The 1,153,433-nt window shown below is 45.1% G+C and overlaps 1 protein-coding gene across 12 annotated transcripts; it reads right to left on the reverse strand.

The window, feature by feature from the left end:
* Positions 1–242,931: 242,931 nt before the first annotated feature.
* Positions 242,932–924,090, reverse strand: SHISA6 (shisa family member 6). 12 transcript variants are annotated; one of them, XM_063960971.1, is made up of 9 exons: positions 923,820–924,090; positions 921,739–922,650; positions 833,998–834,161; positions 696,371–696,433; positions 693,352–693,450; positions 565,090–565,173; positions 368,255–368,317; positions 278,968–279,120; positions 242,932–245,974 (listed from the first exon to the last, which is right to left on the reverse strand). In XM_063960971.1, exons 2-9 carry the CDS (start codon positions 922,287–922,289, stop codon positions 245,397–245,399), a joined length of 1,755 nt encoding a protein of 584 aa, XP_063817041.1. In that variant the 5' UTR covers positions 922,290–922,650; positions 923,820–924,090; the 3' UTR covers positions 242,932–245,396. The 12 variants fall into 12 exon arrangements, with proteins under 12 accessions (XP_063817041.1, XP_063817042.1, XP_063817043.1 ...); XM_063960972.1 differs by lacking the exon at positions 923,820–924,090 and adding an exon at positions 923,675–923,810; XM_063960973.1 differs by lacking the exon at positions 923,820–924,090 and adding an exon at positions 923,422–923,810 and having other exon boundaries at positions 693,352–693,447.
* Between the last annotated feature and the right edge of the window lie 229,343 nt (positions 924,091–1,153,433).

Below are 1,153,433 nucleotides of genomic sequence, written 5' to 3' on the forward strand. Positions count from 1 at the left end.
TGATCCTGCATAAAAATTATTTTATTTTTGAAAATTCTTTTTTTCTACAGCTACGAGGGACGGCGATGGGGTCCAATGTGGCCCCATCGTACGCCAACTTATTTATGCATGAGTATGAAAAGAAATATATTTTGGGCAGCACAATGTATTCACAATATATTGCTTTCTATGTACGATTTATCGACGATATCTTCTTCGTATGGACAGGGGATAGTAGCACACTGTCCAAATTTATTGATGAATTGAATATGCAAGCAAGCACCATCAGGTTGACGTATAATAGCAGCCCTCAGAGTATAGATTTCTTAGACGTTACGGTCTCTATTAATAAAGGCAGGTTTGTCACGGCAATCTTTAAGAAACCGACTGATAAGAATACGGTATTGTTATGTGAGAGTTTCCATCCTAGACCACTTAAAAAAGGACTTCCGTTCTCACAATTGATCCATGTGGTGAGGATAACATCAGATAATACTATGTTAAAGGATGCATTGTATAAAATGGGTAATGACTTCATTGAACGCGGTTACCCTAAAGTGGGGATTGAAGAGACTATCCAGAGATGCCTCACACTAGATCGGAACTCTTTGTTGAATAAATCTCAGAACAAAGCAGCCTTGGACCGGATGATTTTCCCTAATACATTTTCCATCTCATCACAGTATTTAAGAAGCTCAATTTATCGGCATTGGCATATATTACAGTCAGACCAGACAATGGGTCCCTTTTGCAGTAATAAGCCGCTATTTGCATATAAAAGAAGCCATAACTTGAAGGAAATTATTACATCCTCTGACATTAGCCCAGGAATCCCTAGAGCAAACTGGCTATCCTTGAAAAAATGGAGCCTATGGGTGTAGTGGCTGTGTCAATTGCCAGCACATGATTACTGGTGATAACTTTATCCATCCGCAATCTGGAAAGACATTTTTCCTCAGGCATCATATGACCTGCGAAAGCAAATATGTGGTGTATTTGGTTCTGTGCCCATGCAAGCTGATCTATATAGGGAAAACGATCCGGAGATTGAAAGAACGTATAGCCATGCATCGCTCTTCGATTAAAAAAGCTATGTCCAAGGTTGAACAAGCTACACCTCCAGTAGCGAAACATTTTGTGACTCATGGTCATACATTACGTGACTTTAAATTTATGCCATTGGATCAGATCAAACCATGGAAGAGAGGGGGTGATCGGCATAAGAGGCTGTTACAGAGAGAGTGTGAAGTGATTTATAACTTCAATACTGTCTCACCACACGGGTTAAACGAGGAATTAACTTTCACTTGTTTCCTATAAACGAATGGAGAACTTTTGATTGTTTTCTATAAGATCCTACTTTTGCTGTGGTTTTTTGCTTGCCATATGATTGATATAGTTAGTTCAGATGATTGGACTCTGAGGGCTGCCTAATGGTTATTATTTATTACTATGTTTTGATCTGTATGTATATAATGTTATGTATGTTTTTTGATTTTGTTTTTTGTTGTTGATCTTGGGTTCTGTATTGATCCGACATAGGCTCCGCAGTATGGCGCCTGTCAGGCAAGCCTCAGTCCCTGTCACACTAAGGTTTACGGGTATGCTGGGATCTCATCATTGCGATAACCAAAGTATGGTTCTAGATGAGCTCATATTATGAGAAGGCTTTGTTTACCCTGGTTGCCTAGGTGAATTTTTACACACGCACTGGATTGGCTCACGCGAGCGCCCGGCCGCGTCATGCGGATGTATGGTGCTCCCGTGACGGAAGCCGGGACAGGAAGTGCGTTCCACCACGGGCTGAATGCGTTCCAAGACGGGGACTTCCGGCCTTGAGCGGTGTGGACGTGACTGGTCTCAGGTGACGGTGGTTCGTGTGGACAGGTGAGTGGGATTATGAGGTTGTTGACAGGCGTCAGGCTGCGGATAAATGGCAGCGTTTGGCTCAGTGTTAGTATGGATGCCCTTGAGGAAGGTGGTGACATCGAAACAGCTGTTGGGCAGAGGGAATCAGGATTCTCCTTTTCACCAGAGGGACATGTGATGTATCATGTTTATCCTAACTGGAAAATAATGTGGTTTCAACTCTGACTGTTGCCATGCTGAAATAGAGCTTTCTTTGAATTGATTATTGCTGGTGTGCTGGTTTCTTTCTTGTGGCTGAGGAGGGATTCTCATGTTATAGGAACGTCTCACTATATATATATATATATATATATATATATATACATATACGCACATCTACATACATATATTTATCTCAATATAGTAAATAGGGGTCATCAATATTTATCTTGCCTCCGGGCAACTGGGACGAACTTACACCACTGGCTCTTCACATAGGTCTTCAAAGCCCTGACACCATCCAAAGCCTTTGAAACAATTGAGGAGTCAGTAGCCACTGGCACCACAATAGGTTGGTTGATATGGAAAGCTGATACAACCTTAGGCAGGAACTGTGGACGAGTCCTAAGTTCCGCCCTGTCTTCATGGAAGATCAGATAATGGCTTTTACAAGATTAAGTCCCCAATTCCGACACGCGTCGGGCAGAAGCCAAGGCCAACAAAGTGACCGCCTTCCACATGAGAAACTTGATGTCAGCCTCCAGTAGAGGCTCAAACCAAGCTGATTGTAGGAACTGCAACACCACATCTAGATCCCAGGGTGCCGTTGGCGCCACAAAGGGAGGCTGGATGTGCAGAACCCCTTTCAAAAAGGTCTGAACCTCATGGAGGACAGCCAATTGTTTTTGGAAGAAGATGGACAAAGCAGAGATCTGAACCTTGATGGAGCCCAATATCAGCCCCATATCCACCCCTGCTTGCACGAAAAGGAGAAAACGTCCAAGTTGAAACCTCCACCGCAGGAAATGTCTTGGACTCACACCAAGAAACATATTTTTTCCAAATGCGATGGAAATGTTTAGACGTTACCTCCTTCCTAGCCTGTATCAGGGTATCATGCCGTCAAACGTAGCTCTAAAAGAATCTTTTCTAAAGAAGCTCTGGAGAGCTCCCCTAGCTGTGACCGGCTCCACATTTTCTAAACTGAGTCTGGCAGGAGAGGCATAGAGGGAGGAGCCAGCCCACACTATTAAACTCTTAAAGTGCCAATGGCTCCTGGTGGACCCGTCTATACCCCATGGTACTAATATGGACCCCAGCATCCTCTAAGATGTAAGAGAAAAGATAGAGCCGCTCTCATCTATAGTGGCTCAATCGGAAACGTGCACTCCCGGCGTGTCTAGGCGATCCGGTGCCTAGCCGCACTACGAGAGAGCACTGAGACGCTCACAATACAGCGAATGGGGCGTGTGCGCGACCCATACGCTGCAGTAGGTGCGCCTAGGCTGGCGCGTCCTGGCACAAACGGAGCCACGATTAGCGTGGCTCCATCTGTACCGATGTCACCAGTGACAAAGTACCAGAGATATCTGGGGAGTACTATCCTGGGCATGCTCTGTGAGCATGTGGACTGCTGCCCTTGTTAAAGTTATGTATTTGACAGGTTTTCTTTCTCTACCTTGACATCCATGTTCATTTTTATCAGCTCGCTGTGGATTTTACTGTATGACCTTTTGCATGCCTTTCATTTTCTTACAGCACTACTGATAACTACAATCTATTACTCTCTAGCTAAATTCTAACAAACTTCCTTTGATACTGTATTCATCTACCAAAATACTACAGCAAGCTTTTACACTATGTAATCACCAAAGTGAGATAAATTATTATGCTGAATAGAATACGGACATAAATATACCTTCAATTCTTGGATAATAAGTGCATGTGCCAACTGATGACAGGTTTCTGCAAAAGACTCATCATTTTCCTTCTATTTTTGTTTCATTCAGTTCACTATGATGATTTTTCTTGTTCTGAAAATAAAAAATATATTTACTAAAGTTCTTTTTTTCAAAACCACTGATTCTAGGTGGCTTTGAGAGCTGGATTTAACAGGGCAATAGTAATACTCACAAAATATGGGCTAGCTTTGTATATTACCATGGCTCTTCTAAATTCTGTCTTCAAAGCTGCCAAGAATCGGTGGCTTTGAAAAAATGATCTGTAGTAAATATTAGAGATGAGCGCCTGAAATTTTTCGGGTTTTGTGTTTTGGTTTTGGGTTCGGTTCCGCGGCCGTGTTTTGGGTTCGAACGCGTTTTGGCAAAACCTCACCGAATTTTTTTTGTCGGATTCGGGTGTGTTTTGGATTCGGGTGTTTTTTTCAAAAAACACTAAAAAACAGCTTAAATCATAGAATTTGGGGGTCATTTTGATCCCAAAGTATTATTAACCTCAAAAACCATAATTTACACTCATTTTCAGTCTATTCTGAATACCTCACACCTCACAATATTATTTTTAGTCCTAAAATTTGCACCGAGGTCGCTGTGTGAGTAAGATAAGCGACCCTAGTGGCCGACACAAACACCGGGCCCATCTAGGAGTGGCACTGCAGTGTCACGCAGGATGTCCCTTCCAAAAAACCCTCCCCAAACAGCACATGACGCAAAGAAAAAAAGAGGCGCAATGAGGTAGCTGTGTGAGTAAGATTAGCGACCCTAGTGGCCGACACAAACACCGGGCCCATCTAGGAGTGGCACTGCAGTGTCACGCAGGATGGCCCTTCCAAAAAACCCTCCCCAAACAGCACATGACGCAAAGAAAAAAAGAGGCGCAATGAGGTAGCTGACTGTGTGAGTAAGATTAGCGACCCTAGTGGCCGACACAAACACCGGGCACATCTAGGAGTGGCACTGCAGTGTCACGCAGGATGTCCCTTCCAAAAAACCCTCCCCAAACAGCACATGACGCAAAGAAAAAAAGAGGCGCAATGAGGTAGCTGTGTGAGTAAGATTAGCGACCCTAGTGGCCGACACAAACACCGGGCCCATCTAGGAGTGGCACTGCAGTGTCACGCAGGGTGTCCCTTCCAAAAAACCCACCCCAATCAGCACATGATGCAAAGAAAAAGAAAAGAAAAAAGAGGTGCAAGATGGAATTATCCTTGGGCCCTCCCACCCACCCTTATGTTGTATAAACAAAACAGGACATGCACACTTTAACCAACCCATCATTTCAGTGACAGGGTCTGCCACACGACTGTGACTGATATGACGGGTTGGTTTGGACCCCCCCCAAAAAAGAAGCAATTAATCTCTCCTTGCACAAACTGGCTCTACAGAGGCAAGATGTCCACCTCATCTTCACCCTCCGATATATCACCGTGTACATCCCCCTCCTCACAGATTATCAATTCGTCCCCACTGGAATCCACCATCTCAGCTCCCTGTGTACTTTGTGGAGGCAATTGCTGCTGGTCAATGTCTCCGCGGAGGAATTGATTATAATTCATTTTAATGAACATCATCTTCTCCACATTTTCTGGATGTAACCTCGTACGCCGATTGCTGACAAGGTGAGCGGCGGCACTAAACACTCTTTCGGAGTACACACTTGTGGGAGGGCAACTTAGGTAGAATAAAGCCAGTTTGTGCAAGGGCCTCCAAATTGCCTCTTTTTCCTGCCAGTATAAGTACGGACTGTGTGACGTGCCTACTTGGATGCGGTCACTCATATAATCCTCCACCATTCTATCAATGTTGAGAGAATCATATGCAGTGACAGTAGACGACATGTCCGTAATCGTTGTCAGGTCCTTCAGTCCGGACCAGATGTCAGCATCAGCAGTCGCTCCAGACTGCCCTGCATCACCGCCAGCGGGTGGGCTCGGAATTCTGAGCCTTTTCCTCGCACCCCCAGTTGCGGGAGAATGTGAAGGAGGAGATGTTGACAGGTCGCGTTCCGCTTGACTTGACAATTTTGTCACCAGCAGGTCTTTCAACCCCAGCAGACCTGTGTCTGCCGGAAAGAGAGATCCAAGGTAGGCTTTAAATCTAGGATCGAGCACGGTGGCCAAAATGTAGTGCTCTGATTTCAACAGATTGACCACCCGTGAATCCTTGTTAAGCGAATTAAGGGCTGCATCCACAAGTCCCACATGCCTAGCGGAATCGCTCCGTGTTAGCTCCTCCTTCAATGCCTCCAGCTTCTTCTGCAAAAGCCTGATGAGGGGAATGACCTGACTCAGGCTGGCAGTGTCTGAACTGACTTCACGTGTGGCAAGTTCAAAGGGCATCAGAACCTTGCACAACGTTGAAATCATTCTCCACTGCACTTGAGACAGGTGCATTCCACCTACTATATCGTGCTCAATTGTATAGGCTTGAATGGCCTTTTGCTGCTCCTCCAACCTCTGAAGCATATAGAGGGTTGAATTCCACCTCGTTACCACTTCTTGCTTCAGATGATGGCAGGGCAGGTTCAGTAGTTTTTGGTGGTGCTCCAGTTTTCTGTACGTGGTGCCTGTACGCCGAAAGTGTCCCGCAATTCTTCTGGCCACCGACAGCATCTCTTGCACGGCCCTGTCGTTTTTTAAAAAATTCTGCACCACCAAATTCAAGGTATGTGCAAAACATGGGACGTGCTGGAATTGGCCCAGATTTAATGCACACACAATATTGCTGGCGTTGTCCGATGCCACAAATCCACAGGAGAGTCCAATTGGGGTAAGCCATTCCGCGATGATCTTCCTCAGTTGCCGTAAGAGGTTTTCAGCTGTGTGCGTATTCTGGAAAGCGGTGATACAAAGCGTAGCCTGCCTAGGAAAGAGTTGGCGTTTGCGAGATGCTGCTACTGGTGCCGCCGCTGCTGTTCTTGCGGCGGGAGTCCATACATCTACCCAGTGGGCTGTCACAGTCATATAGTCCTGACCCTGCCCTGCTCCACTTGTCCACATGTCCGTGGTTAAGTGGACATTGGGTACAGCTGCATTTTTTAGGACACTGGTGACTCTTTTTCTGAGGTCTGTGTACATTTTCGGTATCGCCTGCCTAGAGAAATGGAACCTAGATGGTATTTGGTACCGGGGACACAGTACCTCCAACAAGTCTCTAGTTGGCTCTGCAGTAATGATGGATACCGGAACCACGTTTCTCACCACCCAGGATGCCAAGGCCTCAGTTATCCGCTTTGCAGTAGGATGACTGCTGTGATATTTCATCTTCCTCGCAAAGGACTGTTGAACAGTCAATTGCTTACTGGAAGTAGTACAAGTGGGCTTACGACTTCCCCTCTGGGATGACCATCGACTCCCAGCGGCAACAACAGCAGCGCCAGCAGCAGTAGGCGTTACACGCAAGGATGCATCGGAGGAATCCCAGGCAGGAGAGGACTCGTCAGACTTGCCAGTGACATGGCCTGCAGGACTATTGGCATTCCTGGGGAAGGAGGAAATTGACACTGAGGGAGTTGGTGGGGTGGTTTGCGTGAGCTTGGTTACAAGAGGAAGGGATTTACTGGTCAGTGGACTGCTTCCGCTGTCACCCAAAGTTTTTGAACTTGTCACTGACTTATTATGAATGCGCTGCAGGTGACGTATAAGGGAGGATGTTCCGAGGTGGTTAACGTCCTTACCCCTACTTATTACAGCTTGACAAAGGGAACACACGGCTTGACACCTGTTGTCCGCATTTGTGGTGAAATACCTCCACACCGAAGAGCTGATTTTTTTGGTATTTTCACCTGGCATGTCAACGGCCATATTCCTCCCACGGACAACAGGTGTCTCCCCGGGTGCCTGACTTAAACAAACCACCTCACCATCAGAATCCTCCTGGTCAATTTCCTCCCCAGCGCCAGCAACACCCATATCCTCCTCATCCTGGTGTACTTCAACACTGACATCTTCAATCTGACTATCAGGAACTGGACTGCGGGTGCTCCTTCCAGCACTTGCAGGGGGCATGCAAATAGTGGAAGGCGCATGCTCTTCACGTCCAGTGTTGGGAAGGTCAGGCATCGCAAACGACACAATTGGACTCTCCTTGTGGATTTGGGATTTCAAAGAACGCACAGTTCTTTGCGGTGCTTTTGCCAGCTTGAGTCTTTTCAGTTTTCTAGCGAGAGGCTGAGTGCTTCCATCCTCATGTGAAGCTGAACCACTAGCCATGAACATAGGCCAGGGCCTCAGCCGTTCCTTGCCACTCCGTGTGGTAAATGGCATATTGGCAAGTTTACGCTTCTCCTCCGACAATTTTATTTTAGGTTTTGGAGTCCTTTTTTTTCTGATATTTGGTGTTTTGGATTTGACATGCTCTGTACTATGACATTGGGCATCGGCCTTGGCAGACGACGTTGCTGGCATTTCATCGTCTCGGCCATGACTAGTGGCAGCAGCTTCAGCACGAGGTGGAAGTGGATCTTGATCTTTCCCTAATTTTGGAACCTCAACTTTTTTGTTCTCCATATTTTATAGGCAGAACTAAAAGGCACCTCAGGTAAACAATGGAGATGGATGGATTGGATACTAGTATACAATTATGGACGGACTGCCACGGTTAGGTGGTATAAAAAAACCACGGTTAGGTGGTATATATTATAATAATAATACAATTATGGATGGACGGACTGCCTGCCGACTGCCGACACAGAGGTAGCCACAGCCGTGAACTACCGCACTGTACACTGGTTGATAAAGAGATAGTAGTATACTCGTAACAATTAGGATGACACTATGACGGTATAAAGAATGAAAAAAAAACCACGGTTAGGTGGTAGGTATATAATAATAAATAATACAATTCTGGTCGGACGGACTGCCTGCCGTGTGCCGACACAGAGGTAGCCACAGCCGTGAACTACCGCACTGTACACTGGTTGATAAAGAGATAGTAGTATACTCGTAACAATTAGGATGACACTATGACGGTATAAAGAATGAAAAAAAAAACCACGGTTAGGTGGTAGGTATATAATAATAAATAATACAATTCTGGTCGGACGGACTGCCTGCCGTGTGCCGACACAGAGGTAGCCACAGCCGTGAACTACCGCACTGTACACTGGTTGATAAAGAGATAGTAGTATACTCGTAACAATTAGGATGACACTATGACGGTATAAAGAATGAAAAAAAAACCACGGTTAGGTGGTAGGTATATAATAATAAATAATACAATTCTGGTCGGACGGACTGCCTGCCGTGTGCCGACACAGAGGTAGCCACAGCCGTGAACTACCGCACTGTACACTGGTTGATAAAGAGATAGTAGTATACTCGTAACAATTAGGATGACACTATGACGGTATAAAGAATGAAAAAAAAACCACGGTTAGGTGGTAGGTATATAATAATAAATAATACAATTCTGGTCGGACGGACTGCCTGCCGTGTGCCGACACAGAGGTAGCCACAGCCGTGAACTACCGCACTGTACACTGGTTGATAAAGAGATAGTAGTATACTCGTAACAATTAGGATGACACTATGACGGTATAAAGAATGAAAAAAAAACCACGGTTAGGTGGTAGGTATATAATAATAAATAATACAATTCTGGTCGGACGGACTGCCTGCCGTGTGCCGACACAGAGGTAGCCACAGCCGTGAACTACCGCACTGTACACTGGTTGATAAAGAGATAGTAGTATACTCGTAACAATTAGGATGACACTATGACGGTATAAAGAATGAAAAAAAAAACCACGGTTAGGTGGTAGGTATATAATAATAAATAATACAATTCTGGTCGGACGGACTGCCTGCCGTGTGCCGACACAGAGGTAGCCACAGCCGTGAACTACCGCACTGTACACTGGTTGATAAAGAGATAGTAGTATACTCGTAACAATTAGGATGACACTATGACGGTATAAAGAATGAAAAAAAAAACCACGGTTAGGTGGTAGGTATATAATAATAAATAATACAATTCTGGTCGGACGGACTGCCTGCCGTGTGCCGACACAGAGGTAGCCACAGCCGTGAACTACCGCACTGTACACTGGTTGATAAAGAGATAGTAGTATACTCGTAACAATTAGGATGACACTATGACGGTATAAAGAATGAAAAAAAAACCACGGTTAGGTGGTAGGTATATAATAATAAATAATACAATTCTGGTCGGACGGACTGCCTGCCGTGTGCCGACACAGAGGTAGCCACAGCCGTGAACTACCGCACTGTACACTGGTTGATAAAGAGATAGTAGTATACTCGTAACAATTAGGATGACACTATGACGGTATAAAGAATGAAAAAAAAACCACGGTTAGGTGGTAGGTATATAATAATAAATAATACAATTCTGGTCGGACGGACTGCCTGCCGTGTGCCGACACAGAGGTAGCCACAGCCGTGAACTACCGCACTGTACTGTGTCTGCTGCTAATATAGACTGGTTGATATTTAAAGAGATATTAGTAGTATACAACAATACTATACTGGTGGTCAGGCACTGGTCACCACTCCTGCAGCAAAAGTGTGCACTGTTAATTAATATAATTGTACTCCTGGCTCCTGCTAACAACCTGCAGTGCTCCCCAGTCTCCCCCACAATTAATTATAAGCTTTTAATTTATACATTGATGACTGTGCAGCACACTGGGCTGAGCTGAGTGCACACAGACTGAGTCACACTGTGTGACTGACTGTGCTGTGTATCGTTTTTTTTTTCAGGCAGAGAACGGATATAGCAGAGAGAAGTGAACGGATATATTATATTAAATAAAAGTTAACTAGCAACTGCACTGGTCACTGACTGTGGTAAACTAACTCTGTCTGCGACTCTGCACAATCTCTCTCTCTCTATCTAATCTATCTCTATTCTAATGGAGAGGACGCCAGACACGTCCTCTCCCTATCAATCTCAATGCACGAGTGAAAATGGCGGCGACGCGCGGCTCCTTATATAGAATCCGAGTCTCGCGATAGAATCCGAGCCTCGCGAGAATCCGACAGCGTCATGATGACGTTCGGGCGCGCTCGGGTTAACCGAGCAAGGCGGGAAGATCCGAGTCGCTCGGACCCGTGAAAAAAAACATGAAGTTCGGGCGGGTTCGGATTCCGAGGAACCGAACCCGCTCATCTCTAGTAAATATATTCCCAAGACACCAAGAGGTAATAGGGATTTCTGTCAAGAATGGAAATTTTGGTGAATTCGACTGTAGATTAAAGCTGCAATAATAAAAAGGCAAAAACAAGTTGCGTTTTCTTTTTAAATCTACAAGCGAGATCACAGAATAACTCTGCTTCTCAGAACCCGGACACTATTACATAAACCCCCAGTCTGGTCAGCTCAATAGGCAGCAGGCTTGAAAAGAAGTAGGAGAAAATCCATGCGCCCTCTTCGAACACTCTGGAATACTATAAACTCTCTTTTGGAACTAATATGTGTTCATTCAAATGTCGTTGGAGTATGTTTAATATGTCTCGCTCTAGAACTTTATCACACAAAAACAACTGACAAGGGTGCATTGTCTTCAGAAGATTCTGTTCCATGATATTCAGCATCTGGTTTACACGCTAGTCGAGGCCTGATAAACCTGTGGCTCTCCAGCTGTTGTGAAACTACACATCCCAGAATGCCCTGACACGGTTTTAGCATTTCCAAATAGCAAAACTGTGACATGGCATGCTGGGACTTTTAGTTTCACAAGAACTGGGGAGCCACAGGTTGGCCAGACCTGCAATAGGCCTTCTATATTCCTAGCAGCACTTTACATGGTCTATTTTGGTTTGGATATTCAAGCTCCAGATCTACAACTATCTTATAATTTTCCGGTGGGGAGCTCCTCACAGAATTTTCAACAAGGGTGCCTCCTCTACTGAGCACAGAAAGGAGGTTGGTGCTGGTGTACATTTATAATCCATATTATCAAATATTGATTTTTTTCTAGATTTTTTTTTCTCCATACTACTTCTTCCAGAGTTTTGACAATGAGTAAATATGTTTAGCAACAGATTCTATGTACCCAATGAACAACGGTTCATCAACAACATTTACCTGTTCTCACAAAAGTGCAAAGAGAGTGTTATGGCAGTAGGCTTACTACTTCATTGTCCATGAGTACGTATAACCAAGACTGTGGACCAAACCACACCAGTTTTAAATACCATACTTTTTATTCGGTAAAGTTAAGTTTTTGCAAATCCTTTGACAAGAAGAGAACCAGGAGACTTAAGCTTATTAATTATAGATTCAAACAGAAAAGGCTGAAAATGTTAATTCTGTAGCTGATTTATAAGTGTTGAAAAATGAATTTCTAATTTTGTAGCTTTCAAGTCCACAATATGTTCATTTAAATTCCTAAAGACAATAGCACTGCATTTACATAGCGAGGACAGCATCAACTGGAACTTCTTTCCATGTACGTCATCTGTTTATCTTGTTGGAGTCTCATGGATGTTGTTGCCTTTATGCCATGCTGAAATACTTTGAAGTAATACATGTAGGTGAATTATTACAATTCAGTACTTTTAATAGCTCTTGAAAGTTTCACTCCACTGCAAGCTGAAATGTTTGTATGTCCTGTCAGGAAATTCTGTACTGCCTGTTACTAGTAATTGAGCAACATGATCCATTTAGTCATCCGAATGCCAAAAGAAAAGAAACAAAAACAAAAGAAGGTTAATACAGACGCTGTATGCCATTTAAGCAAATTGTCTTGCACAGGTTTCACAATATCCCACTCCTTGTCGCATGTGATCTCATGCCCATCCACATGCTTCAGAAGTTTACATAGAGTCTCGGTGGTTAGATTCTTTTGAACATGGAGAAGAAAAGCTATTGGGAATATTGGATCATTACATAATTTCTCTCAAATATACATGAGTACAAATCACCAGTACTGAAAGTGGTATCATAGAAGAGTACCTGGGGTAATGTTATATTTTCATTTGATATATAGATAAGTTCCCGTGTCTATTTAATGCTTCAGCAGGCCCAAGTGAATCTACAAAAGCTGGCATTAAGTACATGTGTTATGTACCCTTCAACATGTGCTGATAGGAACACTTCTCCAGCCATTGTTTGGACAGGTGGTAGTGTGTTAGAATATTTTTTCCTTTAAAAGTCATTCAAAAATCAGGAATGCCTCTGTCATCGATAAATCTGTAAGTTTGGCACACAATGTTTTTCGAAAGAGATACTGGAAAAACATTTCCAGTTAATGATATAGAGACAGGAAGCATTCCCTGTGTTCATCCTTTTCTTTGTAACCTATATTTTTTTTCCTGTAAAAGGACAATTAAAACTTTTATTATCAGATTGAACATTTTCAGATTCATTATTTCAAAATTCCAAGTAGTATATTATACAGAGACATTTGTTGGTACCCTTCCACGAAATAAGAACCCATATTTTTCTCTAAAATAACTTGCAAGTGACAAAACTAATTATCATGCATAATTGTTTATTCAGGATGCGGTTACATTTCCCATCCCCAACCAGTATATATATATATATATATGGATCTGTGTGTGTATGTATGTATGTTCCAGCATAACTCTGGAATGCCTGGAGCAATTTACACCAAACTTGGTACACATATGATTTACAATCTGGAAAGAAATACTGTGGGGGTAAGACACCCCTAGCACCCCTAGGGGTAAAAATCCATAGTTGCTGGGGTCGCTGAGATGAATAGCGACACTCCCAATGCCGTTTCAGTCCAAGTTCAGCCCCCATCAGCATGGGGGGTGAGAAGGGGTAGTGAACTTAAACTTGAAGATGGACGTAATGAAAATATAGTCTTCTTGCGTTAAGATTTCCAATCAGGCAAAGCCGCGGCCAAAAAGGTAGTATGCCTGTTGTCCCAGCATTTACAGCACTGAGCAGGGCAGCATCAGAGGTGGGACGTGGCAGAGAAGGAGGTGGATTATTCTCCTCAGCACCAGCATTTTAACAGCATCAAACCGGGGGAAGCCCAGAGGTGCGGCCTGACAAAGACTGACATTATTCTTTAAATTCCATAGCAAAGCATGGGTGTTTGGCTAGTATTTGATAAAAATCAGACTTTGCATTTGACCTTTGATTCAGCAGAATACTGTAAATAATATAACAAATGAAAATGGCATGAACAAAAATCATGGGACCCTTAACCTGATACTTTATCACACAACCTTTAAAGGCAATCACTGTAATCAAGTAATTTCTGATGCTCTCAATTAAACTTCTACAACCGTCAACAAGTACCTTGGCCCATTCTTCCTGAGCAAACTGCTCCAGCTATCACAGGTTTGACTGGTACTTTCTCCAGATTGCATGTTTCAGATCTTCCCATAGATCTTTACTAGGATTCAGATAAGGACTCATTGACTGCCACTTCGGACTAGGCCAAAATTTTGTTCTTAACCATTCTTGTGTACTTTTAGCTGTGTTTTGGGTCATTATCCTATTGGGAGAATCTATAACAAACCAAAAGTATGCAATGACCTCCATGCTGCTAAATCTAAGGGACACTACTATCTACTTATTCTACTTGATCTCTCTGCTGCTTTTGACACTGTGGACCATCCTTTCCTACTGAAAATCCTTCACTCCATTGGTCTGCATGATACTGCCCTCTCTTGGCTGTCTTCCTACCTTTCTGACCGTTCATTCTCTGTCTCCTCTCATGTCTCCACCTCCCCCTCACTTCCACTAACTGTAGGGGTACCCCAAGGTCTGTCCTTGGTCCTCTTCTCTTCTCTCTCTTTACGTCCTCACTAGGTAAGCTCATAGTTCTTTTGGTTTTCAATATCATCTCTATGCTGATGAATCCCAAATCTATCTTTTCTCTCCGGACCTCTCCCCTGCTCTCCTCACTCGTATCTCCAAATGTCTCTCTGCTACCTCTTCCTGGATGTCCCAGCGCTTTCTTAAACTTAACATGTCTAAGACCAAGCTGATCATCTGCCCTCCCTCCGCATGCATAACCTCACCTCCTACAATCTCATTATCTATTGATGGCACTACTACAGGTATCTCCTCTAGCCCCCAAGTGCGCTGTCTTGGAGTAATCCTTGACTCCTCCCTCTCCTTCAAACCACACATTCAGCACCTCTCACAAACATGTCATTTTCATCTAAAAAATATTTCCAGGATCAGACCCTTTCTGACCCAGAATGCTACTAAGACTCTTATCCACTCACTGGTCATCTCCAGACTGGACTACTGTAATCTCCTCCTGACTGGCATTCCTGACAAATACTTCTCTCCACTTCAATCTATCCTAAATGCTGCTGCCCGGCTCATCTTCCTCACCAAACACACAACGTCCACCTCTCCTCTCTTACTAGACCTTTACTGACTCCCCTTCCCTTTAAGAATCCATTTCAAGCTTCTCACACTCACTTACAAAGCCCTCACCCACTCCTCTCCCATCTACATCTCTGACCTTATCTCCCTTTACACTCCCACCCGTACTCTTCGCTCTGCTAATGCACGCCGACTCTCCTGCTTACGGATTACTTCCTCCCACTCCTACCTCCAATATTTTTCACGTGATGCACCACTTCTCTGGTTTTGTCCACCTCTCTACAAAACTTCAAACGGGCTCTCAAGACCTACTTCTTCACCAAACCCAGCCAAATCTCATCCTAACCCTCTGTTCCACGCTCTCTATGTAACCCATCTGTGTCACCCCTGTCTGTCTACCCCTCCTCTTTAGAATGTAAGCTCTCATGAGCAGGGCCCTCTTCCCTCATGTGATTATCCTTTTTCTTACTTTAATAATCTTCAACTGCACCAAATCCAGCAGTCTTCTGCTACCTGATACTTATTCCAGTGTCATCTGCTGATGTAACTATGTTTATTTACCCTGTACTTGTCCTATACTGTTATCAACTGTAAGTTGCTGTTTTCCTGTTTGATTATTTGTTTATGTACTCTGTAATTGGGCGCTGCGGAACCCTTGTGGCGCCATATAAATAAAGGATAATAATAATAAAAACCAATGAGATAGAGATTTGTGACACTGGGCAATATTTCATTCCAAAATGCCTTGATGCTCTTAGTACGTAATTGTGCACTGCATAGATTCTAGGCACCCCATGCAGCAAAGCAGCCCCAAAACATAACCAAGCCTCCTCCATGTTTCACGGTTAGGTGTGGTGTTTTTTTTCTTTGAAAGCTTCATATTTTTATCTGTGAACAAAGAGCTAATGTGACTCTCCAAGGATCTTCAGTTTGACCCCTCTGTCCAAAGTACATTCTCCCTGTAGCATTGTGTCAATATGCATTGTATAGAAAATTCCAGTTTGGATTATTATTATTTTTTTTAAAAAAGTGGAGTCCTTCTTGGTTTTCTTCCATTAAGACAACTTATCACTCAAAAGAATCAGATGACCTTGACCTAAGAGTTCAGCTTGTATCTCTTTGGAAGCTTTCCTTGGCTTTTTTCTACCATTCTCACTATCCTTCGGTTTAATCGGGGGCCGATTTTTCACGTGCAGCCGCATCCAGGTTGGTTGGCTACAATCCCATGGACTTTAAACTTCTTAAATACCTTTAACTGTACAGGAACATCAAGCTGCTTGGAGATGGTCTTAAACCTTTAAAATGCTTTCTCTGGTTCATGTTCACTGTGGTGCATACGATACCAAACAGCAGTGACTAATTTTCTCCATTAAAATGGCTAAATGACTGATTAGAAGACTGAAGATGTGTGATGCTTATTCATGAAATGAATTAGTTTGAAATACCACTATAATACAATTATTTATCTTTTTCTAAGATGTACCAACAAAGCTGTCCAGGCCATTTTCGAATACTGTACACATGTAGAATAAGCAACAATTTCTTTCTTTCACAATTTCTTTGCTTTATTCTTCTATGGCAAAGCAAAGGCATGCTTTTCATGTCATCACTTTCAGAAGGAATGAATCATTGTTCGAATGAGATTTAACTGTGCCAACAAATTTGTCCACGTTTGGATACAGTTGGCATCCTGATGTTCAAGATACCGGTGGTCAGAACACCGGTGCTAGAATCCAGACACGGTCGAGAATCCTGAACATAAGTATGTCGGGGAGGAATATGGTAAAGCATTGGGGGAGGATTAGGCTGCGGGGAAGTTAAGGGTTATTTTACCTTCTAAAAAGTGTCTGGATGCCACTGTCAGTATTCTGACCATTGGTGTCCTGTCAGGATCCCGTACCCATGCCCTGTAAAATATATGTGTGTGTGTATATATATTATATATATATATACACACACACACACACACACACACACACACACACACACACACACACACACACACACACACACACACACACACACACACACACACACCTACACACACCTATCTACCTATATATGTACACACATGCAGAAAAAGGCAAACTCTTTGATATAGTCTTTGGGGTAAGACCTCAATGGATTCTGAAAATATTTACTTTTTTTGAAAACCCACAAAATATTTAAAACACATTACAAGCTTAAATGACTTACCTGGGTAGATACAGTATGCACCATTTAATCGTCCTCTTCTGCACAAAGCAAGTCTGACAGCTTTTCATTCCATGCAAGAATGCCTACATCACAAATGTATCAATGTAAGGTTACAATGTCCATTCCTTGTCTCATAGCAGATACAGAAATATAACCAATAATGCTGCATAAAAGATTATGGCAAATAACACTTTATTATAATTGCTTTGAGTTATACCCTGATAAGAGGCCGCATAAATATCTAATAATCTGCATATAAAAAAGTAAAAAAAGAAATAAATAAAAAATATTTTTTACTGTAGAAAGATGAAATGAGCAGAGAAACTATATCAAGAACATAATTTTTTTATATTTAAGGAGTAACGCCAGCTATGGTCCTTATCCCTACAATTTGGGGGTAGCCACTTGATAATCTTAGTGTAGCCAACTGGTGACCTATGTCCAGTCCCGTAACAGGGCACTATGCCACCCCCTAAGTGCATGACGTCTTACAGTGGGGGCGGGGCAATCAAGCACCACTTGCAGACCCCTAGTTACGGCTGTGCTTTGGTCATCATCAAAAAGTTGGGCTATTGGCTCATTAATCTCACCCTTCCTGGCTTATTTGACCCAAATAAAAAAAAGAATGATGACTTGCCATATTTTTTAAGGAACAGTCATGTTAAGTTGCATGGTTACTTGTGCACATGTGAAGGTTTGTGCCTAAATGATGTAGTCACTGGTGAACGAAAGGCTGTATGGGTTATTAATTTTAGTCATATTATAAAGATGAGAAAGTTACGTACCTGTGATAATACCTATTCGCATTATACATTTGTAGCAAGTGTTCTCGTCATTCCCATTACATCCTTGAGGACTTTTACTAGATGAATCCCACATTTTGGGTCTCATTAACATGTGTTTGAGAATAGGGTCTTTACAGAATAGCAGTAAAAGTGGCTTATGGGTCTTGTTGGCAACAATGGGGCCGAGGTCAACATATATAAAAAAAAATGAATCGCTCTTAGTACAATGGTGATACAGTATGTGTGTCATAAAGATAACCTGGTCTTTAGTTTTTGTATGTCAGATTCCAAATTCACTTGGCTTTCTCAAGATGTAACAGTTTGCAATAAATATCCCTTATGGAGAAATAACTGTTTAACTTGCTCAATCTGGGGCTAAGCAAGATCTAGTTCAGTAATATTTCTTTAAATCACAGAAATTTTAGATGTTCTGGATGGTGGCTCATTGAATGTAATAGTATGTTTCCTTACAGAATAAAGTAGTGACTAATCATGTCTGTGCAAAATCTTGTCAATTGAAGGAAACTGACTTTAATATTGTAAGTAAATCTTACATGACTCGGCAATTAAGATTATGACTCATTAGAATAAAGCGCTCATGACTTAAATATAATAGATATAATCCATATAGAGTTTGAAGTAAAAAAAAAAAAATATATTAAAACTATATTTAGGCAGGGCTGTGGAGTAGGAAGAAACGTACATTATGGGACATATTCAATCAGCCGCGGGGTGTGTGGTACATTTCTGGTTCTTACTTTGCCAATAATCCACCTTCTATGTGTAGGGTTTGTCTAAACAAAATCTGCACTTTAACGGAAAATGTATTTTTCTTTTTTCAATTTTCGCTATCTCTGTTGAAATGCTTCCTATATGTAGGAAGAATTTGGCATCCCAACAAGGCCTACCATTTTTTTAAACTATTGTATGGGCCTTAGATTCCAGTATGCAGGAAAAATTGTGTACTGTTTCAGATATTGACTGGTGATCATCAGGCAGCGTTTGAAAGAGGAGACGCTTTTGTGAGCTAAAACCAACTTTCATCCTCTGCAACTTCAGAAAAGTAAATTATCTAAGAAAAAGAAGATCTCCTTCATCAAGTTGATCATAATTCCTTACAACCAATGTTCCCCTCAGTCAACTTTGTAATTATTTATCATTCTTCTCCTTGTTTTGGAGATTTATGAAATTAAATCTCTGCTTCAGGATATTGAGGATTACCCTACAGAAGTATCAGATAAGTACATAAAGTGCATCTACAGTAAGCTACATAGGCTTTGTAGTTTTAGACATAAGAACCAAATTGATTGGTGCACTATGAGCACCTCCATCTAATGTTTTACAAAGTGCAGTGATTTGAATCCACTGGCTGGTTAGGATTTGGCCAATAGAGGAGCTGCCGCTAAATGAACCGAATTTTCAAGCGCATGGAAGGGCTATTTCAACATACACATATGATTATGTTTCAATATACACATATGATTATGTTTAATTTTCTGTATTTACTGGCGATGGTTTGTTTTCCAATGTTTAATACCATGTCAACCACCAGTGTCCAATGTGACCCACTTTTGGGCAGTCCCGGAAGTGACATCAAATAGAGATTCAGGAGGCCATTGGAATATGAGGTACACTTGGGTGCATATGATGTAAGACTATTTCTATATTTTAATAAATCCTTGAAAAATGAGTAACAGCCAAAACATTAGATTACATTTAAGACTGTAATTTTTGGCTACAAGTCCTGAGATTGCCACCAGGAAGGAAAAGTTTACATACATATATAAGTACTAGTTTACTGGACCCAGCAAATGCCAAGTCAACCCAGCCCTCTCCTACCCTCCACTCTGTCTGCCCTGCCCCCTCTGTTCTGACCCTCTCAGTCTTGGAGGCAGACTCATATTCATGCTTAATGTGTACCCTAGAGGTGCACATAACCTTGTATTTTAGAGCATACACTAAAATTGACACAGAAAACAAAATACAACACACAGAATCTGATGACAGATGCAAATCAAAATGCAAGTAATATATTTAAATAAATTACTATAGCAATTAAAAGGACATTTGTGAGCCCAATCAACATCTGGGAATCAGTTTGGGAGGAGCCATTGGGAAAGTGTTTGCATGCAGGATGGCGATTTAAGCCATTTATAAAAAGCCAGTATATGCATCTGATGTTACCTGGGTGTTGGAACCAATAGAAAATTTTCCATTTAGGACAAATACTTTTGATTTATTGAGTCGTGTGTTACAGAAATATAAAGGCATCATTGTCGTATTTTTTTCTTTCTTTATGGAGGAAATAAAATGGAACCGATTTTGAACATTTATTTATTTTTTATTTATTTCTCTTTATGAATAAAACAGAGGAAGGATAGACAGGTATCTAAATTTGTGAGTATTACAAGATATTAGACCAACTTGTCGTTTAGGAGGAGTGGCACTATAAACATATAGGGGTATATGCAACTGCGGTCGAATTCCCGAAAATGTCGAAAAACTGGCCATTTTCGCCCAAAAAAAAAATTCGACAATGCAATTCAGTACTTTTCTTCAAAAAAACGGACTTTCAAAATTCGACTTTTTGAAATTCGACATTTGTCAAATTCGACATTTCTGCAATGGTACAAATGCGGCAATTCGACAAAAGTATATTCAATTGAAGATTGTAAATTCGACAACCGTGCTTTTAGACAGTAAATTCGTCATTTTCAATCTGCCACACTTTGCTGGCGGAATCTAATAAAAAAATTTAAAAACATGTTTTTTTGTGGTTTTTTTATTGGTAATAGCATATCTATTTATATTAGAAGGGATTAGGTACATGGTTTGTCTATTTAGGAGGCACAAGTATTATTTAGATATTTTTAAAAATATATATATATATTTTTTAAATGGAATGGGGTAAAATCAGTAAAAAAAAAGCGTGGGGTCCGCCCTCTAAAGCATAACCAGCCTCGGGCTCTTCGAGCCGGTCCTGGTTCTAAAAATCCGGGGGAAAAACTGACATGGGATCCCCCGTATTTTTAAAACCAGCACCGGGCTCTGCGCCTGGTGCTGGTGCAAAAAATACGGGGGACAAAAAGAGTAGGGGTCCCCCGTATTTTTTACACCAGCATCGGGCTCCACTAGCTGGGTAGATAATGCCACAGCCGGGGGTCACTTTTATACAGCGCCCTGCGGCCGTGGCATTAAATACGCAACTAGTCACCCCTGGCCGGGGTACCCTGGAGGAGTGGGGACCCCTTCAATCAAGGGGTCCCCCCCAGCCTACCAAGGGCCAGGGGTGAAGCCTGAGGCTGTCCCCCCCCATCCAAGGGCTGCGGATGGGGGGCTGATAGCCTTTTGAAAAAATGAAAGAATATTGTTTTTTTCCAGTAGTACTACAAGTCCCAGCAAGCCTCCCCCGCAAGCTGGTACTTGGAGAACCACAAGTACCAGCATGCGGGAGAAAAACGGGCCCGCTGGTACCTGTAGTTCTACTGGAAAAAAAATACCCAAATAAAAACAGGAGACACACACCGTGAAAGTAAAACTTTATTTCACACCTGCCGATACACACATACTTACCTATGTTGACCTGCCGACTGGCACGTCTCCAATGTTGCCGACGATCCAGTGTCCAGATTATAATCCAAGTACTTGGCAAAAAAAAAAACCGAACACCCGGACCAGGCGGACTGAAAGGGGTCCCATGTTTACACTGTGGCGCCGGCGCATGCGCAGTTCAGACCTGATGAACTGCAGCGAGTGATCAGGTCAGAATAACCCCCATGGTTTTGCGCAACTGCTAACAAATTTGCTGCTGCAATCAACTCTGAATTAGGCCCACTGAATCCAGCACCAAATATTAAATCTCCTCACAGTACAACATTGTTTTGGCAATGCGCAAAAGGACACCTTCAGGCTGTATGTACTCCTACCTTTGGGGCAGAGACTGCTGTTAAAGAGTAAATAGTTTCTGTACAGTGCTGTGTTATATTGGGAAGCTGCCTAAACAATAATCGATTAATGTGGACTAGAGCATATAGTTTGTTCTTATAGACTTCTTTTTGTTGGCAATTTTTTCAATAATTCCAAATAAAATGACCAATCTTTCTAAAGACGCATGCTGGTCAGGTATTGCTTGCTCTTAACAGTTAACCAGCTTTTTAACCCAACCCATAGGGCAAAGTGAATGAACTCACTAAAAGTGGTAGTGAAGGTGTACAAGTGCTCAATCGGACAGAGTCCCAGCCCAAATGTTCAGATATATTCCTACCTTAGAGCACAAGATTTCCTTAGACAAGGTGGCTTTCCTATCATCATGTCTTACCGAGTACTCATTCTTCCACCTACACAAACACCAGGATTTTTTGTTGTCTCCAATTCTTGACTTCTGACTCTTCCTGTCGGCACTCGGAAAAGCTACCCCTATCCTCCAGTTTCCTACTTTACTGGTTTCTACTTCCCAGTAATATCTTCCCGGGGAAAAACTCTTGGTGCTCAAGACTTGATTATAATATAGAAATCTATGAGGATTTTTGGGGCATTTGCGATTTATTCTTGATCAGGATGCAGTTCTCTTGTCACCAGAAACAACTACATCACATTCAGCCGTGTTTGCATCCAGTAAAACATCTACAGCCTCTAGTCCACAGAAAAGAGGTTCTACATTAGTCACAATATTAAATAAGTCTCTCTGCAAAGTCTCTGAAAGGAGGACACCAATAATATCACCTGTAGCCCGAAACTTCTCATCCCATGTCTCAAGTCTGCTGTCCGTTTCTTCCTTCTCAGCATTATCAAAATCTATACTCTCAGATTCAGGTGTTAATGAACCAACCGTGCTGAAAAGTGCCTCAATGTGAATAATCTGCTGGGTCAGCTCACACTTCTTTAACTCTAGCTGTTTGCTCATATTAGAGACTGAAAGTAAAACTTGCTCCTCCTGTCGCATAATCTCATTTAGGATCCGCCACTCTAGGATCTGTAACTGTTTCTTAAAGTCTACAAATATAGCAGCTGTCCGCAATGAATAATCAGCTGCATTTTTCTGCACTTCCGTTCTATGGCTCTGAAGACTATGAATTTTCTCCACAATCCCCTGTCGCTTTGAAGTCAGTTTCTCTAGGACAATATTCAACTTCTTGTTCTTAATTGCGCTGTCTGTTGATCTATTAGGTGCTTTCTGTGTGCTCCAGCTTGGCAGTAAATACAGGCTGCATCCTCAGCGCAGTAATAATCCAAGATCTGTGTGTGGACGGAGCATTTTCTCTTCTTGCAGAATGTTATAGGCTCAATTACAGCGTGTTTAGGTGACTTACTGTGCACGCTTAGATGACGAATGCATAAGGAAGCTTCACACAGTAGACATGATTTAGCAGCTGGCACGCGAGACTCAATACAATAAGTACAGAAGATACCGTCCATCATTTGATCTGATGAGAAAGGATGAAAATGTTTCACTATGTTACACAAAGCGCTGTTCTTCTGAAGAGCTGGTCTTGCACTAAATCTTTTTCTACATTCAGGACAAGTATACACACCACATAGATCTTTGGTATCCAGCATCTGTTTAATGCAGACCCAGCAAAAGTTATGTCCACACCTTAGTGTTACAGGGTCTGTATAAATATTTAGGCAGATGGAGTAGTTCAGCTCCCCTCTCAGGTCAGTAAATGCAATCGCTGATGTGAGGAAACGTAAGGTCCTTGTTCTTGATGCAGTTTTTCAGTACACAAAGAAAACAAATCCAAGGTTCTCTAGAAAACATACAGCTTAATGTAAATTAATGTAAATAATTAATGTAAATCTGTTATTTTGTAGGTCATAACTTTCTACCCTTGACTACAGATCTTTTCTGGCTCTTTGCCACTGACTGGTTGGCCACCCCTGTCCTAGGGGATACTGGGAATCCATTTAATACCATGGGGAAGTACCAAAGCTCCCAAACCGGGTGGGAGAGTGCTGAGCAAACTGAAGGTCCTCAGAGGCCAAAGTTTCGAACTTGTAAAACTTAGCAAACATGTTCGAACCTGCCCAAGTAGCTGATCGGCAGAGCTGTAAAGCTGAGACACCCTGGGCAGCCACCCAAGAGGAACCCACGACCTAGTAGAGTGGGCTTGAACAGATTTTGGAATCGGCAAACCTGCCGTAGAATAAGCATGCTGGATAGTGAGCCTGATCCAGCGTGCAATTGACTGCTTCGAAGCAGGACACCCAATCTTATTGGGATCATAAAGAACAAACAGCGAGTCCGATTTCCTGTGACAAGCTGTTCTCTTCACATAGACTTCAAAGCCCTGACAACATCCAAAGACTTTGAAGTAACAGAGGCGTCCGACACAACCGGAACCACAATAGGTTGGTTGATGTGAAACGCGGACACCACCTTAGGAAGAAATTGCTATTGAGTCCCGAGTTCAGCTCTGTCCTCATGGAAAATTAAGTAGGGGCTCCTTTAAGACAACGCCCCCAGCTCTGACACACGTTTTGCTGAAGCCAAGGCCAACAGTGTGACGGTCTTCCACGTAAGGTACTTGACGTCTATCTCTTGTAATGGTTCAAACCAGTCCAATTGGAGGAAATGCAGTAACAAATTGAGATCCCAACGTGCGTAGGATGCACAAAGGGAGGTTGGATGTGCAGCACACCTTTCAAGAATGTCTGGATCTCAGGGAGAGAAGGCAATTGTTTCTGAAAGAAAATAGACAAGGCCGAAATTTGGACTTTAATGGAGCCTAGGCGTAGGCCCACATCCACTCCCAACTGCAGAAAAGGCAGGAAACGTCCCAGATGAAATTCCACCGTAGAATATTGTCTGCTCTCACACCAAGAGACATATTTCTTCCAGATACGATGTTAATGTTTAAACGTTACCCCCTTTTTGGCTTGGATCATAGTCGGGATGAACTTCTCAGGAATCCCTCTCCTGGCTAGAATCAGCCATTCAACTTTCACTTTCAACTGATATACCTGCCTTTGGAAAAAGACGCCCTGCTGGCGTTGAAACGCGTTAAGGATACAGGTTCTACTTGGAAGGATTCACACTCCCATCAGCCGCTGCACCAAAGCATTGTCCGTGCAGAGTAGCCCACTCTTACAGCATCACCACCGGGAGCACCTGCATCTGCACTGCATTTCCCATCCCCGTTGCTACGGCCAACCACGCCATCTGGGGAAGTGGTCACCATCGGTGCTGTTTCCCTGCAACCCGGCGCAGACCGGCGCACTCCGGAATATCAGCTCAAACAGCCTCCTGTCTGCAAGTGCGGAGGTACCGGAGGCAGTGTAATCTACCTGCACAGCTCGGTGAGGAACACTGCACGGCGCAGCACACTTTACCCGCTGAGGCTCTGGTGCGTTTCCCTGACAGCACAGCGGGACGACACCAGGGAGCAAGGACAGAATAGGCTCCTGCCCAGCGGAGGTAACTCAACAAAGTGTCTTTACAACAAATACCAACTGCAGTGGATTTGTGACTCATTCAGTACCTTTTGGTATACCAAGACGTGAGTGACTTTTGTTATGATAGTATATCAATCAATTAATTATTTACACATATATATTTTATATTTTAATTTGTTTGCATCAAAAATATATTACTGATAGTGCAAATTCTCTGGGCGCAGTTATCTATTTAACATGTGCATTTAAGTTCATCAAATTATAACTGGTTTCCTGAGGAATGAAATAAGCAGCCTTATTATAGGGCACATTTTTTTATTATTGTGAACTCTGTTACATTTTTTTATTCTCCCGGGAGTGTGTTGTAATCTTATTCATTGTGCTTAAATAAATGTTTTTTATTTCAACTGATTGACAAGCGCCACCTGTTAATTTGTTTGGTTATTCAACTTTCACGCCATTAAATGTAGCCGTGGTAAGTCTTGATAGACAAACGGGCCCTGCTGCAGAACATCCTCTCGAAGAGGTAGAGGCCACGGATCTTCAACCAGCATCTCGAGAAGATCCGCATACCAGGCCCTTCGTGTCCAGTCCAGAGCAATGAGGATTGCTTGAACCTTTTCCCTTTTTATTCTTTTTAGAATTCTTGGGATCAGAGGAAAGTGGAGGAAACACGTACACCAGCTGGTAGACCCACGGAGTTGTCATGGAGTCTACCGCCACTGCCTGTGGGTCTCTCGACCTGGAACAATACTGCTTGAGCTTCTTGTTGAGTCGAGAAGCCATCATGTCGATTTGTGGATATCCCCACCGCTGTGTTAACCACCGGAACATCTCCGTTTGGAGACCCCATTCCCCCGGGTGCAGGTCATGTCTGCTGAGGAAGTCTGCTTCCCAGTTGTCTACTCCCGGAATGAAGACCGCAGAGAACGCCATGGCGTGTTTTTCCACCCAGAGCAGAATTCATGACACCTCTGACATTGTGACTCTGCTTTTCGTTCCACCCTGTCGGTTTATGTACGTCACCGCCATCACATTATCCGACTGGACCTGAATGGCCTGATTCTGTAGAAGAAATGAGGCCTGTAGAAGGGCGTTGTAGATAGCCCTGAGTTACAGGATGTTTATTGGAAGGACGATTTCCTGACTTGACCATCTTCCCTGAAACTGCACCCCCTGGGTGACTGCACTCCAACCTCTGAGGCTTGCGTCTGTGGTTAGCTGAATCCAATTCTGAATCTCCGACCCTCGACTAGGTGAAAAGTTTGTAGCCACTACAGGAGGGAGATCCTGGCTTTTGGGGACAGACGAATCCTCTGGTGCATGTGAAGAAGATGCGTTCCGGACCATTTGTCCAACAGATCCAGCTGGAAGGGCCTCACATGAAACTGAATCGCCTCGAAAGAGGCCACCATTTCTCCAGAAGGCGTATGCAGTGTTGCACAGAGATCCGGGTTGGCTTCAGGGCAGCCTGAACCATCGACTGGATTACCGTTGCCTTTTTCAAGGGAAGTAATACTTTCTGAGACTCTGTGTCCAGTATCATTACCAGTCAAAGAAGCCTCTGCGTTGGTTCTCGGTGAGATTTTGGTAGGTTCAGAAACCACCCATGATCCAGGAGTAGTCTGTTTGAGAGACCAATGTTCTTCAACAACCGCTCCCTGGATGGTGCTTTTATCAGAAGATCGTCCAGGTACGGAATTATGTTCACTCCTTGTTTGCGGAGTAGTAACATGATCTCTGCCATCACTTCGGTGAACACCCTCGGTGCCGTGGAGAGACAAAATGGCAGGGCCTGGAACTGGGAGTAACAATCCTGCAGTGCAAACCGTAGAAAAGCCTGATGAGACGGCCAGATCAGAATATGAAGGTACGCATCCTTGATATCCAGAGACACTAGGAATTCCCCCTCCTCCAGACCTGAGATCACCGCTCTAAGAGACTCCATCTTGAATTTGAACACTTGTAAGTACGGGTTCAACGACTTGAGGTTCAGAATCGGTCTTACCGAACCATCCAGCTTCAGTACTACAAACAAGCTGGAATAGTAACCCTTGTTTTGTAGATGACATGGAACTGGAACAATGACCTGGGTCTGTAACAGTTTTTGAATGGCATCCTGTAAGGTTATTCTTTCCTTTTGTGAAACTGTTACGCCTGATCTGAAGAATCTGTGAGGTGGGAGCTCTTGGAACTCCAGTCTGTAGCCCTGGGATATAAGGTCTATGACCCAGGGATCCTGACACGATGTTGTCCAGATGTGACTGAAGAATTTTAGTCAGGCTCCCACTCGATTGTCTTCCAGGCATCGCGGTCCACCGTCATGTGGAAGGTTTTGAGGAAGCAGAGCCTGAGCTCTGTTCATGTGAACCGGCAGTAGCTGGTTTTCGTGGTTTACCTATAACACCTCTGGTGGCGGTAGAGGAACTTCTGGCCTTGCCCATAAACTTGGCAGCCCAAAAGGCTGCACCCAGGACAGAAAATACAATTTTTTGTGAGAGCCTGGAGACTGATGCATCCACTATCGATGGATTTTCCCATTTTTTCCTATCCTCAGGAGGAAAAGGAAAACAACCGTTTAGGGATTTGAGATTTCTTATCTGGATTAACCCACGGTTCTTCAAACAGAGTATTGAGTTCCTTTGACACAGGAGAAGTAGCTGAGGATTTTTTTCTTTACATTAAAAGTAAGAATCCTCACTCTCCTCTGTCACCTTATCAGGAATATTGAGTACCCTCCCCCACCTCTGAGTCCACCTCACCTTCCTCCATTTCTGAACCCCTCATTATCAGAGTCAGAGTGCAGGATATGAGCCAGAGAACGTTTTTGCGGACAAATGGCAGGGGGCGGAGACGCTGGTCTGGGTACTGAGTCTTTTTTTATAAACTCAGCCATAGACTGTCTTAAGTATTTCGTCTTTCTCATTCCGAGATAATTTAGTAGAAAGGGTAGAAATCATTCCCCTAATGGAGTCCAGCCATGCTGGTTCTGCCCCACTAGCCTGGGAAGGAATACTACACTGAGAACACACTAGTGAACCCACTGGAGAAGAGGAACACAGGGGGTAATTCCAAATTGATCGCAGCAGGAATTCTGTTAGCAATTGGGCAAAACCATGTGCACTGCAGGGGAGGCAGATATAACATGTGCAGAGAGAGTTAGATTTGGGTGTGGTGTGTTCAATCTGCAATCTAATTTGCAGTGTAAAAATAAAGCAGCCAGTATTTACCCTGCACAGAAATAAAATAACCCACCCAAATCTAACTCTCTCTGCAAATGTTATATCTGCCCCCCCTGCAGTGCACATGGTTTTGCCCAACTGCTAAAAAATTTCCTGCTGCGATCAACTTGGAATTACCCCCACAGTGCCTTACATGAAAACACACTCTTTGCCTGACGTACTGTATTAGTGACAGCACACACAAGAAAAAGTTAAATGCACAATTAACCCACAAAGAGCCCTTCCAGAGGCTCCAGAGACACAGAGTATGGAACCAGCACACTGATGCCAAGCTTAGCCAGGTCGCAGACTAAGTACCTAGATTAGGGACTTAGTACACTAGTAATCGCTCTCCCCCTGCTATGACCCCCTGGTACCGCTGAGGTAATCTGGAGTCTATTCATAGGAGCTACGCGTCCCTGTCACTCAGAGTCTGTGTCAGCTGCAGTAGGGAAAATGGCGCTTGTGAGCTGCTGGATCCGCTCATAGTGAAGCGCCGCCCCTTCAATAGCACGCGGTCTTCCCGCTCTTCTTTATACTGGCTGTATGTGTCTATGTGCATAAAATGGAGTAAACCCCCTTTTATGGCTGTGGTGCAAGTCTGGGTACTGTGTACGCTGCAGTGTGTACACAGTCAGGAGTCTCAGGCAGCCTTGAGTCTTTATACCGTCATGCAGCCATAATGGCTGGCGACCCGCTAACCGTGATGCCTGCTTAGTATTCACCACTCTTCATTCTTCTGGCTCTGTTAGCGATGTTGGCATGCTGCGGGATTGTACGTTCGCCGTGGTGGGGCTTGCAAATAGTTCCCTTAGGAGCTAGCCTCCTGTCAGCGGGGAGCGGGACCATTAACCCTGAAAGAGGTTGCCCCCTCCCCCATGTCCCATGAAGCAGGCAGGCTGGTGCCATCCAGTCCTGCCTGAAAATAACAAACTTAGAAAATAAATGCAGAAAACTCTTCATGAGCTTCAAGAGATGTGACCGTCTCCTCCGGGCACAATTTCTAAACTGAGTCTGGTAGGAGGGGCATAGAGGGAGTAGCTAGAACACCTAATCAAACTTCTATAGTTCCCATGGCTCCTAGTGGACCTGTCTATACCCCATGGTACTAAATGGATTCCCAGTATCCCCTAGGATGTAAGAGAAATATATATTGTGCTCTATCAACCCCATATTGTACCGCATATACATGAGGGCACCCTGTATTCTGTCTGGAAATAGGGGAGTCTGTTTTTTCAAATGATGCACCACCTAAAGTAGTTATTGGCTGGTGATTAAAAAACTGAAATATTGGAGAAAAAAAAACCCCATAACATTTTTCCACAGATTGGGAGCAGCATCTATAGCTCATACCACCCCCCATCTTGTAACAAATAAAAAAAAACACAAAAAAACAGTTCCTCATTTAAGGCTCTAGGTTAGAAAGTGTTTAAAATGTAAGCCTTGTTGGGATGCCATATCTTTCATACACACAGCAAGTGTTTAAATAAAAATTCTGAAAAAAAATAGGATTTTGGTTACCTACCGGTAAATCCATTTCTCATAGTCCGTAGAGGATGCTGGGGTCCACATTAGTACCATGGGGTATAGATGGGTCCACCAGGAGCCATTGGCACTTAAAGAATTTGAGAGTGTGGGCGGGCTCCTCCCTTTATGCCCCTCCTACCAGACTCAGTCTAGAAACTATGCCCGAGGAGACGGACATCTTTGAAAGAAGGATTTAACACAGATAGTGGCGAGATACATACCAGCTTACACTTACAAGGCACATCAAGCTAACTAGCTTGAAAAGCTCAGCAACTGCTAAAACATTACTTACCAAGTAACAATGCAGTACATAATTAAAAAAAGTTGTACTGAACCAGATAATGGTAGCAGGATAACGAAGCGCTGGGCGGGCGCCCATCATCCTCTACGGACTACGAGAAAAGGATTTACCAGTAGGTAACCAAAATCCTATTTTCTCTTACGTCCTAGAGGATGCTGGGGTCCACATTAGTTCCATGGGGATTTACCAAAGCTCCCAGAATGGGAGGGAGAGCGCGGAGGCTCCTGCAGAACTGATTGACTAAACTTCAGATCATCAGAGGCCAAAGTATCAAACTTGTAGAACTTAGCAAACGTGTTCGACCCAGACCAAGTTGCCGCTCGGCAAAGTTGTAACGCCGAGACACACCGGGCAGCCGCCCAGGAAGACCCCACCTTACGAGTAGAGTGGGCCTTTACAGATTTTGTACACGGCAATCCTGCCGTAGAATAAGCATGCTGGATAGTGAACCTAATCCAGCGAGATATTAGTCTGCTTTGAAGCAGGACACCCAATTTTCTTGGGATCATACAGGACAAACAAAGAGTCCAATTTCCTGTGACGAGCAGTCCTCTTCACATAGATTTTCAAAGCCCTCACAACATCCAAGGACTTTGACGAAATTGAGGAGTCAGTAGCCACTGGCACCACAATAGGTTGGTTGATATGAAATGCCGACAACCTTTGGAAGAAACTGCTGACGTGTACGGAGCTCAGCTCTATCTTCGTGGAATATCAAGTAAGGTTTTTTACAAGACAAAGCCCCCAATTCTGACACACGTCTAGCAGAAGCTAAGGCCAACAATGTGACCGCCTTCCATATAAGAAATTTGACCTCAACCACCGATAGAGGCTCAAACCAGTCCGACTGGAGAAACTGCAAAACCACGTTAAGGTCCCAAGGCGCCGTAGGCGGTACAAAGGGAGGTTGAATGTGCAGAACTCCATTCAAAAAGGTCTGAACCTCAGGAAGGGCAGCCAATTGTTTCTGGAAGAAAATGGACAGGGCCAAAATCTGGACCTTCACAGATCCCAACCTCAGGCCCATATCCACACCTGCTTTCAGCAGGAAGAGGAGAAAACATCCCAGTTGAAACTCCACCGCAGGAAACTTTTTGGACTCACACCAAGAAACATATTTCTTCCAAATACGACGGTAATGTTTAGACATTACCCCTTTCCTAGCCTGTATCAGGGTACAAATGACCTTCTTCGGAATGCCCTTCCGAGCTAGTATCAAGTGTTCAACCTCCATGCCATCAAACGTAGCCGCGGTAAGTCTTGATAGGCGAACGGCCCCAGCTGCAGCAGATCCTCCCGAAGAGGAAGAGGCCTTGGCTGTTCCTGCAAGAGATTCAGAAGGTCCACGTACCAAGCCCGTCTTGGCCAGTCTGGAGCAATGAGGATCGCTTGAACTCTTGTTCTCCTTACGAGCTTTAGAACTCTTGGAATGAGTGGGAGTAGTGGAAACACGTACACTGACTGGAACACCCACGGAGACACCAGGGTGTCCACTGCCACTGCTTGTGGGTCCCTCGACCTGGAACAATAGCGTCGAAGCTTCTTGTTGAGATGAGAGGCCATCATGTCTATTTGGGGTAACCCCCAAAGGTCTATTATTTCCTTGAACACCTCCGGGTGGAGACCCCACTCCCCCGGATGGAGATCGTGTCTGCTGAGGAAGTCTGCTTGTCCACTCCCGGAATGAAGATTGCAGAGAGCACCAACGCGTGTTTTTCTGCCCAGAGGATGATTCTTGTCACCTCTGACATCGCAGCTCTGCTCTTCGTTCCGCCCTGTCGGTTTATGTAAGCCACCATAGTTACATTGTCCGACTATACTTGAATGGCCCGATTTCTTAGAAGATGAGCCGCCTGAAGAAGACCGTTGTAGATGGCTCTTAGTTCCAGGATGTTGATCGGCAGGCCGGCTTCCAGACTTGACCACCTTCCTTGGAAAGTTTACCCTTGAGTGACTGCGCCCCAGCCCCGGAGGCTCGCATCCGTGGTTAGAAGGACCCAGTCCTGAATCCCGAACCTGTGGCCCTCCAGAAGATGAGGCAATTGGAGCCACCAGAGGAGTGAAATCCTGGCCTTTGGCAACAGATTCATTCTCTGGTGCATGTGTAGATGAGATCCTGACCACTTGTCCAGGAGATCCAGTTGGAAGGCCCGAGCATGGAACCTCCCGTACTGGAGAGCCTCGTAAGAGGCCACCATCTTTCCCAAAAGGCGAATGCACTGATGAACCGACACCCGGGCTGGCTTCAGGACATCCCGGACCATTGTTTGTGTCACCAACGCCTTTTCCTGTGGAAGAAACACCCTCTGCACGTCTGTGTCGAGGATCAGCCCCAGAAAATACAACCTCCGGGTTGGTTCCAAATGAGATTTTGGAAGGTTCAGAATCCAACCGTGGACTCTGAGTAGGCGGGTTGTGAGTACAATGGACTGCAACTGCTCCTTCTTGGATGATGCCTTTATCAGTAGATCATCCAGATACGGAATGTTGTTTACCCCCTGTTTTCGGAGTAGAACCATCATCTCCGCCATCACCTTGGTGAACACCCTTGGTGCTGTAGAGAGGCCGAATGGCAGGGCCTGGAATTGGAGATGACAGTCCAGTAATGCAAAATGGAGATAAGCCTGATGCGGTAGCCAAATCGGAATGTGGAGGTAAGCATCCTTGATATCCAGGGATACTAGGAATTCCCCCCTCTTCCAGACCTGATATCACCGCCCTGAGAGACTCCATTTTGAACTTGAACTCCTTCAGAAAAGGGTTCAGTGATTTTAGGTTCAGAATGGGCCTGACCGAACCATCCGGTTTTGGTACCACAAAAAGGTTTGAATAGTAACCCGTGGCTTGCAAATGAGGAGGTACTGGCACAATGACCTGTTCCTCCACCAATTTCTGGACTGCTGCCTGTAGAACAGTCCTGTCCGCCAGCAGAACTGGCAAGCCTGATTTGAAAAATCGGTGAGGAGGGAGATTTTGAAATTCCAACTTGTAGTCCTGGGACACAATATCTATCCCCCAGGGATCCAGGCCGGACGATACCCAGACGTGTCTGAACTGTCTGAGCCTCGCTCCCACTGGCCCCACCTCCAGGCCACGCGGTCCACCATCATGCGGAGGACTTTGGCGTACTGGAAGCAGGCTTAGATTCCTGGGAACCTGCTGCATCAGGTTTCTTGGATTTAGCTCGACTTCCCCTAAAGAAGGTATTGGACGATTTGGCCTTTCTAGGCTTATTAAACCGAAAGGACTGTGATGCTGATGAAGAGAAGGATTTCTTCGGAGCAGGTGCAGCTGAGGGAAGGAACGGAGACTTACCCGCTGTAGCCATGGATATCCACGCATCCAAAGCTTCCCCAAAGAGATCCTGACCTGTGTAGGGTAGGGACTCCACACTTTTCCTGGATTCAGCGTCGGCCGACCACTGGCGCAGCCAGCCCCCGACGAGCTGAAACAGACATGGAAGAGATCCCTGCAGCCATGGAACCCAGGTCTTTCATGGATTCTACCAAAAAACCTGCTGAATCGTGAATGTTACGCAAAAACAATTCATCATCACCCTTATCCATTATATCCAAATCCTCAAGTAAGGTGCCTGACCATTTTACTATAGCTTTTGCAATCCATGCACTAGCAAAAGTGGGACGTAATATAGCCCCCCCGAAGCGGTGTACATTGATTTAAGTGCATTATCAATCTTTCGATCAGCCGGCTCCTTTAAGGCGGTAGATCCCGGAACAGGTAAAACCACCTTTGAGAGTCTGGACACAGATGCGTCAATGATTGGCGGGCTTTACCATTTTTTCCTATCCTCCTCAGGGAAAGGAAACGCCACCTGGACCCTTTTAGGGATCTGGAATTTTTTTCTCAGGGTTTTCCCATGCTTTCTCAGATATAGCATTTAATTCCTTTGATGCAGGAAAGGTTAGCGAGGCTTTCTTATGGTCAGTGAAAAAAGCCTCCTCAACCTGCTCAGGTGTGGTATCATTAATATTCAACACATCGCTGCTGGCCAATTCCACAAATACACCAATTTGTGAACTGCCACACGCGCCGTACTGGGGTCACTTTTGACACACGGGATTACTTAAATAATTTCAGCTGCCACCAGCAGACTTTTCAACGTATTACGGACGTTGCAGGCGTCTTTAGCTTTACCTGTCACACACACTGCAATACTTAGAAAAATAGGTAGGCGTGAGCCACACACAGGCTTTGCGTTCATAAGACCAACAGAAATCAGAACTAAAATTAGGATTTTAATTTCAAGAATACTTCAGAGCTTTGGTTACAAAAGGTTACAAAGATTATTAAGAATATTTTAAAAACACACACAGAATACAGCAATCTCAATAAATGAAAAGGAAATAAAAACTTACAGAAACCCTAATTCACTTACGCAAACGAATATTGGATATTTCTGCCATGGGGGACTTCACAGAATAACTCAGGTTATCTCCAGCATATACTAGCTGTGTCCCCAAGAGATCACAACTTCTATTTTCAGGAGAGGGACAGATATAGTCTCCAGCTTCATCAGGCCCCCTCCCTTGGGATTTTTAACCACTTCCGTGCTGGACTACATCTACACCAGGTTTTACATACTTGGTGCTTGGCAACAGCCAAGGGGGGAGGTAAGGGGTGTACTGTATGAATCTCTTTCAAAGAAAGTGAGGTTTATGACATTAGCCAGGAAACAGGATCCCTGGTCTGTTTACAGCCCCTCTGTTAACACAACTAATTGGCCTTATCAGCCCTCAATGTCCAGAGCTTGCAAATCTCTGCTTTTGATGTAGAAATGTCATCCCCCTTTACAATGGTCCAGTCAGGCACATGTCATCTCAAACTTTATGGTCTGCAGATCTCCCCCAGCCTGGACCCATAGAGGTCAAATTCAGGATATTGCCTGTCAGCCATGTTGTCACATCTAGGCTGAAAAGAATACAAAATTATATATATACAGTCACATGAAAACACTATTGGTGATTATTCCTGCAGGTAATCACCACACCTTAGATCACATATAATTTGTGATCCTCCTTTCTGTATTTAAACGTGACATCTCCCCCGGCAAATGGCACACAAGGGCCGGTGACCCACGTCACCGACTCATTGCTGCGCTACTGATCACTTGTTCACCTGGCCGTGATAAACCATCTGCATTAGGGTGTTGAGAACCCTTTCTGTGCTGGATGGTAAAGGTATACTGCTGCAAGGTGAGACTCCATCTCAGGAGTTTCCTATTGTCTCCAGACAATCTATTAAGTTTACTCTGACCGACATCAGACACATTTTTACATGTTTGGTTCACATGATCCCCTTGTACTTTCAACTCTACATTGGTGAATATATTACCAATGGGAGTACTCTCATGATTAATGCTCACGGTGGGACAGGTGACTATTAGTGATGAGCGGATTCGGTTTTACTCGGTTTTACTCGGTTTTACTCGGTTCTCAAAACGGCATCTTATTGGCTCACGGATGTCATGTGTTTTGGATAGCCAATAAGATGCCGTTTTGAGAACCGAGTAAAACCGAGTAAAACCGAGTAAAACCGAACCTCGCTCATCACTAGTGACTATGTTCTTCTCCCACATAATCTCACCTTGTGTCCTTTCCTGATATGGTGGCCTGCCCCTCACCCACATGGGCCCTTAGGTCGGGGCATCTTTTCCTACAGGATGCTCTTGACAGGTTTCGCTGCACATCATTTGGGGTATACCTAGGACATTGGGATCCTCACCTAAATGTCCCTTTCTGAGATAGTCTCCCTGATTTATCTCCCCAGCCTGTCTGACTGATCTACGTCCTTACAGATGCTAAGCCAGGATCAGCTGGTTGCCCTTCCTTGGTATAGTGGGCAAGTATGTGTTTTGTGATGGGAACACACTCTTTCGTACACGGTGCTCCCTGTGTTGCTATCTCTGCTGTTAGTGTATGTGTTATAGCTGCGTCACAGCTACGGCCTTTGTCACTCTGCCCCATCTCCACAAGACTGGGGTCGCCCACCTCCATACATAACCTCTGTGAATAAACACTGTGTACTTCTACACTCCTGTTACCTACACCTGGAGAGAGAGTAACAGGTTCCTTTCCTGGCTCAGCCTCAGGAGAAGGCTGATAGGCCCTCCCCCTCAGAGGTTCTGCAGCATCTGACTGTGGACCACCCCTCCCTGGCTGCTCTCTGTCAGGGCAGAAGGGGGTTTGCTGGGCAGGACTTGCATCACACTCCTGTCCAAACCTTTTGTTCACCTTATCCCCTGGCACTTGTAAAAGGGGATTCTCATTCTGATTAAACATAATTTCAGGCTTTTTACATACAGCAGTGCCTATGTCAGGCACAGCCATTCCTGACACTGATAAGTTTTCTACTTTCATTGCTAAGTTGAAAGGAGACAGTCTCTTATCAGCAGAAATACTTTCTGATTCCTTTCCAAGGGTTAATGTGCAGCCCTTCTGCATTGCCCTCTCCTGGGTACCTATAACTAGGCCACATCTCACACCAGGCACATCTTTATACAGTGTGCCCACAGCATTCCCAGGGGTTTGTTACTCGGTGGGTCTAGTGGTGCCACAATGGGGAGAAATTTCCTCATGAACACATACCGGGGAAAATACACCTAGACACTTCTCCCAAACAATTTCTTCCTGCCCTTGTGCTGTATTGGGACTAGCTCTCTGTTCAGCCTGGAGAGGTAAGTTTTCCACTGAAGCCTCAGTGTATGGGAATTCCTGCTGGGTGTCTGCATGCGAGGTCAGTTCAGGAAGGGGGGTCTGAGAGGGAGGGACGGCAACACGTGTTTCTCCCTTCTCCTCAGCTGTTGGCACAGCCCCCTTCTCTGACACAACCCTGGTACCTAACATGCTGGCAGCACCCCTGACAGACACATTATTTCCTACATTGATACATGCATCATCAGAAGTACTGGTAACATGGATACATGACAATACATCATCCTCATTGACTCCCTTCCCTAGGCCAGTATCTGAGCTTGCAACTTTCGCAGGGAGGGAGGGGGGCGGAGGGGGATCTCTGGCTTTTGAGTCACCCTCCCCACTGGCAAGGGTTAACTCACAGCTTTTCTATGCTGCTGCACTGCGTGTCATTACTGCTACCCCAGGCATGGTATTACATACAGTATTCAACACAGTATTATCATCAATACAAGGAATCATTGCCACTCCTTTATACATAGATGTTTGCCTGTTTTCGGGGCCCCTCAGTACCTGTAAATCAATTTGAAAATTTTCCTCAACACCTGGATTCACTGTACCCCCCTGACACATAAACATTTGCATTTCATCTTGGTCTTGCTGTACCTGAAAATCAACCTGAGCTGTCTCAACAATACAGGGAGTCATTTACTTGTCCCTACACAGAGACATTGGCACGTTATCCGGATCACCCGGTACCTGGGGAAGACTGGTGATAGCAAGGAAAGCTGGCAATGTTGCAGTATCAGTAATGACATCACCATCATTCATGTAGGTGGATTGTGTTTGGGCCAAACCAGTTTCAAGTACCTCACTCTTAGGCAGGTTGGGTAACACACACATGGGAACAGGGTCCCCTCTCCCTACCTCATGGTAAGATGCCTGTGGACAGACAGGGTTACATCCTATCACATTAATCAGGGTGGCACGGGACACATTGTTGCATACAGACTTCAACCCAACTACTGATACAGGTGGAACATAATCTGCTAAATGCACCCCACACAACTCTATATCAGGGCATGCACTTTCTGACAGAATAGATTCAGCCCTGGGTAACGACAAAGAGTTAGTTTCTAGTACACACTGGTTGGTAACATTCTCAGCATCACATATATTTGCATTAATGTGCGGATCAGCAAGGGTCACCTGAGGGGGAAGCAGGGTTATCTGGCAATACTGTGTCATCAACAACATCACTTCCAGTTACATAGGCAGTGTGCATCTTTCCTAGATCAGACCCCAGAAGCACACTGGCAGGTAAATTGTCCAGCACCCCAACGTCCCAGACAACCCTTCCAACCCCCCAGTCCAGAAATACTCGGGCCATAGGAACCTCTGGGTTGATCCCTCCCACGCCCCGTACAGCAATAGTCTTCCCCGGGATGAGGTTCTCCGGGTCCACCAGAACTGAATGTACGAGAGTCAGATTAGCACCCGAATCTAATAGCCCAAACGCCACCTTGTGTCCTACCTGGACGGCTTGTAGATTGTCACGTGGTCTCTCCTCGGGTCCTTCGACACAGTACGGTGGGCACCGGTTTCATGGCCACACCCCGCGGGAAGTTTCTTCTTTTTGGGGCAACTAAGACTGAGGTGCCCCACTTCACCACAATTAAAACACCTGCGGCTATTTGCCAAAATAGGCTTTTCCCCCACCCTTCCAACAAATGCAGCAGCCGCTGGTTTCATTGAAAATGACCGTGGGGGTGATCCTCCGGGTCTCCGTTCTCTCCACCTTACTTGCCCTGGCACTCCCCAGCTCTACTTTGCCACAGAAGCCCTGGTGCTGGTGTACTGGTCGGCCAGGGTGGCAGCCTCTTCTGATGTCTTAAGTTTCCGATCTAGGGCCCACTCTTTGACCTCAGCTGTGCAGACTGAGATGAACTGCTCCTGGAGTATGAGATCTTTCAGTTTATCATAGTCCTTCACTTGCAAGCCATCAACCCATTGATGCAACAAGGTTGACAATTGCGCTAACAGCCCCGCATAGGTATCAGAGGGACTGCACTTAGAGTCTCTGAACTTTTGTCGGTAAGCCTCAGGGGTGATGTTGAAACGCTTTAACAAGGCTTTCTTGATTGCAGCATAATCACCATCCATCTCCTGGGGAAGGTCTGCAAACGCTTCCAGGGCTTTTCCCCTCAGCCCAGGTGTTAAATAGCTAGCCCACTGACCGGTTTCCAGTGCAAACTGTCGGCAAGTTTTTTCAAAGCTCCTAAAGAAAGTATCCAGGTCACCATCTTTCTCCATCACCGGAAATTGATCATGCCAGGGCTTTTTCCTACCCGGGTCACCAGCAGCGCTCTGGCCTCTGAGCCTCGCCAGCTCCAGCTGGTACTCACGATCGGCCTGATGCTCTGCAACCTCTCGTTCGGCTTTACGCTCTGCAGCTTCAGCTTCTCGGTACTGCTATATCAGCTGTAGAGGTGTCACATCATCCGTATCCCTCCTATATTTGAGGGCAGTTTGCAAATATTGGTCCAAGGCACTATCATCACTGGAACTAGTAGAGTGCATCGACCTCCTCCTAGCAATGGTACCAGTATGTTGTAGAATCTAGGGACAGAGAATTTCCCCCAACAGCATTTGCCTCAGTCTGATCCCTTTCTGCATCCTGCCTCTGGTCGGCTTCTTGTAGTGCTTGGATCAGCTGATCCTTTGTCCTGTTGGTGCTGGCGATCCCTCTGTTCTCGCACAGCTGCACAAGCTCATCCTTCCTCATTTGCTTATACTCAGACATCTTGGACCTCACTTTTTGCCAAATAAACAGAAAAGAAAAACAAGAGACAGGGAGGGGAACAGAGATTGCCACTCACTGTGTGGATTTTAAAATTATAATAAAGCTCTTAGTTCTGATTCTGGTGAAGTGGATGTTCTGCTCAAGGAATTATTACCACATTCACTTAAGTTCTTAGATAAAAATAAACAATTATCATCCCACCGTTTGCCACCACTTTGTAACGACGCTGCCGGCCAATTCCACAAATATGCCAATTTGCGAACTGCCACACGTGCCGTACGGGGTCACTTTTGACACACGGGATTACTTAAATACTTTCAGCTGCCACCAGCAAAGACTTTTCAACGTATTACGGACGTTGCAGGCGTCTTTAGCTTTACCTGTCACACACACACTGCGATACTTAGAAAAATAGGTAGGCGTGAGCCACACACAGGCCTGGAGTTCTTAAGACCAACAGAAATCAGAACTAAAATTAGGATTTTAATTTCAAGAATACTTCAGAGCTTTGGTTACAAAAGGTTACAAAGATTATTAAGAATATTTTAAAAACACACACAGAATACAGCAATCTCAATAAATGAAAAGGAAATAAAAACTTACAGAAACCCTAATTCACTTACGCAAACGAATATTGGATATTTCTGCCATGGGGGACTTCACAGAGTAACTCAGGTCATCTCTAGCATATACTAGCTGTGTCCCAAAGAGATCACAACTTCTATTTTCAGGAGAGGGACAGATATAGTCTCCAGCTTCATCAGGCCCCCTCTCTTGGGATTTTTAACCACTTCCGTGCTGGACAAACATCTACACCAGGTTTTACATACTTGGTGCTTGGCAATAGCCAAGGGGGGAAGTAAGGGGTGTACTGTATGAATCTCTTTCAAAGAAAGTGAGGTTTATGACATTAGCCAGGAAACAGTATCCCTGGTCTGTTTACAGCCCCTCTGTTGACACAACAAACAAATTGGCCTTATCAGCCTTTAATGTCCAGAGCTTGCAAATCTCTGCTTTTGATGTAGAAATGTCATCCCCCTTTACAATGGTCCAGTCAGGCACATGTCATCTCAAACTTTATGGTCTGCAGATCTCCCCCAGCCTGGACCTATAGAGGTCAAATGCAGGATATTGCCTGTCAGCCATGTTGTCACATCTAGGCTGAAAAGAATACAAAATTATATATATACAGTCACTTGAAAACACTATTGGTGATTATTCCTGCAGGTAATCACCACACCTTAGATCACATATAATTTGTGATCCTCCTTTCTGTATTTAAACGTGACAGCTTCTATCATCAATTGCACCCCCTTTGCAAGAGAGGCAGACCCCCACAACATATCCCCAGTAACGTCTGTGATATCAGAATCGGTATTCGTGTCATCTTGCATGACATGAAAAAGCGCACGTTTGTGGGGGTATATAGCGGAGCGTCCTAAGGTACCAGAATCAGGCCATACTGCCATAGAGTTCTGTAATACCTGGGTTGCGGATTCATTACTTGCAACCCTATCTGAAATCTGAGAAATCGAAGATTTGATAGAGGAAAACCACTCAGGTTCCCTTGCTGGAATCTGTGCTAAACCAGTGCCATCCTGATTACATGGAATGGGATCATCCTGGGAGAACATATCATCCGCAGCATATGACACAGTGTCCCTGAACATAACTAAAGGAGACCACAAAACACTCCCCACACACACACAGATAAGGGCAGACAGAGTTTCCCACCCCCCAAGAATGGCAAGAGAGACACAGAGATTGGAGCCAACCCACACACAGCGCTTTTAACCAAAGGGAGACCCCTTGTCAGCGCTGACTGTGCACCTTAATAGGATAAACAGTCGTATTGCAGCCTCACCCCCTTCTACAACCCCCTGGTACAGTGAGAGATAGCTGGAGTTGCTGTGGAGGGACCTTCTTTCTCCTGATCAGCGCTGTGCAGGCAGATAAATGGTGCCGAACGCTGCTGAGTCCACTCTTAGAAGCTCTGCCCCCAAAATGGCGCTGTCTTCCCGCTCTTCATCTGATTATACTGGCCGGAGAATTGATGCTGGCCGAGATCCTGGGACTCCGACAGGCTTTGTGAGCAGTGTAGGGTGTAAGCACTGGCCCAGGGCACCCCTCAATGCGCCGCACTATGTACCTCTGAGCCATCCCGGAGCGCAGTTAATACTGCGCTCCTACCCTGCTGCCGCCATCTTCACACCAGCCCCCCGCTTGCTAAGGGGGACAGTGTCTTACTCGCCACAATCTTCAGCTCTGTAAGGGGGTGGTGGCATGCTGCTGGGGTGAGCGATTCCCTGTGGCGGGGAGCGATATATCCCCTCAGGAGCTCAGTGTCCTGTCAGCGGAGTAAGTGGCCCTACTCCCCCCCTTAGTCCCATGCTGCAGGGAGGCTGTTGCCAGCAGCCTCCCTGTAAAATAAAATAAAAACTCTAAAGTAACATTTTACTAGAAAAGCTCTGGAGAGCTCCCCTAGCTGTGACCGGCTCCTCTGGGCACATTTTCTAAACTGAATCTGGTAGGAGGGGCATAGAGGGAGGAGCCAGCCCACACTCTCAAACTCTTAAAGTGCCAATGGCTCTTGGTGGACCCGTCCATACCCCATGGTACTAATGTGGACCCCAGCATCTTCTAGGACGTAAGAGAAAAAATAGGATTACAATTACCTACCGGTAAATCCTTTTCTCGTAGTCCGTAGAGGATGCTGGGCGCCTGCCCAGTGCTTCGTATTCCTGTATTGTTACTTGGTTCAGTATTGTTTCAGCCGTTGCTGAATTGTTCCAAGTGACAATACAGGAACACGAAGCACTGGGCAGGCACCCAGCATCCTCTACGGACTACGAGAAAAGGATTTACCGGTAGGTAATTAAAATCCTATTTTCTCTTTGGCCTATAATGTCTGATTTGCAACGAACATTTCACACATACATGTACCTACGTCTTTGTACACTGATGTTTGGATTCGATTGAGGTTCTGCTGGGTAGATGAAGAAGACACAAACAAATCGTGAAAGTGACATATACAATTTTCCTATCATTTTCTGAACATTGTTTCCATTTCTGGAACGTATGCTAGGTCTGTTTAATCATTGAACATGGGTTATAAGTAGTGTCCTTCCTAAATAACATAAACCTTCAGAGTTCGGGGAGAGCCACTCATATACCTTTCTTCCACATATATTAATGAGCTCTTTATCTGCAATGTGTGAATAGCCATTGTCTGATTGTTCCTGATTACCTCTGAACTCCATAACTACTAGATCTTTGATTTTTCTCTGATTTTAACAAACTGATCGGCTAATCCTGGGATCCTATAAGGAAATCACTCCTTCCTCCAGAACCAGTTCCAGTCCCACACTCGACTCCTCATAAAAAAATCTCGCAAAAATAGAATATCCTGAAAAAAAATGTTTGTCAGCGGGAAAGAAAGAAAAGAGAAATAGAACAAAACAACTCTTGTTAATAACAAATCAATTACAATGACTGGTCTTTCTGCAATCCTTTAGTATGTTCAGGTAGTGTTCAACAGTGCCGCTTCTCAGTCTTCACGGAACAGAGTCTCTGGTGATACTTTTGCGATCTCACTCCATTTACGAGTTCCTTCCGGACTACCAACTTTCCTGCAATGGAAATCGTGGACCCAAGACTCTCTCTCGGCTACTTTCACTGGGATAGTGCTGTCAACAAAACTTGGTATGGTCCTTTCCACCACGCTATTAGGCAACCTGAGCGTAAGAACCATCACACAGTCTCTTGGTTCACAATCAAGACTGTTAGCATTTGGCATACCAGCAATCAACAGTTTCAAGTTCTTTTGTCAAGTTCTCAAATGCTGGCTCATCTCAATAAGGTACTGTACTGTCACCTCATTGGTGTATTTCTGATCATTGTGCGGATCAATCATGACATGATGTTGTCTTCCAAAAACAACCCAAAAAAAGACACAAATACCAAAACAAAAACAAATTTCAAAGAGGGTGATTCGTTGAGTGAAGATCTGGGAGTGGTTCCGATGCTACATAATACTAGTGGCAGTATCTATGATCACAATAGTACAATTTCAAGCTTTGCTCCTACTTCTAGGGGTACCATTAATTACACACAAATTTCTGCACAATTTTTCTTTGCGGTAAACACAGCAGCATCCGTGGCGGCAGGAAATGCCTCTACCCAGTTTGAGAAAACATCAGTGCACACCAATACATAACAATAATTCCTAAAGGGTGTTAACTGTACGAAGTCGATTTGTATTTCCTGAAAAGATCCGTCTGCAGGAGAGATATGGGATGGCTCTGTTGGTATTGCTTTACCAATATTCTTCCTCAAGCAAGCAAGACAGGTCATTGCTCTCTTACCTGCATGAGAATAGAATCTCATCAGCCTGCACATACCCTCTTTGCCTAGATGAGTCAGACCATGTGCCACCTCAGCTAGACTTGGAAGCTGTGTTCTGGGGGCTACTGGCTTACCGTGTCCACCTATCCACAGCCCTGAGGACTCCTGGCCATACCCTTTTGTCCTCCAGACTGCCTTTTCCTGTAGGGAACACAAATTTTTTCATTTTAATTTACTATTGTGTGTTTGCAATGTAGAGTACCATGAGTATAACTCAAAAAAAAAAAAAGAAACATCTCTAGAGGAGAGAAAGAAGAAGAAAATGAAAAAGAAAATATCAGGTTTGCCATTCACCAACAGGCATATCAGTGTCTATACAAAATTTCCCTTCACCAGTATTCCCATTCTCTACCCTTTGTGCATGACAAGGCACACTGCAGTAATACTGGTGTTATCGTGCTGTTGAGATATACTGGGTTTGGGCAGAACTCTGAAGGACCTAGGCATGTGGAGTTTGAACTGTAATTGGGTCCATGTATTGTACCACCCTGTGTGAACACAAAAGATGAAGAGGAAACTGTAGAGAAACAGAATAGAGGTTGGTGACAGATGAGTTTGTAGAGGTGAAGATTTTATAAAAATTTTACAACTGGATTGGGCACTACGGGGAAGTGCTTCTCTACTTGGTCTACTCCCCTTAAAAAAATTCTGTGTTTATCGTATCGCTATTGGGACTATCCCAGCCATCACTCCAGTGTCCTGTCCATCCTAAGTTCATAGGGAACCCGGTATCTGTGAGATAATTTCCTCTACCTGTGATGGACATGCATCTAGAACAGTGTAGAATGCGACATTAGTCTTCGTGGGTGTCTAACATACTTTGTACTTCCTGAGCTGGAGCACAGTATATGTATATCATATCTAACAAAATTAAGTTAATCAGGGGCCATTTCTGCTAGGAAAAAGAAGCAAACGTTTAGAGGCCCCATCTTAACCCTAGCAAGTTTTGTCAAAGGGTAATGTTGCATTTATTTTGTGCTTCCCATTAGCCGAATCTGTGTTTTCTATATGGCTTATGATTCCTTACTATATGTCCCTTGGTCCCGTCTATGTGTTTAATATTGTGGCTTGTGTTTTCTGTCTAGGGGATCTATATTGACTATGTGTCCTACTACTCCTACAATCTCTGGCAAAATGCCCTTCCTTCCTACAAGTGTAACATATTATTGACCATTAGGGATCTGGGGTTTGGACTGATGGGTCTTTCCTGTATGTGCCAGCATACTTACCGTCCTCAACTTCTCCACCTGTTGTTCTCTGCGCCTAGCACTATTCTTGTGATGTTCAATAGCACACTATCTAGGATTAGCTACTGTGACCCCTTTCCAATTTTGCAAAGAAGTCTGCACCCTGACCCCGTCCATTAGCACAGTGACAGCCACCTCCCATTTGCCGAATTAGTGTTTACCAGTGATCTTATCCAGATGGAGAGTTTTCTATTACTGCAAAAGACAAAAAAAAAAAAGTTTAGTTTAACAAGCTTCCAGGTCATGCAAAGTATTCATTCAATCCTTCTCATCCTGTATTAAGGGTCTATACATGGTCCAACAAACATTTCCGAGCTCATCTTGACTAGGGGCATTACTAGGAATTAATACTTCTTATATGGTAACTGAAAGAAATACCCGGGGGTTACCTTGTCTCTGTCCGCTTTCCTACTGGCAAATACTAATGTGCGGACAGGTTTTTCTCCATTTCTGACGTTACTTTCTTGATGTTTTTGTTTTATTTTTGGGTTTTACTATATATGTACACGAATGATACCATACTTACCTGTTCCACTGGTCTCAGCCACTTCCCCCATAGGCTACTGCTCTTCTTTTACCGGTTGGATACTCCTATGGGTGCATGAGAAATGGCTGAAAACAATCAGGTCACCTTCTCCTCCTCAATAAACTTCAACATTCATTAGTATATATATAGGTTACAGTCATATTTTTCATATTTTTATTATTTTCTATAGTTTGTATGCTGGCCGTAACTGCTTCCACATCTACATATGGCGGTGTACTTGCATTCTTTTTTTTTTCTCCCTACTTGTTTATTGTTGCTACAAGTTCAAATAGTTCTTATATTTCCATTCTTGTCTTATATGACTTTGGTTAAATATACCACCTGCAATACCTTAGGATCAAACTCACCAACCCCTTTTGCTACCACAGGTTTAAACACTTTGTATGTCTGACCCTTTGTTTTCTGGATTTTATCAGACATATCCTTATCCTTAAGTTCTGCAGTACCTCTGGTTCAAAGCTGCCCACCTTAGGGAATGGTACCCTATCGTTGTCAGTCATACGTACCCATTCAGACAAAAAGTCTTCAGCGTGTGGACCATATTTCCCACACAATACTTTTTCCTTTTTTTTTTAAACCTCGCTGACCCCTTGGGCCGCGGCTCTTCAGCCTGAACCCTGGCTAAACGTCCCTCACTTGAGCAACTGGCTCCCATAATTGTGGGCCTTTTCCCACAAACACCAAAATACTCAATATAAGGTGACGGTGAAAGTTCTCCGTGCGCTTTCACCCACTCTCACCTACGTTGGCCAGTACTACCATACACTGTCGATAGCGAAGGCAATGTACCCAACCTAGGGCCCATAATTGACCTATATTTACTGGAAGTTTTTAGGAATAACTTACCCTTTCCAGTAAAGTATCTGTCATTGGAGATTTTCCTGAGAGAGACCAGCGAAAACTCCCTATGCACTTTTTATACACAAATCACGCTTGCGTATGCTGTATACAGCGCTAATGACACCGCGATTTTACGCAAAAGCTCGTAAAAGGGGTATCAAGTTGCGCTATATATCGCACCCACAAACGCGTGATCCAATCACACAGCGTATAGGTACTTGTTACTTATCTGCCGTACGACCACTGGAATCAAATCACAAGCTGCGAAACCTCAGCCGGAGCGTATAAAAAAAACCATATGGGTCACAATTCACAATTCCCTACCATGCTCCTGTGTAAGTCTCCTCACGACTTACGTATTTCAAATCTTATACTAACGTGAGTTAGCCGCCTCACGCCACCAAGCCTCCACTCACTTGGTGTACCGAACGATGGGATCCCGCATTCCTGGGTTCGAATCCACTCACTCCTACATTCGCTCACTCAAATACACTTTGTTTTTCTGTACAGAAAATTTAAATTCATTCAGATTGGCAGCTTTACCCCCAGAGGCAATACAGTTTAAACAAAAGTTTAATACTAATCTGCTTTAGAAACCGCGTCGTTTTGTGCTATTGTAGCCTGGCTACTGTCCCACCTTTGAACTAAACGACACTATTGTGTAATTTGTACTTAGCGCCCGCACTCTTAAGCACTTTGCATAAGCACGCGACCGTGCGTGTCTCTTACGCTGCGTGCGCAGTCCTGTACTTTGTCCGAGACACATGTACAAAACCCTGCGTCCGCAATAAAACAAATCACACAGCTCTATAAATGTGAACAATACTAATTACTATTGCCCACTAGACACAACTTGTTCAGTATAAACTTTTATGCAGACCTGCGTTTGTGTCTTTACACTTCCTTAAAATACTGTTATTTCTAATTTACCTATATAGCAACAAATGTATCCTATTTCACACAGATCTATAATGACTGCAATAATCTATAATTTAAATATGATTCAGATTGGATAACTATCTTGCAGAACATACACTGATATAAATATACACATAATTATAATAATATTATATATATGTATCATTCACTAGCCTTCTATGTGACTCATTTACCTCTTATTTGCATATCAAAGCTATGTGCTTTTGTCTGCCTGTAAAAGTGGTTGAACCAGTTAATTAGCATTTCAATGCCTATTTTATAGCAAACAGAGAGTTAACTAAATCCTAGGAAAGAAGAAGAAAGAAAAAAAAAAGCATTTTTTTTGTGTGCAATTTCTTACACCAAGCCAAGCATTTATCTCACCATTTACTCTCACTAGGCCCAATTGAAACTATTTGTAATTGACTATGGCATGGGTTAAATAAATGCATTGGTAACTCATAAATGGTGCTTTATGTGACCAAGGAAACTGATTGTTCTGAGCAGACTGAAAATCAGCTATTTAGAAAGTGACCTTCCTAAAATGACCACTGCTCCTCCCCCTTCCACATCCATGAGGTTTACAAAAAATGGTGGACAGGCCATTTGGTTAGTCCAAAATGGAGGTCAGACCATGCGGCTTCCTTTGTCACAAAGAAATCACACATTATATAAGCACCAGAAGTTATTTTAGGCCTGAGTTTAAAAAAAAACTATATCAAGGCTATGCAGCAACTTTTAAATGTACTTTTAAACCTACTTAACAGATAAACAATCCAATCTGAATCAAACGCAATATGACTTATTTGAACTTTGTTTTGCAACAATAAAAATACATTTTAGCATTTTAAATATTATGAGAAACGCATTGTCCCTTGAAATTTCATATCATTGGCTTACTGATATCACAACAATACACACGGATATGATTTTCTCAGCTTTACGATGCATCCACCACAAGCTGATCGACCACAGCGTCGCGTTTATAATATACAGTGCATCATTAAGACCATGATATCGCAGACCAGCCCCAATCTGTGAATGCCAAATTGTTTCCTTAAAAATATTTAAAATGCCCGCTCTAATATATATTGTAAACGCCTGCACCTCTTATTACCATGTGCCATGAATGTGCGCTATACTTAGCAAAACACTGCATCCCATAAGAGAAAACAATACACCCACACATTATCTGAGTTCCAAAGCTCATTGATGTATATATTTGTTATTAAAAGGATATGGATTCAATATATTACAATGTACAGCATACACATAATTACATGATTACAATTTATACAGTAAGCAGTTAATACATACAGTTACAGGCCAGCGATACAATTACCATATCTTTCAATGCACCCTCCTCTTAATATCTCTCTCTGCAATTAAATACAGGAACTGATCTGGCAGCAACTCCATCATCGTCTGATACAAAACAGCAACTGAGAACTGTGTGTCTCTGCAATGTGTTATCTAGTTTTTGGGGGAGGGAACTTTCTCATTCATGATGAGTCACTAGTTTATTTGTATGCTAAACAGGTTCAACCTTGAAGACATCAAAAGGGGCTGGCATGAGCTTCCTGTCCACCATCCTAATAAGAGTGATTTTAGCTTTCATACATTTAATCATAACTCTTTGTTGCAATGTCCTACAACTTAATAACAAGTACCAAATGAATCTACACATTAATCTGGTTGCTTTAATAGTAAATATGACAGGTGTATCTTGCTTCGTTCAAATAATACACATACATGACATTACTTCATTATATATCATTTTAAATCATCATGATGTCTGGCGCTTGATATTATTATAATTATGTACTGTAAGAAATAAGTGTCGAATCCATCTCTGTGGCATGTCCGTGTAAATGTGTGTGTTACCATATTTTGCTGTGCTCGCTGCGCGTATTTGCAAGTATAGCGACTCATAATGTGTGTAGTTTGTATGTTCTTTTTATGAAATATTTTTGACTTCGACAAGCCTAAGTAGAGGCCCACATCCACGCCTGCTTGCAGAAAGAGGCGAAACCGTCCCAGTTGAAACTCCACCATTGGAAATGTCTTGGATTCACACCAACACTCATACTTTTTCCAAATCCAATGGTAATGTTTAGAAGTAACTCCCTTCCTAGCTGAATCAGGGTGGGAATAACCTTTTTCGGAATGCCCTTCTGAGCTAAGATCAAGCGTTCAACCTCCATGCCATCAAACATAGCCGTGGTAAGTCTTGATAGGCGAACGGCCCCTGTTGCAGAAGGTCCTTGCGTAGAGGAAGAGGCCTCGGATCCTCCAGCAGTAATTCCAGAAGATCCGCGTACCAAGCCCTCCTTGGCCAGTCCAGAGCAATGAGGATCGCCTGAACTATTGTTCTTTTTATCAGTTTGAGAATCCTTGGGATGAGTGGAACTGGAGGGAACACATACACTGACTGGAACACCCACGGAGTTACCAGTGCGTCCACTGCCACTGCCTGTGGGTCTCTCGACCTGGAACAGTACCTCCAAAGCTTCTTGTTGAGGTGAGAGGCCATTATATGTACCTGAGGTACACCCCATCGGCTTGTCACCTCTGCGAACACCTCCGGGTGGAGGCCCCATTCTCCTGGATGGAGATCGTGTCTACTGAGGAAGTCCGCTTCCCAGTTGTCCACTCCCGGAATAAAGATTGCTGATAGCGCCACCACGTGCTCTTTTTGCCAGAGGAGGATTCTTGTTACCTCTGACATTGCCGCTCTACTCTTCTTTCCGCCCTGTTGGTTTATGTAGGACACTGCCGTTACATTGTCCGACTGAACTTGAATGGCCCAATCTTGCAGAAGATGCGCCGCTTGAAGAAGGCCATTGTAGATGGCCCTTAGCTCCAGAACGTTTATCGGAAGGATGGATTCCAGACTTGACCACCTAACTTGGAAGTTTTCCCCCTGGGTGACCGCTCCCCAACCTCTGAGACTTGCATCCATAGTTAGAAGGATCCAATTCTGAATCCCAAACTTGCAGCCCTTGAGTAGGTGAGACGTTTGCAGCCACCAGAGGAGTGAAATTCTGGCTTTCGGCGACAGGCATATCCGCCGGTGCATGTGAAGGTGTGACCCTGACCTCTTGTGCAGGAGATCCAGCTGGAAGAACCTTGCATGGAATCTTACAAATTGTAGAGCCTCATAGGAGGCAACCATCTTCGCCAGAAGGCAAATGCACTGATGAACTGACATCCGGGATGGCTTCAAGACATCCCGAACCATTCATTGGATCACCAACGCTTTCTCCACTGGCAGAATCACCCACTGCACTTCCGTGTAGAGTATCATCCCCAGAAAGGGCAGTCTACTTGTCGGCTCCAAATGTGACTTTGGAAGGTTCAGGATCCACCCGTGATCCTGGAGTAGTCTAGTTGAAAGAGCAATACTCTGCAACAACCTCTCCCTGGAAGATGCTTTTATTAGCAGATCGTCCAGATATGGAATTATGTTCACTCCTTGCCTGCGAAGGAGTAGTATCATCTCTGCCATGACCTTGGTGAACACCCTCGGTGCTGTGGAGAGGCCAAAAGGCAGTGCCTGGAACTGATAGTGACAATCCAGCAGCGCAAATCGGAGATAAGCCTGGTGAGGCGGCCAGATCGGAATGTGAAGGTACGCATCCTTGATATCCAGGGATACTAGGAATTCCGACTCTTCCAGACCTGAGATCACCGCTCTCAGAGACTCCATATTGAATTTTAATTCCCTCAATTAGGGGTTCAATGACTTTAGGTTTAATATCAGCCTTACCGAACCATCCGGTTTCAGTACCACAAACAGGTTTGAGTAATAACCCTTGTGTTTTAGGTGAGGTGGAACTGGAACAATAACATTTGTTCGGACCAATTTTTGAATGGCTTCCTGCAGGATAGCACTTTCTGTCAGCGAAACTGGTAAGCCTGATTTGAAGAATCTGTGAGGTGGGAGTTCCTGAAACTCCAGTCTGTAGCCCTGGGTAACAATGTCTGTCACCCAGGGGTCTAGGCATGATGACACCCAGATGTGACTGAAATTTTTTAGTCTCACTCCCACCTGCCCGACCTCCAGGCTGGGAGGTCCACTGTCATGCTGAAGATTTTGAGGAAGCAGAACCTGGTTTCTGTTCCAGAGAACCTGTTGGTGCAGGTTTTCTGGATTTTCTCCGACCACCCCTAAAGAAGGTGGAAGGGGATTTGGATTTTTTCAATTTTGTGGTCCGAAAGGACTGCAGTGTAGACGTAAGATAAGATTTCCTAGTCGGTGGTGCTGCTGAGCGGAGAACGGTTGACAGTTGCCGTGGAGATCCATGAATCCAATGCATCCCAGAATAGAGCCTGACCTGTGAAGGGTGGGTTTTCCACACTTTTCTTGGATTCTGCATCCACAGTCCATTGGCTTAGCCAGGATCCTCTGTACGCCGAAACCGCTATGGAAGTAGCCCTTGCATTTAGCATGCCAAGGTCCTTCATGGCCTCCACCATGAACCCAGCAGAATCCTGTATGTGACGCAAAAACAATTCAATGTAACACCTATCCATAGTATCTAGGTCCTCTAGTATTGCGCCTGACCACTTTACTATGGCTTTAGAAATCCGCGCACAAGCAATAGTGGGCCTTAAAGCTACGCCTGTAGCAGTGTATAGGGATTTGAGCGTAGTCTCAATCTTGCGGTCAGCTGGCTTTTTTAGGGCAGCTGAACCAGGGACAGGTAAAACCACCTTTTTAGACAACCTAGAAACAGAAGCATCTACTGTAGGTTGGGTTTCCTACTTCTTTCTATCCTCCTCAGGGAATGGGAAGCAATGAGAAATTCTTTTAGGGATCTGGAATTTTTTCTCTGGGTTTTCCCAGGATTTTTCAAATAAAGAATTTAACTCCTAAGAAGCCGTGAAGGTGAGTGAGGATTTCCTATTTTCCGTAAAATTAGATTCCTCTACTTGTTCAGGAACCTTCTGAGAATTATGTAAAACATCCCTAATGGCTTCAGTCATTAGCTGCACCCCCTTAGCAAGGGATGCATCACCACCCTGCATATCCCCATCACTGTACCCTGTATCAGAGTCGGTATCAGTATCAACTTGCATTATCTGGGCAAGTGTACGCTTTTTGGGGTATGTAGGTGGGTTAGTAGAGGAAGTAGTGGGAGCTGAATGCTGCAAACCCTCTACAGATTTTCTCAAAAACTGCATCTCTTTCTCATTATGGGACATCCTTGATGAAATCTGAGATATTATTCCCCTTAAAGAATCCACCCAGGGGGTTCAGATTCAGAAGGCTGGGAAAGCACATTGCAGTCCTGAGTACATGGAATAGACTCCTCAGGAGAAGATACACACTCTGCAGCACATGATACAGAGCCTTTAGACATGGTAATGTGGATATATACACTCACACACATACAGGAAAATGTCAGACATAGGGGTAAATTTACTAAGATTCGTATTTTCCCGTTTGAGGTCAAAGTTCAATCACGAATGACATCGAAAGTGTAAATATGCAACTTTTTGAATTGATTACGACTAATTTACTAAGCTGCCGTATTCTGCATTTTCGGGTTTTCCGATGTCGATGTCATTCGTTTTTTTTGGCAGTGTTTTACGTGAGTGACTTGTAAAACACTGCCGACTTTAATACAATGAATCTCGGCCGGATCTGAGAGATCCGTGCTGGGCTTCATTGTGCACTTTGTAAAAAAAAAAAAAAAAGTTTAAATGTAAAAAAAAAATTGCGCGGGGTCCCCCCTCCTAAGGCAAACCAGCCTCGGGCTCTTTGAGCCGATCCTGGTTGCAGAAATATGGGGAAAAAATGGACAGGGGTCCCCCCATATTTAAACAACCAGCATCGGGCTCTGCGCCTGGTCCTGGTTCCAAAGATACGGGGGACAAAAAGCGCAGGGGTCACCCGTATTTTTGAAACCAGCACCGGGCTCCACTAGCTGGACAGATAATGCCACAGCCGGGGGTCACTTTTATACAGTGCCTTGCGGCCGTGGCATCAAATATCCAACTAGTCACCCCTGGCCGGGGTACCCTGGGGGAGTGGGGACCCCTTCAATCAAGGGGTCCCCCCCCAGCCACCCAAGGGCCAGGGGTGAAGCCCGAGGCTGTCCCCCCCATCCAATGGGCTGCGGATGGGGGGCTGATAGCCTTTGTTCAAAGTATTTGATATTGTTTTTAGTAGCAGTACTACAAGGCCCAGCAAGCCTCCCCCACAAGCTGGTACTTGGAGAACCACAAGTACCAGCATGCGGCGGAAAAACGGGCCTGCTGGTACCTGTAGTACTACTACTAAAAAAAATACCGCAATAAAGACATCACACACACACACCTTGAAAGTATAACTTTAAAACATACATGCACACCAACATACATACATACATACTTACCTATGTTCCCACGCAGATCGGTCCTCTTCTCCAGTAGAATCCATGGTGTACCTGTAGAAAAAATTATACTCACATAATCCATGGTTGAAGGCTCCTCTGCTTGTAATCCTTTTGTAATCCACGTACTTGAAAAAATAAAAAAACGGATACCCGACCACGAACTGAAAGGGGACCCATGTTTTCACATGGGACCCCTATCCCCGAATGCCAGAAACCCACTCTGACTGATGTCTAAGTGGGTTTCTTCAGCCAATCAGGGAGCGCCACGTTGTGGCACCCTCCTGATCGGCTGTGTGCTCCTGTACTGTATGACAGGCGGCACACGGCAGTGTTACAATGTAGCGCCTATGCGCTCCATTGTAACCAATGGTGGGAACTTTCAGGTCAGCGGTTGACCGAAAGTGACCTCACCGCCAATTTTTTCCCCATATTTTTGCAACCAGGGCCGGCTCAAAGAGCCCGAGGTTGGTTTGGTTTAGGAGGGGGGACCCCACGCATTTTTTTAAAGAAAATTTATAACATTTCCCCCCCCTTCCCACTGAAAAACATGCACGGATCTCATGGATCCGTGCATGCCTATACAAACACGGGATAAAAAAGCAGGTCTGTTTTTTTTTAGCACTTTTTCACGATTTGTATTTTAGCACGGCAGTGTTTGGCAATTGTCGGCAGTGTTTGTGTTTTGCACTTTTTAGTAAATTTCCGATTTCTACCAAATTGCAGGCGTATTTGACCGATGGTGTATTGATTCGTGATTTTTTCCTAGGACTTCCAAAATATTACGAATGCCATCATCACTGCCGTGATTTTTGCTTAGTAAATTACAGAGATGACACTTTGAAGAAAAAACGGCATCTCGGTCAAAATCGGGACCTTAGTAAATATACCCCATAGTGTCCCCCAGAGTACCTTCAGAGAGTCACAGAGTATGAGGAGCCAGCCACACAGCGTCCGTGGGCAGTTATGATAAAAGCCCAGCACTGACTAATCAACCATAATAGGTTGAATAGTACTAACTACACTCTCCCCACCTGTCTGTAACACCCTGGTACCGTAGTAACTGGAGTTATGTGGGGTTCAGCACTTCCTGTCAGTGTCTCTGTTCAGCGTTCTGCAGGGAGAAAATGGTGCTGGTGAGTGCTGGATCCACTCTGAGAAGAAGCACCACCCCCTGTAATGGCGCGTGGCTTCCCGCACCATGATTATACTGGTCTGAGGTCTCATGGTGCTAACAGCAGGATTAGCCCGTTAGCTATATACACCAGTGTTAGGGTGATCTTGCTGACCCAGGACGCCCCTCAGCAGCGTCTACATACACATGTTGCTGACCCTTTATGGAGCACAGCCTGCCAGAGCTGCGCTCCCACCCTTGTGCCGCCATTCCCACCGGCGACTACTAACCGGGCCACCAGCGCTGTATTCACCACTCTTCTTTCTCCTGGCTCTGTTAGGGGGTGGCGGCCGTGCTGCGGGAGTGAGCGGTCGCCTCGTGGGCTTGCGATCAGCACCATCAGGAGCTCAGTGTCCTGTTCCTACTCCCCCCTAAGTCCTATGAAGCAGGGAGGCTGTTGCCACTCTATACCTAACACTCTTAAAAAAAAAATAATACTAGAAAAACTCCTAAGAGCTCCCCTAGCTGTGACTGGCTCCTCTGGGCACATTTTCTAAACTGGGTCTGGTAGGCGGGGCATAGAGGGAGGAGCCAGCCCACACTATTAAACTCTTAAAGTGCCAGTTGCTCCCAAAGGACCCGTCTATACCCCATGGTACTAAATGGACTCCAGCAACCTCTTGGACTTCAGAGAAATATGCATTTTTATTTGAAGCGCCTTTTTCCCCCAATTGCTGTTTGGGTGCCTGCCGGCTTCTATCCGGTTGTTCTGCCATTTGAGAGCTGCTGGCATCAACATTTCTGTTCGCAGCCTCCTGAGAAGGCGAACAGAATTGTGCAAAGTGTCCCGTTTACAAGGCTAAAACCGATGCTGTGGCATGTAAGCATGTGCAAGAAAATAGCAAAGGGTGGAGCACGGCATCAACAATGCTGAGACCTGAGTGGCCGCAGCGGTGAAGAGGCGGTGCATGTGTATGATCATACCAGAGAGGGGAGGAGAGGAAACAAGGAGCGAATAGCAGCGCCAGGAGGGGGAGGAGACAGGTTACCATGGAGATGTAAGGAAAGTGTGGGTAAAGGCAGTTAACGCAGCGGGAGAGCTTAGTACATCCTGCACTAAATGAATTTAAAAAAAACAAAAAAACCATACACCATAACATTTGCTTAAGGTACTCTTTCTTGGAATTTCGACATCATCATTGCCTATTTGTGTTATATTTGTTTTTACATGTTTGAATGAGTGAAAAGACTAATGGTATTTTCTGAAAATATAAACTCTCCTGAGAAAAAAAAAAAAAAAGCATAACTTGTGTGGGTACCACATAAAAAGATTTAAATTACCTACTGGTAAATCCTTTTCTCGTAGTCCATAGAGGATAGTAGGGTTCCATTTAGTACCATGGGGTATAGACGGGTCCACTAGGAGCCACAGGCACTTTAAAAATTTGATAGTGTGCGCTTGCTCCTCCCTCTATGCCTCTCCTCCCAGACTCAGTCTAGGAAACTGTGCCCAAGGAGACGGACAGGGCCGGCTCCAGGCATGTTCGAATAGAGCGGCCGCGCAGGGCGCCACCCTTAATGGGCGCTGGCGCCGCCATATTCGAACCTGGAGCCGACCCTGCTGTGCAGCTCTCCCCGAGTCCCCGGCCTTTAACTGTGGTGCGCGATATGCGCGCTGCGCGGCGCCGGCGTCTGACGTCAGACGCCGGCGCCGGGCAGCGCGCATACAGCACACCGACCACCGCCTGCAGACAGCCACACTCCCCCTCCCTGCAGATCACACCACCGCACCATTGGAAGAGTCCTCCGGTCCCGGCCCGCGCCCTCTGACAGCAGCAGTGCCTCCCTCCCGCGCCGCAGGTATTGTGGGGGGCATTTATTTATCTAGCACTGTGGGGGGCATTTATTTATCTGGCACTGTGGGGGGCATTTATTTATCTGGCACTGTGGGGGCATATCTGGCACTGGGGGCATTTAATGTATCTGGCACTGTGGGGGAATATCTGGCACTGGGGGCATTAATGTATCGCACTGTGGAGGCATATCTGGCACTGGGGGCATTAATGTATCTGGCACTGTGGGGGCATATCTGGCACTGTGGGGTCATCTGCACTGTGGGGGCATTTATGGATCTGTCACTGTGAGGGCATTTACGGATCTGTCACTGTGGGGGCATATCTGGCACTGTCGGGTCAGCTGCACTGTGGGGGGCATTTATGTATCTGGCACTGTGGGGGCATATCTGCGCTGTGGGGGCATTTATGTATCTGCACTGTGGGGGCATTTATGTATCTGGCACTGTGGGGGCATTTCTGTATCTGGCACTGTGGGGGCATATCGGCACTGTGGGGGCATTTATGTATCTGGCACTGTGGGGGTATATCTGCACTGTGGGGGCATTTATTTATCTGGCACTGTGGGGGGCATTTATTTATCTGGCACTGTGGGGGGAATTTATTTATCTGGCACTGTGGGGGGCATTTATTTATCTGGCACTGTGGGGGCATATCTGGCACTGGGGGCATTTAATGTATCTGGCACTGTGGGGGCATATCTGGCACTGGGGGCATTAATGTATCTATTACTGTGGAGGCATATCTGGCACTGGGGGCATTAATGTATCTGGCACTGTGGGGGCTTATCTTGCACTGGGGGCATTAATGTATCTGACACTGTGGGGGGCAATAATGTATCTGGCACTGTGTGGGCACTTATGCATCTGGCACTGGGGGCATTTATGTATCTGGCACTGGGGGCATTTATGTATCTGAACTGTGGGTGCATATTTGGCACTGTGTGGCCATTTATGTAGCTGGCACTGCTGGGGGGCATGTCACGTGTAGCTGGCACTGCTGCGGGGCATGTCACGTGTAGCTGGCACTGCTGCGGGGCATGTCACGTGTAGCTGGCACTGCTGCGGGGCATGTCACGTGTAGCTGGCACTGTGTGGGCACTTATGCATCTGGCACTGGGGGCATTTATGTATCTGGCACTGGGGGCATTTATGTATCTGAACTGTGGGTGCATATCTGGCACTGTGTGGCCATTTATGTAGCTGGCACTGCTGGGGGGCATGTCACGTGTAGCTGGCACTGCTGGGGGGGCATGTCACGTGTAGCTGGCACTGCTGGGGGGGCATGTCACGTGTAGCTGGCACTGCTGCGGGGCATGTCACGTGTAGCTGGCACTGCTGCGGGGCATGTCACGTGTAGCTGGCACTGCTGCGGGGCATGTCACGTGTAGCTGGCACTGTGTGGGCACTTATGCATCTGGCACTGGGGGCATTTATGTATCTGGCACTGGGGGCATTTATGTATCTGAACTGTGGGTGCATATCTGGCACTGTGTGGCCATTTATGTAGCTGGCACTGCTGGGGGGCATGTCACGTGTAGCTGGCACTGCTGGGGGGGCATGTCACGTGTAGCTGACACTGCTGGGGAGGCATGTCACGTGTAGCTGGCACTGCTGGGGGGGCATGTCACGTGTAGCTGGCACTGCTGCGGGGCATGTCACGTGTAGCTGGCACTGCTGCGGGGCATGTCACGTGTAGCTGGCACTGCTGCGCGGCATGTCACGTGTAGCTGGCACTGCTGCGGGGCATGTCACGTGTAGCTGGCACTGCTGCGGGGCATGTCACGTGTAGCTGGCACTGCTGCGGGGCATGTCATGTGTAGCTGGCACTGCTGGGGGGCATGTCATGTCTATCTGGCACTGCACATTGGCCCTCATTCCGAGTCGTTCGCTCGGTAAATTTCTTCGCATCGCAGTGATTTTCCGCTTAGTGCGCATGCGCAATATCCGCACTGCGACTGCGCCAAGTAATTTTGCTATGAAGATAGTATTTTTACTCACGGCTTTTTCTTCGCTCCGGCGATCGTAGTGTGATTGACAGGAAATGGGTGTTACTGGGCGGAAACAGGCCGTTTTAAGGGCGTGTGGGAAAAAACGCTACCGTTTCCGGAAAAAAACGCGGGAGTGGCTGGAGAAACGGGGGAGTGTCTGGGCGAACGCTGGGTGTGTTTGTGACGTCAAACCAGGAACGACAAGCACTGAACTGATCGCAGATGCCGAGTAAGTCAGAAGCTACTCTGAAACTGCTAAGAAGTTTGTAATCGCAATATTGCGAATACATCGTTCGCAATTTTAAGAAGCTAAGATTCACTCCCAGTAGGCGGCTGCTTAGCGTGTGCAATACTGCTAAAATCGCCTTGCGAGCGAACAACTCGGAATGACCTCCATTATGTGTATCTGGCACTGTACTGGAGACATTGTGTGTAAGGAACACTACTGTGGCTATGTGTAAGGCTGCTAATTGTGTGAAAATATATTTATAGTTTGATGATATGAAGTTACGAGACCACGCCCACTTTTCCATAGGCCACACCCACTTTTCCGGGAAGTCGCGCGCATGGGGGGGGGGGGGGGGGGGCGCTTTTACATTTTCTCGCTCAGGGTGCTAGTAGGCCTGGTGCCGGCCCTGGAGACGGACATACTTTGAGAGAAGGATAGATAAAGATAGTGGTGAGATTCGGAACCAGCACACACAAACTTAGGAAAGCTAAGCTAACCTAACATTGAACAGGAACAGCTTACCAACAATACTTTACCAAGTAACAGTGCAGGATGAACGAAGCACCGGACAGGCGTCCAGTATCCTCTACGAACTACGAGAAAAGGATTTACCGGTAGGTAATTAAAATCCTATTTTCTCTTACGTCCTAGAGGATACTAGGGTTCCATTTAGTACCATGGGGATGTACCAAAGCTCCCAAACAGGGTGGGAGAGTGCTGAGGTTCCTGCAGAACTGATTGACCAAACTGAAGGTCCTCAGAGTCCAAAGTATCGAACTTATAGAACTTAGCAAACGTGTTCGAACCTGACAAAGTATAGCTGTAAAGCAGAGACACCCTAGGCAGCCGCCCAGGAAGAACTCACCGACCTAGTCGAGTTAGCCTGAACAGATTTTGGAACCGGCAAGCCTGCCGTGGAATAAGCATGCTGGATAGTGAGCCTGATCCAGAGTGCAATTGTCTGCTTTAAGCCAGGCACCCACTTTTATTGGGATCATATACAGATGGGTCCTCCGTTATCTTGGCTGGCTGAGGCGATAGTCGCGATCGGGCATACGCAGCGTAGCTGGGCGCAAGGTGGCGCGCCTAGTTGTAGGGAGGCACACAGAGTGTTTGACGTTACCTTTAAGTGTAATATCTGCGATCATCCACCAGATGTCGCTTTTTTTAAATCACCAGTGCACATGGTCTCCATTGTCATACAATATATTACAGTGTACAGCCGTAAATACAGTAGTACAGTATATACAGATGTAAACGAACGTTGATAAAGCCACAGTATAGTCCATTGACGTTAGGAATATGTGAGCGTCCAAATCCCACAGACAAATCAACAAATAAAACCAGTAGTGTACACAGACGCAAACGAACGTGTTACAGGTACATTGTGGTCTATTGATGTTAGGGGACTCGGACGCTCATATGCAAAACACGGTATTTACCACCGCCTCGCCCTACCACAATCCCCCTTTCCCCCCTGTGAGCCTGCACAGTTTATGCAGTAGACAGGGTGGGAGGTCAGGTTACAATAAATGTACAACACAATACTACAGTATACTGTATATGAAAATAACAGAACTGCATTCGCTTTGATAGATACATTAGGTGTGTAAATGGTACAGTAGCAGTGATCCCTTCTCATTAAGTACAACACAGATTCTCTATCGCCGATGATCTACAGTACTGTGTTGCTCGAACAGTTGATTATGACAGGATACACTCATTTATATTTATTGGTATGTCTATGGGTGCTCATTACCGCTGTGTATTTTAGATATCAGAATCAGATGCTCCAGCAGGTGTACCCTGATTTATGTGAAACCTGTGTGCACCCTTCCAATGAATGTATTACAATGGATTACAAATAAATAAATATATATATATATATATATATATATATACACACACACACATACACACACATACACACACTGCTCAAAAAAATAAAGGGAACACTAAAATAACACATCCTAGATCTGAATGAATGAAATATTCTTATTAAATACTTTGTTCTTTACATAGTTGAATGTGCTGACAACAAAATCACACAAAAATTATCAATGAAAATCAAATTTATTAACCTATGGAGGTCTGGATTTGGAGTCACACTTAACATTAAAGTGTAAAAACACACTACAGGCTGATCCAACTTTGATGTAATATCCTTAAAACAAGTCAAAACTAGGCTCAGTAGTGTGTGTGGCCTCCACGTGCCTGTATGACCTCCCTACAATGCCTGGGCATGCTCCTGATGAGGTGGCAGATGGTCTCCTGAGGGATCTCCTCCCAAACCTGGACTAAAGCATCCGCCAACTCCTGGACAGTCTGTGGTGCAACGTGGATGGAGCGAGACATGATGTCCCAGATGTGCTCAATTGGATTCAGGTCTGGGGAACGGGTGGGCCAGTCCATAGCATCAATGCCTTCGTCTTGCAGGAACTGCTGACACACTCCAGCCACATTAGGTCTAGCACTGTCTTGCATTAGGAGGAACCCAGGGCCAACCGCACCAGCATATGGTCTCACAAGGAGTCTGAGGATCTCATCTCAGTACCTAATGGCAGTCAGGCTACCTCTGGCGAGCACATGGAGGGCTGTGCGGCCCCCCCAAAGAAATGCCAACCCACACCATTACTGACCCACAGCTAAACTCGTCATGCTGGAGGATGTTGCAGGCAGCAGAACGTTCTCCTTGGCATCTCCAGACTCTGTCAAGTCTGTCACATGTGCTCAGTGAGAACCTGCTTTCATCTGTGAAGAGCACAGGGCGCCAGTGTGGCGAATTTGCCAATCTTGCTGTTCTCTGGCAAATGCCAAACGTCCTGCACGGTGTTGGGCTGTAAGCACAACCCCCACCTGTGGACGTCGGGCCCTCATACCACCCTCATGGAGTCTGTTTCTGATCATTTGAGTAGACACATGCACATTTGTGGCTTGCTGGAGGTCATTTTGCAGGGCTCTGGCAGTGCTCCTCCTGTGCCTCCTTGCACAAAGGCGGAGGTAGCGGTCCTGATGCTGGGTTGTTGCCCTCCTACGGCCTCCTCCACGTCTCCTGATGTACTGGCCTGTCTCCTGGTAGCGCCTCCATGCTCTGGACACTACGCTGACAGACACAGCAAACCTTCTTGCCACAGCTCGCACTGATGTGCCATCCTGGATGAGCTGCACTACCTGAGCCACTTGTGTGGGTTGTAGACTCTGTCCCATGCTACCACTAGAGTGAAAGCGCCGCCAGCTTTCAAAAGTGTCCAAAACATCAGCCAGAAAGCATAGGAGCTGAGAAGTGGTCTGTGGTCACCACCTACAGAACAACTCCTTTATTGGGGGTGTCTTGCTAATTGCCTATAATTCCCACCTGTTGTCTATTCCATTTGCACAACAGCATGTGAAATTGATTGTCAATCAGTGTTGCTTCCTAAGTGGACAGTTTGATTTCACAGAAGTGTGATTGACTTGGAGTTACATTGTGTTGTTTAAGTGTTCCCTTTATTTTTTTGAGCAGTGTATATATATATATATATATATATATATATATATACTCCTCTTTACAGCCCGGCACTCTCTCTCCTCCTGGGAATTTGCTCCGGTGCCCTCCTCATGGAGTGCTTCTCCAAGTATATGTACAGAAAGGAGGCGGCACTCAGAGTCTTCAGTATCAAGTGAAAAACCGACCCAAATAAACACGGGTCGGTTTTTCACTTGATACTGAAGACTCTGAGTGCCGCCTCCTTTCTGTACATATATATATATATATATATATATATATATATATATATATAGAAAAACAATATAGAGGGGCACTCACCAGAAATTTGCATTTAAAAATTTTCCAAATCTAAGCATGCTTGCCAACACGCTCTTTTTAATCTTCAATTATTGGACATTGTTATCCAATATTATATATGTTGTCTGTTGTTTATTGTATACATTCTGTTGCACATTTGGTGGTGTGTCCAGTTTCTTTAGACACACACTGTGTATATTAGGAAGATTTTTTTGTTTTGTTTATGTTTGCATGTAAGTCTATGTATACTTAATTATTTTGTGGTAACTTCTTACTAGCGGGTCTCCTGACACTGTCAGTGCCTTCTGTCCGAGTAACATATGCCTTTAATGATTAATCGTCACCATTATTTATACTTCTACTAGTATCACTATACCCGTGTGGTCCATGGTGTCTGTAGAATAAATTTAAAATATAAAATAATTAGTTGAGTTAAGGCTTTAGAATATATTACATTAAGTATGGAACAAAAAAGTTTTTATTCTCTAGGTATTGCTTCCCAGCAGCGCTGTATATATGCTATGAGTGCTGCACACATAATCCCTATGCCATAGTACGTTTGAAAGTGGCTGTGAAGATTGACACAGGACTCTTTCGTCTCGTATCCAGGGCAATCGTTGCCATGGTGTTCGTTAGTGCCCAGGAATAGAGTACGGCCGCAACCGGAAGTGACGCGGAGAGACGATGCGGAAGCAATGTGCGTTCCATCCACGTCTGGTGGAACGCACGCGAGCGGGCTGTAGCTGGAGCGTGTCGGCGCAACACGTGGGAGACGGTGTGCTATGGGGTGTCCTTGCACACATCGGGTAAAGCAGAGTGCGCTCCGGGTAAACAGATTGTGACGCACATTGATATATCTCCAGCTGCTCTCCATGTTGGATGATTGATCAGTCCGGTCACTGGTAAGTGCTATAGGCATGGGGGTATGTTTGCTGTTTTGTCCCTATGAGTGAAGTAGATCTATTGGGTTTATGGTGCAAAATGCCCCTTCCCAATATTGGAATGTTCCATGGAGTTAATTAATTAATTGGAAATGCTGGCTATTATGAAGTCACTGGGGGTATTTAGGAGACCTGCTAGGCATTGATCACTTGATGTTGGTGCATATGAACAGATGTAACCTGATGTGTATGCTGTATCTGTTGCAATTTCCTGATGATGATCCTGAGGGATCGAAACGTCGAATTACAATTGAATTATTCGCTTGAAATAATATTCTGATGAGTATGCATTAAAATTCAATGCTTGTTTTAAATGCAAATTTCTGGTGAGTGCCCCTCTATATTGTTTTTCTATATTTCGGAGTCTGGACTTTACACTGGACCTCTTGGGAGTCACCCCAGTCGCTGATCTATCGGTTCGGTGAGAGTGCGACCACATTTGGAAGTATTAATTTGAACAAAGTCCCATCTGTATGGACATTGTTTTTGGTCTGTCACCCACGTTACTTATTGACATGGATGCTTTTTTCATATCATCTACAGTCTAGTGGTTTTTATTGGAAGTTTCACCTTGTTTAAATTTGAAGGTGCTCTTCAATCATTTTTAAAAAAAAATTTCTTTTTGGTTTAGACGTGTTTGGCTTGGTTGCTCCTTGTTGCCTCTTCACGCATGATGGTTTGATAATGATTTTCTTAAATCTTGGTCTGATATATGTAAATTTTGTGTTGAAGCTCTGAGAGTTTAAGGATTACACATATAATTGTTGGACAGTTGGTATTTAACCGATTGGTATTTAACAGCAAGCTGAAGTATACTGATCTGGACGCAGATTCCACTGTTGCTGTTATATAATTTTGTCTCTTTGGGTCATTTATCTTTATCTATGTCTCAGACAGCCCCAATTGCCTTTGATGAGAATTTACTACAGGCCGCAGAAAGTGGTTTGGTATCTCTGACTGATGACGATGCAGATAAGATCTACTTTGATCATCTGGAATTTAAGAAATTACCCACTGAAAAAACGGTTGACATCTATCATAAACTTCTTAGATTAAAACGTAGAGAGGTGGAATTGACCCTACATGGTCAATTCCTGTCAGAATATCACAGAACTAAAAAAATTCCATGCGGCTTCAGGGTTGCTAACATACCCACTATTGGCCGCACCAATGCTCTCTTTTGCACCAAATGGTGCGGTGTGCTGAATAAATGCTCCTTAGACCTTATCCTTCTAGTGATAGAGGAGGTAGGGTCTGAGGTAGCTAAGGTACGTGAGGAGATTGCAGTTTTGGACAAGGCCAGTTTGCCTTCATTTAAGGCGGACAAAACTGAGAAGTGGTGTGAAAAATTGCAATCTTCCGTTGATGCCTTTAAAGATGAGCTAGTATCCTTTAAGAGGAAGAAGCTACAGACAGTCACTAGTGATTATGCCAATCACCAGGTCTATCGTTGGCTGACTGGTAACGCACAAACACCACGACGGCGGAGACCACAGAGGTATTTTAAACAAAAGGGTTTTGATAGATTTGAGGCAACAACTTCCCCTTCAACATCTGACACTGACCACTCTGCCCCCCGTCCACCTAGTGGTTTTTTAGATCGCTATACAAGGGATACCACTCGCCGCGGAGGTCTCACCCGAGGCGAGGGGGATATAAAAAGAAGAGGGAGGAGGAGACGGCAGACCTAGGTCTGGTATTCAATTTGTCCACACATGAGTTATCCCCAGGTGAATTGTCGCTGTTATCGTTAGGAATGTCGTTTGTACCGACATCGAGGCATGATCGTTTCAATTTGGCTGTGGATCAATATAAGTTCGGTCGTAAATTGAGGTTAAAAGAATTTTTTCGCAATAACAGCAGCAATCCAGCCGATAATCAGATGGTTGGATCTCTGCGAAAACCGAGCTTATTTGATCCACAATGTTCCAATGCGAGTATACGTACATTTTTGCGCATGGTTGAACAAGATATTGAAAATGATACAGATCCGATGTCCCACAGTAATTTGTCATCTGAACAGTGGAAAGCACTTAGATCACTTAGGGGTAATCAATCTATCACAATACGGCCTGCCGACAAAGGCGGGGCAGTCGTGGTCCAGAATTCCAGTGATTATGATCGAGAGATTAAACGCCAATTGTCTGACACGACCACATATATCCAATGTACCAACAATCCCATTCCCCGTATCAAGCGCATTGTTGATAATTCATTGGACAGAGCAGTCACTTGTGGATGGCTCACTGAGCAGATCGTGGGTTTCCTTAAGGTGGAGTTCCCGGTCTGCCCAGTGATATATACTTTGCCAAAAGTGCATAAGAGTATGTTAGACCCCCCTGGTAGGCCCATTATATCGGCCAGGGGCTCTTTGCTACAACCCCTGGCCATGTTTGTGGACAGCTTCCTGCAGGACCTTGTACAGTTTGTCCCGAGTTACCTGCGTGACACGGGGGACTTTCTGGACAAGATCCTGACGTTGGATGATCTACCGGATGATATGCTGCTATGTACATTAGACGTATCCTCCCTGTATACGATCATTCCACATAAGCAGGGCATCACAGCGGTTCGAAACTTAATGTCTGCCCATAAACCAGCAGGACCACCAGTTGAATTCATTTTAGAGCTGTTGGAACTTATTCTTGTGCATAATCACTTTATGTATGGCAATAGGTATTATATTTGTCAAAGTCAGAAAAATGTCTCTATGCACGTTGCCATATTTGCACCGCACACTGGTCCGTGCTGCGCATGCGTACGCTCTCCCGTGAAGGCGCATACCCGCAATAGCGTGCACTCGCAGGCGCGGTATGCGTATTTACAGTAGAGTTTATGTAGTCGTAGCGTGCGACTCATTCGTTACATATTTTCACAATTAATGTAGTTTATAGATCATGATCCCTTTGATAGTTTCTGAAAGTTTGGTTAATATAGAAGGTCCCTGTTTAAAGTAATCCCTCTTTGTATCGTACGAAGGGTCTAACAAGACTCATACAGCAGTGTTTGGTACCCATCGGAAGAGTATTTAATTAGCAATATTCCGGTGTTGGTTTGGAGCGTATTAATCGCTCGTGCGAATAGTTATGGACATAAGAAGTTTATGTCCATTTCTACTATTTACTCATACTCAGGTATGCGGCGGGAAACCTAGTTCCCCACCCACCTGAGCTGTTTGAAATCGTCACAGCCCACCTGTATGAATCAACCTATGACCTTTTGTTGTGATACAGGGTCGAATTCCTTCATCCAATGGACAATGGGATTGTAGGGACTATGAGATTGCATTGTGTGTGGGGCATAAATAGGCAGGCCGACCACATCCAGCTCTCACTCTTCAACGGTTCTCATTGCTGAAAATCGGGTGCTGGATGTCCAGGCGCATGCGATCGTTTACCCTGTGCGTAAGTTTCTCTCCGTAATCATTGTCTTTCTGTGAGCCAATTTCTCTCATCTCTCTCTCTCTCTCTCTCTTTCCCTTCTCTTTCTCTCGTATCTCCCCTAGACTAGTATTGTATTGTATTAGATAGTATTGTATTTTGGTTAGGAAGTCTTTGTTATATTGTAGTGTATCATTTGTACTGTTATCCCCTTTTTACAAGTATACTAGATATAATACAGTTAATAGGCTTTGGACCCTAAACCAGTATCTGTGTATTTCCTATAGTGTTAAGTGTTCACTTGAGCGTCGGTGACGCTCAAGCAGCTTTGTAGTTAGTCAGGTTACACAAGGTTGCACTTACACCCTGTATTCACATTAAGGTATTCCGTGTATTTCATTGGTATAAGGTTTAGACATAAAGGTATAGCGTTGTGAGCGTCTGCGCCGCTGGTGATCTCCTCGTGGTCTTGAGCGTCCGCTACGCCATAGCGAATCATTACTCTAGTCATAGCCAATAACGTGTCCTGTGATCGCTGGGCCGTGAGCGAACGTGACGCTTGAGCGTCTCGCCTACGGCTGAGCGATCGTTACGCAACTAGCGTACCATTACGGTACTTCTTAAGTAAACAGCGTACAGTGTTCTTAGCTTCATAAAGGGTTGTTTATACGACAAAGGAATTTAGCATTGTCAATTGGGGGACTCGTCCTATCCTTCTCATATCTGCACTAGGTAGATCAGCGGACATTATCCCCCCAGCAAAGGGTGGGAGGTTGTCTCGCAGTGCTGACGGGATAAGCGTCTGCTTCGCTTAGATAAAGAGTGCTGAAGGAATCCGGGAACCGGAAGTAAGAACAAAACGCTTGTGTCTTTTTAAACTGTTTTATTTCTCTTCTGTCTTGCGTATACACGCACGCATACATTTATCTGCATTTCTTTTTCAAATTTCGTATATCACTATTCCTGTTTGCCAAGTTTTATAGTTGATAGAAAGTGCTAAAAGAGATTTGCTGTTATTTCATAGTAGAGGTAATAGTTAAAGTATAGACCAACACACGGCTTGTCTGGGAGATAAGACAGTCAGTGTGGTGTGCGGTAGATGATCAGGGATCACCTACATTGATAAAGGTAGAAATTGTGTTACGGTGGATCTTTGTTTTGCGTACACGTGTCCCTAACAAAAGACTTGCGTACGCAATCCAAACGGCAGACGCACGCAGCGTACATTACGCAACGTAGCGTCTGGTTACGCAACGTAGCTCAAGTCACGAAAAGTTGAATTAGCGCAAAGCGATAATTAGCGCAAAGGCGATAAGTAACGCACAGCGGTAAATAACGCGACGCGGTAAATAACGCAAATCTATTTTTGGAAAAATCTGAAATTTAGTTTAACAGATCCTGCTCCTAATTGGTAACACAGTTGGACTGAAGACAATTTCTGCGCAGAAATAGATATAGAAACAAAGTGTACATGTGTTGAGTGAGTGTGTTTTTATTACATAAGTTTATATAACTTAAGAGGTTGAACCAAAAGGAAAGTCGGGTACTCGTCAAGGGACACACGTGTAAGTGACATATACGGTGGCTAGGGAGGCATCCTTGGTTAAATAATATTTGAGCATTAGAGTATAGCGGACCATAAGGTAACAGACCAGGAGGTCATAAGGTAACAGACCAGGAGGTCATTAACAGACGGTAACAGACCAGGAGGTCAGAAGGTAGACAAAGAGGTCCGCTATAAAAGTCCAGTGGCACAACGCCTGGGGTGTTGGTGCAGAACCCATATAGGCCATAAGCTCTTGCTGAAGGAATCGCGGCCGGAAACATCGATTCCATTGATCTTTCAGTACATGACAAGTAGTGCTTATGTACTGAACGATTGGACCGCACGTAATTGTGTGCAGTAGTTAGTAATCTGACCTAATACCATTAGAGTAAAGTGGTCACAAACGCTATCTGTACATTCTGACGTGATTTGTGTAATTTTTTATTTTTGGAAGGGAAGTTCGCTGGTCACTCAGGAACTATCTAACAACCCCACCTTTACTGGAAAGAGTAAGTGTCCTGCGGGTAACCCTCATATGTTCCAGTAAACTGAAGGTTCCATAGGGGCCCTGTATCGAGTACGCCAGCACCATATCGGTGTGATCAGGTCGTATTGGTCGAGGTGGGCGAGTGAGTGGGGTACTCGGTAAACCGCCACCGCCGGCCTACTGTGGAGTAATTTGGTTGTCTGTAAAGGCTTGCTGAAAACCTTGATACAGAAATCCAAGGAGGACTAAGCAACACCTGCAGACTATGGGGGCCAGTTGCTCAGGTAGGGGGCGATCAACCTCGGTTCGGGTTGATTCAGAGAACCGACCCGTTGGGTCGGCAAGGTACATCATGTGTGAAAAATACGGAAGTCACACAGAATCTTTATGTGATGAATGGGAGAGAATGACTGTACAAGACAGGGACAAATTCCCAAGAATAGGTAGCTTCAGTCCAGACGTGTTACAAAATTTAAGGAGGAGGATATGTCTCGTAAAATCATCAAAGAGACGAATTCAGCATCATGATTACTTACAGTTATGGCACCAGGAAGGTGAGATACAGAGAGGTTTGGCTCTGGCGGCGGGATCTGGGGCAGTCAGGAAGCTGATAGCCACAGCTCCACCTCCACCATACATTGCAGGAGAGAAGCTGATTACGGAGAGAAACGCACTGGGTTGTAAAACACAAACTCTTAGTAACCCTGTAAATGTTAATGATGTTAACCAAATAACTCATGCAAGTATTAACCCGTGCAAGATGTACCCTGTTTTGAACCTTCCTCAGGAGTGTGATCAAGAAGAAGATTCGGCAACAATTTCAGCGCTCTCTCTAGCGGCCACCATATCAGAAACCACAGTGGGAACTGCACCACCCACGAGATTAGTGAAGGCCCCTAGCGGAGGGATAGGTGAGGTCGTGTCAACGGGTAAGTACGGCACCATGCACTACACTGAAACAATTGTACCACAAGTTGTAGAATCTACGCAGAATGAGGCTGTTAGAATTGCTCCTGTAAAGGTGATAGTAGTTCCCAATGGGAAAACAGATGCATCAGGAGCCACACCCGTCAGGAACATTGCCATGTATTGCCCGTTCACTAGAATGGAATTGAGGACCATAGTGTCTGAATTCCCAGACCCCAGAAAAGATTTAGTGGCAAGCCAAAAATACATCAGGGATCTAGGAAACACTTTAGAGCCCAATAATAAGGATTGGCAGATAGTGCTAAGAGCTTGCTTACCTTCCAATGTCGACTCAGTTAAATTCTTGGCTGATTGTGGACTAGATAAAGATGTACCGCTTACAGATGTGTACGACCAGGATAATGTAAAAAGGATAAATTTACAGCTAAAGGAGTATTTCCCAGCCGTTGTTAAATGGAATAAAATATTTTCCATTAAGCAAAAGGAGTCCGAAACGGCAGCAGAATATTTCCACCGGGCACTATCAGAAATGGCAAAATACACTGGTATAGAAGACATTAAGACCAACCCAAACCCATCGAGAAGTAGCAGTATCTGTACTGATGGATGGTTTGAAAGAAACATTAAAAGCTAGGGTACAGACCACACAACCATGTTGGCGAGGTCTGTCAGTGTCCACCTTGAGAGAGGCTGCTGTTGATCACGACAAAAACATCACTAGACACAGGGAGTCGCAAAGTGATAAGTTGATGTCCGTAAGTATACAGGCGCTGACCACAAGGCAGCCTGCGTATGTACCACCGAATCCTGTGGGTAAGGCAAGTGTAATAACATGTTTTTCTTGTAACAGACCGGGACACTTTGCACGAGAATGTAGAACAAAGAATGTACAAAGATCTTTTCAACCCCCTAGACAACAACACAACACACGACATTGGGAGCAGGGTCCACAAAGGCAGAGTTTTGAGCCACATACAGGGGAAACAAAAAGATATCCCCCGAACAGAGACTGGCAGGCCTCTGGTAGTTCCCAGCTAACTCCCCCACAAGTAGTTGCTGCCAATGGGATTCAGGGAGGTCAGCATACCCAATAGGGGTGTGGCCACACCTGTAATCTGCAGCCAGTTAAATTGATTGCCAGTCTTGGAAGCGAACCAGAGATTGCAATCGATGTAGCTGGTAAAACTTTAAACTTTCTTGTAGACACAGGGGCGGCCAAGTCAGTGATAAATTCGACAGTGGGCATGAGAACCACTGGTAGGACAATTCCAGCCATGGGAGTAACAGGAGTAGTCCAGCACTACCCTGTTAGCAAACCAGCCGAGATTACAATAGGGCCTTTGCATACCAAGCATTCCTTTTTGCTGGCTGCATCGGCACCAACTAATCTCCTGGGGAGAGACTTACTATGTAAAATGGGTTGCGTCATTTATTGTACTCCTGAAGGTGTATTCCTGGACATACCTGAGAATCACGCTCAGGAGGTACGAGACATGTTAGACTCCCCATCAAAATTAATGTCACATTCCATTATGACAAATAGGAATCCATCCCAAGTAGAAGAGATGATATCTCAGATACCAGAGTCACTTTGGACAAAAGATGGACAGGACACTGGATTAATGGCAAACGTAGCTCCAGTAGTTGTACAAGTAAAAGATGATAGGATAGCTCCAAAAATCCCACAGTATCCTCTGAAGCCAGAGGTGGAGTTAGGAGTTTTCCCAGTAATAGAGCGCTTGCTGCAACAGGGCATTCTGGTAAGAACGTCCAGCACAGCCAATAGTCCCATCTTCCCTGTTAAAAAGAGTGGGGGGAGGGGTTACAGGCTAGTGCAGGATCTAAGGGGGATTAACAAAATAGTTGAGAGTCAGTTCCCTGTAGTGCCTAATCCAGCTGTCATCCTAATGCAAATTCCTCCCACTGCCAAATTTTTCACTGTTATTGACCTCTGCTCCGCTTTCTTTTCGGTACCTCTGCACCCTGACAGCCAATATTTGTTTACATTCACATACAGAGGAGTCCAATACACGTGGACTCGGCTACCCCAAGGTTTCATAGATAGTCCAAGTATATTTTCTCAGGCTTTGCATGATTGTTTACAGTCTTTCCAACCAGACAGTGGATCAGTATTGATACAGTATGAGGACGATTTATTACTGTGTTCAGATTCACTGGAAGCATCTCTGAAGGATACGAAACAGCTCCTGTTTCATCTTTCAGACACAGGTCACAAGGTTTCCAAAGACAAGTTACAATTATGCCAGACTAAGGTAAAATATTTGGGACACTGTCTAACACAAGGACTGAGACACCTGACCGCTGATAGAATCCAAGCCATTAGAGACATGACACTGCCACAAACCCAGCAACAGATCAGGACGTTTTTAGGAATGTGTGGGTATTGCCGTAATTGGATCCCAGGGTTTTCCATATTGGCGTTACCTTTGCAGGAAATGGTCTCTTCAAACAAACCTGACCGGATTTCGCATACAGACGAATCCGAAACAGCATTTGAGAGACTCAAACAGTGCCTAACGCAGGCACCAGCACTAGGTATGCCAGACTATGGGAAACCCTTTGAACTATACGGAACAGAAAGTGCTGGGTGCGCAGCAGGTGTACTAACCCAAAAACACGGTGACGCCAGCAGGCCAATTGCATACTACAGCGCCCAGCTAGACACGGTAGCGCGATCCCTCCCCACATGCTTGCGTAGCGTTGCGGCGATAGCATTGCTAGTGACGAAAAGCGAAGATGTCGTGCTAGGCCACAACCTCACAATCCATACACCACATGCGGTATCTGCCTTATTGAATTCTGCCCAAACCAGACACGTCTCATCTGCAAGGTTTACAAGATGGGAATTGGCATTAATGGCCCCAGTAAACATCACCATAAGGAGATGCAGCGCATTAAATCCTGCAACTTTTCTCCCAGGTGTGCCTGGTCAGGCACAAAGGGTGGAAGGTGAGAGTGATGGGGAAGGAGGATTTAATGCAAAGGAAGATACACATGATTGTATGGAATATTTGACCCAAAATTTCACCGCAAGGCCTGACATCAGTGACAACCCACTGGAAGATGCAGAACTAACGTTCTACACGGACGGTAGTTGTCATAGACAGTCAGACTCGGGAGACTTGTGTACTGGATACGCAGTCGTAGATGACCAAGGCACCATAGAAGCGGAACCGCTAGGCCCACCTCACTCAGCCCAGGTTGCTGAACTGGTCGCCCTAACCAGAGCATGTGAATTGGCTAAGGGTAAGTCAGCCAATATCTACACCGATTCTAGATACGCCTTCGGGGTAGTACATGATTTCGGAGCGCTATGGCGTCTCAGAAATTTCATGACGGCAGCTGGTACACCAATAGCGCATGCAGCGTATATAAAAAGGCTTCTAACAGCGATACAGGAACCCGACAGAGTGGCTGTTATCAAATGTAAAGCACATACATATAGCCAAGACCCAGTATCCCTTGGTAACAGCCGAGCAGACGAAGCCGCAAAGCTTGCAGCTGCTACCCCCATACAGACAGACACCACACAACTGATGGTATTTAATACCATCAACACACAAAAGTTGTGTGAGATGCAGAATTTGTGTTCCACACAGGAAAGAGCAGTCTGGAAGGCAAAGGGATATGGCCAGGAGTCCTCAGGGCTCTGGACGGATGGACATGGTAAACCAGTGGCCCCCAGGGCATACCTTCCATGTCTGGCTGAAGCAGCTCACGGGCTGACTCATCTAGGCAAGGAGGGGATGTGCAAATTGGTAAGAGCATACTGGTGCGCCCCAGGATTCTCCTCTCATGCGAGTAAAAGAGCAATGTCATGCCTTACCTGTCTGAGAAAGAATATTGGAAAAGCAATACCTACAGAACCATCCCATATCCCACCTGCCGGCGGCCCTTTCCAGGTAATACAAATTGACTTCATTCAATTACCCCCATGTCGAAATTTGAAATATGTACTTGTTTGTATAGATGTTTTCTCGAATTGGGTCGAAGCTTTCCCAGCAGCTACAAATACCGCTATGTTTACAGCTAAGAAAATTGTGCAGGAATTTGTATGTAGATATGGTATCCCTAGAATCATTGAAAGTGATAGGGGTACCCATTTTACAGGTGATGTCTTTCAAGGAATGTGTAAGTTGATGGGAATTGATAGCAAGCTGCACACTCCGTACCGTCCACAGGCGAGCGCGAAGGTCGAAAGAGTGAACAGCACTATTAAAAATAAATTGAGTAAAGTAATGGCAGAGACAGGATTGACGTGGCCAGAAGCTTTACCCATTGTTTTGTATAGCATCAGAACCACTCCCAGGTCCCCTCTTAATCTGTCTCCTTTTGAAATCTTGTTTGGTCGACAACCGCATGTCATGATTAACCCTCAGGATGATTTGAAATGTAACAATGAAGTAACTGTAAAGTACTTGATTAACATGAGTAAGCAGTTGAGGAATCAAAATGATAATCTGAAGTTGGTGATTCCTGATTTACCAGATAGTAATTGTCATGACATTGAACCTGGGGATTATGTAATGATACGAAATTTTCTACGCTCAGGTTGTCTTATTGATAGATGGGAAGGACCATACCAGGTCTTATTGACTAGCACCACAGCATTGAAGGTGGCTGAGAGAGAGACTTGGGTCCATTCATCCCACTGCAAAAAGGTTGCTGATCCAGAGAAGTCCCGTGATAAGGAACAGACGGTAGAGGTTGTATCACTGGAGTGTCTGTTCCAGGAGGACTGAGGCGGCACCTGAGCCTTGAAGACCGAAAGCAGTTGTCGACTCCCTTCTCCCTTTTATTGTTTTTCTCCACTTCCCATCCCCTCTTCCTTGAAATTTCTTTTTTCCCCCTTCTCATTCTTCTCTATTTCCTCCTCAAAGATGGACTTGCCCCAAGAGACTGTGATCCGGATTTTGATGTTAACCATGATGTTGACCAGAGCAGTCTGTTCCGGCGAGAGTACCATAGAGGTCGAGAGAGGTTCTGGAATGGGTTCCGATTATGATGATGGAGGCGTAGTTTTCCAAGATCAACCAAACCAACAAGCAAAGGCGAGTATCAGAAAACGATCCGATAGAAGAAATTGTGATGGATTGTTAGCTGAAGAAAATTGTATCTGTAGGCTCTGTGATAATCTGGTTGAAGATGGATGCATAAAGAAATGCCAATCCAGTTTTAATATCCATATAGACCGGCATCCATTGAGTGACTATCACTCTTTAGTGGGTAATGTGTTAAACCAAACAGATTGTTGGGTATGCTCTCAAGTACCTCAGGGTCATAGCAAATCAGGGCTAGTACCATTTCCTTTAACGTTAGGGAAGGTACTTGAGCTAAGTGGTGGGAGACCGGTGGACCGGAGGTTTAACATCTCCAGCCCTCCTAGTTTGAAGCTCCACCAATACCATGTGGATAGGTCCCTCTTATGTTTCAATATCTCCAATCCCAGAAAACCGGGAAATTGGGAAGTGTCATGGAGCAACCTTACCATGACCTTTTCACACAGAGCAGATAGAATGCCTACAGATACAGAGCTGGTACGCCACATAGCCAGTAGAGGAAAATCTTTTCGGTATCGATATACCTTAGGAAATAGGATTACTAGAGTTGGAGAGGTATCACCAGGATACTGTGCACATATCGTACAAACTGATACGTGCATTAAGCAGATGGAAGAATTAGGGTCAGGAGATTTCACCTGGAAGGTTTGTAACATGGTCATGTCCTTCTCCGTCCCATATGTTCTCCCCGATGACGCATATTTCATATGCGGGAGAAAGGCGTACAAGTGGCTTGCCCCAAACTCTGAAGGATTGTGTTATATTGGAAAAGTATTGCCTGAAGTGATGACTGTAACACATGACAAAATGAAGGACATACACCGTGGTGCCCAAGCTCCTTATACTCACACTCATTACGAGCACCGAGTTAAAAGACAACTGTCAGAAAGGTTAGAGCATCCGGCCTCCGATCTTATCCATGAATCCACCGGGATTCAGGTTCTGGTAGCGTTAGATTTCACTCGCACCGCTCGAGGAGTGATGAATTATAGATACATTTCCGCACTCGCCAATTTGTTAGATAATATCACTGAAATGTATGATGACACGTTTAGATACACTGGAAGAGAACTTCAAGCTTATAAAACAGAACTAGTTCAGCATAGGATGGTTCTTAATTATCTTACAGCAGTAACAGGCGGATATTGTGTTACATTGGCAACACAGTACGGCATAAAGTGTTGCACTTATATCACGAATAGCACCGAGGATCCGGTAGAGGTCATAGACCAAAAGATGGACGATATTCTCCAATTGAAGTGGGAATTTCGTCGAAAACACAATCTCACCCTTGCTGCTGTAGGTAATGAGCTGACTGGTTGGGTGTCATGGTTGAACCCGCGAAATTGGTTCTCCGGTTTGGGGGACTGGGCTCAAGGAGTCATAATGGATGTTGGAAAGGTTCTACTATGTATCTTGGGTGTCGTTATATCGATTGGATTGATATTTAGATGCGGGCAGGCTTTAATGAGGTGCAAACAAAGTACAAAAGTGATGAGCTTGAGGAGTGAGGAAACCGAAATTAACCTGGATTTGATTTATGACCCAATGATAGAAACCAGAATGTGATGAAAATGCGATTATACGGTCCGTTTCTTTCACCTGTTTTTCTGCTTTTCTCCAAGATACAAAGACCCCCTTGGACGAGGAAGTTGACGAGACGCTATACAGACAACAGACAAGCACCAAAGATGAAGTTTTGACAACCTATGATATGGACACTTGATGAACTTTGCCATGGATCCCCAGTTTCCCTAGTACATTTAAACTCACGCTAGCCCAACATTTTTTGTAAATCTGATGGCTCAGACAAAGCTATTTGCTCATGCCCAAGGAGCAATACAGCGCAAAGAAGACGACTCTCAACAGATACCGAACACAACTTCGACGACAGATGTACATTTCCCTGACATAGAATATCATTGCATTTTCCATAAGTGTTCTTTATCTTCATCTCTACAACCCTCAGGTAATGACACACATAGACGATAGGGAATACAGGCACAGATATCAGCAACCACATACCTCCCCCATTCATGTATCATCAACTAAAATGTGCTCCCCATTTTGTTCAAAATCCGAAAAGAGCTCGGTAAAGTTTGACAGCCCATCCACAGACCTGTACCACAGGATAAGAAGGAATTCAAATGTATACTTCGCAATACCTCGAAGCTTGATGTACAACACGTACGGCACGATGATACATGACCCCCCAAACATGGATTCATACACACATGCTTCTGCTATCTCACTAGGTCATACCCTCTTCACACCTTCTCCTCTCTCCTCCCTTACCCAACCATGGAAATCAATTAACCCCTGACTTGCATTTTTCTCCTTAAATGTTTTGTGGCAGTTATTATTGACTGCCAAAGGGTGGACTGTCAAAGTCAGAAAAATGTCTCTATGCACGTTGCCATATTTGCACCGCACACTGGTCCGTGCTGCGCATGCGTACGCTCTCCCGTGAAGGCGCATACCCGCAATAGCGTGCACTCGCAGGCGCGGTATGCGTATTTACGGTAGAGTTTATGTAGTCGTAGCGTGCGACTCATTCGTTACATATTTTCACAATTAATGTAGTTTATAGATCATGATCCCTTTGATAGTTTCTGAAAGTTTGGTTAATATAGAAGGTCCCTGTTTAAAGTAATCCCTCTTTGTATCGTACGAAGGGTCTAACAAGACTCATACAGCAGTGTTTGGTACCCATCGGAAGAGTATTTAATTAGCAATATTCCGGTGTTGGTTTGGAGCGTATTAATCGCTCGTGCGAATAGTTATGGACATAAGAAGTTTATGTCCATTTCTACTATTTACTCATACTCAGGTATGCGGCGGGAAACCTAGTTCCCCACCCACCTGAGCTGTTTGAAATCGTCACAGCCCACCTGTATGAATCAACCTATGACCTTTTGTTGTGATACAGGGTCGAATTCCTTCATCCAATGGACAATGGGATTGTAGGGACTATGAGATTGCATTGTGTGTGGGGCATAAATAGGCAGGCCGACCACATCCAGCTCTCACTCTTCAACGGTTCTCATTGCTGAAAATCGGGTGCTGGATGTCCAGGCGCATGCGATCGTTTACCCTGTGCGTAAGTTTCTCTCCGTAATCATTGTCTTTCTGTGAGCCAATTTCTCTCATCTCTCTCTCTCTCTCTCTCTTTTTCCCTTCTCTTTCTCTCGTATCTCCCCTAGACTAGTATTGTATTGTATTAGATAGTATTGTATTTTGGTTAGGAAGTCTTTGTTATATTGTAGTGTATCATTTGTACTGTTATCCCCTTTTTACAAGTATACTAGATATAATACAGTTAATAGGCTTTGGACCCTAAACCAGTATCTGTGTATTTCCTATAGTGTTAAGTGTTCACTTGAGCGTCGGTGACGCTCAAGCAGCTTTGTAGTTAGTCAGGTTACACAAGGTTGCACTTACACCCTGTATTCACATTAAGGTATTCCGTGTATTTCATTGGTATAAGGTTTAGACATAAAGGTATAGCGTTGTGAGCGTCTGCGCCGCTGGTGATCTCCTCGTGGTCTCGAGCGTCCGCTACGCCATAGCGAATCATTACTCTAGTCATAGCCAATAACGTGTCCTGTGATCGCTGGGCCGTGAGCGAACGTGACGCTTGAGCGTCTCGCCTACGGCTGAGCGATCGTTACGCAACTAGCGTACCATTACGGTACTTCTTAAGTAAACAGCGTACAGTGTTCTTAGCTTCATAAAGGGTTGTTTATACGACAAAGGAATTTAGCATTGTCATATTCAATGTGCAGGGACGGCAATGGGGTCCAATGTGGCCCCGATTTATGCTGGAGTGTTTATGCATGAATATGAGTCCACAAACATCATCCCGCAGTTCGGTGAGAGAATACTTTATTATAAGAGATATATCGATGATGTTTTTTTGTTGTGGAGAGGCACTGAGGAGCACTTTAAAAGTATGCTTAGTACACTAAATTCGCTGGAAGGCAATGTTCGATTCACGGGACAATGTAGTCGCAACAACATCCAATTTTTGGATGTGATGGTTACACGCGATGGGTCTAGATTGAGCACCTCTCTGTACCGTAAAGAAACGGACAGAAATACTATATTACATGCGAAAAGTAATCATCCGCCACATTTAAAGAACAGCCTACCAATATCGCAGTTTATGCGTGTGCTAAGGAACAATTCTGATGCAATTACTGCAGAAGCCCAGTTGTCTGAAATGAGCCAACGTTTTTTGGATAGAGGCTATGATAGCAAAACCATAGAGGGATGCCTCACCAGAGAACGCAGGAATACTCGTAAAAAAACACGTAAACAAGACCGTATGATCTTTGTGACCCAGTTTGATCAGAAGTCCTCAAGAGTATCTAAATCTATTAAGAAACACTGGCCTATCATCTCCACGGATTCATCATTGTCTACGTTTAACACGGACAACCCTATGATGGCTTATCGCAGGGGCAGGAATCTTAAACAACTGTTGATGCACCCCAGTAGATCCCAACCTGAGAGTGAGAATACGTGGCTGATGACCCAGAGACCAGGTTGCATTAGATGCACTGGATGCACTACCTGTCGCTCAATGGTAGTTGGGACCCACTTTCCGCATCCACAAACAGGAAGGCCTATCCGGATTCGCTATAAGCTACATTGTCGTATGGACCATGTGGTCTACCTACTTACATGTCCCTGTGGATTGTCATACGTAGGGATGACGACATGTATGTTCCGGGAGCGAATGGCCAACCACAGGATGACGATTAGAAAGGCCCTCTCTACGGGATCGACTGACAAACCGGTTGCGCAACACTTTCTGACGTCTGGTCATCAATTATCCACATTGCAATGCCGACTCATTGATTGGGTACCGCCCCTGTCACGGGGTGGCGACAGGAGTCTTATACTTAAGAAGTTGGAATCAAGATGGATCTATCGCTTGGGGACAATTTCTCCGAAGGGTCTGAATGAGAATAATTCTTTCAATATTTTTTTACGTTGAATATGGATTTGATCTGACTTTGATCTGGATATTCTAGTTATAAGGTTTTTTCCAAATCTAAGCATGCTTGCCAACACGCTCTTTTTAATCTTCAATTATTGGACATTGTTATCCAATATTATATATGTTGTCTGTTGTTTATTGTATACATTCTGTTGCACATTTGGTGGTGTGTCCAGTTTCTTTAGACACACACTGTGTGTATTAGGAAGATTTTTTTGTTTTGTTTATGTTTGCATGTAAGTCTATGTATACTTAATTATTTTGTGGTAACTTCTTACTAGCGGGTCTCCTGACACTGTCAGTGCCTTCTGTCCGAGTAACATATGCCTTTAATGATTAATCGTCACCATTATTTATACTTCTACTAGTATCACTATACCCGTGTGGTCCATGGTGTCTGTAGAATAAATTTAAAATATAAAATAATTAGTTGAGTTAAGGCTTTAGAATATATTACATTAAGTATGGAACAAAAAAGTTTTTATTCTCTAGGTATTGCTTCCCAGCAGCGCTGTATATATGCTATGAGTGCTGCACACATAATCCCTATGCCATAGTACGTTTGAAAGTGGCTGTGAAGATTGACACAGGACTCTTTCGTCTCGTATCCAGGGCAATCGTTGCCATGGTGTTCGTTAGTGCCCAGGAATAGAGTACGGCCGCAACCGGAAGTGACGCGGAGAGACGATGCGGAAGCAATGTGCGTTCCATCCACGTCTGGTGGAACGCACGCGAGCGGGCTGTAGCTGGAGCGTGTCGGCGCAACACGTGGGAGATGGTGTGCTATGGGGTGTCCTTGCACACATCGGGTAAAGCAGAGTGCGCTCCGGGTAAACAGATTGTGACGCACATTGATATATCTCCAGCTGCTCTCCATGTTGGATGATTGATCAGTCCGGTCACTGGTAAGTGCTATAGGCATGGGGGTATGTTTGCTGTTTTGTCCCTATGAGTGAAGTAGATCTATTGGGTTTATGGTGCAAAATGCCCCTTCCCAATATTGGAATGTTCCATGGAGTTAATTAATTAATTGGAAATGCTGGCTATTATGAAGTCACTGGGGGTATTTAGGAGACCTGCTAGGCATTGATCACTTGATGTTGGTGCATATGAACAGATGTAACCTGATGTGTATGCTGTATCTGTTGCAATTTCCTGATGATGATCCTGAGGGATCGAAACGTCGAATTACAATTGAATTATTCGCTTGAAATAATATTCTGATGAGTATGCATTAAAATTCAATGCTTGTTTTAAATGCAAATTTCTGGTGAGTGCCCCTCTATATTGTTTTTCTATATTTTGGAGTCTGGACTTTACACTGGACCTCTTGGGAGTCACCCCAGTCGCTGATCTATCGGTTCGGTGAGAGTGCGACCACATTTGGAAGTATATATATATATATATATATGTCACGGATACGCTTGACCCTTTGCTTTCCCTGGAGGTCAAAAGAAATGAAAGGTGGTGATTTTAGCCTTCGGAGCAGAAGGATTAGTATTTGGGAGACACGCAGTCTTGGCCATAGCCAAGTCAGTTACAATCTTGTTCAGATCCTCCCCAAATAGGATGTCTCCCTTAAAATGGAGCACCTCCAAGGTCTTTTTGGAGTCCACCTTCCAGGACCTCAACTAGATAATTCGACGATCCAGGATAGACGTAGTAGATGCCTCGTACGCCATTACTTCTGCGTCAGAGGCTGCCTCCTGAATATAGTGGGAGGCTTTGGTAATATAAGACAGATATTGTCTGGCATTGACAGAAAAATCCTGGGGCAGCTCATCTTCAATTGCCTGAACCCAAGCTTCAATTCCTTTTGCAGCCCAAGAGGCTGCCATAATGGGTCTATGCACAGCACCGGTAAGAGTGTAAATAGACTTTAGGCAACCCACCACACGCTTATCCGTCGGTTCCTTCAGCAAGGTGACGGTGGTGACCGGCAGAGTCGAGGATACCACAAGGCGGGCGTCATGAGAGTCCACCAGCGGTGGAGTCTCCCATTTGTTACTCAACTCCGCAGGGATAGGGTAATGAGCTAGCATCTTCTTGGACAGGGAAAACTTATTTCCTGGAGACGCCCAGGATTCCTGACGTATGTCAATTAAATGGTCAGAGTGTGGTAAGACTACCCTAGCAACCTTCTGACATTTGAATTTATCAGGTTTCTTAGACGTAGAAGTGGGTTCAGCGTCATCCTCCATTTGGATAATCAGCTTAATAGCCTCCACTAGGTCAGGAACATCAACCTGTGTTACAGAATCCTCATCAGAAGCAACTGTATCAGTATCTGACGGATCAGTATATTCCCCATCTTCATCAGAAGAATTATCCAAACTATTAGTGGATTCGGAGGAAGAAATGGCCCGCTTAGAGGACCCCTTGGCCCCTTTCGAGGGGCAAGGGGTAGGTGGAGCAATCAAAGATTGATATAATTTTTGCACCTGAGTAGATAGTGAATCCGCCCATGACAGGTTCACTACAGGGACAATATGTGGCTGTAATCGCACAGTAGGGCCCACAGGGGGCGTGAGACGCGATACCAGTGTAGTTAGCATATTTGAAAATGCTTCCCAGGGTGGTTCCTGAGTAGCCACAGGTGATGTGGGCTTGCTGGGAGATGTATGACACATAGTGCCTGAACCAGTAGCTAAAACTTCCCCCCTAAATCCGTGGTACAAGCACTGCATGATGCAGGAGCGTCTGCGGATTCCCGCCCTGTGTAGCAGACATTATAAGGTATGTAGCCTTAGAGCGTGACAGTACAATATAGCTAGACAAATATAATACCTGCAAATAACCCTCTGTGTTATGCGACAATAAACACACAAACAGACGATTTGAGTGGTATGAGGTGACTGAAACACACAGAGAAAATGACAAAATAGTATATCCTGTGTAGTACTATATATATATATATATATATATATATATATATATATGAGACCCTGACGCACCTAGCCTTCCAGGATACAGAATAAAGTGATAGCGAGGGGTGATCTTCAGTTTGCCGGCTGTTGGGATCCTGGTGCACAGTATACTGGCGCTGGAATCCTGACACCCGGCATACCGACACCTTTTCTCCCTCTTGGGGGTCCACAACCCCCTGAAGGGAGAATAGATAGCGTGGCGCACGTAGCGCACCACCATGCCCGCAAGGGGCTCTTTTGCACTCGCCCAGCTGTCTGTATGCCGCCGGTCGGGATTCCGCTGCCGGTATGTTGGCCGCCGGCATACCATACTACACCCATAGCGAGTAGTGTGATACACAAGAATGGAATCCACACAACAGCTCCAGGCACACACAGCCACATGTACAATGCAGAAGTTATTACATATAAACAATAAAACTGCACTGGACTAGTAATTTACATATTACTATGTATGAGTATAGATATAACAATGCACCATAGATACTGCTGGATGTATATCACAGAATACTTGTACTAAATATTCAGATAGCAGTACACTTGTTCTTAACTAACGCTGTCTAAAATGACATGTAGAATACTTAAGTGTCTGTAAAAGCACAGCGATGATGAGACAGGCAGCTTTACAGAGGAGACAGTGCCCAGCAGTCCCGGAGATCAGCCCAGCTAGTAGTGAAGCTTTCACCAAAATCTCTGTCAGGGAGTGAGGGAGAGTGAAATGCAGCTCCAGGGCGGGAACACCAGCAGTAGATGGCACCCGGAGCTGGGGGAGGGGCTACAGGTCAGCGCCTTAATCCCTCTGTTAGACTACACCACCAGATACTGTGGAGCCTTTTGCAAATGGATTTTAACAAATCCGACCTGTACTCCTTGCCCTGGTGGATCTAATGGAGTCCCTGTCCAACACAGTGTCCATGCCAGTGGCGCAGTCCGTCTCCTGGGACCGCGACTGGATTGCAATTTACCTTACCTCCCCCCTTCTAGTGCAGCCACGCGATCCTGGCGAATGACAGCGGTGGTGTGCCTGAAAAACCAGTGTGTCTCCGCTGCAAGTACCCGGGAACCAGGCAGTGGGAGTTTGCAGCGCCGCTGAGGGAGGTGATGGAGCCACAGCACAGCATGTCACAAAGACGTACAAAGTGCTGCGGCTCTTGAAGTCTTCTAAAACGCCCTTTTCAGGGCTGCCTAGCGTAGCCCCCCCTGTTAGCTGCCTGCACTGCAGGCACCAACTTACAAACTGAGCTCCAGTGCCTGGAGGCGGGGCTATAGAGGAGGCGGTGCAGTGCATCCTGGGAACAGTCAAAGCTTTAGCCTGTTGGTGCCTCGGATCAAGATCCAACTCTACACCCTGATGTTATTCCCTGTGGAATACCAGTGTACCCCGCAGCAGAAATAATAATAATGTCAAGGGATAAGCTATATATTGTGGCAGTTACACAGTCATGGTGCAATGAAAATCATGACTGGGATATAGCTGTATCCAGGGGCTTATTGGAATTGAAAAACCAGCCCGGGAAATTTATGGAAGCAGCCCAAATGGGGGTGTAGTCTGATGATGGGGGTGGGGTCTGGTGAGGGGGGTGGGATCCCTCCTTATAGTGCCTTATTGTATGCAATTGCAGTCTTCCTTGCGACTTTTGCTGCATTTGTGTCCGAGACCAGGTGCTGTTTGGGAACTAATAGTGGCCCTGTAAAATTTTGTAGAAATGGCCCGACCACTACTGTGTAACCATGGCAGCATCACTGGATGGCAGAGTTGCTGTACTACATACATACACAGTAACATAGTTAATGAGGTTGAAATTAAGCAAAATGCCCACCGGGTTCAACCTATATTATATACCAAGCTGTGCACATTATAATGTACCTGCTGAAGTAATGGTTTTAGTACCAATTGACAACTATAATTTGTATCACTCCAAGATATTTAATGTCAATATATGAAATGCTATAACCTTGGATACCTTTTTCAGGTAGAAATTTGTCCAGTCCACTTTTAAATGCATTTACAGAGTCCACCATTATTAACTTCTCCACCAGGGAGTTCCAAATCTTTATTACCCTTACCGTGAAGAACCCTTTCCTACGTTGTGTACAGAATTTTCTCTCCTCTAGCCTCAGCGAGTGCTTACGTGTTCAATACAGAGTTCTTTTAATAAACAAATCCCCTGCTAACTCCTTTACATATTTGAAGATATTAATAATGTCTCCTCTTAGACGCCTCTTTTCCAGTGTATACATATTTAACCTGGTAAGCCTTTCCTCGTTCTCCAGTGTCTCTAACCATTTAATCAATTTAGTAGCTCGAATTTAAACTATTTCGAGTTCCCCGATATCTTTTTTATAATGTGGTGCCCAAAACTTAACACAATATTCCAGGTGCGGGCGTTCCAGGATCACATCCTCGTCCCTTGTCTCAATACCCCGGTTTATGCACGCAAGCACCATGCTTTCTTTGCTGCATTTTGATATTGTGTACTGATATTAAGTCTATTATCTGTGAGCACCCCCAAATCTTTTTCCACTACTGTTACCCCTATCTTTTCCCCATTTAATGTGGAGGATGCATGTTTGTTTAGCCTAAAATGCATAACTTTGCATTTTTCTATATTTAAACTCATTCTCCATTTAGACGCCCAGGTTTCAAGTATAAATAAGTCATTCTGTAGAGACTCCACATCGATTTCCGAATTAATTACCTTACACAGTTTAGTATCATCTGCAAAAATTGACACTGTGCTTTCCAGGCCTATTCCTAGATATGGAATAACAGAATGAATGGGACAGTGCAGTGTACTGAGTGCTGTGGGCTGCCTGTCATGTGGGGATGGGGCCACATGACAAAACACAAAACAGGCCCCACTGACACGTTGGCCTAAGAGGAAGCTTCCTGGTGAGCACTAAGGCCAATCTGTCCCTGGCTGTACCAGGCTATACTCTATTATTAAGGTTACATTAAATAGTTACTGTCCAGAAATTAGAGTATAGACTATATACATGGTGATGAAATGAAGAATTGACTGTGGTGGATACAATTTTATTTATTTGAAAGCTGGAGGAAGTAACCATATAAATGAAACAAGAGTAACCATTTAAGGATACTTTAATTCATACAGGTAACACAACAGAAAAAGAGATACATATCTCAATAAAATGAAAATAATTCTCAAAAGTGGTTTAGTATTATCACTTAGAAAATACTTATAATTTTGTTTTCCCTTGCACTTATATTTCGCTGGCTTTTAGAAAGAATGCTTAAAAATGTAATCTTATTTATTATCAGTGGTAGCTTATCTAAATAGTATGTGACTGAAGTAGTAATATTACTACTACCAGAATGGGAAAATTGGAGAAGGCATAGCAAAGTATGTGAAAAACAGCATAAATACTACTTTATTACAAAACATTAAAGAAAAAACTGAAGCCCTTTGGGTGACCATAGAAATGGGGAACAAGAACATAATTTGCTTTGTGGTGATCTATAGACCAACAGGACAGGGAGAGGAACTGGCCTTGTACCTATTGCATGACATCACTAGAGGTCATAATCATGGGAGAGCATCCATCAAGCAGTTGATGAAAGAGCTCACTCACAAAGATGCTATTTTAGACTTGGTACTCACAAATTGTGACAGAATATCAGAAGTAAATGTGGGTGAGAACCTAGGATCCAGTGATCATCAAGCACTATGATTTAGTATAAAGACAGGGTCCAACTCATACCATACAAAACAATGGTGTTAGATTTTAGGAAAGCTGACTTTGCAGACAGGGGGAATGTGTTAATGATTGATTGGCAAAATGGAGGAACTTGGAAGAAGTGCAGGAAAGATGAGAAAAAAATAATACTAAAGGCAGCAAACCTTTGTATCAAACAGGCTAGGAAAAGCAACATGAATAGGAAGCCAATGTAATTTAATAAAGAAGTAGCAGCTAGTGTGAAAGCAAGATAATTTAGCTGCATATCTTGGCAGATAGACGGAGGATAAGAAGGTACTCTTTCTGTTATTCCTGTACTCTATTTCTGTTATTTATTTACTGTAATACTAAGTTTTGTCTCCCTGTACTGTCCTTTGTACGGCGCTGCGAAACACTTGTAGCGCCTTATAAATAAAATGTAATAATAATAATAATAATAATAATAATAATAATAATCAGATGTGCAAAGGCACAAGCTGAAAAGAAAATGACCCAGTCAGTAGGTAGAGACATTTTTTTTAATAATATACAGTAAGTGAAAGGAGAAAATAAAATGGAGGAATAAAAAGGCTTAAGGCAGAGAGTATCTGATTGAGGGAGACAAGGCAATAGCAGATCATCTAAATAATTATTTATACTCAATATTCACTACAGAAGGAGAATGGAAGGGGCGACAGTTAAGTTGCAAGGACATTCATAAAAATGAGGTAGATAAAAGTATATTTAAAGAGGAGATGGTCCTAACAACTCTCATAACTGAAAGTGGAGAAATCAGTGAGGTCAGAGGGGATACAGTCACAGATACTAAAAGAGCTTAAAGGAGTCCTGGTAACTCCATTAACAGAATTATTCAACCAGTCGCTAGCTAATTGAGTAATTACAGAGGACTGGAAAAAAGCAAATGTAATCCCACTGCACAAAAGTGGAAGCAAGGAAGAGGCAAACAACTACCAACCAGTGAGCCTTACATCAGTAGTATGGAAAAGAATGAAAACACTATTAAAATAAATAATTGTGGAATATCTCAGATCCAGCAATTAACAGGATCCTAAACAACATGTATTTATTGGGAGGCGATCATGTTAAACAAATCTTAATGACTTTTATGACTGGTGGACTAAAGTAATACATAAGGAGGGGGCATAGGTGTAGCTTATCTAGACTTTATTAAGCCTTTTGACACAGTCCCTCATCGCAGACTGCTAAATCAACTTGAAAGCTTGGAATTGGATTCTGTGGGGGTAATTCAGACCTGATCGCTGTTCAATGCACACGCAAGCAACGTTCGCAAGACAGAAAAACACGCCTACAACGTATGAGTGCATACAAACGTGCAGCAGTGCACAAAAGAGGTCTTTACAATTTTGCTTTGCATGGGAGCGATGCGTTCACAAGGTTGCTATTAGCATCGCTTGCAACATGGAGCTTGTTGTACATGTGCGTTGCATTTGCTAACTTGCAAATAATCACACAATGTTGTTTTTTTTAGTAAAAAAAAACAAAAACAGTCACCTTAAGGAATTGTAATGTGATTGAACAATTAAGTGATCAAACACTGCAAAATGAAGAGTTTGCAACCTAATTGCTCAAAACATTCAGCAATTATGGCAACAAACATATGAGTTTAATATCTTTGTTTTTCTATTTGCACAATACCCTGACATTTATCAAATGTAGTTTATAAATAAAAATAATGAATTTCTACCATATGTCAATTATTGTGAGATTGAATAACCCCTGAATGGATGACATACATTATATTCACATGATATACTTTTGCATATATGCATCATCATTTGGAAAGTGTTAAAATGAGAGTGATAAAGTAACAAACAATCAACTCCTAACTGCCATGTCACAGGCTGTGTTTATAAAATGGCAGTTAGGAGTTGATTTGCTGGTATTTTATCACTCTCCATTTTAACACTTTCAAAGTGATGCTACATCTCTATATATGTGATATTGGGGGTCATTCCGACCCGTTCGCACGCAGTGGTTTTTCGCTGCGGTGCGAACAGGTGCAGAATGCACATGTGCGGCGGCCGCTGTGCGCGCCATTGCCTGGCGACAGGGGTCGCCAGGTTACGTTGTAGCTACTGACGGAAGCGGTTGCAGCGGCGACCGCTATGAAGATTGACAGGAAGGAGGCGTGGATGGGCGGATCCGGACCGTTGGAGACCGTTTTTGGGGAGTGGTGAGTAAAACGCAGGCGTGTCCAGGACAACGGAGGGCGGAGGTGTGACGTCAAAGCCGGGCCCATCATCGCTGGATCCATCGCACAGGGTAAGTATGTCCAGCCCTAGTCTACTTCTGCTTGATTTTGTTTTTAGCTTAGCAGGGCTGCACACGCGATTGCAGCCCTGCTAAGCTAAAATACACTCCCCCATAGGCGTGGACTATTGATCGCAGCAGCAGCTAAAAGTTACTGGCTGCGGTCAACTCAGAATCTCCACCATTGTCCTTTAACATATCACAACACACAAAATTTTTGACATAAAACTTTACTCATTGTATGAAGAAAAAATATATACAATAAGTGAACTCAAAAATAAATTAATCAAAAATATTCTTTAAAATGATGTCCTCCAGGAGTGCACGGGCAAGGTGCTCCATCCTCGAGCGTACCATCTTGATTCCGGCATTGTGATCTCCACCCTCAGCATCTGTAATGAATGTTTTATAAATACAATTAAATAATTTCAGACATTATGCAATATAGAAGCAATGTACAAAGGGGGTCATTCCGAGTTGATCGCTCGCTAGCAACTTTTTGCAGCGCTGCGATCAGGTTAAAACTCTGCAAAACTGCGCATGTGTATGCACCAGAATGCGCAGGCGCATCATACGTATACAAAGAGGATTGGTGCTGGGCGATGGATTTAAATAAGAATCCATTCACACAGCCGATCGCAAGGTGATTGACAGAAAGAGGGCGTTTGTGGGTGTCAACTGACCGTTTTCTGGGAGTGTTTGGGAAAATGCTGGCGTGTCCAAGCATTTGCAGGGAGTGTGTTTGATGTCAATTTTGGGACCAAAAAGACTAAAGTGATTGCAGCGGCTGACTAAGTCCAGAGCTACTCAGAAACTGCACAAAACTTTTTTGTGCTGCTCGGCTGCAAAAGCGTTCGCACACTTGCAAAGCAAAATAACATTCCCCCAATAGGCGGCGACTATCTATCCGCAGCGCTGCAAAAAGTTGCTAGCGAGCGATCAACTTGGAATGACCCCCAAAACACTTCAACAGCTCACTGTCTAGACCAGGGATGGGAAACCTTTGGCCCCCCCACATACCAGCATGCTCTGCAACAGTTTTGCAATCTGGCCATGCTAAAACTTGCAGGGCATGCTGTGATGTGTAGTTAAACAACAGCTGGAGGACCAAAGGTTCCCAATTCCTGGTCTAGGTCCTGGGTCAGCAGCCTTCAGCTCTCCAGCTGCTGTGGAATTACACATCCAAAGCATGTCCTGGCTCAGTGATAGCATGCCTTAATAGCAAAAATGTGGCAGGGAATGCTGGGATGTGTAGTTTTACAGCAGCTCGAGGGACACAGGTTGAAGACACATGTTGCAGTTTATTTAAAAAAAAACATAATAAAGCTACATTCAATTGAGGTAAACACCAAAAAACTCACTCTCGTCCATAGTCGCACAGTCATTTTCTTCTTCCTCAGATGGTTGGTTCCTTGGTCCTTGACTGGGAGATGGTAGTTGGATGGAGGAAGGGGCTGGACTGGGGGATGGTGGTTGGATGGGGAAAGGGGCTTGACGGGGGATGGAGGTTGGATGGGGGAAGAAGCTTGAATGGGGGTTGGAGGTTGGATGGGGGAAGGGGCTTGAATGGGAGTTTGAGGTTGAGGGGGGAGAGGGAGTTTGAATGGGGGTTGGAGGTTGAGGAGGAGATGGAAGTTGAGTGGGGATGGAGGTTGAGGGGGAGAGGGAGGTTGAGTGAGGATTGGAGGCTGAGGGGGAGAGGGAGGTTGATTGGGTTCTGGAGGTTGAGGGGGCCTCCCACTTCTCCTTTCTGCTCTGCCTAAGGAGAGAGGAACACAGTTTATGTTAAAAATAATATATAAGGTTAGAATACACATTACCTACTCATTCAGCCACATTATTAAAAAAAAATGTTAGTTTTGTTTTTATTAATTTGTCTAACATTATTATTATAGTAAATTACAACACATTTTTAAGAATGGTATGCAAAAAAAAAAACATGTTAGTAAAAATCATAAATGCAAATATTTATACTGTCTGCCTGCTGTTGATTGGTCAATAGCTGTGATACTCATAAATTCAAATAAGCTTTATTGCTATTAATGCACATTAACAGTATGGTCCGTGTTCTCAGTTGCGAATACAATTGCGAGTATATGCTACTGTAAGTTGTGAAATCAGAAAATACTTACCAAACATCTCTGTTCCTCGCTCTACTAAACATTGCAGGATTGTTGTGTTTGTCTGATTATGTGTTTGAAAAAAAAAAGAAAAACAATTTAAAAATCACTTAGGACAGATAAGTACATGACAATCAAATTACACATATGCAGCATCATATTTTGTGAATTCATAGTAATTGTAATTGGTTACAAAACACACAGCTTCATTGTTTTTTGTAAAAACATCTATGTTGGCTACAAAGCACTACTTGTACAATAGTGGTGTTCATTAACTCATGACATGCTTAATAAGAAAAATTTCATTGTTTCAATATGTTTTAGGTACAGCAACTAACATTGCTGTAAATATGCATATATAACACACAAATGCAGTAATAATGTTTTTTTAAAAACTTAAAATCTACCATTAATTATGTTCTTAAAAAAGTTTTTTTAGTTGATAAATATTCAAACGGCAAACATTTTAAATATGGAATTTTGCACACAAATAAACACTTTTCTGATGTGTTCATAACGCAAACATAACTGAAATATTGTGCCACTATTCTGTCCCTTCGGGCATGGCCACATTGAGTCTCACTGCCGCGCTGCAATGTACGGCCAACCCCAGGCTCCTCATCCTCTGGGCCCAAAATTAGGTGTTGGGCCAGTCCCACACAACTTCTTTCAGCAATATTGTACAGTATTTATACAGGACCACTATCTTACTAACCATTTCCGGAGAATACATGAGGTCACCACCAGTGTGGTGGTGCACCCGAAAATAACCTTTTAAAAGGCCAATCGTGCGCTCCACCACATGTCTGGTGGCAGTAAGTGCGGATTTAAATGCAGATTGTGGTCCTGGTTTTGGTCTGCTGTAAGGAGTCATGAGCCAGGGGGGTGCAAGGATATCACCTATCTCCTGCAAAAACACCCCCCAAAAATGGTTAACAATTACACACCAACAAGACTATAACTTTACTACATGATGTGGCTCAAACTCACCTAAGATCCACGTGTCTTTCCCTTCCAACATGGCTAATTTTTGCCATATCCCTGATTGCCGAATCACGTGAGAATCATGGGCACTTCCTGTGTACCGGGCATTCAGGGAAAGGATCTGGAGGGATGGGCCACAAACCACCATCACATTCAAAGAATGGAACATTTTTCTATTCGTAATTACGTGATGGTGCCACAAGTGTAACATGTGTAACATCCACTACCCCAATAACGTGTGGGAAGTGACCATATTCACAGAATTGGTGCTTCACCACAGCTAGGGACACCACATCCAATGGCATTGATATGAACTGCTTAGTTCTTTTGAGGAACGCAGCAAGGACGCGCCTCAGGATCCTGGAGAATGAGGCCTAGGAGACGCCTCCCAGGACTCCAACTATATGCTGGTAGGACCCTAAGGCACAAAAATGTAAGACAGCAATGAATTGTGTCAATGGTAGAATTGCTGTAGGATTGCAAATTTTACTCTCTAGCTCACTCTCTATTATATAGAGAGTTTCTAGGATGACATGAGGGGGCAGCCTATAGAACTGCACCACCTCATCATCTGGTATTCCAAAAAGGGTGACACGGGTTAGAAAAATACTAGGCCTTGCACACCTCCTTTGCCTTCGAGGATGAGGTGTATGTTGGGGTTGGCCGTATAAGGCATACAGGTATGCCGCCGTAACCAACTGAAATAAACATTTTTCAGAGTGATAATTCATAAACCAATGTATTTTCCTAAAAAAAAAAAGAGATTGAAATTTAATGACTACAATCCACTTGCAGGTGTGGTGTTTTCCATCACTAAATTGTGCGCAACAGGAGGAAATGAACATTGTTTACATTTCCATTCAAAAACAAAAGTAAAGAACATAAAGACTCCACACACAGCAAACCAAAACTATGAGCATCCATATACTTACCAGAAGAAAACACCAACAAAATATAAAAGCAAAAGGCTGTATAGAAATAAAAAAGGCTACTTTGCCACAAACAAAACAACAAAAATTATGCTTCCTTGAGAAGAGAAGAAAAAAAACAAAAACACTTATGAAGCACACTAAGAGTAAATATCACCACTCCACACAGAGCACACCAACTCTATGAACATTTGTGTACTTACCAGCAGATATATAGGAAGATACAGCAAAAGGCTGAATCAAACCAACAACACAAAAATGATGCTCCCTTAAGAAGAGAAACACAAAAAAACAAAATAAGCAGACTAAGAGGAAACATCACCACTCCACACAGAGCGCACCAACACTATGACCATGCATATACTTACCAGCAGATATCTATCTATCTATCTATCTATCTATCTATCTATCTATCTATCTATCTATCTATCTATCTATCTATCTATCTATCTATCTATCTATCTTTTTTTTCAAAATATACAGCAAAGGGCCTGTATATAAATAAAAAAGGCTACTTTGCCAAAAACTTCGACACAAAAATGAAGCACTCCCTTGAGGCGGGATCCGGTCAAGATGCCGCCGGACGGAATCCCGGCGGTCGAAATACCGACGCCGGAATCCCGACCGCCACAATCCGGACCGCCACAATCCCGACATATTCTCCCTCCGTGGGTGTCCACGACACCCATAGAGGGAGAATACAATAGTGTGCCGAGCGTAGCGAGGCACCGTGCCCGCAGCGTGGCGAGCGAAGCGAGCCCGCAAGGGGCTGCGTTCCGCTCGCCACCCCTGTCGGCATTGTGTGGTCGGGATTCCGGCGTCGGTATTTCGACCGCCGGGATTCCGACCAGCGGCATTTAGTACTGATCCCTATTCCCCTTGAGACAAGAAGAAAAAAAACACTTAATAAGCACACTAAGAAGAAACATCACCACTCCACACAGAGCAAACCAGACACTGTGAGCATGCGTATACTTACCAACGGATTTGTGTGTGTATATATATATATATATATATATATATATATCCCAAATATACAGCTAAAGGCTGATTCAAACAAACAAACAAAAAAAGCAACTTTGCAAAATGACAAAACAAAAAAAAAACTGGAGTTCCTTTGAGAAGAAATGACAAAAGTAAAAAAAAAAAAGAATTTACTTACCGATAATTCTATTTCTCATAGTCCGTAGTGGATGCTGGGGACTCCGAAAGGACCATGGGGAATAGCGGCTCCGCAGGAGACTGGGCACAAAAGTAAAAATCTTTAGGACTACCTGGTGTGCACTGGCTCCTCCCCCTATGACCCTCCTCCAAGCCTCAGTTAGGATACTGTGCCCGGACGAGCGTACACAATAAGGAAGGATTTTGAATCCCGGGTAGGACTCATACCAGCCACACCAATCACACCTACAACTTGTGATCTGAACCCAGTTAACAGCATGATAACAGAAGGAGCCTCTGAAAAGATGGCTCACAACAACAATAATCCGATTTTGTAACAATAACTATGTACAAGTAATGCAGACAATCCGCACTTGGGATGGGCGCCCAGCATCCACTACGGACTATGAGAAATAGAATTATCGGTAAGTAAATTCTTATTTTCTCTAACGTCCTAGTGGATGCTGGGGACTCCGAAAGGACCATGGGGATTATACCAAAGCTCCCAAACGGGCGGGAGAGTGCGGATGACTCTGCAGCACCGAATGAGAGAACTCCAGGTCCTCCTCAGCCAGGGTATCAAATTTGTAGAATTTAGCAAACGTGTTTGCCCCTGACCAAGTAGCTGCTCGGCAAAGTTGTAAAGCCGAGACCCCTCGGGCAGCCGCCCAAGATGAGCCCACTTTCCGTGTGGAATGGGCTTTAACAGATTTTGGCTGTGGCAGGCCTGCCACAGAATGTGCAAGCTGAATTGTACTACAAATCCAACGAGCAATCGTCTGCTTAGAAGCAGGAGCACCCAGCTTATTGGGTGCATACAGGATAAACAGCGAATCAGATTTTCTGACTCCAGCCGTCCTGGAAACATACATTTTCAGGGCCCTGACTACGTCCAGCAACTTGGAATCCTCCAAGTCCCTAGTAGCCGCAGGCACCACAATAGGCTGGTTCAAGTGAAAAGCTGAAACCACCTTAGGGAGAAATTGAGGACGAGTCCTCAATTCTGCCCTGTCCGTATGAAAAATTAGGTAAGGGCTTTTATAGGATAAAGCCGCCAATTCTGAGACACGCCTGGCTGAAGCCAGGGCTAACAGCATTACCACTTTCCATGTGAGATATTTTAAGTCCACAGTGGTGAGTGGTTCAAACCAATGTGATTTTAGGAATCCCAAAACTACATTGAGATCCCAAGGTGCCACTGGAGGCACAAAAGGAGGCTGTATATGCAGTACTCCCTTGACAAACGTCTGAACTTCAGGAACAGAAGCCAGTTCTTTTTGGAAGAATATTGACAGGGCCGAAATTTGAACCTTAATGGACCCTAATTTGAGGCCCATAGACAGTCCTGTTTGCAGGAAATGCAGGAAACGACCCAGTTGAAATTCCTTTGTAGGGGCCTTCCTGGCCTCGCACCACGCAACATATTTACGCCAAATACGGTGATAATGTTGTACGGTTACATCCTTCCTGGCTCTGATCAGGGTAGGGATGACTTCATCCGGAATGCCTTTTTCCTTCAGGATCCGGCGTTCAACCGCCATGCCGTCAAACGCAGCCGCGGTAAGTCTTGGAACAGACATGGTCCCTGCTGGAGCAGGTCCTTTCTTAGAGGTAGAGGCCACGGGTCTTCCGTGAGCATCTCTTGAATTTCCGGGTACCAAGTCCTTCTTGGCCAATCCGGAGCCACGAGTATAGTCTTTACTCCTCTCCTTCTTATGATTCTCAGTACTTTTGGTATGAGAGGAAGAGGAGGGAACACATACACTGACTGGTACACCCACGGTGTTACCAGAGCGTCCACAGCTATTGCCTGAGGGTCCCTTGACCTGGCGCAATATCTGTCCAGTTTTTTGTTGAGGCGGGACGCCATCATGTCCACCTTTGGTTTTTCCCAACGGTTCACAATCATGTGGAAGACTTCTGGGTGAAGTCCCCACTCCCCCGGGTGAAGATCGTGTCTGCTGAGGAAGTCTGCTTCCCAGTTGTCCACTCCCGGAATGAACACTGCTGACAGTGCTATCACATGATTCTCCGCCCAGCGAAGAATCCTTGCCACTTCCATCATTGCCCTCCTGCTTCTTGTGCCGCCCTGTCTGTTTACGTGGGCGACTGCCGTGATGTTGTCCGACTGGATCAACACCGGCTGACCCTGAAGCAGAGGTCTTGCCTGACTTAGGGCATTGTAAATGGCCCTTAGTTCCAGGATATTTATGTGAAGTGACGTTTCCATGCTTGACCACAAGCCCTGGAAATTTCTTCCCTGTGTGACTGCTCCCCAGCCTCTCAGGCTGGCATCCGTGGTCACCAGGACCCAATCCTGAATGCCGAATCTGCGGCCCTCTAGGAGATGAGCACTCTGTAACCACCACAGGAGAGACACCATTGTCCTTGGAGACAGGGTTATCCGCTGATGCATTTGAAGATGCGATCCGGACCATTTGTCCAGCAGATCCCACTGAAAAGTTCTTGCGTGGAATCTGCCGAATGGAATCGCTTCGTAAGAAGCCACCATCTTTCCCAGGACCCTTGTGCATTGGTGTACTGACACTTGGCCTGGTCTTAGGAGGTTCCTGACTAGGTCGGATAACTCCTTGGCTTTCTCCTCCGGGAGAAACACCTTTTTCTGTACTGTGTCCAAAATCATCCCTAGGAACAGCAGACATGTCGTCGGAATCAGCTGCGATTTTGGAATATTTAGAATCCATCCGTGCTGTCGTAGTACTACTTGAGATAGTGCTACTCCGACCTCTAACTGTTCTCTGGACCTTGCCCTTATCAGGAGATCGTCCAAGTAAGGGATAATTAAGACGCCTTTTCTTCGAAGAAGAATCATCATTTCGGCCATTACCTTGGTAAAGACCCGGGGTGCCGTGGACAATCCAAACGGCAGCGTCTGAAACTGATAGTGACAGTTCTGTACCACAAACCTGAGGTACCCTTGGTGAGAAGGGCAAATTGGGACATGGAGGTAAGCATCCTTGATGTCCAGAGACACCATATAGTCCCCTTCTTCCAGGTTCGCTATCACTGCTCTGAGTGACTCCATCTTGAACTTGAACCTTTTTATGTAAGTGTTCAAGGATTTCAGATTTAAAATGGGTCTCACCGAGCCGTCCGGCTTCGGTACCACAAACAGCGTGGAATAATACCCCTTTCCCTGTTGTAGGAGGGGTACCTTGATTATCACCTGCTGGGAATACAGCTTGTGAATGGCTTCCAATACCGCCTCCCTGTCGGGGGGAGACGTTGGTAAAGCAGACTTCAGGAACCGGCGAGGGGGAGACGTCTCGAATTCCAATTTGTACCCCTGAGATACTACCTGCAGGATCCAGGGGTCCACTTGCGAGTGAGCCCACTGCGCGCTGAAATTCTTGAGACGGGCCCCCACCGTGCCTGAGTCCGCCTGTAAGGCCCCAGCGTCATGCTGAGGACTTGGCAGAAGCGGGGGAGGGCTTCTGTTCGTGGGAAGAGGCTGTCTGCTGCAGTCTTTTTCCCCTTCCTCTGCCCCGGGGCAGATATGAGTGGCCTTTTGCCCGCTTGCCCTTATGGGGACGAAAGGACTGAGCCTGAAAAGACGGTATCTTTTTCTGCTGCGAGGTGACTTGGGGTAAAAAGGTGGATTTTCCAGCCGTTGCCGTGGCCACCAGGTCCGATAGACCGACTCCAAATAACTCCTCCCCTTTATACGGCAATACTTCCATATGCCGTTTGGAATCCGCATCACCTGACCACTGTCGTGTCCATAATCCTCTTCTGGCAGAAATGGACATCGCACTTACTCTTGATGCCAGAGTGCAAATATCCCTCTGTGCATCTCGAATATATAGAAATGCATCCTTTAAATGCTCTATAGTCAATAATATATTGTCCCTGTCTAGGGTATCAATATTTTCAGTCAGGGAATCCGACCAAGCCACCCCAGCACTGCACATCCAGGCTGAGGCGATTGCTGGTCGCAGTATAATACCAGTATGTGTGTATATACTTTTAAGGATATTTTCCAGCTTTCTATCAGCTGGTTCCTTGAGGGCGGCCGTATCTGGGAACGGTAACGCCACTTGTTTTGATAAGAGTGTGAGCGCCTTATCTACGCTAGGGGGTGTTTCCCAACGCGCCCTAACCTCTGGCGGGAAAGGGTATAATGCCAATAACTTTTTAGAAATTAGCAGTTTGTTTTTTTTTCGGAGGAAACCCACGCTTCATCACACACCTCATTTAATTCATCTGATTCGGGAAAAACTACGGGTAGTTTTTTCACACCCCACATAATACCCTTTTTTGTGGTACTTGTAGTATAAGAAATGTTCAATACCTCCTTCATTGCCGTGATCATGTAACGTGTGGCCCTACTGGAAAATACGTTTGTTTCCTCACCGTCGACACTGGAGTCAGTGTCCGTGTCTGGGTCTGTGTCGACCACCTGAGGTAACGGGCGCTTTAGAGCCCCTGACGGTGTTTGAGACGCCTGTACAGGTATTAACTGATTTGCCGGCTGTCTCATGTCGTCAACAGTCTTTTGTAAAGTGCTGACACTATCACGTAATTCTTTCCATAAGACCATCCAGTCAGGTGTCGACTCCCTAGGGGGTGACATCACTAACACAGGCAATTGCTCCGCCTCCACATCATTTTCCTCCTCATACATGTCGACACAACGTACCGACACACAGCACACACACAGGGAATGCTCTGATAGAGGACAGGACCCCACTAGCCCTTTGGGGAGACAGAGGGAGAGTTTGCCAGCACACACCAGAGCGCTATATATATATACAGGGATAACCTTATATAAGTGTTTTTCCCTAATATAGCTGCTGTATATTTATATGCCAAATTAGTGCCCCCCCTCTCTTGTTTTACCCTGTTTCTGTAGTGCAGGACTGCAGGGGAGAGTCAGGGAGCCTTCCTTCAACGGAGCTGTGAGGAAAAAATGGCGCCAGTGTGCTGAGGAGATAGGCTCCGCCCCTTTTTCGGCGGCCTTTCTCCCGCTTTTTTATGTAAAAATTGGCAGGGGTTAAATACATCCATATAGCCCAGGAGCTATATGTGATGTATTTTTTTACCAAAAAAGGTGTTTTTATTGCGTCTCAGGGCGCCCCCCCCCAGCGCCCTGCACCCTCAGTGACCGGAGTGTGAAGTGTGCTGAGAGCAATGGCGCACAGCTGCAGTGCTGTGCGCTACCTTATTGAAGACAGGACGTCTTCTGCCGCCGATTTTCCGGACCTCTTCCGTCTTCTGGCTCTGTAAGGGGGACGGCGGCGCGGCTCTGGGACCCATCCATGGCTGGGCCTGTGATCGTCCCTCTGGAGCTAATGTCCAGTAGCCTAAGAAGCCCAATCCACTCTGCACGCAGGTGAGTTCGCTTCTTCTCCCCTTAGTCCCTCGGTGCAGTGAGCCTGTTGCCAGCAGGTCTCACTGAAAATAAAAAACCTACTTTAAACTTTTACACTAAGCAGCTCAGGAGAGACCCTTAGCCTGCACCCAGGGGTGTATCTAGGGGTCTGAGCACCCCTGGCAAAGTAAGGGACTGGTGCCCCCCCCCCCCTCTTATTTGATATAGGGAAGGTGTGTGTAACTATGTTTGTGATAGATAGATAGATAGATAGATAGATAGATAGATAGATAGATACTCCACAAGCAGCCGGCACTCAGGTACTCAAAGCAAACAGGCTCAGGTGCTCCATCCAAATAATAGTACAATGTCCCAAATAGAAAGACGGCACTCAGAGACTTGAAAATACAATTGCAATAAGCTGTATTGAGATCTCAATACAGCTTATTGCAATTGTATTTTCAAGTCTCTGAGTGCCGTCTTTCTATTTGGGACATTATATATATATATATATATATATACATATATACATACATACATTCATATACATACAGGTTGTAGCTGGCTTTCGGTAATAAGATAGACAATGTTGCCAAGGTGCCCTCCACGGTCACTGAATGCAGCTGAATATGCAGGGAAAAAGTATCGGCGACACTCACAGTACTTCCGCATTACTAAACTATAAGCAGGCGTCAAACATCATTCCTTGTGGTCAACATTTCAGTTTTATTCATTCAAAACCTTTGTCAGGACAATAACGAAGAATCTCTTAGCTTACATATATAGAAAATCACCCTGTGTCACAGTATCCGTCAACCACGCTAAATGCCGGGGAGGAGTGATGTCACACACCTGTGACGCCCGACTCTCTGCACTGTTACCAACTCGAACAAGTCCCTTCACCAACATAATAATGCGAACAGTCTGGTTAGGGGGAGGGTTGGGATTAGGGTGATAAAGCTAAATATTTATTGTATATAAAACACTTTAAGAGGTCTAAGAACACTGTACGCTATCTACGTAAGAAGTACCGTAAGGGTACGCAAGTTGTGTAGCGATCGCTCAACCGTAGTCGAGACGCTCAAGCGTCACGTTCGCTTACGGCCCAGTGATCACAGGCAGGCACGCTATTGGCTGCCGACTAACGTAATGATTCACTATAGCGTAGCGTACGCTCGGGACCACGAGGAGATCACCAGCGGTGCAGACGCTTACAACGTTAAAACCTTTATATCTATACCTTTAACAATGAGATACACAGTATACCTTAGTGTAGAGACAGAGTGTAAGTGCAACCTGGTGTAACCTGATTAACTACAAAGCTGCTTGAGCGTCACCGACGCTCAGAGAATAACTTAACCCTATAAAGAATACACAGATACCTGGGCTTAGGGTCCAAAACCTATTATATGTATTATAACTATTATACTTGCAAAAGGAATCACAGTACAAATGATACACTACAATATAACATAGACTAACTAACCAGATAACTACACGGGAAATACAATACAATTAAAGGAAAATACGAGAGAAAGAGTAGGGAGAGAGAGAGAGAGATGGCTCACAGTAAGACAATATGATTACGGAGAAAACTTACGCACAAGGGGAACGATCGCATGCGCCTCGATATCCAGCTCCCGATTATCAGCAATGAGAACCGTTGATGAGAGTGAATCTGGATATGGTCGGCCTGCCTATTTATGCCCCACACACAATACAATTCAATGGTCCCTACAATCTCATTGTCCATTGGACACAGGAATTCGGCTTCGCATTATAACAAAAGGTCATAGGTTGATTCATACAGGTGGGCTGTGACTGTTTCCAACTGTTCAGGTGGGTGGGATACTGGGTTTCCCGCCGCATGACTAAGTAAGAACAAATAATAGTAAATGGACATAAACTTCTTATGTCCATAACCATTCGCACGAGCGATTAATCCGCTCCAAACCAACACCGGAATATTGCTATTTAAATACTCTTCCGATGGGTACCAAACACTACTGTATGACCCCTGTTAGACCCTTCGTACAATACAAAGAGGGATCTCTCTGTTCAGGAACATGCTATGTTAACCAAACTTTCAGAATCTATCAAAGGGACCATGATCTATAAAATACCTTATTAGTGAAAATATGTAACGATTGAGTCGCACGCTACGACTACACAAACTTTACCGTAAATACGCATACCGAGCACCAGCGGGTGCACGCAACAGCGGGTATGCGCACTCACGGGAGAGCGCACGCATGCGCAGCGCGGACCTGAATGAGGTGCAAATATGGCAGTGTGCATAGAGATATTTTTCTGACTTTGACAGTCCACCCTTTGGCAGTCAATAATAACTGCCACCTTCTAAAACATTTCAAAAGGAGAAAAATATATGTCAGGGGTTAATTCATTTCCATGGTTGGGTAAGGGAGGAGAGAGGAGTAGGTGGGAAGAGGGTATGACCTAGTGAGATAGCAGAAGCATGTGTGTATGAGTCCATGTTTGGGGGGTCATGTATCATCGTGCCGTACGTGTTGTACATCAAGCTTCGAGGTATTGCGAAGTATACATTTGAATTCCTTCTTATCCCGTGGTACGGGTCTGTGGATGGGCTGTCAAACTTTACCGAGCTCTTTTCGGATTTTGAACAAAATGGGGAGCACATTTTAGTTGATGATACATGAATGGGGGAATATGTGATTGCTGATATCTGTGCCTGTATTCCCTATACTATGTGTGTCATTACCTGTGGGTTGTAGAAATGAAGAAAAGACATAATTACGGTAAATGCGGTGGTATTCTATGTCAGGTTAATGTACATCTGTCGGTTGAAGTTTTGTTCGGTATCAGTTGAAAGTCGTCTTCTTTGCGCTGTGTTGCCCATTAGGTGTGGGCAAAAAGCTTTGTCAATGCCATTAGATTTACAAAAAATGTTGGGCTAGCGTAAGTTTAAGAATTCTAGGGAAACTGGGGATCCATGGCAAAGTTCATCAAATGTCCGTATCTCAAGTGGTCAAAACTTCTTCTTTGGTCTATCCGTTGTCTGTATAGCGTCTCGTCAACTTCCTCGTCCAAGTGGGTCTTTTTATCTTGGAGAAAAACCAGAAAAACAGGTGAAATAAACGGACCGTATAATCGCATTTTCATTACATCATTATTTCTATCATTGGGTCATAAATCAAATCCAGGTTAATTACAGTTTCCTCACTCCTCAAACTCATTACCCTGGTACGATGTTTGCACTTCATTAAAGCCTGCCCGCATCTAAATATCAAGCCAATTGATATGACAACACCTAAGATACATAGGAGAAACTTCCCAACATCCATTATGACTCCTTGAGCCCAGTCTCCCAAACCGGAGAACCAATTTCGCGGGTTCAACCATGACACCCAACCAGTCAGCTCATTACCTACAGCAGCAAGAGTGAGATTGTGTTTTCGGTGAAATTCCCACTTCAATTGGAGAATATCGTCCATCTTTTGGTCTATGACCTCGACCGGATCCTCGGTGCTATTCGTGATATACGTGCAACACTTCACGCCGTACTGTGTTGCCAATGTAACACAATATCCGCCTGTCACTGCTGTGAGGTAATTAAGAACCATTCTATGCTGCACCAGTTCTGTTTTATAAGCTTGAAGTTCCCTTCCAGTATATCTAAACGTGTCATCATACATTTCAGTGATATTATCTAACAAATTTACGAGCGCCGATATGTATTTATAATTTAGCACTCCTCTAGCGGTGCGGGTGAAATCTAACGCGATTAAGAATTGAATCCCGGTGGATTCACTTATCAGATCAGAGGCCGGATGCTCTGTCTTCTCTATCAGGTGCCTTTTAACAACGTGCTCGTAATGGGTGTGAGTATAAGGAGCTTGGGCACCACGATGTATGTCTTTCATTTTATCATGTGTTACAGTCATTACTTCAGGCAATACTTTTCCAATATAACACAATCCTCCAGAGTTTGGGGCAAGCCACTTGTACGCCTTTCTCCCGCATATGAAATATGCATCATCGGGGAGAACATATGGGACGGAGAAGGACATAACCATATTACACACCTTCCAGGTGAAATCTCCTAACCCTAATTCTTCCATCTGCTTAATACACGTATCAGGTTGTACGATATGTGCACAGTATCCTGGTGATACTTCTCCAACTCTCGTAATCCTATTTCCTAAGGTGTACCTATACCGGAAAGATTTTCCTCTACTAGCTATGTGGCGTACAAGCTCTGTATCTGTAGGCATTCTATCTGCTCTATGCGAAAAGGTCATGGTGTGGTTACTCCATGACACTTCCCAATTTCCCGGTTTTCGGGGATTGGAGATGTTGAAACATAATAGGGACCTATCCACATGGTATTGGTGGAGCTTCAAACTAGGAGGGCTGGAGATATTAAACCTCCGGTCCACCGGTCTCCCACCATTTAACTCAAGTACCTCCTCTATCGTTAAAGGAAATGGTACTAGCCCTGATTTGCTATGACCCTGAGGTACTTGAGAGCATACCCAACAATCTGTTTTGTTTAACACATTACCCACTAAGGAGTGATAGTCACTCAATGGATGCCGGTCCATATGGATATTAAAACTGGATTGGCATTTCTTAATGCACCCATCTTCAATGACATTGTTACAGAGCCTACAGATACAGTTTTCCTCAGCTAACAATCCGTCACAATTCCTTCTATGGTCAATGCTATCGGATCGTTTTCTGATACTCGCCTTTGCTTGTTGGTTAGGTTGATCTTGGAAAACTACGCCTCCATCTTTATCATCAGAACCCATTCCAGAACCTCTATCGACCTCCATGGTACTCTCGCCAGAACAGACTGCTCTGGTCAACATCATGGTCAACAGGAAAATCCGGATCACAGTCTCTTGGGGCAAGTCCATCTTATAGGAGGAAACGGAGAAGAATGAGAAGGAGGAAAAAGAAATTTGAGGGAGAGGGGATGGGAAGTGGAGGAAAACAATAAAAGGGAGTGGGGAGTCGACAACAGCTCTCGGTCTTCAAGGCTCAGGTGCCGCCTCAGTCCTCCTGGAACAGACACTCCAGTGATACAACCTCTACCATCTGTTCCTTATCACGGGACTTCTCTGGATCAGCAACCTTCTTGCAGTGGGATGAATGGACCCAAGTCTCTCTCTCAGCAACCTTCAATGCTGTAGTGCTAGTCAATAAGACCTGGTATGGTCCTTCCCATCTGTCAATAAGGCAACCCGAGCGTAGAAAATTCCGTATCATTACATAATCCCCAGGTTCAATGTCATGACAATTACTATCAGGTAGATCAGGAATCACCAACTTCAGATTATCATTTTGATTCCTTAACTGTTTACTCATGTTAATCAAGTACTTTATAGTTACTTCATTGTTACATTTCAAATCATCCTGAGGGTTAATCATGACATGCGGTTGTCGACCAAACAAGATTTCAAAGGGAGACAGATTAAGAGGGGACCTGGGAGTGGTTCTGATACTGTACAATACAATGGGTAAAGCTTCTGGCCATGTCAATCCTGTCTCTGCCATCACTTTACTCAATTTATTTTTAATAGTGCTGTTCACTCTTTCGACCTTCGCACTCGCCTGTGGACGGTACGGAGTGTGCAGCTTGCTATCAATTCCCATCAACTTACACATTCCTTGAAAGACATCACCTGTAAAATGGGTACCCCTATCACTTTCGATTATTCTAGGGATACCATATCTACATACAAATTCCTGCACAATTTTCTTAGCAGTAAACATAGCGGTATTTGTGGCCGCAGGAAATGCTTCGACCCAATTTGAGAAAACATCTATACAAACAAGTACATATTTCAAATTCCGACAAGGGGGTAATTGTATAAAGTCAATTTGTATTACCTGGAAAGGGCCGCCGGCAGGTGGGATATGGGATGGTTCTGTAGGTATTGCCTTTCCAATATTCTTTCTCAAACAGGTAAGGCATGACATTGCTCTTTTACTCGCATGAGAGGAGAATCCTGGGGCGCACCAATATGCTCTCACCAATTTGCACATCCCTTCCTTGCCTAGATGAGTCAGCCCGTGAGCTGCTTCAGCCAGACATGGAAGATATGCTCTGGGGGCCACTGGTTTACCATGTCCATCCGTCCAGAGTCCTGAGGACTCCTGGCCATATCCCTTTGCCTTCCAGACTGCCTTTTCCTGTGTGGAACACAAATTTTGCATTTCACACAACTTCTGTGTGTTAATGGTATTAAATACCATCAATTGTGTGGTGTCTGTCTGTATGGGGGTAGCAGCTGCTAACTTAGCAGCTTCGTCTGCTCGGCTGTTACCAAGTGATACCGGGTCTTGGCTATATGTGTGTGCTTTACATTTGATAACAGCCACTCTGTCGGGTTCCTGTATCGCTGTTAGAAGCCTTTTTATGTGAGTTGCATGCGCTACCGGTGTACCAGCTGCCGTCATGAAATTTCTGAGGCGCCATAGGGCTCCGAAATCATGGACTACCCCGAATGCGTATCTAGAGTCGGTGTAGATATTGGCTGACTTACCCTTAGCCAATTCACATGCTCTGGCTAGGGCGACCAGTTCAGCAACCTGGGCTGAGTGAGGTGGGCCTAGCGGTTCCGCTTCTATGGTGTCTTGGTCATCTACGACTGCGTATCCAGTACACAAGTCTCCCGAGTCTGACTGTCTATGACAACTACCGTCCGTGTAGAACGTGAGTTCTGCATCTTCCAGTGGGTTGTCACTGATGTCAGGCCTTGCGGTAAAATTTTGGGTCAAATATTCCATACAATCATGTGTATCTTCCTTTATATTAAATCCTCCTTCCCCATCACTCTCACCTTCCACCCTTTGTGCCTGACCAGGCACACCTGGGAGATACGTTGCAGGATTTAATGCACTGCATCTCCTTATGGTGATGTTTACGGGGGCCATTAGTGCCAATTCCCATCTTGTAAACCTCGCTGATGAGACGTGTCTGGTTTGGGCAGAATTCAATAAGGCTGATACTGCATGTGGCGTATGGATTGTGAGGTTGTGGCCTAGCACGACATCTTCGCTTTTTGTCACTAGCAATGCTATCGCAGCAACGCTTCGCAAGCATGTGGGGAGGGATCGCGCTACCGTGTCTAGCTGAGCGCTGTAGTATGCAACTGGCCTACTGGCATCACCGTGTTTTTTGGGTTAGTACACCTGCCGCGCAACCAGCACTTTCTGTTCCGTATAGTTCAAAGGGTTTTCCATAGTCTGGCATACCTAGTGCTGGTGCCTGCGTTAGGCACTGTTTGAGTCTCTCAAATGCTGTTTCGGACTCGTCTGTATGCGAAATCCTATCAGGTTTGTTTGAGGAGACCATTTCCTGCAAAGGTAACGCCAAAATGGAAAACCCTGGGATCCAATTACGGCAATACCCACACATTCCTAAAAACGTTCTGATCTGTTGCTGGGTTTGTGGCAGAGTCATGTCTCTAATTGCTTGGATTCTATCAGCGGTCAGGTGTCTCAGTCCTTGTGTTAGACAGTGTCCCAAATATTTTACCTTAGTTTGGCATAATTGTAACTTGTCTTTGGACACCTTGTGTCCTGTGTCTGAAAGATGAAACAGGAGCTGTTTCGTATCCTTCAGAGATGCTTCCAGTGAATCTGAACACAGCAGTAAATCGTCCACATACTGTATCAATACTGATCCACTGTCTGGTTGGAAAGACTGTAAACAATCATGCAAAGCCTGAGAAAACATACTTGGACTATCTATGAAACCTTGGGGTAATCGAGTCCACGTGTATTGGACTCCTCTGTATGTAAATGCAAACAAATATTGGCTGTCAGGGTGCAGAGGTACCGAAAAGAAAGCGGAGCAGAGGTCAATAACAGTGAAAAATTTGGCAGTGGGAGGGATTTGCATTAGGATGACAGCTGGATTTGGCACTACGGGGAACTGACTCTCAACTATTTTGTTAATCCCCCTTAGATCCTGCACTAGTCTGTAACCCCTCCCCCCACTCTTTTTAACAGGGAAGATGGGACTATTGGCAGTGCTGGACGTTCTTACCAGAATGCCCTGTTGTAGCAAGCGCTCTATTACTGGGTAAACTCCTAACTCCACCTCTGGCTTCAGAGGGTACTGTGGGATTTTTGGAGCTATCCTACCATCTTTTACTTGTACAACTACTGGAGCTACGTTTGCCATTAATCCAGTGTCTTGTCCGTCTTTTGTCCAAAGTGACTCTGGTATCTGAGATGTCATCTCTTCTATTTGGGATGGATTCCTATTTGTCATAATGGTATGTGACATTAATTTTGATGGGGAGTCTAACATGTCTCGCACTTCCTGAGCGTGTTTCTCAGGTATGTCCAAGAATACACCTTCAGGAGTACAATAAATGACGCACCCCATTTTACACAGTAAGTCTCTTCCCAGGAGATTGGTTGGTGCCGATGCAGCCAGCAAAAAGGAATGCTTGGTATGCAAAGGCCCTATTGTAATCTCGGCTGGTTTGCTAACAGGGTAGTGCTGGACTACTCCTGTTACTCCCATGGCTGGAATTGTCCTACCAGTGGTTCTCATGCCCACTGTCGAATTTATCACTGACTTGGCCGCCCCTGTGTCTACAAGAAAGTTTAAAGTTTTACCAGCTACATTAATTGCGATCTCGGGTTCACTTCCAAGGTTGGCAATTAATTTTACTGGCTGCAGATTACAGGTATGGCCACACCCCTATTGGGTATGGTGACCTTCCTGAATCCCGCTGGCAGCAACTACTTGTGAGGGAGATAGTTGGGAACTACCAGAGGCATGCCAGTCTCTGTTCGGGGGATATCTTTTTGTTTCCCCTGTATGTGGCTCATAACTCCGTTTCTGTGGACCCCGATCCCAATGTCGTGTGTCGTGTCGTTGTCTAGGGGGTTGGTATGAGTTTCGTGGATTCTTTACTCTACAATCTCGTGCCATGTGTCCCTGTTTGTGACAAGAATAACAAGTAACCATACTTGACTTACCCACAGGATTTGGTGATACAAACAAAGGCTGCCTTGTGGTCAGAGCCTGTATACTTACTGACATTAATTTATCACCTTGTTGTTCCCTGTGTCTGGTGATGTTTCTATCGTGATCAATAGCAGCCTCTCTCAAAGTAGCCACAGACAGACCTCGCCAACATGGTTGTGTGGTCTGTACCCTAGTCTTCAATGACTCTTTTAAACCATCCATCAGTACCGATACTGCTACTTCCCGATGGTTTGTGTCTGTTTTAATGTCCTCTATGCCTGTGTATTTTGCCATTTCTAATAATGCTCTGTGAAAATACTCTGCAGCTGTCTCTGACTCCTTCTGTTTAATGGAGAATATCTTATTCCATTTAGCTACTGCTGGGAAATACTCTTTTAACTGCAAGTTTATTCTTTTCACATTATCTTGGTTGTACACATCTGTAAGAGGTACATCATGATCTAGTCCGCAATCAGCTAAAAATTGAGTTGCGTCGACATTTGAGGGTAAACATGCTCTCAGCAATATCTGCCAGTCTTTATTGTTGGGCTCTACAGTGTTACCTAAGTCTCTGATGTATTTTTGACTGGCAACTAAGTCTTTTCTAGGGTCAGGAAATTCAGACACTATGGTCCTTAATTCCATTCGGGAAAATGGAGTGTACATGGCAATGTTCCTAATGGGAGTGGCTCCTGATGTGTCTGTTTTCCCATTTGGCACTGCTATTACTCTAACAGGTGTAATTCTAACAACCTCATTCTGTGTAGATTCTACAGGCTGTGGTGAAATAGTCTCAGCATAATGCATGGTGCCGTACTTACCAGTTGATACGACCTCACCTATCCCTCCGCTAGGGGCCTTTACTAATCTCGTGGGTGGAGCTGTGCCTACTGTGGTCTCTGCTATGGTGGCTGCTAGAGAGAGCGCTGAAATCGTTGCCGATTCATCCTCTTGATCACACTCCTGAGGAAAGTTCAAAACAGGGTACAACTTGCACGGGTTAATACTTGCATGGGTTAATGGGTTAACATTATCATTAACATTTACACAGTTACTAAGTGATTTTGTGTTACACCTTAGTGCGTCTTTCTCCGCAATCAACTTCTCTCCTGATATATATGGTGGCGGTGGGGCCGTGGCAATCAGTTTTCTGTTAGAGCCAGATCCCGCCGCCTGAGCCAAACCTCTCTGTATCTCACCTTCCTGTTGCCACAACTGCAAATAATCATAATGCTGGATTCGTCTCTTTGTTGATTTTATGAGACATATCCTCCTCCTTAAATTTTGTAACACTTCTGAGCTGAAGCTACCTACTCTTGGGAATTTCTCCCCGTCATGTACAGTCATTCTCTCCCATTCATCACATAAAGTTTCTGTGTGACTTCCATATTTCTCACACATTATATACCTGGCCGACCCAATTGGTCGGACCACTGAATCAACCCGAACCGAGGTTGATCGCCCCCTACCTGAACAAGTGGCCCCCATAGTTCGAAAGTGTTGCTTTATTTAGCCAACCCTTACGCAAAACCAAATGTCCAAAATAGGCTGACGGTGGCGGTTTACCGAGTACCCCACTCACTCGCCCACGCCGACCAATACGACCTGATCACACCGATATGGTGCTGGCGTACTCGACCTAGGGCCCCTGCGACCTGAACCTCTATTTACTGGAACCTGCGAGGGTTATCCGAAGAACACTTACTCTTTCCAGTAACTATTGGTTGCTGGATAGTTCCTGAGTGAGCAGCAAACTTCCCTTAAAATAAAAAAATTACACAAATCACGTTAAAGTGTACAAATAGCGTTTGTGACCCCTTTACTCTAATGGTATTAGGTCAGATTACTAACTAATGTACACAATTACGTGCGGTCCAATCGTTCAGTACACAAACAACTAAGCTTATGTACGGAAAGACCAATGGAATCGAAAATTACGGCTGCGAATTCCTTCAGCCAGAGCTTATATGGCCTATATGGGTGTTGCACCAACCCTTTTCGGTGTTGTGCCTGTGAACTGTATAGCGGACTTCCTTGTCGGCTGTACCTGGACCTCCTGGTCTGCTATGACCTCCTGGTCTTGTTACAGTATGACCTCCTGGTCTGCTATACTCTAATGCTCAAAATTGTATATTTAACCAGGGATGCCTCCCTAGCCACCGTGCACGTCACTTACACGCATGTACCTCACGAGTACTCGACTTTTCTTGTGGTTCAGCCTTTAAAAATTGTAAAAACACTCACTCATCACATGTACACTTTTGTTTCTATTTCTATTTCTGCGCAGAAATTTTTTCTTTAGATCAGGTGTGTTACCAATTAGGAGCAGGATCTGTTAATTAAATTTCGGACACCCAAAAATAGACTTGCGTTATTTCTCGCCTCGCGTTATTTATCGCTTTGCGTTAAAAATCAACTTATCGTGACTTGAGCTACGTGGGCGTAACCGGACGCTCCGTTGCGTAACGTACGCTGCGTGCGTCGGCCTTTGGATTGCGTACGCAAGTCTTTGTTAGAGACACGTATACGCAAAGCAAAGATCCACCGTAGCACAATTTATACTTTTATCAATGTAGATGATCCTTGATCATCTACCACACAACACACTGACTTCGCCTTATCTCCCAGGCAAAACTGTGTGTTTGTCTATCCTTTAACTATGTTATCTATTCTTAAACTATGAAATAACGGCAACTCTCTTTTAGCACTTTTATCAACTATAAAACTGGCAGACAGGAGAGTGATATACGAAAATACACAAATGAAAAAGAAATGCAGATATATATATGTGTGCGTGCGTGTGTACGCAAGACAGAAAAATAAACAGTTTTAAAAGACACTAGCGTTTTGTTCTTACCTCCGGTTCCCGGATTCCTTCAGCACTCTTTACCTAAGCGAAGCAGACGCTTATCCTGTCAGCACTACGAGGGATACAACCTCCCGCCCTTTGCTGAGGGATAATGTCTGCTGATCTACCTAGTGCAGATATGTGAAGGACGGACGAGCCGCCAATTGATAAAGCTAAATATTTATCGTATATAAAACACTTTAAGAGGTCTAAGAACACTGTACGCTATCTACGTAAGAAGTACCGTAAGGGTACGCAAGTTGTGTAGCGATCGCTCAACCGTAGTCGAGACGCTCAAGCGTCACGTTCGCTTACGGCCCAGTGATCACAGGCAGGCACGCTATTGGCTGCCGACTAACGTAATGATTCACTATAGCGTAGCGTACGCTCGGGACCACGAGGAGATCACCAGCGGTGCAGACGCTTACAACGTTAAAACCTTTATATCTATACCTTTAACAATGAGATACACAGTATACCTTAGTGTAGAGACAGAGTGTAAGTGCAACCTGGTGTAACCTGATTAACTACAAAGCTGCTTGAGCGTCACCGACGCTCAGAGAATAACTTAACCCTATAAAGAATACACAGATACCTGGGCTTAGGGTATAAAACCTATTATATGTATTATAACTATTATACTTGCAAAAGGAATCACAGTACAAATGATACACTACAATATAACATAGACTAACTAACCAGATAACTACACGGGAAATACAATACAATACAATTAAAGGAAAATACGAGAGAAAGAGTAGGGAGAGAGAGAGAGAGATGGCTCACAGTAAGACAATATGATTACGGAGAAAACTTACGCACAAGGGGAACGATCGCACGCGCCTCGATATCCAGCTCCCGATTATCAGCAATGAGAACCGTTGATGAGAGTGAATCTGGATATGGTCGGCCTGCCTATTTATGCCCCACACACAATACAATTCAATGGTCCCTACAATCTCATTGTCCATTGGACACAGGAATTCGGCTTCGCATTATAACAAAAGGTCATAGGTTGATTCATACAGGTGGGCTGTGACTGTTTCCAACTGTTCAGGTGGGTGGGATACTGGGTTTCCCGCCGCATGACTAAGTAAGAACAAATAATAGTAAATGGACATAAACTTCTTATGTCCATAACCATTCGCACGAGCGATTAATCCGCTCCAAACCAACACCGGAATATTGCTATTTAAATACTCTTCCGATGGGTACCAAACACTACTGTATGACCCCTGTTAGACCCTTCGTACAATACAAAGAGGGATCTCTCTGTTCAGGAACATGCTATGTTAACCAAACTTTCAGAATCTATCAAAGGGACCATGATCTATAAAATACCTTATTAGTGAAAATATGTAACGATTGAGTCGCACGCTACGACTACACAAACTTTACCGTAAATACGCATACCGAGCACCAGCGGGTGCACGCAACAGCGGGTATGCGCACTCACGGGAGAGCGCACGCATGCGCAGCGCGGACCTGAATGAGGTGCAAATATGGCAGTGTGCATAGAGATATTTTTCTGACTTTGACAAGGGTTACTTAAGTGCGGTGCCTCTGTTGGGATTCCGAGCAGTTGGGATGCCTGTGTCAGTATTTTTACTGCCGACATCCTTACTGCTGGTCTCCCATACCCAACCCGTCCCTGACAGAGGGTCACTTGGCACTGCATGGCACATATCACAGCATAACACAAGAGTGGGGTTGTGTCATCCTTACAGCACCCAGGAGTCCCCAGCATCTAGAGGAGCACCCCACCACCACAAACCCATAACCCAGAGTAACACTGTCCCCCACAAACCCAGCACACAGGGAAGCACACCCCCTCCCCAAAGACCCAGTACCCAGAGGAGAATCCCTCACACAGACCGAGCACCCCTACACCTACCCCACACACATCCAGAATAAAGTGTGACCATATTAGCCCTTTTACCTGGGACGCTTATGGATTACACAGGTTCTGTGGCTGATTAAAACCAGCTGAAATGTAGGCTGGAAGTCAGCCAGACACAGAACATGTGTAATCCATGAGCATCCCAGGTAAAAGGGATAATATGGTCAGAATAGTACCCCCCACAGAAGCACCAAATTGAGCACCTCCACACACACAGACCCAGCCAGCACCTACAAGAGCCCCCCCACAACCACCCCTTGACCCAGCAGAGTACTCCCACGGCACCCCCTACCCCCAGGACCTTCCTATGTTTGCACATCTCCATGGAGGTACACAGGCCAGTGGCTCTACTCGGCAGTGTGGCAGCTTACCTCGTCCAGAGCAGGGTGGGAGTGTCGCTGCTGCACTCGCCGTTCTGGCATTGCTTCCTCTGCTCACCATGCTGTCCCTGCAGAGCTGCCGCCACTTTCATCTTCCCGGACAGCACGTTGCCTCTGCGCATCCTCCTCCCTGACACCCAGTACTCAATTGTCCCCTGGAGACCGCTCCGCCCTGGAGTTTATGGCTCCGCCCACACACGTCCTCAACCGAGGACCCATGTCTGCTCCCAGCTGCTGCGCTGCGTGCTGAGCTGCGGCATCAGCCATCCATGTTCCCCAAAACGGTAGCAGCTGGAGCCACTAAAGGCGCCGGGGTCCGGCACCGCGCCGCATTACAATAAAGATACACTGCATAAACTACAGTTCCCAGCAGCCCTTGCTTCTGTGAGCTGCGGCAACAAGGGCTGCTGGGAGCTGTAGTTTATGCTGCCTTTCTTTATTGTAATGTGGTGTGGCGCCGGACTCCAGCGCCTTACAGTAGCTCCAGCTCCTGCCTTCCGTGGTTGATGCCGGGCAGGTGAGGAACTGGCAGGGGAAGGGGGAACAAAGGTATGAAGTGTGTCTACCTCTTGGCCGCGGGTGGCACCATCGGGTGGCGCCCCTCCTTGGCTGGCGCCCCTGGCGAGTGCCATCCTGGCCAATAGGTAGATACACCTCTGCCTGCACCCGTCTCGTTCGGGCACAAAAATCTAACTGAGGCTTGGAGGAGGGTCATAGGGGGAGGAGCCAGTGCACACCAGGTAGTCCTAAAGCTTTTTACTTTTGTGCCCAGTCTCCTGCGGAGCCGCTATTCCCCATGGTCCTTTCGGAGTCCCCAGCATCCACTAGGACGTTAGAGAAAAATGATCAATACACACTTTAGGATAACAGTCAGGTCGTCCACATTACAAACATCCTTACATACAAACAAAAAAACACATTAACAAAAACAAATACAACATACATTGTTTGTCATACACACTGTGCGACCGCAATACACTACATAAATGCACCGCATCAAAAAACACACTATACAAGGACGTGTTGCAAACACACGCTGTGCGGGGGGACACAACATCACCACCACATACTTATGAGAAAAATTACAAAATTAGACCTAAATCAGCACGACTCTGCATAACACATAGGAAAATAAAAATGACTCCAAGGAAATATGAGTAACTACACTACATATTTGAATTTTTTTTTAAAACAACACTTACCTTCAACACCCTCTCTCCACCACTCACTACAGCACACTGCAAGTCCTTAGCCTCCATACACCCACAAACCATAGATGGCTAGAGCATGCTTAAATATTGTAAGCAATCAAAGCAAATGTACCAATTGTCATACGCGCACGCAGTTTCCGAGTACCTAGAAACCCACCCCCTGGTCTCCAATCCATCGGCGATGCCGTCCGATTTTTTTTTTCTAAATGAGGAGAAGCTTATGCAGCAGCTCCCACCTCCTTACACTGTCCGAGTGACAGTGTGAACCTGGCTGCTGCCGCTGCTGGCTGCCGGTAGGGGGAGCTGCAGCGGAAGCGCACAGCTCCTCTCAGGCAGTTGAAGGGGGGTAGCGTCTAGTTTCTCTTCGTTCAAGGGGCCATGAGACAGAGCTACGTGAGGCAGTGTCTGCTGTTTTCGGTTCCCACTGTAGTTTGAGAGTAGTGTAAGGTGAGGAGGGGGTTCTGTTTAATGTTAATGGGTGTGTGTATTGCTATGTAAATGTATAGTGTGTGTGTGTAACGAGGCTGAAGTTAGCTTCTTATTCGGCCAGCTTCTTATTCACTCCTTATTCGGCTCCAGCTTCTTATTCACTTCTTATTCGGCTCCAGCTTCTTATTCAGAAATTATTATATTAAAATAAATTAAATAAGGATAGATCACTAAGTTAACATTGCATAAACTTCAAAGAGTGTCCCTTACACCAATTTACATGACATTTTGCAATAAACAAAAATGATTTAGGCATGAAAATGGTGGTAAAGCGGGCACAGACACCAGATTTCATCATTTTGAATAAGAAGCTGTAGCTGTGCAAGGGTTAAACAGCGTTGGTCAAAAGATTTGACACTTGAACCTCACACAGGGTGGTCACTTACATATCACCCACTTGCAAGTTGCATTGACCAACAAGCATTTGGGCATGAAAATGGTGGTAAAGCGGGCACAGACACCAGATTTCATCATTTTGAATAAGAAGCTGTAGCTGTGCAAGGGTTAAACAGCGTTGGTCAAAAGATTTGACACTTGAAACTCACACAGGGTGGTCACTTACATATTACCCACTTGCAGTTTGTCTTGACCAACAAGCATTTGGGCATGAAAATGGTGGTAAAGCGGGCACAGACACCAGATTTCATCATTTTGAATAAGAAGCTGTAGCTGTGCAAGGGTTAAACAGCGTTGGTCAAAAGATTTGATACTTGAACCTCACACAGGGTGGTCACTTACATATCACCCACTTGCAAGTTGCCTTGACCAACAAGCATTTGGGCATAAAAATGGTGGTAAAGCGGGCACAGACACCAGATTTCATCATTTTGAATAAGAAGCTGTAGCTGTGCAAGGGTTAAACAGCGTTGGTCAAAAGATTTGACACTTGAAACTCACACAGTGTGGTCACTTACATATCACCCACTTGCAATTTGCCTTGACCAACAAGCATTTGGGCATGAAAATGGTGGCAAGGTGGGCACAGACACCAGATTTCATCATTTTGAATAAGAAGCTGTAGCTGTGCAAGGGTTAAACAGCGTTGGTCAACAGATTTGACACTTGAAACTCACACAGGGTGGTCACTTACATATCACCCACTTGCAGTTTGTCTTGACCAATAAGCATTTGGGCATGAAAATGGTGGTAAAGCGGGCACAGACACCAGATATCATCATTTTGAATAAGAAGCTGTAGCTGTGCAAGGGTTAAACAGCGTTGGTCAAAAGATTTGACACTTGAACCTCACACAGGGTGGTCACTTACATATCACCCACTTGCAAGTTGCATTGACCAACAAGCATTTGGGCATGAAAATGGTGGTAAAGCGGGCACAGACACCAGATTTCATCATTTTGAATAAGAAGCTGTAGCTGTGCAAGGGTTAAACAGCGTTGGTCAAAAGATTTGACACTTGAAACTCACACAGTGTGGTCACTTACATATCATCCAACTGCAATTTGCCTTGACCAACAAGCATTTGGGCATGAAAATGGTGGCAAGGCGGGCACAGACACCAGATTTCATCATTTTGAATAAGAAGCTGTAGCTGTGCAAGGGTTAAACAGCGTTGGTCAACAGATTTGACACTTGAAACTCACACAGGGTGGTCACTTACATATCACCCACTTGCAATTTGCCTTGACCAACAAGCATTTGGGCATGAAAATAGTGGTAAAGCGGGCACAGATACCAGATTTCATCATTTTGAATAAGAAGCTGTAGCTGTGCAAGGGTTAAACAGCGTTGGTCAAAAGATTTGACACTTGAACCTCACACAGGGTGGTCACTTACATATCACCCACTTGCAGTTTGTCTTGACCAACAAGCATTTGGGCATGAAAATGGTGGTAAAGCGGGCACAGACACCAGATTTCATCATTTTGAATAAGAAGCTGTAGTTGTGCAAGGGTTAAACAGCGTTGGTCAAAAGATTTGACACTTGAAACTCACACAGGGTGGTCACTTACATATCACCCACTTGCAGTTTGTCTTGACCAACAAGCATTTGGGCATGAAAATGGTGGTAAAGCGGGCACAGACACCAGATTTCATCATTTTGAATAAGAAGCTGTAGCTGTGCAAGGGTTAAACAGCGTTGGTCAAAAGATTTGATACTTGATCCTCACACAGGGTGGTCACTTACATATCACCCACTTGCAAGTTGCCTTGACCAACAAGCATTTGGGCATGAAAATGGTGGCAAGGCGGGCACAGACACCAGATTTCATCATTTTGAATAAGAAGCTGTAGCTGTGCAAGGGTTAAACAGCGTTGGTCAACAGATTTGACACTTGAAACTCACACAGGGTGGTCACTTACATATCACCCACTTGCAGTTTGTCTTGACCAATAAGCATTTGGGCATGAAAATGGTGGTAAAGCGGGCACAGACACCAGATATTATCATTTTGAATAAGAAGCTGTAGCTGTGCAAGGGTTAAACAGCGTTGGTCAAAAGATTTGACACTTGAACCTCACACAGGGTGGTCACTTACATATCACCCACTTGCAAGTTGCCTTGACCAACAAGCATTTGGGCATGAAAATGGTGGTAAAGCGGGCACAGACACCAGATTTCATCATTTTGAATAAGAAGCTGTAGCTGTGCAAGGGTTAAACAGCGTTGGTCAAAAGATTTGATACTTGAACCTCACACAGGGTGGTCACTTACATATCACCCACTTGCAAGTTGCCTTGACCAACAAGCATTTGGGCATGAAAATGGTGGTAAAGCGGGCACAGACACCAGATTTCATCATTTTGAATAAGAAGCTGTAGCTGTGCAAGGGTTAAACAGCGTTGGTCAAAAGATTTGATACTTGAACCTCACACAGGGTGGTCACTTACATATCACCCACTTGCAAGTTGCCTTGACCAACAAGCATTTGGGCATGAAAATGGTGGCAAGGCGGGCACAGACACCAGATTTCATCATTTTGAATAAGAAGCTGTAGCTGTGCAAGGGTTAAACAGCGTTGGTCAACAGATTTGACACTTGAAACTCACACAGGGTGGTCACTTACATATCACCCACTTGCAATTTGCCTTGACCAACAAGCATTTGGGCATGAAAATAGTGGTAAAGCGGGCACAGATACCAGATTTCATCATTTTGAATAAGAAGCTGTAGTTGTGCAAGGGTTAAACAGCGTTGGTCAAAAGATTTGACACTTGAATCTCACACAGGGTGGTCACTTACATATCACCTACTTGCAATTTGCCTTGACCAACAAGCATTTGGGCATGAAAATGGTGGTAAAGCGGGCACAGACACCAGATTTCATCATTTTGAATAAGAAGCTGTAGCTGTGCAAGGGTTAAACAGCGTTGGTCAAAAGATTTGACACTTGAACCTCACACAGGGTGGTCACTTACATATCACCCACTTGCAATTTGCCTTGACCAACAAGCATTTGGGCATGAAAATAGTGGTAAAGCGGGCACAGATACCAGATTTCATCATTTTGAATAAGAAGCTGTAGTTGTGCAAGGGTTAAACAGCGTTGGTCAACAGATTTGACACTTGAAACTCACACAGGGTGGTCACTTACATATCACCCACTTGCAATTTGCCTTGACCAACAAGCATTTGGGCATGAAAATGGTGGCAAGGCGGGCACAGACACCAGATTTCATCATTTTGAATAAGAAGCTGTAGCTGTGCAAGGGTTAAACAGCGTTGGTCAAAAGATTTGACACTTGAACCTCACACAGAGTGGTCACTTACATATCACCCACTTGCAAGTTGCCTTGACCAATAAGCATTTGGGCATGAAAATGATGGTAAAGCGGGCACAGACACCAGATTTCATCATTTTGAATAAGAAGCTGTAGTTGTGCAAGGGTTAAACAGCGTTGGTCAACAGATTTGACACTTGAATCTCACACAGGGTGGTCACTTACATATCACCCAATTGCAATTTGCCTTGACCAACAAGCATTTGGGCATGAAAATGGTGGTAAAGCGGGCACAGACACCAGATTTCATCATTTTGAATAAGAAGCTGTAGTTGTGCAAGGTTTAAACAGCGTTGGACAACAGATTTGACACTTGAAACTTACACAGGGTGGTTACTTACATATCACCCACTTGCAATTTGCCTTGACCAACAAGCATTTGGGCATGAAAATGGTGGTAAAGCGGGCACAGACACCAGATTTCATCATTTTGAATAAGAAGCTGTAGCTGTGCAAGGGTTAAACAGCGTTGGTCAAAAGATTTGACACTTGAAACTCACACAGGGTGGTCACTTACATATCACCCACTTGCAAGTTGCCTTGACCAACAAGCATTTGGGCATGAAAATGGTGGTAAAGCGGGCACAGATACCAGATATAATCATTTTGAATAAGAAGCTGTAGCTGTGCAAGGGTTAAACAGCGTTGGTCAAAACATTTGACACTTGAAACTCACACAGGGTGGTCACTTACATATCACCCACTTGCAAGTTGCCTTGACCAACAAGCATTTGGGCATGAAAATGGTGGTAAAGCGGGCACAGACACCAGATTTCATCATTTTGAATAAGAAGCTGAAGTTGTGCAAGGGTTAAACAGCGTTGGTCAACAGATTTGACACTTGAAACTTACACAGGGTGGTCACTTACATATCACCCACTTGCAATTTGCCTTGACCAACAGGCATTTGGGCATGAAAATAGTGGTAAAGCGGGCACAGACACCAGATTTCATCATTTTGAATAAGAAGCTGTAGCTGTGCAAGGGTTAAACAGCGTTGGTCAACAGATTTGACACTTGAACCTCACACAGGGTGCTCACTTACATATCACCCACTTGCAGTTTGTCTTGACCAACAAGCATTTGGGCATGAAAATGGTGGTAAAGCGGGCACAGATACCAGATTTAATCATTTTGAATAAGAAGCTGTAGCTGTGCAAGGGTTAAACAGCGTTGGTCAAAACATTTGACACTTGAAACTCACACAGGGGGGTCACTTACATATCACCCACTTGCAAGTTGCCTTGACCAACAAGCATTTGGGTATGAAAATGGTGGTAAAGCGGGCACAGACACCAGATTTCATCATTTTGAATAAGAAGCTGTAGCTGTGCAAGGGTTAAACAGCGTTGGTCAACAGATTTGACACTTGAATCTCACACAGCGTGGTCACTTACATATCACGCACTTGCAATTTGTCTTGACCAACAAGCATTTGGGCATGAAAATGGTGGCAAGGCGGGCAAAGACACCAGATTGCATCATTTTGAATAAGAAGCTGTAGCTGTGCAAGGGTTAAACAGCGTTGGTCAACAGATTTGACACTTGAATCTCACACAGCGTGGTCACTTACATATCACCCACTTGCAATTTGCCTTGACCAAAAAGCATTTGGGCATGAAAATGGTGGCAAAGCGGGCACAGACACCCGATTTCATCATTTTGAATAAGAAGCTGTAGCTGTGCAAGGGTTAAACAGCGTTGGTCAAAAGATTTGATACTTGAAACTCACGCAGGGTGGTCACTTACATATCACCCACTTGCAATTTGCCTTGACCAACAAGCATTTGGGCATGAAAATGGTGGCAAGGCGGGCACAGACACCAGATTTCATCATTTTGAATAAGAAGCTGTAGCTGTGCAAGGGTTAAACAGCGTTGGTCAACAGATTTGACACTTGAATCTCACACAGGGTGGTCACTTACATTTCACCCACTTGCAATTTGCCTTGACCAACAAGCATTTGGGCATGAAAATGGTGGCAAGGCGGGCACAGACACCAGATTTCATCATTTTGAATAAGAAGCTGTAGCTGTGCAAGGGTTAAACAGCGTTGGTCAACAGATTTGACACTTGAACCTCACACAGGGTGGTCACTTACATATCACCCACTTGCAATTTGCCTTGACCAACAAGCATTTGGGCATGAAAATAGTGGTAAAGCGGGCACAGATACCAGATTTCATAATTTTGAATAAGAAGCTGTAGTTGTGCAAGGGTTAAACAGCGTGGTCAACAGATTTGACACTTGAATCTCACACAGGGTGGTCACTTACATATCACCCACTTGCAATTTGCCTTGACCAACAAGCATTTGGGCATGAAAATGGTGGTAAAGCGGGCAAAGACACCAGATTTCATCATTTTGAATAAGAAGCTGTAGTTGTGCAAGGGTTAAACAGCGTTGGTCAACAGATTTGACACTTGAAACTCACACAGGGTAGTCACTTACATATCACCCACCTGCAATTTTCCTTGACCAACAAGCATTTGGGCATGAAAATGGTGGTAAAGTGGGCACAGACACCAGATTTCATCATTTTGAATAAGAAGCTGTAGTTCTGCAAGGGTTAAACAGTGTTGGTTAACAGATTTGACACTTGAAACCCACACAGGGTGGTCACTTACATATCACCCACATGCAATTTGCCTTGACCAACAAGCATTTGGGCATGGAAATGGTGGTAAAGTGGACACAGACACCAGATTTCATCATTTTGAATAAGAAGCTGTAGTTGTGCAAGGGTTAAACAGCGTTGGTCAAAAGATTTGACACTTGAAACTCACACAGGGTGGTCACTTACATATCACCCACCTGCAATTTTCCTTGACCAATAAGCATTTGGGCATGAAAATGGTGGTAAAGCGGGCACAGACACCAGATTTCATCATTTTGAATAAGAAGCTGTAGTTGTGCATAGTGATGTTCACCGGACATTTTTCGGGTTTTGTGTTTTGGCTTTGAATTCAGTTCCGCGGCCGTGTTTTGGAATCGGACGCTTTTTGGCAAAACCTCCCTGAAAATTTTTTGTCGGATTCGGGTGTGTTTTGGATTCGTGTTTTTTTTTTTTTACAAAAACCCCCCTGAAAAACAGCTGAAATCATAAAATTTTGGGGTAATTTCGATCCCATAGTATTATTAACCTCAATAACCATAATTTCCACTCATTTCCAGTCTATTCTGAACACCTCACACCTCACAATATTATTTTTAGTCCTAAAATTTGCACCGAGGTCGCTGGATGACTAAGCTAAGCGACCCAAGTGGCAGACACAAACACCTGGCCCATCTAGGAGTGGAACTGCAGTGTCAGACAGGATGGCAGATTAAAAAAATTGTCCCCAAACAGCACATGATGCAAAGAAAAAAAGAGGCGCAATGAGGTAGCTGTGTGACTAAGCTAAACGACCCAAGTGGCTGACACAAACACCTGGCCCATCTAGGAGTGGCACTGCAGTGTCAGACAGGATGGCACTTAAAAAAATAGTCCCCAAACAACACATGATGCAAAGAAAAAAAGAGGTGCACCAAGGTCGCTGGATGGCTAAGCTAAGCGACCCAAGTGGCCGACACAAACACCTGGCCCATCTAGGAGTGGCACTGCAGTGTCAGACAGGATGGCAGATTATAAAAATTGTCCCCAAACAGCACATGATGCAAAGAAAAAAAGAGGCGCAATGAGGCAGCTGTGTGACAAAGCTAAGCGACCCAAGTGGCCGACACAAACACCTGGCCCATCTAGGAGTGGCACTGCAGTGTCAGACAGGATGGCAGATTAAAAAAATAGTCCCCAAACAGCACATGATGCAAAGAAAAAAAGAGGTGCACCAAGGTCGCTGGATGGCTAAGCTAAGCGACCCAAGTGGCCGACACAAACACCTGGCCCATCTAGGAGTGGCACTGCAGTTTTCTAGCGAGAGGATGAGTGCTTCCATCCTCATGTGAAGTTGAACCACTAGCCATGAACATAGGCCAGGCCCTCAGCCGTTCCTTGCCACTCCGTGTCGTAAATGGCACATTGGCAAGTTTACGCTTCTCCTCAGACGATTTTGATTTAGATTTTTGGGTCATTTTACTGAACTTTATTTTTTTGGATGTTACATGCTCTCTACTATGACATTGGTCATCGGCCTTGGCAGACGACGTTGATGGCATTTCATCGTCTCGGCCATGACTAGTGGCAGCAGCTTCAGCACGAGGTAGAAGTGGATCTTGATCTTTCCCTATTTTACCCTCCACTTTTTTGTTCTCCAGTTCGCCAGTAATATATCAATAGCAATGGTCTACTACTATATATACTGCGCACAAAAACTTAAATGCACCACAGGTATGGATGGCTAGTATACTTGACGACACAGAGGTAGGTAGAGCAGTGGCCTACTGTACTGTACTGCTATATATTATATACTGGTGGTCAGCAAAATTATGCACTGTCCTACTACTATATATATACTGCGCACAAAAACTTAAATGCACCACAGGTATGGATGGATAGTATACTTGACGACACAGAGGTAGGTAGAGCAGTGGCCTACTGTACCATACTGCTATATATTATATACTGGTGGTCAGCAAAATTATGCACTGTCCTACTACTATATATATACTGCGCACAAAAACTTAAATGCACCACAGGTATGGATGGATAGTATACTTGACGACACAGAGGTAGGTAGAGCAGTGGCCTACTGTACCGTACTGCTATATATTATATACTGGTGGTCAGCAAAATGATGCACGTTCCTACTACTATATATATACTGCGCACAAAAACTTAAATGCACCACAGGTATGGATGGCTAGTATACTTGACGACACAGAGGTAGGTAGAGCAGTGGCCTACTGTACCGTACTGCTACTATATACTGGTGGTCAGCAAAATTATGCACTATACTCCTATATACTACAATGCAGCACAGATATGGAGCGTTTTTCAGGCAGAGAACGTATAATACTGGTGGTCACTGGTCAGCAAAACTCTGCACTGTCCTCCTCCTATATAATACTGGTGGTCCCCAGTCCCACAATAAAGCACACTGAGCACAGATATTTGCAGCACACTGAGCACAGATATGGAGCGTTTTTCAGGCAGAGAACGTAGATATTTGCAGCACACTGAGCACAGATATTTGCAGCTCACTGAGCACAGATATTTGCAGCACACTGAACAAACTGAGAGAACGCCAGCCACGTCCTTTCCCTATCATCTCCAATGCACGAGTGAAAATGGCGGCGACGCGCGGCTCCTTATATAGAATACAAATCTCGCGAGAATCCGACAGCGGGATGATGACGTTCGGGCGCGCTCGGGTTAACCGAGCAAGGCGTGAGGATCCAAGTTTGCCTCGGAAACGTGTAAAATGAATGAAGTTCGGGGGGCTTCTGATTCCGAGGAACCGAACCCGCTCATCACTATGCAGAACTACAGCTTCTTATTCAAAATGAAGAAATCTGGTGTCTGTGCCCGCTTTACCACCATTTTCATGCCCAAATCCTTGTTGGTCAAGGCAACTTGCAAGTGGGTGACATGTAAGTGACCACCCTGTGTGAGTTTCAAGTGTCAAATCTGTTGACCAACGCTGTTTAACCCTTGCACAGCTACAGCTTCTAATTCAAAATGATGAAATCTGGTATCTGTGCCCGCTTTACCACCATTTTCATGCCCAAATGCCTGTTGGTCAAGGCAAATTGCAAGTGGGTGATATGTAAGTGTCCACCCTGTGTGAGTTTCAAGTGTCAAATCTTTTGACCAACGCTGTTTAACCCTTGCACAGCTACAGCTTCTTATTCAAAATGATGAAATCTGGTATCTGTGCCCGCTTTACCACTATTTTCATACCCAAATGCTTGTTGGTCAAGGCAAATTGCAATTGGGTGATATGTAAGTGACCACCCTGTGTGAGATTCAAGTGTCAAATCTGTTGACCAACGCTGTTTAACCCTTGCACAGCTACAGCTTCTTATTCAAAATGATGAAATCTGGTGTCTGTGCCCGCTTTACCACCATTTTCATGCCCAAATGCCTGTTAATCAAGGCAAATTGCAAGTGGGTGATATGTAAGTGACCACCCTGTGTAAGTTTCAAGTGTCAAATCTGTTGACCAACGCTGTTTAACCCTTGCACAACTACAGCTTCTTATTCAAAATGATGAAATCTGGTGTCTGTGCCCGCTTTACCACCATTTTCATGCCCAAATGCTTGTTGGTCAAAGCAAATTGCAAGTGGGTGATATGTAAGTGACCACCCTGTGTAAGTTTCAAGTGTCAAATCTGTTGACCAACGCTGTTTAACCCTTGCACAGCTACAGCTTCTTATTCATAATGATGAAATCTGGTGTCTGTGCCCGCTTTACCACCATTTTCATGCCCAAATGCCTGTTGGTCAAGGCAAATTGCAAGTGGGTGATATGTAAGTGACCACCCTGTGTAAGTTTCAAGTGTCAAATCTGTTGAACAACGCTGTTTAACCCTTGCACAACTACAGCTTCTTATTCAAAATTATGAAATCTGGTGTCTGTGCCCGCTTTACCACCATTTTCATGCCCAAATGCTTGTTGGTCAAGGCAACTTGCAAGTGGGTGATATGTAAGTGACCACCCTGTGTGGGTTTCAAGTGTCAAATGTTTTGACCAACACTGTTTAACCCTTGCACAGCTACAGCTTCTTATTCAAAATGATGAAATCTGGTATCTGTGCCCGCTTTACCACCATTTTCATGCCCAAATGCCTGTTGGTCAAGGCAAATTGCAAGTGGGTGATATGTAAGTGACCACCCTGTGTGAGTTTCAAGTGTCAAATCTTTTGACCAACGCTGTTTAACCCTTGCACAGCTACAGCTTCTTATTCAAAATGATGAAATCTGGTATCTGTGCCCGCTTTACCACCATTGTCATGCCCAAATGCTTGTTGGTCAAGGCAAATTGCAAGTGGGTGATATGTAAGTGACCACCCTGTGTAAGTTTCAAGTGTCAAATCTGTTGACCAACGCTGTTTAACCCTTGCACAGCTACAGCTTCTTATTCATAATGATGAAATCTGGTGTCTGTGCCCGCTTTACCACCATTTTCATGCCCAAATGCCTGTTGGTCAAGGCAAATTGCAAGTGGGGGATATGTAAGTGACCACCCTGTGTAAGTTTCAAGTGTCAAATCTGTTGACCAACGCTGTTTAACCCTTGCACAACTACAGCTTCTTATTCAAAATGATGAAATCTGGTGTCTGTGCCCGCTTTACCACCATTTTCATGCCCAAATGCTTGTTGGTCAAGGCAACTTGCAAGTGTGTAATATGTAAGTGACCACCCTGTGTGGGTTTCCAGTGTCAAATGTTTTGACCAACGCTGTTTAACCCTTGCACAGCTACAGCTTCTTATTCAAAATGATGAAATCTGGTATCTGTGCCCGCTTTACCACTATTTTCATGCCCAAATGCTTGTTGGTCAAGGCAAATTGCAATTGGGTGATATGTAAGTGACCACCCTGTGTGAGATTCAAGTGTCAAATCTGTTGACCAACGCTGTTTAACCCTTGCACAGCTACAGCTTCTTATTCAAAATGATGAAATCTGGTGTCTGTGCCCGCTTTACCACCATTTTCATGCCCAAATGCCTGTTGGTCAAGGCAAATTGCAAGTGGGTGATATGTAAGTGACCACCCTGTGTAAGTTTCAAGTGTCAAATCTGTTGACCAACGCTGTTTAACCCTTGCACAACTACAGCTTCTTATTCAAAATGATGAAATCTGGTGTCTGTGCCCGCTTTACCACCATTTTCATGCCCAAATGCTTTTTGGTCAAAGCAAATTGCAAGTGGGTGATATGTAAGTGACCACCCTGTGTAAGTTTCAAGTGTCAAATCTGTTGACCAACGCTGTTTAACCCTTGCACAGCTACAGCTTCTTATTCATAATGATGAAATCTGGTGTCTGTGCCCGCTTTACCACCATTTTCATGCCCAAATGCCTGTTGGTCAAGGCAAATTGCAAGTGGGTGATATGTAAGTGAGCACCCTGTGTAAGTTTCAAGTGTCAAATCTGTTGAACAACGCTGTTTAACCCTTGCACAACTACAGCTTCTTATTCAAAATTATGAAATCTGGTGTCTGTGCCCGCTTTACCACCATTTTCATGCCCAAATGCTTGTTGGTCAAGGCAACTTGCAAGTGGGTGATATGTAAGTGACCACCCTGTGTGGGTTTCAAGTGTCAAATGTTTTGACCAACACTGTTTAACCCTTGCACAGCTACAGCTTCTTATTCATAATGATTAAATCTGGTGTCTGTGCCCGCTTTACCACCATTTTCATGCCCAAATGCCTGTTGGTCAAGGCAAATTGCAAGTGGGTGATATGTAAGTGACCACCCTGTGTAAGTTTCAAGTGTCAAATCTGTTGACCAACGCTGTTTAACCCTTGCACAACTACAGCTTCTTATTCAAAATGATGAAATCTGGTGTCTGTGCCCGCTTTACCACCATTTTCATGCCCAAATGCTTGTTGGTCAAGGCAACTTGCAAGTGTGTGATATGTAAGTGACCAACCTGTGTGAGATTCAAGTGTCAAATCTGTTGACCAACGCTGTTTAACCCTTGCACAACTACAGCTTCTTATTCAAAATGATGAAATCTGGTGTCTGTGCCCGCTTTACCACCATTTTCATGCCCAAATGCTTGTTGGTCAAGGCAAATTGCAAGTGGGTGATATGTAAGTGTCCACCTTGTGTGAGTTTCAAGTGTCAAATATTTTGACCAACGCTGTTTAACCCTTGCACAGCTACAGCTTCTTATTCAAAATGATGAAATCTGGTGTCTGTGCCCGCTTTACCACCATTGTCATGCCCAAATGCTTGTTGGTCAAGGCAAATTGCAAGTGGGTGATATGTAAGTGTCCACCTTGTGTGAGTTTCAAGTGTCAAATCTTTTGACCAACGCTGTTTAACCCTTGTACAGCTACAGCTTCTTATTCAAAATGATGAAATCTGGTATCTGTGCCCGCTTTACCACCATTGTCATGCCCAAATGCTTGTTGGTCAAGGCAAATTGCAAGTGGGTGATATGTAAGTGTCCACCTTGTGTGAGTTTCAAGTGTCAAATCTTTTGACCAACACTGTTTAACCCTTGCACAGCTACAGCTTCTTATTCATAATGATTAAATCTGGTGTCTGTGCCCGCTTTACCACCATTTTCATGCCCAAATGCCTGTTGGTCAAGGCAAATTGCAAGTGGGTGATATGTAAGTGACCACCCTGTGTAAGTTTCAAGTGTCAAATCTGTTGACCAACGCTGTTTAACCCTTGCACAGCTACAGCTTCTTATTCAAAATGATGAAATCTGGTGTCTGTGCCCGCTTTAACACCATTTTCATGCCCAAATGCTTGTTGGTCAAGGCAACTTGCAAGTGGGTGATATGTAAGTGACCACCCTGTGTGAGTTTCAGGTGTGAAATGTTTTGACCAACGCTGTTTAACCCTTGCACAGCTACAGCTTCTTATTCAAAATGATGAAATCTGTTATCTGTGCCCGCTTTACCACCATTTTCATACCCAAATGCCTGTTGGTCAAGGCAAATTGCAAGTGGGTGATATGTAAGTGACCACCCTGTGTGAGTTTCAAGTGTCAAATCTGTTGACCAACGCTGTTTAACCCTTGCACAACTACAGCTTCTTATTCAAAATGATGAAATCTGGTGTCTGTGCCCGCTTTACCACCATTTTCATGCCCAAATGCTTGTTGGTCAAGGCAAATTGCAAGTGGGTGACATGTAAGTGTCCACCCTGTGTGAGTTTCAAGTGTCAAATCTTTTGACCAACGCTGTTTAACCCTTGCACAGCTACAGCTTCTTATTCAAAATGATGAAATCTGGTATCTGTGCCCGCTTTACCACCATTTTCATGCCCAAATGCCTGTTGGTCAAGGCAAATTGCAAGTGGGTGATATGTAAGTGACCACCCTGTGTGAGTTTCAAGTGTCAAATCTTTTGACCAACGCTGTTTAACCCTTGCACAGCTACAGCTTCTTATTCAAAATGATGAAATCTGGTGTCTGTGCCACTTTACCTCCATTTTCATGCCCAAATGCTTGTTGGTCAAAGCAAATTGCAAGTGGGTGATATGTAAGTGACCACCCTGTGTAAGTTTCAAGTGTCAAATCTGTTGACCAACGCTGTTTAACCCATGCACAGCTACAGCTTCTTATTCATAATGATGAAATCTGGTGTCTGTGCCCGCTTTACCACCATTTTCATGCCCAAATGCCTGTTGGTCAAGGCAAATTGCATGTGGGTGATATGCAAGTGACCACCCTGTGTGAGTTTCAAGTGTCAAATGTTTTGACCAACGCTGTTTAACCCTTGCACAGCTACAGCTTCTTATTCAAAATGATGAAATCTGGTATCTGTGCCCGCTTTACCATTATTTTCATGCCCAAATGCTTGTTGGTCAAGGCAAATTGCAAGTGGGTGATATGTAAGTGACCACCCTGTGCGAGTTTCAAGTATCAAATCTTTTGACCAACGCTGTTTAACCCTTGTACAGCTACAGCTTCTTATTCAAAATGATGAAATCTGGTGTCTGTGCCCGCTTTACCACCATTTTCATGCCCAAATGCTTGTTGGTCAAGGAAAACTGCAAGTGGGTGATATGTAAGTGACCACCCTGTGTGAGTTTCAAGTATCAAATCTGTTGACCAACGCTGTTTAACCCTTGCACAACTACAGCTTCTTATTCAATATGATGAAATCTGGTGTCTGTGCCCGCTTTACCACCATTGTCATGCCCAAATGCTTGTTGGTCAAGGCAAATTGCAAGTGGGTGATATGTAAGTGTCCACCTTGTGTGAGTTTCAAGTGTCAAATCTTTTGACCAACGCTGTTTAACCCTTGTACAGCTACAGCTTCTTATTCAAAATGATGAAATCTGGTATCTGTGCCCGCTTTACCACCATTGTCATGCCCAAATGCTTGTTGGTCAAGGCAAATTGCAAGTGGGTAATATGTAAGTGACCACCCTGTGTAAGTTTCAAGTGTCAAATCTGTTGACCAACGCTGTTTAACCCTTGCACAGCTTCAGCTTCTTATTCAAAATGATGAAATCTGGTGTCTGTGCCCGCTTTAACACCATTTTCATGCCCAAATGCTTGTTGGTCAAGGCAACTTGCAAGTGGGTGATATGTAAGTGACCACCCTGTGTGAGTTTCAGGTGTGAAATGTTTTGACCAACGCTGTTTAACCCTTGCACAGCTACAGCTTCTTATTCAAAATGATGAAATCTGTTATCTGTGCCCGCTTTACCACCATTTTCATACCCAAATGCCTGTTGGTCAAGGCAAATTGCAAGTGGGTGATATGTAAGTGACCACCCTGTGTGAGTTTCAAGTGTCAAATCTGTTGACCAACGCTGTTTAACCCTTGCACAACTACAGCTTCTTATTCAAAATGATGAAATCTGGTGTCTGTGCCCGCTTTACCACCATTTTCATGCCCAAATGCTTGTTGGTCAAGGCAAATTGCAAGTGGGTGACATGTAAGTGTCCACCCTGTGTGAGTTTCAAGTGTCAAATCTTTTGACCAACGCTGTTTAACCCTTGCACAGCTACAGCTTCTTATTCAAAATGATGAAATCTGGTATCTGTGCCCGCTTTACCACCATTTTCATGCCCAAATGCCTGTTGGTCAAGGCAAATTGCAAGTGGGTGATATGTAAGTGACCACCCTGTGTAAGTTTCAAGTGTCAAATCTGTTGACCAACGCTGTTTAACCCTTGCTCAGCTACAGCTTCTTATTCATAATGATGAAATCTGGTGTCTGTGCCCGCTTTACCACTATTTTCATGCCCAAATGCTTGTTGCTCAAGGCAACTTGCAAGTGTGTGATATGTAAGTGACCACCCTGTGTGAGATTCAAGTGTCAAATCTGTTGACCAACGCTGTTTAACCCTTGCACAACTACAGCTTCTTATTCAAAATGATGAAATCTGGTGTCTGTGCCCGCCTTGCCACCATTTTCATGCCCAAATGCTTGTTGGTCAAGGCAAATTGCAAGTGGGTGATATGTAAGTGACCACCCTGTGTGAGTTTCAAGTGTCAAATCTTTTGACCAACGCTGTTTAACCCTTGCACAGCTACAGCTTCTTATTCAAAATGATGAAATCTGGTGTCTGTGCCACTTTACCTCCATTTTCATGCCCAAATGCTTGTTGGTCAAAGCAAATTGCAAGTGGGTGATATGTAAGTGACCACCCTGTGTAAGTTTCAAGTGTCAAATCTGTTGACCAACGCTGTTTAACCCTTGCACAGCTACAGCTTCTTATTCATAATGATGAAATCTGGTGTCTGTGCCCGCTTTACCACCATTTTCATGCCCAAATGCCTGTTGGTCAAGGCAAATTGCATGTGGGTGATATGCAAGTGACCACCCTGTGTGAGTTTCAAGTGTCAAATGTTTTGACCAACGCTGTTTAACCCTTGCACAGCTACAGCTTCTTATTCAAAATGATGAAATCTGGTATCTGTGCCCGCTTTACCATTATTTTCATGCCCAAATGCTTGTTGGTCAAGGCAAATTGCAAGTGGGTGATATGTAAGTGACCACCCTGTGCGAGTTTCAAGTATCAAATCTTTTGACCAACGCTGTTTAACCCTTGTACAGCTACAGCTTCTTATTCAAAATGATGAAATCTGGTGTCTGTGCCCGCTTTACCACCATTTTCATGCCCAAATGCTTGTTGGTCAAGGAAAACTGCAAGTGGGTGATATGTAAGTGACCACCCTGTGTGAGTTTCAAGTATCAAATCTGTTGACCAACGCTGTTTAACCCTTGCACAACTACAGCTTCTTATTCAATATGATGAAATCTGGTGTCTTTGCCCGCCTTGCCACCATTTTCATGCCCAAATGCTTGTTGGTCAAGACAAACTGCAAGTGGGTGATATGTAAGTGACTACCCTGTGTGAGTTTCAAGTGTCAAATCTTTTGACCAACGCTGTGTAACCCTTGCACAACTACAGCTTCTTATTCAAAATGATGAAATCTGGTGTCTGTGCCCGCTTTACCACCATTTTCATGCCCAAATGCTTGTTGGTCAAGACAAACTGCAAATGGGTGATATGTAAGTGACCACCCTGTGTGAGTTTCAAGTGTCAAATCTTTTGACCAACGCTGTTTAACCCTTGCACAGCTACAGCTTCTTATTCAAAATGATGAAATCTGGTGTCTGTGCCCGCTTTTCCACCATTTTCATGCCCAAATGCTTGTTGGTCAAGACAAACTGTAAGTGGGTGATATGTAAGTGACCACCCTGTGTGAGTTTCAAGTATCAAATCTTTTGACCAACGCTGTTTAACCCTTGCAGAACTACAGCTTCTTATTCAAAATGATGAAATCTGGTGTCTGTGCCCGCTTTACCACCATTTTCATGCCTAAATCATTTTTGTTTATTGCAAAATGTCATGTAAATTAGTGTAAGGGACACTATTTGAAGTTTATGCAATGTTAACTTAGTGATCTATCCTTATTTAATTTATTTTAATATAATAATTTCTGAATAAGAAGCTGGAGCCGAATAAGAAGTGAATAAGAAGCTGGAGCCGAATAAGAAGTGAATAAGAAGCTGGCCGAATAAGAAGCTAACTTCAGCCTCGTGTGTGTGTATTAATGTATGTATGTATGTATGTATGTATGTATGTATGTATGTATGCTAAGTAAATGTATAGTGTGTGTGTAACTATATATGTTTGCTGTGTGCATATATAGTGTGTGTATGTATATATTCTATATGCATGTGTACTGTGTGCGCATGTATACAGTGTGTGTATGTACAGTATGCTGTGTGCATGTACAGTGTGTGTAACTATGTATGCTGTGTGTATGTATATATGCTGTATGCATGTGTACTGGGTGTGCATGTGTACTGTGTATGTGTTGTGTGCATGTATACTGTGCGTGCGTGTGTGTATGTATGTATGTATGTATGTATGTATGCTGTGTGCATGTATACTATGTATGTGTGTATGTACAGTGTGTGTGTGTGTATGCTGTGTGCATTCATACTATGTTTGTATGTTTGCATGTATACTGTGTTAGTTTGTATACTGTGTGCACGTATACTGTGTGTGTGTGTGTGTGTGTGTGTATGATGTGTGCATGTAAACTGTGTGTGTACACATGTATGCTGTGTACAGTATGTGTGTGTATGTCTATGTACAGATGTTGTGTGTGTGTGTGTGTGTGTGCGCGCGTGCGTGTGTATATATATATATATATATATATACACACACACACACACACACACACACACACACACACACACACACACACACACACAGCTTGTGCAGTGTGCTGGCTACTCAATTACGAGCACACACACGCACGCACGCGTACCGAACCCCCCCATGAAAATCCTGCATTTGCCACTGATTGTGTATGCATCACCTGTGCTAATTTATGTTAAACATGCATACACAGGTATAAAACAACACCCCCTGAAGGAACCATACTCACATGCTACCAGCATCATGGAGTCAGACAGTGAAATCACACAAGAGCTTAGAATGCTGAAAGCACAGTATCAAGCAGTAAGACAAAGGAAAGAAAGATAATGCCAAATGGCACAGCAATAAGCACCTGGCTGTGCAGAGGAGAGAGGAGCTGGACCCAGCAGTGAGGTACCCCATCTACCATGCAAATACAACTAGAAGCTGGTCTCAGTTTCCTGGCTGAGGAAGATGTGCGGCAAAGTGAGGAAGATTCTGGGCCCAGTACTGAATCAGGCCTACAAACTGAAGAGGAAGGTGGAGCAAGTTCACAGGCTACTGCATCGCAGCCAGAGAAGAGAAAAAGCCAACCCCCGTTTGGCAGGAGGGAGTTGGACATTCTTGTTCCACAAGCCATTGACAGAATTCATTATGGATCTGAGAACATGGGCGCAACAACCAGGGACCATATCTGGAGAGAACTCACCAACGCAGTGAATGTGGTGGTCCCAATTGTCCGCACACCCCAAGAAGTAAAGAGACAGTAAGTACATACTGATTCACACTCTAAAACACTATTGTGTGCATTTACTAAGATGGTGGTTCCTTTTTAGATGTGATGTTGACTATAGCAACCAAGACTATTACATATATAACCTTCTAGAAGGTGCAAGATAAATTAGCAGTTTAACATTTGGTTGTTACAGTATGTGCCATATGCCATCTTGAAGTACAAATGACATCTTACAATATTTACTGCTGTGTATGTGTACAAGTAGAAGTTGTCCAAAGTAATGTAGGGTATGATATTTGTGATTGTTTGATGTATACAATTGCACCAATAACTCACCCAAAAGAAAAAAAAAAATATGTGAAAGTAGACGGACAGAATCTTAAAAAATGTAAGTTTAAAAAATGTAAATAATGTAATAATGCAATATTAAAATATGGATACAATTTTTTTTAAACATCTGTAGTTGGGGTGACTTCAAGTGTCAGCTGAAGAACAAGATGTCTGCGTGGTGGAGATCTGCGAGGGCAACAGGTGGAGGGTGAATCCCTGACAGTCTTGAATACAGGGCCTTGGAGGAGCAAGCCTTGGGCTGTGTGGCGGATGAGTAGGTGGCCGGTGTGTCCGAAATGTACACAGACATGTAATACTACAACATAGGAAAAAGGGTGCAGGTGCACCATACACCATTAAAATTATTATAACCATAATATAATATTTGAGGTTCTTGGCATATATTGGCCAGTATATGAGCCTGCCCACCTGCTTCACGGTGACCTCATCAGACAGGTCCCTAACACTATAGGGGTTCACCTCCGGGACGCAGAGCACCCCCAGACCACCCCACCCCAGGGCAAACACAGAAAAAGGATAGGAGTGAAAGATCAGTGTTAAGCAAATGAAAGAGGCTGCTGAATATTAAAGAAAAGAAGAGGACAGCAGTAAAGTGTCAGAGTGTTAGAAAGTGAAGTTTAGCTAAGCAGTGTTACAAGTGTAAAAAATATGGGAAAAAAGCTACATAAATATAAAACAAACACAATGTGATATAAGTGTTAAAAGTAAATGTAAGGTGGTGATGCCCCAAGGTGGCCCAGCCAGAGCAATATAGGGAGCTCCACGCCCCAAAAGCTCACCCCCAAACTGACTTTGTATATAATTAAAAGGATCATACCTATGTCTTTTGTGCAGTCAGAATGTGCTGGTTCCCTGTTTAAAAGCCTGAGAGGCAGTGGGTGGGGTGCTAATTCAGAGATGAGGGTGTCCCAATCCCTCAGGTGTGTATACACATACATAATATAGACTATATGGAAACGGGGCCTGGACTGCACACCCTAGCTTATTATAATGGGATGTGCTACCTTGCTGGGACTAAGTACTGTAATACTACAACATAGGAAAAAGGGTGCAGGTGCACCATACACCATTAAAATTATTATAACCATAATATAATATTTGAGGTTCTTGGCATATATTGGCCAGTATATGAGCCTGCCCACCTACTTCACGGTGATCTCATCGGACAGTAAAGTGTCAGAGTTTTAGAATGTGAAGTTTAGCTAAGCAGTGTTAAAAGTGTAAAAAATACTTTACTGCTGTCCTCTTCTTTTCTTTTATATTCAGCAACCTCTTTCATTTGCTTAACACTGATCTTTCACTCCTATCCTTTTTCTGTGTGATGCCCTGGGATGGTTTGGCTGGAGTGGTCTGGGGGTGCTCTGCGTCCCGGAGGTGAACCCCTAGTGTTAGGGACCTGTCCGATTAGGTCACCGTGAAGCAGGTGGGCAGGCTCATATACTGGCCAATATATGCCAAGAACCTCAAATATTATATTATGGTTATAATAATTTTAATGGTGTATGGTGCACCTGCACTCTTTTTCCTATGTTGTAGTATTACAGTACTTAGTCCCAGCAAGGTAGCACATCCCATTATAATAAGCTAGGGTGTGCAGTCCAGGCCCCGTTTCCATATGGACACAGACATGCCTGCCCCTGAATCTCCACATGCCTTGCCAGGTAAATTTTGATAATTATTTAAAAAACAAACAAAAAAAATTGGATTAGTAATGCTTTTTTTAATTCCTTTTACAATCAGCACAGGAGGTGCAGCTCACTGAGGCTGGGGAGGGTGCTAACAATGACAGGTCCAGTGTGGGTTCGGAAAGCCCACTATCCCGGGAACACACTGAGTCACCCCCTCCCCCCCCCCACTCTCCAGGAGCTTCTGGTGCAAAATGAGCGCCAAGGCCAAAACTATGCCAACTTCCAAGAACAGAGGCTCCTTGAGGTCCGTGAGCTCACCTCCACTATGCATCAAGGCATGTGTGAGATCTCCTCCACTATTGCCCAAGGCATGCAGGCCATTGCAGCCCTCCATGGCCATACTGTCAGGTAGGCAATAACACCTACCCCATCCCCTAGCCCTGCCCAGGAATAAGATCTCACTGGGCAGGCCCCTTGCAGATCCACGCACAGATCCCACTCTGAAGAACCACCCTTTCAGCCGGCCCAAAAATCCTGTCTTGGAGTCTACAGACAATTCCTTTGACTTCATGCTTGGTTTGTCTTCAGACATGCACTGTCAACTGTGGGACCTTATATAGACAGGTATGTGCCTTTCCAAATCATGTCCAATCAACTGAATTTACCACAGGTGGACTCCAGTTAAGCTGTAGGAACATAAAAGGATGATCAGCGGAAACAGGATGCACCTGAGCTCAATTTTGAGCTTCATATCAAAGGCTGTGAATACTTACAGTATGTACATGTGATTTCTTAGTTTTTTTATTTTTAATAAAAAAAAAAAAAAAAAAACACATTTTTTTTTTCCCACATTGTCATTATGGGGTATTCTGTGTAGAATTTTGAGGTGGAAATAAGAATTTATTCCATTCTGGAATAAGGCTGTAACATAACAAAAAGTGGAAAAAGTGAATCGCTGTAAATACTTCCCGGATGCACTGTGTATGTGCCAGTGACGTGCGGTGGGGTGAGGCAGGTGAGGCAGAGCCTTTCCTGTCATATGAACGTTTGTGCTAGAGATTTTACTGTATAAAGTATATGTAAAATACAAAGAATATGTTTGAAATATCTTCTTTGCATTATTCTAATCAGTTTTATAGCCAAAACTCTGGAGTAAACAGTCTATGGCAGGTGAGGCAGTGCCTCACCTGGCTATCTTTTCCGCACGTCTCTGATCAAATCTCACCAAATGTCCAGGAGTTTTTACTGCTGCACCTGTGTATAATGCCCAGATGTACCCTTTGGCTCATATTTTGTGTGTAAATCTGGCACTGGTGCTAGCCAGTGCCTCCTCAGCCTTTTAGCTCACCGCACGTCCCTGGTATGTGCCACTCTTACTACAGGATAGAACAGTATTATATGTGCCTGGGTGATGCCAGGAGATGTGGCTGGACAGTAGCAGTGTTGAGTGATAAAGGTGCAGTACATTATTTGTACACAATATAGTACTTTAGTGAAGTTTCATATACATAAGACTTTCTGTGTCTTGACAACATGTATATGATATACTAAGTTATATTTACCATGTAAAATACATATACTGTAAACGCAGCTGTACTGTAAATGAAATATTATAGAAATCATTAAATTAAATTACACACCAAAATACATTGTAAATATCAAATAAATAACAGTGATAAATTTCAGCAGTCACAGTGGGTGGGATCAAGATGCACTCAGCCAATTATAAGTGGCTGCTGATAATCATCATCATTGGTGTATATATGGCTCCAGGCAGGGACGGACTGGATCTCCGAATTAGCCTGGGTATTTGTGAACCTGCCCGCGGAGACCGGTGACGATGCACACGGCCTTCTTGGCTCTCTGTGGGTCCAGACTGGCCCATCGGCCCTTCAGGCATATGCCAGAAGTCCTTATATTAAAACAGTTCAGTGAGTAGAGGTGAATTCCCAATTTCTATAGCGACTGTTCCTTTATTAAAAAATTCCACAATAGCGATAGAGCCACACTTTCATGCTCAATGAGATAAATTCCCTGCTTTACATCTCGAAAAACAAAAGAAAGAGGACATAGTGTAGAACCGTCAGGAAGCAAAAGGGAAACTTTATTTAACACATCACACTCACAAATTAAAACATACATATAACAAAGCATGTAGCCACTATCAAGTGGAATGGGGTTCTCTCTCAGATTACTGTCCCAGATGGAGCAGGATTTTTATGGTTTATGCTCCAAATTATGAGTTATCTTTACATTTTTGTTAAATGTCAGTGTGGAGGAAATGTGAAGCCTCTATTTTACTCAAAAAGCTGCATTTACAGGTTGCGCAATCTTTATCATTGTTTGTTATAAAATATGCCAGAAGTGCCAGATTGGCAGTCAGGCCCTGGCTCCAGGGGATGAAGACCCATAAATGATATGCAATGGTAAATTTTCGAGAGGGGGGGATTTGGCCGATCAGTGCAATCGCCCACCCCCCCTCCTCACATAACACTTCTCACCTGCCCACTATCGTAGGCTCCCTAACCGAACCAGCACATGTTCAATTTCTATATTGAGTGGGTGAGCGCCATTCACGTGACATAAAGCACTATATGAATGTGACATCAATGTACAGATGATATGTAAGGTAAGTAGGTCTCAGACTGTACAAGAGGCAGAGCAGAGGATACAGTGCTGGAACTCTGGGCAGCCCACAGGTAAGGGAATTGATGAGGAATAAGAATTGGGCCCAGCAACAGTAGTATACAATATACTGGCAAAGTTAGACACACAGCGGCGTAACTAGCGCCGGTGCAGCCAATGCATTACACCAAGGCCCAGCGCGATGAAGGGGCCCGCAGCCAGCAATATTACAGTATATCAGACTGACTCGTTATACACGCTGCCTGCTGCTGCACCGCGAGCCCTATCAAAGGAGGAATCCTGGATGCAGTCCCCGGCACCAGCGAGGGATAAGGTTGATCTCATCACCATTCAGCTTGACACTGCGCTGCTTCAGCTGTCAGTTTTCTGGCAGCCAGGTCTCTGTCTTGGCCCATGGACTGCATGCTGGGAGAAGCAGGATGGAGAATCACAAGAGCAGTGTGTGTGGAATGGATTCTGGAGATGTCAGCACTCAACAGCTGTCCTGAAGAGCCTTGCCGGAGCCAGAGAGAGCCATCCAGGAGGTGCAAAGTATCTTGTGGAATAAAAACCCCCATGCAAATATCATAGTCTGTGCATATTTTGCTTTGTGTGTGTGTGTATATTTGATTAGCTATGTGTGTTTAGCTGTGAGTGTGTGTGTTTTGCCATGCGTGTTTAGCTGTGTGTGTGTTTTGCTATGTGTGTGTATGTGTGTTTTGTTATATGTGTGTTTTGCTATGGGTGTGTGTATGTGTTTGCTATGCTATGTGTGTTTAGCTGTGTGTGTGTGTGTTTTGCTATGGGCGTGTGTGTATAAGGAGCTCTACTATGTGAAGTAATGTGTATAAGGGGCTCTTCTATGTGACGTAATGTGTATAAGGGGCTCTACTCTGTGATGTAATGTGTGTAAGGAGCACTACTGTGTGATGTAACGTGTATAAGGAGCACTACTGTGTGGCATAATGTGTATAAGAGGCATTACTGTGTGAGGTAACGTGTATAAGGAGCACTACTGTGTGACATAACATGTATAAGAAGCACTACTGTGTGGCGTAACGTGTATAAGAGGCACTACTGTGTGGCGTAATGTGTATAAGGAGCACTACTGTGTGACGTAATATGTATAAGGAGTACTATTGTGTGACGTAACATGTATAAGGAGCACTTCTGTGTGGCATAATGTGTATAAGGAGAACTACTATGTAGTGTAATGTGTAAAAGGAGCACTACTGTGTGGCGTAATGTCTATAAGAGGCACTACTGTATGGTGCAATGTGTATAAGGAGCACTACTGTGCGGCGTAACGTATATAAGGAGTACAACTGTGTGGCATAACGTGTATAAGGAGCAATACTATGTGGTGTAATGTGTATAAGGTGCACTACTGTGTGGCTTAATGTATATAAGAGGCACTACTCTATGGTGTAAAGTGTATAAGGAGCACTACTGTGTGGCATTATGTGTATAAGAGGCACTTCTGTGCAGTGTAATGTGAATAAGGAGCTCTACTGTGTGGCGTAATTTGAATTAGGAGTACTATTGTGTGGCGACACCCCTTCTCAATGAGACAAAACACCATTTTATAGGTGAAGTGCGCTGTCCTGATTTTTAATATTGGAGGGGGGCCCAATGCATATTGTTGCACATGGGCCCACCATTCTCCAGTTCCGCATCTGTATACATACAGTATATACAGTAGTTAAAGAATACAATATACACTACAGTTCCCTATACACAGCCCATCATCCATCTTGTTAGAAATTTGAATATTTATCCATTTTGCACATCAAAATCAACTATACTTAAAGGTCCAGTCCCCTCCACTCTCCCACCAATATTCACTAAAGACCTGCTGGGCTCATACCCTGTTATCCCATAACAACAGGAGGCTTATATTTTGCTGGGCAACTGAGTGACTGACAATATTTTGTAAGTGTTCCATGAATGTATAATTTCAGCAATGAAATTATAATGGTCTAGGGCCTCAGACTGAACTAATTCCATTGGCCACCAAGTGACACGCAAGACTCAAATACATGTCAAATATATGTCATGTGGCATGCCACACACTGCAGATCCTCCCTATTGTACACTGGTCACATACTCACCACCAACATTTTCCCTTTGTCATGTGTGCCCAAAACCCTAGCCCCCACCATGAATGTATTTGCCTCCTACGGTGCGAGCTTGAGGAGAAGTCTGCTGCTCTTCCTCACAGCAGCTCTCATCACAGCTCCCATAGAAGATGGAACTCTGTGCAGAGCATCGGTTACTGCTACTGATGTCACCAATGATGCTCTGCACAAACCAGCAGCATGAGTTGCTCCTGTGTAATGTAGCACTCTATCTATACTGTATCTTCTGACTCTCCGGGTGGTCAGGACACTCCTTACTGTGTGGGAATGTTAGGCCAGAATCAGGTACAGATGGGTCCATGTTTATCTAGACCTTTAATAGGATTAAGTGAGCCAGGGCAGTCGGACTTAATCCCCTGCTGTAATGACTTAATCCCCTGCTGTATTGTTCTCTGTATTGTATTGCAGCTGAGAACAATAGATGAAGGGTTTGTGTTAATAAACCATGTTGTGCCTAGGTGCAGAAAACTAGTCAAGATAACCGTGGACCCATCTGTATGCCAACCTATTGTTTTCTCTTACCTGCCCTAGCTGCTTTGACTGCATTCTACTGTTTATTCCTGCCTCTTTACCATATTTCTCTCACTCACTATATGTTCCTTCTTATCTGCTTTTATGACATCTTACAGTATCTACTGCAGCATAAACTAGAGCTATTGCTATTCCCTCCCCCCACCCTAATGTGTGTTTCCCTCGCATTTCTCTCTACCGCCCACATTTTCCCATTCTAAGCTTTTAACTTTTCTTTATTTTATGTCTAACAAACACCAGCAGGGACAGGTGGATAGTCAAGATACTGATGAAAAAATCTATAAGACCTGGAATGATTTATATATACCAGCCTTTCATACCAAGGATGGCAAAAAAAATCTATTATTTATTAATCATAAATCACAGTTTGAAAGTAGGAAAAGTGTAGTAGAAGGGAACTGAAGTGGGGAGAAAATCTTCCTCAACATTTTTACTAGTCACTATTGCCCAATATGTATAGGAGCAAACCAATCACATTTACAAGTAATACATGCTAACAACAGAATTATAATTTATTGTACTGCAACTCCGTGATGCTGGAGGTTTCCATCACTTCAACTGTTAGTAATTACCTGGACCTAGTAACACAGATCTGCTATCCTAAGTGAAACAATAATCATACAAGTAGATATTACATTACCGGTTAAACGCTGCGAATGTTTAGGCAAAAAGGAAACAACATAATTGTACTAGTATCACTGTAGTCATACACCCCCCTACCCCCCTCCCCAGATAGAAGAACCAGAAAAATGTACTAGGATATCTGTATACACTGTAGCAACATGATAAACCCCTAAATATATTCCTACCCTGCTTTCTCTATACTTCTTATTGTAAATAAATGTGTCCAGTAGTTTTATAGTGATAAAGTTCAGCTGTGTCTTTAAAGGTGGTGCACGTGCATATTGTAGTTGCTATTTATTTGCAGTCATGCTAACTCTGCAGCCACATGCTGATGATCAATTCTCTGCAGAATTATTTTGCTTGGGATGAATTATGTGTGAAATAGCCTCCTTTTTACTTAATGGCCGTACTTAAGTAAATTAGCTTAGGAGCAATTCAGGTAGAAACATAAAATTTGACAGCAGATAAGAACCACTTGGCCCATCGGGTTTAGTATGAAATACCTACAATCAAAATTCCGACAAGGTAAAAATACCAGCATTTTAAGCAACAGGTCAAAAAGTCGACACACAGTTTTCATATTTTTTGGGTGATCGCGCTTCGGGGACGGTGCCTCGCTGCGCTCGGCACACTATTATATTCCTCCTCCAGGTCCACTGGGATGGTATGCTATGAACAAGTTGGTTCAATGAAAAAACTCATGTTGACTTTTCGACCTCTCGACATTTTAAATGTCGGTATTTTAACCTTGTCTGTATTTTAAATGTCGGTATTTTGACCAAGTCAGCATTTTGACCTTGTTGAGATTTTGACCATCGGTCAATGGTTGTCGGGATTTTTATTGTAGGAAAATTGACCGCATCCCGGCCAATCTAGTCTGCCCCTTTTTTACCATATTTTTACCTCAAACCTTATTTGATCCTTATTTCTTTGTACGGATATCCTTATGTCTATCCCATGCATGTTTAAATTGCTCTAATGTCTCAGCCTCTACCACCTCTGATCGGAGGATATTCCACTTGTCAACTACACCTTCTGTGAAGTAATTTTTCCTTAAATTTCCCCTGAACTTACCTCCCTCCAGTATCAGTGCATGTCCTCGTGTTCTAATACTTCTCTTCATTTGAAGAAAGTTTTTCCCTCCTGGACTTTGTTAAAACCCTTGATATATTTGAAAGTTTCTATCATGTCCCCCCTTTCCCTTCTCTGCTTCAAACTATACATATTGAGATTTTAGTTTGGAGCAGAGAAGGGAAAGGGGGGACATGATAGATCACTACTGATATCCATTAGATGTCACACCTGAGGAAACTCTAAAATGTCAACATGCCTGAGTCCTTATGTGGCTAAAGATTTACTTATAAGTGAGTTTAAAGCTGCTTTGTGTCCCTATAGCTGCTCCTTGTCCCTGTAGCTAATGTTATAAAGGCATGCAACTCTAAGCAGGGTATACAGGGAATCAGTAGTGCGAAAGGCTGGGGATACACTGTGGTATCCTGCAGTCTATGAAGCAAATCACCAGTGGTAGTTTATATGAACATTTAGCAGGACATGTGGTGCAATGATGTGGGGCAGTGATTAGTGAACAGCTATACTCCTATCTGGTCATCTTCACACAGCAGCCCGGGATATTGTGCAATGTAAAAGCACCAAGTTGAAATAAGCCAGATCGAGAGACCTGGCATTTCAACCCGGTAGTGAGCAGAGTTGAACACGGGTTCAACCTGGCATGCGGTGCTCGGAGATCATCTCATCTCCAAGCGCTGCCTCGGGACACATTGGCAGTGATGTCACCAAACCGGCTATAAGCCGGGTCGGGCAGCCAGTCAGAAAGGGGTCTTGGTCATACCTGGGAAGGACTTTCTACAAAATCCTGGGTGCGACCTGGCATAACGGTGTGAAAGGATATTACAAAGCCGTCGTGCAGTCTGAGGTAACTTTCTGAAGGAGCGGTTACCTGGTTCCCTGAGGCAGGCAGGCATTTAGGGGTATATTGGAATTGTTAGCATCAAAGGCTGAGTATGACATTATAGGTATTACGGAAACATGGTGGGATGACTCTCACGACTGGGTTGCTAACTTGGAGGGGTATTCTCTTTTTAGGAGGTACAGGGCTAACAAAAGAGGAGGTGTATGTCTTTATGTTAAACCATCACTTAAACCATACTTAAAGGAGGTTATCTATGAGGAGACTGGTGATAATGTGGAGTGACTATGGGTAGAAATCTCAAGTGGGGGAATTGATGCAAAAAAACTAGTCATAGGCACAGGCTACAAACAGCCGGATATTAGCATACATGAGGAAGAACAACTATTGCAGCAAATCAAAACGGCTGCGGGATTGAGGGACATCCTTGTCATTGGGGATTTTAATTACCCGGATATAAACTGGAGTAACGATTCATGTGCTAAAGCGAGGGGCAGCAGCAATCACTACTTGTCTCAATTAGTCGAGGACCCAACTAGGGGTAAAACTACCCTGGATCTAGTAATTACTAATAATGTGGGCATTATATCAAACACTAAAGTTGGGGAGACTTTGGGTAACAGTGATCACTATATGATCACATTCAACATCAGTTTCAGGAAACATACAGGGGTTCCACCAAAACTGTTACCTTTAGGAAGGCTAATTTCAGTATGCTTAGATGTGCACTTAACGACAGAGTGGGAGGTTCTGTTTAATAACAAGAACACTTCGGAAATGTGGGATGTTTTAAAAGGGTTGCTGGATAGCAATATTCATAACTTTATTCCTATGGGCAGTAAACGCAGGAGTATTAAACTCAAACCGATGTGGCTTAACAAGAAGGTTAAGGCAGAAATGGATAAAAAAAGCGAGCTTTCAAAGCATTTAAATCTAATGGAAAGGAGGAGTCTTTCAAGTATTACAAGGGGTTTAATAAGAAATGCAAAAAAGCAATAAGAGCAGCTAAAATGAAAAATGAAAAGCAAATCGCTATGAGTAAAACCAATCCTAAAAAGTTTTTTAAATACATAAACGGTAAAAGGTTAAAAAAGGAGAATATAGGTCCATTAAAAGGTGAATTAGGAGAATTGATAAATGATGACGAAATAAAAGCGGAAATACTGACAAATTCTTTTCATCAGTATTCACCAGTGAAGAACTGATGGTGGGAGTAGAGCATAACAATTGTGACAGTAATGATTCATGGTTAGATACTTGTTTAAGCGAAGAAGTAGTCCGGGAGAGACTACGAAAAATTAAGATTAATAAATCACCTAGTCCTGATTGACTTCACCCGAGGGTTCTTATGGAGCTTAGTTCACAACTAGCACGACCCCTATACTTGATTTTCAATAGTTCAATTAGATCAGGCATGGTACCGAAGGATTGGCATATAGCTGAGGTAGTGCCATTATTTAAAAAGGGATCCAAAAATTTTCTGGGAAACTACAGATCAGTTAGTTTAACATATATAGTGGGGAAAATATTGGAAGGAATTCTAAGGGACGTCATACAGGAGTATCTAAAGTCCGCCAGGTTTATTAGCAAGAACCAGCATGGGTTTGTGAGGGACTAACTTAATTAGCTTCTACGAGGAAGTGAGCAATAATCTTGATCAAGGAAAAGCAGTGGATGTGGTCTTCCTATATTTTGCAAAAGCCTTTGATACAGTTCCTCACAGGAGACTGATGATCAAATTAAAGGAGATTGGCCTAGGAAAAACTATTTGCACATGGATAAGCAGCTGATTGGATAGCAGGATACAGCGAGTAGTGGTCAACGGGAAGTCCTCAACCTGGTCCCTAGTAGTCAGCGGAATACCACAAGGGTCCGTACTCGGACTACTACTGTTCAACATATTTATCAATGACCTAGAAATAGGCCTGGAAAGCACAGTGTCAATCTTTGCAGATGATACTAAACTGTGTAAGGTATTTAATTCAGAATTGGATGTGGAGTCCTTGCAGAATGATCTATCTAAACTTGAACTCTGGGCGTCTAAATGAAAAATGAGGTTCAATACAGACAAATGCAAGGTTATGCATTTTGGGACTAAAAACAAACTTGCATCCTACATATTAAATGGGGAACGCCTAGGGGAAACAGAGTTGGAAAAAGATTTGGGGTATTCATTGATAATAGGCTTAATAAACGTACACAATGTCAAAACACAGTAAAGTAGGCAAGTAAGGTGCTAGCGAGCATAAAAAGGGGAATTGAGACAAGGGACTCGGATGTAATCATGCCGCTGTATAAGGCATTGGTACGTCCGCACCTGGAATATTGTGTTCAGTTTTGGGCACCATTGTATAAAAAAATCAGTGAACTCGAAAGTGTGCAAAGGCGAGCTACTAAATTGATTAAAAGCCTAGAAGGACTAGGCTATAAGGAAAGACTTACTAAGCTGAATATGTATACACTAGAAAAGAGGATCCTAAGAGGAGATATTATTAATATCTTCAAATATGTAAAGGGACATCACAAAGAGTTATCAGAGGAATTATTTATTAAAAGAACACAGTTTAGGACACGTGGGCACTCGCTGCGACTGGAGGAGAGAAAGTTCCAAATGCAACGGAGGAAAGGGTTCTTCACTGTTAGGGCAATCAGGATGTGGAATTCCCTGCCAGGGAAGGTGGTAATGGCAGACTCTGTAATTGGATTTAAAAAAGGAATGGATACATTTCTGAATGAAAAGCTATCTAAGGTTATAATACTTAAAATATCAACGTGGTTAATCCGGGGGTGACATGAGTTACAGTAGCTAACTAGTCATAAAACATTATTTAGCAAGTATGTAGATTCATCACAACTTAAAACAGGTTGAACACGATGGGCAATTTGCCTCTATTCAACCTCAAATACTATGTATGTTACTATAGCAGCTGCAGCTGGCTGATAGTACCAGACCATAGGAGAGTTCTAGTCAGCACTGATGAGAACCAGAAGATTTTGATACTTGCGGCAGGGGGCTGAGAAGGGAAGGCAGCCTCTCCTCCTAAAAATGTGGGCAGTGGGTAGCATAAAAGGACCCTCTGAAGGGGAAGCAGCAGGAGAGAGTGAGGTGATTTTCCCTCTGATAGTATGATCTAGAGGTTTATGTTTCTCAGCAGACAGATGTGTGAAACCGAATCCAGAATTCATGCTGTGGCATTAGTGTGTACATGTAGAACACATATTTTTATCCGTTACTTATGAAGTATACACAGGTCATACCGATATCACTCATCTGCTACACACTGATGATTATATACATCTCACACCGATATCCCAAATCTGATACACACTTGTAGCCCACCGTTAGGTGCACTGATGTAATCACTTATTATGTAGTAGGTATTAGGTATATAAGTAAGATGGTAATAAATATATATATATATATATATATATATTATATATATAAAAGCATAACTATGAACCATGCCACCATAGTAGACACATAACAAGGGGAACATTCTGGAAGGGCATGCGCTGCTTTCAGGAATTATAGGCAGCCTGAAGTAGTGGCTCAAGACAGAGGTCACATGGTTGGGGGAGCGGAGGCTATAAAGAGGCGTGCGGCTGTGACAGCTGTTCGGCAGTTCTCTTAGCTAGTGTGTGTGTACGCCGGGTTCTCAAGCGTCACTGAAAGAGCTGTGCTGTAAACATATAGCGGCGCTTGGAGACCAGGTAGTGCGATCAAAGCTAGGCAAACCAGGGGGACAGCAAGCGGAGCTGGAGGCGAGGGTCCCTGCAGCGCTCATACCGCTAAAACCTGTAAAACCTGCTGTCATCCAGCTTACTCCGGGATGTGGCAGCAGTAAGGCAGCCTGAGAGTGGAGGACACGGAGGAAGTAGGCGGCCCCATAGCAACGGGGGAAGAAGCTGTCCCATCGCTTCCTGTGTAGCCGGAGCTGCTGCGGATTCCGAGGTGGAGCCCAGCTGACTGCTCCAGCCGGTCAGAGTGAGTGTATCTGTGATTCTAGCAGTGGGAATAAGGCTACAGTATTGACACTGAACTGGATATAATAGTAAGAGGTTGTCAGCATCTAAAGCAAATCAGGCAACACTGAGGCTGTATATAAAGTGAACATAAGGCAGACAGCCACCCTAATTATAGGATTTCATTAGTATCCATACCATTTAAGGTGAGAGAGAGATAGCACCTGCATCATAAAACAGCTATAACCGCTGCAGGCACAGCCTCAGAGGCAGACAGAAATGCAGGGACACTCCACAAGACTTAGACATAAGGGTTAATGATAAGTAGCTAACGGATTGGAGGACCCTTGTTAACCCTTGCTGTATACGGGTGAAGAACCCGGTAGTACTGGCTCAGTGTAGCTCAGACCAAAGAGGACTTTGCAAAGAAAAGGGACCAGCCAACAAGTAGGAGTGTATGTACAGTAGCTGTCTGCATTATTTATAAGTATAAATTTGGATGTCAGTATAACGTGACAATTATATAAGGCATGCACCAAGATCAAAGGATTCCGGGACAACTATTGAGTAAATACATAACATTTGCGGGGCGTGGCCTAGCTGCTGAGGAGTGTAGTCGTACATGAAGAGAGCTCCTGCAGCACATGATTTTAAACTGAATCCATCCTGCACTTCTTTGAACCCAGGGGCTGATGGTAACTCTCTACCCCCCCCTGAGCTGGCCGGGTGTGAGCTGCGGAGTCGGGGAGCAAATTTGGAGCTCCTGCGGATTGCGGCCTGCTCGAGCCTCCCGGCCCGGGGACTCGATTTGTGTCCGGTGCCGGCGCTGACCCCCGGAGACGTGGACCCGCCCGCCGGCTGTTTGTTCCTCCTATCGGACCCTCCACTGCCGCTCTGCACTGCCTGGAGGCTCCCCCGACATCCCGGCCCTACTTACTGTCCCGGAGGGGGACGAGCTGCGGCCGGCGTGTCCGTCGGGAGAGACGCGCGGCGGCCATCTTGCCGGATCCTTCTGCGGTCTCCTATCATCCTCTCTGCCTCCCGCCTGCCGGACCGAGCGCTGGGCGCCCTCCTGCATCACGGGTGAGTCCTTGAGCGGCCCGCTGTCTGCCGCGGGACCCGCGACCTCTGCACCCTGCTCCCACGAGCTGCGGCCTAGTGGAGCCGGCGAACCGTGATCCCCGGGCCTAACGCGACCCAGCACTTTATGCTTTGTGCTTGGGGGAGCCTGCGCTCTGGAGGTACGGGACCGAGAGCCTCCCTCCCCTTGAGTTAAACTCTTGGTCTCCTGCTCCCACTGGGGCCCCGCTACACACAGCTGCGGACTGTCCTGGCACCACCATAAACAGGATCAGTGGAAGGGGGGCCATCTCTGCTGGGCCACATTCACAGCCTACCCCCACTTTGCTTTAGCCTGACCTGGAGTGGAGGTCCCTCCCTGTCAACCGCAGGTAGCCTCCTTTACCTGGGATCCCCTGCTTGGGTCTCCGCTGGCCTCCGAGACGGGATAGGCGCCTGATCCACCTTGCACGCCCCTGGCTGCCCTCCCCACCTACTGTAGCATCCGCTCCTCGGGGGTCTGCGCCCGCTTTACTGTCCCGGGCTCGGTGGCTAGTTGCGGGGATAGCTACGGACCGTGTAGCTGGTGTATGGACTGATCCTGCTTCATGCGCTCCCCACTGGGGTGACCCACACGCTGTTACTAAACCTCTCTAACCACCCAAAAATTGGGTTTTTTTTATCTGCGCACTGAGTCCTCTCTGCTTCGGACAAGCTGCCGTACTAAATAGGTGACCACCTACGTACGTAAATCTATAGACAGGTAATTGTACTGCGCTCAGTCCTATGTTCATCTGTAGAAGATGAAAGTTTATATACTAATAGTGTTCTGTGTAGTTGATAAGGGTAGTAGTAATAAACGATAACTGAAAAGGAGATTTTGTGTCTGTGTGTACCGTTTGCCTTGTGAGTTTAATGAATAACAGAGGTCAGTTTATGATTAGAATAAAGTCCTATTAATTTCTTCATTCAAGTCTGTTATTCATTAAACTCACAAGGCAAACGGTACACACAGACACAAAATCTCCTTTTCAGTTATCGTTTATTACTACTACCCTTATCAACTACACAGAACACTATTAGTATATAAACTTTCATCTTCTACAGATGAACATAGGACTGAGCGCAGTACAATTACCTGTCTCTCTAACCACCCGGTGAGCCACATGGGGCTCATGTCTCCCTAATCATAGTGACTACGTAGTGACAGGGGGCCCTGCCGTATATATCGCATTATTCTACTATATTGATACGAAGCTCTGTGTTTACAATGTCTCAAAAGAATCGCAAGTACTCTCAGACACCTAAACCTAGTATCCTGCGTGCCTGGGAGAAAGCCGGCTCTTCTACCCGGAGCTCGCCATCAATTGAACAATCCTTTGATTCTGCTGACGTCGCCACCTCCAGTGTTCCACTAACCACTCAGGATATCGTGGCCATTGTTACGAAAACGATCCAGTCTGAAATGAGGTCGGTTTTAACTGAGTTCAGGTCCGAGATAGCCGACCTGGGCTCCCGCACGGATACACTGGAACACAAGGTGGATGACGTTTGCCATTTTCAGACGGTGGTTGAACAGGAACTTTTGGACATTCGGGCTGATATGGAAGCGTACAGAGATCACCTAGAAGATATTGACAACCGCAATCGCCGGAACAATATACGAGTTCGCAACATCCCTGAAAGTGTGTCCTCTGACTCTCCCCCCGAATACCTAGAGAACCTTTTTCTACAACTAGTTCCGGATGTCCCCGAGGCCCTTCTCCAGCTGGACCGTGCCCATAGGGCCCTTTGACCTAGACCGCCCCCGACTCAACCACCACGTGATGTAATTATACGTTTCCATTACTATGCTACCAAAGAACGAATCATGCTGGCGGCCAGGGGGTCACCATTGGTCTCTTATGCCGGCTCCCAGTTACAGCTTTTCCAGGATCTTGCCCCTTCCACCCTCAAAAAGCGCAGAGATCTCGTCCATATAACCAAGGTGCTTCGAGCCCATCCATCAAATACAAGTGGGGCTTCCCTTTTCAACTGCAGGTTACACAGAATGGGAAGGCGTTTACAGTCAAGACCCCGACGCAAGGAGCTGATTTGCTTAAGACTCTTGGCATTTTTGAGGATCTCCCTGAGTCGATCCGGGATCAGTTGTCATCCTCTAACTCAGGCCCGAGGGCCCCAGCCCCGGAATGGTCTTTCACTTGAACATTCTCAGACACCACATGACACAACTTTTGTTAAATGTGATTTCTATGGTTTCTGATCACTCTCTCATTTCAGTTTGATATGTATTCACATCTGTTTTTCATACTCTCCGTGTGGCCTGATGGTTGTGACACCATGGGCGGCGCTATCTACTCGGCAACACGCGAGAGTCACCTTGCTTTTTATTTCTAAAGCTCGTTTTCATGTTTGTCTCTGATTAGTTTGGTGTTTAATTGTTCTTATCCATATTATCCCGGTAAGATTTATGTCTATTTAATATCTGATATAATTGCATGTTCTCTCCCACCCCCTCATTATGTTTCTGGCGCTCGCACTGCCCCTATTTGTCTCGATAATGCACATCTGTTAGCTTCCTCTATCCCCCTGTCACTTGGTCGCTTTCACTATACCCTTTTTTCCCCTATGTTTCTCCTCACCTTCCTTGTTATTTTGTCACAAGCCCACACCCCCCACCGAAGGATGCGCCCGGACGGCGCTTATCCTTTATTTGTTAAACCCGGCCCTTCTATAGGAAAGGGTTTCTTCCTTCTGTATTCTTATACGGACTCTTTTCCCTCTTCTCTCTTTCCCTTCTCCTCCTTTCCTTCTCTCCATCCCTGTAGTCGGTTCGGTCCCTTCCCGCCCTCCACTCTGCGTCGCCCGCACCTCTTCCCACCATGACTTTGAACGTTATCTCGGTTAATGCTAACAGCCTTAACTCTCCCACCAAACGAGCCATGGCCATCCAATTATTTAATAGACGAAAGTCTGATATTGTTTTGATCCAGGAGACCCATTTTAAATCCCCGCACCCCTCCTTGTCTTACAAACAATTTCCACACGTCTATTATTCAAATATGCTTGCCAAACGTAGGGGCACCGCCATTATGATCCGTCGAGGCCTCCCTATAACTGTTCACGATACTATCTCAGATCCCCAGGGCCGCTACATTATCCTCTCATGTTCCTATAACCAGGCTCCTCTGGTTTTGGCTTCCATATATGCCCCTAATGCGCAGCAGGGTTCTCTTTTTACAGCCTTCTTTGACAGCCTTTCCCGTCTCCCGACAGGCATGACTATAATTGGTGGAGACTGTAATGTTACTATGGACCCAGTCCAGGACAGGTCTCGTCCCGGTGCTACGGCTTCTACTACCACCAAACTGGCTAAGCGTCTACAAGCACATTTATCACTTTATAATCTGTATGATGGTTGGAGAACTTTGTATCCCTCAGCAAAGGGTTATACTCACTACTCCCCACCTTATGACCTCTATACCCGTATAGACTATGTGTTTGTCGACCGGGACACGACCCGTAAACTCCTCAGTGCTCAGACGCTCCCCATCTCCTGGTCAGATCACTCAGCTGTTCTGCTTGAGATTTCATCTTCCTCACCCCCCCTACCCGATTCTGGCGCCTAAATGAATCTCTCCTACTCAAGAAATGCACTGTTGCTGATATCACCACTGCACTGAATAATTATTATGCAGACAATGCGACCCCAGACATCCCTCCCTCCTTGTTATGGGAGGCGCATAAGGCCACCATTCAAGGCTACCTTATAAGCCTCTCGGCTGCTCAAAGGAAAATTGAAACACAACGGATCCGAGATCTAGAATCGGAACTTGCTGCCCTGACCCTTCTGCATCAACGCCGCCCCACAAAGAAAACGTATTCCAAACTCCTAGCAATTAAGGGTCAGTTGTCTCAAATTCTCACCAAAAAGGCAATCAAGGCACTCTTGTGGGCACGTCAAAGGTTCTACGAGAAGTCTGATAAAGCCGATACTTTGCTAGCCCAGAAACTTCGAGCGAAACGTACTCAAAACCGCATTGTCTCTCTACGCTGTGCTGACGGTTCCACCACGTTTGATCCGACACGCATGGCTTCCCAATTTCGGGACTATTATACATCTCTGTATATCCTTCCATCCACTTCAGACGCTGACTCTCATCATGTCACTGAACTTCGAGACTATCTATCCTCTTGTAAACTTCCTAAGCTCCCCGACTCGGACGTGTCGACGCTTAATGCCCCCATCTCTACAGAAGAAATTTCGGCAGCCATTCAACAGCTACGCCGCACCGCAGCCCCTGGCCCTGATGGCTTTACTGCTCTGTATTATAAAAAATTTACAACCCCTTTACTCCCCATGCTTCAATCTCTGTTTAACTCAGTCCTAGACGGGTGTTCATTCGATGCGGCCACCACTAGGGCCAATCTTATCCTCATTCCAAAGCCTGACAGGGATCCTTTGGAGATGAAGAATTATCGACCTATCTCGCTCCTAAATGTCGACCTGAAGCTTTTTGCTAAAATCTTGGCAAACAGACTTGCCCCATTTTTGCCTTCTCTCATTCACCCCGACCAGGTCGGCTTTATTCCCTGTAGACAGGCTGCAGATAACACCAGGCGTCTCATCGACCTTATCCATTTGGCACCAGATAAGTTTCTCTCGACACTGGTGGTGGCCCTTGACGCAGAGAAGGCCTTTGACAGAGTAGACTGGCCATTCTTACAACAGACGCTTCTCAATATGGGCTTACATGGGGCCTTTTATAAAGGTGTCACATCGCTATATCAGAATCCCTCAGCCTCCATCTTAATCAATGGCCTGTCCTCCGACCCCCTTCCCATACGTAACGGCACCCGACAAGGCTGTCCCCTTTCCCCCCTACTTTTCGCCCTCATTATGGAGCCGTTAGCAGCTAGAATTAGACTGAACCATAATATATCTGGTATCATGTCGGGAACCCAGAATCACAAAATAGCACTGTATGCCGACGACGTTATCCTTACCTTGACCGACCCTCATGCCTCCCTCCCACATTTGACGGAAGAGATAGCTACATACAGTCGGTTCTCAAATTATAATATTAATCCGGACAAAACCGAAATCTTGGCCTTACATGTCGCGGACCCGGATCTTCGGCTCCTACAGGCCTCCTTCCCATGTACTTGGCAAGCTGATAAACTCAAATACCTGGGCATCTATTTAACTAAGTCCTATTCTGGTCTCTATGCTGCTAATTTTCCCAGGTTACTATCCTCTATTAAACATGACATGACCAATTGGAACAAATATATCCTGTCCTGGTTTGGACGAATGACGGCTGTTAAGATGACTTTACTACCCCGTCTGCTATACCTGTGGCAAACTCTTCCCATCCACGTCCCCACTTCAGTTCTTAAAAACCTTCAGGCCGATCTTACCAGATTTATCTGGGCAGGGCGGAAACCCAGAGTGAAGATGCGAATCCTTCAGAAGCACCGCCTAGAGGGGGGTTTGGGAGTTCCTGACCTCCTTAAATATTTTAGAGCTGCTCACCTAACCACGTGTGTCCTTTGGTACGATAATCCTGGACATAGAGTCTGGACACATTTGGAGGCTGCCACACTACATCGGTATTCCCCCTATAGCTTGCTATGGTGTCGGCCGAATCGTCGCCCCCCCGCTTGCTCTCTGTTGCCTACGGTGCGATTTACCCTTTCCATCTGGGACCTTTGTTCTCGGCTTTATCAGCTACGTTCCTTCCATCCTCTTCTCACCCCTCTGTGGAACAACCCTGGCTTCCCGCCGGGTGAGAACCATCTCGCTTTTGATTCATGGACCAGCCATAATATACTCTTCCTTCTGGACATTGCTCCACTTCACACGTTCCCCACATTTGCTGACCTGCAATCCCGTTTCTCCCTCCCGCGCTCAACCTTTTATCAATTCTTACAGATACGTCACTTTTTTACCTCTACCCCTAGATCACCATCCATGGGAGGTAAATCGAGCTTTGAATCTCTGTGTTACTCCTGTCAATCAACCAAAGGCTTACTCTCAGCTATATATCAAATTTTGTTAGCTCACAATTTGCCCCTGAAGGAGACGCATGAGATGGCTTGGGAACGGGAGGTGGGTGAAACTTTGACGCCAAAAGATTGGTCTGATATCAGGCAGGAAATTTCCATGAGCTCCATATCGGTTCGAATTAAAGAAAATGCCTACAAATTATACTACCGTTGGTACCTGGTGCCTTCGCGTCTTCATTCAATCTATCCCTCCTGCTCGGATGGATGTTGGAGTCAATGTGGTCAACGCGGAACCCTGCTGCACATTTGGTGGAATTGCCCGCGGATTAAGGGATATTGGACTAGGGTCCATAAACTTATTTTTAACATCCTTGGCCTAGCGGTCCCGATATCACCTTTCTATTCCCTGCTCTCTCGCCCAATTCCTCACACTCCTCGCCAACAACAGAAGCTAACTAAGCATATTCTAAATACGGCCAAATGCCAAATTGCGGCTAACTGGAAATCTATATCCCCCCCTACAATCCCTGCTACCATAAACGCTATATGGCAAACCTATAGACTAGAACGTATTACTGCGGTACTCTGTGACACCCCAGACAACTTTATTGCCACGTGGTCTCCCTGGACGACATATTTTGGTGCTGAACCTCCGTTAGCTACTATATAATATAATATAATTTAACATAATATCCTATCCAATTTGTATTACCCTGACGCACTGCTCCAGCGGTTGGGACCGACCGTCTATCCCCCCCCCCTCTATTTCTTTCCCCCTCTTTCGCTCTTTTTCCTATCGCTACGTTTACTTATTGCTCCTTTCTTGTAGTTTGTATTGTTTCACCGAGAGATATTCCTCTGCCCTTAGCTACGGTTCATACTTTATGTGCATTGCCACCTCGTTGTGGTTCTTCATGCATAGGCATACCTATTTGTTTGGCCTACCGCACTCCCGCTTACATCTCCATGTAGATATACTGTTACTGTTATTTAGCTATTAAGTGCGATAGGTGCCATTGTTTGATACCTGTAATCCCTGCTTTACGAATATCTTGTTAAAAGTTAAAAATCAACAAAAACTTTTTCTAAAAAAAAAAAAAACATAACATTTGCATAGACAGAGAAACCAGCTTAGAGGAAACTAACTTCATACCAATTAGTCTTCATCAGTGATGCCTAGGACAGACTAATACCGCAGATAGCTGCTCAGCATCCATTAAGTAAACTAAGTAGCGAAATCAGTGTATTCTAAAATATTTAGAAAGTGGAATGTAATTATTCAGTGGAGAGCAGAGTAACCAAAAGTAGCAGCCTGAAGGGTAAATGATACAAATCTGCTAGGACATGCCCTTACTCATAGTTTACACACATTGATTGACTGTCCGAGAGGCTGTAATGAACCCCTAAAGCTGGGAAAGGAGGATAGTGATTATGTCTAGGGCAGTTCGCTAACCAGTTAATCACCAAAGAGTCGAATGGGATAAATGACTACTCATATGGTGCATACCAGTTACCCCCTTTCCACCTTCTGGGAAAAGCAACAGCATTAATAATACTCTTATTCCTCAGCACAAAGGAAAAGTGGGACTTTATAAACACTTCATCTATATAGGATATACATCATAGTGATAAAAGTACCCGGGTCATTCTATAGAGTTATAATGTACACTATATTTTTTCCTCTTGTGAAGGAGAGTTTTTTTTGCATCTGCATGCATATCTTGATTGTATAGGCCTTTTAGGGGCAAGTTTAGTGAATGTGGTGAATGTAATTTGTCAATATATGCTTGTTCATACCTGTAACTGCGTAAACTGTGTCATATGGTTACATTAAGATTGTTATACTTACCATCTGTCCGACAGATTGGACGGTGATTTGAGAGCTGAAACAAAGAATGGGTGTATTAGAAATGCAAATGTGTACTATTTTTTAAGCACATTCAATAGCCTACTGACATTGAATCAGACTTACCCAATCAGGCCTGGATTGTATAATATAGCTTGGATGGAGACACACTTATTAGCTACCCATCCATTAGATTCAAGGGAGGGTTACATTTGCAGGCACTGCTGAGATCTAAGGATCTCCTGTTTACCATACCGGAAAGATGGAAGGTGTAAATAGGGAAGATATCTTCCACTGGTGTAGGGAAAAGCAGATAGATGCCCTGTGTGGTTTCGGGTTAGGGGGAATCTCTCCAGCACCAGTAATGAGGGCATACTTAATGCTGTGAGGACCCTCTATGGAGTAAGTCAGCCATGTATTGTAGATAAATGGAAAGGGCCAGATGGTAATATTGCTGCCGTACTTATCAGTAATAAAAACCCGTTAGATCAAACGCTGCTTCCTATCATGGTCGTGATTGATGAAGTCCCGAGCTTGAAAATCCACCTCTTGTGGCCTGATGGGAGAAATAGTGGGGGGAGAAGAAGCCACCTCTGGAGAGGAGAGGGAACAGGGGAACTCTACCCTGGGGGCTGTTTTCATACCACCAGTGCTGATACTGTACCCCCTACAACTCAAGAGGAAACGATAGGGAAACAGGTGGAAACGGTAGTAGATAAGATGGTCAGCTATTTGGAGAGGTGGCATTTTGAAGAGGAATATCACTGCCTTAGCATATTCTCAGGGATCACCCCGGTGCTGGAGGGGGAAGAGACCTATGAGCTGTCGCGGGAGGCGGCCACTGAACATTTGGAAGATTGGATATGCCCCGAACACATCAAAAGACAACAAGTGGTTGAAAGTCTATAGGGACCGGCTATGGGAGTGATTCAAGCCACAAGGAGGGGCAACCCCGCAGCTACCCTAAAAGACTATGTTGAGGCTTTAGACTTCTCATTTGGCACTTTGGAAGATGTGGGTGATCTACTGGCCAGACTCAACCACACCTATCCGGATCCTGGGGAAACATTGACCCACTATGTATATCGGGCTGATAGGTTGATTTATAAGATTGTGGACAAGGGGGCATCAATAAAGAGATGGTAGACGAAAGATGACTGACACAAGTGCTTAAAGGGGCTATAACCAACAACCCCATAGCCCAAAGGCTCAGATGCACCATGACTATTGTTCAGTCTCCCACATTAAACGTGCTAGTGCGATAAGTAAAGCTGGAAGAGGTTCAAATAAAGAACCAGGAAAAAAACATCAAAAAGGTGAAGGTAGTCTTACCTACTCCGGATCAACCCTCAATAGATGAAAGACTTGTGAAATTAATAGAAGAGCAGAACAAGAAAATTGAACAGCTTATTGCACTCCAGACTAATCCTCCCTATAGTCCATCGCTAACTTCTGGCCTCAGGCAGGGACTAGGCCCAAGGAACGAGAATTGACCACCCATAATTTGCTATAGCTGTAGGCAGTCGGGTCATAAGTCTTTTGAATGCCCTATGTATGGAAATAACTGGAGAGGGGGTAGTAACAGTAATAATTACCCGAGAAGGCCCCTGCAATTGGAAAACTCCAACGGGAGTGCTGTGAACCCCTCACGGGCTCCCCAGTAATCAATGTTTGTGCAATGGGGAGTGCCCAATGATCCCCGGAAATTCACGAGAATCTAATGGGCCACGCACCACTGACCAAGGCTATGATTAATGGGCACACTTCTATGGTTCTCCTGGACAGCGGCTCCCAAATCTCCACTGTATTTAAATCCTGGTATCAGGCGTATCTGGCAGATGTTCCCATTCAACCCCTTAGTGGACTCACTATATGGGGGTTGAGTGAGCAAAAATATCCTTACATGGGGTATATCATCACCCAAATTACCTTTGAACCTGGACTGATATGTCCCAATGAAACCATCCCTTGGTCTGTCTGGACTCACCTGGAGATAACGGGGAATTACCGGTGATTGTAGGGACATGTGTTTAAGAGCCTCGTCAAGTGATATGAGAAACAAGACATGACTAATAAAGCTCCTGTGAACTGCAAATCGGATAAGGGCACATCTCAGTGCCAAAGGGTGAAATGTAAACCAGTGAATGTTGCATCACTTCCCGAGCCGACTGAGTGTATTCTTCCATGGGTGGTTAACTTGGAGTCTTGTTTCCAGGGCAGTGATATAGATCCTGAAAATATAGGTCTGTTGGTGGAATCATTACTGCTAAGGGAGGCTGTGTTCTCAAAAGGTGAATGGGATCTAGGAACCGCCAAGGACATAGAACCCATATTAAATTAATGGATGACACCCCATTCAGAGAGAGGTCATGGAGGTTGGCCCCGTGGATTTCGAAGATGTAAGAACACACTTATGTAATCTTCTAGAGAATCATGTGATTGCGGACTCTGAAAGCCAGTATGCTTCTCCCATTGTGGTGGCCCGGAAGAAAAGTGGAGAAATCCGGCTCTGCATCAATTATAGGACCTTGAATCAATGTACGGTACCTGACCAATATGCCATCCCAAAAATTGAGTTAGCCCTGGACTATCTGCATGGCAGCCAGTGGTTTTCTGTCTTGGACCTGCAGTGAGGGTATTACCAGATCCCTATCAGGGCCTGTTCTAGACCTTGTTGCGCCCAGGGCGAAAGTTTCCTTTGGGGCCTGGTGCCCCCCCCACCAACAGGTAAAATAGGGTTAGTGTGCACTGCAGGCATGCTTCATAAAATAGGGGCGTGGCTTCATGGGAAGGGGTGTGGTCACAGTTATGCCCCCTGTAGATGTGCACCCAGTACTGTGCCCCCTGTAGCTTTGCCCTCAGTAGTTGTGCCCCCAATAATGTGCCCCCTGTAGCTGTGCCCTCAGTAGTTGTGCCCCCAGTACTGTGCCCTCAGTAATTGTGCACCCATTACTGTGCCCCCTATAGCTGTGCCCTCAGTAGTTGTGCCCCCAGTACTGTGCCCTCAGTAGTTGTATGCCCAGTACTGTGCCCCCTGTAGCTGTTTCCTCAGTAGTTGTGCCCCCAGTAGTTGTGCCACCAGTACTGTACACTCAGTAGTGTCCTCTGTTGCTGTGCCTTCAGTAGTTATGCCCCCAATACTGTGCACCCTGTAGCTGTGTCCTCAGTAGTTGTGCCCCCAATACTGTGTCCCCTGTAGCTGTGCTGCTTGTAGCGCTGCTTACCAAAAAAATAAATAAAAAAATACTCCCCATCCCCGCACCTGCTTCCTGACCGCTGCCACCGGCACCGCTCCTCAGATCTATGGGAGAGACGTCATGAGCGGAGGCTATAAAGAGGAGTGCAGCGGTGACAGTCGGTCGTCAGTTCTCTTAGCTAGTGTGTACACCGGGTCCTCAAGCGTCGCTGAAAGAGCTGTGCTGTAAACATATAGCGGCGCTTGGAGACCAGGTAGTGCAATCAAAGCTAGGCAAACCAGGGGGGCAGCAAGCGGAGCTGGAGGCAAGGTTCCCCACAGCACTCATACCGCTAATACCTTCTGTCATCCATCTTGCTCTGGGACGCGGCAGCAGTAAGGCAGCCTGAGAGGGGAGGACACGGAGGAATGTAGGCGGCCCCATAGCAACGGGGGAAGAAGCCATCCCAGCGCTTCCTGTGTAGCCAGAGGCGGAGCTGCTGCAGATTCTGGGGTGTCGCCCACCTGACAGCTCCAGCCGGTCAGATTGAGTGTGTCTGTGATTCTAGCAGTGGGAAGCAGGCTACAGTATTGACACTGATCTGGATATAATAGTAATGATTTAGGATTTCATTAGTCCTGATTATAGGATCTCATTAGGATCCATACCATTTAAGGTGATAACAACCATATCTAACAGAGGTGGGGTAAACCCTGCAGAGTTAGAGACTGAGTTGCATTATCTCTGCCTAGTCACAGTTTGCATAAGTCAAGAAAGAGTCATGGGAGTGAGCGCTGCAGCCAACTGGTCAGGAAGCGTGTAAGTGACAATCATTAGTGCTGGGCACACACAACGGAGCCTGGGGAGCTCACAACAAACCTCACCACATCCCAGACTTGCCTACTCTCCCGGAATGGCCGGGAGGCTCCCGAAAATCGGGTGACCCTCCCGGCCCCCGGAAGAGCAGGCAAGTCTCCCGATTACAGGGGTCCCCCCAAGCCCGGCCGCCCACTTAGCGAGTAAAGTGGGCGGTCCGGGCAGGCGATGACGCGATTCTTGTTGAATCGCGTCATCGTAGCCACTCCCCCTGCTGTATAATGCCATAATAGCGGCATTACACAGCGGAGGGCGGGGCTTACACAGCACGATTCCCATAGTCACGCCCCGGCCCGCCTCTGCCACGCCCCCGGTCCGCCTCCGCCACGTCCCCCTCTGACACACATCGCAGCCCGCCCCCCTGCCGAACCGACCTGGCTGCTCTCTCCCGGAGAGAGCAGCAAAAAAGTCGGTAAGTATGCCACATCCCTGTCAGTGTGTTACAATAGACATTTCAGTCAGTGATGGGCAGAGAGAGAGAGAGAGAGAGAGAGAGATAGCACCTGCATCATAAAACAGCTATAACCACAGCCTCAGAGGCAGACAGAAAAGCAGGGACACTCCATAAGACCAGGGCCGTTTCTAGACAATTTGGCTCCCAGTGCGAGATTTAAAAATGCGCCCCCCCCATTGCTCTAAAAAAAAATTGCATGCCCCCCCATATAGCCATAAAAAGAAAAAGCATGCGCGCGCCGAAGGAGCGCGCGCTCCCGACAAGGGTGTGTGGCCTGATTAAAATGCGCGTGGTCTCATTAAAGTGGGCGTGGCCTCGTCTAATATCATCACACCCACCACAGGGGGGAAAAAATAAAAATAAAAAAGGCCCCTTTTTACACATTACAGCAGGCAAGTGTCCCCATATTACACAGCGCGGCAGGCAGGTGTCCCCATTTTACACAGCGCGGCAGGCAGGTGTCCCCATTTTACACAGCGCGGCAGGCAGGTGTCCCCATTTTACACAGTGCGGCAGGCAGGTATCCCCATTTTACACAGTACGGTAGGCAGATATCCCCATTTTACACAGTACGCAGGCAGGTGTCCCCATTTTACACAGTGCGGCAGGCAGGTATCCCCATTTTACACAGTACGGCAGGCAGATATCCCCATTTTACACAGTACGCAGGCAGGTGCCCCCATTTTACAAAGTGCGGCAGGCAGGTATCCCCATTTTACACAGTGCGGCAGGCAGGTATCCCCATTTTACACAGCGCGGCAGGCACGTGCCCCCATTTTACACAGCGCGGCAGGCACGTGCCCCCATTTTACACAGTGCGGCAGGCAGGTAAGAAAAGTGGGACTTTATAAACACTTCATCTTTATAGGATATACATCATAGTGATAAGAGTATCCAGGTCACTCTATAGAGTTATAGTGTACACTATATTTTTTCCTCTTGTCAAGGAGAGTTTTTTTGTACCTGCATGCATGTCTTGATTGTATAGGCCTTTTAGGGGGAAGTTTAGTGAATGTGGTTAATGTAATATATTTGTCAATATATGCTTGTTCCCTGATCCGAGCTGCCCATTAGGAGGGGGAGGGAGCCACACGCACAGCCGCGAGCGGGACATAACAGCGCGGAAACCTCCCTCCCTAGCAGCCGGTAGTCTTCTCCCCACTGCAGTGTGGGGTCTTTGTGCGGGGGTATGCCGCAATTCGGGGGTTGGAGCAGAGGGGACGGAGGTAATATAAGATAATTGTTATAGAATCATGTCATGTTGGCTCCGCCCCCTCCCCACCGACCCGCGAATCACGGCATTTTTGCCGGGGGGGGGGGCTAATGGTGAACTGTGCCCCTGGCTCCCAGCAATATGTCCTGGCTGCGGCATCCTCACCCCTTTCCTCAGGGCAGGCTTTAGTGTAAGTGTACGCACAGTTTGTGTTCTATGTGTGTATTTGTTTTATCTGTGTATACTGTATATATGTGTATATGTTCTATTCGTGTATATGTGTGTATGTGTTTTGTGTGTATGTATTTGTGTGTATGGGGGTACATGAGTTCTATGTAATGTGTGTGTGTGTGTGTATACACACACACACACACACACACACACACACACACACACACACACATACACACACACACACACACACACACACACACACACACACACACACACACACACACGTGTGTGCTTCAAAGGAAACCCCCGTTCCGAATCCTGCTTTCCCCCTGCGGGGGGTGGTTGCTGATGGGTGGGCCCCCTGTCTTGTGTGCCCTGGGCCCCCGAAGGGCTTAATCCGGCCCTGCATCTGTATGTCCTGCATTGTGCTGTCTGTCTCGCCATCTGTATGTCCTGCATTGTGCTGACTGCCCTGTTGTATGTATATACTGCATTGTGCTGTCTGCACCTTCCCATCTGTATGTACTGCAGTGTGCTGTCTGCACCATTCCATCTGTATGTACTGCATTTTGCTGTCTGCACCTTCCCATCTGTATGCCCTGCATTGTGCTGTTTGTCCCGCCATCTGTATGTCCTGCATTGCGCTGTCTGCCCTGTTGTATGTGTGTACTGCACTGTGCTGTCTGCACCTTCCCATCTGTATGTACTGCACTGTGCTGTCTGCACCTTCCCATCTGTATGTACTGCATTGTGCTGTCTGCACCTTTCCATCTGTATGTACTGTATTGTGCTGTCTGCACCTTCCCATCTGTATGTCCTACATTGTGCTGTCTCTCCCGCCATCGGTATGTCCTGCATTGTGCTGTCTGCCCTGTTGTATGTATGTATTGCATTGTGCTGTCTGCCCCTTCCCATATGTATGTACTGCATTATGCTGTCTGCCCCACCATATGTATGTACTGCACTGTGCTATCTGCCCCTTCCAATATGTATGTCCTGCATTGTGCTGTGCACCCTCGCTCCCATCTGTATGTCCTTCATAGAGATGTCTGTCCCACCATATGTATGTGCTGCATTGTGCTGTTTGACCCCTCCTTATCTGCATAGCCTGTATTGTGCTGTCAGCCACTTTCTCCAACTGTATGCCTTGCATGGTGCTATCTGCTCTCCATATATATATATATATATATATATATATATCCTGAATTATACTGCCCCCATCTGCCTTCTTTGTCTTGTATTGTTTCTTCACCCCTGCTCTCTATATCTTGCATTGTTCCCACCACCACCCGCCCCGTGTCTTGTATTGTCCCTTCCTCCTATATCTTTGTATTGTCCCCGTCTCCCCCATCTGTATGTCCTGCATTGTGCCTTCTGTCCATCACCATATGTATGTCCTGTGCTATCCCCATCAGTATGTCTTGCATTGTGCTGTCCATCCCTCCCCTCATCTGCATGCCCTTCATTGTGCTGTCTTTCCCGCCATCTGTATGTCCTGCATTGTGCTGTTGGCCCTGTTGTATTTATGTTCTGCATAGTGCTGCCTGCACCTTCCCATCTGTATGTACTGCATTGTGCTGTCTGCACCTTCCCATCTGTATGTACTGCATCCCCATCAGTATGTATTGCATTGTGCTATACATCCCTCTCCCCATCTGTATGTCTTTTATTGTGCTATCTGTCTCGCCATCTGTATGTCCTGCATTGTGCTGTCTGCCCTGTTGTATGTGTGTACTGCATTGTGCTGTCTGCAACTTTCCATCAGTATGTACTGCATTGTACTGTCTGCACCTTCCCATCTGTATGTCCTGGATTGTGCTGTCTCTCCTGCCATCTGTATGTCCTGCATTGTGCTGTGTGCCCTATTGTTTGTATGTATTGCATTGTGCTGTCTGCCCCTTCTCATATGTATGCACTGCATTATGCTGTCTGCCCCACCATATGTATGAACTGCACTGTGCTCTCTGCCCCTTCCAATCTGTATGTCCTGCATTGTGCTGTCTCTCCCGCCATCTGTATGTCCTGCATTGTACTGTCTGCCCTGTTTTATGTATGTATGTATTGCATTGTGCTGTCTGCACCTTCCCATCTGTATGTACTGCATTGTGCTGTCTGCACCTTCCCATCTGTATGTCCTGCATTGTGCTGTCTGCCCTGTTGTATGTGTGTACTGCATTGTGCTGTCTGCACCTTCCCATCTGTATGTACTGCATTGTGCTGTCTGCACCTTCCCATTTGTATGTCCTGCATTGTGCTGTCCGTCCATCACCATATGTATGTCCTGTGCTGTCTGCCCCATCAGTATGTCTTGCATTGTGCTGTCCATCCCTCCCCTCATCTACATGCCCTTCATTGTGCTGTCTTTGTCGCCATCTGTATTTCCTGCACTGTGCTGTCTGCCCTGTTGTATGCATGTACTGTATTGTGCTGTCCACTCCTTCCCATCTGTATGTCCTGCACTGTGCTGTCTGCCCTGTTGTGTGTATGTACTGTATTGTGCTGTCCAACCCTTCCCATCTGTATGTCCTGCATAGTGGTGTCTGTCCCTCCATATGTATGTATACATAGAACGCAGCATCAGATCACTCAGTCACAATTGGGTGGCTTATGGCACCAATGTTGCAGCACAAGCTGCCTGTCATGGAGGTGGGAAGATCTCTGCGTCCTACGTCAGAGATCGTCCCACCTCCTAAACAGTGGCAACATGCCTCTGTTTTCACAAAAGGTGGCCACCACTGACCCTCCATGCCCCCCAGATGGCAGCAGACTGTCATCAATGACATTTTGCTGCCACTCTGTGTCCTACTGTATGTTGCAGGACCCATTCGCGCACGAGCAGAATTGGTCCTGCGCATGCGCAAAGTACCAAACATCAGTACTTTGGACAATGGGTGCAGGACCGACCAGACCTGAATCAGGCCCACTGTGAAGTTTAGCTGAGGTCAGAAAGTAAATCTTGTAATTTGAAGTTTTACAGCAAGAAAAACACATTGTGCTGCAAATATATATTTTGACACAGCCGAACAGAACAGTGTGTAAGCAACTGTTTATAGTAGCGGTGCCATATGGAGGCTCTGCAGTTTGCTATGTTTTTTCTTTTTTTGAGAAAAGTATTATGTTTCATATTTGTTGAACTAATTTCTGTTGAACTGCAAGTAATAACCTGTTCAGTTATGAACCATAAGAGAATATGAACAGAATAATGCAGAACAGGGCATTTACAAACTCCACTCCATGCACACAGCGAATTGCCTTAGTTTTGCACCATTCACCGCAGATTATTTGCTTTTCACACTACCAGGTACATACTGCTTACTATCCACTCTCAGAAGGAGTCTCTCAGGAGGTGCACTTTGGAAAAAAGTAAATGCCCCATCAAAGGGCCTAATTCAGACCTGATCATAGATGGGCGAGAAAACGCACAGCTACGATCAATTTCTTTGACATGCGGGGAGACGCCCAGCACAGGGCATGTCCGCCCCACATGCCGAATCCCCCTTCCTCACACCCACAGACATGCGAGAGCATTGCACAGCCGCGATGCTTTCGCATGTTTATGGTAGCTCTCTGCCTACGCAGCCTAGCTGCAAAGGCAGATGGCTACCCTCCATGCTAAGGGTCACAGCAGCTGCGTGTGACATCACGCAGATGCCGCAGCCCTCCCTGCAAACGGTCCGGACACACCTGCGTTGGCTGGACCGCGCCCCTAAAACGGAGCATCGTGATGACAATAATCTCCCTCTGCAAACTATAAACAGGAGTCTGCACTGTGCCAGAAATGTAGGTGCACACCATCAGCCTAGCTTACTCCCCCACTCAGCCTGTATAAAAGTATTCTCCTCTGCAAAAGGCACCATCCTGCTGTATGAAATCCATGTGCTTTACCAAGGCTCATAATCATCGATGGTCTATGATCAATGTCGAATACTTTTACGATGGGGTAGAACCAGATGGTTTCCCGCTATCGATGGTTCAGTGCTACCGAATTGTTTCCCCCCCCTCATACTGTCAGGGCACGGAGCTTAGCACTGCCCCCTGACACCCATGAAGCCACGCCCTTGGGCAGTTCACCGTAATGCAGGAGTGACCATCGATGGGTCCTACAGGGAGGCTACAAACCCTTAACCAAGACAGCCACCTTGCCACTGTGTTAGAGCAATACAGGGTGAGACTTACATCTTGTTAGGATCCCATATTGGGAACACTCATCTCTAATACTGTGTATCAGGTGTTTGATATCAGTGTGACCTGTGTATATATAGTGATCAGTGTGTATCAGGTGTGTGATATTAGTGTGACCTGTGTATAGTGATCAGTGTGTATAAGGTGTGTAATATCAGTGTGACCTGTGTATAGTGATCAGTGTATGCCAGGTGTGTGATATTGGTGTGACCTGTATATAATGATCAGTGTGTATCAGACGTATGATATCAGTGTGACCTGAGTATAATGATCTGGTGTGTGATATTAATGTGACCTGTGTGTAGTGATCAGTTATATCGGTGTGACCTGTGTATAGTAATCCGTGTATGCCAGGTGTGTGACATTGGTGTGACCTGTGTATAATGATCAGTGTGTATCAGGTGTGTAATATCAGTGTGACCTGTGTATAGTGATCAGTGTGTATCAGATGTGTGCTATTCCAACTGTCCAGATTGTCGCGGGACAGTCCCTTTTTTTGGGTCCGTGCCGCTGTCCTTCCTGCGGGCCGCAGTGTCCCGCGGTGGGGAGGGGGGGGGGGCAGTTGGGAGGTTCTCTAGCACTCACTGCTCTGCTCAGTTCAGAGCAGAGCAGTGGTGAATAGACGCTGTGCGCACAACGTCTATTCCTGTGAGACAGAGGGACTGGGGGCATGGTCAGCAGCTCACAGAGCTCTGGCCATGCCCTCACTGTGACGAAAATTGGAGGCGTGGCTCGAGAGTGCATCATCCACGTGAGGCCATGCCCCTTTCCAATAGACCACGCCCCTTTTTGGCGGCACACGGCTGCGACGCGCGGGGAGTCCCTCTATCATGAAGCCAAACGTTGGGAGGTATGGTGTATAGTGATCAGTGTATGACAGGTGTGTGATATCAGTGTGACCTGTGTATAGTGATCAGTGTGTATCAGATGTGTGATATCGGTGTGACCTGTGTATAGTGATCAGTGTATGACAGGTGTGTTATATCAGTGTGACCTGTGTATAGTGATCAGTGTGTATCAGAGTTGTGATATCGGTGTGACCTGTGTATAGTGATCAGTGTATGATAGGTGTGTGATATCAATGTGACTTGTGTATAGTGATCAGTGTGTATCAGATGTGTGATATCGGTGTGACCTGTGTATAGTGATCAGTGTATGGCAGGTGTGTGATATCAATGTAACCTGTGTATAGTGATCAGTGTGTATCAGATGTGTGATATCGGTGTGACCTGTGTATAGTGATCAGTGTATGACAGGTGTGTGATACATACTTGCCTAGTCTCCCGGAAGCTGAGGGAGGCTCCCGTTTTTTGGGGTAGCCCCCCTGCACCCCTGGAAGAGTAGGCAGGTCTCCTGCATCCTGCTCGCACCCTCGTGATGCGGGCAGGATGGAGACATACTCTCTCGTATTCACAGGTCCGTGGGGAGGGGTTCAAATGACGCAAATCGTGTAAGTTTAACCCCGCCCCCTTCCCACGGACCCGCAAATCGCGGCATTTTCCCGATGTGGCGGCAGGGCTTGATGATGTCACAGCCCGGCCCTGCCCCCCGAAGTCTCCTACATCGTTCCCTCCGGCCTTCTCCCGGAGAGGAGAATTAGAAAGTAGGTAAGTATGGTGTGATATCAGTGAGACCTGTTAGACCCACAGCATGTGCAGATCTCTTTGCTTCTGCAGACTAGAAAAAAGATCCTTCTAATGCAGCCAGCAGCGTCCTAGGCACATCCCCTCTGGCCTCAACACCCGAATCCCCCCCCCTCCACTATTGGCGGCCACGACGCTGGTGAATCAGATGCCGCTAACAGCATAGATGCTTTGACTGTGATGGCGGTGCAGTGGAAAGCTTTTCCAGCCCTTTCTGCGCATACACCCTGTGACTCGACACCTCCTCCACGCCAGGTGGCGTCACGGCATAAACGTCACAATGCTCCTGCCAACCACCACTGCTCCTAGCCTCTGCCACAAACACATCTGAGGGCTGGTCTAGCAGTCAATGTAGCAGCTCCATGAAGGTAGCCTGGCCGGCAGCGGTGGCAGGGTGCCTGATGATCCTATGTACAGTGGTATTTTAGTATCCTGCACCAGACTTCAAATATAATTATTGATACCTTCAATTCGTAAAGAAGCAGCCACTAAAAAGTAATCCTCTATAATAGGTTCATAGTTTATGGTGCTGGAGGTGCTCCAAACAATCAAAACCTTAACATGTTAATATCTACTTATTGGCAGTTGCCAAAAAAAAAAAGAAAGATTGCTTTTTGGAGCACTCTTTTATATTTTGTTTATGTGATGATTAAATTGATATGATTGTTAATTTTAAACCTGTAATATTCTTTCTTAAGATATTAGGGGTAAATAACTGTGATTTGTGTGACTTTGTAAATAACTATATGTAAAAGTCACGTTTTAAAATTAAGACTCATATCAATTTAATCATCACATAAACAAAATATAAAAGAGTACTCGATAAAACAAATCTTCATTTTTTTTTGGGCAACTGCCAATAAGTAGATATTAACATGTCTGATGATCCTCCTAACTGAGTTGAGGTGTCAGGCCTGTCACCTGGTAGCTGCTGCTCTAATACAGTAATGTGGCATGCTGGACAGCAGGGCAGGCTGAGGTACTGCTAATTGAAGATATAGATACTAGGTGATTCATCGCGCCCTATAGGCGCTCCACACCGTCGTAAGGGGCTATGCCCCCTTAACCTTTACACGCCCTTGTGGCGTGCAATATTTTTATTATATGGCGTATTACCTCCAATCATAATTGTGTGAGTTGTTAAATATTGCACGGACAAAGGGCGTGCGATGGTTAAGGGGTCATAGCCCCTTGCAACGGCGTGAACAGCGCACGCAGGGCCTGATGAATCACCTAGTAGGTGCTGTGGTTGGGGGAGTGGCGGGTTCGGGGGAGACTCGGGTGGGGTCCGGGGGTACCGCAGGTGGGGGAGGGGCGATTGCAAGGGGTGCCACGGGTGGGGGAGGAGCGGTTGCGGTGGTGCCATGGGTGGGGGAGGGGCGGGTGCAGTGGTACTGCGGGTGGTGGAGGTGGGAGCGTGAGGGTGCCGCGGATGGGGCCCGGAGGTACTGCGAGTGGGGAGGGGTGGGTAATACTTCTCCTGCTTCTCCTCCTGGAAGCAGCTAAGTTGCTGTCCTCCCTTTGGCAGTGTCTCTCCCGGAGACTCGCACAGCTGCCGAGCAGCCAGTCACTATTGTTAGCGCCGGTGTCCCAACGCGCCGCATTACAGGACAGAAGATACACTCAATAAACTACAGCTCCCAACAGCCCTTAGCGCTGGAATGCTTTGGTGCTGAGGGCTGCTAGGAGCTGTAGTTTATTGAATGCATCTTCTTCCCTGTAATGCGGTGCATTGGGACACCGGTGCTAACAATAGTGACTGGCTGGCAAAACTGACTGACTTGCTGAATCAATATAAAAGGTGAGCGTGCTGTGCAGTGTCAGTGACACTGCACACCCACTGCACTGCACAGCACTGTCACCTTTTACATTGATTCAGCATCCAGACATTACCCTCCATGATATCACCCACTATATCCATTACATTAGCCATCTCGGGAGTTCCAGGCTGGAAGCCCAGGTGCTGTGTTGCGGAGTCAGGGCCTCTGGGGATCTGGGCACGGCTGTGGCATGGAGGTACTTCTTTGACATCACGCGCTGAGGAGGCTCCGGGGCTCAGAGAGTATGCGGCGCAGGGAGGGCTATTAAAGCCTTCTGCTGCACCGCTTTCATACACATCTATGCCATTGGCTGCAGCAGCTTTTGTTCCACCTGGGTCGCGGCTAGGGAGTGGGGATTGTTGATGCCGGAGAGGTCAGGCGGACTGGCAGCAGGACATAGGAAGCTGCAGTCAGGAGCGGTTCTTGGCGCAGGCAAGCAGTGCTGTGCCCGGGGTGCTGCGGCCTGCGGGCACGGCCGCAGTCACCCTGCAGGCACCTGCCGCCTACCTGCACCCTGCATCCCGCTCCCCGGATGCAGCAGATGCCGTGGGCTGTGTGGGCGCCCGCTGCAGCCGGCGCCACTGTCAGACGCTAGAGGTCATAATTGAGTATGTCAAGTCAACATGGCCATTGTGGCGACATTGACCATGTTGACATTCATCATGTAGACATTGATGAAATGTCAACATGTTATAATCTCGACATATCGTCCTTGGTGTCCCTGAAGAGACTTACCTGCTCCAGATGACTGCAGCTGTGTCTTCCAGGTTCCAGCAGTCGTGACTGTCATGTGACCTCTGATCTTCTGGCATTCAGGGAAGTATTACTCTGCTATACCTAGCCCTCACCCTCTAGTGCCTAACCCTAGAGCCGTAACTAGACTTTTTGGTGCCCTGTGCCAGAGAGAGCACTGGCGCTACCCCCCCACCCCATTTTTTTTTTAATAGGGACATATGGCGCATGCCTCATAGTGAAGGGGCATGACAAGAGAAAGCCCATGCTATGATGTCCCTTCCCACATTTTTCTAGCTTAGTATTATATACCTTTCTATGCAAGGGCAGATAGCTCAATTAATAGATTGTCTGACTGCAATGCGTTCAATTGGTTCTGTCAATGGGTTCGAATCCCAGGTATATCAGCATCTTAAAATATAATAAAGGACAGTGTGACTGAATCATTGACATTTCTATCATAGGTGCAATGTGTGCGGTGCACACGGGCCCCTGGGTCCAGGGAGGGCTCAAACTGCACACGCTGCACCCATGTTGTTTATACTTACCTCTACGGAGTCCCACGACTAGCATTACAGCCACTGCATTTGTGGCAAAAATCCATCCAAATATGGCCACCGTGCATGCGCAGTTCAAAATTTGTCTCCGGACTATGGCGGGCGCCATGTTTCTGGAGACCTGCGCATGCGCAGTATACTCCGGCTCAATGCCAGAGCCTGCAGCGCTGTGGAGAGTAAAGGGCTCACCCGGAATTTGCACATGGGCCCCCTCCTCTCTTAAAACGCCCCTGTACTAAATAGCAAAGAAATCTCAAGCTGAGTTTATGAATATTGTATAGGTATTAGTGACAGGAGGGGTCAGGGTAGGAGACAACAGCGATCAGGAGATGCTGGGTTTCAAAGAGTGGAAAAGCTGCAAGTGAAAGTAATTACAACAGATAATTGACAGTGCCAGTAACATTGCCCCCTAGCCTGCAGCGCTATGTGTGGTGCCCCCTCCGCACATACCTAATTATGGCCCTGCCTAACCCTAACCGTCCCCCAGCAGCCTAACTCTAACCCTCCCTCAGCAGTCTAACCCTAAGCCTCCCCCCAGCAGTCTAACACTATCCCTGCTACCTGTAACCGATCCCTAATATCGATATTCTGAAAATGTCGACATTTCACCTGTCGACATCATACTGTAAATGTCAACATTGTTATTGCTGACCTTTTGAGTACATCTTGAAATGATGTAGTGTATTTTAATATCTACACCATCACCCATAAGCGGAAGCTCCAAACAATTCTTAAGTGCATGAAGAATATGTACAGTATACCTTTGTTAAACACATGCTGATTTCAGTATACTAGATCATAGTTTATAGAGCTCTTCTGTACAGCTCTATCATGATTTGAAATTAAAAACGCTATATACTGACAAGTTAGAATGAAGATAGACAAAGTCAGGTGTCAGCATAAGTAATTAGTGTTAGAACATATAATTATGAAGATATATGATAATGTCTGAAAATGGGCACCACGCATCAACTTTCTTTCAAAAACTTCTCAGAGAATATTGTAGGTATTTCCGCTCTGGCTAAACTCTTATGGATTAAATAATTTATGCAAGAGAACTTTAAAAAGTGTTGCAGATTCTTTGAAACTTAAAAATACAGAAAATAAACAATAATTTGTTGATGGCAATTTGACAGATTGCGCAAAACATTCCATATACAATGTACAATGTAAAGTTAATTCAAAGCAATTAAACTTTTACTAATTGCAGCTTGGCAGTAGTTGTATATGACTTTTTTAACACTGCTAATTAATATCCAATGTCTTGTCTTTGAATAGTGAAGTAAGCCAGGTGCTTGGGGAAAACATATTCTCTATATTAAGAAATTCAAAAAGTCTTTTCGTTGTAATGTAAAGAAAACAAAACACCAACAACAAAAAAGGCAGCGCTGGAGTCTCTCACATTTTCCCTAAAGAAGTGTGCTGATTAAGGACAGGAAAACATCTGTCTGCCAAGGTATTGCAGATTACATTTTCAGATGTCCTATATTTGGTTAAAAATAAAAAAGGTCTAAATTCAGAACTAAACCTTTGAAGTAATTTTTCAGTTTAGTTGCAATGAGTTTCTAAACAACAAAGTTTTTCAAAAGCTTTCACAGTAGAATTGTTTGGTTTAATGCAAACTACAGTATCTCATTGTCAATGTAAGACGAGAGTTTACTATAAATCGCACATTGATGTTCATGCCTGCTGAGACACTAAGCACCAAGCCAGTTGGCCAAACATGGGAATCTATTTTGTAGCACTTCATGTTGGGTGCCTGTATTGATCTTTGGTTTATATAGGCAAATACATATGTAATCCCAGTTGACGGGATGCCGGCTGTCAGTATGACAACAGCGGCATCCCACCAGCCGGAATCCCACCTGCGCTCCCCATGCTTCGGGCCCGTTGGCAAGCTTAGCTTGCCACAGGATATATTCCCACTCGAGTGGTGGCGTGGACACACCACACAAGTGGGAATACCGGGCTGCCCTTTGGGATTGTGGCCACCAGCATTTGATCGGCTGTCGGTATTCCGGCGTCGGTATCCTGACCGCTGGGATCCCGACAGCCGGTATATTAACTGCATACTTATACAGGTCTTAGCCATGCTTTGATGACATCTTGATTTGCCCAAAGCTGGTAGCTATCACTTTCCTTCCAGCTCTTGGTTGGGATGTACTTTTGTCGTGGTTTGTGGCTTGGCTAGAAAATTTTGCTAAGTCATAGTGAAAAGATTTATTTTTGTTTTGTGATTTAAGTGGAATTTATCTCATCACAACCACATAAAAATGCGGATTTTTAAAAATAGGCCACTACTGTATTTGTAGTAAACATATCTGCTTTCTCATGAGCCACATATACTTAATACTTACAAAGCTGATGTATCTCACGCCTGCCAGAGGTCAGTGCTGGCAGTGTGCAATCCAATAACGGTATGGACTCATTGCTTGGGAGTCCCTCAATAGCTAGGGATTTTCAAAGGTTGGCAACACCTTTGTTTTTTTATTTTAGATGCCAAATAAATAACTAACTATATGTTGTTTAAATATTGTTAAAAAGTATATATATCCTGTATCTATCTGTAATACAGTAGTATTTAACTGGATATATGGGAGTACGTTTTTGCAATACTGTTTTCCTTCAATATTTAAACTTCCGGGGAAGACCTTGAAACAAGACACATAAAAATGTCAAGCCACCATACTGTATAAATCTTTTGCGGTCCAATAAATTCTTTATTTGTCCTTAAAAACCCACATATGCAACACCTGTTCCTATTATCAAAAGTGTCAAAACCCATTTCTTCTCTGATTCAGTAATCTACAAAAGGCTCATGTCACATAGAATATATCTATATTAAATAACTAATTTCCTGCACGGACTCAATAAACCCCATCTGTGTGCATTCAGGCCGTTATACTGGTGCAAGATTTCAACAATAAATGCAAGTGCTCTTTTTTAATCCTGGCTGCCTGAATTCCCCACATCTTCTCTTTATTGTATTTACTCTGAGCGAAGTTTGTAATCTAGTGAACTGACAGTGAATTATGTGCCCAGCCTTCAAGACTAACTTGTACCAAGATGGATTTGTTTATTTACAGACTTCTGATAATACATTGTGCTTTTTTCCCCCCACACTTGCCATCCTCCCATCCACCAAATCAAGGACAAAGAGAACCGATGAATCAAGATGGTCCGTCCTCTTCAGATGTCATTTGTTGCAAGACATAGCTCTGCAACCGATTATACCAACTGGGATAATTGAGGAGAAATCATGGACATAAACCACTACTCTGACATATTAACTAGGGTCTGATCCTCATTTCCTTAATTAATTCCACAAATGATAAATAATATCCTCTGAGTCAGAGACTGATTACTCTGCATCATAATAATTCTTCCTAGTTTCCCCTATTAGTTATTTAAAGGAAATCTACTCACATACTGAGACACAAGGTTTTGGAGTCATTGTAATGAATGGAAAACTCTGCTTTAAAGGGACATTTCAGACTAAGGAACAGATTCTATCAACTGCAGTGATTTATGCTGGCTTGTAGCCACAGACTTTAATGCTCAGAGCTATTCAATTATAAGCCCATTTTACTGCATGGTTAGCCCACGGCTAATGTCTGTTAACCTATAGATTCTGGGTCAGAAAGTCCTACTTTCTGCGGATTCCTGTTTGTACCTCAGGAAGGTGTAAGCGAAAACCTGATAAGAGCAGGCTGCGTTTGAATATCCCCAGGCACTTATACAATCCTGCAGTAAGCACCACAGCTAAGTCAATATGCCCCTAAAAGGTGGAAATGTACCCACGTTGTCATGCAAGGGGTGCATATGCAAAATGTGTTTGCATGCAGGAAAAATACTGTTGACATTTACATGTAGCTCACAAATACTGAGCATCTTTTTTTTTATACTACAATTTAAGGTTGATCTAGAAACTGCCCCTCCTATCTATAGATCTGCACATTTGCCTTCCCTGTAGTGCAACATGGTTTTGCCAAAGTGTAAAATTGGATTTTGAAAACCAGCCAGCAAATGCTAATTGCAATCTTGGGTGCCCAACCAGGTTGATCTTCCCTGTCCCTTAATGTACATACAGATTTGGCAATAGCATGTACTGCATACACAGCCTATGGTGTAGCCATGCAAACCAATAGGAAGCTTGTCTCTCTATCTTGCCCAATATCTGTCCCCATGTATGGGCCAGAGCACTAAACATCCCCACTTAATAACCACTGACAAGCCTGCACAGGAGGCAGAAGTTGAACTGAGAACCTAATAACAACCTTAAATGGCTGTCTAGCTGAGCTTCAGGAGGGGATGAGTGCCAGTTGGCTGCGACTGAATCCAGATAAAACAGAGGTCCTTATGATAGGACCACAACATCAAAGGACAAGACTGCAGCATAGACAACCAACTAGACTTACACTTGGGTATTCAGAATTACAAACCACTGATCAAGTGTGGAATCTTGGCGTTGTCCTGGATGGTGGCTTGACACTTAAACATCAGATATCAGCCACAATCAAATCCTCATTCTTTCATCTGAGGAACAAAGCTAGAATCAAGCACTTAATTCCCTCAGAAGATCTGCCAAAAGTCATACATGCATTTGTAAAATCTCAATTAAACTACTGCAATGGCCTCTACCTTGGTCTCCGAGCAAAAGAATTGCACTGCTTACTTACAGCTGGTAGAAAACACAGCTGCCAGGTTGTTAACCAACCAGCCCCGTTCTAAACACATAACAGCCCCTGCACTGGTTGCCTGTAAGATGGCGAATCATCTTCAAGATTGGCTTACTGAGTTTCAAAGCACTACATGACCAGGGCCCAAGGTACCCGAGGCAGCTTCTGATTTCATACTGCCCCACTCAATTACTCCGATCTGTAGATGAAGGACTTTTAGCAATACCTAGAATCTCCCGTAATTTATCTGGGGGTCGCGCTTTTAGTCATGCAGCTCCGACTCTATGGAACTCACTTCCCTGCAGAGTTTGAGAGGACCCCACTCCAGAATACTTAAAAAAAAGACTCAAGACTTTCCTGTTTACTCAAGCATTTCCATAATGTCCCTTTAGTATCTTCATTCTCTCTGTATTTTCTGAAAAGCTTCCTGTACTTCATTGTTTCTGTACTATAGTATGTTCATTCTATCTGTTAAGCGCCTTGAGTCCTATTTGAGAAAGAGTGCTATATAAATAAAATTATTATTATTATTATTATTATTATAAAGCTTTATTACTTAGAAGCGGGGCACCAGCTTAAAGGATCCTTGTTTATCTGAAACATTCCAGTATATAAATAAGGACAGCATTTTGTTGAAGGTCAGAATGGGTCCAGTCATCGTTACCGGGATCCCGACCGCTGGCATGCCAGCAACGGGGCGAGCGCAAAGGAGCCCCTTGTGGGCTCGCTGCACTCACCACGCTGCAGGCACGGTGGCGCACTACATGCACCACGCTATTTATTCTCCCTCCAGGGGGGCCGTGGACCCCCAACAGGGAGAACAGTTGTTGGTATACTGGGCGCCGGGATCCCAACAGTCATCTTCCATTCTTGACCACTTACAGTATTTTGTGATCTTTGTAATTTAGGAGTGTTTTACTTGGAGATGAATTAATATAACATGAAACTATTAATTTTGTATTATGAGTGCAGGCAAATGTTGGAAGATTTGCAGCAGCAAGCAAACTAACTTTGTTTCAGAAAGAAAGGTGTTTGCAAACAATAAATGATTTGCTTATAATGACCTACTTACCAGAAAACTACAGCAGATGGTCCTCCTGTGCAATCAGCGGAGCCTGCAGATACTTCAAAGGAAGAAAATATTCCTGATAACCACCTACAGTAATAGAATGGAAACAACAAAAATGGGATATTTATTCTAATACACCTCAGGGCATATTTTAACCCATGCAACCATGTAGTATGCAGGTCACTCCTAACAGCAGTCTGGGTTGTTTTGTTGTTGTTTTTTTTTGCAAAATTCTTATTATTAATAAAAAACAAAAACTTTAGGGTACATCCATTGTTAAATAGCAAAGCTATTTTTTGTCCCAGTGTGCTTTCATTAATGTGATCCCAGAAATATGTTTAGCAGGAGTGTCTGTGAATCTCAGAGATAGTTTACAGCATTGAGACTAACCAGAATGGATTTCTTGTGGGGATTGGAAGACTGAAGTGATATTACATGTGTGCACAACTAAACAATATAAATAGCAGCTTTGTTGATAAATTGTCCCATCCACATCAAGAATATTTCGTAGCAGCAAATTTAATTTAATAAAATAAGATTTTACTCACCGGTAAATCTATTTCTCGTAGTCCGTAGTGGATGCTGGGGACTCCGTAAGGACCATGGGGAATAGACGGGCTCCGCAGGAGAGTGGGCACACTAAAAGAAAGATTTGGTACTACCTGGTGTGCACTGGCTCCTCCCTCTATGCCCCTCCTCCAGACCTCAGTTAGGATACTGTGCCCGGAAGAGCTGACACAATAAGGAAGGATTTTGAATCCCGGGTAAGACTCATACCAGCCACACCAATCACACCGTACAACTCGTGATATTAAACCCAGTTAACAGTATGAAATACAACTGAGCCTCTCAACAGATGGCTCAACAATAACCCTTTAGTTAGGCAATAACTATATACAAGTATTGCAGACAATCCGCACTTGGGATGGGCGCCCAGCATCCACTACGGACTGCGAGAAATAGATTTACCGGTGAGTAAAATCTTATTTTCTCTGACGTCCTAGTGGATGCTGGGGACTCCGTAAGGACCATGGGGATTATACCAAAGCTCCCAAACGGGCGGGAGAGTGCGGATGACTCTGCAGCACCGAATGAGAGAATTCAAGGTCCTCCTCAGCCAGGGTATCAAATTTGTAGAATTTAGCAAACGTGTTTGCCCCTGACCAAGTTGCAGCTCGGCAAAGTTGTAAAGCCGAGACCCCTCGGGCAGCCGCCCAAGATGAGCCCACCTTCCTCGTGGAATGGGCTTTCACTGATTTAGGATGCGGCAATCCAGCCGCAGAATGCGCCAGCTGAATTGTGCAACAAATCCAGCGAGCAACAGTCTGCTTAGAAGCAGGAGCACCTATTTTGTTGGGTGCATACAGGATAAAAAGCGAGTCAGTTTTCCTGACTCCAGCCGTCCTGGAAACATAAATTTTCAAGGCCCTGACTACGTCTAGTAACTTGGAATCCTCCAAGTCCCTAGTAGCCGCAGGCACCACAATAGGTTGGTTCAAGTGAAAAGCTGATACCTCCTTAGGGAGAAACTGGGGACGAGTCCTCAATTCTGCCCTATCCATATGAAAAATCAGATAAGGGCTTTTACATGACAAAGCCGCCAATTCTGACACACGCCTGGCCGAAGCCAAGGCCAATAACATGACCACTTTCCACGTGAGATATTTCAGATCCACAGTTTTAAGTGGTTCAAACCAATGTGATTTTAGGAAACTCAAGACCACATTGGGATCCCAAGGTGCCACAGGAGGCACAAAAGGGGGCTGAATATGAAGCACTCCCTTTACAAAAGTCTGAACTTCAGGTAGTGAAGCCAGTTCTTTCTGGAAGAAAATCGACAGAGCCGAAATCTGGACCTTAATGGAACCCAATTTTAGGCCCATAGTCACTCCCGACTGTAGGAAGTGCAGAAAACGACCCAGCTGAAATTCCTCTGTAGGGGCCTTCCTGGCCTCACACCACGCAACATATTTTCGCCATATGCGGTGATAATGGTTTGCGGTTACTTCTTTCCTAGCTTTTATCAGCGTAGGAATGACTTCCTCCGGAATGCCCTTTTCCTTCAGGATCCGGTGTTCAACCGCCATGCCGTCAAACGCAGCCGCGGTAAGTCTTGGAACAGACAGGGCCCCTGCTGCAGCAGGTCCTGTCTGAGCGGTAGAGGCCATGGGTCCTCTGACATCATTTCTTGAAGTTCCGGATACCACGCTCTTCTCGGCCAATCCGGAACAATGAGTATAGTTCTTACTCCTCTTCTCCTTATTATCCTCAGTACCTTTGGTATGAGAGGAAGAGGAGGGAACACATAAACCGATCGGTACACCCACGGTGTTACCAGAGCGTCCACAGCTATCGCCTGCTGGTCTCTCGACCTGGCGCAATATTTTTCTAGCTTTTTGTTTAGGCGGGACGCCAATATGTCCACCTGTGGTTTTTCCCACTGGTTTACAATCATTTGAAAGACTTCTGGATGAAGTCCCCACTCTCCCGGGTGGACGTCGTGCCTACTGAGGAAGTCTGCTTCCCAGTTGTCCACTCCCGGAATGAACACTGCTGACAGTGCTAGTACGTGATTTTCCGCCCATCGGAGAATCCTTGTGGCTTCTGCCATGGCCACCCTGCTTCTTGTGCCGCCCTGTCGGTTTACATGGGCGACTGCCGTGATGTTGTCTGATTGGATCAGAACCGGCTGGTTTTGAAGCAGGGGCCTTGCCTGACTTAGGGCATTGTAAATGGCCCTCAGTTCCAGAATGTTTATGTGGAGAGACGACTCCTGACTTGACCACAGACCCTGGAAATTTCTTCCCAGTGTGACTGCGCCCCAGCCCCGAAGGCTGGCATCCGTGTTCACCAGGACCCAGTCCTGTATGCCGAATCTGCAGCCCACTGGAAGATGAGCACTCTGTAGCCACCACAGTAGAGACACCCTGGTCCTTGGAGACAGGGTTATTAGTTGATGCATCTGAAGATGCGATCCCGACCACTTGTCCAAGAGGTCCCACTGGAAGGTCCTTGCATGGAACCTGCCGAATGGAATTGCTTCGTACGAAGCCACCATTTTTCCCAGGACTCGTGTGCAGTGATGCACCGATACCCGTTTTGGTTTTAGGAGGTCTCTGACTAGAGATGACAACTCCTCGGCTTTCTCCTGCGGGAGAAACACTTTTTTCTGTTCTGTGTCCAGAACCATCCCCAGGAACAGTAGACGTGTCGTAGGGACCAGCTGTGACTTTGGAATGTTTAGAATACAGCCATGCTGTTGTAGCACTTCCCGAGATAGTGCTACTCCGACCAGTAACTGCTCCCTGGACCTCGCCTTTATTAGGAGATCGTCCAAGTACGGGATAATTAAAACACCCTTTTTTCGAAGGAGTATCATCATTTCTGCCATTACCTTGGTAAACACCCTCGGTGCCGTGGACAGTCCAAACGGTAGAGTCTGGAATTGGTAATGGCAATCCTGTACCACAAATCTGAGGTACTCCTGGTGAGGAAGGTAAATTGGGACATGCAGGTAAGCATCCTTGATGTCCAGGGATACCATGTAATCCCCCTCGTCCAGGTTTGCAATAACCGCCCTGAGCGATTCCATCTTGAACTTGAATCTTTTTATGTAAGTGTTCAAGGATTTCAAATTTAAATTGGGTCTCACCGAAACCGTCCGGTTTCGGTACCACAAACAGTGTGGAATAGTAACCCCGTCCTTGTTGAAGTAGGGGTACTTTGACTATCACCTGCTGGGAATACAGCTTGTGAATTGCCTCTAGTACAGCCTCCCTGCCCGAGGGAGTTGTCGGTAAGGCCGATTTGAGGAAACGGCGGGGGGGAGGCGCCTCGAATTCCAGCTTGTACCCCTGAGATACTACTTGAAGGGTCCAGGGATCCACCCGTGAGCGAACCCACTGATCGCTGAAATTTTTGAGGCGGCCCCCCACCGTACCTGGCTCCGCCTGTGGAGCCCCACCGTCATGCGGCGGACTTGGAAGAAGCGGGGGAGGACTTTGGTTCCTGGGAACCTGCTGCGTGGTGCATCTTTTTTCCTCTTCCTCTAGACAGAAAGGACCCGCCTTTTCCCCGCCTGTTTTTCTGGGGTCGAAAGGACTGTACCTGATAGTACGGCGCTTTCTTAGGCTGTGAGGGGACATGGGGTAAAAACGCTGACTTCCCAGCTGTTGCTGTGGAAACAAGGTCTGAGAGACCATCCCCGAATAACTCCTCACCCTTATAAGGCAAAACTTCCATGTGCCTTTTAGAATCTGCATCCCCTGTCCACTGCCGAGTCCATAAGCCTCTCCTAGCAGAAATGGACAATGCACTTATTCTAGATGCCAGCCGGCAGATCTCCCTCTGTGCATCTCTCATGTACAAGACTGAGTCTTTTATATGCTCTACGGTTAGCAATATAGTGTCCCTGTCCAGGGTGTCAATATTTTCTGACAGGGAATCTGACCAAGCAGCAGCAGCACTGCACATCCACGCTGAAGCAATAGCTGGTCTCAGTATAACACCAGTGTGTGTATATATAGACTTTAGGATAGCCTCCTGCTTTCTATCAGCAGGTTCCTTTAGGGCGGCCGTATCCGGAGACGGTAGTGCCACCTTTTTAGACAAACGTGTGAGTGCTTTATCCACCCTAGGGGGAGTTTCCCAACGTGACCTATCCTCTGGCGAGAAAGGGAACGCCATTAGTAATTTTTTTGAAATCACCAATTTCTTATCAGGGAAAGCCCACGCTTCTTCACACACTTCATTCAATTCTTCAGATGGGGGAAAAACTATTGGAAGTTTTTTCTCCCCAAACATAATACCCTTTTTTGAGGTACCTGGGTTTATATCAGAAAGGTGTAAAACCTCTTTCATTGCCTCAATCATGCCACGAATGGCCCTAGTGGACATTAAATTTGACTCATCGTCGTCGACACTGGTATCAGTATCCGTGTCGACATCTGTGTCTGCCATCTGAGGTAGCGGGCGTTTTAGAGCCCCTGATGGTCTTTGAATTGCCTGGGCAGGCACGAGCTGAGAAGCCGGCTGTCCCGCATTTGGCATGTCGTCAAATTTTTTATGTAAGGAGTCGACACTTGCACGTAATTCCTTCCATAAGTCCATCCACTCAGGTGTCTGCCCCGCAGAGGGTGACATCACATTTATAGGCATCTGCTCCGCCTCCACATAAGTCTCCTCATCAAACATGTCGACACAGCCGTACCGACACACCACACACACACACACACACACACACACACACACACACACACACACACACACACAGGGAATGCTCTTAAAGGAGACAGGACCCCACAAAAGCCCTTTGGGGAGACAGAGAGAGAGTATGCCAGCACACACCAGAGCGCTATATAATGCAGGGACTAACTGAATTATGTCCCCTATAGCTGCTATAATATTTACTGCGCCTCAAATCTGTGCCCCCCTCTCTTTTTTACCCTTTGCTGTAGTGTAGACTGCAGGGGAGAGTCAGGGAGCTTCCTTCCAGCGGAACTGTGAGGGAGAAATGGCGCCAGTGTGCTGAGGGAGAAGCCCCGCCCCTTTTTCGGCGGACTTTCTCCCGCTTTTTTCTGTATTCTGGCAGGGGTATTTACCACATATATAGCCTCTGGGGCTATATATTGTGGTTATTTTGCCAGCCAAGGTGATATTATTGCTGCTCAGGGCGCCCCCCCCAGCGCCCTGCACCTTCAGTGACCGGAGTGTGAAGTGTGTATGAGGAGCAATGGCGCACAGCTGCAGTGCTGTGCGCTACCTTGGTGAAGACTGAAGTCTTCTGCCGCCGATTTTCCGGACCATCTTCTTGCTTCTGGCTCTGTAAGGGGGACGGCGGCGCGGCTCCGGGAACGAACACCAAGGACGGGTCCTGCGGTCGATCCCTCTGGAGCTAATGGTGTCCAGTAGCCTAAGAAGCCCAAACTAGCTGCAAGCAGGTAGGTTCGCTTCTTCTCCCCTTAGTCCCTCGTTGCAGTGAGCCTGTTGCCAGCAGGTCTCACTGTAAAATAAAAAACCTAATATATACTTTCTTTCTAGGAGCTCAGGAGAGCCCCTAGTGTGCATCCAGCTCGGCCGGGCACAGAAATCTAACTGAGGTCTGGAGGAGGGGCATAGAGGGAGGAGCCAGTGCACACCAGGTAGTACCAAATCTTTCTTTTAGTGTGCCCAGTCTCCTGCGGAGCCCGTCTATTCCCCATGGTCCTTACGGAGTCCCCAGCATCCACTAGGACGTCAGAGAAAATTGGGCTTTCATATAATCATATAAAACAAACATATAAAAACCTCAAAAATGGGTGTCAGAAACAGAACAGGTCAAAAATCCGTTCCTTTTCTAGCAACTCCCTGTCCGCCAATTTGTAAAGCGTCCCGGTATAGATGTTTATTATTCAAAGGATAATATACCTGAGTCACTGGAGGATTGATTGTCCTGGAGTATTTGTCACCAGAGTCCTCACAAGAGCTGTGACACTATATGGTAAAGTCCAAGGTACCGGTAGAAACATCCGTGTAGTCGACGTTTAATTGCAGGGGGTTGGTCCGGTGAGTGCTGAATGCGGTCCCCAATGAGGTTTGTGGTACCATACAGAGGACAGTCCCTGTAGTGTACTATACAGCAAGCATTAATGGTGTCCTGTGTACCATACAGAGGACAGGGCCAAAACTAGGATTTTTGTCACCCGGGGCAAAGCAGTAATTTGGTGCGCCCCCCCCCCCAAAAACAAAAACAAAAAAAAACTATACACCCTGCCAGACTAAAATAATCAGATTATCAAAAATTTTGAAAAAAAAGGGGATACTATTGGACAATATTCCCCTATGTGCCTCAGATGCCCTATGCTTCACATGCCCCGCCAGCAGCGTGTTCAACTACATGCTCCTCTGTGTGTCCTCATACATTGCACTATATCACTGCACTTTATCATAACACTTCATCACTGCACTACATTCCCCTATCCACTGCAATACATCACTATACTACATCCCCTACATGCTGAACTACATCACTACACTACATGCCCATATACACTGCACTTCATACCCTGTATTCTACACTACATCACTACACTACATCCCCTTATATGCTACACCACATCAGTGCAATACATGCCCCTATATACTGCACTACATCCCCTTATATGCTACACCACATCAGTGCACTCCATGCCCCTATATACTCACTGCAATACATTACTACACTACATACATCACTACACTACATCCCCCCTATAATCTACAACAAATCCCCCCATCTGAGAGGATAAAAAGCAGAATCTGCAATCCTTACTGAATTAGGCCCCTAGCCCCATGCGCACAGTGTCAATTCACCACTGCTCTAAACAGAGCAGTGAGGAACAGGAGCCTTCCAACAGCCCCCCCCCCCCCACCGTGGGACACTGTGGCCCGCGGGTGGGCTAAATGGCTCAGGAGGCACTGGCTAACCCCAGAGCCAGATTTACATGCAATATATGAGCCAAAGGGTACATCTGGGCATTATACACAGGTGCAGCATTATAAACTCCTGGAAATCTGGTGAGTTTTGATTAGAGATGTGTGGAAAGGATACACAGGTGAGGCACTGCCTCACCTGCCATAGACTTTTTACTCCAGAGTTTGGGCTATAAAAATTATTAGAATAATGCAAAGAAGATATTTCAAACAAATTATCAGTATTTTTCATATATTTTATTCAGTCAAAACTCTGGTTTAAACGTAATTGTGACAGGAAAGGCTCTGCCTCACCAGCCTCACCCCACCACACGTAACTGGCGACAGCGGGACAGTGCCCAAAAAACGGGACTGTCCCGCGGACAGCTGGGAGGTATGGTTTAATGCAGAGCCAGTATAGATGCAGAACTGTGTTTTCAACTTGTGCCAGATCTTTAAAGATTGGTAAAGATTTGGAAAGATCTCTGCTGTTTCTAATTGGGTGCTGAGGTAATAATACTTTACTTTTTAAGTAACATATGTAGCAGAATATCCAGATAACCTTCAATAATGTTCTTCTTTTTCATGCTTCACATAACTGTAGACGTGAAGTAGTGCCAGGACACAGGTGCTAATTAGTTCAGGGCCAGGATCACTTCTACAAAACCAATAACACTCAAAATAAAGGCAAGCATGCACTGAAAGTTGTGCCAACATTTTAGTATAGTACAGGTCAGCTTTATCAGGGGATTTAAAGAATCCCCAAGACAAGAAGGAACGTGGACTCCTGACTGTATTGACATAAATTTTAATTGTTGTATCAGAAAATATGAAGGACTGCCTCCAAGGCTAAATCATGTCAGCGACAGTTTGTTACTAATATTACTAGCATGACAGTAGTGTGTTTCTTCGTTGTAGAACATTATTTATCACTATACAGTAGGCCTTGAGGGAAAAGACAAAATAAGCTTTTTCCCATTGTTTTTCATATGTTGTCGGTAAGTTGATTCCCCATTTGACTAATTAGATTTATGATGTACCCTCCTTCACCATTCAGCTGCATGTGATGGAAGCATGTTCAACCGTAGGGAGATGACAGAAGGTAGGGGCTCATCTTATTAACAATTTATGTAGAATCAACATTTGCACTGATCCACAGAAACCAATCAAACTGTTGATTAAATTATATTGCACTAGATAGTTACATTGAAATTGCTGGGTGGTTGCTGTGGCTCAGTACTCTGTGCTTAAAAGTAATGTTACTTTACTCACCTGTTACAACCTTGCTAGGCAGCCAACTTGAGTTCTTAGTTCTTAGTATTTAGCAGTGGCGTGCGGTGAGGTCAGTGGCTGGTGAGGCACTGCAGCCATAATGTCCGCCGAGTCCCGCCGATGATCCCTACCGCCGCCGAGCCAATGCCCACTACTGCCCCTGAGCCGATGTCTACTACTGCCACCGTCCCTGATGGCCGCTACCCCTGCCACTAATGGCCCCCACCCCCACCAATGGCTTACAAAATCATGCACCATCAACTGACCCGGCCCCCTGCCACTAATTCGCATATCAGGCCGATGCCGCCGCCAATGCCTGCAGCCAGCCTGCTCATCAAACTTGTGATAAGCAGGTAGCTAATATATTGTACATTTTTATCAAATAAAAAAAAAAACTAGTCTTTGGGACTGGAAGGAGGACATGAATGCAATTTTGTTGTACAGGGCTTCCATTAACTTAATAGCGCTATGGATGTAGCACTATTAAGTTAATGGGAGTCCTGGATAAGGGTGACAGGGAGAGGGTGACGCCAGGTGAGGGTGACAGCAGTCGGTAGAGGGTGACAGCAGTCGGTGATGCCAGGGAAAGCGTAACAGTAGCAGTGGGTGACACTTATATTGCTATTTACTTACCTGGTCCAGGACCTAGAACTACAGAGTGGCTCCTCCTTTGATGTTAACTCCGGGGATCGCCGGTGGAAATTGCAGCCAGGAATACAGGGTCGGAGGTAGAGTGAGAAAAGAGGGGAGGAGCAGGGAGGAGCGGGGTTCGTGGCCTCTCCTCCCCCCTCTGGCCGTACTGCACTAGGTGACAGCTGCATCTCATGATTTTAGTTACTGGCCGCGGAGTCTGGCAGAGTAGGCCAGAGACGGCAGTGAAAGTGAGGTGGGCGCAAGGTACAGGACTGGGCAGAGCCAGCACCGACTATTTTGATGCCCTTGGCAATATTCTGGCTAGTGCGCCCCCCTTCGGAGATAGTGGGTGACTGGCGACGCAGGGGTGACAGGGAGATAGTGGGAGACTGGCGACGCAGGGGTGACACGGAGATAGTGGGTGACTGGCGACGCAGGGGAGACAGGGAGATAGTGGGTGACTGGCGACACAGAGGTGACAGGGAGATAGTGGGTGACTGGCAACGCAGGGGTGACAGGGAGATAGTGGGTGGCTGGCGAAGCAGGGGTGACAGGGAGATAGTGGGTGACTGGCGACGCAGGGGAGACAGGGAGATAGTGGGTGACTGGCGACGCAGGGGTGACAGGGAGATAGTGGGTGACTGGTGACGCAGGGGTGACACGGAGATAGTGGGTGACTGGCGACGCAGGGGTGACACGGAGATAGTGGGTGACTGGCGACGCAGGGGTGACAGGGAGAAAGTGGGTGACTGGCGACGCAGGGGTGACACGGAGATAGTGGGTGACTGACGACGCAGGGGAGACAGGGAGATAGTGGGTGACTGGCGACACAGGGGTGACAGGGAGATAGTGGGTGACTGGTGATGCAGGGGTGACAGGGAGATAGTGGGTGACTGGCGATGCAGGGGTGACACGGAGATAGTGGGTGACTGGCGATGCAGGGGTGACACGGAGATAGTGGGTGACTGGCGACACAGGGGTGACAGGGAGATAGTGGGTGACTGGCGACGCAGGGGTGACAGGGAGATAGTGGGTGACTGGCGACGCAGGGGTGACAGGGAGATAGTGGGTGACTGGCGACGCAGGGGTGACAGGGAGATAGTGGGTGACTGGCGACGCAGGGGAGACAGGTTGATAGTGGGTGATTGGCGACGCAGGGGTGACAGGGAGATAGTGGGTGACTGGCGACGCAGGGGTGACAGGTTGATAGTGAGTGACTGGCGACGCAGGGGTGACAGGGAGATAGTGGGTCACTGGCGACGCAGGGGTGACACAGAAATAGTGGGTGACTGGCGACGCAGGGGTGACAGGGAGATAGTGGGTGACTGGCGACGCAGGGGAGACAGGGAGATAGTGGGTGACTGGCGACGCAGGGGAGACAGGGAGATAGTGGGTGACTGGCGACGCAGGGGTGACACGGAGATAGTGGGTGACTGGCGACGCAGGGGAGACAGGGAGATAGTGGGTGACTGGCGACGCAGGGGTGACAGGTTGATAGTGGGTGACTGGTGACACAGGGGTGTCAGGGAGATAGTGGGTGACTGGCGATGCAGGGGTGACACGGAAATAGTGGGTGACTGGCGACGCAGGGGTGACAGGGAGAAAGTGGGTGACTGGCGCCGCAGGGGTGACACGGAGATAGTGGGTGACTGGCGACGCAGGGGAGACAGGGAGATAGTGGGTGACTGGCGACACAGGGGTGACAGGGAGATAGTGGGTGACTGGTGATGCAGGGGTGACAGGGAGATAGTGGGTGACTGTTGACGCAGGGGTGACACGGAGACAGTGGGTGACTGGCGATGCAGGGGTGACACGGAGATAGTGGGTGACTGGCGATGCAGGGGTGACACGGAGATAGTGGGTGACTGGCGACGCAGGGGTGACAGGAAGATAGTGGGTGACTGGCAACGCAGGGGTGACAGGGAGATAGTGGGTGACTGGCGACGCAGGGGTGACAGGGAGATAGTGGGGGACTGGCGACGCAGGGGAGACAGGGAGATAGTGGGTGACTGGCGACGCAGGGGTGACAGGTTGATAGTGGGTGATTGGCGACGCAGGGGTGACAGGGAGATAGTGGGTGACTGGCGACGCAGGGGTGACAGGTTGATAGTGAGTGACTGGCGATGCAGGGGTGACAGGGAGATAGAGGGTGACTGGCGACGCAGGGGTGACAGGTTGATAGTGGGTGATTGGCGACGCAGGGGTGACAGGGAGATAGTGGGTGACTGGCGACGCAGGGGAGACAGGGAGATAGTGGGTGACTGGCGACGCAGGGGAGACAGGGAGATAGTGGGTGACTGGCGACGCAGGGGTGACACGGAGATAGTGGGTGACTGGCGACGCAGGGGAGACAGGGAGATAGTAGGAGACTGGCGACGCAGGGGTGACAGGTTGATAGTGGGTGACTGGTGACACAGGGGTGACAGGGAGATAGTGGGTGACTGGCGATGCAGGGGTGACACGGAAATAGTGGGTGACTGGCGATGCAGGGGTGACACGGAAATAGTGGGTGACTGGCGACGCAGGGGTGACACGGAAATAGTGGGCGACTGGTGACACAGGGGTGACACTGAGATAGTGGGTGACTGGCGATGCAAGGGAGACAGGGAGATAGTGGGTGACTGGCGACGCAGGGGTAACAGGGAGATAGTGGGTGACTGTTGATGCAGGGGTGACACGGAGATAGTGGGTGACTGGTGACGCAGGGGTGACACGGAGATAGTGGGTGACTGGCGACGCAGGGGAGACAGGGAGATAGTGGGTGACTGGCGACGCAGGGGAGACAGTGAAATAGTGGGTGACTGGCGACGCAGGGGTGACAGGGAGATAGTGGGTTGACTGGCGACGCAGGGGAGACAGGGAGATAGTGGGTGACTGGCGACGCAGGGGTGACAGGGAGATAGTGGGTGACTGGTGACGCAGGGGTGACAGGGAGATAGTGGGTGACTGGCGACGCAGGGGAGACAGGGAGATAGTGGGAGACTGGCGAAGCGGGGGAGACAGGGAGATAGCGGGTGACATGATTAGGGTGACAGGGAGATAGTGGGTGATGGAGGTATTGGGTGACAGGGTACAGCAAGGCTCCTGAAACAAACCCCCTCCCCCCATCACAGGGGGTGTCCCAGCAGCAGCACAGACAGCCTCCCACCCCCCAAAAAAAGTCACGGAGGATGCCTCAAACTACACAGACAGCCGCCCCCGCCGCCACCCCGTCCCCCACCGCCGTCACAAGAGGATGACTGTCAGCGGCATAGGCACAGCCAGCCCTCTCCCCACTCACCTGTCCAGGCTCAGCAAGTCCGCATCTCCGCACACCATCCACTGCACGTCGCGCGGGGAGAGGGTGCAGTGCAGTCTACCATCAGTCACACAGCCGATGCCGGGAAGCTCGCACCTCCGAGTAGAGCTCAAGGAGGCGGAGCTCTTCAGCCTCCGTGCATGCTGCTGCTGTGTAACTGGCAGCGCAGCGGCAGCAATAACTTTACATTACACTGTGAAAATGATTGTCTGGAATGGGCTGGAGGGCGGGTGGGCAGACAGGGACGGCCACGTGCGATAGAGTATTTTAAATATGAAATAAAAAAAAAGATGACAGGGTGGACACCTGCCTTGATGTAACCCGCCACTGCCCAATCACATCTTTCTCAATGACAGGGGCGTGCTTTCATATGGGCTGAAAGCACGCCCCTGTCAAAGCGGCACTAGTGCCGCTTTCTGTGATTTTTTTGAATGGGCTTTTACTGCCCGATGTTTGGCCCCGCCCGTCGTTTCCGCTCTTTTACAATTGACACCGGGAGGCACCGAGAATGGTGCCTCCAAAACACTATTTAAAAGTTTTTTGAAAAGGTAAAAATAATTAAAATAATATAAAGGCTAAAGCAGATACTTATGACACAGAATCTGTGTCATAAGTATCTTCTTTGTATTATTTTAATCATTAATGACAGGGGAGGCACTGCATTCCCTGACTGCACGTCCCTGGTATTTAGACAGTATGTTCCAACACATAAAGGGGCATACTGTATTTACTAATTATCAGGTTTTAAACCAAACAATTTAAATTTCATATTGCTGTTTATTGAGGCAGGGACAGGGGTTTCAAAAGAAGCCCATCCCTGCTGCGTGTAAGAAGGGATGTGATCGATATTGCATCCCTTCTGCCTGGCGTCCCCTCGGCACGACTGCAAATGTGTAATTTGCTGACTTCGAATCCCTCTCACAGTAATATTGCGATATGTAGCTTATAGGCTACAATGGCTGATGCCATCTAAAGATGGTGTTATCTACCGGGCCCAGCTCCAGAATACAAAACCTATAGCGGCTGCCATTGCGAGCGAAAATGGGACTGTGGTCCCCCCAGATACATTCAGGCGATACTTAATATTTGTGGGTACCCCTGAAGTCAGATCTCTCCAGCCTTATCCTATTTTGTGCACTTTCCCGCAAACCCCAGTTCGTATTTTCATTCAGAGACTTAAGCAATCATTATTGTCTTGCTTAGGCTCCAACTCCTGCTGTGTCTTAGCCTTAGTACAGTAACTATGGCTAAGGAATGCCTTTACAAAGAAAGTGTTTGGAAACTTTTGGCCCTTGCAGAATGTTTTGCCCCAATTTAATTCAGTGGGATGTGCCGTAGATCATTACCATGATGTACGACTGTGCACTTATCTAACATATATCACACTGAGCATCTCTAGTTTTCCAGTGCACCTCTGTGTGATACAAAGAAGGGCTAGAGATGTTGCTGTCTATGAAGTGTAGTGTCGGAATGGCACATTGCAACCATCACTCTGAATTGAATTGCCCTCTCCATGTCTAAAGGTAGTGGCCAAAATGACACCAGCAGTTCTGTTTCCTGTAGATACTGAGAACAATTAAATTATTTGATTCAGAATAGTACTTTCAGAGATTGTTTTGACCACATAAGAAATGTGCTATGGAGAAAATGCTGGTGACACATATAGCAGTGTAATCCACAAATCAGAGCAAAGCGCTGAGAAATGATGTGCTGACTATTTTCTGACATTTTTGTCTGATCTCCGACTAATTTGTGAACAAAAGATAAATGCAGAGATAGGACCATTATTGCTGGTGACCTGAGAATGAAAGCACTCATGTGAATGAGTTCCCATAACATTTTTTATGACATATAATAAATTGCTAAGTTCTTAAAAAACAGCTGGAGCTCAAATATGGTGACATTCAATAGTAAAGAAAATGTGTATACCAGCGCTGGCTGAATAGATGAATCAGTTAGAATTAGTGTTAATACTATAATAAAAATAATAATAATAATAATAATAATAATAATAATAATAAGGATGGTTTACTCTGTGTAAAAAAGTAACAATTTATTTAACATAACATCTGTAACAGATCTAAAAGAAAGGAATTCCTGTTGCCACTACGTGGCGATAAAATTTCAGTATGTCTTGTCTGGATAAAGTTTCATAGATTCTCCTGTATTAGAATTGTCCATTCCTAAAGGCTAGGATGACTTCCCTTTATGCATTCACTGTATGGGTAAATAATTACCAGATCCCCACGTTGGTGTGCATCAGCGTTGGAACAAGTCCTTTGGTCACTGTAGGGGTGGCGTAGACCAATTTGATGATAAGGTCCAGTGATGGGAAAGACGTCCAAATTGTACCAAGGAATGGCACGGCTTTGTGGGCCGGTTCGGAGAACAGGATCCAGGCAGATAAATAGGTTCAAGTCCCAATGAACAAGATAGGCTCAACGCGTTTCACTGGTAAGATCCAGGACTTGTTCCAACGCTGATGCACACCAACGTGGGGATCTGGTAATTATTTACCCATACAGTGAATGCATAAAGGGAAGTCATCCTAGCCTTTAGGAATGGACAATTCTAATACAGGAGAATCTATGAAACTTTATCCAGACAAGACATACTGAAATTTTATCGCCACGTAGTGGCAACAGGAATTCCTTTCTTTTAGATCTGTTACAGATGTTATGTTAAATAAATTGTTACTTTTTTACACAGAGTAAACCATCCTTATTATTATTATTATTATTATTATTATTATTATTTTTATTATTATTATAGTATTAACACTAATTCTAACTGATTCATCTATTCAGCCAGCGCTGGTATACACATTTTCTTTACTATTTAGTTTTGAGGAACTGACCTTCCTCCTACCTGCTGCTGTTGGTCGCGCACCTGCATATTTATTATCTGTATGGTGACATTCAATGACTGAAGTGAAACTCAGAATTGGCGGTATGAAAAATTAAAGTAAATGAAAATTATAATATTACATTTGAAGCAGTAGGAGAAATGGTAGTATGACACACAGCCATATACAGGCCAAAGTGGACCACTGGTGGCATACAGGCCCACGTCGACCACTGGTGGAAGTTGGCAATGTAAAATTGATAGAAGGAATTGAGTTCTTAAGGGGCATATTTATCAAGCCATTCTGCCACATAAATAATGTTAAAAAAACAGATATCTCCTGCACCTGCCACAAATTCTAGCATACCATAGTGCAAAGGATCAAGGCCACCACCAGGTAGGGGACTGTGGTCCTGGGCCCGGGCAGAGAACGGGGCCCGTCCCTGGCTCCTATCTAGTGTAGATGGATTAATCCATCTATTACTGTGTGTGCTGTGGGGTCTGGGGCCAGGCAACCACTGGTGATTGCCGACTGCTGCCTGGTTCAATTAATAAAAATAAAGTGAGGTTTTTTTTTTAATTGAGAAAAGGCGTACATGATGTCATGACATCACATGTGCCACACTGCTGTCAGAGGAGCCGACAGCACCACAAAGGTACAGCTGCAGTCAGAAGACACAGGAGAAGGTGAGTGTATGTGGGCTGCAGGGTCAGGATGCAAAGGCTGGCTGCAAACACAGAAGTGTCTGGAGACACAGCCTAGATACACAGGGGGTCTGGCTGAAGAGAAAGAAGGGGGGCTTTCTGGAGACAGGGCATGGGGGCTGGCTGGAGACACAGAAGGGGAGTTGGCTGTAGACAGAGATGGGGAGCTGGCTGGAGAAACAGAAGAGGAGCTGACTGGAGAGTCAGAAAGAGGTGCTGGCAGGAGCTACAGAGACACTGTGGTGGGGAGTTGGAGAGACAGTAGGAGGCTGGAAAGACAGAAGGGGGCTGGCTGGAATTTGAGAGACACTGTGGGGCTGGAGCTGCAGAAACACAGGGTGGGGGGGGGGGGGTGAGGCAGAAGAGAACTGGGTAGAAGTGACAAGATTTTTCTCAACTGGCAGGATTACTGTCCCATTACCCCCGAGAAGGGGAGATGGGGGACACCACAGTCTATTTCACCTCCAGTTGAGGGGGATGGAGGGGCACCACAGTCTGTTATGTTTTGGGTAGGGGTGCCCTGCCTAATTTGTCAGTCCCGGGCCCCACAATTTCTTATAGCAGCCCTGCCAGGGATGTAGTTAATATCCCAGCGCACAGCATGTCGACGTGCAATCCCAATGGATCCCAACAGTAAATATTGAGGTTAGGGATAGGTTTAGGCACCACCGCCAAGGGTTAGGGTTACGCTGCAGGCGGGAGGGTTAGGTTTAGGCTGTCGGGATTACAATCATCATATGTCGGCATTCTGACCGCCAGCATCCCAAATGTAAGTAAAACAAACCCAATCTGGATAATCACTGTTTGAGTCTCCCACAAATCTCTCTACTCTCTGGTGGATACCACATGTTCAACGGGCAATACCTTTGGCACCATGGGAAGCAGCCATACACCACTCCTGATAAATACCCTCGACTTCTTTTTTCCTCCTACTACTGGCCTAGCTTCTCTCTCATTCTCCATACAATATCTTAGATAAGATGGAGAAAAGCAGAGGAGGGTAGGCAATACAGATAAGTTACATACAGTAGGGGTCTATTCAGTAAGAAAATGAAAACTTAATTGCTACTTATCACTATTCATCGCATCGCTTCGATTCAATGTATAGCTGTAATGTAATAGCTGCAATGCTACTGTAATAAGTAGCAATTCATGTATGCTCTATATCCTTCCGACGATGCACTGCGGAATCCATGTGTTCAGCGGTGAGGTCTTCTCCAGGCAGTCCCCTTTCCAATGCGTGGAGTCCTCCAGCGGCTCCCTCTGTGCATTCAATTCAGGCTGACCTTCCAACAGATCGTGGTGGCTGCTGGGAGGTCAGGGGGCGGAGCCAGCACCGGGTTGTGAGCAGAGAGCAGGGAACCATTGAGCTTCTCTGCCATCTCAGCACCGCAGTTCAGGTTACGTCATCCTGAAATGGTGAACCTGAACTCCATGGAGAAGCATTAAGAAATTGCACTCACTATACAAAAGAATAATGATGCAATTCAGGAACAGAGCCGCTGGGGAAGTCAGTGTCTTCTACACGGTAACCCGCTCTGTGAATTGCACTAGGCAGAGAAAAGCCCAGTTTAACGCAAAATAGGTTGAGATGGGGCATCTGTTTCAGACTATTGTAATTCCAAATATTAATGATTACATCTGCACACGTATTTTCAGTGTACACTGGCAGACTCTTATGTTAGTATAAGGAAGTAAATAGGTTGCCATGGCTGAATGGAACAGCGGCCACAATTGCATCCTACTCAGAATAGGGACCACTGTAAGTGAGCAATTAGCTAGATATGTCTAATCTCCAGCATGCTCCAGTACATTACAACCTCATTATATCGTGCTCGATAATATAATTGACAACTATATTGTCCAATCATAAGCTAATAAGCAAATTCTGTACCTGTAGATGAGCAATTTCAGCACCATAAGAATGCCTGAACTGGACTCAGGCTTAGGGCTAGATTTACTAAAGCTTCCCTACCATTTTCTGCAACAGAGAAATGATAACTAGAATCTAATTGGTTTCTATGGGCAACACACCACTTGTCTGTTTTAGAAGTTTTACTACAGTAAATCTACCCTTGGCCTCATCTCTAACAACAAGGAACCAGTTGCTCGTTTTCCCTCGTCATATGTAAATTAATACGGGACAGAGAGGTAAATATAAGATACCATGTAATGCCTCTTATAAGCAAGTAGACCTCAGGGCTTTTGCATAAGGAAATATTATTAATGAAGAAAATTTAGAATATATGAAGCATATATGAAGTATTTGCCTTATTTCAAGCAATAATTTACATATAGACACTATGGCTATTTCATGAAATTAGTTTTAGTTAAATAAATATTGTTTATTACATTGTTTTAATATTCAGAAGTAGGGATAGCTATCTGTGCACTCACCATCAATGGTCACCATTGATGGTGAAACTAAAAGTGACCATCGATGGTAGCAAACTATGCAATAGAGAATCATACTGCTATCCCATGACTTTTGGCACTTCAGTGTAAGTCATAGAGGGTTTCTAACACAATATGCCAGAAGCTTTTATGGGGGTGTTTTAAATCCCCACTGCCTTCAGGAGAATGAAGCAGTGGGAGATGAAGGAAGAGAAGTTGTTAGATATACTAATGTTTTGTTGACCAAATAGTAGACATTCTTTAATTAGTCAACTTCAAGCAACAGCTGGATTTTAAAGAGTTACTCATCTGGTTCCCCTTTGGCATTTGCATGGTGTGAAATCTAAATACAGACAAGGGACATTTTTCAAAGATGTTGACAGTGTGCTTAGTACATATTTTATATGCAATTGCGGTCGAATTGCCGCAAAAGTCGAAAAACGGGGCATTTTCGACAAAAAAAACATGTCGAATTGGATTCGACAATGCAATACAGTACTTTTCGACAAAATACCTGCCGTTTCAGTTTCGACTTTTTTTCAAATCGAAATTTTCAAAATTCGACATGTCTGCAATAGTCAAAATGCGGCTTTTCGACAAAACTATATTCAATTGAAGAATGTCGATTCGATAACAGTGCTTTTCGACCGTAATTTCATCAATTTCATTCCGCCTCACTTTGCTGGCGAGATCTGATTAAAACATTTTTAAAAATGTATTTTTTTTTGCTTTTGGATTGATAATAGCATATCTATTTATATTTGAAGGGATTATCTACTTGGTTTGTCTTTTTTTGACTCACAAGTATTATTTAATTTATTTTTAAAAATAATATTTTTTTCTTCACTCTGCTGAGGGGAATGTACCCATGATTCCACAGTTTTAACCAGGATACACTTCTACAAAGCCACTCCTCTATCCTCACTCCCGGTTTTGAGACTTCAGGGAGAAGGAGCCATTACAGTCAGCTCTATTGTGGAATCGTTTTTTTAGGACAATCCCTGCGTTTTAACACATTTATATCCTATTTTTATACTGACTACAATAATGGAGCCTTTTTCTGACCAGATTGGGATGTCCATGCTGGCAGCAAGCATGGAGGAAGAAAGGGCTGCTGAACATCAGGATCAAAGTCAGCAAATGTCTGCATTGGGTGAGTCAGTATTGCGTGTTTCATTTCCACGCCAGTATCGCACTAGGCGTGAACTGGAGGATCTCAGCGAGTTCGAGGTGATTCAAAATTATCGCTTATTGACTTGCGACATATATTCGCTGTACGATCTGTTGGAGGCCGACTTGGAACCTCGGGCACGGACCAATCGCGCAGTCAGCGGTTTCCAGAAACTGCTGGCTACGTTACATTTTTTGGCATCAGGCACATTCTAGCCTACTTTGTCTCAAACATGCGGTTTTTCACAGTCGACACTGTCGCACTGTATAACCCAGGTCATTAGGGCTTTCCGCAAATTGACGATCCAGTTCATCAGATTTCCAGATACAGTCAGCGGATGGCGTGAGATCCAATTAGGCTTTTTAACCGAACACAAATTTCCCAGTGTTCTGGGCACGATTGACTGTACCCACGTGCAGATCAGACCGCCACGGAATTCGGAAGAATGTTTTCGGAACCGAAAACAATTCCATTCCATGAATATCCAGGCGGTCTGTGATGTCAACATGAAATTTTTGAATATTTTTTGTGGGATTTCCTGGATCGTCTCACGACTCCTTCATCCTAAGCCAGTCATCGCTGTTTGAGGATTTCGAAACAGGAAAAATGCCAGGTGGCTGGCTGTTAGGTATTTATTTTTATTTTTTTTATTTTATTTTTTATTTTTATTTTTTATATTACCCACCATTTTTCTTATTTCCATAGGCGATGCAGGTTATCCCAACAAATCTTGGCTCTTGACCCCATTGTCTAATCCTGTTGGTGAAGCAGAAAAAAGTTACCAAGAGACACACAAAGCATCGAGGGGAGTAATTGAGCGTGCCTTCGGTGTACTTAAAAGCCGGTTTAGATGTTTAGACACTTCCGGTGGTGCTCTTTGTACTCACCGGCGAAGGTTTGCATGGTAAATGCATGTTGTATTTTACACAACATATGTGTCGCAAACCGTTTGCCGGTGACTCTTCGTCGCAGGGCTTTCTGACGCAGTAACCGTTCTTCTGCTCCACCGGTGGGTATGGACGAAGGAGATGATTCTCGACGGACATTGATCCAAAACTTTTTTTTCACTGCCTGTGAGTATACTTTTAATATTTGTATTATCGTGTAAACTGAGATTGCAATATTCGAAAAAAAAATAAAAAAATTATTTATGTATTTCAGAGTTTTACGTACTGTTGACGCACCTTCCCAGCACTGTTTTCAAAGTTTCATCCTGTTGACGACCTGTTACCCCCTGTTTTTTCCTGTTGTTGGGTTGCCGCAAATATTGGACCCGTTTATCCCACTCTACCATGGGCGACCTACTTGTGATGTGGACCTGAACCTCCGCCATGTAGCAGACAACCCCCCTCAGGTGAGATGTATTGCCCAAAACTCCCTCTTGTCCAAGTAACCCCGGCATGTCCAAAGTGCAGCCCTCCGGCATTTGCAAAACTGCACATCCAATCATGCCCTGATACAGCAATGCTTACGCTGTGTCAGGGCATGCTTGGATGTGTAGTTTCTCAAGTGCCGGAGGGTTGCATTTGGGACAAAGGCCGCTGTAACCTGCTTGTGTCAAAGTGTTGCTTGTACCTTGTCTTTTCCTAGAAGGGTGACACTATTACCAATACCTGGAACCTCATACTATTCTCTTACACAGGTCTTGCGGAGTATCCTTCCCGATTTGCATGAAACAGCATGGATGAAAAGGGACACGACAGTTCCCCTGCTGTACCATGGGCGACCTAACACAATACCACTGCATCTCTGAAATACCATATTTTACATTTTATTTACTAATAATTTAAAGAAAAACACACAAAACTTCTCATTTTAAAAATGTATTGAAGAAATATAATTGTATTTAATTTTGGATTAAAAAATAAAATGTAATAAAACAAAAAAAGTAGTGTTTGTTCTTCTTTACATTCTCTACTTGTGTAGATATCTGTGAAAAAAAATTCCATATTAAGTAAAGACACTAATGATGTCATGTTCATTCCTTTCCCAAGAACATTTGTGGAACCACACAATCCAGCATGACCCATTGCTGGACTGTTGTTCCCAGGGTCAGACGGTCCAAAGTGGCAGAGTCAAGACAGCGGTCAGCACTTTGACACGGCTGCACTTGTGGAACCACACAGTCCAGCATGACCCATTGCTGGACTGTGTTGTTCCCAGGGTCAGACGTTCCAAAGTGGCAGAGTCAAGACAGCGGTCAGCACTTTAACACGGCTGCACTTGTGGAACCACACAGTCCTGCATGACCCATTGCTGGACTGTGTTGTTCCCAGGGTCAGACGGTCCAAAGTGGCAGAGTCAAGACAGCGGTCAGCACTTTGACACGGCTGCACTTGTGGAACCACACAGTCCAGCATAACCCATTGCTGGACTGTGTTGTTCCCAGGGTCAGACGTTCCAAAGTGGCAGAGTCAAGACAGCGGTCAGCACTTTGACACGGCTGCACTTGTGGAACCACACAATCCAGCATGACCCATTGCTGTACTGTGTTGTTCCCCAGGTTCAGACAGTCCAAAGTGGCAGAGTCAAGACAGTGGTCAGCACTTTGACACGGCTGCACTTGTGGAACCACACAGTCCAGCATGACCCATTGCTGGACTGTGTTGTTCCCAGGGTCAGACGTTCCAAAGTGGCAGAGTCAAGACAGCGGTCAGCACTTTGACACGGCTGCACTTGTGGAACCACACAGTCCAGCATGACCCATTGCTGGACTGTGTTGTTCCCAGGGTCAGACGGTCCAAAGTGGCAGAGTCAAGACAGCGGTCAGCACTTTGACACGGCTGCACTTTTGGAACCACACAGTCCAGCATAACCCATTGCTGGACTGTGTTGTTCCCAGGGTCAGACGTTCCAAAGTGGCTGAGTCAAGACAGCGGTCAGCACTTTGACATGGCTGCACTTGTGGAACCACACAGTCCTGCATGACCCATTGCTGTACTGTGTTGTTCCCCAGGTTCAGACAGTCCAAAGTGGCAGAGTCAAGACAGTGGTCAGCACTTTGACACGGCTGCACTTGTGGATCCACACAGTCCAGCATGACCCATTGCTGTACTGTGTTGTTCCAAGGGTCAGACGGTCCAAAGTGGCTGAGTCAAGACAGTGGTCAGCACTTTGACACGGCTGCACTTGTGGATCCACACAGTCCAGCATGACCCATTGCTGGACTGTGTTGTTCCCCAGCTTCAGACAGTCCAAAGTTTCTGGAATATATACTAGAATCATCGCTTTACTCACCTTGGTAGCACAACCCATCTACGCCATCAACTTCAAGTTTTCAACCAATCCTATGAAGAAGCAGAAAACAAACACTAGGGAATAGTAAATTCACACTACAGTGAAAGCCTAATTTACACCAAATCACAAGTGATTTGTTTGGTATAAAAAAAAAAGAGTGGTATCAGAATAGCTCTTTGGCCCATCATATATGTAACCACAAGGAGCTTTCATCAGTTACCACACGCGTCCGCATACATGCCCGCGCATGTATGCCTAGACATAGCTCCTTGGTAGTATCCGGTCGGGGGTGGGGGAGCCCAACACAAAATTTAAAACAATAGTAAGGAAAAAAACAAACTAATGGGAGGAGGAGAAAGGGAAACATGAAAAACATAAATAGTAAATAATAAAACAATACGACCAGGCTTATGGTGGTTGTTGGCCATCCGGATCCTCTTCTTCCTCCTGATGTGGCATCGATGCTCTGGGCGGCTGTGGGGTGTGTTAAATTGGCCTCGGTGGCCGTGCTGGTGTAGACATGGCGGCCGGTGGTGGAGGCATCTGGTAGGTGGGGTACATCCCTGTATATCCTTGGTACAGCTGTGACCATCCATACCAGGATCGTGGTGGAGCAAGGGCAGGAGGCGTCAGTGTGGCTTGTGGTGGCGGATGTGGTGGTTCACCAGCGTGTTGTTGAGCTGGCTCTGGGAGCTTATCATAGATCATCAGTAGCGTTGTTGCGATGATCTGGTGGCTGGATGCGGAATGTCGTTGGCTCTCCGACATGTTGTCAACGCTATGTGCCAGGCATGATGTGTTATCCACCAGCCGGTTGATGGATGTGGCCAGAACGTGAAGGATGTCCGTAGTCTCTCTGTGATCTTCTTGTCTGGTCTTTTGCGTTTCTGCCGTGCTGTCTGCAAGAGCCTTTTGCATGGCAACCAAACAGTTTGCCATCTTATCCATTGTCCTCTCAATGGCGTCCAGTCTGGTTCCAACGACAACCCGAAAACTATCCTGGCTGACATTCATCTCTGCTGCCAGGGTGTTTACCCTCTGAATATTTGAGGGATCCTGCCCTTGCTGTACGTCTGCCACCAATTGCATTTGTGAAGCTGAAAAGAAAATTAGAAATTAGTATACACATTCATACATTTGTTTGAAGGTTCGCAATTTGATAATTACTCACATAGGGATGTAGAAACAGCGGACTGCTGCACTTCCACCTCGTTGTCCGACTCATCCAGTCCAAGATCCGGCCTGTAGTAGGGACCAATCCCTGATGCTAATCCGCTGCTGGTCTATGGCACCTCTGTTTGCAAAAGAAGGAAAAAAAAAATAAAGTTAATAAACTATACAAAAATGGTGACCCCCCCTACCCCACACACACACACACACACACACACACACACACACACACACACACACACACACACACACACACACACACACACACACACACACACACACACACACAAAACATAATAATAAACCTTCTCCATCCTGTGGTGCCGCTGCTCCAGGAGCTTCACTTGTCCTCAATTCTGGAGACTTTTCAAGGGTATGGCTGGATACGTCTTCACGGCTGTCTTCAAACCCAAGAAAAGTCTCATCCGTTAAACCTGTTGACTCAAACAGTTCGGGTGATGGGTCCACAAGGGTAGTGTCTTGTTGAGGCTCTTCGGTCACAGTCCCAGAGCTCCTGGAGAGATGACGAGCTGGTGATGGCCTGCGTGCAGGAGATGTAGTTTGGCGCCCAGCTGGTGGTGTGGTCGCCGACGGTGTCTGGCGCGCAGGTGACGTTCCGCGCGCTGATGTCTGGCGCGCAGGTGATGGTCTGCGCACTGACGATGTCTGGCGCACAGGTGACTTTCTGTGCGCTGATGACGTCTGGCGCGCAGGTGACTTTCAGCGCGCTGACGATGTGTGGCGCGCAGGTGATGATCTGCGCGCTGCTGATGCTTGCTGCGCAGATGATGGTCCACGCGCTGCTGCCGATGCCTGCTGCGCAGGTGATGGTCCGCGCGCTGGCGATGTCATGCGCGCAGGTGATGTCCTCTGGGCAGGCGTGTCTGGGGAAAAAAAACAAACACATTAGCAAATAAAAAAAAAGATTTAGTACAGCTCATCTGAATGTATTCTTACCATCAGGCATCCTTTTGGACTGCTTATCTTCCGTCTTCTGGGCGGTTCTTCCTCCTCGGGAAAGCCAGCAGGACGGCTGGAGTCCACATCTCCGCAAACTCCTTGGACCATGACAGGGTTCATGCGCCTTTTAATAACGTTCTCCCAGGGTAGCCACTTTAGATTGAGAGCCGGACCACCTCCCGTAGCTGTCTCATGTCGGCGCTGAATCCCCATCTTCTTCTTGGTCTGTCTGCGGCAATCACTGTACCGCTTCATGCAGTTTCTGGTGCTCAGGCGGTTTCCAGATACTGCAGTGACTTGTGTCGCGATGGCATCCCAGATGTTTCGCTTGGTCTTAGCTGCTGTGGTCTGTGCCCTTGGTCCATACAGAACGTCGTAGGACCTGTCGACGCCATCCACTAGGGCACAGTTTTCCGCCTCAGTGTATCTGGGTCCACGCGGCTTCTTCTGTCCTGCGTCTTCACCAGAGGCTTCCTCCTCCGACTGATCGTCTGGCTGGCTTCTTGCCTTTAGGGATAAAAAAACATGCAATTAATATGATCGGTATGTACTTGTGAGTGTGTCAGTATCCCTGGCAGTGCGCAAAGATACCTGTAGGTGTGCATGGCAATGCGCAAACTAGGGTGTGTCAAGTTGGATGCTATTGTGTCTGCAGGTGTTGTCAGTATTTACCTTTCTAGGCCTTTTCTTTTTCTTTTGCTTCTCCCTTTGGTCCCTTGACAACCGTGGCTGGTCACTGGATGCCTGTTCGGTCGTATCCTCCTCCTGGGTCGGCTCCCACTCCTCATTGCTGTGCAGGGAAAATTCTTCTGAGGGGTGTGGGGAAGGGGGGAATCGGGGCCGCTTGTCCCTGGACATCTCTGTTGGAAAAAAAATATATTTTTACAAATTTAACACACATTACATAATTACATGCAACCACACGTCATGCTGTTGGGACCCCAGTTCTCAAGCAGGACCAAACACACATTAAAAAAAAATTTGAAAATTTTTAAAAAACTCAGCCAAACAAGCCAAAACCCCCGTACAAGCATCCCTGCACATGCTGGAGGTCAACCAGTGCTAAAAAAGGAGACAAAAAACATGTTTGGCAAACAAACGACATCACATGTCGACCACATGGCAGATACCGACACGGTAAAAGTCAGCCCAAACAAGCCAAAAAGTACCTCCAGCATGTGCAGGGATGCACCAGTGCTAAAATAGGAGCAAAAAAACATGTTTTCGAAGCAAACGACATCACATGTCGACCACATGGCTGATACCGACACGCTCTAAAATCACCCCAAACAAGCCAAAAAGCATTCCTGCACATGCTGGAGGTACACCAATGCAAAAGCATGACCCAAAAAACATTTTATGAAAACAAAAAAAAAACCGTGAAAAACTACCCCCAAACACAAAACTCCAAAAAAACATGCAGCAATACAAGTAGGAGCTCTATACACATACCTGCACACATATACATACCCCAAACACCCCAAAGCAACTCCACATGTACACCTCATGGCACCCCCCCCCCCCACTACACAAACACATACATGCAACCTGACGTTTGGGGAATGACCTGACGTACAGACGGATTTAGATCAATACACCATCTGACTTTCCCTTCCCTATGTGAACTGAATCAAGTACTGCAGCCATCTGCTTATATTTATTAAACAGCCACTTTCTCAAACAGAGGGAATAAGCCGCAAATCCGCGCATCCACAATCTATACAAGCACCTTACTATTTGTGCAATATTTTTTCATTTTTTATTTTTTACCAGGAACGTTTTTTTAAGTTCCAACACTGGTTTGGGACACTGTATTTTTATGTCTGTATGTTTTATGTAGTTTGTCTCCTCTGTTTACCGGTAATAGGCCAGAAATTATTTTTACATATCTCTAATTGAGAATATATTTGGACTATATTAAGGTACCAATTTTAGAGATATATAGCTTTTAGAATATCAAATTTGCACTATACTCCTTTCTTTTAAATAAACAATTTATTAACCATATACATAGTGTTATCAATCATTTATTCGACCTAACTTGCGCTGGGGACATCCATCTGTATATTCTTGTCTATTAGAGTGGAATAGGTAGTGGTTCCACATTCCCTATAGCAGCATCTTGGGTACAGTGATTGTTTAACTTCTTCTCTAGCGCAGTGCCCCATCTTTCTTTTGACCACATACATGCAACGCCAGACCACATGTGGTACTTACCTACAAATGCAGAAATCGCTCCAAAAATGACTCTCCTCCGGGGTAACAGGTATCCTGTCCGTCCCGGATTAAAGCCTGCTGGGTGTCCAAACGATACCACAGCAAACAACAACCAATTTGCTATCTCTGCACCTCCACACACCTCTCTGCAGGTTCACAAAATGGCTGCTGAGCACGCAGCAAACAAGCCCTATAAAGGGCTCCAAACGGCGGGAAGTCGAATCCAGGACGCCCATGACTCGACGATTGGTCCGTTATTCAACAAGGGGAGTGTCGAATGAGTTTTGTATTGAATATGTCAAATTCATGGTCCCGGGTGGAGGGTTTCGGCTGTCGAGTACAGTCGAATCCTAAAACGGTCGAAAAAAAGGCGCAATTCGTCCGGAATTGCATATACCCAATTTTTCTTCTGTGTCTTTTATTGTATGCATACAATACATTTGTGTCTGTTCCCTCAACGGGTGGTCTTCAGTATGCCGACTGACGGGATCCCGGCGCACAGTATACCGGCGCCGGGATCCCGACAGCCGGCATACCGACACTTATTCTCCCTCGTGGGGGTCCACGACCCCCCTGGAAGGAGAATAAAATAGTGTGGCGCGTGTAGCGCGCCACCGTGCCCGTAGCGTGGCGAGCGCAGCGAGCACGCAAGGGGCACATTTGCGCTCGCCACACTGTCGGTAAGCCGGCGGTCGGGCTCCCGGTGCCGGTATGCTGGTCGCCGGGAGCCCGACCGCCGGCATATCGTAGTGAACCCCCCTCAACATATCTATTTAGATCTTTGACAGAATGCAAATTTGACCTACAAGCTGTCTCCACCCTCAGGTGGAAAATATAAAACAAGCACCACCAGTTCTCTAGAGAAAAAGGAGGTGATTCCGAGTTGTTCGCTCGCTAGCTGCTTTTAGCAGCATTGCACACGCTAAGCCGCCGCCCTCTGGGAGTGTATCTTAGCTTAGCAGAAGTGCGAACGAAAGATTAGCAGAATTGCGAATAGAAATTTCTTAGCAGTTTCTGAGTAGCTCCAGACTTACTCAGCCATTGCGACCAGCTCAGTCCTTTTCGTTCCTGGTTTGACGTCACAAACACACCCAGCGTTTGCCCAACCACTCCCCCGTTTCTCCAGCCACTCCTGCGTTTTGCAACTCGAACGCCTGCGTTTTTCCGCACACTCCCATAAAACGGCCAGTTTCCGCCCAGAAACACCCACTTCCTGTCAATCACACTATGATCAGCACAGCGATGAAAAAGCTTTGTTATGCCGTGAGTAAAATACCTAACTTTTGTGTAAAATAACTAAGCGCATGCGCTCTGCGAACCTTGCACATGCGCAGTAAGCGACTAATCACAGTATAGCAAAAATCGGCAACGAGCGAACAATTCGGAATGACCCCCAAAATACAAAGCTAAACTCTTGACAATTTCTAGAATTATGGAGAATGAAGGTTTTAAAAACGAGCATATCTATTCCTCAGTGTTGGACATTGGTATGGATCCTATAACGTCAAGATGCAGATGTGACTGGAAATCACAAGAAAAATATGGAGGTTATGGCTACAATGAAAAAGAGGCTTTGGAATATACTGCACAATAAGGAGAGAATGATATCCTCTGTACCTATTGTAATAATTTCCCTCAGCCAGCTGTAAAATACTGTCTGAGGTGCGATGCTTCCCTGTGTCTGCTACAAATGCAGGTACACAGTAAATCAAAAGAGCATGTCTTGACTGCACCCATGATATCACTGTGGAAATCAAGGAATGGAAAATGCACCAACCGCAAGGAACTTCTGGAGTCACTTTTCTTGGAGGACGATGCTTGTCTCTGTGTGCCATGTTACCACGGTGGAAATCACAAGGGACACAGTAATGAGCTGCTGGATGAGGCCTCCCAGAGAAAAAAAAGAAAGATCTGCAAAATATCAAGGAGAAACTCATCTCAAAGCAACAGAAGATAGAGAAATCCCAGCATCTGCAGAAGCAGACAACATCCGTGGAGGAAAGAGGTGCTGAAATATCAGAGAAAGTCACGGCTTTGTTCAGAAACATCAGGGCACAGCTGGACAACTTACAGCTGAGAGTCCTGAGTGACATTAACTGGCTGCATAAAAATATTTCACGTCCTCTTTCTCTTCTCATCAAACAGCTGGAGCAAAAAACCGATGAACTTTCTAAAAGCATAAAACAGATTGAGGAACTGTGTAACTTATCAAATCCATTCCCTGCTTTAGAGAAATTTGACTATTGGGAGACTAAAGACGGACATGATACAGACTATGATTTTGATGATTTTGATGAGGGTCTGATTTCGGTGACTTACAGAGATATTTAGAAAAGATCATAGCTAGTGCAAAATGGGAACATGGGGCTTCAGATATATTGCTGGATGTGAACACTGCAGCTAATAATGTCTAGCCCTCTCGGATCCCAGTTCCTCCGTACCCCGGCCCGATCGCTGTGCCGCCGCCCGCCGCCGCCTCACATTTCCCCCCGTTTGTCCTTTGTAGTCCCTACAAAGGAAGCCTGAAACCAGATTAAATCCGGGTCGGCATACCGAGGACCAGGCACACCGCGGCTGGAACGCTGGGACCGCCGAGGTAAAGGAGATACCACAGGCCTGGGGGCCACAGCATCCTGGAGGCTACTGTCGTGAGGTGGGACCACTGGAGCCCACCAATCTTCATCCAGGCCAGCCCCCCTGGGCAACGATGCCAACGCGGTGTCCTCCCCAGCCATTGGAGCCGTATCCAGACCGGGGGCACCATCGTTCTCCCCGTCCTCTGGGAACCAACAAGGGCACAGCATATCCCGATGAAGGGTCCTCAACCGACCAGACCCATCTGTCGCTTCCACCTGGTAAACCGGACCCTCTTCGGTTAGGCGCTTTCGGACAATATAGGGCCATACCTCCCACTTCTCCGCCAGTTTGCCGCCCGGCCGTGTCATGCGGACCAGCACCCGCTGTCCCACATCAAAAGGCTCCGCCCCTCGAGTTCTATGGGGTACATGAGTGTGGTCGGCTATCCTCCTCTGAGTTACTTCGTGAGCCACCCTTAAACGCTGCTGATGTTCTGCGACCCAGTCTGAGGGCAATGAACCCCCTTCCTCCCAAAGCTCAGCCAAGTGCAGGTCTTGCGCTTCACGCCCTGGGTGGCCAAACATCAAAAAGAAGGGGGAGTAGCTGGTGGTGCTGTGAACCCAGTTGTTATAGGCCCACACCAGCTCGGCCACATGCTCGGGCCACCTCCGTCTCTTGGTGTTCTCCAAGGTCCGCATCATCTGGAGCAAAGTCCGATTGAAACGCTCACAGGCACCATTTCCCTGAGGATGATACGGAGTGGTACGGGACTTCCGCATCCCATAAAGTCGACAAAGCTGTTCCATTAGTCTCCCCTGGAAACAAGCCCCTTGGTCTGAATGGACCCTCTCGGGGCACCCAAACTGCCGGATGAAATGCTCGACCATGGCTCTGGTAGCAGACTCCGCCGTCTGATCTCTGGTGGGGACCACGACCGTGAACTTGGTGAAGTGATCCGTCATGACCAGGGCATATTGATGGCCACTAACGGACTCCCCAATCAGAACGTAATCAATCATCAACAACTCCAGGGGACGACTCGTCTGAACAGTATGTACAGGTGCATGCTGTGCGTTCGGTTTGACAACCCCACATCTCCGACACTCCCGGCACACTCTCTCCACCAACGTCCATAACTGAGGGGCAAAAAACTGGCGCTGCATCCACTGAAAGGTTTTTGCTGACCCCAAATGGGCTCCGCCCTCATGCGCTTCCGTCACCAAAGCCCATAGAGCCGCTTCAGGCACCACAATCTGTTCCACCATCCTGAGTTCATGGTGGAGGTACACCTGTCGACGCAGCGTTCCGGCACAGACGAGTAATCGGTCCCAACTCCGCAGGACCCTTTGACAATATGGAGTCAGCCGACTCCTCTCCCACCGGCTAGGTCAATGTCTCTTATGTTTCCATTGCCGAATGACGCTCAGTCCCGGATCATTCTGCTGTAATGAAGCCCACTCTTGTTCCATGCTCCGGAGCAGAGCAGCGCATTCAACTACTGGTGGCCCTCCTATGGTAACAGGACCTTTGATCCTGGTCAAGTCCGGGACTTCAGTGCTCTCGTCCTCGAGGTACCTCGAAGTCGGGGGCAGGGGCATAGGAAACCGCGACAGCGCATCCGCGTTCCCGTTACTCTTCCCTGGCCGATGTATTTTATAGCTGAATTTTGCCAACCGGGCTACCCAACGCTGCTCCAGGGCGCCCAGCTTTGCAGTTTCTAGATAGGCCAGGGGATTGTTATCCGTGTAGATTTCCACATGGGTAGCGGTCAAGTACTTGGCGAACTTCTCAGTCACGGCCCAGACGACAGCCAACAGTTCTAACTTAAAAGAGCTGTAGTTGTCCGGGTTCCGCTCTGTTTCCCTCAAACTTCGACTACCATATGCGATCACTCGTTCTTGGCCATCTTGTTCTTGCGAAAGGACTGCTCCCAATCCCTGTAGGCTACCATCGGTGCAGAGCCGAAATGGTTTCTCAAAATCAGCATATCCCAGAACCGGAGCCTCCGTGAGCATTTCCTTCAGTCGCCGTAATGCCTTCTCCTGTGCCTCACCACAGGCTATCACCTGCGATTTTTTTGTAGTGGGCACCCCTCGAAGCAGGGCATGCAACGGTTCCGCGATTTTCGCAAAGTCCTTGATAAACCGCCGATAGTATCCAACCAACCCCAGGATCGCGCGCAGTTCAGTGGTAGTGGTGGGCGTCTTCCAGTCCTGGACTGCTGAAATCTTGCCGGGCGTAGGGCAGACTCCTTCTCTGGACACCACATGCCCCAAGTACTCCAAGCTCGACTTTAGAAGATGACACTTGCGGGGCTTGAGCTTGACCCCATACTTCTCCAAGCGCTGCAACACCACATCCAGATGCGTCAAATGTTCCTCTAGAGTGGGAGCAAACACAATGATATCGTCCAGATATATCAGCAGAGCTTCGAAATTCAAGTCTCCCAAACATCTGTCCATCATCCGCTGGAATGTAGCCGGGGCATTGGTGAGCCCAAAAGGCATGCGCAAGAACTCAAACAGCCCCATCGGAGTTGTGAAGGCGGTCTTTTCTTGATCCGGTGGGTTAACCGCCACTTGCCAGTACCCACTGGCCAAGTCCAGCGTGGAGAAATACCGAGCATTCCCCAGGGCCGCCAAAGACTCCTCTATCCTGGGCAACGGGTAGGCGTCTCTCGCGGTACTGCTATTCAACCGCCGAACCATCCTTCTTCCGTACCAACACGTTGGGCACAGCCCATGGACTTTTGCTCTCACGAATGACCTGGTTGTCCAACATCTGCCGCAACATCTTCTTGACCTCCTGATAGAGTTTAGGTGGGATGGGACGATATCTCTCATGGATTGGAGGACTCTCTCCAGTACGTATCTCATGTTTCAAATCTTCCGTATATCCGAAATCCTCCTCATGCCGGGAGAACGCCTTCCGTCGTTCCCACAGCATATGCTCCAACTTCTGTACCATAACGGGGCTACATTCGTCCAGACAGACATCCATCTGTTCTCGGATAACCTGGCCGCACCAATCCGTACTGGGTTCCTCATCCTTATCCAGGCTCAGCGCCATGGACCAGGGTCCTTGTTCGTCCGTATGCAGCAAGACCTGTCGCCCCCCTGAAACTCCGTCTCGGGCGACAGCCGTTACGTTGGCAATGATGGCTCCTGCCGGAATTTTCCTGGTCTCATCCAGAAGATTACACAGCCGAACCAACACCTTGCCGTCCCTTACTACCGCCAGGGTTCGGGCTAGGATGATTCCAGAGTCCATTCCGAGGTAACCATTGGGTTCCACCATCACTTCCAATCCCTCCAAGCGTTGGTGAGTCCGCACCTCGAGGGGAAGGATTATTTCCTGGCGGGGAGGTAACTCTATCTGTTGCCGATGACCGGTCTGAATTGCTCCCAGGGATTCCTGCCGATGTCCAGCCTCACATATTCCCCCCACCTGCTGAAATGCTTGTTGCACCGGCCGTTGGACACCCATTTCTTTCCAGTACTGCGGACCCCTTTCCTCGAACAAAAGCTGATTGAGATCTTGGAGGACGTTCATGCCCACAATCACTGGCCCGTGACTCAAACCGAAGCTTCCCACGACCAGTATTCCTTTCTTCCCCACTGCCTGTCCACAGATCGAGATCTCCATCCACACCACTCCGACAACCGGAATAGGAAGGTTGTTGGCAGCCGTAAGGGTAACCCAGCTTTCCAACACCGAATCCTTCAAATGAGAATAATGTTCCAGGAAACAAGCCTCAGACATGGTGGTGACCTGCGAGCCAGTATCCAACAGGCATTTCTGCTCCTTTCCCCCAAGACACCCAACCACAACGGGACACTCACCGACTATATCGGCCGAGTCCACTATAGTGGTTCCCCCTCCGCTCATCTCCCTCGCGGGTGGTCCCGCTACCGCGAGGGACTCTAGTTTAACGAAGGGTCTTGCCTAGGCTCACTACATTCCCGGGCAATGTGTCCAAACCTATTGCAGCGGTAGCAACGGGGACCCCTACCTTCCCTGGGACGAGCGCCCCCAACATTGGCTCGTGATTCCCTGGGCAGCCGGTGCGGCGCCCGATCTTCGGACCCACCCTGACCTCTCTGCCTATGAACCTCATCTCGCAACTGGGAGATCTCTGCTTTCATTTCCAGAGTGACTTTAGCGAATGCCGCCTTAAGGTCTTGGACACAGGCTTCCATGGGGCTGGGTTCTCTGCTAGCCACAGCAGACACCGGTGCCAACCATTGTGGGGCCATGGCATAAGGTCCAAAATTGGCATTGCGATCCCTAGCGACCGCCTCCACTTGGACCTGACGGAAGGTCATCTTCTTGTCGTTGACAATCTTATCCAACAGGATCTGTCGAATGGGGATACTCCGTAGGCCCAGCGCAAACTGATCCCTCAGCATCACGCTGGGGTTAACCAGGGACCCCAAACCTTCTGGGTCACGCCGCGTGATTTCACTCAACATTTCCTGCAGTGCATTGGCAAACTGGGGTATAGACTCGTCCTCCCTCTGGAATCGGTTGAACAATTGCTGACGCAGGGTTCCAGCAGAAGCCGTGTTACCATAAGCACCCTCGAGGATCGCGAGTACCTCTTCCAACGTCTTCCGCTCTTCCTCTGGAACAAGGATCACAGACCGCCAGGCTTCTCCATCCAGCGTATTCAAGGCCAAGTGCAACTGCATTTCAGGGGGCACCCCATACAGCTGGATGATTCCATCCAGTCTCTTCTTCTAGTCTGCCAACGGCATATTCTGCCCATCGTACCGAGGGATATGCGTCAATGCCGGTCCAAAATTGAATTTCCTCTCCGTTCCCGGAGGAGCGTTGTTTTCCGTGTCCGACATCCTGCCGACTACGCCAAAATGTAAGAGGGTGACGGCGGTGCATGTAGTGCCTGCTGCCGTGCAGGTGTAGGTTCACCACTTACCAGGCGCCGCACTCTCTCACCTTCAGGTACCGGAACCTTCAACGGACCTGGAATTCCTCCGTCGGACCCGGACACGATGACCTAGGAGGAAGGAGATTGCTGAGTGTTGTCCCCCTGACTGTGGACCGAAACGACCTCCGGAGCCGAGGAAAATAGTGCTTTCGGGCTAGGTGAGGGTCATCCCAGGCGTCCGCCTCAGAGCCCGAATTTCACCTATTGGCACTCTCGCACCAGGTGGAAATTCTACCTTGCACCGGCGTGCAAGGCTCACCGTTCGCCCTGAAGGAAGGGAGACAGATAGGGACACACAGACAGATGTTACTCACCGTCCTACTTCTTGTACTCCGATCTTCTCCACTTACAGGTCCCTGTAAGGAGGCAAAGAGAGAAACAGCCGTGCAGGGCCTAACTCTAACCTAGTGTGCGTCCGCTACACTTGCTGCATAACAAAGCCCTCAAACTGGCTCAAGTGTAAGTGGTGCAATGCAAACTATGCACAAACTCTAAAACAACATTGTGCCCTGCACGGTAACAACACACACATCAGAGTACAACATCAAACGGTGCTATTCCTTTAAGTCTCTACCTACCGCTGGAAGGGGGTGGGCGCCACACAGCCTGCCCACCTCCTGTACACTTACTTCTGTGGGCTCAGGTCAAGCGGACCTGCCTACCTAAACACCTCAGGGTGGCCAGGGCAGAGCCGGCCTTAGCTATAGGCAGGCTAGGCATTTGCCTAGGGCATCCAAGCATGTCTAGGGGCATCCAAGCATGTCCCTGCAGTATCTCATGCTGGGAGGGACAGACTGCAAACAAACTGTTACTTTCCAAATGTATTCAATCAGTACTGGTATACACTGCTGTTTACATTTGTCAAAAATGCACACTCTCCCTTAAAGTTCTTTAAACTCCCTCTGACATGCTTGAATGCCCCTGACTTGTGAGACCTCAGACAGACAGCAGAAGCCCAGAAACTGCAATTCCTGTACCTGTGACATTTTCACTGACTATATAACGTTCTTACTATATAGCTTCTTATGATACCACATGTGTATTTGGAAGACTGCTTCACATAAATCTGACATCACCTATACTGTTTGTGCACATGGGGGAGGTGGACCCTGCCATCCTGTGTGTGTGTGTGTGTGTGTGTGTGTGTGTGTGTGTGTGTGTGTGTGTACCTTATCCCTGTGCAAATCCCAGGTGTCTGCAGGGACATAACATGGGCATGTGTTCTCCCCACACTTTATTTTCTAGTCAGTCCATGCCGTAAAATTCCCCTGCCAGGATGGTATACCCTATGAGGTCACATCCCTTGTATGGGTGCCCCTTTAACAGGTGCGAGCCCAAACAAGCACCCACCCACCCATCCTGCCACCCCCTATCTCACAAAACGCAGTCACGGATCCAGGGAGCTGCATGGGCGCACACACTGACTGCAAGCACGCCAGCAAGCAAAAGTAAGTTTTATAAAAAAAGCTACAAGTATTACTAATGTGGGGCATATGTGTCAGGTGCATCACTGTGTGAAATTATGTGTATTATGGGCATTACTAATGTGGGTCATATGTGTAAGGTGCATTACTGTGTGGAATTATGTGTATTATGGGCAATACTAATGTATGGCATATGTGTAAGGTGCATTACTGTGTGGAATTATGTGTATTATGGGCATTACTGTGTGCCATTATGCAGGGTTGAACAGGCCCACAGGGTAACCCCCCGGTGGGCTACACGGCCTAAGTGTTGCTGGGTCAGATGCAGAACTAGCGGCGGTGCTAGGGGGCATCAGACAAAATTTTGCCTAGGGCATCAAATTGGCTAGGGCCGGCTCTGGGCCAGGGCCTAGTGCCCGGTGCCACCTTTATTCACCTCGGGGGAACCGCAAATCACCTGGGCCTATTGCCCCCTATTTGCACACAGGCCGTAGGCCTGACTTCACCCACGGGCCTAGCGCCCGCCTAACTTGTCGCTCGTTGGGTGACCTGGGCCTAGTACCCAGCGTCACCTTATATCCACCTAATTTCCAAAATACACTAGGGCCTAATGCCCTCTAATGCCCACAGGCCTATTGCCTGATATGCCCCCGGGCCTAGTGCCCGCCTATCGTGGTGCGGAGGTGGCTTGGGCCCAAACCCCCTAATCGATATGTTGCCCCTTTCCTCCCGAACCGGGCCACGGGCCGGGGGGAACCCCGACTACACGCGACCTCGGACCCAGAGGGCCCGATTAAATGTACCCACGGGCCGGGAGGGCCCGACTGACTGCCCACAGGCCGGAAGGGCCTGACTTTACCCACGGGCCTAATGCCCGAACACCCGGTGGTCTAGGGAGGAATCACCCTACAAGAGGGTGGTGCAGGCCCAAGGCCTCTTACCTGGCTCGTCGGGAGAGGCTGCAGAGGGGAGCTTCATCAGCTCTTTTGCTTCCCTCTCTCTGCAGCACTCTCTGCCGGACCTCCGCTGCTGGGCTCCTGGCTCCGCCTCTTCTGCCTTCTCCGTCCCGTCTGCTGTCTTCTTTCTTCTCCGCTGGTCCTTCGGCCTCCTCCGGCGCCGCTGCTCCTGGTCTTCTGCAGCTGTCTTCTGGAGCTCTTCCCTGCTCCGGCGCGAAACTGAGCTCCGCCGCCGCCCAGCGCCTGATATAAGCCGCTGGGAGGAGGCGGAGCCATGACGCGGCAGACTCCGATTGGTCCGCCGCGACGAGCACTCATTGGTCCGCCGCGGCGACTCCTCATTGGGCGCCAAGCCGCGAGCCGCGATTGGCTCGCGTCCGGCGCCCAGCTCAAATCCTGAGGCGCTGATTGGAGGAACTTGGATCCTCTCGGATCCCAGTTCCTCCGTACCCCGGCCCGATCGCTGTGCCGCCGCCCGCCGCCGCCTCACACAATGGTGCATAGAAAAAAACAAAAAACCTTAAACGAACAGAGAACGAAGAAATCAGTTAGGTGCTTTAAGGGCGGAAGTTCTCTCCTGCCCTCTCGTTATGTCACTTCCAGGTCCTGATCACGAAGGTAACATAGCCACAACCAAAGCGAAGGATTTAATGTTGTTATATAAATATTCATATAATCTTTGTGTTCACTATAATTTCACTATCATTTTCTATATTGATAAATCTTATCTATTGACTTCAATGCTTAAAATATAAAATATATACAGCGAATCTGTCTTAACCTGCTGTTTTTTGTTATTAAATGAGATGTCATAACAAATTACATCTGTTTCTACATTTTCTGAGGCTGTCTTTAGATGGAAGCAAAACATGAGGCTAATTGTTTAATATTAAAATTCTGGTCATTTACACGAAAAAGCAAGTTTTTGAGACACTGTTTATTTTTCTAATGTCTGTTCCACTTCTCTTGTTGGCAGTCAACCCCCCCCCCCCCCCCCCCTCTACCCCCATCTACTATACATATGGAAAAGGAAGAGATTAGATAAAATACACAATTTACTGGTTTAAAGAACTCCTGATTGGCTGCCGGTTCGCAAGCTCTGATTGGCTAGCAGACTGGCAGCCAATCAGGAGCACTGGTTCCTGATTAGCTGCTGGCCCGTGACCTTCAATTGGTTCGCGGACCCAATCCAAATTTAAAATACCTCTGTGCTGTCTCTAACATGGCTGCGTGATTGCAGCTGCGGTGCCAATATACAACACTGACTGCTGTCAAACGCCCCCCCCTCCCACTTCCCATCTGGGTCCAGGATGCTAGGCCCGCTAATCCCTTCTTGATGGCGGAACCTGCCGTCTCCTACGAGGTGACAGGAGCTGGGTGCTGCATGTATTGTTACAGTGCAGCACACGGCTCCTATCACTGAGTAGGAGCTGGCATTTTTGTGTCACCCCTCACATGGGGACACCTGCACCCCCCTTGTGATGCCACTGCCCACACCTCCTGCTGGGAACACATTTGTCAAGCCTACGCTATGCAAACAAATGCTTCATTGGGCTCACTTTTTCTGCTTCACAGGCCATGCAGGTATCCAGAAGTTCATTTCCAGGTCCTACTGGTGGCCCACTCTTAAACAGGATGTCCAAAATGTTATCACTCTTGTTCTAAGTGTGCTCGTCATAAGGTTGCTGGGCAGTTACTTCCTTTGTCTGTGGCTCATGGGCTGATTTGTCAATGGATTTTATTACAAATCTACCGGTATCAAATACGTTTAACACCATCTGGGTGGTAGTTGACTGGGTCACCAAGATTGCTCACTACATACCCCTCACTGGTCTTCCTTCAGCTGCAAAACTGTCCCAACTCTTCATTCTGTGAAAATTATCTCTGACCGTGGGGTTCAATTTGTTGCCCAGTTTTGGTGATCCTTATGTTCCACTCTTCAGGCTAAACGCAAGTTACTACTCCTTATCACCCCCAGACTAACAGTAAGAGGGAAAGAGTCAACCAAGAGCTGGAGTCATTTCTTGGTTTATATGTGTCCTTACATAGTTACATAGTTGTTGAGGTTCTCAATCCAGTTCAACCTATTTAATCTACTGCTATGCTCTGGATTTACTTTTAAAGACCCATATACTACCATATTTTATTATTAAATGTTATATCCCTGGATACCTTTAGCTGTTAAAAAATATGTCTAACTCTTTTTTTAAACATATTAATTGAGTCAGCCATTACAACCTTTTCTTGCAGAGAATACCATATCTTTACTGACCTTACTGTGAAACCTTTTTCGCTGGGTATGAAACTTCTCCTTTAAGCTTAGGGGGTGACCTCTTGTGTACAGATCTCTCGATAAGCAAATCGCCTGATAGTTCCATGCATTGACGCTTAATGTATTTGTAAATATTAATCATGTCTCTTCTAAGACGCCTCTTTTCTAATGTAAACATAGCTAACCTAGATAGCCTTTCATCCTAATCCCATGACTCTAAACCCTTAATCAATTTTTTGTTCTTCTCTGAACTTTTTCAAGTTCCAAGATGTCTTTTTTATAGTGTGGTGCCCAGAACTGTACACTGTATTGTAGATGCGGACGTACCAATGATTTTATACAGGGCAGGATTATGCTGTCATCCCTTGTCTCTATTCCCCAATTTATGCATGCTAATACCTTACTGCCTTTTCCTGCTGCACCCTACTCTCAAGAGAACTGGGCTGAGTTACTTCCCCGGGCATAGTTTTGTCATAACAACCAGTATCACTCAACTCCATTCTTCGCAAACTATAGCCTCCATCCCTGGTCTCCAGAGTTTCTGCCTCTTATTGCCTCTCAGGTCCCTGCCACAGATCACACCTAGCAATAAATCATTAAAAACTGGAAAAGAGTTTGCTCTTCTCACCTGAAAGCTTCTGTGAGGTACAAAAGAATCACTGATAGAAAGCGGCAAGCAATTCCCAGTCTCAAGCAAGGTGATCGAGTATAGCTATCTACCAGGGATGTGCGGTGAGCTAAATAGCTCAGGAGGCACTGGCTGGCACCAGAGCCAGATTTACATGCAATATATGAGCTAAAGCGTACATCTCGGCATTATACACAGGTGCAGAATTATAAACTCTTGGACATTTGGTGAGTTTTGATCAGAGATGTGCGGAAAAGTTAGACAGGTGAGGCACTGCCTCACCTGCCATAGACTTTTTACTCCAGAGTTTTGGCTGTAAAAATTATTAGAATAATGCAAAGAAGATATTTAAAACATATTCTTTGTATTTTTCATAAACTTTATACAGTCAAAACTCTGGTACAAACGTTAGTATGACAGGAAAGGCTCTGCCTCACCCCACCGCACGTCACTGCTATCTACATGGAACTTGAGGTTGAAGGTTCCATCCATGAGGTTACTGTCGCACTGTGTTGGCCATTCCCTAGTGAGCGTGATCAACCCAGTCACATACAAGCTTAAATAAAGTCCAATCCTGAGTATCTCCAACTCCATCCACATCTCATTGTTGAGGCCTTTTTGCTCAATCAGTTCCATTCAGACTTGCCAAAGGGTCCTAAAGTCCAAACCCATCATGGAATTGAAAATGAGGTAGCAAAGATTCTCGACTCTCAAGTTCATTATGGGTGTCTCCAATATTGAGTTGATTTCTGGGTTTTGGCCCAGAAGAACGTTTGTGGATGAATGCTCCTGATGTCCATGCTCAAAAATTGATTTGTGCCTTTCATGCCAAATTTACACTTGAGACCAAAAGGTGTCCTGGGGCCACCCATGAAGGGGGCTGCTGTCATGCTCCGGAATTTAAAATCAAGTTTCTTACCATGGTGGTGTCTGTCATGGCTAGCGCTGAGGTCTGCTCGCCCTGCATACACACATCACTCCCGGCTGGTGCTGAGGTCCACTCACGCTGTCTCTCTGCACAGTGCTCTCAGTGGCTTGTTGCTGACACTGGATGTGGCTCCCCACAGTGCTCTGCTCTCTCTGACTCCGTCAGCGTGCTGATGCACTGACTCCATACTGAATTTCCCTCCAACACCAGAGTATGGGTGCAGCCATGTTTGATTCCATCACCTGATCATTTACAGCCACTCTGAGCACTGATTCCAGTCAGCTGACTGCAATATCCAATAAGGGAACACTGGTACTTATAAAGGGAGCTTCCTGGACACTCTCAAGCTGCCAATACAACATCACTTCTCCTGAAGTTACAGCTCTGTGCTGAGCTCCCTGATACTCTGTGTCAGTACAGTTCCAGTTCATCCAAATTCAGTTCTAGACTGGTTGCTATTAGTCTCTGCTCTACCACAGTTCTCCAGTTCCAGTCTGGTTCTAAAGAGACTCTTTTCTAATAACACCTGCCCGGTTCCAATCCGGTCACCTATCCAATTAAAGTCTGGTCACCTATCCGATTCCAGTCCAGCTACCCATCCGTTTCAAGTCTGGCCATCTATTCGGGTCCTGTCCGGTCACCTCTTCAGTTCCAGTTCAGTCACAAATCCGGCATAAGTCCAGTCATCATTCCGATTCCATACGGGCTATCAATCCAGTACTAGCACGACTCACGTCCAGCTCCAGTATGACCATCTTCCCAGTCTTTTCTGTCTCCAACTTGAGTGGTTAAGCCAGATTCAATTACAGTCTAAAGTTCTAAGTTCTACAGTTCTAAAGTCTAAGTTGTCAAATTTTATTCCTTGTTGATGTCTTCAGGCCAGCCACTGCTAGAACACCTATGATTCTCCTCAAGTCCACTAGCCAGCAGTTCCTATTGCCTCTACTAGCTTTCCAACTCTATGAGTAGGAGCTGGATCAAGTCTCCCCGCTTCCTCCACGTTCCATCAGCACCAGCTTCACCCACACATGCCTACCCAAGCCAGACCTAATCCTCAGGCATGAAAGATTGTACTCGGCTAATGGATCCAGCAAAGCCCAGCCTGCAGGATCTGTACAAGATCTTGTGACACATCTAGAACATCAAGAGTTTGATAAAGTTTCTGCAAGAACTGTCCAAACAGCTGGATAATATTCAAACTATACTCAGGGGTCCTGGAGTGCATCTTCTAATCCTCCTGCATCAGCTGCAATGGTTGCACCAAGTCTTTATTTTCCCACTCCTATTAAGTTTGATAGGGGTTTCCGAAACCAGTGTGAGATCCATTTTGAGCTCTTACCAAGTAACTTCCCTACAGAACGTACCCGAGTGGCATATATCATCTCCCTTCTCTCAGGATCCGCCCTAGACTGGACGTCACCTCTTTGGTGGGAATTGAACCCATGCCCTCAGTGCTGTGAGGCAATAATGCTAACCATTACTCCATCTGTACTGCCCAAGTTTGACACTTTATAAGTATAAATATGACATTGCAATGCAATGCAAGCATTATTTTTCAAGTTATTTTATCCACTAGATAACGCTGTTATATTGACATCCATGGATCATTGCAGCTCGTCACAATAATCACTGCAAAGAATAATTGTGATCATAATACCTTATTTTACTTTACACAAACAGACAGCAGCAACAAACCATGGGCTACATTTTTCCTGTTCTACTGTTGTCAAATCTACTCATTATAGAACAGTATATTATATTGTTGTTTTCTTTATTTGCTTTCTAAGTCCATGAATCTTTTAGAACTTGTTACAGAAAGAAAACATTTGTGAGTGCAATGTTTGTTCACTTGTCTGTTATTGTATTATAAACATAAACTCTTAGTACAAGTCTGAGAAATGGATTTCTATTGTTGAAGGTATACTGTATTTGGAGAGTGTATCATATCAGTCATTCACTGTGCAGTAGATTTCCCTGGATGCCTGAATATCAGAAATAAGCTTAGATTCGTAGAAAACATGTCCTACAAATGCTGATGCACATTGCATTTTTCTACGGTATCATATGAGGACAACTTGAAAAATGTTCCCTTCTAAGAGTTGAACTGCAGGAGGCTGGCATATTAAACTACTGTAGTCTGTTTAAGCCAGTAGCTCTGAAACTGTGTGACACTGTGTAACAATGACATATAAACACAATTTACTTAATTTAATATCTCTTTTCTAAATTTCTCAATAGGAAACTTTTGGCTTAGGGGTGCTATGAAAAAAATTCTGATACTCTATGGTGCCGTGATTCAAAAAAGTTTGAGAACCACCGGTTTAAGCAGAAACCACAAAGAAGAGATTACCACAACTTTACAAAAGATGATTATTTACATTTTATCACAGTGAAAATTAAATAACCCTATAATCTATACATACACGGTAAAGCTAGAAACCATGACTAGTTAGGTTCAGTTTGCATCAAATTTGTTCAATTGGGTGAATTAACCATACTGTAATTATAGTCTGAAATGCTAATAGTACTAATGTGTTTCATTTTCATATTGAGATTTCAAGCAGATTTTTATGGTGGCATACACACTTAAGGGATGGTGAAGGTAAGTATTTGAAGTGCTGCTGGATTCTTCTATATTTCAGAAATCACAACTCATTTTTAACACTGTAGCATGCACTCCCACACATACTCATAAAACCCAGAGCAGAATTTAATGTACAATTTCTAAAGGGGATGTCATAGGTAGATTAGTGTTTTGTACCGGTTGCCTGTTCAGCTCACCTTCCCTCTTGCAGCCCATCACTCTAGGTAATTTCCACAACCCAGAATGTTTATCATTTCCTACAATTACATTTCTGTTTTCTGCATTTGCAACAAGTAAAGGAAAGAGCTGTCATGCATGGCAAAATGCGCCATCAAATTAGGATGCGTCTGTTCAATGAATGTAATTGCTTAATCTAACTGCAGCACACTGAACATGCCTATCAAAAGTAGGAGCTGGAATTTGTACCCAACCTATACTACAAGTTAAATCTTCTCATCCAGTTATTAGCATGAGCCAACATACTATAAAATGTATTACATATTTATCGAGATAGAGGTTGCTTCCTTTTTTAAGGTTATGCCATTACTGATTGGATTCTGTTCAGGATTAGCTAAAGCTGAGCTACCTTTTCAGTACTCTGCTCCGTTTGTGATTCCCCTTATATTGTAACTCAAAGTGCTTAGAATAATATACAACTTTGGGGGTCATTCCGAGTTAATCACATGCTGCCGATTTTTACAGCGCAGCAATCAGGTTACTACTGCGCATGCGTATGCACCGCAATGCGCACGCACGTCTACGGGTACAAACAGCATCGTTGCTGGGCAGTGTTTCTAGCGACTAATCCATTCGCACAACCGATCGCAAGGAGATTGACAGAAAGAGGGCGTTTATGGGTGTCAACTGACCGTTTTCTGGGAGTGGTAGGGAAAACGCAGGCATGTCCAGGCGTTTGCAGGGCGGGTGCCTGACGTCAATTCCGGGACCGGACAGGCTGAAGTGATCGCAAGGGCTGAGTAAGTTCAGACCTACTCTGAAACTGCAAAAAACTTTTTCGGTTGCACATGCGATTGCACACTTGCAAAGCGAAAATACACTCCCCCGTGGGCGGCGACTATGCGTTTGCACGGCTGCAAAAAGTAGCTAGCGAGCGATCAACTTGGAATGAGGGCCTTTGTAAATATAACTGCAATATTACACTCTCAGTGTATTTCACAGGAATGGATGGAAAGTAGACTAAAGGCCATCAAATCACGACCCAAGAATCTGGAAGGTGATATTTGTCACATACAAGGCTGATGGAAATTATCTTGAAGAGGATGCCTCTATCCTCCTTTGTTGCTTCTTAATGTAGCCCTGAGTCTAGGAGAGTGGCGTTGGGCACGGACATCATAGACTAGTATTAATCTTTTTCATCTATTGTATTTACTAAAGTCAAAACTGCTGACAAACTGACAGATAATCACCAGTTTAAAAGATGCCACTAAGAACATCAACATTCCATTTGTAAATATAAGGAGAATAGAAACCACAAATGTATTAAGTGGCGGTTGTGCAAACCACAGCCAAAAGTGCCAAAAAAATTACGTGGTTGTGATATGTGCGATAGCTTGAAAATTGTACTGTTTGAGCTATTTGGCCATCGGCAGATGAGGAAGCTCAATACACTTGTATCACGGCAATCAATATGCCCTGATTAAAAAAATAACATTAATAAAACAATAATGGGCGCAGTATTATTATATTACTATATTGGAACATGCAACGTTTAATATTTTAAAAGTGCAAAGTGATTATATTTAAAGAGACAATATTAATGAATTGCTTTTTAGGGTCAATAAGTATGTATTTATCATGGAGGCAACAATGATCATTTTATGATGTGGACACCATTTGTAGAACCATAAAATAAGAGTTGCTCATGGCATAAATACATTTTTATTATTAATTAGTAATTAATAATTCACCATTTAAAATACTTAAGAAAAAATAGTGTACTCTTAAAAGAATGAAATATTAATTTAGCAGCTTAATACAGTTATAAAATAATATTGTCCCCATTTATTAATGTTATTTGCATTTCTAATCAATATATAATAATTGTCCTAATTATTAGTGTATTGAGCTTCCTTATCTGTTGATTGGTGGTTTGCCAGCTGTTTGGTATCTAAAACCACTGGTTATGTACAATGGTTTCAAACTATCATAAAACCTGTATTGTAGTGTAGTGTAGGGTTGTGTCTCAGCTGAATTGCCCACATTCCTGTGGGATCAGTTCCCTCCAATGGAGAGGAAAATAAACCCTGTGCACTCAGCAGTAGCATTGGTGGTTTGGAACTCTAAGTTTTCCAGGTTGCTAGAGTCAGGTGGGAATCATCACCAGAAAACAGGAAGAGTTAAAAAAAACCTCTCATCTGCCTGGTGCTCTGTGCACTGATGCTGGATAGTGACCAGTGAGTAGGCTAGACTGTGATTAGTGCCAGGGACTGACTGAGTTGTGCTAGGAAGCATGGCAGGAGATATCTGCACTCCAGGGCAGCAGAATGAACTATAGAGGCTTTGGTGCTAGAGACTTTGGTGCTGGGTCGCTTGAGTACACCTGTTTATTTAATTACCAGGCAACTGTTTGTATTTACTGAAGTACAATGTCTGCTTCCAGTAAAAGATCCTGTTACACCAGGAATGTGCCTGCCATGTGTTCTTATTTTCCCAACTCAGTACAGTATATTTTCCCCTATACAGTAGGACCATCTACTAATAGTAGTGCAAACTCAACCTGTGTAGTGCAGAGACAGGACACCTATTATGCTGCTTTTTACTCAATGCTGTGAATTGAGCTGTGCGATTTTAACATTATTTAAAAAAAGTTTTATTCTAATCACGTTGCTTATCTGTTTTCATTTTACTCCACTTGTCTTTGCCCGGGGACAGCAGATATACAGGGATGCAACAACAACTGATTTCATCACAGGAAGTCAGGGCTGTTGAATGTCTGACTGTCATTCTCAGTTAGCCTAGAAAGTAAACTGTAAATTAATCCAGTCTCTCAAAGCATTACTGCCTTGGAGGTGACTCCTAAAGATAAATGTCAAGGTAGGAGAGATGTGTGAGAAGGAAAATTAGAGCTGTGTTGACTGCTATAGTGGTTGAAGCGGAGTTTATTTACTAGTAAAGGGCTAAAAGCACAGTGCTGCTGCTGCTGGTGATCCCATCTTCCTGCCCCTCCCACTTTCCCAGAATGCTGTTGGAGCCATGCTGAGGGCATTCTGGGAGCGGCCACGGATGGAAGAAAGGACAGACAGAGGAGCAGCAGCACACAGGGATGTCTTTTCATATGGGCTCAATGGGAAGTTGCCCAAGGGCCCCAGAAGTATAATGGTCTTAGGCTGAAAGCCGAGGGTCCCCTTTTTTCAGAGTTACCAGATTTTGGAAAATCGGACCTGGGGAACCAGAGATATCTGACTTCAAAGCAGTGGTACCCATCCGAGCCTGTTTATTGCTTTTCCCAGCCAGATATCTCGTGTTTTGTCTGACTTAGAGTTTTTCTGAGGGTATACTCCATAAGCTCTCCTCTTTCAGTGGACACTGGCCACTTGTCTTTATTATGCCCAGAACCAGAGATATCAGCCTTCCAACAGCTGCTCCAGCTCCACACGCCTTGTATGCAGTTTTATATTTTCGTTGGTGGATTGCTCTGGCTACTGAAATCCAATTCTCAAGTCCCCAGTACCTACTGAAAGGTGGGACTCTCTAGTTTTTTTATCCCATTGAAATCTATTTTCGGGAACTGGAGATATCTGCAGTCAAGCAAGATGCCCTCCCACTGGAAAATTATAAATATTAAACCCACTCCACTATCCATCCCTCCCCTGCATATTAAATACCCCCTATCACCCCGGAAGTCATGTACCAGCGCGTCCTCAATCCGCCAAATGACCCCTTCTACAGTGTCTCTCCTGCCCCATCTCCCACCAACTCTGCAGTAAAGGAGTAATTAGCAGAAATTACTGCTCTAGGTCCTACATGCTGAGTGGAAGATAGATCACCCCCTACCGCCTGCGGGACATCAAAAATGCCGCTAACAGCAACCCCTGGAGGATGGTTAGGGACCCCAGAGCATTGCTTTGCCCAGGGCCCTACACTGCTGTTAAGATGCTCTGGCAGCACATCCACATGCACCTGCCCGTTAGCCAGCCTGCAAGCCCGGCCAAACCCTGCAGCTGCAGAGCTTCCGAGATGGAGTGTGTGGAGTCCACGGCAGAGCATGAAACAGAGTTAAGCTTACAAAGGGGGGAAGCAGAAGGTACTACATTTCCAGTAGGGGAGTGGGTTTGGGGAGGTAGGTATGAGGTGGTTGGGCTGTACCTGGCATGGGATGCAGTTAGCAGACTGGTGCTCAGGATCCCGGTTGTCAGCATGCCGATGCCAGGATCCCGAACGCTAAAAATGCTTGCACACGGAATACCAGCCAACAGGCTATATTCCCACTGTGGATACCCACGACAACCATAGAGTGGGAATCGAACCTGTGGCATAGTGAGCCACCGAGCCCCCCTTTCCCCCCCGCCGGCATTCTGCTGCCAGGATCTTGCAGTCGGTATGCCGACGGCCTGGATCCCTGCAGCCAGTAACACAGCCCCAACCCCCTGGCATAATGTGTATAAGTGGCTCTACCTGGCATAATGTGTATAAGCGGCTCTATCAGGCATAATGTGTATAAGCGGCTCTATGTGGCATAATGTGTATACTGTAAGTTGCTTTATCTGGCATAACATGTACAAGTGGGTCTTCTGTGGCGTAATATGTATAAGCAGGTCTACTGTGGTGTAACGTGCATATGCGGGACTTATGTGGCGTAAAGTGTATAAGCAGGTGTACTGTGACTTAACAGGTATAAGCATCTCTCCTTTGTTGCGTAATGTGTTTAAGGGGGATGCGGTCAAGATCCCGCCGGACGGGATCCCGCCGGTCAGAATACCGACACCAGAATCCCGACTGGCACAATCCCGACATATTCTCCCTCTGTGGGTGTCCAAGACACCCATATAGGGAAAATAAATTAGTGTGCGAGCGTAGCAAGGCACCGTGCCCGCAAGGGGCTGCATTGCGCTCGCCCCCCTGTCGGGATTGTGCCGGTCGGGATCCCGGTGTCGTTATTCCGACCGCTGGGATCCCGTCCGGCGGGATCTTGTACTGATCCCTTTAAGGGTACTATTGTGCAGTGTAATGTGACTAATGGACACTGCTGTCCGGTGTAATGTGATTTGGTACTATTCCTTGGCCATGTCTCTTCTCCATGAAGCAACTGAGCACTCTGTCCCTGTTTTAAGCATGGTGGGGGCCAAAGGAGACTTTCACCCTGAGCTCCACAAGGTCTAGCACCAACCCTGTCAAAAATTAAGGATTTTTAAATATTTTTTTCTTTTCAAATTAACATGCCCCCAATTCAGTACAGGGGAGTGGGCACTAAAACATACCCTTGCTACAGGCACCATGGCACTTAGCTACACCTCTAACTGTATGTGAATTTGATGTTTCAGGATAAGAGTACCCATGTAGCTCCTGTTAGATCATTGACTCCAATACCCAATAAGACTAGGAGCAGCACAGCAAAACAAATCAAAGATAAATAAACATTCAATGGACTATTAATTAATTTATGTACTGTATATAAACATATATGACCTGGGAGGAGGTAGAGGACTTTATTCTGGCACAGATTTTATTGGGGACCTTCCAAGTGACTGTATTTTTAGCTTATACAGGTTGAGTATCCCTTATTCAAAATGCTTGGGACCAGAAGTATTTTGGATATCATATTTTTCCGTATTTTGGAAAAATTGCATACCATAATGAGATATCATGGTGATGGGACCCAAGTCTAAGCACAGGATGCATTTATGTTTCATTATACACCTTATACACCCAACCTTAATGTCATTTTAGCCAATATTTTTTTTATAACTTTGTGCATTAAAGAAAGGGTGTGTACATTCACACAATTCATTTATGTTTCATATACACCTTATACGCAGCCTGAAGGTCATTTAATACAATATTTCTAATAACTTTGTGTATTAAACAAAGTTTGTGTACATTGAGCCATCAGAAAACAAAGGTTTCACTAGCTCATTCTCACTATTTCAGAATAGTCGGTATTTCGGAATATTTGGATATGGGATACTCAACCTGTAGCTCATATGCATTTTAAGGTTATTCTTTTGTAATGCATAGACAAGTTTGTATATATATATATATATATATATATACCGATACAACCCGGCACTCAAAGGGACAGCGTCACCCTACTATAACTTACTGGGATGCCCTCCAAGAGATGATGAATCCCCAATACATACAAGAAAGAAGAGGCGGCACTCCCAGCGTTTTTAAAGTGAAAAAAATCTTTTAGTCAAGAACAAGTTCTTGACGAAAAGATTTTTTTCACTTTAAAAACGCTGGGAGTGCCGCCTCCTCTTTCTTGTATACAGAGCCGGCGCTACCCGCTCAGCAAGGGTATGCATTGCAGGGAGGCGCTGAGGTGAAGAGGTAGGACCAAAACGTCGATGTATCTTTTTTATCCCATGCTTTGAAATAAAGAAGTCTGGTGAGTGCTTCCCCTTTCTATAAGTGATGTGCACCAGACATTTTTCGGGTTTTTTGTTTTGGTTTTGGATTCGGTTCCGCGGCCGTGTTTTGGATTCGGACGCATTTTGGCAAAACCTCACCAAAAATTTTTTGTCGGATTCGGGTGTGTTTTGGATTCGGGTGTTTTTTTTTACAAAAAACCCTAAAAAACTGCTTAAATCATAGAGTTTGGGGGTCATTTTGATCCCATAGTTTTATTAACCTCAATAACCATAATTTCCACTCATTTCCAGTCTATTCTGAACACCTCACAATATTATTTTTAGTCCTAAAATTTGCACCAAGGTCGCTGGATGGCTAAGCTAAGCGACACAAGTGGCCGACACAAACACCTGGCCCATCTAGGAGTGGCACTGCAGTGTCAGGCAGGATGGCACTTCAAAAAAATTGTCCCCAAACAGCACATGATGCAAAGAAAAAAAGAGGCACACCAAGGTCGCTGTGTGACTAAGCTAAGCGACACAAGTGGCCGACACAAACACCTGGCCCATCTAGGAGTGGCACTGCAGTGTCAGGCAGGATGGCACTTCAAAAAAATTGTCCCCAACAGCACATGATGCAAAGAAAAATAAAAGAAAAAAGAAGTGCAAGATGGAATTGTCCTTGGGCCCTCCCACCCACCCTTATGTTGTATAAACAGGACATGCACACTTTAACGAACCCATCATTTCAGCCACAGGGTCTGCCACACGACTGTGGCTGAAATGACTGGTTGGTTTGGGCCCCCACCAAAAAAAGAAGCAATCAATCTCTCCTTGCACAAACTGGCTCTACAGAGGCAAGATGTCCACCTCATCATCATCCTCCGATTCCTCACCCCTTTCACTGTGTACATCCCCCTCCTCACAGATTTATTAATTCGTCCTCACTGGAATCCACCATCTCAGGTCCCTGTGTACTTTGTGGAGGCAATTGCTGCTGGTGAATGTCTCCACGGAGGAATTGATTATAATTCATTTTGATGAACATCATCTTCTCCACATTTTCTGGAAGTAACCTCGTACGCCGCTTGCTGACAAGGTGAGCGGCTGCACTAAACACTCTTTCGGAGTACACACTGGAGGGAGGGCAACTTAGGTAGAATAAAGCCAGTTTGTGCAAGGGCCTCCAAATTGCCTCTTTTTCCTGCCAGTATACGTACGGACTGTCTGACGTGCCTACTTGGATGCGGTCACTCATATAATCCTCCACCATTCTTTCAATGGTGAGAGAATCATATGAAGTGACAGTAGACGACATGTCAGTAATCGTTGGCAGGTCCTTCAGTCTGGACCAGATGTCAGCACTCGCTCCAGACTGCCCTGCATCACCGCCAGCGGGTGGGCTCGGAATTCTTAGCCTTTTCCTCGCACCCCCAGTTGCGGGAGAATGTGAAGGAGGAGATGTTGACGGGTCATGTTCCGCTTGACTTGACAATTTTCTCACCAGCAGGTCTTTGAACCTCTGCAGACTTGTGTCTGCTGGAAAGAGAGATCCAACGTAGGTTATAAATCTAGGATCGAGCACGGTGGCCAAAATGTAGTGCTCTGATTTCAACAGATTGACCACCCGTGAATCCTGGTTAAGCGAATGAAGGGCTCCATCCACAAGTCCCACATGCCTAGCGGAATCACTCTGTTTTAGCTCCTCCTTCAATGTCTCCAGCTTCTTCTGCAAAAGCCTGATGAGGGGAATGACCTGACTCAGGCTGGCAGTGTCTGAACTGACTTCACGTGTGGCAAGTTCAAAGGGTTGCAGAACCTTGCACAACGTTGAAATCATTCTCCACTGCGCTTGAGTCAGGTGCATTCCCCCTCCTTTGCCTATATCGTGGGCAGATGTATAGGCTTGAATGGCCTTTTGCTGCTCCTCCATCCTCTGAAGCATATAGAGGGTTGAATTCCACCTCGTTACCACCTCTTGCTTCAGATGATGGCAGGGCAGGTTCAGGAATGTTTGGTGGTGCTCCAGTCTTCTGTACGCGGTGGCTGAATGCCAAAAGTGGCCCGCAATTCTTCGGGCCACCGACAGCATCTCTTGCACGCCCCTGTCGTTTTTTAAATAATTCTGCACCACCAAATTCAATGTATGTGCAAAACATGGGACGTGCTGGAATTTGCTTAGATGTAATGCACGCACAATATTGCTGGCGTTGTCCGATGTCACAAATCCCCAGGAGAGTCCATTTGGGGTAAGCCATTCTGCGATGATCTTCCTCAGTTTCCGTAAGAGGTTGTCAGCTGTGTGCCTCTTCTGGAAAGCGGTGATACAAAGCGTAGCCTGCCTAGGAACGAGTTGGCGTTTGCGAGATGCTGCTACTGGTGCCGCCGCTGCTGTTCTTGCTGAGGGAGGCAATACATCTACCCAGTGGGCTGTCACAGTCATATAGTCCTGAGTCTGCCCTGCTCCACTTGTCCACATGTCCGTGGTTAAGTGGACATTGGGTACAACTGCATTTTTTAGGACACTGGTGAGTCTTTTTCTGAGGTCTGTGTACATTTTCGGTATCGCCTGCCTAGAGAAATGGAACCTAGATGGTATTTGGTACCGGGGACACAGTACCTTAATCAATTCTCTAGTTGCCTCTGAATTAACGGTGGATACCGGAACCACGTTTCTCACCGCCCAGGCTGCCAAGGCCTGAGTTATCTGCTTTGCAGCAGGATGACTGCTGTGATATTTCATCTTCCTCGCAAAGGATTGTTGGACAGTCAATTGCTTACTGGAAGTAGTACAAGTGGTCTTACGACTTCCCCTCTGGGATGACGATCGACTCCCAGCAGCTACAACAGCAGCGCCAGCAGCAGTAGGCGTTACACTCAAGGATGCATCGGAGGAATCCCAGGCAGGAGAGGACTCATCAGACTTGCCAGTGACATGGCCTGCAGGACTATTGGCTTTCCTGGGTAAGGAGGAAATTGACACTGAGGGAGTTGGTGGTGTGGTTTGTAGGAGCTTGGTTACAAGAGGAAGGGATTTAGTGGTCAGTGGACTGCTTCCGCTGTCACCCAAAGTTTTTGAATTTGTCACTGACTTATGATGAATGCGCTGCAGGTGACGTATAAGGGAGGATGTTCCGAGGTGGTTAACGTCCTTACCCCTACTTATTACAGCTTGACAAAGGCAACACACGGCTTGACACCTGTTGTCCGCATTTGTGTTGAAATAATTCCACACCGAAGAGCTGATTTTTTTTGTATTTTGACCAGGCATGTTAATGGCCATATTCGTCCCACGGACAACAGGTGTCTCCCCGGGTGCCTGATTTAAATAAACCACCTCACCATCAGAATCCTCCTTGTCAATTTCCTCCGCAGCGCCAGCAACACCCATATCCTCATCCTGGTGTACTTCAACAGTGACATCTTCAATTTGACTATCAGGAACTGGACTGCGGGTGCTCCTTCCAGCACTTGCAGGGATCGTGCAAATGGTGGAAGGCGCAAGCTCTTCCCGTCCAGTGTTGGGAAGGTCAGGCATCGCAACCGACACAATTGGACTCTCCTTGGGTATTTGTTATTTAGAAGAACGCACAGTTCTTTGCTGTGCTTTTGCCAGCTTAAGTCTTTTAATTTTTCTAGCGAGAGGATGAGTGCTTCCATCCTCATGTGAAGCTAAACCACTAGCCATGAACATAGGCCAGGGCCTCAGCCGTTCCTTGCCACTCCGTGTCGTAAATGGCATATTGGCAAGTTTACGCTTCTCCTCAGATGCTTTTAATTTTGATTTTTGGGTCATTTTACTGAACTTTTGTTTTTTGGGATTTTACATGCTCTCTACTATGACATTGGGCATCGGCCTTGGCAGACGACGTTGATGGCATTTCATCGTCTCGGCCATGACTAGTGGCAGCAGCTTCAGCACGAGGTGGAAGTGGATCTTGATCTTTCCCTATTTTGACCTCCACATTTTTGTTCTCCATTTTTTAATGTGTGGAATTATATGCCAGTAACTATCAATAGCAATGGCCTACTACTATATATACTGCGCACAACTGAAATGCACCACAGGTATGGATGGATAGTATACTTGACGACACAGAGGTAGGTAGAGCAGTGGCCTTCCGTACCGTACTGCTATATATATTGGCGGTCACTGTCAGCAATCTGCAAAACTAAAATGCACCACAGGTATAGAATGTAGATGGATAGTATACTTAATGATGACACAGAGGTAGGTACAGCAGTGGCCTTCTGTACCGTACTGCTATATATAGTATACTGGTGGTCACTGTGTCAGCAAACGGCAAAACTAAAATGCACCACAGGAATAGAATGTAGATGGATAGTATACTTAATGACGACACAGAGGTAGGTACAGCAGTGGCCTTCCGTACCGTACTGCTATATATAGTATACTGGTGGTCACTGTGTCAGCAAACTGCAAAACTAAAATGCACCACAGGTATAGAATGTAGATGGATAGTATACTTAATGACGACACAGAGGTAGGTACAGCAGTGGCCTTCCGTACCGTACTGTTATATATAGTATACTGGTGGTCACTGTGTCAGCAAACTGCAAAACTAAAATGCACCACAGGTATAGAATGTAGATGGATAGTATACTTAATGATGACACAGAGGTAGGTACAGCAGTGGCCTTCCGTACCGTACTGCTATATATAGTATACTGGTGGTCACTGTGTCAGCAAACTGCAAAACTAAAATGTACCACAGGTATAGAATGTAGATGGATAGTATACCTTATGACGACACAGAGGTAGGTACAGCAGTGGCCTTCCGTACCGTACTGCTATATATACTGGTGGTCACTGTGTCAGCAAACTGCACAACTGAAATGCACCACAGGTATAGAATCTAGATGGATAGTATACTTAATGACGACACAGAGGTAGGTTCAGCAGTGGCCTACTGTACCGTAATGCTATATATTATATACTGGTGGTCACTGGTCAGCAAAACTCTGCACTGTACTCCTCCTATATAATATTATACTGGTGGTCCCCAGTCCCCACAATAAAGCAGCACACTGAGCACAGATATGGAGTGTTTTTCAGGCAGACAACGTATACTGGTGGTCACTGTCCGCAAAACTCTGCACTGTACTCCTGCTATATAATACAGCTGCTCCCCAGTCCCCACAATTAAGCAGTGTGAGCAAAGATATATGCAGCACACTAAGCACAGATATGGAGCGTTTTTTTCAGGCAGAGATCGTATAACTGGTGGTCACTGATCAGCAAAACTCTGCACTGTACTCCTCCTATATTATACAGCTGCTCCCCAGCCCTCCCCACAATTAAGCAATAGTGCACAATCAAGTTCAACAATAACGGAGAGGACGCCAGCCACGTCCTCTCCCTAACATTTCGAATGCACGAGTGAAAATGGCGGCGACGCGCGGCTGCTTATATAGAATCCGAATCTCGCGAGAATCCGACAGCGGGATGATGACGTTCGGGCGCGCTCGGGTTAACCGAGCCATACGGGAGAATCCGAGTATGCCTCGGACCCGTGTAAAAAGGGTGAAGTTCGGGGGGGTTCGGTTTCCGAGAAACCGAACCCGCTCATCACTACTTTCTATGGATATATCTCCTATATAATAGCCCTGTGATTCTGTGCCTGGGTTTCTAACGCTGGGCGTGGCTAGGAGCTCCCATTGGGTTAGTGGCAGGTCTATCACACCCAGCCTACAGCTGATTGGCCGAGAAACGCCCTCCCACACAGGTTACATCCAATGGGAGGCTCTGCCCTTTGCCTGCTGTGTTTTCACAGAGCAGGATTAGCAATGGGACTGATGGAGCTGCAGCTCCAGCCCCACAACCCAAAATAGTCCCACTGCATCTGCAGCAACACACCCTCCAACAATTTACACATAAAAATTGATGCAAATTCGGAAGGGGGCGTGGCCACGACTACAGCTGCGTGGCCACGCCCCTTTTCCTATACTTTCAATGGAAGCTTAAAGAGTCAAAAAAACGGTACAGACCATAAAAAAAAAGGTCCTGTACCTGCCAAAAAGGTGCAGCTGGAGGGTATGCCATTGCATCTGCAGCAACATACCCTCCAACAATTTACACATAAACTTTGATGCCAATTCAAAAGGGGGCGTGGCCACGAGTACAGCTGCGTGGCCATGCCCCTTTTCCTATACTTTCAATGGAAGCTTGGAGAGTCAAAAAACGGTACAGACCATAAAAAAAAAACGTCCTGTACCTGCCAAAAAGGTGCAGCTGGAGGGTATGCCACTGCATCTGCAGCAAGTCTCTGCACTGTAGATAGGGGAAAAAACAATCCTTTTACTGCAGCGTCCTATGGGGGTCATTCTAAGTTGATCGTTAGCTGCATTCGTTCGCTGTGCAGCGATCAGACAAAAACTCGGCACTTCTGCGCATGCATATGCAGCGCAATGCGCACGTGCAGCTTACTATTACAACAAACAATGTAGTTTTACACAGGGTCTAGCGATGATGCTTTTCAGTCGCATAGGCAGCCGCAGAGTGATTGACAGGAAGAGGGCGTTTCTGGGTGTCAACTGACCGTTTTCAGGGAGTGTTCGGAAAAACGCAGGCGTGGCTGGCCGAACGCAGGGCGTGTTCATGACGTCAAATCAGGAACTGAATGGTCTGAAGTGATCGCAAGCGCCGAGTAGGCCTGAAGCTGCTCTGAAACTGCACAAAAAATGTTTGTAGCCGCTCTCCGATCCCTTCGTTCCCACTTCTGCTAAGCTAAAATACACTCCCACTGGGCGGCGGCATAGCGTTTGCACGGCTGCTAAAAACTGCTAGCGAGCGATCAACTCGGAATGACCACCAATGTCTTGCTGCCAGTCCACCTGCCCCCTCCGGCATCAACAATCCCCACTCCCTAGCCGCACCGCAGGTGGAACAAAAGCTGCTGCGGCCACTGGCATAGATGTGTATGAAAGCGGCGCAGTGGAAGACTTTCATAGGCCTCCCTGTGCCGCATACTCTCTGAGCCCCAGATCCTGCTCTGCGTGTGATGTCACAGAAGTGCCTCCCCACCACAGCCGCACCCAGATGCCCAGAGGCCCTGACTCCGCAACACAGCACCTGGCCTGCCGGCCTGGAAGCCCCGAGATGGTTAATGTAGCGGATAGAGAGGGTGATATGCCGCGGAGGGTAATGTCTGGACGCTGAATCAATGTAAAAGGTGACAGCGCTGTGCACTGCAGTGGGTGTGCAGTCAGGGCCGTTGCTAGAGTGTTCGGCGCCCCCCTGCAAACTATAAATTTGCACCTTTGCATACTTTACAAACGCACAGCGCACATAATGACCCCTGTAGTAGAGACACTTACACATGTAATGCCCCCTGAACCAGGGACGCTTACACATGTCACGCCCCCCCCCCCCCCCGTACCATGGACGCTTACACAAGTAACACCCCCTGTACCAGTGACGCTTACACACGTAACGACCCCTGTACCAGTGACGCTTACACACGTAATGCCCCCTCCCCCAGCACCGTTTACACACATAACGCCCCCTGTACCAGAGACGCTTACACATGTAATGCCCCCTGAACCAGGGACGCTTACACATGTCACGCCCCCCCCCCCCCCCGTACCATGGACGCTTACACAAGTAACACCCCCTGTACCAGTGACGCTTACACACGTAACGACCCCTGTACCAGTGACGCTTACACACGTAATGCCCCCTCCCCCAGCACCGTTTACACACATAACGCCCTCTGTACCAGTGCCGCTTACACACGTAACGCCCCCTGTAGCAGTAACACTTACACACATTATGCAGCAGTTACACATACACACACACATATATACAAACACACACACACACATACATACATACTGTACATACATTACACACATACACAGTCACACATATATACAGTATACACAGACACTGTATATAAACACACACACTCACTCTCTTTCCAGACACTTATCTAATGAAGTCTGGCTGGCCGAAGCTGTAGCAGATCATCCTCCTGCTGCAGCATGGTCCCGTGTAGCTCCGCCCCTTACTCCCATCTAGCTCCGCCCACTTTGGCTCCCTCCCGGCCACTGAATGTCACACAGGGGAGGAGAGGGGGGAGAGGAGGTTTTGTGCTGCCGGTGCCGAGGGGGAGAGGAGGCTTTGTGCTGCCGGCACCGAGGGGGAGAAAAGGTTTTGTGCTTCCGACGCCGCTGCATGTGTGTAGTGTCACTGACACTGCACAGCACTCTCACCTTTTACATTGATTCAGCCAGTCACACAGTTCTGCCAGCCAGTCACTATTGTTAGCACCAGTGTCCCAACGCGCCGCATTACAGGGAAGTAGACGCACTACATAAACAACAGCTCCCAGCAGCCCTTAGCGCCGAAGCATTCCGCCCCTTAGGGCTGCTGGGAGCTGTAGTTTATAGCGTACATCTTCTTCCCTGTAATGCGGCACATTGGGACACCGGCGCGAACAATAGTGACTGGCTGCTGTGCGAGTCTCTGGGAGAGCCGCTGCCAAAGGGAGGACAGCAGCTTAGCTGCTGACAGGAGGAGAAGCAGGATAAGCATTACCCGCCTCTCCCCCCCTCGCAGTACCTGAGCCACTTGTGTGGGTTGTAAGGAGGTCATACAGGCACGTGGAGGCCTCACACACTACTGGGCCTCATTTTGACTTGTTTTAAGGACATTACATCAACGTTGGATCAGCCTGTAGTGTGTTTTTCCACTTTCATTTTGAGTGACTCCAAATCCAGACCTTCATGGGTTAATAAATTTGATTTCCATTGATAATTTTTGTGTGATTTTGTTGCCAGCACATTCAACTATGTAAAGAACAAAATATTTAATAAGAATATCTCATTCATTCAGATCTAGGATGGGTTTATTTTAGTGTTCCCTTTATTTTTTTGAGCAGTGTATGTATATATATATATATATATATATATATATATTCTTTGGTAGTAAACCAGCTGCGCCTTCAGTGTTCAGCAAAAATCATGACTGTTGCTATTATCCAAAGTGATAATCATATATGCGTACCAAACATAAGAAGATCAACTTGTAGCTGTTTCTCTTGCAATAAATCGTACTCCTAGCCTCATTATCCTGCAATTGTTCAACCATTGTATGGTATTTCACATAAGTAGAGGATTGAGTGGGTGTATCAATAAAGTGCACTTAGTAATATAAAGGTACTCTGTGCTTGCATGCAGAAAAAGGTGCTGAGGTGCTCAATGTGCAAAAAACTCAAAACTGTAAATGCCACCTTGTGATAATTCTGTGCAGTATTATCCAAACAAGGACAGTAAAAAAACGAATTCACAATCTGGGTGTCACAATCCTGACTGTAGGTTTTATATTTGGTGACTTACCCCTGCCATCTGTCCTGGATCCTGTGTCTTTTCACTCACGGAGTTAAACAGCTTGTCAGCACTGAGTTTTCCTGAGTTCTCTGCCTGAGAGGTAATAGTTAATTAGCTCCACCTGTGGTGATCTCCTGTGTGAGGCTGAATTCAGTAATCTGAACTTTAGGTCTAAAAGCCAGCATCCTGTGTTTTGCAGAAGTCCAGGCTTCAGTGTTCTCTCGGCCTGCTAGGCCTCATTCTACATCACAGCCTTGGCTAGAGTAGTCACATGACAGTGACTGTTCACCTGACCCAGAGTTGTTCAATCCTCTGCCAGCCTGAGACTCTCTGCATCACCTAATCCTGCTCACCAATCACCAAGGACCAGGAAGTATAAATCAGGAGGCTGAGTTAGAAACGGGGCCAGTTCCTTGTGTCACATACAGCCTTGTGTGAGTCTTTATGCTGAGCTCCCTTAAGGTAACCTTTGTACCTTAGTTCCTGTGGAAACTCTGTTCCCTTGTTACCGTTTGGTTTACTTGTGTGTTGCCATTTGATTTCACCATTTCCCTGAGTCTCAATGTAAAGGCACAACTGCAATGTTTCGTCTTAAAGGCACAGTACTGAATTCCGTGTTCTCCACTGAAAACCACAGCTGTCGTGTTTCAGTTTTACTACTGTTGTAGTTGGGATCTCCAGAGCTCAGTACCTCCGTGCCTCAGTACCTCCGTGCCTCAGCACCTCCGTGCCTCAGTACCTCCATGCTTTCAGCACCTCAGTGCTTCCAGCACCTCCGTGCCTCAGTACCTCCGTGACTCAGCATCTCCGTGCCTCAGCACCTCCGTGCTTCCAGTACCTCCGTGACTCAGCATCTCCGTGACTCAGCACCTCCGTGCCTCAGTACCTCCGTGCCTCAGTACCTCCATGCTTTCAGCACCTCCGTGCCTCAGTACCTCCGTGCTTTCAGCACCTCCGTGCCTCAGTACCTCCGTGCCTCAGTACCTCCGTGCCACAGCACCTCCGTGCCTCAGTACCTCCGTGCCTCAGCATCTCCGTGCTTCCAGCACCTCCGTGCCTCAGCACCCCAGTGTCTCTACGCACCCCAGTGTCTCTATGCACCCCAGTGCCTCTACGCACCCCAGTGCCTCTACGCACCCCAGTGCCTCTACGCACCCCAGTGCCTCCAAGTACCTCAGTGCCTCCAAGTACCTCAGTGTCTCCAAGCACCTCAGTGTCCCCAAGCACCTCAGTGTCCCCAAGCACCTCAGTGTCCCCAAGCACCCCGTGCTCTTTAGCACAATTATACCTGGTATTCTTCACTGATTCATCAGTGCCTTTCCAGTTCTGTCTTTCAGGAGACCTTCAGCGTCCACACATGCCTCCTGTCTGCCGACCTAATCCTGCATGAGGAGAACCTAGATTCGGCCATCTCTGCTGCGGTTCCTCTTCCCAGTCACCGGAAGAAACCCCGAGTCCACAACACTCCCAAACCAGGTCAGTGGTAGTATTCATATAATCCTCCAGTCGCCCGCACAGACTTCACTAACACCGGGTTCACAAAACCTCAGTCATGACACTGGGTAACAAGACCCTAAAGTGACACTCACTTTTGAGATATCATGTGTCTAGATGGATTCTTCAGAGCTGTCCATAAAACAGTGACCCTTAAAACCAAAAAAACTCCCAGCAGGTAAGAAAACTTCTGATAGTGTAATATCGTTTTTTAACACATTTATTACACTCTACACAACAAAACATTAAAATGGACTCGTAAAATTTAAAAAGAAAATATGAGCTTATCTGTTTATCACGTGGCAGAGCGAAGAACCAGCAGTAAATGTCCATTGCGTTTTCGCCCCTTTGTGTATACCAGGACTTCCTCAGGAGTCAGTAATGATAAGCCATGCACTCCCAAATTATTTATAGGTACTAGGAGGACTCAGTAGAAAACAGTTTAGCGGCTGGTGTTTGGAAGTACGGATTTCGCATGTGTGGGAGATTCAAAGTATTGCGAGACCGCGATCAGTAATGTGAAACTACAAGACACCTTTGCGCAAGCGTGAGAGCTTCCTGGTCTCATGTTGCTTAGTGCTCATAGACCTGGAGGCTTTCAGGCATGCGCATTATCACAAGTTGACATTCACTGTTTCTTTTTGCACATTGAGCACCTTAGCACCTTTTTCTGCATGCAAGCAGAGTCACTTTATATTACGTAGTGCACTTTATTGATATACTGTCTACATCCTCTACTTATGTGAAATACCATACAAAGTTTGAGCAATTGCGGGATGATGAGGCTATGAGTAAGATTTATTGTAAAGATACAGCTACAAGTTGATCGTCTTATGTTTGGTATGTACGCATATATGATTATCACTTTGGATAATAGCAACAGTCACGATTTTTGTTGAACACTGAAGGCGCAGTTGATTTACTATCAAAGAACATTTCTCATTCTAACTTATTGGAAATCAGAGTAAATTCAAATCTGGTTGCTGCCGCTGTATATATTTGAAGTGTTTTATGTTGATAAGCCACAAGTAGGGGCCACTGTTTTGCATACTGATTTATGTGCTTATTCATTGAATTGCTAAAAGGTAGCAGCGCTAATTGCACCCCACACATACTATATATATATATATATATATATAGAACAAGGATGCGGCACTCTAGGCTTAAGAAATCCACAGCAAACTTCCAATTTGCAACGTTTCAGTAGACCAACCTACTGTCGTCAGGCTTTAATATCAGATTAAAAACAAGTACATACCTTTATAGTATCACCGCGTGTATTCCCGCCAGCTCGTCCCGGGACCACTCACCCGCCGAGCCGCACAGGCTATGACGTCGTCATCACTCGACGGCGCCGTGTGACGTGCCCATCACCATGACAACAAACTAAACAGTGCAGTAAACAGCTGTGCATGCTGAAACAATATAAATATATATATATGTGGACAAAGATTCAGCGAACGGGGTTATGATAAGAGGGAATTGGCCAGGCATAAACAAAAGGTGATGGGCTTGTCACGAGATGCCTTGTTAACACCGAAAGTTAAAAAACAATTGTCCAATACCACCATACCATGGGTGAATAGGTATACTACCCATAGTAGTGAGCTTACAAAAAAGGCTAAAGAGTGGTGGCCTATGATCAGCTCAGATAAGGACCTCCCTCGATTTAAAGACACACGCCTAATGCCTAGCTATATGCGTAATAAAAATGTAAAAGATAAAATAGTTAAGCTAGACATTACTGGGCTGGAGAACAAACGCCCGACACATTTTCTGAGCCGGAAGCCTGGATGTTTTAAGTGCCTGGGCTGCACGACATGTAGCTCACTGACAGCCAACAGCACATTTAATCATCCATATACCGGCAAAAAATTCCAGATTAAGTTCCCTGTCACGTGTACCACAACACATGTGGTTTACATGCTGACATGTCCCTGTGGACTATCCTATGTGGGGAAAACCCAGCGTCAATTTCGAGAACGGATGGCCATGCATAGGATGTCCATTAGGCAAGCCTTGGAAACAGGTCGGAGCGACCAACCGGTCACACGACATTTTCTGAAGTTTATACACAGCATAGCATCATTGAGAGCCATTATAATAGATCATATACCGGCCCCAAGACGAGGGGGTGATAGGGCTAAAATGCTGTTGAAACGTGAGAGTCAGTGGATTTTCACACTGGACACCATAGCACCTAGGGGACTAAATAAAACAATTGGGCTATAGTGTTATCTTTAGTTCTGTGTATAGTTCCTATTTACTTATTATGTATCCTCCTGTTACAGGTTTATTATGTCTTAATTTTGTGCAAAACAATTTCCATTTTGTGATTATGCAGTACATTGCAGGAGATAGGCATTTAGAGGATCTATATTAAAATACTCAGGGAATAGTCAGAGTGCAGCTGATGGACGCTATTACGTCTAAAACTGTGTTCCGTGTTTTTAACATTAGCATTTGTTGTAGCAACCGGGTATCCAGGGGCTGGCCTGCCCGGCGGAGCGAGGTGACGTCAGAGCTCTGCGACGTCCTTTACAGAAGCGTGGACCTGGGGGCGCCGGGCACCACAGAGCAGGGGAGCACACTAATGTTTTAATTCTGTGTTGTCCGATGTGTATATACAGGTTGAGTATCCCTTATCCAAAATGCTTGGGACCCAGAAGTATTTTGGATATCGGATTTTTCCGTATTTTGGAATAATTGCATACCATAATTAGATATCATGGTGATAGGACCCAAATCTAAGCACAGAATACATTTATGTTTCATATACACCTTATACACACAGCCTGAAGGTTATTTTAGCCAATATTTTTAATAATTTTGTGCATTAAACAAAGTGTGTGTACAGTCACACAATTCATTTATGTTTCATATACACCTTATACACACAGCCTGAAGGTCATTTAATACAATATTTTTAATAACTTTGTGTATTAAACAGAGTTTGCATACAGTGAGCCATCAGAAAACAAAGGTTTCACTATCACTCTCACTCAAAAAAGTCTGTATTTCGGAATATTCCGTATTTCGGAATATTTGGATATGGGATACTCAACCTGTATTTGTATTTCACTTGTTCAGTGTTTGTGAGTCCTGCCCTGACGACGGGTGTATGCCCGAAACGTAGGTGTGAATAAAGGCATCTTTTAAACTGCATAACAAGACTGCTGAGTGACGCCGATACCTATACCACATATTTTGAGCGTGCAAGCTCATGGTTGGCACCGCAGCAAGCTACGTCAGACCCCACTAAGAGTGCCAGACGTTTGGGAGATATATATATATATATAGGACATCTACTGGGAATAGTAACCAGTGGCAAGCGAAGCAGGCCCAAAAGGTACACGTTTTAATGGTCTGAACAAGTTTATTGGGGTGGTCTTCAGTATGTCGACTGACGGGATCCCGGCGCACAGTATACCGGCGCTGGGATCCCGACAGCCGGCATACCGACACTTATTCTCCCTCGTGGGGGTCCACGACCCCCCTGGAGGGAGAATAAAATAGCGCGGTGCGCATAGCGCGCCACCGTGCCCGTAGCGTGGCGAGCGCAGCAAGCCCGCAAGGGGCTCATTTGCGCTCGCCACACTGTCGGTAAGCCGGAGGTCGGGCTCACGGCGCCGGTATGCTGGTCGCCGGGAGCCCGACCGCCGGCATACCGTAGTGAACCCGTTTATTGATGCTCTGAAGCAGTTTAGTTATGCTAACCCAGAGGGTTCCATGTCTGAACTTGAACCTTTATATATGGACAGCTGTGGCATACTCTTCTTGATCCTGCTGGAATTGTGTTGACATCCCGTCTTTGCTAGGTGGTGGCCATACAGGTCTTAGTAAACATTTCTTATTGGTGGATAAGGTTACTCCTATAGCAGCCCACAAACCCCAACCTATCCCACAAAGTGACTCTTCTTCAATAAGCCAATCACATGATCACACAGGGGTATTTAGAAGATTATAAATACAGTACATTTAATTCAGTTATAACAGCAACTCATGATTAATAGCCTTGAGAAAATACAATCTATATAAATGCATACTGATGATTCAAAAAAAGCCATCATGAATCCAAAGGATAGAGTTCCTTTATTTCTATGTACGATGTCAACAGTATATCATCGTCATTAATCTCTCAGCTGTTATAAGCATAGGAAATTACCCAGAGCTAAAAACAGTTTACCTTTATTCCATACATTATTTATTACACACCTTACAAAAACATGTTGCTTTCTCAAATGTACATTTTATTTCTGAAGTTTAGTATACCATGAAATTAAAATGCCAGTGTAATATATGCAGAACAACAGACGACGCATATTTAACGCCCAAATCTATAGGCATTTTTTTTCTAAAACTACCCTAAATTAAGACAGCATAAAAGATTGTTTTCTATTTAGATTATTTCACAGGTTTTTTCCATGTATTTACTACAGGTGAAAATATTATTTTATCTTAATACCGTAGGTGGAACCGAAGTGATGGTTCTATATTACAGAGAGTAATTTGTATGTCAGCAAAATAGTTTTGTTTATTGGTGGCACTTTATGGGGTAATTAAAAGTAAAGGTGGGTGCAGTCAAGAAAAGGTTTAAGTAAAAGATCCAGAAGGTATCCATTGGTTTACATTGAGTTAAATTCCGTAAAATACTTCTTCATTGCTAATTAAGATGTTGTAAAATTTTGATAGCCATCCGCAAAAGCATCATTGAGAAAGAAAAAATATAGTATAGATGCTTTTTTTTTTCTTAACTAATTAACACTAGGGTACTATAATTTGCAAAAATTAAAATGACATTCATAAAATGTCTTTTACTACACTACATATTACCTCTTGAAGCTTGCAGGTGTTGAGTTACCGCTGGCTGTGTGCTTGATTGCAGAACACAGAGTGGGGAATTCTGTTTATGTACTGTTTTGTGTATAAAATGTATTATAATTTATGCCTATAAAACAATGTACACCACAAATCACTTTTAAATGTTGATGTTATGTGAAATTGTGAAGACTGATGAAAAAAATGATGACATTGTATATATTTAATATATTTGTAAAAATTTAATAAGCTCGGGGTGTGTGCGTGTGGTATTACTGTAATACCTAAGAGAATATTTAATATTAAAAAACATAAAAAAATGTAAATTAGACTTATTTTTAGAAATATATGGCACAAATATGAGTTTAGAGTGAGTTTAGACACTCAACACCTTTATTAAAATCTACAGTGATGCAAAATGGCCTCTTTTCCAAAAGTTATATAGTTCACTTTGATAATTAATATGATGGATATGTCAATGACAGGATAAATACACTTTTAAAGGGTATGTGATCCCATTGTTTTTATGAGTGCAGTTGCCCTTTAAACCTATGTGTTATAGTATAGCTTCCTTACAACAAGATAAATGCACGTATGTCCACATCACACGCTGTTAAACTCTATGTTTAAAATTGTCTAGTTTCTTTTTAACATGATGGCTGGAAATCTATTTCCAATTTACAAAACAATGGTTAGTATTGAGTAATATGGCACCAGATTAAACAAGAATATAAATTTCACAAAGTCTTTCTAATTTTGAAGAGAGAGAAAAAAATCTCTTCACCAGCAGACTATGGTAGACATGTCCCGTATACCTTAAAATGCTTTGCAGTTCTTGTAAAAAACAAGCTTATCATGGAAGGCATGTAAGGTCAAAAGTATTTGTTATAAAATATCCATGTAGGGTAACTTATGGAACTGTGACATCATTTGATTGATTATTGTCTAGGAGATGACCAGTAATAAAATGAAGTCTTATTTCCATTTTCCTAATACATCTACTGTATTTACAAAGCGGTCTAAGATAAAAATAGGATGGATTGACAGTGGGCTTTATTAGTAGAATTGTGCTTGTAGAGACACACACCCACTAATTCCTACATTAAGAGAGCGGACGATTTATAGGCACTAATAAATACTCCTTTAAAGATGACCCTTCTTCCAGATTACAATGTCTCCACCACAGTAGTAAGCTTTCATGACCTCTCTACCGAGGGAAATGTTGATAATATACTATGTGTATCGATGAAAGATGCAGCATTGAGGAGCCAAAATAATTGGGTTGATACATGCTACATACATGAAAGGATTGGCCATTTCTGAGATACAGCCATAAGACTCTGTCCAGCATTCAGTAAACATATCTACACCATTGTCAACGTTCACCAAAACTACAATATGCTTTCCCATGAAGCCTGTTTCTCCTTGCCCAAAAATGGTTATCTTTTCAATGAACCAATTGATATACCCAAGAGTATTAGTGTAGATAAGCCCTTAGAACATTCCTTTAAGACAGATAATTTCCAATGACCTGTTCTGTCAGATCCAGTGTCTTCTGTTTCCAGTGACCAGTGATAACATAGACTAGAATGAGTAATGGACATGATATTGACCAATGGAACATAAAGAAAGAGGTCTTCTTGGCCCACAAGGCCACTGTAGTGTGGTGTCCTGGGACTGCTTCAGTTTGTAACGATTATCTACAATTCACATTATTTTATCAAACAGTCACTTCTGTTTTGCTAGCTGTGCGATACTGTTGGTGGTGTCCAGGAATATAATGCAGTTGTTCAACTGTGTTGTGCCTCCGTGAAGCAAAGGCTTGGCGTTTGGCAGCAGTTTGGTTCATACCCAACGTATTATATAAGTTATTTGAGGCACTGGGATGAGAGTGCATCTTTGTCATCCTATAACGATCCAAAACGGGTGTAGAAACAAAGACATCCGTTTGGGAAATGGCTCTTGACATGGACTTCTCTTGAAAGTCAGACCTCTTGAGGGTCATGGCCTTGTCTGGAGAAAGAAGAGGATCTTGAGAATGTAGACGTTCAGCAGATAGAAGCTGCTCATCTGACAGAATTCGATCATAGGGCAAACCGTACCCTTCTTCGGGCATGTTTTTCTCTGGAGACAAGACTCTATCCTGCGACATTGCACGAACGGGTCTTCTTGGCCTCTCTCTGTAATTTAACTGATCCTGAGTCATTTTTATGACATTAAGGGGAAGTGTCCCCCTAGCGGCCAGATCTGGAAGATGCCGTCTTCTCATATAGTAATCGTCTGCATCTTTATCAGCTGCTGCAACAACAAGGGATAGAGATATTTAGTCATCAAGTGAAGTCATTTGATTTTCTTAAAACATTACTTTTGAACCTAATGACATTGTGAGATATAGCATCCTTCAAAACGATAGACAAAGTTGAAAGCATTAATACAGATATAAAAACCCATCAGAACAGCATGGAAATCTGAAAATATGTTTGCAATCAAACTTTCATGTGTTAAGGAACAGTGGCTTAGGTTCGTCCCAGTTGCCCGGAGGCAAGATAAATATTGGTGCCCCCCTATTTCCTATATTAAGATAAATGTGTGTGTGTGTGTGTGTGTGTGTTGAAAAAAATGTATATCCTGTATTTATACATTTAATTGTCTTTTATTTTAAATCACACATTTCTTAGCAGTCGTAACCAGGATTAGAACCCATGACCTGTTAAACTGACAGCAGACACTTTACTGATGGAGCTATTTGCTCCTGTACAGGAAGCATGAGAATGCTAACTATATGAAGTTATGTGTAATTGTCAGAGAAGTATCTTCATATAGTTTACATTCTTATATTTCCTATACAGGAGCAAATAGCTTCATCAGTAAGGTGCCTGCTTCCAGTGTAATAGGCTGTGGTTTCTAATCCTGGGTGTGACACTTGCAAAATGTATATATTCAGTATAATAAAGAGGGTGTGATGTGTAAGGTGCAGGGACCAGTGAGGAAGTGGGCCACTGAAAAGACAGTGGCAGCTATCAATTAACTTAATTCAATGTTGTCACAGAATGGGAGGAGAGGTGCCCCCCTTCATGACTCCGTTGCCTCCCAGAGTTCTGCCTCTGTTAAGGAATGCTAATCTGTGAATGCTTGGTGTGTCCAGGCTGAATGTTTTGTGTGTGTACTCGTGGTGACTGCTCTGTGTGTGTATTCAGGGTGGCTGATCTGTTTGTGTAGCTGCACTGTGTATACAGAGTAGTTGTGCTGTATTTAGGGTAGCCATTCTGAGTATTAATCCATGGTAACACAGTTGTGTGTGTATACAAAGTGTAAGTGCTGTGACTCCATAATAGCTATGCTTACAGTAAATATCATATAAGTGATTGTTTTTTTATAAGTGACCCATTGGGGACTAATCTCTCTATACAAGCACATTTAGCTACTTGCTAAGCCTATCTTTTACTTGCACTCAGTAGTGACATTTCTTGGACCAGGAAAGTGGCATGGTTTAACAGAAATGGGTGTGACTTAATAGAAATGTAGGAGTGGTCAGAATGATCCGCACTGGGTGAAACATACAGTATTAGGGTATGATAGTTAAAAATATTAATTACCCCACACTCTACAAAGAAATGTCATATAATCAATAGAAACCAAACTGTTTTATAGACCGACTATTTTATTGATATACTGTCCTTGACATATTTTAATTGTATTTTAAAGATAAGCTTTCTATTATTCTACACTATTTCACCAGAACACTAAAAAAGTAAAACATATAAATAAAAAAAGAGCATCATGATGGGTTTAGAATGATGACGCAAACCATGTAATAGTAAGCAGGCCTTGCCACTCTGTGGCTCTCCAGCTGTTGTGAAACTACACATACCAGCATGCCCTGCCACAGTTATTGCAATTCCTAGTAGCATTCCTCCCAACATTTTGTAGAATGGAAGAGGGACACTTGCACGACAAATCCACGGCCGATTTTGAAAAGGGGGCGTGTTCTATGTGAAAGGGGGCATGGCTTCATGGGAGTGCCGTGAACACGAGCCACGCCCCCATTTTCATCACTGAGGGGGCATGCTCAGTGCTCTGTGAGCTGCTGGCATGCCCCCTCTCCCTCTGACTCCACTGAATAGACGCTGAGCGTATGTGCACAGTGTCTATTTTCCACTGCGGCCTACCAACTGCTCCCCCTCACCGTGGGACACTGCGGCCCATGGGTGGGACAGCGGGACAGTCCCAAAAAAAGGGACTGTCCCGCAAAAATCGGGACAGTTGGGAGGAATGCTAATAGCAAAACAGTAACAGGGCATGCTGGGACTTGTAGTTTTACAACAGCTGGGTAGCCACAGGGTGCCTAGACCTGTAATAATGCTTCAGTTTGTTGCTATGTTGGGTACCACCTGCTGCATACAATATATGTCTAGCCTGGTTTCAGGAAGATTAGCAAAGTCTCTCAGGAACATGGGAAATTAACCCCTAGTTTAGGAGTCTTCCTTGCATTTCGGGGGGAGCCAGCAACTATGGCTATTTTACACCTACTTACAATGTAAGAAAGCAACTGAATGTTTGGTTACTATGAATCACTGCATATGTACACCTTTCAGCAGTTTTATTAAATAGCCTTCATTAGGTTGCTTAATGTAAAAAATATATGGTAAGATGAAACACAGTATTTTGGAGAAGGGAAAGCAATGAGTCAGATGGAGACAGGTAGAGTCAGATGTATTTAGCTGTAATGCACGTACACAAAATTACAGCTTTAAACCGGTTAAGTAGACATAATTGCACGCTTGTTAAAATAGTAAGTATCTGCTTTTTACATAGTTTGCCTGCAGAATGACTAAAGTCTGTGTTTACTGCTGTGTAAATCTAAACATGTTTTTTATTATATGTTTTTTGTGTTATGCTCCCGTATGTTTTTACTGTGTTACTATATTGTAAGTTGCTTTGTATAGACAAGGATAAATGTCTAATGTTGTAACTACAGTATGTGTGGGGGCATCCCGTGTATGTGGGGGCACTGGTGTATCTATAATGGGTGTAAGGTGTGCGGTCCAGGGGGGCCCACACAACGCACACCCTGCACCCATTTAACTATACTCACCTCTCCGTTGGCCGACGCTGGTTGCAGAGCGGCAAATATCACTCTGAAAATGGGCGCAGTGGCGATTTTCTGGTGATTCACGCATGCACAATAGAGATTTCCCTGGGAATGCGGCATGGGCGCCATGTTCCCAGAGACCTGCGCTTGCTCCGGAGAGTTACTACCTGAGGGTAGAAAACTTATCATTTAATAGGTCTTTATATTTTGAGGCTCAACATAGTTTATGTATATTCATAATTGGTTCTCCAGTGATATAACAATCTTGTTTTTCCTTCCATTCCTGAGAAATCTAAAATAATTGCTAGTTTTCTTTTTGCTGTCTGATATGATACAGCTTTCAGGCAGCAATTGGGATGAAGCATTAAACAAGCCTAGCAATAGGTGGGAAGATCTAAATGCTTTAACCCAGTGCTAGAACAATCTTTTAACATGCAGAAAGAATCCGCGTCCCAGACATCTGTCCATTGCTTGGAAGCAGAAAATTCTTCACACCCTATATTACATGTCCTGCTGTAGACAGGAATCCACTGGCTAGAACAGATGCAATCTAATATAACTGCTGATAAAACAGCCATTCTTTTTAACAAACTAAATGAGCTTTTTCTTATCAAATTCTCCTGGCTTAAGAAAAGTGGTGCAGAATGCTAAAAGAGGGTAATGCTGAAATCTCTTTCAATTCAAAACTTTTGCTGAAGACTAAATGTAATGTAAAGAAAAGTCATAGAGACTAAAAGGGGAAATTTTATTAAAGTATACAAAGTGTTATTTTGTTTGCTCTGTTTTGTTCATGGTGAATTACATCTTTCTTTTTTTTATTTTTTTATTTTATTGGAAGGATCACATATAAAATAGCATATAAGATAAGACACGGAAAGAAACCTTGTCAATTGCAGTTACAAATAAAAAATTGCATTGAGTAACAACAATAATGGCCCTCATTACGAGTTGATCGCTCGCTAGCTGCTTTTAGCAGCAGTGCAAACTAGAGATGAGCGGGTTCGGTTCCTCTGAATCCGAACCCGCCCGAACTTCAGGTTTTTTACACGGGTCCGAGCAGGCTCGGATCTTCCCGCCTTGCTCGGCTAACCCGAGCGCGCCCGAACGTCATCATCACGCTGTCGGATTCTCGCGAGGCTCGGATTCTATCGCGAGACTCGGATTCTATATAAGGAGCCGCGCGTCGCCGCCATTTTCACACGTGCATTGAGAGTCATAGGGAGAGGACGTGGCTGGCGTCCTCTCCGTTTAGAGAAGAGAGAGACACAGTATTTTCAGGGAGCATTATTAGGAGGAGTACTACTGTATACTACTATACTACTTGCTGAAGTGATATTTATAGATTAGATAGTGTGACTGTAAGTGTATTATCTGACTTGTGGGGGAGACACTGACAGTGGGGAGCAGTTAGAGTCTGAGAGCAGGACTCAGGAGTACATATAACGTACAGTGCACACTTTTGCTGCCAGAGTCAGTGCCACACTGCCATTGTTGTGACCACACTGACCACCAGTATAATAATATATTTTGTGATTGTCTGCTTAGGCCTCGGAGTACTAGTTGCAAGTTGCAACGTGACCTGTCCTGAAGTGACCACCAGTTTAATAATCAATCACCACCAGTTTAATATATATATATATATATATATAATTGTATATAATATATATATATATATATATATATATATAATATTGTATACCACCTACCCGTGTTTTTTTTTTTTCATTCTTCTTTATACATACTACTATAGTAGCTTACTGTAGCAGTCTGCGGTGCTGTGCTGACCTGACAGTGTCCAGCAGGTCCGTCATCAGTCATTACATAATAAATATATATAGTACCTGTCCGGCTGCAGTACTAGTGATATTATATTGATTTAATCTCATTATCAATAATTTATCATCCAGTCTAGACTCTATATTAGCAGCAGACACAGTACGTTAGTCCACGGCTGTAGCTACCTCTGTGTCGGCACTCGGCAGTCCATCCATAATTGTATACCACCTACCCGTGGTTTTTTTCTTTCTTTCTTCTTTGTACATACTACTATAGTATAGTAGCTTACTGTAGCAGTCTGCGGTGCTGCTGAGCTGACAGTGTCCAGCAGGTCCGTCATCAGTCATCATTACCTAATAAATATATTATCTACCTGTCCGGCTGCAGTACTAGTGATATTATATATACATACATATATATATTGATTTCATCTCATTATCAATCATCCAGTCTATATTAGCAGCAGACACAGTACGTTAGTCCACGGCTGTAGCTACCTCTGTGTCGGCACTCGGCAGTCCATCCATAATTGTATACCACCTACCCGTGTTTTTTTTTTTTTCTTTCTTCTTTGTACATACTACTATAGAGTATAGTAGCTTACTGTAGCAGTCTGCGGTGCTGCTGAGCTGACAGTGTCCAGCAGGTCCGTCATCAGTCATCATTACCTAATAAATATATTATCTACCTGTCCGGCTGCAGTACTAGTGATATTATATATACATACATATATATATTGATTTCATCTCATTATCAATCATCCAGTCTATATTAGCAGCAGACACAGTACGTTAGTCCACGGCTGTAGCTACCTCTGTGTCGGCACTCAGCAGTCCATCCATAATTGTATACCACCTACCCGTGGTTTTTTTTTTTTCTTTCTTCTTTGTACATACTACTATAGTATAGTAGCTTACTGTAGCAGTCTGCGGTGCTGCTGAGCTGACAGTGTCCAGCAGGTCCGTCATCAGTCATCATTACCTAATAAATATATTATCTACCTGTCCGGCTGCAGTACTAGTGATATTATATATACATACATATATATATTGATTTCATCTCATTATCAATCATCCAGTCTATATTAGCAGCAGACACAGTACGTTAGTCCACGGCTGTAGCTACCTCTGTGTCGGCACTCGGCAGTCCATCCATAATTGTATACCACCTACCCGTGGTTTTTTTTTCTCTTTCTTCTTTGTACATACTACTATAGTATAGTAGCTTACTGTAGCAGTCTGCGGTGCTGCTGAGCTGACAGTGTCCAGCAGGTCCGTCATCAGTCATCATTACCTAATAAATATATTATCTACCTGTCCGGCTGCAGTACTAGTGATATTATATATACATACATATATATATTGATTTCATCTCATTATCAATCATCCAGTCTATATTAGCAGCAGACACAGTACGTTAGTCCACGGCTGTAGCTACCTCTGTGTCGGCACTCGGCAGTCCATCCATAATTGTATACCACCTACCCGTGTTTTTTTTTTTTCTTTCTTCTTTGTACATACTACTATAGTATAGTAGCTTACTGTAGCAGTCTGCGGTGCTGCTGAGCTGACAGTGTCCAGCAGGTCCGTCATCAGTCATCATTACCTAATAAATATATTATCTACCTGTCCGGCTGCAGTACTAGTGATATTATATATACATACATATATATATTGATTTCATCTCATTATCAATCATCCAGTCTATATTAGCAGCAGACACAGTACGTTAGTCCACGGCTGTAGCTACCTCTGTGTCGGCACTCGGCAGTCCATCCATAATTGTATACCACCTACCCGTGGTTTTTTTTTTTTCTTTCTTCTTTGTACATACTACTATAGTATAGTAGCTTACTGTAGCAGTCTGCGGTGCTGCTGAGCTGACAGTGTCCAGCAGGTCCGTCATCAGTCATCATTACCTAATAAATATATTATCTACCTGTCCGGCTGCAGTACTAGTGATATTATATATACATACATATATATATTGATTTCATCTCATTATCAATCATCCAGTCTATATTAGCAGCAGACACAGTACGTTAGTCCACGGCTGTAGCTACCTCTGTGTCGGCACTCGGCAGTCCATCCATAAGTATACTAGTATCCATCCATCTCCATTGTTTACCTGAGGTGCCTTTTAGTTGTGCCTATTAAAATATGGAGAACAAAAATGTTGAGGTTCCAAAATTAGGGAAAGATCAAGATCCACTTCCACCTCGTGCTGAAGCTGCTGCCACTAGTCATGGCCGAGACGATGAAATGCCAGCAACGTCGTCTGCCAAGGCCGATGCCCAATGTCATAGTACAGAGCATGTCAAATCCAAAACACCAAATATCAGTAAAAAAAGGACTCCAAAACCTAAAATAAAATTGTCGGAGGAGAAGCGTAAACTTGCCAATATGCCATTTACCACACGGAGTGGCAAGGAACGGCTGAGGCCCTGGCCTATGTTCATGGCTAGTGGTTCAGCTTCACATGAGGATGGAAGCACTCAGCCTCTCGCTAGAAAACTGAAAAGACTCAAGCTGGCAAAAGCACCGCAAAGAACTGTGCGTTCTTCGAAATCCCAAATCCACAAGGAGAGTCCAATTGTGTCGGTTGCGATGCCTGACCTTCCCAACACTGGACGTGAAGAGCATGCGCCTTCCACCATTTGCACGCCCCCTGCAAGTGCTGGAAGGAGCACCCGCAGTCCAGTTCCTGATAGTCAGATTGAAGATGTCAGTGTTGAAGTACACCAGGATGAGGAGGATATGGGTGTTGCTGGCGCTGGGGAGGAAATTGACCAGGAGGATTCTGATGGTGAGGTGGTTTGTTTAAGTCAGGCACCCGGGGAGACACCTGTTGTCCGTGGGAGGAATATGGCCGTTGACATGCCTGGTGAAAATACCAAAAAAATCAGCTCTTCAGTGTGGAGGTATTTCAACAGAAAAGCGGACAACAGGTGTCAAGCCGTGTGTTGCCTTTGTCAAGCTGTAATAAGTAGGGGTAAGGACGTTAACCACCTCGGAACATCCTCCCTTATACGTCACCTGCAGCGCATTCATAATAAGTCAGTGACAAGTTCAAAAACTTTGGGCGACAGCGGAAGCAGTCCACTGACCAGTAAATCCCTTCCTCTTGTAACCAAGCTCACGCAAACCACCCCACCAACTCCCTCAGTGTCAATTTCCTCCTTCCCCAGGAATGCCAATAGTCCTGCAGGCCATGTCACTGGCAATTCTGACGAGTCCTCTCCTGCCTGGGATTCCTCCGATGCATCCTTGCGTGTAACGCCTACTGCTGCTGGCGCTGCTGTTGTTGCTGCTGGGAGTCGATGGTCATCCCAGAGGGGAAGTCGTAAGCCCACTTGTACTACTTCCAGTAAGCAATTGACTGTCCAACAGTCCTTTGCGAGGAAGATGAAATATCACAGCAGTCATCCTGCTGCAAAGCGGATAACTGAGGCCTTGACAACTATGTTGGTGTTAGACGTGCGTCCGGTATCCGCCGTTAGTTCACAGGGAACTAGGCAATTTATTGAGGCAGTGTGCCCCCGTTACCAAATACCATCTAGGTTCCACTTCTCTAGGCAGGCGATACCGAGAATGTACACGGACGTCAGAAAAAGACTCACCAGTGTCCTAAAAAATGCAGTTGTACCCAATGTCCACTTAACCACGGACATGTGGACAAGTGGAGCAGGGCAGGGTCAGGACTATATGACTGTGACAGCCCACTGGGTAGATGTATGGACTCCCGCCGCAAGAACAGCAGCGGCGGCACCAGTAGCAGCATCTCGCAAACGCCAACTCTTTCCTAGGCAGGCTACGCTTTGTATCACCGCTTTCCAGAATACGCACACAGCTGAAAACCTCTTACGGCAACTGAGGAAGATCATCGCGGAATGGCTTACCCCAATTGGACTCTCCTGTGGATTTGTGGCATCGGACAACGCCAGCAATATTGTGTGTGCATTAAATATGGGCAAATTCCAGCACGTCCCATGTTTTGCACATACCTTGAATTTGGTGGTGCAGAATTTTTAAAAAAACGACAGGGGCGTGCAAGAGATGCTGTCGGTGGCCAGAAGAATTGCGGGACACTTTCGGCGTACAGGCACCACGTACAGAAGACTGGAGCACCACCAAAAACTACTGAACCTGCCCTGCCATCATCTGAAGCAAGAAGTGGTAACGAGGTGGAATTCAACCCTCTATATGCTTCAGAGGTTGGAGGAGCAGCAAAAGGCCATTCAAGCCTATACAATTGAGCACGATATAGGAGGTGGAATGCACCTGTCTCAAGCGCAGTGGAGAATGATTTCAACGTTGTGCAAGGTTCTGATGCCCTTTGAACTTGCCACACGTGAAGTCAGTTCAGACACTGCCAGCCTGAGTCAGGTCATTCCCCTCATCAGGCTTTTGCAGAAGAAGCTGGAGACATTGAAGGAGGAGCTAACACGGAGCGATTCCGCTAGGCATGTGGGACTTGTGGATGGAGCCCTTAATTCGCTTAACAAGGATTCACGGGTGGTCAATCTGTTGAAATCAGAGCACTACATTTTGGCCACCGTGCTCGATCCTAGATTTAAAGCCTACCTTGGATCTCTCTTTCCGGCAGACACAAGTCTGCTGGGGTTGAAAGACCTGCTGGTGAGAAAATTGTCAAGTCAAGCGGAACGCGACCTGTCAACATCTCCTCCTTCACATTCTCCCGCAACTGGGGGTGCGAGGAAAAGGCTCAGAATTCCGAGCCCACCCGCTGGCGGTGATGCAGGGCAGTCTGGAGCGACTGCTGATGCTGACATCTGGTTCCGGACTGAAGGACCTGACAACGATTACGGACATGTCGTCTACTGTCACTGCATATGATTCTCTCACCATTGAAAGAATGGTGGAGGATTATATGAGTGACCGCATCCAAGTAGGCACGTCACACAGTCCGTACTTATACTGGCAGGAAAAAGAGGCAATTTGGAGGCTCTTGCACAAACTGGCTTTATTCTACCTAAGTTGCCCTCCCACAAGTGTGTACTCCGAAAGAGTGTTTAGTGCCGCCGCTCACCTTGTCAGCAATCGGCGTACGAGGTTACATCCAGAAAATGTGGAGAAGATGATGTTCATTAAAATGAATTATAATCAATTCCTCCGTGGAGACATTGACCAGCAGCAATTGCCTCCACAAAGTACACAGGGAGCTGAGATGGTGGATTCCAGTGGGGACGAATTGATAATCTGTGAGGAGGGGGATGTACACGGTGATATATTGGAGGATGATGATGAGGTGGACATCTTGCCTCTGTAGAGCCAGTTTGTGCAAGGAGAGATTAATTGCTTCTTTTTTGGTGGGGGTCCAAACCAACCCGTCATTTCAGTCACAGTCGTGTGGCAGACCCTGTCACTGAAATGATGGGTTGGTTAAAGTGTGCATGTCCTGTTTATACAACATAAGGGTGGGTGGGAGGGCCCAAGGACAATTCCATATTGCACCTCTTTTTTCTTTAATTTTTCTTTGCGTCATGTGCTGTTTGGGGAGGGTTTTTTGGAAGGGACATCCTGCGTGACACTGCAGTGCCACTCCTAGATGGGCCCGGTGTTTGTGTCGGCCACTAGGGTCGCTTATCTTACTCACACAGCTACCTCATTGTGCCTCTTTTTTTCTTTGCGTCATGTGCTGTTTGGGGAGGGTTTTTTGGAAGGGACATCCTGCGTGACACTGCAGTGACACTCCTAGATGGGCCCGGTGTTTGTGTCGGCCACTAGGGTCGCTTATCTTACTCACACAGCTACCTCATTGCGCCTCTTTTTTTCTTTGCGTCATGTGCTGTTTGGGGAGGGTTTTTTGGAAGGGACATCCTGCGTGACACTGCAGTGCCACTCCTAGATGGGCCCGGTGTTTGTGTCGGCCACTAGGGTTGCTTATCTTACTCACACAGCTACCTCATTGCGCCTCTTTTTTTCTTTGCGTCATGTGCTGTTTGGGGAGGGTTTTTTGGAAGGGACATCCTGCGTGACACTGCAGTGACACTCCTAGATGGGCCCGGTGTTTGTGTCGGCCACTAGGGTCGCTTATCTTACTCACACAGCTACCTCATTGCGCCTCTTTTTTTCTTTGCGTCATGTGCTGTTTGGGGAGGGTTTTTTGGAAGGGACATCCTGCGTGACACTGCAGTGACACTCCTAGATGGGCCCGGTGTTTGTGTCGGCCACTAGGGTCGCTTATCTTACTCACACAGCTACCTCATTGCGCCTCTTTTTTTCTTTGCGTCATGTGCTGTTTGGGGAGGGTTTTTTGGAAGGGACATCCTGCGTGACACTGCAGTGACACTCCTAGATGGGCCCGGTGTTTGTGTCGGCCACTAGGGTCGCTTAGCTTAGTCATCCAGCGACCTAGGTGCAAATTTTAGGACTAAAAATAATATTGTGAGGTGTGAGGTATTCAGAATAGACTGAAAATGAGTGTAAATTATGGTTTTTGAGGTTAATAATACTTTGGGATCAAAATGACCCCCAAATTCTATGATTTAAGCTATTTTTTAGTGTTTTTTGAAAAAAACACCCGAATCCAAAACACACCCGAATCCGACAAAAAAAATTCGGTGAGGTTTTGCCAAAACGCGGTCGAACCCAAAACACGGCCGCGGAACTGAACCCAAAACCAAAACACAAAACCCGAAAAATTTCCGGCGCTCACCTCTAGTGCAAACGCTAGGCCGCCGCCCTCTGGTAGTGTTAGCTTAGCAGAAGTGCAACCGAAAGATTAGCAGAACAGCGCTGAAATTTTTTCAAGCAGTTTCAGAGTAGCTGCAGACCTACTCCTTGCTTGTGATCACTTCAGTCCGTTTAGTTCCTGCTTTGACGTCACAAACACGCCCTGCGTTCGGCCAGCCACTCCCCCGTTTCCCCATGCACGCCTGCGTTTTAACCTGACACACCTGCGTTTTTTAGCACACTCCCCGGAAACGGTCAGTTACCACCCAGAAACACCCACTTCCTGTCAATCACCCACCGATCAGGAGAGCGACTGAAAAGCGTCGCTCAACCTTGTGTGAAACTGCATAGTTTTTTGTGAAAGTACGTCGCGCGTGCGCACTGCGGCCCGTACGCATGCGTAGAAATGCCGATTTTTAGCCTGATCGCTACGCTGCGAACAACGGCAGCTAGCGATCAACTCGGAATGACCCCCAATAAGCGATCCAGGGTTTTATATATTAGAACCATTATTATTATTATTATTATTATTATTATCCTTTATTTATATGGCACCACAAGGGATCCGCAGGGCCCGTTACATAGTACATAATAAAATGAGCAAACAAGAAAACAGCACTTACAGTACAGGACAAAATAGGACAGGTATAGAAAACCTGGGGTTAGGTGCCATCAAGGGGAGTAAGGAGTATAAGATAGTGTAAGTAAGAAAAGGCACATGAGGAACCATAGATAATTCTCGCAACGACGGTGTAGCTATCCGTCAGAGAGAATTGATAAGAGAGAAAAACAGAAAGAAGAGAAAATAGAATAGGGAGGAGAAAAAAAAAGTTACTAGAGAAAAAGAAGAGGAGTGGGGGGTGGGGGCCCTCCAGGCTCAAAGCTAGTAAACTACATGTGTAAATGATCAGGTGTCAAAAGGAGAGACAGCGCGTTGTGACGCCAGCCAGGGGAACCAGATTTTATCAAATGATGTAGAGGAGTTGCGAATTATAGCGGTCATGTATTCCATTTTGTATACGTACTATATTCTTGATATTATTACCTGCATGGGAGAAGGCGTTAGGCTTTTCCAGTCTGCAGCTATTTGGCAGGTCATAGCAGAGACTATATGACAAAATAATTTATTTTGGTGTCTGGTGAGGTTAGGGAGGGTCAAGGGAAGCAGAAAATATTGGGGCTCAAAGGGGATATTAGTTTCAAATAGGGGTGAATTACATCTTCCAATGTTTCTGCAATCAGGAAAGGACAGAATAAAAGAAGCAGTGTACGAGAATAGCTATTCATTCTTCCTTAATACTAATTCTGATATACAAATAAATTATATACCGTAGATGAACTTTATGGAAACCCCACTCAATAGACATCATTACTGAACTCCATAGTAAGTGGCTATGGTATTACAGGGTTGGGTATGTGTGACCGGCGGTCACCATACCGACGCCGGGATCCCGGCTTCGAGATGGCCGGCGGGTAGGTGGGGGAGTTGCAAGCAACAGTCCCTGTTAGTCGGCATGCCAACTATCATGGATTGTTAGGGGGCGGGATCCTGGCGCCGGTATTATGACCGCCGGTCACATAACTACATCCCGTATTACAATATGACTCCTGGCTTGTAGAGAAAAACAGGAAAACGCAGGGGTGTTTTAAGGTGCCTGGAACCCCCCCAAGCATGACCACAATAGCGGTAGTATATAATACAATATCACTAGAGATGTGGCCACATCATGCAGTATAAGAGACAGAAGGGAGATGCTGTGCATGCCAAGTGTGTGTGGATCTAAACCTGGGTATACACTAGACAATTTTTTGAATGATGTGGGCAATAACAACACATCGTTATGATAAATGTCCAGTGTGTACGCACAAGATTGTTAATGATGCGTGCTCCCGCTGGTCGTTAACGATATCGCCTATCGTCTGAACCTGCAGGTCAAACTGACGATGTCATCAGAAACTGCATGTTCGGGTTGTAGCAGGATGACGTCACTGAACAATATGATATACCTAATTCAGACCCGACCACTAATGCGCATCAAAGTTTGCCATACATCAATCAGCACACTAGACCAGAAAAACCAGAGAGCAGTTGCCAACAAGGAGAGACAGGTGCTTTACGATTAGGTGGGAGAATGTGTGGTTAGAAAGCTCAGTTCTGTATCCTACTGGTTATACTATTTATTTATTTATTTATTTATGAATGTACTGTATGTATGTATGTATGTATGTATGTATGTATGTATGTATGTATGTATATTTAATATGATATGTTTAACCTTTTCTTGACCACTTTTTTATAGGAGATAAAGCTTTACTGTACCTGTGTTTTAGTCAAACTTGATCCTCAGGCAACCCTAACAATGCAAGTTTTAAAGATATCCTCAGTATTATAAATTAAATAATTAGCACCATCTGTGGATCTTTTAAAATATGTCAACCAGTAATGAATACACCTGTACACCAACTACATCTTGTTATATGCAGCACGTATTAAGACCCTTGATATATCTAAAGACATCACTACAGTCTACAGACCTGCAGACGCTGCATAACGATCATTGCAGATCATTTGCACATATTTCTGTCATGCATTCACTCAATGGGAGCAGGCACTTTTAGCATGGAGATGCGCCAATGCACAGGTCTGTAGCCACCAGATTATGGCTGGGGGAGCATTCCTCTGAGATTGGCAGGATTTGAACCCAATCAAGACATATGGGATGCAGTTCAATGTGTCATCAATGGCAGGGTTCCACTAACAGCTAATATTAGGGAATTGCGGACCATTATTAAGGAGGCATGGTGGACACTATCTACATAGAACTTCATAGAGCTCGTTGTGATCCACTTCAAAGGAGGACAGGTGTGTCAGTTTTTCCGGCACATGAGTGTATAATAATAGTTGTATTTCATCTACAAATGTTCTGATTCATCTTGATCGGATTATTATTTGTGATTTTGCTGCTACTCTTCAATGGCCAGCTGCCCAACATCAGCTATTAGAAATGTTGGGTGGAGGAAATGATTTATCCTTCGTACAGACCACTTGGCATATCCAGTTAGCTGCAAATTACCTTGTGCGAGCTGCGAGTTGTCCTCGAGTACACAAAACCTATTGCTATCCACAGATCATATTACACCAACCAACCTTGGCTTTGTTAATTATCATTGGAGTTCATAAGTCTGTACTGAGCACACAAATCAGAGCAAACTTACAGCAGATGACTATGGCTGCGGGTTTGTTTGAGGAACTGCTTGAGGATATGTTAAGTGTGCCGAGTTCATAAAACCATCAATTTGCCACAACCAGCCATGTAACACGGGCATACTGACCAGACATATGTCTGAGGGGGGGGGGGGGGGGGGGGTAGAGAATCCCAGAGAAAGGGAGAAGCATAGGAGTGGGGGGGAAGTAATCAGTAGGCAGGAAAGGCAACGTGCATTAGTGGAGCGAAGAGGATGGGTGGGAGTGTAGAGGGAGACAAGACCAGAGATGTTAATGGAAGAGGAGTAGGTGAGGGCTTTGTAAGTGAGTGTGAGAAGTTTGAATTGGAAGTCAGTGAAGGGCTTGTAGAAGGGGAGGTGGACGTTTTTCATTGGGTGAAGAAGATGAGCTGGTCTGCAGCATTGAGGATAGATTGGAGTGGAGAGAGGCATTTGTCAGGGATGCCAGTTGGGAGGAGTTTATTGTAGCCCAGTCTGGAGATGACCAGTGAGTGGATAATGGTCTTAGTAGCATCCTGGGTGAGCAAGGGTCTGATCCTGGAAATATTATTGAGAAGAAAATGGCAGGTTTGTGAGAGGTTCTGAATGCGTGGGTTAAAGGAGAGGGAGGAGTCAAGGATTACTCAAAGACAGCGCACTTGGGGGCTAGGAGATAGTAATGCCTGTGAATGACAATATTTAGTTAATGACACAGATACTCAAATGGATTGTGATCTAAATGTTGGCTGCTCATTGTAGAACATTCACCTCATCAATGATGCTTTGGTCTCATGCTTGGGATCATTGGGCCTGATTCAGAGATGGATGTTGGGTGATTATTTTGCCACTGTGCAGGCATATACATCGCACTGCCCATGTGCCACAGTGAAAATTATAGTCAGGGAGCATTTGTGGGAGGTGACTCAAATGCAAGTGTGTCACAACCATTTTAGAGGCCTGAGTCTGAGATCCCATACGCAGCTATAATGTTTCTGGTGTCTTACTTCCTGTGGCCATGCTGCAAGACCATAAGGTTACTCAGAAGGTTGAATAGCATCCAATGTGCATCTGATGTTTGCGTCTCTATACACAATCAGCAGATCAGAGACGTTGCCAGTGGGCATCTCTATACATTAGCAGAAGACCAGAGACACCTCCAGGGGGCATCTCTATACACATGCGGCAGATTAGAGACACCGCCAGTGGGCCCTTCAGTACAAATACCAGAGGATGTGGCATTAGCATATTATTGCACAGCTGCTGTGTACAGAATTGCAGCTTTGATGGCATGTGTGTATATCTCTGACTCAGGCCCATCATCTGATCTTTCTCCCATAGTTCTCTAGCAGACTGATGCAGGTTGTCTTGCAGCATCTCCTTGTATTATGCACCATCCATTGGTCCTTCAATTGTAGCAAGAATCTCAATCACCGCTGAAGAAAGCATTCCAACATGATGCTGGTAGACCTCTTACTTAACTGTTAAAATGATGTTTGCTGAGGAATGGCCAGTGTTACGAGGGGTACACACTTTGACAACATAAACGGACTGAATGAATGACCGACTGATTTTAGTAAGCATACACACACCAAATGGCCGCACAATGTGTCTGGCCAGAAAAACATTAATGGTATATGCAGTATCTGTTTGATTTGCTAACAAAACAACTGATACTCTAGCTGCACCCTAAGGAACAACATATTGCTTGTTTATATCACATGTGGGAACAAATTGACTGAATCAACTTCTGTTGCTATTTTGGTTCATTGATTTCAAGCAGACAGAGATGTATTTAAGGGTTGGTATAGAAATACCGGCAGTCAGGATCCTGACAGCGGAATCTCAATAATCAGAATGCTGATGGATCCTGGTAAGTATTTTAACCTGAACCCTACGCCCTCCTTACCCTTCCAGCAGCCTAACCCTAATTGTGCCCTCTTACAGCCTAAGCCTAACAATTCCTACAACCCTTGCAGCCTAACACTAACTCTCCCCCTAGTGCCTAACCCTAACCCTTCCTCACCCCTCCAGCAGCCTAACCCTAATTATCCCCTCTTACAGCCTAAGCCTAACCACTTCCTACAACCCCTGCAGCCTAACCCTAACTCTCCCCCTAGTGCCTAACCCTACGCCCTCCTCACCCCTCCAGCAGCCTAACCCTAATTGTCCCCTCCTACAGCCAAAGCCCAGTGTCGGACTGGGGCATGAAGGGCCCACCGGGGGAATGCAGTTATAGGAACCCATACTTAGGGGTGTGACCAGCCTAAAAAGGGTGTGTGGCCAGCCTCCACAGAGGCTTGAAATACACAATAGTCTAGTGCAGTGTAATGCAACATATCTACCATGTATAATACAAGTGCACAGTCTGGAACCAATTCCCTAGAGGAAGGAGTGGGCCTTCAGGCAGTGGGGCCTACCGGTGGTTTTCCTGGTACCCCTGTGGGCCAGTCCGACCCTGCCTAAGCCTAACCACTTCCTACAACCCCTGCAGCCTAACCCTAACTCTCCCCCTAGTGCCTAACCCTAACCCTACAACTAACTCACCTCTGGCATCTTTCGGCATTGTGAGCATCAAGATTCCAGTCTCGGGATTCTCACCATCTGTATCCTGGCTACCGGGATCCTGACCTCATCCTGTGTTTAATAGTCACTTGAGTAAGATATCTGGATGACAGATTGACAGTGTATAGGTCTACAGTCATTAGGTCGACCCCATGTGGTCAACATGCATTAGGTACAAAAGGGCGACAGGTAGAAAAGGTTGTCAGATGAAAGCATGGCGAGCTTCGAAGGTGTAGCAATTAAGCAATCATTGACAGACTGCGCATGCATCACTGCTGCAGTGCGCATGTGCCAAAGTACCTTTGTGATGCTACTGACAGTGAAGAGTCAGTCACAGACTGACATGAAGCGGCCGTTTAGGGGAGGTAATGTGGAGTGTCTGTACAAACGCAGGTGTGTCATGACCGTGTCCAGGGTGCATCTTGGCGTGCAACTGCGGACTTGTAAAACATGGCACCAGTGTCAATGTTCTTCACATCTGCATCGTGGTTGTGTCAGAGTATACAGTTCCTGAGTATGTTGCGATGGCTTTGGTGGGCATTTCTGTTCACTTGTGGACGGCTGCTACACGTGCATTGCCTCACAAGGCCGTCACTAAAAAGATCGCTGCTGCGTCGGCATTATGACCGCATCTGAATCAGGCTCACTCTTTGTGTCGTTTGTAATACAAATCTGTTGATTTTTTTAGCGGTGGAATACTTTTGTAAGTCACTGTACTGCATATGTATCAAAATTCTGAACATTTAAAACAGCTTAAAACATGGGTCAGAGCGGTAAATTATACTGTGCTTTAAGGATAATAATACATGAAAGCATGAAACTACACGCTCTGGTGCTACAATTTGTGTCTCATGTCAATTTTGTTTCTGAATTTGTTAGACATAAAAGGCTTAGTCATTGTATAAATATTTCTTATACTTTTTACATTTGATAAATCCTCTAGTGAATTTTATGATCTTTGTTGCATCCTTCGGGATTATTAGATGCCTATAATGGCCATGTAATCTAGGACAATCAGCCGCGGAAAAATAAAGCCAATTGTACAACTGCACATTACAGTTTGCTTCCATTCATACCTAAGCTGAGTAAGAGAACGTGTGAACTCCTGGGCAAATAAGATCCTCATTAGGAAGGCTATTAGCGTACTTGCTGTGAAACATTTACTAAATAAAAGTGTCTGCTAAGCAGCCAGAATGTAGAGGTGAAAGATTATTTTCCCCACAATTGTTAAACGGCTTTTCCAGAAACTCCCAGGCTCTTCTTCCTGGAAGATGAGACTTCAGAATTCATTAATGATACAGAGCAGAGCAGACAAACAATATGTGGTTTGCAGACAGATGTATAAGAAACCCAGAATGTCCTGCCAGCAAAAGTCTGCAATGGCGAGCTGAGTCTTGTAGCTCTATAAAAATGAAGAACTACTATTTCCCTATGGAAGCCAAAACCTGATAGTGCATGCTGGAACTTGTAGTTCCACAAGGCTTGCCTCACTATCCATATGTATCCCTATATTACTCATACAGCTTGGATCGTTATTGAGACAGAAATTACAATGATCTCATTCCTGCTTCTGCTAAAAATCGCATGTGAAGAGCCGCCCAGAATTGCGATGCATACGCAGAAATCGAGTACCATAGACAGTTACGGTTGATCCAGGGCTGCTCAGAATAATGAGAATGCATTCACACTGGTGCCATGTTTTTAGTCACAATCCATTGCAACTGATGTCAGATACACAGACTGAAAACGTCCATGAGCCGCCTGCATTTTTCCAACCAGTCCCCACAAACGCCATGTTATACTCACGAATGGTCACTTCCTGTCAATCAAATTGCGATTGCAATTTAGCCACCGCACACGCAATCTGTTTGCAGCGCATGCACGGTCTGCCAATAATCGCCTACAGGCATACTAACTTTGGAGCTCTATTCCTTCAGTATACTATTCTTCCATCTCTTTACTATCAGGAGCAGTGACAGACTCTGAAGCAGTAACAGACTCTTAACACTTCGGCTAATCAGTTGTCATGACAATCTAATTGCCACTCTATACTATGGCCTTCAACCATCCTTGGTTATAAACCATCAAGGGTTTTCCCCCAATGGTTTGCTATCAATGTCGGAGAACCAACAGACCTTTGCTATTGATGGAATAGTGCACAGTGATGTCTGTTTTCCCTGGAGCATGTGGCATTGTCCATAGCTCCACCCTGATGCACTCCACTCTCCTTCTCTTCTCTGGTCCATGTCCCTCCTCTCGTTCAGTCAGGGCAGCTGGAGTGATGACCATTGATGGAGTGAAATAGTGGTGGTTTCCCATTGATGGTTTGCTGCCATTGATGTAAGCCACCATCGAAGGAGACTATCATGTGAACCGTTTACTGTCCATCCATACTCCATACTCTAAATGCGGCCATGTTTGATTCATTATCAGTTATTGAGGGCATGTTCATTTCACTGAGCACTGACATGACCATGGAGGTCACAATTTTGCAATAAGGAATGCTGGTAGTAAACAAAAGACCAAGAGGCGCTTGACAATCAGATAATAAAAAACATTTATTAAATATAAATAATATACAATACAGCAACCTCCCGGGGGTGTGATACAATGTTAAAACATCACAATGTTGTTAATAAACTATATCATATGGCTAAACACCTGATATATGATTATGGCACCAATTAAAAACGAATCATGAAGATTCAATTGCCAATATTACCAAGAGGGTCCCGGATAGTGCAGAGTTCAATGTGTACACTAAAATGTCCAACTGCAAGGTGATTTCCAAATAGATAACTCACAATTGTGTGCTTGTGGAATTTTGCATAGGGCACAAAATGAGTACGTAATTCAGCCTGTATGAACAAATGAAATGATGAATGAAAATACATACATCTGTTGACGCTGGGCAGGAGCTTTGGATGCCTGCTCCGTGGTGCTATCCCGCTGGCCAGGGAAATGTTGAACACCAGAGCCTCAGCGATGAATGAAGAATGGTGCTGCGGTGCACAGGGAGCTTGTTTTATCCGTCCTCACCCAGGCAATGTTGCATCTGAAAGCTCCGTGTCTCCCACACGGAGACCGATGACTGGTGAAGCCGGAGTATTAACAGGGGTCAGGCCGAGCGCACTGACCGACAGCCAGCCTGTCGTTCGTGCCGCCAGGCAGTGTATGAGCGGCTGAGGCTGGAGCTGTACAAGTGAAAAGCCGCGGGCTGGGATCTCCGAGCCGCAGCAGTCAAACTGGGCTCCTATGCGCAGCTCTGGAGGGAGATAGAAGTACACAGCGGTACTGATCCTCACGGAGTAACCTGTGTTCCTTAACGCGTTTCAACGCCAGCAGGGCGTCTTTCTCAAAAGGCAGGTATACCTGCCTTTTGAGTGCTGTGGCTCGGAGATCCCAGCCCGCGGCTTTTCACTTGTACAGCTCCAGCCTCAGCCGCTCATACACTGCCTGGCGGCACGAACGACAGGCTGGCTGTCGGTCAGTGCACTCGGCCTGACCCCTGTTAATACTCCGGCTTCACCAGTCATCGGTCTCCGTGTGGGAGACACGGAGCTTTCAGATGCAACATTGCCTGGGTGAGGACGGATAAAACAAGCTCCCTGTGCACCGCAGCACCGTTCTTCATTCATCGCTGAGGCTCTGGTGTTCAACATTTCCCTGGCCAGCGGGATAGCACCAGGGAGCAGGCATCCAAAGCTCCTGCCCAGCGTCAACAGATGTATGTATTTTCATTCATCATTTCATTTGTTCATACAGGCTGAATAACGTACTCATTTTGTGCCCTATGCAAAATTCCACAAGCACACAATTGTGAGTTATCTATTTGGAAATTACCTTGCAGTTGGACATTTCAGTGTACACATTGAACTCTGCACTATCCGGGACCCTCTTGGTAATATTGGTAATTGAATCTTCATGATGCGTTTTTAATTGGTGCCATAATCATATATCAGGTGTTTAGCCATATGATATATTTTATTAACAACATTGTGATGTTTTAACATTGTATCACACCCCCGGGAGGTTGCTGTATTGTATATTATTTATATTTAATAAATGTTTTTTATTATCTGATTGTCAAGTGCCACTTGGTCTTTTGTTTGCTACTTTTGTGTGTTAAGGGATTGGCAATTCCCTTTTACAAGAGGCTGCTGACAATCACATTGCAGTTATACTCACCAGAGCGCATAGTGCTTTTTTTCACAAGGAATGCTGGTAGGTATGATAGAAATCCATCTTTGTGTTACCACCTATACTGTTACACTTACAGTGTGTACGCACTATGGAGGCAATTCAGACAGCATCGCTGCAGCGGCAGCGTTCGTAGTCTGAATTACTTTGTGGAGTGCGCACGCTCAGCGGCCGCACTGCACGTGCGCACCCTGGGAGCCCAGTGAGATGCTATCAGCATCTCACTGGCTGTGATTGCCTGTGCTTGATTGACAGACAGAGGCGGTTGCAGGGCGGGAGGGGGTGTGCCAACAGCGTTAGAACGCCATTGGTGGGCGCGGTCCGGACAACAGAGGCGTGTCCGGACCATTGGGGGGGCTGGCCGCGGCGGCAGTGTGGCGTCACGTGCAGCTGCTGCAACCCGGAACGTGGCGGGTAGGTCCCTGCCAGCGCGCAGATAGGGAGCTACACCGCCGTGTGATGCTTTTGTACCTGTGCGGGGGGGAAGGGGGGGCAGGGCCTGAGATGCGAGGCGGACTAGCCCTGTGCTGGGCATCCTCACGCATGTCAGAGTAAATGATAGTAGATGTGCTAAATTTAGCACATCTGCAATCAGCTCTGAATTACCCCCAATATCGTTTGTCTGGGAGTTCAAGGGAAATCGTTGATGACACTGGGTCCTTTGCACATCGTCTAATCCGTACCCGGCTTCAGTTCACTATACTTTTCATAACAAAAGTGCTTAGCTGTCATTATACAGCTTATACATTTCTGCTATATAAACAAACTGCAACAACAGTAATAAATAATAACAAACTGAAAGCTTCCCAGAAACAGGAATAAACAACCACCAGTTACTTGTATTCTATGCCACAAACATGTTTATATTAAGAGACAGCTGCATATCTCTTTTGTTCTTGCCCAATGATCTGAACTGCCGAGAAATCACAACGATTTCTATACGGTCGAGAAAGAAAAAACGTTATTTTTAGAGTGTTCTTCCAGCAACACCTGAAAATGTAATCTAGCGTCCTTCTGCCAGATACCGCCCACGCCACCTCTAAGGTTGAAAATGGTCTTCAGTGTGCTTGGGAATCGAAGATATTACTACATTTAGTAATATTTTCCAGTTCAATTAATCTGCATCTCACTCTGACACAAGAAAATTAAAAAATCTAACAACAATGTAAGGTAAAGAAAAGATGAATGAGTTCTAGATGCATATTTATGACATTTCCTAGCAACATGACACTGTGTGTGGGCAGGGACATCATCTAATTGTGTCAAAGTATTTGTTAACGATTTTGCCATCTTGTGCACGTGGAAGTATGCTAAAGATAATTTTCAGTGGGGGTGTAAATTTTGACAGTTATTAAGCAGTTTTGTGTTTTTGCCTTGATGAAAAATAGTTTCAGCTTTTCCAAAATAATAATCAGTTTTCCCAAGATCGGCATCACAAATCAAGTCACTGACTTGTGCGGAGTTTGCCATGATTGACTCAACAGCTATTGGCATGGGTCGAAAAGCTCAAATAGTAAGGGAAATTCACTAGTATGTAAAAATAATATTGCTTATTCATTTTTTTGTTCATTGGTTTGCACACACAGTAATACAAAGTTATATACAAAAATGTACATTTAAATATAACTTGATCAGTGGAAGATGGATTTCCCTTTAATGACTATTGTAGACTTTTGTCTAGAAATGAAATATATTATTAACTGTATCATATATAGTACATAGAGTATAGAGTGTGCTCAAGCCCACCCTAATGCCGGACACAGGCCCAAATGTATTAAGCCTAAAAAGTGATAAAGTGGAGACTCATAAAGAGTGATAAAGTACCAACCAACCAGCTCCTAACTGTCATTTTTCAAACACAGCCAGTAACATCGCAGTTAGGCAGCTGATTGGCTGTGACTTTATCATTCTTTATCAGTCTCCACTTTATCATTTTTTAAGGCTTAATACATTTGGGCCCCTGGGATCTATTCATGAAGCAGTGAAAAGTGTGGAAAAGTGAGCCGGTGGAGAAGTTGCCTATGGCGACCAATCATCATTGTAGTAAATATTTATAATTTGCATACTTAAAAAAAAAAATTATACAGAGCAGCTGATTGGTTGCCATGGGCAACTTCTTCACTGGCTCACTTCTCCATACTTATCACTGCTTCATGAATAGACCCCACAGTCTCTAAAATAACTGGTGCTGCTAGTAATCTGGGATAGTGTTGCACACTGATTTATCTCCACCCCCAGAAGAGTAGAGGGCAGAAGAGTGCAGTGAGTTGCACATGTACTACATAAAATACACCATCCAGGTCTACTCTGCATAATAGGAACTGGGGTCACTACTGTTTGGCATAACATGGTTATAAGTGAGTGAGCTGCTGAAATTGAGTGCATTGATGGAGATATGATGATATTGGAGGAGATTAGGTAGGATGTGATAAGGGATAAGATTGGGGGGAAATAATGATGAGAGTGTGGATTGATGACATGAATATAATGACAGATAGATCTCTAGGTTTTGCTAGGGCATGCCCCTCAGCACAGAGTATCCCTCCCTAGTTTTCCCTGGGTGCACACCCTAATGAAATGTGCTGCACACACCATTGCATATGTTATTGAATATTTAAGGGGGTACACACGGAGAGATGTTTGCTGACTAGATTGCTTAGAAATTAAGCACGGATCACTCCGTGTGTATGCCCCATAGCGATAGTGATGCACGGCCCTCTAGATTGGCATGCATGCAGGCACAATCTAGTCAGATCGCTCGCCTCACCGCTGGGTGAAGTGAGCAGTCTCCCCCACCTCGCACAACACACATTGCGCTGTGTGCTGAGCGTCCTGAGATGAGTGCTGAGTGATCTGTGCTAGATCGCTCAGCACACATCTCTGGGTCATATCTCTCCGTGTGTACCCCGCTTTACACAAAATAATTATACTGAGAGAAAAAGAGCAGTAGTTCATTATAATGAACCAAATGAAAAATAGTATACAGGAGGTTTGCAGTCAGTGTTTCAAAGAGACTCTGAAAAGTATGGGTCATGAACCATTGGTATAATGTGTTGACTGAATTATATTATTTTCCATAGGAAGTGCCTCTCAAAATGTCTACATTAATAGAAATAGAGATTATAGACTTAGGGTGTGTACACACGGTGATATATTTTTTCTTTCGATTTTGACTATATTGTCAAAATCGCAAGAAAAGTTAGTGCAGATCGCAAGGTGAAAGTCACCTTGCGATCCCGATTCGATGCCGATGCGCGGTCCCACCAGGTCAGCATCGCAAGAAAAGATAGAGTGTGCAGGCAAGTCAATCCTTCCTAGATCAGTGTACTATCTAGTTCATCTCACATGTCAATGACATCTCACATAAGCCAAAATCTCACATAAGCCAAAATCGTAAGCACACATAGTCCATATCTCAAGAAAAGTTAGTCAAAATCGGTGGTGCTGGGCTCCGGGGAGTTCAAGGGAATTTGCAAGTGAAAATCAGGCATAGCAATGATCTTACTGTGGGGGTAATTCTAAGTTGATCGCAGCAGGAAATTTTTTAGCAGTTGGGCAAAACCATGTGCACTGCAGGTGAGGCAGATTTAACATGTGCAGAGAGAGTTAGATTAGAGTGTGGTGTGTTCAATCTGCAATCTAATTTGCAGTGTAAAAATAAAGCAGCCAGTATTTACCCTACACAGAAATAAAATAACCCACCCAAATCTAACTCTTTCTGCACATGTTATATCTGCCCCCCCTGCACTGCACATGGTTTTGCCCAACTGCTAAAAAATTTCCTGCTGCGATCAACTTGGAATTACCCCCTGTGTGTACACCAATGCCACCCATCCAGTTAAACTGTAATCCAATCTGCTACTACATATATAATTTGTAACGCCAGATCACACTGTCCACAAACCCTGTATAATATGCCATTGTATCATTTTGGCCACAAGAATTAGGGACTATCTTTCCGAAACAGGACTGTTGCAGAGTTTTTTTTTTGTTTTGTTATCCTGCAAACTACACATTTCTACAACCATACAATGCAACAATGATAGCTGTAAGGGACTTGGTACAGGATACATATTTATAAGTATGCTTAGAGATAAAGGTTCATATAAGGTGATGGAAGCCATTTTGTCATCTGAGCTAAAATTTCTGAGCACTCAGACTATGGAAACACACCTTAGTGATCTTATTATTTTCCAGTGAATATTGGCTAAGCCAGTGTTTCTCAAACTCGCTTGTCAAAGCAACAGAACAGTCCAGGTTTTAAGGCATCCCATACCTAAGCATATGTAACCAAGGTGTAAGTTCACCCCAGCCAGCCGGAGGCGAGTTACAGTTTGGTGCCCCCCCCCCCCCCTTATAAAAATGGGAAATATGATGTGTGCATGTATGCAAAATTATATAGCTAGCACTCCCAGCTGGTCTGCAGGGATTGGGGCTGCCAGTGAACTGTCAGGGCTCCAGCTACGCTGAGTGGCAATGGCTGGTGGGTCAGGGTCAAACTCACAAGATTTAGCTGTCTGCAGCATGCAGAATCAGTGTTCATGGTGGGTCCCATATCACAGTCCAGCAGCAGCGGTTGGTGCACCATTTCTTCTGCAGCGCAGGCTTAGTGGTACCAGGCAGGAGACATCCTGTCCCCTATTGCTGGTATTAGCAGGGCTCCAGGGACAGAGACGATTAACTCTGCTGCAGCAGTAGGTGCGTCGCAGAACTCTGTTGGAAGAGCAGCGGTCACTCTTGTATTCCACTGTGAACCACACAGATGCTGCTATACACGCAGGTACCCCTTCAGGCTTGGAGCCCGGAGGCAGGCGTCTACATTGCCTCTGGGAGTTACACCCCTGTGTGTCACTTAATTACTATCTCAGTCTGTTCAATATAATCATCTGTACTCAGGCATAGATAACTGCGAAGCCTGGACTGTTAAGGGCCTTGAGGATCGAGTTTGGGAATGCCTGGTTAAACCCAGAAAATGGCTGTCTTCTTGTCTCTTAGTGCTTAAGCCCCTTGGAGATGTAAATACTTGACAGGCTACACTATTGGTACATACCACAAAATGTCTACTTTACTATATGTGGTGACAGGTACACTTTCATTAAAGTCATTACCTCTGAAATTTCCCATCTCAATCTCTTAACATCTAGCTGAAAAATATGAGTTACTTCTGTTGTTGAGTACATAAGGAGAAAATATTCATTGCCTCTTTCCAAATAGGGCTCAGTCAAAGCTGCATAATTTCCTTTTGCCTGTCTATGGGAAATATTGCTTTATATGCAAAAGGAATTAGCCGGTGTATTAAAGATACCCTTCTAAAGTGAGTCAAATCATTACTCAGTTCTGTTTCCTAATGCCAGACTTAATAGTCGTCATGGAAATTGAGTGGTCTCGTGTATTCATTCATACATATGCAATGCCAGTATAAGCACCACGCGCTGACAGTGATAAATTCTTCTGTTCTAGAAGAGTCCTGTGTTCTCTGCAGATAGGGCGTGTCACAGAAAAATGAGAAATTTGTTTCTTGTGTAACCGGTTGCATAGCAAATTAGAAAAACTAGAATGCATGTGCAGAAGATGGGGGTGTGAGAAACCTCTTTAGCGAGAGTGATATGAAAAGTAATGTTTCTTACAATCAGTTTACCCAAGAGTACAATTAGAAAGTCACATATATTATTTCAGACCTGTGGTTCTGAATTCTGTCGTAGAGTTAGCCACCTCACTGGCCTCAAACAATGTATGCTTTCCAAATTCCCTCGCAGACGGGATAAATCAAACATCGCATTTTGCATGCGATACATAATGCCACTCTTCGCAAGCATAACAGTTTTTACTAATGCTGTATGCTTGAATAAAATCACGAAGGACAGCTTGCAGTAAGAACGATGATAGGACTTACTAATGCTGTATGCTTGAATAAAATCACGATAGACACCTTCCGTTAAGAGCGATGGTAGTCCTATCTGCGCATGCATCATTAGCAGTTGGGGGTGCTGGAAGGAATCCGATTGGATCCCTCTCAACGGGGAAATGAATGCAAAAGAAGCCCATGGGTAGATGGCGTTGCCCACCGCATCCAAGATTGTCTGGCTTGGTGCATATGCGGTAAGTGGCCAAATCTCTGAAAACTGCATTTTTGGAAGTTTGCCACATTTTACAGCTTGAAACATCCCATCTGCAGATGTGCAGTGAATCAGGAAAGACTCATCATCTCTGGAGTGCAGAGGAACACATTTATTTGGTGTCATATCAGGAACTGAACTAACTCACAAATAGGAAACTTCTTCCCAGCATGCATATCCCCAGAAAAAATCCCATCCTGCAGGGTCCTAGCAGGATATACATCTACATTCCTCCCTTCAGGAAGATAGTAAAAAGGGGTAACAGTGTAAGCAGAAGAACAAAGAGGGAGAGAATGGGTGGGGGGAGTTCATGTAACATAGTCCTGAAATAAGGTATCAGGCTTGCATGAACGTCCCAACTTGGTGGTATACAGGGGTGTCATAGGTGTCTGGTCACTAAGAGTAATAGCTGGAGGTGCTATTGAGTCAGATGGTGATTCACTATCGACTGAGGAAGACATAGGTTCTGACAACCCAGAGTGTGATGTGAGGAGGGTCTGTGTCATCCACTGTTACACTGGGTACAGTAATAGTCTCCTCAGGTAGACTCAACAGGTGGTGACAATTATGCTCATACAGAGTTCCATCTGCCTGAACATCTTAACTTTTGGGCAAGCCGGCTTACTTTAAAACAGTGGCAGGCTTGTCATATCCTTGAATGGTCTGTATTCAAACAGCTTGTCCTGGAATCAACTGAGGGAGAGTGTGCGCTGTACAGTCATAATTTCTTTTATTAGACATGCGCTTAGAGGCAAGAGCTGTCTGCACTTGTGCCTGTAATTGAAGTTGTAATTGATGTTTAGTAATTTGTATGTGGGTTCTGGTGCAACGTGATAATAGCCATTGGGCAGGGGATGGTATTCCGTCCTGTGGTGTGTTGCGTAGGTTTAAGATCGCTAAAAAAATGTCAGTCTAGTCTAATAGATGCTTGACTGAGCGAACAGCTCTTTCTGCGAACCCACTGGATTGTGGATACAGTGGACAGCTGGTGTATGTGAAATCCCAAGTACGTGCAAACATCTTGAACTCACTGCTCGAGAACTGAGTGGCTTTGTCTGTGATGAGTTTCTGTGGTATTCTATGTGTAGCAAAGTGTCCTTTGAGCTTGGTAATGGTGGTGCTGGTAAGAGTAGGTAATTGATCATTCTCAAACCAGCCTGAGTTAGAGTCTCTGAGAACCATGTACTCCTTACCTCTGGAGAGGGCATCAGCCATGAACCTTTCTTTGCCACACTTGTAAACGATGTCTAGGTGGTACCTCTGTAATCTGAGCCTCATCCTTTGAATAGGGCAAATGCATTGTACAGGGGCTTTCTCATGATGGTTATGAGCAGTTGGTGGTCAAATTTGATGGTGACTAGCAGTCCGTAGATGAAATCATGGAATTTGTGGCATGCAAGCACCAACACCAGCTGCTCTTTTTCGATCTGCACATAACAAGATTCTGTTTCCGTCAGTGCCCTGGAATGAAAAGCACCCAGCCCATGCTGTGAGCTATCAGCAAAGATCTCCACTGGTAAGTGTATATTGAAGTACTGCAGTACAGGAGGGCTGGTGAGAATGTGTTTCAAACTCGACATCACAGCATGGTGTGGTTCCAACCACTCTGTATCTTGGTGAAGAAGTTGTTGCAGGGGTGCAGTGATCTCACTATAATTGGGGATTACATTTAACAGGTAATTAGTCATCCCTAAGAACCATTGAAGACAAAGTTTGTCCACAGGCGGGGACATGGGCTGGATGGCCACAGTTTTGTCATGGTCAGGATTAAGACCTTTCTCCATGAGGAAGTGACGCATGTACGGAACTTCAGCCGCTCTGAATTTGCACTTATTTGGGTTGAGCTTTAAGTTTATAGCCTGTATTCTTTCCAATACCTGATGGAGAGGCTCAGTGAACTGTGGACCGAATTCGGCAGGGCAAACGCGTGGAACCCGGAAAGGGGGCACGCACGCACTAGTGATGGGGTCGTGCCATGAGTCAAGGGGCGTGGACTCGTGGCATGCCCCCATTCCCATGGGAACATGCAGGGGGGTGGGGGAGCATCTATAACAGAGAGCTAGAGGCTGCACTGTACGCGGCCTTCCTGGCTCCCTGAATGACAGTATCGGCCCACCAGCCCAGCGGCCCTTCTGGCATTTGCCAGAAGTGCCAGATGGGCAGTCCAGCCCTGGAGACGCTCATCATGCTCTTGCATATTATGGCCCCAGATGAGGATGCCGTCGGCTATAATCTCACAGGGGTACACTGCAAACAATTGTTCCATACATCGTTGAAACACCTCACTTCCAGTAGTCAGGCTATGGCATGCATAAGAAGGCATATCTCTCTGCTGGTGTCATAAAAACAGTGAGGATTGACGATTCTTTATTTAACGTGATTTGCCAAACCCACATTTGGCATCTAATGTACTGAAGACCTTGGCTTCTGGCATGTCAGCAGTGACTCGTTCTACAGTTCTCTAGGGGTGATGGGGTCTTAGCAGAGTTTTATTGAGGTGCACAAGTTTTTGCCATTGTAGATTCCCAGGGGTCGCCTCTTCAATATGGGTTATGACACCAAGCTCAGTCATGTGCTTCATCTCTGCTAGGACTTCTTCATAGCAAATGGAACCCGACGGGGTGCGCACACTGTAGGCGTAACAGATTCATCCAAGCACATGTGGTAGACAACAGGTAGTTTGCAGATGTATCAATGTGTACTTCAGGTCCCAGATGTACAGGATCAACCCAAGGTGCACGCTGTCAGGCAGTCCGAGCAATGGTCTATCGTCACTCTCTACTTTGTGAAATAGTAATGGTGCATACATGTACTCGATGGTGGCAGTGCCCATGGTCTTAATAATTTGACCCCCATATTCTACTAAGTTTACAGTGTTTGTGTGGTCTATTGTTGCCTGCGGGCTGTTTTGGTGCAGCAGGGTCCTGGGCATTACGTTGCATTTGGCATCAGTGTCTATTTTAATCTTCAAGGTATTGCCACTATTTTTATCACACAGGTCAGTGAAAATGTCTCCTTGTTTTGTAACAAGATCTACTTTCGCAATATATGGTCTCAGCTGTGTGTGCTGTGGACTTTGTGCCCACGTGATTGCCTTATAGCATTTGTTTTTCTCCCTGATTCACATGTGGCTCACTGTGTGTCAGGGTATGTCTGGATCTGCAACACTTTGCAAGGTGGTTGAGCTTGTTGCAGTGGTTGCAGCATTTGTTAACAGCCGGGCACGTCTAACGTGCAAATGCGTGGCGTCCCCCCAGAGTTTTAATATGGCCTGTATTCACAGGCGTACCTAGAGAGGAGGGGACCTGTGTGCAGTCTCCGTGTGTGGGCTCCCTACCCTCCAGTCGGTGATTTTTTTGGAGACCTACGCATGCGCTGTAAACTCTAGCACTGTGCCATAGTCTCTAGTGCTCTTTCAGAGCGCAAACAGCGCTGCCGACAACGGGACTCGGGAGAAGAGGGGGCCCACACACGGACACCGATGGATGCCAGAAATGTAAGTAAAGAAAAAATGGGTGCAGTGTGTGCCGTGCCGGCCCCCCTGGACCCAGGGGCCCTTGTGCACCGTACACACTGCACCCATTATATATACGCCACTGCCTGTATTGTGTTTGTGTGCTCTGTGTACACTTCATATTTTAGCCACCCTCTGTAACTCCTTTGTTATGCGAATGTCAGAGTATAAGGTCAGATCCTTTTCTCGTAGAAAGTGTACACGTACTGCATCTCTCCAGGTGCCACATACAATGAGTTCTCTGATCAGCTCATTGGTTATAGCTCAAAAATTGCATTTTTTGCATATTGTATATTTTCCTCAGTTTCCTGTTTTGTGGAATTGAATGTGTGTCTGTCCATTATGACATTTTTAACAGACATACAAATCTCTTCGAACTTTGCAAACAATGGGCCTAATTCAGACCTGATTGCTGCTGTGCATTTTCACACAGCAGCGGATCAGGTCTGAACTGCGCATGTGCTGGGGCCGCAGTGCACCTGCGCATACCAGACAGCCGACGGCCGTCTCAGCCCTGCAATCGCCTCTGCCTGACTGACAGGCAGAGGCGGTCACTGGGCGGGCCGGCGGTGTTTGGCTGCGGTTTTAGGGGTGCGGTCTGGGCAACGCAGGCATGCCTGGACCGTGCGAGTAGCTCCCTGCCAGCGCGCAGGAACTGTGCTTGTAGGGAGCTACTCTTTAAGTACAAAAGCATCACCGCTGTGCAATGCTTTTGTACTTGTGCGGGGGGTCAGGCCTGACATGCCGAGCGGACCCCGCCTCTTTGCACACCTTGATCGTTTTACCTATTAGGTAGCAAGCTGCCTATTGAGCCACAGACATCCCGGTTTCATACCGGACGCTCGGTACGGACCAGCCCTAGGAGAGGTAATCATATCTATACTCATTCAGTCACCCACCTGCCTGTGAAATTCTCTACGACATTCATTATCAGTCATACACTGATCAGCTGTATATTTGGAACTGTGGACACTCCCAATGAATTAACCCCGGACTCTGTGGTTCCTTTTCCCAATAAGTAGATTGAGATCTGCAGCTCATATATCTCATGATCAAGGTGTTGATACATTTAAACTCTATTTGTATGTTCTTATTGAATTTTATATCCAGACTTTAAGTGTTTTAATCAATGTTATTAATATAATAAATTTTTCTTTATTATACGTCAGCTCTTATCATTATTAATTATTCCCCACTAAGTATTGCTAATTGTTCTACCACTTTTTGCGCAGCCGTTTTTTCTTTTCATTATTTATTCACAATAAACACACACACAGTGTTTTACGGCAGCGCAGGTGACAGAACAATATATAATTTTATTATATTTATTATTTGAGGCGCTATCCAGCAGTTTTGTTTTCTTTTCGGACTAGCCCTGTGCTGGGCGTCCCCCCCGCATGTCAAGGAAGCTGATACTAGATGTGCTAAATTTACTCACTAGAGACATGTTTAAGCCAACCCCCCCACCCGCCTGTCTGCCACCCTGCAGCACTAGACGATGGGAACTTAGGGCTCCAGGTGCAGACTGCATGTAAGTGATCAACACCTATTTTGTGCTAAAGAAGGGGGGTGCACAGGCTCAGGAGGAGAACATAATCAGTGTGAGTGCCCCTCTTACAATACTTCATGTAATAATAAGTGTGTACATGGAAATTATTACTTGTCACTTGCCATATATGTGTCTAGGCTTGTGGTAGGAGAGTTTTTTTTCCTATCTGGGTCAGTGTGTTTTATTTTCTCTGGGTGTGCAGGGTGCAAAGCTGGGGTGTAGAGTAGTCTTGTCCAGCGAGACCACGCCCCTTGCAGTAAGGATACGCTCCCTTAGTTGGTACTAACAGTACCAACAACAGGGAGAGTTTTCCCAGGGATCTGGGGCACTATTGCAATTTTTAAGCATTTAAAAAAAAAATATTAACACTGACTTCCCACTGGTATAATAATATACAGCTAATCACCTTAAATGTGAATTTCACATGTGTTCTGTTCTGAGTCTTCTAACTAATAACAGAGTCACAGAAACACAATATGGCGATGAAGCTGCAAAATTGTATGAAATGCATTAGCACCTTATTGCTCAGCAATTCACATAAAATATGGGCCAAAGCAATGAGAATGAAATGAAGTACACCTACTTAATTTTTTGAGAGAAGAATATTTACTTGGATTGGTCTTCACGGCTGACTCGTAGGATGGTGGGAGATGGGAGAGGTTCTGAAATGATCGGGAGAAAGACAAATCATACGGCTCAGTCGCAGAGGTAAGGATGTTGTTCATGCGTGGTTTTTCTGTAAGAAGGAGGACATGTTGTTACATCAGCACCATCTAAGATTGAATCATTGTAAATAGACCAATATTAACCATTAATATTACTCTAACAAAGTTGTCAACATTTGTTTAGCATTAACTCCTCCATTCTTGCTACAGTCACATTCATTCAGATATCTTCTATCCCAAATCACCAACACTGCAACATACCGAAGGCATCTGTAACACTGGGCCTAATTCAGGTTGGATCGCAAATCGCGATCCAACTGCAAAAAATCCGAAAAAGATGCGGGCCCATGCGCAGCACCCATACTGCACATGCGCCCGCATTTTCTGCGGGGGGCCGCAGAAAATGCAATTGCCTCTATCTGTCAATCAGGCAGATGCGGTCGCTGGGTGGGGGGGGGGGGGCGGCGGCAACGCTCCATTTACTAGGTGGAGACGGAGCGTTGCAGGGGCGGAGGCCGGTAAACCGGGGGCAGTGTGCGAACGGCGGTGTGGTGGAGGCGTGACTGGGGCGGCTGCGTTACGTCACATGCAGCCGCGATCGGAAACATGGTGGCGGGCCTCCTGCGTGCGCAGCTAAGCTGCGCCGGCAGGTGGTGACCTTAATTTCTGCTAACAAGCAGAAATTGCGATGCGATTGCAATTTCTGTTTGTTGCAGGGGGGAGGCGGCGGTCAGCATGCTGGGCGGCCTTGCCCTGCGATGGGTGGCCCCCAGCATGCTAACACAGGGATTGCAAAATCTGCTACCTTACTGAATTAGGCTCACAGTCCGTAGCAGAACTATATACAGTATGCATACATTTGATCATCAATTAAATAATGTACAGTTTGACTGCTAGTTGGTGAATACAATTGCCTCCATGTATAACTCAAAATACAAATGGACTTAGGAGCCCTCAGAGATAAGTGATACTCTTTAGAACCTCAGCCCTCTCTGGTAATGAGCTATACATCTGCTGACACGTCCATGGAAGGACGTGTGGTGAGCTAAATGTCTCAGGAGGCACTGACCAGATTTACACGCAATATATGAGCCAAAGGGTACATCTGGGCATTATACACAAGTGCAGCAGTATAAACTCCTGGAAATTTGCTGATTTTGATCAGAGAAGTGTGGAAAAGATAGGCGGGGAGGCACTGCCTCACCTGCCATAGACTTTATACTGGCTATAAAAATGATTATAATAAGACAAAGAAGATATTTCAAACATATTCTTTGTACTTTTCATATACTTTATACAGTAAAAACTCTGGCCCAAACATTAGCACCGCACATCACTGGTCCGTGGGATAAGAGGACAAACTCAAAAATGTGCCCCTGAGACAGCAGTCAGTCAGGGGTTATTCCAACTTTTGCTAATCCAGCTGTCTAGCCGTAGCATCTCTCAGATACTTTACTATACAATTACTGATCACATGTAAAATAAGTTTCAAACCTGGTGTGTGACAAGTCAGTATCTTGTTTACAGAAGCCACTGACCACCACAAATTTGCTTCTTAGCAGGTAGTACCAAATGACCTCTTAAGCCCTCTTTATTGCTAGATGGTCTTTTTCTACTTTAGCACACATTTGCAACTTCTATCATTGGCCCTCATTCCGAGTTGATCGCTAGCTGCTTTCGGTCGCAGCGCGGTGATTAGTTGAAAAAGCGGCATTTCTGCGCAAGCGTATGGTGCGCAGTGCGCACGCACCACCTACTTTCACACAAAACTATGCAGTTTCACACAAGGTCGAGCGACACTTTTCAGTCGCACTGCTGATCGGTGAGTGATTGACAGGAAGTGGGTGTTTCTGGGCGGAAACTGACCATTTTCGAGGAGTGTGTGTAAAAACGCAGGCGTGCCCGATAAAAATGCAGGAGTGGCTGGGGAAACGTAGGCATGGCTGGACGAACGCAGGGTGTATTTGCGACGTCAAAACAGGAACTAAACAGTCTGAAGTGATCGCTAGCTAGGAGTAAGTTTCGAGCTGCTCAGAAACTGCACAATCTTTTTTTGTAGCAGTACTGCGATTCTTTCGTTCGCACTTCTGCTAAGCTAAGATACACTCACAGAGAGCGTCGGATTAGCGTTTACACTGCTGCTAAAAGCAGCTAGCGAGTGATCAACTCGGAATGAGGGCCATTGTGCACATGGTGTGAGATACCTGGATAGGTAATACAACGCCCCTCCATCATTTATATCTGCCCAGGCTAGCTCATGGATGCAGACACAAAGGGGTAAATTAACTAAAACTTTAAAAAAAGAGAATTGGTGACGTTGCCCATAGCAACCGATCAGATGCTATAATTTTCTAAAAGGCAATAGTGAAATGATAGACAGCATCTGATTGGTTGTTAGAGATGTGCACCGGAAATTTTTCGGGTTTTGTGTTTTGGTTTTGGATTCGGTTCCGCGGCCGTGTTTTGGATTCGGACGCGTTTTGGCAAAACCTCCCCGAAATTTTTTTGTCAGATTCGGGTGTTTTGGATTCGGGTGTTTTTTCCCAAAATCCCCTCAAAAACAGCTTAAATCATAGAATTTGGGGGTAATTTTGATCCTATAGTATAATTAACCTCAATAACCATAATTTCCACTCATTTCCAGTCTATTCTGAACACCTCACACCTCACAATATTATTTTTAGTCCTAAAATTTGCACCGCAGTGACAGACAGGATGGCACTTAAAAAAATTGGCCCCAAACATCACATGGTGCAAAGATAAAAAAATTAAAAAAAGAGGCGCAAGATGGAATTGTCCTTGGGCCCTCCCACCCACCCTTATGTTGTATAAACAGGACATGTACACTTTAACAAACCCATAATTTCAGCCACAGGGTCTGCCACACGAATGTGGCTGAAATTACGAGTTGGTTTGGGCCCCCACCAAAAAAAGAAGCAATCAATCTCTCCTTGCTCAAACTGGTTCTACAGAGGCAAGATGTCAACCTCATCATCATCCTCCGATTCCTCACCGCTTTCACTGTGTACATCCCCCTCCTCACAGAGTATTAATTCGTCCCCACTGGAATCCACCATCTCAGGTCCCTGTGTACTTTCTGGAGGCAATTGATGGTGAATGTCTCCACGGAGGAATTGATTATAATTCATTTTGATGAACATCATCTCCACATTTTCTGGAAGTAACCTCGTACGCCGATTGCTGACAAGGTGAGCGGCTGCACTAAACACTCTTTCGGAGTACACACTGGAGGGTGGGCAACTTAGGTAAAATAAAGCCAGTTTGTGCAAGGGCCTCCAAATTGCCTCTTTTTCCTGCCAGTATACGTACGGACTGTCTGACATGCCTACTTGGATGCGGTCACTCATATAATCCTCCACCATTCTTTCCATTGTGACAGAATCATATGCAATGACAGTAGACGACATGTCAGTAATCGTTGGCAGGTCCTTCTGTCCGGACCAGATGTCAGCACTCGCTCCAGACTGCCCTGCATCACCGCCAGCGGGTGGGCTCGGAATTCTTAGCCTTTTCCTCGCAGCCCCAGTTGCGGGAGAATGTGAAGGAGGAGCTGTTGACGGGTCACGTTCCGCTTGAGTTGACAAGTGTCTCACCAGCAGGTCTTTGAACATGTGCAGACTTGTGTCTGCCCAAAAAAGAGAGATACAACGTAGACTTTAAACCTAGGGTTTAGCACGGTGGCCAAAATGTAGTGCTCTGATTTTAACAGATTGAACACCCGTGAATCCTGGTTAAGCAAATTAAGGGCTCCATCCACAAGTCCCACATGCCTAGCGGAATCGCTCCGTTTTAGCTCCTCCGTCAATCTCTCCAGCTGCTTCTGCAAAAGCCTGATGAGGGGAATGACCTGACTCAGGCTGGCAGTGTCTGAACTAACTTCACGTGTGGCAAGTTCAAAGGGTTGCAGAACCTTGCACAACGTTGAAATCATTTTCCACTGCGCTTGAGTCAGGTGCATTCCCACTCCTTTGCCTATATTGTAGGCAGATGTATAGGCTTGAATGGCCTTTTGCTGCTCCTCCATCCTCTGAAGCATATAGAGGGTTGAATTCAACATCGTTACCACCTCTTGCTTCAGATGATGGCGGGGCAGGTTCAGGGGTGTTTGCTGGTGCTCCAGTCTTCGGCATGCGGTGGCTGAATGCCGAAAGTGGCCCACAATTCTTTGGGACACTGACAGCATCTCTTGCACGCCCCTGTCGTTTTTAAGAAAATTCTGCACCACCAAATTCAATGTATGTGCAAAACATGGGACGTGCTGGAATTTGCCCACATGTAATGCACGCACAATATTGGTGGCGTTGTCCGATGTCACAAATCCCCAGGAGAGTCTCCAATTGGGGTAAGCCATTCTGCGATGATGTTCCTCAGTTTCCATAAGAGGTTGTCAGCTGTGTGCCTCTTATGGAAAGCGGTGATACAAAGTGTAGCCTGGGAACGAGTTGGCGTTTGCGAGATGCTGCTACTGGTGCCGCCGCTGCTGTTCTTGCTGCGGGAGGCAATACATCTACCCAGTGGGCTGTCAGTCATATAGTCCTGAGTCTGCCTTGCTCCACTTGTCCACATGTCCGTGGTTAAGTGGACATTGGATACAACTGCATTTTTTAGGACACTGGTGAGTCTTTTTCTGATGTCTGTGTACATTCTCGGTATCGCCTGCCTAGAGAAGTGGAACCTAGATGGTATTTGGTACCGGGGACACAATACCTCAAGCAATTTTCTAAGTCCCTGTGAACTAACAGAGGATACCGGACACACGTTTAACACCAACACAGTTGCCAAGGCCTGAGTTATCCGCTTTGCAGCAGGATGACTGCTGTGATATTTCATCTTCCTCGCAAAGGACTGTTGGACAGTCAATTGCTTACTGGAAGTAGTACAAGTGGTCTTCCGACTTCCCCTCTGGGATGACGATCGACTCCCAGCAGCAACAACAGCAGCGCCAGCAGCAGTAGGCGTTACACTCAAGGATGCATCGGAGGAATCCCAGTCAGGAGAGGACTCGTCAGACTTGCCAGTGACATGGCCTGCGGGACTATTGGCGTTCCTGTCTAAGGAGTAAATTGACACTGAGGGAGTTGGTGGTGTGGTTTGCAGGAGCTTGGGTACAAGAGGAAGGGATTTAGTTGTTAGTGGACTGCTTCCGCTGTCACCCAAAGTTTTTGAACTTGTCAATGACTTCTGATGAATGCGCTCCAGGTGACATATAAGGGAGGATGTTCCTAGATGGTTAACGTCCTTACCCCTACTTATTACAGCTTGACAAATGCAACACATGGCTTGACAGTTGACACCTGTTGTCCGCATTTCTGTTAAAATAATTCCACACCGACGAGGTGATTTTTTTGTAATTTAACCAGGCATGTCAATGGCCATATTCATCCCACGGACAACAGGTGTCTCCCCGGGTGCCTGACTTAAACAAACCACCTCACCATCAGAATCCTCCTTGTCAATTTCCTGCTCAGCACCAGCAACACCCATATCCTCATCCTGGTGTACTTCAACAGTGACATCTTCAATTTGACTATCAGGAACTGGACTGTGGGTGCTCCTTCCAGCACTTGCAGGGGGCGTGCAAATGGTGGAAAGTGCCACCTCTTCCCGTCCAGTGTTGGGAAGGTCAGGCATCGCAACCGACACAATTGGACTCTCCTTGGGGATTTGTGATTTAGAAGAACGCACAGTTCTTTGCTGTGCTTTTGCCAGCTTAAGTCTTTTCATTTTTCTAGCGGGAGGATGAGTGCTTCCATCCTCATGTGAAGCTGAACCACTAGCCATGAACATAGGCCAGGGCCTCAGCCGTTCCTTGCCACTCCGTGTCATAAATGGCATATTGGCAAGTTTACGCTTCTCCTCAGACGCTTTTAATTTAGATTTTTGGGTCATTTTACTGAACTTTTGTTTTTTGGATTTTACATGCTCTCTACTATGACATTGGGCATCGGCCTTGGCAGACGACGTTGATGGCATTTCATCGTCTCGGCCATGACTAGTGGCAGTAGCTTCAGCATGAGGTGGAAGTGGATCTTGATCTTTCCCTATTTTACCCTCCACATTTTTGTTCTCCATTTTTTAATGTGTGGAATTATATGCCAGCAATATATCAATAGCAATGACCTACTGTACTGTACTATATGTTTACTGCTGGTCACCAATATGCTGCACTGTCCTACTATATACTGCTCACAATAATGCAGCACAGATATGGATAGTATACTTGACACAGAGCTGCAAGATACAGCAATGGCCTACTGTACTGTACTATATGTATACTGCTGGTCAAAAAAAAGGCTGCACTGTCCTTCTATATACTGCTCACAATAATGCAGCACAGATATGGATAGTATACTTGACAGAGAGCTGCAAGATACAGCAATGGCCTACTGTACTGTACTACTCCGTTCAATCTCCAATGCACGAGTGAAAATGGCGGCGACGCGTGGCTCTTTATATAGAATACGAATCTCGCGAGAATCCGACAGCGGGATGATGACGTTTGGGCGCGTTCGGGTTAACCGAGCAAGGTAGGAAGATCCGAGGCTGCCTCGGAACCGTGTAAAATAGGTGAAGTTCGGGGGGGTTCGGATTTCGACGAACCGAACCCGCTCATCTCTACTAAGTGTACAAGGGATCCCCATGCATAAATCATTAAGATGTACAGCACTCACAGGTGCAGTGCTGCAAGTGTGCAGGTATGGGTGGGTACGGTGTACCCTTAAGAATTTAGCGGTGGGTACGTCATACCCACACCACCGCTCCCTCCCCCCTCCCCTGCTGCTGCTGCTCACCGCACCCCTGCTACCTTCAATTCGGCGCCGGCCATGATCACGGATCAGCGCCTAATTGAAGGTAGACACTGAGGGGCAGGGGAGGCACACGCTGCGCTCTCCTCCCCTCACACACAGGAAGCAGCAGCAGGGGAAGGAGGCATGTGTACCTGGCACTGGGGGCATATCTGGCACTGCGGGACACATGTATCTGGCACTGGGAGCATATCTGTATCTGGCACTGGGGGCATATCTGGTACTGGGGGCATCTCTGTATCTGGCACTAGGGGCATATCTGGCACTGGGGGCATCTCTGTATCTGGCACTGGGGGCATATCTAGCATTGGGGCATTTCTGTTTCTGGCACTGGGGGCATCTCTGTATCTGGCACTGGGGGGCATTTCTATATCTGGTACTGGGGGGCATCTCTGTATCTGGCACTTGGGGCATATCTGGCACTGGGGGCATCTCTGTATCTGGCACTGGGGACATATCTGGCACTGGGGGACATTTCTGTATCTGGCACTGAGGGCATCTCTATATCTGGCACTGGGGGCATAACTGGCACTGGGGGCATCTCTGTATCTGGCACTCATTTCTGTATCTGGCATTGGGGGCATCTCTGTATCTGGCACTGGGGACATATCTGGCACAGGGGGCATTTCTGTATCTGGCACTGGGGGCATATCTGGCACTGGGGGGGACATGTGTATCTGGCACTGGGGGCATATCTGGCACTGTGGGGGCATTTCTGTATCTGGCACTGGGGGGCAATGTATATCTGACACAGTGGGGGCATTTGTGTATCTGGCAATGGGGGGGCAATGTATATCTGACACAGTGGGGGCATTTGTGTATCTGCCACTGTAAGGCAATGTATATCTGGCACTCTGGGGGCATTTGTGTATCTGGCACTGTGGGGCAATGTCTATCTGGCACTGTGAGGCAATGTATATCTGGCACTCTGGGGGCATTTGTGCATCTGGCACTGTGAGGCAATGTATATCTGGCACTCTGGGGGCATTTGTGTATCTGGCACTGTGGGGCAATGTGTATCTGGCACTCTGAGGCAATGTATATCTGGCACTCTGGGGCCATTTGTGCATCTGGCGCTGTGGGGCAATGTATATCTGGCACTGTGGGGCAATGTATATCTGGCACTGTGGGGCAACGTGTATTTGGCACTATTGGGGTCATATGTGTACCTGCTTCCCCCCCATATGTGTATCACGCCCCCATTTTCATTGGCCACGCCCCATGTGGCATTTGGCCACACCCATTTTTTTTTACAGTACCTGTAAGACATTTTTTCTACTTGCACCACTGCACAGGTGTCTGTACTGGTGTGTTATAATGCCCAGCAGCACAGTAGATCACTCAGTAAAGGTGGGTACACACTAATAGATATATCTGCAGATCAATTGATCTGCAGATATATCTATGGACGGATCGGGCAGTGTGTTGAGCATACACACTGCCCGATCCGTCGGGGACTGACGTCATGAACTGGGCGGGCGTGTATGCACGCCCGCCCAGTTCAGCTGTCACTCACCGCTGGCCGGCGCAGCATGTGTACGGGCGGTCGGCCGACCGCCCCGTACACACACAGCGACGCGCCAATATATCGGTAGATATATTGGCCGCCGCGATACGTCTGTGAACGACGGAGTTCACAGACGTATCGGCCGTACACACTGGCCGATGGTCCCGCGATATATTGGCCGTTCTCCTGACCAGTGTGTACGGGCCTTAAGCTGTATGTCAGACAAATCTCTTATCTTAAAATATAGTTTATTTATTTACTCTTGGGCTACCAAAGAACATTAACCACTTAACTGGCACAGTCATCATGTCAATATGGTCTTAATGTCGTCATGAAGCCGACATGCAGCCTGTCAACATGTTTAACATGTCTGATAAGATCATATTGATAATATTTAGCATATCGACATTCACATATTGACCTTTAGCATATTGACACTAGTGAAATGTCAACATGCTTAGAATACCGACAAAACAGTGGGTTCCGGCATATGGTGGTGCAATGGTTTCCTCTGGGATTGTCGTGGCAGGTGAAGCAGAGTTACGGCAATGTAATCTGATTAAGCGGTTCCAGAAGTAAGTAGGCTAACCCCTAACCTCTCACCCCACCCTGACTCAATCCCTAACCTTACCCCCACAGCTTAGCCTTGATGTCAGCATTTCCGCAAAATGTTATCTTTCGCATTTCAACATTTCAGATGTGGACGCCGTGAACATGTCAATCATTCTACAGATAGCTACAATGTCAACATCATAGCAGTCAACATTCTGGTGTTGACATTATGGGCGAGATGTACTAAGCCTTGGAGAGTGGTAAAGTGGAGGGAGATAAACTACCAACCAATCAGCTCCTGTTATTTTTCAACCACAGCCTGTAACATGGCAGTTTGGAGCTAATTGACTGGTACTTTATCTCTCTTCGCGTCATCACTCTCCAAGGCTTAGTACATTTCCCCATCTGACTGTTGACATTTTGAATGTCGATGTGGTGACTGCATCCCAGCAGACAATAGACAGATCTAACTTTTGACAACACAGCTCTCTTAATGAGGCTAACTGAAGGAAAAACTTGGCCTTGTAGGACTATGGGGGTAATTCCAAGTTGATCGCAGCAGGAATTTTGTTAGCAGTTGGGCAAAACCATGTGCACTGCAGGGGAGGCAGATATAACATGTGCAGAAAGAGTTAGATTTGGGTGGGTTATTTTGTTTCTGTGCAGGGTAAATACTGGCTGCTTTATTTTTACACTGCAAATTAGATTGCAGATTGAACACACCACACCCAAATCTAACTCTCTCTGCCCATGTTAAATCTGCCTCCCCTGCAGTGCACATGGTTTTGCCCAACTGCTAACAAAATTCCTGCTGCGATCAACTTGGAATTACCCCCTATATACAAGCAGAAAGCAAACTGAAAGTATGAAAATGCAGCATCAGACCAGCCTAACGTTGTCCGTAATGAGTTGTTGTGGGTTGCCATGTGTAGCCAAGTGTCACTTGAGTTTGGCAATGACAGTAGCACTAGAGAGATTCCTTTCCTCTCCATTCAAAGATGTCTGTAGCAATGACAGACCAGGGCAAGTCAGGAACCTTATGTAGGTGCAGAGGTTCCTTCGATTGACGTGCTTTGAAAGCATTGCAGGGATGACATTCGGAGGCTTCTCTCTCTATGTCACTGAATATGGTGGACCAATATAGCAATTCTCTGGCCCTGTGCTTGGTGGTTTCAAGGTCCGGGTGGCCCTGCTGGAGCTGATTGTATAGTACAGTACTGTTAAAATGTGCCAGTGAGTAATGAATACACCTGTGCACCTCTAGGTGACCTGGAAAATGTGAATTGTTGGGGGTCCTTGATAACAGAGTTTGGGAACCACTGCATCAGAGGAAAGTATTTGTACAGACATTACATTATATTCATCTTCCAATGGTTCGCCTTAACAGTGACGGGACGCCCATATGTAAAGTCATGGAACTTACGAGAGGTAAAACCAATGCATATCATGACTCAGTACCTGTCAGTGCTCTGGAGTGGAAGGCAAAGGACCTGTTCTTTTGGAGGCATACTGCACCCAGACTGTGTTGTGAGGCATCTGCAGAGATCACCACCGGTAACTGCACATTACAGTACTAAAGGGCTTGTGAGCATGTGTTTTCATTTTGTCACTGTAGCCTGGTGTTGCTCCTACTAGCACCATTCTGTATCTTGATGTAGAAGTTGTCTTCGTGGCGTGGTTGTCCTACTGTAATTGTGATAAAAATAAGATTTTAAACCTACCGGTAAATCTTTTTCTCCTAGTCCGTAGAGGATGCTGGGGACTCCGTAAGGACCATGGGGATAGACGGGCTCCGCAGGAGACATGGGCACTAAAAAAGAACTTTAGGTATGGGTGTGCACTGGCTCCTCTCTCTATGCCCCTCCTCCAGACCTCAGTTAGAGAAACTGTGCCCAGAGGAGACGGACAGTACGAGGAAAGGATTTTTGTTAATCCAAGGGCAAGATTCATACCAGCCACACCATTCACACCGTATAACTTGGGATATACGAACCAGTTAACAGCATGAAACAACACAGCATCAGTCAGAGACTGAACAAAACTGTAACATAACCCTTATGTAAGCAATAACTATATACAAGTCTTGCAGAAGCAGTCCGCACTGGGACGGGCGCCCAGCATCCTCTACGGACTAGGAGAAAAAGATTTACCGGTAGGTTTAAAATCTTATTTTCTCTTACGTCCTAGAGGATGCTGGGGACTCCGTAAGGACCATGGGGATTATACCAAAGCTCCCAAACGGGCGGGAGAGTGCGGATGACTCTGCAGCACCGCTTGAGCAAACATGAGGTCCTCCTCAGCCAGGGTATCAAACTTGTAAAACCTTGCAAAGGTGTTTGAACCCGACCAAGTAGCAGCTCGGCACAGCTGTAATGCCGAGACCCCCCGGGCAGCCGCCCAAGAAGAGCCCACCTTCCTAGTGGAATGGGCCTTAACCGATTTTGGTAACGGCAATCCAGCCGTAGAATGAGCCTGCTGAATCGTGTTACAGATCCAGCGAGCAATAGTCTGCTTAGAAGCAGGAGCGCCAACCTTGTTGGCTGCATACAGGACAAACAGTGCCTCTGTTTTTCTGACCCGAGCCGTTCTGGCCACGGAAATTTTCAAAGCCCTGACTACATCAAGGGACTCGGAATCCTCCAAGTCTCGCGTAGCCACAGGCACCACAATAGGTTGGTTCATATGAAAAGATGAAACCACCTTGGGCAAGAATTGAGGACGAGTCCGCAATTCTGCTCTATCCACATGGAAAACCAGATAGGGGCTTTTGTGAGACAAAGCCGCTAACTCCGACACTCGCCTAGCCAAAGCCAAGGCTAACAACATAACCACTTTCCAAGTGAGATATTTTAATTCCACCTTTTTAAGCGGTTCAAACCAGTGGGACTTAAGGAAACTCAACACCACGTTAAGGTCCCAAGGCGCCACCGGAGGTACAAAAGGAGGCTGAATATGCAGCGCTCCCTTCACAAAAGTCTGTACTTCTGGGAGAGAAGCTAATTCTTTCTGAAAGAAAATGGATAGGGCCGAAATCTGAACCTTAATGGAGCCTAATTTTAGGCCCAAATTCACTCCAGTTTGTAGGAAGTGAAGGAAACGGCCCAGATGGAATTCTTCCGTAGGAGCATTCCTGGCCTCACACCAAGAAACAAACGTCCGCCATATACAGTGATAATGTTTAGCTGTCACGTCCTTCCTAGCCTTTATCAGAGTAGGAATGACCTCATCCGGAATGCCCTTTTCCGCTAGGATCCGGCGTTCAACCGCCCTGCCGTCAAACGCAACCGCGCTAAGTCTTGGAACAAACAGGGCCACCTGTTGCAACAGGTCCTGTCTTAGAGGAAGAGGCCACGGATCTTCTGTGAGCATTTCCTGCAGATCCGGATACCAGGCCCTTCGCGGCCAATCTGGAACAATGAGAATTGTCTGTACTCCTCTTTTTCTTATGATTCTCAACACCTTGGGGATGAGAGGAAGAGGAGGAAACACATAGACCGACTGGAACACCCACGGTGTCACCAGGGCATCCACTGCCACCGCCTGAGGGCGCAATACCTCTGTAGTTTCTTGTTGAGGCGGGATGCCATCATGTCTATATGGGGCAGTCCCCACTGACTTGCAATCTGTGCGAAGACTTCCTGATGAAGTCCCCACTCTCCTGAATGTAGATCGTGTCTGCTGAGGAAGTCTGCTTCCCAGTTGTCCACCCCAGAATGAACACTGCTGACAATGCGCTTACATAATTTTCCGCCCAGCGAAGAATCCTGGTGGCTGCCGTCATTGCCATTCTGCTCCTTGTGCCGCCTTGGCGGTTTACATGAGCCACTGCGGTGATGTTGTCTGACTGAATCAGAACCGGTAGATCGCGAAGCAAAGTCTCCGCTTGACGAAGGGTGTTGTATATGGCCCTCAGCTCCAGGATGTTCATGTGAAGACAAGTCTCCTGGCTTGACCAAAGACCTTGGAAGTTTCTTCCCTGAGTGACTGCTCCCCAACCTCGGAGGCTCGCGTCCGTGGTGACCAGAATCCAATCCTGAATTCCGAACCTGCGACCCTCTAGAAGGTGAGCACTCTGCAGCCACCACAGGAGAGATACCCTGGCCCTGGGGGACAGGGTGATCATCTGATGAATCTGTAGATGGGACCTACTGGACCACTTGTCCAGTAGGTCCCATTGGAAAGTCCTCGCATGGAACCTGCCGAAGGGAATGGCCTCATAAGACGCCACCATCTTTCCCAGGACTCGAGTGCAGTGATGCACTGACACCTGTGTTGGCTTCAATAAGTTCCTGACCAAAGTCATGAGTTCCTGGGCCTTTTCTATCGGAAGATAAACCCTTTTCTGGTCCGTATCCAGAATCATGCCTAAGAAGGTCAAACGAGTCGTAGGAACCAACTGTGACTTTGGGATATTGAGAATCCAGCCGTGTTGCTGCAATACCTTCAGCGAAAGTGACACGCTGTTCAACAACTGCTCTCGTGATCTCGCTTTTATTAGGAGATCGTCCAAGTACGGGATAATTGTGACACCCTGCTTGCGCAGGAGCACCATCATCTCTACCATTACCTTGGTGAAAATCCTCGGGGCCGTGGAAAGCCCAAACGGCAACGTCTGAAATTGGTAATGACACTCCTGTACCTCAAATCTCAGGTACGCCTGATGAGTTGGATAAATGGGAACATGAAGGTATGCATCCTTTATGTCCAGGGATACCATAAGATCCCCCCTTCTAGACTGGCGATGATCGCTCTGAGCGATTCCATCGTGAACTTGAACCTTTTCAAGTATAGGTTCAAGGATTTTAAATTTAAAATGGGTCTGACCGAACCGTCCGGTTTCGGGACTACAAACAGGGTTGAGTAATACCCCTTCCCTTGTTGAAGCAGGGGAACTTTGACCACCACCTGTTGAAGACACAATTTGTGAATCGCAATTAGAACTATCTCCCTTTCTGGGGAGAAGCTGGCAGGGCCGATTTGAAAAACCGGCGAGGAGGCACCTCTTCGAATTCCAGCTTGTACCCCTGGGAAACAATTTCTATTGCCCAGGGATCCACCTGTGAGTGAACCCAGATGTGGCTGAAAAGTCGAAGACGTGCCCCCACTGGGGCGGACTCCCTCAGCGGAGCCCCAGCGTCATGCAGTGGATTTTGTAGAGGCCGTGGAGGACTTCTGCTCCTGGGAACTAGCTGTGGTAGGCAGCTTTTTCCCTCTGCCCTTACCTCTGGCAAGAAAGGACGATCATCGTACTCTCTTGTTTCTATTTGACCGAAAGGACTGCATCTGATAATGTGGCGCTTTCTTAGGCTGTGAGGGAATATAAGGCAAAACATTTGATTTACCTGCCGTAGCTGTGGAAACCAGGTCCGAGAGACCTTCCCCAAACAATTCCTCACCCCTGTAAGGTAAAACCTCCATATGCCTCTTTGAGTCGGCATCACCTGTCCATTGCCGGGTCCATAGAACTCGTCTAGCAGAAACCGCCATAGCGTTGACTCTAGAACCCAGTAGGCCAATGTCTCTTTGAGCATTTCTCATATATAAGACAGCATCTTTAATATGATCCAGGGTCAATAAAATGGTATCCTTATCCAGGGTATCAATGTCTGCCGATAAGAAATCTGCCCACGCTATTACCGCGCTACAAACCCAAGCCGACGCTATCGCCGGTCTGAGTAAGGTACCAGAATGTGTGTATATGGACTTCAAGGTAGTCTCCTGCTTGCGATCAGCAGGATTCCTGAGGGTAGCCGTATCTTGGGATGGCAGTGCTACCTTTTTGGATAAGCGTGTCAACGCTTTGTCCACCCTTGGGGAGGATTCCCACCGTATCCTGTCCTTAGCCGGGAAAGGATGCGCCATAAGAATCCTTTTGGGAATCTGCAGTTTTTTGTCTGGAGATTCCCAAGCCTTTTCAAATAACTCGTTCAGCTCATGAGACGGGGGAAAGGTTACCTCATGTGTACCCTCGTGTCAGGGACACGGGGTTCCTCTGTAATACGCAAAACATCTTTTATTGTAATAATCATATATTGGAGACTTCCGGTTCCGGCGCCCATGTGAGGAGAAGCTGATTGCTGCATCTCTCCTGCACCCTCGGTAACCGGAGCACACAGCGCCTCCCGTTCGCGGCTTTTCTCCGCACCTGGCGCACACTACCTGTGGGAAAGTGCTGGGGACTGGATGGAAAGGTTTCTGTCCTCCCCCATGCCCCCTAAAGCCCAGAGATCGAGGTCTGAAAAACGGCCGGGGGAATCCAAGATGGCCGCCGCACCTAGCTCACAAACGAGTCTGCAGGCTGCTGGCAGCATTAAACAGGCTTCTGCAAAACACATTTCTCCCTCAGGTGAGCCTGACTGTTCCCCTGCCTCTCCAGTGACTTATGCTGATGTAGTGAGAGCTGTTAGGGATGCCATGGAGCCTATCATGGATGCACATGCTGCTAAAATGCAGCAGGCAGTAAAAGACCTAAAATCCCAAATAAAGCAGTTATCTAAGACTGTTCTTACAAATGAACAAAGGCTGGGGGAGACTTTTCAGGATGTTTTGGATCTTAAGCACAGATATGATGAGCTCCAGAAATCTCACTTCCAGCTGCTGAACAAGGTTGACGATCTTGAAAATAGATCGAGGAGATCGAATCTTCGGGTGCTGGGGCTCCCTGAGTCACTGAAAGGTCCTGATTTGACTCTTTTTTTTTTACAAACGTCCCTCCTTGATTTGTTGCATATCCAAGATGAATGCACTGGCTTAGTTATCGAGAGAGCCCACAGACTGGGTCCCCCACGTTCTTCACCTAATAGCAGACCACGTGTGGTTATATTTAAATGTCTGAACTTTCTCCATAAGGAGGCAATATGGACGGCATCCAGGAGGCATAGGAATTTACAATGGGAGGGAGCTCGTTTGGCCATTTTCCAGGACTACTCCGCGGAGGTATCCCGGGCACGTCGGGAATTTACCCCCCTTTGCTCCCGTTTGGTAAAGGCAAATAAAAAATTTGCTCTGCTCTTCCCTGCAAGACTACGCCTGTTTGATGGAAATTCTTTCCGGGACTTTACAAATCTTGCAGATGCAGAGGTTTATGTTTCTGAGGCATCCAAGGCAGATGACGACTCCTCTCAGGCGGATGACACCCTGGATCGAGATGGCTGAGTATTGCTCCTGGACTTCTCTGTTTTCGGTTATGTCTGCCAATTTAATTATTGCTGTAGAATCTGCTGCAGGTGTTTTTTCCCCCAAAAGAGACTTTGGTCTTATACAGAGGGCTGAACCTTTTTGCCTTGTTTTCTGTTTTAGATTTTTCTTATTCATCTGTTGTCTTTTTGTGGCTATGTAATCTATCTAGAATGGTTATATATGCTTAGCGGAGATATCTCCCCCTACTTCTTATGTGACAGGCTGCATTTTTCATTTTCTGTAACATGCTCTGTGTGCTCTGATATTTTCTTGTTATTTTTCCTATGTATATTTTCATATATTATGTTGCCGAGGGTGGGTAAGGGCGCCCCCTCCCTCATTTTTTCCTCAGGTTTTCATAATTCTGGCTGGCTCATTGGCGGTCTATGACGGCCTCTGTGCTTGCATGAACCGGTTGTTCTCGTTTTCTGAAGTTATGATTGTACTTAGCAGGACTTTCTTACACAATGTTAATGTTATATTTTGTGTGTTTTCTATGTTTCTGTCCCTCTTTTCTTCTCCCCCTCCCCTTCTCCTCCTAATGTGTCCACCCCGGTATGATTTGTATCTGTTTTTCAGCGGCTGTAGATATCATGATTACTGCGCAGGTTTTCAGGTTTTCCCAGTTCATTTGATGCATGGCTAGTTTGAGTGTCGGCACGTGGAATGTGGGAGGGATCAACTCCCCAGCTAAACGCAGAAAGATTTTGCTCTATCTTCGGAAGGTGGGGATGGATGTTGTTTTCATTCAGGAATCTCACCTTATGCCAAATGAGGTGGTAAAACTGAACACTATGGGTTGGTCTGTGGTAGCCTCTTCCTCCTTCTCTTCTAAGGCTAGAGGAGTGATTATTTTAGCACGGCACACGGTCCCTATCTCTGTCCATGCGATTTTAGATGACACTCAGGGTCGGTATGTACTGGCAGATGTCACATTGTATGCATCCAGGTTCCTACTTTGTAATATCTATGCTCCCAATCAGTACTCTAAGCAATTTTATACGAACATGGTCACTAAGCTACTAAGCTACTCTGAAATTCCTATAATCTTGGGTGGAGATTTTAATTTATATTCTTCTCCAACCTTGGATAAATCCCCCCCCCCCCTCGCGCTCCCCCCTCGTTACCACGTATTGGTATCCCCTATATTTGCTCGCAGTTGTCCTTAGTGGATGTGTGGCGCGAATGCTACCCATTAGAAAGGGAATTTACATGCCTCTCAGCTGCGCACCACACGTTCTCATGGATTGATTATCTGCTGTTACCTGACTCCTTTTTCTCAAAAGTGGCTGACTCTAAAATTGAGGATATCTGTATTTCGGACCATGCTTTATGCTGGATGAAATTGATGCTCCTCTCAGAAAAATCCCCTTTTCGCTCCTGGCACTTCCCCTCTCATTTAAGTGGCTCTCTGAAATTCCGCTCCTCATTAGATGCAGCGTGGCTGGATTATCATACGCACAATGGAGAAACCCTGAGCGATGATCCTGCTCTTTTCTGGCAGGCGTCAAAATCAGTTATTCGGGGGCACATTATGTCCTTTAGTAAAAAAAGGGATTTAGATTTAAACTCACAATATTTGGAAGCCCAGGCGGCTCTTACTCACTCTTTTCAGGAATTTAAATCCTCCCCCTCCTCTTCTACTAGGGAACGGTACCTTACACAAAAAACACTGTTTGATACCCTCCTTTCTCAAATGGAAGCTAAATATTCATTTTCAAGAGACTGTGGCATTTACAGATATGGCAATAAGTCTGGCAAACTGTTATCCCGTATGTTAAAAGGCAGACACCCTAAAGTGGTCATTCACTCTCTGCTCACCCAAGGTGGGGATAGAGTACGGACCTCGGCCGAGATTGCTGAGGTGCTACAGTCTTTTTATACCACTCTTTATGCACGTCCTGTTATTAACCAGACCGACAAGTCTAGCTTTTGGTCTTCTACTGATCTGCCTCAAATGTCAGAGTCGCACTGTACCTTTCTTCTTGCACCTATCACCACTGAGGAAGTTTCTTTAGCAATAGCTGGACTGAAGACTGGGAAGACTCCGGGCCCTGACGGTTTTGCCAATGACTACTATAAAATTCTATCTACTAGACTGTGCGAACCTCTTTCTGTCTTATTTAATTCTTTTATGCAGGGTGCTTCCTTGCCCCAATATTTTAATTCCGCGGTCATAAAGGTTATCCCGAAGCCTGGCCGGGATCCTGAGTCTCCCAGTTCTTATCGTCCGATCTCCCTTCTAAACACGGATTATAAATTGTTCACTAAAATCCTCACGAATAGACTCAAATTCATACAGATATAGTTCATACAGACCAGACTGGATTTGTCTGGGGTCGGCAATCAGTGAGCAATATCCGAAAGGTCTTGACTGTTATGCAGGCCTTTCAGCTTTCCAAACCCACTGACACTAATGTATTATTGTCACTTGATGCCGAAAAGGCGTTCGACCTGGTCACCTGGGACCATCTGTATGAAACGCTTCACCGCTTTGGTGCACCTGAGGACTTTGTCTCTCTTATTTCCCGATTATATGAATCTCCCTCCACTCAAGTTTTGGGGAATGGTATCCACTCATCCCCTTTTCTTATCCAGAGTGGCACACGTCAGGGCTGCCCCTTGTCACCTTTATTATTTGCCTTAGCTTTAGAACCCCTAGCTGTTTCCCTGAGAAATTCTCCCAGATTTACAGGCATAAAAATAATGGACACCATGGTAAAATTATCACTGTATGCTGACGACATGCTTCTATTTATTTCTCAGCCTGATACGTCCATCCCTGCGATTGTCTCCCTGATTGAACAATTTGGTTCCTTTGCGGGATACAAAATTAATATATCTAAATCCGAGCTTCTCCTCCTTTCAGGAGACTCTTCCCCCTTTCCATTACACCCGGTCCTGTCCCGATTCCCAGTGGCTCGAGATAGTCTTAGATATTTAGTAGAGATGAGCGGGTTCGGTTTCTCTGAATCCGAACCCGCCAGAACTTCATGGTTTTTTTCACGGATCCGAGCAGACTCGGATCCTCCCGCCTTGCTCGGTTAACCCGAGCGCGCCCGAACGTCATCATGACGCTGTCGGATTCTCGCGAGACTCGGATTCTATATAAGGAGCCGCGCGTCGCCGCCATTTTCACACGTGCATTGAGATTGATAGGGAGAGGACGTGGCTGGCGTCCTCTCCATTTAGATTAGGGTTGAGAGAGAGAGAGAGAGAGATTGACCTGAGGCTGTGATACTGTAGAAGAGAGTGCAGAGTTTAGTGACTGACGACCACAGTGACCACCAGACAGTGCAGTTGTTTGTTTTATTTAATATATCCGTTCTCTGCCTGAAAAAAACGATACACACAGTGACTCAGTCACATACCATATCTGTGTGCACTGCTCAGCCCAGTGTGCTGCATCAATGTATATATATATCTGACTGTGCTCAGCTCACACAGCTTATAATTGTGGGGGAAACTGGGGAGCACTGCAGTGCCAGTTATAGGTTATAGCAGGAGCCAGGAGTACATAATATTATATTAAAATTAAACAGTGCACACTTTTGCTGCAGGAGTGCCACTGCCAGTGTGACTAGTAACCAGTGACCTGACCACCAGTATATATAATATTAGTAGTATACTATCTCTTTATCAACCAGTCTATATTAGCAGCAGACACAGTACAGTGCGGTAGTTCACGGCTGTGGCTACCTCTGTGTCGGCACTCGGCAGCCCGTCCATAATTGTATATACCACCTAACCGTGGTTTTTTTTTCTTTCTTTATAGTCATACTAGTTACGAGTATACTATCTCTTTATCAACCAGTCTATATTAGCAGCAGACACAGTACAGTGCGGTAGTTCACGGCTGTGGCTACCTCTGTGTCGGCACTCGGCAGCCCGTCCATAATTGTATATACCACCTAACCGTGGTTTTTTTTCTTTCTTTATACATACATACTAGTTACGAGTATACTATCTCTTTATCAACCAGTCTATATTAGCAGCAGACACAGTACAGTGCGGTAGTTCACGGCTGTGGCTACCTCTGTGTCGGCACTCGGCAGCCCGTCCATAATTGTATATACCACCTAACCGTGGTTTTTTTTTCTTTCTTTATACATACATACTAGTTACGAGTATACTATCTCTTTATCAACCAGTCTATATTAGCAGCAGACACAGTACAGTGCGGTAGTTCACGGCTGTGGCTACCTCTGTGTCGGCACTCGGCAGCCCGTCCATAATTGTATATACCACCTAACCGTGGTTTTTTTTTCTTTCTTTATACATACATACTAGTTACGAGTATACTATCTCTTTATCAACCAGTCTATATTAGCAGCAGACACAGTACAGTGCGGTAGTTCACGGCTGTGGCTACCTCTGTGTCGGCACTCGGCAGCCCGTCCATAATTGTATATACCACCTAACCGTGGTTTTTTTTTCTTTCTTTATACATACATACTAGTTACGAGTATACTATCTCTTTATCAACCAGTCTATATATTAGCAGCAGACACAGTACAGTGCGGTAGTTCACGGCTGTGGCTACCTCTGTGTCGGCACTCGGCAGCCCGTCCATAATTGTATATACCACCTAACCGTGGTTTTTTTTTCTTTCTTTATACATACATACTAGTTACGAGTATACTATCTCTTTATCAACCAGTCTATATATTAGCAGCAGACAGAGTACAGTGCGGTAGTTCACGGCTGTGGCTACCTCTGTGTCGGCACTCGGCAGCCCGTCCATAATTGTATATACCACCTAACCGTGTTTTTTTTTTCTTTCTTTATACATACATACTAGTTACGAGTATACTATCTCTTTATCAACCAGTCTATATATTAGCAGCAGACACAGTACAGTGCGGTAGTTCACGGCTGTGGCTACCTCTGTGTCGGCACTCGGCAGCCCGTCCATAATTGTATATACCACCTAACCGTGGTTTTTTTTTCTTTCTTTATACATACATACTAGTTACGAGTATACTATCTCTTTATCAACCAGTCTATATATTAGCAGCAGACACAGTACAGTGCGGTAGTTCACGGCTGTGGCTACCTCTGTGTCGGCACTCGGCAGCCCGTCCATAATTGTATACTAGTATCCAATCCATCCATCTCCATTGTTTACCTGAGGTGCCTTTTAGTTGTGCCTATTAAAATATGGAGAACAAAAATGTTGAGGTTCCAAAATTAGGGAAAGATCAAGATCCACTTCCACCTCGTGCTGAAGCTGCTGCCACTAGTCATGGCCGAGACGATGAAATGCCAGCAACGTCGTCTGCCAAGGCCGATGCCCAATGTCATAGTACAGAGCATGTCAAATCCAAAACACCAAATATCAGTAAAAAAAGGACTCCAAAACCTAAAATAAAATTGTCGGAGGAGTAGCGTAAACTTGCCAATATGCCATTTACCACACGGAGTGGCAAGGAACGGCTGAGGCCCTGGCCTATGTTCATGGCTAGTGGTTCAGCTTCACATGAGGATGGAAGCACTCAGCCTCTCGCTAGAAAAATGAAAAGACTAAAGCTGGCAAAAGCAGTAGCACCGCAAAGAACTGTGCGTTCTTCGAAATCCCAAATCCACAAGGAGAGTCCGACTCCAATTGTGTCGGTTGCGATGCCTGACCTTCCCAACACTGGACGTGAAGAGCATGCGCCTTCCACCATTTGCACGCCCCCTGCAAGTGATGGAAGGAGCACCCGCAGTGCAGTTCCTGATAGTCAGATTGAAGATGTCAGTGTTGAAGTACACCAGGATGAGGAGGATATGGGTGTTGCTGGCGCTGGGGAGGAAATTGACCAGGAGGATTCTGATGGTGAGGTGGTTTGTTTAAGTCAGGCACCCGGGGAGACACCTGTTGTCCGTGGTAGGAATATGGCCGTTGACATGCCTGGTGAAAATACCAAAAAAATCAGCTCTTCGGTGTGGAAGTATTTCACCAGAAATGCGGACAACAGGTGTCAAGCCGTGTGTTCCCTTTGTCAAGCTGTAATAAGTAGGGGTAAGGACGTTAACCACCTCGGAACATCCTCCCTTATACGTCACCTGCAGCGCATTCATAATAAGTCAGTGACAAGTTCAAAAACTTTGGGTGACAGCGGAAGCAGTCCACTGACCAGTAAATCCCTTCCTCTTGTAACCAAGCTCACGCAAACCACCCCACCAACTCCCTCAGTGTCAATTTCCTCCTTCCCCAGGAATGCCAATAGTCCTGCAGGCAATGTCACTGGCAATTCTGACGAGTCCTCTCCTGCCTGGGATTCCTCCGATGCATCCTTGCGTGTAACGCCTACTGCTGCTGGCGCTGCTGTTGTTGCTGCTGGGAGTCGATGGTCATCCCAGAGGGGAAGTCGTAAGCCCACTTGTACTACTTCCAGTAAGCAATTGACTGTTCAACAGTCCTTTGCGAGGAAGATGAAATATCACAGCAGTCATCCTGCTGCAAAGCGGATAACTGAGGCCTTGACAACTATGTTGGTGTTAGACGTGCATCCGGTATCCGCCGTTAGTTCACAGGGAACTAGACAATTTATTGAGGCAGTGTGCCCCCGTTACCAAATACCATCTAGGTTCCACTTCTCTAGGCAGGCGATACCGAGAATGTACACGGACGTCAGAAAAAGACTCACCAGTGTCCTAAAAAATGCAGTTGTACCCAATGTCCACTTAACCACGGACATGTGGACAAGTTGAGCAGGGCAGGGTCAGGACTATATGACTGTGACAGCCCACTGGGTAGATGTATGGACTCCCGCCGCAAGAACAGCAGCGGCGGCACCAGTAGCAGCATCTCGCAAACGCCAACTCTTTCCTAGGCAGGCTACGCTTTGTATCACCGCTTTCCAGAATACGCACACAGCTGAAAACCTCTTACGGCAACTGAGGAAGATCATCGCGGAATGGCTTACCCCAATTGGACTCTCCTGTGGATTTGTGGCATCGGACAACGCCAGCAATATTGTGTGTGCATTAAATATGGGCAAATTCCAGCACGTCCCATGTTTTGCACATACCTTGAATTTGGTGGTGCAGAATTTTTAAAAAAACGACAGGGGCGTGCAAGAGATGCTGTCGGTGGCCAGAAGAATTGCGGGACACTTTCGGCGTACAGGCACCACGTACAGAAGACTGGAGCACCACCAAAAACTACTGAACCTGCCCTGCCATCATCTGAAGCAAGAAGTGGTAACGAGGTGGAATTCAACCCTCTATATGCTTCAGAGGTTGGAGGAGCAGCAAAAGGCCATTCAAGCCTATACAATTGAGCACGATATAGTAGGTGGAATGCACCTGTCTCAAGCGCAGTGGAGAATGATTTCAACGTTGTGCAAGGTTCTGATGCCCTTTGAACTTGCCACACGTGAAGTCAGTTCAGACACTGCCAGCCTGAGTCAGGTCATTCCCCTCATCAGGCTTTTGCAGAAGAAGCTGGAGACATTGAAGGAGGAGCTAACACGGAGCGATTCCGCTAGGCATGTGGGACTTGTGGATGGAGCCCTTAATTCGCTTAACAAGGATTCACGGGTGGTCAATCTGTTGAAATCAGAGCACTACATTTTGGCCACCGTGCTCGATCCTAGATTTAAAGCCTACCTTGGATCTCTCTTTCCGGCAGACACAAGTCTGCTGGGGTTGAAAGACCTGCTGGTGACAAAATTGTCAAGTCAAGCGGAACGCGACCTGTCAACATCTCCTCCTTCACATTCTCCCGCAACTGGGGGTGCGAGGAAAAGGCTCAGAATTCCGAGCCCACCCGCTGGCGGTGATGCAGGGCAGTCTGGAGCGACTGCTGATGCTGACATCTGGTCCGGACTGAAGGACCTGACAACGATTACGGACATGTCGTCTACTGTCACTGCATATGATTCTCTCAACATTGATAGAATGGTGGAGGATTATATGAGTGACCGCATCCAAGTAGGCACGTCACACAGTCCGTACTTATACTGGCAGGAAAAAGAGGCAATTTGGAGGCCCTTGCACAAACTGGCTTTATTCTACCTAAGTTGCCCTCCCACAAGTGTGTACTCCGAAAGAGTGTTTAGTGCCGCCGCTCACCTTGTCAGCAATCGGCGTACGAGGTTACATCCAGAAAATGTGGAGAAGATGATGTTCATTAAAATGAATTATAATCAATTCCTCCGCGGAGACATTGACCAGCAGCAATTGCCTCCACAAAGTACACAGGGAGCTGAGATGGTGGATTCCAGTGGGGACGAATTGATAATCTGTGAGGAGGAGGATGTACACGGTGATATATCGGAGGGTGATGATGAGGTGGACATCTTGCCTCTGTAGAGCCAGTTTGTGCAAGGAGAGATTAATTGATTCTTTTTTGGGGGGGTCCAAACCAACCCGTCATATCAGTCACAGTCGTGTGGCAGACCCTGTCACTGAAATGATGGGTTGGTTAAAGTGTGCATGTCCTGTTTTGTTTATACAACATAAGGGTGGGAGGGCCCAAGGACAATTCCATCTTGCACCTCTTTTTTCTTTTCTTTTTCTTTGCGTCATGTGCTGTTTGGGGAGGGTTTTTTGGAAGGGCCATCCTGCGTGACACTGCAGTGCCACTCCTAGATGGGCCCGGTGTTTGTGTCGGCCACTAGGGTCGCTAGTCTTACTCACACAGTCAGCTACCTCATTGCGCCTCTTTTTTTCTTTGCGTCATGTGCTGTTTGGGGAGGGTTTTTTGGAAGGGACATCCTGCGTGACACTGCAGTGCCACTCCTAGATGGGCCCGGTGTTTGTGTCGGCCACTAGGGTCGCTAGTCTTACTCACACAGTCAGCTACCTCATTGCGCCTCTTTTTTTCTTTGCGTCATGTGCTGTTTGGGGAGTATTTTTTTGAAGGGCCATCCTGCGTGACACTGCAGTGCCACTCCTAGATGGGCCAGGTGTTTGTGTCGGCCACTTGGGTCGCTTATCTTAGTCACACAGCGACCTCGGTGCAAATTTTAGGACTAAAAATAATATTGTGAGGTGTGAGGTGTTCAGAATAGACTGAAAATGAGTATAAATTATGGTTATTGAGGTTAATAATACTATGGGATCAAAATGACCGCAAATTCAATGATTTAAGCTGTTTTTTAGTGTTTTTTGAAAAAAACACCCGAATCCAAAACACACCCGAATCCGACAAAAAAAATTCGGTGAGGTTTTGCCAAAACGCGGTCGAACCCAAAACACGGCCGCGTAACCGAACCCAAAACCAAAACACAAAACCCGAAAAATTTCAGGCGCTCATCTCTAATATTTAGGAGTTCAGATCCCTACTTCCCTCCCGGATCTATATGCGGTTAATTTTGGTCCTATTTTTTCCAAGGTGTCTAAAATCCTTACAGACTGGGCGTCTCTGCCCTTGTCTCTTATGGGTCGCGCAGAAGTTATTAAATCTGTTGTTTTTCCCAAGATTGCTTATTTTCTTCTTATGCTCCCTATTGCCCTTGTTGAGAAAGATGTCCTTTTTCTTAAACAGTGTTTCACTAGATTTCTATGGGCAGGTAAACGACCAAGAGTCCCCTACGCTAGGTTACAGCTATTACGTGAAGAGGGAGGTATGGGAAACCCGGATCCTGTTCTATTTAGTAGAGCAGCGATGTACCGCTATATCACAGACTGGCTTTGGGGCAGATCAGTATTTACGAACTTGCCACTTGAACTGGCCGTATTCCATCCTTTCTCCCTTGCTGCACTCTTACACACCCCAAACTCCCGTCTCCCATCTGAGATAAAACATAATATTCAATTTTGGCATACATATCGAGCATGGCAGGCCACTCACACTAAAGCCCAGAGAAAACCTGACACCTCTCTTCACACTACGTTTTGGGGTAACCCATGTTTCCTTCCTGGCCTTGATAACGCACATTTTTTGAGTTGGAGAGAAAGGGGGATCGCAGCTATTAGAGACATATATGACCCAGGAGGCAACGCAGTGCTTTCTTTCTCTGATATCCAGATAAAATTTGGTATTTCCCACCGGGAATTTTTTATGTACCTGCAGGCTAGACACTTTGCTCAATCCCAGTCTCACCCAATGATTTCTGAGGCTACCACAGACCCGCTGCGCACCTTAATGGTGCTTACTAAAGATTGTCCTTACCATCTTAGTTACTTCAGAAACACCTTTAGGGTCTCATATAGAGACCGGCTCTGGGATTCCGCGTTGTCTTCATGGGCCAGAGATATCCCCAATATGGGATCGTGCGCTGAATTGTTAGATAACATTTTACCCACTTTTAGGTTCTTATACTCTGCCTCTTTGCAAGAGGTTCACTTGAAGACGCTCCAAAGGGCATATATAGCGCCTAATCAGAGGGCACACATGGTCCCAGACGACACTGGCTGTTGCAACAAATGTACTGCGCAGAGTGCCACCTTGTACCACAATATGTGGTCTTGCCGGAAAATATCTAAGTTTTGGTACAAGGTGGTCGCTTATCTCAACACAGTATTTAACTTACGGTTAATAAAACGCCCGAGGGCATGTTTGCTTCTTGATTTTAGGGAGTGGTCTCTTGGGCCTGAAGATAGAGACATTGTTCCGGTACTCTCTGTTATCCTGACAATTGCCAAGAAACAAATTCTTAATAATTGGATCAAACCGTCTACCCCTTCTTTGATGGCTGTGAAACACATGACCCTCCGGATTATTTATTTTGAGAGGCGTGCTACTCTTCCTGATATTGAATTGGGGGTCAGGCGGTTTGCCAAGAAGGGGGAGAGGTATATTGATACTCTAGACCCGGATGTACAGTCGTTCATCTATAAACTTTTTGAGACCACAACGTGGTATCTATATAGACAAATCGATAGGGCCTCTTGACAACCTAGGCCCATGTACTGTTCCTTTGGGACCCCCTGCTGTTTTCTTAGGAAATGCAATTATATTAATTTTAATACCCCCATGCTGTATGTTTAGTCTGATGCCATATGGGTACTGAACCTTCTCTTTGGTTAGAATGGCTAACCATGCCTGAATTACTTCTTTAATATTTTTACTTAGGACTTCTTTGGCCGCTACTCATTCATGATATGATTATACTTGTATTGTTTTCCCCATTTGTTTCTCCCCCCCCCCCCCCCCCCCCCCCTCCTGTCTGTCTTCTTTACTGACCTCTCGGGTATACTGATGTCCTGTGAATCCTCAGGTAGAATTGTATGCTTAGCCTTAGGTATATGGTGATTTCTTATGCTAAGATGCACGTCGGTAATGTTTTCATCATTTCCTAGACCTCATGTAGGTTAAGATTGTTTATCCTTTACCTCTTACTCAAGCCTACAAGTACCGACTATGTATCTGTGGTTTCACTGATGTGGCTTAAAAGCACCTTACGATGGATTATTGTAACTATACCGGTTTCTCTCCGGTTTTTGGTATGTCTGTATCATGAAGGTCTTCCCTGTTCTTGTATTTCTATAAAAAATCTAATAAAAATTGTTGAATTCAAAAAAATAATCATATATTGAATACTTTTAGCCAATTTTGGCTGTAACTTTGCATCATCATAGTCGACACTGGAGTCAGAATCCGTGTCAGTATCAGTGTCTACTATTTGGGATAGTGCGCGCTTTTGAGACCCCGAAGGTCCCTGTGACATAGGGGCAGGCAGGGCTTGACACCCTGTACATTCCCTGGACTCAGCTTTGTCCAACCTTTTGTGCAATAAATTCACATTAGCACTTAAAACATTCCACATATCCAACCAGTCAGAGACACCACAGTCATTTGCTCCACCTCCTCCCTAGGAGAGCCTTCTACCTCAGACATGCCGACACACACGTACCGACACACCACACACACAGGGAATCCTCTTATCTGAAGACAGTTCCCCCGTAAGGCCCTTTGGAGAGACAGAGAGAGAGTATGCCAGCACACACCCAGCGCCAATGATCCAGGAAAAAACCCACAATGTTTACCCAGATAGCGCTGTTTATCCTTATCTGCGCCAAATTATGTGCCCTCCCCTTCTTTAAAACCCTCTTTCACCGTGCAAGCAGGGGAGAGTCCGGGGAGCTTCCTCTCAGCGGTGTGCTGTGGAGAAAATGGCGCCGGTGAGTGCTGAGGAACAAGCTCCGCCCCCTCAGCGGCAGGCTTCGGTCCCGCTGAAAATTGTAAAAAACTGGCGGGGGATCTCTTCTATACAGTGCCCAGCCTGTATATATCATTTTAAGCCAGATATGGAGGTTCTTATTGCTGCCCAGGGTGCCCCCCTGCGCCCTGCACCCTTACAGTGCCTGCCTTGTGTGTGTTGTGTGGGAGCAATGGCGCTGCGCGTTACCGCTGCGCGTTACCTCAATGAAGATCTGAAGTCTTCTGCCGCCTCTGAAGTCTTCTTTCTTCGCCCGGCTTCTATCTTCCGGCTCTGCGAGGAGGACGGCGGCGTGGCTCCGGGACGAATGGCAATGGTGAGACCTGCGTTCCATTCCCTCTGGAGCTAATGGTGTCCAGTAGCCTAAGAAACAGAGCCTAATGTTAAAATAGGTCTGTTTCTCTCTCCTCAGTCCCTCGTTGCAGGGAGTCTGTTGCCAGCAAGCTCCCTGAAAATAAAAAAAACCTAACAAAATACTTTCTTTTCAGGAAACTCAGGAGAGCTCCCTGTAATGCACCCAGTCTCCTCTAGGCACAGTATTAAACTGAGGTCTGGAGGAGGGGCATAGAGGGAGGAGCCAGTGCACACCCATACCTAAAGTTCTTTTTTAGTGCCCATGTCTCCTGCGGAGCCCGTCAATCCCCATGGTCCTTACAGAGTCCCCAGCATCCTCTAGGACGTAAGAGAAAATTTGATAGGTAGTTTGTCATTACAGGAAGTGTTTAAGACCAGGTTTGTCCTCAGGTAATGACATATGCTGAATTCCCGCTGTTTGTTTACCCTAATCAGTGAGGAGGTGACCCACATATGGAACTTCCCGACACCTGGAACCTTTCTTGGTTGAGCTTTAAATTAATGGCACAAAGCTTTTTCCAGCACATGATGGAGATGCTCATCGTGTTCTTGCATGTTGCAACCTTCATATGAAGATGTCATTGACAAGGATTTCACATGGTTATCCTGCAAACAGTTGATCATCGTTGGAATACTTCACTGTTGGTGATCAGGCAATAAGGTATGTGTAAGAAAGCATATAGTACAGCGGGTGTCATGAATGCAAAGAGCCTGGATGACTCTTTACAGATCCAAATCCACATTTAGTATCCAAGGTGCAGAAGATTTTTGCCTTAAGAGTGCTCTGTTGTGGTGCATGGCATATATGCATATTGTAACAGACCAATCTTTTTTTTTTCCTGCAGCTGCATTAGCAGAGACCCACTGTGTTGCTTCCTCTACCTGGATAATTACACTGAGCCTCATCATGCAGTCTTCTTCAGCAAGCATTTTGTCCTTCATGGCAATCGGGATGTGTCAGGGTGCACAGACACATGTGGTAAACAACAGGGAGCTTACCAGTGGTATCACAGTTAAACAGATCTTTGAATTCCTTGAGCTCTGAAGTTTCTTGCTGTACCATATGGACCATGGCTCCCAGGTGTATCAAGCCCAGTTGAGCGCTATCAGCCAGTTCAAGCAGTGGTCTGACATCACATTCAGTGACGCGAAACAGTGATAGTGCACACGTGAATTCTAAAGTGCCAGTGCCCATGGTTTTGATGATATGTCCTCCATAAGTCACCAGGTTTACACAGCATCTGTCTGGTCAATTAGTTCTTGTGGATTTATTCTGTGCAGCACAGTCTTTGACATGATATTACATTTGGCACCACTGTCAATTTTTCTTTTCAGGATGTTTCTGTTGTGTTTGACACAGAGGTTGGTAAAGATTTCTCCCTTTTCAGCAGCCAGATCTACACTAGCAGTATAGAGCATTGACAGTTTCTGATACTTAATCCATGTTATTGACTCTATGTAGCAGCTTTTCCCTCAGTGTTACATGTAGCATGCTGGCAGTCATACTGTATTATGTATTTGGATCTGCTGCATTTGCAAAGTGGTTCCATTTATAGGAGTTACAGCATTTAATAACCACTTAACTGAAATTTTTTTATTTAAAAAAACTGATCAGATATTGCAATTTTGTTTAATGAGTCAATTAAGTGAAGAACATGTATTTTTACATATCTAAAATTATTTTATTAAAAAAAAAAGTTTTGGGGATTAAATACTGTAAAAAATAAATTTTCCAAACATTGGTACATTGGATTGGTAACATTGGATCATCGGAACATCAGGAACATTGCAACATTCATTTTCCAAGTGCTATACAGAAAAATGGGGGGCTAATTTACATTTCCCCAGGGCTGCAAATGTCTGCAGCTGCAGGGTGAGGGGTCCCACCGTGTTGCCCGATCAGCGGTGATCAGCAGCACGGCAGACACTGGGGTAGGTTGCTGGAAACAGAGGGACCGGAGGGTTCTTCTGAGAGAAAATTTTCTCTTCCTGCAGCCGCACACACTGTGTATCTGACTGGTCACATTGTTTGCGACTAGATCAGATAATGCACTTGCTGGTGTGGTCACATATGATGTGACCATGCCAGGCAAGTGGTTAAAGGCTGGACAATTTTACAGCTCAGATGGGTGGTGTCCACCATTACCTGTATTGGGGTGTTGTGTGCTGTATGCTACATACTTCTTCCTCCATCCATAACTTCCATGTACTTTTCACAGATTGTTCACTAAGCATGCAGATATGAATGGCAGTCAAATTCTTTTTTCTAAATAACTGTGTGTGAACAGCATCTTTACCTACAGAAGACCAGATGATGTGAGTAGTACATAACAAAAATAAAGGAAATGACCCATGACTTAGTACTTGTTTAAGTGAGGAAGTAGTCTGGGAGAGACTAAGCAAAATTAAGATTAATAAATCTCCTGGTCCAGATGGACTTCACCCAAGGGTTCTTATGGAGCGAAACTTAGAACTAGCATGATCTTTATATTTGATTTTCTATGATTCAATTAAATCACGCATGGTACCAAAGGACTGGCATATAGTGGAGGTAGTGTCACTATTTAAAAAGGGAATTAAAACTCATCCTGGTAACTATAAACCGGTAAGTTTGACATCTATAATGGGGAAAATATTGGAAGGTATATTAAGGGTTAGCATACAGGAGTACTTGCAGACCTCCAACGTTATTGATAGGTACCAGCATGGTTTTGTGAGGAATAGGTCATGTCAAACTAACTTGACTAGCTTCTATGAGAAAGTGAGTGACAATCTTGGCCAGAGAAATGCAGCAGATGTGGTCTATTTAGATTTTGCAAAAGCCTTCAATACAGTGCCTCACAGGAGGCTGATTTTAAAATTTCAAGAACTTGGCCTAGGAGAAACTGTTTGTACTTGGGTGAGTAATTGGCTGGATAACAGGGAACAGCTAGTGGTGGTTAATGGAATGTTCTCCAACTGGGCATCAGTATTCAGTGGAATACAGCAAGGGTCCATATTCGGGCCACTATTTTTCAATATATTTATTAATGACAGAGGAATAGGCCTGGAAAGCACAGTCCCAATTTTTGCAGATTATACTAAACTATGTAGGGTAATTCAGAAATGGATGTTGAGTCTCTACAGAATGCTTGCTGTAGGAGGTTCCCGCGACGCTGTCTGGGAGTGGGGAACGGAGGTCTGAGGAGGTTACTGCAATGTGTCTCAGTGCTCTACCTGGTGCAATGTGTCTCAGTGCACTACCTGGTGCAATGTGTCTCAGTGCTCTGCCTGGCACAAAGAGTATAACGTGTTCTGCCTGATGCAAAGTGTATAAGGTGCTCTGCCTGGCGCAAAGTGTATAAGGTGCTCTACCTGGCGCAATTTGTATAATGTGCTCTACCTGGCGCAGTGTGTATAGGAGGTTTTACCTGGTGCAATGTGTATAAGCTGCACTACTGTAAGGTGTAATGTAAATTGCCTCTATTATGTGGCCACGCCCCTTCCCCACAAAGCAAAGGCCCTAAATTTTTTATGCGTGCCTTTGGCACGCACTGTCCATGCTTTAGCATGTACGAAGGGGAGCACCAATTCGCTTACTGCCTTAGGGCGCCAAAATGTCTCGGTACAGCTCTGGTGCAGTGCCCTGTATGCTACACATCCCAGCAGCATTGTCACCCCATCCTCCCCCTTTCAACACTTTGTAGTGTCCAAATCAAGTCTGTGTTTTTATATTTTTATAATAAGATTAATAAAAACCTTAATTCCGATGGGACCCAGAAAAGGACAGGTAGGACCCCAATTTTTAAAAGTGAGGGGTCCCTGGGACCCACTTTTATTTGGACTCGGCGCGATCACTGAGTACCCAATATCAAAGTGCAGCAAAGAAGGCAAATAGGGAATTGAGACAAGGGATGAGGATGTAATCCTACCACTGCATAAATCATTGGTACGACCACACCTGGAATATTGTGTACAGTTCTGGGCATCACATTATAAAAAAGATATCTTGCAACTTGAAAGAGTTCAGAGGCGAGTTACACAATTGGTTAAGGGGTTATAGGCACTGGATTATGAGGAAAGGCTTACTAGGTTGAATATGTTCACACTAGAAAAGAGGTGTCTTAGAGGAGACATTATAAATATTTTCAAATCTATAAAGGGACAATACATGGAGCTATCAGGCGATTTGTTTATTGAGAGAACTCTTCATAGGACATGCGGTCACCCTTTGAGGCTAGAGGAGAGAACATTTTGCACCCAGCGAAGGAAAGGGTGCTTCACCATAAGGGCCATAAGGATTTGGAACTCTCTGCCAGAGAAGGTAGTAATGGTGGACTCTGTAAATATGTTTAAAATGGATTAGATAAATGTCTAACTGAAAAAAGATATCCAAGGATATAGCATTTCAAATAAATATGTTTAGGAATAGCTCAAATTTATTTGTTAAGTAGACTTAAAACATTACTTCAACAGGGTAATTATAGTAAACTTTATCTAAATACAGAATAGTGTAAGAATTATAATCCAGGTTGAACTCGATGGGCAATTTGTCTTTATTCAACCTCATTAACTATGTTACTATCTTACTATATAAATACCACAAACAATTCTGTCTCTGATTAGGTCATCATGATGGCGCCAAAATCTCATATTCTAGCTAATAGCTTTAGTGTGGACATGCATGATTTCACGTTTTCATCACACTTTTGGTTTGTGGTATTAAACATATGTCTGTCCATTATTACATTCTTCACTGGTAAACATTTCTCTGATAACGTTTTTCAACAGCACTTCAGGGTCTTCATTATCTTCTTCCTCACAAACAATTGTGTCTGCTTTATCTACTGCCTCTGCTCCAGCCAGACTTAGTAAGATATATGCATGTACCGTCTTTGATTTCTCAGACAGTACAATAATGCAATATACTTTTCATTCCTTTATGAACTGGATCCAGTTGTCAGAAATGTTTTAATCAAAAATGAGAGGGTCAATGTGGAGGAGACCTTGAGCCATGTCTGCCAACTGCTGAAACCATGTAGATGTGGGTGTAGAAGGACTGGAGTGACAACTTTAGGAGTGAAACAGAATGTGTTACTCAGCATCACGTACATATCTAGACTGAGTTTAGGAAAACGGGATCCTCTCGGCATGCATGGCAAAAGACATAAGTTCCTGCAAGGTAATGGCAGGTCATACATTTATAGTTAGGGACCCATTTGATAGGGTTCACCTTAATGTGGTGGATGGGTAAGCATTTTTGGCCACAATTTGATAAAAAAAATCACTTATACTTCATGATAATTGTAGAGTTTATCAAAATTCTTTTATAAGTAGAGCAGAGGTTCCCAAACTGTGTGCCGTGGCTCCCTGGGGTGCCTCGGGACACTTGCAGGGGTGCCCTGGGTTGGTGGTCCAGGACCAATTCAAATTATTCATGGTCATTATAATAGACAAAACCAGTGCTGGTGGCTGTCAGTCATAAAAAATGTGGCCAATCAGAAGCAAATCTTGTCCCTCACCACACAACTGACCCTAAGGATGACATATAAACGCGATCTACTTAATGTAATATTTCTTTCTAAATTTCTCAATAAGACATTTTTGGCCTAGGGGTGCCGTGAAAAAAATTCTGATATTCTAGGGCGCCATGATTCAAAAATGTTTGGAAACCACTGAAGTAGAGCGTAGAGTGTGCACCTGCATTGTCTTTCCTGCACGGTACAACAAGTCTTAGCATGGTAGCTCTTTTAATATATTTAACATTAGCAGTCCAAACCCCCCTCTCCCTTTCCATAAATACATTAATGTCAAGGATTTTCACACTGAAGATGCAAGAGGGAGCCCCAAGTGGGAGAGGCTGAGAGAGAACCAAAAATGAGGGAAGAAGGCATTCCTACCGTACTCCCACAGAAACTAATCTTCAAGGAACTCTTTGTAATCAAATCCCTCGGCTCTCTCAGGCAAACCAACAAATTTTTAATTATTCCTGGCTATGAATATATAATTTCATTTTGCAAATATCCATCTGTGAGGCCAAATTGGCAAGTTGATTCTTCATGGAGGTGATGAGCATATGCAGTGTTATGCCTCAATTACACTCTCCCTCATTTTCTGGAGGTCGTGCTGAACTGAAGAAAGGTCAACCTGCACTTAGCCAATCTTATACCCTGAAGAATTTGCTGCAGAGTTGGCACACCATCAGAGTTGGAGTTATTGCAGGAAGAAGTGGAAAGTGGTACCCAAGTCTCCGACTACTTCACAGGTGAGCCATTAGCAGGCGATGGACAGGAATTTTTTTCCAGTTTGAACATTGCAGTTCAGGCTTGACCCAACTTGCCCATGATAGCTGTAGAAAATACTGAACTAGAATGCTAGGAGTGGGTACACAGGTCTAGGCCCTAACTGAAGGAAGCTCATCTGTCACCTGTGTTGATGCCCAGGATACTCAAGGAATCTGGTACAGGTAATTAACCATCAAGAACAGACAGACACCAGAGTTATGCAGGAGAATACTGTAGCTACAGGTGAAGCTTGCAAAAGTGAAGAGCTGACAATAGGTGGGACATTAGACTAGCAAATGACCCAGACTTCTACATTCTGGCCAAGTTGCTTCTGTTGCAGGCACATTACCCATCGTGACACTCCCATATGTGGGGAGACTGGGTTAATAACTCACTTTTTTAGAGATGGCATGGACTTAAAAAATATTTGCTGCATAACCATGAAACTTCTCCAAAGTTATGCAGAGTTACAAAAAATTTTTGTGAACCACCTCTGAAGCCATTGGATCAGGCCTTGAGTGAAATAATCTATCACTTGAATCTCTATGATTCACGCTGTGCTTCTGGTTTAAGGCATTTATTAAACATACAAATTAGACAGCTGTGACCAATAATTAAATTGTTGGGCTGTCCCAACGGCCTTGAAACCAATGAAACCCAAAACCACTTGTGTTGATAGTCCAGTGCCTTTATTTAATCTACACCTGTATAGGTTTTATGAGCTGTCCACTTCACAAAAGAGGCCTGATGCTCCAGGGACCAATTTGAGGTCCTTTCAAATGCTATCAGATACGTATCAGTATCATCTTCTGGTGTAGTTTTCTGCAATGTGATCTACATACCCTTATCCTGCTGTGTTTGTTCAATTGTTCAGTTGTGTATGCAACATAATAGTGTTCAGGTTCAGTTGTGTATGCAACAGAATAATGGTCTTCTTCTGAGTCTTAGGGGAGATGTGCTAAGCACTGAAAACAGTGGAGAAGGGAGCCAGTAGAGAAGTTGCCCATGGCAACCAATCAGCATTGACTTAGCATTTATAATTTGCATACTATAAAAGTATACAGAGCAGATGATTGGTTGCTATGGGTAACTTTTCAACTGGTTCACTTCCCCACTTTTATCACTGCTTAGTACATCTCTCCCTAAGTTACAATAACTGTGCTTGCTGTGAAACAGTGACTTCCAAAACAGAATGCATATGTAATGCCGGTGGATGGGATGCTAGCAGTCATATGACCATCACCGACCTCCCAATGCACAGAATCCCGGAGACCCTAACCTTCCCTTCCTGCAGCCTATACTAATTCCCCCCCCCCCCCCCCCCGCCCAGAATAAACCTAACCATCCCTTCCTCCTAGCCTAACCTTAACCCTCCCCAGGGTTGCCTAACCTTAACCGTCCCTTCCCACAGTCTAACCGTAACCCTCCCTTCCCCTCAGCCTATCCCTAACCCTCCTCCCCGCAGCCTAAACCAATCCCCCCTTCTTCACGGCTAAAATCTAGGAGACCCTGGCATACTTACATTCGGGATGCCGATTATGGTATTTGAAGTGCTGTCGGAGTTCCAGTGCTGGAATTTTGGCCATTTGCGCTGGCATGCTGACCGCCGGCACTCTGACCGCATTCCCTTCCGAAACACCCTTTAAAATCTCCATTTTATTTGTGGCAGTATGGGAAGCATAATCTGATGTCCCTAAACATCCTACATTGACACGTGCCACTAATGTCTCACATTGACAATATATTGCAGGTGATTGTCAGTAGAGTATGTAAAATGATACTGAAACACACATCCATGTGATGTGCAACATTTGTACATCTGCGTGCAGCTTTCTTCATACCAGGTTCCATTGTACTTAAACAGTGACTTTGCACTTATGGGAATCAAATTCCTGTGCAGTTAAAGTCGCAGCCTAGCATATATAGGGGGTCATTCAGAGTTGTTCGCTCATTGCCGATTTTCGCTATGCTGCGATTTGCTGCTAAATGCGGATGCGCATGGTACGCAGCGCGCATGCGCTTAGTTATTTTACTAAAACTTAGCAGTTTTGCTGTTGTTCGAACGACGCTTTTCAGTCGCTCTGCTGATCGGTGAGTGATTGACAGGAAGTGGGTGTTTCTGGGCGGCAACTCAGCGTTTTCACGGCGTTCGCTAAAAAACGCAGGCATGCCAGGGAAAAACGCAGGAGTGGCTGGAGAAACGGGGGAGTGGCTGGCCGAACGCAGGGCGTGTTTGTGACGTCAAACCAGGAACTAAACGGACTGAGGTGATCGCAACCTAGGAGTAGGTCTGGAGCTACTCAGAAACTGCAAGGAATTATTTAATAGCAAATCTGCTAACCTTTCGTTCGCTATTCTGCTAAGCTAAGATACACTCCCAGAGGGCGGCGGCCTAGCGTTTGCAATGCTGCTAAAAGCAGCTAGCGAGCGAACAACTCGGAATGACCCCCCATAGTACACTATGATTTCTCTTTGTTTCTGGAATTAGTTGTAAAAATTAGGGATTAAATTAAAAAAAGGTGACTGAAAACACTGCCTTTTACTACATTTACAGAGTCTACCTCCCTATTACATTGATCTGGAAACGGGAAGCAGTTGATAGAGAGACAGTTAAAATATAGACAGTCATTAGGGTTGACCCCATATGGTCGAAAGTCATACAGGGTCAAAATTCCAACAGTCAGTAGGTCGACAGTATCAAAATGTTGACACATGCTATTTAGGGATTTTTCATGCTTTCGCAACTTTTTTTTCCATTTACTATCTATGTCACAAACTATTATCTTTAGTAACCTTGTGGCGAGCGAAGCGGAGCGAGCCACCGAGCCTAAAACGTGGCAGGTGAAGTGGGCCCACGAAAGGAGGAATTTCAACAAATTTTGGGGAAAAAATGTTAAAAGCAGCAAATAACCCATTTTTTGTTGTCGACATTTTGACTGTCGAACTTTTGACCCTGTTGGACTTTCGACTGTCTGACTTTTGATCCTGTCAGACTTTTTACTGTCAGACTTTTGACCCTGTCAGACTTTTGACTTATGACTGTCGACCATATGGTGTCGACCTAATGACTGTATATCTTTTAACTGTCTAATTTGTATACTACACCCAGAAAGAGCACATTTGATAACCCTAAACTCCACCCCAGTTCTATGCTAACTGGCGGGATTTAAACACGTGTCCATTTGCCATGATTTGGACAATTTCTTCCTTTTCTATATAAATCTGTATAGCACAGATGTTCTGTTTCACCTATCTGAATAACTATAGACTCCCAGCAGGAGTGACAGTAGAATATATTCCAAACACAAATGGTAAATCCCTTATTTTGTGACAATACACTTTTAATATATCCTCACTGACTTGTGATAGCACTGTAATGTTTCAAACGCCATCACATTGTTTAAACTACTACTGTCGTGTAAAAACTAGTGATGTGCACCGGAAATTTTTCGGGTTTTGTGTTTTGGTTTTGGGTTCGGTTCCGCGGCCGTGTTTTGGATTCGGACGGGTTTTGGCAAAACCTTACCGAAATTTTTTTTGTCGGATTCGGGTGTGTTTTGGATTCGGGTGTTTTTTTCAAAAACCCTCAAAAAGAGCTCAAATCATAGAATTTGGGGGTCATTTTGATCCCATAGTATTATTAACCTCAATAACCATAATTTCCACTCATTTTCAGTCTATTCTGAACACCTCACACCTCACAATATTATTTTTAGTCCTAAAATTTGCCCCGAGGTCGCGGGATGGCTAAGCTAAGCGACCCAAGTGGCCGACACAAACACCTGGCCCATCTAGGAGTGGCACTGCAGTGTCAATCAAGACAGGATGGCCCTTCCAAAAAATACTGCCCAAACAGCACATGATGCAAAGAAAAAAAAAGAGGCGCACCAAGGTCGCTGTGTGACTAAGCTAAGCGACCCAAGTGGCCGACACAAACACCTGGCCCATCTAGGAGTGGCACTGCAGTGTCAGACAGGATGGCACTTCAAAAAAATAGTCCCCAAACAGCACATGATGCAAAGAAAAAAAGAGGCGCAATGAGGTAGCTGTGTGACTAAGCTAAGCGACCCAAGTGGCCGACACAAACACCTGGCCCATCTAGGAGTGGCACTGCAGTGTCAGGCAGGATGGCCCTTCAAAAAAATACTCCCCAAATAGCACATGATGCAAAGAAAAAAAGAGGCGCAGCAAGGTGGCTGTGTGACTAAGCTAAGCGACACAAGTGGCAGACACAAACACCTGGCCCATCTAGGAGTGGCACTGCAGTGTCAATCAAGACAGGATGGCCCTTCCAAAAAATTGTCCCTAAACAGCACATGAGGCAAAGAAAAAAAGAGGCACACCAAGGTCGCTGTGTGACTAAGCTAAGCGACACAAGTGGCCGACACAAACACCTGGCCCATCTAGGAGTGGCACTGCAGTGTCAATCAAGACAGGATGGCCCTTCCAAAAAAAACTCCCCAAACAGCACATGATGCAAAGAAAAAAAGAGGCGCACCAAGGTCGCTGTGTGACTAAGCTAAGCGACACAAGTGGCCGACACAAACACCTGGCCCATCTAGGAGTGGCACTGCAGTGTCAATCAAGACAGGATGGCCCTTCCAAAAAATACTTCCCAAACAGCACATGATGCTAAGAAAAAAAAAGAGGCGCACCAAGGTCGCTGTGTGACTAAGCTAAGCGACCCAAGTGGCCGACACAAACACCTCGCCCATCTAGGAGTGGCACTGCAGTGTCAATCAAGACAGGATGGCCCTTCCAAAAAATACTCCCCAAACAGCACATGATGCAAAGAAAAAAAGAGGCGCACCAAGGTCGCTGTGTGACTAAGCTAAGCGACACAAGTGGCCGACACAAACACCTGGCCCATCTAGGAGTGGCACTGCAGTGTCAATCAAGACAGGATGGCCCTTCCAAAAAATTGTCCCCAAACAGCACATGATGCTAAGAAAAATGAAAGAAAAAAGAGGTGCAAGATGGAATTGTCCTTGGGCCCTCCCACCCACCCTTATGTTGTATAAACAGGACATGCACACTTTAATGAACCCATCATTTCAGCGACAGGGTCTGCCACACGACTGTGACTGAAATGACTGGTTGGTTTGGGCCCCCACCAAAAAAGAAGCAATCAATCTCTCCTTGCACAAACTGGCTCTACAGAGGCCAGTTTGTGCAGTTTCTCATCATCATCCTCCGATTCCTCACCCCTTTCACTGTGTACATCCCCCTCCTCACAGATTATTAATTCGTCCCCACTGGAATCCACCATCTCAGGTCCCCGTGTACTTTCTGGAGGCAATTGCTGCTGGTGAATGTCTCCACGAAGGAATTGATTATAATTCATTTTAATGAACATCATCTTCTCCACATTTTCTGGAAGTAACCTCGTACGCCGATTGCTGACAAGGTGAGCGGCGGCACTAAACACTCTTTCGGAGTACACACTGGAGGGAGGGCAACTTAGGTAGAATAAAGCCAGTTTGTGCAAGGGCCTCCAAATTTCCTCTTTTTCCTGCCAGTATACGTACGGACTGTCTGACGTGCCTACTTGGATGCGGTCACTCATATAATCCTCCACCATTCTTTCAATGGTGAGAGAATCATATGCAGTGACAGTAGACGACATGTCAGTAATCGTTGGCAGGTCCTTCAGTCCGGACCAGATGTCAGCACTCTCTCCAGACTGCCCTGCATCACCGCCAGCGGGTGGGCTCGGAATTCTTAGCCTTTTCCTCGCACCCCCAGTTGCGGGAGAATGTGAAGGAGGAGATGGTGACGGGTCACGTTCCGCTTGACTTGACAATTTTCTCACCAGCAGGTCTTTGAACCTCTGCCGACTTGTGTCTGCCGGAAAGAGAGATACAACGTAGGTTTTAAATCTAGGATCGAGCACGGTGGCCAAAATGTAGTGCTCTGATTTCAACAGATTGACCACCCGTGAATCCTGGTTAAGCGAATTAAGGGCTCCATCCACAAGTCCCACATGCCTAGCGGAATTGCTCTGTTTTAGCTCCTCCTTCAATGTCTCCAGCTTCTTCTGCAAAAGCCTGATGAGGGGAATGACCTGACTCAGGCTGGCAGTGTCTGAACTGACTTCACGTGTGGCAAGTTCAAAGGGTTGCAGAACCTTGCACAACGTTGAAATCATTCTCCACTGCGCTTGAGTCAGGTGCATTCCACCTCCTTTGCCTATATCGTGGCCAGATGTATAGGCTTGAATGGCCTTTTGCTGCTCCTCCATCCTCTGAAGCATATAGAGGGTTGAATTCCACCTCGTTACCACCTCTTGCTTCAGATGATGGCAGGGCAGGTTCAGGAATGTTTGGTGGTGCTCCAGTCTTCGGTACGCGGTGCCTGAACGCCGAAAGTGGCCCGCAATTCTTCGGGCCACCGACAGCATCTCTTGCACGCCCCTGTCGTTTTTTAAATAATTCTGCACCACCAAATTTAAGGTATGTGCAAAACATGGGACGTGATGGAATTTGCCCAGATGTAATGCTCGCACAATATTGCTGGCGTTGTCCGATGTCACAAATCCGCAGGAGAGTCCAATTGGGGTAAGCCATTCTGCGATGATCTTCCTCAGTTGCCGTAAGAGGTTTTCAGCTGTGTGGCTATTCTGGAAAGCGGTGATACAAAGCGTAGCCTGCCTAGGAACGAGTTGGCGTTTGCGACATGCTGCTACTGGTGCCGCCGCTGCTGTTCTTGCTGCGGGAGGCAATACATCTACCCAGTGGGCTGTCACAGTCATATAGTCCTGAGTCTGCCCTGCTCCACTTGTCCACATGTCCGTGGTTAAGTGGACATTGGGTACAACTGCATTTTTTAGGACACTGGTGAGTCTTTTTCTGAGGTCTGTGTACGTTTTCGGTATCGCCTGCCTAGAGAAATGGAACCTAGATGGTATTTGGTACCGGGGACACAGTACCTCAATCAAGTCTCTAGTTGGCTCTGAATTAACGATGGATACCGGAACCACGTTTCTCACCGCCCAGGCTGCCAAGGCCTCAGTTATCCGCTTTGCAGCAGGATGACTGCTGTGATATTTCATCTTCCTCGCAAAGGACTGTTGGACAGTCAATTGCTTACTGGAAGTAGTACAAGTGGTCTGCCGACTTCCCCTCTGGGATGACGATCGACTCCCAGCAGCAACAACAGCAGCGCCAGCAGCAGTAGGCGTTACACTCAAGGATGCATCGGAGGAATCCCAGGCAGGAGAGGACTCGTCAGACTTGCCAGTGACATGGCCTGCAGGACTATTGGCTTTCCTGGGTAAGGAGGAAATTGACACTGAGGGAGTTGGTGGTGTGGTTTGCAGGAGCTTGGTTACAAGAGGAAGGGATTTAGTGGTCAGTGGACTGCTTCCGCTGTCACCCAAAGTTTTTGAACTTGTCACTGACTTATGATGAATGCGCTGCAGGTGACGTATAAGGGAGGATGTTCCGAGGTGGTTAACGTCCTTACCCCTACTTATTACAGCTTGACAAAGGCAACACACGGCTTGACACCTGTTGTCCGCATTTGTGTTTAAATAATTCCACACCGAAGAGCTGTTCTTTTTAGTATTTTGACCAGGCATGTCAATGGCCATATTCCTCCCATGGACAACAGGTGTCTCCCCGGGTGCCTGACTTAAACAAACCACCTCACCATCAGAATCCTCCTTGTCAATTTCCTCCCCAGCGCCAGCAACACCCATATCCTCATCCTGGTGTACTTCAACAGTGAAATCTTCAATTTGACTATCAGGAACTGGACTGCGGGTGCTCCTTCCAGCACTTGCAGGGGGCGTGCAAATGGTGGAAGGCGCAAGCTCTTCCCGTCCAGTGTTGGGAAGGTCAGGCATCGCAACCGACAGAATTGGACTCTCCTTGGGGATTTGTGATTTTGAAGAACGCACAGTTCTTTGCTGTGCTTTTGCCAGCTTAAGTCTTTTCTTTTTTCTAGCGAGAGGATGAGTGCTTCCATCCTCATTTGAAGCTGAACCACTAGCCATGAACATAGGCCAGGGCCTCAGCCGTTCCTTGCCACTCCGTGTCGTAAATGGCATATTGGAAAGTTTACGCTTCTCCTCAGACGCATTTAATTTTGATTTTTGGGTCATTTTACTGAACTTTTGTGTTTTGGATTTTACATGCTCTCTACTATGACATTGGGCATCGGCCTTGGCAGACGACGTTGATGGCATTTCATCGTCTCGGCCATGACTAGTGGCAGCAGCTTCAGCACGAGGTGGAAGTGGATCTTGATCTTTCCCTTTAACCTCCACATTTTTGTTCTCCATTTTTTATGTGTGGAATTATATGCCAGTATCAATAGCAATGGCCTACTACTATATTTACTGCGCACAACTAAAAGGCACCACAGGTATACAATGTAGATGGATGGATACTAGTATACTTAATGGATGACGAGTGATGACACAGAGGTAGGTACACAGCAGTGGCCTACCGTACTGCTATATACAGTATACTGGACCTGGTGGACACTGTCAGCAAACTGCTAAACTAGTCTAAAAAAAAGGCACCACAGGTATACAATGTAGATGGATGGATAGTATACTTTATGGATGACGAGTGACGACACAGAGGTAGGTACACAGCAGTGGCCTACCGTACTGCTATATACAGTATACTGGACCTGGTGGACACTGTCAGCAAACTACTAAACTAGTCTAAAAAAAAGGCACCACAGGTATACAATGTAGATGGATGGATAGTATACTTTATGGATGACGAGTGACGACACAGAGGTAGGTACACAGCAGTGGCCTACCGTACTGCTATATACAGTATACTGGACTTGGTGGACACTGTCAGCAAACTGCTAAACTAGTCTAAAAAAAAGGCACCACAGGTATACAATGTAGATGGATGGATATGATGGTGTAGGACAGGGGTGGGCAATTATTTCAGCTGAGGGGCCACTTGACATTTCCTGTCAGTATCCGAGGGCCACACACAAAATAGCAGCTCCCCCCACTTGCCAAAAATATAGGGACGTGGCTTCATGTGGAAGGAGTGTGGACAAAAAATAATACAGATTTGTATTAGGCTGCACAATAGTCTCAATTATTCAAATTGCGCCACTTACACACATTACAGCAGGTAGAGCTCCCTTTTACACAGTACGGAAGGTAGAGTCCCCTTTTACACATAAACATTTTATTTAGGATAATTATTGTGCAGCAAGCAAATTATCCAGTGTCTTCCCCTGGGGAAAGGTGTGACACAGTGATAGGACACGGGGAGTGTGACACAGTGACAGAACACGAGGGGTCACAGATAAGAGTCGGCACACACACACAGTCCAGTCTCCGGGGGCAGCCAGCATCTTCGGGGAAGCTGGACATGCCCCCGGAGCGAAAGAGAAAAGACCCACCAGGCCACGCCCCTTTCAAATTAAGCCGCACCCCCTTTTGGGCACCACACTGCTTGAGCAGGGGGGGGGTGTAATAGTACTGAGTGCGCTCCGGGTGTCACCACACCCGGTGACGCCTCTGGGCGACACGGTGACAGAACACGGTGGGGTTGACAGTGACAGAACACCATGGGGGTGACACGGTGACAGTACACGGGGGGGGTGACACAGTGACAGAACATGGGGGGGTTGACACAGTGACAGCACAAGGTGGGGGTGACACGGTGACCGCACACGAGGGGGTGACACGGTGACAGCACACGGGGGTGTGACAGTGACAGAACACGGGGGGAAGGGTGACACAGTGACAACACGGTGGGGGTGACACGGTGACAACACGGGGGGTGACACGGTGACAGAACACCGGGGGGGTGACACGGTGACAGAACACGGGGGGGTGACACAGTGACAGAACACGGGGGGTGACACAGTGACAGAACATGGGGGGGTGACACAGTAACAGAACACGGGGGGTGACACGGTGACAGAACACGGTGGGGGTGACACGGTGACAGAACACGGGGGGGTGACACGGTGACAGAACACGGGGGGTGACACGGTGACAGAACACGGGGGGTGTGACACGGTGACAGAACACGGGGGGGTGACACGGTGACAGAACACAGGGGGGTGACACGGTGACAGAACACGGGGGGGTGACACGGTGACAGAACACGGGGGGGTGACACGGTGACAGAACACGGGGGGTGTGACACGGTGACAGAACACGGGGGGTGTGACACAGTGACAGAACACGGGGGGGGGTGACATGGTGACAGAACACAGGAAGATTTGGTACAGCGAGAGCTAAAGATCTCTCCCCCCAACCTAAAAACAGTCTGACGCCACTGTCCGCACACACAAATACACACACACTCTCAAATATATATATATATACACACACACACACACTTTCTCTCACTCACTTTTCCCATTGACTTACTGATCTGGCTGGCAGTGGCAGGAAGGATGGATCTGCAGCAGTCTGGCTCTTGTCCGTGTAGCTCCGCCCCCTGAGGTCCAGTGTAGCCCCGCCCCTTCATTGGCACGTAGCCCCGCCCCCTTTTCAGCAGAACACAGCCGTTGTCACTGGGGAGTCTGGAGGCGGGAGGAGGAGGCTGCTACAACGCAGCAGGGGAGAGAGGCGCAGCTGGCAGCTTGGAGGTACTGCAGTGCAGAGCAATGACAAGCAGCTCAGCTGGTCGGGCCGCTTGTCATTGCTTGCTGGTGGGAGGCAGTGGGCCGGGCAGGATCGGTTTGCGGGCCGCATCCGGCCCGCGGGCCGTATTTTGCCCACCCCTAGTGTAGGAGCTTCCGCAGTATAGCAAATATATATTGATTCACGCTTTTTCGCATTTATTAAGATATTTACTGTTAATCACAAAATGTGTTCATGTATCCTTAAATATATTGCACAGATATTCAGAAAACTATATTTGCTGAATATCTTGTTTAAAGCATGACTTGTACAAGGACAAGGCAACATCAGATGTATCCAAGGCGGACAAAGCAACACCAGATATATCCAAGGCTAATTGGGAAGAATGTTGAAGAATGTTTTGAGTTTATGTCCGAAAGACTGATAATCACAAAACAATAACCATTTTCAAGGATGTTCTAGTTGTCAATTGGAACATTGTATGACAATTGACGTATTTCAGGTATTGGTGTATTCTGATTGGCTAAAATGTATTGGCAAGCATTATTTTGCTTAAGCTATAAATAATAAACCTATGACGGCCCCTAGCAGGTCATTTATGATTTGCTTAGGTTACACATGATCCTGTGTCATCTTTTCATTCACAGACCTCCAACCGGTTGCAAATGGAACAGAATTCTGACTGATTACTGAAGAGAGTTAATAGACCAGATCAGAAGAGGTTAAATTACCCTATCATTTTGGGAGCATCATCCGGGGATATTCCAGCATCTCCTCCACTGGCAACAAATCCTCTGATCTTTCAGGAACCGCTGATAAAAAAAACGGTAAGTGAGATTTAATGTGTAGATTTCTACCTTCTCACTTGAACTCAGCGCTTCTTGTATGAATCTGGGGAAGTCCAGTTGGGAAGATCAGAGAATATCTTAAAGAGCCCAGTGTCAGTCAGAAGAAATTTTTTAAGGTACCATACATGTATGTTATATTGTTAAATTGTGGGTAAAAATCTTCAGCTAATTTGTCACAAGTGTAAAGGGGGGAATTAATCAAATATCCAGGAAACTTTTAAATTTTTAAAAAAAAGGTGGCGTATGGCCAAGGGGTATTCTAATGCTGATAAACAGTTTGAATTGATAAATAACCAAAGAGGTGTATGCAAATCTTGTACCCATGTTGTTGTGTTAAGAAAATACAAAGGGTCAGTAACAAAGAACAGCTACTGTCTGAAACGAAACAAGGGATAAACTTAAATGGTAAACCCAATAGAAAGGAGACTCAGGTATGATTGCCTGAGGTGCACAGGACACATAATTTTCCAGACACAAGGGGAACGAATTCCAAGAATAGTGGGGAGTTTACCAAGAACACAAGGAACAACAGGGGTACTGGTACAAGCAGGAGTCTATATAGGCAGGGGGATAGACCCTTGGAGTGACTTAACAATAATATTAGGGACGCATCTCAGTGATCCAGAAGAAATAATCTATTATGCAGGTCTCACTTGGGGAGCAGTACTAATAGATTTTCCACCAATACAGGGAGGAAGGGGCAACACTACAACCCCAGTCATTTGTCCACAGACGGATTTAAGGAGCTCTTTAGGTACAAGGATAGAAGAGATTCTTCAGAGTCAGCGTCTCACAAGGAGATTTTAAGTCCCTCATAAGGAGTTACTAAAATACCACATCAGGAGGGGTTCCGCGTACGTTCACCCAGGCATGGGAGTGCGGTCTGTAAAGATGTCAGGGCCCGACAAACCCGTGGATATTGTTAGTAACAGGGAGGGGAGGAAAGCTCTGAAAGGAATAAGTAAAATTTTCAAAAGAGCAGGTTTTCCGTCAGAAGGGACACTAGACTTAGAGAAATGGGAAAAATTTGCCTCCTGTAACAAGAGTTGGATAATTAAGCATAATTGTAGAGATCAAGTATCCATCTGGATCACTGTAGCAAAAGAATTAGAAGCAGAAAATAGAAGAAGAGATGAGGAAAATGATTTCCCCATTGTACCAGAGTACCCAATAGCACCACAACCAGCGTTAAACTCACTGCCTGTGATTCCAGCAACAGCACCTCCACACTATACCCCACCCCTATACTCAGACATGCATGCACACCCCGGTACCCCTAGTATGAACAGAATTGAATCATCTGCAAGCTCACTAACAGTGAAATTGAAAAGAGATGAACCAGGAAAAGAGTGGCGAATAATCAGCCCTATCTTGGAAGGATCTGTGGTTGAAAACCCGAATGATTTACCTGAGCTATGTGTACAGAGTATGCCCCAGTGTCCTGATACTTTATCACAAGAAACCCCAACAAGATCAAACCAAAGAAACTGGCCACCTAAAGTTCCCCTCATGCTTAAACGAGTGGTGGACACCTGGAATCAAGCTATGAGTCCAGTAAACAATAGTCCACAATCAGGAACTATAGGCGAAAGGGTGCAAATCAGGCGGAGAGGAGAAGCAAGGGATCAAGACACAGCCTCTACAGCTTTTCATGCCCAGGTACATAATGTACAGAATAAAGTGACATATTTTCCAGAAAGATTGTGTCCGGTATGTCAGTTTTGCGTTCCAGAAGGATATGAACATTGCCCAAATTGTGGAAACTGGATTTCATCACATGAAGCGCCATGCCAAGATAACTATGCAACTAGAAATGCTGAAAGACGGTCATCATTGCCTATTTCTCTGTATCCAGTACAAGTGCAGAGAATACGCAACACAAATGATGCAACCAGGGTGGATGAACCATACATCGTACAGAGCCAACACCACAAGCCATGGTATGGCAACGACCTCGCAAATATAGTTGCAGAGTCCCCAGATCCTAGAAAAAACCCAACAGCATTTTATGCCTATATGGAAAGAATTCAAGCCATATGGACACCAGCATGGGTCGACTATCACCAGTTGTGTGAGGCTATACTAGGACCAGGAACAGCTCAAGCAGTGAGCACCACGGCAGTAGCAATTGCAGCAAACGATTGCCCAGCCATAGAGGCCGCCCCGGCAGGGGAAAATAGAACAACGTTCGAAAGTGGAAAGATGTACATGACAAGACTTAAGAGATGGTGTCATGCACAGACACTCAGGGCACCAGCAGCCCCAGACTTGAAACAGGAGAAGACTGAGTCCATCAGAACTTACTATGATAAAGTCACTATACGACACACTGATGAAGGATATGCAACAGATAACCCTAAACACAAAAGACTGTTAAAAACAAAATTCCTAAATGGGTTGTCAGAAGCCTATAGAACTCATTTGCTCCAGGTTAGGCCAGAAACATCTTATATGGAACTTGAAGCAATAGTTCAGGTGCTAGAAGGAATGGAGGAAAGGGAAAATGAAAAAATAAGAAAAGCCAAAGAAAAGAATGCCATACCGAAGGTAACAGTTCACGTTGTCCAGGAACAAAGCAAGTGGAAAATCAGAAGCCCAACACAAGGGGCCACAGGAAGGAACTCAAAAGAAGGAACCAAGCAAGATGACAGAAAGTGTTATTTCTGCAAGCAAGAAGGACATTTCAAGAAGAATTGCAGAAAATACAAAGAATGGTGTGAAAACCAGCAAGAAAAACCTAAAGCATGAAGAAGTGGCTTCCCGAGGTACCTCCCTGCCAAAACACCATCTGAACAAGAAAATGATCAAGTGACCCTTGTACTGCCAACAGGTCACCAATATCAATGCATTATAGACTCGGGAGCAAGCCGAACAATTTTACAGCAGCAGGAGGTACCAAGTGAATTAATGACCACTGAGACACTTCTAGCAACTGGTTTAGAAGGAACTACAGTGAAATTAAAGGAAAGTAAACCTATGGTATTAACCATTGAAGACGTTGAAACTCCCATTCCAGTCCAATTCCTCACCTCTAGTACTTGCCCAGTAAACTTATTAGAAGCAGATGTACTGAAGTTGATTCAAGCCTGCATACAGTACACACCAAAAGGAATTAAATTTTCCAGTAAATTACCAGAGAAGGTTCATCAACAGATGGAAGCAGCCATACAGATATATCATTAGTGTTCACTCTAGGCTGTTTTAGCAGGGCGCCGCGCCCTGCCCGTTTTTTAACAGGCAAAACCCGCCCTGCCCCTTTTGCGGCGCCCTGCTAGAACAGCCGCCCGCTCCCTGCCCTCCCGGCATGTATAGATGCCGTGCGCATGCACGCGGCATTTATTCACGCATTGGGAGAGGGCTGGGGGAAGCCCAGCACCGACGGAGGTGCTGGGCACGCCCCCAACAGTGACGTCGCCGGCCACAGACGCTCTCTATAGTAGCGTCTGTGGGCCGCACCGCCCCCTAAAATGACGGAGGCGTGGCCACGCCCCCTAAGTTGCTTGGCCGCACCCCCATTTCGGGAGCGCGCGCGGCTTCACCACGCGCGCGCACATGTGCCCCCGGAGTCCGGCGCCCTGCCCCTTTTCACTCCTAGAGTGAACACTATATCATATAAGACAAGATTACAACCCAGCACCAAAACAAGATTTGGCTGATGTACCTGACTGGTTAAAGGCAGTACCAGAAAAACTCTGGTCCAAAGGAAAGAATGATGTTGGACACATGCGGGTTCAGCCAGTACAGCTAGAGCTGAAACCAGGAACGCAACCAGTATCAATCAAACAATATCCTCTTACAGAAGCACAATCAAAAGCCATAACCCAGCAAGTGGAACAATACAAGAAGGTGGGGGTTATTAAAGAATGCAGATCCCCTTTTAATTTTCCTTTGTTTCCCGTGAAAAAACGAACTAATACAAATGAAGTTCAATATAGACTTGTTCATGATTTAAGAGAAATCAATAAAAGACTGATTGTCAATACTCCAATAGTACCCAATCCTCACACTTTACTCAATCAGATTCCGACTGAAGCTGCATGGTTTTCGACAATCGATCTCGCGAACGCATTTTTTTCAGTCCCCATTACAGAAGAAAGCCAGAAGTTTCTAACATTCACTCACGAAGGTAAACAATACTGTTGGACACGATTACCCCAGGGGGGAGCAACCAGTCCATCAGATTTCTCAGAGGCAATGGCATTAATCCTGCAGAAATGGAGACCGCACTTTACAGACACCCAGTTAGTTCAATATGTCGATGATCTGCTTATTGCTGCACAGACTGAAGAGAAGTGCAAAAAGGAAACAGCATCATTACTCATCTTTTTGGCAGAAGAAGATTGCAGAGTGTCAAAAAACAAACTACAGCTAGTACAAAAAAAGGTTATCTTTTTAGGACACTGCATATCCCAAGGAACAAGGCATCTTACTGATGAAAGAACAAAAGTAATAACTCAAGCAAAAAACCCCAAGAACATTAAAAGAAATCAGAGCTTTCCTGGGCCTTATTGGTTATTGCAGAGAATGGATACCCTCAGCTTCATTACTGATGCAACCTCTATATGAATTAATAAAAAAGGAGGCATCAGCAGAAAACAGGGACACCATTGAAGAAGCAGTAAGAAAACTAAAGCAAGCCATAATAACAGCCCCAGCATTGGGATTGCCTGACTATAAAAAACCTTTTAACCTATTCTGCCATGAAAACAGAGGGCATTCTTTAGGGGTGCTCACCCAGAAATACGGACCAAAACAAAGACCAGTGGCATACTATTCAGCCCAGCTGGATCCAATTATCAGAGGAGCACCATCCTGTGTCCGAGCAGTGGCAGCAGCAGCGATATTCAAGGAAAAGGTGGCAGACATTGTGCTTGATCATCCACTATGTATACAAGTACCTCACGCTGTAACAGAAATACTAAGTCAAGCAAAAACCAAGCATCTTTCTGCAGCCAGACTTACCAAATATGAAGTAGCGCTATTAAGCGCCTCCCATGTCACCATCACAGGATGCACTGTACTAAACCCAGCTACACTCCTTCCCGTCAACGATTCAAAAGAGGGGAGGAGAGGGGGAAATGGTAATGATGGTGAATCGTCAGATGAGGAGGAAAATGCTGCTACAGACGCAGAAAATACAACACAATCATCTCTACATGATTGCCTAGCCCTCATGGAATTAGAGACTTTACCTCTTCCTAATGTCCAAGATACACCACTGGACAATCCAGACATGAACCTGTTCGTCGATGGATCAAGATATTATGATAATGGATCCCCAAGGACAGGATATGCAGTAACAACTGAAACTGAAGTCATAGACTCTGGACCATTGACACCAAGCATGTCAGCACAAGAAGCAGAACTCATAGCAATGACCAAAGCCTGCATACATGCTGAAAACATGACAGCTAACATCTACACGGATTCACGCTATGCTTGGGGGGTGTCCCAGGATTACGCTGTTATTTGGAAAAGTAGGGACTTCAAAGGTGCAAACGGAAAACCCATCAAACATGCCAGTTTGATTATGGAACTCTTCAGAACATTGGAACTACCTAAAAGGATTGGCATAATCAAGGTACAAGCACATACTAAGAGCCAAACCATGGAAGCTAAAGGAAATGCATTTGCAGATGCAGAAGCCAAGAGAATTGCCTTACAATCAAAAGAACCTGAGCAAGTCTAGTAGCTCAAGATGTGAAGCAAATGCCCAGTGAAGAGGAGTTGATCAAAATTCAACAACAAGCATCACAAGGAGAAAAGGAAAAATGGACACGATTGGGGGCAGAAGAAGATGAACATGGACTTTGGAAGTCAAGAGAATTAAAGTACTGTCTACCAGCAGCTCTATTTCCACCTATGTTACAAGTAGCTCATGGACAAGTACATCATTCAAAGGAAGCCATGGTGAATAGAGTACAAGAACATTGGATAGCTCCAGGCTTCAATAAAGCTGCAACAAACTTTGCAGCAGGATGCTGGATCTGTGGAATCAGCAATCCAGGACAAAGAACCAAGACACCTCTAGGAACTATACCCAAAGCCTCTTACCCATTTCAAAGACTACAAATCGACTATATACAGTTGCCACGAAGCGGTCCATATGAATATGTACTAGTAGCAACGGACATGTTTAGTCACTGGGCCGAAGCCTGGCCAGTAAGCAAAGCCACAGCAAAAACCACTGCAAAGAAACTGATAGTAGAAGTAGTATGTAGATTTGGGATACCTGAGGTTATAGAATCAGATAGAGGTACACATTTCACAGGAGAAGTCATGCAGCATATAATGAAAGATTTGGGGGTACAGCAGGCCTTTCACGTGCCTTACCGTCCCGAGGCAAGTGGGAGGGTGGAACGTCTGAACTTTTACCTTAAGCTAAAACTACAGAAAATGATGACAGAAACCAAAAGAACTTGGCCAGAATGCCTACCTATAGTCTTGTTCAATATTAGGACCACACCCATGACACCAAGTAAACTGACTCCATATGAAATATTGTTTGGGTCAGCTCCAAGAACAGGTTGTTATTATCCACAACAATTACAACATAATCATGGTGATTTAACAGGTTATGTACAGGAGGTCTGTAAAACATTGACTAACCTCCATTGCCGAGTGTTTTCTTCCATTCCAGACCCAGAAGGATCAGCTACGCATAAGCTAAATCCAGGAGATTGGGTCTATTTAAAGAGACATGTGAGAAAGACCTTTGAACCAAGATATGATGGTCCATATCAAGTGCTGCTAACCACGCCTACCTCAATCAAGGTGTCCGGTCGCAATACTTGGGTACACGCCTCCCACTCGAGAAGTTGACAGTGACTCTCCAACCAGAAGAATGAAGTTGCTTATCCTTTGGTTGTTGTTAGGGGTAATCCCCAAGGTTTGGGCTATAAATCCAGGGGACTGGTTTACTGAAAGGGAGTGCCATAATGATGAGACAGTTAATAAGGGTAAACCAGATTCCTGCTGGTGGAGCTTTAATGACCAACGGTGGAATAACTATAATCTCACTACACAACCCTCTGTCTATTTTTACTTTTATAAAAAAGGTGGAGTTCTCACTTATGACACACCAAAAAACATGTCAGAGCAAGCTATAAAGAGGAGGAGAGCATGTAAAGCTCTTAAGATTATTATAAATGAAGGAAAAATGTATAAGAAAAGAATTGGTGCAGAGATACATCTTTTTCTATTGCCAAGTAACCGCACCACATTTACATTGTCCCGTGGTACCAGGATAAAAATGAAATGCTGTGTAGAACCATTCACAAACCCAATAAGAAATAAGGTGGTAGTTCAGGCCATACCAAGATGTATAAATGGCTCCAGGGAACTACCTTTTAATACTGAATTGTCCGCACAGGAGTATTCGAGCACAGTAATTGTGTGTACTAACACATCCAGTTTTCCTGGTAACGCTACAGGACACAGATCAAAATTTTATATTTTGCAAAATAAGCCAGATATAAGAAATGATACTTTGATTAAAATACCAGCAACCTGTCAGAAGGTGGGAATAAAACAATTTAGAACACTACATCGATTTAACATTTCATTCCCCAAAGGCCCTAAGTGTAACCGAATAAAAAGAATGGTATGATATCCTGTTGGGAGGAGCAGGAGCAACAATGGGAGCACTAAACTCCATAGACATAGAAACACTGACTAACAAAATGAGTGATGCAGGAAGTGACATGGAAAGAGTGGTTCACATGCAGGCAAAATGGATGCCCACTGTCTTCAATCCGATTTTCAAGGTCATTAATTGGGATCATTCTTTTCTAACCTTGGTCAATAGTTCTTTTATGAACACGTTAAAATTAACAAAAAACATCTCTAGTTTATTTGAGTGGACAGAATGTTCCATAAGAACTGTGTATCAGGAACAACAGAAAAACCTGGCCCAGACCCAGTTAATGACTGGGAACATACAGGTTTACAGAAAAATGTTTAATATAGCATCTGAGTTATGGGTCAGGCTATATGAACATGAGGTTTATTGCACAGACAGGTGGTGTTGGGGGCAAATAGAAACCTACAACATAACAGAACCTAAGCTCATGTGTAAATACTTCATTTTAGCAGTACCCCTCATCACAAAAGCAGGTAACTCAGACCTATGGACACCACAGTTCAGAGGGCAGTACATTGATCCAGACAACAAAACTCATGACCTATCCTTATGCACTAGCACTGATAATGGGCTGGCATGTCCTCATACTACATACATACCAGAATCATGTCAGCTTAAAAATCCTACTAGTGTTTGTAATTGGGAGTTGCATGACCCAAAATATGACATCTTCATAGAAGTGGCACCACAAATAGTCTGTATGATTACATATGACAAACAGATTAGTTAGCTATATCAGTTACCAAACCCTTTTTCAGGATGCCTGTTCAATGTAACTCATTTAATATGGAAAAATCAGACTATTATTTTCTATAAGGATCAAACTGACTACCTAGATCAGGCTTTTAAGCCATTAACTCTTCCCCCCCATAACATAACTGTAAGCATACAGGACATCATTAATATAATCAACAATACAGAAAAATTGGAAGAGCATCTAAGGGAAGTTAATTACTCTACAAGACATGCGCAGATGCAAACAGTAGTAGAAGCTGGAGAACTGAAACACAAGGCCACACAGCTAAAAAAATAACTTACAGCATCACTGGTGGGATATTTTCACAGGAAAATCCCCATCAGCTACAGGATTAATGAAAACTGTCCTACACCCACTACTGGCAATAGTCATGGTATTGATAGGGCTGGTTGCTCGGAATTGTTATTTTTCCTGCAGGTTCAGTAAACATGTGAACAAGATGAACGCAATCAGAAATGCCCAAGAGGTTCTTCTGTAGAATAGGGAGAAAAAGTGGAATCAAAAAGAGGGGAAATGATGGTGTAGGAGCTTCCGCAGTATAGCAAATATATATTGATTCACGCTTTTTTGCATTTATTAAGATATTTACTGTTAATCACAAAATGTGTTCATGTATCCTTAAATATATTGCACAGATATTCAGAAAACTATATTTGCTGAATATCTTGTTTAAAGCATGACTTGTACAAGGACAAGGCAACATCAGATGTATCCAAGGCGGACAAAGCAACACCATATATATCCAAGGCTAATTGGGAAGAATGTTGAAGAATGTTTTGAGTTTATGTCCGAAAGACTGATAATCACAAAACAAACAATAACCATTTTCAAGGATGTTCTAGTTGTCAATTGGAACATTGTATGACAATTGACGTATTTCAGGTTCTGAGACATACATGGTGTATTCTGATTGGCTAAAATGTATTGGCAAGCATGATTTTGTTTAAGCTATAAATAATAAACCTATGACGGCCCCTAGCAGGTCATTTATGATTTGCTTAGGTTACACATGATCCTGTGTCATCTTTTCATTCACAGACCTCCAACCGGTTGCAAAAGGAACAGAATTCTGACTGATTACTGAAGAGAGTTAATAGACCTCAGAAGAGGTTAAATTACCCTATCAGATACTAGTATACTTTATGGATGACGAGTGACGACACAGAGGTAGGTACACAGCAGTGGCCTACCGTACTGCTATATACAGTATACTGGACCTGGGGGACACTGTCAGCAAACTGCTAAACTAGTCTAAAAAAAAGGCACCACAGGTATACAATGTAGATGGATGGATAGTATACTTTATGGATGACGAGTGACGACACAGAGGTAGGTACACAGCAGTGGCCTACCGTACTGCTATATACAGTATACTGGACCTGGTGGACACTGTGAGCAAACTGCTAAACTAGTCTAAAAAAAAGGCACCACAGGTATACAATGTAGATGGATGGATACTAGTATACTTTATGGATGACGAGTGACGACACAGAGGTAGGTACACAGCAGTGGCCTACCGTACTGCTATATATCAGGGACGTGCGGTGAGCTAAATAGCTCAGGTGGCACTGGCTAGCACCAGAGGCAGATTTACATGCAACATATGAGCCAAAAGGTACATCTGGGCATTACACACAGGTGTAGCAGTATATACTTTTTGAAATTTGGTGAGTTTTGATCAGAGATGTGCGGAAAAGATACACAGGAGAGGCACTGCCTCCCCTGCCATAGACTTTTTACTCCACGGTTTTGGCTATAAAAATGATTAGAATAATGCAAAGAAGATATTTCAAACATATTCTTTGTATTTTTCATATACTTTATACAGTCAAAACTCTGGCACAAATGTTGGTATGCCAGGAAAGGCTCTGCCTCACCTGCCTCACCCAACCGCATGTCACTGCTATATACAGTATACTGGACCTGGTGGACACCGTCAGCAAACTGCTAAACTAGTCTAAAAAAAAGGCACCACAGGTATACAATGTAGATGGATGGATAGTATACTTTATGGATGACGAGTGACGACACAGAGGTAGGTACACAGCAGTGGCCTACCGTACTGCTATATACAGTATACTGGACCTGGTGGACACTGTCAGCAAACTGCTAAACTAGTCTAAAAAAAAGGCACCACAGGTATACAATGTAGATGGATGGATACTAGTATACTTAATGGATGACGAGTGATGACACAGAGGTAGGTACACAGCAGTGGCCTACCGTACTGCTATATACAGTATACTGGACCTGGTGGACACTGTCAGCAAACTGCTAAACTAGTCTAAAAAAAAGGCACCACAGGTATACAATGTAGATGGATGGATACTAGTATACTTAATGGATGACGAGTGACGACACAGAGGTAGGTACACAGCAGTGGCCTACTGTACTGCTATATACAGTATACTGGACCTGGTGGACACTGTCAGCAAAATGCTAAACTAGTCTAAAAAAAAGGCACCACAGGTATACAATGTAGATGGATGGATACTAGTATACTTAATGGATGACGAGTGACGACACAGAGGTAGGTACACAGCAGTGGCCTACCGTACTGCTATATACAGTATACTGGACCTGGTGGACACTGTCAGCAAACTGCTAAACTAGTCTAAAAAAAGGCACCACAGGTATACAATGTAGATGGATGGATACTAGTATACTTAATGGATGACGAGTGACGACACAGAGGTAGGTACACAGCAGTGGCCTACCGTACTGCTATATACAGTATACTGGACCTGGTGGACACTGTCAGCAAACTGCTAAACTAGTCTAAAAAAAAGGCACCATAGGTATACACTGTAGATGGATGGATAGTATACTTAATGGATGACGAGTGACGACACAGAGGTAGGTACAGCAGTGGCCTACCGTACTGCTATATATAGTATACTGGACCTGGTGGACACTGTCACCAAACTGCTAAACTAAAATGCACCACAGGTATAGGAATGTAGATGGATAGTATACTTAATGGATGACGACACAGAGGTAGGTACAGCAGTGCACTCTGCACTGTACTCCTCCTATATATAATATTAATTATACTGGTGGTCCCCAGTCCCCACAATAAAGCAGCACACTGTGAGCACAGATATGGAGTGTTTTTCAGGCAGACAAACGTATACTGGTGGTCACTGTCAGCAAAACTCTGCACTGTACTCCTGCTATAGCTGCTCCCCAGTCCCCACAATTAACATTAAGCAGTGTGAGCACTCAGCACAGATATATCATGCAGCACACTGAGCACAGATATGGTATGGAGCGTTTTTTTCAGGCAGAGAACGGATAAAAACTAAACTCTGCACTGTACTCCTCCTAACAGCTGCTCCCCAATCCTCCCCACAATTATAGTAATAAACAAGCACAAGCAATCAAATCAACTGTCTTCTACTAAACGGAGAGGACGCCAGCCACGTCCTCTCCCTATCATCTCCAATGCACTTGTGAAAATGGCGGCGACACGCGGCTGCTTATAGAATCCGAATCTCGCGAGAATCCGACAGCGGGATGATGACGTTCGGGCGCGCTCGGGTTAACCGAGCCATATGGGAGAATCCGAGTATGGCTCGGACCCGTGTAAAAAAGGTAAAGCTCGGGGGGGTTCGGTTTCTCGTAAACCGAACCCGCTCATCACTAGTAAAAACCAACCATCATCCTCAAAAAGAAAAGCATCGGGTATGTCACAGGGAGCATCTTGTACATAAATATGATTTTAGGAAAGCAGCGGCTGTTTGTATTTGCCAGCAGTCATACATCTGATCACTCAAGCTTCATTTTCATATTTTATTTATATTTAGTTTCAAAAGCAAATTCCGCAGCGGGAGGTTTATGTTCTGCCGACGACTCCAGTATCTGAAGAGCAGGGGTCACTGTCAATCACCAATGTTAGTTTTAATTGCCTGAAATACTAATCGAAGTCAACCCAGTCCCAGCTACTGAGCCAGCTTTATACTCCCTGGTAGCGATAAGAATCATTTTCAAATCTGTTCCGCAAAATATTTGTCTCGTTCTGCACTGCTCTAAACATTTTGCATGTTCCAACAGTGGTATTTGTCCATCATTGTTCCAAGTCCCACTCTAACTTGTCCGCACAGTGGAATGAAATGAATATTGTCCCAGCTCTGTACAGTACATAGGGCCTAATTCAGGTTGGATCGCAAATCGCAATCCAATCGGGATTTCTGATTGACAGTCAGAAGCATTCGCGGGGCGTCAGAGATCCATTTCCAAGGCAGAGACAGGGCGTTGCAGGGGCAGTGGCTTCTGAATGGGGGCGTGGTAGCGGCGTTATCGGGGCAGATGCGAGATGTCACACACAGCTGCTCTGATCAAAAATATGGTGGAGGCCCTTCTGCCATCACAGCCAGGCTGCACTGGCAGGAGGCATCTCTAATTTCTGCGACCACGCATTAATTGCGACGCAATCGCAATTATTGCGTGGCCTTTAGATGGGGGTGGCGGTTAGCATGCTGCCCTGCAATGCATTTCTCATCTCTACGTTGGAGCTGTTATTAGAGGAAGTAACTGACCCCTGCTTACGTGGCACAGTTCTGTGCTAAGCTGGGTGCTGTACTGTGAGAGGCTGTGAGAGGTGCTATGCTGTGAGTTGCTGTGCTATGCTGAGATGGGTGCTGTACTGTGAAGGGCTGAGAGGGGTACTGTGCTGTGAGGATCTGTCGAGGTGTGCAGTGTTGTAAATAGAGGGGTTGCGAGGGGTGTTGTGCTGAGAGGGGTGCTATGCTGAGAAGGGTGATATGCTGAGACGGGTGCTGTACTGTGAGCGGTGCTGTTAGAGGTATTTACAATGATTGGTGCTGTACTGAGAGGGGTGCTGTGCTGTGAAGGATGATGTACTGTGAGCAGAGGGGTGTGCTATGCTGTGAGGGGTGCTGTGATGTGAAGGGAGAGGGGTGCTCTAGTGTACTATGAGGGTACTGTACTCTTGGACGGATTAAGGATGTTGGGGGCCCCCAGTAGTAAAATTGCTCAAAAACCACCTCCGCCCCCCACCATGTAAAATGTGCACAGTCACCAGTATATGTATAACTATGGGGCTAATTCAGACCTGATTGCTGCTGTGCGTGTTCGCACAGCAGTGATCAGGTTTGAACAGTGCATGCGCCGATGCCGTAGTGCACCGGAGCATGGCAGACAGCCAACGGCTGTCGCAGCCCAGCGATCGCCTTTGCCTGATTGACAGGCATAGGCGGTCGATGGGCGGGAGGGGGTCGGCTGGCGGCGTTTGGCCGCCATTTAGGGGGCGCGGTCCGGGCAATGCAGCCGCTGCGACCCGGGCAATGACGAGTAGCTCCCGGCCAGCGCACAGGAGCTGCACTGGCTGGGAGCTACTCCTGAAGTACAAAAGCATCACCGCTGTACGATGCTTTTGTATTTATGCGATGGGGCAGGGACTGACATGCGGGGCGGGCTAGCCCTGTGCTGGGCGTCCCTCCATGTGTCAGTGTGCCTGATCGTAGCTGTGCTAAATTTAGCACAGCTACGATCAATTCTGAATCACCCCCTATATACTCACTACTGCCTAATGAGGTTTGCCATCCCCACTGCGCGGTGCTGGGCTTCCGGGCTACTGCCATATTACCGGGGATCGACACGCAGCTCCTCCTGGCAGTGATGATGAGCGGGCAGGTGGATCAATGACACTGGGTGACCGACCGGAGAGGGTACAAGGAGCACAGTGCCGGCTGCTGCTCCCAACACGGTGCTGGCTGCTGCATGGTGATAGCCATCTACACACATCCATCAGACGTCAGAACCCAAAGGGCAAACGCTTGGGAACGCCTGCGTTTATCCAACCTCTCCCAGAAAACGGTAATTTGACACCCACAAATGCATTCTTCCTCTCAATCACCTTGCAATCACCCGTGCGAATGGATTCTTCGCACAAACCCATCGCAGACCAACAAAACGCTTTGTACCTGTGCGACGCACCTGCGCATTGCAGTGCATACTCATGCGCAGTTCTGACCTGATCGCAGCGCTGCAAAAAACGCTAGTGAGCGATCAGGTCTGAATTACCCCCTATGTGTAGCACAGTAAGCACTGGTCTATTTATTAAGCCTTGGATGATCAGCTCCTAACTGCCATGCCACAGGCTGGGTTTAAAAAATGACAGGAGATGACTGGCTGCTACTTTGGGATCCGGTCTGAAGATCGACACTGTCTAGGTCGACAATGTTTAGGTCGGCCACTATAGGTCGACAGTCACTCGGTCGACAGGGTTGGAAGGCCGACAGGGTTTCTAGGTCAACATCCGCTAGGTCGACAGGTCAAAAGGTCGACATGAGTTTTTTATTTAAACTTTTTCATACTTAACCATCGACGTGGACTACGACTGGAACGGTAATCTGTGCCGAGCGAAGTGAGGCACTTTGCCCACGCGAGCCATGCGAGGGGACACGGAGCACCCTTCCCATAATTCCCCCTCAGTATCCCTGCCCACACCCTCCCCGTAACTCCCTCTCAGTGTCCCTACCAGCACCCTAACGGTAATTCCCCCTCAGTGTCCCTGCCTGCACACACCTCGTAATCCCCCCTCAGTCTCCCTGCCTGCACCCTCTTCATAATTCCATCTCAGTGTCTCTGCCTGCACCCTCTTCGTTATTCCTCCTCAGCAGGGCCTTAACTAGGTGTGTGCCAGTGGTGCCTGGCACACAGCGCACATGCACCATGGGCGCAGTACCACTGGTAACACCCGTAGTTCCGCAATGCAATGTGAGACTGCGGTAATTAAAGCCCTGCCCCCACCCTCGGAAACATGAGCTTACAGTACAGCCAGACCACTCGCCCCCCCTCCACCAGAGGTTATAATGAGCCGTGGCAATACTGCCCGATCCCCTCCGCCGCCGCCACCACCACCACCGTAGCTTAAAGTGAGCTGCGGGTTGCTGTAGTGCCCGATCCTTCCCTCACCTCGCACCCGACCCTGCCAGAATTACAATGCAGTGCATACAACGGCAACCTGGCAGTCATGTCCTCCCCCTCCTGCCTGTAGGTTACAGTGATGATCTTCTGCACTCCTGTAGACCTGTACTCCCAGCAGACATGCCGGCTGAAAATCTCTAGATCTACAACCACACACAGCGGCAGTGAGCGGCCAGCGAGCTCCTGGACTGCACCTAAGCAGCCCCAATGCCCCAGCCTGTGCTTGTCAGTGAGCGGCCTGGTCTCTGGGCAACGGATTGACAGTGTCCCATGAGATCAGGATCATGCAGCAGCCACACAACTACAACTGGGTGAGCAGAACAGCAGCAAGTGGTAGGGACTCTTCATGGTGAGAGGAGAGAAGTGCCTAGATCCTGATGCTGTGGAATCACAAGTCCCATCATGCCCTGACAGACATTACATGATAGAGCATGCTTGGACTTGTGGTTCCATCATAGCTGGAGAGCAGACATTGCCTACCTCCGAATTCTCATGATTTTTGTACAGGGCCGTAGCTAGGTGTGTGCCGAGTGTTCTCGGCCCACAGTACATAGGCACTGAGGATAGAGAACTGCATGTAATGTGTAAAAGGGAGCTCTGCCTGCCGTAACGTGTAAAAGGGAGCTCTGCCTGCCGTAACGTGTAAAAGGGAGCTCTGCCTGCTGTAATGTGTAATAGGGGCTCTACCTGGAGTAATGTGTAAAATGGGTCTCTACCTAGCGTAATGTGTACAAGTGGCGTCATTTGATTAATGGAGGACACTGTGCAGCGTAATATGAATTGGTATTATTTTGTTGCCACGCCCCTAACACATAAAGCCACACCCCTACAGTTTTGGCGCACACGTATAGTGCACACTGGCCCTATTTTAAATATGGTGGGGGGCGCTGAGGCTGTTTCTTGCACACAGCGCTAAAATTTCTAGTTATGGCTCGATTAGCGGGTTGCCGGCCATTATGGCGGCATGAGAGTACGGAGATGCACAGCTTTTAAACGGGGCGGACTGTGTCTCCCGCTGTGTAAGGACACAGACGCTGAACAGCGGACACAGTACACAGACTGGCAACAAAGCCATAAAAGGAGTCTGTCTCCATTTTATGCACTTAGACACAAACAGCCAGTATAAAAAAAAGTGGGAAGACCGCGCGCCATTGAAGGGGCGGGGCTTCACTATGAGTGGATCCAGCAGCTCATCAGCACCATTTTCCCTCTGCAGCTGACACAGACGCTGACTGACAGGGACGCGCAGCTCCTCCGGAGAGAGTCCAGATTACTAGAAAAAAATAATTCCTCCTATGGCGCTGCACTATGGAGCAGCAAAAAGACAGTACTGAATAGTAGTGATGTGCACCGGACATTTTTCGGGTTTTGTGTTTTGGTTTTGGATTCGGTTCCGCGGCCGTGTTTTGGATTCGGACGCGTTTTGGCAAAACCTCACCGAAATTTTTTTGTCGGATTCGGGTGTGTTTTGGATTCGGGTGTTTTTTTTCAAATAACCCTAAAAAACAGCTTAAATCATAGAATTTGGGGGTCATTTTGATCCCATAGTATTATTAACTTCAATAACCATAATTTCCACTCATTTCCAGTCTATTCTGAACACCTCACACCTCACAATATTATTTTTAGTCCTAAAATTTGCACCGAGGTCGCTGGATGGCTAAGCTAAGCGACACAAGTGGCCGACACAAACACCTGGCCCATCTAGGAGTGGCACTGCAGTGTCAGGCAGGATGGCACTTCAAAAAAATTGTCCCCAAACAGCACATGATGCAAAGAAAAAAAGAGGCGCACCAAGGTCGCTGTCTGACTAAGCTAAGCGACACAAGTGGCCGACACAAACACCTGGCCCATCTAGGAGTGGCACTGCAGTGTCATGCAGGATGGCACTTCAAAAAAATTGTCCCCAAACAGCACATGATGCAAAGAAAAAAAGAGGCGCACCAAGGTCGCTGTGTGACTAAGCTAAGCGACACAAGTGGCCGACACAAACACCTGGCCCATCTAGGAGTGGCACTGCAGTCTCAGGCAGGATGGCACTTCAAAAAAATAGTCCCCAAATAGCACATGATGCAAAGAAAAAAAGAGGCGCACCAAGGTCGCTGTGTGACTCAGCTAAGCGACACAAGTGGCCGACACAAACACCTGGCCCATCTAGGAGTGGCACTGCAGTGTCAGGCAGGATGGCACATCAAAAAAATTGTCCCCAAACAGCACATGATGCAAAGAAAAATGAAAGAAAAAAGAGGTGCAAGATGGAATTGTCCTTGGGCCCTCCCACTCACCCTTATGTTGTATAAACAGGACATGCACACTTTAACGAACCCATCATTTCAGCGACAGGGTCTGCCACACGACTGTGACTGAAATGACTGGTTGGTTTGGGCCCCCACCAAAAAAGAAGCAATCAATCTCTCCTTGCACAAACTGGCTCTACAGAGGCAAGATGTCAACCTCATCATCCTCCGATTCCTCACCCCTTTCACTGTGTACATCCCCCTCCTCACAGATTATTAATTCGTCCCCACTGGAATCCACCAAATTGCCTCTTTTTCCTGCCAGTATACGTACGGACTGTCTGACGTGCCTACTTGGATGCGGTCACTCATATAATCCTCCACCATTCTTTCAATGGTGAGAGAATCATATGAAGTGACAGTAGACGACATGTCAGTAATCGTTGGCAGGTCCTTCAGTCCGGACCAGATGTCAGCACTCGCTCGAGACTGCCCTGCATCACCGTCAGCGGGTGGGCTCGGAATTCTTAGCCTTTTCCTCGCACCCCCAGTTGTGGGAGAATGTGAAGGAGGAGCTGTTGACGGGTCACGTTCCGCTTGACTTGACAATTTTCTCACCAGCAGGTCTTTGAACCTCTGCAGACTTGTGTCTGCCAGAAAGAGAGATACAACGTAGGTTTTAAATCTAGGATCGAGCACGGTGGCCAAAATGTAGTGCTCTGATTTCAACAGATTGACCACCCGTGAATCCTGGTTAAGCGAATTAAGGGCTCCATCCACAAGTCCCACATGCCTAGCGGAATCGCTCTGTTTTAGCTCCTCCTTCAATGTCTCCAGCTTCTTCTGCAAAAGCCTGATGAGGGGAATGACCTGACTCAGGCTGGCAGTGTCTGAACTGACTTCACGTGTGGCAAGTTCAAAGGGTTGCAGAACCTTGCACAACGTTGAAATCATTCTCCACTGCGCTTGAGTCAGGTGCATTCCCCCTTCTTTGCCTATATCGTGGGCAGATGTATAGGCTTGAATGGCCTTTTGCTGCTCCTCCATCCTCTGAAGCATATAGAGGGTTGAATTCCACCTCGTTACCACCTCTTGCTTCAGATGATGGCAGGGCAGGGACAGGATTGTTTGGTGGTGCTCCAGTCTTCTGTACGTGGTGGCTGAATGCCGAAAGTGGCCCGCAATTCTTCGGGCCACCGACAGCATCTCTTGCACGCCCCTGTCGTTTTTTAAATAATTCTGCACCACCAAATTCAATGTATGTTCAAAACATGGGACGTGCTGGAATTTGCCCAGATGTAATGCACGCACAATATTGCTGGCGTTGTCCGATGTCACAAATCCCCAGGAGAGTCCAATTGGGGTAAGCCATTCTGCGATGATCTTCCTCAGTTTCCGTAAGAGGTTGTCAGCTGTGTGCCTGTTAGGATCTCCTTATCTGTGCTGCCACGTCGCCATGGCAACCGGGAGGCAAGTGTTAGCGAAGTAACCTGAGCGCAGCTGATACTCCGGTCCGGGTTTTTACTGTGTAGTGGTTACAGGCTCTGTGCACGGCAGGGAATCCGGCGCTGGTTTTGTGCTCACAGTCTGTGAGGTCTGAGTGGGGCGTGGACAGCACCTGCTATATAAACCATCCTCTCAGGCTAGGCAAATGCTGCTGAATCTTTGTTTGTTAGTCAGTTCCAGAGAGTTAGCTAGTACTGTGTGACTTTGTATTTACTTGTTGCTTACTGCGAATAGGCCTTGGGATTCGGTACTTCATTCTGCCAATCCGGACCTAGCAGTAAGACTGGAGTCAGTTGTTTGATCTGCTGGGGTTCTTTTGCTATTCTGTGAACCCAGCAGGTTTGCGGCTGTACTCTCAGACCTGCTTGCTTAATCCTCCCTCACTGTGCAGGGCGTCCAGGTGTCAGTTTAGTGGCAGTAAGCTGAACCTGTGCCCTGCAAGTGGGGGTTAGGATTGTGGATACTCTCCTTGTGTCTATATTTCTATCTCTGACCAAGGAGTTTATTCCCACACCCGTTGGTAACCCTTTGGGGTTTTTTCTGTTGCTCTTAGCAACATCATTTCAGGTGCTCCACATGTTAAATCACTACACATCGCTTCATTGTCCGCTCTATTCTATCTGAGCATTCCTGACACTAGGGAGACACCCAATTCCTGAGCCTTTGGGCTTCTCCGTTCACTTTGTGTTTATTAGTTATTCCATCACCTCCTGTGTATGTTATGTTATACTGTCTGTGAGTTTGTTTGCTTCGCTTCCCTCTCTGTTCATACACCGGTATACGCCTGTTAGCACTGGTGTGCATAACATATTCAGCAGCCCTACTCCTGTTGAAATTTTGTGGGAATATGGAGCATACCCCTCAAAATACTTTGCAACAGGTGGTCGATCAGGTGCAGGTCCTGACTCGACAATTTAATGAGATGTCCATTAAAATGAACACCCCGCAGGCCGCTAGCGGAGCTCCCGCAGCAGCAGCGGCAAGTTCAGGGGTTAAGGAGCCGAAAGTAAATATCCCGGATCGTTTTTCTGGAGATCGCTCGCAGTTCTTTTGTTTCAAGGAGAGCTGTAAGCTATATTTCAGGCTTAGGCCCCAGTCTTCTGGGTCGGAGATTCAGCGGGTGGGCATGGTGATTTCCTTCCTACAAGGAGACCCACAGGTCTGGGCATATGGGTTACAGCCTGACTGTCCGTCGCTTAAAAGTGTTGATGCTTTTTTTACGGCACTGGGCATTTTGTATGATGACCCTGACAAGATGGCTTCAGCCGAGGCTCAGATTACGGTTCTTAAGCAAGGGCGACGGCCAGCTGAGGTTTATAGTACGGAGTTTCGGAGGTTGGCTCATGATACCCAGTGGAATGACCCAGCCCTGAGAAACCAGTACCGAAGGGGCCTTTCTGACCAGATAAAGGACCAACTGGTACAATATCCCTCGGCTGATAGCTTAGATCAGCTCATGCAGTTATCCATCCGGGTGGATAGACGGCTGAGAGAGCGTAGGCTTGAAAGGGAGACCGCAGTTTCCTTTTTTCCCAAGGGAACCTCAGACTCTGAGGAATATTCCGAGGAGCCTATGCAGATTGTGGCTACCCGCCTCTCCTCGCGTGAGAAGACGCGGAGGAGACAGCAGGGTTTGTGTTTGTACTGTGGGAATAAAGGTCATGTTGTAGTATCATGCCCAGAAAAACCGGAAAACTTCAGGGCCTGAGGGTGATGGGAAATATCCTGTCAGGCCAGAAGTCAAAATTTCCTAAAATACTTTTCTCAATTTGGTGACTTTGGAGATCCTCGGTCAAACTGTCAAGACTGAGGCCTTTGTTGACAGTGGGGTTTTCATGGACTGTCAATTCGCCCTGGAACACTCTGTTCCCTCAGTACCTTTGGCATCAGAGATTGAGATCTGTGGGTTAAACGGGGAACCATTGTCCCAGGGTAAAATTACCTCCTGCACCAGCCAAATTCCTTTGTTTATTGGAGCCACACACTTTGAAAAATTGTCTTTTTATGTGACTGTCTGTTCTTTTGCCCCATTGGTTTTGGGGTTACCCTGGTTAAGGGCCCATAACCCTCAATTTGACTGGGTCTCTGGGGAGATTCTTAGTTGGGGTAGTGATTGTTTCAGGAGTTGCTTGTACCTTCCAGTCAGGCTCTCGCAGCTAAGTTTGCCAGGATTGCCAGGATGTTATGCAGATTTTGCGGATGTGTTCTCCAAAAAAGTTGCGGAGGTACTACCTCCCCATCGCCCCTATGACTGTGCCATTGATTTGTTGCCGGATGCTAAGCTTCCCAAGAGCAGGTTGTACTCCCTGTCACGTCCTGAGACTCAGGCTATGGCAGAGTACATTCAGGAGAACTTGGCTAAGGTATTTATCAGACCCTCACAGTCCCCAGTTGGGTCGGGGTTCTTTTTCGTGGGTAAAAAGGACGGTTCGTTGCGACCCTGCATCGACTTTAGGGAATTGAACCGTATCACGATTAAAAACTCTTACCCACTGCCTCTCATTTCGGTTTTGTTTGACCAGCTTCGTACTGCCACCATTTTTTTCTAAGATTGACCTACGCGGTGCTTACAATCTAATCCGAATAAGAGAGGGGGATGAATGGAAGACTGCCTTTAATACCCACTCAGGGCATTATGAATATTTGGTGATGCCTTTTGGGCTCTCTAATGCCCCGGCAGTCTTCCAGAAATTCATGAACGATGTGCTCAGGGAATATTTGGATAGATTCTTAGTTGTTTATCTAGATGACATCCTAATCTTCTCTCATTCTCTGGAGGAACATCGGAAGCATGTACGCTTAGTCCTCCAGAAACTCAGAGACCACCAGCTTGGGGCGAAGCTGGAGAAGTGCGAGTTTGAAGTCCAGCAAATCGCATTTCTAGGGTATATTATCTCCTCAGAAGGTTTCCAAATGGAGGGTTCTAAGGTACAGGCAGTCCTGGATTGGGTGCAGCCCACTAGTTTGAAGGCGCTTCAGCGTTTTCTGGGCTTTGCAAATTTTTATAGACGGTTTATCGCTGGATTTTCGTCTATAGTGGCCCCCTTGGTGGCACTCACTAAGAAAGGGGCGGATGTTGCTCACTGGTCTTGTGAGGCCAAAGCGGCCTTTGCCCGTCTCAAAAGGGCATTTGTCTCGGCCAAGGTGCTGCGACACCCAGATCCAGAGCGTCCTTTTGTGGTAGAAGTGGATGCCTCTTAGATAGGTATTGGGGCAGTGCTCTCTCAGATGGGGGTGTCTGATAATCGCCTTCATCCCTGTGCTTACTTTTCCGGTAAATTTTCGTCTGCCGAGATGAATTATGATGTGGGTAACCGGGAATTGTTGGCTATAAAGGATGCACTCGGGGAGTGGAGACACTGGCTTGAGGGGGCTAAGTTTGTGGTCTCAATTCTCACCGACCATAAGAATCTGGCATATTTAGAGTCAGCGAAGCGGCTCAATGCCAGGCAGGCACGATGGGCTTTGTTTTTTGCTCGCTTTAATTTTTTGATAACATATCGCCCTGGGTCAAAAAACATCAAGGCTGATGCGCTCTCGCGGAGTTTTGCTCCAGTTCAAGAGACCACCGAGGAGCCATTGCCCATTGTGTCCCATCATGTATTAAAGTGGGCATTACCCAGGACCTCTTGTCATTAGTCCTTAGAGCACAGGAGCAGGCTCCTCCAGACCTTCCGGTAGGTCTCTTGTTTGTGCCTCCTAGGTTAAGACAGCGAGTGTTCCTGGAATTCCATGCCAAGAGGTCGGCAGGGCATCCAGGTATTGCCAGAACTCGGGAGTTACTGTCTAGGGCGGTGTGGTGGCCCTCGGTGGCTAGGGATGTGGATCAGTGGGTTCGGGCATGTGACGTTTGTGCCCGAAATAAAACTCCTAGAGGGGTTCCTGTCGGCCTATTACATCCACTCTCTATTCCGTCTAAGCCATGGACCCACATTTCCATGGATTTTGTGGTGGACTTGCCCAAATCCTCGGGGATGACAGCCATTTGGGTTGTCGTTGACAGGTTTTCAAAGATGGCGCATTTCGTTCCACTGGTTGGGTTGCCATCGGCCAGACGCCTGTCTGAGTTATTTATGCAGCATGTTGTGCGCCTCCACGGGTTGCCACTTGATGTGGTCTCTGACCGTGGATCCCAGTTTGTGGCCAAATTCTGGAGGGCATTTTGTTCTGATCTCCAGATTTCTGTGAGCTTGTCGTCAGGCTACCATCCACAGTCTAATGGGCACACTGAGAGGGTGAACCAGTCCTTGGAGCAGTTCCTCAGGTGTTATGTCTCCAAGTGTCATACTGACTGGGTTGCTCATCTGTCCATGGCGGAGTTTGCCTATAACAACGCGGCTCACTCTGCTACAGGGATCTCTCCCTTCCTTTGTGTGTATGGGCATCATCCTAAGGCCAATTCTTTTGACCCCCTGGATTCCACGTCTGGTGGTTCCTCTGTTGTTTCGGTCCTTAGGGGTATTTGGAGGAAAGTGAAGAAAGCCCTTGTGTCTGTGTCATTAGTGACCAAAAGGGTTTTTGATAAGCGGAGAAGACCCTGCAGCTTCAAATTAGGAGACTTCGTCTGGTTGTCCACCAAGAATTTGAAGTTGAGACAGCCATCTCATAAGTTTGGCCCCCGGTTCATCGGCCCTTATAAGATCACCAGGGTTATCAATCCGGTGGCATTTCAATTAGATCTGCCCCGTTCATTGGGTATCAATAAAACATTTCATTGTTCCCTTTTAAAACTGGCGGTTAGTAATCCTTCTTCCAGTGGAAGACCTTCTCCTCTTCTGATACGGGGTCAGAGGGAGTTTGTGGTTGAAAGGGTTCTTGACTCCAAGATGGTTCGGGGTCGGCTGTCATTTTTGGTGCACTGGAAGGGGTATGGCCCGGAGGAGCAGTCGTGGGTGCGCAGTTGTGATCTTCATGCCCCCAGACTGATACGCTCTTTCTTCTCGCAGTTCCCCGATAAACCCGGTGGTAGGGGTTCTTTGACCCCTCGTCAGAGGGATGGTACTGTTAGGATCTCCTGCTCTGTGCTGCCACGTCGCCATGGCAACCGGGAGGCAAGTGTTAGCGAAGTAACCTGAGCGCAGCTGATACTCCGGTCCGGGTTTTTACTGTGTAGTGGTTACAGGCTCTGTGCACGGCAGGGAATCCGGCGCTGGTTTTGTGCTCACAGTCTGTGAGGTCTGAGTGGGGCGTGGACAGCACCTGCTATATAAACCATCCTCTCAGGCTAGGCAAATGCTGCTGAATCTTTGTTTGTTAGTCAGTTCCAGAGAGTTAGCTAGTACTGTGTGACTTTGTATTTACTTGTTGCTTACTGCGAATAGGCCTTGGGATTCGGAACTTCATTCTGCCAATCCGGACCTAGCAGTAAGACTGGAGTCAGTTGTTTGATCTGCTGGGGTTCTTTTGCTATTCTGTGAACTCAGCAGGTTTGCGGCTGTACTCTAAGACCTGCTTGCTTAATCCTCCCTCACTGTGCAGGGCGTCCAGGTGTCAGTTTAGTGGCAGTAAGCTGAACCTGTGCCCTGCAAGTGGGGGTTAGGATTGTGGATACTCTCCTTGTGTCTATATTTCTATCTCTGACCAAGGAGTTTATTCCCACACCCGTTGGTAACCCTTTGGGGTTTTTTCTGTTGCTCTTAGCAACATCATTTCAGGTGCTCCACATGTTAAATCACTACACATCGCTTCATTGTCCGCTCTATTCTATCTGAGCATTCCTGACACTAGGGAGACACCCAATTCCTGAGCCTTTGGGCTTCTCCGTTCACTTTGTGTTTATTAGTTATTCCATCACCTCCTGTGTATGTTATGTTATACTGTCTGTGAGTTCGTTTGCTTCGCTTCCCTCTCTGTTCATACACCGGTATACTCCTGTTAGCACTGGTGTGCATAACAGTGCCTCTTCTGGAAAGCGGTGATACAAAGCGTAGCCTGCCTAGGAACGAGTTGGCGTTTGCGACATGCTGCTACTGGTGCCGCCGCTGCTGTTCTTGCTGCGGGAGACAATACATCTACCCAGTGGGCTGTCACAGGCATATAGTCCTGAGTCTGCCCTGCTCCACTTGTCCACATGTCCGTGGTTAAGTGGACATTGGGTACAACTGCATTTTTTAGGACACTGGTGACTCTTTTTCTGAGGTCTGTGTACATTTTCGGTATCGCCTTCCTAGAGAAATGGAACCTAGATGGTATTTGGTACCGGGGACACAGTACCTCAATCAAGTCTCTAGTTGCCTCTGAATTAACGGTGGATACCGGAACCACGTTTCTCACCGCCCAGGCTGCCAAGGCCTGAGTTATCTGCTTTGCAGCAGGATGACTGCTGTGATATTTCATCTTCCTCGCAAAGGACTGTTGGACAGTCAATTGCTTACTGGAAGTAGTACAAGTGGTCTTCCAACTTCCCCTCTGGGATGACGATCGACTCCCAGCAGCAACAACAGCAGCGCCAGCAGCAATAGGTGTTACACTCAAGGATGCATCGGAGGAATCCCAGGCAGGAGAGGACTCGTCAGACTTGACAGTGACACGGCCTGCAGGACTATTGGCTTTCTTGGGTAAGGAGGAAATTGACACTGAGGGAGTTGGTGGTGTTGTTTGCAGGAGCTTGGTTACAACAAGAGGAAGGGATTTAGTGGTCAGTGGACTGCTTCCCCTGTCACCCAAAGTTTTTGAACTTGTCACTGACTTATGATGAATGCGCTGCAGGTGACGTATAAGGGAGGATGTTCCGAGGTGGTTAACGTCCTTACCCCTACTTATTACAGCTTGACAAAGGCAACACACGGCTTGACACCTGTTGTCCGCATTTGTGTTGAAATAATTCCACACCGAAGAGCTGATTTTTTTTGTATTTTGACCAGGCATGTCAATGGCCATATTCGTCCCACGGACAACAGGTGTCTCCCCGGGTGCCTGACTTAAACAAACCACCTCACCATCAGAATCTTCCTTGTCAATTTCCTCCCCAGCGCCAGCAACACCCATATCCTCATCCTGGTGTACTTCAACACTGACATCTTCAATTTGACTATCAGGAACTGGACTGCGGGTGCTCCTTCCAGCACTTGCAGGGGGCGTGCAAATGGTGGAAGGCGCAAGCTCTTCCCGTCCAGTGTTGGGAAGGTCAGGCATCGCAACCGACACAATTGGACTCTCCTTGGGGATTTGTGATTTAGAAAAACGCACAGTTCTTTGCTGTGCTTTTGCCAGCTTAAGTCTTTTCATTTTTCTAGCGAGAGGATGAGTGCTTCCATCCTCATGTGAATCTGAACCACTAGCCATGAACAAAAGCCAGGGCCTCAGCCGTTCCTTGCCACTCCGTGTCGTAAATGGCATATTGGCAAGTTTACGCTTCTCATCAGACGCTTTCAATTTTGATTTTTGGGTCATTTTACTGAACTTTTGATTTTTGGATTTTACATGCTCTCTACTATGACATTGGGCATCGGCCTTGGCAGACGACGTTGATGGCATTTCATCGTCTCGGCCATGACTAGTGGCAGCAGCTTCAGCACGAGGTGAAAGTGGATCTTGATCTTTCCCTATTTTAACCTCCACATTTTTGTTCTCCATTTTTTAATGTGTGGAATTATATGCCAGTATCAATAGCAATGGCCTACTACTATATATACTGCGCACAACTAAAATGCACCACAGGTATAGAATGTAGATGGATAGTACACTTAATGACGACACAGAGGTAGGTACAGCAGTGGCCTTCCGTACCGTACTGCTATATATAGTATACTGGTGGTCACTGTGTTAGCAAACTGCAAAACTAAAATGCACCACAGGTATAGAATGTAGATGGATAGTATACTTAATGACGACACAGAGGTAGGTACAGCAGTGGCCTTCCGTACCGTACTGCTATATATAGTATACTGGTGGTCACTGTGTCAGCAAACTGCACAACTGAAATGCACCACAGGTATAGAATGTAGATGGATAGTATACTTAATGACGACACAGAGGTAGGTACAGCAGTGGCCTTCCGTACCGTACTGCTATATATAGTATACTGGTGGTCACTGTGTCAGCAAACTGCAAAACTAAAATGCACCACAGGTATAGAATGTAGATGGATAGTATACTTAATGACAACACAGAGGTAGGTACAGCAGTGGCCTTCCGTACCGTACTGCTATATATACTGGTGGTCACTGTGTCAGCAAACTGCACAACTGAAATGCACCACAGGTATAGAATCTAGATGGATAGTATACTTAATGACGACACAGAGGTAGGTACAGCAGTGGCCTTCCGTACCGTTCTGCTATATATAGTATACTGGTGGTCACTGTGTCAGCAAACTGCAAAACTAAAATGCACCACAGGTATAGAATGTAGATGGATAGTATACCTAATGACGACACAGAGGTAGGTACAGCAGTGGCCTTCCATACCGTACTGCTATATATAGTATACTGGTGGTCACTGTGTCAGCAAACTGCAAAACTAAAATGCACCACAGGTATAGAATGTAGATGGATAGTATACTTAATGACGACACAGAGGTAGGTACAGCAGTGGCCTTCCGTACCGTACTGCTATATATATAGTATACTGGTGGTAACTGTGTCAGCAAACTGCAAAACTAAAATGCACCACAGGTATAGAATGTAGATGGATAGTATACTTAATGACGACACAGAGGTAGGTACAGCAGTGGCCTTCCGTACCGTACTGCTATATATACTGGTGGTCACTGTGTCAGCAAACTGCACAACTGAAATGCACCAAAGGTATATAATCTAGATGGATAGTATACTTAATGACGTGACGACATAGAGGTAGGTACAGCAGTGGCCTACTGTACCGTAATGCTATATATTATATACTGGTGGTCACTGGTCAGCAAAACTCTGCACTGTACTCCTCCTATATAATATTATACTGGTGGTCCCCAGTCCCCACAATAAAGCAGCACACTGAGCACAGATATGGAGTGTTTTTCAGGCAGACAACGTATACTGGTGGTCACTGTCAGCAAAACTCTGCACTGTACTCCTGCTATATAATACAGCTGCTCCCCAGTCCCCACAATTAAGCAGTGTGAGCACAGATATATGCAGCACACTGAGCACAGATATGGAGTGTTTTTCAGGCAGACAACGTATTACTGGTGGTCACTGTCAGCAAAACTCTGCACTGTACTCCTCCTATATACAGCTGCTCCCCAGTCCCTACAATTAAGTAATAAGCAAGCACAAAATATTTGCAATGCATCAACATAAACGGAGAGGACGCCAGCCACGTCCTCTCCCTAACATTTCCAATGCATGAGTGAAAATGGCGGCGACGCGCGGCTGCTTATATAGAATCCGAATCTCGCGAGAATCCGACAGCGGGATGATGACGTTCGGGCGTGCTCGGGTTACCCGAGCCATACGGGAGAATCCGAGTATGGCTCGGACCCGTGTAAAAAGGGTGAAGTTCGGGGGGGTTCGGTTTCCGAGAAACCGAACCCGCTCATCACTACTGAATAGGTCACCCAACCTATAAAAAACAGAGACGTGCAAAAGAAAAGTACAATCTCACTTTGTGCTCCAAATGTCCAAGTGTCCACAATTTCCAACAGTCCTCACAATGAAGTCAGATGATATGAGCCAATTATATGAATGCCATAAAAAGGAAATAACACAAAAAACATAGCATAGCGTAGGGCCTAAGTCCCTAATCTAGGTACTTAGGCCCTCATTCCGAGTTGTTCGCACGCTAGCAGCTTTTAGCAGCCGTGCAAACGCTAAGCCGCCGCCCTCTGAGAGTGTATCTTAGCAGAAGTGCGAACGAAAGGATTGCAGCGCTGCTACTAAAAAAGATTGTGCAGTTTCTGAGTAGCTCGAGACCTACTCCTAGCTTGCGATCACTGCAGACTATTTAGTTCCTGTTTTGACGTCACGAACACGCCCTGCATTCGGCCAGCCACGCCTGCGTTTTTCCAGGCACGCCCACGTTTGTATCTGACACGCCTGCGTTTTTACACACACTCCCCGAAAACGGTCAGTTACCACCCAGAAACACCCACTTCCTGTCATTCACTCTGCGGCTAGCTGTGCAACTGAAAAGCGTCGCTAGAGCTTGTGTAAAACTGCATCGGCTTTTGTGAAAGTACGCCGCACATGCGCATTGAGCCGCATACGCATGCGCAGAAGTGCCGATTTTTAGCCTGATCACTGCGCTGCGAACAACGGCAGCTAGCGATCAACTCGGAATGACCCCCTTAGTCTGCGACCCGGCTAAGCTTTGCATTAGTGTTAAGGGTGCCGTGTGCTGGTTTCATACTCCCTCTGTGTCTCCCTGTAAGGGCTCTTTGTGGGGTAATTGTGCATTTAGGGGGTCATTCCGAGTTGATCGTAGCTGTGCAAAATTTTGCACAGCTACGATCAACTTTCCTGACATGCGGGGGGACGCCCAGTCTAGTCCGCCCTGTATGTCAGTCCGGCCCCCCTCGCAGAAGTGCAAAGGCATCGCACAGCGGCGATGCCTTTGCACTTCAGGAGTAACTCCTGGCCAGCGCAGCTTTAGCGAGCTGGCCAGGAGCTACTCCTCGCTCCCTGGCTCGCAGCGGCTGCGTATGACGTCACGCAACCGCTGCGGCCCGCCCCCTGTTCGGTCTGGCCAAGCCTGCGTTGGCTGGGCTGCGCCTACGAAATGGCGGCCAAACGCCGCTGTTTCGCCCCCTCCCGCCCATCGATCGCCTCTGCCTGTCAAAGGCGCCGGGGCATGCGCAGCAGGGACCCGTTCGCTCTGCTGTGTTAAAACGCAGCGAGCGAACGAGTAGGAATGACCCCCTTAACCTTTTCCTCTGTGTGTGCTGTCACAATACAGTATGTCAGGCAAAGAGTGTATTTCATGTAAGGCAGTGTTCCTCTTCTCCAGGGGGTTCACTTGTGTGTACTCAATGTAGTGTCCCTTCCCACGCTAGTGGGGCAGAACCAGCATGGCTGGACTCCATTAGGGGAATGATTTCCACAATCTCTACTAACTTATCTTGGACTGAGAAAGAGATGCAATACTTAAGAGAATCTATGACTGAGTTTATGAAAAGAGACTCAGTACCCAAACCAGCATCTCAGTCCCCTGCCATTTGTCCGCAAAAACGCACTTTGGCCCATATCCTGCAGTCTCACTCGGATGATGAGGGGTCAGAAATGGAGAAGGGTGAGGTGGACTCAGAGGTGGGGGAGGATACTCTGTCGCAGGGAATAGAGGCTCTCAAAGAAGCTATCAGAGAATTTCTAAATATCCCTGATAAGGTGACAGAGGAGAGTGAGGAATCTTATTTTAATATAAAAAATAAGTCCTAAGCCACTTTTCCTGTGTCAAAGGAACACAATACCCTGTTTGAAGAACAGTGGGTTAGTCCTGATAGGAAATTTCAATTCCCTAAACGGTTGTTATCATCCTTTCCTTTTCCTCCTGAGGATAGGAAAAAATGGGAAAATCCACCGATAGTGGATGCATCAGTATCCAGGCTTTCACAAAAAAATGTATTGCCTGTCCCGGGTGCAGCATCTCTAAAAGACGCGACTGATTGTAAAATTGAGACTACACTGAAATCCTTGTATACAGCTGCTGGGGTGGCCCAGAGACCCACTATAGAATGTGGGTGGATCACTAGAGCCATTGCCAAATGGTCAGGTAACCTGATTGAAGGGTTAGACATATTGCCTCAGGAGAAGATTATCTACCTACAGCATATACAGGACTGCGAATTTTATGGTGGAAGCCATAAAAGAAATAGGCTTGCTTAATGCACGCACTACGGCTATGGCAATGTCTGCAAGCAGGGGTCTATGGCTACGCCAGCGGACTGCAGATGCGGACTACAGGAAAGGCATGGAAGGACTACCTTTCACAGGCGAGGCCTTATTTGGAGATGAACTAGACCATAGGTTCTCAAACTCGGTCCTCAGGACCCCACACATTGCATGTTTTGCAGGTAACCCAGCAGGTGCACAGGTGAATTAATTACTTACTGACACATTTTAAAAGGTCCACAGGTGGAACTAATTATTTCACTTGCGATTCTGTGAGGAGACCTGCAAAACATGCACCTTGTGGGGTCCTGAGGACCGAGTTTGAGAACCTGTGTACTAGACAAATAGATCTCCAAAGCTACTGCGGGTAAGTCCACATACCTTCCTTCTGCAGCTCCCCAGCTAGGAAGGCCTACTCAGGTCCCTTTACAGTCCTTTCGGACTGCCAAGTTTAGGGGAATCCCTCTTCTGGCTAGAATCAGCCGTTCAACTTCCATGCCGTTAAACGTAGCCGCGGTAAGTCTTGATAGATGAACGGGCACTGTTGCAGAAGATCCTCGCAAAGAGATAGAGGCCACGGATCTTCGAGCAGCATCTCGAGAAGATCCGCATACCAGGTCCTTCGTGGCCAGTCCAGGGCAATGAGGATTACTTGAACCTTTTCCCTTTTTAGAATTCTTGGGATCAGCGGAAGTGGAGGAAATATGTACACCAGCTGGTAGACCCACGGAGTTGTCAGAGCGTCTACCGCCAGGGGTGTATCTAGGGGTCTGCGTGCCCCTGGCAAAGTAAGGAACTGGCGACCCCACCTCCCCCACCCAGGGACACAGAGGGGGGAGGTACAGATTGGCTGAGGTCAGGGACACTGAGGGGCAATTACAGTAGTGTGCGGGCAGGGATACTGAGGGGGAATTACAGGGAGGGTACGGGCAGGGATACTGAGGTGGAATTACAGGAGGGTGTTGGCAGGGACACTGAAGGGGGAGTCACATGGAGGCTGAGGTCAGGGACACTAAGGGGGAATTACAGGGAGGGTTCGGGTAGGGAAAATTAGAGGGAGGGGCTACAGAGAGGCTGAGGAAATTAGAGGGAGGGGCTACAGAGAGGCTGAGGTCAAGGACACTGAGGGGCAATTACAGGGAGGGTGCGGGAAGGGACACTGAGAGGGAATTACTGGAGTGTGCGGGCAGGGACACTGAGGGGGGAGTCACAGGGAGGCTGTGGTCAGGAACACTGAGGGAGAATTACAGGGAGGGTGCAGGCAGGGACACTGAGGAGGAATTACGGGGAGGGTGCGGGCAGGGAGACTGAGGGAATTACGAGGAGGGTGTGGGTAGGGACACAGAGAGGGAAGTACGGGGAGGATGTGGGCAGGCATACTGAGGGGGAATTACGGGCTGGGGTGCGGGCAGGCATACTGAGGGGGAATTACGTTTAGGGTGCGGGTAGGGACACCGAGAGGGAATTACCGGGAGGGTGCGGGCAGGGACACTGAGGGGGAATTACAGGAGTGTATGGGCAGGGTCACTGAGGGGGAATTGCAGGAGTGTATGGGCAGGGTCACTGAGGGGGAATTACAGGAGTGTATGGGCAGGATCACTGAGGGTGCAGTTACAGGGATGGTGTGGGCAGGGTCACTGAGGGGGAATTATAAGGAGGGTGTGGACAGGGACACCGAGGGGATATATGCATACATACATACATACATACATACATACATACAGTTAAATACCCCTCCCTAGGTGTGATGTCACTACATGTCGCAGCAAATCTAGTTAACAAGGTGTGCTGGGACTTGTAGTCTCAACACAGCTGGACAGGCATTCACTGGTCTAGATACCTCTCCATACAGAGCTCTTTGTAAGCTGTGATCCAGACTGCCAGGATAGACCATGCAGTGCAGCTACGGTACCGAAGAAAACGTACAGGTATGCTCATGCTGCACTGCTGACTGGTGCTGATTGTAGGGGCTGGTGTCTGGTGACAGACCACATGGGACCAATGAGAAGGGGAGCGGATGAGGAAGAGGAGGTGCCTCGCCCCTCCCCATACCTGGAAGTGCCCCGTTCCCCAGCTATATTCACCATCATTGTGACTGTTGTCACAGAGAGTGTCAGAGTGCAATATGCTTCTGAGAGTCCGGCAGTGGATGAGCACTGCTAAGGGATGTACTCAGTGAGAACTACTATGTCATTCTACCCCTGGAGCGGGAGGCACTGCCGGGCGGCGCTCCCTTCCTTGGCCGGCGCCCCTGGCAAGTGCCATCCTGGCCAATAGGAAGATACACTCCTGTCTACCGCCACTGCTTGTGGGTCCCTCGACCTGGAACAATACCACTGCAGCTTCTTGTTGAGTCGAGAGGCCATCATGTCGATTTGTGGATATCCCCACCGACGTGTCAACCACCAGAACACCTCCAGTTTCTCCCATCACTGCATCATGCTGCAAATTGCAAGTCCATGAACGGGGGTGGGGTGTTTAATATAAAGTGATTCTCATAGAATTCCATCATATTGGCCCCTGACTCCTCCCAGTGGACTTGCGATTCCTAGTAGTCATGGGCAAAGAGATACAGCTCAGTGGAGTGTCTTGAGATAGTGTCTCGGTACATGGCTCTTCTGTAATGCACTGCAGGCTGTGCACATGCAGTGAGTGCAGAGACTGCTGGCAGTGCTGGGACTTGTGCAGGGAGTGACTTCTGGGAGTGGGTCAGCTATTCAACTGCACTGAATGAATCAATTAATCTGATACGTCTCCACTGAGTGTGCACTGTCTCACAGGCAGTCAGTGACTCATACCTCTGGTAGTGCGTCAGCTTTTCAGCTGCACTGAATGAAGCATTAATGAATCTGATCAATCTGCATCAGTCTCCCAGGCAGTCAGTGACTCAGACTTCTGGTAGTGCGTCAGCTACTCAACTGCACTGAATGAGTCATGAATGAATCTGAGCCATCTCCACTTATACCCCTTTTACACCGCCAGCTTTAGTTTATACACGGGTTATTGTTATGAATGCGCATAATCCGTGTTGCTGTGTGGTGTAAAAGGGCCCAGTGGGAATAACCTGGGTCAAGCGACCTGGTATTCCAACTCGGGTAGCAAGCAGGGTTGAACATGTGTTCAACGCTGCTCGATGTGCTGTGTACACGGGAAGCTGGGTCAATGCGACCAATTTCCCGTTCACTCTGTGTGGACGGGTGGTGCTTGGAGATCATGTGATCTCTTAACCCCGCCCCCGCTGCGTCACCAACCTGGCATTGTGCCGGGTTGGAAACAGCGGAAGAGAGGGGCCTGAGGTGGGTCGCAGCCGGGAAGCACCCGTGTCAGGCTCCCGGGTGCGATCCGCCTCAGGCAGTATGAAAGGGGTATTAGTGTGCACTGCTCCCTCCCAAGGGGTGTCACCCAGGAGTGTTGCCCAATCACTGTGACTAACTGAGAGAGGCTACTGGGGGCTGTGTCAACACACCAAACTGTGAGTGATTTCCGAGCATTAGAGTCCCAATCCGGCCCACTAGTAAGTGTGTGGGATGCAGGGGAAACCACCAACTCTTCTGGGAGTCCCAGGGACTACCTGAAAATTCAGAAAGGCTTGCAAACATTCCAGGAGAGTAGGTAAATATGAGTAAAAGTTAGGGATGTGCACTTGAAATTTTTCGGGTTTTGTGTTTTGGTTTTGGGTTCGGTTCCACGGCCGTGTTTTGGGTTCGAACGCGTATTGGCAAAACCTCACCGAATTTTTTTTGTCGGATTCGGGTGTGTTTTGGATTCGGGTGTTTTTTTCAAAAAACCCTAAAAAACAGCTTAAATCATAGAATTTGGGGGTCATTTTGATCCCAAAGTATTATTAACCTCAAAAACCATAATTTCCACTCATTTTCAGTCTATTCTGAACACCTCACACCTCACAATATTATTTTTAGTCCTAAAATTTGCACCGAGGTCGCTGGATGACTAAGCTAAGCGACCCAAGTGGCCGACACAAACACCTGGCCCATCTAGGAGTGGCACTGCAGTGTCACGCAGGCTGGCCCTTCAAAAAACTACTCCCCAAACAGCACATGACGCAAAGAAAAAAAGAGGCGCAATGAGGTAGCTGTGTGAGTAAGCTAAGCGACCCTAGTGGCCGACACAAACACCTGGCCCATCTAGGAGTGGCACTGCAGTGTCACGCAGGATGGCCCTTCAAAAAACACTCCCCAAACAGCACATGACGCAAAGAAGAAAAAAAAGAGGCGCAATGAGGTAGCTGTGTGAGTAAGCTAAGCGACCCTAGTGGCCGACACAAACACCTGGCCCATCTAGGAGTGGCACTGCAGTGTCACGCAGGATGGCCCTTCAAAAAAATACTCCCCAAACAGCACATGACGCAAAGAAAAATTAAAGAAAAAAGAGGTGCAAGATGGAATTGTCCTTGGGCCCTCCCACCCACCCTTATGTTGTATAAACAGGACATGCACACTTTAACCAACCCATCATTTCAGTGACAGGGTCTGCCACACGACTGTGACTGAAATGACGGGTTGGTTTGGACCCCCACCAAAAAAGAAGCAATTAATCTCTCCTTGCACAAACTGGCTCTACAGAGGCAAGATGTCCACCTCATCATCATCCTCCGATATATCACCGTGTACATCCCCCTCCTCACAGATTATCAATTCGTCCCCACTGGAATCCACCATCTCAGCTCCCTGTGTACTTTGTGTAGGCAATTGCTGCTGGTCAATGTCTCCACGGAGGAATTGATTATAATTCATTTTAATGAACATCATCTTCTCCACATTTTCTGGAAGTAACCTCGTACGCCGATTGCTGACAAGGTGAGCGGCGGCACTAAACACTCTTTCGGAGTACACACTTGTGGGAGGGCAACTTAGGTAGAATAAAGCCAGTTTGTGCAAGGGCCTCCAAATTGCCTCTTTTTCCTGCCAGTATAAGTACGGACTGTCTGACGTGCCTACTTGGATGCGGTCACTCATATAATCCTCCACCATTCTTTCAATGGGGAGAGAATCATATGCAGTGCCAGTAGACGACATGTCCGTAATCGTTGTCAGGTCCTTCAGTCCGGACCAGATGTCAGCATCAGCAGTCGCTCCAGACTGCCCTGCATCACCGCCAGCGGGTGGGCTCGGAATTCTGAGCCTTTTCCTCGCACCCCCAGTTGCGGGAGAATGTGAAGGAGGAGATGTTGACAGGTCGCGTTCCGCTTGACTTGACAATTTTCTCACCAGCAGGTCTTTGAACCCCAGCAGACTTGTGTCTGCCGGAAAGAGAGATCCAAGGTAGGTTTTAAATCTAGGATCGAGCACGGTGGCCAAAATGTAGTGCTCTGATTTCAACAGATTGACCACCCGTATATCCTTGTTAAGCGAATTAAGGGCTCCATCCACAAGTCCCACATGCCTAGCGGAATCGCTCTGTGTTAGCTCCTCCTTCAATGTCTCCAGCTTCTTCTGCAAAAGCCTGATGAGGGGAATGACCTGACTCAGGCTGGCAGTGTCTGAACTGACTTCACGTGTGGCAAGTTCAAAAGGTTGCAGAACCTTGCACAACGTTGAAATCATTCTCCACTGCGCTTGAGACAGGTGCATTCCACCTCCTATATCGTGCTCAGTTGTATAGGCTTGAATGGCCTTTTGCTGCTCCTCCAACCTCTGAAGCATATAGAGGGTTGAATTCCACCTCGTTACCACTTCTTGCTTCAGATGATGGCAGGGCAGGTTCAGGCGTTTTTGGTGTTGCTCCAGTCTTCTGTACGTGGTGCCTGTACGCCGAAAGTGTCCCGCAATTCTTCTGGCCACCGACAGCATCTCTTGCACGCCCCTCTCGTTTTTTAAATAATTCTGCACCACCAAATTCAAGGTATGTGCAAAACATGGGACGTGCTGGAATTTGCCCAGATTTAATGCACACACAATATTGCTGGCGTTGTCCGATGCCACAAATCCACAGGAGAGTCCAATTGGGGTAAGCCATTCCGCGATGATCTTCCTCAGTTGCCGTAAGAGGTCTTCAGCTGTGTGCGTATTCTGGAAACCGGTGATACAAAGCGTAGCCTGCCTAGGAAAGAGTTGGCGTTTGCGAGATGCTGCTACTGGTGCCGCCGCTGCTGTTCTTGCGGCGGGAGTCCATACATCTACCCAGTGGGCTGTCACAGTCATATAGTCCTGACCCTGCCCTGCTCCACTTGTCCACATGTCCGTGGTTAAGTGGACATTGGGTACAACTGCATTTTTTAGGACACTGGTGACTCTTTTTCTGAGGTCTGTGTACATTTTCGGTATCGCCTGCCTAGAGAAATGGAACCTAGATGGTATTTGGTACCGGGGACACAGTACCTCCAACAAGTCTCTAGTTGGCTCTGCAGTAATGATGGATACCGGAACCACGTTTCTCACCACCCAGGATGCCAAGGCCTCAGTTATCCGCTTTGCAGCAGGATGACTGCTGTGATATTTCATCTTCCTCGCAAAGGACTGTTGGACAGTCAATTGCTTGGTGGAAGTAGTAAAAGTGGTCTTACGACTTCCCCTCTGGGATGACCATCGACTCCCAGCAGCAACAACAGCAGCGCCAGCAGCAGTAGGCGTTACACGCAAGGATGCATCGGAGGAATCCCAGGCAGGAGAGGACTCGTCAAAATTGCCAGTGACATGGCGTGCAGGACTATTGGCATTCCTGGGGAAGGAGGAAATTGACACTGAGGGAGTTGGTGGGGTGGTTTGCGTGAGCTTGGTTACAAGAGGAAGGGATTTAGTGGTCAGTGGACTGCTTCCGCTGTCGCCCAAAGTTTTTGAACTTGTCACTGACTTATTATGAATGCACTGCAGGTGACGTATAAGGGAGGATGTTCCGAGGTGGTTAACGTCCTTACCCCTACTTATTACAGCTTGACAAAGGCAACACACGGCTTGACAAATGTTGTCCGCATTTCTGTTGAAATACTTCCACACCGAAGAGCTGATTTTTTTGGTATTTTCACCAGGCATGTCAATGGCCATATTCCTCCCACGGACAACAGGTGTCTCCCCGGGTGCCTGACTTAAACAAACCACCTCACCATCAGAATCCTCCTTGTCAATTTCCTCCCCAGCGCCAGCAACACCCATATCCTCCTCATCCTGGTGTACTTCAACACTGACATCTTCAATCTGACTATCAGGAACTGGACTGCGGGTGCTCCTTCCAGCACTTGCAGGGGGCGTGCAAATGGTGGAAGGCGCATGCTCTTCACGTCCAGTGTTGGGAAGGTCAGGCATCGCAACCGCCACAATTGGACTCTCCTTGTGGATTTGGGATTTCGAAGAACGCACAGTTCTTTGCTGTGCTTTTGCCAGCTTGAGTCTTTTCATTTTTCTAGCGAGAGGCTGAGTACTTCCATCCTCATGTGAAGCTGAACCACTAGCCATGAACATAGGCCAGGGCCTCAGCCGTTCCTTGCCACTCCGTGTGGTAAATGGCATATTGGCAAGTTTACGCTTCTCCTCCGACAATTTTATTTTAGATTTTTGAGTCCTTTTTTTACTGATATTTGGTGTTTTGGATTTTACATGCTCTGTACTATGACATTGGGCATCGGCCTTGGCAGACGACGTTGATGGAATTTCATCGTCTCGGCCATGACTAGTGGCAGCAGCTTCAGCACGAGGTGGAAGTGGATCTTGATCTTTCCCTATTTTTGGAACCTCAACATTTTTGTTCTCCATATTTTAATAGGCACAACTAAAAGGCACCTCAGGTAAACAATGGAGATGGATGGATACTAGTATACTTATGGATGACGAGCGACTGCCGACACAGAGGTAGCTACAGCCGTGGACTACCGTACTGTGTCTGCTGCTAATATAGACTGGATGATAATGAGATAAAATTAAAATATATATATATATATCACACTAGTACTGCAGCCGGACAGGTATATATTATGTAATGACGGACCTGCTGGACACTGTCTGTCAGCACTGCAGACTCCTAAAGTAAGCTACTATTATCAAGAAGATAGAAAAAAAAAAAACCACGGGTAGGTGGTATACAATTATGGATGGACGAGCGACTGCCGACACAGAGGTAGCTACAGCCGTGGACTACCGTACTGTGTCTGCTGCTAATATAGACTGGATGATAATGAGATAAAATTAAAATATATATATATATCACACTAGTACTGCAGCCGGACAGGTATATATTATGTAATGACGGACCTGCTGGACACTGTCTGTCAGCACTGCAGACTCCTAAAGTAAGCTACTAGTATCAAGAAGATAGAAAAAAAAAAAAACACGGGTAGGTGGTATACAATTATGGATGGACGAGCGACTGCCGACACAGAGGTAGCTACAGCCGTGGACTACCGTACTGTGTCTGCTGCTAATATAGACTGGATGATAATGAGATAAAATTAAAATATATATATATATCACACTAGTACTGCAGCCGGACAGGTATATATTATGTAATGACGGACCTGCTGGACACTGTCTGTCAGCACTGCAGACTCCTAAAGTAAGCTACTAGTATCAAGAAGATAGAAAAAAAAAAAACCACGGGTAGGTGGTATACAATTATGGATGGACGAGCGACTGCCGACACAGAGGTAGCTACAGCCGTGGACTACCGTACTGTGTCTGCTGCTAATATAGACTGGATGATAATGAGATAAAATTAAAATATATATATATATCACACTAGTACTGCAGCCGGACAGGTATATATTATGTAATGACGGACCTGCTGGACACTGTCTGTCAGCACTGCAGACTCCTAAAGTAAGCTACTAGTATCAAGAAGATAGAAAAAAAAAAAAACCACGGGTAGGTGGTATACAATTATGGATGGACGAGCGACTGCCGACACAGAGGTAGCTACAGCCGTGGACTACCGTACTGTGTCTGCTGCTAATATAGACTGGATGATAATGAGATAAAATTAAAAAATATATATATATCACACTAGTACTGCAGCCGGACAGGTATATATTATGTAATGACGGACCTGCTGGACACTGTCTGTCAGCACTGCAGACTCCTAAAGTAAGCTACTAGTATCAAGAAGATAGAAAAAAAAAAAAACACGGGTAGGTGGTATACAATTATGGATGGACGAGCGACTGCCGACACAGAGGTAGCTACAGCCGTGGACTACCGTACTGTGTCTGCTGCTAATATAGACTGGATGATAATGAGATAAAATTAAAATATATATATATCACACTAGTACTGCAGCCGGACAGGTATATATTATGTAATGACGGACCTGCTGGACACTGTCTGTCAGCACTGCAGACTCCTAAAGTAAGCTACTAGTATCAAGAAGATAGAAAAAAAAAAAAAAACACGGGTAGGTGGTATACAATTATGGATGGACGAGCGACTGCCGACACAGAGGTAGCTACAGCCGTGGACTACCGTACTGTGTCTGCTGCTAATATAGACTGGATGATAATGAGATAAAATTAAAATATATATATATATATCACACTAGTACTGCAGCCGGATAGGTATATATTATGTAATGACGGACCTGCTGGACACTGTCTGTCAGCACTGCAGACTCCTAAAGTAAGCTACTAGTATCAAGAAGATAGAAAAAAAAAAAAAACACGGGTAGGTGGTATACAATTATGGATGGACGAGCGACTGCCGACACAGAGGTAGCTACAGCCGTGGACTACCGTACTGTGTCTTCTGCTAATATAGACTGGATGATAATGAGATAAAATTAAAATATATATCACACTAGTACTGCAGCCGGACAGGTATATATTATGTAATGACGGACCTGCTGGACACTGTCTGTCAGCACTGCAGACTCCTAAAGTAAGCTACTAGTATCAAGAAGATAGAAAAAAAAAAAAACCACGGGTAGGTGGTATACAATTATGGATGGACGAGCGACTGCCGACACAGAGGTAGCTACAGCCGTGGACTACCGTACTGTGTCTGCTGCTAATATAGACTGGATGATAATGAGATAAAATTAAAATATATATATATCACACTAGTACTGCAGCCGGACAGGTATATATTATGTAATGACGGACCTGCTGGACACTGTCTGCAGAATGCATTTATAAAAACACCACACGACGAGTGTTTAACTTTTTCAGGCAGACAATCACAATATACTGGTGGTCAGCAGACAATCACAATATACTGGTGGTCAGTGGTCACTGGTCAGTCACACTGGTAGTGGCACTCTGGCAGCAAAAGTGTGCACTGTACTTAAAATATGTACACCTGCTATAACTGCTCCCCAGTCTCCCCCACAATTAAGCTGTGTGAGCAGTGAGCACTCAGCACAGTCAGATAATGATATACAGTATTACATATGATGCAGCACACTGGGCTGAGCACAGATATGGTATGTGACTGTGTCACACTGTGTATCTTTTTTTTCAGGCAGAGAACGGATTAATTAAACTGGTGGTGGTCACTGGTCACTGGTCACACTATCAGCAAGTAGTACTCCGTCCTAAGCAGACAATCACAATATACTGGTGGTCAGTGTGGTCACTGGTCAGTCACACTGGCAGTGTGGCATTCTGGCAGCAAAAGTGTGCACTGTACTTAAAATATATTATTTATGTACTCCTGCTCTAACTGCTCCCCAGTCTCCCCCACAATTAAGCTGTGTGAGCAGTGAGCACTCAGCACAGTCAGATATACAGTATTACATATGATGATGCAGCACACTGAGGCTGAGCACAGATATGGTATGTGACTGTGTCACACTGTGTATCGTTTTTTTTCAGGCAGAGAACGGATTAATTAAACTGGTGGTCAATGGTCACTGGTCACACTATCAGCAAGTAGTAGTACTCCAGTCCTAATATGCTCCCCAAAATTAGTAAATAGTGTCTCTAACTCTCTACTCTCTTCTCTATAAACGGAGAGGACGCCAGCCACGTCCTCTCCCTATCAATCTCAATGCACGTGTGAAAATGGCGGCGACGCGCGGCTCCTTATATAGAATCCGAGTCTCGCGATAGAATCCGAGCCTCGCGAGAATCCGACAGCGGGATGATGACGTTCGGGCGCGCTCGGGTTAACCGAGCAAGGCGGGAGGATCCGAGCTTGCTCGTCCCCGTGTAAAAAAAGCTGAAGTTCGGCGGGTTCGGATTCCGAGAAACCGAACCCGCTCATCACTAGTAAAAGTAGGCAGGGGGTGATAAGGGAAGACACAGTGGCCACATGTCTGCACTCTATCTCATTTTTGCGGCAGTGCCATGTTGTCAAAATAGCTCTCAGAGTATTGGAATAAAAGACTTCAACATTACAGGTGATGCCTGAGGAAGGAGTTATCACTGCTTGATAAATATACCCCTTAGTTCCCAGTCTATTGCATATCTGACAATCAGGCTGCCTAAAACAAGAATTGAAGAAATAACTTAAGTACTCAAATCAGTTTGTCTTCATCATTTCAGTAAATTAGCTTCTGCCAATATATACAATTTTAGGTGTATATTATATATATTTATATATTTAGACAAGCTCACAATGTTTGTAATATCTCTTCCACTTCAAGACACATCAATTCCACCATACAGTATGTTTCTTCAGACAATACAGTATATCAATCTCCACTGGACCAAGTTCATCAGAAAATACACTGATCCCAGTATGATATATGCTCCATCACAACACATATCAATCCTCAATAGACCACTTTAAGTAGAAAACATTTTGATCCCCACAGTGACAAGTGTACCTCAATCCCACGATCCCCATTCCCAGAACATACATCAATTCATAACATCCTAGATTAGTCGGAGAACAGTTTTAGCCCTAGAATCCAGGAGTTACACAACAATCCTTGGAATCTCAAGGTCATAATATGTAGTTGTCACTATAATCTCCAGATAATCATTCTGACCCAATGTATGATTATCAGAACATACAGAATTCTCTCCAGACTATGGTATTACTGTGTTTATCAGAAAATACAATAATACCAACCAGACCAAGTTCATTGGAACATGTAGCATCCCCTACTACTCCAAGTTCCGTGGAACAGCAATCCCTCCACTACCCTAAACTTCAGGCAGAGAACATACAGCAAGTAACATCCATCCTCAGTAATTATTAACAACTATCCCTGAGACTACGTTTTTAAGAGATTATTCTGAATCTTGGAAACACACTTACCATTTGTGGGCGTCTGAGAGGCATTGTTGAGCACAAGGTGGTTATAATTTTGCTGATGTTCACCTAAAAAAAATCATAAACAAAATGTGTGTCAATAATGAAAGCAGATTGTATTATGTTCAGACAAAATGTACAAAATATAAAACCATGAAAGTATATTAATGCAGTGCCGTAACGAGACATTTTGGTGCTGTGTGCAAGAAATAGCATTGGCACCCCCCCATAGCTACAATAGGTACAGTGCGCACCTAAGGTGCTCGTAAAAAAATAGGGGCGTGGCTTCATGGAGAAGGGGCGTAGTCACATAATAGTACCAATTCACATTACACCATACAGTAGTGCCACTTAAACATATTGCACCAGGTAGAGCCCCTCATACATATCACGCCAGGTAGAGCCCCCTACACATATTATGCTAGGTAGAGCACAATATGCACATTATGACAGGTAGAGCTTATTATACACATTATGCCAGGCAGGGCCCATATACAGACACATACACACATATATTTATATATATATATATATATATATAGATACACAAAGATGTGCGGCACTCCAGGCGACTGCCAAATAATGCAACTTGAGACAGTGAAATGTCAGCAACGTTTCAATGCTTTATGCATTTTCCTCAGGCTTACAAGAAATAGAAAAGACACTCACCTAAATAGTAGGGACACCACCGTGCTTGACGCCATTGATCCGGGAAGCGGGATTACCGCCCGCCCAGTGACACTGACGTGGAGATTACCTATCGTCATCAGAGTGCACCCATCACCATAACAACACTACAACAATCATAGGTTCCTGCGCATGATAAATATGTCACTAAAAAACATGTAAATAGTACACATATACGTTAATAAAAGGACATGCAAGGTAGTTATGCACAACGGACCATCAGTACAGACAAAGGTTATACAGCTGGTTAAAAGCAGTTAATTACATAAAGCAGTTTAATCCTAGCTGTTCATTGAGGCCACGGGGAGACATTGTATCCAAACGCTGGATCCATTGTGTCTCCATTCTCAACAACCTAAGGCCTCTATTACCACCTCTAAGGGATGGCTGGGCCTGATCTATCATCCTGTATTTCAAAGATGCCAGTGAGTGTCGTGCAGTGGCAAAATGCCGTGCCACTGGCTGATCACTCTTCCCAGAAGTGATGGCTGCTTTGATAGCTGACCTATGGACTGTCATACGTTCCTTAAATGTTCTCTCCGTTTTCCCTATGTACGACAGTCCACAGGGGCAGATCAACTGTTAGATCACATATTTAGAACTACACAGAAGCCGATGACGAATGTGATAGGTCCTACCAGTATGCGGGTGTTGAAAAGTGCTACCCGGGATTAAGTATTGGCACGTAGTACAAGTGCACTTATAACAACCTTTCCTACCACCAAAAAATAAGGGTTGTTGCGCTGGAATGGAAACATCAGTTTTTACCAAGAAATCACGTAGATTTTTATTACGCTTATAACTAGGCATCAGCCTACAGTGCTGTAACTGAAGATCAGGGTCTGATTGGATCACATGCCAATGTTTTTTAGCCGATCCCTGAATCAGATTACTGGCCGAGTTAAAGTTATTAACCCAAGGTATGACACTTGATGGATTATGAACTTTGTGCTCATCGAGCAACGTGTGGCGATCTAATGTCATAGCCTTACATTGGGCCTGGTCTAATAATTTGGGGCAATATCCTCGGCTAAGGAACTTCTGGTACATATCTTCCATCTGTTTGGCAACTAATGCTGGATCAGACGTGATCCTTTTAACTCGCAAAAACTGTGAGTATGGCAGACCACGTTTAAGAGGTAATGGATGGCAGCTGGAAAAGTGCAATAGGTTATTTCTATCTGTAGGTTTGGAGTAAATGGAGGTGGAAATACTACTATCAACTATAGAAATCTGAACATCCAGAAATTGGATGCTTTTGGGTTCGATAGAGTAAGTGAACTTGATGGGATGTACTTTAGAGTTATGTCCATCAATCGTGGCCGCCAAAAGTTCTTTAGGTCCCTGCCAGATAACCAGCAGGTCATCAATATACCTACAAAAAAATAAGATATGGGTGGCTACCTCAGCATTAGCAAAAAACACTTCCTCCTCAACCCCAAACATAAATATATTCGAGTACGATGGGGCCACACTGGACCCCATCGCACACCCTCGGCACTGGAGATAGTATTTACTATCATAAAGAAAATAATTTTTCAATAGGGTCATTTCTAACAATTTGAGAAGCAGCGGGATATCAGGACCCTCATAATCCGGCTGGGTGTTTAAAAAAGACTCAACTGCTGCTAAACCCTCTTTATGAGGGATAACCGTGTATAAACTCTGCACATCAATTGTGCAGAGAAATACATCGGGCACCCCTGGCTTGGGGGCCGTTGAGTTTTCCACAGCTGCCGTACATGGAGTGGCTGTGGTAATTTTAAATCTGCACTTGCACTTTTCGGGACAATTAGCAACAGTCACGTTCATTGTAGCGTTGCACATTACTTTTTTGTCATTATGACTACTACTAACCCCAATGGTGAAGGCATGAGTGGGTGTATACCTCATATCAGCCCCCTGGGAGTAACGCATATGTACTCGGAATCAGAAGCGGAGGAAATTCTATATACAGCAGCCCTGGAAGATCAAGCAGAGGCGTGCTCTCTAGAAAATATCTACCGTAATTTGCTCAAATATAAACGCAAAGAGACTGATTTCTTTTACCATTGTTTTTCATTAAGCGAGTACTATAGAGCTAAAAAGATTCCGCGGGGACTGAGAATTACGAATTCACCCACAATAGGTAGACATGACCCTACCTTTTGTAGAAAATGGGTTGGTATCATGAACCGCTGCTCCATGGATCTCATGCTACTAATTATAGAGCAGAGTACCAAAGAAATGAATATACTTAAAGAGAAAATATCTACTCTGGAAACTGCTCACAAAGTAGCTTTGAAAGCTGACACAGTCAACAAGTGGTATGAAAAGCTCAATAACCAGTTGCAGACCTATAACAGAGATCTAATCAAGTTTAAAGCTGACAAGAAAATGAAAGTAGACCAAGATTACGAGAATAACAACGTTTACCGATGGAATGATAATCCACGTCCGAATTACAACAGAAAACCTTTTTTCCGTCGTCGTCAGGACAAACGATACCCGGGGGATTCATCTAATGAGTATACCTCGACGGCTAGCGAGTCGGATGCACATGCTCAATCATCTCAAGCCAGAGGCCCTTTAGGTGCACAGACCAGAGCCAAGGAACCAGACGACCAAGATGGAGACTGTATACCAGACGGGGCCAACAGTGGAGGAGGCAAAGGCAGAGGCAGGGGCAGAGGTGCCAGAGCACCGAAAGCACCGAAGGCCAAGTTAGCCCGATAATTAATCTTTCAGACTATGAGCTCAATGACATTGAGAAGCAGGTTCTGAGCAAGGGCCTGTCCTTTGTGCCTTTATCCAAACCGCAGCAACTACAATGAAAAATTGAGAAACACAAGCTACATAGAACCCTCAAACTTAAGGAGTACTTTGCCAAATCAGCCTCCACCACTAGAGTAGAGAAGGAGGAAGCCCAGGTCAGGATCCCGGAGAAATTAAAAAAGCTGCTACCAAAATCTACATTTGATCCTCAGTCGCACAATGCGTCGATCCGTACGTTCATGCGCTTAGTTGAACAGGACTGTGATCCACTGATTAAACATCCCCCCCTGGTCCGTGACAATTTGTCCAAGGGTCAAAGAGAGGCACTCAGCAAATTGGCTGCCAATAAAGATCTTATATTCAGACCAGCAGATAAAGGGGGTGCCCTAGTGATACAGAACTTGACAGACTATAAGGAAGAAATCTCTGTGCAATTGAGTGATGGGGATACTTATTGTCGGTTGTCTAATGACCCTACGGGACTATATACAAAAGAACTGACGGAATGTTTAGATGGTGCAGTCTCTGCTGGTTTGCTTCCGTTAGATGTGAAAAATGCCCTTATTCCTTCGCATCCTGTAGTACCATTGCTCTATACTACGCCAAAGATACATAAAAGGTTGCATAAACCCCCTGGCCGACCAATTATCTCGGCCAGGGGGTCTTTGTTTCAACCTGTATCTATTTTTCTTGATGATATCTTACAGCCATATATCCAACGTATGCCTAGGTATTTGTTGGATACTAGTACCCTGCTAAGGCGATTGGAAGCATTACCTGCATAGCCAACCGATGTATTTCTCTGCACAATTGATGTGCAGAGTTTATACACGGTTATCCCTCATAAAGAGGGTTTAGCAGCAGTTGAGTCTTTTTTAAACACCCAGCCGGATTATGAGGGTCCTGATATCCCGCTGCTTCTCAAATTGTTAGAAATGACCCTATTGAAAAATTATTTTCTTTATGATAGTAAATACTATCTCCAGTGCCGGGGGTGTGCGATGGGGTCCAGTGTGGCCCCATCGTACTCGAATATATTTATGTTTGGGGTTGAGGAGGAAGTGTTTTTTGCTAATGCTGAGGTAGCCACCCATATCTTATTTTTTTGTAGGTATATTGATGACCTGCTGGTTATCTGGCAGGGACCTAAAGAACTTTTGGCGGCCACGATTGATGGACATAACTCTAAAGTACATCCCATCAAGTTCACTTACTCTATCGAACCCAAAAGCATCCAATTTCTGGATGTTCAGATTTCTATAGTTGATAGTAGTATTTCCACCTCCATTTACTCCAAACCTACAGATAGAAATAACCTATTGCACTTTTCCAGCTGCCATCCATTACCTCTTAAACGTGGTCTGCCATACTCGCAGTTTTTGCGAGTTAAAAGGATCACGTCTGATCCAGCATTAGTTGCCAAACAGATGGAAGATATGTACCAGAAGTTCCTTAGCCGAGGATATTGCCCCAAATTATTAGACCAGGCCCAATGTAAGGCTATGACATTAGATCGCCACACGTTGCTCGATGAGCACAAAGTTCATAATCCATCAAGTGTCATACCTTGGGTTAATAACTTTAACTCGGCCAGTAATCTGATTCAGGGATCGGCTAAAAAACATTGGCATGTGATCCAATCAGACCCTGATCTTCAGTTACAGCACTGTAGGCTGATGCCTAGTTATAAGCGTAATAAAAATCTACGTGATTTCTTGGTAAAAACTGATGTTTCCATTCCAGCGCAACAACCCTTATTTTTTGGTGGTAGGAAAGGTTGTTATAAGTGCACTTGTACTACGTGCCAATACTTAATCCCGGGTAGCACTTTTCAACACCCGCATACTGGTAGGACCTATCACATTCGTCATCGGCTTCTGTGTAGTTCTAAATATGTGATCTACCAGTTGATCTGCCCCTGTGGACTGTCGTACATAGGGAAAACGGAGAGAACATTTAAGGAACGTATGACAGTCCATAGGTCAGCTATCAAAGCAGCCATCACTTCTGGGAAGAGTGATCAGCCAGTGGCACGGCATTTTGCCACTGCACGACACTCACTGGCATCTTTGAAATACAGGATGATAGATCAGGCCCAGCCATCCCTTAGAGGTGGTAATAGAGGCCTTAGGTTGTTGAGAATGGAGACACAATGGATCCAGCGTTTGGATACAATGTCTCCCCGTGGCCTCAATGAACAGCTAGGATTAAACTGCTTTATGTAATTAACTGCTTTTAACCAGCTGTATAACCTTTGTCTGTACTGATGGTCCGTTGTGCATAACTACCTTGCATGTCCTTTTATTAACATATATGTGTACTATTTACATGTTTTTTAGTGACATATTTATCATGTGCAGGAACCTATGATTGTTGTAGTGTTGTTATGGTGATGGGTGCACTCTGATGACGATAGGTAATCTCCACGTCAGCGTCACTGGGCGGGCGGTAATCCCGCTTCCCGGATCAATGGCGTCAAGCACGGTGGTGTCCCTACTATTTAGGTGAGTGTCTTTTCTATTTCTTGTAAGCCTGAGGAAAATGCATAAAGCATTGAAACGTTGCTGACATTTCACTGTCTCAAGCTGCATTATTTGACAGTCGCCTGGAGTGCCGCACATCTTTGTGTATCTATTGCTATTTACATGCGGACAACCGGTGCATGAATGGAAGCGGATGGGAGAGCCGGCACCTGCTGTATTTATATATATATATATATATATATATATAAAAAAAAATATATATATATATATATACCAAGCGTTGGGTCCACACTCACGTCTTAAGATTTTCTGCTGGGGTGCCGTCCAAAACTGGAGACTTATTGGGAGTCACCAGTACAATATACAGCAAAAAAGTGGGAGCACTCACCAGTCTTCATTAAAGCAGAGTAGTGATACTACTCTGTCTGGTATGAAATTATAAATTAAAACTCTGCTTTAATGAAGACTGGTGAGTGCTCCCACTTTTTTGCTGTATATATATATATATATACACACAGATGGGTCCACGGTTATCTTGACTAGTTTTCTGCGCCTAGGCACAACATGACTTATTAGCATAAACCCTTCATCTATTGTTCTGAGATGCAATACAATACAGAGAACAATACAGCAGGGGATTGAGTCATTACAGCAGGGGATTAAGTCCGACTGGCCAGTCTCAGTTAATCCTATTAAAGGTCAAGATAAACGTGGACCCATCTATATATATATATATATATATATATAGAGAGAGAGAGACAGACACACACACTGTATATATAATGCACCATATCCCCAGCACTCCTTTTCCTTCAAGCGAGACTTGCTCTGGTGCCCTCCTGGGGTTAGTCCAGAACAAACTACAGGTGGCACTCGGAGACTGTATCAGGCGTGGAATGAACCCCAACATGGGTGTTTTTACTGTGCACATCAACGTTCCCTTCCTCAGGACAGTGTAAAAGCAATGTGTCACATCAAAAAACAACAACATACATGTCACTTACCCCACCAATAACTTCCCCCAGCACGCTCCCAGGCCGGTAGGAGCATTGAGTGTGCTGGGGGTAAAGTAACTGGTGCCCAGTTGTCTATAAGTTGTATATCTTATTTTAAAGACTACAGATTGCATTTAGAAGGATAAACAGACCAAAAGATATTCAAAATCAGTTAAATAAAAAAATATAAGACTTAAAAATAATAATAAAAAAGAAGAATCATATATATATATATATATATATATATATATATATATATATATATGTATGTATATGTATATATATATATATATATATATATATAGATAGATAGATAGATAGAAGCTATGTTATTGCTGCAATGTGACCCCAGAGCAGGCTGTACTCCCCAATCAGTCACCACCTTAACCCCTGGGCCCTGTAATAAAGGGGTGGTCTTCAGTATGCCGACCGACGGGATCCCGGCGCACAGTATACCGGTGCCGGGATCCCGACAGCTGGCATACCGACACTTATTCTCCCTCGTGGGGGTCCACGACCCCCCTGGAGGGAGAATAAAATAGCGTGGCACGCGCAGCGCGCCACCGTGCCTGTAGGGTGGCGAGCGTAGCGAGCCAGCAAGGTGCTCATTTGCGCTCGCCACACTGTCGGTAAGCCGGCGGTTGGGCTCCCGGCGCCGGTATGCTGGTCGCCGGGAGCCTGACCGCCGGCATACCATAGTGAACCCGTAATAAAGGAGCCATTTACAAAGAGACCTCTGATCATTGGGCATCCCATTACTTCTACTCACCCTCCTCCAGTGCTGCAGTGTCGCGGCCCCTTCAGTGACAGACAGTCTCACTCTGGCTGGCAGCGGCTCACTCACTGAGCAAGCGCACTTATACTCCAGTTTAACCTGATTGGTGGATAGCACAAGCCATCCACCAATCAGCGTTTAGATACTCCTGCGCACTGTGATTGGTGGATGGTCAGCGCCATCCACCAATCAACACTTGTATCACCCAGCAGTGGAGCCGCAGAGTGACCACGGACACTGACAGCTCCTGGGCTGGCAGTTAAATTGTGTATAGCATGGGGATAGCTAGTGGCTGGGAGGAAGCAAGAGAAAGCTGGCTGCTCTAGTTGTGGCAGGGAAGCATTCTTTTTCTGCCACTTGGCTGCGGCTGCTGGATGCAGAGCACACAGGGGTGCGGGAGCCAGAGAGGCAATCAGCGGAGCATACGGGGGCAAGAGGTGGACGATCAGGGTGTCTGTGGAAGGTGTGCCCACAGGGCAAATGCACTGTGGGCAATGCACCTTCTGCACACACCTAGTTACGGCCCTGTATTAATGACATCATATACCAGTTTGGGGCTCTATGTTTGTCTCTCTATATAAATGTATGCATTTTTATGTGTCTATGACTGAAAGTTAATTTGTGCCTTACTCGTGTCTCATACAGTCCTCTAGTAACATTTAATGCAGACATACGGGCTGATTCAGAGAAGTACGCAAAGCCGATGTTCCATGGAACTGAGCGATTATCAGCAGACTGTGCATGTGCTGCATTCACAATGCATGTGCGTTAAGGTGCTGTTGCGAACCCACGAGCAATGAGGATTCCTTTAAAAAAAGTGAATGACAGGAAGTGACCGTTTGGGGGTGTTAACATGGTGTTAGTGGGCAGTGGTTGTTAAAATGCATGCAAGTCATTATAATTTCTGGGTCATGTATCTGACGTCAGCTGTGAGCCTTAATGTACAAAAACATGGCACCTGCGTGACTGTCTGTTCCAGTCTGCGTACCCATAGGTCTACCCCTCAGCCCCATGTTTCTTGTTCTTGCGTATAAGCTGCATATGTGTACGCAATTGTGAATGAGTTGCGGTAGCTCCGGTGGACGTCTCTTGTCATTTCTGGGTGGAAGCTTTACTTGCTGATATCTGCAGTTGCATTACGTAGAAAATCGCACTTGCAGCTGCATTAGTGTACTTCTCTAAATCAGACCCATAGACCTGATTTGAACTGGCTAGGGACTTCCATAAGTAAGTAGTGGGTTTTGTAAAATGGAACCCACACTATGTGGCCCCAAGGCTAACATGCTAGACAGCCCCCTCTCTAATACCCCTTTTCCACTGACAACAAAATCTTGGGTATCGCACGTGAACCCGTGACACGGATTTCTGTCAATGGAAACTGCTCAACCCAGATTAAGGGATTCATGGGGCTGGGGTTGAAAATGTTCAAGGACCTATTATGAGAAGCAGAGGGATTGTGACCAGTACTGTATGGGCATGGCCGGTGTCTAGGGTTACCACCTCATCCCTTTAATTCTGGACACATATTAATTACACAGGTTCTGTGGCAGATTAAAACCAGGTGAAGTGGAATCTTGAAGTCAGCCAGCCACAGAACCTGTGTAACTAATATGTGTCCAGAATTAAAGGGATGAGGTGGTAACCCTACCGGTGTCATGTAGACATGTAGACCCCATACACACTATCACCCCCAATATCTCCCTTTGTGTGGAAAATAGACATTCAATTTAACACTTATGATTTATGGCCGACTGTGTGGCCAGCTGGTGGGTGGTGACCATCATGCTGCCATGAGGATGGGCCTATTTTTATGTGGAGGCCTGGAGCTGCAGTTACATCTGCCCCAGAAGGGTTTTTCCTGGGAAATACCCAGGCAAGGCTCAGTGTAAACGGGTAAGCTGGGTCGATCCAACCCAGGACCCGTCTACAGCATAGGAAGATCTCATCTCCAAGTGCAGGCGCTGCTCTCGTGAGCAGTGATGTCGCCGACACGGCAATAAGCCGGATCCTGCTGCTGGGTCGCATTTGTGTACAAAATCACAGGGACGACCCTGCTTTTTAATCTAAAAGGGGTAACACTGAGCATTTAACCCAGGAAATTGTCAGGTAAATCTGGGTCATGTTTTACTTGCCTACTTTTGAAAAAGCATTTCAGGGAGATTGTGAGAGTAACACCTATCAGCGCGGACGTATACTGCTACATCTGAGAGGCGTGTCATAAACATGACTTACATCCAAGTGTAAATGAGCCCCAAAGTTATTAAGAGCTACCTGTTGAAGAAAAGACACTGATATTTGTCCGTGTATTGTGTTTTACAGAAGGTTCCATATACTGTAAGTGGCCATGAGAAACCTTATTTAAAATGCATGTAGCTATAGGGATCATTGTGCCTATAACCAAAGCAGGGAGATGGCACTGATGATCCCACTTGAATGTATGTATCTGATTAATTTTTTACCCCTAAGAATGTAACAACTGCATAATAGGGGTAAGGTGCAATCAGGGAGATTGATGGACTATTCAGGGAGTGAGGGAGATTGCTATTTCAGGGGGATCCGGTCTCTAGGTCGACAGTAACTAGGGTCGACACTATCTAGGTCGACCATTATTGGTTAACAGTAACTAGGTTGTCAGGGTCTCTAGGTCAACATGTTCTAGGTCGACAGATCAAAAGGTCGACATGAGTTTTTCAAATTTTTTTTCTTTTGTTAAACCTTTTAATACTTAACGATCCACGTGGACTACGATTGGAATGGTAATCTTGCCCAAAGCTGCGAGGGGACACTGTGCACTAATTGGCATTCCCGTTTACTCTACGAAGAAAACAACACCAAAAAAACCTTAAAAACTCATGTCGACCTTTTGACCTGTCGACCTAGACCATGTCGACCTAGCTACTGTCGACCAACAGTGGTCGACCTAGACACTGTTGACCTAGTTACTATTTACCTTCCATACCACACCCATTTCAGGGAGTCTTCTACAGAATGTGGGAGGGTAGGCAACTATGGATCATGTGTTGGTGTGAATGGGTCAACCCAAATGAAGTGTCTACGGTCTGTGACCCTGATAATTACCAGGGTTATTCCCGAGTCTGTGCCAGATTATGCTGCAATGTGAAAGAGGGGACCTAGGTTACTCGACTTGGGTTATGTGTAAGGTGCTCATTGTTGCTCACTTTGCATGAGTCACCCGTAACGTCTACTTTTAATGACTCACACAGTTGTCCAGGACAGAACGGGTGCAGTGTGAAAGATGACGACCCAGGAATAACCCGGATCCAATGTACGTGTGAAGGGGATTCAAGCAGCTGTAACATGGGTGGTGGCAGTGTTCATTAACAGACACAGGACTTTTGTGTGAAATTGGTATATTAAGAGGGTGGTCAGAAAAATGTTGAGTTCATGGATGACAAAACTGAGTTAAAGTCAGTATAAGCCAAGATGTAATTAAATAAAAATTCACATTTTATTTCCTAGAACACTGCTTAGTTTAGCATCACTTATGGCTTAAATTAATCATGAGAGTGAAGGGATGTCTGGAATGTCTTTATTACACTTGGCACTCTTGCATATTTAAAGCATTTTATTTACATTGTTTAAAGTATGTCTAAAAATGAGTTTTAGCAAATGAAACAAGTCCCAATAAAATAAAAGACTAGACCGGATCCTCTCCAGTGTACAGCTGATGCGTAAAGTCCTTGTGCCCACAAGAAGGTCACAAAAAAAAATTCCTTCTCTATACCTCATTATCTCATGTTAGTATTCCTGCTCTGCAAAATGACATTTCATTGGCACAAACGTCCACAATTGCTGCCATCCACTTCCACAAAATTGTGGTTTGGTGAAAACCTAGTTACAGTACAATACTAACGTAGAGGATCCTGTGCTGTGCCTCTCCTGTTTTTCCATTTATAAACGAGACCCAGACAGCGTATCGGTTTTATGGAAGCTGCACTCAGGGTTCCCCATTTTTAAATATACATTAGTCATTCATAAGCTGTTTATTTATGTTGTGTAGAGCAGGGGTGGTTTGGGATGGAAAACCAGCCCGGGAAATTTATGGAAGCAGCCCGAATGGGGGTGCGGTCTGATGAGGAGGTGGGGTCTGTTGAGGGAGGTGGAATCCCTCCCTATACAGCCTGATTGTAAGCAAATGCGGCCTTCCTTGCGTCTTTTGCTGCAGACTAGGGGCGGATTGGGAACTAAAAGTGGCCCTGTAAAATTTTGTAGAAGTGGCCCGACATGGGCAGCACAAGAGTTATAACATACCGTGTAGCCATGGCAGCATCACTGGATGGCAGAGTTGCTGTACTGCAGAGATGGAATAACAGAATGAATGGGGACAATGCAGTGTACTGAGGGCCTACTGTAATTCAGATCTGATCGCTGGGCTGCGTTTTTTTCTGCCCTGCAATCAGATAGTCGCCGCCTGCAGGGGGAGGGGAAAATGTTGTGCAAGCAGAGGCAGAACTCTGGGAGGCAACCAAGTCATATGCCGCCGGGCTCCTGCTCTGAAGGGGGGCACCTCTCCTCCCATTCTGTGACACCATTGAATTAGGTTAATTGATAGCTGTCGCTATCTTTTCAGTGGCCGACTTCCTCACTGGTCCTTGCACCTTACAAATCACACCCTCTTTATTATACTGAATATACACATTTTACAAGTCTCATACCCAGGATTAGAAACCACAACTTATTACCCTGGAAGCAGACACCTTACTGATGAAGCTATTTGCTCCTGTATAGGAAATATGAGAATTTTAACTATATGAAGTTACTTCTCTGACAATTACACGTACTTCACATAGAATTCTCATGCTTCCTCTACAGGAGCAAATAACTCCATCAGTAAAGTGACTGCTGTTAGTGTAACAGATCATGGGCTCTAATCCTGGGTATGACTGCTAAGATATGTGTGATTTAAAATAAAAGACAATTAAATGTATAAATAAATACAGTATAAATACAGTATATAATAGTATATATTTTTTTTCAGAACACTCCATATACACACACACACACACACACACACACACACACACACACACACACACACACACACACATACACACGCACACATACATACATATATTTATCTTAATATAGGAATTAGGGGGGCACCAATATTTATCTTGCCTCTGGGCAACTGTGACGAACTTACGCCACTGTGTGCAAGTGTGCGCTTCACTAGCAGAGCTGCACAAACATCAGTTTATGCAGTCTCTGCGCAGCCCAGGACTTACTCAGCCGCTGCGATGTGATACTGCTGATCGGGGCCGGAGCTAATATCAGACACCCTCCCTTAAAACGCCTGATCCTACACCGTTTTTCCGGACACTCCTGGAAAACGGTCAGTCGCCACCCACAAATGGCCTCTTCCTGTCAATCTTCTTGCGAACGCCTGTGCGTTCGGATTTTTGGCACCATTCCGTCGCTAGGCACCGATGCCCGGTGCTGTTGTGCGCTGTGCTGGCACATTGCAGTTCACACGCACGCGCAGTTCACATCTGATCGCACGCTGTGTGAAAACGCACAGCAGCGATCAGAATTGAATTACTCCGTTAGTGTGGTGGGCTACATGTCATGTGGGGGGTGGGACCACATGACAACACACAAAACAGGCCCCACAGACATGTCGGCCTACCAGGAATCTTCCTGGTGAGCCCTATGGCCAATCCGCCCTTGGTGTAGAGAATGTAATAAGCACTACTGAGAAACAAATATTTCTTTCAATTACATAACTCAACACAGGATATAAAATTCAGCTTAAATGAGACTTAAATGAGGCAGGATGAACTTGTCACAAATAAATATATATTTACACTTCAGTTAATGCGAAAACTGTTATCTTCCACATTGGCTGGCAATTTAATCCCCTTGCTCCAGGCTCTCTCTCCTGTGCCAAACAGCTAACAGCATTGCCTGAAAGTCATTCTCATTCTAGTCCTACACAGATCTCTCACAGTATGTAGGGTTCAGTGCAGGGCAGGAATAGCACTATCCGCTAATGCTGGAAGCTGCTGTGTGTGGGAATAGCACATCCATCTCACAGGAGAAAGCAGAAGCGGACAGTGCAGAGATAAGTATAACTGCTAACATCTGGGCAACATTTGTGTATCTGAGTCTGAATCTGTGTAAAAAAGGCCATGGCATTTCCTCACATTGAGGGCCTTATTCAGCATGGCAATCGCATTTTGCAGATTTTCAGCCTAGTGCGCACGCGCAGGGCCCATTCTGCACGTGCATGGGCCTGGCAATGCGATCGACTCTGCTTGTTTAACAGGCAAAAGGTGTTCGCATGGCGGTCAGGGGCAGCGATGCGGCATTGCAGGGGTATGGCGATGAAAACAGGTGGCGTGATGCCACATGCGGGTGCAGCAATGGGTAAAATGGCAGTGGTCCGACTGCCTTTGCAGGGGGCTACCCTTATTTTGCCAGGTCTGAGACCCTTTCACTATCTAACAGAGATCTACTACCCCCCCCCCCCCGTAAACTATAAATCATGCCCAAACTTTATAAAGAGACAATGATCTCACAAAGAAGCAGTGTTGTCACAAAATAGAACCCCTAATTCAAATGACACCACACAGTATCACAATCTTATTCACATTACACCTCATGTAGTGCCCCTGATTCACATTAATGCCCCTTACTATGTTATGTCACTCAGTGGTGCGCTTTATTCGCATTGCGATACACAATGGTACAGTTTATACAAGTTATGCCACACAGTAGTGCCCCTTTTATGCAATGCCTACAGTAGTGCCCCTTATACACAACTCATACAGTAGTAGTGCCCCTTACACATAATGCCTACAGTTGTAGTGCCCTTTACACATAATGACCACAGTAGTGCTGCTTATACACATAATGCCCACAGAAGTGCCGCTTATACACAATATGCCCACAGTACTAGTGCCGCTTATATACAGAATTCCCACAGTAGTAGTGCCCCTTACACATAATGCCCACAATGGGACGGGGGGAGGGGATCAATGCTGTCAAACAGACACACCAAGTGTGAGTACAAGGAGGGGTGGGCTGCAGATGGAGAAGGACAATGGAGCCATCAGGACCTGGGGAAGGGGGAGATGACTGCATCTCATCAGTAACACTAGCATCGCCTGCATCATCGATTAATGTAAGTGATGGGGTGGGCTTTTCTGTTGGAATTACTGTTCAGGAAAATGGAGGTGGTTCCCCCCCACTTTAACCTCTGCTCCTCCCCCTCCCAGACTGACAGGTAAGCGACACACCCACCCTGTGTTCTTAAGGGAGTTCCTCACAGTTACTCTGGTAGATCAATTACATGCTTTCAGCTCCACCAGAGTGCAAGGGAGAAATGCACTGCAGGTAAGACACACATTTTCTATCCTCCAAATACATTACTTCCCTGAGTTTATCAGCTAAATACCACTGGTTCATCTGTAGCACACTGCTCCTATTGCCACAATTTGTAAAACCAATTCCTATGCGGATAATATCACAGCCTAGCACCTATAGTCCACTGTGAGTGGTTTTCGTTCATTTACTAGACCATTGTGGCACATGTGCAGTGTGAGTTTATCACATACGTACACTGCCAATAATCGCCCAACTGCGGAAAATAACGAGTGTGTGTACATCTCTGAATAAGGCCCAGAGTCCCAGCAATATAAGCAACCCCAGTCTCCTGCTAGGCTGTATGTTACTTGGTAGCGAAGTACAGCTAGGGCTGCTATGAGGCCTGGTGGTGAGGGAAACCCAGTGATATTCGTCCATCCAGTACAAGGACCACCTCTCTGTTTTACTAACATGGACTTTATGTGAAAACTAGATTGGGTTATGAGGTCCAGAACTGAAAGCCCCTATGAAGATTGTGCACCTTTTCACCTTACTCAAATCCCAATACAGGTTGAGTATCCCATATCCAAATATTCCGAAATACGGAATATTCCGAAATACGGAATTTTTTGAGTGAGAGTGAGATAGTGAAACCTTTGTTTTCTGATGGCTCAATGTACACAAACTTTGTTTAATACACAAAGTTATTCAAAGTATTGTATTAAATGACCTTCAGGCTGTGTGTAAGGTGTATATGAAACATAAATGAATTATGTGAATGTACACACACTTTGTTTAATGCACAAAGTTTAAAAATATTGGCTAAAATGACCTTCAGGCTGTGTGTATAAGGTGTATATGAAACATAAATGCATTCTGTGCTTAGACTTGGGTCCCATCATCATGATATCTCATTATAGTATGCAATTATTCCAAAATACGGAAAAATCCGATATCCAAAATACTTCTGGTCCCAAGCATTTTGGATAAGGGATACTCAACCTGTATCACCATGCTGCCATATTTGCTTTATGGGAAATCCCTATGAGGAGATGCAGATGAACAGTTCAATTGAACATGGCTACATAAGCCGCATCTTCATACACCCAGCCTCTTGCTACACAGTGCTGTGAATTGCGTCATTATGCAGAGTGGGAGGGGCCTAAATTTACTGTAGATTTATCAAGAATGATGTCACATGCTGCAGCCAATTACACTGGGAATTGGGTGGGATGTAAAAGGGTGAAGTGCTCTTCATGGAGTCTGTGAATCTACTGGACATTCCAGAAGCGTAGGTAATGAATTACACCATAAACCCTTGGCTTAGCAGAAATGGAATTCGAGTCTCTATCACTAGAACTTCATACTTCTGCAAATCGGCATGTTCCACTGTAAAACGCGATTCAATTAAAGATTGCCATGCCAAAAACGTTCCTCATTTCTGCTGCAGACCTATAACTTTATTGGAGATTAGCTGTTGGCAAAAGATCTTACATAGAGAAAGATAACGTCAGAAGCGGGAATGTATTGGGGGCCTTAAGAAGAGATAATCAAATCATTAATTACGCCAGGAGACATGTAGCAGCTCACATTATCTGTCACTGTGCTAGAAAAAAAGATTATTACAGTTTTTATGTCTAGGTAATGAATCATGATCTGTGTACTGTACAATGCACAGTTGGAGCTCGGAATGCAAATATGACCTTTTACAACTGAGTGAGAGGGCTGAATACAAGGCGCAAGCCATGCTGCCTCCATTAGCTGTGGCTCACAGGGATTTCTCACAATGGGGACATGAAAATAACTGTAACCTTTTACTTTAAACATCTTAGTGATAATTGGTGGACCCCTTTCTTTGAAAGTAAAGCATTCATAACCATAACCAGAAATAACGACACTGAGACTTGAATTTGGCAGAAAATTGCTAGCTATTTATTTGTCCCTAACCATTGGGAAACCTGTAATAAAAGAGATTAATTTAATATGCCGCTCCAGCTGGCATATGGTGGCGGCCCAAAAGAACGGCTCCTTAATCTAAATTAACTTAAATAACTGAATCCTATAAATTAACTAAAAGCTTACCATAAACCGGTAATAGGTGACAACTCAACCCCCACAGTGACTACCCACCGCTCCTGGGTGCCCTGCCGCTGCCTTCCCGGATGGGTGGTCAAGCGGCCATAAGTCGATGGAGGTGAGTGCACCTAAACCACAACAAACTGTAAAACACTACAGTTTTCTCTACCATACGAAACTGCCGTTCTTTTCCGCCAATAAATAGCCAACGATAAAACAGCCAACAACTTAGAGCCAAAGCACCACGTGCCACTATTTCCAACTACCAGGGCGGGTGGGTGGGAAACCGAGTCACCAAGAGACTTAAAATGGCTTCACCTTCCTTATATATATCAAGCCCTCCCCCTTAAAGGCTGAACTTTCCTTACAGCTAGGTCCACCCCTCCCCAGATGTTTAACCCTTTCCTCTCCTATGCAGTCAATACTCTCTTCTAAACATCTTAGTGATAATTGGTGGACCCCTTTCTTTGAAAGTAAAGCATTCATAACCATAACCAGAAATAACGACACTGAGACTTGAATTTGGCAGAAAATTGCTAGCTATTTATTTGTCCCTAACCATTGGGAAACCTGTAATAAAAGAGATTAATTTAATATGCCGCTCCAGCTGGCATATGGTGGCGGCCCAAAAGAACGGCTCCTTAATCTAAATTAACTTAAATAACTGAATCCTATAAATTAACTAAAAGCTTACCATAAACCGGTAATAGGTGACAACTCAACCCCCACAGTGACTACCCACCGCTCCTGGGTGCCCTGCCGCTGCCTTCCCGGATGGGTGGTCAAGCGGCCATAAGTCGATGGAGGTGAGTGCACCTAAACCACAACAAACTGTAAAACACTACAGTTTTCTCTACCATACGAAACTGCCGTTCTTTTCCGCCAACAGCGAAAGACTCATCCCCAAAATCTTTCGCACCGCCACCATAAACCTACCCTAACTCCTGCAAAGCGAAACCTAGATCCTCCAGAAACAACATCATCCCCTCATTGGATAGATGTACTCCATCGCGCCGGAAAAGGTGGCTGTCTCTGAACCGTATCCTCGGGTGGCGAACCACCCTCCCACCGTGGGACAGCACCCACTTTGCCACAGCTCCGTTCACCTTTTTCCGGGCCTCATCAATCCGGCGACCATCCGCCACACCCCTCCAACACAATCTCGGCACCATCATGGAAAAAACCAACAAACAATTGGTCCATTGCGCGGTCACACTTGCCAGATCCTGTATCATGGCCCACCGCAGCTCCAAGGATGTCCTCTTCCCCAAGTCGTTGCCACCTAGATGGACAACCAAAACCCTAGGGACTCCATGCTCTCTGGCCTGACTCACTAACCTACTCCTCAGCTCACCCCACATCATTCCTCGCCAGCCAAGCCATCTGACACCCTGAGTTCCAAACAATGCCTGAGACCCTTCCGAGGCCACAAACCTGGCCGCCCAGTAAATGTAAGAGTGGCCAACCACCCAAATGGGCAAACAGTCTTCGAACCATCCTGAAGGGAAAAAGAGGGGTAGAATTGATTACTAAGAGGCTTAATTAATGTTTATACTGAAGGATCTGCCAAAAAAGAAAAACTTTAGATCTCGCCATTGCAGCAGTCACGGCCTAGCCGACTGCACCATGTTCCGTTGCCAATTTAAAGCGCAATTAAAGACACAAAGGGGAAAGATCAAATAAAACAAACGAAATAAAAAAGGGGGGGGGGGGGGAGGGGAGGGGGGGTATAAAATGGGAAACACATGTAATAACTCAGCTGGAGGTGAACGTAAAGACCTGCTGAGGGACTCTGATTAGACCAAATTAGCCGAATTATAGATTAGAATTCAGTCCGTCAAGTCAGGCAAAAAATCGCAAATAACTCCAGACCCCCGCTGCCGACTCATGCCAGCAACGGCGAGTAGCTAATCCCTGAGTAGGATAACAAAACGGGGGAACAAACATAACAAACGCACAACTTCATGAAAACACAGAACTGAAACAGCATAACGAATTGCAATTAACAATGCCCCCAGCGCCGGGCGCCCTCTCAAGTGACAGGGCGAATATATCGCTTATAACTGGACGACTTCCATCGCCCCACCGCCTGGATCTCAGTTCTGGAGAAACCCGCCGCAGCTGCCGACGTCGCCGCGCCTATCCGAAAGGAATGGGTACCGAAAGCAGCAGGCGAGAGGCCCAAGCCCGTCAGACAGCGACCCAGCATCCACCGGAACTGGTATTTTGTGACTGGCAGCCCGTCATAGTGCAATAGCCATGACCCCTCCTTAGCGGGTCGTACTCCCAGATATTGCCTTGCCAAACCCACTGGGCAAACACTTACTTCTAGCGCTGGAACCATCGTAACCCAGCGCCCTCTCCCCACTTGATCCGTCTTGGATCGCCGTAATCTGCACAGCAAGGACCTCTCACCCACTACCACGTCCCCGACCAGCATGCGCGATTCCGACCTCTTGGATGGCGCTACCAACTCAGAAACTCGAAAAGCCCCGTGGTAAGCCATAGAGAAGGCTAAACGGAACAAAAGCGCCTCAAACCTGGACGACGCTACTCGCCCCACCGCCTCGATGACGGCCGGCAACAAAGCCGCATCGATGGGCCGCCTCCTATCCGGCGGCGTCGGCGCAACTCGCGCCCACCCTTTCATAGCCTTCCGCAAAACCTCGCTTTTCGTTACATCCGAGATGCCTCGCAGCTTGCAAAAGAATGAGACGCCAGCCAAGTACCGGGCCACCACCGCTCGCGACCTACCAGAAACGTAGAGCTGCCACATAAAAGAGAGCATCAGCCGATGCTTGCTCTTACCTTGATGTTGACGACTCTGAACAAACGCCTCCCACTCGCTCCACGCTTGTCCGTACGCCTTGAGCGTGGCCGGCGCTACCGACCGCAACGCTAGACCTTCCAATCCGGCCCGATCACCTGCCAAACATAATCAGGACAGTGAAAACCCTGCTTTTCGGCCTCGGGTGCCAAAACCCAAAACCTCTCCCACTGTCCCCGCGACAATGCATCTGCGATTTCGTTCTCCAAGCCGGGAACATGCTGCGCCCGGAACCATAGATTCCTACGCAAGCACGTCAAAAGCAAGTGCCCAAGCACCCTCAGAACCACTAGCGATTTCGCCCTCTGGTTATTAATCGCATGCACTACGCCCAGATTGTCGCATCTAAACACTATGCTGCGATTAGCCAAACGGTCACCCCAAACTTCCAGGGCTACCATAATGGGAAAAAGTTCCAGTAGTAACAGATCCCTTGTAAGACCCTCACTATGCCAGCTTTCCGGCCAAGATGCCACACACCACGATCCCTCCAAAAAACAACCAAATCCATAGGCCCCTGCGGCGTCGGTAAACAGCTGCAACCGGTCGCTGTCCACGGCTGGCGCTTGCCATATGCTCACACCGTTAAAATCCTCCAGGAACGAAGCCCATACGGCCAGATCCCTTTTTAATTCAGAGGACAATCGAACGAAATGATGAGGCCTGGCACACCCCGCCATTGCCCTTTCAAGCTTCCGGCAGAAAACCCTGCCCATCGGAATTACCCGACAAGCAAAGTTAAGCATGCCCAGCAAGGACTGCGCCTGTCGCAGCGTGACTTTACGCGAGCCTTTGAACCGGCAAATGGTTTCGCGGAGCTTCGACACTTTGTCCTGAGGCAAGCGACACTCCCCCGCCACTGTGTCGATTTCAATCCCCAAGAACGATAAACAGGAGTCAGGACCTTCCGTTTTGTCCTCGGCTACCGGAACACCGAAGTGGTAAAAGAGAGCCTGGGTGCTAAACAACAAATCGGCGCACCTCGTGTCGTTCGCCGGACCTGCGCATAGGAAGTCATCGAGGTAATGTGCAACCCCGTGGCCGCCTGACGTCGACTCCACACACCAATGAAGAAAAGTGCTAAAGCGCTCGAAAAATGAGCATGAAACGGAACATCCCATCGGCAGACATTTGTCGATGAAATACTCCGTCCCAATCCGGAAACCCATGAAACGGAATGAGTCAGGATGCAATGGCAATAATCTAAAGGCTGACTCAACATCGATCTTAGCCATGAGGGCCCCGCTCCCGTAGCTGCGGACCATCTCTAGCGCCTCGTCAAATGACTGATATACCACCGAGCAAAAGGCCGGCGGTATTGCGTCGTTGACCGAAGCCCCCGGCGGGTAAGACAGATGCTGTATGAGCCGAAAAGCGCCCGGGGTCTTTTTCGGAACCACCCCGACCGGGGAGATGACCAAGTCATCCACCGGGGGTGATATAAAAGGCCCCCCCATCCTGCCCAACCTGACCTCCTTATCTACTTTCTCCCGCAGGACGGTTGGCAATGCCCGTGCTGACTGGAGGTTTCTCTGCGCCCGCACTGATACCTCGCTTGCAACAGGCAAGCGAAAACCAAACTTAAAACCGTCTAACAAAAACTTAGCATCCTCTCTATTTGGATACATATGCAGCCATTTGCCCATTGTTAACAACTTAACTGGCGTTGGGGCTCTGCTGAGCGGTCCCGCTCGCGGCCTGCTTAGAGTAAGGCTGCTTCCCCTTGCTTCCCTGTCGCCCCCCTTTGAAACAGGAGGAGGCTGGGTGGGCTCCCCCACAATGGTGGCAGGAGTGACAAAACCGACACTGCTTGCCATAGGAACATGTTCCGCTGTTAAAAGCGAAGCATTTCCCCCGAGTAGCAGACCGCCCGCCCCCGCGAGCGGCCAACCCGCCTGTCCTGGCCATTCCTCCGTCCGCGGCCGCCCCCTGGGCCGATGACCCCGCGCGACGCACCCCTGTCCCCTGTTTCTGGGGCTCTGCCTCTTGTTGTGATGCCCGGGTCACCTTGAGCCATACCTCCACGTCTTTGAAGCCAAAATCCATGACCCGCAGCCCATCCTGTTTCTCCCGAAACTCTTGGTCGTACTGGCGCCATTCCGAGCCAGCGGACGTGCGCTGCATGTCATGCACTAGGTGTAGGTACCGGATGATATTCATGTGCTCTTCCGGCCTATCCTCCAAATAGCATGCCGCAAACACCCAAAAACCGGCCAGCCAATTATCAAAAGACCGGAAAGCTTCAGTACCCATGCCTGTCCTAGTGGCCGCCGCTTTGTAATCCCTCTTCATGGCCCTCGTCAAGACGAATAAGTCCACGAAGTCACCCCTACATATTTTCTTGCGGCAGCTATCTCGCAGCCCCCTCATAACTGCGGTGTATTCGCAGCGCACTACCCCCGGCAGATCGCGCCGCTTCTTTGCCCTACGCTCCTCTACACTCATTCGCCTGCGTCGCTTGCGCCTCTTCTGCTGCCTTGCCGCTCTTTTGGCAAGTTTCTCGGCCTCCCTCCTTGCCCTAGCAGTGCTATCTGCGTCGGACGCCTGCGACGCTAAAGAAGATGAGGACGCGGAGGAAGAAGAGCTTCGCGAACTCGAGCTCGTGGTGGAAACCGATATAGAGTGCACCAACTCACCGGATGCTATCGACCTCTCCGACCCGGATCCTTCGTAATCCTCCAGCCAATCCTCATCCGCCACGGAGTCCGCCCCATCTCTTTCACTTCGGCCCTCTGTGGAAGACAAAAAAGAAGAAGAGGGCCCGGCCCACGCTTGTGGCGCACGCCGGGCACCCCGTGCGGAATGCGCGGTGACTGTGCGCCCCCGCTCCCTTCCTGGTCCTAGTTCCAGCTCCGCCGCGGCGGCCCCCAGCTCTCGGCAGGCCCGTGCTATTCGCCGTGCCGCTGATGCTCTACGGTCGCCAGACCCCTTGCGTCCCGCAGACTGATCCCCATCCCGCGCGGGGCGACGCGCGGAACCGCCGCCCGATGGGTGGCCGGTCCTTGGTTGGGCGCGAGCCCGCGCCCGCTGACTGCTTGATGCGCCCCGGGGATCCTGCTCGTCGTGCTCTAAACCGAAATCAAGGGCACCCCTGACGGCTCCGCCACTCTCCATTTCAGAGCCTGCTTCCTCCCTGTCTGGGGAAACAGAAAAATCCCCTGACCCCGCGGAGGACCCACTGTCGGGCTCAGCGGTCCGTGCCGCGGCCCTGCGGCCGCTGACCCACTCCCTGTCTTCCTTCCTGCCGCGGGGCCTGCTGTGATCCGCGGTATCCACGGGGAACTGCTGCCCCCCCGTGCGTGCTCTCCCGCGTGCCACCGGGCCCGCGGCGGGCGCACCCGCCCGCTGGCCCCGGCCATCCCTTGCCGCTGGTGTTGCGCCCCTACTGCCCCTTGTCGCCACCATGCGCCCAGCGTTGCCTACTTGAGGCATACGCTGCACCCCCCTCATGTGCTCCCTCCCCCTGCCGTTTGCCGGCATACGGGGAGAAGGAGAGGTTGATATGTCTGCAGGGAGCCCTGCTGCGCGCGCACGTGCGCGGCCTGCAGCTTGCGGAACGAGCGTGGGCGCGCGCGCGCCTCGGGCGCGCGTCCCACGTCCTCCCGCACACGGCCTCCCGCCATGTTCTTCCTCCTCGGCCGCCGCGCGGGCCTCCTGCAGAGGCCCCGCGCGGCGACCGCCTGCTCTCGCACCCGCCCTCTCCCCTCGCCCGGCACTAACCCTCGGCCGCGGCGAGGAAGGAGAGGTGTTTCCTGCCGCTGCCGGGCGCTCACCGTAGCACGCATGCGCGCGCCCGCGGGCGCCCGATCTGCTCCCGGGTACGGCGGCTCCCGGAGGGGACGGCCGCCGCCCGCTGGTCCTTGGGTGGTTTGAAGGGACGACCGGTCCCCCACGCCGCCCTCGTCCTGCCGAAATGCTCCTGGCCCCCGGCGGCGATCCCGCCCGGCCCCCGCTGCCTACGGCCGTAGGTGTAGAGGCCCTAGAGGACGGAGCCCCGTCCCTCAGGCCACCCACAGCCTCCTCAGGGCCCGCTCGGACATCCGAGCTGAAACGAGCCGGGGCCCTCAACACTCGCCGGGGCCTAGCAGCCATGTCAGCAGGCAGACCAGGTTATAGGTATAGATAGGGGGGGGGGGAGAGCAGCCACAGATGAATAAACAAGCAAGAGACAAGGGAAACAAAGTTTTTTTGCTGACACTGCAGCACTCACCAAACCGAAACCGAGTCACCAAGAGACTTAAAATGGCTTCACCTTCCTTATATATATCAAGCCCTCCCCCTTAAAGGCTGAACTTTCCTTACAGCTAGGTCCACCCCTCCCCAGATGTTTAACCCTTTCCTCTCCTATGCAGTCAATACTCTCTTCATATAGTCGCTGGTCCTGGGAATGGATCGTTTGCTGCTGAAAAGGAAAGGCCCTTCTCTTCATTACACATGTGTTCATCTAAAAGCTTCACAGCTAAATGCTGAAGGATAAGATTATAAAGCAAATCAATTGCTGCAAGAATGGGACAATGAAATGTAAAGTGGGTTTTCGCCAAAATGTAACATATTTTATATTCATGTAGTGCAGTTGTAAACTATAGAGCTGCAATTACAGTATTATGGCTATTGCTTTTTTACTGTTACTGTGAAATGCCACTTTTTTAACAGCGTTGATAGATACAGCTGTATCAGATACCACTTTGTAAAAAATATATATAATAATTTTAATGCAGCCTTTCAGTTCTCTGGGAATTAGGGGGACATTTACTAAGCAGTGATAAGAGCGGAGAAGTAAACAAGTGGAGAAGTTGCCCATGGCAACCAATCAGCACTGAAGTAACATCTAACAATATAAAATTATACAGAGCTGCTGATTGGTTGATGGGGCAACTTCTCCACTGGCTCACTTCTCCGCTCTTATCACTGCTTAGTAAATGTCCCCCTTAGTGACATTGAGGCCACTTTTCTGCATTTAACAAGTATTTATCATAATAGGGAACATTTATAAAAACTTAATGCACAGAAAAACTTTTGTTACCCATAGCATTCAATCAGTGTTTGCTTTAATTTGCTATGCTAAGGATTTCCTGGACAAGTGGACAAGGAATATCCCTTATCCAAGTACTGTAGCTACGCCAATCAAAAGGTGCAAGATTTTATGCACAAATTCTTTTGTATATACAAGAATAGCATGTGACATGACATAAACTGTTCATTGCTGTAAACCTGCACTTGATAAAACCATTCCAGAAATATTTTTATCTGCAGGTACACTATAGGGGCATACACACGGAGTAATATGTTCTTAAAATCTAAGCAATCTCACTAGATTGCTTAGATTTTAAGCACGGATCTCTCCGAGTGTATGCCCTACTGCGATAGCGATGCGCGGCCCAGCATCGCTATCGCCGGTGCTAGATTAGCCCGCATGCTGGCACAATCTAGCACATCACTCATTTCACCCGCTGGGTGAAATGACCCCCCCCCCCTCCCTGCTTAGCACACATCGCGCTGTGCTGAGTGGGGGGAGAGATGTGTGCTGAGCGGTCTCTGACAGATTGGTCAGCACACATCTCTCCCCGTGTGTACTACCCTTATGGGGCCTATTTACCAAACCTAAATCACTGTTAATCATGCGAAAACAGTAGTTTCTACTAGAGATGAGCGCCTGAAATTTTTCGGGTTTTGTGTTTTGGTTTTGGGTTCGGTTCCGCGGCCGTGTTTTGGGTTCGAACGCGTTTTGGCAAAACCTCACCGAATTATTTTTGTCGGATTCGGGTGTGTTTTGGATTCGGGTGTTTTTTTCCAAAAACACTAAAAAACAGCTTAAATCATAGAATTTGGGGGTCATTTTGATCCCAAAGTATTATTAACCTCAAAAACCATAATTTACACTCATTTTCAGTCTATTCTGAATACCTCACACCTCACAATATTATTTTTAGTCCTAAAATTTGCACCGAGGTCGCTGTGTGAGTAAGATAAGCGACCCTAGTGGCCGACACAAACACCGGGCCCATCTAGGAGTGGCACTGCAGTGTCACGCAGGATGTCCCTTCCAAAAAACCCTCCCCAAACAGCACATGACGCAAAGAAAAAAAGAGGCGCAATGAGGTAGCTGTGTGAGTAAGATTAGCGACCCTAGTGGCCGACACAAACACCGGGCCCATCTAGGAGTGGCACTGCAGTGTCACGCAGGATGGCCCTTCCAAAAAACCCTCCCCAAACAGCACATGACGCAAAGAAAAAAAGAGGCGCAATGAGGTAGCTGACTGTGTGAGTAAGATTAGCGACCCTAGTGGCCGACACAAACACCGGGCACATCTAGGAGTGGCACTGCAGTGTCACGCAGGATGTCCCTTCCAAAAAACCCTCCCCAAACAGCACATGACGCAAAGAAAAAAAGAGGCGCAATGAGGTAGCTGTGTGAGTAAGATTAGCGACCCTAGTGGCCGACACAAACACCGGGCCCATCTAGGAGTGGCACTGCAGTGTCACGCAGGATGTCCCTTCCAAAAAACCCTCCCCAATCAGCACATGATGCAAAGAAAAAGAAAAGAAAAAAGAGGTGCAAGATGGAATTATCCTTGGGCCCTCCCACCCACCCTTATGTTGTATAAACAAAACAGGACATGCACACTTTAACCAACCCATCATTTCAGTGACAGGGTCTGCCACACGACTGTGACTGATATGACGGGTTGGTTTGGACCCCCCCCAAAAAAGAAGCAATTAATCTCTCCTTGCACAAACTGGCTCTACAGAGGCAAGATGTCCACCTCATCTTCACCCTCCGATATATCACCGTGTACATCCCCCTCCTCACAGATTATCATTTCGTCCCCACTGGAATCCACCATCTCAGCTCCCTGTGTACTTTGTGGAGGCAATTGCTGCTGGTCAATGTCTCCGCGGAGGAATTGATTATAATTCATTTTAATGAACATCATCTTCTCCACATTTTCTGGATGTAACCTCGTACGCCGATTGCTGACAAGGTGAGCGGCGGCACTAAACACTCTTTCGGAGTACACACTTGTGGGAGGGCAACTTAGGTAGAATAAAGCCAGTTTGTGCAAGGGCCTCCAAATTGCCTCTTTTTCCTGCCAGTATAAGTACGGACTGTGTGACGTGCCTACTTGGATGCGGTCACTCATATAATCCTCCACCATTCTATCAATGTTGAGAGAATCATATGCAGTGACAGTAGACGACATGTCCGTAATCGTTGTCAGGTCCTTCAGTCCGGACCAGATGTCAGCATCAGCAGTCGCTCCAGACTGCCCTGCATCACCGCCAGCGGGTGGGCTCGGAATTCTGAGCCTTTTCCTCGCACCCCCAGTTGCGGGAGAATGTGAAGGAGGAGATGTTGACAGGTCGCGTTCCGCTTGACTTGACAATTTTGTCACCAGCAGGTCTTTCAACCCCAGCAGACCTGTGTCTGCCGGAAAGAGAGATCCAAGGTAGGCTTTAAATCTAGGATCGAGCACGGTGGCCAAAATGTAGTGCTCTGATTTCAACAGATTGACCACCCGTGAATCCTTGTTAAGCGAATTAAGGGCTGCATCCACAAGTCCCACATGCCTAGCGGAATCGCTCCGTGTTAGCTCCTTCTTCAATGCCTCCAGCTTCTTCTGCAAAAGCCTGATGAGGGGAATGACCTGACTCAGGCTGGCAGTGTCTGAACTGACTTCACGTGTGGCAAGTTCAAAGGGCATCAGAACCTTGCACAACGTTGAAATCATTCTCCACTGCACTTGAGACAGGTGCATTCCATCTCCTATATCGTGCTCAATTGTATAGGCTTGAATGGCCTTTTGCTGCTCCTCCAACCTCTGAAGCATATAGAGGGTTGAATTCCACCTCGTTACCACTTCTTGCTTCAGATGATGGCAGGGCAGGTTCAGTAGTTTTTGGTGGTGCTCCAGTCTTCTGTACGTGGTGCCTGTACGCCGAAAGTGTCCCGCAATTTTTCTGGCCACCGACAGCATCTCTTGCACGCCCCTGTCGTTTTTTAAAAAATTCTGCACCACCAAATTCAAGGTATGTGCAAAACATGGGACGTGCTGGAATTTGCCCATATTTAATGCACACACAATATTGCTGGCGTTGTCCGATGCCACAAATCCACAGGAGAGTCCAATTGGGGTAAGCCATTCCGCGATGATCTTCCTCAGTTGCCGTAAGAGGTTTTCAGCTGTGTGCGTATTCTGGAAAGCGGTGATACAAAGCGTAGCCTGCCTAGGAAAGAGTTGGCGTTTGCGAGATGCTGCTACTGGTGCCGCCGCTGCTGTTCTTGCGGCGGGAGTCCATACATCTACCCAGTGGGCTGTCACAGTCATATAGTCCTGACCCTGCCCTGCTCCACTTGTCCACATGTCCGTGGTTAAGTGGACATTGGGTACAACTGCATTTTTTAGGACACTGGTGAGTCTTTTTCTGACGTCCGTGTACATTCTCGGTATCGCCTGCCTAGAGAAGTGGAACCTAGATGGTATTTGGTAACGGGGGCACACTGCCTCAATAAATTGTCTAGTTCCCTGTGAACTAACGGCGGATACCGGACGCACGTCTAACACCAACATAGTTGTCAAGGACTCAGTTATCCGCTTTGCAGCAGGATGACTGCTGTGATATTTCATCTTCCTCGCAAAGGACTGTTGAACAGTCAATTGCTTACTGGAAGTAGTACAAGTGGGCTTACGACTTCCCCTCTGGGATGACCATCGACTCCCAGCGGCAACAACAGCAGCGCCAGCAGCAGTAGGCGTTACACGCAAGGATGCATCGGAGGAATCCCAGGCAGGAGAGGACTCGTCAGACTTGCCAGTGACATGGCCTGCAGGACTATTGGCATTCCTGGGGAAGGAGGAAATTGACACTGAGGGAGTTGGTGGGGTGGTTTGCGTGAGCTTGGTTACAAGAGGAAGGGATTTACTGGTCAGTGGACTGCTTCCGCTGTCACCCAAAGTTTTTGAACTTGTCACTGACTTATTATGAATGCGCTGCAGGTGACGTATAAGGGAGGATGTTCCGAGGTGGTTAACGTCCTTACCCCTACTTATTACAGCTTGACAAAGGGAACACACGGCTTGACACCTGTTGTCCGCATTTCTGGTGAAATACCTCCACACCGAAGAGCTGATTTTTTTGGTATTTTCACCTGGCATGTCAACGGCCATATTCCTCCCACGGACAACAGGTGTCTCCCCGGGTGCCTGACTTAAACAAACCACCTCACCATCAGAATCCTTCTGGTCAATTTCCTCCCCAGCGCCAGCAACACCCATATCCTCCTCATCCTGGTGTACTTCAACACTGACATCTTCAATCTGACTATCAGGAACTGGACTGCGGGTGCTCCTTCCAGCACTTGCAGGGGGCATGCAAATAGTGGAAGGCGCATGCTCTTCACGTCCAGTGTTGGGAAGGTCAGGCATCGCAACCGACACAATTGGACTCTCCTTGTGGATTTGGGATTTCAAAGAACGCACAGTTCTTTGCGGTGCTTTTGCCAGCTTGAGTCTTTTCAGTTTTCTAGCGAGAGGCTGAGTGCTTCCATCCTCATGTGAAGCTGAACCACTAGCCATGAACATAGGCCAGGGCCTCAGCTGTTCCTTGCCACTCCGTGTGGTAAATGGCATATTGGCAAGTTTACGCTTCTCCTCCGACAATTTTATTTTAGGTTTTGGAGTCCTTTTTTTTCTGATATTTGGTGTTTTGGATTTGACATGCTCTGTACTATGACATTGGGCATCGGCCTTGGCAGACGACGTTGCTGGCATTTCATCGTCTCGGCCATGACTAGTGGCAGCAGCTTCAGCACGAGGTGGAAGTGGATCTTGATCTTTCCCTAATTTTGGAACCTCAACTTTTTTGTTCTCCATATTTTATAGGCAGAACTAAAAGGCACCTCAGGTAAACAATGGAGATGGATGGATTGGATACTAGTATACAATTATGGACGGACTGCCACGGTTAGGTGGTATAAAAAAACCACGGTTAGGTGGTATATATTGTAATACAATTATGGATGGACGGACTGCCTGCCGAGTGCCGACACAGAGGTAGCCACAGCCGTGAACTACCGCACTGTACACTGGTTGATAAAGAGATAGTAGTATACTCGTAACAACTAGTATGACTGACTATGACGGTATAAAGAATGAAAAAAAAACCACGGTTAGGTGGTATATATTGTAATACAATTATGGATGGACGGACTGCCTGCCGAGTTCCGACACAGAGGTAGCCACAGCCGTGAACTACCGCACTGTACACTGGTTGATAAAGAGATAGTAGTATACTCGTAACAACTAGTATGACTGACTATGACGGTATAAAGAATGAAAAAAAAACCACGGTTAGGTGGTATATATTATAATACAATTATGGATGGACGGACTGCCTGCCGACTGCCGACACAGAGGTAGCCACAGCCGTGAACTACCGCACTGTACACTGGTTGATAAAGAGATAGTAGTATACTCGTAACAACTAGTATGACACTATGACGGTATAAAGAATGAAAAAAAAACCACGGTTAGGTGGTATATATTATAATACAATTATGGATGGACGGACTGCCTGCCGACTGCCGACACAGAGGTAGCCACAGCCGTGAACTACCGCACTGTACACTGGTTGATAAAGAGATAGTAGTATACTCGTAACAACTAGTATGACACTATGACGGTATAAAGAATGAAAAAAAAACCACGGTTAGGTGGTATATATTATAATACAATTATGGATGGACGGACTGCCTGCCGAGTGCCGACACAGAGGTAGCCACAGCCGTGAACTACCGCACTGTACACTGGTTGATAAAGAGATAGTAGTATACTCGTAACAACTAGTATGACTGACTATGACGGTATAAAGAATGAAAAAAAAACCACGGTTAGGTGGTATATATTATAATACAATTATGGATGGACGGACTGCCTGCCGACTGCCGACACAGAGGTAGCCACAGCCGTGAACTACCGCACTGTACACTGGTTGATAAAGAGATAGTAGTATACTCGTAACAACTAGTATGACACTATGACGGTATAAAGAATGAAAAAAAAACCACGGTTAGGTGGTATATATTATAATACAATTATGGATGGACGGACTGCCTGCCGACTGCCGACACAGAGGTAGCCACAGCCGTGAACTACCGCACTGTACACTGGTTGATAAAGAGATAGTAGTATACTCGTAACAACTAGTATGACACTATGACGGTATAAAGAATGAAAAAAAAACCACGGTTAGGTGGTATATATTATAATACAATTATGGATGGACGGACTGCCTGCCGAGTGCCGACACAGAGGTAGCCACAGCCGTGAACTACCGCACTGTACACTGGTTGATAAAGAGATAGTAGTATACTCGTAACAACTAGTATGACTGACTATGACGGTATAAAGAATGAAAAAAAAACCACGGTTAGGTGGTATATATTATAATACAATTATGGATGGACGGACTGCCTGCCGACTGCCGACACAGAGGTAGCCACAGCCGTGAACTACCGCACTGTACACTGGTTGATAAAGAGATAGTAGTATACTCGTAACAACTAGTATGACTATGACGACGGTATAAAGAAAGAAAAAAAAATACCACGGTTAGGTGGTATATAATTATACAATTATGGATGGACGGACTGCCTGCCGAGTGCCGACTGCCGACACAGAGGTAGCCACAGCCGTGAACTACCGCACTGTACTGTGTCTGCTGCTAATATAGACTGGTTGATAAAGAGATAGTATACAACAATATACTACTATACTGGTGGTCAGGCACTGGTCACCACTAGTCACACTGGCAGTGGCACTCCTGCAGCAAAAGTGTGCACTGTTTAATTTTAAATTAATATAATATTATGTACTCCTGGCTCCTGCTATAACAACCTGCAGTGCTCCCCAGTCTACCCCACAATTATATATTATAAGCTTTTATACATTGATGTGCAGCACACTGGGCTGAGCTGAGTGCACACAGACTGAGTCACACTGTGTGACTGCTGTGTATCGTTTTTTTCAGGCAGAGAACGGATATAGCAGAGAACGGATATATTAAATAAAAGTTAACTTAACAACAACTGCACTGGTCACTGTGGTAAACTCTGTCTGCACAATCTCTCTCTCTCTCTCTCTCTTCTAATCTATTCTAATGGAGAGGACGCCAGCCACGTCCTCTCCCTATCAATCTCAATGCACGTGTGAAAATGGCGGCGACGCGCGGCTCCTTATATAGAATCCGAGTCTCGCGAGAATCCGACAGCGTCATGATGACGTTCGGGCGCGCTCGGGTTAACCGAGCAAGGCGGGAAGATCCGAGTCGCTCGGACCCGTGAAAAAAAAAGTGAAGTTCGTGCGGGTTCGGATTCAAAGAAACCGAACCCGCTCATCTCTAGTTTCTACATGAATACATCTTATTTAAGTAACAAGGCTATTTATTAAGGCTCTATCACAGGAGATATCTCCTGAGTATCTGCGCACTCAATAGTTCCCATTCTAGGGGAAATGTACCGGCGTGGAGAAGTTGTGGAGAAGTTGTGGAGAAGTTGCCCATAGAAACCAATCAGCTTTTATATGGTTTGAAACATGTCCCCAAATGTAAGAAGGAGTTTCTGTTGTTTATCAAGCCCCATAAACGAAGCTTGACTGTGGTAATTAACGCAATCTTCAGATGGGCTTAGCCTGCTTCTATCTGTGGGAAGAGAGCCTGGAGTGCAAAGAAGATTGCATGTTGCAATACAATAAAATGTCAGTTAGAGTATTGATGTACTCTGCTAGTACCTACAATATATGAATAGACTTGCTATAGTATCCCTTTAAACCGGGACACCTATGATTTACAAATATGTTAGATTTATTTTTGTGAATAATATACTGTACATGTGCTGTAGTTTAGATTATGCATTGCCTCCAACATTTACAGTACTTTTGTCCTGTAGGGGAAAGGTTGGTGTGCCACCAAAAAGTGGAGCAGCTATACCATGCTAGAGGCATGTCACACCATGTTAAGGGTGTGCTGTGCCCAGAGCCAGGGGTGTATCTTCCTATTGGCCAGGATGGCACTTGCCATGGGCGCCAGCCAAGAGGGGGGCGCCGCCCGGCAGTGCCACCCACGCCAGGGGGTAGAATGACATAGTAGTTCTCACCAAGTACATCCCTTAGCAGTGCTCATCCACTGCCGGACTCTCAGAAGCGTATTGCACTCTGACACTCTCTGTGACTACGGTCAAAATGATAGTGAATATAGCCGGGGAGCGGGGCACTTCCAGGTATGGGGAGGGGCGAGGCACCTCCTCTTCCTCATCTACTCCCCTTCTCATTGGTCCCATGCGGTCTGTCACCAAACAGCAGCCACTACAATCAGCACCAGTCAGCAGTGCAGCCTGAGCATACCTGTACATTTTATGCGGTACCTTAGCTGCACTGCATGGTCTATCCTGGCAGTCTGGATAACAGGTTACAAAGAGCTCTGTATGGAGAGGTATCTAGACCAGTGACTGCCTGTCCAGCTGTGTTGAGACTACAAGTACCAGCACACCTCGTCAACTGGATTTGCTGGGACAAGTAGTGCCATCACACCTAGAGAGGGGTTTTTAACTGTATGTGTGCATATATCCCCTCGGTGTACCTGCCTGCACCCTCCTTGTAATTCCCCCTCAGTGTCCCTGCCCTCACCATCCTTGTAACTGCCCCCTCAGTGACCCTGCCCATACACTCCTGTAATTCCCCCTCAGTGTCCCTGCCCGCACCATCCTTGTAACTGCCCCCTAGGTGACCCTGCCCATACACTCCTGTAATTACCCCTCAGTGTCCCTGCCCGCGCCCTTCCCATAATTACCCCTCAGTATCCCTGCCCGTACCCTCCCCGTAATTCCCTCTCAGTGCGCCGTACCCGCACCCAAACCGTAATCCCCCCTCAGTGTCCCTGTCTGCACCCTCCCCGTAATTCCATCTCAGTGTCCCTGCCCGCACCCTCCTCGTAATTCCTCCTCAATGTCCCCGCCTGCACCCTCCCTGTAATTCTCCCTCAGTGTCCTTGACCTCAGCCTTCCTGTAGCCCCTCCCTCTCATTTTCCATACCCGAACCCTCCCTGTAATTCCCCCTTAGTGTCCCTGACCTCAGCCTCCCTGTGACTCCCCCCTCAGTGTCCCTGCCCACACCCTCCTGTAATTCCACCTCAGTGTCCCTGCCAGTACCCTCCCCGTAATTCCCCCTCAGTGTCCCTGCCCGCACACTCCTGTAATTTCCCCCAGTGCCGTAACTAGACATTTTAGCGCTGTGTGCAAGAAACGACAGTGGCGCCCCCCCCCCCATGTAAGATAGGGGCAGTGCGCGCCGTAGGCCTGTTTATTGCGGCTGTTATGGCAACGGTGGTTAGGATGATGTCGTCATCGGTGGGTGCCGTCTTCCAGCTTCCGGAGCCAGCCGTGGTCACGTGGTGAGGTGCAGGTCTTTAAATGTAAGTTTGTATTTGACTTTTGTATCCTGATGACGAGATAATAAATTCCTCGAAACGTTGATAAGCACATACCTGTGTTTGTATTATATTCACTGAGTGCCGCCGCCGGTATACTACAAATTGGAATACCCCACGCTGGGGACTCTTACGGAAGGCACCTACGGCTTGTTGAATTTACATTGGGAGTGCTGCCTATCTGGACTCTCTCTCTCTCTCTCTCTCTCTCTCTATATATATATATATATATATGATAGATATATATATATATATATATATATATACAGTATATATATCACACATGTATCTGACACACACACAAATCATGCTGGAAGTTGCAGCTGGGGCGGGACAGGGTGCTATGTCATTAGGCCCCTCGCCCTCATATTTTCTTTCCACTATGGAACACAAACCATAAGCTGATGTATGCTCCGGCTAGCAGGTACTTCCTGGTAATATTAGCTGGAGCAGCGGGGTAGACTGGTCCAGTGGGGCGTGGTAGGATAACCAGCCCTACCATAATGGAGGGGTGAACAGTAAGGCAGGCTCTAAGTTTCCCTATCCTTTCCCTAACTTAACCTCTGTCGATCTCACCCAGTTTTGCACATTGCTCCCCTTGCTGGTTAAGAAACTTAGGGGTACATTTACTAAGCAGTGATAAGAGTGGAGAAGTGAGCCAGTGGAGATATTTCCCCATCAACCAATCAGCAGCTCTGCATCATTTTATTGTATGCAAATTATAGATGTTACTTCAGTGCTGATTGGTTGATGGGGAAATATCTCCACTGGTTCACTTCTCTGCTATTATCACTGCTTAGTAAATGTACCCCTTAGAGCTGGTCTTCCTGTTGACCCTTCATTATGGCACTGGACAACTGTCACTGTGACATGGTCCCGGCTACACCCCTTATACAAAACGGAGCTTAAAGATTTGTCCACTCTAGCTGAATTCAATGACAACCAACAGTCTGTGTTTCATTACTGGATTAATATCCAGACTCCCGATCTTCACACGTACTGTATGTTTGCTCAGGGTATGTAACATGTGGGACACCTGGCCTGTATATCGAGCAGTTGCTGGAGGACTACCAAGTATTTATACATGTCATCTGTGGTGAATGCTACCGTCATCATATCTGTACATTCTAATACTTCTTCCTACCTGATTTGTCATATAGGGCCTGGTCCTGCGTGCATGCTGTACATGATTTACATTAGACATTTTATGTAGTCCCCAAAATATACAGTTCACCCCCTGGCCAGGGAATATACCCTGACCACACTACCCCCCCCCCCCCCCCCCCCAACCTCTGGAACATATACTATCCCCCCCACTCCAGGGGACATACACTACCCACCCTATCGTTCCACAGCAGTGACATAAATTCCCCAGCCCCTGAGTAATACAGTACACAAAGTGGCTGCTGCCCTTTCAGTATTCATGCTACATCTCAGCCCTTCATATTGGCTACACCCAGTCTCTAGACACATTTCTGTGTGTACTAGAGGATGGACCGCCACAGCATGTGCCTGCTTGGGGCACTGCAGCTTGTCACTACACATCTGGCCAGGAGATCGGCCACTCAGGAGCCCTGAAGTTGCTTCTATGACAGTGTCTTGTGGGTTGGATGTAGACTGCATGACAATTAGGTCCGGCCCAATTCATCCTGCAGCCCCTGTAATATGCTATTGCCAGCCTGGGCACCACAGTGATCACAAACAACAGCTCCCAACAGCTCTTGTGCCGGAAGCTTAACAGCTGAATACACATGCTTTCAGGGGGGCGGAGCCAAGAATGTCAGCCAATACTACAGACAGGTCAGTCTTCTGTGGTAGACTGGTGCTATTATGCATGTTTTATTTTTTTCCCTGTGGGGGCCAATGTATTTTATTCTTATCTTGTGGGGGCCAATGTCTTTTATTTTCTCCTTTATGCCGTAATGTGTAAAAAGGGGGATGCTGTCTGCTGTAATGTGTAATAAGGGGGACGCTGTCTGCCGTAATGTGTAATAAGAGGACGCTGTCTACCGTAATGTGTAAAAAGGGGACGCTGTCTGCCGTAATGTGTAAAAAGGGGCTCTACCTGGTGTAGTGGCGCTACTGTGCGGAGTCATTTGAATAATGGAGACTACTGTGCACCATACTATGAATTGGTATTATTTTGTGGCCACGCCCCTTCCCCATGAACCCACGCCCCTATATATTTTTCACGCGCCTGCGGCGCGCACTGCCCCTATCTTGCATGGGGGGCACCAATGCCGTTTCTTGCACACAGCGCTAAAATGCCTAGTTACGGCACTGGCCCATACGGTTCCTGCACACGGGCCTCCACCTCTCTAGAAATGCCCCTGGGTTCTAGTACAAGTTGATCACCCCAAATCCAAAAATCAGAAATGCTCCAAAATTACAAAATTTTTGGAGCGCCGACACAGATAGTGAAACTTTGCTTTCTGATGGTTCAGTATACACAAGCTTTGTTCACATTATGTATGACACTAAAGAGGAGACTATGATGTATCAACTAATGAATGTTCTCTGTTGTCTCCTGATCTCTAAGGATTATTCTGTCACCATGATTAAAATCGCTTTCAGATTCCAGCCTTGTTTACTGAAGTTATGATCTTTAAAATGTGTCGCAATGTACTTGCTCTTACGGATGCTATTACTCAGGAAATATCAGAGAAGCTCGGGATTGATAAAGGAAACACACACACACACACACACACACACACACACACACACACACACACACACACACACACACACACACACACACACACACACACACACACACACACACACAAATCAGTGACAATGGGATTGAAACTGAGATCTCAAGCATATGTTTTGTATTGTCAGACTGCAGGTAGAGCTGACTGCTTGCCCATTTCAGTTTGGCAGATGATGACACACCGATTCTGAAACAGAAGGAAAGTGGCTGTATAGTGGAAAGCAGCAGAAGCCAGATTCAGGGAAACTGCAATGCCCACTGTGTTTCCGTCCATCATCAATAGTATCAGAACTTTCTCCTGACCAATTCTGGGTGCATGAGATCTAACAAAAACAGGATTCCCATTGCTGTATGCGCATATCAGAATAGCACGGAATGCTAACTATATGCCCATGACAATTATGCAAGATGGACCTCTTGCATGCAACCACAATGTTTTCGGACAGAAATGCAAGTAGAGATCCAGCCAACACCTGTATGACTCTTAATCATCTGGAGAAATGCAAAAATGTAAGTTTTCTTGTGCGCATGTGTGGTTTGCAGAAATCATTATTTGCAGCTATATACCGAGTGTCTGACTCAGGCCCTACAGATGTGTTTTCATTCACCTAACATTTCTGTGGCATATGACGTGAGACTTAGACGCTACTCCATGTGATGTGTACTTTTACCTAAATCTTGTGCCTTATTCACATTGTAGCCGCATACAGAGTATCTCACAGTGTACCAGACACACTAGATTAGTACTTTTGTCACAAAAGACTTGGCATAAAGTGTGTAGAAAGTCACACATTAAACGTAACGATACGTGGTAGCAGGGGCGTATCTACCCCTTGGCCAGGATGTCACTCACCAGGGGCGCCGTCCCCCACCCAGATGCCCTGTCCAGATGCCCCGCCCAGTAGTGCTCCCCGTTTATGAACTACTTTAGCGGTCCGTGGCGTGGCAGCAGGCAGGTCATGGTATCGATCCTCTCTTAACTGCTAACGAGCAAGCCAGCCAGGTAAAGGCCCGGCTCCCAGCTCCATTCCATCCTATGGCTGCGCAGAGCTCTGCTCTTTCTCCTCCCCCCATCTGCTGTAGGCATCAGGGAAGGAGGATGGCTGCTCTTGTCTCTCCTGCAGCACTTGGAACGTAGAGTGCCTGGGCTGTGAGGGGGGGGGGGGAGCTGGTGACATGCTGCCTGACCTCCGCTCCCGGGGCATGTAACTGGCCACCCATTGACTTGAAAGGGCCTGGTAAAGGTGTTAGAAGTAGTGATGTCCAGTGCTAGATGTGTGTGGGGGAGATGGAACCACTTTCTGGCCAAAGCGGCGGAGCTCACACAGCAGCTTCATGTCTCAGTGTGGTGTCATCGGTGCTCCCAGAGGCAGCACACCTCTCTGGTAAAGGGGACTCCCGGCCACACCTATCAGTGGCAGTGCTGATGTTCTTGTAATAGTTCTGCAGCTCTTCTGCTGGCAGTTATTTGTAATACCTGATAGTCAGTATTGCCTTAATTTCTGTTTGATAACTTTCGTGTGATGACTTTTGCAATTCATAAAAAAAAAAATTGGCTGTATGATCACCAACTCCACACCTGGTACCTGCCTTCCATATGTTCTGTATATTTCTGCTTACTGCTTGTTTCATGTGCTGCAAGCCACCCTATTTGATAAGTACATTAAATATTTTTGCTATGTAGTTACAGCTTATAACTGTCACTTAAAATCTGATGTAAAGAGGTTCTAGTGTGTGTAACGTTTTATAAGGAATACAACTTTGTGGCATAACGTGTATAAGGGGACTACTGTGTGGTGTAATGAGCGACGTAATTAGAATTGGGGGTTGTATTGTGTGACCACGCTCCTTCCCCTCAAGAACACGCCCATTTTTTCAGTATGTGCTGTCATAATTTACAATATGAGGGAGGGAAGGGGGAGGGTGTGTGTGTGCCAGTCCCATACTTTGCCTGGTGCGCTTGGAACCCCAGATACACCCCTGGCGTGTTTGCTTGTATCGGAACACTATCTATTGTCTTTTTATTTCCAGAGTTGCAACTTAGCCTGGATACACGCCTCAACAGCAGGCCAATGATTTGGTAAGTCTTCTACACAAGCAAAGTACATACACACTTACCAATCCACCACCTGGCAGATGCAGTGTCTCCTTCTCAACTCCAGCTAAACTTGGCCTCTGTGGCTGCGGTAATACAGTGGGTCTAGGAATATAGGTGCTTGCTCTGACATGCCCGCAATACTTTCATAATACGCATATGAGATGGGTTTTTTTGCATTCTCTTCAGGCCACCTACCAGTCACCTCCCAGAACTCCCATAGTTTTGCCTCGCACTTCCGAATGCCAGCAATCCAATACACAACAGAGTACAGAGGGCTTAATTCAATGTGGATCGCTATTCAGAGAAATCACAAATTGAGCAATTATCAAATGACTGCGCATGTGTTGTGTGTCAAAGTCGAAAAATATTATGATGCATATGCCTTGTACTAACCCCTCATGCACATGGCCGCTGCGCGTGCACACACTCCGCCGTGCGTGCACATATCCGCAATTTGCGTAAAGATCGCTCCGGCGATCACGCTCGTGGTATGCGCATTTACGGTAGAGTTTGTAAGCGTCTAGCGTGCGACTCGATAGTAACATATTTAACCCATATAGTGTGTTTTGTAGTTAATATTCCCTTAGACCATGTCAGCGAGTATGTTTAGTTTAAACTGTTCCTGGACAGAGAGATTCCTCTTTACATGATAGGAAGGGTCAGACAAAGGTTGAAAGGTGGTGTCTAGTATCCAGCTGTAGGGTATTTTAAGGGTAACATTCCGGTGCTAGTTAGGAAAGGATCGCTCGCTCCTGCATATAGTTATGTACAAATGTAGTTTATGAACATTAACTGTATTTGCTGTAAATTACACATGCGGCGGGAATCCTGAGGATACCTCCCACCAGAGCAGTTGGGGAAAGACACAGCCCACCTGTTCAAATCCACCTATGACCTTTGCTATAATGTGGAGACACATTCCTGTGTCCAATGAACAATGAGATTACAAGGTACCATTGTATTGTGAATGTATGTTGTGCTATATAAAGACCACCATTGCCTGGCCAGCCTCACTCTCTCTGAAGGCTTTCTCCCTGAAGGCTGAGGACTGGATCCAGGTCGCGCATGCGAATCATCCCCACGTATGTATTATTCTCTGTAGCCATTTTGTTCGCCATTTATGTTCTCATTTGTTCGCTCTTGTTTGCAATTGTTCGCCATTGTTCATGTTATTTTCTGTTATTCTGTTTAGATTTCTATGTTAGTTTGTAGTGTATAACTTGTATTGTGTTTCCCTTTTTCTCTAAACCATCCACGGCGGTGTTAGAGCTGCTGTGGTTTTTAAATCCAAACCAGGTCTTGTGTTTTCACTGTTTACTGCAAAGGGCTTTTCTTAGCGTCTCAATCGCTCAAACAGCATACACATTGTTAAGGTTTTTAAGCGTTACATCATTGTAGTATCTGACTACTAAGGTTTAGAGTATAAGCATATTCTTACTGTGTTTTATTAATAAGGTTTACTGCGTATCATTCTGTGAGCGTCTACGCCGCTCGTGTCTCACTCTCATGGAGCAGCGTCCGCTACGCCAATAGCGTAGCAGTACGGTACTCGGTACGCCTATAACGTGCTCGATACCAAGCGTGAATCCGTGAGCGTACGTGTCGCTCGTGCGTCGCGCCCACGGCCTAGCATCTGTTACGCTAAGTGCGTACCCCTACAGTACTCAGTACGCAAATAGCGTACTCAGTCTGTAATAGTGTATAGCTTTATGTTTAATGGTAATAATTGACATTATCAATTGAGGGCTCGTCCGGTCCTCCTCATATCCGCAGCCTAGCAGGACAAGGCAGACTTCTATTTATCAGCAAAGGGCGGGAAGGTAGTATCCCTTGTTAGCCGTTTGGTGGTCGGGGATACAGTAGTGCTGATTAGATAAGCGTCTGCTCCGCTTGGTTTGTAGGGATGCTGGTGGGATCCGGAAGGTAAGAACGTAAAGCTATTGTTTTTTTTTAAATCTGTGAAATTTCTGTTTGGTGCAAATTGCGCACGCAACACACGCAACACACGCAACACACGCACACACCTGTACTTTATTTGTGTACTCTGCATATCTATTCGCTTGTTGCCCTTAGCATTGATTATTAGATACATTTTGACCCGTGCTGAGAAATTTGTTGCTATTTAGTTAAAAATATAAAGTAATATTTAAGGGAGTACATGTAAAACACACACGCAGCCTGGCCCAGTTATAAAGGCTTATACAGGAGATACTGTGTGGTGTGGGTAAGCGATTATAGTTGAATATCGTTTACATTTATAGAAGTGTGTTATTTGTATTACTGCGGACGTATCCGGCCTTTATACACGTGTCCCGGACAGCGTGCGGGACTGCGTATGCAACGCAAAGGCCTACACACGTGGCGTATATTACGCAACGTGCGTACAGATACGCCCACTAAATACAAATCACACGATAGCATTGTTTTAGTTTAGGCGAGACGGTAGCCACGCGATAATAGCACAAATTGATCAGTATCCAATATTTAGTTTAAAAACACCTTTTTTTCTGTATTACCTCTGGGGAAAGCTATTAGTTAACAGGAAATTATTTTTCTGATCAGAAAACTATAGAATGATAGTGTGGGCTGAAAAAGGTATGAGTGTATTGAACCCCGCTTGGTGGGCTTGATGGTCTTGGCGATCTTGGTGAAGCACGGTCTAGGTGAAAACGTGCGAGCACGGTCCAGGTGTACACGTGCAATTGAGTGTGATAAAAGTTTTCGTGGTATTACGCTCCGGCTGTTGTGGAGCACAGTAGGGAGACTCCAATGATCCTACCATTTATAGATAACAAGTGTCTATAAGTGGTACGATTGGACCGCACGGTTGTATGTGTAAACAATTGATGCAACATGATATGAGGTTGCATATTCGTGCGTAAATCTTATCCTCATACGCGTTGTAGTGAGCACATGCAAGCGTGATTTGTGTAAAATAGAGGTAGGGCCTGCAACGGTTACACGAGTCTGCTAGAAGGTGGACCGGGGATACCCGGAGCAGAAGAAGTTCAGTGGAAGAGCTTTAAGGATTTCCACCACAGACTACTGTGTTTGGTGCATTTTAGGAAGTTTTTCTGTGTTAAAAAGGTCCACAATGGAAGCCAAGTGCACAGCACAGGGACGTTTCGCAGTCAGGGTTCAGACTGCAGAGCCCAGACCCCGGTTAGTAATGTGGGGGAAGTATGGTCCCCACACTGAGACCTTTTGTGATGAATGGACACGAATGACTGTGGGGGATAAAGCACGATTTCCTGGGATAGGTAGTTTTGACTCAGAGGTATTACATAATCTAAGGCTTAGGATCTGTCTGTTAAAGTCCCAAAAACAAAGGATCAGACACACAAACTGTTTACATTTATGGCAACGAGAGAGTGATATGCAGAGGGAATTAGCTTACACAGCTGGTTCTAACCTTAGCAGGAAACTGATGGTAACTGGAGAGACAATGGCTACAGAGAATGGCATACTGGGATTTGATGATAATAGTGCACTTAATAAATGTATTAATGACAATAAGAGTAAACGTAATAAATGTGTTAATGACGATAGGAGTAAAACTGATAAATGTATAAATTCTAACCCGTGCAAGTTGCACCCCATGTTAAACTTCCCTCAGGATTACAAGCAAGAAAGTGAGCCCAGCACGATGTCGGCATTTTTTTCAGCAGCAACCATAGAAGACACCCAGGTGGGCACGGCCCAATCGGTAAAGGCAGTAGTAAAGCCCCCTAACGGAGGGTCAGCTGAGGTCGTGTCCACAGGTAAGTACGGTATTGTACATTATGCACAGACAATTGCACCTCACATTGTAGAGTCAACACAAGATGGTGTAATTGAACTAAATCCTGTCAGGGTGATCACAGTCCCCAATGGGAGGACTGACGCTCAGGGAGTCACTCCCGTCAGAGACATTGCTATGCATTGTCCCTGGTCCCGGACAGAATTAAGGACAATTATGTCTGAATTTCCCGATCCCAGGAGAGATCTAGTCGCATGTCAAAGGTTTATTAAAGAACTAGGTAACGCCGCCGAACCCACTAACAAAGATTGGCGGACAGTACTGCGGGCATGTTTGCCCTCTACTATTGACCCTTTAAAATTCATTTCTGATTGTAAGTTAGATGAAGAGAAACCTCTCACTGAAGAGTACAATCAGGAAAATGTTAAACAGATCAACCTGCAATTAGGAGTATATTTCCCAACTGTTGTCAAGTGGAACAAAATTTTCTCCATTAGACAAAAAAGAAGGTGAAACTGCTTCTGATTATTTCCATCGAGCATTAGAGGAAATGGATAGATACACTGGGATCGCGGACATTGAGGAAAGTGTACATCATAGAGAGGTAGCGGTGTCCGTATTAATGGAAGGTTTAAAAGAAGTGTTGAGAACAAGGGTACAGACCACTCAACCTAACTGGAGAGGTATCTCGGTGGCTGCATTAAGAGAGTCCGCTATCGAACATGAACATAATATCCAAAGAACCAGGGAAGCACAGGTAGAGCGGTTGATGGTGATGAGCATCCAAGCACTAGAAGAGGCATCAAATCGACCAAAACCCCCAGCCCCTTGCACATGGAGGAAGCCAAGGGTTTGTTATCTGTGTAAAAGGGAAGGGCATTATGCCAACAACTGTAACAGCACACATAAAGTCAGACCTCCTAGACAAGAACACGAGCAAAGTTATGACACACTGTATGACACACGTAATTGTAATCAGGGATCATATAGGAAAAATTTTGGGCCGCACCTATAGTCTGCAGCCAGTGAAGTTGATTGTTAGCCTTGATAGTAAGCCTGAGGTTACAGTCGGTGTAATTGGTAGGTCATTCCTTGTAGACACAAGGGCGACCAGGTAAACTCTGTGATTTATCTTTAAATGTTTCCTCTTCATCTCTGACGTTCACCAGCAGAACTACAGCTCAAACGTCACATGTCTACTTGGTCTTTTCAGAGGTCTACCCAACCCCAGTATATCTTACCAGCATCATTGTGCCTGGCCACGCACAGAGGGTGGAGAATGGAAATACTGGTGGGGGAGACTGTGCAGAGATACCGATAGACATGTTGGTGTGACAGCCTGATGGTGAACGTAAATCTGACAATTTTTCTCTTTTTCTATTATTCTCTCTCTTTTTGTTCTTTCATGTTCTACGGATGGTATGTCACACAACAGTTAAACAAATGGTAATGCAAGATTTATGCTCCTTACAGAAAGATCGCTGATTCAGAAAGAATATCGTATCACTGAAGTGTTCGTTTTGGGAAGACTGAGAGACAGCACTGTTGAGACGGCATCTGAGCAAGAAGAACAACAAGACTAGAGGACAATTATCGTAACAATTTTCTTTCGCTCCTAAGTATTTTCTCTACCCCCATTACCACTCTTTATTTCTCCTCCTGCAAGATGGACTTGCCCCAAGAGACTGCATTCCGTGTTTTCCTGTTGACCCTGTTGTTGACCAGAGCAGTCTGTTTCGGTGAGAGTACCAGAGAGGTCGAGAAGGGATCTGGAATGGGTTCTGATGACAAGGATGGATTCGTAGAATTCCAAGAGCAACACAATCACCGAGCAAAGGCGAGTATCAGAAAACGATCTGGTAGTCATGACACTAAGAGACATTGCGAAGGATTGTTAGCTGAAGAGAATTGTACCTGTAGGAATTGTGAAAACATAGTTGAGGATGGGTGCATCCAGAGATGTCAGTCCAGCCTTAATATCAACATGGACCGACATCCATTGAGTGACTATCACTCATTAGTGGGTAAGGTTTTAAACCAAACGCAATGCTGGGTGTGCTCACAAGTACCTCAAGGTCATAGAAAGTCAGGACTAGTGCCATACGCTTTAACAATAGATGAGGTACTTGAATTAAGGGGTGGGAGACCGATGGACAAGAAATTTAATATTTCTAAGCCTCCTAGTTTGAAGCTCCACAAATATCATGTGGATAGGTCCTTAATATGTTTTAACATTTCCAATCCCCGAAAGCCGGGAAATTGGGAAGTGACATGGAACAATTAAACCATGACATTCTCACACAGAGCCGATAGAATGCCCATAGACTCAGAGCTTATACGCCAAATAGCCAACGGTGGGAGACATTCTCAGTATAGGTACACTCTAGGAAGTAGGACCATGCGAGTTGGAGAAGTATCACCGGGATACTGTGCGCATATCATACAGCCTGATACGTGTACTAGACAAATGAGAGATTTAGGGATAGGATTTTTCACCTGGAAGGTTTGTAATATGGTGATGTCATATTCTGTCCCATATGTCCTCCCCGATGATGCATATTTCATATGTGGGAGGAAGGCGTATAAGTGGCTTGCCCCACACTCAGAGGGATTGTGTTACATTGGAAGAGTGTTGCCAGAAGTAATGACCATTACCCATGATAAAATGAAAGACGTTCACCGCAATGCTCAAGCTCCTTACACTCACACTCACTACGAACACATTGTTAAGAGACACCTCATAGATAGGACAGAGCATGCAGCCTCTGATTTGATCCACGAATCCACCGGGATTCAATTCCTACTCGCGCTAGATATCACCCGTACCGCCAGAGGAGTTATAAATTTTAGGTATATAACTGCGCTAGCGAACCTGATAGACAATATCACCGAGATGTATGATGACACCTTCAGGTATACTGGGAGAGAATTGCAAGCTTACAAAACGGAACTAATCCAGCACAGGATGGTTCTCAATTACCTCACAGCGGTGACAGGCGGGTATTGTGTCACCCTAGCAACTCAGTATGGTGTGAAGTGCTGTACATATATCACAAACAGCACCGATGACCCAACCGAGGTCATAGATCAAAAGATCTACGATATCTTGCAATTGAAGTGGGAGTTCCGAAGGAGACACAACCTTACCCTTACTGCTGTGAGTAATGAACTGACCGGCTGGGTTTCATGGTTGAACCCACGCAATTGGTTCTCAGGTTTAGGAGAATGGGCTCAAAATGTTATCATTAATGTAGGGAAATTTCTCTTATGTATCCTAGGAGTTGTCATAATGATTGGTTTGATATTTAGATGTGTTCGGATTTTAATGAATTGCAAGCGCAGTACCAAATTGATGAGTTCAAGGAGCGAGGGCATTGTTACAACAACTGGTTTAATTTATGACCCATCAATCGAGACAATGCTGTGATAAAATGTGATTCCACGGTCCGTTTCTTTCACCCGTTTCTCTTTTGTTTTTCTCCAAGGTAAAAAGACATCCACTCGGAAGAAGATTTTGATGACCCTTTATACAGACCATTGATGAACTTTTTCACAGACATTTGATGAACTTTTAGAGACTTTAACTTTCTATGGACACTTGAAAAACTTTGCTTGCCACTTACAGCAAAGATACAGCAACCCAGACAAGACATCAACAAGACATCCATGGACAATTACACACATTACCATATGAATGCATTTATAACGCATGTTTCTTATCTTCATCTCTACAATCTTCAGGTAGTGACACACATAGTCGACAGGTAATATAGGTACATATATTAGCACTCACATATTTTCCCCCTTCATGTATCATCAACTAATGTGCACCCCATTTGTTGGAACTAAAAGCCGAAAGGAGCTCGGTAGAGTTTGTTAGCCCACTTACAGACCCTTAATACGGGATAAGAAGGATTCAACGTATACTTCGCAATACCTCGAAACTTGTACGGCACGATGATACATGACCCCTCAGACATGAATTTCATACATACATGCTTTTACTATCCCACTAGGTCATACATTTCCCACCTTCTCCTCTCCTCCCTACACCCAATCATATATAGGTATTTCACGGTATTATATATTTTTCTGCTTAAATTGTTTAGATAGTGGCAGTTATTGTTGACTGCCAAAGGGTGGACTGTCAAAGTCGAAAAATATCATGATGCATATGCCTTGTACTAATCCCTCATGCACATGCCCGCTGCGCGTGCACAGACTCTGCCGTGCGTGCACATATCCGCAATTTGCGTAAAGATTGCTCCGGCGATCACGCGCGTGGTATGCGCATTTACGGTAGAGTTTGTAAGCGTCTAGCATGCGACTCGATTGTAACATATTTAACCCATATAGTGTGTTTTGTAGTTAATATTCCCTTAGACCATGTCAGCGAGTATGTTTAGTTTAAACTGTTCCTGGACAGAGAGATTCCTCTTTACATGATAGGAAGGGTCAGACAAAGGTTGAAAGGTGGTGTCTAGTATCCAGCTGTAGGGTATTTTAAGGGTAACATTCCGATGCTAGTTAGGAAAGGATCGCTCGCTCCTGCGTATAGTTATGTACAAATGTAGTTTATGAACATTAACTGTATTTGCTGTAAATTACACATGCGGCGGGAATCCTGAGGATACCTCCCACCAGAGCAGTTGGGGAAAGACACAGCCCACCTGTTCAAATCCACCTATGACCTTTGCTATAATGTGGAGACACATTCCTGTGTCCAATGAACAATGAGATTACAAGGTACCATTGTATTGTGAATGTATGTTGTGCTATATAAAGACCACCATTGCCTGGCCAGCCTCACTCTCTCTGAAGGCTTTCTCCCTGAAGGCTGAGGACTGGATCCAGGTCGCGCATGCAAATCATCCCCACATATGTATTATTCTCTGTAGCCATTTTGTTCGCCATTTTGTTCGCCATTTATGTTCTCATTTGTTCGCTCTTGTTTGCAATTGTTCGCCATTGTTCATGTTATTTTCTGCTATTCTGTTTAGATTTCTATGTTAGTTTGTAGTGTATAACTTGTATTGTGTTTCCCTTTTTCTCTAAACCATCCACGGCGGTGTTAGAGCTGCTGTGGTTTTTAAATCCAAACCAGGTCTTGTGTTTTCACTATTTACTGCAAAGGGCTTTTCTTAGCGTCTCAATCGCTCAAACAGCATACACATTGTTAAGGTTTTTAAGCGTTACATCATTGTAGTATCTGACTACTAAGGTTTAGAGTATAAGCATATTCTTATTGTGTTTTATTAATAAGGTTTACTGCGTATCATTCTGTGAGCGTCTACGCCGCTCGTATCTCACTCTCACGGAGCAGCGTCCGCTACGCCAATAGCGTAGCAGTACGGTACTCGGTACGCCTATAACGTGCTCGATACCAAGCGTGATTCCGTGAGCGTACGTGTCGCTCATGCGTCGCGCCCACGGCCTAGCGTCTGTTACGCTAAGATGGGACCCCTACGGTACTCAGTACGAAAATTGTGTATGCATCTGCGAGTGGATAGCGATCAGCGATGCAGTCGCAGACTTGCATGGGGCGTTTTTTCCTTCCTGATGGGGCGGCGCCTTTCTACTAAAAGACAACTGCAATTTCTCAGAACAACGATCTATGCTGAATTAGGCCCGGAGTCATACAGTCAGGGAAATGTGGCGCCGTAGGGGTTTTCTGGACCTTGAGCGAATAATTGCTCAGCTGCGCAATAATCAGCGCTGCGCCCACCTCCAAATCCGTCCCTTTGTGCTTAGGCTTCATCTCATGCTTGTCCATATGAGATAGACCATCCGTTGATTGGAAATAAGATATTTCAGAAGATAACTGTGCTGATCTTGTGAGAGAAGCAATATGGAGTTGCTGGGGGTAAGGTGGTACGAGACGCAGCTGAAGCAAACAACTGGCTCCGGTTATCAGGCTAATATACAGGAAATGGTTGTTGAGCACTGATAAAAGTATTTTACCTACCCCAAGCGTTACTCTGAATTATTGACCTGTGAGCTTATACTGTCTATAACCTCCCAGAGGTCCACTTTTGTAAAGTGTACTGTACATACTGTGCATGTAATATATGATAGATCTATCTAATATCTTATTGCAATAGCCTCCTTACTGGTCTTTCCAAACAGAGACTCTCACAACTACAATCCATTCTGAATGCAGCTGCACGGCTAATCTTCCTAGCAAGACATTCATCGTCTACGGATCCTCTCTGTTAGTCCCTCCATTGGTTGCCCATATTCTATCATATTCAATATAAAATACTTCTACTTACATATAAAGCTATTAACCAAACACCACCAGCATATATCTCCTTGCATATCTCCCAATTCGAACTATCTGCTCTGCACATGGGTGGTCATTCCGAGTTGTTCGCTCGCTGCTATTTTTAGCAGAATTGCTAATAGGCTAAAATCCGGCAGTTCTGCGCATGCGTATGCATCGCAGGGCGCGCGCGCTAAGCAATTTTACACAAAACTATGATATTTTACTCACGGGCGAACTAAGCTTTTCAGTCGCTCTGTTGATCGGAGAATGATTGACAGGAAGTGGGTGTTTCTGGGTGGTAACTGAACGTTTTCCGGGAGTGTGCTAAAAAACGCAGGCGTGCCAGCAGAAAACACAGGAGTGGCTGGAGAAATGGGGGAGTGGCTGGCCGGATGCTGGGCGTGTTTGTGACGTCAAACCAGGAACTGAACGGATTGAGGTGATCACAATCTAGGAGTAGGTCTGGAGCTACTCAGAAACTGCAAGGAAATACTTAATAGCAGAATTTCTAATCTTTCGTTAGCAATTCTGCTATGCTAAGATACACTCCCAGAGGGCGGCGGCTTTGTGTTTGCATTTCTGCTAAAAGTAGCTAGCAAGCGAACAACTCGGAATGACCACCATGATCTGCATCTCTCATCTGCACGCATTACTCACTGTCATTCACAACTGCAGGACTTTCTTCAGGCAGCACCCACCCTATGAAATGCCCTCTCCAACGCACACAATAATACTCTACTCTAGCCAGGGCTGCCATTAGAAAATGTGGGGCCCAGGACTAACTAAATAGTCCCCCCCCTCCCCCCCCCCCCGAAAAAAATAAAAATTATATATTTATACACCCAAAATCCTGTGCACATACTCTCAGCAACACTATATTATGCCTCACAAAGTAATGCCCCTTGCACCATAATAAGCCCCCATATTATGCCCCTGTCACCATATTATACCCTACACATTAATGCCCCTGTCACCATATTATGCCCCCATAGTGACGCTCCTGTCACCATACTATGCCCCCACAGTTAAGCCCCTGTCACCATATTATGCCCACACAGTAAAAATGTCCAATGCCACATTACCTGCTCTCAGGGGTTCTGCTCATTGTCAGGGGTTTTGATCGTTGTCAGGGGATTTGACCATTGTCAGGGGAAACCCTTCCCCCCCGGCCGCAGGCACGGGTCTGCGATCCCAGCGGGGGCTGGTGTTTAGGCCTGCCCTTGTCAATCTTTTGAAAATGGCCCTCCCAAATGGCCCTCTCAGTAGTTGACAGTTGTGCCCCCAGCACCCCCCTGATGGTGGCTCTGCCTCTAGCTTCTAAACTTTCAAGCGTTCCCTGAAAGCTCACCTCTTCAGGCAAGCCTATCAAATTCCTGAACAGCCCCCATAACCTTCAGAAGCACTCATATCTAATTACATCCCATCAGGCTTGTCTGGTGGACCACTATGCTATAGATAGTGCCTATCCTTGACTATCCTTCCAATTTCACTATAGATTGTAAGCTTGCGAGCAGGGCCTTCCTGCCTCTATGTCTGTCTATTATTACCCAGTGTGTCTTATCACTGTTGTTTCCAATTGTAAAGCGCAATGGAATATGCTGTGCTATATAAGAAACTGTAAATAATACATTTATAACAAATCTAACAGTCTTCCAACAGCTGCAGAGGGGTTTCAAACAGTAAACACAGACCAGACAGACCTGTAGATTCTTTTCTGTTTTTACATTTTACAGAGATATCTGAAAATGCCTGAAATCACATATTCTGAATGTCTTCAGGTTCCTGAATATAATTTGTTACAGCTACTGACCACTTTTCTATCCTGCTTTAATTACAATAACTACCAACTATTTGCTCTTTTGTGTTATATCATAGACTGGTTAACACCACCTCCAAGAGTGTAAAAGTGATAAATAACTCCATACACTGGGACCTCTTTATGTATAATAAAGACTTTACAAGCGGCTGGGTAGGGAAAATGCCACAATTTAATGTCCTGAATCCGCCCATTTCAATAAATTTTACTTTTAAAGAGCAGTTATTAGTGAGGGGAGGGCAAGAATGTCTCTGTGATTTATCACAGTCTGGGAGTTCAGGGAAGACTTTCCCAGCAAAAACATATCAAGCTTTTATTGCTTTATGCACTTTAATGCAGACGAATGCAACTTATTGGATAAACTCTATTATTCTTCTTTAAAGGCTTGACATTTTAAATGACAGACATTAAATCTGTTTACAGGTAAAATGAGAATTTACAGTTGAAAGAACAGAATGATCAAAATAAAAATCACGGTGATATCAAGTTTTATCTTATTACATGGAATTGTAAGCTGTGTAAGGAGGTTAGAGACTGAGGCCTGATTTATGTGTGTACGCAATGGCCATTGTTCACGCAACAGAGCGATTATCGTCAGACTGCATATGCGCTGCCATCTTAATGCACTTGCGCCAAGCTGCCGCTGCGATCCTGTTGGCTATGGGGATTTCATGGGAAAATGATTGACAGGAAGTGACCGTTTGGAGGTGTTAATGGGGAGTTTATGGGGAGTTGTTAGAAGAATGTAGGTGTGTCATGGCCGTTATGGGGGCGTGTATCTGCAAAACATGGTACTTGCACTGCTACTGTTATATCCAGTCTGCGTAGCCGTGGGCCTAACCTTAACCTCGATGTTCCTCTTTTCTGTATAAGATGTGAATGTGTATGCAATCGTGAATGAGTTTGCGATAGCTCCATTGGGTGTCTCTTTCTGTGTGAAAGCTTCACTTACTAACATCAGCCGCGCCATAGCCTAGAAAATCACAATTGCATTTGCGTACAAACATAAATAAGGCCCTAATTTCACTTAGCAACCATCATTTTATACAAGTAATCCGCTCCCCCCACCTAAATTGAGAAGGACCTATACTTTTGATTTTCTTTTCTGTTATCTTCATAGATGAACATAGATGTACTGTATCTATAATGGATACCGATTGTGTGGTACACTGTACCACATTACATTACATTACATGTCTGGTTTATGACATAGCATAGATCAGGTTTCCCGCATAATCATCTTTTCACAAATGTAAACCAGTTAAAAATTATTAGTGATGTGCACCGGACATTTTTCGGGTTTTGTGTTTTGGTTTTGGATTCGGTTCCGCGGCCGTGTTTTGGATTCGGACGCGTTTTGGCAATACCTCACCGAAATTTTTTTGTCGGATTCGGGTGTGTTTTGGATTCGGGTTTTTTTTTACAAAAAACCCTAAAAAGCAGCTTAAATCATAGAATTTGGGGGTCATTTTGATCCCATAGTTTCATTAACCTCAATAACCATAATTTCCACTCATTTCCAGTCTATTCTGAACACCTCACAACTCACAATATTATTTTTAGTCCTAAAATTTGCACCGAGGTCGCTGGATGGCTAAGCTAAGCGACACAAGTGGCCGACACAAACACCTGGCCCATCTAGGAGTGGCACTGCAGTGTCAGGCAGGATGGCACTTCAAAAAAATAGTCCCCAAACAGCACATGATGCAAAGAAAAAAAGAGGAGCACCAAGGTCGCTGTGTGACTAAGCTAAGCGACACAAGTGGCCGACACAAACACCTGGCCCATCTAGGAGTGGCACTGCAGTGTCAGCAGGATGGCACTTCAAAAAAATTGTCCCCAAACAGCACATGATGCAAAGAAAAAAAGAGGCGCACCAAGGTCGCTGTGTGACTAAGCTAAGCGACACAAGTGGCCGACACAAACACCTGGCCCATCTAGGAGTGGCACTGCAGTGTCAGGCAGGATGGCACTTCAAAAAAATTGTCCCCAAACAGCACATGATGCAAAGAAAAATTAAAGAAAAAAGAGGTGCAAGATGGAATTGTCCTTGGGCCCTCCCACCCACCCTTATGTTGTATAAACAGGACATGCACACTTTAACGAACCCATCATTTCAGCGACAAGGTCTGCCACACGACTGTGACTGAAATGACTGGTTGGTTTGGGCCCCCACCAAAAAAAGAAGCAATCAATCTCTCCTTGCACAAACTGGCTCTACAGAGGCAAGATGTCCACCTCATCATCATCCTCCGATTCCTCACCCCTTTCACTGTGTACATCCCCCTCCTCACAGATTATTAATTCGTCCCCACTGGAATCCACCATCTCAGGTTCCTGTGTACTTTGCGGAGGCAATTGCTGCTGGTGAATGTCTCCACGGAGGAATTGATTATAATTCATTTTGATGAACATCATCTTCTCCACATTTTCTGGAAGTAACCTCGTACGCCGATTGCTGACAAGGTGAGCGGCTGCACTAAACACTCTTTCGGAGTACACACTGGAGGGAGGGCAACTTAGGTAGAATAAAGCCAGTTTGTGCAAGGGCCTCCAAATTGCCTCTTTTTCCTGCCAGTATACGTACGGACTGTCTGACATGCCTACTTGGATGCGGTCACTCATATAATCCTCCACCATTCTTTCAATGGTGAGAGAATCATATGAAGTGACAGTAGACGACATGTCAGTAATCGTTGGCAGGTCCTTCAGTCCGCCCCAGATGTCAGCACTCGCTCCAGACTGCCCTGCATCACCGCCAGCGGGTGGGCTCGGAATTCTTAGCCTTTTCCTCGCACCCCCAGTTGCGGGAGAATGTGAAGGAGGAGATGTTGACGGGTCACGTTCCGCTTGACTTGACAATTTTCTCACCAGCAGGTCTTTGAACCTCTGCAGACTTGTGTCTGCCGGAAAGAGAGATCCAACGTAGGTTTTAAATCTAGGATCGAGCACGGTGGCCAAAATGTAGTGCTCTGATTTCAACAGATTGACCACCCGTGAATCCTGGTTAAGCGAATGAAGGGCTCCATCCACAAGTCCCACATGCCTAGCGGAATCGCTCTGTTTTAGCTCCTCCTTCAATGTCTCCAGCTTCTTCTGCAAAAGCCTGATGAGGGGAATGACCTGACTCAGGCTGGCAGTGTCTGAACTGACTTCACGTGTGGCAAGTTCAAAGGGTTGCAGAACCTTGCACAACGTTGAAATCATTCTCCACTGCGCTTGAGTCAGGTGCATTCCCCCTCCTTTGCCTATATCGTGGGCAGATGTATAGGCTTGAATGGCCTTTTGCTGCTCCTCCATCCTCTGAAGCATATAGAGGGTTGAATTCCACCTCGTTACCACCTCTTGCTTCAGATGATGGCAGGGCAGGTTCAGGAATGTTTGATGGTGCTCCAGTCTTCTTGACGCGGTGGCTGAATGCCGAAAGTGGCCCGCAATTCTTCGGGCCACCAACAGCATCTCTTACATGCCCCTGTCATTTTTTAAATAATTCTGCACCACCAAATTCAATGTATGTGCAAAACATGGGACGTGCTGGAATTTGCCCAGATGTAATGCACGCACAATATTGCTGGCGTTGTCCGATGTCACAAATCCCCAGGAGAGTCCAATTGGGGTAAGCCATTCTGCGATGATCTTCCTCAGTTTCCGTAAGAGGTTGTCAGCTGTGTGCCTCTTCTGGAAAGCGGTGATACAAAGCGTAGCCTGCCTAGGAACGAGTTGGCGTTTGCGAGATGCTGCTACTGGTGCCGCCACTGCTGTTCTTGCTGCGGGAGGCAATACATCTACCCAGTGGGCTGTCACAGTCATATAGTCCTGAGTCTGCCCTGCTCCACTTGTCCACATGTCCGTGGTTAAGTGGACATTGGGTACAACTGCATTTTTTAGGACACTGGTGACTCTTTTTCTGAGGTCTGTGTACATTTTCGGTATCGCCTGCCTAGAGAAATGGAACCTAGATGGTATTTGGTACCGGGGACACAGTACCTCAATCAAGTCTCTAGTTGGCTCTGAATTAACGGTGGATACCGGAACCACGTTTCTCACCACCCAGGCTGCCAAGGCCTGAGTTATCTGCTTTGCAGCAGGATGACTGCTGTGATATTTCATCTTCCTCGCAAAGGACTGTTGGACAGTCAATTGCTTACTGGAAGTAGTACAAGTGGTCTTCCGACTTCCCCTCTGGGATGACGATCGACTCCCAGCAGCTACAACAGCAACGCCAGCAGCAGTAGGCGTTACACTCAAGGATGCATCGGAGGAATCCCAGGCAGGAGAGGACTCGTCAGACTTGCCAGTGACATGGCCTGCAGGACTATTGGCTTTCCTGGGTAAGGAGGAAATTGACACTGAGGGAGTTGGTGGTGTGGTTTGCAGGAGCTTGGTTACAAGAGGAAGGGATTTAGTGGTCAGTGGACTGCTTCCGCTGTCACCCAAAGTTTTTGAACTTGTCACTGACTTATGATGAATGCGCTGCAGGTGACGTATAAGGGAGGATGTTCCGAGGTGGTTAACGTCCTTACCCCTACTTATTACAGCTTGACAAAGGCAACACACAGCTTGACACCTGTTGTCCGCATTTGTGTTGAAATAATTCCACACCGAAGAGCTGATTTTTTTTGTATTTTGACCAGGCATGTCAATGGCCATATTCGTCCCACAGACAACAGGTGTCTCCCCGGGTGCCTGACTTAAACAAACCACCTCACCATCAGAATCCTCCTTGTCAATTTCCTCCCCAGCGCCAGCAACACCCATATCCTCATCCTGGTGTACTTCAACAGTGACATCTTCAATTTGACTATCAGGAACTGGACTGCGGGTGCTCCTTCCAGCACTTGCAGGGGGCGTGCAAATGGTGGAAGGCGCAAGCTCTTCCCGTCCAGTGTTGGGAAGGTCAGGCATCGCAACCGACACAATTGGACTCTCCTTGGGGATTTGTGATTTAGAAGAACGCACAGTTCTTCGCTGTGCTTTTGCCAGCTTAAGTCTTTTCATTTTTCTAGCGAGAGGATGAGTGCTTCCATCCTCATGTGAAGCTGAACCACTAGCCATGAACATAGGCCAGGGCCTCAGCCGTTCCTTGCCACTCCGTGTCGTAAATGGCATATTGGCAAGATTACGCTTCTCCTCAGACGCTTTTAATTTTGATTTTTGGGTCATTTTACTGAACTTTTGTTTTTGGGATTTTACATGCTCTCTACTATGACATTGGGCATCAACCTTGGCAGACGACGTTGATGGCATTTCATCGTCTCGGCCATGACTAGTGGCAGCAGCTTCAGCACGAGGTGGAAGTGGATCTTGATCTTTCCCTATTTTAACCTCCACATTTTTGTTCTCCATTTTTTAATGTGTGGAATTATATGCCAGTAACTATCAATAGCAATGGCCTACTACTATATATACTGCGCACAACTGAAATGCACCACAGGTATGGATGGATAGTATACTTGACGACACAGAGGTAGGTAGAGCAGTGGCCTTCCGTACCGTACTGCTATATATACTGGTGGTCACTGTCAGCAATCTGCAAAACTAAAATGCACCACAGGTATAGAATGTAGATGGATAGTATACTTAATGACGACACAGAGGTAGGTACAGCAGTGGCCTTCCGTACCGTACTGCTATATATAGTATACTGGTGGTCACTGTGTCAGCAAACTGCAAAACTAAAATGCACCACAGGTTTAGAATGTAGATGGATAGTATACTTAATGACGACACAGAAGTAGGTAGAGCAGTGGCCTTCCGTACCGTACTGCTATATATAGTATACTGGTGGTCACTGTGTCAGCAAACTGCCAAACCAAAAAATGCACCACAGGTATAGAATGTAGATGGATAGTATACTTAATGACGACACAGAGGTAGGTACAGCAGTGGCCTTCCGTACTGTACTGCTATATATACTGGTGGTCACTGTGTCAGCAAACTGCACAACTGAAATGTACCACAGGTATAGAATCTAGATGGATAGTATACTTAATGACGACACAGAGCTAGGTACAGCAGTGGCCTTCCGTACGGCTATATATAGTATACTGGTGGTCACTGTGTCAGCAAACTGCAAAACTAAAATGCACCACAGGTATAGAATGTAGATGGATAGTATACTTAATGACGACACAGAGGTAGGTACAGCAGTGGCTTTCCGTACCGTACTGCTATATATAGTATACTGGTGGTCACTGTGTCAGCAAACTGCAAAACTAAAATGCACCACAGGTATAGAATGTAGATGGATAGTATACTTAATGACGACACAGAGGTAGGTACAGCAGTGGCCTTCCGTACCGTACTGCTATATATACTGGTGGTCACTGTGTCAGCAAACTGCACAACTGAAATGCACCACAGGTATAGAATCTAGATGGATAGTATACTTAATGACGACACAGAGGTAGGTACAGCAGTGGCCTACTGTACCGTAATGCTATATATTATATACTGGTGGTCACTGGTCAGCAAAACTCTGCACTGTACTCCTCCTATATAATATTATACTGGTGGTCCCCAGTCCCCACAATAAAGCAGCACACTGAGCACAGATATGGAGTGTTTTTCAGGCAGACAACGTATACTGGTGGTCACTGTCAGCAAAACTCTGCACTGTACTCTTGCTATATAATACAGCTGCTCCCCAGTACCCACAATTAAGCAGTGTGAGCACAGATATATGCAGCACACTGAGCACAGATATGGAGCGTTTTTTTCAGGCAGAGAACGGATAACTGGTGGTCACTGATCAGCAAAACTCTGCACTGTACTCCTCCTATATTATACAGCTGCTCCCCAGCCCTCCCCACAATTAAGCAATAGTGCACAGCACAATCAAGTTCAACAATAACGGAGAGGACGCAAGCCACGTCCTCTCCCTAACATTTCCAATGCACGAGTGAAAATGGCGTCGACGCGCGGCTTATATAGAATCCGAATCTCGCGAGAATCCGACAGCGGGATGATGACGTTCGGGCGCGCTCAGGTTAACCGAGCCATACAGGAGAATCCGAGTATGCCTCGGACCCGTGTAAAATGGGTGAAGTTCGGGGGGGTTCGGTTTCTGAGAAACCGAACCCGCTCATCACTAAAAATTATGTGAGGAAAGTGGAAATTATTGTGAAGCACAGAGGAGAGTCACCACAAGGAGAGAGAGCCTGATTCAGAGGTGGTGCGAGATGTGTGGCACCCTGGAGAAAATGTGTGTGCCCCTTTAATGTTGCAAATAGTGGTGCTGACCAGGGAGCGTGATTGCTGGCACAGCATGGGTTAACCAGAACCTGGTCATGTGTTCTGTTATGAGGTGGCGAGATCCGATTGAATGAGGCCGGAGCAGCAGGGCCTTGTGGGAAGACGGATTGTGTGACGTGGTTGGAGCTGGAGCCATCGCGATGAGGAGTCACACGTGTGAGGAGCGGAGCAGTGGAAGTGGAGAGCTGGGCAGTCTTAATATTTGCATAACTGTGATTAGCTTGATTCCATATCAATATATTTATTAAACATATTGAGTCATCCAGTGTATTGTGAGCTATCAATAGAATTAGTTGGAGTAATTGTTTGAGTGGAACAAAGTGATTCAGGGCCTAATTCAATGAAGAAAAGATGCGGGCACATGCGCAGCACCCGCATTTTCTGCGGGGGGGGGGGGTGCAGAAATTGTGATCGCCTCTGCCTGTCAATCAGGCAGAGGCAATCACATGGCGAGGGGGCGAGCAATGCTCCATTTCCAGGGAGGAGACGGGGCATTGCGGGGGCGGAGGCAGATAAACGGGGGCAGTGCAGCGCAAACGGGGGGGTAGGGGGCTGTCGAGGGCGTGATCACGGCTGCTGCGTGATGTCACACGCAGCCGCCGCGATTGAGAACATGGCGACGGGACTCCTGCGGGTGCGGCTAAGCTGCGCCGGCAGGAGTCATCCTTAGTTTCTGCTAACAAGCAGAAATTGCGAAGCGTTCGCAATTTCTGCTTGTTGGACGGGGGAGTCAGCAGTCAGCATGCTGGGCGGCCCCCAGCATGTGATCCAAAGGATTGCAAATTCTGCTAATTAGCAGAATTTGCAATCCTTACTGAATTAGGCCCTTAATCTTCTTGAATGTCATTGTCTTGATTATCTTGATTGTGTGAACCAATTAATCTTTTTCTATCCAGCGTTCATTGTGGTAAAATAAAGAGCGCTCTCCACGAGATTTGCTGATAAATGACCTTCCTGTTTACACATCAATCTATCCTCCCACTCTGAACCACTCACATCGAACAAAGTACGGGGGAAAGTGTCCATCACCAAGCCACTGATACCTATCCTTAACAACACAGACACCCACGAACCCCAGGGTGTTACAGATGAAGTAGATGCAGCTGCAACTGAAAATTCATGTTAATGCCGCAGCTGATAGGCCGCCCACTGAGATATCCAAAAGCTGTGGCTATCATTTGTCAATGTGCGCAAAAGTCACACCATCAATCAGATATTGGGCACACCATCGAACATTAGAGCAAACCTATGGATGATCAGAAACTCCGACAGTATATGGTCGGTGGTGCCAGTGTAACTATCTTTTCTTTTCACGTAGTCCCTGACACCAGCATTCCCCGATAATAGACACCCGCCAATGATAGCCACTATGAAATCGGAATTGCATGGATGTTGGTGGTAACCATCGCAGCCCATGCACCTCTAAAGCAAGCCCAGAGTTGTTTGAAAGACCTACTGGAATGTTTTGGCTCTGTGTCAGCAACGAGAATGAACCAAAGAACAATACTGAGTACATAGCTATTCTGAGTTGGCAGATAAATACAGGAGTGCCCATGCAGCACTAAAGTAATAGCCTTTCTCATAACTAGGAGAGGAAGGAGGATCAGATAAGATAAGTAGTGAGCAGTGGCAGATTGGGCCGGGAGAATGAGACACTTCACGCTGGGTGACCCCCTCTCTCACCAGTGCAAAGACAGATTAAATTGGAGACACTGCGGTCATGTGTTCTGTGCCCAATCTCATAGTTATGCCCGCTGCTGATCAGATTGGTAGCAGCTATTACACAGTGCCAGCACTGCTGCTGTGCTGAAAGTACTGCTATCTGATCTTTCTAGTTCCTAAAACAAAAATTTCTCACATGTCCATTTAGAGCAGGGCCGTAACTAGGTGTGTGCGGAAGGGGCACCGCACATAGCGCTGCAAGATAGGGGGCGCTGTTGGTAGTACTTGTAAATTATCTATTTTAATTCCTTTTCACTTGCAGCTTTCTCCCTTTGTAAAACCCAGCATCTCCTGTCCGCCCCTGTCTCCTACCCTGACCCATTCTGTCTCTAATACCAATACAACATTCATGAACTCAACTTGAGATTTCTTTGTTAGTCAGTCACACTGTCCTTTATTACATTTCAAGATGCTGACGTATCCGAGATTCAAACCCATTGCCTGTGGCATTTCAGTCAGACAATCTATTAATTGAGCTGTTGGCCCTGGCATAGAAAGCTAGAGAATTTTAAGCTAGAGAATTCTAACTATTTGAAGCTTACCTTGTACTTTGTTAAAAATATTCAGCATTGCAGCTGAGCAGATCTATGTAGTGTGTGGCTACAAGGGATTGGATGTGTGGCTGCACACTACATAGATCTGCTCAATTGCAATGCTGATTATTTTTTTATACAAAGCACCAGTAGCTTCATATAGTGTTCATAGTTTTAATGTAGGATCAAATAGCTCAATGAGTAGGGTGTGTGATTAGAATTCAACAGGTTATAGGTTTGAATCCTGGGTATGGCAGTATATTCAATACTGCCATACCCAGGATTTAATAAAGGGTATTGTAACAGAATAACAACGAGCTCTCAAGTTAGGTGCATGAATGTGGTATAAAGAGGATTCTTGTTAAATGTGTGTGTAATATATTACTGTATATATAATGTGGGAATGGGCATCATAACATGGGCTTTCTCTTTGTATCAATCTTGTCATGCCCCTTCCCCATGAGGCATGTACCTTATGCCCCTATTGGGCATACTGTGCAGCGGACTATAAATTGGTATTATTTTGTGGCCAAAATATGAATGGGGGGGGGGGCGCTGATGATATTTCTTGCACACAGCGCTAAAATGTGTAGTTACGGCACTGATTTAGAGTAGCAGTAGATATATATTATGATCACAAAAAAAACAGACAATAGGGGGAATTGTTCCCATAAAGTTCATAGATTAAATTATATTTTTGCAATCCAATCAAAAGTATCAGCAGCATTCAATATGGGCATAATTCATGCTTGTATGCAATGGCCGGTGTTCCAGCAATGGAGCGATTATTGGCAGACTACGCATGTCCTGTGATCACACGCTTCTGCGTCAAGGTGCTTCTCGCCCACATTGAGGATTTCATGGAGAAGTGATTGACAGAAAGTGACCATCTGGAGATGTTAATGGAGAGTGGTTGCAAAAACGAAGGCATGTCAAAGCCATTTTGGGGGCGTGAATCTGACGTTAACTGTGAGCTCGTATGATGTTCCTCATTTTTGTGTATACGCTGCGAATGTGTACGCAATTTCGAATGAGTTTGTGATGACTCTGTTGGGTGTCTCTTGCCAGTTCTGGGCGGCAGCTACACTTGCTAATATTAGCAGTTCTGTAGCCTAGAAAACCGCAATTACATTTGCGTACAAACATGAATTAGGCCCTACTGTAAGTGTATATGTGGATTTGATACAATACCAGTTACCTAGGACAAGTAAATTGTCAGCACTGACAACTGGAACATGTCAGCAGTGGCATCACAACAGGTGTGAGGGGAGGGGGGGGTGGTGGCCCGCACCCTGGTGTCACCTGCCGAGGGGTAACACCAAAATGCCGACTCCATTTCAGTGACAGGAGCCAGGTGCTGCACTATGACATTACGTGCAGCACCCGGCTCCTGTCACTGTGTAGGAGCTGGCACTGCACTCACACTGGTCCCCAGGGGGCAGTCTTCATCTCCGGGACCCCTGAGTGACGAACCAGGGATTCGGCCATGCCTCCCACCCGTGAGGCCCCTCATTTTCTGGGCGCACAGCTACACCGCGCTCACTGTGTTTCCCCTACACCAGGTTTCACCACCATTAGTGACACCTCTGCATGTGAGGATCCTCTGTAATAATGCCAGCTACAGAGTACAGATGGCAATGCACTGTCTTCAATGACAACTGCAACATGTAAAGAATGATTGAATCCAATGTAATACTAGTTGCATAGGACAGGTGGTAGCGTACCGTCAGCACTTTTATTTGCATAATGTGAGGATGTACTACTATACCAGCTACAGATAACTGCATATTGTTTTTCACTTACAGTATCAGCACTCAAGTTAGGACCAAGAAACCTCACCTGTATGCAACGTTTACACTAATCGACTTCAGGTAGATCCCTCAGTTTGACTGATTGTTGTTTATGTCTGGTAACCAGAGGCGACGGGATGGGGGTGTGGAGGGTCCCGTGCCTGTTACCCCCCCCCCCTTCCCTTTCCACGATGAAGACAGCCGTGTGAGAGAGGACACTGCTGCAGCTGCCTCTCATCAGCGTGGCACACACTGCTGCACTGGGGGGGGGGGGGTTAGAGGCAGCTGCAGCAGTGTCCTCTATCCTCAGTTGTTGTTTTTTTTTTTTAGGGGGATTGGCCCCCTCCAATTACCTGGGCCTGGCGCAGCTGTCAGCGCTCCTGCTGGTAGCTACCCCCAGGGTCGGAGCAAGGTCTGTGGGGGCCCCTAGGCATCAAGGTTGTGGGGGCCCCTATAAATAAAATGATGAAAGTGATAGGTCACTAGGCAGTACGGGGAAGCATTCACAGTCTTTCCCGACCCGCCTGGCTGCAGTTGCTCCCATTGCACTGGCCCCAGCTGTGCTGCTTCATGTCCACCTGCTCCTCTAGAAACAGCGCCCCTATTGCCGTGGGACTGTTAGGGTCCAAGGAGCCGCAGCCTCACCTATACTAACACCCACCGCCGCCATGGGAGTGCAAAGCCGTTTTATCAAGCACGGGCATCGGTCATTGCATGTGATGGGAAGCACTCCCCCTGATGTGGTTTCAGCGATTGTGGGCCTTTTGTCCCTCTATCTCAGTGGTCAGGAAACAGGGGTAAATTACCCCAAATGGGGTAAAAATGAAATTCCTGGGGGTAAGGGACGGTTGCGCTGCCAAGAGACAGCCCCGTCCAGCTCGCGATGTGATGTGCTGACGTCACACCGCGCTCCCTCCTGCCCGCCCGGCACTGTGTACCTGGCCGCCCTGTTTCTGTGTTCCTAGCCACGTTGTGACATGCTGACGTCACACCACGCTCCCTCACGCCCGCCCGTCCTGCGCCTGCCAACCCACACACAGAACTTGAAGTGTTCTGTGGCTGACCGCTAACGGAGTTCCGCAGGATCAGACAGTGGCCCACATAACAGTGGGAAATTCCCACTGACATTACTGAGGTGAGGATGTGACCATCTGTCTCCTAAAATTCGTGCCCTCTCTCCCCCCCCACCCTACCCCTCTCATCCATCTTTCTTACATTCATTCTGGTGTTTTGGGGAGAAAGTGTTAATTAACCAATTAATTGCCAAAAAAAGATTGGCGAAAATAATAAACAAGAAAGAAAAAGATATATATATATATATACATACACTCAGTATCTCAGAAATGCCATATAAACAGACCTCATCAGAGTGTGGGTCAGAAGCCTGTAATGGCAAATAGCAATTCTGTGGGGACATATATACAGTGCATAAAGTGGTCCTAGAGAGGTGGTGGAACTCACCCCCCTCCCCGCGGCGCCCATGTAATAAAGGTATTGCGCACGCCTAAAAAGGTGCGTGGTCTCAAAAAGAAAGGGGCGTGGTCACACAATAGTAATAATGCCCACAGTAGTAGCACCCCATAATACACAATGCCAAACAGCAGTAGCGCCCCTTATACAATGCCCACAGTAGTAGTGCTCCTTATGCAATGTCCACTGTACTGGTAGTGCCCACAGTGGTAGTGCCCCTTATATAGAGCCCATAGTAGTGGTGCCCCTTATGCCATGCCCCCAGTAGTAGTGCCCCTTATGTCTCCAGGAGTGATGCCCCTTATGAAGTGCCCCCTTTACAATGCCCTCATTAGTAGTGCCCCCATTAGTAATGCCTCTGTGTAGTATTGCCCCCAGTAGTAATGTTGCCTGTATTAATGCCCATTGTCATTTAGCCCCAGTAGTTATGCCCCCAGTGGTAATGCCCCTGCAGTTATGACCCCAGTAGTTTACACTCCCTTTAGTTTAGCCTCCCAGTGGTAATACCCCCTGTAGTTTAGCCCCAGTAGTTTGCCCCTTGTAGTTTAGCCACCAGTAGTAATGCCCCCTGTAGTTTGCCCCCTTGTAGTTTAGCCCCTGTAGTTATGCCCCCAGTAGTTTAGCCCCTGTAGTTATGCCCCCTTGTAGTTTAGCCCCCAGTAGTTTAGCCCCCAGTAGTAATGCCTCCAAGTAGTAATGCCCCCAAGTAGAACTGCCCCTGTAGCTACACCCCCCAGTAGTAATACCCCTGTAGTTATGCCCCCAGTAGTAATGCCCTCCTGTAGCTTGCCCCCTTGTAGTTTGCCCCCAGTAGCTTTCCCCCTTGTAGCTTGCCCCCAGTAATAATGTCACCCAGTAGTTTGCCCCCAGTAGATGCCCCCCAGTAGTTTGCCCCCCAGTAGTAATGTCCCCCAGTAGATGTCTCCCAGTAGTTTGCCCCCAGTAGTTTGCCCCTCTGTAGTAATGCCCCCCAGTAGTTTGCCCCTCTGTAGTAATACCCCCCAGTAGTTTGCCCCCAGTAGATGCCCCCCAGTAGTTTGCCCCCAGTAGATGCCCCTCACTAGTAATGCCCCCTAGTAGTTTGCCCCCAGTAGGTGCCACTCTGTAGTAATGCCCCCAGTAGTTTGCCCCTCTGTAGTAATGCCCCCCAGTAGTTTGCTCCCAGTAGATACCTCCCAGTAGTTTGCCCCAGTAGATGCCCCTCAGCTGTAATGCCCCCAGTAGTTTGCCCACAGTGGGTGTCCCTCTGTAGTAATGCCCCCCAGTAGTTTGCCCCAGTAGGTGTCCCTCTGTAGTAATGTCCCCCAGTAGTTTGCCCCAGTAGGTGTCCCTCTGTAGTAATGCCCTCCAGTAGTTTGCCCCAGTAGATGCCTCCCAGTAGTTTTCCCCCAGTAGATGCCCCTCAGTAGTAATGCCCCCTAGTAGTTTGCCCCCAGTAGGTGCCCCTCTGTAGTAATGCCCCCAGTAGTTTGCCCCTCTGTTGTAATGCCCCCCAGTAGTTTGCTCCCAGTAGATACCTCCCAGTAGTTTGCCCCCAGTAGATGCCCCTCAGCTGTAATGCCCCCAGTAGTTTGCCCCCAGTGGGTGTCCCTCTGTAGTAATGCCCCCCAGTAGTTTGCCCCAGTAGGTGTCCCTCTGTAGTAATGCCCCCCAGTAGTTTGCCCCAGTAGGTGTCCCTCTGTAGTAATGTCCCCCAGTAGTTTGCCCCTCTGTAGTAATGCCCCCCAGTAGTTTGCCCCCAGTAGATGCCTCCCAGTAGTTTGCCCCCAGTAGATGCCCCTCAGTAGTAATGCCCCCTAGTAGTTTGCCCCCAGTAGGTGCCCCTCTGTAGTAATGCCCCCAGTAGTTTGCCCCTCTGTTGTAATGCCCCCCAGTAGTTTGCCTCTCTGTAGTAATGCCCCCCAGTAGTTTGCTCCCAGTAGATACCTCCCAGTAGTTTGCCCCCAGTAGATGCCCCTCAGCAGTAATGCCCCCCCAGTAGTTTGCCCCAGTAGGTGCCCCTCTGTAGTAATGCCCCCCTGTAGTTTGCCCCAGTAGGTGTCCCTCTGTAGTAATGTCCCCCAGTAGTTTGCCTCCAGTAGGTGTCCCTCTGTAGTAATGCCCCCCAGTAGTTTGCCCCAGTAGATGCCGCTATACAACAGAAAAAAAAACAGACAAAACACAGACCATACTCACCGAGCCCCTCTCCCGTGTCCGGCCGCTGCAGTCCTCTGGGCGCCCGCTCCTCGGCACTATCGGAGAGACGTCATGACGCCTCTCCCATAGCGCACAGTGACTGCGCCGGAAGCCGGAGTTCAGTAGTGAGCTTCTGCCTCCGGCTGCCGCAGGGCGTCCACTAGTAACACAATCTCAGCGGGCGCCCGGCATCTCCCTGCAGCGCCGGCCACATATCGGATTAGGTGAGCCGGAGGAGGCGGAACTGCATTCCGTCTCCAAATGGAACTGACGGAATGCAGTTCCGCCCCGTTCCGGCTCACTTTAACCCCTGCATATATATAATTGTGACCCCAGCGCGTGTTTAGTATAGGAATATGTGAGGATTGCAGATAGATAAAAATGCATTCATTTATTTGATCACAAACAGTAAAAATAATATGTAAAACGGAAAAAACATACAATAAATCAATAAAATCAGCTTATAAAATGTCAGTAACATTTAAGCTTATAAAATATCAGTAACATTTTTCAGAAACTATGTTACTATCATAGATAGCAAACTAAGCAGCAGTACCCAAAGTAGGACTGCAGCAAAGAAGGCTAACAAGGTACTAGCATGCATAAAATGGGGAATTGATGCAAGGGATGAGATTGTTATACTCTCATTATATAAATCACTTGTGAGGCCACATCTTGAATACTGTGCACAATTTTGGGCACCATACTACAAAAAGGATATCCTGGAGCTAGAAAATGTTCAGAGGCGGGCGACCAAACTAATTAAGGGGATGGAGACTTTGGAATATGAGGAAAGGCTTGCAAGGCTAGGCATGTTTACACTGGAAAAGAGGAAACTAAGAGGGGACATGATCAACATTTACAAATATATAAGGGGACAATACACAGAGCTTGCTGTGGATCTGTCTTTGGAAAGATCAACATCTGAGAACCCGCTTATGTTAGAGGGGAGGAGATTTTACACACAGAGGCGAAAAGGTTTTTTCACAGTAAGGACAATACGTGTTTGGAATTCCCTGCCTGAGAGAGTAGTAATGGTGGACTCGTTCAACACTTTTAAGAATGGGCTAGATATATTCCTAATGGATAAGGATATACAGGGTTATGGTGCATAGTCACACACTATAGTTATAAAAATAAGAGGAATAAACACAACGGCCGACATTAGCAACAGTCTTAAAAATAATACAGCATAGGAGACCACAAATGGGTTGAACTCGATGGACAAATTGTCTTTTTTCAACCTCAGAAACTACTATGTTACAGTATAGGTCGGGGTATTTAACAATGTGCTCTATCAACATACTGAGGGGGTAATTCAGACAAATTTAGCACATCTACGATCATTTACTCTGACATGCGGGGAGACGCCCAGAACAGGGCTAGTCCGCCCAGCATGTTAGGCCCTCCCCCTCATCCTCCCCACAGGTACATAAGCATTGTACGGTGGAGATGCTTTTGTACCTGGCGAGTAGCTCCCTACCTGCACAGCTCCTGCGTGCTGGCAGGGAGCTACCCACCGCATTCTGGGTCGCAGCAGCTGCGTGTGATGTCATGCAGCCGCTGCGGCCCATCCCCCCAATGGTCCGGACACGCCTCCGTTGTCCGGACCGTGCCCCACCAACGGCGTTCTAACGTTGTTGGCACACCCCCTCCCACCCCGCCTCTGCCTGTCAATCAGGCAGATTGCAGCCAGTTAGATGCTGATAGCATCTCACTGGGCTCCCAGAGGGTGCACGCGCAGTGCGGCCGCTGCGCGTGCGCACTCCACAAAGTAATTCAAACTGCGATCGCTGCTGCTGCAGCAGCGATGCAGTCTGAATTACCCCCTGAATCTGGAGACTCACAAGCAGGTTAATAAGTGATTGTTTGGGTGATACAGTGGTTCATTATGCATGTGGACTACTATAGTGAATATTGCTAAGTAGTCCACATACATAGTGAACCACTGTATCAACAAGCACTTTTTTACAGAAGGCACCTGCTTGTGAGTCTAAAGACTCGTAGTGTGTCTCAATGCTGGGTGGATGTCTGCAGTTTTGTGTGCTGTTTAGAGATGAGCGGGTTCGGTTTCTTTGAATCCGAACCCGCACGAACTTCACTTTTTTTTTCACGGGTCCGAGCGACTCGGATCTTCCCGCCTTGCTCGGTTAACCCGAGCGCGCCCGAACGTCATCATGACGCTGTCGGATTCTCGCGAGACTCGGATTCTATATAAGAAGCCGCGCGTCGCCGCCATTTTCACACGTGCATTGAGATTGATAGGGAGAGGACGTGGCTGGCGTCCTCTCCATTTAGATTAGATTTAGAAGAGAGAGAGAGAGAGAGATTGCTGTGATACTGTAGATTAGAAGAGAGTGCAGACAGAGTTTAGTGACTGACGACCACAGTGACCAGTGACCACCAGAGACAGTGCAGTTGTTTGTTTTATTTAATATATCCGTTCTCTGCCTGAAAAAAACGATACACAGTCACACAGTGACTCAGTCTGTGTGCACTGCTCAGCCCAGTGTGCTGCACATCAATGTATTGTATATAAAGCTTATAATTGTGGGGGAGACTGGGGAGCACTGCAGGTTGTTATAGCAGGAGCCAGGAGTACATGATAAATAATATTATATTAAAATTAAACAGTGCACACTTTTGCTGCAGGAGTGCCACTGCCAGTGTGACTAGTGGTGACCAGTGCCTGACCACCAGTATATTAGTAGTATTGTATACTATCTCTTTATCAACCAGTCTATATTAGCAGCAGACACAGTACAGTGCGGTAGTTCACGGCTGTGGCTACCTCTGTGTCGGCACTCGGCAGGCAGTCCGTCCATCCATAATTGTATTATAATATATACCACCTAACCGTGGTTTTTTTTTCATTCTTTATACCGTCGTCATACTAGTTGTTACGAGTATACTACTATCTCTTTATCAACCAGTGTACAGTGCGGTAGTTCACGGCTGTGGCTACCTCTGTGTCGGCACTCGGCAGGCAGTCCGTCCAACCATAATTGTATTATATACCACCTAACCGTGGTTTTTTTTTCATTCTTTATACCGTCGTCATACTAGTTGTTACGAGTATACTACTATCTCTTTATCAACCAGTGTACAGTGCGGTAGTTCACGGCTGTGGCTACCTCTGTGTCGGCACTCGGCAGGCAGTCCGTCCATCCATAATTGTATTATAATATATACCACCTAACCGTGGTTTTTTTTTCATTCTTTATACCGTCGTCATACTAGTTGTTACGAGTATACTACTATCTCTTTATCAACCAGTGTACAGTGCGGTAGTTCACGGCTGTGGCTACCTCTGTGTCGGCACTCGGCAGGCAGTCCGTCCAACCATAATTGTATTATATACCACCTAACCGTGGTTTTTTTTTCATTCTTTATACCGTCGTCATACTAGTTGTTACGAGTATACTACTATCTCTTTATCAACCAGTGTACAGTGCGGTAGTTCACGGCTGTGGCTACCTCTGTGTCGGCACTCGGCAGGCAGTCCGTCCAACCATAATTGTATTATAATATATACCACCTAACCGTGGTTTTTTTTTCATTCTTTATACCGTCGTCATACTAGTTGTTACGAGTATACTACTATCTCTTTATCAACCAGTGTACAGTGCGGTAGTTCACGGCTGTGGCTACCTCTGTGTCGGCACTCGGCAGGCAGTCCGTCCATCCATAATTGTATTATAATATATACCACCTAACCGTGGTTTTTTTTCATTCTTTATACCGTCGTCATACTAGTTGTTACGAGTATACTACTATCTCTTTATCAACCAGTGTACAGTGCGGTAGTTCACGGCTGTGGCTACCTCTGTGTCGGCACTCGGCAGACAGTCCGTCCAACCATAATTGTATTATAATATATACCACCTAACCGTGGTTTTTTTTTCATTCTTTATACCGTCGTCATACTAGTTGTTACGAGTATACTACTATCTCTTTATCAACCAGTGTACAGTGCGGTAGTTCACGGCTGTGGCTACCTCTGTGTCGGCACTCGGCAGGCAGTCCGTCCATCCATAATTGTATTATAATATATACCACCTAACCGTGGTTTTTTTTCATTCTTTATACCGTCGTCATACTAGTTGTTACGAGTATACTACTATCTCTTTATCAACCAGTGTACAGTGCGGTAGTTCACGGCTGTGGCTACCTCTGTGTCGGCACTCGGCAGACAGTCCGTCCAACCATAATTGTATTATAATATATACCACCTAACCGTGGTTTTTTTTTCATTCTTTATACCGTCGTCATACTAGTTGTTACGAGTATACTACTATCTCTTTATCAACCAGTGTACAGTGCGGTAGTTCACGGCTGTGGCTACCTCTGTGTCGGCACTCGGCAGGCAGTCCGTCCAACCATAATTGTATTATAATATATACCACCTAACCGTGTTTTTTTTTTCATTCTTTATACCGTCGTCATACTAGTTGTTACGAGTATACTACTATCTCTTTATCAACCAGTGTACAGTGCGGTAGTTCACGGCTGTGGCTACCTCTGTGTCGGCACTCGGCAGGCAGTCCGTCCATCCATAATTGTATTATAATATATACCACCTAACCGTGGTTTTTTTTTCATTCTTTATACCGTCGTCATACTAGTTGTTACGAGTATACTACTATCTCTTTATCAACCAGTGTACAGTGCGGTAGTTCACGGCTGTGGCTACCTCTGTGTCGGCACTCGGCAGGCAGTCCGTCCAACCATAATTGTATTATAATATATACCACCTAACCGTGGTTTTTTTTTCATTCTTTATACCGTCGTCATACTAGTTGTTACGAGTATACTACTATCTCTTTATCAACCAGTGTACAGTGCGGTAGTTCACGGCTGTGGCTACCTCTGTGTCGGCACTCGGCAGGCAGTCCGTCCAACCATAATTGTATTATATACCACCTAACCGTGGTTTTTTTTTCATTCTTTATACCGTCGTCATACTAGTTGTTACGAGTATACTACTATCTCTTTATCAACCAGTGTACAGTGCGGTAGTTCACGGCTGTGGCTACCTCTGTGTCGGCACTCGGCAGGCAGTCCGTCCATCCATAATTGTATTATATACCACCTAACCGTGGTTTTTTTATACCACCTAACCGTGGCAGTCCGTCCATAATTGTATACTAGTATCCAATCCATCCATCTCCATTGTTTACCTGAGGTGCCTTTTAGTTCTGCCTATAAAATATGGAGAACAAAAAAGTTGAGGTTCCAAAATTAGGGAAAGATCAAGATCCACTTCCACCTCGTGCTGAAGCTGCTGCCACTAGTCATGGCCGAGACGATGAAATGCCAGCAACGTCGTCTGCCAAGGCCGATGCCCAATGTCATAGTACAGAGCATGTCAAATCCAAAACACCAAATATCAGAAAAAAAAGGACTCCAAAACCTAAAATAAAATTGTCGGAGGAGAAGCGTAAACTTGCCAATATGCCATTTACCACACGGAGTGGCAAGGAACGGCTGAGGCCCTGGCCTATGTTCATGGCTAGTGGTTCAGCTTCACATGAGGATGGAAGCACTCAGCCTCTCGCTAGAAAACTGAAAAGACTCAAGCTGGCAAAAGCACCGCAAAGAACTGTGCGTTCTTTGAAATCCCAAATCCACAAGGAGAGTCCAATTGTGTCGGTTGCGATGCCTGACCTTCCCAACACTGGACGTGAAGAGCATGCGCCTTCCACCATTTGCACGCCCCCTGCAAGTGCTGGAAGGAGCACCCGCAGTCCAGTTCCTGATAGTCAGATTGAAGATGTCAGTGTTGAAGTACACCAGGATGAGGAGGATATGGGTGTTGCTGGCGCTGGGGAGGAAATTGACCAGGAGGATTCTGATGGTGAGGTGGTTTGTTTAAGTCAGGCACCCGGGGAGACACCTGTTGTCCGTGGGAGGAATATGGCCGTTGACATGCCAGGTGAAAATACCAAAAAAATCAGCTCTTCGGTGTGGAGGTATTTCACCAGAAATGCGGACAACAGGTGTCAAGCCGTGTGTTCCCTTTGTCAAGCTGTAATAAGTAGGGGTAAGGACGTTAACCACCTCGGAACATCCTCCCTTATACGTCACCTGCAGCGCATTCATAATAAGTCAGTGACAAGTTCAAAAACTTTGGGTGACAGCGGAAGCAGTCCACTGACCAGTAAATCCCTTCCTCTTGTAACCAAGCTCACGCAAACCACCCCACCAACTCCCTCAGTGTCAATTTCCTCCTTCCCCAGGAATGCCAATAGTCCTGCAGGCCATGTCACTGGCAAGTCTGACGAGTCCTCTCCTGCCTGGGATTCCTCCGATGCATCCTTGCGTGTAACGCCTACTGCTGCTGGCGCTGCTGTTGTTGCCGCTGGGAGTCGATGGTCATCCCAGAGGGGAAGTCGTAAGCCCACTTGTACTACTTCCAGTAAGCAATTGACTGTTCAACAGTCCTTTGCGAGGAAGATGAAATATCACAGCAGTCATCCTACTGCAAAGCGGATAACTGAGTCCTTGACAACTATGTTGGTGTTAGACGTGCGTCCGGTATCCGCCGTTAGTTCACAGGGAACTAGACAATTTATTGAGGCAGTGTGCCCCCGTTACCAAATACCATCTAGGTTCCACTTCTCTAGGCAGGCGATACCGAGAATGTACACGGACGTCAGAAAAAGACTCACCAGTGTCCTAAAAAATGCAGTTGTACCCAATGTCCACTTAACCACGGACATGTGGACAAGTGGAGCAGGGCAGGGTCAGGACTATATGACTGTGACAGCCCACTGGGTAGATGTATGGACTCCCGCCGCAAGAACAGCAGCGGCGGCACCAGTAGCAGCATCTCGCAAACGCCAACTCTTTCCTAGGCAGGCTACGCTTTGTATCACCGCTTTCCAGAATACGCACACAGCTGAAAACCTCTTACGGCAACTGAGGAAGATCATCGCGGAATGGCTTACCCCAATTGGACTCTCCTGTGGATTTGTGGCATCGGACAACGCCAGCAATATTGTGTGTGCATTAAATATGGGCAAATTCCAGCACGTCCCATGTTTTGCACATACCTTGAATTTGGTGGTGCAGAATTTTTTAAAAAACGACAGGGGCGTGCAAGAGATGCTGTCGGTGGCCAGAAAAATTGCGGGACACTTTCGGCGTACAGGCACCACGTACAGAAGACTGGAGCACCACCAAAAACTACTGAACCTGCCCTGCCATCATCTGAAGCAAGAAGTGGTAACGAGGTGGAATTCAACCCTCTATATGCTTCAGAGGTTGGAGGAGCAGCAAAAGGCCATTCAAGCCTATACAATTGAGCACGATATAGGAGATGGAATGCACCTGTCTCAAGTGCAGTGGAGAATGATTTCAACGTTGTGCAAGGTTCTGATGCCCTTTGAACTTGCCACACGTGAAGTCAGTTCAGACACTGCCAGCCTGAGTCAGGTCATTCCCCTCATCAGGCTTTTGCAGAAGAAGCTGGAGGCATTGAAGAAGGAGCTAACACGGAGCGATTCCGCTAGGCATGTGGGACTTGTGGATGCAGCCCTTAATTCGCTTAACAAGGATTCACGGGTGGTCAATCTGTTGAAATCAGAGCACTACATTTTGGCCACCGTGCTCGATCCTAGATTTAAAGCCTACCTTGGATCTCTCTTTCCGGCAGACACAGGTCTGCTGGGGTTGAAAGACCTGCTGGTGACAAAATTGTCAAGTCAAGCGGAACGCGACCTGTCAACATCTCCTCCTTCACATTCTCCCGCAACTGGGGGTGCGAGGAAAAGGCTCAGAATTCCGAGCCCACCCGCTGGCGGTGATGCAGGGCAGTCTGGAGCGACTGCTGATGCTGACATCTGGTCCGGACTGAAGGACCTGACAACGATTACGGACATGTCGTCTACTGTCACTGCATATGATTCTCTCAACATTGATAGAATGGTGGAGGATTATATGAGTGACCGCATCCAAGTAGGCACGTCACACAGTCCGTACTTATACTGGCAGGAAAAAGAGGCAATTTGGAGGCCCTTGCACAAACTGGCTTTATTCTACCTAAGTTGCCCTCCCACAAGTGTGTACTCCGAAAGAGTGTTTAGTGCCGCCGCTCACCTTGTCAGCAATCGGCGTACGAGGTTACATCCAGAAAATGTGGAGAAGATGATGTTCATTAAAATGAATTATAATCAATTCCTCCGCGGAGACATTGACCAGCAGCAATTGCCTCCACAAAGTACACAGGGAGCTGAGATGGTGGATTCCAGTGGGGACGAATTGATAATCTGTGAGGAGGGGGATGTACACGGTGATATATCGGAGGGTGAAGATGAGGTGGACATCTTGCCTCTGTAGAGCCAGTTTGTGCAAGGAGAGATTAATTGCTTCTTTTTTGGGGGGGGTCCAAACCAACCCGTCATATCAGTCACAGTCGTGTGGCAGACCCTGTCACTGAAATGATGGGTTGGTTAAAGTGTGCATGTCCTGTTTTGTTTATACAACATAAGGGTGGGTGGGAGGGCCCAAGGATAATTCCATCTTGCACCTCTTTTTTCTTTTCTTTTTCTTTGCATCATGTGCTGATTGGGGAGGGTTTTTTGGAAGGGACATCCTGCGTGACACTGCAGTGCCACTCCTAGATGGGCCCGGTGTTTGTGTCGGCCACTAGGGTCGCTAATCTTACTCACACAGCTACCTCATTGCGCCTCTTTTTTTCTTTGCGTCATGTGCTGTTTGGGGAGGGTTTTTTGGAAGGGACATCCTGCGTGACACTGCAGTGCCACTCCTAGATGTGCCCGGTGTTTGTGTCGGCCACTAGGGTCGCTAATCTTACTCACACAGCTACCTCATTGCGCCTCTTTTTTTCTTTGCGTCATGTGCTGTTTGGGGAGGGTTTTTTGGAAGGGACATCCTGCGTGACACTGCAGTGCCACTCCTAGATGTGCCCGGTGTTTGTGTCGGCCACTAGGGTCGCTAATCTTACTCACACAGTCAGCTACCTCATTGCGCCTCTTTTTTTCTTTGCGTCATGTGCTGTTTGGGGAGGGTTTTTTGGAAGGGCCATCCTGCGTGACACTGCAGTGCCACTCCTAGATGGGCCCGGTGTTTGTGTCGGCCACTAGGGTCGCTAATCTTACTCACACAGCTACCTCATTGCGCCTCTTTTTTTCTTTGCGTCATGTGCTGTTTGGGGAGGGTTTTTTGGAAGGGACATCCTGCGTGACACTGCAGTGCCACTCCTAGATGGGCCCGGTGTTTGTGTCGGCCACTAGGGTCGCTTATCTTACTCACACAGCGACCTCGGTGCAAATTTTAGGACTAAAAATAATATTGTGAGGTGTGAGGTATTCAGAATAGACTGAAAATGAGTGTAAATTATGGTTTTTGAGGTTAATAATACTTTGGGATCAAAATGACCCCTAAATTCTATGATTTAAGCTGTTTTTTAGTGTTTTTGGAAAAAAACACCCGAATCCAAAACACACCCGAATCCGACAAAAATAATTCGGTGAGGTTTTGCCAAAACGCGTTCGAACCCAAAACACGGCCGCGGAACCGAACCCAAAACCAAAACACAAAACCCGAAAAATTTCAGGCGCTCATCTCTAGTGCTGTTGCGGAACCACCCCTCTGCACTTCACTGAGTACTGTGGTCAGTGCAGGGTTAACACTCCCTCACCATAAACCAGGGGAGGATGTCTGCAGGCAGCGCTATTCCAGTGTCAGGCTTCTGTGCTGTTCTCTGTGGGATGTTATATGCACTGCTACTCCTGATCCCAGTCAGTGTAACTGGGTGTATGGCTGCCAGTGTCGGAATGGGGCATGTAGGGCCCACTGGGGAAATGCAGTAGTGGGGGCCCATGTTAGGGTGTGGACAGTCTGCAGAGGGGGTGTGGCCTGCCAGCTCATTGGCTTGACTAACCATTAGAGAGTGCAATTTTTGGGCCCCTTCATAAATATATACAGTAAATTCAGCTGCTGCATGCATGATAATTTACCAGATTAATAACAGCTTGATAACTAGTGATGAGCGGGTTCGGTTCCTCGGAAACCGACCCCCCCCCCCGAACTTCACCCATTTTACACGGGTCCGAGGCATACTCGGATTCTCCCGTATGACTCGGTTAACCCGAGAGCGCCCGAACGTCATCATCCCGCTGTCGGATTCTCGCGAGATTCGGATTCTATATAGGGAGCCGCGCGTCGCCGCCATTTTCACTCGTGCATTGGAAATGTTAGGGAGAGGACGTGGCTGGCGTCCTCTCCGTTTATTAATGTTGCTGCAAATATTTGTGCTTATTGCTTAATTGTGGGGACTGGGGACCAGCAGTATTATATAGGAGGAGTACAGTGCAGAGTTTTGCTGACCAGTGGCTACCAGTATTATACATTGTCTGCCTGAAAAACGCTCCACATCTGTGCTCAGTGTGCTGCATATATCTGTGCTCACACTGCTTTATTGTGGGGACAGTATTATATAGGAGGAGTACAGTGCAGAGTTTTGCTGACAGTGACCACCAGTATATATATATATATAGCAATACGGTACGGAAGGCCACTGTTCTACCTACCTCTGTGTTGTCAAGTATACTATCCATCTAGATTCTAAACCTGTGGTGCATTTTAGTTTTGCAGTTTGCTGACAGTGACCACCAGTATATATAGCAGTACGGTACGGAAGGCCGCTGCTCTACCTTCCTCTGTGTCGTCAAGTATACTATCCATCTAGATTCTATACCTGTGGTGCATTTTAGTTTTGCAGTTTGCTGACAGTGACCACCAGTATATATAGCAGTACGGTACGGAAGGCCACTGCTCTACCTACCTCTATGTCGTCAAGTATACTATCCATCTAGATTCTATACCTGTGGTGCATTTTAGTTTTGCAGTTTGCTGACAGTGACCACCAGTATATATAGCAGTACGGTACGGAAGGCCACTGCTCTACCTACCTCTGTGTCGTCAAGTATACTATCCATCTAGATTCTATACCTGTGGTGCATTTTAGTTTTGCAGTTTGCTGACAGTGACCACCAGTATATATAGCAGTACGGTACGGAAGGCCACTGCTCTACCTACCTCTGTGTCGTCAAGTATACTATCCATCTAGATTCTATACCTGTGGTACATTTTAGTTTTGCAGTTTGCTGACAGTGACCACCAGTATATATAGCAGTACGGTACGGAAGGCCACTGCTCTACCTACCTCTGTGTCGTCAAGTATACTATCCATCTAGATTCTATACCTGTGGTGCATTTTAGTTTTGCAGTTTGCTGACAGTGACCACCAGTATATATAGCAGTACGGTACGGAAGGCCACTGCTCTACCTACCTCTGTGTCGTCAAGTATACTATCCATCTAGATTCTATACCTGTGGTGCATTTTAGTTTTGCAGTTTGCTGACACTGCAGTGCCACTCCTAGATGGGCCAGGTGTTTGTGTCGGCCACTTGTGTCGCTTAGCTTAGCCATCCAGCGACCTCGGTGCAAATTTTAGGACTAAAAATAATATTGTGAGGTGTTCAGAATAGACTGGAAATGAGTGGAAATTATGGTTATTGAGGTTAATAATACTATGGGACCAAAATGACCCCCAAATTCTATGATTTAAGCTGTTTTTGAGGGGGTTTTGTAAAAAAACACCCGAATCCAAAACACACCCGAATCCGACAAAAAATTTTCAGGGAGGTTTTGGCAAAACGCGTCCGAATCCAAAACACGGCCGCGGAACCGAATCCAAAACCAAAACACAAAACCCAAAAAATTTCCGGTGCACATCTCTATTGATAACAGCAATGCACTGTAGAAAATACACCATAGTCCAGTATAAGGTAACATATGTATAATGTATAATTCAAGTGCACAGTCTGGAACCTGACCCTTAGAGAAGGAGGTGGGCCCCCAGGCAGTGGGGCCCACCGGTGGTTTCACCTGTACCCCTGTGGGCCAGTCCAAGCCTAATGGCTGCAGACCTCCTGCCTCACAGTCAGTTGGTGTCTCTCTTCTTAATTCCCCAGCCTCGTGGGTCCTGATCAATGCTAGGAGTGTGTGGAGCACCATGCAACTCTCCACTTCCTGGTTACCGGGTGAGCGATTCCTGATAGGGTGCTGCTGCCATCTCTGCTCTGACGGGTCTACTTGTCTCTCCCGTTCCTTTTCTAGCTTCTGGGAACAGTATGTGGGGGCCCCTAATGTGTGGGGGCCCCGGGATGACCGCCCCTGTCGCCCCTCTTATAATCCGGCTCTGGTTACCCCAATGGGAGCAACCAGTACTGTAATATAACATATTCATATAAATATAGCTTTACGGAAGGCATACTGTAGATGTAGTCAGTGGTGTGTGTATAATGAGGTACCTGTCTTAAAGGGAGATATACTAAGCCTTGAAAAGTGATACATTTCATGGTAATGCAGTACCAGCCAATCAGCTCCTACTGTAAGTGCCATATTACAGGCTGGGTTTGAAAAATGACAGTTAGGAGCTTATTGGTTGACAATTTATCACAGTGAAATCTATTACTTTTCAAGGCTTATTACATCTCCCCCTTAGGCAGCAAACTTTGGTGGGACAGCAAAATAAAGAGAACTAATTTTTCTTGATACAACTCTAAATGGGAGGTAGTTACGTGACCGGAGGTCTCTCATAATACCGATGCTGGATACTGCCCCCTTACAGTCCCAACAGTCCGCATGTCGACTAACAGGGATTATTCACACTCGTGGTTTTCCACAACACCCATAGAGTGGGAATATAACCTGTGGCGAGCACAGCTCGCCACCGAGCCCAGCAAAGGGGCTTCATTGCGCTCGCCCCTCCCGCCGGGCATCTAAAAGCCGAGATTCTGGCGTTGGTATGGTGACCAGCGGTCTTCTGACCGCCGGTCACGCATACCCAACCAGTCTAAATTAGTGGTATTATGTTGTTGGTAGAATACGTATTATTAGATGCAATATTGTTACGTAAGTTAAAATAACATTTGTCCTTTAACGAACATTAAACGATCTAGCAGCCAGTGACAGTTGAATCCAACGTATGCAGTAAACTAAACCATATCTATAATAAAAACAGAGACACAGATGTTGCATTAAAAACTGATCTATTAAATTGTAAAGCGCAACGGAATTTGCTGCGCTATATAAGAAACTGTTAATAAATAAATAAATAAATAAATAAATAATAATCTGCCTTTTTATTTAAATCAATAATAATAAACTGTAATTACATGGTGGTGACCAAATGAAACAGCAGCCGACAGCCACATAAAACTTGGAGGGACAATTGCTCATTCACGCAGGTACAGTACATACAGCAGGTTAACCAATCCCCAATACTGCTAAGGTCCAGTTAGTACAGCTAAAAGGTATATAAAAGGGGGAGTGATCTATTAAGCAGCCTGGTGCAGATGGCTGACAAAGCTACCACCAGTAACCCCTGACTGACCTGCAAAATGTTCTTCTTTTCCTGTCATCTAGCCTAGTGGTCTATAAGGGATGAGAAGGCTCATTGCTGCCTTAGGCCACAGAAGAGAAAAGCACATTCCTGCACTATTTTATTATTTAAAAAAATGCTCCAATGTTTTCCAGCTGCATGTTTTATCTCTGTAGCTCCCTTCTCTGAGAGGATCACAGGGAAGGTACAGCAACACCCAGAGGCCAAGCAGTGGGATCAGAGGGGGGAGCAACGTGCAACTGTTACAGCCAAAGGGGTTCCCGTTACATCCAGCAAACACATATTTACTTATTTTCCATAATTTACTTTTGGGAAATCCAGAGGGAAGGATTAAAAGAAGAGATGGATATAAATTCATCATAATGCCTCCGCCCAGGGTGGTATTCAGTATACCGGTTGTTGGGATCTCGGCGCACAGGATACCGGTGCCGGAATCCCGACACCTGGCATACCGACACCTTTTCTCCCTCTTGTGGGTCCACGTTCATTTGCGCTCACCCCGGTGAGGATCCCGGTGCTGGTATGCTGGTCGCGGGAACCCCGCCGCCGGCAACTCATTCCACACCCCTCTGCTCATACAATGGGGGTAATTCCAAGTTGATCGCAGCTGGAACTTTGTTAGCAGTTGGACAAAACCATGTGCACTGCAGGGGAGGCAGATTTAACATGTGCAGAGAGAGTTAGACAGTGTGCTGCAAGTGCAAATATCTACGTTCTCTGCCTGAAAAACGCTCCATATCTGACTGTGCTCAGTGTGCTGCAAATATCTGTGCTCAGTGTGCTAATTGCTTTATTGTGGGAACTGGGGACCAGCAGTATTATATAGTAGGAGGACAGTGCAGAGTTTTGCTGACCAGTGACCAGTGACCACCAGTATTTTACGTTCTCTGCCTGAAAAACGCTCCATATCTGTGCTGCATTGTAGTATATAGTAGGAGGACAGTGCAGAATTTTGCTGACCACCAGTATAACTATATATATAGCAGTACGGTACAGTAGTCCACTGCTCTACCTACCTCTGTGTCGTCAAGTATACTATCCATCCATACCTGTGGTGCATTTCAGTTTTGCACAGTTAGCTGACCACCAGTATATACTATATAGCAGTACGGAACAGAAGGCCACTGCTCTACCTACCTCTGTGTCGTCAAGTATACTATCCATCCATACCTGTGGTGCATTTCAGTTTTGCACAGTTTGCTGACCACCTGTATATACTATATAGCAGTACGGTACAGTAGGCCACTGCTCTACCTACCTCTGTGTCGTCAAGTATACTATCCATCCATACCTGTGGTGCATTTCAGTTTTGCACAGTTTGCTGACCACCAGTATATACTATATAGCAGTACGGTACAGTAGGCCACTGCTCTACCTACCTCTGTGTCGTCAAGTATACTATCCATCCATACCTGTGGTGCATTTCAGTTTTGCACAGTTTGCTGACCACCAGTATATACTATATAGCAGTACGGTACAGAAGGCTACTGCTCTACCTACCTCTGTGTCGTTGTTGCTGCTAGGAGTCGATCGTCATCCCAAAGGGGAAGTCGGAAGACCACTTGTACTACTTCCAGTAAGCAATTGACTGTCCAACAGTCCTTTGCGAGGAAGATGAAATATCACAGCAGTCATCCTGCTGCAAAGCGGATAACTCAGGCCTTGGCAGCCTGGATGGTGAGAAACGTGTTTCCGGTATCCACCGTTAATTCACAGGAAACTAGAGACTTGATTGCGGTACTGTGTCCCCGGTACCAAATACCATCTAGGTTCCATTTCTCTAGGCAGGCGATACCGAAAATGTACACAGACGTCAGAAAAAGAGTCACCAGTGTCCTAAAAAATGCAGTTGTACCCAATGTCTACTTAACCACGGACATGTGGACAAGTGGAGCAGGGCAGACTCAGGACTATATGACTGTGACAGCCCACTGGGTAGATGTATTGCCTCCCGCAGCAAGAACAGCAGCGGCGGCACCAGTAGCAGCATCTCGCAAACGCCAACTCGTTCCTAGGCAGGCTACGCTTTGTATCACCGCTTTCCATAAGAGGCACACAGCTGACAACCTCTTACGGAAACTGAGGAACATCATCGCAGAATGGCTTACCCCAATTGGACTCTCCTTGGGATTTGTGACATCAGAAACGCCACCAATATTGTGCGTGCATTACATCTGGGCAAATTCCAGCACGTCCCATGTTTTGCACATACACTGAATTTGGTGGTGCAGAATTATTTAAAAAATGACAGGGGCGTGCAAGAGATGCTGTCAGTGGCCCGAAGAATTGCGGGCCACTTTCAGCATTCAGCCACCGCGTGCTGAAGACTGGAGCACCAGCAAACAGTCCTGAACCTGCCCTGCCATCATCTCAAGCAAGAGGTGGTAACAAGGTGGAATTCAACCCTCTATATGCTTCAGAGGATGAAGGAGCAGCAAAAGGCCATTCAAGTCTATACATCTGCCTACGATATAGGCAAAGGAGGGGGAATGCACCTGACTCAAGCGCAGTGGAGAATGATTTCAACGTTGTGCAAGGTTCTGCAACCCTTTGAACTTGCCACACGTGAAGTCAGTTCAGACACTGCCAGCCTGAGTCAGGTCATTCCCCTCATCAGGCTTTTGCAGAAGAAGCTGGAGACATTGAAGGAGGAGCTAAAACAGAGCGATTCCGCTAGGCATGTGGGACTTGTGGATGGAGCCCTTAATTCGCTTAACCAGGATTCACGGGTGGTCAATCTGTTGAAATCAGAGCACTACATTTTGGCCACCGTGCTCGATCCTAGATTTAAAACCTACGTTGTATCTCTCTTTCCGGCAGACACAAGTCTGCAGAGGTTCAAAGACCTGCTGGTGAGAAAATTGTCAAGTCAAGCGGAACGTGACCCGTCAACAGCTCCTCCTTCACATTCTCCCGCAACTGGGGCTGCTAGGAAAAGGCTAAGAATTCCGAGCCCACCCGCTGGCGGTGATGCAGGGCAGTCTGGTCTGGAGCGAGTGCTGACATCTGGTCCGGACTGAAGGACCTGCCAACGATTACTGACATGTCGTCTACTGTCACTGCATATGATTCTGTCACCATTGAATGAATGGTGGAGGATTATATGAGTGACCGCATCCAAGTAGGCACGTCAGACAGTCCGGGCGTATACTGGCAGGAAAAAGAGGCAATTTGGAGGCCCTTGCACAAACTGGCTTTATTTTACCTAAGTTGCCCCCCTCCAGTGTGTACTCCGAAAGAGTGTTTAGTGCAGCCGCTCACCTTGTCAGCAATCGGCGTACAAGGTTACTTCCAGAAAATGTGGAGAAGATGATGTTCATCAAAATGAATTATAATCAATTCCTCCGTGGAGACATTCACCAGCAATTACTTCCAGAAAGTACACGGGTACCTGAGATGGTGGATTCCAGTGGGGACGAATTAATAATCTGTGAGGAGGGGGATGTACACAGTGAAAGGGGTGAGGAATCGGACAATGAGGAGGAGGTAGACATCTTGCCTCTGTAGAGCCAGTTTGTGCAAGGAGAGATTGATTGCTTCTTTTTTGGTGGGGGCCCAAACCAACCAGTCATTTCAGTCACAGTCGTGTGGCAGACCCTATCGCTGAAATGATGGGTTTGTTAAAGTGTGCATGTCCTGTTTATACAACATAAGGGTGGGAGGGAGGGCCCAAGGACAATTCCATCTTGCACCTCTTTTTTCTTTCATTTTTCTTTGCATCATGTGCTGTTTGGGGACTATTTTTTTGAAGTGCCATCCTGCCTGACACTGCAGTGCCACTCCTAGATGGGCCAGGTGTTTGTGTCGGCCACTTGTGTCGCTTAGCTTAGCCATCCAGTGACCTTGGTGCACCTCTTTTTTTCTTTGCATCATGTGCTGTTTGGGGACTATTTTTTAAATCTGCCATCCTGTCTGACACTGCAGTGCCACTCCTAGATGGGCCAGGTGTTTGTGTCGGCCACTTAGGTCGCTTAGCTTAGTCACACAGCGACCTCATTGCGCCTCTTTTTTTTTTTGCATCATGTGCTGTTTGGGGACTATTTTTTAAATCTGCCATCCTGTCTGACACTGCAGTGCCACTCCTAGATGGGCCAGGTGTTTGTGTCGGCCACTTGGGTCGCTTAGCTTAGTCACACAGCTACCTCATTGCGCCTCTTTTTTTCTTTGCATCATGTGCTGTTTGGGGACTATTTTTTTGAAGTGCCATCCTGTCTGACACTGCAGTGCCACTCCTAGATGGGCCAGGTGTTTGTGTCGGCCACTTGGGTCGCTTAGCTTAGTCATCCAGCGACCTCAGTGCAAATTTTAGGACTAAAAATAATATTGTGAGGTGTGAGGTGTTCAGAATAGACTGAAAAGTGAAAATGAGTGGAAATTATGGTTATTGAGGTTAATAATACTATGGGATCAAAATGACCCCCCAATTCTATGATTTAAGTTGTTTTTGAAGGTTTTTTTGTAAAAAAAACACCTGAATCCAAAACACACCCGAATCCGACAAAAAAATTCCAGGGAGGTTTTGCCAAAACGCGTCCGAATCCAAAACACGGCCTCGGAACCAAATCCAAAACCAAAACACAAAACCCGAAAAATTTCCGGTGCACATCACTAGGTGTGGTCTGTTCAATCTGCAATCTAAATTGCAGTGTAAAAATAAAGCAGCCAGTATTTACCTTGCACAGAAACAAAATAACCCACCCAAATCTAACTCTTTCTGCACGTTATAGCTGCCTCCCCTGCAGTGCACATGGTTTTGCCCAACTGCTAACAAAATTCCTGCTGCGATCAACTCAGAATTACCCCCAATGTTCACTGAGAAGGGTGGAGTTTCATTACACCATTCATACCATCAGGTGCTCAAAGAAAATCATAGGAAGATACTAATTTCATCATAATGCACATTTCCACTATGATGGACCGACTCCGTTCTCCGAAAACTGAGCCCACCCAAACTTCCGGGATCCTTTTGCTCGGGTGTTCCCGCCAGGATTGGACTTCAAAACTAGGCAAATGTCATCTTCCCGGCATCGGATCTCGAGTATTTTAGATTCAATATACTGTAAGTCATTTCACACAGGACCACTCTATGGGAGGAAGCTTTAAAGCGAGGTATAACGGTTTGACAGGCACCCACATGTCCCTAGTTAACTGAATATACTGGCCAAGCTAGATAGATCTTTTCTAGACAGCAATACATTCTTTTTTTTCTTTTATAGTGCAGGAAGGAACATCTATATATTACTTGCGTGTGTCACACTGGTGCTGCAACTTAACTGCAGCTTCGTGCACATCACATTGTTGGTGGGTTTTTTTCACCGCCAGGCAGTAGCAGATTTATCACTATGCGACCAAAGCGGTTGCCTTGGGCCCGACAGGTCTCAGTTTATGTTGGGTTTGAGAACACTGTAGTGTGGTCCACCTCCGTCACTGCATTTTCTGTAGGGAGCCGCTGCTGGGGAGGAGGGGGGCTGACCACCAAGGTTCGCCACTGCCAATTTTGCGGAGCCTGTCAGATGCAGCACACACACAGCCGCTGCGTACATCTGCGCTCGCGCAGGTGGGGAGAAGCGGGGGGAACGGGGAAGGTAATGGTGCTGCAGTGGCTCTGGTGTTCATGGGGGGATAGGGGACAGCCTTTGCTATCGGCAGCGGCAGTGATGTCTCGGGTGGTGTATGTGCTATCATTGTTGACGATTGTGATGTCTGGGGGAGGGGGGTTGCTATATTCTGTGACATCTCTGATGTTTGGGGCAGGGGATACTATTGGCGGCTATGATGTCTGTGGAGTGAGGGGGGCGTTACTGTGTGCGACAGCTGTGATGTCCATGGAGGGGGGAAGAGGGGTTGCTATAGGCTGAAGTGTCTCTGATGTTCAGGGCAGGGGATACTATTGGCGGCAGCTGTGATGACTGTGGCATGTGGTGGTGTCTCTGTGGGCAGCGGATATGATGTCTGCGGAGGGGGGTTTGCTATAGGCTGCAGCGTCTCTGATGTCCGGGGTGGAGGATACTATTGGCTGCAGCTTTGCTGTCTGTGCAGTGGGGAGCGGCATTGCTGTGGGCGGTGGCTGTGATGTCCGTGGAGTGGGAAGGAGTGTTGCTGTGGGAAGCGGCTGTGATGTCCGTGGAGGGGAGGGGGGTTGTTGCTGTCGGCAGAGCTGTGATGTCCAGGGAGGATTCTATGTGCTATCTGAGGCAGCTGGCCAGGGAGAGGGGGGAATTGGACAAGGGCCCTTGTAATCCTGAGGCCCATGGGCAACTAGCCTTTGAGCCCAATGTAAAAGATGGCTGGGGGGGGGCGGAGGCTGTCACCAGGTCTGGGGTTGAAGGGCAGGCATCTGTGCAAGCTGTCAGCGCAGGGAGTGGGGGTTTATCTGTGCAAGTTGTCACCTGGTCTGGGATGGAAATGTCTGTTCAAGCTGTCACAGGGGGTGGGGGTAGGAATTTGGCATACAGTACACTGACTGACTGGAGATCGAAATCCGTCTCTGCTGCTAGGTCCTCCTAATAGGGCCAGGCCATGCCACATTGCTTTAATAAATATAAGCACTGTGTGAGTTGTCATTTGTGATAAAAAGTTGAACAAAAAACTGTTGTTTATAGATATTTTTTGTACAACTTGTGTGTGTTCAATAAAGCTCAGTAGGTGTTGTGCCACTACGTTAATAAATATAAGCACTGTGAGTCCACAGTGTAAACATGTCATTTGTGAAAAAAACAATAAAAGCAGTTTTTTTTGTACAACTTGTGCATTCAATAAGGTCCAGTAGGCGCTGTGCCCCACTGCATTAATAAATATGAGTACTGAGTCAATATGTATCACGATCAGTCGATAGAAGAGCATGAGCAACAACAGCAACCAAGTACTAGTGCTGTGGCTGCTGACAGTCATGATTGTACTACAACATCTACTAAAGGTGCTCCAGGGGGCAGAAAGTTTAAGAAAGGGCACCTGAAATCAAAATATTCCACAGTGTTAAAATAAAGGGAGAGAGGTGTCACATTAAAAACTGACAAATCAGTGACCACCCAAAAATTAACACTAAAGCTAAAGAACAAACGGCGTGTTCACAAATCTCTGAGGAGAGCCTGGGGTGTCCATGTTAGCTATGTGTGAGACTGACATTTCTCACATTGTACTCATAGAGAAAGCCTCCTTTGCCTCCTTCCACCATTTTGACACCATCTGCAAATGTGGGGATGAGCCAAAGTTAGCAGAGGTAGGCACATTAACCATCTAGGCAAGTCCTCCATGTTATGTAATTTCTGGCGAGTTCATGAAATTTATTTTACAAAATTATAATAATTTGAAAAATAATAACAAGCTGTCAGGTATCAGCTACCAGCAGTTTGGACCAGCCCATGGAATCTCCACCACCGTCATCCTCATTATCAAGCTCCTCATTAGTGATTGGTGGTAGTCCTTCCAAAAAATTGGTTTGTGGGGGCACCAACACACCAAGCACTTCAGCTGCAAAAGTAGCAGTCCCTGTCGCTGAAGTGCTTGTTTTGTTAAACTGTGCATGTCCTTTTTAATATTCAACATAAGAGTCCAGATCCAAAAGCAAAACCAAAACATGTGAGAGCGATTTTGGCAAATGCAAAACTCAACGAGGAAATGGTGAATGACACTACGCTCTACAGGAGTGTTAAGAGTGGAATGGAAAAGAGAGGGAAAAAAAAGAAATTGTCGCTGTATGTGGAGGTGTCCTTCCTCCAGCATATGTGAGTAGTTAGATATACAGTGCTGCTCGAGGGTAGTTGAGGAAGAAAAGAGGGGGAAGAGGAAAGAAGAAGAAAGAGAAAGAAAAGGGTTGAAGGGGGGATACTGAAAGGTGATTACAGTTGTGGTGGGTGTGATGTATGCTGATGACAATAATACAGTTAACAGATGATATGTTATAACTGGCACAATAGCAGCCAAAACAATTTAATATATTTGGAGAAAAGGATTGATTACAGAAAATCCCCCCAAAAACTTTAGAGATTTTGTGAAAAATAAAATAAAATAAAAATATATATAAATGAATCAAAATTGAGTTAATCAAAATTGTTCCCTCCCGGTGATTGCACTGAGTTAGATGTATTGGATGTATAGGTGCATTCACAAGTCAGTGGCGGCGTCCCACACACTGTGTATGCTTGCCAGTGAATTCCTTGTGTGGTTATAATAGCCGGTATTATCTCTAGTGATCCCTTCCACAAAGAGCTGCCTGTATCTCCTAACGGGTGCCTCTCTCACTGCTCCCGGTTGGAGGTCGTTGCGCTCATTCAGTGGTAGCCAGATGCTATCTCGGTGGCTACGGACAGCAGGAACCCGCTGTACGTGCGCCACAGCTTTGCTACTGAAATGTGTTGGTGACACAGCGGAAGACTGCACATCAGACTAACTACACAGAGACCAATACATCAGCAGCCTAGAAACCTGGTCCATTCTGGATCGGGACCTAAAGGGGGCATGGCCGGTGATGAGTGGGTGGGCCTCAGGAGGAGGGGCATAGCCTGGTGCAACGACCCCTGTTTTTGTCATTTTTGGGGCGTTGCCAGTGCTCCCTGAGCAGCTGGGCAGCCCCCAGCTAACCCTCCCTGCACTGATAGATCCCGTGCGCATGCACGTTATCTATTCAGTGATCGCCATCTGTCCCAATCTGCCTCCCCGTCCGCGGGACACTGCGACCTGCGTGAGGGACAGCGGGACAGTGTCCATTTAGTGGGACTGTCCTGCTGTATTCGGGACAGTTGTAAGGTATGGGTACTGTAAGTGCCCATTCCCACCACTGCCTGTGGCATGTGACCCGGGCGCTGGAACAAAGGGGGCGCTGACAGAACTGCCGCGAGTGACAGTATGCATTGCTGAATGCCGCCGGATCAAAGGGGGTGCTGACAGTGCTGCCACGAGTGACAGCATGCATTGCTGAACGGCGCCGGATCAAAGGGGGTGCTGACAGTGCTGCCGCGAGTGACAGCATGCATTGCTGAACGGCGGCGGATCAAAGGAGGTGTTGACAGTGCTGCCACGAATGGCACCGGCGCCGTTCCCACTCCTGACAGGCAGGAGACTCCCGGCTGCTCTGGTTGCAATTATATGTCAATCAAAGGTAGCGGCCACGCTGCCTCCTCTTTATGTTTCCCGGCCATCGCTGTCATAGCCACGATCTGGCATGTAGTGGGTGAAACGAGTGGCTGTGCTACTAAGAAGTCTGCTAGAATGCTGATAGTACTGGCCATTCACCAATCACAGTGATGAGAGGGCTACACACTGATTGGTGGATGGCTAGTGCTATTCACCAATCAGAGGGCAGTAAGATGAAGAGCGGGTTATGTGATTGGGTCATCCCATAGATCTGAGGTCTGATTAACATTGTGAAAAGAATTACATTCAATTGTTATTGGGGTGTTGATCTGACTATACAGGGCACATCCTTGCTTTGTGGAAATAAATAACTTTGCTTGAGGGTTTAAATAGGGGATCAAAAGGCACAGAGAGAAGTGTGTGTGCTGGATCAGTGCAGTGTAACCCAGTTTGTGTATGTGCTGGAGCAGTGCAGTGTAACCCAGTGTGTGTGTGTGCTGAAGCTGTTCAGTGTAACCAGGCTTGCTGCACTCGCCCCTCCCCGCCGGGATCCCGGCGTCGGTATGTTGCTGGGATCCCGGCGTCGGTAAGCTGACCGCCGGTCTCCTGACCACTTCAGAACACCCTTGCCACACTTGCACCAAAGGGCACTGCTATTGTGTGGCATTATGTGTATAAGGTGCATTACTACCATGTGGCGTAACATGTATACGGAATACTACTTTGTGGCATAATTGTGTGGTATAAGTGTAGAAGGGTCACTACTGTGTGGTGTAGCGTGAAAAAGGAGCATTTCTGTGTGGTATAACATTTATATGGGGTACTGCAGTGTGGTGTAATGTGAACAAGGGTGCACTATTGTGTGGCATAATTTAATTTTTACCATATGTTTTATATATATATATGTATATATATGTATATATATATATATACCACAGTTGTTAACTGCGCATGGGATATTACTCTCAGTCCAAATTCAAATAATCAGTCCTTTCTTTTTATCGGTGTAAGTGCTGCCAATTCCTGAAAAGCCGATCCGCCGGCTAGGTACATGTGAAAAAGCAGAAAAAAGGAAGGCGCACAAATGAGCAAAGTTTTAAATCTTTACTAATAAAAAAGTAAAAGCTCACATACATCGAGGTAAAATAGTACCGGCTCCCTCCTCCAATACCCCACAGGAAACGTCTCTGGATCGCCCAGCAGTGTTTCAGACAGGGGAACTCTTAGCGGTTTGCATTCAGCTGTGCTTTCATCCAAGCACTCGGTCACAGAGCATGCGGACGCTCGTTCAGTACTTGGTGTAGGACGCCTAAGAGTTCCCCTGTCTGAAACACTGCTGGGCGCGATCCGGAGACGTTTCCTGTGGGGTTTTGGAGGAGGGAGCCGGTACTATTTTACCTCGATGTGTGTGAAAGATTTCAAACTTTGCTCATTTGTGCGCCTTCCTTTTTTCTGCTTTTCCACATGTTTGTGTGTATATATATATATATATATATATAGTGTGTGCATGTGTGTGTGTGTACATATATATATATATATAAAAAAAATTGTTGTTGTTTTTTTTGGGGGGGACACCAAATTACAACTTTGCGCGGGTGCCAAAAACCCTAGTTTCGGCCCTGCATAGCTGTATTCACATCTCCCATTCATCACCGAAAGCATGAGAGAGAATACATCATATGTGTTGGCATGTAAAGCAAGTCACAGACCTAGAGATGAAGGTTTATGAGGTATATTTACGCAAGTTTGAATTCAGAACAACAGGAGACTAAAATTAAACCCAGAGGTAGTGTCTGAGTTTAGTAACATGCAACTAGCTTGGTGAAAAAGTAAAATGAGTGTATGGTGTGTGGGAGTCAGTTATGATGCAGGGGCAGTTATTTCGGTGGGCAGGCTCTGGTTTCAGGCCTCTTTGTCTTTGGAATTTCCCACTAACCCTTTTTTCTCCATTATGGACGGTAAAACACAGCAATCAGTGGCCACGTTGCGTGCTAGATAGAGTATAGGGGGTTATTCAGAGAGGGACGCTGATCCTGCTTCCCACAGCAAGATCTGCATCCATCTACTCACATGCTGGAGGCCCCCAGCACAGGGCAAGGCCGCCCAGCATGTGTGTGGTGCCACCCTGCAAAATTGCGGATGCATCGATTTAAGGTCGCCGGTAGGCAGCCCGGCACCATCTTTTTATCGGAGCGGCTGCACGCGGTGTCACGCAGCCACCCCCAAAATGATCCTGACGTGCCCCAGTTTTACCCGCAATGCCCCCGCAGTGCCGCGTCATCGCCGCCCGCTGTAGTTAATTGCCTTGCGGCAGCATCCTTCCATGCACGCACACTGTGGCCAGTGCTCATGCGCAGACTATCTGAATGCAGCTGCTGCGTACAGACGCGCGGCTGCGTTCGGGTCTGAATAGACTCCATAGTACGGAGTACCTTTATTGGTGCAGGGGGGTGATAATAAACCTTCAGTTGTGAAACCAAGTTGCGACTGCATCTGAATCAGGCCACATGAGCATGCAAGGCCAATGGCCAGCGTATGCCTCACCAGGGGCAATGGCGAGTTAGCAGCCCATAGGCTACCATAGGATAATGCCGTCTAGATATGCCATTATTTCACTGAGGCCAAGCTTTTCAGAGCTTGGCAATTCTGACAGCTTCGCAGTCCCCGTATGGAAACTGTGTCTGCTTTCGGGAAAAAAGGGAGACCACAGCAGATATTAGAGATATCTGTTGTGATCCCTTCATAGTAAATCTGGGGGATCCTTAATATTTGTGCATATCCCCTGACAAATGGTGTTTTGGGGGAATATCCTACAAATATTATTTGATATATAGGCCCCTTAATGTATAGAGTGCACCTGCAAGAAGCAAAGTGTCGTCCGAAGCCTGGTATTTACTTTCTCTGAGAACATGGAAACATCAGCTCCATTTGTGGGAAGAAAGGCCTTTGCAACCCTTGTGGACCTGGAAAACCCTATAAATATGTGCCTTCTTCCTATTGCATCTCATGTACTATATAATCCCACAAACACAATGCCCTGATGCACCCAGATCATGCTATCAGAAGATACTAATTGGTACCTGCCTAATCTTCTGGACAGACGGTCTCCCTCCCGCATCCTAGATGACTGCAGTCGCATCCCATGTGACTGCTCCTATTACATGTTTAATGGGCCCATTCAGATTTATCTAGAGTTTGCAACTTCTATGACATTTCTGGTCAAAACCCAGATACTGGAAAAATTTTATGTCTGTTGCAATTCATCCTAAATCCTACTTTATCATACAAACAAATTCCATATATCTACAAATCTTATTAGTCCTTATCTTTTATTTTTAAATCTTTTTTTTTTTTTAATAAGTTACATTTATGATTTTCTAAGTACACACTATCTGATGTGACTAATCTAAAAACACGAAATATTAAATGATTTAACATATACAACAGGGATTATTTGTGCTGTTATCTAGCTCAGTAGTCTCAGCAATTAGAGATAAAAAAAGAAATAACACCAACAAGAACTGAATATTAATGAAAAGGATAGAAAAAAATGAAGGAAATGTTTCTCTGTCTTAAGTCTCCCTACGGTGGCTGAGCCTTATTTGCTTTTGATCTCACTGTCTTTTGTTCAGATGGTGTCTTTGTATCTTCATGCTCCCACTACATCTGGAATTCAAAGAAATGTAGTGATGCAGTTTATGTTCATATACTGTCAGTCTACTGTAAGTTATATATTTTATCAGCTGTTCCTACAGTTAATGCAGACTTATCCTTATATTCTATCACTGCTTAGTGAGTTATGTCTGAAAGCACTAGCAGCCTCCAAGGATTAAAAATTAGTGCCGTAGACTGAAGGCTGACAATCCATAAGGGTATAGTAAAGCTCACACTGGGCCTAATGCAGATATGATCAGACCTGTACCCATCGTTGCAAAGTACCGATTTTAAGTGCTTTGCGACAAAGACGCAGAGCGGTGGAAGACTGTCAGTGACTAACAGTCTGCTGTCGTCTGGGTGTGGGGGAGGGAGGGGTGGCAACGGTCTCCATTTGTGAAAATGGAGGCGTGTCACCGCCAGTTAGAGGGTGGGCAGACACCCCGTCATAGGACAGAGATTTCCTGGCTTCTGCGACGGGCGGCTTGCACGGCACTATGGGCGCCGTAAGCAACCCCAATGGTGACTGAGTGTTCCAATACTGCGTCCTAAGACGCTACTCAGATCACTACTGCAGCAGGAGACATCTACTTGTAATAGATGCCTCCTGCTGCATCACCATACAGTGCTTCCTTGGAAGTAGGGAGGCCAATCCCGGGCCATTTTTTCAATCCCGGGTATTGGGATTGAAAAATGGTCAATCCCGGGATTCCCGGGATACTCGGGATTGGCTTTCAACTGTTTCCGGCCCCTCCCCACCCTTCCCCACCTGCCCCGCAGACATTAAAAAAAGTACAAACCTGCACAGCCGGGTAGCTGGTGAGGAGGAGGCGGTGGGGGAGTGCAGAGGAGCCGGTGGTTGAGTGCAGGGAAGCCGGGAGGAGGCGGCGGGTAAGTGCAGGAGGAGCCGGGAGGAGGCGGCGGGTAAGTGTAGGGGGAACCGGGAGGAGGCGGCAGGTGAATACCGCTGTACCTTCCTGCTCTGCGGCTGCAGACAGCGCAGCGTGACCTCACAGGCACAGGTCACGATGCGCAGGGGGAGCCGAGAGGAGGGAGCCGGGCAGCGTCTGAGCGTCCTGAGGACGCTCAACGCTGATCCCTCAATCCCCGGGATTGGAGCTTCCAATCCCGGGATTGAATCCCGGCCGTTTTTTGGCCTAAATCCCGGGATCCCGCCGATCCCGATCCCGGGATTGGCCTCCCTACTTGGAAGCAGCAGAGATAGCAGTTTCATCCACATCTGAATCATGACCCCTGCGTGCAATGCATCAAGCATAGCTTTTTGTATCCTGCTACTAATCGCAAGCATACAGATGGAGCCACGATCATCTTGGCTTCTATGCTGCGCCTAGGCACACCATGGTTTATTAGCATAAGCCTTTCATCTATTGTTCTCAGCTGCAATACAATAAGAGAGAACAATACAGCAGGGGATTAAGTCATTACTGCAGGGGATTAAGTCCGACTGCCCTGGCTCAGTTGATCCTATTAAAGGCCGAGCATTGAGTGACGGACACGCTGCAAGGGGTGCTGGGAGGGATCGACTGGATACCTCTCAGAGGGGAATGTGGAGAGAAGCTCGTAGGCTTCTGGAGCTTGGTGCATATGTGGTAAGCTGCCATCCCACCCACTATCTCAGCACCCGATTGCTGATCGCTCTCTCCACAATCCTTCACTGTACTGGCTTAGGTCACACCCTTTCCCTTATCTTTCTTTTACTATGAGCGATCAGCTCTTTTGAATGATTGTCGGCTGCCGCTGTGTTGTGCATGGAACTCGGAAGTGGTGGGGGAGGGCTGCAATATACAGAAAGTTATTTCTGAGTACAGCTCTCTCCCAGCCTGCACACAGCTCCACTCCTGCACAAGTCAGGCACTAACTCTGGGGGAAAGTGGGAGGATTTGGGGGCACCGAGTGTGGGGGTGGGGGCTGCTGCAAATTCAGCTCATAGAGCAGCTGAGTTACAGAGAGTTAGACATATAATATCAGCCAGCAGCAGTCTTGATCCTGTCACCTCTCTCTCTTTGGATACACTACTACTCCCTCTTTCTGCACACCAGTCAATGTTTATTCAGTGCCCTGCCTCACCCAGGTAAGTGGCTGCAGATCTGGGCACCTGGCCAAGGCTGGCACATGAGTTTTTTCACCTTCCTGTACCAAAAAAAAAGGAATAAGAAATATGGAAATTAAAAATGTGACAACTAAAAAACAAACAAAAAAACATTGTAAAGGGAAGGAGCTGGGACCAGAAAGGGGAGATGCCAGGACAGGAAAGAGTAGGAGATAAATAATTATCCCCCCCCCCCAAAAAAAAAAAGTAAAGTCTAGATCCACCCCTGGTCGGCTGACCGGCCGTACACACACACAACGATGCACCAATATATCTGTATATCTGCATAGATATATTGGTTATTGTGTGTGCTGCACAATAGCGCTAATCCGACACACTGTTTAAGTGGTCTTTTTTGTTTAAAGCTGGATTTGTGTGAACTTATCCATACAGGAAAATATAAAAATATATAAAATACTTGTGACACTCTTATAAAAGCATAATACAATTTATTATAAAATTAGTACAATACTAGTATATTTTGAAATAATCAAGGTAGTACACCGGATTCTACCACTGTGTGTGGATGATTCACTCTTCATATGAGTGTAGAATTCATAGTGATGTTGTCATCAAGTGGGGTTAGGGGTTAGATCTCTATACTGTCATTCAAGAGGGCTATCCATTGGATCACAAATTTGGTTTCTAGAGACTTTTTATTTAGAAGTTCACCTTAGATGTCTTAGTAATGTGGCCTTATAGGTAATGGGCTTCAAACCTTCAACTTTTGTTGGGTAATAATTGTCCAATTACTAGTGCGTGATAGATCCTCAAAGGTTTTGTGGCAACCAAAATCCACCTACAGTATTGCTGAAATACAAACTGAGCTGCAAGCCAGCATGGATCCTGTGTGGTAGAGCTGCGGCTTGTGCCTGATGTCAGGGCTCGGGGTCCTCTTGTTCAGGTCCCGCTACCATCACATTCCTGATGTCACGATCCGGGTATCTGGACGCCATTTCTTACCTATCAGATGCCTCCTAAGGCTGGCTCAGCGCTCCAGGACCGGATCCCATCTGTTATCCTGATGTGCACATTCCCGCATCCTCTCCTGTCTCTCTGGACGCAGTCACAGTAACGCCTTATACATCAGGCATGACGTCTCCCGCGGCCTCCGCCGCCGTCCCTGAGCTTCTGCATTCAGAGTGGCGATTACGTCAGCCGCGGCCTCCGCTGTGTCCGCGTGGTCGGATGTGCATCTGTCAGCCTGGCGTCTCCTGTCTCCGGTGGCCGGCGCCGCCATTACTGTTTTCCAGACCACATGGATTACAATCCAAACTTCCCTCCAAGTGTCTGCATGGGCGCAGCCATCTTGGATTCTGTCAGCTGATCTTTCCTACCAATCCGTTGTCAGTATTATTAATTTGCATAATTGCCTAGCCAATGCCTTCCTTGCTGCAGGTATAAATAGGTTGTGCCTGAGCAAGGAAGGCGTCAGTGCTTTGGTTGTCAAACCTAGTTCCAGTTTGTCTCTCTCCTGTGATTGTCTTCCAGGTTCCAGCTCCTGTCTCCAGACTTCTGCTATAGAGACCCGCACCAGCATTCCATCTGCGGTGTAGCCTGACTCTCCGATCCATTCTGGACTCACCTGTTTCCAGCTACAACATCACCTGCTTCCAGCTCAGCTTCCAGCAGTGTACAGCTTCTCTTAAAGGGCCGGTGTCCTTTCTGCAGTTTACCACTCTCCACCGGTATTATTATTTCTCCGCTCTCAAATTCCACATTTCATCTATATTGCATCGCTCTCAAGCTTTATTTATTATTTAACTGGTTCCAGCCAGTATCCACTCCGTGCCAACACCTGTCTGGTTCTAACCAGTACCCACAGCAGCATTTTATCTACAGCAGTCCAGCTTTCCCTGGAACACCAGCTGGTACGACCCTGGGCTTTCCTCATTGCTACAGTTGAGCCTGGTAAGGACTTTCCAACTTGCAGATAATAAGAACTGTCTCATACCACCAGAGCTCTGTGGCCCCTGCCACCCTGTAGTACCCAGGAACTGTATTATTATTTCTCTGCTGATTTTTATGTTTCTTTTTACTGCTACTGTGATGCATGGAGTTTGTCATAAATAAATATCATTGACTTTTACTCAAGTTGTCGTGGTCACGCCTTCGGGCGGTTTCTCTTCATGTTACTTACATGTCCAGGGGTCTGATACAACCTCCCAGGTTCCGGTACGTCTCAGCCCCTACAACTGAGGCTGCCTTCCGTCAGCTCAGGCCCTCAGTTGTGACAGTAAGCACTGACCAAATGAATCCAGCCGGAGACCAGGATCAAGCGGCCAGGCCGATGCAAGAACTGGCAGCCCGACTTGAACATCAGGAGGCTGCACAGGGCCACATCATCCGCTGTCTCCAGGATCTCTCTACTCGGCTGGATGGGATTCAGACAACTCTCCGTGGATCAGGCGCATCTGGGGCGTCAACCACAGTGACTCCAACTATAACCCCACCCACCTTACCCGTTTCTGCTCCACGTCTTCATCTTCCAACGCCAGCAAAATTTGACGGATCTCCAAGATTCTGCAGGGGATTTCTCAACCAGTGTGAGATTCAGTTTGAGCTACAACCTGGCAATTTTCCCAGTGACAGTACAAAAATTGCCTACATCATCTCTCTTCTCAGTGGCTCAGCCCTCGACTGGGCATCACCGTTATGGGAGAGGTCCGACACCCTGCTATCTTCTTACACTGCATTCGTGTCAACATTCAGGCGCATCTTCGACGAGCCAGGCCGGGTAACTTCAGCTTCGTCTGAGATTCTCCGTTTACGCCAGGGATCACGTACTGTAGGACAATATCTTATACAGTTCCAGATTCTGGCATCTGAACTGGCATGGAACGACGAGGCCCTGTATGCTGCATTCTGGCATGGTTTATCCGAGCGTATTAAAGATGAGTTAGCTACCAGAGACTTACCCTCCAAGTTAGATGAGCTAATCTCACTTTGTACGAAAGTTGACTTACGTTTCAGAGAGAGAGCAACTGAGCGTGGAAGATCATCTGCTCCAAAATCTTCTGCTCCTCCTCCTCGCCAACTGTCACCAACTAAAGATGAACCCATGCAAATTGGCCGTTCCCGTTTAACTCCTGCTGAGCGCCGAAGACGTCTCTCTGAGTCTCTCTGTCTGTATTGTGCAGCTCCGTCTCACACTATTAATGCCTGTCCCAAACGTCCGGGAAACTCCAAATCCTAGCTCGCCAAGGAGAGGGCCGGCTAGGAGTAATGATCTCCTCTCCATCTCCTCAAGATTGTAATCTCCCAGTCTCGCTTCAAGTTGCTCAACGTTATCAGAACGTCATTGCCCTCCTGGATTCCGGAGCAGCTGGGAACTTTATTACCGAAGCCTATGTTAAACGGTGGTCCCTACCCACCGAGAGACTTCCTTCCTCCTTTTCCTTAACTGCCGTGGATGGCAGTAAAATTTTTGATACAGTTATTGCTCTAAGGACTCTACCAGTTCGTCTGAGAGTGGGAGTTCTTCATTCCGAACTTATTTCACTTTTAGTGATTCCAAGAGCCACACATCCTGTGGTCCTGGGCCTTCCATGGCTCCGTCTTCACAATCCTACAATTGATTGGACGACTACGCAAATTCTGGCATGGGGTCCCTCCTGTGCTGAGACATGTTTGTTTAAAGTGTTGCCTGTCTGTTCTTCCTCCCCCAGGTCGTCTGATGTTCCACCTCCTCCATATCAAGATTTCACGGATGTGTTCAGTAAAGCTTCTGCTGATATCCTTCCTCCTCATAGAGAATGGGACTGCCCGATTGATCTCGTTCCAGGGAAGGTTCCACCTCGAGGCCGAACTTATCCGTTGTCTCTGCCTGAGACGCATTCTATGGAGGAATACATTAAAGAGAACCTAGCAAAGGGGTTCATTCGACCTTCTTCTTCTCCAGCCGGCGCAGGCTTCTTTTTTGTAAAAAAGAAAGATGGTGGTCTGCGGCCGTGCATCGACTACAGAGGTTTGAACGACATTACCATCAAGAACCGCTATCCTTTACCCCTGATTACTGAGCTCTTTGACAGAGTTAGCGGAGCTACCATCTTTACAAAGCTGGACTTGAGAGGTGCATACAATCTCATCCGGATCCGTGAGGGTGACGAGTGGAAGACCGCATTTAACACCCGTGACGGACATTATGAGTACCTCGTCATGCCCTTCGGATTGAGCAATGCTCCAGCTGTCTTCCAGCATTTCGTCAATGAGATTTTCAGAGACATTCTATACCGTCATGTCGTGGTCTATCTAGATGATATCCTCATTTTTGCCAACAATTTAGAGGAACATCGTTTTTGGGTAAAGGAGGTTCTGTCCCGTCTCCGTGTCAATCATCTCTATTGCAAATTAGAGAAATGCGTCTTTGAAGTCAAGTCCATTCCGTTTCTAGGGTACATTGTGTCCGGTTCCGGACTAGAGATGGATCCTGAGAAACTACAAGCAATCCAGAATTGGCCGGTACCCTTAACCCTCAAAGGGGTCCAGAGGTTCTTAGGGTTCGCCAATTATTACCGAAAGTTTATACGAGACTTTTCCACCATTGTGGCGCCTATTACTGCTTTCACCAAGAAGGGTGCTAACCCGTCCAAGTGGTCTGAAGAAGCCATGCAAGCTTTTCATCTTTTAAAACAGAGGTTCATCTCTGCGCCTGTCCTGAAACAGCCTGACATCGACTCTCCTTTCATCTTAGAGGTGGATGCCTCCTCCGTTGGAGTAGGAGCGGTGTTATCTCAGAGGGCTAAAGATGGCCATTTACATCCTTGCAGTTTCTTCTCACGGAAGTTCTCCCCAGCGGAGCGCAACTATGCCATTGGCGACCAGGAGTTGCTAGCCATCAAGCTCGCTCTAGAGGAGTGGAGATATCTGTTGGAGGGAGCTTCTCATTCAATCACCATCCTTACAGACCACAAGAACCTTCTATATCTGAAAGGTGCACAATGTCTCAACCCTCGTCAGGCCAGATGGGCACTTTTCTTTTCCAGGTTCGACTTTAAACTCCAGTTCTGTCCGGGCTCTCAGAATCGCAAGGCCGATGCCCTTTCCCGCTCATGGGAGCAAGAAAATGAGTCAGAGTCTTCAGACAAGCATCCTATTATAAATCCGTTGGCATTCTCCACGGTAGGGATGGACTCTACGCCCCCATCAGGGAAAAGTTTTGTGAAGCCGACACTAAGGAAGAAGCTCATGCATTGGGCCCATGCTTCCCGCTTTGCCGGACATACAGGTATCCAAAAAACCCTGGAGTTTATCTCTAGGTCCTATTGGTGGCCAACTCTGAAAAAGGACGTTTTGGAGTTTATTGCATCTTGCCCAAAGTGTGCTCAACATAAAGTATCCCGCCAGTCGCCTGCGGGGCAACTGGTTCCACTATCTGTTCCCCGTCGACCATGGACCCATTTGTCGATGGATTTTATTACAGATTTGCCCATGTGCAACAAGTTTAATACCATCTGGGTGGTAGTTGACCGGTTCACCAAGATGGCACACTTCATTCCTCTTACCGGTCTTCCGTCAGCTTCCAAGTTGGCTCAAGTATTCATACAAGAGATCTTTCGACTCCACGGTCTTCCAGAAGAAATTATCTCAGATCGAGGAGTTCAATTCACAGCCAAATTCTGGCGAAGTTTATGTCAAGTCCTCCAAGTCAAGCTAAAGTTTTCCACGGCTTACCATCCTCAGACCAATGGTCAAACTGAGAGGGTGAATCAGGACTTGGAGTCCTTCCTCCGCATCTATGTGTCCTCCTCTCAAGATGACTGGGTTCAATTACTTCCCTGGGCCGAGTTCTGTCATAACAACCAGTATCATTCTTCATCTTCTTCAACACCATTCTTCACCAACTTTGGATTCCACCCTAAAGTCCCTGAGTTCCAACCGCTTCCAGCAACTTCTGTTCCCGCAGTGGATATCACCTTGCATCAGTTTGCCAATATCTGGAAGAGCGTACGATCAGCTCTGCTCAAGGCATCGTTCAGGTACAAGAAGTTTGCGGATAAGAAGCGTCGAGCAGTTCCTGCTCTCAAGGTGGGTGATCGGGTATGGTTATCCACGAAGAATTTGAGGTTAAGAGTTCCCAGTATGAAGTTTGCACCTCGCTACATCGGTCCTTTTAAAATTGATCAAGTCATCAATCCTGTTGCTTACAGACTCCAGTTGCCTCCCTTCTTAAAAATACCCAGGACATTCCATGTTTCCCTGTTGAAACCGCTAATCTTGAATCGGTTTCATTCCTCACTTCCTCCAACTCCGAAAGTCCAAACTCAACGAGGCGTTGAGTATGAAGTAGCCAAGATCCTGGACTCACGTCACCGTTACGGTCAACTTCAGTATCTTATTGACTGGAAGGGTTATGGCCCTGAGGAACGTTCATGGACCAATGCTTCTGATGTCCATGCTCCTGCCTTGGTCCGGAGATTCCATTCCAAGTTTCCTCAAAAGCCAAAGAAGTGTCCTGGGGCCACTCCTAAAGGGGGGGGTGCTGTCACGATCCGGGTATCTGGACGCCATTTCTTACCTATCAGATGCCTCCTAAGGCTGGCTCAGCGCTCCAGGACCGGATCCCATCTGTTATACTGATGTGCACATTCCCGCATCCTCTCCTGTCTCTCTGGACGCAGTCACAGTAACGCCTTATACATCTGGCATGACGTCTCCCGCGGCCTCCGCCGCCGTCCCTGAGCTTCTGCATTCAGAGTGGCGATTACGTCAGCCGCGGCCTCCGCTGTGTCCGCGTGGTCGGATGTGCATCTGTCAGCCTGGCGTCTCCTGTCTCCGGTGGCCGGCGCCGCCATTACTGTTTTCCAGACCACATGGATTACAATCCAAACTTCCCTCCAAGTGTCTGCATGGGCGCAGCCATCTTGGATTCTGTCAGCTGATCTTTCCTACCAATCCGTTGTCAGTATTATTAATTTGCATAATTGCCTAGCCAATGCCTTCCTTGCTGCAGGTATAAATAGGTTGTGCCTGAGCAAGGAAGGCGTCAGTGCTTTGGTTGTCAAACCTAGTTCCAGTTTGTCTCTCTCCTGTGATTGTCTTCCAGGTTCCAGCTCCTGTCTCCAGACTTCTGCTATAGAGACCCGCACCAGCATTCCATCTGCGGTGTAGCCTGACTCTCCGATCCATTCTGGACTCACCTGTTTCCAGCTACAACATCACCTGCTTCCAGCTCAGCTTCCAGCAGTGTACAGCTTCTCTTAAAGGGCCGGTGTCCTTTCTGCAGTTTACCACTCTCCACCGGTATTATTATTTCTCCGCTCTCAAATTCCACATTTCATCTATATTGCATCGCTCTCAAGCTTTATTTATTATTTAACTGGTTCCAGCCAGTATCCACTAGAGATGAGCGGGTTCGGTTCCTCGGAATCCGAACCCGCCCGAACTTCAGCTTTTTTTACACGGATCCGAGCGACTCGGATCTTCCCGCCTTGCTCGGTTAACCCGAGCGCGCCCGAACGTCATCATGACGCTGTCGGATTCTCGCGAGGCTCGGATTCTATCGCGAGACTCGGATTCTATATAAGGAGCCGCGCGTCGCCGCCATTTTCACACGTGCATTGAGATTGATAGGGAGAGGACGTGGCTGGCGTCCTCTCCATTTAGATTATAAGAGAGAGAGATTTACTGGAGCTTAGGACTAGGAGGAGTACTGTAGAAGTGTAGAGAGTGCAGAGAGTTTACTAGTGAGTGACCACCAGACAGTGCAGTTTATTTAATATATCCGTTCTCTGCCTGAAAAAAGCGATACACACAGTGACTCAGTCACATACCATATCTGTGTGCACTGCTCAGGCTCAGCCCAGTGTGCTGCATCATCTATATATATTATATATCTGTCTGACTGCTCAGCTCACACAGCTTATAATTGTGGGGGAGACTGGGGAGCACTGCAGTGCCAGTTATAGGTTATAGCAGGAGCCAGGAGTACATAATATTATATAGTGAGTGACCACCAGACAGTGCAGTTTATTTAATATATCCGTTCTCTGCCTGAAAAAAGCGATACACACAGTGACTCAGTCACATACCATATCTGTGTGCACTGCTCAGGCTCAGCCCAGTGTGCTGCATCATCTATATATATTATATATCTGTCTGACTGCTCAGCTCACACAGCTTATAATTGTGGGGGAGACTGGGGAGCACTGCAGTGCCAGTTATAGGTTATAGCAGGAGCCAGGAGTACATAATATTATATTAAAATTAAACAGTGCACACTTTTGCTGCAGGAGTGCCACTGCCAGTGTGACTGACCAGTGACCTGACCACACTGACCACCAGTATAGTTAGTAGTATACTTATATTGTGATTGCCTGAAAAAGTTAAACACTCGTCGTGTGACTTCACTTGTGTGTTGTTGTTTTTTTTATTCTATAAAAATAAAACTCATTCTGCTGACAGACAGTGTCCAGCAGGTCCGTCATTATATAATATATAATATATACCTGTCCGGCTGCAGTAGTGATATATATATATTTTTTATATCATTTATCATCCAGTCGCAGCAGACACAGTACGGTAGTTCACGGCTGTGGCTACCTCTGTGTCTGCACTCGGCAGGCAGTCCGTCCATAATTGTATACCACCTAACCGTGGTTTTTTTTTCTTCTTTATACATACATACTACTACGACATCTCTTTATCAACCAGTCTATATTAGCAGCAGACACAGTACAGTACGGTAGTTCACGGCTGTGGCTACCTCTGTGTCTGCACTCGGCAGGCAGTCCGTCCATAATTGTATACCACCTAACCGTGGTTTTTTTTTCTTTCTTCTTTATACATACATAGTTACATAGACATCTCTTTATCAACCAGTCTATATTAGCAGCAGACACAGTACAGTACGGTAGTTCACGGCTGTGGCTACCTCTGTGTCTGCACTCGGCAGGCAGTCCATAATTGTATACTAGTATCCATCTCCATTGTTTACCTGAGGTGCCTTTTAGTTGTGCCTATTAAAATATGGAGAACAAAAATGTTGAGGTTCCAAAATTAGGGAAAGATCAAGATCCACTTCCACCTCGTGCTGAAGCTGCTGCCACTAGTCATGGCCGAGACGATGAAATGCCAGCAACGTCGTCTGCCAAGGCCGATGCCCAATGTCATAGTACAGAGCATGTCAAATCCAAAACACCAAATATCAGAAAAAAAAGGACTCCAAAACCTAAAATAAAATTGTCGGAGGAGAAGCGTAAACTTGCCAATATGCCATTTACGACACGGAGTGGCAAGGAACGGCTGAGGCCCTGGCCTATGTTCATGGCTAGTGGTTCAGCTTCACATGAGGATGGAAGCACTCAGCCTCTCGCTAGAAAAATGAAAAGACTCAAGCTGGCAAAAGCAGCACAGCAAAGAACTGTGCATTCTTCGAAATCCCAAATCCACAAGGAGAGTCCGATTGTGTCGGTTGCGATGCCTGACCTTCCCAACACTGGACGTGAAGAGCATGCGCCTTCCACCATTTGCACGCCCCCTGCAAGTGCTGGAAGGAGCACCCGCAGTCCAGTTCCTGATAGTCAGATTGAAGATGTCAGTGTTGAAGTACACCAGGATGAGGAGGATATGGGTGTTGCTGGCGCTGGGGAGGAAATTGACCAGGAGGATTCTGATGGTGAGGTGGTTTGTTTAAGTCAGGCACCCGGGGAGACACCTGTTGTCCGTGGGAGGAATATGGCCGTTGACATGCCAGGTGAAAATACCAAAAAAATCAGCTCTTCGGTGTGGAGGTATTTCACCAGAAATGCGGACAACAGGTGTCAAGCCGTGTGTTCCCTTTGTCAAGCTGTAATATGTAGGGGTAAGGACGTTAACCACCTCGGAACATCCTCCCTTATACGTCACCTGCAGCGCATTCATAATAAGTCAGTGACAAGTTCAAAAACTTTGGGTGACAGCGGAAGCAGTCCACTGACCAGTAAATCCCTTCCTCTTGTAACCAAGCTCACGCAAACCACCCCACCAACTCCCTCAGTGTCAATTTCCTCCTTCCCCAGGAATGCCAATAGTCCTGCAGGCCATGTCACTGGCAATTCTGACGAGTCCTCTCCTGCCTGGGATTCCTCCGATGCATCCTTGCGTGTAACGCCTACTGCTGCTGGCGCTGCTGTTGTTGCCGCTGGGAGTCGATGGTCATCCCAGAGGGGAAGTCGTAAGCCCACTTGTACTACTTCCAGTAAGCAATTGACTGTTCAACAGTCCTTTGCGAGGAAGATGAAATATCACAGCAGTCATCCTACTGCAAAGCGGATAACTGAGGCCTTGGCATCCTGGGTGGTGAGAAACGTGGTTCCGGTATCCATCATTACTGCAGAGCCAACTAGAGACTTGTTGGAGGTACTGTGTCCCCGGTACCAAATACCATCTAGGTTCCATTTCTCTAGGCAGGCGATACCGAAAATGTACACAGACCTCAGAAAAAGAGTCACCAGTGTCCTAAAAAATGCAGCTGTACCCAATGTCCACTTAACCACGGACATGTGGACAAGTGGAGCAGGGCAGGGTCAGGACTATATGACTGTGACAGCCCACTGGGTAGATGTATGGACTCCCGCCGCAAGAACAGCAGCGGCGGCACCAGTAGCAGCATCTCGCAAACGCCAACTCTTTCCTAGGCAGGCTACGCTTTGTATCACCGGTTTCCAGAATACGCACACAGCTGAAAACCTCTTACTGCAACTGAGGAAGATCATCGCGGAATGGCTTACCCCAATTGGACTCTCCTGTGGATTTGTGGCATCGGACAACGCCAGCAATATTGTGTGTGCATTAAATATGGGCAAATTCCAGCACGTCCCATGTTTTGCACATACCTTGAATTTGGTGGTGCAGAATTTTTTAAAAAACGACAGGGGCGTGCAAGAGATGCTGTCGGTGGCCAGAAGAATTGCGGGACACTTTCGGCGTACAGGCACCACGTACAGAAGACTGGAGCACCACCAAAAACTACTGAACCTGCCCTGCCATCATCTGAAGCAAGAAGTGGTAACGAGGTGGAATTCAACCCTCTATATGCTTCAGAGGTTGGAGGAGCAGCAAAAGGCCATTCAAGCCTATACAATTGAGCACGATATAGTAGGTGGAATGCACCTGTCTCAAGCGCAGTGGAGAATGATTTCAACGTTGTGCAAGGTTCTGATGCCCTTTGAACTTGCCACACGTGAAGTCAGTTCAGACACTGCCAGCCTGAGTCAGGTCATTCCCCTCATCAGGCTTTTGCAGAAGAAGCTGGAGACATTGAAGGAGGAGCTAACACGGAGCGATTCCGCTAGGCATGTGGGACTTGTGGATGGAGCCCTTAATTCGCTTAACAAGGATTCACGGGTGGTCAATCTGTTGAAATCAGAGCACTACATTTTGGCCACCGTGCTCGATCCTAGATTTAAAGCCTACCTTGGATCTCTCTTTCCGGCAGACACAAGTCTGCTGGGGTTGAAAGACCTGCTGGTGACAAAATTGTCAAGTCAAGCGGAACGCGACCTGTCAACATCTCCTCCTTCACATTCTCCCGCAACTGGGGGTGCGAGGAAAAGGCTCAGAATTCCGAGCCCATCCGCTGGCGGTGATGCAGGGCAGTCTGGAGCGACTGCTGATGCTGACATCTGGTCCGGACTGAAGGACCTGACAACGATTACGGACATGTCGTCTACTGTCACTGCATATGATTCTCTCAACATTGATAGAATGGTGGAGGATTATATGAGTGACCGCATCCAAGTAGGCACGTCACACAGTCCGTACTTATACTGGCAGGAAAAAGAGGCAATTTGGAGGCCCTTGCACAAACTGGCTTTATTCTACCTAAGTTGCCCTCCCACAAGTGTGTACTCCGAAAGAGTGTTTAGTGCCGCCGCTCACCTTGTCAGCAATCGGCGTACGAGGTTACATCCAGAAAATGTGGAGAAGATGATGTTCATTAAAATGAATTATAATCAATTCCTCCGCGGAGACATTGACCAGCAGCAATTGCCTCCACAAAGTACACAGGGAGCTGAGATGGTGGATTCCAGTGGGGACGAATTGATAATCTGTGAGGAGGGGGATGTACACGGTGATATATCGGAGGGTGATGATGAGGTGGACATCTTGCCTCTGTAGAGCCAGTTTGTGCAAGGAGAGATTAATTGCTTCTTTTTTGGGGGGGGGTCCAAACCAACCCGTCATATCAGTCACAATCGTGTGGCAGACCCTGTCACTGAAATGATGGGTTGGTTAAAGTGTGCATGTCCTGTTTTGTTTATACAACATAAGGGTGGGTGGGAGGGCCCAAGGACAATTCCATCTTGCACCTCTTTTTTCTTTTCTTTTTCTTTGCATCATGTGCTGATTGGGGAGGGTTTTTTGGAAGGGACATCCTGCGTGACACTGCAGTGCCACTCCTAAATGGGCCCGGTGTTTGTGTCGGCCACTAGGGTCGCTAATCTTACTCACACAGTCAGCTACCTCATTGCGCCTCTTTTTTTCTTTGCGTCATGTGCTGTTTGGGGAGGGTTTTTTGGAAGGGACATCCTGCGTGACACTGCAGTGCCACTCCTAGATGGGCCCGGTGTTTGTGTCGGCCACTAGGGTCGCTAATCTTACTCACACAGCTACCTCATTGCGCCTCTTTTTTTCTTTGCGTCATGTGCTGTTTGGGGAGGGTTTTTTGGAAGGGACATCCTGCGTGACACTGCAGTGCCACTCCTAGATGGGCCCGGTGTTTGTGTCGGCCACTAGGGTCGCTAATCTTACTCACACAGCTACCTCATTGCGCCTCTTTTTTTCTTTGCGTCATGTGCTGTTTGGGGAGGGTTTTTTGGAAGGGCCATCCTGCGTGACACTGCAGTGCCACTCCTAGATGGGCCCGGTGTTTGTGTCGGCTACTAGGGTCGCTAATCTTACTCACACAGCTACCTCATTGCGCCTCTTTTTTTCTTTGCGTCATGTGCTGTTTGGGGAGGGTTTTTTGGAAGGGACATCCTGCGTGACACTGCAGTGCCACTCCTAGATGGGCCCGGTGTTTGTGTCGGCCACTAGGGTCGCTTATCTTACTCACACAGCGACCTCGGTGCAAATTTTAGGACTAAAAATAATATTGTGAGGTGTGAGGTATTCAGAATAGACTGAAAATGAGTGTAAATTATGGTTTTTGAGGTTAATAATACTTTGGGATCAAAATGACCCCCAAATTCTATGATTTAAGCTGTTTTTTAGTGTTTTTTGAAAAAAACACCCGAATCCAAAACACACCCGAATCCGACAAAAAAAATTCGGTGAGGTTTTGCCAAAAACGCGTTCGAACCCAAAACACGGCCGCAGAACCGAACCCAAAACCAAAACACAAAACCCGAAAAATTTCAGGCGCTCATCTCTAGTATCCACTCCGTGCCAACACCTGTCTGGTTCTAACCAGTACCCACAGCAGCATTTTATCTACAGCAGTCCAGCTTTCCCTGGAACACCAGCTGGTACGACCCTGGGCTTTCCTCATTGCTACAGTTGAGCCTGGTAAGGACTTTCCAACTTGCAGATAATAAGAACTGTCTCATACCACCAGAGCTCTGTGGCCCCTGCCACCCTGTAGTACCCAGGAACTGTATTATTATTTCTCTGCTGATTTTTATGTTTCTTTTTACTGCTACTGTGATGCATGGAGTTTGTCATAAATAAATATCATTGACTTTTACTCAAGTTGTCGTGGTCACGCCTTCGGGCGGTTTCTCTTCATGTTACTTACATGTCCAGGGGTCTGATACAACCTCCCAGGTTCCGGTACGTCTCAGCCCCTACAACTGAGGCTGCCTTCCGTCAGCTCAGGCCCTCAGTTGTGACACCTGATGAGGCAGGGGCAGAAATCCGGGGTTTTCTAGGTAAAAACTGGGGAAACAGGAGGCTCCACTGTAAATCAAGAGTCTCCCACAGGATGCGGGAGGGTAGGCAACTATGATCTACATAACAATTGTCTAAAGTAGGAGATATCACAGATATCATCTGCATTTTACACAAAATTGCAGCATACATGTACCTGTCATGATCCACTGCAGTATTGTTCAACTAGTGGTGCTGCTCTCTCCACTGGCACTACTATGCTACAGTACAGTATGTTACAGCCAGTCTGGTCCCATATTCAGTATGGTGATCCTCCAAGCCTGTGTTATCTGATCCAGCAGCTATGGGCTGAACCCAGGGTTGGACTGGCCCACAGGTGAAACTACCGGTGGGCCCCACTGTCTGGGAGGCCCTTCCCCTCCATTATGGATCAGGTCCCAGACTGCACTTGAACTGTACATTATACATGTTACCTTATACTGCACAGGACAATGGTGTATTACTCTAGTACATTATCATGCATGCATTAGCAGTATTTACTCTCTAATGGTTAGGTAAACCAATGTGGCGGCTGGCCACACCCCTTCAGGAGACTGGCCGCACCTCTTAACATGGGCCCCTACCACTGCATTCCACCCGGTGGGCCCTTTATGCCTTAGTCCGACACTGGCTGAACCTGTGCATTTCATCCTTTTCCATACTGTAGATCTATCTGGGCCAAATCATTGCGTCAGATTACTATGCTTCAGCTGATGTACATTTGGATACCCTTTCATCCTGCTGGAATCCTTACATATGATTCTGTGCGTCTCACCTCAGTACTCACAAGCATCTCAGCGGTGCATCAGTTTCTAGGCGTCTCAGCTTGCTGCTTCCAAGTAGCTCAGCTGTGCCTCACACCTCTCTGCTTTTAATCAGTTAAGTGCATCAGTTCCTGTGCCTCTCACCTCAGCTGTATGTGCTGGGCTGGGAAAAAAGGCTGCCGCCGGCTCGTAGGATAGAGGAGGGGGAATATGGGCGAGGACTAGGGGCTCTTCAAGAAGCCCGGGCCTGGGTAATTAGTACCTGCAGCCCCCTCTCAGGGGCCACTGGGGATACTGTGTGATTTTCTAAAGTTACAGAAAAAGAACACATACTGTACTTAGGGGGGAGCTAATTACCCACTTTACCAATTCAGTCAGCTCAGTTTTACTTTGCATGTCAAATCACAGAAGTTCGCAATAAAAGGCCTCTGTAGTTTAACGTGTGGAAAAACCCACTGATTCCACGTTTTACATGGAATAAATGGGTTAGACCGGATACACACTAGAGTGGTCTCAGCCATATATGCTGTTTCCGCCAAATCAGAACGACATATCAGTCGGATAATTTAGGGGTCATTTACTAAGCCTTGGATGGAGATAAAGTGGATGGAGATAAAGTGGTCTATTCATAAAGCAGTGAAAAGTGTGGAGAAGTGAGCCAGTGGAGAAGTTGCCCATGGCAACCAATCAGCTGCTACGTAAAATTTTATAGAATGCACTTTATAAATGTTACCTCAACACTGATTGGTTGCCATGGGCAACTTCTTCACTGGCTCACTTCTCCACTGTTTTCACACTTCATGAATAGGCCCCAAAGTACCAGACAATCGGCTCCTGTAATTTTTCAAACCCAGCCTGTAACATGGCAGCTAGGAGCTGATTGGCTGGTACTTTACCTCCGTCCACTTTATCTCCAGGCAAGGCTTAGTAAATAGACCCCTTAGTGTGTACGCCCAATGCAGAGTATGTGCGAAAATATGCAAATGTTGCCGCCACTGGATTTGTACAGATCCGTCACTTGTGTACAAAGACACAACCATCGGAAGCACATGGGACAATCATCAAACTTTAAATAACCCTATGGTCACTCTGAATGGCTGTTGGAACTAAGGGGGACATTTACTAAGCAGTGATAAAAGCAGAGTAGTGAGCCAGTGGAGAAGTGCCCATGGCAACCAATCAGCAGCTCTGTATCATTTTATAGTATGCAAATTATAGATCTTACTTCAGTGCTGATTGGTTGCCATGGACAGCTTCTGCACTGGCTCACTTCTCCCCTCTTATCACTGCTTGGTAAATGTCCCCCTTAAGTACAAGAGCATAATAAGACACCTGTGTTGATCGTCCACTTCAAAAATTGTTCTCTGAAGCTTTTAGTTATTATTATTATTATTTATCTACTTTTTCCAGATAATTTAAGCAGACATTCTTGTAGTGAAAAAGAACAGTAGTGTCACTTAATTTATTAATTAACAATTATCGACACTTAGTAGCATACACATACAACACAGCGCTTTACAGAGGACATTTGGTCAGTCACATCAGACCCTGCCCCAGCATACTTAACAATTGATATTCCCTAGCATATGGACACATATATCCTCTAACTTTACATTTATCTCAGAAGCCAGTTAACCTACTGTACCAGGGGGGTTTTAGGGTGGGAGGAAACCCAAGCAAACACTGAGAGAACATACAAGCTCCACATACAGTAGAGAGGGCCTTGGCCAGGAATTGAATGTAATACTGAACATTACACCACCATGCTGACTTTGAAATGAAAAACTAAAACTAAAAAGTATTATTCTGACCACACTTATAACAACAAGACATTCACAAGGATCATCCTTGTGATCTAAAGGTACTGATGGTAGGGCTAGCCCTCTGGGGCGGTGGCTAGGGCTAATGCCACCCCACCCTAGTGCCAAACACTAACCCCCTTAGTGCTTAAGCTTCTAAAGTACTTCAGACTTCTCTTGATACTGCAGGTTTCAGAAGCCACAGTTCTGGTAATTGGAGAGGGTGTTAATTTAACATTGTACTCTGATAAAGGGTAAACAGTAATTTGGAAAGCATGCAGTAGGTATTGCACATTCATGAAAACTGGTGCATAAGGATGTGGTATTGGTGACTATAGCAACAAGTTTCCAACTTTTTTCCTAGAGCAGTTTGGGAAAGTAAAGCTGGTATGCAGTTACTTCCTATGGAAACTAGAGATGAGCGGGTTCGGTTTCTCTGAATCCGAACCCGCACGAACTTCATGTTTTTTTCACGGGTCCGAGCAGACTCGGATCCTCCCGCCTTGCTCGGTTAACCCGAGCGCGCCCGAACGTCATCATGACGCTGTCGGATTCTCGCGAGACTCGGATTCTATATAAGGAGCCGCGCGTCGCCGCCATTTTCACACGTGCATTGAGATTGATAGGGAGAGGACGTGGCTGGCGTCCTCTCCATTTAGATTAGGGTTGAGAGAGAGAGAGAGAGATTGACCTGAGGCTGTGATACTGTAGAAGAGAGTGCAGAGTTTAGTGACTGACGACCACAGTGACCACCAGACAGTGCAGTTGTTTGTTTTATTTAATATATCCGTTCTCTGCCTGAAAAAAACGATACACACAGTGACTCAGTCACATACCATATCTGTGTGCACTGCTCAGCCCAGTGTGCTGCATCAATGTATATATATATCTGACTGTGCTCAGCTCACACAGCTTATAATTGTGGGGGAGACTGGGGAGCACTGCAGTGCCAGTTATAGGTTATAGCAGGAGCCAGGAGTACATAATATTATATTAAAATTAAACAGTGCACACTTTTGCTGCAGGAGTGCCACTGCCAGTGTGACTAGTGACCAGTGACCTGACCACCAGTATATATAATATTAGTAGTATACTATCTCTTTATCAACCAGTCTATATTAGCAGCAGACACAGTACAGTGCGGTAGTTCACGGCTGTGGCTACCTCTGTGTCGGCACTCGGCAGCCCGTCCATAATTGTATATACCACCTAACCGTGGTTTTTTTTTCTTTCTTTATAGTCATACTAGTTACGAGTATACTATCTCTTTATCAACCAGTCTATATTAGCAGCAGACACAGTACAGTGCGGTAGTTCACGGCTGTGGCTACCTCTGTGTCGGCACTCGGCAGCCCGTCCATAATTGTATATACCACCTAACCGTGGTTTTTTTTTCTTTCTTTATACATACATACTAGTTACGAGTATACTATCTCTTTATCAACCAGTCTATATTAGCAGCAGACACAGTACAGTGCGGTAGTTCACGGCTGTGGCTACCTCTGTGTCGGCACTCGGCAGCCCGTCCATAATTGTATATACCACCTAACCGTGGTTTTTTTTTTCTTTCTTTATACATACATACTAGTTACGAGTATACTATCTCTTTATCAACCAGTCTATATATTAGCAGCAGACACAGTACAGTGCGGTAGTTCACGGCTGTGGCTACCTCTGTGTCGGCACTCGGCAGCCCGTCCATAATTGTATATACCACCTAACCGTGTTTTTTTTTTCTTTCTTTATACATACATACTAGTTACGAGTATACTATCTCTTTATCAACCAGTCTATATATTAGCAGCAGACACAGTACAGTGCGGTAGTTCACGGCTGTGGCTACCTCTGTGTCGGCACTCGGCAGCCCGTCCATAATTGTATATACCACCTAACCGTGTTTTTTTTTTCTTTCTTTATACATACATACTAGTTACGAGTATACTATCTCTTTATCAACCAGTCTATATTAGCAGCAGACACAGTACAGTGCGGTAGTTCACGGCTGTGGCTACCTCTGTGTCGGCACTCGGCAGCCCGTCCATAATTGTATATACCACCTAAATGCCAGCAACGTCGTCTGCCAAGGCCGATGCCCAATGTCATAGTACAGAGCATGTCAAATCCAAAACACCAAATATCAGAAAAAAAAGGACTCCAAAACCTAAAATAAAATTGTCGGAGGAGAAGCGTAAACTTGCCAATATGCCATTTACGACACGGAGTGGCAAGGAACCGTGGTTTTTTTTTCTTTCTTTATACATACATACTAGTTACGAGTATACTATCTCTTTATCAACCAGTCTATATATTAGCAGCAGACACAGTACAGTGCGGTAGTTCACGGCTGTGGCTACCTCTGTGTCGGCACTCGGCAGCCCGTCCATAATTGTATATACCACCTAACCGTGGTTTTTTTTTTCTTTCTTTATACATACATACTAGTTACGAGTATACTATCTCTTTATCAACCAGTCTATATTAGCAGCAGACACAGTACAGTGCGGTAGTTCACGGCTGTGGCTACCTCTGTGTCGGCACTCGGCAGCCCGTCCATAATTGTATATACCACCTAACCGTGGTTTTTTTTTCTTTCTTTATACATACATACTAGTTACGAGTATACTATCTCTTTATCAACCAGTCTATATATTAGCAGCAGACACAGTACAGTGCGGTAGTTCACGGCTGTGGCTACCTCTGTGTCGGCACTCGGCAGCCCGTCCATAATTGTATATACCACCTAACCGTGTTTTTTTTTTCTTTCTTTATAGTCATACTAGTTACGAGTATACTATCTCTTTATCAACCAGTCTATATTAGCAGCAGACACAGTACAGTGCGGTAGTTCACGGCTGTGGCTACCTCTGTGTCGGCACTCGGCAGCCCGTCCATAATTGTATATACCACCTAACCGTGGTTTTTTTTTCTTTCTTTATACATACATACTAGTTACGAGTATACTATCTCTTTATCAACCAGTCTATATTAGCAGCAGACACAGTACAGTGCGGTAGTTCACGGCTGTGGCTACCTCTGTGTCGGCACTCGGCAGCCCGTCCATAATTGTATATACCACCTAACCGTGGTTTTTTTTTCTTTCTTTATACATACATACTAGTTACGAGTATACTATCTCTTTATCAACCAGTCTATATATTAGCAGCAGACACAGTACAGTGCGGTAGTTCACGGCTGTGGCTACCTCTGTGTCGGCACTCGGCAGCCCGTCCATAATTGTATATACCACCTAACCGTGGTTTTTTTTTCTTCTTTATACATACATACTACTACGACATCTCTTTATCAACCAGTCTATATTAGCAGCAGACACAGTACAGTACGGTAGTTCACGGCTGTGGCTACCTCTGTGTCTGCACTCGGCAGGCAGTCCGTCCATAATTGTATACCACCTAACCGTGGTTTTTTTTTCTTTCTTCTTTATACATACATAGTTACATAGACATCTCTTTATCAACCAGTCTATATTAGCAGCAGACACAGTACAGTACGGTAGTTCATGGCTGTGGCTACCTCTGTGTCTGCACTCGGCAGGCAGTCCGTCCATAATTGTATACCACCTAACCGTGGTTTTTTTTTCTTTCTTCTTTATACATACATAGTTACATAGACATCTCTTTATCAACCAGTCTATATTAGCAGCAGACACAGTACAGTACGGTAGTTCACGGCTGTGGCTACCTCTGTGTCTGCACTCGGCAGGCAGTCCGTCCATAATTGTATACCACCTAACCGTGGTTTTTTTTTCTTTCTTCTTTATACATACATAGTTACATAGACATCTCTTTATCAACCAGTCTATATTAGCAGCAGACACAGTACAGTACGGTAGTTCACGGCTGTGGCTACCTCTGTGTCTGCACTCGGCAGGCAGTCCGTCCATAATTGTATACCACATAACCGTGGTTTTTTTTTCTTTCTTCTTTATACATACATAGTTACATAGACATCTCTTTATCAACCAGTCTATATTAGCAGCAGACACAGTACAGTACGGTAGTTCACGGCTGTGGCTACCTCTGTGTCTGCACTCGGCAGGCAGTCCGTCCATAATTGTATACCACCTAACCGTGGTTTTTTTTTCTTTCTTCTTTATACATACATAGTTACATAGACATCTCTTTATCAACCAGTCTATATTAGCAGCAGACACAGTACAGTACGGTAGTTCACGGCTGTGGCTACCTCTGTGTCTGCACTCGGCAGGCAGTCCGTCCATAATTGTATACCACCTAACCGTGGTTTTTTTTTCTTTCTTCTTTATACATACATAGTTACATAGACATCTCTTTATCAACCAGTCTATATTAGCAGCAGACACAGTACAGTACGGTAGTTCACGGCTGTGGCTACCTCTGTGTCTGCACTCGGCAGGCAGTCCATAATTGTATACTAGTATCCATCTCCATTGTTTACCTGAGGTGCCTTTTAGTTGTGCCTATTAAAATATGGAGAACAAAAATGTTGAGGTTCCAAAATTAGGGAAAGATCAAGATCCACTTCCACCTCGTGCTGAAGCTGCTGCCACTAGTCATGGCCGAGACGATGAAATGCCAGCAACGTCGTCTGCCAAGGCCGATGCCCAATGTCATAGTACAGAGCATGTCAAATCCAAAACACCAAATATCAGAAAAAAAAGGACTCCAAAACCTAAAATAAAATTGTCGGAGGAGAAGCGTAAACTTGCCAATATGCCATTTACGACACGGAGTGGCAAGGAACGGCTGAGGCCCTGGCCTATGTTCATGGCTAGTGGTTCAGCTTCACATGAGGATGGAAGCACTCAGCCTCTCGCTAGAAAAATGAAAAGACTCAAGCTGGCAAAAGCAGCACAGCAAAGAACTGTGCATTCTTCGAAATCCCAAATCCACAAGGAGAGTCCAATTGTGTCGGTTGCGATGCCTGACCTTCCCAACACTGGACGTGAAGAGCATGCGCCTTCCACCATTTGCACGCCCCCTGCAAGTGCTGGAAGGAGCACCCGCAGTCCAGTTCCTGATAGTCAGATTGAAGATGTCAGTGTTGAAGTACACCAGGATGAGGAGGATATGGGTGTTGCTGGCGCTGGGGAGGAAATTGACCAGGAGGATTCTGATGGTGAGGTGGTTTGTTTAAGTCAGGCACCCGGGGAGACACCTGTTGTCCGTGGGAGGAATATGGCCGTTGACATGCCAGGTGAAAATACCAAAAAAATCAGCTCTTCGGTGTGGAGGTATTTCACCAGAAATGCGGACAACAGGTGTCAAGCCGTGTGTTCCCTTTGTCAAGCTGTAATAAGTAGGGGTAAGGACGTTAACCACCTCGGAACATCCTCCCTTATACGTCACCTGCAGCGCATTCATAATAAGTCAGTGACAAGTTCAAAAACTTTGGGTGACAGCGGAAGCAGTCCACTGACCAGTAAATCCCTTCCTCTTGTAACCAAGCTCACGCAAACCACCCCACCAACTCCCTCAGTGTCAATTTCCTCCTTCCCCAGGAATGCCAATAGTCCTGCAGGCCATGTCACTGGCAATTCTGACGATTCCTCTCCTGCCTGGGATTCCTCCGATGCATCCTTGCGTGTAACGCCTACTGCTGCTGGCGCTGCTGTTGTTGCTGCTGGGAGTCGATGGTCATCCCAGAGGGGAAGTCGTAAGCCCACTTGTACTACTTCCTGTAAGCAATTGACTGTTCAACAGTCCTTTGCGAGGAAGATGAAATATCACAGCAGTCATCCTGCTGCAAAGCGGATAACTGAGGCCTTGACAACTATGTTGGTGTTAGACGTGCGTCCGGTATCCGCCGTTAGTTCACAGGGAACTAGACAATTTATTGAGGCAGTGTGCCCCCGTTACCAAATACCATCTAGGTTCCACTTCTCTAGGCAGGCGATACCGAGAATGTACACGGACGTCAGAAAAAGACTCACCAGTGTCCTAAAAAATGCAGTTGTACCCAATGTCCACTTAACCACGGACATGTGGACAAGTGGAGCAGGGCAGGGTCAGGACTATATGACTGTGACAGCCCACTGGGTAGATGTATGGACTCCCGCCGCAAGAACAGCAGCGGCGGCACCAGTAGCAGCATCTCGCAAACGCCAACTCTTTCCTAGGCAGGCTACGCTTTGTATCACCGCTTTCCAGAATACGCACACAGCTGAAAACCTCTTACGGCAACTGAGGAAGATCATCGCGGAATGGCTTACCCCAATTGGACTCTCCTGTGGATTTGTGGCATCGGACAACGCCAGCAATATTGTGTGTGCATTAAATGTGGGCAAATTCCAGCACGTCCCATGTTTTGCACATACCTTGAATTTGGTGGTGCAGAATTTTTTAAAAAACGACAGGGGCGTGCAAGAGATGCTGTCGGTGGCCAGAAGAATTGCGGGACACTTTCGGCGTACAGGCACCACGTACAGAAGACTGGAGCACCACCAAAAACTACTGAACCTGCCCTGCCATCATCTGAAGCAAGAAGTGGTAACGAGGTGGAATTCAACCCTCTATATGCTTCAGAGGTTGGAGGAGCAGCAAAAGGCCATTCAAGCCTATACAATTGAGCACGATATAGTAGGTGGAATGCACCTGTCTCAGGCGCAGTGGAGAATGATTTCAACGTTGTGCAAGGTTCTGATGCCCTTTGAACTTGCCACACGTGAAGTCAGTTCAGACACTGCCAGCCTGAGTCAGGTCATTCCCCTCATCAGGCTTTTGCAGAAGAAGCTGGAGACATTGAAGGAGGAGCTAACACGGAGCGATTCCGCTAGGCATGTGGGACTTGTGGATGGAGCCCTTAATTCGCTTAACAAGGATTCACGGGTGGTCAATCTGTTGAAATCAGAGCACTACATTTTGGCCACCGTGCTCGATCCTAGATTTAAAGCCTACCTTGGATCTCTCTTTCCGGCAGACACAAGTCTGCTGGGGTTGAAAGACCTGCTGGTGACAAAATTGTCAAGTCAAGCGGAACGCGACCTGTCAACATCTCCTCCTTCACATTCTCCCGCAACTGGGGGTGCGAGGAAAAGGCTCAGAATTCCGAGCCCACCCGCTGGCGGTGATGCAGGGCAGTCTGGAGCGACTGCTGATGCTGACATCTGGTCCGGACTGAAGGACCTGACAACGATTACGGACATGTCGTCTACTGTCACTGCATATGATTCTCTCAACATTGATAGAATGGTGGAGGATTATATGAGTGACCGCATCCAAGTAGGCACGTCACACAGTCCGTACTTATACTGGCAGGAAAAAGAGGCAATTTGGAGGCCCTTGCACAAACTGGCTTTATTCTACCTAAGTTGCCCTCCCACAAGTGTGTACTCCGAAAGAGTGTTTAGTGCCGCCGCTCACCTTGTCAGCAATCGGCGTACGAGGTTACATCCAGAAAATGTGGAGAAGATGATGTTCATTAAAATGAATTATAATCAATTCCTCCGCGGAGACATTGACCAGCAGCAATTGCCTCCACAAAGTACACAGGGAGCTGAGATGGTGGATTCCAGTGGGGACGAATTGATAATCTGTGAGGAGGGGGATGTACACGGTGATATATCGGAGGGTGATGATGAGGTGGACATCTTGCCTCTGTAGAGCCAGTTTGTGCAAGGAGAGATTAATTGCTTCTTTTTTGGGGGGGGTCCAAACCAACCCGTCATATCAGTCACAGTCGTGTGGCAGACCCTGTCACTGAAATGATGGGTTGGTTAAAGTGTGCATGTCCTGTTTTGTTTATACAACATAAGGGTGGGTGGGAGGGCCCAAGGACAATTCCATCTTGCACCTCTTTTTTCTTTTCTTTTTCTTTGCATCATGTGCTGATTGGGGAGGGTTTTTTGGAAGGGACATCCTGCGTGACACTGCAGTGCCACTCCTAAATGGGCCCGGTGTTTGTGTCGGCCACTAGGGTCGCTAATCTTACTCACACAGTCAGCTACCTCATTGCGCCTCTTTTTTTCTTTGCGTCATGTGCTGTTTGGGGAGGGTTTTTTGGAAGGGACATCCTGCGTGACACTGCAGTGCCACTCCTAGATGGGCCCGGTGTTTGTGTCGGCCACTAGGGTCGCTAATCTTACTCACACAGCTACCTCATTGCGCCTCTTTTTTTCTTTGCGTCATGTGCTGTTTGGGGAGGGTTTTTTGGAAGGGACATCCTGCGTGACACTGCAGTGCCACTCCTAGATGGGCCCAGTGTTTGTGTCGGCCACTAGGGTCGCTAATCTTACTCACACAGCTACCTCATTGCGCCTCTTTTTTTCTTTGCGTCATGTGCTGTTTGGGGAGGGTTTTTTGGAAGGGCCATCCTGCGTGACACTGCAGTGCCACTCCTAGATGGGCCCGGTGTTTGTGTCGGCCACTAGGGTCGCTAATCTTACTCACACAGCTACCTCATTGCGCCTCTTTTTTTCTTTGCGTCATGTGCTGTTTGGGGAGGGTTTTTTGGAAGGGCCATCCTGCGTGACACTGCAGTGCCACTCCTAGATGGGCCCGGTGTTTGTGTCGGCCACTAGGGTCGCTAATCTTACTCACACAGCTACCTCATTGCGCCTCTTTTTTTCTTTGCGTCATGTGCTGTTTGGGGAGGGTTTTTTGGAAGGGACATCCTGCGTGACACTGCAGTGCCACTCCTAGATGGGCCCGGTGTTTGTGTCGGCCACTAGGGTCGCTTATCTTACTCACACAGCGACCTCGGTGCAAATTTTAGGACTAAAAATAATATTGTGAGGTGTGAGGTATTCAGAATAGACTGAAAATGAGTGTAAATTATGGTTTTTGAGGTTAATAATACTTTGGGATCAAAATGACCCCCAAATTCTATGATTTAAGCTGTTTTTTAGTGTTTTTTGAAAAAAACACCCGAATCCAAAACACACCCGAATCCGACAAAAAAAATTCGGTGAGGTTTTGCCAAAACGCGTTCGAACCCAAAACACGGCCGCGGAACCGAACCCAAAACCAAAACACAAAACCCGAAAAATTTCAGGCGCTCATCTCTAGTATCCACTCCGTGCCAACACCTGTCTGGTTCTAACCAGTACCCACAGCAGCATTTTATCTACAGCAGTCCAGCTTTCCCTGGAACACCAGCTGGTACGACCCTGGGCTTTCCTCATTGCTACAGTTGAGCCTGGTAAGGACTTTCCAACTTGCAGATAATAAGAACTGTCTCATACCACCAGAGCTCTGTGGCCCCTGCCACCCTGTAGTACCCAGGAACTGTATTATTATTTCTCTGCTGATTTTTATGTTTCTTTTTACTGCTACTGTGATGCATGGAGTTTGTCATAAATAAATATCATTGACTTTTACTCAAGTTGTCGTGGTCACGCCTTCGGGCGGTTTCTCTTCATGTTACTTACATGTCCAGGGGTCTGATACAACCTCCCAGGTTCCGGTACGTCTCAGCCCCTACAACTGAGGCTGCCTTCCGTCAGCTCAGGCCCTCAGTTGTGACACCTGATGAGGCAGGGGCAGAAATCCGGGGTTTTCTAGGTAAAAACTGGGGAAACAGGAGGCTCCACTGTAAATCAAGAGTCTCCCACAGGATGCGGGAGGGTAGGCAACTATGATCTACATAACAATTGTCTAAAGTAGGAGATATCACAGATATCATCTGCATTTTACACAAAATTGCAGCATACATGTACCTGTCATGATCCACTGCAGTATTGTTCAACTAGTGGTGCTGCTCTCTCCACTGGCACTACTATGCTACAGTACAGTATGTTACAGCCAGTCTGGTCCCATATTCAGTATGGTGATCCTCCAAGCCTGTGTTATCTGATCCAGCAGCTATGGGCTGAACCCAGGGTTGGACTGGCCCACAGGTGAAACTACCGGTGGGCCCCACTGTCTGGGAGGCCCTTCCCCTCCATTATGGATCAGGTCCCAGACTGCACTTGAACTGTACATTATACATGTTACCTTATACTGCACAGGACTATGGTGTATTACTCTGGTACATTATCATGCATGCATTAGCAGTATTTACTCTCTAATGGTTAGGTAAACCAATGTGGCGGCTGGCCACACCCCTTCAGGAGACTGGCCACACCTCTTAACATGGGCCCCTACCACTGCATTCCCCCCGGTGGGCCCTTTATGCCTTAGTCCGACACTGGCTGAACCTGTGCATTTCATCCTTTTCCATACTGTAGATCTATCTGGGCCAAATCATTGCGTCAGATTACTATGCTTCAGCTGATGTACATTTGGATACCCTTTCATCCTGCTGGAATCCTTACATATGATTCTGTGCGTCTCACCTCAGTACTCACAAGCATCTCAGCGGTGCATCAGTTTCTAGGCGTCTCAGCTTGCTGCTTCCAAGTAGCTCAGCTGTGCCTCACACCTCTCTGCTTTTAATCAGTTAAGTGTATCAGTTCCTGTGCCTCTCACCTCAGCTGTATGTGCTGGGCTGGGAAAAAAGGCTGCCGCCGGCTCGTAGGATAGAGGAGGGGGAATGTGGGCGAGGACTAGGGGCTCTTCAAGAAGCCCGGGCCTGGGTAATTAGTACCCGCAGCCCCCTCTCAGGGGCCACTGGGGATACTGTGTGATTTTCTAAAGTTACAGAAAAAGAACACATACTGTACTTAGGGGGGAGCTAATTACCCACTTTACCAATTCAGTCAGCTCAGTTTTACTTTGCATGTCAAATCACAGAAGTTCGCAATAAAAGGCCTCTGTAGTTTAACGTGTGGAAAAACCCACTGATTCCACGTTTTACATGGAATAAATGGGTTAGACCGGATACACACTAGAGTGGTCTCAGCCATATATGCTGTTTCCGCCAAATCAGAACGACATATCAGTCGGATAATTTAGGGGTCATTTACTAAGCCTTGGATGGAGATAAAGTGGATGGAGATAAAGTGGTCTATTCATAAAGCAGTGAAAAGTGTGGAGAAGTGAGCCAGTGGAGAAGTTGCCCATGGCAACCAATCAGCTGCTACGTAAAATTTTATAGAATGCACTTTATAAATGTTAGCTCAACACTGATTGGTTGCCATGGGCAACTTCTTCACTGGCTCACTTCTCCACTGTTTTCACTACTTCATGAATAGGCCCCAAAGTACCAGACAATCGGCTCCTGTAATTTTTCAAACCCAGCCTGCAACATGGCAGCTAGGAGCTGATTGGCTGGTACTTTATCTCCGTCCACTTTATCTCCAGGCCACGCTTAGTAAATAGACCCCTTAGTGTGTACGCCCAATGCAGAGTATGTGCGAAAATATGCAAATGTTGCCGCCACTGGATTTGTACAGATCCGTCACTTGTGTACAAAGACACAACCATCGGAAGCACATGGGACAATCATCAAACTTTAAATAACCCTATGGTCACTCCGAATGGCTGTTGGAACTAAGGGGGACATTTACTAAGCAGTGATAAAAGCGGAGTAGTAAGCCAGTGGAGAAGTGCCCATGGCAACCAATCAGCAGCTCTGTATCATTTTATAGTATGCAAATTATAGATCTTACTTCAGTGCTGATTGGTTGCCATGGACAGCTTCTGCACTGGCTCACTTCTCCGCTCTTATCACTGCTTGGTAAATGTCCCCCTTAAGTACAAGAGCATAATAAGACATCTGTGTTGATCGTCCACTTCAAAAATTGTTCTCTGAAGCTTTTAGTTATTATTATTATTATTATTATTATTATTTATCTACTTTTTCCAGATAATTTAAGCAGACATTCTTGTAGTGAAAAAGAACAGCAGTGTCACTTAATTTATTAATTAACAATTATCGACACTTAGTAGCATACACATACAACACAGCGCTTTACAGAGGACATTTGGTCAGTCACATCAGACCCTGCCCCAGCATACTTAACAATTGATATCCCCTAGCATATGGACACATATATCCTCTAAGTTTACATTTATCTCAGAAGCCAGTTAACCTACTGTACTAGGGGGGTTTTAGGGTGGGAGGAAACCCAAGCAAACACTGAGAGAACATACAAGCTCCACATACAGTAGAGAGGGCCTTGGCCAGGAATTGAATGTAATACTGAACATTACACCACCATGCTGACTTTGAAATGAAAAACTAAAACTAAAAAGTATTATTCTGACCACACTTATAACAAGACATTCACAAGGATCATCCTTGTGATCTAAAGGTACTGATGGTAGGGCTAGCCCTCTGGGGCGGTGCTAGGGCTAATGCCACCCCACCCTAGTGCCAAACACTAACCCCCTTAGTGCTTAAGCTTCTAAAGTACTTCAGACTTCTCTTGATACTGCAGGTTTCAGGGGCCACAGTTCTGGTAATTGGAGAGGGTGTTAATTTAACATTGTACTCTGATAAAGGGTAAACAGTAATTTGGAAAGCATGCAGTAGGTATTGCACATTCATGAAAACTGGTGCATAAGGATGTGGTATTGGTGACTATAGCAACAAGTTTCCAACTTTTTTCCTAGAGCAGTTTGGGAAATTAAAGCTGGTATGCAGTTACTTCCTATGGAAACCCCAACATTTTATTTTTTTCTCACTAGTTTTCTTAAATAGAGCCTTCATTGTGCAAACATAGGGTCAGTGTGTATTGCATGCAGGGCCAGTTCTAGACCTTGTGGCGCCCAGGGCAAAAGTTTCCTTTGGCGCCCGGCTCCCCCTTCCCCCCACCCCTACAGGTAAAACAGGGTTAGGCAAAAAATAGGGGTGAGGCTTCATAGGGAAGGGGTGTGGTCACAGTTATGCCCCCTGTTGCTGTGCCCTCAGTAGTTGTGCCCCCAGTACTGTGCCCCCTGTAGCTGTGCCCTCAGTAGCTGTGCCCCCTGTAGCTGCGCCCTCACTAGTTGTGCCCCCAGTACTGTGCCCCCTATTGCTGTGCCCCCAGTACTGTGCCCTCAGTAGCTGTGCCCCCAGTACTGTGCCCCCTGTAGCTGTGCCCTTAGTAGTTGTGCCCCCAGTACTGTGCCCTCTGTAGCTGTGCCCTAAGTAGTTGTGCCCCCAGTACTGTGCCCCCTATAGCTGTGCCCTCAGTAGTTGTACCCCCAGTACTGTGCCCCCTGTAGCTGTGCCCTAAGTAGTTGTGCCCCCAGTACTGTGCCCCCTGTAGCTGTGCTCTCAGTAGGCTCCGGCACCAGTAGCTGATCTTGCCACGGCGGCGGCGCCCTCGAGACAGCGGCACCCCAGGCAAAAATCCTACTTGCCCGTGGCAAGATCCGCTACTGATTGCATGCAGGTTTACATTACACTGTTGAATCATAAATAACCCCGATGTCTCAGAGACAGATATTAAATGCCTCTTTAAGACCCTTAGTGGATAATTTGTGTAATAATCTGATATCTTGTTTAGAAGTTGAGAGTCACCATAAACCTATTTTTTTTTTTTAAATAAGTCTGGGTTAAGCCTCTTACATCCTATTATTATCATAAAGTAATCCCATAAAATGTATTACAGTTTAAATGAGTTGCAAAGGCTAAATCTACAAGACAGTGGTGTATTTAATTGGTGAAACTGATATATTTTGGATTAACAAGGGGCTTACCCTAAGAACATGAACAGCAATATGTTCCACAGTTAGCAATAGAGACTGTGAGGAAAAAAAAAAAAAATTTACAACCCAATGAAGGACCAAATGTAGCTGCACAATTTCATATAATCTAATGTACAATGTGATACAACGTGACAAGGCAACTTTCAAAATTCACAAATATGTAGAAGAAAAGTTCCCATCTCACTATAAAGGCAGGTACTGCATTCCCCACTGCGTGCTATGTTCACCAATTTTAGACTTTGGATTTCTCCTTGCAATATCCTTAAATACAGATGGAAGAAATTGCATCCACATAGTCTTATCTGAAACATTAAGTTGTTATAACACACTGTAGTTACTGATAATTTTATATACAAACTGGATATAATAAACTATGCCTACAGTAATATCAAAGCAACCATCAAAATAGTTCCCTGCTGCTTAATCTGAGTATGTCACAAGTGGTGCTCTATAGGTGGACCTTGATGCACCACAATTCCCATTATTGCATGTGCATTGAACTAGGTTATGAAGCAATGCATCTGATGAAACTACAATGGCAGAGAAATGCCTGACCCTAGTAAAAAGCAGGGCCAGAGACCCGGGACCGCCTCTTGGGTAGTTTGCTTTCACACAATCCAAAAACCTGGGTGTTCACGTGCAAAAACACGTTTTTGTTTTTTTCTGCATGTGTGAAAGATATTTAAATGTACTGTAGTAAAAGTGACAGCTTTGTATCCCCCACAGGGACTGCAGCTGCTGCCGGAAATGAGGGGACTGCGGTAGATATCAGAGATATCTGCTTTGGTCTCCTTCGTAAAAGTTAATATTTGTGGGTATCCCCCAATAAAATGGGTGTTTACTGTTTTTGGAGAATATCCTGCAAATATTATTTGATAAATATTTTGATTCAGACAACTAATGATAGGAAAAGTGACAGCTAGAGCTGTTTTTCTTTCTCATTTCTCTTTGGATAATTGATTATTGCAGAATTCTCTACGTAAGCGTCTAATTGCTCCCTATTTAAATTAATTTGATGACTCTGCTTGCCTATATGTTGGGTACAGGATGACTGGATTGATTCCCACCCAGGTTGCCTTACACTTGTCCCTGTTCGCTATCTTGGTACTTATTCTATGATGTGCCGATGTGTATGTACTGTGCAGTACTTATACTTTACAGAGAAGTTTTTGGCCATTCACATCAGTCCCTGCCCAAGTGGAGCTTACAATCCATATTCCCTACCACACTTATACGCTAGGGTTAATTTTGTTGGGAGCCAACTAACCTACCTGTATATTTTTTCGATTGGCACTGTGGACACTTGGTGGCACCTTATAAATAAAAGGTAATAAAATAAAAAAGTAAAAAATTCCTCACTGACAAATGTGTAGTTACCTAGAAAATAATAATGGGTCCCACGCTATGGACTGCTATGGGGAGTGTGACAGGGCTTTATTTATCAAATGGCACAAAGCTATGCAGTTAATAAATAACTTTAATACATAAACAACATACTGTTGCAGACAATTCCCAAAGTAGCACAGCTGTATTGAACAGGCAGAGACACACACAGAAATGTATTTAAGGAGAGATGTAATGAAGCCGGGGGTTCGGCCGGCATCCCGCACGTCTGCCGAACACGGACTTAATTAAATCCCGCCCATGGTCTCATCACAAAACAACAGCACCCTCTGTAGAATGACACTGAAAAACTTATTACATACATAAAAATGAAGCGTGCACTGCATACTTTTTGTATAAATAGATTCCGAGCACGTTCATAAGTCTGAGTTACTTTAAATTCATAATTCTTAAATCTGGCTGTCATGCTGACTTTTCTTCTGTGACAATGGTATATTGCACAGCAAAGACATCTTTCTATACGGCAAGAGCAGCCATAATACTTGAATCAGCATTAGCTCTAGATAAATACTGCCTGCACTAAGAAGGAGGGAGTAATCTGCCTAAACAGTCACTTAGCAAGTGTTCAGAATCAGAGCGGCAGCGTGCACCTATTTAGGAAATGTTTAAACCAGAGAAAATTACATGTTATTACTGAATTTGCATTGACGTTTGATAGCACAAATTCAATCTAAAATTCTAATGCAAAATGATTCATCACACTCGGAGTGGAGATTCGCCTCACTGTTCTCTCCCTTAGGAATGCAATCATGTGCTATTTAACCTGCAGCCTGCTAAAGGTTATGTTCACTGTTTCACAATTTAGTCTCTTCACATGAGCATATATTTCTGTATGTGTTAATAAAGTTGCAGGCTACACTTTCCAACAGGCTAATCATGTGACTAAATATGTACCAAGAGGTCAGTAGCAGGGGGTGCAAGTGAATTTTTTATCATCCTTTTAGACTTGCACCTCTGCCATCCGTAATCTTTTCAGCTACCTTTCGTAGAGCCTCATTTCATTTATGTGCAGATTATTTATGACCATAATATATTTCTTCATTTATGAATTATATAACCATACTTTTTGGAGCCCCCTCCTTGAGGCACCTGAAGGGGGCAGTCATGTCCAATTGGTGGGGTTGGCACCACAGTTGCATTATTGTGGACACCCAACATGCAGTTCATAGGTGTGATTCGCATTTTACAGCGGCCAGCAGGGATATGATGACAAAATATGCACATGTCATTATTACATCCCTGTGCATGCGGGAATTTAGCCAGGAGAGTCTCTTAAATTCAGGACTCTCTTAGACATTCTCGGAAAGATTACAAAAATTATAATTAAGAAATCCTGCATAACAAGGACCATTTGAAATCCCAACGCTGCAGCTCTCATTTTGACCTTTTATTTCCTAAAAGACTATGCTAAAAGGAGAACTTTTGCTTTGTTGTGGGCTGAAACAATATCATCAAGGACACGGCCTATCAATGGGTATGGGGTTAACATACCACCCGCCTGGGGCACCATACCACCGCCGGTATACTGGCGAGGTAGGTGATTCCCCCTCTATGAGAGTCCATGACACCCATAGAGGGAGAATAGAACCTGTGGCAAGCAAAGCTCGACACCGAGCCCGAAGCGGGCTTCGCTGCACTCGATCCCCTGCCGCATACTGGCGCGCGGGTTGCCGATGTCCGTTTTCTTACATTTGGCATCCCATGTGGCGGTATCACATACCGATCCCTATCAGTGCACTAGAAACTTGTGAATGAATGCCTCATGCACTTTAGTCATGTTACTAGTTCTAGTGAATTGGTAGCTTGCATTTACATTGCTTATCCCCATATGAAGTTTGCCACCCTCCTTTGTTAGAACACTGAGTAACTCACTGAAAGCTAGGTGTTACTATAGTACATACTTACCCTATACATGTACAGATTCTTCTAAAATGAGCTACATTTAAAAAAAAAAATATTTGAATTATGTAAATACAAAGATAATTACCCCTTCAGGTTAGGGCTTTGGTTGTTATCTCTTTGACTCTTTTCAACAGCATGTGTGTAAATAGTAGGTGGCAGTGGTACAGTATCACTAATTAGCTGGTAGTGTTTCCAGAAGATCCCTTGAGTAATAATGTCATTGGCCAGGAACTGACTGATGTGCTTGGCTCTTATAAAGGCACAGTAGACCTGCACTCACAGTGTTTCCAAATCATTAAGTGAAATAAAGAACAGCAAGAATGCGGTATTGGCAATGTACAGAAAACATGATCACTTCTTTAGAATGCCTGCGGTTCCATCTATGGAGTCCCTCAGTTGGGGCAACACAAGTACATACGGTGATAAATCTAACACATCCACTTTTACAGGGTTTGCTTTTTTAATTGACTTTTCATGTATTTTGTCTGGTTTCCGCCATAACCTCTCAATGTCATCTCCCTTCTAAATTTAGCAATTGTAATTGGCTAGGCATTTAACTCATCCTAAATCCTTAATTCCCTATGTCTCTATATTCTTTGAACTACTTCTAAGTCCATAGGGCTTTTAATGGAAAGCTGTTAAACTGTACTCAGTATCCTAAATAGTGCCTAACCCAGAATTATATAATATCAGACTTCTGCAAACTTTTTCATACTTTTATTAAGTAAAACAAGGGTCATTTCTTTAAAAAGTTTAATGTATGTTTTAAAGTTGTTTGTTGATGTAAAACAAAAACAAACCTTTATTGTGCCTCATTCTAATTTCACCATTTTGCTCTTCAGTATATATATTAGACTATGTGGCTTGAAGAAGAGGTCCATTAAGCACTTGACAAATGTGCATGACCTTTTAGACCTCTTTTCCAGGAGAGGAGAAGCATAGCTTTGTAAAGTTGGGATCCAATGGGCCTTAACGATGTGGCTGGTGTCATAATACACCACTCACTGCAGCACTAATTCAAGCGTAATGCCTCAAATTTCATCATCATGCCATGAAGATTACCCAACTTGTTTTTTTTTAAAACCTCATTGGCATTCCAGGAAAGTCAACAACTGTAAGTTAAATTATTTATCTTTTGAAAAAATGTTGTGGACCATTAGAACCCTGGTAATTCCCCTAGTTCAAGGAATGTAAAGTTTCAAAAAAAGCTTGCAGACTCTCCCTCAATGTCCAGGAGACTCAAAAATCCTGGACGAGAATCTCACCCACTTGCTTGGTGAACAGTGGCGCCAAAAGGGAGGGGAGCAGGTATTAATTACCGGGCTTACTGGAGGGGCCCGGGTTGTGCTCACCCCCTCCCTCTTATCTGTCAGCCAGCCGGCAGCCACTGTGTGCTGGGCTGCTGTAACTGAGTGCAGCAGTCTCCTCTGCCTGCAAGAGGGGTTAGCGATTTCACTGATCGCAACCTCCCCCTGGATCTGTCCCTTGCTGAGGGGCACATGGTACCCACTCCCCGTACAGGCAATGCCACTCTGTGGAGCACAAATACTTGTTGTTGTTTTTTTTAAGAAGAGAACATGGCCAAATCTCAGTGATTAGGCCATGCCCCCAACTTTACCAGGGCCTGGGCAATCTCTCTACAGCCCTGCCAGTGAAATGGGCAGTATGCGGGCTTGATAACATGACTCATGGCGAATCACGTCATCTTAACCTGGCCTCCTGCATAATATGGAAAATTGCAGCATTATGCAGCAGGAAGTGTGCAGCAGGAAGCTCATTGTGAGAGGCTTGCATTATAAAGTGAGGCTTGGCTTATTAAGTGAGTTTGAAACAGCAGCAGGTGAGTTAGAATACAGCAAAAGGTGAGTTTTATAATACACCAAGTGACACAAAAATTTGCAATACCATTAACATCTGATACAATGTTTGGCCTTGTGCAGTGCAATGGATGTAAAGCATTTGTTTGGAAAGAGGCAGCGTGGAGACTCGGCTGCTGTCCAATCTGTGAGCAATTTTCTCTGCTGAAGGAGGAGATAGCAAAACTGCATGCTGAGATTTGTAGGATGTCTGTGTCTTTGAAGCCTCCACTGCCTCAGAGAGCCACCAGAAGACATTCTGCCTGGACTACTGTGGGCTCTCAAGGGCAGAGATTTCCAGAGGGACACAGACACCTCCCGCAAGCGGTGACACTGCAAAACTCGTATGCTACTCTTGCAGGGCTGGAAGATACAACTAATAGAGGCACTACAGAACAGGAAGATATGGGGACTTCTACCAACTATAGGAACAGGAAATGGAACAGGAAAATTGCATCTCCAGAAAGGACTGCACTTCTCTTGGGAGATTCCATTATTAGAGGAATACATCTGGGAAATGCAAATGAAGTAGAGAAAGAAGTAAGGTGCTTACCTGGAGCCACAGCTCCAAGGGAGAAAGAGCGCATACTAAGAATTGTAAAGGCAGCAAGAAAAGATGGGGAGGTGGATGTCATTGTCTACCTAGGGACAAATGACCTGGCAAATGCTGAACTCATGGCCGTAAAAGATGAATTTAGGAAGTTAGGGACTGCTCTGAAGCAGGTGGCAACCACTGTATCTTTTTCAGAAGTATTGCCAGTACACAGAGGGGAAGACAGAACTCATTGCATCAGAAACTTCAATGTTTGGCTAAGGACATGGTGCAATTAGGAGAGATTTGGATTTATAGGCCACAGTCACACCATCTGGCAAGATAGTAGCTTATACAAAAGTGACGGCCTGCACCCATCTTCAAGGGGAACAAGAATACTAACTGAACAGTTTGGATGCTTCATCAAGAACTATTTAAACTAACAAAGGGGGGCAGTGAACCAAACAGGAATAAAGAAATCTGCTCCCCCAACACAGAGGTATTGTTTCTGCAGGCAAAGGGAATAGGAAGCATATCCACAGCAACAGAAGATAATTCAGATCAAAACCAAATAAAAATAGGCAGAGAGAAGAACATAGCTAGGAACAGAAAAAGCACAAACAAAACTCTAAAAGCTATGTGTGCAAATGCTAGGAGCTTAGGAAATAAAATCCCAGAACTAACTGCAATAATGACAAGGGATGATCTAGACATTGTGGCAATTACAGAGTCATGGTACAATGAAAATCATGACTGGGACATAGCTATACCGGGATATACTTTATTTAGGAAGGACAGAATTGGAAAAATCGGAGGAGGGGTAGCAATGTATGTAAAAAATACCATAAATACTACATTAATACAAAGTATTGAAGAAAAAACTGAGGCCCTTTGGGTGACCATAGAAACAGGGGAAAAGTTAATTATTTGTATTGGCGTGATATACAGGCCACCAGGTCAGGAAGAGGAACTCGACAAGAACCTATTGCAGGACATAACTAAAATGGCATTAAAAGGAGAGGTAATAATCATGGGAGACTTTAATCTTCCTGATGTAAACTGGGAGGTGTCTGTTGCTAGTTCCACTAGAAGTAGGAACATTTTAAATTCCCTTCAGGGAGCATCCCTCCACCAATTGGTGAGGGAGCCCACTCGGAAAGATGCAATATTAGACTTAATACTTACAAATGGAGACAGATTATCGGACGTAAAAGTGGGTGAAAACCTGGGATCCAGTGATCATCAAGCAGTATGGTTCAGCATTAAGACAGAGACTGACGCGTCCCATACAAAAACAAAGGTGTTGGATTTTAGGAAGGCTGATTTTGTAGGGATGGGAAAATGTGTAAGCGATTCTTTGGCAGAGTGGAGGAACTTGAAAGCAGTGCAGGAGAGGAGGGAAACATTAAAATTTGCAATATTGAAGGCAACAGACCTTTGTATCAAAACTGTTAGGAAAAACACAAGGAAAAGGAAGCCAGTGTGGTTTGCAAAAGAAGTAGCAAATATTGTGAGAGCAAAAAAGATGGCTTTTAGGAAATATAAGCAGACACAAAATAATGAAGACAAAGAGATATATCTTGTTAGACAGAAGGAGACTAAGAAGGTAATCAGATGTGCAAAGGCACAAGCTGAGGAGAAAATGGCCCAGTCAGTGGGTAAAGGAGGCAAAACTTTTTTTTAGGTATATAAGCGAAAGGAGAAAAACAAAAGGCGAAATTATAAAACTAAAGACGGACACTGGGAGTTTTGTTGAAGGAGACAATTTAATAGCAGATCATCTTAACGATTATTTTTGCTCAGTATTTACTACTGAAAGAGAGGGGAAGGGGCCACAGTTAAGTTGCAGGGATATTCAGGAAAATGAAACAAGTACATTTACAGAGGAGAAGGTCCTAACAGAACTCTCAAAGCTGAAAGTGGACAAATCTATGGGGCCAGATGGGATACATCCAAGGATACTAAAAGAACTTAAAGAGGTGCTGGTAGCACCATTGACAGAATTATTCAACCAGTCATTAGCTACAGGAGTAATTCCAGAGGACTGGAAAAGAGCAAACGTAGTCCCACTGCACAAAAGTGGAAGCAAGGAAGAGGCAAACAACTACAGACCAGTGAGTCTTACATCAGTAGTAGGGACATTGATGGAAACACTCTTAAAAGAAAGAGTTGTAGATTATCTCAAATCCGGCAATTTACAGGATCCCAAACAGCATGGATTCACTGGGGGGGAGATCATGTCAAACAAATCTTATTGACTTTTTTGATTGTGTGACTAAAGTGATGGATAAAGGTGGAGCCATGGATATAGCTTATCTAGACTTTAGTAAGGCTTTTGACACTGTTCCACATCGCAGACTGCTAAATAAACTTGAAAGTTTGGGATTGGATATTAGGATTATTGAATGGATAAGATCTTGGTTGAAGGATAGAAAACAGAGTTGTGGTAAATGGAGTGCATTCACAGGAGGGAATTGTTACCAGTGGAGTACCCCAGGGATCTGTACTTGGACCAGTGCTTTTTAATATCTTTATTGGTGACATTGCAAATGGCATTAAAGGGAAAGCATGCCTTTTTGCAGATGACACAAAGGTATGCAACAGGGTAGACACACCAGGTGGGGTAAAACAAATGATTGAGGATCTAGGTAGACTAGAGGAGTGGTCAAGAGTCTGGCAATTACAGTTTAATGCCAAAAAATGCAAAATCATGCACTTGGGTCTCAAAAATCCTAAAGCTAAATATAGTATTAATGGCACTATACTGGAAACTACTGAGGAGGAAAGGGATCTAGGAGTCACTATTTCAGATGACTTAAAGGCAGGTAAGCAATGTAACAAGGCAATGAGAAAGGCTAGTCAGATGCTTGGCTGCATTGGGAGAGGAATCAGCAGCAGAAAGAAAGAAGTAATAATGCCACTGTATAGGTCATTGGTACGGCCTCATCTAGAATACTGTATTCAGTTCTGGAGGCCATATCTTCAAAAGGATAATAATACATTAGAAACTGTACAAAGGAGGGCAACTAAAATGGTGCATGGCCTGCATCACAAAACATACCAAGAAAGACTAAGAAATCTCAATATGTATAGTTTGGAGCAGAGAAGGGAAAGGGGGGACATGATAGAAACTTTCAAATATATCAAGGGTTTTAACAAAGTCCAGGAGAGAAACATTCTCCAAATGAAGAGAAGCAATAGGACACGAGGACATGCACTGAGGCTGGAGGGGGGGAGGGTCAGGGGAAATTTGCGGAAAAATAATTTCACAGAAAGGGTAGTGGACAAGTGGAATAGCCTCCCATCAGAGGTGGTAGAGGCTAAGACAGTAGAGCAATTTAAACATGCATGGGATAGACATAAGGATATCCTTACAAAGAAATAAGGATCAAATAAGGTTAGAGATAAAAATCATGTAAAAAAAAAAAGGGGGGGGGGCAGACTAGATGGGCCAAGTGGTTCTTATCTGCCGACAAATTCTATGTTTCTATGTTTCTATGTTTAAGTGGCTAGAGATTACACTAATCACATCTCTTGGAATACAGATGGAACGTAAGCATGAATGTCTTTAATTAAAGTCTAGATATTTTGTGTTGTAGAATGTAGGGAAGACCTCTCTCCGATACTGATCAGTCTGACTCATGGCATCAAGCTGGAATTTGGAAAATGTAATATTAAACCTATCAATTCACTAAACATTAAACTTCACTAATAAATGTGGCACTAGTGATGATTTAGATCTTAGTGATACGATTGACGCATTGGTTATGTCCACAAAACAGTTGTCTCCGTAAAGACAATGGGTGCAAAACAATGTGTGAGCGGGACTCCGAGGGGCATGCTGCCATAAAGTTCCACAGGGAGCAAAGGTAAAGACATAAGAAGCACCTCTTTTTCATTTTCTTTAGCTGGTTTGCCCGCACTTGCCATCTTCTATACGGTCAATACCTATGACTAGGTATACTAGTCAATGTACAGATGTGTCCTTACTTAGCTATGCTCTCAGAAATTTACGTGTTCAAAAGAGTGTCGCGAGATGGTGTGCTCAATTAATGAAAAGTAGCAGAATGTTAGTAAAAAAGAAGCACAGTGTTGAGACTAATCTACATTGCTGTCTAGGACTGACACTGCAGCTAAAAGTGGAAAATCATGTTGTCATGTAACATAGAATTTGACGGTACATAAGAACCACTTGGCCCACCTAGACTGCCCATGTAAATGCACACACTTATACACTAGGGTTCATTTTTGTTGGGAGCCAATTAACCTTTCCAGTATATTTTAGGATTGTGGGAGGAATCTGGAGCACACCCCCTACCTGGTGACAGAGAAATCTATTTATCGATCTAAGGATGCAGCCACCGCTTGTTTACCCATTTTTGGAAATGTGTTGGAAATGGGCGAGGTCAGGGGGTGCCGTGAGGGAAGGGGTTGGAAGGACAAAGAGGAGCTGGCAAAGGGGGAAGAGGTGAGGAACATAAGTTGAAGGTGAGAAGAGCACAAGGCTGGTCCCAGAGGTGGGGCCAGCACACAGTAACTAGCCAAATACTTTAGGGGCTGGAGCTGGGTGCAGAGGGCTCATATTACCTGTAGATAGCAGCTGCACTGTGCCTCCCATACTTGTTCATCTCAAATATTTGGGGGTTGGGGGGCCAGTTGCCCCTCTGACCCCCCCCATTACACCATATTGTTGTTTGTTACAGATCACTATATTATACAGTATGTACATGATTTCCATGTTTAGCTGCACTATTAGCTTATGGCAAGACTGCAATGTTGATTAGTCTAATAACCTGCTGCTTTTTCTCTAACATTTTGCTTCTTTTTTTGCTAATATTCTGATACTTTTTGTACAGTATGTGCAACTGAAACTGCTATGTTTTCTTGCATATCTGATACAGATGAACAATGTTTTGAGAGAACATACACTTCACAAACAGCAAATATCACGGTGCATCACTGTATCTCTAACTGGGGCAAGAGATAAAGGGTATTGCTGCAATTTTAGCAACGCTTAGCAAGGACACTTAATACTGTATAAGTACTTTCTTTCTACAGTGGATTACACCTATAAATATATCCTGCGCATTTTGGATTATCCTTATTGCTTGATGTCTATATAGTAGGCAAGTCAGTGTTCAGTGACGAGGTGAGTGTAGAAGCGATAAATGGATAGCTTTGAAAGTGCTTTCAAAACTCTGAAGGTCCTGCAAGTAATGCTCTTAAGCAGGCAACAGGCAGCCCCTCGGGCGACATGTTACCCTCCAACCTTTCACTTCCACATTTCAGCTCATTCCTGCTTTGATGTCACATTGTTTTGTGTTTTGTTATAGGTTGTAATACTTGTTAAAAAGGCTTGCTGATGTGTTATTACAGATAGGTTTCTCTTTTGATTATTAAATGTGTTCACTTCATTTGGGTGTGGATCATTAGGTCGACAGTGAAAAGGTCAACAGTGTCTAGGTCAACCCCAAAAGGTTAACGTGGACATAAGGTTGACAGGTTCAGAAGGTTGACACATAAAAAGGTCAACATGAGATTTTTTATGTAACATAGTAACATAGTATCTGAGGTTGAAAAAAGACATTTGTCCATCGAGTTCAACCGATTTGTGGTCTCCAATGCATGATGATTTGTCTAAAATATTTGACTGATGCTGATGTCAGCCGTTGTATTTTATCCCATTTTGTAGTAACTATAATTCGTGATTATGCACCATAACCCTGGATATCCTTATCCATTAGGAATTTATCTAACCCATTCTTAAATGTGTTGACAGATTCCGCCATTACAACTCCCTCAGGCAGGGAATTCCAAACACGTATTGTCCTTACCGTGAAAAAGCCTTTACGACGTATTGTGCGGAATCTCCTCTCCTCTAACCTGAGCGAGTGTCCACGAGTCCTATGTGTTGATTTGGCCAAAAACAGGTCCCGCGCAAGCTCTGTGTATTGTCCCGTTATATATTTGTAGATGTTGATCATATCCCCTCTTAGTCTCCTCTTTTCCAATGTAAACATGCCTAGTCTTTCAAGCTTTTCCTTGTATTCCATCGTCTCCATGCCCTTAATTAGTTTAGTCGCCCTCCTCTGAACCTTTTCTAGCTCCAGGATATCCTTTTTGTAGTACGGTGCCCAGAATTGTACACAGTATTCAAGGTGCGGCCTCACTAGTGATTTATATAACGGGAGTATAACACCCTCGTCCCTTGCATCAATTCCCCGTTTTATGCATGCTAGTATCTTATCAGCCCTTTTTGCTGCCATCCTACTTTGGGAACTGCTGCTTAGTTTGCTATCAATGAGAACACCTAAGTCTTTTTCCAGTACAGTATCCCCTAATGATACCCCATTCAGTTTGTAAGTGTTATTTTTGTTCTTGTTACCACAGTGCATTACCTTACACTTGTCTGTGTTGAAGCGCATTCTCCATTTGGCTGCCCATGCTTCTAATTTAACTAAGTCGTTCTGAAGAGACTCAGCATCCTCCTCTGTATTTATAGCCTTACACAATTTGGTATCATCTGCAAAAATTGACACCATGCTCTCTAGACCTTCTGTTAGGTCGTTAATGAAAATATTGAACAATAGCGGTCCTAATACTGAGCCTTGTGGCACACCACTTAACACTTCAATCCAATTTGAAAGAGATCCATTAACCACAACACGCTGCTCTCTGTTATCTAACCAATTCTTGACCCACGTGCATATAGTGCTTCCTAGCCCTATTTCTTGTAGCTTATAGATAAGTTGCATGTGTGGTACTGTGTCGAAAGCTTTGGCAAAGTCTAAAAAGATTACATCCACGTCTTTACCCTGATCGAGGTTTGCACTTACTGTTTCATAAAAACCAAGTAAGTTGGTTTGACAGGATCTGTCCTTCACGAATCCATGTTGATTCCTTTTAATGATTTATTTATTTGTGTGTCACTTACTCCGACCAACCACCGGGAACCCCAATTAGTGCACCACATCCCGTGGTGACTTGCTCCGCTACCATTGCACTGGGTACATGTTACTATTTCCAATCGTAGTCCACAAGGATGGTAAAGTATGAAAAAGTTACAAAAATTAAAAGAAAACTGTAAAAAATGCATGTCGTCCATATGCAATCAAACATTGCAATGTCAATTGACTGTCTATTGACTGTCAGCCTTTTTACTGTCGACCTACAGACTGGATACAATTTAATTTACCACTGAGATTAAGAGTAATGTCTGACTCTTTTGAAATGTATCAGGTTACCGATCAGTACTATGTTATATACAGTAAACTCATGAAGACAGGTGGACAAATGAAACTGCCTTAGTGTGCCGCAATGAGCTGCCATGTTCTGTGAGTGCATATACTTTTGTTTTGCTGCAGTATATATATATATATACTATGGTTGTGACTAATGGAACCGTACCAGACATACATATATTAGCCTTGTACTTTACCCTGTGGATAAAAATACGTTAAGTTGATCACATAATCTGTACAATTTCATTATGGCAGCAGACGTCTCAGCCATCAGCAATAACTCATTGATGTATTGAATTTCATTTATTTTCAAGAACACTTGAAAAGAGTAATTGGACAAGACGCTTCTCATTATAAATTCTGGCACAGGTTAGGTCATAACACAATGAATAGCTCCTCTTGTAACATTATGTTACAGGATTTTTTTTAGTCTACATCAACATAAGATGAGTGATTTATAAAATTTGGGACATTTCCCATAGGGCATTAGTAGATGTAGGCATCAGTCTACGGCCCTGCAATAATTTAGACAGAGCTTTTAGGCAGAGGACAGGTACAGGACACAGAGCATAAATTTGGCCTGGTGCACAGTACAAACATTTGTGGCTTTTGTCAAGAAGAAATCTGCAGGCCTCACACAGGTAGATGTATTGGACTTCTGAAGCACAGATGATTTAGAGGCCTATTTATAAAAAAAAGCAGTGACAAAACAAAAGCTATAATTGGCATAGTGTATCGAAAAATATATTTGCAATGCAGTTTAGTAGTACACAGCTGTCATGGCGATATCGGCCCAGAGAGGACACCACTTTACCAGGACAGTTATTTACGATAACTGCAAGACTGAGTGTGCCAGCTGGCACATACTGGCATGTACCTTGGGCATAAAAGCTCACATTTGTCCTTTAAGTTCCACTAATTAAGAAAAAGGTACATATACCGTAGAAAGTTTTTTTAAATACTAAATTGTGTTTAAAAATCTTTAAATATTGAAAAATATCATTTTATTTGAAAAATAAAACATCTACTACTGATGGTGAGACATTTTGTATTTTTAGGGTCATATGAAAAAAAAACCTGTCAATAACAAAGCAAAAAGTCTCTTTAAAAACTACACATTAGTCTATTGGCGCTATTTATCAAAATGCGGCAAAAACAATGATTTCTATTTCGGCTTATTGCAGAAATAAAACGTATGTTATGCTCACAATTTTCCCTTAAAGTCTGTCTACGGCAGCTGAGTGATACTTATCTGCTTTAGCGATACTGGCTTGTGTGGTAAACATTAACTTATCTCTTTGCCGAACCATTCTTGGAGGGGATCCGGTCGTTAGGTCGACAGTAAGTAGGTCGACACTGTCTAGGTTGACCACTATTGGTCGACAGTAAGTTGATTGACATGGTTTCTAGGTTGACAGGGACTCTAGGGGGTAAATTTACTAAGACGGGAGTTCTATTTAAGATGGGATGTTGCCCAGAGCAACCAATCAGATTCTACTTCTCATTTATCTAGCACCATCTAGAACATAATACCTGGAATCTGATTGGTTGCTATGGGCAACATCCCATCTTAAATAGAACTACCATCTTAGTAAATTTACCCCTAGGTCGACATGTTCTAGGTCGACATGAGTTTTTAACTTTTTTTTATTTTTTTTAACTTTTTCATACTTTACAATCCACGTGGACTACAATTGGGAACGGTAACCTGTGCCAGGCGCATCGGTAGCGGAGCGAGGCACCTTGCCCGAACGCGAGCCATGCGAGGGGACACAGTGTACTAATTGGGGTTCCCGGTCACTGCATGGAGAAAACAACACCAAAAAAAGGTAAAAAAAACTTTTCTCATGTCGACCTAGTACATGTCGACCTAGAGTCCCTGTCGACCTAGAAACAATGTCGACCTACTTATGTCCACCAATGGTGGTCGACCTAGACACTGTCGACCTAAGTCTGATCTACCTAACATACCACACCCTTCTTGGAGGTTGCATTCATGAATGACTCGGTTAGCCAGTTTACACATGCACATATGCCTGTACATGAAATCGGGTGGTCTTCAGGTTGCCGGCGGCCGGCCTTCCGGCGACCACCATACCGCCGCCGGAATCCCGACCGTCGACATACCGACATCTTTTCTCCCTCTTGCGGGTCCACGAATACCCTGGAGGGAGAATAGACAGTGTGGCGCTCATAGCTACACCCCATGTAATCAAGACAGCTGTGCCTAGAGACTGACTTTTGTGTCTAGAGGTGGAGGCTGACTTTTGCATGTGTCTAGAGGTGGGGAGTGGAGGCTGACTTTTTGCATGTGTATAGAGGTAGAGTGTGAAGGCTGACTTTTGAAGGGATCTATTCATCTGAATAGAGTCCTGCTGATCACATGCAACCATACTTTCAATACACTAATAAATCTCCAATTATTGATGATTCCTGATCAACGCATGAAAACTGCATCTTCCTGCTGAAGCAATATTACAAAGTGGGAACACACAGACAGCACCAACATTAAGATTATTAATGTAAGTGCCTGTTTCCTAATGAAACCCAGCAAAATAGCTGCAAAATTGTTAATGAAATAAAGCATAATTGTAAAACTGTCTCTAGCTGTAAAGTGGTTATATAAGTAAATGGGTAATTAATTATATGAGAAATCTGTAAATCCGTAACATACATTTTATTGTCCATTTAGTGTATAGGAGTAATGGAGTAATGCAGAGATTAGATGTCATCACACGCTCACATTGTCAAACAATTGCCTGACTAGACTGGTTTTTCATAATCTTTGAAGAAATGATAGCTTATTTGTTATTTGGGGACAGTATTTAAGCATTTAGAAAAAAGGGCAATAAATTCAGCACAGAGACGCCCAAATTGTGCATACAGTAAAATTATTTACATTTATGGGGTATATTCAATTAAGGTCGAAACTGCCGTCTTGTCGAAAAGATGGCAGTTTTCGACTTTTTCAATTTGGAAGGGGTTCCGACCTATTCACTCCCCAGCTTTTTTATTCGACAAGTCTGGGAATTCGACTTATAGTACGTGAATCGGTGGTATAGCTACAAATTTGCGTACTTCTGCAGGAACCGGGGCCAAATTCGACAGATTTTGGCGCCGTTTCCGACCATCTCAGTTCAACTTAAAAAAAAGTCGAACTGGGATGTGGGACCTGAGAGGAGGAGAGGGGGGAGAGCCGCGGGGAGACGGGGGAGAGCAGCAGGGAGACAGGGGACAGCAGCGCTACAGCACAGCGCTGCAGGAGGATGTGTAATAGCCGCCGCTCACGGCAGCGTCCACCCGGCTCCAGCAAGTGAGGTCCCGCTTGCTGGAGCTGGGTGGAAGCTGCCGTGAGGTCTGGCAGCTGTGCTACATCCTCCTGCAGCGCTGCTGTCCCCCGTCTGCCCGCGGCTCTACCCCCTCATCTCAATTCGACTTTTTTAAAGTCGAATTGCGATGGGCTTTGAATCCATGTCGGAATGGATCCGACCCTAATTGAATATACCCCTAAATTTTTTAAAAATGTGTTTAAAAAAAAAAGAAGAAGAAATGAATCTAAGGGCAGATGCACCTTGTTCAGCTTAAAGGGACGTTAAACCACTTTTGCTCTTTGGGCCAAATTCATGTTTGTATGCAATGTTGATGTTTATGCAATTGAGCGATTATCGATAGACTGCTCAAGTGCCGTGATCGCACTGCACACACACGAAGATACCTTTGTGATCCTGTTTGTAGTGAGAATTTTAACACAGAGTGGTTCACAGGTAGCGACCATTTGGGGAGATAATGGGGAGTGGTGGCAAAAGTGCAGGATTGTCACTGCCATGTATCTGCAATCATGTATGTAGAGAAACATGGCATCAGTGTTGCTACTGCCACAGCCAGTCTGCGCGACCATAGACTCACTTGGAGAGTCGATGTTGCTCATTGCATCAGTGCTGAGAACATGTGTATGCAGTTGCTGAGGACTTGGTAAAGGCTCCAGTGAATGTATATATTATTTTCTGGGCAGCAGCTTCACTTGCGATGGTTAGCAAGTCTGTAGCCTGCAGAGTCACTGCATGTGCCAACAAACATGAATTAGGCCTTTGTACCTTTGTAAATATGAAAACACTGTGTTTGCGGAAAACCTCCAAATTATCCTGATTTTCATGCAATATCTTGATTCGCTGGCAATGAATACTGTAGCGTCAAGAGAAAATGGGCGTGTCTGGACAGATTTGGGGAGGTATTTGGAAGGATTGAGGTGGCGCTTGAGTGGATTGGGGAGTCAGTATTTGTAAATGTTTGGAGATATATTTTAATATCTTTATTTAGAGAAAGACATTGCCATGGGAGACAGGCAGTTTGTTTACACACACCAAAGTCACAAGAGGTCCAGAGTGGTTCCCACCAGACATTCCTGTGAAAAGTTTAAAAAACAACAACGATGGTGCTCGCAATTAGCAGTTTAACTTGTGTTTGCAGTATGTAGTGTCACAGTTGCAGCCTCTCTTTACAAGATGTTAAATACATATAATTCTCTAGAAGTACATAATATGGGAGAGATTTAAATAAAAATGCATTGGTGTGACTAGAAAGGGTAGCTCATACATTTTAAACTGGCTAATTGGTTGGCAGGTGGGGGGTTAATTGGCCAATGATTTTCTGTGACAAGAGATGAATTAAGCAGCGATATTAATAATCTTTTAGAATTCAGAAAAACAAAACAGTTTTAGCAAGATTGGCCTGTTGCTGAGCAGCACAAATTTGCCTGTCTCCTGTAATAGCGACTAGCTTACACAGAACTGCTTCAGTAGATAGGTTGAAGCCAGTATTTCTTTGTGTCCTGTTTTCTAAATACCAGGTGAAATTAGTTTTTTCCAAATATGGTCCATTTCCTATTTCACACTTCTCTTTTATGTTTCATTGCCTGGGCTCACCAGCCACAGTAAGCTTCTGCATTGCTGTCAATTACATAAAACACTTATGGTTTAGCTTGCAAATCAAGGCTAACTTCATTTTCATAATAGCAAATCTTACGCGCACCCCCCATCGCATCATTCCACCAATTAGGTACCAATGGAATTACACTGCTAAAATACATTGCCAATAGTTACCTTATGGCACAGAAGAATCACACTTAAAAGGGTTACAGTTTTTTGAGCAAAATAGGTTCTGATTTAGGGAAAAGCGCAGATTTAGCAGCAGGATTTAAAGCAGTCATTTTTCTATAGGCATACTGAGGTTGTTGGCTGTCGCTGCCGCCGCACTGTGGCGTCTTAGCCGCGTCTCCCCGCCGTCACCAGCCGGCCCTCAGCTGCATTGCCTGGCTACCTGTCACATAGGTAGCCGGGCAGCGCTGCAGCTCCCCCTCCGATCCCTCGTGTGCTGGGAGAGATGACGTCACCTCCTGGCTCGACCCCAGTCCATACACAATGCCCTGCTCTGTAAAGAGCGCAGCGTAGGGCAAGAAGACGAAAGAGGAGAGGAGAGGCGCATCTATCAAGCCGGCTCGTCACAGATGGTGAATATAACACACACTCACGCACACACTCTCTCTCTCTTTCTCTTGCTCTCTCTCTCTCTCCTTCCTTTCCCTCCCCCCCCCCCACCCATAATGTGTAAAAAGGGGAACTGCCTGCAGTAATGTGTAAAAGAGGCAGACTGCCTGCCGTAATGCGTAAAAAATGGGGACTGCCTGCCTTAAAGCATAAAAAAGGGGGACTGCCTGCCGTAATGCCTAAAAAAGGGGGCCTGCCTGCCGTAATGCGTACAAAAAGGGGGACTGCCTGCTGTAAAGCATAAAAAAGGGGGACTGCCTGCTGTAATGTGTAAAAAAGGGGGACTGCCTAGCATAATATGTAAAAAAGGGGGACTCTGCCTGCAGTCATTTGTAAAAAAAAGGGGGACTGCCTGCCGTAATATGTAAAAAATGGGGAATTCCTGCTGTAATGTGTAAAAAGGGGTTCTGCCTGTTGTAATGTATACAAAAGGGGACTCTGCTGCCATAATGTGTAAAAAAGGGGGGCTTTGTTGCTGTATGTGTGGAAAAGGTGGACTTTGTTGTCGTAATGTGTAAAAAGGGAACTGTGCTGCTGTAATGTGTAAAAAAGGGGGTCTCTGCCTGCTGTAATGTGTAAACAAGGTGGACTGCATGCCGTAATGTGTAAAAAAGGGAGATTGTCTGCCGTAATGTGTAAAAAAGGGTGTCTGTTGCTGTAATGTGTAAAAAGGGGACTCTGCCTGCTTAATGTGTAAAAAGGGGACTCTGCCTGCTTAATGTGTAAAAAGGGGACTCTGCCTGCTTAATGTGTAAAAAGGGGACTCTGCTGCTGTAATGTGTAAAAAAGGGGGGCTGTGTTGCTGTAATGTGTAAAAAGGGGACTCTGCTGCCGTAATGTGTAAAAAAAGGGAGATTGCCTGCCGTAATGTATTATAAAGGGGGTCTCTGTTGCTGTAATGTGTAAAAAGGGGACTCTGCCTGCTTAATGTGTAAAATGGGGACTCTGCTGCTGTAATGTGTAAAAAATTGGAGCTGTGTTGCTGTAATGTGTAAAAAGGGGACTCTGCCTGCTTAATGTGTAAAAAGGGGACTCTGCTGCTGTAATGTGTAAAAAAGCGGGGCTGTGTTGCTGTAATGTGTAAAAAGGGGACTCTGCTGCCGTAATGTGTAAAGGGAGCTCTGCCTGACGTAAAGTGTAAAAGGGAGCTATGTGGCCATGCCCCTTCCCCATGAAGCCACGCCCATATATATTTTCTTCACTGGCCCTCTTTTGTATATGGGAGGGGACGCCGATGCTGTTTCTTGCAGAGCACTAAAATGTCTAGTTGCGGCACTGCTCTGAATGATCACATGAACTATAGACCAGTGACGTGCGGTGGGGTGAGGCAGGGAAGGCAGAGCCTTTTCTGTCATACTAACATTTGTGCCAGAGTATTGACTCTGTAAAGTATATGAAAAATAAAAAGAATATATTAGAAATATCTTCTTTGTATTATTCTAATCATTTTTATAGCCAAAACTCTGGAGTAAAAAGTCTATGGCAGGTGAGGCAGTGGCTATCTTTTCCGCACATCTCTGATCAAAAGTCACCAAATTTCCAGTAGTTTGTACTGCTGAACCTGTGCATAATGCCCAGATTTACCCTTTTGCTCATATATTGTATGTAAATCTGACTCTGGTGCTAGCCAGTGCCTTCTCAGCTATTTAGCTCACAGCACTTCCCTGCTATAGACATGTCCTATAGTGTAATCATGCCAAAAAGCCCCTCTTGGCACGCCAGGTCAAATGAAAATCTTCTTGTGTCGGGTATCTGTCTTGCTGAAATTGTGTCTTAGAAGCAACACAGTGAGACTAGGACGTACGAGGAGACTGTGCTGATTAAGTTGATATATGACACTTGTAGATCTGTGCGCGACTGAGTCTCTGAATCTGTATATGAAGAAGGGACGTGCAGGCCGGGGAGGCAGTGCCTCCCCTGTGATTAATTATTAAAATAATTCAAGGAAGATACTTATGACACATATTCTTTGTCATAAGTATCTTCTTTATTTTATTATAATAATTTTAACTCATTTAATTAGTTTGGGAGGCACTGATAGCAGTGCCTCCCGTAGATAATGGGAACGGGGACAGAGCGGGGGAAGGGGTATGCAGGGCCAAACACTGGACTGTAAAAGCCCATTATATAAGATGCTGTAAGTGGCACTTCTATAAGTGCCTCGATGACAGGAACAACATGCCCACGGCAGCGAGGCAGCTGTGATGCTTTCCAATCACTCATACGTGGCGCGGCGGCCGGAAGTGGTGGCGGATCCTGGTGGTGATTGGTGTTGGAGCTGGCTGGCTACAGCAGCGGTGGAGCAGTGAAGCGGTGGCAGCGGGAAGCCCAGAGTGCGTGCGGCAGCGGAGGCCAGCGTTCTTCCCTCCCCTTCCTCTGCCTTCCCAGCCAGCAGCAGGGGAGGGGGGGGGCGCTGGACTGGGTATATATATAATCAGTGCCTCCCCAGCCTATGACCTCACCACACGTCACTGATATGAAGAGCTACAATGTAGCAGCATCATTTTATCCAAGTTCTGTTTTGCTCCGCATACAGACTTGTTACACACAATATACAAGTGTCATATGTGGAATTAATCAGCACAGTCTCCTCGTGTGGCCTAGTCACACTGGGTTGCAACTAGGATGCATTTTTGGTTAAAAAGACGCCCAACATTAGCAGAGAACCTGGCAGCTCACTCACGCCATGCATCTCGCACTGCATGTCGTATTAAGGCTAGATGTATGAGGACACATCTGTAAGTGCCACTGGAACTTCTGACCACATTAGCTGCTAATTCAAAGGCATTTATAACACAGAAAAGTACTTTCATAGCTGCATTTTCTGAACAATAATATGTGTCTTAATTAGAGATGTGCACCGGAAATTTTTCGGGTTTTGTGTTTTGGTTTTGGGTTTGGTTCCGTGGCCGTGTTTTGGGTTCGAACGCGTTTTGGCAAAACCTCACCGAATTTTTTTTGTCGGATTCGGGTGTGTTTTGGATTCGGGTGTTTTTTTCAAAAAACCCTAAAAAACAGCTTAAATCATAGAATTTGGGGGTCATTTTGATCCCAAAGTATTATTAACCTCAATAACCATAATTTCCACTCATTTTCAGTCTATTCTGAACACCTCACACCTCACAATATTATTTTTAGTCCTAAAATTTGCACCGAGGTCGCTGGATGACTAAGCTCAGCGACCCAAGTGGCCGGCACAAACACCTGGCCCATCTAGGAGTGGCACTGCAGTGTCACGCAGGATGGCCCTTCCAAAAAACACTCCCCAAACAGCACATGACGTAAAGAAAAAAAGAGGCACAATGAGGTAGCTGTGTGACTAAGCTCAGCGACCCTAGTGGCCGACACAAACACCTGGCCCATCTAGGAGTGGCACTGCAGTGTCACGCAGGATGGCCCTTCCAAAAAACACTCCCCAAACAGCACATGACGCAAAGAAAAAAAGAGGCGCAATGAGGTAGCTGTGTGAGTAAGCTAAGCGACCCTAGTGGCCGACACAAACACCTGGCCCATCTAGGAGTGGCACTGCAGTGTCAGGCCGGATGGCCCTTCCAAAAAATACTCCCCAAACAGCACATGACGCAAAGAAGAAAAAAAAGAGGCGCAATGAGGTAGCTGTGTGACTAAGATAAGTGACCCTAGTGGCCGACACAAACACCTGGCCCATCTAGGAGTGGCACTGCAGTGTCACGCAGGATGGCCCTTCCAAAAAATACTCCCCAAACAGCACATGACGCAAAGAAAAAAAGAGGCGCAATGAGGTAACTGTGTGAGTAAGCTAAGCGACCCTAGTGGCCGACACAAACACCTGGCCCATCTAGGAGTGGCACTGCAGTGTCAGGCCGGATGGCCCTTCCAAAAAATACTCCCCAAACAGCACATGACGCAAAGAAGAAAAAAATGAGGCGCAATGAGGTAGCTGTGTGACTAAGATAAGTGACCCTAGTGGCCGACACAAACACCTGGCCCATCTAGGAGTGGCACTGCAGTGTCACGCAGGATGGCCCTTCCAAAAAATACTCCCCAAACAGCACATGACGCAAAGAAGAAAAAAAAGAGGCGCAATGAGGTAGCTGTGTGACTAAGATAAGCGACCCCAGTGGCCGACACAAACACCTGGCCCATCTAGGAGTGGCACTGCAGTGTCACGCAGGATGTCCCTTCCAAAAAACACTCCCCAAACAGCACATGACGCAAAGAAAAATGAAAAAAAAGAGGTGCAAGATGGAATTGTGCTTGGGCCCTCCCACCCACCCTTATGTTGTATAAACAGGACATGCACACTTTAACCAACCCATCATTTCAGTGACAGGGTCTGCCACACGACTGTGACTGAAATGACGGGTTGGTTTGGACCCCCACCAAAAAAGAAGCAATTAATCTCTCCTTGCACAAACTGGCTCTACAGAGGCAAGATGTCCACCTCATCATCATCCTCCGATTCATCACCGTGTACATCCCCCTCCTCACAGATTATCAATTCGTCCCCACTGGAATCCACCATCACAGCTCCCTGTGTACTTTGTGGAGGCAATTGCTGCTGGTGAATGTCTCCATGGAGGAATTGATTATAATTCATTTTAATGAACATCATCTTCTCCACATTTTCTGGAAGTAACCTCGTACGCCGATTGCTGACAAGGTGAGCGGCGGCACTAAACACTCTTTCGGAGTACACACTTGTGGGAGGGCAACTTAGGTAGAATAAAGCCAGTTTGTGCAAGGGCCTCCAAATTGCCTCTTTTTCCTGCCAGTATACGTACGGACTGTCTGACGTGCCTACTTGGATGCGGTCACTCATATAATCCTCCACCATTCTTTCAATGGTGAGAGAATCATATGCAGTGACAGTAGACGACATGTCCGTAATCGTTGTCAGGTCCTTCAGTCCGGACCAGATGTCAGCATCAGCAGTCGCTCCAGACTGCCCTGCATCACCGCCAGCGGGTGGGCTCGGAATTCTGAGCCTTTTCCTCGCACCCCCAGTTGCGGGAGAATGTGAAGTAGGAGATGTTGACAGGTCGCGTTCCGCTTGACTTGACAATTTTCTCACCAGCAGTTCTTTGAACCCCTGCAGACTTGTGTCTGCCGGAAAGAGAGATACAACGTAGGTTTTAAATCTAGGATCGAGCACGGTGGCTGATTTCAACAGATTGACCACCCGTGAATCCTTGTTAAGCGAATTAAGGGCTCCATCCACAAGTCCCACATGCCTAGCGGAATCGCTCAGTGTTAGCTCCTCCTTCAATGTCTCCAGCTTCTTCTGCTAAAGCCAGATGAGGGGAATGACCTGACTCAGGCTGGCAGTGTCTGAACTGACTTCACGTGTGGCAAGTTCAAAAGGTTGCAGAACCTTGCACAACGTTGAAATCATTCTCCACTGCGCTTGAGACAGGTGCATTCCACCTTCTATATCGTGGTCAGTTGTATAGGCTTGAATGGCCTTTTGCTGCTCCTCCAACCTCTGAAGCATATAGAGGGTTGAATTCCACCTCGTTACCACTTCTTGCTTCAGATGATGGCAGGGCAGGTTCAGGCATTTTTGGTGTTGCTCCAGTCTTCTGTACGTGGTGCCTGTACGCCGAAAGTGTCCCGCAATTCTTCTGGCCACCGACAGCATCTCTTGCACGCCCCTCTCGTTTTTTAAATAATTCTGCACCACCAAATTCAAGGTATGTGCAAAACATGGGACGTGCTGGAATTTGCCCATATTTAATGCACACACAATATTGCTGGCGTTGTCCGATGCCACAAATCCACAGGAGAGTCCAATTGGGGTAAGCCATTCTGCGATGATCTTCCTCAGTTGCCGTAAGAGGTTTTTAGCTGTGTGCGTATTCTGGAAAGCGGTGATACAAAGCGTAGCCTGCCTAGGAAAGAGTTGGCGTTTGCGAGATGCTGCTACTGGTGCCGCCGCTGCTGTTCTTGCGGCGGGAGTCAATACATCTACCCAGTGGGCTGTCACAGTCATATAGTCCTGAGTCTGCCCTGCTCCACTTGTCCATATGTCCGTGGTTAAGTGGACATTGGGTACAACTGCATTTTTTAGGACACTGGTGAGTCTTTTTCTGAGGTCTGTGTACATTTTCGGTATCGCCAGCCTAGAGAAATGGAACCTAGATGGTATTTGGTACCGGGGACACAGTACCTCAATCAAGTCTATAGTTGGCTCTGCAGTAATGATGGATACCGGAACCACGTTTCTCACCGCCCAGGATGCCAAGGCCTCAGTTATCCGCTTTGCAGCAGGATGACTGCTGTGATATTTCATCTTCCTCGCAAAGGACTGTTGGACAGTCAATTGCTTGGTGGAAGTAGTAAAAGTGGTCTTACGACTTCCCCTCTGGGATGACCATCGACTCCCAGCAGCAACAACAGCAGCGCCAGCAGCAGTAGGCGTTACACTCAAGGATGCATCGGAGGAATCCCAGGCAGGAGAGGACTCGTCAGAATTGCCAGTGACATGGCCTGCAGGACTATTGGCATTCCTGGGGAAGGAGGAAATTGACACTGAGGGAGTTGGTGGGGTGGTTTGCGTGAGCTTGGTTACAAGAGGAAGGGATTTACTGGTCAGTGGACTGCTTCCGCTGTCGCCCAAAGTTTTTGAACTTGTCACTGACTTATGATGAATGCGCTGCAGGTGACGTATAAGGGAGGATGTTCCGAGGTGGTTAACGTCCTTACCCCTACTTATTACAGCTTGACAAAGGCAACACACGGCTTGACACCTGTTGTCCGCATTTCTGTTGAAATACTTCCACACCGAAGAGCTGATTTTTTTGGTATTTTCACCAGGCATGTCACAGGCCATATTCCTCCCACGGACAACAGGTGTCTCCCCGGGTGCCTGACTTAAACAAACCACCTCACCATCAGAATCCTCCTTGTCAATTTCCTCCCCAGCGCCAGCAACACCCATATCCTCCTCATCCTGGTGTACTTCAACACTGACATCTTCAATCTGACTATCAGGAACTGGACTGCGGGTGCTCCTTCCAGCACTTGCAGGGGGCGTGCAAATGGTGGAAGGCGCATGCTCTTCACGTCCAGTGTTGGGAAGGTCAGGCATCGCAACCGACACAATTGGACTCTCCTTGTGGATTTGTGATTTCGAAGAATGCACAGTTCTTTGCTGTGCTTTTGCCAGCTTAAGTCTTTTCATTTTTCTAGCGAGAGGCTGAGTGCTTCCATCCTCATGTGAAGCTGAACCACTAGCCATGAACATAGGCCAGGGCCTCAGCCGTTCCTTGCCACTCCGTGTGGTAAATGGCATATTGGCAAGTTTACGCTTCTCCTCCGACGATTTTATTTTAGATTTTTGAGTCCTTTTTTTACTGATATTTTGTGTTTTGGATTTTACATGCTCTGTACTATGACATTGGGCATCGGCCTTGGCAGACGACGTTGATGGAATTTCATCGTCTCGGCCATGACTAGTGGCAGCAGCTTCAGCACGAGGTGGAAGTGGATCTTGATCTTTCCCTATTTTTGGAACCTCAACATTTTTGTTCTCCATATTTTAATAGGCACAACTAAAAGGCACCTCAGGTAAACAATGGAGATGGATGGATACTAGTATACTTATGGATGACGAGTGACTGACGACACAGAGGTAGCTACAGCCGTGGACTACCGTACTGCGTCTGCTAGTATAGAGATGATAATGATATAAAAAATATATATATATCACTACTGCAGGTATATATAATATAATGACGGACCTGCTGGACACTGTCAGCAGACTCCTAAACTACTAGTATGAAGAAGATAGAAAAAAAAACCTCACCACAGGTAGGTATACAATTATGGACGAGCACTGACGACACAGAGGTAGCCACAGCCGTGGACTACCGTACTGCGTCTGCTAGTATAGAGATGATAATGATATAAAAAATATATATATATCACTACTGCAGGTATATATAATATAATGACGGACCTGCTGGACACTGTCAGCAGACTCCTAAACTACTAGTATGAAGAAGACAGAAAAAAAAACCCCACCACAGGTAGGTATACAATTATGGACGAGCACTGACGACACAGAGGTAGCTACAGCCGTGGACTACCGTACTGCGTCTGCTAGTATAGAGATGATAATGATATAAAAAATATATATATATCACTACTGCAGGTATATATAATATAATGACGGACCTGCTGGACACTGTCAGCAGACTCCTAAACTACTAGTATGAAGAAGATAGAAAAAAAAACCCCACCACAGGTAGGTATACAATTATGGACGAGCACTGACAACACAGAGGTAGCCACAGCCGTGGACTACCGTACTGCGTCTGCTAGTATAGAGATGATAATGATATAAAAAAAATATATATATATATATCACTACTGCAGGTATATATAATATAATGACGGACCTGCTGGACACTGTCAGCAGACTCCTAAACTACTAGTATGAAGAAGATAGAAAAAAAAACCCCACCACAGGTAGGTATACAATTATGGACGAGCACTGACGACACAGAGGTAGCTACAGCCGTGGACTACCGTACTGCGTGTGCTAGTATAGAGATGATAATGATATAAAAAATATATATATATCACTACTGCAGGTATATATAATATAATGACGGACCTGCTGGACACTGTCAGCAGACTCCTAAACTACTAGTATGAAGAAGATAGAAAAAAAAACCCCACCACAGGTAGGTATACAATTATGGACGAGCACTGACGACACAGAGGTAGCTACAGCCGTGGACTACCGTACTGCGTCTGCTAGTATAGAGATGATAATGATATAAAAAATATATATATATCACTACTGCAGGTATATATAATATAATGACGGACCTGCTGGACACTGTCAGCAGACTCCTAAACTACTAGTATGAAGAAGATAGAAAAAAAAACCCCACCACAGGTAGGTATACAATTATGGACGAGCACTGACGACACAGAGGTAGCTACAGCCGTGGACTACCGTACTGCTTCTGCTAGTATAGAGATGATAATGATATAAAAAATATATATATATCACTACTGCAGGTATATATAATATAATGACGGACCCGCTGGACACTGTCAGCAGACTCCTAAACTACTAGTATGAAGAAGATAGAAAAAAAAACCCCACCACAGGTAGGTATACAATTATGGACGAGCACTGACGACACAGAGGTAGCTACAGCCGTGGACTACCGTACTGCGTCTGCTAGTATAGAGATGATAATGATATAAAAAATATATATATATCACTACTGCAGGTATATATAATATAATGACGGACCTGCTGAACACTGTCAGCAGACTCCTAAACTACTAGTATGAAGAAGATAGAAAAAAAAACCCACCACAGGTAGGTATACAATTATGGACGAGCACTGATGACACAGAGGTAGCCACAGCCGTGGACTACCGTACTGCGTCTGCTAATATAGAGATGATAGAGATGAACAAAAAAAATATAACACTACTGCAGGTAAATATTTATATAATATAATGAATGACGGACCTGCTGGACACTGTCAGCAGAATGCGTTTATAGAATAAAAAAAAAAAACACCACAGGAGTGTTTAACTTTTTCAGGCAGACAATATACTGGTGGTCACTGGTCAGTCACACTGGCAGCAAAAGTGTGCACTGTACTCCTGCTATAACTGCACCCCAGTCTCCCCCACAATTCAGCTGTGTGAGCAGTGAGCACTCAGCACAGTCAGATATACATAGATGATATTATCATGCAGCACACTGAGGCTGAGCACAGATATGGTATGTGACTGTGTATCGTTTTTTTTCAGGCAGAGAACGGATTATATTAAATAATAAATAAAACTGGTGGTGGTCAGTCACTTTTAACTAACTATCAGCAAAACTCTGCACTCTGAGTACTCCTAATGCTCCCCAAAATTACTAAGTAATCAACTCAAGTGTCTCTATCTATTCTAACGGAGAGGACGCCAGCCACGTCCTCTCCCTATCAATCTCAATGCACGTGTGAAAATGGCGGCGACGCGCGGCTCCTTATATAGAATCCGAGTCTCGCGATAGAATACGAGCCTCGCGAGAATCCGACAGCGGGATGATGACGTTCGGGCGCGCTCGGGTTAGCCGAGCAAGGCGGGAAGATCCGAGTCTGCCTCGGACCCGTGTAAAAAGGCTGAAGATCGGGGGGGTTCGGATTCCGAGGAACCGAACCCGCTCATCTCTAGTCTTAATACCTGTACTGGCCTTTATTGTTTTATTTAGAGTGTACTATTATGATCATATTCAATTAGTCGCGGGGCTTACTGCAGGCTTGTTGCAGTGCCCGGAGTTACTGAACTGCAGCCCGCAGTATGCCTACAGGCTGCACTTATTGTACTGCGGGTTTCTGCTCTCACACTCCTGATGTGTGAACAGAAATCCACATTAAGAAGGTATTTGTGCCCTTATTGCGCCCATGGCTGTAACCTATAGCTCTGAGAACTTAACCCTGGAAGTATGAGTTAATGCACATTGGCTGTGGGTTTACCATGGTAAATAGGATTACAACTGAATAGCTCCAGACGATAAAGCCCAAAGCTAGCCTCCCGCGGTAAGCTCTGTAGCTAATTGAATATGCCTCATAATGTAAAGATTTTTTCTAAACTGTATGTGATTCACTTTAAATTAATGCATAATATGCTAGAAAAAATCTTTGATAAATGTTGTTATAAACTAAATACCGTCTCCATTCATTTGATCTAGAAACTATTTAAACTTTTCACCACAGCCTCAACCTCCGAGCTCATTAATTATTGCTAAGCAAAACAAAATGTCAGCTGATCCTCCATTAAACAGTAGGATTCTTAGATAAGTGCTTGGTGATCTGTATCTAACCATAGGGAAAACATCTGCCCTACACTACTACCTCTGCAGGGGATATAGGGGGTCATTCCGAGTTGTTCGCTCATTGACGATTTTCGCTACACTGCGATTAGTTATTTTACACAAAACTTAGCTGTTTTGCTGTAGCATCTGCGGCACTTTTCAGTCGCACTGGTGTTCGGTAAATGATTGACAGGAAAGGGGCGTTTCTGGGCGGCAACTCAGCGTTTTCCCGGCATTGGCTAAAAAACGCAGGCGTGTCAGGGAGAAACGGGGGAGTGGCTGGCCGATTGCAGGGCGTGTTTGTGACGTCAAACCAGGAACGAAATGGGCTGAGCTGATCGCAGTGTAGGAGTAAGTCTCGAGCTACTCAGAAACTGCTAAGAATTTTCTATTCGCAATTCTGCTATGCTAAGATACACTCCCAGAGGGCAGCGGCTTAGCGTGTGCAATGCTGCTAAAAGCAGCTAGCGAGCGAACAACTCGGAACGAGGGCCATAGGGAGGAAAAATGTGTGTGTGGGTGTGTGTGTGTGTGTGTCTGTGTGTGTGTGTGTGTGTGTGTGTGTGTGTGTGTGTGTGTGTGTGTGTGAGGGAACTTGTGCAGTAAATACTAGTGAGTTGGTTCAGGCATCTGACACTGCACCTGAAAACATTGCACTGGGGGCCTGATTCAGGTTTGTAAGCTGAGTAAAAATGTACACAACTGGGCAAAACCATGTTGCACTGCAGGTGGAGCAGATGAAAAATGATTTTGCCCATTTGTGTGCTTTTATGTTTTGCTTACAAACCTGAATCAAGCCCTCAGTTCAAACATAATTGCAGTTTATTCTTGCGGAACAAAATTAATGTTGAAATTGCTGGGTAGGACATTAAGATTGTGCTCTGGGCCTTTCAGTGATAGTAAATAATTAGTTCCCTTATGAGCATACATCACATGTAGTTTACATACTGCATGCATAAACCTCCTGATAAGGTGATTTATGAGTATGCATATATTTCTATTTATTATAATGTATGACAAGGGAAACACAAAGGCAGAATCTCAAATATATAACTCCTAAAACAAGCACTGTAAAATTCATGGATCACATAAATAAATGGAACATCACTTGAGGTTTGCATCTCTTAAATGGGAAACTTTGTAGTTGTGCCTAACACATTGTATTGTATAATAATTTTATTTATTCAGGGTCGGACTGACCCACAGGGGTACCAGGGAAACCACCGGTAGGCCCCACTGCCTGAGGGCCCACTCCTTCCTCTAGGGATCAGGTTCCAGACTGTGCACTTGTATTATACATGGTAGATATGTTGCATTATACTGCACTAAACTATTGTGTATTTCAAGCCTCTGTGGAGGCTGGCCACACCGCCTTTGTAGGCTGGCCACACCCCTAAGTATGTGCCCCTACAACTGCATTCCCCCGGTGGGCCCTTTATGCCCCAGTCCGACACTGTATTTATTTATTGATTTATTTTTTATTTAAATCTGAAGCTTTGAATCAACTTAAGCCAATATGTTTATTTTATTTTGAAACTTTATAAATGAATTTGAATCTTCTGTCTGTGACTTTTGTATCAATGTAAAAGTGAACCGAGAGAAACGGTTTGTAGGGAATCTTACAGGCCACACATTTCTTATTGCAAGTTAGGCCAGTTCACATATAGGGGGTTATTCACAGTTGTTAGCAAACCAAATAAGTTGTCAATTGGGAAAAACCATGTTGTACTGCAGGGGAGGCAGATATAACATGTGCACAGAGAGTTAGATTTGGGTGGGTTATATTGTTTCTGTGCAGGGTAAATTCTGGCTGCTTTATTTTTACACTGCAATTTAGATTTCAGTTTGAATACATCCCACCCAAATCTAACTCTCTCTGCACATGTTACATCTGCCCCCAGCTGCAGTGCAACATGGCTTTGCCCAATTGCTAACTTTTTTGGTTTGCTAACAGCTCTGAGTAATACCCAGAATTGGCTGCAAACACGGTATGGGTCTAAAGCAGAGATGTGCACCGGAAATTTTTCGGGTTTTGTGTTTTGGTTTTGGATTCGGTTCCGCGGCCGTGTTTTGGATTCGGACGCGTTTTGGCAAAACCTCCCTGAAAATTTTGTCGGATTTGGGTTTTTTTTTTTCAAAAACCCGTCAAAAACAGCTTAAATCATAGAATTTGGGGGTTATTTGGATCCCATAGTATTATTAACCTCAATAACCATAATTTCCACTCATTTCCAGTCTATTCTGAACAGCTCACACCTCACAATATTATTTTTAATCCTAAAATTTGCACCGAGGTCGCTGGATGACTAAGCTAAGCGACCCAAGTGGGCGGCACAAACACCTGGCCCATCTAGGAGTGGCACTGCAGTGTCAGACAGGATGGCACTTAAAAAAATAGTCCCCAAACAGCACCTGATGCAAAGAAAAAAAGAGGTGCACCAAGGTCGCTGGATGGCTAAGCTAAGAGACCCAAGTGGCGGCACAAACACCTGACCCATCTAGGAGTGGCACTGCAGTGTCAGATAGGATGGCACTTAAAAAAATAGTCCCCAAACAGCACATGATGCAAAGAAAAAAAGACGTGCACCAAGGTCGCTGGATGGCTAAGCTAAGTGAACCAAGTGGCCGGCACAAACACCTGGCCCATCTAGGAGTGGCACTGCAGTGTCAGACAGGATGGCACTTAAAAAATAGTCCCCAAACAGCACATGATGCCAAGAAAAAAAGAGGTGCACCAAGGTCGCTGGAAGGCGAAGCTAAGCTACCCAAGTGGCCGGCACAAACACCTGGCCCATCTAGGAGTGGCACTGCAGTGTCAGACAGGATGGCACTTAAAAAAATAGTCCCCAAACAGCACATGATGCAAAGAAAAAAAGAGGTGCACCAAGGTCGCTGGATGGCTAAGCTAAGCGACCCAAGTGGCTGGCACAAACACCTGGCCCATCTAGGAGTGGCACTGCAGTGTCAGACAGGATGGCACTTAAAAAAATAGTCCCCAAACAGCACATGATGCAAAGAAAAAAAGAGGTGCACCAAGGTCGCTGGATGACTAAGCTAAGCGACCCAAGTGGCCGGCACAAACACCTGGCCCATCTGGGAGTGGCACTGTAGTGTCAGACAGGTAGTCCCCAAACAGGACATGATGCAAAGAAAAGAGAAAAAGAGGTGCACTGTGGTCGCTGGACGGCTAAGCTAAGCGACACAAACACCTCAATATCACAGGAATTATTTGTTCTAATCAATGGTATTATTGGTCCAAATCACTGGAAGAAAATGACAAAATCACAGGAATTACTCGTTTTAATCAATGGTATTATTGGTCCAAATCACTGGAAGAAAATGACAAAATCACAGGAATTATTCGTTCTAATAAATGGTATTATTGGTCCAAATCACTGGAAGAAAATGACAAAATCACTGGAATTATTTGTAAACATTTTTAGAAAGTCGCTGCTTTCTAATTACAGAAATGCTCAGATATTCCTGCGAATCCACAATCCCTTCCCAGAGGAAAAAGAAATTGAGAAACCGTTGTTTGAGAACGTTTGTTCTCTTTCCCTTACAAAGGAACAAACCACTTTCCAAAAAGACTGACGTTTTTGGGATTATGGAGACATAATGTTTTTGAATATAAATCCTAAAGCAGGTGGTGTATTAGAGCAAAAGAGTGCAAGAGACCAGCCATGCAGTTTCTGAAATATTATGAAAAAATGTTACTGTATTTCATAAGCACTCATTCCTAACTCTGCTAAGTACTGTTTGGTATACTGTATCTGGCTTCCATGAGGTAGTGGTCCATTATTTCAGCTTCCATTAACCTTTTTGAAAGCGGTAGAAGTTATCGATTCTTGTTTTTAATTTTAATTTTCCCCTATTTTTAATTTTCTCCTGCATAGCCCAGTAAAATGTTGCAATGTTAAGTATTGACTTGTGCCTTCTGGCGGTCCACTTCTTCACCAAACCCAGCCAAATGTCATCATAACCCTCTGTTCCACGTTCTCTATGTACCCCATCTTTGTCACCCATGTCTGTCTACCCCTCCCCTTTAGATTGTAAGCTCTCACGAGCAGGGCCCTCTTCCCTCGTGTGCTTATCCTTTGTCTTACTTTAATAATCTTCAACTGTACCACATCCAGCAGTCTTCTGCCACCTGATACTTATTCCAGTGTCATCTGCTGATGTAACTATGTTTATTTACCCTGTACTTGTCCTATACTGTCATCAACTGTAAGTTGCTGTTTTCCTGTCTGATTATTTATGTACTTTGTAATTGGCTGCTGCGGAACCCTTGTGGCGCCATATAAATAAAGGATAATAATAATAATAATAATAATAATAATAATAATAATATAGGGTGTATAATCCCCAGGTGTATCTCACACATCGCTCAGTACAGATTACAGGATGTATAAAATCACTAGGTGTATAACACACGTCGCACAGTACAGTATACATACTGGTCACAATAATGCAGCACAGAGATAGTACACTTGACACAGAGCTGCATGATACATAGCAATGGCCTACTGTACTGTACTATATATGTATACTGCGGGTCACCAAAATGCTGCACTGTCCTACTATATACTGGTCACAATAATGCAGCACAGAGATAGTATACTTGAAACAGAGCTGCAAGATACACAGCAATGGCCTACTGTACTGTACTATATATGTATACGGCTGGTCACCAAAATGCTGCACTGTCCTACTATATACTGGTCACAATAATGCAGCACAGAGATAGTACACTTGATACAGAGCTGCAAGATACACAGCAATGGCCTACTGTACTGTACTATATATGTATACTGCTGGTCACCAAAATGCTGCACTGTCCTACTATATATTGGTCACAATAATGCAGCACAGATATAGTATACTTGATACAGAGCAGCAAGATACACAGCAATGGCCTACTGTGCTTTACTATATATGCATACTGCTGGTCACCAAAATGCTGCACTGTCCTACTATATACTGGTCACAATAATGCAGCACAGAGATAGTATACTTGACACAGAGCTGCAAGATACACAGCAATGGCCTACTGTACTGTACTATATATGTATACTGCTGGTCACCAAAATGCAGCACTGTCCTACTATATACTGCTCACAATAATGCAGCACAGAGATAGTATACTTGACACAGAGCAGCAAGATACACAGCAATTTCCTACTGTACTGTACTACTATAATACTGGTGGTCCCCAGTCCCCACAATGCAGCACACTGAGCACAGATATTTGCAGCACACTGAGCACAGATATGGAGCATTTTCAGGCAGAGAACGTAGATATTTTCAGCACACTGAGCACAGATATTTGCAGCACACTGAGCACAGATATTTGTAGCACACTGAGCACAGATTACGGAGCTTTTCACGGAGGGAACACAGCAACGTCCTCTCCGTTCAATCTCCAATGCACGAGTGGAAAATGGCGGCGAAGTGCGGCTCTTTATATAGAATACGAATCTCGCGAGAATCCGACAGCGGGTTGATGACGTTCGGGCGCGTTCGGGTTAACCGAGCAAGGCAGGAAGATCCGAGGCTGCCTCGGAACCGTGTAAAATAGGTGAAGTTCGGGGGGGTTCGGATCTTGACAAACCGAACCCGCTCATCTCTAATCTAAAGGGCCCCATACACTACAACGATAATGCCTGATTTCATCCGATTTTGACCTTTCGGGCTGATAAATTGGATGAAAAGTTGCAAATCGGATGTTTTTTACATCCAATCCGATGCGCGGTCCCGTGAGCATTGGATCGGAGCCCCTAGATCGTTAGTGCTGCACTCGTGATATGTCGGATCCTGCAGGCATGGCTGTGATTGCATAAGATACATTGTATGCAAAAGGACCGCATATGATGTATCTTATGCGATCCTGCCGCCTGGAAGGCTGCTGGGCGGTTCAAGGGAAATCTTATGCGACATTAGGGTCAGACATGTCGCTGTAGTGTATGGGGCCCTTTAGATGACCCTTGATCAGAAGTAACTGCTGAATGAAGAATACTTGGATATCTCTGACAGTTGTAGCAGTTGGGCGATTATCTGCAAATTTGGTAGTGTATGGCCACTTTAAGGTACAGTATGTCCAGGAGTATGGCTGTAAAAGTATTCTGCGATTATGATACGTACTACTACAAGAACTACAATGTACTGTTACTCTGCCAGACCAACTGTAATCCCTACTTTTGTGACATTTATGCCTGCATGTTTTACAGTACATTTACTGATGCAGAAGGGCAGACAAGTCACAGGGCTATATGCCTGCAAGCATACAAGGCAGTAACCAATGTCACACATCTTACTCACCCTAACATAACATAGCTAATATTTGCCCTATGCATAAAACAGGAGTGTTCCAAAACAAAGAGTCCGCACCCCCCCCAAAATGTAATAATAAATAAATAAATAAACAAATAAATAAATAAAATAAGAAAAAAAAGAACATAATTCCCCTTGCACAAAATAGGAGTGGTAACTTACATATGACCTAGAAGCCACCAAGGATTTCTATTAAGAAACAAATATGGGAACTAAGTGTAAAAACTTAAAAGAATGAATATAAACAGCACTTATAATGTATTATTATAAGTATTTTTTAATTTATTCCTTATTCTAGAGTTTGTTGGCCTTTTACAAAAAATGATTAGCAGATGTGTCTAGAAAAGAGATATATTTGGAGAATATTTAGTACTTTCTTTGAATGTCTTGGAGACTCCCATACTGTATGTCGGATGGCTCTATTGCAGCGGTGGGGAACCTTTTTTCTACCAAGGGCCATTTGGATATTTATAAAATCCTTCGGGGGCCATACAAAAATTATCAACTTAAAAATTAGCCTGCCCCCAGTAGTTCTGCCTCCAGTAGATATACCCCCAGTCAGTTGTTATGACCCCCGTAGTTATGACCCGTCAGTAGTTATGCCCCGTCAGTAGTTATGCCCCGTCAGTAGTTATGCCCCGTCAGTAGTTATGCCCCCAGTCAGTAGATATACCCCCAGTCAGTTGTTATGCCCCAGTAGATATGCCCCCAGTCACTTGTTATGTCCTATTAGATATGCCCACAGTCAGTTGTTATGACCCATTAAAAATGCCCCCTATTAGCGCTGCTTACACACACATTAAAAGAAAAAAAAACCCACAATGCTCAACAGCACTGCTCCTGCTTCCGGACCGTTGCCCTCCCCCTGGCTGCCCGCTTCTCAGAACTATGGGAGAGACGTCATGACATCTCTCCATTAGCACCGCCGCACATGCACACTGCCAGAGCTGGAAGCCGGAGCTCAGGAGTGAGCTCCTGCCTCCGGCTGCTGCTGAGGAGAAGAAGCTGGCGCCCACTAGTAACAAAATCTCAGCGGGCGTTCGGCATCTCCCTCGGTTAGGTGAGCCTGGCTGGGCCGGATCAAGTGTCTCTGCGGGCCTTATACGGCCCGTGGGCCTGAGGTTCCCCACCCCTGCTCTATTGGATGCCCAGAAGTACGGATGGCCATTGATGTGTTCTCCATCCATGGTTACCATCAATGGTAAAGTTGTAAGTGCCCATCGATGGTAACATACTATGCTGTGAAGGACCATTGAGATATTCACACACCGATGGTCATCCCAGCCTTCTGTTTTGTAGACCGGTCCCTGGCTGCAGCATGTCAATCATGCTGCTGCTACGAGGGAACTGCGAGCGATCACACAGGACACGCTCTGCGCATGCACAGAACAGGACCTGCAATGTGTAGACACAAAAACATCAGATTCGTATGTAAACCATCGAGTTTGCGTTTAAATCCAAATCAGGCCCATAGTCCTATATTATAGTAATTATGGTTAACTCTTTGACCATTGTACTACAATATAAAACCAGGAACAGCTAGACATAAACTAACATATTGTCAAATTCTTTATAAATTGCACATTCATTTCATTTTAATTTCCGTTTTGCTCAGGCAGTAATAAACATTGTACAATTGGAAATTCATTATATATCATTCAGCAGCGGCAAGCAATCTTGGCTCTTCAGCTCTTGTGACACTACACATCTCAGCATTCTTTACCAAATACAAGAGTCACAGGTTCCTTAAGCCTGCTGTAGACAATTAGCTCCTTGGTATACACTATACATATTAACGCATCACAAAGTCTGTATCACCAATTATGAGGCACTTAGAAGATGCTCAAATAACATATTTTACATAAATTGCTTTGAAATGCATGATGATATTTAAACAGTGGTTATGTGAATGTCTAAACATTAATATCTGGAAAACAAATGTCAATTCTGTATAAAATGTGGATATAGTCTTCCAGTAGCTGAGTCATATTAGCCTAATTGCACGTTAGAACACAGAATCATTTTATATATTAATATATAGACTATGCTGATTTTTAAAGAGCTGACAAGTTTGAACTTGTTTGACCTGCAGACTTTCTTTCCAAATTAAGTATAGCCTGTCAGTCATAAGACTACGTATAGACAGGGGTTATATACTAACGTCAGAGTCAACAGTCATGATGGCACTGCTAATGGTTTTAGTAATTTCATAGGTCATGTTCCTTTGAAACAGAGAAACATAGCATTATGAAGCATGATACAATAATGACTAGCAAACACTAAGCATTAGATTATATAATATTTCTAGCGTCTCACTCATAGAGTACATATAAACTAAAGCATTAAAGTTTATAGAAGTGCTTATTAATTGGGATGTAGTTAATATCCCAGTGTTCAGAATCATAAAGGTCAGAATGCCGACAGTGACATCCCAATACTCAGAGTCCTGACGGATTCCGACAATAAGTACTGGGTTTAGAGTTACGCTTAGGTTTAGGGTTAGGTTTGGCACTAGTAGGAAGGATAGGCTGTGGGAAGGGACGGTTAGGATTAGGCTGCGGGAGGGTTAGGCTGGTTAGTCTGTGGGATGGGTGGGTTAGGGCAGGGTCGGACTGGCCCACAGGGGTACCAGGGAAACCACCGATAGGCCCCACTGCCTGAAGGCCCACTCCTTCCTCTAGGGATCAGGTTCCAGACTGTGCACTTGTATTATACATGGTAGATATGTTGCATTACACTGCACTGAACTATTGTGTATTTCAAGCCTCTGTGGAGGCTGGCCACACCCCCTTTGTAGGCTGGCCACACCCCTAAGTATGGTCCCCCTATAACTGCATTTCCCCGGTGGGCCCTTCATGCCCCAGTCCGACACTGGGTTAGGGTAAGATTAGTGTTAAAATACTTCCCAAAATCCATCAGGATTTTGAATGTTGGGATGCCACTGTCGGCATTCTTCCCATTGGGATTCTGTGCACCGGGATGGAGACTTTAGGCACTGACAATTATAGCTGGGGGAGAAGTGAGGCTGCGGCTGTGTCTAGCAGGCAGCCAGTGAGAGCTTCGAGGGGAAGCCTAATTAGTCAATAATCCTATCCCACTGATATTCAAAGTCTTTTGTTTTAGGATCATCTTTATTTTCTGGCATTATTCTCAACATTCTAAATTTGTAATACTGTAAAATACAGACAATACATTCCAGAGAGGTAAACACCGTTGATGAAAACAAAAGTACTTGCCGCTGAGAGATTTTAATAAAAAATAATGTACAGGTCAAATTACATTCTTTAGGAAAGACTGAGACTTTTGAATGCTCTTTTTAACCTTGGAGAGAGCTAAAGTAGAGAGAAATTAAGGGGGGGTCATTCTGAGTTGATCGCTAGCTGCCGTTGTTCGCTGCGTAGCGATCAGTGAAAAAACGGTTAATCTGCGCATGCACCGCAATGCGCACCACAATGCGCACCGCCAGAGGCGTATCTAGGGTAGGGCGAGTGGGGCACGTGCCCTGGGTGCCTTGGCAGGCCCTGGAGAGGGGGGCGCCGCCGGCGGCCAGGGCTTCATGCCCCACTTACCCCCATCACGCCGAAAGCCGAAATGTGAGGGGAGGAGAGCGCACCGTCTCTCCCTCCCCTCACCGCCGCTGAAAGTCCTAGCAGCGCTGCCAGCAGCGCTGCTGTGTCCGGCCTCCGGCGGCGTTAGCCAATCAGAGCTTGTGGACCGGCTCCTGATTGGCTGCCGGTCCGCGAGCTCTGATTGGCTAGCGAACCGGCGCCACACAGCCGCCGGAGACCTGTCCTGGAGCGGTGAGGGGAAGGAGAGGCGCTCTCCTCCCCTCACATAGAACAAGCGGCGCCGGTGACTCGTTAAGTGACCGGGGGGGAGGAGGGGGGGGAGAGAGAGAGCACAGTGGGGCATGTAACTGGCACAGTGGGGCATGTAACTGGCACTTTGGGGCATGTATCAGGCACAGTGTGGGGCATGTATCTGGCACAGTGAGGTATGTAACTGGCACAGTGGGGCATTGTATCTGGCACTGTGGGGCAATGTAACTGGCACTGTGGGGCATTGTATCTGGCACTGTGGGACAATGTAACCCGGCACTGTGGGGCATGCATCTGGCACTGTGGGGCATTGTATCTGGCACTATAGGGCATTGTAACTGCCACTGTGGGGCATGTATCCGGCACTGTGGGGAATTGTATCTGGCACTGGGGGGCAATGCAATTGGCACTGTGGGGCATGTATCCGGCACTGGGAGGCAATGTAACTGGCACTGTGGGGCAATGTAACTGGCACTGTGGGGCATGTATCTGGCACTGTGGGGCATTGTATCTGGCACTGTGGGGCAATGTTACTGGCACTGTGGGGCATGTATCCGGCACTGTGGGGCATTGTATCTGGCACTGGGGGGCAATGTAACTGGCACTGTGGGGCATTGTATCTGGCACTGTGGGGCAATGTAACTGGCACTGTGGGGCATTGTATCTGGCACTGTGGGGCATTGTATCTGGCACTGTGGGGCAATGTAACTGGTAATGTGGGCCATTTTCAGTGGCCACACCCTTCTGGAGCATGGCCACACCCCTTATGGTGTGTGGCCACGCCCAATTTTTTTCGGCGCACGCACATGCTTCTTTTGCTATATATTTTTTTTTTGGGGGGGGGGCGCCATTTTACATCTTGCCCTGGGCTCCAAAAACCCTAGCTACGCCTCTGCGCACCGCGACGTATGGGTACAAAGAGCATCACGGTTTTGCACAGGTTCTAGTCGCACAGCCGATCGCAAGGAGATTGACAGGAAGAGGGCGTTTCTGGGTGTCAACCGACCGTTTTCTGGGAGTGTTTGGAAAAACGCAGGCGTGGCCGGGCGTTTGCTGGGCGGGTATCTGACGTCACTACCGTGTCATTCGTCGCAGCAATCATCGCACAGAATAAGTAACTACAGGGCTGGTCTTGTTTTGCACAAAATGTGTTTGCAGGCGCACTGCTGCACAGGCGTTTGCACTCCTGCAAAGTGAAAATACACTACCCCATGGGCGGCGACTATGCGTTTGCACGGCTGCTAAAAACTACTAGCGAGCGATCAACTCGGAATGACCCCCTACGTACAAGCCAATCAGCTTCTAACAGCTATTTTACAGGCTGTGTTTGAGAAATGACAGTTAGGAGCTGATTAGTTGGTACTGCATCTCTCTCCACTTTATCTCTCTACGAAGTTTGATAAATCTCCTTTTTCATTATCAACAACTTATTAACAGCAATGCAAGCCTTGGAGATATTTATACAGAAATCCCATAACAATTAGCTGGGTTCAGTTTTATATTTTTATACTGTATCTGCTTATTATGCATGCCAGATGTACTGTAAATACTTCTGAAGATATCTTGTAAGTAGGTACAGAGCTTATATGTCCTACTCCTGACTGACAAATCAGATATTCAAACTAATCCTTCAAATATCGGCCCTCATTCCGAGTTGATCGCTCGGTAATTTTCTTCGCATCGCAGTGAAATTCCGCTTAGTACGCATGCGCAATATTCGCACTGCGACTGCGCCAAGTAATTTTACAATGAAGATAGTATTTTTACTCACGGCTTTTTCTTCGCTCTGGCGAACGTAGTGTGATTGACAGGAAATGGGTGTTACTGGGCGGAAACACAGCGTTTTCGGGGCGTGTGGATAAAAACGCTACCGTTTCCGGAAAAAACGCAGGAGTGGCCGGAGAAACGGGGGAGTGTCTGGGCGAACACTGGGTGTGTTTATGACGTCAAACCAGGAACGACAAGCACTGAACTGAACGCAGATGCCGAGTAAGTCTGAAGCTACTCTGAAACTGCTAAGTAGTTTGTAATCGCAATATTGCGAATACATCGGTCGCAATTTTAAGAAGCTAAGATACACTCCCAGTAGGCGTAGGCTTAGCGTGAGCAACTCTGCTAAATTCGCCTTGCGAGCGATCAACTCGGAATGAGGGCCATCATGTCCATTTTGCGACGTAAAAAAAACATTAGGAGAAGTAAAAGACACTGGTGGTCATTCCGAGTTGATCGCTCGTTATTTTTTTCCGCAACGGAGCGATTAGTCGCTAATGCGCATGCGCAATGTCCGCAGTGCGACTGCGCCAAGTAAATTTGCTATTAAAGTTAGGTATTTTACTCACGGCATTACAAGGTTTTTTCTTCGTTCTGGTGATCGTAGTGTGATTGACAGGAAGTGGGTGTTTCTGGGCGGAAACTGGCCGTTTTATGGGTGTGTGTGAAAAAACGCAGCCGTTTCTGGGAAAAACGCGGAAGTGTCTGAAGAAACGGGGGAGTGTATGGGCGAATGCTGGGTGTGTTTGTGACGTGAAACCAGGAACGAAACTGACTGAACTGATCGCAGTGGCAGAGTAAGTCTCGAGCTACTCAGAAACTGCTAAGAACTGTCTATTCGCAAATCTGCTAATCTTTCGTTCGCAAATCTACTATGCTAAGATTCACTCCCAGTAGGCGGCGGCTTAGCGTGTGCAAAGATGCTAAAAGCAGCTTGCGAGCGAACAACTCGGAATGAGGGCCACTGTTCAGAACTTTTTTTCAACTCATCAACTCACCGTCGTACGGATACAAAGCGGATCGGTGCTGGGCGATGGATTTAACGAAGAATCCATTCGCACAGCCGATCGCAAGAAGATTGACAGGAAAAAGGCATTTATGGGTGTCAACTGACCATTTTCTTGGAGTGGTTGGAAAAACGCAGGCGAGTCCAAGTGTATGCAGGGTGGGTGTCTGACGTCAGTTCCGGGACCGGACAGGCTGAAGTGATCGCAGCGGCTGAGTAAGTTCAGACCTACTCAGAAACTGCACAAAACCTTTTTGTACCGCTTGGCTGCACAAGCATTCGCACACTTGCAAAGAGAAAATACACTCCCCCATAGGTGGCGACTATCTGATCGCTGCGCAGCAAAGAAATAGCTAGCAATCGATCAACTCGGAATGACCCCCCATGTGCACTGCAGGGGGGCAGATATAACATGTACAGAGAGAGTTAGATTTGGGTGGGGTGTGTTCAAACTGAAATCTAAATTGTATTGTAAAAATAAAGCAGCCAGTATTTACCCTGCACAGAAACAAAATAACCCACCCACATCTACCTCTCTCTGCACATGTTATATCTGCCCCCCCTGCAGTGCACATGGTTTTTCCTATTAGCTAACAAATTTGCTGCTGCGATCAGATCTGAATTAGGCCCTGGTGTCATGGAAAGGCATGTTTGATGCGCCAATATGATAGAAGCCTCACATCACTTCTGTGGTCTAACATCATACAGCCCTGTCCTCACAGACATACTGTAGTCCCTTATTCAGATTCACTAGCAGATTCTGCTAAATCGCAAAATCTGCTACTGAAACAAATCTCATGCTGGGGACCATCCAGCAAAGGGTAAGGCAGCCCAGCATGAGAAGCGTTTCCCAGTGCTGCAATCACATTTAAAAATGTGAACGCAACACAGGCATCGTGACCATAGGGATTATCGGTAGCATCCCCACATAAGCGGATGCAGGTGCACCATGTTTTCCCTCACAGTGACCGCATGTGACGTCACACGGGCACCCCTAAAACGGTCCCCCCTAATGCCTCGTAACCGCCCCCCCAATGCCCCATTGCAATCGCATCCTTCATGCCATTGTTTGAGGCCTGATCACATTCTCCATATGCACCAATCTCTGGAAATTAAAGGTTCCGTAGCTTGTACTTGATTGGCCAGGCCATGTATAGATTGTGTTGCCTTACAGAAGCCTATGGATTTCTCTTCACATTGTTCCCAGAGTCCAGTGTTCCCCGTGGCTTGTTCATGCGCTGGCCAAGGGCCACAAATGTGCAGACGGACTCCTGGTCACAAATCTGGAAATCCTTATTTCGCAAAGGACATCTCTTATTGGGAGAGTTATCCTTTGCAATTTTAGCCGCAATTGTACAAGCAAGTGGTCAGGGCCGGTGCTAGGTTGTTCGGCGCCCCCCTGCAAACTATAAATTTGCGCCCTCCCGTATTCCGTTGGCGTGTGTCGGGAAAAGGAGTGTGGTCTCACAAGTAAGGGGCATGGCCACACAATAGTACCCCCATTTAAAATTACGCCACAATGTAGCACAATCTTATACGTAATGCCTTACACGTAGTAGTAGCGTCTTTATATGTAATGCACCCCAGTAGTAGCATCCTTATACATAATGCCCCCCCAGTAGTAGTAGCATCCTTATACATAATGCACCCACAGTAGTAGTAGCGTCCTAATACGTAGTGCACCCCCAGAAGTAGACGCGTCCTTATACGTAATGCCCCCCAGTAGTAGTAGCGTCCTTATACGTCAGGGGTGGGCAATTATTTCAGCTGAGGGGCCACTTGACATTTCCTGTCAGTATCCGAGGGCCACATACAAAATAGCAACTCGCCCCACTTGCCAAAAATATAGGGACGTGGCTTCATGTGGAAGGGGTGTGGGCAAAAAATAATACAGATTCATATTAGGCTGCACAATAGTCTCCATTATTCAAATTGCGCCACACAGCGCCACTTACACACATTACACCAGGTAGAGCCCCTTTTACACACATCACGGCAGGTAGAGAGCCTTTTTACACATTAACATTTTATTTAGGATAATTATTGTGCAGCAAGCAAATTATCCAGTGTGTTATGGCCCCTGGGGAAAGGTGTGACACGGTGACAGAACAAGGTGGGGGTGACACGGTGACAGAACACGGTGGGGGTGACAGAACACGGTGGGGGTGACACAGTGACAGAACACGGTGGGGGTGACAGAACATGGGGGGTGTGACACGGTGACAGAACACGGGGAGGGGGGGTGACAGTGACAGAACACGGGTGTGTGACACGGTGACAGAACACGGTGGGGGTGACACGGTGACAGAACACGGGGAGGGGGGGTGACAGTGACAGAACACGGGTGTGTGACACAGTGACAGAAAACGGTGGGGGTGACACAGTGACAGAACACGGGGAGGAGGGGTGACAGTGACAGAACACGGATGTGTGACACGGTGACAGAACACGGGGGGTGTGACACAGTGAAAGAACACTGGGAGGGGGGGTGACAGTGACAGAACATGGTGGGGGTGACACGGTGACAGAACACGGGGAGGTGTGACATAGTGACAGAACACGGGAGGTGTGACATAGTGACAGAACACGGGGGGTGTGACATAGTGACAGAACACGGGGGGTGTGACATAGTGACAGAACACGGGGGGTGTGACACAGTGACAGAACACGGATGTGTGACACGGTGACAGAACACGGATGTGTGACACGGTGACAGAACACGGGGGGGGGGTTGACACAGTGACAGAACACGGGGAGGTGACACAGTGACAGAACACGGGGAGGTGACACAGTGACAGAACACGGGGAGGTGACAGTGACAGAACACGGGGGGTGACACAGTGACAGAACACGGGGGGTGTGACACAGTGACAGAACACGGGGGGGTGACATAGTGACAGAACATGGGGGTGATATGGTGACAGAACACGGGAGGGGTTGGTACAGCGAGAGCTAAAGATCTCTCCCCCAAACCTAAAAACAGTCTGACGCCACTGCCCGCACACACATATATACGCACACTATCACACACACACACACACACACACACACACACACACACACACCCCCTTTCTTTCACTTTTCCCATTGGATCTGTAGCAGTCTGGCTCTTGTCCCGTGTAGCTCCGCCCCCTGAGGTCCCGTGTAGCCCCGCCCCCTTCTCGGCTGAACACAGCCGTTGTCAGTCACTGGGTACTCTGGAGGAGGCTGCTACAACGCAGCAGCAGGGGAGAGAGGCGCCGCTGGCAGCTTGGAGGTACTGCAGCTCAGAGCAATGACAAGCAGCTTAGCCGGTCGGGCCGCTTGTCATTGCTCGCTGGTGGGAGGCAGTGGGCCGGGCAGGATCGGTGTGCGGGCCGCATCTGGCCCGCGGGCCGTATTTTGCCCACCCCTATTATACGTAGTGCACCCCCAGTAGTAGTAGCATCATTATACATAATGCCCCCCCAGTAGTAGTAGTGTCCTTATACGTAGTGCACCCCCAGTAGAAGAAGCGTCCTAGTACGTAATTCCCCCCTAGTAGTAGTAGCGTCCTTATACGTAATGCCCCCCAAAGTAGTAGTAGCAGCATCATTATACATAATGCCCCCCAGTAGTAGTAGCATCCTGATACATAATGCACCCACAGTAGTAGTAGCGTCCTTATACGTAGTGCACCCCCAGTAGTAGTAGCATCCTTATATGTAATGCCCCCCAGTAGTAGAAGCGTCCTTGTACGTAATTCCCCCCAGTAGTAGTAGCGTCCTTATACATAATGCCCCCCCCCCAGTAGTAGTAACATCCTTATACATAATGCACCCACAGTAGTAGTAGCGTCCTTATATGTAGTGCACCCCCAGTAGTAGACGCATCCTTATACATAATGCCCCCCCAGTAGTAGTAGCATCATTATACATAATGCTCCCCCAGTAGTAGTAGTGTCCTTATACGTAATGCCCCCCCAGTAGTAGTATCGTCCTTATACGTAATGCCCCCCAGTAGTAGTAGCGTCGTTACACGTAATGCCCCCCCAGTAGTAGACGCGTCCTTATACGTAGTGCCCCCCAGTAGTAGTAGTGTCCTTATACGTAATGCCCCCCCAGTAGTAGTAGCGTCGTTACGCGTAATGCCCCCCCAGTAGTAGACGTGTCCTTATACGTAGTGCCCCCCCAGTAGTAGTAGTGTCCTTATACGTAATGCCCCCCCAGTAGTAGACGCGTCCTTATACGTAGTGCCCCCCCAGTAGTAGTAGTGTCCTTATACGTAATGCCCCCCCAGTAGTGGTATCGTCCTTATATGTAATGCCCCCCCCCCCCAGTAGTAGTAGCGTCGTTACGCGTAATGCGCCCCTGTAGAAGTAGCATCCTTATACGTAGTGCACCCCCAGTAGTAGAAGCGTCCTTATACGTAATTCCCCTCTAGTAGTAGTATCGTCCTTATACATAATGCCCCCCCGGTAGTAGTAGCGTTGTTTCATGTAATGCCCCCCCTGTAGTAGTAGCGTCCTTATACGTAGTGCACCCCCAGTAGTAGAAGCGTCCTTATACGTAATTCCCCCCTAGTAGTAGTATCGTCCTTATACGTAATGCCCCCCCAGTAGTAGTAGCGTCCTTACATGTAATACCCCCCCAGTAGTAGCGTCGTTATACGTAATGCCCCCCCAGTACTAGCGTCCATAAAGTGCGTGTACACAGACACACCTCATACACACACACACACACACACACACACACACACACACAATTTACACTTATATACACACACATACACGCCCACCATATACACACACACACACACACATACACACCCACCATATACACACACACACACACACACACACACACACACACACACCACTTACCTAAGCCAGTCTCCCTCTGTACTGCAGCCTGGTCCGTGTAGCTCCGCCCCCTTATGTTCCGTTTAGCCCCGCCCCTTCCATCCCGTACACAGCTCTGTCAGACAGGTGAGGGGAGGGAGGAAGCTTTCATGCTGCAAGCGCCGCTGCCAGTGACTGTTATACAGTGACAGACACAGCAGCAGCAGCAGGGGGGACAGGACGGTGCAGCAGGGAAGGGATGCAGAGCAGGGGGAGTGCCTCTCCGTCCCAGCGCCTCCCTGCACTGCATCCCTTCGCTGAGCGGGTAGCGCCGGGCCTGCAAGTGGTGTTACTTAATGGTGTGATGCTTGCCATCAGTGGTAGGATGCATTACATTCAAAATGCGATGATTGATGCGTCCTGCCCACAAGGTGAACACACTCAAGATTCTGATGATCTGATTACAGTTTGTCCTGCCCACTTTCAAACTGGGGGCATCGCCCATGAGTTGAATAAATACAATTAATATTTCTGTCCATAGTCAAATCTAGCTTAAACATTTAGGGGTCATTTCAATTGTCTGCAAACGGGCTCCAGTGCCTTTGTGGGATTTGTCTCCCCAGCTCGCATCCCACTGACGTGCAAGCAGAAATCAGCATATAATGCAGTTACTTGTGTGTTATTAAATCTGACCCTTACTGTTCTCCCTGGAAGTTTATTCTGCTCATAGTCCAAAACTAGACTTCAAGGACAAACCACCTCCCCCGTATAGTTTAATGTTTCTCAAATTCAGCAAAGCCATTCTCTTCAACAATTCATCAACATGCCAACGTTTGGGTCTAAAAATAGCTGATTTTCTCTTTTACATAGATCTGTTTTTGATCAATTTTTCATTGACTAAAAAAGCTGTAGATACTGAAGCCCTGAAGGAGCATAGGATGAAAAGTCATCATTTCTGATGTATTGAACTGGTCAGTGCCCAGAGATTTAAAGATCATTCCCTGGTATAAAGAAGAAAAAGGCAGATTGGGCAGGCTATTTACAGCAAAAACAGGACAGACAAGAACTGACAGAAACATTTTTCTAATACCTCAAAGCAAATCTTGCAATGTTATGATCTGAACTCAGCGGAAAGCTTATAAGACTACAGTTTATTGTGATGAAATCTGTGAGCGTGATGTACAGTATAACTTATAACCAACAGTAACTGTACGCTTTCAGCTGTCAGCGAGCACAGAAGTAATTACTTCTAGACCCCAGCTATAATTTGCCTGCCGTATGGACCTCATTCAGTAAGGATTGCAATTTCTACTAAAAAGCAGTTGCTGCAATCAAACAGTTGCTGCCCAGAAATAGAGGAAAAAACGTCCATTGCAGGAATTGCGAATGCATCGCAATATGCGGCCTGATCGCAAAACCATACGCAATTCCTGGAACATCGAAGATTTTTCCTATCTGCGCCATGCAAGGTCATCCACAATTCTTGCGACACAAGAGGCTGGAAGTGGTCATTGCTGATGTCAGAGGCCCTCCTTAAAATCGCCTGGGCACACCTACGTTTTTTCAGACACACCCAGAAAATGTCAGGTTTATGCCCAGAAACGCTGGCTTCCTGTCAGTCAAACAGTGGCTGCATTGCAATCATGATATGTATACAATTTGTCGCTATTTTTACTTGTGTGTGTGCAATGCGAACGCTGTGCAAGTGCAGTCATTCAATAATCGCCCGGATTGCGATTCACAAATTTTGCAATCCTTACTGGATGAGGTCCTATATCTGGATATCAATGCTGTTTACATTTAGTTAACAAGTAAATCCAGCATTGGCCATTATTTAAAAAAAAAAAGTACATAAAAAGCTAACGACTTTTATATAAATACAATTTTCCCTAAATATTTATAAGCAGAATTAAAATGTAATGAAATTTATATTTTATCCCCTCAATTTCGACTTTCACAGCAGTGTTGAAACACTACCTATGTCCATAATATTAGTAATTAATTAGCATTTAAATTTACTTATAATGATTAAAAAATCAGATTTTTCAGATTTGTTTGTTGTAATGCCATAATTGCTGCTACTTTAAAGCAATGTTGAAAATTGCCTTTTAAATGTTGCATTTATTATGCCTAAAGACATTTCCTGCAGCTGTATATCTTTTTTCCCAATGGCAGTAATTGTTTGCTGCTACCTATTCAAATATTGGTTATGAACATTTCTGTGTGTTCATACTGAGTGATAATGATGAGATTATAGTGCAAACTCACACAAATCAAATCTGAAAAAGATTGAAACAAACCTAAAACCAAAAAAGCGCACAGTACATACAGGTACCGGTGCCTGTTGATGAGCTCGCCTACTAAGGCTTACTGATAATTTGGCAAATGTTTGCTTACGGGGAGCTGCCATTATGGGACTGATGCTGAATTGAATGGAAATTGGGCTCTTAAGCATCCACACTGCGGCAGATTCAATTACCAGTGATGTTTACTACTCCGGATTTAACGGCTGGAGCTACTCAATTACAGATGTGTCCACACTCATCTATAATGCTATTCATGGCATATGAGTTGCAGCAGTATGTGGGTACATGCGTACGTATGCTCCCACTTCCATAGCAATGCAGCTAGTAGTGACATTGCTGCCACGATGCGTACCCACGTGGCAGGTGATTACCCACAAGCTGAAGGACACATGTATTATGCAATTTCCCTATTCTGTAAACTTGCATCCGTATGAAGTGCCCAGAGTCTATTGGTGACCCCACACGTTAAGCCCCATAGGGTGCATTTACCACAGATTTTTTTCTTGCAGCTCCAGAGGCTGCAATGGAAAATCCATGGTAACTGCACCGTCTGGGGTTTAATGCTCAGAGAAGCGACACTTGATTGAATAACTCAGGTCTGAGAAGCTAATTGAATCTGCCCTATTGTGTTCTGTATGCAAAAAAAGAGTGCATATATTTGTCAACATGCACAGTTGGACATATCTTGTAGTTCACCCATCCCCAATCCCACAGTTTCGTTAACATACCCTCACTGAACTCTGCCTATGTTAGAACTCCCAGTTATACCTCTTCAGTTGCAAGTATAGATGCACTACGTACAACTCTATAGTGCCTCTATGTATGTATGCTTGGCTACAGAGCACGCACAGTGCAAAAACATGAAACATGAAAGGTACACTTCGCCAGTTGGTGTATGATCAGCGGTCAGCATTAGGAACTGTGGGGCAGATTTATTAAGCTCAGTGAAGTGATAAATTGGAAGGTGATAAAGCACCGGCCAGTCAGCTTCTAACTGTCATTTTTCAAACCCAGCCTGTGACATGGCATTTAGGATCTGATTGGCCGGTGCTTTATCACCTTCCACTTTATCACTTCACCGAGCTTAATAAATCTGCCCCTGTGTGTTTTGTTTTTCTAAAAGGGAGCATTATTAAAAGTGGCTTCATTAAAGGATACTGTCTTAGAAAATACAGTATAAGAATAAAATCAGTAAGTACTACACTGCAAATACACAGATACTTCTGCACAGAGAAGTCATTGATATGCTAATATATTTAACCTAACGAAATGTTACAAGTAAAGAAAGCTGCCATGTTAAAAGTAGAGATGAGCGGGTTCGGTTTCTCTGAAACCGAACCCGCACGAACTTCATGTTTTTTTCACGGGTCCGAGCAGACTCGGATCCTCCCGCCTTGCTCGGTTAACCCGAGCGCGCCCGAACGTCATCATGACGCTGTCGGATTCTCGCGAGACTCGGATTCTATATAAGGAGCCGCGCGTCGCCGCCATTTTCACACGTGCATTGAGATTGATAGGGAGAGGACGTGGCTGGCGTCCTCTCCATTAGAAATTAGATTAGAAGAGAGAGAGAGATTGTGCAGAGTCAGACAGAGTTTACCACAGTGACCAGTGCAGTTGTTGTTAGTTAACTTTTATTTATTTTAATATATATCCGTTCTCTGCTATATCCGTTCTCTGCCTGAAAAAAAACGATACACAGCAGCAGCCAGTCACACAGTGTGACTCAGTCTGTGTGCACTCAGCTCAGCCCAGTGTGCTGCACATCAATGTATAAAAGGCAAAGCTTATAATAATTGTGGGGGAGACTGGGGAGCACTGCAGGTTGTTATAGCAGGAGCCCCCAGGAGTACATAATATTATATTAATTTAAAATTAAACAGTGCACACTTTTGCTGCAGGAGTGCCACTGCCAGTGTGACTAGTGGTGACCAGTGCCTGACCACCAGTATAGTAGTATATTCATTGTTGTATGTATTGTATACTATCTCTTTATCAACCAGTCTATATTAGCAGCAGACACAGTACAGTGCGGTAGTTCACGGCTGTGGCTACCTCTGTGTCGGCAGTCGGAACTCGGCAGGCAGTCCGTCCATCCATAATTGTATTACAATATATACCACCTAACCGTGGTATTTTTTTTTCTTTCTTTATACCGTCATAGTGTCATACTAGTTGTTACGAGTATACTACTATCTCTTTATCAACCAGTGTACAGTGCGGTAGTTCACGGCTGTGGCTACCTCTGTGTCGGCAGTCGGCAGGCAGTCCGTCCATCCATAATTGTATTATTATTATAATATATACCACCTAACCGTGGTTTTTTTTCCATTCTTTATACCGTCGTCATAGTGTCATACTAGTTGTTACGAGTATACTACTATCTCTTTATCAACCAGTGTACAGTGCGGTAGTTCACGGCTGTGGCTACCTCTGTGTCGGCAGTCGGCAGGCAGTCCGTCCATCCATAATTGTATTATTATTATAATATATACCACCTAACCGTGGTTTTTTTTCCATTCTTTATACCGTCGTCATAGTGTCATACTAGTTGTTACGAGTATACTACTATCTCTTTATCAACCAGTGTACAGTGCGGTAGTTCACGGCTGTGGCTACCTCTGTGTCGGCAGTCGGCAGGCAGTCCGTCCATCCATAATTGTATTATTATTATAATATATACCACCTAACCGTGGTTTTTTTTCCATTCTTTATACCGTCGTCATAGTGTCATACTAGTTGTTACGAGTATACTACTATCTCTTTATCAACCAGTGTACAGTGCGGTAGTTCACGGCTGTGGCTACCTCTGTGTCGGCAGTCGGCAGGCAGTCCGTCCATCCATAATTGTATTATTATTATAATATATACCACCTAACCGTGGTTTTTTTTTCATTCTTTATACCGTCGTCATAGTGTCATACTAGTTGTTACGAGTATACTACTATCTCTTTATCAACCAGTGTACAGTGCGGTAGTTCACGGCTGTGGCTACCTCTGTGTCGGCAGTCGGCAGGCAGTCCGTCCATCCATAATTGTATTATTATTATAATATATACCACCTAACCGTGGTTTTTTTTCCATTCTTTATACCGTCGTCATAGTGTCATACTAGTTGTTACGAGTATACTACTATCTCTTTATCAACCAGTGTACAGTGCGGTAGTTCACGGCTGTGGCTACCTCTGTGTCGGCAGTCGGCAGGCAGTCCGTCCATCCATAATTGTATTATTATTATAATATATACCACCTAACCGTGGTTTTTTTTCCATTCTTTATACCGTCGTCATAGTGTCATACTAGTTGTTACGAGTATACTACTATCTCTTTATCAACCAGTGTACAGTGCGGTAGTTCACGGCTGTGGCTACCTCTGTGTCGGCAGTCGGCAGGCAGTCCGTCCATCCATAATTGTATTATTATTATAATATATACCACCTAACCGTGGTTTTTTTTCCATTCTTTATACCGTCGTCATAGTGTCATACTAGTTGTTACGAGTATACTACTATCTCTTTATCAACCAGTGTACAGTGCGGTAGTTCACGGCTGTGGCTACCTCTGTGTCGGCAGTCGGCAGGCAGTCCGTCCATCCATAATTGTATTATTATTATAATATATACCACCTAACCGTGGTTTTTTTATACCACCTAACCGTGGCAGTCCGTCCATAATTGTATACTAGTAAACTATCCAATCCATCCATCTCCATTGTTTACCTGAGGTGCCTTTTAGTTCTGCCTATAAAATATGGAGAACAAAAAAGTTGAGGTTCCAAAATTAGGGAAAGATCAAGATCCACTTCCACCTCGTGCTGAAGCTGCTGCCACTAGTCATGGCCGAGACGATGAAATGCCAGCAACGTCGTCTGCCAAGGCCGATGCCCAATGTCATAGTACAGAGCATGTCAAATCCAAAACACCAAATATCAGAAAAAAAAGGACTCCAAAACCTAAAATAAAATTGTCGGAGGAGAAGCGTAAACTTGCCAATATGCCATTTACCACACGGAGTGGCAAGGAACAGCTGAGGCCCTGGCCTATGTTCATGGCTAGTGGTTCAGCTTCACATGAGGATGGAAGCACTCAGCCTCTCGCTAGAAAACTGAAAAGACTCAAGCTGGCAAAAGCACCGCAAAGAACTGTGCGTTCTTTGAAATCCCAAATCCACAAGGAGAGTCCAATTGTGTCGTTTGCGATGCCTGACCTTCCCAACACTGGACGTGAAGAGCATGCGCCTTCCACTATTTGCATGCCCCCTGCAAGTGCTGGAAGGAGCACCCGCAGTCCAGTTCCTGATAGTCAGATTGAAGATGTCAGTGTTGAAGTACACCAGGATGAGGAGGATATGGGTGTTGCTGGCGCTGGGGAGGAAATTGACCAGGAGGATTCTGATGGTGAGGTGGTTTGTTTAAGTCAGGCACCCGGGGAGACACCTGTTGTCCGTGGGAGGAATATGGCCGTTGACATGCCAGGTGAAAATACCAAAAAAATCAGCTCTTCGGTGTGGAGGTATTTCACCAGAAATGCGGACAACAGGTGTCAAGCCGTGTGTTCCCTTTGTCAAGCTGTAATAAGTAGGGGTAAGGACGTTAACCACCTCGGAACATCCTCCCTTATACGTCACCTGCAGCGCATTCATAATAAGTCAGTGACAAGTTCAAAAACTTTGGGTGACAGCGGAAGCAGTCCACTGACCAGTAAATCCCTTCCTCTTGTAACCAAGCTCACGCAAACCACCCCACCAACTCCCTCAGTGTCAATTTCCTCCTTCCCCAGGAATGCCAATAGTCCTGCAGGCCATGTCACTGGCAAGTCTGACGAGTCCTTTCCTGCCTGGGATTCCTCCGATGCATCCTTGCGTGTAACGCCTACTGCTGCTGGCGCTGCTGTTGTTGCCGCTGGGAGTCGATGGTCATCCCAGAGGGGAAGTCGTAAGCCCACTTGTACTACTTCCAGTAAGCAATTGACTGTTCAACAGTCCTTTGCGAGGAAGATGAAATATCACAGCAGTCATCCTACTGCAAAGCGGATAACTGAGTCCTTGACAACTATGTTGGTGTTAGACGTGCGTCCGGTATCCGCCGTTAGTTCACAGGGAACTAGACAATTTATTGAGGCAGTGTGCCCCCGTTACCAAATACCATCTAGGTTCCACTTCTCTAGGCAGGCGATACCGAGAATGTACACGGACGTCAGAAAAAGACTCACCAGTGTCCTAAAAAATGCAGTTGTACCCAATGTCCACTTAACCACGGACATGTGGACAAGTGGAGCAGGGCAGGGTCAGGACTATATGACTGTGACAGCCCACTGGGTAGATGTATGGACTCCCGCCGCAAGAACAGCAGCGGCGGCACCAGTAGCAGCATCTCGCAAACGCCAACTCTTTCCTAGGCAGGCTACGCTTTGTATCACCGCTTTCCAGAATACGCACACAGCTGAAAACCTCTTACGGCAACTGAGGAAGATCATCGCGGAATGGCTTACCCCAATTGGACTCTCCTGTGGATTTGTGGCATCGGACAACGCCAGCAATATTGTGTGTGCATTAAATATGGGCAAATTCCAGCACGTCCCATGTTTTGCACATACCTTGAATTTGGTGGTGCAGAATTATTTAAAAAACGAGAGGGGCGTGCAAGAGATGCTGTCGGTGGCCAGAAAAATTGCGGGACACTTTCGGCGTACAGGCACCACGTACAGAAGACTGGAGCACCACCAAAAACTACTGAACCTGCCCTGCCATCATCTGAAGCAAGAAGTGGTAACGAGGTGGAATTCAACCCTCTATATGCTTCAGAGGTTGGAGGAGCAGCAAAAGGCCATTCAAGCCTATACAATTGAGCACGATATAGGAGATGGAATGCACCTGTCTCAAGTGCAGTGGAGAATGATTTCAACGTTGTGCAAGGTTCTGATGCCCTTTGAACTTGCCACACGTGAAGTCAGTTCAGACACTGCCAGCCTGAGTCAGGTCATTCCCCTCATCAGGCTTTTGCAGAAGAAGCTGGAGGCATTGAAGAAGGAGCTAACACGGAGCGATTCCGCTAGGCATGTGGGACTTGTGGATGCAGCCCTTAATTCGCTTAACAAGGATTCACGGGTGGTCAATCTGTTGAAATCAGAGCACTACATTTTGGCCACCGTGCTCGATCCTAGATTTAAAGCCTACCTTGGATCTCTCTTTCCGGCAGACACAGGTCTGCTGGGGTTGAAAGATCTGCTGGTGACAAAATTGTCAAGTCAAGCGGAACGCGACCTGTCAACATCTCCTCCTTCACATTCTCCCGCAACTGGGGGTGCGAGGAAAAGGCTCAGAATTCCGAGCCCACCCGCTGGCGGTGATGCAGGGCAGTCTGGAGCGACTGCTGATGCTGACATCTGGTCCGGACTGAAGGACCTGACAACGATTACGGACATGTCGTCTACTGTCACTGCATGTGATTCTCTCAACATTGATAGAATGGTGGAGGATTATATGAGTGACCGCATCCAAGTAGGCACGTCACACAGTCCGTACTTATACTGGCAGGAAAAAGAGGCAATTTGGAGGCCCTTGCACAAACTGGCTTTATTCTACCTAAGTTGCCCTCCCACAAGTGTGTACTCCGAAAGAGTGTTTAGTGCCGCCGCTCACCTTGTCAGCAATCGGCGTACGAGGTTACATCCAGAAAATGTGGAGAAGATGATGTTCATTAAAATGAATTATAATCAATTCCTCCGCGGAGACATTGACCAGCAGCAATTGCCTCCACAAAGTACACAGGGAGCTGAGATGGTGGATTCCAGTGGGGACGAATTGATAATCTGTGAGGAGGGGGATGTACACGGTGATATATCGGAGGGTGAAGATGAGGTGGACATCTTGCCTCTGTAGAGCCAGTTTGTGCAAGGAGAGATTAATTGCTTCTTTTTTGGGGGGGGTCCAAACCAACCCGTCATATCAGTCACAGTCGTGTGGCAGACCCTGTCACTGAAATGATGGGTTGGTTAAAGTGTGCATGTCCTGTTTTGTTTATACAACATAAGGGTGGGTGGGAGGGCCCAAGGATAATTCCATCTTGCACCTCTTTTTTCTTTTCTTTTTCTTTGCATCATGTGCTGATTGGGGAGGTTTTTTTGGAAGGGACATCCTGCGTGACACTGCAGTGCCACTCCTAGATGGGCCCGGTGTTTGTGTCGGCCACTAGGGTCGCTAATCTTACTCACACAGCTACCTCATTGCGCCTCTTTTTTTCTTTGCGTCATGTGCTGTTTGGGGAGGGTTTTTTGGAAGGGACATCCTGCGTGACACTGCAGTGCCACTCCTAGATGTGCCCGGTGTTTGTGTCGGCCACTAGGGTCGCTAATCTTACTCACACAGTCAGCTACCTCATTGCGCCTCTTTTTTTCTTTGCGTCATGTGCTGTTTGGGGAGGGTTTTTTGGAAGGGCCATCCTGCGTGACACTGCAGTGCCACTCCTAGATGGGCCCGGTGTTTGTGTCGGCCACTAGGGTCGCTAATCTTACTCACACAGCTACCTCATTGCGCCTCTTTTTTTCTTTGCGTCATGTGCTGTTTGGGGAGGGTTTTTTGGAAGGGCCATCCTGCGTGACACTGCAGTGCCACTCCTAGATGGGCCCGGTGTTTGTGTCGGCCACTAGGGTCGCTAATCTTACTCACACAGCTACCTCATTGCGCCTCTTTTTTTCTTTGCGTCATGTGCTGTTTGGGGAGGGTTTTTTGGAAGGGACATCCTGCGTGACACTGCAGTGCCACTCCTAGATGGGCCCGGTGTTTGTGTCGGCCACTAGGGTCGCTTATCTTACTCACACAGCGACCTCGGTGCAAATTTTAGGACTAAAAATAATATTGTGAGGTGTGATGTGTTCAGAATAGGCTGAAAATGAGTGTAAATTATGTTTTTTGAGGTTAATAATACTTTGGGATCAAAATTACCCCCAAATTCTATGATTTAAGCTGTTTTTTAGGGTTTTTTGAAAAAAACACCCGAATCCAAAACACACCCGAATCCGACAAAAATAATTCGGTGAGGTTTTGCCAAACCGCGTTCGAACCCAAAACACGGCCGCGGAACCGAACCCAAAACAAAAACACAAAACCCGAAAAATTTCAGGCGCTCATCTCTAGTTAAAAGTCATGTTTAAACTAGTAAACCTACATGTAATTCTGCCTCTTCTGGTCATTTGCATACAGTACAATCCCACCAGCATAATGGAATGGAACAGTGAGCATTTAAAAATATCAAAACATTTAGAACAAAATTCTAAAATGAAAATTATAGCATAATTGCAAATGAAACAGAAAAAGTGAAATCAAATTTAGAGTCTGTTATCTGACTTGGTAGTATCAGATGCGACATGCTGTCCTCCTGCGTCCGCAGCCCCCGTTGTCCTCAGACCCCATTGTGCGATGCCCCTTCAGTGTATCCAGACCTGACAGTGACACAGTGATCTCTGACGCTGACATCATTGTCAGAATTGCGCTCTACTAGAATGCCGTGCGGATGGCATTCTGGAGCGGATGCTCCGGGGGGGCACAGTGCAGGAAGGGGAACTTCGTTCCTCTCGCTGCCCAATTATGCAGAGATCAGCTGAGCAGGAGACGTGGTTTGTTGCCAATGGGGAGTGGGGGGGGGGGTGGAAGTTATTTTATAGTAATGGGGCACAGATATATATTTTTTCAATAATATATTTTATTAAGCAATTAAAAAAAACATCAATTTCTGAGCGGTTTTGTGTGGAAAAAATTGTCAGTTAAGTGGTTAAAGCCTTCTTACTCTCATCTAAGTCTACCACTATATACTCATCACTCCTTGTATCTCTCTATTGTGTCACCCCTGTCTTCCATTCTAGACTGTAAGCTCTTACGAGCAGGGCCCTCTTTGCACATGTGCTTTTCCTTCCCTCACTTTTGCCATCATCTCCTCTGCATTGCCAACAACCCCGATTCTCAGGATCCAGCTGCCACTGCATGTTCACCCGTGGGTTATATAGCTTGTTGTTATGCAATATTTTGTACTGTAAGGCTGAGTAAACACTGTCATGACTTGACAGCAGACCTGCTGTCGCAATGACACAGTGGCGAATCCAGGTAGGCATATGCACTTTCCGATTGACCCCTCGATGTGTTGATGCTTTCATCCAACTGGGTGAGCATTTGAATTTTCCCACCCAAATGTGAAGTTAGCCCCTGTAGCAATGCGGTGGAACGCCCCTATACCCAAATAAAATCTCTCTGCACATGTTACATCTGCCCCACCTGCAGTGCAACATGGTTTTGCCCACTGTGTGCGGCTTGGCTTTGCTTGCAACTCTGAATCAGGCCGTATGTAAGGAACCGTGGACCACTTGTGGAACCATACAATGAAAGAATAGTAATAATAATAATAATAATAATAATGATGATGATGATAATGCCTTGCACCCACCCATGAAATGGGAGGAAGCCCATCCTTTCTAACAAATAATCCTGCTCCAATATGGTGAGGGAGAGAGCATGGAAGTTTTATTTATTTAGGTATAAACTCTCCAGGAATTTAATGTCAGCTCAGTAATAAGCAACCTTTGACATTTATTAATGTCAAATAGTTGCTTTACTGGCTCTGAAATTGAGAAACCCGTTATGTATTGTATCATTGAAATGTCTGCATTAAAGTGAATGCTGTTTTATATCTGCGGAATTTATAGTACTTTGACTTTGGATATTGTCTGTTTAGTAAAGCTGTGCACGCGTTGTTGCAGCTATATAAATTCCTGCATGCATAGAGAAGGAAGCCAGTGACTTTCGTTGCTATCAGACCCTTCTGTACTTTATTTAATTGAATTGCTCTTCCGACGGGGAATACTTTCAGAGCAAATGATAGCATTTCTTGAAGGGTGGGAAAAAAGATAAAAATAAAATGAGTTTCTCAAGGAAAAAAAAACCCTGCAGCTGGGCTAAGAAAATTTCAATACATATTTACACAATGGAAAGAATGTGCAACAAGAGGCTGTCATGTGCCATTACAGTTAACCTCCTGCGCAGATTAAGGAAAGGGAAATGTGCCAAGTTCTGCCAATACCACTTGATGTCAACTGTCAAGCAGATTTGCCATCATGTCAGATACACATTAAAACATTTCCCAGAGTCCTCGGCATATCATGCTTGTATTATACACAGACTGAAATATCAGCCAGCATACTGTGTTTAGCTTAATACAGCAATGTTTTTTCATCTGTCTGTAAATTAGATAGATCCAAATCTGTCTGTATCTGTGATATAAACCATATATATGGATTGATTTACATATGTCCACCCACAATTCCTTTCTGTGAGTTAATTTCTTTGCAATGATATTTTATAGGCAGTGCTATTTATAGCAGAAACGTGTGAATAATATCACATCTTTTAGAAAAGCTTTTACTATATTTTAGATATTTTCCCCCATTGTATCTAGTGATGAGCGGGTTCGGTTCCTCGGAATCCGAACCCCCCCGAACTTCAGCCTTTTTACATGGGTCCGAGGCAGACTCGGATCTTCCCGCCTTGCTCGGTTAACCCGAGCGCGCCCGAACGTCATCATCCCGCTGTCGGATTCTCGCGAGGCTCGGATTCTATCGCGAGACTCGGATTCTATATAAGGAGCCGCGCGTCGCCGCCATTTTCACACGTGCATTGAGATTGATAGGGAGAGGACGTGGCTGGCGTCCTCTCCGTTTAGAATAGAAATAGATAGAGAGTGAGAGTGAGACACTTGATTTACTGGAGCTTAGGAGTACTCAGAGAGTGCAGAGTTTACTAGTGACTGACCAGTGACCACCAGTGCAGTTTTATTATTATTTAATATAATCCGTTCTCTGCCTGAAAAAAAACGATACACAGTGACACAGTATACCATATCTGTGCTCAGCCTCAGTGTGCTGCATCATCTATGTATATCTGACTGTGCTGAGTGCTCACTGCTCACACAGCTTAATTGTGGGGGAGACTGGGGAGCAGTTATAGCAGGAGTACATTAACAGTGCACACTTTTGCTGCCAGAGTGCCACTGCCAGTGTGACTGACCAGTGACCACTGACCACCAGTATATTGTGATTGTCTGCCTGAAAAAGTTAAACACTCGTCGTGTGGTGTTTTTATTCTATAAACGCATTCTGCTGACAGTGTCCAGCAGGTCCATCATTATATAATATATACCTGTCCTGCAGTAGTGATATATATATATATTTTTTATATCATTATCATCCAGTCTATATTAGCAGCAGACGCAGTACGGTAGTCCACGGCTGTAGCTACCTCTGTGTCGGCAGTCGCTCGTCCATCCATAATTGTATACCACCTACCTGTGGTGTTTTTTTTTTTTATATCTTCTTGATACTAGTAGCTTACTGTAGGAGTCTGCAGTGCTGACAGTGTCCAGCAGGTCCGTCATTATATAATATATACCTGTCCGGCTGCAGTAGTGATATTTATATATTTTTTATATCATTATCATCCAGTCTATATTAGCAGCAGACGCAGTACGGTAGTCCACGGCTGTAGCTACCACTGTGTCGGCAGTCGCTCGTCCATCCATAATTGTATACCACCTACCTGTTGTGTTTTTTTTTTTTCTATCTTCTTGATACTAGTAGCTTACTTTAGGAGTCTGCAGTGCTGACAGTGTCCAGCAGGTCCGTCATTATATAATATATACCTGTCCGGCTGCAGTAGTGATATATATATATTTTTTATATCATTATCATCCAGTCTATATTAGCAGCAGACGCAGTACGGTAGTCCACGGCTGTAGCTACCTCTGTGTCGGCAGTCGCTCGTCCATCCATAATTGTATACCACCTACCTGTTGTGTTTTTTTTTCTATCTTCTTGATACTAGTAGCTTACTTTAGGAGTCTGCAGTGCTGACAGTGTCCAGCAGGTCCGTCATTATATAATATATACCTGTCCGGCTGCAGTAGTGATATATATATATTTTTGATATCATTATCATCCAGTCTATATTAGCAGCAGACGCAGTACGGTAGTCCACGGCTGTAGCTACCTCTGTGTCGGCAGTCGCTCGTCCATCCATAATTGTATACCACCTACCTGTGGTGTTTTTTTTTCTTTCTATCTTCTTGATACTAGTAACTTACTTTAGGAGTCTGCAGTGCTGACAGTGTCCAGCAGGTCCGTCATTATATAATATATACCTGTCCGGCTGCAGTAGTGATATATATATATTTTTTATATAATTATCATCCAGTCTATATTAGCAGCAGACGCAGTACGGTAGTCCACGGCTGTAGCTACCTCTGTGTCGGCAGTCGCTCGTCCATCCATAAGTATACTAGTATCCATCCATCTCCATTGTTTACCTTAGGTGCCTTTTAGTTGTGCCTATTAAAATATGGAGAACAAAAATGTTGAGGTTCCAAAAATAGGGAAAGATCAAGATCGACTTCCACCTCGTGCTGAAGCTGCTGCCACTAGTCATGGCCGAGACGATGAAATGCCATCAACGTCGTCTGCCAAGGCCGATGCCCAATGTCATAGTACAGAGCATGTAAAATCCAAAACACCAAATATCAGTAAAAAAAGGACTCAAAAATCTAAAATAAAATTGTCAGAGGAGAAGCGTAAACTTGCCAATATGCCATTTACCACACGGAGTGGCAAGGAACGGCTGAGGCCCTGGCCTATGTTCATGGCTAGTGGTTCAGCTTCACATGAGGATAGAAACACTCAGCCTCTCGCTAGAAAAATGAAAAGACTCAAGCTGGCAAAAGCACAGCAAAGAACTGTGCGTTCTTCGAAATCACAAATCCACAAGGAGAGTCCAATTGTGTCGTTTGTGATGCCTAACCTTCCCAACACTGGACGTGAAGAGCATGCGCCTTCCACCATTTGCACGACCCTGCAAGTGCTGGAAGGAGCACCCGCAGTCCAGTTCCTGATAGTCAGATTGAAGATGTCAGTGTTGAAGTACACCAGGATGAGGAGGATATGGGTGTTGCTGGCGCTGGGGAGGAAATTGACCAGGAGGATTCTGATGGTGAGGTGGTTTGTTTAAGTCAGGCACCCGGGGAGACACCTGTTGTCCGTGGGAGGAATAGGGCCATTGACATGCCTGGTGAAAATAACAAAAAAATCAGCTCTTCGGTGTGGAAGTATTTCAACAGAAATGCGGACAACATTTGTCAAGCCGTGTGTTGCCTTTGTCAAGCTGTAATAAGTAGGGGTAAGGACGTTAACCACCTCGGAACATCCTCCCTTATACGTCACCTGCAGCGCATTAATCATAAGTCAGTGACAAGTTCAAAAACTTTGGGCGACAGCGGAAGCAGTCCACTGACCAGTAAATCCCTTCCTCTTGTAACCAAGCTCACGCAAACCACCCCACCAACTCCCTCAGTGTCAATTTCCTCCTTCCCCAGGAATGCCAATAGTCCTGCAGGCCATGTCACTGGCAATTCTGACGAGTCCTCTCCTGCCTGGGATTCCTCCGATGCATCCTTGCGTGTAACGCCTACTGCTGCTGGCGCTGCTGTCTTTGCTGCTGGGAGTCGATGGTCATCCCAGAGGGGAAGTCGTAAGACCACTTTTACTACTTCCACCAAGCAATTGACTGTCCAACAGTCCTTTGCGAGGAAGATGAAATATCACAGCAGTCATCCTGCTGCAAAGCGGATAACTGAGGCCTTGGCATCCTGGGCGGTGAGAAACGTGGTTCCGGTATCCATCATTACTGCAGAGCCAACTAGAGACTTGTTGGAGGTACTGTGTCCCCGGTACCAAATACCATCTAGGTTCCATTTCTCTAGGCAGGCGATACCGAAAATGTACACAGACCTCAGAAAAAGACTCACCAGTGTCCTAAAAAATGCAGTTGTACCCAATGTCCACTTAACCACGGACATGTGGACAAGTGGAGCAGGGCAGGCTCAGGACTATATGACTGTGACAGCCCACTGGGTAGATGTATGGACTCCCGCCGCAAGAACAGCAGCAGCGGCACCAGTAGCAGCATCTCGCAAACGCCAACTCTTTCCTAGGCAGGCTACGCTTTGTATCACCGCTTTCCAGAATACGCACACAGCTGAAAACCTCTTACGGCAACTGAGGAAGATCATCGCGGAATGGCTTACCCAAATTGGACTCTCCTGTGGATTTGTGGCATCAGACAACGCCAGCAATATTGTGTGTGCATTAAATCTGGGCAAATTCCAGCACGTCCCATGTTTTGCACATACCTTGAATTTGGTGGTGCAGAATTATTTAAAAAACGAGAGGGGCGTGCAAGAGATGCTGTCGGTGGCCAGAAGAATTGCGGGACACTTTCGGCGTACAGGCACCACGTACAGAAGACTGGAGCACCACCAAAAACGCCTGAACCTGCCCTGCCATCATCTGAAGCAAGAAGTGGTAACGAGGTGGAATTCAACCCTCTATATGCTTCAGAGGTTGGAGGAGCAGCAAACGGCCATTCAAGCCTATACAACTGAGCACGATATAGGAGGTGGAATGCACCTGTCTCAAGCGCAGTGGAGAATGATTTCAACATTGTGCAAGGTTCTGCAACCTTTTGAACTTGCCACACGTGAAGTCAGTTCAGACACTGCCAGCCTCAGTCAGGTCATTCCCCTCATCAGGCTTTTGCAGAAGAAGCTGGAGACATTGAAGGAGGAGCTAACACAGAGCGATTCCGCTAGGCATGTGGGACTTGTGGATGGAGCCCTTAATTCGCTTAACAAGGATTCACGGGTGGTCAATCTGTTGAAATCAGAGCACTACATTTTGGCCACCGTGCTCGATCCTAGATTTAAAACCTACCTTGGATCTCTCTTTCCGGCAGACACAAGTCTGCTGGGGGTCAAAGAACTGCTGGTGAGAAAATTGTCAAGTCAAGCGGAACGCGACCTGTCAACATCTCCTCCTTCACATTCTCCCGCAACTGGGGGTGCGAGGAAAAGGCTCAGAATTCCGAGCCCACCCGCTGGCGGTGATGCAGGGCAGTCTGGAGCGACTGCTGATGCTGACATCTGGTCCGGACTGAAGGACCTGACAACGATTACGGACATGTCGTCTACTGTCACTGCATATGATTCTCTCCCCATTGAAAGAATGGTGGAGGATTATATGAGTGACCGCATCCAAGTAGGCACGTCAGACAGTCCGTACTTATACTGGCAGGAAAAAGAGGCAATTTGGAGGCCCTTGCACAAACTGGCTTTATTCTACCTAAGTTGCCCTCCCACAAGTGTGTACTCCGAAAGAGTGTTTAGTGCCGCCGCTCACCTTGTCAGCAATCGGCGTACGAGGTTACATCCAGAAATTGTGGAGAAGATGATGTTCATTAAAATGAATTATAATCAATTCCTCCGTGGAGACATTCACCAGCAGCAATTGCCTCCACAAAGTACACAGGGAGCTGAGATGGTGGATTCCAGTGGGGACGAATTGATAATCTGTGAGGAGGGGGATGTACACGGTGATATATCGGAGGATGATGATGAGGTGGACATCTTGCCTCTGTAGAGCCAGTTTGTGCAAGGAGAGATTAATTGCTTCTTTTTTGGTGGGGGTCCAAACCAACCCGTCATTTCAGTCACAGTCGTGTGGCAGACCCTGTCACTGAAATGATGGGTTGGTTAAAGTGTGCATGTCCTGTTTATACAACATAAGGGTGGGTGGGAGGGCCCAAGGACAATTCCATCTTGCACCTCTTTTTTCTTTCATTTTTCTTTGCGTCATGTGCTGTTTGGGGAGTAGTTTTTGGAAGGGCCATCCTGCGTGACACTGCAGTGCCACTCCTAGATGGGCCAGGTGTTTGTGTCGGCCACTTGGGTCGCTTATCTTAGTCACACAGCTACCTCATTGCGCATCTTTTTTTTCTTCTTTGCGTCATGTGCTGTTTGGGGAGTAGTTTTTTGAAGGGCCATCCTGCGTGACACTGCAGTGCCACTCCTAGATGGGCCAGGTGTTTGTGTCGGCCACTAGGGTCGCTTAGCTTAGTCACACAGCTACCTCATTGCGCCTCTTTTTTTCTTTGCGTCATGTGCTGTTTGGGGGGTGTTTTTTGGAAGGGCCATCCTGCGTGACACTGCAGTGCCACTCCTAGATGGGCCAGGTGTTTGTGTCGGCCACTAGGGTCGCTTATCTTAGTCACACAGCTACCTCATTGCGCATCTTTTTTTTCTTCTTTGCGTCATGTGCTGTTTGGGGAGTAGTTTTTTGAAGGGCCATCCTGCGTGACACTGCAGTGCCACTCCTAGATGGGCCAGGTGTTTGTGTCGGCCACTAGGGTCGCTTAGCTTAGTCACACAGCTACCTCATTGCGCCTCTTTTTTTCTTTGCGTCATGTGCTGTTTGGGGGGTGTTTTTTGGAAGGGCCATCCTGCGTGACACTGCAGTGCCACTCCTAGATGGGCCAGGTGTTTGTGTCGGCCACTAGGGTCGCTTAGCTTACTCACACAGCTACCTCATTGCGCCTCTTTTTTTTCTTCTTTGCGTCATGTGCTGTTTGGGGAGTAGTTTTTGGAAGGGCCATCCTGCGTGACACTGCAGTGCCACTCCTAGATGGGCCAGGTGTTTGTGTCGGCCACTTGGGTCGCTTATCTTAGTCACACGGCTACCTCATTGCGCCTCTTTTTTTCTTTGCGTCATGTGCTGTTTGGGGGGTGTTTTTTGGAAGGGCCATCCTGCGTGACACTGCAGTGCCACTCCTAGATGGGCCAGGTGTTTGTGTCGGCCACTTGGGTCGCTTATCTTAGTCACACAGCTACCTCATTGCGCCTCTTTTTTTCTTTGTGTCATGTGCTGTTTGGGGGGTGTTTTTTGGAAGGGCCATCCTGCGTGACACTGCAGTGCCACTCCTAGATGGGCCAGGTGTTTGTGTCGGCCACTAGGGTCGCTTATCTTAGTCACACAGCTACCTCATTGCGCATCTTTTTTTTCTTCTTTGCGTCATGTGCTGTTTGGGGAGTAGTTTTTTGAAGGGCCATCCTGCGTGACACTGCAGTGCCACTCCTAGATGGGCCAGGTGTTTGTGTCGGCCACTAGGGTTGCTTAGCTTAGTCACACAGCTACCTCATTGCGCCTCTTTTTTTCTTTGTGTCATGTGCTGTTTGGGGGGTGTTATTTGGAAGGGCCATCCTGCGTGACACTGCAGTGCCACTCCTAGATGGGCCAGGTGTTTGTGTCGGCCACTAGGGTCGCTTAGCTAACTCACACAGCTACCTCATTGCGCCTCTTTTTTTTCTTCTTTGCGTCATGTGCTGTTTGGGGAGTAGTTTTTTGAAGGGCCATCCTGCGTGACACTGCAGTGCCACTCCTAGATGGGCCAGGTGTTTGTGTCGGCCACTTGGGTCGCTGAGCTTAGTCATCCAGCGACCTCGGTGCAAATTTTAGGACTAAAAATAATATTGTGAGGTGTGAGGTGTTCAGAATAGACTGAAAATGAGTGGAAATTATGGTTATTGAGGTTAATAATACTTTGGGATCAAAATGACCCCCAAATTCTATGATTTAAGCTGTTTTTTTAGGGTTTTTTGAAAAAAACACCCGAATCCAAAACACACCCGAATCCGACAAAAAAAATTCGGTGAGGTTTTGCCAAAACGCGTTCGAACCCAAAACACGGCCGCGGAACCGAACCCAAAACCAAAACACAAAACCCGAAAAATTTCCGGTGCTCATCACTAATTGTATCCTAAACTCAGTGGCAGACCAATACATGCATGAACAGAGATTTAGAATAATGTGTGAGAATGAAAACAAAATTAAGTTATTAAATTATAAATTATGATTCATTTGATATTTTAGTTTGTGTGTGTTTTTATCGTAGTAATCTTAATCTTTTATCTTCTTCACACTTGTGTAACTCTTAGGTTGTTTTGTGTTTCAGCTGTTAGCTTTGGTCAGTTCAGTACAATTTAAGCTGGTTACATGGATTCATGGCTGATAATGAGCTGATTATGTTAAGATCATTATTGTGCTCATGTCTGGGCCATACACATAACGATACTGCGCCAATATGAGTGGAATGCAAAAAAACTAAGGACGGGAAGTGCCTAATGACTTCTATGCTTTACTGCATATTTGCATTTTTACAGCACATTAGTAAATAACCGGCACATACATAATACAAAGGTAGGATTTCTAAACAGATATTAAAGGCATTTGCCTAATAGGACCATTAACCACTTCCATTTTATGTCCTCACATTTATAGATATAACTTTATTTTCACTAAACCTGTGATAATGAGTTCCACATTGAACACTAGATGGTGCTGTTACATATATTCTCACATACATTTTTGTTTCCTCTGTCCTGGGCATGTGTCAAAGAGTATTAATAAACATGTGTCTAATATAATGAGATCCATAATGTAACTAATGCTGGGTACACACTAGGAAGCTATATCATTCGTAAGAGCAACGAACAGCATATGTGTAGCGGGCAGACTAGTGTGTACACCCAATATGTCTGTGAATGATGTAATTCACAGGCATATCAGATCAACTCTGCAGTAGCCAATGCGATATATATATGCATCTCATTTGTGTATGGGCGGCTTACTGACCAACCATACACTGGCTGCTGGGACCACCAACACTGACATCACAGCTGGGCAGGCAAATTTAAATGCCTGTGACGTTGTGATGTCAGGACCAACATATCAAGTGACTGATTGGTTAATGTGCGTAATTGGCCGCTCGGTCGGCAAGTTTGACAAACGACCGCTTTTTTTTTGGTAGTGTGTACCCAGCCATAGGCAGAGACAAATAGTGAAGCACAAGATAAAAAAAACAAACAAACAGCTAAACAAACAGTTGTGATACTATCAGCGGAGACCTAAGCTAGATAATTCATTAGGCAACTTAGGCTTCTGCCTAGGGCCCAGTGCTCACTGAGGGGCAAAATTACCCTAACTCATTTTATTACCTCATCCATTTGACAAATGCCAGGCAAAAGAGTGCTGAAACCCGTGTTGCATAGGACACAATAGGTTTTAATCTGGCTACTTGTTCTGCTCATGGACAAACCACACACTGCCATATGTACTGTATAGAGTAGCGGATCTTCCTACAGGCACGCAGGATTTCTGCCCGGGGCGCCGTCTTCCGGAGGGCGCCGCTGCCGTGGCAAGATATGCTACTGGTGGTGCCCCCCGGTTCTGTGCGGTGCTGACTGTGCGGTGCGCGATGAAGTCATCGCGCACCCGCACTGCATTGTGGGAGCGGCACATAGACACTAGAGGTCATGATTGACCTCTAGTGTCTATGCGGTGCTATGGGAGAGACGTCATGACGTCTCTCCCATAGATCAGAGGATCGGCGCCGGTGGCCGGACACGGAGGGCAGCAGCGGTTGGGAATCAGGAGTGGGGATGGTATTAATGTATTTTTTTGTAAGCGGCACAAACTAGGGGGCACAACTCTACTGGGGGCAATACTACTGGAGGCACAAACTAGGGGGCACAACTCTACTGGGGCAATACTACTGGGGGCACAAACTAGGGGGCACAACTCTACTGGGGGCAATACTACCGGGGGCACAAACTAGGGGGCACAACAACATTACTGGGGGCAATACTACTGGGAACATAACTGACCACACCCCTTCATGAAGCCACACCCCTATTTTTTCGCCCGGGGCGCCACAAGGGCTAGATCCGGCCCTGACTGTATAGGGTTGCTTGGCATTCTAAATCAGAACAAAGATCTTTCATCTGTACAGGGTATCTGTAGTATTACACCAAAAAAATCATCAAAAGTTGTTGCTATATTGGTACAGAACTATACCATGCAAAGTTGCTATATATTAGGTGATTGGATGATCCTTGAAACAGTAATTAACCTAAGTACTGCATTGTGGAAATTTACTCTAGGATATTGATTTTGAAACTATTGAACACAGCTTCTATATTTATACATTTCTGCTTTATTTCTTTTCTTTTTATTATTATCTTGTTTATATTTTTGCTGTTTTAATTTTAGCATTTTTTTTTTTTTCTATCAAAAGTTAAACCATGCCGGTTTAGCATTCATTCCTATTGCTGTTTTAAAACTGTCAGTGACTTTGACAAACTGCAAAATTGTAAATCTACCCTCCTGGTTTATATATTGTACAGTTTTTATATATTATATTTTTCTAGAGTTTATATTGTTGCTTGTTACGAGTTTAACACTCATTAAGATGAACATTTCTTTCCATTTATCAAAAATACTGTATAGATAGAGTATTACAGCATAATTAAACATTGAGTGCCCAGTATGAACAATTGACTTAGCAGATATCTTCCACTTTAGTAATAGTGCTTTCATTTTAGAACAATTGTTCTTATTCTAATATTCTAATCCTAACCCTTTTTTTCCCCTATCCTTCAATAACATAAAGGGCAGAAGTCCCTCCAACTCCTTACTATAAGGTAGTTACCTATTTTTTTTGTTTTAATAAACATGCCTCTATAGGTCATTACCAACACCTATTTTAGGGATATAGTTATGTGACCTGTGGTCCCAATATCGACAGCTATATCCCGTCCCGCTCTGAATCCCGACAGTCGGCTTCATTGCGCTTGACCACCGCCACCCCCAGCCCCCCCCCCCCCTCCCACCAGCATTCTGCTGGTGGGATCCCGCGGTCGGTATGCTAACAATCACCGGGATCCCCAGCGACGGTAATGCCTACTAAACCCCCATTTTATGGTATTTGATGTGTATGTAATTTGTTAATTGTGATAAAGTCTGTGGGCCTAATTCAGACCTGATCGTAGCAGCAAATTTGTTGGCAGATGGGCAAAACCATGTGCACTGAGGGGGGAGGGGGGCCAGATATAACATGTGCAGAGAGAGTTAGATTTGGGTGGGGTGTGTTCAAACTGAAATCTAAATTGCAGTGTAAAAATAAAGCAGCCATTATATACCCTGCACAGAAACAAAATAACCCACCCAAATCTAGCTCCCTCTGCACATGTTATATCTGTCCCACCTGCAGTGCACATGGTTTTGCCCAACTGCTAGCAAATTTGATGCTGCGATCAACTCTGAATTACCCCCTATATAATAAAATGGCGGTACATTAGTGTTGTACAATGTGGAGTATCTTGGTGTACTGCAAACCCATATTTATTGAACTTACGTAGCATTTTTTTCTATTTTTTTGTATTTTTAATACTTCATTTTAAACACTTATGAAGCCTTCAGATAAGGGATATATTTTTCTAAAGTGCAGGTTTATAGAAGTGGAGATATTGCCTAATGCAACCAATCAGATTCTACTAATCATTTATATTGCTCCTTCTAGAAGATAATAGCCAGAATCTGATTTATTGCTATGGGCAACATCTCCACTTCTATAAAACTGCACTTTAGTAAATATACCCCTAAGAGTTATGTACTATTTATGAACAGTACATAAAAGAACCAAAGTGATGATAATAGATTTTATGAGTTCCGCTTGTGTTTCACCATCCTGTACTGTATATGAATTCTGCATTTTGTGGCATTTAAAGTATATAATTAGTGCTGGATTGACAACATTGGCAATCCATTCTGGTTTGTGGTATGTCAGGGGGTGGAGTAAATCTGTGTTGGAACAAAATGAAAGAAAAAATTCTGTGCAGAAAAAAATAATAGAACATTTCCAAGCACAACAAAATCAATAGGAGGGTTTCTGGGTGGGGAAAAAATGACAGGGGAAAGAACACGGAGGGCATTTGATATGACAGTAGTGTCATAAACCCCCAGGACTGTGCACTCCTCATTCCTATTGAACACAAAGGGGGTAAGCTTTTAGTAGGGAGGGATTAAGGTTCTGGTTGGGCCAAAAGAGTTAGTGTACTGGATATGGAGGGGGCTTAGCTGTTTATGAAAGTGAGGCTCTCTCTCTTTCCCCTTGTGAAGTGTTTGGTGGGGATGGGTGACGGGGATGGGGGCAGGTGGCAGCATCCTTGCAAATTTGTGGGCAGTTGGCCATTTGGGTTTAGTTATATAAACAAGTTATTGCTTTAGTTAGGCTGTTCTTCCACACCACCACACCCAATTTTAGGCTAAAATGTTTAATCCCTCCAAATAAAAAGCTGCCCCCTTTCATGCCAATTCAGTTGTCCTAGTGCACTCACCAAACTTGATAAGCAAGAAGATTTTATTCAGCCTTCTTGCTTATCTACAAGTCTGGTGAGTGCAGTGCACCCTCTCCTAGTTTTTGTATCTATGAATCTCATGATGAGCTTCTGCCATGGGTAGCTACCCAAGCGTATGAATACACATGGTGTGAGTGTCGACCATATGGAATTATATATATATATATATATATATATAGTTATACATATACATACACACACAGTATATATATATATATATATATATATATAGAGAGAGAGAGAGAGAGAGAGAGAGAGAGTATGAAGTGTGGAGTGTGTCAGACTATAGTTTATTAGAGGAGGAATATTCATGAGTCGGACATTCTGAGGGAAACAAATATGATATGAGTAGTGCGGGAAAAATATACTGTAAATGATAAACGGAATACATGGGGGACCAAAATAACAGGTAGAATTATGTATGGAAGACCTAAGAAAAAAATCCTTGGAGAAAACTTTGAAATTCCACACTCAAATATTATGCTGAACAGTTTTTTGCTCAAACTTTGTATGTATGAAAGCACTGCTTATTAAATTATATGTAGTTTCATTTGATATTTAATATAAGAGGTCTAAAGAATGCCTTTAAGATGCTACATGTCTTTTGGATATCAAATCCAGGTGGTATATTTACTAACCAGTGTGTTTTCAAAGCCACTGATCACTGATGGATTTAATGTGGCAATATAATGCTGAACACGCCTGATTACCAATATACTGTACAGTAAATCCTTCAGTCAAAGCTGCTGATGATCAATGTAGTATATAACCCCAAATGATGATTAAAATAGTATATAACCCCAAACCTCTAAGCATGGAAGAGACCATCTTTCTTTTTATGTGCTCAGATGTCTAATGATTGTCGCCACTTTGCTTGAGATAGGGTGGAGCTTTCAAAAAATGGCTGGTTTGGTAGATATTTGGTCTCTGAAGCACTCCTCACCCGTAAATAATTTATCTAAAGTGGCAGATCAGTGGCTTTAGTTACATTTAAGAAATGCAGTTTAGGACATTGTCATATGATCGCTAAATGTCCACCAAGTAAGCCAGCCATTTTGTGATGCCCATTTTGCTTATGGCAGTAGTCTCACATATCCTCAAGAAAGCACAATGTAACATTCTGTGGCTTTGGGACCTCAGAGTCCAAACAATAATTGCCCAAACAACTGCTTGAACTCAGAATATCTGTTTTCCCACCCCCTGTCGTTTTATTGGGCCTCCAGTGCCCACTTACCTGTCCCTTCTTGCATCTTGCGCTTCTCCCGTCTGCAACTTCTTATGACATCAGGACTCCAGTGAGCAAATCCTTTGGCTCCCGCTGCAGATAAAAATACAGATAAATTCTCACAGACGGTGTTCTGATTCACCTTGAATCAGACAACCATTGTGAAGTCCCAAATCTCACTTGGAAAGTGGTAGATGGAGCACAACACCAGACACTGGGGTCCCTGCACACTACACAGACTTTATGTTTGGGTGGAGACATAATGTACACTGAGCTTACAGAAAAGGAAAGAATGCCACAAATCCTTAAAGTGTACCCTTGCCTACAGATAGCAGAGGCAGCTACTTTGGATGCTGAACCAATAATCATGAGATCATTACACTACAGTATAGACTTGTGACATTACTGAGGCATGAATTAACAGTGATAACACTCACTCCTAGGCTTAATATTGATTCAACCCACAAAATGGCTGCCTTCACAGTGTGCAGGTGACAGGTTCACTTTAATTATGGTGAAGCTGGTAGACAATGTACCCATGCATTGTATGTATTTTTCAGAGGCAGTTAATTGATGGATTTACCAAAGCAAGATATGGGCCTGCTTAAGGGGTATAGTTATTAAAGTGTGGGTTTACAGAAGTGGAGATGTTGCCCATAGCAACCAATCAGACTCTACTTATTTATTTCTCACTTTCTAGAAGATAATATATAGAATATGATTGGTTGCTATGGGCAGTGTCTCCACTTCTATAAACCTGCACTTTAGTAAATATACACCTAAGCGTTGTATGCTATGCTGATGTTTTCACAGTTGAGTGATTATTGGCACCTGCATTTTAGACGCACTGCGCACGCATCAAAGCCCATTACCGTAGTCATTCGAAATAAGTATTCAGTTGCAAGGTGAGTGACTGGAAGGGAACATTTGGGGGTATGTCACGCCTGTTTTCAGGGTGTGTGGCTGCCTGTGTCTGTGTACACATTAACGATGGCTCCGGTGTCTCAGTACACGTGTCCATTCTGGGTGACCATAGGATTACTTATATGGCTGACTATAAAAAGATCTGTGACTGTGCTGCGTCTGTGTACGCAGTTGCTGAGATTAGCAAAGCCATTGGTAGGATCATGCTGCCTGAGACATTTGCATATTTTCGCACCGTATCTGCAGATGGGATCGCAGCTGCGAATGCATTAGTGTACAACTATGAATTAGGCCATATGTCTCATCATCTAAATACGTAAACTGTCATTGGCGCTTTAAAGTTGAGAAAGAACTGTGAGAAACAGGATTTGGCCTATAATTGCCTTGCACTGCGTCACAGCATAGTTTAGTTAGGACATCCTAAAGTTTAGATTATTCTCAGTTGCCGATGCCCAATTAACCCTCCAGAACTACACATTTTAGCTATACAGTTTCATAGTTAGCTGAGATTTCCTGTAGATCTAAGATCTCTCTGCAGAGAACATCTCTATAATTAGTTGGATAGCTGTGGACAATCTCTAATTGGCATAACTCCTGCAGATTGTTTCTAATGGATACTAATAAAATGGGAAACAACTGATAAAAATGAGAACTTTCATAAACTCCCAACTCATAAGTATTATCAGGCTGTGTTACGCAATATTCACTGTGGGATTTTGCTTATTATATGCAGTCGATTTGGCTATTTAATGAAAAGGAGAAGCATGACAGTTTTCAATATTTCATCATACAGAGAAAATTACATTTTCTTTACATGGAATGAAAATTCTAATGAGATAACTATGAAGTACAAGATTTTCAGAGATGGAACTGAGTTTAAACAAAGTGGAGGTCATTGATGAGAAGCAACATGGCCAAGGTGCAGTGCACAATCAGCTTTGGTTCTTTGTGCAGACACGTCTAGAGTTCCAACTAAACACATACGGGTGCAGAGCAAGTTAATTACATTTGCAGAGGAACAGTAGTTTGCATCAGCCAATTGAAGACATTGGGTGGAATATGGCTGCACTTCCTCCTGTAGAGTGAAATTGTTGAAATAAACTAGCAGAGGACTTGCATTTTTAGGAATGTTCATTGCTGTGCAGAAGAGGTTCTTGTCTGTTTTCACACTGCAAAAGAACATTTTTGCAACACCGTTGATTGTGATGGAAACTGAATCTCACTCTACAGTATTATGGTACTCATTTTGCCCATTCCAGTGACACATCGGTGTAGGAGCACATTTTATACATACTTGAATCAATGTAAAAAAAAACAAAAAAACAGAACTATCTTTAAATACACGAAAGCATCACGTTATAAAGAGAGTCCCAATAACATCACACTCTTGCTATTAATTTAAGCCATAAATTAGGCAAAAGAAAGCACTTTTAGTCAAAATCAATTGACTAGAAGGGCAGATTTTAAAAACATAGGGCGTAGTACTTTAATATGGAATTTACACTTTGTAAGGTGTCCTTTTTTCAGAAACTTAGACATACCATATAGTATTTCTATACTGTTGAGGATTTTCCTCATAGCAGACAGCAGGTGAAGAATGCAAAACTAGTGCTTTGTACTGTGTCTCTGTAAATGAGCTCCTATATTCTGTTCTACAGAAGACCAACTCTACAGAATGTTCTGTGTAAAACAGGTATGGCTATGTGGATGTGGTGTGACAGGTGCTGCCCAGTCACTCACACAGATGGCTATCAGTCTTTCAGCATGGCTAATAAAAATCAGATGCAGAACTGCATGATTTTCCCTGGGTTGTTGCTGGTTTTGAAAATATACAAATGATCTGAAACAACAACCCTCCTGCAGGGGGTTTAAGAGTGCATTTTACACATGATCATTTATTTTGCATTGTGTGTGGTAAAAGCTCAAAAAAGTCACATGACAATTTGAAAATGCGCAAGTTGTTGGTCGGGAATTAAGTTCCTGAGTTAAGTACCAGTAGCTATTCAATTAATTCCCGTGACAGGTGTTCTCATGCCGTAATGCACGGGGTTACCCACGTTGAGCAGCTTCTCCTGCACTAAGTGCCGGGCACTTGTGACAAGCCCCAAAGCTCTACTTTACGTGGTTTTCTGTTTGCACCTCAGGAGGGTGCAAGCAGAAATCTGCGGTTAGTGCAGCATTGGGGCTGGTTACACAAACAGTTGAATAGCTCCCGGGCACTTAAGGAAGGAATTAAGTTCCACAAACAATTTAATCACCCCCTTTGACTTTCAAGCCTGTTCACATTTAGGCGGATATCCAGGGCTGGTGCAAGGTCTCTCTGCACCCTAGGCAAAACATCAGCCTAGCGCCTCCTACCCTGGAAATCCCACCACCAACTCTCTGAGGGGAGAAGCAGGTAGCCACGAGGTGGGTTGGGGTGAATTGCATCATTATACATATACAGTACAGAGAAAAGGGACAACACTCAAGGACTTTTAAAGTCTAGGGCGCCAGGGACTGGTGCTCTAGGCAGCAGCCTAAAGCTGCCTAACGGTAGAGCTGGCCCTGCCGATGAGTTACCGCAGCTAAAGGATTCTCCTGGGGCTATCCCATTAGCCCCGTAAACCGGCACTTAGCGGGGATTCTGCTTCGCTTGCCTGAGCTCCCGGAGACCCATTATCGGACCCGAACACATGGGTCTGCAATGTTATCACGGATCCTATATGTTATCAGCTGATAACGGGTGAGTTACCGCACGGTAAAAACGGGTTGCAATTGGAAAGCCCGATATTGTTATAGGGCTAAAAAGCCAGTTATTACCGTGTGGTATCTCTCCGCACATAATAGGATATTGGCCTTAACCTTTATATATAAAATGTCATCGTTGGTAAAGAAAGAAGCTTGCAGTCATTGTTTATTAATATCTGATACTCATCACAGTTTGAGAGGTTACATTATTTGGCGGTATTTAGAGTTTTCTGCTTTAATCCGTGGTGTAAAGTGAATTGCTCTCACGTACAGGGTGCAGACATTTTATGAGCTGAATCAATATTCATGAACACGCAGCAAATCAATTATCGAGGAATCAGAAACATCAGCAAGGTACAACTTATTAAAAAGTGCTGCTCTAGATTGTTAGTGAATTCATGGGATGCATTGTCAAAATGGCTGCTAACATTCGATGTGTACATTGATGCCTCTGGGTAAAAGTGGCTATAAGATGCTACGCTGTGTCTCATTGACAGTATGTACCATTGTAGACAGCAGTCCTTAATGTTTGCACAATTCGATGATGAATGCAGTTATTCCAATTATCCTTTTAAGAAGTTTTAGTAAATCTACCCCTCTGTAATTTATGATCAGCAACACGAGACTACCATATTTTTAATCTAATGTGGATTACTGTGATTTCAAACTCTGATCTGCACAAGTTGAAAGTGTAAATAATTGTAAAGTTCTAAAAACAGCTGGTGTCCAGTACAATACATTACAGCATAAGACTCACACACCTCAAGGTTCCAAATGAGGCCCTCACTATGTTAGGCAGGGAGCTCCCGCTGAGAATGTTTCTTAGCAATGAACTCGCCATCTCCCTGGGGCACTGCATGAGGCAGTTCCTCAGCTCGGAATGAAGGCTTCATGCTGCTTTTGTTTGGTTTCTGTTGTGTGTAGTAATTGTGAAGCTTTGATTAATAAAACATAATTAGCAATCTTCCTATGCAGGGTACCCAGAGAAAAATAAATTCATATTTTAATCTGCAAGGTAGTAATAATAATAATAATAATAATAATAATAATAATAATAACAATAATAATAATAATAATTATTATTATTATTATTATTATTATATAGTCAAATGTAAAAGGTGCTAAAAAATTACCTCAGAATTGTGAAAAAAATGTGAAACTGCCATATTAGCTGAGGGGCTGTTAAGCAAACAGAAAATGGAGCCTGAGTCTGAAGTGATTTCCACATGATAGCAGAAGGAAGGACGTTTATAGGATCATGGAAGGATTAGAAATTGTTTGCTTATGAGTCAAAAAGATAAACATGGATTTTGGATGTTCATCTTTACCCAGACTGGGAAAACAGCACTAAGCCACACTGCACTTCTTGTCTGACAATATTTCTAAGTGCCAAACAGGGACACTTTACCAACCTATGGTAAGTTTAATGAATTCCCACCGTTCTACTTTTATTGAACATCTACAAATTTCCCTAAACACTTTGCTCTCTACCCCCCTACCCCTCCCCCCCACATTTCAGCATCCTTCTGTGTTCTTCAGTTATGTTGTTCGAACAGGCAGAGTATTTCATTGCCCATACCCTGAGGTGCAACAAATTTGTGTTCTCTATGAAAAAATAAGATTTTACTTACCGATAAATCTATTTCTCGTAGTCCGTAGTGGATGCTGGGGACTCCGTCAGGACCATGGGGATTAGCGGCTCCGCAGGAGACAGGGCACAAAAATAAAGCTTTAGGATCAGGTGGTGTGCACTGGCTCCTCCCCCTATGACCCTCCTCCAAGCCTCAGTTAGGATACTGTGCCCGGACGAGCGTACACAATAAGGAAGGATTTTGAATCCCGGGTAAGACTCATACCAGCCACACCAATCACACCGTACAACTTGTGATCTGAACCCAGTTAACAGTATGACAACGTAGGAGCCTCTGAACAGACGGCTCACAACAATAACAACCCGATTTCTTTGTAACAATAACTATGTACAAGTATTGCAGACAATCCGCACTTGGGATGGGCGCCCAGCATCCACTACGGACTACGAGAAATAGATTTATCGGTAAGTAAAATCTTATTTTCTCTAACGTCCTAGTGGATGCTGGGGACTCCGTCAGGACCATGGGGATTATACCAAAGCTCCCAAACGGGCGGGAGAGTGCGGATGACTCTGCAGCACCGAATGAGAGAACTCCAGGTCCTCTTTAGCCAGGGTATCAAATTTGTAGAATTTTACAAACGTGTTCTCCCCCGACCACGTAGCTGCTCGGCAGAGTTGTAATGCCGAGACCCCTCGGGCAGCCGCCCAGGATGAGCCCACCTTCCTTGTGGAATGGGCCTTGACAGATTTAGGCTGTGGCAGGCCTGCCACAGAATGTGCAAGTTGAATTGTGCTACAAATCCAACGAGCAATCGTCTGCTTAGAAGCAGGAGCACCCAGCTTGTTGGGTGCATACAGTATAAACAGCGAGTCAGATTTTCTGACTCCAGCCGTCCTTGAAATATATATTTTCAATGCCCTGACAACGTCCAGCAACTTGGAATCCTCCAAATCGCTAGTAGCCGCAGGCACCACAATAGGCTGGTTCAGGTGAAACGCTGACACCACCTTAGGCAGAAAATGAGGACGCGTCCGCAGTTCTGCCCTGTCTGAATGGAAAATCAGATATGGGCTTTTATACGATAAAGCCGCCAATTCTGACACTCTCCTGGCTGAAGCCAGGGCCAGTAGCATGGTTACTTTCCATGTAAAATATTTCAAATCCGCCGATTTGAGTGGCTCAAACCAATGGGATTTGAGAAAATCCAAAACTACATTAAGGTCCCACGGAGCCACTGGGGGCACAACCGGGGGCTGTATATGTAGTACTCCTTTTACAAAAGTCTGGACTTCAGGAACTGAAGCCAATTCTTTCTGGAAGAAAATCGACAGGGCCGAAATTTGAACCTTAATGGACCCCAACTTGAGGCCCATAGACAATCCTGTTTGCAGGAAATGTAGGAATCGACCCAATTTAAATTCCTCCGTGGGGGCCTTCCTGGCCTCACACCACGCAACATATTTTCTCCAAATGCGGTGATAATGTTGTGCAGTCACCTCCTTCCTGGCTTTTACCAGTGTAGGAATGACCTCTTCCGGAATGCCTTTTTCCCTTAGAATTCGGCGTTCAACCGCCATGCCGTCAAACGCAGCCGCGGTCAGTCTTGGAATAGACACGGTCCCTGCTGAAGCAGGTCCCGTCTTAGAGGTAGAGGCCACAGATCTTCCGTGAGCATCTCCTGAAGTTACGGGTACCAAGTTCTTCTTGGCCAATCCGGAGCCACGAGTATCATTCTTACTCCCCTTTGCCGTATAATTCTCAGTACTTTTGGTATGAGAGGCAGAGGAGGAAACACATACACTGACTGGAACACCCACGGCGTTACCAGAGCGTCCACAGCTATTGCCTGAGGGTCTCTTGACCTGGCGCAATACCTGTCCAGTTTTTTGTTGAGGCGAGACGCCATCATGTCCATCTTTGGTTTTTCCCAACGGTTCACAATCATGTGGAAGACTTCTGGATGAAGTCCCCACTCTCCCGGGTGTAGATCGTGTCTGCTGAGGAAGTCTGCTTCCCAGTTGTCCACTCCCGGAATGAACACTGCTGACAGTGCTATCACATGATCTTCCGCCTAGCGAAGAATCCTTGCAGCTTCTGCCATTGCTCTCCTGCTTCTTGTGCCGCCCTGTCTGTTTACGTGGGCGACTGCCGTGATGTTGTCCGACTGGATCAACACCGGCTGACCCTGAAGCAGGGGTTTTGCCAGGCTTAGAGCATTGTAAATCGCTCTTAGCTCCAGTATATTTATGTGAAGAGACATCTCCAGGTTTGACCATACTCCCTGGAAGTTTCTTCCCTGTGTGACCGCTCCCCAGCCTCTCAGACTGGCATCCGTGGTCACCAGGACCCAGTCCTGTATGCCGAATCTGCGGCCCTCTAACAGATGAGCACTCTGCAACCACCACAGAAGAGACACCCTTGTCCGTGGCGACAAGGTTATCCGCTGATGCATCTGCAGATGCGATCCGGACCATTTGTCCAGCAGATCCCACTGAAAAGTTCGTGCGTGGAATCTGCCGAATGGAATCGCTTCGTAAGAAGCCACCATCTTTCCCAGGACTCTTGTGCATTGATGCACAGACACTTTCCCTGGTTTTAGGAGGTTCCTGACAAGTTCGGATAACTCCTTGGCTTTCTCCTCCGGAAGAAACACCTTTTTCTGAACCATGTCCAGAATCATTCCCAGGAACAACAGACGTGTCGTCGGGGTCAATTGAGATTTTGGAAAATTCAGAATCCACCCGTGCTGTTGCAGCACTATTTGGGTTAGTGCTACTACGTCCCCCAGCTGTTCCCTGGACCTTGCCCTTATCAGGAGATCGTCCAAGTAAGGAATAATTAATACGCCTTTTCTTCGTAGAAGAAACATCATTTCGGCCATTACCTTGGTAAAGACCCGAGGTGCCGTGGACAATCCAAACGGCAGCGTCTGAAACTGATAATGACAGTTTTGCACCACGAACCTGAGGTACCCTTGATGTGAAGGGCAAATTGGGACATGCAGGTAAGCATCCTTGATGTCCAGGGACACCATAAAGTCCCCTTCTTCCAGATTCGCTATCACTGCTCTGAGTGACTCCATCTTGAACTTGAATTTTTGTATGTACAGGTTCAAAGATTTCAGATTTAGAATAGGTCTTACCGAGCCGTCCGGCTTCGGTACCACAAATAGTGTGGAATAATACCCCTTTCCCTGTTGTAGGAGGGGTACCTTGACTATCACCTGCTGAGAATACAGCTTGTGAATGGCTTCCAATACCGTCGCCCTGTCTGAGGGAGACGTTGGCAGGGCAGACTTTAGGAACCGGCGAGGGGGAGACTTCTCGAATTCCAACCTGTAACCCTGAGATATTATCTGCAGGATCCAGGGGTCCACCTGTGAGTGAGCCCACTGTGCGCTGAAATTCTTGAGTCGACCCCCCACCGCCCCTGAGTCCCCTTGTAAAGCCCCAACGTCATGCTGAGGGCTTTGCAGAAGCCGGGGTGGGGCTTCTGCTCCTGGGAAGAAGCTGCTTGGTGCACTCTCTTACCCTTTCCTTTGCCTCGAGGCAAATATGACTGTCCTTTCGCCCGCTTGTTCCTATAGGAACGAAAGGACTGCGGCTGAAAAGACGGTGTCTTTTTCTGTTGGGAGGGGACCTGAGGTAAAAAGGTGGATTTCCCGGCTGTTGCCGTGGCCACCAAATCCGATAGACCGACCCCAAATAATTCCTCCCCCTTATACGGCAATACTTCCATATGCCGTTTGGAATCCGCATCACCTGACCATTGTCGCGTCCATAAACTTCTTCTGGCAGATATGGACATCGCACTTACTCTCGATGCCAGAGTGCAAATATCCCTCTGTGCATCTCGCATATATAGAAATGCATCCTTTAAATGCTCTATAGTCAGTAAAATACTGTCCCTATCCAGGGTATCAATATTTTCAGTCAGGGAATCCGACCAAACCACCCCAGCACTGCACATCCATGCAGAGGCGATGGCTGGTCGCAGTATAACACCAGTATGAGTGTATATACTTTTCAGGGTAGTTTCCAGCCTCCTATCTGCTGGATCCTTGAGGGCAGCCGTTTCAAGAGACGGTAACGCCACTTGTTTTGATAAGCGTGTGAGCGCCTTATCCACCCTAGGGGGTGTTTCCCAGCGCGCCCTAACCTCTGGCGGGAAAGGATATAATGCCAATAACTTCTTTGAAATTAGCAGTTTTCTATCGGGGTTAACCCACGCTTCATCACACACTTCATTCAATTCGTCTGATTCAGGAAAAACTACAGGTAGTTTTTTCAGACCCCACATAATACCCCTTTTTGTGGTACATGCAGTATCAGAGATATGTAAAGCCTCCTTCATTGCCGTGATCATATAACGTGTGGCCCTACTGGAAAATACGTTTGTTTCTTCACCGTCGACACTAGTTTCGGTGTCCGTGTCTGGGTCTGTGTCGACCGACTGAGGTAAAGGGCGTTTTACAGCCCCTGACGGTGTCTGAGACGCCTGTACAGGTACTAACTGGTTTTCCGGCCGTCTCATGTCGTCAACTGATTTTTGTAATGTGCTGACATTATCACGTAATTCCATAAATAAAGCCATCCATTCCGGTGTCGACTCCCTAGGGGGTGACATCACCATTACCGGCAATTGCTCCGCCTCCACACCAACATCGTCCTCATACATGTCGACACACACGTACCGACACACAGCAGACACACAGGGAATGCTCTTATCGAAGACAGGACCCCACTAGCCCTTTGGGGAGACAGAGGGAGAGTTTGCCAGCACACACCCAAGCGCTATAAATATATAGGAACAACCCTATAGAAGTGTTGTCTCCCTTATAGCAGCTTAATATATATCAAAAACGCCAAAAAAAGTGCCCCCCCCCTCTCTTTTTTACCCTGTTTCTGTAGTGCAGTGCAGGGGAGAGTCCTGGGAGCCTTCCTCGCAGCGGAGCTGAGCAGGAAAATGGCGCTGTGTGCTGAGGAGATAGGCCCCGCCCCCTATTTGGGCGGGCTCTTCTCCGGAGTTTGTGAGACCTGGCAGGGGTTAAATACATCCATATAGCCCCAAGGGCTATATGTGATGTATTTTTTTAGCCAGAACAAGGTATTCTCATTGCTGCCCAGGGCGCCCCCTGCAGCGCCCTGCACCCTCCGTGACCGCTGGTGTGAAGTGTGTGACAACAATGGCGCACAGCTGCAGTGCTGTGCGCTACCTCATGAAGACTGAAAAGTCTTCTGCCGCCGGTTTCTGGACCTCTTCGCTTTTCGGCATCTGTAAGGGGGTCGGCGGCGCGGCTCCGGGACCGGACTCCATGGCTGGGCCTGTGTTCGATCCCTCTGGAGCTAATGGTGTCCAGTAGCCTAAGAAGCCAATCCATCCTGCACGCAGGTGAGTTCACTTCTTCTCCCCTATGTCCCTCGTTGCAGTGAGCCTGTTGCCAGCAGGACTCACTGAAAATAAAAAACCTAAAAACTTTTTCTAAGCAGCTCTTTAGGAGAGCCACCTAGATTGCACCCTGCTCGGACGGGCACAAAAACCTAACTGAGGCTTGGAGGAGGGTCATAGGGGGAGGAGCCAGTGCACACCACCTGATCCTAAAGCTTTATTTTTGTGCCCTGTCTCCTGCGGAGCCGCTAATCCCCATGGTCCTGACGGAGTCTCCAGCATCCACTAGGACGTTAGAGAAATACAGTATGAGACAGCTTTGAGTCATGTTTAAGGATTATGAAAATAAACAACTCTCCTGCTCGTAGAAAAGACGTGCATGTACAGTAAAGCACAGAAACAAGAGTATACAATGTGCTAATAAAGTATTGCAGTATGGCATGTACAAGCAGAAAGGATTAAAGTATTTGAAAGTTTAAAACTAATTTTACATTTGTTATAAAAACTTGCACAAAGGGGTAAATTTACTGAAGCTTCTAAAATGTAAAAGATATGATGTTGCCCATAGCAACCAATCAGATTCTGTCTATCATTTATCTATTGCAGCCTAGAAAATGACAGAATCTGATTGGCTGCAATGAGCACCATGACCTCTTTTAATTTTTAGAAGCTTAAGCAAATTTACCCCAAAGTATTTTGGACCCTATTCAGCTTCAGTTGCACATTTGCTAAATTAGCAAAACTTCAACTGCTTGCAATCGCAGGCTGGGGGCTGTCCAGCACAGGATAAGGCAGCCCAGCATACTAATGGCCTCCAGTGATGCAATCGCAATTAAATTGTGAGCGCATCGCTCAATAAGGGAAGCTCTCCTGCCTGTGCCACTTGGCTGCTAAGGCAGTTGGGCCGCCACCATATTCCTTGTCGCAGCAGGTGCTTGTAACATCACGCGGCCGCTCCGAACCTGCCCCTGTTTCTGACGCCATGCCCCTGCCATGCCGCATCTCCGCCCCCGCCATGGCCCTGCCAGTCAATCAAGCAGAAGCGTTCGCATCAATGTGATGTAATCGCATTGGCCGCCATGCGCACACACAGATCGGGACCTACATGTGCACACTGGGCCTAAAATGGGCATAATGCAATCGCATCACGTTAGTGGCCCTTACTGAATAAGGCCCCTTATTTCTAAAAACACCTAAGTTTAGCAGAATTGCCCACATATATAGAAGGTGCATAGTATTATAATATTTGCAACATAAAGGATACACAGCAAGGGTATAAGAACAGAGTTCCAATTTGGGTCACTTTGGGGTTGGATCTGAAAAACAAATCTTGCGTGTTTTTAATGGCATGTAAGTCCCTTCCTCATGATTAAGGTGCCATTTCACACTGGAAATTAATTTTATTGTTGTTAATAATACCGAACAAGGGCATAACTACCATAGGTGCAGGGAGTGCAGCTGCTATGGGGCCCTGAGCTGAAAGGGGCCTACCTTCCTAACCAAAGTTACATGTGTTATATAAATTTTTCACCAATGGGTGGTACATAGGGGCTCTTACAATTGTTTGCCTTAGGGCCTACAAAATATCTAGGGGTGCCCCTTGACTTTCTCATTGTAATGTGGTGTAAAATGAACTGGAGGGGATTATGTTACTTAATATGAACGGTGACAATGTAATTTGGTACAATATAAAGTAGAGTCACTATAGTGTAGCATATTATGAACTGGGGGCACTGTAATGTGGCATAATATGAACTGGGGACACTATGTCATAATTTGAATTGGGGGTACTGTGTAGCATAATGTGTACAATGTGACATAACATGACCTACGGCACTACTATGGTTCATAAAATAAACTAGGACATTACTATGGGGTATAACATTAACTTAGCCACTACTATGGTTTAGAAAATGAACTAGGGCACTGTTATGGGGCACACAATTAACAATTGCTGTAAAGAGGTGTCTCTAGAAGCATTGGGACAGGGGTCCCTTCAAAATGTTGCTATGGGGCCCACAAAGTTCTGGCTACGCCTCTGATACTGAAGGAACAACAGGTCCAAAAATTACATGGTTTAGTTGTTTTCAGCAATTTTAAGGAAATACAAAACACTAGAGGGTGGTTCTGCCAAAAATAAACCAAACCAAAACTTAAACACAAGGGTCCATCCATGCACATCTTTAATAAGAATGTTTCAGGTTGGGAGTTAAGCCCTGCATAGGTCTAAAGCACCTGCACAGGGAACCACTAATAGCCCCCATGGCTTGTTAAAGAATATATCTTGTAGATGAGATGAAAATACATGGAGCTGATAGTTTTGTTGGTACCCTGCTCTGAACATTAGGATGCTGCAATCACCCCCTTTTTGTGTCATCTCCTCTAGGAGTGGACTATTCCACCCAGGGTAATCCTACGCTGCGCGCCCAAGATGGCTGCCGCACCTGGTACCCTGTGAGGGTGGAATACATAACCCATGGAAGTTATCACCCAAAATGCCTACACCAATCCTGCATGATGATTACTCTATGTGTTCTAAAGAATTAAGGTTCAAAAAGGGTTGAGATTACCTAAAGGATAAAAAAGGGGCAGACTAGATGAGCCAAGTGGTTTTTATCTGCCGTCAAATTCTATGTTTGTAGATTTTCATTTTTATGTCTGTGTGGCCTGTGTATTGCTGTATTAATCTTCTGTATTATGTTTATTGTTTTGATGTCTGTAAAGCGCCTTGAGTCCTGTTTAGAGAAAGAGCACTATATAAATAAAATTATTATTAATTATTATTATTATTATTATAAAAAGCAAACTTTTTTATGAGTTCTATCAAATTTCCCTTGAACTTAGTATTCATATAGGGGGTGAGGTAAATGGCTCAGGCGGCACTGACTAGTACCAGAGCCATATTTACACACAATATATGAGCCGAAGGGTTCATGTGGGCATTATACACAGGTGTAGCAGTATATAATGCTGGAAATTTGATGAGTTTTGATCAGGGATGTACAGAAAAGATAGGCAGGTGTGGCCATGATACAAAGAAGATATTTCTAATATATTCTTTGTATTTTTCATATACGTTATATAGTCAAAACTCTGGTATGTATATTATTATGACAGGAAAGGCTCTGCCTCGCCGCACGTCACTGACTTAAAGCTACACAGCAGTTACAGGTAATCCAATGGGTTGTATTGTGCCCCCTCCACTTTTTTACAGGAAAGCCCATTTCTAGGTGCAAATTGTCCAAATGAATAAAAAATGTAAAAATACAAAGAAGGGAATTATGTAAAAAACAAAATAACCCAGATGCTCCGTGCCACACTCCGTGTGTTGTATGTTCATAAATGACTCTTAGGGGTATATTTACTAAAGTGCAGGTTTTTAGAAGTGGAATATTGCCCATAGCAACAAATCAGAATCTAGCTATTATCTTCTAGAAGGTGCTAGATAAATGTTAAGTAGAATCTGATTGGTTGCTATGACTGAAAAGGGAAAATATAGTATATTCAATAATGCCCAATTTACCAAGCTCCAGGTCAACTTATATTATCTCTAAGATGTCTATTTAGCTACAGGGGTGGGTGTCCTGGGGCCCCCACACATAGAAGGCCCCCACAGTGTCCGTAATGAAAGGGACTGTAGAGCATCCGGCATCCGCTGGGAAGACACACTGCAGGTGGCGTGAGATGGTTATTTAGTATACGCGAGGAAGAATGCAGGAAGGATGTGGTCGGACAGCAGGCACACATGCACTCACCAAATGTTTGTTGTTACCCAGGGGCCCCCACAGACCTTAATCCAGCCTTGGTGGGTTTCCTCCAGGTACTCCGGTTTCCTTTTGAATGGCCAAAATTATTCTATGTACAGTGCTGCAGAATATGTGTGCACTATATAATAACTGGTAACACTGTAAATAATAAATAAATAAATATCATGCTTTTCCTTTTTGCTGGCCTAAGCATAATTTGCTTGCATTGTCTCGGCACCTGTATTTTGGTAAATACTGCATCTTAATAGCAATAGTCATCAAAATGAGCCGAAAAATTAATTGCCTGTTTGCCCCTTGTTACTAAACAGATTCCTAACTCATACAGGCCAAATTGCGTCACTCTGACCCATCTCTCTGATTTTGTAGACCCTCCTCTCCGCATCTACCAGGGTTCAGTTCTACAAAATTGGTAAATTTGCTGTAAACTGATACAAAGTAAGAAAACAATACAAAAATCTATATTTTATTTTATGATTTGTTAGTTATCTATAACCTTTTTCTCAGGTTTATTATTGTTGTTTTATATCTCGCAAAATTTTAGGTGTGATACGGGAGGCCAGCGGTCGGAATGCTGGTGGTTACATGACCGACACTGGCATCCTGACAATTAGAATGCCGACAGGGGATGGTGTAATTAATTTACCCCTCCCCTGCCCTCTACCCTAACTTGCCTGGGGTGGCAGATAGGGCTAAGATAGTGGGGTTGAAGGCTAGGGCTAAGTCACAGGGGGTGGTGGCTAGGGCTAAAACTTGGAGGCGTGGCGGCTACTGCTAACCCCCCCTCCCCCGCTAGTGCCTAACCCTAACCCTGCTGGGCCCTAACCTCGATACTTACCTTTGGTATGTTGGCAGTCGGGGTTCACATGACCGCCCGCATGTCGATTGCCGGGATGCTCAATGCATCCCAAAATTTTCAATAAAAGGCTATCTAAAGATACAAGAAGAGTGCTTAGATACTACACTACAACATAGTCATTAGTAGTTTACTGCCCTGATTTAATTTACAGGGCTGCATATAAGATCTCCGACACCTGTTGCAGTATTGTAGTGTATTGCTGCAGGTAGAGACAAGACGCGGGTTTATATTGATATACAGTATAGATGCAATATTAACTGTGGGAGTGAGGAGGTTAAGAGACAGTTCACATTCTAAGAGACATTCTTGTTGCACAAGGGGATTATACATTCTGAAGAAAGGGTTAAGATAAAATACGTTTTGCTGAGACCATTTTGGGAGGCTATGCCAGTTTAGTAAGTGCTTCAGGCATTGCTACAAGCTGTGTTTTATTATTCAGTCGCCCTTGTTCCCTCTCCACATCCTTTTTTCATTTGCGCAGGGGGATTAGAGTAACATACATGAGAGTGGAGACTTAAATCTTCCACTGTGCAGTTTACTGTCCATGGGCTTAAAACTCCCACATCCACACTCATTAAGAACTGGCTTACTGTATACATTATGCGTTAAGCTTCATGGTATGTACAAACAGGAATAGTAAGCTTTGGCTCGTATCTCAGCCTGGCACAAGTGATTGACAGTGGTGGACCCTAGTTGATTCTTTTATACATGGCCAGAGACAGTTTATGGAGATCCTATAAGAAGTATTCACAGAGGAAGAGAGAGTGGTTAGATAACAGTGCTTGAAGGTGCACTAAATTAGAGATGAACTATATTGTTGTACAAAGTTCTGCAGTAGAACTGTCCATTTCAAAGAAGGGTCAAGTTTCTACAATACAAACTTCAGGTTTCACTTTTGTTTCACTATACTGTGAAGTGGACTTGGACAGTACTGGTCACAGAAATGGCAGAACTGCAGACCAAGCCTGAGTATGCAAGCCAAGTACAGACACACTGTCTGTCTGTGATGGTACAGTGAGACTTGCAGCCTTAGATTTTACTGTCTTGAGCCCTGTCATGATATTTTTAAAAGTTGGCGGTATTGTTATCAGCACTGGAGCAGGGCTCTGTGTCCCCCTTGTCCCCCAAACATGTGACATCGTGATGTCATGCCAAGGAGGCCAGGTCGCAGGCAGCAGAATGTGGAGCACTGCCCGTCGCACAGCTCTGCAGCAGTGCTTCTGGCTGCAGGGTGCCATTCCAGGCCCTCTGCAAGCTAAATGCAGGTATTGTGGGGGAGAGATGGTGCCTCTATCTATCTATCTATCTATCTATCTATCTATCTATCTATCTATCTATCTATCTATCTCTGTTTACCCATATATACAGTAGTACTGCACTTCAGTCTCAAACAATAATTGGCCTAGGTGTACGTTCAGTGCTGCATACAAGAGATACACTGAGGAATAGCACTAATAGGCCATTCAGAAGTGATTTCAGATTGCATGTATACACATTTCAGTGGCCAGTGATGAATCCACATATATACAGTATATAGGCAATAGATGATAATATGTATTAATGGTGTTCATTTAATATGGGTCCAAAGAAGTGTATTTTATTTCACTAAATCTCAGACTTGATTGTGGGACACGGAGGATATATATAAACTCTGCACTATAGTACCTTTCCATCATCCATCAGCTCAGCGTACTTAGAGATTGATTTCCTGTGGGGTTCATAGGTGATGATATTTGCAGCACCCCCAAGGGCATGTTTACCATGAAGGCCTCTTGTCAAGTGTACATGCAATTACTACCATAGCCAGAGGTTAACCTTTAAGGAGAATTTATAGGGAGAGGGGCCAATAGATAACAGCTATCTGGGTCACAGAGTGCAAGAAGAATAAAAATCATTAAGACTCAGACTCATAAAAATACAGTATTCGAGATTCCATTACAGTACATAAAATGAAAAGTTGGTATTTCTGAGAGTTTACAATGTGGAGAGAGCTGCACTCTATGTTAATCCTTTTCAATATCATAATGTTTTTACTAGAGATGAGCGGGTCCATTTCTCGGAGAACCTGACCCAACTGAACTTTGCAGTCCGGATCCGAGTCCGGCTCTGGACTTTCCGCCTTACTCGGATCCCAAAATGAGGCAAAACGTCATAATCTCGCTGTCGGATTCTTGCGGGTTTTAGATTCTATAAAGGTCCCTGGTGATTGGTGCCATCTTCACTCCGGCTGTGGAGAGTGTACTAAATGGACGTGACTGTCTCAGTACTGTGTTGTCTGGAGTGGGGCGGGAGCTATGTCTGCTGTATCTGAGAAAGGGGTACTCTGCTGCTGTAGCTGAAAGGGGTGCTTTGCAGGGTTGGACTGGCCCACACGGGTACAGGGGAAACCCCCAGTGGGCCCCACTGTCTGGGGCCCCACCTCCTTCTCTAGAGATCAGGTTCCGGATTGTGCATTTGAATTATACATTTTACATACTGTATATTACCTTATACTGCACAGGGCTATGGTGTATTCTCTACAGTGCATTGTTATTATTAATCTGGTACATTATCATGCATACGTTAGCAGTATTTAGTATATATATTTATCAAGGTGCCCAGACCATGTACTCTCTAATGGTTTGCCAAGATTCTGTGGTATCTGGCCACACCCCTAAACATGGGCCCCTACCACTGCTCCCTACCCCCGGTGGGCTCTTCATGCCCCAGTCCGACACTGGTGCTATGTCTATTGTATCTGAAAGGGGTGCTCTGCTGTATCAGTCCAGGTGGGGTGCTCTGTCTGCCATATCTGAAAAAGTGGAGCTCTGTCTGCTGTAGCTGAAAGGGGTGCTCTGTTTGCTGTATCTTAGAAAGGGGTGCTTTGCTGTCTCAGTCCAGGCAGTTTGCTCTGTCTGCTGTAGCTGAAAGGGGTGCTCTGTCTGCTGTTTCTGCAAAAAGGGGTGATCTGCTGTATCAGTCCAGGCGGGGTGCTCTGTCTGCTATATCTGAAAAAGTGGAGCTCTGTCTGCTGTATCTGAAAGGGGTGCTCTGTTTGCTGTATCTTAGAAAGGGGTGCTTTGCTGTCTCAGTCCAGGCAGTTTGCTCTGTCTGCTGTAGCTGAAAGGGGTGCTCTGTTTGCTGTATCTTAGAAAGGGGTGCTTTGCTGTCTCAGTCCAGGCAGTTTGCTCTGTCTGCTGTAGCTGAAAGGGGTGCTCTGTCTGCTATATCTGAAAAAAGGGGTGCTCTGTCTGCTGTATCTGAGAAAGGGGTGCTCTGCTGTGTCAGTCCAGGCGGGGTTCTCTGTCTTCTATATCTGAAAAAAAGGGGTGCTCTGTCAGCTGTATCGGAAAGGATACACTGCTGTATCAGTCCAGGCGGTGTGCTCTGTCTCCTGTATCTGAAAGGGGTGATCTGGGCATCCATCCAGGGGCTCCGTCCCATTGTAAAATTAAAATAACAGCTAAAAACTAAAAAAAACTAAAAATATAATTCTAAAAAAAAATACATATATTTTTTTGTTTGTGCTGTACCCTGGTATACTATACAATTTTTGTTTTATTTTCATAATTACTGTGACACTGCCGGTAAGACTGCAGTATATTATTTCCTACTCATACACCTATTGTGTGACACTGTTGGTGAAGGCCAACCGCAGTGTTCGATTACTATTTCTGATGCACACACGTATTGTGTGATGTTGTGGGTGAAAGTAGTACCACAGTAATATATTTTAATTCCTACTCATGCATGTATTGTGCGACACTGTTGGTGAAGATCAACCGCAATGTTCGATTATTATTTTATGATGCACACACATATTGAGTGATGCTGTGGGTGAAGGTGGTACCACAGTAATATATTTTATATCCTACTCATACACGTATAATGCGACACTTTTGGTGAAATTAACCCGCAGTGTTTAATTACTATTCCTAGTGGGTGGGAGGGGCTCTTTTCTTTGCAATATGTGCTGTTTGGACCATTGTTGACTAACATATATATATATTGTGGCAGGAATAGCACTGAAAAGTAAAGTGCAGGATGTCAGATCCAGGCCAGGTATTCTGTGTGCAAAGCTGAGCAGCAGGCATGATTACAATCACCTGCATGAGCCTGGTAAAAGAAGTAGCAGAGACAATGGGAAACTGTTCCTAATGCTGAAGTAGTCAGCCAGGCAATAGGAGGGGTGTTTGGGGACTACGTTAGGAACTGGATCTTTGTATCAACTTCGTTGAGAATACTGTCCCTTGTTGTGCTGTGTGACTTCTGTTGCATTTGAAACTGCCTGTTAAACCTGACCTGCGAATACTGCATGAAACTGTGTAAGCTGCCTGTGATGGAAAATTAAGTGATTTGGATTTTACCCCATCTATGTGGTTCTGTCATATTATTTATATGGATTTTTTTTTTCAGTTATGACCCAGAGCCCCTCTTACAATTAATGTTTTTTTCTCCAATCATGTCATACTCGCCAATTAATGTATGTTGAATTTCTCATGTATTTTTTACATGTTCTCTACATTCTTTCATGAAATCACAAAACATTTCAGCTTCTGCTGCCCAATCATGTCCTCAAGACAGCAACACATTTTTTGATTCCAATGTGACAAGTGAGAAATTTCCTCTAAGTGTTTATACTCACATCTCTCTCTGATATGAGGTATTACTGCTCATTACATACTTCCAGTGCCCCCTCTAATAAAGATGTCCATTGGAAGCCAAAGTGTACAGTGCTTTAACATGTTTAAGCTGACCAATGAAAGTTGACCCACACTTCAGCTCAGTTGTTAGCTAATTGATCAAATCCGGATCAGCTAATTGATACTCACTGTGAATAATCACCAATTAATTTCTAAAGTGGTGCCTTGTACAGTTACTCTGTGTCCCAGCTCCCCCACTGGCAGCAGTTTCTATGGTTCCAACTTCTAGAACAGGGATTATGTGGCTATATTGCAGATCCAGGCTTGAGTTAGATGCCCCGAGAACATGCAGAGTGGAGTGTGTGTTAAAGGTAAGTTTCTGCCAAATAGTATGGGTCCTGTGTACCTAGATGCGTGCAGGTGTCTAAAAGTTATGAAAGACTAGAGTTCAATCAAATCATGCCGATTGAAAGCAGCGATATATACAGATTTGAAATATGTATAATTTTTTTAATTTTAATTGGCAAAGCATTTCCAATACTGCAATTGTGGTTTAATTGGACTCCCATTAAACTACTATTACTGTATTAAAAATTCTCTGCACTCATATATATATATATATATATGTGTGTATATATATATATATATATATATATATATATGTGTATATATATATATATATATATATATGTATATATATGTGTATATATATATATATATATATATCTTGGAAAGAACGAGGCGGCACTCAGGAGTCTATGGTGAACAGGTGAACTCTGTCAAGTGTAGCTTTATCGACGTTTCGGGGTGCAAGCCCCCGTCTTCAGGACACACAGTGAAAAGAACAAGTGAAAAACATACATTTAAATACACTTACCAGGCGCGCCTCTAGCCGTCCTCTCCTCTCCGCTGCCCGGCTTCCGGACTCAACGCTTCCGGTCAGGTGACCCAACCCCGTGACGCGAGCTTCCAGTGCCGTCATGCAGGGGGCGGGGGAGGCCGTTGTCATGGTGCGTACTAAACAAAACATATTACAAGAAATAACCAACATGCAATCCATAAGACAGATCAAGCAATCTAGTGCCCGTCTGACACATACATATATAAAGTGAATAAACGTGAGTTTACAAATACATAAATACCTAGTGACAACAATGTCTTAAAAACCGACATACAATAATACATTGATGAAATAAAATCTAGCAGTCAGCACTGCCCGTGAATATCAGGACTTGATCATGTATTAGCCCTTATCAGGGCACAATTACTGTACATTAAACATTGTTTCAGAATTCTGTGCATATAGTATTCATTTTTAAATAGTATTAATTTTTAAATACTGTGCAACGAGCATTAATTTTTTAATTTTTGCTTTGAAGATGTTAAAAAATTAAAAAATTAATGCTCGTTGCACAGTATTTAAAAATTAATACTATTTAAAAATTAATACTATATGCACAGAAATCTGAAACAATGTTTAATGTACAGTAATTGTGCCCTGATAAGGGCTAATACATGATCAAGTCCTGATATTCACGGGCAGTGCTGACTGCTAGATTTTATTTCATCAATGTATTATTGTATGTCAGTTTTTAAGACATTGTTGTCACTAGGTATTTATGTATTTGTAAACTCACGTTTATTCACTTTATATATGTATGTGTCAGACGGGCACTAGATTGCTTGATCTGTCTTATGGATTGCATGTTGGTTATTTCTTGTATTATGTTTTGTTTAGTACGCACCATGACAACGGCCTCCCCCGCCCCCTGCATGACGGCACTGGAAGCTCGCGTCACGGGCTTGGGTCACCTGACCGGAAGCGTTGAGTCCGGAAGCCGGGCAGCGGCGAGGAGAGGGCGGCTGGAGGCGAGCCTGGTAACTGTATTTAAATGTATGTTTTTCACTTGTTCTTTTCACTGTGTGTCCTGAAGACGGGGGCTTGCACCCCGAAACGTCGATAAAGCTACACTTGACAGAGTTCACCTGTTCACCATAGACTCCTGAGTGCCGCCTCGTTCTTTCCAAGTTATACACACCCAGACTGCCTAGTCTGGGAGGGAGGGCACCGGAGCAGGAGCTTGGCTCAGATAGCCCATGGGGGAGTGCCAGACATTTTGCCTGGTATATATATATATATATATATATATATATATATATATATATATAAAAAATTATTTTAATGTTTTCATAAAGCTGTACTAAACTGTTGTCAGTGAGACAAACTTAGGGGTCTATTTACTAAGCCTTGGATAGAGATCAAGTAGACAGAGATAAAGTACCAACCAACCAGCTCCTTATTGTCATTTTCAAACTCAGCCTGTAACATGACAGTTAGAAGCTGATTGGTTGTTACTTTATCTCCCTCCACTTTATTTCTGTCCAAGGCTTAGTAATAATATTGGGGTAATAGATCCCTATACTCTCAAAAGACAGATGTAAACAACAAGATGGAGACTGTATGACATTCTATACCCATATTTTCAACCTGCCTATACGTCGGCCTTGTAGATACAATACAGAATTTACTTTATTCAAGATTTTAAGTAAATTTAACATTTCCACATGGTGCTGGAAAATGTTTCTGGATGAATACTAATGAAAGATTATGACTCTCTTGTTTTATTGCTTATACAATTATATGCTCAGCCATCCACATTATGTTTTTGGAGGGAAGCCAGCAGAAATATTAAAAACAATATGATTCCATTTATGCCTCTTTCCATTTTCTCAGATCATGTAATTAATTACCTCAGATAAAGGAAATTTCCTAGTTGCGCTGGGTTCTAGAACCTTCACAGATCTTCGGGTCTGTTTCCTAGGCCCTAATTTCCCTAACGTAAGTGAAAATTAATCTCTACACTTCTCTGATTTGTGTTGGGTAATCTTTCATGTGTCTCTCCAGACCTAATTCATTGAAGTTTAGTAGGTTTGTATAACAATAAAAGAGTCAATAAAGACAACATTAAATATAAGAGTGCTTCGTTGACAGGTGAATCGCTCTGTAAGGGTGTGGGGGGTGTTAAAATAATTGCTTTAACAGTTTCTTTTTTATGAAAATTATTAGGAGAAAATTAAATCTTAAGTACAAGTTGAGCTATTTGAAAAGGAATCCTATAATATTGACATAAGCATATAACTCTCCTATGCCATCCCAAAGTTATAGGTATAGGGGCTGACTGCAAAAAAAAAATCAAAACGTGAGTAACAATGCATACTGTACTCCAATATTTCTAGGAAAAAGTACCTGGGTGCTAGAAGTTTTATGTAACATTATTATTAGTGTTACTGGATGTGTTGGGTGATGGGCTCCAGAAAAACTGTAAAAAAAACACATTAAGAGTTGCAAACTTAAGCAGACTTTCTTCAGCTCTCAATAAATATATCTGGTAATACCTAATGTCCTTATTCTGATCACACAAAAATCACAGCATCTCTCCAACAGCTGACAGGATGATGGGTCTTTCTAATGCAGGGGTGGGGAACCTTTTTTCTACCAAGTGCCATTTGGATATATATAAAATCCTTCGGGGGCCATACAAAAATTATCAAATTAAAAATGAGCCTGCCCCCAGTAGATATGCCCCCGGTAGTTATGCCCCAGTAGATATGCCCCCAGTCAGTAGTTATGCACCCAGTAGATACAGTATGTCCCTAGTAAGTATACCCCCAGTCACTTGTTATGCTCCCATTAGATATGCCCCGTCACTTGTTATGCCCCCTTACATATGCCACCAGTCAGTTGTTATGACCCATTAGATATGCCCCCTAGTAGCGACGCTTATACACACACACACACACACACACACACACATTAAAAGAAAAAAAAACCCACAATACTCACCAGCCCAACTCCTTCTTCTGGACCGTTGCCCTCCGCCTGACCGCTCGCTCCTCAGAACTATGGGAGAGAAGTCATGACATCTCTCCCATAACACCGCACAGCAGCACACGCACACTGTCAGAGCCGGAAGCTGGAGCTCAGGAGTGAGCTCCTGCCTCCGGCTGCTACAGAGGGTAAAAAGCCAGGCGCCCTCTAGTAACAAATTCTCAGCGGGCACCCGGCTAGGTGAGCCTGGCCAGGCCGGATCAAGTGGCTTTGCGGGCCTTATACGGCCCTCGGGCCCTCGTTTCCCCACCCCTGTTCTAATGAAAAGGCTGAAGCAAGAAGGCCTACAACAAGGACTCAAAAACTGAAAATGGAGATAGTGTTGTGAAGTGCTTGAAAAGGGCCATATTTTTCTTGCACTTTAGACCCACATTGCGCTACCACTTAATAGGACACAGTCTAGACTAGAGTCTAAATTTTCTGTTCACTCTGATCTTCATGACTGACCAAATGAAAACCCTTCCTCCTTGTTGGTTTGCTGCTCCTTCATGGTAGCTGGGTGGGTTCACCTGATTAAAATGCTAGTACAGGGGCAAACGCAGGAGTTCCAGAAGAGGGTTTCCAAAAGCAAGCATTGCAGCAGTACTTTTACTACTACAATACCTGTCCTATTATCACCATCTTTATTCTATGGATATATTCTTTAAATGATGACAGGAGGCCTTTAGGGTAGTGGCGGGAGGGATCCCGTGATACAAATGAGCTGAGAGGAGACTAGAAGGATTACACAAGGAAAAATGGAGTAAGAAAGTGACATAACTACAGTACATACATACAAGGTAGCTTTGTGTCTCACTGTTATATTGTAAAAGTATTCCTTCTTGCTTCAGATTGTGCAGCAGGTACTTACTGTAGTAGATGATACACACTCTCACTGTTTCCACTGCTGATGCACACAGCGGAGGGGACCAGGAAATAGTGTCCAACAGTGAGCTCACCTGCATGGTGTTGAGGGGCAGGATCAGCACTCCTCAAATGGATGAGCCATGCGCTGCCTTTTCTATGGCTGGCAATATTGAGCAATCGGAGGCTCCAGGAGCAGGCTGTAGCTGACAGCAGGAGGTGGTGATTGCAGCACAGTGGGAAGGAGGGGGGGGGGGGGGGGTTAGGTACCCAGAAACCCTCCCTAAGTGCACAGCTGTAGTTATGAGCTGTTCTAGCTTCCAGATTAGTGTCTAAAGGGCATTGCCCTTTACAGATTCAGTTTGCTGTATTCTACCTGCTGAATCTTTTCCATTTTTCAGTGTAGAGACCATGCTTTGACCTTCATTGTACTCATCCAGCCTTGACCTTGCCTGTAATTGCTGATTGTGTACTCTGACATCTGACTCTAGACATCTGAATCTCATAGGCATCTATATGTTACTTCCTACACATTAATAGGTCAACACTAGTGGTAAGAATCACTGGGCTTTGCTGACAATAGCTTTGCCACGCAGAGCATGGGGAAGCTTACAGTATTTAACAAGGATTTCAGCTGCAGTCCTATTTAACAATTTCTGCTGCAGTCCTTCTTCAGTTATTTCATCACAAGACAAAATTAATGCATAATGCTGCATTATTTGAAAACAGAATTTTTCATTTGTCAATAATAGTTACATATTATTTCTGTTAAACAAATGTTTTATCTGTTTTTAACAAATATTTTGAAAACTCTGGCCTTTAAATACCACACACGTAATCTGTACATTAACCCTTAATGATCTGACCCAATGTCGCCGAGCAGTCTCAGCAAGAACAATGGTAAAATATAGTGATATCTGATTTTCTAGGATATTAAATAGACCCATCAGTCTGCTGTTTGTGCAACCCACAACCCTTCAATAGCTTGGGCCTAATTCAGAGTTGATCATAGCAGCAAATTTGTTAGCAGTTGGGCAAAACCATGGCCCTCATTCCGAGTTGATCGCTCGCTGCCGTTTTTCACAGCGCAGCGATCAGGTTGCTACTGCGTTTGTACCGCAATGCGCACACGCGTCGTACAGGTACAAACAGCATCGTTGCTGTGCAATGCTTCTAGCGACGAATCCATTCGCACAACCGATCGCAAGGAGATTGACAGGAAGAGGGCGTTTATGGGTGTCAACTGACCGTTTTCTGGGAGTGGTAGGGAAAACGCAGGCATGTCCAGGCGTTTGCAGGGCGGGTGTCTGACATCAATTCCGGGACCGGACAGGCTGAAGTGATCGCAAGGGCTGGGTAAGTCCAGACCTACTCAGAAACTGCAAAAACCTTTTTGCCCCGCTCGGCTTCACAGGCGTTCGCACACTTGCAAAGCGAAAATACACTCCCCTAGAGGCGGCGACTATCTGATCGCTGCTCTGCAAAAAATAGCTAGCGAGCAATCAACTCAAAATGAGGTATAAACAAATTGCTGCCAAATGGGCTACTGGTCTTCCGCAATCCAGCCAGGTTAAGCCTTATCCATCCTGCCATGCTCACACATTACAGTGTCCATACCCTAATCGGATGAGTCAGATGGTGTCTGTCCTATGCAAAAATGAACCTATTAAGAGTTGCAATTCAAATATGTGTGTGTATCCTGCCAAAAGATAATTGTAGGGTGAAAAAGAAACTCTTGCCTTCCGTAGTTGGCTGTAATAACTACGTCCAATTCCAATACTATGGCAGAAGCTGACACAGTTATATAAAAATGACTAAAAAATCTCTTCACGTTATCACCCAATTTAGTTTTTGAAGGCTCTCAGAGAATCCTTCAACCGACTTGCAGACAGGATGTCTAATGTGAAAACCAAAAACTCCAGAAAGATTACCCATGAGTGAAGCACTTAATTAGGGCTGACAGTCTGTATTACATTTCTATACAAAGGAACTTGCATTTTAGTTTTAGCAGTTCTTTAATTTGTAACAAATCTGAACTGTAAAAATATGTTTAAAAGTTTAGCACCCAAATTGTAACTAAGTGGGAGTACAGTAGGTTGTTAAAAACAGAGAGAGAATAGAGGCTGTCAGATCAGTGGCTGGGACATTAATCTCAGCATAGATACAGCTCAGAAGTGCAGTGAGACTTAAAAGTTGGAACGAAATTCACTCATGAAAACTGTAAGTGACGTGTGGAACTAAAGACCTGAAGTTTTCGAGAAGCAGATGTGTCAATCACTATGTTATCTATTAAAGACTTTTCCATTGTAGGTCACAGCAGTAGGAGCAGATTTCTTACCCTGGGACTTTGTCAGAATCCTCTGTCTTTATCGAGGGCAGAATTGCATCAGATAAAACAAATACAGTCTAAATCAATTCCAGTAAACTGCAATATCTCTGATTACCAGAACTTCTGTGTTTGAGAATGTGTATGAATAGTTAGTTTATTTATTTATTTTACAAAGGGTATCAAGATGTGACTCACAGCATTACTGAATCATTACTGAAATAGGAGAACTGGTGAGTAAATATAATCACAACTCATTCAAGGTGCAGACTCGGACTGACATTGATAAATACGACCCGTTAAAAGAAATCCTGGCAAGACTTGGCAATATCCAACAAATTATGAAAACAGGTTACTACAGAGCAAAACTGGAAACATGTGACTAGTGTAGAACTACAAGTCCCAGTCAGTGGTGTAGTCAACTATTGACATGAGGGGAAGCTAAGTTGAAAAAATAGGTGCCACAAGAGTAGGTATTGTAAAATGCAAATATCATCCCTCAAATATCAACATCTATATCAGTGGTTCCCAAACTTTTTTAAATCACGGCGCCCTAGAGTATCAGAATTTTTTTCACGGCACCCCTAGGCCACCAGTTTCTATTGAGTAATTTAGAAATAAATATTAAATTAAATTAATTGTGTTTATATTTCATCCTTAGGGTCAGTTATGTGGTGAGGGACAGGATTTGCTTCTGTTTGTCCACGTATTATATGACTGACAGCTGACAGCTCTGGTTTTGCCTATTACATTGACCATAAATAATTTGAATTGGTCCTGGATCACCAACCCAGGGCACCCTTGTAAGAGCCTTGCGGCACCCCAGGGTACCATGGCACACATATTGAGAACCACTGATCTAAATACATTATCTGTATCCAAACTATGTCAATAATTACCTCTGACATTACATTAATACCTCCCCCACACACAAACTACAGTAACAGTATAATAAAATACAGCAAGAACTCAGTGATTGCTATATAGTAAAAAGAGCCATCAGTGGATGCCATACAGTACACACAGCAATACAGCAACCCCCGTACAGTGGCATATAGCAGTTTTGCGACTACCATAGAAAACGGAAAGCATTTTTGACAGCACCACAGAAATCATGCCATCAACTTTAATCATATTTGCCTACTCTCCAGTAATATCTGTCAGCTCTCGAATCTCGGGTGCTGCTCCCGGCCTTCCAGAAGAGCATTCAATTCTCCCAGTCCAGCACCGCATCCACCCGGCACTGCCCACTCCCCTAGTAAAGTGATGTCATTTGCTCTGATTCACGTTATCATAGCCGTGTTTTCAACCTTTACACACCAGTAAACTGTATTGTGGGGCCATGATGATGCAACTGCGCCAAAAAAGCGAAATAAATCACTACTAAACTCATTGGATTAAGTGGATAATAAATATGCAAACTATCCACCTGCTGCAAGTGACAGAAGTTTGTTCAAAACTTCATAATTGATAAGAGCAAACCAAAAAGTCACTGTGCTAAACAGACTAGAGTAGTAAAATGGGAAGTTCTGCTTCCTATTATACAGTATGAAACACTGAGGCTCAAAGTATTATAAAAATATATTTTTTTCTATTAATAACTAATAACAGTTACAATTAATACAAACATAACAACAATGACTAAAAAGTAATTAAATAAAATATGTATTCAGATGTGTAAATTTGCCTAGTGTGTATGCTGGGCGATGATGTGAACATCGCTGGCAGGAAAATAGCTCAGTGCACACACAATGAGCGATTTTCACTATGCTCAGCGATGTTCACGAGGGGTGAACCACTTTCCACAGTAGGAGACTGTGGAAATTGGTCCACTCAGCTGGTAAAACAGCCCGACGGACGGCGGTGGCCAGCGATGATGTGGGAGCGCGCATCATCGCTCACCGCTCATCGCCCGGCCATACACACTGGCTGAGTTTGAGCTCAAAGTAGCGCAAAACGCCAAAAGTGAGCTACTTTGAGCTCAAAATCGGCTAGTGTGGATGGGCCTTTAGTTGGATTAAAACCGTACAGAAAAGCTATCACTTTTTTCCAAATAAATTCAATTGTTCAACGTAATTACAATACAGGCCAAGCTATAGAACCTTCTGAGTGAGATTAAATTAGGGATACCACAGTACAGTACCTCTCAGAAGGATAAGCAGGTTCAATCATTCAGGCCTTCCTCAATACAACACAATGTACCACAACGTAGTGCTGTATTTATGCTCAAGTCCAACTATGCATGACCCGCAATTGCATCAATACACCATTACTGAACTTTTCCTACTGCATGAGAACGTCCCACTACAACCCAGTTGCCTCTCTTTGGTTGTAAGTGTAGATGCAAAATGTGTACAACTCTTCACCGCCTGTACCTGCATGCCCTCAGGTCTGGAGGATGCACAGTGAGAAAACAATTTGCGAATGGGAGTACATTCAACCCTTTATTAGCATGAGTGGAAAGAGTCTGTAATATTTCAAATTAGTCATAATGTACCCTCTTACTGAGGAATTATGTGACCACATAGAAGACATAGATCCCAGAAATTCAAGATGATTTCTAATATCCATAACAACTTCCATTTAGTGGTGCATTATTCATACCTACAATCAATTGTCATGCTGCGTCATCTTCTTACTTTTCAATCATAGTGTTTTCCAGTAATTTTCCTCATCACAATGATCCTGTCTGCATATAATATTCTTTGGGACACAGTATTGTATTTATGGTGGTCTCATCTCATCTGGTGCACGTCTCATATTCCCCCGAAAGACATGGACTCAACCTCTATAGTATATGGATTTGAATAATGGATTTGAAAATGCAATAACATCTTTAAAAAAGCTTAATGCATCTCTTACAACTGGCCGCATAATTACATGCTAAAGCGTCTGTATGCATCACAGCTGAGAGCATTAATTGAAAACTGCAATTAGGAATATGGGCTATTTTTAAGTCACTTAGAAAATTGCATAAAAAAAAACTTCAAGCCAATATTATTAAAGACTAATTATTTTTCAATTATCATTCCATTAACATTAACGTCTTAGATTGCAGTTTACCTATATTTGTATCCATTTATAAGACTCTTAAATATTCCTGCTCTTGTGGAAAGGATGTCTCGGAAGGGTAATAGGCTGGTAGAGGTGAGATATTAAAAAGTTGGATACATGGATGGCAGATCAACCAGAAACTCAATAAAGAACTCACTCAGAAAGCAATTAGACTGTTCCTTGCCAAAGTGCAACACAAGTTTTTTTTCTTTGCCGAGCAGTAAAACTAAATCCCATTGAATTCTACTGTGGGAAAGGTGTATACTGTAGATTATATACAGCTGTATACTGAATACATAAATATCTAACACAATTGTTATTATCCTATACATACAGTACTGTAGTGTTTTGCTCTCATTCTAATTTTTTCCAGCTGCAATAAACTGTACTAATAAAAATGTCTGGTGTTCCCTTGCTTTCTAGCCATTGAAAATGTACTACAATCCGAGTAATTGCACTCTCCACCTCACACTGTATACCGACTGAATTAAAAAAGTGTGAATTAGAAATAATTTAATCTTAATACTAGCTAGTATTAAGTCCCCTTTCTAGAGTCAGTGTAGTGGCAGTGGATTATTTATATGAAAAACTGCCTGTTACCAAGCTGACCGTTATGCGATCTCACTCTTCTTCAGTGTATTTGCCATATTAGGAGGAAGGTGCTTTTTTTTTTTTTCAGCAGAGCAGACAGAGCGATTCTCGTCTGGGCTTCCTCCGCAAAAATGCACTGAGGATATTGGTGAGTTTCAGATACAGAAGCTGATCTAGTTATATTATAGCAAGCAAATGTAGATGCTGTAGTGTCAGTTTGATGATGCAAAATGTGTCTCTACAGCCCACCCATTATGATTTTGTAGACCTCTTCTCTTCATGTCCTGGAGCACATGTCTGCAAAGTTGTCAATCAGTGCTTTAACATTGTGGCTAAATATATGTAAATATATTGTGGTTCTAAACATGAGAGCAACTCTGTTCTACTGGAAAAAGTAATGATTAATAATGTAATGTTAAAATTAATCAAATAGGTGATTAACACTATCTTTGTCAATGTAGCCTATAAAATGAGTAAACTTGTACATTTCCTCTATGAGGACATCATCACACTGTACATTCAGCCATTAGAGAGACTGTAACACAAGGCACCATACAACAGTTGCAATATATTTAGTGCTTCACTGGATGAAATGTAATCTCCTTTAAATATCTCCAGACTTCACCTGTGATTCATTTTCACACAGGCCTAGAGGATGATTTCATGGCACATTGTTCGGTTTATATTACAGATTTAGTGCTTGTTTTGTTAAGGAGCTCAGGGAGCCAGTACAGCCGCAGTCAATAAACGCTCCCCGGGTAATGGATAGTCTGTGCAGGCCGAATGAGCAATTATATTCAATGATATTTGTCTTTTATTAGTACATTCAACGCTTACAATAAAATTAGGTGTATTACAGTATGTGTAAATTACAGAGAAGTTCTTTTATAGTGACACCTAGTTCATAATACAGACAAATTGATGGATTGGTCAACTGAGGCATGTGCCCCCTTAACAGACATCTTGTGACAATCTCCACACCGCCCACCTGCCCTATTACATGTATGACTACTTTATATATATGTATAACAAATTCCACTAGTCCGGCACTCCTAAATGGTTATTTGGATGCTTGCTGCGATGCCCTCCTAGGGTACAGTGACCCGATGCACATGTGGGAGGAAGGCAGCACTCATCAGACTTGTGTAATAAATGAAAACTGCATCCTTTATGCCTACATTTTGGGCCTGTGCCTATCGTCACGGATAATGTTGTACCTGACGTCGGACATAGGCCCGAGATGTAGGAATAAAGAATGCAATTTTCCTTTTTTAAACAAGGCTGATGAATGCTGCCTTCCTCCACATGTGCGCATATATATGTATATATATATATATATATACATATATAGAAGTGCAGTAGCTTGGCACTCCAGATGATGAGTAACACAGCTGGTGCCTTCCCAAATTATTTAGATAGCTGCTAAATTCTTATGAATAAGAATAACCAGGCGGCACTCTAGTAATTGCATGAAAAAAAGTGAAGACTTTAGTGATTCATGTCATCATCATCGTCAACATTTCAAGGCCCGTGGGCCTTTTCATCAGGACGCTTACAAAGAGTAAAAAAGGGTCAAAGTGAAGCATGACGATGACATGAATCACTAAAGTCTTCACTTTTTTACATGCAATACTGGAGTGCTGCCTGGTTATTCTTATTTATAAGAATTTAGCAGCTATATATATATATATATATATATATATATATATACATACAGTACATATATATATATATATATATATATATATATATATAATCCAGAAAATAAAAACAGTTTGGCTGTTAAAAGAAAAAACAGAGTACCTTTGTCTGTTTCTCCACTTAATCACCTCCTTCATTTAAGCATCTATTATATCTGTCGATGAGCTTTAGAATCCCCTTGTCGCACTCGGCTGCCTCCAGTGCATTGATCCAGTTGTTGACTGCAAGCATCAACTCATGATCACCACCAAAATTTTTTCTACCCAGTAACTCTTTGAGCTTAGTAAAAAGGTGAAAATCGCTTGGTCTGACCTATAGTGTAAAGGCACATTTGTCCGTCCATTACTGAACATTTCACATCACTTTCTCACATCACAACACACCTGTTTTAACTGATAACTTTTAGCAAATCTAATTTTCTGTGCATTCAAGAATTAAATAATACTCCTCACTTCACAGTCGGAGGGATTGTGTATCGTAGCGTTCATTTTAACAACACACAACATTGCCAAAAACAACCATAACAGCATGCCACTGACAGAGCAGGTTAGGGAGATCAGCCGACCATGAATTGGGGAGGGTGAATGACCTGCACAGGGGGAATGCGCTAAGGGTTTTTGCCTTCTGGATTACCCTCTCATATAAATATGTGTGTGTGTGTGTGTGTGTGTGTGTGTGTGTGTGTGTGTGTGGACAAACAGCCGTCTACCCACAGTACTTGCAGCCATTTTGTTTCTGAAACATAAATGATACCTATCAATTCAGCACAACCCAGTGACAAGCCTACAGCTTCCCTATACACAAACATCACTGAGCCATTTCACTTGTATATGAATGCAGCCTAACTCTTTACTGGAAACCAGTGACATCATGAAGCGATAAGCTTTCATGACCATGCAGCCTATCGATTCACAAGGACGAGTGTGATATCACTGAGGTATGACACTGTTGTAAAGACACTTTGCAGATGGATTAACTGTGGTAGAAAGAGAAGGCTGGTGTAACTGGGTCCAAACACCTCTACAAGTGGTGCTCATTTACTAGTTTCCCAGAAACATGAGGGCCATTGTGATACTGTGAGATAGACAGTGCTGTCATCTCGGGGATCCCTTGCTGACATTGCTAAGCTTGTTAGGAGGCATGATAGAGGAAATTAACAAACAGAGTAATATAAACCATCAATAGTTTCGCAGCAGTAAACTTAGTAATCTCTGAAAGTGTTAAGTAAGAAGTAGCTAAGATTCCCAACAAATTAACAGTGCACTAACCTAGCACCATTCCTAGACAGAGCTTACTCAGTCATGTTTGCTGTACAATCAGTAACCTAAAGACCACCTATTAAATTGGGGAATTAAAATTAAAAAAAATTGAACAAAGCTACTTTTTTTTCACTGTACCAAAGGAACTTTAGTCATTGTAGACACCACTTACATGACCCAATTTAATGGCACCCAGACCATTTTTAATGTATATTGCTTAGCATTACACTAGCTTTGAAGCCAGAGGTCTTACTCTTCACCAACCCTAATGACATTATGCATCATTTTTGTCTTGCCTGGGATGGCTCATTGGGGTACTTCTAGACCAGCCTTGTAGTAAAAATATGCCAGTGGCATAGAGGTATTGATACAGAGCTGGTGAGAGCCATAATCGTTTTATCCTAAGTTGCCAGTAAATGTCTTTTGTCTTTCAGTTTAAACTTATGATTAAGCATATATGTGCATGAACAGTAGGTATCAGGTGAGCCCTTTGTAACACAAGACCACTGTTCCAAGTTACCTCTCTCCAGGCTTTCATACAGAGGACTTTTCTCAACACACCCTGGGGGACTTTACAGATTTAATACACAGATACACTAATATGAAGAAGCACAAGGACAAGAGAGAATGGAAGGGGATATATTTGTTTTTAGATAATGAATGGACTTTAAAAATACAGATCTCTAAAATAATATACGTATAAGAGTACAGTAAAGAATAGTACAAGAATATGTTTTTGGGGGGCACAAAAGGATACTAGGTGGTTCATTTTTCTGAATAAGTGCAGCCAAAATGCTCATACAGATTGATGGAAGTATGACAAATTCTTTTTAGAAGTCCAGACCACCCAGATCTAATAGCATATTCTGATATTACATTGGTTTTGTAACATCTCCATCATTAAGTGACTCAAAAGCACTTAATTTAGAAACAAATAGCTATCATTTTAGCACTCATATTTTATCTGCGCTAAGGGTAACTGCTTTTGGCCGTCTGAGTGTTTGTTATAGTCTTGGCTTAATGGAAATTCGGCATTCATTTTCTTTGATAAAATGAAAACACACATATTCTTTTCATCCGATCGCTTAAACTAGCAATTTGTCTGATATGAAAATTGTGCAGAGTTCTTGGCCAGCAACATTAGAGTATAATTTTTACATCAATGAAAATAGGCATCTTCTCATTGTCTCTAAAACAGTTATGGGTATCTTCATGGATTTGCATATTCCCAGAAGTGTTAAATTAAAATGATAAGCAATTGCCATGATTTCAAAATGCATTAGTAATATGTTTATATTTCTATCATGGACAAGATTGTATTAAAATATAAACAAACTCCATAAGTTTTTGCTACCTCTAATGAGTATCTATTGAAACAAAGAGCATACACTGTATGATTCTGCTGCATTAAAGATACATTCTTGCCCTCCTTTGAGCCACCTTGTTAGCCTAAAGCACATGCTATGTTCCATGCATCAATGTACGCTACCCATAAATACATTGTACTGTTAAAAGGGGTTGGGTATGAAATGCCTGTGGTCAGGATCCCGACAATCAGAATTCCAACAGTGGAATCCCGATGGTCACAATGCCTACAGATCCCACTGAGTATTCTAGCCCTAACAATAACCCACCCCTCCAGCAACCTAACCCTAACCGTCCCCTTTGGCAGCCTAAGCCTATCCATCCCCTCCTGCAGCCTAACCCTAAATCTAACCCTAACCTTAATATTCACTGCCAGGATCTGTTGGCATTGTGACCATTGGTATTCCACTGTCGGGATTCTGACAAATGGATTCCTGACCACCAGGATACTGACTACATCTCATTAGGAGCACATAGCAAAAGCATTACAAATGCATTACTAACATGAGCCATAGGCCACACACCAGGAGGACATCAGTACGATATGTAATTTCCGGACAAATCGTAATGACATATTGTCCGAATCATACACGGTGTAGTGTGATTGCGCGCTCTTACAGGTCAATGTCGATATCTTCTGGTTGGTGTGCTGCATGACTAACTATAAGATATCATTAACAATGCAGCATGGCATGGTACATCACCATCATACCACTGCATCGTGCAGTGTGTACAGGCGGCACAATATGTTGGCCTGTTGGCAGATCAGCTGGGAATACATTGGTCTGATGTGTACCCGGCCATAAAGTGTAGGTTAGTTTTTATGTGTTATATAACTTTTTCAGGAACATACAGTATGTATGAATGGGACCTGAGACTGAGGAAAAACACAGCTGTTTAATGTGGCTTTAAATGTAAGGTGGCACTGGACAGCCCATTCTGTAAACCAACATCATAATCCTCTAAATGTCTGATTAATTTAATAAAGTTGCTTATGTTATACTATTAAAAAATTAACCAATTCTAATATTACTAACCCCAGAAATATAAAAAGTACACTAATCACATTTTTAAAGCTTACCAATATTCGATTAATAGAGTTGAGAAAATCACAGCCGCCCGCTTTTTGGTGATCTGCGCATGCGCGAAGTCTGCTGTTTGCGTGTGCGGACTTTCACATTGAGATGGTATCCCGGAATGATGTGACCGCAATATGATTGACAGCGGCAGCTGTTGGGCGGCATTGAAGCAGCAATTTGATGGAGTAGTTCGAACAACGCAGGTGTGTCTGGACCATTATTGGTGCAGCTGCATGACGTCACACGCAGCAGATGCCAAGCAAAAGATGGCGGCAGAACGCCTGCATATGCAGCCTGGCTGCTCATACAGGGGGCTTCCTTAGTTTGCCTGGTCTGCAATGCGATTGCAATTGAATAGCCTCATTAGACCTCTTTCTCAGGATTGAGAAAGCAGAGGATTGCAGGAACTGTAAGTACTGGAACCTTGCAGAAGTGTGGGTTCCCCAATTTCGTTATAAAAATAAATTGTCAAGGTGGAAAACCCATTAAGTGATGATAATTCACCATGGTACAGTATTTTGAATTATTCTTGCAGTTGGAGGAATGACTCTCAAGATAAGCATCAAGTTTGTCTGAGAAATTTCCCCTTGCCTGTTGTGCACTCCGTGATTTTCCCATTGATCTAATGCTTAATTGGAAAAAAACACCACTGTTAAGGAAGCCTCAAAAATTCCTCAGGGCAATACATTGTGCTGTTTAAATATTCCAGACTAGGAGATTTTTTTTCTTTACTCTCCGACAGCTTTTCCACGTCTGCAGCTCAGCCCTAGATGACCTTGAAGAAAAGCCTCATGCATTATTACTGAGACAAGGGCTAATGAAACTCTTGGACCACAATGACACAATTAAGGCACAATCTGGGTTGAAACTTTTGGCCCATTACAGTAAAGCTTTAACTCTTCATGACAAGGACATTTTCACTTTATCAACTTGTTAGAATCAACTGACAATCATACTGTATTAGGCTAAAGTGAGCTTTTATTTAAACTATGTTTTTTTCCCCCCTTGTAGATTGTAATTAAGTTTACTTTTCTGTGCTAGGTCTTATGATTAGTTGGAGCCTATACACTGCTTACAGCCTATTGGTTTAATATCAACAATACGTGAGCCAGATGAATAGCGACGCTTACAAGGTGTTCAGAATAGAAAAATATCAAACATCTTATTATCTTATTGTTATTAGGATTGTTTGTATTGTGTTTTGTGCCAGTATTGTATTACAAGCAAGCAGCAGAAAGATATACATACAGACAAATGCTGTTGAGAACATACATTTAAAATTGTATAATAAGAAAAGAACAACAGAGTGTGAAGATAATTCCCTATGTAAAATGTGTTCACAAGAGAAAGTAGTTTATTGGGGAATTGGAGAATTGCTAGGATTGATTAATATTAATTTCTGCTATTTCTGCTGTCCCTGTTGGAGGATACAGTTAGGCTGCTGGGAGGTTAATTTTAGGGTTTATATGGGTATCTATTAGGATTAGGTTGTGGCGAGAGAATGAAAGGGGGATTAGGGTTAGGAGTGACTGATATTCCAATGCCGCCTGGGTAATTTATGATTATTTTAGTATATGGGGGCATAAGAGCTATATTACGGTCCTTATATTTCGGGTCTGCAGTGGAGTTTAATAATATTGAAGTGATTTCTCATCTAGCAATATCTGCCACTTTATTTATCTGAAGTTAATTGCCAAGACCAAACTGTCCTAGTCCTGAGAAAGAGGCCTACTGAGACAAATATGCTCTGATTACAGATGTCAGATACATCTTACAATAAAACTGACATAAATTTCCCTAAAACCTTGTGTAAAAACTGTGTATATATTATCTATCAGGCTATAAGACTAGTGTCAACACTTTTCAATTCACTATATTTAACATGTGTCTTTAATTAAGCAGTATCTCCCTAATGTGTGAACATCAGAAGTGTATTATAGGTTGTGCAGGAGAGCTCAACGGAGAAAAGCAGTACTGTACTTCTAGTAATGTATTTGCTTTGTTACAGATTAACTATAAAATAAATCAGTTTTGCAAGTCTTAAAAAAATGGTTTAATAACTATTTTCCTTTAAGTTAAACTGTAACAGTTTATTTACCTTTTTATGATAATACAAATTAATAATAATGTAAGCTTTATTTGTATTTTGTATAGCATAAAGGCTTATCTAAGATTACTGTGCGCTTTGCAGAAGGAAAGTGCTGTGTGTTTAGTTCAGCACCCTGGACAGCGGCCGTATAACTCTTGTACACTTGAATGACACTCCTTTGAATTTGTATAGCGGAATAGACATCAATAAGTCATCTCTTTTGATGTCTACTAATCTTCATGGTGGATTAATGAAACAGGTCACCTTGCCTTTTAGTTTATCACTAGGAAAGAGCATCATTTGAATGAATCATTATCTCCTGCAAGATAATTACTAAATAAAAGAATTTGCATCTTTAAGGAGATTAACCAAGATTTAATTTATTTTGGATGTATATTGAAGAGGAACTCTTTTTATATCCCAGCAATCATTCTCTCCCTCTGGATCCGGAATATAGATCTACAATGTCTAGGTCGACAGTCAATAAGTCGAGACCACATGGTCAACAAGCATTAGGTCAACATGGACAAAAGTTCGACCTATGAAAAGTCAACACTGGAAAAGTTGGATGTGTACAAAGGTTGGCAGGTTCAAGTGGTTGACATGGCAATGTATGGTCGACACATTTTTTTTATATTTGTGGATTTTTTCCATCCATGATTATACATGTCACAAATCATAACCTTTAGTAACCTTGTGTCAAGCGAAGAGGAGCAGAGTGAGACATGACACCCAAAGCATGGTTAGCAGAAGTGAGGGGACTTGTTTCTACAAATGGTGGTCCCACATGATAAAACTATTCACACTAACTCCAAAAATGCCCCAAAAATGTGTGTCGGTCACTTTTGTGTTGACCATTGTCATGTCAACCTTTAGACCTTGTTGCCCTTTTGTCCTTGTCAACCTTTTCCAGTGTCAACCTTTCATAGGTCGACCTCTTGTCCATGTTGACCTTTTGGCAATGTCAACCTAATGCATGTCGACCATATGGGGTCGACCTAATGACTGTCAACCAAGACATGGTAGATCTTCTATACCACATCCCTCAATGCTGAAAAGCTGTTTGACAGGTTCTTCTGGAATTTTATGTTGCATATCAGTTGTGAACACAAGAAGGAATAAGAGGGAGATTAGCTTTGTTCTTCCTAGAGGAAATGTTGGCTCTGTGCTGTCAAGAATTTGAGTGAAATTGAGTGAATTTGTTATGTGAAAATATTATACAAAATCCCATTTATACATAAACTCTAAAGTGTGAACAGGAAGGAAGCTGTGAGTAGAGCAGACTGACATGATATTTACAGCTTGTATATGCATTTCTGCTGATATAGTTGCCATATTATTTTCCTCTGCTTAGTGCTTTTGCAGCAATCCTTCTCAAAGTGGTGCTCTGTAATATATCTACAGTGGAAGGTCAGGGATCATCATACGACGACATCCGTTAATATACATGGTACAGTAACTACTATTCAGGTATGGTTGGTTGCCAGAGTCAGCGAGATAGAACAAGGGAGCAGCTGGGACCTGTACAGGTCTGTAACGTTTATTACTGTATTTGCAAAATACCTAAAGCATGTCACCTAGAAAAGGTCAAACGATGTTATATATAGTAACAATAATTAGCATGGATAACATATTTATATGCTTTTGACTAGGGTCAGAGAACCTATTGGATTTATTACACAAAATGAGTTACCTATTAAGTTGAGGGGCTGCTAAGGGGGCATGCTGTTTACTGTCCATGCTCTAATCTCACCAGCCCAATGACCTTCCCCCATCTGGCAAAACAGAAAAGAAACCTCTGGCGCTACTGGATAGGGTGTGGGTCGTTGATGAAAAACTACAGTGGTGTTATGTATATATAAAAATAATATATTTAATTTTATTAAGAGTACAATAACGAAATGAGTGAATGAAATTGAGCAGCAATAATATAAATTTGTAGTTGAGGTGAAGCCTGGAGTTGTTTAAAACTGCCTAATATCAGTGTAAATATTTCTAAAACAAATATATCTAAAACAGATATAACTCGAAACACATGGGTTTAGAATGCAATAAAACTTATAAAAGGTTTGCAGCAGATACACGTAGATACAATTTTGCAACAGTAATTTAAAGCACAGTGTGGATGGAGACTGTTGCTAAACTTAATCCTCTATTGCAGTGATTTTCAACCTTTTTTTACTCGCGGCACACCGAACAATGTTTTAAAATTGCCAAGGCACACCATCCATTCCCCACAGAAACCCCCCCAAAAAACACACATTGGCTGTCACAATAATAAAAAATCCACACATACATTGGCCTACACAGAAAAAAACAATGACATTGCTCCCCACATAAATCATGTTGCTCCTTACATACAGCCTATTGCTCCCCACATAAATCAATCACATTGCTCCCCACATAAATCATGTTGCTCACACATAAATCAATTACATTTCTCCCCACATAAATCCTTTTGCTCCCCACATGAATTATTTACATTGTTCCCCCTATAAATCCATAAATCCTATTGCTCCCCACAGTAGAAATAGCATAACAAATATTAGCCCCTACCGGTCAGCTGTCCTCCTCCCTGTCCCTCAGTGGCAGGGGTTGTTCATAGTGGAGTACTGCGAATACTGAGCAGCGGACGGTTGGGCAGGTGTGGATGTGGGTGGGCAAGGAAAGCTGTGGATGCAGGTGGAAATTGGAAGATGTGTATGCAGGTGGGTGGGCTGGCTGGGTGGTGAGTTACTGCGGCCTTGACCTATGATATCACACTGCCACGTCATCAAGGCACAGGACACAGCCGGATTATGAATGATCCTCTTAGAAGAGCCCAGGCCAACAGTTCACTCTGAAGGTGCAGGAAGCTGCTTGGCTCCGCGGCACACCTTGCAACTGGTCGCGGCACACTAGTGTGCCATGGCACACTGGTTGAAAAAGCCTGCTCTATTGGATAGTCTTTCCAGTGTATGCACAGTTTGTTAAATAGGAGGGTGCTGTCTTTCTGTTCCTAAAAATCCTTCTGTTATTGCTTCCGGTCCGTGTGTATAATGTTTGTCCTTTACGTTTTTTCCATTAGCGGCTCTTAACTGATTGAATGGACTTACATGCCTTCGTCCCCTATGGGACTGGTGATCTCTTCTCCGGGCAGTGGTGAATCGTGAGTGCCTTTTCCCCCAGAGCCGCAATGTTACTGCAGGCGCCTGCAGTGCAGATCCTCGTGGAGCTTGGCGGCCGGCGTCTTCCAGGGGGTCAGGATCTCCGGATCTAAGGCGGTGTGAGGGGGCGTGGCCATCTCACTGACCTCTCCAATCCCACTGACTCCCCCTTTTGTCCCTAATCAGATTCCCTGCCCATCTCACTGCCCATGCCCCCACACCTAGAACCCTACAGCCAGCCCAGTTACAGTGCTCTTCATTCAGTCCCATGTCTCCTCTTCTACAGTCTAGTGCTCCCCCATCTCACCGCCCCATCTTCCCAACCAGCCCAGTGCCCCCTCCCACTGCACTTTTCCCCCATCCAGCCCAGTGTCCCACATATATATCAAACCCCCCAGGCCTCCTCAGCCATTTTACCTCACTGCACGTCACTGGAATGCTGACATGTTGAATGTCGACACATATAAAAAACCTTAGGATACAATGTAGTCAATATGGACAGCTAAACCTACAGTAATGTAAGCAAATGATCAGATAGAGAAAATAGCTAAAGTGGCCGTCATGTGCTGAATTGTGTGGTTGGCCTTCAGTAAATCACAGGTTTACAAACCAAACATCAAAAACCAGTTTGGCAAAACTGCAGTTCTCTCTCTTCAGTATGTCTAAAGGTTGTTTTGCACAGTGCAGGAGTCAGTGATGCATCTTTAATAAGTGCAGGGTGGGCAGCGGTGTAGCAGAATTGGCATGCCATTTTCATAGAGATTTTCAAATATTATTAAAGAAGTCCCTGGCAACATGGAGCAGATACCCTATTCCTCGTGATCTGTGCATGTGCAGTGGACTCTCAAAACCTCACTCACAACCAGCGGTGGATTTTACCTAGGGGCTGTGGGACAGCAGTCCTCCAGTAAATATCCACCACTGCACCGTCACCACAGTGAGCTCTGGCTCCTAATCCGATCCTGGTCATCCCCCCCATCTGACCCCACATTCCCCTGTCACTCCCCCGTGAGCAAGAACTCTGAGTTGGATGAGTCCTCTCTTCTGCGCAGGACAGACACAGCAGAGTTCAGGAGGCAGTCTCCTTATGTAGACTGGCCCTGTGAAAAGGACTGTGTAGTGGCTGCCTCCTAATCTTACACAGGGCTGGCAGTCCAGAGAGCGATTAGCACAGTAAGCGCTTAATAGAGAAAGCCTACTCAGTGCTGATTCACTGGTCGTACGGTGGGTCTGATTCTGATTAGTACTAAAACCCAGTATTTGGTCAGGATCCTGGCGGTCGGGATCCCGGCAGTCAAAATACCTGCACCAGAATCCTGACACTACTCAGAATGATGACACTGGCATCCAGAATAGGGTCACAAGACCAGCTCCGGAATCCCAACCGCCAGGTTCCCGAACGATTGTGATCTGGGCCACAGGAGAACTAAGCCACGGGGCAGGGAGGATAGGTTTAGGCTGCAGGGGGAGAGCTAGGGATAGGCTGGGGGGCAGGGTTAGGTTTAGGCTGTGGGGAGGGCGGGTTAGGTTTAGGCACACCCGATGTGATTGCACCGCACATGTGCCAAAGAACCTTTGTGATGCTGATTGCAGTAAGATTTTGGCTGCAAAAACACAGCGGTTTCATGGCCGATTTCGGGGGGTGTATCTGCCTTCAGCTGGGATCATGTACATAGAGAAACTTAGCATCAATGTCACTAGTGCAGCAGCCAGTCTGTGTGACTGTGACCATAGACTCACTCTAGGGGGTAAATTTACTAAGATGGGAGTTCTATTTAAGATGGGATGTTGCCCATAGCAACCAATCAGAATCCAGGTATTATCTTCTAGAAGGTGCTAGATACATGAGAGGTAGTATCTGATTGGTTGCTATGGGCAACATCCCATCTTAAATAGAACTCCCATCTTAGTAAATTTACCCCTAGAGGACTCAATGTTCCTCATTATTGTGTCAGTGCTACCTATGTGTACACAGTTGCTGAGGACTTTCTGATGGCTCTGGTGGACGTCTATATTATTTTTATGGGCGGCAGCTTAATTTGCGGTGTTTATCAAGTCCAAAGCCTGAAACATCACAGCTGTGCAGGCAAGTGTGTACAAACATAAAGTAGTCCCTATATTCATACGTTACTTTATAACATTGGGGGTGATCAGACCTGATCGCTGCTGTGCGTTTTTGCACAGCAGGCGATCAGCGATTAACTGCGCATGCATATGCACCGCAATGCACACGCATGTTGCCAAACAACAACAGGCATTGCAGGTCAGCGACATGCTGGTGCGAAACTTCTAATCGCACAGCCATTCGCATGCTGTGTGACAGGAAGAGGCCGTTTATAGGTGGTAACTGACTGTTTTCTGGAAGTGTCAGTAAAACACATGCGCTCCCAAGCATTTTCAGAGAGGGTGTGTGACGTCAGCTCTGGACCTGATCAGCCCGTTCTGATTGCACTGTAGGAGTAAGTCCTAGGCTGTGCACAGACTGCACACAGTGGAAAAATCATTCACTGGTGAGTGAGGTGCGAACGGATCTGCAGCTATCTGCTGACTGAGGGATTTTTAGCAGCTCGGCGTACACATGCGATCGCACACTTGCATGGCGTATGTACACTCCCCTTGGGCGGCGGCTACCTGATTGCAGGACAACAATTTTAGCAGCCCTGCGATTAGGTCTGAATTAGGCCCATTAATGGGGGGTAATTCTGAGTTGATCACAGCATGAACTTTGGGGGTCATTCCGAGTTGTTCGCTCGTTGACGATTTTCGCTATATTGCGATTAGTCACTTACTGCGCATGCGCAAGGTTCGCAGAGCACATGCGCTTAGTTATTTTACACAAAAGTTAGGTTTTTTACTCACGGCATAACAGGAAGTGGGTGTTTCTGAGTGGAAACTGGCCGTTTTCTGGGCGTGTGCGAAAAAACGCTGGCGTTTCTGGGAAAAACGCGGGAGTGTCTGAAGAAACGGGGGAGTGTCTGGGCGAACGCTGGGCGTGTGTGTGACCTCAAACCAGGAACGAAACTGAGTGAACTGATCGCAATGGCTGAGTAAGTCTGGAGCTACTCAGAAACTGCTAAGAAATTTCTATTCGCAATTCTGCTAATCTTTCGTTCGCAATTCTGCTAAGCTAAGATACACTCCCAGAGGGCGGCAGCCTAGCATGTGCAATGCTGCTAAAAGCAGCTAGCGAGTGAAAAACTCGGAATGAGGGCCCTTGTTAGCAGTTGGGCAAAACCATGTGCACTGTAGGGGGGGGGGCAGATATAACATGTGCAGAGAGAGTTAGATTTGGGTGTGGTGTGTTCAATCTGCAATCTAAATTGCAGTGTAAAAATAAAGCAGCCAGTACTTACCCTGCACAGAAACAAAATAACCCACCAAATCTAACGCTCTCTGTACATGTTATATCTGCCTCCCCTGCAGAACAAGCCTACAACTTTGAAGATGCTTTTTTTATTGTGAAGCAAACAACAAATAGGACAGAATAACAGAAAGCTTCACCCCCCTAAAGTCAGTACTTTGTAGAGCCACCTTTTGCGGCAATTACAGCTGACAGTCGCTTTGGATATTTCTCTATGAGCTTGCCACATCTTGCCACTGGGATTTTTGCCCATTGCACAAGGCAAAACTGTTCCAGCTCCTTCATGTTGGATGGTTTCCGCTTGTGAACAGCAATCTTCTAGTCTGACCACAGATTCTCAATTGGATTGAGATCTGGGCTTTGACTAGGCCATTCCAACACATTTAAATGTTTCCCCTTAAACCACTTGAGTGTTGATTATGCAGTATGCTTTGGGTAATTGTCCTACTGGAAGGTGAACCTCCGTCCAAGTCACAAATCAGAGGCAGACTGAAACAGGTTTTGCTCAAGAATATCCCTGTATTTAGCACCATCCATCTTTCCCTCGATTCGAAACAATTTACCCGTCCCTGCTGCTGAAAAACATCCCCACAGCATGATGCTGCGACCACCATGTTTCACTGTGGGGATGGTGTTCTTGGGGTGATGGGATGTGCTGGGTTTGCGCCAGACATAGCGTTTTCCTTGGTGGCCGAAAAGTTACATTTTAGTCTCATCTGACCAGAGCACCTTCCTCCATACATTTGGGGAGTCGTCCACATGCCTTTTGGCAAACTCAAAATGTGCCTTCTTATTTTTAAGTAATGGCTTTTTCCTGGCCACTATTCCATAAAGCCCAGCTCTATGGAGTGTACGGCTTATTGTGTTCACATGCGCAGATACATCAGTCTCTGCTGTGGAACTCTGCAGCTCCTTCAGGGTTACCTTTGGTCTCTGTGCTGCCTCTCTGTGCTGCCTCTCTGATTAATGACCTCCTTGCCCGGTCTGTGAGTTTTGGTGACCGGACCTCTCTTGGCAGGTTTGTTGTGGTACCATGTTCTTTCCATTTGAAGATGATGGATTTTATGGTGCTCCAGGGGATAATCAAAGATTTGGATATTTTTTTATAACCCAACCCAAAACTTGTACTTCTCGACAACTTTGTCCATAACTTGTTTGGAGAGCTCCTTGGTCTTCATGGTGTGATGCGTCTTGCTTAGAGGTGTGTTTATACTGACAGATCATGTGACACTTAGATTGCACACATGTGGACTTCATTTAACTAATTATGTGACTTCTGAAGGTAATTGGTTGCACCAGAACTTTTGAGGGGCTTAATAGCAAAGGGGGTGAATACATATGCATATGCACATGCCAATTTTAAAAATTTTATTTATCAAAATTCTTTTTTATATACATTTTTCTCATTTCACTTCACCAACTTAAACTATTTTGCGCAGATACATCACATAAAATTCAGATAAAAAAAATGTAATTAGAGGTTGTAATGTAACAAAATAGGCAAAAAGCCATGGGGGGTGAATACTTTAGCAAGGCACTGTAGGAGCCAATTGGTGGCTTTGCCAATCCCAGCAGGTGCGCACAAGGACGCAGCGTCCATCGCAGATCAGATTGTAGAATTTTTGAGTGGCCATATGGTGGCGATAGTGTGGCCGCAGGAAGTAAGGTACTGGAGACATGGCAGCTGCCTATGGGATTGCTGTTGTAGCTACAAACATGCCCCCAAAATGGTAGTGACATAACTGCATTGTTCCCGCGACTTCCCTGTGACACTCCCTGACTGTCGATTGCTTTGCAAATAAATCCTCTCTGCGACCACCGTCACAAGACCATTGTGGCATATGCACATAATTGCTCAACTGAGAAAAATCAGGCCCAAAATGAGTCATTTCCCATGTGCACATCTCATCCACATGATGATAGTGAAGGGGTTAATTAATTCACCGCTATAAAAAGGCGGCTTAAATTAACATTCTTTCCTGACATTTATGTTCTTCACTGCCCACCTAAATGTATGGGAATGTTCGATGAGGCAATCATCCTGTTCCTTCTGTGCCAAGAGCTCCAACTGCAAGCCAGATGTTAGCAGATATATGTAACCAGCCAGGTCCACTGCGCAACCACAAATCAGAAACCCCAGTGCATGTGCAATGGGCCTTATATTATTATTATTATTATTATTATTATTATTATTATTATCCTTTATTTATATGGCGCCACAAGGGTTCCGAAGTGCCCAATTACAGAGTACATAAACAAATAATCAAACAGGAAAACAGCAACTTACAGTTGATGATAATATGGGACAGGTAACAGGGAAAATAAACATAGCTACATCAGCAGATGACACAGGAATAAGTATCAGGTGGTAGAAGACTGCTGGATTTGATGTAGTTGAAGATTATTAAAGTAAGAAAAAAGGATAAGCATATGAGGGAAGAGGACCCTGCTCATGAGAGCTTACATTCTAAAGGGGAGGGGTAGACAGACAGGGGTGGCACCGATGGGGTACATAGAGAGCATAGAACAGAGGGTTAGGATGAGATTTGTCTGGGTTTGGTGAAGAAGTGGGTCTTGAGAGCCCGTTTGAAGTTTTGTAGAGAGGTGGAAAATCTGAGGGGGAGAGGTAGTAAATTCCAGAGAAGTGGTGCAGCACGTGAAAAATTTTGGAGGTAGGAGTGGGAGGAAGTAATCCGTAGGCAGGAGAGTTGGCATGCATTAGCAGAGCGAAGAGGACGGGTAGGAGTGTAAAGGGATATAAGGTCAGAGATGTAGATGGGAGAGGAGTGGGTGAGGATTTTGTAAGTGAGTGTGAGAAGCTTGAAATGGATTCTGAAAGGGAAGGGGAGCCAGTGAAGGTCTTGTAAGAGAGGAGAGGTGGACGTAGTGTGTTTGGTGAGGAAAATGAGCCGGGCAGCAGTACTGAGGATAGATTGGAGTGGAGAGAGATATTTGTCAGGAATGCCAGTCAGGAGGAGATTACAGTAGTCCAGTCTGGAGATGACCAGTGAGTGGAAAAGAGTCTTAGTAGCATCCTGGGTCAGAAAGGGTCTGATCCTGGAAATATTTTTTAGAAGAAAACGGCAGGTTTGTGAGAGGTGCTGAATGTGTGGTTTGAAATAGAGATGTGCAGGTTCGGTTTTACTCGGATTTACTCGGGGCTCGAAACGGCATCTTATTGGATCACGGATGTCACGCATTTTGGATAGCCAATAAGCAAAACCCGAAATACCCGAGTAAATCCGAGTAAAACTGAACCCGCACATTTCTAGTTTGAAGGAGAGGGAGGAGTCAAGGATTACTCCAAGACAGCACACTTGGTGGCTAGAGGAGATAGTAGTGTCATCAATAGATAATTAGATTAAAGGAGGTGAGGTTATGCGGGAAGGACGGAAGATGATCAGGTCGGTCTTAGACATGATAAGTTTAAGAAAGCACTGGGACATCCAGGAAGAGATAGCAGAGAGACAGTTGGAGATACGAGTGAGGAGAGCAGAGGAGAGTTCTGGAGAGGAAAGATAGGTTTGAGTGTCATCAGCATAGTGGATATTGGATACCAAAAAAAACTAATGAGCTTACCTAGTGAGGACGTATAGAGAGAGAAAAGAAGAGGACCAAGGACAGAACCTTGAGGTACACCTACAGATAGTGGAAGTGAGGGGGAGGTGGAGCCATGAGAGGAAACAGAGAATGAACGGTCAGAGAGGTAGGAAGACAGCCAAGAGAGGGCAGTATCACGCAGACCAATGGAGTGAAGGATTTGCAGTAGGAGAGGATGGTCCACAATGTCAGAAGCAGCAGAGAGATCAAGTAGAATAAGTAGATAGTAGTGTCCCTTAGATTAAGCAGCATGGAGGTCATTGCATACTTTTGTAAGAGCAGTTTCAGTGGAGTGGAGAGGACGGAAGCCAGACTGGAATGGGTCAAGCAGTGAGTGTGAGGAAAGAAAGGAAGTAAGGCGATTGTAGACAATACGCTCAAGGAGTTTGGAGGCAAAAGGGAGGAGAGAGATGGGTCGGTAGTTGGAGAGAGTGTTTGGATCAAGGGTAGGTTTTCATAGTCATCAAGCTGTGCTTGTGTTACCAGAGGACATGGGGAGGGATGTGTCTCAGGTAAAATTTACAATATACTAACGGCTAACGGTAATACCATCTTCAGATGAGACCATTGCCCTACTCTTTTTTCCTGCCGGGGAGTGCAGTAGCTTCCTCCCTGCGCTCCAGCTATAAGATGTCTCTGCAATAGGTAGCAAATTTTAACACTGAGAGGGGTGTTATTACCAATAACATCCCCTACATTTCAGTTAAAAAAATGTGGACAAATGGTGACTTATTACTTGCTCATCACCGTTATCCAGAGCTTGTTTCCTAGCAATAGTGGCAAGCTCCTAGCAATAGTGGGGGTAATTCACACCTGATCGCTAGGCTGTGTTTTCACACAGCCTGCGATCGGGTCTGAACTGCGCATGCGTATGCACCGCAATGCGCAGGCGTAACGTACCGCTGCTACGGGGATCGGTGCATAGGGACGGGATGGTGCGAAAAAGGTGACTGACAGGAAGAAGGCGTATGTGGGTGTCAACTGACCGTTTTCAGGGAGTGTCTGGAAAAATGCAGTCGTGTTAATGCGTTTGCAGGGAGGGTCCTGACGTCAAATCCGGTCTCGGACAGGCTGATGTGATCGCAACAGCTGAATAAGTCCTGGTCTGCACAGAGACTGCACAAAATCAGTTTGTGCAGCTCTGCTACACATGCGTTCGCACACTTGCACAGCTAAAATACATTCCCGTGTAGGCGGCGACTATCTGATCGCAGCAGTGCAAAAATCGCTTGCTAGTGATCAGGTCTGAATTACCCCCATAATACAAGTAATTTTACTGTATAACTCCCGCCCACTTACCTAGAGGGTGTAAACTTGAATTATATGAGGAGAACTTTACCATTTATTGGAGCACATCTTAAAAACTATGGCCCTCATTCCGAGTTGATCGCTCGCAAGGCGATTTTAGCAGAGTTGCTCACGCTAAGCCGCCGCCTACTGGGAGTGTATCTTAGCATCTTAAAATTGCGAACGATGTATTCGCAATATTGCGATTACAAACTACTTAGCAGTTTCAGAGTAGCTCCACACTTACTCGGCATCTGCGATCAGTTCAGTGCTTGTCGTTCCTGGTTTGACGTCACAAACACACCCAGCGTTCGCCCAGACACTCCCCCGTTTCCCCGGCCACTCCTGCGTTTTTTCCGGAAACGGTAGCGTTTTTTCCCGCACGCCCATAAAACGGCCTGTTTCCGCCCAGTAACACCCATTTCCTGTCAATCACACTACGATCGCCGGAGCGATGAAAAAGCCGTGAGTAAAAATACTATCTCCATTGTAAAATTACTTGGCGCAGTCGCAGTGCGAATATTGCGCATGCGTACTAAGCGGAATTTCACTGCGATGCGATGAAAAATACCGAGCGAACGACTCGGAATGAGGGCCTATCTTAGGGACTTGTGTAAGGGGGGGAAAAACTGTTTTATTATCCCACAAACAGATTAATGCTCTGTTTTAGAGCAGATTTCCCCGGAGTTCTTCATAGTAATCTCTTGTCTCATTATGAATTAACAAGTCTAATAATGACACTTGCTGTTGGACTTTAAACAAATATATCCTTTTTAAATTTAACACATGATTGATTCATCTTTTCATAAGTGGCTGTGTCTTCATTTTAATGCAGGTGTTACAATGGGATTATCCGCATTGGTTTATCCAGTGTTTACATAAAACGCACACCTCAGCCAGTCTTTTCTGTTTATTGATGGATGAGGGTAAACTTTATTTAATATTTATCACAAATGGGTCTTACAGCATTGGCAAAATCCTTAAATAAAACTCGCTTTTCATGCCTGCTTGAAAATCAGTCAGTTCATGGTCTGAAATGTATCTGGCGGAAATTAACTTCTACAAACAAAGAATTTGATTTAGCTACTCAACCCCCAGTATGTCATTAGTGGGACCTAGTATGTTTCCTTTCCAGAAACATGTCTCAGATACAGACTTGTTTGCCCGGCCGAAATCCCGCGACAACGGCCGCACTTTACAGTGGCTGTATCCCACTCAAAAGTGTTTGCTACCCCATAGGGGGCCAGATGAATCAGGCTGTCGTTGCCGGCATGTAAACACTGGTTCAATGGCAATTCACCCCCTGCACCTACAATTGAATTACACCGTGACAGTTACCTGCCAAGTTGAACTCTACTGGCCCCTGAGGGTAAGAGTTGGACAATCCTGGATTAGAATCTTTACAAACTCTTTTTTTGCAGCCAGCGATCAGCTTACTACTGCGCATGTGTATGCACTGCAGTGCGCATGTGCGTGGTACGGGGACAAACAGCATAGTTGCTGTGCACTGCTTCTAGCGACGAATCCATTTGCACAACCGATCGCAAGGAGATTGACAGAAAGAGGGCGTTTGTGGGTGTCAACTGACCGTTTTCTGGGAGTGGTAGGGAAAACGCAGGCGTTTCAATGCGTTTGCAGGGCGGGCGTCTGACGTCAATCCCGGGACCGGACAGGCTGAAGTGATCGTAAGGGCTGAGTAAGTTCAAACCTACTCAGAAACTGCAAAAAACTTTTTCGTCCCGCTCGGCTGCACATGCGATTGCACACTTGCTAAGCGAAAATACACTCCCCCGTGGGCGGCGACTATGCGTTTGCACGGCTGCTAAAAGTAAATACTCACAATCTCCTACAGTTCGTAGCTAGTGGAAAAATGAAGCCCTTTTGAGGAGTGGAAATTGCCTTATAACTGTCCTATACAGCAAATACCTGTAAAATGTGTTCTCTTCCCTCTTTCATCTTATTTCAGTCATCTTTAAACTACTGCATAAAAGGAAGTGCCAGCTCTGTACTTTGCAGTGAATGCCCTTACTCTGCCCCTCTTTTCTCCTGTTCAAAATTCCCCACAAATGCTTTCACAGGATGCGTAAGGGTGTCAAAAAGTTATCACGTCACCAATGAGTATGTCAACCTCACCAGGATCTCAACATGGGTGCAATGCTACAGTACTTGGAGCATTTTAATTATGTGGATGTTATAACTTTAAACATGCTAGTAAGCAATGTATTTGCTAGGGGAATTATAAAATGTTTTCTACATTTAAAATAAGAATTTACTTACCGATAATTCTATTTCTCGTAGTCCGTAGTGGATGCTGGGAACTCCGTAAGGACCATGGGGAATAGCGGCTCCGCAGGAGACTGGGCACAAAGTAAAAGCTTTAGGACTAGCTGGTGTGCACTGGCTCCTCCCCCTATGACCCTCCTCCAAGCCTCAGATAGGATACTGTGCCCGGACGAGCGTACACAATAAGGAAGGATTTTGAACCCCGGGTAAGACTCATACCAGCCACACCAATCACACCGTATAACCTGTGATCTGAACCCAGTTAACAGCATGATAACAGAGGAGCCTCTGGATAGATGGCTCACAACAACAACAATAACCCGATTTGTTAACAATAACTATGTACAAGTATTGCAGATAATTGCAGATAATCCGCACTTGGGATGGGCGCCCAGCATCCACTACGGACTACGAGAAATAGAATTATCGGTAAGTAAATTCTTATTTTCTCTGACGTCCTAGTGGATGCTGGGAACTCCGTAAGGACCATGGGGATTATACCAAAGCTCCCAAACGGGCGGGAGAGTGCGGATGACTCTGCAGCACCGAATGAGAGAACTCCAGGTCCTCCTCAGCCAGGGTATCAAATTTGTAGAATTTAGCAAACGTGTTTGCCCCTGACCAAGTAGCTGCTCGGCAAAGTTGTAAAGCCGAGACCCCTCGGGCAGCCGCCCAAGATGAGCCCACCTTCCTCGTGGAATGGGCTTTTACAGATTTTGGCTGTGGCAGGCCTGCCACCGAATGTGCAAGCTGAATTGTACTACAAATCCAGCGAGCAATAGTCTGCTTAGAAGCAGGAGCACCCAGCTTGTTGGGTGCGTACAGGATAAACAGCGAGTCAGATTTTCTGACTCCAGCCGTCCTGGAAACATATATTTTCAGGGCCCTGACAACGTCCAGCAACTTGGAGTCCTCCAAGTCCCTAGTAGCCGCAGGTACCACAATAGGCTGGTTCAGGTGAAACGCTGAAACCACCTTAGGGAGAAATTGAAGACGAGTCCTCAATTCTGCCCTGTCCGTATGAAAAATCAGGTAAGGGCTTTTACAGGATAAAGCCGCCAATTCTGACACACGCCTGGCCGAAGCCAGGGCCAACAGCATGACCACTTTCCATGTGAGATATTTTAAGTCCACAGTGTTGAGTGGTTCAAACCAATGTGATTTTAGGAAACCCAAAACAACATTCAGATCCCAGGGTGCCACTGGAGGCACAAAAGGAGGCTGTATATGTAGCACTCCCTTAACAAACGTCTGGACTTCAGGCACTGAAGCCAGTTCTCTTTGAAAGAAAATCGACAGGGCCGAAATCTGGACCTTAATGGATCCTAATTTTAGGCCCATAGACACTCCTGCTTGCAGGAAATGCAGGAATCGACCCAGTTGAAATTCCTCCGTCGGGGCCTTTTTGGCCTCGCACCACGCAACATATTTCCGCCAGATGCGGTGATAATGCTTTGCGGTTACATCCTTTCTGGCTTTTATCAAAGTAGGGATGACTTCGTCTGGAATGCCTTTTTCCTTTAGGATCCGGCGTTCAACCGCCATGCCGTCAAACGCAGCCGCGGTAAGTCTTGGAACAGACAGGGTCCCTGCTGGAGCAGGTCCCTTCTCAGAGGTAGAGGCCACGGGTCCTCTGTGAGCATTTCTTGAAGTTCCGGGTACCAAGTCCTTCTTGGCCAATCCGGAGCCACGAGAATAGTTCTTACTCCTCCCCGCCGTATAATTCTCAGCACCTTGGGTATGAGAGGCAGAGGAGGGAACACATACACTGACTGGTACACCCACGGTGTTACCAGAGCGTCCACAGCTATTGCTTGAGGGTCCCTTGACCTGGCGCAATACCTGTCCAGTTTTTTGTTGAGGCGGGACGCCATCATGTCCACCTTTGGTTTTTCCCAACGGTTTACAATCATGTGGAAGACTTCTGGGTGAAGTCCCCACTCTCCCGGGTGGAGGTCGTGCCTGCTGAGGAAGTCTGCTTCCCAGTTGTCCACTCCCGGAATGAACACTGCTGACAGTGCTATCACATGATTTTCCGCCCAGCGAAGAATCCTTGCAGCTTCTGCCATTGCCCTCCTGCTTCTTGTGCCGCCCTGTCTGTTTACGTGGGCGACTGCCGTGATGTTGTCCGACTGGATCAGCACCGGCTGACCTTGAAGCAGAGGCCTTGCTTGGCTTAGAGCATTGTAAATGGCCCTTAGCACCAGGATATTTATGTGAAGTGATGTCTCCAGGCTTGACCACAAGCCCTAGAAATTTTTTCCCTGTGTGACTGCTCCCCAGCCTCGCAGGCTGGCATCTGTGGTCACCAGGACCCAGTCCTGAATGCCGAATCTGCGGCCCTCTAGAAGATAAGCACTCTGCAACCACCACAGGAGAGACACCCTTGTCCTTGGGGACAGGGTTATCCGCTGATGCATCTGAAGATGCGATCCGGACCATTTGTCCAGCAGGTCCCACTGGAATGTTCTTGCGTGGAATCTGCCGAATGGGATTGCTTCGTAGGAAGCCACCATTTTTCCCAGGACCCTTGTGCATTGATGCACTGATACTTGGCCTGGTTTTAAGAGGTTTCTGACTAGCTCGGATAACTCCCTGGCTTTCTCTTCTGGGAGAAACACCTTTTTCTGGACTGTGTCCAGGATCATCCCTAGGAATAGAAGACGTGTCGTCGGGATCAGATGCGATTTTGGGATATTGAGAATCCAACCGTGCTGCCGCAGCACTACTTGAGATAGTGCTACTCCGACTACCAACTGTTCCCTGGATCTTGCCCTTATCAGGAGATCGTCCAAGTAAGGGATAATTAAAACTTCTTTCCTTCGAAGAAGTATCATCATTTCGGCCATTACTTTGGTAAAGACCCGGGGTGCCGTGGACAATCCAAACGGCAGCGTCTGAAACTGATTGTGGCAGTTCTGTACCACAAACCTGAGGTACCCTTGGTGAGAAGGGTAAATTGGGACATGGAGGTAAGCATCCTTGATGTCCAGAGACACCATATAATCCCCTTCTTCCAGGTTCGCGATCACCACTCTGAGTGATTCCATCTTGAATTTGAACCTCTGTATGTAAGTGTTCAAAGATTTTAGATTTAAAATAGGTCTCACCGAGCCGTCCGGCTTCGGTACCACAAACAGCGTGGAATAATACCCCTTTCCCTGTTGCAGGAGGGGTACCTTGATTATCACCTGCTGGGAATACAGCTTGTGAATGGCTTCCAATACCGCCTCCCTGTCGGAGGGAGACGTCGGTAAGGCAGACTTTAGGAAACGGCGAGGGGGAGACGTCTCGAATTCCAATTTGTACCCCTGAGATACTACCTGAAGGATCCAGGGGTCCACTTGTGAGTGAGCCCACTGTGCGCTGAAATTTCTTGAGACGGGCCCCCACCGTGCCTGAGTCCGCCTGTAGAGCCCCAGCGTCATGCTGAGGACTTGGCAGAAGCGGGAGAGGACTTCTGTTCCTGGGAACTGGCTGTTTGCTGCAGCCTTTTTCCTCTCCCTCTGCCCCGGGGCAGAAATGAGGAGCCTTTTGCCCGCTTGCCCTTATGGGGCCGAAAGGACTGCGCCTGATAATACGGCGTCTTCTTATGTTGAGAGGCTACCTGGGGTAAAAATGTGGATTTCCCAGCAGTTGCCGTGGACACCAGGTCTGATAGACCTACCCCAAATAACTCCTCCCCTTTATAAGGCAATACTTCCATATGCCTTTTGGAATCAGCATCACCTGACCACTGCCGCGTCCATAACCCTCTTCTGGCGGATATGGACAGCGCACTTACTCTTGATGCCAGTCGGCAAATATCCCTCTGTGCATCACGCATATATAAAAATGCATCTTTTAAATGCTCTATAGTCAGTAATATACTGTCCCTATCCAGGGTATCAATATTTTCAGTCAGGGAATCCGACCAAGCCACCCCAGCACTGCACATCAAGGCTGAGGCGATTGCTGGTCGCAGTATAACACCCGTGTGAGTGTATATACATTTTAGGATATTCTCCTGCTTTCTGTCAGCAGGTTCCTTAAGAGCGGCCGTATCAGGAGACGGCAGTGCCACCTGTTTAGACAAGCGTGTGAGCGCTTTGTCCACCCTAGGGGGTGTTTCCCAACGTGCCCTATCCTCTGGCGGGAAAGGGTATGATGCCAATAACCTTTTAGGAATTATCAGTTTTTTATCGGGAGAAACCCACGCTTCATCACACACTTCATTTAATTCCTCAGATGCAGGAAAAACTACAGGTAGTTTTTTCTCACCAAACATAATACCCTTTTTAACGGTACTTGTACTATCAGAAATGTGTAAAACATTTTTCATTGCCTCAATCATGTAACGTGTGGCCCTACTGGAAGTCACATTCGTCTCTTCATCGTCGACACTGGAGTCAGTATCCGTGTCGGCGTCTGTATCTGCCATCTGTGATAGCGGGCGTTTAAGCGCCCCTGATGGTCTTTGAGACGCCTGGACAGGCACAAGCTGAGTAGCCGGCTGTCCCATGTCATCAAACTGCTTTTGTAAAGAGCTGACACTTTCACATAATTCCTTCCATAAGCCCCATCCACTCAGGTGTCGACCCCCTAGGGGGTGACATCTCCACTACAGGCAATTGCTCCGCCTCCACATCATGTTCCTCCTCATACATGTCGACACAGCCGTACCGACACACAGCACACACACAGGGAATGCTCTGATAGAGGACAGGACTCCACTAGCCCTTTGGGGAGACAGAGGGAGAGTATGCCAGCACACACCAGAGCGCTATATATATATACCGGGATAACACTATACAGAGTGTTTTTCCCCTTATAGCTGCTGTTTATATTATACTGCGCCTAATTAGTGCCCCCCCCTCTCTTGTTTTACCCTTTTCTGTAGTGCAGGACTGCAGGGGAGAGTCAGGGAGCCGTCCATCCAGCGGAGCTGTGAGGGAAAATGGCGCCAGTGTGCTGAGGAGATATGCTCCGCCCCCTTCTCGGCGGACTTTTCTCCCGCTTTTTTCTGGAATCTGGCAGGGGTTAATATACATCCATATAGCCCTGGGGGTTATATGTGATGTATTTTTGCCAGCCAAGGTGTTTATATTGCTGCTCAGGGCGCCCCCCCCCCCCAGCGCCCTGCACCCATCAGTGACCGGAGTGTGTGGTGTGCATGAGGAGCAATGGCGCACAGCTGCAGTGCTGTGCGCTACCTTGGTGAAGACTGATGTCTTCTGCCGCCGATTTTCCGGACCTCTTCTTGCTTCTGGCTCTGTAAGGGGGCCGGCGGCGCGGCTCTGGGACCGGACTCCGAGGCTGGGCCTGTGTTCGGTCCCTCTGGAGCTAATGGTGTCCAGTAGCCTAAGAAGCCCAAGCTGGCTGCAAGCAGGCAGGTTCGCTTCTTCTCCCCTTAGTCCCTCGATGCAGTGAGCCTGTTGCCAGCAGGTCTCACTGAAAATAAAAAACCTAAAACTAACTTTTTCTAAGAAGCTCAGGAGAGCCCCCTAGATTGCACCCAGCTCGGTCGGGCACAAAAATCTAACTGAGGCTTGGAGGAGGGTCATAGGGGGAGGAGCCAGTGCACACCAGGTAGTCCTAAAGCTTTTCTTTTGTGCCCAGTCTCCTGCGGAGCCGCTATTCCCCATGGTCCTTACGGAGTTCCCAGCATCCACTAGGACGTCAGAGAAAATATGCCTTGCAATATATATTAATGTATAAAGCTCATACATACTATATGGGTGGTAAATCACTGCAGAGGATAAAATGTACTGTACAACTGGTCAATGTCCACAACATCTTCTGGTAACAAATGTCCAAAACAGGGGATCATTGGTGGCTCCTACCCCTTTTAGATAAGAGGGGCTGCTTGTGCTGCAGTCTGGAAAATCAGCTTTCATTGCATCTGCGAGTTCCATTGCACATGTGCAGACAGAGCCGGCCCTAACCAATATGATGCCCTAGGCAAGATTTTGGCTGGTGCCCCCTAGCACCACCGCTAGTTCCACCTCTGACCCTGCACCCCTTTCCCAGCACCATTACCCCCCACCCATAGCAGTCCTTGTTTTTTTTCCTACCCCCTGTAATTTAATTAAGAACAGTGTGCACATTCGGCGCAAGGTATGTGTTTTTGCTGGCAGTGGGCATGGCCACACAATAGTACCCCCAATTCAGATTATGCCACAGAGTAGTCCAACTTTATTCACAATTTATCATACGATAGTGTCCCTTATTCACATTACATCACACAGTAGTACCACTTTACCTTATATACGTTACTCCTCACAGTAGTGCCCCTCATTCACATAACATCATACTGAGTTGCTCCTTATTCACATTACACCACACCATATTGCTCTTTATTCACATTACACCACACCATATTGCTCTTTATTCACATTAGGCCACACAGTAGTGCTCTTTCTATACGTTACGCTACACAGTAGAGCACCTTATACACATAATACTACACATTGGTAATGCATTTATACACATAATACCACACAGTAATGCCCCTTACACATATGACACACATTATTAATGTCCTTATAAACATACTGCGCCTTACACATCCACAACACACATCATGCCAACCCTTATTAATGTCCTTATACACATAATTTCCCTTACACATATGCCGCACATTGTTAATGCCCTTTTACACATAATGACACACATAGTGCCCCTTACACATATGTTACACATTATTAGTGCCCTTATACACATAATGACAAATATAGTTCCTGGCGTGAGTCAACTGGCAGCTCTACTAACATCGGCTGCCTATTTTTTCTGAAAATGCATCTTATTTGCATTGCTATGTGGCTAGGATGCACAAGCAGCTTATGCTGATTAAAAGGATATGCGGCATGCCTATATACTGTGTGCGATTGTGGCTGTATCTGCATACGAAATGTTACACACAGAATATAGGCATGCCGCATATCATTTTAATCAGCAGAAGCTGCTTGTGCCCCATGGCATACCAGATGCCCTAGGCAATTGCCTAGTTTGCCTATGCCTAGGGCCGGCTCTGTGTGCAGAGGTGAGGAGTGTGTGTATGTGAGGGGAGCAGGGTACTGATCACAGCTGCACTGTTTTCCGTTCACCCCAATCTCCCTCTTTAGAGTTGCGCATCTTATAGGGTCCTCCTCCTCATGGGCAGCGCACCACCTCTATGAATGACTTCTTCCGTCCAGAGCAGCTGGTCTCATGAAAAGCTGCAGCAGGCACAATTTAAACTAGTCTGTCCTGAATTGCTGGGGCTTCTGGGACTTGCTTTTTGGGCAAGATTGCAGGGGCATAACTAGTACTTTTATTTCACTATATTAGTTGTAGGGACTGGGACGGGCCCCCCTTAATGTAGGAGCCCAGGACCCCAGTCCCGGCAGTACCACCTGATGGTGGCCCTGCACGTTGCTGTCTGTTGGGCTGCAATGTGGCCAGGAAGGCATCTGCCGCTGAGCGGCAGCAGTCTCCTCTGCTTGTGCTGATGGTGATAGCAATCATACTGATTGCATGCCCCCCTCCTGACTGAGGAGCTCACTGTGCTCCCCTGTTCACCTGCAAATTTCTTTCTATTTTTTTTGTTCTAAGAGGGCATGGCCCCACCTCCCATGATTATATTAAAACCGCCCCCACTGTCCTTCCACCCCAAATTACATGGGCAAGGTCAGGCTCTCTACTGCCATGCACATGTGTATAAACATCGGCAGGACTGGTGCATGCACACACATCAGCATCTAGGGACTGCATCAGCTGCAACCCCGCACAGCCAGGTAGTGTTTACAAAGAGACAGGGGAGTGGCTTCCCATTGGAAGTGATAAAGCTAAATATTTATCTTACTTAAAACCCTTTAAGAGGTCAAAGAACACAGTACGCTATTGGCGTACGGAATACCGTAAGGGTACGCACGTTGCGTAACAATCGCTTAGCCGTAGTCGAGACGCTCAAGCGTCACGTTCGCTCACGGCCAAGAGATCACAGGCAGGCACGCTATTGGCTGCCGACTAACGAAATGATACACTATTAGCGTAGCGGACGCTCGGGACCACGAGGAGATCACAAGCGGCGCTGACGCTCACAGTATAAAACCTTTATAACTATTCCATAAAACAATGTATTATGCAGTAAACCTTGGTGTAGTGATAGGGTGTAAATGTAACACAGTGTAACCTTATTAACTTAAAGCTGTACGAGCGTCTCCGACGCTCAGAGAATACTTAGAAATATAAGAAATACACAGATACCGATCTTAGGTTCTAACACCTTATATGAACGTTCTATTTGCAAAAGAATAATACAATACAAGTCATACACTACCAATATAACATAGACTAACTAACCTGATAACTACACATGAAATACAATAACAGTACAATAACACTTTAAGAGGAAAAGAGAGGGAAAAGGGGAGAAGAGAGAGAGAGAGAGACATGGCTCACAATAACAAAAAAAGACAATATGATTGCGGAGAAAACTTACGCACAAAGGGAACAATCGCATGCGCCTCTGGATATCCAGCTCCCGATTATCAGCAATGAGAACCGTTGAAGAGAATAGCTGGATCAGATCGGCTTGTCTATTTATGCACCACACACAATACAATACAATGGTCCCTACAATCTCATTGTTCATTGGACACAGGAATTCGTCTTCGCATTATAACAAAAGGTCATAGGTTGATTCATACAGGTGGGCTGTGACTATTTCCAACTGCTCAGGTGGGTGGGAAACTAGGTTTCCCGCCGCATGGATAAGTGAGTGCAAATAATAGTAAAAGTACATAAACTTCTTATGTCCATAACTATTCGCACGAGCGATTAATCCGCTTCAAACCAACACCGGAATATTGCTAATTAAATACTCTTCCGATGGATACTAAACACCACTGTATAACCCATGTCTGACCCTTCGTATCAAACAAAGAGGGATCTCTTTGTCTATGAACATGCTACATTAACTAAACTTTCAGATTCTATCAAAGGGACCATAATCTACAAAATACATTATATGGTAAAAATATGTAACGATCGAGTTGCCCGCTAGACGCACACAAACTCTACCGTAAATGCGCATACCGTGCGCCTGCGGGTGCACGCACCAGCGGGTATGCGTACGCACGGGAGAGCGTGGGCACGCGCAGCGGGGACACGCATGAGGTGCAAATATGGTAGTGTGCATCATGGTATTTTTCTGACTTTGACAGTAGCTCTGTCTCCTAATTGCAGTTTGTACTGGCAGTCTCAGTTGGAGAAAACACCTCCCCCTGGGACTGCCTGTCCTGTGTGGAATTAGCAGACAATGCTTCCAATGGGAAACCACTGCCAGTAACCCCAGTGCAAGGACTCTGAGTGGCTTACAGGGGGTTGTGGATTTTACTTGGCGGGGGGATACACCACTGAAGGTTATATGATATAAATAGCATACTTGTTTTTTCTGATACACCTTACTATTAAGTACACTATGTCCAAGTGGTGACCTTTATGGGCACTATCCTCATTTACAAATTACAATTGTCCTCTACAATACATTATATGAGGGTTAGCTGCTAAGAGATGTAAATTTATGGCTGTTATAGGAAATATTTATAACCCTTTGGTAGACATTAAAAGTCTTCTATCATTTGCAGCTTGAATAAACGCAACATCCTGTAATGCAGAATACCTGAACTCCGCTATAAATCCCAGTGACAGCATTGTCTTATTAGTTAGACAAATGCTAAAAACGTGCAGTCGGAGATGATGTGCAATTTTCCAGGATAAAGAACCTCTCTGTTCCACGTGTACTGAACATGATTTATTTGTGTTAAACTTTTCAGTTTCTCACTTCTAAGTTAACTGTGGTTTCGGAATACGACATCTGGAGCAGAGCCACGTCGTCCCGCAGGATCCAGCATTGACGCTGCAGCTCAGCCATTTATAATACTAATTTGCTCTGGAACTTCTGCACGGTGAGGGGACGTGCATAAACATATCATTATGGAATATGCTGTCTCTGGCCACGCTAAGATGACTTGACAAAGGGAGAGATGCCACTCTGTTTAGCAAAGGTTCAGCAGCTTAGGAGTTTCTGCATGAGTGCTGTGCCGACAACAAACAGATGGTAGATCACAAGGGTCTGGTTTCACTGCAGTGATTACACTGTGGGGTTAATAGGGGATAAATGATTATTATTATTGTAGCTTAGAGAATGTATGGCAAACCAGCGGGCTGCGTGTCAAGCTACAGGCAGAAAATACATTCACCCTGCACTATACAGCTGAGTTGCTGTGAAAGAGACAGAAAGTCCTAAAATTGATCATGGAACGTATCAAGGACGCAGAGACAGCTTTTTAGACGAGATGAGCAAAACTGTTCTCAGAATTTTTATTTTTCCTGCAGTACATAAAAGAATTGATGGAGCGGGCTTGCTATATATTTTCGACATTCATCATGTTGATATTCATTATATCAACAATGAACATGTTGACATGTTCATACTGTAGACATAAATCATGTGGAAATTCTGAATGTCGACACTGATGAAATGTTGACATGGTGAGAATGTTGACACTGTTTCTAATGTCAGTGTATCCCTTACTTAATGGTAACGCTAACCTTAACAGTAACCCTAACCATAATGCTAGCCCTAACGGTAACCCTCAAGCTAACCCTAAAAATGACCCTACGCCTAATGCAACATTTCATATATCAACATATGTCCATGTCAGCATTTTGCAGGTGTCAGCATTTATAATGTCAACATTCTAACCATGTTGACATGCATATCAAGTACCCAGTTTTGACTTTACAAGTATGAACGTTGACATTGTCACTTTTGACACAGATACTGCATTCCGATAGAGCTACCATTTGCTAGGCAGTATTTACTGCTCATATTTTGGTGGTGCTTTCAGGCAGGGGCAGAGTCAGATAGGAGGGAGTCCATGTGCAGGCTCCTTGTGGGCCCTCTCCTCTCTGATGGTGAGTCTGCTGCGCAGATCTCCAGGAACATGGCACCTTCGTTTTGTTCCCAGGAACATCTGTATTGCACTTGTGCAGATCACTGGGGAAATGGCTGTGGCAGTCATTTCCCCTGTGATTTCTGCAGGTCTACAGCCAGCACTCAGAATACTCAACAGAAACAGGTAAATATTCTGAGTATTTTCTATCTGTCTATCTATACACGGATTGTAATTTGAGGGAGACATTTGGTTGTGTCTGTATCTGTGTTGTGCATTCTCACTAGGGGGTATATTTACTAAAATTCGTATTTTTCAGAATGAGGTTAAAGTTCAAACACGAATGACATCGAAAGTGTAAATTTGCAACTTTTTGAATTTATTACGACTAATTTACTAAGCTGTCGTATTCTGCATTTTCGTGTTTTCCTATGTCGATGTAATTCGTATTTTTTGGCAGTGTTTTACGGGAGTGAATAGTAAAACACTGCCGACATTAACACAATAAATCTCGGCCGGATCTGTAAGATCCGTGCAGGGCTTCATTGTGCACCTTTCGTAAAAAAAAAAAAATTGTTAAAAAGCAAAAAAAAAAAATGCGTGGGTTCCCCCCCCCCCTAAGCAAAACCAGCCTCGGGCTCTTTGAGCCGGTCCTGGATCACAAAATATGGGGGAAAAAATGACAGGGGTTCCCCCATATTTCATAAACCAGCACCGGGCTATGCGCCTGGTCCTGGTTCCAAAAATACGGGTGACAAAAAGCGTAGGGGTCCCCCGTATTTTTTAAACCAGCACCGGGCTCCACTAGCCAGGTACATAATGCCACAGCCGGGGGACACTTTTATACTGGTCCCGGTGTCCCTGGCATTACATACCCAACTAGTCACCCCTGGCAGGGGTACCCTGGAGGAGTGGGAACCCCTTGAATCAGGGGGTCCCCCCCCTCCAGCCACCCAAGGGCCAGGGGTGAAGCCCGAGGCTGTCCCCCCCATCCAAGGGCGGCGGATGGGGGGTTGATAGCCTTTTGAAAAAAATGTGAATATTGTTTTTAGTAGCAGTACTACAAGTCCCAGCAAGCCTCCCCCGCAAGCTGGTACTTGGAGAACCACAAGTACTAGCATGCGGTGGAAAACCGGGCCCGCTGGTACCTGTAGTACTACTACTGAAAAAATACCCCAAAAAAAACAGGACACACACACCGTGACAGTATAAGTTTATTACATACATGCACACCTCCAAACATACATACTTACCTATGTTCCCACGAGGCTCAGTCCTCTTCTCCATGTAGAATCCTTGGGGTACCTGTGAAAAAATGATACTCACATAATCCAGGGTATCTTGTTTTCTTTGTATAATCCACGTACTTGGCAAAACAAAAAAATGGAAACCCGACCACGCACTGAAAGGGGTCCCATGTTGACACATGGGACCCCTTTCCCCGACTGCCAAGACCACCCCTGACTCCTGTCAAAGAGGGTCCCTTCAGCCAATCAGGGAGCGCCACGTCGTGGCACTCTCCTGATTGGCTGTGTGCTCCTGTAGTGTCTGTGAGGCAGCACACGGCAGAGATACAATGTAGCGCCTATGCGCTCCATTGTATCCAATGGTGGGAACTTTGCGGTCAGCGGTTGACCGAAAGTAACCTCACCGCTGACCGCGAAGTTCCCACCATTGGATACAATGGAGCGCATACGCGCTACATTGTATCTCTGCCGTGTGCTGCCTCACAGACACTACAGGAGCACACAGCCAATCAGGAGAGTGCCACGATGTGGCGCTCCCTCATTGGCTGAAGGGACCCTCTTTGACAGGAGTCAGGGGGGGTCCTGGCAGTCGGGGAAAGGGGTCGCATGTGTCAACATGGGACCCCTTTCAGTGCGTGGTCGGGTTTCCTTTTTTTGTTTTGCCAAGTACGTGGATTATACAAAGAAAACAAGATACCCTGGATTATGTGAGTATCATTTTTTCACAGGTACCCCAAGGATTCTACATGGAGAAGAGGACCGAGCCTCGTGGGAACATAGGTAAGTATGTATGTTTGGAGGTGTGCATGTATGTAATAAACTTATACTGTCACGGTGTGTGTGTCCTGTTTTTTTGGGGGTATTTTTTTAGTAGTAGTACTACAGGTACCAGCGGGCCCGGTTTTCCACCGCATGCTGGTACTTGTGGTTCTCCAAGTACCAGCTTGCAGGGGAGGCTTGCTGGGACTTGTAGTACTGCTACTAAAAACAATATTCACATTTTTTTCAAAAGGCTATCAGCCCCCCATCCGCCGCCCTTGGATGGGGGGGACAGCCTCGGGCTTCACCCCTGGCCCTTGGGTGGCTGGAGGGGGGGGACCCCTTGATTTAAGGGGTTCCCACTCCTCCAGGGTACCCCGGCCAGGGGTGACTAGTTGGGTATGTACTGCCAGGGCCGCCGGGACCAGTATAAAAGTGTCCCCCGGCTGTGGCATTATGTACCTGGCTAGTGGAGCCCGGTGCTGGTTTAAAAAATACGGGGGACCCCTACACCCCTACGCTTTTTGTCCCCCGTATTTTTGGAACCAGGACCAGGCGCAGAGCCCGGTGCTGGTTTATGAAACATGGGGGGACCCCTGTCATTTCCCCCCCCATATTTTGTGAACCAGGACCGGCTCAAAGAGCCCGAGGCTGGTTTTGCTTAGGAGGGGGGACCCTACGCATTTTTTTAAATAAAAATTAACACTTTCCCACCCCTTCCCACTGATAAACATGCATGGATCTCACGGATCCGTGCATGCCTATCTGAACACGGTAAAAAAAAGCAGGTCTATTTTAAAACTGCTTTTTTTTACGATTTGTATTTATTCACGGCAGTGATGGCTATTGCCGGCAGTGTTTGTGAAATACAAATTTTAGTAAATGACCGAGTTCTATCAAATAACAGGCGTATTTGACCGATGGTGTATTCATTCGTATTTTTTTTCTTGGACTTCAAAAAAAATACGAATGCCCTCATCACTGCCGAGATTTGTGCTTAGTAAATTCCCGAGATGACACTTTGAAGAAAAAACGCAAAATCAGTCAAAATCGTGAGCTTAGTAAATATACCCCTAGGTATCAAGAGACATTAGGAGGAGGGGCTGAATCTAACAGCTGCCCGAGATACTGCCTGAGATGCAGACTTACTGGAGCTTGCTCATTGGAAGAAGCTTGCATACCAAAGTGAAGCTTAAATACTTACGTGAATTGTGAGTTTGGAACAGAAGCAGGTGAGTTAGAAATTAGAATACAGAAAAGTTGAGTTATGATACACAAATATTGCCAGTACCTTTAACAATTGATACAATGTTTGGCCTACTGCAGTGCAGTGGATGCAGAGGAGTCACCGGGTGTGGTGACACCCGGCGTGCACTCTGTATTATCACCCCCCCCCCCCCCGTTGCGTCCGACGGGGGGGGGGGCTGCGTGGCCTAATCAAAAGGGGCGTGGTCTTGCAGATCTTTTTTTCTCTTCGCACCGGGGACATGTCCAGGTTCCCTGAAGATGCTGGCTGCCCTCGGAGACTGCTCAGTGTGCAGTGCTGGCTCTTATCTGTGACAGGAGCCGAGTGCTGTATGGGGTTATCTCACTGCAGCACTCGGCTCCTGTCACTACAGAAGAGCTGGCACTTTGGTGTCATCCCTTCCGAGGGGAACACCCGGGTGCGGGCCGAACCCCCGCACCCGCCTTCTGACGCCACTGAGTGGATGTAATACATTTGTTTTGCCGAAGGCATTCTCGAGACTCAGCTGCTGTCCAATCTGTAAGCAATTTTCTCTGCTGCAAGAGGAGATAGCTAAACTGCATGCTGAGATACTGTATATACAGTAGGATGTCTGTGTTCCTGAGGCCACCACTGTCTCAGAGAGCCCCCAGAAGACATTCTGCCTGGACTATGCTGGGCTCTTAAAGGCAGATTTTTCCAGAAGGATAGACACCTCCCACAAGCTGTGTTACTGTAAAACTCATATGCTGCTCTTGCAGGACTGGAATGTACTGTACAACTAATATCTTACCTCCCAAAATGATCCTTTCCAGGAGGGACAAAGTTATCTGTTCCTGGACTTCCCTCTTAATGTACGATTGCAGTCACTTGTGCTGAAGCACCTTTCTCGTCAATGAACTGGCTCAACACAGGTGATTGCAATCATACATTAAGAGGGAAGTCCAGGGGCAGAGTATTTTGTCCCTCCTAGAATGGGTCATGTTGGGAGGTATGTAATATAGGCAATACAGAACAGGAAGATAAAGTATGGAGACTTCTGCTAACTTTAGGAACAGTAATATGAATAGGAACAGGAAAATTGCATCTCCAGAAAGGACTGCACTTTTATTGGGAGATTCCATTATTAGAGGAGTACATCTGGGAAATGCTATAAAGGTGAGAAACAATTAAGGTGCTGGTGCCACAGCTCCAAGGGATAAAGGGGGTAATTCAGATCTGATTGCTGCTGCGCATTTTTGCACAGCGGACGATCAGATCCTAACTGCGCATGCATATGTAGCGCAATTGCGCACGCACGTCAGACAGCCACAACGGGCATCGCCGGTTAGTGATGGTGCGAAAAATCCGATCGCACAGGTGTTTGCAAGGTGATTGACAGGAAGAGGCCGGTTTGTGGGTGGCAACTGAGCGTTTACTGGGACTGTTCGGGAAAATGCAGGCGTGCCCAAGCGTTTTCAGGGAGGGTGTCTGACGTCAGCTCCGGCCCCGATCAGCCCATTCTCATTGCACCGTAGGAGTAAGTCTTGGGTTGCACACAGACTACACAAAGTGGATTTTTGCAGCTCACCTACACATGCAATCACACACTTGCACAGCGAATTTACACTCCCCTGTAGTAGGCGACTATCTGATCGCAGGGCAGCAAAATGATCAGCCCAACGATCAGATCTGACTTAGGCCCAAAGAAGGCATGCTAAGGATTGTTATGGCAGCAAGAAAATATGGGGAGGTGGATGTCATTGTCCACCTAGGGGCAAATGACCTGGCTTTTGCTGAAGTCATGGCCGTAATAGATGACTTTAGAAAGTTAGGGACTGCTAAGCATGTGGCAACCACTGTAACTTTTTCAGAAGTATTGCCATTACACAGAGGGGAAGACAGAACTCATCGCATCAGAAACTTCAATGTTTGGCTAAAGAAGTGGTGTAATGATTAGAGATTTGGATTAATAGGCCATAGTCATGACATATGGCAACATTGGAGTTTATACACAAGTGATGGCCTGCACCCATCTTCAAGGCGAACAAGAATACTAAGTGAACAATTTAGATGCTTCATCAAGAACTAATTAAACTAGCAGAGGGGGCAGTGAATCAAATAGAAATACCTAGAGGTATTTTCTGCAGGCAAATGGAATAGGAAGCGTATCCTCAGCAACAGAAGATAATTTAGATCAAAACCATATAAACATAGTAATAGAGATGGACATTGGGGGTCATTCCGACCTGATCGCACGCTGCCATTTTTTGCAGCGATCAGGTCCCTACTGCACATGCGTATGCACCGCAATGCGCAGGTGCGTCATACGAGTACAAAGCGGATCATTGCTGTGCGATGAATTTAACGAAGAATCCATTCGCAAGGAGATTGACAGGAAGAGGGCGTTTGTGGGTGGCAACTGACTGTTTTCTGGGAGTGTTTGGAAAAACAGGCGTGTCCAAGCATTTGCAGGGTGGGTGGCTGACGTCAATTCCGGGATCGGACAGGCTGAAGTGATAGGAAGGGCTGAGTAAGTTCTGAGCTACTCAGAAACTGTTACGATCCTGATGCTCAGGACAGGGGAGATCTTATGTAGTGAGTCCTGAGCACCAAGACGGATCTTTCTTCAGGGCCATAACCTTTCCAGTGGACCAAAAAATAGAGCCGACCCCGAGAAAGCTTAGAATCTAAAACCTTCTCCACCAAGAACTCTTGTTGCCCCTGAACATCCACCGGAGATCTACCCTGGGAAGTCCTCCGAGGAAATCTCCTGGAAGAAAAATACTGTTTCAAAAGAGAACAGTGAAAAGTATTGCCAATTTTGAGAGATCTCGGCAAGCGTAGCCGAAAAGCAACTGGGTTGACCTTCTTAATGATAAGGAATGGTCCAATAAATTTGGGTCCCAATCTAGCCGAAGGTTGTCGGAGCTTGATGTTGCGAGTTGACAACCATACCTTATCTCCCACCTTAAAAGTGCAAGGACGTCGGAGCCTATCAGAAAATTTCTTTTCTCGGAAGGCAGCTTTTCTCAAGGCAAGGTGCACCTTTCTCCAAATTGTTCTGAGATGGGAGGTTAAGGTCAACGAGGAGACTGGAGAATGAGGAAAAAAAAGAGTTGGCTCTAGGATGAAAGCCAAAGACTGAAAAGAATGGGGACTCCTTGGTGGAAGAATGACAAGAGTTATTATAAGCAAATTCGGCTAACGGAAGAAATTCAGACCAATCATTCTGGAGTTTGGCCGAATACAACCGTAAATATTGTTTTAATGACTGGTTAACTCGTTCGGTTTGTCCGTTAGATTGTGGATGGTACCCAGATGTTAAAGAGAGTTTCATATTTAATGAGGCACAAAAACGTTTCCAGAAACGAGCAATGAATTGCGGACCCCGATCAGAGACAATATCCCTGGGCAACCCATGGAGCCTGAACACATGACGGAGAAACAAGACTGCCAACCCTTGAGCAGAGGGTAATCGGGGAAGAGCAATGAAATGAGCCATCTTACTAAAACGATCTACTACCACCCAAATGACTCGAAATCCGGCTGAAAGAGGAAGGTCCACCACGAAATCCATGGATATATGTGACCATGGCCTGAGAGGAACGGCTAAAGGTACGAGTTGCCCGATCGGCAATGAAAGAGGAACCTTATGCCGTGCACAAACCTGACAGGAATGGACAAATTCCCTTACATCTTTAGAAAGACTAGGCCACCACACCGAGCGAGAGACTAACTCCAAGGTCTTAGTGATACCTGGATGACCAGAGACTTTGTTGTCATGAAACTCAGCTAAAACAGTGTCTCTCAGAAATTCAGGGACAAAGAGACGATCAGCAGGAGTCGGTTTAGGAGCCTGCTGTTGAAGCTGGACTAACTGAGTAAATAAATCCTGTGTGAGGCCTGCCCGGATGACAGATGATGGAACTATGGGGGTAGTAGCAGGATGGTTATTGTGAACCGGAAGAAAACAACGTGACAGGGCATCAGCTTTAGTATTTTTGGAACCGGGCCTGAAGGTGATAAACCTGAAACGAGTAAAAAACAATGCCCAACGTGCCTGCCGAGCATTAAGCCGTTTAGCTGACTCAATATACTGCAGGTTCTTATGGTCAGTAAACACTGTAATAGTATGCCTAGCTCCCTCCAGCCAATGCCTCAACTCCTCGAAAGCCCATTTAACTGCCAGCAATTCTCGATTACCAACGTCATAGTTGGATTCTGCGGAGGAGAATTTCCTGGACATGAAGGCACAAGGGTGTAATTCCTGAGACTCCGGATCTTCCTGAGAAAGGATAGCCCCCACTCCAACCTCTGAGGCATCTACCTCGACTATAAAGGGGAGCTCCGGGTTAGGGTGCCTGAGAACAGGAGCCGAGACAAAGGCCTGTTTTAAGGCCCGAAAGGCAGACTCGGCTGCAGGCGACCAATTGGAAGGGTCCGCTCCTTTTTTAGTCAATGCTACTATAGGAGCGACCAAATCAGAAAAGGTATGAATGAACCGCCTATAATAGTTTGCAAACCCTAAAAAGCGCTGAATTGCTTTTAAATTTGTGGGTTGCGCCCAATTAAGGATGGCCTGGAGTTTTTTCGGTTCCATGAAAAATCCCTGGGGAGAAATAATATACCCCAAGAAGGACACTTCCGTGATGTGAAAATCACATTTCTCTAGTTTTGCGTATAAATGATTCTCCCGTAGTTTTTGAAGAACCAGACGCACATGGGTAATATGTTGTTCCATAGACTCAGAATAAATCAAAATGTTGTCTAAATAAACGACAACGAACTTTCCAAGAAAGTCACGAAGAACATCATTGATGAGGTCTTGAAATACCGCAGGAGCATTTGACAGCCCAAAGGGCATCACCAGGTATTCATAATGACCCGACTGTGTGCTGAAAGCCGTCTTCCACTCATCCCCAGATCTTATTCGGATGAGATTGTAAGCTCCTCTAAGATCGATTTTTGAGAAGATAACGGCAGAGCATAACTGATGAAAAAGTACTGAAATCAAAGGCAAAGGGTAGGTGTTTTTAACAGAAATTTTATTCAGAGCCCGAAAATCAATACATGGTCTGAGCGACCCATCTTTTTTCTCAACAAAAAAGAATCCTGCACTCAAAGGAGATTTCGAAGGCCTAATGAAGCCTTTTTTCAGGCTTTCCTGGATATAATTATCCATAGCCGTGGTTTCTGGCCCGGAGAGGGCATATAATCTCCCCTTAGGTAAAGTGGCCCCGGGAACTAAATCTATAGCGCAGTCATAGGACCGATGGGGAGGCAGAACGTCCGCATTACCCTTGGAGAACACATCAGCAAAATCCTGATATTCCAGAGGAATAAGTTCTGGGGAAACTGCTGCAACCCGGACAGGATGGGAAATACACTCCTTAACACAAAAAGGACCCCATTGGGAAATCTCCCCAGACCGCCAATCTATGGTGGGATTATGAAAGACAAGCCAGGGGTGACCCAAAACTACTGGAACTGCCGGACAATGTGTAAGGAAAAATTATATTTCTTCTGAATGTAGGGCCCCCACTGTCAGCAATACTGGAGGTGTGCGGTGAGTAATAACCCCATTGGAAAGCGGACCCCCATCCAAGCCGTGCATGGTGATACGTCTATCTAAGGGTATAAGTGGAACGCCTAAAGCTAAATCCATAAAATTTCCTGCAGCTCCACTGTCGACGAAGGCCGACACCAACGAACTGAGGCTGCCAAAGGAAATCTTTACCGGAACTAATAGAGAATTATTAGAGGAGATTAACTGCAGACCCAAGTGAACCCCCTCACAATTCACTTGGTCAGAGCATTTCCCGGCTTGTTCGGGCAGTTACGTGCGATATGTCCCTTACCACCACAATACAAACAAAGACCAGAACTTAACCTTCTGGTTCTTTCCTCTGGGGACAGCCGGGAGAGACCCATTTGCATGGGCTCCTCGACGTCCTCAGGAAAAGTATATACACATGGATTAGGCCAAAAAGTTGTTCCTCTTTCAGCCCTCCGCTCTCGGAGACGACGATCAATTTTAATAGCGAGCTCCATGAGTTTGTCTAGAGTCTCAGGAGCGGGGTACTGAAGGAGACTGTCTTTAATCACTTCCGACAGTCCGAGGCGAAACTGACTGCGCAGGGCCGGGTCATTCCAGCCACAGTTGTTCGCCCAACGGCGAAATTCGGTACAATACACCTCTGCTGGATTTTTGCCTTGCTTAAGGGCACGCAGGTGACTCTCAGCTGATGCTTCTCTATCTGGGTCGTCATATAAGAGGCCTAAGGATTTAAAAAAGGCGTCTACTGATAACAAAGCATCATCATCCGCTCTTAGCCCAAACGCCCAGGTCTGTGGATCACCCTGAAGTAGAGACATCACAATCCCGACCCACTGAGACTCAGTACCAGAGGAACGGGGCCTTAAACGAAAATAAAGCTTACAAGCTTCCTTAAAATTAAAAAAATCATTTCGGTTACCCGAAAAACGGTCAGGTAAATGCATCTTTGGTTCTGGAACCATACTCGGGGAGGCTCGCAAAAGATCTTCCTGCGATCTCACCCGAAGAGTAAGGTCCTGAACCATCTGAGTTAATTCCTGTATTTGGTTAACCAAAAGCTGACTGGGGTTTGGCCCTAAACCTGCCGGATTCATGAGGCCGAATTTCTAGGCCCACCAATACAGCGGAAAAAATTAAACCCCTTTTTTTTTAATGTTGGCCGGTGATAATGTTACGATCCTGATTCTCAGGACAGGGGAGATCTTATGTAGTGAGTCCTGAGCACCAAGACGGAATGCTGGGATTGGGAAATGGGAAGGAAATAGCCCCTAGCACCCTACCTCCGTTGTCTTACCCGTGTTTTCAATTCACGCCTGAATGACTATGGTTTCTTGGGCCCATGGCAGCCGCGTTTGAAGGGCGGATTAGGTCTGCCCAACTCCGATGCCCCTTCAGGTCTTAAAGAGAGACAAGGCGTGAACTGAGACAGGGTAATAACAAGGGGACCTCTAACTGAAACAACCACGCTAGGGGCTATAAACTACCTAAAAACTAAACGTATGTGCGGCACGCCGCCAAAGGAAAAAGAACTACAAAGAAACCACTGTCCACTCCCCTACACGGCACCGCCGAGTTCCGGGGAGGACAGTGAAAGCGGAAACCTCCGCAAATGCACCAATTCACAGTAAAGTAAACACTAAGCGGCATAGGCCGCAACACGCGGCAGAAGCCGCTACTCACGAAACCGGGCAAGAACCCCAGATGACAAATAGGTTCGCAAGGACTAGAAGGATTCCCAGGACCGGCTTCGGACCTCCAAAGTACCAAAGGGCAGGGAGCAAGATCCACCAAACACGGCTGACAGGAACAGAGTTCTGCAAGGCAGGAACAGCATACAAGAAGCTATCACCGGCGGGGCTGCAGTGTGCTGGCTCACATAAAAAGGCCCTGCTGGCCAATAACAGGAGGGCCAGCAGGACCAGCCCCCAGACCCTAATTACTAGTTGCCGTGCAGCTGCCCTGCTGCACGAGCAACCTAATTAACTATTCTTAGCAACGGGGAACGCGGTCCACCTGTGGCGTCCCCGTTGCTATGCACCCGGCGGCCCTGCACGCACGGCGTCCTGCGTTGCCAGGGACCCGGCGGCCATCGTGCGCACGGCGTCCTGGCGTTGCTAGGCGCCGTGCGGGGGACAGGGAAGGAGAGAGGCGCGGCGGCCGTGAACGCTGCTCAGTCAGGGCACGGCCGAAGACCGCCGCGCCTAACAGAAACTGCACAAACTATTTTTGTACCACTCGGCTGCACATGTGATCGCACCCTTGCACAGCAAATATACACTCCCCAGTGGGCGGCGACTATGCGTTTGCATGGCTGCAAAAAGAAGCTAGCGAGCGATCAACTCGGAATGACCCCCATAGCTAGGAACAGGAGAAGCATAAACAAATGCTAGGAGCTTAGGAAATAAAATCCCAGAACTAACTGCAATATTGAAAAGAAATTATCTGGATATTGTGGCTATTACGGAGTCATGGTGTAATGAAAATCATAACTCGGACATAGCTATAATGGGATATGCTTTATTTAGGAAGGACAGAATGGGAACAATTGGATCAGGGGTAGCAATGTATGTGAAAACAAAAATCATAAATATTACCTTAATACAAAGAATTGAAGAAAAAAACTGAGGCCTTTGGGTCACCATAGAAACACAGGAGAAGGCAATTCTTTGTATTGGGGTGATCTATAGACCACCAGCTCAAGAAGAGAGACTGGACAAGAAACTATTGTAGGACATCACTACAATGGCAGTAAAAGGATAGGTAATAATCATGGGAGACTTTAATCTTCCTGAGGAGGTGTCTGTTGCAAGTTCCACTAGAAGTAGGGACATTCTGAATTCCTTATAGGGAGCATCCCTCCAGCAATTGCTGAGTGAGCCCACTTGGAAATATGCAATATTAGACTTAATACTTACAAATGGAAACAGAATATCTGATGTAAAAGTGGGTGAAAACCTGGGATCCAGTGATCATCAAGCAGTATAGTTCAGAATAAAGACAGAAGGGTCAATGTATTTGAGTTAAAAAAAGGGGGCAGACTAGATGGGCCAAGTGGTTCTTATCTGCTGTCACATTCCATGTAGCTACTGTATGTTTCTAAATATAATTATTCATGTGCAGGGTGTGGGCCCCCCTGTACCTAGGGGCCCATGTGCACTGTACACCTTGTACCCATTCCACATTTTTCTCTCTATAATAGGACTTGATTTGCTTAGAAGAATGGGGGGTTGTCCGTTACTTAGCTTTTGTATCATCCTGATGCAATGGATCCAGGCATATATCTTTATATGTGAACAGACACTAATGCAACAAAATTATTAGATGTATTGCAAAATGATTGCAATCTAAGAATGTAACATGTAACAATAGACCAGAAGTAGAATGAAATAACGTAATAAAGGGGGTGAATCTAAACTGATCGCACATTTCCAACAGGACACATAGGGGGTCATTCCAAGTTGATCACTAGCTGCTGTTGTTCGCTGCGTAATGATCAGTGAAAAAAACGGCTAATCTGCGCATGCGTATGCACTGCAATGCGCACACGCATCGTACGGGTACAAAGTCCTTTGTGGTTTTGCACTAGTTCTAGCAACGATTCCAACCGCACAGCCATTCGCAAGGAGATTGACATGAAGTGGGCGTTTCTGGGTGGCAACTGACCATTTTCTGGGAGTGTTTGGTAAAATGCAGGCGTGGCAGAAAAAATACAGGCATGGTTGGGCGAACGCTGGATGGGTGTGTGACGTCAAAAGCCGTCCCTCCGTCATTAGAATCAATGCACACGAAGAGTAACTACAGGGCTGGTCTTGTTTTGCACAAATAGATTTTGCAGGCGCTCTGCTGCACAAGCGTTCGCACTTCTGCAAAGCGAAAATACACTCCCCAGTGGGCGGCGACAATGCGTTTGCATGGCTGCTAAAAACTGCTAGCGAGCGATCAACTCAGAATGACCCCCATAATCCATCAAATTGTCCCTATTTTCTGGATGCACTTTTCAAGTGCAGAATGTGAGACTAGACCTACAGTATATATGGATAGTCACACATCTCACCACACCTGCACTTTTTTTTCTTAAATCAACTTTATTGTCATTGTAGTCTGTGAACAGTTATATACATAGATATATTTTCTATGAGGAGTTACAGTACATACTTGGATTTCAGTGATCCTGAGATCTGTAAATGAAATATTCCGCAAAACTACAAATGAAGCAACAGACAAAATATTTGTGGCAAAATAACCATCATATAACTTCACTGACTACTGCATCTGGATAAAGAGCGTACAGATCAATATATACTGTATAATTTAAATAACAAGATACCTAAAAATCAAATAATATATTGCTATCTTCCCTACAACTAATTAATTGTCCTCAAACTCTCCTTTAATGCCATGTATTTTGCCATTCATGCCCTCTCTCTGGCGCTCCAAGATTGGACCAAAAGCTTTTTTATAACCTAATAAATGTTTAATTAACAATGACACGCTGGTGATGACCTTGAGGAATAAAGGTCACTGAGCATGTTCCATAACAGCAAATTGATTGATAGGTTTATGAAAAATTGCATGGGGATTGTGGCCAGTTATTTATTAATGAAAGGAAACTGAGATTCAAGTACAAAAGGAACTTTTTTCCTTTCTGTGAGCAACACTTTGAAATAATTATCATTTAAAAGTTTTACCTTTTAGATGTCAGAGCACATTTTTTAGACATTTTTCTTCCAGTATAAGAAAGGCTCAGCAAGGGGCAAGTGTCACACATTGAGGAAAAGTTCAGTGTCTGCGTATGAGAGTTACAATCTTCAGGCCCTGGAGAAGATCCAATCAATAATTTCCCATTTGCAAAAAAAAAGTAATTAGAAGAGCGCAATAGAATAAGACATCAGAATTGTCTGACATAGGAAAATAGTTGCTCTCCTGGCATTGATGTATTTTAGAGTAGCTGAAACCTTGATTACCTTTTCACCACTTTTATTCCATCAGACTTGACAGTAAACTGATTTCAGTTTGGATCAGGGATAGGCATGTATATTTTCTCTGTTTTGGTTTTGGTATGGAACACGTTACATATGCAACTAAATATATAAACAAATAACACATGTCACATTTACTATGTATATTTTATATGGTAATCTCTGTTTTACACTGTACCATCTTTAGTCCATAGCTAAGCCAACACCAACAGCTAATTTAAATAAGGGTGTTATAACAGAAAATACAACGCAGTGAGGAAGGAGCTATCTTTTGTATTTGTTATTATCCTTATTTAAAAGCCTGGACAGGATGTGGTTATGTGATCGGCGGTCAGGAGACCGCAAGTCACAATACCGATGCCAGGATCCCGGCATCTAAAAATCCAGCCGGTCGGCATGCCGACCAACAGAGACTATTCCCACCCATAGGGGTATATTTACTAAGGTCCCGATTTTGACCGAGATGCCGTTTTTTCTTCAAAGTGTCATCTCGGTAATTTACTAAGCAAAAATCACGGCAGTGATGAGGGCATTCGTAATATTTTGGAAGTCCTAGGAAAAAATCACGAATCAATACACCATCGGTCGAAAACGCCTGCAATTTGGTAGAAATCGGGAATTTACTAAAAAGTGCAAAACACAAACACTGCCGACAATAGCCAAACACTGCCGTGCTAAAATACAAATCGTGAAAAAGTGCTAAAAAAAAACAGACCTGCTTTTTTATCCCGTGTTTGTATAGGCATGCACGGATCCATGAGATCCGTGCATGTTATTCAGTGGGAAGGGGTGGGAAATGTTATAATTTTTCCAAAAAAATATGCGTGGGGTCCCCCCTCCTAAACCAAACCAGCCTCGGGCTCTTTGAGCCGGCCCTGGTTGCAAAAATATGGGAAAAAAATTGACAGGGGTTCCCCCATATTTAAGCAACCAGCACCGGGCTCTGCGCCTGGTCCTGGTTCCAAAAATACGGGGGACAAAAAGCGTAGGGGTCCCCCGTATTTTTGAAACCAGATAATGCCACAGCCGGGGTTTCACTTTTATACAGTGCCTTGCAGCCGTGGCATCAAATATCCAACTAGTCACCCCTGGCCGGGGTACCCTGGGGGAGTGGGGACCCCTTCAATCAAGGGGTCCCCCCCCCAGCCACCCAAGGGCCAGGGGTGAAGCCCGAGGCTGTCCCCCCCATCCAATGGGCTGCGGATGGGGGGCTGATAGCCTTTGTTGAAAGTAATGAATATTGTTTTTAGTAGCTGTACTACAAGTCCCAGCAAGCCTCCCCCGCAAGCTGGTACTTGGAGAACCACAAGTACCAGCATGCGGCGGAAAACCGGGCCCGCTGGTACCTGTAGTACTACTACTAAAAAAATACCCCAATAAAGACATTACACACACACCTTGAAAGTATAACTTTAATGCATACATACACACCACCATATACACATACTTACCTTATGTTCACACGAGGGTCGGTTCTCTTCTCCAGTAGAATCCTTGGTGTACCTGTTGAAAAAATCCTACTCACCAAATCCAGTGTAGAGGGCTCCTCGGATAATCCATTTGTAATCCACGTACTTGTAAAAATAAAAAAACGGGACACCCAACCACGAACTGAAAGGGGACCCATGTTTTCACATGGGACCCCTTTCCCCGAATGCCAGAAACCCCCTCTGACTGATGTCTAAGTGGGTTCCATCAGCCAATCAGGGAACGCCACGTTGTGGCATCCTCCTGATCGGCTGTGTGCTCCTGTACTGTATGACAGGCGGCACACGGCAGTGTTACAATGTAGCGCCTATGCGCTCCATTGTAACCAATGGTGGGAACTTTGTGGTCAGCGGTTGACCGAAAGTGACCTCACCGCTGACTATAAAGTTCCCACCATTGGTTACAATGGAGCGCATAGGCGCTACATTGTAACACTGCCGTGTGCCGCCTGTCATACAGTACAGGAGCACACAGCCGATCAGGAGGGTGCCACAACGTAGCGCTCCCTGATTGGCTGAAGAAACCCACTTAGACATCAGTCAGAGGGGGTTTCTGGCATTCGGGGAAAGGGGTCCCATGTGAAAACATGGGTCCCCTTTCAGTTCGTGGTCGGGTGTCCCGTTTTTTTATTTTTACAAGTACGTGGATTACAAATGGATTATCCGAGGAGCCCTCTACACTGGATTTGGTGAGTAGGATTTTTTCAACAGGTACACCATGGATTCTACTGGAGAAGAGTACCGACCCTCGTGTGAACATAAGGTAAGTATGTGTATATGGTGGTGTGTATGTATGCATTAAAGTTATACTTTCAAGGTGTGTGTGTTATGTCTTTATTGGGGTATTTTTTTAGTAGTAGTGCTACAGGTACCAGCGGGCCCGGTTTTCCGCCGCATGCTGGTACTTGTGGTTCTCCAAGTACCAGCTTGCGGGGGAGGCTTGCTGGGACTTGTAGTACAGCTACTAAAAACAATATTCATTACTTTCAACAAAGGCTATCAGCCCCCCATCCGCAGCCCATTGGATGGGGGGGACAGCCTCGGGCTTCACCCCTGGCCCTTGGGTGGCTGGGGGGGGGACCCCTTGATTGAAGGGGTCCCCACTCCCCCAGGGTACCCCGGCCAGGGGTGACTAGTTGGATATTTGATGCCACGGCTGCAAGGCACTGTATAAAAGTGAAACCCCGGCTGTGGCATTATCTGGTTTCAAAAATACGGGGGACCCCTACGCTTTTTGTCCCCCGTATTTTTGGAACCAGGACCAGGCGCAGAGCCCGGTGCTGGTTGCTTAAATATGGGGGAACCCCTGTCAATTTTTTTCCCATATTTTTGCAACCAGGGCCGGCTCAAAGAGCCCGAGGCTGGTTTGGTTTAGGAGGGGGGACCCCACGCATTTTTTTTTGGAAAAATTATAACATTTCCCACCCCTTCCCACTGAATAACATGCACGGATCTCTTGGATCCGTGCATGCCTATACAAACACGGGATAAAAAAGCAGGTCTGTTTTTTTTTAGCACTTTTTCACGATTTGTATTTTAGCACGGCAGTGTTTGGCTATTGTCGGCAGTGTTTGTGTTTTGCACTTTTTAGTAAATTCCCGATTTCTACCAAACTGCAGGCGTTTTTGACCGATGGTGTATTGATTCGTGATTTTTTCCTAGGACTTCCAAAATATTACGAATGCCCTCATGGGGGAACACCTGTCAATTTTTTCCCCATATTTTTGCAACCAGGACCGGCTCAAAGAGCCCGAGGCTGGTTTGGCTTAGGAGGGGGGACCCCACGCAAATTTTTTTTTAAGTTTAAACATTTTTTTTTTTTTACAAGGTGCACAATGAAGCCCAGCACGGATCTCTCAGATCCGGCCGAGATTCATTGTATTAAAGTCGGCAGTGTTTTACAAGTCACTCACGTAAAACACTGCCTAAAAAAACGAATGACATCGACATCGGAAAACCCGAAAATGCAGAATACGGCAGCTTAGTAAATTAGTCGTAATCAATTCAAAAAGTTGCATATTTACACTTTCGATGTCATTCGTGATTGAACTTTGACCTCAAACGGGAAAATACGATTCTTAGTAAATTTACCCCATAGAGTGGCAAAATAGGCCCTGTGGTGAGCGCAGCGAGCCACCGAGCCCGCAAGGAGCTTCATTGCGCTCGCCCCCATGCCATGCATGTAACAACTGGGATCCGCCGTTGGTATTGTTAACGGTGGTCTCCTGAGCGCCGGTCACACATATCTAACCCGCCCGCACAATGGGGAAAACAGGGCATACAATACAAGGCCATTCAATATAAATTCAGACATGGAAAAAAAGGCTAACTAATTTCCTCAAGAATCTAGAATGTGCGCAAATAACTGTATTTAGCAGAAATGGTAGGTATTTACAAAGGCCGTATTATTAATGCTGAGTTTCACAAATGCATGACAGGTAGACATTAAAAAATTATGTAATGGAAGTGGGTGGGCCGTCTACTATTCATTAAATGAATTCTCCTTTTACCTGAAGCAGATTTTAGTTTTAAATGTTTTTAAAATTAGACATGTCATAGAAGTGGAAGGAGCGTTTCAGGGGGGTGGGGAATGATGAGTACAATTATTTTTAAGGAACGATGCTCAACAATATTTAGTTAGACCTTCTCCCCAACCTAACATACTACAGTACAGTAGCAGCTTTTTCAGGTTCATTCTGTTTTCAAGAACTAAAAAAGTATAACTTCAGCAGTGTGCCTAAGAGGTTTTACAGAAATGACAACTCCAGATACTGACCTTCAAGTTTATTACTTACGTATTATTATTTTTCAAGAAAAAAAACCTTTGTATGTGAAAAGACTCATAGCACTTCATAGAAGAATAGACGCACACAGACATACACCAAAGCAAAATCTCCTTTGGAGAACGAATTGACAGAATAGGGAAGGAGTGGGTTAAACCTCAGTTAGGCTGGGGGCAGGACAGTAAGGCATTGTGGGAGTATTCTGGTAGCCTATGGGAGTGAACGTTGGGGGTGGGCAGAAAGGGTTTTGAGCTTGGTGAAGGGGCTGGGTCAGCCTCTTTTGCTTTATTCGTCCAACCCTCCCTCCCTAATGGTGGTGGTTGTTGCGGTGTTTGCATTGGCTATTTTGGTGATACGTGATGTCACGTTTTTTGTTGTGGTGGGAAAGAACGGCAAGTTAACTATTTGTTGGATTAAAGAAGTTGCTTGGAGGTCGTTTGGTGGTTAGTTTTTAGGTGCGCTCACCTTCGTTGACTGGTATACATCTGCTGGAACGCCTTAACGGGGGCAGCCTTATCACCTTCACGGGTGGGTAGTCAAGATGGAGGTTGAGCGGATACCTATTGTGTGTTGGATGGTTTACTTCAGTTTTTATAGGATAGGTTTTGCTCATGGGATAGGGTTGTTTTAGCCATTCTTTCTGGCCACCATACTTTAGATTAATTATTCATCAGTTATTAGTTCATTTAAATAAATAGCTAACATTTTTCTGCCAAATTCAAGTCTTAGTGTCTTTATTTATATTTAAGTGTTAAGATGTTACGGTTTAAGGTTACGGACAATCCTCAGACTATATGAGGTTTATATTACGAAGTAATTATCCCACCAGCACTACATTATCAGGTATTGTGTGAAGGATTCCCCAGAATATCTACCACAGATTATGGTAGTAGAAGTGCTGCTGCCATCCATGTTCTGTTCTCACTATGGGGGTAATTCCACGTTGATCGCAGCAGGAATTTTGTTAGCAGTTGGGCAAAACCATGTGCACTGCAGGGGAGGCAGATTTAACATGTGCAGAGAGAGTTAGATTTGGGTGTGGTATGTTCAATCTGCAATCTAATTTGCAGTGTAAAAATAAAGCAGCCAGTATTTACCCTGCACAGAAATAAAATAACCCACCCAAATCTAACTCTTTCTGCACATGTTATATCTGCCTCCCCTGCAGTGCACATGGTTTTGCCCAACTGCTAACAAAATTCCTGCTGCGATCAACTTGGAATTACCCCCTATGTCACAATGTCGATAACAGAAGAAAATCAGTGAAAAAAAGCATTTTAGTCATTGTACTATTAACAGGTTGTTATTTTTTTAATCACTTTTTTGATCTTGGTTATCGCCGCGTGTTAGTAGGGTTATCACCTTAGTATTTTCTTTTTGTCAGAGTCATTGTCCTGGTAAGAAGTTCTTGATAAGCTGCCCTGGAATCTAATTTCTTATGGACACAATGTGCAGCAATGGAAATGATACATTTTGGCAGCCCTCCACTGCCACCAAAGATAAATATGCCCTTAACTGACAACAGCAATGGAACTCTATTGAACGTTATACTTTACAATCTAAGCACACAAAATGCAAAATCATTAGTCAGTTACAGAGGGCAGTAAATTAAGGTTTACTATGCCTTTAACAGTTAGAAATATGCCCGTTTATGCTTTATATTATATACAGAGCTTTTGAGAAAATAATATAAATATCAATGTCCAGATTTTCTGTTTATCCTCCTGTTATCCTCCTTCTGTTAATGTAATTGATATATATGTAATTTATTGGAAACATATAATGTGCAATTTAGAGGGAAAAACACCTTTTTCTAATACATTTATAGATTTTTCTGGATCTGATTAAAATTCCAGCAGTTGGGATCCCGACAGAAGACCGACAGCGGGATCCTGATGGCCAGAATCCCGGCACATCCCGGAGGTAAGTACCGGGTTTAGGGTTAGGCATTTGGGTGAGGGTTAGGGTTAGGTTGCGGGGGTGGGGGAAGTTAGGATTAGGCTGCAGGGGGAGGCGGTTATGGTTAGGCTGCAGGAGGGGGAGATTAGGGTTACGCTTTCGGGAGATGAAGGTTAGGGTGGGGCTGCAGGAAGGGTGTGTTAGGGGTAGGGATAGGTGTTGGGTGAAAACACTAAATACTAAAACGAAAATATTAAATACTAACTTAAAAGCAAGCAACTCCAATAGTTCCAAAAGCAATAGCAACATGTGCAGAATTATCTGCCATAAATAAGCACTGTATAAACCCAATGAGGTTTCCAAAACAACAAAGGTTCCCAGAGTTCAACCTTTTATAAATTGTGTGTTTATAGCAACCATCAACCTCAACTGTATAACAAGCAAAACAAACCCATCAGTGTCAATTTAGAATCACAGAGGGAAAATAATTCCATCCTGACTCCAAAAGTGGCAATCCTTGGGTTAATAACTACTTTATCTTCGCTATTCATCTTATCATCTCATGTACTATAGTAAAGAAATCCACAGATTACCCTTACAGCAAAGAATCCCTCCCGCTCATGGTGAAACATTTTTCTTTTATTAGCAAGTGATGATCCCTCAATACAGTCCTTACCACAAAATGTTTGTTACATAATTAGATTTGCAATACTGTAAAAACCACTAAAACCAACATTTAGTGCATTTGTATTCTACTCTCTGTTCATATATCCTGTACAAATGACAGTAATAAAAAGCCTAATTTATATATGAAAACTGTAATTCATTATTACATAAGTTGAAAGTGATAGAATATCTTTAACGTCTAGCTAACAATAGATTTGTTGAAAAAAGCACATTATTGTGGCAGACAATATACTGTACTGTATATTTTATTGAAATGAGAGTCTTAAAAATTTTATTAACTAGTTTCTTTAATGAATTAAAGGTGTCTGTTTACCTTGTGACTTCAGAAACCAAGTGCTGACAATTAATTTTAATTAATTGAATTTATTTTATGGTGAAGTTTTATTTTATGTATGGAAGACAGAGGAATCATTAATTAGATTGTAAACAGTAACTCTGTAATACTAAACCGGTAATATACCATTTCACAATAAATCTTACAGTGCTCTGACAATAATGGGCGGGATTGGATGTTTATTACTTATGACGTTTGAGACAGACCATCAAGAAGTGACCTAATTACATTATACCAGTGGCCATTTCTGGTGACAAATAGTGTCAATCAACCAATAATTCTCGCTCTCTCTTTACAGTATATCCTGAAGACGATAAACTATCGAAATGTTTAAACTCACCTTAGCTTCCAGACTTTTAGTTCTGAGTGCTGCCGACTGTTGCTACTACATAGGACCCCATGCCGGGAGTATCCACTGTGGGCACCAGGTTGTATGTTTACATTAGTAGCCTCCTTCTGACTTTTTAAACATATAATTATAGAATCAGGTACTTTCTTTATTTTTGCTGAGAATGCTACCTATATATTTTGCTCTCTCTCTCTGTGTTAGACAGTGGCGTAACTACTGCCCCCGCAGTCCTCGTGGTGGCTTGGGGGCGAGGGGCTGCGGGGGCGCCACTGATTTACAGCAGACTGACATGCGGACGAGCGTCCGCATGTCAGTCTGCAGTCTCCTTCCCTCCGCCGCTTTTTGGAGGGACACGGAGGGGCGGGCACACAGCGCGCCTCCCTGTGTCCCTCCTGCTGCATCATCTCCGGCGACCGCAGGTCTAATAGGGGGAAGTGCCGTCCGTGAGCTCTAATTGGCTCACGAACCGGCACTTCCCCCTATTAGACCCGCGGCCGCCGGAGATGATGCAGCAGGAGGGACACAGGAGAGCCGAGCTGTGCCCTCCGTGTCCCTCCAAAAAGCGACGGCGGGGCGGGGCGGGGGGTAAATATCTGGCACTGGGGGCATATATGGCACTGGGGGGGGGGAGGGAGGAATATCTGGCACTGGGGCATTTCTGGCACTGGGGGGAATATCTGGCACTGGGGGCATATCTGGCACTGGGGGGGGGGGATATCTGGCACTGGGGCATATATGGCACGGGGGGGAATATCTGGCACTGGGGGCATATATGGCACTGGGGGGGGGATATCTGGCACTGGGGGCATATATGGCACGGGGGGCATATATGGCACTGGGGGGAATATCTGGCACTGGGGGCATATATGGCACTGGGGGGGGGGACATCTGGCACTGGGGCATATATGGCACTGGGGGGAATATCTGGCACTGGGGGGGGATATCTGGCACTGGGGCATATATGGCACTGGGGGGAATATCTGGCACTGGGGGGAATATCTGGCACTGGGGGGGATATCTGGCACTGGGGCATATATGGCACTGGGGGGAATATCTGGCACTGGGGGCATATATGGCACTGGGGGGGAATATCTGGCACTGGGGGCATATATGGCACTGGGGGGGATATCTGGCACTGGGGGCATATATGGCACGGGGGGAATATCTGGCACTGGGGGGGAATATCTGGCACTGGGGGCATATATGGCACGGGGGGAATATCTGGCACTGGGGGGGAATATCTGGCACTGGGGGCATATATGGCACTGGGGGCATATTTGGCACTGGGGGGGAATATATGGCACTGGGGGCATATCTGGCACTGGGGGCATATCTGGCACTGGGGGGGAATATCTGGCACTGGGGGCATATGTGGCACTGGGGGGGGGTATATGTGTACCTGGCACATGGGGACGACGACTATATTTGGCACTGGGGCATGTAAGTACCTGGCACCGTGGGGGAATATCTGGCACTGGGGACATATGTGGCACTGGGAGCACAGCCCTAGCAACAAGGACTACCTCCTAGCAACGAGCATGACACCCAGTGCATGAAACACCAGGCAACGAGCATGACACCCAGTGCATGAAACACCTGGCAACGAGCATGACACCCAGTGCATGAAACCCCTGGCAACGAGCATGACACCCTGAGCATGAAAACCCCTGGCACCGTGCATGGAACCAAGAGCATGAAACCCCTGGCAACGAGCATGACACCCAGTGCATGAAACCCCTGACAACGAGTAGGTAATTGAAAAGTAATTAGAAGCCTTACTGTAGGACTTAATGTGTAATGGGAATTACGGTGTGTGGCATAATGTATCACGGACATTGCGGTGTGTGTCATAATGTGTCACAGGCATTACGGTGTATGGTATACTATATCGCGGGCATTGTGATATGTGGTATAATGTCTCAGGGTCATTGCAGTGTGGCATAATACATAACGGGCATTGCGATGTGTGGCATAGGGTATAACGGGCAGGGCATTGCGGTATGTGTCACAGGCATTACGGTGTATGGTATACTATATCACGGGCATTGTGGTATAATGTCTCAAGGTCATTGCAGTGTGTGGCATAATGTGTCACAGGCATTGTATGTGCTATAATGTATCGGGCATTGCAGTGTGTGGCATAATGTATCACGGACATTGCGGTGTGTGTCATAATGTGTCACAGACATTGTATGTGCTATAATGTATCAGGGGCATTGCAGTGTGTAGCATAATGTATAACGGGCATTGCGATTCCTGTCATAATGTGTCACAGGCATTACGGTGTGTGGCATAATGTGTCACAGACATTACGGTGTGTGGCATAATGTGTCGGGGGCATTACAGTGTGTGCATATTGTGTCGTGCATTATTGTGTGCGGCATAATGTCTAAGGGCCATTGCAGTATGTGGCATAATGTATACTGGGCATTACTATAAGGATGAAAAATGACAAATAATGTAAGGGGCATGAATCAGGATTATTTTTCTTTCCTGTGGTTGCCAACGTATGGGCGTGCAGGTTGCAAAACTGGGGTATAAGGTAGTCTTTTCTTGCAATGCCACGCCCCTTTATGCGAAACCACGCCCACTCCAACAAAACCACACCCCTTTTTTGGCGCGCACATATTTATCCCTTTCTTGCTCCCAATTATGGAGCATGAAGGGGGGGGGGGGGGGGGGGGGCGCCGAAGAATTTTTTGGCTTGGGGGAGAAAAATTTCTAGTTACGCCACTGGTGTTAGATGCAATAGTATGCAAACAATATAATGTGATGCCTAGTGCAATGGTTCTCAAACTGTGTGCCACTTGCAGCGGTGCCTTAGATTGGTGGTCCAGGACCAATTCAAATTATTTATGGTCAATGTAATAGGCAAACCCAGTGCTGTTGGCTGTCAGTCCAAAAATATGTGGACAAACAGAAGTCTAAGGATGACATATAAACACAATTTACTTAATTTAATATCTATTTCTAAATTTCTCAAGAAGAAACTTTTGGCCTATGGGTGCTATGAAATTATTTTTGATACTCTAGGGCACCGTGATTCAAAAAAGTTTAGGAACCACTGGCCTAGTGCAATAAAAATAACAGCTTGTCTGATGATATACATACATTTATGAAAAGCACAGACTGAAGGATGTAAGGAAGAGAAATATTTCAAGGGACATGGTTAAAACATGTCACAACAGAAACAAGTCAGCCAGAGGTTTATGAAAAGTTTCCCCTTTTCCTGCAGGTGATTTATAGAAGTATCTAATATTAAGATTTGCTGCTTTTACTTTTGTTTAAAATCATCCTGTTTCTGCCTCAGTGGCAAACGCAGGATTTCTACAGCGGGGTTTCTGGAATTCACAGTCTCCCACTATGAGGAACATGTATTACAGTAATAATATTTAACAGTATAGATTGTATATAGTATAGACTGTATCAAACATATTTGAATAATATCAATAAGATAAGTGGTCAGTAAAATGTTAAACATACTATAATAAATATTCAAACATAATAGAACCAGTACTGCACTTTCTAAGCAAGCATTCTCCCACCTCATGGTAAGGCTCCTGTCTCTTCTTCCTGGTAGATATTATCTGGTCTGATTGAGGACTCAGAACCACACACAGCAAACTTGGAAGAATAAGCTCCTGCCACTGTGCAGCATCTCCGTTCTGTCCCTTAAACTGCACAATGTGGCAGCAGCTCTAGAAATCGTATCATATACCATTGGTATTGTCATAACTTGAGCCATTTGCCAAGGGGAGGGGGTTTCTGGGCAACCAGAACCCCCCCCCCGCATTTGCCTATGTGTCTCACCCTACAGTAGCAAATGCAGGATTCCCAGAGGGGGTTATCCAAATGCAGTCCACAAACTCCAGCTCTGCGGGACATTGGAGCAAGTGTGGGAGTTTGGGGAAGTGGTAGAAGAACCTAGTATCTACCTTGGACATTAATGTTCAGACTGGTCTTTTTATTAGAGATGAGCGCCTGAAATTTTTCGGGTTTTGTGTTTTGGTTTTGGGTTCGGTTCCGCGGCCGTGTTTTGGGTTCGAACGCGTTTTGGCAAAACCTCACCGAATTTTTTTTGTCGGATTCGGGTGTGTTTTGGATTCGGGTGTTTTTTTCAAAAAACACTAAAAAACAGCTTAAATCATAGAATTTGGGGGTCATTTTGATCCCAAAGTATTATTAACCTCAAAAACCATAATTTACACTCATTTTCAGTCTATTCTGAATACCTCACACCTCACAATATTATTTTTAGTCCTAAAATTTGCACCGAGGTCGCTGTGTGAGTAAGATAAGCGACCCTAGTGGCCGACACAAACACCGGGCCCATCTAGGAGTGGCACTGCAGTGTCACGCAGGATGTCCCTTCCAAAAAACCCTCCCCAAACAGCACATGACGCAAAGAAAAAAAGAGGCGCAATGAGGTAGCTGTGTGAGTAAGATTAGCGACCCTAGTGGCCGACACAAACACCGGGCCCATCTAGGAGTGGCACTGCAGTGTCACGCAGGATGGCCCTTCCAAAAAACCCTCCCCAAACAGCACATGACGCAAAGAAAAAAAGAGGCGCAATGAGGTAGCTGACTGTGTGAGTAAGATTAGCGACCCTAGTGGCCGACACAAACACCGGGCCCATCTAGGAGTGGCACTGCAGTATGTATGTATAAAGAAAGAAAAAAAAAACCACGGTTAGGTGGTATATACAATTATGGACGGGCTGCCGAGTGCCGACACAGAGGTAGCCACAGCCGTGAACTACCGCACTGTACTGTGTCTGCTGCTAATATATAGACTGGTTGATAAAGAGATAGTATACTCGTAACTAGTATGTATGTATAAAGAAAGAAAAAAAAACCACGGTTAGGTCACTGGTATATACAATTATGGACGGGCTGCCGAGTGCCGACACAGAGGTAGCCACAGCCGTGAACTACCGCACTGTACACTGGTTGATAAAGAGATAGTAGTATACTCGTAACAACTAGTATGACGACGGTATAAAGAATGAAAAAAAAACCACGGTTAGGTGGTATATAATACAATTATGGTTGGACGGACTGCCTGCCGAGTGCCGACACAGAGGTAGCCACAGCCGTGAACTACCGCACTGTACACTGGTTGATAAAGAGATAGTAGTATACTCGTAACAACTAGTATGACGACGGTATAAAGAATGAAAAAAAAACCACGGTTAGGTGGTATATAATACAATTATGGTTGGACGGACTGCCTGCCGAGTGCCGACACAGAGGTAGCCACAGCCGTGAACTACCGCACTGTACACTGGTTGATAAAGAGATAGTAGTATACTCGTAACAACTAGTATGACGACGGTATAAAGAATGAAAAAAAAACCACGGTTAGGTGGTATATAATACAATTATGGTTGGACGGACTGCCTGCCGAGTGCCGACACAGAGGTAGCCACAGCCGTGAACTACCGCACTGTACACTGGTTGATAAAGAGATAGTAGTATACTCGTAACAACTAGTATGACGACGGTATAAAGAATGAAAAAAAAACCACGGTTAGGTGGTATATAATACAATTATGGTTGGACGGACTGCCTGCCGAGTGCCGACACAGAGGTAGCCACAGCCGTGAACTACCGCACTGTACACTGGTTGATAAAGAGATAGTAGTATACTCGTAACAACTAGTATGACTGACTATGACGGTATAAAGAATGAAAAAAAAACCACGGTTAGGTGGTATATATTATAATACAATTATGGATGGACGGACTGCCTGCCGACTGCCGACACAGAGGTAGCCACAGCCGTGAACTACCGCACTGTACACTGGTTGATAAAGAGATAGTAGTATACTCGTAACAACTAGTATGACACTATGACGGTATAAAGAATGAAAAAAAAACCACGGTTAGGTGGTATATATTATAATACAATTATGGATGGACGGACTGCCTGCCGACTGCCGACACAGAGGTAGCCACAGCCGTGAACTACCGCACTGTACACTGGTTGATAAAGAGATAGTAGTATACTCGTAACAACTAGTATGACACTATGACGACGGTATAAAGAATGAAAAAAAAACCACGGTTAGGTGGTATATATTATAATAATAATACAATTATGGATGGACGGACTGCCTGCCGACTGCCGACACAGAGGTAGCCACAGCCGTGAACTACCGCACTGTACACTGGTTGATAAAGAGATAGTAGTATACTCGTAACAACTAGTATGACACTATGACGACGGTATAAAGAATGCAAAAAAAACCACAGTTAGGTGGTATATATTATAATAATAATACAATTATGGATGGACGGACTGCCTGCCGACTGCCGACACAGAGGTAGCCACAGCCGTGAACTACCGCACTGTACACTGGTTGATAAAGAGATAGTAGTATACTCGTAACAACTAGTATGACACTATGACGGTATAAAGAATGAAAAAAAAACCACGGTTAGGTGGTATATATTATAATAATAATACAATTATGGATGGACGGACTGCCTGCCGACTGCCGACACAGAGGTAGCCACAGCCGTGAACTACCGCACTGTACACTGGTTGATAAAGAGATAGTAGTATACTCGTAACAATTAGGATGACACTATGACGGTATAAAGAATGAAAAAAAAACCACGGTTAGGTGGTAGGTATATAATAATAAATAATACAATTCTGGTCGGACGGACTGCCTGCCGTGTGCCGACACAGAGGTAGCCACAGCCGTGAACTACCGCACTGTACACTGGTTGATAAAGAGATAGTAGTATACTCGTAACAACTAGTATGACACTATGACGACGGTATAAAGAATGCAAAAAAAACCACAGTTAGGTGGTATATATTATAATAATAATACAATTATGGATGGACGGACTGCCTGCCGACTGCCGACACAGAGGTAGCCACAGCCGTGAACTACCGCACTGTACACTGGTTGATAAAGAGATAGTAGTATACTCGTAACAACTAGTATGACACTATGACGACGGTATAAAGAATGAAAAAAAAACCACGGTTAGGTGGTATATATTATAATAATAATACAATTATGGATGGACGGACTGCCTGCCGACTGCCGACACAGAGGTAGCCACAGCCGTGAACTACCGCACTGTACACTGGTTGATAAAGAGATAGTAGTATACTCGTAACAACTAGTATGACACTATGACGACGGTATAAAGAATGCAAAAAAAACCACAGTTAGGTGGTATATATTATAATAATAATACAATTATGGATGGACGGACTGCCTGCCGACTGCCGACACAGAGGTAGCCACAGCCGTGAACTACCGCACTGTACACTGGTTGATAAAGAGATAGTAGTATACTCGTAACAACTAGTATGACACTATGACGGTATAAAGAATGAAAAAAAAACCACGGTTAGGTGGTATATATTATAATAATAATACAATTATGGATGGACGGACTGCCTGCCGACTGCCGACACAGAGGTAGCCACAGCCGTGAACTACCGCACTGTACACTGGTTGATAAAGAGATAGTAGTATACTCGTAACAATTAGGATGACACTATGACGGTATAAAGAATGAAAAAAAAACCACGGTTAGGTGGTAGGTATATAATAATAAATAATACAATTCTGGTCGGACGGACTGCCTGCCGTGTGCCGACACAGAGGTAGCCACAGCCGTGAACTACCGCACTGTACACTGGTTGATAAAGAGATAGTAGTATACTCGTAACAACTAGTATGACACTATGACGACGGTATAAAGAATGCAAAAAAAACCACAGTTAGGTGGTATATATTATAATAATAATACAATTATGGATGGACGGACTGCCTGCCGACTGCCGACACAGAGGTAGCCACAGCCGTGAACTACCGCACTGTACACTGGTTGATAAAGAGATAGTAGTATACTCGTAACAACTAGTATGACACTATGACGGTATAAAGAATGAAAAAAAAACCACGGTTAGGTGGTATATATTATAATAATAATACAATTATGGATGGACGGACTGCCTGCCGACTGCCGACACAGAGGTAGCCACAGCCGTGAACTACCGCACTGTACACTGGTTGATAAAGAGATAGTAGTATACTCGTAACAATTAGGATGACACTATGACGGTATAAAGAATGAAAAAAAAACCACGGTTAGGTGGTAGGTATATAATGATAAATAATACAATTCTGGTCGGACGGACTGCCTGCCGTGTGCCGACACAGAGGTAGCCACAGCCGTGAACTACCGCACTGTACACTGGTTGATAAAGAGATAGTAGTATACTCGTAACAATTAGGATGACACTATGACGGTATAAAGAATGAAAAAAAAACCACGGTTAGGTGGTAGGTATATAATAATAAATAATACAATTCTGGTCGGACGGACTGCCTGCCGTGTGCCGACACAGAGGTAGCCACAGCCGTGAACTACCGCACTGTACACTGGTTGATAAAGAGATAGTAGTATACTCGTAACAATTAGGATGACACTATGACGGTATAAAGAATGAAAAAAAAACCACGGTTAGGTGGTAGGTATATAATAATAAATAATACAATTCTGGTCGGACGGACTGCCTGCCGTGTGCCGACACAGAGGTAGCCACAGCCGTGAACTACCGCACTGTACACTGGTTGATAAAGAGATAGTAGTATACTCGTAACAATTAGGATGACACTATGACGGTATAAAGAATGAAAAAAAAACCACGGTTAGGTGGTAGGTATATAATAATAAATAATACAATTCTGGTCGGACGGACTGCCTGCCGTGTGCCGACACAGAGGTAGCCACAGCCGTGAACTACCGCACTGTACTGTGTCTGCTGCTAATATAGACTGGTTGATATTTAAAGAGATATTAGTAGTATACAACAATACTATACTGGTGGTCAGGCACTGGTCACCACTCCTGCAGCAAAAGTGTGCACTGTTAATTAATATAATTGTACTCCTGGCTCCTGCTAACAACCTGCAGTGCTCCCCAGTCTCCCCCACAATTAATTATAAGCTTTTAATTTATACATTGATGACTGTGCAGCACACTGGGCTGAGCTGAGTGCACACAGACTGAGTCACACTGTGTGACTGACTGTGCTGTGTATCGTTTTTTTTTTCAGGCAGAGAACGGATATAGCAGAGAGAAGTGAACGGATATATTATATTAAATAAAAGTTAACTAGCAACTGCACTGGTCACTGACTGTGGTAAACTAACTCTGTCTGCGACTCTGCACAATCTCTCTCTATCTAATCTATCTATCTCTATTCTAATGGAGAGGACGCCAGACACGTCCTCTCCCTATCAATCTCAATGCACGAGTGAAAATGGCGGCGACGCGCGGCTCCTTATATAGAATCCGAGTCTCGCGATAGAATCCGAGCCTCGCGAGAATCCGACAGCGTCATGATGACGTTCGGGCGCGCTCGGGTTAACCGAGCAAGGCGGGAAGATCCAAGTCGCTCGGACCCGTGGAAAAAAAAGTGAAGTTCGTGCGGGTTCGGATTCAAAGAAACCGAACCCGCTCATCTCTACTTTTTATACACTGGATAATGTGTTGAATACAGTATTAATATCTAAGACTGTAGTTGGTCTTTCGTATAAGCTGTATCAAACATATTTATAAATAAAATAAGTAGTCAGGAAAAGGTTAAATATCCCATAATGAATAAATACACAAACATTAGAGAACCAGTAGGAGACAGAACTGCATTTTCCAAGCACACATTCTGCCTCCTCATGGTAAGGCTCCTGTCTCTTCTTCCTGGTAGATATTCTCTGGTCTGATTGAGGACTTAGAACCACACACACAGCAAACTTGGTAGAAGAAGCTCCTGCCACTGTGCAGCATCTCCGCTCTGTCCCTTAATTTGCATAATGTGGCAGCAGCTCTAGTAATCGTATTATATACCATTGCTATTGTCATAATTTGAGCCACTTGCCAAGGGGAGGGGGTTTCTGGGCAACTGGAAACCCCCCTGCGTTTGCCTATGTGTCTCACCCTACAGTGGCAAACACAGGATTTCCAGAGGGGGGTTTCCAACTGCAGTCCACAAACTCCAGCTCTGCGGGACATTGGAGTCACCAAAATTTTAAATATCCCATAATGAATAAATACACAAACATTAGAGAACCAATAGGAGACAGAACTGCATTTTCCAAGCACACATTCTGCCTCCTCATGGTAAGGCTCCTGTCTCTTCTATCTAGCAGCTGCTCTCTGGTCCAGTGCACTGACTGAGGGCTCAGATCCACACACACAGCAAACTTTGCAGAAGAAGCTGCTACCACTGGGAATGTGCAGCAGACCGCTCTGTCCCTTAAACTGCATGTTGCGGCAGCAGCTCCAGTAATCGTATTATATTCTTTTGCTATTGTTGCCATAATCTGAGTCGCTGGACATGAGGAGAGGGGTTTCCAGGCAACTGGAAACCCCACCCCCCCCTGCATTTGCCTATGCCCTAGTATACTGATATTAATTCTGCACCTTTTTGGGGATTAAAAGGGTGCACAAATGTCTCATAAATGTTGCAGGTCTGTTAAGCATGCAATAGTTTTCACTGAGAAGAGACCCACTTAACAAGTCCCCTTTTAGCAAAAAGATTTGAAAAAAATGAATAGCAGCAGTCACAAAGAAAGGAAGAGAGGTAACTATTCAGTTAGAAATATATTGCATATGTGGGCACATGTGGGCATTTTGGAAAGCTGTAAAAGGTTACATTAATACTGATTTGGGTATGACTTCACAGTCCATATGTCCTAGGCATTTTGGAACTACTATACTCCCACGACTTCCTCTCCTAGATCAAAAGGGGTTTGATTATTACTTGCCCACATAGCAGCTGCTTCAATGAAAACTTTGTCCGAATGGGTACACAAGGATCCCATATCCCTCTCTCTTATGTTGCCTCATTTGGTTTATTTATACCAGATGGACTGGATCGAATGTTCTTCAGATGTTGAATCCCAGTCTATTTTTTTTTTTTTTTTTTTACTACTGTATTTAGCTCCCTTATTTGGTTACTTTGCCATTATCCACTATGGATGTTAGGAAATAGGTCAGAATGACTGCATGGTACAATATGGAGGTGGTTGTTAATGGATCCCCCCTTTAGACTAGTTTGCCGTTTAAATTAAGTTTTAGGGGATAACTTCTATTATTCTGATATTTTGTACAGTATTGTTATTTATTATTTGCTCTACCTTCAATACAGTATGTACGGATAGGATACCCAGTTTGATTTTGTCTTTGTACATTGAATGCAATGCAAAACCACCTGTGAAAACATAGGGGGGAATTCAATTCTAGGCAATGGGTGTGAATTGCCGCTGCCGCAACATCTAAATGCCAGCAGCAGCACAGCGTCTCGCACCCTTTGCCTGCCCACATGAATGTCAAATTTGCTCAAAAGTGCTCGCTTCTCTATGGGGCTGGGAATACTTTTGTGGGAGATCAGGCTGCCGTAAAGCGCGGCTATTCCCACGCTGATTCAGCGGGGCGGATGTCTGCACCTGCAATTGAATTTCCAAAAAACCCTGTGGTGCGTGCTTCACTCCTAAACCGGGAAGTCCTTCTATCGCTAAGGACAGCTTATACCGCGATAGCTTTCCTTTGTGAATTTTTTCAACCTTATGGCGTTAGTAAATGCTGATATACTTGCGATCCGTGATACAGCCCGCTCCTAGTATTTCTGATTTCAATCCTGGACTTAGTAATATGGTATAATAGCTTGTGACTTTCGGTGAGCGAAATGTCAATGATTTTGCCTCTAGATTAAAAGCAGCAATAATTTAAAAGATAAAACCAACCTAAATAGGAAGTTCTCTGTAACATACAGCATAACATGCAGGTGATATAATGTGTAAATATCTATTAATAAACTGTTAATACATTTTTGAAAGATGCCAGTTTCTGTAAATGTCATATTATTGTAAAAGAGGCACAAACCAACTCATTCTCCTGTTTGTTAAGTTTTAAAGAAGTGACATCTAACAGAGGAGCTTATCCAGACAGTACATTGTTCCCAGTATGCTACAGACGTATTAATCTAGTCTAGACATCCAGCTACAACTTTGACAGTGTATCAATTCATACTGATGCCAATTAACTTTCCCGGGATTTATGGATTGTACACTGTACTCGGCTGCATGCTTGCAGTTTGAGTGAAACATATATATGGCAAGATATATATATATATATATATATATATATATATATATATATATATATACATATATATAAACGGATAGGCCGAATTGCATTGAAACACCACAATTTACACAGTTGAGTATATTTTATGGATAGCCTTACAAGGGTGGGCCGCTAACCCCAAAAGGCCCACTGCCAATGAGGACCAATCTGCTCTGGATACAAAGTATTTCAAAACCAGTTATTTGAATTCTTAAAAACTCCTTTTTAGAGTAGAGATCGCAATTAAATACTGTACTTTGGAACCTTAACATAGTACACCTATTGAAGGTATTTCAATTTTCACAGAGAAAAGATTTATTAAGAACAAACATTACATTACATGTCACATATATAAAACATGACCTTCTTGACCATTATAGGTCTAATGGTATAGAAAACTTGCTGTCAACCCCAGCTGGGGGGAGCTCACAGACAGTGAGTTAGACTCTTCGGGAGAGATTCAAATGTTTGAAAAGTCGGTTGGGTGTCTGTTTTTACCTGTCTATTAAATAGGAAAAAAACAGACACCCAACTGACTTTTCAAACATTTGAATCTCCCCCTTCGTGTCAAGATGGTGCCACCCAAAGCGTTTCATCACTTATGACTTCCTCAGGGGTGTTTCATTAAAAAGTGCATGCGAGGACCTCCTCAGGTATACAAACAACCATTGGCTGGTTAAAATAAAAAATATAGTTCGACCTTCATGAGCCAGGGAACCTTTTTTTACAGCTCTTTAGCTCTGTTATGTGACAGAGGCAGTGCATGTGGCCCCAGTGCTGGTCAGGCAGTGAATTTTATATATATATATATATATATATATATATATATACTGCTCAAAAAAATAAAAGGAACACTAAAATAACACATCCTAGATATGAATGAATGAAATATTCTTATTAAATACTTTGTTCTTTACATAGTTGAATGTGCTGACAACAAAATCACACAAAAATTGGCAGATGCTTTAGTCCAGGTCTGGGAGGAGATCCCTCAGGTGACCATCCACCACCTCATCAGGAGCATGCCCAGGCGTTGTAGGGAGGTCATACAGGCACGTGGAGGCCACACACACTACTGAGCCTCATTTTTACTTGTTTTAAGGACATTACATCAAAGTTGGATCAGCCTGTAGTGTGTTTTTCCACTTTAATTTTGAGGGTGACTCCAAATCCAGACCTCCATGGGTTAATAAATTTGATTTCCATTGATAATTTTTGTGTGATTTTGTTGTCAGCACATTCAACTATGTAAAGAACAAAGTATTTAATAAGAATATTTCATTCATTCAGATCTATGATGTGTTATTTTAGTGTTCCCTTTATTTTTTTGAGCAGTGTATATATATATATATACATACAGTATATATATATATATATATATATATATATATACAATTGCAATGACTAGCACTCCACACAAATAGTTAACCGCCCAAGTGCCATCCAGGTAGATAATTGTGATACAGGTAGCTAGATAGGCGGCACTCGCAGCTACTTTGTAGAAAAAGAACACACTGTGGCAACAGATGCAGGCTTCTAACATTTGGATTTAATCTGTCTTCAGAGAACACGGCACAATTGTTCAAGGGTCGCACCACAGCGGGCCGCCCAAGAAGGTCCTACAGACCGAGAAGAATGGGCCGTAATGTGAGCAGGAGCTGATAGACCAGCCTTCACATAAGCATGTGCAATCACCATTCTAATCCATCTGGCCAAAGTTTGCTTGTGAGCAGGCCAGCCACGTTTGTGAAAACCAGAACAAAGAGAGAATCAGATTTCCTAAAAGAAGCAGCTCTCTTCACATAGATACGGAGAGCCCGTATCACATCCAAAGACCGCTGTTTGGGAGACAAGTCAGGAGAGACAAGGGCCGGAACCACAATCTCCTGATTAAGGTGGAACGAAGAAACCACCTTAGGTAAATAACGGGACGGGTCCTAAGAACCGCCCAGTCACGGTGAAATATTAGATATGGGGAACTACAAGAAAAGGCACCCAAATCCGACACTCTTCTAGCAGAGGCAATAGCCAGCATAAACACCACCTTAAGGGAAAGCCACTTAAGATCAGCTGAACCAAGAGGTTCAAACGGAGACTCTTGTAACGCCTCCAAAACCACCGACAAGTCCCAAGGAGCCACAGGCAACCATAGGAAGGTTGGATACGCAACACGCCCTGAGTAAAGGTATGAACATCAGGTAAGGTCGCAATTTTTCTCTGAAACCACAACGACAAGGCGGAAATATGAACCTTGAGGGAGGCCAGACGCAGGCCTAAGCCTAGGCCCTGCTGAAGAAAAGCCAAAAGCTTGGCTGTACTAAACTTGGAAGAGTCATAATTGTTAGATATGCACCAAACAAAGTAAGAATGCCAGACACTATGGTAAATCCGAGCAGAAGTCGGTTTCCGGGCCCGCAACATAGTTTGAATGACCACCACAGAAAACCCTTTAGCCCTCAAGACGGAAGATTCAAGAGCCACGCCGTCAAAGACCGCCGGGCCAGGTCCTGGTAGACACAGGGGCCCTGAACGAGGAGGTCTGGGTGTTGTGGAAGTAGAATTGGATGCTCTGACGAACGGCCCTGAAGGTCTGAGAACCAGTGCCGTCTGGGCCACACTGGAGCTATGAGAAGTAGGATTCCTCCTTCCTGCTTGAACTTCCGAATTACCCTGGGCAGGAGTGACACCAGAAGGAACACGTACGGCAGCCAAAATTTCCATGGCACCGCCAGCGCATCCACAAATGCTGCTTGAGGATCCGTAGTCCTTGCTCCGAAGACCGGAACCTTGTGGTTGTGTCGAGACGCCATCAGATCCACGTCTGGAAGGCCCCACCTTTCCACTAGGAGTTGAAACACTTCTGGATGGAGGCCCCACTCTCCAGCGTGTACGTCCTGACGACTGAGAAAGTCCGCTTCCCAATTCAGGACTCCCGGAATGAATATTGCCGATATGGCCGGTAGATGGCGTTTCACCCATTGAAGAATCCGTGAGACTTCCTTCATTGCCAAGCGGCTTCGAGCGCCGCCTTGATGATATATGTAAGCGTTGTCCGACTGTACTTGAACAGGACGGTTCTGTATTAAATGCTGGGCCAGGTTCAATGAATTGAAGACCGCCCACAATTCCAGAATGTTGATGGGGAGGAGAGACTCCTCCTTGGTCCACCAACCCTGAAGGGAGTGTTGCTCCAACACTACGCCCCAACCCCTTAGGCTGGCATCCGTCATCAAGAGGACCCAGTCGGGTATCCAGAAGGGACGACCCCTGCACAATCGTAGGTCCTGGAGCCACCAGTACAGCGACAGACGGACCTCCGGAGTCAATGAGACCATGTGAGACCTGATCCGGTGAGACAGGCCATCCAACTTGGCCAGAATCAGCCTCTGGAGAGGGCGAGAATGAAATTGAGCATACGCCACCATGTCGAATGCTGACACCATGAGGCCCAGCACCTGCATTGCCGAATGTATCGACACTTGTGGACGAGAGAGGAAGCAACGATTCCTGTCCTGAAGCTTCAGGACCTTCTCCTTAGACAAGGACAACCGCTGGTTGTGAGTGTCCAATAGCGCTCCCAGATGCACCATGCTCTGAGCAGGGACCAGGGAAGATTTCTTCCAGTTGATGAGCCACCCGTGGGCTTGCAGAAACGGGACAGTCAGATCTAGGTGACGTAGGAGAATTTCTGGGGAATTTGCCAGGATCAACAAGTCATCCAGATACGGTAGGATCCTGACCCCTTGACGGCGGAGTACCGCCGTCATCATCGCCATAACTTTGGTGAAGACTTGCGGAGCCGTGGTTAAACCAAAAGGTAACGCCCGAAACTGGTAATGGAGGTTGCCAACCACAAACCTCAGGTATTGCTGATGCGACACTGCTATAGGAATATGCAGGTAAGCATCCTGTATATCCAGGGAGACCATATAATCCCCAGGTTCCAAGGCCAGAACAATAGAGCGAAGGGTTTCCATACGGAACTTGGAAATTCAAACAAACTTGTTCAATGCCTTGAGATTGAGAATGGGCCGGGAGGACCCATTCGGTTTCGGGACTAGAGACAGCGGAGAACAGTACCCCTGGCCCCTCTGAGCAAGAGGCTCCTGTACTACCACTCCTGTGTCCAGGAGGGTCTGTACCACCGAATGAAGAGTCTTTGCCTTTGTCTGGTCCGAAGGGATGTCTGTCAGGCAAAATCGATGAGGGGGGCGGTTTTTGAAGGCTGTGGCATAACCTCGAGTGATGACTTCCCGTACCCAGGCATCTGAAGTGGTCTTCAACCATACCTGGGTATGCCCTAGAAGCCGGCCCCCCACCCTGGGGTCCCCCAGGGGGAGGCCCGCCCCTTCATGCGGCAGGCTTATCGGTCTTGGAAGCTGGCTGACGGGCAGCCCAGGCTCTTTTGGGCTTTGGCTTACCAGGTTTGGGAATGCGGGCATGTTTGTGGTACGCCTGACCTTGCTTTACCTGAAGGACGAAAGGGACAAAAGGAAGTACTTTCAGCCTTCGGCACAGAAGGAGCAGTACTTGGCAGACAGGCTGTTTTGGCAGTAGCCAAATCAGCCACTATCTTATTTAAGTCCTCTCCGAACAAGATATTTCCCTTAAAAGGGAGTACCTCCACGGTTTTTCTAGAATCCAGATCCACAGACCAGGATCTCAGCCACCATATCCGGTGAGCCAGGATTGACATAGTAGAAGCCTTGGCTGGCAGAAGACCGGCATCAGAAGCCGCCTCCTTAATATAGTGAGAAGCTGTGACAATATATGACAAGCATTGTCTAGCATGGTCAGAAGAGATTTCAGCTTCCAACTCTTGGGCCCACGCTCCAATAGCTTCTGCATCCCATGTCGCTGCAATAGTGGGCCTTGCGCAGCACCCGTGAGGGTGTAAATCACTTTCAGACAACCCTCCACACGTTTATCCGTAGGCTCTTCTAGGGACGAGATGGTAGTGACAGGTAGAGCTGAGGAAAGCACCATCCTTGCCACATGCGAGTCCACTGGAGGAGGTGTCTCCCAATTTTTAGACAGCTCTGGCGCGAGGGGATAGCGAGCAAGCAGCTTCTTGTGAGGCACGAACTTCTTACCTGGATTTTTCCCAGGATTCCTGACGTATATCAACCAGGTGATCAGAGTGAGGTAAAACTTGTTCAACCACCTTCTGACGCTTGAATCTATCTGGTTTCTTAGGAGGAACGGATGGCTCGAGATCATCCGTAATCTGTAGAATCAACTTAATAGCCTCCAATAGATCAGGAACATCCACTTGAGAACTACTATCCCCATCAGTATTATCAGTGTCAGAATCTGTGGGGTCAGTGTAAACGCCATCCTCATCAGACGAGGTGTCAGTGACAGCAGTGGATTGTGAGGATGTAATGGCCCGCTTAGAGGACTCCTTGGTCTTAGGCGGACGAGGGTTAGACTTTTTAGTAGTCAGGGACTGGTTCAATTTTTGTAACTGAGTGAGCAATCTGCGACGGGGACTATATACGATTGGACCGGCATAGGAGGTCCCATAGGGAGCGTTAGTTTAGTAACTAGCGTATTCAGTAGCGTAGAGATGGTAGCCAACGGTGGGTCATTCTGGACCCCCGATGCTATAGTCCCACTTGGGGGCAAAGAACCCCCAGAACCAGAGCCCTCAGCTGCTGTAATTTCCTCAAAAGTATCTGTGGCCTCAGCACCACTACCAGTGTGTTCAGCCCCAGAACCGTTACCCTCATAAGCAGACATGTTGTAACTTGCAGTATAAGGTAACATAGTATAATTTGTCAGCAGCACAATACCTGACCCAAACCCCTGCACAGTGTTGTCAGCACAAACAGGGATTCAGGAGAGATATGGTGACTAAAATCACAGAGAAAAATACAATTTAAGTATATCATGTGAATATCCTATATCATGTATTACAAATCTGATGCACCTAGCCCCCTCAGGTTATAGAATATAGGGATAGCAAGCTGAGTGAGAGACACGAAATGGAGGTCACACAGCAAGCCAATGCACACACATATAGTCAGTGGCGTAAGTTCGTCACAGTCGCCCGGAGGCAAGATAAATATTGGTGCCCCCCTATTTCCTATATTAAGAAAAATATATGTATGTATGTATGTGTGTGTGTGTGTGTGTGTGTGTGTGTGTGTGTGTGTGTGTGTGTGTGTGTGGAGTGTTCTGAAAAAAAATTATATACTGTATTTATACATTTAATTGTCTTTTATTTTAAATCAGACATTTTTTAGCAGTCATACCCAGGATTAGAACCCATGACCTGTTACACTGACAGCAGACACTTCACTGATGGAGCTATTTGCTCCTGTACAGGAAGCTTAAGAATTGTAACTATATGAAGTTACGTGTAATTGTCAGAAAAGTAACTTCATATAGTTAAAATTCTCAGATTTCCTATACAGGAGCAAATAGCTGGGCCAGGTTCAATGAATTGTGTCTGCTTCCAGTGTAATAGGTTGTGTTTTCTAATCCTGGGTGTGATATTTGTAAAATGTGTATATTCAGTATAATAAAGAGGGTGTGATTTGTAAGGTGCAGGGACCAGTGAGGAAGTCGGCCACTGAAGAGACAGCGACAGCTATCAATTAACTTAATTCAATGGTGTCATAGAATGGGAGGAGAGGTGCCCCCCTTCAGAGCAGGAGCCCGGCGGCAGATGACTCCATTGCCTCCCAGAGTTCTGCCTCTGCATATAGTCACCTTTTGTACAATGCAGAAGTTCTGACAAACAATAATACTGCACTGGACTAGCTTATATATAGCTATGTAATCAATAGATATAACACTGCACAGTAAAGACTGGATGTATATCACAGGGTACTTGTACCAGATAGCCCTGACTAAATGCACTTTTTCTTAACTAACACTGTCTAAACGACATGTCTTGTAAAGGCACAGCGCTGACTATCAGGCGACTCTACAAAGGAGGATTTGCCCAAGCAGTCCCAGGAACAGTGATATGTGGCTCCAGGGCGGGAACATTTACTGTAAATGGCGCCCTGGGGCTGGGGGAGGGGCTCCAGGTCTGAGCCTTATCCCCTCTGCTGGCAAAACCACCTGGTACTGCGGGCTATTTGTAAAAAGGTTTAGAGAGAAAACCTGACCTGCACCCATGCCCTGGTGATCTAGTGGGATCGCCTGTAAGCCACAGTGTCCACCGCCAGCGCGCGTGGCCCGCCTCCCACAGGCCGCGCCGGATCGCGATAAAGTGCGGGTCCCACGAGCGGGACCCACTTACCTCCACCCAAAGTGCGGCCACGCGATCCCGGAGAGCCCCAGCCGTGTGTGACTGACTTGGAAGAAAACCGGAGCCTCCTGCTGTAGGTACCCGGCAACCAGGGCGCGGGAGTGTACAGCGCCGCTGGGGGAGAGATGGAGCTGCCGCTGGTGATGTCTACTGACATCTAACACAATCTGTGCCTCTGCTGCAGCCCTTGTAGTCCTCTTTTTTCCTCAGAAATAGCTTTTTCTAGAGCTGCTGTGAGCAGCCCTTCCTGCTACATGCTTGCACTGCAGCACCAACTACAAAACTGAGCTCCTGTGCACGGAGGCAGGGTGATATAGGAGGCGGCGCTATGCATCTTGGGAAGAAGGTCAAAGCTTTTGAGCCTGTTGGTGCTTCTGGAGCAAGATCCTACTCTATGCCCCAATGTCTATCTTTGTGGAGCCCAGTGTACCCCGCAGCAGAAACTTCTTTATGATTTGTTACTTTCTTTTTATGCTGAGCTCTGGTAGTAGTAAATCTAAGAATATCTTAACGGAAATATATACTGATTACTTGAGTTCTACATATGTTATAGTTCTAGCCTCTTTTACAGAATAGCAGAAGAAAAGGATGTTATTGTACAATACGTTAAAAAAAAGGGAATTTCTAGGCATAGGAGCTTTAAAAAAAGAGCAGGCCCATGTGCAGTATCCATGCGGTCCCCCTCACATGCTGGCACATGCGTAGAGAAGAGTCTGATTGCTGTCGAAGTACCAATAATTATTCACTACTGTGTCATGCAATGTGAATAAGGAACACTACTGTGTGGTGTGGTGTAATGTGAATAAGAGACACTACTGTGTGGTGTAATGTGAATAAGGGGGTACTGTTGTGTGGCCACACCCCTTCTCCATGAGACCATGCCCCTTTTTGTTGCTTGCCTTATGTGTGGGCTGTCCCTATTTAGAATATGGGGGGTTACCTCAGTCTCTTACTTTGCCCTGGGTGCTTAGACCCCTAGATACATCACAGTGTAAATTCTGAAATCTATGTAATGTTCAGATGAGTGAAATAGTTGCAGCATGACTCTATGATAGACTTGCTTATTTACCAGTATAATTTAGGACTTTGAAAATGTCCACACTTGAAGAAACACTCACTTTTACTGCAGTTTCCCAGTACATATGAGCAATATACCGAATGTCAGTTCTATATACAGTCTCACTTGGATTACGTGGATCAGCAATATGATGATGATCTCTGTGCAAAAAGTTTATAAAAGACATAAAAAGGTTCAACAACTACAGCGAATTGTGTTGTCACCTCTGTGTGAAAGTGCACAATTAATGCAAGTACACCACCTAAATCCAATAGTATGCACCCATAGACTCTATAATGGAAAAGAAAATACACTCCATGAATATTAGCCAAATTCTGTACAATAAGGAATTTCAATGAGGCGGGTTCAGAAGGGGCACCAGAGTAAATGAACAGTTAGCTAACATCCACCATTCTTCCGACAGTAAGACATATGACAGAAAACTATCAATGCGCAATTTCATATAACAGGCTGGGATCAATGACATGCATGCACTTTCTAATCATAGGAAAGCACAATTCACTTCATGTAATGTATGGGTATAGAAAGCCAATATTATTGATCAACCAGTACAGCAGCATTCAGCTAGTAGGCTATTCAATCCCTTTGACCAAATCACACAGCAAGATAATGAAGAGTAGATACGTTAGCATGTGAACTATACTTTAGATCAGTGGTGCAAGTAGAAAAAATGTCTTACGGGTACTGTGTGCGCGCGCCGAAGGCGCGCGTGCAAAAAAATGGGTGTGGCCAAATGCCACATGGGGCGTGGCCAATGAAAATGGGGGCGTGATACACATATGGGGGAGGGGCAGATACACGTATGACCCCAATAGTGTCAGATACACGTTGCACCACAGTGATAGATATACATTGCCCCACAGTGCCAGATACATATAACCCCACAGTGCCAGATACACATTGCCCCACAGTGCCAGATACACAAATGTCCCCAGAGTGCCAGATACACAAATGTCCCCAGAGTGTCAGATACACATTGCCTCACAGTGCCAGATACACATTGCCCCACAGTGCCAGATGCACATTGCCCCACAGTGCCAGATACACAAATGTCCCCAGAGTGCCAGATACACATTGCCCCACAGTGCCAGATACACATTGCCCCACAGTGCCAGATACACAAATGTCCCCAGAGTGCCAGATACACATTGCCCCACAGTGCCAGATGCACATTGCCCCACAGTGCCAGATGCACATTGCCCCACAGTGCCAGATACACATTGCCCCACAGTGCCAGATACAGAAATGCCCCCAGAGTGCCATACATTGCCTCACAGTGTCAGATACACATTGCCCCACAGTGCTAGATACACAAATGCCCCCACTGTGTCAGATATACATTGCCCCCCGTGCCAGATACAGAAATGCCCCTACAGTGCCAGATATGCCCCCAGTGCCAGATATCCTCCAGTGCCAGGTATACATGCCCCCCTGTGCCAGATATCCCCCAGTGCCAGGTATATATGCCCCCCTGTGCTAGATATGCCCCCAGTGCCAGATATCCCCCAGTGCCAGGTATACATGCCCCCCCAGTGCCAGATATCCCCCAGTGCCAGGTATACATGCCCCCCCAGTGCCAGATATCCCCCAGTGCCAGGTATACATGCCCCCCCAGTGCCAGATATCCCCCAGTGCCAGGTATAACATGCCCCCCCAGTGCCAGATATCCCCCAGTGCCAGGTATAACATGCCCCCCCAGTGCCAGATATCCCCCAGTGCCAGGTATACATGCCCCCCTGTGCCAGATATCCCCCAGTGCCAGGTATATATGCCTCCCTGTGCCAGATATGCCCCCAGTGCCAGGTATACATGCCCCCCTGTGCCAGATATCCCCCAGTGCCAGGTATATATGCCCCCCTGTGCCAGATATGCCCCCAGTGCCAGGTATATATGCCCCCCTGTGCCAGATATGCCCCCAGTGCCAGGTATACATGCCCCCCTGTGCCAGATATCCCCCAGTGCCAGGTATATATGCCCCCCTGTGCCAGATATGCCCCCAGTGCCAGGTATATATGCCCCCCTGTGCCAGATATGCCCCCAGTGCCAGGTATACATGCCCCCCCAGTGCCAGGTATAACATGCCCCCCTCCCCTACTCACCGCTGCCGTCGCTGTCCTCCTGTCTGTCATGTGAGGGAAGGAGAGTGCAGCCTGCGCCTCTCGTTCCCCTCAGTCTTCGGCGGGTGTCTCAGTTTAATTCAGCGCCGATCCGTGAGCCAATCAGAGCTCGCGGGTGCGAGCTCTGATTGGCTCACGGATCGGCGCTGAAGTAAACTGAAACACCCACCGGAGACTGAGGGGAACGAGAGGCGCAGGCTGCACTCTCCTGCCCTCACATCAGAGGCGTGTGCGGCGGTGCGGCGTGGGGGAGGGAGGGAAGGAAGAGGAGCGGCGGCCCGTCGGTGTGGGTACGGCGTACCCACGGCTAAATTCTTACGGGTACGCCGTACCCACCCGTACCCGCCCACTTGCACCACTGCTTTAGATGGATATGATGGTGATTCTATCATAGTGATTTCTTAGGGATGCAATTATATAATGTAATTTACTCAATATAGGACCTTATTCAGCTTCAGTTGCAGTTTTGCTAATTTAACAAAACTGCAACTGGCTGTGATCGCATGCTGGGGGCCACCCAGCTTAGGTGCCGGCCACCCAGCTTAGGTGCCACCCAGCTTAGGTGCTGGCCAGCATGCAAATACCTGGCAGCGATGCAATTGCTATCACCTTGCTGATTTGTGGAAGCCCCCCTGCCTCCGAAGGCAGGTGCAGGGCAGCAATTTTTTGGGTCGAATCGGCAGAAGTATATCCCTGATGTTAGTGGTTTACAGTGAAGTGACAGGCTGCATTACATGATTGGAAGTGTTTCGTTGATGTCAGTGATTCCCAGTGAAGTGATAGGCTGCATTACATGAATAGGAAGTGTATCAGTGATGTCAGTAGTTCCCAGTGAACTGATAGACTGCATTACATGTCAGGAAGTGTATCAGTGATGTCAGTGGTTCCCAGTGAAGTGATAGGCTGCATTACATGATAAGTGTTTCAGTGATGTCAGTGGCTCCCAGTGCAGTGATAGGCTGCATTTCATGAATAGGAAGTGTATCAGTGATGTCAGTGGTAGCCTACATTACATAATTGGAAGTGATATCAGTGGTTCCCAGTAAAGTGTTAGGCCGCATTACATGAATAGGAAGTGTATCAGTGATGTCAGTGGTTCCCAGTGAAGTGATATGCTGCATTACATGAATAGGAAGTGTATCAGTGATGTCAGTGGTTCCCAGTGAAGTGATATGCTGCATTACATGAATAGGAAGTGTATCAGTGATGTCTGTGGTTCCCCGTGGCGTGAAAGGCTGCATTACATGAATAGGAAGTGTATCAGTGATGTCAGTGGTTCCCAGTGAAGTGATAGGCTGCATTACATGAATAGGAAGTGTATCAGTGATGTCAGTGGTTCCCAGTGAAGTGATATGCTGCATTACATGAATAGGAAGTGTATCAGTGATGTCTGTGGTTCCCAGTGAAGTGATATGCTGCATTTCATGAATAGGAAGTGTATCAGTGATGTCTGTGGTTCCCAGTGAAGTGATAGGCTGCAATACATGATACAAAGTGTATCAATAAAGTCAGTGGTTCTCAGTGAAGTGATTAGGTGCATTCTTCTGAATATGGCTGTCTCAATTGTTCTGCAGATCAGTTAAAGCTGGTAATGAGTGGGGACCTAGGTAAGATACAGTATGTACCCTCCCCAACCCACCAGATTCCATTACTGTACACTGTCTCCCTATATAGTAATATTTTGTTATAATTTCTGTTGTTTTGTAAAACAGTAAAGTGTAGTAGAAAACTTGCATGCAAAATTTAGTTTTGTTCCCCTCTAAAAGCCATAGAAGTGTAAAAATATAAATTATAATTTACATGGGCTTAAATATATTAAATAAAGTTCTTTTTAAAAATAGAAAGAGCCGGGGACAAAAAGGCATTCAATATATTTCTATGCTCCCGGCTTTTTAATTAGAATTTTTGTTGTGCAAGCTGCACTGTGTTCTGGAAACGTTATTTATTTGCATTACAAAATGTCAGGCTTTTTATTATTGTGAAATGTCCTTTCACTTGCCTCTTCTCCTTCCGTTATTATAATGCTGGCCACATTGTGTCAGCAAATTTACATAGGGAAATATGCAGATGAACCCAAGCAACGTACCACTTCTTATAAAGGCAACCAATCAGAATCTCGCAGCTAGGAAGTATTTGCATATAGTGTTGCATGTTGATATTGTGTAAACAAGAGATAGATGGGACAGCATCCAATTCTTACTGATAGACGAGAAAACACTGTGTAAAAATAATCATAAAAAAGTAAGTTGTAAAATTCGGGGAATAGAAGCTAATGAAATTGTAGACAGACAATGGAGGGGTTTGGGGAAAGTTTGAGCGTCAAATTGCTGCGCTAGGAAAATGGAAAGTTTTATGAAGCCTCTTTTTGTTTTGTTACAGCATAAAATGACTACAAAATATTAACAGCCAATAAGAAAATACTGCAAAATGTCACCACAGTAGTTCATTTTTTTGATGAATTCAATAATGCAATACTACTTAGCTTTTTAAATAAATAAATAAACAATTAAATATGTGATACGAGCCACAAAACTGCATTTATAGCATAAATATAACTTTTAATAAAATATGTGTGTGTGGGTGAAAAGTGTCACTTAAAATGAGAGTACTCCCAGTACCACTAAGAGATGTATTATACAAATGTTGCGCTTTTATCTCCACTTGTTGTATTGTATGGAATGCTGTACGATTCTGTAGCTTACAGATGTGTTCTTTTATACAGTGGCTTCATTCACGCCAAATAACCCTTCGCGGCAAGCCAGGTCCAGTGTGCCTGTGCAGAGTGCCTTTTTTTACTCAAAGGGGGATATTCAAATGTTTGAAAGTCAGTTGGGTGTCTATTTTTTCTTATCTATTAGACAGGAAAAAAACAGATATCCAAGCGACTTTTCAAACAATTGAATCTCCCCCCAAATTTGCATCTTATTCACATGAATAATACAACTGAAATCAACAGGACTGAATTGGTAGCGTACACTGACCACTGGGGTTTGCTACATTTCTATATCTGTGTGTGACTGAGGGGTCTATTTACTAAACCTTAGATGGAGATAAAGTGCACGGAGATAAAGTCCCAACCAATAAGCTTCTAATTATAATTTTTCAAACCCAGCCTGTGACATGGCAGTTAGGAGCTGATTGGCTGGTACTTTATCTCCATGCACTTTATCTCCACCCAAGGCTTAGTAAATAGACCACTTTGACTGTGTAAACTAGAGATGAGCGGGTTCGGATTTACTTGGTTCTTTACACCAGAATTATCGCCATTTCTTATTTTCTGGATTTTTCTTATTGGTTAACCAAAACACGTGACGTCCGATAGCCAATAAGGAGATTCGAGTAAATCCGAGTAAAACTAAACCCGCTCATCTCCAGTGTAAACAGGGCTCTCCTGTGAGCTGCGGCTTTTCCTCACACCGCTGTGCTTCATCTGTGACTTTGTACATGTGTGATATCAATTCCTGTATGGTTACAGTCACAGCCTAATGCATGGTATACTGCAAGTGGCTTTTTGCTGCATCTATGATGCGACTAAGAAGCAAAATGTAAAGAAATATACAGTGCGCTGCTTGTCTCAGTCATGCCGGGCGCCTCACCTCATAAGAAGTAAAGATGCTCAGTGTATGAGGACACACATGTATATATATGTAATAATATTATCCTATTAAAATAATTGAAAGGATTTTTTAATTATATTTTTTCTTTATTCAGATCCCTACTGTTAGAAAAAGCAGAAAAGATCAGGTGGCGCTGCTTACGCACAACCAACAACTCAATAATCAATTTAATGGAACATAATTGTAGATTCATGTATAATAATATCTATAGTAGGATAAAATGACATACTTACTTAGGAAACACCATACCAGTCATTAATCTATCAGGAGTTAGGGTACCGTGCACGGGAGCCTTATTACTTATATACGGCTGCATTATATAAACTATTGGTGAGTGCTCACACTGTCTTAAGACTGATGGGACTTCACTGAGAGTCTCCACAGCATTTACACACACATTTCTCACTGCTGGCATTAACTCTGCTGTCACTTTGGAACTATTTATTATCACTGGACACTTTGTTTCAATTAATACTCTAGCAATAAGTATTACTATTACCATTTTTATTTAGTAACATCTCTCAAGCTGTTACTTAGTGTCTGTGTGAATTCTGTTTTATTAAATTAATTATTGTTCATTTATATTGTGTTGTTGGTTGTGCCTAAGCAGTGCCACCTGTTCATTTCAGCTTTTTCTTTTAGTTAGGCAGCTGCTATTGCACCGCTACACACTTTTAAATTCAGTCAGGCTGTAGCAGAGTCTGGCGCCCATTTTGTAAGCATGCCGAGCCCAGGGTCTGCATCATTAGACGAAGACTTCCTGGACCTGGTAGAGAGTTTCCGACAGCCAGTCTGTTGCAGACTAGCCAAGGGTTGCAACAAATTGTGACCGTTGGTCATCTGATGCTGCATCTTTGGTCTATGGACACAGCACTTGGATCGCAGATGCTGGCAGGAGGTGTCTTTTTCCTACAGAAGCCTACTGTAGCATTAAAATACTTGCTGTAAGGTATTGTACAGCTGCTTCCCTGCAGCTGTGCAATACCAGCCACATTGGAATCAGGCCCCCAAATCCAGTAATACAGAGAGAGTACAGTGATGGCAACTGAAGGTACATTATTTTATTAAAAGCGGAGCTGAGCGCAAACTGAGGCAGCAATGCCCATTTTACTAAAGTTTCCAAATGCTCTCAAATACATAATACTAGAGTTATGAGATAGCCATTACACATTTTTCCAAAATGTAAAAAGGAACTACAGTATAATTAACATTAAATATATTGCTCTCTTTGAAAAGTGTTATCTCAAATAGCACTGCATTTGGAATGGGCAAATAATCTGCCACAAATCATTTATATCTGCAATACTCTGTAAATGAGGATGACATGCTTGCAAACCCATACATTGGCAGTATGTAAAATAACATTAATAGCTATGGGGGTCATTCCGAGTTGTTAGCTCGTTGCCGATTTTCGCTATACTGCGATTAGTCGCTTAATGCGCATGCACAAGGTTTGCAGAGGGAATGCGCTTAGTTATTTTACACAAAAGTTAGGTATTTTACTCACGGCATAACAAAGCTTTTTCATCACTGTGCTGATCGTAGTGTGATTGACAGGAAGTGGGTGTTTCTGGGCGGAAACTGGCCGTTTTATGGGAGTGTGCGGAAAAACGCAGGCGTTCGAGTTGCAAAATGCAGGAGTGGCTGGAGAAACTGGGGAGTGGTTGGGCAAACGCTGGGTGTGTTTGTGACGTCAAACCAGCAACGAAAAGGACTGAGCTGGTCGGAATGGCTGAGTAAGTCTGGAGCTACTCAGAAACTGCTAAGAAATTTCTATTCGCAATTCTGCTAATCTTTCGTTTGCACTTCTGCTAAGCTAAGATACACTCCCAGAGGGCGGCGGCTTAGCGTGTGCAATGCTGCTAAAAGCAGCTAGCGAGCTAACAACTCGGAATCACCCCTTATGCGGGAACATTAGCACATTAGTTAATGCATTCTCTACACTCTGTATGACAACCTTTAAGCTACTGGTTACTTTGTTTGGATTAAAATAAAGAAAGGATAGTAATTGATTCCAACTGTGTGGACAAGCGAAATGTATAAGAAGACTTACATTTATAAATATACATAACCCATCTTTTTGACAGACATGGCAAATATTTACATGTATTATTCAAAATCAATGTACTATGGTTATGCAAAGCGAACAAGTCTGTATATAACGGTAGTGAATCTTATTTAAAGAAAAATATGGTGCGGCATCTTACATGAAAGAGCAGGCTATAAGGTCAGTGACACGCACGTGTGTGTGTGTGTGTGTGTGTGTGTGTGTGTGTGTATGCTTGTGTGTTATTATATTGAAACAAAATGAAATCTATCTTGCACACAAATGTGAGATGCCTCAGCAGGTGTTGGATAAAACAGTTATTTGAAACATGCTGCTTTGTGTGTCAATATAGGTTAGTTCTTACACCTTTTCCTCCCTGAGGAATTATGGGGTCTATTTACTAAGCCTTGGAGAGAGATAAAGTGGACGGAGATAAAATACAAACCAACCAGCTCCTAACAGAGCTTGTGACGTGGCAGTCAGTAGCTGACCGGCTGGTACTTTATCTCTGTTCAGTGTTCACTTTATCTCTCTCCAAAGCTTAGTAAATAGACCACTATGTTCTTAAAAATTTTCCATTATAGCCAAGTATTTTACAAATACAGTATAACATTTAATTAGCTTTGAATTCTAAAGTTCCAACAATGTCTTTGCTTTTTGTTTCCTGAACAGAGTATGTGTTTTTCAGCTCTGTAGTACCTGGCACCAGTCACCAGGAACACCGAGAGGGAGGTGGGAGGCAGGTACTCATTTTCTGGGCTCGAGCTTGTAGGAGGGGCCAGGGTCAGCTCTTGAAGGGGCGCCGCGCATAGTATTTTTTCAGTTTTTCTGGAGGGGGCATGGCCACATCTCCCGGTTTTATCCACAACCTTGTACCTAGGCCACATTCTGCTCTCTGTGGCACTGCCAGTCCCTCCAGGGGGGTTCAGTATGATTTTCAGGTGGCTGGAATACCAGCCAATCCCGTCCGCAAGTATGCTGGCAGCGGGGCGAGTGTGCTCACTGAACTCGCCACGCTGCAGGATCAATGTCTCGCTGCACTCGCTACAGGTTCTATTCCCACTCTATGGGTGTTGTGGACACCCACGAGTGGGAATAGACACTGAGCACTGGGTTTCTGTCTGTCGGCATTGCCAGTTGTCGGGATTATGGCGTCGGTATCCTGACCACAGGGATCCCGACAGCCAGCAAATTAACTGCATCCCCTCCAGGGACCTGCCGCCATTAGAACAACCCACCTGTAATACTGATGTTGGGCAGAAACCACAAAATATACTGTATATCGATACTATGGCTGCTAGATACTATATTTAAAACTGATAGGAACAATAGTAGGCAGTGGCCCATTTACTAAAGGGCATGTTTTTACAGTGCACTTTAGTTTTTACAGTGCCCTTTAGTTCACCTTCTAATTGCACTGTTGCTGAAAAATACACTTTTCAGCAACAGTGCAATTAGAAGGTGAAAAATGCTGCAAATGATATGATAGACAGCACCTCCAACGTGATAGAAACATCAAGTGCTTCTGTGGGGAGAAAAGAATGGTGTGGCTTCCAGCACAGCTCGGAACACTGTAGAACTGTAAAATCAACATGATCAGCCCTTTATATCATCTAGGTAACTGTGCCCCACAAAACAAAACCTGCGTAAAAGTACATATATTGTAATCACTAGTCTATATTAATCTTAGAACATCCCGTGTCTGCCCAACTTTTCCTATTGGACAGCAACCTGTGCACTCTCATCGACCCTGCCATGTTGCCTGTAAGTCTAATTTTATTTGTGCATTAACTATTAATAATAATTATTTAATGTTATAACTATTTGTAGGGAGAGTAAGTGCATTTATTATATTTGAATCCTATTTAAAGTCAGGGCGTTTGGGGAAAATATGCACTTTTATTAACTATGAATGCTTTCAATTTAATGTCAGGGCTGTTTGGGCTAGAGGGTTAACTCATTGATAGAATTCACATATTTCATGTATTTATCCCTTTTTCCAAACATGGTCCTAACATTCCAGGATCCAGAGAAGCAGCAACTGAGCTTAAGTAACAGTAGTAGTGAAATCTGAAAGAACAACCGATGCAGTCATAACTTTGGAAGATAGGTGGACAGCTGTAATCTATGCATGCCTTACACTTCTCTGCTCATGACGGGGGCCATTGCTTTCTTTCATCCTAGGTGAGACATCATAATGTCACATCTTTGGCGGTCAGGGCCAGTATAGGGAGGGCATAGACTAATGCTCTGGCCCTGAGTATTTCTTCTCCAGGTGTATGACAAGTGTACAAATGTGTATACTAAGGCCCCACAACAGTGTAGACATGCAGGCAGTGTTATAAGTACCAGGGACAGCTACTGTAGATTATCACCATGCTACTCCCCTCTGCCACTGAGTTATTTCACCTAAGGCAAAACCCACTGAAATTGTTTAATTATCATATTTTTCTCTCATTTCATATTAAGCTTCTTCCACAATCTGTTAATTTTTTCTCCATTATAAAGTCTCTTTTTCTAGCTGGTCTTACCAGTGCCCAAAGTTTCTCCCAACTGCCCTCCCCCCCAGTTGCAACCCTGCTTTTATGTACAGTACATTATCCAACATATAAATATACAATGAGCTGTGTTATCTACACATCATATACTATGCGCAACTGTTATTGACTATTTATAGAGACAACAAACCTTACTTATAGATAAATAATATTTTCTTCTCCCAGAACTGTCTATTTCCTGAGTAATTGTCATGCAGATAATTTTGTTAATATTTATGAAGTGACAGTTCTGTGAAGATGCATCAGAAATTCTCTGTTAAAGATCAGCATGCCCAATATGGAAGCTGTCAGCAGAAACCCTACAGGGTGCCAGGGGTTTTAAGCTGCTTAAAAATATAACAGACAAAAAAAAAATATTCTATTCAATTTCACTACAGCAATGAAAAGTTAAAATAATATTTGTTTAAAGCAATTATTTTATGTAATTAACATATAATTGGTTAAAACGTTACTGTATCACTTACAATTATATTAAGGTGCTGCTAAGGACGAAATATATAATACAGAATATATCCAGCTGTCTCACAAACATGTTTAATTTATTCACACACAGATCAATCCAGTCATCTTACCCAAAAGTCATATGGGCCCTTGGTAGCAGATGCGTATGATTGCTACACATATATCATTCATGGTTATTGGTCAACTGCATTTCTGGCATTGCTGAATGGAGTTTGGTCAGGAATGGTAGTAAATTTGGGTGATGTCTAAACAGTTTGGTTGCAAACGGATAATTTGCCAGATGAAATCAGGTCAAATGAATTATTCAGGTAAAGGGGGAAACAGGGGTGTGTCAGAAGTATTTTAGGAGTAAAAGGATAGTTGACACGAATGAAGGCTTGGTTGCACAGAAACAGTAGACGTGACACTTGGTGATGATATTTTTACTCACTCCTTGTACGTTCCCATCTGTGGATGCAGTCCAGCAGAAGTAGGAGCAGTGGGATGTTCTGGGAGTCATTCCCAGAACTGGAATGTGGACGTACAAGTGTGTCTAATTTTATGGGGAAACAAATTAATTTGCTGGCCAAGATCTGCGATTTGCTGTGGGGTCACAATGACGTGATTCAGTACAAATTGTGTTATCATACCCCCTGAACCACCCACTTCACATGGTAGTCCTGCAGAGTAAGCAAATATGCTTATGAGTTGGGATGCATTTGCATACCATTGAGAAGCATTTCCGTGTGTTATTCACCAATGTAATGAAGACATGCAAGTATAGATAGTTCCCAAGATGTTTTCAAAGATCCTGAAGTATGTCATACCATGAAATGTGCTGACAGAGCAGCTGGCACACTTGATCACACAATGAAGCATTGTGGGTAAATGTACAAACTTAATGAAAATAGGCTAGGCATCTTAAATCATACACAAATAGAGATAACTGGTGGAATCTTAATTGCTCCCAATCCTACCCCAACCATACCACACAAAATAACAGACCATTCTCATACCAGCAAAATACAAAATTAATGTACAAATACAGTGATTAATGGTATTATATTACATTGAAATTGTTAAATTGAAATGGAACATGAAGTCACAGTATATCACCTAACTTCAGACAATGGGCAGTTTTCCCGTGAAACTGCTGTAGATACTAATGTAGAAATTTTGACTTGACCTTTGTACATCACCATTCACAAATTATGTAAAAGTTCCCAAATGATATTATTAGTGACCTGAATACTGTTTATGCTTCTGGAATTGTGCAAGCTCCCATATGTTCACTGTATCCTGTGAAATGCTACAGAAGGTGCATACGCTAAGAGACATACACTTGGGGGGGAGGGGGGTGTACAAACCCATAAGAGTACTATATATACACACAAAATCCGGCGCTATTGTTGTTGTGAAAACGCCTGCTGCTGTGTCCAAAAGGCTAGGTTCGCAGCCTGAACAACAACACACAAAAATACAAGGACAGCGCTGGCACATTCACATTAAAAATAGTTGTTTTTAATAACCCATATAAGAACATTCAAATATACAATATTACTATTTAATATAATTAAAATATGCAATTCATACCATATTACTATCTTTTGTTGCCAACCAGAGAATTTAAACACTCCTAACTATGTATAAATACGTGCAGCTAAACACTTAACCTGAGCAATCTCATCCAACACTATTGTTACAATTGTAACCTTTTTCGTCAATCTGCTACAATAGTAACTGGTGTCTCAGTTATAATTTAGTGCCTGTGTAGCTGTTTATCAAGCCTCCATTTGTATTTCAAGTAGCAGTTCTTTGAGTGCACAATTGGTTAGAAAGCGGTTTCCAAACGGAGTTTCCCCGTATACTTTTGCTGGTATTAAATAGTACTTCCAGTTTTAATAGTCATTCATAGTCCCCGCTCATCAAAACCATAGGGATATTTATCCACATATTAATTTGCAGCTTTACACGTGCTTAAATACCTCTCCCGGCTGTCGCCTCCAAAACTAGCCTTATCCGGAGTCCACCGTATGATGAATAACAGGTAAGATGTCCAATCCTTTCCGTGTAAATAGCTGCCTCTGGCCGGCCGGCACTTAATTCGGATATCCAACTCTCCCTTGCAGTAAATATGACAAACGCGTTTCTCCGCTTAAAGTTGAGTCAGCGGCTTCATCAGTGTCTGTATTAGGCTGTCTCTCTGCCGTCTAGCTATATTTTACCAAAGACAGTTCCACATCTGTAAATCTCATCTCACAACCCTATTTAGGTATGTGAGTAGCAGCTCTTGCATATAATGAAAATTGTGAGTTACAGTAGGTTAACATGTCATTTTTAATGATGTCATCCTTTGAATCAAGTAACATGCAAAGGCTCCTTTGTCAAGGACATACAGTACATTGGCTTAAAAGATACTAGGCACAGGACCATCTTAATTTATAGGCACAATGGGCAGCTGACCAGGGCCTCAAGATTCTCTGGCCACTGATTAGAGGTGAGCTGGGCCGGTGCCTCTGGAGCTTCTTGGGAGGCAGGTAAAGAATTCTGCCCAGCAGCTCTGATTGAGAATTACAGTCAGGGATGGATTGGGATTGAAAACCAGCCCGGGAAACGTATGGAAGCAGCCCTATGGGGTTGCGGTCTGAAGAAGGGGATGTGGTCTGTTGAGGGGGGCGGGATCCCTCCTCATAGGGCCTGTATGCAATTGCGACCTTTCTTGCATCTTTTGCTGAAGACCAGGGGCAGATTGGGAGCTAAAAGTGGCCCTGTACTGCAGAGATGGAATAACAGAATAAATTGGGACAATGCAGTGTACTGAGTGCAGTGGGCTACCTATCATGTTGGGTTGGGGTCCGTACCTGCTTCCCAGCCTGCAGCCATATAGTGAACGGCTGCCAGCATGCTGATTGGTGGATGGCTGGAGCTATCCACCAATCAGAGTGCTGACAGCTATTCACTGTATGAAAGCATGTGGAGAGACAGTGCGGGCATTAAGTTGGGCATGTTATTTCTCTTTTCCATTTATTCCCATGCATTACTTTGCCCAGGGCATACAATGCTGTTAAGGCAGCCCTGCCTAGGCATGTGTGTAAGTACATTTTATATACATAAAGTTTGTGTTTGGCATAAACATGATATTGATATCCTTTCTTCTACGCACTCATCGGTTACTTGTAATTTGTAACAAACCACTTTCTTCTGCAATTATGAAATTTAAATTATGTGGGTGGGTGATCGATTTACGTAGCTATCTTGTGTAATGTGTTAGATTCTACGTGCTGTCACTGTTATTTCTGGATTTGGATGCCCTCCTGTATTTGAGCACACAAAGCTGAAGGTGATATCTACTTTATTTCCATTTAAGGGAATCCCTTCCTTATTAGTCTGGAGTGCAACTTAGATTGGAAAAATGGGACACGTTAGAAGTATAGAATGAAAGCTGAAGATTGCTCAATAGGATAAGTGCAAAGATCAAGTCATTTCATTCAGTGGAAATAGGCATGTTCCCCTCTGCTCAGCAACAAACGGACCTAGAAGTAGGCTCTCTGTTCCCTTTTATCTTCCTTCAAATAATCTCGGAAATCTTATTGCAGCTCTGTACTGATGTGTGTACCCCATACTTTGCGATGGTCGCCATCATTCCCCCAGCCATTCTGCAAACACCTTTTTTGCAAATTGTCCTAGGCAAAAATCTGGTCCACAGCCGAGCATCAGCTCTTTTGCTATTCACAAATGCTATGGGCATATTATAAATTGGTTGTTATCTATCTTGAATTTATCAAGTTACGGGGTTTTAGGTATACAGGGGTTACTTGTTGAGTCATTCATGTACTCTGCTGTTTTCAATTATTACAACTTTTGGTCGTTTTTTTTTGCCCCTCTCCTTTAAAATCCTGACAGTGCTGTGCAGTTATATGGATGTTAAATGTCAGCTAGTGTGGCATCACTGCCACTTTCAAACAAGAGACATTTTACAGAAACCCTTAAATGTCAACTATTTGAGTTCACTTATTTGGTGTAAGAAGTGCCCTGACAGCTGAGATGTTCTATCACGAATTAAAAATGATTTTTGCCGCTATCTAATCAGATTTAATATGAACCCTTCTCAGACAGGGGGAGAAAATTACTGACAACCACTTTCTACAGTACAATTAATAAACAGATATAATTCTTAAAACTAAGCCTGCAGCAGTAACAGGCTCTGATGTAATTAGATGGGTATTACAAATAATGACCAAGAACAAAAATGAATAGTATCTAATAGGGATTTACTCATACTCATGATTCTTTGTGACCGCAGACTGGGCACAGATATATCCCTCATACTACGCCTTAATGCAAAAATGACATTTCATATTGCAGGATGACATTTTTAAATGAGATGCAAGGGTTGAAGAGTGTACATTAGTCATGGGTCTTTCTATGGTGGGGGCAGCGGAGCATTTCCCCCCATCAAAAAGATCACGATTATTAGACACCCTCAGGGGAGGGGGAGATCAGAGAACACAGTTTATAAAGAAAAATGCAGTTATTCTATTATTTAATGAAACAGATTTTCTACAGTGACACATAATTAAGAAAGTCATAAAGTTTCCATATTCTTCTGATTAAATGAGGACGTACAATAAATGACAAATACATGAGCAATATTTGAATAGAAAAGAGCAAATAAGTAAAGGGTATAGTCCTAAAGATACAATAGGCTGTAGTGACGTGCGGTATATATATATATATATATATATATATATATATATATATACATACTGTATACAGTATGCACATATTACAAATGAAGGACACTGGCAGGCGCATTTTGTGTTTTTATGTTACTTTTTATTGACTTATTGTCAGGATAGATTTGGGTTTAACTCAAGCATGTTTCATGTCCGTTACTGATTTTGCATGGCGTCATCCATTTGACTATTATTAAATATTGAACAATTTACGGATCATTCCATATTTGCCAGTATATTTTACACATTTATGAAGCAAAATTTGTCCTTACATTTTCCCAATACTACCCCAATCACAAAATGCAGCAGAACGAACTGCCCATTGTGTCCACAAATCTGTTCTTGGGGACGAAACACTATGCCATCAAGAACGTTTTAAAGAAGTCTGAGAAATCCCTCTAATAATCATACTTTACAATATAATAAGTATATTTATTATTGAGTAGTCATACTCATTGTAGTACAGTATATGTAATAGGCTGTGAGATCTGTGATTCTCAGTCATGACTCATTAAGGCTATAGATGTAAAGTGCCAATAATTTAAAAGGCAAAAGGAAGACGCACTTTAAATTGGTTGGTATCGGGATCCCGGATGTCAGCGATCAGAATACCAGGTAGCAGTATAATGGCATCGCCATCCCGAAGCGCAGGAGCCGACACCTGCTAAGTAAGTATGATAACCCTAACCTTCTACGCCACTAAAGGTTCCACCATTTGCTATGGCCCTTGGTTCTAAGCATAGAAGGATGGCTTACTAAAGTGAAGAAGTTGTCCGTAGCAATCAATCAAATTCTACCTATAATGTTCTAGAATTTTCTAGACAATCTGATTGGTTGCTATGGGCAAAATCTCTAGTTTACTTTCTTGAAGCTTTAGAAAATCTACCCCTAAGGCTTAGTAGAAATTTTGCCTGGACTCTAAATTTTTAATCCAAAAAGAGGTCTAGTCTGATGGGAACTATATTCTGGAACACATGGAAATATAACTAGACTTTCTCTTACTGTATGTTGCCTTCAGTAGCTGCTATAATTGTGATCAGTATATGATGTTCCTGTATGGATTTAGTTAATTTAAACCTGACTGAATAATCTGGTACATAATAACACTGGTCAGTTGCATGAGTGTTTGCACCTGAAACTGGCAGTTTCATCCTTTCATACATATGGCCCTAAAGCTAAATTCTGATTTACAGAAGAGTATACTCTTGGCGGTATTATGTTATTACTGTTGATAAGCAATAATCCAATAACAGATCTATAAAACAGATTCTGTTAGCAATCCAGAAGACCTAATGTCTTCATTTACTAGTCTACAGAGTGTTCATAGAGAGACTGCTATAATACACTATGACATCATTATAATAAATTGGTGTATATATGAGATATATAATTTAATAATATAAGACAAACATGAACAAAGATAATGATACAATTAAAATAGCTGCTTCTAAGCTTTTCTGACATGGGACTTCCTTGCAATTACAACAATCCATGATTTTGTGCTGTCCATCCAGCACTATGTATCGGTGGTACTCTTGGAAAATCTGATGTTACACTGATCTATGAGGAGAAAGACATGTCTCCTACAGTAAGTGAGGCATACAGAGCCGGCCTTAGCTATAGGCAGGCTAGGCATTTGCCTAGGGCATCCAAGCATGTCTAGGGGCATCCAAGCATGTCCCTGCAGTATCTCATGCTGGGAGGGACAGTCCGCAAACTAACTGTTACTTTCCAAATGTATTCAATCAGTACTTGTATACACTGCTGTTTACATTTGTAAAAAAAAATGCACACTGTGCCTTAAACTTCCTCCGACATGCTTGAATGCCCCAGACTTGTGAGATCTCAGACAGACAGCAGAAGCCAAGTAAATGCAATTCCTGGACCTGTGACATTTTCACTGACTATATAAGGTTATTACTGGATGGCTTCTATAACACATGTGTATTTTGGAAGACTGCTTCACAGAAACCTGACATCACCTATACTGCTTGTGCACATAGGGGAGGGGGACCCTGTTATCCTGTGTCCCTTATCCCTGTGCAATTCCCAGGTGTCTGCAGGGACATAACATGGGCAATGTTCTCCCCACACTTTATTTCCTAGTCAGTCCATGCCGTAAAATTCCCCTGCCACCCAGCACTGTAACGTGGTCAGTAAGTTGCGTTGTGCTTTTCTATATGAAACATCAGTGCAGCATGACTTTCGGACACATCAGACTGGAGGGCAGAGCATATCACTCCCACAGTATAAAGTAAAGGGCATGCAGTAACAGACACCAGCAAACACACTGAATAGTGAAGAGAATGGACAGTTTCTACATGTTTGATACTGATCTTTTTGTATAACCAGCAAGTGTGGCAGTATCTGTGGCAGTATATGTGTATTATGGGCATTACTAATGTGGGGCATATGTGTAAGGTGCATTACTGTGTGGAATTATATGTATTATGGTCATTACTGTGTGGCATTGTGCAGAGTTGAACTGGCCCACAGGGTAACCCCCCGGTGGTCCCCACTACCTGAGCGTTGCAGGTACAGATGCAGAACTAGCGGCGGAGCTAGGGGGCACCAGACAAAATTTTGCCTAGGGCATCAAATTGGCTAGGGCCGGCTCTGGAGGCATATGCAGTCTGCTCTGTCCAACGTCATCACGCTATACATACAGAGAGAAGGGCCCCGAAAGTTTGTATAGAGGAACTGGATAAGAGAGTGGTGGTCTCTCCGTATTGTGTGTAGTTCTCTCCGTTACCTGCTGACTGTGAGCCAACTGATATAATTTCTGTTGATTCTAATGGGAAATTAAGCTTGTACTGTATAGCGCTGGTTCACTTCATGTTGGAGTTTTCAAATACCAATGAACACCTCTACATGGGGGATTACTGTATATCACTATAGGCTATATTCATTAATATATTACTGTGATTTCCTTGTAATAATAATCATGAAAATGGTAGTTTGTTACAAGTGGTAGTGTGTATCAGTTTTCTAATAAGACTATCGTGTGGACCCAATGTAGCCAGCATGGGGACACATATTCACTGTAGACCAATTGATTCAGATGTTACAGGGCAAAGTATAAAGAATTATAACACCAAGTGGACCCGTGGGTAGTCTCCGTGTGTGGGCACCCTCCTCTCCTATAGCTGGCACAGTGCCAGAGTCTACAGTGCATGCTGACAAAGCCTATATGTTTATCCTATTTAAAACACTTTAAAAGGTTAAGAGACACAGTACGCAATTGGCGCAAAAGGTACCGCAAGGGTACGCCCTTAGTGTAGCAGACGCTGTGCACAGGGTGTGAGCACAGGCGTCGCAGACACTTACAGAATTAAACTTTAATAACTATACCATATACAATGTACTTATACTGTAAACCCTTGTGCAGTGATAAGGTGTAAATGCAACACAGTGTAACCTTGTTAGCTTAAAAGCTGTATGAGCGTATGTGACGCTCTGAGAACCCTTTAGCAATATAATAAACACTCTAATACCGGTCTAAGGTCACAACACCTTTAAGGAAGAGAATGAACGTTCAATTGCAAAAGAATAATACAATACAAGTCATACACTACCAAAATAACATAAAATACCTAACCGAATTACTACACATAAAATACAATAACGACACGATTACATTTAAGGGGAAGGAGAGAGAGAGAGAGATGGCTTACAACATTAATAGGAGATAAATATGGTTGCAGAGAAACTTACACATGTGGGAGCGATCGCTGCGCAGTTAGTCAATGTTGAGAACCTTTGTGTTGAGAAACTTATGCTCACCCTGGCTGGCTGTCCCTATATACACAACACACACAGCAACAACACAATGGTCCCTACAATACCGCATGGGACAGAAGCTAGACTCCATTTTGGGAAAAACTCCCATGATTCCAAAGTCTGTAACATATGATTTAAAAGGGAATGCTAGCAGCCATTTTAGATTTGCAAGTCCAAACACATGGCATTCTTTAATTGACAAAGCCTATACCATAATCACATAGCAGAAGACATAAGACTCCACTATATTCCAAAATGTCTAAGCTTCAATATAATGCATATGTTCTGATTTTACAATTCCAAACCATCTAAATCACCTTTCACAATTTCAAGCCAACACAGTATCTCAATAACCAGGTACCCACAAGTATCAGCCTGCTATTGCTACAAGCACATGACTACAGTAACAAAAGGAAGTATGTTTTGACTTCTAACCTTCAGCAAGATGTATCATGTAAAACTACTATAATCTGTTATAAATCACCATCCATAAATGTATACCAGAGATGCTATGCTACAGATTGTCTACTGTTCCAATTCATTACAGATTTCATAGAGTATCCTCCCAAACACCCAACAATCACACAACTGCACAAGCATCATTAACCTTAAGCCATTTGTATCTCCAAACTAACTATTCTATGCCAATCATTTCACAACTACTTTACCACAAACACATATTTAAACTATTCTATGCCATTAAGCCGTGTGAATTCAATACTTAGCCTTCGTAAGGAGGTCAGTCCTGGTGATGAACCAGCCATGCTTCTGGGTGCTATGTAGCTGTGTGAGTCAGTGTGCCCTGTGATTTCCAGTGGATATATCATACCTTCATTACAGCTGTGGGGGTGTGTCAACCACAGGAAGTGTGTGTCTTTCACAGCATGTGGGCTAGCTGTATCAGTGAGCTGAGCATGTGATCTTGGTTATGCAAAACGTTGGGTGATGACTAACAAATTCCTGTCTTGTGGAAAGCTATTGTTTGGCGAATATAAAACAACCCCTGTCTCTGGGTTTTGTTCGGTATTCTCAATGTCCACTTTCAGTTGAGACAATGACATCTTAGCAATCATTCTTCTGGAGAGAATCCTAAACCCATTCGTAAACACAGGTGTTGGCCCTCTATTGAATCTCAAAGCTTAGTGTAATTAAAGGCTATTGTACTCCGTCTGCGGGAAAGAAACTGATTCGGAATACAATTAATCTTCAATTACTATTCCTGTGCTTAACTATGCATAAGAACATGTGAAGCCCTCCCAACATGCAAACTATTGTTTGGGGAATCTCTAAGGTCAAAGAGCCATCTTAAATATACCATACTTTGCTGAACTCAGGGGAATATTAACTTATAAAATACATTATTTTGATTAAATATGCAGCGTGCACACGCATGAAGTGCATATATGGCAACGTGCAGCGTGATATTTTTCTGACTTTGACAATGCGCAGGTCTCCAAAAAAAATGACCATCACAAAAAAAATTCGGAGTCCTGCACATGCACTGTCGACTCTGGCACTGTGCCAGAGTTTCTAGTGCTCAGTGCACCAGCAGTGGCGGTGCCGGCTACAGGAGAGGAGGGGGCCCACACACGGTCACCGATGGACGCCGGAAAGGTGAGTATAGAAAAAGTGGGTGCAATGTGTGTGGTGTGGGCCCCCTCTGGACCCAGGAGCCTGTGTGCACCGCACACACTGCACCCATTATAGATACGCCACTGCCTAACACCATGGTGGCTACCAATACAATTATATTTTATAGTAGGTGGACTATAATTGCTTATTATACCCCAGCCTTTAACATGGCAGTTAGGAGCTGATTGGCTGGTACTTTTGGGTAATTGTATTATAGCAGCATGCATCGTGTCGCTATAACACTTCCTGCTATGCCTCATTACCGAGGTGAAGCAGGAAGGGACATCGACAAGATGAATAATTATCTTGTCTGCCGAAGCAGGGGAGGGAAAGCTCTCCCTCTGGCGATGTCCCCCGAGCACACAGTGCACCAGCTTAGTACTGATGTGCTGTGTCTCACTGCACAGCCGGCCCCTCTGTGCATGCATGGAATCTCGCTACTCACGCGAGATCCCCAGCGCAGTCCAGAGCTGGCACCCGCCACAGGCAGGGACAGCTCTGTCCCTGCTGTGGTGAATGGGCATCACCACCTGCAGGTGTTGGAATGGTCAACGATGCTGACCCTTCATACACTGCCCGCGCATATCGGCCTGCTATCTTTTATCTCTCACAATTTTATCTCTTTCCAAGGCTAAGCACATAGACCCTATGGGCCTGATTCAGAGATGGCCACCATGTTGACGTTGGGTGCAGTGGAGAGATAAACAGGACATAACGTAGGATAAAGATATCACCAGGCGCCACAGGAAATATCTTTTACAATATTGTGACCACTAATCCAAAGAGAAGAAATAAATAAATGTCAGAAGATATACATCCCTTGCAGTGGTACGTTCAATCCTCAAAATTCATTCCTCCTCCTCATTGAATGGGGCAATATGGGTCAGAGGGTCTGAGAACCGGTGGAAAACAGTTCTCAGATAAGCTCTTACAATCCCCAAGTGTCCACCCGGGTCTGGAAACTGGGAATCCCCTGGTCCCTGCTATCACAGATCAACTGCTATTCGCAGGTGCAGATAACATCAAGGGATGTATATCTCCTGACATTTCTTTCTTTCTTGTCTTTGGATTATTGGTCACAATATTGTAAAAGATATTTCCTGTGGCGCCTGGTGATATCTTTATCCTACCTTATGTCCTGTTTATCTACTAGTGTTTGGAGAGACACTTTATTTGGATATGGTAATTATAAGGCAGCCTCTTTCAACATAGTTGCGCAGCCCGTGGGACTACAGGAAATACCTTAATTCTGCAGTGGAGAGATGTTTGCCACTGTGCATGTGTAATCGCATTACTTATGCCCCATGATGGTCTCGTGACCGGTTGCAGTAAATATTTATTTGCAAAGTGTCTGACAATCAGGGAGCATTTGTTGGTGGTAATAGGGTGGTTGCCGCTCAAAAGCAGGTTGTTGTGACCGTTTCGGTGGCATCACAGCTTGCGACTGCAATCCCATATGCTGTAAAAATGGCTCTTGCGTCTTACATCATACGCCAATGCTGTGCAACTATAGGGTCACTTAGAAGGCGATGATCATCTGATGTGCATCTAATGTTTGCGCCTTCAAACAATCTACAAGCAGTAGATCTCAGACGTCTCCAGTGGAAACCTCAATACAAATCCCTGTGACATTTGCATATTTTCACACAACCACTGTGTACAGGATTGCAGCTGTGATGGCAATTGTGACCAGGGTCCAAAGCCATCTTCAGAGTTGTATATTTAAAACTGTACCTCTTCATATAATCCACTAACTGTTTAACAAGAAGTTTTAAAGGCCTGGTTATGCTCTAATCTAGTAAAATCCGTTGTGGTTTGGTAATTGCTACATACCTTCAATACCTGCAATCAAGAACGATCATCATATCTAGTTGGGGTATGCCTTCAATTGCTATTTTACATTACATCATGAAAGACCGTCAAAATGAGTCACATGACTCATGTTAATCAAAGCGGACTGGATGTGTGAATAAAGTGTCTGTACTGGCTAATCAGGATCATGAGGTGAGTACTATTTCATCTAGCACTTAATACGACCTGAAAGCTTCTCTAACAAAGAGAATGTGTAATCCCTGAAGTTCTGTTGTGTGTGTTAGCCAAATTCCTGATGAGAAAGAGAGTAATGTACAAGAGATGGCAACTATATCCCGAGACATATATAGCTTGTACAACGTCAGATACCATTATATGAACCATTTTGATCACATCATTTTTATACAGTATGCATTAAAGCTATCTTTCACCTAAACACAGTGGCGGTAGCCATTCTGTGGCCTGAAGCCATACTGAGCCTGGTGAGGTCTATGGTTTCTAATGACCAGACAGGCTGCATAATAATTCTCATGAATATTGGTTCAGCTGCCTCCATTGCGTAAAGGAGATATGTACTCTTTAATGAATAATTTCTAAGAATTTAGTCTATTGTCCTTCTTTTCACAATAATAACTACAGTACCAGAAGAACCACTGTAACTACATGGAGCAATAGTAATTTGTGACATATTGTTATAGAATGGAACCATTTGTGACAAAAACCCTTATTGATTACTGTGTACAACCAATCCCTCAACGGCTATAGTTAAACATTCTATTTTCTTTCAAAAAAGCCAATGTTCACATGTTGTAGTTCATTAAAACAATGTTACTGAAAACAAAAATGTAGTGACATTGATTAGAATTTTATGTTACAGTACATACATGGTAGCGCAGCATGAATGGACAACATGGTAAACACCAATCAGAGGGTATCTCTCCAGACTTGATGAATAAAATTAATCAATACAACTTTATTAACATGTAAGACAGTGGGGGACAGTGGTCACAAGTACAGCCATACTGTATGTTCGAGATCAGAGATAAAGATATTGTACTGTACCCTTTAGATGTCCTCGTCCTAAGGTCACAAACCCAGAGGATATGAAATTATGCAGATCGGGTCCTCCACTACGATATATATCCTTCCCATAGTGTCCTGCTGAGAGAAAGGAGCCAGTTACACAATGTAAAGTGACCTGGGAATAAACAGGGACCTTCAATGCTCCACAGTAGAGAAGAGCAAAATAAAATAAAAATGTGTCACCTCATTTCACAAGTTTTGGGCAGTATTCAATTCTTTTCATCCCCTTGCACACCAGTTCTATTTCTGCTGATGGGTGTGGTATAATAATTTCAGCTCGCTACCTGCAGGGTAGCGAGGGCACCCAACCCTTTATGGAGCTAAACCGGATTACTATGGGCACGATATGCGCGATAACGAGGATCACTTTAGAAAGGAGATTGGGCGTGATATATCATTTGAATACCGCCCTTTGTGTAAATTTCTCTGTGATTTTATTCTTCTCAATTCCTTAAGGGATAATAGTATAGGATAAAAAGGTTTTATCTGGGCTCTTTTTACAAGTATTTTAAAGGAAATGCACTTTTATTAATATATTTACTAGGTAAATTATCATGTCCTCCGCAGGTGTTTATGACAATGCATATGAATATTTATGAGCATTCCTTTTTCTGAAATGCTGTCGTATGGCCATTCCATAAAGTGGTTTTTAAAGGCTGGTCAGCTTTAAGAACCCAATAGAGATTCTTGTTCCTCTTTGTTTTGGGGGCTCCGATGCTTTGGAAGCAGACTCATAAATGTTGCATAGAATGCAGAGAACTGGAGCAAGGAAATCTTCCACTACAACATTTTACATTTAAATAGTAACAAAAAAAAATCTGTAGTACCACTTTTGGCAAACAGGTTATGATGAAATCTTCTCATTTTGTGCTACGGCTCGTGAACTATTCTTGTCCGCAATTTACACTAATGTGCCCAATTTAAATCATTTGCATAATGCTATAAATAAGTACGTTTGTTATTAAAGACTGACAGAATTTCTTTATTATATCAAACAAATTATAATATTTCAGGACAGAGCAGAAGAATACATGAGCAGTGTAACATATACGTGTAACATAAACCACCACAGTACATTGCATACAGTACATAATAAAGTCACATATACTGTATCACATAGATACTTTTAAATACCAAATAATGCCATTATTACAGTATATAGCACAGAAAATGATATACAGGGATTTACAGAAAACGTACACACCTGCCAACTCCATTTGAAACACAGATTGGCACAAACTAAGCAAAAGTCAATGACCTGTCATTCAGTGTTTGCAGAGAGCAATGCCCTCTATTGGTTTTATGATTGTGTCAGACATTATAACAGATTCACAATTTGATATAGTTATGATATAGATAAATATGAAAAAAATACATGAGATTGACTGACAGACAGACAGACAGACAGACAGACAGATAGATAGATAGATAGATAGATAGATAGATAGATAGATAGATAGATAGATAGATAGACAATATACTAGATAGATAGATAGATAGATAGATAGATAGATAGATAGATAGATATGAGATTTATAACAGACTTGAGATAAGAATACATTAGATAGATAGATAGATAGATAGATAGATAGATAGATAGATAGATAGATAGATAGATAGATAGAAAGACAATATACTAGATCGATAGATGGATAATATAATAGATAGATAGATAGATAGATAGATAGATAGATAGATAGATAGATAATGAGATTTTTAATGCAAGAGACAGAAATAACAGACTTGAGATAAGAATGCATGAGATAGATAGATAGATAGATAGATAGATAGATAGATAGATAGATAGATAAATAGATAGACAATATACTACATAGATAGATAGATAATATGATAGATAGATAGATAGATAGATAGATAGATAGATAGATATGAGATTTATAACATACTTGGAATAAGAATACATTAGATAGATAGATAGATAGATAGATAGATAGATAGATAGATAGATAGATAGATAGATAGATAGATAGATAGATATGAGATTTATAATGAAAGAGACAGAAATAACAGACTTGAGATAAGAATGCATGAGATAGATAGATAGATAGATAGATAGATAGATAGATAGATAGATAGACAATATACGACATAGATAGATAGATAGATAGATAGATAGATAGATAGATAGATAGATAGATATGAGATTTATAATGAAAGAGACAGAAATAACAGACTTCAGATAAGAATGCATGAGATAGATAGATAGATAGATAGATAGATAGATAGATAGATAGATAATTATCTGTTTATCAATTTATCTAACAAACATATAATTAGATAGACAGATAGATTAGGTACTTTTCACAAAAACACATAAGGCTCACCCCCCATGCTTGAATTGGAAACATTAATACCGATGTGTGACTGCTGAGAGTAATATGCTTTTAATGTAAATTGTCATGGAAACCAGTTGAACTAGTGTGTAATGTATACTATTTTTTTTCATAAAATATTCTAATACAAAAGAATGGTGTACAATATGTAAGGAATCCAGCACACTTTTGTGGGTCTGACTGGTAAAGGGGCAGCTATAAAAATGCAATATTTTTACTTCATAAGACAGATGCACCAACGCAGCAGGAGAATAGTGTACATACAGTACATAACCAGATGAACAACAAACACACACTGATGCATGCATTGCTGTAGATTGTGTATTTAGCATACACCAACATACAGGGAGCAGATGTTAGTTTCATTCTGCATGAGGAGAAGGTGGTAACCTTGGTAACGGCAATATTTAGATTTATTTTTTTGTTCATTATTAGAGGAATTACATGATAAAAAAAAAGAGACAACTGGTGCTGTTAAGGGTCTCTCTGCAGCTTCCTTGTCTGCAGAGGAAAAAATGACTTAATGGAACCTGCAACGTGGATCATTAACGAATTACATTGACCATAACATACTGAGAAGCACAGAGCCACATGAAGCACAGGCAATTTGCCAGCAGACTGAACACACGCTTATATGCTTGTACCTATTGTATTCAGTTGGCCATGTGGCTCCATATTCGTGGGCACATCTGAGAAACGTCGAGAGGCTGCAAGAGAAAAACCAGGCCCAAGATTGAGCTTCAGAAACTTTGCACGCAGGCCTAATCTTTTCTCTGGTAACTGTGCAATCACAAGTTAAAATAGTTCATTTCACATTACTGTAATGGGGAGACAAAAACCAAATTCACAAGTCCTTTACAGAAGTGGCTTCAGAGTCTGCGTGTCACCTATGCACATCAAATACTGTCATTTTGTAAGATGGACCAATACATCAAATTGATATCCAGCAACTGTAAAATGGATACCTTGGGTGTAGGAGCTGGGTACATTTTAATCTAGTGGTTGTTCAACTCAGTTCTCTGGACCTGAAACAGTTGCATTTCTTGGCTGTCAAAAGACTGAGGCCGGAATCCCAACACTGATCAGAATGCCGGCTTCCCAATTAGGTTTGCAATGCCAGTGCCGGCATCCCGACTGATGACTGCTGGGACATTAGAGAGGTAAGCTGCTGGGGGGAAGGTTAGGTTTAGGCTGCAGGGGGAGGGTTAGGCTGCGGGAAGGGTGTGTTAGGTTTAAACTGCTGGAAGGGAGGGGTTATGCACCCCAGTGGGGGGTTATGCTATGGGGGGGGGGGGAGGGGGGGCTAGGTTCAGGCTGCTGGGGGGAAGGTTAGGTTTAGGCTGCAGGGGGAGGGTTAGGCTGCGGGAAGGGTGTGTTAGATTTAGACTGCTGGAAGGGAGGGGTTATGCACCCCAGTGGGGGGTTATGCTATGGGGGGGGGGGGGGGCTAGGTTCAGGCTGCTGGGGGGAAGGTTAGGTTTAGGCTGCAGGGGGAGGGTTAGGCTGCGGGAAGGGTGTGTTAGGTTTAGACTGCTTGAAGGGAGGGGTTATGCACCCCAGTGGGGGGTTATGCTGTGGGGGGGGGGCTAGGTTCAGGCTGCGGGTAGGGGGCATTAGGGTTAGGCTGCAGGGGGAGGGTTAGGCTGCGGGAAGGGTGTGTTAGGTTTAGACTGCTGGAAGGAAGGGGTTATGCACCCCAGTGGGGGGTTATGCTATGGGGGGGGGGGGTAGGTTCAGGCTGCGGGTAGGGGGCATTAGGGTTAGGCTGCAGTAAGGGGGGGGGGGTTTAGGGATTAATGGGCTGAGAGGTAGCTTCCTTTACCGACCACTGTCGGGATTCTAAACAGCGGGATGCCGCAGTCAGTATAATTTCTGACCACTGGAATTTCAGCCCCAGCCTGCTCTAAACATCTTCTGTATTATATAGAGTTTCCCCTAAAAAGGAAAATAAATCACTGCTACAGATACTTTGCGTGGAAAGCACATTATTTATCACTCCTACTGCCATCACCTTGCAAGAAATGGCATGCAGAAAAGAATCATACAAAATAAAAAAAGATAAATACTAATAAAATATGTATGGCACTGGCAATAGAAGGTTCTCACATGAGATCATTTATCATCATTAATGCATTAGTATCCTGTATACATCAGCCAAGTTCAAACAGACTATATCCGTTTCTAACTCCGGCGTTAACAAAGCACTCTTTCCATTTACACAGTTCCCAGCTGTCAGAGCTGCCACAAACTTATGTTAGGGCCTGCTGGTGAAGGGGTGTGGGCGCTAGGTACTAATTATTATTTAAGTGGCATTCATTTTTGTTTTTAAAGGATCACTTTGAATTACTGCAAAGAATAATTATATGCTTATGAGGATGGTGTTTTGTAAGAGCTAAAACTGGTTGGTGTTTATCTACAGATAAAGTTATACATTTACCTATGGCCAGAAGCATAGCCAGAGGGTCACCTCTATGCAGCAGTTGTTAATTTTATGCCCCATAATAGTCACCTAGTTTATTTTCTGAACCATAGTAGTGTCCTAGTTCACGTTATGTCACATTGTAGGGCTGCCACTACTATTGCGGACTAGTCATATGGAAATTCTGGCAAATGCCAAAAGGGCTCATGTCCTGATAGGCCGGTCTGGCCGCACGGGACACACAGTCACAGGCCTGGCACTCTGTTTATCTGCCAGCATACGTGCTGTGAAGCCAGGCCCCCATGACTCGTGGCACGCCCACTTAAGTGACCATGCTCGCTTGTCATGCACGTACAGTACAATTCCCAGGCTGCTATAGCGTCCCAGTCCGTCCCAGGCCAGTACACCTTAGGCAACATTGTACACCCAATCCACATTATAACATACAGTACAGGGCCCAGGTCAGAGCTGTATGCTTGGCAGATGTTTTCACAATTGAGCAGTTATCGGCAGACTGCTCATGCGCTGCAATCACACTGCACTTGTGTAGAGGTGTCTTTATGATTCCGCTCGCAGTGAGGAGTTCATTGCAGAGTGATTGACAGGAAGTGACCGTTTAGGGGAATTAATAGAAAGTGGTAGCAAAGATGCCGGCAAGTCATGTCTGTTTTCGTGGTGTGTATCTGAAGTCAGCAGCGAACATGTGCGCAGAGAAACATGGCGTCTGCGTCGCTACTTCCGTGGCCAGTCTGTGTAGCTATAGACCTACTCGAGCAGTAGATGTTCCCCACTGTAACATGTAGGCTCCGAATGTATACACAGTTACGAATGGGTTTGCAATCGCTCTGGTGGGCATCTCTTTTCATTTCTGGGTGGCAGATTCACTTGCTAGCAGTTCCATAGCCTAGAAACTCGCACTTGCAATTGCCTTAGCCTACAGCTCTGAATTAGGCCCACAGTGTACTCAGTTCATATTGTACCACATTACAGTGCCCCAGTTCATATTATGTAACATTATAATGACCTCCAGTTAATTTTATACCAATAAGCAGGTCCAGGGGCGTAACAGATATATTGTGGGCCCCAAGGCAAGCGAACAATATGTACCACCCATATAACACATGTAACTGTGACAAGGAAGGTGGCCCCTCGCAGCTCTGGGCCCCATAGCAGCTGCACTCCCTGCACTTGTGGTAGCTATACCTTTGTATATAACACATGTGAGTGTGACAGGGAAGATGGGCCCCTCTCAGCTCTGGGCCCCATTGCAGTTGCCAGGGCCCCATTGCAGTTGCCAAGGACATAACTAGAGATTTGGCAGCAGGGCAAAATTAAAATGGCACCCATCCTCCCGCCGTCAGAAAACGTAATTTTTTTTTTACACACCCGGATCCCAGATAATGTGAGGATTTCTTGAAGGCAGAGGGGCCCGGGGCATTGTGGACTAAGGTGGCAGCAGGCCATGCTGGGTCCCTGATAGACACATGGATGTGCATGTAGTGCATGCCTGTGGCCCTCCTAGTCAAATCATACTGGCCCAGCCCACCACTGGGAGGAGGGGAGGAGTAGAGAAGGGAAAAAGCTCGCCTCTACTGCCTCCTTCTGCCTCTGACCTCTAGGTTGGACACTGCCATGGTCAGCGGTGCCCCCTTCTGCCATGGTGCCGGGGCACATGTCCCACTTGCACCCCCCTTATTACGCAACTGGCAGCTGCACTGCCTGCACCTATGGTAGCTACGCCCTTGCCTATAGCTCTGTAGTCTACATTTTTGAGACTCAGCCGTCAAAGTGCGCAAGCTACTACCTGTAAAGACTAAAGATATCAAGTTACATTTCCTGATTTCCCTGTTCATTGCACTGGCAGCAGCGCCTACACACAATGCTTACAACATTGTGTACAGCGAGGATTTTGTTTCCATAGAAACTGTATATACATATTTTTTGTGAATCTGCAAAGTTGTGAAAATCTGAGTCCTAGATCATAATGAATATATGTATTAGACAGTTTAGCCACTGGTATTAGGGAAATGTCAGCTGCAAGCAAATAATACAGTCATCGTCCATTAGACAATGTTGATCTCATTCGCAGGTGCATGTGGGTCAATCAAACAATAGGCTTCTTTCCTGTGATTCGTGTTATCATCCTTATTTTACCTATGGAAAAAAGCATTATGTTTACACTAGCGACTAAGAAGCAAGCAGAAATGCATCAAAATAAGGGAACCCAGTTCCATTCTTAATGTAAAGAAAAAAAAACTTTACTTACCAGTTTTACTTATGGCTCTCAGTATACTGTACATTGTATAATATGTAGCACAACATCAAGAAGAAAAACTATATTTGTAGGCCAGTCTAGCTGCAGTGTCACACAGCTGAGATCATACACTTCAGTATGCAAGAAAGTAATAGTAGGAAATGGTATTGCAAACAGTATATCTGATATAAATGAAATTGATATAAATGAATTCAAGATAATATTCAGTTAAACTACAAAATAGACACGTATAACTAACACTATTTTATACTATATACATTTACATAGTGCACTTTAAGTCTGTGTTCATAATTATATAGCCCCATACTTGCACTATTACATGTTGCGATAAAATGCTGGCTCGCTTACACACAGTTCATCCGGTAAGTATTCACAGCGCTTCACTTTTTCCACATTTTGTTATGTTACAGCCTTATTCCAAAATGGAATAAATTATTTTTCCCCCTCAAAATTCTACACACAATACGCCATAATGACAACATGAAAAAAGTGTTTTTGAGATTTTTGCAAATTTATTATAAATGAAAAACAAAGAAATCACGTGCACATAAGTATTCACAGCCTTTGCTCAATACTTTGTTGATACACCTTTGGCAGAAATTACAGCCTCAAGTCTTTTTGAATATGATGCCACAAGCTTGGCACACCTATCTTTGGCAGTTTCGCCCATTCCTCTTTGCAGCACCTCTCAAACTCAATCAGGTTGGATGGGAAGCATCGGTGCACAGCTATTTTCAGATCTCTCCAGAGATGTTCAATCAGACTCAAGTCTGGGCCACTCAACGACCTTCACAGAGTTGTCTTGAAGCCACTCCTTTGATATCTTGGCTGTGTGCTTAGGTTCGTTGTCCTGCTGGAAGATGAACCGTCACCCCAGTCTGAGGTCAAGAGTGCTCTGGAGCAGGTTTTCATCCAGGATGTCTCTATACATTGCTGCATTCATCTTTCCCTCTATCCTGACTAGTCTCAAAGTTCCTGCAGCTGAAAAACATACCTACAGCATAATGCTGCCACCACCATGCTTCACTGTAGGGATGGTATTGGCCTGGTGATGAGCGGTGCCTGGTTTCCTTCAAACATGACGCCTGGCATTTACGCCAAAGAGTTCAATCTTTGTCTCATCAGACCAGAGAATTTTGTTTCTTATGGTCTGAGAGTCCTTCAGGTGCATTTTGGCAAACTCCAGGTGAGCTGCCATGTGCTTTTTACTAAGGAGTGGCCAATCTACCAGACAGGCCTGATTGGTGGATTGCTGCAGAGATGGTTGTCCTTCTGGAAGGTACTCCTGTCTCCACAGAGGAATACTGTAGCTCTGACAGAGTGACCATTGGGTTCTTGGTCACCTCCCTGACTAGGGCCTTTCTCCCCTGATCGCTCAGTTTAGACGGCAGGCCAAGTCTAAGAAGAGTCCTGGTGGTTCTGAACGTCTTCCATTTATGGATGATGGAGGCCACTGTGCTCATTAGGACCTTCAAAGCAGCAGATATTATACTGTACCCTTCCCCAGATTTGTGCCTCGAGACAATCCTGTCTCACAGGTCTACAGACAATTCCTTTCACTTCATGCTTAGTTTGTGCTCAGACATGCACTGTCAAGTGTGGGCCTTTCCAAATCATGTCCAATCAACTGAATTTACCACAGGTGGACTCCAATTAAGCTGTAGGAACATCTCAAGGATGATCAGTGGAAACAGGATGCACCTGAGCTCAATTTTGAGCTTCATGGCAAAGGCTGTGAACACTTATGTACATGTGATTTCGTAGCTCTTTATTTTTAATAAATTTGCAAAAATCTCAAGAAAACTTTTGTCACGTTGTCATTATGGGGCATTGTGTGTAGAATTTTGAGGAAAAAAATTAATTTATTCCATTTTTAATAAGGCTATAACATAACAAAATGTGGAAAAAGTGAAGCGCTGTGAATACTTTCCGGATACACTGTAAATGTCCGAACAGCTACACCTAATTAGAAAAACATCTAAAACTTCATAGTAAACACTGAAGTCTACTTTCATTGTGGCGTGGAAATAAATATGTGTATGATATATTTTTATGGAAACTTTATTAAAAACAAAACAAGTATAACTTTATTTAATAGAACAGGCTACAACATACAACATCAAAACAATGCCCCTGTATCACATGCTTAAATAAACACAATTGTTTGGTCACAGTATGTCACAGGATTATCATATACCTGGCAGCTCTCCGAGAATGCCCAGGAGACAATGGGGGTCATTCCGAGTTGTTCGCTCGCAAGCTGCTTTTAGCAGCTTTACACACGCTAAGCCGCCGCCTACTGGGAGTGAATCTTAGCTTCTTAAAATTGCGAACGAAAGATTCGCAATATAGCGAAAAGACATCTCTGTGCAGTTTCTGAGTAGCTCGAGACTTACTCGGCATCTGCGATCAGTTCAGTGCTTGTCGTTCCTGGTTTGACGTCACAAACACACCCAGCGTTCGTCCAGACACTCCTCCGTTTCTCCAGCCACTCCCGCGTTTTTCCCAGAAACGGTAGCGTTTTTTCACACACACCCATAAAACGGCCAGTTTCCGCCCAGAAACACCCACTTCCTGTCAATCACAGTACGATCACCAGAACGAAGAAAAAACCGTGAGTAAAATTCCTAACTGCATAGCAAATTTACTTGGCGCAATCGCAGTGCGAACATTGCGCTTGCGCACTAAGCGGAAAATCGCTGCGATGCGAAGAAATTTACCGAGCGAACAACTCGGAATGACCCCCAATGTAAATGATGTGTGATCCCTTAGACCCTCAGTATATTTAAAGCTTTATGCCTCAGTGGTGTCAGTAGCTTCTAGTAAAGCTATAAGCTAAAGATTGAATTACTTATACCCCTTTTTCACCAAACGTTTAACCTGCGTTATTGCTGGGATGAGGTTTGGTGGGAAAGGATCAGATAAAAATTAGCCGGGTTGCATTACATGGGAATCTGACCCTGGTAGCTATCAGGATCGAATCTGGCACAGACCTGGGTAATGGTGCGGTGTGAATGGCATGACCCAGGTCATCTGACCCAGGTCATGCTAAAAGTATACAGACAGCTGTAACACTGACGTTTGGAGATAATGTCATCTTTAAACTCTGGCAGAACAGGCAGACTGCATACTGTATGGGTGTAGGCTGAAAGGAGTCTACCCACCGATGTGCCAGGTACAACCTGCAGTTTGACACGGCTGCAGGGGCACCCAAATGTTTTGTTGCGGGGGGGGGGGGGGGGGGGCGTTGAAATAAAATACATGTTGGAGCTCCTCCAACGATTACCACCCCCCACCCGCCGTGCGGACATCGCTTACAGCGAGATCACTGCGGAGACTCCAGTCCTACTTTAAAAAGTCTACCACCTTAGCGTGCTGCCCTATGTCCTGTCCTAGCTGGCTCTTCAAACAGATGCATTACTGGGAGGATGCATGGCCATGCTGAGCCTGCTGGGACATCCCCATCTCCTCCCAGTAATGCATCTGTGTGATGAAGAGCCGGCTAGGACAGGACATGAGGCAGCACGCTGAGGCGGTAAGACTTTTTAAAGTAGGAGTCTCCGCGGTGATCCGGGGGTAAGCGCTCCCCCTCCCCAGTGCCTGTGTCTCTGTCATGTTTGGGGTGGGCATGCTGCCACCTTGTCGTCCCCCCCCCCTCCCTCTCCATTCCGACACCTCTGACCGGCTGTTACACGGGTTGGAACTGTGTTTGAAAAGAAAACCTGGGTCGGACCTGGCTTTTTGGTGGAAAAGTGGTGCCGCATGTCCTAGTGTCATCACCAGTGGCAACTGCAGAGGTGGCGCTGCATCACAGTCCAAAACTGAAATACGGGAGCCACACCAACTACCACTCCAAACACTGCCAAACATCGCCAGCCGGGACTCACTGGCAGTTTCTGTGGCTCCCCTATTTGAATTTTGGACGGTGCTGAAGCCCCATATCTTCAACTGCCACTGGTCATCATCACTGTCTCCTAATGGATCAACAGGCCGGATTGACAAAGTGAGATGGGTTACGATGTGCATCATGTCCCAATTATGGCCCTCATTCCGAGTTGTTCGCTCAGTAATTTTCTTCGCATCGCAGCGATTTTCCGCTAATTGCGCATGCGCAATGTTCGCACTGCGACTGCGCCAAGTAAATTTGCTAAGAAGTTTGGTATTTTACTCACGGCATTACGAGGTTTGTTCTTCGTTCTGGTGATCGTTGTGTGATTGACAGGAAGTGGGTGTTTCTGGGAGGAAACTGCCCGTTTTATGGGAGTGTGTGAAAAAACGCTGCCGTTTCTGGGAAAAACGCGGGAGTGGCTGGAGAAACGGGGGAGTGTCTGGGCGAACGCTGGGTGTGTTTGTGACGTCAAACCAGGAACGAAACTGACTGAACTGATGGTAGTGGCAGAGTAAGTGTCGAGCTACTCAGAAACTGCTTAGAAATTTCTATTCGCAATTTTGAGAATCTTTCGTTCGCAATTTTGCTAAGCTAAGATTCACTCCCAGTAGGCGGCGGCTTAGCGTGTGCAATGCTGCTAAAAGCAGCTTGCGAGCGAACAACTCGGAATGAGGGCCTATGTCACTTGTGTCTAATTTAGCAGGCCACATATTGGACAAACCAAACACATACCTCCATAAGGTAAAAAAAGTGTGAATGAGTGCTGTATAGAGCAAATTGCTGTGTTGGTATTTTGTGGTCTCTTGACATACGGTATTATGATTTCTTGGAACTGAACCTGTGTATGAAGTGAGAATAATGACAATTTCACAATCCGGTCTGTCAAAACAACTCCTGACACAACATTGAGCAGAGCAGGCTTCGACAAGTTGTGGCTTTCCAGGTTGTTAAACTACAAGTCCCAGCATTTCCTGCATAATGTGATTTATAGTCACAATTAGATGGACTATCCAAGTGTAAATATAAACAAATAGCTGAAATACAAGCTGTATATATGGAAATATTTTTGGATGATATCCACAAAGCTTTGTGCTTTGTGTTCACTGACAGTTAAGGTGCTTACACACTAGACGACGTCGCTCTATGAATGACGTCGTCTAGTGTTTCCCCCTCCCGGGCCAGGCGGTTGGCAGCCGGCCGTACACACTGAGCGATATGATGACTACATCGCTCAGTGATGTCACGCCATGGCCGGGCTGTGCAGGCAGCTCTTGGATGACGGTCAAAATTAAGCATGCATGCACCACCGACACGGCGGATCATTAACGACCCGCGGTGCCGTGCATCGGTCGACGTCGCCGGCATACACACTTGCGTGAACGACGTCGCTCAGGAAGGGTGAAAATGAGCAACGTCGTTCATTTTATCGGCAAGTGTTTATGCACCTTTAGGCTTCTATTATGGAACACTGTTTAAATTGTGGGGCAGATGTATTAACTTGTAGAAGGCATAAGGAAGTGATAAACCAGTGATATGTGCAAGGTGATAAAAGTACCAGCCAATCAGATCCTAACTGTTAATTTACATATTGGAGCTGATTGGCTGGTGCCTTTATCACCTTGCACATATCACTGGTTTATCATTTCCTTATGCCTTCTCCAGGTTAATACATCTGCAACTGTGTGTCTAAAGTGGACAGGACCTTATCTTAAAAGGTTTATATGACCTAAAATGATTTTATAGGTTTGTGTTGGCATCTTCCTTGTTATATATGGTACATAGCTAAGCCTCCCAACCAGATTTCCTGCATTATAGCAAGGTGCCTCCATGCTCCATGATTCATGCCAAGCAATTCATATGCTGTGTGCTAGTGCTGGTATACACATACTACAACCCTAGGTTTCAAAGGTATTTTGTTAATTGTGTTCTTGAGTGTACATGAAATGGCATACAAATGCAAGCTAATGCATAAGGACTCAAGAGCCGTCCTTGGAGCAACATATGTACTAAGCAGTGACTTGTTAACTTTTCCTACCCTCATCCTTTCAATAATGAGGAACAGTTTAATATCTTACACTGGTGCTGGAGGGTGAGCAATTTAGGCAGTTCAGCCATTCTAATTATATTGCATTTGCAGCACGCCCCTTGGAGGTAGGGGAAACATCTTCTGTTGTCTGGCAGTCTCAAAGATTCATATTCATCATGTGTCCATCATCTCACACTAGTGTAAATGGAGTAAAGGTGCAAGGTACTCTAGACAGCATGACAGCAAAAGATGTTTTTTTTAGAGGTGCTATCTTCTGCAAATTAAGCATGGAGACATATTTATACTGACCGCCAATTACATAAATGATAAGATTTAGTATTGTGGATGGTATTTCACTTTTTGTGCCTGATTCTGAGTTACACGCAAATCCGATGTTCCCCGAGATTAGTTATTGTTTGCTAGGTCCTGTGCACAACAATCCCTACCATGTGGTGTATGTGTTACGCTGTGTGTATGCACACAACACCAGAGATGTGATTGAGACCAGAGTCACTGACAGCCACGTCGGGCCCAAGTACTGGTAACGGGGCGTGGCCAATGCAGGGAGGTGTGGCCAGTCCTCCCCCCTTACAAAATAATAAAATAGTTTGTGTACGGCCACAAAGCAGGCGTGTGTGCCGCATGGGAGGGGGCGCCAGGTGGGTACTAATGGGTGGCATCCGACGCTGAGCGAGGGGAGGGTTGCGATTGGGATTGCTCACCCCCCGGCACATTATGCAGGGAGAGGGAGGACAGCTGCCTCCCTCCCCCAGTGCAGCACACAGTGGTCAGTCCTCTTTCTCCCCACACCCAAGAGGCCGCACACTGTCTACAATGGGGAAGGGGGCGGGCAGCGGGACTCGCCCCCAGGTGGGTTATTTTTCACTGATTGAGACGCACTATGTCAGAAATGTGCTGGAAATGTGCTGGCCATCCCTATGCGCTGACTGGACATAACTATTGAGACGCATGGAGATAGTCCATCTTATGAACGTTATGGAAGTGTCGAGGGTGTGTTACTGAACTGGCTGTGTACACAGACACTTACTCGCTCACAGAGGAGGCAATACTCAGATGGAGAATCTGCACCTGCCATAGCGCCGGTACATGTTTTGATGGCGCAATCGATGGTGGTGTCTATGGACGCACCGAGCAGTATTACAGCCTGTGAAGACATACAAAGTGGGTATATCAGTCCTTGCACAGTCAGATGCACGCTTGTACACCAGGGGAAGGGCTGATACTAGCATTAGCATGCAACTTTGGCAACTGACGCTAAAGCAGGTGCAGCAGCGTGCAATTCAGAATCAGGCCCTTTATGTTGTGTAAGTGACACACACATTCCACATAGACATCAATGAATTATAAATACATAAGCAATTTACAAGTGCAAAGCTGCTTTAAGACCCTGCAGCAGATTTGGGAATGTGTAAAAAGCATACATGCCAAATGCTGTTCCATGGGAATCCGTTTTATCATCGCAGACCCAGTCACACAGAGCACTTTAAGCACCAAGTAAAAGCAATCGGCTTGAAAAGGACAGAGATTGTTCAACAGAAATGAAAATGCTTGTAAAGTCTGAACAAGTCTATGGGGCCTATTAATCAGCCTTATTTGCCCTAAGTAGCAGTTCTACATGATTATCAGTAGCTTAAGTAAAAAGGCTATTTATTGTGCCTCTAACACAGGAGATATCTGTGCACATCGCAGTCCCCTTACAATGTATGGGAACATTGGCCCTCGTTCCGAGTTGATCGCTCGCTAGCTGCTTTTAGCAGCATTGCACACGCTATGCCACCGCCCTCTGGGAGTGTATCTTAGCTTAGCAGAAGTGCGAACGAAAGGATCGCAGCGCTGCTACAAAAAAAGATTGTGCAGTTTCAGAGCAGCTCGAGACCTACTCCTAGCTAGCGATCACTTCAGTCTGTTTAGTTCCTGTTTTGATGTCACAAACACGCCCAGCGTTCGGCCAGCCACTCCACCGTTTCCCCAGGCACGCCTGCGTTTGTTTCTTACACGCCTGCGTTTTTCAGCACACTCCTGGAAAACGGTCAGTTACCTCCAAGAAACGCCCCTTTCCTGTCAATTACTCACCGATCAGCAGAGCGACTGAAAAGCGTCGCTAGACCTTGTGTGAAACTGCATTGGCTTTTGTGAAAGTACGTCGCGCGTGCACACTGCGCGCCATACGCATGCACAGAAGTGCCAATTTTTAGCCTGATCGCTGCGCTGCGAACAACGGCAGCTAGCGATCAACTCGGAATGACCCCCATTGTTGTGTACTAACTAGCAAGCTCTGGTAACTAACCTAAAGATGGTGTTAGCTCACTTGTTCCTACCAAGAGCCCTTAGATCCCTCCACCTCCTTCGCCTCTCATGAGTGCGCATGTGCAGTCAGTGACACGGCCGGAATGGAACCCAGCAGTGAAAACCTTCACCACTGTTTTTAGCTGCAACATTTTGCGCTTTACCAAGACAGCAGCTCTTTGCAAGTGTTATCCAGGCTCTGCATCAATGATGAAAAGCACCGAAAACAAAATGATTCTCACTACGAAATTAGCAATAAGGATTGATAATTAGTGGAAGATTTTCTCTATGTATGATAAATAGTCCCATATAGCAGAAAAAGTACTTGTGGGACACCACCCTAACAATTAAAGGGATGGAGTGGGGGAGTGGATGATAATGAGGGGATAGTAATACAACTCTGCAACAGTGAAAACGTAAATAAATGATTGCAAACTTCTGTTTGCAGGTTTGCTAGTTTTTACTTATACTTTTTAACTATTTTAACTTTTAGCATACACATTTGCCCTGAGATTGGCCTGATGAAGCAGAAAATTACAGTAACCTTATTGAACAAAATTAATAGGTAGGTGTATCTAGCACTTCCCAACTGCTGCACTGAACTAACTCATGAGAACACCAATCCTCAATAGTACAGTACATAGATATGAAAAAATAGGGACCACTCCCTATTTTTTCATATCTAAGTAAATTAGCCTTTACTACTATGAGTCAGTATCACCGAGGCAGCAATGGCAAGCTTTTATTGATAAATTACAGCAATAACTGGTTTTACTGTATGATGAAAAGTAGCCTGGTCACTAAACAATGGTAAAGAGGCCCCAAAACCCTCACACATAGAACAAAGATTTATGGCTAACATAACTCTGATAACTTTATTTATTTATCAAAGTGTGATAAAGCGATGGGATAGCGATGTGTCACAGGGGTTACTGCTGGCAAAAACCCCGCAAGTGTTAAAGGTCAACTACTATATAAAAGCTCCTCCATTCAGGGTCAGGGGAAGCCTTAACCAGTGACCGTTAATGACGTGGCAGTTTCTCATAATCTACTGTAAAACCACATTGATAAGAAACTATTTTTTTATGGCTCGAAGGAGTACTCGAGGTCAGGAAGCGGACACCAGAACTAAGAGGTCTAATTACTAAGCCTTCGATGGAGATAAAATGGACGGAGATAAAGTACCAGCCAATCGGCTCCTGTCATTTTTCAAACCCAGCCTGTGACATGGCAGTTAGGAGCTGATTGGCTGGTACTTTATCTCCATCCACTTTATCTTCAGCCAAGGCTTAGTAAATAGACCCCTAGTCATTAAACGTCTTTTGAATACAGTACTGTTTAATGTCTGTTTAATAATGAAAATAAAATAAATAACATTAATTTATGTAGAAAACAAAACATACTGTATGTAATATATATTATTGCTTATGCATAGGAAATTTCCCTCTGTATGGCTATTTTCACTGAACAGGGTTTGGAAAAGGAAACTTTACTTAAACCTTGTATACTGTATACCAATGCCTTTCTCCATCAGTGAGACATACTGTATTGCTGAATGATGGATACTAACATTTCTAGGAAGCCTTGTTCAAATGTTTTTACATGGTCATATCAAGCAAGCTTCCTGTCATTTTTCATAGCACTTTTTACCAGTGACACAATGTCACGGTTGTCTGTGGATGTTAATTCATTTTACCAAGTTACATTTCAACTCCCACTCACTGTGATAAATGCAGATAGGCAGAGAAATATGTTCACTGTGCATAAAATACAAATCTAGAACCCCTCAGGCATGTTTGGACACACTTGGTGTCCTTGTAGTAGCCTGTATAGATAGATTGTAACTTTAATAACATGATACAAAGAACGGAGATGAGCTGTAGCAGTGCAACATCAGCTTCCAGCAGGTTAATGTAATCAGACTCTGGTGGAGATTGAACTATAACCGTAAGACTATTTTGCAGCCTGTCAACCAGTGACCATCCACTGCTGCAGTCTCGTGGTTTCAAACATTACTCATACGTTTTAAAAAGGCAATATTTGGGACACATAACCTGTGAGCTACTTAAATTCCACTCTAATCTGACTAACCAGTAATGTATACCCAACAAGCCATAACCAATTTACCATAGGCCAAGACACCTACTGTTGGAAATGATGTGTATGTAGGTGTTGATATTACAGAGTTATATAGGGACACACCAGCAAATGACTCAAATTATGAACAGCCCAGCTATTTAACAAGTGGTGTTGGGTGATAGATAGATAGATAGATAGATAGATAGATAGATAGATAGATAGATAGATAGATAGATAGATAGATAGATAGACAGTATTTTTGTAATCCCGGGATTCGGGATTGAAAAAAATCTAAATCTTGGGATTCCCAGGATCCTCGGATTTAATTGTATTTACAAGTAATAGGAAGCAGTGACAGTGGGTGTGGTGAGCAGAAAGGAAGGGTATAGGGGGCAGTAATGATTGGTGTAGGGAGCAGTATGGATTGGTGCAGGGGGCAGGGAAAGTTGGTGTGGGCAGCAGTGAGGAAGATATAGGGAGCAGCAAGTGAGGGTGAGTGTAGGAACAAATAGTGAGATAGAGTGGGTGTTTGGAGCAGTAAGGGAGGGTCAGTGTAGAGAGCAGTGAGGAAGGGTTCAAGAAACAGTGAGGGAGGGTGGGAGTAGAGAGCATTGAGGGTGGGTGTGTGGGGAACACAGGTAGGATGTAGCGAATGTGTACCTGTAATGTGTGTAATGTGTACATGGCACTTAGTTGAGCAGCCAATTCCGGGATTTGTGGGATTAGGTTGCACAAGCATAGTTTTGCCGGGCAGCACTGAGCACTTGCAGCACTTGACTCAGCCTCAGACACTGCCCAGGTGTGGCTATTAAATAACAAGACTGTACTGCAAACAATAATACATACTGCATGACTTAAAAGGTAGTGGGGGAACACTGACCTTAGACTATCCCAAAATGGTTTTGCATGTTTCATCCCTCTGGTACAGATAGTTTGATGTCACACAGCATTCAAAGAAGTGTTGCATAGTGTAAAAGAAGAGCAATGTGTTTACTCCAAATTTTTAGCTAAATTGAACAAAATGTCCACAAAATCTTTCGGAATGCTATACAAAGCTTACAGGGCAGATTATATGTCACATGCACATGTACCTGAGTGGCACAAAAGATTTAGTGACTGTTGTGAGGATGTCAAAGATGATGAACATCCCGGAAGGCATTGCACATCAAAAACAAACAAAAATGTGGAAAAATGTAAAAATTGTTTGAACTGACAGTCAACTTAGCATCTGACTGATAGCAGAAATAGTAAGTATCCACAAAGGTGGCATGCCGCACTTGTTTGCATTGCTGCCGGTTCCCATACAGGTGAATGATAGGTGGGTGCATGTGCATGCCAGCTCCCATTCAAGTCTATGGTATAGCGGGAGAGTGAAATCGCACGCGCCCTGCTATGCCTCGTTGCCCTTGCTGCAATGGATGTAAGAGGGCACATCTGTAATTGCTTTCTTTGATATCAAGACACAACAGAATCAACATTACTACAAAAATGTTCTAGAAACTTTGCAGGAAAGAATCAGAAAAAAGAGGCCAGAATGGTGAAAAAATGGTTTCATCCTCCATCAGGACAACATACTGTCCCACACAGCTCTATTTGTGAAGCAGTTTTTGGCCAAGAAACAGATTGTAGGATTAGAACACCCTCCATATGTACCATACCTATCACTCTGTGACTTCTTTATTTTCCCTAAAGTCAATTTTGTACTCGAGAGAACCCGTTTTGCATCAGTTACTGAGGTAAAGAAGAAAATGACTGAGCTGTTGAGACAGCTGACAGATAATGAGCTACAGCACAGCTTTGACCAATGGAAAATAAGAATGGAACAGTGTGTGGCTGCAGAAGAGTACATAGAAGCGGAACTGAGTTATAATGTACTTAATGTAATTGAATGTAAATTATAGCAACAGTCTCGTTATTTAATAGCCACACCTCTTATTATTGATGACGGATAAAATTCTCTATGTATTATCACATAATACGTATTCGTGTATTTTGACTACAATGGACATACAGTTATTATTTTTATATTTTATAAGTTGTTATTATTGAATTATGTTATAGGTCTATGCAGGGGCGCATCTAGAGAGGAGGAGGCCCGTGTGCAGACTCTATGTGGGCCCTCTCCTCTCTAGCCCGCAGTGCTGTAGAGCTTTGGGCACTAGTGTCCTTAGGGGACCCTAGCACTGTCCCAGAGCCTAGAGCACATGCGTAGATCTCTGGGAAAATGGCATGGTGGCCATTTTCCCAGTGATTTTCCTACTGCGCATGCGCAAAACACCAGGAAAAAATTTCCCAGTGATTCCTAAAGCGCTGCTGCTGTGCCACGGGACTTCGGAGGGTGAATTTTACAAATAATGGGTGCAGGGTGTGCGGCGTGGGACCCCCTGAACCCTGGGGGCCCCGTGTGCACTGCAACCATTATAAATATGGCAGTGGATCTATCTGCTGTACCAGCACTTTAAACCTTTTTGCTGCAATTATAATAATTAAAAGTGGTACAGTTACCTTTTACAGCAATGCGAGGTTGAATAATAATTATTCAGAATAAGTGTCATAGTGGTTAATTTTATCTATGTTTTATCATTTACCATGTCCCTTCTGCATTATAAAAGATCATTTAATAAATGTGTTCTACCAGTATGTAAAACAATTTAAACATTTTTGGAAAGCATTCATAAGCAACCAATGTGTAATAATACAATAGGCTCAGAGACCACCCTGCCAACCGTTGGCCAACGTGTGCTTTCCAAACATCCATGTTATTGATAGAAATAACACTTGAACCAGGAACCAGCTTTTCACCTATAATAGTCGCCTTTCCTTTTGAGGTGAAATACAGTATATTAAATCTCCTAACGAATGAAGAAGTAGAAAATAAGTTTCCCATAATAACCAATTAGCTTCCTGATAGCATTCATCAAGTACATTTAATAAAATTATACTGTAGATAGAAGTTTATTGGATACTATTGGCAAGTTCTCCACTTGTCCACGCCTTAGAAAGCTTGATACAGCTCCTTAATGCTTACTTACCAGTACTCAGATGCTGCCAGGACTTCAGTGGGGGTAGTAAGGTTTTATCACAAATAGGTATTATTACTAGAGTAAACAGAACAGTAATCAGGCTGAATATTATACTCTAATGCACTAGGCAATATAACAGAACAAATGTATAATGTGATTTGATAATATAACAGGTGACAACCTATGAGAACTGCAGGGTTGTTCTCAAGTTATTTAAACTTAGGTCAGAGCTGATATCAACTACATATTCATAGTATGATCTGCAATAAAACATGCACATAAGAAATTTTGAAGCGATGCAGATATCAAACTAAATATATACAGAGATGCCTTAATAGTAACACCACTGACAGGTGAAAAGAATAACATTGATTACAGTGGCATCTAGCAATGGCAGCAAGTAAACACTCAATTCTTGCAGTTGATGTGTTAGAAGCAGGAAAAAAGAAGCATGCGTATGGATCTGAGGGGCAGATGTATTAACCTGTAGAAGGCATAAGGAAGTGATAAACCAGTGATATGTGCAAGGTGATAAAGGCACCAACCAATTAGATCCTAACTATTAATTTACATCTTGGAGCTGATTGGCTGGTGCCTTTATCACCTTGCACATATCACTGGTTTATCACTTCCTTATTCCTTCTCCAGGTTAATACATCTGCCCCTCAGCGACTTTGACAAGGATCAAATTGTGACAGACTACTGGTTTAGAGCTCCAAAATTGCAGGTCTTGTGGGGTGTTCCCTTTATGCAGTGGTTAGTACCTACCAAAAGTTGTTCAAGTAAGAGAAACTGATGGACCGGCAACGGGCTCATAGGTGCCCAAGGCTCATCGGGTATCCGGACTCTAGGTCGACACCCATTAGGTTGACACCCATTGGTCGAAAGTGGATAGGTTGACCCTAGAAATAGGTCGACACTGCCATTAGGTCAACATGAACAAGGTCGACATGAAAAAAGGTTGACATGCATTTTTTTTTTTTTTTTACATTTTCATACTTTACAATCCACGTGGACTACGATTGGAAACGGTAACCTGTGCCGAGCGTAGCGGTGCACTAATTGGGGTTCCTGGTCACTTGACGGAGAAAACGACACCAAAATTTTTTAAAAACTCATGTCGACCTTTTTTCCTGTTGACCTTGTTCATGTCGACCTAATGGCAGTGTCGACCTAGCCACTGTTGACCAATGGGTGTCGACCTAATGGGTGTCGACATGAGTCCCATACCCGCTTATTGATGCATGTGAAGAGCAAAGGCTAGCACGTCTAGTCTAATCCCACAGAAGAGCTACTGTAGCACACACTGCTCATACAGTTAATGCTGCCAATGATAGAAGGGTGTCAGAACACACAGTGCATTGCAAGTTGCTGCATATTGGCATTGCATGGACACAGACAGATCAAAGGGGTATATTTACTAAAGTGAGGGTTTTCAGAAGTGTAGATGTTGCCCATAGTAATCAATCAGATTCTAGTTATTATCTTCTAGAACAGGGGTGGGGAACCTTTTTTCTGCCAAGGGACATTTAGATTTTTTTAACATCATTCGTGGGCCATTTTTGAAGCCCCCACCCCCCAATGCACGCAGTCTCCAGTATAGTGCCAGCAGGACACTCACCATCACTGCAGGACAGGTCCCATTTAGACACCTGCACAACATCGGTCCAGGTCCTGGGTCTTCTCTGCACCACACTGCACCACCGCAACCAGCAAAGCAGACCTCTGCTGAGATTCCTCTCCAAAGCCTCACATCACAGCCCATAGCCATCTGCCACGCACCGCATCATGGGAGCTGTAGTTTTCTCACTGTACACTGTATACAGTGCGAGAAAACTAAATTTTCCATGATGCTGTGCATAGTGGTCAGCTTTGTACACTCTGCGGCTGCCTTGGCAGGGCCCCGGGTTGGACCAAATGTTTTCCGGCCTGTATAAGGCCCACAGGCCAGAGATTCCCCACCCCTGTTCTAGAAGGTTCTTGACAACTGATTGATTGCCACGGGCAACATCTCCACTTCTAAAAACACGCACTTTAAATATGCCTCAAAGTGTCCCTGCTGCCCCCTGTCCACTACCGAAAATGCCTACAATGGGCACGTGTGAGAACTGGACCATGGAGCAATGGCAGAAGGTGGCCTGGTTTGATCCATTATGTTTTCTTTTACATTATGTGCACTGCTGGGAGAGTGTGCATCATTTACTTGGGGAAGAGATGCATTATGGGAAAAAAATGTATGCCAGCGGAGGCAACGTGATGCTCTGGGCAATGCTCTGCTCTGGGTCCTAGTATTCATATGGATGTCACACATACCACCTACCTAAACATTGTTATAGACCAAGTACACCTCTTCATGGCAATGGTATTCCCTGATGGCAGTGACCTCTTTCAGCAGGATAATGCATCCTGCTACACTGTCAAAATTGTTTAGGAATGGTTTGAGGAAGATGACAAAGAGTTCAAGGTGTTGGCTTGGCTTCCTAATTCCCCAGATTTCAATCTGATTAAGCATCTGTGGAATGTGCTGGAAATACGAGTCTGAGCCATGGAGGCCCTACCTCACAATTTACAGGACTTAAATATTTGCTACTAATGTCTTGGTGCCAGATACCAAAGGACACCTTCAGAGTTGTAGCGTTCATGCCTCAATGGGTCAAAGGTGTTTTGGCAGCACAAGGAGGACCTATATATGTTATGGCTGATATATGTGTATATGCATATCATGTTTCACTACATTATATGATGTAATCCACCATGTAATCTACATATCCTCTAGTAATAGAGGTTAAGGGGGGTGATTCAGACCTGATCGCACGCTAGCTTTTTTCACGCATATGCATCGCAATGTGCAGGCGCGTCGCTCGGGTACAAAACGGATCGTTGCTGTGCGATGGGTTTTACGAAGAATCCATTTGCACAGCCGATCGCAAGGAGATTGACAGGAAGAGGGCGTTTGTGGGTGGCAACTGACCATTTTCTGAAAGTGGATGGAAAAACGCAGGCTTGTCCAAGCGTTTGCAGGGCGGGTGTCTGACGTCAATTCAGGTCCTGGGCAGGCTGAAGTGATCGCAGTGGCTGAGTAAGTCCTGGGCTACTCAGAAACCGCAAAAGATCTTTTTGTACCGCTCGGCTGCACATGCATTCGCACACTTGCACTGCAAAAAACTGCTAGCAAGCGATCAGGTCTGAATTAGGCCCCAAGTGTAGAAAGAGTTGTAGATAGCGAAATATGTAACTAACAGTTTTGCCAAAACTGCAGTGTAATAGAATAACTACAAATCCAAAGTATGGGCTTAAAGACAGCACTTTTCCAAAGGTCAGGGCTGGCAGTATACAATCAAAGTAAAAATGATGACAACCAATACCATAACAAATAATAATGGGGCAGATGTATTAACCTGGAGAAGGCATAAGGAAGTGATAAACCAGTGATATGTGCAAGGTGATAAACACACCAGCCAATCAGCTCTCATATGTAAATTAACAGTAAAGAGCTGATTTGCTGGTGCATTATCACCTTGCACATATCACTGGTTTATAACTGGTTTATCACTTCCTTATGCCTTCTCCAGGTTAATACATCTGCCCCTGAAACCATTAGCATATGTAGTCATCACTGTAAGAGAAAATATCACTGGCAAGGAGGCTAATCACTCCTTGCCTTTTAAACTCACAGAAACTAAAGAAAGCATACTGTTCCTGCACAGGAATGTAGAGCCAAGCAATCACTAAGCAACTGATGTAGAAGTGGATGGTGGTGACTGGATGCTCATAGCGACTGTAGTCTAACCACAGCTAAAATATATTTGGTTACAGTATGCACTCAGGTTGCACTATTAAATTACAATACTGTAGCTCATTAATATGTAATGGTAAACATGAATGTCATTTACCCGTAACTCCCAAGATGTGCTCTAGGGTAACTGGTAGAATTGTGTGTGTTGCTGAATGGCCAACCATCATGAGGCATAACTTCCTCAGGCCCATTATCTTATCTGATTGCTGTGTACCACATCAATTCATCACAGTACTGCTATATAGACAGATAGGAACAAAGAAACACAGCCCCAAAATCGGGACTGTTCTGCCTGTGGGCCTTATTCAGATTTGTTAGCAAACAGAAAAAGTTAGCCGTTTGGCATAACCATGTTGCACTGCTGGTGGGGCAGATGTAACATATGCAGAAAGCAGGGGTGTTTTCACAGAGGAGGGGGCCCCTGTGCAGACTCCAGGTGGGCCACCTCCTCTGTATGGGGCAGCAGTCTCCGGCACAGTGCCGGAGTCTACTGTGCAGGTCTCCGGAAACATGGTGCCCGCCATGTTCTGGAGACCAAAATCACTACTGCGCATGCGCGGAGGTCATTTCGGTTGCGATTTTTGCCGCAGTTGCATCGCCCAACACTGGACTTCGGAAAGGTAAGTATTAAAATATGTGTGCAATGTGTTTGGTGTGGGCTCTCCCTGGACCCAGGGACCCGTGTGCACCGCACACATTGTGCCCATTATAGAAACGCCAATGGCAGAGTGATTTTAATGTGGGTGGGGTGTGTTCAAACTGAATCTAAATTGCAGTGTAAAAATAAAGCAGCAAATAATAATAATAATAATAATAATAATAATAATAATAATAATAACAACGTTATTTATATAACACTCTTTCTCCAATAGGACTCAAGGCGCTTAACAGATAGAATGAACATACTATAGTACAGAAACAATGAAGTACAGAAAAGCTTTTCATAAAATACAGAGAGCATGGCGGTACAAAAGGGACATTATGAAAATGCTTGAGTAAACAGGAAAGTCTTGAGTCTGTTTTTGAAGGATTCTATAGTTGGGGCCTCTCGAGTCGAAATATGCGGGGAAGTGAGTTCCGTAGAGTCAGAGCTGCATGGCTAAAAGCTCAACCCGCAGATGAATAACAGGAGATTCTAGGTACTGCTAAAAGTCCTTCATCTACAGATCACAGTAATCGAGTATGGAATCAGAAGCTGCTTCAGGTACCTTGGGCTCTGGTCATGTAATGCTTTGAAACTCAGTAAGCTAATCTTGAAGATCATTTGCCATCTTACAGGCAACCAGTGAAGGGTGTAGAGAATGGGTGTTATGTGGCTAGTACAGGGCTGGTTGGTTAACAGCCTGACAGCTGTTTTTTGCACCAGATGTAAGCGATGCAATTCTTTTGCTGGGAGACCAAGGTAGAGGGCATTGCAGTAGTCTAATCGAGATGATACAAATGCATGTATGACTTTTGGCAGACCTTCCGAGGGAATTATTTGCTTGATTCTGGCTATGTTCCTCAGATGAAAGAATAAGGATTTGATTGTGGCCGATATCTGATGTTTAAGCGTCAAGCCACCATCAAAGACAACGGCAAGATTCTGCACATGATGAGTGGTTTGCAATTCTGAATCCCCAAGTGTAAGTCCGGTTGGTTGGCTATGCTGGAGTCTTGTCCTTTGATGTTGTGGTCCTATCATAAGGACCTTTGTATTATCCGGGTTCAGTCACAGCCAACTGGCACTCATCCACTCCTGGATCTCAGCTAGACAGCCATTTAGGGTTGTTATTGGGCTCTCAGTGCCCGGAGCAAAGGACAAGTACAGTTGTGTATCATCTACATAGCGGTGGAAGACCAGGCAATGGCGCCTGATTAATTCACCCAGTGGTAGCATGTATACTGCAAAAAGCATGGGGGATAGCATAGAACAGGCATGTCCAAACTGCGGCCCTCCAGCTGTTGTGAAACTATACATCCCAGCATGCCCTGACACAGCTTTAGCATTCTCTGACAGCAAAACTGTGTCAGGGCATGCTGGGATATGAAGTTTCACAACAGCTGGAGGCCGCAGTTTGGACATGCCTGGTATAGAACCTTGTAGGACACCACATGGCAATGGTACTGACGGTGAGAAATAGACCTGCCTGTGAGAAATGATTTGAACCAGTTTAGGACTGTGGGGGTCATTCCGAGTTGATCGCTCGCTAGCAGTTTTAACTTTTAACCAGCCATGCAAACGCATTGTCGCCGCCCACTGGGGAGTGTATTTTCGCTTTGCAGAAGTGTGAACGCCTGTGCAGCAGAGCGCCTGCAAAAACATTTTGTGCAAAACAAGACCAGCCCTGAACTTACTCTTCGTGTGCGTTGATTCTAATGTGGGTGGGTTGGATTTTGATGTCACCCACCCACCCAGTGTTCGCCCAGCCACACCTGCATTTTCCCTGGCACGCCTGCGTTTTTCTAAGCACTCCCTAAAAACGGTCAGTTGACACCCAGAAACACCCCCTTCCTGTCAATCTTCTTGCGGCCGCCATTGCGAATGAAAACGTTGCTAGAACCTGTGCAAAACCACAAAGGACTTTGTACCCATACGTTGCGCGTGCGCATTGCGGTGCCTACGTACGTGCAGAAATGCCGATTTTTAGCCTGATCACTGCGCTGCGAACAACGGCAGATAGCGATCAACTCGGAATGACCCCCTGTAACATCCAGTCCACAGAAATTTATCAGACGCTCAATCAGAAGCCCATGGTCTACGGAATCAAATGCTGCAGAGAGATCCAGAGGGATTAAGATTGAACAGTCACCTCTGTCTTTTGCCATCAGAAGATAATTTAACACACACACCAGGGCGGTTTCAGTGCTACGTCTTCTCCTGAACCCTGATTGGAATGGATCATTAATATCATGGGTTGTCAGGTGGGTTTCTAGTTGAATAACCTTTCCTAGAAAAGGAAGGTTTGATACCGGTCTGTGGTTGGTCATGCAGTTGGGATCTAAATTAGTGTTTTTAAGTAGTATTTACCATGCACAGAAACAATCTAACCCACCCAAATCTAAATCTCTCTGCACATGTTACATCTGCCCCACCTGCCGTGCAACATGGTTTTGCCGAATTGCTAACTTTTTTGGATTGTCAACAAACCTGAATAATCTCCTATATCAGGACAGTTGGGAGATACTGTATGATATATCATATGAGAATACTGACAGCTTAATTTGTGATTAGCGTGCCACTATATCTAGATACAAATACTGGCTTTTGCATAAAATATATGCAGTCCCATTTTTAGTGGCCAGGCTGGCAAAGTATTGACAGGGCACTAATCCTATCTATTGTCATGCAGTTTCCTCTCAGCTGAAGTGCTCTCTCATGAGAAAGAAGCTGTGTTTCTTATTGTATGTTATATGTACAGTAACTACACCAGCTTTCTAGCTGTCACTGGATCAAGTTTTACCAAACATTTATATAAAAGCATAACCCACATTAGTCCTGATTTTCACAGCATGTCCTGGTTTTTGGTGACTCAAATAGATGTGACTTTTTTTTGTGTGTGCCTTGGATGTATCATGGTGAGACAATTTATTGATTCCAACACCACACACATAAAATGGGGTTACTGTAGTTAGGTCGACACAACTTAGGTCGACACTCATTAGGTTGACCACTGAAGGCCGACAATGCCATTAGGTCGACATGTCAAAAGGTTGACATGAGCTTTTCAATTTTATTTACATTTTTGGGATTTTTTCATACTTAACGATCCATGTGGATTACGATTGGAACGGTACCTTGCTCGAAGCATGGAGAGTGAAGCGAGCCATGCGAGGGGACACGGTGCACTAATTTGGGTTCCCCGTCACTATACAGAGAAAATGACATCAAAAACCTAATGTCGACCTTTTGACCCGCCAACCTAGTACATGTCGACATAACGCCCATGTCGACCTAATGCATGTCAACCTAATGGCAATGTCGACCTTCAGTGGTCGACCTAATGAGTGTCGACCTAAGTTGGGTCGACCCAACGACCCATACCCCACAAAATGTTGGATGAGATGATACAACTAAGGTAAAAAATAAAGCTTGCGTATGTTTAATATTAGACACAGGTATTAGTATTAGCATTATCACTGTGCTGTAGACATGCCAGAAGGCCCTGATCAGTATTCAGAGCATACCTTTCTTCCAGCACAGCATGCTGGCTTTGCCTGGAAGGCTTGTAATTATTGTCATCCAACCTTGTGACACAACCAGGTTTGAAATGTCAGTCAGTCCATCATCCGGAAGTGATCATCTAATCATATTGTTGCTGTATCCTCACATTCAGAGCAATGGGACTATTTGTGTGGGCGCATGCAAAGGATAGGTAGGAAGTGAATTATAATTCTGTATATGGTCAGATAGAGAATCTTCGTGTACCATCTAAATGAAAGCTCTGAATATACATGGCATACAAAGAGACGGGTGCGTGGCATGAGGCCGGGGCATTGTGACTTGTGGCACGCCCCCCTGAGATGTGATCATGCCCCCTTGTTGTGCGAGCGCAGATTACGGTGCAAGGGCTGTATTAGAGCCTCAGTCCGTCCCTGCATGTGATATATAGTGGTGTATAAACCTCAAGCTGCATGTGGTTAGAACAAACTGCTGGCTTTAAAATCATAATGCAGGGAATATGCATGATCACTTGGAGAGCGATAAGTGGGGAGAGATAAAGTACCAAACAATCAGCTCCTGTCACTTTACAGCCTGTGTTTGAAAGGTGAAAGAAAATGATTGGTTGGTACTTTATCTCTCTCCGCTTTATCTCTCTCCAAGCTTTGATGTATATGCCCCTGCATGCTAAAACCATGCATTAGCAAAGCGTCCTGTTTTACTATGCGGTTTACTATTCTAGGGGCAAATTCTGGTGCATATGTGGAGCCTGATGAGAGGGCACCTACTGTACCTTCCACCCCACTAGGCAAATCTTTATTGTACTCATCCACCACATACCCAGCCATCCTAGGCTAGACAGAAAATAAGTGAGGTTTTGTGTCGCTTAAACTTAATTTTACAATTGTGTTGTGGGTTCTTAGTTTTACCGGTCTTCGGGGCCTATTTATCAAAAGTAACTGCTCCAAAAATCATATGGCAACAGCAGTTTATGCATAATGTTACTATCTCACTAAATTAATGAAGATATATATACAGGTTGAGTATCCCATATCCAAATATTCCGATATTCGGAATATTCCGAAATACGGAATTTTTGGCGTGAGAGTGAGATAGTGAAACCTTTGTTTTCTGATGGCTCAATGTACACAAACTTTGATTAATACACAAAGTTATTAAAAATATTGTATTAAATGACCTTCAGGCTGTGTGTACAAGGTGTATATGAAACATAAATGAATTGTGTGAATGTACACACACTTTGTTTAATGCACAAGGTTATTAAAAATATTGGGTAAAATTACCTTCAGGCTGTGTGTATAAGGTGTATATGACACATAAATGCATTCTGTGCTTAGACTTAGGTCCCATCGCCATGATATCTCATTATGGTATGCAATTATTCCAAAATACGGAAAAATCCAATATCCAAAATACTTCTGGTCCCAAGCATTTTGATAAGGGATACTCAACCTGTATAACCCTCTCCTGCAATTAGCTAAGTAACTCAGGTTACCTTTCAGCTACTGTAAGTAACCACTACTGTCCCTCTTTTTTTTTTTTATCTTTATCAAAACTGCAGTCTTCTTCAAATCAAGCATTTTTGGAGCTTGACCTCTGGATAGCTAATGCCTATAGGCTACAGTATTGCATTTTTTTCTGGAATGGGATTTTTGGATACCTTTCCAGTGACTTACGCTTGCACATGCACGGCTTGATGGTTACATTTGTGCAGCAGGCAAGTTGGGCCCAAACTCGACAGGAAAGTGATACCGTAGCTTACAGTATCACTTTACTATTTACTCTTCATCCAGATGGGTTCTTTCAAAGATAATTTCCCAGAAAGAGATAGTTGATACATATTTGAATATTAATCCATTATTGCAAAGGTAAGATGCGGAAAGGAATGCTTATTTTTTGGAGATGTAAAGAGGATCTCAAAAAAACAGGTTTCTGTGCAGAATGGCAGACGTAATGCATTGCATGTTTTGCATGTTTCCAAGGAATAAAAAATGACATTGTGATTTGAACTTACTGTAGATGACGTACAGTAAATCATGCTGTTTCATTTACCTTTGATACACTACACGGCAGGGACGTGCAGTGAGGTAAATTACTCAAGAGGCACTGGCTAGTACCAGAGCCAGATTTACACATAATATATGAGCCCAAGGACTCATATGGGCAATATACACAGGTGCAGCAGTACTGTATATACTGCTGGAAATTTTTTGAGTTTTGATCAGAGATGTGCGGAAAAGAGGCACTGCCTCACCTACCATAGACTTTATACTACAGAGTTTTGACTATAAAAATGATTAGAATAATACAAATAATATATTTCTAATATATTATTTGTATTTTTCATATACTTTGTATAGGCAGGTGATGGTTAAGTGGCGGGTCAATGCTTGCTGAGAAGCACAAAAGAAAGTCCAAAAGTTAAAGATGTATTGCATACATTGCAGGGAAATATCTAAGAACAAATACATTCAAGTCACATATTTCTATTATTTATATAGCGGAGATATCTGGATTTACAGGATTATTGAAAATAGACATCTATAACAGTTGTATTCTACTAAGCATCCACACCAAAAGAAGCATTTATATGCGGTACACTTTGGGAAAAAATTCAGTGCAAGGGATGGGTAAAAGAAAAGCAATTCCCTTTATATCAGGTGGCTGATTTCAGATGGGAGAAAAATGTTATATACAGTATGCAGCACAAGGGAACTCTTGTAACACAGAGGACAGTGGACCAGTACTACATAAACATATTACATATTTTCCTATCATACTGTCATATCAGGCTCCATTAATAACAAACCATTGGTGTGGTATGTCAGGTTGACATGCACCCGATTGACATGAGAATCTTGACATGATGACATGCTTAGCATGTTGACAGTGGCATTATGTCTACACCAATGTTATGTCAACATGATAGAATGTTGACCTATTGTCCTTGGCAGCTCAGCAATGACTTCTATTTTCCCAGCATCACCAGTGTCGTGATCCACAGTCCTGGCGGTGACGTGTGCAGCACTTCCAGCGTAGATCTGTGACGAGCAGCTGTTCTAGTAAGTGTTTCTCCTCTATCCCTAACCCTCCCCCATAGCATGTCGACACTGTTATTGACCATCTGGCCGGTTATCCACGCCATGATTATTCTGCAATTTATACTTATTGTATTTTTACATTACTGGATCAGATATATCAGAGTTCTTGGTCTTATAACATAATGTGCATCTATTGCAGATATGTAAAACATTGACATAATCATACTAAAATATCTGCATTACAGCAGTGAAAATACTGTTTAAGATCTCTGCCCCTATACAATTATAACTCAAGTTAAGAAATGGTGTAATAAAGAGTAGTAGTAGTAGTAGTAGTAGTAGTAGTAGTAGTAGTAGGATCCTGATTGGATCCCTCCCAGCATCCTCCGCGGCGGCGCACATCAATCAGCTGTCATTTGTGATTTTAATGGCATTTCCTGGTACATAGCAAAGTTAATAATGCTGGTGTGTACCCGATAAGGTGCAGATAAGGGGCAGATGCTATGCTTAGTACATCCCGCCCAAATAATTCAGGAGCCATCGAAAGATGTATTCCAAAACCTTGTGAAATTGTCTGCCACTCACCCAAACGAGGGATGCCAGTCCTCTTACTTGTAGCAATCCAACAAGAGTTTATTCTAGAAGTATTATCTTTATTAAAAAAATGGCAAGAAAAACAGTTGTCTCAGCATTGCAACTTATGAACTTGCATACCTCCCAAATGGAGGTAAAAGAGACTGTCGTGTGCTGTCTAGTATCAGAATACTATAATAAACATGCCGTGGCCATAATTTGACACCTATCCCTCTCATGGCATTGCACAAAGGGGGCAGGGCTGCGGTGATGGGATTCAGAGAGAATTGCAACATTGTGACCCATTATGTCCATTTCCACTAGGAAACGGGTGGGATTTATCTATGGGATAGTCCAAAAATTCAGGAGTCTCACGAATGTGATTATGAGAAAGGGGGCATAATCATGGCACACTGTGGGGCCTATTCATCATTGGGGGGCCGTATTAAGCATCCAACTCGTCCCAAGTTGCTGCTGGGGATACTTTTCAACAAAGCAATTCAGCATTGCTCTGGTGCAGGGACAGCTGCTCTGAAAGCACACATTGAGGAGGCGGAAGAGGGATCCATAGGAAGAAGTGGGGCTCAGAGAACAAACGCCATCTGGAGATAGTGTTTGTTCTCGCAGGCAAACTCAGAAAACGTTACGTGTTCTGGGTTTGCTGAATATAAGGTGGCCTAATCGAGCCCCTAATAATGAATGGGGCCATTACAAAAACGGACTATTAAGTGATGCAGAATAGCCCTCTCTGTCCTCTAGAAAACTGCCTAGCGCTTCTGAATGTACACACTAGTTGATATAGTAAGTAGGGTCGTTCATTTCGACCCTTCCTGAGCGACGTCGTTTGCTATATCGACTAGTGTGTAGGCTGTAAAAGACAAGCAATGCACGGCCCCGCGGGTGGTTTATGACCTTTGGTCTCGACCGTCCATGCAGCTCAATATGGACTCATCGTCCAAGCTACATGATCCGGCGGCCACGGCATGACGTCACTGGCGATATCGCTAGTGATATTACACAGTGTGTATACACACGTCGGGCGGCCTAGCCCAGGAGTGGGACGCACTAGGTGATGTTGCTTACCGAGCACATCGCCTAGTGTTTACCCACCTTTAGAATTTATATCCAGGCTTTTAAACAATGCCACCTCTAGAAGTCAGACAGTTTATACCGACATTTCATCTCGTCTGGCATTTTCCAGACCCTTTCCTGCATTGTAACGTATCCTTTTGTTTGTTGCAATATAATACCATGAAAGAATGTGCCAGATCACAATGAATACACAGAATAGAATTTACATTTAATAACAATAAACATACTGTATAGACATGGAACTGAAGAAGATTTAATCAAAATATTCTTTGTTTTTAAATTAAAAAATAACATTAGATTAGTCATTCACTGAATTATTTTCTGTGAAAGTCTTAGTTTAGTCTTTATAATTATAAGTAGACATATAAGATTTGCATGCAACTGACCTTATTCTCATAAAATAGATAGCAAGCAAATATGCATTAACTTTCATTAGCCTGTGTATCCTAAACTGCTGAAAGGTGATGTATTTGCTTTAACCCATTGCTGTTTAACCCATGTCATGAACAAAGCTTCAGAATTGTGTTTTATCATTGTTCTTGGTAAAACCAAGGAACCTGTTTATCAAAGTACGTAAAGCCCCATGACTGGTGTTAATGATTATGCTCTGGATAGAGCTGCACCCTCTTCAACAAGGGGTTAGTGCCAGCAATAGCACTGTAATTCCCGGGATCCGGTCTCCAGGTTAACAGTAACTAGGTCGACAGTGTCTAGGTCGAACACTATTGGTCAACAGTAACTAGGTTGAAGGGTTAAAGGGTCCATGTTCTTCCCTGCCTGTTATTGCTACAAAGACAAAGACATCTCAATGTTCCCATTGAAGGTTATAACTTTGTAAAGCTACTCCCACGTCACACACTGAAACTATGTACCAACTACGCCTTAGTTTCAACACGTACCCCTGTCCGTGTACGGAAGCCCCTATAAGGACATAGAGCTCGTGGTGCCCTCGTGTTATTCATGCTTCCGCTGTATGATATCCTGCATGTAGTATCATATGTTACCTTTACTATCCAATCATGTTCTTGTACATACTGTATACACCCATGTGTCTTATCTATATAGTAAGCCGTAATCCCTATAATAAACAGAGTGATTCTTAACCAACAGCTGCGTGTTTGTTCTTTGTGTTAAGAGTTGCTCTCACGGGTACCTAAGAGGTCATCACATCGAGGGGGTTAAAAAGCAAGAACCTAACAATCTGGGGGCTCGGAGCCGGGATCCAGACGATCGTCCCCTGACCGGTAAGATAGAGAATTTTGTTGTCTGTCTTGCCACTAAGGGATTGCGACCATCTACTGGATCTGAACCCGTAGCGTGTTCTGGGGACACGTATGGTAATATCTGAGTCAAGGACTCAACAATACTTATACCATAAGAAATTTTAGGCGCCAAGAACAGGTATCAAGGATACCTATAGAGGACCGGGGGTCCGTAATAGTGCTTCCTCGATATGATCACCTACTACTTTTCTGTCATGACAAACTGACATTGTGTAGAGTCATAAGGACATTAATTGTATGGGTGGTAAGTGTACGTACATTTAGTGTCACATATTGTTGTACTGCTGTTGTTTTCTGTCCCCGGTAGTTTATGTAGGGAATATGCACTCCCACATGTTACCAATGATCTATGACCAGATCAGCTGAATGCATACATAAGACTATTGTTCCCCTCCCTGTTATTTGTGAATTCTTTTAGAGATATATTGCTATATTGCGCGGGTGGTAAGTGTACGCGCATTATATGACAGTGTGTTCGGAACGGTCTATGTTTTTATGATAAGATTGTTGCAAACTTCACCCTAGACACGTTAGTTACTTGTTGGTAATATGGGATCAGACCACAGTAAAGAGACTGTATACCCTCCTCCCTTCCCGGGAGAGACCTGCAAGGAATATGTTGCTCGTGTCTCCCCTACAAACTACTACCTTGTTAATCCCTGGCTAGACAACTTAGCTGGCTGGACAGAAGCCATGAAAAGTCCCGATCCCTTTCCCAGAGACGGGTCAAATTTGCCATTTTATATGGATATGGTAAAAGGCTTATGCCTTGAGGACAAGGAAGCTTGGCCGTGGTATGACCACGATCCTCAATGGGATATGACATATATGCGGGCGGGGGGAGAGCAGTGGCTTACCATAGCCCCTCACTGGCAGGATAAACCAAGAAAGGTCAGAACTAAGAACAGATCCAACACTCAATCCCAACTCCATGCAAAAGAAAAAGACAGATTTCAAAAGTTGACTAACAACATCTGTCCCCCACCCTACAACCGCCTCTACCCATCTTTAACAGACGAGGACATCCTAGCCCTGTCCTCTGCAGTTATTACAGCCCCGCCATCTGCCCCCACACCCCCGCCACCTCAGTCATCATCCATCTCCATTTCACTCTCACCTCCTCGCTCCGCTTCTGCAACCACTCGTCAGTCAGCAGACTCCACAATTGTCACTAATGAAATCACTAGTCCTGGACACACACGGTCTGGTAGACTCATTTCAGGAGCAGACGGCGGTGCACAGGGGACTGAGACACACATGCCTTTTATGACAGTGGGAGATCAACTGTTAAAAAAACCCATTGAGGTTGAGGATTTAGACAGAATTATTAAAAACTGTCCCAAACCCACGGTAGCACCCAAGGGCTGCATCACTTACTTAAAAAAGGCTTGTAATGGGCGCAGTTTCACACAGGAAGACATGAGACTTATCATAGACGGGGTCATAGATCATTACAACGGGTGGGATTGGAGTAAGGTGCCCACAGTCAGTACCCCTATAACACCGGCTAATCAGACTGCCACTAATTACCCCCTCAATACGCAGGACGGCATAAAGAAAATGTGGGATGAACTGAGTGAGCATATGGACGCAGTGTTTAAAACCCGCTCGTCCCTCCCAGTAGCAGTAGCTTGCAAACAGAAACCTAGTGAGAATGTGACTGAATTCTGGAAGAGATTTAAAAAGTGTTGGTCAGAGGAGGCAGGTCTCACCCTAGTTAATACCGACAACCTACTTATTTCTACATTTATAAACAACTTGTTGCCATCCGTGACATTAACTGTAAAACAAAGTGTTTCTAGTTGGACCTCAGACAACATTGAGGTTTTTGGTAAACACTTATATGAAAAGGAAGCAGCAGGCTGTTTTGACATCAAAAAGATTACTCAAAATGTACCAACCCACAGTTTTCAGAACCCCCGGAGGCAACACAGGAACCCTCACCCCCAGCGGGACATCCCACAGAATAGGGGTCCCCCTGCACCTCCAAACAGACGACATACATCCTGCTTTAATTGTGGAAAAGATGGACATTGGGCTAGGGACTGTCCTTACCCATTTAATAAAACCAAACAACCATTGACTGAACCTATCCCCACTAACAGTACTCCCAGAGATGCCCCAAGGTTCCAAATTGACTGGCAGGGACAGCCCCGCTGACGGGGCCCGGAGGAGAGTGTCCCGACTTTCATGCAGCTCACTGATCACTGGAAGGAACCCCCAATGATCAATCTAGGCATAAATGGAACAAGTGTCCCATTCCTGATTGACAGTGGGGCCACCACCAGTGTCCTGTGTAGGGACCAGTACCATGGACCCTTGAGAAAGTCCGCTCCTTCAATGGGAATCAATGGGATACCCACAAAAGCTTACTCCACTGTACCTATCCCTATTGACACACCACGTGGACATTATATAGGGACTCACTCATTCACTGTCATACCCGACTGCCCAGTTAACTTGTTGGGGAGAGACCTCCTTACTGAACTACAGATAACCATCACCCCTACTGGTAAAGGCATGGACATAATCTCACCACACTTCCCCGTGATTGCTGAAACTTCTGAACTAGACACCATAGACCCCCACGTATGGGCAGAAGGGCCCTTCGACACAGGCCTGATACCCTGTACTCCCTACAAAGCCACACTGAAATCTGATGTACACCCCGTTTACCAGAAACAGTACCCATTGTCCAAAGAAAAAATAGATGGCCTTAAGCCCATGGTAGAACAATTCTTGCAGCAAGGCATACTTAGACCTGTAGTCTCTCCTTACTGTACACCTGTCAACCCTGTTGTTAAATCAGATGGATCAACCAGATTTGTACAAGATCTGAGAGCAATTAACCAGCTAATTGTCCCAATTGCCCCCATAGTCCCAGACACCAACTCCCTCCTCTCAGCCATCCCTGCGGACGCTGTGTACTTCACCGTCATTGACTTAAAAAATGCTTTTTTTAGCATACCTGTTGACCCACAGACACAACTGCTGTTCGCATTTTCTTTTGGGGGCCAGCAATTAACTTGGTGTAGGTTACCCCAGGGGTTCATAGATGCTCCTGTCGTTTACACTATTGTCCTCCAAGCCACTTTAAAATCATGGCACCCCCCCCAAGGTTCTGTCCTGCTACAGTATGCAGATGATCTGCTTCTCTGTAGTCAAACGGAGGAGGCCTGCCGAGAGGATGGTTTATCACTGTTACTATGGCTCTGTAAATGTGGACACAAAGTGTCAAAAACTAAAATGCAATGGTGTAAAAAGCAAGTTGATTATCTGGGCTTTGTCCTCACAGAGGGAGAGAGGAAGGTCAGTCCACAACGCATTCAGTCTGTACTGGGTCTGGTCCGCCCAGCCACTCAGAAGGAAATGCAGTCCTTTCTGGGTATGATAAACTACTGCAGACAGTGGATATCTGATTGTTCCTATTACGACAATATTCTGAGGCAAGCCACATTAGCTGACAAACCCAGAGACATACAATGGTCACAAGAAATGTTGGATGCATATGAGATTTTGAAATGTTTGTTGATTAAAAGTCCGGCACTTGGCCTCCCCAACTATGTATTACCTTTTCCCCTCTTTGCAAGGGACAACTGTAAAACCATGGCGGGGGTACTCACTCAAGAACATGGAGGTAAGCTGCGCCCCGTGGCATTCTTTTCTAAAATAATGCCCGTGTCAGTCCAGGGAATGCCTGCTTGTCTTCGAGCCCTGGCAGCCTGCGCAATGGTGGCTGAGATGGCTATGACTCTCACCCTAGGTCACCTTACTGTACTACATACCACACATAATGTAGTCACCCTACTTAAAGGCCTCCACACACAACATATGTCTGCCCAACGCCTCAGTGGCTACGAAGTACAATTGTTGGGAAATCCATCCCTTGTCATTAAGTATGCCAATGCAACTTCAGGCCCTGCCCCTATCTTGAATGCTCTCCTTGGTCTCAAAGGTCCCCTAGACGACTTGCCCGATGACCATGACTGCTGCATGACTATTGAGACTGAGACATCTCCCAGACTGGACATGTCCCCCATAGTAGTACCTGATTCTGACCACGTCTTTGTTGACGGCTCTTGTACTAGACCAAATGACTCCACATACCAAGCAGGTTATGCCGTTGTGCGCCTGCCAAATGACATCCTTGAAGCAAAACCCATACCTTACCAATCTGCCCAGGCTGCTGAGCTCATAGCCCTAACCAGGGCATGTACTCTGTACCGAGATAAACCTGTCACCATCTACACTGACTGCATGACCATGGAGTTATCTGGTCCCGCCGGGGTTTCATCGGAGCTGACGGTAAGAACATTTCACACGCCAAACTTATCACTGACCTACTCCATGCCATACTCCTGCCTAGTGAGATTGCCATCTTACATTGCAAAGCCCACACTGGTGGAGCTGATGAAATTTCCAGGGGTAATGCTTTCGCAGATAGCTCCGCCCGCCAGGCAGCTCAGCTCCCCACCATACACCACGCCATGGCTGTCATGACCCCACCCATGATAGATGATCAGTACCTACTTACTGAACTCCAAGTTTCTGCCTCCCCCAAAGATTTATCTGATTGGTTGTTTCCAATAATGCAGAAGAATCCTAAAACAGGATTAATCTGCAAAGAGGGGAAACCATGTATACCTCAAGCAAGCGCTCCTTTGTTCATATCTCACTATCATGGGATTGGTCACAACAGCAAGCATACAACACATGCACTACTAGACAAAGATTTTTACATTACAGACGCTAAATTACTAGTTGACCAGTATGTTAGCAGATGCATTACATGCTTAAGAAACAACCCTAACAACCCTATGAAGGCAGCTCACCAACACCTGGCATATCCAACCACGCCCTTTACTCATTTGCAAATTGATTTTACTCATATCCCAAACAAAGGGGCTAAACAGGAGTATGCCTTAGTCATAGTAGACATGTTCTCAAGGTGGCCCGAAGCATTCCCTACCAAGGTGGAGGATGCCAAGACTGTTGCTAGAATACTCACACAGGAAGTTATACCCAGATGGGGCTGCCCATTACAAATAAATAGTGACAAAGGTTCAGCTTTCACGGCCAAGATCACACAGGCTTTGGTAAAGGCCCTACAGATAGAATGGAAGTTCCACATTCCATATCACCCCCAAAGTTCAGGGGTCGTAGAGAGGATGAATAGGACTATTAAGGACAAGTTAAGGAAGGCCACGGGGGGTACCTTTCACAAATGGAAGCAAGTCCTCCCTATCATTCTCGCAGAGATCAGGATGACCCCACAAAAGACTTTAGGATACTCCCCCTTTGAGATACTCATGGGAAGACCCTTTCCCACGCCCTGGGCAAAGAAACCCATGATAGTGCAAGAGGGGGATCTAGATCAGATCAGGGAAGAGTATGTAAGGTCTCTCATAACCAAACTGACTGAAGTTGAGCATAATGTTGTTCGGAAAAATCCCTCTAATCCACAGGAACCAACTCACCCTTTCCAGGTGGGAGACAGAGTGGTTGTTAAGGTTCTCCCCAGAAACAAAGAACCAGGAGACTTTGCGTACGGTCCCGAAACAGAGGTTGTTGCAGTTACCAGAACAGCGATCCTTACCAAAGAAGGCCCTACCTGGATACATGCGTCCCGAGTGAAGAACATACCTAGACCAGACCGGGAAGGAAGACCAGAAGGGGTACTAACGGGAGTAGACAACTCTGACCCCCAACAACAAAGAGAGGTACTAACGGGGGCAGACAGCCCTGACCTCCAGCAGGAAGAGGTACTAACGGGGGCAGACAGCCTCGACCTCCAACTCAACCAAAATGATGACTTCATACATGGAGAAGATGATGGTGAACCACGGATCATGCTGGGCTTGTGTTGCCCTGACTTTTATCACAGTCCTGTCACTCCCCTGTAAAGCTGAGGTTGACATCTCACAGAAGGGAGGGGTGATCACTTTATGGTATAACTCCTCCAACACGCATGTAGCCACCTATATTGTAGAATATTTTAAGTTCCATAAGCTTGCTAAGGCAGAGGCCTCCATAAAACAAAAAAGGAGACATGCGAGAGGGCCTGAGATGGTTTATATTTGTGGCACTAGCTCATACTGGGGAAACAACTGTGATTATTGGGGGTCTGTGGGGTGGAACACTGGGAGTGACTGGGGGTACAGGCCAGGAGAGGCCTTGAAAAGAAAAGATAGAAATGGAAAGTCCCTGATTTCTAGGATGTCTGTCTTCAAGATGGATGAAGGCCCAAACACATATAGGTTCAGGTTAAACATAGAAAACCCCAGCCCCGCAGATAATGGTACCTATGTGGTCGGACTCTGGTGGGAGCCAGGGTACAACAGCGAGAGAGAAAGTTTCCATTTAAAGGACATGTACAAGAACAAAGACTATCTTGCAGCCACTACATCTGTACAAAAGCAAGAGAACCCCCTGAGTCCTCACATCACCACCATAGATAAAGTAATAGCCATAAATAATCCCACCTTTGAAGACACCCTGGCTATTGAGACCGGGTTCTCTGACATAAATTTCTGGTTAGAATGGATGAAATACAGTGCCAACAAACATAATAAAAGTAACTGCTATGTTTGTGGCAAATCTAGACCCCACTTAGGTACAGTGCCTTTGAACATACCCCCATCCCAGGAGGGTTGTTTTTTCAGCCTCTACAATGGCACCAAGAACAACGACAGTAAATGTGAAATGTGGAAAAGGGAATACCCCATACTATCAAAGAACCCCAATCCAGGTAATACTATAACTATATATCCAGGAAATTATACCTGCTATGTGTCAAACGATACCTCTGGCAGGAACTTAAAAACCTTCCCTCCAGGTTACTGCGCATCTAGAAGGACTACTGTCCTCAACAATCAGACCAAATCTCTAGGCGATATCTATTATATCTGTGGAGATATGAAGTTGAGAACAAAATTGGATATCCCATGGAGAGGAGAATGCGCCCTGGCTAAGGTAATCATGCCCCTCCACATTCTCCCAGAAGAGGAGCAGCCTCCTTCTCCCATTTTAGCCTCCAGAAGAAAGAAAAGGGAAAGCCCAGGAGGTAGTTTTGACCCACATGTGTACATTGATGCTATAGGAGTCCCTCGAGGGGTCCCTGATGAATTCAAGGCAAGAGATCAGGTTGCTGCTGGCTTTGAATCTCTCATCCCCATAATATCCGTAAATAAGAACCTGGCCTGGATTAATTATATCTACTATAATCAGCAGAGGTTTGTTAATGACACAAAAGATGCCCTTAAAGGTATAGCCGAGCAACTAGAAGCTACCTCCCAAATGACATTTCAAAATCGTATGGCCCTTGATATGATATTGGCAGAAAAAGGGGGCACCTGTGTCTATATTGGAAAGATAGAGGGATGTTGCACTTACATACCTGACAACACCGGCCCCAATGGTAAGGTTACCCTGGCCATAAAGAAACTAGAGGATTTATCTGTAGAATTGAAAAAGAATTCAGGCATTGATAATCCCTGGAGCCAATATTTCGGTTGGTTCGAGAATTGGAAACAAGCACTTGTACAATTGGGAATCTTTATATTGATCATTCTCATTCTTATGTGTGTTATTATGTTCTGCATCCTACCATGTTGCAGACGGCTCACAACTAAGACCATCGAGAATAATCTCATGTATGAGTCTATAGCCCCACCACATGACAACTCACCTGAAGGTTATAAACAGTATCTGGCCAAATACCGTTCAGGGAAACCACCTAGGAAGAATCATATCATATAAATTTATGATTCTAAGAGGGGATTGAAGGGTTAAAGGGTCCATGTTCTTCCCTGCCTGTTATTGCTACAAAGACAAAGACATCTCAATGTTCCCATTGAAGGTTATAACTTTGTAAAGCTACTCCCACGTCACACACTGAAACTATGTACCAACTACGCCTTAGTTTCAACACGTACCCCTGTCCGTGTACGGAAGCCCCTATAAGGACATAGAGCTTGTGGTGCCCTCGTGTTATTCATGCTTCCGCTGTATGATATCCTGCATGTAGTATCATATGTTACCTTTACTATCCAATCATGTTCTTGTACATACTGTATACACCCATGTGTCTTATCTATATAGTAAGCCGTAATCCCTATAATAAACAGAGTGATTCTTAACCAACAGCTGCGTGTTTGTTCTTTGTGTTAAGAGTTGCTCTCACGGGTACCTAAGAGGTCATCACATCGAGGGGGTTAAAAAGCAAAAACCTAACATAGGTCGACAGGGTTTCTAGGTTGACAGGGTCTCTAGGTCGACATGTTCTAGGTCGACAGGTCAAAAGGTCAACATGAGTTTTTCACAGTTTTTTTCTTTTTTTGAACCTTTTTATACTTAACGATCCACGTGGACTATGATTGGAACGGTAATCTGTGCCGAGCGAAGCGGTAGCGCGAACGAGGCACCTTGCCCGAAGCATGGCGAGCGATGCAAGCCATGCGAGGGGACACGGTGCACTAATTGGGGTTCCCGGACACTCTACGAAGAAAACGACACCAAAAAAACATAAAAAACTAATGTCGACCTTTTGACCTGTCGACCTAGACCATGTCAAACTAAAGACCCTGTCGACCTAGTTACTGTCAACCAATATTGGTCGACCTAGACTCTGTCAACCTAGATACTATCTACCTTCCATACCACACCCGTAATTCCCACCAGCAGTAAGATATGCTGGCTTGCTGTGACAATAGTGGCCCTCTTGCATTGAGAAGTCTTTTTAGTAGTGATGTGCACCGGACATTTTTTGTGTTTTGTGTTTTGGTTTTGGATTCGGTTCCGCGGCCGTGTTTTGGATTTGGAAGCGTTTTGGCAAAACCTCCCTGAAAATTTTTTGTCGGATTCGGGTGTTTCTTTACAAAAAACCCTCAAAAACAGCTTAAATCATAGAATTTGGAGGTCATTTTGATCCCATAGTATTATTAACCTCAATAACCATAATTTACACTCATTTCCAGTCTATTCTGAACACCTCACTCCTCACAATATTATTTTTAGTCCTAAAATTTGCACCAAGGTCGCTGGATGACTAAGCTAAGCGACCCAAGTGGCCGACACAAACACCTGGCCCATCTAGGAGTGGCACTGCAGTGTCAGACAGGATGGCAGATTAAAAAAATTGTCCCCAAACAGCACATGATGCAAAGAAAAAAAGAGGCGCAATGAGGTAGCTGTGTGACTAAGCTAAGTGGCCTTCTGTACCGTACTGCTATATATTATATACTGGTGGTCAGCAAACTGTGCAAAACTGTAATGCACCACAGGTATGGATGAATAGTATACTTGACGACACAGAGGTAGGTAGAGCAGTGGCCTACTGTACCGTACTGCTATATATTATATACTGGTGGTCAGCAAACTGTGCAAAACTGAAATGCACCACAGGTTTGGATGGATAGTATACTTGACGACACAGAGGTAGGTAGAGCAGTGGCCTACTTTACCGTACTGCTATATATTATATACTGGTGGTCAGCAAACTGCAAAACTGAAATGCACCACAGGTATGGATGGATAGTATACTTGACGACACTGAGGTGGCTAGAGCATTGGCCTACTGTACCGTACTGCTATATATTATATACTGGTGGTCAGCAAACTGTGCAAAACTGAAATGCACCACAGGTATGGATGGATAGTATACTTGACGACACAGAGGTAGGTAGAGCAGTGGCCTTCTGTACCGTACTGCTATATATTATATACTGGTGGTCAGCAAACAGTGCAAAACTGAAATGCACCACAGGTATGGATGGAAAGTATACTTGACGACACAGAGGTAGGTAGAGCAATGGCCTACTGTACTGTACTGCTATATATTATATACTGGTGGTCAGCAAACTGTGCAAAACTGAAATGCACCACAGGTATGGATGGACAGTATACTTGACGACACAGAGGTAGGTATAGCAGTGGCCTACTGTACCGTATTGCTATATATTATATACTGGTGGTCAGCAAACTGTGCAAAACTGAAATGCACCACAGGTATGGATGGATAGTATACTTGACGACACAGAGGTAGGTAGAGCAGTGGCCTACTGTACTGTACTGCTATATATTATATATTGGTGGTCAGCAAACTGTGCAAAACTGAAATGCACCACAGGTATGGATGGATAGTATACTTGACGACACAGAGGTAGGTAGAGCAGTGGCCTTCTGTACCGTACTGCTATATATTATATACTGGTGGTCAGCAAACTGTGCAAAACTGAAATACACCACAGGTTTGGATGGATAGTATACTTGACGACACAGAGGTAGGTAGAGCAGTGGCATACTGTACCGTACTGCTATATATTATATATTGGTGGTCAGCAAACTGTGCAAAACTGAAATGCACCACAGGTATGGATGGATAGTATACTTGACGACACAGAGGTAGGTAGAGCAGTTGCCTTCTGTACCGTACTGCTATATATTATATACTGGTGGTCAGCAAAGTTACTGTGCAAAACTGAAATGCACCACAGGTATGGATGGATAGTATACTTGACAACACTGAGGTGGCTAGAGCATTGGCCTACTGTACCGTACTGCTATATATTATATACTGGTGGTCAGCAAACTGTGCAAAACTGAAATGCACCACAGGTATGGATGGGATAGTATACTTGACGACACTGAGGTGGCTAGAGCATTGGCCTACTGTACCGTACTGCTATATATTTTATACTGGTGGTCAGCAAACTGTGCAAAACTGAAATGCACCACAGGTATGGATGGATAGTATACTTGACGACACAGAGGTAGGTAGAGCAGTGGCCTTCTGTACCGTACTGCTATATATTATATACTGGTGGTCAGCAAACTGTGCAAAACTGAAATGCACCACAGGTATGGATGGAAAGTATACTTGACGACACAGAGGTAGGTAGAGCAATGGCCTACTGTACCGTACTGCTATATATTATATACTGGTGGTCAGCAAACTGTGCAAAACTGAAATGCACCACAGGTATGGATGGACAGTATACTTGACGACACAGAGGTAGGTAGAGCAGTGGCCTACTGTACCGTATTGCTATATATTATATACTGGTGGTCAGCAAACTGTGCAAAACTGAAATGCACCACAGGTATGGATGGATAGTATACTTGACGACACAGAGGTAGGTAGAGCAGTGGCCTACTGTACTGTACTGCTATATATTATATATTGGTGGTCAGCAAACTGTGCAAAACTGAAATGCACCACAGGTATGGATGGATAGTATACTTGACGACACAGAGGTAGGTAGAGCAGTGGCCTTCTGTACCGTACTGCTATATATTATATACTGGTGGTCAGCAAACTGTGCAAAACTGAAATACACCACAGGTTTGGATGGATAGTATACTTGACGACACAGAGGTAGGTAGAGCAGTGGCCTACTGTACCGTACTGCTATATATTATATATTGGTGGTCAGCAAACTGTGCAAAACTGAAATGCACCACAGGTATGGATGGATAGTATACTTGACGACACAGAGGTAGGTAGAGCAGTGGCCTTCTGTACCGTACTGCTATATATTATATACTGGTGGTCAGAAAACTGTGCAAAACTGAAATGCACCACAGGTATGGATGGATAGTATACTTGACAACACAGAGGTAGGTAGAGCAGTGGCCTTCTGTACCGTACTGCTATATATTATATACTGGTGGTCAGCAAACTGTGCAAAACTGAAATGCACCACAGGTTTGGATGGATAGTATACTTGACGACACAGAGGTAGGTAGAGCAGTGGCCTATTGTACCGTACTGCTATATATTATATACTGGTGGTCAGCAAACTGTGCAAAACTGAAATGCACCACAGGTATGGATGGGATAGTATACTTGACGACACAGAGGTAGAGCAGTGGACCACTGTACCGTACTGCTATATATATAGTTATACTGGTGGTCAGCAAAATTCTGCACTGTCCTCCTACTATATGCTACAATGCAGCACAGATATGGAGCGTTTTTCAGGCAGAGAACGTATAATACTGGTGGTCGCTGGTCAGCAAAACTCTGCACTGTCCTCCTACTATATAATACTGCTGGTCCCCAGTCCCCACAATAAAGCAATTAGCACACTGAGCACAGATATTTGCAGCACACTGAGCACAGATATGGAGCGTTTTTCAGGCAGAGAACGTAGATATTTGCACTTGCAGCACACTGAGCACAGATATTTGCAGCACACTGAGCACAGATATTTGCAGCACACTGAGCACAGATATTTGCAGCCCACTGAACATAGAAACTGAGAGGACGCCAGCCACGTCCTCTCACGATCATCTCCAATGCACGAGTGAAAAATGGCGGCGATGAGCGGCTCCTTATATAGAATACGAATCTCGCGAGAATCCGACCGCGGGATGATGACGTTCGGGCGCGCTCGGGTTAACCGAGCAAGGCGGGAGGATCCGAGTTCCTCGGACCTGTGCAAAAAAAGGTGAAGTTCGGGCGGGTTCGGATCCCGAGGATCCGAACCCGCTCATCACTACTTTTTAGCAAATACAATGGTGACTTGCAGAGGGACAATTATGGCTGCTGTCCTTTAATCCCTAATGCCATCTCAGTACAGCATTAGCCACATGGGATTAGAGTAAGAAAAATAAGTATGAGTATTTTTCTGTATTTATGTCATTTTGAGCTGGAAGTCCCATTATGAGTTTCCATCCGATAAGCTCCTTGACACATAACTGGCCTGGCGAGTGGTAAGACAACTCTTGATGCTACCAGCCAGGGACTATTTTATTTTGATAAATCGGCCTGAAAAAGATTTTCTACCGCTACTACAAACTGCAAAATGTTCCTTTTTTTGTTCTGATTTTAACTGTTTCATAGTTGACAGAATGAACTATATCATGGAGCAGCAGCTCTCTAATGCTGGTACATACTGGACAATGTGCGATCTCGTTAGTGATGGGGCCCGGTGGCAGGACAGGCTTAGGCAAGTGCATACACTCTTGCTGATGCCACCAGCAACGAGCGACAGCAGGCGGGGGAGCGGGAGCCATGCTGCATTCGACAGCATGTCTCTCGCTGGTGATATCGCCCATCATACCTACATGCACGGTTGACAGGCAGTTTAGCTGACGACGTGCATGAGCGCACATCATCAGCGATACTGCATACACACTAGACTATATTGTGAACGATGTTTTGGAATCGGACGCATCATCCACTATATCGTTTAGTGTTGTACCGACTTAACTTTCAACCATCATCTTCAATGTCTCATTATTTTTCACATGCTGCAACAATATGCAGCTATATTATCAGTAACTCTGCAAGTGGCTATTGACTCATTTATGATAGCGCAAAAGCCCTGCAAATGACATCAGGAACTAAATGCACCTATTTTATTAAGATGGTGGCGCCTGCATGAGTTTAAAATGTTTTCTCGGTAAGTAACATAGGGGCAGATGTATTAACCTGGAGAAGGCATAAGGAAGTGATAAACCAGTGATAAGTGCAAGGTGATAAACGCACCAGCCAATCAACTCCAATAAACAGGAGCTGATTGGCTGGTGCATTTATCACCTTGAACTTACAGTATCACTGGTTTATCACTTCCTTATGCCTTCTCCAGGTTAATACATCTGACCCATAGTAACATGTTAACATAGTTTCTGAGATTGAAAAAAGACAATTTGTCCATCGAGTTCAACCTATTTGTGGTCTCCTACGCTGTATTATTTTTAGGACTAATTTTGTCTGTTGCTAAATTTAATGTCGGCTGTTGCGTTTATTCCTCTTTTTTAATTTTTTTTATTAATAACTATAGTGCGTGACTATGCACCATAACCCTGTATTTCCTTATCCATTAGGTACTTATCTAGCCCATTCTTAAAAGTGTTGACCGAGTCCGCCATTACTACTCTCTCAGGCAGGGAATTCAAAACATGTATTGTCCTTACTATGAAGAAACCTTTATGTCTCTGTGTGCGATATCTCCTCTCCTCTAACCTAAGCGAGTGACCACGTGTCCTCTGTATTGATCTTATCAAAAACAGATCCCCTGCAAGCCCTGTGTATTGTCCCCTTATATATTTGTAAATGTTGATCATGTCCCCTCTTAGTCTCCTCTTTTCCAATGTAAACATGCCTAGCCTTGCAAGCCTTTCCTCGTATTCCAGTGTCTTCATGCCCACCTCTGAACCTTTTCTAGTTCCAGGATATCCTTTTTGTAGTATAGTGCCTAGTTAAAGTGCATACTTACCAACATATTTGACCTCCATTCCACGATGAGGGGAGATCCAGGGGACTAGTACACGGTGCTTGGCAGTGCAATTTGAGTCTCCATTGCCCGCCATGTTACGCAGAGCCGCTATTCGTAGCATTGTGCAATAGAGGAAGTGGACATAATGATGTGATTTGTGAAGGAAGTGGAGGGTAAATGTGAACCATATTTATACTTTTGCACCCACAAACATAAGTGAGATTTAAATTTGAAGTCTGTTATTATTTTATGATATATATAAGTGAAGAAACATATATCTGGGCCTTCCCTTTGTTCTAGGACAGTTATTTCCAACCCCAGTCTTTACCACCAAGAGGTCATGTTTTGAGGAATTCTATAATCATGCACAGGTAATCTGTTTTGCTACATCAGTAATTATCCCACCTGCTTCCACAGACAGAAATCCTCAAAGCATGACCTTTTGGGGGTACTTGAGAACTGGAGGGAACCACTGTTCTAGAAGAACACACATTCATTTTACTTTGTTAATCCATTTCGGCCCAGGTGGGTAGTTTTCTACCCAGCACTTCAATATTTAATTATTATATCAGAAAAATCTCCAAAAATGGGTAGAAAACATACAGCATATTGTTGTTTTTTTAACTTTGATTCCAGCTGCACTAAAAGCCTACAAAGTAATTGTTTTTCAGGAGTGTGTTCCTTTCATTCACGGTGACAGGTGCATGTTAATGCTGAATAGACTCATTTTCTAACAAGACCAAAAGACTCAAAATATTAACACGGCAGATTTACCTGTAATTCTGTGAGGACAAGGGATAAAAGAGGAGAAGGGTTGAGAATGAGTTCAAGCACGGAGATGAAGCAAGTCCCAGAGGGACCTACTGTTTGAGTCTGGGTAAAATCCAGACACAGGAATATTTAAATCCATACTGTAGAATTATTCAGAGAAGATATAAGAGAATATAACATGTCACTTTTTAAAGGGAAGTTAGCACTTGGTTGCTGTTTAAAAAAATAGTTAATGCTTAGCTACTTCATTCCAAGTTAATAAGTTGCTGAAGCATTAAAGTGCAGTAGTTGTTTACTTTAGTGACAGCAGCCATCTTGTCACCTAAACCGATGTTCATAATTAGGCTTATTATTATTATTATTATTATTAACAGTTTCTTATATAGTGCAGCAAATTCCGTTGCGCTTTACAAGGAGGTGTCTTGCCATCTAGGATTAGGTTTATTATACAAATTTTTATTTTTTGGGGGGGGGGGATTTTTGGAAACCCCGTAAAATTTAAGTATCCAGAGAAAGTGTTACCCTGTTTCTATTTTCCCTGTTTCCGATCATCGCAATAGCGATGGTGTTGGCTGATGTGTAACCTAAGGGCTACATATTGTATAATTTACTAGAAGAGGGATCCGGAGGATCAATACCATAGGCATAATGGGGGTCATTCCGAGTTGATCGCTAGCTGCCGTTGTTCGCTGCGTAGCGATCAGTGAAAAAAACGGCTAATCTGCGCATGCGTATGCACCGCAATGCGCACGCGCGACGTACGGATACAAAGAGCATCGTGGTTTTGCACAGGTTCTAGCGAAGCTTTCAGTCGCTCAGCCGATCGCAAGGAGATTGACAGGAAGAGGGCGTTTCTGGGTGGCAACTGACCGTTTTCTGGGAGTGTTTGGAAAAATGCAGGCGTGCCTGGAAAAATGCAGGCGTGGCTGGGCAAACGCTGGGCGGGTGTGTGACATCAAAAGCCATCCCTCCATCGTTAGAATCAACGCACACGAAGAGTAACTACAGGGCCGGTCTTGTTTTGCACAAAAAGATTTTGCAGGCGCTCTGCTGCACAAGCGTTCGCACTTCAGCAAAGCGAAAATACACTCCCTAGTGGGCTGAGACAATGCGTTTGCACGGCTGCTAAAAACTGCTAGCGAGCGATCAACTCGGAATGACCCCCAATACCACTTATGCTATTCTGCTCACCTGCCCACAGTGAACTTTGCCTACATGTGACTGTAGCATTACAGTCCAGTTACTCCCTTCCAGACGCAAGTAAAGAGACAAATGGGTTGTGTCTGATTCTGCATCACTAATAAGTATAAGCTTGACTACATTACTGTATACTGTAAGTGACTTTTTTCTTTTTTCTGTCCTTCTATATCTCCCCTTGTCCTTGATTGTATTGTTTTATCAATTACTGTTCTGTATTGTTTCTCTTCACAGCTAGGCTATAGGGCCTGATTTAGAGTTGATCGCACAGCAAATTTGTTAGCAGTTGGGCAAAACCATGGGGTGATTCAGACCTGATCGCTAGAAGGCTATTTTTTTGCACTGCAGCGATCAGGTAGTCTCCACTTCCGGGGGAAGGGGGTAATCGCTGTGCAGTGGTACAAACGCTTGTGCAGAGAGCTGCACAAACTAAAGTTTGTGCAGTCTCTGCACAGCTCAGGACTTACTCAGCTGCTGCAATGATCCTGGACGGAGCTGACGTCAGGAACCCTCCCTGGAAACGGCCGGGCATGCCTGCGTTTTCCTGGACACTCCCTGAAAATGGTGAGTTGTCGCCCACGAACGCCTTCTTCCTGTCAATCTTCTTGCAATTGCTTTTTTTTGTAGAATCCGTCACTGTCCGGCGACTACGGCGCCGGCCAGTGACGCGCCTGTGCATTGAGGCCCGCACGCATGCGCTGTTCAGACCCGATCGTATGGCTGCAAAAAAGGGCAGCGTGCGATTGGGTCTGAATGACCCCGTATGTGCACTGCAGGAGGGGCAGATATAACATGTGCAGAGAGAGTTAGATTTGGGTGGGGTGTGTTCAAACTGAAATCTAAATTGCAGTGTAAAAATAAAGCAGCCAGTATTTACCCTGCACAATATAACCCGCTCAAATATAACTCTCTCTGCAAATGTAATATCTGCCCCACCTGCAGTGCACATGGGGGGTAATTCTGAGTTGATCGCAGCAGGAATTTTGTTAGCAATTGGGCAAAACCATATACACTGCAGGGGAGGCAGATATAACATGTGCAGAGAGAGTTAGATTTGGGTGGGTTATTTTGTTTCTGTGCAGGGTAAATACTGGCTGCTTTATTTTTACGATGCAATTTAGATTGCAGATTGAACACACCCCACCCAAATCTAACTCTCTCTACACATGTTATATCTGCCTCCCCTGCACTGCACATGGTTTTGCGCAACTGCTAACAAAATTCCTGCTGCAATCAACTCAGAATTACCCCCATGGTTTTGCCCAACTGCTAACAAATTTGCTACTGCGATCAACTCTGAATTACTCCCACTGGGGGTCATTCCGACCCGATCGCTCGCTGCTGTTTATCACAGCGCAGCGATCAGGTCAGAATTGCGCATGCCAGACGGCCGAAGGCCGTCGTTTCCCTGCAATCGCCTCTGCCTGATTGACAGGCAGAGGAGGTCGCTGGGCAGGAGGGGGCGGCACGGCGGCGTTTGGCCGCCGTTATGGGGGCGCGGTACGGCCAATGCAGGCGTGGCCGGACCATGTGGGGGGGGCGGGCCGCAGCGGCTGCGTGACATCATACGCAGCCACTGCGGGCTGGGGAGCGACGAGTAGCTCCCGACCGGCACGCAAAAGCTGCGCTTGCCGGGAGCTACTCCTAAAGTGCAAAAGCATCGCCTCTGTGCAATGCTTTTGCACTTCTGCGGTGGGTGCCGGCACTGACATGCGGGGTGGGATAGCCCTGTTCTGGGCGTCCCCCCGCATGTCTATGGACATGATCGTAGCCCTGCAAAATTTTGCAGGGCTACGATCAACTCGGAATGACCCCCATAGTACTGTATTGTATTGCATAGATTGAATAGGTTTTTTTTTCCTGAAGGTAACAGGGAGTTAGACTTTACAAACAAAATGGGTGGGGCCGTGATTGAGAATCTCACTCAGTGCATGTCATGCATGATGTATGCGCATCTAGAGCAACCGTCCCAGTGTGACTACATCTGCACGAGGTGTGTGCGAACGGCTGCCCTGGAAGCCCAGGTAACTGATCTAGAGCAAACCGTTACACAACTGAGTGACATTCACAAAGCTTAGATAGAATGGTGGAGGAGTTGCAGGAGATAACACCAGTAGATGAGGACAACCAGGTAGCCAGCTGGATCACAGTTAGAAGGAATAAAAAGAGGGGGAGACACGACATCTCTGAATTACAAAACCCCAATAAATTTGTCCAATTGGACGAAGATTCGGAGGATGGTAGTGAGGAAATAACGGAGCTGGAGGAGACTGTTCCCTCTAGCAACTGGAGGAGCGGTCCCTCCGACACAGATGGGACAAAAGACAGCGAGGTACCTAGTCAGATTGTGGTGGTAGGGGATTCTATTATCAGGAAGACAGACAGGGCAATCTGCTACCGGGACCATGATCGCCGTACTGTCTGTTGTCTCCCGTGCTCGGGTACGGAACATCGCGGACTGGGTAGAAAGATTGTTGGGAGGGGCTGGGAAAGACCTGGCAGTCTTGGTGCACGTTGGCACCAATGACAAAGTTAGTGGTAGGTGGGATGTCCTTAAGAAAGATTATAGGGACTTATTCCAGAAACTAAATGCAAGGACATCTAAGGTAATATTCTTCAAAATATTATCTGTGCCATGCGCTAGCCCAGGGAGGCAGAGGGAGATTAGGGAGGTATATGTGTGGTTTAGAGACTGGTGTAGGAAAGAGAGGTTTGTGTTCCTGGAACATTGGGTGGACTTCTCAGTCAGGCACCATCTTTTTTGTCACGATGGATTGCACCTGAATGAAGAGGGGGTAGCAGTGCTGGTGTGGGGGGGTATGGTTAGAAGGCTGGAGGAACTTTTAAACTAGGTGCCTAGGGGGAGGGTTTAGATAGAAACTGCGGGTCATGCAGTGAGAATAGTGAGGATGGAGGTAGTGAACGAAATGGGGATGGAGAAGGGGGGAGGGAAAGCAGCCGGCAAGGGTATTAACCAAGGGTATTACCAAAGGTATTGCCAAAACACTAACTAACAATGATGATGGGTCATCATTACTGCATATAGAAAATGATGTCCCTAGCACAAGGGGAAATACTTATCTTAATTTTTTGTATGTAAACGCTAGAAGCCTCACAAGTAAAAACGGGGAACTTGAAGTCCTTGCAGCAAGCAAACAGTATGATATTATTGGCATTACTGAAACTTGGTGGGATGAATATCATGACTCGACAGTCAATCTAGAGGGTTATACGCTGTTTAGGAGAGATAGATTAGATAAACGGGGTGGAGTGGTATGTCTTTACGTAAAGCCGTTTTTAAAACATGATATACGGGAAGATATTCATGAGGGGACTGCACATACTGTTGAGACATTATTGGTAGAAATTGCATGTGTGGGAAAGGGAACAAAAAAGATAGTATTGGGGCTATGCCACAAGCCACCTGCTATTAGTGTGACTGATGAGGAAATGTTATTGAACCAAATTGAAAAAGCAGCAGGAGTAGGAGACGTAATATTGATGGGAGATTTTAACTATCCTGAGATAAATTGGACAAATGATTCATGTGATACTGCTAGGGGTAATATGTTTTTAAACACACTAAATGATAACTACTTACTTCAACTAATCAAGGAACTAGGTACAATGCAATCTTAGACCTGGTATTAACTAACAATCGGTAATTGATATCAAATATTATAGTAGAGGAGCCCATGGGAAACAGTGACCACAATATGGTCACATTCAATATCAGTTTTCTTAAGCAGTCCTATATTGGCTCAACTTGGACTCTAAACTTTAGCAAAGCCAAGTTTGACATGATGAGGGAACATTGAATGGGAAATTTTGTTTCAAGAAAAAAATACTATGGAGAAATGGGAGGTATTAAAATCTGCTCATTAGTAATACTCACAAATTTATTCCCATGGGCAGCACACAAAGGACTAAAAATTCCAAACCAATGTGGCTTAACAAAAGGATTAAGGAACTAATGGACAAAAAAAGGCGAGCATTCAAAAAAATACAAATAAGACAGGAATGCGGAGTCATTACAGCACTATAAGGCTTGTAACAAAATATGCATAAAAGAAATAAGAGCGGCTAAAGTAGAAACTGAAAAGCTAGTAGCAAAGGAAAGCAAGTCAAACCCCAACATTTTTAAAAAAAAATATATCAACAGCAAAAGATTAAAGAATGAGAGTATAGGCCCTTTAAAGGGCAAGCTGGGAGTCTTAATAAAAAATTACAAATGAAAATAGTTTTTCTCATCGGTATTCACAAGAGAGGACCAGATGCAGGGATTAACACACAATCGCAACAAAGATAATGTCTCACTACTAAGTGCTTATTTAAGTGAGGAGGTAGTCTGTGACTGATTAAAAAAGATTAATAAATCACCTGGTCCCAACGGAATTCACCCAAGGGTTCTCATGGAGCTTCACTCCAAACTAGCAAGACGCTAGTTTTGATCTTCAATGACTCACTTACAACAGGCATGGTTCCCAAAGACTGGCGTATAGCGAAAGTAGTGCCAATATTCAAAAAGGGCAGTAAAGCTGAACAGGGTAATTATAGACCAGTTAGTCTTACATCTATAGTGGGGAAAGTACTGGAAGGTATCCTAAGGGATAGTATACAGAAGTTCCTTGAAGTCAATAAGGTTATTAATAGGAACCAACATGGATTTGTGAAGGATAGATCATGTCAAACAAACTTACTAGGCTTTTATGAAACAGTTAGTGCGAACCTTGATCAGGGTAAGGAGGTCGATGTAATCTTTTTAAACTTTGCTAAATTTTTCGACACAGTACTGCACATGAGACTTATCTATAAGTTACAACAACTAGGGATAGGGAGCACAATATGCACTTGGGTCAGGAATTGGTTAGACAATAGGGAGCAGCGCGTTGTGGTAAATGGAACTTTTTCAAATTGGACTGAAGTACTAAGTGGTGTGCCACAAGGGTCTGTACTTGGACCACTACTGTTCAACATTTTCATTAACGCTCTACAGTAGCAGTGGATCTGGAGAGCATGGTGTTTATTTTTGCAGACAATACCAAATTGTGTAAGGTTATAAATACGGAGGGAGATGCTGAGTCTCTTCAGAATGACTTAGTCAAACTGGAAGCATGGGCAGCAAAATGGAGAATGAACTTCAATACAGACAAGTGTAAGGTAATGCACTTTGGTAGCAAGAAGAAAAATAACACCTACATTCTAAATGGGGTAAAATTAGGTGATTCTGTACTGGAAAAAGACTTAGATGTTCACATAGATAGCAAACTAAGCAGCAGTACCAAAAGTAGGAGTGCAGCAAAGAAGGCTAACAGGGTATTAGCATGTATAAAGCGGGGAATTGACGCAAGGGATAAGAGTGTTATACTCCTATTATATAAATCCCTAGTGAGGCCACATCTTGAATACTGTGCACAATTTTGGGCACCATACTACAAAAAGGATATCCTGGTGCTAGAAAAGGTTCAGAGGTGGGCGACCAAGCTAATTAAGGGGATGAAGATGCTGGAATACGAGGAAAGGCTTGCAAGGCTAGGCATGTTTACCATGGAAAAGAGGAGACTAAGAGGGGACATGATCAACATTTACAAATATATAAGGGGACAATACACAGAGCTTGCAGGGGATCTGTTTTTGGTAAGATCAACACAGAGGACACGTGGACACCTGCTTAGGTTAGAGGAGAGAAGATTTTGCACACAGAGACGTAAAGGTTTCTTCACAGCAAGGACAAATATGTGTTTGGAATTGCTTGCCTGAGAGAGTAGTAATGGTGGACTCGGTCAACACTTTTAAGAATGGGCTAGATAAGTACCTAATGGATAAGGATATACAGGGTTATGGTGCATAGTCACGCACTATAGTTATATAACAAAATTAAAAAAGGAATAAACACAACGGCCGACATTAGCTACAGACATAATTAGTCCTAAAAATAATACAGCGTAGGAGACCACAAATAGGTTGAACTCGATGGACAAATTGTCTTTTTTCAACCTCAGAAACTATGTTACTATGTTACTTGTATTTGCATTACTGGATCAGCAACATGCATAGTGCAAAAACACTCAGAATACATCATGTGTTCAACTCAGCATGAGCCCCTTAAACAGCGCAGTCAGTCGGAGGAGCAGCACTAAGAGTGACAGCTCCCCCCCCCCCCCTTTCCCCGCCTTGCTCAGCTATCACGGTCAAGCCGCTGGAATGCATTCTTAATGGGACACTATATAAACATTAACAATGACATTGACAATACCTCCCAACATTCAGCATATGAAAAGATCACATGCTGATTAACAAATCCCAAAACATCACACACCCCATAAGAACAAAAAGGTTGCTTGCTTAGAAGAGACAGTAACTGAGCACTTATATATACTTATATATACTTAAAGTCAAATTTCCACTCTTTAATTGACCTTTGAATGTGCATATTTCTTCTTTAAAACATGCTGTATCTCATTCAAAACATATATCTGAGAACAAAATGTAACTTTCATTGCTCACTGAACCCAGAGAGTAGATGTATCCTGCAAGCATCGCAGGTTACAAGGAGCTCATTGCAAATAGCAATTTCATACTAGACTGTTTGCAAGAGAAAGCTATTAATGGAGAAGAGGAGAGAGCTTAGTGCTAGAGGGTCAATCTCTGAAACTGCTCAGCCTGGACAGCGACTCTTTTAATGCATGCTGAAACCACCACCTTTTGCTTATGGAAGGCTTACAAATATAAAATACTGCAGGTGAATGTCTCTGCTCTGAACAAAATGACATGAAACATCCAGACTGTACATACACAAAAAGAAAATGAATGCAATGCTGAATCCAACATTAGGGACTGTACACAAGACTGCCTAATGGAGAATTCTACTCAAACATGCATTTTAGTCATCATCACTTCACCCCATATCTAGCAGAACTGTGGTGCTCCCATTTTTAGGCCCCCAGCACTTAGGGGGTTATTCAGAGATGAATGCAGATCACTGCATATGCAGCCAGATCTGTGTTCATCTCCTTGCATGCTGGGGGGCCGCCCAGCACAGGGCAAGGCAATCCAGCATGTGTAAGGCCGTTTCCCGATGCATCCGCAATTAGATTGCGGATGCATCGGAGCTAAGGTTGACCCCTGGCAGCGAAGGTCAGGCGGTCCGCCACTATTTCTTATTTGGAGTGGCTGTGTGTGACGTCACGCAGTCCCCCCCTCCCGTCATATCTCCACCCCGCGAACACCCACCACAATGTGTGTGGCTGCACAGCCACGATGCAGCCACTGTCAGCATACCTCGATGTGGGCTGCATGAGAGTCAAGGTCTAAATGACACCCTTAGGTCTGCAATGCAATAGGTCATATACAGTACTATATAGTTTAGAGCAGAGAATTGAAAGGGGGGATATATCAAGGTACAGGAGAAAGATATTCTTCAAAGGAAGAGACGTACTAGAACATGAGGACATGCCCTGACACTCGATGAGGAGGTAGGTTCATGGGGAATTTCAGGAAAAATTACTTAACAGAATGGGTAGTGGACAAGTGGAATAGTTTCCCAGAAAAGGTGGTAGAGACTATGGCGTATATTTAACTGCTGTCATCTTGTCGGAAAGATGTCAGTTTTCGACTTTTTCAGGTCGCAAGGGGTTCTGACCTGTTCAATCTTCGGCTTTTTTTCCTGACAGGTCGGGGAATTCGACTTGTCGGAAAGCACGTGGATTGGCGAAATAAGAAACGGGACCAAATTCAACAGTTTTGGGTCCCGTTTCCGACAATCTCAATCCGACTTTAAAATAGTCGGATTGAGGTGAGGAGACGTGGGAGCGGGACGGTGGGCTATGGGGAGCAGGGTGGCGGGCTATGGGTAGCAGGGCAGGTAGGTACCTTATGACTGGCGTACCCCCAGGCAGGCACCTCTCTCCCTGCAACGCTTCCCGGCTGGCACTGGGCTACACGGCTGAGTGCCGTGATGTGCGGCTCCCTCCAGCTGCTCCCTGTGATCTCACACACGGGGAGCTGCTGACAGAAGCAGCACGGACGCTGGCCAAATCCAACAGTCGAATTAGGCTCAAATCCGACAGTCGGATTTATCCACTCAATTGAATAGGGCTTGTCGCATCCATTCCGACAAATGCATGTTGGAATGGATCCAACAGTAATTGAATATACCCCTAAGACAGTAGAACAATTTAAACATGCTTGGGATACACACACAGACCTAAAGAACAAATAGGTTTTAAGTTACCTTAAAGATAAATGTGAAGGGCCAGTCTAGATGAGCCAATAGGTTCCTATCCGCCATCAAATTCTATGTTTCTACGCTGCTACTGTATGTTTCTTTGTTTCTGTGGCCATAATTTATTTAAGAGCGGAAACTTAGTGCTCTTTTAGGGAGAGATGTAAGACTTGAAAAGTGATCAATTTCTCGGTGATAAAGTACCAGTCAACCTGGTTTGAAAAATGACAGTTAGGAGCTGATTGGTTAGTACTTTGTCACCGTGCTATTTATCACTCTCCGAGGCTTAGTAAATCTGGCCCTCAATCTTTGCCTTATGTTTGAAAAGGTTAAGTTATATGTGCCTTTATATGGCTTTTACTATGCCTGAGTTTGTAGAAATCCTGTACTGGGATTAGTTTTTTTGGATTGAAGTAGAGTACAGTATTTTGATAATTCCTTCGCTTGTGCCAATAAATATGACTTAAATTTACTATTATTTTACCTAGGCATGAGAATGACAATTGGTGTGAAGTTAGATCTAGAATAAGGGGCATACAGATGGAGCTACGCTAATCATGGCTTCGTCTATGCCTAGTCGCGCCCGGCGAGGCGGACCACCGGGAATGAACAGGGCCCATTCAAAGTGAATGGGAGCGTCTGTGTATGCTCGGCGGTGGGCCGAGGCGCAGGTGCGCATAGGCATGACGCTTGCCCCCACCTGCGATGTAGCCACGCTCAATGAGAGTGGCTCCATCTGTATAATTTGGTGACATGTGTGCAACCAGTTTTTGGTCATTTGTAGGCTGTAAGCATTAATGGTTCTAGCTGTTTTAGGGGTCACTTTTATCCGTAGCATTTCTTATTGCTAGTCAGTAATTCTGTGGCGCAAGGGAGTACAAGCTGGACTGAGACACACTGAGGTAAATTTACTAAAGCTTCTGAAAATGAAAAGTGGTGTTGTTGCCCATAGAAACCAATCAGATTCTGTCTATCATTTCTCTATTGCATCCTAAAAAATGATAGACAGAATCTGATTGGTTGCTATGGCAACATCACAACTTTTAATTTTTAGAAGCTTTAGTAAATTTACCCCACTAAATTTGAAAGTGCCAATTCTCCTTTTGCTTTCCTCCTCTTGTTAGTCACGTTTCTTTTTACAAATGTTAAAGATACAAATGTTAGTTTTTTTTAAAAAAATATTTCATATGTAAGAGGTCTAATTATGATATGGAGATAGTTAAATATTTGAGATGTGTGGGGTCTATTTATGATATGGGAAAGGTTTTCCTGTTCAATTGCGGCAAGAGATTTTCTATTGCTGCAATACAGTAAGTGTCACTAGAAAAACCTTTACTGTCTCTGCAAAATGAAAAATAACCCCAATAGTGTTAACCTATACATTCTTGATTTATTTTACTGCACAAGTCCTCATCACAACTGCTGAGAGTTTACTCCATGGATCTATCACTGTTCTGTAATCATTCAGACTTCCTCAAAAGGTCAAAGTATGTACCCTCTTTCCTCTAATTGGTAAGATTACTGCTTTCCTGAACTGTATCAATTTGTCTGATATACTTTATCATTTCTATAACATCACCTCTGTCCCGTCATTCCTCTTAGCTGTACATGTTCAGCTCTATAACAGCTATATTCATGTACGTACAAATCTGATGTTTGGGGGTCTGCTCATGAGCAGGAACCTTTCTGCGCATGTGCAGAATGAGCCCTGCATTGTCGCTCGCAGTCCCTCTCCCCCATTACCTGCAACATGATTGATATGGTGCAGTGCTTGGGGGCGGAGCGAGGGTGGCAACTGGGACCATTCTGAAAAACAGGGGTGTGTAGCAGTGTCGAGCCTAAGGTCTGCGTTCTTGGACACATGCTTCCTGGACCCAGCAGTGTGGTTATGAAAGCAAGTCTGTGCAAGCTTCAACTTATACAGGCTGGCCGAGTGCAGCAGCCACCGATGGTCACAATAGTGATCCAATGTTGCGTCTTCGGATGCAGTACTCAGTTTGCGATTCACTCATGAGGTGTCTATTCCTAAAGACTCATTGTGTTGTATTTGAATTTTACTTGTACGGTATTGCACAGCCGCTTCCTTGCAGCTGTGCAATACCAACTACATTGGAATCAGGCCCTTAGTATCTAACTCGCTGTGAGAAGCAGCGGTAGATAACTATACACTGGAACAATTCAACATTGCTCCGGTGTAGAAACATCGGAATCAATAGGAGGGAGTGGGGGTCCGGGAACCATCTAAAGATGGCATGTCAAGTTCCAAAAATGTTGTTTTTCAAAGCCAAATCAGGACTGAAAGGTAAGCAGTAGATATCCGTGATATCTCCTGTATTACTGTTCTTATGAATGGGATAATTAATAAATCCTAAATGTTTTCTGATAACTTTTATTATGCAGCTAATGCACCAGTTTAGTAGTAAATCTTTTATATATTTTTTCTAATATTTTTATTGTCTGTTTGGAGATAGGGCCTCCAAGACTGTACTGAAAAAGGGATCTATGCTACTTATATTGGCAAGATAAAATTCCACTTTCTGCAAATACCTCTGCTTATATAACCCAGCCTACCATGTGCTTTTCCCTGCTCGGATACATACCCTCACAATGTTTATTGAATAAATTATGAGACTGAATATCCTGGGCCATGGTGGATCATATCACACAGTCTAATGTACTTACATATACTGTATTTGGGCATACAGCTCAAAATGAACATTTTGGTTTATTTGTATCTTTCAAGGTACAGTAATATAGTGACATGTTTATTTTGTGGCTATGTGGCAGGATGTGAGGTTATGTGGAGGTATAATGGATCTTTCCCTGTCTCTAAGCCAGGTTCTACATGCCCATCTTTCCCTCTTACTGTGTTTCCAAGGCTCATTTCTTGGTCCCCTGCTCATCTCTTTCTACACCTCCTGCATTGGTGACCTCACCATCTCCTTAAACCTATCTCCACTGAGAGCTCCTCCTCCACCAACTCTCTCATCTCCAACTGTCTCTTCTATCTCTTTCTAGATCTCTTTCTCAGTACTTCCTAAACTCAACTCAACTAGGCTTACTGTAACCTTCCCCCAAAACAGGGTTCCTTTTGCCTCCCACCTCACTCTTTCTGTTGCTAACACTAACTTCTCTCATGTCCCTCAAGTCTTCATGACCTAGTAGACTATAGCAACCTCCTACTTTCTAGTCTTAACTGAGCTGGGACACTAATTGCTAAATGTAGAGATGATTTAAGGTCACTAGCTATTACTGGCAAGGTCAAACTGCCTAGATTTGAGAATGAGACAAAATATATATCTAATATGTGCAAAAATCAATGTATTATTGACCATAAGGATATCATGTCGTCTCTACTGTAGGTCTGTTAAACATTTTTCAATGTGGGACTAATTGGTTTGTAATTAAATATATACTGAAGATACAATTTACCACCTTTCAAATGTGCTCCTTTCCAGATATAATCCATTTATGCTTGCTCACCCTAATAATTTTTATATCTTCCATAAATATTTAAATAAATGGGATATTATGAGCCATTGTTTTACATTCATTTTAATATAATGTGGAGTGGGGGTGGGAATTCAAGTGTTTTGGGTGCTGGCGGCCATTAGATGGCGCCCAACACAGCAATTCAAGTGTTGCTCCATTTGCGCAAGCACAGCCACCAGCGCTGACATTATTGTTATGTTGTTCCATCATTCTGACAGGCTGGTAACTAATATATATATATATATAATATATATATATATACTTCAATAGGTAATAACAAATCTTTTTGCAAGGATACTCCCCAAACAGTATATATGGCATCCCCAAGGATACAAAGATGGTAAATACCTGAAACAATTCAATCTATAGCAAAAAGATAGGTGTATAAGCAACCAATGGTTGATGATCAGATACCCAGTATTAAAAAATTAAAACAATTTATTAATAACAACAATGGGATTTTAACAATGTTCTATAGCAAAATATAAAAAATAAATATCTAAATGCTGTATATATATATATATATATATAAAATTTAATATATAATGGGGGAAAAGTTATATATATAAGTATAGTGCAATTTTCAAAAAGACAAGTAAGATAAGTATCTTATCTTTATTTTTAATGCGTTTCTTCCACACACACTTCATCTGAAGTCTGTGAGACAAAATGTGTTGGATACCTTTACTGACCTCTAACCCAGATAAGATACTTATCTTGCTTGTCTTTTTGAAAATTGCACTTTACTTATATATGTAAATTTTATTCCCCATTTTAATATATAAATGTTTTAATATATATTCATATATATTTTTTTATATTTTGATGTAGAACATTGTTAAAACCCATTGTTGTTATTAATAAATTGTTTTTATTTTTTAATACTGGGTATCTGATCATCATTTTTAAGTTTTGAACATTTTATGACACCATTGATCGCTTATACCCCTATCCTTTTGCTGTATGTATATATATATATATATATATATATATATATATATAAAATAAAAACACAATTCCCAAGCGCACTAAATAAAGCATATTTACGATGTTTCTTGTTCTTCCAATGATATTCACGTAGATGTAGATTGTATACTGATGAGTACTTATATCTGGGGACCTATAACAGATAACCCCTCACCAAATAGTCACCCAAACAAGAGGCCCAAGGCCAATTAGTAATACATTAATTTAATATCACACATTTGAACAAATAGATGTCATACATAGTTCATATTATGGTGATTACATATGCAATTATCTAAAATAATATCAGTAAGTTATGTCCAGTATGTTTGATATACAATGATAACTCTAGATAAACCCTCACCCTTTGCAAGGTGTGAGCTCAAGAGGGAGTATCTTCACAGACTGGGTTAATAGCTTTTGACTGACAGATTCAACGCGTTTCGTCAAAACGACTTCATCAGGGGTAGCAAATAAAAATCAGGCTTATTTGCCATTGGTGGGTTTGTATGTAAAGGATCAAAACCTTAGAGATAGATATAATTAATCTCTTATGAGGCTCCTTATAAGAGCTTTTAGTTGTAGTTCCTCTTAGGGATGCTTGCAACCATATGCCGGTGTTTTAACAAACTACCTGAATATAATATTCAATTCTTGTAACTAAAAACTGTTCAAATTCAGGTTCTGGCACAAATATGAATCAAAAAAGTATTTGTGCCAGAACCTGAATTTGAACAGTTTTTGGTTACAAGAATTGAATATTATATTCAGGTAGTTTGTTAAGACACCGGCATATGGTTGCAAGCATCCCTAAGAGGAACTACAACTAAAAGCTCTTATAATGAGCCTCATAAGAGATTAATTATATCTATCTCTAAGGTTGTTGGGTGACTATTCGGTGAGGGGTTATCTATTACAGGTCCCCAGATATAAGTACTCTTCAGTATACAATCCACATCTACGTTAATATCATCGGAAGAACCATCGTAAATATGCTTTATTTATCACGCTTGGGAATTGTGTTTTTATCTTGTATGTCATAGAGATCCACCAACAGGGATCTCTCCCAGTGTGCTGCTCCTATTTTTGGCGCAAGATAAGGGTACTATTGTGTTTTATATATATATATATATATATACATACATACAAGTTCGTTTAATCCGGCACTCGTTTGTACTTGGAGATATTACCTGTGTGCCATCACTATATGGTATACAAATCCACTTTTATAAAAATCCATTCAGTAATCAACGTGGCACTCCAGGGTTTGTTGAAAAATTTGCAGCTTTTGTAAGATACACAATGTGGTTATAGACCACTGTACTGTAAAATCCTCTTTACAAGTCAACACTGTGTTTCCGGGCCACGGCGGACCCCTTCATCAGGACAGAGGAGCAAAATAACAGGAAATGTTACTGAAAGCTAATATTAACTGTTACACATTTATACATTTTTTTATGTTTTTGGGAGAGCAATAGCACTGTTCTGAAGTGCTGTGGGTTATTTTTTAATTTTATGTTATACCCTTATTTGATTAGCTGCTGGGTAGTTATTGAATTTTGAGTTAATAGTTAGCAGATTTACTGCCTGAATTATGCTTGTTTTTAATTTTTGAAGACTTAGAAATGTTCTTCTGACATTGTTATTGACAAAGTTTTGATGTTGAATTTCTAAAAACTTAACATTACAGTCTAGTCTCGTGCAAGTGGGATGAATGTAGAGGTCTGGCTAGTTACTATGAGTTACAGCAGAAGTGTTTGCTTCAGTATTGGTAGATATTAGTGAAGGAACTTTCTGTCGAGTAATTGATGTAACTTTAAGAATTTGTTAGCTCTGTCTTGCTGTAAACAGGGTACTCAGCGTCCTCAGTGGATCTCTGCGCAGAGCTGAAATGTTCCCGCAGAGAACTGTGGGGCCTGTGATGTATCATTTGACAGTCCTTTGAAGCTGAATCTTTTACAGGGATCAATAGCTTTACACCCTCCCATGGTGTCAGCCTTGTAGCCAAGGAACAGACTGCATTAGTGACTCATACACACTGTTGTGTCTCTGCCAAGCTCCACCACACTATTTTATAAAATGTCTCAACCTTTTAAAGAGCCTCAAACCAGCCAAGCTATCTATTCACGCAATCTGCAAGGGTGTTTCTTAAGACATCACTCTGTGACATCAAACTTACCAGTTAATGAAATAAAAACCAAGGCCAAAACGTTCCGTGGTAAACTGGATTGCACTATGTATATGCAACAAAGCAATAATAAACCAGTTTCAGGGGTAACCTTGGATTCCAGAACTATGGGTCTATTTATGGCCCTAATAAGTGATATTGCTTATCGCCATATCCCGCAGCAATAAACAATGTGCTTTCGGTGGTATTTATTACATTTCTGTTTGCTGAAACAGTGGCTCCAAGTCCTATCAACGAGTGGAAAGTAAAGCTTGCCTAATGTGGATGTGAGCCATGTATACAAGTGTTCTTATACACTCTTGCCGCAGTTGCACCAAACAACCCTTCTCAGGGCGTCAGGTCCTGCGCAACACTTTCGCTGTGTATTTTTTACTCTAATGTGCACCTTAGTATCACAGATTAAACAATTGGATGTGACAAAACCACTTAATGAGACCGCAATGATTCATTTGATATGTGAGACTTGTACATCTGTGTCAATGAGTCTGTATATGAAGTGCTACGATGCAGTGGCCGTGGCATTTTTCATGCAAAGTCCATTTTGCTTCATCTGTGACTTTGTACATTTAAAACCAATTTCTGTGAAATGAATACGTTAGGTAACTACTTTTATATCGAAGTCAGATAACTTTGAAATAAAACATAAATATTTAATATAGAAATACATACAGTACCGTATATAAACACATACAGAGAATTAAGGTGTGTTCACACGGTGAAATAAATCTGTAAGATTTTGACTATATAGGCAAAATCTTAAGGAAATTTAGTGCACATCTCAAGGTGTTAGGCAGCTTGCGATACCGATTTGATCCTGATGCGCACTCCCGCGGGTCGGTATCGTAAGGCTAGATATACTGTGCAGGCAAGTCAGTCTTGACTATCTAGCACAAAGTATAGTCAAAATTGGCACTTAGTCAAAATCGTACATAGACAACATTGACAGTACAGATAGTCAAAATCTGTGCTATCTGTGCTCTGGAGGAGTTCGAGGGAAATCGCAAAGTCAGAATCGGGCATAGCAAGGATCTCACCATGTGTACACACCTTTAGAGATGAGTGGTCCGGATTCCGAACTCCCGTGATCTGAGTCCACCCAAGCTGCGACTAGACTCTGATCCCATGTTGAGGTCGAACGTCATCCTTCCGGTGTCGGATATTCGGGGGACTTGGATTCTATATAAGGCTCCATGACTGGGACTCGGCGCCATTTCACTCTAATGCATGCTGCTGTATGCTGTGCTGTACTCTGCTGTATTGGCTGTGCTAAGACCGCATACTCACAAGTGACTGTGTTGTCTAAAGTAACTGTGGGGCACGCTGCTGTATGCTGTGCTGTACTCTGCTGTATTGGCCGTGCTGAGACCGCATACTCACAAGTGACTGTGTTGTCTAAAGTAACTGTGGGGCACGCTGCTGTATGCTGTGCTGTACTCTGCTGTATTGACTGGGCTGTGTCCAGATTTAGAAGCGGCTATGCTCTGTACAGTGGCTGTGTATAGGGGCACGCTTCATTCTGCTGTATGCTGCACTGTACTCTACTGTATTGACTGTGTTGTATCCAGATTCACAAGTGGCTGTGCTCTGTATAGTGACTGTGTTTGAAGGCACACTGTTGTATGCTGTGCTGTAGTCTGCTGTATTGACCGTGCTGTGTCTTGCTCTGTATAGTGACTGTGTATAGGGGCACGCTGCATGCTGCTGTATGCTGTGCTGTACTCTGCTGTATTGACTGTGCTGTCTCCAGACTTACAGTACAAATGGCTGTGCTTAGTATACCCATTATAGAAACTGTGAAAGGATTTTCTATAATGGGTGCACTGTGTGCGGTGCACATTGGCCCCTAAGTGTGTGTGTGGGGGGGGGGGGGGACATACCACACCCTTGTAGTATACTTATCCCTCTGGAGTCCAGTGGTAGCTGCCCTGCAGTGCGGGCACAAATCATTTGGAAAATGGCCGCCGCAGCCATTTCCTAGTGATTTGCGCATGCGCACTGGAGATATGCATCAGCATAGTGCTGATGTACTGTGTCTATCTTCCGGCCATCCATCGCTGACCACATGGAATCACCCCATATACAGTATTGTAGATTCATTCGTACTGGTAACTAAAACTTTGGACGTAACTTATGCATACTAATATGCAGTCCATAATAAAACTCTAATAAGACTGTTGTGGGGGAGATGTACTAAGCCTTGGAGAGTAATAAACTGGAGAGAGATAAAAAAACAACAACCGATCAATTCCTATCTGCCATGTCAGATGCTGTGTTTGAAAAATGACAGGAGCCAATTGGCTAGTACTTTATCTTTCTCCACTTTATCACTCTCCAAAGCTTAGTACATTAGCTCCTGATTTATAGTTGTAAACTAATGCCTTCATAGCTGTGATATAATACACAGTGACCGTGCAAAAAATATGCTAGTGCAGCCACCTGGATTTGCATGGAGGTGCCCCTGATGGTGTCTGAGATCTGCTGCTTGAATACAAAGACACAGACATACATTGGTTATTAATCTACCTTCTGAATGATTGCACAGTTGCACAGTATGACCATCGTAAGACACTGGAGCTATTTTAATTGCACGTGGAATTGCCTCACAAAGCTGTGACACGCCCCTGTAACGGTTGCGACACACCTGCATTTGAGTCAGCACTTCCCTGTTTATCTGTCACAAATGCGCCATGACTGTTAATCTTTTTTTGAATAAATCCTCTGTGCGACCACCACTGCAAGGCCATTGCGGCACACGCACAGTGTCAGACGCATACGTAGTGGCAACAACATCCACATTGCATCCATCTCTGAATCAGGCCCACTTAGCATTATAAGGGCAACAACTAACATTGGGCCTGATTCAGAGATATACATAAACGTTTACATACATCCACCCACAATGGTGGGGCCAGCTGCACATGTGGAGATCAGGTCCTGCAAATTCGCACGCTGTGCCCCCAGTCTGAAACCTGATTGAGAGGAAGCTCGTTTGGGAGCAGGGAGTGAGCGGAGCTGGGCTGCATTCCCAAAAATGGGGGGTTTCACCCCGTTTTCTGTGAGTGGCTAGGCCCCAGCACTGTGAACAGCGCAGCCATCGTGAGTAACCTGAAAATGATGTTCATGCAAGTGATCCAATGCTGTGTCTTTGCACGCAACAGCGGATCACACAGGCACGCGGGTAGAGGCTGTTCACTCAGGATGTCGCTCACCGCTTGCTCCAAAGACTCAGCTGCTGTACGACTTGCATCCTTCTCTGAATCAGGACCATTTGCTGAGGTTTACCTTTGGTACTGTTTGTATTTCTCTATTAAATGTGACAATTTTATTTGAAAGTTATTTGACTCCGATTTAAAAGTAGTTATCTAACATACTGTATTTATTTAACTTTTATTTAATTATAGTGATAAAGACAACGCTTTGTGACACTGTTATTGTTACAGTTGTATCACATATTTGCAAACATACAGAGTTTGCAACAAAATGCGGCAGCTTAACCACAATTATTATTTTATTTGTTAATTAGTATCAAACTGTTTCAAACATAAGTTACAGCGCTTTAAAGTTTTGTCATATACATTACTTAACTAATGTCTTATCAATGATTAGTGTAATTCTGTAGGATAAACGGGACACAAATTAGTTCTAACAAACAATACAAATAGAACCACAGGTCAGGTTCAATATTAATACTGGAGTAACTGAGACATGATATCAGAACCACTCGTAGGAGGTTGCACAGCAGCACAACAAACATAAAAATAACAACAACAACAACAACAACAACAACAACACTACTGGTGCAGGGCAAGGTAACCAACTTCTGGCAAGAGGTGGCAAACACAGTAAAAAAGTTTGTAAGAAGTGTGAAATACTAGAGATAATAAAAAGTTATACTTAATATGTTATATTAAGGCATGAATTAGAAGAGTAGTCAGAATTATTCCAAAAGGTCATGGAGCGGACAGGATCAGAGTTAGATGATAAGCTGAAGTCAAAAGCCATGACTCAAAACTATTTTTTACAAAACTGATTGTAAACTACTGAACAGGAACCATCATCAACACGGATAAAATGGCAAGGAGTCTAAACTACAACCTACTCCTAATGAATAATCATCAGCAACAACTGAGAGACAGCCTGTGGCATTTAAAGAGAGGAGAGAGCCTGCGTGCAGCCTCCATTGCGCGCCAATTACTCTCTGGCAGCGAATAGACTACTGCACATGCACAGGTCTCTGGGAACATCTCCAGTGCACATGTGCAAATCACTCGAAAATGGCCACAGTGGCCACTTTCCAAGTGATTTATGTTTGCAGTGCAGGGCCGCCGTGGGACTCCGGAGGGTTAAGTACTATATAAGGTGCAGGGTGTGCGGCGTGGGCCCCCCTTGACCCAGGGGCCAGTGTGCACCACACACCTTAAACCCATTATAGAAACACCTATGGAGACAGCCCAGAGGAGAATAGAACTTACCTGTGTCTCCTAGACAAGAAAGATATGGGGAGTTGCTTACAGTATACCAATGAAAATAGAAGGACCATCAAAGATAAAATAGATCTGATACTATATATAGCGGCAGTCCTTCAAAAACTCCCATTGACTGCAATTAAAGCAGAGGTGGACTAAGGCACCACGGGACCCTAGGCAAGTTAACAGTTTGGAGCCCCCTATAAAATTGAGAGATAGAGAGTGACTGGCTCAAGAGTATGCAGAGTTGTACACATCTCTGTGCACGGGAGCAAACAGCCACTTTTTACATGCAGAGCTTGTGCAAGTGCAAATGCAAATGCACATATTTGTATGCATCATCGTACTACTCTGACCCAGATGGAACTTGGCCGGATCTGTCTTTCCATGAAGTTATCTGTCTTTCCATGATATAGCATACAGTAGATCACATACTCAAATGACACAGGAGCGCACAAATCATTCATTGTCCCGAATCAAGGGTCTGTGTGCACTTGCAGGGCCGGTTCTATGTGTGAGCAGCACGGGAAATTCGATTGCATCACAGTGATTTGAACAGCTCTGCCTGCTTGACACACAGAAGCTTTCACGGGGTGGAAATGCAGCATTGCGTGGGTCCTGGCAACAAAAATGCGGGTGGTCCGGGCTATCTTTGGGGCAGCTGCTGCGTTGGGAAAGATATCGGCGGTGCACCTGCCTTCCCAGCCAGGCTGCGCAGGCATGGGCCAACCCTAGTTGCTGCAATCGCGATCTAATTGCGATTGCAGCACTGGGGGGCACTTAGCATGCTGGGCGGCCTTGCCCTGTGCGGCTGGCTCCCAGCATGCGATCGCATGCAGTTGCAGTTTTGCTAAAAAAGCAAAACTGTAACTGAAGCTGAAAAAGGTCCATCTCAGTCTGTGTAATCAACAAACACTTGTTATCATCTACCTATATAGCTCTTGCAGAAGTCGTAATGCTTCAGATTTATGTAGAATATGTAATCCTTCAGATTTATGTAGAATATGTAATGCTTTAGATTTATGTAGAACTATGGCAGAAATAGAACCGATGTACCACAATCCCTAGCAACCAATTCCAAATGTACTTCTACCATTATATGAAGACAACACAGTGGCACAGTGGTTAACATTGCAGTTTTACAGTGCTTGTTGTTTATCTATGACCAGGTTCCTAGTTGGAGAAAAACTTGTCACTAGTGTGACATACTGCTACCGTCGTAGTATTAATACAGTAACAACTAATTAACTCTACTCTCCCTAGGGTATACCTCCACTAACAGTTTGGTGGTGCACCAGTTCGTTGGTTCAGACATTTAGAAGCTGAGGAGGTTTAATGCTGAGGAGAATGCCACTATTTTAATAACGTGAGTTGTAGACTCTACTCCTGAATAGAGATGAGCGGATTCGGTTTTACTCGGATTTACTCGGTTCTCAAAACGGCATCTTATTGGCTCACGGATGTCACGTGTTTTGGATAGCCAATCAGATGCCGTTTTGAGAACCGAGTAAAACCGAGTAAAACCGAATCCGCTCATCTCTACTCCTGAATAGAGTTTTCTCTCCTTAAGTTAAAATCCTTATACTTATGCCAGTGGGAAAGGCATTTTTAGATGTATCCCTTTGACAAATGATTCTTTTCAATGTATCAAGTCAATCACTAAATACGGTGTTGCAGAATTAGGGCACGGAGCCAGCAAGCAAAAATGAGTTTTTGATACTCTCTTAAATATTTTGTCTGGTTTAATTCCTCTTTTTAAATGGGATGTAGTTATGTGACCGCCAGTCACAATACCGACCCCTGCAACCCGCCCACTGGAAATCGTGACAGTCGGCATGCCGACTAGCAGGGACTATTCCCACTCGTGGGTGTCCACCACACCCATAGAGTGGGAATAGAACCTGTGGTGATTGCAAAGTCGAGAAGGTTATTTGAAGGATTGCCGCGCCCTCGAGAGTCGCAGTGGTGATATCTACAGGGAGTCACTCAACTCCCTAGAACATGAATACACACAAAAAAATTGAGAGATCACGTCTGCGCTCGTCAGGATAAACTACTAAGGGGGATGAAGTTAGGTATGTACAGTGTCTAAGAGAAAATTAATAAAGTATGGGTTACGTGGTGTTGTTACAATATGTAGAACCGTTTTCTTCCTGTCTGTGTCTTAATTTCTAGTTCTCCGAGTTGATACTGGAATGAATGAATGTTCACGATCACGTCCACTGTGGAGTAAACTTCTCCTTAGGGGTGTCCCAAACAGTTGTTCTCCGAGTTTTCTCCTGTATTCGCGTCCGGGGTATCGGGATAATTCTTATCCTCAATAATAGAAGACACAAAGACAGGAAAAAAAGCCGCTGATAGTGTAGTAGACGTGTAAGAAATGATGGAAATGTCTTTAAATGAAGTCTTAACGAGATGGTAGCTGCTGGATGCGTACCAGTACTCACGTGAAAACGTGATGTCTCCCTCGCGTAACGGTATCTTTAGTGTTCTGATGGTTTTCTCCTCCTTCTCCAGACAGGATCCCTTATGGTTCTTGTCCTCGGGAGTGGAAAAAGGGGTATGGAACCAAATTACTGGACTCGCCATATGAAAAATATCAACAAGCTGACAGGGAACTTATGATTCGACCAACCACCTCTGTGGAAGACCGGAGAAGTGATACCAACACTGTCACCTTCATCACCAAATACAGTAGCCAATACAAGGGACTGGAACACATCATAAGAAAAAATTGGGGACTATTACTCCAGGATCCCATACTCAAACAATACATATCAGATAAACCAAGATTCATATACCGAAAGGCCAACAATCTACGCAAACATCTTGTAAAAAGCACACTGGAGACCCCTAAGAGAACCATCACCATTAAGAATAAGGGCTTCTATAGGTGCGGACAGTGTCGAATGTGCCACAACTGTAAAAGCAACACATCCATCATAACCAGCTACACATCCACCAGTAACCAGAAAAAATACGACATCAAAGAATTCATTACGTGTGATAGCAAAAATGTCGTATACCTCGTACAATGTAAATGCAACAAACAATACGTAGGCAGAACGACCAGAAAACTAAAGGAAAGAATGAGTGAGCACCTCAGGAATATAAAAAAGGGTCTTCTCACTCATGGAATCTCGGCCCACTTCAAGGAGGAACACGACTGTAAACCATCAGAGATAACACTATTTTGCGGCATCCAAGCAGTGGCAGGAAACTGGAGAAAGGGTAATACCGAGGAAAGACTTGCCCAAACCGAAATGCGGAGCATTTTCAACCTAGGTACCCTGAAACCTAAAGGCCTTAACCTGGAATTCGAAACCAAATGGTTCCTGTAAATACCCTGGACTACCCACGAACCATCCGATTCCACACCTCCCACATGCCTCATTATCAGGGCATTTACTTCACTCTCGGACAGAGCTCAATTTACCATATTATAATCTTATGGCCACCTTTATTCTGCTTCACCCATGCAGACCGTCATCTCTGTTCGGGACCACGCCCATTCATCTATTTTAGAATCCCTATTTCACACATACTTTATAAATGTATTTTTTTAGGAGACACATTTGATTATTCTGTGGAATTATGTTTTATCTTGCCCTAAAACCTCTAATCCTGTTTTAACATTGTCTCTTATATAACTTGATTTGTATTATCTTCCATTTTTTCCCTTTTAAATATAACCCTTTTTAGTCCCTTAAGAGAACGCTCGCTTCTCCCGTTACTTCCGGGTTGCGTGCGTTCCATTTAACGCATCTGGAACGCATCTTTTCCCATACCCTCTTCCTGGGATGTCCATTCCCCCCAGGTGGAACGCATGCACGTTACTTCCGGTACATGCGTTCCACCTTCTCACATAGACCACACTCAGATGCGGGCATTCGCGACCGGAAGTGACGTCACCATCAGGTGGAACGCACGAACGCCACTTCCGGCTCATGCGTTCCACCGCCGCTACTGAGCATATAAGTACCCAGCCGCGGGGGATACAATATCGAGCGGCTCACCATTAACTCCTCCTCACCACACCCATTAAATATTCACTGTTACCACCACCGCATCTCTCTAAATAAATACACTCCTTTTCTGAACACCAGCACGTCGTCACTTCCGGAACCACGTGCGTTCCAAATACCGGAAGTGACGCGACGGAGTCCTTTAAAATCTATTTCTCTCTGCACTGCTATTATTTTTAAGATACGGTTAGCGTTTTTATTGTTTTAAGTATCTCTGTCATGTTATATTATGAGAATTCATTGTAATTTTATGCACAACATGATGTATTGGAATATTCTGTAAACCCACCCCCATCACATGACTTCCTGTCAGGGGGTATAAATAATGGCACCAGTACCCTCATTACACACCTTGAAAAAGACTTCTTCAGTCGAAACGCGTTGGTGTGAGGGCCAGGACCACCAGGGACTGATTTGGGACGGTACTTACTAAGGTGAGAATAATCCGGACATTAACATCTTTCCACCCGTTTGTACCCCCCTCTCTTACCTGGAGTTCATTGGCAGTTCCTATGTTGTTTTAAATTATTCCTTTTGCACAATAAATTTTTTATGTGTCACTTTATGACACCATGCTTCGCTTCTCTTCATGTACCAAACGAGAGGAAAAGACCTTAGAATAAGGAGCACCTAGAATCTGTGGGACCATCTTAAAGATACCTTTACACACAAGTTCTTCCATTGTGCAGTGTGAGTTGGGTACGCCCATTCCTTCCCTTCTCTACACCTAAACTTGCATGAGTGTGACCGTGTATGACAACACACCAAACGAAAGATACCTTTATACGTTTTCCACACCCCTTTATGGATGTGAGTACGGTACGCACTCTCTACTGTGAATCGTGAATTTAGAGGAGTGAATTGCCTTTCAACTCTTATACACTCCCCTTTAAATAAACATACTACACTATCTACTGTTCCTTTCTCACTCCCGAGGACAAGAACCATAAGGGATCCTGTCTGGAGAAGGAGGAGAAAACCATCAGAACACTAAAGATACCGTTACGCGAGGGAGACATCACGTTTTCACGTGAGTACTGGTACGCATCCAGCAGCTACCATCTCGTTAAGACTTCATTTAAAGACATTTCCATCATTTCTTACACGTCTACTACACTATCAGCGGCTTTTTTTCCTGTCTTTGTGTCTTCTATTATTGAGGATAAGAATTATCCCGATACCCCGGACGCGAATACAGGAGAAAACTCGGAGAACAACTGTTTGGGACACCCCTAAGGAGAAGTTTACTCCACAGTGGACGTGATCGTGAACATTCATTCATTCCAGTATCAACTCGGAGAACTAGAAATTAAGACACAGACAGGAAGAAAACGGTTCTACATATTGTAACAACACCACGTAACCCATACTTTATTAATTTTCTCTTAGACACTGTACATACCTAACTTCATCCCCCTTAGTAGTTTATCCTGACGAGCGCAGACGTGATCTCTCAATTTTTTCTGTGGTGATTGCAGCTCGCCACCGAACCCGCAAGGGGCTTTGGTGCGCTCGCAACCCCCGCTGGCATTCAGCTGCCGGGATCCCGTGCTCGGTATACTGACCGCCGAGATCCCCGGCGCTGGACGGAGGTAAAGTACTAGCCAATCAGCAACTACCTAGCATGTCACAGGCTGAGTTTGAAAAATGACAGTTAGGAGCTGGTTGGTTGGCACTTTATTTCCGTGCACTTTATCTCCATCCAAGGCTTAGTAAATAGACCCCTTATTTTTTTACTACACTTTTTATGTTAATACTGAAGTTTTTGTATGCTGCAAACTGGCCACTGGCTGTTGTGATTAATTAATCCATTGAGTGATTACATTAATAAGAAGCGGTAGGTATGCTGATGCATCTTTTACAGTAACTCCACTCTGCAGAGCCGCACTAGGAAGGAGGTATAGAGTGGCTGCCTATCTGCGGCTTATGGTGTATAGTGTGATTGTGTATCTGCACTTAATAGCAGCAGCTCCAGTAGCAGCTAGTGATTACAGTCACTGCCTCCTGCCTGCCTCTCGGGCACCACTCTAAAGCTAAGGCTATCTCTAAAGGTGGGTACACACTAGTAGATATATCTGCAGATCAATTGACCTGTAGATATATCTATGGACGGGTCGGGCAGTGTGTTGAGCATACACACTGCCCGATCCATCGGGGACTGACGTCATGAACTGGGCGGGCGTGTACATACTGCTGGCTGCTCCAACTGTCAGCTCTCCTGTCCAACGGTTCCCTCAGCCACTTGCAGCTGGTTCCAGCAGCTTCTAAGTCATGTGACCTGCTGCTGGCTCACCACAGTCTGTATCAGCTGTGTATATTAAATTGAATACATGTCTTTTAAGCTCTGGTGGGGTGCCACATTAGCACTGAAGTGTTTTTGACATAAGCTTTAAATTCTGTAACTTCAAAGGGAGCAGGGAATACTACTGTGCGGTATGTCAACATTCTTTAGCAATTCAATTTTCAATATTATTTTTTTGTAATCAAGTATTCACCACAATGTGATTTCTGGAATGGATGTTAATTTTTTTCCCATTTAATCAAACTGACATCATTAAAACTAACTTCGGTGCAAACCACACTAGTATTCTAATTATTCTAATCTGCTGTCAATATCATGTATTATCCCAGTATTCTTCTCAGTTTAGTATATATACTTACAGAATTTAAAACAGTCCACGCAGGTTTTTCTCATCTGAAGCAGAAACATTTGCATCACAATTCCTCCTAACCACCTACTGGCAATATAGGGTCATATGTGTTAATGGGTGTTACTGGGCGAAGGTCCTATTGTCCGCAAAATGGGTTATCTCTGTGGCATGGTCCAATATAGTATATACAGGTTTGCAGGCTAATGCATACATATGACAGCCTATTTCCTTCATTTGTATTAATTTTACAGCAATCTTAAAATGGTGATAATATTGCAAAAAAAACTTTATTATTCTAAACATTAAAAAAATTCTAAATCAATAAATTATTACTTTTGTTACTGCTATAAGCGTCGGCTATAATGTGATTTATTGCTACAGTCATTGGCGTTTCTATAATGGGTGCAGTGTGTGCGGTGCACACGGACCTGGATCCAGGGAGGGCCCACACCGCACACTATGCACCCATTTTAATACTTACCTTTCCGGAGTCCAGCGTCGGCCACAGCGCATGCACGGTAGCTGAATTGGTCTCCGGATCACGGTGGTCGCCATGTTTCCGGAGACCTGCACATTCGCAGTAGACTCTGGCGCCGCACAGAGGAGGGGGCCCACCCGGAGGTGCACACGGGCCCCCTCCTCTGTTTAAACGCCCCTGGCTACAGTGATGCTCAACATAAATAGGCCACATTACTTCCTAAAGACAAGACTAACTTTTAAGGTAAAAATTGAAAGTTCTATTAAGTTAACGGTAAATCAAGGTTAAACAAATCTGAACAAACTTTTTTAATCAAATAACTATTCAGTATATACAAAAACATTTCAACGCACTCATCTGCTAATAGACCACTTTAATTGTCTCTCTCTGTAGCCTGCTGCTCGAGAGAAATAAACAGCATGTACAATTCGTTATCCGACAGGTGACAGGCTGAAAGAAATTTACTTTCTTAGTGTTCCTAATTTAAAAACAATTTGGTTTTAAGATCAGTAAGATGTAACATATTTGAACAAACAGGCTGCTTGAGTCTCAATCCACACCTCATCGCGGTACATCACTGACACAAAGGCTATATCTAGAGACTTTGGGCAAGAATGAGAATTAAAATCTAAGCCTGTGTGTTAGACTAGAGACTTGTGATATCTTTGAAGTCTAACAAACTAAAAACATATATTATTAAATCCAAATTAAAATATAAATATTTAGTCTTAGGGGCCTATTTATCACCATTGTCTTCAGCTTCTTGCAGCGATACAAAATGATATATATTTTCTAGCAGTACGATTCTCTTCTGTGCATACATGACATGACACTGCCAATCAAATTAAAATAAACACAATAAATACAGTTAGAGAAACAATAGAAAAAAATATTATTTTGATATACATTTCAAAACATAAAAAAAATATGAGTTCCCTGTGTAACAATATATTGGGTCCCCTAATCTGGGTCCCCCTGAACCTGTAATCGGGACACAATTAAAATAATGTTGTTGTTATTGGATACCTGTATTCGATATTGGATCATTTTTTGGGCAGTGTGACTAAGGTATTACTAAAATACTTGTTTTTTAAAGGCTATTACAAAGGTGCAAAATCCTACAAAAAAAACATAAAAAGATAAACAACAAAAAACTATTATTATCCAACAAGATCAGGACAGTTGGGAGATATATCTAGATTAAATTATGCAAAATATTTCAAGGGAAAACGTGATTTAATGTTACTTGCTGTTACTTTTCTTCGCATAGACATAAACACCAGCATTTGGGGACTGCATCAGCTGCAAACCCTACATACCATTGGAAGCGCTCTCTGCTATTCGCAGTTTGGACTAGCAGTCACGGTTGTAAAAACACCTTAACCTGGGACTGTCTGTCCTGTATAGGAATAGCAAATGACGCTTCCCTTGATAAACTTCTGCCAATAAGCCAGTGCATGCAGTAGCGGATCTTGCCACGGGCAAGCAGGACTTTTGCCCGGGGCGCCGCCTTCCGGAGGGTGCCGCACCATGGCAAGATCCGCTGCTGCTGTGGTGCCCCCCGCTGCCGCGGCCCCGCTGTCCGCTGTGAAGGGAAACTAGACGCTACTCGTCTAGTTTCCCTTCGTGGGCTGCCCGCTGTGAAGGGAAACTAGACGCTACGCATCTAGTTTCCCTTCCTGGAGAGGATCTTCACTGTAATGATGTGCGGTGCGCGTTGACGTCATCGTGCACTGCACAGCAAAGGTTCTCTCCACGAAGGGAACTAGACGCTTAGCGTCTAGTTTACCTTCGTGGAGAGGACCTTTGGTGTGCGGTGCGCGATGACGTCATTGCGCACCGCACATCCTACAACAGTACAGGGGGCGTGACTTTCCACGCCCCCTGTATGAAGCCACGCCCCCTAATGCCGCCCGGGGCGCCAGAAGCCCCGGAACCGGCCCTGAGTGCATGGACTCTGGCTGGCTTTGACACAAATTACTTAATTTTTACTGTACATTCACACTAAATATTCTTTTGCAAAGTCACTTTGACAATTGGGACACATTTTGTGCTTATAGCTCCTTGCACTTAGAAAGGAGGTGGGTGGGGGCATATAAGCACATGTAATGTAAAGGAAATGTGTGTTTGCAAAACATACATTCTATGCTGGCCAAAAAACAGAATGTGTGCTTATTAGGAGGTGGGTGCATGGCCCCTTTGTAAAATCGGAACTGATGATGATAATTTGCGCTTTTTCTGATTGGTCGAATGCATCTGAATCCCTACAGTAAATGTCATGATCATCAGTTAGGGGCATTTAAGGGAGGAAAGGGCCCTTGTGCAGGCTCTAGGGATGGCCAACGTCCATCGGTGATTCAAAATCATAGATGGTCAATGACCAATGTTGAATACTTTTACCATCGATGGGGGAGAACCAGATGGTTTCCCGCCATCGATGGTTCACTGCTGCCGAATATATATATATATATATATTTTAATCTCAGTGTCAGGGCACGGAGCTTAGCCCCACCCCCTGATACCATTAAGCCATGCCCCGGGCTTTGATTGGCCCGCATTTCATTATACAGAAATGCAATGGGTAAAACTATCGATGGATCCCTTCCAGGTGGTTTTACACCATCAAGGTTATCCATCAGTGGTACCATCGATGGTGACCATCAATGGATAACCCACCGATGGCCATCCCTAGCAGGCTCCGTGCAGGCCTCCTTCTCTCTGGCAGCGAGTAGACTCTACTAGTGTCTACTGCGCATGCACAGGTTTCTGGGAACATGGCACCTATGCCTTGGGGACATCTCTTTTGTGCATCAGCAAATCCCTGGGAAAATGGCTACTGCAGCCATTTTCCCACTGATTTACGTCTACAGTGCAGATGGCCCACGGTGCGGGACTCCGAAGGGATAAGTATAATTATATGGGTGCAGAGTGTGGTCTTCTCTGTACCCTTTATAGAAATTCCTATGTCATCAATGCATTTTTGCACCTACCCTATACTAAATGCAAAAGATATGGCACCTATCAGGGGTATGTACACTTACGTGCTGGTCTGCATTGTCCACATCTGCATAGACAAACCCTTACTGATCTTTCCAAATGTGAGAGCACCGCTTCCCACCCCAGTTCCTCCTCTCCAAATGTAAGTATAGACACGTGTGCTCATTTCCTTAGCATGCACAGTGCAAATTCATTGAAGATAAACTAAGCCAGTGGTTTCCAATTTTGGTCCTCAATGCATCCAGACAATCCACAGTTTAAGGATATCCATGTTTGAGCACAGGTGACTTATTAGTACAGTACCTCAGGCAGTGTGATTATGCCCTCTATACACAAGCAGGGATATCCTTAAAACCTAGGGGGAGATTCCAGAGCGCATTGTACAAGGATGACTTCTTCTCTTTTGTTTTATTCATTTTAAAACATTATTCAAGGTTTATTCATGATAATGAATAATAATGTACATTTAGTTTACTCTGCATTCCTTCAAATAAATATTCATTTATCTTACTTAGTTGTAAATAGCTATTTCTTATGTAATGTATTCAAAAACGTTTTCGTTTGTGTAAAAAAAACAAAAGATTTAAATGGCTACTAATTTTCATCCTTGATTTCACAGCATTCAGAAAAAATCCCACCTCAACTATCCCTAGTGCCAAACTGTGTCTTTATTGGAAAGCAAAATAGCTTCCTTCTCCTTCAGAGCTACATCATTATCAGGCTAAGAAAATATTTTGTGATCGCGGTGATACTTGACTGCTCCTGGCAGTGACATGCATTGATTAGCTGGAGATGAGAAGAATAACAATCAGGGTGAATGGCCAATGACGGCTGTCAACTGACTGCTCTACCAATTGCCAATCTGCGGATTCACGGATGCAAAGTTTGAGGCCAGGACCATTTGTCTACTATGTACACTACAGTGCATATATTGTTGGACACAATGGGAATCTTAGTGAGGATTTCATTGAATAGAATCAGATTGGGTAATCTTCAGACCAGCATTAGTAAGCAGGACTGTATGTTGATTTTTCCTTGCATGAACTGAACATAAAAAGCTATAAACTAGTTTACCTGGAAAATATGAGTCATTATTTAGCAGGAAAGTATTTGTTTCTGTACAAAGAGCTAATGCAGAACATTGGGGGTCATTCTGAGTTGATCACTCGCTAGCAACTTTTTGCAGGCTTGCGATCAAATAGTCGCCGTCTATGGGGAGTGTATTTTCACTTTGCAAGTGTGTGAACGCATGTACTGCCGAGCAGGCTGAAATCATTTTGTGCAGTTTCTAAGTAGCTCTAGACTTACTCAGCTCTTGCAATCATTTCAGCGTGTCTGGTCCAGATTTGACGTCAGACACCCGCCCTGCAAATGCCTAGACACGCCTGCTTTTTTCCAACCACTCCCTGAAAACGGTCAGTTGACACCCATAAACGCCCTCTTCCTGTCAATTACCGTGCGTTCGGCTGTGCGAATGGATTCTTCGTAAAATCCATCGCTCAGCAACGAACCGCTTTGTAGTCATACGACGCGCCTGTGCATTGCGGTGCACACGCATGCGCAGTTTAGGCACGGTTGAGATGATCGCTGCGCTGTAAAAAGTTGCTAGCGAGCGATCAACTCGGAATGACCCCCATTGTTCCAGCTTTAATGACTCTTACCAGATTCATGCATATTTTTCAGCACCGGGAACTCGTACCCAATCTGTCCTGATCTAGCTGGGACAATTCTGTTTCTAATGCACTGTCCTGACAGTCAGAACTCTTGTCCCGACTGCCGCAATGATGGGAAGTATGTCTCGCCACTGCTGCTATGTACCTACCATGTGTATGCTTAGTAATGCTGGGAATGTTGGCAGTTATATTCACTCCTGTAATTTTGATAAAATATACCAGTCCTGGACAACCTGTTGTTATATTATTATTATTATTATTATTATTACTACTACTATTCTTGATTTGTATGGCACTACAAGTACAAAAACAGAAACAGTATGAACAAAACAAAAGAGAAGTGACAGTGCAGAACATTGCAGAACATGGACAAGGTTTATAAACATTGTTGCATAAGCAGCCATTATACCCAGGGCTGCAGAACCCATGAGTTAGGTGCCATTGAAGGCAGTGTGGAGGAGTAGATGGTATAATTGAGGGAAGAAAAGTTTATGAGGAGAGAGGGCCCTGCTTGTGAGAACTTACAGACTAAAGTGGGGAGGCAGACAGAGAGGTGACATAGAAGACTAAGACAGTGAACAAGGATCTCCAGGTGCTCTGAAACTATTCTGTTTATCCATCTGATTTCCTTTAGTGTGTCTTGGGTTTCTGTGTTCTCTGTTGCATGTGGCCTTGAGATTGAATGCACAATTTAACATTTCTGCCTTATGAAACATACTGTACTGTACATGGAAGTAGTGAAAAATACAGCAAGGTGGAACAAATAAAGATTGTAGTCCTGACTGTAGTCCTGACTAGTCAAGACTATTGGGAGGTATGTGGAAACTGTATATGCCCAGAAATTAAATTTAATTAAATCTAAAGGTGGACACTTCCTTTAGTACTTTCTAACCCAATTGCATTTATTTATTTATTTATTAACAGTTTTTTATGTAGCACAGCAAATTCCATAGCGCATTACAATTGGAAACAACAGTGATAAAACAAAACTGGTCAATAACAGACAGTCATAGAGGAAGGAAGGCCCTGCTCACAAGCTTACAATCTATATAGAAAGAAATAGGTATTGATACACAAGGATAGGAGTTATCTATTGCATAATGGGCCACCAGATTACCAAGGTTCTTGGTGGGCTGTATGATATGGTCAGCTACGTTGGCCTGGGGTCAGGAGGATGGGAAAGTGAAAAAAAGAGAAAATACTATATGTGAGGATATGTGCGGACTGTACAGTGTGGATGTAATTGGATAGAAAAGTTAAAAAAGCTTATGTGGGTGGTTACAGAATTTGATAATCGTGCCTGAAGAGGTGTGTTTTCAGTGAACACTTGAAGGTTTGGAGACTAGAAGAAAGTCTTATTGTACGTGGGAGGTCATTCAACAGCGTGGGTGCTGCCCGAAGCAAGTCCTACAATTGTGAATGGGAATGAATAATGAGTGTGGATGAGAGATGTACAGTAAATGTCGTGCAGGGTCAGGAGGTCGGGGTTGAGAGATATTTTGAGATAAGCGAAGAGATGTACGTTGGTGTAGTTTGGTTAATGGCTTTGTTTGAGTAAAAGTATTTATATTGGATATGGTATTATATACAGTAGAATACACAAAGTCAATGGAGGGTCTGACAGAGCAGATCCGCACACAATGAACATCTAGCGATGAAGTAGTGAGAGTCTCTTTTTGGTAAGACCAGTAAGAAGACTATTGCAATAATCAATACGGGAGATAATGAGAGCATGGATTAGAGTTTTTGCAGTGTCTGGTCATACTTTGGATATGTTTTTTAGATGCAAGTAGCATGATTTTGAGACAGATTGAATTTTGGGAACAAAGGACAATTTAGAGTTAAGGATGACACCTAGACAGCAAGCTTGTTGGGTGGGATTGATTGTTGAGTTCTTAACAGTGATAGAGATATGTTTGTTAAGTACCATTGGTCGGTGAAAATACAATTCATTCTGTTTGAAAATATTGGGTTTCAGGTGGCAAGATGACATCCAAGATGAACCGGCAGAAAGGAATTCAGTGACATGGACCAATACAGATGGTGACAAATCTGGGAAGTATAGGTAGATTTGCATATCATCAGTGTGCAGATGATATTGAAATCCAAAAGAGCTGATTAGTTTGCCAAGAGATGTGGTAAACAGTAGATTGAGAAAAATAGAGGACCTAAGACGGAGCCTTGTGGTACTCCAACTGACTGAGGTAGTTATGAGGAGGTGGATTCAGAGAAGCGGACACTTAAAGAGTGATTATATAGGTAGGATGAGATCCAAGAAAATGCTGTGTCCTGGAGACTTAGGGTTTGTGGTGTTTGTATGAGAAGAGAAAGGTCAACAATGTCAAAAGTAGCAGAGAGATATAGAAGAAGAATACGAAGTAAGTAATAGCCTTTGGCCAGTGACCAGATCATTCACTACTTTAGTCAGTGCTGTCTCTGTGGAATGTTGGGAACAAAAGTCTGACTGAAGTGGATTTAATAAATTGTGTGAATTAAGAAAGTGTGTGAGGCCGAATGTAGACACGTCTCTCAGGCAGGTTGGAGGGCATCAGAGCTGAGAGATAGGATGGTAGATTGAGAGCGAGCCCAATCACATTTCCCCCTATTTAATCCACATATGTTGTTTTTGTCATTCTCCTATTTAACTATTACTTTGCAGGTGACAATAAATTAGTCTACAAAGGTACCCTTCATGTTGAGAACATGCAAAAACCCATCTTGTGGCTGATAAGTATGTATGTGTCTTACAGTAATCTGACCAGGACTAATGGCAATAAACAAACCACAATACCAGGGTTCCACAGAGTTTCCCTACAACCAAGCTCACCACATCCACAATAATTCCATTTCCGTACATATGGTATAAACTGATAATAAGACATAAATGGGTGATACTGTAACCTACAATATGAATCATTGCTGGTTTTGAAGCAACATAACCATTTAACTTTAATAATTTAAAAATAATGCCTAAAAGTAGCAATTATGTATCACTGCAACACACCATTTTCCAAGTAGAAGATTAATATAAATATAAAGGAGAAGGAACGGGTAAAGCTGGGAGGGGCTGTTGGCACTGAGCTAAATCGGTATTGGGGAGGCAGAGCTACTATACACAGAGAGTGGCAGGGGAAGATGCTGTGAGTTCATTGAAGGAGCTCACCACTTGTTCCTTTGGCATCTGACCAGTAGCCATATGGAAATGGTCTCCTCTGCTGGGGAATGGTACCACTGGGAAAATACACATTCTTCTGACATCAGTGTTTGAGGTAAGATAATAAATGCCATCTGCTTTACAGATGTCATGTAGAGGGAGTCTGATTGCATGTAATAAGCATATGTGTAGGGGTCACATGATCATGTTATGGCTCTAATTGTACTTGGGGGGGGGTCTGCTTGCATGTGTGTGTGGTCTGATTGCATATGTGAGGATGGTCAGATTGCTTTTGTAGGAGCATCTGATGGGCATGAGAGGAAGTCCTATGTGCATTTGAGGGGTCTGATGGCTTGTGGAGGAGGTCTGATAGTATTAAAAGGCAAGTGGGGAGTTTTGGGGAATGTGTGTGTGGTTTGATGGACATGTGAGGGGCATGTGAAGATATCTGATAACATATAAGAAGCATGTGGAGATGGGTGTAGTATGGTATGCTGGCGGTCGGGCTCCCGGCTACCAGCATACCGGTGCCGGGATCCCAACCGCCGGCATACCAACAGCGGGGCGAGTGCAAATGAGCCCCGTTGTGGGCACAGTGGTGCGCACGCTATCTATTCTCCCTCCAGGGGGGTCATGGACCTCCAAGAGGGAGAAGAAGTGTCGGTATGCCGGCGGTCGGGATTCCAGCGCCGGTATGCTGGTCGCTGGGAGCCCGACCGCCGGCAAAGTGAAGACCACCTTATGGGGATGTCTGATGACATGTACAGTATGATGTGAATAATAGTTTAGCTTCACCCCTGGGGAAAGGTACCTAGTGTTTGGCTTGTAGGTGGAACACTATCAATAGAATTTCTGAACTGTGTGCTCCTCAGTTATTCAGCCAGCGTTTGTCAGATAACCTTTTTCACACCATTTTTACTGGGCTCTTGTGATATTGACTATAAAATTTAATTTCTAAGGACTGTAGTACATTTTTGACAGCTTATGATATGAATAACAAGCAAATAGGATGTGATTTCCTCTATCCTTCAAAAAAGAGCAGTAGATTACCCTTAATTTCAGTAATAAAGTACACCAATACATTCAAACAAAGAGTCTCCTTCAGTATCTGTAAGAAAATATCAGCAGTCATTTTAAACCAATATTACAAGCTATAACAAACAAATATGACAATAAAGCAAGAAGAAGCTGGGTGATGCCAGTCCATAACTGCTGTATATAAATTATTTATATAATAATGAAAACTGCTGCAGAGGGAAAAAGTTAATATTCTATTAGCCTATATGTTATTCTAGATGTCTCTGATGCAGCCTGTTTTTCTCTCTTTTTGCTCAGGTCTCTTTCTCCTCTCTCTGTTCAGCACTCCCCCACACTATTTTTTTACCTCCTCTCATCCCCGCCCCTTACTCCATCTCTTTCTTACCCATCATCTATTTTATCATTACTTCATTTTATTTTAGAAATTATGGTTAGAATTACCTTTTATTCTGTTAATCTCTACTATTGTACTTTTTAGAATGCCCTCACCCTTTCCCCTATAAAATATAATGTAAATGTATATAAAATATAATGTAATGTATATATATATATATATATATATATATATATATGTGTGTGTGTGTGTGTGTGTGCGTCTGCATCAACCACAAGTCCTTTAATCTATGTGGGGTTTTCCGTTTTTATGGCAGGTAAGTGGACATAACGAAGAACACAGTCAGCTCCCCACACAGTAGTTAACATTTCATAATGTGCATGTACACTACGGTAAGGTCAGAGTTTAATTAAATGTAATACTGAAGGCAAGCTCACTGCATGTTAAAAGTCTCATAGCTGAGCTTAGGCTGGGCTATCGCAGATGAGTCAGGATACAATTCTAGAATGCTGTTGCAATGTGCCAGCAGACAGCTATAAAAGGGGGGATATAGCAGATTATTAGGTCTTCGGTTTTCATTAATACCAATCTTGTGTCATAATACTGTACATAATGAAAGAGATTTAAAACAGAGTGTGGGGTGGCAGATATATGCTTGGGAAAATCTCATCTAGTTTACCAGGTCTAACATACCTAAAAGACTATTTTTATTTTTGCTAGAATATTAAAGGAGACAATATTTTCTTACTCTAGAGATTGTTACACATGGAACAGAATGCATCACAGCTACAATGTCTAGCTGCATTAACAGACTCTGCATTAAACAGTTGTGGAATCTACACTGTCCTCCCATCTCTGAACATAAATGCAAATAATCTATAGGAATTTACAACAATAAAGGAATGGGTTCAGTATGTCCCTACAGTGGACTTGCAGTGTGCCCCTTGGTGTGGCCATTAAATAATGAAACCGATACTACAATTTACATTTAATTAGATTTAGTACATTTTAACTTCGTTGCCCTTCCATGTACTCCCTTCTGCATTCACAAATCGCTGCATTCTTAGGGATCTATTAATGAAGCAGTGAAAAGTGTGGAGAAGTGAGCCAGTGGAGAAGTTGCAAATGGCAACCAATCAGCATTGAAGTAACATTTATAATTTGCATACTATACAATTGTACGGAGCAGCTGATTGGTTGCCATGGGCAACTTTTACACAGGCTCACTTCTCCACTCTTTTCACTGCTTCATGAATAGATCCCTTAATTTGCATTGGCCAGAGCCGTGCTGTAGCGCATTATCTCTCAAATTTGACTTTAAGAACATGCTGCTTGGTCTCGTGAGTATGGAGGGTGTTCTAACACTACAATCTGTTTCTCAACCAAAAACTGCTGCACAGAGAGAGCTGTGTGGTCTGGTGTGTTGATCTGATGGAGGATGACACCATTTATCCACAACTCTGGCCTCTTTCTTCTGATTCTTTACTGTAAAGTTTCTAGAACATTTTGAAGTAATGTTGATTCACTGTTGCGAATTCTTGTACCCAGTCTGCCAATATACGAGGTAACACCCTTGATATGAAAGAAAACAATTAACATTGCTTTGAATTTGGATTTGTTTTGATGTGCTTTCTTCATTCTTGGTGATGATGGTGGTTTCCAGTTGAGGATCGTACTGGAAGATCCATGTTTCATCACAGGTAATAAGTGCTTGAATTTATTACAAAATGTCTGTACAAATTTGCTTTCAATTTTCATTCTGCTCCGCAGTGAGAAAACTTGGGGGGTCATTCCGAGTTGATCGCTCGCTAGCAGTTTTAGCAGCCGTGCAAACGCATTGTCGCCACCCACTGGGGAGTGTATTTTCGCTTTGCAGAAGTGTGAACGCTTGTGCAGCAGAGCGCCTGCAAAATCTATTTGTGCAAAACAAGACCAGCCCTGTAGTTACTCTTTGTGTGCGTTGATTCTAACGACGGAGGGATGGCTTTTGACTTCACACACCCACCCAGCATTCGCCCAGACATGCTTTCGTTTTTCCAGACACACCTGCGTTTTTCTAAGCACTCCTTGAAAACGGTCAGTTGCCACCCATAAACGCCCAATTCATGTCAATCTTCCTGCGTTCGGCCATGCGACTGGAATCTTCGTTAGACCCTGTGCAAACCCACGATGCTCATTGTACCTTTACGACGTGCCTGCACATTGCGGTGCATACGCATGCGCAGAAATGCCGATTTTTAGCCTGATCGCTGCATTGCGAACAACGGCAGCTAGCGATCAACTCGGAATGACCGCCATGGAACCATCTTAGCACAAACTTTTGTCATGTTAAGATCTTGGTGCAAAATTTGCCTAACCATTTCGTTGTCGATGTTTACCATTTCTGCTATCATTTGGATGCTGGTTGATGGTCAGTTCGCAAAATTTTCAAACTTTTTTTCACATTTCCATTTGTTTTTAAAATGCAAGGCATTCCAGGGTGTTCATCATCTTCCACATCCTCGCGACCATCACTAAATCATTTGTGCCACTCAAACACATGTGCATGTGGCATACAATCTGCACCGTAAGCCTCGGTTAGTATAGAAAGATTTGTTAAGTTAACACTCTACTTTAAAACTAAGCATTTTTATTACGCACAGTTAGAACACAACTTCTTCAAACCTAGGGTGACAGCAAAGTACTATCTGTGCAAGAGGGGAGAAACTTGCCTAGTTCAAAGTCAATGTTCCCCCACTCCCTTTTAACTCACACAGTATGGTTTATTTCTTACAAATACAGTCTCATTACTTAGTAGCCACACCTTGTATCACTGAATATTTCAATTGAGTTAGGCAGGTAAGTATTGTTGTGCTTTGGAATTACATTTTCAAAGTGTTTTAATATATGAGAGTTACTGTAACTTGAGCTTGGGTACTGCTTTTTACCCATGAACTGGAAGCATAAAACTATTCATGTATTATATAGCATACAGCTATTCATGTGAGGATGGCTACTTTGTGTATTATTATCTGGGGATTGGTATTACTATATGTTATGTTGTTTTATTATGTCTGCATATTGAAGTCTAGGTGCAATTAGGAGCATAAATTGTGATTGAGTAGATGCACAAAGTAGTCTATGCTCACTGAGCCAGATAAACAGATCACATGGGGTCAATTTTAGGATGTTGTGTGGGAGTATAGGATAGGTGCTCAGGGGCAAACGCAGGATTTAGTCAGGGGGGTTTCCGTGTGTGTGTGTATGTATGTATATATATATATATATATATATATATAGATCCAAAAGTAATGGAGGCACTCGTAAAGAATACAGTCGACACCACCGCTGGTCAGGTCAACGTTTCAGGGACCTCCCCCTTTTATCAAGACACAACCAGCTACATCACAAGTCACCAATATAAATACACAAATAGAACTCACCAAACACCAATCAAGGGGAGGAGCCCGCTCATCCCGGCCGCCGGTCCGTGATGTCACATGTGCGATGCTTGCGCAAGGAATCAGCGTCAGGCGGGTAGGGGGCACGGCTCCGTCACCCTGAGCCGTGGTTGCCAAGCGACATCCACCACAGGAGCCTCTAACCAATCATCGCGGCCCCAAGCCGCTGACATCAAGCGTGAGTCACTGGACACGTGAGCGCAGCTTGATAGGTCAACGCGTGGCTGGCTCGTCCCCGTACAGGGTCGCCCAGCAACCGCTCTAAACAGGAAGTATACACGTTATACAAAACAAAACCAGTGCATATACAAATATGGAATAAAGTGGACATAAATACATACAAATATACATAGGAAGCTGTATCAGATACCTAAATAAATAGTCACACAACCCTATCTATCGCGGGATGGTGACTAAGTAGAGACCAATATAGAGCTATTCGGACAACGCCAACATAAATATAAATTTGATCATAAACCAATCAGCATACCATAATACAAGGCTAACTAGAAGTGAACAAAAACACTAGTTTTATTACCTTAATGACTAAGCAGTCGTGACTTATGAAAAATAAGGTACTGTATATGGCCTTCATCACAAATGGCTTAAACATAGAGGCAATTTAAGAGGCAAGTTAACTGATATAAAAAAGAAAGATATGTATATATAGCACACAAATTCATACATATATACACAAACATACATACAGTACATACATACAGAAGCACACAAACAAACAAACAAACAAACAAACAAACACACATACTTACATAAATACATGCCTACAAATACATACAAACACGCAAACTTCATATACAGTATACATACTGTATATGTTATACATACCAGGCACCAGGGTCTGGGAGGCAGGAGCAGACTGGCGGCAGTCAGTGTGAGTAGGGTGCTGCTGTGGCTGTCACTGATCATGCACAGCCAGCACCTTTCCCCCCACCCAACCCCACGCCCGCCCCGACATTCTCTTTGCAGAGAGCTACTGTCCGTAGCTCTCTGCTGTAGGAGCAGTTCCGCGGTCGCGATTGCGGTCGCGATCGCGGCTTTTACTGAGACGGAGACACTGCTGTCTCCGTCTCAAAAATAAAAAGTCTGTCTCATCAGGGGGGTTTCCAGGTACTCGGACCCCCCTCCCCCCCTCCCTGCGTACGCCACTGGGGCTAAGAGAAAGGAGCAGTCTTATCTGGCTAGATTAAACTTAAGCTCCACCATATACAACCAAGTGCTCATATACTGGGATGCATTCAATTTGACGGCTGTTGAGATCCCGGCGGTCAGGATCCCAACAGCTGACAATGTCGTCGACAAAACAGGACTATTACCACTTGTGAGTGTCCATGACACCCATAGAGTGGGAACAGATCCTGTGGCGAGCGCAGCGAGCCACCGAGCCCGCAGCGTGGCAATTGCAGCGAGCATGTGAGGGGACTCTTTACACTAGCCCCGCTGCCGGCATTCTGGCGGGTGGGATGCCACTTTCATGATATGGACAGCTGGCATCCCGCCTGCCTTTAAATCATAGTGATTTCCATATACCAATTGTTTGTGATAAAATGAGCTGCAAGCAATTGCTTACTATGAATTGTCCATAAACCAGCATGAAGCATAATAGATGTTTCCACTGCAATTACTCTCAGTGATCAGGATATTGAATGATGTATGTACCATCACTGATGAACACCGCAAAGGTCAGAAAATAAGATTTTACTCACCGGTAAATCTATTTCTCATAGTCCGTAGTGGATGCTGGGTACTCCGTAAGGACCATGGGGAATAGACGGGCTCCGCAGGAGACTGGGCACTCTAAAGAAAAGATTAGGTACTACATCTGGTGTGCACTGGCTCCTCCCTCTATGCCCCTCCTCCAGACCTCAGTTAGGGAAACTGTGCCCGGAAGAGCTGACATTACTAGGAAAGGATTTGGAATCCAGGGTAAGACTCATACCAGCCACACCAATCACACCGTACAACTTGTGATAATTATATCCAGTTAACAGTATGAACAACAACTGAGCCTCATTAAACTGATGGCTCAGAACAAAAACCCTATAGTTAAGCAATAACTATATACAAGTATTGCAGAATTCCGCACTTGGGACGGGCTCCCAGCATCCACTAAGGACTACGAGAAATAGATTTACCGGTGAGTAAAATCTTATTTTCTCTGACGTCCTAGTGGATGCTGGGTACTCTGTAAGGACCATGGGGATTATACCAAAGCTCCCAAACGGGCGGGAGAGTGCGGATGACTCTGCAGCACCGAATGAGCAAACTCAAGGTCCTCCTCAGCCAGGGTATCAAACTTGTAGAATTTTGCAAACGTGTTTGATCCCGACAAGGTAGCAGCTCGGCAAAGTTGTAAAGCCGAGACCCCTCAGGCAGCCGCCCAAGAAGAGCCCACCTTCCTCGTGGAATGGGCTTTGACTGATTTAGGATGCGGCAGTCCAGCCGCAGAATGTGCAAGCTGAATCGTGCTACAGATCCAGCGAGCAATAGTCTGCTTAGAAGCAGGAGCACCCAACTTGTTGGGTGCATGCAGGATAAACAGCGAGTCAGTTTTTCTGACTCTAGCCGTCCAGGAAACATAGATTTTCAGGGCCCGGACTACATCCAGCAACTTGGAAGCCTCCAAGTCCCGAGTAGCCGCAGGCACCACAATAGGTTGGTTCAAATGGAACGCTGATACCACCTTAGGGAGAAATTGGGGATGAGTCCTCAATTCTGCCCTGTCCATATGGAAGATCAGATAGGGGCTTTTGCATGACAAAGCCGCCAATTCTGACACACGCCTAGCCGAAGCCAAGGCCAAAAGCATGACCACTTTCCACGTGAGATATTTCAACTCCACGGTCTGAAGTGGCTCAAACCAATGTGATTTTAGGAAATCCAACACAACGTTGAGATACCAAGGTGCCACTGGGGGCACAAAAGGGGGCTGAATATGCAGCACTCCCTTAACAAACGTCTGAACTTCAGGCAGTGAAGCCAGTTCTTTTTGAAAGAAAATAGACAGGGCCGAAATCTGGATGTTAATGGATCCCAATTTTAGGCCCATAGTCACTCCTGACTGTAGGAAGTGCAGAAATCGACCCAGCTGAAATTCTTCTGTTGGGGCCTTCATAGCCTCACACCAAGCAACATATTTTCGCTATATGCGGTGATAATGTTTTGCTGTCACATCCTTCCTAGCTTTTATCAGCGTAGGAATGACTTCAACCGGAATGCCCTTTTCCATCAGGATCCGGCGTTCAACCGCCATGCCGTCAAACGCAGCCGCGGTAAGCCTTGGAACAGACAGGGCCCCTGCTGTAGCAGGTCCTGTCTGAGAGGCAGAGGCCAAGGGTCCTCTGAGATCATTTCTTGTAGTTCCGGGTACCAAGTCCTTCTTGGCCAATCCGGAACGATGAGTATGGTTCTTACTCCTCTCTTTCTTATTATCCTCAGTACCTTTGGTATGAGAGGAAGAGGAGGGAACACATAAACCGACTGGTACACCCACGGTGTCACTAGAGCGTCCACAGCTATCGCCTGAGGGTCCCTTGACCTGGCGCAATATCTTTTTAGCTTTTTGTTGAGGCGGGACGCCATCATGTCCACCTGTGGCCTTTCCCAACGATTTACAATCAGCTGGAAGACTTCTGGATGAAGTCCCCACTCTCCCGGGTGGAGGTCGTGCCTGCTGACGAAGTCTGCTTCCCAGTTGTCCACTCCCGGAATGAACACTGCTGACAGTGCTATCACGTGATATTCCACCCATCGGAGAATCCTTGTGGCTTCTGCCATCGCCATCCTGCTTCTTGTGCCGCCCTGTCGGTTTACATGGGCGACCGCCGTGATGTTGTCTGACTGAATCAGCACCGGCTGGTTTTGAAGCAGGGGTTTTGCCTGACTTAGGGCATTGTAAATGGCCCTTAGTTCCAGAATGTTTATGTGCAGGGAAGCTTCCTGACTCGACCATTGTCCTTGGAAGTTTCTTCCCTGAGTGACTGCCCCCCAACCTCGGAGGCTTGCATCCGTGGTCACCAGGACCCAGTCCTGTATGCCGAATCTGCGGCCCTCGAGTAGATGAGCACTCTGCAGCCACCACAGCAGAGACACCCTGGCCCTCGGGGACAGGGTGATCAGCCGATGCATCTGAAGATGCGATCCGGACCACTTGTCTAACAGATACCACTGAAAGATCCGTGCATGGAACCTGCCGAATGGAATTGCCTCGTAAGAAGCTACCATCTTTCCCAGGACTCGCGTGCAGTGATGCACCGACACCTGTTTTGGTTTTAGGAGGTCTCTGACCAGAGATGACAACTCCTTGGCCTTCTCCTCCGGGAGAAACACCTTCTTCTGTTCTGTGTCCAGAATCATACCCAGGAACAGCAGACGCGTCGTAGGAACCAGCTGCGACTTCGGGATATTCAGAATCCAGCCGTGCTGTTGTAATACTTCCTGAGATAGTGCTACTCCGACCAACAACTGCTCCCTGGACCTCGCCTTTATAAGGAGATCGTCCAAGTACGGGATAATTATAACTCCCTTCTTTCGAAGGAGTATCATCATTTCGGCCATTACTTTGGTAAATACCCTCGGTGCCGTGGACAGACCAAACGGCAACGTCTGGAATTGGTAATGGCAGTCCTGTACCACAAAACGGAGGTACACCTGGTGAGGTGGGTAAATGGGGACATATAGGTAAGCATCCTTGATGTCCAGTGATACTATGTAATCCCCCTCTTCCAGGCTTGCAATAACCGCCCTGAGCGATTCCATTTTGAACTTGAACTTCCTTATATAAGTGTTCAAGGATTTCAAATTTAGAATGGGTCTCACCGAACCGTCTGGTTTCGGTACCACAAACATTGTGGAATAGTAACCCCGTCCCTGTTGAAGGAGGGGAACTTTTATTATCACCTGCTGGAGGTACAGCTTGTGAATTGCCGCCAGTACTACCTCCCTGTCCTGGGGAGTAGCTGGCAAGGCTGATTTGAGGTAACGGCGAGGGGGAGACGTCTCGAATTCCAGCTTGTATCCCTGAGATACCACTTGTAGAACCCAAAGATCCACCTGTGAGCGAACCCACTGGTCGCTAAAGTTCCGGAGACGGGCCCCCACCGCACCTGGCTCCACATGTGGAGCCCCAGCGTCATGCGGTGGACTTAGTGGAAGCAGGGGAGGATTTTTGTTCTTGGGAACTGGCTGTATGGTGCAGCTTTTTCCCTCTACCCCTGCCTCTGGGCAGAAAGGACGCGCCTCTAACCCGCTTGCCTTTCTGAGGCCGAAAGGACTGTACTTGATAATACGGTGCTTTCTTAGGCTGTGAGGGAACCTGAGGTAAAAAGGTCGACTTCCCAGCTGTTGCTGTGGATACGAGGTCCGAAAGTCCGTCCCCAAACAATTCCTCACCCTTATAAGGCGAAATTTCCATGTGCCTTTTAGAATCAGCATCACCTGTCCACTGCCGAGTCCATAATACTCTCCTGGCAGAAATGGACATCGCATTAATTCTAGATGCCAGCCGGCAAATGTCCCTCTGTGCATCTCTCATATATAAGACTACGTCTTTAATATGCTCTATGGTTAGCAATATAGTGTCCCTGTCAAGGGAATCAATGTTATCAGACAGGGAATCAGACCACGCTGCTGCAGCACTGCACATCCATGCTGAAGCAATAGCAGGTCTCAGTATAGTACCTGAGTGTGTATACACAGACTTCAGGATAGCCTCCTGCTTTCTATCTGCAGGCTCCTTTAAGGCGGCCGTATCCTGAGATGGCAGTGCCACCTTTTTTGATAAGCGTGTGAGCGCCTTGTCCACCTTAGGGGATGTCTCCCAGCGTAACCTATCCGTTGGCGGGAAAGGGTACGCCATTAGTAACCGCTTAGAAATTACTAGTTTCTTATCTGGGGAACCCCACGCTTCTTCACACAATTCGTTTAACTCATCAGATGGGGGAAAAGTCACTGGCTGCTTTTTCTCCCCAAACATAATACCCTTTTTTGTGGTAACCGGGTTAATGTCAGAAATGTGCAACACATTTTTCATTGCCGTAATTATGCATCGGATGGCCCTAGTGGATTGTATATTTGTCTCATCCTTGTCGACACTGGAGTCAGACTCCGTGTCGACATCTGTGTCTGCCATCTGAGGTAGCGGGCGTTTTTGAGCCCCTGACGGCCTCTGAGATGCCTGGGCAGGCGCGGGCTGAGATGCCGGCTGTCCCAAAGCTGAGTCATCGAACCTTTTATGCAAGGAGTTGACACTGTCGGTTAATACCTTCCACATATCCATCCACTCAGGTGTCGGCCCCGCAGGGGGCGACATCACACTTATCGGCACCTGCTCCGCCTCCACGTAAGCGTCCTCATCAAACATGTCGACACAGCCGTACCGACACACCGCACACACACACAGGGAATGCTCTGACTGAGGACAGGACCCCACAAAGTCCTTTGGGGAGACAGAGAGAGAGTATGCCAGCACACACCAGAGCGCTATATAACAGAGGGATAGACACTATACACAAAGTGAATTTTCCCCCTATAGCTGCTTATATCACAATTTGCGCCTAAATTTATGTGCCCCCCCTCTCTTTTTTATCCTTTCTGTAGTGTATACTGCAGGGGAGAGCCTGGGGAGCGTCCTTCCAGCGGAGCTGTGAAGAGAAAATGGCGCTGGCTGTGCTGAGGGAGATAGCCCCGCCCCTTCAACGGCGGGCTTCTCCCACTTTTTATATCGTTAATGGCGGGGGTTTCTGCACATATACAGTGTTAAACACTGTATTATGTGCTTTTTATTGCCAAAAGGTATCTTAATTGCAGCCCAGGGCGCCCCCCCCCCCAGCGCCCTGCACCCACCAGTGACCGGAGAGTGTGGTGTGCTGTGGGAGCAATGGCGCACAGCTGCAGTGCTGTGCGCTACCTTATTGAAGACCGAAGTCTTCAGCCGCCGATTTCCTCCGGTTTCTTCTGTCTTCTGGCTCTGCAAGGGGGACGGCGGCGCGGCTCCGGGAACGGACAATCGAGGTCGGGCCCTGTGTTCGATCCCTCTGGAGCTAATGGTGTCCAGTAGCCTAGAAGCACAAGCTAGCTGCAAGCAGGTAGGTTTGCTTCTCTCCCCTAAGTCCCACGTAGCAGTGAGTCTGTTGCCAGCAGATCTCACTGAAAATAAAAAACCTAACAAATACTTTTCTTTCTAGGAAGCTCAGGAGAGCCCCTAGAGTGCATCCAGCTCTGGCCGGGCACAGATTCTAACTGAGGTCTGGAGGAGGGGCATAGAGGGAGGAGCCAGTGCACACCAGATGTAGTACCTAATCTTTTCTTTAGAGTGCCCAGTCTCCTGCGGAGCCCGTCTATTCCCCATGGTCCTTACGGAGTACCCAGCATCCACTAGGACGTCAGAGAAATTACTGTTGAATAAACATATTAAACCAAAAATGAAACATAATGTACAATGACCAGTATTGAATTTGTATCATATTTTACTTTTTACCAACCTTATACTGCATTAGCCATAAGGATAATATGACAATATGAAAATCTGTGCTAACACAATTGTTCTGCAAACTCCATGCTGCAGCTTTCCAGAAGGTCAATAGATCAAACATTTAAGCAATATCTAAACCTGTCATTATAGCTCAGCTCAGAACTGACTTTTTAGTAACACAGCCAGGACATCCTAAGTGAAGTGTTTCTCTGCGTGAAAAAATAAATAAAATAAAACTATTTATATATATATATATATATATATATATATATATGTGTGAAACGAGTGAACAAACCGGGCCAATATGCGATCTCCAATCAACACTAGTAGTTAGACCAATTTTTTTTTTTAAATTAGGTAAGATCAATAAATAAATAGATATATATACAACTATATAATCTCCCTTGAAGGACACTCCCTTGAGTATAATAGGGCGTCTGCTAAACCTTAAGAAAAAAGCATTGGTAAAGTGCTTTATGGGTAATGTAAATAGAACGGTGGATAAGGTATTTCGAAGCGACCAATGATGTCACATAAAATTTGGGAGACCGTAAATATAAAAATATTTTGACAATTTATTACTAAGTACACCAGTAAAAAACAGTAACGCTACTAAAATCACAGTTAAAAGATGTTTTAAAATCTTTAGAGCAGGCTAAAAATACAGAAAATTCATCCCTAAAATGATGTTAAAAAATGGGCGACATAAACTGCATAAAATGATGGTAAAGACAAGATAAAAAAGAGAACCGTAAAACTGCTTAACTTGAGAAGATAGGTTAAGTCTGGTAACACCCCAGACTTAACCCATCTTCTCAAGTTAAGCAGTTTTGTCTTTACCATCATTTTATGCAGTTTATGTCGCCCATTTTTTAACATCATTTTAGGGATGAATTTTCTGTATTTTTAGCCTGCTCTAAAGATTTTAAAACATCTTTTATCTGTGATTTTAGTAGCGTTACTGTTTTTTACTGGTGTACTTAGTAATAAATTGTCAAAATATTTTTATATTTACGGTCTCCCAAATTTTATGTGACATCATTGGTCGCTTCGAAATACCTTATCCACCGTTATATATATATATATATATATATATATATATATTTATATATATTGGCAGAGAGAGTAAGCTTATCTCTTATACTCTGGGGGCTGGGGCGTGATGGGAGGCACTTTATACTAACAACACCAAGCTTGGTATGGCCTTGATCACCCCGTCAGCATGGGGGCAAACTGGAGATCTTGACTGCCCTGCACACCAATATTACATAAGCATATCTCCCAACTGTCCAGATATTGCTGTAACAATCCATCTTAACAAATTAGGGCATTCCTGGGAGGAGTTTGGCTGATCAGAGTGAAGTTTGCGCATATGGGAGATGGGCCTTATTTTAAACAAAATTCACATATCTAAATATTAGGATGTTGGGAGGTGTGCTTGTGGTTTAAATAAGAGATTTGTTATGGGTGGTCTTCAGTTTGCAAGGGGCTCATTTGCACTTTCCCAGCTGTCGGTATGCCGGCGGTCGGGATTCCAGCGCTGGTATGCTGGTCGCCGGGAGCCCGGCCGCCGGCATACCCTACTACACCCATTTGTTATCTATCATAGATAACTTACAAACTCAATATCTACTGTATTTAAGTTTTTTCTCTTTTGTAACTAAGAAAAATGCCCATAATGACCCTACTTGATAAATGTTAATGGATCTAGCTCATTGGCATTGCCATTATGCATAACATTTGCATAATTTTATTAGCATTAATGTCTCTAAAAAGTATTAAGGAAAGTTGAAGTGTCATCTAAACATGTGTTGGTTGTACCTTACCCATCATGGAGAATAGCGTCTTAGGGGTCTATTCATGAAGCAGTAAAAAGAATGGAGAAGTGAGCCAGTGGAGAAGTTGCCCATGGCAACCAATCAGCACTGAAGTAACATTTATCAAGTGCATTCTATAAAATTATAGGTAGCAGCTGATTGGTTGCCATGGGCAACTTCTCCACTCTTTTCAAGGCTTCATGAATGTATCCCTTAGTATTAGGGAGGTACTAAATGCATTAGTAATTGAGCTTAAAGCATCTGGGCCAAGGCCTTTACCCATCTCTGCTCTTTGCTTTACATGAACATAACCTGACACCTGGAAAGCTCCTGGCAATGGAATGGTGACAAGGATGATAGCCATGCTTTTGATGGATCAGTGCAATTAGTCTTGTAAAGAAATAAATAAATAAAGTGCATAAATCTCAGCATTAATGATGGTAGCTCTGTGAAGGATTAGGCAGCGTACAGCTGTTATCTAGTAAATACTTCATTATGTTCATAAAATACCTTCATCTTTCTACATTAAACAATCACACATATGGTATATGGCAAATTAATCTTTAACAGTTTCATAGACGTAGACCAGACATCTATCTGTATTAACAAATTAATGGATATATTTGTATTGATAATGCACTGAAAAAGTGATCGGCTAATGGAAGGCCACATATAACACATAAACCATCTTTATCCTTTTAAATGTTCATTTTTGCTGTCCACGGGCCCTTTTTTTTTTTTTTTACATATGCAAAGATTTAGCAATCTTGGAAAGTGATAAATTGCACGGTGATAAAGTACCAACCAGCTCCTAGCTGCCATGTTACAGACTGGGTTTGAAAAATGACAGGAGCTGATTGTTTGGCACTTTATCACCATGCAAGTTATCACTCTCCAAGGCTGGATAAATCTGGGCCATAGTGAGTTTGGGCGCTCGCCACATGGAGTGACAACTGCACTACTTACATTATTTTTTATTAAATATTGATAGATCTGTGCATAGAAATACTGTATACTGTATACTGTATTTGCTGCCAGAAAATAACATTATCTTTATATTTAATGAACTATTACCTTTTTCTATGAATATTTAGCAAAATAGATGGGTGTGGGGTACACAGCACCTTAATTCTCTGCATACTTGAATTACTGTAGGTGGGTGAAAACTGTATCCTGGCATGTTCAGCAGGGTACAAAAGGTTGGGAAGGGTTGACAGGTTTTAACAATTAAATTCATGGTCAGAACAGGGCAAAGCCAGTACCCATAGCAAAATTTGGGTAGGGGCCTGGCACAAAGTGGAGCCCTCATCTGGGCATACATAGTCTGTCACATGCCTTCACTGTGCAATGTTAATGATCCTTTTCTTTTCTTTTTTAAAGAGCTAGACACTTGCAATCAGAATGTATGGATGTATGGATGCAGGTCTGCTTTAAAGAGCATTTTCTGTGTATTTGCTGAGTTTCATTCAATATTAAAAAATGATACTATCCCAACATTTGGGTTTGCCCTTTTGGGAAAAAATTTGCAAACAGCCAATAATATGGCTGTCACTTCATGACATGTTAGTGGCGTATGGCTATTGTATTACTGTATAAGCACTAGGCTGTCCCCAGACTCCATACCCTCCTCTAAAATAACCACTGAAGTGCCCATTCATGGGGTTTACTTTTCCTTTACATATATACTGTACAATTGTTTCTGTATTTCTTTCTAAGGGTGCAGGGTCACACCTCCTGTGAGTAGGCCACGCCCCCTGACAAGTACCTAGGCCCAGGCAGGCCCCCTACTGCCCTGCGTGTGAATGTTACAAGAAGCATCGTCATATTGTCCTGATTGTCTTTATATAACAAATACAACGGCTGCTTTCACCTACAGATCGAAAAAGAAAGATCTGCTATTCTATAACTACAGTAAGTGCCATATGCTCCCTTACTAGCACTATAGAGGAATGATTACATTTGCTAGGGATTTTCATCCCTGTGACGCAAGACACAAGATAGCCCTAATTGAGCTCCAGCAATTGTGAAAACCCCAAATAGCGCCAGCTTAAGTACACCAGATGGCTGTGTCTTGGAAATAGGACAGCTCTAAGACTCATGAAAGACAGGCGGTCTGGGACCTACAGAATAATTACAAAAACAAAATCTAATCATGTACAGAAGAAAAGTCCCTGCAACCCTCCAACAGTAAAATCCACTGTGTAAAGGTTAAAAGTTTTACAGTGCAGGAACGTAAAACCAATTGTGGCTGAATCGTGTAACTGGGTGGTAATTGTGCATTCACACCTGTGCTGATGATGGAGCTGTAGGCTACACAGATTTAGCATAAGCATAATTACGTCTGTTTCAATACTATGGCTAGGGCTGGCGCAAGTTGATAATGATGACACTAAGGAGGAGGAGATGTATCATACCTTGGAGAGAGATAAATGGAGAGATAAAGTACCAATGAACCAGCTTCTAACTACCATTTTACAGGCTGTTTGAAAAATGACAGATTTCTCCACTTTATCTATCTCCAAGATCTGGTAAATCTACACACCAAGGAGTCTATTCATAGAGCAGACAAAAGCCTTCTTTTGCGGTAGACAGGGCTTTTCTCTGCTTAGTGCCATTCACAGAGTGGATTTCAATGGGGAAGTTCCTCACTTCTCCAGTGACACCTCCGCTCCGTGCCTGAATCGCATCACCTACTTTCGCATGGTGAGTATGCTTCTGCAGTCTGTTCAGTTCGGTGCAAAAACGGGCAGGGAAGCTTAGTGCTTACCTGCCCAGCACTCGGCACTTGCTCCATCCCCTTGCTATCCCAGCAGCCCCTGACGCAATCTTCACCCGGTGTTCTGTCCTCTCCGTCTTCTGGGGCTCCTGGTCCCGGCGTGCTGCTGGTTACTGACAAGTGCTGTGCAGTTAAGGATTCCAGCAGGTGCAGGCAGTAATTGGAAATATACACCACCATTGTTTTTACAATCATACCATGTGGTTTTAAGCCCAGAGAGCTATTTTATTAGGTACTAGCAATGTACTTTATTGGCTTTAAAAACTATTGTTATTTATAATAAAAAAATACATTTTCATGCACGATAGAGCGCCCTCTTGTTCATTTTTCTACACAGATCCATAATCCTGGTGGGTTCAGGGATAAGAGAGGAGCTGCGGCTCATATTAAGAGATTCCTCATGTTGGACTATATTCTAGACGAAAAATTGTTTGTGGACTTTAAGAACTGTGGGGGTAATTCCAAGTTGATCGCAGCAGGAAATTTTTTAGCAGTTGGGCAAAACCATGTGCACTGCAGGGGAGGCAGATATAACATTTGCAGAGAGAGTTAGATTTGGGTGGGTTATTTTGTTTCTGTGCAGGGTAAATACTGGCTGCTTTATTTTTACACTGCAATTTAGATTGCAGATTGAACTCACCACACCCAAATCTAACTCTCTCTGCACATGTTAAATCTGCCCCCCCTGCAGTGCACATGGGCCCTCATTCCGAGTTGGTCGCTCGGTAAAAATCTTCGCATCGCAGCGATTTTCCTCTTAATGCGCATGCGCAATGTTCGCACTGCGACTGCGCCAAGTAAATTTGCTATGCACTTAGTAATTTTACTCACGGCTTTTTCATCGTTCTGGCGATCGTAATGTGATTGACAGGAAATGGGTGTTACTGGGCGGAAACAGGCCGTTTTATGGGCGTGTGGGAAAAAACGCTACCGTTTCCGGAAAAAACGCAGGAGTGGCCGGAGAAACAGAGGAGTGTCTGGGCGAACGCTGGGTGTGTTTGTGACGTCAAACCAGGAACGACAAGCACTGAACTGATCGCAGATGCCGAGTAAGTCTGAAGCTACTCAGAAACTGCTACGAGGTGTGTAATCGCAATATTGCGATTACTTCGTTCGCAATTTTAAGATGCTAAGATTCACTCCCAGTAGGCGGCGGCTTAGCGTGAGCAACTCTGCTAAAATCGCCTTGCGAGCGAACAACTCGGAATGACCTCCATGGTTTTGCCCAACTGCTAAAAAATGTCCTGCTGCGATCAACCTGGAATTACCCCCTCTGTTCTTATTTCTCCAGCACACAGCAGGTGTAGCTTGGTAATATATATATATATATATATATATATATAAAGATAAATAAATATATATATATATATATATATATATATATATATACTAGCTGTTCTACCCATTCTTCACACGGGAGTTTCGATTTTCACAGTTGTACATATAAATAAGTGTTAAAAATTTGGTAAATCTATAGAGATGTACATTTGAGACGTCTTAATGTAAGTAAATATTAATCCATGGCTCTTGGCATTACTCGAGGAGCACCCATAACAGATACGGTATAAAAGTGACAGGACCATTTTTGTGGCTTATTAAATTCTACACACTGGAGGTGCAATCAAAATTTTAAATCCGATTGTCCGTTTGGGTGTTATCATTCACGTTGCAAGCCACACGTTGCAAGCCACACATCGATAATTATGTCATTATGTCAACCCCCTTTTCATCCCCTTAGGGGAAGTTTATTAAAATTCTAATTATGTGTTTTTCCTGTTTCGCACTTGAAGAACATCTACAGTATGTTAAATTTCAGCTTCCTAACATATCCATACGCGCACGCAGGGGAGATTTCCGAGTACCTAGAAACCCCCCCTGGCTGCCGATCCATTGCACATTACCTGCCCGGTTTTTTTTTACCCCGGAAGTCCTGCTCGGAGCTCAGCCTCACACAGTGTCCTTGTGCGGCTGCAGCAGCTATCTCCGTTGCATTGCAGGCTGGCTGTTGGCAAGTACGGGCCGCAAGCTGCAGCTCCTCTCAGGCTGAACTCAAGTGGTGGGGCTGATAGGCGAGAGTCACATTTCAGCTGCGCTGTGCCGGCGGCACAGAGACACATCACAGATATACGGGGCCACAGAGACACATCACCTCCTCCCTGCTGCTTCTGAGTTACTTTGTCAGCAGTGCCCTGGCCGGGAGTGATTGAAGACATCAGCAGCACAGTGCCGCTGATGTCTTCAATCGCTCCCGGCCAAGGCACTGCTGACAAAGTAATTCAGCAGCAATGAGGAGGTGATGTGTCTCTGAATATGCTGGGGTGGGCTGCGGGCGGGCACCAGTATTCCACAATGATGCACTGGCTCATGCTGCAGCATGAGTACAGGGACTGAGGAGGGCAGTCACAGTGAAGAATGATCATGGTGCGTCTGTGCTTAGCCTGTCTGTCTGTCTATAGGGGTCTGTCTATGGGGAGAGGATGATCTTGGTGCTGCTGTGGGGGTGGAGGGAGGATGATTTTGGTGCCTGCTCTGTCTGGGGGGGAGAGGGTGCCGCTGGGGGGTCAATCTTGGTGCCTGTGCTGTCTATGGAGGGGGGTGCTGTTGGGGGGGTTGATGATTATAGTGCTGTCTATGGAGGGGTAGGGGTGCTGCTGGGGGGGTGATCTTGGTCCCTATGCTGTCTATGGAGCCGTGGGGGTGCTGCTGGGAGGGTTGGGAGTGGGAGGATGATCATGGTACCTATGCTGCATATGGGGGAAAGGGGGCAGTGAAGCACGCAGATGGACCAGAATTTTATATTTTTAGATGGAGATTGCTTTATCCTCATCTACCAATGACGGCCACAGCGCCCGCGCGCTGCAAGTTGTCGCACGCAGCACAGCAGCTGAGAGAGTGCGTTCACCCAGCAACCTGCTGTATCATGTCAGGTGGCCAATAACTGTCCGGCGGTGTTGTAAAAATTATTCCATTAAGGCACTCACCAATATGTATGGCCATGTTCTCTTTTGCACTTTAAAATATTCTATTAAAACAGTCTGCTTTATATTGGTGAGTGCCTTAATGGAATAATTTTTATCCTTACCTACTTTTGTATTTTGGACTGCTAGTCCTTATCGGAGCACCCCACTGCTTATACTATTATTGGAGAGGGCAGACACACGACGGAACTATATATATATATATATATATATATATATATTTACTTGAACACAGACAATATTTGACCCTGCTTATGCACATGTATGTATGTCTATATATATATATATATATATGTGTGTGTGTATACATATATGTGTCTCTGTGTGAATGTACATATATGTCTCAAAAGGTGGAAATGATAGGTGGAACTCCAGGTCTTCAAAGGTCAATGGGCGGGATTCAATTCTTTTCACCCCTATCCACACCCGTTCTGTTTCTGCCCTCAGGGACGTTGTATCATTATTTCAGCTCGCTACCCTCGGGGTAGCGTGGCACCCAACCCTTTACACAGCTAAACCTGATTACTATGGTCACAATACGCGTGATAACGGAGATCATTTTAGAAAGGAAATTGGGCGTGATATATCATTTGAATCTCACCTAATGAATTTCTTTATCTCCTGTCACAACAATGCCAATGTTTAAGAGTGCGTTGATGCTCTTTTATTACAGCCGCCCACCATTTCCACCTTTTATAATCTACTACAAGTGAAGGTACCTGGGCACTGTAATTATGGACCCTGTCATCAGGTTGCTGAAGAAAGATTATAGGGTCCATAGTGGCCCAGAAACGTTGCCTTTTGTAATGCTGTCAGACTATTGAATATAACTGAACTTTCAACAGCAGTGCCGTGCGTGGTATTTTTTTTTTTTCAAGGATACCCTACCATACCCTCCAACATTTTATACATAAAAATCGGTACAAATTCAAAAAGGGGGCGTGGTCTCGCCCCTTTTCCTATACTTTCAATGGAGGTTTAGAGAGTCAAAAATAAGTACAGACCATAAAAAAGGTACTGTACCTGCTAAAAAGGTACACTGGAAGGGTATGCCCTATAAGTGTATGCAATAGATAGCAAAGGCACGCTGCAAAGCTGACCAGTTACACCACTGAGTGCTGGATAATTGTTGGAATATATATATATATATATATATATATACACTGTATATATATACATATACTGTATATATAAAAGCAAGAATCCAGCACTCAGACTAAATCCCAAATGATGCTTGCCAGGTGCCCTCCGAATTAGGCTGCAATGCAAACAGCCACATATACATGCATCTTGCTGCGGCACTCCAGACTTTAGTAAGTAAAAAAAAATCACCAACACACCCTGGTTAAGTCGTGATGACTTAACCAGGATGTGTCGTTGATTTTTTTACTTCCAAAAGTCCGGAGGGCCGCTGCAAGATACATGTATATATATATATATATATATATATATATATATATATAGTATGTGTATATATATACACTGCTCAAATAAATAAAGGGAACACTTAAACAAGACAATGTAACTCCAAGTCAATCACACTTCTGTGAAATCAAACTGTCCACTTAGGAAGCAACACTGATTGACAATCAATTTCACATGCTGTTGTGCAAATGGAATAGACAACAGGTGGGAATTATAGGCAATTAGCAAGACACCCCCAATAAAGGAGTTGTTCTGCAGGTGGTGACCACAGACCACTTCTCAGTGCCTATGCTTTCTGGCTGATGTTTTGGTCACTTTTGAAAGCTGGCGGTGCTTTCACTCTAGTGGTAGCATGAGACGGACTCTACAACCCACACAAGTGGCTCAGGTAGTGCAGCTCATCCAGGATGGCACATCAATGCGAGCATTGGCAAGAAGGTTTGCTGTGTCTGTCAGCGTAGTGTCCAGAGCATGGAGGCGCTACCAGGAGACAGGCCAGTACATCAGGAGATGTGGAGGAGGCAGTAGGAGGGCAACAACCCAGCAGCAGGACCGCTACCTCCGCCTTTGTGCAAGGAGGAACAGGAGGAGCAATGCCAGAGCCCTTCAAAATGACCTCCAGCAAGCCACAAATGTGCATGTGTCTACTCAAATGATCAGAAACAGACTCCATGAGGGTGGTATGAGGGCCCGACATCCACAGGTGGGGGATGTGCTTACAGCCCAACACCGTGCAGGACGTTTGGCATTTGCCAGAGAACACCAAGATTGGCAAATTCGCCACTGGCGCCCTGTGCTCTTCACAGATGAAAGCAGGTTCTCACTGAGCACATGTGACAGATGTGACAGAGTCTGGAGACGCCAAGGAGAACGTTCTGCTGTCTGCAACATCCTCCAGCATGACCGGTTTGGCAGTGGGTCAGTAATGGTGTGGGGTGGCATTTCTTTGGGGGGCCGCACAGCCCTCCATGTGTCCGCCAGAGGTAGCCTGACTGCCATTAGGTACCGAGATGAGATCCTCAGACCATATGCTGGTGCGGTTGGCCCTGGGTTCCTCCTAATGCAAGACAATGCTAGACCTCATGTGGATGGAGTATGTCAGCAGTTCCTGCAAGACGAAGGCATTGATGCTAGGGACTGGCCCGCCCGTTCCCCAGACCTGAATCCAATTGAGCACATCTGGGACATCATGTCTCACTCCATCCACCAATGCCACGTTGCACCACAGACTGTCCAGGAGTTGGAGGATGCTTTAGTCCAGGTCTCGGAGGAGATCCCTCAGGAGACCATCCGCCACCTCATCAGGAGCATGCCCAGGCGTTGTAGGGAGGTCATACAGGCACGTGGAGGCCACACACACTACTGAGCCTCATTTTGACTTGTTATAAGGACATTACATCAAAGTTGGATCAGCCTGTAGTGTGTTTTTCCACTTTAATTTTGAGTGTGACTCCAAATCCAGACCTCCATGGGTTAATAAATTTGATTTCCATTGATAATTTTTGTGTGATTTTGTTGTCAGCACATTCAACTATGTAAAGAACAAAGTATTTAATAAGAATATTTCATTATTCAGATCTAGGATGTGTTATTTTAGTGTTCCCTTTATTTTTTTGAGCAGTGTATATATATGGAACCAGGTTGGTTGTCGTCTGTTATTTGCTTCTGAGTGCCACCAACATGTCACAACTGAGGGCCTGAGCTGACGGGAGGCAGCCTCAGTTGTAGGGGCTGAGATGTACCGGAACCTGGGAGGTTGTATCAGACCCCTGGACATGTAAGTAACATGAATAATAACTGCCCGAAGGCGTGACCACGACAACTTAGATAAAAGTCAATGATGTTTATTATGACAACTCCGCATCACAGCAGCAATAAAAGAAAACGTAAAAGTCAGCAAAGAATAAATACAGTTCCTGAGTACTACAGCATGGCAGGAGCTACAGGGCACTGGTAGTGTGAGATAGTTCTTATGATCTTCTAGATGGAAAGTCCTTACCAGGCCCGGCTGTAGCAATGGAGATAACCCAGGATTGTACCAGCTGGTGTTCCAGGAAGAGCTGGGTTGCTGAAGGTAAAACAGCTGCTGTGGATACTGGCTGGAACCAGACTGTTGTTAGCACGGAGTGGATACTGGCTGGAACCAGTTAAATAATAAATGAACTTTGGGAGCGATGAAATGTGAACTGAAATGTAGAACTTGAGAGCGGAGAAATAATAATTCCGGTGGAGAGTGGTAAAGTGTAGAAAGGACACCGGCCCTTTAAGGGAAGCTGTACTCTGCTGGAAGCTGAGGCTGGAAGCAGGTTGTGTTGTAGCTGGAAACAGATGAATCCACAATGGATTGGAGAGTCAGGCTACACCGCAGGTGGAATGCTGGTGCGGGTCTCTATGGTGGAAGTCTTGAGACAGGAGCTGGAACCTGGAAGACAATCATAGAAGAGAGACAAACAGGAACTAGGTTTGACAACCAAAGCACTGACGTCTTCCTTGCTCAGGTACAGCTTACTTATACCTGCAGCAAGGAAGGGGTTGGCTAGGCAATTATGCAAATCAACAACACAGACAGCAGATTGGTGGAAATGATCAGATGACAGAATCCAAGATGGCTGCGCCCATGCAGACACTTGGAGGGAAGTTTGGTTTGTAATCCATGTGGTCTGGGAAACAGTAATGGCGGCGCCGGCCACCGGAGACAGGAGACGCCAGGCTGATAGATGCACATTTAACCACGCGGGCACAGCGGAGGCCGCGGCTGATGAAAAGACCACTCTGTATGTGGAAACTCAGGAACAGCGGAATCCGGTCCTGGAACGCTGAGCCCGCCTTAGGAGGCATCTGAAGGGTAAGTAATGGCGTCCAGATACCCGGATCGTGACAGCACCCCCCCCTTTAGGAGTGGCCCCAGGACACTTCTTAGGCTTTAAAGGAAACTTTGCGTGGAAATTTCGGACCAAGGCAGGAGCATGGACGTCAGAGGCATTGGTCCAAGAGCGTTCTTCAGGACCATAGCCCTTCCAGTCAATGAGATACTGAAGTTGACCGTAACGGTGACGTGAGTCCAGGATCTTGGCCACTTCATACTCAACGCCTCGTTGAGTTTGGACTTTCGGAGTTGGTGAAAGTGAGGAATGAAACCGATTCAAGATTAGCGGTTTCAACAGGGAAACATGGAATGTCCTGGGTATTTTTAAGAAGGGAGGTAACTGGAGTCTGTAAGCAACAGGATTGATGACTTGATCAATTTTAAAAGGACCGATGTAGCGAGGTGCAAACTTCATACTGGGAACTCTTAACCTCAAATTCTTCGTGGATAACCATACCCGATCACCGACCTTGAGAGCAGGAACTGCTCGACGCTTCTTATCCGCAAACTTCTTGTACCTGAACGATGCCTTGAGCAGAGCTGATCGTACGCTCTTCCAGATATTGGCAAACTGATGCAAGGTGATATCCACTGCGGGAACAGAAGTTGCTGGAAGCGGTTGGAACTCAGGGACTTTAGGGTGGAATCCAAAGTTGGTGAAGAATGGTGTTGAGGAAGATGAAGAATGATACTGGTTGTTATGACAGAACTCGGCCCAGGGAAGTAATTGAACCCAGTCATCTTGAGAGGAGGACACATAGATGCGGAGGAAGGCCTCCAAGTCCTGATTCACCCTCTCAGTTTGACCATTGGTCTGAGGATGGTAAGCCGTGGAAAACTTTAACTTGACTTGGAGGACTTGACATAAACTTCGCCAGAATTTGGCTGTGAATTGAACTCCTCGATCTGAGATAATTTCTTCTGGAAGACCGTGGAGTCGGAAGATCTCTTGTATGAATACTTGAGCCAACTTGGAAGCTGACGGAAGACCGGTGAGAGGAATGAAGTGTGCCATCTTGGTGAACCGGTCAACTACCACCCAGATGGTATTGAACTTGTTGCACATGGGCAAATCTGTAATAAAATCCATCGACAAATGGGTCCATGGTCGACGGGGAACAGATAGTGGAACCAGTTGCCCCGCAGGCGACTGGCGGGATACTTTATGTTGAGCACACTTTGGGCAAGATGCAATAAACTCCAAAACGTCCTTTTTCAGAGTTGGCCACCAATAGGACCTAGAGATAAACTCCAGGGTTTTTTGGATACCTGTATGTCCGGCAAAACGGGAAGCATGGGCCCAATGCATGAGCTTCTTCCTTAGTGTCGGCTTCACAAAACTTTTCCCTGATGGGGGCGTAGAGTCCATCCCTACCGTGGAGAATGCCAACGGATTTATAATAGGATGCTTGTCTGAAGACTCTGACTCATTTTCTTGCTCCCATGAGCGGGAAAGGGCATCGGCCTTGCGATTCTGAGAGCCCGGACAGAACTGGAGTTTAAAGTCGAACCTGGAAAAGAAAAGTGCCCATCTGGCCTGACGAGGGTTGAGACATTGTGCGCCTTTTAGATATAGAAGGTTCTTGTGGTCTGTAAGGATGGTGATTGAATGAGAAGCTCCCTCCAACAGATATCTCCACTCCTCTAGAGCGAGCTTGATGGCTAGCAACTCCTGGTCGCCAATGGCATAGTTGCGCTCCGCTGGGGAGAACTTCCGTGAGAAGAAACTGCAAGGATGTAAATGACCATCTTTAGCCCTCTGAGATAACACCGCTCCTACTCCAACGGAGGAGGCATCCACCTCTAAGATGAAAGGAGAGTCGATGTCAGGCTGTTTCAGGACAGGTGCAGAGATGAACCTCTGTTTTAAAAGATGAAAAGCTTGCATGGCTTCTTCAGACCACTTGGACGGGTTAGCACCCTTCTTGGTGAAAGCAGTAATAGGCGCCACAATGGTGGAAAAGTCTCGTATAAACTTTCGGTAATAATTGGCGAACCCTAAGAACCTCTGGACCCCTTTGAGGGTTAAGGGTACCGGCCAATTCTGGATTGCTTGTAGTTTCTCAGGATCCATCTCTAGTCCGGAACCGGACACAATGTACCCTAGAAACGGAATGGACTTGACTTCAAAGACGCATTTCTCTAATTTGCAGTAGAGATGATTGACACGGAGACGGGACAGAACCTCCTTTACCCAGAAACGATGTTCCTCTAGATCGTTGGCAAAAATGAGGATATCATCTAGATAGACCACGACATGACGGTATAGAATGTCTCTGAAGATCTCATTGACGAAATGCTGGAAGACAGCTGGAGCATTGCTCAATCCGAAGGGCATGACGAGGTACTCATAATGTCCGTCACGGGTGTTAAATGCGGTCTTCCACTCGTCACCCTCACGGATCCGGATGAGATTGTATGCACCTCTCAGGTCCAGCTTTGTAAAGATGGTAGCTCCGCTAACTCTGTCAAAGAGCTCAGTAATCAGGGGTAAAGGATAGCGGTTCTTGATGGTAATGTCGTTCAAACCTCTGTAGTCGATGCACGGCCGCAGACCACCATCTTTCTTCTTTACAAAAAAGAAGCCTGCGCCGGCTGGAGAAGAAGAAGGTCGAATGAACCCCTTTGCTAGGTTCTCTTTAATGTATTCCTCCATAGAATGTGTCTCGGGGAGAGACAACGGATAAGTTCGGCCTCGAGGTGGAACCTTCCCTGGAACGAGATCAATCGGGCAGTCCCATTCTCTATGAGGAGGAAGGATATCAGCAGAAGCTTTACTGAACACATCCGTGAAATCTTGATATGGAGGAGGTGGAACATCAGACGACCTGGGGGAGGAAGAACAGACAGGCAACACTTTAAACAAACATGTCTTAGTACAGGAGGAACCCCATGCCAGGATTTGCGTAGTCGTCCAATCAATTGTAGGATTGTGAAGACGGAGCCATGGAAGGCCCAGGACCACAGGATGTGTGGCTCTTGGAATCACTAAAAATGAAATAAGTTCGGAATGAAGAACTCCCACTCTCAGACGAACTGGTAGAGTCCTTAGAGAAATAACTGTATCAAAAATTTTACTGCCATCCACAGCAGTTAAGGAAAAGGACGAAGGAAGTCTCTCGGTGGGTAGGGACCACCGTTTAACATAGGCTTCAGTAATAAAGTTCCCAGCTGCTCCGGAATCCAGGAGGGCAATGACGTTCTGATAACGTTGAGCAACTTGAAGCGAGACTGGGAGGTTACAATCTTGAGGAGATGGAGAGGAGATCATTACTCCTAGCCGGCCCTCTCCTTGGCGAGCTAGGATTTGGAGTTTCCCGGACGTTTGGGACAGGCATTAATGGTGTGAGACGGAGCTGCACAATACAGACAGAGAAACTCGGAGAGACGTCTTCGGCGCTCAGCAGGAGTTAAACGGGAACGGCCAATTTGCATGGGCTCATCTTTAGATGGTGACAGTTGGCGAGGAGGAGGAGCAGAAGATTTTGGAGCAGATGATCTTCCACGCTCAGTTGCTCTCTCTCTGAAACGTAAGTCAACTTTCGTACAAAGTGAGATTAGCTCATCTAACTTGGAGGGTAAGTCTCTGGTAGCTAACTCATCTTTAATACGCTCGGATAAACCATGCCAGAATGCAGCATACAGGGCCTCGTCGTTCCATGCCAGTTCGGATGCCAGGATCTGGAACTGTATAAGATATTGTCCTACAGTACGTGATTCCTGGCGTAAACGGAGAATCTCAGACGAAGCTGAAGTTACCCGGCCTGGCTCGTCGAAGATGCGCCTGAATGTTGACACAAATGCAGTGTAAGAAGATAGCAGGGTGTCGGACCTCTCCCATAACGGTGATGCCCAATCAAGGGCTGAGCCACTGAGAAGAGAAATAATGTAGGCAATTTTTGTACGGTCACTGGGAAAATTGCCAGGTTGTAGCTCAAACTGAATCTCACACTGGTTGAGAAATCCCCTGCAGAATCTTGGAGATCCGTCAAATTTTGCTGGCGTTGGAAGATGAAGACGTGGAGCAGAAATGGGTAAGGTGGGTGGGGTTATAGCTGGAGTCACTGTGGTTGACGCACCAGACGCGCCTGATCCACGGAGAGTTGTCTGAATCCCATCCAGCCGAGTAGAGAGATCCTGGAGACAGCGGATGATGTGGCCCTGTGCAGCCTCCTGATGTTCTAGTCGGGCTGCCAGTTCTTGCATCGGCCTGGCCGCTTGATCCTGGTCTCCGGCTGGATTCATTAGGTCAGTGCTTACTGTCACAACTGAGGGCCTGAGCTGACGGGAGGCAGCCTCAGTTGTAGGGGCTGAGATGTACCGGAACCTGGGAGGTTGTATCAGACCCCTGGACATGTAAGTAACATGAATAATAACTGCCCGAAGGCGTGACCACGACAACTTAGATAAAAGTCAATGATGTTTATTATGACAACTCCGCATCACAGCAGCAATAAAAGAAAACGTAAAAGTCAGCAAAGAATAAATACAGTTCCTGAGTACTACAGCATGGCAGGAGCCACAGGGCACTGGTAGTGTGAGATAGTTCTTATGATCTTCTAGATGGAAAGTCCTTACCAGGCCCGGCTGTAGCAATGGAGATAACCCAGGATTGTACCAGCTGGTGTTCCAGGAAGAGCTGGGTTGCTGAAGGTAAAACAGCTGCTGTGGATACTGGCTGGAACCAGACTGTTGTTAGCACGGAGTGGATACTGGCTGGAACCAGTTAAATAATAAATGAACTTTGGGAGCGATGAAATGTGAACTGAAATGTAGAACTTGAGAGCGGAGAAATAATAATTCCGGTGGAGAGTGGTAAAGTGTAGAAAGGACACCGGCCCTTTAAGGGAAGCTGTACTCTGCTGGAAGCTGAGGCTGGAAGCAGGTTGTGTTGTAGCTGGAAACAGATGAATCCACAATGGATTGGAGAGTCAGGCTACACCGCAGGTGGAATGCTGGTGCGGGTCTCTATGGTGGAAGTCTTAAGACAGGAGCTGGAACCTGGAAGACAATCATAGAAGAGAGACAAACAGGAACTAGGTTTGACAACCAAAGCACTGACGTCTTCCTTGCTCAGGTACAGCTTACTTATACCTGCAGCAAGGAAGGGGTTGGCTAGGCAATTATGCAAATCAACAACACAGACAGCAGATTGGTGGAAATGATCAGATGACAGAATCCAAGATGGCTGCGCCCATGCAGACACTTGGAGGGAAGTTTGGTTTGTAATCCATGTGGTCTGGGAAACAGTAATGGCGGCGCCGGCCACCGGAGACAGGAGACGCCAGGCTGATAGATGCACATTTAACCACGCGGGCACAGCGGAGGCCGCGGCTGATGAAAAGACCACTCTGTATGTGGAAACTCAGGAACAGCGGAATCCGGTCCTGGAACGCTGAGCCCGCCTTAGGAGGCATCTGAAGGGTAAGTAATGGCGTCCAGATACCCGGATCGTGACACAACATCGTTTATCTACATGCTCTATGGAGAGGTTGTGCACCAGACTGATACACTATACATAAGCGTGAGTGCCGGACATTTTGTTTTATATATATATATAGTCGAAGTCAAAAAAATATTACATAAAGAGAACATACAAACTACACACATATAGTCGCTATACTTGCAAATATGCGCAGCGAGCACAGCAATATATGGTAACACACGCATTTACACAGAGATGGATTCGACACTTATTTCATACAGTACATAATTATAATAATATCAGGCGCCAGACATCATGATGATTTAAAATTATATCTAATGAAGTAATGTCATGTATGTGTATTATTTGAACGAAACCAGATAGACCTGTCATGTTTACTATTGAAGCAACCAGATTAATGTGTAGATTAATTTGATACTTGTTATTAAGTTATAGGACATTGCAACAAATAGTTATGATTACATGTATGAAAGCTAAAAATCACTCTTATTAGGACAGTGGACAGGAAGCTCAGGCCAGCCCCTTTGGATGTCCCCAAGGCTGAACCTGTTCAGCATATACAAAGAGACTAGTGACTCTTTGTATATGAGAGAGAGTCCCCTCCCCCCAATAATTAACACATTGCTGATCACACAGGAAGGTAGTTCCTGTTTTGGTCTCAGTTGCTGTAAGGTCTGAGACGATGATGGACTTGCTGGCAGATCAGTTCCTGTATTTATTTACAGAGAGAGACATAAGATGCATTGGAGGGAATGGTAATTGTATCGCTGGCCTGTAACTGAAACTGTATGTAATGGCATGTAATTGTATGTAACTGTATGTTTTAACTGCTTACTGTGTGAGTGTAACCATGTAACTATAGGTATACTGTACTTTGTAATATATATTGAATCCATATCCTTTTTAACAACAAATATATACATCAATGAGCTTTGGAACCCAGATAATGTGTGGGTGTATTGTTTTATCTTATGGGATGCAGTGTTTTGCGATGTATAGCGCACATTCATGGGATATGGTAATAAGAGGTGCAGGCATTTACAATATATATTAGAGCGGGCATTTTAAATATTTGTGAGAAATCAATTTGGCATTCACAATATATATATATATATATATATATATATATATATAGAACACTGCAGGAAAAGGAAAATGGACACAAATACTTTTTATACCACATTTATGAACTTAACAGCTTGCTGTTATTCAGTTACAATGCTATTTATTAAATAACAAATTTCAATATCGTGCATAGTCAGGATTCAAACCTATAACCTAGCATTCCAAACACCCTACTCGTTGATCTATTTGATCCTGCATAAAACAATGAGATTTCCAACAATATTAAGATACTTTCACTTTTAAAAATAATAATCAGCATTGCAATTGAGCAGATCTACATAGTGTGCAGCCACACATCCAATCCTTTGCAGCCAAACACTACATAGATCTGCTCAGCTGCATTGCTGATCTTTTTTTCACAGAGTACAAGGTAAGCTTCAAATAGTCAAAATTCTCTAGCTTAGAATTATCTAGCTTTCTATGCAAGGGCAGATAGCTCAACGAATAGAGTGTCTGACTGCAATGCCACATGCAATGGGTTTGAATCCTGGTATGTCAACATCTTGAAATGTAATAGAGGGCAGTGTGACTGAACAACAAGGAGCTATCAAGTTAAGTTCATGAATGTTTTATAGCTATTAGCGACAGAAGGTGTGGGGTTAGAAGACAAGGGCGGTTAGGAGCTGGTGGGCTTTTAAAAGGGGGGAAGCGGCAAGTGAAAGTAATTATTTATAACAGATAATTGACAAGTGCCACCAACAGCGCCCCCTACCCTGCAGCACTATATGCGGTGGCACACTCCACACACACCTGGTTACAGACCTGCTATTTAGTTCTGTGTACCGAATGTGTGAGCAATTAGGGACAACTTGCGTTCAACTGTGCTTCAGCTCCCTAGAGAGAAGACTGATAATAAAGTATAAGTAGCGTGCTTATTATAAGTGTAAGTAAGGCAGGTATTTATGAATAATTACATAAAAGACTATGTAGAATGCAAAAGAAAAAGGGTTATGTAGAACTGGTGCTGATTTATATGCTCCTGACATAATAGATCCACTGTCTGGTGTTCATTTGGCAGATGGCAGCTCACAGTAGGTTGGAATCTCACAAGCAGTTCTGTTATTGTTTCCAAGAGAAAACTGCATGTCACGGACAAGCTTCACACCTTGGTGTTAATTCATCTGTTTAAGCACCGCAGAGTCAGTCGTCCTACAGTACAGTATGTGAAATATTAGCTCCAAGAAGTTTTGAGATATTTCAAAATATTCCTATACTGCCACAATGTAAGCATGTGGGAAGTGGATTTAATTACATAATCATAAACATATATAGTAGCTCGTGCTTATATTATGAAATAATGAGGACTGTAGTATGGCTTATAAATGGCATAATACACTCTCAACTCCAAATTATAAAGATATTAAGCTTTACCAAGATGTTTTGTCACCATATAAAGACTGCAGGCCGATCTCTTTTTTACAGGTAACAAATCTCCCAGGTAATAGTTATGATTAACAAAATGGATTGAGTTAGTCAGTAAAATACATTCGTTTTCCCAATGAACATTAAAGTGAATGCATCAGTCATCGCTTGTAATACTGTAAGTAATGACCTCTGAACTCACCTCTATATACATATTATTTCCATGGGTCTTTAAATACTATATGATTAGTATTTAATTTGGAAAAACATAAAATTATGGTCCCTGAGTGAATTCAGTGCGAGCTTACATAAAGGATAATGTGCTATATTTTTATGTAGCACACATATTATTAAATACTACTGACACGAAATAACTTAAAATATAGGTTGATTTAGATAATGGTTTTGAGAAAGCAACAATGTTTCCCCTGTATCAAAATATGGCTTTTTGTGCTCTATATATTTTTCTGGTATATTTAATGGACAGTCCAAGCCTTGAGCCCACAACACTCATAGCATAATTACAATTAGTAATGTGAACTTAGTGAACTTAATGTGAATTAGTGATGTGAACTGGGCATTTTTCGGGTTTTGTGTTTTGGTTTTGGATTTGGTTCTGCGGCCGTGTTTTGGATTCGGACGCGTTTTGGCAAAACCTCCTGGAAAATTTTTTGTCGGATTCGGGTGTTTTTTTACAAAAACCCTCAAAAACAGCTTAAATCATAGAATTTGGGGGTCATTTTGATCCCATAGTATTATTAACCTCAATAACCATAATTTCCACTCATTTCCAGTCTATTCTGAACACCTCACACCTCACAATATTATTTTTAGTCCTAAAATCTGCACCGAGGTCGCTGAATGACTATGCTAAGCGACCCAAGTGGCCGACACAAACACCTGGCCCATCTAGGAGTGGCACTGCAGTGTCAGACAGGATGGCACTTCAAAAATTAGTCCCCAAACAGCACATGATGCAAAGAAAAAAAGAGGTGCACCAAGGTCGCTGTGTGACTAAGCTAAGCGACCCAAGTGGCCGTCACAAACACCTGGCCCATCTAGGAGTGGCACTGCAGTGTCAGACAGGATGGCAGATTTAAAAAATAGTCCCCAAACAGCACATGATGCAAAGAAAAAAAGAGGTGCAATGAGGTAGCTGTGTGGCTAAGCTAAGCGACCCAAGTGGCTGACACAAACACCTGGCCCATCTAGGAGTGGCACTGCAGTGTCAGACAGGATGGAAAATTTAAAAAATAGTCCCCAAACAGCACATGAAGCAAAGAAAAAAAGAGGTGCACCAAGGTCGCTGGATGGTTAAGCTAAGCAACCCAAGTGGCCGACACAAACAACTGGCCCATCTAGGAGTGGCACTGCAGTGTCAGACAGGATGGCAGATTTAAAAAATAGTCCCCAAACAGCACATGATGCAAAGATAAATTAAAGAAAAAAGAGGTGCAAGATGGAATTGTCCTTTGGCCCTCCCACCCAACCTTATGTTGTATAAACAGGAAATGCACACTTTAACAAACCCATCATTTCAGCAACAGGGTCTGCCACACGACTGTGACTGAAATAACTGGTTGGTTTGGGCCCCCACCAAAAAAGAAGCAATCAATCTCTCCTTGCACAAACTGGCTCTACAGAGGCAAGATGTCTACCTCCTCCTCATCGTCCGATTCCTCACCCCTTTCACTGTGTACATCGCCCTCCTCACAGATTATTAATTCGTCCCCACTGGAATCCACCATCTCAGGTTCCTGTGTACTTTCTGGAGGCAATTGCTGGTGAATGTCTCAACGGAGGAATTGATTATAATTAATTTTGATGAACATCATCTTCTCCACATTTTCTGGAAGGAACCTCGTACGCCGATTGCTGACAAGGTGAGCGGCTGCACTAAACACTCTTTCGGAGTACACACTGGAGGGGGGGGGGCAACTTAGGTAAAATAAAGCCAGTTTGTGCAAGGGCCTCCAAATTGCCTCTTTTTCCTGCCAGTATACGTACGGACTGTCTGACGTGCCTACTTGGATGCGGTCACTCATATAATCCTCCACCATTCTTTCAATGGTGAGAGAATCATATGCAGTGACAGTAGACGACATGTCAGTAATTGTTGGCAGGTCCTTCAGTCCGGACCAGATGTCAGCACTCGCTCCAGACTGCCCTGCATCACCGCCAGCGGGTGGGCTCGGAATTCTTAGCCTTTTCCTCGCACCCCCAGTTGCGGGAGAATGTGAAGGAGGAGCTGTTGACGGGTCACGTTCCTCTTGACTTGACAATTTTCTCACCAGCAGGTCTTTGAACCTCTGCAGACTTGTGTCTGCCGGAAAGAGAGATCCAACGTAGGTTTTAAATCTAGGATCGAGCAAGGTGGCCAAAATGTAGTGCTCTGATTTCAACATATTGAACACCCGTGAATCCTGGTTAAGCAAATTAAGGGCTCCATCCACAAGTCCCACATGCCTAGCGGAATCACTCTGTTTTAGCTACTCCTTCAATGTCTCCAGCTTCTTCTGCAAAAGCCTGATGAGCGGAATGACCTGACTCAGGCTGGCAGTGTCTGAACTGACTTCACGTGTGGCAAGTTCAAAGGGTTGCAGAACCTTGCACAACGTTGAAATCATTCTCCACTGCGCTTGAGTCAGGTGCATTCCCCCTCCTTTGTCTATATCGTAGGTAGCTGTATAGGCTTGAATGGCCTTTTGCTGCTCCTACATCCTCTGAAGCATATAGAGGGTTGAATTCCACCTCGTTACCACCTCTTGCTTCAGATGATGGCGGGCAGGTTCAGGGGTGTTTGCTGGTGCTCCAGTCTTCGGCACGCGGTGGCTGAATGCCGAAAGTGGCCTGCAATTCTTCGGGCCACCGACAGCATCTCTTGCACGCCCCTGTCATTTTTTAAATAATTCTGCACCACCAAATTCAATGTATGTGCAAAACATGGGATGTGCTGGAATTTGCCCACATGTAATGCACGTACAATATTGGTGGCGTTGTCCGATGTCACAAATCCCCAGGAGAGGGGTAAGCCATTCTGCGATGATGTTCCTTAGTTTCCGTAAGAGGTTGTCAGCTGTGTGCCTCTTCTGGAAAGCGGTGATACAATGCGTAGCCTGCCAAGGAATGAGTTGGCGTTTGCGAGATGCTGCTACTGGTGCTGCCACTGCTGTTCTTGCTGCGGGAGGCAATACATCTACCCAGTGGGCTGTCACAGTCATATAGTCCTTACTCTGCCCTGCTCCACTTGTCCACATGTCCGTGGTTAAGTGGACATTGGGTACAACTGCATTTTTTAGGACACTGGTGACTCTTTTTCTGAGGTCGGTATCGCCTGCCTAGAGAAATGGAACCTAGATGGTATTTGGTACCGGGAACACAGTACCTCAAGCAAATCTCTAGTTTCCTGTGAATTAACGGTGGATACCGGAAACACGTTTAACACCGCCCAGGCTGCCAAGGCCTGAGTTATCCGCTTTGCAGCAGGATGACTGCTGTGATATTTCATCTTCCTCGCAAAGGACTGTTGGACAGTCAATTGCTTACTGGAAGTAGTACAAGTGGTCTTCCGACTTTCCCTCTGGGATGACGATCGACTCCCAGCAGCAACAACAGCAGCGCCAGCAGCAGTAGGCATTACACTCAAGGATGCATCGGAGGAATCCCAGGCAGGTGAGGACTCGTCAGACTTGACAGTGACATGGCTTGCAGGACTATTGGCGTTCCTGTCTAAGGAGGAAATTGACACAGAGGGAGTTGGTGGTGTGGTTTGCAGGAGCTTGGTTACAAGAGGAAGGGATTTAGTTGTCAGTGGACTGCTTCCGCTGTCACCCAAAGTTTTTGAACTTGTCAATGACTTCTGATGAATGCGCTCCAGGTGATGTATAAGGGAGGATGTTCCTATGTGGTTAACGTCCTTACCCCTACTTATTACAGCTTGACAAAGGCAACACACGGCTTGACAAATGTTGTCCGCATTTCTGTTAAAATAATTCCACACCGACCAGGTGATTTTTTTTTGTAATTTGACCAGGCATGTCAGTGGCCATATTCGTCCCACGGACAACAGGTGTCTCCCCGGGTGCCTGACTTAAACAAACCACCTCACCATCAGAATCCTCCTTGTCAATTTCCTCCTCAGCGCTAGCAACACCCATATCCTCATCCTGGTGTACTTCAACAGTGACATCTTCAATTTGACTATCAGGAACTGGACTGCGGGTGCTCCTTCCAGCACTTGCAGGGGGCGTGCAAATGGTGGAAGGCGCCACCTCTTCCCGTCCAGTGTTGGGAAGGTCAGGCATCGCAACCGACACAATTGGACTCTCCTTGGGGATTTGTGATTTAGAAGAACGCACAGTTCTTTGCTGTGCTTTTGCCAGCTTAAGTCTTTTCATTTTTCTAGTGGGAGGATGAGTGCTTCCATCCTCATGTGAAGCTGACCCACTAGTCATGAGGAACATAGGAGAGGGCCTCAGCCGTTCCTTGCCACTCCATGTCGTAAATGGTATATTGGCCAGTTTACGCTTCTCCTCAGACGCTTTTAATTTAGATTTTTGGGTCATTTTACTGAACGTTTGTTTTTTGGATTTTACATGCTCTCTACTATGACATTGGGCATCGGCCTTGGCAGACGACGTTGATGGCATTTCATCGTCTCGGCCATGACTAGTGGCAGCAGCTTCAGCACGAGGTGGAAGTGGATCTTGATCTTTCCCTATTTTACTCTCCACATTTTTGTTCTCCATTTTTTAAAGTGTGGAATTATATGCCAGTAATATATCAATAGCAATGGCCTACTGTACCATACTGCTATATATTATATACTGGTGGTCAGCAAAATTATGCACTGTCCTCCTACTACTGCGCACAACAACTAAAATGCACCACATGTATGGATGGATAGTATACTTGACTACACAGAGGTAGGTAGAGCAGTGGACTACTGTACCGTACTGCTATATATTATATACTGGTGGTCAGCAAAATTATGCACTGTCCTCCTACTACTGCGCACAACAACTAAAATGCACCACAGGTATGGATGGATAGTATACTTGACGACACAGATGTAGGTAGAGCAGTGGACTACTGTACCGTACTGCTATATATTATATACTGGTGGTCAGCAAAATCATGCACTGTCCTCCTACTACTGCGCACAACAACTAAAATGCACCACAGGTATGGATGGATAGTATACTTGACGACACAGATGTAGGTAGAGCAGTGGACTACTGTACCGTACTGCTATATATTATATACTGGTGGTCAGCAAAATCATGCACTGTCCTCCTACTACTGCGCACAACAACTAAAATGCACCACAGGTATGGATGGATAGTATACTTGACGACACAGAGGTAGTTAGAGCAGTGGACTACTGTACCGTACTGCTATATATTATATACTGGTGGTCAGCAAAATTATGCACTGTCCTCCTACTACTGCGCACAACAACTAAAATGCACCACAGGTATGGATGGATAGTATACTTGACTACACAGAGGTAGGTAGAGCAGTGGACTACTGTACCGTACTGCTATATATTATATACTGGTGGTCAGCAAAATTATGCACTGTCCTCCTACTACTGCGCACAACAACTAAAATGCACCACAGGTATGGATGGATAGTATACTTGACGACACAGAGGTAGGTAGAGCAGTGGACTACTGTACCGTACTGCTATATATTATATACTGGTGGTCAGCAAAATGATGCACTGTCCTCCTACTACTGCGCACAACAACTAAAATGCACCACAGGTATGGATGGATAGTATACTTGACGACACAGAGGTAGGTAGGGCAGTGGACTACTGTACTGCACTGATATAATACTGGTGGTCACTGGTCAGCAAAATTCTGCACTGTCCTCCTACTATATACTACAATGCAGCACAGATATGGAGCGTTTTTCAGGCAGAGAACGTATAATACTGGTGGTCACTGATCAGCAAAACTCTGCACTGTCCTCCTACTATATAATATTGGTGGTCCCCAGTACCCACAATAAAGCACACTGAGCACAGATATTTGCAGCACACTGAGCACAGATATGGATCGTTTTTCAGGCAGAGAACGTAGATATTTTCAGCACACTGAGCACAGATATTTGCAAGCACACTGAGCACAGATATTTGCAGCACACTGAGCACAGATATTTGCAGCACACTGATCACAACTGAGAGAATGCTGCACACGTCCTCTCCCTATCATCTCCAATGCACGAGTGAAAATGGCGGCGACGCGCGGCTCCTTATATAGAATACGAATCTCGCGAGAATCCGACAGCGGGATGATAACGTTTGGGCGCGTTCGGGTTAACCGAGCAAGGCGGGAGGATCCGAGTCTGCCTCTGACCCGTGTAAAATGGGTGAAGTTCGGGGGGGTTCGGATTCCGAGGAACCGAACCCGCTCATCTCTACATACAATAAGATACAGTATGTACACAGACTAATGATAAGGTATGTAGCTTGTTCATATTATTATATTATATAAGTAAAGGTGAAACCATTTTATTCAAATTGGAAATGAGTTTGTCTTAAGAATTACTGTACAGAAAGATTCTGCTAATAATTTTCAAAAGGCTACCTCTTTTAAATATAATTGATTCCAGCTATTTAATTGATTTCCACAGACAATACTGTATATGCATCAATGATAACATGTTGATGCACTTGTACTGTATGTATAATCTTACTTGCCTATTCTCACATATTGGGGATATTTAATAAGGTCCAAGTTTGCCGTATGTGCAGGATGTCGGCCAATTTTGGATGTTTTTTTTTAAAGCGGCAATCATTTACAAGGCATAGTTTTGCCTTGTAAATGATTACCGGTTTAAAAAATTATCAGAGATCATCCAGCATCCCGCATCTCCAGCAAACTCAGACCCTATTACATATGTCCCATTGTCTGGGAGGATCTCAAATTTTGGAGTAGCATACTGCAGGTTACCGAAGTGGCATAGCAAAAGTCCCCGCAGGCCACGTGGTTACTTGGGGGTGCTGGCACCTGTGTTATGCAGATTTAATTTGATCTGGTTGTCCACGTGGAAATCTGCTGAAAATGTTCCTCAAAAAATAGCCGCCGCCTATGAGGAGACAGATGGACCTCTAGCATCTGTCAGGGAAGCACAGCGCATCTAGTGGTACCCAGAAGTGCCGGCATTCTGGGAATGCTGGCACCCCTGGCAATGAGCATGAAAGCCCTGGCAACGAGCATGAAACCCCTGGCAATAAACATGAAACTTTGAGCATGAAACTCCTGGCAATGAGTATGAAACCCCTGGCAATGAGTATGAAACCCCTGGCAATGAGCATGTAGGTAAAAAGTATAATTAATGTATTGGTAGGAGGGGGGCACCAGAAACTGCTTTGGCAGGGGGGCACAAAATTTATAGTTATGTCACTGGGTTATGGCCCAGGATTTCGCCCACGTTGCTTCTGCGTGATCAGAGTGGGGCCATGATGCTGACCTGTGCTGCAAATAGTGTTGTCCACCATTATCATGCCCCATCACTTTCACCATGAAACTTTTCCTACAAAATCATCCAAAGGGTATGTTCAGAAAGTAGCCATGTATGATATACAGGTTGAGTATCTTTTATCCAAAATGCTTGGGACCAGAAGTATTTTGGATATTGGATTTTTTCGTATTTTGGAATAATTGCATACCATAATGGAATATCATGGCGATGAGACCCAAGTCTAAGCACAGAATGCATTTATGTTTCATATACACACGGCCTGAAGGTAATTTTAGCCAATATTTTTAATAACTTTGTGCATTAAATACATATTATATACAGGTTGAGTATCCCATATCCAAATATTCCGAAATACGGAATACACCGAAAAACTGAATTTTTTGAGTGAGCCTGAGATAGTGAAACCTTTGTTTTCTGATGGCTCAATCTACACAAACTTTGTTTAATACACAAAGTAATTAAAAATATTGTATTAAATGACCTTCAGGCTGTTTGTACAAGGTGTAACATAAATGACATAAACATAAATGAATTGTGTATACATATACTGTATACAGTGTTGTGTATGTTTATGCTGCTTGGTCCTGACGACGGGGTTCAGAGCCCTGCGACATTAACCTGATGGGAATACACTATTGCTGACTCTGAGTGCCGTTTCTCTATGGATTGTTATATATATACATATATATATATATATATATATATATATATATATATAAAGGGTGAGTATCCCATATCCAAATATTCCGAAATACGGAATATTCCGAAATACGGACTTTTTTGAGTGAGAGTGAGATAGTGAAACCTTTGTTTTTTGATGGCTCAATGTACACAAACTTTGTTTTATACACAAAGTTATTAAAAATATTCTATTAAATGACCTTCAGGCTGTGTGTATAAGGTGTATATGAAACATAAATGAAATGTGTGAATGTACACACACTTTGTTTAATGCACAAAGTTATAAAAAATATTGGCTAAAATTTCCTTCAGGCTGTGTGTATAAGGTGTATATGAAACATAAATGCCTTCTGTGCTTAGATTTAGGTCCCATCACCATGATATCTCATTATGGTATGCAATTATTCCAAAATACCTCTGGTCCCAAGCAATTTGGAAAAGGGATACTCAACCTGTATATATATATATATATATATATATATAAAAGATTTCCCCAGGGAGCTTCTTTGGTATGTACAAGTTTGTTAAGTACTGATACAATATTAAAAATATTTTTTTTTTATTCTTTAAAACATACAGTTGGTAAAAACGGTTTACAATTTGCCCAAGATGACAATAAATGATATTTGTACAGACAATGGTTAGCTGGTATTAATCCATTTCAGTCAAAACCACATAGGAGATATTCTTTCTTGTAGAAATGACAGAATCACTGTCTTAACCCAACACGTTTCGTCCTACAGACTTCATCAGGGGTTTAATATAATCTAGATAATACATAAATATGTACATAAACAACTTTTCTTTATATGTTACAAGGTGTTTATACCACTTTAAAAAGTACATCAAATACATACCAAAGGATCACAATATGAACATATATCTTTCGTGTCTTCAAAAGGCAATTTAACAATATTAAAAAATGGTGTTGGACCAGATTTCACCGTATGGAATATCTGTAAAAATGATAACATATGTCACAAGAACTGTATTAGAACAGACTGTAATCTATGAGGAGGAACAGGAAAAGGAGGACTGATTCAGAAAAAAGAAGAACTGGTTCAGGATAAACAATGGTTCAGAAAAAAGACTGGTTCGGAAAAAAGACTGATTCAGAAAAAAGAGAGGGAGAACGGGAGAAAATTCTCACAGGCCGATTTTCAACCTCACTACTTTGTGTTGATGTATATATAATAATCAGAAAATTGTATTTCCTGATAGCGTACTATATTTAGAATATTAGGGTATATCCTTTAAATATAATTTATTCTCATATACTCACTACTTTCTGACAAAAATTGAATGCAGAACAAGACAAGGCGGTGTATTTACCCTAATCTTAATGTTTGTATGACCAATATATTCAAATAAATAATACTTCCATTGATATTCATTTCTATTTCTTTTATACTTGTTTTATATGAATATCAATGGAAGTATTATTTATTTGAATATATTGGTCATACAAACATTAAGAATAGGGTAAATACACCGCCTTGTCTTGTTCTGCATTCAATTTTTGTCAGAAAGTAGTGAGTATATGAGAATAAATTATATTTTTGTATTATCTAGATTATATTCAACCCCTGATGAAGTCTGTAGGATGAAACGTGTTGGGTTTAGACAGTGATTCTGTCATTTCTACAAGAAAGAATATCTCCTATGTGGTTTTGACTGAAATGGATTAATACCAGCTAACCATTGTCTGTACAAATATCATTTATTGTTATCTTGGACGAATTGTAAACAATTTTTACCAACTGTATGTTTTAAAGAATAAAAAAAAAATATTTTTAATATTGTATCAGTACTTAACAAACTTGTACATACCAAAGAAGCTCTCTGGGGAAATCTTTTTTCTATATTGTTCATAACTTCATATCCCATCTAACAGGGGGTATTTTTCCCTAAGGTGTAGCTACCCACACTTGTAGTGCGAGAAAGGTCTTACATATATATATATATATATATATATATATATATATAGTGGTATGTAGTTAAGATGCCAGCAGCAGATACCATTGCGGGATCCAGACCGCTGACAATGCCAACAGCCAGAAACCCAGCTAATGGGCTATTCCCACTTGTGGGTGTCCATAGAGTGGGAATAGAACCTGTGGCGAGCACAGCAAGTCTGCAAGGGGACTCTTTTTGCTCGCCCCGCTGCCCCCATACTGACGATCGGGATGCCGTTGTCAGTTTACTGACTCATACTGATCATACATACGTATATATATATATATATATAGATAGATAGATAGATAGATAGATAGATAGATAGATAGATATTATATACCATCTTTATCAACAGCATGCACAAACTGTAAGAAGGTAAGGGGAGTTATTAAAGATATACAACTACAGTAATATAGAAAACATAGAAAAGAGTATCTTATCTGCCTCCATAAACATTGCTTCCATCTCCTTCACCTTGTGCTTGACCTGGTCAGGTGTTCCAATAATCATTGCTCCAGTCTTTATGAAATGACAGAATGCGGGGTTTAACAACCACTTCATTCTGCTGTTTCCACCAGACCCATTATTTGTTGAGTGTCGATGGAGCATATTATACTGACACAAACACTGTGACTGAGTGCCAGTCACACAGCACCTTGATCACTCTGTTAGTGCTTATCCATGCCCTGTTTCCACTGACAGAGAATAAAGAGTGGTTTTCTGGCACAACAAAGCATGCCCACTATACCTCTGAGGGTATTAGTGTGTTAAAATGTAGATTGTAGATTGCCTGGGTGCTGTACTTAGCAATAATACTGTAGCAGAAATTAGTATAATACATGTAAAAAAAAAAAACATTCTATGTCTTTCAGTCTACCTCTAAAAATAGATGTGTTTAATCTCCGCTTAATACCAGCTTTGTGTCAGGGCTGCATGTGCGTTTCGCTGCAAATTTCTCCTTGTTCTGTTTTTCTTCTTAAGCTGCTCCTAAACTCCCCTCTTTTCTTCTCTAATCAATACAGTTGCTGTGGTAACTTAAATGTCATAAATATCACAATAGTTCACAAACGGTGTAAAAAAAGAGTTATTCCTCCGCTTCTGATGGCTAATTTTGGTGAACATGAAGCCTGCATAATTTTTTATGTTTGACCCTTCAGAAAAATAGAGAATACAGTGTAATTAAACAAGATATTTGCTCATAGGTTCCTATTGAAAGACCTATTCAAATATTCTGTCCACAGAAATCCCACTGAATTGAAATGTAGGAGTTTTGTGATCTGGTAAGGATCTACTTAAATAATTGTGTACTTTATTATTGCTTTCCAGTGAAATATACTTTTTTATAATTAAAAGTATTTATATTCCAAACAAAGAAATAAAATGGTTTATATTCCATCAATTGGGATTATGTTGAATCATATCTTTTTGTTCATGTATAATTTGACTGGTGAAAATATATTATACAGTATGCACTCACTAGTCTTCTTCAGATACAGGGGATAAGGTCAACATTTTTCCCTCATATTTAAAAAATCCAGGTCGACATTTTAGTAGCAACGACGCCTTTTTCAGGACTTGAATGCACCCACAATGAAGCAAAGTTTTGTATTATTGATTGTGGATGGATGTCATTAAAAAGGTGTCTCTGCAGACTAGTACTTTCAGCGCCTTCTGTTGAGTATAGAGTGCCTGAAGAAGTTTCTGAGAAGATAACTCCAACCTAGGAGGATCAACAGTTACGTGTGTGCACTGCATTTGGTGGTATAATGACCAACAGTTCAGAATAATTGAATAGTCTTTAACAGCCCTGTTGAAAGAAATGTAAATTATTCTGAAACGGTTATAAGAAGCTATCATTATTGTCTGTTTTATATACTGGAGTGCCAGCTCTACTGCGTTTGTGTGTTATTATGCATTATGTTGACTAGACAACAATGAAAGTATGCCTCATGAATGCCAGTTCTGTACTGATTGTACAGGTGTTTCAATCAGACCTGCTGCCACAGGTGTATAAAATCAAGAACCTAGCCATGCAGTCTCCATTTGAAAACATCTGTGATACAAAATGGGTCACTCAGAAGAGCTCAGTGACTTAATTCATGGTACTGTGATAGGATGCTACCTTTGCAATAAGCTGGTTCGTGAAATTCGATACCTGCTGGATATTCCACGGTAAACTGTAAGTGATATTAGAAAGTGGAAGCATTTAGGAACAACAGCAACTAAGTTACGAAGTGGAAGACCACATAAAATCACAGAGAGGGGTCAAGACTGCTAAGGCAAATGGTGAGTGAAAGTCGCCAATGCTCTGCTAATTCCATAGCTGAAGAGTTCAGAATTTCCATTGGCTTTAATGTAAGTGCAACACTGTGCCGCGGGAGCTTGATGGCAGAGCCGGCCTTAGGCATAGGCAAACTAGGCAAATGCCTAGGGCATTTGGTATGCTTAGGGGCACCAGCAGCTTCTGCTGATTAAAATGATATGCGGCATGCCTATATTTTCTATGTGACTGCGGCTGTATCTGCATATGAAATGCTACGTTGTGTGTATTCCTGAAAATCACTGTAATGTAGCATTTCGTATATGCAGATACAGCCGCAGTCGCACACAGAATATAGGTATGCTGCATATCATTTTAATCAGCAGAAGCTGCTTGTGCATACTAGCCACATAGTAATGCAAATAAGATGCATTTTCATAAACAAAAACAAAAGGTGCCCGACGTTAGCAGCGCTGCCAGCTGACTCATGCCAGGCATCTCCTGCAGAACTAGCGGCGGTGCTAGGGGGCACCAGGCAATATCTTGCCTAGGGCATCATATTGGTTAGGGCCGGCTCTGCTTGATGGAATGTGTTTCCATGGCCGAGTAGTGTGGAAAACTTGACTAGCCCGCACAGAGCCCTGACCTCAACCCCACTGAGCACCTTTGGGATGAACTGGAATGGAGATTGCGGGCCAGGCCTTCTTGTCCAACATCAGTGCCTGGCCTCATAAATGCTTTACAGAATGAATGGGCACAAATTCCCACAGAAATCTTGTGGAAAGCCTTCCATTAGAAGTTGAAGCTGTTATAGCTGCAAAATGGGGACCAACCATATTAAAGAATACAATGTCATTACAGTTGGTATCGGGATCCCAACGATTGAGATGCCGGCTGTCAATACACAGACAGTGGCATCCTGATGTTTAAAAACAAAACAAAAACATACAGTAATTAACTAAGCTAACTCACTAACCCCCCTAACCCTCACATTCCCTCCCTGCAGCCTAAACCTAACCCTTCCTCCCCAGCAGCCTAACTCTAACCCACCCCGGAGGTGCCTAACCCTAACTTCCCGCAGCCTAAACCTAACCCCCCCCCACCACAGCCTAACCCTAACCCTCTACCCGCAGCTTAAACCTTAATCAAACTGGCTTACCTCTCCGGCGGCCCGTGTAAGCATCAGGAACCCAGCGCTGGGATAGTGATCTATGTTGGGATCCCGACACCTGCATTCCGAGTAGTGTCGGGATTCTGGCATCTGTATTTTGACTGCCTGGATCATGATTGCCAAGTTCCTGACTGGATCATATCATTATAGTCTCTGTTGGTGTTATGGTCAGGCTTCTGAATACTTTTGTCCATATAGTGTATATGTAGATAGATAGATAGATAGATAGATAGATAGATAGATAGATAGATAGGTAGATAGGTAGATAGACATACTGTATATATTTTAGGTGTTTAGTTGAAGATAACAACACCTTTTTTGCTTGCTTCTGTATAGGCACATTAAGTCTATTTGAGCAAGTCTATTTGAGCCTTCCTGTGATACTAAATACATATAACATACTGAGCTTCTATATATAAATAGAATTTATATTAAAAAAATGTAAACTCTTTTGGAAATACTTCCCGTGGACAAAAAAAAAGATGGTTTTACAAATTTACTATAAATTACAATCCTATAATGATATAAAATGAAAAAATAAAAAAATAAAAAAATATAATATGTCTATATTTTTTTCATTTGATTTCCCTATTTTATATGTTTATATTTTTTAGTTATTTTCACTTTTTATTTTTTTCATTTGATTTCCCTAAAAAATGATTGGACATAACAAGGAGTGTATGACCAGTGCCGCCAATAAGGGTGACAGACCACAGACATCCTGCCACACCATTTTACCTTGTGGGGTGGATAGAGAGGCACTCTGCTGAATGAAATACCACTGTAGGGTAGGGGTGGGGGTGTCAGACCAGGGCACATTATCAAAGTACTAAGACACTAATAATAGATATCAAGAGTTAATGCGAAAATATTTTTATGCTACTTTGTCCACTCTTGTTAATTACATCAGGACTACAGGTATTTTAAGAGCATTAAGACCAGCCACCTGGTGATATAAGCAGGTGTTAGATTTAAAAAAGGTCTTTGTCCATATGGTGGTGAATGCAACACACTAATTTAGACTCTGTAGCACTGATTCAATTCTGAGTGATGTTTACCATATGCAATAGAAATTGCGTGCATTGAATGCATGGCACATTGCAAATCAATCTTCGACTCTGTAGACACGCACAGCAAAATGAGCCATATTGCTGTATAGTAATTCTTAGTGATATGCAACATGCTAGTGGCATTGTAGGTAATTTCTCTCTTCTGTAACATCACTCACACAGTCTGTGATAGTTCTTACTGAAACTCTGCACAACGAGGGAAAAAACGATCCATTGAGAATCAATTGATGTTTTTGTTTCACACCGAAAAAACATAAAAAACTGCGTAAAGCACATGATGGTTTCCCTACTTTATCAATAAATAAAGAGGCAATTGGATGAAGGCGTTATGTAAAATTTTCTGAAAAAGTAGTTTTTTAATGGATATTTTTTTAATAGGTCTTAAAACCTAGGGATCAAAGTAGCAATGTTATTTTAAATGTCGGTAGTCTATTTACTGATATATTTTGTGGATAAAAAGTGCTATGAGGAGTGGCTACTAAGTAACGAAACTGAATTTGTAAAAAATAAACCATACTGCGAGAGTTAAAAGGGAGTGGGGGAACATTGACCTTGGACTTTCCCAAAACTGGTTTACAAGTTTCACCCCTCTCGCACAGATAGTTTGCTGTCAAACCGCATTCGAAGAAGTTGTGGTTTTCCCGTGCGTCATAACAATGCTTAGTTCAAAAGGAGAGCAAAGTGTTAACTTCAAATTTTTAGTTAAATTGAACAAAAGGCCTACAGAATCTTTCTGTATGCTAACAGTGGCTTACAGGCCAGATTGTATGTCACGTGCACATGTATTTGAGTGGCACGAATGATTTAGTGTGTGAGGCTGTCGAAAATGATGAAGGCCTTGCACATCAAAAACAATTGAAAATGTGGAAAAAATTTAGAAAATTGCTTGAACTGACCATTGACTCAGCATCCGAACTATAGTAGAAATTGTAAACATCGACAATTAAATGGTAAGGCAAGTTTGCTTTAAGATCTTAACGTGACAAAAAAGTGTTCTAAGGGGCTGATTCAGACCTGATCACTAGGCTGCGTTTTCTCACAGCCTGCGATCAGATCTGAACTGCGCATGCATATGCACCACAATGCGCAGGCGTGCCGGTCCGAATGCACCGGCGATCACAAGGAGATTGACAGGAAGAGGGCGTTTGTGGGTGGCAGCTGACCGTTTTAAAGGAGTGTCCGGGAAAACGCAGGAAGGACCAGGCTTTTGGAGGGAGGTATTCTGACGTCAGCTCCTGCCCTGATCATTGCAGTTCCTGAGTAAGTCCTGGGCTGAGCAGAAACTGCACAAACTTATGTTTGTGCAGTTCTGCTACACATGCGATCGCACACCTGCATACACACAATACCCTCCCCCTGTAGGCGGCGACTACCTGATCACAGGGATGCAAAGAATGCACCCTAGTGATCAGGTCTGAATTACCCCCTTAGATGGTTCCAAGGCTTCTAGCTGCGGAGCAGAAAGAAAATCAAAAGCAAGAAGCCAGAGTTGTGGAAAAATGGTTTCATCCTCCATCAGGACAACACACCAGCCCACACAACTCTCTCTGTGAAGCAGTTTTGGTGGAGAAACAGATTGCAGTACTAGAAGTTGAACACCCTTCATACTCCCCAGACCTAGAACTGTGACTTATTTATTTCCCTAAAGTCAAATCTGTACTGAAAGGGAACCTGTTTTGCCTCAGTTACTGAGGTAAAAAAAGAAAATGAGTTGAGAAAACTGACAGATAATGAGCTACAGCACAGCTTTGATCAATGGAAACTAAGAATGAAACATAGTTAAAATGTACTTAATATAATAAACATAAATTATAGCATCAGTCTCATTATTTAATAGCCACACCTGATATGTCCAATTCCTAAATTCTAATAATTTATCTTTAACTCTAAGGGCTAGATGCATCATTGCATGGAGAGTGATAAAATGGAGAGAGAAAAAGTGCCAGCCAATCAGTATCTAAGGGGTCTATTCATGAAGCAGTGAAAGTGTGGAGAAGTGAGCCGGAGGAATAGTTACCCATGGCAACCAACCGGCTGCTCTGTATAATTTTATATTATGCAAACTATAAATGTTATGTCAATGCTGATTGGTTGCCATGGGCAACTTCTCCACTGGCTCACTTTTCCACACTTTTCACTGCTTCATGAATAGACCCCTAACTGCCATGTCACAAGTCCTGTTTGAAAAATGACAGTTAGGAGCTGGTTGGCTGGTACTTTATCACTTTCCAAGCAATGATGTATCTAGCCCTAAATATCTGTTTCTTCTAAACATAACATAACATAACACCTTAATCCACCCTCCTCTTCAAATGTTAATAAATATACAGCTGACACAAATGGATCCTGCTATAAAATCATCCCCTTTAAGTTAGTCACGGGAGAAGTATACTATATGGTATAATTATTTGAACATAGTGGCTGATACATCTGGACAAAAGTGAAATGCATTAAAATGTAACCTCCTCAAGACAGAAAAAACAAAGGGGCTGAGACCAGATCCCTCTAGCCTGGGCTGAGACTTAAGACTGCAACTTCACTTCTCATATATCCGATTCCCAGAGCAGGCAATTACAGCCTGACCGTGGCTCGATAGCACTGGAAAAGCTGATATGTGACAATCAATAAAGCACTCTGAGATCTTTACTTAATCTTCATCCGGACACATATGTAATTGACTTCAAAATGATTTAGGGAAAGCTGATCTATATGATTTTAGGATTACTTGTGCATATCAGGCACACTTTAATGCAGAGAATTAACTATACAGCAGCATGGAAACATATCCATTCACATCGCATAAAAGACTCCGGCACACATTATGGCTTGCTGCTAAACTATTTCTGGATATACTGAATTTAAGGAATGTACTGGTCTACAGCAGACAGTTTGTACTCATACTACTCTATGGGGGTAATTCAGACCTGATCGCTCGCTGGCTGTTTTTTGCAGTCCTGTGTTCGCATAGTCGCAGCCCACCGGGGAGTGTATTTTAGCTGTGCAAGTGTGCGATCGCATGTGCAGCCGAGCGGTACAAAAAGATCTTGTGCAGTTTCTGAGTAGCCCAGGACTTACTCAGCCGCTGCGATCACTTCAGCCTGTACGGGACCGGAATTGATGTCAGACACTCGCCCTGCAAACGCTTGGGAACGCCTGCGTTTTTCCAAACACTCCCAGAAAACTGTCAGTTGACACCCACAAACACCTTCTTCCTGTCAATCACCTTGCGATCGCCCGTGCGAATGGATTCTTCGCACAAACCCATCGTTGAGCAGCGATCCGCTTTGTACTCTTGCAACGCGTCTGCGCATTGCGGTGCATATGCATGCAGAGTTCTGACCTGATTGCAGCGCTGCAAAAAACGCTAGCAAGCGATCAGGTCTGAATTAGCCCCAATGTACTAAATATAAAACTCAACATTTAATTTCATACAGTATATCCAGCTGTATGCAAAAGGGACAGAGTATACATTCTGCTCAGGATATCCTTTAACTGAGGTAAAGTACTACAGCCCTCTTACTATCAACAGAGCAGGTTTATGCCTGGGTGTAGTACTGGTGACCGGCGGTCTCCTGACCGCCGGTCACCTTACCGACGCCGGGATCCCGGCAGCATACCGACGCCGGGATCCCGGTGGGGAGGGGCGAGTGCAGCAAGCCCTTTGCGGGCTCGCTGCACTCGCCACGCTGCGGGCACGGTGGCGACCTGCGGTCGCCACGGGTTCTATTCCCACTCTATGGGTGTCGTGGACACCCACGAGTGGAAATAGTCCCTGTTGGTCGGCATGCCGACCATCGGGATAGTGAGCCGTCGGGCTCGTGGAGGAGGTCATGTGACTGTCGGTCAGCTGACCGGCGGTCACATGAATACCACCCTTATGCCTGTGTGCACCACCACAGAATGGCCATGCGCAGAGACTAGTTCCAAGTTATTTGAAGTACTTGAATTACAACTTTAAAGCTTTAAAGTAACTGGTGGCCTTATGTAAATTCTAGGTACGTAAACCCCTACTTAGGGTTGTGAAGTGCTTGCCATTAGGGAAAGTTGTTGGTAGTGACAACATAGAAAAGGGAGGCAATCATATTGCCGGTTGTCGGATCCCGGCGGTCAGGATACCGATGCCAGAATCCCGACACCTGGTGAACTGCCGGATGTCGGAATCGTGACCACCACCTGTATCCCCCACACCAGGATCCCGACAGCCGGGATATCATACTGATTCCAAAGGAAAAATATGCTTAGCAGTATTGAGGGGTCTATTCATGTAGTAGTGAAAGTGAGCCAGTGGAAAAGTTGTACATGGCAACCAATCAGCTGCTATGTATCATTTTCTAGAATGCATTTTAGAAATGTTAACTCAACACTGATTGGTTGCCATGGGCAACTTCTTCACTGGCTCACTTCTCCACTCTTTTCACTGCTACATGAATAGACCCCTGAATTGCTTAGCTTTGTGACATTGAATTATATTGCCTGTAATGTCTTATGCATATTTCGGTATCATTTAGAATGTAATGTTTAACAAACATATTACACTGTTGCTTTCCTAACGGTGTTTGAGATGAAATAATGGGTCTGATTTAGATCTGATCGCTGCTGTGCATTTTCGCACAGCGGGCGATCAGCTATTAACTGCGCATGCGTATGCACTGAAATGCGCACACGTGTCGGCAAACAACAGGCATCGCGGTCAGTGACAGGCTGGTGCGAAGATTCCAATCGCACAGCCATTCGCATGCTGGGTGACAAGAAGAGGCCGTTTGTGGGTGGTAACTGACCGTTTTCTAGGAGTGTCAGGGAAAACGCAGGCATGCCCAAGCGTTTTCAGGGAGGGTGTGTGATGTTAGCTCCGGCCCTGATCAGTCCGTTCTGATTGCTCTGTAGAAGTAAGTCCTGGGCTGCGCAGAGACTGCACACACAGGTAAAAAACAGCCACTGGTGAGTGAGGTGCCAACAGATTTGCAGCTTTCCGCTGCCTGAGGGATTTTTTGGCAGCTCGGCGTACACATGTGATCGCACACTTGCACAGCGACTATACACTCCCCTTGGGCGGTGATTATCGGATTGCAGGGCTATAATTTTAGCAGCCTAGCGATCAGGTCTGAATCACCCCCAGAGTTCACTATTGAGGAAGTTATCCAGACTAATAAAACAGCATTTTATTTTAAACTGTGTTTTTATTGTGTGTGGGTGGTCGGGTTACTTCACCTCTCTGCCAGGGAAGAAAGAAACAACAATCCTATAAACCTATCTTATCCATCGAACACCAAAGGTGTGTGTTACATAAGTAACTGTAGTTATTTTCCTACTGTATCTGTGATATTCAAGTGGGGTTTGGACAATATTTGGCCACAAAGGCTGAAGAGTCAGGGATAGATGGGTGGGCAGGTAAATGTGCACCAAGTATTTGTTTAATCAGCATTTGAACTGTGTATGCTCCCTCTAGTGGGGAAATCAAGTTATGTAACAACAAGTCCCAGGATACAATTAAGCAAAGATACAAGCTGAGAATTTTACATTTGTTGCTACAGGCAGGTTTTCTTTCTGTGCCTGTTTTACCTTGTTGCAAAGTGATTGAAAGACACCTCAAAAGCTGTAAACTGCACACATAAGAGCTCCGACCAGCAGTGTACTGCTTCATCTGTGTGGTGTGTTTGAGTGCTGCCTATGTGTGGTTGGCGGTATATTGTACAGATATAACTTTATATATATATATATATATATGTAGACAGCAAAGACGGTGCGGCACTCCAATGATTTCAATACCAGACTAATAGTAAGATGCAACGTTTCAATGCCCTTTTTAATGCGGCATTTTCGTCAGGATATCCTGACGAAAATGCCGCATTAAAAAGGGCATTGAGACGTTGCATCTTACTATTAGTCTGGTATTGAAATCATTGGAGTGCTGCACCGTCTCTGCTGTCTGAAATTTTTTTTGTGAGGGCACCCAGTGTACTACCGTCTTTAAGTGGCTGTGCCGGACCCCTGCCTTTGCTTTTATATATATATATATATATATATATATATACACACACACACACACACACACACACACACACACACACACACACACTCAGGGGCATATTAACAGAAGAGGAGGCGCATGTGCAGCCTCCTCCGTCTGGGCCCCCTGCTCTTTAGCAGGCAGCCAGGCAGCCCAGCAGAGTCTGAGCACTAGGGGGTATGGACTCTATTGCGCATGTGCAGATCTCTGTGGAAATGGTGTGGCAGCCATTTTCCCGGAGATTTCCTTACTGAGTATGCACAAAACACTGGAAAAATAGCCACTGCTCCATTTTCCCAGTGATTTGTGGAGAGGTGCTACCACCAACTGGGGACTCCAGAGAGGTGAGTATTGTAACACATAGGTGCAGGATGTGTGGTGTGGGCCTCCCTGGGCCATCATCATGTGTTAACCTGTTGTTCATAGTATAAGCTAGGAGGTGCTAGTACTCTACTTTTACCCAGGCTACCTTATAGTATTTTTATACACTGTTATGTTCACTGTTATTTCATACTATGCCAGAGTATATTTTTCTATCAAATAAAAAATGCTGCATTTACTGTAGTAATTTTAGATCAATGCTGTGCTAGCTTCTGCATAATTGTGTTACATCATGTTAGTACTGGGCAGAGGGTTTCCCGAATCTCCCCCTGGTGTATTTCCAGAACACTCATTAGTAGAGAAAGCTGTGATTTGGGTGCAGGCAGCGAAAAACATAAATCAACATATATACAATCTATACCCTCATAATTTATATTACAGAATGCGGTGTTAAGACCATGGCACAATTTCAAGAAAGTTGAGCTTGGATACTGTCTCCACCAAAGGTAAGTAAAATGAAAATATAAGTACCTGTATTAAATTTCCTGTACTTAATACCAACATGCAGTATACCGCCAGCACTAAAGACAAAAGGTTAATGCACAGCAATATAACATATATTATCCTAATAACTGAAATTCACACCATGGTAGTTTTATTCTATTTTAACTTAACAGAAGCCCTTGTAAAACACCAACAGATCAGGGGAAGTGTAACATATGGTACATTTTAACTATTTTCTTTCTGACTACTTAACATATGCTGTTAATATTTATAATCCATGGCAGTCTGAAAAAAGGAATTTTCACTCAGATACTGTCTGGTCTGGATTATATTTTTCATCAGGTTCTAGCAATCTGTGGCTCTCCAGCTCTTGTGGACCCAATTAGGGCAGGGCATGCTGCAATACAAATTCTGGAGACTCACAGGCTGTGGCGGATTCAAGGAGTGGGTGTTGGGCATGAATACCCCCCATAACGGACAGCCACTGATGAGCTGAACAGGGTTAAAACTGGCGGCAGTGCTGCTGATGTATTGTACTGGAGCCCACCACAATGAAGGGGCCAGCACCCGGAACACTGCCCCAGCAGGCTATCTCAGGCAGTCCTGCAAGTCCAATTGCCAGGTGCCTGCTGCAATGCATGATGCGCACAACCGGGTCTGGGTGTCCCCAGTGGCGGATCCCTGGGGGACCTCAATTTCCTTATCTCTTTCCCCATGTCCCAGGCTCTGCTCCTACTCCTGCTCTTGGACTCCCTAACATCTGTCTGTGCGAGGACAGTAGAGAGGACAAAAATAATTTGTGGTACTGCGCCCCAGCCACATGGTTTCTGGAGAGAATGATCAGTCTTTGGCTCATCAAAAAATAATTCAGCCTTAATTTCAGGCACCCTAATCTAGCCTGAACTATCATTTACCTGATATTCAGCATTTTCGGTAAGTGGGCAGCTGGGTTGTATGTCGTGGCTGCTACAAGAAAACTTGCCCACTCTTCTGTGTGCTGGCAGCGCCACCCGATTTTGAGAAGCCTTCTGGTTGTTCTGGGAGAGTAGGCAAGAATGGATATAGGGCATGTCCAATGATGTCCTCATGGTTATTTATGAATGCTGAGAGGTGCGGGTCAGAACTCACATGTATATCTGTCTGACTACCTTGTCACTTTCTATAAACAGGGGCTTATTTAACTTTATATGTAACCCATAACGTTTGCTATTATCAAATGTTTAATTGGTTGCAACGAGCATATCTGTGAATATAGCCCTGTTATTAAATAAGCCCACTAGTGTCCTCTAACTGAAGCAGAATTATAGCAAACAATAGGTTGTATTCTTAAATACCACATTTAATTGACTTACATCTACCAGCAATTCCCCAGATTCTCAATGAGGATTGGCGGACTCCAATGCAGTGATTTGTCCGGAATTGGCAATACTCAGCACGATAAAAAAAAACCCTACTCGCTGATTCTGATAATTTTTGGGTCAGAATTGGCAAAACAAGGATTTCCAACATATTGGATTTTGCTGATGACCAAGTCATTGACAAAACATGGATTTGTAGATGTACGGGCCCCTTTTGAGAAGAAAGGAACATGGAATATTTGTACTGTATGTATGTTAGGTGACATTAAGATCTTGAAAATAATGCAAATATAATATCTAGAGTTTCATGACCTTATCAGAAGAATGGGTATTTAGATTTTTTGTTAGGCCTACGTTTTCATAGATGATTATGGGAGTAGTAAGCAAGTACTAAGCTTCGGAGATAGATAAAGTGGACAGAGAAAGTACCAACCAAGCTGCTCCTGTCATTTTTTCCAACACAGGGGCAGATGTATTAACCTGGAGAAGGCATAAGGAAGTGATAAACCAGTGATAAGTGCAATGTGATAAATGCATCAGCTAATCAGCTCTAATATGTAAATTAACAGTTAGGAGCTGACTGGCTGGTGCGTTTATCACCTTGCACTTATCACTGCTTTATCACTTCCTTATGCCGTCTCCAGGCTTAATACATCTGCCCCACAGTCTGTAACATGGGACTTAGGAGCTGATTGGCTGGTTCTTTATCTCTCTCCACTTTATCACTTTCCAAGGCTTAGTACACCTGCCCCTATGTGAGACATACATGTCAACTAAAGATGCTCGTTATATAAAATAATCATAAGTTATTAAAGGTGTGATATTCTATGACTTTGGAATCCATGGCATCTCTAAGGAATGTGACACACATTTATTGCACCCACCTGTTCCATGGTTAGTCTTCGTGGTGCGCACTGGAGTGTACTGATTTTTCGAAGTTCTAACAGGTGTATTCTCCTTGGGAGAGTTATCGACAGCAGAAATTGCCTCTCGTTCACAGTGTGGAATAGGGATCGGCCCCTGTTGTATCAAAATGTCCGCAAGTGCCCTGTAAAATATGAATAAAATGCATTAAGACAAATGTTATTTACTATGTTATTGCAGTTTTACTCCTAAAATAATAGTACAGTATCTACTAAATTAATAGTAAATTGATCATTAACAATGGGATCCATTCATGGAGCTGCGAAAAGCACTTTTTGCATTAAACAGGGCTTTTCTCCGCCTGCTGCTGCTCATAGAGCAGGTTATTAATTTCCTCTCCAGCAGCATCCCCGTTCCGTGGCTGAACCGCATCACCATACTGTAGTATGGTGAGTACTATTCATGAAAGAATGAAAAGCTCTGATTTCCATTTCACTTTACAAATTCCATATGTTATCTCAGGGTGGCGAATTGAGACTTGTTAGGGGAGAAGTGCAGTGAAAACTGCTGCCTCCCTGCCTTCTCCCAATTAGAGGACCTTCTGCCAATCAGAGGAGCCATGGGAAAAAAATCTGCCCCCCCACCACCGCCACTATCTGAATTGTATGTGCTGGCAGCAGGGTCTTCTGCTGACTGCCTGCTGCGCGCACTGTCCCCTAGCCCGTCGCTGCTAGATACAGTAATGTGACCCAACATATGTATATGCCAGGCCACTGCTAACTGCTTACAGCCCACAAGCCCGCTGCCACTATATACAGTGACTTGACCTAACATATGCATATGTCGTGTTACCTCTGCCCCCACTGCCAACTCGTCCCCCCCACCGGACAGCACTGCCACTGCAGCCATGACGCATGCACAGAACAACACACAGTGCATGCACAAAGAAAAGCAATCAAAAAACAGCCGCGATAAGGGCAGAAGAGCAAGGAGAAACTGGGATTGTCACAAAGCAGTATACCGGATCGCAACAGGAGAAAGGTAAATATGTAAAAGAATAAAAAACCTCACGATATAAGAATGTGATGTTTAGTGATAACTAAAACCTAAATATCGCATTGTTACATGAATGATACTTGAACTATAAATATTATTTATTTATTATTATTGATTAACAGTTTCGTATATAGGGCCTAATTCTGAGTTGATCGCAGCATCAAATTTGTTAGCAGTTGGGCAAAACCATGTGCACTGCAGGGGAGGCAGATATAACATGTGCAGAGAGAGTTAGATTTGGGTGTGGCGTGTTCAAACTGAAATCTAAATTGCAGTGTAAAAATAAAGCAGCCAGTATTTACCCTGCACAGAAACAAAATAACCCACCCAAATCTAACTCTCTCTGCAAATGTTATATCTGCCCCCCCCTGCAGTGCACATGGTTTTGCCCAACTGCTAAAAAATGTCCTGCTGCGATCAACTTGGAATTACCCCCATAGCACAGAAAATTCCGTTGCGCTTTACAATTGGAAACAACAATGATAACAGACAGACATAGAGGTAGCAAGCTTACAATCTATAGGGCAATAGGCATTGATACACAAGGATGGGTGCTATCTATTACTTAATTGTCCCCCAGATTGCAAAGGTTTTTGGTGGGCTGCATGATATGGTCACACAATGATGAACCGGGGTCAGGAGAAAGGGAAAGTGAAGAAAGAGAAAATATGTGAGGATATGTGTGGACTGTACAGTGGGGATGTAATTGGATAGGAAAGCTTATGAAGGTAATGTGAGCAGTTCTGGAATTTGATATGCTTGCCTGAAGAGGTGAGTTTTCAGTGAACGCCTGTAGGTTTGGAGACTAGAGGAGAGTCTTATTGTGCGTGGTAGAGCATTCCACAGAGTGGGTGCAGCCCAAAGAAAGCCCTGTAATCGTAAATGGGAGCGAGAAATGCATGTGAATGACAGACGCAGATCTTGTGCAGAGTGGAGACGTCGGGTTGGGAGATATTTTGAGATAAGAGAAGAGATGTACATTGGTGTAGTATGGTTAATGGCCTTGTATGAGAGTAAAAATATTTTATATTGAATAGGTAACAAATACAGGTAACCAATGGAGGGACTGACAGATGGTCAGGTGATCAAGGAAGGAAGGTAAGCCTCACAGCTGCATTCAGAATGGATTGTAGTGGTGGGAGTCTATTTTTGGTAAGACCAGTAAGGAGACTATTGCAATAATCAATGCGGGAGATGATGAGAGCATGGATTAGAGTTTTTGCTGTGTCTTGTGTAAGTTATAGTTGTCTTTTGGATATGTTTCTTAGATGTATGTAACATAATTTTCAGACAGATTGAATGTGGGGAACAAAGGACAGTTCAGAGTGACACCTAGGCAGCGAGCTTGTGCGGTAGAATTGATTGTCGAGTTCTCAACAGTGATAGAGATATCAGGCTGGTAACTACTACTGGTCAGAGAAAATACAATTAACTCTGTTTTGGAAATATTAACTAAGAGGGTTAGGTGTCAAGCAGTGAAAAGATTGTAGAAGTCAGCTGCAATCTATATTTTTTATTTCTTTTAAAATCACTTACTTCCTCTGGAAGTACAGATGTGTCCTCATACATTTATCTTCAATATGCCACACCACGGGAATTGCCTTGCGTGAGTAAGCCATCAGGACCTGTGCATAGGATGCACCAGCAGACTGTTCTGAGCAATTGTATATGTAACACTTGTATGGGATGTAGTGTGCATACTGAGGCTTAGCATGCCAGCAGGCAGAAGACCGGCGCCGGAAATCTCAACGCCTGTCAGAATGCAGACACCGTAATTCCAACAGCTGACATCCTGAAAGTAAGTATGCCGGGGAGGGTTAGGGTTATATTGTGGAGGGGGAGGGTTTCAGTAAGGCACTAGAGGGAGGGATAGGCTGTGGGAAGGGAGGGTTAGGCTGTGGGAAGGGAGGGTTAAAGTTAGGATTTGGAGAGGCTTGGCATACTTACCTACTAGGTGTCTGTATTCTCAGCGTCGAAATGCCAGTGTTGGTCATGCGACCGCCGGCATTCTAAGCGCCGGGAACCTGTACCCAACCCCACTTGTACAGTATATCTGTATACGAAGCAGAACAGAACTTGTATTGGATGGAAATAAGCTGCGGCTGCTACATTGTAGCACTTTGTGTACATATTCAGTAACTAAGGGGGTCATTTACTAAGCAGTGATAAGAGCGAAGAAGTGACCCAGTGGAGAAGTTGCCCCATCAACAAATCAGCAGCTCTGTATCATTTTATAGCATGCAAATTTGATGTTACTTCAGTGCTGATTGGTTGCCATGGGCAACTTCTCCACTGGCTCACTTCTCCACTCTTATCACTGCTTAGTAAATGTTCCCCTAAAGCTGGGTACACATTGGCTGATATATCGGCCATTCGATTGAATAGCCAATATATTGTGAGCCCATCAGTGGGTGTGTACCCCCTTATATATCTATGAACAACATTGTTCACAGACATATCATGTTGTCTGTGCAGCACAGCTGATGGATGATATATCTTCAGATATATTGGTGCATTGGGCTGTGTGTACGTGTGGTCCACCGACCACCCATACACTTGCTGCAGGGGGCTGATGTCACAGCTGGGCATTCAAATTCAAATGCTGGGTGTCCCGACCAACACGGTAAGTGGCTGTTTAGTATGTGCTTATACTTATTTTTTATCGACAGCTCAGTCGATGTGATGGCAGGTCCGTCAGTGTGTCGGTCTCAGTCGCACAAAGATATCCAAGAGCCGCATATCAAATTAATCAGTACAGTTGCAACTAAAATGCGTGTTTGGCAAAAAATGGTGCAAAAAAGACACCCGACACTAAGAGTTTCATGGGACCTGACGCACCAAGAGGGGCTGTTTGGCGCGACTGTAGCAATGATGTATGTGGACACATTTTCATGGATCTTTTCTTTCTATGGAGAGATACACTATATGGTGATAACATAGTTTAGGTAGCGTAAAGAAGCATACAGAAGTGATCCGTAGCATGTTGTTACCCTTGAAGCTTTAGATAGGCTGACCTATGCATAACAAATACAAGACTGTGATGTACAGGGCATTGACCATGACAATTGATAAAAGTCCATTTAGCCTTTAAAGATGTTCACAATGGATAAGATTTTGGTTGGTCAAATGATTCAGTTTGAATTCATTTCCAATTCTGCAGTACATGTGCTCATCATACTGGACCAAAATCTGACCCAATTCTACCATATTTGATCCAGTTCCAGCATTGTAACTTCTGGGACAGCAGGGATGTAGGTACAGGGAGAGGGGGCCAGCATACCGGAGCCGGAATCCCGACCGCCGGCATACCGACAGCTGGGCGAATGCAAATGAGCCCCCTGCGGGCATGGTCGCTGGCTATGCTATCTATTCTCCCTCCAGGGGGGTCTTGGACCCCCAAGAGGGAGAAAAGGCGTCGGTATGCCGGGTGTCGGGATTCCGGCATTGGTATACTGTGTGCAGGGAACCCAACAGCCGGCAACCTACAAACCACCCGGGAGATGGACAGGGAGAGTGACAGAGGGTCAAGGGGAGTGACATAGGGACAGGGACATAGGGACAAGGAGAGTGACAGAGGGACAGGGGAGAGAGGGTTGGGAGAGTGACAGCAGGGACAAAGGGAGAGAGAAAGGCAGCAGAGTAAAAATTACCTATTGAGCAGTGGCGATACAGAGGAGGCTGTGGTCTGCAGTGCAGTGGATGAGGAGGCTGTGGTCGGCGCGGGGCGTTGGAGGCTGTGGGCGTTCGAGATGATGCAGAGGAGGAGGCTGTGGGAGTTGGCGTAGGTGCAGAGGAGACTGAGAGCAGCGGTGATGCAGCGGAGGAGGCAGAGGGCGGCGGTGATGCAGTGGAGGAGGCAGAGGGCGGCTGCGGTGCAAAAGAGGAGGCGGCTGTGGTTGGCGACCTTTGGTGCGGTTCCTATGACCGCCACTACTATTTCGAATCTGCCACTGACCGACAGCCAATCAGGAACGGCTGCGCGGCTGCTCCTGATTGGCTGCCAGTTCGAGAGAGGTCTGTGACATGCGGAGGCGGGAATCTTCTGCAGTCAGTGCTCAAAGTGCTGGCCTATTTTGAACTATATATATATATATATATATATATATATATATATTTATTTTATATGACGTACATACTGTATAAGGATCCCCCCCTTACAAATCCTGCATTAACCATTAGAGAGGGAGTGGGAGCGAGTGGAAGAGTCTCTTACCTGACTCAACCCAGTCCCAGCCACAGCAGGTCTGTAATGAAGGGAAGGCAGGCACTTCTCTGCATTAGGCCACGCCCCCTTTACCACCCGCGAATCGCGGCACTTCTCCGTGCCGTAAGCCAGCCTTGGTAAGGGGAGGGGGTGAGAGGGCGGCGGGCAGCCCCGTTGAGCTGGGTCTGGGAGGAGGAGGGTCTGCACACAGCCGCATCCTGCCGCTGCTGCTCAGTCCCTGCATGGAGGTTGTGAGTGATGTGCGGTCTTTCAGCTGAACGCACATCGCTCCTCCTGTATATCGGCGGCGGCGCCTCTCCAATTTTGGGGGTGCGAGCTGCCCATTGCCCCCCCAGTTCTGACGCTTCTAAGCTGAGGTGCCAGGAGCAAAGCTTCCAGACATCAGCACACTCCTTACCGCCCATCTTCGCCACACTGGGATCCGGTTATCTGGAACTGGGGGCATTTGTGTATCTGGCAGCGCAGCACTGTGGGGGCATTTGTGTATCTGGTAGTGATGTGCACCTGAAATTTTTCGGGTTTTGTGTTTTGGTTTTGAGTTCGGTTCCGTGGCCGTGTTTTGGGTTCGAACGCGTTTTGGCAAAACCTCACCGAAGTTTTTTTGTCGGATTCGGGTGTGTTTTGGAATCTGGTGTTTTTTTTCAAAAAACCCTAAAAAACAGCTTAAATCATAGAATTTGGGGGTCATTTTGATCCAATAGTATTATTAACCTCAATAACCATAATTTCCACTCATTTTCAGTCTATTCTGAACACCTCACACCTCACAATATTATTTTTAGTCCTAAAATTTGCACCGAGGTCGCTGGATGGCTAAGCTAAGCGACACAAGTGGCCGACACAAACACCTGGCCCATCTAGGAGTGGCACTGCAGTGTCAGACAGGATGGCACTTAAAAAAATAGTCCACAAACAGCACATGATGCAAAGAAAAAAAGAGCTGCACCAAAGTCGTTGTGTGACTAAGCTTAGCGACCCAAGTGGCCGACACAAACACCTGGCCCATCTAGGAGTGGCACTGCAGTGTCACGCAGGATGGCCCTTCAAAAAAATACTCCCCAAACAGCACATGACGCAAAGAAAAGAGGCGCAATGAGGTAGCTGTGTGACGACTAAGCTAAGCGACCCTAGTGGCCGACACAAACACCTGGCCCATCTAGGAGTGGCACTGCAGTGTCACGCAGGATGGCCCTTCAAAAAAATACTCCCCAAACAGCACATGACGCAAAGAAAAAAAGAGGCGCAATGAGGTAGCTGTGTGACGACTAAGCTAAGCGACCCTAGTGGCCGACACAAACACCTGGCCCATCTAGGAGTGGCACTGCAGTGTCACGCAGGATGGCCCTTCAAAAAAATACTCCCCAAACAGCACATGACGCAAAGAAAAAAAGAGGCGCAATGAGGTAGCTGTGTGACGACTAAGCTAAGCGACCCTAGTGGCCGACACAAACACCTGGCCCATCTAGGAGTGGCACTGCAGTGTCAGACAGGATGGCACTTAAAAAAATACTCCCTAAACAGCACATGACGCAAAGAAAAAAAGAGGCGCAATGAGGTAGCTGTGTGACGACTAAGCTAAGCGACCCTAGTGGCCGACACAAACACCTGGCCCATCTAGGAGTGGCACTGCAGTGTCAGACAGGATGGCACATAAAAAAATACTCCCCAAACAGCACATGACGCAAAGAAAAATGAAAGAAAAAAGAGGTGCAAGATGGAATTGTCCTTGGGCCCTCCCACCCACCCTTATGTTGTAAAAACAGGACATGCACACTTTAACGAACCCATCATTTCAGCGACAGGGTCTGCCACATGACTGTGACTGAAATGACTGGTTGGTTTGGGCCCCCACCAAAAAAGAAGCAATCAATCTCTCCTTGCACAAACTGGCTCTACAGAGGCAAGATGTCCACCTCATCATCATCGTCCGATTCATCACCCCTTTCACTGTGTACATCCCCCTCCGCACAGATTATTAATTCGTCCCCACTGGAATCCACCATCTCAGGTCCCCGTGTACTTTCTGGAGGCAATTGCTGCTGGTGAATGTCTCCATGGAGGAATTGATTATAATTCATTTTAATGAACATCATCTTCTCCACATTTTCTGGAAGTAACCTCGTACGCCGATTGCTGACAAGGTGAGCGGCGGCACTAAACACTCTTTCGGAGTACACACTGGAGGGAGGGCAACTTAGGTAGAATAAAGCCAGTTTGTGCAAGGGCCTTCAAATTGCCTCTTTTTCCTGCCAGTATACGTACGGACTGTCTGACGTGCCTACTTGGATGCGGTCACTCATATAATCCTCCACCATTCTTTCAATGGTGAGAGAATCATATGCAGTGACAGTAGACGACATGTCAGTAATCGTTGGCAGGTCCTTCAGTCCAGACCAGATGTCAGCATCAGCAGTCGCTCCAGACTGCCCTGCATCACCGCCAGCGGGTGGGCTCGGAATTCGTAGCCTTTTCCTCGCACCCTCAGTTGCGGGAGAATGTGAAGGAGGAGATGTTGACGGGTCGCGTTCCGCTTGACTTGACAATTTTCTCACCAGCAGTTCTTTGAACCTCTGCAGACTTGTGTCTGCCAGAAAGAGAGATCCAACGTAGGTTTTAAATCTAGGATCGAGCACGGTGGCCAAAATGTAGTGCTCTGATTTCAACAGATTGACCACCCGTGAATCCTGGTTAAGTGAATGAAGGGCTCCATCCACAAGTCCCACATGCCTAGCGGAATCGCTCTGTTTTAGCTCCTCCTTCAATGCCTCCAGCTTCTTCTGCAAAAGCCTGATGAGGGGAATGACCTGACTCAGACTGGCAGTGTCTGAACTGACTTCACGTGTGGCAAGTTCAAAAGGTTGCAGAACCTTGCACAATGTTGAAATCATTCTCCACTGCGCTTGAGACAGGTGCATTCCACCTCCTTTGCCTATATCGTGGCCAGATGTAAAGGCTTGAATGGCCTTTTGCTGCTCCTCCATCCTCTGAAGCATATAGAGGGTTGAATTCCACCTCGTTACCACCTCTTGCTTCAGATGATGGCAGGGCAGGTTCAGGTGTTTTTGGTGGTGCTCCAGTCTTCTGTACACGGTGCCTATACGCCGAAAGTGGCCCACAATTCTTCTGGCCACCGACAGCATATCTTGCACGCCCCTGTCGTTTTTTAAATAATTCTGCACCACCAAATTCAAGGTATGTGCAAAACATGGGACGTGCTGGAATTTGCCCAGATGTAATGCACGCACAATATTGCTGGCGTTGTCCGATGCCACAAATCCCCAGGAGAGTCCAATTGGGGTAAGCCATTCTGCGATGATCTTCCTCAGTTGCCGTAAGAGGTTTTCAGCTGTGTGCGTATTCTGGAAAGCGGTGATACAAAGCGTAGCCTGCCTAGGAACGAGTTGGCGTTTGTGAGATGCTGCTACTGGTGCCGCCGCTGCTGTTCTTGCAGCGGGAGGCAATACATCTACCCAGTGGGCTGTCACAGTCATGTAGTCCTGAGTCTGCCCTGCTCCACTTGTCCACATGTCCATGGTTAAGTGGACATTGGGTACAACTGCATTTTTTAGGACACTGGTGAGTCTTTTTCTGACGTCCGTGTACATTCTCGGTATCGCCTGCCTAGAGAAGTGGAACCTAGATGGTATTTGGTAACGGGGGCACACTACCTCAAGCAATTGTCTAGTTCCCTGTGAACTAACGGTGGATACTGGACGCACGTCTAATACCAACATAGTTGTCAAGGCCTCAGTTATCCGCTTTGCAACAGGATGACTGCTGTGATATTTCATCTTCCTCGCAAAGGACTGTTGGACAGTCAATTGCTTACTGCAAGTAGTACAAGTGGTCTTCCGACTTCCCCTCTGGGATGACGATCGACTCCCAGCAGCAACAACAGCAGCGCCAGCAGCAGTAGGCGTTACACTCAAGGATGCATCGGAGGAATCCCTGGCAGGAGAGGACTCGTCAGACTTGCCAGTGACATGGCCTGCAGGACTATTGGCTTTCCTGGGTAAGGAGGAAATTGACACTGAGGGAGTTGGTGGTGTGGTTTGCGCGAGCTTGGTTACAAGAGGAAGGGATTTACTGGTCAGTGGACTGCTTCCGCTGTCGCCCAAAGTTTTTGAACTTGTCACTGACTTATTATGAATGCGCTGCAGGTGACGTATAAGGGAGGATGTTCCGAGGTGGTTAACGTCCTTACCCCTACTTATTACAGCTTGACAAAGGCAACACACGGCTTGACACCAGTTGTCCGCATTTCTGTTGAAATAATTCCACACTGAAGAGCTGATTTTTTTTGTATTTTGACCAGGCATGTCAATGGCCATATTCCTCCCACGGACAACAGGTGTCTCCCCGGGTGCCTGACTTAAACAAACCACCTCACCATCAGTATCCTCCTTGTCAATTTCCTCCCCAGCGCCAGCAACACCCATATCCTCATCCTGGTGTACTTCAACAGTGACATCTTCAATTTGACTATCAGGAACTGGACTGCGGGTGCTCCTTCCAGCACTTGCAGGGGGCGTGCGAATGGTGGAAGGCGCAAGCTCTTCCCGTCCAGTGTTGGGAAGGTCAGGCATCGCAACCGACACAATTGGACTCTCCTTTGGGATTTGTGATTTCGAAGAACGCACAGTTCTTTGCTGTGCTTTTGCCGCAAGTCTTTTCTTTTTTCTAGCGAGAGGATGAGTGCTTCCATCCTCATGTGAATATGAACCACTAGCCATGAACATAGGCCAGGGCCTCAGCCGTTCCTTGCCACTCCGTGTCGTAAATGGCATATTGGCAAGTTTATGCTTCTCCTCAGACGCTTTTAATTTTGATTTTTGGGTCATTTTTTTACTGATCTTTTGTGTTTTGGATTTTACATGCTCTGTACTATGACATTGGGCATCGGCCTTGGCAGACGACGTTGATGGCATTTCATCGTCTTGGCCATGACTAGTGGCAGCAGCTTCAGCACGAGGTGGAAGTGGATCTTGATCTTTCCCTATTTTTTTAACCTCCACATTTTTGTTCTCCATATTTTAATGCGCACAACTAAAAGCCACCACAGGTATACAATGTAGATGGATGGATAGTATAGTATTATATTACTTATGGAGGACGAGTGACTGACGACACAGAGGTAGGTACAGCCGTGGCCTACCGTACTGCTATATATATATAATATAGTGTATAATAATAACGGACTTGGTGGACACTGTCAGCAGACTGCTAAACTAGTATGAAGAAAAAAAAAACCCACCATAGGTAGGTATACAATGTAGATGGATGGATAGTAAGTATAGTATTATATTACTTATGGACGACGAGTGCACTGACGACACAGAGGTAGGTACAGCCGTGGCCTACCGTACTGCTTATATATATAATATACTATATATAACGGACCTGGTGGACACTGTCAGCAGACTGCTAAACTAGTATGAAGAAAAAAAAAAACCACCACAGGTAGGTATACAATGTGGATGGATGGATAGTATAGTATTATATTACTTATGGACGACGAGTGCACTGACGACACAGAGGTAGGTACAGCCGTGGCCTACCGTACTGCTTATATATATAATATACTGTATATAACGGACCTGGTGGACACTGTCAGCAGACTGCTAAACTAGTATGAAGAAAAAAAAACCCACCACAGGTAGGTATACAATACAATGTAGATGGATGGATAGTAAGTATAGTATTATATTACTTATGGACGACGAGTGCACTGACGACACAGAGGTAGATACAGCCGTGGCCTACCGTACTGCTTATATATATAATATACTGTATATAACGGACCTGGTGGACACTGTCAGCAGACTGCTAAACTAGTATGAAGAAAAAAAAAACCACCACAGGTAGTTATACAATGTAGATGGATGGATAGTAAGTATAGTATTATATTACTTATGGACGACGAGTGCACTGACGACACAGAGGTAGGTACAGCCGTGGCCTACCGTACTGCTTATATATATAATATACTGTATATAACGGACCTGGTGGACACTGTCAGCAGACTGCTAAACTAGTATAAAGAAAAAAACCCCCACCACAGGTAGGTATACAATGTAGATGGATGGATAGTAATTATAGTATTATATTACTTATGGACGACGAGTGCACTGACGACACAGAGGTAGGTACAGCCGTGGCCTACCGTACTGCTTATATATATAATATACTGTATATAACGGACCTGGTGGACACTGTCAGCAGACTGCTAAACTAGTATGAAGAAAAAAAAACCCACCACAGGTAGGTATACAATGTAGATGGATGGATAGTATAGTATTATATTACTTATGGACAACAAGTGCACTGACGACACAGAGGTAGGTACAGCCGTGGCCTACCGTACTGCTTATATATATAATATACTGTATATAACGGACCTGGTGGACACTGTCAGCAGACTGCTAAACTAGTATGAAGAAAAAAAAACCCACCACAGGTAGGTATACAATGTAGATGGATGGATAGTATAGTATTATATTACTTATGGACGACGAGTGCACTGACGACACAGAGGTAGGTACAGCCGTGGCCTACCGTACTGCTTATATATATATAATATACTGTATATAACGGACCTGGTGGACACTGTCAGCAGACTGCTAAACTAGTATGAAGAAAAAAAAAACACCACAGGTAGGTATACAATAATGTAGATGGATGGATAGTAAGTATAGTATTATATTACTTATGGACGACGAGTGCACTGACGACACAGAGGTAGGTACAGCCGTGGCCTACCGTACTGCTTATATATATAATATACTGTATATAATGGACCTGGTGGACACTGTCAGCAGACTGCTAAACTAGTATGAAGAAGAAAAAAAAAACACCACAGGAGTGTTTTTCAGGCAGACAAACGTATACTGGACTGGTGGTCACTGTCAGCAAAACTGTGCACTGTACTCCTGCTATAACTGCTCCCCAGTCCCCACAATTAGGCAGTGTGAGCAGTGCACTCAGCACAGATATATCATGCAGCAGTGCAGCACACTGAGCACAGATATGGTGGAGCGTTTTTTTTAAGGCAGAGAAACAAAGGATTAAACTAACTCACTGGTGGTAAACCCTGCACTGTACTCCCTAACAGCTGCTCCCCGTCCCCAATCCTCCCCACATAACTAAGTCACTCAGTTTACTCTGTTCTTTTCTAATATAACGGAGAGGACGCCAGCCACGTCCTCTCCCTATCAATCTCAATGCACGTGTGAAAATGGCGGCGACGCGCGGCTCCTTATATAGAATCCGAATCTCGCGAGAATCCGACAGCGGGATGATGACGTTCGGGCGCGCTCGGGTTAACCGAGCAAGGCGGGAGGATCCGAGTCGCTCGGACCCGTGTAAAAAAAAGGTGAAGTTCGGGCGGGTCGGATCCCGAGGATCCGAACCCGCTCATCACTAGTATCTGGCAGCACTGTGGGGGCATATGTGAATCTGGCAGCATTTGTGTATCTGGTAGCACTGGGGGCATTTGTGTATCTGGCAGCACTGTGGGGGCATATAATGTGTAATTAGCAGCACTGTGGCAGCATATAATGTGTATCTGGCAGCACTGTGGAGGCATATAATGTGTATCTGGCAGCACTGTGGGGGCATTTGTGTATCTGGCAGCACTGTAGGGGCATTTGTGTATCTGGCAGCGCAGCACTGTGGGGGCATTTGTTTATCTGGCAGCACTGGGGGCATTTGTGTATCTGGCAGCACTGTGGGGACATATAATGTGTATCTGGCAGCACTCTGGGGCATTTGTGTACCTGGCAGCACTGTGGGGGCATAAAATGCGTATATGGCAGCACTCTGGGAGTATCTGTGTATCTGGCAGCACTGAGGGGGCATTTGTGTATCTGGCAGCACTGTGGGGGCATATAATATGTATCTAGCAGCACTGTGGGGGCATTTGTGTATCCGGCAACACTGTGGGGGCATATAATGTGTGTCTAGCAGCACTGTGGGGGCATTTGTGTATCTGGTAGCACTGTGGGGCATATAATGTGTATCTGGCAGCACTGTGGGGGCATTTGTGTATCTGGCAGCACTGCTGGGAGCATATAATGTGTATCTGGTAGCACTGAGGGGGCATTAGTGTATCTGGCAGCACTGCTGGGGGCATATAATGTGTATCTGGTATGTCACTGCTGGGGGCATATAATGTGTATCTGGCATGGCACTTCTGGTGGGCATATAATGTGTATCTGTCATGCCACTGCTGGGGACATATAATGTGTATCTGTCATGGCACTGCTGGGGGCATATAATATGTATCTGGCATTGCACTGCTGGGGCATATGTGCATCTGGCACTACTGGGGGCATATGTGCATCTGGCACTGCACTATTGGGGCATATGTGTATCTGGCACTAGTGGAGGTATATGTGCATCTGGAACTGCACTATTGGGGCATATGTGTATCTGGCACACTACTGGAACGTTTTGTGTATCTGACACTATACTGGGGACATTATATGCTAGGAACACTACTGTGGGCATTATGTGTAAGGCTGCTAATTGTGTGTGTAGAGGGGGTGTGAAAATAAATATATATTTAGAGTTTGATAATATAATGTTGCAAATCCACGCCCACTTGGTGCGCACATTAGAGGGGTAGGGGGCGCTTCAAAATTTTTTGCTCTGGGTGCTAGTAGGTCTGGAGCTGGCCCTGAGACCAGTCACAGTGGTGGTTTCCTCTGCTGCCATATGTCCAGTGTTGCTGGTTAAGTCAATTCCAGTGGTGCTGTGTTGTGCTGTATCAGTACAGGGGTGGTGTCTTGTGCTGCATCAGCCCAGTCACAGTAGTGGTGTCCTTTGCTGCCATATGTCCAGTGCTGCTCAGGGCCGGTGCAAGGTTTCTTGGCACCCTAGGCAAAATGCCTATTGCAACCCCCCCCTTCCCCCCCACCCCCCCAAAAAAATAGAAATAAAAAATAAAAATAAATGTGTGTGTGTGTGTGTGTGTGTGTGTGTAGGGGGTGGGCTGGGGGGCCAGGGGCGGAGGACGGATGGATGGATGGATATATAAATCTATATATGGAGCTGAGGGGTGATATATATATATATATATACACATATATATATATATATTTATATATATATATATATATATATGTGTGTGTGGTGTATATATATATATATATATATATATATATATATGTTGCATTTTAAGGGCACCTTTATTGCTGCAGAGGATGGAGTCCCAGTGAAGCATGGGGGCCGCCCGCAGTCTGCACTGTAGCCACCCGCAAACTTAACAGACCAGGATCGGCCAGGAGCTGAGCATGATTACCCCCGCAGAACTCCGTTGATGTCACCAGCGGGATAGACAGCCGGCGGGCAGGGACTTCAAGATGGTACCGGCTACGGTGAGTGGAGCTCCGTTACCGGCGAAAGGTGCAGCTGACAGGGGCTCAAAGGAAGGCTTTACCTCACAGCACAGAAGTGGCGGCGGCATGCAGAGGCGGCGACAGAGGGTGGGCGGGTGTACCGCAGCTGGACGGACAACCGTTCGGCGCCCCCAGATCAGGACAGAAGACGGCGGAGATGGTGAGACCTGCATCATCTATCTTTGCAGCAGGCCATTCTCCCATCCTTCATTCCTCACAGGCAGCAACAGCGGGCCGCCCTCTCAGGTCCCACCGCCCATAGGCAGCTGCCTAAAGCTGCCTAGTGGAAGCGCCGGCTCTGGTGCTGCTGTATAAGTCCAGTCCATTGCAGTGGTGCTGTGTTATCTTGCATCAGTCCAGTGGTGGTGTCCCTGTGCTGCTGTATAAGTCCAGTGGTAATGCCGTATAAGTCCAGTGATACTGCCGTATAAGTCCAGTGATACTGCCGTATAAATCCAGTCCAGTGATACTGCCATTTATGTCCAGTGATACTGCCGTATATGTCCAGTGGTACTGCCATATAAGTCCAGTAATACTGCCGTATAAATCTAGTCCAGTGGTACTGCCATATAAGTCCAGTGGTACTGCCATATGTCCAGTGATATTGTCGTAGAAGTCCAGTGGTACTGCCGTATAAAATCCAGTCCAGTGGTACTGCCGCTTAAGTCCAGTGGCACTGCCGTATAAGTCCAGTGGTACTGCCGTATAAATCCAGTCCAGTGATACTGCCGTATAAATCCAGTGGTACTGCCGTATAAATCCAGTCCAGTGATACTGCCATATAAGTCCAGTGATACTGCCATATATGCCAAGTGGTACTGCCGTATAAGTCCAGTGATACTGCTGTATAAATCCAGTCCAGTGATACTGTCGTATAAGTCCAGTGATACTGCCGTATATGTCCAGTGGTACTGCCTTATAAGTCCAGTCCAGTGGTACTGCCGTATAAGTCCAGTGGTACTGCCGTATAAGTCCAGTGATACTGCTGTATATGTACAGTGGTTCTGCCGTATACAGTAAGTCCAATGATACTGGCGAATAAGTCCAGTGATACTGACATATAAATCCAGTGGTACTGCCGTATAAATCCAGTCCAGTGATACTGCCGTATATGCCAAGTGGTACTTCCATATAGTCCCAGTGATACTGCTGTATAAATCCAGTCCAGTGGTACTGCCGTATAAGTCCAGTGATACTGCCGTATATGTTCAGTGGTACTGCCGTATAAGACCAGTGATACTGCCGTATAAATCCAGTCCAGTGGTACTGCTGTATAAGTCCAGTGATACTGCTGTATATGTACAGTGGTTCTGCTGTATACAGTAAGTCCAATGATACTGGCGAGAAAGTCCAGTGATACTGCCGTATATGTCTAGTGGTACTGCCATATAAGTCCAGTGATACTGCCATATAAGTCCAGTGATACTGCCGTATAAATCCAGTCCAGTGGTACTGCCGTATAAGACCCGTGGTACTGCCGTATAAGTCCAGTGATACTGCCTTATAAATCCAGTCCAGTGGTACTGCCGTATAAGTCCAGTCCAGTGGTGCTGCTATATAAGTTCAGTGGTGCTGTCCTATGCTGTATATTATTTACTCCAAATAAAGGGGTTATTAATATTTAATCCAAATCATTTTTACAGGGTTTGCCCTGTGTGGTGAAGCGGTACACTCTCCTGTGCTACATATTGTTATATAACTCCAGAAAAATAATGGAGAACAAAATTTTGGAGAATAAAATAGGGAAAGATCAAGAACCACTTCCTCCTACTGCTGCTGCTGCCGCTGCTGTTGTTGCTGCTGTGAGTCGATCGTCATCCCAGAGGGGAAGTCGGAAGACCACTTGTACTACTTCAACTAAGCAATTGACTGTCCAACAGTCCTTTGCGAGGAAGATGAAATATGACAGCAGTCATCCTGTTGCAAAGCGGATAACTGAGGCCTTGACATCTATGTTGGTATTAGACGTGCATCCAGTATCCGCCATTAGTGCAGTGGGATTTAGACAATTGATGGAGGTAGTGTGTCCCCGGTACCAAATCAAATCTAGATCCCACTTCACTAGGAAAGCGATTCCCGGACTGTACAGGGACATTAAAAAAAGTGTCCTGAGTGTCCAGAAAAATGCGATTGTACCCAGTATCCACTTAACCACAGACATGTTGACAAGTGGAGCAGGGCAAACGAAGGACTACATGACTGTGACAGCCCACTGGGTAGATGTATTGCCTCTCGCAGGAACAACAGCAGTGCCACCAGTAGAGCATCTCCCAAACGCCAGCTCGATCCTAGGCAGGCTATGCTGTGTATCACGGGTTTCCGCAAGAGGTACACCGCTGACAACCTCTTGCGGAAACTTAGAGACATCATCGCACAATAGCTTACCCCACTTAGACTCTCATGGGGATTTGTGATATTGGACAACGCCACCAATATTGTGCGTGTATTACATCTGGGCAAATTCCAGCACGTCCCATGTTTTGCACATACATTTAATTTGGTGGTGCAGATTTTTTTGAGGAGATGCTGTCGGTGGCCTTAAAAATTGCAGGCCACTTTCTGCATGATGTTCTGTTTGGGGCCTAGTTTTTTTTAAGTGCCATCCTGTCTGCCACTGCAGTGCCACTCCTAGATGGGCCAGGTGTTTGTGCCACACACTTGTGTCGCTTAGCTTAGTCATACAGCTACCTCATTGCACCTCTTTACTTATTTGCATGATGTGCTGTTTGGGGCCTAGTTTTATTAAGTGCCATTCAGTCTGCCACTGCAGTGCCACTCCTAGATGGGCCAGGTGTTTGTGCCGCACACTTGTTTCACTTAGCTTAGTCATACAGCGACCTCAGTGCAACTTTTAGGCCTAAAAACAACACTGTGAGGTGTGAGGTGTTCAGAATAGACTGGACATGAGTGGAAATGAATGTTATTGAGTTTAATAATACCGTAGGATCAAAATTACCCCCCTGTGATTTTAGCTATTTTTATGTGTTTTTTTTTTCCAAAAATCATCCAGATCCAAAACCAAAACCCGAAAGAGTGGTTTTGGCAAAACCTATCCAGATCCAAAACACGAGGTGGGATCCGGATTCAAAACCAAAACACAGAAAGTGCCCGCCACACATCTTTACTATAGACTAAAGCTATACAGTATTTTCAGAATACAGGTTGAGTATCCCATATCCAAATATTCCGAAATACGGAATATTCCGAAATACGGACTTTTTTGAGTGAGACTGAGATAGTGAAACCTTTGTTTTTTGATGACTCAATGTACACAAACTTTGTTCAATACACAAAGTTATTAAAAAATATTGTATTAAATGACCTTCAGGCTGTGTGTATAAGATGTATATGAAACATAAATGAATTGTGTGAATGTAGACACACTTTGTTTAATGCAAAAAGTTATAAAAAATATTGGCTAAAATGACCTTCAGGCTGTGTGTATAAGGTGTATATGAAACATAAATGCATTCTGTGCTTAGATTTAGGTCCCATCGCCATGATATCTCATTATAGTAAGCAATTATTCCAAAATACGGAAAAATCCGATATCCAAAATACCTCTGGTCCCAAGCATTTTGGATAAGGGATACTAAACCTGTATATACACCACAAATATGATCCATTAAGTTTCTTGACACAAGAAAATGACATCTATAAATTTTTTAAGACAACCTTTAAAATTACCTAAAGAAAAGTATTGTGCAATTAGAGAATAAAATGTGACTGCTTCGGGAAAATGCACTTTGCTTAGCAGTGAGACCTTTTAATGATAATTATTGAGACTGCATTGTTGAAATGGACACTTTCAGAAATCATGTCACAGAAAAACCATGTCACAGAGAAGTCATGTCACAGAGAAACCATGTACAGAGAAGTAATGTCACAGAGAAGCCACGTCACAGAGAAACCATGTACGGAGAAGTCATGTCACAGAGAAGCCACGTCACAGAGAAGTCATGTCACAGAGAAACCATGTACAGAGAAGTCATGTCACAGAGAAGTCATGTCACAGAGAAGCCATGTCACAGAGAAGTCATGTCACAGAGAAGCCACGTCACAGAGAAGTCATGTCACAGAGAAGCCATGTCACAAAGAAACCTTGTACGGAGAAGTCATGTCACAGAGAAACCATGTACGGAGAAGTCATGTCACAGAGAAGCCATGTAAAGAAAAAGCCATGTCACATAGAAACCACGTCACAGAGAAACTGTCAGAGAGAAGTCATGTCAGAGAAACCATGTCACAGAGAAACCATGTCACAGAGAAGTCATGTCACAGACGCCATACCACAAAGAAACCATGCACAGAGAAGTCATGTCACAGAGAAGCCATGTCACAGAGAAACCATGTCACAAAGAAACGATGTAAAGAAAAAGCCATGTCACATAGAGAAACCACGTCACAGAAAAACTGTCAGAGAGAAGCCATGTCACATAGAAACCACGTCACAGAGAAACTGTCAGAGAGAAGTCATGTCACAGAGGAACCATGTCACAGAGGAACCATGTCACAGAGAAACCATGTACGGAGAAGTCATGTCACAGAGAAACCATGTCACAGAGAAGTCATGTCACAGACGCCATACCACAAAGAAACCATGCACAGAGAAGCCATGTCACAGAGAAACCATGTCACAAAGAAACGATGTAAAGAAAAAGCCATGTCACATAGAAACCACGTCACAGAGAAACTGTCAGAGAGAAGTCATGTCACACAGAAACCATGTCACAGAGAAGTCATGTCACAGACGCCATACCACAAAGAAACCATGCACAGAGAAGTCATGTCACAGAGAAGCCATGTCACAAATAAACCATGTCACAGAGAAACCATGTACAGAAAGCCATGTCACACAGAAACCGTGTCACATAGAAACCGCTCACAGAGAAACTGTGTCAGAGAGAAGCCATGTCACTGGGAAACCATGTCATAGAGAAACTATGTCACAGAGAAACAATGTCACAGAGACTACATGTCACAGAAAACCATGTCACAGAGAAGCCATGTCACAGAAAAGCCATGTCACATAGAAATCTTCAAGGTAATTCAGAGTTGATCGCAGCAGCAAATTAGTTAGCAGTTGGCCAAAAACCATGGCCCTCATTCCGAGTTGTTCGCTCGCTAGCTGCTTTTAGCAGCATTGCACACGCTAAGCCGCCGCCCTCTGGGAGTGTATCTTAGCTTAGCAGAATTGCGAACGAAAGATTAGCAGATTTGCGAATAGAAAATTCTTACCAGTTTCTGAGTAGCTCCAGACTTACTCAGCCATTGCGATCAGTTCAGTCAGTTTCGTTCCTGGTTTGACGTCACAAACACACCCAGCGTTCGCCCAGACACTCCCCCATTACTTCAGACACTCCCGCGTTTTTCCCAGAAACGCCAGCGTTTTTCCGCACACTCCCATAAAACGGCCAGTTTCCGCCCAGAAACACCCACTTCCTGTCAATCACACTCCGATCACCAGAACGATGAAAAATCCTCGTTATGCCATGAGTAAAATACCTAACTTTTGTGTAAAATAACTAAGCGCATGCGCTCTGCGAACCTTGCGCATGCGCAATTAGCGACTAATCGCAATATAGCGAAACTCGCAATGAGCGAACAACTCGGAATGAGGGCCCACGTTGTACTGCAGGTGGGGCAAATGTAACATGTGCAGAGAGGGTTAGATTTGGGTGTGATGTGTTCAAACTGAAATCTAAATTGCAGTGTAAAAATAAAGCAGCCAGTATTTACCCTGCACAGAAACAAAATAACCCACCCAAATCTAACTCTCTCTGCAAATGTTATATCTGCCCCTACCCCTGCAGTGCACATGGGGGGTCATTCCGAGTTGATCGCTAGCTGTCGTTGTTCGCAGCGCAGCGATCAGGCTAAAAATCGCCATTTCTGCGCATGCGTATGCACCGCAATGCGCAGGCGCGTCGTACGGGTACAATGAGCATCGTGGGTTTGCACAGAGTCAAACGAACATTCCAGTTGCACGGCCGAATGCAGGAAGATTGACATGAAGTGGGCGTTTCTGGGTGGCAACTGACCGTTTTCAGGGAGTGTTTGGAAAAACGCAGGCGTGGCTGGAAAAACATAGGCGTGGCTGGGCGTTCGCTGGGCGGGTGTGTGACGTCAAAGGCCATCCCTCCGTCATTAGAATCAACGCACGCGAAGAGTAACTACAGGGCTGGTCTTGTTTTGCACAAAAAGATTTTACAGGCGCTCTGCTGCACAAGCGTTCACACTTCTGCAAAGCAAAAGTACACTCCCCAGTGGGCGGCGACAATGCGTTTGCACGGCTGCTAAAAACTGCTAGCAAACGATCAACTCGGAATGACCCCCATGGTTTTGCTCAACTGCTAACAAATTTGCTGCTGCAATCAACTCTGAATTACCCCTCATGTACAGAAAAGCCATGTCTCAGAGACTGTGCACTCAGACATTCCACTTATCGGATACAGCATAAACAATATTGAAGCTGCTTTTGGTTCCTCTGCCTAAAGATAATTGTCACCCCCTCTGTCATTTCCATGGAAATCTTTACGTCATTGAGCTGAACCAAATACCAGAACATATTTTTCCTGTTGATACAAATAACATGTTCAACATTGATAATTAAGTTTTACTTATAAATATTGCATAAATCTAACTCTGTTATTACCAACCACTGAACATATTTAGGCATTGGCGTATCTATAATTTGAGCAGGGATTGTGGTGCATACCAACCCATTGGTCCAGGCTCACACCACACACCCTGCACCACTGGCGTATCTATAATGGGTGCAGTGTGTGCGGTACACACGGGCCCCTAGGTCCAGAGGGGGCCCACACCGCACACACTGCACCCATTTCTTCTGTACTTACCTTTCCGGTATCCATCGGCGACTGTGTGTGGGCCCCCTCCTCTCCCGTAGCCGTCACCGCCGCTGCTAACACACTGAGCGCTAGAGACTCTGGCACAGTGCCAGAGTCTACAGCACATGCGCAGGACTCCGGAAAAATGGCCATTTTTCGAAGTCCTGAACATGCGCTGTAGACTCTGGCACTGTGCCAGAGTCTCAGCACTGAGAGCGCTAGCAGCGGCAGTGACGGACACAGGAGAGGAGGGGGCCCACACACGGAGTCTGCACACGGGTCCCCTCCTCTTTAGAAAAGCCGCTGGCCTACACGCATATAATTATACTTAACTTTCCGCTGTCCCACAGCAGCCGGCACTGCAGACAAAATTCACTGCAACAATGGCGCTGTGGCCCTTGTTCTATTGGTTTGTGCATGCGCATACATCCCAACTGTTCCACAACAGCACTGGAGAATAGACGATGTGTGCATGCGCACAGCATCTATTTACAGGAGACAGAGAGACAGGGGGCATGGCCAGCAGCTCACAGAGTGCTGGCCATGCCCCCCACTGTGATGAAAACAGAGGCGTGACAGGCGGTATTGTCGCTAGGCCACATCCCCTTTTCACTGAGGCCACATCCCCTTTTCGGGTGGCGCAGAACAGTCCCAATTCATCTATAAAAACAGTTGGGAGGTATGCATTCACAATAAAGATGTCCCCAGGAATATGGTGCGGGCGCCATGTTCCCAGAGACATACACATGCATAGTAGTACAAAACCAGAATCTTCAGTACTGTGGTCGTTACCAGAGAGGAAAGGGCCTGTATGGAGCCTGTCATTACATATACATTTACATAGACATGTAGAGGGGTAGTTATCAAAGCATGGAGAGAGATAAAGTGGAGAGAGCACTAACCAATCACCTCCTAACAGTAATTTTTCACCTACACCCTGTAAAATGAATGCTAGAAGCTGATTGCTTAGTGCTTTTTCTCTCTCCGGGCTTTAAAAAAATACCTTCCTATTAATGTACATCTTAAGCTCAGTTATTGAGCTACTTAATTTTTTTATTTAAAAAAAAAACCCCTATCTGACAGAGATTCAGGGGAACCATCACTTATGACCAATAGGCAGCCGTTTTGTGCGCTGAAACCATATTCAGGCCAGTAGTGGATTGGGCCAGCAGGAAATTGGTTAAGTTCCCGCTTGGCCATTCCCATTCCCTCCTCTGCTGGGCCAGCTTACCTCACATTGCCTACCGGCCAAGGCTTGTTCATGCCCGGCCTGTAGTCGCACTTCCAAAATTTGCGTTACATGCTGCGGAACGCATACTGGAAGCTGTCATTGGCTCTTCTGGGTGCTGCTAGCCGAAAGCAGTGGAGGCACCTTGGCGCTGAGTTTATTCTGCAGGAGCACCTACTACCCACCATGTCTGGCTACACCGACCCAGTAGACCTAAACTACTAAACTACCCCCCTCCTGGCCAATGGGACATACACTCCTACCCCCTACCCCCTTCCCATCCTCCCCCTTTCCCTGTCCATCTAGACCAGGGGTGTGGAACCTGTGGCCCTCCAGCTGTTGTTAAACTACACATCCCAGCATGCCCTGCAACAGTTTTAGCATGGCCAAATGCCATTTTTTTTATCGTTTTTACCCTGCAGTAGCAACTCTCCTGCCTGATGTACTGTAATGAATCAGACTGACTCATTACAGTACGCCACGCCCGAGTACCATAATAAAGCACTGGCACCCGTGGCACCTGGGTCCTCTCACCTCCAGCTCCTCCTTCTCCTTGACACTCCACTGTCCCCGCTGGCTGTCTATCATTCCTCTTATCAGGGGAGTCACAGAACACATAGAGGAGTCTATTGCACCACCCAATAGAAGATGTGGGTGGTGCCTTCTCCTGTGACTAGCTGTGGCTATCAGTGATCATACCCCCACAGAGGAACAGAACGTCCCCAAAGTGACACTGGGAAATGGTGACTCTCAGACCCTCACACCAACGACCACCACTGAGAGCACTGCAATGGAGGACTGCAGACTGTGGCCAGTCAAGTCAGTAAAAAATAAAATGGCACAGTTTTATGTGTGGTCAGAATTCAGAACTGACTGACTGAAATATTGGATACAGTAAATATACATAGAGTGTGGGGGGCAAGAGGGCAATATATCAATAATTACACATAAAGTGCTCGACAGACAGGAAGGTAGCTGTGATGCATGGGGTTTAGTTGCATGACAGGGGTATGGCACTGGAGAGACACAGGAGGATGGCACTAGTGAGACACAGGGCAAATGATGCTGATAAGAAGAGAGAGAATGGTGCTGGTGAGAAGCAGGGGGAATAACATTGGTGAGATGTGGGTGAAGGGCACTGGAGAGATGCAGGGGAAATATTGCATGTACTCCATGCTCTCAGCGTGATGAAAACGAGGACATAGCTCATGGATACGGCATTCCCTTTGAGGGCACACACCTTTTCCAGTTATGTGCGCCGAACCCCCCCTTCCCATGTCATGGTGCCGCCCCCCCCCCCTCCCCCTGTTGATGCGACCCGGGACCCGTTTACTACAACAGGGAGAGGCGGTGCGGAGATGATCTCATCTCCCAGCTCCGCCTCCAATCCCGCTGCCGGCTCCGCCCCCCTATGTCAACCCGCCCGGAATATTGCCGGGTCAGGGAAGCCAGCATCAGCGTCCAACACCGGATCCCACTCGTGAAGGACCCGTTTCCAGTTCCCAGGTGGGATCCAGCATTGGCGGTGTGAAAGGGGTATTACACTGCAGGCTACCTGGGTCATTCCCGGGTTAGACCCTGGTAGTTACTTTTTAAGGTCTATTTTACACCAAGCGACAACCCAGGTAGACTCGGTAATAACCCGGGTTATTTGTACAGTGGAAAAGGGGTATTAGTAAACTCTTCATAGATCAATAAACCTTCTGCAAAGAGTTCTAAATTACAGTAAATTATGTTTCAGTATTCTGATTATAGGGATAATAATATAATTAGAGATGAGCGCCGGAAATTTTTCGGGTTTTGTGTTTTGGTTTTGGGTTCGGTTCCGCGGCCGTGTTTTGGGTTCGACCGCGTTTTGGCAAAACCTAACCAAATTTTTTTTGTCGGATTCGGGTGTGTTTTGGATTCGGGTGTTTTTTTCCAAAAAACCTAAAAAACAGCTTAAATCATAGAATTTGGGGGTCATTTTGATCCCAAAGTATTATTAACCTCAAAAACCATCATTTCCACTCAGTTTCAGTCTATTCTGAATACCTCACACCTCACAATATTATTTTTAGTCCTAAAATTTGCACCGAGGTCGCTGGATGACTAAGCTAAGCGACCCTAGTGGCCGACACAAACACCTGGCCCATCTAGGAGTGGCACTGCAGTGTCACGCAGGATGTCCCTTCCAAAAAACCCTCCCCAAACAGCACATGACGCAAAGAAAAAAAGAGGCGCAATGAGGTAGCTGTGTGAGTAAGATAAGCGACCCTAGTGGCCGACACAAACACCGGGCCCATCTAGGAGTGGCACTGCAGTGTCACGCAGGATGTCCCTTCCAAAAAAACCTCCCCAAACAGCACATGACGCAAAGAAAAAAAGAGGCGCAATGAGGTAGCTGTGTGAGTAAGATAAGCGACCCTAGTGGCCGACACAAACACCGTGCCCATCTAGGAGTGGCACTGCAGTGTCACGCAGGATGTCCCTTCCAAAAAACCCTCCCCAAACAGCACATGACGCAAAGAAAAAAAGAGGCACAATGAGGTAGCTGTGTGAGTAAGATAAGCGACCCTAGTGGCCGACACAAACATCGGGCCCATCTAGGAGTGGCACTGCAGTGTCACGCAGGATGTCCCTTCCAAAAAACCCTCCCCAAACAGCACATGACGCAAAGAAAAAAAGAGGCGCAATGAGGTAGCTGTGTGAGTAAGATAAGCGACCCTAGTGGCCGACACAAACACCGGGCCCATCTAGGAGTGGCACTGCAGTGTCACGCAGGATGGCCCTTCCAAAAAACCCTCCCCAAACAGCACATGACGCAAAGAAAAAAAGAGGCGCAATGAGGTAGCTGTGTGAGTAAGATAAGCGACCCTAGTGGCCGACACAAACACCGGGCCCATCTAGGAGTGTCACGCAGGATGTCCCTTCCAAAAAACCCTCCCCAAACAGCACATGACGCAAAGAAAAAAAGAGGCGCAATGAGGTAGCTGTGTGAGTAAGATAAGCGACCCTAGTGGCCGACACAAACACCGGGCCCATCTAGGAGTGTCACTGCAGTGTCACGCAGGATGTCCCTTCCAAAAAACCCTCCCCAAACAGCACATGACGCAAAGAAAAAAAGAGGCGCAATGAGGTAGCTGTGTGAGTAAGATAAGCGACCCTAGTGGCCGACACAAACACCGGGCCCATCTAGGAGTGGCACTGCAGTGTCACGCAGGATGGCCCTTCCAAAAAACCCTCCCCAAACAGCACATGACGCAAAGAAAAATTAAAGAAAAAAGAGGTGCAAGATGGAATTGTCCTTGGGCCCTCCCACCCACCCTTATGTTGTATAAACAGGACATGCACACTTTAACCAACCCATCATTTCAGTGACAGGGTCTGCCACACGACTGTGACTGATATGACGGGTTGGTTTGGACCCCCACCAAAAAAGAAGCAATTAATCTCTCCTTGCACAAACTGGCTCTACAGAGGCAAGATGTCCACCTCATCATCATCCTCCGATATATCACCGTGTACATCCCCCTCCTCACAGATTATCAATTCGTCCCCACTGGAATCCACCATCTCAGCTCCCTGTGTACTTTGTGGAGGCAATTGCTGCTGGTCAATGTCTCCGCGGAGGAATTGATTATAATTCATTTTAATGAACATCATCTTCTCCACATTTTCTGGATGTAACCTCGTACGCCGATTGCTGACAAGGTGAGCGGCGGCACTAAACACTCTTTCGGAGTACACACTTGTGGGAGGGCAACTTAGGTAGAATAAAGCCAGTTTGTGCAAGGGCCTCCAAATTGCCTCTTTTTCCTGCCAGTATAAGTACGGACTGTGTGACGTGCCTACTTGGATGCGGTCACTCATATAATCCTCCACCATTCTTTCAATGTTGAGAGAATCATATGCAGTGACAGTAGACGACATGTCCGTAATCGTTGTCAGGTCCTTCAGTCCGGACCAGATGTCAGCATCAGCAGTCGCTCCAGACTGCCCTGCATCACCGCCAGCGGGTGGGCTCGGAATTCTGAGCCTTTTCCTCGCACCCCCAGTTGCGGGAGAATGTGAAGGAGGAGATGTTGACAGGTCGCGTTCCGCTTGACTTGACAATTTTCTCACCAGCAGGTCTTTCAACCCCAGCAGACTTGTGTCTGCCGGAAAGAGAGATCCAAGGTAGGCTTTAAATCTAGGATCAAGCACGGTGGCCAAAATGTAGTGCTCTGATTTCAACAGATTGACCACCCGTGAATCCTTGTTAAGCGAATTAAGGGCTCCATCCACAAGTCCCACATGCCTAGCGGAATCGCTCCGTGTTAGCTCCTCCTTCAATGTCTCCAGCTTCTTCTGCAAAAGCCTGATGAGGGGAATGACCTGACTCAGGCTGGCAGTGTCTGAACTGACTTCACGTGTGGCAAGTTCAAAGGGCATCAGAACCTTGCACAACGTTGAAATCATTCTCCACTGCGCTTGAGACAGGTGCATTCCACCTCCTATATCGTGCTCAATTGTATAGGCTTGAATGGCCTTTTGCTGCTCCTCCAACCTCTGAAGCTTATAGAGGGTTGAATTCCACCTCGTTACCACTTCTTGCTTCAGATGATGGCAGGGCAGGTTCAGTAGTTTTTGGTGGTGCTCCAGTCTTCTGTACGTGGTGCCTGTACGCCGAAAGTGTCCCGCAATTTTTCTGGCCACCGACAGCATCTCTTGCACGCCCCTGTCGTTTTTTAAAAAATTCTGCACCACCAAATTCAAGGTATGTGCAAAACATGGGACGTGCTGGAATTTGCCCATATTTAATGCACACACAATATTGCTGGCGTTGTCCGATGCCACAAATCCACAGGAGAGTCCAATTGGGGTAGGCCATTCCGCGATGATCTTCCTCAGTTGCCGTAAGAAGTTTTCAGCTGTGTGCGTATTCTGGAAACCGGTGATACAAAGCGTAGCCTGCCTAGGAAAGAGTTGGCGTTTGCGAGATGCTGCTACTGGTGCCGCCGCTGCTGTTCTTGCGGCGGGAGTCCATACATCTACCCAGTGGGCTGTCACAGTCATATAGTCCTGACCCTGCCCTGCTCCACTTGTCCACATGTCCGTGGTTAAGTGGACATTGGGTACAACTGCATTTTTTAGGACACTGGTGAGTCTTTTTCTGACGTCCGTGTACATTCTCGGTATCGCCTGCCTAGAGAAGTGGAACCTAGATGGTATTTGGTAACGAGGGCACACTGCCTCAATAAATTGTCTAGTTCCCTGTGAACTAACGGCGGATACCGGACGCACGTCTAACACCAACATAGTTGTCAAGGCCTCAGTTATCCGCTTTGCAGCAGGATGACTGCTGTGATATTTCATCTTCCTCGCAAAGGACTGTTGGACAGTCAATTGCTTACTGGAAGTAGTACAAGTGGGCTTACGACTTCCCCTCTGGGATGACGATCGACTCCCAGCAGCAACAACAGCAGCGCCAGCAGCAGTAGGCATTACACTCAAGGATGCATCGGAGGAATCCCAGGCAGGAGAGGACTCATCAGACTTGCCAGTGACATGGCCTGCAGGACTATTGGCATTCCTGGGTAAGGAGGAAATTGACACTGAGGGAGTTGGTGGGGTGGTTTGCGTGAGCTTGGTTACAAGAGGAAGGGATTTACTGGTCAGTGGACTGCTTCCGCTGTCACCCAAAGTTTTTGAACTTGTCACTGACTTATTATGAATGCGCTGCAGGTGACGTATAAGGGAGGATGTTCCGAGGTGGTTAACGTCCTTACCCCTACTTATTACAGCTTGACAAAGGCAACACACGGCTTGACAAATGTTGTCCGCATTTCTGGTGAAATACTTCCACACCGAAGAGCTGATTTTTTTTGTATTTTGACCAGGCATGTCAATGGCCCTATTCCTCCCACGGACAACAGGTGTCTCCCCGGGTGCCTGACTTAAACAAACCACCTCACCATCAGAATCCTCCTGGTCAATTTCCTCCCCAGCGCCAGCAACACCCATATCCTCCTCATCCTGGTGTACTTCAACACTGACATCTTCAATCTGACTATCAGGAACTGGACTGCGGGTGCTCCTTCCAGCACTTGCAGGGGACGTGCAAATGGTGGAAGGCGCATGCTCTTCACGTCCAGTGTTGGGAAGGTCAGGCATCGCAACCGACACAATTGGACTCTCCTTGTGGATTTGGGATTTCGAAGAACGCACAGTTCTTTGCGGTGCTTTTGCCAGCTTGAGTCTTTTCAGTTTTCTAGCGAGAGGCTGAGTGCTTCCATCCTCATGTGAAGCTGAACCACTAGCCATGAACATAGGCCAGGGCCTCAGCCGTTCCTTGCCACTCCGTGTGGTAAATGGCATATTGGCAAGTTTACGCTTCTCCTCCGACAATTTTATTTTAGGTTTTGGAGTCCTTTTTTTACTGATATTTGGTGTTTTGGATTTGACATGCTCTGTACTATGACATTGGGCATCGGCCTTGGCAGACGACGTTGCTGGCATTTCATCGTCTCGGCCATGACTAGTGGCAGCAGCTTCAGCACGAGGTGGAAGTGGATCTTGATCTTTCCCTAATTTTGGAACCTCAACATTTTTGTTCTCCATATTTTAATAGGCACAACTAAAAGGCACCTCAGGTAAACAATGGAGATGGATGGATACTAGTATACTTATGGATGGACAGCCGAGTGCCGACACAGAGGTAGCTACAGCCGTGGACTACCGTACTGTGTCTGCTGCTAATATAGACTGGTTGATAATGAGATGTAGTATGTATAAAGAAGAAAGAAAAAAAAAACCACGGGTAGGTGGTATACAATTATGGATGGACTGCCGAGTGCCGACACAGAGGTAGCTACAGCCGTGGACTACCGTACTGTGTCTGCTGCTAATATAGACTGGTTGATAATGAGATGTAGTATGTATAAAGAAGAAAGAATAAAAAAACCACGGGTAGGTGGTATACAATTATGGATGGACTGCCGAGTGCCGACACAGAGGTAGCTACAGCCGTGGACTACCGTACTGTGTCTGCTGCTAATATAGACTGGATGATAATGAGATGTAGTATGTAATGTATAAAGAAGAAAGAAAGAAAAAAACCACGGGTAGGTGGTATACAATTATGGATGGACTGCCGAGTGCCGACACAGAGGTAGCTACAGCCGTGGACTACCGTACTGTACTGTGTCTGCTGCTAATATAGACTGGATGATAATGAGATGTAGTATGTATAAAGAAGAAAGAAAAAAAAACCACGGGTAGGTGGTATACAATTATGGATGGACTGCCGAGTGCCGACACAGAGGTAGCTACAGCCGTGGACTACCGTACTGTACTGTGTCTGCTGCTAATATAGACTGGATGATAATGAGATGTAGTATGTATAAAGAAGAAAGAAAAAAAAACACGGGTAGGTGGTATACAATTATGGATGGACTGCCGAGTGCCGACACAGAGGTAGCTACAGCCGTGGACTACCGTACTGTGTCTGCTGCTAATATAGACTGGATGATAATGAGATGTAGTATGTAATGTATAAAGAAGAAAGAAAAAAAAAACCACGGGTAGGTGGTATACAATTATGGATGGACTGCCGAGTGCCGACACAGAGGTAGCTACAGCCGTGGACTACCGTACTGTGTCTGCTGCTAATATAGGCTGGATGATAATGAGATGTAGTATGTATAAAGAAGAAAGAAAAAAAAAACCACGGGTAGGTGGTATACAATTATGGATGGACTGCCGAGTGCCGACACAGAGGTAGCTACAGCCGTGGACTACCGTACTGTACTGTGTCTGCTGCTAATATAGACTGGATGATAATGAGATGTAGTATGTATAAAGAAGAAAGAAAAAAAAACCACGGGTAGGTGGTATACAATTATGGATGGACTGCCGAGTGCCGACACAGAGGTAGCTACAGCCGTGGACTACCGTACTGTACTGTGTCTGCTGCCAATATAGACTGGATGATAATGAGATGTAGTATGTATAAAGAAGAAAGAAAAAAAAAACCACGGGTAGGTGGTATACAATTATGGATGGACTGCCGAGTGCCGACACAGAGGTAGCTACAGCCGTGGACTACCGTACTGTGTCTGCTGCTAATATAGACTGGATGATAATGAGATGTAGTAAGTAATGTATAAAGAAGAAAGAAAAAAAAACACGGGTAGGTGGTATACAATTATGGATGGACTGCCGAGTGCCGACACAGAGGTAGCTACAGCCGTGGACTACCGTACTGTGTCTGCTGCTAATATAGACTGGATGATAATGAGATGTAGTATGTATAAAGAAGAAAGAAAAAAAAACCCACGGGTAGGTGGTATACAATTATGGATGGACTGCCGAGTGCCGACACAGAGGTAGCTACAGCCGTGGACTACCGTACTGTACTGTGTCTGCTGCTAATATAGACTGGATGATAATGAGATGTAGTATGTATAAAGAAGAAAGAAAAAAAAAACCACGGGTAGGTGGTATACAATTATGGATGGACTGCCGAGTGCCGACACAGAGGTAGCTACAGCCGTGAACTACCATACTGTGTCTGCTGCTAGTATAGACTGGATGATAAATAATGATATAAAAAATATATATATATCACTACTGCAGCCGGACAGGTATATATTATATAATGACGGACCTGCTGGACACTGTCTGTCAGCAGAATGAGTTTTTTAATTTTTATAGAATAAAAAAACACCACACAAGTCACACGACGAGTGTACTTTTTCAGGCAGACAATCACAATATACTATACTGGTGGTCAGTGTGGTCAGGTCACTGGTCACAGTGGTCAGTGGTCAGTCACACTGGCAGTGGCACTCTGGCAGCAAAAGTGTGCACTGTTTAATATGTACTCCTGGCTCCTGCTATAACCTATAACTGCTCCCCAGTCTCCCCCACAATTAAGCTGTGTGAGCACAGTCAGATATTATACATAGATGATGCAGCACACTGGGCTGAGCACAGATATGGTATGTGAGTGTGACTGAGTCACTGTGTATCATTTTTTTCAGGCAGAGAACAAGAACAGAACGGATTATTAAATAATAATAAATTATAAAACTGCACTGGTGGTCAGGTCACTGGTCATCAGTCACTAGTATAACTCCTCCTAAGCTCCAGTAAGTAAATGAAGTGTCTCACTCTCACTCTCCTATCTATTTTAATTTCTAAACGGAGAGGACGCCAGCCACGTCCTCTCCCTATCAATCTCAATGCACGTGTGAAAATGGCCGCGACGCGCGGCTCCTTATATAGAATCCGAGTCTCGCGATAGAATCCGAGCCTCGCGAGAATCCGACAGCGTGATGATGACGTTCGGGCGCGCTCGGGTTAACCGAGCAAGGCGGGAAGATCCGAGTCGCTCGGACCCGTGTAAAAAAACATGAAGTTCGGGCGGGTTCGGATTCAGAGAAACCGAACCCGCTCATCTCTAAATATAATCCAACCAAAGTAACGGCAGTAAATCTACCTATAGATGTAATGTACGATAAGTGCATTAATTAAAAGGAATAAGTCACTTCACATTAAAATAGTTACTTTAATATAATTGCTAATCCTGATGGTATATGTTTGAGAGTCTAATTGTTGGTAAAGTCAAAGCAAATACTGCATATGTTTTATGATTCTTGGGCAGCCATCTTATGATTCTTTTCAACAAGATGGCTGCTCCTGGAAAGTAATTTCTCTAATCATGTTTGTGTTGTCCCTCTAGAATACATAAGGCTAAATCAGTATCGGTGTGGTGGAGGGAGCCTCCTGAACAGTATGCGGAGTGTGCATGATGATGGGTTTTATTAAGTGCCTTTTTGCTTGAAGTTTCTCTGACTTTAGAATGGCCAGAAGTAGGTTACTGGGATAAGTGGAGGATCACCAGAGATAATACTGAACGTATACTTGCTAGAATTATTTATTGGACTATGAAGATTGTGTTTACCAATCGGTGACAAATCTGGTTGGAGTGAACAGTGTCGGACTGGGGCATTGAGGTCCCTTCAGGGGAATCTAGTGATAGGGGCCAGTGCTTAGGGATGTGGCCATCCACCACAGAGGCTTGGCTAACTATTAGAGATTGTATAATTTGGGACCCTTTATAAATAAATACAGTAAATAATGCTAATGCGTGCATAATAATGTAGCAGATTCATAACAGCAATGCATAGCTCCCAACTGTCTGTTTTTCGCGGGACAGTCCCGTTTTTTGGGCACTGTCCCACCTGTGGGCCACAGTGTCCCACGAAGGGAGGGGGTGGGGTGCAGTTGGGAGGCTTCTGTCACTTGCTGCGCACAGCATCTATTCACTGGCGACAGAGGGGCTGGGGGCATGGCCAGCTACTCACAGAGCGCTGGGCATGCCCCCGCAGTGATGAAAATGGGGGCATGACTTGTGATCACGGGGGTCTTGCGGAGACACATCCTGTTTTCAGAGGTCACGCCCCCTTTTCAGAAGCACGAGCGGCTTTTCTGCACAGGGGTGCCGCTTTCCTGAGTTACAAAGTTAGGAGGTATAGCAAAGCAATGCACTGTACTGAATACACCATAGTCCTATGCAGTATAATGTACAGTAACTTACTGTATGCATAAAGTGTCATTGAAGTGCACAGTCCTGATCCCTAGAGGAGAGGATGGGCCCTTAGGCAGTGGGGCCTAGCGGCAGTTTCCAGTAACCCTATGGGCCGTTCTGACTCTGGGAGTGAATAACTTGCACTTGGAGACTGTGGTCTACTGGTGGGACCAGGACACCGGAAGGGTGTAGTATGGTATGCCGGCGGCCAGGCTCCCAGTGACCAGCATACCGGCGCCAGGAGCCCGACCGCCGGCATACCGACAGCGTGACGAGCGCAAATGAGCCGCTTGCGGGCTTGCTGTGAGCACGGTGGCGCGCCATGCTATTTATTCTCCCTCCAGGGGGGTCGTGGACCCCCACGAGGGAGAAAATCTGTCGGTATGCCAGCTGTCGGGATTCCGGCACCGGTATACTGGGCGCCGGGATCCCGACAGTCGGCAACCTGAAGACCACCCCACTGGAATAATGGTCTGACTTGTGGATAAATCTGTGGTAAATGAGGGTGCATCATCCTGAACTGAACAGAGTATTTACAGTAGCTATTTTGGGCTTGTTACACAACAGCAAGCACCAGAATGAAATGTAAGGTAAAAACATAATGAGTATAACTCATTCCCATGCTACTGTTTGCATTTGTTTTGTTTTTCTACAGTATTTGATAGAAATTTCCCTGCCAACAATGAAAAAATTGTCATAAATCCACTAATATCTTAAGGAAACCATTGAAAGAAAAGTATAACTGGTTTCTATGGCTTAATAAAGATAATATTTTTTTCTTTACTTTTAGGATCTAATGGAGAGATTTACTAAGCAGTGAAAAGAGTGGAGAAGTGAGCCAGTGGAAAAGTTGTCCATGGCAACCAATCAGCATTGACGTAACATTTATAATTTGCATACTATAAAATTATAGAGTCGCTGACTGGTTACCATGGGCAACTTCTCCACTGGCTCACTTCTCCACTCTTTTCACTGCTGAATACATCTCCCCCAATGTGTTAAATATTTAGAAACACCATTGACTAGATTGAAATATTGTATTTATTTTAATCATAGCTTCTAAAATATACCTTATATAACTATATATATATATATATATATATATATATATATAGTACAAACATGAAACACTATAATCTTAGATTGTTACAAATGGGTTAACATGCATTACCTGCTGTTTTATAGAAAGTTCACCTGCAGTTTCCTTAGAAATCAAAAAGCATTCCTCATATTTCTTAACACATGTTACTATGGAAACTAATATAACATTAATTCCCCCATTCTATTGTCCTAAGGTATGTATATAAGATTCCCAGCTGGTGTATGACTTCTAGGCAGTGAAAAGCTCAAATATGGTACTGGATTAATCCTTCAGGTTGATGTGCAAAATCTAACATTAAGTGACAGCTGTACAACTCATCATCAAACTGTATATTGTATATCGCATACTGTACCTGAATAATAGTTTACCTAAATTCCTACATGCTTGAGGTCTATGGTATTCTTTCCACAATTGCTTCCCTCGCCCTACCTGTTCCTCTGGACTATTGGACCTTTTGTTCTAATATCAACTAGATTTTCTTGGTGTCCATGTTGTTTCCAGTGCAATCTCTAACGCCTTCATTATATTATTTCACCAGCGGGCTCCCCTATTCCTTCCCCCGCGTTCCTCCCCCTCCTCTTAATGCCTTCCCTTTGCTTTTGCTTAGTGATTTTGATATTACCTGTTGTTCTCCATTTCATTTTTGCACTCTCCTGCATTACCTTACTGCATTTTTGCGGTTTGCCTACTAGTAAGTTATTTTCTTTTTCCTCGTGTCATACTTTATACTACTGTGTAAAAGTTATAAAGATTAAAAAAAATAATTTTCAGTCATTCCTGAGTCTTGAACAAAATTCTAGGGTATATTTTGAAAATGTTATATAATGTGATGGTAGGAATTAACTATGAGTTCTGAAAAGAGTGAAAATAAGAGATTTAATGTGATGGTAGGAATTAACTATGAGTTCTGAAAAGAGTGAAAATAAGAGATTTAGTATGCAGTAAGGGTTATACAGTATATTCAAAGTGGCAGCTTTTGCTAGCCACCACTTCTTAGCAGGTTGGAGCTGAAAATTTAAAGTGGAACTAGCATTCACTGTAAAGTTTGGCATGCTTTCAGTATTGAGCTCCAACTGCTGAAAAGCAAGATGACACTTCATAAATATAGCTTTTGATCTTAAACGGCAGCATGTGTCTGCCACACCTTTGCAGAATTACAGATCACTTTAGGAACCAATGATCCAAAACTGCAAACTAAAAAGAGGTGTGGCTAGCTCCTAAGTGGTGAATTTGCTCATGCTAGGAGTGCTGGGAGTATTAGCACTGGGGCCCCCACAAACCTTAATCCTGCCCTGATGTCAGTCAGATGACATACAGGACTATGGTTGGATGTCTACTGATGAAACTAGGACACTGGAGAACATTTCAAGACACTATGGGGGTAATTCAGAGTTGATTGCAGCAGCAAATTTGTTAGCAGTTGGGCCAAACCATGGGGGTCATTCCGAGTTGATCGTAGCCCTGCAAAATTTTACAGGGCCACGATCATGACAATAGACATGCGGGGGGACGCCAGCACAGGGCTATCCTGCCCCGCATGTCAGTGCGCCCCCCCCCCCCCCCGCAGAAGTGCAAAAGCATCGCACAGCGGCGATGCTTTTGCACTTTAGGAGTAGCTCCCGGCCAGCGCAACTTTAGCGTGCTGGCCACGAGCTACTCGATGCTCCCCAGTCCGCAGCGGCTGTGTGTGACGTCACACAGCTGCTGCAGCCTGCCCCCTGCACGTCAGGCCACGCCTGCATTGGCCGGACCGCGCCCACGAAACGGCCGAACGCCGCAAGGCGATCATAGCTCAGATACGGCCTTCGGGCGTCTGGCAACGGCGCATACGCAGTTCTGATCCGATCGCTGCGCTGTGATAAACTGCAGCGTGCGATCGGGTCAGAATGACCCCCCATGTGCACTGCTTGTGGAGCAGATATAATGTTTGCAGAGAGAGTTACATTTGGGTGGGTTATATTGTTTCTGTGCAGGGTAAATACTGGCTGCTTTATTTTTACACTTACAATTTAGATTTCAGTACTTTGGACACAAATCTAACTCTCTCTGCACATGTTTTATCTGCCTCCCCTGCAGTGACATGGTTTTGCCCAACTGCTAACAAATTTACTTCTGCAATCAACTTTGAATTAGGCCCTATGACAGGGGCACATTTATCAACGCTCCTAATTGTCATACATTTGAAAAGTGACATACAAACCTTTTATATATGTCTTTTACCAAAGGCAAATATTAGCTCAACAGTGAGCTGTGGGCTGTTATCTACAAATACCCATCTACAGATACAGGGCCCCTCAGTTCAGGTTCTAATGACCAGCAACTTTTTAGGAGTACAAATGGAGGCAAGAACCACTGTTGCGATCCCCATAAGCATATCCATCCACTTTGCGACAAAAGCTAATGTCTCGGGCACACATCTTTAGACACTTCAGCCAGATGAAAGTGAGTAAGCCGTCTCAATCTGTACATCCACTTTGTAAAGCACACTAATCAGCATCTATCACATAATTTCTCCGGAATTGCTGTATATACCTTATTTTCTCATGTAAATGTATTGGTTCCGCCCAGAAACTAGAGATGAGCGCCGGAAATTTTTCGGGTTTTGTGTTTTGGTTTTGGGTTCGGTTCCGCGGCCGTGTTTTGGGTTCGACCGCGTTTTGGCAAAACCTCACCGAATTTTTTTTGTCGGATTCGGGTGTGTTTTGGATTCGGGTGTTTTTTTCAAAAAAACCTAAAAAACAGCTTAAATCATAGAATTTGGGGGTCATTTTGATCCCAAAGTATTATTAACCTCAAAAACCATAATTTCCACTCATTTTCAGTCTATTCTGAATACCTCACACCTCACAATATTGGCCCTCATTCCGAGTTGTTCGCTCGGCATTTTTCATCGCATCGCAGTGAAAATCCGCTTAGTACGCATGCGCAATGTTCGCACTGCGACTGCGCCAAGTAACTTTACTATGAAGAAAGTATTTTTACTCACGGCTTTTTCATCGCTCCGGCGATCGTAATGTGATTGACAGGAAATGGGTGTTACTGGGCGGAAACACGGCGTTTCAGGGGCGTGTGGCTGAAAACGCTACCGTTTCCGGAAAAAACGCAGGAGTGGCCGGAGAAACGGTGGGAGTGCCTGGGCGAACGCTGGGTGTGTTTGTGACGTCAACCAGGAACGACAAGCACTGAAATGATCGCACAGGCAGAGTAAGTCTGGAGCTACTCTGAAACTGCTAAGTAGTTAGTAATCGCAATATTGCGAATACATCGGTCGCAATTTTAAGAAGCTAAGATTCACTCCCAGTAGGCGGCGGCTTAGCGTGTGTAACTCTGCTAAATTCGCCTTGCGACCGATCAACTCGGAATGAGGGCCCTTATTTTTAGTCCTAAAATTTGCACCGAGGTCGCTGGATGACTAAGCTAAGCGACCCTAGTGGCCGACACAAACACCTGGCCCATCTAGGAGTGGCACTGCAGTGTCACGCAGGATGGCCCTTCCAAAAAACACTCCCCAAACAGCACATGACGCAAAGAAAAAAAGAGGCGCAATGAGGTAGCTGTGTGAGTAAGATAAGCGACCCTAGTGGCCGACACAAACACCGGGCCCATCTAGGAGTGGCACTGCAGTGTCACGCAGGATGGCCCTTCCAAAAAACACTCCCCAAACAGCACATGACGCAAAGAAAAAAAGAGGCGCAATGAGGTAGCTGTGTGAGTAAGATAAGCGACCCTAGTGGCCGACACAAACACCGGGCCCATCTAGGAGTGGCACTGCAGTGTCACGCAGGATGGCCCTTCCAAAAAACACTCCACAAACAGCACATGACGCAAAGAAAAAAAGAGGCGCAATGAGGTAGCTGTGTGAGTAAGATAAGCGACCCTAGTGGCCGACACAAACACCGGGCCCATCTAGGAGTGGCACTGCAGTGTCACGCAGGATGGCCCTTCCAAAAAACACTCCCCAAACAGCACATGACGCAAAGAAAAAAAGAGGCGCAATGAGGTAGCTGTGTGAGTAAGATAAGCGACCCTAGTGGCCGACACAAACACCGGGCCCATCTAGGAGTCGCACTGCAGTGTCACGCAGGGTGGCCCTTCCAAAAAACACTCCCCAAACAGCACATGACGCAAAGAAAAATTAAAGAAAAAAGAAGTGCAAGATGGAATTGTCCTTGGGCCCTCCCACCCACCCTTATGTTGTATAAACAGGACATGCACACTTTAACCAACCCATCATTTCAGTGACAGGGTCTTCCACACGACTGTGACTGAAATGACGGGATGGTTTGGACCCCCACCAAAAAAGAAGCAATTAATCTCTCCTTGCACAAACTGGCTCTACAGAGGCAAGATGTCCACCTCATCATCATCCTCCGATATATCACCGTGTACATCCCCCTCCTCACAGATTATCAATTCATCCCCACTGGAATCCACCATCTCAGCTCCCTGTGTACTTTGTGGAGGCAATTGCTGCTGGTCAATGTCTCCACGGAGGAATTGATTATAATTCATTTTAATGAACATCATCTTCTCCACATTTTCTGGATGTAACCTCGTACGCCGATTGCTGACAAGGTGAGCGGCGGCACTAAACACTCTTTCGGAGTACACACTTGTGGGAGGGCAACTTAGGTAGAATAAAGCCAGTTTGTGCAAGGGCCTCCAAATTGCCTCTTTTTCCTGCCAGTATAAGTACGGACTGTGTGACGTGCCTACTTGGATGCGGTCACTCATATAATCCTCCACCATTCTTTCAATGGGGAGAGAATCATATGCAGTGACAGTAGACGACATGTCCGTAATCGTTGTCAGGTCCTTCAGTCCGGACCAGATGTCAGCATCAGCAGTCGCTCCAGACTGCCCTGCATCACCGCCAGCGGGTGGGCTCGGAATTCTGAGCCTTTTCCTCACACCCCCAGTTGCGGGAGAATGTGAAGGAGGAGATGTTGACAGGTCGCGTTCCGCTTGACTTGACAATTTTCTCACCAGCAGGTCTTTCAACCCCAGCAGACTTGTGTCTGCCGGAAAGAGAGATCCAAGGTAGGCTTTAAATCTAGGATCGAGCACGGTGGCCAAAATGTAGTGCTCTGATTTCAACAGATTGACCACCCGTGAATCCTTGTTAAGCGAATTAAGGGCTCCATCCACAAGTCCCACATGCCTAGCGGAATCGCTCCGTGTTAGCTCCTCCTTCAATGTCTCCAGCTTCTTCTGCAAAAGCCTGATGAGGGGAATGACCTGACTCAGGCTGGCAGTGTCTGAACTGACTTCACGTGTGGCAAGTTCAAAGGGCAGCAGAACCTTGCACAACGTTGAAATCATTCTCCACTGCGCTTGAGACAGGTGCATTCCACCTCCTATATCGTGCTCAATTGTATAGGCTTGAATGGCCTTTTGCTGCTCCTCCAACCTCTGAAGCATATAGAGGGTTGAATTCCACCTCGTTACCACTTCTTGCTTCAGATGATGGCAGGGCAGGTTCAGGCGTTTTTGGTGGTGCTCCAGTCTTCTGTACGTGGTGCCTGTACGCCGAAAGTGTCCCGCAATTCTTCTGGCCACCGACAGCATCTCTTGCACGCCCCTGTCTTTTTTTAAAAATTCTGCACCACCAAATTCAAGGTATGTGCAAAACATGGGACATGCTGGAATTTGCCCATATTTAATGCACACACAATATTGCTGGCGTTGTCCGATGCCACAAATCCACAGGAGAGTCCAATTGGGGTAAGCCATTCCGCGATGATCTTCCTCAGTTGCCGTAAGAGGTTTTCAGCTGTGTGCGTATTCTGGAAAGCGGTGATACAAAGCGTAGCCTGCCTAGGAAAGAGTTGGCGTTTGCGAGATGCTGCTACTGGTGCCGCCGCTGCTGTTCTTGCGGCGGGAGTCCATACATCTACCCAGTGGGCTGTCACAGTCATATAGTCCTGACCCTGCCCTGCTCCACTTGTCCACATGTCCGTGGTTAAGTGGACATTGGGTACAACTGCATTTTTTAGGACACTGGTGAGTCTTTTTCTGACGTCCGTGTACATTCTCGGTATCGCCTGCCTAGAGAAGTGGAACCTAGATGGTATTTGGTAACGGGGGCACACTGCCTCAATAAATTGTCTAGTTCCCTGTGAACTAACGGCGGATACCGGACGCACGTCTAACACCAACATAGTTGTCAAGGCCTCAGTTATCCGCTTTGCAGCAGGATGACTGCTGTGATATTTCATCTTCCTCGCAAAGGACTGTTGGACAGTCAATTGCTTACTGGAAGTAGTACAAGTGGGCTTACGACTTCCCCTCTGGGATGACGATCGACTCCCAGCAGCAACAACAGCAGCGCCAGCAGCAGTAGGCATTACACTCAAGGATGCATCGGAGGAATCCCAGGCAGGAGAGGACTCGTCAGAATTGCCAGTGACATGGCCTGCAGGACTATTGGCATTCCTGGGGAAGGAGGAAATTGACACTGAGGGAGTTGGTGGGGTGGTTTGCGTGAGCTTGGTTACAAGAGGAAGGGATTTACTGGTCAGTGGACTGCTTCCGCTGTCGCCCAAAGTTTTTGAACTTGTCACTGACTTATTATGAATGCGCTGCAGGTGACGTATAAGGGAGGATGTTCCGAGGTGGTTAACGTCCTTACCCCTACTTATTACAGCTTGACAAAGGCAGCACACGGCTTGACAAATGTTGTCCGCATTTCTGGTGAAATACTTCCACACCGAAGAGCTGATTTTTTTGGTATTTTCACCAGGCATGTCAACGGCCCTATTCCTCCCACGGACAACAGGTGTCTCCCCGGGTGCCTGACTTAAACAAACCACCTCACCATCAGAATCCTCCTTGTCAATTTCCTCCCCAGCGCCAGCAACACCCATATCCTCCTCATCCTGGTGTACTTCAACACTGACATCTTCAATCTGACTATCAGGAACTGGACTGCGGGTGCTCCTTCCAGCACTTGCAGGGGGCGTGCAAATGGTGGAAGGCGCATGCTCTTCCCGTCCAGTGTTGGGAAGGTCAGGCATCGCAACCGACACAATTGGACTCTCCTTGTGGATTTGGGATTTCGAAGAACGCACAGTTCTTTGCGGTGCTTTTGCCAGCTTGAGTCTTTTCATTTTTCTAGCGAGAGGCTGAGTGCTTCCATCCTCATGTGAAGCTGAACCACTAGCCATGAACATAGGCCAGGGCCTCAGCCGTTCCTTGCCACTCCGTGTGGTAAATGGCATATTGGCAAGTTTACGCTTCTCCTCCGACAATTTTATTTTAGGTTTTGGAGTCCTTTTTTTACTGATATTTGGTGTTTTGGATTTGACATGCTCTGTACTATGACATTGGGCATCGGCCTTGGCAGACGACGTTGCTGGCATTTCATCGTCTCGGCCATGACTAGTGGCAGCAGCTTCAGCACGAGGTGGAAGTGGATCTTGATCTTTCCCTAATTTTGGAACCTCAACATTTTTGTTCTCCATATTTTAATAGGCACAACTAAAAGGCACCTCAGGTAAACAATGGAGATGGATGGATACTAGTATACTTATGGATGGACTGCCGAGTGCCGACACAGAGGTAGCTACAGCCGTGGACTACCGTACTGTGTCTGCTGCTAATATAGACTGGATGATAATGATATGAAATCAATATATATATGTATATATAATATCACTAGTACTGCAGCCAGACAGGTATATATATTTATTATGTAATGACTGATGACGGACCTGCTGCACACTGTCAGCTCAGCAGCACCGCAGACTGCTACAGTAAGCTACTATAGTAGTATGTATAAAGAAGAAAGAAAAAAAAAAACACGGGTAGGTGGTATACAATTATAATATTATATATATATTAATTATATACAATTATATATATATATATATTAATTAAACTGGTGGTGATTATTAAACTGGTGGTCAGGTCACTGGTCACACTATCAGCAACTTGCAAGTAGTACTCCTAAGCATACAATCACAATATATATTATACTGGTGTGGCACTCTGGCAGCAAAAGTGTGCACTGTACGTTATATGTACTATGTACTCCTGAGTCCTGAGTCCTGCTCTCAGACTCTAACTACTCCCCACTGTCAGTGTCTCCCCCACAAGTCAGATAATACAATACAGTCACACTATCTATCACTTCACTTCAGCAAGTACTAGTAGTAGTAGTACTCCTCCTAATGCTCCCCAAAATTACTACTGTGTCTCTCTCTAGTGAGACTGTCTCACTCTCTTCTCGAATCTCTATATATAAACGGAGAGGACGCCAGCCACGTCCTCTCCCTATGAATCTCAATGCACGTGTGAAAAATGGCGGCGACGCGCGGCTCCTTATATAGAATCCGAGTCTCGCTATAGAATCCGAGCCTCGCGAGAATCCGACAGCGGGATGATGACGTTCGGGCGCGCTCGGGTTAACCGAGCAAGGCGGGAAGATCCGAGTCGCTCGGACCCGTGTAAAAAAACCTGAAGTTCGGGCGGGTTCGGATTCCGAGGAACCGAACCCGCTCATCTCTACCAGAAACACCCACTTCCTGTCAATCACACTCCGATCACTTTAACAATGAAAACTCTTCGTTCGGACGTGAGTAAATCTACTAAGTTTTGTGCTAAAATACTTAGCGCATGAGCGCTGCATACCAAGCGCATGCGCATTTTTGCCTTAATCGCTCCATTGCGAATATCGGCAACGAGCGAGCAACTCGGAGTGACCCCCAGTGCCGGCGGCTGTGCCAGCCCAAACAGATTAACACTTGAATTGCTATGTTGGGTACGATCTAGTGGTCACCGCCACGCCCAAACACTTGAATTCCCCCCATAGAAGTGAGGAGCAGTGTTAGCCTTTTTTTATATTGGATTTTGTTTGACTTTAATGAACCAATGTGTTTTTCATGTTTTGTGAGCAAAGTTAAATGCTCTTAATATTTAAAACTGGGATCAAGTTGTTTGACTTATAGCTACACCAGCGCCTCATACAGGGGCAGCCTGTGTTTGAAAAATCATAGTTAGAAGCTGTTTGGTTTGTACTTTATCTCTCTCCTACTTATCTTTCTCCAAGCGTTGACTTGATGCATCTGCCCCGTATTCTTTCAGTTGTTTTTTCCAGGCTGCTGTGTTGTCTATATAAGACGGCTCCATACTATCGGCGTAGATTATATTTGGTGTAATTTATATATGGTATGTAGTCATTAGGTTGACATAAATAATGTTTAACTCCAAAATGTTGAGTTATGTCAACATAGGTGGTCATTCCGACTTGTTCGCTTGCTGCCGATTTGCGCAGTGCAGCGATTAAGTGAAAAAATGGCAAAAATGCGCATGCGCATGGTTCGCAGCGCGCATGCGCTAAGTACTTTCACACAAAACTTTGTAGATTTACACAAGCTTGAGCGACGTTTTCTCATCGCTCGAGTGATCGTAGTGTGATTGAGAGGAAGTGGGTGTTTCTGGGCGGAAACTGACCGTTTTCATGGAGTGTGCTAAAAAACGCAGGCGTGCCAGGTAAAAACTAGAGATGTGCACTTGAAATTTTTCGGGTTTTGTGTTTTGGTTTTGTGTTCGGTTCTGCGGCCGTGTTTTGGGTTCGACCGCGTTTTGGCAAAACCTCACCGAATTTTTTTTGTCGGATTCGGGTGTGTTTTGGATTCGGGTGTTTTTTTCAAAAAACACTAAAAAACAGCTTAAATCATAGAATTTGGGGAACATTTTGACCCCAAAGTATTATTAACCTCAAAAACCATAATTTCCACTCATTTTCAGTCTATTCTGAATACCTCACACCTCACAATATTATTTTTAGTCCTAAAATTTGCACCGAGGTCGCTGGATGACTAAGCTAAGCGACCCTAGTGGCCGACACAAACACCTGGCCCATCTAGGAGTGGCACTGCAGTGTCACGCAGGATGGCCCTTCCAAAAAACACTCCCCAAACAGCACATGACGCAAAGAAAAAAAGAGGCGCAATGAGGTAGCTGTGTGAGTAAGATAAGCGACCCTAGTGGCCGACACCAACACCTGGCCCATCTAGGAGTGGCACTGCAGTGTCACGCAGGATGGCCCTTCCAAAAAACACTCCCCAAACAGCACATGACGCAAAGAAGAAAAAAAGAGGCGCAATGAGGTAGCTGTGTGAGTAAGCTAAGCGACCCTAGTGGCCGACACAAACACCTGGCCCATCTAGGAGTGGCACTGCAGTGTCACGCAGGATGGCCCTTCCAAAAAACACTCCCCAAACAGCACATGACGCATAGAAGAAAAAAAGAGGCGCAATGAGGTAGCTGTGTGAGTAAGCTAAGCGACCCTAGTGGCCGACACAAACACCTGGCCCATCTAGGAGTGGCACTGCAGTGTCACGCAGGATGGCCCTTCCAAAAAACACTCCCCAAACAGCACATGACGCAAAGAAGAAAAAAAGAGGCACAATGAGGTAGCTGTGCGAGTAAGCTAAGCGACCCTAGTGGCCGACACAAACACCTGGCCCATCTAGGAGTGGCACTGCAGTGTCACGCAGGATGGCCCTTCCAAAAAACACTCCCCAAACAGCACATGACGCAAAGAAAAATGAAAGAAAAAAGAGGTGCAAGATGGAATTGTCCTTGGGCCCTCCCACCCACCATTATGTTGTATAAACAGGACATGCACACTTTAACCAACCCATCATTTCAGTGACAGGGTCTGCCACACGACTGTGACTGAAATGACGGGTTGGTTTGGACCCCCACCGAAAAAGAAGCAATTAATCTCTCCTTGCACAAACTGGCTCTACAGAGGCAAGATGTCCACCTCATCATCATCCTCCGATATATCACCGTGTACATCCCGTTCCTCACAGATTATCAATTCGTCCCCACTGGAATCCACCATCTCAGCTCCCTGTGTACTTTGTGGAGGCAATTGCTGCTGGTCAATGTCTCCACGGAGGAATTGATTATAATTCATTTTAATGAACATCATCTTCTCCACATTTTCTGGAAGTAACCTCGTACGCCGATTGCTGACAAGGTGAGCGGCGGCACTAAACACTCTTTCGGAGTACACACTTGTGGGAGGGCAACTTAGGTAGAATAAAGCCAGTTTGTGCAAGGGCCTCCAAATTGCCTCTTTTTCCTGCCAGTATAAGTACGGACTGTCTGACGTGCCTACTTGGATGCGGTCACTCATATAATCCTCCACCATTCTTTCAATGGTGAGAGAATCATATGCAGTGACAGTAGACGACATGTCCGTAATCGTTGTCAGGTCCTTCAGTCCGAACCAGATGTCAGCATCAGCAGTCGCTCCAGACTGCCCTGCATCACCGCCAGCGGGTGGGCTCGGAATTCTGAGCCTTTTCCTCGCACCCCCAGTTGCGGGAGAATGTGAAGGAGGAGATGTTGACAGGTCGCGTTCCGCTTGACTTGACAATTTTCTCACCAGCAGGTCTTTGAACCCCAGCAGACTTGTGTCTGCCAGAAAGAGAGATCCAAGGTAGGTTTTAAATCTAGGATCGAGCACGGTGGCCAAAATGTAGTGCTCTGATTTCAACAGATTGACCACCCGTGAATCCTTGTTAAGCGAATTAAGGGCTCCATCCACAAGTCCCACATGCCTAGCGGAATCGCTCCCTTTTAGCTCCTCCTTCAATGCCTCCAGCTTCTTCTGCAAAAGCCTGATGAGGGGAATGACCTGACTCAGGCTGGCAGTGTCTGAACTGACTTCACGTGTGGCAAGTTCAAAAGGTTGCAGAACCTTGCACAACGTTGAAATCATTCTCCACTGCGCTTGAGACAGGTACATTCCACCTCCTATATCGTGCTCAATTGTATAGGCTTGAATGACCTTTTGCTGCTCCTCCAACCTCTGAAGCATATATAGGGTTGAATTCCACCTCGTTACCACTTCTTGCTTCAGATGATGGCAGGGCAGGTTCAGGCGTTTTTGGTGGTGCTCCAGTCTTCTGTACGTGGTGCCTGTACGCCGAAAGTGTCCCGCAATTCTTCTGGCCACCGACAGCATCTCTTGCACGCCCCTGTCGTTTTTTAAAAAATTCTGCACCACCAAATTCAAGGTATGTGCAAAACATGGGACGTGCTGGAATTTGCCCATATTTAATGCACACACAATATTGCTGGCGTTGTCCGATGCCACAAATCCACAGGAGAGTCCAATTGGGGTAAGCCATTCCGCGATGATCTTCCTCAGTTGCCGTAAGAGGTTTTCAGCTGTGTGAGTATTCTGGAAACCGGTGATACAAAGCGTAGCCTGACTAGGAAAGAGTTGGCGTTTGCGAGATGCTGCTACTGGTGCCGCCGCTGCTGTTCTTGCGGCGGGAGTCCATACATCTACCCAGTGGGCTGTCACAGTCATATAGTCCTGACCCTGCCCTGCTCCACTTGTCCACATGTCCGTGGTTAAGTGGACATTGGGTACAACTGCATTTTTTAGGACACTGGTGAGTCTTTTTCTGACGTCCGTGTACATTCTCGGTATCGCCTGCCTAGAGAAGTGGAACCTAGATGGTATTTGGTAACGGGGGCACACTACCTCAAGAAATTGTCTAGTTCCCTGTGAACTAACGGCGGATACCGGACGCACGTCTAACACCAACATAGTTGTCAAGGCCTCAGTTATCCGCTTTGCAACAGGATGACTGCTGTGATATTTCATCTTCCTCGCAAAGGACTGTTGGACAGTCAATTGCTTGGTGGAAGTAGTAAAAGTGGGCTTACGACTTCCCCTCTGGGATGACCATCGACTCCCAGCAGCAACAACAGCAGCGCCAGCAGCAGTAGGCGTTACACGCAAGGATGCATCGGAGGAATTCCAGGCAGGAGAGGACTCGTCTGAATTGCCAGTGACATGGCCTGCAGGACTATTGGCATTCCTGGGGAAGGAGGAAATTGACACTGAGGGAGTTGGTGGGGTGGTTTGCGTGAGCTTGGTTACAAGAGGAAGGGATTTACTGGTCAGTGGACTGCTTCCGCTGTCGCCCAAAGTTTTTGAACTTGTCACTGACTTATTATGAATGCGCTGCAGGTGACGTATAAGGGAGGACGTTCCGAGGTGGTTAACGTCCTTACCCCTACTTATTACAGCTTGACAAAGGCAACACACGGCTTGACAAATGTTGTCCGCATTTCTGGTGAAATACTTCCACACCGAAGAGCTGATTTTTTTGGTATTTTCACCAGGCATGTCAACGGCCCTATTCCTCCCACGGACAACAGGTGTCTCCCCGGGTGCCTGACTTAAACAAACCACCTCACCATCAGAATCCTCCTTGTCAATTTCCTCCCCAGCGCCAGCAACACCCATATCCTCCTCATCCTGGTGTACTTCAACACTGACATCTTCAATCTGACTATCAGGAACTGGACTGCGGGTGCTCCTTCCAGCACTTGCAGGGGGCGTGCAAATGGTGGAAGGCGCATGCTATTCACGTCCAGTGTTGGGAAGGTCAGGCATCGCAACCGACACAATTGGACTCTCCTTGTGGATTTGGGATTTCGAAGAACGCACAGTTCTTTGCGGTGCTTTTGCCAGCTTGAGTCTTTTCATTTTTCTAGCGAGAGGCTGAGTGCTTCCATCCTCATGTGAAGCTGAACCACTAGCCATGAACATAGGCCAGGGCCTCAGCCGTTCCTTGCCACTCCGTGTGGTAAATGGCATATTGGCAAGTTTACGCTTCTCCTCCGACAATTTTATTTTAGATTTTGGAGTCCTTTTTTTACTGATATTTGGTGTTTTGGATTTTACATGCTCTGTACTATGACATTGGGCATCGGCCTTGGCAGACGACGTCTCGGCCATGACTAGTGGCAGCAGCTTCAGCACGAGGTGGAAGTGGATCTTGATCTTTCCCTAATTTTGGAACCTCAACATTTTTGTTCTCCATATTTTAATATGCACAACTAAAAGGCACCTCAGGTAAACAATGGAGATGGATGGATACTAGTATACTTATGGATGGACGAGCGACTGCCGACACAGAGGTAGCTACAGCCGTGGACTACCGTACTGTTTCGGCTGCTAATATAGACTGGATGATAATGAGATGAAATTAATATATATATATATATAATATCACTAGTACTGCAGCCGGACAGGTATATATATTTATTATGTAATGACTGATGACAGACCTGCTGGACACTGTCAGCTCAGCAGCACCGCAGACTGCTACAGTAAGCTACTATAGTAGTATGTATCAAGAAGAAAGAAAAAAAAAAAACCACGGGTAGGTGGTATACAATTATGGATGGACGAGCGACTGCCGACACAGAGGTAGCTACAGCCGTGGACTACCGTACTGTGTCTGCTGCTAATATAGACTGGATGATAATGAGATGAAATTAATATATATATATATAATATCACTAGTACTGCAGCCGGACAGGTATATATATTTATTATGTAATGACTGATGACGGACCTGCTGGACACTGTCAGCTCAGCAGCACCGCAGACTGCTACAGTAAGCTACTATAGTAGTATGTATCAAGAAGAAAGAAAAAAAAAAACACGGGTAGGTGGTATACAATTATGGATGGACGAGCGACTGCCGACACAGAGGTAGCTACAGCCGTAGACTACCGTACTGTGTCTGCTGCTAATATAGACTGGATGATAATGAGATGAAATTAATATATATATATATATATAATATCACTAGTACTGCAGCCGGACAGGTATATATATTTATTATGTAATGACTGATGACGGACCTGCTGGACACTGTCAGCTCAGCAGCACCGCAGACTGCTACAGTAAGCTACTATAGTAGTATGTATCAAGAAGAAAGAAAAAAAAAAACACGGGTAGGTGGTATACAATTATGGATGGACGAGCGACTGCCGACACAGAGGTAGCTACAGCCGTGGACTACCGTACTGTGTCTGCTGCTAATATAGACTGGATGATAATGAGATGAAATTAATATATATATATATAATATCACTAGTACTGCAGCCGGACAGGTATATATATTTATTATGTAATGACTGATGACGGACCTGCTGGACACTGTCAGCTCAGCAGCACCGCAGACTGCTACAGTAAGCTACTATAGTAGTATGTATCAAGAAGAAAGAAAAAAAAAAAAACAGGGGTAGGTGGTATACAATTATGGATGGACGAGCGACTGCCGACACAGAGGTAGCTACAGCCGTGGACTACCGTACTGTGTCTGCTGCTAATATAGACTGGATGATAATGAGATGAAATTAATATATATATATATAATATCACTAGTACTGCAGCCGGACAGGTATATATATTTATTATGTAATGACTGATGACGGACCTGCTGGACACTGTCAGCTCAGCAGCACCGCAGACTGCTACAGTAAGCTACTATAGTAGTATGTATCAAGAAGAAAGAAAAAAAAAAAACACGGGTAGGTGGTATACAATTATATATATATTATATACAATTATATATATATATATATATATATATATATATTAAACTGGTGGTGATTAATTAAACTGGTGGTCAGGTCACTGGTCACACTATCAGCAACTTGCAAGTAGTACTCCTAAGCAGACAATCACAATATATACTGGTGGTCAGTGTGGTCACAATGGCAGTGTGGCACTCTGGCAGCAAAAGTGTGCACTGTACGTTAAAATATGTACTCCTGCTCTCAGACTCTAACTGCTCCCCACTGTCTCCCCCACAAGTCAGATATACAGTCACACTATCACTTCAGCAAGTAGTAGTACTCCTCCTAATGCTCCCCAAAATTACTAAAGTAATACTGTGTCTCTCTCTACTCTAGTCTCACTCTCTTCTCTATAAACGGAGAGGACGCCAGCCACGTCCTCTCCCTATCAATCTCAATGCACGTGTGAAAATGGCGGCGACGCGCGGCTCCTTATATAGAATCCGAGTCTCGCGATAGAATCCGAGCCTCGCGAGAATCCGACAGCGGGATGATGACGTTCGGGCGCGCTCGGGTTAACCGAGCAAGGCGGGAAGATCCGAGTCGCTCGGACCCGTGTAAAAAACCCTGAAGTTCGGGCGGGTTCGGATTCCGAGGAACCGAACCCGCTCATCTCCAGTAAAAACACAGGAGTGGCTGGAGAAACGGGGGAGTGGCTGGCCGAACGCAGGGCGTGTTTGTGACGTCAAACCAGGAACTAAACGGACTGAGGTGATCGCAGTCTAGGAGTAGATCTGGAGCTACTCAGAAACTGCAGGAAATTATTTAGTAGCAGTTCTGCTAATCTTTCGTTCGCAATTCTGCTAAGCTAAGATACGCTCCCAGAGGGCGGCGGCCTAGCGTGTGCAACGCTGCTAAAAGCAGCTAGCGAGCGAACAACTCGGAATGAGGGCCATAGTTACAACCGGACAGCATCTCTGTAGCTGCAGAGACGCTTGTCATCCTCAGGATAAGGCAGAATAGTGTGCGCCTGCTGCCTTCTTCTATTGCAGCATGGATGGGACCCCTCTCCAAGAACTTCTAGGTAGTCTCTATTCCCCTGGTGTCACCCTTGTGCTTTCCTCTCCCACACTACAGGACAGGTAATTTGGAGCACTATAAACTGTTTATTTTTACCTGGAGTGCTGGACCTTTATTTGGGCACAATATTATTGTATTTCCTCAGCTCCTTTTCTGGTTATATACATTTAATATTGGATGCTTTTTATGTTTTGTATCTGCTTTTGTGTACAATAATAAACATTTTTTATTATAGAGTGAAACATTGTTTCTGATTTTTCCTAATTACTGTTTACAAATTATATGGACTAGGCCGAAGTTTAACAAGTTGGATTCCTACTTGAAGTTATGCACAACAGAAACTGTACCTCAAAACGTGAGCGTATTATACTAAAATATATGAGATGTTTATTTTCCTATATTTAAGAAATCAGACTGTGGGGGTCATTCCGAGTTGTTCGCTCGTTACCGATTTTCGCTATGCTGCGATTTGTTGCTAAAATGCGCATGCGCTAAGTTATTTAACACAAAACTTAGTAGATTTGCTGGTGTTCTTGCAACGCTTTTCAGTCGCTCTGCTGATCGGTGAGTGATTGACAGGAAAGGGGCGTTTCTGGGTGGTAACTGAGTGTTTTCCGGGAGTGTGCTAAAAAACGCAGCCGTGTCAGGGAAAAACGCGGGAGTGTCTAGAGAAACGGCGGAGTGGCTGGCCGGACGCTGGGCGTGTTTGTGACGTCAAACCAGGAACTTAACGGACTGAGCTGATCGCAATCTGTGAGTAGGTCTGGAGCTACTCAGAAACTGCAAAGAATTATTTAGTAGCAATTCTGCTAATCTTTCGTTCACTATTCTGCTAAGCTAAGATACACTCCCAGAGGGCGGCGGCCTAGCGTGTGCAATGCTGCTAAAAGCAGCTAGCGAGCGAACAACTCGGAATGACCACCTGTATTTCAACTTGACTGATGATTGTTCCCGCACAAAACCTCTCAGAAATTGTTTTTTTTTTACTTAATAAAGTGTAAAAAGTTTTTGTTTTGCACCCCCCCTCCTGCTACATTGTGACCAATGTATTCTTTTTAATTATTATTATTATTATTATTATTTTACCACCCCTCCAGCATCATATATCTTTATATTACCCCTTCCCCACTCCCACTAGTGATAGATCCCTCCAGTGGATTATCACCCCCACCCTTATGGGCATATACTCAAGAGGTGAGATGCAGCTTAGAAGAAAGCAGTGCTCCTTGGCTGCCTCTTATTATTGGTTGGGTGGCACTGCCCCTTTATACCTCAGGGGAGGACCTGATCTCCATCTCTGGGAGGGGCCAGTGCTATTCCAAAATTGGAGTGGTATCATCAAATCCTGGTAGCGCTGGAGTGGGTGACACCATGTTGACATAACCACTGTCAACCAGTCGTACCCAACCTAATACTTAGCATCATAGACACTGGCAGGGGCGGATTGGCCCCGCCAGGACGCCGTGTTGATTTGTTGGTTGGCCAGCCCCATCCTCTCCGTGGTGGCCGTACTCCCCCTCCCTACACTGGCCGATTCATAACATCTGCTGCCGCAGATCAAGCTGGAGCCGCGGGAATAAAGTTGCTGAGTGCCCGTCTGCCGCCCACTATGCAAATAACCCAACCACATCCAGATTCCAGTACAGTGAGAGGCCGGGCATTGCGTATGTCTGGGCCGGCCTCTCCAGCCCAACCTACCCTGGAGCTCAGACTAAGACCCGGACTTGAGCGAGAAGCACATTTTTTACTTTAACTACAATTGCTCCACTGTCAGGGAAACTCTTTCTGCTCCGCCTCCTTGTGTTTACCTCAGCAATGTACGAGCTTAGCTTCCCGGATTCTGTAAGTTTGTGGGCGCTTTCTCCCCGTGCAGCGTTTGATAGATGCGCTGCAGACTCAGGGCAGGATGTACTACCACATTTTCATATGTACTAACCCTCATACGCCGCGTTTTCGCCCCTAAGGGTATCGCCATCTTTTGATGAAGATACCCTATAGTAGCCTATAAGCTTCTTACCGCCGGCCGCCGCATCCTGCCGCCTCCGCCGCTCCGCGCTGCTGATGGCGACCCCCCTCCCCCTGGCATACCTGTGTGCAGGCAGCCCTGGTTCTGGAAGCTAAACTCCTCCTTCCCCTAGCAACACAGCCGGAGGTCCTTCCGGCTGCAGGGAGGAGGAGGAGGTGCCCGGGACAGCCTGCTGCAGTGCTGGGAAGGGATGGCGACCCCCGGAAAGTGACGGAGACCCACTGCACACCACCTCACAGGTATCGTGGGGGTCCTCCGTCACCGCATTGTGATGTTCATCGCATATGTTGGTACATATGCGATTAGCATCACTGCGATGGGAGGCGAGGGGCGGCAATATATGTTAATACATCCCACCCTCAGTGCGGACATGATGACCGAGCAACAGCGCCTCTACCTGTTCCTCAGATGGTGAGCCGGCCCCGGACACCAGTGACAGTCAGCAGGCTAAGGTAAGGAAGGGAGGGGTGGGGGGGGTAAATTGGGCTGAGGCTGCAGCCCACATGTAAGAGCTTTTTCCAACCACACACTCGCACACAGTCCTCTGTACCCAGCACCACACGCACTGATACACATGGACCCCTGTACCCAGAACCACACACCTTGACACACACACCGACACACAGCTGTATGTACACACAGCACCTCACACACTCACACAGTGAACTCTATGTACCCAAAGCTACATTTTAAGCTTTGGATACAAGTCTCTAGTTCTATTTATAGCACTTTATTTTCCCTTTAATCCCTTTTTGGCCTTTACCTTTTGTAAATGTTTTTAATAATCCATCTTATAGAAACAGTACCCTTAGAATATGAGATACTATATGTTAGCCTTGTTCTTGCTGAAATAATGTGTAGGCAGGGGAATTGAGTAGAAAAATTTCATTTTTATAGCCTAATTAATTATAAATAAGATGCTGATTTAATAAGGTTGTAAGCACATGTGTCTATGTAGTAGCATCATTAATAAATTCACATACTTGTGTTAAAGGCACTTTTTTTTGTGTGCGTGTGTGTGTCATACATTTGTGTAGTCTATAGCAAACAGAACAAAAACTAAGAAATACTTCTCTCCCCTTCACCCAGAAAAGACTCTATGAGGTATATTCACTAAAAATCGTGTTCTGCCAATTTCAGCCAAGATCAATCTCGGCTGACATCAGCAGTGTGAGATTGCAACTTTTTAAAATAAAACACGGTAATTTAATAAACTACTGTGTTTTTTCAATTTAAACTCACCGGTGTCGGTGAAATTCGTATTGTACGGCAGTGTTTTACGGGAGAGAATAGTAAAACACTGCCGGACTTAACACAATGAAGCCCGGCCGGATCAGTGAGATCCGTGTAGGGCTTCATTGTGTACAGTATTGAAATAGTTAAAAGTAAAAAAAAATTGCGTGGGGTCCCCCTCCTACGCATAACCACCCACGGGATCTTTGAGCCGGTCCTGGTTGTTTAAATACCGGGAAAAATTGAGTAGGGTACCCCGTATTTATACAACCAGCATCGGGCTCTTGGTACAGTGCTGGCTGTATAAATATGGGGGAGTGACCTCAATTAACCTCGCGGTTAGCCACAGACCGCAAAATTCCCTCCATGGAGTATAATGGAGGATCGCGATCCTCCATTATAGCTGGTGTACTCCTTCTGATCGATATGCCAGGAGTGCATAGCCAATGAGGAGAGCACTATGACGTGGCGCTCCCTGATTGGGGGGAATGATGCTTTGGCGCAGGGACCTATATAAAAGTGTCCCCTGGCTGTGGCATTATCTTCACGGCTAGTGGAGCCCGGTGCTGGTTTCAAAAATACGGGGGATCCCTACTTGTTTTGTCCCTCGTATTTTTGGAACCAGGACCGGTCCAAGAGTCCGGTGCTGGTTGTTTAAATACAGGGAACCCCAGTCAATTTTTCCCCTGTATTTTTACAACCAGTTATAGCTATATATTTGGTTGTAGCTATAGAGGGTGCATTGGGTGCTCATGCTACGGGGCCCGGCAGCTTAGAGGGCCCATACACTGAGCAAGCAAACCTTGTACCATGCAGACTTTTTTTCTCTTCATTTTACTTCATTAAAACCCTGCAGGTTTAGGGCAGTGGCCAGGGAGTGCTTGGAGACAGCTACCACTGGAATCGAGGCTTGAAACACAACCCACCGCACTGATTCAATGGAAGGTACCATGTGACTAAATTAGCTGCACATCTCCAATCACACTGTCTTGTACCTTACTGGTGTGCAAGTGGGATCCGTGGGCTGATCCGTGAAGCAATCACCTATTCATGTGAGAGTGGGCACTGTTGTATCACTGCATGCTGCTGCATGTGTGCACATACATAGGTGGCAACCGTGGGGTCCTGTGCACTGCCATCTGTCATGTGACCGGGGTCGAAGTAACCTGAGCAGTGCCGGACAAGGAGATGTACCTGGTCCCCCAAGCTGTAGCCCGGCTCCCAACAAGCAGAGTGGTCTCTTTGATCTCATCCTGTTGGTGATAAGTGTCTTCAGCTACGCTGTAGACAGGCCGGTCACATTCTTCCAGGTTAAGTGCTGGGGCATGCAGAGTCACAATCAGCTGGGTCTCTCCCACCTCTTTGTATCATACCCCTCCTGGGAAGGAGGGGTGGAGGAGGGGATGGCGGCATACACTGACTGACGTTGGGAGGAGATTTGGGGCATACACTGATTGGCTGGGGGGGTTGGCCTACACTGACTGCGACCTGGGGGGATATGGCATACACTAACTAACTTGGTGGAACTGTTTAGGAAGGGGGGGTCCCAAATTGGTGTCTTGCGTAGACCCCATGAGGTCTAAATCCACCTCTGGCTATCAGTGACACAATAATATCAGTTAATTAGTGCTAATACTGAGGGGTCTATTTACTAAGCCTTGGATGGAGATAAAGTTGACGGAGATAAAGTACTAGCCAATCAGCTCCTAGTGTAACTGTCATTTTTCAAACACAGCCTGTGACATGACAGTTAGGAACTGGTTGGCTGGTCATTTATCTCTGTCCACTTTATCTCCATTCAAGGCTTAGTAAATAGACCCCTACTTATCTCTGCAGTATAGTGAAATGTATCAGTCCTTAGACAGATGTAAAAAAAACAATAGTGGAAGAACAGCATAAGCTACAACAATACAATTGTAACTATTGATATTATTAGTGAAAAATTATCCACACAAAAATATTCTGTATATTAACTATACACTTTGAGAGAAATCTAAATTCTACAAATAAAAAATAAAAAAAAAACCTTTTGTTGTTTTGTTTTTTCCACAAATACTTTTCTTTCTTAATTTTTTTAAATGCACATAAATGCTATAATATGCATTAGCTTATGAACCCTATGAGAGATATTTAAAAAAGTCAATAGAGACCTAAAAAAAGGTCATTTTTTTTACCAACTACTGTATATATAACAATTATTCAAATATGATACAATTTAAATAGTATAAACCTATTTAATTGTCTAATATGATTTAAAATATAGCAATTTTCCAACCTTCTAGAAATTGTCATTGTGTTCTGTTCTTTGGGCCTAATTTATGTTTGTACACAATGGGGGTAATTCCAAGTTGATCGCAGCAGGAAATTTTTTAGCAGTTGGGCAAAACCATGGGGGTAATTCCAAGTTGATCGCAGCAGGAATTTTTTTAGCAGTTGGGCAAAACCATGTGCACTGCAGGGGAGGTAGATATAACATGTGCAGAGAGAGTTAGATTTGGGTGGGTTATTTTATTTCTGTGCAGGGTAAATACTGGCTGCTTTATTTTTACACTGCAATTTAGATAGCAGATTGAACACACTCCACCCAAATATAACTCTCTCTGCACGTTATATCTGCCTCCCCTGCAGTGCACATGGTTTTGCCCAATTGCTAACAAAAATCCTGCTGCGATCAACTTGGAATTACCCCCCATGTGCACTGCAGGGGGGCAGATATAACATTTGCAGATAGAGTTAGATTTGGGTGGGTTATTTTGTTTCTGTGTAGGGTAAATACTGGCTGCTTTATTTTTACACTGCAATTTAGATTGCAGATTGAACTCACCACACCCAAATCTATCTCTCTCTGCACATGTTATATCTGCCTCCCCTGCAGTGCACATGGTTTTGCACAAATGCTAAAAAATTTCCTGCTGCGATCAACTTGGAATTACCCCCAATGACCGAAGTTCACACAATGGAGCAATTATCATCAGACTGCGCATGTGCTGCGATTGCAATGCGCATGCGTAAAAAGGTCCTGCTGCGATCTCATTCGCAATGAAGATTTAATGGAGAAGCGATTGACATAAAGTGACCATTTGGAGGTGTTACTTGGAAGTTTTTGGAAAAAACGCAGGCATGTCTTAGCTGTTTTTGGGGTGTGTATCTTCTATTAGCTGTAAACTCGTACGTGGAAAAACATGGTGACTGCGTTGCTGCTGCTATGTCCAGTCTGCATGACCATAGGCCTACCCTTAAACTTGATGTTCCTCGTTTTTACATATAGGCTGAGAACGTGTACGCAATTGCGAATTAATTTGCTATAAGTCCAGTGGATGTCTCTTTTCATTTCTGAATGGCAGCTTCATTTACTAACAGCAGCAGTTCAATAGCCTAGAAAACGCAATCGCATTTGCATATACAAACTAGTGATGTGCACCGGAAATTTTTCGGGTTTTGTGTTTTGGTTTTGGATTCGGTTCCGAGGCCGTGTTTTGGATTCGGACGCGTTATGGCAAAACCTCCCTGAAAATTTTTTGTCGGATTCGGGTGAGTTTTGGATTCGGGTGTTTTTTTTTACAAAAAACCCTCAAAAACAGCTTAAATCATAGAATTTGGGGGTCATTTTGATCCCATAGTATTATTAACCTCAATAACCATAATTTCCACTCATTTCCAGTCTATTCTGAACACCTCACACCTCACAATATTATTTTTAGTCCTAAAATTTGCACCAAGGTCGCTGAATGACTAAGCTAAGCGACCCAAGTGGCCGACACAAACACCTGGCCCATCTAGGAGTGGCACTCGAGTGTCAGACAGGATGGCACTTAAAAAATAGTCCCCAAACAGCACATGATGCAAAGAAAAAAAGAGGTGCACCAAGGTTGCTGTGTGACTAAGCTAAGCGACCCAAGTGGCCGACACAAACACCTGGCCCATCTAGGAGTGTCACTGCAGTGTCAGACAGGATGACAGATTTAAAAAATAGTCCCCAAACAGCACATGATGCAAAGAAAAAAAGAGGTGCAATGAGGTAGCTGTGTGGCTAAGCTAAGCGACCAAAGTGGCCGACACAAACACCTGGCCCATCTAGGAGTGGCACTGCAGTGTCAGACAGGATGGCAGATTTAAAAAATAGTCCCCAAACAGCACATGATGCAAAGAAAAAAAGAGGTGCACCAAGGTCGCTGGATGGTTAAGCTAAGCGACCCAATTGGCCGACACAAACACCTGGCCCATCTAGGAGTGGCACTGCAGTGTCAGACAGGATGGCAGATTTAAAAAATAGTCCCCAAACAGCACATGATGCAAAGAAAAAAAGAGGTGCACCAAGGTCGCTGAATGGTTAAGATAAGCGACCCAAGTGGCCGACACAAACAACTGGCCCATCTAGGAGTGGCACTGCAGTGTCAGACAGGATGGCAGATTTAAAAAATAGTCCCCAAACAGCACATGATGCAAAGAAAAAAAGAGGTGCAATGAGGTAGCTGTGTGGCTAAGCTAAGCGACCCAAGTGGCCGACACAAACACCTGGCCCATCTAGGAGTGGCACTGCAGTGTCAGACAGGATGGCAGATTTAAAAAATAGTCCCCAAACAGCACATGATGCAAAGAAAAAAAGAGGCGCACCAAGGTCGCTGGATGGCTAAGCTAAGCGACACAAGTGGCCAACACAAACACCTGGCCCATCTAGGAGTGGCACTGCAGTGTCAGACAGGATGGCAGATTTAAAAAATAGTCCCCAAACAGCACATGATGCAAAGATAAAAAGAGGTGCACCAAGGTCGCTGGATGGCTAAGCTAAGCGACCCAAGTGGCCGACACAAACACCTGGCCCATCTAGGAGTGGCACTGCAGTGTCAGACAGGATGGCAGATTTAAAAAATAGTCCCCAAACAGCACATGATGCAAAGAAAAAAAGAGGTGCACCAAGGTCGCTGGATGGCTAAGCTAAGCGACCCAAGTGGCCGACACAAACACCTGGCCCATCTAGGAGTGGCACTGCAGTGTCAGGCAGGATGGCACTTCAAAAAAATAGTCCCCAAACAGCACATGATGCAAAGAAAAATGAGAGAAAAAAGAGGTGCAAGATGGAATTGTCCTTGGGCCCTCCCACCCACCCTTATGTTGTATAAACAGGACATGCACACTTTAACGAACCCATCATTTCAGTGACAGGGTCTGCCACATGACTGTGACTGAAATGACTGGTTGGTTTGGGCCCCCACCAAAAAAGAAGCAATCAATCTCTCCTTGTACAAACTGGCTCTATATACTGGTGGTCAGCAAACTGTGCAAAACTGAAATGCACCACAGGTATGGATGGATAGTAAACTTGACGACACAGGGGTAGGTAGAGCAGTGGCCTACTTTACCGTACTGCTATATATTATATACTGGTGGACAGCAAACTGTATATACTGGTGGACAGCAAACTGTGCAAAACTGAAATGCGCCACAGGTATGGATGGATAGTAAACTTGACGACACAGAGGTAGGTAGAGCAGTGGCCTACTGTACCGTACTGCTATATATTATATACTGGTGGACAGCACACTGTGCAAAACTGAAATGCACCACAGGTATGGATGGATACTAGTATACTTGACAACACAGAGGTAGGTAGAGCAGTGGCCTACTGTACCATACTGCTATATATTATATACTGGTGGACAGCAAACTGTGCAAAACTGAAATGCACCACAGGTATGGATGGATAGTATACTTGACGACACAGATGTAGGTAGAGCAGTGGCCTACTGTACCGTACTGCTATATATTATATACTGGTGGACAGCAAACTGTGCAAAACTGAAATGCACCACAGGTATGGATGGATACTAGTATACTTGACGACACAGAGGTAGGTAGAGCAGTGGCCTACGGTACCGTACTGCTATATAGTATATATTGGTGGTCAGCAAACTGTTCAAAACTGAAATGCACCACAGGTATGGATGGATAGTATACTTGACGACACAGAGGTAGGTAGAGCAGTGGCCTACTGTACCGTACTGCTATATAGTATATACTGGTGGTCAGCAAACTGCAAAACTGAAATGCACCACAGGTATGGATGGATAGTATACTTGACGACACAGAGGTAGGTAGAGCAGTGGACTACTGTACCGTACTGCTATATATATAGTTATACTGGTGGTCAGCAAAATTCTGTACTGTCCTCCTACTATATACTACAATGCAGCACAGATATGGAGCGTTTTTCAGGCAGAAAACGTATAATACTGGTGGTCACTGGTCACTGGTCAGCAAAACTCTGCACTGTCCTCCTACTATATAATATTGCTGGTCCCCAGTCCCCACAATAAAGCAATTATCACACTGAGCACAGATATTTGCAGCACACTGAGCACAGTCAGATATGGAGCATTTTTCAGGCAGAGAACGTAGATATTTGCACTTGCAGCACACTGAGCACAGATATTTGCAGCACACTGAGCACAGATATTTGCAGCACAATTTGCAGCCCACTGAACATAGAAACTGAGAGGACGCCAGCCACGTCCTCTCACGATCATCTCCAATGCACGAGTGAAAAATGGCGGCGACGCGCGGCTCCTTATATAGAATACGAATCTCACGAGAATCCGACCGCCGGATGATGACGTTCGGGCGCGCTCGGGTTAACCGAGCAATGCGGGAGGATCCGAGTCTGCCTCGGACCCGTGTAAAATGGGTGAAGTTCGGGGGGGTTCGGATCCCGAGGATCCGAACCCGCTCATCACTAATACAAACATGAATTATTCCAATTTCTTTATGACACAACAATCTTAAACTCAAGGTCCAAATGTTATTGGTAAAAAAGTTGGTATTTACAATCAGCATAACAACCTGAAACAAATTTTGATATGTTTTTTGTCAATGAGAAGTTTTCAATTATTTGTTACCCTTTTCTATGAAAAAATGCAGAAATCAATGCAGTTTCCTAGGCATAAGGTACTAAACAATAATACGTACCACTTTCACACCTAAAACTTGTTCCAACCCGGGACACTGAACACGGGGTCACAGCCAGGTCTTAGGTCACTTATCCCTTTCACACCAGCAGATGGACCCGGCTTATTCCCAGGTCTTTCCTGTTCACACCAGACCTGGATATTCCAATGACCTGGCTCTTCTGTCTAACAGTGGACATTTGGAGATGAAGACATCTACATATGCTACTGAGCCCGCCAATCAGCTCCTTTTAGGCATGATGTGGGGTCCGGTGTGACCCGGGTTGTGCCTTTAACACCGGAGTCTTCTTGGGTTGGACTCACGAATAATCCTGGTAGCGACCATGGCAATGAGCATTTACCCCTGGCAATGAGCATTACACCCCTGGCAATGAGCATGACACCCAAAGCATGAAACCCCTGGCAATGAGCATTCACCCTTGGAAACGAGCATGACACCCAGAGCATGAAACCCCTAGCAACGAGCATTACACTCCTGGCAACGAGTATGACACCCAGAGCATGAAATCCCTGGCAACGAGCATTACACCCCTGGCAAGGAGCATAACACCTAGAGCATGAAACCCTTGGCATTGAACATGGAACCCAGCAAATGAAACCCCTGGCAACGAGCATTACATGTAGAGCATGAAACCCCTGGCATTGAGCATGGAATCCCTGACAACAAGCATGGAAACCCTGGAAAAGAGCATTCACCCCTAGCAACGACATGACACCCCTTGCAATGAGAATGACACCCAGAGCATGAAACCCCTGGCAATGAGCATTCAACCCTGGCAACAAACATGACACCCAGAGCATGAAACCCCTGGCAATGAGCATTACACCCCTGGCAATGAGTATGACACCAAGAACATGAAATCCCTGGCAACAGGCATTACACCCCTGGCAACGAGCATAACACCTAGAGCATGAAACCCTTGGCATTGAACATGAAACCCAGCATATGAAACCCCTGGCAACGAGCATGAAACCCAGAGCATGAAACCCCTGCAAATGAGTATTGAATCCAGAGCATGAAACCCCTAGCAATGAGCATGGAACCCAGAGCAGGAAACCCCTGGCAATGAGCATGGAACCCAGAGCATGAAACCCCTGGCAATGAGCATGGAACCCAGAGCATGAAAACCCTGGCAATGAGGAGATATTTTAAAAGTAATAAGAAGCCTTGCTGTGTCAGGAACATTGTGGTGTGTGACATAATGTGTCACAGGTGTTACATTGTGTGGCATACTATATCATGGGCATTGTAGTGTGTGGCATAATGTGTCAGGGGCATTGTGGTGTGTGGCATAATGTGTCACATGCATTGCGGTATGTCAAAAAAGTGCCCTCAGTACTGTATAGCAATCACAAAAATGCTCTCAGTATAGTATGGCAGTCACAAAAATGCTCTCAGTACTGCATGGGGGTCACAAAAGTTTTTTTTTTTTTTTCTGTATTGTATGGCAGTCACAAAATGCTATTTGTATAGTGTCATCAGTAATTTCAGGGATGCCAAAATAAAATTTACATGTTTCCATGTCCTGTAAAAAGAGTTCATATTATTGATAATATTGTTGTAGTGTTATTACTAATCTATATCTAATAATATTTTAAGTCAAGTATGTATGTGAGGAGTTGGATTCAGGGTATTGGGGGAGCAGTGGCGGTATTGCGTACCTTGCCTAGGGCATCTAGAAACCTTGCACCAACCCTGATTATTAAGGTACCTAAAATGAGGGGCAGTATTTATTTGACTACAAAATAGGTATCAACTTGATATGTTTATAAGAATCCCAGGAAGATTTGGCGAAGCTGAAAGAACCTAAGATTCATGCACTTTATTTATATTCCTTTCACTCTCTAATCCTAGAGATGGTATATACACTTTACATTTACACATTATTTTGTCCTCTACAATCTATAACTTTCTCCAATATGGCAGCTTCCTAGAGGTCAAATATGCATATGTTTAAATGCCAATATCTAAGCTGTAAAATCTGTTTTTCTTCACACAATAATGTATTCCCATATGCTGCACAATCTTGTCAAAATAAATCTAGAAAACAAACAGATATACTTTTTTTCCCTTCATTTAATGGGTTGACATAAACAAAGTTTACGATCTCTACCTTTAGGCTTGGGCCACACATAGCGTTTTCACTGGACCCGTTTCGCAGGACCCATTCAACAGAAAGGAGCCTTTTGGATTCACATGTGTGCCTTTTTCGCCGGATGCTGTAGAACAGGAACCGTCTAGTGCCACAACGGGATTTTAGCCGCACTGTGTTAACACATACATTCAAATGTATGTGTTCTGCTTGAAATCTGGTCATCCTGTCATCCTGCTCAACGGCAGCATGCTGCGTTTGGATCTGGCTGGTGCAGTACCGCCGTATATGTGTAGACTGCCAGATAGAAGACCATGTGCAGGCTCCTTCCTGTTGAACGGGTTCTGCGAAATGAGTCAGGCGAAAATGCTATGTGTGGCCCAAGCCTTATCCCCTGCAAGATGAGGATGCACATGCAAGCTGTAATACTTAAGGGTATTATAAGAGAGTAGGGGACCCGCATGCAGCGCATTTTAAGAGAGGAGGGACCCCTGCTCTCCGCCAGCATGAAGACTCTGGCATAATGCCAGAGTCTACTGCGCATGCGCACGTCTCCGGGAACATGGCTCCAGCACCTTGTTCCCAGGGTCATATCTAGGGCACATGGAAGTGACTGCAATTACCATTTACCAAGTGATTTATGTCCTCACTGCAGGGGTGCTGCCACGGGACGCCGGGATGTAAGTATAATATATGCAGGGAGTGTGGTGTGCGCCCCCCTGGATCCAATGCAGGGGCCAATGCACTCATCACACACTGCACCAATTATAGAAATGCCTATGGTAATACTGCAGCCAAGAGCAGGCAATTAGACCAATACAATAATACACATGGCACACATAGCTCATAAACACCCACAATTGCTATCAAAATTGACTGTTTTATTATCAGACATATCAGGGCGTATTAATGCCCGACAATGTCTGTGTGCAGAGGGTGCCCTCCGTTAAGCAGGGGATCCCCCAGCCCCATATATTTAACTTGTGTCGGAAAGTGGGTCCCTCCTCTTCGGCTCTGACACAGTGGCAGAGTTTTTGCTTTCACTACCTAGCACCATCTTCTGACAGAGATATCAATGGGAAGATGGAGGAAGAGGTATTTACTTGCCCTACAAGGTAAGTACCGTACATTCTGCACACAGGGGCTGTAGTGCACCACACACACACACACACACACACACACACACACACACACACACACACACACCTTGACAAATTCTAAATACATCTATAAGACATGTTGATAAAAGCATCTGGAAGATAACTGTATTCATTGCCCACCAGTTCTAATATGGATTTAATTAAAAACAATTATTAGATCCATAGCAACATATCTATATTAAGCATGCATTATTTATTTTTTATTCTTACCATAGATGTGTACAGTGTGAGCCACAGTGTCAGAAAGTGGGTAAATGGACATACAGAACATACTAGGGGCCTCACATTCACACACACCCTGACCACCATGGTGGTGGTGTTGAGGTCATTTTACCCTCTAGCTACTCCTATTAACTCATTGCTCAAGAATTGTTCCTTACATTTGCTACATTTGAGGTCCATGCTATACGCCTCTTCCTACCTATTCATCTTTGAGTGGCTGTCATTTATTGTCCCTCCTGGCATTCCCTCCAAATTCCTCATCAACTTTGCTTTCTGAATCTTATGACATTCCCTCCATTACATTAGGCAATTAAAACATCCCAATTGATATCCCCACAAAATCCCCTGCCTCTAAACTCCTTAACCTCACATCTTCACTTGGTCTCCCCTAGTGGACCTCCTCACCCTCCCATGTGAATGGGAGCTCACTTGATCTGGTCTTCACTCACTATTGTGATATTTCAGAATTTTCCAACTCCCCATTTCCCCTCTCTGACCAGCGCCTGCTCTTTTAACTTACTGTATCTCTCTCTACTTCTCCATCTCTACATCCTTTGGCTACCATCACTAAGCACAACATTGAGACTATTGATACAGCTTCTCTATCCTCTTTGTTCTACTCACTTCTCTCTCCTATTCTCTCTCTCTCTCTCATGCCCTGATCAAGCCACTTCCCTATACTATATAATGCGTCCCTTAATCCTGCTCTTGAATCTGTTGCACCACTGACCACTATTCACCCAACTGACAGACTGCCTCTCCATCACCGACAGCATCTCACACTGTCATCTACAGCCACACTGTCATCCACTTTACTCATGGGGCAGAGGAGGAGGCCCAGAACATATTTTTGCATCTGTACCCACCATTTGCAAGTTCTGCCACTGCCTATAGCAGAGGTTCTTAAACTCGGTCCTCGGGAGCCCACACAGTGCATGTTTTGCAGGTAACCCAGCAGGTGCACAGGTGTATTAATTACTCACTGACACATTTTAAAAGGTCCACAGGTGGAGCTAATTATTTCACTTGCGATTCTGTGAGGAGACCTGCAAAACATGCACTGTGTGGGCCCCCGAGGACCGAGTTTGAGAACCTCTGGCCTATAGGATATGGTCTAGCAACTTTTTCCAGCATGTGATGCTAAGGTTAGCGAGACCCAAGGCATGAGCAATATGCAATATGGAATTATACGTGAAAATAAAGTGATCATGTAATTTTGTATTTTAGTTTTTAGTCTTTGGTGGAACAGTTTGTTATTAGAGCTTGTGTCCTGGCAAGAGACTCTTCATAAAATTGCCCAAAAAAATAAATTCTTATTGCAGCAATATGAAGTGATAGTTACTGGAGCAAAATTGCCACATTACTGTAGTTTGATGTAGTTGTAGTGCAGTCAGAATGCAATTGGAAAAAATGCATTGTAAGGGTATGTGATACATTCACATATCAATGTATGTTTGGGAGCCAGTAGGTTGTTAGAATATAGATATAGGATAAATGTATATTTTGTAGGAACTTGGTGGGGTGGGGGTAATTGGATAGAGTAGACTTGAGAGGTAAGGGATTTGTAAAACTTGTATGAATAGGCGAGCTTTCAGGAAACACTTGAAGGTTTGGTGGCTATTGAAAGGTCCTGATGAGGAAGGAAATTCCACAAAGTGGTTAAAGCCTAAAAAAAAATCTTTATACTGGAAACTGTACCTTCTGTGTCAGAATCACCTATTAATGCAAGTAGCACTGAAGGCTCCACGTGTTTTGTTCACATCTCTCTTCCATGGAATTGGGAAGTTTATGATGGGTAAAGGGTGCTGAAACTCAACCAGCCTGCTTAGTAAAAACAGTCCCATTGTTGTAGGCGACAGAAGTGTAATACCTGGACTGGAGCCTCTGCGGAAATGTGCAAAAATGAAGTATCATGGTATTATGCCTGTGATTATATAGAGATGAGCGCCTGAAATTTTTCGGGTTTTGTGTTTTGGTTTTGGGTTCGGTTCCGCGGCCGTGTTTTGGGTTCGACCGCGTTTTGGCAAAACCTCACCGAATTTTTTTTGTCGGATTCGGGTGTGTTTTGGATTCGGGTGTTTTTTTCAAAAAACCCTAAAAAACAGCTTAAATCATAGAATTTGGGGGTCATTTTGATCCCATATTATTATTAACCTCAAAAACCATAATTTCCACTGATTCTCAGTCTATTCTGAATACCTCACACCTCACAATATTATTTTTAGTCCTAAAATTTGCACCGAGGTCGCTGGATGACTAAGCTAAGCGACCCTAGTGGCCGACACAAACACCTGGCCCATCTAGGAGTGGCACTGCAGTGTCACGCAGGATGGCCCTTCCAAAAAACACTCCCCAAACAGCACATGACGCAAAGAAAAAAAGAGGTGCAATGAGGTAGCTGTGTGACTAAGCTCAGCGACCCAAGTGCCCGACACAAACACCTGGCCCATCTAGGAGTGGCACTGCAGTGTCACGCAGGATGTCCCTTCCAAAAAACCCTCCCCAAACAGCACATGACGCAAAGAAAAAAAGAGGCGCAATGAGGTAGCTGTGTGAGTAAGATTAGCGACCCTAGTGGCCGACACAAACACCGGGCCCATCTAGGAGTGGCACTGCAGTGTCACGCAGGATGTCCCTTCCAAAAAACCCTCCCCAAACAGCACATGACGCAAAGAAAAATAAAAGAAAAAAGAGGTGCAAGATGGAATTGTCCTTGGGCCCTCCCACCCACCCTTATGTTGTATAAACAGGACATGCACACTTTAACCAACCCATCATTTCAGTGACAGGGTCTGCCACACGACTGTGACTGATATGACGGGTTGGTTTGGACCCCCACCAAAAAAGAAGCAATTAATCTCTCCTTGCACAAACTGGCTCTACAGAGGCAAGATGTCCACCTCATCATCATCCTCCGATATATCACCGTGTACATCCCCCTCCTCACAGATTATCAATTCGTCCCCACTGGAATCCACCATCTCAGCTCCCTGTGTACTTTGTGGAGGCAATTGCTGCTGGTCAATGTCTCCGCGGAGGAATTGATTATAATTCATTTTAATGAACATCATCTTCTCCACATTTTCTGGATGTAACCTCGTACGCCGATTGCTGACAAGGTGAGCGGCGGCACTAAACACTCTTTCGTAGTACACACTTGTGGGAGGGCAACTTAGGTAGAATAAAGCCAGTTTGTGCAAGGGCCTCCAAATTGCCTCTTTTTCCTGCCAGTATAAGTACGGACTGTCTGACGTGCCTACTTGGATGCGGTCACTCATATAATCCTCCACCATTCTTTCAATGTTGAGAGAATCATATGCAGTGACAGTAGACGACATGTCCGTAATCGTTGTCAGGTCCTTCAGTCCGGACCAGATGTCAGCATCAGCAGTCGCTCCAGACTGCCCTGCATCACCGCCAGCGGGTGGGCTCGGAATTCTGAGCCTTTTCCTCGCACCCCCAGTTGCGGGAGAATGTGAAGGAGGAGATGTTGACAGGTCGCGTTCCGCTTGACTTGACAATTTTGTCACCAGCAGGTCTTTGCACCCCAGCAGACTTGTGTCTGCCGGAAAGAGAGATCCAAGGTAGGTTTTAAATCTAGGATCGAGCACGGTGGCCAAAATGTAGTGCTCTGATTTCAACAGATTGACCACCCGTGAATCCTTGTTAAGCGAATTAAGGGCTGCATCCACAAGTCCCACATGCCTAGCGGAATCGCTCCCTTTTAGCTCCTTCTTCAATGCCTCCAGCTTCTTCTGCAAAAGCCTGATGAGGGGAATGACCTGACTCAGGCTGGCAGTGTCTGAACTGACTTCACGTGTGGCAAGTTCAAAGGGCATCAGAACCTTGCACAACGTTGAAATCATTCTCCACTGCACTTGAGACAGGTGCATTCCACCTCCTATATCGTGCTCAATTGTATAGGCTTGAATGGCCTTTTGGTGCTCCTCCAACCTCTGAAGCATATAGAGGGTTGAATTCCACCTCGTTACCACTTCTTGCTTCAGATGATGGCAGGGCAGGTTCAGTAGTTTTTGGTGGTGCTCCAGTCTTCTGTACGTGGTGCCTGTATGCTGAAAGTGTCCCGCAATTCTTCTGGCCACCGACAGCATCTCTTGCACGCCCCTGTCGTTTTTTAAAAAATTCTGCACCACCAAATTCAAGGTATGTGCAAAACATGGGACGTGCTGGAATTTGCCCATATTTAATGCACACACAATATTGCTGGCGTTGTCCGATGCCACAAATCCACAGGAGAGTCCAATTGGGGTAAGCCATTCTGCGATGATCTTCCTCAGTTGCCGTAAGAGGTTTTTAGCTGTGTGCGTATTCTGGAAACCGGTGATACAAAGCGTAGCCTGCCTAGGAAAGAGTTGGCGTTTGCGAGATGCTGCTACTGGTGCCGCCGCTGCTGTTCTTGCGGCGGGAGTCCATACATCTACCCAGTGGGCTGTCACAGTCATATAGTCCTGACCCTGCCCTGCTCCACTTGTCCACATGTCCGTGGTTAAGTGGACATTGGGTACAACTGCATTTTTTAGGACACTGGTGAGTCTTTTTCTGACGTCCGTGTACATTCTCGGTATCGCCTGCCTACAGAAGTGGAACCTAGATGGTATTTGGTAACGGGGGCACACTGCCTCAATAAATTGTCTAGTTCCCTGTGAACTAACGGCGGATACCGGACGCACGTCTAACACCAACATAGTTGTCAAGGACTCAGTTATCCGCTTTGCAACAGGATGACTGCTGTGATATTTCATCTTCCTCGCAAAGGACTGTTGGACAGTCAATTGCTTACTGGAAGTAGTACAAGTGGGCTTACGACTTCCCCTCTGGGATGACCATCGACTCCCAGCAGCAACAACAGCAGCGCCAGCAGCAGTAGGCGTTACACGCAAGGATGCATCGGAGGAATCCCAGGCAGGAGAGGACTCGTCAGAATTGCCAGTGACATGGCCTGCAGGACTATTGGCATTCCTGGGGAAGGAGGAAATTGACACTGAGGGAGTTGGTGGGGTGGTTTGCGTGAGCTTGGTTACAAGAGGAAGGGATTTACTGGTCAGTGGACTGCTTCCGCTGTCGGCCCAAGTTTTTGAACTTGTCACTGACTTATTATGAATGCGCTGCAGGTGACGTATAAGGGAGGATGTTCCGAGGTGGTTAACGTCCTTACCCCTACTTATTACAGCTTGACAAAGGGAACACACGGCTTGACACCTGTTGTCCGCATTTCTGGTGAAATACTTCCACACCGAAGAGCTGATTTTTTTGGTATTTTCACCAGGCATGTCAACGGCCCTATTCCTCCCACGGACAACAGGTGTCTCCCCGGGTGCCTGACTTAAACAAACCACCTCACCATCAGAATCCTCCTGGTCAATTTCCTCCCCAGCGCCAGCAACACCCATATCCTCCTCATCCTGTTGTACTTCAACACTGACATCTTCAATCTGACTATCAGGAACTGGACTGCGGATGCTCCTTCCAGCACTTGCAGGGGGCGTGCAAATGGTGGAAGGCGCATGCTCTTCACGTCCAGTGTTGGGAAGGTCAGGCATCGCAACCGACACAATTGGACTCTCCTTGTGGATTTGGGATTTCGAAGAACGCACAGTTCTTTGCGGTGCTACTGCTTTTGCCAGCTTGAGTCTTTTCATTTTTCTAGCGAGAGGCTGAGTGCCTCCATCCTCATGTGAAGCTGAACCACTAGCCATGAACATAGGCCAGGGCCTCAGCCGTTCCTTGCCACTCCGTGTGGTAAATGGCATATTGGCAAGTTTACGCTTCTCCTCCGACAATTTTATTTTAGGTTTTGGAGTCCTTTTTTTACTGATATTTGGTGTTTTGGATTTGACATGCTCTGTACTATGACATTGGGCATCGGCCTTGGCAGACGACGTTGCTGGCATTTCATCGTCTCGGCCATGACTAGTGGCAGCAGCTTCAGCACGAGGTGGAAGTGGATCTTGATCTTTCCCTAATTTTGGAACCTCAACATTTTTGTTCTCCATATTTTAATAGGCACAACTAAAAGGCACCTCAGGTAAACAATGGAGATGGATGGATACTAGTATACAATTATGGATGGACTGCCGAGTGCCGACACAGAGGTAGCTACAGCCGTGGACTACCGTACTGTACTGTGTCTGCTGCTAATATAGACTGGTTGATAAAGAGATGTAGTAGTAGTATGTATGTATAAAGAAGAAAGAAAAAAAAACCACGGGTAGGTGGTATACAATTATGGACGGACTGCCGAGTGCCGACACAGAGGTAGCTACAGCCGTGGACTACCATACTGTACTGTGTCTGCTGCTAATATAGACTGGTTGATAAAGAGATGTAGTAGTAGTAGTATGTATGTATAAAGAAGAAAGAAAAAAAAACCACGGGTAGGTGGTATACAATTATGGACGGACTGCCCAGTGCCGACACAGAGGTAGCTACAGCCGTGGACTACCGTACTGTACTGTGTCTGCTGCTAATATAGACTGGTTGATAAAGAGATGTAGTAGTAGTATGTATGTATAAAGAAGAAAGAAAAAAAAACCACGGGTAGGTGGTATACAATTATGGACGGACTGCCGAGTGCCGACACAGAGGTAGCTACAGCCGTGGACTACCGTACTGTACTGTGTCTGCTGCTAATATAGACTGGTTGATAAAGAGATGTAGTAGTAGTATGTATGTATAAAGAAGAAAGAAAAAAAAACCATGGGTAGGTGGTATACAATTATGGACGGACTGCCCAGTGCCGACACAGAGGTAGCTACAGCCATGGACTACCGTACTGTACTGTGTCTGCTGCTAATATAGACTGGTTGATAAAGAGATGTAGTAGTAGTATGTATGTATGTATGTATAAAGAAGAAAGAAAAAAAAACCACGGGTAGGTGGTATACAATTATGGACGGACTGCCCAGTGCCGACACAGAGGTAGCTACAGCCGTGGACTACCGTACTGTACTGTGTCTGCTGCTAATATAGACTGGTTGATAAAGAGATGTAGTAGTAGTAGTATGTATGTATAAAGAAGAAAGAAAAAAAAACCACGGGTAGGTGGTATACAATTATGGACGGACTGCCCAGTGCCGACACAGAGGTAGCTACAGCCGTGGACTGCCGTACTGTACTGTGTCTGCTGCTAATATAGACTGGTTGATAAAGAGATGTAGTAGTAGTATGTATGTATAAAGAAGAAAGAAAAAAAAACCACGGGTAGGTGGTATACAATTATGGACGGACTGCCCAGTGCCGACACAGAGGTAGCTACAGCCGTGGACTACCGTACTGTACTGTGTCTGCTGCTAATATAGACTGGTTGATAAAGAGATGTAGTAGTAGTAGTATGTATGTATAAAGAAGAAAGAAAAAAAAACCACGGGTAGGTGGTATACAATTATGGACGGACTGCCGAGTGCCGACACAGAGGTAGCTACAGCCGTGGACTACCGTACTGTACTGTGTCTGCTGCTAATATAGACTGGTTGATAAAGAGATGTAGTAGTAGTATGTATGTATAAAGAAGAAAGAAAAAAAAACCACGGGTAGGTGGTATACAATTATGGACGGACTGCCGAGTGCCGACACAGAGGTAGCTACAGCCGTGAACTACCGTACTGTGTCTGCTGCGACTGGATGATAAATAATGATATAAAAAATATATATATATCACTACTGCAGCCGGACAGGTATATATTATATAATGACGGACCTGCTGGACACTGTCTGTCAGCAGAATGAGTTTTTTATAGAATAAAAAAAAAAACACCACACAAGTGAAGTCACACGACGAGTGTTTAACTTTTTCAGGCAATCACAATATAGTATACTATACTACTAACTATACTGGTGGTCAGTGTGGTCAGGTCACTGGTCAGTCACACTGGCAGTGGCACTCCTGCAGCAAAAGTGTGCACTGTTTAATTTTAATAATAATATGTACTCCTGGCTCCTGCTATAACCTATAACTGGCACTGCAGTGGTCCCCAGTCTCCCCCACAATTATAAGATGTGTGAGCTGAGCACAGTCAGATACGAGTGTTTAACTTTTTCAGGCAATCACAATATAGTATACTATACTACTAACTATACTGGTGGTCAGTGTGGTCAGGTCACTGGTCAGTCACACTGGCAGTGGCACTCCTGCAGCAAAAGTGTGCACTGTTTAATTTTAATAATAATATGTACTCCTGGCTCCTGCTATAACCTATAACTGGCACTGCAGTGCTCCCCAGTCTCCCCCACAATTATAAGATGTGTGAGCTGAGCACAGTCAGATATATACATAGATGATGCAGCACACTGGGCTGAGCAGTGCACACAGATATGGTATGTGACTGAGTCACTGTGTATCGTTTTTTTCAGGCAGAGAACGGATATATTAAATAAAACTGCACTGTCTGGTGGTCACTGTGGTCAGTCACTAGTAAACTCTGCACTCTCTACAGTTCTACAGTACTCCTAAGCTCCAGTAAATCAGGTCAATCTCTCTCTCTCTCTCTTCTAATCTAAATGGAGAGGACGCCAGCCACGTCCTCTCCCTATCAATCTCAATGCACGTGTGAAAATGGCGGCGACGCGCGGCTCCTTATATAGAATCCGAGTCTCGCGAGAATCCGACAGCGTCATGATGACGTTCGGGCGCGCTCGGGTTAACCGAGCAAGGCGGGAAGATCCGAGTCGCTCGGACCCGTGAAAAAAAACATGAAGTTCGTGCGGGTTCGGATTCAGAGAAACCGAACCCGCTCATCTCTATGATTATACAGTATCTCAGTGAATTCTGCCTAAAACTACATTTGAAGCTTTAGGTGACGCTAATCCTTTAAATATGTTGTCTGTCAGCATCTGAGTCAATTGGCACAGTCTGGATTAGTTAAGTATATGTATACTGTTATTTACTGTTACAGTATTTCATGTCTATTACGCAGCACCATAATATACAAAGCCTGACACACTTTAAAGCCCAATATTATGTCCACAGACTTCATAAAATCAGCAGTGTGGGATTTATACAGTGCTGTCAGATTCACTTTCCTCAGTTGTAATAAGATCTGCCTGCTCACGCCTTTTGCAAACCAAGGTGATTACATTTAAAAAAACATACGAATACTATGTGTTGACTGCAGATTTTCAGTAAGTCATCCATAGTGAGAGTTTACAAGAAATTGGAAAGATTAGCAAACGTGTGCAAATGTTACTGTCATTGCGACCTTTGTGATAGCATGCATCAAACAGCTTCATAGATTGTATTAAGCAACCAGTCCACCTGATTGCAAGAACTGGACACATGGAACCCTGCTAAAATATATGACTACACTCCAGAACCCCTAACTATCTGCTTATTGTGTTGTTCCCCCCATCAAGTGTTATGCTGTCTGTATTACAAAACACAGATGATTGTGCCGAAGCCACTATTACTTGAGGAATTCTAGTCAGATCAGTCTGAGACAGCCTCAGAGAGTCAGAGTCGGTGTTTGGTTGAATAATGCTCTTCCGAGAATAGCAATGCATAATGTAAAGTACTCAATAGGATTATTTTTTGCCCCTACGGCAGATTTGGAACATTAACCTAGAGAACAGAACAGTTGGTTGTATGAAAACATACATTTGATATCTGGGAAATGACGGCGGTATTTTGCATTGTAGCTGATGAAATACTCAATCTGTTTAACACGAGTACTACTGTATATTTCTGTATCCTGTTTTTTTAATTTATTTATGTGCCTCTGTGTATGTGTATTTTGTGCATTTTTAAAGGGTTTGTCCACAGTTAAAAACAATATATTCTCTAAGGCATTGCTAGGAAAAGCATAAGTAACATTGCCTAGACTAGTAGTTCTCAAACTATGTGCCTTGGCATCCTGGGGGGATGTAGTCATCAGGTGACCGAAGGTCGAGATCCTGGCGGTTAGCATACCGACGCCAGGATCCCGGCGGTCAGCATATCGGCAGGGCACCTAGGGCTATTCCCACTCGTTGGTGTCCACGTCACCCATACAGTGGGAAAAGAACTTGTGGCGAGCATTGCGCTCGCCCCCCTGCTGGCAACCTGGCGGCCGGGATGCTGACCGCCTGGATCCCGGCCGCTGGTAATCCAGCCCCAAACCTTTTAAACATACTTATAAAAAGCAAGAGACCTGACCATCGATCAGCCGACCAATATATACTCTAAGTGTGTAGACTGCTGAGACCGGAACTGGCGATGTCCAGTCACGGAAGCTCAGCACACCATTTGCAGCTGTCAACCAGGCACATGCCAACTTCAGTGGAACAGCTGCTGCATTTGGGTGTGGCTGGATCCGGAGGGATACCGATACTGTCTGCCGTCAGCCATTACTGCAGAGTTCAGCAGCGCCCATAGGGCAGCAGTGGTGAGTTTCCACTGCAGCCCTACATACACAATGGCAGCACAGCTCATTTAAAAATGGCGCTAACGCACACACGCACAGAGTGGGTTCTCCACATGCGCAAAGTTCCGATAATTGGTACTTTGCGCATCCCATAGCAGTTGCTACGAGATCTGAATAACACCCATTGTGTGTGGGGCAATTTAATTGCATGTCATGTACCATCAGAACATTTGTAACAGTGGGCCTGATTTAGAGGTGGATGCAGTGCTGATGTTTGTGCGATTATTTGTACAGTGCATGCGTGTCCCTGATTGTATGACTCCTTGCCCTGTTGCATATGGGATTGCTGGCATTTGGAATGGCAATTCAAAACCATGGGCATTCCTGTATGATGACTGGGAGGTGGCCTGAAGTTAATGCAAATAAGGGCTTCTATGGCCATGCTATAGGAGTATTGCGGGCACATTAATGCAGAGACCATGTTTAGCAGGAGTTGAGAAGGAGACATACAGCCCTGACATAGGCAGTGGTACCGATAGGGGAGTGAGTATTAATTACCCGGGCCTGGCGAGTGCCCGGGTCCGCTACCCCCCGTCTCCCCTGGAGTATATCCAGGCAGTGGCCAGCGCCATCTTCCCAGAGATAGCTTGCACATTCAAGGCAAAGTCTCTGGCACTATAACATAGTCTTTGCTCTCTAGTGGTCAGGGTCATCTTCCCAAATATCACCGGGAATTGACACTGGCCAGAGAGGAGGGACCCGTTTCCTGATAAAGTAAGTTAAGAAGTGCCCTCTCCCGCGCCCCCATCTGTCCCCTCTGTGTTGAAATGGCGCCCCCACTGTGGAATGTGCAGCCTCGAAATTGCTTTAAAAAAATAATATTTAAATATTTACAAACATGGGCACACCCACTTGCTGAAGCCATGCCCCCTTTATCGGGGCCACGCATAGCTATCTATGCCTCTGGCCATAGGCTTGTGCAAGTGTCGATGGTGAATGCAATGATGCACTGCAGATTCATGCCATCCATGGGCATTGAAAGTGGACATTTCAGGGCATACACATTCCGCTGCACGCAAGTACACAATGGGAGGGCTGAAACTAGCTTTGCATACTGCCGCAGCCACAAATCTAGAACAAATAGCGAAAACAACTGCGTCCACTTTACCACTGAGTTTTCGCACACAAAAGATCTGGGAAAATATGCTAACACTGCTGCAGGGATTTGTACAGAGATGCCCAGTGACAGTGTCACTGATCCACTGCTAGCGTACAAGGATGCACCATCGGTCACATCATCAGACCTCTGAGCAACTTCTATGAATTTGCAGTTGTAGGCTAAGAAACTTAACATGCTTGCATTGTAGCCAGTGCCTGATACCTTACACAAATCACTACCTGTTACTCACTCTGTGACCAGATCCTCTATACATCTGCAATCACTATTCAATTGCAATGTGTGTGCAGTGCAACTATGACGCATGGGCAGTTCATAAAATTTCAACTGCGCATTGCGTCCACCTCTGGTTCTGTCACTTATCCTATTTAGCAGGTTAGTTTGTGATTGGATAGTGTTATTAGAGTGATTTCAGGAGTAAGACTTTAGGGAGCATCCCTATGTTCTAAAATTAAGAGCACAGGACCTGATTCAAATGGTGCATGCCATTCAAATGTTCACGTAGCTGGGCAGTTATATGCTACTGTGCGCAAAAACTTCAGAAAACCACTACGACACATGCATTACCCTAGGTGTACGCACAAAGGCGCTGTTGCGTATAAGAGACATGGTATCAGAATTCGACAGGCAAAGCAATAGGCATTCCTTGGCGGTGATCGAGAAGTAGCCTGATGTGAAACCAAAAAAATCAATCAGCCCCACAGCCCCTCTCAGTGTGCCAGGACCCGGCCAACTGAGCTGCACGACCATCCTTTTCGCTCAAAATGTGCATTTAATTTGCATAAATAAAACAACTGGAAAAACTGCTCAACTAGACTACACTAATTAATTTGACGTTCGACATTTGTACATCTATGTGTGAATGAGTCTGAAACTGTATATGAAGCGCTGTGATGCATTTCTCATACCAAGCTCCCTTGTCTTTCATGTGTGACATACCTGTGGGGCTAAAGTCACAGCCCAGCATCTCTAGTACTACTTGAGAGGGGTTTTGCTGTGTTTGCAATACAAAATGTAAAGATAAAGATGGTATGCTACACCTATTGGAGCAGCTCAGTCATGCCGGGATTCTCCTGCCTTATGGCGTATAGACGCTAGTTGTATGAGAATCTTATCCCTTTATCTATTTTTTTTTTTAAGTAACTTCTTCTTTCACTCTTCTTCTCTTTCTCCTTAGTTTAACATTATAGGGCATGTACTAATTATCTGGTTTTAGACACAATAATTAGAATTTCTTACTGCTGCTATTTTTGGCAATAAGAAATGAACATTTGCCAGAATGTACTAAAAATTATATGCAGGGATAGTGGCTCAGAAAGTAGCCCGTCCCATTCTATTTCTACTTTTACTATTGGAGATACTAGCGGATATTTCTGCTGCGGCATCTCCATGATACATTCAGGGGATACTTAATATTTGCGGATATCTGCTGAAAACAGGGAGCCCCTGGCCCTGAATGTGTTTTTTAATACATTCAGACTATCTCTAATTTCTTATTGCTGCGATAAGGAATTTATAATTACCGGGTCTAGGACCCGATAATAAATATGCCCAATAAATATGCATCTTTCTGTCGCCTGCTCATTCCTCTTTGTCCTCCTCCTTACCGTCCTGTGTTCTGTGTGTATCACACTTTGACAATGGTCTGCATGGGGGTGTGCAAGTGGTGGGCATGCCATTAGGCTTTGTGCACCCGCTAATTGCAAGCGCAGCAGTATGTGTAACCTTGGGGAGAACCTGTCCACCGATGAGGCGTGTTAATTGGATATGCAGTGGGCGATCAGAACATTAGTTTAAAGCGCTGAGCACACATGCCACATCTGCTGAGCTGTGAGTTATACTCCCCAATAAACAGGCAAGTGGATTGGCATGATGGAGTGCACTGCTAGCACTGGAGCACAACCTCTGGCTTCTCCGCACATGTCATTCCCTTGGGTTCCCTGAGAAAAGGTGGTCAAGGACACATGACCCCTGTACCCCCCCTAAATTAATCCAGCTATGTGCACAGTGCAACAGAGTGATTGTGGTAGTCACTGTCACACACAGTATACAGGTGAAACTCAGAAAATTAGAATATCGTGCAAAAGTTCATTTTATTTCAATAATGCAACTTAAAAGGTGAAACTAATATATTATATAGACTCATTACATGCAAAGTGAGATATTTCAAGACTTTATTTGTTATAATTTTGATGATTTGTGGTTTACAGCTTAAGAAATCCCAAATCCCAAATCTCAGAAAATTAGAATATTACATAAAATCAATAAAAAAAAGTATTTTAAATACAGAAATGTCGGCCCTCTGAAAAGTATAATCATGCATATGTACTCAGTACTTGGTTTGGGCCCCTTTTGCATGAGTGGGATCCGGTCTCTATGTCGACAAGACTTAGGTCGACACTGTCTAGGTCCACCACTATTGGTCGACAGTAAGTACGTCGACATGGCTTATAGGTCGACAGAGACTCTATGTCGACATGTAATAGGTCGACGTGACAAAAGGTCGACATGGGTGTTTTTACATATTTTTTTTTACTTTTTCATACTTTACGATCCACGTGGACTACAATTGGGAACGGTAACCTGTGCTGAGCGCAGCAAGGCACCTTGCCCGAAGCATGGCGAGCAAAGCAAGCCATGCGAGGGGACACGGTACACTAACTGGGGTTCCCGGTCACGCTATGAAGAAAACGTCACCCAATTTTTTTTTAAACGTGTGTCGACCTTTTTTCATGTCGACCTAGTACATGTCAACCTAGGGTCCCCGTCGACCTAGAAACCATGTCGACCTACTTACTGTCGACCAATAGTGGTCAACCTAGACACTGTCGACCTAAGTCTATTCTATCTAACATACCACACCCTGCATGAATTACTGCCTCAATGCAGCGTGGTATAGATTATATCAGCCTGTGGCACTGCTGAGGTGTTATGGAAGACCAGGATGCTTCAATAGTGGCCTTCAGCTCTTCTGCATTGTTCGGTCTCATGTCTCTCATCTTTCTCTTGGCAATGCCCCATAGATTCTCTATGGGGTTCAAGTCAGGCAAGTTTGCTGGCCAATCCAGCACAGTAATCCCACGTCATTGAAACAGGCTTTGGTACTTTTGGCAGTGTGGGCAGGTGCCAAGTCCTGCTGGAAAATGAAGTCAGCATCTCCATATAGCTTGTCTGCTGAAGGAAGCATGAAGTGCTCTAAAATGTCCTGGCAGAAGGCTTAGTTGACTCTGGACTTAATAAAGCACAGTGGACCAACACCAGCAGATGACATGGCTCCCTAAATCAACACAGACTGTGGAAACTTCACACTGGACTTCAAGCATCTTGGATTGTGTGCCTCTCCATTCTTCCTCCATACTCTGGGACCTTGGTTTCCAAATGAGATGCAAAATTTGCTCTCATCAGAAAAGAGGACTTTGGACCACTGAGCAACAGACCAGTTCTTTTTTTCTTTAGCCCAGGTAAGACGCTTCTGACATTGTTGTCCAGGAGCAGCTTGACAAGAGGAATATGACATTTGAAGCCCATGTACAGAATCCGTCTGTGTGTGGTGGCTCTTGATGCACTAACTCCAGCCTCAGTCTACTCCTTGTGAAGCTTCCCCACACTTTTGAATGGCCTTTTCCTGACAATCTTCTCCAGGCTGCGGTTATCCCTGCTGCACCTTTTTCTTCCACACTTTTCCCTTCCAATTAACTTTCTATTAATGTGCTTTGAGAGCGTCCAACTTCTTTTGCAATTTCCTTTTGAGGCTTTCCCTCCTTGTGGAGGGTGTCATTGATGGTTTTCTGCACAACTGTCAGCAGTTTTCCCCATGATTGTGAATTGTACTGAACCAGACTAATAGGCCCTACACACTGGCCGATCCGCCGCGGAGCTGCCCGATAACGGATACGGCCGATGGGCGACCCGGCGGCGGGGGGGCAGTGACGGGGGGAGTGAAGTTTCTTCACTCCCCCCGTCACCCGGCTGCATTGAAGTGCAGACAAATATGGACAAGATCGTCCATATTGGCCTGCATGTACAGCCGACGGGGGACCAGCGATGAACGAGCGCGGGGCCGCGCATCGTTCATCGCTGGAGCCTCCACACTGCATGATATGAACGTTATCTCGTTCATTAATGAACGAGATCGTTCATATCGTGCAGTCATGTCGGCCAGTGTGTAGGGCCCATAAGAGACCATTTAAAGGCTCAGGAACCCTTTGCAGGTGGTTAGGATTAATTAGCTGATTAAGGTGTGACACTTTGAGCCTACAATATTGAACCTTTTCACAATATTCTAATTTTCTGAGATATTGGATTTGGGGTTTTCTTAAACTGTAAGCCACAATCATCAAAATTAAACCAAATAAAGGCTTGACATATCTCACTTTGCATGTAATGAGTCTATATAATAAATTAGTTTCACTTTTTAAGTTGAATTACTGAAATAAATGAACTTTTTCACGATATTCTAATTTTCTGAGTTTCACCTGTATATAGCAGACTCTTATCTGCCATGGATGCAGAGATTGAACATGGCCCATGAATCAAAAGGGCCCGATCTTATCACCTCTCTTTGCTTTGTGGGCCCTGACAAGTGATACAGCAAGACAGAAAAACACAGTCAGATTAAGGAGGCCGTGGAGTAAGGCTTTTAGCTCTCAGGGGGCCTCCAAGTACTCATTGTGCTCCTACTCCCCTCCCATCTGTCCTCTGCTCGCTGTGCTGTTCGTCTTGCTAGTCTATGTGCCATTATTAATATGTGGCAGCTGGGCACGTGCCTCTTTACATGACATATTAAGTGTTTTATGTACAGGAGCTGACTCAATAATCCAGCTGCCTGAGACTGCAACTGAAATGGAGACCTTCTCCTACTGTATCTTGTACAAACTATCATTTGTGTTGTGTAACGTGTTCTATAAAATACAAACTGTTTCATCAATATCAAAGCTACCAAAGAAGATTGATACCCCTGATATAGACTAGTGCAGCATGAACATAATTATTTTTGAGTATTAAATGCTCGGTGTAGTGCTAAGAGGAGGGGGGGAAGGGGGCACCTAGAGGGCCAGTAACTCACACACCGTTCCTAAGCCTGATATAATCAGCTCATTCAGCTGTGCTGTTTTGTAAAAGAAGACTTCAGCCTTAGAAATTGCTAATGCGCCTGTTTGATTACTCTTACATCTAGAGTCACTAGAAATGTGGTTTACTGTACAAGGAATAATTACTGAGTCCTAAGCATGACAGTTTCATATGCCCATAAATAGTATCTGTACAACCTTTAAAACTTAAGTTAAAATTAGTAAGTTCTGATGTAATCACTTTATTACTGTATAAGGGATGAAAGGACCACCTCCATCATTTCTGCTGCATATTTTCATAAGACCTCGGTCTTGTGCCTTTGATCACTGAACTCCTTTGTAATTTAATATAATTTACAATATGGGGTTTGTTATTTATTGCGTGATATATACTTGGTAAAAAATGCACAGTACATAGAAGTTACATATGATCGAAGATAAGAATAATAAAAAAGGCACAAGCTGTGTGTTAAGGAGCCGGTAAAATAATTGTGTTAGTTGGATATGACAGATGGCAAAATACTGTTCATTGAAAAGCAAGAGTAATAGGAATAAAATACTAAGAGGGGAATTCAATTGTTTTAGACGGCGACTGTCCGTGCCTGACACCCAATGGAGCAATTCAATTGTTGCTCCGTTTGGGCATGAACAGCTGCCAGCGCTGGCATTTCTATGCAGGCGAGCAGAAATGTGCAAAAAATTAACAGTTTGAGCACCCAAACGGCACTTTATCGTGTCACGCCATGCACTTTAGTTGGGTTTAGCCATTTTATGCGGCTGCACCCAGCACTGCAAGGGGTGATCAGTCGATAAAAATCTGATCTCTCACTTTAGATGCCTAAGAATTGCATCTAACAGAACAAAATGAATAGGATTGCATAGTTACCACTTTACTGCACTGCACTGTGGACACCTTGTGGCGTCCTATAAATAAAACATATCACTATTATTACTATAATAATAATAATAACAACAATAATAATAATAATAATAATAATAAATGTCCTGTCCAAGCATACTGAATTATGGGTCTAAATCATGTCTGTATGCAATAGAGTGTGATCCCGCTCGCAATGAGGTATTCACCACAAAGTGATTGACATAAAGTGCTTGGGGGTATTAACAGGGAGTTGGGAATCGCAGGCATGTCATGGCCATTTTTGGGGGAGTGTATCTGCCATTAGCGGCAAGCTCATACATTTAAAAAACCTGGCGTCTGAGTCGCTAGTGCAGTATCCGGTCTGCGGAGCCATAGAGCTACAGTTAACCTCGATGTTCCTTGCTTTTGCATGTGAACGGCAAATAACGAATGAGTTTGTGATGACTCCGAGTGGGCATCCCTTTTCATTTCTAGGCAGTTCACTTGCTAACATTGCCAGTTCTGTAGCCTAGAAAATCACACTTGCTAATGCATTAGCGTACAAACATGAATTAGGCCCTATAACAGATATTGACAGTTCTGTTCATCATGCAGATTACATGAAGTAGTGCTATCCAACCATCCATACATCTAACCATACATTCAGAGAATTAAAAAATACTGAAAATTGCATCCAATATGTAGAACAAGAGAATACAAAGACATAATAAGATCTGATTGTGTATACTACGTATATAGCATACAGAACAAAATAACTGGTACTAGGAAGTTGCCTTTGAACTAAATACAGATTATACATACACCCTGAACACACTGAAAAACACAAAAAATTAGGCAGTTCTGTCCAGCAGGTCCTGTTCCTGAAGTACATACACTACATGGGAAATGCACAGATAACTCAGCAAGCAGTATAAAGGCTTCTAGGAAATGTAAGTGTTGCAACTCACTGTGTGTATGTTCTGTAAGAAAATCTAAAGAAAATCCATAGGGAAGCCTCATCATTTCATGATTATCGTTTGATGATCTTAGCTCTTAACTCATAATTAATAAACATCAGACAGGGAGCAGAGCCCAAAACCCCCCATTTCTATGTAGGTTGTAGCCAAACCCTTGTCAGTATTTAATCATCTTTGCCAACTGATGCCTTGTATTTAGCTATTAAGGAAAAGGCATTCAGTGATGCACACCTGCGACCTGTACACTATTTCCATATGCGCAACATACAAGACAGGATCATTTCCTTTTTCTGTGTATACTGTATATGGATAATAATTACATCATTCCGCAACAGTTTTAAACATGACATTGCATCTCTTCAACCCTTCAAAGTACAGATCAGCAAAGCATTTACTGTGCACATGGGAACACAGAGTACATCTAGTGGCTGATTCTGAGTCGTACGCAGCAGCAATATCGGACGCAGTAGAGCAAATGTCTGAGTTACACTGCACATGCTTCCCAATTTTGTACATACAGAGTTGCAGTACTGATTTAAAGAAGCACCAAACGCTCTACAGACACTGACAGTGGGCGTCGACTCTTACTTGCACATTCGACGCATCCAGTCAACACTAAGAAAGAGTCTGAATAAGCTCCCTAGTGTCATTCCACAATTCCAAGAAACTGTGTGTATGTGCGCGTGTGTGTGTGTGTATGTATAAGTGTGTAGATATTTGTGATGTTATTACAAATAAACAAACACAAGTAACTTTTTCCTATCTGAAAATCATTCAGAATCCTTAAAATACAGAAATAAAGAAAAGTTTACCAATACTTCTGCTCTGGGATGATACCATACAGACAGGATCACTGAACATCTTCCTACAGATACCCTGAAGTGCTCAATGAAATAAGTAGGGGAATGCCAGGTGTGCAGGGAGAGAAAATGGGGACATTTTTAATTTAATTGAGCAAATTATAAGCTACGTGCCCTAAATTACAGAAACAACCTGTTATTTGGAGGTACAAAGTATTCTGCAGAAGCGATCTCTCTCTCTCTCTCTCTCTCTCTCTCTCTCTCTCTCTCTCTCTCTCTTATTATGGGAGAGATGTATCAAACCTTTTTGAGAGAGAGAAAGTGGAGAAGTTGAGCATAGCAACCAATGAGTGTCTAACTGTCATGTCATAGCCTGTTATAGATAAGACAGTTATAAGCTGAATGGTTGCTTTGTCCATACTCTCTACATTCTCTCTCTAAAAGGTTTGATACATCTTCCCCTATATACATATAAATAAAAAGCTTTGAAAACAAGGACAGCAAAGACTTGAGTCATTTATATAAAATCTGCAGATCAATGGCTGTTTATTTAATAGATTGTATTATTTCCACATTTGGTTGCTATGGTAAACCATAGAAGTCCCTACTCTTACTGAGAATGATGCTCATTTAACTTATTCAAAACTGTGCATCGTCATAAGTAGGAATCTGTACTCTTGTAATATAATCCTACAGCAGATAATCCGTAACAGTGGTTAAGAGAAAACTCACCATTTAAGAGAACTTATGTTTACAGGTCAGGTTGCTTTTTTGACCTGCCAACTCTGGCCAGGCTGATGCGTGATGGGTAGGGAGCATGGCCTCACAGGAAGCACCTCAATCACGAGCTACACCCCAGTTTTCAGCAGTGTGTGGGCATGCCCGGATCTCTGTGAGCTGCTGGCCATGCCCACAGTCCATCTCTGCACACAGCGTCTATTCATTGCTGCTCTGCCAAGTGGAGCAGCAAGTGAGAAGGGGCCTCCAAACTTCTACCTCCCCCCGCAGGACACTGTAGCCCACGGATGGTACTTTGGAACAGTGCCTGAAAAATGTCACTGTCCTGACAAAATTGGGACAGTTGGGAGGTATGCGTAAGGACAGGTGGTTGAATCTATGGGGAAGATTCAATTAGCCACGATGCTTACAAAGCTCCAGGGTTAATGCATGAAGGTATTCAATTATTCAACTACGCTAACCCATAGATTCCAGTATAATTACCCAGAAAATATGGGTTACCCACGCATTAAGCCACAGAGGGTGGATTTATTGTGGATTTTTCCTTGTAGCTCCTGAGGATGCAAAGAAAAATCTGCATTAATACACCCTCTGGGACTTAATGCACAGGGACACCTATGGACACCTAGTTGAATAGCACTGGGCTGAGCTTTATTTGTAAACCGAACAGCTAATTGAATCTGCCTCTATGTGGTAGAGCCAGCTGGTTGCACTAAAGGACATGCAACATGCAACAGGAATTGATGGGATGTGATGACATCACCACAGGATGTCACATGTGGCTGCTTCCTATTGGCAAAGGAATACTGACCTCAGTGTCCACTATAAGAAAATGTTTACTCATGAGGAACAAGTACATCTGAAATTCAGAGTACCCATTGTATCATATGTAAGTTACAGATCTCATTCTACAGATGTGTCATCATACACTGTTGCTCTAGGCGTGCCAAATACACCCTCTTGGTTAGAGCGTCACAGTCCTTACGGCTAGAGATGTGCGGGTTTAGATTTACTCGATTTTTAAAGCCAAACTAGCACATGTTTATCCGGATTTCTTCTTAGTGGCTATCCAAAAAATGTGACAGCCAGATAACCAATAAGATCACATTTTGAGATCCACCCTAATCATGGGGACTTGCAGCACTTGTACATCTGTTTGCTAATAAGTTGCAAACCTGTGTAAAAAGGGTTCCGATACAAGCAGCCATGGCTATATATCCCACCACAGAAACATAGAATTTGATGGCAAATAAGAACCACTTGGCCCATCTAGTTTGCCCATGTCCTTATACACACTTACACATTTTTTTGTTGGGAGCCAATTAACCTACTAGTATATTTTCGGATTGTGGAAGAAAACCGGAGTACCCAGAGGAAACGCACACAAGCACGGGGAAAATATACACGCAGTTAGGACCATGATGGGACTCAAACCCATCACCTGAGTGCTGTGAGGCAGTAATGCTATCCATTACATGACCCGTACTGCCCTTGTTAACCATTACATCATGTTCCAAAATGCAGAATCTTTTGCTTTGTGTGCAGTCTAGCATCTGTGATACTCAGGTAGTGGCTGGTATGCAGCTACGATGTGACTTGAATTGTTTACTGCGTTACCTGTGTCGGATCATCACAGACGCACCAGACATCAAGCGCATAAAGACGCTGAGGGGGACATGTACTAAGCAGTGATAAAAGTGGAGAAGTGAGCCAGTGGAGAAGTTGCTCATGGCAACCAATCAGCATTGACGTAACATTTATAATTTGCATACTATAAAAGTGTACAGAGCAGCTGATAGGTTGCCATGGGCAACTTCTCCACTGGCTCACTACTCAAGTTTTATCACTGCTTAGTACATGTCCCCCTTAGTCTATGAGGACACATCTTTAAGTCTCACTCTTCCACAAACTATTGGTATGTGTCAAGTCCATTTAAATGTATTATGCCATCTTTTGTGTTACAGTAGTGCAAAGATGATCTCCAGTACCGTACAGGAATTCTAACTTGTGCCCACCACATTTGGCTATTATTTAGAGACCGGAACATGAAGTTACAAAATTAACCAGTGGTTTAGTTTAATGAAATGGACCAATCAGGCCTAGATCGTAAAATAGTGTTTCATTTTATCTCTAGGTTTGTAGGATTTCCATGATAATGGCCACAAAGAGAGATCCATTGTCTTCTAAACATGCTACAGTCATAAATTAAAGTAATCATTCCAGAAAACAAAGTTGGCAATCTTTGACGTGCTTAACAAATAGAAGGAGAGTTTGTGATCTTTGAATCCCTTGGAGGTCACACAATAGCGAAGACATCTAAACATTTTAGTATTGTCCAGCGAACTGATATTTGAATACCTTTATCCATAAACACTTATTTCAGATATCCTTTTTTTATATCAGCATAAAAATGACTGAATGCTCTGCACAGTTAATGACAAACTATTCATAATATAGGAACAGCATAACGGATATAATTTCATGATACAACAACCCCATAGAGAGTTTCTGATCTCTTTGGTGTTAGTGATAGTAGTAACAAATCTTGACCCTGTAAAATATGTAACAGCCATTTGTTTTGCGTGTACTACAATAAGCTGTCACATCAGGTTCGAGGCAGCATTAATGATGGTAGATTCACAGGAGCCATGTGTCACATTAATAATAACTGAATATACCAAATGCATGTTATATAATGCAAAATAATATTTTTTTTTCATGCTGAAGACAGCAGTGATGTTCTGGAGAATGATAACATGAATATATCTGCTCTAGTAACTCAGATAATAACAACACTTATGTGCGGTCTTCTGCAAAAGTACAGAGAAAGCTCTGTCTTATGAGAACAAGTGTAGACAGCTTGTGAGGGTGCATGCCAAGTTTTAAATGTGCTTTGTTCCTGGAGCTCATTTTGATTCATTTAAAAATGTTAAATGCTTAATGGTAAATATCACAGATTTTTCTTCAAAAGCAAATGGTACAAATTTGGCTGAATTTATTTACTGCTTTGTAGATTAGACAGTTTTGAGAGGGATCTCAGGATCTACAACCTGCAAATTGAAATTTATAAAAGGAACTACTGTAAACCAATAACCACACTGGCTCATAATAAGAGACTGTTTGGAAGTGTAATTATGGTTCAGCTTATGATATTGTTTTTTTTAAATGTAATTACTGAGGAAGAAGGTAACCTACAGTATACGGAATCTCTAAAACTGGCTGGCAGATTGCGTAATCTTACCTGTGTATGTTCATTTCCCGAGGTGGGCGTCTTGCTTTGTCATAAGCCACTTTGGCACATATCCCAACAACAAATATGAAGGTGATCACCCCACAGGTGATGAAGACAGTGGTGTTGGTTTTGTCATTAAGTGGGTCATATGCGTCAACTTCCACCATGATGTTGTTCGGTTTGGTTGTCATGACCCATGTCAGCTTCTTGCATGATATTTGATCCAGTCTTTTGTTTCGCTGTTCACAGCAGTATCGTAAAGAACATGTCCCACAGCAGTATGGATGGGTAGTATGGTTACAGTCAAACTCTTTGTCCCATTGCCCGCTAACATCATAATAACCCATACACTTCTCATATGGTAGTACAACTGGGATCTTCACCTTCCTGGTGGTGACCGGGAGAGGCAGAGCTGTACTGTTAAGTTCTTTCCCTTTGGCTGGCTTTTTGGATGGACCTTGGTTCTTGTTACCTTTAGCTTTTGCTACTGCTTCGCAATGATACAGGAGACCAAGTGGATCTAAATAGACCACAAGAAGGAGCACGTGTTGCCACCTCATGATCAACCAATACCAACCTTAAAACCTTTAAAATAAGGTGAGGCAGAATCTATTCTTTACTTAGTAGCTATATGGCAACTTGTAAAGTGATGGCTTTATTTACAGTCCTACATAAAGTGTCCCCTCCAGTCTGACATTGTCCATGAATTCACCTCTTTCCCCGTCATCCAGATATTCCGGTCAGGGTGACACTACAAGACACCAAAGTCACACAAGTTATCCCGGATGGGGTGCTGCTCAAATCTTCAACATGCAGATGGTTTTCAGGATACATTCCAAAGAGCAGTGTGCTGGGCAGAGAGGACCACTGACTGTAAGCATATTAATTATGATTCTAGTACATCATGTCTGTAGCAAGTCCCTGGATAGTGGGAATACAAACAAGAACATGGTTCAGTAACTATAGCAGTGCTGTACCCCTGCAGAAGATTTACACTGTATGTAATACTGTGGCTTCTCCCCATGTGTTACAAAGTGGATAGTGTTTCATTGCATGCATAATGTATGTAAACAGTTGAGACTGTGTATGCATTTACACAATTAATTAATTAATGAATTAATTAATAAACAACATACTATTTATTTTCAAAGCTTTCTTTTCCTTCTTTGTGATTATGGGAAAAAAAGTCTGGTTGAAATTATTCTACATGGTAGAGCATTATATCCCCTGAGAAGGCATTCAGTATGAGGCAGCTCTGATTTCAGACATGAAGAAAGGCTCAGCAGGACATATAGTACGGGAGATCCAATGCTGACCTAAGTGCTCGAAGTCCCAGTTCACTTATTTTAACACTCTGACAACCTGTCAATAAGGTGATTTCTGAAAACGTGACTCTAGGAAGCATTTCCAAGCGCATAGATACCATCCCCCTTTCTCAGCAGAGCCCGGCTTCTTACATCATTACAAGCTTAAATCATATAACCTTATCCCCAGTCATCCAGCTGCACAGAGTTATACATCTGCCTTGGGATAAAGCTACCACTGTTTTAATCCTTATAAAACCTTAGCAATAGACAAATGTTAAAGAAATATAAATATGTCTTAAAAAACAATCTAGTGCTCCTATTAAAGAGAATGAAGGCATTTGCAAGTGTATGCATTATCCCATATAGACAGAGGGACCGTACTCACCCTTATTCCTTACTGCAGATGTTAAACGCTGCTCTTCAATGAATAGCAGAAGCTGCTGCCTGCACTAGTAAGACAGGGGGAGGAGATGTTCTTAGTGTTAGTCCGCCCACATCCAACAGGGATTCAGTTTTATCCCTGCATCACTTCATCCAGGCACCGTCACCAGCGCACTAGTTAGGGAACACTGTTACCCCGGGACGAGGGCTGATGGAGAGGTCTCAATTGTATATGGGAACTGTCTCCGCAGACTGACCTGATGCTCTGGAGAGGTGGCTGGGTCCAGTCTGTGTATGGAGGCGTGCATCCCTCTCTGTGATATAACGAGGTGCGGAAATCAATGGCATTATCCTAGAAATGATCACAGATGTACATGCATGGATTCATTCCAGATTACTCACAGGAGTTCTTAGCAGCTGAATCCGGTCTCTCATTCTCTCTCTCTCTCTCTCTCTCTCTCTCTCTCTCGCTCTCTCTCTTCATGTTCAAGAATCCAGCCTTTTATTTGTCACTCAGTGGGAATTCACTTGTCACCCCATGTGACATTCCTGTATAGATGCATATCAGTTTGCAGTACATGTCCTACAGCATGACAACAGTGTAGGCATAACGCTACAGATCAGCACAGTATCAGCCTGCTACTAGAATTGATGCTTAGCACACAGAGCTTGCAATCTAAAGAGGCAATTGCAGGAAGTAGAAGCAGCATCTCTCATGTCGGTAGGGGAATTGCATGCACTGTACTCATTTTGTGCACATCTATACTTGTGTTCCAGTAATGCACTGTGCTGCTTTTCTAGCTGAGATCTAAACAGCGCTGCAACAAAGAATAGTAAATGGATTTTCAAAGCATATACAAGAAAAACAAAACACGTTGGAATATGACTAAAGCTGGGGATTTCACAGTTTTTAACTCTTTTGCCTCTTTTTTAAATTCCTGATTCCTATTTTTGCGTTTTAAAGTAAAGCTGCAGCATTGTGGTTTTGCTTTTTTCAAGTGCATTAGCTTAGAGCTTAGTAGTTGGATGAATGTAGGAGATGCTGTTATGGTAGTATAAAAAAAAAGGGTTAAAGATAGAATAGTTTGACATAACCACGGCGATACAGCCAAGAGAGAATTGCCAAAGTATTAAACATAACCGTGTGGAGGACTTCCAATAACAACAGGAGGCCAATTGCTACCTGGCAGTTTTTACTTTTACATATAGAAACTGACTCTGACTTTGAGGAGTATTCTTTTGTTACTACAGTTAATGTCCCAAATACTTTATAACTAATGCTCCCAGCCATAAATGTACCTTTACATGGACTACCAAGGAGGTGAGTTTATATCTTGTAGATCACTGGACAGGGTAAACTAAATAGATGTCAGTAGACAATAGGGTGCAGAGGTGTACAAATGCAGTAACTTTTAGCAACCGATCAGCAATTAGCATTGATCAGTCTAATGCAGGTTAGACTATAAAAATGGAACGTCTGATTGTTTGCTATAGTCTAGTGCACATTAAAGCCCCAGGAGTCACAGTGGCGCAGTGGCATCTGAAGAGATCTTTAACCCATTGTGTTCCCTGGTTATACAGAAAATACCAGTTAACCTAAGATCATAATATTGTATACAGTGGTACTCTGTTCATGGTTAAAACAGTTGAATGTATCCTCGGGAAGATTGCAATGAAAACAACATAATGCATTATCAAGGTGCATGTGATTAGGTCTCAGAACCTTATTGCATGCATTTTCCATCTCCTGCTTGTCTGTGATGCCTCAGTGTGTTTATTGATCAGCCTGTAGCCAATCAGAAAATGTAAATATTAGAGTAGCACAGAGTATGTCAGGAGATGAGTGCATCATACCCCTTAGCTGATATGAACAGGGACAGCTTTGGAATGTTGGAAAGTATTTATTTTTCAAATCTACTCTGCATTGTAGAACAGTGGTGAACTTGTACCATAAGCACCTGTCAGTTGTGCATATTGCAATGAGAGGTTTTACGGAGATAAGGCACTTCCACAGTTTTGTTGGAGGCAGTGGCCTATCCACTCATGTGAATGTGTAACCGAGAACAGGGCTGTTTGTGATGGGCAGTGGTGCAAGTATGCAGATACACTCAGGTACGGAGTACCCTTAAGAATTTGGCAGCAGGTACTCAGTACCACCCACTGCACATTTTGCACCTGTGACTGCCATTACCGCAATTATAATGCGCTCATGAGCAACAAGACCATGGTGTCTGGCAGCATGACGGCACCTCCCACTTTGTCAGGGCTACAGGGAGCACGACGGTGACGTCATGAGATCACATCATGCTTACTCTCCTGACGGCCATGGTTGGCACGAAGAGAGGAGCCTGGGGACTGGGCTGGGTGCCTTTTCCCAGTGTCCAGCTGTTTCCCTTCACTCGGCACGCATCGGCACTGAGCGACTTTTGTTCTTCACAGGCTGGGCTGCTGGGCATGTCTCTGGCTTCACTGTGTGGGGTAATTAATTTCTAATATAATGTGGACACTACTATATATTTCTATTATTATTATGGGGCATTACTATATATTTCTATTGTAATTAGTGATGTGCACCGGAAATTTTTCGGGTTTTGTGTTTTGGTTTTGGATTCGGTTCCACGCCCGTGTTTTGGATTCGGACGCGTTTTGGCAAAACCTCCCTGAAAATGTTTTTGTCGGATTCGGGTGTGTTTTGGATTCGGGTGTTTTTTTTTTACAAAAACCCCTCAAAAACAGCTTAAATCATAGAATTTGGGGGTCATTTTGATCCCATAGTATTATTAACCTCAATAACCATAATTTCCACTCATTTCCAGTTTATTCTGAACACCTCACAATATTATTTTTAGTCCTAAAATTTGCACCGAGGTCGCTGGATGGCTAAGCTAAGCAACCCAAGTGGCCGACACAAACACCTGGCCCATCTAGGAGTGGCACTACAGTGTCAGACAGGATGGCAGATTTAAAAAATAGTCCCCAAATAGCACATGATGCAAAGAAAAAAAGAGGTGCAATGAGGTAGCTGTGTGACTAAGCTAAGCGACCCAAGTTGCCGACAGAAACACCTGGCCCATCTAGGAGTGGCACTTCAGTGTCAGACAGAATGGCAGATTTAAAAAAATAGTCCCCAAACAGCACATGATGCAAAGAAAAAAAGAGGTGCAATGAGGTAGCTGTGTGACTAAGCTAAGCGACCCAAGTGGCCGACACAAACACCTGGCTCATCTAGGAGTGGCACTGCAGTGTCAGACAGGATGGCAGATTTAAAAAATAGTCCCCAAACAGCACATGATGCAAAGAAAAAAAGAGGTGCAATGAGGTAGCTGTGTGACTAAGCTAAGCGACCCAAGTGGCCGACACAAACACCTGGCTCATCTAGGAGTGGCACTGCAGTGTCAGACAGGATGGCAGATTTAAAAAATAGTCCCCAAACAGCACATGATGCAAAGAAAAAAAGAGGTGCAATGAGGTAGCTGTGTGACTAAGCTAAGCGACCCAAGTGGCCGACACAAACACCTGGCCCATCTAGGAGTGGCACTGCAGTGTCAGACAGGATGGCAGATTTAAAAAATAGTCCCCAAACAGCACATGATGCAAAGAGAAAAAAGAGGTGCAATGAGGTAGCTGTGTGACTAAGCTAAGCGACCCAAGTGGCCGACACAAACACCTTGCCCATCTAGGAGTGGCACTGCAGTTTTCTAGCGAGAGGATGAGTGCTTCAATCCTCATGTGAATCTGAACCACTAGCCATGAACACAGGCCAGGGCCTCAGCTGTTCCTTGCCACTCCGTGTCGTAAATGGCATATTGGCAAGTTTACGCTTCTCATCAGATGCTTTTAATTTTGATTTTACTGAACTTTTGTAGTATACTTGACGACACAGAGGTAGAGCAGTGGACTACTGTACCGTACTGCTATATATATATACTGGTGGTCACAGCAGCATTCTGCACTGTCCCCTCCTACTATATACTGCGCACAACTAAAATGCAGCACAGGTATGGATGCATAGTATACTCGACGACACAGAGGTAGAGCAGTGGACTACTGTACCGTACTGCTATATATATACTGGTGGTAACAGCAACATTCTGCACTGTCCCCTCCTACTATATACTGCGCACAACTAAAATGCAGCACAGGTATGGATGCATAGTATACTTAACGACACAGAAGTAGAGCAGTGGACTACTGTACCGTACTGCTATATATATACATACTGGTGGCACAGCAACATTCTGCACTGTCCCCTCCTACTATATACTGCGCACAACTAAAATGAAGCACAGGTATGGATGCATAGTATACTTGACGACACAGAGGTAGAGCAGTGGACTACTGTACCATACTGGTATATATATACTGGTGGTCACAGCAACATTCTGCACTGTCCCCTCCTACTATATACTGCGCACAACAAAAATGCAGCACAGGTATGGATGCATAGTATACTTGACAACATAGAGGTAGAGCAGTGGACTACTGTACCGTACTTCTATATATATACTGGTGGTCACAGCAACATTCTGCACTGTCCCCTCCTACTATATACTGCGCACAACTAAAATGCAGCACTGGTATCGATGCATAGTATACTTGATGACACAGAAGTAGAGCAGTGGACTACTGTACCGTACTGCTATATATATACTGGTGGCCACAGCAACATTCTGCACTGTCCCCTCCTACTATATACTGCGCACAACTAAAATGCAGCACAGGTATGGATGCATAGTATACTTGACGACACAGAGGTAGAGCAGTGGACTACTGTACCGTACTGCTATTTATATACTGGTGGTCACAGCAACATTCTGCACTGTCCTCCTACTATATACTACAATGCAGCACAGATATGGAGCATTTTTCAGGCAGAGAACGTAGATATTTTCAGCACACTGAGCACTTATATTTGCAAGCACACTAAGCACAGATATTTGCAGCACACTGAGCAGATATTTGCAGCACACTGAACACAAAACCGGGAGAACGCAGCCACGTCCTCTCGCTATAATCTCCAAAGCACGAGTGAAAATGGCGGTGACGCGCGGCTCCTTATATAGAATACGAATCTCGTGAGAATCCGACAGCGGGATGATGACGTTCAGGCCCGCTCGGGTTAACCAAGCAAGGCGGGAATATTCGAGTCTGCCTCGGAACCGTGTAAAATGGGTGAAGTTCGGGGGTTTCGGATCCCGAGGAACCGAACCCGCTCATCACTAATTGTAATGTGGACACTACTATATATTTATTTTATTATGGGGGCAGGTATTTATATTGTAATGTAATGTGATACACTACTATATATTTCTATTATACTGGGGGTACTACTACAGTATATATTCCTGTTATAATGGGGGCATTACTGTGTATTTTTATTAAATTGGGGCATTACAATATATTTCTATTATACTGGGGTCATTACTATATATTTCTATTATACTGGGGTTATTACTATATATTTCTATTGTACTGGAGGCATTACTATATATTTCTATTATACTGGGGTTATTACTTTATATTTCTATTGTACTGGAGGCAGTACTATATATTTCTATTATACTGGGGTTATTACTATATATTTCTATGGGTTGGGGCTGTAATGCCGGCGGTCGGGATCCCTGAGGTTAGCATCCCGAACATGGGATCCTGGCTACCAGAATGCTGGTGGGGGTCATGTGCAACGGAGACCCCTGCGGGCTTGCCGCGCTCGACAGGTTCTATTTCCACTCTATGGGTGTCGTGGACACCCACGAGTGGGAATAGCTCCTTTTTGCCGGCATTCTGGCTGCTGGCATTGTAAGCGGTCGGGATTCCAGCATTGGTCTCCTGACCACCGGGATCCCGACCACCAGTAAAACAACTACATCCTATTTCTATTATACTGGAGGCATTACTATATATTTCTAGCCTTGCCTCTAGAGTGCAAATAAATATTGTAGCTATTCCCATTAGTGTCATGTGGTCATGCCCCCTCATGACACGTGACCACGCCCATTTTCCGGCACTCTCAGTACCACTAAGAAACTATTTCTACTTGCACCACTGGCTATAGGACAGTGGCCCCTAACAGATCCATGCTTGCCTGTACCCCAAGATGTTCAGAAGACTCACACATTTCAGAGAGCTCTCATGCATTTCAAGCACAGTAAATTAAACTGTTGGAGGCTTAAGGTGGGTACACACTGATAGATATATCTGCAGATCAATTGATCTGCAGATATATCTTTGGACGGATCGGGCAGTGTGCTGTGCATCAGGGACGTGCAGTCAGGGGAGGCAGGGGAGGCAGTGCCTCCCCTGTCATAATGATTAAGATAATACTAAGAAGATGCATATGACACATATTCTGTGTCATATGTATCTTCTTTATATTATTCTTTACATTTCTCCCCTCTCTATGTATTTGTGAGGCACCGATCGTGGTGCCTCCCGTTGTCACTGCGGAAAGTATGGGGAGCGGGGGGCGGGCACGGGCGGGGACTAGCCTTGGGCTGTAAAAGCCCATTGAAAATATATGGGAAAGCGGCACCATTAGTGGTGCCGCTTTCATACAGGGACGTGCTTTCAACCTATGAAAGCACGTCCCTGTCAGTGAGGCCACAGTGATTGGCCAGCGGATCCGTCCCTGGATCCGCTGTCAATCACTGTGTGGGCGACGCGGGGGAGGAGGTGCGGGCGGCTGGATGTGGCGATGGTGCGGGCGTCGGGATGCGGCTGTGGAGCGGGCGTCGGCGGTGCGGGTTGCGGCGGTGGTGCGGCGTCGGAAATTACCCTTATTCTGCAGAGTTTGGCAGCGGAGCGGTTCCAGTTTCAAAAATGGCGCCTCAGCGTCATTTTTGAAATTCAAGATGGCCGCCGCGAGCCAATCACGGCTCGCCGCGTCATCGCCCCGCCCCCGCCGGCTGACTTATATAAGTCAGCGCGAGGCGGAGGAGAGTCAGTCCGACGGCGGAGGAGGAGCAGTGAAGAGCTCCTGAAGAATGAAGACGCCGGAAGTCCTGGCTGGGCGGCTGCTATGCAAAAGAGCTTAGCAGCCGCCGCCCACCAGGTGAAGACGCTGGAAGCCCTGGGGGGGTGGCGCCCCCCCAGGTGAAGACGCCGGAAGCCCTGGGAAGGCGGCGGCCACGCAAAAGAGCTTAAAGGCCGCCGCCCCCAGGTGAAGACCCAGTTTAATAAAGTTTATTTTCAAGATAGTGTGGTGTTTTTATTTTAATATTTTCTTTACAGGTGGACTACAGGTGCCAGCGGGCACTTTATGTCCGGGCATGCTGGCACTTGTGGTTCTCCAAGTGCCAGCATGCTGGGGCAGGCTTGCTGGGACCTGTAGGCTACCTGTAAAGAACAATATTACTATTCTTTGCAGGTGGACTACAGGTGCCAGCAGGCCCTTTGTGTCCGGGCATGCTGGCACTTGTGGTTCTCCAAGTGCCAGCATGCTGGGGCAGGCTTGCTGGGACCTGTAGGCCACCTGTAAAGAACAATATTAACACACAATGAACCCCGCACCCACCGCCACCAGGGGTGCGGGGCATAGCACTGGGCTATCAGCCCAGTGCTGGTTACTGCTCGGGAGGGGGGACACCATTTTTATTTTTTGGGGTTCCCACTTTCCGAGTAATTCCAACCCTGGGCTGACTGGCTGGGGGGCAGATTAATGTAATGGCAGGGGGACCCCACACTGAGTGTCTCCCCTGCTATGGCATTACTCCCCCTAGCTGGTTCTGCCTGGTGCTGGTTTTACTGGTGTGTTGGGGGACCACACTTTTTTTTTTTCAGGTGGGGGAGGGGGGGAGGGGGGCTTCTTAGCTGCCAGTGCCTCCCCAACCAGTGACCTCACCGCACGTCACTGCTGTGCATACACACTGCCCGATCCGTCGGGAACTGACGTCATGAACTGGGCGGGCATGTACACACGTCCACCAAGTTCAGCTGTCAATCACCGCCGGCCGCCGCAGCATGTGTACGGATGGCCTGCTGGTCACCCGTACACACACAGCAATGCGCCAATATATCGCTAGATATATTGGCCGTCGGCTGTGCTGCGGGGCCGACGCGATATGTCTGTGAACGGCGGAGTTCATAGACATATCGCCCGTACACACTGGCCGACGGACGATATATCGTCCGTTCAATAGAATATCGCCCAGTTTGTACCCTCCTTTAATTATGTGATCTGTGGCAAAATGCGTCATTGTGGCCCTGTGTGTGCCACACAATGTTGGGGATTGTGGCATTGTACAGTGAGGAGCATAACTTCTATGGGGCTCTACACTTTCTACCTAAATCACCCCTTCCGAGATCACCAGGATTGGTCCATTAAAAAAATGAACCGGACAGAGCAGTGATGTGAGACTCATTCAACTGATTCAAGATAGCTTTATATAATTTACATTTTTACTTTAACTCTATTACTTAAGGTAGACCTATGATCTCTACCTCAAACTGTACTGGGCAATATATGAGGGGGGCTTCCTCCTTTGAGAACCTGATAGTTTGCCTAGTGTAACTTTAACCTGCTGTTACTGTGGACCAGGCTTGTATATAGGTGTATGGAGGTTGGTAATGGAATCCCAGCGGTTGGGATCCCGAAGGTCAGAATTCCGACTCCGGGATCCCAGCCTCCAGAATGCCGGCAGCGGGGCAAGCGCTACAAAGCCCCTTGTGGACTCGCTGCGCTTGCCACACGTTCTATTTCCACTCTATGGGTGGGAATAGCCTTGGCGAAGGTGTCGGCATTCTCGGCGGTCAGGATCCCAGTGTCGGTATTCTGACCGCCAGGATCCCGACCGCCGTGATAGTAACTACATCCCATGTATAAAAGTCATAGGATCTAATGTGTGGTTAATGATGAAAGACAGCGTTCTACATATTGCCAGACAGTGTTCTGGCAATATGTTCAGAGTTCTAGAGAGTTTAATGTATTGGGTATGAAGTTCCTGAAGGTTCCCTACTGTGTGTCCATTCTCTCCTTTTTGTTCAGGGGCGTATCTAGCTATTGGCCAGAATGGCACTCGCCAGGGGCGCCGGCCAAGTGGGGCTGCCGCCTGGCGGTGCCACCCGTGGCCAGGGACGGATTAATGCTCAGCACTGCTCACCATCCGCCACCCGCATTGCCCGCCTATGTATGCGTCATCGCAGCATTGCCCACTGTAAGGTATAAAAGTAGCGCTGTGCCTGGCTCCTTCCCTGACGGACACACACTAACATACTTTGATTACAATGGGCAGCGCTGCAGCTGTCACTCCTCTGTATGCTCCGCCCCCCCCTCCTTCTCCTGCCGTGTCTTCAGGGACTTCCGCCATGCGCAGGAGGGACTCCCCATAGGAGCACAGGAGCCGTTTGCAGCTAAGATCAGGGTCTCCATTTGAGCCACATTGATATAGAGGCACGGAGAATGTGACTGGGTCCCCTTTCTCTCTCGGGACTCTGCAGTCCAGACCAGTTTTACTTTCTCCTCTTTCTCCCTGTCACCCACCTGATCTCTTCCTCTGTTCTTCCAATGGCCAGATCATTTAGAAAGTAATAGAGGCAATAAGAAGTTCCCCATTTGTACCACTTTCTCTCTCCACATCTGTGCCTCTACTACACACCATTATCTGTTCTCTTGCCTCCTTCCATTATCAGTGCGTCTTCTCTTACTCCTTTATCTGTGCCTCTTCTACCGCCACCCCTCCATTATCTATGCTTGTACCCCTTCCATTTATATGTGCATCTGCCACCTCTCCATTATATGTGACTATGTCCCTTCTACATTTATCTGTGCCTCTGCCTCCTCAGTTATCTGTGCCCCTGCCCCCCTCATCTTATGTCCCCCCTCTCCATCTGTGCCTCTACTCCTCACCATATATATGTCTCTACCCCTCATCTTACCAGTGTCTCAAACCTTCCCCCCTCCCCTCCCTTATCCTACCCCAATTGGGGACACCCTGCTGCTGATCAGAGACAGGCTGCTGCTGCTGATCATGAACATGGTGTCCTGGAGAATGATTCTTAGTGCAGTGCCACTGAAAAGATTTGGTCCCTCTGAGTGCAATGCCACTATATGTAATATACACACTAGTATAATGGCTGGGCCTATTCATGTCTCTGCCTCCTTCATCACAAATCTCCAATACTTACCTCATTCCCGGCATTCCAGACGTGATTAAGGGGACTACCGTGTTGTATAATGTTAGTAAGGGGCACTGCAATGCTGTGTAATATGAATAGCAGGGACTACTGTGTGGAGTAACGCAGAATAGCGGACACTAGTCTGTGGTGTAATATGAATAAGGTTGCACTATGTGTTACAGTAGTTCACAATTCTATAAAAATTCTATTAAAAATGAAGTACAACATTTTTTATTTCTGTATGTATAATGGAGATATACAGTAGACTGTTGTAATTACCTCAGATCTTTCTTGGGACCATCTATCTTAAGGCAGGTACACACTACCCGATGTTTAAATACCAGCGGTGAACGACTATATAATTGAACGATATAGCGTTCAACGATATAGGGGGTCTATTCAATTGAAGTCGGAACTGGAGAGGATCCAACATGCATTGAATAGACTCCTTAGTGCGTACACACTGAACGCTATCGTTCAACGATTACGTTCAGAGCCGTCACTGCCGGCAATCCCGGACATGCAGCTCAGCCTGACATTGACAGGGGTTGAGCTGCATGTCAGCTCAATATTGGTGATCGCTGAACGATGTGCGGGAGCGTGCATCATTCACCAATATCACCCCAATACACACTGGACGATTTCAGGCTAAAAATAAACAATAACGACATAGATGTCCCCTTTAGAGAAAATATTTGTCTTGTCTCTTATAGATACATTATAGATTACATAAAATTCAATGTGTGTTTGGATGGAGCAGCCAAATATTTATAAAAAAAAAAATGAACAGAATGATTGAAACAGTCACCTAATAAGAAGATGCATATTAAAAACATTCATTTGAAAGGAGTAAAACAGAAATGTGTTGTGCATGTTCTAGTTTTACTCTATCATGTTAAATCTGGTTTTCTAGAACTGAATTGTCAGATTTGCTGTTTAAAGCTTCCTGGTATATAACTTATTATTATGGATTGCTATATTTAGTTATTATAAGACTACAAGTAATGTGCTACGCAATGTGTAAAAGCGCACTAGCACATAGCAACGGATCATCAATATACTGCAAGTTAAACAACAGACAAATTGGATATTTTTCTAGGGGTAATTGCTCATTTGTATTTTCTTTTTTTTCTTTTGCTATTAAATAGATCCCCGAGTTTAGCAGTCATTATTGCACTGTAGTCATTTTCAATGACACCGATTAGTTAATAAATGCCTTAGTATGTACAGTATACACACTACACAGCAGTATTTATTTAATCTGGTGCACAATATACAAGCCAATCGGTGTCCCTCCAGCTATATTTCCACTTATATTTCAAGTTTCAGCCATTCCCCTCATCTTCTGCTCTCAGGACAGATCTTCTCCATTCCATTCTCTCTCCTGGATAGCACTGAGCTCTTTATTGTGAAACTTAATGAACCTTGAAATATCCATCAATATGGCTATAGGATTGGAGTGACTGTGAGCGGCAGGACAAGAATTAGCCTGTGGCATCTGCAAGAATTACTGACAACCACTAAAGACCATTTCCAATTTCCCAATCGCAGATTGCTATGAGGCACTCTGCACCTGAAGAGAGGAAATGACAACTTTAAATTATGAAGTCCACCTGATTAAGGCTTTTAGAGTGTAATAATTTTTTTAGTTTTTTTTTTTAATAAGGCAATTTTTTTTTCAAATTACAATAACTAAAAAATGCATTACTTTTATCAGTTCTTAAGGATAAATATTTATATACTTTTCAGTTACTGTCTGTTAAGTTGCAAAACTTTTAAGCTTGTTTTATGAGACAATTGCTTCCAGTAATGAAACTGCAGTAAGCAATGAAACGCATCCGTAGTAACTTGTGATTGTCCCTGGCACAGAGTGACTGAACACAATCCACTCGAGACAATCACTGAGCACTTAAATCTCACTAAGTGAACAGAAGGTGTACAGAAATATACAATTTAAAACTAGATATATACAGTATATCGTGGAACAAAACAGGACTCAATTTAGGATACAAGCTCTGGCAAGGTAGACGGGATCACCCACAACTGTTGCAGCTGGGAGCAGGCATTCCTTAAAGTGCAAAGCAGATTTATTGCCTAAAGTCTGTATCCTATATGACCTTAAACTGTATGAATATCATTTTTTAATATGCTTTGAATAGTGACGCAAAATTTTTCCCAATTGTTTGCACATCTGTAATAATTATATAGAAATATTTGAAAGACTTTCAAAAGAGACTTAGAAACATTGATCTTAAGATATATCTATTATGATCCAGACCACATAAATAAGTATACAGCACATAAGGAGTATTAATATTATTATAGTTCTATACATGTGCATTCATTTTTTTAATGATGTATACAGTTATGATATTGAAGTTATTAAATGCTGCTGATTGTATATAGAAACACCTATATGTTATAACTGATTTATTTTTTGTTTTGGTACATCATTTACTTTAATGTGAAGTTTGTTACAATTAAAATGGTGGTGAATTTATTATTTGCCTATACAACTGCATTATTTTTGCCTTTTATAGTTTAAACATGGCTGCCGCTTTAAATTTTTTTGTGGCTTTATTATGACTTAGTAAATAACTCCTCTACCCCTCTAATCCTTTTGAATATAATTTGGTGAGGTGATCTTGTGATTTACACATGGCCACTTAATGGAAAAAGTGCATTTTTCAATAAGCTACATTTCCTTACAGATAGGATGCCATGTCAAAAGTATTGGTACAGATCACAAAATGGCTGCCTGTTCTGTGTGTACAGTGAAAATTACACTTTTTAGGTAATGGACATAGGCGTTTCTATAATGGGTGCTAGGTACACATGGAGCCACGTTCATTGAGCGGCTACATCGCAGGCGATGGGCACACCGGCAAGCGCACAGAGATACTCCTATTCACTTTGAATGGGGCGCGTGCGCATGTACAACGCACGCACATCCCATTTGTGCCGGGAGTCCGCCTCGCCAGGCGCACTCAGACGCAGATGGAGTCACGATTAGTTGCTCCATCTGTATGCTGTGCACACGCGCCCCTCAGTCGAGGGGGCACCCATAAGCATTTCTATAATGGGTGCAAGGTATGCGGTGCACACAGGCCCCCTTTGTCCAGGGCGGCGGCCCTGCACTGCAGGCACAAATCACTTGGAAAATTGCCACCACTGCTCTTTCATAGCGATTTGCGCAGGCGCCATGAACCCGGAGACCTACGCATGCACAGTAGACTCTGGCATAATGCCAGAGTCTACTCGCTGCCATAGAGGAGTGGGCCTGCAACGGAGGCTGCACTTGGGCCCTTTGCACTCTTAAAACGCCCCTGGTAATGGGTAGCCTTTATAGGTGATGGGTGTACTTTATAGGTGATGGGTGTACTTTTTCTGCAGCACATGTACTTTATAAGGGTAGAATTTTTAGATACTGTATTATCATGTTTACAAGTTGGATTAATTTAAAAGACCTAAACAGACCCTACCTATGTCCTCATTTGTTCTATGGTCTCCAAGATCTGTAATGAAAAACCAATCTTCAGTGGCATGACATTGTTAAAGATGAGAAACGGATGAGTTATTTCATAATATACCAAGGCTCCAGGCTAAAGTTCCAGTGAGAACTCAATCATGCCTTACATTAGAGTTAGGTAAAATAATTATACAAAATGAAATCATGTACAAAATTTATCAGTAACATTTTGCATCAGCAAATTGTCTTAATATTCCCCAGTAATTAAATGGTTACAACAACACAAATAAATTATAATTAAAATGTTCTAATAAAGCTCTACAAATTGACCTGAGAATGTTTTGTTTTCTTCTCCTTAATTCAAATTATGCAGCACTTTTACAGAGGTTTTCTACTTCAGTCCCTGCCCCAATAGAGCTTACAATCTACTGTATATTTTGTACCATGTGGATACACACATATACATCAGAGTTCATTTATTTTGTCAGAAGCCAATTATCCTACCTGTCCTGTATGTTTCTGGATTGTTCAAGGAAGCCAGTGCATCCAGAGAAAACCCACTTACAGATGTGTCCACACACACCCTTTCTATTTTGCTCAATTTGTCACACAATGCATACCACTGCTAAACTTTATTCTTTGAGTAACACGTGGATGAATTTTAACATTTTTGTTTTCCATAATAGAATATCTATAAAGTAGCATATTAGAGAAGCAAATTATGAAAAATCATAAAGCATGGCTAATCTCTGAGTCTTTGGCATGCCAAGGCATGCCATACATGGCAAGATAAAGGAAACACAGGCAGAACTACCATTGGTGCAGCTGGTGCATTGCACAAGGGCCCCTGAGTACTAAGGGACCCACTGCTGCCCAGACCAGCAATGACTTATCCCCTGTCATAAACAGAGCAGAGGCCGCTATGTCTCTGCCCCCACCAAGTTACATGCCTCTTGTTCTCCGCACTGTGCAGGACATTTTACTTGTACCCAGGGACAGTGCTAGGGTGTTTGGTGCCTCCCTGCAAACCATAAATTTGCACTCTCTCTCCAATACTTGATAAAGGGACAGCGCGCGTCTTCAAAAAGGTTTTGTGGCATCACAAGGAAGGGGCATGGCCACACAATAGTACCCCAGTTCAAAATACGCCACACAGTAGCACAATTTTATTGTCATTACACTGCATGTAGTGCCCCTATTTCATATTACACCACACAGTACTGCCCCATATTCACGTTATGCTACACAGTAGTGCCGCTTATACACAATGCCCATTGTACCAGTGCCGCTTATTCACATTATAATGCCCACAGTATCAGTGCCAATTATACACAAAATGGCCACAGTTGTAGTGGCGCTTATACACATACTAATGCCCACGGTAGCAGTGCCGCTAATACACAAGCCCACGGTAGCAGTGCTACTTATACACAAGCCCACGGTAGCAGTGCTACTTATACACAAGCCAACAGTAGCACTGTCGCTTATACACATGCCCACGGTAGCAGTGCCATTTATACACAAGCCCACGGTAGCAGTGCCGCTTATACACAAGCCCACAGTAGCAGTGCCGCTTATACACAAGCCCACTGTAGCAGTGCCGCTTATACACAAGCCCACAGTAACAGTGCCGCTTATACACAAGCCCACGGTAGCAGTGCTGCTTATATACAAGCCCACAGTAGCAGTGCCACTTATACACATGCCCACGGTAGCAGTGCCGCTTATACACAAGCCCACAGTAGCAGTGCTGCTTATACACATGCCCACGGTAGCAGTGCTACTTATACACAAGCCCACAGTAACAGTGCCGCTTATACACAAGCCCACGGTAGCAGTGCCGCTTATACAAAAGCCCACAGTAGCAGTGCCGCTTATACACATGCCCACGGTAGCAGTGCCGCTTATACACAAGACCACAGTAGCAGTGCTGCTTATTAGAGATGAGCGGGTTCGGTTCCTTGGAATCCGAACCCCCCCCCCCCCGAACTTCACCCATTTTACACGGGTCCGAGGCAGACTCGGATCCTCCCGCCTTGCTCGGTTAACCCGAGCGCGCCCGAACATCATCATCCCGCTGTCGGATTCTCGCGAGATTCGTATTCTATATAAGGAGCCGCGCGTCGCCGCGCGTCGCCGCCATTTTCACTTGTGCATTGGAGATGATAGGGAGAGGACGTGTGCAGCGTTCTCTCAGTTGTGTTCAGTGTGCTGCAAATATCTGTGCTCAGTGTGCTGCAAATATCTGTGCTCAGTGTGCTTGCAAATATCTGTGCTCAGTGTGCTAAAAATATCTACGTTCTCTGCCTGAAAAATTCTCCATATCTGTGCTGCATTGTAGTATATAGTAGGAGGACAGTGCAGAATTTTGCTGACCAGTGACCACCAGTATTATATCAGTACGGTACAGTAGTCCACTGCTCTACATACCTCTGTGTCGTCAAGTATACTATCCAGCCTGTGGTGCATTTAAGTTTTGCGCAGTATATATAGTAGGAGGACAGTGCATAATTTTGCTGACCACCAGTATATAATATATAGCAGTACGGTACAGTAGTCCACTGCTCGACCTACCTCTGTGTCGTAAAGTATACTATCCATCCATACCTGTGGTGCATTTCAGTTTTGCACAGTTTGCTGACCACCAGTATATAATATATAGCAGTACGGTACAGTAGGCCACTGCTCTACCTACCTCTGTGTCGTCAAGTATACTATCCATCCATACCTGTGGTACATTTCAGTTTTGCACAGTTTGCTGACCACCAGTATATACTATATAGCAGTACGGTACAGTAGGCCACTGCTCTACCTACCTCTGTGTCGTCAAGTATACTATCCATCCATACCTGTGGTGCATTTTAGTTGTTGTGCGCAGTAGTAGGAGGACAGTGCAGAATTTTGCTGACCACCAGTATATAATATATAGCAGTACGGTACAGTAGTCCACTGCTCTACCTACCTCTGTGTCGTCAAGTATACTATCCATCCATACCTGTGGTGCATTTTAGTTGTTGTGCGCAGTAGTAGGAGGACAGTGCATAATTTTGCTGACCACCAGTATATAATATATAGCAGTATGGTACAGTAGGCCATTGCTATTGATATATTACTGGCATATAATTCCACACATTAAAAAATGGAGAACAAAAATGTGGAGGGTAAAATAGGGAAAGATCAAGATCCACTTCCACCTCGTGTTGAAGCTGCTGCCACTAGTCATGGCCGAGACGTTGAAATGCCATCAACGTCGTCTGCCAAGGCCGATGCCCAATGTCATAGTAGAGAGCTTGTAAAATCCCAAAAAAACAAAAGTTCAGTAAAATGACCCAAAAATCAAAATTAAAAGCATCTGATGAGAAGCGTAAACTTGCCAATATGCCATTTATGACACGGAGTGGCAAGGAACGGCTGAGGCCCTGGCCTATGTTCATGGCTAGTGGTTCAGTTGTTTGTGTCGGCTACTTGTGTCGCTTAGCTTAGTCACACAGCGACCTTGGTGCGCCTCTTTTTTTCTTTGCATCATGTGCTATTTGGGGACTATTTTTTTGAAGTGCCATCCTGTCTGACACTGCAGTGCCACTCCTAGATGGGCCAGGTGTTTGTGTCGGCCACTTGGGTCGCTAAGCTGAGTCACACAGCGACCTTGGTGCACCTTTTTTTTTCTTTGCATCATGTGCTGTTTGGGGACTATTTTTTGAAGTGCCATCCTGTCTGACACTGCAGTGCCACTCCTAGATGGGCCAGGTGTTTGTGTCGGCCACTTGGGTCGCTTAGCTTAGTCACACAGCGACCTTGGTGCACCTCTTTTTTTCTTTGCATCATGTGCTGTTTGGGGACTATTTTTTAAATCTGCCATCCTGTCTGACACTGCAGTGCCACTCCTAGATGGGCCAGGTGTTTGTGTCGACCACTTGGGTCGCTTAGCTTAGCCACACAGCTACCTCATTGCACCTCTTTTTTTCTTTGCATCATGTGCTGTTTGGGGACTATTTTTTAAATCTGCCATCCTGTCTGACACTGCAGTGCCACTCCTAGATGGGCCAGGTGTTTGTGTCGGCCACTTGGGTCGCTTAGCTTAGCCACACAGCTACCTCATTGCACCTCTTTTTTTCTTTGCATCATGTGCTGTTTGGGGACTTTTTTTTTAATCTGCCATCCTGTCTGACACTGCAGTGCCACTCCTAGATGGGCCAGGTGTTTGTGTTGGCCACTTGGGTCGCTTAGCTTAGCCATACAGCTACCTCATTGCACCTCTTTTTTTCTTTGCATCATGTGCTGTTTGGGGACTATTTTTTAAATCTGCCATCCTGTCTGACACTGCAGTGCCACTCCTTGATGGGCCAGGTGTTTGTGCCGGCCACTTGGGTCGCTTAGCTTAGTCATTCAGCAACCTCGGTGCAAATTTTAGGACTAAAAATAATATTGTGAGGTGTGAGGTGTTCAGAATAGACTGGAAATGAGTGGAAATTATGGTTATTGAGGTTAATCATACTATGGGGTCAAAATGACCCCCAAATTCTATGATTTAAGCTGTTTTTGAGGGTTTTTTGTAAAAAAACACCCGAATCCAAAACACACCCGAATCCGACAAAAAATGTTCAGGGAGGTTTTGCCAAAACGCGTCTGAATCCTAAACACGGCCGCGGAACCGAATCCAAAACCAAAACACAAAACCCGAAAAATGTCTGGTGCACATCACTACTGCTTATACACATGCCCACGGTAGCAGTGCCGCTTATACACTAGTCCATGTTAGCAGTGCCGCTTATACACAAACCCACGGTAGCATTGCCGCTTATACACATGCCCACGGTAGCAGTGCCGTTTATACACAAGCCCACGGTAGCAGTGCCATTTATACATATGCCCACGGTAGCAGTGCCGCTTATACATGTGCCCTCGGTAGCAGTGCCGCTTATACACAAGCCCACGGTAGCAGTGATGCTTATACACAAGCCCATGGTAGCAGTGACGCTTATACACAAGCCCACGGTAGCAGTTCCATTTATACACAGGCCCACAGTAGCAGTGACACTTATACACAAGCCCACGGTAGCAGTGCCGCTTATACACAAGCCCACGATAGCAGTGCCGCTTATACACATGCCCACGGTAGCAGTGGTGCTTAAAAAAATATTCCAAAAAAATTGGAAGCACACACTGACCACAGACAAGCTCGCCTGCATCAGCATGTAGAGGGGGAAGGGCTCAGAAACCTGAGTGCAGGGAGAACTGGTCCTTGCTGAAATCAGCAGCAGCAGGAACAGAAAGTGAAACTAGACAGCCCGTGCGGACGGAGTTTCAAACTGTCATATAGCCCCTCCTGCGTGCTGTACTCTACTGGGAGGGAGGAACGGAGCGGAAAACAGTGGGTGGACTAGAGCTTCATTCTGCGGGCGCCGCTGCAGTGCTGCCTGTCACAGGTCTGACAGGCACAGCGTAGCCAGCAGCAACAGCGCACAGCAGCAGAATCTCAGAGCAGGGCCTCTGTAGCCCAGCGCCTCCCTGCTTTGCAGACTCCGCTGAGCAGGTAGCGCGGGCTCTGCTTGTACCCCGTCACCCAATGCCTCCCATCACCCTCTGCCTATCCCTGCCTTATGATGTCACCCTCTGCTCTCCCTGTCACCCAGTGCTGTGTGGCATACTGTGAACTTAGGTTGGTGTGGAGCAGGGGGGCCCAAATTACAATTTTGCACCTAACCCCACCACTCATAAGTTCCGCCACTGATAGGAAAGGTGAATGGGAGGGAATGCAAACACAACACAGATAGTGGCCTGGGTGGAAATTAACCCATTGCACAAGCTGTAAAGCAGCAATGCTAATCATGAATTTTTTTTTGTTAATTATACAAATGTAATACAGGCACTAAAACCTGATGTCACCTCCCACTAATAAAATGTTTAAGATATGAATGAGGCTTGAAAAAACACTGGAGTGCAAAACTTGTAGTGGTGTAATGGTTCAAATCTTGCAAGTAATGGTGCTGCTCCATACATTATGCTGGAAAGGACTTGATGGTTAAGTGATGTTTAGAGATGAGCGCCTGAAATTTTTCGGGTTTTGTGTTTTGGTTTTGGGTTCGGTTCCGCGGCCGTGTTTTGGGTTCGAACGCGTTTTGGCAAAACCTCACCGAATTTTTTTTGTCGGATTCGGGTGTGTTTTGGATTCGGGTGTTTTTTTCAAAAAACACTAAAAAACAGCTTAAATCATAGAATTTGGGGGTCATTTTGATCCCAAAGTATTATTAACCTCAAAAACCATAATTTACACTCATTTTCAGTCTATTCTGAATACCTCACACCTCACAATATTATTTTTAGTCCTAAAATTTGCACCGAGGTCGCTGTGTGAGTAAGATAAGCGACCCTAGTGGCCGACACAAACACCGGGCCCATCTAGGAGTGGCACTGCAGTGTCACGCAGGATGTCCCTTCCAAAAAACCCTCCCCAAACAGCACATGACGCAAAGAAAAAAAGAGGCGCAATGAGGTAGCTGTGTGAGTAAGATTAGCGACCCTAGTGGCCGACACAAACACCGGGCCCATCTAGGAGTGGCACTGCAGTGTCACGCAGGATGTCCCTTCCAAAAAACCCTCCCCAATCAGCACATGATGCAAAGAAAAAGAAAAGAAAAAAGAGGTGCAAGATGGAATTGTCCTTGGGCCCTCCCACCCACCCTTATGTTGTATAAACAAAACAGGACATGCACACTTTAACCAACCCATCATTTCAGTGACAGGGTCTGCCACACGACTGTGACTGATATGACGGGTTGGTTTGGACCCCCCCCAAAAAAGAAGCAATTAATCTCTCCTTGCACAAACTGGCTCTACAGAGGCAAGATGTCCACCTCATCTTCACCCTCCGATATATCACCGTGTACATCCCCCTCCTCACAGATTATCAATTCGTCCCCACTGGAATCCACCATCTCAGCTCCCTGTGTACTTTGTGGAGGCAATTGCTGCTGGTCAATGTCTCCGCGGAGGAATTGATTATAATTCATTTTAATGAACATCATCTTCTCCACATTTTCTGGATGTAACCTCGTACGCCGATTGCTGACAAGGTGAGCGGCGGCACTAAACACTCTTTCGGAGTACACACTTGTGGGAGGGCAACTTAGGTAGAATAAAGCCAGTTTGTGCAAGGGCCTCCAAATTGCCTCTTTTTCCTGCCAGTATAAGTACGGACTGTGTGACGTGCCTACTTGGATGCGGTCACTCATATAATCCTCCACCATTCTATCAATGTTGAGAGAATCATATGCAGTGACAGTAGACGACATGTCCATAATCGTTGTCAGGTCCTTCAGTCCGGACCAGATGTCAGCATCAGCAGTCGCTCCAGACTGCCCTGCATCACCGCCAGCGGGTGGGCTCGGAATTCTGAGCCTTTTCCTCGCACCCCCAGTTGCGGGAGAATGTGAAGGAGGAGATGTTGACAGGTCGCGTTCCGCTTGACTTGACAATTTTGTCACCAGCAGGTCTTTCAACCCCAGCAGACCTGTGTCTGCCGGAAAGAGAGATCCAAGGTAGGCTTTAAATCTAGGATCGAGCACGGTGGCCAAAATGTAGTGCTCTGATTTCAACAGATTGACCACCCGTGAATCCTTGTTAAGCGAATTAAGGGCTGCATCCACAAGTCCCACATGCCTAGCGGAATCGCTCCCTTTTAGCTCCTTCTTCAATGCCTCCAGCTTCTTCTGCAAAAGCCTGATGAGGGGAATGACCTGACTCAGGCTGGCAGTGTCTGAACTGACTTCACGTGTGGCAAGTTCAAAGGGCATCAGAACCTTGCACAACGTTGAAATCATTCTCCACTGCACTTGAGACAGGTGCATTCCACCTCCTATATCGTGCTCAATTGTATAGGCTTGAATGGCCTTTTGCTGCTCCTCCAACCTCTGAAGCATATAGAGGGTTGAATTCCACCTCGTTACCACCTCTTGCTTCAGATGATGGCAGGGCAGGTTCAGTAGTTTTTGGTGGTGCTCCAGTCTTCTGTACGTGGTGCCTGTACGCCGAAAGTGTCCCGCAATTTTTCTGGCCACCGACAGCATCTCTTGCACGCCCCTGTCGTTTTAAAAAAAATTCTGCACCACCAAATTCAAGGTATGTGCAAAACATGGGACGTGCTGGAATTTGCCCATATTTAATGCACACACAATATTGCTGGCGTTGTCCGATGCCACAAATCCACAGGAGAGTCCAATTGGGGTAAGCCATTCCGCGATGATCTTCCTCAGTTGCCGTAAGAGGTTTTCAGCTGTGTGCGTATTCTGGAAAGCGGTGATACAAAGCGTAGCCTGCCTAGGAAAGAGTTGGCGTTTGCGAGATGCTGCTACTGGTGCCGCCGCTGCTGTTCTTGCGGCGGGAGTCCATACATCTACCCAGTGGGCTGTCACAGTCATATAGTCCTGACCCTGCCCTGCTCCACTTGTCCACATGTCCGTGGTTAAGTGGACATTGGGTACAACTGCATTTTTTAGGACACTGGTGAGTCTTTTTCTGACGTCCGTGTACATTCTCGGTATCGCCTGCCTAGAGAAGTGGAACCTAGATGGTATTTGGTAACGGGGGCACACTGCCTCAATAAATTGTCTAGTTCCCTGTGAACTAACGGCGGATACCGGACGCACGTCTAACACCAACATAGTTGTCAAGGACTCAGTTATCCGCTTTGCAGTAGGATGACTGCTGTGATATTTCATCTTCCTCGCAAAGGACTGTTGAACAGTCAATTGCTTACTGGAAGTAGTACAAGTGGGCTTACGACTTCCCCTCTGGGATGACCATCGACTCCCAGCGGCAACAACAGCAGCGCCAGCAGCAGTAGGCGTTACACGCAAGGATGCATCGGAGGAATCCCAGGCAGGAGAGGACTCGTCAGAATTGCCAGTGACATGGCCTGCAGGACTATTGGCATTCCTGGGGAAGGAGGAAATTGACACTGAGGGAGTTGGTGGGGTGGTTTGCGTGAGCTTGGTTACAAGAGGAAGGGATTTACTGGTCAGTGGACTGCTTCCGCTGTCACCCAAAGTTTTTGAACTTGTCACTGACTTATTATGAATGCGCTGCAGGTGACGTATAAGGGAGGATGTTCCGAGGTGGTTAACGTCCTTACCCCTACTTATTACAGCTTGACAAAGGGAACACACGGCTTGACACCTGTTGTCCGCATTTCTGGTGAAATACCTCCACACCGAAGAGCTGATTTTTTTGGTATTTTCACCTGGCATGTCAACGGCCATATTCCTCCCACGGACAACAGGTGTCTCCCCGGGTGCCTGACTTAAACAAACCACCTCACCATCAGAATCCTCCTGGTCAATTTCCTCCCCAGCGCCAGCAACACCCATATCCTCCTCATCCTGGTGTACTTCAACACTGACATCTTCAATCTGACTATCAGGAACTGGACTGCGGGTGCTCCTTCCAGCACTTGCAGGGGGCGTGCAAATGGTGGAAGGCGCATGCTCTTCACGTCCAGTGTTGGGAAGGTCAGGCATCGCAACCGACACAATTGGACTCTCCTTGTGGATTTGGGATTTCGAAGAATGCACAGTTCTTTGCTGTGCTGCTTTTGCCAGCTTGAGTCTTTTCATTTTTCTAGCGAGAGGCTGAGTGCTTCCATCCTCATGTGAAGCTGAACCACTAGCCATGAACATAGGCCAGGGCCTCAGCCGTTCCTTGCCACTCCGTGTGGTAAATGGCATATTGGCAAGTTTACGCTTCTCCTCCGACAATTTTATTTTAGGTTTTGGAGTCCTTTTTTTACTGATATTTGGTGTTTTGGATTTGACATGCTCTGTACTATGACATTGGGCATCGGCCTTGGCAGACGACGTTGCTGGCATTTCATCGTCTCGGCCATGACTAGTGGCAGCAGCTTCAGCACGAGGTGGAAGTGGATCTTGATCTTTCCCTAATTTTGGAACCTCAACATTTTTGTTCTCCATATTTTAATAGGCACAACTAAAAGGCACCTCAGGTAAACAATGGAGATGGATGGATTGGATACTAGTATACAATTATGGACGGGCTGCCGAGTGCCGACACAGAGGTAGCCACAGCCGTGAACTACCGCACTGTACTGTGTCTGCTGCTAATATATAGACTGGTTGATAAAGAGATAGTATACTCGTAACTAGTATGTATGTATAAAAAAAGAAAAAAAAACCACGGTTAGGTGGTATATACAATTATGGACGGGCTGCCGAGTGCCGACACAGAGGTAGCCACAGCCGTGAACTACCGCACTGTACTGTGTCTGCTGCTAATATATAGACTGGTTGATAAAGAGATAGTATACTCGTAACTAGTATGTATGTATAAAGAAAGAAAAAAAAACCACGGTTAGGTGGTATATACAATTATGGACGGGCTGCCGAGTGCCGACACAGAGGTAGCCACAGCCGTGAACTACCGCACTGTACTGTGTCTGCTGCTAATATATAGACTGGTTGATAAAGAGATAGTATACTCGTAACTAGTATGTATGTATAAAGAAAGAAAAAAAAAACACGGTTAGGTGGTATATACAATTATGGACGGGCTGCCGAGTGCCGACACAGAGGTAGCCACAGCCGTGAACTACCGCACTGTACTGTGTCTGCTGCTAATATATAGACTGGTTGATAAAGAGATAGTATACTCGTAACTAGTATGTATGTATAAAGAAAGAAAAAAAAACCACGGTTAGGTGGTATATACAATTATGGACGGGCTGCCGAGTGCCGACACAGAGGTAGCCACAGCCGTGAACTACCGCACTGTACTGTGTCTGCTGCTAATATATAGACTGGTTGATAAAGAGATAGTATACTCGTAACTAGTATGTATGTATAAAGAAAGAAAAAAAAACCACGGTTAGGTGGTATATACAATTATGGACGGGCTGCCGAGTGCCGACACAGAGGTAGCCACAGCCGTGAACTACCGCACTGTACTGTGTCTGCTGCTAATATAGACTGGTTGATAAAGAGATAGTATACTCGTAACTAGTATGTATGTATAAAGAAAGAAAAAAAAACCACGGTTAGGTGGTATATACAATTATGGACGGGCTGCCGAGTGCCGACACAGAGGTAGCCACAGCCGTGAACTACCGCACTGTACTGTGTCTGCTGCTAATATAGACTGGTTGATAAAGAGATAGTATACTACTAATATTATATATACTGGTGGTCAGGTCACTGGTCACTAGTCACACTGGCAGTGGCACTCCTGCAGCAAAAGTGTGCACTGTTTAATTTTAATATAATATTATGTACTCCTGGCTCCTGCTATAACCTATAACTGGCACTGCAGTAGTGCTCCCCAGTCTCCCCCACAATTATAAGCTGTGTGAGCTGAGCAGTCAGACAGATATATAATATATATAGATGATGCAGCACACTGGCCTGAGCCTGAGCAGTGCACACAGATATGGTATGTGACTGACTGAGTCACTGTGTGTATCGCTTTTTTCAGGCAGAGAACGGATATATTAAATAAACTGCACTGTGTGTCTGGTGGTCACTCACTATATAATATATTATGTACTCCTGGCTCCTGCTATAACCTATAACTGGCACTGCAGTAGTGCTCCCCAGTCTCCCCCACAATTATAAGCTGTGTGAGCTGAGCAGTCAGACAGATATATATAATATTATATATAGATATTATGATAATAGATGATGCAGCACACTGGCCTGAGCCTGAGCAGTGCACACAGATATGGTATGTGACTGAGTCACTGTGTGCTGTGTATCACTTTTTTCAGGCAGAGAACGGATTATAAATAAAACTGGTGGTCACTATCAGCAAAACTCTGCACTGTACTGAGTACTCCTAATGCTCCCCAAAATTAGTAAATCAAGTGTCTCTCTAATCTATTCTAAACGGAGAGGACGCCAGCCACGTCCTCTCCCTATCAATCTCAATGCACGTGTGAAAATGGCGGCGACGCGCGGCTCCTTATATAGAATCCGAGTCTCGCGATAGAATCCGAGCCTCGCGAGAATCCGACAGCGTCATGATGACGTTCGGGCGCGCTCGGGTTAACCGAGCAAGGCGGGAAGATCCGAGTCGCTCGGACCCGTGAAAAAAAACATGAAGTTCTGGCGGGTTCGGATTCAGAGAAACCGAACCCGCTCATCTCTATTTTTAATTTTTCCATCCTAATTCCTTTTTGGTCACGGTTCAGTAAAGGATTGTGCCGAGTTCAGGATGAAGGGAGCATCTACAGATGTGTCCACATACACCTTTGCACAAATTGCACTGGTGTGCCATGGAGTTTGTCTCTTAGGACCTGATTCAGAGGTGGATGCACTGTGGTTGGTGCAGTGTCTTCGGTTGCAGCAGATCTATGCTGCGGGTGCATATGCTAATACTGCTGGCATCTCAGATCCGCTACCTGTGTCTGAAGACGAAGCATTGAATCCACAGCACGAACATCGGAAGACTGAATCAGGACTGCATCCAGTGCTGAAACAGCTCCTTAGCCACCAATCATCCTGCCAGAGAATTTTTTTTATAAACCTCCTAATGATAATGTGTGGACCCTTATTCAAAAAGTAAAGCTTTCATTACCTTTAATACCAAGAAATAATGACACGGAGACTTGAATTTGGCAGAAAATTGTTAGCTATTTATTGTACCCTAACCATTAGAAAAAACCTGTAAAGTAAAATTTAAGTTAACATGCCAATTCAGCCGGCATATGGTGGCAGAAAAAAGAACGGCTATATTCCACTGACGATAACCTCAAAAAACATTAAAACCCAAACGATCCTAATTTACCACAAACCATACATAGGTAATAGGTGCCCGACTCAGACCTCCACGCTGACTGCCCACCCTGATGGGTGATGACGCTGCCCCCTGATGGGTGATCTAGCGGCCTTAAAAGTCAATGGAGGTGAGTGCACCTAAACCACACCAATACTGTAAACAACTGTAACTAACAAGTCAAACTACAACCTGCCGTTCTTTCCCGCCAACAATAGCCAACGATAAACCACACTAACAATTTAGAGCCAAGGCACTCCGTGCCAAAACCTCTACCAAATGGGGTGGGAGGGCGGGAAGGCAAACCAGCAGCAAGAGAGACTTAGCTAGCCTATACATCCCTATATATACTGATCCCTCCCCTCTCTACCATTGGCTGTACTTTTCATAACAGTTAGGTCCACCCCTCACAGGAGGTTTAACTCTCTCCATTCCTATGTCTGTCATTTCGCTCTCCTAAACCTCCTAATGATAATGTGTGGACCCTTATTCAAAAAGTAAAGCATTCAATACCTTTAATACCAAGAAATAATGACACGGAGACTTGAATTTGGCAGAAAATTGTTAGCTATTTATTGTACCCTAACCATTAGAAAAAACCTGTAAAGTAAAATTTAAGTTAACATGCCGATTCAGCCGGCATATGGAGGTAGAAAAAAGAACGGCTATATTCCACTGACGATAACCTCAAAAAACTTTAAAACCCAAACGATCCTAATTTACCACAAACCATACATAGGTAATCGGTGCCCGACTCAGACCTCCACGCTGACTGCCCACCCTGATGGGTGATTACGCTGCCCCCTGATGGGTGATCTAGCGGCCTTAAAAGTCAATGGAGGTGAGTGCACCTAAACCACACCAATACTGTAAACAACTGTAACTAACAAGTCAAACTACAACCTGCCGTTCTTTTCCGCCAACAGCGAAAGACTCTTCCCCAGAGTCTTCGCACCGCCACCATACCCTCAACCTAACTCCTGCAACACCAGAAACAGATCCTCCAGGAAAAACAACATCCCTTCCTTGGACAGATGCACACCATCAGGCCGAAAAAGGTGACTGGCACGAAACCAAATCCTAGGGTGGCGAACCACTTTCCCTCCGTGAGCCAACACCCACTTCGTCACCACCGCATTCACCTTTTGCCTGGCCTCATCAATCGGGCGACCGTCCACCACTCCTCGCCAACGCAACCTTGGCACCATCATAGAGAACACCAAAACGCAATTGGGCCACGCTGCGGCCACACTGGCCAGATCATGGCCCATCGCAGCTCCAAAGATGTCCTCTTCCCCAGATCGTTGCCACCCAAATGGACAACCAGCACCCTAGGGACTCCATGCTCGCTGACCTGACTGACCAATCTACTCTTCAGATCTTGCCACATCATCCCTCGCCAACCAAGCCAACAAACGCCATGAGCCCAAGGAAAAAACTGCGCCCCCTCTGAGGCCAAAAACCTGGCTGCCCAGTAAACATAAGAGTGGCCAACTACCCAGATTGCCAAATCGTCTTCTACCCAACCTGAAGAGAAGGAAAGGAGTAAAAATCGGTTAATAAGTATCCTAACAGGAGCTTATTGAATGCATTAACCTGATGGATCTGCCAAAAGAAAAAAGGGGTTTTCGTGTCTTGCATAAGTCACGGCCTAGCCGATCTAAACAAGCTTCCAGCCAATCGAAGCATAACATAAAAACACAACGGGAAAGATCAAGGTAAAATAAAAAGGTGGGGGGGAGGGGGGGGGGTTAAAATGGGAAAAACATGTAAGAACTCAGCTGTAGGTGAAAGCGTAAAAACCTGCTGAGGGACTTTGAGTTGTACTGATCAGCCGAATTGTAGATTTAAATTCAGTCCGTCAAGTCAGGCAAAAAATCGCAAAAGAACTCCAGACCCTCGCTGCCAGCAGCGGCGAGTAGCTAATCCCTGAGTAGTATGAACAGGGGAGACAAACAGACACAACTGCACAAGGACGTACTTAACCTTACAACATGAACTTATACAACGGCTAATAAAACTGAACTGTTAATCAAACTAAAAACTCATGAAACTGGGCAAATATATCGTCTGTAACTTGACGACTTCCATCGCCCCACTGCCTGAATCTCCGCAACTGAAAAACCCGCCGACGCAGCCGACGTCGCCGCCCCAATTCGGAAAGAATGCGTACCTAAAGCAGCGGGTGAAAGGCCCAAGCTCGCCAGACAGCGACTCAGCATCCAACGAAACTGATATTTCGTCAAAGGTAAACCGTCATAATGCAGCAGCCACGACCCCTGCACACCGGGCCGAACTGCTGCATATTTCGAAGCCAATCTCCCCGGGCAAATGCTCCCCTCCAGAGACGGTACTAAAGTGACCCATCGCCCTTTACCTACTTGGTCCGTCTTAGAGCGACGCAATCTACACAGCAAGGACCTCTCACCCACCACCACGTCATCCAGAAGCATGGGCGAGTCTGCCCGCTTAGATGGCGCTACCAGCTCCAAAACCCGAAAGGCTCCGTGGTAAGCCATGGAGAACGCCAACTGGAACAAAAGCGATTCAAAAAATTGATGATGCGATACTGCCTACCGCATCGATGACAGCCGGTAGCAAAGCCGCATCGATGGGTCGTCGCCTAACAGGCGGCATTGGCGCCACGCGCGCCCACCCTTTCATCGCCTTTACCAGAAGCCCGCTCTTTGTCACGTCAGGGACACCCTTGATTTTATTAAAAAACGAAATCCCTGCTAAGTATCGGGACACCACCGCTCTGGACCTACCCGTGACCAAAAGCTGCCAAATAAAAGAAAGCATCATCCGATGCCCGCTCTTACCTTCTTGACTACGTCCGCAGACAAACTCTTCCCACTCGCTCCAAGCTTGACCGTAAGCCTTGAGCGTGTTCGGAGCCACTGACCGCATCGCTAGACCCTCCAGTCCGGTCCGATCACCTGCCAGACATAACCGGGACATTGAAACCCCCGCTCATCGGCCTCGGGTGCCAACAAACGAAATCTCTCCCACTGACCGCGGGACAACGCGTTGGCAATTCCGTTCTCAAGTCCTGGCACATGCTGCACGCGGAACCATACATTCTTATGCAAGCATGTCAGCAGCAATCGCCCAAGCACCCTCAGAACCACCAGCGACTTCGCCCTCTGGTTATTGATCGCATGCACCACGCCCAGATTGTCGCATCTAAACAAAATGCTGCGATGAGCCAGACGATCGCCCCAAACCTCCAGTGCTACCATAATGGGGAAAAGCTCCAGCAGCAAAAGGTCCTTAGTTAAACCTTCGCAACACCATTCCTCAGGCCACGAGGCCACGCCCCAAGATCCCTCTAGGTAGCAACCGAACTCATAGGAACCCGCCGCGTCGGTAAACAGCTGTAACCTAGCATTGTCAATCGTTGGGGCCAGCCAGATACGCACCCCATTAAAGTCCTCCAGGAACGAGGCCCAGACGGCCAAATCCCTCTTAATCTCGGAGGACAAACGAATGAAATGATGCGGCCTGGCACACTTCGCCGTCGCCCTCTCCAGCTTTCGGCAGAAAACCCTGCCCATCGGGATCACCCGGCAAGCAAAGTTCAAGAGGCCCAGCAAGGACTGCGCCTGCCTCAGCGTGACTTTGCGCGACATCACGAACTGGCAAATAACCTTGCGGAGCTTTGCGACCTTGGCCTGAGGAAGGCGACACGAGCCTGCCACCGTGTTGATTTCAATCCCCAAGATCGACAAACAGGAAACCGGCCCCTCCGTTTTATCCTCGGCCACAGGAATGCCAAAGTGATAAAACAACGCTCGGATGCTGAACAGCAAGTCGCTGCAGCGCGGCGAATTCGCCGGTCCCACACACAGGAAATCATCGAGGTAATGCGCAACTCCATGACCCCCTGAAGAAGACTCCACGCACCAATGCAAGAATGTGCTAAACCTTTCAAAAAACGAGCAGGAAACGGAACATCCCATCGGCAAACATTTGTCAATGAAATATTCCGCTCCGATCCGAAAACCCATGAAACGGAATGAGTCCGGATGCAACGGGAGCAACCGAAACGCGGACTCAACATCGATCTTAGCCATCAGAGCTCCCAGGCCGTAACTACGAACCAACTCCAGCGCCTCGTCAAACGACTGGTACACCACCGAGCAGTGTGCCGGCGGTATCGCGTCGTTGACCGACGACCCTGATGGGTAAGAAAGATGTTGAATGAGCCGAAAGGCACCCGGAGTCTTCTTGGGGACTACCCCCACTGGGGAAATGACCAAGTCATCTACTGGGGGCGAGCTAAACGGGCCCTCCATCCTACCCATTCGCACCTCTTTATCAACTTTCTCGCGCAAAACAGACGGCAAGGTGCGAGCGGACTGAAGATTCCGGAGAGCCTTGACCGATACTTCGCCCGCAACTGGCAAGCGGAAACCAAACTTAAAACCCTGAAACAAAAACTGGGCGTCCGTACTATTCGGATACCAATTCAACCATTTGGACATGGCGTCCAAATTAATTGGCGTTGGGGCCCTGTTGAGCGATCCCGCTCGCGCCGGGTTTTGCGTAGCTTTGCTTTCACCTCGCGCCTTGCCGATTTCCTTTAAAACAGTTGGAGGCCGGGTGGAAGCCGCCACATTGCAAGCACAAATGTCGAAACCGACACTGCTTGCCGAAGGAACAGGTCGCATTATTAAATGCGAAGCACTTCCCCTTCGCAGGGGCCTGTCCTCCCCCGCGGATAGCCAACCTACCTCTCCTACCCGGTCCCCCTTCCGCGCTACTCCCCTGGGCGGACGACCCTGCGCGTTGCCCGTCCGCCCCCGGATTCCGGGGCTCCTTTGCGGGTTGAGAAGCCCGGGTGACCTGGAGCCAGACCTCCACGTCCTTGCAACCAAAGTCAATAATCTGTAAGCAGTCCTGCTTCTCTCGGAACTTCTCATCATACATCCGCCATTCGATTCCTGACAATGTGCGCTGCATATCGTGTATCAAGTGCAGGTATCGTATGACGTTCATATGTTCCTCAGGCCTATCTTCCAGATAACACGCCGCAAAGATGCAAAAACCTGCCAGCCAGTTGTCGAAAGTACGGAAAGCTTCAGCTCCGATGCCTTTCTTAGCTGTCGCTGCCTTATACTCCTTCTTCGCGTCCTTAGTCAGCACGAACATATCCACGTAATCGCCTCTGCAGATCTTCCTACGGCAGCTATCCCGCAAGCCCCTCAACACTGCCGTATAATCACAGTGGACTACTCCCGGCAAATCACTGAGCTTCTTGGCGCTGCGAGCGTCCTCGCTAAGCCGCTTGCGTCTCTTCCGCCTCTCCTGCTGCCCTGCCGTCCTCTTAGCGTACTTCGTCGCACACTTTTTTGCCCTAGTCGTGCTACTGATGTCGGACGCTTGTGACGACAGGGATGAAGAAGAGGAGGAACTGAGAGAACTGGAGCGCGTGCTGGAGTCCGACGCCGACTGCTCAACCTCACCTGACGCTGTCGACTGTTCGGACTGGGAGTCCTCCGGTGTGAAAACTTCGAAATCCTCCTCATCGCTCACGTCCACCTCAACCTCTCCGCGATCACCTGAAAAAGAAGACAAAGCACGGGACCCGGAAACCACTCCCGGGGCCTGCCTAGCACTCCAGGGCAAAGACGTTCCCACCTCGCGTCCGCGCTCCGTCCGTACTGGACGGTGTCCCAACTGCACCGCGGCCGCCCCCAGGTCACGGCAAGCGCGTGCTATTCGCTGAGCCGCTGACCCCGGCTACGTACCGGACGCCCTCGCTTCTGCGCATGCGCCGGAATGCCTTGCTGCCCCCGGGGATGCGGCTGCGGCCAATGGGCCCAATGCCGCCACCACCATCGACAGAGCCGACACCAACTCTCCGGAAGCCTCCTGACTTCCCCAAAAGTCGCGGCCGGCACAGGCGGGAGCCCCCGCAGATGCCGGCGCACCTCTCCCGGCCTGTCGGCCGGCAGGCGCCGATAAGGGACCCAACGGCCAATGCTCCGCCTGGCCTGCTGGTGATCCGCTGGCCCCCCTGACCACAATTGGCGTGGCCCCCCACCAATCATCTATCCTATCCTGCGCCCGCTGGCCCTCACTATCGCTGCTGTGCCTACCCCCCCCCCCCGCGTGTGCCCTCCCCCCGCAGGCCGGAGCTCTCTCCGTCTGCAGGGAAGGCACCTCTGCAGGGCTCAATGCTGCCGCGCCCTATCCTGGGACGCCCCCCCCCCCCCACCCGCCGCTCCCCGCCAGACTCCGGCTGTGAGGGAGGCAGCAGGGGAGATGTTGAAACTGGCTAGTGATGGGTAGTTCATGAATGATTAGTTCAAAATGAACTAATCTTCAAAGTGAACTAGTTCGTTCAGTTCACAGCTTTGGCAAAGATTAGTTCATCAGGAAGGAGGAGTCAGACACAGACACAGACAGAATAGAGCCAGCAGCTGCATTAGGCCTCTCACTGTCTCATTCACTTCACTGGATTTTCACTTTCTGAATCTGATGCTGTAAAATGAAAGGTAAAAGTACAACACAGCCCAGCAATACAGATCTAATAAAAAAAATAGCATCTGCACTGCCTAGCCAAAGTCTATGTGTGTCTGTGAGTGAGCATGTGTGGTCACCTTTCTGTGATACAATCACTGTCCTATTAGTCCAGATGTCTGCATGCAGATTGTGCGTAACTCAGAGTCAGGCCCTACATGCAGCAAAAATGCTAGGTGGATGAGGACACATCTATAATTAGAAGAAAGATGGTTAAGTGGGCCAATCGTCAGTCACACTCTGCAGAAACTACCCCCCCCCACCACACACACACACACACACAAGTTTCCGATAGTCAGTAAAAATTATAAATTAAGAGAAATGTCCGAACTTGACATTTTTAGATTCAGTCATGTGGTGGTGGATATGGATGTTCTTCTGCTTGTCCCCTTGCTTCTAATGGCCACTACAATCACTCAGGGGCAATGAGAGGTGGCTGGGGTGGGCACTAATTAATCGGGCCAGGTGTGTCGGGGGGGGGGGGGGGGCTGGTGGAGGTTGCGGCTAGCAATTAAGGCAGAGCAGTGCCTTTGTTTGCCACTTTGCAAGGGATGGTGTATACAGCGGATGTGAACACCCTCCCAAGCATTCCATGCCCCCTCTCAATCAAGCACCCAGACCCACAAAATGTGGTGCAAGTGGACAATGGATTGTGGAGCATGTGAGTTAAAAAAGGGGGGGCAGATGTGAGGGGGGACAATGGGAAACATACACATAAAGGGAAAGACAAAGCAGAGCTGTAACTAGACTTTTTGGTGCCCTGTGGCAAAAAGAGAATTGGCGCCATCCCCCCATTTTTCCAATAGGGACATAAGGCGCATGCCTAGTGGGGAAGGGGCATGACAAATTGATCCCAGAGAAAGCCAATGCTATGATTCCCCTTCCCATTTTGTTTATATATATATATATATATATATATGTGTATACATAATATATTATACACATATTTACAGAAGGATGCAAGAAAATGGATTTGAAAACAAATCCTCTTTATAGAACATTTGTGCATTTAACTTAAGAGCTTGCTGTTATTCAGTTACAATACCCTTTATTAAATAACACATTTCAATATACTGCCATACACAGGATTCAAACCTATAACCTGCTGCATTCCAGTCAAACACCCTACTCATTGGTCTATTTGATCCTGCATAGAAACTATGAAATGCCCAACAATATTAACCTACTTGTACTTTGTAAACAAATAATCAGCATTACAATTGAACAGATCTATGTACTATGCAGCCACACATCCAATACCTTGCAGCCACACAATACATACAGTAGATCTGCTCAGCTGCAATGCTAATCATTTTTTCACAAAGTATAAGGTAAGCTTCAAATAAATGCATATAAAATCAGTCATTAATTTAACTGATTGCTAAAAAAATAAATGCACTTGTCAGGGCAAAAAGGAGTGCGGTGCAGCCAGTGCCATCACACAGGCGGTGTGGGGCAGTGCATGGAGGCGGCATGGCAACTGCCCCAGCCCTCCATGATCACCTACTGCCACAATCCCTATTGTCGTTCACCCACTGTGATGCATGTTACGCTAGCTGGGCACCTGGCTCTACCTTCCGACTCCAGCACTGTTTAGTAACAGATGTCATGATGTCTCTCACAGTGCCATGGGAGGAGCCATGTGACCATGCAGTGACCTGACTGCACCGCCCTAGGTACTGCAACTCACCAGCAGCCAGGCCACCATAAGCTGCCCCCAGCAGCAGCCAGAAAATTATAAAATAAAAATAAAAGCAGTTGAAGTAAGTTGAGGTGGTGATGATCAAGGGCACATCATGAGCACAGGCAACAAAATATAATGGAAATGATGGATAAAGAGGCATGATTGGTACAGGCAGCAAAATATAAAGGGGATGATTAGCAAGGGGGCATTTTGGGCATAAGAAGCAAAATATACATGGATGATTGGCAAAGATGGGTGAGTGGTATGGGCATCAAAACATAAGGGGTATGATTGGCAAGGGGGCATGATGGACATAAGCAGCAAAATATAAGCACAATCATGGGCAAAGGGAGGTGATGGGCACACGTGGTAAAATATAAGGTCGGTAATGCGTAGCAAAATATAAGTGGGATGATGGGCAAGGTGGGTGATGGGTATAAAAATATAAGTGGGATGATGGGCATAAAATATATTTAAGGGGTATGATTGGCTCACAATATATGGGGTAGTGAAAGTGATGGACATAAAATATACTACATTAGGGATGGGGGTTGGGATGATGGACATAAAATATATAAGGAAATGGTGGTCATGGAACACAGTATACAAGGGGGGGGGGCAATGGGCACAGAATATATAAGGGGATATTAGCATACAATATATGATGGCCATGGAAAATATAAGGGGAGGATGGCATAGAATATATAAGGGTGTTGATGGGCATAAAATAAATTATATGGTGAAAAAATAATAACCCACACTGGCACACTAACAGTTCAAATGAGGTAGTCCATGACAAAAATAGGAAGTTCTTACTTTCCAAATATATCATATAAAGTCCTTCTCCTTTGCACTTTCCAACATTAGTAATTAAACCTTTTGTAGAACCTCAAGGTCCAATATAATCACTCCAAAATGTATTATTTTTATTGTTATAAAATAAATTATATGAGGGGGTGATGAGAATAAAAAAGGATTTATTTATATTGAAAAAAAAGATTTGCTAAGCATATTGGCTAAGTGTCTAATGTTATGCGTGTGTAAAGTTGTAGTCTATATAAAATGACACGGTATGATATGTTATGTGTGATATTGTATAATAATATCCTAATATGGCATGCATGGGTCGCCAATGGTCTTTCTTACCCAGTGTGCCAAAATGCCTTGATATGGCTCTGGCACTTGCTCTCCTTGCATTTCAACATGCATTTGTTGCTCTTATACCTAACTTTGAATATGTCCCAGCAGGGCCGGTGCTAGGGTGTTTGGCGCCCCCATGTAAATGATAAATTTGTGCCCTCCCATATTTTACAAAGGGACAGCATGTGGCAAAAAGGGGTGTGGTCTTACAAGGAAGGGGCATGGCCACACAATAGTAATAACCCCATTTCATATTACACCACACAGAAGCACAATCTTATTCACATTACCCTGCGCATAGTAGTGTGTTTATACACATAATGTCCCCAGTAGTGGTGTCGGTTATACACATAATAGCCCCTGTAGTAGCGCCGGTTATACACATAATAGCTCATGTGGTAGCGCCGGTTATACACATAATAGCCCCTGTGGTAGTGCCGGTTATACACATAATAGCCCCTGTAGTAGTGCCAGTTATACACATAATAGCTCCTGTAGTAGCGCCGCTTATATATAATTCCCTCAGAAGTGCCATTTATACAAATTATGTCCCCCCTCCCACCAGTGGTGCAAGTAGAAAAAATATCTAAGTGGTACTGCGTGCCTCCGACGCGCATGCCAAAAATGGGTGTGGCCAAATTCCACATGGGGCGTGGTCAATGAAAATGGGGACGTGATACACATATGGGGGACCACATACACATATGACCCCAATAGTGCCAGATACACATATGCCCCCACCGTGCCAGTTACAGTATGCTCCTATAGTGCCTGATATGCCCCCACAGTGCCAGATACACAAATGCCCCACAGTGCCAGATACACAATAGCCCCACAGTGCCAGTTACACAAATGCCCCACAGTGCCAGATACACAAATGCCCCAGCAGTGCCATATATGCCCCCACAGTGACAGATACACATACGCCCCCACTGTGCCAGATACACATATGCCCCCAGTGCCAGATATGCTCCACAGTGCCAGATATACTGTGCTGCACAGTGCCAGATGCACAGTGCCCCACAGTGCCAGATGCACAGTGTCCCACAGTGCCAGATACACTGCCTTACACACACACACACACACACACACACACACACACACACACACACACACACACACACTGTAGATACACATACACATAGATAGATAGATACACACACTTTCTCACTCACTCTCCTTCAACATACCATCTGGCTGGCTGGATTTGTAGCAGATTCTGTCCTCTTCAGCCTGGTCCCGTGTAGCTCCGCCCCTCAGCGCCGTTAAGCGCCACACCCTTTTCGGACAGAGCTCAGGACACTGACGGACACTGCAGGGGAGTAGGGGGAAGCTTCAAGCTGCCGGCGCTGCTGCCTGACAAACGGTGTGACAGGCACAGCAGCCGGCAGCAGCAGCAGGGGTCCCAGGCGCAGCTGCGGGTATGCAGAGCAGGTGGAGCGCCTCTCCAGCCAGGCACCTACTTGCTTTGCATCCCTTTGCTGAGCGGGTAGCGCCAGACCTGTGTCCCAGAGAAACTAAAACAAAGATAGGGGAGTCAGGGGTGGGCAGGTGAGTAGTGGGGATGCTACTAACAGTTTGTTTTTCGTCATCTACATTTATACAGTATGTAATAAATATACAGTACATATAAAGGCCTGATTCTGGTTTGGAAGTAGCCACAGTCTTTTTACACCATTGCATCTGCATCTTATGCTAATACCGAGGTCGATTTTCACAAAACTGAGACGCCCACTTGTAATGTATTGAGAAAGTACGTTTCACTCTCTGTGAGTCTTTAGATGCACCTAGAACAGGTAACATAAAATTAAATCACTGCGCTTGGTGATTCTAAAAGGTCAATCGATATTACAAATATATGTAGGTGAAAAATTCCCTTATGTGTGTTTGCTCCTTATTAATACCACCCGTGGCATTAATAAGGAACAAACATACATAAGGGAATTTTTTTCATACATATATTTGCAGGGCCGGATTAAGGCTGGTGGGGACCCCAGGACAACTAAAATGTGGGGGGCTCCTCCTATAAAATGACACCTTACCCTGTTCACAACCCCCCCCTCCCTTGTGCTCGCAACCAAGGTACTCACCTTCGTCGCTTTGTTCCAACTGCCTTTGGGACAGGGTCTGGTGATGCTCAGACTGCATATAGGGGGTCATTCCGAGTTGATCGCTCGTTGCCGATTTTCGCAACGGAGCGATTAAGGCAAAAATGCGCATGCGCATGGTACGCAGTGCGCATGCGCTAAGTATTTTAACACAAAACATAGTAGATTTACTCACGTCCGAACGAAGAATTTTCATCGTTGAAGTGATCGGAGTGTGATTGACAGGAAGTGGGTGTTTCTGGGCGGAAACTGGACGTTTTCAGGGAGTGTGCGGAAAAACGCAGGCGTGCTAGGATAAAACGCGGGAGTGTCTGGAGAAACGGGGGAGTGGCTGGCCGAACGCAGGGCGTGTGTGTGACGTCAAACCAGGAATGAAACGGGCTGAGCTGATCGCAGTGTAGGAGTAAGTCTCGAGCTACTCAGAAACTGCTAAGAATTTTCTATTCGCAATTCTGTAAATCTTTCGTTCTCAATTCTGCTAAGCTAAGATACACTCCCAGAGGGCGGCGGCCTAGCGTGTGCAATGCTGCTAAAATCTGCTAGCGAGCGAACAACTCGGAATGACCCCTATAGTGCAGGGCAAAGCAGCTCCCGGGTCCCTTCACCAGCACGGATGTGATGTGTAATGTGATGCTGATAAGGGAACTCAGGAGCCGCACTGCACTGCGCCGTATGCAGCCTGAGCCACTGTACTGTAATTGCAGTACCCCCGGGACGATCACCACTGTTGCCCTTCCATTAAGCCGGCCCTGTAGTTTTGTATTATCGGTTGAACTTTAAGAATGACCAATTGAGGTGATTCCATTTTCTGTTTTCTGTTTTCTTTATAAGAGGGCCCTAGCAAGGCCTTTTTTATCTGCAGTTGGTCAGATCTAATTTATTGATATATTAATTAATTTCTACCTACTAGCGCTGGGAGAAGTGGTGGTTAATTTCACAACTTTAAATCTTTGCACCTATGACAGGTGCAGTGTCTCTGAGTACGGCATCCTGTGTAAGCGGATCAGTGTGTTTAGATGCAACCACTTCCAGCGAAACGCCGTTACCTCCCATGAATGCCCACCAAAAATCACAGACCGCGTGTCCGTGTCTGTACAGTGTCTCTGAGTGCTAACAATCAAGACTCATGCACGGATTTACAACATTGGGTAACTGTGTGCTGCATCGTCACTGTGTCCGACTCAGAATGAGGTCCAAAGTGTTTGTAGATATTTTACTTGTGTTTAATGAGCCTTTATTGAGTTAAACTGACTTATACATTTAATTTTAAAATACTTTACTAATGATTGATGAGTGTGATCCATTTAAGAATACTTGTAGGTAAGCAAAAAATATTATACAAACATAATTGGTAGTTATTTCTTTTGTCTAAACTAAACAATAGGAACAGCACAGGCATACAGTATAGATTAAGATTATGGTTTTCAGTGGGCGAGGTCTGGATGTTTTAATAGATAGGTACAATTTGTTTATAAAACAGTGATCTAGCCAGTCTCTCTTATTAATGACCTTACTTATCAATATTATTTTTACTAAAATATTGTGAAAATTGGTGTTTTTACACCATTTTCATATTATTTTAGTATCACCTAAATGTACTAATGGGCAATTGGAGGCAAATTTGCTAAATTTGGGCAACTTTGTTACTTCCCATTCACATCTGAGATAACATGCCACTAAGGACCACTTGGACAGCTTGTATTGCTATTGAGGCAGAAGTTGTGATTCTCTCAATCCTGCTTTTGCTAAAGATCGCATGTGGGACCTCATTCCGAGATGATCGTAGCTGTGCTAAATTTAGCACAGCTACGATCCTTCACACTGACATGCGGGGGAACGCCCAGCACAGGGCTAGTCCGCCCCGCATGTCAGTGCCGACCCCCCCCCCCGCTGAAGTGCAAAGGCATCGCACAGCGGCGATGCCTTTGCACCTCAAGAGTAGCTCCCGACCACCGCAGCTTTAGCGTGCTGACCGGGAGCTACTCGTCACTCCCCGGCCCGCAGCGGCTGCGTATGATGTCACATCATACGCAGCCGCTGTGGGCAGCTCCCCAAACGTTCCGCCCCCTCCCGCCCAGCGACCGCCTCTGCCTGTCAATCATGCAGAGGCGATCGCAGCCCAGCTACGGCCTTCGGCCGCCTGGCATGCACCGGCACACTATGGCGCCGGCACCGGCTCATGCGCAGTGGGTACCCGTTTGCTCGGCTGCGATAAAAAGCAGCGAGTGAACGGGAAGCTGAATAAGGCCCTGAGGGCCAGATGTACTAAGCCTTGTAAAGTGATACATTTCACTGAGATAAAGTACCAGCTAGTCAGCTCCTAACTGTCATGTTACAGGCCGAGTTTGAAAAATAACAGTTAGGACCTGGTTGATTAGTACTGTATCACCGTGTAATGTATCACTTTTCAAGGCTTAAGGCCCATATAGACGGGCCAATGTGGGAGAGATGTGTGCTGAGCGAACCGCTTAGCACACCTCTCTCCCGCCGCTCAGTACAGCGCGATCTGTGCTGAGCGTGCGGGGGGAGATGGGGGGCTGCTCATTTCACCCAGCGGGTGAAGTGAGCGACCCACTAGATTGGCCTGCATGCAGGACAATCTAGCAGCAGCGATAGCGATGCACGGGGCTGCGCATCGCTATCGCTGTAGGGGGTACACACGGAGCGATAATGCTTAAATTCTAAGCAATCTAGTCAGATTGCTTAGAATATCGCTCCGTGAGTATCCCCCTTTAGTACATCTGGCCCTAAGGAGTCTATTTACTAAGCCTTAAAGTGGGTACACACTAGTAGATATATCTGCAGATCAATTGATCTGCAGATATATCTATGGACGGATCGGGCAGTGTGTTCAGCATACACACTGCCCGATCCGTCGGGGACTGACGTCATGAACTGGGCGGGCGTGTACACACGCCCGCCCAGTTCAGCTGTCAATCACCGCCAGCCGCCGCTGCATGTGTACGGGCGGTCGGCCGACCGCCCTGTACACACACAGCGACGCACCAATATATCGGTAGATATATTGGCCGTCGGCTGTGCTGCGCGGCCGACGCGATACGTCTGTGAACGACGGAGTTCACAGACGTATCGGCCGTACACACTGGCCGACGCTCCCGCGATATATCGGCCGTTCAAGAGAACGGCCGATATATCGACCAGTGTGTACGGGCCTTTAGATGGAGATAAAGTGCACAGAGATAAAGTACCAGCCCACCAGCTCCTAACTGACATTTTTCAAACCCAGCCTGTGACATGGTATTTAGCAGCTGATTGGCTGGTACTTTATCTCCGTCCACTTTTATCTCTGTTCAAGGCTTCAATAGACCCCTTAGGGGTACATTTACTAAGCAGTGATAAGAGCGGAGAAGTGAGCCAGTGGAGAAGTTGCCCATGGCAACCAATCAGCACTGAAGTAACATCTATAATTTGCATACTATAAAATGATACAGAGCTGCTGATTGGTTGATGGGGAAATTTCTCCACTGGCTCACTTCCCCGTTCATATCACTGCTTAGTAAATGTCCCCCTTAGTCTTTTAAGCCTTCTCTGTTTCCAGTTCTCTATTTCCAGTACACAATGGGGATAATTTATAAATCTGATCTTCAATGAATCAGATCAGCAAGTGGCAATATAAAACCCTTTACCATTTACAAGTTGTGCATCACTTATCATCAATATACATCCTTGCACTTGGGTTTGCTAATCATGATAACAATGATTATAGGAGAAACTGTAAGTCGGACTTGTTGACAAAGACTGCAGGGAATGACAGTACACAGAAATCATTAACTTACTCTGCTGATAGAATGTGCAAGTCATTTAACTTCTGATGGGCTGACCTGGAGAAATCAGTGCAGAGGAAGAGGAGAAGAATGGAGAAGAAATAGTGCAGCCTTTGTAAATAACTATGCAATGCCTCTCTAATGCTACAGGCTGCACATACCTGTGCCTTCAATCCAGCCCAAAATACTTGTTTTGGGACTTTGATCATCTGCAGCAACACTGAGAGTGTGCTGTGGCGCACTGTAGCACACAGCTCTGCAACTACTGTGTTACCCCATACACACTAGAGATGAGCGGGTTCGGTTCCTCGGAATCCGAACCCGCCCGAACTTCAGGTTTTTTTACACGGGTCCGAGCAACTCGAATCTTCCCGCCTTGCTCGGTTAACCCGAGCGCGCCCGAACGTCATCATCCCGCTGTCGGATTCTCGCGAGGCTCGTATTCTATCGCGAGACTCGGATTCTATATAAGGAGCCGCGCGTCGCCGCCATTTTCACACGTGCATTGAGATTGATAGGGAGAGGACATGGCTGGCGTCCTCTCCGTTTAGACTAGAGATGAGCGGGTTCGGTTCCTCGGAATCCGAACCCGCCCGAACTTCAGGTTTTTTTACACTGGTCCGAGCGACTCGGATCTTCCCGCCTTGCTCGGTTAACCCGAGCGCGCCCGAACGTCATCATCCCGCTGTCGGATTCTCGCGAGGCTCGTATTCTATCGCGAGACTCGGATTCTATATAAGGAGCCGCGCGTCGCCGCCATTTTCACACGTGCATTGAGATTGATAGGGAGAGGACGTGGCTGGCGTCCTCTCCGTTTAGACTAGAGTACTAGAGAGAGACACAAATTTTGGGGAGCATATTATTAGGAGGAGTACTACTTGCTGCTGATAGTGTGACCAGTGACCACCAGTTTAATAATTAATCCGTTCTCTGCCTGAAAAAAAACGATACACAGTGTGACACAGTCACATACCATATCTGTGCTCAGCCCAGTGTGCTGCATCATATGTAATACTGTATATCATTATCTGACTGTGCTGAGTGCTCACTGCTCACACAGCTTAATTGTGGGGGAGACTGGGGAGCAGTTATAGCAGGAGTACATTTAAGTACAGTGCACACTTTTGCTGCCAGAGTGCCACTGCCAGTGTGACTGACCAGTGACCACTGACCACCAGTATTGTGATTGTCTGCTGACCACCAGTATATTGTGATTGTCTGCCTGAAAAAGTTAAACACTCGTCGTGTGGTGTTTTTATAAACGCATTCTGCAGACAGTGTCCAGCAGGTCCGTCATTACATAATATATATATACCTGTCCGGCTGCAGTACTAGTGTGATATATATATAAATTTTAATTTTATCTCATTATCATCCAGTCTATATTAGCAGCAGACACAGTACGGTAGTCCACGGCTGTAGCTACCTCTGTGTCGACAGTCGCTGGTCCATCCATAATTGTATGCCACCTACCCGTGTTTTTTTTTTCTATCTTCTTGATACTAGTAGCTTACTTTAGGAGTCTGCAGTGCTGACAGACAGTGTCCAGCAGGCCGTCATTACATAATATATATATATATACCTGTCCGGCTGCAGTACTAGTGTGATATATATATATATATTTTAATTTTTATCTCATTATCATCCAGTCTATATTAGCAGCAGACACAGTACGGTAGTCCACGGCTGTAGCTACCTCTGTGTCGGCAGTCGCTCGTCATCCATAAGTATACTAGTATCCATCCATCTCCATTGTTTACCTGAGGTGCCTTTTAGTTGTGCCTATTAAAATATGGAGAACAAAAATGTTGAGGTTCCAAAAATAGGGAAAGATCAAGATCGACTTCCACCTCGTGCTGAAGCTGCTGCCACTAGTCATGGCCGAGACGATGAAATGCCAGCAACGTCGTCTGCCAAGGCCGATGCCTAATGTCATAGTACAGAGCATGTAAAATCCAAAACACCAAATATCAGTAAAAAAAGGACTCAAAAATCTAAAATAAAATTGTCGGAGGAGAAACGTAAACTTGCCAATATGCCATTTACCACACGGAGTGGCAAGGAACGGCTGAGGCCCTGGCCTATGTTCATGGCTAGTGGTTCAGCTTCACATGAGGATGGAAGCACTCAGCCTCTCGCTAGAAAAATGAAAAGACTCAAGCTGGCAAAAGCACAGCAAAGAACTGTGCGTTCTTCGAAATCCCAAATCCACAAGGAGAGTCCAATTGTGTCGGTTGCGATGCCTGAACTTCCCAACACTGGACGTGAAGAGCATGCGCCTTCCACCATTTGCACGCCCCCTGCAAGTGCTGGAAGGAGCACCCGCAGTCCAGTTCCTGATAGTCAGATTGAAGATGTCAGTGTTGAAGTACACCAGGATGAGGAGGATATGGGTGTTGCTGGCGCTGGGGAGGAAATTGACAAGGAGGATTCTGATGGTGAGGTGGTTTGTTTAAGTCAGGCACCCGGGGAGACACCTGTTATCCGTGGGAGGAATATGGCCATTGACATGCCTGGTGAAAATACCAAAAAAATCAGCTCTTCGGTGTGGAAGTATTTCAACAGAAATGCGGACAACATTTGTCAAGCCGTGTGTTGCCTTTGTCAAGCTGTAATAAGTAGGGGTAAGGACGTTAACCACCTCGGAACATCCTCCCTTATACGTCACCTGCAGCGCATTCATAATAAGTCAGTGACAAGTTCAAAAACTTTGGGCGACAGCGGAAGCAGTCCACTGACCAGTAAATACCTTCCTCTTGTAACCAAGCTCACGCAAACCACCCCACCAACTCCCTCAGTGTCAATTTCCTCCTTCCCCAGGAATGCCAATAGTCCTGCAGGCCATGTCACTGGCAATTCTGACGAGTCCTCTCCTGCCTGGGATTCCTCCGATGCATCCTTGCGTGTAATGCCTACTGCTGCTGGCGCTGCTGTTGTTGCTGCTGGGAGTTGATGGTCATCCCAGAGGGGAAGTCGTAAGCCCACTTTTACTACTTCCACCAAGCAATTGACTGTCCAACAGTCCTTTGCGAGGAAGATGAAATATCACAGCAGTCATCCTGTTGCAAAGCGGATAACTGAGGCCTTGACAACTATGTTGGTGTTAGACGTGCGTCCGGTATCCGCCGTTAGTTCACAGGGAACTAGACAATTTCTTGAGGTAGTGTGCCCCCGTTACCAAATACCATCTAGGTTCCACTTCTCTAGGCAGGCGATACCGAGAATGTACACGGACGTCAGAAAAAGACTCACCAGTGTCCTAAAAAATGCAGTTGTACCCAATGTCCACTTAACCACGGACATGTGGACAAGTGGAGCAGGGCAGGGTCAGGACTATATGACTGTGACAGCCCACTGGGTAGATGTATGGACTCCCGCCGCAAGAACAGCAGCGGCGGCACCAGTAGCAGCATCTCGCAAACGCCAACTCTTTCCTAGGCAGGCTACGCTTTGTATCACCGGTTTCCAGAATACGCACACAGCTGAAAACCTCTTACGGCAACTGAGGAAGATCATCGCGGAATGGCTTACCCCAATTGGACTCTCCTGTGGATTTGTGGCATCGGACAACGCTAGCAATATTGTGTGTGCATTAAATATGGGCAAATTCCAGCACGTCCCATGTTTTGCACATACCTTGAATTTGGTGGTGCAGAATTTTTTAAAAAACGACAGGGGCGTGCAAGAGATGCTGTCGGTGGCCAGAAGAATTGCGGGACACTTTCGGCGTACAGGCACCACGTACAGAAGACTGGAGCACCACCAAAAACGCCTGAACCTGCCCTGCCATCATCTGAAGCAAGAAGTGGTAACGAGGTGGAATTCAACCCTCTATATGCTTCAGAGGTTGGAGGAGCAGCAAAAGGCCATTCAAGCCTATACAACTGAGCACGATATAGGAGGTGGAATGCACCTGTCTCAAGCGCAGTGGAGAATGATTTCAACGTTGTGCAAGGTTCTGCAACCTTTTGAACTTGCCACACGTGAAGTCAGTTCAGACACTGCCAGCCTGAGTCAGGTCATTCCCCTCATCAGGCTTTTGCAGAAGAAGCTGGAGACATTGAAGGAGGAGCTAACACTGAGCGATTCCGCTAGGCATGTGGGACTTGTGGATGGAGCCCTTAATTCGCTTAACAAGGATTCACGGGTGGTCAATCTGTTGAAATCAGAGCACTACATTTTGGCCACCGTGCTCGATCCTAGATTTAAAACCTACCTTGGATCTCTCTTTCCGGCAGACACAAGTCTGCTGGGGTTCAAAGAACTGCTGGTGACAAAATTGTCAAGTCAAGCGGAATGCGACCTGTCAACATCTCCTCCTTCACATTCTCCCGCAACTGGGGGTGCGAGGAAAAGGCTCAGAATTCCGAGCCCACCCGCTGGCGGTGATGCAGGGCAGTCTGGAGCGACTGCTGATGCTGACATCTGGTCCGGACTGAAGGACCTGACAACGATTACGGACATGTCGTCTACTGTCACTGCATATGATTCTCTCCCCATTGAAAGAATGGTGGAGGATTATATGAGTGACCGCATCCAAGTAGGCACGTCAGACAGTCCGTACTTATACTGGCAGGAAAAAGAGGCAATTTGGAGGCCCTTGCACAAACTGGCTTTATTCTACCTAAGTTGCCCTCCCACAAGTGTGTACTCCGAAAGAGTGTTTAGTGCCGCCGCTCACCTTGTCAGCAATCGGCGTACGAGGTTACATCCAGAAAATGTGGAGAAGATGATGTTCATTAAAATGAATTATAATCAATTCCTCCGTGGAGACATTGACCAGCAGCAATTGCCTCCACAAAGTACACAGGGAGCTGAGATGGTGGATTCCAGTGGGGACGAATTGATAATCTGTGAGGAGGGGGATGTACACGGTGATATATCGGAGGATGATGATGAGGTGGACATCTTGCCTCTGTAGAGCCAGTTTGTGCAAGGAGAGATTAATTGCTTCTTTTTTGGTGGGGGTCCAAACCAACCCGTCATTTCAGTCACAGTCGTGTGGCAGACCCTGTCACTGAAATGATGGGTTGGTTAAAGTGTGCATGTCCTGTTTATACAACATAAGGGTGGGTGGGAGGGCCCAAGGACAATTCCATCTTGCACCTCTTTTTTCTTTCATTTTTCTTTGCGTCATGTGCTGTTTGGGGAGTATTTTTTTGAAGGGCCATCCTGCGTGACACTGCAGTGCCACTCCTAGATGGGCCAGGTGTTTGTGTCGGCCACTAGGGTCGCTTATCTTACTCACACAGCTACCTCATTGCGCCTCTTTTTTTCTTTGCGTCATGTGCTGTTTGGGGAGTGTTTTTTGGAAGGGCCATCCTGCGTGACACTGCAGTGCCACTCCTAGATGGGCCAGGTGTTTGTGTCGGCCACTAGGGTCGCTTATCTTACTCACACAGCTACCTCATTGCGCCTCTTTTTTTCTTTGCGTCATGTGCTGTTTGGGGAGTGTTTTTTGGAAGGGCCATCCTGCGTGACACTGCAGTGCCACTCCTAGATGGGCCAGGTGTTTGTGTCGGCCACTAGGGTCGCTTAGCTTAGTCATCCAGCGACCTCGGTGCAAATTTTAGGACTAAAAATAATATTGTGAGGTGTGAGGTGTTCAGAATAGACTGAAAATGAGTGGAAATTATGGTTTTTGAGGTTAATAATACTTTGGGATCAAAATGACCCCCAAATTCTATGATTTAAGCTGTTTTTTAGTGTTTTTTGAAAAAAACACCCGAATCCAAAACACACCCGAATCCGACAAAAAAAATTCGGTGAGGTTTTGCCAAAACGCGGTCGAACCCAAAACACGGCCGCGGAACCGAACCCAAAACCAAAACACAAAACCCGAAAAATTTCAAGTGCACATCTCTAATACACACTAGACGAGAAAATGAAAGATCTCGCTCAGAATGGCCGAACTGAGCAAAATCTTTCACAATCTCGTCCAGTGTGTACACTCAATGTTGTTAACGATGCGCGCTCACGCGCATCGTTAACGACCCCCTCCCTCTTCTGAACATGTACAGACGAGGGAGGTCCTCGTTAATGACAGCTACAGATGCAGCATGGCTGTTGTTCCTGCCGTCGCTGCCTTCCCCACCGGCATCGGCAAGTGTGTATGCACTTGCCGATGCCGGCCCCCCTGCCGGGTCCCCACCGCCGCCAATAACGGCGTCGGCAGGGATCGCCTAGTGTGTACTAGGCTTTTGTCTCTCCTGCTCTTCCTATCTAAACCACTGTATAGTCATTAACCAGCTTATGCATTTTGCCTTATTGACTACACGAGCTCATAGTGAATTGACAGGCAGAACTGAAACCACAAAATTGCCTGCTTAGGTGACTGGTATACTTTATGACCCAGAAGGAAGGCATGTGAAGGAACTGGTGAGAATTCAAAATAGCTTCATTATATTACATGTGAAATAATTCATTATTATGTATGGATAATACCAATTCACACAGTGGTGTTAAACTTCATACTGTGGTGTTCTATGAGGCTGATTCATTAAGGTGTCAAAAATAACTCAATGAGTGATGAATCAGCCCTACAGAGCAGCAAGACATCTTTTCTCCTCTTGTTTTTTGTTTTCCTCACGTGTTGAAAATCCCCCTTTCATAATTCTGCAACATATAATTAAATATTTAATATTTAGAATGGTTATTTCTTCAACAGCACATATGTTTTGTGTTCCCTATAATTTAGATTCCTTTTTTAGCCATAGAAGCATTTGCATTGTGTGTCTGTTGACGTCACCCACTAATATTCTTTCTGCTCTCATTGAGAAAAGAAGAGCAAAGAATAGTTTAACAATATAATTACACATACAGTATTCTTGCTTTTGTCCAGTTTGTATTTAGAGAAGGAAACTGTAAAATATCACTCGAAGGGGTAAATTTACTAAAGCTTCTAAAACAGAGAATTGGTGATGTTGCTCATAGCAACCAATCATATGCTGTCTATCATTTCTCTATTGCCTTTTAAAAAATGATAGACAGCACCTGATTGGATGCTCTGGGCAACATCACCAAATCTTTGTTTTAGAAGCTTTAGTAAATTTACCCATAATAATACAGTAGGGCCCTTCAAGGGGCAATTCAGTACAGTAGATCACTAAGATCCAGATTTATCAAAGCTTGAGGAGTGAGAAAGTGAAGAGAGTTTAGGTACAAATCAACCAGCTAATAATGTGATTTGTCAAACACAGCCTGTAACATGGCAGTTAGGAACTGATTGGTTGGTACTTTGCCTCTCTCCACTTTATCTCTTGCCAAGCTTTGCTAAATATGGACCTAAATCCTTTGTATTTCCCTTCACAGATTGTTGGCGTGCAGAGATTCTGACCATTTCAATGGTACCTCGTGACCACCAGCATTGTAGATTATTCCTTCTATCTCATACCTCATATCTCATCTGCAAAGTTGCTGGTTATTGGTGATGTGCACAGATATACATTGCGACCATATATCATCAAAAATTAAACACCATCCCCTCAAATTCAAAATCTCACACACATTATTTTCACCACTTCCTCCATGTTGTACCTACGGTGACCAACCGGAGGCTCAGTGCACTACACCCTCCAGGCCAACTGCAATTTACCCCATTACATTAATTTTAAAATGGTTTCTACAGTTCCTTTGTACTACTTTAATGTATTGGTCTCTACATGAACTGCTGCAACTTTTACAAAATACAGTGTTTCATCTTTCTAGTTCTTTCTGCACTTCTCATCTGTCTACCATATTAGATACTGTATGGCATAAAACTACTTTGTTGATGCAAATGTCGTGTCTAGCAATGGGCAATGAAAACAAATATCTTAATAGTACTGTATTTGTGAAACACAAGCTAGTGTTGAAATAGGAGTGTGCTACAGTACTTCACAGACTCCAGTCTTCCTGATCTCCAGGGAGGCTTCAGGCATGTGCAGGGGCCATCTTGTTCTTTACTGTGTACACTACAGTGACATGGTGGAAGACAGAAGTCGCCTACTTAATTATAACAGTTCCTATGAGAGACCTGGCTACTACTCTACAGTACCTGCTATAAAACTGTTCCAGCATCCTGCACCGCTACCCGTTTGCAGTATACAGTCATTGGCAGTATGTGGGTACGCTCAGGTACGGAGTACCCTTAAGAATTTGGCAGTGGGTACTAGTGATGAGCGGGTTCGGTTCCTCGGAATCCGAACCCGCCCGAACTTCACCCTTTTTTGCACGGGTCCGAGCAGACTCGGATCCTCCCGCCTTGCTCGGTTAACCCGAGCGCGCCCGAACGTCATCATCCCGCTGTCGGATTCTCGCGAGACTCGGATTCTATATAAGGAGCCGCGCGTCGCCGCCATTTTCACACGTGCATTGAGATTGATAGGGAGAGGACGTGGCTGGCGTCCTCTCCGTTATAGTAGAACTTAGTTAGTTATAAATTGTGGGGAGGATTGGGGACGGGGAGCAGCTGTTAGGGAGTACAGTGCAGGGTTTTGAGTTTAATCCGTTGTTTCTCTGCCTGAAAAAAACCGCTCCACCAATCCATATCTGTGCTCACTCAGTGTGCTGCACTGCTGCATGATATATCTGTGCTGAGTGCACTGCTCACACTGCCTAATTGTGGGGACTGGGGAGCAGTTATAGCAGGAGTACAGTCAGTGCACACTGCACAGTTTTGCTGACAGTGACCACCAGTCCAGTATACGTTTGTCTGCCTGAAAAACACTGTGGTGTTTTTTTTTTTCTTTCTTCATACTAGTTTAGCAGTCTGCTGCTGACACTGTCCACCAGGTCCGTTATACAGTATATTATATTTATATATAAGCACTAAGCAGCAGTACGGTAGGCCACGGCTGTACCTACATCTGTGTCGACTCGTCACTCGTCGTCCATAAGTATAAGTAATACAGTACTATCCATCCATCTACATTGTATACCTGTGGTGTTTTTTTTTTCTTTCTTCATAACAGTTTAGCAGTCTGCTGCTGACACTGTCCACCAGGTCCGTTATACAGTATATTATATTTATATATAAGCACTTAAGCAGCAGTACGGTAGGCCACGGCTGTACCTACCTCTGTGTCGACTCGTCACTCGTCGTCCATAAGTATAAGTAATACTATCCATCCATCTACATTGTATACCTGTGGTGTTTTTTCTTTCTTTCTTCATACTAGTTTAACAGTCTGCTGCTGACACTGTCCACCAGGTCCGTTATACAGTATATTATATTTATATAAAAGCACTTAAGCAGCAGTACGGTAGGCCACGGCTGTACCTACCTCTGTGTCGACTCGTCACTCGTCGTCCATAAGTATAAGTAATACTATCCATCCATCTACATTGTATACCTGTGGTGTTTTTTTTTCTTTCTTCATACTAGTTTAGCAGTCTGCTGCTGACACTGTCCACCAGGTCCGTTATACAGTATATTATATTTATATATAAGCACTAAGCAGCAGTACGGTAGGCCACGGCTGTACCTACCTCTGTGTCGACTCGTCACTCGTCGTCCATAAGTATAAGTAATACTATCCATCCATCTACATTGTATACCTGTGGTGTTTTTTTTTTCTTTCTTCATACTAGTTTAGCAGTCTGCTGCTGACACTGTCCACCAGGTCCGTTATACAGTATATTATATTTATATATAAGCACTTAAGCAGCAGTACGGTAGGCCACGGCTGTACCTACCTCTGTGTCGACTCGTCACTCGTCGTCCATAAGTATAAGTAATACTATCCATCCATCTACATTGTATACCTGTGGTGTTTTTTTTTTCTTTCTTCATACTAGTTTAGCAGTCTGCTGCTGACACTGTCCACCAGGTCCGTTATACAGTATATTATATTTATATATAAGCACTAAGCAGCAGTACGGTAGGCCACGGCTGTACCTACCTCTGTGTCGACTCGTCACTCGTCGTCCATAAGTATAAGTAATACTATCCATCCATCTACATTGTATACCTGTGGTGTTTTTTTTTTCTTTCTTCATACTAGTTTAGCAGTCTGCTGCTGACACTGTCCACCAGGTCCGTTATACAGTATATTATATTTATATATAAGCACTAAGCAGCAGTACGGTAGGCCACGGCTGTACCTACCTCTGTGTCGACTCGTCACTCGTCGTCCATAAGTATAAGTAATACTATCCATCCATCTACATTGTATGCCTGTGGTGTTTTTTTTTTCTTTCTTCATACTAGTTTAGCAGTCTGCTGCTGACACTGTCCACCAGGTCCGTTATACAGTATATTATATTTATATATAAGCACTAAGCAGCAGTACGGTAGGCCACGGCTGTACCTACCTCTGTGTCGACTCGTCACTCGTCGTCCATAAGTATAAGTAATACTATCCATCCATCTACATTGTATACCTGTGGTGTTTTTTTTTTCTTTCTTCATACTAGTTTAGCAGTCTGCTGCTGACACTGTCCACCAGGTCCGTTATACAGTATATTATATTTATATATAAGCACTAAGCAGCAGTACGGTAGGCCACGGCTGTACCTACCTCTGTGTCGTTACTCGTCGTCCATAAGTATAAGTAATACTATACTATCCATCCATCTACAATGTATACCTGTGGTGGCTTTTAGTTGTGCACAAAATATGGAGAACAAAAATGTGGAGGTTAAAAAAAATAGGGAAAGATCAAGATCCACTTCCACCTCGTGCTGAAGCTGCTGCCACTAGTCATGGCCGAGACGATGAAATGCCATCAACTTCGTCTGCCAAGGCCGATGCCCAATGTCATAGTACAGAGCATGTAAAATCCAAAACACAAAAGATCAGTAAAAAAATGACCCAAAAATCAAAATTAAAAGCGTCTGAGGAGAAGCGTAAACTTGCCAATATGCCATTTACGACACGGAGTGGCAAGGAACGGCTGAGGCCCTGGCGTATGTTCATGGCTAGTGGTTCAGCTTCACATGAGGATGGAAGCACTCAACCTCTCGCTAGAAAAAAGAAAAGACTTGCGGCAAAAGCACAGCAAAGAACTGTGCGTTCTTCGAAATCCCAAATCCCAAAGGAGAGTCCAATTGTGTCGGTTGCGATGCCTGACCTTCCCAACACTGGACATGAAGAGCTTGCGCCTTCCACCATTTGCACGCCCCCTGCAAGTGTTGAAAGGAGCACCCGCAGTCCAGTTCCTGATAGTGAAATTGAAGATGTCAGTGTTGAAGTACACCAGGATGAGGATATGGGTGTTGCTTGGGCTGGGGAGGAAATTGACAAGGAGGATTCTGATGGTGAGGTGGTTTGTTTAAGTCAGGCACCCTGGGAGACACCTGTTGTCCGTGGGAGGAATATGGCCATTGACATGCCTGGTGAAAATACCAAAAAAATCAGCTCTTCAGTGTGGAAGTATTTCAACAGAAATGCGGACAACAGGTGTCAAGCCGTGTGTTGCCTTTGTCAAGCTGTAATAAGTAGGGGTAAGGACGTTAACCACTTCGGTACATCCTCCCTTATACGTCACCTGCAGCGCATTCATAATAAGTCAGTGACAAGTTCAAAAACTTTGGGCGACAGCGGAAGCAGTCCACTGACCAGTAAATCCCTTCCTCTTGTAACCAAGCTCGCGCAAACCACACCACCAACTCCCTCAGTGTCAATTTCCTCCTTACCCAGGAAAGCCAATAGTCCTGCAGGCCATGTCACTGGCAAGTCTGACGAGTCCTCTCCTGCCTGGGATTCCTCCGATGCATCCTTGAGTGTAACGCCTACTGCTGCTGGCGCTGCTGTTGTTGCTGCTGGGAGTCGATCGTCATCCCAGAGGGGAAGTCGGAAGACCACTTGTACTACTTCCAGTAAGCAATTGACTGTCCAACAGTCCTTTGCGAGGAAGATGAAATATCACAGCAGTCATCCTGCTGCAAAGCGGATAACTGAGGCCTTGACAACTATGTTGGTGTTAGACGTGCGTCCGGTATCCGCCGTTAGTTCACAGGGAACTAGACAATTTATTGAGGCAGTGTGCCCCCGTTACCAAATACCATCTAGGTTCCACTTTTCTAGGCAGGCGATACCGAGAATGTACACGGACGTCAGAAAAAGACTCACCAGTGTCCTAAAAAATGCAGTTGTACCCAATGTCCACTTAACCACGGACATGTGGACAAGTGGAGCAGGGCAGACTCAGGACTACATGACTGTGACAGCCCACTGGGTAGATGTATTGCCTCCCGCTGCAAGAACAGCAGCGGCGGCACCAGTAGCAGGATCTCGCAAACGCCAACTCGTTCCTAGGCAGGCTACGCTTTGTATCACCGCTTTCCAGAATACGCACACAGCTGAAAACCTCTTACGGCAACTGAGGAAGATCATCGCAGAATGGCTTACCCCAATTGGACTCTCCTGGGGATTTGTGGCATAGGACAACGCCAGCAATATTGTACGCGCATTAAATCTGGGCAAATTCCAGCACGTCCCATGTTTTGCACATACCTTGAATTTGGTGGTGCAGAATTATTTAAAAAACGAAAGGGGCGTGCAAGAGATGCTGTCGGTGGCCAGAAGAATTGCGGGCCACTTTCGGCGTGCAGGCACCGCGTACAGAAGACTGGAGCACCACCAAAAAAACCTGAACCTGCCCTGCCATCATCTGAAGCAAGAGGTGGTAACGAGGTGGAATTCAACCCTCTATATGCTTCATAGGATGGAGGAGCAGCAAAAGGCCATTCAAGCCTATACATATGCCCACGATATAGCAAAGGAGGGGGAATGCACCTGACTCAAGCGCAGTGGAGAATGATTTCAACGTTGTGCAAGGTTCTGCTGCCCTTTGAACTTGCCACACGTGAAGTCAGTTCAGACACTGCCAGCCTGAGTCAGGTCATTCCCCTCATCAGGCTTTTGCAGAAGAAGCCGGAGGCATTGAAGGAGGAGCTAAAACAGAGCGATTCCGCTAGGCATGTGGGACTTGTGGATGGAGCCCTTCATTCGCTTAACCAGGATTCACGTGTGGTCAATCTGTTGAAATCAGAGCACTACATTTTGGCCACCGTGCTCGATCCTAGATTTAAAACCTATGTTGGATCTCTCTTTCCGGCAGACACAAGTCTGCAGGGGTTCAAAGAACTGCTGGTGAGAAAATTGTCAAGTCAAGCGGAACGCGACCTGTCAACATCTCCTCCTTCACATTCTCCCGCAACTGGGGGTGCGAGGAAAAGGCTACGAATTCCGAGCCCACCCGCTGGCGGTGATGCAGGGCAGTCTGGAGCGACTGCTGATGCTGACATCTGGTCCGGACTGAAGGACCTGCCAACGATTACTGACATGTCGTCTACTGTCACTGCATATGATTCTCTCACCATTGAAAGAATGGTGGAGGATTATATGAGTGACCGCATCCAAGTAGGCACGTCAGACAGTCCGTACGTATACTGGCAGGGAAAAGTGGCAATTTGGAGGCCCTTGCACAAACTGGCTTTATTCTACCTAAGTTGCCCTCCCTCCAGTGTGTACTCCGAAAGAGTGTTTAGTGCCGCCGCTCACCTTGTCAGCAATCGGCGTACGAGGTTACTTCCAGAAAATGTGGAGAAGATGATGTTCATTAAAATGAATTATAATCAATTACTCCATGGAGACATTCACCAGCAGCAATTGCCTCCAGAAAGTACACGGGGATCTGAGATGGTGGATTCCAGTGGGGACGAATTAATAATCTGTGAGGAGGGGGATGTACACAGTGAAAGGGGTGATGAATCGGACGATGATGATGAGGTGGACATCTTGCCTCTGTAGAGCCAGTTTGTGCAAGGAGAGATTGCTTCTTTTTTGGTGGGGGCCCAAACCAACCAGTCATTTCAGTCACAGTCGTGTGGCAGACCCTGTCGCTGAAATGATGGGTTGGTTAAAGTGTGCATGTCCTGTTTATACAACATAAGGGTGGGTGGGAGGGCCCAAGGACAATTCCATCTTGCACCTCTTTTTTCTTTTTTTCTTCTTTGCGTCATGTGCTGTTTGGGGAGTATTTTTTGGAAGGGACATCCTGCCTGACACTGCAGTGCCACTCCTAGATGGGCCAGGTGTTTGTGTCGGCCACTAGGGTCGCTTAGCTTACTCACACAGCTACCTCATTGCGCCTCTTTTTTTCTTTGCGTCATGTGCTGTTTGGGGAGTATTTTTTGGAAGGGACATCCTGCCTGACATTGCAGTGCCACTCCTAGATGGGCCAGGTGTTTGTGTCGGCCACTAGGGTCGCTTAGCTTACTCACACAGCTACCTCATTGCGCCTCTTTTTTTCTTTGCGTCATGTGCTGTTTGGGGAGTATTTTTTGGAAGAGCCATCCTGCCTGACACTGCAGTGCCACTCCTAGATGGGCCAGGTGTTTGTGTCGGCCACTAGGGTCGCTTAGCTTACTCACACAGCTACCTCATTGCGCCTCTTTTTTTCTTTGCGTCATGTGCTGTTTGGGGAGTATTTTTTGGAAGGGACATCCTGCCTGACACTGCAGTGCCACTCCTAGATGGGCCAGGTGTTTGTGTCGGCCACTAGGGTCGCTTAGCTTACTCACACAGCTACCTCATTGCGCCTCTTTTTTTCTTTGCGTCATGTGCTGTTTGGGGAGTATTTTTTGGAAGGGACATCCTGCCTGACACTGCAGTGCCACTCCTAGATGGGCCAGGTGTTTGTGTCGGCCACTAGGGTCGCTTAGCTTACTCACACAGCTACCTCATTGCGCCTCTTTTTTTCTTTGCGTCATGTGCTGTTTGGGGAGTATTTTTTGGAAGGGCCATCCTGCCTGACACTGCAGTGCCACTCCTAGATGGGCCAGGTGTTTGTGTCGGCCACTAGGGTCGCTTAGCTTACTCACACAGCTACCTCATTGCGCCTCTTTTTTTTTTGCGTCATGTGCTGTTTGGGGAGTATTTTTTGGAAGGGCCATCCTGCCTGACACTGCAGTGCCACTCCTAGATGGGCCAGGTGTTTGTGTCGGCCACTAGGGTCGCTTAGCTTACTCACACAGCTACCTCATTGCGCCTCTTTTTTTCTTTGCGTCATGTGCTGTTTGGGGAGTATTTTTTGGAAGGGCCATCCTGCCTGACACTGCAGTGCCACTCCTAGATGGGCCAGGTGTTTGTGTCTGCCACTAGGGTCGCTTAGCTTACTCACACAGCTACCTCATTGCGCCTCTTTTTTTCTTTGCATCATGTGCTGTTTGGGGAGTATTTTTTGGAAGGGACATCCTGCCTGACACTGCAGTGCCACTCCTAGATGGGCCAGGTGTTTGTGTCGGCCACTAGGGTCGCTTAGCTTACTCACACAGCTAACTCATTGCGCCTCTTTTTTTCTTTACGTCATGTGCTGTTTGGGGAGTATTTTTTGGAAGGGCCATCCTGCCTGACACTGCAGTGCCACTCCTAGATGGGCCAGGTGTTTGTGTCGGCCACTTGGGTCGCTTAGCTTAGCCATACAGCGACCTCGGTGCAAATTTTAGGACTAAAAATAATATTGTGAGGTGTGAGGTGTTCAGAATAGACTGAAAATGAGTGGAAATTATGGTTATTGAGGTTAATAATACTATGGGATCAAAATGACCCCCAAATTCTATGATTTAAGCTGTTTTTTAGGGTTTTTAAAAAAAAACACCCGAATCCAAAACACACCCGAATCCGACAAAAAAAATTCGGTGAGGTTTTGCCAAAACGCGTTCGAACCCAAAACACGGCCACGGAACCGAACCCAAAACCAAAACACAAAACCCGAAAAATTTCAAGTGCACATCCCTAGTGGGTACGCAGTACCACCTGTCATACACTTTGCCATTACCACAAATATAATGTGCCATAAAGCAACAAGACCATGGTGCTTGGTAGCATGACGGCTCCTCCCACTTTGTCAGGGTTACTGGGAGTGCGACAGTGGCTGTATTTTCCTGTTATAATGGAGGCATTACTATATATTGTTATTAAATTGGGGGCATTACTATATATATTTCTATTATACTGGAGGTATCATTATATATTTCTATTATACTGGAGGCATTACTATATATTTTTAGCCTTGCCTCCAGATAAAAGAAAAAGAAAAAGGGGGATGTCATGTGGCTACGCCGCTAGTGTCATGTAGCCACTCCCACTAGCAGCATGTTACCACGCCCACTCACAACACATGACCACGCCCATTTTTCGGCACTCAGTACCACTAAGAAAATATTTCTACTTGCACCACTGGTCATAGGTTGGTGAGATTATGAAGTCCCCCCCTTCAAGTTACGCTCCATCACCAGCGTACATGTAAAAGTGCGTACCTGCTCTCTGCCTGCAATATCAACACCTGCATATTCATAATTTCCAACAGGAAGATAAAAAGCAAAATCCATTTAGTAAAAGAAGCAGTTAATATCAGTTCATACTTGCCAGCCTTTCTGACTGGAGAATCAGTAACTATAAAGCCGGGTACACACTTGTCCAATCCTCGGCAGATCAGACCGCAGATCAAACTGTTTATACAATCCTTCTGTAGACCTGCTCACAGATTCTATATCCAATCATCGCTACACGGTCAGTGATACACACAGCAGCGGCTGCTGATACCTGGGCAAGGCAAGCCAGCACATATATTACATACAGCATCACATGTTGGAGAACGAATTGACAGAATAGGAGAGGAGTGGGTTAAACCTCAGCTAGTCTGGGAGGCAGGTCGGTAAGGCATTATGGGAGATTATGGTTAGCCAATAGGAATGAATGTTGGGGGTAGGTGGAAAGGGTTCTTAAGCCTGGTGAAGGGGCTGGGTCAGCCTCTTCTGCTTTTGTCGTTGTGAGGGTGAGTGCTCTTCCCCCCTTTGTCTCCTTGCTGTGCTGCTTGCCATTGTGAAATATTAGGTTGCTGCTGCTGTGGCAGTGTGCTTTATACTGTGCCTCCTCTGTCCCCATTACCTGGGATTAACTTGCATACCCTCCAACATTTTACACAGAAAAATCGGTACAAATCTGAAAAAGGGGCGTGGCCGCAGGTCAGGGGGCGTGGCCACACCCCTTATCCTATGCTTTCAATGGAAGTTTGGAGATCCAAAAATCGGTACAGACCATAAAAAAAGGTACTGTACCTATTAAAAAGGTACAGTTGGAGGCTATGAACTTGTGGCCTGCCATGCCCCGTCCCCGCCGCTCCTCTGGCCCCCCTGCCCGCTATATTGATGCAGCTCCTGCTCGGGAGCCGGCGGACGGTGCCCCGGGCCTGAGCACTTTGCTCACGGCCGGGCCTGAGCCTGCTGGCGCTGCTGCGGGCGCCCGTCCATGGGCGCGTGCGTCGGCGCGCGCGTCTGCCCCTTCGCCGGCTAGGCCGCGGGCACCGGGGGATACCTCCGGCGCGGCAGCGGCTGGCGGGGGACAGGGCGGCGGCCGGTGGCGAACTGGATCTGGCAGCCGGCGGGGGGAGCCGGCCGGGGTGACCGCTGATGTGAATCCCCCCGCCAGCTGCTGCGGCGCGGGGACGCGTGCGCGCGCGTTCCCTGTGCCCTCCACCGCTGAGAGTCACCGGCGGCTCCCCAGAGAATGAGGGGACTGCTTGTAGGGATGGGGCCAGTGGCTCTTCCACTGGCTGTCCCTTAAGCCAGGTGATTTCCGTGTCGCGGGCGCGCGCACACGCCCATGGGGCTGCTGGACTCCCTGGGCGCTCTCCTTGCTCTAGCAGGGGGGGCTCCCGGGGGCCTTTGGTGGTGTCGGCACAGGATCAGAGGGGGGGGTGATGCCTGGAGGCGGGGGTCAGTGAGTTCTCCCGGTGGGGGGGGCAGTGGGGGCCGGGGCAGCGCTGTGGCTCGTGGTGCACCGCAGGAGAGAATGGGGATTCTTAGGGCGGCTAGTGCCGGTCCCAGGCGGGGCCGGCCTGGGCGGCGTGAAGACGTGGTTGGAGCCATCCCTGCTTCGGACCCGGGGACCACTGGAGCTGCGGCTCCGGATCCCTCCGCCATTGCGGCGGCAATGACGGCCATGACGGCGGCGTTTGCGCCATTTTTGTCGACTATGTCTCCGGGTGGCGTTTCCGTGGTTCCCGCTTCGGTCGATGCGGCCGTTCTCCCAGGTGCTTCTGGCCCCGCCATGGCACAGTTTCTACAGGCATGTCGCAGTCTGGGCTCCGCCGCTGCATTGCTGGGTAGCACTACCCCATCGCCCGCAGGGGCGTCTGCTTTCATTCCCGCCGGGGGGGCTTCGGCTCCTGTGGCGGTTGTCCCTTCTTTTTCAGGTGCGGATCCGGATGGCGATCAGGACGAGGAGCCAGTCGCGGCCGACGTTTCGCCTTCTGTAGGCGGTCCTGCCGGTGAGTGGGACGCCGATACAGTTGCTATGTCGCTGGGGTCCTCTTCTTCCTCGTACGGCAGTACATCAAGTAGATCTTCTTCCTCTTCTTCGTCGTGCCAGTCTGCGGTTAGTAGCACCGCAAAGGCTAGGAAGAGGGCTATCAAGTACGCGCGGCGTGAGGCGCGGCACCGGGATAAACGGTCTCGGAAGAGTAGTAGTAGTTCCCGTCGGGAAAGGAGGAGGCGTAATTTGCCGGGCGTGGTTTGCTGCGAGTGCACGGCAGTCTTGCGAGGGTTGCGTGAGAGTTGCAGGAGGAAGATTAGACGGGGGGAATACGTCAACTTTTTTTTCGTTGACGGAGGACACCAAGAGGGAAGGTAAGGAAGCGCTTGCGAAGGGCGGTATTGGGGCGGAGGCCTTCTGCTCGTATGACAACTGGTTGGCGGGTTTCTGTGTCTTCGCGACGTGCTACTTGGAGGATTGCCCTGATGAACACATGAACGTCATCAGGTATATCCACTTCGTGCATGACATGCAGCGTCAGTCTAAGGACGATTCGTGGCTGCATTATGACAAGCAATTTCGTCAGAAGCACGATTGCCTGCACATCATTGACTTCGGATGCAAAGATGTGGAGGTATGGCTTCGGGTCACGCGAGCGCAGGATATGAAGATGGTGACTAAGGGGGCGGCTGTGGTGCAGGCCGCGGCGGCGAGTCAGTTTCATCCCGCGGTTGAGGCTCCGCCGCGCCGCCCTTGGACCGCGGCCTGTTCTCCGCAGCAGGCGCCGGAGAAGGGGAAGTGTTTCGCGTTCAACAATTCCACGTGCCCCCTCGGGCAACGGTGTCATTTTCGCCACCTTTGCTTACGATGCAACGGATCCCACCCTGCTTCCAATTGCTTCCACAAGGGGTGACCGGGTGCCAGGGCGGCCGCGGGCCCAGCCGGAAAAACAGCTGGGGGGGCTTGCCGCTAGTTAGGGCGCCAACTAGAGATGTGCACTTGAAATTTTTCGGGTTTTGTGTTTTGGTTTTGGGTTCGGTTCCGCGGCCGTGTTTTGGGTTCGACCGTGTTTTGGCAAAACCTCACCGAATTTTTTTTGTCGGATTCGGGTGTGTTTTGGATTTGGGTGTTTTTTTTAAAAAACACTAAAAAACAGCTTAAATCATAGAATTTGGGGGTCATTTTGATCCCAAAGTATTATTAACCTCAAAAACCATAATTTCCACTCATTTTCAGTCTATTCTGAATACCTCACACCTCACAATATTATTTTTAGTCCTAAAATTTGCACCTAGGTCGCTGGATGACTAAGCTAAGCGACCCTAGTGGCCGACACAAACACCGTGCCCATCTAGGAGTGGCACTGCAGTGTCACGCAGGATGGCCCTTCCAAAAAACCCTCCCCAAACAGCACATGACGCAAAGAAAAAAAGAGGCGCAATGAGGTAGCTGTGTGAGTAAGATAAGCGACCCTAGTGGCCGACACAAACACCGGGCCCATCTAGGAGTGGCACTGCAGTGTCACGCAGGATGGCCCTTCCAAAAAACCCTCCCCAAACAGCACATGACGCAAAGAAAAAAAGAGGCGCAATGAGGTAGCTGTGTGAGTAAGATAAGCGACCCTAGTGGCCGACACAAACACCGGGCCCATCTAGGAGTGGCACTGCAGTGTCAGGCAGGATGGCCCTTCCAAAAAACCCTCCCCAAACAGCACATGACGCAAAGAAAAAAAGAGGCGCAATGAGGTAGCTGTGTGAGTAAGATAAGCGACCCTAGTGGCCGACACAAACACCGTGCCCATCTAGGAGTGGCACTGCAGTGTCACGCAGGATGGCCCTTCCAAAAAACCCTCCCCAAACAGCACATGACGCAAAGAAAAAAAGAGGCGCAATGAGGTAGCTGTGTGAGTAAGATAAGCGACCCTAGTGGCCGACACAAACACCGGGCCCATCTAGGAGTGACACTGCAGTGTCACGCAGGATGGCCCTTCCAAAAAACCCTCCCCAAACAGCACATGACGCAAAGAAAAAAAGAGGCGCAATGAGGTAGCTGTGTGAGTAAGATAAGCGACCCTAGTGGCCGACACAAACACCGTGCCCATCTAGGAGTGGCACTGCAGTGTCACGCAGGATGGCCCTTCCAAAAAACCCTCCCCAAACAGCACATGACACAAAGAAAAAAAGAGGCGCAATGAGGTAGCTGTGTGAGTAAGATAAGCGACCCTAGTGGCCGACACAAACACCGGGCCCATCTAGGAGTGGCACTGCAGTGTCACGCAGGATGGCCCTTCCAAAAAACATTCCACAAACAGCACATGACGCAAAGAAAAATTAAAGAAAAAAGAGGTGCAAGATGGAATTGTCCTTGGGCCCTCCCACCCACCCTTATGTTGTATAAACAGGACATGCACACTTTAACCAACCCATCATTTCAGTGACAGGGTCTGCCACACGACTGTGACTGAAATGACGGGTTGGTTTGGACCCCCACCAAAAAAGAAGCAATTAATCTCTCCTTGCACAAACTGGCTCTACAGAGGCAAGATGTCCACCTCATCATCATCCTCCGATATATCACCGTGTACATCCCCCTCCTCACAGATTATCAATTCGTCCCCACTGGAATCCACCATCTCAGCTCCCTGTGTACTTTGTGGAGGCAATTGCTGCTGGTCAATGTCTCCACGGAGGAATTGATTATAATTCATTTTAATGAACATCATCTTCTCCACATTTTCTGGATGTAACCTCGTACGCCGATTGCTGACAAGGTGAGCGGCGGCACTAAACACTCTTTCGGAGTACACACTTGTGGGAGGGCAACTTAGGTAGAATAAAGCCAGTTTGTGCAAGGGCCTCCAAATTGCCTCTTTTTCCTGCCAGTATAAGTACGGACTGTGTGACGTGCCTACTTGGATGCGGTCACTCATATAATCCTCCACCATTCTTTCAATGGTGAGAGAATCATATGCAGTGACAGTAGACGACATGTCCGTAATCGTTGTCAGGTCCTTCAGTCCGGACCAGATGTCAGCATCAGCAGTCGCTCCAGACTGCCCTGCATCACCGCCAGCGGGTGGGCTCGGAATTCTGAGCCTTTTCCTCGCACCCCCAGTTGCGGGAGAATGTGAAGGAGGAGATGTTGACAGGTCGCGTTCCGCTTGACTTGACAATTTTCTCACCAGCAGGTCTTTCAACCCCAGCAGACTTGTGTCTGCCGGAAAGAGAGATCCAAGGTAGGCTTTAAATCTAGGATCGAGCACGGTGGCCAAAATGTAGTGCTCTGATTTCAACAGATTGACCACCCGTGAATCCTTGTTAAGCGAATTAAGGGCTCCATCCACAAGTCCCACATGCCTAGCGGAATCGCTCCGTGTTAGCTCCTCCTTCAATGTCTCCAGCTTCTTCTGCAAAAGCCTGATGAGGGGAATGACCTGACTCAGGCTGGCAGTGTCTGAACTGACTTCACGTGTGGCAAGTTCAAAGGGCATCAGAACCTTGCACAACGTTGAAATCATTCTCCACTGCGCTTGAGACAGGTGCATTCCACCTCCTATATCGTGCTCAATTGTATAGGCTTGAATGGCCTTTTGCTGCTCCTCCAACCTCTGAAGCATATAGAGGGTTGAATTCCACCTCGTTACCACTTCTTGCTTCAGATGATGGCAGGGCAGGTTCAGTAGTTTTTGGTGGTGCTCCAGTCTTCTGTACGTGGTGCCTGTACACCGAAAGTGTCCCGCAATTCTTCTGGCCACCGACAGCATCTCTTGCACGCCCCTGTCGTTTTTTAAAAAATTCTGCACCACCAAATTCAAGGTATGTGCAAAACATGGGACGTGCTGGAATTTGCCCATATTTAATGCACACACAATATTGCTGGCGTTGTCCGATGCCACAAATCCACAGGAGAGTCCAATTGGGGTAAGCCATTCCGCGATGATCTTCCTCAGTTGCCGTAAGAGGTTTTCAGCTGTTTGCGTATTCTGGAAACCGGTGATACAAAGCGTAGCCTGCCTAGGAAAGAGTTGGCGTTTGCGAGATGCTGCTACTGGTGCCGCCGCTGCTGTTCTTGCGGCAGGAGTCCATACATCTACCCAGTGGGCTGTCACAGTCATATAGTCCTGACCCTGCCCTGCTCCACTTGTCCACATGTCCGTGGTTAAGTGGACATTGGGTACAGCTGCATTTTTTAGGACACTGGTGAGTCTTTTTCTGAGGTCTGTGTACATTTTCGGTATCGCCTGCCTAGATAAGTGGAACCTAGATGGTATTTGGTAACGGGGGCACACTACCTCAAAAAATTGTGTAGTTCCCTGTGAACTAACGGCGGATACCGGACGCACGTCTAACACCAACATAGTTGTCAAGGCCTCAGTTATCCGCTTTGCAGCAGGATGACTGCTGTGATATTTCATCTTCCTCGCAAAGGACTGTTGGACAGTCAATTGCTTACTGGAAGTAGTACAAGTGGTCTTCCGACTTCCCCTCTGGGATGACCATCGACTCCCAGCAGCAACAACAGCAGCGCCAGCAGCAGTAGGCATTACACGCAAGGATGCATCGGAGGAATCCCAGGCAGGAGAGGAATCGTCAGAATTGCCAGTGACATGGCCTGCAGGACTATTGGCATTCCTGGGGAAGGAGGAAATTGACACTGAGGGAGTTGGTGGGGTGGTTTGCGTGAGCTTGGTTACAAGAGGAAGGGATTTACTGGTCAGTGGACTGCTTCCGCTGTCACCCAAAGTTTTTGAACTTGTCACTGACTTATTATGAATGCGCTGCAGGTGACGTATAATGGAGGATGTTCCGAGGTGGTTAACGTCCTTACCCCTACTTATTACAGCTTGACAAAGGCAACACACGGCTTGACACCTGTTGTCCGCTTTTCTGTTGAAATACCTCCACACTGAAGAGCTGATTTTTTGGGTATTTTCACCAGGCATGTCAACGGCCATATTCCTCCCACGGACAACAGGTGTCTCCCCGGGTGCCTGACTTAAACAAACCACCTCACCATCAGAATCCTCCTGGTCAATTTCCTCCCCAGCGCCAGCAACACCCATATCCTCCTCATCCTGGTGTACTTCAACACTGACATCTTCAATCTGACTATCAGGAACTGGACTGCGGGTGCTCCTTCCAGCACTTGCAGGGGGCGTGCAAATGGTGGAAGGCGCATGCTCTTCACGTCCAGTGTTGGGAAGGTCAGGCATCGCAACCAACACAATTGGACTCTCCTTGTGGATTTGGGATTTCGAAGAACGCACAGTTCTTTGCGGTGCTTTTGCCAGCTTGAGTCTTTTCAGTTTTCTAGCGAGAGGCTGAGTGCTTCCATCCTCATGTGAAGCTGAACCACTAGCCATGAACATAGGCCAGGGCCTCAGCCGTTCCTTGCCACTCCGTGTGGTAAATGGCATATTGGCAAGTTTACGCTTCTCCTCCGACAATTTTATTTTAGGTTTTGGAGTCCTTTTTTTACTGATATTTGGTGTTTTGGATTTGACATGCTCTGTACTATGACATTGGGCATCGGCCTTGGCAGACGACGTTGCTGGCATTTCATCATCTCGGCCATGACTAGTGACAGCAGCTTCAGCACGAGGTGGAAGTGGATCTTGATCTTTCCCTAATTTTGGAACCTCAACATTTTTGTTCTCCATATTTTAATAGGCACAACTAAAAGGCACCTCAGGTAAACAATGGAGATGGATGGATACTAGTATACTTATGGATGGACTGCCGAGTGCCGACACAGAGGTAGCTAGAGCCGTGGACTACCGTACTGTGTCTGCTGCTAATATAGACTGGATGATAATGAGATGAAATCAATATATATATATGTATGTATATATAATATCACTAGTACTGCAGCCGGACAGGTAGATAATATATTTATTAGGTAATGATGACTGATGACGGACCTGCTGGACACTGTCAGCTCAGCAGCACCGCAGACTGCTACAGTAAGCTACTATACTATAGTAGTATGTACAAAGAAGAAAGAAAAAAAAAAACCACGGGTAGGTGGTATACAATTATGGATGGACTGCCGAGTGCCGACACAGAGGTAGCTACAGCCGTGGACTAACGTACTGTGTCTGCTGCTAATATAGACTGGATGATTGATAATGAGATGAAATCAATATATATATGTATGTATATATAATATCACTAGTACTGCAGCCGGACAGGTAGATAATATATTTATTAGGTAATGATGACTGATGACGGACCTGCTGGACACTGTCAGCTCAGCAGCACCGCAGACTGCTACAGTAAGCTACTATACTATAGTAGTATGTACAAAGAAGAAAGAAAAAAAAAAAAACCACGGGTAGGTGGTATACAATTATGGATGGACTGCCGAGTGCCGACACAGAGGTAGCTACAGCCGTGGACTAACGTACTGTGTCTGCTGCTAATATATACTGGATGATAATGAGATGAAATCAATATATATATGTATGTATATATAATATCACTAGTACTGCAGCCGGACAGGTAGATAATATATTTATTAGGTAATGATGACTGATGACGGACCTGCTGGACACTGTCAGCTCAGCAGCACCGCAGACTGCTACAGTAAGCTACTATACTATAGTAGTATGTACAAAGAAGAAAGGAAAAAAAAAAACCACGGGTAGGTGGTATACAATTATGGATGGACTGCCGAGTACCGACACAGAGGTAGCTACAGCCGTGGACTAACGTACTGTGTCTGCTGCTAATATAGACTGGATGATTGATAATGAGATGAAATCAATATATATATGTATGTATATATAATATCACTAGTACTGCAGCCGGACAGGTAGATAATATATTTATTAGGTAATGATGACTGATGACGGACCTGCTGGACACTGTCAGCTCAGCAGCACCGCAGACTGCTACAGTAAGCTACTATACTATAGTAGTATGTACAAAGAAGAAAGAAAAAAAAAAAACCACGGGTAGGTGGTATACAATTATGGATGGACTGCCGAGTGCCGACACAGAGGTAGCTACAGCCGTGGACTAACGTACTGTGTCTGCTGCTAATATAGAGTCTAGACTGGATGATAAATTATTGATAATGAGATGAAATCAATATAATATCACTAGTACTGCAGCCGGACAGGTACTATATATATTTATTATGTAATGACTGATGACGGACCTGCTGGACACTGTCAGGTCAGCACAGCACCGCAGACTGCTACAGTAAGCTACTATAGTAGTATGTATCAAGAAGAATGAAAAAAAAAAACCACGGGTAGGTGGTATACAATATTATATATATATATATATATTATATACAATTATATATATATATATATATATATATATTAAACTGGTGGTGATTGATTATTAAACTGGTGGTCACTTCAGGTCACGTTGCAACTTGCAACTAGTACTCCGAGGCCTAAGCAGACAATCACAAAATATATTATTATACTGGTGGTCAGTGTGGTCACAACAATGGCAGTGTGGCACTGACTCTGGCAGCAAAAGTGTGCACTGTACGTTATATGTACTCCTGAGTCCTGCTCTCAGACTCTAACTGCTCCCCACTGTCAGTGTCTCCCCCACAAGTCAGATAATACACTTACAGTCACACTATCTAATCTATAAATATCACTTCAGCAAGTAGTATAGTAGTATACAGTATAGTAGTACTCCTCCTAATAATGCTCCCCAAAATACTGTGTCTCTCTCTTCTCTAAACGGAGAGGACGCCAGCCACGTCCTCTCCCTATGACTCTCAATGCACGTGTGAAAATGGCGGCGACGCGCGGCTCCTTATATAGAATCCGAGTCTCGCGATAGAATCCGAGCCTCGCGAGAATCCGACAGCGTGATGATGACGTTCGGGCGCGCTCGGGTTAGCCGAGCAAGGCGGGAAGATCCGAGCCTGCTCGGACCCGTGTAAAAAAACCTGAAGTTCGGGCGGGTTCGGATTCAGAGGAACCGAACCCGCTCATCTCTAGCGCCAACCCCGGTTCGTTTGGGGGCCATGCTAAAATGGTCGGGTGGTACCCAAACACAGACAACGCAAAATTTCTGCGGGAGGGTTTTGCGTCGGGTTTTCGTTTACCAGTGGTGGGGGGAGGTTTTGGTTCGGGCCGCCAGGAACCTGCAGTCTGCTCGGGATTTCCCCGATGTGCTTCGGGAAAAGGTTGAGCAGGAGGTTCACCTGGGGAGAATGGCCCCTTTGCGCTACCGCCTGTCGAGGATTTGATTATTTCCCCAGTGGGGGTCGTGCCCAAAAAGGTTCCGGGTTAGTTCCGACTCATTCAACAGTTGTCTTATCCATCTGGGTCCTCGGTGAACGATGCAATTTCGCCGGAATATTGTTCGGTGGTGTATCAGTCCTTTGAGGATGCTTTGGACATGGTTCGGGGTTGTGGCCCCGGGGCCCTCCTGGCTGAACTGGATGTTGAATCGGCTTTTCGCTTGCTCCCCTTTGCACCCAGAGTCGTTTCGATTCATGGGTTTCCGCGTCGGGGAGGAATACTTTGTAGACAAGTGTCTGCCTATGGGGTGTTCCGTTTCGTGTGCCTTTTTCGAAAAGTTCAGCATCTTTTTACATTGGTGTGTGGAGTTTTCTTGCGGAGGTAGCGGGATTGCACATTACCTGGATGATTTTTTGTGCGTGGGGCCCGCGGGTTCTCCTCGCTGTGGTTTCCTGCTGTTTTCGCTGCGTGCCTTGTTGGGGCATTTTGGCGTCTCTGTGGCCGAGGACAAGACAGAGGGGCCCCTCTCCTGTTTGTCCTTTTTATGTATTGAGATCTATACGGTCACGGGGGCTTGCCGGCTGCCTCAGGACATGGTTGCGAAGATTCGGGAGTCCATTGCGCAGTGCTCGGAGCGGCGTAAGGTGACGTTGCGGGAGGCTCAATCCCTCCTAGGCCTGTTGAACTTTGCCTGTCGGGTGATTCCCATGGGCCGGGTTTTTTGTCGGAAGTTGAAACGGTCCACGGCTGGGGTGTCCAGGCCGCACCATTTTGTCCATTTCTCGGCTGAGATTAGGCGGAACCTCACTACGTGGGTTTAGTTTCTGGCGGATTTCAATGGTGTGCTGATCTGGATGGCCCCGCTCGTTGACAGTTTCGACCTGCAGTTGTTTGCGGATGCGGCGGGCTCGTCGGGGTTCGGTTGTTACCTAGACGGGGCTTGGTGCGCGGCCTCATGGCCCGAGTCTTGGTCGCGGGAGGGGCTGACCGGCGACCTGTTGTTGCTGGAGCTTTTTCCCATCATGGTGGCCTTGGAGGTTTGGTGAGAGCGCCTTCGCGATCGCAGTATTCTCTTCCGCTGCGATAACTTAGGGGTCGTGCACGCGGTTAACAACCAAAGAGCTAAAGCCCTCCGGGTCCTTCGGTTGTTGTCGCGACTCGTGCTGGCTTGTATGCGCTGCAATATTCTGTTTAGGGCTCAACACGTCCCCGGGGTTGATAATGGGATCGCCGATGCATTGTCCAGGGGGCAGTAGGATAGGTTCCGTTTGCTGGCCCCGGAGGCTGATTCGGCAGGTTTGCCCTGCCCTTCTTATGTTTGGCAGGTCATCATGGTGGATTGGAAGGGCTAGCAGAGCTGTCTTTGGCTCCGTCCACTCTCGCTGGATACCGTCGGGCCTGGAAGGAGTGGGAAGACTTTTCCCGTGACCAAGGGCCTAGAGGTAAGAGGGGCCAGAGCTTGTTTCTAGACTTCGTTTGGCAACTCTTCGTAACGGGGAGATCGAGGGCCGTGGTGTCTCGATACCTCGCCGGGATATCCTTTTATTCTAAATTGAAGGGTATGCCGTATTTTACGAAGGGTTTCCTGCTGGCGAGGGTGCTTAGAGGTTGGGCGCGCTCGGCACCGGTCCCTCCTGATGGTCAGCGCCCTATTGATGCATCCCTGCTTTCTTCCCTCTTGGTGGCAGGGGTGGCGGACTCCCATTTTGAAGCGCTCCAGTTTCAGCTGGCTTTTTCCATGGCTTTCCATGGCGCGTTCAGGGTTTCTGAGCTGGTTGCGGCTTCTAAGAAGTCCGAGGCCATGATGCGGCGTGCGGATGTTGTCGTGGGTGGGGGGTCCGTGCTGTGCAGGCTGCGCCACTCCAAAACTGATCAGATGGGTAGAGGTCATTGGATCTCTTTGGCACCATCGGGTGGTGAGGACTGTTGTCTGGTGGCATTGGCTACTCGGTATGCGGAGGTCAGGCCCTTGTCTGAGGGGTCTTGGCTGCTACATTACGATGGGTCGCCATTGACGAAGTACCAATTTACATGGATGATGCGGCGCTGCCTGTCCAGTTTGGGCCTCTCCCCTCGGGACTTTGGTTCACATTCCTTTAGAATCGGGGCCGCCACTTCCGCAGCATCTGCAGGGCGCGCTGTGGACGAAATTAAGGCTTCGGGCCCGCTGTTGCGTTAGCGAGTATGTTGCTACTAACATGTTGTTCGTTTACTGCGTTATGTGTTTCAGTTCAGTGTGTTCGTGCTGTTTTGTTTGTCTCCCCTGTCCTCCCTACTCGGATGGCTAGCTACTCACCACTGCTGGCAGTGGGGGTCTGGAGGGCTTCGCAATTTTTTGCCTGAACTGACGAACTGATTTGGCTTAATTCATTCAATTCGGCTAATTGGCATCTAATTACAAGTTCCTCAGCAGGTTTTTACGTTTCACCTCCAGCCGAGTTATCCTGTGTGTCCCTACACCCCCCCCAACTCTAACCCCCCCCTTCCCTCCCCCTTTTTATTATTTTGCTTTTCCTTTTGTTTCTTTCTGTTGCTTCGATTGGCCTGAAGCTTATCCAAGAGGAAAGTTATAGTCCTCTATTCAATTATTCTTTTTGGCAGATCCTCGTTTTGGTAGTTGGTTCCTGTTCTGGGCTGGGTTTGGTTTTACCTCACATATTCACATTTGTTTATCTGTCTTTCCCTTTATAGGTTGGCGGGAGGATGTGTGTGGTGTGTGGGTGATTGGTCACTCCTATGTTTATTGGGCAGCCGAGTTTATGGCTGCGGAAGGGGCTCCTTGCTTTGTTGGATCGGATGACGTACGGTGGATAGCTGTTCGGGGTATGCTTTGGCATGACCTGAAAGCGAGGCTTATGGAGCAGGTTCGCGGTTTGGCATCCCCAAGCTGTTGGTGATTCACTTAGGAGGGAACAACCTGGGTAAGAGGAAGGCGGTGAATCTTCGATTGGCCATTATTCAGGATTTGCAAGTGATTACGGGCGCTTGGCCAGGCTGTAGGCTTATCTGGTCTTGTATAGTGCCGTGGTTGTGTTGGCGTGGAGTGGTGGATTGTCGGGCGATCGATGTGGCTCGCCGTAAAGTGAATGCCGCGGTTGCTAAGTTTGTGGTGGCCCATGGCTGTGCGGTAGTTTGGCACCAGCGGATCAAGTTCCGGTACTTCTACTTGTTTGGACCTGATGGGGTGCACTTGACAGGACAGGGACTATCTATATTTCTGGAGGATCTGTTTTCGGTGGTTGGTTCGGTGGGTTAGGGGTATGGTGGCGGTGAGTAGTTTCTGTGGAGCAGAACTTCGCTGTTGGCGGGAAAGAACGGCAAGTTAACATTTGTTGTATTAAAGAGTGGATTGTAGGTCGTTTGGATGGTTGATTTTTAGGTGCGCTCTCCTTCGCTGACTGGTTTTACATCTGCTGGACCGCCTTCTCGGGTGGCAGCCTCATCACCTTCACGGGTGGGTAGTCAGGATGGAGGTTGAGCGGATACCTATTGTTTGTTGGAAGGTTTACGTCAGTTTTTTATAAGATAGTTTGTTTATGGGATAGGGTTGTTTTAGCCGTTCTTTCTGGCCACCATACTTTAGTTTAATTATCCACAGTTAATGGTTCACTTAAATAAATAGCTAACATTTTCTGCCAAATTCAAGTCTCCGTGTCTTTATTTATTATAATTAAGTGTTAAGATGTTATGGTTTATGTTACGGACAATCCTCAGACTATATGAGGTTTATGTTTATACAGGTTGAGTATCCCATATCCAAATATCCGAAATACGGAATATTCCGAAATACGGACTTTTTTCAGTGAGAGTGAGATAGTGAAACTTTTGTTTTCTGATGGCTCAATGTACACAAACTTTGTTTAATACACAAAGTTATTAAAAATATTGTATTAAATGACCTTAAGACTGTGTATATAAAGTGTATATGAAACATAAATGAATTGTGTGAATGTACACACACTTTGTTTAATGCACAAAGTTATTAAAAATATTGGCTAAAATGACCTTCAGGCTGTGTGTATAAGGTGTATATGTAACATAAATGCATTATGTGCTTAGATTTAGGTCCCATCACAATGTTATCTCATTATGGTATGCAATTATTCCAAAATACTGAAAAATCCCATATCCAAAATACCTCTGGTCCCAAGCATTTTGGATAAGGGATACTCAACCTGTATGTGCTGACCGGTTCCCCCCTGCAATATGTGTCTGGAGCTGCAGCCTGGCAGCATCCACCACTGTTGACTACTATAAATCAGGACAATTGCAGGTATGCACTGATGACATAATGCAATTACAGAGTATACAGTACATACAAACCGTACAGCAGGGTTGTTTTCTGATTTTATCTTGTGAATCACCAAAACAAGTCTCTACAGTACTTAAACCACTACATGAGAATATTTCTTTCACAAAGAACCACAGCGCGACATAGATTCATGTGCAGTATAAAAATATTGTTCAGTCACCTTAGTCCGACATCAGTATTCCACGCAAATCCACGCAGGCACATGATGTTCAGATAGAATTGACTTTATTGAGAAAAAGCTTTATAAATCTATTCTTTATTAGAGATGTGCACCGGAAATTTTTCGGGTTTTGTGTTTTGGTTTTGGATTCGGTTCCGCAGCCGTGTTTTGGATTCGGACGCGTTTTGGCAAAACCTCCCTGAAATTTTTTTTGTTGGATTCGGGTGTTTTTTTCCCAAAAACCCCTAAAAAACAGCTTAAATCATAGAATTTGGGGGTCATTTTGATCCTATAGTATTATTAACCTCAATAACCACAATTTCCACTCATTTCCAGTCTATTCTGAACACCTCACACCTCACAATACTATTTTTAGTCCTAAAATTTGCACAGAGGTCGCTGGATGACTAAGCGAAGCGACCCAAGAGGGCGGTGCAAACACCTGGCCCATCTAGGAGTGGCACTGCAGTGTCAGACAGGATGGCACTTAAAAAAATTGGCCCCAAACAGCACATGATGCAAAGAAAAGAAAAAAAGAGGTGCACTGTGGTCGCTGGACGGCTAAGCGACACAAACACCTCAATATCACAGGAATTATTCGTTCTAATCAATGGTATTATTGGTCCAAATCGCTGGAAGAAAATGACAAAATTACTGGAATTATTCGTTCTAATCAATGGTATTATTCGTCCAAATCACTGGAAGAAAATGACAAAATCACTGGAATTATTCGTTCTAATCAATGGTATTATTGGTCCAAATCACTGGAAGAAAATGACAAAATCACTGGAATTATTCGTTCTTCTACTCAATGGTATTATTGGTCCAAATCACTGGAAGAAAATGACAAAATCACTGGAATTATGCGTTCTAATCAATGGTATTATTGGTCCTAATCACTGGAACAAAATGACAAAATCACTAGAATTATTTGTTCTAATCAATGGTATTATTGGTCCAAATCACTGGAAGAAAATGACAAAATCACTGGAATTATTCGTAAACATTTGTAGAAAGTCGCTGCTTTCTGATTACAGAAATGCTCAGATATTCCTGCGAATCCACAATCCCTTCCCAGAAGAAAAAGAAATTGAGAAACCGTTGTTTGAGAACGTTTGTTCTCTTTCCCTTACAAAGGAACAAACCACTTTCCGAGAAGACTGACGTTTTTGGGATTATGGAGACATAATGTTTTTGAATATAAATCCTAAAGCAGGTGGTGTATTAGAGCAAAAGAGTGCAAGAGACCAGCCATGCAGTTTCTGAAATATTATGACAAAATGTTACTGTATTTCAGAAGCACTCATTCCTAAACCAAATCTCATCCTAACCCTCTGTTCCACGTTCTCTATGTACCCCATCTGTGTCACCCATGTCTGTCTACCCTTTAGATTGTAAGCTCTCACGAGCAGGGCCCTCTTCCCTCATGTGCTTATCCTTTGTCTTACTTTAATAATCTTCAACTGTACCACATCCAGCAGTCTTCTGCCACATGATACTTATTCCAGTGTCATCTGCTGACGTAACTATGTGTATTTACCCTGTACTTGTCCTATACTGTCATCAACTGTAAGTTGCTGTTTTCCTGTTTGATTATTTATGTACTCTGTAATTGGGCACTGCAGAACCCTTTTGGCGCCATATAAATAAAGGATAATAATAATAATAATAATAATAATAATAATAATATATGGTGTATAATCCCCAGGTGTATCTCACACATCGCTCAGTACAGATTACAGGATCTATAATCACCAGGTGTGTAACACAAGTCGCACAGTACAGTATATATACTGGTCACAACAATGCAGCAGATATTGAGCACTGATCAGGATACTAGAGGTGACACAGAGCTGCAAGATAGAGCAATGGCCTACTGTACTGTACTATATATGTATACTGCTGGTCACCAAAATGCTGCACTGTCCTACTATATTCTGCTTACAAAAATGCAGCACAGATATGGAATGGATACTTGCAGTGACACAGAGCTGCAAGATACAGCAATGGCCTACTGTACACAACTATATATACTGTTGGGTCACCAAAATGCTGCACTGTAATACTATATATACTGCTCACAAAAATGCTGCACAGATATGGAATGGATACTTGCAGTGACACAGAGCTGCAAGATACAGCAATGGCCTACTGTACACAACTATATACTGTTGGGTCACCAAAATGCTGCACTGTAATACTATATATACTGCCCACAAAAATGCTGCACAGATATGGAATGGATAATTGCAGTGACACAGAGCTGCAAGATACAGAAATGGCCTACTGTACTGTACTACTATAAGTATAATACAGGTTGAGTCTCCCTTATCCAAAATGCTTGGGACCAGAGGTATTTTGGATATCGGATTTTTCCGTATTTTGGAATAATTGCATACCATAATGAGATATCATGGTGATGGGACCCAAGTCTAAGCACAGAATGCATTTATGTTTCATATACACCTTGTACACACAGCCTGAAGGTAATTTTAGCAAATATTTTTTACAAATGTGTGCATTAAACAAAGTGTGTCTATATTCACACAATTAATTTATGTTTCATATACACCTTATACACACAGCCTGAAGGTCATTTAATACAATATTTTTAATAACTTGTGTTTTAAAATAAGTGTGTGTACATTGAGTCATCAAAAAACAAAGGTTTCACTATCTCACTCTCACTCTAAAAAGTCCGTATTTCGGAATATTCCGTATTTCGGAATATTTGGATATGGAATACTCAACCTGTACTGGTGTTCCCCAGTCCCCACAATAAAGCACACTGAGCACAGATATTTGCAGCACACTGAGCATAGATATGCAGCATTTTCAGGCAGAGAACGTTGATATTTTCAGCACACTGAGCACAAATATTTGCAGCACACTGAGCACAGATATTTGCAGCCCACCGAGCACAGATTACGGAACTTTTCAGGGAGAGGACGCAGCCACGTCCTCTCCGTTCAATCTCCAATGCACGAGTGAAAATGGCGGCGACGCGCGGCTCTTTATATAGAATACGAATCTCGCGAGAATCCGACAGCGGGATGATGATGTTCGGGCGCGTTCGGGTTAACCGAGCAAGGCGGGAAGATCCGAGGCTGCCTCGGAACCGTGTAAAATGGGTGAAGTTCGGGGGGGTTCGGATCTCGGAGAACTGAACCCGCTCATCTCTATTCTTTATATGTTGATTTCAATAAATATATTTTTTAAATGACATATGGTTTTGCCTTCTTAATACAGTTTCAGTTTAGCAAGTTTGATCTTGATTGATCTGTGTATTTTAAGCCTATCTAACTACTGTATATAAAATGGCAGTTTGAATTGTAATCCTGGAGGACATTCTATACAATATTAGAAAAAACGCAACCCAGAGAGGCATCACATAAGTAGTAATTACAGTATCTAAACACAAATACAATACTACAGAAATAAAAAGGCAAGTTGAGTATTTATTTTTAAACAAAAGCTACAAATAAGGCGATGAGCAATTCACAAGTTCACACACAACATTATTCCCATTACTATTCTGCCAGCCAGCAAAGAAGACCTTAATTATAACCCTGCCACTATAACAACAGCGGAATCATTAGTCTCTTTCTTAGGTGCATGCATTTGCAAATATACATATTTGTGCCATAGCCAGATTAAGGGGGGGAGGTGTGCAGCCCCCCTCTGTCACGGGGCCACCTGGCCAAAGCACACTGCCATCACTAGCCCTCCCTCTTGTGCAGCAGCAGTACCAGGGAGCCAGATTCCGAGCAGGACCATTGCAGCGCAGGCAGAGACACAGGAGCATCAGGTTTCATGAGCTGCTGCTGACGGAGCTTCCAGACATGAAATGAAGGGACAGAATAGGACAGGAGTGGGTTAAACTTGGAAACAGAAGATAGTTTTTTAGCCTATGGGTGCAGAGGGTAGGGGTGGTTTCTATGTTAGGTCAGGGTGCTGGTCATTTTGGACCAGCCTCTTTTCTAGAAGCTTTCCTTCCCTCCCTTCGTAATTTTCTTTTGACTTATTGGTTTTGGTTGTCGGCTGTTGTTTAAGGCGGGAAAGAATGGATTATTACCTGTTTTTGATTAAGTTTGATATTTGGTTTGGGTGCGCTCACCTTCGATGACTTATGACATCTGCTGGATCACACTTACGGGGGCAGCCTCACCACCTGGACAGGTGGGTAGTCAAGTGAAGGTTGAGTGGATACCTTGTTTGGTGTTCTTGGTGTTGTGCTTCTCGTTGGCATTGTACAGAGCATTAGTAAGGTTTGGGGTTAGACCGTTACTTCCGTTCTTTCTGGCCACCATACTCTTACTTTCTCCACACTACGTTATTAAGTATTAGAGATGAGCGGGTTTGGTTCGTTGAGATCCGAACCCCCCCCCCCCCCCCCCCCCGAACTTCACGTGGTTTACATGGGTCCGAGGCAGCCTTGGTTCTTCCTGCCTAAAATGAAAAACCCGAACGGGGGAAAACGCTATCATCCCGCTGTCATATTCTTGCGAGATTCAGATTCCATATAAAGAGCCGCACGCCGCCGCCATTTTCACTCGTGCATTGTCGATTGAGCGGAGAGGACGTGGCAACGTTCTCTGCCTGAAAAGCTCAATATCTGTGCTCAGTGTGCTGCATTGTGGGGACCAGTATATAGTAGTACAGTGCTGCATTGTGGTGACCACCAGTATATAGTAGTACACTACAGTAGGCCATAGCGTTATCTTGCAGCTCCATGTCAGACTCAGTTCTATTCTCCGGATCAGTGCTCAATATCTTTGCTGCATTGTGGGGACCAGTATATAGTAATACAGTGCTGCATTGTGGTGACCACCAGTATATAGTAGTACAGTAGAGTAGGCCATAGCGTTACCTTGCAGCTCCGTGTCAGACTCAGTTCTATTCTCCGGATCAGTGCTCAATATCTATGCTGCATTGTGGGGACCAGTATATAGTAGTACAGTGCTGCATTGTGGTGACCACCAGTATTTAGTAGTACAGTATAGTTGTCCATTGCTGTATCTTGCAGCTCCATGTCAGACTCAGTTCTATTCTCTGGATCAGTGCTCAATATCTGTGCTGCATTGTGGGGACCAGAATATAGTAGTACAGTGCTGCATTGTGGTGACCACCAGTATGTAGTAATACAGTACAGTAGGCCATAGCGTTATCTTGCAGCTCTGTGTCAGACTCAGTTCTATTCTCCGGATCAGTGCTCAATATCTGTGCTGCATTGTGGGGACCAGTATATAGTAGTACAGTGCTGAATTGTGGTGACCACCAGTATAAAGTAGTACAGTACAGTTGTCCATTGCTGTATCTCGCAGCTCCGTGTCAGACTTAGTTCTATTCTCCAGATCAGTGCTCAATATCTGTGCTGCATTGTGGGGACCAGTATATAGTAGTACAGTGCTGCATTGTGGTGACCACCAATTTATAGTAGTACAGTACAGTAGGCCATAGCGTTACCTTGCAGCTCCGTGTCAGACTCAGTTCTATTCTCCGGATCAGTGCTCAATATCTGTGCTGCATTGTGGGGACCAGTATATAGTAGTACAGTGCTGCATTGTGGTGACCACCAGTATGTAGTAATACAGTACAGTAGGCCATAGCGTTATCTTGCAGCTCTGTGTCAGACTCAGTTCTATTCTCCGGATCAGTGCTCAATATCTGTGCTGCATTGTGGGGACCAGTATATAGTAGTACAGTGCTGAATTGTGGTGACCACCAGTATAAAGTAGTACAGTACAGTTGTCCATTGCTGTATCTCGCAGCTCCGTGTCAGACTTAGTTCTATTCTCCAGATCAGTGCTCAATATCTGTGCTGCATTGTGGGGACCAGTATATAGTAGTACAGTGCTGCATTGTGGTGACCACCAGTTTATAGTAGTACAGTACAGTAGGCCATAGCGTTACCTTGCAGCTCCGTGTCAGACTCAGTTCTATTCTCAGGATCAGTGCTCAATATCTGTGCTGCATTGTGGGGACCAGTATATAGTAGTACAGTGCTGAATTGTGGTGACCACCAGTATAAAGTAGTACAGTACAATTGTCCATTGCTGTATCTCGCAGCTCCGTGTCAGACTTAAGGTGGGTACACACTATTAGATATATCTGCAGATCAATTGATCTGCAGATATATCTATGTACGGATCGGGCAGTGTGCTGTGCATACACACAGCCCGATCCGTCGGGGGACTGACGTCATGAACTGGGCAGGCGCGAGCGCTCGCCCGCCCAGTTCACCTGTCAATCACCGCCGGCCGCCGCAGCATGTGTACGGGCGGTCGGACGACCGCCCCGTACACACACAGCGACGCGCCAATATATCGTTAGATATATTGGCTGTCGGCTGTGCTGCGCGGCCGACGCGATACGTCTGTGAACGACGGAGTTCACAGACGTATCGCCCGTACACACTGGCCGACGGTCCCGCGATGTATCGGCCGTTCAAGAGAACGGCCGATACATCGACCAGTGTGTACGGGCCTTTAGTTCTATTCTCCAGATCAGTGCTCAATATCTGTGCTGCATTGTGGGGACCAGTATATAGTAGTACAGTGCTGTATTGTGGTGACCAGAAGTATATAGTAGTACTGTACAGTTGTCCATTGCTGTATCTTGCAGCTCCATGTCAGACTCAGTTCTATTCTCCGGATCAGTGCTCAATATCTGTGCTGCATTGTGGGGACCAGTATATAGTAGTACAGTGCTGCATTGTGGTGACCACCAGTATATAGTAGTACAGTACAATTGTCTATTGCTATATCTTGCAGCTCTATGTCAGACTTAGTTCTATTCTCCAGATCAGTGCTCAATATCTGTGCTGCATTGTGGGGACCAGTATATAGTAGTACAGTGCTGCATTGTGGTGACCACCAGTTTATAGTAGTACAGTACAGTAGGCCATAGCGTTACCAGCTCCGTGTCAGACTCAGTTCTATTCTCCGGACCAGTGCTCAATATCTGTGCTGCATTGTAGGGACCAGTATATAGTAGTACAGTGCTGCATTGTGGTGACCACCAGTATTTAGTAGTACAGTACAGTAGGCCATAGCGTTATCTTGCAGCTCCATGTCAGACTCAGTTCTATTCTCCGAATTAGTGCTCAATATCTGTGCTGCATTGTGGGGACCAGTATATAGTAGTACAGTGCTGCATTGTGGTGACCACCAGTATATAGTAGTACAGTAGGCCATAGCGTTATCTTGCATCTCCGTGTCAGACTCAGTTCTATTCTCCGGATTAGTGCTCAATATCTGTGCTGCATTGTGGGGACCAGTATATAGTAGTACAGTGCTGCATTGTGGTGACCACCAGTATATAGTAGTAAAATACAGAAGGCCATTGCTGTATCTTGCAGCTCCATGTCAGACTCAGTTCTATTCTCTGGATCAGTGCTCAATATCTGTGCTGCATTGTGGGGACCAGTATATAGTAGTACAGTGCTGCATTGTGGTGACCACCAGTATATAGTAGTACAGTACAGTAGGCCATAGCGTTATCTTGCAGCTCCGTGTCAGACTCAGTTCTATTCTCCGGATCAGTGCTCAATATCTGTGCTGCATTGTGGGGACCAGTATATAGTAGTAGAGTGCTGCATTGTGGTGACCACCAGTATATAGTAGTACAGTACAGTTGTCCATTGCTGTATCTTGCAGCTCCATGTCAGACTCAGTTCTATTCTCCAGATCAGTGCTCAATATCTGTGCTGCATTGTGAGGACCAGTATATAGTAGTACAGTGCTGCATTGTGGTGACCACCAGTATCTAGTAGTACAGTACAGTATGCCATAGCGTTATCTTGTAGCTCTGTGTCAGACTCAGTTCTATTCTCCGGATCAGTGCTCAATATCTGTGCTGCATTGTGGGGACCAGTATATAGTAGTACAGTGCTGCATTGTGGTGACCACCAGTATATAGTAGTACAGTACAGTAGGCCATAGCGTTATCTTGCAGCTCCGTGTCAGACTCAGTTCTATTCTCCGGATCAGTGCTCAATATCTGTGCTGCATTGTGGGGACCAGTATATAGTAGTACAGTGCTGCATTGTGGTGACCACCAGTATATAGTAGTACAGTACAATTGTCCATTGCTGTATCTTGCAGCTCCATGTCAGACTCAGTTCTATTCTCCAGATCAGTGCTCAATATCTGTGCTGCATTGTGGGGACCAGTGAATAGTAGTACAGTGCTGCATTGTGGTGACCACCAGTATATAGTAGTACAGTACAATTGTCCATTGCTGTATCTTGCAGCTCCATGTCAGACTCAGTTCTATTCTCCAGATCAGTGCTCAATATCTGTGCTGCATTGTGAGGACCAGTATATAGTAGTACAGTGCTGCATTGTGGTGACCACCAGTATATAGTAGTACAGTACAGTAGGCCATAGCGTTATCTTGCAGCTCCATGTCAGACTCAGTTCTATTCTCCGGATTAGTGCTCAATATATTTGCTGCATTGTGGGGACCAGTATATAGTAGTACAGTGCTGCATTGTGGTGACCACCAGTATATAGTAGTACAGTACAGTATGCCATAGCGTTATCTTGCATCTCCGTGTCAGACTCAGTTCTATTCTTTGGATCAGTGCTCAATATCTGTGCTGCATTGTGGGGACCAGTATATAGTAGTACAGTGCTGCATTGTGGTGACCACCAGTATTTAGTAGTACAGTATAGTTGTCCATTGCTGTATCTTGCAGCTCCATGTCAGACTCAGTTCTATTCTCCAGATCAGTGCTCAATATCTGTGCTGCATTGTGGGGACCAGTATATAGTAGTACAGTGCTGCATTGTGGTGACCACCAGTTTATAGTAGTACAGTACAGTAGGCCATAGCGTTACCTTGCAGCTCCGTGTCAGACTCAGTTCTATTCTCCGGATCAGTGCTCAATATCTGTGCTGCATTGTGGGGACCAGTATATAGTAGTACAGTGCTGTATTGTGGTGACCACCAGTATATAGTAGTACAGTACAGTAGGCCATAGCGTTATCTTGCAGCTCCGTGTCAGACTCAGTTCTATTCTCCGTATCAGTGCTTAATATGTGTGCTGCATTGTGGGGACCAGTATACTACAGTACAATAGTCCAGTTCTGTTCTCGCTGTTCAGTGTCAGTTCTCCGTAGTATCAGCAGTGATCAGTATAATCAGTTCTCAGTATAATCAGTGCGCTGTTAGACGTGCGCCCATTTTCCGCCATTAGTGCATTGGGATTTAGACAATTGAATGAAGTTATTGTGTCCCCGGTACAAAATCCCATCTAGATTCCACTTCACTAGGCAGGCGATAGCGAGAGTTTACCAACTAATATCTGTGATTTATAATTATTAATTACAGTGATCTTGCCAAATAATTCCAGTGATTTTGTCATTTTCTTCCAGTGATTTGGACCAATAATACCATTGATTAGAATTAATAATTCCTTTGATTTTGTCATTTTCTTGCAGTGATTTGGACCAATAATATCATTGATTAGAACGAATAATTCCTGGGATTTTGTCATTTTCTTCCAGTGATTTAAACCAATAATACCATTGATTAGAACAAATAATTCCTGTGATATTTAGGTGTTTGTGTCGCTTAGCTTAGCCATCCAGCGACCGCAGTGCATCTCTGTTTCTCTTTTCTTTGCATAATGTGCTGTTTGGGGCCAATTTTTTTAAGTGCCATCCTGTCTGACACTTCCGTATATGTCCAGTGGTACTGCCTTTTGATATAATTCCCGACATTACTGCCATTTAATTCCAGTGATTTTGTAATTTTCTTCCAGTGATTTGGACCAATAATACCATTGATTAGAATGAATAATTCCTGTGATATTGAGGTGTTTGTGTCGCTTAGCTTAGCCATCCAGCGACAGAGCCGGCCTTAGGCATAGGCAAACTAGGCAATTGCCTAGGGCATTTGATATGCCTAGGGGCATCAGCAGCTTCTGCTGATTAAAATGATATGCGGCATGCCTATATTCTGTGTGTAGCATTTCATATGCAGATACAGCCACAGTCGCACACAGAATATAGGCATGCCACATATCATTTTAATCAGCAGAAGCTGCTTGTGTAGCCTAGCCACAAAGCAGTGCAAATAAGATGCATTTTTCATAAAAAAAAAGGTGCCCGACGTTAGCATTGAGACAAGATTTATGAGGACACATTTGTATCCAAGCAGTGGCAGAGATCACAGTGTAAGCGGCAGTGTGAGTGTTGTGTGCATGTGAGTGGGTTGGCTGTGCAATAGTGTTCGGAATATGTGTAAGGAGCATTATGTGTGTCATGTAAAAATGCATTAATAATGTGCAACATATGTGTAAGGGGGCACTATGTGTGTCATTATGTGTATAAGGGCATTAATAATGTGCGGCATATGTGTAACAGGGTACTACTGTATGTGTGTCATTATGTGTATAGGGGCACTTATAATGTGCAGCAAATGTGTAGGGGGCACTTTGTGTGTCATTATGTGTATAAGGGCATTAATAATGTGCGGCATATGTGTAAGGGACATTATGTGTAAAAGGGCATTAATAAAGGTTGTTATAATGTGTAAGGTGCATTATGTTTAAAAGGACATTAATAATGTGTCTCATATGTGTAAGGGGCATTACTGTGTGAAATTATGTGTATAAATGCATTACTAATGTGTGGCATTATGTATATAAGGTGCTCTACTATGTGGCGTTGTGTATAGAAAGGTCACTACTGTGTTGTCTAATGTCAATGAAGAGCAATACAGTGTGGTGTAATGTGAATAAGGAGCAATTCAGTGTGATGTAATGTGAATAAGGGCCTCTACTGTGAGGAGTAACGTTTAAGGTAAAGTGATACTACTGTGGGATGTAATATGAATTATGGACACTATCACATGATCAAATGTGAATAAAGTTGCAGTACTGTGTGGCGTAATTGGAATTTGGGTTACTATTGTGTGGCTTGCCCCTTGCCAGCAAAAAAACCACCCCTTTTTGGACTGTGCGCAAAATGTGCGAACTGTTCCTATTTAAAATATAGGGGGTACAAACCGCAAAATAAGGACTGCTATGGGTGAGGGGTGATGGTGCTGGGAAAGAGGTGCAAGGTCAGAGGCGGAACCAGAGGTTGTGCTAGGGGGCACCAGCCAAAATCTTGCCTAGGGCTCCATATTGGTTAGGGCCGGCTCTGTCCAGCGACCACAGTGCACCTCTTTTTCTCTTTTCTTTGCATCATGTGCTGTTTGGGGCCAATTTTTTTAAGTGCCATCCTGTCTGACACTGCAGTGCCACTCCTAGATGGGCTAGGTGTTTGTGCCGGCCACTTGGGTCGCTTAGCTTAGTCATCCAGCAACCTCGGTACAAATTTTAGGACTAAGAATAATATTGTGAGTTGTGAGGTGTTCAGAATAGACTGGAAATGAGTGGAAATTATGGTTATTGAGGTTAATAATACCATGGGATCAAAATTACCCCCAAATTCTATGATTTAAGCTGTTTTTTAGGGGTTTTTGAAAAAAAACACCCAAATCCAAAACACACCCGAATCCGGCAAAACATTTTAAGGGAGGTTTTGCCAAAACGCGTCCGAATCCAACACACGGCCGCGGAACCGAATCCAAAACCAAAACTCAAAGCCCGAAAAATTTCCGGTGCACATCACTATTAAGTATATAAGATTACTGTTTATAAATATATAACCATCAAGTTTTCTGCCAAATTTATGTCTCTGAGGGGCAGATTTATTAAGCTCGGTGAAGTGATAAATTGAAAGGAGATAAAGCACCAGCCAGTCAGCTCCTAACTGACATTTTTCAAACCCAGCCTGTGACATGACAGTTAGGAGCTGATTGGCTGGTACTTTATCACCTTCCACTTTATCACTTCACCGAGCTTAATAAATCTGCCCCTGAGTCTTTATTTTAAGAATGTCAAGTTGAATTTGTGTATTTGTCGCTAGATGAGTTTGACTGGACGGCCCTTAGCCGTTAAAGGGATTTACAGAGAAGAGATAGAAGGAGGAAGAGAGCTTTATTCTTCTCTGTGTATTTTAAGGTTGTTCAAGTTGTCTTTGTTCCACTAGAAGAAAACTTTATAAATTAGTTGTGTCTCAATTGGGTGGAGCTATAATTAGTACCCAGGCATCATTAAACTATTCATTTAAATGCAATATAAACCATTGGTTCAAATGTAATATACATAAACCTTACCTTCCAACATGACCAATTCCAGGGGGCACAAAATGCTCGCTACCTGGACTTCCCTCTTAATTTATTTTTGCAATAACTTGTGTTGAAATACCTTTCTTATCAATTAAATTGTTCAATACAGGTTATGCCAATCATAGTGTATATTAAGAGGGAAGTAGATGTACAGAGCATTTTGTCCCTTCTGGAATGGGTCATGTTGGGAGGTATGCACAATCTGATATACACCCCCCCCTCACCCGGGCCCCCTGTCTTAAGGGCCCCAGGCCCTTAAGGTTTAATCCAGCCCTGATTTGTGCCATCAACCCCTTACAAGTTGTTCCACTAATGGGATGGTCCTGACTAGAGATGAGCGGGTTCGGTTCTCAGAGAACCGAACCGTACCGAACTTCATGCTCTGAACCCAGTTCCGAGCCCGGCTCGGGTTTTCCCGCAGGACTCGGAAACCAGAACAAGGCAAAATGTCATCATCCCACTGTCGGATTCTCGCGGGATTTGGATTCCATATAAGGAGCCGCGCGTCGCGGCCATTTTCACTCCAGTCTTGGAGAGTGTTCTGAGAGGACATGTCCTCAGTGTCTGTGTGGGCGGGAAAGTGGGGTGACGAGTCTTGTGCTATGTTGTGCTGCTCAGTTCAGTCCAGTGTAGTCAATGCATTGTGCTGCATCAGTCCAGCCAGTCACAGTGTTGGTGTCCTCTGCTGCTATATGTCCCCAGTGCTGCTGGCTGCTGTATAAGTCCCTTGCATTTTTGCTGTGATGTCTTGCATCAGGCCAGGGGTAGTGTCTCTCTTGTACAGCATCAGTCCAATGACCAGTCACAGTGGTGGTGTCCTCTGCTGCCATATATCCAGTGTAGCTGTATAAGTCCCTTTCAGTGGTGCTGTGTTGTCCTGCATTAGACCAGGGGAAGTCTCTTGTGCAGCATCAGTCCAGTGACCAGTCACAGTGGTGGTGTCCTCTGCTGCCATATATCCAGTATAGCTGTATAAGCTCCTTTCAGTGGTGCTGTGTTTAGACCAGTGGTAGTGTCCTGGCCATCAGTCATTCCAGTGACCAGGCAGTCACAGTGGTATACGCTGCTGCTATATGTCCACTGCTGACATATAATAATAATAACAACAACAACAACAACAACAACAACAGCAACAACAACAAGTCCCTCACAGTGTTGCTGTGTTGTGCTGCATCAGACCAGTGGTAGTGTCCTGGCCATCAGCCATCAGTCATTCCTGTACCGCATATTGTGTTATATAACTCCAGAAAAATAATGGAAAACAAACATTTGGAAGATAAAATAGGGAAAGATCAAGAACCAGTTCCTCCTAGTGCTGAAGCTGCTGCCACTAGCCATGACATAGACGATGAAATGCCATCAACGTTGTCTGCCAAGGCCTATGCCCATTGTGATAGTAAAGGGCATGTAAAATCCAAAAAGCCAAAGTTCAGTAAAAAGACCCAAAAAAAGAAATTTAAATGGTCTGAGGAGAACGTAAACTTGCCAATATGCCATTTACGACACGGAGTGGCAAGGAACGGCTGAGGCCCTGGCCTATGTTCATGACTAGTGGTTCAGCTTCACATGACGATGGAAGCCCTCATAACTGAGGCCTTGACACTTATGTTGGTGTTAGATGTGCATCCGGTATCCGCCATTAGTGCAGTGGGATTTAGACAATTGATGGAGGTATTGTGTCCCCGGTACCAAATCCCATCTAGATTCCACTTCACTAGGCAGGCGATAGCGAGATTTTGCCATTTAATTCCAGTGATTTGGACGTATAATTATTAATTACAGTGATCTTGCCAATTAATTCCAGTGATTTGGACGTATAATACCACTGATTTGGATGTATAATTATTAATTACAGTGATCTTGCCAATTAATTCCAGTGATTTGGACATATAATTACAGTGATCTTGCCACTTAATTCCAGTGATTTGGACATATAATTCCAGTGATTTGGTTGTATAATTCCAGTTGGAATTGTTTGTGTCGCTTGGCTTAGTCAAACAGCTACCTCATTGCACCTCTTCGACATCTTTGCATGAGGTGCTGTTTGGGGCCTAGTTTTTGAAAAGTGCCATCCTATGCGACACTGCCGTATGAGTCCAGAGGTACTGCTGTATTAGTCCTGGGGTACTGCCGTATAAGTCCACCAATTGCAGATTTTTTTTAAAGTGACTGGAGCGTGCTGGAGATGCTGTCAGTGGACTGAACAATTGCGGCCCACTCTCGACATTCAGCCACTGCGTGACACTACTAGATGGGCCAGGTGGTTGTGTTGCTTAGCTCAGTCATACAGCAACCTCGGTGCACCTTTTTTTCTTCTTTGCATCATGTGCTATTAGGGGTCTTTTTTTGATATCTGCCCTCCTGTCTGCCACTGCAGTGCCGCGCCTAGATGGGCCAATTGCTTGTGTCGCTTGGCTTAGTCATACAATTACCTCATTGCAATTCTTTTTCTTCTTTGCATGATGTGCTGTTTGAAGCCTTTTTTTAAATCTCCGCCCTCCTGTCTGCCACTGCAGTGGCACGCCTAGATGGGCCAATTGTTTGTGTCGCTTGGCTTAGTCATACAACTACCTCATTGCAATTCTTTTTCTTCTTTGCATGATGTGCTGTTTGGGGCCTTTTTTTTATATCTGCCCTCCTGTCTCCCAGTGCAGTGCTACGCCTAGATGGGCCAATTGTTTGTGTCGCTTGGCTTAGTCATGCAACTACCTCATTGCAATTCTTTTTCTTCTTTGCATGATGTGCTGTTTGGGGCCTTTTTTTTTAAATATCTGCCTTCCTGTCTGCCACTGCAGTGCCACGCCTAGATGGGCCAATTGTTGTGTCGCTTGGCTTAGTCATACAACTACCTCATTGCAATTATTTTCCTACTTTGCATGATGTGCTGTTTGGGGCCTTTTTTTTATATCTGCCCTCCTGTCTGCCACTGCAGTGCCACGCCTAGATGGGCCAATTGTTTGTGTCGCTTGGCTTAGTCATAGAACTACCTCATTTCAATTATTTTTCTTCTTTGCATGATGTGCTGTTTGGGGCCTTTTTTTTATATCTGCCCTCCTGTCTGACACTGCAGTGCCACTCCTAGATGGGCCAGGTGTTTGTGTTGTCCACTTGTGTCGCTTAGCTTAGTCATACAGCAACCTCGGTGCAACCTTTTGGCCTAAAAACAATATTGTGAGGTGTGAGGTGTTCAGAATAGACTGAAAATGAGTGGAAATGATTGTTATTGAGGTTAATTATACCGTAGGAGAAAAATTACCCCCAAATTCTGTGATTTTAGCGGTTTTTATGTTTTTTTCAAAAATCATCCAGATCCAAAACCAAAACACGAAAGGGTGGTTTTGACAAAACCAAAACACGAAAGTGGAATTAGAACCAAAACCAAAACACAAAACATGAAAATTGCCAGCTGCACATCTCTAGTCCTAACACAGATCAATGACTGTACTATGGAGGTCATTCCGAGTTGTTCGCTCGCTAGCTGCTTTTAGCAGCATTGCACACGCTAAGCCGCCGCCCTCTGGGAGTGTATCTTAGCTTAGCAGAATTGCGAACGAAAGATTAGCAGAATTGTGAATAGAAAATTCTTAGCAGTTTCTGAGTAGCTCGAGACTTACTCCTACACTGCGATCAGCTCAGGCCGTTTCGTTCCTGGTTTGACGTCACAAACACGCCCTGCGTTCGGCCAGCCACTCCCCCATTTCTCCAGACACTCCCGCGTTTTTCCCTGACACGCCTGTGTTTTTTAGCCAACGCCGGGAAAACGCTGAGTTGCCGCCCAGAAACGCCCCTTTCCTGTCAATCATTTACCGAACACCAGTGCGACTGAAAAGCGCTGCAGACGCTACAGCAAAACAGCTACGTTTTTAGTAAAATAACTAAGCGCATGCGCTCTGCGTACCATGTGCATGCGCAGTAAGCGACTAATCGCAGTATAGTGAAAATCAGCAACGAGCGAACAACTCGGAATGACCCCCCATATGGGCTCATATATACACATGTTAAATTAAGATCAAAACTTACCATGGTGTGTGACCCAGCTCTACAGAGGAACAGTAACTATCACTGAAATACATCCGCAGGAAATGGCACAAGAGATTTCACATCTGTAGTGCATGAATAGTAATGGTGAGTGATTGACAAGTACATTCAAGTTTCTTTAAGTGACTAATTAAAGATATTGGCCCTCATTCCGAGTCGTTCGCTCGTTCTTTTTTTTCGCATCGCAGTGAAAATCAGCTTAGAGCGCATGCGCAATGTTCGCACTGCGACTGCGCTAAGTAATTCTGCTATGAAGAAAGGATTTTTACTCACGGCTTTTTGTTCGCACCGGCGAACGTAGTGTGATTGACAGGAAATGGGTGTTACTGGGCGGAAACACGGCGTTTTATGGGCGTGTGGCTGAAAACGCTACCGTTTCCGGAAAAAACGCAGGAGTGGCCGGAGAAACGGGGGAGTGTCTGGGCGAACGCTGGGAGTGTTTGTGACGTCAAACCAGGAACGACAAGCACTGAACTGATCGCACAGGCAGAGTAAGTCTGGAGCTACTCTAAAACTGCTAAGTTTTTTTTGTTCGCAATATTGCGTAAACTTCGTTCGCACTTTTAAGATGCTAAGATACACTCCCAGTAGGCGTAGACTAAGCGTGTGTAACTCTGCTAAATTCGCCTTGCGACCGATCAACTCGGAATGAGGGCCATTGTAAGTGCAGAAAGGGGCTGATTCAAATGCAAGGCAGCGGTCAGGTTTGAACTGCGCATGCGCCGGCGCTGCAGTGCGCCTGCGCATGCCAGACAGCTGGTGGCTGTCGTAGCCCTGCGATCGCCTCTGCCTGATTGACAGGCAGAGGCAGTCGCTGGGCAGGAGGGTGCGGGCCAGCGGCGTTTGGCCGCCGTTTAGTGGGCGCGGTTCGGGCAACGCAGGTGTGCCTGGATCGTTGGGGGGGGGGGCGCTCCATGGCGGCTGCGTGACGTCATATGCAGCCGCTGCGACCCGGGCAGTGACAAGTAGCTCCCCGCCAGCGCGCAGGAGCTGCTCTGGCTGAGAGCTACTCCTGAAGTACAAAAGCATCGCCGCTGTGCGATGTTTTTTTACTTGTGCGACGGGGCAGGTACTGACATGTGGGGTGGGCTAGCCCTTTGCTTGGCGTCCCCCCACATGTCAGTGTGACTGATGGTACATGTGCTAAATTTAGCACATCTACGATCAGGTCTGAATTAGCCCCAAAGTTGCACAGACCCCTTTTATCCTGCATTGATGTAACTGAACTCTATTTACTTGCATTACACAAGATCCATGTGTCAAGGTATCTACTAACACAACAATTGCATTGTTATAACTTTTAGGTACACAGAGATACCAATTTTGCATGTGTGCAGTCCCTTCTGAATGTTTCAGAAATGCTGGAATGGTGACAGCTATTGTACGACTAACAGTACAAGATGACAACGGGTGTCTAAGTTTCCATCGTCTAATCACAACAAAGGACAAGTTAATGTTGACAAGTGCTGTATTCGATGGTTCAAACACATAGAGGGGCCTCCTACCTGCATGCCACTGGGAGCTGCTTATTATCCGCCGTGTTAATGCCTACTGATGGAGTACGGGGAGAACTGCCAAACCGCTACCTGTTATGTGGCTAAGTGGAGAGATTTCTCAGCAAGGCACTGTCAGCTCTACCTCCTTCCGAGCTCTAAATAAACTAAATCTCTGACGATAGATGGAACAACAGGGAGAAGACAATGAAATCACTGTAAGAGATGCTGGTGAGCTGTTTTTCTGTCAATACACAGTATGCATAGCAAGCACCTAATCTAGTTCTACTGCTTCAACAAGCAGAAGGAAGTATCTTTCATACAAAACAGTGTCCTTCACTATACTGTATGCTACACTGTATAACTACACATACAATTAGGAGGGTGGTCCTTAGGCCTGTTTCTCATCTTATGGAAGGGGCAGATCTGGTTCTGTCTCGACTGCTTTTTAATTTGAAACCATCTAAAGATCCTTAATGCCCATCCTCCCATCCATAACGTTGTTCAAACAAAAAAAAAAAAACAAGCGACTTGAGTATGCCACAATATGGTCACATCTTTATTACATTTGGAATCTAATTTGAAATGGTGGCAAAACCAGTAATGCAGGATCAATGCCGGAGCTAGAGTGTTTGGTGTCCCCCTACAAACTATAAATTTGCACCCTCCCTTCCTTCGGCGCATCACAAAAAAAGGGTGTGGTCTCACAAGTTAGAGGTGTGGCAATACAACAGTACCAAATTACCCCACACAGTAGCACAGTTTACAGTGGTGTTACAGTAGAAGGAGTAGGTCTATAGTGGTTTGTTTTTTTCCCATAATAATATTTATTGGTTTAACAAAGACAGAGCATGACAAACAATCAATGACATATCCAATTTCACGATGACACAAGGAAAACATCATAGGCATAAAACTCAATGTGAAACCGGACAGAAATAGAATCAAACAGGCATAGAGACGGATGACACAAAAGGGCAAGACACAGACAGACAGGGAAAGACAATGGAAGTACATCAAGAATACCAACTGTAACAGATGAAATACATAAAACAAATCAAGATCAATACAGTTCAAGAGTCTGAATCGTCTGCAGGTGACTGCAGAACAGTTAAATCTACAGGCACACTATATATTGTGAGCTGTCCCCAACTATCCCTGTATTCACTCCACTTAAACCACTTCATATGTATTGATGAAGCTGATGAAGAATAACTACTACTGTATTGGCGGTTTCAAAGAGTAAATGCTTATGAGTCTTATTCACAATGAGACGTATATCAGGCACAGAGGCTGACTTCCACAGTTGTGCTATAGCAGCTTTGGTGGATATCAAATTATGGCCTAAAATAGAACTAGACATTCACAGAATATATGATAGATAGTCCCTACAAAAGCACAATTTCTCCAGCAGTGCTGAGAGGTGGTGGGCCATATGTTATGTTGCCGCTCTGGCGTACAATACGCCCTCTGACATAGTTTATAAAACATCTCAGAATGGTTCAGGCATTTTAATAGTTTAAAACAAGAGTGAGAGATAGAGTCCCTTTCATCTTCTCGAAGTACTCTAGCCAAGTCTCTTTCCCACTTAATATGAGCCGGTAGTTTCCCACGTTTAAGGTTCAACACGAGATACAGATATCACTTCAATATACCACCTCTGTGATGAGGAGAAGTCAGTCTAGAATGTAGCAGTTTAGGGAAGTGGGGGAAAACAACCGCTCTACCAAGGTAAGAGGTCAACCAATGACGTAGATGTAGATACTTGTAAAAGTCTCTGGCAGGGACATTAAATTGTGCCTGTATTTGGGAAAATGAAGCTAAGGTTCCCTCAATAAAAACAGTTTTAAGACTAGAAAGGCCCAACGTAGTCCACGAGTCGAGCTTCAAGTCAGGAATGAGCCGTGCAATCGTTAGATTAGAGAGGTCAGGAGCAGATAGTTGAATATCAGTGTCAGTAGAAACCATCCTGTGCCATACCGCAAGAATGTTTTTAATCGCGTCTCCCGGACCACACCACTTAGGCCTAGCTTCTTGCAGGAGCCATAGCTGATCTGAGAGAACTAAAGGAGTCACAAAGGATCACTCAATCAGCACCCAAGGTTTTGGTGAGTCGCCCACGAACCAATCTCTAACTTGACTAAGTATACAGGCTGAATGGTTTCTGTCAAGGTCAGAATAGGCCACCCCACCCACCATTTTAGAAAGGACCAGCGTTTGTCGTGCTATCCGGGGCTTAGCCTCTTTCCAAATATAGTGGGATAGGATCTTATTGAATTTATTGCTTAAAGACTTAGGAAAGGGTCTAGGAATTGCACGAAAGAGGTACATGAGTTTAGGGAGAAGAATCATGTTAGCAGCTGCAACTTGTCCCAACCACAATATCTCATGAATTAACCATTCTTTGACCAGTTTCTCAAAAGAATTCAGCAATAAAGAATAGTTACAATCAAACAGTTCACTATCCCTAGCTAAGTGAACAGCCAAGAATTTAATGGTTTGCCTCGCATATCTATATCTATCCTTGAGTAGTGTAAGAGTCGAATTTGGGACATTAAGAGGAAGAGCCTCAGTCTTAGAAGTGTTCAATTTGTAAAAAGAAATCCTAGTATATTCGTCAAGAACCATGTGCAGCTGCGGAAGATATGTATCAGGGTGCAATAGGCATAACAATATATCATCAGCGAAAAGACTAATCTTATGGGAAGAACCACCTATCACAGGTCCCCTAATACCCTCAATGGATCTAATCCTCTCAGCAAAAGGCTCAACAGCCAGGGCAAAAATAAGAGGGGACAATGGACATCCCTGTCTGGTGCCGTTAGTAATGTCGAACCTCGAGGAGAGACATCCGTTTACAAATACCTTTGCGGAGGGAGCAGAATATAATGCTAACATAGAATTCAGAAACCTTCCCTGGAAACCAAATTGTAACAGTATTGAATGTAAGTAACCCCAATGTAATCTATCAAATGCCTTTTCAGCATCAAGGGACAAAATCAATAAAGGCTCTTTTTTAAAATCGCAATATTCTATGATATTAAACACTCTGCAAGTGTTGTCTGGAGTCTGCCTGCCTGGAACAAATTAAACTTGGTCAGCTGTAATCAGTGAGGGGAGAAGCGGGCCAAGGCGCATAGCGATCATTTTGGCGTTTAGTTTGATATCCGTGTTTAATTGGGCTATGGGTCGGTAATTGTGCACCGAGGTAGTAGGCTTACCTGGCTTCGGAACTGCCACTATTTGAGCCTCAAGCATTTCTTTAGGAAAGCACTTGGTATCAGAGGCTTCATTAAAAACCGCTAAAAGCAACGGAGCTAAGCTAGCTTTATAACACTTATAACAATTCATAGGATACCCATCCTGTTCTAGGGCTTTATCAGCCAGCATCGTTTCAATAGCTGCTTCCACCTAAGGAAGGGACCAGATTTAGAGCACTCAGAAGTCGTTCACATCAGAGTCTATCGGTTGGGGGGTATCTGGGTCAGTCCGCAAGTTATATAACTGAAAATAATACTCCGCAAAGGTATTTGCTATATCAAATGGGTCCGAGACTTTAGTACCCATAGAATTATATACAAAGTGAATTTGTGCCTTCGCATGGCAACCTCTCAACTTCCTAACTAACAGACGGCCTGCTTTATTCCCAAATACATAAAAATGTTGATTTAGACGTGATAACTTTCGCTGCACCTCTTGCAAAGAGAAGGCGTTAACTAACTTTCTCTTGCGCTAATAGAAGCTGTTTAAAAAGAGACTTATTAGTAGGAGCAGCCTTGTGTGTTCCAAGTTAGCAGCCTCTAATTCAGCCAGTTCAAAATTACGTTTGTATGCTTTTTTAATCCTGGCTGCAGTTTGAATAGCCGAACCACGGATTACTGCCTAAGAGAGCACCAGTGATCAAAATAGTTTGTTTCCTTGGGGCGGTTTGTAGTTAGGTAAAGGGAAATGGATTGTTGGATAGCCTGTTGAGCCTCTGGCCGAGTCAGGATATAATTGGAAAGTCTCCACTGGTCAGTAGTGACCCTACGTTCACCCACATCCCAAGAAACAAATAGAGGAGAGTGATCGGACTATGCAATGGGCAATATAACAATCCGAAGTATGGATGACACAGTCCATCTATCCGTCAGTACTAGATCGATTCTAGAGAAGGACCAATGCACAAGAGAGTAGTATGAGTAGTCATGAACCGTGGGGTGTTTAGAGCGCCATGCATCATACAAATCGTATTCACTTAGCAGGGTGCGGAAACCATTTGAGGGTTCCGGAGGTGCACCAGATCTTAAAGCCGTTGAGCGAAACCTATCTACATGTGGATCTAGGACCATATTAAAGTCTCCAAAAATCATTAGAGCCCCCTTAACATATCTCTGGAGGACTGAGCAAAATTCCCTACAGAAGGGCAATTGTTTAGAGTTAAGAGCATAATAAGAGACCAGAGTGACATCAGTGTTATCCAGACGACCAACTAGAATCAGGTACCTTCTCCCTGGATCCGCATATTGGGAGATTACAGTAAAGGGACAGTGTAATGATATAAGAATGGCGACACCTGCCTTTCTAGTAGGACCATTGGCCATGTAAAGATGAGGGTATCGGGCATCAAATAAACGTGGAGGGTCAGAATTCTTAAAGTGGGTTTCTTGAACCGCAACTATGTGTGCCTTCATAAAACTAATTTCCGCTTCTGTGGAGAATTTAAGGCTTTGGCATTAATTGAGACAATGTTAACCATAATAATTGCCTAAGGAGGAAGCTATGGAAAACAGTAAAAAATACATGTACAGTAATATTCGTTGGTTGATATACACAGGGAAGGGGAAACACACAACACAAGACACGAGGGGAAACATAGAAAAAGAACAACAAACAGATTCCATGGGGAGTCATAGTAAGGCGCCAAGGTCTATAGTGTTAAAGTGCAAGGGGTACAGTGGTGGTGCAGTGGAAGGGGTACAGTGGGGACACCGTAGAAGGGGTATAAGTGGAACTACTCACCCAATGTACTGATGAGGAACTTGGAAGTGCCTTGAGATCTCAGTAATATCCTGACCCAGGCAATTTTAGAACCTCCAAGCTTGTGCTCTTCATCTGTACCAGCCAGCATTAAAAGGTAATTTCATATACAGCCTGGATTAATCTCCTTGTAACCTCCAAACACTTTTCACTGGCAGCCTGGACATCCTTGCTACCCCCTTCCATCTCCTCTCCCATGTCATCCAGTCAGCACAAAAGCAGAACTAGGGTAGCAGGTGGAGCTGGCCGGGGTCAGGCAGATGACAGGGAGCTGGGAACAGCCATGACCAGGCTCCACTCCAACTTGTCACATATCATTGCTGGCACCCAGCAATTCGGATATATTAGCCAACAATGAAGGCTAATTTTTTCAGGCTGGGGGCAGCGTGGCCCCACCTGTCTGCCTGTGGCTCTGAGAGGGGCCACAGAGCTCGATCAGCCTAGATGAAAGGCAGGCATGTGGAGGAGGAGGAAGTGTCCTAGCTGTCTGGGGAGGAGGAGGAGGGAGACCATGCTGTTGCTGCTTTCCTGGCCAGTACAGACTTCAGGCCGAGGCAATAGCTTGCTGTAGGCTACTAATAAACAAATTATCAAAGAGGCCCCAAATGCCACTGCCTGGTGGACTGGAGATGGAAGAGCCTGAGGTGACCTTTAAACTGCCAGTGCCACTCCCTGTCATACAGCTTGACAGGCACAGCAGCAGGGTAGCAGAGTGGGGAGAGCACTTCTCCAGCCTCCCTGCTTTTCATACCTTTGCTGCGAAGGTTGCGCCAGCCCTGTGCAGGATAGCAATCCATGCCACATTCTGACACATTTTTGGAGCTTCCTACCCACATGCCCACTGGAACCCACTGTGTTGGTTGGAAGGCTGGAAGAGAAATATTGCCTGATCAAGTTAAGGTATGTACTATTCATAGCAACTCCTTTTCTGTATCTAGTGTCCATTGATTCTTTTGGTTTCTTTCATGGCAGTCTTTAGATTCACAGTGGATATATTAAGACATCAGTTCAGTGCATCTGCTTGGTGATTTCAGTTAACTGTCTCCCTTATATATTCTTGTTTCTTAATTCTGACTACTTGACCTGCACCTCTTCTTCAATGTATTTGGATTCCCTAGCTACAGTATAGGCCTTGGCTTGCTTACTTAGATAGCAACCTATCCTTAATTTGACATGACCTCTCCTCTTTCTGTCCTAAATCCGGAAGACTATCATCGCAGGGGACAGCTCTTACCGCAAGAGCTTTTGTGATTTCTTCATGCATACAGTGTTAGAAAATGCTGTTATGCATGCAGAGAGTGGTGGGATGCATCGCAAGCAAAATGCGATGCTTGCTGTAACCTGCCCTTGGGCTTTGTGCAGCTCTGTCTTGACCAACTTTCACCTACTTCAAACTGTCGCGGTTCTCACCTCCTGTCACTAGTCATGTGACATGCACCTTACTTCCTGCGCAGATGCCAAGGCTGCTGGGAATTATCTGTCTGTGTAATATACTGTATATTATTTTAACATGGTACAGTACATATAAGCCTACTTTAAATACACATGTGGAACCACCACATATGTATATATAGATGGTCCTTTGGTGGTTTGGTGGAGTATCACAAGAATATGACCCATAGACATTCTCTATGCCTTTACCACTTATAACACGTATCAGAGACCTACAAACACTTGTATTATATCTCTCTATTATGCCAGTCTTCCTGCCAGTGGCAGATCCAGGGGGGGGGGCACTCGGGCCCGTGCCCCCCCTGTCATTTGCGGCCTCCGTCGTGTGTCCCATCCCCCCCGCCGCGCAGGGAGATGACGGGCGCCCGCTGAGATTGTGTTACCAGCGGGCGCCCGTCTCCCTGCAGAGCGGCAGCCGGAGGCAGGAGCTCAGTACTGAGCTCCGGCTTCCAGCGCTGCCACTGTGCGGCGTGCGCTATGGGAGAGACGTCAGTCATGACGTCTCTCTCATAGTGCTTACTGAGGAGCGGACGCCCAGGGAGGAGGATGACTGCAGCGGCGCGGGAACGGGGCTCGGTAAGTATGTTTTTTTTCTTAATGCAGCGGGGGTATCTACTGGGGGCAAACTACGGGGGGACATTACTACTGGGGGGCATCAACAAGGGGCATTACTACTGGGGGGGCATTACTACTGGGGGCATTATATCTGGGGGCATCAGTACTGGGGGGGTCATCTATTGGGGGCAGCTACTGGGGGACATTTTTACTGGGGGCCATCTACTGGGGGCATTATTACTGGGAGGCACCTACTGGGGGCATTATTATTGGGGGCACCTAATGAGGGACATTTTTACTGGGGGCCATCTACTGTGGGCATTATTACTGGGGGGCATCTACTGGGGGCATTACTACTGGGGGGTCATCTATTGGGGGCAGCTACTGGAGGACATTTTTACTGGGGGCCATCTACTGGGGGCATTATTACTGGGGGGCATCTACTGTGGGCATTGTATAAGAAGCGCCACCTCACATGCACCGAAGCTGCACGCAAATGTACTTGCCCCTTCCATCGTGCCCCCCCTATCATTTTCTTCTGGATCCGCCCCTGCTTCTTGCTGTCTTAATGTCTACCTTGAAAAAAGTGAAGTCATTCCTCAATTTTTGTCTTCTCTCTTATAACTTTTTCCCTTGTCTCGTGCTTGTCCCCTTTTGTCTCTCTCCTATAGTAGTTGTCTTTTGCTACCTTCTTAATGCAGTGAATAGGGGAGTGACAGCTTAGCCCCAAGGCCTTTGGGCCATGTTGTGTTTGTGTACAGAGAACACTGGAACACATGAAGATTTATGGAAGTGGACCATCATGGCAGCGTGTGGAACAAGCAGGTGAAGTTACATTGGGAAAATCGTATTACATAGTACATGTTAGTTGAAGGAGATTAGGCTCCCAGTGACATTTTGTAAAGAAGGAAGGGAAGAGTTTTCTCAGGTGGTAATGTGAATGCATTTTCCTCATTTATATAATCAAAAATGCTATTGTTAATTTGCATCAACACAAATGTTGGGGTCAGTTGTTGAGGAGTCACAGGTACAGTATGTGATAGTTTCAGTGGAACAGAGTAGAACTAGCACTGCACATTCATGGTCCATTATGAGTATGATAAAGTAATTTGTTACAAAGCAATGATATTTACAGGATAGGGCCCCATACACTAGAATGATAATGCCCGATTTCATCTGATTTCGGGCATTCGGGCCAATATTTCGGGTGAAATCGGGCATTTTGGAGGTGTTTCCGATCCAATGTGCGTTCCTGCGAGCCTCGGAACAGATCCCCTAGCTTGAATGTGCTGCACTAACGATCATGTCCGACCCCACAGGCATGGCTGGGATCGCATACGATACATCGTATGCAAAAGGACCGCATACGATGTATCGTATCCGATCCTGCCGCCCAGGAAGCTGTCGGGCAGTTCAAAGGAAATCGCCTTCGACTTCAGCCTCAGACATATCGTTGTAGCGTATGGGGCCCTTATCTGTGTCTTTCTCCACTCCAAATACAGTATACATGCTAATAGTCACTAATTCCTGTCCATGGAACCTATGAAATTTCCAGATTCCAGGTTTCAGTAAAACTGGCTATAACACATGACAAGACGATTTTAAATGTGTAATTCTTACTGTTAAAGAATATGATTATTCTCCTAGTCCTGTGTGAGGTTTTATAAATAGGAAAGGTAACAGATTGTTTATGCCATGTTGTTATATACTTTTTAGTCAACTCATTATAATTAGTCTAATGAAATTTGACAGTGTTCTAGTTTTCTCCCTGATCTTGATAAATACTGCCTGAAGTTGATTGTTTAATAAAGTAACAGAAGAAATCAAAGTGATTTCATTTACACCTCAAGAAGGGAAAATTAGGCTATGGAAACTGATTTTATACACTTTATAAAAAAAAAAAATTCACAAATGAGCTATAAGCATAACATGCAATCAGAAACTTGTGTTTTTTAGGCACACAATATTAGACAATGCCAGCATGTGATTAGTTGCACTGGCATACAGCACACTTGTGCTAATTGCTGCTATCAAGTGCACACTTTCCTATACACAGTGGAAGTCACTTATTAGCATCTAATACTAAACGGGTTCACGACATCCACAGAGGGAGAATATAACCTGTGACGAGCGCACCGAACCACCGTGCCTGCAGCGTGGCGAGCACAGCGAGCCCGCAAGCTGCCGGAACACCGGTGGCCGGGATCCCACTGTTGGTATACTGACGGACGATTTTTCATACCGATCTCTACTAAACACCTTAGATTTGTACTGGGGTGCCTCGGTCGTCCATCCAGCAAACTTTTAGCTGTATGTTTTCAGTGGTTATTCCACTCAGAGCCGGATTAAGAGGGGGGTTCCGGGAATAAGTACCCCGGGCCCCCTTTTTTCAAAGGGCCCCCCGTCGCCGCCGCAGATCGGAACAGAGATCCGATCTGCGGTATTGCCCTGCGCTCCCGGGAGCCGGCGCCACACGCAGCGGCAGGGCAGCTCAGCGATAGCCGTCCCTGGCGCCTCTGGCTCCCGGCGGCGGCTCCACTGCCCGTGATAGAAGGACAGCTGAGCGACGGTTCAGCTGTCCAATAGTGTGAGGAACAGCAGCCTACGGCTCAGTCATTGGCTGGGCGCGCAGGCTGCAGGGAAGGAGGAGGGAGGAGTCGGACAGGCGCCCATGGACTCCGTGGAGGCAGCAGCAAGCAAAAAAACGTAAGGCTGCCATTACAATATGTTCTGGGTTTTTATATATATATATACTGTATATATATGTGTGTGTGTGTGTGTGTGTATATATAATATATATATATATATATATTAATATATATGTGTGTTGTGTATATATATATATAAATTATATATATATATATGTGTATGTATTATAGACATATTTATCATAGGCGTGCGCACGGGGTGGGTGGGGGGGGGGGTGTGCCTGGTGCACACAGGCACCCCCTAATGTCCAGCATCCCCCTCACACACGCCTGTAGCTGACTCATTACTGAGCGTGCAGTTCTATTCCTGACTGTGACTACACTGTACGCCCGCACACGCTCTACGCCCGGCAGCACTGACAGCCCGCTCTCTACATCCGTCCCCCCGCACAGACTTCCTGCGCGCAGAGACATCCCGCTACCTACGGCTGCTCGCTACGCCCACCCACACCCGCTCTCTACACCTGCGTCCATCATCCACCCAACCCTTCCCTCCCTACAATCACCCTCTATGCTCGGTCAGCAGGCCCGGCGACAGACATGCTGCTGCAGGGGCGGTAGAGGGTACATTTGTCAGCAGCACCTGCTACCGGAACATGATTTTAATTTTAAATCTTAGGTACCCCAGGCCCCCCGAAGCCTTAATCCAGCTCTGATTCCACTACCTTATTTATCAAGTAATGGTGCTTTATACATTAGAGATAATAATAATGATGATACTATTAATGACTATTCTCATTGGAGAACCTGAAACTTGGAGTGCACATCTTCAGAGGCATGCAAATGTGCAATTTTCCATTAAAGTCCTTCCTCCCACTAATCAAAATTACTCCTTTTATTTATCAAAGCCTGCACTTAGCCTGGATGGAAATACAGTAGGCAAAGAACTGCGATCTCACTCTAACATATTATTTTCTCACCTAGAGGTAATCAAAACAATTACTACAACTCTCACCAGCTGCACAGTGAAGTAGGATAACCTGGAGTTATTGTTATAAGCAGAATTTAGGCTGTTTAATTCTTAGATATTTGGGGAATTTGGGATGACCTCCTCCCCTATCATTATTTGTTTATTTTAGCTTTTATTGCCCACCAGTGGGTGTTGGGCAATGGGCGGGGTTTTAATCAGTGAACCTATACTGTACCTTACACATGTTTATGTTAGTTCATATTATGGTGTGTACACACGGTGAGATATTTTCTTGCGATTTTGACTATATACTCAAAATCGCAAGTTTAGTGCAGATCCCGATTCGATGCCGATGCGCGGTCCAGCGTGGTCGGCATCATAAGAATAGATAGACTGTGCAGGCAAGTCAATTTTGACTATCTCTATAGAAGAGATAGTTAAAATTGACACCTAGCCAAAATCGCACATAGGGGGTCATTCCGAGTTGTTCGCTCGCTAGCAGATTTTAGCAGCATTGCACGCGCTAGGCCGCCGCCCTCTGGGAGTGTATCTTAGCTTAGCAGAATTGCGAACGAAAGATTAGCAGAATTGCGATTCGAAAATTCTTAGCAGTTTCTGAGTAGCTTGAGACTTACTCCTACACTGCGATCAGCTCAGCCCGTTTCGTTCCTGGTTTGACGTCACAAACACGCCCTGCGTTCAGCCAGCCACTCCCCCGTTTCTCCAGACACTCCCGCATTTTATCCTGACACGCCTGCGTTTTTCCGCACACTCCCAGAAAACGGTCAGATTCCGCCCAGAAACACCCACTTCCTGTCAATCACACTCCGATCACTTCAACTATGGAAATTCTTCGTTCAGACGTGAGTAAATCTACTAAGTTTTGTGCTAAATTACTTAGCGCATGCGCACTGCGTACCATGCGCATTTTCGCCTTAATCGCTCCGTTGCAAAAATCGGCAACGAGCGAACAACTCGGAATGACCCCCATAGTCAGTATCCCAAGCACACTCATTATGTGCTTGCGATGCCGACCTAGCCCCTGTCGCATAGTGAGAATCGGGCATAGCCTGAATCTAACCGTGTGTATGGGCCTTTAGAGTATAGTTGTCTGATTAAGCCTGGCTGATTGATCCAGGGTGTAGGACTCGAAGGGAGTAGGCTCAAAGGGAGAAGATATATAATTTTAATAACAAAGCCTGGACTTAGCCCGGACTTCAACTGGATGAAAAACTGAAAGAAAACATCAAACAACACAAACAACAACAGATGAACTACTTGTCAATATCAACTGTATAGGCAAATTTATCACCCTCCAACTTTCACTCTGTGAACACTATGCAACCCATTTGCAGAAAGGAATATATGTAAGATCAAGTTTCCATCCATAATCAGGATCACAAAGATCTTAATTGGGACAATTGTGAGTTCACCTTCTTACCATACCTAACAAATCCTGTCTGTGTAACCTGGACAATAAGCACTGAATTTTCATGTTTTTTGACGCACTTACAATTTTTAATTTCTCCTTCAGTTACTTATATGTTTACTTGCACTATTCACAAACATCTTCATGCGCATGCTGAACCTATATCATTTTGTCTTTACACACCTGAAAAGGAAGTCTGAATTACCTTTTTGCTAACCCTCTCATGTCTTCTCATTTCTAACACCTCCTTCTACTTCAATCATCTGCAACTACATAAACTTTCTGCTGTAACCAAATTACTGCCACTGAACACTTCCAACACTATACTTTCATCTGCATTTCTGTTATCCTACTGCTCTGTTCATCTTACAACCACCACTCCTATTTCAAAATGTATCATACTATTTACCTCCTCCACACTACAGCATGTCTAGCCTGTCACTATCACCCCCAAATACTCATTGTCTGCCCTATCCTTTTCTCTGTCCCCTGCTCCCACCTCTATCCTTCTCCCCTAGTCTCCTACATTTCCTCCTCTCACACCTCCTTTGTCTCCCATCCACTCCACTGCCTCACTTCCACTCCTCCCCTGACACCCCACTGTCAGTCACCTCTACCCTACATTGGGCCCAATTGTTCACCACTTTGCCCTGCTCCCTCCCTCACTACCTTCCTCATCTCATACCCCTCTGTACCACACTTTACTCCCTCCATGCTCAACTACTGCAGTGTCCCTTCCTAGCCCAGGAGGCAGCACCCTCACTACACCCTCTGTATCCCTGTTTTCTAAATCCATCTCACCTCATTGCTACAGCAACCCTGATAATCTCATTCACATCACTCCCTCAGACTCTCTCCCTCTCTCCTGTGCCCTCTGGAATGCCAGATCTGCCTGTCATAAACTGGCCCCCACCCATGACCTTTTCATCTCAAATTCCTTGCATCTCCTAGCCATCACTGAAACTTGGATTACCCCCTCTGACACAGTTTCTCCTGCTGCTCTCTCTACAGGGGGTCTCACATTCTAACACATACCCCGACCTGGGGGTCGCTACGGTGGTGGTGTTGGGCTCCTACTACCCTCTAGCTACTCATACCAACTCATACCACCAGAACCATCCCTTACATTCTCTACATTTGAGGTCCATGCCATACGCCTCTTCCAACTTGTTCATCTCTAATATAATTATTGATGATGAGTTGCTGACGCAAGCAAATAGTCTGGATTCAAATTTTTAAATAAGTAATTAGATTTATTGGTAAAACAGATCATCTTTTACAGAGAGTAAAGTTCTCCCTGGGCTACACAAGATGGTCAAATGCGCCGAGCCTGGCGTAACATTTCAATATATTCCTTATACACTTCAGTTTACACGCCTACTATGATAACACCTAATTTCTAATAGCATGATCATATTTGGGCAATTGGCAAGAACAAACAAGAAATATTCATAAACACATCCTTGTGACGAGGTTGTCTCTTGCTCTCAAAATCTGTGTCATTGGTGATAATAAATTATACAATAGTCATCCTATTTTTCATTGTATTCAGTTGTGTGGGGGATTCCATATTTGGAATTAAAACTGGATTTCATGAGCATATCGGATATGCGTACGTGCTATCAGAACCAATTAACTAACTTGTTTTTGTACTGAAATGTAGGCCAAAGGTAATTTAGTCTGTATAAAGTTCATATGATTATACTTTCATATATATGTTGAATACAGAATTGGTGAATATGCTTTTAGACTATAATTATGAATATGAAATCACCTTTATATTGTGATTGCATAGAATCATCTTTGTAACATGTATGCGTACACGTGTATATGTACTGTCCAGCAATACATATATAGGTCTTTAGAAAGTTGTCTCTGTCACAGTATTTGACATTCATCTTCGAGTAGCTGTCATGTACCGCCACCCTGGCATGCCCTCCAAATTCCTTGACAACTTTGCTTCCTGGCTTCCTCACTTCCTCTCTTCTGACATTCCCTCCATTATCCTAGGTGATTTCAACATACCTATCGATAACCCCACAAAAACACCTGCCTATAAACTCCTTAATCTCACCTCTTCTCTTGGTCTCTCCCAGTGGACCTTCTCCCCCTCCCATGTCAGTGGATTCTCACTGGATCTGGTTTTCACTCACCGCTGTGATGTTTCTGATTTCTATAACTCCCTTTTCCACCTCTCTGACCATCACCTGCTCACTTTTAACCTATCTCTATCTGCTTATCCATCTTTACCACCTAAGACTACCATCACTAAGCGTAACATTGAGGCTATTGACACCACTTCCCTATCTTCCCTGTTTGATTCTCTGCTCTCTCCTATTCTCTCTCTTTCCTGCCCTGTACAAGCTACTTCCCTTTACAATGCATCCCTTACTTCTGCTCTTGACTCTGTCGCCCCACCAACCACTATTCACCCTTGCAGATCGACACTTCAACCCTGGCACATCAAATGCACCAGATATCTACAAAAATGCTCATGTACCGCTGAGCGACAGTGGAAGAAATCACGCAATAAGGCCGACTTCCTCTACTACAAATTTATGCTCTCATCCTACGTTGCTGCCCTTATCCTCTCTAAACAATCTTACTTCAAATACCTCATCTCTTCCCAATCCTCAAACCCCAGGCGCCTCTTTGCCACTGTCAACTCGCTCCTCTGCCCTCCCCCGCCTCAACTCCCCTCTTCACTTTCTGCTCTTGACTTTGCCACCTACTTCACATCCAAAATTTACTCCATTCATCAGGACATAACATCCCACCAGAACCTGAGCTACCCCCTTCCTCCATTTCTCAACCACCCCTCTCCTTCCCTCTTACCAACTCTGACAACTTTCTTCCCTATATCTGGAGAGGAAGTCATGGTCCTAATCCGGTCCTCACCCCCTACCCCCTCCCCACTTGACCCTATCACCTCCCGCCTTCTCCACTTCCTCTCTTCTGCCTGTTCCCATCTTGCCCATCTACTCAATCTCTCACTCTCATCAGGCACTGTCCCTTCTGCCTTCAAGCATGCATGTGTCTTCCCTATTCTTAAAAAACCTACCCTTGATCCAACCAATCTCTCCAACTACCAACCCATCTCTCTTCTCCCTTTTGCCTCTAAACTCCTTGAGCGTATTGTCTACAACCGCCTCACTGTCTTTCTTTCTTCCCACTCACTGCTTGACCCTTTCCAGTCTGGTTTCCATCCTTAGCACTCCACTGAAACTGCCCTCACGAAAGTCTGCAATGACCTCCTTGCTGCTAAATCTAGGGGCCACTACTCTCTGCTTATTCTCCATGACCTCTCTGCTGCTTTTGACACTGTAGACCACCCTCTCCTCCTGCAAATCCTTTACTCCCTTGGTTTGCATGATACTGCTCTCTCCTGGCTGTCCTCCAACCTTTCTGACCGTTACTTCCCTGTATCCTCTCATGACTCCACCTCCCCCCCCCCCACACTTCCTCTACCAGTAGGTGTCCCCCAAGGTTCTGTTCTTGGGCCTCTCCTTTTCTCTCTCTACACATCCTCATTAGGTGAGCTCATTAGCTCTTTTGACTTAAAATATCATCTCTACGCTGACGATACTCAAATCTACCTTTCCTCCTCTGACCTCTCCCCTGCTCTCCTCACTCGTATCTCCAACTGTCTCTCTGATATCTCCTCCGGGATGTACCAGCGCTTTCTTAAACTTAACATGTCTAAGACTGAGCTAATCATCTTCCCTCCCTCCTGCATAACCTCACCTCCCACAATTTCATTATCCATTGATGGCACAACTATCTCCTCTAGCCCCCAAGTGCGATGTCTTAGAGTCATCCTTGACTCCTCCCTCTCCTTCAAACCACACATTCAGTACCTCTCAAAAACCTGCCTTTTCCATCTCAAAAACATCTCCAGGATCAGACCCTTTCTCACCCAGGATGCTACTAAGACTCTCATCAACTCACTGGTCATCTCCAGATTGGACTACTGCAATCTCCTCCTATCTGGCCTCCCTCTTAAATGCCTCTCTCCACTTCATTCTATCCTCAATGCTGCTGCCCGTCTCATCTTCCTCACCAAACTTACTACAGCCACATCCCCTCTCTTGCAGGACCTTCACTGGCTACCCTTCCCATTCAGAATTCAATTCAAGCTTCTCACACTCACCTACAAAGCCATCACCCACTCTTTTTCCTCTGACATCTCTGACCTTATCTCTCTTTACATTCCCACCCGTCCTTTTCGCTCTGCTAATGCACGCTGTCTTTCCTGCCAACTGATTACCTCCTCCCACACTTACCTACAAGATTTTGCACGTGCTGCTCCCTATCTCTGGAATGCTCTACCTCTCCCCATCTGACCGTCCACCTCTCTACAAAACTTCAAACGGTCTCTCAAGACCCACTTCTTCATCAAACCCAGCCAACTCTCCTCCTAACCCTCTTGTCTATGCTCACTGTCTACCCCTTCTGTGTCACTCCGGTCTATTAGCGCCTCACCTTGTAAATTGTAAGCTCGCAAGAGCAGGGACTTCTTTCCTCATGTGCCTTTCCTTTTCTTACTTACACTATCTTATACTCCATACTCCCTTTGATGGCACCTAACCCCGGGTTTCTATACCTGTCCTATATTGTCTTGTACTGTAAGTGCTGTTTTCTTGTTTGCTCATTTGACTATGTACTGTGTAATGGGCGCTGTGGATCCCTTGTGGTGCCATATAAATAAAGGATAATAATAAATAATAATAATAATAATAATAAATGAAATGAAAACCTTTTAATTATACTAGCACTGGCCCTGAACAGGATGCAGGTGATAGACACAGCAACAGTCTCTGTTGATCAAGTAGAGGCGTTGGAGTGTCCACTGATGTAGAGACAGTGGGGTATATTTACTAAGATGGGAGTTCTATTTAAGATGGGATGTTGCCCATAGCAACCAATCAGATTCTACTTCTCATTTATCTAGCACCATATAAAAGATAATACCTGTAATCTGATTGGTTGCTATGGGCAACATCCCATCTTAAATAGAACTCCTATCTTAGTAAATTTACCCCAGGGTTGGATTGGCCCACAGGGGCAACCCCTGGTGGGCCCCACTGACATCTCCCCCCCCCCCCCCTCTTCTAGGGATCATGTTCCAGACTGTGCACTTGAATTCTACATTATACATGTTACCTTATACTGGACAGGACTATATATTCTCTACAGTGCATTGCTGTTATTAATCTGATACATTATCATGTATGCACTAGCAGTAACTGCTATATATATTTATCAAGAGATCCAGCCCATGCACTCTTTAATGGTTATCCAGGTTTCTGTGGCGACTGGCCAAACCCATAAACAAGGGCCCCTATCACTGTATTCCCTGGTGGGCTCTTCATGCCCCAGTCCGACACTGTGTAGAAATGATATCCTGTAGACTAATATACAGTGCATCCGGAAAGTATTCACAGTACTTCACTTTTTCCACATTTTGTTATGTTACAGCCTTATTCTAAAATGGAATAATTAATTTTTCCCCTCAAAATTCTACACACAATGGGGGTAATTCCAAGTTGATCGCAGCAGGAAATTTTTTAGCAGTTGTGCAAAACCATGTGCACTGCAGGGGGGGCAGATATAACATTTGCAGAGAGAGTTAGATTTGGGTCGGTTATTTTGTTTCTGTGCAGGGTAACTACTGGCTGCTTTATTTTTACACTGTAATTTAGATTGCAGATTGAACACACCACACCCAAATCTAACTCTCTCTGCACATGTTATATCTGCCCCCCCCTGCAGTGCACATGGTTTTGCCCAACTGCTAAAAAATTTCCTGCTGCGATCAACTTGAAATTACCCCCCAATACCCCATAATTTCAATGTGAAAAAAGTTTTTTTTTGAGATTTTTGCAAATTTATCAAAAATAAAAAACTAAGACATCACATGTACATAAGTATTCACAGCCTTTGCCATAAAGCTCAAAATTGAGCTCAGGTGCATTCTGTTTCCACTGATCATCCTTGAGATGTTCCTACAGCTTAATTGGAGTCCACCTGTGGTAAATTCAGTTGATTGGACATGATTTGGAAATGCACACACCTGTCTACATAAGGTCCTACACTTGACAGTGCATGTCTGAGCACAAACCAAGCATGAAGTCAAAGGAATTGTCTGTAGACCTCCGAGACAGGATTTTCTCAAGGCACAAATCTGGGAAAGGGTACAGAAAAATATCTGCTGCTTTGACGGTCAAAATGAGCACAGTGGCCTCCATCATCTGTATATGGAAGAAGTTTGGAACCACCAGCAATCGGAGAAGGGCCCTAGTCAGGAAAGGGGACCAAGAACCCGATGGTCAGTCTGTCAGAGCTACAGCATTCATCTGTGGAGAGAGGAGAACCTTCCAGAAGGACAACCATCTCTGCAGCAATCCACCAGTCAGGCCTGTATTGTAGAGTGGCCAGATGGAAGCCACTCCTTAGTAAAAAGCACATGGCAGCCCATATGGAGTTTGCCAAAATGCACCTGAAGGACTCTCAAGACCATGAGAAACAAAATTCTCTGATCTGATGAGACAAAGATTGAACTCTTTGGTGTGAATGCCAGACGTCATGTTTGGAGGAAACCAGGGACCACTCATCACCAGGCCAATACCATCCTTACTGTGAAGCATGGTGGTGGCAGCATCATGCTGTGGGGATGTTTTTCAGTGGCAGGAACTGGGAGACTAGTCAGGATAGAGGGAAAGGTGAATGTAGCAATGTACAGAGACATCCTGGATAAAAACCTGCTCCAGAGCGCTCTTGACCTCAGACTGGTGCGACGGTTTATCCTTCAGCAGGACAATGACCCTAAGCACAAAGCCAAGATATCAAAGGAGTGGCTTCAGGACAACTCTGTGAATGTCCTTCAATGGCCCAGCCAGAGCACAGACTTGAATCCGATTGAACATCTCTGGAGAGATCTGAAAATGGCTGTGCACCGAGGCTTCCCATCCAACCTGATAGAGCTTGAGAGGTGCTTCAAAGAGGAATGGGCGAAACTGCCCAAATATAGGTGTGCCAAGCTTGTGGCATCATATTCAAAAAGACTTGAGGCTGTAATTGCTGCCAAAGGTGCATCAACAAAGTACAGATCAGCCTCCGTTATTGTTGCTCCCGCTGTGACTAGGCGCGCCCGCCTGGGTGCACCTAGTCACTGTGAGCATCTCCATCTGGATGGGCATGCGCACCCAGACGGAGATGCTTGCCATTCACTTGAATGGAGTGCATCCCCATCCAGGCGGGCGTGCGCGTCCAGAGATGCTTACAATGGGAAGCGTCTCCGCGCCCTCCCGGTGTGACTAGGCGGACAGATCGCCTAGTCACGCCAGGGGTGCACACCTGCGCCTCAGCCAGCAAAGGTAACGCTGGATCCATCTGTATTGAGCAAAGGCTGTGAATACTTATGTACGTGTGATTTCTTAATTTTTTATTTTTTTTATAAATTTGCAGAAATCTCAAAAAAACTTTTGTCATGTTGTCATTATGGGGTGTTGTGTGTAGAATTTTGAGGGAAAAAATACATTTATTTCATTTTAGAATAAGGCTGTAACATAACAAAATGTGGAAAAAGTGAAGCGCTGTGAATACTTTCCGGATGCACTGTATACTCTGGGTACAATAGCAAGTACCCAGGAGTAGGGTGTAGCACTAGAAGTGGACAGCGCAGCAGGGGAAGTTCATTAATAGAGTGGATACTGCAGGCACAGGAGATGGCTGGGCTGAGCAAGTTGATGATTACCCACATATAGGGAGAAACTTGAAATAGTCTTATGCTCAGATGGCCGAGGAATAGCTCTGCACTGTAATTCAGTCAAGACTTTCTGGCTGACATCGACACCAAGAAACAGGCTGGGATCTGTAGAGTAGTGTAATAGGAGCAGGCTGGAATGTAGCTACCCATAACGACAGGAACAAACTGTAACAGGGGGATGTAGTTATGTGATCGGCGGTCAGGAGACCGACGGTCACATAACCCCCCCCCCCTACATCCCACCCCCTCACAATCCCGACGGTCGGCATGCCGACCAACAGGGACTATTCCCACTCGTGGGTGACCACGACACCCATAGAGTAGGAATAGAATCCATGGCAACCGTAGATCTCCACCAATCCCGCAGCATTGGTGAGCGAAGTGAGCCCGCAAAGGGCTTGCTGTACTCGAAACCCCCTGCCGGGATTCTTCTGCTGGGAGCCCAGCGTCGGTATGCTGACTGGTGGTCTCCTGACAGATGGTCACGCATACTACACCCGTAACAGGTACAAGCTGAGACTTGTAGTGCACTGTAGCAGGGACAGACTGAGACTTGTACAGCACCACACTGTAACAGGGACAGACTGAGACTTGTAGTGCACTGTTACAAGGACAGAGTGAGGCAGGTCAGCACGGGGTGTATAAGTTTCCAGTCCGTATGAAATATGTGGAAGACTGAGGGGACGTAGGCTGGAGCTAGGCCTGGAGAAGTTTTCTGGTATGTCACAGCCAAGACCACCAGCATAAGCGTTTTACAACCTTCACAGATCATAAAGTATTTGGCAATCACTCATTCCAGCATAAGGGGGAAATAATTAACCTAATGGTCATTAGAGAAACTCCAGACCATGGCATAGCCCCTGATACTGTATGTGTCACTTAAGTGTGTGGAAATAACATTGCTTGCAGAGGATCTGTATAATGCAACATGGTGGGACAAAATGGGTCTCATTATAAATATAAGATGAGGCTCAGTCTGTGCCATATCTTGACTGGAGTAAAAGTTGGAGAGGAATCCATCATATGGAAAGAAATACCCCTAAATGTTTGTTCAATTGATTTGAGCTTAATAAATTGGAGCATGGTATGGTAAAGACAATTCTGGGTGTGATCTATGGAGATCAAGTCACAGTTTGGTTGGATTGGAGACATGGCAAATTATTGATAGTTTACCACTAGAGTGTAAATAATAATCTACCAAGCAAACATACCAGATTTAGCCCAGAAAGCACTGGGGCCTTACGTTTACATGTAATGTTAGTGATTTCCATTTGGTATAAAACATAATCATTGTAATAAACACACATTGTTAAGCAATTTACGAGGCAGATGGTTTCTTGTGCCATCCTTCTAGATAAACATATCTGGTACCATATAATTCTTTTCAATTTCTAGTATGATTATCAGGAATGTCACCAATTTCTTATCTCAGGATGCAGATTGCAGCAAATGTACTAGAAGGACTTTGACACAAAAATGCTTTTGTCCTGAGGGAAGAGATGCAGAAGGGAATTAAGGAGATGACAGAAGGCAACATATGCATTACAGTGTGACAAACCCCCCCAAAAACAATTTTCCGCTGGGTTTGACATAACACTTTGAGGGCTGTCTAAATTTTAACTCTTTATCAGGGTATCCGTTCAGATGGTCGACCATGTTATGGTCGACAGTCATTAGGTCGACCACTATTGGTCGACATTGACATGGTCGACATGGACACATGGTCGACACATGAAAATGGTCGACACATGAAAGGTCGACACATGAACAGGTCGACATGAGTTTTTTAACTTTTTTTTCTTTTGGGGAACTTTTCCATACTTTACGATCCACGTGGACTACGATTGGAACGGTAATCTGTGCCGAGCGAAGCAAAGGCACCATGCCCGAAGCATGGCGAGCGAAGCGAGCCATGCGAGGGGACGCGGTGCACTAATTGGGGTTCCCAGTCACATTACGCAAAAAAACGACACCAAAAAAAGTAAAAAAACTCATGTCGACATTTTCATGTGTCGACCTTTCATGTGTCGACCATTTTCATGTGTCGACCATGTGTCCATGCCGACCATGTCAATGTCGACCAATAGTGGTCGACCTAATGACTGTCGACCATAACATGGTCGACCATTCATACCGGAACCCTTTATCAGAACACTTCCAACATGGTTTAGCAGTGGGGTATCTCCAAATCCCTATACAGGTAGAGCAGATGTTATCCTATTTACAGGGTGGCACAAGGTGTCCACAATGCTGAATACAAAAGTACAGTGCAAACATAACAGGTCATGGATCACATATAAGATATGAAAAGGACTTAAATAGTCGGGTTTAAATGGCTCTAATTTACATAATTTGTTAATAAAATAAAAATTTTAATTTTCAGTGACATTGTGGCACAAATATTATCTAGTTAAGTGGTTAAGGTTCACACAAGAGTCCAGTACAATCATAATAGGACAAAACAATATATACATGGTAATACAAAAAATGTTGCGATAGTAAGACAACTATCACTAGCTGGACCTTTAACCCAGTTGATGAGCACAGCAGACAGGTTCAAATCCACTAATTACAACAAGAATACTTAGGGGAGGAGATGGTGGGCTAGCAATCTATAAGAAAGGGGCAGACAGAATGGTTAGTCAGTGTGCAGGAATGAAAGGACGAGTTACTGTAGAAGGAGAGCTGAAAAGTTTTGATAAAGAAATTAATTTTAAGGGAAAGTCTATTAACCACTTAGCTGATGATTTATTTCACCGAAAACCGCTCCGAAATTGTCGGGTTTTTTTTACGAGTTAATTAGGTGAAGAACATGAATTGAACCCTATCCCAAATGATTTTAGTTAAAAAAAATTAAAAAAAATTTTTTTGGGGGGGGGATTTTTTTTGTCAATTTTTTTCAAACATCGAAAAATCGACCGAGAACATCGAGACAATCGGAACATCGGGAACATCGCGACCATTGCGGCTTTCATTTTGAAAGCCGGACAGCCTGCAGGTATACAGGGGGGCGGTCTGGGGGTGGCTTGGGAGGGTTCAGTTAAACTCCCCAGCAGCTGCCATGCAGCCGCTGGAGGGGGGGATCCTGCCGTGCTGACCGATCAGCAGTGATCGGCAGCACGGCAGACACAGGGGAAGAGTGCAGGGAGGCAGAGGGACCTTCCAGTCCCTCTGACAGCAGCAGCGGAGGGAAGTTTATCTTCCCTGCCGCTGCTAACACTGTCTATCTGACTGGTCACATCCCGTGAGACCAGGTCAGATAGAGCACTTGCAGGCATGGTCGCATCTGATGCGACCATGCCAGGCAAGTGGTTAAGGAAAGGAGGTGAGATTGAGTAGTAATGAGAAGCATGGATGATGTCCTGGAGGTGGGCGTGGGAGTATGGTTATCAGTAGCAAGAAGGTTTCTGTCTCCTCTTTGTGTGAGTGCTTCTCTGTCCCCACTTTGTGTTTGCTTATGTCTTTCTCCCTCTTTGAGTTCAATTTTGTGAATCTGTCTCCCCATTTGTTACTTTGTCCCCTCCCCCTTATGTTTGTGAGTCTCCACATTGAGGTGGTCTTCTCTTATTTCCTTTTTGTGTGTTTATTGACCTCACCTTCTTCTTGTTATGAGCCGCTGCAGTGGCTCATTCCCCATTGCATTCTGTTTATGCATTTTATGTTATACTTCTGTTTCTGTTCCCCTTGGCTTTTATGGGGTGTCCGGAGTCCACCCTTAAGGAGGGGGTACTGTTATGAACCACAAGCAGTGGTTCATTCCAGTTTGCTTTCTGTTCATGAATTTTGTGTTATATTTCTGTTTGCATGCCAGGATTTCTCTTGTACTTGTTTAGAAGACTCTTGTTGGCCGCCTGTGGTGAGTCTATGTAACTGCAGCCTGTTTTCTATGTGTTAAGCCTCACCTGTCAGATAATTTGGTCATTATGTGGTTAGTCTGTGTACTACAGTCTGGCTCTTGTCTGTGTAGCCTCACCTGCCAGTATTTTGGCCATTATCTTGTGCCTGGCTTGAAGCTATCCTGATTGGGGTGTGCTTCCTTTATTTCTCAGCTGGCCCTGCATCCAGAGCTGGTGATAGAAGTTTGTTATTGTACCTGTATGTTTCAGTTCTTGATTAGCTTCCTGCAAGCTTGTTCCTGGTCCCTGTCAGCACTTCCTGGTCCCTGTCAGCAGCTTCCTGTGGAGCCTGTCTTCCTGCCTCTGGTGTGTTCCTGCATCCAGCTTGTGTACTCCAGTATCCTGGGTCCAGTTTCCTGAGTCCTGTCTGAGGGATCGTTTCCTGCTGTCCTCCGAGTTGCTTTCCAGTAAAGTGGTCTGGTATCCTAAGCTTATGGGTTCCGGTCATTTCCTGCACACACCTGTCGTGGTGTCGTGACTAGCGGCTCTGCCACACTTTATGGCTGAAGCCGTATTGTCTTTATTTATTTTTGGTTGTGTCATTTTAGCGGAGGTTTCCGCATTGCTGTCCTCGCCTTATTACGACGGGTTCGTATTTGTCAGTTAGGTTGCATTACTTGATTTGCTGTTGTTCCAGGCGGCCGCACCGCACATAAACTACTTTGTTATTTTTTGTATCCTCCTCTGTTCTAGTTGTGTCAGTCTTAGTTAGTTTTCCCCTTGTTCTTCTCTGTCTCGGTTAACGCCTTGTCACCTACTAAGACAGGGGGCATCGGAGTCTGGGCGGACCTAATTCCCCCATTCAAATGCAGCTGCCGTGGGCACAAGAAACCATAGTCTTGCAGGTGTTAATCGACCACTGGGCAAGACAATGGAGTCAGGGATTTTTGTTAGGAGTAGCTGCATATCTCAGTTCTACGGCAGCTTAACGTATCCATACTCAGAACTCTTCTATTGCTACCCAATCTCTTGGGTTCCAAGTACGTTGAACATAACACTTCTTACATTTGCCCATCACTTTATTTTCTTTGTCCTGCACCCTTTTGTGTATACTCTTACACTGTACCTTCTCCTTCCTTCTCTTCTGCCCTCGTATCACTGTTGATGACCTTGAAAGAAATTAAATTTACCTTCTTTCTTTAGTTAAATCTTACCGATGCAAACTGCTTTACTTATGAGAGTAGCTAGCAGGTCTCTGAACTTTTCATGGTACCAAAAGTGTCCCAATGAAGGATATGAGTTTGATATAGTTGGTCTAAGATGACTGGTCACATTTACAGCTGTTTGTAGAAAGGTATTCTCTCTGTACATCTTTCCTTAGTGAATGAGCATTAGATGACTGTACATCTCTCAGCAAAAAAAACATTAGATGACTGTACATCCTACCTTAACTCCAAATACAATTACATACAACATCTTGCTTCAATTATTTCTGTACCTGGATTACATATGGTATACCTCTTCAAGTTTTGTTAAATACACATTAGGGTGACATTATAGCAGATGTATAATGCAGTCAATGCTTTTAAGGGTAATATGCAGCCAGTGAGTAAACTGTACAATCATTGCATTATGATAGAAGGAACAGGAACATGATGCAGCACATTAAATTGGATGCCTTCCTGGCTGAACAAGCTGAGCGGGCCATGCCTGTGGAAAAAAGGAATAGGTACTGGAAAATGCCTTGTTCTTTTTTCCTTTTACTGTATTGCTCAAAAACCGACAGATATATATACTAATAAATGATGATAATAATAATAATGACATTTTGCTTCTCAGTTATCAAGGAAGCCATTTTAGAAACACAAATTCTCTGACAGATTGTCATTCATTTTGTGTTAATAAGACAAAATCAACATATAATGCTGTTAAGACTGGAGAGATAGTCATCTCATGTGTTAACTCGGGGAATAATCACCTTCCAAAAATGATGGTACAGGACAGGTAATGGCTACTATGTAATTAAGTGAAAATTGCGTTCAAATGTGTTGCTGTAATCAGCAAAAGAGAGCATGTACAGTAAGTGGACATAAGGGAAGAAATGTATTCCTTCCTCATATTTTCCATGTTTTTTTAGAAACTTCTATTAATCATCATCTGCCATCTGCACACAAAGGAAACAGCAATATTGAGGACTAAAAACAATATCCATAAGAAGGCAAGAGAAACAAATTATTTTTCTGTTGCATGAGGCCTGAAGCAACTCTGTGTATAATATATACATTTAATATATTTCAAGCAATTGGCCATTGCAGTTTGTAACAGCAGCTTGAAAGGAGTAGACTTCACACTACATTATTCGCTATAGTGTATAGGGGCAATGGTTGTGGGGGGGGTATTACTTAATGATATTTAGATTTACATATACATATATCTGGGACTAAGTGGGATCCTCTAAATGTAAGTATCACTGAGTTTTATCTGGGACTAAGTGGGATCCTCTAAATGTAAGTATCATTGAGTTTTATATGGAACTAAGTGGGGCATTTACTAAGCAGTGATAAGAGCAGAGAAGTGAGCCAGTGGAGAAGTTGCCCATGGCAACCAATCAGCACTGAAGTAACATCTATAATTTGCATACTATAAAATGATACAGTACTGCTGATTGGTTGATGGGGCCACTTCTCCACTGGCTCACTTCTCCGCTCTTATCGCTGCTTAGTAAATTTCCCCCTAAGTGGGATTCTCTAAATGTAAGTATCATTGAGTTTTATCTGGGACTAAGTGGGATCCTCTAAATGTAAGTATCATTGAGTTTTATATGGAACTAAGTGGGATCCGCTAAATGTAAGTATCATCGAGTTTTATCTGGAACTAAGTGGGATCCTCTAAATGTAAGTATCATTGAGTTTTATCTGGGACTAAGTGGGATCCGCTAAATGTAAGTATCATTGAGTTTCATCTGGGACTAAGTGGGATCCTCTAAATGTAAGTATCATTGAGTTTTATCTGGGACTAAGTGGGATCCGCTAAATGTAAGTATCATTGAGTTTTATCTGGGACTAAGTGGGATCCGCTAAATGTAAGTATCATTGAGTTTTATCTGGGACTAAGTGGGATCCTCTAAATGTAAGTATCATTGAGTTTTATCTGGGACTAAGTGGGATCCGCTAAATGTAAGTATCATTGAGTTTCATCTGGGACTAAGTGGGATCCTCTAAATGTAAGTATCATTGAGTTTTATCTGGGACTAAGTGGGATCCGCTAAATGTAAGTATCATTGAGTTTTATCTGGGACTAAGTGGGATCCGCTAAATGTAAGTATCATTGAGTTTTATCTGGGACTAAGTGGGATCCTCTAAATGTAAGTATCATTGAGTTTTATCTGGGACTAAGTGGGATCCGCTAAATGTAAGTATCATTGAGTTTCATCTGGGACTAAGTGGGATCCTCTAAATGTAAGTATCATTGAGTTTTATCTGGGACTAAGTGGGATCCGCTAAATGTAAGTATCATTGAGTTTCATCTGGGACTAAGTGGGATCCTCTAAATGTAAGTATCATTGAGTTTTATCTGGGACTAAGTGGGATCCGCTAAATGTAAGTATCATTGAGTTTTATCTGGGACTAAGTGGGATCCGCTAAATGTAAGTATCATTGAGTTTTATCTGGGACTAAGTGGGATCCTCTAAATGTAAGTATCATTGAGTTTTATCTGGGACTAAGTGGGATCCGCTAAATGTAAGTATCATTGAGTTTCATCTGGGACTAAGTGGGATCCTCTAAATGTAAGTATCATTGAGTTTTATCTGGGACTAAGTGGGATCCGCTAAATGTAAGTATCATTGAGTTTTATCTGGGACTAAGTGGGATCCTCTAAATGTAAGTATCATTGAGTTTTATCTGGGACTAAGTGGGATCCGCTAAATGTAAGTATCATTGAGTTTCATCTGGGACTAAGTGGGATCCTCTAAATGTAAGTATCATTGAGTTTTATCTGGGACTAAGTGGGATCCGCTAAATGTAAGTATCATTGAGTTTTATCTGGGACTAAGTGGGATCCGCTAAATGTAAGTATCATTGAGTTTTATCTGGGACTAAGTGGGATCCTCTAAATGTAAGTATCATTGAGTTTTATCTGGGACTAAGTGGGATCCGCTAAATGTAAGTATCATTGAGTTTCATCTGGGACTAAGTGGGATCCTCTAAATGTAAGTATCATTGAGTTTTATCTGGGACTAAGTGGGATCCGCTAAATGTAAGTATCATTGAGTTTTATCTGGGACTAAGTGGGATCCTCTAAATGTAAGTATCATTGAGTTTTATCTGGGACTAAGTGGGATCCGCTAAATGTAAGTATCATTGAGTTTCATCTGGGACTAAGTGGGATCCTCTAAATGTAAGTATCCTTGAGTTTTATCTGGGACTAAGTGGGATCCGCTAAATGTAAGTATCATTGAGTTTTATCTGGGACTAAGTGGGATCCTCTAAATGTAAGTATCATTGAGTTTTATCTGGGACTAAGTGGGATCCGCTAAATGTAAGTATCATTGAGTTTTTGTGTATGGCTTATTCAATTATATTATGAGTTTACACAGGTACTACCAGGTAAGCCACTTTCCAGGGTATTTAAAGACAAGCTAATGGATACTGTATACTTGCTCCTGCGGGAGCTGAACACCTATAACCAGCTAAACGCGTTTACATTTTTAATTTCCTGTGCATAACCAATAACCTTCTGTCTCTGGCATTTATTTGGACACCAGTCCCCATTGGAATCATCACTGCAGTGTCTTTGTCCATCCTATACCCTCAGCACCTAGAGGATTACATCCTAGCTGATCATCATACGGGGACTGCAAATGTGTTTTTCGGCCCTACTGGTGATACTCTTAAACCAAATTCTATTGGGACTACTACAAGATATCCGGTAAACCTGCTGCTCATTTTAGTGATTGTTTAAACTATCCTTCAGGGGAGAGTCCTAGCCAGAAACTTGGAATTGAATATAGGAATTTAAGACTGACTTTCCAATATACATCGGCACAGTATCTATTATGTGGCTTTTTTAATTGTTTTTTTTTTTTTAAACTATACTTACTAGTAGTTTTTAAAATATTTAATCTGTGGTTAATAAATGTCTGAATTTTGACAATCCATTCTATTGTGTTTTGACTATTACAGCCAGTGCTGGTGTCCTTTTATATGCTTATTTACATTACTATTTGGGGACTTTGACCATCTCCGTTCCAGTTGCTGCTGACAGCACACTTTAAATCACTATTTTTTCAATACACCAGTAGATACCAGAGTTTTGACTAGAGAAAGTATATGAAAAATACAAAGAATATATAATAAATATCTTCCATGCATTATTCTAATAATTTTTATAGTCAATACTCTGGAGTAAAAAGTCTATGACAGGTGCCTCCCCTGCCTACCTTGTCCGCACATATCTGATCTAAACTCACCTAATTTCCAGCAGTATATACTGCTGCACCTGTGTATAATGCCCACATGCACCCTTTGGCTCATATATTGTGTGTAAATCTGGCTCTGGTACTAGCCAATGCCTCCTGAGACATTAACTGCACGTTACTGGATAGTAGTTGTGGAAGTAATGTTATATGGAAACAGTAGTCAGGAGGAGGAGAGAGGAGGAAAAGAGAGTGACAGCAAGTACAATTTAAGCTCTTGAACCAAGAGAACTTGTTATAAATCATTAAGCATAGTGGTGGGATGCAAAAGGTAGATTATAGTGAAAGTGCAGGTACAGTATAAGTAAATTATTTACTACTTTAATGTGTTATGGTATGTGAAGGAAAGAGACAGTGTGTACAGACATTAAATAGATATATAAATTAGAGATGAGCGGGTTCGGTTTCTCTGAAACCGAACCCGCACGAACTTCATGTTTTTTTCACGGGTCCGAGCAGACTCGGATCCTCCCGCCTTGCTCGGTTAACCCGAGCGCGCCCGAACGTCATCATGACGCTGTCGGATTCTCGCGAGACTCGGATTCTATATAAGGAGCCGCGCGTCGCCGCCATTTTCACACGTGCATTGAGATTGATAGGGAGAGGACGTGGCTGGCGTCCTCTCCATTAGAAATTAGATTAGAAGAGAGAGAGAGATTGTGCAGAGTCAGACAGAGTTTACCACAGTGACCAGTGCAGTTGTTGTTAGTTAACTTTTATTTATTTTAATATATATCCGTTCTCTGCTATATCCGTTCTCTGCCTGAAAAAAAACGATACACAGCAGCAGCCAGTCACACAGTGTGACTCAGTCTGTGTGCACTCAGCTCAGCCCAGTGTGCTGCACATCAATGTATAAAAGGCAAAGCTTATAATAATTGTGGGGGAGACTGGGGAGCACTGCAGGTTGTTATAGCAGGAGCCCCCAGGAGTACATAATATTATATTAATTTAAAATTAAACAGTGCACACTTTTGCTGCAGGAGTGCCACTGCCAGTGTGACTAGTGGTGACCAGTGCCTGACCACCAGTATAGTAGTATATTCATTGTTGTATGTATTGTATACTATCTCTTTATCAACCAGTCTATATTAGCAGCAGACACAGTACAGTGCGGTAGTTCACGGCTGTGGCTACCTCTGTGTCGGCAGTCGGAACTCGGCAGGCAGTCCGTCCATCCATAATTGTATTACAATATATACCACCTAACCGTGGTATTTTTTTTTCTTTCTTTATACCGTCATAGTGTCATACTAGTTGTTACGAGTATACTACTATCTCTTTATCAACCAGTGTACAGTGCGGTAGTTCACGGCTGTGGCTACCTCTGTGTCGGCAGTCGGCAGGCAGTCCGTCCATCCATAATTGTATTATTATTATAATATATACCACCTAACCGTGGTTTTTTTTCCATTCTTTATACCGTCGTCATAGTGTCATACTAGTTGTTACGAGTATACTACTATCTCTTTATCAACCAGTGTACAGTGCGGTAGTTCACGGCTGTGGCTACCTCTGTGTCGGCAGTCGGCAGGCAGTCCGTCCATCCATAATTGTATTATTATTATAATATATACCACCTAACCGTGGTTTTTTTTCCATTCTTTATACCGTCGTCATAGTGTCATACTAGTTGTTACGAGTATACTACTATCTCTTTATCAACCAGTGTACAGTGCGGTAGTTCACGGCTGTGGCTACCTCTGTGTCGGCAGTCGGCAGGCAGTCCGTCCATCCATAATTGTATTATTATTATAATATATACCACCTAACCGTGGTTTTTTTTCCATTCTTTATACCGTCGTCATAGTGTCATACTAGTTGTTACGAGTATACTACTATCTCTTTATCAACCAGTGTACAGTGCGGTAGTTCACGGCTGTGGCTACCTCTGTGTCGGCAGTCGGCAGGCAGTCCGTCCATCCATAATTGTATTATTATTATAATATATACCACCTAACCGTGGTTTTTTTTCCATTCTTTATACCGTCGTCATAGTGTCATACTAGTTGTTACGAGTATACTACTATCTCTTTATCAACCAGTGTACAGTGCGGTAGTTCACGGCTGTGGCTACCTCTGTGTCGGCAGTCGGCAGGCAGTCCGTCCATCCATAATTGTATTATTATTATAATATATACCACCTAACCGTGGTTTTTTTTCCATTCTTTATACCGTCGTCATAGTGTCATACTAGTTGTTACGAGTATACTACTATCTCTTTATCAACCAGTGTACAGTGCGGTAGTTCACGGCTGTGGCTACCTCTGTGTCGGCAGTCGGCAGGCAGTCCGTCCATCCATAATTGTATTATTATTATAATATATACCACCTAACCGTGGTTTTTTTTCCATTCTTTATACCGTCGTCATAGTGTCATACTAGTTGTTACGAGTATACTACTATCTCTTTATCAACCAGTGTACAGTGCGGTAGTTCACGGCTGTGGCTACCTCTGTGTCGGCAGTCGGCAGGCAGTCCGTCCATCCATAATTGTATTATTATTATAATATATACCACCTAACCGTGGTTTTTTTTCCATTCTTTATACCGTCGTCATAGTGTCATACTAGTTGTTACGAGTATACTACTATCTCTTTATCAACCAGTGTACAGTGCGGTAGTTCACGGCTGTGGCTACCTCTGTGTCGGCAGTCGGCAGGCAGTCCGTCCATCCATAATTGTATTATTATTATAATATATACCACCTAACCGTGGTTTTTTTTCCATTCTTTATACCGTCGTCATAGTGTCATACTAGTTGTTACGAGTATACTACTATCTCTTTATCAACCAGTGTACAGTGCGGTAGTTCACGGCTGTGGCTACCTCTGTGTCGGCAGTCGGCAGGCAGTCCGTCCATCCATAATTGTATTATTATTATAATATATACCACCTAACCGTGGTTTTTTTTTCATTCTTTATACCGTCGTCATAGTGTCATACTAGTTGTTACGAGTATACTACTATCTCTTTATCAACCAGTGTACAGTGCGGTAGTTCACGGCTGTGGCTACCTCTGTGTCGGCAGTCGGCAGGCAGTCCGTCCATCCATAATTGTATTATTATTATAATATATACCACCTAACCGTGGTTTTTTTTCCATTCTTTATACCGTCGTCATAGTGTCATACTAGTTGTTACGAGTATACTACTATCTCTTTATCAACCAGTGTACAGTGCGGTAGTTCACGGCTGTGGCTACCTCTGTGTCGGCAGTCGGCAGGCAGTCCGTCCATCCATAATTGTATTATTATTATAATATATACCACCTAACCGTGGTTTTTTTTCCATTCTTTATACCGTCGTCATAGTGTCATACTAGTTGTTACGAGTATACTACTATCTCTTTATCAACCAGTGTACAGTGCGGTAGTTCACGGCTGTGGCTACCTCTGTGTCGGCAGTCGGCAGGCAGTCCGTCCATCCATAATTGTATTATTATTATAATATATACCACCTAACCGTGGTTTTTTTTCCATTCTTTATACCGTCGTCATAGTGTCATACTAGTTGTTACGAGTATACTACTATCTCTTTATCAACCAGTGTACAGTGCGGTAGTTCACGGCTGTGGCTACCTCTGTGTCGGCAGTCGGCAGGCAGTCCGTCCATCCATAATTGTATTATTATTATAATATATACCACCTAACCGTGGTTTTTTTATACCACCTAACCGTGGCAGTCCGTCCATAATTGTATACTAGTAAACTATCCAATCCATCCATCTCCATTGTTTACCTGAGGTGCCTTTTAGTTCTGCCTATAAAATATGGAGAACAAAAAAGTTGAGGTTCCAAAATTAGGGAAAGATCAAGATCCACTTCCACCTCGTGCTGAAGCTGCTGCCACTAGTCATGGCCGAGACGATGAAATGCCAGCAACGTCGTCTGCCAAGGCCGATGCCCAATGTCATAGTACAGAGCATGTCAAATCCAAAACACCAAATATCAGAAAAAAAAGGACTCCAAAACCTAAAATAAAATTGTCGGAGGAGAAGCGTAAACTTGCCAATATGCCATTTACCACACGGAGTGGCAAGGAACGGCTGAGGCCCTGGCCTATGTTCATGGCTAGTGGTTCAGCTTCACATGAGGATGGAAGCACTCAGCCTCTCGCTAGAAAACTGAAAAGACTCAAGCTGGCAAAAGCACCGCAAAGAACTGTGCGTTCTTTGAAATCCCAAATCCACAAGGAGAGTCCTATTGTGTCGTTTGCGATGCCTGACCTTCCCAACACTGGACGTGAAGAGCATGCGCCTTCCACTATTTGCATGCCCCCTGCAAGTGCTGGAAGGAGCACCCGCAGTCCAGTTCCTGATAGTCAGATTGAAGATGTCAGTGTTGAAGTACACCAGGATGAGGAGGATATGGGTGTTGCTGGCGCTGGGGAGGAAATTGACCAGGAGGATTCTGATGGTGAGGTGGTTTGTTTAAGTCAGGCACCCGGGGAGACACCTGTTGTCCGTGGGAGGAATATGGCCGTTGACATGCCAGGTGAAAATACCAAAAAAATCAGCTCTTCGGTGTGGAGGTATTTCACCAGAAATGCGGACAACAGGTGTCAAGCCGTGTGTTCCCTTTGTCAAGCTGTAATAAGTAGGGGTAAGGACGTTAACCACCTCGGAACATCCTCCCTTATACGTCACCTGCAGCGCATTCATAATAAGTCAGTGACAAGTTCAAAAACTTTGGGTGACAGCGGAAGCAGTCCACTGACCAGTAAATCCCTTCCTCTTGTAACCAAGCTCACGCAAACCACCCCACCAACTCCCTCAGTGTCAATTTCCTCCTTCCCCAGGAATGCCAATAGTCCTGCAGGCCATGTCACTGGCAAGTCTGACGAGTCCTTTCCTGCCTGGGATTCCTCCGATGCATCCTTGCGTGTAACGCCTACTGCTGCTGGCGCTGCTGTTGTTGCCGCTGGGAGTCGATGGTCATCCCAGAGGGGAAGTCGTAAGCCCACTTGTACTACTTCCAGTAAGCAATTGACTGTTCAACAGTCCTTTGCGAGGAAGATGAAATATCACAGCAGTCATCCTACTGCAAAGCGGATAACTGAGTCCTTGACAACTATGTTGGTGTTAGACGTGCGTCCGGTATCCGCCGTTAGTTCACAGGGAACTAGACAATTTATTGAGGCAGTGTGCCCCCGTTACCAAATACCATCTAGGTTCCACTTCTCTAGGCAGGCGATACCGAGAATGTACACGGACGTCAGAAAAAGACTCACCAGTGTCCTAAAAAATGCAGTTGTACCCAATGTCCACTTAACCACGGACATGTGGACAAGTGGAGCAGGGCAGGGTCAGGACTATATGACTGTGACAGCCCACTGGGTAGATGTATGGACACCCGCCGCAAGAACAGCAGCGGCGGCACCAGTAGCAGCATCTCGCAAACGCCAACTCTTTCCTAGGCAGGCTACGCTTTGTATCACCGCTTTCCAGAATACGCACACAGCTGAAAACCTCTTACGGCAACTGAGGAAGATCATCGCGGAATGGCTTACCCCAATTGGACTCTCCTGTGGATTTGTGGCATCGGACAACGCCAGCAATATTGTGTGTGCATTAAATATGGGCAAATTCCAGCACGTCCCATGTTTTGCACATACCTTGAATTTGGTGGTGCAGAATTTTTTAAAAAACGACAGGGGCGTGCAAGAGATGCTGTCGGTGGCCAGAAAAATTGCGGGACACTTTCGGCGTACAGGCACCACGTACAGAAGACTGGAGCACCACCAAAAACTACTGAACCTGCCCTGCCATCATCTGAAGCAAGAAGTGGTAACGAGGTGGAATTCAACCCTCTATATGCTTCAGAGGTTGGAGGAGCAGCAAAAGGCCATTCAAGCCTATACAATTGAGCACGATATAGGAGATGGAATGCACCTGTCTCAAGTGCAGTGGAGAATGATTTCAACGTTGTGCAAGGTTCTGATGCCCTTTGAACTTGCCACACGTGAAGTCAGTTCAGACACTGCCAGCCTGAGTCAGGTCATTCCCCTCATCAGGCTTTTGCAGAAGAAGCTGGAGGCATTGAAGAAGGAGCTAACACGGAGCGATTCCGCTAGGCATGTGGGACTTGTGGATGCAGCCCTTAATTCGCTTAACAAGGATTCACGGGTGGTCAATCTGTTGAAATCAGAGCACTACATTTTGGCCACCGTGCTCGATCCTAGATTTAAAGCCTACCTTGGATCTCTCTTTCCGGCAGACACAGGTCTGCTGGGGTTGAAAGACCTGCTGGTGACAAAATTGTCAAGTCAAGCGGAACGCGACCTGTCAACATCTCCTCCTTCACATTCTCCCGCAACTGGGGGTGCGAGGAAAAGGCTCAGAATTCCGAGCCCACCCGCTGGCGGTGATGCAGGGCAGTCTGGAGCGACTGCTGATGCTGACATCTGGTCCGGACTGAAGGACCTGACAACGATTACGGACATGTCGTCTACTGTCACTGCATATGATTCTCTCAACATTGATAGAATGGTGGAGGATTATATGAGTGACCGCATCCAAGTAGGCACGTCACACAGTCCGTACTTATACTGGCAGGAAAAAGAGGCAATTTGGAGGCCCTTGCACAAACTGGCTTTATTCTACCTAAGTTGCCCTCCCACAAGTGTGTACTCCGAAAGAGTGTTTAGTGCCGCCGCTCACCTTGTCAGCAATCGGCGTACGAGGTTACATCCAGAAAATGTGGAGAAGATGATGTTCATTAAAATGAATTATAATCAATTCCTCCGCGGAGACATTGACCAGCAGCAATTGCCTCCACAAAGTACACAGGGAGCTGAGATGGTGGATTCCAGTGGGGACGAATTGATAATCTGTGAGGAGGGGGATGTACACGGTGATATATCGGAGGGTGAAGATGAGGTGGACATCTTGCCTCTGTAGAGCCAGTTTGTGCAAGGAGAGATTAATTGCTTCTTTTTTGGGGGGGGTCCAAACCAACCCGTCATATCAGTCACAGTCGTGTGGCAGACCCTGTCACTGAAATGATGGGTTGGTTAAAGTGTGCATGTCCTGTTTTGTTTATACAACATAAGGGTGGGTGGGAGGGCCCAAGGATAATTCCATCTTGCACCTCTTTTTTCTTTTCTTTTTCTTTGCATCATGTGCTGATTGGGGAGGGTTTTTTGGAAGGGACATCCTGCGTGACACTGCAGTGCCACTCCTAGATGGGCCCGGTGTTTGTGTCGGCCACTAGGGTCGCTAATCTTACTCACACAGCTACCTCATTGCGCCTCTTTTTTTCTTTGCGTCATGTGCTGTTTGGGGAGGGTTTTTTGGAAGGGACATCCTGCGTGACACTGCAGTGCCACTCCTAGATGTGCCCGGTGTTTGTGTCGGCCACTAGGGTCGCTAATCTTACTCACACAGTCAGCTACCTCATTGCGCCTCTTTTTTTCTTTGCGTCATGTGCTGTTTGGGGAGGGTTTTTTGGAAGGGCCATCCTGCGTGACACTGCAGTGCCACTCCTAGATGGGCCCGGTGTTTGTGTCGGCCACTAGGGTCGCTAATCTTACTCACACAGCTACCTCATTGCGCCTCTTTTTTTCTTTGCGTCATGTGCTGTTTGGGGAGGGTTTTTTGGAAGGGCAATCCTGCGTGACACTGCAGTGCCACTCCTAGATGGGCCCGGTGTTTGTGTCGGCCACTAGGGTCGCTAATCTTACTCACACAGCTACCTCATTGCGCCTCTTTTTTTCTTTGCGTCATGTGCTGTTTGGGGAGGGTTTTTTGGAAGGGACATCCTGCGTGACACTGCAGTGCCACTCCTAGATGGGCCCGGTGTTTGTGTCGGCCACTAGGGTCGCTTATCTTACTCACACAGCGACCTCGGTGCAAATTTTAGGACTAAAAATAATATTGTGAGGTGTGATGTGTTCAGAATAGGCTGAAAATGAGTGTAAATTATGTTTTTTGAGGTTAATAATACTTTGGGATCAAAATTACCCCCAAATTCTATGATTTAAGCTGTTTTTTAGGGTTTTTTGAAAAAAACACCCGAATCCAAAACACACCCGAATCCGACAAAAATAATTCGGTGAGGTTTTGCCAAAACGCGTTTGAACCCAAAACACGGCCGCGGAACCAAACCCAAAACCAAAACACAAAACCCGAAAAATTTCAGGCGCTCATCTCTAATATAAATACATAAAATGTATTTATTTGGTCAAGGAGAAGACCTACTGTACAGTCCAATAATTCCATTTGTTATGTCTGCACCACTTCACCTACCTCACCTATGTTTCATCTTTACTCACACCTACATATGCAGGGACTTCTGTTTGTAAACAAATGATCTGCAAACCACTGGATGAAAGTGCTACATCTGAATGTTAGAGGCATCCCCATGTTGGGCTCAGAACACATTCATGCACAAGGCGCTTACATAAATATGATCAACTTATGCACAAGCGAAAGTGATAGATGGGCATTTTATACTGCGATACAGTACATCTGTTTTACAATGTCAGCTTTTGCTGTCAGGACGCAACTATACAGATCTCTTCAAAAACTGCTATTCGTTTGCTTTCAGTGTGACGAGTTACTCTTTTTGACCCTGTAGGCTGCCTATAGAGTATAAAATCGCTGAATATGTATAGCTACAGGTGCAAGGGCTAAGCCTAATCAAATACATTAAAGTTGGGTATTGAATAATAACTGATGATACTTGAAATACAGTACCTAAAATATCCTATTGAAAAATTAGAGGCACACTTGCTATTATTTGAACTTCTTTTTTTTAGCATTTGTACAGTATAAAATACAATGCAAGCCAGTTTTGTTTCCACGGTTACAGATGTTGCTAAAGATGTCCATTTATCCACAAATAACTTAGGGGCCTATTTACTAAGCTTTGGACGGAGATAATATACTACCCAATCAGCTTCTAACTGCCATGTTTTGAAAAATGACAGTTAGTTGATGGCTGACTGATATTTTATCTCTAGCCACTTTATCTCTCTCCAATGCTTAGTAAATAGATTCCTTAGGGGGGAATTCAATTGTTTGAAAAGTCAGTTGTGAGTCTGTTTTTCCCTATCTAATAGACAGGACACCCAACCTACTTTTCAAACAATTGAATTTCCCCCTTAGTGTCTTAAATTTGTAGCTGGATTAGAAATTGTTAAGCTGGAAACTTCTGTTTGTCCACAGTGACCCATACACCATAATTACAAACTCTCCTGAATATTGTAACGTCCCCACTGACTACTGGGAGAGTTAAATGGGTGAGACAGGAATAGTTATGGATCAAAGGTTCGACAGTCAGAAGGTCGACAATGTCTAAGTCTACACCAGATGGTCGACATGCACAAGGTGACATGGTCCAAAGGTCGACAGGGTTGACACGTCGACATGGAAATGGTCGCTGCATGTAACGCAGGTCGACATGAATTTTGATGTTATTTTGGTGTAAGAATTTCCCTTCCAGTGGGTGAAATGAGTGACCTGCTAGATTGAGCCTGCATGCAGGCCAATCTAGCACTGGCGATAGCGATGTGCGGGGCCGCGCATCACTATCGCTGAGGGGGGTACACACGAGTGATCTGTGCTTAAAATCTAAACAATCTAGTCAGATTGCTTAGATTTTAAGCATGGATCTCTCCGTGAGTACCCCCTTTAAACATAAAAGAAGAGATCCTATCTACAATTGCTAATTGTGTCTTAACAGCAAATGTTAATTGTGTCTCAATAGCCAGCCCCAGTGTATTATCTCCTATATAATAGCCCAGATCTGTGACTCTGTGCCTGTGTGTATAATGCTGGGGGTGGCTAGGGGCTCTCATTGGGTTAGCAGCAGGTCTATCACAGATAGCAGAACTATCTCGCTCTGTCTCAGGCCTGCACAAACTCCTGGCTGTGTTACACTTTATGGCTACTGGGAGCTTCCAGGCTGTGACAGGCGACGTTATTGGTATCTCCAAGCCCACCTTTTCTAAATATTTGAATCAGGTGAGTTGAAAAATATATACACGTCTATGTCTAAGTGTTGCTTCTGTAAGGTCTTATAACACAGTATTGTATTGAATACAGATCATGACACTCACCTTAGATTTATTAATGTCCACTCAGGTTTTGGATGTCTTGGAACCACATATAAATGCCTCTATCTGCTTCCCTACCCAGGAGTCGGAGTGGAGTGCTGTCAGGGTAGCTTTCTATGAGCTTGCTCACATGCCCAATGTGCTGGGGGCCATAGATTGCACACACGTTGAGCTGAGACCACCTAGGGGCCGACAATATATATATACTAATCGGCATTCTAGCCAATCAACTAATGTCCAGGTGGTTTGTGATGCAAATCTCAAAATTATGAGTGTGGTTGCAGGTTACCCTGGCGGCTGCCATGACTCCTTCATCCTCAGTCAGTCATCTCTCTTTGATAAATTTGAGGACGGACAAATGCCTGATGGCTGGCTGCTGGGTATGTTCAAAGTGTGTTGTGTGTATGTGTGTTAACTAGTACAAACACCATTTTTTTTTGGTGTAATTATTCATCAGACACATGTACTAATGTTGCCTATATCTGTATTTCAGGTGATGGGGGTTATGGCTGCTACTCTTAGCTACTGACTCCATTGTCCCAACCTGATTCTCCTGCTGAACACAGTTACAATCATGCACATAAGGCTACGCGGAATGTGATAGAAAGATGTTTTGGGGTGCTGAAATCTAGGTTTCGGTGTCTGGATAAATCTGCAGGCCTTTTGTTGTATAGTCCCTCCAAGGTGACTAGGATTGTGTTCTGCTGCTGTTTTCTACATAATCTGCGTTTGAATTAACATCTGGCACATGATGATGTAGAAAACAGTCAGCAAGCAGAGGAGTTAGAAACATCTGGTGACAGTGTGAGTACAGATGTAGGGAGGCAGGTAAGGCAAGAAGTGATTCTGCGGTATTTTACCGGTAAGTTTTTTTTGGATGTAATTAACCTTGACTAAACACTTTGCAATACATTTTTGTAAGTGTGAATGTGTGTTTTCTTACTTAGTGTTTGTTCTTTATAGTGGTCTGTACATTTTAGTTAGTGATTGTTCAAAATACATTGTCATTCATTACCCCAGTAAATAATACACACATAGCGTGTTCTACAATGTTTGACACAGACACCGGAAGTTGTGTGATTTGAATAATAAAAGTTTTATTGTGTTACTAAAATTATATTTTGGTGTTATTTTTTTTTCTTGTGTGTGCTGGGTGCCGTGCTTTGTGCTGGCTCGCTGGCACGTGCTCGGGAGGATCTACGAACAGGGGAGGTTACTGGGGTTTGGCTAGGGGTCGTGGTTCCTGAGCTGGAGCTCACTTGTTGTGCTGCCATCAAAGTGATGCTTTGGCTTAAATTGTGGATGCTGGCATTCAGTTGGTTGTTACTTGCAGTGTGGCTGGCCACAATCCTCGACAATGACTCATTTACCACCTGATTGTGTTGGACCAGTTGGATGAGTGCTTGCTGCTGGCGCTGTTGCTCATCAATGATGCGCGTTAAATTAGCCAGCATTTGAGTGTTGTCGGTCCGGATTTGCTCCATAGAAGTGGCAATTCTGCCTACCTGGACAATCAGTCTGCCCGAGTTCCTACTAATGCGCGGCAGATGATGGGGCAGACTGGCAAGGTGTTGGGTGTGGGCATTCAGGCAGGCAGTGTTTTGGCTCTGTTGGGTTGCCAAACTGGACCAAAAGTCCGCGGACATTTGTTGCTGGGGTGGAGCTTGGAGCAGTTGTGGACTAATGGAGGGTTGGGGGATATCCCGCGGCTGGGTTGCCTGGGTCGGAACAACGGGTGTTAGTTGCAGTGTATAGGTGGCCTGTTGGTCTGGTTCCTGCTGGTCCACGTCGGCCATGAAGGTTGGTTCTGTATGGGGTGGCCAACATGCACTGTTTAGTTTACATTTAATATATTTTGTAGTCCTAAACATTTCAAACTTAATAATACTCCGGACATTTTTATATTTGAGTTGTGTATTTCTAAACGAGTAATCTTTTGTTTATAAAAACATATGTCCCATCACAGGCGTGCACATAGACTGACTGGCGGGTTCCACACCTAACTACCTCCCCTCCACAGCATTATAGTGTTCTCTCACCTCCCCTGTCCAGGATATAGACTGCTCACCTGGATGGTCCAGAGGAGCGGATCAAGTAAGCAGTCTACATCCAGGAGGACAGGAGAGGTGTGTGAACACTATAATGCTGTGGTGGGGAGGTAGTTAGGTGAGTAAGTTGCTCTTCTTTTTCTGTGCACGTGTGTGGACTAAATTTAGTAAGATGGGTGGTCATTTTGAAATGTGATGTTGGCCATAGCAAACAATTAGACTTTGTTAATTTTTGCATTTGCACCTTCAAGAAGTTTATTCGTGAAATCAGATTGGCAAACATGTCATCGCAACTACAAATCACATCATAGTAAATGTACTGTGTCTAAATTTTTGAATGTGTTTAGTGTATGTTTTTACTCACCAGATAACTGAGGTGATCGGGGCTCATCACTTTGGGGACTACCCAATAGTGCCTGTGGTGGCTGGGACAAGACTGCAGAGATGCGCCGCTTGGGTGGGGAAGATGGATCCGCTGATTCCAAATCCACACGGCGCGTCTTACTTGGCCTCCTGGGTAAGTTTACAGAGCCCTGTGATGGGCGCCTTAGAGGGCGGCTTGCAGAAGAAGAACCTATGTGAATAGATAAACATTAATATTTTGTACTTCTATGTGTTTGCAGAATATGTGACTACAGTGAATTCTTACCTGCAATCCCAGCACCCACATCAGTTGGCAGTGGCCTGTCTGGAGCGCTGGTCTGGCGTACTGTTGAAAAATGTAAACAAACATTATGACCATACTTGGAAAACACATTGTTAACTGCAAAACCTTAGTGTACTGTAACCATTTTGTACGTAATGTAAAGTAAACTAATTTCTGCTTAAGATAATCTGGATTACTTAATTTGGTGTGTATTTAAAAATGAACATGGTGTTGCACTAAATAATCCTGAAACATTGATGAATTGTGTGCAATATATTGCAGAGATTGATTAATTGCTAATTGACCCAAACATCATAAAAAAAATTAGATATGCAAAAGAATTCAAAACACACGAACAAATACAAAAAAAATGCAATTAGATACAACAGCTATGGACAAGCAATATCTCAGATTAAGTATTGGAACTACACATACCAGCATGCACTGCACCTTATTTAACATTCACTAATCTAAAAACACAGCCAAGGCATGATGGGAAATGTAGTTTAAAAAACACAATTACAGCTTAAGGGTGCACAGGCCTGCACAACATGACCAACACAATGTATGCATACTTAAAAAAACATTTAAATTTTGCAGCATGATCAGTTTGGAATGTTTAAAATTCAAATATAAATAAAAAACTCACCATCCTGCCTTGGACGGTCCGAATCCCGGACATGAGTTGCAGACACCACTTCTGCAGGAATCAGTGCCCGCACAGGCTCCTCCCAATCACGATACGTGGCCCGGAAAGGGGGGCCACCCCCGGTTTGGCGGGCTGATTTTGCCTCCTTGGACATCTTGGCCTTGACACGGCGCTTGATGTCGTAAAACCTTTTGCGACACGTGTCCTCAGTCCGCCTCACCACACCCTCACTATTAACTGCATGGATAACTTTCCCCCACAGGACAGACTTCCTGCGGGAGGACACCTTGGCAGCATCCTGGCCAAACAATTGGCGATGATGCCTCATCAGCTCCCGCACCAACGCCATGTTTTCAGCATAGCTGAACTTTACATTGCGCCCAGTCTTGGTAGTGGTGCGTGGCTGCGGAGCCACAGCACCATCGCTATCACTGGAGGACGCAGCAACAGGCACCCCCTCCTCCTCCTCACTAACCTCCTCCCTCTCACTACCCCCCTCCACCTCACTCACCTCCTCCCTCTCACTAACCTCCTCCACCACACTGACCTCCTCCCTCTCACTAACCTCCTCCACCACACTGACCTCCTCCCTCTCACTAACCTCCTCCACCACACTGACCTCTGAGTCAGACATAACCAGGACAAACTACAGAAAACACAGGAAAAAAAAACAGAAAACACACTCCTCCACTACCGCTACACACCACACAGCCAACACACACACACACACACACACACACTCACTCACTCACTCACTCACAAACAATGACAATAGACTTGAAAAAAAAAACAAGGACAAAAAAATTTACAAACTTTGAAAAAACAACACAACAAGTATGACAAGACTACTTACACACACAGTACAGCACTCAACAATCGCTAAACTCCTCACAAAAACCACCAAAAAATCCACAAAACTCACCAACTCCAAATACACCTTCCTCTCAACTCTCCACTAGCTAAACCCACGAGGTGCGGTGTGTTTGGGGCGTTTTTATAGTAATGTGCACAGACACTCCTCCATTACGAATACAACCAATCACGGACGAGTGACAAAAACGAAACTTAGGAAAAAAACGCGGCCGTGCACGGACAAACACTGCCGTAACAAACATGTGACGCAGTCGTAAAAAAACAAATACGACAGCTTAGTAAATTAGTCGTAATAAATTCAAAAAGTTGCAGTTTTACACTTTCGATGTCATTCGTGATTATTCTCCCACCAAATCGGGAGAATTACGAATGTTAGTAAATATACCCCTTTGTCTGTTGTTTTACTTTTTTATACAAGAGTGTATATCTACTAAAGTGCGGGTTTACAAAAGTGGAAATGTTGCCACAGCAAGTTATCATTTACAGTAGCTAGCACATTCTAGAAGATAATAGTTAATCTGAGTAGTTAACTTTTTTAAACCCGCACTTTAGTAAATATACTCCGAGTCCCGGGTCTTGTCTTATTACTTTGTTTGATACCAATTGTAAAGTACTGCAGAGTATACTGCTGAGCTGATTGTATATAAATAAATGTAATAATAATGGCTACACTAAATATGGCCACATATGGAACAATCTGCTCATCCAGATCAATTATTTTCTATCTCACCTCTTAATGTTGAGGGGAAGAAAATTGTCAATAGTGATCAGACATAAATTATTCATAACATTATTTGTACAGCCTTCCATTTTTTGATGGTCATTGTCTCTGAAGTGAACAGATTGATGTGTCTAGTTTTAAGTTTGTCATTTTAGATACAATCCATAGCACTGTGCCTGCTTGTAGTCTTCCTACAGTACAAAGAAAGAACTGATCTCGTCAGCTGGATGACAACTGCAATGTGTGTACATAAAGTGAGAAAAAAAAATTAAGAAAATGTATATATATATATATATATATATATTAGTGATGTGCACCGGAAATTTTTCGGGTTTTGGGTTTTGGTTTTGGGTTCGGTTCCGCGGCCGTGTTTTGGAATCGGATGCGTTTTTGCAAAACCTCCCTGAATTTTTTTGTCGGATTCGGGTGTGTTTTGGATTTGGGTGTTTTTTTTACAAAAAACCCTCAAAAACAGCTTAAATCATAGAATTTGGGGGTCATTTTGATCCCATAGTACAGTATTATTAACCTCAATAACCATAATTTCCACTCATTTTCCAGTCTATTCTGAACACCTCACAATATTATTTTTAGTCCTAAAATTTGCACCGAGGTCGATGGATGACTAAGCCAAGTGGCCGACACAAACACCTGGCCCATCTAGGAGTGGAACTGCAGTGTCAGACAGGATGGCAGATTTAAAAAATAGTCCCCAAACAGCACATGATGCAAAGAAAAAAAGAGGTGCACCAAGGTCGCTGGATGGCTAAGCTAAGCGACCCAAGTGGCCGACACAAACACCTGGCCCATCTAAGAGTGGCACTGCAGTGTCAGACAGGATGGCAGATTTAAAAAATAGCCCCCAAACAGCGCATGATGCAAAGAAAAAAAGAGGTGCACCAAGGTCGCTGGATGGCTAAGCTAAGCGACCCAAATGGCCGACACAAACACCTGGCCCATCTAGGAGTGGCACTGCAGTGTCAGACAGTATGGCACTTCAAAAAATAGTCCCCAAACAGCACATGATGCAAAGATAAATTAAAGAAAAAAGAGGTGCAAGATGGAAATGTCCTTGGGCCCTCCCACCCACCCTTATGTTGTATAAACAGGACATGCACACTTTAACAAATCCATCATTTCAGCGACAGGGTCTGCCACACGACTGTGACTGAAATGACTGGTTGGTTTGGGCCCCCACCAAAAAAGAAGCAATCAGTCTCTCCTTGCACAAACTGGCTCTACAGAGGCAAGATGTCCACCTCCTCCTCATCGTCCAATTCCTCACCCCTTTCACTGTGTACATCCCCCTACTCACAGAGTATTAATTCGTCCCCACTGGAATCCACCATCTCAGGTCCCTGTGTACTTTCTGGAGGCAATTGCTGGTGAATGTCTCCACGGAGGAATTGATTATAATTTATTTTGATGAACATCATCTTCTCCACATTTTCTGGAAGTAACCTTGTACACCGATTGCTGACAAGGTGAGCGGCTGCACTAAACACTCTTTCGGAGTACACACTGGAGGGGGGGCAACTTAGGTAAAATAAAGCCAGTTTGTGAAAGGGCCTCCAAATTGCCTCTTTTTCCTGCCAGTATACGTACGGACTGTCTGACGTGCCTACTTGGATGTGGTCACTTATATAATCCTACACCATTCTTTCAATGGTGACAGAATCATATGCAGTGACAGTAGACGACATGCCAGTAATCGTTGGCAGGTCCTTCAGTCCGGACCAGATGTCAGCACTCGCTCCAGACTGCCCTGTATCACCGCCAGCGGGTGGGCTCGGAATTCTTAGCCTTTTCCTTGCAGCCCCAGTTGCGGGAGAATGTGAAGGAGGAGCTGTTGACGGGTCACGTTCCGCTTCACTTGACATGTGTCTCACCAGCAGGTCTTTGCACCTGTTACGCACACCAGTGCTAATAGGAGTATACCAGTGTATGAACAGAGAGGGAAGCAAAGCAAACGAACTCACAGACAGTATAACATAACATACACAGGAGGTGATGGAATAACTAATAAACACAAAAGTGAACGGGGAAGCCCAAAGGCTCAGGAATTGGGTGTCTCCCTAGTGTCAGGAATGCTCAGATGGAATAGAGCGGACAATGAAGCGATGTGTAGTGATTTCACATGTGGAGCACCTGAAATAATGTTGCTAAGAGCAACAGGAAAAACCCCAAAGGGTTACCAACGGGTGTGGGAATAAACTCCTTGGTCAGAGATAGAAATATAGACACAAGGAGAGTATCCACAATCCTAACCCCCACTTGCAGGGCACAGGTTCAGCTTACTGCCACTAAACTGACACCTGGACGGCCTGCACAGTGAGGGAGGATTAAGCAAGCAGGTCTGAGAGTACAGCCGCAAACCTGCTGGGTTCACAGAATAGCAAAAGAACCCCAGCAGGTCAAACAACTGACTCCAGTCTTACTGCTAGGTCCGGATTGGCAGAATGAAGTACCGAATCCCAAGGCCTATTCGCAGTAAGCAACAAGTAAATACAAAGTCACACAGTACTAGCTAACTCTCTGGAACTGACTAACAAACAAAGATTCAGCAGCATTTGCCTAGCCTGAGAGGATGGTTTATATAGCAGGTGCTGTCCACGCCCCACTCAGACCTCACAGACTGTGAGCACAAAACCAGCGCCGGATTCCCTGCCGTGCACAGAGCCTGTAACCACTACACAGTAAAAACCCGGACCGGAGTATCAGCTGCGCTCAGGTTACTTCGCTAACACTTGCCTCCCAGTTGCCATGGCGACGTGGCAGCACACAGCAGGAGATCCTAACAGTACCCCCCCTCTGACGAGGGGTCAAAGAACCCCTACCACCGGGTTTATCGGGGAACTGCGAGAAGAAAGAGCGTATCAGTCTGGGGGCATGAAGATCACAACTGCGCACCCACGACCGCTCCTCCGGGCCATACCCCTTCCAGTGCACCAAAAATGACAGCCGACCCCGAACCATCTTGGAGTCAAGAACCCTTTCAACCACAAACTCCCTCTGACCCCGTATAAGAAGAGGAGAAGGTCTTCCACTGGAAGAAGGATTACTAACCGCCAGTTTTAAAAGGGAACAATGAAATGTTTTATTGATACCCAATGAACGGGGCAGATCTAACTGAAATGCCACCGGATTGATAACCCTGGTGATCTTATAAGGGCCGATGAACTGGGGGCCTAACTTATGAGATGGCTGTCTCAACTTCAAATTCTTGATGGACAACCAGACGAAGTCTCCTAATTTGAAGCTGCAGGGTCTTCTCCGCTTATCAAAAACCCTTTTGGTCACTAATGACACAGACACAAGGGCTTTCTTCACTTTCCTCCAAATACCCCTAAGGACCGAAACAACAGAGGAACCACCAGGCGTGGAATCCAGGGGGTCAAAAGAATTGGCCTTAGGATGATGCCCATACACACAAAGGAAGGGAGAGATCCCTGTAGCAGAGTGAGCCGCGTTGTTATAGGCAAACTCCGCCATGGACAGATGAGCAACCCAGTCAGTATGACACTTGGAGACATAACACCTGAGGAACTGCTCCAAGGACTGGTTCACCCTCTCAGTCTGCCCATTAGACTGTGGATGGTAGCCTGACGACAAGCTCACAGAAATCTGGAGATCAGAACAAAATGCCCTCCAGAATTTGGCCACAAACTGGGATCCACGGTCAGAGACCACATCAAGTGGCAACCCGTGGAGGCGCACAACATGCTGCATAAATAACTCAGACAGGCGTCTGGCCGATGGCAACCCAACCAGTGGAACGAAATGCGCCATCTTCGAAAACCTGTCAACGACAACCCAAATGGCTGTCATCCCCGAGGATTTGGGCAAGTCCACCACAAAATCCATGGAAATGTGGGTCCATGGCTTAGACGGAATAGAGAGTGGATGTAATGGGCCGACAGGAACCCCTCTAGGAGTTTTATTTCGGGCACAAACGTCACATGCCCGAACCCACTGATCCACATCCCTAGCCACCGAGGACCACCACACCGCTCTAGACAGCAACTCCCGAGTTCTGGCAATACCCGGATGCCCTGCCGACCTCTTGGCATGGAATTCCAGGAACACTCGCTGTCTTAACCTAGGAGGCACAAACAAAAGACCTACCGGAAGGTCTGGAGGAGCCTGCTCCTGTGCTCTAAGGACTAATGACAAGAGGTCCTGGGTAATGCCCACTTTAATACATGATGGGGACACAATGGGCAATGGCTCCTCGGTGGTCTCTTGAACTGGAGCAAAACTCCGCGAGAGCGCATCAGCCTTGATGTTTTTTGACCCAGGGCGATATGTTATCAAAAAATTAAAGCGAGCAAAAAACAAAGCCCATCATGCCTGCCTGGTATTGAGCTGACTCTAAATATGCCAGATTCTTATGGTCGGTGAGAATTGAGACCACAAACTTAGCCCCCTCAAGCCAGTGTCTCCACTCCCCGAGTGCATCCTTTATAGCCAACAATTCCCGGTTACCCACATCATAATTCATCGCGGCAGACGAAAATTTATGGGAAAAGTAAGCACAGGGATGAAGGCGATTATCAGACACCCCCATCTGAGAGAGCACTGCCCCAATACCTATCTCAGAGGCATCCACTTCTACCACAAAAGGACGCTCTGGATCTGGGTGTCGCAGCACCTTGGCCGAGACAAATGCCCTTTTGAGACGGGCAAAGGCCGCTTTGGCCTCACAAGACCAGTGAGCAACATCCGCCCCTTTCTTAGTGAGTGCCACCAAGGGGGCCACTATAGACGAAAATCCAGCGATAAACCGTCTATAAAAATTTGCAAAGCCCAGAAAACGCTGAAGCGCCTTCAAACTAGTGGGCTGCACCCAATCCAGGACTGCCTGTACCTTAGAACCCTCCATTTGGAAACCTTCTGAGGAGATAATATACCCTAGAAATGCGATTTGCTGGACTTCAAACTCGCACTTCTCCAGCTTCGCCCCAAGCTGGTGGTCTCTGAGTTTCTGGAGGACTAAGCGTACATGCTTCCGATGTTCCTCCAGGGAATGAGAGAAGATTAGGATGTCATCTAGATAAACAACTAAGAATCTATCCAAATATTCCCTGAGCACATCGTTCATGAATTCATGGAAGACTGCCGGGGCATTAGAGAGCCCAAAAGGCATCACCAAATATTCATAATGCCCTGAGTGGGTATTAAAGGCAGTCTTCCATTCATCCCCCTCTCTTATTCGGATTAGATTGTAAGCACCGCGTAGGTCAATCTTAGAAAAAATGGTGGCAGTACGAAGCTGGTCAAACAAAACCGAAATGAGAGGCAGTGGGTACGAGTTTTTAATCGTGATACGGTTCAATTCCCTGAAGTTGATGCAGGGTCGCAACGAACCGTCCTTTTTACCCACGAAAAAGAACCCCGGCCCAACTGGGGACTGTGAGGGTCTGATAAATCCCTTAGCCAAGTTCTCCTGAATGTACTCTGCCATAGCCTGAGTCTCAGGACGTGACAGGGAGTACAACCTGCTCTTGGGAAGCTTAGCATCCGGCAATAAATCAATGGCACAGTCATAGGGGCGATGGGGAGGTAGTACCTCCGCAACTTTTTTGGAGAACACATCCGCAAAATCTGCATAACATCCTGGCAATCCTGGCAAACTTAGCTGCGAGAGCCTGACTGGAAGGCTCAAGCAACTCCTGAAACAATTACTACCCCAACTAAGAATCTCCCCAGAGACCCAGTCAAATTGAGGGTTATGGGCCCTTAACCAGGGTAACTCCAAAACCAATGGGGCAAAAGAACAGACAGTCACATAAAAAGACAATTTTTCAGAGTGTGTGGCTCCAATAAACAAAGGAATTTGGCTGGTGCAGGAGGTAATTTTACCCTGGGACAATGGTTCCCCATTTAACCCACAGATCTCAATCTCTGATGCCAAAGGTACTGAGGGAACAGAGTGTTCCAGGGCGAATTGACGGTCCATGAAAACCCCATCGGCCCCACTGTCAACAAAGGCCTCAGTCTTGACAGTTTGACCGAGGATCTCCAAAGTCACCGGAATGAGAAAAGTCTTTTTGGGAAATTCTGACTTCTGGCCTGACAGGATATTTCCCATCACCCTCAGGCCCTGAAGTTTTCCGGTTTTTCTGGGCATGACACTACAACATGACCTTTATTCCCACAGTACAAACACAAACCCTGCTGTCTCCTCCGTGTCTTCTCACGCGAGGAGAGGCGGGTAGCCCCAATCTGCATAGGCTCCTCAGAATATTCCTCAGAGTCTGAGGTTCCCTTGGGAAAAAAGGAAACTGCGGTCTCCCTTTCAAGCCTACGCTCTCTCAGCCGTCTATCCACCCGGATGGATAACTGCATGAGCTGATCTAAGCTATCAGGCGAGGGATATTGTACCAGTTAGTCCTTTATCTGGTCAGAAAGGCCCCTTCGGTACTGGTTTCTCAGGGCTGGGTCATTCCACTGGGTATCATGAGCCAACCTCCGAAACTCCGTACTAAAAACCTCAGCTGGCCGTCGCCCTTGCTTAAGAACCGTAATCTGAGCCTCGGCTGAAGCCATCTTGTCAGGGTCATCATACAAAATGCCCAGTGCCGTAAAAAAAGCATCAACACTTTTAAGCGACGGACAGTCAGGCTGTAACCCATATGCCCAGACCTGTGGGTCTCCTTGTAGCAAGGAAATCACCATGCCCACCCGCTGAATCTCCTACCCAGAAGACTGGGGCCTAAGCCTGAAACATAGCTTACAGCTCTCCTTGAAACAAAAGAACTGCGGGCGATCTCCAGAAAAACGATCCGGGAGATTTACTTTCGGCTCCTTAACCCCTGAACTTGCCGCTGCTGCTGCGGGAGCTCCGCTAGCGGCCTGCGGGGTGTTCATTTTAATGGACATCTCATTAAATTGTCGAGTCAGGACCTGCACCTGATCGACCACCTGTTGCAAAGTATTTTGAGGGGTATGCTCCATATTCCCACAAAATTTCAACAGGAGTAGGGCTGCTGAATATGTTACGCAGACCAGTGCTAACAGGAGTATACCGGTGTATGAACAGAGAGGGAAGCGAAGCAAACGAACTCACAGACAGTATAACATAACATACACAGGAGGTGATGGAATAACTAATAAACACAAAAGTGAACGGGGAAGCCCAAAGGCTCAGGAATTGGGTGTCTCCCTAGTGTCAGGAATGCTCAGATGGAATAGAGCGGACAATGAAGCGATGTGTAGTGATTTCACATGTGGAGCACCTGAAATGATGTTGCTAAGAGCAACAGAAAAAACCCCAAAGGGTTACCAACGGGTGTGGGAATAAACTCCTTGGTCAGAGATAGAAATATAGACACAAGTAGAGTATCCACAATCCTAACCCCCACTTGCAGGGCACAGGTTCAGCTTACTGCCACTAAACTGACACCTGGACGCCCTGCACAGTGAGGGAGGATAAACCAAGCAGGTCTGAGAGTACAGCCGCAAACCTGCTGGGTTCACAGAATAGCAAAAGAACCCCAGCAGGTCAAACAACTGACTCCAGTCTTACTGCTAGGTCCGGATTGGCAGAATGAAGTACCGAATCCCAAGGCCTATTCGCAGTCAGCAACAAGTAAATACAAAGTCACACAGTACTAGCTAACTCTCTGGAACTGACTAACAAACAAAGATTCAGCAGCATTTGCCTAGCCTGAGAGGATGGTTTATATAGCAGGTGCTGTCCACGCCCCACTCAGACCTCACAGACTGTGAGCACAAAACCAGCGCCGGATTCCCTGCCGTGCACAGAGCCTGTAACCACTACACAGTAAAAACCCGGACCGGAGTATCAGCTGCGCTCAGGTTACTTCGATAACACTTGCCTCCCGGTTGCCATGGCGACGTGGCAGCACAGAGCAGGAGATCCTAACAGCACCTCTGCAGACTTGTGTCTGCCGAAAAGAGAGATACAACGTAGGCTTTAAACCTAGGATCGAGCACGGTGGCCAAAATGTAGTGCTCTGATTTCAACAGATTGACCACCCGTGAATCCTGGTTAAGCAAATTAAGGGCTCCATCCACAAGTCCCACATGCCTAGCGAAATCGCTCCATTTTAGCTCATCCTTCAATCTCTCCAGCTTCTTCTGCAAAAGCCTGATGAGGGGAATGACCTGACTCAGGCTGGCAGTGTCTGAACTGACTTCACGTGTGGCAAGTTCAAAGGGTTGTAGAACCTTGCACAATGTTGAAATCATTCTCCACTGCGCTTGAGTCAGGTGCATTCCCCCTCCTTTGCCTATATCGTAGGCAGATGTATAGGCTTGAATGGCCTTTTGCTGCTCCTCCATCCTCTGAAGCATATAGAGGGTTGAATTCCACCTCGTTACCACCTCTGGCTTCAGATGATGGCGGGGCAGGTTCAGGAGTGTTTGCTGGTGCTCCAGTCTTCGGCACGCGGTGGCTGAATGCCGAAAGTGGCCCGCAATTCTTCGGGCCACCGACAGCATCTCTTGCACGCCCCTGTCGTTTAAAAAAAAATTCTGCACCAAATTCAATGTATGTGCAAAACATGGGACGTGCTGGAATTTGCCCACATGTAATGCACGCACAATATTGGTGGCATTGTCCGATGTCACAAATCCCCAGGAGAGTCCAATTGGGGTAAGCCATTCTGTGATGATGTTCCTCAGTTTCCGTAAGAGTTTGTCAGCTGTGTGCCTCTTATGGAAAGCGGTGATACAAAGCGTAGCCTGCCTAGGAACGAGTTGGCATTTGCTAGATGCTGCTACTGGTGCCGCTGCTGCTGTTCTTGCTGCGGGATGCAATACATCTACCCAGTGGGCTGTCACAGTCATATAGTCCTGAGTCTGCCCTGCTCCACATGTCCGTGGTTAAGTGAACATTGGGTACAACTGCATTTTTTAGGACACTGGTGACTCTTTTTCTGAGTTCTGTGTACATTCTCAGTATCGCCTGCCTAGAGAAGTGGAACCTAGATGGTATTTGGTACCGGGGACACACTAACTCAATAAATTGTCTAATTTCCTGTGAATTAACGGTGGATACCGGACACACGTTTAACACCACCCAGGCTGCCAAGGCCTGAGTTATCTGCTTTGCAGCAGGATGACTGCTGTGATATTTAGTCTTCCTCGCAAAGGACTGTTGGACAGTCAATTGCTTACTGGAAGTGGTCTTCCGGCTTCCACTCTGGGATGACGATCGACTCCCAGCAGCAACAACAGCAGCGCCAGCAGCAGTAGGTGTTACACTCAAGGATGCATCGGAGGAATCCCAGGCAGAAGAGGACTCGTCAGACTTGCCAGTGACATGGCCTGCAGGACTATTGGCTTTCATAAGGAGGAAATTGACACTGAGGGAGTTGGTGGTGTGGTTTGCAGGAGCTTGGTTACAAGAGGAAGGGATTTAGTTGTCAGTGGACTGCTTCCGCTGTCACCCAAAGATTTTGAACTTGTCAGTGACTTCTGATGAATGCGCTCCAGGTGACGTATAAGGGAGGATGTTCCTATGTGGTTAACGTCCTTACCCCTACTTATTACAGCTTGACAAAGGCAACACATGGCTTGACACCTGTTGTCCGCATTTCTGTTAAAATAATTCCACACCAAAGAGGTGATTTTTTTGGTAATTTGACCAGGCATGTCAATGACCATATTCGTCCCACGGACAACAGGTGTCTCCCCAGGTGCCTGACTTAAACAAACCACCTCACCATCAGAATCCTCCTTGTCAATTTCCTCCTCAGCGCCAGCAACACCCATATCCTCATCCTGGTGTACTTCAACAGTGACATCTTCAATTTGACTATCAGGAACTGGACTGCAGGTGCTCCTTTCAGCACTTGCAGGGGGAGTGCAAGTGGTGGAAGGCGCCACCTCTTCCCGTCCAGTGTTGGGAAGGTCAGGCATAGCAACCGACACAATTGGACTCTCCTTGGGGATTTGTGATTTAGAAGAATGTACAGTTCTTTGCTGTGCTTTTGCCAGCTTAAGTCTTTTCATTTTTGTAGTGGGAGGATGAGTGCTTCCATCCTCATTTGAAGCTGAACCACTAGCCATGAACATAGGACAGGGCCTCAGCCGTTCCTTGCCACTCCGTGTCGTAAATGGCATATTGGCAAGTTTACGCTTCTCATCAGACGCTTTTAATTTAGATTTTTGGGTCATTTTACTGAACATTTGTTTTTTGGATTTTACATGCTCTCTCCTATGACATTGGTCATCGGCCTTGGCAGACGACGTTGATGGCATTTCATCGTCTCGGCCATGACTAGTGGCAGCAGCTTCAGCACGAGGTGGAAGTGGATCTTGATCTTTCCCTAATTTACCCTCCACATTTTTGTTCTCCATTTTTTAATGTGTGGAATTATATGCCAGTAATATATCAATAGCAATGGCCTACTGTACCCTACTGCTATACTGTATATTATATACTGGTGGTCAGCAAAATTATGCACTGTCCTCCTACTATATACTGCGCACAACTAAAATGCAGCACAGGTATGGATGGATAGTATACTTGACGACACAGAGGTATAGCAATGGACTACTGTACCATACTGCTATATATATATTATATACTGGTGGTCAGCAAAATTCTGCACTGTCCTCCTACTATATACTGCGCACAACTAAAATGCAGCACAGGTATGGATGGATAGTATACTTGACGACACAGAGGTAGAGCAATGGCCTACTGTACCATACTGCTATATATATACTGGTGGTCAGCAAAATTCTGCACTGTCCTCCTACTATATACTTGTTATGATTCTGATACTCAGGTCAGGGGTGATCTTATACGGTAGGACCTGAATACCAGAACGTAATGCTGGGAAAGGGGAATGGAAAGGGAATAGCCCCTGGCACCCTATCTCCGTTGTCTCGCCCGTGCTGTCAGTACACTCTTGCGAGACTATGGTTGCTTGGGCCCATGGCAGCCGCGTTTGAAGGGCGGATTACGTCTGCCCAACTCCGATGCCCCCTCAGGTCTTAATGAGAGACAAAGAGTGAACCGAGACAGGGTGATAACAAGGGGCCCTCTAACTGAACAACAAAGCCAGGGGCTACTAACAAAGCTGAAACTAAAGTATGCGCGGATTTCCGCCAGGGAAAAGAACAACAAAGGAAATGCTGTCCACACGCCGACACAATACTTTTGTGTATCGGCGGTGACAGCATAAGCAGAACCCTCTGCAAAACACCAGTGACAGATAAAACCAAGGAATACAGCGGCCTAGGCCGATGGACGCGGCAGAGCCGCTACTCACGGAACCGGTACAAATACTGGCAAACGGACAGGAACCCCCAACGCTGCCGACACAGACTCTCAGAACTGGAGGACAGGCAGAATCCCAAACGACAGACCGGTGGACACCAAGAAGCCAGAAACTCGACCAGGCATAGGCAAAGCCACAGGACTTCTGGACAGGAACGCTTCACGGCAGGACACGGGATCAGACACAGGAATCAACACAGGGACTGACACAGGAATCGACACAGGAAGCAGCTAGACAGACACTGCTAGACTGGAGCTCAGGAACTGGCAGGAACAAGCTCAGAACTCAAGCAGACTGGAAACCTAGAAATATCACCAGCGTCTGTGAATTGCACTCAGCCAGCATATAACAGAGAAGCCTAATTAATTATGTCATGCAGCTGCCCTGTTGCATGACTCCAAACTGACAAGATGCAATTAGCAGCCAGGTGAGGCTGAACACATGGGAACAAGCTGCAATTACACAGACTACCACTGGCAGCAAACAAGAGTATTCTTAAACAGAGCAACGGGAAATCCTGGCCTGCAAGACAACTAATAAACATAAAATACATAACCAAAATGCAAAAATGGAAATGAGCCACAGCCGTGGCTCATAACAATACTGCACACAACTAAAATGCAGCACATGTATGGATGGATTGTATACTTGACGACACAGAGGTAGAGCAATGGCCTACTGTACCGTACTGCTATATATATATATATTATATACTGGTGGTCAGCAAAATTCTGCACTGTCCTCCTACTATATACTGCGCACAACTAAAATGCAGCACAGGTATGGATGGATAGTATACTTGACGACACAGAGGTAGAGCAATGGCCTACTGTACCGTACTGCTATATATATACTGGGGGTCAGCAAAATTCTGCACTGTCCTCCTACTATAAACTGCGCACAACTAAAATGCAGCACAGGTATGGATGGATAGTATACTTGACGAAACAGAGGTAGAGCAATGGACTGCTGTACCGTACTGCTATATATATATATATATATATATATATATATATTATATACTGGTGGTAAGCAAAATTCTGCACTGTCCTCCTACTATATACTGCGCACAACTAAAATGCAGCACAGGTATGGATGGATAGTATACTTGACGACACAGAGGTAGAGCAATGGCCTACTGTACCGTACTGCTATATATATACTGGTGGTCAGCAAAATTCTGCACTGTCCTCCTACTATATACTTGTTATGATTCTGATACTCAGGTCAGGGGTGATCTTATACGGTAGGACCTGAATACCAGAACGTAATGCTGGGAAAGGGGAATGGAAAGGGAATAGCCCCTGGCACCCTATCTCCGTTGTCTCGCCCGTGCTGTCAGTACACTCTTGCGAGACTATGGTTGCTTGGGCCCATGGCAGCCGCGTTTGAAGGGCGGATTACGTCTGCCCAACTCCGATGCCCCCTCAGGTCTTAATGAGAGACAAAGAGTGAACCGAGACAGGGTGATAACAAGGGGCCCTCTAACTGAACAACAAAGCCAGGGGCTACTAACAAAGCTGAAACTAAAGTATGCGCGGATTTCCGCCAGGGAAAAGAACAACAAAGGAAATGCTGTCCACACGCCGACACAATACTTTTGTGTATCGGCGGTGACAGCATAAGCAGAACCCTCTGCAAAACACCAGTGACAGATAAAACCAAGGAATACAGCGGCCTAGGCCGACGGACGTGGCAGAGCCGCTACTCACGGAACCGGTACAAATACTGGCAAACGGACAGGAACCCCCAACGCTGCCGACACAGACTCTCAGAACTGGAGGACAGGCAGAATCCCAAACGACAGACCGGTGGACACCAAGAAGCCAGAAACTCGACCAGGCATAGGCAAAGCCACAGGACTTCTGGACAGGAACGCTTCACGGCAGGACACGGGATCAGACACAGGAATCAACACAGGGACTGACACAGGAATCGACACAGGAAGCAGCTAGATAGACACTGCTAGACTGGAGCTCAGGAACTGGCAGGAACAAGCTCAGAACTCAAGCAGACTGGAAACCTAGAAATATCACCAGCGTCTGTGAATTGCACTCAGCCAGCATATAACAGAGAAGCCTAATTAATTATGTCATGCAGCTGCCCTGTTGCATGACTCCAAACTGACAAGATGCAATTAGCAGCCAGGTGAGGCTGAACACATGGGAACAAGCTGCAATTACACAGACTACCACCGGCAGCAAACAAGAGTATTCTTAAACAGAGCAACGGGAAATCCTGGCCTGCAAGACAACTAATAAACATAAAATACATAACCAAAATGCAAAAATGGAAATGAGCCACAGCTGTGGCTCATAACAATACTGCACACAACTAAAATGCAGCACATGTATGGATGGATTGTATACTTGACGACACAGAGGTAGAGCAATGGCCTACTGTACCGTACTGCTATATATATATATATTATATACTGGTGGTCAGCAAAATTCTGCACTGTCCTCCTACTATATACTGCGCACAACTAAAATGCAGCACAGGTATGGATGGATAGTATACTTGACGACACAGAGGTAGAGCAATGGCCTACTGTACCGTACTGCTATATATATACTGGTGGTCAGCATAATTCTGCACTGTCCTCCTACTATAAACTGCGCACAACTAAAATGCAGCACAGGTATGGATGGATAGTATACTTGACGAAACAGAGGTAGGGCAATGGACTGCTGTACCGTACTGCTATATATATATATATATATATATATATATATATAAGGCAGGAAAAAACGGCTGGCACTCAGAGACTTGCAAAAACGACTCAGACTAAGTGGTTAAATGCCAACGTTTCAGGGGATAACCCTTTTATCAAGACAACCAGATAGTACAATGTAATAAAATTTATAGCTTACCTAATCACCGCGTGTACAATCCGACCACGGCACCCGCAGGGACCCGATGACGTCATTGGCGCTGGCCAGCGCCGGCGACCCGGCGTCAGAGGGGGCGTGGCGGATGACGTGAGAAGTGAACCCATCACCAAGGAAACCAAACATAGAAACGGCTGTAGGAGAAAATGTAAACAATGACTCATTCCTGTCCAGTATTCTGCAGTGCAAGATGCAGTCAGTGAGGGGAAGGGCATATGGCAAATTCTAACCAAAATAGAAATAATATTATGCACTATATTGTCTACGTAAAAAGCGGTGTGCATAAACAGTTTATCTGTGGTTAATGAATCACAAATGAAGACATGTGTTTCTAAGCTGTATTGTTGCCCCTTCAATAACTGTCCAGCATTATGCAGTGCAAGATGCTGTCAGTGAGAGCAAATAGCAACTTCTATCCAAAAATGAAACATTATAATGCATTAAAATATCAACGTGGAAAAACGGTATGCATAAATAGTTAAGCTGTGGTTAATGAATCACAAAAGAAGACATGTGATTCTAGGCTATACTATTGCCCCATCAATAACTGTATAATGTATATACTGATGACTATACTCCAATCAACTAACAGACTATAAAGTGATCAATTAAAGGAAGTTCATGTCGCATCAAAGAAAGCTAGTGTAAGAAAGAACATCATTAAGTCCCTGGGGTTTGACGGTCTGTAGCGTATGGATCCAATTGGCCTCTTTCTGTAACAACGTGCGACCTCTATTTCCTCCTCTTGGGGATTCTGACACTCCATCTATAATTTTGTAGCGAATGGAAGAGATGCTGTGGTTGAATTCTTTAAAATGCCGAGCCACAGGCTGGTCCCCTCCACGACCTTCTAAGGCAGCTCTTATACTTGATCGGTGTAGTGCTATTCGTTCCTTGAATTGACGAATAGTCTTTCCAATGTATAATAGGCCGCATGGGCACTTGATGTAATAGACTACATACCGACTCGTGCATGTATAAGGTTTCTTGATCTTGAATTCTTTGCCCGACCTTGGATGATAAAAGGTGGCTCCTGTTTCCAAGCTGCTGCATGTGGTGCAACCGAGGCATTTGAAGTTGCCCGGTTTGCGAGATAGAAAATGTGTGGTCTGAGGGGATCTGAAGTTAGTGATATCGTTATGTACCACTGCATCTTTGATGTTACGCCCCCGCCGGTATGAGGGTAGGATAGAAGTGTCCTTGAGTGCACTGAGTTGTTTGTCTCGTGTCACAATTGGCCAAATTTTTTTCGCCTTTCGCATAACTTCAACGTTAGAAGTAGAATATTCTTGTGGCCATACTATGCAATTGAAATTCTTTTTGGACTGTGTTTTCAATAATAGATTTGCACGATCTTGTGATAGTGCTCTTTCTTTAGCTTTTTTTAAAGGTTTTAATTTATACCCTCTGAGGATAAATTTGCGTATCATGATATCCATTTGTTTACTTGCTTCCAAACGATCACTGCAAATGCGCTTGATTCTGATGAACTGCGAATAGGGTAATCCCCATTTCAATGCTGGAGGGTGGTGACTATTCGCATGTAGAGTAGTATTTCTGTCAGTGTCCTTTGTGAACAGGGAGGTATGCAATTGATGGGAAGCGTCTTGTCTGATGGACACATCTAAAAAATGAATCTCATTATAACTAGAGGAAAAAGTGAACTTGATTGAAGAATCTAAATTATTGATTTCTTGCATTGCTTGTACGAAATGATTTTCAGTGCCTGACCACAAAACAAAGATGTCATCGATGTATCTATAGTATGCCTTGATGTTGTTAGATACTTTGGGGTTGAATAAGAACAAATCATCTTCAACCTCCCTCATAAAGAGGTTGGCAAAGCTCGGAGCCACGCAAGACCCCATCGCGCAGCCCGAGCCCTGCCTGTATATCTTCCCATCAAACAAAAAATAATTGTGAGTCAGGGTCAATTCTAAGAGCCGAATGAAAAATTCAGAATCAGGACCAGAGTATTTTTGTGAACCCGTGATGTAACGCCTGACTGCCTCAATACCTCTGTGATGGGGAATATTGGTATATAGGCTAATGACGTCAATGGTGCACATCAAATACTTTTCGGGAAGTGGAGATAATTTCTCAATTTCTATCAGGAATGCAGTGGTGTCTTTGAGGCAAATTGCTTGATCCTGCACAATCGGTTGTAGATAGAAATCCAAAAATTTTGAAATGTTGTAGAAAAGGGAATCCCGGGCTGCAATGATTGGCCGGCCGGGTGGGCTCGTAGGGTTCTTGTGGAGTTTTGGAATGGTGTATAACACCGGAATTACCGGCCATTCCACTGTAAGAAGATCCTTGGTCTTAGAATTAATGACGCTTTCCTTGACAGCTTCATCCAGAATGTCGTCAATTTCTCTTTTGTAGGTTGTCGTTGGATCCGAGAGCAGCAGATGATATGTAGCTGTATCAGAGAGTTGTCTGTAGATTTCTGATTTATAAGCCTGTAGGTCTTGTACCACTATGCCTCCGCCCTTGTCTGCTGGGCGGATGACAATATCAGTGTATTTAGCCAGGTTGTTCAATGCTGTATGTTCAGCAACAGATAGATTATTCTCTTTAGAGTTATGATGTGGCTGAAGATCTTCATAAACGCCATTGATATGGTTGATGAAACATTTAATGTTTAAATTTGTGGAAACCGGATCAAATTGTGAAGGTTTGTGTAGAGGGATGTCCTGCGCCATAGATGATGCATCTTCTCCAAAGTATTCCTTCAGTCTTACCCTCCGACCGAATTTGTATAGATCTACTTTGTTGGTGAATACATCTGGTTTCTGGGTTGGGACATATGACAGGCCTCTATTGAGTACGGCTAGCTCGTCTGGTGTTAAAGTCCGGGTAGATAAATTGAAAACTATGTTTTCTTGTTCTTGGCTTTGCTTGATTTGCCTTGCCCATTGTCCACCTCTGCGGGTGTAGGGCCTTTTTTGGGTTGTCGAGCTGCCCGAGTAGTGACCCCCGCTGGGGGTTTCTTTACGTTTTTTGACGTTGTAGCCTCTACACATTCTGCCTCGCTAGATGATTGAGCGCTAGAGTTATCTGTTTCCAGATTAAATTTTCTTTGGCGTCTATATTTAGGTTTCCTGTTTGTGTCTGGATGTCGACTAAAAGCCCAGGCGTAGACTTTCTGTTCTAAGTAGTCTCTATCCACGGTATTACGTTTAGTTTTTTTAAATTGAATCAGCTCCTGGCGATATTTTTCAATGTCCACTGCTAGTTTGTTAGACAAATCCAGAGACGTCTCTGCTTGGATGATATCGATATGACTCTGCTCGTAAGTTGTTATTCGTTCTTTAGAAATGCCCAGTTCCCTACGCGATTCCTCTATTACTAAGAGGATCAAATCGTAGGAACACTTATTCAATACGGCAGCCCAACGCCGGCAAAAATCTGGGTTGTGTCGACCAATCGTCGGAATGTTCCGGATCCTAAATCCACGAGGGATTTTTTTATCCCGGTAATAATCAGATAGCGTTACTCCATGGAAGTAATAATCAATTTCCCTTTTCTTTAAACGATTTAGGGTTGTAAATACTTGTTCAGCTGTTTCTGCTCCACAAGCATCCTCTAGTTTGTCAGTGAATAAAATTGCGTCTGCTTCAGAATCCGTCAGACATAGTCCTTCCCCAACTGGAAGCGTTACACTGCAAAATCCTGGCACTGCATCTGCAGTGGTCATGCTTCTCCAGCCAGTAAACTGTTAAAAACTGTAAGCAGCAGTCTTAGAGTAATGCTGCAATCCAACTGGTGCCTGAACAGTCCTGGTTGGAAATTAATCCAAACTGGATGCAAATAAATGGAGGTGGTGTTCGGCACTCTGTACTTGAAGGCTGAAAGCTGCTCCGGTGCCCTGCCAGCTGAAGTCAGTATAAGGCAGGAAAAAACGGCTGGCACTCAGAGACTTGCAAAAACGACTCAGACTAAGTGGTTAAATGCCAACGTTTCAGGGGATAACCCTTTTATCAAGACAACCAGATAGTACAATGTAATAAAATTTATAGCTTACCTAATCACCGCGTGTACAATCCGACCACGGCACCCGCAGGGACCCGATGACGTCATTGGCGCTGGCCAGCGCCGGCGACCCGGCGTCAGAGGGGGGCGTGGCGGATGACGTGAGAAGTGAACCCATCACCAAGGAAACCAAACATAGAAACGGCTGCAGGAGAAAATGTAAACAATGACTCATTCCTGTCCAGTATTCTGCAGTGCAAGATGCAGTCAGTGAGGGGAAGGGCATATGGCAAATTCTAACCAAAATAGAAATAATATTATGCACTATATTGTCTACGTAAAAAGCGGTGTGCATAAACAGTTTATCTGTGGTTAATGAATCACAAATGAAGACATGTGTTTCTAAGCTGTATTGTTGCCCCTTCAATAACTGTCCAGCATTATGCAGTGCAAGATGCTGTCAGTGAGAGCAAATAGCAACTTCTATCCAAAAATGAAACATTATAATGCATTAAAATATCAACGTGGAAAAACGGTATGCATAAATAGTTAAGCTGTGGTTAATGAATCACAAAAGAAGACATGTGATTCTAGGCTATACTATTGCCCCATCAATAACTGTATAATGTATATACTGATGACTATACTCCAATCAACTAACAGACTATAAAGTGATCAATTAAAGGAAGTTCATGTCGCATCAAAGAAAGCTAGTGTAAGAAAGAACATCATTAAGTCCCTGGGGTTTGACGGTCTGTAGCGTATGGATCCAATTGGCCTCTTTCTGTAACAACGTGCGACCTCTATTTCCTCCTCTTGGGGATTCTGACACTCCATCTATAATTTTGTAGCGAATGGAAGAGATGCTGTGGTTGAATTCTTTAAAATGCCGAGCCACAGGCTGGTCCCCTCCACGACCTTCTAAGGCAGCTCTTATACTTGATCGGTGTAGTGCTATTCGTTCCTTGAATTGACGAATAGTCTTTCCAATGTATAATAGGCCGCATGGGCACTTGATGTAATAGACTACATACCGACTCGTGCATGTATAAGGTTTCTTGATCTTGAATTCTTTGCCCGACCTTGGATGATAAAAGGTGGCTCCTGTTTCCAAGCTGCTGCATGTGGTGCAACCGAGGCATTTGAAGTTGCCCGGTTTGCGAGATAGAAAATGTGTGGTCTGAGGGGATCTGAAGTTAGTGATATCGTTATGTACCACTGCATCTTTGATGTTACGCCCCCGCCGGTATGAGGGTAGGATAGAAGTGTCCTTGAGTGCACTGAGTTGTTTGTCTCGTGTCACAATTGGCCAAATTTTTTTCGCCTTTCGCATAACTTCAACGTTAGAAGTAGAATATTCTTGTGGCCATACTATGCAATTGAAATTCTTTTTGGACTGTGTTTTCAATAATAGATTTGCACGATCTTGTGATAGTGCTCTTTCTTTAGCTTTTTTTAAAGGTTTTAATTTATACCCTCTGAGGATAAATTTGCGTATCATGATATCCATTTGTTTACTTGCTTCCAAACGATCACTGCAAATGCGCTTGATTCTGATGAACTGCGAATAGGGTAATCCCCATTTCAATGCTGGAGGGTGGTGACTATTCGCATGTAGAGTAGTATTTCTGTCAGTGTCCTTTGTGAACAGGGAGGTATGCAATTGATGGGAAGCGTCTTGTCTGATGGACACATCTAAAAAATGAATCTCATTATAACTAGAGGAAAAAGTGAACTTGATTGAAGAATCTAAATTATTGATTTCTTGCATTGCTTGTACGAAATGATTTTCAGTGCCTGACCACAAAACAAAGATGTCATCGATGTATCTATAGTATGCCTTGATGTTGTTAGATACTTTGGGGTTGAATAAGAACAAATCATCTTCAACCTCCCTCATAAAGAGGTTGGCAAAGCTCGGAGCCACGCAAGACCCCATCGCGCAGCCCGAGCCCTGCCTGTATATCTTCCCATCAAACAAAAAATAATTGTGAGTCAGGGTCAATTCTAAGAGCCGAATGAAAAATTCAGAATCAGGACCAGAGTATTTTTGTGAACCCGTGATGATCACTTTATAGTCTGTTAGTTGATTGGAGTATAGTCATCAGTATATACATTATACAGTTATTGATGGGGCAATAGTATAGCCTAGAATCACATGTCTTCTTTTGTGATTCATTAACCACAGCTTAACTATTTATGCATACCGTTTTTCCACGTTGATATTTTAATGCATTATAATGTTTCATTTTTGGATAGAAGTTGCTATTTGCTCTCACTGACAGCATCTTGCACTGCATAATGCTGGACAGTTATTGAAGGGGCAACAATACAGCTTAGAAACACATGTCTTCATTTGTGATTCATTAACCACAGATAAACTGTTTATGCACACCGCTTTTTACGTAGACAATATAGTGCATAATATTATTTCTATTTTGGTTAGAATTTGCCATATGCCCTTCCCCTCACTGACTGCATCTTGCACTGCAGAATACTGGACAGGAATGAGTCATTGTTTACATTTTCTCCTGCAGCCGTTTCTATGTTTGGTTTCCTTGGTGATGGGTTCACTTCTCACGTCATCCGCCACGCCCCCCTCTGACGCCGGGTCGCCGGCGCTGGCCAGCGCCAATGACGTCATCGGGTCCCTGCGGGTGCCGTGGTCGGATTGTACACGCGGTGATTAGGTAAGCTATAAATTTTATTACATTGTATTATCTGGTTGTCTTGATAAAAGGGTTATCCCCTGAAACGTTGGCATTTAACCACTTAGTCTGAGTCGTTTTTGCAAGTCTCTGAGTGCCAGCCGTTTTTTCCTGCCTTATACTGACTTCAGCTGGCAGGGCACCGGAGCAGCTTTCAGCCTTCAAGTACAGAGTGCCGAACACCACCTCCATTTATTTGCATCCAGTTTGGATTAATTTCCAACCAGGACTGTTCAGGCACCAGTTGGATTGCAGCATTACTCTAAGACTGCTGCTTACAGTTTTTAACAGTTTACTGGCTGGAGAAGCATGACCACTGCAGATGCAGTGCCAGGATTTTGCAGTGTAACGCTTCCAGTTGGGGAAGGACTATGTCTGACGGATTCTGAAGCAGACGCAATTTTATTCACTGACAAACTAGAGGATGCTTGTGGAGCAGAAACAGCTGAACAAGTATTTACAACCCTAAATCGTTTAAAGAAAAGGGAAATTGATTATTACTTCCATGGAGTAACGCTATCTGATTATTACCGGGATAAAAAAATCCCTCGTGGATTTAGGATCCGGAACATTCCGACGATTGGTCGACACAACCCAGATTTTTGCCGGCGTTGGGCTGCCGTATTGAATAAGTGTTCCTACGATTTGATCCTCTTAGTAATAGAGGAATCGCGTAGGGAACTGGGCATTTCTAAAGAACGAATAACAACTTACGAGCAGAGTCATATCGATATCATCCAAGCAGAGACGTCTCTGGATTTGTCTAACAAACTAGCAGTGGACATTGAAAAATATCGCCAGGAGCTGATTCAATTTAAAAAAACTAAACGTAATACCGTGGATAGAGACTACTTAGAACAGAAAGTCTACGCCTGGGCTTTTAGTCGACATCCAGACACAAACAGGAAACCTAAATATAGACGCCAAAGAAAATTTAATCTGGAAACAGATAACTCTAGCGCTCAATCATCTAGCGAGGCAGAATGTGTAGAGGCTACAACGTCAAAAAACGTAAAGAAACCCCCAGCGGGGGTCACTACTCGGGCAGCTCGACAACCCAAAAAAGGCCCTACACCCGCAGAGGTGGACAATGGGCAAGGCAAATCAAGCAAAGCCAAGAACAAGAAAACATAGTTTTCAATTTATCTACCCGGACTTTAACACCAGACGAGCTAGCCGTACTCAATAGAGGCCTGTCATATGTCCCAACCCAGAAACCAGATGTATTCACCAACAAAGTAGATCTATACAAATTCGGTCGGAGGGTAAGACTGAAGGAATACTTTGGAGAAGATGCATCATCTATGGCGCAGGACATCCCTCTACACAAACCTTCACAATTTGATCCGGTTTCCACAAATTTAAACATTAAATGTTTCATCAACCATATCAATGGCGTTTATGAAGATCTTCAGCCACATCATAACTCTAAAGAGAATAATCTATCTGTTGCTGAACATACAGCATTGAACAACCTGGCTAAATACACTGATATTGTCATCCGCCCAGCAGACAAGGGCGGAGGCATAGTGGTACAAGACCTACAGGCTTATAAATCAGAAATCTACAGACAACTCTCTGATACAGCTACATATCATCTGCTGCTCTCGGATCCAACGACAACCTACAAAAGAGAAATTGACGACATTCTGGATGAAGCTGTCAAGGAAAGCGTCATTAATTCTAAGACCAAGGATCTTCTTACAGTGGAATGGCCGGTAATTCCGGTGTTATACACCATTCCAAAACTCCACAAGAACCCTACGAGCCCACCCGGCCGGCCAATCATTGCAGCCCGGGATTCCCTTTTCTACAACATTTCAAAATTTTTGGATTTCTATCTACAACCGATTGTGCAGGATCAAGCAATTTGCCTCAAAGACACCACTGCATTCCTGATAGAAATTGAGAAATTATCTCCACTTCCCGAAAAGTATTTGATGTGCACCATTGACGTCATTAGCCTATATACCAATATTCCCCATCACAGAGGTATTGAGGCAGTCAGGCGTTACATCACGGGTTCACAAAAATACTCTGGTCCTGATTCTGAATTTTTCATTCGGCTCTTAGAATTGACCCTGACTCACAATTATTTTTTGTTTGATGGGAAGATATACAGGCAGGGCTCGGGCTGCGCGATGGGGTCTTGCGTGGCTCCGAGCTTTGCCAACCTCTTTATGAGGGAGGTTGAAGATGATTTGTTCTTATTCAACCCCAAAGTATCTAACAACATCAAGGCATACTATAGATACATCGATGACATCTTTGTTTTGTGGTCAGGCACTGAAAATCATTTCGTACAAGCAATGCAAGAAATCAATAATTTAGATTCTTCAATCAAGTTCACTTTTTCCTCTAGTTATAATGAGATTCATTTTTTAGATGTGTCCATCAGACAAGACGCTTCCCATCAATTGCATACCTCCCTGTTCACAAAGGACACTGACAGAAATACTACTCTACATGCGAATAGTCACCACCCTCCAGCATTGAAATGGGGATTACCCTATTCGCAGTTCATCAGAATCAAGCGCATTTGCAGTGATCGTTTGGAAGCAAGTAAACAAATGGATATCATGATACGCAAATTTATCCTCAGAGGGTATAAATTAAAACCTTTAAAAAAAGCTAAAGAAAGAGCACTATCACAAGATCGTGCAAATCTATTATTGAAAACACAGTCCAAAAAGAATTTCAATTGCATAGTATGGCCACAAGAATATTCTACTTCTAACGTTGAAGTTATGCGAAAGGCGAAAAAAATTTGGCCAATTGTGACACGAGACAAACAACTCAGTGCACTCAAGGACACTTCTATCCTACCCTCATACCGGCGGGGGCGTAACATCAAAGATGCAGTGGTACATAACGATATCACTAACTTCAGATCCCCTCAGACCACACATTTTCTATCTCGCAAACCGGGCAACTTCAAATGCCTCGGTTGCACCACATGCAGCAGCTTGGAAACAGGAGCCACCTTTTATCATCCAAGGTCGGGCAAAGAATTCAAGATCAAGAAACCTTATACATGCACGAGTCGGTATGTAGTCTATTACATCAAGTGCCCATGCGGCCTATTATACATTGGAAAGACTATTCGTCAATTCAAGGAACGAATAGCACTACACCGATCAAGTATAAGAGCTGCCTTAGAAGGTCGTGGAGGGGACCAGCCTGTGGCTCGGCATTTTAAAGAATTCAACCACAGCATCTCTTCCATTCGCTACAAAATTATAGATGGAGTGTCAGAATCCCCAAGAGGAGGAAATAGAGGTCGCACGTTGTTACAGAAAGAGGCCAATTGGATCCATACGCTACAGACCGTCAAACCCCAGGGACTTAATGATGTTCTTTCTTACACTAGCTTTCTTTGATGCGACATGAACTTCCTTTAATTGATCACTTTATAGTCTGTTAGTTGATTGGAGTATAGTCATCAGTATATACATTATACAGTTATTGATGGGGCAATAGTATAGCCTAGAATCACATGTCTTCTTTTGTGATTCATTAACCACAGCTTAACTATTTATGCATACCGTTTTTCCACGTTGATATTTTAATGCATTATAATGTTTCATTTTTGGATAGAAGTTGCTATTTGCTCTCACTGACAGCATCTTGCACTGCATAATGCTGGACAGTTATTGAAGGGGCAACAATACAGCTTAGAAACACATGTCTTCATTTGTGATTCATTAACCACAGATAAACTGTTTATGCACACCGCTTTTTACGTAGACAATATAGTGCATAATATTATTTCTATTTTGGTTAGAATTTGCCATATGCCCTTCCCCTCACTGACTGCATCTTGCACTGCAGAATACTGGACAGGAATGAGTCATTGTTTACATTTTCTCCTGCAGCCGTTTCTATGTTTGGTTTCCTTGGTGATGGGTTCACTTCTCACGTCATCCGCCACGCCCCCCTCTGACGCCGGGTCGCCGGCGCTGGCCAGCGCCAATGACGTCATCGGGTCCCTGCGGGTGCCGTGGTCGGATTGTACACGCGGTGATTAGGTAAGCTATAAATTTTATTACATTGTACTATCTGGTTGTCTTGATAAAAGGGTTATCCCCTGAAACGTTGGCATTTAACCACTTAGTCTGAGTCGTTTTTGCAAGTCTCTGAGTGCCAGCCGTTTTTTCCTGCCTTATACTGACTTCAGCTGGCAGGGCACCGGAGCAGCTTTCAGCCTTCAAGTACAGAGTGCCGAACACCACCTCCATTTATATATATATATATATATTATATACTGGTGGTAAGCAAAATTCTGCACTGTCCTCCTACTATATACTGCGCACAACTAAAATGCAGCACAGGTATGGATGGATAGTATACTTGACGACACAGAGGTAGAGCAATGGCCTACTGTACCGTACTGCTATATATATACTGGTGGTCAGCAAAATTCTGCACTGTCCTCCTACTATATACTTGTTATGATTCTGATACTCAGGTCAGGGGTGATCTTATACGGTAGGACCTGAATACCAGAACGTAATGCTGGGAAAGGGGAATGGAAAGGGAATAGCCCCTGGCACCCTATCTCCGTTGTCTCGCCCGTGCTGTCAGTACACTCTTGCGAGACTATGGTTGCTTGGGCCCATGGCAGCCGCGTTTGAAGGGCGGATTACGTCTGCCCAACTCCGATGCCCCCTCAGGTCTTAATGAGAGACAAAGAGTGAACCGAGACAGGGTGATAACAAGGGGCCCTCTAACTGAACAACAAAGCCAGGGGCTACTAACAAAGCTGAAACTAAAGTATGCGCGGATTTCCGCCAGGGAAAAGAACAACAAAGGAAATGCTGTCCACACGCCGACACAATACTTTTGTGTATCGGCGGTTACAGCATAAGCAGAACCCTCTGCAAAACACCAGTGACAGATAAAACCAAGGAATACAGCGGCCTAGGCCGACGGACGCGGCAGAGCCGCTACTCACGGAACCGGTACAAATACTGGCAAACGGACAGGAACCCCCAACGCTGCCGACACAGACTCTCAGAACTGGAGGACAGGCAGAATCCCAAACGACAGACCGGTGGACACCAAGAAGCCAGAAACTCGACCAGGCATAGGCAAAGCCACAGGACTTCTGGACAGGAACGCTTCACGGCAGGACACGGGATCAGACACAGGAATCAACACAGGGACTGACACAGGAATCGACACAGGAAGCAGCTAGACAGACACTGCTAGACTGGTGCTCAGGAACTGGCAGGAACAAGCTCAGAACTCAAGCAGACTGGAAACCTAGAAATATCACCAGCGTCTGTGAATTGCACTCAGCCAGCATATAACAGAGAAGCCTAATTAATTATGTCATGCAGCTGCCCTGTTGCATGACTCCAAACTGACAAGATGCAATTAGCAGCCAGGTGAGGCTGAACACATGGGAACAAGCTGCAATTACACAGACTACCACCGGCAGCAAACAAGAGTATTCTTAAATAGAGCAACGGGAAATCCTGGCCTGCAAGACAACTAATAAACATAAAATACATAACCAAAATGCAAAAATGGAAATGAGCCACAGCCGTGGCTCATAACAATACTGCACACAACTAAAATGCAGCACATGTATGGATGGATTGTATACTTGACGACACAGAGGTAGAGCAATGGCCTACTGTACCGTACTGCTATATATATATATTATATACTGGTGGTCAGCAAAATTCTGCACTGTCCTCCTACTATATACTGCGCACAACTAAAATGCAGCACAGGTATGGATGGGTAGTATACTTGACGACACAGAGGTAGAGCAATGGCCTACTGTACCGTACTGCTATATATATACTGGTGGTCAGCAAAATTCTGCACTGTCCTCCTACTATAAACTGCGCACAACTAAAATGCAGCACAGGTATGGATGGATAGTATACTTGACGAAACAGAGGTAGAGCAATGGACTGCTGTACCGTACTGCTATATATATATATATATATATATATATATATATACAGGCTATCAACCGGCACTCTCACTTCAATGCAGCTGCCGCGGTGCTCTTTATGTTTGTCATGCAACCTCTTCCAAATAAGGCACTCCACGGTCTTTCTTCAGAAATAATGACAGCTCACAGCAGTGAGCTGTCATTATTTCTGAAGAAAGACCGTGGAGTGCCTTATTTGGAAGAGGTTATATATATATATATATATATATTATATACTGGTGGTAAGCAAAATTCTGCACTGTCCTCCTACTATATACTGCACACAACTAAAATGCAGCACATGTATGGATGGATAGTATACTTGACGACACAGAGGTAGAGCAATGGCCTACTGTACCGTACTGCTATATATATATATATTATATACTGGTGGTCAGCAAAATTCTGCACTGTCCTCCTACTATATACTGCGCACAACTAAAATGCAGCACAGGTATGGATGGATTGTATACTTGACGACACAGAGGTAGAGCAATGGCCTACTGTACCGTACTGCTATATATATATATTATATACTGGTGGTCAGCAAAATTCTGCACTGTCCTCCTACAATATACTGTGCACAACTAAAATGCAGCACTGGTATGGATGGATTGTATACTTGACGACACAGAGGTAGAGCAATGGCCTACTGTACCGTACTGCTATATATATACTGGTGGTCAGCAAAATTCTGCACTGTCCTCCTACTATATACTGTGCACAACTAAAATGCAGCACAGGTATGGATGGATAGTATACTTGACGACACAGAGGTAGAGCAGTGGACTACTGTACCGTACTGCTATATATATACTGGTGGTCAGCAAAATTCTGCACTATCCTCCTACTATATACTGCGCACAACTACAATGCAGCACAGATATGGACAGTATACTTGACAACACAGAGGTAGAGCAGTGGACTACTGTACCGTACTGTTATATATATACTGGTGGTCAGCAAAATTCTGCACTGTCCTCCTACTATATACTGCGCACAACTAAAATGCAGCACAGGTATGGATGGATAGTATACGTGACGACACAGAGGTAGAGCAATGGACTACTGTACCGTAATGCTATATATATACTGGTGGTCAGTAAAATTCTGCACTATCCTCCTACTATATACTGCTCACAACTAAAATGCAACACAGGTATGGATGGATAGTATACTTGACGACACAGAGGTAGAGCAATGGACTACTGTACCGTACTGCTATATATATATACTGGTGGTCAGCAAAATTCTGCACTGTCCTCCTACTATGTACTACAATGCAGCACAGATATGGAGCGTTTTTCAGGCAGAGAACGTAGATATTTTCAGCACACTGAGCACAGATATTTTCAGCACACTGAGCACAGATATTTGCAGCACACTGAGCACAGATATTTGCAGCACACTGAACACAGAAACTGAGAGAACGCAGCCACGTCCTCTCGCTATCATCTCCAAAGCACGAGTGAAAATGGCGGCGATGCGCGGCTCCTTATATAGAATACGAATCTCGCAAGAATCCGACAGCGGGATGATGACGTTTGGGCGCGCTCGGGTTAACCGAGCAAGGCGGGAAGATCCGAGGCTGCCTCGGAACCGTGTAAAATGGGTGAAGTTCGCGGGGGTTCGGATCCCAAGGAAACGAACCCGCTCATCTCTTACATATATATATATATATATATATATATATATATATATTACCAGTCAAATGTTTGGTCACACTTTCTCATTCAACTAAATGAGAAAGTGTGTCCAAACTTTTGGCTGGGACTGTATATATTGGTGATTGAACCAAAATGACCAACGAAAAAGTGATCTGATCCATAAGTGTATGTATAGCACATGGTGAGTGATATGGAAATAAATAAGCATATACATGTACTAAATCTATGGTACAGTTCAGTAATGAAATTATGCTGGGACTGCTGCAGATGTGGGTGTATGCCTGTCTGTGGAAAGCATCTTGTGTGTTCTCCCACTGCGCATGCTGTGGAACTGAGCAAATGCAAGCATGGGTGATACAGACACAAATACCTTTCAATCACATCTGACTGAGGTAGAGATGAGCGGGTTCGGTTCCTTGAGAACCGAACCCCCCTGAACTTCATGCTCCGAGCCCGGATCCAACGTCATCATCCCACTGTCGGATTCTTGCAGGATTTGGGTCCCATATAAACAGCCGCGCGCCGCCGCCATTTTTACTCCAGACTTGGAGAGTGAGGGAGACAGACCTCTGTCTCTCTGTGGGTGGTGGAGCCGGGTGGGGTTAGTGTGTGCTCTGTAGGGGTGCTGCTGCAGTCACTGTGGTGTACCTGTGCTATGTTAGGTGTGCTGTCCTGGCTGTCACTGGTGTTTCATGTGCTGCAGCTGTACATGGGTATTGCTGTCCTGGCTGTCACTGTTTTGTACAGGGTGCAGGAGCACTGTCCTCCTGTATGCTGTAAAATATAGGGGTGCTGCTGGCCCTGTATGTTGTAAAAAGTCAGAGGTGCAGTTGTTCAACATTAAAAGCACACTGCTGTATAATGTAAAATATAGGGGTGCTGCTGGCCCTGTATGTTGTAAAAAATCAGAGGTGCAGTTGTTAAACCTTTAAAAGCACACTGCTGTATGCTGTAAAATATTGGGGTGCTGCTGTTCAAATAACATTAGACTGGCCCTGCATGCTATAAAAATTCAGAGCTGCAGTTGTTAAAAAATTAAAAGCACACCGATGTATGCTGTAAAATATAGGGGTGTTGCTGTTCAAATAACATTACACTGGCCTTGTATGCTATAAAAATTCAGGGGTGCAGTGAAAATCAATGTACACTGGCCCTGTCTTGTATACTGTAATAATTCTAGGGTGCAGTGAAAATCAATGTACACTGGCCCTGTCTTGTATGCTGTAATTATTCTAGGGTAAAGAGAAAATCAATGCATACTGGCCCTGTCTTGTATGTTGTAATTATTCTAGGGTACAGTGAAAATCAATGTACACTGGCCCTGTCTTGCATGCTGTAAAATTACAGGGATGTTGTGAAAATACAGGGGTGCTGGCACTGTCTGCAGTTGCGATGTGTAGGACTGACCTTCACCACACTGTATGGGAAGAGGAGGCACCTACCACCATTTGCACGCCCCCTGCAAGTGCTGGAGGAGCACCGCCAGTGCAGTTGCTGATATTGAGATTGAGGATGTCACTGTAGAAGTACACCAGGATGAGGAGGATGGGGTGTAGCTGGCGCTGCGGAGGAAGTTGACGATGAGGATTCTGATGGTGATGTGGTTTGTTTGAATAAGGCACCAGTGGAGACAATTGTTGTCCGTGGGATGAGAAAGCCCATTGTCATGCCTGGGCAAAATACCAAAAATGCCAAATCTTCGGTCTGGAATTGTTTCTCCACAAATCCGTAAAACAGGTGTCAAGCAGTGTGTTACCTTTGTCAATCCGTAATAAGTAGGGGTAAGGACGTTAACCACCTAGGAAAATTCTCCCTTATACGTCACTTGCAGCACATTCATCAGAATTCATTGTCACGTGACAATTAAATTAAAGTGAAGTACATTGTCAAGTATGTGCTGTTGGTGCCTAGTTTTTAAAACTGCCATCCTGTCTGCCACTGCAGTGCCACTCCTAGATGGGCCAGGTGTTTGTGCCGCCCACTTGTGTCGCTTAGCTTAGTCATCCAGCTACCTCGTTGCACCTCTTTTTCTTCTTTGCATGATGTGCTCTTTGGGGCCTAGTTTTTAAAACTGCCATCCTCTCTGCCACTGCAGTGCCACTCTTAGATGGGCCAGGTGTTTGTGCCACCCACTTGTGTTGCTTAGCTTAGTCATCCAGCGACCTCGGTGCACCCCTTTTTTTTCTTTGCACTATGTGCTCTTTGTGGCCTAGTTTTTAAAGCTGAAATCCTGTCTGACACTGCAGTGCTACTCCTAGATGGGCCAAGTGTGTGTGCTGCCCACTTGTGTCACTTAGCTTAGTCATCCAGCTACCTCGTTGCACCCCTTTTTTTCTTTGCATTATGTGCTCTTTGGGGCCTAGTTTTTAAAACTGCCATCCTGCCTGACACTGCAGTGCCACTCCTAGATGGGCTAGGTGTTTGTGCCGCCCACTTGTGCCGCTTAGCTTAGTCATCCAGCTACATCGGTGCAACCTTTTGGCCTAAATCCAATATTGTGAGGTGTTTAGAATAGACTGGAACTGGAAATGAGTGGAAATGAATGTTATTGAGGTTAATAACACAGTAGGATCAAATTTACCCCCAAATTCTGTGATTTTAGCTGTTTTTGTCAAAAATCATCTAGATTCAAAACCAAAACCCGAAAGGGTGGTTTTGGCTAAACCAATCCAGATCCAAAACACGAGTGGGGATCCAGATCTAAAACCAAAATACAAAACACGAAAAGTGCCCGCCGCACATCTCTAGAATGGGGTAGTGTAACTGGGCTGCAACAGAGTGTTCCCACATTGGAAAACTACAGTGTGGATATGTCGATGGAACTGAGAGTTCTGCAGAGTTGGACATAAGTATACATACTGCTGTGCCAAGGCATTTTTTTTCACCTATGTAGTTAGGCTGGTACAAGTGCTGACTGATTATGATGATGATGATGGGTAGGAATCCAAGTGTGTCAAACAGAGGTGGACGCACTGCAAAGATGTTTATAAACTCTGCATATGTGTGAATTTGTGCATTTTTTTCTGTAAACTCAATGCAAAAGAAAATATTTTAAACTGTATTTTTAGTGATTTTACCATTCTCTTATAGATCTGGAATCTGCACACATATTATAGTCCTTTCACCAGCATGACCTAATTCCCTGTTTTCCAATTTTATGTCACCATCATGAGGTGTATCAAGAGAAAAACAAATGGCACAAGAGAGAGTGAAACAAAGAGAGCAGGAAAGACACAGACATAGGAACAGTGAGAGCAGAGAATGTAGAAGCTTGGGGGAGCGCAAGGAGAGTTAAAATAGATCCAAGAGAGAGAAACAGAAAATCTGTCTACGGTATGCTTAGAACACTGTGTTCAGTCATCTAGTATAGGTGTCTCAGACTCTAGTCATCATAGAGTAGAGAGGACATTGTTCTACCAAAATCATTCACATTTTGTCTTACGACAGAGGATCCTCACAGAAAGCAAATACAGGTCAATGTTTTTATTACCAATGTCGTCTAACCCATTTCTCTGTATACTAGGCTTATGTAATAATGCTACCCAGCAACAAACCAAATGGATACATCTGTATATTTCTATTTCACATTTGTTTTCATTTTGTGGATAGATCAAGCAATACTACATAATTAAACCTATTAATCAGTTACTGTTACATAGAAGTTAATTTTGTACAATTTTATTTGCCCTAGCTCCTTACTCTGAGGACATAGTACTGTTTAGACTATTCACTTCCTCTTGCCTGTAGCACCATTTAACCAATTTATTTGTAGTGATAGTAAAGAGTTAATAGCACGTAGTGATCCTATCCACTCCAATCCTTTTTTTGAGACACGTTAATTCAACTTACTGCTACTTAACCCTTCATTACAGACAAAGTATGAATAGATTTAACATTATATAGTGCCCTATAAAAGGCAGGCTTTCACTATATTAAAACCTATTCTCTTTTGAGGACAAAGTAGTTATTATTCCAAGTAATAATGAATATCTTTCTGGTAATATTCTGGTTCATTCCAAATGCTTCTCCTGTTTACTTCCTTTTTAAGTAGCGATAAAAAAAGTATAGTGGAAAGATCTGTTAAAACAATACAACATATATTGTACTGCCTACAGCATTTTCATTTATTTTTTCTGATGCAGAAGTTAACGGTACATAATGTTATAATACCTAATTGGTGATCCAATGTGTGTGGCAGTGGTGGGGGATTAGTTCAGTAGGGTCGTCATTCCGAGTGGATCGCACGTAGCAACTTGTTGCTGCTCATGCGATCAACTTGACGCCGTCTATGGGGGAGTGTATTTTAGCATAGTAGGGCTGCGATTGCTTGTGCAGCCCTGCTATGCGAAGAACTGCTGAGTGAGAATGGGTCGGAATGACCCCCTATGTTTTATAGATAAACAGTAGAACATTTCTTTGTCAAATCTGACTTTGAGGGAATTTCAGCACCATAGACAGCAGCACTTTAGCATGCCGATTATAAAGCCCTTTTAAGGATGAGCTCTCCCTACACAGTTCTTTGTATGTAAAAAGGTATTATTTTAGCCTTACAAAGTAAATAATGTTTAAAATAATGCTAAAGCATAATGGATATAGTTCAATATACTTTACAGAAGCCCCCCATTTCCCAGATCTATTCCTAGACTATAAATTCCATAAAATGCAGAATTGAATAGTATATTATTGAATGAGAAAACAAAAATGGAACATGCAGACTTTATTGAAGGGATTTTTCACCACACATGATGGTACACCTAAACTTTTTCATCTGTAGCTAGAACAGAAGTTTCCTTGTGGTATAGTAATTTCCCCTATCTGGCTGCTTGTTACCTGCCTTTTCCGCAGGGTTATTGTTCTTTATTGTAAATTAAAATTTGTATACAGTATTTTCTGCTGAACCTTTGGTAACAGAGCATGTAATTGGCATAATAAATGTTACTTATTGAGAATTAATGAATCTGTTGTGTGTTGTTTACATGGCTCTGCATCAGAAATTGCCAGATAATTAATTGATATTACCAATTTGTTTGATGGCAGTTAAAAGCTTTTTAAAAACGATAAAATGTGATGATTACCATATAGCCTTCATAAAATACACCACCTGCTTTAGCAGATGGGCATTTTTCTCACAGTGGTTTTTGAGCATTCAATTAAATAAAACTTTCAGTACAGCAAAAAATAAACAGGGCAAAGGGGAGTGATATTAGTAGTGTCTATTACTAAAATATAATAATCAAAAGCACTTGATGAAGTTACTGAATGTTGCTGAAAATGTCCTATACACTTATATAGTTACATATCATTTACATTGACTTTTAAAGCTAATTACTACATGGACAACTCTTGCATATATGTGTAGATAGACCCATTTAGGCTGCCTCGCACATTCCTATTGTACCTGGACTACCACTATCAGGTAGTAGAAAGTCCCACTCTGTGCAGGGGAACTGTGGGTGAGGAGGAAGGTTACTAATTATTACAGCCCAGGCTTGTTTGGGAAGCATGACAGGATCCTGAGCTAAACATGGAGGCTCAGAGACAACCCCTCTAGACACACACTGCTGCAAAGACACAGGGTCTATTCATTAAGCAGTGAAAAGTGTGGAGAAGTGAGCCTGTGGAGAAGTTGCTTATGGCAACCAATCAGCTGCTCCGTACAAATTTTATAATGTGCAAATTATAAATGTTACTTCAATGCTGATTGGTTGCCATGGGCAACTTCATCACTGGCTCACTTCTCCACACTTTTCACTGCTACATGAATAGACTCAACAATCTTATCAGGCATTGGATTTACAATCAGGCTTAGCCACTCTATAGTTGTCTAGGCAGATCTGACCAATGTATAGTCAACATACAAGAAAATATTGATTCATACACATAAAGCAAGTCATGTGTACAGTGCATCCGGAAAGTATTCAAAGCGTTTCACTTATTCCACATTTTGTTATGTTACAGCCTTATTATAGATTTATTTTTTCCTCCAAATTATACACACAATACCCCATAATTTCATTGTGAAAAAAGTTTTTTTTAGATTTTTGCAAATTTATTAAAAATTAAAAAAGAAGAAATCACATGTGCATAAGTATTCACAGCCTTTGCCATGAAGCTCAAAATTGAGCTCATGTGTATCCTGGTTCTACTGATCATCCATGAGATGTTCCTACAGCTCAATTGGAGCCCACCTGTGGTAAATTCAGTTGATTGGACATGATTTGGAAAGGCACACACCTGTTTATATAAGGTCCTACACTTGACAGTGCATGTCTGAGCACAAACCAAGCATGAAGTAAAAGGAATTGTCTGTAGACCTCCGAGACAGGATTGTCTCGAGGCACAAATCTGGGGAAGAGTACAGAAAAATATCTGCTGCTTTGAAGGTCCCAGTGAGCACAGTGGCCGCCATCATCCATAAATGGAAGAAGTTCAGAACCACCAGGACTCCTAGAGCTGGCCGGCCATCTAAACTGAGCAATTGGGGTAGAAGGACCAAGTACCCGATGGTCACTCTGTCAAAGCTACAGCATTCCTCTGTGGAGAGAGAAGAACCTTCCAGAAGGACAACTATCTCTGCAGCAATCCACCAATCAGACCTGTATGGTAGAGTGGCCAGATGGAAGCCAGATGAAGGACTCTCAAGACCATGAGAAACAAAATTCTCTGGTCTGATAAGACAAAGGTTGAACTCTTTAGCGTGAATGGCAGGTGTCATGTTTGGAGGAAACCAGGCACTGCTCATCACCAGGCCAATGCCATCCCTACAGTGAAGCATTATGTTGGCAGCATCATGTTGTGGGGATGTTTTTCAGCAGCAGGAACTGGGAGACTAGTCAGGATAGAGGGAAAGATGAATGCGGTAATGTACAGAGACATCCTGGATGAAAATCTGTTCCAGAGTGCCCTTGACCTCAGACTGGGGCGACGGTTCATCTTTCAGTAGGAAAACAACCTTAAGCACACAGCCAAGATATCAAAGGAGTGGCTTTAGGAAACTCTGTGAATGTCTTTGAGTAGCCCAGCCAGAGCCCAGACTTGAATCCGATTGAACATATCTGGAGAGATCTGAAAATGGCTGTGCACCAACGCTTCCCATCCAACCTGATGGAGCTTGAGAGGTGCTGCAAAGAGGAATGGGCGAAACTGGCCAAAGATAGGTGTGGCAAGCTTGTGGCATCATATTCAAAAAGACTTGAGGCTGTAATTGCTGCCAAAGGTGCATCAACAAAGTATTGAGCAAAGGCTGTGAATACTTATGTACATGTGATTTCTTAGTTTTTTTTATTTTTAATAAATTTGCAAAAATCTCAAAAAAACAATACACTGTAGAGAATATATAGTCCTGTCCAGTATAAGGTAACATGTATAATGTAGAATTCAAGTGCACAGTCTGGAACCTGATCCCTAGAAGAGGGAGGGGGGGAGTCAGTGGGGCCTACCAGGGGTTGCCCCCGTGGGCCAATCCAACCCTGTCTCTACATCAGTGGACACTCAGACGACTCTACTTGATCAACAGAGACTGTTGCTGTGTCTATCACCTGCATCCTGTTCAGGGCCAGTGCTAGTATATTTAAAAGGTTTTCATTAATAAAAGGAGTAATTCTACAGTAGTGGGAGGAAGGACTTTAATGGGAAAATTGCACATTTGCATGCCTCTGAAGATGTGCACTCCACGTTTCAGGTTCTCCAATGAGAATAGTCATTAATAGTATCATCATTATTATTATCCTTAATGTATAAAGCACCATTACTTGATAAATAAGGTAGTGGAATAACCACTGAAAACATACAGCTAAAAGTGTGCTGGATGAACGACCGAGGCACCCCAGTACAAATCTAAGGTGTTTAGTAGGGATCAGTATGAAAAACCGTCCATCAGTATATCGACAGTGGGATCCCGGCCACCGGTGTTCCGGCAGCTTGCGGGCTCGCTGTGCTCGCCACGCTGCAGTCACGGTGGTTCGGTGCGCTCGTCACAGGTTATATTCTCCCTCTGTGGATGTCGTGAACCTGTTTAGTATTAGATGCTAATAAGTGACTTCCACTGTGTATAGGAAAGTGTGCACTTGATAGCAGCAATTAGCACAAGTGTGCTGTATGCCAGTGCAACTAATCACATGCTGGCATTGTCTAATATTGTGTGCCTAAAATACACAAGTTTCTGATTGCATGTTATAGTTATTATAGCACATTGTTTGTTTGTTTTTTAATAAAGTGTATAAAATCAGTTTCCATAGCCCATTTTTCCCTTCTTGAGGTGTAAATGAGATCACTTTTTTTCACGTTGTCATTATGTGGATATTGTGTGTAGAATTCTGAGGGAAAAAATGAATTTATTCCATTTTGGAATAAGGAGGTAACATAACAAAATGTGGAAAAAGTGAAGCGCTGTGAATACTTTCCGGATGAACTGTACATTTATTCTTTTGAATTGTTTTATTGTATTGATATTTGTGTAATAAAAAGTACATTAGCATGAATGGTGCAATAAAGTAACTCTTTGAATTAGGTTGATGTCTGATCTTTGGTATTTCTATGAAAATAAAAAACAAGATGTCTTGTCAGGGTAAAAAGGCTCTTAAGCCATTTGCAAAACTACTATGCCTCCCCCCATACTCTCCAACAACGTGTATTCTCCACTACAGTGTTCTTTAAACCAATTTAAATATGTTGACCCGCACCACAACGATATGTAGTAATTAGCTATTTGGTATTTGGCTAGGAGCCACGTGATTCACCATACTCATATTTTGTGTGTAATATATGTCTGTTCTTGGGGATATGTATACAACTTCACAGAAATAGTGTATTGCCTCACACAAAGGGAACATGCGATGCACGTCTCCATTTTTGCAGTGTTATAAACTACAACTTAAAAATTCTGCCTGTCAATTTAAATATATTTCTAATGATTTCTGATAATAGCCCAGCTGTAATCAGAGCAAATCCCACTGTAGGGAAGCTCGAACAGCCAGCTCCTGCTCCCTAAGGAGAGGCAGGCAATATGAAGATATTTGTTTGTGAAAATCACTATTCAAAGTCATAAAATGTTATTGTGGTTCGGCCTTGATTCTGCATGACATGGCCGCTTCATATTTCTAACTAACAGCTGAGTGCTTGAAGGGAACAGTGTCACTTTCAAGGTCAAGTGGGAAGGCTGCTTTCCTTCTGAGACAATACACTACAGATGTGACCTTCATTTTCTTCCTCACACATTACATTTACAGGCTACAGTATGTTGTCTAAACTTCTACCAAAACCTGTTTACTGAACGTATTGAAACTTTCTCTCACAGGATTCTCCGCAGCGCTGCATAATTATGCAATTCCCTATTGGACAGTAATGGGGACTAGCTACTACATATAAACAAAATGGTTTTTTTTCTACTCTAGATTTCATACAAATATTTTATTTTCAAAAGAATAACTTTAATGTTGGCTTGTATATTCCATCTGCACCTGCACAAAATTATTTGCTAAAACTTTTTCTTTTTATCATTAGGCAGATTTATACAGGTTGAGTATCCCTTATCCAAAATGCTTGGGACCGGAGGTATTTTGGATATGGGATTTTTCCGTAGTTTGGAATAATTGCATACCATAATGAGATATCATGTTGATGGGACCTAAATCTAAGCACAGAATGCAGTTATGCTTCATATACACCTTATACACACAGCCTGGAGGTCATTTTAGCCAATATTTTTTATAATTTTGTGCATCAAACAAAATGTGTCTACAGTCACACAATTCATTTATGTTTCATATACACCTTATACACACAGCCTGAAAGTCATTTAATACAATATTTTTAATAACTTTGTGTATTAAACATAGTTTGTGTACATTGAGCCATCAAAAAACAAAGTTTTCACTATCTCACTCTCACTCAAAAAAGTCCGTATTTCGGAATATTCCGTATTTCGGAATATTTGGATATGGGATACTCAACCTGTATATGTATTATCTTGCCCTTGGACATGACGCAGCTCTGATACACTACCTGCCTTGATTATAACTGTACCAGGGAGCAGCTATGTGTCATAGCAGCTGCCTACTAAAATTAACAGCTGCCTGTGAGTTAAGTATTAGATGGCTGAAAGGCAAGGCAGGAAGTTAAAAAGATAAAGCAATACATTTGGTAGCAAGTGCAAACCACTACATTGGACTCTTCTGGAGATAGAACTTCCCTAAAATTTAAGCAGTTTGGTGGTGGAGATTTACAGACCACCAGCTGGCAGATTATCAGGATGGCAGTTAGTAGCCGGGTGCTCAGATCTGATCTGGGCCCCCAGCTTCTCCTTGCACAGTGCGTTATACAGTACATCACCACTGCAGTCCTGCGCGGTAACACCATCCAAGGGGGTGACCCCAAAATAGCACTCACACCTCCCTAGTGATGCCACTGTTGATATCCTCTGAAAGGGGGCATGCTATTGTTTGCATTTCACCATGTGGGCACTGGGCAGCATCCTGCACCTAACAAGGGCTGAACTGCAATATAGTGGAGGAACGCATGCTCAATGTCTCCCTGTTATAGTGAAAGCCAGCCTGCCTGTATAGTGCTGGAACTGGTTGAAGATTAGTGGGATATTTATTAAATGGTGGTTTTGAAACCCCTGCATACTGTATTGTGGACAATATGAAGTATCAAACCAATTAATTTACTATTCAGAGGTTTTGATTGAGTTTTGTAAACCATCGTCATTGTTCATCTGTTTTATGAAGGTTTTGGGGTGGTTTGTAAACTTATCACTTAATACGTTTTGGGTTTCTTTACCTGTAATGGGAGAAACATTGATAGTCATTCAGGGCCCGATTTAGAGGTGAATGCTAACTGCACGCAATGCTGACATTTACACAGCTGGTCGATTTTTTTCATACTGTGCATGAATACGAGTCACACTGCCTCCTTCATGAATGATTACTGATGATGGTCGCAGCAAGAATATAGATGCAAAGTATAACTTTCCACACTCCCTACAGCAGCACCTAAGCGTTGGTTTCCGCCACCCTGATGCTTATTTCAGTGTCCTGTCTGCTGAGGCAGCAATGTTTATATACCATGTACTTGTCCTACATTATCTTGTACTGTAAATCATTGTGATTCTTGTTTTGGCCATTTGTTTATGTACTTTGTCAGGTGCCAAATAAAGGATAATAATAATAGCAATAATAATAATGATAATATTAATAATAATTAAAGTGATGGACATTCATTGTGCATTTGTGAGAGGCAGAGCGGGGGGCGGGAAAGGGGGTCTACTTAAATGCAGGCATGTTGTGACGTGTCGCAGGCAGTAACTGCATCTTTGGATGCAGCTGTAATGGCTACTCAGCTCAGTTGCAACCAAGGGCGTAGCTACCATAGGTGCAAGGAGTGCAGCTGCTATGGGGCCCAGAGATGAGAGGGGCCCATCTTCCCTGTCAAAGAGACATGTGTTATATACATTATTCCCCATTAGGTGATGCATAGAGGCACTTACAAACCTTTGCTTTGGGTTTCTACAATATATCTAGTTATGCCCTTGGAGCTATTGATTGTAATGTATTATAAAATAAACAGAAGGGCACTATACTGAACACATAATATGAATTGGGTGCACTGTAATGTGACATAATATGAACGGAAGACACTGTATGTCATAATACAGTGTGAATTGGGGGCATTGTGTTGCATAATATATACTGGTAGCCATAAAATGTGACATAATGGGTGGCATTCAAATGATATATCACGCCCAATCTCCTTTCTAAAATGAATGCCATAATCGCACATATCGCACCCATAGTAATTAGGTTTAGCTGCGTAAAGTGTTGGACGCCTCACTATTCCAGGGGTATCGAGCTGAAATGATGATACCATGCTTGTCAGCAGAAACAGGACGGGTGTGGGCGGAAATAATTGAATACCGCCCAATGTATACTACTATGGTTCATAAAATAAACTACTACACTACTATCGGGCATAAAATAAACTTGGACACTACTATGGGGCATAAAATTAGCAACTGCTGTGTAGAGGTGTCTCTGTAGAAGTTTTGGGATAGGGCCCCTCAAAATGTTGCTTTGGGGCCCACAAAGTACTGGCTACGCCCCTGGTTGCAACGGACATACTGAGGAGGATTAGGGTTACTCAGATGATCGTTGCAACTGATGGTGCGTCTTTCTACGTAAGTGGTGGATGAGAGATGCTGCAGGTGGGTGCCTCTGTACAGATTACAGTGGCTGAAGCATTAGCATAATTTTATAGTTTCGCTGCGTGCAAATACTCAGGTGTGGATGAAACTGAATCAGGCCCTCAATGTTTTATCATACTTTAAAGTATGGGTCGAGATTTCAAATTAAACATCAACAGCCTTTTAGCAGGTGTATATACGGCTCTGTCCAGGACCGGCTCAGACAATTAGGTGTAAACACTGTATTTGGCCTATCTTGCCCATCTCTACCCCATTCCTCCTCTCTAAATGTAAATATGTTGAAGTACAGTATGCATTAGATTGCAAGCGTCCTATTTTTCTGGGCAGTAGAGCGATTATTTGCTACTGCGCATGCGTGAAACTTCTAGGAATCAATTCTTACACATGCGCAAACCAAAGTGCATAATGGCGTGCATATTTGCCTATGACACTTCTATTACTTCCATTACTTGAGATGTCTTCTGTGATCCATGGGCAGTTCAGGGTGGAGACTGGGAGGTGACCTAAAGTCTTTGCAAAAAGAGCAAGTGTCATGGGTGTGCTATGGGAGTGTCATAGACAGGGTTTCAACATGCTGCTGCAATCTCTCCACAGTGGCCATATCTTTAGAGTGTTACAGGGGAGGCTGTGCTGCAGCAGGGGCTGCTCAAGAAGTCAATGTTGCGACCGATAGTGCATCGATGTTGGAGTAAGCAGATTCCCCTGTGCACTTGAGCATTGCTCATATATGCAAAGTGGGTGTGGCAGAGTTTGCGCAGTCCGTAACACAGTAGTACACAAGAAGAATGCTTAAACTGATATTTGTATATTTTTGCACTTGAGAATCCATAAGAAATTGCAACCGCACCTGATCTATGTGCACCTATGACATGAATCAGGCCTGATGTCTCAGAATTCCTTTATCTTCTAAAGTTCTTCTATGTCAGTCTTATTTATGTGTGATGATCCTCTCAGAATATTATTTATGATGTGTGCATCCTATTACCAATGAGGAGGCATGACATATGATGTCATGATGTGTGTGGCTGTGAGGCATGACATATGATATCATGATGTGTGTGGCTGTAGCAGAAAATATGAACAAGCGCTAGCAAAGACATCAAGATAACATATAACTATGCCAAGCATATGATTTATTCTGCTCTGGGCACAATCAGGCAAATCACTGCAAAAGGTTAAGGTTAGACCCCTTTAATAGGCAACAATTTCCCTTAACTGCCGTTTTCAAATGAAATGCAGTTCTAGAACAGAATGGCCTCATTGTGGGTACAATAGACTATAAAACTGTTTATTATCAGTGTCATGGAAGAGGTTAATAAGCCATTGTGTCCTGAATAGGATTCAAGGCTTTCCTTCCGTTTAATTAGCTGCTTTGCTGGACATTTCAGCAAAAGAATCGCTCTGGTAATTTCCCAGAATTCCATTGATGTGAAAGAGAAAGGAACAACATTTAACCGAATAGAGAGTTTCAATCTGCGAGTGTTTATTTTTAACACTGGATGACTTCAGCAAGACACAGCATAGAGCTGGAGGACACTGGCACAGCTGTTTTTATAAATTCCTTTCTGAATGAATATGCCATAGGATAGAAGCAAGGAGTGACCTACTGAATGAAACCAGAGGACAATCCCACATACAGGTTGGCCCCAGGGAGGACAATATGAAATATAGGCTTAAATCCTTCACTTACATGAAACATTGATCTCTGAAACAGCCATTCAGCAGCTATAGGACCCAGAATCTGTGTCATGGGGGAGGGGTAACTATTCAAGGGAAGGATATGCTCAGTGAGGATATTATGTCATAACAATTTTCCAGAGACCTTACTGTATAAAATAAATGTTGAACAATCAGTAAAAGTAGCTGCTTTTAAAGTACAAGTGATACTGCAAAGTATTATACCAAAAATAACAACCGTGCTTATATGTCTTTTTATTAGACGTATGAGCACGGTTATATGTCTATTTATTAATATTCAATGCTAACTAATAATCTGTAAGCCCAGATTTTAGCAGTGTACTGTACCTCCTTCATTATTAGCTGCTGGTGAAGTATCACAATTCAATGTGTATGTAAGGCCATCAGTTATGCATTATACTTACCTATTTTCCCAGAACCTCTGCAAGACTCCTTGATTTTGTGCTAGGAATAGCGGTCTGTGGTCCAATATGATGCATTTGTATGAGAATCGCATCATTTTGGCCCCACCCCCTCTTCATAGACCTGCAATTGGCCCAATAATACAAACAGTACCATCAGCTGCCACCTGTTTCTTCTCTTCTGGCTTCTCCTGGAGAGAGGATGAAAATAGTCAGTATATATGCCACACATGTACAAAGAAGTTTGATATGGCATGGGTGAAGTAAAGTCTTTCTGCCTTCACAGGTTCCCTGTCTTCTCCAGATGGTGTTAAGCTTTCATTCCCATAAAGATCTATGGAGAAGTAAACTGCATACAATAGGTGAACACTGGTGAAATCTCTGATACCCTTTTGATGAATTGAGAAAAACCTTCTCCTTAGTCTGTCTTTTGCCTCATGATATAAAGCAGCGGAAGAATGAATATAAAAGCCCAGGGCTGAAAGAGAAACAGCCATCCACTAGGTTACTGAGTTATTTTGATTCAGATTTGTGGATTGAACCAGAAGATAAGAAATGTACATTGTTGACAAAAAAATACAGTCAATGGCTACAAGTTGGCATGAAATGGAAAAAAAAATAATAATAATGAAAGCAAGTGGTATTAGACATGGTTACCTGAGGCACTGCAGATGTTCCAGTAGATTTTGAAATATGCAAATTATTAAATTCAATCATTTGATCCTTGTAAATATATATATATATATATATATATATTTTTTTTTTTTTTTCAAAATAAGCATAACCTAAGAACAATGCAAATTCAAATGTCTTTTTAAGGGACATTTGTGTAAATGAAACCAAATTCCCAGTTAATATTTTTTCCTCAAAAGTGGCTGTATGGATGGATTCTTTATCAAAGTTTCTATGTATGTGTTAAATGAATACAATACAGTTTATCTGCAGTGACTCCTAACTGTTTTGAGTAGGGGGGGCTACCCATGCCCAGAGAGAAGGAAGAGGAGAGGAGACAGTTGGCTCATGGCACCTGCCCAATGGATCTGGCATGTGCACAATTGGCAGCTTGACTGTTCATGTGCAAAACCCGGCTTCTGTAGACTGCATCTTTTGCAACTCATAGAAGCTGTATTGAGCTGGATGAAAGGCAGGGAGTGGCTTTCCACAGAAAGCACACTCTCTGCTAATTGCAGCCTGGTCTGGCAGTCCTAGAGGAAGGAAACACCTCCAAATGGGACTGCCTGTCATGCGGGTAACTGTCAAGTAACACTTCCAATATGAAGTCACTTCCATTCCCAGTGAAGCCAGTGCAATAACTGAGGTGACATATTTTACTAGGGTAGGCGGCTGCAGTCCTGAAGCCCATAGGTCAAACTGCCACTGCACTTTATGATGTGCTTTATTGGTGTGTGTATTATGAATTCTAGAATTTTTTTTTCTTATGGGTATATTATTTACCATGCAGCTTTGATTGATGGCTTTCAAATGGCAATAGGAATTAATGCTAAGCAAGCCTGGTTTAGCATTTATTACAGTTTCAAATGTGTACATCGGTCAGAAACGCCAATGAGCATCTGCTTTGACAAACTACGTATTCCAGACATGTAAACACCATGGGCCTGATTCTGAGTCAGACGCAGTGGAGTGATGTTTCTCATATGCGTGTGCGTCTGAGTCGCATTGCGCATGTGTATTGATTTTGTATGCACAGAGCCACAGTACAGAGATGGATGCACTGTATCAGAAATGTAAGGGGTGTTCCAGGGTGCTGACTATGAGGTACCAAGGGGTGGCTAATAATAAGCATGGAGATGTTGAGTCCCATCTAATGTGTGTCATGGAAGTGTCACTGGAAGTGGTAGTCTACAAACCCTCTGTACCGCTGACATAGGAGGTACAGGAGAAACTGCACCAGGTGGTATTTCAGCATCTATGGGCACTGACAGTGGGCATCTCAGGTCTTGCACATTCAGATGCACATATTTATACCAGGGAAGGATTCTGTAGCGGCATTAGCATAAAGATGCAGACACCACTGCGGCATAAGACTACTCAGAATCAGTGGTAATGTTGGCGGAATTTTGTTGGACGAAAAGATATTAATGTAACTGTAGCTAGTCAATTGATCTTGCAATTCAGAAATAATACTATTTTAAAGAACAAACAAATCTACTATTATATGGATGAGCGAAATTCTGAAAAATGTTGCAGGAAATATTATCCTAGCTCATCATTTAGCTGTGAAAATGTGGCGGTAGTAGATCTATATGTCAAAAGGTCAACAGGGACAAGATTGAAAGGTAAAAGGTAGACAGTGGGTAAGGTCGATAGATACAAAAGGTTGACAAGGTCAAAAGATCAACATGACAATGGTCAACGCAGGTTTTTTTTTCTTTTTTTGTATGTTTCATCATATATGGCAATAAGTGTAAACTTGTAATATAGCAGGCTCACTTCAGGAAAGATGGCTCACTCCTCTACCACTGCACTCACCACAGGTTACTATTCCCAATCATAGTTCACATGGATAGTAAATCAAGAAAAAGTTGGGAAAACATGTAGGAAAAAACAAACCTTGAGTTGACTATATGTTTGTTTGTCAACCATTGTCATATTGACCTTTTAAACCTGTAAACATTTAGCACCTGTTGACCTAATGCATGTCAACCATATGGTGTTGACCTATTGATTGTTGATCTAGACACTGTCAACCTATCACCCAGCTACTAAAATATGCCCATTAGTGGCTGCCTCCAAGTTGCATGTAGCCAGGAATACCCCATATTCCCAGGCTCTCCCAACAGATGCAAACTTGTGTTCCCCCAATTGCATAATAGCAGAAATGCATCTTTAGCAAACTTCCCTAACCAGTTGAATCTAAGTGATGTACAAAAATGTTTTGTGATGTATAGGATGCTTATCTACAGTATCAAATGATGGTGCATGTTTCATGTTGGACAAACAGGTTACACTTATAAGCCCCACTCACACTGACAAATAAAACCTCAGTCCGAAGGCAGGAAATAAGGAATCTTGTCCATTGTAATAGCACCAATTGTAAATCCCAAACAAAGAGAAATGAAGCGGCAATTACAGCTACTTGCGCTTGAACATCAAATCACATTAATTGGAGGGATTATTCTTTTGGCTTGTGTCTGGTTTAGTTAGGAATTTATTATTAATGTGGATGTAATCCTTTGTAAGAACATTCCCAGGGAAGATGTCCCACCTTGTCATCTTCAACTAGGTTAACACTTTGTAGTCTCCTATAGAATTCATTTTTATAATTACTTTATAAGGTTCTAAATGATATTCCTATCTCCAATATAGGTTTATGGGTATGAAATAGTTTAGTAATAGGATGGTCTAAAAGCTTATGAATGGGATGCCCCAATAGTTTAGGAATAGGATTCTGTAACAGGTCATCAACTGGGCACTGTAATAGGTTAGCAATTGGATGCTCTAATAGTTTAAGAATGGGATGCTGTAATAGTTTGGGAATGGGATACTCCAATAGTTTAGAAATTCCACAACAGGTTAGCAACTGGACAATGTATTAGGTTAGCAATTTGATGCTATAACAGGTTAGCAATTTGACACTGTAATAGGTTAGCAATTGGAGGCTGTAATAGTTTAGGAATGGGATACTATAATAGTGTAGTAATGTGATGCTGTAATAGTTTAGGTTAATTTAGGAATGGGATGCTGTAATAGTTTAGGAATGGGATGCTGTAATAGTTTAGGAATGGGATGCTGTAATAGTTTAGGAAAGGGTTGCTGTAATAATTTAGGAATGGGATGCTGTAATAGTTTAGGAATGGGATGCTGTAATAGTTTAGGAATGGGTTGCTGTAATAATTTAGGAATGGGTTGCTGTAATAATTTAGGAATGGGATGCTTTAATAGTGTAGGAATGTGATGCTGTAATAGTTTAGGGTAGTTTAGGAATGGGATGCTGTAATAGTTTAGGAATGGGTTGCTGTAATAATTTAGGAATGGAATTCTCACACAGTTTAGGAAGTGATGTATTTATAGTTAATGAATAGGTTGCTCTAATAGTTTAAGAAGGGATGAATTTATAGTTAATGAATAGGATTATCTAATAGTTTAGGAATGGGATGCTGTGATAGTTTAGTAATGGGATGCTCTAATAGTTTAGGAAGGGATGACTTTATAGTTAATAAATAGGATTATCTAATAGTGTCAGGGTCAGACGTTTCTCTGCCATCTTCCTGAAATGGTCACTGTGATGTTTTCAATCCAATGTTATTCATGAAGCAGTGAAAAATGTGGAGAAGTGAGCCAGTGGAGAAGTTGCCCATGGCAACCAATCCGCTGCTACATATAATTTTATAGAATGCACTTTATAAATGTTACCTCAACACTGACTGGTTGCCATGGTCAACTTCTCTACTGCCTCACTTCTCCACTCTTTTCACTGCTTCATGAATAATAGTCTCCTTGTTACACAGAGCTGGAGTTGAACCAGTGCAACAAGGGAAGTCTGTCCCACCATAATCTTCTTGTGAAAGCTTGTCCGCCATAGAGTATATCACCTTGGCAGTATTTTGGTTTTACCTCTTGTCTGGAAACAGAGGAGTAATCATCTCATGTTCTGTATACTGGGTCTGATTCTGAGTCGGGCCAAAATTGCTCAACTCCATGAACATCGGCATTGTGTGTGCATCTGAATCACGCCTGTTGTGACATCAAATATAGGGATGTGGTTTATACCACTGATGGTCTAAACCACTGATGTTTTTCAGCTGTTTATTATCTGTCATCTATGGGCAAGTGGCTTTGTTATACAACACTAGCATTAGTTATAGAACAGCATATACAATAACAATGCGGTAAGACAATGAACTGCACACATATGATTCAACACTGGATCATATGTACTAAGCCTTGGAGAGTGATAAAGTGGAGAGAGATAAAGTACCAGCCAATCAGCTTCCAACTGTCATTTTCAAAAATAACCTGTAACATGACAGTTAGGATCTGATTGGTTGGCACTTTATCTCTCTCGAAGGCTTAGTACAGCTCACCCAAACTGTGCAGAGTCACTATTCTTATATCTAATAGTGAGTTGCCAATCAGATCATCAGAATACTGACAGCAGTAGAGGATATTTCAATAAATGTTGAACTTGTGTGAGGCAGTGACCTGTAGGGAGAGCTATGGAAATGGTGCTGTCATCCAGGGTACACTTGTGTGCGTATGTTAGGCAGTGGCTCTAAGAGGGGGGTACTCTTAACTCGGCCCTGGGTCTTTTTGCTTCCCCATTCCCCATTGAAGACTGCGACACTTTAGGCGGGGGGAGAGAGCACCATCAGCAGCCTCTCTCCCTAGCATACAGCACAAGCTGCTGTGTGCTGAGCTGAGGAGAGAGGCAGTCAGTCCTCACTCGCCCTGCTTGATGTGTTGGAGGGAGCGATCGCACCCCCCCCATGCCACCGCCCACCAATCTGACACCGGTGCCCCTCCTTTCCCCCGTGCAGTGCCATGACTGCTTCATGGGTGCACATAAAAGAGCCGTAGCTAAACTTTTTTGGTGCTCTATGCCAGAAAGAAAATTACCCCCCCCCCCGCCCCCCCACACAGTTCTTTCTGGTGGACTACAACACTGCAAGAAAATGGATTTGGACACAAATTCTCTTTATATCACATTAATGCACTTGACTTGAGAGCTCTTTGTATTCAGTTACAATACCGTTTATTAAATAACACAATTCAATATACTGCCATACCCAGGATTCAAACCCATAAGCTATTGCATTCCAGTCAAACACCCTACTATTTGATCCTGTATAAAACCTATAAGATTTTTAACTATATGAAGCTACTTGCAATTGAGCACATCTATGTGGTATGCAGCCACCCATTCAATCCCTTGTAACCACGCACTACATAGATCTGCTCACCTGCAATGCTAATTGTGTTTTCACAAAGTACAAGGTAAGCTTGACATAGTTAGAATACTCTAGCTTATAGTCCTCTAGCTGTCTATGTACAGTAAGGGCAGATAGTTCAATGAATCGATTGTCTGACTGCAATGCCACATGCAGTGAGTTCAAATCCCAGGTATGTCAACATCTTGAAATGTAATAAAGGACAGTGTGACTGAATTAGAAAGAGCTCTCAAGTTGAGTTCATGAATGTTGTATAGTAATTAGCTATGGAAGTGGAGGGGCGATCAGAAGATGCTAGGCTTCAAAAAGGGCGAAGCGACAAGTGAAAGTATTTAAAACAAATAATTGACAAGTGCTGACAACAGCACCCCCTTCCCTGCAGCGCTATGTGCGGTGGCACACTCCGCACATACCTAGGTATGGCCCTGGGCCACACCTTCCCGTGTTGGCCAAGCACCTTCCCAGCACCGGATGTTAGCTAGGAAAAAGCTGGATGTGTCTTGATGAGAGGAGTGGAATGGAGGGAAGCAGGAAGCTACATGCTGAGAGTTACTGTACATAGAGGAAGGAGCAGGGTTACTAACAACAACAGTACAGAGTAGTGATGCAACAAGGCTCCTGTCACTCTGATGAAGGAATATTGTGGCATCAAACACCTACAGTATGTATCAAGTGCATTTCAGAAACTCACCTTTTAGAATACTTAGCTTCTGATTTTTCTGCTTAAGTTATTTAGCTTGTCCATACTGTACCTCCCAAAGTTCAGGAGATGTATGGAGGTACCAAAAGTGTGCTCCCAAAAAGGAGGAGAGGCTTCACATCATGAGTTTGTGGCTTCATGCATAGATTATGTTAATGTCTCGTTAAAAAACACAGACATCACCCCCCACCTCCCCTTTAAAGAAAAATAAATAATAATAACAACAACAACAACAACAACAACAATGTAGTTAGTAAAGTTTGCATTTACAAGACTATAAAAATTGCAATTCAAAGTTGGATTTTTTATTTACTGTACCTGAAATTTGACATTTACAGTATGTTATGTTAATACTAATTGCATACTGTACCTTGTATTAAGAGATGGCTTTTACAATAATATATCAGAGCTATTGAAATACAGTACTTTATAAAATAATCAATTGCTTTGCAGAGTGAATGTATCCACATTTGTATTACTGTACATGTGATTGAACAGCTAGCATTCTCACAGCAAGCTTCCTTCTGGCTCACACTAATTGCACCATCCTACAACTTGTCATCCTCTTAGAACATATGTACAGTAATTCCCCACTACCCAAGTGATTAAACCCATTTTTCAACCTGTATCTGCGAGCCTGACCTTCCTACAGAGCTGCAGTGTATTATGCTGTATACAAAGCCTGGGAAGGGACCCTCTCCAATCTGGGGAAAAAATTAGCAACATAGAAATGTAATAACTTGCCATTATGCAAATGTGATTTGATCAGATGAAGCGAAGAGGCACTTTCATTAAGTTTATGACTTTAAGACAGCCTCTTGCCAGCAAACTGTCATTCATATGGGAGTTGCTGTAGAAACAGATGTTTGCAACTTTAAAATAATCATTTCCACAAACGATTTACCCGTTCGGGAGTCGAGAAATTAAATTTGTTTGTATTTAACGGCTAAAAAGAATGAGATTTACAGTGGTATGTTAAATATTTGCTTAAGAAGTAGATGATCATTAAGAATAAGCAAAAACGAACTGTCATCCTCACTCAGAGAAACCATATAGTACATATGTATCTCTGAAAAGTTCTGTCAATGTATGTACAGTATTTCTTGCTGATGCTTAAGTCTGTTCTAGAATTCACACTAATATTAGAGATGAGCGGGTTCGGTTCTTCGCAATCCGAACCCCCCCGAACTTCAGCCTTTTTACACGGGTCCGAGGCAGACTCGGATCTTCCCGCCTTGCTCGGTTAACCCGAGCGCGCCCGAACGTCATCATCCCGCTGTCGGATTCTCGCGAGGCTCGGATTCTATCGCGAGACTCGGATTCTATATAAGGAGCCGCGCGTCGCCGCCATTTTCACACGTGCATTGAGATTGATAGGGAGAGGACGTGGCTGGCGTCCTCTCCGTGTAGAATAGATTAGAGAGACACTTGATTTACTACCTGGGGAGCATTAGGAGTACTCAGTACAGTGCAGAGTTTTGCTGATAGTGACCAGTGACCACCAGTTTTATTTATAATCCGTTCTCTGCCTGAAAAAAAACGATACACAGTCACATACCATATCTGTGCTCAGCCTCAGTGTGCTGCATGATAATATCATCTATGTATATCTGACTGTGCTGAGTGCTCACTGCTCACACAGCTGAATTGTGGGGGAGACTGGGGTGCAGTTAATAGCAGGAGTACAGTGCACACTTTTGCTGCCAGTGTGACTGACCAGTGACCACCAGTATATTGTCTGCCTGAAAAAGTTAAACAAACACTCCTGTGGTGTTTTTTTTTTTTATTCTATAAACGCATTCTGCTGACAGTGTCCAGCAGGTCCGTCATTCATTATATTATATAAATATTTACCTGCAGTAGTGTTATATTTTTTTTGTTCATCTCTATCATCTTTATCATCTCTATATTAGCAGACGCAGTACGGTAGTCCACGGCTGTGGCTACCTCTGTGTCGTCAGTGCTCGTTCATAATTGTATACCTACCTGTGGTGGTTTTTTTTTTCTATCTTCTTCATACTAGTAGTTTAGGAGTCTGCTGACAGTGTCCAGCAGGTCCGTCATTATATTATATATACCTGCTGTAGTGATATATATATATTTTTTATATCATTATCATCTCTATACTAGCAGACGCAGTACGGTAGTCCACGGCTGTAGCTACCTCTGTGTCGTCAGTGCTCGTCCATAATTGTATACCTACCTGTGGTGGTTTTTTTTTTCTATCTTCTTCATACTAGTAGTTTAGGAGTCTGCTGACAGTGTCCAGCAGGTCCGTCATTATATTATATATACCTGCAGTAGTGATATATATATATTTTTTATATCATTATCATCTCTATACTAGCAGACGCAGTACGGTAGTCCACGGCTGTAGCTACCTCTGTGTCGTCAGTGCTCGTCCATAATTGTATACCTACCTGTGGTGGTTTTTTTTTTCTATCTTCTTCATACTAGTAGTTTAGGAGTCTGCTGACAGTGTCCAGCAGGTCCGTCATTATATTATATATACCTGCAGTAGTGATATATATATATTTTTTATATCATTATCATCTCTATACTAGCAGACGCAGTACGGTAGTCCACGGCTGTAGCTACCTCTGTGTCGTCAGTCACTCGTCATCCATAAGTATACTAGTATCCATCCATCTCCATTGTTTACCTGAGGTGCCTTTTAGTTGTGCCTATTAAAATATGGAGAACAAAAATGTTGAGGTTCCAAAAATAGGGAAAGATCAAGATCCACTTCCACCTCGTGCTGAAGCTGCTGCCACTAGTCATGGCCGAGACGATGAAATTCCATCAACGTCGTCTGCCAAGGCCGATGCCCAATGTCATAGTACAGAGCATGTAAAATCCAAAACACAAAAGATCAGTAAAAAAAGGACTCAAAAATCTAAAATAAAATCGTCGGAGGAGAAGCGTAAACTTGCCAATATGCCATTTACCACACGGAGTGGCAAGGAACGGCTGAGGCCCTGGCCTATGTTCATGGCTAGTGGTTCAGCTTCACATGAGGATGGAAGCACTCAGCCTCTCGCTAGAAAAATGAAAAGACTTAAGCTGGCAAAAGCACAGCAAAGAACTGTGCGTTCTTCGAAATCACAAATCCACAAGGAGAGTCCAATTGTGTCGGTTGCGATGCCTGACCTTCCCAACACTGGACGTGAAGAGCATGCGCCTTCCACCATTTGCACGCCCCCTGCAAGTGCTGGAAGGAGCACCCGCAGTCCAGTTCCTGATAGTCAGATTGAAGATGTCAGTGTTGACGTACACCAGGATGAGGAGGATATGGGTGTTGCTGGCGCTGGGGAGGAAATTGACAAGGAGGATTCTGATGGTGAGGTGGTTTGTTTAAGTCAGGCACCCGGGGAGACACCTGTTGTCCATGGGAGGAATATGGCCATTGACATGCCTGGTGAAAATACCAAAAAAATCAGCTCTTCGGTGTGGAAGTATTTCAACAGAAATGCGGACAGGTGTCAAGCCGTGTGTTGCCTTTGTCAAGCTGTAATAAGTAGGGGTAAGGACGTTAACCACCTCGGAACATCCTCCCTTATACGTCACCTGCAGCGCATTCATCATAAGTCAGTGACAAGTTCAAAAACTTTGGGCGACAGCGGAAGCAGTCCACTGACCAGTAAATCCCTTCCTCTTGTAACCAAGCTCACGCAAACCACCCCACCAACTCCCTCAGTGTCAATTTCCTCCTTCCCCAGGAATGCCAATAGTCCTGCAGGCCATGTCACTGGCAATTCTGACGAGTCCTCTCCTGCCTGGGATTCCTCCGATGCATCCTTGCGTGTAACGCCTACTGCTGCTGGCGCTGCTGTTGTTGCTGCTGGGAGTCGATGGTCATCCCAGAGGGGAAGTCGTAAGACCACTTTTACTACTTCCACCAAGCAATTGACTGTCCAACAGTCCTTTGCGAGGAAGATGAAATATCACAGCAGTCATCCTGCTGCAAAGCGGATAACTGAGGCCTTGGCATCCTGGGCGGTGAGAAACGTGGTTCCGGTATCCATCATTACTGCAGAGCCAACTATAGACTTGTTTGAGGTACTGTGTCCCCGGTACCAAATACCATCTAGGTTCCATTTCTCTAGGCAGGCGATACCGAAAATGTACACAGACCTCAGAAAAAGACTCACCAGTGTCCTAAAAAATGCAGTTGTACCCAATGTCCACTTAACCACGGACATGTGGACAAGTGGAGCAGGGCAGACTCAGGACTATATGACTGTGACAGCCCACTGGGTAGATGTATTGACTCCCGCCGCAAGAACAGCAGCGGCGGCACCAGTAGCAGCATCTCGCAAACGCCAACTCATTCCTAGGCAGGCTACGCTTTGTATCACCGCTTTCCAGAATACGCACACAGCTGAAAACCTCTTGCGGCAACTGAGGAAGATCATCGCAGAATGGCTTACCCCAATTGGACTCTCCTGTGGATTTGTGGCATCGGACAACGCCAGCAATATTGTGTGTGCATTAAATATGGGCAAATTCCAGCACGTCCCATGTTTTGCACATACCTTGAATTTGGTGGTGCAGAATTATTTAAAAAACGAGAGGGGCGTGCAAGAGATGCTGTCGGTGGCCAGAAGAATTGCGGGACACTTTCGGCGTACAGGCACCACGTACAGAAGACTGGAGCAACACCAAAAACGCCTGAACCTGCCCTGCCATCATCTGAAGCAAGAAGTGGTAACGAGGTGGAATTCAACCCTCTATATGCTTCAGAGGTTGGAGGAGCAGCAAAAGGCCATTCAAGCCTATACAACTGAGCACGATATAGGAGGTGGAATGCACCTGTCTCAAGCGCAGTGGAGAATGATTTCAACGTTGTGCAAGGTTCTGCAACCTTTTGAACTTGCCACACGTGAAGTCAGTTCAGACACTGCCAGCCTGAGTCAGGTCATTCCCCTCATCAGGCTTTTGCAGAAGAAGCTGGAGACATTGAAGGAGGAGCTAACACTGAGCGATTCCGCTAGGCATGTGGGACTTGTGGATGGAGCCCTTAATTCGCTTAACAAGGATTCACGGGTGGTCAATCTGTTGAAATCAGAGCACTACATTTTGGCCACCGTGCTCGATCCTAGATTTAAAACCTACATTGTATCTCTCTTTCCGGCAGACACAAGTCTGCAGGGGTTCAAAGAACTGCTAGTGAGAAAATTGTCAAGTCAAGCGGAACGCGACCTGTCAACATCTCCTCCTTCACATTCTCCCGCAACTGGGGGTGCGAGGAAAAGGCTCAGAATTCCGAGCCCACCCGCTGGCAGTGATGCAGGGCAGTCTGAAGCGACTGCTGATGCTGACATCTGGTCCGGACTGAAGGACCTGACAACGATTACGGACATGTCGTCTACTGTCACTGCATATGATTCTCTCACCATTGAAAGAATGGTGGAGGATTATATGAGTGACCGCATCCAAGTAGGCACGTCAGACAGTCCGTACGTATACTGGCAGGAAAAAGAGGCAATTTGGAGGCCCTTGCACAAACTGGCTTTATTCTACCTAAGTTGCCCTCCCACAAGTGTGTACTCCGAAAGAGTGTTTAGTGCCGCCGCTCACCTTGTCAGCAATCGGCGTACGAGGTTACTTCCAGAAAATGTGGAGAAGATGATGTTCATTAAAATGAATTATAATCAATTCCTCCATGGAGACATTCACCAGCAGCAATTGCCTCCACAAAGTACACAGGGAGCTGTGATGGTGGATTCCAGTGGGGACGAATTGATAATCTGTGAGGAGGGGGATGTACACGGTGATGAATTGGAGGATGATGATGAGGTGGACATCTTGCCTCTGTAGAGCCAGTTTGTGCAAGGAGAGATTAATTGCTTCTTTTTTGGTGGGGGTCCAAACCAACCCGTCATTTCAGTCACAGTCGTGTGGCAGACCCTGTCACTGAAATGATGGGTTGGTTAAAGTGTGCATGTCCTGTTTATACAACATAAGGGTGGGTGGGAGGGCCCAAGGACAATTCCATCTTGCACCTCTTTTTTCTTTCATTTTTCTTTGCGTCATGTGCTGTTTGGGGAGTGTTTTTTGGAAGGGCCATCCTGCGTGACACTGCAGTGCCACTCCTAGATGGGCCAGGTGTTTGTGTCGGCCACTAGGGTCGCTTATCTTAGTCACACAGCTACCTCATTGCGCCTCTTTTTTTTCTTCTTTGCGTCATGTGCTGTTTGGGGAGTGTTTTTTGGAAGGGCCTTCCTGCGTGACACTGCAGTGCCACTCCTAGATGGGCCAGGTGTTTGTGTCGGCCACTAGGGTCACTTATCTTAGTCACACAGCTACCTCATTGCGCCTCTTTTTTTTCTTCTTTGCGTCATGTGCTGTTTGGGGAGTATTTTTTGGAAGGGCCATCCGGCCTGACACTGCAGTGCCACTCCTAGATGGGCCAGGTGTTTGTGTCGGCCACTAGGGTGGCTTAGCTTACTCACACAGCTACCTCATTGCGCCTCTTTTTTTCATTGCGTCATGTGCTGTTTGGGGAGTGTTTTTTGTAAGGGCCATCCTGCGTGACACTGCAGTGCCACTCCTAGATGGGCCAGGTGTTTGTGTCGGCCACTTGGGTCGCTGAGCTTAGTCACACAGCTACCTCATTGCGCCTCTTTTTTTCTTTGCGTCATGTGCTGTTTGGGGAGTGTTTTTTGGAAGGGCCATCCTGCGTGACACTGCAGTGCCACTCCTAGATGGGCCAGGTGTTTGTGTCGGCCACTTGGGTCGCTGAGCTTAGTCATCCAGCGACCTCGGTGCAAATTTTAGGACTAAAAATAATATTGTGAGGTGTGAGGTGTTCAGAATAGACTGAAAATGAGTGGAAATTATGGTTATTGAGGTTAATAATACTTTGGGATCAAAATGACCCCCAAATTCTATGATTTAAGCTGTTTTTTAGGGTTTTTTGAAAAAAACACCCGAATCCAAAACACACCCGAATCCGACAAAAAAAATTCGGGGAGGTTTTGCCAAAACGCGTTCGAACCCAAAACACGGCCACGGAACCGAACCCAAAACCAAAACACAAAACCCGAAAAATTTCCGGTGCACATCTCTAACTAATATACCTACTGTCTCTAGCAGTGACGTGCGGTGAGGACAATGGATGGGGAGGCAGTCCATGTGTCCAATCACATGGTGCCTCGCTAAGAGACACAAAATTGAACCAGAACTTTGCGGTCAGTCAGTAGACACAAAATAATACTGACTTCTCTTTGTGCATAGAATGCAGATATCTTATCTGCAGATATATGATAAGCCACCTGCCACTTCACGGCGCTTCTGATAATAGACACACACACATATTTATGTGTGTATATATAAACCAAATGAAGTCCCAGCACTCCATGAGCCAAACAAAATATAGGTCACACAGGCGGCTTCCAGAGTCCAATGCAAAATGTCAGTACCAGAACATGCAAAACAAACTGCAATAGTTGCACATTGGTAGCGTAACTGCATCTATTACTGGTAATGAGCTTCCTGCACTAATAAATGCAGTCAGACACTGCCAGTTAAATACACAGAGATCCAATTCACCACAGGGAAATTACATGATCCCAATACATTACCAGCCCACCAAGTCAACCAAGGAATTGGTGAAGGAAGGGGACTACTTCCCCAACTGATCCTTATACCTGAGTGTGACGGGTCCCGCTTCCCTGCTTGGTCCGGGGTGGGGGTGAGGGAAGGCAGCCTGCGATCAGCAGTACACGACGGCACCTACGCAGTAAGAGGGAGGGGCGGTAGCGCGGCTGCGGCACATGATCTGAGCCTCGTTCAGCTGCCTTCTGCACATGCACAGAAGCTGTCTCCTGATGCTGGCAGTTTCGATCGCTGAATGATGCATCCACCCCAGCCGGCCTGGGAAGGGGAGAGCGAAGGCCACTGAGGGGACGTCTGGACAAGCCAAACGGGGACTGGTCTGGCGTCCCAATCCGCCCCTGCCCGGGATGGGTGAGTGGCATATGCAGCGTGGGGACCGGACCAGGTGACAAGGGGATACCAGAGGAAGGGTGCGCCTTAAAAATCATTACTTTTTCCCTACCTCATCAAGGAACTGACTGTTTTTAATGTGCAGTGGGTGTTGGCGGATGTTGTCCCTCCGGTAGGAGAGAAGTCAGGGGGAATGAAGGGAGGGGAGCTCCCGAGTCCCTTTCCGTGTCCTGCCGCTGCGTACGGGTGATTGGGCCAGCGGATCCAGCGCTGGATCTTCTGTTCAATCACATGTGCCTCGCTGGCAGGGGCATGCTTTCCCTGCCAGCGAGGCACTTGTAGAAGTGCCGCTTTCCCCTCTTGTTTTAACGGGCTTTTACAGCTAAGTGCTTGGCCCCGGCCCCCGCTTTAACCCCGTTCCCACTGTCTACGGGAGGCACTGCTATCAGTGCCTCCCAAACTAGTTAAATGAACTAAAATTATTAGAATAATAAAAAGAAGATACATATGACACAGAATATGTGTCATATGTATCTTCTTTGTATTATTTTATTCATAAATGACATGGGAGGCACTGCCTCCCCTGCCTCCACGTCCCTGGTATCTAGTAATGATTGGAAATCACATGGACCGTCTCTGTACTGAACATTATAAAAAAAAAACAATGTTTTTTTCTTTCTACCAAACAAATACACAAATGCGAGCGCATTTTTGTACCTGCTTCCCTGATATTGCACTAAAAGGGCCTAATACATGTTTGTACACAAATGCAGCTGCAATTGTGATTTTCTAGGCTACGGAGCTGCTGATATTAGCAAATAATGCTGCGCCCAGAAATGAAAAGACACACCCACTGGAGCCATCACAAACTCATTCACAATTGTGCACACATTTGCAGCCAGTCAACATAGAAGAGGGACATTGAGGTTGGCTATGCAGACTTTAACATGGCAGGAGCAACGCAGGCAGGGTCGGACTGGCCTATAGGTGTACAGGGGAAACCCCCAGTGGGACCCACTTCCTGCCCCCCTTCCCCCTCCTCCGGAATCCTCCAGAACAGATTGTACACTTGAATTATACATTATGCTTATGTTTCATTATACTTCACAGGACTATGGTGTATCTTCTACAGGGCATTACTGTTATTAATCTAGTACATTATCATGCATTCACAAGCAGTATTTACTATATATATTATTTATCAAGAGGCCCAGACCATGCACTAATGGTTAACCAAGCCTCTAAGAATGGGCCCGCCCCCTACCACTGCATTTCTCCGTTGGGCCCTTCATTTCCCAGTCCGACACTGAACACAGGCACCATGTTTTCGCACATATGAGCTCCCAGTTGACTGTAGATATACGCCCAAAACATGACCATGGCACATCTGTGTTTTTCTAACAACTCTCTGTAAACTCCCCTTTAACACCTCCAAATGGTCTCTTCTTGTCAGTCATGTTCCCACAAGATCATTATTGTGACCAGGATCGCAGCTGCACCTTGGTGAATGCACATTGTGATTGCACCACATACACAGTATGCCAATAATCACTCAAACATCGGCCATTGCGTACAAACAGTCGCACACAGATATACAAGTGTCATACTGTATATCAAATTAATCAGCACAGTCTCCTCGTGCATCCTAGTCACATCACATTGCATCTAAGGTGCATTCCCGGCAAAAAAAAAAAAAAAGGATGCATGATGCTAGAAGATTCTCAGGGGGCCTGGTGTGTCCTGAAGGGCAATGTTTGGCACAATTGCAGCAATGATATATGAGTACACATCTCTTTAATGATGACATTAGTTATGTCTGGACCATGTGGCCTACCGTTGTCTGGGCCATGTTACCTACTATATAAATAGTGAATACCGACTGAAGTCACCATCCGCCCAGGGAGAGTCAATTTTTTAAAGACTTCCTATTGCAGAGAGACCACCATATATAGATAAGGCATACCTCCCAACAGTGCCGTAACTAGGTGTGTGCGAAGGGGGCGTTGCACACAGCGCAGTTAGGCTGTGGGCGCACCATTCGCACACACTGATTTCTCCCCACCAGCTGCAGCGCTGCCTGCTGTAGTGTAGTGTAATATTAGTAGCGCTGCGCCCGGCACCTTCCCTGCCAGAGGCAGCGCTGCTGATATACATTACACTACAGTCACAGCAGGCAGCGGCGCGCTGTCTGTCAATGTAGTCTCTCCCCACGATCATTCCCCCTCTGCTCAGTCCGCCCCCCTCCTTCTGCTCTTCTCTGCACTGTGTGTGCACACACTTCCGGGTTCTGGAGAGGACTCCTAGACGCTGCTGCTGCCTTCACACGAGTGAAGTAAGTTTCATCTTTCCTCTCCCTACCCTCCCCTCCTGCAGACTCCATAACATGTAGGTACTGTACACCAGTATGTGTATATTAATGCTCTGGCCAGTAAACTAAACAAGATTAAGATATACTGGCCTTGATAATAAAGATTTGTAAAGAAAATAAAAAAAAAACCCTACAAAAACTGCACATACATTAATCTGTGTTTGTATGTGTGTTTGTATGTGTGTGTGTATGTGTATGTATGTGTGTATATATATATATATATATATGTACTACTGTCTGTGACTATCGGACGCTGCCATGCTGTGTAATGTGACTGATGGACGCTGCCGTGCTGTGTAATGTGACTGATGGACACTACCGTGCTGTGTAATGTGACCGACTGACGCTACCGTGCTGTGTAATGTGACCGACTGACGCTACCGTGCTGTGTAATGTGACCGACTGACGCTACCGTGCTGTGTAATGTGACCGACTGACGCTACCGTGCTGTGTAATGTGACCGACTGACGCTACCGTGCTGTGTAATGTGACCGACTGATGCTGCCATGCTGTATAATGTGGCCGATGGACGCTACCGTGCTGTGTAATGTGCCCGACGGACGCTGCCGTGCTGTGTAATGTGACTGATGGACGCTACCGCGCTGTGTAATGCGATTGACCGAAACTATCGCACTGTGTATTGCGACTAATTGATGCCACCACTCTGCGTAATGTGACTAATGGACGCTACTGTGTGGCGTAATGTGACTAATGGGCGCCACCGTGTGGTGTAATGTGACTAATGGACGCTACCATGTGGTGTAATGTGACTAATGGATGCTACCGTGCAGAGTGATGTGAGTAACAGACGCTACTGTGCGGTGTAGTGTGAGTAAAGGGTGCTACCGTACGGTGTTATATAACTAATAGATGCTCCATGAAGCCACACCCCTTGCGGTGTATGATTGATGGGGCGGGGGGCGCCAATGCTATTTCTTGCACACAGCGCTAAAATGTCTAGTTACGGCACTGCCTCCCAACATTTGGAGGCTTTGATTAGGGACTTCATGCGTGGCACCAAAAAGAGGGCATGGCCTGTTGAAAAGGGGGTGTGGCTTTGTGTGAATGACGCTGTTGTGAGCCATGCCTCCCATTTTCGTCACAGTGGGGGCATGACCAGCGCTCTGTGAGCTCACTGGAATAGACACTGCAGCCCGCGGTAGGGACAGCGGGACAGACCCCCAAAAACGGTACTGTCCCATGAAAATCGGGACAGTTGGGAGGTATCTATAAGGAATACTTTCAAGCTGACTGGCCGGGTTCAGTATGAAATACCGGCAGCCAGGATCCCGACCATCAGTACACCGGCAGCGGGATCGCGGCCACCAGTATGCCGGCACCGGGGCGAGCACTAGAAAGCCCCTTGGGAGCTCACTGTGCTCGCCATGCTCTGGGGGTTTCTGGCATCGGCATTGTGACCTCCGGGATCCCAACTAGCGGTATTGTAACTGCTTCCCGACAGGCCTGTACCTACCAAGGACCCGGGGGCCAGAAACATGTTTTACTTAGGATAAATCACACATACATCAGAAATGTATGTAATTTCATATACTACTGTTTAATGAATGAACTGTCTGCTAGTATTTAAAAGTTGTGTTTCAATAATATTGATAAATTAATATTGTGATCATAAATTTCAACGTTAATTGACAACAGACTCTCTTCATGCAAGATTCCCGTCTTGCCTCTCTGTGAAGATTGCAAGGACCTATGGATTGGGAAAATAGGCAAGGTACAAGGTTAAAATCCTACCTAAATACTTACCTTTAGATATTATTCTGGTACTCACCTGGGTATCACATTTAAAATTTTAATTAGCATATCAGGGGCAAAGAAGCCTGTTAGTAGAAAGTGCGTCCAGAGGATATCGGATGCTGGTGCCTGGTTTGAAAACTAAGCCATCGTGCCTTCTACTTACAGGCTTGTTTGCCCCTGTATGCCAGTCTATGTTTTCTGATGTATGTGTTATTATTGTAGCAGCATTAACATAAAGTCACTGACACAACTGTAGCAAAAGAGGCAACTCAGAATCAGGCCCTATTGGGAGGGAGTATTCAGCCCTCCTCTACAGACCCCACCCCCTTATACCTGCTTCCAGGGGGGGCTCCAGAGGTGGGGCTACAACTCAGTTCAAAATTCAAAGGGGAGCCACATCAACTGCCAGTGTGTCAGTTTGAAATGGCAGTTGGTGACAGTTGGTGTGGCTCTCCTATTTGAAATTTTAACTGACCTGCAGCCGCCACTGCGTGCTTCCAGATATTTCCAAGGCTGGTTTTCCAGCTCAATCCGCCCCTGCAGCTACAGTAAGTGATGCAGAATATCACAGTCCCCAGTATTCTCAGTGGGGAATGTGGTCTTGCCCAATTTCCAGGTTCTGAGTGGGATTTACTATAAAGATGTGTATAAAGTTAACTTTTTTTATGTGTCTATTAAATGCAAAAAGCATTTACTGCCATTGGCAGCCTTTGGTTGCAATAAAGTTTATTTTTCTTTAGCTCTATCACTTAATCCCTAAAACTGTACTGATTTGTGCAGGACACAGAGGCGGAACTCCGGGAGGCAACGGAGTCGGGTGCCGCCGGGCTCCTGCCCTAAAGAGGGCACCTCGCCTCCGTTGTCTCCAGGTCGGTGCCGGCCGTAATGAGTCAGACTGACTCATGCCTGTAAGCCCGACGGTCCCTCCAGCGCTCACCCCTTGTGGCGGCGGCAGTGATTTTAAGAGTTGGAAGAGGAGCTGCTGCCGCGGGAGGGGGGGACACGTGCGAGGCACCACATACGCGCACACAGGGGGGATTTCTGCTGAGTACCTAGAACCCCCCCCCCCCCTGCCCGCCGATGCATTGCCGCAGCTGACCAAGTGGAGCTCAAATAAGACGGCTTGCTGAGTCTACTGCAGGGGGAGCCGCAGCGGCAGCAAGCAGCTCTTCTCCTCAAATAACTTCCTATGGGGTTTTGACTTTGAGAGCTGTGCGACACACTCTTCCTTCGTGCTGGTCTGCAGGTAAGACAGCGCTCAAACTGTATGGCGCATACAGTGGTGCTGGAGCCCGGGCAGGTGCTGGTGTATGTGTGTGGGGGGAGGTATCTATTATAAATGATTGTGGCAGCTTATATTTGCTAGTTGAGGGAGGGGGATTGGTGTATGTATATGTGGAGATGAAGGAGTGGGATCTACAATAGTTGACTGCTACCTATATTTGCTGGAATGAGGGTACTGGGGTGTGTGTGTGTGGTGGTGGTGGGGTCTATAAAAAATTATTGCAACAGACAATATTTGCTGGGGTGGGTGGCTATAATGAGTGCAGCAGCCTATATTTTCTGTAGTGCATATGTGTGTGGGCGGGGCATATGCACGTGTGCTATATATACTGTGTGTGTACATATATGTATATATATATAAATATATATATGTACATATATTATAAGTATATACATGTGTATGTGTGTCTATTACTGCGTGCGTACACACACACACACACACACACGGACCCCCCCCCCACATAAAAATCCTGCGCTTGCCCCTGCAAGGTAGGGTTGTGATTAGAAGAAGCGGAACCGCGCTCGCCTCGGATTCACTCTGGTCTGCCCCCTTGCTGTCTGACCTCCATTGTTTCATCTGCCCCCCCTTAGCTGAGTCCTGCCCAATTGGATCCCTCCCAGCAACCCCCCCAGCAGCATTTGTCAGCCCATGCATGCTCAAATAGGAATCTGGGTCATTAACCTCAAAGTCCTATCATCGCAAAGAACCAGCTCTTACCGCAAGAGCTGTCCTTTATAATTTTCTTCAATCATACGCCAATATGCGTGCGAAGAATGGCAGGACATATATATGGCTGGCAAGATAACTGTTGGTCCCCCCCACCCCTGTAATGCATTGTATGCATTAAAAATATGCTGAATTATGCAGTCTCCTGAGTGCCGCCTATAACCTTCTCTCCCTCTCTCTCTCTATACACTGTGTATATATATATATATATATATATTTGTCTAAATACAGGGGGGGGGGGCACCAATATTTATCTTGCCTCCGGGCATCTTGGACGAACTTACGCCACTGGCAGGACAGTTCCATTTTACTACACATTCAGGGAGTGTCCAAGTTTGTCCTGGTTCTTAAATGAAAAGTGCTGATAACGCTGCATGGTTAAAGCGGTGGTGTCTAGTTAATCAGGGATTTGCTTCTGCAAATCTATGCCTGGAAACAGGTTGACTTTCCAGTTTCCCATTCATTAGAAATTGATATATTTGGTCTCTGCTGACTGTGAGCTTGCTGGGTGTTACTACATCCTTCACTGTCTAGATGATCTTACAGGAACAATCATGAAGTCAGCACTTGTTCCAGTAAATATTGTGACTGGGTAACTGCTGTTACACACTGTTTTTATACATGTACAAATCAGAAATGACACTTCCATTATTGTACACCAATGTACATGTGTGTATTCTGATATTTAGAGATTACCAGGAAGAAAACTATATATATTTAATTCTAGTAGGAAGTGGGCACTATTATTTCATTATATTAGAATGGGGGCAATATTATTTATTTACATTAGGACACATATAGTACATGCTCTCATGGCACTACAAGTATGCACTGGTGCACATGTGCATGTTGGCACTTATAGTGCAACCAGAGCATTCACTATATTTGAGAGTTTTCATTGATACTCACTAAAAGGGACCCAGTGTTACTCAGTATTGGACTGCTACCTATTACAGTAGGTGTGAGCAGAGGCGTAGCGTGGAGAAATGACACCCGGAGCAGGGTCATGTCACGGCGCACCCACCCACCACCACACACACATACATACATACAGTGCCAGATTAAGGTCCATATGGGCCTGGAGCTGAAATTTAGGAAGGGCCTATTGTGTGCCTCGGCAGGAGGTGTGACAAGCGCTGCGGTGGTGTGACTAGTGATGTGGGGGTGTGATCAGTGTGGTGTGGGTGTGGTCTAAATAGGAGCTGTGGCCTATGCCATGTGAGTGACACAGTCACCACTTACTGACAGACACTACTTACTGACACACACACACACACACACACACACACACACACACAACACAAAGCTTACTGACATAATCACCACTTACTGACAGACGCTATTTACTAACACACACACTCACAACACAAAACTTACCGACACAGACACTTACGGATAGATATTACTGACTGACACACACGCACAACACAGATAAACTTACTGACACAGACATTACTTACTGACACACACACAACACAATACTAATACCGCTCTCACATCACAATGCCGGGTCCCACCTGGGAATTGGAAATGGGTCCATTCCTGGGTGGGACCCGGCATTTGACCCTACACACCGCCAACCCGACCCGGCAATTTGCCGGTTCGGGTTGCCATCTGTGGGCGGAGCTGGAGTAGGCATCAGGTGCAGAGGCGGTGCTGGGAGATGAGATCATCCCTATGCAGTGAACGGGTCCCGGGTTGCATCGAGGTGGAAAGAAGTAATATAGTGAAGTACAATTTCATATACTTTTAATGACTTAAAAACACAAATGACTCTCGCTCCACACAATGCATATAAAGCAGTCTGTCCAGCACAGGTATAATGAATGTAATTACCAGAGTCCTTTGAACTGAGCAAACAGTTCAAATCAGCATATACAGAGTGAGTCCCGGGCACCCTTGATGTTAGGCAATGTTGTAGTGGATACTCCGGTGTCACAGTCACACATCCGTCCTGGGCGTTCTTTGCTGTCACCTCCAACGCGGTTTAAAACATGTACAAGGCCATCGTAGACAAAGGGACCTGGCGGCCCAATTAGCGAAGGCTGAAATTAAATTCATTTTTGAGTTGGGGACTTTAAAGCCTGGGGGCCTCAATTCAGATTTTGAAATTAAATGTTTTTTTTAAATATTCTGAATTATTGTGAGGAATTATTAGAAAATGTTTTTCCTGTCCCTCTTTACTGATATCAGCACTATGTAGCACTTGCACTTCGGTATAAGCATTGTCACTTTACATTTTAGATTGTATTGTAGCATTGGGTTTCCGTGGGGAGTGTTTTTTAATGTGCATTTTAATATACGTTTTTAATTGTCAATATTGCCCTCTTATATACTGTGCATCTTATCATACAGCATTTGGGATCATCTGTCCACATTGTTAAAAGTTAAACATCACGGCTCCCAGGACAATGGACAGAACATTCAGCACTGAATGAGGGAGCCGCGGAGCGGAAGTGACGTAATAGATCACCATAGAAACGGGCATTAACTACACTGAGCATCATGGGAGATGTAGTGTCCCTTCAGTCCGCCGGCGGAAGTGAGGCCACGTTACCACAGCAACACACTGACGGCCGCAATAGACTGGGGGAATATAACAGCTGAACATGGTCACGGCTGCCGCATGCAGTGAGCATTATGGGAATCGTAGTACATTGTAGATAGCAACCGGAAGTGACGTTATGTCACCATGGAAACGCGCTACAGGCACAGCTGATCGTGGGACAATTAGGGAATCATTGTAATAGAGATCAGCTGTCATTGGAGAGCGCTGATTGGACACAGGTCGTTTAAATATTCGTGTTTTTGGAAGCTCCATACACAAACTCCTTGAAAAAGACCCCAATGCGGGGGTGGAAACGCGTTGGAGGTGACAGCAAAGAACGCCCAGGACGGATGTGTGACTGTGACACCGGAGTATCCACTACAACATTGCCTAACATCAAGGGTGCCCGGGACTCACTCTGTATATGCTGATTTGAACTGTTTGCTCAGTTCAAAGGACTCTGGTAATTACATTCATTATACCTGTGCTGGACAGACTGCTGTATATGCATTGTGTGGAGCGAGAGTCATTTGTGTTTTTAAGTCATTAAAAGTATATGAAATTGTACTTCACTATATTACTTCTTTCCTTCTCATATACCGTCTGAACTATTGGACATTGCCTTAAGGGAAAGTCAGACCAGAATTGCATTCATAAAGCTGCATTTAAAACAACAGCGCCGGATAAGTTATACTTACCGTATTTTGTTTCTTTGAACACGTTTGTGGTGGGGGTTGGAGGAACCCTCCAATTGTTGGTATTATATATCTGGCTGCATATTGTTCTTTTTTTAGCGCACTACACCGTGGTCTCACGCCCTTGTTTTCCCGGGTTGCATCGACCTGGGTGACCCGTTCACACTGCACCGGACCTGGTATTTAACCCGAGAATAACCCTTCTTTATTCCCGGGTTGAATTACTGGGTCAGGCAAACCAGAATTCGCCCATGGCCCCTTTCACAACACACATCGGAACGTGTCGACCCAGCAATATACCCAGTCTATACCAGGTTATTTTTGCGGTGTGAAAGGGGTATTACTGACATAGACACCCACCACTTACTGACAGACACTACTTACTGACACACACACACAGTACAAAACCTACTGACAAACACTACTTACTGACACACACAAAACTTACTGACACAGACACCATGCAAAATGTACTGACACAAACACTACTTACTGACAGACACTTCTTACTGACACCTGTGGTGCACACAGCATTTTTTTCTCAGTGGTACTGTGCCTGCGTGCCGTGGGCGTGGTCACATGTCATTAAGGGATGTAACCATGTGACACTAGGTGAAGTGGTTATATATTATGTGAATCCATGGCACAGACACCCCCTGTCCCTGCGGACTACAGAGGCAAGGACAGCAGGATGTGGCACTTGTTATAGAATAAAAAATATTATATATAAGATGTGTACCCAGCACTCATCCTGTTATTATGTGAATTTTTGCTCCAATGAATACAATGAGGCTGCACTCCCGAGTCTTGCTGGTGCAGTAAGATTTATTAAGTAAGATTTAGGATCAATAAATCTTACTGCACCAGCAAAACTTGGTAGTGCCGCCTCATTGTACTTGTGGGGAGGGGTCCCGACCATTAGAGTTACTCACCGGGGTGTAGTATGAGTTGCCGGCGGCCGGGTCCCCGGCGGGCAGCATACCGGCGCCGGGATCCAGACTGCCGGCTTCCCGACAGCAAAGTGAGCGCAAATGAGCCCCTTGCGGGCACGGTGGCGTGCATAAGCGCCACGCTATCCTCCCTTCAGGGGGTTCGTGGACCCCCAAAAGGGAGAAAAGGTGTCGGTATGCCGGTTGTCGGGATTCCGGCGCCGGTATACTGTGCGCCGGGATCCCAACAACTGGTATACTGAATACCACCCACACACCGGTGGCCCGGCACCCCATCGTCACTTTTTGTCTGCAGGTCTGCCAGGTGTGGGAGGGTGATGACATCACCTTCATGCTCCCAGCAGTCCTTTTCCTGGAAAAGGAAGAAGGTGCTGGCGGCGCCTCCGAGCAAGATCTAGGAGCTTGGTGGTGGTGTTTTACAGTGTGGCGGGGGTATGGCGTACTGGCGGACACATTCTTAATGGTACGCCATACCGGAGCGTACTGCCACACTTGCAGGACTGACTAACACACACACACAACGCAAAACATATTGACACACACGACACAACACAAAACTTACACAGACACACACACACAAAATGCAAAACTTACTGACACAGACACAATGCAAAACTTACTGACACAAACACAAACAAACGCAAAACCTACTGACACTGACACTACTTACTGACAGACACTACTTACTTAGCGACACACACACACACACACACACACACACACACACACACACACACACACACACACACACACACACACACACATCCCCCTCCTTCAAAACTTACTGACATAGACACCACTTACATAGGAGACCTCAGGGCCTGGTGTGGGTTGCTACTCACATGGTTTGCATGCCCCCTCAGCTCTGACATCCAGGGACCCAGCTCTCCTAAAAGACAGCAGCCTCCTGTCAAGACCCTTCCCCTCTTTCAATGTTATTGTTGGGAAGCTGCAGCAGGAAAGGTATGCTGCAGCAAAAACATTTACGTTTGGATGGACAAGGGGGCGGGGCTTCTGATGGGATCGGGGCGGAGCCTCGGATATATTTCCGAGGCTCCGCCCCCATGCCCATCCGAAGCCCCGCCCCCTCGCCCATCAAAACATAATTGCTTTTGCTGCAGCATACCTTTCCTGCTGCAGCTTTCCAACAATAGCATGCCTCATGAAAGTGGGGCAGGGTCTTGACAGGAGGCTGCTGTCTCATAACTATTTACGTGGCTCCGCCCCCTTGCCCGTCCGAAACCCCGCCCCCTTGCACGTCCGAAGCACCGCCCCTTGCAACACAAAGCGGTCAGGACACAGGCTGACCAGTTTGGGGTGGAGGTGAGTGAGCTGCTGTGTGTGCTGACAGGAAATGTTTTTTTTCCTGGCAGCACTGGCTACTGCCTGCACTGCAGGGAGGTCTGTGGGCCTATTTTCAATGGGGGGCTTGGAGCTGCAGCTCTATCCGCCCCATTGTTAATCCGGCCATGCATACATACATACATACATACATACATACATACATACATACATACATTCACACACATTTAGGCACAGACATACATAAACACACAAATACAGTATACACAGATAGATATATATATATATATATATATACACACACACACACACACACAAACACACACAGACATACACATATACACTCAGACATACATAAACACACACATATACTCACACATACTGTATACAAAGATATATACACAACACACACATACATATATACACATTAGCACACAGACATTTACACACAAAAACACAGTATACACAGACATAAACACACAGGGGTATATTTACTAAGGTCCCGATTTTGACCGAGATGCCGTTTTTTCTTCAAAGTGTTATCTCGGTAATTTACTAAGCAAAAATCACGGCAGTGATGAGGGCATTCGTAATATTTTGGAAGTCCTAGGAAAAAATCACGAATCAATACACCATCGGTCAAATACGCCTGCAATTTGGTAGAAATCGGTCATTTACTAAAAAGTGCAAAACACAAACACTGCCGACAATAGCCAAACACTGCCGTTATAAAATACAAATCGTGAAAAAGTGCTAAAAAAAAACAGACCTGCTTTTTTATCCCGTGTTTGTATAGGCATGCACGGATCCATGAGATCCGTGCATGTTTTTCAGTGGGAAGGGGGGGGAAATGTTATAAATTTTCTGAAAAAAAATTGCGTGGGGTCCCCCCTCCTAAGACAAACCAGCCTCGGGCTCTTTGAGCCGATCCTGGTTGCAGAAATATGGGGAAAAAATGGACAGGGGTTCCCCCATATTTAAGCAACCAGCATCGGGCTCTGCGCCTGGTCCTGGTTCCAAAAATACGGGGAACAAAAAGAGTAGGGGTCCCCCGTATTTTTTAAACCAGCACCGGGCTCCACTAGCTGGACAGATAATGCCACAGCCGGGGGTCACTTTTATACAGTGCCTTGCGGCCGTGGCATCAAATATCCAACTAGTCACCCCTGGCCGGGGTACCCTGGGGGAGCAAGCCTCCCCCGCAAGCTGGTACCACAAGTACCAGCATGCGGCGGAAAAATGGGCCCGCTGGTACCTGTAGTACTACTACTAAAAAAATACCCCAATAAAGACAACACACACACACCTTGAAAGTATAACTTTAATACATCCATCCACACCTCCATATACACATACTTACCTTATGTTCCCACGCAGGTCGGTCCTCTTCTCCAGTAGAATCCATGGTGTACCTGTAAAAAAAATTATACTCACATAATCCATGGTTGAAGGCTCCTCTGCTTGTAATCCTTTTGTAATCCACGTACTTGAATAAATAAAAAAACGGACACCCGACCACGAACTGAAAGGGGACCCATGTTTTCACATGGGCCCCCTTTCCCCGAATGCCAGAAACCCACTCTGACTGATGTATAAGTGGGTTTCTTCAGCCAATCAGGGAGCGCCACGTTGTGGCACCCTCCTGATCGGCTGTGTGCTCCTGTACTGTCTGACAGGCGGCACACGGCAGTGTTACAATGTAGCGCCTATGCGCTCCATTGTAACCAATGGTGGGAACTTTCAGGTCAGCGGTTGTATTAAACAAAGTTTGTGAACACTGAGCCATTAGAAAACAAAGGTTTCACTATCTCAGTCTCACTCAAAAAATTCCGTATTTCGGAATATTTCGTGTTTTGGAATATTTGGATATTGGATACTGAACCGGTATTATTTTATTAAGAAGAAAACATTTTGGTGCAATGCTTTTTTATTTATAATGGGAACAAATTACAATAAGAATTTATTTATATCAGTGAAAACATTTATTATTTAATGATGGGTACACCAATTATAGTAAAAGCTCATGGCACGACAAGTATCAGCATGGATCTTGGTGCTATAAATGGTGACCAGCATTATTTATTTATTATTACCTTCTGTCTCTATATTCCAATTAGTGAACAGGATTAATTATTTTTTACTCCTGAACAACCAGCTCCGTGATATGTAAAAATGATGGCTACCACCCTGGGATATTCAAATATGACATTATCACCGTACACCTCGAAAAGTTGGTGATGAATTTAAGCTGCTGATGTGCCCTTTAGATGCAGAAATCTGATCACATTATGCATCTCAATGTTTAACCATGTTTTCCCCCAGCCCCACCATCTTACAACTGATGGTGGGACAGTGTGACTGATATGAGGTGCAGTCTAATGGCCGTGAGGGGAAGCAGTGGTCTACCTGATCTGGCCTGGCGGGAACTTAGAATGAAATAGAGAACATTACACACATGAGAGGTCTTGCTACCTTACTTATTGAGCCACTCTTGTATTTAGAAAGGATGGAGTTGAAAGATGAGATGGTGGACTGACTCTTACAAAACAACCTCACAATTACTTCAACACGTGGCACTGAAGATAAATCTGATACACTTTTTGAAACTTCTTAAACAGAGTGAAAAGTTCTCTATGTTGGGGTGATAATCAAACCACTAGAACAGGATACTTAATTGGACTTTTATGGGCCTATTCATCATCACACTAGGGTTTCGTAACTAGAAATGAGTAGTTTGGTTTTGCTGAAAAGCGAACACCCTTGAACTTTGGGGTTTCGATTTGAACTGAATCCTTGGATCTTTGTGGAGTCCCAGCTCGGGTCTTCCCGCTATTTTCGGATCTCAAAAATGAATCTTGCGTGTTTTGGATTGCTTGCATATGATTTCAGGTGCCATTTCACACTGTAGAGTGCATGGTAAGAGTGTGGGCTGTAGTTCATGCTGCAATTCTACATCCTAGTTGCCATTAGAGAGAGTTGTAGGTAGAGTCGGTGCTGATTACCAAGTATGCAGAGTAGGCCCCGGCATATGGCCTCCGCGCCTTTTAGATGCCCCATGACAAAGGATCAAAATAATATAGATTAGATCTTGAAAGAAAATTACAATCAAGCTTTTTTAAATTGTTTTCAAAAGATAGAAAAAATTATTCAACTCAAAGAAACAAAACTTTACATTAAAGACTCTAAAAAGAACATACTGTATTCATGTACAGTGCATCCAGAAAGTATTCACAGCGCTTCACTTTTTCCACATTTTGTTATGTTACAAAATGGTATAAATTAATTCCTCTTACGTCCTAGAGGATGCTGGGGACTCCGTAAGGACCATGGGGATAGACGGGCTCCGCAGGAGACATGGGCACTTTAAGAAAGAACTTTAGGTATGGGTGTGCACTGGCTCCTCCCTCTATGCCCCTCCTCCAGACCTCAGTTTACTACTGTGCCCAGAGGAGACTCGGTGCATTACAGGGAGCTCTCCTGAGTTTCCTTAAAAGAAAGTATATTTGTTAGGTTTTTTATTTTCAGGGAGCCTGCTGGCAACAGACTCCCTGCATCGAGGGACTGAGGGGAGAGAAACAGACCTACTTTAATGTTAGGCTCTGTTTCTTAGGCTACTGGACACCATTAGCTCCAGAGGGATCAGTACGCAGGTCTCACCCTCGCCGTCCGTCCCAGAGCCGTGCCGCTGTCCTCCTCGCAGAGCCGGAAGATAGAAGCTGGGTGAGTATGAGAAGAAAGAAGACTTCAGAGGCGGCAGAAGACTTCAGATCTTCGCTGAGGTAACGCACAGCAGTAAAGCTGTGCACCATTGCTCCCACACAGCACACACAAACGGCAGTCACTGTAAGGGTGCAGGGCGAAGGGGGGGCACCCTGGGCAGCAATATAAACCTCAATTCTGGCAATAAACATATATACACAGGCTGGGCACTGTATATATAAAGAGCCCCCGCCAGTTTTTAATATATTTTAGTGGGACAGAAGCCAGCGGCTGAAGGGGCGGGGCTTCTTCCTCAGAACTCACCAGCGCCATTTTCTCCACAGCACAGCGCTAAGAGGAAGCTCCCCGGACTCTCCCCTGCTTATCCATGGTGAAAGAGAGTTTTAAAGAAGGGGGGGGGGGGCACATAATTTGGCGCAAATATACAGATTACAGCGCTACTGGGTAAACATATTGTGTGTGTTTTTTCCTGGGTCATTAGCGCTGGGTGTGTGCTGGCATACTCTCTCTCTGTCTCTCCAAAGGGCCTTGTGGGGGAACGGTCTTCAGATAAGAGGATTCCCTGAGTGTGTGGTGTGTCGGTACGAGGTGGAGCAAATGTGTGTGGTGTTTCCGTCGACAACGCCGACACCTGACTGGATGGATATGTGGAATGTTTTAAGTGCTAATGTGAATTTATTGCACAAAAGATTAGACAAAGCTGAAGCTAGGGAACAGCCAGGGAGTCAACCCATGTCTGTCCCTATATCACAGGGACCTTCGGGGTCTCAAAAGCGCCCACTATCCCAAATAGTAGACACTGATACCGACACGGATTCTGACTCCAGTGTCGACTACGATGATGTAAAGTTACAGCCAAAATTGGCTAAAACTATTCGATATATGATTATTGCAATAAAAGATGTTTTGCATATCACAGAGGAACCCCCTGTCCCTGACACGAGGGTACACATGTATAAGGGAAAGAAGCCTGAGGTAACCTTTCCCCCCTCTCATGAGCTGAACGAGTTGTGTAAAAAAGCGTGGGAATCTCCAGACAAGAAACTGCAGATTCCCAAAAGGATTCTTATGGCGTATCCTTTCCCGGCAAAGGACAGGATACGGTGGGAATCCTCCCCTAGGGTGGACAAGGTGTTGACACGCTTATCCAAAAAGGTAGCGCTGCCATCCCAAGATACGGCTACCCTCAGGGATCCTGCTGATCGCAAGCAGGAGGTTACTTTGAAGTCCATTTACACACATTCTGGTACCTTACTCAGACCGGCGATTGCGTCGGCTTGGGTTTGTAGCGCTGTAGCAGCGTGGGCAGATACTTTATCAGCGGAGATTGAGACCCTGGATAAGGATACCATTTTATTGACCCTAGGACATATAAAAGATGCTGTCTTATATATGAGAGATGCTCAAAGAGACATTGGTCAACTGGGTTCTAGAGTCAACGCTATGTCGATTTCTGCTAGACGAGTCCTATGGACCTGGCAATGGACAGGTGATGCCGACTCAAAGAGGCATATGGAGGTTTTACCTTACAGGGGTGAGGAATTGTTTGGGGAAGGTCTCTCGGACCTGGTCTCCACAGCTACAGCTGGTAAATCAAATTTTTTGCCTTATATTCCCTCACAACCTAAGAAAGCGCCACATTATCAAATGCAGTCCTTTCGGTCACAGAGAAATAAGAGAGTACGAGGTGCGTCCTTTCTTGCCAGAGGTAAGGGCAGAGGGAAAAAGTTGCACAACACAGCTAGTTCCCAGGAACAGAAGTCCTCCCCGGCCTCTACAAAATCCACCGCATGACGCTGGGGCTCCGCTAAGGGAGTCCGCCCCAGTGGGGGCACGTCTTCGAATTTTCAGCCACATCTGGGTTCACTCACGGGTGGATCCCTGGGCAATAGATATTGTTTCTCAGGGTTACAAGCTGGAATTCGAAGAGGTGCCTCCTCGCCGGTTTTTCAAATCGGCCCTACCGGCTTCTCCCCCCGAAAGGGAGATAGTGTTAAATGCAATTCACAAATTGTATCTTCAACAGGTGGTGGTCAAGGTTCCCCTACTTCAACAAGGGAGGGGATATTACTCAACCCTGTTTGTAGTCCCGAAACCAGACGGTTCGGTCAGACCCATTTTAAATTTAAAATCCCTGAACCTATACTTGAAAAGGTTCAAGTTCAAGCTGGAATCGCTCAGAGCGGTCATCGCCAGCCTGTAAGGGGGGGATTTTATGGTATCTCTGGACATAAAGGATGCTTACCTTCATGTTCCCATATATCCACCTCATCACGCGTACCTGAGATTTGCGGTACAGGATTGTCATTACCAATTTCAGACGTTGCCGTTTGGGCTTTCCACGGCCCCGAAGATTTTCACCAAGGTAATGGCGGAAATGATGGTGCTCTTGCGCAAGCAGGGTGTAACAATTATCCCATACTTGGACGATCTCCTCATAAAAGCGAGATCAAGAGAGCAGTTACTGAACAGCGTGTCACTTTCACTGAAGGTGTTACAGCAACATGGCTGGATTCTCAATATCCCGAAGACGCAGTTGGTTCCTACGACTCGTCTGACCTTCTTGGGCATGATTCTGGATACGGACCAGAAAAGGGTTTATCTTCCGATAGAAAAGGCTCAGGAACTCACGACTCTGGTCAGGAACCTATTGAAGCAAAAACAGGTGTCAGTGCATCACTGCACTCGAGTCCTGGGAAAGATGGTGGCATCTTACGAGGCCATTCCCTTCGGCAGGTTCCATGCGAGGACCTTCCAATGGGACCTACTGAACAAGTGGTCCGGGTCACATCTACAAATTCATCAGTTGATCACCCTGTCCCCCAGGGCCAGGGTATCTCTCCTGTGGTGGCTGCAGAGTGCTCACCTTCTAGAAGGCCGCAGGTTCGGCATTCAGGACTGGGTTCTGGTGACCACGGATGCGAGCCTCCGAGGTTGGGGAGCAGTCACACAGGGAAGAAACTTCCAAGGTCTTTGGTCAAGTCAAGAGACTTGTCTTCACATTAACGTCCTGGAGCTGAGGGCCATATACAACGTCCTTCGTCAAGCGGAGACCTTGCTTCGTGACCTATTAGTTCTGATCCAGTCAGACAACATCACCGCAGTGGCTCATGTAAACCGCCAAGGCGGCACAAGGAGCAGAGTGGCAATGGCGGAAGCCACCAGGATTCTTCGCTTGGCGTAAAATCATGTAAGCGCACTGTCAGCAGTGTTCATTTCGGGAGTGGACAACTGGGAAGCAGAGTTCCTCAGCAGGCACGACCTACATCCAGGAGAGTGGGGACTTCATCAGGAAGTCTTCGCACAGATTGCAAATCAGTGGGGACTGCCCCAGATAGACATGATGGCGTCCCGCCTCAACAAAAAGCTGCAGAGGTATTGCACCAGGTCAAGAGAACCCTCAGGCAGTAGCTGTGGACGCCCTAGTGGCACTGTGGGTGTTCCAGTCGGTCTGTGTGTTTCCTCCTCTTCCTCTCATCCCCAGGGTGTTGAGAATAATAAGAAAAAGAGGAGTGGAGACAATTCTCATTGTCCCAGATTGGCCACGAAGGGCCTGGTATCTGGATCTGCAGGAAATGCTCACAAAAGATCCGTGGCCCCTTCCTCTCAGGGAGGACCTGTTGGGGCCCTGTCTGTTCCAAGACTTACCGCGGCTGCGTTTGACGGCATGGCGGTTGAACGCCGGATCCTAGCGGAAAAGGACATTCCGGATGAGGTCATTCCTACTCTGATAAAGGCTAGGAAGGACGTGACAGCTAAACATTATCACCGTATATGGCGAAAGTATGTTTCTTGGTGTGAGGCCAGGAATGCTCCTACGGAAGAATTCCATCTGGGCCGTTTCCTTCACTTCCTACAAACTGGAGTGAATTTGAGCCTAAAATTAGGCTCCATTAAGGTTCAGATTTTGGCCCTATCCATTTTCCTTCAGAAGGAATTAGCTTCTTTCCCAGAAGTACAGACTTTTGTGAAGGGAGTGCTGCATATTCAGCCTCCTTTTGTACCTCCGGTGGCGCCTTGGGACCTTAACGTGGTGTTGAGTTTCCTTAAGTCGCACTGGTTTGAACCACTTAAAACGGTGGAGTTAAAATATCTCACTTGGAAGGTGGTCATGTTGTTAGCCTTGGCTTCGGCTAGGCGAGTGTCGGAATTGGCGGCTTTGTCTCATAAAAGCCCCTATCTGGTTTTCCATATGGATAGAGCGGAATTGCGGACCCGTCCTCAATTCTTGCCTAAGGTGGTGTCATCTTTTCATATGAACCAACCTATTGTCGTGCCTGTGGCTACGCGAGACTTGGAGGATTCCGAGTCCCTTGATGTGGTCAGGGCTTTGAAAAATTACGTGGCCAGAACGGCTAGGGTCAGTAAAACAGAAGCACTGTTTGTCCTGTATGCAGCCAACAAGGTTGGCGCTCCTGCTTCAAAGCAGACTATTGCTCGCTGGATCTGTAACACGATTCAGCAGGCTCATTCTATGGCTGGATTGCTGTTACCAAAATCGGTCAAGGCCCATTCCACTAGGAAGGTGGGCTCTTCTTGGGCGGCTGCCCGAGGGATCTCGGCACTACAGCTGTGCCGAGCTGCTACTTGGTCGGGTTCAAACACCTTTGCAAAGTTCTATAAGTTTGATACCCTGGCTGAGGAGGACCTCCTGTTTGCTCAATCGGTGCTGCAGAGTCATCCGCACTCTCCCTCCCGTTTGGGTGCTTTGGTATAATCCCCATGGTCCTTACGGAGTCCCCAGCATCCTCTAGGACGTGAGAGAAAATAAGATTTTAAACCTACCGGTAAATCTTTTTCTCGTAGTCCGTAGAGGATGATGGGCGCCCCTCCCAAGTGCGGACTACTTCTGCAAGACTTGTATATAATTTTGCTTACATAAGGCTTATGCTTTAGTTTTCATCGGTCTCGGACTGATGGTATGTTGTTTTCATACTGTTAACTGGTTAGTATATAACAAGTTATACGGTGTGAATGGTGTGGGCTGATATGAATCTTGCCCTTGGATTAACAAAAATCCTTTCCTCGTACTGTCCGTCTCCTCTGGGCACAGTTTCTCTAACTGAGGTCTGGAGGAGGGGCATAGAGGGAGGAGCCAGTGCACACCCATACCTAAAGTTCTTTCTTAAAGTGCCCATGTCTCCTGCGGAGCCCGTCTATCCCCATGGTCCTTACGGAGTCCCCAGCATCAGAGGCGTATCTAGGGTAGGGCGAGTGGGGCACGTGCCCTGGGCGCCTTGGCAGGCCCAGGAGAGGGGGGCGCCGCCGGCATCCAGGGCATCATGCCCCACTCGCCCCCGTCAACCCTAAATGTAAGGGGAGGAGAGCGCAGCGTCTCTTCCTCCCCTCACCGCCGCTGCCAGCACTAGCAGCGCTGCTGTGTCCGGTCTCCGGCGTCAGCCAATCAGAGCTTGCGGACCGGCTCCTGATTGGCTGCCGGTCCGCGAGCTCTGATTGGCTAGCGAACCGACGCCAGACAGCCGTCGGAGACCTGCAGTGGTGAGGGGAAGGAGAGGCGCTGCGCTCTCCTCCCCTCACATAGCAACATCAACAAGCGGCCGGTAAGTGGCCGGGGGGGGGGGGGGGGGGGGTCCGGCGGCACGGGGGGTCCGGCGGTACAGTGGGGCATGTATCTGGCACCAAGTGGGGCCTGGCACTGTGGGGCATGTAAATGCAAAAATGTAATATATATCAAGTGTATATATACAGGCGCAATAAATGAGTGGTTTTCTCCTAGCTGCTGAGATTGGAGAAAGTCAATCTCCAGAACAAGGAAAACAAAAGGAAGTGAATTACAGCGCTAATACAACTGATGCTAATGATATACAAATTTATTCATTAAAACAGACTGATGTTCAGTATACATAAAAATATAAAAATTGCTCTTAAACCAATTTATGGACAAATAATAGACTCCTCAGCAATAACCTTATCTAGGCAAGTCCATCTATTAATGTTTGGACAACAGGTCTAATTTTCAGCAGGACCAGTTTTAATTAGTTACCCATCAGGTGTTCCAATGCATGGATCCGGATCAAGGTCCTTAGTGGAATGGACTCTGGTTCACAGTTCGTTTTTATTTGACATTTCAATGTCCAGCACACTGTGTTCCACTTGTAAATGAATCCTGGAAAACTTTCCTTCCTTAGACCAAGTTGGATTCGGGATCCTGGTTCACAAATAGCATGAAGATGGGTGGTCCTGGGTGAAGAGCCTGATAATGCTGTCTTGAGTCGCGTCCAATGGTTAAGAGCAGTGTTCCCTTACGCGTTTCGACGCTCCAGGCAGCTTTCTCAAAGGGTAATGTGTTGGTAAGAATTTGGCCCCTTTTTATAGGGGAAATGATGTCATCAGTCAATTAGCATAAACAATTTACTAAAATCAAGCATCAGATTTTTGATTTTCTATGAATACAGAAACAGCAGAGAATGATAAATAATAACATATGTTTATTGATATTTAAATAACTACTAACAGATCACCTAGAAAATTGCATTATAAGTTCCCAATTATTAGTCATGTGATCGGGTCACCGATCACATGACGCTACGTGTGACAAGTTCCTCTAGTATTATCCACTTATAGGGGCAGTCTTCTGTCAATCTACATCTCCCGCCCCATTTAGGAATCAAATGTTTCTCTGACCTCGGAAGTGTATTGCTCCCCATGACTACGGAGCCGTCACTTCCTCAGTAACTCGTCACCATAACTACAACGTCGTCACTTCCTGAATGGTCCGTTGCTGGGTGACCGCAACATAACAGGAAACTTAATTCTCGGAGGGGACGGTTTTGGCGGCCAGCGTGTTTACCGGAAGTGACTGGTTTCTATGGTGACAGGCCCGGCACATCCTGTTTTGCTTAGCTAATAGCCGTATGCCTCGTATAATAAAAGTAACCCGTTTTCTTTACCTACAAAACATGGTTACCTCATAACACGTAGTTCTGCTAGTTCACACAATATGTAAAAGGACTGCTTAAGAAACTTCATTATAATTCCAAAATATTTATCAATTATAATTACAATTACCGGAAGTGATGGTTTCCATGTCAACGAAACCATCTCTACCCGATACACCGGAAGTGACCAATTTCTATGGTAACAAGCCCTGCACTTCATGTTACATTTGGCTAATAGCCAATTATCCTTTGTATTGGAAGGGACTCAATAATTCTGACTACAGGATAAATACCTCATATCATATATTTCTACTGATTTTTATCACATATCGGAGGACTACATTAAAACTTATTTTAATTCATAAAATGTTTATTAATTCTAATTCTGTCACCATAGAAACCAGTCACTTCCGGTAAACACGCTGGCCGCCAAAACCGTCCCCTCCGAGAATTACGTTTCCTGTTATGTTGCGGTCACCCAGCAACGGACCATTCAGGAAGTGACGACGTTGTAGTTATGGTAACTTCTGATGAAGCTAGGTGACCGAGCCTAGGGAAACGCATTAAGTGTTCAAGCTGCTTCTACTACAAGTGCACCATTCTTCAAACGGATCCAGATATGGACTTTCAAAATCTACCATTTGAACTCTGAGGGACTTCATCCATACAGCACCGATTGGAGAGACCCAGTGTCTGCATAAACTGCACAGCTTGCTTGCTGGCAATCCTCAAATCTCTGGAAGTCTCCGTCGTCACGGGTAACACCAGCTGTTCTCAATCTCTTTTCCCCAGGGAACTCTGCATATTGTTTTCAGTCCGGGATCCTTTATGGACACTTAAAAGCAGCCATTACCAATTTATTCTCAGCTCCATATATGCCCTAACTTCATGTTCACGTTTGTATTTTATGCTTTTGATTCTTTTAGCATGTGATGTTTAGGTAATAAATTATATGTTATTTTATTGAAATTGATCCACAGTCATTTATTATCATTGGAGAAACATATAGCGCCAGTTCATACTTTCTTTTTAAAACATTTTCTAGGGACTGACAATCCCTACTGGCAGCTGTGACAGCGCGTCTGGGTTACTTTTCTTGTTACTGTGGGGCATGTAACTGGCACTGTGGGGCAATGTATCTGGCACTTTGGGGCAATGTAACTGGCAGTGCCGTTTCTAGCGGCGGGCGAGCCGTGCAACCGCACAGGGCGCCCGCCGCGGCACTTTGTTACTCCTTCTCGCCTCTCCCGAGCGCTCCTGCTCGGGGGGCGGAGTTTCGCGTAATGACGCTTTGCGTCGTGACGTCACGACGCAAACGCGTCATTCCGCGAAACTCCGCCCCCCGAGCAGGAGCGCTCGGGAGAGGCGAGAAGGAGATAAGCATGAAGGAGGAGGCGGCCGGCGCGAGGGACGTGAGGCGGCGGGACCGAAGAGCGGGAAGACGTAAGTGTTCTCTCTCTCTCTCTCTCTCTCTCTCCCCCTTCCTTCCCCTCAACTTGAAACCTGCCTGCCGCTGCCGCACTGTGTAAAATGGGGGGGGACACCTGCCTATGGGGATACCTGCCTGCCGCACTGTGTAAAATGGGGGCACCTGCCTGCGTACTGTGTAATATGGGGATACCTGCCTGCGTACTGTGTAATATAGGGGCACCTGCCTGCGTACTGTGTAATATGGGGGCACCTGCCTGCGTACTGTGTAATATGGGGGCATCTGCCTGTGTACTGTGTAATATGGGGGCATCTGCCTGCGTACTGTGTAATATGGGAGCATCTGCCTGCGTACTGTGTAATATGGGGGCATCTGCCTGCGTACTGTGTAATATGGGGGCATCTGCCTGCGTACTGTGTAATATGGGGGCATCTGCCTGCGTACTGTGTAAAATGGGGATATCTGCCTGCCGCGCTGTGTAAAATGGGGATACCTGCCTGCCGCACTGTGTAAAATAGGGATACCTGCCTGCCGCACTGTGTAAAATAAGGATACCTGCCTGCGTACTGTGTAATATGGGGGCATCTGCCTGCGTACTGTGTAATATGGGGGCATCTGCCTGCGTACTGTGTAAAATGGGGATATCTGCCTGCCGCGCTGTGTAAAATGGGGATACCTGCCTGCCGCACTGTGTAAAATAGGGATACCTGCCTGCCGCACTGTGTAAAATAGGGATACCTGCATGCGTACTGTGTAATATGGGGATATCTGCCTGCCGTGCTGTGTAAAATGGGGATACCTGCCTGCCGCACTGTGTAAAATGGGGATACCTGCCTGCGTACTGTGTAAAATGGGGATACCTGCCTGCCGCACTGTGTAAAATAGGGATACCTGCCTGCTGCACTTTGTAAAATGGGGGCACCTGCCTGCCGCACTGTGTAAAATGGGGATACCTGCCTGCCGCACTGTGTAAAATAGGGATACCTGCCTGCTGCACTTTGTAAAATGGGGGCACCTGCCTGCGTACTGTGTAAAATGGGGATATCTGCCTGCCGTGCTGTGTAAAATGGGGATACCTGCCTGCCGTGCTGTGTAAAATGGGGATACCTGCCTGCCGTGCTGTGTAAAATGGGGATATCTGCCTGCCGTGCTGTGTAAAATGGGGATACCTGCCTGCCGCACTGTGTAAAATGGGGATACCTGCCTGCTGCACTTTGTAAAATGGGGGCACCTGCCTGCGTACTGTGTAAAATGGGGATACCTGCCTACCGTACTGTGTAAAATGGGGATACCTGCCTTCCGTACTGTGTAAAATGGGGACACCTGCCTGCCGCGCTGTGTAAAATGGGGAAACCTGCCTGCCGCGCTGTGTAATATGGGGACACTTGCCGGCTGTAATGTGTAAAAAGGGGACTTTTTTATTTTTATTTTTTTTCCCCTGTGGTGGGTGTGATGATATCAGATGAGGCCATGCCCACTTTAATGAGACCACGCCCATTTTAATCAGGCCACACACCCTTGTCGGGAGCGCGCGCATCCTTTTTCTTTTTATGGCTATATGGGGGGGGGGGGGGGGGCACACATTTTTTTTTGAGCAATAGGGGGGGGGGGCGCATTTTGAAATCTCGCACTGGGAGCCAAATTGTCTAGAAACGGCCCTGGTAACTGGCACTGTGGGGCGATGTAACTGGCACTGTGGGGCAATGTATCTGGCACTGTGGGCCATGTAACTGGCACCAAATGGGGCATGCAACTGGCACTGAGTGGGGCCTGGCACTGTGGGGCATGTATCTGGCACTGTGGGGCATGTATCTGGCACTGTGGGGCAATGTATCTGGCACTGTGGGGCAATGTAACTGGCACTGTGGGGCAATGTACAGTATCTGGCACTGTGGGACATGTAACTGGCACTGTGGGGCATGTAACTGGCACTGTGGGGCAATGTATCTGGCACTGTGGGGGGTCCGGCGGCACAGTGGGGCATGTATCTGGCACCAAGTGGGGCCTGGCACTGTGGGGCATGTATCTGGCACTGTGGGGCATGTAACTGGCACTGTGGGGCATGTAACTGGCACTGTGGGGCAATGTATCTGGCACTGTGGGACATGTAACTGGCACTGTGGGGCATGTATCTTGCACTGTGGGGCAATATATCCGGCACTGTGGGGCAATGTAACTGGCACTGTGGGGCAATGTATCCAGCACTGTGGGGCATGTATCCGGCACTGTGGGGCATTATATCCGGCACTGTGGGGCAATGTAACTGGCACTGAGTGGGGCATGTATCTGGCACTGTGGGGCAATGTATCTGGCACTGTGGGACAATGTATCTGGCACTTTGGGCAATGTATCTGGCACTGTGGGGCATGTATCCGGCACTGTGGGGCAATGTATCCGGCACTGTGGGGCAATGTAACTGGCACTGAGTGGGGCAATGTATCTGGCACTGTGGGGCAATGTATCTGGCACTGTGGGGCAATGTATCTGGCACTGTGGGGCATTGTATCCGGCACTGTGGGGCAATGTAACTGGCACTGTGGGGCATGTATCTGGCACTGAGTGGGGCAATGTATCTGGCACTGTGGGGCATGTATCCGGCACTGTGGGGCATTGTATCCGGCACTGTGGGGCAATGTAACTGGCACTGAGTGGGGCATGTATCTGGCACTGTGGGGCAATGTATCTGGCACTATGGGGCAATGTATCTGGCACTGTGGGGCAATGTATCTGGCACTGTGGGGCATTGTATCCGGCACTGTGGGGCAATGTAACTGGCACTGTGGGGCATGTATCTGGCACTGAGTGGGGCATGTATCTGGCACTGTGGGTCAATGTATCCGGCACTGTGGGGCATGTATCCGGCACTGTGGGGCAATGTAACTGGCACTGTGGGGCAATGTAACTGGCACTGTGGGGCAATGTAACTGGCACTGTGAGGCATGTATCTGGCACTGTGGGGCATGTATCTGGCACTGTGGGGCAATGTATCTGGCACTGTGGGGCAATGTATCTGGCACTGTGGGGCAATGTAACCGGCACTGTGGGGCAATGTATCCGGCACTGTGGGGCAATGTATCAGGCACCGTGGGGCATGTATCCGGCACTGTGGAGCAATAAAACTGGCACTGTGGGCCATTTTCAGTGGCCACACCCCTTCTGGAGCGTGGCCACACCCCTTCTGGAGCGTGGCCACGCCCATTTTTCCGCCGTGCGCGCGTACATGCTTCTTTTTGTGTGTTTTTTTTTGGGGGGGAGGGGGGCGCATTTTTCCATCTTGCCCTGGGCTCCGAAAACCCTAGTTACGCCTCTGCCCAGCATCCTCTACGGACTACGATAAAAAGATTTACCGGTAGGTTTAAAATCTTATTTGTTCCCCTCAAAATTCTACACACAATGCACCATAATGACCATGTGAAAAACTTTTTTTGTGATTTTTGCAAATTTATTAAAAATAAAAAATTAAGAAATCACATCTACATAAGTATTCACAGCCTTTGCCATGAAGCTTAAAATTAAGCTCAGGTGCATCCTGTTTCCACTGATCATCCTTGAGATGTTCCTACAGCTTAATTGGAGTCCACCTGTGGTAAATTCAGTTGATTGGACATGATTTGGGAAAGCACACACCTGTCTATATAAGGTCCCACATTTGACAGTGCATGTCTGAGCTCAAACTAAGCATGAAGTCAAAGGAACTGTCTGTAGACCTCCGAGACAGGATTGTCTTGAGGCACAAATCTGAGGAAGGGTACAGAAAAATATCTGCTGCTTTGAAGGTCACAATGAGCACAGTGGCAATGGAAAAAGTTCAGAACCACCAGGACTCTTCCTAGAGCTGGCAGGCCCTCTAAACTGAGCGATCGGGGAAGAAGGGCCCTAGTCAGGGAGGTGACCAAGAACACAATGGTCACTCTGTCAGAGCTACAGGATTCCTCTGTGGAGAGAGGAGAACCTTCCAGAAGGACAACCATCTCTGCAGCAATCCACCAATCAGGCCTGTATGGTAGAGTGGCTAGACGGAAGCCACTCCTTAGTAAAAAGCACATGGCAGCCTGCCTGGAGTTTGCCAAAATGCACATGAAGGACTCTCAGACCATGAGAAAAAAGATTCTCTGGTCTGATGAGACAAAAATTTAACTCTTTAGCGTGAATGCCAGGCGTCATGTTTGGAGGAAACCAGGCACCGCTCATCACCAGGCCATAGCCATCCATACAGTGAAGCATGGTGGTGGCAGCATCATGCTGTGGGAATGTTTTTCAGCGGCAGGAACTGGGAGACTAGTCAGGATAGAGGGAAAGATGACTGCAATGTACAGAGACATCCTGGATGAAAACCTGCTCCAGAGCGCTCTTGACCTCAGACTGGTGCGACGGTTCATCTTTCAGCAGGACATCGACCCTAAGCACATAGCCAAGATAGCAAAGAAGTGGCTTCAAGACAACTCTGTGAATGTCCTTGAGTGCCCAGCCAGACCCCAGACTTGAATCCGATTGAACATATCTGGAGAGATCTGAAAATAGCTGTGCCCCGATGCTTCCCATCCAACCTGATGGAGCTTGAGAGGTGCTGCAAAGAGGAATGGGCAAAACTGCCCAAAGATAGGGGTGCCATGCTTGTGGCATCATATTCAAAAAGACTTGAGGCTGTAATTGCTGCCAAAGGTGCATCAACAAAGTATTGAGCAAAAGCTGTGAATACTTATGTACATGTGATTTCTTAGTTTTTTTATTTTTAATACTGTAAATTTGCAAAAATCTCAAAAACACTTTTTTCATGTTGTCATTATGGGGTATTGTGTGTAGAATTTTGAGGGGGAAAAATGAATTTATTCCATGTTGGAATAAGGCTGTAACATAACAAAATGTGGAAAAAGTGAAGTGCTGTGAAATTTTTCCGGATGCACTGCAATGTACCCATTAACAACTTAAAGTACAGTTTCCATATTGTAGACTGTTGGTTGGTAAAATTAAAAATGTACAGTATTAGGAGATAATTTTTGAGGGGGGCCCCAAGATTTCGACTGTCTAGGGCAGTGGTTCCCAAACTTTTCTGAGTCAAGGCGCCATAGAGTATTATCATTTTTTTTTTACAGCATCCGTATGCCACAAGTTTCTTATTGAGAGATTTAGAAAGAAATATCAAATTAAGTTAATTGTGTTTATATGTTATCCTTAGGTTCAGTTATGTGGCGAAGGACAGGATTTGTTTCTGTTTGTCCACATACAGTATTTTATGACTGGCAGCCACCAGCAATGATTTTGCCTATTACATTGACCAAAAATAATTTTAATTGGTCTGTGACCACCAATCCAAGGCACCCTTGCAAGTGCCCCAAGGTACCCCAGGGTGCCACTGCACACAGTTTAAGAACGATTGGCCTAGGGGCATCTATAGGGTATAATCCGGCACTGGAGAAGCATGTAAAAGACTGCATACATCTTTGTCACTGTGTACAGTATTTTTATTTGTCAGACACTAGGTAGAACCTGTTATCCAGAGCCAGTGCCAGATTAAGGTCCACATAGGCCTGGAGCTGAAATGTATGAAGGGCCTATTGTGTGACTTGGCAGGAGGTGTGACAAGCGCTGTGGTGGGGGTGGTCTAAATAGCGGATGTGGCCTGTGCCATGGGTGTGGCTATCTCCATGGAGGTCATAGCTAATGCCTACCTTCAACCAATTAATAGAGGAGCAGAACAACAGACCTATACATATAGTGGTCGTCGAAGTGGGAATTTTGAAGTGGGGGTATGGGAAATGAATCGGGATTACTGTTGTGTGCGCCTAAAAAGGGGACATGGCCACTGGAAAGGAGTATGTCCTTAAAAGTATAGGCTTTAGTGTAATAGTGCATTTTTTTCTCTCCAATCTATCTAGATGTGTTGTTATTATTATTATTATTATTATCCTTTATTTATATGGCGCCACAAGGGTTCTGCAGCGCCCAATTACAGAGTACATTTGCACATAATTAAAACAGGAAAACAGTGACTTACAGTTGAAGACAATATAGGACAAGTACAGGGTAACTAAGCATAACTACACCAGTAAATGACACAGATAAGTTCCAGGTGGCCAAAAACTGCGTGATTTGGGCAGTTGAGGATTATTAAAGTAAGAAAAGTATAAGCACATGAAGGAAGAGGGCCCTACTCGTGAGAGCTTACATTCTAAGGGTTGTAAGTTATTTTCTGGGGGGGAGAGGGGGGTTGCTCCATTGTACACTCACCACACTTTGGGCCCGGAGTCTCATTTCGCTTAGCACATGTTACTATTCCAATAGATGGTGACATTGACCCAGTGTATTATGGGAAAGGTTTTTTCGGCAAAGGGGATCTAGGCACTACCAATTAAAGTGCCGCCTCCCCTCCTAGTCTATATATGCATCAGTGTGCCCCCTCCTAGTCTGTATCTGCATCAGTTTGCCCCCCCTCCCCTCCTAGTCTTTATGTGTATTTGTGTGCCCCCTCCCCTCCTAGTCTGTATGTGTATTAGTGTGCTGCCCTCCCCTCCTAGTCTGTATATGCGTCAGTGTGCTCGCCTCCCCTCCTACTCTGTATGTGTATTAGTGTGCTCCCCCTCCCCTCCTAGTCTGTATATGCATCAGTGTGCCCCCCTCCCAATGTGTCCCCTACCCTCATAGTCTGTATATGCTTTAGTCAGGGCTGGTTCTAGACCTTGTGGCGCCCAGGGCGAACGTTTCCTTTGACGACTCCCTCTCCCCATTGAAAACAGGGATAGTGTACACTGAAGGCCTGTATCAAAAATATAGGGGCGTTGCTTCACAGAAAAATGCATGACCACATAAATGTACCAAATCACATTACACAGCACAGTAGTGTCTGTCAGTCACATTACACCACACAGTAGTACCCGTTATAAATGCCAGGAAGAACCCCTTATACATATTGCGCCAGGTACAGCCCCTTATACAAATTGCACCATGCAGAGCCTCTTATACACATTGAACTAGACAGAGCCCCTTTTATACACTCTGCGGCAGGTAGAACCCCTTTTATACACATTGCGCCAGGCAGAGCCCCTTATACACATTGCGCCAGGTAGCCCCTTATACACATTGCACCAAGTGTCCACTTATACACATTGGGGTATATGCAATTGCGGTCGAATTCCCGAAATTGTCGAATTTCGGGTCATTTTCGCCAAAAAAAAAATAATTTGTCAATGCAATTCAGTGCTTTCCGTCAAAAAAACGGACTTTCAAAATTCGACTTTTTGAAATTCGACTTTTTGCAAATTCGACTTTTCTGCAATGATACAAGTGCTGCAATTCGACAAAAGCATATTCAATTCAAGTTTGGAAATTCGACAGCAGTGCTTTTAGACAGTAAATTCGTCATTTTCAATCCGCCACACTTTGGAGGGTGAAAACAATAAAAAAAAATTTAAACATGTTTTTTTTTTGTGGTTTTTTTTTTGGGAATAGCATATCTATTTATATTAGAAGAGATTAGGTACTTTTTTTTGTTTTTTGGGAGGCACAAGTATTATTTATATATTTTTAAAAATATTATTTTTTTTTATTTTTTTTTTATTGCTGGAACGGTAAAAAAAAAAAAAAAAATGGCGTGGGGTCCCCCCTCCAAAGCATAACCAGCCTCGGGCTCTTCGAGCTGGTCCTGGTTCTAAAAATGCGGGGGGAAATTGGGCAGAGATCCCCCGTATTTTTAAAACCAGCACCGGGCTCTGCGCCTGGTGCTGGTGCAAAAAAATACGGGGGACAAAACGAGCAGGGGTCCCCCGTATTTTTCACACCAGCATCGGGCTCCACTAGCTGGACAGATAATGCCACAGCCGGGGGTCACTTTTATACAGTGCCCTGCGGCCGTGGCATTAAATATCCAACTAGTCACCCCTGGCCGGGGTACCCTGGGGGAGTGGGGACCCCTTCAATCAAGGGGTCCCCCCCCCAGCCACCCAAGGGCCAGGGGTGAAGCCCGAGGCTGTCCCCCCCATCCAAGGGCTGCGGATGGGAGGCTGATAGCTTTGAGTAAAATGACAGAATATTGTTTTTTCCAGAAGAACTACAAGTCCCAGCAAGCCTCCCCCGCAAGCTGGTACTTGGAGAACCACAAGTACAAGCATGCGGGAGAAAAACAGGCCCGCTGGTACCTGTAGTTCTACTGGAAAAAAAATACCCAAACAAAAACAGGACACACACACCGTGACAAGTAAAACTTTATTACACACTGCCGACACACACATACTTACCTATGTTGACACGCCGACTGCCACGGTCTCCGAAGATCCGAGGGTACCTGTGAAAACAATTATACTCACCTTCCAGCGTCCAGAGGTACATCCACGTCCAGAGATAGTACTGCTGGAAAAAACAATATTCTTGTCATTTTACTCAAGGCTATCAGCCTCCCATCCGCAGCCTTTGGATGGGGGGGACAGCCTCGGGCTTCACCCCTGGCCCTTGGGTGGCTGGGGGGGTGGGGGGGACCCCTTGATTGAAGGGGTCCCCACTCCCCCAGGGTACCCCGGCCAGGGGTGACTAGTTGGATATTTAATGCCACGGCCGCAGGGCACTGTATAAAAGTGACCCCCGGCTGTGGCATTATCTGTCCAGCTAGTGGAGCCCGATGCTGGTGTGAAAAATACGGGGGACCCCTACTCGTTTTGTCCCCCGTATTTTTTGCACCAGCACCAGGCGCAGAGCCCGGTGCTGGTTTTAAAAATACGGAGGATCCCTGCCCAATTTTTCCCCGCATTTTTAGAACCAGGACCAGCTCGAAGAGCCCGAGGCTGGTTATGCTTTGGAGGGGGGACCCCACGCCATTTTTTTCCGGGTTTTTCCCGTTTTTCCCCGTTTTTTTAAATCGTGGCAAAATCCGGCAAATTGGCCGATTTTCGCCCGCGGGACTGTCGAATCCGTTTTTCATTGAATATGGTGAATTCCGGCAGCCACCTGCCGGAATTCACCTGTCGAATTGTGTCGAATTAAAAAAACGGCGATAATTTGCCGCGATTCGCCGTGAATTGCATATACCCCATTGTGACATGTAGCCCCTTACATACAGATTACCAGGTAGCCCCTTACACACATTGCGACAGGTAGCCCCTTATATACATTGAACCAGGTAGCCCCTTATATACATTGAACCAGGTAGCCCCTTACATACACTGAACCAGGTAGCCCCTTATATACACTGCACCGCTAGCCCCTTTTCTCTGACGTCCTAAGTGGATGCTGGGACTCCGTAAGGACCATGGGGAATAGCGGCTCCGCAGGAGACTGGGCACAACTAAAGAAAGCTTTAGGACTACCTGGTGTGCACTGGCTCCTCCCACTATGACCCTCCTCCAGACCTCAGTTAGAATCTTGTGCCCGGCTGAGCTGGATGCACACTAGGGGCTCTCCTGAGCTCCTAGAAAGAAAGTATATTTTAGGTTTTTTATTTTACAGTGAGATCTGCTGGCAACAGACTCACTGCAGCGAGGGACTAAGGGGAAAAGAAGCGAACCTACCTGACTGGAGGTAGCTTGGGCTTCTTAGGCTACTGGACACCATTAGCTCCAGAGGGATCGAACACAGGACCCGACCTCGATCGTTCGGTCCCGGAGCCGCGCCGCCGACCCCCTTACAGAGCAGGAAGCAAGAAGTGTTCCGGAAAATCGGCGGCAGAAGACTTCTGTCTTCAACAAGGTAGTGCACAGCACTGCAGCTGTGCGCCATTGCTCCTCATGCACACCTCACACTCCGGTCACTGATGGGTGCAGGGCGCTGGGGGGGGCGCCCTGAGGGCAATATAATATACCTTGGCTGGCAAATCTACACCGTATATAGTCAGGAAGGCTATATAGGTGTAAAAATACCCCTGCCAGAATTCCAGAAAAAGCGGGAGAAGTCCGCCGGAAAAGGGGCGGGGCTAACTCCCTCAGCACACTGGCGCCATTTTTTCTTCACAGTGCAGCTGGAAGACAGCTCCCCAGGCTCTCCCCTGTAGTTTTCAGGCTCAAATAGTTAAAAAGAGAGGGGGGGCACTAAATTTAGGCGCAATATGTGTATACAAGCAGCTATTGGGGGAAAAATCACTCAGTTATAGTGTTAATCCCTGCATTATATAGCGCTCTGGTGTGTGCTGGCATACTCTCTCTCTGTCTCCCCAAAGGACTTTGTGGGGTCCTGTCCTCAGTCAGAGCATTCCCTGTGTGTGTGCGGTGTGTCGGTACGGCTGTGTCGACATGTTGGATGAGGAAGGTTACGTTAAGGCAGAGCAGAGGCTGATAAATGGGATGTCGCCCCCTGTGGGGCCAACATCAGAGTGGATGGATAGGTGGAAGGTATTAACCGACAATGTCAACTCCTTAAATAAAAGGCTGGATGACGTAACAGCTGTGGGACAGCTGGCTTCTCAGCCCGCGCCTGCCCAGGCGTCTCAAAGGCCATCAGGGGCTCAAAAAATGCCCGTTACCTCAGATGGCAGACACAGATGTCGACACGGAGTTAGTCTCCAGTGTTGACGAGATTGAGACATATACACAATCCACTAGGAACATCCGTTGCATGATCTCGGCAATGAAAAATGTGTTACACATTTCTGACATGAACCTAAGTACCACATAAAAGGGGTTTTATGTTTGGGGAGAAAAAGCAGCCAGTGTTTTGTTCCCCCATCAGATGAGTGAATGAAGTGTGTAAAGAAGCGTGGGTTCCCCCGATAAGAAACTGGTAATTCTAAAAAGTTACTGATGGCGTACCCTTTCCCGCCAGAGGATAGGTCACGTTGGGAGATATCCCCTAGGGTGGATAAGGCATTCACACGTTTGTCAAAAAGGGTGGCACTGCCGTCTTAGGATACGGCCACTTTGTAGGAGCCTGCTGATAAAAAGCAGGAGGCTATCCTGAAGTCTGTATATACACACTCAGGTACTATACTGAGACCTGCAATTGCCTCAGCATGAATAGTGCTGCTGCAGCGTGGTCTGATACCCTGTCAATATTAATACCCTAGACAGAGATAATATTTTGCTAACATAGAGCATATTAAAGACGTCGTCTTATATATGAGGGATGCACAGAGGGATATTTGCCGGCTGGCATCCAGAAGTAAGGCAATGCCCATTCTGCCAGGAGGGTATTAGAGACCCGGCAGTGGACGGGTGATGCTGACTTTAAAAGGCACATGGAGATTCTGCCTTATAAGGGTGAGGAATTGTTTGGGGATGGTCTCTGGGACCTCGTATCCACAGCAACAGCTGGGAAGAAATTTTTTTACCTCAGGTTTCCTCACAGCCTAAGAAAGCACCGTATTTTCAGGTACAGTCCTTTCGGCTTCATAAAAGCAAGCAGGTCAAAGGCGCTTCCTTTCTGCACAGAGACAAGGGAAGAAGGAAAAAGCTGCACCAGACAGCCAGTTCCCAGGATCAAAAATCTTCCCCCGCTTCCTCTGAGTCCACCGCATGATGCTGGGGCTCCACAGGTGGAGACAGGTGCGGTGGGGGCGCGTCTCGGGAACTTCAGGGACCAGTGGGCTTGCCCACAGGTGGATCCCTAGGTTCTGCAAGTAGTATCACAGGGATACAAGCTGGAGTTCGAGGCAACTCCCCCTCGCCGTTACCTCACATCAGCCTTGCCTGCTGCCCTCGGAGAAAGGGAGGTAGTACTGGCGGCAATTCACAAGCTGTACTTCCACCAGGTGAAATCAAGGTACCCCTCCTTCAACAAGGCCGGGGTTACTATTCCAAAATGTTTGTGGTACCGAAACCAGACGGTTCGGTGAGACCCATTCTAAAATTGAACTCCTTGAACACTTACATACGAAGGTTCAAGTTCGAAATGGAATCGCTCAGGGCGATTATTGCAAGCCTGGAGAATTTCATGGTATCACTGGACATCAAGGATGCTTACCTGCATGTCCCTATTTACCCTCCTCACCAGGAGTACCTCAAAATTGTGGTACAGGTTTGTCATTACCAATTCCAGACGTTGCCATTGGTCTGTCCCCGGTACCGAGGGTATTTACCAAGGTAATGGCCGAAATAATTATCCTGTACTTGGACGATCTCCTTATAAAGGCGAGGTCCAGGGAGCAGTTGTTCGTCGGAGTAGCACTATCTCGGGAAGTGCTACAACAGCACGGCTGGATTCTGAATATTCCAAAATCGCAGCTGGTTCCTACGACACGTCTACTGTTCCTGGGTATGGTTCTGGACACAGAACAAGAAAAAAGGGTTTCCCCCGGAGGAGAAGTCCAAGGAGTTGTCGTCTCTAGACAGAGACCTCCTAATACAAATACAGGTGTCGGTGCATCAATGCACGCGAGCCCTGGGAAAGATGGTAGCTTCTTACGAAGAAATTCCATTCGGCAGGTTCCATGCAAGGATCTTCCAGTGGGATCTGTTGGACAAGTGGTCCGGGTCGCATCTTCAGATGCATCGGCGGATAAACCTGTCTCCAAGGGCCAGGGTGTCGCTGTTGTGGTGGCTGCAGAGTGCTCATCTTCTAGAGGGCCGCAGATTCGGCATACAGGACTGGGTCCTGGTGACCACGGATGCCAGCCTTCGAGGCTGGGGGGCAGTCACACAGGGAAGAAACTTCCAAGGACTATGGACAAGTCAGGAGACTTCCCTACACATAAATATTCTGGAACTAAGGGCCATTTACAATGCCCTAAGTCAGGCTAGACCCCCTGCTTCAACACCGGCCGGTGCTGATCCAGTCAGACAACATCACGGCGGTCGCTCATGTAAACCGACAGGGCGGCACAAGAAGCAGGATGGCGATGGCAGAAGCCACAAGGATTCTCCGATGGGCGGAAAATCATGTGTTAGCACTGCCAGCAGTGTTCATTCCCGGAGTGGACAACTGGGAAGCAGACTTTCTCAGCAGACACGACCTCCACCCGGGAGAGTGGGGACTTCATCCAGAAGTCTTCCAAATGATTGTACACCGTTGGGAAAGGCCACAGGTGGACAGGATGGCATCCCGCCTCAACAAAAAGCTAAAAAGATATTGCGCCAGGTCAAGGGACCCTCAGGCGATAGCTGTGGACGCTCTGGTAACACCGTGGGTGTACCAGTCGGTGTATGTGTTCCCTTCTCTGCCTCTCATACCCAGGGTTAGGAGAATAATAAGAAGGAGAGGAGTAAGAACTATACTCATTGTTCCGGATTGGCCAAGAAGAGCTTGGTACCCAGAACTCCAAGAAATGATCTCAGAGGACCCATGGCCTCTGCCGCTCAGACAGGACCTGCTGCAGCAGGGGGCCTGTCTGTTCCAAGACGTACCGCGGCTGCGTTTGACGGCATGGCGGTTGAACGCCGGATCCTGAAGGAAAAGGGCATTCCGGAGGAAGTTATCCCTACGCTAATTAAAGCTAGGAAAGAAGTGAGCGCAAACCATTATCACCGCATATGGCGGAAATATGTTGCGTGCTGTGAGGCCAGGAAGGCCCCAACAGAGGAATTTCAGCTAGGTCGATTTCTGCACTTCCTACAGTCAGGGGTGACTATGGGCCTAAAATTGGGTTCCATTAAGGTCCAGATTTCGGCTCTATCGATTTTCTTCCAAAATAGAACTGGCTTCACTGCCTGAAGTTCAGACTTTTGTTAAGGGAGTGCTGCATAGTCAGCCCCCGTTTGTGCCTCCAGTGGCACCGTGGGATCTCAACGTGGTGTTGGATTTCCTGAAGTCGCATTGGGTTGAGCCACTTAAATCCGTGGAGCTAAAATACCTCACGTGGAAAGTGGTCATGCTGTTGGCCTTGGCGTCGGCCAGGCGTGTGTCAGAATTGGCGGCTTTATCATGCAAAAGCCCTTATCTGATTTTTTTATATGGATAGGGCGGAATTGAGGACTCGTTCCCAATTCCTTCCTAAGGTGGTATCAGTGTTTCATGTGAACCAACCTATTGTGGTGCCTGCGGCTACTTGGGACTTGGAGGATTCCAAGTTACTGGACGTAGTCAGGGCCCTGAAAAATATATGTTTCCAGGCGGCTGGAGTCAGGGAAACTGACTCGCTATTTATCCTATATGCACCCAACAAGCTGGCTGCTCCTGCTTCTAAGCAGACTATTGCTCGCTGGATCGGTAGCACGATTCAACTTGCACATTCTGCGGCTGGACTGCCGCACCCTAAATCTGTAAAAGCCCATTCCACGAGGAAAGGGGCTCTTCTTGGGCGGCTGCCCGAGGGGTCTCGGCTTTACAATTTTGCCGAGCTGTTACTTGGTCGGGTTCAAACACTTGTGCAAGAGTCTACAAGTTTGACACCCTGGCTGAGGAGGACCTAGAGTTTGCTCATTCGGTGCTGCAGAGTCATCCGCACTCTCCCGCCCGTTTGGGAGCTTTGGTATAATCCCCATGGTCCTTACGGAGTCCCAGCATCCACTTAGGACGTCAGAGAAAATAAGATTTTACTCACCGGTAAATCTATTTCTCGTAGTCCGTAGTGGATGCTGGGCGCCCATCCCAAGTGCGGATTGTCTGCAATACTTGTATATAGTTATTGCCTAACTAAAGGGTTATTGTTGAGCCATCTGTTGAGAGGCTCAGTTATATTTCATACTGTTAACTGGGTATAGTATCACGAGTTATACGGTGTGATTGGTGTGGCTGGTATGAGTCTTACCCGGGATTCAAAATCCTTCCTTATTGTGTCAGC

The sequence above is a fragment of the Pseudophryne corroboree genome, chromosome 3, assembly GCF_028390025.1.
Source record: "Pseudophryne corroboree isolate aPseCor3 chromosome 3, aPseCor3.hap2, whole genome shotgun sequence".
Lineage (NCBI taxonomy): Eukaryota > Metazoa > Chordata > Amphibia > Anura > Myobatrachidae > Pseudophryne > Pseudophryne corroboree.

Bases quoted from the DNA above. Each gene is read 5' to 3' on its own strand.
- SHISA6 (XM_063960971.1), bottom strand. From the start codon at position 922,289: ATGAGGTGGCAACACGTGCTCCTTCTTGTGGTCTATTTAGATCCACTT. The intron at 696,434-833,997 runs GTGGGTGCAATA...TTTCTCTTGCAG, and splicing joins GAAGACTAACCATGGAACAG to CCTCTCGACGTTTCTCAGAT. The intron at 245,975-278,967 runs GTAGGTGTACTT...TTGTTGTTGCAG, and splicing joins TTCTTCTCTCAAAAAATTAA to CAGCTGATAAAGATGCAGAC.